The 1,085,470-nt window shown below is 44.5% G+C and overlaps 4 protein-coding genes across 4 annotated transcripts; 3 read left to right on the forward strand and 1 right to left on the reverse strand.

Annotated features, from left to right (window-relative positions):
• Nucleotides 1-81,075: 81,075 nt before the first annotated feature.
• Nucleotides 81,076-175,061, forward strand: ARHGAP5 (Rho GTPase activating protein 5). The gene is made up of 7 exons (XM_069730490.1): nt 81,076-81,286; nt 116,206-120,089; nt 145,526-145,670; nt 156,673-156,750; nt 163,959-164,090; nt 170,225-170,330; nt 174,139-175,061. The coding sequence occupies exons 2-7, from the start codon at nt 116,376-116,378 to the stop codon at nt 174,470-174,472; spliced, it is 4,509 nt and encodes a 1,502-aa protein (XP_069586591.1). The 5' UTR covers nt 81,076-81,286; nt 116,206-116,375; the 3' UTR covers nt 174,473-175,061.
• Nucleotides 175,062-239,085: 64,024 nt separating this feature from the next.
• On the forward strand, nt 239,086-243,582 carry LOC138642402 (uncharacterized). Its single transcript, XM_069730569.1, has 4 exons — nt 239,086-239,118; nt 242,210-242,351; nt 242,454-242,604; nt 242,685-243,582. The coding sequence occupies exons 1-4, from the start codon at nt 239,086-239,088 to the stop codon at nt 243,346-243,348; spliced, it is 990 nt and encodes a 329-aa protein (XP_069586670.1). The 3' UTR covers nt 243,349-243,582.
• Nucleotides 243,583-243,687: 105 nt separating this feature from the next.
• On the reverse strand, nt 243,688-246,463 carry LOC138642374 (uncharacterized). Its single transcript, XM_069730499.1, has 4 exons — nt 246,056-246,463; nt 245,492-245,595; nt 245,252-245,398; nt 243,688-244,779 (listed from the first exon to the last, which is right to left on the reverse strand). Exons 1-4 carry the CDS (start codon nt 246,236-246,238, stop codon nt 243,858-243,860), a joined length of 1,356 nt encoding a protein of 451 aa, XP_069586600.1. The 5' UTR covers nt 246,239-246,463; the 3' UTR covers nt 243,688-243,857.
• A 99,131-nt stretch (nt 246,464-345,594) lies between these two features.
• AKAP6 (A-kinase anchoring protein 6) lies at nt 345,595-952,265 on the forward strand. Its single transcript, XM_069730511.1, has 14 exons — nt 345,595-345,684; nt 465,299-465,593; nt 533,184-533,435; nt 557,973-559,109; nt 662,667-662,789; nt 676,344-676,440; nt 712,569-712,723; nt 799,211-799,350; nt 805,831-805,951; nt 893,353-893,499; nt 905,837-906,052; nt 942,053-942,265; nt 943,651-946,458; nt 950,305-952,265. The coding sequence occupies exons 2-14, from the start codon at nt 465,318-465,320 to the stop codon at nt 950,341-950,343; spliced, it is 5,724 nt and encodes a 1,907-aa protein (XP_069586612.1). The 5' UTR covers nt 345,595-345,684; nt 465,299-465,317; the 3' UTR covers nt 950,344-952,265.
• The last annotated feature ends 133,205 nt before the right edge of the window (nt 952,266-1,085,470 follow it).

A 1,085,470-nucleotide genomic window follows, 5' to 3' on the forward strand; every position in this document is an offset into this window, starting at 1 on the left:
TGAACCAGTTAACTGCCTAAGTATGTAGCAGTACAGACACAGAGGGCTATTAACTACATAAAGTGAATTAGAACATGATGTGAGGAACCTGTTTTTTTTTTTTATATAAATAGGCCACACAGGGATCGTTAGGTTAATGCATTGAGGCGGTAGGCCAGTCTGAACAAGTGAGTTTTTAGGGTACGCTTAAAACTGTGGGGATTGGGGATTAATCGTATTAACCTAGGTAGTGCATTCCAAAGAATCGGCGCAGCACGTGTAAAGTCTTGGAGACGGGAGTGGGAGGTTCTGATTATTGAGGATGCTAACCTGAGGTCATTAGCGGAGCGGAGGGGACGGGAAAGGTGGTAGACTGAGACCAGAGAGGAGATGTAGGGTGGTGCAGAGCCATGGAGTGCTTTGTGGATGAGGTTAGTAGTTTTGTACTGGATTCTGGAGTGGATGGGTAGCCAGTGGAATGACTGGCACAAGGTAGAGGCATCGGTGTAACGGTTGGTGAGGAATATGATCCTGGCAGCAGCATTCAGGACAGATTGGAGTGGGGAAAGTTTGGTAAGAGGGAGGCCGATTAGTAGAGAGTTACAATAGTCCAGACGAGAATGAATAAGTGAAACAGTAAGAGTTTTTGCAGAGTCGAAAGTAAGAAAAGGGCGAATTCAAGAAATGTTTTTGAGATGCAGGTAAGAAGAGCGAGCCAGTGATCGAATGTGGGGGGTGAATGAAAGGTCAGAATCAAGGATGACCCCAAGGCAGCGGGCATGTTGCTTTGGAGTAATGGTGGAACCGCACACGGAGATGGCAATGTCAGGCAAAGGTAGGTTAGTAGAGGGAGAGAACACGAGGAGTTCAGTTTTTGACAGGTTTAGTTTCAGATAGAGGGAGGACATGATGTTAGAGACAGCGGTAAGACAATCACTGGTGTTTTCTAAAAAGGTCGGCGTGACAACAGGAGAAGAGGTGTATAATTGGGTGTCGTCAGCATAGAGATGGTACTGGAAACCAAATCTACTGATTGTTTGTCCAATAGGGGCAGTATACAACGAGAAGAGGAGGGGCCTAGGACTGATCCTTGAGGAACCCCAACAGTAAGGGGAAGGTGAGAGGAGGAGGAACCAGCAAAACATACAGTGAAGGATCGGTCAGAGAGATAGGAGGAGAACCAGGAGAGAACGGTGTCCTTGAGGCCGATGGAGCGGAGCATAGTGAGGAAGAGCTGATGATCCACAGTATCGAATGCTGCAGAGAGATCCAAGAGAATTAGCATGGAGTAGTGACCATTAGATTTAGCTGTTAGCAGGTCATTAGAGACTTTAGTGAGGGCAGTTTCAGTAGAGTGTAAAGAGCGGAAGCCAGATTGAAGAGGGTCGAGAAGAGAGTTATCTGAGAGATAGCGGGTAAGACGGGAGTGGACCAGGCGTTCGAGGAGTTTAGAGATGAAGGGAAGATTAGAGACAGGTCTATAATTAGCGGCACAGTTTTGATCAAGGGATGGTTTTTTAAGTAATGGATGTATGATGGCATGCTTAAATGAGGAGGGAAAAATACCGGAAGTGAGGGAAAGGTTGAATATTTTTGTTAGGTGAGAGGTGACAGCCGGGGAAAGGGACTGGAGGAGATGTGACGGAATGGGGTCACTGGTGCAAGTGGTGGGGCGAGAAGATGCAAGGAGCCTGCTTACTTCTTCTTCTGTAACTGCTTCAAAGTCAGAGAGTGAACTAGATGCAGTGGGGGAGGGAGGACAGTGCATGGTATGAAGAGATTGGGAGATGATTTCCTGTCGAATGTGGTCAATTTTTTCTTTGAAGTAATTGGCCAGATCGTCAGCATGGAGATCCGTGGTTGGGGCCTGCTCTCTTGGGTTGAGTAGGGACTGGAACGTGTCAAAGAGACGTTTAGGGTTATTGGACAGGGAGGTGATGAGGGTGTTGAAGTAGGTTTGTTTGGAGAGGTGAAGGGCAGAATTGTATGTCTTTAGCATGAACTTATAATGGATGAAATCTTCGGGTAGATTAGATTTTCTCCACAGACGTTCTGCGCACCTGGAGCACCGCTGCAGGAAATGTGTTTGCAGCGTGTGCCACGGTTGTTGCCGTCTTTGCCGAGTTGTTTTATGTATAGGAGGAGCAGCTTCATCCAGAGCACTTTGCAGGGTTTCATTGTAATGCTTCAGAGCAGAATCAGGACATGAGATGGAGAAGATTGGGGCCAATGAGGACTGCAAGTTCTTCATAAGTTTCTGGGTGTTAATGGCCTGTATGTTTCTATAAGTGTGGAAAGTGGGGGTGATCTGAGCGGGATGGCAGTTCTTGATAGAGAATGAAAGAAGGTTGTGGTCAGAGAGTGGGAGAGGGGAGTTTGTGAAATCATCCACTGAGCAAAGCCGGGAGAAGACCAAGTCAAGGGAGTTTCCATCTTCATGTGTTGGAGAGTTAGTATGCTGCGAGAGGCCGAAAGAGGAGGATAGAGATAAAAGGTGAGAAGCAGATGGGGAGAGGGGAGAGGCAATGGGGATGTTGAAATCACCCATGACAAGGGTGGGGGTGTCACAGGAGAGAAAGTGTGGAAGCCAGGTGGCAAAGTGATCCAGGAACTGATGAGAGGGGCCGGGAGGACGATACACCACTGCCACTCGCATGGAGAAGGGGACGTAGAGTCTGACCACATGGACCTCAAAGGAAGGGAAGACAAGTGAGGGTACTTGGGGGATAACTTGGAAAATACATTTGGGTGAAAGGAGCAGACCAACGCCTCCACCTGCTCTGTTGTCTGATCTTGGGGTATGAGAAAAGTGTAGTCCACCATATGAAACAGCAGCAGCAGCGGTGTATGACTGCTGGATCCAGGTTTCAGTAAGAGCCAGTAGATTAAGAGAATTAGAAAGGAAGAAGTCATGAATGAAGGAGAGTTTATTACACACAGAGCGAGAATTCCAAAGGGCACAATTCAAAGAGACAGAAGGCATGCAGGGAATATTAATAAGGTTAGAGGGGTTTCTGAGTGTAGCAGTTGGGAGGTTTGACTGGCTATAACATGGGGGGCCGGGGTTTGGAGAGATGTCTCCAGCGACTAGGAGAAGGAGGATCGAAAGAGTGAGCAGATGGTTAAGTGATTTGTGAGAGCGTCTCTTGTGTTGGATGGTGGGACTGAATCGATCTGCGCTGTTAAGCAGTGTGAACAGAGCATGAGTGCTATACATAGGAGAGGAGAGGACAGAGGTGCCGATATGGATGGAGTATAGAGAGTTAATGCAAGGGCGGTGAATGTGAGTGAATGCGGCAGCCAGGATATAGATTATACAAATAAATATGGTGAGTATTTGTGCTATTTCAAATGAATATGGATTAGATTTAGATTGTCTTACCTGTCTCCTGCCCTGTCTAACTGCCATGTTATAACTGCCGAGTACTTAGAAAAAAAGTACTTTGAATAAAAATACACGAATAATAGTGCACGAATGCACCCCTGCACGAATGCATCCCCAAGCTAAGTCTACATTTATAGAAGGCTAGCCCTTAGATCACCCTTTTTTTTTTTTTTTGTGTTAAAGCTCGTTAGCAATCAATCTAACTCACTCAACTCAGTTGAGACAACAGGACACAATAAATGTAGTGATCAGATAAACAAATGTCCAGGTCTACATGGATCATAAACCGCTTTGAAACAGTTATGTGATCTCTCTGAGTAAGGACATGCAAAAGTGAGTTAAATATCTATAAACACAAACAAATGCATAATAGGATGACTAACATATATAGATATATGCAGTACACCTCCGCTTCATCCTGACACAAAGCCAGCAAGATTTTCTCTGCCTGATCCACTGAATTTGGTTCATCATAAAGCAATCCAAGCGCCAGAAAAAAACGAATCAACATCACGCAATGCAGGATCTCCTGTCGCAAAGGGAAAATGCCCAGTCTTGAGGGTCACCACGCAACAAAGAAATAATGATTTTTACTTGTTGAGCGGGGTCACCAGAGGAGCAGGGTTTCAAAGCTAGAAACAGTTTACAATTATTTTTGAAATTCAAGAACCTAGATCTATCCCCAGAAAATAAGTCAGGAATAGGAATTCTAGACTCTAACATAGGATTCTGAACCACAAAATCTTGAATGTTTTGTACCCTTGCAGTGAGATGATCCACACAGACCTTGAATGTCCATACCTACACCTGTGTCCTGAACCACCCAAAGGTCTAGGGGAAAAGAGAAACAAAACACAGTGCAAAGAAAAAAAAATGGTCTCAGAAGTTCTCTTATCCCTCTATTGAGATGCATTAATACTTTGGGCCAGCTGTACTGTTATGAACTGGTGGTTAGGAGCACCCGGAATGACCTGATAGTTAAACCTCATACAGGACGAGCTCTGGGATGTGGGAACTCTGCTGACCGCAAGCCCTAATCCTATCACACACACTAGAAATAGCTGTGGAGCGCTCCTGACCAGACCTAGGCGCCTCGTCACAGCCTAAGAACTATCTAGCCCTAGAGAAGGAAAATAAAGCCTACCTTGCCTCAGAGAAATTCCCCAAAGGTAAAGGAAGCCCCCCACATATTTTGACTGTGAGTAAAGATGAAAGTTACAAACGCAGAAATGAAACAGGTTTCAGCATAGGGAGGCCAGACTAACTAAATAGACAGAGGATAGGAAAGGTAACTTTGCGATCAGCACAAAAACCTACAAAAGACCACGCAGAGTGTGCAAAAAAGACCTCCGCACCGACTCACGGTGCGTAGGGGCCTCTCTGCATCCCAGAGCTTCCAGCTAGCAAGACAAAATCAAGATAACCAGCTGGACAAGAAAACAATGAACAAATAATGACTATCAGGAACTTAGCTTCTGCAGGAGAAGGCAGGTCACCAGAGAGATCCAGGAGCGAACTGAACAAATGCAAAAACATTGACAGCTGGCATGGAGTAACGATCTGAGAGGAGTTAAATAGAGCAGCCAACCAAAGGATAAACCACGTCACCTGTGTAAGGAACCTCAGAAGCCGCAGCTTCACTCATAGCCACCAGAGGGAGCCCATAGACAGAACTCGCCGAAGTACCATTCACGACCACAGGAGGGAGCTCGACAACAGAATTCACAACACCCTCACTGTAAGCCCACCATTTCCCGCACCACCTGCAGTAAATGTGCAGATTTCATCGCAGGCCAAATCAGTCAGGGAATCACCAGTTTCGTAGTAGGAAACACTGCATGTAGTGTTATGATCAGGTGACCTTGGAGCAGCATGAAAACTTTCACTGGAGTAGGTGGTAACTATACTGACCGCAAACCCTGATCTTATCACCACAACTAGAAGTAGCCGTGGGGTGTACCTAACAAAACCTAGACACCTCGACACAGCCGGAGGACTAAATACCCCTATAGATAGAAATAGGAATTTCTACCTTGCCTCAGAGCAGAACCCCAAAGGATAGGCAGCCCCCCACAAATATTGACTGTGAGTAGTAGAGGAAAAGACACACGTAGGCAGAAAACAGGATTTAGCAAATGAGGCACACACTAGCTAAATAGGAAAGGATAGGACAGGATACTAAGCGGTCAGTATAAAAAATCCTTCCAAAAATATCCACAGCAGAAAATACAAAAACTCCACCATCTAACTAAAGATGTGGAGCGTATATCTGCATCTCCAGAGAATCCAACAAGACTGAGAAAACACTGACACAGTCTAAGCTGGACAAGAGAAAAACAAATGAATAGCCCAGAATATAAGCACACTGCATGTGTGCCACAGGAACAAAAACCAGACACTTATCTTTGCTGAACTGACAGCTGAGCAGGAGAAGCCAGAAAGTGATCCAACACTTCAGAAGAAACATTGACAACTGGAAAGGGCTAATGAATTTTGCACACTTAAATATCCCAGTCAGAACAGCAATCAGCAGATACACATGGCCAGGACTGTGACTCAGAGACAACTGCATTCCCACCTACAACCACTGGAGGGAACCCAAGAGCATAATTCACAACAGTACCCCCCCCTTGAGGAGGGGTCACCGAAACCTCACCAGGGCCTCCAGGATGATCAGGATGAGCCAGATGAAAGGCACGGACCAAATCAGCAGCATGGACATCAGAGGCAAAAACCCAAGAATTATCCTCCTGGCCATAACCTGTAATGATCTGGTGGTTTAGGAGCAACATGGGACGAGCTCTGAAGGAGGTGGTACCTGTACTGACCGTAGTCCCTAAGCTCAACACAACATTAGAAGTAGCCGTGGGATGCTCCTGTCACTCCCTAGGCACCTCGTCACAGCCTGAGAACTAACTACCCCTAAAGATAGAAAGAGGAAAACTATCTTGCCTCAGAGAAAATCCCCAAAGGATAGATAGACCCCCACAAGTAATGACTGTGATTGGAGAGGGAAAAGACATACACAGAATGAAACCAGGATGAAGCACAGGAGGCCAGTCTAGCTAGATAGATTGGACAGGATAGAATACTGTGCGGTCAGTATAAAAAACTACAAAAATCCACACAGAGTTTACAAAAATCTCCACACCTGACTAAAGGTGTGGAGGGTAAATCTGCTTCCCAGAGCTTCCAGCTTAACTGAATTAATCCATACTGACAAGCTGGACAAAACATAGAATGCACAGAACGAATAAGTCCACGACATGTGGACAGAAAAGAGCAAAGCAAGGACTTATCTTTGCTGAACTGGTCAGGATATCAGGGAAATCCAAGAGAGATGTGAATCCAACCAGGAACCATTGACAAGTGGCACTGGCTGAAGGGAAGAGCCAGGCATAAATAGCCGAGCAGAAAGACAATCAGTGGAAGCAGCTGCAGACTGCTAAACCCAAGGAGCAGCCATACCACTTAAAACCACCGGAGGGAGCCCAAGAGCAGAACTCACAAAAGTGCCACTTACAACCACCGGAGGGAGCCCAAGAGCGGAATTCACAACAGTACCCCCCCTTGAGGAGGGGTCACCGAACCCTCACCAGAGCCCCCAGGCCGATCAGGACGAGCCAAGTGAAAAGCACGAACCAAATCGGCGGCATGGACATCAGAGGCAACAACCCAAGAATTATCCTCCTGGCCATAACCCTTCCACTTGACAAGATACTGAAGCCTCCGCCTCGAAAAACGAGAATCCAAAATTTTCTCAACCTCATATTCCAACTCTCCCTCAACCAACAAAGGGGCAGGAGGATCAACCGAGGGAACAATGGGCACCACATATCTCCGCAACAAAGATCTATGGAAAACATTATGAATGGCGAAAGAGGCTGGAAGAGCCAAACGAAAAGACACCGGATTGATAATTTCAGAAATCTTATAAGGACCAATAAACCGAGGCTTAAACTTAGGGGAAGAAACCTTCATAGGAACATGACGAGAAGACAACCAAACCAAATCCCCCACACGAAGCCGGGGACCAACACACCGACGGCGGTTAGCAAAACGTTGAGCCTTTTCCTGAGACAACGTCAAATTGTCCACCACATGAGTCCAAATCTGCTGCAGCCTGTCCACCACAGAATCCACACCAGGACAATCAGAAGGCTCAACCTGCCCTGAAGAAAAACGAGGATGAAAACCAAAATTACAAAAGAAAGGTGAAACCAAAGTAGCCAAACTAGCCCTATTATTAAGGGCAAACTCGGCCAACGGCAAGAAAGCCACCCAATCATCCTGATCAGCAGACACAAAGCATCTCAAATAGGTTTCCAAGGTCTGATTAGTTCGCTCAGTTTGGCCATTAGTCTGAGGATGAAACGCCGAAGAAAAAGACAAATCAATGCCCATCCTAGCACAAAAGGTCCGCCAAAACCTAGAGACAAACTGAGAACTTCTGTCAGACACAATATTCTCCGGAATGCCATGCAAACGAACCACATGCTGAAAAAACAATGGAACCAAATCTGAGGACGAAGGCAACTTAGGCAAAGGTACCAGATGGACCATTTTAGAGAACCGGTCACAAACAACCCAGATAACAGACATCTTCTGGGAAACAGGAAGATCCGAAATAAAATCCATGGAAATATTCGTCCAGGGCCTCTCAGGGACCGGCAAAGGCAAAAGCAACCCACTAGCGCGGGAACAGCAAGGCTTGGCCCGGGCGCAAGTCCCACAGGGCTGCACAAAAGGACGCACATTGCGCGACAAGGAAGGCCACCAAAAGTACCTAGCAACCAAATCTCTGGTACCAAAAATCCCAGGATGACCAGCAAACACTGAACAATGAACCTCAGAAATTACCTTACTTGTCCATCTATCAGGAACAAACAGCTTCCCCACAGGACAGCGGTCAGGCTTATCAGCCTGAAATTCCCGAAGCACCCGCCGCAAATCAGGGGAGATGGCAGAAAGAATCACCCCTTCCTTAAGAATGCCAACCGGCTCAAGGACTCCAGGAGAATCAGGCAAAAAACTCCTAGAGAGGGCATCAGCCTTAACATTCTTAGATCCCGGAAGATACGAGACCACAAAATCAAAACGGGAGAAAAACAGGGACCATCGAGCCTGTCTAGGATTCAGCCGCTTGGCCGACTCGAGGTAAATCAGATTCTTATGATCAGTCAAGACCACAATGCGGTGCTTAGCTCCCTCAAGCAAATGTCGCCACTCCTCAAACGCCCACTTCATAGCCAACAACTCCCGATTGCCGACATCATAATTGCGTTCCGCAGGCGAAAACTTTCTGGAAAAAAAAGCACACGGTTTCATCAAAGAACCATCAGAATCCCTCTCAGACAAAATGGCCCCTGCCCCAATCTCAGAAGCGTCGACCTCAACCTGAAAAGTAAGAGAAACATCCGGCTGACGCAACACAGGGGCAGAAGTAAATCGGCGTTTAAGCTCCCGAAAGGCCTCAACAGCCTCAGAGGACCAATTCATCACATCAGCGCCTTTCTTCGTCAAATCAGTAAGGGGCTTAACCACACTGGAAAAGTTGGCAATGAAACGGCGATAGAAATTAGCAAAGCCCAAAAATTTTTGAAGGCTCTTCACAGATGTGGGTTGAATCCAGTCATGAATAGCTTGGACCTTAACAGGATCCATTTCCATAGACGAGGGAGAAAAAATAAAACCCAAAAAAGAGACCTTCTGAACTCCGAATAGGCACTTAGACCCCATCACAAATAAAGCATTATCACGAAGGATCTGGAATACCATCCTGACCTGCTTCACATGAGACTCCCAATCATCGGAAAAAATCAAAATATCATCCAAATATACAACCATGAATTTATCAAGATAATTGCGGAAAATATCATGCATGAAAGATTGGAACACAGATGGAGCATTAGAGAGCCCGAATGGCATCACGAGGTATTCAAAATGGCCTTCGGGCGTATTAAATGCAGTTTTCCATTCGTCACCCTGTTTAATACGAACAAGATTATATGCCCCTCGGAGGTCAATCTTACTGAACCAACTAGCCCCCTTAATCTGAGCAAACAAATCAGAAAGCAAAGGCAAGGGGTATTGGAATTTGACCGTGATCTTATTAAGAAGACGATAATCTATACAGGGTCTCAAGGAGCCATCCTTCTTAGCAACAAAAAAGAAACCCGCTCCCAATGGTGACGAAGACGGACGAATATGCTCCTTCTCCAAAGATTCCTTAACATAACTCTGCATGGCGACATGCTCTGACAAAGACAGATTGAAAAGTCGGCCCTTAGGGAACTTACAACCTGGAATCAAGTTAATAGCACAATCACAGTCCCTATGTGGAGGAAGGGAACTGGACTTGGGCTCATCAAATACATCCTGGAAATCCGACAAAAACTCAGGGACCTCAGAAGAGGGGGAAGAGGAAATTGACATCAAAGGAACGTCACTATGTACCTCTTGACAACCCCAACTAGTCACAGACATAGTTTTCCAATCCAGTACCGGATTATGTTCCTGTAACCATGGAAAACCCAGTACAACAACATCATGCAGGTTATGCAACACCAGAAAACGGCAATCTTCCTGATGTGCTGGAGCCATGTACATGGTCATCTGCGTCCAGTACTGAGGTTTATCCTTGGCCAATGGTGTAGCATCAATGCCCCTCAAAGGAATAGGGCTCTGCAAAGGCTGCAAAGAAAAACCACAGCGCCGGGCGAATTCTAAGTCCATTAAGTTCAGGGCAGCGCCTGAATCCACAAATGCCATGACAGAAAAGGACGAGAATGAGCAAATCAGGGTCACAGATAAAAGAAATTTAGGCTGTACAGTACTGATGGTAACAGATCTAGCGACCCTCCTAGTACGCTTAGGGCAATCAGAAATAACATGAGCAGAATCACCATAGTAAAAACACAGCCAATTCTGACGTCTGAATTCCTGCCATTCTGTTCTAGTCAAAATCCTATCACATTGCATAGGCTCAGGACTCTGCTCAGAGGACACTGCCATATGGTGCACAGCATTGCGCTCGCGCAGACGCCGATCAATCTGAATGGCTAGAGACATAGATTCGCTCAAACCAGCAGGCGTAGGGAAGGCCACCATAACATCTTTAAGGGCTTCAGAAAGACATTTTCTGAAAATAGCAGCCAGAGCTGTCATGATCCCAATGGCAGGGGATCACTAAAGGACAAGCACAGATACAAACAAGCTCTAGGGCGATGGAACCTGAGCTGACCGCGACCCTGAACCTAACACACAAATAAAAGTAGCCGGGGAACGTGCCTACGATGATCCTAGACGTCTCGCTCCAGCCGAAGATCTAACTTCCCCTATTAGAAGAAACACAGACCTCTCTTGCCTCCAGAGAAATACCCCACAGAAATAGCAGCCCCCACATATAATGACGGTGAAATGAGAGGAAAGCACATACGCAGTATGAAAACAGTTTCAGCAAAATGAGGCCCGCTAAAGCTAGATAGCAGAGGATACAAAAGTGAACTGCGCGGTCAGCGAAAAACCCTTCAAAAAACCATCCAGAAATTACTTGAACTCATGTGCCAACTCATGGTACATGAGGAGCAATTTCAGCCCACTAGAGCAACCAGCAGCAATAATCACATATCTGCAGGCTGGACTAAAAACCAAATAAAGCAAAACACCAAAACAGGAAAATCCAAACTTAGCTTGACCAGAAGATTCTAGGAGCAGGGAGCAGAGGTAACAAGACACACTGGATACATTGATAACCGGCGAGGAAATGCCAGCAAAGCCAGGTTAAATAGGAAACTCCCATATCCTGATGGAACAGGTGGAACCCAGAGACCCAGGAAAGACAAGTCACCCAGTACCATCAGTAACCACCAGAGGGAGCCCAAAAACAGAACTCACAACAGTACCCCCCCCTTGAGGAGGGGTCACCGAACCCTCACGAGAACCACCAGGGCGACCAGGATGAGCCCTATGAAAAGCGCGAACCAAATCATCAGCATGAACATCCGAGGCAACCACCCAAGAATTATCCTCCTGACCATAACCCTTCCACTTGACCAAATACTGGAGTTTCCGTCTGGAAACACGAGAATCCAAGATCTTCTCCACAACATACTCCAATTCTCCCTCCACCAGCACTGGAGCAGGAGGCTCAAGCGAAGGAACAACAGGTACCTCATACTTCCGCAACAACGACCGATGGAATACATTATGAATAGCAAACGATGCCGGGAGATCCAAACGAAACGACACAGGGTTAAGAATTTCCAAGATCCTATAGGGACCGATGAACCGAGGCTTGAACTTAGGAGAAGAGACCTTCATAGGAACAAAACGAGAAGACAACCACACCAAGTCCCCAACAAGAAGTCGAGGACCCACGCGGCGACGGCGATTAGCAAACTGCTGAGCCTTCTCCTGGGACAACTTCAAATTGTCCACCACATGACTCCAAATCCGATGCAACCTATCCACCACCATGTCCACTCCAGGACAATCAGAAGGTTCCACCTGACCAGAGGAAAAACGAGGATGAAACCCCGAATTACAAAAGAAAGGAGAAACCAAGGTAGCAGAACTAGCCCGATTATTAAGGGCAAACTCGGCCAGCGGCAAAAAGGTAACCCAGTCATCCTGATCAGCAGAAACAAAACACCTTAAATAAGTTTCCAAGGTCTGATTAGTTCGTTCAGTCTGGCCATTCGTCTGAGGATGGAATGCAGACGAAAAGGACAAATCAATGCCCATCTTAGCACAGAACGTCCGCCAAAATCTAGACACAAACTGGGATCCCCTGTCAGAAACGATGTTCTCAGGAATCCCATGCAAACGAACCACATTCTGAAAAAACAGAGGGACCAACTCAGAGGAGGAAGGTAACTTAGGCAAGGGTACCAGATGAACCATTTTAGAAAAGCGATCACACACAACCCAGATGACGGACATTTTTTGAGACAGTCTGCACAAAGGAACAGCGCTCCACCGGGTGTATAGATTAAAATAAATCCTTTATTCGGCCATAAAGCACAAGCGACGTTTCGACCATATGCTGGTCTTTTTCAAGCATATGCTTGAAAAAGACCAGCATATGGTCGAAACGTCGCTTGTGCTTTATGGCCGAATAAAGGATTTATTTTAATCTATACACCCGGTGGAGCGCTGTTCCTTTGTGCAGACTGTGACGTGTTACCCAGGTGGGTTCCCTGGATATGGAACGTGCGCCCAAATAAGGGAGTGCTGTCTGTCATCTACACTTGATTTATGCTGGACATTTTTTGAGAGACAGGGAGATCCGAAATAAAGTCCATGGAAATGTGCGTCCAAGGCCTCTTCGGGATAGGCAAAGGTGACAACAATCCACTGGCCCGAGAACAGCAAGGCTTAGCCCGAGCACAAACCTCACAAGACTGCACAAAAGAACGCACATCCCTCGACAAGGAAGGCCACCAAAAAGACCTGGCCACCAAGTCTCTTGTACCAAATATTCCAGGATGACCTGCCAACGCAGAAGAATGGACCTCGGAGATGACTCTACTGGTCCAATTATCCGGAACAAACAGTCTCTCAGGCGGACAACGATCAGGTTTACCCGCCTGAAACTCCTGCAAAGCACGTCGCAAGTCTGGGGAGACAGCAGACAAAATCACCCCATCCCTAAGGATACCAGAGGGCTCAGAATTTCCAAGGGAGTCAGGCACAAAACTCCTAGAAAGAGCATCCGCCTTCACATTCTTTGAACCTGGCAGGTATGAAACCACAAAATTGAAACGAGAGAAAAACAGTGACCAACGAGCCTGTCTAGGATTCAGACGCCTGGCAGACTCAAGGTAAATCAAATTTTTGTGATCAGTCAAGACCACCACACGATGTCTAGCACCCTCTAGCCAATGACGCCACTCCTCAAATGCCCACTTCATGGCCAAAAGTTCCCGATTACCAACATCATAATTCCGCTCAGCCGGCGAAAACTTTCTAGAAAAAAACGCGCATGGCTTCATCACTGAGCCATCGGAGCTTCTCTGTGACAAAACCGCCCCCGCTCCAATCTCGGAAGCATCAACCTCAACCTGAAAAGGGAGCGAAACATCTGGCTGACGCAACACAGGAGCAGAAGAAAACCGGCGCTTAAGTTCCTGAAAGGCCTCCACAGCCGCAGGAGACCAATTAGCAACATCAGCACCCTTCTTAGTCAAATCCGTCAAAGGCTTAACAACACTAGAAAAATTAGTTATAAAACGACGATAGAAATTAGCAAAGCCCAAGAACTTCTGTAGACTCTTAAGAGATGTAGGCTGCGTCCAGTCACAAATAGCCTGAACCTTGACGGGATCCATCTCAATAGTAGAAGGGGAAAAAATATACCCCAAGAAAGAAATCTTCTGGACTCCAAAGAGACACTTTGAGCCTTTTACAAACAAGGAATTGGCCCGCAGGACCTGAAACACCTTCCTGACCTGCTGAACATGAGACTCCCAGTCATCAGAAAAAACCAAAATATCATCCAAATACACAATCATAAATTTATCCAGATATTCACGGAAAATATCGTGCATAAAGGACTGGAAGACTGAAGGAGCATTAGAAAGTCCGAAAGGCATTACCAAATACTCAAAATGGCCCTCAGGCGTATTAAATGCGGTTTTCCACTCATCACCTTGCTTTATTCGTATAAGATTATACGCACCCCGAAGATCAATCTTAGTGAACCATTTAGCCCCCTTAATGCGAGCAAACAAATCAGTCAACAATGGCAAAGGATACTGATATTTTACGGTAATCTTATTCAAAAGACGATAATCTATACAAGGCCTCAAGGAACCATCTTTTTTGGCCACGAAAAAAAAACCTGCTCCCAAAGGGGACAAAGATGGACGGATATGTCCCTTTTCCAAGGACTCCTTAACATAATCCCGCATAGCAGTATGCTCTGGCACTGACAGATTGAACAAACGACCTTTAGGAAATTTACTGCCTGGAATTAAATTTATAGCACAATCGCAATCCCTGTGAGGAGGAAGCGAACTGAGCTTAGGCTCCTCAAAAACATCCCGATAGTCAGACAAAAACACAGGAATCTCAGAAGGAGTAGCTGAAGCGATAGAAATCGGAGGTGCATCATCATGAACCCCCTGACAACACCAGCTTAACACAGACATCGATTTCCAGTCAAGGACTGGATTATGAGTTTGTAACCATGGCAGACCAAGCACTAGGACATCATGCAAATTATACAGTACCAGGAAGCGAATCACCTCCTGATGAACAGGAGTCATACGCATGGTCACTTGTGTCCAGTACTGAGGTTTATTCATAGCCAAAGGTGTAGAGTCAATTCCCTTCAAAGGAATAGGGACTTCCAGAGGCTCCAGACTAAACCCACAGCGATTGGCAAATGACCAATCCATAAGACTCAGGGCAGCGCCTGAATCCACATAGGCATCGACGGAAATGGATGATAATGAACAAATCAGAGTCACAGACAGAATGAACTTAGACTGTAAAGTACTAATGGCAACAGACTTATCAACCTTTTTTGTGCGTTTAGAGCATGCTGATATAACATGAGCTGAATCACCACAATAAAAGCACAACCTTTTTTTCCGCCTATAATTTTGCCGTTCACTTCTGGACTGAATTTTATCACATTGCATTATCTCAGGTGACGGTTCAGACGACACCGCCAAATGGTGCACAGGTTTGCGCTCCCGTAAACGCCGATCAATCTGAATAGCCATAGTCATAGACTCATTCAGACCAGTAGGCGCAGGGAACCCAACCATAACATCTTTAATGGCTTCAGAAAGGCCATCTCTGAACCTTGCAGCCAGGGCGCACTCATTCCACTGAGTAAGCACCGACCACTTCCGAAATTTTTGACAATAAATTTCTGCTTCATCTTGCCCCTGAGAGAGGGCCAACAAAGCTTTTTCAGCCTGAATCTCTTGGTTAGGTTCCTCATAGAGCAAACCCAATGCCAGAAAAAACGCATCCGCATTAAGCAACGCAGGGTCCCCTGGTGCCAATGCAAATGCCCAATCCTGAGGGTCACCCCGCAGGAAAGATATAATAATCTTGACTTGCTGAGCAGGGTCTCCAGAGGAGCGAGATTTCAAAGAAAGAAACAACTTGCAATTGTTCCTAAAATTCAGAAAACAAGATCTATCTCCAGAAAAAAACTCTGGGACAGGAATTCTAGGTTCAGACATAGGAGCATGTACAACAAAATCCTGTATATTTTGAACCTTAGCGGCAAGATTATTCAGGCTGGAAGCCAAACTCTGGACGTCCATGATAAACAGCTGGGATCAGAGCCATTCAAAGATTAAGAGGAGGAGGAAGTAGCCAGGCTGCAATAAGGCTAGGCAGCAAACTCTGAGGGGAAAAAAAAAAAAAAAAAAACTTCCTCAGACTACTTATCCTCCTACTTCAGCCAATACAATTAACACTTTGTGGGCCGGTTATACTGTCATGATCCCAATGGCAGGGGATCACTAAAGGACAAGCACAGATACAAACAAGCTCTAGGGCGATGGAACCTGAGCTGACCGCGACCCTGAACCTAACACACAAATAAAAGTAGCCGGGGAACGTGCCTACGATGATCCTAGACGTCTCGCTCCAGCCGAAGATCTAACTTCCCCTATTAGAAGAAACACAGACCTCTCTTGCCTCCAGAGAAATACCCCACAGAAATAGCAGCCCCCCACATATAATGACGGTGAAATGAGAGGAAAGCACATACGCAGTATGAAAACAGTTTCAGCAAAATGAGGCCCGCTAAAGCTAGATAGCAGAGGATACAAAAGTGAACTGCGCGGTCAGCGAAAAACCCTTCAAAAAACCATCCAGAAATTACTTGAACTCATGTGCCAACTCATGGTACATGAGGAGCAATTTCAGCCCACTAGAGCAACCAGCAGCAATAATCACATATCTGCAGGCTGGACTAAAAACCAAATAAAGCAAAACACCAAAACAGGAAAATCCAAACTTAGCTTGACCAGAAGATTCTAGGAGCAGGGAGCAGAGGTAACAAGACACACTGGATACATTGATAACCGGCGAGGAAATGCCAGCAAAGCCAGGTTAAATAGGAAACTCCCATATCCTGATGGAACAGGTGGAACCCAGAGACCCAGGAAAGACAAGTCACCCAGTACCATCAGTAACCACCAGAGGGAGCCCAAAAACAGAACTCACAACACAGAGCCTCCTCATTCCATTTAAGCACAGACCATTTCCTAAATTTCTGGCAGTATAATTCTGCCGCTTCCTGACCTTGACACAGGGCCAACAGGGTTTTTTCTGCATGATCCACAGAATTAGGTTCGTCATACAATAATCCGAGCGCTTCAAAAAATGCGTCTACATTCAGCAATGCCGGATCCCCTGATTCAAGGGAGAATGCCCAGTCCTGAGGGTCACCACGCAGCAAGGATATGATGATTTTAACTTGCTGAATGGGATCACCAGAAGAACGGGGTTTCAAAGCAAAAAACAATTTCCAGTTATTTTTAAAGTTCAAAAACTTGGATCTGTCCCCAAAAAACAAATCAGGAGTAGGAATTTTAGGCTCCAAAGCCGGAGTCTGGACAACATTATCTTGGATACTCTGTACTCTTGCAGCAAGTTGATCCACACGAGAAAACAAACCCTGAACATCCATGCCAGAGCATAAATCCTGAACCACCCAGAGATCAAGAGGAAAAAAAAAGACAAAACAGAGCACAGAAAAAAAAAATGGCTCAGAATTTTTTTTCCTTCTTTTGAGATGCATTTAATTCATTTTTACGCCACTTGTACTGTTATGATCTGGTGGTTTAGGAGCAACATGGGACGAGCTCTGAAGGAGGTGGTACCTGTACTGACCGCAGTCCCTAAGCTCAACACAACACTAGAAGTAGCCGTGGGATGCTCCTGTCACTCTCTAGGCATCTCGTCACAGCCTGAGAACTAACTACCCCTAAAGATAGAAACAGGAAACTATCTTGCCTCAGAGAAAATCCCCAAAGGATAGATAGCCCCCCACAAGTAATGACTGTGAGTGGGGAGGGAAAAGACATACACAGAATGAAACCAGGATGTAGCACAGGAGGCCAGTCTAGCTAGATAGATAGGACAGGATAGAATACTGTGCGGTCAGTATTAAAAACTACAAAAATCCACACAGAGTTTACAAAAATCTCCACACCTGACTAAAGGTGTGGAGGGTAAATCTGCTTCCCAGAGCTTCCAGCTTAACTGAATTAATCCATACTGACAAGCTGGACAAAACATAGAATGCACAGAATGAATAAGTCCACGACATGTGGACAGAAAAGAGCAAAGCAAGGACTTATCTTTGCTGAACTGGTCAGGATATCAGGGAAATCCAAGAGAGATGTGAATCCAACCAGGAACCATTGACAAGTGGCAATGGCTGAAGGGAAGAGCCAGGCATAAATAGCCGAGCAGAAAGACAATCAGTGGAAGCAGCTGCAGACTGCTAAATCCAAGGAGCAGCCATACCACTTAAAACCACTGGAGGGAGCCCAAGAGCAGAACTCACAAAAGTGCCACTTACAACCACCGGAGGGAGCCCAAGAGCGGAATTCACAACAATAACCCTTCCATTTGACAAGGTACTGAAGCCTCCGCCTCGAAAAACGAGAATCCAAAATCTTCTCAACCACATACTCCAACTCACCATCAACCAACACAGGGGCCGGAGGATCAACAGAGGGAGCAACGGGCACCACATATTTCCACAATAAAGATCTATGGAAGACATTATGGATAGCAAAAGAGGCCGGAAGCGCCAAACGAAAAGACACTGGATTAATAATCTCAGAAATCTTATAAGGAACAATAAACCGAGGCTTAAACTTAGGGGATGAAACCTTCATAGGAACATGATGGGAAGACAACCAGACCAGATCTCCAACCCGAAGCCGGGAACCAACACACCGACGACGGTTAGCAAAATGTTGAGCCTGCTCCTGAGACAACACCAAATTGTCCACCACATGAGCCCAAATCTGCTGCAACCTGTCAACCACAGAATCCACACCAGGACAGTCAGAAGGCTCAACCTGCCCAGAAGAAAAACAAGGATGAAAACCAAAATTACAAAAGAAAGGTGAAACCAAAGTAGCCGAACTAGCCCGATTATTAAGGGCAAACTCAGCCAATGGCAAGAAGGCCACCCAATCATCCTGATCAGCAGACACAAAGCATCTCAAATAAGTTTCCAAAGTCTGATTAGTTTGCTCGGTCTGGCCATTTGTCTGAGGATGAAATGCAGAAGAAAAAGACAAATCAATGCCCAGCCTAGCACAAAAGGCCTGCCAAAACCTAGAAACAAACTGGGAACCTCTGTCGGACACAATATTCTCCGGAATCCCATGGAAACGAACCACATGCTGAAAAAACAATGGAACCAAATCTGAAGAGGAAGGCAATTTAGGCAAAGGCACCAAATGAACCATCTTAGAGAACCGGTCACAAACAACCCAGATAACAGACATTTTCTGGGAGACCGGAAGATCAGAAATAAAATCCATCGAAATATGCGTCCAGGGCCTCTCAGGGACTGGCAATGGCAAAAGCAACCCACTAGCACGGGAACAACAAGGCTTGGCCCGCGCACAAGTCACACAGGACTGCACAAAAAACGCACATCACGCGACAAAGAAGGCCACCAAAAGGACCTACCAACCAAGTCTCTGGTACCAAAAATGCCAGGATGACCAGCCAACAGGGAACAGTGAACCTCCTAAATCACTCTACTAGTCCATCTGTCAGGAACAATCAGTTTCCCCACAGGACAGCGGTCAGGTTTGTCAGCCTGAAATTCCTGAAGAACCCGTCGTAAATCAGGGGAAATGGCAGAAAGGACCACCCCTTCTTTCAGAATACCGACCGGTTCTAAGACCTCAGGAGAATCAGGCAAAAACTCCTAGAGAGGGCATCAGCCTTAATATTCTTAGAACCCGGAAGGTACGAGACCACGAAATCAAAACGGGAAAAAAACAAGGACCATCGAGCCTGTCTAGGATTCAGCCATTTGGCAGACTCGAGGTAAATAAGATTCTTATGATCGGTCAAGACCACAATACGGTGCTTAGCTCCCTCAAGCCAATGTCGCCACTCCTCAAACGCCCACTTCATAGCCAACAACTCCTGATTGCCGAAATCATAATTGCGTTCAGCAGGCGAAAACTTACGGGAAAAGAAGGCACACGGTTTCATCAAGGAACCAAAAGGATCCCTCTGAGACAAAATGGCCCCTGCCCCAATCTCAGAAGCGTCAACCTCAACCTGAAATGGAAAAGAAACATCCGGTTGGCGCAACACCGGAGCAGAAGTAAATCGACGTTTAAACTCCTTCGTCAAATCGGTCAAGGGTTTAACCACACTGGAAAAATTAGCAATGAAACGGCGATAAAAATTTGCAAAACCCAAAAATTTCTGAAGGCTCTTCACGGATGTGGGCTGAATCCAATCATGAATGGCCTAAACCTTAACCGGATCCATCTCTATAGACGAGGGAGAAAAAATAAAGCCCAAAAAAGAAACCTTCTGCACCCCAAAAAGACACTTAGACCCTTTCACAAACAAAGCATTGTCACGAAGGATCTGAAATACCATCCTGACCTGTTGCACATGAGACTCCCAATCATCTGAAAAAAATCAAAATATCGTCCAAATATATAATCAAGAATTTATCAAGATAAGTCTGGAAGATATCATGCATGAAGGACTGAAAAACAGGTGGAGCATTAGAGAGTCCGAATGGCATCACAAGGTATTCAAAATGGCCTTCAGGCGTGTTAAACGCAGTTTTCCATTCATCATCCTGCTTAATACGAACAAGATTATATGCCCCCCGAAGGTCAATCTTAGTAAACCAACTAGCTCCCTTAATCCTAGCAAACAAATCGGAAAGCAAAGGTAAACGGTATTGAAACTTGACCGTGATCTTATTCAAGAGGCGATAATCAATACAGGGTCTCAAGGAACCATCTTTTTTAGCAACAAAAAAGAACCCCGCTCCCAACGGTGAAGAAGATGGCCGAATATGCCCTTTCTCCAAAGACTCCTTAATATAGCTCCGCATGGCGGTATGTTCAGGCACAGACAGGTTGAAAAGTCGACCCTTAGGAAACTTACAGCCAGGAATCAAGTCAATAGCACAATCGCAGTCCCTGTGCGGTGGAAGGAAACTGGACTTGGGCTCATCGAATACATCCTGAAAATCAGACAAAAACTCTGGAATTTCAGAAGAGGAAGAAGAGGAGATTGACATCAAAGGAACATCATTATGAACCTCCTGACAACCCCAACTAGTCACAGACATGGACTACCAATCCAACACAGGATTATGTACCTGCCACCACGGAAAACCCAGCACGATAGCATCATGCAAATTATGCAACACCAGAAATCGACAATCTTCCTGATGGACTGGCGCCATGCGCATGGTAACCTATGTCCAAAACTGGGGTTTATTTTTAGCCAAGGGTGTAGTATCAATGCCCCTTAAAGGAATAGGGTTCTGCAAAGGCTGCAAGGGAAAACCACAACGCTTGGCAAACTCGAAGTCCATTAAGTTCAAGGCGGCGCCTGAATCCACAAACGCCATGACAGAAAATGATGACAATGAGCAGATCAAGGACACAGATAATAAAAATTTAGGTTGTACAGTACTGATGGTAATTGAACTGGCGATCCTCTTTGTCTGCTTAGGACAGACAGAAATGACATGAGAAGCGTCGCCACAATAATAACACAACCTATTCTGATGTCTGAAACCTTGTCGTTCCGTTCTAGACAGAATCCTATCACACTGCATTGGCTCAGGAATTTGCTCTGAGGATAACGCCACAGCGCGCACAGTTCTGCGCTCACGCAAGCGCCTGTCAATCTGAATGGCCAGAGACATAGAATCACTCAGACCGGAAGGCGTGGGAAACCCCACCATAACATCTTTAACGGATTCAGAAAGACCCTTTCTGAAAATTGCCGCCAAAGCATCATTATTCCATTTAGTCAACACCGACCATTTTCTGAATTTCTGACAATACAATTCTGCCCCTCTTGACCCTGAGACAGAGCCAACAAGGTCTTTTCAGCTTGATCCACAGAATTAGGTTCATCATATAACAATCCCAAGGCCTGAAAAAGGAGTCTACATCAAGCAAAGCCGGATTCCCAGATTCCAGGGAAAATGCCCAATCCTGCGGGTCGCCACGCAGCAGGGAAATGACAATTTTTACTTGCTGAATGGAATCACTAGAGGATCGAGGTCTCAAAGCAAAAAACAGTTTACAGTTGTTTTTAAAATTCAAAAATTTGGACCTGTCACCAAAAAACAAATCAGGAGTAGGAATCTTCGGTTCTAAAACAGGAGTCTGAACAATATAATCAGAAATACCCTGTACCCGAGCAGCAAGCTGGTCTACACGAGAAGCTAATTCCTGAACATTCATGCTAGCACAAGGCTCTTCAGCCACCCAGAGATTAAGAAGGAGGAGAAGACAAAGTAGACTGAAGAAAAAAAAATGGCTCAAGACCTTTCTATCCTACTTCTGAGATGCATTTAACTCATTACAGGCCAGTTGTACTGTTATGATCAGGTGACCTTGGAGCAGCATGAAAACTTTCACTGGAGTAGGTGGTAGCTATACTGAGCGCAAACCCTGATCTTATCACCGCAACTAGAAGTAGCCGTGGGGTGTACCTAACAAAACCTAGACACCTCGACACAGCCGGAGGACTAAATACCCCTATAGATGGAAATAGGAATTTCTACCTTGCCTCAGAGCAGAACCCCAAAAGGATAGGCAGCCCCCCACAAATATTGACTGTGAGTAGTAGAGGAAAAGACACACGTAGGCAGAAAACAGGATTTAGCAAATGAGGCACACACTAGCTAAATAGGAAAGGATAGGACAGGATACTAAGCGGTCAGTATTAAAAATCCTTCCAAAAATATCCACAGCAGAAAATACAAAAACTCCACCATCTAACTAAAGATGTGGAGCGTATATCTGCATCTCCAGAGAATCCAACAAGACTGAGAAAACACTGACACAGTCTAAGCTGGACAAGAGAAAAACAAATGAATAGCACAGAATATAAGCACACTGCATGTGTGCCACAGGAACAAAAACCAGACACTTATCTTTGCTGAACTGACAGCTGAGCAGGAGAAGCCAGAAAGTGATCCAACACTTCAGAAGAAACATTGACAACTTGCAAGGGCTAATGAATCCTGCACACTTAAATATCCCAGTCAGAACAGCAATCAGCAGATACACCTGGCCAGGACTGTGACTCAGAGACAACTGCATTCCCACCTACAACCACTGGAGGGAACCCAAGAGCAGAATTCACAACAATGTAGGGCACCAGCAAGAATACCATCTCCAACCCTCTCTCAGTCTGCCATGTCCACCGGCACCCCTGCTAGTTCCACAATCTGCAGCTCTCCAGTCCAGCTCACCCTACATGAGACTCTCGTTAGGAAAAGGAAGTACTCAGCCTCGCATCCGCGTACACAGGGTTTGAACGCCCACATTGCTAGACTAATCTCATTAGAGATGATGCCCTACCGGTTAGTTGAAAGCGAAGCTTTTAAAGCCCTGATGGACTACGCTGAACCACGCTATGAGCTACCCAGTCGACACTTCTTTTCGAGAAAAGCCATCCCAGCCCTCCACCAGCATGTAAAAGACTGCATCGTCCATGCACTCAGGCAATCTGTGAGTACAAAGGTGCACCTGACAACAGATGCATGGACCAGTAGGCATGGCCAGGGACGTTACGTGTCCATCACGGCACACTGGGTTAATGTGGTGGATGCAGGGTCCACAGGGGACAGCAATATTGGGACAGTTCTGCCTAGCCCACGGTCTAGGAAACAGTTGGCTGTAGGCGTTCGCCCCCCCCCCCCCTCCTCCTCCTCCTCATCCTCCTGCAGAAGCGAGAGCTCGTCCACAGACCGCAGTCGCACGAGCACTCCATCCGCAGCTGCCACTGTTGCACACGAGGTGTCCCATTATGGGACAGCTAGTGGCAAGCGTCAGCAGACTGTATTGGCAATGAAGTGTTTGGGCGACAACAGACACACCGCGGAAGTTCTGTCCGAGTTCTTGCAGCAAGAAACTCAGTCATGGCTGGGCACTGTACATCTTGAGGCAGGCAAGGTAGTGAGTGATAACGGAAGGAATTTTATGGCAGCCATAGCCCTTTCCCAACTGAATCACATTCCTTGCCTGGCTCACACCTTAAACCTGGTGGTGCAGTGCTTCTTGAAAAGTTATTCGGGGTTACCCGACCTGCTCCTCAAAGTGCGCAGACTTTGCATGCATATCCGCCGTTCGCCCGTACACTCCAGCCGTATGCAGAACCATCAGCGGTCTTTGAACCTTCCCCAGCATCGCCTAATCATCGACGTTGCAACATGGTGGAACTCCACACTGCACATGCTTCAGAGACTGTGCGAACAGAGGCGTGCTGTTATGTATTTGTGGGAGGATACACATAAACGGGCAGGCAGTTGGATGGCAGACATGGAGTTGTCAGGTGTACAGTGGTCGAAGATACAAGACCTGTGTCAAGTCCTTCAGTGTTTTGAGGAATGCACACGGCTGGTTAGTGCAGACAATGCCATAATAAGCATGAGCATCCCCCTAAAGCGTCTGCTGATGCAAAGTTTGACGCACATAAAGGAGCAGGCGTCTGCAGCCGAGGAAGAGGAAAGCCTTGATGACAGTCAGCCATTGTCTGGTCAGGGCAATCTACAGGACGAGGTAGCGGGCGAAGAGGAGGAGGACGAGGAGGATGATGGGGATGAGTATTTTTTGAATGAGGAAGCTTCTCCGGGGCCAATAGAAACTGGTGGCGTTGCAAGGCCGGGTTCAGGTTTTTTGAGGGAGACGAGTGACGTAGATTTGCCTGAAACTGCCCCTCAACCCAGCACCACCGCAGATTTGACAACTGGAAGTTTGGCCCACATGGCGGATTATGCCTTACGTAGCCTCAAAAGGGACCCACGCATTATTAAAATGTTGACCGGTGACGATTACTGGTTGGCCTGCTGCCTTGATCCTCGCTATAAAGGCAAATTGCAAAATATCATGCCACATGAGAACCTCGAACAAATATTAGCAACCAAACAAGCAACTCTTGTAGACCGTTTGATTCAGGCATTCCCAGCACACAGCGCCGGTGATGGTTCTCACACGAGCTGCAGGGGGCAACAGGGCAGAGGTGTTAGAGTTGCACAAATCAGAAGTGGTGTTGGACAGAGGGGTTTTCTGACCAGGTTGTGGAGTGATTTCGCAATGACCGCAGATAGCACAGCAGCTAGTGTGCTATCAGAGTATTCAGTGCTGCTGGTTCAATATTGAACGAAAAAAGGACTCGTCTGGCTACCCAAAATGTTGATGATCTAACCTTCATTAAAATAAACCACTCATGGATTTCGAATTATTTTGCCCCACCTTTCCCGGCTGACACCTAGCTTTCCTATAAAAAGGTCTTGCTTGTGGACTGGTCTTACTGACTGTTCCAATCTCTTAATCTGCAGCAGCTGTTTGTCCAGCATACGACATGTTTACACCTCCCTAAATGCGCTAACTCCCCCCCACGGGGCCGTGGTCTCGCCACTTGGCGCAAGCACCCATGAGAGTGCCGTTTGTCTGAAGAGGTGGGTGTGCCCGCTTTTGGCCGACGGCACTGCCACTGAGTCCCTCATAGTACAATAAAGTGTCTCTGGCTGTGGTGGCGCGCAACCAACGTCAGACACACCGTTGTAACATGAAGGGCCCTGGGCCTGTACCGCCAGCCACAAGAGAGTTTCCCCCCCAGCTCAAACAGTGCTCTACCACTTGCAAAATTATCTCTCACAGCTCCACCAATGTTTAGTCTATGCGCTGACATCCTTCAATGCCTGGCACTGACAATACCAATTTGTTGACATGTATGATGCTAGTTAAATTAGTCAGGGTCAGTGTCCTATATTGACACCAGTAAATACTTAGCGGCGCCAAATTACTATGTCTGAAACTCAGCAGAGGATCCCACCCCTGTACCTAAGTATGCCACCCTTTTGTTTTTTGGTTTAGTTGTTTTGAGAGACATTAACATCTATTTATTTTTGGGGAGTACTAACTGTGTCAGACACTCCTTCCAATCGTCCTCCGCTGAACAAACCAATGCTGCCTGTGTACCCCTGCAAGATAATTCGAACTGCATTGAGCCTAATTTTTTTTATTTTAGGACTACTAAGTCTGTCTGCGCTCCCTCCTTCCAATAGTCCTCCGCTGACCACACCAATGCTGCCTGTGTACCCCTGGAACCTATTTAAAAGTGCATAGAGCCTACTCTCTTTATTGTAGGCCTACTAAGTCTGTCTGCGGTCCATCCTTCCATTTGTCCTCCGCTGAGCACACCAATGCCGATCGTGTACCCATGTACCTTTTTTTCAACCTGCAGTGAGCCAACTTTGTGGTGTAAGGCCTACTAGCAGTGTCTGTCTGCGCCACTTAATACAGCTGTTCTCCTCTAAAAAAAAAATGGCTGGTTTTCAGCCTGTCAGAATTATAAAACTGCATTGGGGCCACAAGTTTCGTTGTGGTCTACAAACTGATTGTTCCACTCCAAGGTGTTCTCCAGGTTGCCTTTCCTGAGCTTCAATCTTCAGGCTCTTGTTAAATAGTTTTTTAATGGAACAACTGCAGTGGGGCTACTAGTTGGGTTGGGGCCTACTACCAGTGTATGCCGCTCCAAGGTGTTCTCCAGGTTGCCTTTCCTGAGTTTCAATCTTCAGGCTCTTGTTAAATAGTTTTTTAATGGAACAACTGCAGTGGGGCTACTAGTTGGGTTGGGGCCTACTACCAGTGTCTGCCGCTCCAAGGTGTTCTCCAGGTTGCCTTTCCTGAGCTTCAATCTTCAGGCTCTCGTTAAATAGTTTTTTAATCGAACAACTGCTGCAGTGGGGCTACTAGTTGGGTTGGGGCCTACTACCAGTGTATGCCGCTCCAAGGTGTTCTCCAGGTTGCCTTTCCTGAGCTTCAATCTTCAGGCTCTTGTTAAATAGTTGTTAAATGGAACAACTGCATTTGGCCTACTAGTTGGGTTGGGGCCTACTAACGGTGTCTGCCGCTCCAAGGTGTTCTCCAGGTTGCCTTTCCTGAGCTTCAATCTTCAGGCTCTTGTTAAATAGTTTTTTTAATGGAACAACTGCAGTGGGGCTACTAGTTGGGTTGGGGCCTACTACCAGTGTCTGCCGCACCAAGGTGTTCTCCTGGTTGCCTTTCCTGAGCTTCAATCTTCAGGCTCTTGTTAAATAGTTTTTTAATGGAACATCTGCAGTGGGGCTACTAGTTGGGTTGGGGCCTACTACCAGTGTCTGCCGCTCCAAGGTGTTCTCCAGGTTGCCTTTCCTGAGCTTCAATCTTCAGGCTCTCGTTAAATAGTTTTTTAATCGAACAACTGCAGTGGGGCTACTAGTTGGGTTGGGGCCTACTACCAGTGTATGCCGCTCCAAGGTGTTCTCCAGGTTGCCTTTCCTGAGCTTCAATCTTCAGGCTCTTGTTAAATAGTTTTTTAATGGAACAACTGCAGTGGGGCTACTAGTTGGGTTGGGGCCTACTACCAGTGTCTGCCGCACCAAGGTGTTCTCCTGGTTGCCTTTCCTGAGCTTCAATCTTCAGGCTCTTGTTAAATAGTTTTTTAATGGAACAACTGCAGTGGGGCTACTAGTTGGGTTGGGGCCTACTACCAGTGTCTGCTGCTCCAAGGTGTTCTCCAGGTTGCCTTTCCTGAGCTTCAATCTTCAGGCTCTTGTTAAATAGTTTTTTAATCGAACAACTGCAGTGGGGCTACTAGTTTGGTTGGGGCCTACTAACGGTGTCTGCCGCTCCAAGGTGTTCTCCAGGTTGCCTTTCCTGAGCTTCAATCTTCAGGCTCTTGTTAAATAGTTTTTTTAATCGAACAACTGCAGTGGGGCTACTAGTTGGGTTGGGGCCTACTACCAATGTATGCCGCTCCAAGGTGTTCTCCTGGTTGCCTTTCCTGAGCTTCAATCTTCAGGCTCTCATTAAATAGTTGTTGAAACAACACTGCATTAGGCCTACAAGTTGGGTCTGGGTTCTACAAACGTTGTCTTCCGCTCCAAATTGTTCTCCAGGTTGCCTTTCCCTAGCTTCTATCTTCAGGCTCTCGTTAAATTGTTTTTAATATAACACTGCATTTGGCCTACTTGTTTTGTTGGCCCTACCAACGGTGTCTGCCGCTCCTTGATGTTCTCCTACACTGAACAAACCAGTGCCACCTATTTACTACTGTTACCAATTTTGAACTGCATTTAGCCTACTTACTGATTTGGGCCTACTCACTGTGTCAGCCTCCCATTACAGTTGAACTCCACTAAACAAAGCAATTCCTCCTGGTTAGTCCTGTTACCAATTTTGAACTGCATTTAGCCCACTTTATTCTTTGGGCCTATATCTTTGTTTCTTCCTCATCCTGCCCATTGCCCAGCCAGTGATAGATGAGTCTGCTGGTACATTGACCCAGAACGCTACATTCCCCGTGCACGCTACACAGCAAGAATGTGACCCTGGTGAAAGTCAGGTTCCCCTTCCCCCATACCATAACACCTTACACAGGGACAAAGAGGAAGGTGCAGATGAAAGTGCAGGTTCTTTCATCAGGAGGGGGGGATACTCGTTGGCGACGTCACTGGCACAGGGCCCCTCATAGTACGCAAAAAGTGTCACTGCCGGTGGGAGGCGCCCCCGCCGTGCAAACACACCGCCGTACTTTGAGGGGCCCTATGCCAGTGCCAATGCCAACGAGTGGGCCCCCCCTGCTTGCTCAGGATCACAGCACTTGCAAAGTTTAAATACTTACCTCTCCCTGCTCCACTGCCCTGAGGTGGTCCAGATTACCTGGGCCCACTAAATACTTGAACCAGCCCTACCCCCCACAACTTTAGCCAAATGACCCCCAATTTCCAATGCCTAACTATTATTATAAGGTAAATTAAGATTGTCAAGCTTCAGTAACAAGAATGGATGTTTTTGCCATTAAAATGGGCACTGTAGGTGTTTTCCTGGCCTCCACTCACTGCCGACTATGCTTCCCCATTGACTTGCATTGGGTTTCGTGTTTCGGTCGATCCCCGACTTTTCGCTATAATCGGCTGATTCCACTCGACTCGACTTTTGAGAAAGTCGGGTTTCGCGAAACCCGACTCGACCCTAAAAAACTAAAAGTCGCTCAACCCTAGTGCTGATATAAAGTAGACATGTGGGAAATGTTCCTTCTTAAGTATTTTGTGTGACATATCTCTTTTTTTCACAAATAAACACAAGTCATATCAAAGAAATTTTACCACTATCATAAAGTACAATATGTCACGAGAAAACAATGTCAGAATCACCGGGATCCATGCAAGCGTTCCAGAGTTATTACCTCATAAAGGAAAATATTTAGAATTGAGAGCCCTCAGTGGTTGGTACCTTTTAATGGCTAACTGAAAAGATGGTAACAAATTGCAAGATTTCAAGACTACACAGGTCTCTTCATTAGGCAAAGACTAAAACAAATTCTGAAGAATCACTTATGTGATTCTTCAGAATTTGTTTTAGGCTTTGCCTGATGAAGAGACCTGTGTAGTCTCGAAATCTTGCAATTTGATACCATCGATACCATCTTTTCAGTTAGCCATTAAAAGGTATCAACCACTGAGGACTCTCAATTCTAAATATTTTTCTATCTACTGGCTAACACGGTACCAAGATATATATCTTTCCTGTACCTCATAAAGGAACAGTTGTCAGAATTGTAAAAATTGGCTCAGTCATTAACATGCAAACCACCCTTGGGAGTTAAGGGGTTAATTAACCAGACGTAAATTGTTGTAGGCCGAGAATCAAAAACTGTTTTCTGGAGTATTGACTCTTCTTGTAGGATGAATATTTACCGCAAATATCTCCTACAGTTTATTTTCTGTTATCTTTGCAAAACAGTCATGCATGGCCACTGAATAATAATGTTTGCTGATCATGCATTGTCCGTGCTAGACAGTTTGTTGGCATTCCCAAACAGAGGAGGAAAATCTATGCAAATAGATTACATAATCAAACAATGCAACTTACTGTAGTTGTCACCATTCTTCCCCTTATCTGTGATGCTGGACTGAAGGACACTTGTTAAACATAAAAAGAGGTGATATGCCTCTAGAAGAGAGACAGAGAGACAGCCAGAGATTCAGCCAAGACATCCAAACATCCAGGAGACCCTACAGCACTGCTGCCAATACATCATGGCTCCATCACGAGGGACACAGATCTATCATTCTACAGGAAACAACTTAGGGGACCTCGACCCCAGTTTTAAGAATACAGATCTACTCCATTGACCATCGCTGAACCATGGATATGTTTGGAGAAAGCCAGGATTGAGACACGCTGGTCGCCTGGCTCTATGGAGATGTACGGAGAAGTCAGGTTGTGACCCTCGGGTCAACTGGCCTTGTATCTGAATGGACTGTCATCTTCCTAAGCTTGTTGTTATCTCTTCTCTGTGTATATGCAACAGGTCAGGTAGTCAACCCTAGAAGATGAAACCAGGTTGCGACCCTCCAGTCAACTGGCTTTGTACCTGAATGGACTGTCATCTTCCTACTCTTGTCGTTACCTTCACTCTGTGTGCGTACCACAGATGAGGTAGTTGACCCTGGGAGATCTGAAGTAACAGCTGCTATTATCCCGGTGAGTCAGAAAAAGTAATGTGCACCATCTTGGGGTATTTTGCTGGGACAGTTCTATGTGTTATCTGCCTGTTTTGTGGTTCAATAAAGCATTACCACACTGTTTTACCCTCACCCTGTGTTGTCTGAGTAGCATTTTACCCACGTTAAAAGCAGAGCGGGCATTCGGCGGGACGATCCCTGGTCCATGAGGTTGCGGTTAGCAGACCGGGGCGCACGCCAACACCCGTGTCTCCACACACGCCTAAGCCTCAGATTGGACAGCTGAGCTGCCACTCACCACACTGAGAGTAGGACTCGTGACAAAGGTGAAACCAATGCAGTAAATTAGCACTGTTGCTAGGGAAGAAAAGTAGATTTTTTTTTTCAGAATCTAAAATATCCCCATTATATTCTATGATATAATTCCTATGACTATTATATAATCCCAGTATAATCCCTATGGCTAGAACTAGAAGAATTGACTAACTCCCCACGAAATATCTTGTAGCATTAAACAGCTCAAAAGAAGTAAATTGTTTCACTATCTGCCCTCCGAGACATTTAATAAATATAAAGAGATTGATAAACTTTGACTTGTTACTGTACATAATTCTCTCCTCCTGGTAAGAGGATTGGTTTAGGGTTTATAAATGTTTGCTGTCCATCCATCTCAGGAAGAACTAAGTATATATATTGATGACTTGGGTACATTAAATAATCCCAAATTGACAAACTAACCATAAGGATTTTCTGACCTGAGGATGTCACAGATGTAAATGCTCATTAACCCATATTTTCTTGCACTGTGCATGTCATGAAGGTGTTGGGTCTTTGGACACTAACCAGGTCTCTGGAACTATCACTGGCAACTTCCAAGTGCAAGTGAGGAGCATGCATGCCAGAGGAGAGTGGCCAACACAGAACAGCTGAGACAATTCAGGATGGAGAGCTGCAAGAGATAAACAGAACTTATTAACCCTTGTCATGACAAAGCGAGTAAAACCTGCACCGTTTAATAGGTTGGTGAAGCAGTTCTAATCAGTGCAGGAGTTCGTGTAACCAGACACCGCAATTTTTTGGCCCCTCTCTGTCACGGTGTCCTTGGGACATTGGTCTCTTGCTCCATACAGTGCATTGAAAAAGTATTCATACCCTGTGAACTTTCCACATTTTTTCACATTACACCCGCAAACGTAAATGCATTTTGTTGGCATTTAATAAACACAGTAGTAAGTATTTGTGAAGTGTAAAGCAAATGATACTTGGTTTTCTAATTATTTTAAAAATATCTATCCCTATATTCTGAAAATTGGAAATGTTACGGGACTCATAAAATGGTGATACGAGCAAAATGTTTTGTTTTTGTTTGTTTTTTACAAATTTCTGATTTTTTACCACTCGTACTGACCTGGAGAATCATATTGCCACTTCAGTTTTCTTGTATAGTGTACATAGTAAATAAAGGACCCAAAAGAAACAATTGTGGAAATGCACTTTTTTCTGCAATCTCAACACACTTGTTTGTTTTTTTGCTTTCCAGTGCATCACATAATAAGATGGATGGTGTCATTTAAAAGTACAATTTGTCCTACAAAACAAAAACAAATTGTATGGAAAAATAAAAAAGTTATGGCTTTTGGAAAAAAAGAAGGAGAAAGCAAAAACGGAAATTTTCAACTATGTGAAGGGGCTAAAATGGATCTCTTACCTAGGTTTATTTACGTATTTTAGGCAGCCATGCTTAATTATCTTCCGGTATTCATTACACAGCTCTATTCAGCAATAATTGAAAGTATCTGGGGTCGGTCGCGACCAAGAATAAATGTACAAAGTTTGTATCTTAGGTTTCAGGAGCGTGAGCCTTCTGTACACGGAGCTCTATAGTCAGGCCTGACTACTCATATGCTGAGATGACCTGCACTTTTATGCTAATACTGGATAATAATGGAGTGAGCATGCTCCCCCCCCCCCTTCTGAAATATGTCCCCTGCATACAACCTTGCAGAAAATACAAACTGACCCACGTGCTTTGCTATTAAAGGCCCCTTAAAGGGATTGTGTCATAAGACAATAACCTATTGTTTAAATCTTATTTTATGTTACATATATACAGAGTGGTCCAAAAGTAGGTGGACAGTATGTGTAATAGGGTTATGAAGGGGAAGATTTATCAAACATGGTGTAAAGTGAAACTGACTCAGTTGCCCTTAGCAACCAATCAGATTCCACTTTTCATTCTTCACAGACTCTTTGGAAAATGAAAGGTGGAATCTGATTGGTTGCTAACGGCAACTGAGTCAGTTTCACTTTACACCATGTTTGATAAATCTCCCCCTTCATAACCCTATTACACATACTGTCCACCTACTTTTGGACCACCCTGTATATATTTAATTTGTGATAATGTGTTTATTTTTTATATCACTATCTATTTGTGAAAAAATCATGCAGTTTTCACACACTGCACACTGTTATGATAATGAGACTGCTGACAAGTCTTCTATGCAGAAGAGAATACAGAAGAGTGAGTCTATCATGAATAAGGCCTAGAGGCCGGTGTCAAAATTGCAAGATTTCTGATTTTGTTCAGTAAGGGTGATATATAAAACAAAAAAAATTAAAATGTCTAAAAAGAATTAATTTAACATAGAAATCTGATTTAAACAATAGATCATTTTCTGATGATACACTCCCTCTTAACCCCTTTACCCCCAAGGGTGGTTTGCATGTTAATGACCAGACCAATTTTTATAATTCTGACCACTGTCCCTTTATGAGGTTATAACTCTGGAACGCTTCAACGGATCCTAGTGATTCTGACATTGTTTTCTCATGACATATTGTACTTCATGATAGTGGTAAAATTTCTTTGATATTACCTGCGTTTATTTGTGAAAAAACGGAAATTTGGTGAAAATTTTGAAAATTTCGCAATTTTCCAACTTTGAATTTTTATGCAATTAAATCACAGAAATATGTCACACAAAATACTTAATAAGTAACATTTCCCACATGTCTACTTTACATCAGCACAATTTTGGAACCAACATTTTTTTTGTTAGGGAGTTATAAGGGTTAAAAGTTGACCATTTTTACAACACCATTTTTTTTTAGGGACCACATCTCATTTGAAGTCATTTTGAGGGGTCTATATGATAGAAAATACCCAAGTGTGACACCATTCTAAAAACTGCACCCCTCAAGGTGCCCAAAACCACATTCAAGAAGTTTATTAACCCTTCAGGTGTTTCACAGGAATTTTTGGAATGTTTAAATAAAAATGAACATTTAACTTTTTTTCACAAAAAATTTAATTCAGCTCCAATTTGTTTTATTTTCCCAAGGGTAACAGGAGAAAATGGACACCAAAGTTGTTGTACAATTTGTCCTGAGTACGCAGATACCCCATATGTGGGGGTAAACCACTGTTTGGGCGCATGACAGAGCTCGAACGTGAAGGAGCGCCATTTGACTTTTCAATGCAAAATTGACTGGAATTGAGATGGGACACCATGTTAGGTTTGGAGAGCCACTGATGTGCCTAAACATTGAAACCCCCAAGTAACACCATTTTGTAAAGTAGACCCCCTAAGGAACCTATCTAGAGGTGTGGTGAGCATGTTGACCCACCAAGTACTTCACAGAAGTTTATCATGCAGAACCGTAAAAATAAAAAATCATTTTTTTTCACAAAAATTATATTTTCACCCCCAATTTTTTATTTTCCCAAAGGTAAGAGAAGAAATTATACCCCAAAAGTTGTTGTACAATTTGTCCTGAGTACGCTGATACCCCATATGTGGGGGTAAACCACTGTTTGGGCGCATGGGAGAGCTCGGAAGGGAAGGAGCGCCGTTTGACTTTTCAATGCAAAATTGACAGGAATTGAGATGGGACGCCATGTTGCGTTTGGAGAGCCACTGATGTGACTAAACATTGAAACCCCCCACAAGTGACACCATTTTGGAAAGTAGACCCCCTAAGGAACTTATCTAGATGTGTGGTGAGCACTTTGTCCCACCAAGGGCTTCACAGAAGTTTATAATGCAGAGCCCTAAAAATAAAACAAAAATTATTTTTTAGCCCCCAGTTTTGTATTTTCCCGAGGGTAACAGGAGAAATTGGACCCCAAAAGTTGTTGTCCAATTTGTCCTGCGTACGCTGATACCCCATATGTGGGGGGAACCACCGTTTGGGCGCATGGGAGGGCTCGGAAGGGAAGGAGCACCATTTGGAATGCAGACTTAGATGGAATGGTCTGCAGGCATCACATTGCGTTTGCAGAGCCCCTAATGTACCTAACAGTAGAAACCCCCCACAAGTGACACCATTTTGGAAAGTAGACCCCCTAAGGAACTCATCTAGATGTGTTGTGAGAGCTTTGAACCCCCAAGTGTTTCACTAAAGTTTATAACGCAGAGCCGTGCAAATAAAAAATATTTTTTTTCCACAAAAATTATTTTTTACCCCCAGTTTTGTATTTTTCCAAGGGTAGCAGGAGAAATTGGACCGCAAAAGTTGTTGTACAATTTGTACTGAGTACGCTGATACCCCATATGTGGGGGTAAACCACTGTTTGGGCGAATGGGAGAGCTCAGAAGGGAAGGAGCGCTGTTTGACTTTTCAATGCAAAATTGACAGGAATTGAGATGGGACGCCTGTTGTGAATTCCGTTCTTGGGCTCCCTCCGGTGGTTGTAAGTGGCACTTTTGTGAGTTCTGCTCTTGGGCTCCCTTCTGTGGTTTCAAGTGGTATGGCTGCTCCTTGGAGTTAGCTGTCAGCAGCTGCTTTCACTGATCGTCTTTTCTGCTCGGCTATTTATGCCTGGCTCTTTCTTCAGCCAGTGCCACTTGTAAATGGTTCCTGGTTGGATTCACATCTCTTTGGATTTCCCTGTTATCCTGACCAGTTCAGCAAAGCTAAGTCTTGCTTGCTTTTTTCTGTTCACTGATTGTGGACTTATCCGTTCTGTGCTTTCTATGTTTGTCCAGCGTTATCAGTATGAATTAATTCTGTCTTGCTGGAAGCTCTGGGAAGCAGATTTACCCTCCACACCTTTAGTCAGGTGTGGAGATTTTTAGTAAACTCTGCGTGGATTTTTGTAGTGTTTTATACTGACCGCACAGTATTCCATCCTATCCTATCTATCAAGCTAGACTGGCCTCCTGTGCTCATCCTGGTTTCATTCTGTGTATGTCTTTTCCCTCTCCACTCACAGTCATTATTTGTGGGGGGCTAATCTATCCTTTGGGGATTTTCTCTGAGGCAAGATAGTTTTCCTGCTTCTATCTTTAGGGGTAGTTAGCTCTTAGGTGGTGACAAGGTGCCTAGGGAGAGTTAGGAGCATCCCACGGCTACTTCTAGTGTTGTGTTGAGCTTAGGGACTGCGGTCAGTACAGTTACCACTTCCTTCAGAGCTCGCTCCATGTTGCTCCTAAACCACCGTATCATAACAGTACAAGTGGCCAAAAATGAATTAAATGCATCTCAAAAGAAGGAAAAGAAAGTTCTGAACCATTTTTTTTTCTGTGCTCTGGTTTGTCTTTTTTTTCCTCTTGATATCTGGGTGGTTCAGGATATATGCTTTGGCATGGATGTTCAGGGTTTGTTTTCTCGTGTGGATCAACTTGCTGCAAGAGTACAGAGTATCCAGGACTATGTTGTCCAGACTCCGGCTTTAGAGCCTAAAATTCCTACTCCTGATTTGTTTTTTGGGGACAGATCCAAGTTTTTGAACTTTAAAAATAACTGCAAATTGTTTTTTGCTTTGAAACCCCGTTCTTCTGGTGATCCCATTCAGCAAGTAAAAATCATCATATCCTTGCTGCGTGGTGACCCTCAAGACTGGGCTTTTTCTCTTGAAACAGGGGATCCGGGGGCGTGGCCTATCTGCACGAGGGAAAAGACGTGCCTAAAGGGAGCTCCTGCTGAGACCAGGAATAACTAAGGATTTGAGGGGCTTATACGGCAGTAAAGACCCCGGGTGTGTGCCCTAGTGTTGCCTCCACAACGCGGTAACGCAGGAACATCTAGAAGGGAGACAGTGATTTGTGCCGGACCGGCGAGCCCGTGAGGCCGAGAGGAGTGAAGAGGGGCACCATCTTTTAACATCGGAGTGGCCGCTCCCGGCGGGAGAGTCGATCAAGAGCACTAAGCCGCAAGGAGGTAGCGGCGCTCCGAACCCCGACGTGGACCGACTCTCCTACCTCGAGTACCCTCCGGTGCTGCGGGACCGCCTGCTGAGGCACTGACCTGTTCCGAGCGGTGGCGGGAAGTTCTCGGGGAGCGCGCATGACCTGTCAGCGCGCGCACGACCGAGTCCCCACACTGAAGGAGTGGAGCTGCCAGAGAGCTACGCTGAGACCCCTGGCTACGGCGGTGAGTCCGGTATCTGCTAAACTTGTAGCACATCCCTGGGGACCCCGGGCCGACAATGACTGCGGGCGGGAGATCCTTCTTGCCCCCGAGCCGCCGCCATCTTGAATGAAGTGTGCAGCAGCACAGAACAGAGCGGAGCGCACTGGGCATAACCGCCTGTAAGCGGTTTATTTGTCACTGTCCCACCAGACAAATAGTACCGAACCTCCCTTAGATCAGGAAAAGGGGTCTTGCTCGGTACGCCTCATAACATACTGAGGCAGATCAGTCTGGGGGTCAGATAACTCGTGTAGACCATCCATCAGTCCCCCCTCTGACATCAGGCCCTGGATTGTCCCCCTTTACAGCTACTGGGTCAGACTGTTAACCACAACAAAACAAAGGGCATACTCTCCATATAGTCCAATAACGGAACCAAAGTGATGTGCTGAACTTGCCATACAGCCAGCAGAGAGGGAATTATATCATCTTTACATTATATTAAACCTCACCAAAGACATGGGGAAAACAGGGGCTAAAACCCCAAAGGGATCATCTAAAGCCTCTAAATCGGTAACACAAGCCGATGTAGACAACTTCTTAAAAAAGCAAACGACATATCCAGACCATAACAAGGGTACAAAGCTATTTGACTCTCAAATGGAGGAAGATACGGACTCAGATCTCGAAAGTGACTCAGACAGAGGTAGCACTACAAGAGAGAAACTGGTGACCCGTTCTTTCATCAAAAGAATCCTAGCACAAGCTTTGGAGCCTATAGGCAAAGAGTTAGCGGAGATAAAACAAGACCTAACACAACAAGGCCACAGAATTGAATCAGTCGAAAACTTCCAAACAACCCTGTCACAACAGACCAATAACCTACTCGGCTGCCTTAAGGAACATGAAATCCAAATTCACTCCATTCATTCCACCCTGGAAGATCACGAAAATCGTGAGAGGCGGAACAATATTCGCATCAAAGGTCTGCCGAAATCAGTGGCATTTGAGGCATTAACCAAAGCCTCGACTGAGATCTTTAACAAATTACTACTAGAAGGCGACCCACATGACATGGAGATCATCAGAATACATAGATCTCTCCGCCCCAAACCCAAGCAGGGCGATCCACCGAGAGATGTAATCTGCCGCTTCCTTGATTTCAGAACAAAGGACTTGATCCTTCGTAGAGCACGGGAAACACAGGAAGTTAAATATGAAGATTCTCAAATAAAACTCTTCCAAGACTTATCTGCCACTACCCTCAAAAAACGTAGACTCTTAAAACCATTCACAGAGGCTCTTTTCCAAAAAGGGCATCGCTTTCGTTGGCTATATCCGTTCGGGATCTTTATCACTGCAGGCGACAGGAGATTTCAGGCTAGAACATCTTCGGAGGTTAGGGAGGTTTGCAAGGCTCTGGACATCTCCATGGAGACCTATCCCGATTTGGAACCCTTCCACGCAGCCTCACATATGCCTTCCTTGACGAATCCGACTCCTTGGCAACTAGCTGGAACCCCAAAGTCACAGAGGCAGAAGAGGAAAGCCACTAAGTCTCCGTCGACAAAAGGTGATGCAGAAGAGGTGGGATGAGGGAATTCCCCCAGATGATCCCGCCACATTAAGATGATCCTCTAGAAGGACTCTACTCCACATGTCTTACACCGATCCGGAAGGCATTCAAGAACTGTTTTCTTTTTTTAGATTAGAATAAATCCGTCTCTCTATAAGTTAAATCTCTTTTTTTTTTGCAGTTTTTCGGATTGGTTTGAGGTGAAAATAACCTCACTATATTCTCTCTTGGGCTGGCTTAGATACTGTGCTAGTCCATGACTTTTAATATTTGGTTAATATGCAATTTGTTTCTTAAAAAACTTAATCTAACTTTCTTTCTCTACCCTCTCTTACATCATACCTTCTACCCCTCCCCCTACCCTTCCCTTTATTGTCCTTCTCCTGACATCATGAGCCTCCTAGAATATCAGCAGACCGGCAGACGACGTCCTCCAATTCCAACGCCAAACCATCACAATGGCTACACATGATAAGGTAATCTTATTCGCCTCTGTTAATGTAAATGGGCTCAACTCGCCAATACCTAGACGACATACACTAGACTATCTCAAAAAGCAGAAAGCTGACATATTAATGATCCAAGAAACCCATTTTAAACCCGAAAAGTTACCCAATTTTGAAAACAACTACTACGATACATGGTTCCACGCTACTACAACACAGGTGGGCTCAAGGGGAGTATCGATAGCAATAGCTAGGGGAATGCCCTTCCAAGCTCATAAAATCTTGAAAGACCCTAGCGGTCGATTTATCTTAGTTAAAGGCCTACTCGCCGGGAGTCTAGTAACTATTTGTAGCTTATATGCCCCCAACAAAAAACATCTGAAATGGCTACTAAAAACACTTAGGACGATAGAAAATTTCAGAGAAGGGACTCTTATCATAGGGGGTGATTTAAATATTGTGTTGGAGCCTATGTTGGACTCCACGGCGAGGAGAAGTGCAGTATCCCTCAAAGACCTGGCTAGAATTAAGACTCAACTTAGCGCTATGCAGACGCTAGACGTCTGGAGGTACTTACACCCGACTGTGCGTGACTACTCCTACTACTCTCACCCACATAAGACCTATCATCGACTGGACCATATATTTATCCCCAGACAGCTTCTCCCTAATGCCCGCAGTGCCAACATTCTTCCTAACATACATTCGGACCACTCAATAATCACATTACAAATAACACTTTCAAAACCCTTCAAAATTAACAGAACGTGGCAACTCAACGAATCAATACTAGCTTGCCCAAAAGTATGCGCACGAATCACCAAAGCCATCACACAATATTTTGATTTGAACTACACAGGGGAACTGCCGTCCCCAATAGTCTGGGAAGCACATAAATCAGTCATCAGGGGGGAACTTATTTCAATTACTTCGTACATAAACAAAAAGAGACAGCAGGAAATAACGGAGCTTTATAATGAAATACACTTACTGGAAAAACAACATAAGAAACATATGAATGCACAGGTGATGTCTTCCCTAATGATAAAACGGCAGAAGTTGAAAGATATATTAAACAAAAAATCAGCAAAATGGTATGCTTCATGGCGTACTAAGATGTTTGTGCATGGAGACAAAGCCTCCAAACTTATGCTATCTCGAATAAGACACCGTCAAGCCCGCACCTACATACACGCTATTAAAAAACCCAACGGACATAGCACTCACAACTATTCACAAATAGAAACAGAGTTCTTAAACTACTATAAACAATTATACAATTTGCGCCCAAATGAGTCAAATACAGAAAACTTGAAGAGGAGACACGATATTAGAGCCTTTTTGTCGCGCCTGAACCTACCAAAACTTACGGAGTCTCAGCAACACCAATTGACTAGACCTTTTAGCCTAGAGGAGCTCCAGTCCACTCTGTTGGGGAGCAAACCTGGGAAGGCCCCTGGCCCGGATGGACTTTCAGTAGTTTATTATAAATCCTTTTCACATTCTCTCCTCCCGCACCTACTGAAAATGTACAATGATATACAAAGGGATGATTGTTTCCCCACGCAGGCGCTGGAAGCGCAGATATCATTAATTTACTAAGACGGTAAGGACCAGGAGCTCTGCAGTAGCTACAGACCAATATCATTACTGAATGTAGATTTGAAGTTATTTGCTAGCCTGTTAGCTCACAGAATAGCCAAGTTCTTGCCGTCGATAGTCTCTCTGAATCAGACGGGTTTTGTGGGGGGAAGAGAGGGGAAGGACAACACACATAAAATACTGCACCTGATGCACTACGCGAAAATGAAAAAACTCCCCCTGGTCCTTCTTGGGACAGATGCGGAAAAGGCCTTTGACAGAGTGGACTGGACCTATCTTGAAGAGACACTGAGAGGCTTCGGTTTTCCGAGCCAACTGATCTCCACGACAATGAAAATGTATAGGGATCCTTCAGCTCGTATAAAAATTAACTGCTCACTGACCGACAGGTTCTTTATTGGGAACGGCACACGACAAGGATGCCCACTATCCCCACTGCTGTTCGTGCTAACAATGGAACCATTGTTGTCCACTATACAACAGTGCCAAGAAATAGAGGGTATCAAAATCGGAGACACACACCATAAAACTGCAGCTTTTGCAGACGACCTCTTGGTCTTGATGACCAAACCTCTTAAAGGGACACTGTCACCTGAATTTGGAGGGAACAATCTTCAGCCATGGAGGCGGGGTTTTGGGGTTTTTGATTCACCCTTTCCTTACCGGCTGGCTGCATGCTGGCTGCAATATTGGATTGAAGTTCATTCTCTGTCCTCCGTAGTACATGCCTGCACAAGGAAATCTTGCCTTGCGCAGGCGTGTACTATGGAGGACAGAGAATGAACTTCAATCCAATATTGCAGCCAGCATGCAGCCAGCGGGTAAGGAAATGGTGAATCAAAAACCCCAAAACCCCGCCTCCATGGCTGAAGATTGTTCCCTCCAAACTCAGGTGACAGTGTCCCTTTAAGGGATTGACCGCCCTGTTAAAGATATTGAATAGGTTTGGAGACATATCAAACTTCAAGGTAAATATGTCCAAATCCGAGGCGCTAGACCTAAATATTCCACAGAATATTCTTAAAAAAGCGAAAAACTTATTTCCATTCACATGGCCCAAACGACACATTAATTATCTAGGGATTAAAATAGGTAGATCAGATAGAGAGTTACTGGAAATCAATTATTATCCACTGCTTAAACAAGCAGCAGCAACAATCCAATCCTGGAGGGACCCATATCTCTCTTAGATGGGCAGGAAAAACCTAATAAAGAGCCTGATATTACCCAAATTCATCTATCTATTTCAGACGCTTCCTATACACATTCCGTCCACTTTCTTATCTAAAGTAAACTCTCTATTTTCTAAATACATCTGGAAAAGTACGAAACCGCGCATAGCCTTCCGCACACTGACTCTACCTAGGAACTGGGGGGGAATGGGTGCTCCAGACATAAAGAAATATTACTATGCCGCAGTATTATCTCGATCAGTAAATCTAATTAGACATTCCCAAGGAAGCCTGGCAATAGATATAGAGAAGGGAACTTCACCCTTCCCTCTCAGACCATTCCTACTGACCTTTGTGGGGGGGCGCCCATTTCCCCCTCACCCCAACCCGCTTACCCGTACTCTCATAAAAGTATGGTCGAAAACACACAGCATTCTTGCACCGCCCTCTTCTCCGTTATTAACCCTCTCTGATATCATAACCCATACAATTGGGACCCAAGCTAAGAGCCTTCCAATAGATCAAATGATATCTGAAGGAACGCTTCCTACACTAACAGAATTACGTGTAAGACCCAGCTTGGCAAATCTAAATTTCTTACAGTACTCGACACTTAGAGAAACTCTGAGAAGAATACGGTATTTTTCAGATATTACACGCAAACCCACCTCATTTGAATCTTTATGTGCTAAGACGTCCAGACCCACTAAAACACTCTCCATAATCTATCAAGCACTTACACTAGTCGAACTAAGTCTTAAGAGAGCGTATATATTGGGGTGGGAAAAAGATTTAGGATACACCTTCACACAGGCGCAAGTATCACTCATTTATAATCATTCACACGGACCTACAAGCTGCGTTAAAACCCAGGAAAATTCTTACAAAATAGTCTCTAGATGGTATATCTCCCAAACGCAACTTCGGAAGTGGAGATTGAGCCCACACGCTAACTGTTGGAGATGTGAATCGGAAGAAGGCGGATATCTTCATCTCTGGTGGACTTGCCCGGGAATACGTGGTTTTTGGACAATGATGGGACAAATGATAAGAGACGTGACTGGGAAAAAGATCCGATTATCCCCAGAAATAGCGCTCTTAAATTTTCCTGTGTGGCCGAAATGCACAGGGCTTACCATCTTAGCTCAAAATATATTAGCTGCAGCCAAATTGTTAATACACACACTTTGGAAAACCACGGACAACCCGACATATCAACAGGTGATGAAGAAGATAGACCAATTATATCACATGGCTGAATTGGTAGCCATGGTTAACCATTCACAGATTAAATTTGAGGGAATTTGGCTTCCTTGGATCAAATTCAGGTCGTCCACCAAACTGAAGGCCGCTGAGAATTGAGTACAACAAATAACAGAAAATATGATGTCACACACCCTCCACCTTATCCCTCCCCCACCCCCCACCCCTACCCTCCCTACCTATATCACTACCTTTTCTTCACCACTTTTCCCCCTCTTCACTACTCGTAGCCCCATCTTTCTTTCTTTCTTTCTCCTTTATCTCTTGATTGTTATATATTACTATATTAAACTTTAGGGGTATATCATATGCAACATAACACTTGACGGAGTCTATGACTCCAGTTCTACTAAAATATTACTAGATCTGATTAATATGTTAAATATGTTAACTATATTAAATGAAACTTCACCCATGATGTGTTAAGTCAAGAGAGCTAAATGTTATACTCTCTAATTGCTATTCAAAGTTTGCACTTTTGTACTTATTTGTAATACTCTTTAATAAAAAGAACATTGAAAAGAAAAGAAACAGGGGATCCGGCATTATTGAATGGAGATGCTTTTTTTCAAGCGCTCATATTATTGTATGACGAACCTAATTCTGTGTATCATGCAGAAAAAACCCTGTTGGCCTTGTGTCAAGGTCAGGAAGCGGCAGAGTTATACTGCCAGAAATTTAGAAAATGTTCTGTGCTCACTAAATGGAATGAGGAGGCTCTGGCTGCTAATTTCAGAAAAGGTCTTTCTGAAGCCCTTAAAGATGTTATGGTGGGCTTTCCTACGCCTGCCGGTTTGAGCGAATCTATGTCTCTAGCCATTCAGATTGATCGGCGTCTGCGCGCGCGCAAAGCTGTGCACCATATGGCAGTGTCCTCTGAGCTGAGTCCTGAACCTATGCAATGTGATAGGATTTTGACTAGAACAGAACGGCAGGGATTCAGACGTCAGAATAGGCTGTGTTTTTACTGTGGTGATTCTGCTCATGTTATCTCTGATTGCCCTAAGTGTACTAAGAGAGTCGCTAGGTCTGTTACCATTAGTACTATACAGCCTAAATTTCTCTTATCTGTGACCCTGATTTGCTCATTGTCGTCCTTTTCTGTCATGGCATTTGTGGATTCAGGCGCTGCCCTGAACTTAATGGACTTAGAATTCGCCAGGCGCTGTGTTTTTTCCTTGCAGCCTTTGCAGAGCCCTATTCCCTCAAGTATTGATGCTACACCCTTGGCCAAGGATAAACCTCAGTACTGGACACAGATGACTATGTACATGGCTCCAGCACATCAGAAAGATTACCATTTTCTGGTGTTGCATAACCTGCATGATGTTGTTGTACTGGGTTTTCCATGGTTACAGGAACATAATCCGGTGCTGGATTGGAAAACTATGTCGGTGACTAGTTGGGGTTGTCAAGGGGTACATAGTGACGTTCCTTTGATGTCAATTTCCTCTTCCCCCTCTTCTGAGGTCCCTGAGTTTTTGTCGGATTTCCAGGATGTATTTGATGAGCCCATGTCCAGTTCCCTTCCACCGCACAGGGACTGTGATTGTGCTATTAACTTGATTCCTGGTTGCAAGTTCCCTAAGGGCCGACTTTTCAATCTGTCTGTGCCAGAGCATGCCGCCATGCGGAGTTATGTTAAGGAGTCTTTGGAGAAGGGGCATATTCGGCCCTCTTCGTCACCATTGGGAGTGGGTTTCTTTTTTGTTGCTAAGAAGGATGGCTCCTTGAGACCCTGTATTGATTATCGTCTTTTTAATAAGATCACGGTCAAATTCCAATACTCCTTGCCTTTGCTTACTGATTTGTTTGCTGAGATTAAGGGGGCTAGTTGGTTTACTAAGATTGACCTCCGAGGGGCATATAATCTTGTTCGTATAAAACAGGGTGACGAATGGAAAACTGCATTTAATACACCCGAAGGCCATTTTGAATACCTTGTGATGCCATTTGGGCTCTCTAATGCTCCATCTGTGTTCCAGTCTTTCATGCATGATATTTTCCGCAATTATATTCATAAATTCATGGTCGTATATTTGGATGATATTTTGATTTTTTCCGATGATTCGGAGTCTCATGTGAAGCAGGTCAGGATGGTATTCCAGATCCTTCGTGATAATGCTTTGTTTGTGAAGGGGTCTAAGTGTCTATTCGGAGTTCAGAAGGTCTCTTTTTTGGGTTTTATTTTTTCTCCCTCGTCTATAGAAATGGATCCTGTTAAGGTCCAAGCTATTCATGACTGGATCCAACCCACATCTGTGAAGGGCCTTCAGAAATTTTTGGGCTTTGCTAATTTCTATCGCCGTTTCATTGCCAACTTTTCCAGTGTGGTTAAGCCCCTTACTGATTTGACGAAGAAAGGCGCTGATGTGACGAATTGGTCCTCTGAGGCTGTTGAGGCCTTTCAGGAGCTTAAACGCCGATTTACTTCTGCCTCTGGGTTGCGTCAGCCGGATGTTTCTCTTCCTTTTCAGGTTGAGGTCGACGCTTCTGAGATTGGGGCAGGGGCCGTTTTGTCTCAGAGGGAGTCTGATGGTTCTTTAATGAAACCGTGTGCTTTTTTTTCCAGAAAGTTTTCACCTGCGGAACGCAATTATGATGTCGGCAATCGGGAGTTGTTGGCTATGAAGTGGGCGTTTGAGGAGTGGCGACATTGGCTTGAGGGAGCTAAGCACTGCGTTGTGGTCCTGACCGATCATAAGATTCTGATTTACCTCGAGTCGGCCAAGCGGCTGAATCCTAGACAGGCTCGATGGTCCCTGTTTTTCTCCCGTTTTGATTTTGTGGTCTCGTATCTTCCGGGATCTAAGAATGTTAAAGCTGATGCCCTCCCTAGGAGTTTTTCGCCTGATTCTCCTGGAGTCCTTGAGCCGGTTGGCATTCTTAAAGAGGGTGTGATTCTTTCTGCTATCTCCCCTGATTTGCGGCTGGTGCTTCAGGAATTTCAGGCTGATAGGCCTGACCGCTGTCCAGTGGGGAAGCTGTTTGTTCCTGATAGATGGACAAGTAAGGTAATTTCTGAGGTTCATTGTTCACTGTTGGCTGGTCATCCCGGGATTTTTGGTACCAGAGATTTGGTTGCTAGGTCCTTTTGGTGGCCTTCCTTGTCACGCGATGTGCGTGCTTTTGTGCAGTCCTGTGGGACTTGCGCCCGGGCCAAACCTTGCTGTTCCCGCGCTAGTGGGTTGCTTTTGCCTTTGCCGGTCCCTGAGAGGCCCTGGACGCATATTTCCATGGATTTTATTTCGGATCTTCCTGTTTCCCAGAAGATGTCTGTTATCTGGGTTGTTTGTGACCGGTTCTCTAAAATGGCCCATCTGGTACCTTTGCCTAAGTTGCCTTCCTCCTCAGATCTGGTTCCATTGTTTTTTCAGCATGTGGTTCGTTTGCATGGCATTCCGGAGAATATTGTGTCTGACAGAAATTCTCAGTTTGTCTCTAGATTTTGGCGGGCCTTTTGTGCTAGGATGGGCATTGATTTGTCTTTTTCTTCGGCGTTTCATCCTCAGACTAATGGCCAAACTGAGCAAACTAATCAGACCTTGGAGACCTATTTGAGATGCTTTGTGTCTGCTGATCAGGATGATTGGGTGTCTTTCTTGCCGTTGGCCGAGTTTGCCCTTAATAATCGGGCTAGTTCGGCTACTTTGGTTTCACCTTTCTTTTGTAATTTTGGTTTTCATCCTCGTTTTTCTTCTGGACAGGTTGAGCCTTCTGATTGTCCTGGTGTTGATTCTGTGGTGGACAGGCTGCAGCAGATTTGGACTCATGTGGTGGACAATTTGACGTTGTCTCAGGAAAGGGCTCAACGTTTTGCTAACCTCTGTCGGTGTGTTGGTCCCCGGCTTCGTGTGGGGGATTTGGTTTGGTTGTCTTCTCGTCATGTTCCTATGAAGGTTTCTTCCCCTAAGTTTAAGCCTCGGTTTATTGGTCCTTATAAAATTTCTGAAATTATTAATCCGGTGTCTTTTCGTTTGGCTCTTCCAGCCTCTTTTGCTATTCATAATGTTTTCCATAGATCTTTGTTGCGGAGATATGTGGTGCCCATTGTTCCCTCGGTTGACCCTCCTGCCCCGGTGTTGGTTGAGGGAGAGTTGGAATATGAGGTTGAGAAGATTTTGGATTCTCGTTTTTCGAGGCGGAGGCTTCAGTATCTTGTCAAGTGGAAGGGTTATGGCCAGGGGAATAATTCTTGGGTTGTTGCCTCCGATGTCCATGCCACCGATTTGGTTCGTGCTTTTCACTTGGCTCGTCCTGATCGGCCTGGGGGCTCTGGTGAGGGTTCGGTGACCCCTCCTCAAGGGGGGGGGGTACTGTTGTGAATTCCGTTCTTGGGCTCCCTCCGGTGGTTGTAAGTGGCACTTTTGTGAGTTCTGCTCTTGGGCTCCCTCCTGTGGTTTCAAGTGGTATGGCTGCTCCTTGGAGTTAGCTGTCAGCAGCTGCTTTCACTGATCGTCTTTTCTGCTCGGCTATTTATGCCTGGCTCTTTCTTCAGTCAGTGCCACTTGTAAATGGTTCCTGGTTGGATTCACATCTCTTTGGATTTCCCTGTTATCCTGACCAGTTCAGCAAAGCTAAGCCTTGCTTGCTTTTTTCTGTTCACTGATTGTGGACTTATCCGTTCTGTGCTTTCTATGTTTGTCCAGCGTTATCAGTATGAATTAATTCTGTCTTGCTGAAAGCTCTGGGAAGCAGATTTACCCTCCACACCTTTAGTCAGGTGTGGAGATTTTTAGTAAACTCTGCGTGGATTTTTGTAGTGTTTTATACTGACCGCACAGTATTCCATCCTGTCCTATCTATCAAGCTAGACTGGCCTCCTGTGCTCATCCTGGTTTCATTCTGTGTATGTCTTTTCCCTCTCCGCTCACAGTCATTATTTGTGGGGGGCTAATCTATCCTTTGGGGATTTTCTCTGAGGCAAGATAATTTCCCTGCTTCTATCTTTAGGGGTAGTTAGCTCTTAGGCGGTGACGAGGTGCCTAGGGAGAGTTGGGAGCATCCCACGGCTACTTCTAGTGTTGTGTTGAGCTTAGGGACTGCGGTCAGTACAGTTACCACTTCCTTCAAAGCTCGCTCCATGTTGCTCCTAAACCACCGTATCATAACAGACGCCATGTTGCGTTTGGAGAGCCACTGATGTGACTAAACATTGAAACCCCCCACAAGTGACACCATTTTGGAAAGTAGGCCCCCTAAGGAACTTATCTAGAGGTGTGGTGAGCACTTTGACTCACCAACTGCTTCACAGAAGTTTATAATGCAGAACCATAAAAATAAAAAATCATATTTTTTCACAAAAATTATATTTTCGCCCCCAATTTATTATTTTTCCAAGGGTAAGAGAGGAAATTGAACCTCAAAAGTTGTTGTACAATTTGTTCTGAGTACACTAATACCCCATATGTGGGGGTAAACCACTGTTTGGGCGCATGGGAGAGCTCGGAAGGGAAGGAGCGCCGTTTGACTTTTCAATGCAAAATTAACAGGAATTGAGATGGGACGCCATGTTGCATTTGGAGAGCCAATGATGTGCCTAAACATTGAAACCCCCCACAAGTGACATCATTTTGGAAAGTAGACCCCCTAAGGAACTTATCTAGATGTGTGGTGAGCACTTTGACCCACCAAGGGCTTCACAGAAGTTTATAACGCAGAGCCGTAAAAATAAAACAAAATTATTTTTTAGCCCCCAGTTTTGTATTTTCCCGAGGGTAACAAGAGAAATTGGACCCCAAAAGTTGTTTTCCAATTTGTCCTGAGTACGCTGATACCCATATGTGGGGGGAACCACCGTTTGGGGGCATGGGAGGGCTCGGAAGGGAAGGAGCGCCATTTGGAATGCAGACTTAGATGGAATGGTCTGCAGGCATCACATTGCGTTTGCAGAGCCCCTAATGTACCTAACAGTAGAAATCCCCCACAAGTGACACCATTTTGGAAAGTAGACCCCCTAAGGAACTCATCTAGATGTGTTGTGTGTTGTGAGAGCTTTGAACCCCCAAGTGTTTCACTAAAGTTTATAACGCAGAGCCGTGGAAATAAAAAAAAATTTTTTTCCACAAAAATTATTTTTTAGCCCCCAGTTTTGTATTTTCTCAAGGGTAACAGGAGAAATTGGACCCTAAATGTTGTTGTCCAATTTGTCCTGAGTACGCTGATACCTGATATGTGGGGGGGAACCACCGTTTGAGCACATGGCAGAGCTCGGAAGTCAAGGAGCATCATTTGGAATGCAGACTTAGATGGATTGGTCTGCAGGCATCACATTGCGTTTGCAGAGCCCCTAATGTACCTAAACAGTAGAAACCCCCTACAAGCGACCCCATATTGGAAACTAGAGCCCCCAAGGAACTTTTCTAGATGTGTTGTGAGAGCTTTGAACCCCCAAGTGTTTCACTACAGTTTATAACGCAGAGCCGTAAAAATAAAATAAAAATTATTTTTTAGCCCCTAGTTTTGTATTTTCCCGAGGGTAACAGGAGAAATTGGACCCCAAAAGTTGTTGTCCAATTGGTCCTGAGTACGCTGATACCCATATGTGGGGGGAACCACCGTTTGGGGGCATGGGAGGGCTCGGAAGGGAAGGAGCGCCATTTGGAATGCAGACTTAGATGGAATGGTCTGCAGGCATCACATTGCGTTTGCAGAGCCCCTAATGTACCTAACAGTAGAAATCCCCCACAAGTGACACCATTTTGGAATGTAGACCCCCTAAGGAACTCATCTAGATGTGTTGTGAGAGCTTTGAACCCCCAAGTGTTTCACTAACGTTTATAACGCAGAGCCGTGCAAATACAAAAAAAAATATTTTTTCCACAAAAATTATTTTTTAGCCCCCAGTTTTGTATTTTTTCAAGGGTAACAGGAGAAATTGGACCCTAAATGTTGTTGTCCAATTTGTCCTGAGTACGCTGATACCTGATATGTGGGGGGGAACCACCGTTTGAGCACATGGCAGAGCTCGGAAGTGAAGGAGCATCATTTGGAATGCAGACTTAGATGGATTGGTCTGCAGGCATCACATTGCGTTTGCAGAGCCCCTAATGTACCTAAACAGTAGAAACCCCCTACAAGCGACCCCATATTGGAAACTAGAGCCCCCAAGGAACTTTTCTAGATGTGTTGTGAGAGCTTTGAACCCCCAAGTGTTTCACTACAGTTTATAACACAGAGCCGTGAAAATTAAAAAAAAAAATTTTCCCCCAAAATTATTTTTTAGCCCCCAGTTTTGTATTTCCCAAGGGTAACAGGAGAAATTGGACCCCAAAAGTTGTTGTCCAATTGGTCCTGAGTACTTTGATACCCCATATGTTGGGGTAAACCCGTTTGGGCACACGGGAGAGCTCGGAAGGGAAGGAGCACTGTTTTACTTTTTCTACGCAGAATTGGCTGGAATTGAGATCGGACGCCATGTCGCGTTTGGAGAGCCCCTGATGTGCCTGAACAGTGGATACCCCCAATTATAACTGAAACCCTGATCCAAACACACCCCTAACCCTAATCCCAACGGTAACCCTAACCACACCTCTAACCCAGACACACCCATAACCCTAATCCCAACCCTATTCCCAACCGTAAATATAATCCAAACCCTAACCCTAACCCCAGCCCTAACCCTAACCCTAACTCTAGCCCTAGCCCTAACCCTAGCCCTAACCCTAGCCCTAACCCTAGCCCCAACCCTAGCCCTAACCCTAACCCTAACCCTAAAGAAAAATGGAAATAAACACATTTTTTAAATTTTTTAATTTTTCCCTAACTAAGGGGGTGATGAAGGGGGGTTTGATTTACTTTTATAGCAGGTTTTTTTTTGCGGATTTTTATGATTAGCAGCCGTCACACACTGAAAGACGCTTTTTATTGCAAAAAATATTTTTTGCGTTACCTCATTTTGAGAGCTATAATTTTTCCATATTTGAGTCCACAGAGTCATGTGAGGTCTTGTTTTTTGCGGGACGAGTTGACGTTTTTATTGGTAACATTTTCGGGCACGTGACATTTTTTGATCGCTTTTTATTCCAATTTTTGTGAGGCAGAATGACCAAAAACCAGCTATTCATGAATTTCTTTTGGGGGAGGCGTTTATGCCGTTCAACGTTTGGTAAAATAGATAAAGCAGTTTTATTCTTCGGGTCAGTAAGATTACAGCGATACCTCATTTATATTTTTTTATGTTTTGGCACTTTTATATACAATAAAAACTATTTTATAGAAAAAATAATTATTTTTTCATCGCTTTATTCTGAGGACTATAACTTTTTTATTTTTTCACTGATGATGCTGTGTTGCGGCTCGTTTTTTGCGGGACAAGATGACGTTTTAGTGGTACCATGGTTATTTATATCCGTCTTTTTGATCGCGTGTTATTCCACTTTTTGTTTGGCGGTATGAGAATAAAGCGTTGTCTTTTGCCTCGTTTTTTTTTTTTTATAGGTGCGGTCGTTACGGACACGGCGATACTATATATGTGTACTTTTAGTGTTTTTTTTTTATTTAGATAAAGAAATGTATTTATAGGAACACTATTTTTTTTGGGGGGGGGGAATTTTTTTAATTTTTTTTTTACACATTGGAATATTTTTTTTTTTTACACTATAACATTGCCCCGGGGGGGGGGAAGAGGGCATCATGTTATAGTGTAAGATCGCTGATCTGACACTTGCAGTGCTGTGCACTGTGTCAGATCAGCGAACTGACGTGCACTTTCCCTATGCTTCTCGGCGCCTGCTCTGAGCAGGCGCAGTGAAGTCACCTCCTTGCAGGACCCGGATGCCGCGGCCATCTTGGATCCGGGCCTGCAACGAGGAGGAGGTAAGAGACCCTCGCAGCAACGCGATCACATCGCGTTGCTGCGGGGGTCTCAGGGAGCCCCCTCCTTGCGCGATGCTTCCATACACCGCCGGCACACTGCGATCATATTTGATCGCGGTGTGTCGGGGGTTAATGTGCCGGGAGCGGTCCGTGACCACTCCTGGCACATAGTGCCGGATGTCAGCTGCGATAGGCAGCTGACACCCGGCCACGATCGGCCACGCTCCCCCCGTGAGCGCGGCCGATCGCTATGACATACTATCCCGTCGGTGGGCATACAGGCCCACCCCACCACGACGGGACAGTACGTCACATGTCAGAAAGGGGTTAAGGTATATAATGCACTGAAACAGAAAAACATGCAATCTAGGGGACATATTCTGCTTACACTGATAGATTCCTATACAACGTTACCATCAGGTTAGGTCAGGGAACAGTTTCTCAGATGGAGAGCAGAAGACGTTCCTTGATTTCAATGTATTTGATCAGGTTGCAGTTTTCCTGAAAGCTTTGAATTTATCATGGTGGAAGAACACTCGTCTGATCATTGACTCTTGTGATGGACAGAGCTTCTCTCATCATCTCCTACTCTCTTCAAGAGACTTTTCCTATAGGCACATGGTTTCCTTCTTATATAACCTACTGATTCAGCAACGATAAGGCTCAAATACCAACTTCCTTCCAGACCTTGCCCACATGTGTATTATGTCACTCTTTATACTATGACCATTAAATATGAAGGTAAACCTTTGAAACCTACTTTGTACACATTGCATTTTCTCATGGATTTCCATCTTCAGGACATCTGTCTAATATCTATTCTTGATCCATCCTCCGCACCCTTCGCCCATTTGTATTTTAGTTATCTCTTCTTACTTTACTCTTTTACATATTTGTCCCTCTTCTCTACTAAACTTCCAAACCTCACATGAGATGTTTTCTTTCCTTTTACATTTCATCGAGGAGTGGAACATATTTAACTGCGTAGGCAAAAGAATCTGTATAGAAAATGTCTATCCCAGATGTTTTCTTTAAGCGCTGATATAATAGTATGACACACTTGTACCTCTGCCATGTTCTTGTTACTGGGAGTCCCACCCCTAACTCCCTGTGAATACATGTGATAAGCATTTTATAGTTTAGACGTAGTATTTGTACGGAAAAACCAAAGAATTGGGCTGGAGTACAGGGTTGGTATGCATGCAATGTGTAGGCACACATTCACACTATGGCCATTTCACAGACAAAACCTAAGAAATAAACAAAATGAGCAAATACCCTATAGTAAGTCAGTAAATAAATAAATAGTAATACTACATATAAAAAACATAGGGAACTTAGTTAACACAATTTTGATCAAAAAAGGCATCTCACCGCAGCAAGGTGTACCCAATTGGTACAGTCCTATCTTCTAAAGCCTTCCCTTATGTTGGCTGACCTTAAAGTCAGAGCATTAAACACCTGGGCAGGTGTCTGACCTCTGTCCTGTTCTGCCCTTTACTATATTGAAGTTGCCTGACGCAAAGTAAGATTTTAATACGAGAGATGGGATACGATCATCCTATGAAGAATCTTGGGGGGTTTGACTGGCAAGTAATGATAGACCTATTGCAATGCATTTCAGGCGCACTCCAGCGTCATTTTTCAAAGGTGCTAGACTAAAATGAAGGAGTCTGCATTAACTAAATATCACATATTTTATGACATGGAACAAATGATAATATAAATGACATCCTGGGTGTTGTAGCTGATATAATTTTTAATGTCATATTTACATGTGTTGTCTTGATTATATTAAGTCTTGGTGACATGCATGAGAGCATGTTCTGCCACGATTGTTGCCACTTTTTTAGAACCCTTTACACAACAGCCATGTTTTATTTTCATTGGCTGAGACAATGTTTTCAATGGTGCTTGCTCTTTTTGCTACGATGGAACAGCCTTGTTTCAAAGTAGAGGACAAAATGGTGTTGACGCAATTGAATCAGGGACTATATTGTATGGATAAAACAGGCTCACTTGCTTTATTAAAATTCTTGTTTCTTCTTTTTTTTCTCATTAAGCATTGTCTGTTTTTAGTTTGGACAATATTAGAAGCTCTATTTAAAAACCAAGAAGAGTACCCCCTTTTTATGAGTCTGGAATATGATTCCCAGATTTCCCTATCTAAGCTGTTTAGATTGCTACTTTCTCTTAATTCTAGTAAATTCCCCTATTGGGATGGATTGGATTGTATGTTGGAGGTGACTGCTACAAGCATGTAGGATTGCATTGCCCATGATGGGTTTAATGTAGGTAGAGATAATATACTTGTCAGTTGCAAATCTAGATTTGAGTAGCATGAGATGTAGACGTAACTTTAAGATTGTAACTATTCCGACTTGTAGTGAGACTGAGTTCGGATTTGATTAATCGATTTAACTGAGGTTTTTCCCTTTTTTTTTTTCCCCTCTCTCTTTCCTCCCTTCCCTCTACCCCTTATTGTCTTGTCTTTGTCATTTACGTCTTTGTAGAATTAAGGTCATTGATAGCCTTATATCGTCTATATTGTTTATATCGTTTACTGTTCATGCATTCTATACAGAAACTAAATACTTGTAAGACCCTGTTTTGTTCTAAAATGTTTAATAAAATAAAAATTTTATGGTTAAAAAAAGATTGTAACTATTACTGTTAATGTACTCAATAAAATCGGGTATTGCATATGGAAGTATGGATATGTAAAGTGTCCAAGAGTTTCAGTTGCGACTGAGCTGCTGTCCGGTTGTGCTCTGGCACTTTACAGACAAGGGGTGCCCAGTCCTAGTGTCCTCTCAGGTGTGGGGTGCATCACACTCACTTGTAGGCCATAGGCCTCTGCTGTCTCCAGACCTCTGTCCACAGGAACCGCCACACACAATTCATGGGACACCAAGTTCACATTATTTGTATGGTCAGAGTTTGTCATTTTTCTGCATTAAGTCATCATGCCTGTCCTGTTTTTTTCTGCTGCTACGCCTTTGCCGTTTTTTGACAGTCTCAAGTCTTGGTGTTGCGGTAATAAGATGGATTTTGTTGAGAGTCATTGAGAATCCCTGCTGTTTTTGGTTTTGTTTGTTTTATGACAAGGCGGCTTTTGGTGCCGGTTTCCCTATAACAGATTATATCTCTTTTTGTGACTCATTTTTTGGGGCTTTCAGTATTTGTACAATCAACCCCCCCAAAAAAATATGCCCTGTTTTACAAACAAATCGGCAAGTTTACCCTTTTAGAATAAGTTGTTTTTACAGAATGGAAATGGGTAGCGTGATGTTAAAAAGATTTACCGCCGCATGACCAGCTCTACCCTCTCCTAGTGTATCCTCACCCATCCCCTGCAGACTGTGAGCCCTTGCGGGCAGGGTCCTCCCTCCTTCTGTACCTGTTAGTGCCTTGGTTTTTGCTCATGTTTATTGTATTTGTCTATATATGCCCCTTTTTCAGATGTAGAGCGCCATGGAATAAATGGCGCTATAAAAATGAATAATAATAATAATAATAATAAATGAATCTGAAATTATGTAAATAGCTTCACACTTTCTTGGATGGTGTTTCCTTCTTCCTTAACTTTTTGGGTGAATAAAAAAAATAAAAAGAAAAGAAAAACACAATGAAATGTATAAAGCAAGGACAAATCCGGAAGCATACTGAGTATTTCTCAAGAACTTGACACAAAAAGACTGGAGGAAGAAAGAAAGGAGTGACTCTGTTGCTGACCTTACCGTGCAACCCACATAGAACCCAGAGAAGCATTCCTGGAATTCCATCCAAAGCTTCTATTGCTCGTCAGACCACGCCTTGCATCAAGTCCCAACAAGAAAAGATTCAAGAAAGTTTCACTTATAGTCTGAAGCGGTGGAAAACTGTGGAACCCTGCGGATTGTCGGATTCTTTTCCCTTATTAAATGTACTTATACAAGTGTATGCAATATAGAAGATTACTGACAGCCATATCTGCACATCAGGTATAAACTACAGGAGACAACCGGGCACAAACAAATTTTCTTACACCATAAATAATTATATACTTTCAAGAAAATGGGGATATTGAGCTCTATTGTGGCGGATTTTAAAAGGGAGGAATATTATTATTTTCATTTAAGAAAAATTTCTCCGCCATCATATATCTGGACACTGCAGCAAAATACACTTATGGCAAATACAACACTTTGCTTATGAAGTTTAACTTCATAAACCTCCAACCATGTTAAATTATTTTCATTATTTCTTTTTTTTGTTCCTCCTTTCAATCTAATTTTTAGGGTGCAGTCAGACGTCCGTATAAATCGGACCAAGATCTGAACGAAGGGCACCGACTGGTCGGCAGCTCCCCCGACTTGAGCATGACAGCTTCATGTATTTCTATGCAATGGTCATGCTCGGGTCGTGAGAGTCGCCGACCGGTCCGTGCCCTTCGTTCTGATTTATATGGACCACCAAGCTGATATTGATTTGTCAGAGCCATGGCCTGGAAACTCAATATCTGAATATCCCTTTAGGATTTACTATAGTTTGAATTCAATGCACTGTCTTATGCAGAAGAAGACTAAAAACCATAAAAGAAAAATACCAAGGTACGTCGTCACATCTTCTCATGATATTTTATAGAAATAACTCTAGAGTCACTTAAATCTAAAGTAGAACTTCACTTTAATAATCATCACTTACTCAATATTACTTCCGCTACAGGTTTTTATAACTAAAAGGATTCATAATATGCAATAAAAACGCAGTATTAAATTTGTGAAAGAATTTGCATGTCGATCTTAGTAGAGTCTGAGAATATTAATAATGAAAGGAGCATTTCTGAATAGTTAGGTCTTGTATTCTCCACAGGTTGCTTTCAACTAGATTGAATAGAAATATAATTGCCATTTCAAATTTCAATATAATCTTCTCGTATAAATATTTGATATTTTTCTAAATAGTTGTTTCATATATTGCATTGTCTGTTCCTAATATAGAGTGTATTTCAGTAATGTCTGGTATATTAAAATGTAACAGACGTAGCCTCTCCATACTATGTGCATCTGAGTGGGTTCTTAAAATTCATAGACATTTGGGGACTCCAAAGAGGCTTAGATATGAATGTAAGTGGGTCAGTTTAGTTTGGTTGAGAAACTTGAACCCCTTATGATAAAGAATATGTTGGTGCCCCCCTTTGAACATTATGTAGCATGTACTGGCCCTAGGTGGGAGGAGTGCTTCCCCAATCAGGGATGGTAGAAGGATGCATGGCTTACGGTAATGGCTCACATGGTAAGGTGGATTTGCTAAGCTGCAGGTCAGGTTGAGAAGACCGGAGGTGGTGATGCTGTTGAGTTGGAAAAGCTGGTTGTTACATCGAACAGCAAGGATGAGTATAGCTGGAAATTCTGGACAGCAGTTGAATTAGTGGTGCTGGATATACTGTATGGTACTTGGACTAGCAGAGCTCGATATGTTGGACGGCACAAGGAACAGCAGGTAGACACATTAAAATAGAGCCGACACTGGACAGCATTTTGGAGTGGCTGGACAATTTACAAAGTCAAGCGCGTTGGTGCAGTAGAGTTGAGTGTGCAAAAAACAGTTTAGAAAAGTAGAATTGTGTAGAAAAACAGTTTCATGCAGCAGAGCTGAGCATATAGATAGTGCTTTGGTACAGCAGAGCCAAGTTAGCCAACATGCATCCTAGTGTAACAAAGTTAAATGTCTATACATAACTATGGTAGGGCATAGCCAAGTTGGTAGACAGGCCCCTTATTTAGACAAGTTGAGTGTGTGGACAACTCCTTCCTATGTACCGTTAGGGTATTTAGACAGTGAGCCCCAATGGGGAGCGCAATCACAATATCTGCAAAGTGCTGTGGAAAATGAAGTAGGCAAAATGATAAAATAAATACTGTAGAGCCGAGTTGGCAGATAGGCACCTTTTTGTATTCAAGTGTGTGAACATCTCCTTCCTACTATAGCGCCGAGTTAGCAGATAGGGACTTTAATGTAGCAGAACCAGGTATGTGGGCAGCACCTGGATACAGACAGTAGAGCCAAGGTGCAAATAGGCACCTAAATATAGCACAGCTGAGTGTGTGGACAGCACCTTTAGGCCATATGCACACGATGCAGGCCTTCAGTGACACACTGACAGGAGACATTGGCTCCTGCAGTGTTATCACTGGGTTCAATCAGTTCATTGCTCTCACTTTACGGCACTGCTGCGTGAGAATTTTCCCACGCATCTGAGCTGCAAGTGACAGTATGAACTTTACTGTACTCACAGCGGCAGAGGGATACAGTGCGGAAGGATACCTTCCGTCATTGTATCACCGGAGCCCCTGGAGAGCGGTCGCATCAGCTGATGTTACAGCTCTCCACTGGAGATCGTCTTGGGACACTCATTATTACATGGATTATTGCGGATCAGAGAGTATACTTTTGGCTTATTATTTTAATATTTTTTACAGGTGATCGATGACTTCGGGGACTAGGTGATTGGTGTGTATGTACTGTATGTTGTATGTACTGTATATGTGTGTATGTGTTTTTGTTTTTTTCTTACACTTGAACACAGTAGCCAGATGATGGGACTACTACTGTCCCATCATCAGGCTAGCTGTTACTGTAGCAGGCATAGAAGTCCCATCGGACCATGTCTGCCTACATACAGACCCACAAACACACAGCCCAGCACACACACAGCCTCACGCACACACACACCCACAGCCCCGCAGACTCCCACACACAGCCCGGCAGACACCCGCAGACCACCACACACAGACACACACAGCCCTGCAGATCCCCACACACAGACACACACAGCCCCGTAGATACACACAAACACCCGCACACAGCCCCACACATTTTCTCCGCACACACAGTCTCTGCCCACACACTCTTCCCCCTCCCGATCTGCAGCGTTTCTCGCACGCAACTCCACGGCAAAACCGCAGATCCTGAATCAATAGAAGTCAATAGGTGCAAAAACGCTGCAGATCCGCAAAAAGAACTGACATGGTCCTTTTTTTGATCTGCTGCGTTTTCAGTGCAGAATTTTCCGCATCATTAGCACAGCATTTTTTTTCCCCCCATTAATTTACATTGTACTGTAAATCACTTGTGGATCTGAAGCGTTTCTGCGCGGAAAAAAACGCTGCCGATCCGCAGGAAATATGCAACATGTGCACAGTCAAGTTGGCAGATAGAAACCTTGATTTATAAAACATGTCAAATCAAATATTGAGTTGATTTAGATTTTTTTTTTGCACATTCATTTTGCATTTTGTTAAATGATAAAAACATACTATTAGCACTTCTTCTATTTTTGAAACCATTCTCACTTTGCATCATTTTTTCACACCTTCCTAAAACTTTTGTACAGTATTATATACATATCAGAATGGAATTTACACAGCAAAAGGTAAGAATCTGACAATAAAGGTAATGGATTTTCGCAAAGCAGAGAAAGGCTATAAAAACGTCTAAATGTTTCCTGATAGTAACATCCACTGACTAAAATGTCATTAAGATATTGAACTATTAATGTCATGGTGAAATCTGAAAAGAGCAAGAAAAAAAGGTCAGGTATGTAAAGTAGAAAGCATCACATCAAAGGACAGAACAGGCGGGAGTATCTGGCAACTGCCTGTGTTGTTGTGCTCTGTTGCACCACACATAGTTTCTTCCATGTGAATCACATTGGGGTCAATTCATCAAGACTGATGTAGTGCATGCTCACGCTATGCCAGTCTAGATGGATTACAAAGCGCCAAATTCCTTAAAAGGTGTACACCTCTTCTAGGTGGCATGCGCCTATGTGCGCTTTGCCAAAAATGCTACTCCAGTCTTAGACTGGAGCAGCATTTCTGGAGTACAAAACTTTTGATCATGACCATGCCCCATTCCGGCTCCTTCCCAACTTTGCCCTATTTTGACGGATATTTTTCAAACTGGTGTGAAAAAGCAAAATTTACAAAGAGAGAGTTGAGCATAAATTTTGCAACTTTTCAAAGCTTTAACTTCACTTTTCTGGCATACAGGATTTGATGAATCTGAAGTGAATAAAAAGAAGAGGCAAAGCCTCAGCCAGCTCACCGATTCGCTTCACAGGTTCACGGAACTCGTTCTGACCCAACGTGTCTTCAATCCAGAGTATGAAAGAAAATTTGTAGTTCCAGCTCCTTTTAAAATTTCCAATTCTTTAATTATCCATTAAAAATGCAAAGTCCTTGTACAGCGTGGATGTTGATACACAAGCAACGCGTTTCGATCAGATATGATCTTCTTCACAGCTTGAACTCACCCTCATCTGTTTGTGTATTGTGTTGTGTATGTATATTTTTAATAGTGTGCAGTATAAGTGCTTTAGAAATGCCCAATGAAATCTAATGGGGGCGGATCTGGTATTTTTTACCAGGTGGATTAATTAGCCATGAAAGAACGGAAGTAACACTATATAAAAAGACTCACAGATGAGGGTGAGTTCAAGCTGTGAAAAAGATCATATCTGATCGAAACGCGTTTCTTGTTTATTTGTATCCACTGTATCAACATCCACGCTGTACAAGGACTTTGAATTTTTAATGGATAACTAAAGAATTGGAAATTTTAAAAGGAGCTGGAACTACAAATTTTCTTTCATACTCTGGTTTGATGAATCTGCCCCGTAGTCTTTAGTGGAAAACAAGACCTTCAGTCTGTTCAGAAAAATTAACATCTAAAAACTTAGGTAGGTGATCGACATTATGAAATCAAGTACCGTGGTCAGCTGAAACTAAAAAATAAACCATAGATAGCTGTCGACCAAACTTGGTTCGGCCAACAGGTATCTCCTGACTCGCTCTTCACCCACTGAACACTGAGCTCTGTCGAGTGGTAATGTATGCGGAGAAGAGAGAAAGTCGCCGTCACACAGTCCTGGCAGCATATCTAGCTGGAGAAGAAACGTTATAGACAGGTGTTGCAGAGATTTTAGAACTGAGCCTTTTTTGGCACAACGCTTGTCAGCATAAGATTGCGGTTTTGCTCTCTGTACAAATTTATCTCTTGGAATAACTGAAGTTTGCTCAGAAATTCCACAAAATATTTTGGAGAAAAGTGGTGAAATCAGAAAAAGGACACCAGAAAACTGTACAAAATCAAACTCAGAACATTTTCCCTCAGTAAAGAAGTGAAAAATCCTGATTTTACGAGGAAACTTTAGGACTCACGGTTTATGTGACAACGCAGAATGGTGTTTTCGGAAATAGTTTTAGATACTGGTTTCCAACAATCATCATCTCCATTGGTTGTTCTGTTTGATGTAGTTCCATATATATACAGTGGGGCAAAAAAGTATTTAGTCAGTCAGCAATAGTGCAAGTTCCACCACTTAAAAAGATGAAAGGCGTCTGTAATTTACATCATAGGTAGACCTCAACTATGGGAGACAAACTGAGAAAAAAAAATCCAGAAAATCACATTGTCTGTTTTTTTTAAACATTTTATTTGCATATTATGGTGGAAAATAAGTATTTGGTCAGAAACAAACAATCAAGATTTCTGGCTCTCACAGACCTGTAACTTCTTCTTTGCGGGCGAGTGCGGCTGTACTGTGTGAGTGCGGGCGAGTGTGGCTGTACTGTGTGAGTGCGGGCGAGTGTGGCTGTACTGCGTGAGTGTGGCTGTACTTACTGCCTGAGTGTGGCGCTGGTTATAATGGATACAGCACCCCTGCAGCCAGCACAGCAAGGGCTGACTCCGCCCACTCGCATCACTGGTCACATGCTTGTGACATCATCGAAGGTCTTGGAGCTCTGCTGGGCTCTACGTCTACCCTGACCGGAGCTGCAGAGCACGGAGCCCCCATGGCCGCTATATTATAGGGGATACACGAGTGTGTGGAGCCCCATGGCCGGTATATTGGGGAGGGGGATAAGTAAGTTCGGCTGCGTCACTCTGGTCCAGACTGCGCAGGTGCGGTGCGTCGCGCTTGCGCAGTCTATAAAGGCTTCGGACAGACTATCGCCACGGAAGCTGGAGGACAAAGACGGAAAAGGAAAGGACACTAGGCTGACGAGAGAGGCTGGGACTTAGGACTGGCAAGGATACGGCAGAAACACAGGAGTGCTGGGACACCGAGGTTGGTAGGAGTACGACAGAGACACAGGAACCGGCGGGGTACTGCGGAGACACAAAGACTGGCAGGAACACTGTAAAGACACTGAGTTTGACAGGTTATAGCAGGGACACAGGAACTGGCGGGATACTGCGGAGATACAGAGACAGGCAGGAACTGCGGAGATACAGAGACTGGCAGGATACTGCGGAGGTACAGAGACTGGCAGGACACTGTGAAGACACAAAGAGAAATCTTAAGTCAAAGAGCATGGAAAAGCACAAAGACACGGGCAGCCCAGAGCACTTGAATGCACGAATGACCATCAGGCACAGGGGTGAGGAAGAGGCCGGTATTTGTAAGGGCGCTACGCATTACCTCCAGGTGAGAGTCCTCCAGGACGATAGAGAGGACAGAACAGGAAGTGCAGGAGAGAGATCTAGAAGTGCGCGCATAGAGCTGAACCTGGTGTGCGCGCGCGCGCACCCGACGAGCAGCAGAAGCCGGGAGCGAGCGCTGGAGGAGAGACGCTGCAGAAGAGGGACCGCGCCGGGACGCCGAGGACAAGTAAGTATGACTGGACATGGCAAGTGGCAGTGGCGTAACAACACGTATGGTCCGTGTGTAATCCGTATTTTTCTCGCCCACATAGACTTTCATTGGCAAATTTTTGCGCAATACGCTGACAAACGCAGCATGCTGCGATTCTCTCAGCCTGTAAAATACGGCCGAGAAATATACGGCAGATAGGAGCTGCCACATAGAGAAACATTGGTCCGTGTGCAATGCGTTGTTTTTGCGCCTCTCATATGTCCGTATTCCTCTCTAGTGTGACCCCGGCCTTACAATATTGATCTCATCATAGCCTTAGGGCAGGCGCAGACCGTCGTATTTTCAGATGGAGCGCGATCCAACAAAACACCAGATTGCATTCGGACCAATTTTATTCTATAGGGCTGTGCACATGTCCGATTTTTTTACTTGGACAGAGAAAAAAAAACGCTGCATGCCCGAGTTTGATCTGATATTCGGTCATGCAGGTCAAATCGGCATTGGAAAAAAAAAATCAGACTGCACTCGAATGTTGCGTATTTGGTGCGTTTTTTTGTGCTTTTTTTTCTCTTTGTCCATGCTAATGTCCTTGAATTTTCAGCAGCAAAAACGCAGCAAATAATGTTACCTGCGTTTTTTCAACATCCATTCTAGTCAATGGGTGTAAAACACTAAAAAAAACGCAGCAAAAACGCTGAAAGAAGTGACATGCTCTATGTAAAAAAAACGAAGCAAAGCACAAAATACTGATCACACAAAAACCCAATGTGTGTGCATAAGATTTCTGAAATCTATAGGCTTTGCTGGTATTGTAAAAAGCAGCTGAAAATTAGCATAAAAAATGCAGCAAAAACGCCCTGTGTGAACTTACCCTAAAGGAGCACTCCATGATACAATGACAAGTGCAAGGCATGGCTCAAGGATTCCAAGACCAACCTAGAAAGCATCTACTGTACGTGTCATGCTGGAATTCTAAGTGTAGGTCATCAATATCAGGAGAACATTGCGATTATAAAAAAAAAACTATGTTTTGATTGGAAAAGTCTAGCTTTGGAATATATGCAGTATATCCTATGCAACTCATTCATAGTCTTCTCATCCATACAGTCATGCCTTCTCACCACCTCCCAACTACACCAATAGCAATGCTCTCCAGTCCTGTAGATATCGGCCATCAGCCTTTGTTCTGTTTTCTGACATCCAGACGCAAAACAACGAATGCATGCCAGTATCCTCTGCCAAGAGTCATTAATCAAAACTACATTTCTCTCTGGGAATAGGCATCTGGCTCAGGGGCACCTGCTACAAATTCATCTCACCAACGCTAAGTGATAGAAAAGTGACCCGTAATTAGCATTTTATATGCACATCTAGGAAAGAGGAAGGCACAGGAATACCCAGCAGCAGCGCAGAGGAACACACCTCATTTATACATTCATTTATGTTTGCAGATTAGTAGAATTTTGGATGAGGTACGCTATAATCGGATTTTATTCTATTCCAATTGGGAATTCCATAAATATAAGGGATTAACCAACAACAGTTGTCCTGGTGTCATTGCCCTACTTTGTAGGCTTTAGAGCTCCATCCAGTCTGCTGTGTTTTTTTTTTTATTTCAGTTTCTTTTATTAACATTTTTTTTTTTACTGTATTTTGAAATAAGCAAATTCTCCCACAGTGTTAATTTCAGGCATTCACTAAACCGCCACCATTGACTTTTTTACTAAATTGGCAGAATTTTCTTATGTTACTCCTAATCTTATGTATTTCTTAGACATATTTATGGGGGTAAAAATCTGTAAATATCTGATGACATTGGACCAAACCCATTATTTTATTTTTTCTGGCTTAGCTGTCCATCTAATGTGATTGGTGGATGGCCTCCAATTCCACTTCCTCAATTGTCACCCCACTATTCCCCAGCCTCTCCCCTATGCCAAGCCCTTCACTGGCTTCCTTTCGCCCAGAGACTGCAGTTCAAAACCCTTAGGCTATGTGCACATGATGCAGATTTAGTGCAGATCTGCAGCGTTTTTTTCTGCAGCAGAAACGCCGCAGAACTGCACTGTGATTTACAGTACAATGTAAATCAATGTGAAAAAAAAAGCTGTGCACATGGTGCAGAAAAATCTGCGCAGAAACGCTGCAGATTTCAAAGAAGTGCATGTCACTTCTTTTGTGCAGTTCTGCAGCGTTTCTGCAGCCCTTCATGATAAAAATCTGCAGTGGTAAAATTTGCACAAAAACTGCACAAAATCTGCAACAAAAATGCACAAAATCTGCACCTGCGGATTCTGACAGGAGATGCAGATTTAGTGCAGAAAATTCTGCACCACATTTCCTACGTGTGCACATAGCCTTACGATGACATACAAAGCCATCCAACGGTTCTTACCTGCATGCAACCTCCGATCCTCTCAAGATCTCCTTCTCTACTCTCCTCTTATCTCTTCTTCCCACAACCGCATCCAAGACTTCTCCCGAGCTTCCCCCATAATCTGGAACTTTCTACCCCAATACATAAGACTCTCGCCTACCATAGAAACCTTCAAAAGGAACCTGAAGACTCACCTCTTCTGACAAGCCTACAGCCTGCAGTGATCCTCAACCTACTGAACTGCCGCACAACCAGCTCTACCATCTCCTAGTGTATCCTCACCGATCCCCTGCAGTCTGTGAGCCCTCGCGGGCAGGGTCTTCCCTCTTTATGTACCTGTGTGCCTTGTTTTTTGCTCATGTTTAATTGTATTTGTCTTTATTTGCCCCCTTTTCACATGTAAAGCTCCATGGAATAAATGGCACTATAAAAAATGTATAATAATAATAATCCCTCTCACCCTGTCTTCCTTAGAAGAATCAGGCATGTTAGTTTACAACACTCCCATTCCTTTGTCCTTGCATGAGATAAGCTGCCACCAGATGATTGTTTGGAGCCGGTTTATTCCCCTTTAGGCTACTTTCACACTAGCGTCAGTACGGGGCCGTCGCGCTGCGTGGGCCCGACGCATACTATGCAAGCGTCGCACAACGGGGGCAGCGGATGTATTTTTCCAGTGCATCTGCTGCCCCATTGTGAGTTGCGGGGAGGTGGGGCGGAGTTCCGGCCGCGCATGCGCTGTCGGAAATGGCGGACACAATGCAGCAAAAAACGTTACATGTAACGTTTTTTGCTGCCGACGGTCTGCCACAACGCGGCGCAACCGTCGCACGACGGTTGCGATGTGTGGCAAAGCGTCGTTAATGTTAGTCAATGGAGAAACAATGCATCCTGCAAGCAATTTTGCAGGATGCGTTTTTTCTACTAAGCGACACATTGCGACGTGCAGTGCACGACGCTAGTGTGAAAGTAGCCTTCTCCATTAGAAAATTGACCACAGCATCTACGATGCACACATGTAAGTAAATTTGGTGCAACTTCGGCAGCTAAGAAAAAGCTGAAAAAATGTAGATTGGGTTTCACCTCTTGTGGATTTCTGCATTCCATGGGACTGAATTAAAAGGGTTTTTCACTACTCAGGCAACCCTTTCTCAATTGCTATATTCTCCTATATAAAAAAAAAATGGCCTATACCTATCGCCAGTGCTGTTGGCTTTCCAGCGACGTTGGCACCAGGTGCCCGCATGAGTGGATATATTATGCCAATTAGTGGCTGCTAATGGGCTACTTCACCCTCACTTCTTTTGGATGAAATTGACACTCGGAACAAAAGAGAGCTTAGGATGTCAGATAGGCCAGAAGGAAGTGAGAGTGATTGGCCGCAGGGCTCACATGCCATAACACCATCACGCGGACCCTGGAGACCTGGCACAGGCTTCACTGGAACGTTACGACACCTGTGGTGAGTATCGGCTGTTTTTTTATACAGGGGAATATAGCAATTTGAGAAGCAGTTGTCCTAGTAGTGGACAACCCCTTTAATAGTATTTTACAAATGTTTAGGAGTGAAATCATGTGTCAAGTTTGTTGAAGAAATTTCTGTGTTCCATTCATTTGAATGTATTTGTTTCTGCAGCATGTGTGTGACACTATTCACTAATCAATCAATGCTAGTCAGAGACTTACCATGAGGCAGGATAGGCAAGTGTTCCACAGTCAGTAGCAAGAGGGCTCGTAATAGACAAAGGGAAAATACAAAAGAGTAGTCAGGTAACAGTCCAAGGTCAGAGTATCAGGAAGGTAGTGGATCAAGACAAAGGGGTAAGTCAAATGGATGGTCAAAAAGGTAAATCCAAAGTGCATTATGCGCATTTTTGGCGACATCTGCCAGAAAAAGACACCGTGTGCTCATTCCCTTAGGTTAGTTTCACACATCCGTTTGTTTTCTGTAGTTTTTTTTCAAAGTGCTTGTCCCATTTTTGGTCTGTGTGTTTAGAATCCTTTTTGCATCAGTTTTATCATGTATGGAAAAGAAATCCCAGCTTGTCCTGCCATTAGGTCCTCAAAAAAAGGAAATGTGAAAAGGCATATAGTTCATAATGAAGTAATAAGTGGAAGTGTTTCTGTACTCTCTTGATGCACGTCAAAACCAGTGGTAGGTAAACATGTAGGTTTATTGACAATGCGCTTTAGAGCCCACCGCCTCTTCTTCAGGACACCATACTTAAATAACTAATTTCTATATGTCCTGAAGAAGTAATGATTGGACTTTGAAACGCGTTGACAATAAGCCTACATTTTCACCTACCATATGTACGGTTGCCCTAAAGAAGGATTTGGTGGACTTTTAAACCCGTTGACAATAAACCTACATTTTTACCTACCATATGTATGGTTGTCCTGAAGAAGTAGTTGGTAGCCTCTGAAGCGTGTTGACAATAAACCTATATTTTTACCTACCATATGTATGATTGTCCTGAAAAATGAGTCAGTAGGCTCTGAAGCACGTTGACAGTAAACCCACATTTTTACCTACCACTGGTTTTGTCAGGTTTCCAGAAAGCACAGAAACACTTCCAATCCTGTGTGGTAGATCGGCTCACATAGCTGCATATAGAGGTATACACAGGCACACCATCTCTTTAAATCTTCCACTGGTTTATTAAAAGTACTGCATAAACCAGTGCAATGGTAGCAAAACAAACCCGGCCTTCCTGGCCTAACAGGAAAGCAAAAATATAACGTATGGCACAGTCCTTGTTGCCACGGGAATTTGCTTGCTTCAGGAACAAACAACAAAAGGTTCAGCTTTCCATAACATGAAAACTCTGCTCTTGAGCTTGCACCTCCAGGCCCACCCCACACTGAATGCTCTAGGAGGCTGGGTATTTATCCTCTGCACTCCTCCCAATCTACAGTTGTTCAATCAACCTAGCAATAGACATGGCTGATTAACCCTTTTCAGCACTTGGGGTGCTGGAGCTTTTCCTAGGTTGCTATCACTGAAGCTAACACCCTTAGTGAAACATACCTCCCCTCCAGTACTTTGCCAGTGACTTTGTCACACCTGGTACTTAAATCTGATAATATTTTTGGAAGCTGCTGCATCTGGATTCCAGGCTCTTTAAGTGTTGTGTCGGATCTTCATTAACCTGTTAACCTGGATATAACCCCATTGTGCGCTTTCATTTTTTTTTTACATAATTCGTAATGGGTCCGTGATCTATCTGTAAACATAATAGGTAGCAGAGGTATAAAAAACTGTTGTAAGACACCTACAATACAGTAGTATTAAGGTTTTTGTCTGTTATATGAAATCATGCAGAGATATCTTCCACAGAATCAAGTCTGAAACTGTGAACATTTTGGTTGTCCCATATTACCCTAGAACTAAACATTCCTTAGCCTGCAGTCTGGGAAATTGTCCATATGTAAGTGACATTAGAAGATATGATGTTCTTGGGCCAATTAAAATGACATATGGCAGCATAAAAATGGAATAAAAGTCTTCAAAATATCAGTGCTTCATTGTTATTCATAGGAGTCTTCTAATTGCAGATTTCCTTTCTCAACTGCAGATTCTTCAGTTTCTTAGCAGACTGTCTGTGTAGCCAAGAAATGGTGTTTTCAGCAGCAGGACATGGACGTCACAACGACAGACGTAGGAACTCTTCTTCATCTTGACTGTACATGAGATTTGCTTGACCATTCTGAACTATATACAGTAAATTTAAAAAAAATAAAATCCTCATTAATAAAAAAAAACTAAAAATATCTGCAAAAGACAATTAGCACAGAATAAATATAATAGAGCCATGTACTCCAAGACCCCACAGAGTCCTCATTTGTGGCTCTACGGTATGCATCTACTATATTACAGATATTCTCCTCTTGAAGTAACACCTTTCCCTGCTCCTGTCGCTGTTGTCAGACACCTGTTGCTGGTGTGTAGACCCAGCCATTTTGATTGACAGGGTCAGATGGAGTTAGTGATGATAATGTTGACAGGGGCTAATCTGTAGAACAATCTGAAGGCAGGTTTGACCTCCAATGTTCACTTACAGAGCACTTTTCCAACTCTATGTGCTATTTTTACAGTTGTTTTATTTATTCTATCCATCGTCACTGCATTATGTTTGCTGTAATGTGTTCTGATCCTTGCTGTATTTTTGATAATTTCTCTTCTTACCCCTTTACCCCCGAGGATGTCCATTTAAATTGATTTTTGAACTACTTGACCTCTTGGACTAAGACCCGGCTCCCCTTAACATTTTTTGATTGGCAATTTTGGGTTTCGTCCTCATCCTTGTCTCTTTTTCACTAAGAGTTGTCCATATTACCCTCAACTCGCCCACTGGTGAGTAGATGCTCCATGGACAATACCAATGGGCCCTGGAAGCAAAGGTCAGATCTTTGTATAAAGGATAAAACCAAGGTGGTACTGGAACCTGCTCAGCAGATGTTATTGGTCTTTTACACCAGGGCTCCCCAACCTGTAGCTTAGGAACCAAAGGTGGTTTGCGGGACCATGAAGTGTGGCTCATTGCTGTCTGTCAACTTGGTGTATTAGCAAAAAGTCTATCAAACACCTATGAAGAAAATGTCTCCAGATGATGGCTTTGATGAGTATCCGTGCACCGAAGAGCAGATCTGGATGTACATATACTGTGGGGAGAGGGGGTGATAAATATGGTAATCTGGAGATAGAATGGCACTGCCGGTTAGAGGGGTGCCTGAAGCTGGATACAATAGTGTGAATGGAGTGCTTAACTTAAGAATACTAAATGGGTGTAAAGTGACAAGCACATGTCATGTACGTATCCTGCCTACAAGGATGGGGCACAAGGTCTCGGTGTGCGTTCTGTGGGGAAGCTTTGGCTGTCATGATACCGGTAATGGGGAGCTCTTGGTATCACTATGGTGTGTTTGGGGGGCAATGGATGTGACCAGCAACATCTCCGAGAACTGAATGTGGCTCGCAAGGTAAGAAAGGCTGGGGACCGCTGCTTTACACAATGATGTGCATAAAGATGTAGAAGAATACATGTTGTGACATTTCTTATGTAGGATGTTTGATGTAGGACAAATAATATGATGTGTCGTAACAGCACTGATTTTGGAAGTATGCTTTTATATTGTAATAGTACTTCTATAGTATAAATGATGATACTTGTAACAATATTGATGTCGGATGTGTAGTATAATGCATGTGGTTGGGTGTGTATTATGGAAATAACTTGTATGTAATGTAGGTAGTAGGATGTGTAGTGTGACTTTACTTAGGCTACGTTCACATTTGCGTTGTGCGGGGCTGCGTCGGCGACGCACCGCACAACGCAAACAAAAACGCAACAAAACGCACGCTAAAACGCTGCGTTTTGCGACGCATGCGTCCTTTTTTGCCGAAAAATGGACGCAAAAAAATGCAACTTGCTGCGTCCTCTGCGCCCTACGCTTGCAGCCAAAAAAACGCATGCGTCGCAAAACGCAGCACAACGCATGTCCATGCCCCCCCCATGTTAAATATAGGGGCGCATGACGCATGCGTCGCCGCGGGTGCGCCCGACGCAACCGCGCAAAACGCTAATGTGAACGTAGCCTTACGTAGGATGTATGCAGGCTTATATGTGTTGTGACAGTACTGGTGCTGTCTGTATGTGCTATGATGCACACTGCCACAATACTTATGTAACATGTATATACAGTGATATAATGTGTTGTAACAGTACAGATTTTCCATGCATCATGCAAAGAAATAAAGATAAAGCTGGGGAGCTTTCCCGGGAGGTCAGGGAATGTCCCAACATCAACTGCATCTGTTGAAGATATAGTTGAATATACTGGTGAAGTGATGAGTTCACAGACCCTTACTTCACCGTTCTGTCTGAAGATCCTTTAAGGATTTTCAGGTGATGTGACCTCAGAATGTCACACAACCTGAAGGTCTTGGCAGAACCTTCGGCCTCTACCTAGACAGCAGATACCAGTTCAGTAATACAAGAGCTATGAGTAAGAATGCGACAAACGAGTCTAATGCTTGTGTAGGGACCATCTTACTGTGTGGTGGAACTGTGGGGGCATTATACTGTGCAAGGGGGATAGTGAGGGCACCATATGGATTGTATGAGGAATTTTTGGGGCATCATAGTCTGTCGTGGAACTGTGGGGGCATCATATTGTGTGTGTGGGGGATGGTGGTGGGCATTGTTTTCTGTAGGAGCAATATTTCTGTGTGGACACATATAAAGAACTGGGTGAGGTTAAGGAATGCTCCCCATGGTATGTGTTCCTCTTTCTTGTCTTTCACAATTAAGTGGTATATGTATGTAATATGACATGTGTTGTCACAGTACTGATGTCGGATGTACAAGTGCTTCTCACAAAATTAGAATATCATTAAAAAGTTAATTTATTTCAGTTCTTAAATACAAAAAGTGGAACTCATATATTATATAGAGTCATTACAAACAGAGTGATCTATTTCAAGTGATTATTTCTGTTAATGTTGATGATTATGGCTTACAGTCAATGAAAACACAAAAGTCATTACCTCAGTCAATTAGAATAATTAACAAAAAACACCTGCAAAGGCTTCATAAGTATTTACAAAGGTCCCTTAGAATGTTTCAGTAGGCTTCACAATCATGGGGAAGACTGCTGACTTGACAGATGTCCAGAAAGCTGTCATTGACACACTACACAAGGGGGGTAAGCCACAAAAGATCATTGCTAAAGAAGCTGGCTGTTCAGAGTGCTGTATCCAAGCATATTAATGGAAAGTTGAGTGGAAGGAAAAAGTGTGGCAGAAAAAGGTGCACAAGCATCCAGGATAACCGCAGCCTTGAAACGATTATTAAGAAAAGGTCATTAAAAAATTTGGGGGAGGTTCCCAAGGAGTGGACTGCTGATGGAGTCATTGCTTCAAGAGACACTACACACAGACATATCCAGGACATGGGCTACAAGTGTCGCATTTCTTGTGTCAAGCCACTCATGACCAATAGACAACGCCAGAAGCGTCTTACCTGGGCCAAGGAGAAAAAGAACTGGACTGAGGCTCAGTGGTTCAAGGTGTTGTTTTCAGATGAAAGTAAATTTTGCATTTCATCTGGAAATCCAGGTTTCAGAGTCTGGAGGAAGAGTGGAGAGGCCACAATCCAAGCTGCTTGAGGTCTAGTGTGAAGTTTCCACAATCAGTGATGGTTTGGGGAGCCATGTCATCTGCTGGTGTAGGTCCACTGTGTTTTATCATGAGCAAAGTCAGCGCAGCCGTCTAACAGGAAATTTTAGAGCACTTCATGCTTCCCTCTGCTGACAAGCTTTTTGGAGATGGAAATTTCATTCTCCAGCAGGACTTGGCACCTGCCCACACTGACAAAAGTACCAATACCTGGTTTAAAAACAACAGTATCGCTGTGCTCGCCTGACCTTAACCCCATAGAGTATCTATGAGGTAATGTCAACAGGAAGATGAGAGACACCAGACCCAATAATGCAGACAAGCTGAAGGCTGCTATCAAAGCAACCTGGGCTTCCATAACATCTCAGCAGTACCAGAGACTGACCGCCTCCATGCCACGCCGCATTGATGCAGTAATTGATGCAAAAGGAGCCCTGACCAAGTATTGAGTGCATTTACTGAACATACATTTCAGAAGGTCAACATTTCGGATTTTAAAATAATTTTTCAAGCTGGTGTTATAAAGTATTCTAATTTAATGAGTTTTGGGATTTCATTGGCTGTAAACCATAATAAACAACATTAACAGAAATAAACACTTCAAACAGATCACTCTGTTTGTAATGACTCTATATAATATACTGTATAAGATTCACCTTTTGTATTAAAGAACTGAAATAAACTAACTTTTTGATGATATTCTAATTTAGTGAGAAGCACTTGTATGTAATATGTGTCTTCATCTGGAATATACCGTATATCAATAGATAGTTAGGTCAGGCAGGCCTACACAACATATAACCTGTGGGCTGCATACGGCCCGCCAAAGATATTTATTACTTGGGCTCGCAGAGAACCAGGAGACACCAGTTCTCATCTTCCCATATTCAAATGTGTAACGCTGGCATCCCTGCATGGTTCCCTTTCTCCTCCGACAGGGAAGCCGACATTCTCACCTCCACAGCCTCTTGGCGGCATCTCTTGCTCCATCCGCGACTTCCTGGTTCCAGGGCCTCTGCAGGTCTCCTGGTAGCACACTTAGGGTGCGCGTGCTCCCGGCTTCTTAAAGGGGCAACGTGCGAACACTGGAAATGTCCCCAACCTATAGTTGGGAGGAATTAGATATTTAAGGCACATCCCCTGTAGGGAAGTGCCTGAGTAATATCAGTACCTTGTGTGTGTTTAAGCTACTAGTTGGTTGCCAGGTCATTGTTCCCGAATCAGTCTTGCGATCCTGTACTAGTGCCTGTCCAGTGATCTTGAGCACGTCTAAGCCTAATCTCACCATCAGAGGATGTAGTGAAGAACCAGATAGTCGCTTAGTTATGCTGCTCCAGGGTAATACTAAGCCCGGTCCGCACCCACAATCGTGACAAAATGTATTTGTGTCTTTGAAACACAAATATATTTGAAAACTTAAGTGCTGGGACAGGGGCAGAGGAGCGCTTGTCTGCTCCCGCTGCGACATATAGCAGCGTGATATCATCACACTCCTGCTGTATATCAACACAGGGCCACACAAAGGTGGTGAGGACATGGTGGTGAACAGTAAGAACTCAGTGGAGGAGCAGGAAATTACATATCCTTACTATTACTGGGATGGGAGAGACTGGGATATGGGGCATGGTGTTATTGTGTAGGAACATTATGTAACAATGTTGGGTTTGTGAAAGGGGGCACAGCATATCAAAGCAGTGTATATGTGTGTGGGGGATATTGTGGAGAGGGGGCAGTGTGGGGGGGGATATTATGGAGAGGTTCAGTGTGTGTAGAGGGATATTATGAAGAAGGAAAAGGTGAGGGGATATTAGGGAGTAGAGCAGTGTGGAGGGATATTATGAAGAGGGGCAGCAATGATCACCAGTAATTCACAGCATTTCCTTACCATTCTTATGGACATACCTGGAGTTGCAGGTTCATATACAAGTGTATATAGGGCTGACATGAAACTGTAATTGATCACAGTACTAAACTTCATGCTGTATTCGTGTAATGATTGTGGTTCTGGATTCATGTACTGATGGTGGTCTGGTTCTGCATTCATGCACTGACAATGGTTCTAATCTTGTGAGGGCCACTTGTCGCTGTAATGCACTGATGTCCCGTCATATCTGAGTATAGGGTTTGTTACTGTTGTACAGTTACAGTTCTGTATTTTGAACTTGCCCAAACAGCACCTCATAAGGGCAGCACCTCAATTAATTGTCCTATTGGGGTTGGTTTGTATGAAGTACAGGGCTAAAAGCATTCAGGCCAATGATACTTTACTTCCTGTACAGCCTTTTGGAGTTTTAACTTTATTGTCTCACTGAACCTTGTTACCTTTCCAATATTGTGTGGGTGATTTGGCATTTGAAAACACTAATGCTGCCAAGATTTCCTACAAAACCTCTCCAGTGAAGTGTGTTCCTCTATCGGTTTCAATCACCTGGGGTACGCTATACCTACATACCGCTTCACTCAATAGTTTGTTGCTGTATTTTTAGGCTAGGTTCAGATTGCGTTAGTGCAATCCGTTTAGCGCCTAGCGCTAGCGGATTGCGCCAACGCAATGTGTTGTAAAGGGGTCGCGTTAAACGTCCCCGCTCTCGCAGATCTCAGATCTGCGAGAGCGGGGAACGGACCACGGGCGCGCCTCGGACGCTGCAAGCAGCGTCCGCGGCGCGCCACAAAACACCGGCACATCGCTAGCGCGTGCCGAAAATGGCACGCGCTAGTGATGCACGTCCCCATTGCTGTTAATGGGCGCGCTAACGGACGCGTTGCACGGCGTTAATTTCGCTGTCCGTTAGCGCGGTCCCATTAACGCAATGGGAACCTAGCCTTACTCTTGCGTTAGAATATGGGTCAAGGATTTGGCCATCCTTATATGACAGTAATACATACCAGAACATTTTCATGCTTGTCCAACTTTAGCAACTGTATGTAGTCAGTCTACAATCTCTGAAATGGGCAATCTAGCCGGAGTATACACCAATAAGGCACCTTCACTGTTTTAACTGAGTTATGGCAAACACAGAGGACACAAACCTTGGTGCTGCATTGCTGAACCCTGGTGCCAATCGATGAAAAGACACAATGCTATGCATGGACCGTTTAGCTGCATGAGTGGCACAATGAGCTAACTGGACTATCAGCGCTTATAAGGTCCTTGGCAAACATGTTTTCTTACCACAATTCCAGATGCCACCATTACCCTTCTGGACACTATTTGCAAACCATTTTGTCTGTTCACACCCAGATGATTGCTCATGTAAAATATAGAAAAATCTACCTCCTCACCATAGACTTGTATATGTCCAGAAGTCAGAGGTGATGGTCACAAGTTCTCAGTGTAAGTCTATGACCAGAAGTCAGACGTAATGGTCACAAGCCCTGAACGTAAGTCTATGACCAGAAGTCAGAGGTAACGGTCACAAGCTCTCAGTGTAAGTCTATGACCAGAAGTCAGAGGTAACGGTCACAAGCTCTCAGTGTAGGTCTATGACCAGAAGTCAGAGGTAACGGTCACAAGCTCTTAGTGTAGGTCTATGACCAGAAGGCAGAGGTAACGGTCACAAGCTCTCAGTGTAAGTCTAAGACCAGAAGTCAGAGGTAACGGTCACAAGCTCTTAGTGTAGGTCTATGACCAGAAGTCAGAGGTAACGGTCACAAGCTCTTAGTGTAGGTCTATGACCAGAAGTCAGAGGTAACGGTCACAAGCTCTTAGTGTAGGTCTATGACCAGAAGGCAGAGGTAAGGGTCACAAGCTCTCAGTGTAAGTCTAAGACCAGAAGTCAGAGGTAATGGTCACAAGCCCTCATTGTAAGTTTAAGACCAGAAGTCAGAGGTAACGGTCACAAGCCCTCATTGTAAGTCTATGACCAGAAGTCAGAGGTAACGGTCACAAGCCCTCAGTGTAAGTCTATGAACAGAAGTCAGAGGTAACGGTCACAAGCTCTCAATGTAAGTCTATGACCAGAAGTCAGAGGTAACGGTCACAAGTTCTCAGTGTAAGTCTATGACCAGTAGTCATAGGTAATGGTCAAAAGCTCTCAGTGTAAGTCTATGACCAGAAGTCAGAGGTAATGGTCACAAGCTCTCAGTGTAGGTCTATGACCAGAAGTCATAGGTAATGGTCAAAAGCTCTCAGTGTAAGTCTATGAGACCCTCTTTCTGGTTCTACTAGACTTACATTGAGAAATGGCCTCCGGCTCGCCCAACAAACAGAGGAGCAATCTGGCCAGTTGCAACCTGCTGGAGACGACCGAAGCAGCTCTGATAAAAGGTGAAGATGGTGGCTGGTAGGGTTTGAGAGTAGATGCAGGGAACGTAGATTAGTAGCACTACTCCAGTGTTGTAATGCCAAAAACTATGGAGAAGTGCTTTACGCAGTAATGTAACCACACTATAATTTACTATATCACTTCCCACCTACACTATGATACTAGTCTGACCAGAATTAACTCTCAAGATATACTAGAACCCATGATCTGTCTATAGGCAGTATATAGAATTATAAAACTCATTTGTGAAATAGAGAAAGGGACCAAGTGAAGCAATATCGGTGAAATGGCCAAGTCACAGCACTAATTTATCAACTGTGACCTTCTGGGTTTAAATGGAGTTTTCACTAAAAATTCAATTTCAGCATAGAGACATCTCTACAAATGAAACACGCGACATTAAAATAGAAGAATGAAAGGGAAATCCAGTCATTCAATTCAGCACTTGAAATGACTCATATACATTTGAACATCACCATCACTTTAGTATCACAACACAGATCTATGAATCATAAGTGTCACAATTCCTGGAATACAAGTCTACCTTCATTGTATAGAGTGACTTTTTTTTCGTGTCTTAGACATGTTGTAACATTTCGTTAATCAGTCTGAAACAGGACATTACTGTTATGCCAGCCACACACTGTTGTACGCAGCTTTACCCCAGCCATCTCGCAGAGGATAAATGTATTGGTGGTTGAGCTTGCACACACTGCAGTCAAATGGGAGTAAAAGTTCTCCGTTCTGGTGATTTGTGGGTGTTCCTGTGATCAGACTTCCACCGGTAAGAAGTTATTACTAGAGAATGAGGAGATCTGACAAAATTTGAATTTAGCAAATTTGCTCAAAATTGCCTGAGAAATTAATTTGATGAGGATTGAATGAGCCTCGATTGCTGTAAAAAAAAATAAAAAGCATAATAAATGGATGGTCAGGGAAGAGGCAAAAAAATGTATAGTTACCTAGATCTTCATCGGTCATTGTTACCACAGCTACCAATGCGTCCTCAGCTGACTTTGTGCACCTCCTCTCTGGTCCCCTTTTCACTTTTTGTTGGCTATAACTTGATGTGTAAACTGATGTCATGAGATATGCCATGCAATGTGATTGAGAGGGGCCAAGCCCATCATGTCAGAAACTACATTGAGGCCTAGCTGACAAATTGTAAAGAGGAGAATGAATAGCATCTCACTTCACTCCATCTTCAACGTTTGTTGGTGCTAGCTAGGTCTCAAAGGACATTCTGACATCAAGACAAGCGTCGTCTCATGATTTCACATGGGTCAGTACATGGCATGACCATATCATGTCAGGTGATGGCATGATGCCAGAATGTGAGTTGGGACTTAGCCGGTTCTGAAAGAACAGGAGTGAAGAGGAGATTAGCGCTTTAGGAGGCAGCAGAGGAAATTTTATTTTTACCTTTTTATATCTTTTATTGTAAGCACTGTATAGTTTTTATATTAAAGCTCAAATTTTTTGATAAGTTTAACTGCTTGGATGTTCTAAAAGAATCCATGACCTTTGAGAGAGTGTGTGACCTTTTGATTGTCTCACAGCAAGATATCTTGAGGACTCCTCACCCCGTGTGTTTGGTGAGTGGTGGTAACGTAGAAAATCGGGGTGTGCTGAATGAGTCGGGGTGTGATTTATGCTTTATAGCCTGAGACAGAGGTTGTATTGAGTGAGAGGAGATAACTTAACCCTTGCAGGCGCACTCCACGTTTCATGCTGAGAAGTGTGTACATGACACTATTGATCTTAGTTTTAGTTAAACCTTAAATTTTAGTTAATGGCATAAGTGTTCTTAAATCCTTGGTAGCACCCCACCAGCTCTCAGACTATTCTACAGCACTACTTAATACATGCATGTTATACAGCAATGCTTCCGACAATTTTTTTGCACATGGAAACCAAAAATATAACCAGTGTACACAGTAAATGAGGAAGTCATTAGAGTAAAAGAGGAAGCAATTAGGGTTTGTGCAAGATCAGCTATCAACATATCGGAAATAAAAAGGAGAATTAAAGCTGTGAGAAGCAAGGGAAGCTAGTTATGGTGGGCGGTAGATTAAAAGATGGACCAGGAAAACACAAAAGCACTACGAATCTGGGGATATAGGAGGGAGCTTTCCCTTAATTATAATAGGATATTAAAGTAATTTTCATTTATGAATCTTAGAATAATAAAATTGGATGTGTTTAAAAAAAATGTTCCTGTGCTGAGATAATCGTATAAATGTGCCCCTGCTGTGTACTGTGTAATGGCTGTGTCTGACCTTGCAAAGCTACTCCAGTCCATGGTCGGCACACAGCCCAGCTCCCAGCCCATGGGAGGGGGGAAGAGAATACATTGTTTATGATAAGTGAGTATATACTGTAGAATAAACAGCAGCTGCTTTCTGAGGTAACACATTTTTACTGCCTGGTTTATCACAGGAGGGAGTGTTTCCATGGCAGAAACACTCACTCCTCTAATAAAACAAACAGGGGAATATGTTACGTCAGGCAAGGAAATGTCTTACCTACGAAAGTGGCCCCTGGAGGTTCATCCGCTTACTGTGTGTATGCTTCCCCCGGGCCAGGAGCTGTGGTATGAGCTGACCATGAACTGGAGCTGCTGTGAATGGTCAGACACAGCAAATCACAGTACATAGCAGGGGTACATTTATATACATTGATCTCAGCACAGGAATATTTTTAACAATTCCAGTTGTGGAACTTATTAATCTAAGATCAATTGATTAAGTTGTACTTTGTGTGTGGGAAAACTCCTTTAAGACTTTTACTTCTGTAATCAGGAAAATAAGAGAATCTGCACCGGTACCAATATATGTCAGTGACTTGTAGACGTCTACAAAATCTTTTGAGCATTTGCATTGTGGAGAGCCAGATGAATATGAAAGGCAAAATCCGAATGAAAACAATGTGGCAATTCTTCCTCCATCTCTGACCAAAGTTTATGTATCTGATGTGCCATACTCCTTGACAAAGAATTAACAGAGAATAAACCAAAGTTGTAAGTATATCGGATTTATATTTACCTAATCCATAACAGGAAATATATTGAAACAGATTTGTTTCCTTCTGGACCCACTTGTGACATTAGCTTAATAAACTGCATCAAAAACTACTATGAATTTTTTTTAAAGCCCTTACCTCTCTAGTCAGGCTATTGCAAAGGTCTGTCAAAAACAAGAAACTTTACTTATTGTGTTCTTAAAAACGGAGAGATTTTTAATTGTATTGCTTACTGCTCATTGCCCAATATTACCGACCCCCAATCTATTAGATGTGGCCAGTCTCCTAGATAAAGTGCACAGTGCTTACAAACTCTGTCCAACAGACCTTGTAAGCAGGCAGCACCGTTCCCCGACTGCAGCACCGTTCCCCGACTGCAGGGGGCAGAACCGTTCCCCGACTGCAGGGGGCAGCACCGTTCCCCGACTGCAGGGGGCAGCACCGTTCCCCGACTGCAGGGGGCAGCACCGTTCCCCGACTGGAGGGGGGCAGCATTGTTCCCCGACTGCAGGGGGCAGCACCGTTCCCCGACTGGAGGGGGGCAGCATTGTTCCCCGACTGCACGGGGCAGCACCGTTCCCAGACTGCAGGGGGCAGCACTGTTCCCTGATTGCATGGGGCAGCACCGTTCCCCGACTGCAGGGGCAGCACCGTTCCCCGACTGCAGGGGGCAGCACCGTTCCCCGACTGCAGGGGGCAGTACCGTTCCCCGACTGCAGGGGGCAGCACCGTTCCCCGACTGCAGGGGGCAGCACCGTTCCCCGACTGCAGGGGGCAGCACCGTTCCCAGACTGCAGGGGGCAGCACCGCTCCCAGATTGCAGGAGGCAGCACCATTCCACGGTTGCAGGGGGCAGCACCGTTCCCCGACTGTATGAGGCAGCACCGTTCCCGACTGCAGTGGGCAGCACCGTTCCCACACTGCAGGGGGCAGCACCGTTCGCCGACTGTATGAGGCAGCACCGTTCCCGACTGCAGTGGGCAGCACCGTTCCCCGACTGCAGGGGGCAGCACCGTTCTCCGACTGCAGCGGACAGCACCGTTTCCCGACTGTATGAGGCAGCACCGTTCCCCGACTGTATGAGGCAGCACCGTTCCCACACTGCAGGGGGCAGCACCGTTCCCCGACTGGAGGGGGGCAGCATTGTTCCCTGACTGCAGGGGGCAGCACCGTTCCCCGAATGGAGGGGGGCAGCATTGTTCCCCGACTGCAGGGGGCAGCACCGTTCCCAGACTGCAGGGGGCAGCACTGTTCCCTGATTGCATGGGGCAGCACCGTTCCCCGACTGCAGGGGCAGCACCGTTCCCCGACTGCAGGGGGCAGTACCGTTCCCCGACTGCAGGGGGCAGCACCGTTCCCCGACTGCAGGGGGCAGCACCGTTCCCCGACTGCAGGGGGCAGCACCGTTCCCAGACTGCAGGGGGCAGCACCGCTCCCAGACTGCAGGAGGCAGCACCATTCCACGGTTGCAGGGGGCAGCACCGTTCCCCGACTGTATGAGGCAGCACCGTTCCCGACTGCAGTGGGCAGCACCGTTCCCCGACTGTATGAGGCAGCACCGTTCCCGACTGCAGTGGGCAGCACCGTTCCCCGACTGCAGGGAGCAGCACCGTTCCCGCACTGCAGGGGGCAGCACCGTTCTCCGACTGCAGCGGACAGCACCGTTTCCCGACTGTATGAGGCAGCACCGTTCCCCGACTGTATGAGGCAGCACCGTTCCCGCACTGCAGGGGGCAGCACCGTTCCCCGACTGCAGGGGGCAGCACCGTTCCCACACTGCAGGGGGCAGCACCGTTCCCACACTGCAGGGGGCAGCACCGTTCCCGCACTGCAGGGGGCAGCACCGTTCCCAGACTGCAGGGGGCAGCATATCTGGCTAGGGCTGATAATTCGCCAGTCATGACTCATGAGCTTTTATTTCACCGTCACACATCTGAGGGTAAGAATAATAGACTCTGGACCGATAGAATAACCTTCTCTCCGTACAGAGAAAAGCGGAATCAGCAGCATAGCTCACTATACGTTACCTTCTGTTTTGCGCTAATGCATGCAAAACTACATTTCCCACAGTGCTTTGCGCTAGAATAAGAGGGCGGGGCGAATAGCGATGGGCGGAGTCTTAGGCTGGATGGGGCGGGAGTGGCGCGTATAACATGGAAGGGGCGGGGTCCAGGACGGGAGAGGGGCGGGGTCTGACGTGGAGGGCGATCCGTTCCCGGTGATGACGTAGCTGATGTGGATGACGTCAGCGGATTGGAGGATTCTCAGGGAATGCGCGCACACACATCCGCGTTCACGACGCTTCCATCGGGCCTGGGGAAGGGGGGGTGTCGCTGCGCCGCCATTACTGGAGAGAGCCGGAGCGGCGCGGAGGGATCGGCGGCTGCAGGGGAGAGCAGCGGGATAGCAGAGGAGCAGTGCTGGGGACACGACGGGACATGAGACCGCTGCACAGGTGAGGAGAGGCGGCACGGCGGAGGCAGGCCGGGGCTGTCAGGAGCTGCCGGGGCGGGCATCGCCGAGCTGTGGCTGCCGCTAGTCGCCCTGTCTGCGCCCGGAGGATGCGGGGAAGTTCTCGGTGTCACAGTGCGGGGCCGGTATGTGAGCTGCGGATCAGCCGGTGTGATGCGGGGAGAGGTGCTGAGGCCAGAGGTGACCCGGTGCTGCCGGGGTGAGGTACCCAGGATGGCAGAGTGGGGGCCATTATGTGCCGCCCGGGGGTGCAGCTACCCCACTACGGTCTGGTGCACCCCCCCTCCCCACTGCGGTCCGTCGCTGCGCACCCCCCCCCTCCCCGCTGCGGTCCGTCGCTGCGCACCCCCCCTCCCCGCTGCGGTCCGTCGCTGCGCACCCCCCCTCCCCGCTGCGGTCCGTCGCTGCGCACCCCCCCTCCCCGCTGCGGTCCGTCGCTGCGCCCCCCCCCTCCCCGCTGCGGTCCGTCGCTGCGCACCCCCCCCTCCCCGCTGCGGTCCGTCGCTGCGCACCCCCCCCTCCCCTCTGCGGTCCGTCGCTGCGCACCCCCCCTCCCCGCTGCGGTCCGTCGCTGCGCACCCCCCCTCCCCGCTGCGGTCCGTCGCTGCGCACCCCCCCTCCCCGCTGCGGTCCGTCGCTGCGCACCCCCCCTCCCCGCTGCGGTCCGTCGCTGCGCACCCCCCCTCCCCGCTGCGGTCCGTCGCTGCGCACCCCCCCCTCCCCGCTGCGGTCCGTCGCTGCGCACCCCCCCTCCCCGCTGCGGTCCGTCGCTGCGCAACCCCCCCTCCCCGCTGCGGTCCGTCGCTGCGCACCCCCCCTCCCCGCTGCGGTCCGTCGCTGCGCACCCCCCCCTCCCCGCTGCGGTCCGTCGCTGCGCACCCCCCCTCCCCGCTGCGGTCCGTCGCTGCGCACCCCCCCTCCCCGCTGCGGTCCGTCGCTGCGCACCCCCCCTCCCCGCTGCGGTCCGTCGCTGCGCACCCCCCCCTCCCCGCTGCGGTCCGTCGCTGCGCACCCCCCCTCCCCGCTGCGGTCCGTCGCTGCGCACCCCCCCCTCCCCGCTGCGGTCCGTCGCTGCGCACCCCCCCCTCCCCGCTGCGGTCCGTCGCTGCGCACCCCCCCCTCCCCGCTGCGGTCCGTCGCTGCGCACCCCCCCTCCCCGCTGCGGTCCGTCGCTGCGCACCCCCCCTCCCCGCTGCGGTCCGTCGCTGCGCACCCCCCCTCCCCGCTGCGGTCCGTCGCTGCGCACCCCCCCTCCCCGCTGCGGTCCGTCGCTGCGCACCCCCCCCTCCCCGCTGCGGTCCGTCGCTGCGCACCCCCCCCTCCCCGCTGCGGTCCGTCGCTGCGCACCCCCCCTCCCCGCTGCGGTCCGTCGCTGCGCACCCCCCCCTCCCCGCTGCGGTCCGTCGCTGCGCACCCCCCCCTCCCCGCTGCGGTCCGTCGCTGCGCACCCCCCCTCCCCGCTGCGGTCCGTCGCTGCGCACCCCCCCTCCCCGCTGCGGTCCGTCGCTGCGCACCCCCCCTCCCCGCTGCGGTCCGTCGCTGCGCACCCCCCCTCCCCGCTGCGGTCCGTCGCTGCGCACCCCCCCTCCCCGCTGCGGTCCGTCGCTGCGCACCCCCCCCTCCCCGCTGCGGTCCGTCGCTGCGCACCCCCCCTCCCCGCTGCGGTCCGTCGCTGCGCACCCCCCCTCCCCGCTGCGGTCCGTCGCTGCGCACCCCCCCTCCCCGCTGCGGTCCGTCGCTGCGCACCCCCCCCTCCCCGCTGCGGTCCGTCGCTGCGCACCCCCCCTCCCCGCTGCGGTCCGTCGCTGCGCACCCCCCCTCCCCGCTGCGGTCCGTCGCTGCGCACCCCCCCCTCCCCGCTGCGGTCCGTCGCTGCGCACCCCCCCTCCCCGCTGCGGTCCGTCGCTGCGCACCCCCCCTCCCCGCTGCGGTCCGTCGCTGCGCACCCCCCCTCCCCGCTGCGGTCCGTCGCTGCGCACCCCCCCCTCCCCGCTGCGGTCCGTCGCTGCGCACCCCCCCTCCCCGCTGCGGTCCGTCGCTGCGCACCCCCCCCTCCCCGCTGCGGTCCGTCGCTGCGCACCCCCCCCTCCCCGCTGCGGTCCGTCGCTGCGCACCCCCCCTCCCCGCTGCGGTCCGTCGCTGCGCACCCCCCCTCCCCGCTGCGGTCCGTCGCTGCGCACCCCCCCCTCCCCGCTGCGGTCCGTCGCTGCGCACCCCCCCTCCCCGCTGCGGTCCGTCGCTGCGCACCCCCCCTCCCCGCTGCGGTCCGTCGCTGCGCACCCCCCTCCCCGCTGCGGTCCGTCGCTGCGCACCCCCCCTCCCCGCTGCGGTCCGTCGCTGCGCACCCCCCCTCCCCGCTGCGGTCCGTCGCTGCGCACCCCCCCTCCCCGCTGCGGTCCGTCGCTGCGCACCCCCCCCTCCCCGCTGCGGTCCGTCGCTGCGCACCCCCCCTCCCCGCTGCGGTCCGTCGCTGCGCACCCCCCCTCCCCGCTGCGGTCCGTCGCTGCGCACCCCCCCTCCCCGCTGCGGTCCGTCGCTGCGCACCCCCCCCTCCCCGCTGCGGTCCGTCGCTGCGCACCCCCCCTCCCCGCTGCGGTCCGTCGCTGCGCACCCCCCCTCCCCGCTGCGGTCCGTCGCTGCGCACCCCCCCTCCCCGCTGCGGTCCGTCGCTGCGCACCCCCCCTCCCCGCTGCGGTCCGTCGCTGCGCACCCCCCCCTCCCCGCTGCGGTCCGTCGCTGCGCACCCCCCCCTCCCCGCTGCGGTCCGTCGCTGCGCACCCCCCCCTCCCCGCTGCGGTCCGTCGCTGCGCACCCCCCCTCCCCGCTGCGGTCCGTCGCTGCGCACCCCCCCTCCCCGCTGCGGTCCGTCGCTGCGCACCCCCCCTCCCCGCTGCGGTCCGTCGCTGCGCACCCCCCCTCCCCGCTGCGGTCCGTCGCTGCGCACCCCCCCTCCCCGCTGCGGTCCGTCGCTGCGCACCCCCCCTCCCCGCTGCGGTCCGTCGCTGCGCACCCCCCCTCCCCGCTGCGGTCCGTCGCTGCGCACCCCCCCTCCCCGCTGCGGTCCGTCGCTGCGCACCCCCCCTCCCCTCTGGTCCGTCGCTGCGCACCCCCCCTCCCCTCTGCGGTCCGTCGCTGCGCACCCCCCCCTCCCCTCTGCGGTCCGTCGCTGCGCACCCCCCCTCCCCTCTGCGGTCCGTCGCTGCGCACCCCCCCTCCCCGCTGCGGTCCGTCGCTGCGCACCCCCCCTCCCCGCTGCGGTCCGTCGCTGCGCACCCCCCCCTCCCCGCTGCGGTCCGACGCTGCGCACCCCCCCTCCCCGCTGCGGTCCGTCGCTGCGCACCCCCCCTCCCCGCTGCGGTCCGTCGCTGCGCACCCCCCCTCCCCGCTGCGGTCCGTCGCTGCGCACCCCCCCTCCCCGCTGCGGTCCGTCGCTGCGCACCCCCCCTCCCCGCTGCGGTCCGTCGCTGCGCACCCCCCCTCCCCGCTGCGGTCCGTCGCTGCGCACCCCCCCTCCCCGCTGCGGTCCGTCGCTGCGCACCCCCCCTCCCCGCTGCGGTCCGTCGCTGCGCACCCCCCCTCCCCGCTGCGGTCCGTCGCTGCGCACCCCCCCTCCCCGCTGCGGTCCGTCGCTGCGCACCCCCCCTCCCCGCTGCGGTCCGTCGCTGCGCACCCCCCCTCCCCGCTGCGGTCCGTCGCTGCGCACCCCCCCTCCCCGCTGCGGTCCGTCGCTGCGCACCCCCCCCTCCCCGCTGCGGTCCGTCGCTGCGCACCCCCCCTCCCCGCTGCGGTCCGTCGCTGCGCACCCCCCCCTCCCCGCTGCGGTCCGTCGCTGCGCACCCCCCCTCCCCTCTGCGGTCCGTCGCTGCGCACCCCCCCTCCCCGCTGCGGTCCGTCGCTGCGCACCCCCCCTCCCCGCTGCGGTCCGTCGCTGCGCACCCCCCCTCCCCGCTGCGGTCCGTCGCTGCGCACCCCCCCTCCCCGCTGCGGTCCGTCGCTGCGCACCCCCCCTCCCCGCTGCGGTCCGTCGCTGCGCACCCCCCCCTCCCCGCTGCGGTCCGTCGCTGCGCACCCCCCCTCCCCGCTGCGGTCCGTCGCTGCGCACCCCCCCTCCCCGCTGCGGTCCGTCGCTGCGCACCCCCCCCTCCCCGCTGCGGTCCGTCGCTGCGCACCCCCCCCTCCCCGCTGCGGTCCGTCGCTGCGCACCCCCCCTCCCCGCTGCGGTCCGTCGCTGCGCACCCCCCCTCCCCGCTGCGGTCCGTCGCTGCGCACCCCCCCTCCCCGCTGCGGTCCGTCGCTGCGCACCCCCCCCTCCCCGCTGCGGTCCGTCGCTGCGCACCCCCCCCTCCCCGCTGCGGTCCGTCGCTGCGCACCCCCCCTCCCCGCTGCGGTCCGTCGCTGCGCACCCCCCCTCCCCGCTGCGGTCCGTCGCTGCGCACCCCCCCCTCCCCGCTGCGGTCCGTCGCTGCGCACCCCCCCTCCCCGCTGCGGTCCGTCGCTGCGCACCCCCCCTCCCCGCTGCGGTCCGTCGCTGCGCACCCCCCCTCCCCGCTGCGGTCCGTCGCTGCGCACCCCCCCCTCCCCGCTGCGGTCCGTCGCTGCGCACCCCCCCCTCCCCGCTGCGGTCCGTCGCTGCGCACCCCCCCCTCCCCGCTGCGGTCCGTCGCTGCGCACCCCCCCTCCCCGCTGCGGTCCGTCGCTGCGCACCCCCCCTCCCCCTACGGCCCGATGCACTATCCCCCACTACAGTCTGGTGCACCAGTCTCCGTCCCCCCATGGTCTGGTGCACCCCCCCGCTACAGTACGGTGCACCAGTCCCCGTCCCTCCCATGTTCTGGTGCACCCCCCACTACAGTGCGGTGCACCAGTCCCTGTCCCCAACCCCCTCCCACCATGGTCTGGTGCACCCACCACTTCAGCACGGTGCACTATCCCCCACTACGGTCTGGTGTAACCCCCCGCTACAGTACGGTGCACCAGTCCCCGTCCCCCCCATGGTCTGGTGCACCCCCCACTACAGGATGGTGCTCGCCAGCTTAATGCCGCTATAATTCTCCAGCATCAGTGAGAGGACGTCAGCCCCCCGCACCGCCAGAGCACCAGGACCCCGCTCTAATCCCCGCTGCCAGATGGCTTTGTGCAGCCGGTCATTGTACGTGGAGGAATTAGGTGGAATCTGCGGACAGTAACCATTTCATGGCCGCTGACGGCAGCGATAGTCATGGTGCTGCTGTGTGCCCTGCCGTATATACTCCGTACACACCTGTACGCCGGGGCGCAGTGCTGGGCCGGGGCGCCGTTACACTCCGTGAGGCTACGTTCACACTAGCGTTATGCTAGTTTGCGTCGGGCGACGCAGCGGCGACGCATGCGTCATGCGCCCCTATATTTAACATGGGGGACGCATGCGTTTTTGTTTGTTGCGTTGTGCGACACATGCGTCTTTTTTGCCGCAAGCGTCGGACCAAGAAAACGCAACAAGATGCATTTTTCTTGCGTCCGAATTTCTGCAAAAAACGACGCATGCGTCGCAAAACGCAGCGTTTTTGCGTGCGTTTTGGTGCGTTTTTGCGTGCGTTGTGCGTTGCGTCGCCGGCGCACAACGCTAATGTGAACGTAGCCCAACCCCCAGCTCATGTGTGTACGGAGGGGAGGGGGCGTCTACTGTCTGAACACCTGCAGATTGGAGGGCAGAGCCGGGGGGATGTACCGGTGACGGAGCAGTGGGGGTCATGTCACCAAAAGTACAGTGGCCAACATCGCGCCCGGGTGGCATCAGTATATAGTTGTCTGCCCCTGACCCCCAATAAGTGGTCAGCAGCAGGGTCCGGAGTTTGTGTGTTCTCTTTCCAGGGGTGTTGGGGTCTCCTCCCACGATCCTATGATGACAGTACAGACTGGTGGGAATGGGTGGAATCTTTGTACAGTGCTGCGGAATATGTGAGCACTATAGAGGGGATGTGAGCTGTCAGCACATTGGGGTTCATGGACGGGGGGATACGTTATTTTCCCCCCAAACAATACTTCACCCTCTCCTCCATAAAGTCACTTTATAATTGTTCCCAACCCTAGAAGCATAGAAGGGCAGCAGTCCGCCACCATCCCCGCGTGCCCCATCCCCATGGCTGACCCCTGGTTGCCGGGGGAGATCTCTTAGTGGCTGGTGGTGGTCTCGGCCCCACCTTCGTCCATGTGCCGGGCAGTGACGTCTTGTTTCTCCACGGCTGGTGAATCACCGGAGGTTCTTGCTTTGGTTGCGGCTTCTTCCTCTATTGCTGCTGAAGTGAAAGCTGAGGTTACTGATTAGTATTTGCTTTTTTATGGCCAGCGCCATCGGGGTTAACCCTAATGGCCTGATAGTCGCTTGTGGCTGTATATTTAATCTCTGTGCAGAAGGAAAGTGTCAAAGTCCAGAGTGGATGGGATACTAAGTACTGGGCCAGCGCTACCGGGGGAGTGAGCCAGGAATCCCCCTCCACACCCTGTGGATTTTACCTATGGAGATGGGCGCAGCAAAATGGAGGAGATTTGACCTAATCTAATCCACACGCTGGGTATCGAAAAATCTGCATTGGAAACTGCCCTCCAGTGCGGCGGACATCTGCAGCCTGTCACCTTATATCGCCCATTGATCAGTGCTGCAGATCCGTAGGTGAGAGCGCACCTGTACGCGGCCTGGGATTGGCCAGTGCTGTCTTTAGGAGCAGTGTGATAATTCGCAGCGTGCCCTCCATTCCCGGCAGGTAACGCTGCAGCCTGGGATGGTCGGGGATCCCATGGTATATGACCTTGGTGAGTGTCTTCCTTCCTGCTCAGAACAAAGCCTGACCTGTTCACTACCAGGAATACCGATGAAGCCTTTCCCATTTGTTTATTTGTAAAATAACTTGTCTCAGCCCTAGTTAATGGGTAAGATTGCAAAGTGTGTGTAACAGCCAGCAACCTTTCCAATTCACCCCTTATTAAAATCCTCTGAATTATTAATCCTATAGTTTACTGCTCGTTGCCAAGGATACCTCAATAGCCTTGGTAGCAGTGGCCGATCTCCTAGGTAAGGAGCGCAGCGCTTGCAAGCTCTTTTTTTAAATGTTGTCCGGATTGCTGCTTTTCTCCGACCCTGCAGCGGCCAGCGGTGCAAACGTGCTGCCGGTCCAAACTGTCGAGACCACATCGCTTCCCCTGTTAAGCGGAAGGTCAGGGACCCCTGAAATGACATCTTGAGACTGACTTAATGCAGCTGCTTAATGACACATTATTTCATTGCTATGGCCATCTCATTTTGAGTATTTTTATATATACAAAAAAAAAAATCCTGTGTCAATATATCATCTGAGTGTGTAGATATAAATCACATATTTGGTACACTTGTAGAGATTGGCCTGTTGCTAAGCAACGCTAACGGTTGCCATAGGTAGAGGGCAGGTATGGCGCATGGTGTGTAAACTTCTGTCATTCCTCAGGGCTTTACGCTAAGGATCTGTGACCTACAGATATACTATAGATTTCTCTCTGCAAAATCTCTTGATCTTGATTTTGGACTCAAAGTACAAGTCTGTGCCCCTATTGTGCGACAGTAGTGCAGTGAAATAGTCACTACATCGCCATTGGTGCCAGCTGTGCAACCACCTAAGGGCCCAAGAGGCAGGGGGCCACTAATTCCTCCAAAGTAGGTGGGATAGTTGCTGTTGGGCTGAGAAAGGACCAAGTCAGTCGGCCATGACTTGCCTGTCATTGGTTTCAATATTTCCACCAAATTTGCATTAAGTTGTTGAAGCAAAACTACGACGACAGACCTTAGATGTGATGATGCACTGTGCAACCTTCATGTTGTGCAAAAATTTGCTGATGACGCTCTATAGTTTTTAGATTTTTGCAAACCTCTCCACTAATAGTTAATGTGGCTGCCCACTATATCATTTAAATGGTCTTAAAGGGAATTTGTCAGCAGGTTTTTCGTATTTAGTCTGAGAGCAGCATAATATAGAGCAAGCTACCCTGACTCCAGTGATGTCACTTACTAGGCTGTCTTGTAGTTTCAATACAATCAGTGTTTTATCAGCAGGAGATTATCACTGCAGGACTAGGCGTCAGGCAGTCTACCCAATCTATCTTCCCCGCCCCAAACACGGATTGACCACTGACTCACAATGCATAGTGTACACAGGAAGCTGCCAATCAGAGCTGTGGGCGGGGTTATACACAACTCTGCATTCTGACCACCACTGCATCTCCAGGAGAGAAAATAGGGATTCTATCAAAACTACAGCAAGCAGCTCAGTAAGTGGTACATCACTAGAATCAGACTCCCTGCCCCTACATCATGATGCTTTCAGATTTCATAGCAAACACCTTCTGACAGATTCCCTTTAAAAAATCAAAACAGAAAGCAACCACCCCCCTCAGATCCTTATTTACAGGACTCCTCTATTCCCTGGTACTGCTACCCATGTCCCCGTGCTGGTCTCTTCTCTTCCCTCTGTAGGGGTAGTCACATGATGTTTGCTGGCAAGCAGCAGCAACTGATGGGCTGGAGTGGTCAAGTGCTGCCAAAGCCAAAAGAAAACCACAGTGTGGGCGCCAACTGCTGCAGTAGTCACATGATGTCCCCTGCCAGAAGGGGGAGCAGGATGTTTTTGTTTTTTTGTGTGGTAATTTTAAGACCACCGTAGGCCCATTGTTAATGTAATGGAAAAACACTTAATAAGTGATCCTGAACCCTTTAGCGTTTTGGGGTGCCCATGGTCTACATTTCATGGAAGGACAGTATAGTGTAGACCAGCGGTGGCTAAACAGTATACGACAGTCTTCCTGCCCGGATAGGTGCTGCAAGCTGAAATGCATAAATGCCGATATCCCTTGTATCAGTCACATTGATAAGGGGCATTACGTACTCTGCAGACAACTCCTTGGTGGTCCCCCGCAATAATGCTGGCAGGGGTGTGTACCAGTGGGAGGAAGGTGAGGGGAGGTTACATGTCGCACATTTCACCCTTTGTTTGGCACCAGTCTGATATTGACACGCTGCTTCGGTCAGTCTATGCTGCAGATAGATTTTGCAGCATTTGCAGGAGACTTTCTGCTAGTGAATACACAATGTACAATCTGCTGTGATTTCTCACTATGGAAATTCTGCCATATGTGTCCAGGTGTGATATACGACAAACGTGACTTGTGCAGAGTCACCCCGAGAGCGGCCCTATAGACTAGAGACACACGTACAAGTGATGATGTGTAGGACACAGTGACCTGGGCCTTGTCTGCAATATGGCCCCACAACACACACAAAACGGCTCCCCCTGTGGCCTGGGGTTTGCGTGGCTCCCCCTGTGGCCTGGGGTTTGCCCGGCTCCCCCTGTGGCCTGGGGTTTGCCCGGCTCCCCCCGGTGGCCTGGGGTTTGCCCGGCTCCCCCCGTGGCCTGGGGTTTGCCCTGCTCCCCCCGTGGCCTGGGGTTTGCCCGGCTCCCCCCGTGGCCTGGGGTTGACAGCTGCATCTAAATGGTTAAACATTAAATCCTAGGTAAAAAAAAACAAAACAAAAAATCCTGTGTGTGGCCATAGTTTTCAAGACTCTAAATTTCAGTTATGGGACATTGATATGTTCATAACGACTAGTGAAAACTTTTTCTGACCTTAGTAGTAGTAGTAGACTACACCTTTCTATATATTAATAAAGATATATCACCATATATCGGCCACTGGTTTATACCGCCGTATGTCGGCCACTGGTTTATACCGCCGTATGTCGGCCACTGGTTTATACCGCCGTGTGTCGGCCACTGGTTTATACCGCCGTGTGTCGGCCACTGGTTTATACCGCCGTGTGTCGGCCACTGGTTTATACCGCCGTATGTCGGCCACTGGTTTATACCGCCGTGTGTCGGCCACTGGTTTATACCGCCGTGTGTCGGCCACTGGTTTATACCGCCGTGTGTCGGCCACTGGTTTATACCGCCGTGTGTCGGCCACTGGTTTATACCGCCGTGTGTCGGCCACTGGTTTATACCGCCGTGTGTCGGCCACTGGTTTATACCGCCGTGTGTCGGCCACTGGTTTATACCGCCGTGTGTCGGCCACTGGTTTATACCGCCGTGTGTCGGCCACTGGTTTATACCGCCGTGTGTCGGCCACTGGTTTATACCGCCGTGTGTCGGCCACTGGTTTATACCGCCGTGTGTCGGCCACTGGTTTATACCGCCGTGTGTCGGCCACTGGTTTATACCGCCGTGTGTCGGCCACTGGTTTATACCGCCGTGTGTCGGCCACTGGTTTATACCGCCGTGTGTCGGCCACTGGTTTATACCGCCGTGTGTCGGCCACTGGTTTATACCGCCGTGTGTCGGCCACTGGTTTATACCGCCGTGTGTCGGCCACTGGTTTATACCGCCGTGTGTCGGCCACTGGTTTATACCGCCGTGTGTCGGCCACTGGTTTATACCGCCGTGTGTCGGCCACTGGTTTATACCGCCGTGTGTCGGCCACTGGTTTATACCGCCGTGTGTCGGCCACTGGTTTATACCGCCGTGTGTCGGCCACTGGTTTATACCGCCGTGTGTCGGCCACTGGTTTATACCGCCGTGTGTCGGCCACTGGTTTATACCGCCGTGTGTCGGCCACTGGTTTATACCGCCGTGTGTCGGCCACTGGTTTATACCGCCGTGTGTCGGCCACTGGTTTATACCGCCGTGTGTCGGCCACTGGTTTATACCGCCGTGTGTCGGCCACTGGTTTATACCGCCGTGTGTCGGCCACTGGTTTATACCGCCGTGTGTCGGCCACTGGTTTATACCGCCGTGTGTCGGCCACTGGTTTATACCGCCGTGTGTCGGCCACTGGTTTATACCGCCGTGTGTCGGCCACTGGTTTATACCGCCGTGTGTCGGCCACTGGTTTATACCGCCGTGTGTCGGCCACTGGTTTATACCGCCGTGTGTCGGCCACTGGTTTATACCGCCGTGTGTCGGCCACTGGTTTATACCGCCGTGTGTCGGCCACTGGTTTATACCGCCGTGTGTCGGCCACTGGTTTATACCGCCGTGTGTCGGCCACTGGTTTATACCGCCGTGTGTCGGCCACTGGCTTATACCGCCGTGTGTCGGCCACTGGCTTATACCGCCGTGTGTCGGCCACTGGCTTATACCGCCGTGTGTCGGCCACTGGCTTATACCGCCGTGTGTCGGCCACTGGCTTATACCGCCGTGTGTCGGCCACTGGCTTATACCGCCGTGTGTCGGCCACTGGCTTATACCGCCGTGTGTCGGCCACTGGTTTATACCGCCGTGTGTCGGCCACTGGTTTATACCGCCGTGTGTCGGCCACTGGTTTATACCGCCGTGTGTCGGCCACTGGTTTATACCGCCGTGTGTCGGCCACTGGTTTATACCGCCGTGTGTCGGCCACTGGTTTTATAGGACCTCAATTACCTAACAGAGCAAATAAAATGATTGGGGTAATTCTGGCCCCATGGATACAGTAAGTGCATGCCCAGAGTTACTTCTGCTGCCACTCTTTGTCACTGGATGATTTTCGGTCATCTTCCCCCTAGCACGCAGTGTGCTCCTACACCTGGGCTGAGTACTCGGACCCAGTACTTTCCCTATAGCTGGGGGCTGTGGAATAACTGGATGCCTAAGAGCAGATTGTGGAGTCTGGGCGGTAACTTGCTGGTTAGATGTGGATTACTGGAGAAACCCTCTTCACACATCCACTATATGGATATATATTCTATTTTAGGGGGCCATGTGTAGTAGATATCATTTATTTTATATGGAATTCATATTTTTTTGCCGTTCAAGGCATTTGTCGCTGTCTTTTATTTGCAAAACCATAGCTTTAGACAAGGGTGAAATCTATGGCAGGATCCTTGAAAACAAATCAGCAATACAAAGGACATGCCGCACCTTTGAAAATCTGCAGCGTGCCTGAAAATGTGTGCCCTTTTATGCCATGTGTAATTTGTGCCATCCCGTTCAGTACATTCTTCAGCACTTCTTTTTAAAGAGAATCTGACTCCAGGTTTTTGCCACCTAAACTGAGAGCATCATAACGTAGAGATAGAGACCCTGGTTCCAGCAATGTGTCACTTACTGGGCTACTTCCTGTAGTTTTCACTGTTTTATCAGCAGAATTTATCATAGAGGATTAATAAGCCTGCTGCCCTGCCATGTAGTCCTCCATATAACCCCGCACACACCACTGATTGGCAGCTTTCTGCGTGTCGAAGCTGCCAATTAGTGGTGTGGGCAGGGTTATTCACAGCTCAGCATTAGAGAACTGCTAAAGCTATGTGCACACGTTGCGGTTTAGGCTTAGGAATTTCTGGTGCGGATTCTGCCTCTCCTGGCAAAAAACGCACCTGCGGATTTGTCGTGTTTTTTGTGCGGTTCTGCAGCGTTTTTTGTGCGTTTTTGCTGCGGTTTTCTTGCGGATTTGCTGCGTTTTTTTACCCCTGCGGTTTTCTATAATGGAATGGGTACAAAAACGCTGCAGGTTCACAAAAAAGAAGTGACATGCTACTTCTTTTAAACCGCAGCGGATTTTCTGCAACGGATTTTCCGCAGAGGATTTTCACAGAGGATGTGCACAGTATTTTTTTTCTCATTGATTTACATTGTACTGTAAATCAATTGCGGATCTGCAGCGTTTTTGCACTGCAAAAAACGCTGCGGATCCGCAGAGAATCCGCAACATGTGCACATATTCTAAATCTGCAGCAGATAAAGCAGGGATTGTATCAAAACTGCAGCAAGCAGCCCAGTAAGTGACATCACTGGAATCAGGGTCTCTGCCCCAATGTCATCCGGCTCTCAGATTGAGTAGCATCACTCTGATGACAGATTCCCTTTAAGCCCAGAAAGTACAAGGTTCTCTCATAGTAATATTTCCCCTGGGATTATCCTGTTTGGAAGTATTTAATTGAGCTGAAAGTGAACGCATGAATGATCTGGCTTCATAGATCAAATAACGCTTTCATTACGCTCCTAGTCGTGTAATGGATTTGTTTTCTGCCTTGATAATTTTGGTTATTGTTTAACTGGTTGCTAGTAGCAGAAAGTTTCTTGCTTGAAAGGAAGGTTGTGATTTACAATCAGCTGTTATGTTATGTTTTTTTTTTTTTTTTTTAACAGCCTTACTCAGGAGAGGGACAATCGAAGGAAAAGTACCGTATGTCACCACTTTTGTGTTAATCGCCCACTCCTGTTTTTGGCTTAAGGTACCTTCACACAGAGCAACTTTCCAACGATCACGACCAGTGATACGACCTGGCCGTGATCGTTGGTAAGTCGTTGTGTGGTCGCTGGAGAGCTGTCACACAGACAGCTCTCCAGCGACCAACGATGCCGAAGTCCCCGGGTAACCAGGGTAAACATCGGGTTACTAAGCGCAGGACCGCGCTTAGTAACGCGATGTTAACCCTGGTTACCATTGTAAAAGTAAAAAAAAAAACACTACATACTTACATTCCGGTGTCTGTCACGTCCCCCGCCGTCACCTTCCCTGCACTGTATCAGCGCCGGCCGTAAAGCAGAGCACAGCGGTGACGTCACTGCTGTGCTTTACAGCCGGCGTTCAGTCAGTGCGGGAAGCTGACGGCGGGGGACAGACACCAGAATGTGAGTATGTAGTGTTTTGTTTTTTTACTTTTTACAATGGTAACCAGGGTAAACATCGGGTTACTAAGTGCAGCCCTGCGCTTAGTAACCCGATGTTTACCCTGGTTACAAGTGAACACATTGCTGGATCGGCGTCACACACGCCGATTCAGCGATGTCAGCGGGTGATCCAGCGACGAAATAAAGTTCTGGACTTCTAGCTCCAACCAGCGATGTCACAGCGGGATCCAGATCACTGCTGCGTGTCAAACACAACGATATCGCTATCCAGGACGCTGCAACGTCACGGATCGCTATCGTTATCGTTCTAAAGTTGCTCAGTGTGAAGGTACCTTTACAAATACTGATATAAAATACTGGGGAAATACTGATCGTGTGAACGCATCCTCTATTCTTTGTCTATGTGGCTGGTTTCACACTGCATGTGCGGGCTGTGATTCCTGGCCCTCCCTGGCGCGGCTCTCTTGGCCCTCCCTGGCGCGGCTCTCTTGGCCCTCCCTGGCGCGGCTCTCTTGGCCCTCCCTGGCGCGGCTCTCTTGGCCCTCCCTGGCGTGGCTCTCTTGGCCCTCCCTGGCGTGGCTCTCTTGGCCCGCCCTGGCGCGGCTCTCTTGGCCCACTCTCGCGTTTGCCATAGAGGCTGTTGAGTTCAGGTCAGGAAATGGTGGTCTGTTCCAGAACCATGAAACTTGGGACGCTTGAAGCTGGCCTTTGAAGAATGCAAAAGAGCCTTGTGTATGTTGTGTTTTAGTGACACGTGTCTAGTCACACATTGTCACCACAGCAAATTGTATGCCAACAGATCTCGCACATGCCTTGTTGCATATGTTCTGCCTCCCCAAGGGTGAGAACAGTTTGTGTGCCCCAGAGCTAAAGGTGCCCTTACACATTTCAAATAGTAGTGACTTCCCCTGCACATGAATGTTTGGCACATCTTACTCCCGCAGACTCCGTACTGATGCATAACAGGTCCGTCTTGATGAATCCGCACCTTTTGCAGCAGTTTCCTATTGATCTCAATGGGAAAAAAAATCCTTCTAGCACATGGTGCACTTTATTTTCCAAAGAAGTAATGTGTCAACTCTTAAAACAGTCCTTCTAAAAATTCTCTATATTGCACTGCCAGGGAAAGTCAAGCTGAAGAAACACCCCATCCTCAAAAAATCATTCAAAATAAAATAAAATTTTTTTGTTTATTTTTTAAGTTTAATTTTTTTTTTTTACCCCCCCCTCCATCCATGTAAAAATAGTTGTTCTCGAAGATTAATTTCACTTGGTAGTATTTTGGGAAGCATTATACATACGGTAAGTATTTGTAAGGCAAAACCAGAAGTGCAGCAAACAGAACATGATGAAAAGATTTGTCTCTTGTCTGAAATCCTTCGGTGCACACACTAAGTCATTTTACAAGGTTCTTTTAGGTTAGATGCATGGATTTGCATGCAGAAAATACGGTACCATGGGAGGTGAGGTGCTTGAAAGTTTGTGAACCCTTCAGAATTTTCCATATTTCTGTGTAAGTTTGAAACAAAAAGAAATCTGATTTTCTCACAAGTTCTTAAAGTATGGAAAGGGAACCAAACAATATTAATATTGGCCATTCCAAAACTTTATTCTTCACCATTCTATTGTAGGCAGTGTGCATTGGGGCTTTTTCTTTCTGCATCACGACCCCCATTGTGATGAGATTTAGCTCATGGGCAAAAGTCCTGACGTCTTCTGGAATTTGCAAATAAGATTCAGAATGAATTGTTCCATTAATGATGGCATCCGTTCTGGTCCAGATGGTGGTCTTTCTTTTTCCAAACATAAAACCTTTGATGTAAACAACAACAAAAAATCTTTATTTTGCTTTCTTCTGTCCACAAAACGTTGTTCCAGTAGCCTTCTGACTTGTGTGAAATGGAGCAAACTGCAGCTGAGCAGCAATGGTCTTTTTTGGAGAGCAGTAGCTTTCCCCTAGCAATCCTACTGTGCACGCCGTCACAAAATTGTAACATTAGCTACCGGTAATTTGAGTGAGGCCTTTAGTTTCTTAGAATTTACCTTGAGTTCCTTTGTGACCTTACAAAATAGCCTACACCTTAAGGTACCGTCACACTTAGCGACGCTGCAGCGATACCGACAACGATCCGGATCGCTGCAGCGTCGCTGTTTGGTCGCTGGAGAGCTGTCACACAGACCGCTCTCCAGCGACCAACGATGCCAGTAACCAGGGTAAACATCGGGTAACTAAGCGCAGGGCCGCGCTTAGTAACCCGATGTTTACCCTGGTTACCATCCTAAAAGTAAAAAAAACAAACAGTACATACTTACCTACAGCCGTCTGTCCTCCAGCGCTGTGCTCTGCACTCCTCCTGTACTGTCTGTGTGAGCACAGCGGCCGGAAAGCAGAGCGGTGACGTCACCGCCCTGCTTTCCGGCTGACTGACGGAAAATATAGAAGGTATGTGCATGCAACGTCTTTTAGACACTGATGTAAGTTTTTTTGGGGGAGCATCTTTTGCACTGGGCTGTCAGCGTATTCATTTTAAATATGTATGCATTAGTGAGGAATTGAGGGGGACGGCGGGATGAGAGATTGAGGGGGACGGCAAGGTGAGGGATTGAAGGGGGACGGCGGGGTGAGGGATTGAAGGGGGACGGCGGGGTGAGGGATTGAAGGGGGACGGCGGGGTGAGGGATTGAAGGGGGACGGCGGGGTGAGGGATTGAGGGGGGATGGCGGGGTGAGGGATTGAAGGGGGACGGCGGGGTGAGGGATTGAGGGGGGATGGCGGGGTGAGGGATTGAGGGGGGACGGCAGGGTGAGGGATTGAGGGGGGAATGTGGGGTGAGGGATTTAAGGGGGAAGGTGGGGTGAGGGATTGAGGGGGGACGGCGGGGTGAGGAATTGAGGGGGGATGGGGTGATGGATTGAAGAGGACGGCGGGGTGAGGGATTGAGGGGGGACGGCGGGATGAGGGATTGAGGGGGCCTGCAGGGTGAGGGACTGAGGGGGATGGCGGGGTGAGGGATTTGAGGCGATGGCGGGGTGAGGGATTGAGGGGGGGTGAGGGATTGAGGGGGACGGTGGAGGGAGGGATTGTGGGGGACAGCAGCATAAATGCTTTAGGTTAGTGTGTGATGCACAGCAGAGCTGTTTTGTAGAGGTAGGGAGCAGGGATTATTGCTCTGTGTAGGGGGAGCCTGTATGAAGATGGAGGATGGGAGGGAGACACTGGATGAGCTTTATATGTAGGGAATCCCTAGCGCTATCTGCTCATACAGCAGCTGACAGATGCTAAGCTCCGCCCCTGCTTCCTGTGATTGGTCTCTGCTCCCGTTACGAAGGACGGATTTCACCTGACAACCATCAGTGGGCAGCAATGTACAGAAAAGGGTGACACCTAGTGGCCGCATGTCAGGGCATTGTTACGTTTCCTGTATATAGCGATTTACACATTTTCTATCTAACACACATGGTCAGTGACATGAAAATGGCGACTTCCACAGCCGGTTGTTTAGGTGCTTTCATTGGAATGGCGAGAGTCCTAGAGATGGGACATTATTGTGATAGCCCAGTAATTGTGATATAAAAACCCCTTTAACTTGTTGTAAATTATAGAATTGATATAATTGTGGCAATTGTTAGTTTAGGAATCTGTCACCAGGTTTTTACTACCCATTTTGAAGCAGCATAAAGTAGGGACAAGGACCCTGATTCCAGCAATGTCACTTACTGGGCTCTTTGCTGTCATTTTGGTAAAATCCCTGGTTTGTCTGCTGCAGATGTAGCAGTTCTCTGAATGCTGAGCTCTGTGTAACCCCGCCCACACCACTGGCAGCTTTCTGTGTATACTGTTCATAAGCCAGAAGCTGCCAGTCAGTAGTGGGGGCGGGGTTGGACTATGTGGCAGCAGGGTTACTAGTCCTCTGCTGATAAACCAGTGATTTTATCACTACTACAGCAAGCAGCCCAGTAAGTGACACATCGCTGGAATCAGGGTCTCCTCCAGTATGCTGCTCTCCGATTAGGTGGTAAATCGATAGCTATGTTTCCGTCGTAAGAACAGGCTGTTGTCTTGCTCAGTTCACACATGCTGTTTATGCTTGCTATAAACACTTCAGCTATTGCTTTGCTAGAGAATGGAGCAGAGACACTCGCAGGGTTTCATCCTGAGCTCGTTAACCCTCCGTGTGCTGGCGATGACAGACGCACTTACAATGTCACTAATCGTGGCCATTGTCCTGCTTAATATGCCAGGCAGTCCTCGGAGTTCATCAGCAGCCAGACCGCACGGGTATAATGTTAGCCTTGTTCCTGGGATTCAGATTCCAGACATGCGCGCTGCTGTTGTAGGGCAGACTGTCAGCATTTTAATGGATGGTCCATCCTAAGATGCGAGGCCGAGGAAGTCATGAAGACTGCTGTAGCTGAGAGGTTTTATCTATGGAAGGCTGATATATACTGACATCTATGAATGCAGTCACAATCGGGCATGAGCCTTGGAGATCCAAATCTGAAGTGCCGAGGAGTAATGTCATTCCTTATACCCGCTGACAGACTTATTTATAATGGTATTCATCGTTATTTTTATAGCCCTATCCTATTCCTCAGCACTTAACAAATCAGAGGATATATTTAAAAAAAAAAATCAGATTAGCATAGGACTTAAAGGGATGGTCCTAAACGAATCATTTTAAGCCTAAGTGTCTTTTTATTGTAATAATCTAATAGCTTTTCCAATACTTTAATTAAAAAGTCCCTGGTGCTCCCACTCTGCTTTATTCATTTATTTTATACCTTCTGCCAGTTTGGTTAAGCTTGGTTTCAGGACACCCAGTGCATGCTGGGATAGCCAAGCGAGTTGTCATCATGGGGTCACTGCTGTGGCCTCTGTTCCCACCATGAGTGATATGCTTCCAGGGCTGGACTAACCCCTGCTCTATTGAGCGTTTGGTTCAGTATGATCTCCCTAGTCACTGTGTAATATTATTTTTACAACGCACAGTGACAGTGCGCTCCATCTCCAGCTATAATGAGATGTTAGCGAGTGTACTGTCAGTGCACATTGTAAAGAGAAAAAGTGGGAAGCAAAGCAGAAACTTGCCCTGCCCCCCCAAAAAAAAAACAAACAAACAGAGGTCTGTTTTGGACTGTGCGTTCTAAAGTGTACCTATATTTAATAGCATTTTATTTTATATATGATGTCCTTAAATATCCTGCAGTTCGGCGGGAGTCCTAATCCTGGGACCCCCACCAAGTGGTCCAAACATTGTCTTGTCACTTCAGAAGGTAGAAGTTCTCAGCGCAATATATGGGCTCAGTAGAAAGGCTGTAAGGCAGTACTCCGCCCGGTGCATGCAGGAGCTGGACACTTTGTGGTACAAAATGTATACATGCACACATACAATAAATAAGTATACACAAATGGAGTGAGGGCTCTGTGCACAAAATCTTACAATCTGTGTGCAGCTAGGGTGACACTACAGGTATGAGTGCTTGCATTATACTTCTATGGTCTATCCTTCTTTTATATACAGCAACTTAGTCTTTGTAAAATTGCAAAAGATGGTCACCAGATAGTGTATGTGTGCACAGGTATGAAGTGACGGAGTGCATAAAGTATGGGGGATACTGTTAAATGTAGGTGTTGGGTAAGTAAATGTTGTCTGGGTAAATGTGGAAGTTTGCTTAGTGTAAAGATCTGTTTTAGGCCATGAGTAATGGGGTGTAAGGCTACATTCACATTTGCGTTGTTGGGCGCGGCGTCGGCAATGCGACGCAACCAACAACGCATGTACACAACGCAGCGTTGTCATAAGATCATACAGATCAGGAATTTCGGCGCAGGGAAAACGCTACAAGTAGTGTCCTCTGCGCCCTGTCTTGTGCGTCGATATGACGCATGCGTCGTAAAACGCAGTACAACGCATACCGGCGCATGTCCATGCGCTTCCCATGTTAAAGATAGGGGCGCATGACGCATGCGTTGGTATGCGTCGACGACGCTGCGCCCAACAACGCAAATATGAACGTAGCCTAAGAGGTAATGTTTCTCCTGGTAGAGAAAGAAAAGCCAAACCTGGTATGTCAGAGTGAGGAGACTGATATGCCTTGCATGCTCCTCTGGGAAATTAAATGTGCAAATTGTCTCTTCAGAGAGACTAGAACTCTACGCCATGTATTGGAAGCAGTGATCCTAAGGCTATGTGCACATGTAGGAAAAGTGGTGCAGAATTTTCTGCACAAAATCCGCATCTCCTGGCAGAATCCGCAGCCGCGGATTTTGTGCGGAATTGATGCGGATTTTCAGCGGTTTTGGGCCACTGCGGAATTTTAACATGGAGGGGTGCAGAACCGCTGCAGATCCGCACAAAAGTGACATGCACTTCTTTGAAATCCGCAGCAATTCCGCATTGATTTTTCTGCACCATCTGCACAGCTTTTTTTTCCCCCCATAGACTAACATACTGTACATCACATTGCGGATCTGCAGCAAATCCACATCGTGTGCACACAGCCTAAAAGTCATTATCCACCCTTTAAAGGGAACCTGTCACCTGAATTTGGCGGGACCAGTTTTGGGTCATATGGGCGGAGTTTTCAGGTGTTTGATTCACCCTTTCCTTACCCGCTGGCTGCATGCTGGCCGGAATATTGGATTGAAGTTCATTCTCTGTCCTCCGTAGTACACGCCTGCGCAAAGCAAGATTACCTTGCACAGGCATGTACTACGGAGGACAGAGAATGAACTTCAATCCAATATTGCGGCCAGCATGCAGCCAGCGGGTAAGGAAAGGGTGAATCAAACACCTGAAAACTCCGCCCATATGACCCAAAACTGGTCCCGCCAAATTCAGGTGACAGGTTCCCTTTAACGAGCCTGGCAAATATGGCTTATGATAAAAGCCAATCTCAATTTGCAGACACAGTGCTTTGGGATATTGCCCCTCTTCATTGCAATGTATGATATCTGATTTGGCTAGGTGAGAGGCTCTAGACTGAGGAATAAGGGGTATGTCACAGTAAGGAGATGTATAGGCCATGAGTAAAACACTCATTCTTGCACATTGCTCTGATTTTAAAATGGATTTTAAAATGAATGGGCAACTGGTGCAATGACTGTCACAGTGTAGAGAGATCGGTGTATGAGCTGGACAGAGATGAGTTTGGTTGCTGCATGGACAGATTGGAGATGAGTTTAGTAGCGGGAGGACAGATTAGTAATGAATTACCGCAGTCAAGGCAAAAATGAGTAATTTTTTGCTCTTTCCACAGTAAGAAAAGTGTGGATTCTGGAGATGCTTTTGAGGTGCTGGTGGCATGAGTGTGATTGAATATGTGCAGTGAAGGAAAAATCAAGACCAACATATTTGGTGCATTGCATAGGCGTTATGACTTCATGGAGAGAGAAAGAGGACATATTTGAGGCGGCAGTGGTCATTTGTTGATATTGTTTTCCTTTGGTTGTTTTTACATCTCATTTTGCATCTTAAATAGATCCAAGGAACTAGGGGTCTAGAAAAATGTGTTCCTGGAGCTTATCTTGGGTGCCTGTGTCAATCCGTCACTAACTTCAACCCCCCCTGAATCGCAAACCGCATATACCGTATATGCATGCAGGTCTTTGAAATGTAAATCCATTGACACCTTTGCATGTTATTCTCCATTCCTAAGATATTGGTGGCATAATTTATGGCAAATGTGGTGGTAAGTGCTCTCGGCACCACAAAGCACTTAAAAATCTTTTGCTTGTTTCTCCACCCAGCAACTGCTTCTTCAGCCTGATCGTCTGTCTGTGTGATATCAGGGGCCCTTTTTGAAAACCCCCTTGTAAATTGATTAATTTTTACACTGGTTGCAATAAATGGCAGCAATCAAAGCGTTTATAGGAGGCAGGTAAATTTTTCGCTTGCTTTAGTTATGATAACGATCTATCTAATTATTTATTAAATATTAACTGAGAATTTCCATTGTGGAGCCCTGCCAATAATGACTTAAAATTGTATGGTTTCTTAAATGGTTTGCATAAAATTATACATTTGTGTGTAGTAAAAAAAATATCTATGTACCGGTAATTGAGTTCCTGGAGAGCAGATGTATACTGGACCCATTTATTTTTTTTACATTTTCTTAATAAAAATTTGGACTATAAGGCCGGGTTCACATTGCGTTAACAGCAGCCCGTTCAACACATGCGTTAACAGGCTGCTGTTAACGCAAGGGACGATATGTCAGTGCACTAGCGCAGAGAGACCTAGCAGATGCTCTATCTGCGCTAGCGGTGACGGACCCGGAAACGCTGCAGCCCGCGTCCCAGGGTCCGTCACTCAATGACGGCACATCGCTAGAGCTCGCCCATTGCGTCCGACATTGGACTTAATGGCGGCGTTAACGGATTGCGTTACACCGCGTTATGCCGCGGTGTAACGTAGTCCATCTAACGGACTGGGGGAACGCAATGTGAACCCAGCCTAAGGGTAAGTTCACACAGGGCGTTTTTGTTGCTTTTTTTTCTGCAGCAAAACCTGGTCTTCTTGGCAGGAAAGAAGCTGCGTCAAAAACACAGGTTTAGGTGCGTTTTTGTTGCGTATTTGGTGTGTTTTTGGTGCATTTTTTTGGTGCGTTTTTTTTCTTTGTCCTTGAATGTTCAGCAGCAAAAACCTGCATTTTTGCTGCGTTTTTGCAGTGTTTTTTTAAGTCAATGGGTGAAAAACGCTGAAAAAACACTGAAGTGACATTCTCTATGTCCAAAAAACGCAGGAAAGCACAAAATGCTGTTCAAACAAAAAAACTAATGTGTGTGCATGAGATTTCTTAAATCTCATAGGCTTTGCTGGTACTGTAAAAAGATAGAATAAAAAAACGCAGCAAAAACGCCCTGTGTGAACTTACCCTAAATGACTAAAATGTAACACTTAGTGAGAAGCAAAGTTTGTGTAATCTTTATGCCATGACTCCACAGTGTTGAATGTAGGGTCTTGTGTTTGTGCATGTATGGGAAAGGGTCAGATTACAGGGACCCTTCTTGTATGGGAAAGGGTCAGATTACAGGGACCCTTCTTGTATGGGAAAGGGTCAGATTACGGGGACTCTCCTTGTATGGGAAAGGGTCAGATTACGGGGACCCTTCTTGTATGGGAAAGGGTCAGATTACAGGGACTCTCCTTGTATGGGAAAGGGTCAGATTACGGGGACCCTTCTTGTATGGGAAAGGGTCAGATTACAGGGACTCTTCTTGTATGGGAAAGGGTCAGATTACAGGGACCCTTCTTGTATGGGAAAGGGTCAGATTACGGGGACTCTTCTTGTATGGGAAAGGGTCAGATTACAGGGACCCTTCTTGTATGGGAAAGGGTCAGATTACGGGGACCCTTCTTGTATGGGAAAGGGTCAGATTACAGGGACTCTTCTTGTATGGGAAAGGGTCAGATTACAGGGACCCTTCTTGTATGGGAAAGGGTCAGATTACGGGGACCCTTCTTGTATGGGAAAGGGTCAGATTACGGGGACTCTCCTTGTATGGGAAAGGGTCAGATTACGGGGACCCTTCTTGTATGGGAAAGGGTCAGATTACAGGGACTCTTCTTGTATGGGAAAGGGTCAGATTACGGGGACTCTTCTTGTATGGGAAAGGGTCAGATTACAGGGACCCTTCTTGTATGGGAAAGGGTCAGATTACGGGGACCCTTCTTGTATGGGAAAGGGTCAGATTACGGGGACCCTTCTTGTATGGGGAAAGGGTCAGATTACGGGGACCCTTCTTGTATGGGGAAAGGGTAAGATTGCGGGGACCCTTCTTGTATGGGGAAAGGGTCAGATTCCGGGGACCCTTCTTGTACGGGAAAGGGTCAGATTACGGGGACCCTTCTTGTATGGGAAAGGGTCAGATTACGGGGACCCTTCTTGTATGGGAAAGGGTCAGATTACGGGGACCCTTCTTGTATGGGAAAGGGTCAGATTACAGGGACTCTTCTTGTATGGGAAAGGGTCAGATTACAGGGACCCTTCTTGTATGGGAAAGGGTCAGATTACGGGGACCCTTCTTGTATGGGAAAGGGTCAGATTACGGGGACCCTTCTTGTATGGGGAAAGGGTCAGATTACGGGGACCCTTCTTGTATGGGGAAAGGGTAAGATTGCGGGGACCCTTCTTGTATGGGGAAAGGGTCAGATTCCGGGGACCCTTCTTGTACGGGAAAGGGTCAGATTACGGGGACCCTTCTTGTACGGGAAAGGGTCAGATTACGGGGACCCTTCTTGTATGGGGAAAGGGTCAGATTACGGGGACCCTTCTTGTATGGGGAAAAAGGGTAAGATTGCGGGGACCCTTCTTGTATGGGGAAAGGGTCAGATTGTGGGGACCCTTCTTGTATGGGATCCTAGGAGTGACTGCATTATTCATTCTGGTCACTTTTGTCGTCTTCTCAAAGGTTTAGGTAATACATTTTGAGTTCAGCCACTTTAATTTTTATCTTCCCCTAAAGTTATTCCGAGTTGACGTCTTACATGTAACCTTTAGATTTCTTGATGACGGCTCCTCTATGATTTTCTGTTACAGGTTTAGATGGCCATTAAACATAATTTATCATCTCTATGAAAAGAACTCTGAAAACATTGACACGCACAGATCTCTCTGGATTAATTGATAAAGAAAATAAACTTTTTAGTATACAAGCTTTTTCCAGGAAGAGAAGGAGATAATGGGCAGATACTCTGCCGTTATGTGACTGCTCAATCTTTACACCATTAAGAGGCAAAAGATTATTATTGTTAGGTTGGCCAATATTTGGGAATGGGTGACCGTAGCAATGGCGACGAACGAGCAAAATGCAGGCAAAATGCCTTTTATGCTTGCAGAAAAATGATCACTCTCGGCAGCATTTCATCCGATATAAAGAGTTGATGTGCTGCCAAGAGCAGTGATATTCTATGCCCACAGAACGATTGTCCTGTGTGCATAGAAGTGTGGTTGGCCTGTCTAAACAGGCTATTATACAACTACCAATTTGCCTGTATGTAGCCGACCTGCAGTAGTGTAATGGGGTTGTCCACTACTTGGAGAACCCCTTCTAAATCCCCATGTTTCCCCTCAGTAAAATAAAAACAATTATGCTCCATTTTGGTGCTGGTGCAGTTCCAGCGTTGTCGGCACTGGCTCTCCCGGGGATTGTGTGACATTGTCACTCAATCCCTGCAGCCAATCATTGCTGGCTTTGCTCTCCTCTTCTACAGATGTATTTGACATCCGTAGGAAGTGATAGAGCTGCCACGGTTTTCGCTTCCTCCGGATGTATGTGATTCGTTCAAAGGCGCGGGGATGTGAAGCGGCCATGTTCTGTTAACTTTAGTGTAACTTTGAGCCGATGTGGTGAATTAGCCCCACACACAACACGCAGCCGTAATATTGGTATATAGGGAAGTTGTATGTTTTCGGGTAAACATAGGATTGGATCATGTCTTGTCAGATCAGGAAAGATCCCACCTTTTGCCTCCTAACAGCTGAGCCGTACATTCCCAGTACTAGGTGTGCTATGGAAAACACTTCTAAAGTGGTCGAACTCGTCATACCTTATTAAATAATAGAAAGTGAGAATTACTCGGAGTTTGTACTAGAAACTGGAGACTTGAAAAAATTAACTATTGTGTTTATAAAATGTTAGCACGCCATCAGCTTCCAATATCATTGCTGATTGTCACACTGGCGGTTTATGTCTCATCCGAGAAAATTGGTCCAATTTATGCTAATTGCCCTCTGATCAGGGTCTCGTCAAAGGGTGATCAGTGTGATTCGAATTTCTCAATTGTGGAGGAAAAAAAACTTTCTCCATCTTTTACATGCAGCGCATCCGTGAAAATCAGACCGCATCCGAGCGCTGTCCCATGTTTTCCATGGACCTGCAGATATGAATGGCTGAGTGCCATCTGATTATCAGAGGAAACTTCTTCATTGTGACTCATTTGTTTCCTCCCCTTGTATCGAACTGGTCCGAGAAAAAAAATAGGACATGTGCAGGTCACCATAGAATGACATGAGAACGAGTGCTATCTGTCAAAACGATGGCTAGCACTTGTCCCGTTACTACGGTGGTGTGCCCAGAGAAGGACTCTAGGAAACAAAGGAATGCAACATTCCCCAGTTGTGAAAGGTTATAAAAACAAAACAGAAAAAAAGTGAAAAGCAGTATAGCGATATAGCGATGGCGGCTTTTATGTAGTCAGCAACAGTCAATGGAATGGGTGCCACTAATGAATAAGAAGCCATTGCTGCAGGGAAAATGGTGCTGACGAGATCTCGATGTTCGAGAAAGCCAAGTAAACAGCTAAAATAATTTGACACCTGCATTTCATGAATTTTGAGCTTTTCTTGGAAAATATATTTGGCCTCTGGTGATGGACGCTGCATGTATGATCCGTCAGGTCTTGTGTACAGGAGCAGTCTCCTATAACAAATCCTTGTCTATTGTGATCATGTATGGTGCTGCAGAAGAGGACAGCCAAGCTCTTGTGAAGCCCCGTTTTAGGCAAGAGATGGCCACATGAGGCTGATGTTGGAGCAGGAAGCGGCCTGGTCTGACGCTGCCAGCCTCACCCTGCTTTGGTTTTTGCACATTCATACGTATTGGCATTTCTTCTTACTTGGCATGGGAGTGTAAAGGTCTTATCCAGTGTGACTGCCCGCAAGCCACACAGGGTCATAAAGCTATTACCGTAAGTGTATATCTGAATTAACATTTTCTGCCATTCCTAAGATAGCAAAGGGAGCCTGTCATGTCCCCAAATACTATTAACCTGCAGATATAGGGTTAACTTTAGATTAATAATGTTACAATGCTACTCTGGTGACACCGGCTTTCAGTTATAGGGGCATGCCCTGCCGTGGCTACTGTCAATGCTCACAGCAATGTGATTGGCGGCTGTAAGAACCCCCAGCAGTTTTATAGTCGGCTCTGCACTGATATTTCAGAGATGGCTGTCTCTGTGTCCTGGGGATGCTTAATTGTATACTAAGCAGTGATGCACATCTTTATGACTGAAAGCCGGCAGCTCCTGGGAGGAATAAAGATCATTTTCTCCCTGTAGCCGCAGTAAGACAGGCGGTTGGTATTGTAATGCTATGAGCCTGCAGATGAACTCCCATATCTGTGGTTTAATAGCGTTTGGGGCCATGAACGGTTCCCTTAAAGGGAACCTGTCACCCCCAAAATCGAAGGTGAGCTAAGCCCACCAGCATCAGGGGCTTATCTACAGCATTCTGTAATGCTGTAGATAAGCCCCCGATGTATCCTGAAAGATGAGAAAAAGAGGTTAGATTATACTCTCCCAGGGGCGGTCCCGGTCCTTTCCGATGGGCGTCGCGGTCCGGCGCCTCCTATCTTCATCAGATGACATTCTCTTCTTGTATTCACGCTGCGGCGCAGGCGTACTTTGTCTGCTCTGTTGAGGGCAGAGCAAAGTACTGCAGTGCGCAGGCGCCGGAAAGGTCAGAGAGGCCCAGCGCCTGCGCACTGCAGTACTTTGCTCTGCCCTCAACAGGGCAGACAAAATACGCCTGAGCCGGAGCCGCGACAGGAAGACAAGAAGAGGACGTCATCGTAAGAAGATGGGAGGCACCGGACCGCGACGCCCATCGGACCAGAACCGGACTGCAGCTGGACCGCCGCAGGGTGAGTATAATCTAACCTCTTTTTCTCATCTTTCAGGATACATCGGGGACTTATCTACAGCATTACGGAATGCTGGAGATAAGCCCCTGATGCCGGTGAGCTTACCTCACCATCGATTATGGGGGTGACAAATTCCCTTTAGCACTTTACTTTGCAGCTCAGTACCTTGAAGACCGACCACTGCTCCTTGACAGCAGAACATTGAGTTTGTAAGCGCTGCTTTGACGCTGTCTAGGATATCTAAAGTGCACTGCCATCTTCCAATCCTGGCCATCTTCAGTAGTGGTCGGTCTCCTAGGCAAAATAAAATCTTACTATCTCAAGAGCAACTACAAATTTTCATAGTAAGTGGTAAATAGCAGTAGGTCTTGTTTTTGCCCACAGTATCCGTCTATGAAGAAGGGGAAAAACCCTTTAAAAAAAAAAATCGAAATCTGACCTCTGATTGGTATGTATCACAGTTCTTAGACGGACAGTCACATGTAACATACAGCACACCTATGTCTCTTCTCCTGAACGATATTCTAAGCTAATGTATGACCACGGAACAGTCAATCTGTAACCATTTATGGAGCAGGCAATTTTTTTTTCTTCTGTTTTTAGTTCCTTTCTTCCTATAGCAGTAACATTAGCAAAATCTTTTTTTTTTTTTAATCGGGAGCTGATAGGTGACATGAGTGCCAACTGCAATTTTCAAGCCTTTTAAGTGCCACAGTGACACTTGATGGCAGCATTTAAGTAATTAAAGGGGTTTTCTACTTAAGTATTCCCCAACTATAGCACTCATAAAGGAGCAACATCAGAAATACTCTCCCCTCAGTGTGCCTCTGCTCTTCCCTCTGATTTTATTCTTTCCTATGGGCTCATTCTGACGGCTGTATAAGGCTACTTTCACACTAGCGTCGCACGTCGCAATGCGTCGTTTTGGAGAAAAAAACGCATCCTGCAAAGTTGTCTGCAGGATGCGTTTTTTCCCCATAGACTAACATTAGCGACGCATTGCCACACGTCGCAACCGTCGTGCAACGGTTGCGTCGTGTTGTGGTGAACCGTCGGAACAAAAAAGTTCCATGTAACGTTTTTTGTGCGTCGTGTCCGCCATTTCTGACCGTGCTTGCGCAGCCGGAACTCCGCCTCCTCCTCCCCGCAACTCACAATGGGGCAGCAGATGCGTTGTAATACTGCATCCGCTGCCCCCGTTGTGCTGCGTTGTCACAGGATGCGTCGGTACGTCGGCCCGACGCACCACTGCGACGGGCTGACGCTAGTGTGAAAGTAGCCTTACCTGTCCGAGACTGATCTGACAAAACATCAGGTTGCACTAGGACCAATGTTATTCTATGGGGCTGAGCAGATATCAGATTTTTATTCCTCGGACAGAGCCGATCTAGGGACAAAATCTCTGCATATCCGAGTTTGATCAGAAATTCGGATCGCACTGTGCCATGCAAGTCAACAAGTGCGTGGAAAACAGAGGACTGCACCTGGATGACATCTGACTGCAGTCCAATTTCTGTGCACTGAGACAATGGAGAAGATGGAGACATATTTTTTTCTCCATCTTCTCATCTGATCACATACTCTATAACCTTGTAAATGATTGCGCATTGCACAATTTTTCTTCAATCGATTTACACATGGCAGGTTTTTTTTGTTATTGAATTTCCAGGACCATTCAGCTCACTGGCTCTGATATAAACGGCACGAGCTGCTGAGCTCAGTGACTGGCTGCAGCGGTGAGGTGTGTCAATGTGACGTCACCACTACAGAGGCGGGAACAGAGGCCAAGAGCCAGTGCTGGATCTGGCAGGGTGTATGCGATCTGATTGTTATTTTACATGAGTTCTATTGAGGGGACCACTTTATTTATTTATTTTTAAAGGGAAACCTATTTAATCAGTTACCATTGGTTGCTAGCTATGTAACTTGAAGTCATGTGGCTGGCCTACATTAAAAGTGGCCATTAAAGAGGTAATTTGGATTTCTGTGTACTGTATCTAAGTTGTCTTCTATGTACTATGATGCATAGAGGCTGTAGAAGCCAAACTGCCCAAAATGTTTAACAAAAAAACCTATTGCATAAATGATTTCTCCCCAAAAATATTTAAATAAATAAAGTGCCCCCCCTGAAGGAGACAATGTTCCTTAGCCTGCCATTGCATATTAGGTTAATGTTGTGGATCTGGCCAGTAAGGTTCCCCGATCTAGGGGGGGGGGGGGGGGGAGGGGACAAGGATTCAGTGATGTATGTAATGGATGTCTGGCGAAGGGTAACGTTTGCATTGCTGCCCAGCACATGGCAGGCTCTTATATTGTCGAACTTCTGGATGAGCAATTACATCACATTGCAGCGATTATACCTGCACAAAGCTTGTGAATTGCCCTCTGTAAGGTCATTTGAGTAGTCTGTGTGAACTTCCAAGGAGAAAGAACGGCCCCTTTTTTTTGTAGCTGCGCTGCAGTTTTTTGTTTTCTAGCTTGCTAAAACCCGAGGCATCAAGTGCATTGTTCAAGCCCAAAAAGACAAATAAGAAACCTTACAGGCACCTAGCAGACTCGTCGGAAGAAACCCACCAGATACCGGAGGCATCCTTAGAAGGATTGCAGTGGGAGAGAAGGGGTTAAACGCTTGGCACCACAGTCTGCTATCCTAATAATCGCTATAAAGCGCCAACATATTCTGCAGCACTGTACAATCCAGAGTCTCATGAGTCAGCCACTTAGATGGCTGCAGTAGTCACATGAGTAGTCCGGGATGCTCTCACTGCAGCACATTACGGGGTACACCGCTCTGGCCAGTGATTTGATGCAGTGAGTGTGGCCACAGGGCGCCATCAAACCAGAACAGTGGGACTGGGCTAGCAGGACATTGATCAGGTATGTGGATTCATAGAAATCTCATGACCACTGGACTGGGTTTTTTGGGGATATTTTTACGAAGCGTGTACTTATTTCAAATCCACAACATATTAAGGCTACGTTCACATTGGCGTTCCGCCAATGTGCGTCGCTGTTGCGCCGGCGACGCAGCGGCGACGCGCCCCTATGTTTAACATAGGGGACGCGTGCGTTTTTTGGGTGGCGTTTTTTGACACTTGCGTCGTTTACGACGCTAGCGTCGGACGCAAGAAAATGCAACAAGTTGCATTTTCTGTGCGTCCGATTCTTGTCAAAAAACGACGCACGCGTCGCAAAACGCGCGCATTTTTGCGTGCGTTTGTGCGCGTTTTTTCGTGCGTCGCGCGTTGCGTCGCCGACGCAGGGCGGCGCAACGCTAGTGTGAACGTAGCCTAAGGGGTTTGTCCGCTACCAGGACAACCCCTGCTTGATCTAAATGTTCGGCCCCAATAAAATAATAAAGCTTATACTCCCCTCCTATACCAGCGGTGATCCTACGGTGTCGGCATTCACTTTCCCCGGGGCTCTCATGCAGTTGTTGTGACATGTGACCTCGTCGCCCAATCAGCGCTGGCATCACTGTCTCCGCCTTCTGTCGAATAGAACATTAAGAGGAAGTCTCAAATTGCAGCTGATCCTTGACTTCCTCTTCATGATGAATTTGACATAAGGCAGAGACGGTGACGCCATCGCTGATTGGGCGACGAGGTCACATGTCACAACAACCGCATGAGAGCCCCGGGGAAAGCGAGTGCCAACACTGTGGGAACAATGCCAGTACAGGAGGTGAGTATAAGCTATATTATATTATCGAGGCCAAGTGTGGGGTATGAGAAGAAGTTGTCCAAGTAGTGGACAACTTCTTTAAGTTCTCTTGCGGGTGCGCTGAGTTTTATGTGCAGAATTTCCCCATAGAATTGCATTATACGTAGAAAATATGCAGGTAATAAATGCATATAAGTTTAGTGCATTTCTGCCGTTTGTAATGTGCACAAGACTGAATCAATAAAATTTTATCAAAGCTAAATACCAGGAAGTATCAGAAACAAAGCAGCTTTATTTAAAATATTACACACCAACAAGAGGCAAAAAATTCCGTCATAAAAATGCATGTAAAGGAACACAAGTAACCTACAGGAGCTTCTCGCAAAATTAGAATATCATCAAAAAGTTAATTTATTTCAGTTCTTCAATACAAAAGTGAAACTCATATATTATATAGTCATTACAAACAGAGTGATCTATTTCAAGTGTTTATTTTTGTTAATGTTGATGATTATGGCTTACAGCCAATGAAAACCCAAGAGTCATTATCTTAGTAAATTAGAATACGGTACTTTATAACACCAGCTTGAAAAATGATTTTTAAATCAGAAATGTTGGCCTACTGAAATCTACCTACTTGGCTTACTTTTGCATCAATTACTTCATTAATGCGGTGTGGCATGGAGGTGATCAGCCTGTGGTACAGCTGAGGTGTTATGGAAGCCTAGGTTGCTTTGATAGCAGCCTTCAGCTCATCTGCATTGTTGGATCTGGTGTCTCTCATCTTCCTCTTGACAATACATCAAGCAGCTTGGATTGTGGTCTCTCCACTCTTCCTCCAGACTCTGGGATCTTAATTTCCAAATGAAATGCAAAATTTACTTTCATCTGAAAACAACACCTTGGACCACTGAGCAACAGTCCAGTTCTTTTTCTCTTTGGCACAGGGAAGAGGCTTTTGTCATTGTCTATTGGTCATGATTGGCTTGACACAAGGAATGTGACACTTGTAGCCCATGTCCTGGATATATCTGTGTGTGGTGGCTCGTGAACCAATGACTCCAGCATTAAAAACCGCAGCATGTTCATTACTTTTGCGTTTTTTTTGCGGATTTGCCACTACTAAATGCATTGGGAAGTGTCCGGAAAAAACGCGGCAAAAACGCGTCATAACCGCGGCAAAAACGCATGCGGTTTTCTTGCGGATTTCTTTCAGAAAATGTCCGGTTTTCTCAGGAATTTTCTGCGAGAAATCCTGAACGTGTGCGCTTAGCCTTAGGTCCAGAAAATATGCAACTTCAAAAAACTCACATAATACTCATTGTTAGAACGTAGCCTTAAGGTACCTTCACACTAAACGACGCTGCAGCGATCCAGACAACGATCTGGATCGCTTCAGCGTCGCACAGACAGCTCTCCAGCGACCAACGATGCCGGTAACCAGGGTAAACATCGGGTTACTAAGCGCAGGGCCGCGCTTAGTAACCCGATGTTTACCCTGGTTACCATCCTAAAAGTAAAAAAAAACAAATGCTACATACTTACCTTCCGCTGTCTGTCCTCCGGCGCTGTGCTTTCCTGCACTCACTGTGAGCACAGCGGCCGGAAAGCAGAGCGGTGACGTCACCGCTCTGCTTTCCGGCCGCTGTGCTCACAGTGAGTACAGAGAAGCAGAGCGCCGGGGACAGACAGCGGAAGGTAAGTATGAAGCGTTTGTTTTTTTTTTTACCTTTACAATGGTAACCAGGGTAAACATCGGGTTACTAAGCGCGGCCCTGCGCTTAGTAACCCGATGTTTACCCTGGTTACCAGCGAAGACATTGCTGAATCGGTGTCACACACGCCGATTTAGCGATGTCAGCGGGAGAGCCAGCGACCAAATAAAGTTCTGGCCCTCTAGCTCCGACCAACGACATCACAGCAGGATTCTGATCGCTGCTGCGTGTCAAACTGAACGATATCGCTAGCCAGGACGCTGCAACGTCACAGATCGCTAGCGATATAGTTTAGTGTGAAGGTACCTTTAGCCCACTTTCAGTGTGAGTGGATGTTTACACTTTACCGAAGATTACCTCAATGATCCTTTAATCTGGCCTTGAATGTAAATGTATACTTTTTAAAAATTTAGGGTTCGTGTGTAATGGACCTAATACAAACTGACCATTGTTCGCCGAGGTGCTAATATATTAGTGCCTGTATTGGCAGGCAGCTTCTGCACCCGTACGAGCGCTACATATGGAACCAGTTATGTCCGCCATTTGTGGACGTGACTCGTCTGATTATTGCATGGCCGGCAGAAAGCCCAACTTAGGATGAATCCAGCCTGGCGATGGGCAAAACTTCTCATTACCCCAAAATGAACGAGAGGCCATATTAGGCAGTACATCGTTGGGATGACTGAACACTGCTCATAGAGGTTTGTCTAAAATGTCAGACCCCACACCTGATGTCCATAAGCTCTAATAACTGATATCAATAAGGGTCTTCCTGGTGGTGTTCTTTAGATCTTTTTGGAGGCTGCTTATATTACCCCCTAGTGATGCCTGGGGCACTCTGCCCGATCACATAGAATGATGGAGCTTTGGTAATGTCCCCGTCTCCGGAGGTCCTGCTTATGTGAGGACTTTTTAATAGGTTGAGGTCACCACATTATCACGATAGACCCAGTCAAACAGGTGATATTTCTATTTTTGGACTCTTAATCGTCTTTGTCTGTAGGGATTAGGGGGTTAATTAATTTACTCATTAGAATCTTAGATGATTAGTAACGCGTGGCGTTCGTTGTCTGGACCACTCAGGATTATTTCATCTACTTGTATAATTCCTCGCTGTTTGATGGATGCATTCTGGATGACCCTTGAGCCCTTCAGAAAAGGCCTTTTACTTTTATGGCATCTTAGTCCGTACACCTTACAGTCCTGCCGGCTGCCCCAATGCGGGCAGTGATGATGATGTTCGTGCTGCAAAATATGATGATGCTATATTAAGTAAAATAAATCTGTTCACTAGGAGCCTCTGCTTTTAAGAAGTCTTGTCACCTGGTTGAAAATGGCCAGTTTTTTCTTTTACTTTACTCTTGCTGCTCCCCTTAGTATTGTTTTAGTATTGTTTCTTTTTTTCTTTTATGGCCTTTAATAAAGTAGTAATACAGAGCAGCCTAAAGACATATCCCGGAAAATCCTGTGAGTCACACAGAACCGTGAAAATTAGCGCATAATAATAATAATAATAATAATAATATTATTATTATTATTATTATTATTATTATTATTATTATTCTCACCGGAGTAGCAGGAATAAAATAAGAGCAAAACTAACCACTGGTGATCCATTTAAGTTACGTTTACACCTAATGACCAGTGGCACAACTTGATTGCTGATCGATGGTAATTTTTGACCTACAGACCTCCGCTTCCAATGTGCTCTGAAGGATCTGTAGATTCTCGCTATGTGACCCCACCAGCTAGTTTCCTGTTCTTATCTCAGATGATGTGCCGTACATTGCCCACATGACCGGTGCCTGCTTTATTATTCCCACAGACATTGAGTGTCATCATTTCCATCCCTCTCGCCATTTTTCACAAGAGCACATGTGCGTTATTACTTTCATACATGAGAAAAACGTGTTTGTGGAAGGAATGAACAAGCAAACAAAAATGTATGGCACGCAGCATGATTGAAAGTCAGCTGGTGGGTTCATGTGACTGATTCAGAATCTCACACCGTCAAAATAGCTTGACGCTGCCGAATTACAAAGTTTCTTAGCATTGTTGAGACGCTTTTTTGACATTTGGAAAGTTATTCCTACTACACCCCCTTTTAAGGCATTTTATTTTTCTACTTTTTGTAAGTAGTTTATTAGCCCTAATTGTGATATATTTTTATTTATAAGTATTTGTGTAATCATATGTATATAGAATTTTTATATGTATGTGATTTACAAGTAGACCCGACTTGTAATATATCTCTACTTTGCTTCTACAGAAACGCCATGCACCACCAGGTTTGAGAATATATCATGTTGATGGAGAACAAGAGGAGGAGTTGAGCACCTTGCCTGGTTTCTTGAGAAAATCTAAAGACCTCACGTGGGAATTAAGAATGAAAAGTATGCCCTGCTATCTAGATGTGCTGAAAAGGATGAGAGGGGAGTGATGATGGCAAAGAATAAGGAGCCGCGCCCCCCGTCATATACCATTAGCGTGGTAGGATTGTCCGGAACCGAAAAGGATAAAGGCAACTGTGGTGTTGGAAAATCGTGTTTATGTAATCGATATGTCCGCCCAAAAGCTGACGAATATTATCACGAACACACCTCTGTCCTTAGCACAATTGACTTTGGTGGCCGTGTTGTCAACAATGACCACTTTCTGTATTGGGGTGACGTAACGCAGGTAGGAGAGGATGGGGTTGATTGCAAGCATCACATTATTGAACAGACCGAGTTCATAGATGATCAGACTTTCCTTCCGCATCGTAGTACGAACCTTCAGCCCTACATTAAGAGAGCAGCAGCGTCAAAGATTCAATCAGCTGAGAAATTAATGTACATTTGCACAGACCAGCTTGGCCTGGAGCAGGACTTTGAGCAAAAGCAAATGCCCGAAGGAAAGCTGACTATAGATGGTTATGTTCTATGCATTGATGTTAGCCAAGGATGCAATCGAAAGTTCGATGATCAGTTAAAATTTGTTAATAACCTCTATACGCAAGCAGTAAAAGCAAAGAAGCCCATTATCATTGCCGCCACAAAGTGTGATGAGTGTGTTGACCACTATTTAAGAGAAGTCCAAGGATTTGCCTCGAATAAGAAAAATTTAATTGTCGTAGAAACCTCAGCCAGAAACAATATAAATGTTGATACTTGTTTCACAGCACTAGTGCAAATGTTGGACAAAACACGAGGAAAACCCAAGATTATCCCTTACCTTGAGGCATTCAAAACACATAGACAAATAGTTGCATCTGCTACTGATAAGTTCGAAAAGCTTATTGTACAAACTGTGCGCGACTACCACGCAACTTGGAAAACTATCAGTAATAAATTAAAAAACCATTCAGATTATGAAAATTACATAAATTTAGAGGGAACACTAAAGGCTAAAAACACATTCTCTAAACACACAGATCAGCTCAAACAAGAGCACATTCGAAAAAGAAAGGAGGAGTACCTTAAAACACTACCAAGAGCACTCAATACATTACTGCCAAAGCTTGAAGAGGTAGAAAACCTAAGTTGGACAGATGCTCTTCAGGTGCTAGAGAACAAGCCTGAATTCAGCCTATGGTTTGTAATGCTAGATAAAACCCCATGGGATCAGTCAGATCATATTGACAAAGTAACTGACCGACGGGTTCCTTTTGATCTTCTCTGCACGTTAGACTCCGAGAAAGTTTATCAAAGCCATGTTCAACACTTGGTTTCTGAGAAGAAGAGACTGGAAATGAAAACCAAGTTTAAAAAAACCCTTGAAAAAATACCATTCATTTCGCCTGGTCAACCTTGGGAAGAAGTGATGTGTTTCGTTTTGGAGGATGAGGCATATAAATTTATCAACGAGACTGACCGATATGAGGTATATCGTAAACACCAGCAAGAGATCATTGAAAAAGCCAAAGAAGAATTTCAGGAGATGCTTTTTGAGCACTCTGAGCTATTCTATGACCTAGATCTTAATGCTACCCCAAGCACTGATAAAATGACTGAAATAAATGCCGTTCTTGGAGAAGAACCGAGATACAAAGCTTTACAGAAGCTCGCAACTGACAGAGAATCTCTTCTTCTGAAGCACATAGGGTTTGTTTATCATCCAACTAAGGAAACCTGCCTTAGTGTCCAAAGTTGTATGGACATAAAAGTTGAGCAAATACTTGCCAACAGTCTCTTGCAGTCGAATCTTAGCCGCTTGAACTTGTATCAAGATGGAACCAATCTTGACAAGGTCAACCTTCTCATTCTTGGTAAAGACAACCTTCCTCAAGAGATGGCCAATGAGATTAGGACCCAGTCAACAGATGATGAATTTGCCTTGGATGGAAAAATCTATGAGTTAGAACTAAGAGCTGTGGATGCCAATTCCCCATATCTTTTTAGCCAATTATGGACTCCTGGGTTTAAACCACACGGCTGTTTTTGTGTGTTTAGCTCAATAGAGTCACTTAATTTTATAGGTGACTGCATTGGGAAAATTAGATGTGAAGCTCAGGCGAGAAGAGACAAGGATATTGCTAACCTTCCATTTACATTAATTTTGGCTAATCAGAGAGAGAGTGTCAGTAAAAACATGCCGATATTAAGGCACCAAGGGCAGCAATTGGCCAATAAACTCCAGTGTCCCTTTGTGGATGTGCCAACTGGCACATATCCTCGAAAATTTAATGAGGCTCAAATCAAACAAGCGCTTAGAGGAGTACTAGAGTCTGTCAAGCACAACTCTGATATTGCCAGTCCCGTTCCTGCAATTAAAGACCTTTCAGAAGCAGATTTAAGAATTGTAATGTGTGCCATGTGTGGGGATCTTTTCAGTGTTGATCTTATTCTTTCCCCCTTTCTGGAGTCACGCACTTGTAGTGCTGCTCAGCCAGGCCAAAATAACTCTTTAATGCTGGATAAAATAATTGGCGAAAAACGGAGAAGGATTCAGATAACCATTTTGTCATACCACTCCTCAATTGGAGTTAGAAAAGATGAACTGGTTCATGGGTACATTCTTATTTATTCAGCCAAGCGGAAAGCATCTATGGGAATGCTGCGTGCTTTTCTGTCTGAAATTCAGGACACCATTCCTGTTCAGCTAGTGGCGGTAACGGACAGCCAAGCAGACTTCTTTGAGAATGAAGCCATCAAAGAACTAATGACTGAAGGAGAGCACATTGCTACAGAAATTTCAGCAAAATTCACAGCTTTATATTCTCTGTCTCAATACCACCGCCAGACGGAGGTCTTCACGCCATTTTTCAGTGATGTTCTGGAAAAGAAAACTTCTATTGAGAATTCGTATTTGGCAGAGAGTCGTAGAGAGGCAAGTCAACCATGTGAAGATGTTTTTCCATATTCACCACGTGGAAACTCGCCAGCCTACAGCTGCTATCCCGATTCAGAGGATGATACAGAAGCACCACCTCCTTATAGCCCTATCGGGGATGATGTGCAACTGTTGCCAAAGTGTAATTTGGACAATGAAGGGAACGAGTATCCTACACACAGTACTCCATTAAATTGCCACGATCATGAGCGCAACCATAAAGTGCCTCCACCAATAAGACCTAAGCCTGGTGGACCCAAGTCTAAGGTGAATAGGCTAGACCCAAATCTCGTCAGAGCTATTGAAGCTGGCATTAGCAAAAACCCAAGGAAGCAATCGCCTCGTTACCCATTGGTACACCCTGAAGATGCCGATTCATCCGATAACTACGCAGAGCCAGTTGACACAATACCAAGGTCCAAAGATTTCATTAATGACCTGTATGCAGATCCAGATGATGGCCAGAACCACATTCATAAGTTGCATCATTTGTTTCCTAACGCACAAGGAGATGAAGAGAACGGTATCACTGACAGAAATTCAAGACAGGGAGAGAGAAGGCCATCAAAGTACAAGTACAAATCAAAAACGCTGTTCAGCAAGCCAAAATCGTACACGTATAGGCGAACCCATTCCGATGCCAGTGATGAAGAGGCACTTACCACCATCCCTGGAAAGGACAGAAAACGGAAACCAAAACACAGGCCAAGTGAAGAAGACCCGCTTCTTTCTCCAGTTGACACTTGGAAGGGCGGCATAGATAACCCAGCAATCACCTCAGACCAAGAACAGGAGGAAAGGAAGACCAAGAAGAAGCCACCAAAAGTAAAGGAAGAGAAGAAGGTAGGTTTGTTGGATTTCATTAGCTGGTGTGATATTGATGGATGTCTGTGTAGTCCAATAGGTTTTACTAATAACCAAAGAATTCTTGTGTTTTGCTCCAAAAGACTAGATTATTTCTAGTTTCCTAGATCTGGCATCATTTTACATTTGGATAAAAATGATCTTGGTGATTATCTCTTTAGAATATTGAGTGATTTACTATCTCTTTCCAATGTTGTATCCCAATGAATATTAATTGCAAACTATCCTACAGTGGATGGATAGGATTAGTTCCTGTCAGCCGGTATAGGTAAGGTCTGTGTCAGATCAGCAAACTGTAAAGGAAACTGTTAGTTTATATTCTAAGGATAGACTGAGATGAGAGAATCATAATGAAGGGCTAAAAGAGTATAAACGTTTATGAAATTATTAAAGTGTAACTTAACCTTTATAGTGATATTTCAAAATTTCATAGCCCTTAAGAAAATTGCTTACGTTTTGGTCTTGATTCTCAACTCATCGCTCAAAAAACCCCTTAAGTGTGCGGCTTGAGAGCCCGGATTATACATCTGAATGAGCACACTGCTCCATTCATACCCCAATCTGTGTCCGGACTCAGCGAGGTGCTGTGCCCTACTGTCTCCTGAGCTATGCACCTCTCTAGTGGGGAAAGAGTTTGAGGACCTGCAGACTTGTGAATCCTCACAGAGCACTCTGTCTGGATTCTCCAGGAGCAGGTAGTCATGTTACCGCAAGTATGTGATTTGCATACTTCCTGCCACATTCAGACTTGACTTGTCTGGCCTTGCTCAATACACTTGTATTGAGTGAGGCTGCGCACATCTAGTCGGCATGTGACAGCATGTACGCAAGTGGCAGACTTGTGGTCACGCTCCTGACATCGGCGATTCATGACAGTATGCACTTTGCGCTGTGAGGATTTTCAAGTCTTTGGTTACATAGTGACAGCAGACAGCAACCCCTTTAAGGGCAAATTAATCTAATATATAAAGCTGAATGTGTGTATGTGTGTGTATGTCCGGGATTGGCATCTGCACCGTCACAGCTAAAGCCACAAAATTTTGCACAGTCACACGTCTGAACCCCGAGAGCGTCATAGGCTATGCTGTGAGGTGAAATTTTAACCCCGCGCTTTCCAATTGACCAAACCATTTTGCCCCTATCTACATAATGGGGGAAAAAGTGAAAGGAAAAGTGTTGGAGGCAAATTGACAGCTGCCAGATGTGAACAAGGTGGACTTAGAGTGAGAGCGATGGCGCCAAAGAGTATATACCGTACAGTTGCTAAAGTGGGGCCCCGACATGGGATACTCACCACACACAGGGACATGAACACACACACAAAATGCGCCACACACTACCACGTGCTTGAACACATATACCACCCTCAGCACACATTTCACCACACATACACCAACCTCGCCACATAAAAGTCGAAACACAAAAGTCGCCGCTCTAGGCTCACGCAAAACTAGCCACACGTGCAAAACTCACCTCATGGAAAACTCACCACACGCAAAATTGCCACATGCACAAAAGTTGCAACACATGCAAAAGTTGCCTCACACAAAACTTGCACATACTCAAAACGCACCACACCTAAAACTCGCCACGCGCAAAACTTGCTGCACACAACTTGCTACACTAACCTGCAACTCGACTCGCAAAAAGTTGCTACACGCATGTCGCCACACACAACTTGACACATGAAACTCGCCCTAAAACACACACAAGTCTGGTATTATCCTATAAAAATCTGATTAATAAGCAGACAAACTACAAGAGCACCAAATGTGCCATATAGGAAATACGGCAGCTGTCAGTCACATGACCTGTCTATTATGTGTATGTGTGAGCTAATATATACTGCCAGGGGGAGGGCTTCCTGTTGGCTGGGGATTGAGCAGGCTGCCAATTTATCTTACAAATACTAAGGTAAAAATACTGACCAAATAACGTGTGAACGAGGTCTAATACAGGAGGAGATGACACACAGATATATACTATATACAGGGGAGATGACACACAGGTATATACTATATACAGGAGCAGATGACACGCAGGTATATACTATATACAGGAGGAGATGACTTACAGGTATATACTATATATAGGAGGGGATGACACGCGTATATACTATATAAAAGAGGAGATGACACATAGGTATATAGAGGAGATGACATACAGCAAGTATATACTATATACAGGGGAGATGACTTACAGGTATATACTATATATAGGAGGAGATTACATACAGGTATATATTATATACAGGAGGAGATGACACATAGGTGTATATACAATATACAGGAGGAGATGACATACAGCAGGTATATACTATTTACAGGGGAGATGACATACAGGCATATACTATATACAGGGGAGATGACATACAGGTACATACTATATATAGGAGGAGATTACATACAGGTATATACTATACACAGAAGAGATGACATACAAGTATATACTGTATACAGGAGATGACATACAGGTGTATACTATATATAAGGGAGATGACAAACATGTATATACTGAGGTGAAAATGAGAGGTGTGAGGTGAAAATAGTGGAGTGATTGGAAAATGACAGATGTGAGGTCGAAATGACAAGTGTGAGGGGGGAATGAGAGGGGTGAGGGGGAAAATGAGGTGTGAGGGGGGAAAATGAGAGGCGTGATGGGAAAATAAGAGAAGTGAGGTGCTATAACTAACCAGATTTTTACTATGCCCAGGCAACGCCGGGCTCTTCAGCTAGTATATAAATAGAAAATAAAGGTATAGTTACTCTAAATAATACTACTGGCACAAATATACATGTCTTATATGTATATATAGCTGGAAAATGTAGACAAAATAGCTGTTTTCCTTTGCTGATCCAGGACAGTAAGCCCTTTTTTATGTAGGGATGACGCTTACACCACTATTTTGCCGGATGTTTTTTTTTGTTTTGTTTTTTGTTTTTTTAATTGCAGCAAAACCATGTAGTTTTTAAAATAAGAAACTTCCCAAATTTAAGGTACCTTCACACATAAAGATTTCGTTAACGATATTGTTGCAACGTCACGCTTTTTGTGACGTTGCAACGATCCTGCTAACGATCTTATGTGTGACAGCGACCAACGATCAGGCCCCTGCTGGAAGATCGTTGGTCGCTGGGGAATGATCAGGACCTTTTTTTGGTCGCTGATCACCCGCTGTCATCGTTGGATTAGCGTGTGTGACGCCGATCCAACGATGTGTTCACTTGTAACCAGGGTAGACATTGGGTTACTAAGCGCAGGGCCGCGCTTAGTAACCCGATATTTACCCTGGTTACCATTGTAAAAGTTAAAAAACAAAAAAACCAGTACATACTCACATTCCGTTGTCTGTCACGTCCCCCACCGTCAGCTTCCCTGCACTGACTGTCAGTGCCGGCCGTAAAGCAGAGCACAGCGGTGACGTCACCGCTGTGCTCTGCTTTACGGCCGGCGCTGACACAGTCAGTGCGGGAAGCTGACGCCGGGGGACGTGACAGACATCGGAATGTGAGTATGTACTGGTTTTTTTTTTTTTTACTTTTACAATGGTAACCAGGGTAAATATCGGGTTACTAAGCGCAGCCCTGTGCTTAGTAACCCGATGTTTACCCTGGTTACCCAGGGACTTCGGCATCGTTGAAGACAGTTTCAACGATGCCGAAGTCTTTCCCCGAATCGTTGGTCGCTGGAGAGAGCTGTCTGTGTGACAGCTCCCCAGCGACCACACAACGACTTACCAACGATCACGGCCAGGTCGTATCGCTGGTCGTGATCGTTGGTAAGTCGTTTAGTGTAGCGGTACCTTTAGAGGGAACACTGTTTTGGACTAAATCCAAACACTGTGTAGGTTAATTGTATGCTTAATTGTAATATGAGACAGAGTGAGTCGAAAGAGGATTATTTGTAAGGGGAAAAGTGTATTGTATTTGGTAAATGCCTTTTAATGCTTTATATTTAAGTGCTATATTGAATGCAGGTTACTCTCTCAACAATACATTTTTTTTTTAATATTGAGCAAAACATTTTGCCTTTTTGTAATTCAGCTCCAAAAGTATCTAACTACTCCAAATCCCGGTCGTTGTTCATTGGTTATATCTATTGTACGAGGTGTCCCATGTGTCCACATAGGGTAGATCAGGGGTGTCAAACTGCATTCCTCGAGGGCTGCAAACAGGTCATGTTTTCAGGATTTCCTTGTACTGCACAGGTGATAATTTAATCACCAACTCATTTGTGTAGGTGATTAAATTATCACCTGTGCAGTACAAGGAAATCCTGAAAACATGACCTGTTTGCAGCCCTCGAGGAATGCAGTTTGACACCCCCGTGGTAGATAACTCATCCTACTGATGTGTAGGGGGTGCTGGTCCTCTGTTATATTCCTTCTATTGTCCCCGGGGCGTAGATCATGCATCAGTACTGTCTGATCACAGCCGCGCTCCTTCTTGTAGGAGTTGTGACACAGAACTATTCTTGATTTGTTCGTCAATTTGCCACAGGTGTATTAGATGTGCTGTATATGGCAAGTTTTATTTCTGGAGTGAAATTACTATAAGTATCTCTCATCTCCATGGAAATATTTTCTAGGTAACTAACTGTACATGAAAATGGTTTAAACGTGTGAATGCAGAGCCGTCACCTTCTCAGCAGTGACTGCTTTGCATGTAAATGTCATTCTGTTGCAGATGTATTGTTAATAGGGATTCTAGGTTGCTACTACAACCCCTGGCAAAAATTACGGAATTGCCGGCCTTGGAGGATGTTCATTCAGCTGTTTAATTTTGTAGAAAAAAAAAGCAGATCACAGACATGGCACAAAACTAAAGTCATTTCAAATGGCAACTTTTCCCTTTCCCCATGACGGCACACCTGAGAGAGGGGATCCGCCCAGCCAGGACAGGAAACCCTACTGAAAATAAAAGGGCGGTACCTCTCCCTCGCTTCAGTTGGGTTTCCTGTCCTGACAGGGACCCTCTTACTGAACACGGCGGTTCACTTACCCAGGTCCCTTCCCGGCGTGGAAGAACAGGCAGCGCCTGTGCGTCGGGTTCGGGGGTCTGGAAGCGCCGTCCGCAGGTCCTCCGGGTCTCTGCGTCCGAGCGGGCGTTGAGCAGCGTGGTCAGAGGGCTGGGTTCCCTTCCATGGCTGCCACGCCGCCCTCCCCTCTCTGCCGGCGTCCAGGTGCGGTGGCCGCTTCCGGGTCGCTCGTCTGACGTCACGCGCAAGGCACGCTGGGAATGGGCGTGCCCGCGTGACGTCGGGGGCGGGCGCCGGATCCAAGATGGCGGCGCCCATGATGAGAACGCCGGCCAGTGAAAGGGAACTCCGGCGGCACGGCAGAGAGTGGGAGGGGGTTAATTTGGGCACCGAAGGAGGCGGGGAGTGCAGTGGTCCCCCCATAAAAGGGGGTTAGACCACAGAAGACGCGCTCATGTCCATAAACTTCACCATGGAAGTAGGACAACAGGAGCAGCAGCCGCCTTCACAGCAGCAGCAGCAAATGGAGCTCTCACCAGATGCCTTGCCGAGCCACCAGCATACCAAGAGCAGCCGCTCAAGTGGTAGAAACAGCAGTCGTTCTGTCCGGCAGGATTCGTCGGCGTCCAGGAGGGACGCTTCACGTGCATCTGTCCAGCCTCCAAAATCGGTACCCTTGATTGTCGGTAGTGGTGAGTGATCTACGTGAATGTCACCCTTATGGTAACAGGGTCCATTTTTTGTCTGTTTTGATCACTAGGGGTCCAGGAAAGCGGTTGGTAAAACAAAGAACCGAGAGTGTGCCCTTTGTAGAAACCCGCTTGCAGTTCAGTGGCAGAAGGATCTCTGTGCTGACTGCATTACTAAAACCATACAAGAAGAGACCCCTAATTTTGCCACTAGCCTAAAAGCCATAATACAGGCTGAAATAAAAGACTCCTTGAAATTGGCCCTTAGCGAACCAAGAAGGAGAAGCCGTAAGGCGTCCACAGACTCAGATGCCTCTCAGAGACAGAGGAGTCATAAAACATCCCGGTCTCCCTCTACCTCCTCGGCCTCTGTCCAGTCTTCAGATTCCTCCTCGGACAGTGATTCAGGAGGTCGTCCATGTTTCCCAACTGAGGACGTAGATAAATTGGTTAAAGCAGTTAGATCTGCAATGGGGCTTAAAGAGGAGAAGACACCTAGGTCTCTAGAAGATGTCATGTTTGGTGGCCTAGAAGAGAAAAGGAAACGCACGTTTCCGGTTAATGCAAAAATAAAAGCATTAATTGACAAAGAGTGGAAAAAGCCCGAAAAAATGGGTTCCTTACCCTCTTCATCCAAAAGGAGATATCCTTTTGAGGATAAAGACTCCGAGTCCTGGGAGAAAATCCCTAAGATTGACGGGGCAGTAGCCAAATGTTTAAAAAGATCATCCCTTCCGTTAGAGGACTCTGGTGTTCTCAAAGACCCGCTTGATAAAAAAGCAGATAGTTTCCTGAGACACATCTGGGAAGCCTCAGCGGGGGGCCTTAAGCCGGCGATTGCGGGAACATGTACGGCCCGTGCCCTAATGGTCTGGCTACAACAGATAGAAGATCAGCTGAAAAACAAAGTACCCAGAACTGACATCCTTGCAAATATTTCTTTGCTACAAGGAGCAGCAGCTTTTTTGGCAGACTCTTCTGCGGATTCCGCAAGACTAACCGCAAGAGCCGCGGGTTTGTCCAACGCGGCAAGAGCCCTTTGGCTCAAAGGCTGCCCGGGGGATTTGCCATCTAAACACAAACTGTGTTCTATTCCATGTGACGGCCAACTTCTCTTCGGGAAAAAACTTGAAGACATCCTGGAACATGCAGGAGATAAGAAGAAAGGTTTTCCCAACATCCCTAAAGATCCTAAAAAACCTTTTTTTCGGAGGAGAAGATATAATAGAGGTCGCCCCCCAGGGGAGAGAAAAAATTGGGACTTTAGAGATAAAAGAGGATCGGGCTATATGTTTAAAGGGCCCTCCACATCGGCAAAAAAATCCCCCCAATGACATTACGCCAGAAGTGGGAGGAAGACTCTCCCTCTTCTTTCCGGCCTGGGTAAATATCTCCCCCAGTATCTGGGTCACGAACATCATCAGAGACGGCCTAAAAATAAAATTCGTCTGTCCTACCAGACGAAACTTCATAATAACTCCTCGTCGGAAGTCTCAGCAGGAACAATCTGCCCTAGAAACCGAGATCTTGGGACTTGTCCACAAAAAGGTTCTTCAGGAAGTCCCGGTTCAGGAAGAGGGAGACGGGTTTTACTCCCCCCTCTTCTTGATCCAAAAACCGGATGGTTCTTGGAGAACTATTATAAATCTAAGGAAGCTCAACCAATCCATAGAGAACTACACTTTCAAGATGGAGTCTATAAACACGACCATAAAACTTCTCTTCCAACACTGCTTCATGGCAGTAATAGACTTAAAGGATGCTTACTACCATATACCAATACATCAGGAATATCGGAAGTACTTGAGAGTAGCTCTCTATATTCAAAATCAGGTAAAGCATTATCAATATACAGCTCTTCCATTCAGCCTGTCTACAGCCCCCAGAGTTTTCACCAAAGTGATGGTGGAAGTAATGTCATACCTCCGGTCCCGGGATGTAGTAATTGTCCCATATCTGGACGATTTCCTGGTAATAGGGAGGTCAGAGTCCCACTGCACTCATCAAGTATCAGTGGTAACATCAACTCTAATGGAGCTGGGTTGGATAATAAACATCCCCAAATCCAGACTACTGCCAGTAAAAATACAGTCCTTCCTGGGGTTAATACTGGACTCCGAGCGTCAGCTCTGCCTCCTTCCACAAAACAAAGTGGACAAGATAATAAACCTGACCAGTACAGCAATACGTCAACCCGCAATGACTCTCAGAAAGGCGATGTCCCTTCTAGGCTCGTTAACATCGTGTATACCGGCAGTAGAAAGGGCACAATTCCACCTAAGACATCTACAGTGGGAAGTTCTCTCAGCTCAAAGACTGTTAAGAGGGCATTTAGAAGGAAATCTATGTCTCTCCCTGAGCGTAAGGGATTCCCTAGCTTGGTGGACTGTAGAACACCACCTGACAAAGGGGGTCCGGTGGAAAAATCCGGTCATAGACATCATCACGACCGACGCAAGCGGTACAGGTTGGGGAGCTCATCTGAGATCTCACTCTGTACAAGGTACCTGGTCCATACGAGAAAAAAAACTATGGATCAAACGAAAAAGAGCTATGGGCAGTGGAGAAAGCCCTAAGACATTTTCTCCCTTTACTCCAGGGTCGCCATACTCGAATCCTAACAGACAATCGAGCAGTGGTGGCGTATGTCAATCATCAGGGGGGAACGAGGTCCAAAGGCCTGATGAATGCGTCAAAACTCCTCTTCCAACTGGCGGAACAACACCTGTTATCTCTGTCGGCACTACACATCAGGGGCATAGAAAACACTCAAGCAGACTTCCTGAGTCGCAGAGGCTTAAGACAGGGGGAATGGTCCTTAAACCCCCAGATATTTCAGCAAATAGTCCAAGCCTGGGGCTCACCAGAAATATACTTGTTTGGCAACTCACACAACAAAAAAGTCAGAAAGTTCTGCTCCTTAAATCCAAAAGAACATCCCTTCGCAGTAGATGCCCTACTAGTACCTTGGAAGTTTTCTCTAGCCTACGCATTCCCCCCGATAGTGATGATCCCAGCTGTGATCCGGAAGATCAGAGAGGATCAGGCGAAAATTATCCTCATAGCTCCATTTTGGCCAAGGAGACCATGGTTCTCCCTTCTAAGGCAGATGTCGGTAACAGATCCATGGATTTTGCCAGAAATTCCGGACCTACTAACCCAGGGCCCAGTAACCCACTTTCAGGTGAAGGGCTTCCATCTGGCAGCCTGGAATTTGAGAGGGCGTTACTAAGTCGCCATGGATTCTCACCAGGATTAATCTCCACCCTGTTGAAAAGCAGAAAACCCATAACTTCTAGAATCTATGGTAGGACATGGAAAAAATTTCTTGACTTCCTGGGTGAACCATTGGGGGAGGTGGCTCCAGTGGGTCCTATCCTAGAATTTCTGCAAGCAGGATTACATCTTGGGTTAGCAACCAGCACCCTTAAAGTTCAGGTTTCAGCCTTGGGGGCCCTGTATAACTGTAATCTTGCCTCAAATAGATGGGTTTCACGATTCATAAAATCTTGCAGTAGATCTCGGCCGGTCGTTATCCCAAAAATCCCTCCTTGGGATCTAAATTTGGTCTTAGAAGCTCTAACTAAACACCCTTTCGAGCCCTTACAGGAGTTATCACCTAAGTTACTTACCCTTAAAACAGTTCTTCTAGTAGCCCTAACATCGGCACGTAGGGTAAGTGATTTGCAAGCCCTGTCAATATCCCCTCCTTATACTCAGGTTTTTGATGACAGGATCGTTCTAAGACCAGACCCGGCTTATCTCCCCAAGGTGGTTCAAAAGTTCCATAGGAGTCAAGAGATTACCTTACCATCTTTCTGTAGTAATCCCAAAAATCCAGGGGAACAAAAGTTCCACATGCTAGATGTGAGAAGATCTATGTTACAGTACATATCTATGACTAGTCAGTGGAGGAAAGACCAAACCCTATTCATAGCCTTTCAGGGTAGCAAAAGAGGGTGTGGGGTAGCTAAAAGTACTATTGCTAGATGGATTAGGGAGGCCATTAGTTTATCCTACTCTGCGGGTGGCACTCCGGTGCCTGAAGGCATCAATGCTCACTCTACCAGAGCCATGGCTACCTCCTGGGCGGAAAAGGCTGAGGTATCAATTGATCAAATTTGCAAGGCTACTACCTGGTCCTCACCTTCAACTTTTTTCAAGCACTACCGGCTAGACCTTTCCTCCTCTGCTGACCTAACCTTTGGTAGAATGGTACTCCAAGCGGTGGTCCCTCCCTAAGGTTTCATTCTACAAAAGTCTCTCAGGTGTGCCGTCATGGGGAAAGGGAAAACACCAGGGTTACTTACTGGTAACAGGTTTTTCCGGAACCCATGACGGCACCTGTATATTCCCCCCCTTTATCACCTTTTCGGTGTGCACTATTGTTTTGGGTGCTTTTTTAGTTAATATGATGTGGTGTTGGATTGCCATGTGTACTAACCAGGGGGGCCTCTCCTGCTCTGAAAACCAACTGAAGCGAGGGAGAGGTACCGCCCTTTTATTTTCAGTAGGGTTTCCTGTCCTGGCTGGGCGGATCCCCTCTCTCAGGTGTGCCGTCATGGGTTCCGGAAAAACCTGTTACCAGTAAGTAACCCTGGTGTTTCTGGCTTTGAGAAACACTAAAAGAAAGTAATGGTTACTTTTTGTATCCAAGCATAGTGGAAAAATTATGGAATCACTCAATTCTGATGAAAAAATTATAGAATCATGAAAAACAAACAAAAAACACTTCAACACATCACTAGTATTTTGTTGCACCACCTCTGGCTTTTATAACAGCTTGCAGTCTCTGAGGTATGGACTATGAGTGTCACACAGGACTCTTCATCAATCTGGCTCCAACTTTCTCTGATTGCTGTTGCCAGATCAGATTTGCAGGTTGGAGCCTTGTCATGGACCATTTTCTTCAACTTCCACCAAAGATTTTCAATTGAATTGAGATCCGGACTATTTGCAGGCCATGACATTCACCTTGTGTGTCTTTTTTCAAGGAATGTTTTCACAGTTTTTGCTCTATGGCAGGATGCGTTATCATCTTGGAAAATGATTTCATCATCCCCAAACATTCTTTCAATTGATGGGATAAGAAAAGTCAATCAAAATATCAACATAAACTTGTACATTTATTGAAGATGTAATGACAGCCATCTCCTCAGTGCCTTTACCTGACATGCAGCCTCATATCATCAATGTCTGTGGAAATTTGCATGTTCTCTTCAGGCAGTCATCTTTATAAATCTCATTGGAATGGCGCCAAACAAAAGTTCCAGCATCATCACCTTGCCCAATGCAGATTCGTGATTCATCACTGAATACGACTTTCATCCAGTCATTCACAGTCCACGATTGCTTTTCCTTAGCCCATTGTAACCTTGTTTTTTTTCTGTTTAGGTGTTAATGATGGCTTTCGTTTAGCTTTCTGTATGTAAATCCCATTTCCTTTAGGCGGTTTCTTACAGTTCGGTCACAGACTTTTACTCCACCCATTCTTTCCTCATTTGTTTTGTTGTGCATTTCCTGTTTTGGAGACCTATTTCTTTGTTTCCGGTTTTTAATGCTTTGATGTCTTCCTTGGTCTACCAGTATGTTTGCCTTTAACAACCTTACCATGTTGTTTGTATTTGGTTTTAGACTTTTTTTAGACTCAGCTGACTGTAAACAACCCACATCTTTTGCAACATTGCATGATGATTTACCCTCTTTTAAGAATTTGATAATCCTTTCCTTTGTTTCAATTGACATCTCTCATGTTGGAGCCATGATTCATGTCAGTCCACTTGGTGCAACAGCTCTCCAAGGTGTGATCACTCTTTTTTAGATGCAGACTAATGAACAGATCTAATTTGATGCAGGTGTTAGTTTTGGGAATGAAAATTTACAGGGTGATTCCATCATTTTTTCCCTCAGAATTGAGTGATATCATAATTTTTCCCCTATGCTTGGATACAAAAAGTAACCATTACTGACTACCACATTTTTTGTTCTTGATTTCTTTTAGTGTTTCTTAAAGCCAGAAAGCTGCAATTTGAAATGACTTTAGTTTTGTGCCATGTCTGTGATCTGCTTTTTTTTTATAATTTTAGGATCTTTAAAGAAGCAGTCCAGCAAAAATAGTTTTTTCCATCCCTGCACTCAACCCAACCCACCTGACTGTCTATCACACTCCACACGGTGTACTTCCATAAAGTTCAGTCACCTCTCTGCTTTTCTTCTGCCTCCATCTTGATTCCCATCTTGCATTTTATTCCTCTGCTCTGTCTCGAAATGCATCAGTACCGAATCACATAGATAGCCAGTGCAAGTACCAGCACTGCCTGTTGTTGCAACACCATTTCTCCTCTCTAGAATCTCCTGTATAAACTATGGGATTACAAATTTAGAGTCAAGGAGGCCGAACTGTGACCACCTTCATTATAATTGTGACAGGTGCTGACTAATCATCAGTAATTGCGATAGGAGTTTGTCTTCCCTCCTGTGAAGAACTTCATTGCCACCGTCCATGCAATTTTATCATATAGGCAGCTCCGGAGACTGGGATGGTGGCCACCTTCAGAGAACATGAAGTGATATTCCCAGGTGTTCACAAAGCGATCACATAACCTACTGACCTAACTGAAATTTCAGATACAAAGGACAAATTATTTCTTGGCGAATATATATATATATATATTGTCTACGGGTCACTTCCGTCTTCACTTCCGTCTTTCTGCCTGTCTTTCTGTCACAGATATTCATTGGTCGCGGCCTCTGTCTGTCATGGAATCCAGGTCGCTGATTGGTCTCGCCGGCTGCCTGTCATGGCTGCCGTGACCAATCAGTGACGGCCACAGTCCGATTAGTCCCTCCCTACTCCCCTGCAGTCAAGTGCCCAGCGCCCGCTCCATACTCCCCGCATTCACCGCTCACACAGGGTTAATGCCGCGGGTAACTCACTCCATTACCGCTGCTATTGACCCTGTGTGACCAAGTTTTTACTATTGATGCTGCTTATGCAGCGTCAATAGTAAAAAGATCTAATGTTAAAAATAATTAAAAAATAAATCATCATATACTCACCCTCCGGTGCCTTTCCCGCTGTTCGCGACATTCCGCTGCTAAGGATGATATGCGACAAGGACCTTCCATGACGTCACTGTCATGTGACCGTGACGTCATCACAGGTCTTGCACGCCTGCACGAGAAGGACCTTCCACAATGTCACGGTTATGTGACCGCGACGTCATCACAGGTCCTGTGCGCCTACGCGAGAAGGACCTGCCATGACGTCACGGTCATGTGACCGCGACGTCATCACACCCTGGGACTGAAAGCTGGCGACAGAACTACAAGTGGCCCTCAGATCCAAAGGTGAGTATATGTTTATTTTTTATTTTTTTAACCTGTGACATACGTGGCTGGGCAATATAGTACGTGGCTGGGCAATATAGTACGTGGCTGGGCAATATAGTACGTGGCTGGGCAATATAGTACGTGGCTGGGCAATATAGTACGTGGCTGGGCAATATAGTACGTGGCTGGGCAATATAGTACGTGGATGTGCATATTCTAGAATACCCGGCGTGTTAGAATCGGGCCACCATCTAGTAAATATATATATATATTTTACTAGATGGTGGCCCGATTCTAACACACCGAGTATTCTAGAATGTGTATGGCCACATAGTATATTGCCCAGCCATGTAGTATATTGCCCAGCGACATAGTATACAGCATAGAGCCACGTAGTATATTGCCCAGCCACGTAGTATACTGCCCAGCCACGTAGTATAGTGTGTGTGTGTATATATATATATTATTTTTTTTTTTAATTAACAGAGAAATTGCTGGACTATTTTGTGGTATATCTTATCAGAAAATTCTGCTTCTGACTCCACTAACCATCTACTTCTTCCTGTTCCCTCAGTCTCCTGAACTTGTCGTCTATTCTGAATAAAAGCAAACTGCTGAACTCTATCTAATCAAAACTAATTGGACTGCCAAGACAGTGAGGTGTCAGATTACACATCCTATTTTAGCCATAGGGCTAGAGGAGTGAGGAACAGAGGTAGACACAATATGATTGTTCTTACCTTTCTAACCTCACTCCAGAGCTGGAATCTCATCTACATTGCTCAGTACTACTGTATAACATCCTCCATGCTGCGTCACTTTTTTTCTGTGTGCTAAAAAATGAAGGGCAGAAATCTGTGTGCTGTGTATTGGAGATCTCCACATCATACCCTCTAGTGATTTTCCATGAGGCTCTAGTTCAGTGTTAGGCTACTTTCACACTAGCATTAACTGCAATCCGTCACAATGCGTCGTTTTGCAGAAAAAACGCATCCTGCAAAAGTGTTTGCAGGATGCGTTTTTTCTCCATTGACTAACATTATGCGACGGATTGCCACACGTTGCAACCGTCGCGCGACGGTTGCGCCGTGTTGTGGCGGACTGTCGGCTGCAAAAAACGTTCCATGTAACGTTTTTTGCAGCCGACAGACCGCTTTTTCCGACCACGCATGCGCGGCCGGAACTCCGCCCCCACCTCCCTGCACCTCACAATGGGGCAGCGGATGCGCTGAAAAGCAGCATCCGCTGCACCCGTTGTGCGGCGGAGACAACGCTAGCGTCGCTAACCTCAGCCCGACGCACTGCGACGGGCCGAGCCCGACGCTAGTGTAAAAGAAGCCTTAGTTGCAAGTTGAGAGAGAACCTGCAGAGGGGAATAATAAAATTCAGGACGCAAGTCATGTAATGGCCAACAATAGCACTATTCCTTGCATACACAAGACATATCTTTCCAGTATTAAAACACCTACATAGCAAAGCCCTCACGGCCAACAGGGGGCATACCTCTAAGCCAAAACTAAATAAACCTAGAAAAGAATCGCTCCAGACACTTAGATAAACCCTGGATCCAGTATGGATGACACAGGGAAAGGTAATTAAGCATAGGTCTGGGCGGATCAAAATAGAGGTACAAGAGAAAAGTATATAACCATAATCTTTATTAAAGTATCAAATATACACAAAAAATATAATAATAGAAAATAACAGTACAAAGACAAAAATGAGTAACATGGAAGAAGCAGCTAAAAGAAGGCATGTACTAGATGAAAAAATACAATGCTAGAAACAACATGAAGAAAAAATTGAGCGCCCTACCCTGACTGCAGACCAAGGGCTATTGGATCGTGCACTGATGGCAAAATCCCATGTGTGCACTATAGGATAATAAATAGGACCGCTGCAAATACTCCACAGAAGGTATCCTGGGTAGCAGTGGATATGCGACAAAGTAAAGGTAGCATAAATAAATATGTAGAGGATATATTAAATAAATAAACCGTTACCTTGAGACATGGTGGCGATAAAGGCCCAGGTGCTGCAGGCAGGGAGGGAAGCCTCAACGTGCGTTTCACCTGAATGGCTTTGTCAGGAGGCCTGACGAAGCCATTCAGGTGAAACGCGCGTTGAGGCTTCCCTCCCTGCCTGCAGCACCTGGGCCTTTATCGCCACCATGTCTCAAGGTAACGGTTTATTTATTTAATATATCCTCTACATATTTATTTATGCTACCTTTACTTTGTCGCATATCCACTGCTACCCAGGATACCTTCTGTGGAGTATTTGCAGCGGTCCTATTTATTATCCTATAGTGCACACATGGGATTTTGCCATCAGTGCACGATCCAATAGCCCTTGGTCTGCAGTCAGGGTAGGGCGCTCAATTTTTTCTTCATGTTGTTTCTAGCATTGTATTTTTTCATCTAGTACATGCCTTCTTTTAGCTGCTTCTTCCATGTTACTCATTTTTGTCTTTGTACTGTTATTTTCTATTATATTTTTTGTGTATATTTGATACTTTAATAAAGATTATGGTTATATACTTTACTCTTGTACCTCTATTTTGATCCGCCCAGACCTATGGTTAATTACTTTTCCCTGTGTCATCCATACTGGATCCAGGGTTTATCTAAGTGTCTGGAGCGATTCTTTTCTAGGTTTATATCTTTCCAGTATTGTCTGTATAGACAGTGTGGCAGTGTATTTGGTATGTGTTAGACGCTATCAAATGTCTATAGCATAATATAGTCTGTTTTGCCGCTAAATGTTGATATTTGCCATACTTGATTTGGTATCTCAGCTTCTTCAATACTTCCAGATTGTTTTGATATTTCTGTCTTGTAGACGTTGTTAAATTAGTTAGGAATGCATCTGGTGTCCTAGTCTTATGTTTTCTGTCTGTTTCCAAAACAACAACGGTTTTCTGGGTTTTTCTACAAAAGAAATCACATCCAGAAAATTGGTGATCAATATCCGTTTGACTGTCCTGCATTGGGATTTTTCTTTACGCTTCTACACTACAGAACTATGAGTGGAGTGATGGTCGATAATACATGGTGCTTCTCCATCCAAGGTCTCTAGTACAGAGAGGCAGCCGAGTATAGCGCCTAGCTGTGTCTGTCAGCTGCATACACACTGAATGGAGTGGTGGCCAATCATACATGGTGCTTCTCCATCCAAGGTCTCTAGTACAAAGAGGCAGCCGAGTATAGCGCCTAGCTGTGTCCGTCAGCCGCATACACTCTGAATGGAGTGGTGGTCGATCATACAGGTCCTTCTCAAAAAATTAGCATATAGTGTTAAATTTCATTATTTACCATAATGTAATGATTACAATTAAACTTTCATATATTATAGATTCATTATCCACCAACTGAAATTTGTCAGGTCTTTTATTGTTTTAATACTGATGATTTTGGCATACAACTGCTGATAACCCAAAAAACCTGTCTCAATAAATTAGCATATTTCACCCATCCAATCAAATAAAAGTGTTTTTTAATAACAAACAAAAAAACCATCAAATAATAATGTTCAGTTATGCACTCAATACTTGGTCGGGAATCCTTTGGCAGAAATGACTGCTTCAATGCGGCGTGGCATGGAGGCAATCAGCCTGTGACACTGCTGAGATGTTATGGAGGCCCAGGATGCTTCAATAGCGGCCTTAAGCTCATCCAGAGTGTTGGGTCTTGCGTCTCTCAACTTTCTCTTCACAATATCCCACAGATTCTCTATGGGGTTCAGGTCAGGAGAGTTGGCAGGCCAATTGAGCACAGTAATACCATGGTCAGTAAACCATTTACCAGTGGTTTTGGCACTGTGAGCAGGTGCCAGGTCGTGCTGAAAAATGAAATCTTCATCTCCATAAAGCATTTCAGCCGATGGAAGCATGAAGTGCTCCAAAATCTCCTGATAGCTAGCTGCATTGACCCTGCCCTTGATGAAACACAGTGGACCAACACCAGCAGCTGACATGGCACCCCACACCATCACTGACTGTGGGTACTTGACACTGGACTTCAGGCATTTTGGCATTTCCTTCTCCCCAGTCTTCCTCCAGACTCTGGCACCTTGATTTCCGAATGACATGCAAAATTTGCTTTCATCAGAAAAAAGTACTTGGGACCACTTAGCAACAGTCCAGTGCTGCTTCTCTGTAGCCCAGGTCAGGCGCCTCTGCCGCTGTTTATGGTTCAAAAGTGGCTTTACCTGGGGAATGCGGCACCTGTAGCCCATTTCCTGCACACGCCTGTGCACGGTGGCTCTGGATGTTTCCACACCAGACTCAGTCCACTGCTTCCTCAGGTTCCCCAAGGTCTGGAATCGGTCCTTCTCCACAATCTTCCTCAGGGTCCGGTCTCCTCTTCTCATTGTACAGCGTTTTCTGCCACATTGTTTCCTTCCAACAGACTTACCATTGAGGTGCCTTGATACAGTACTCTGGGAACAGCCTATTTGTTGAGAAATTTCTTTCTGGGTCTTACCCTCTTGCTTGAGGGTGTCAATGATGGCCTTCTTGACGTCTGTCAGGTCGCTAGTCTTACCCATGATGGGGGTTTTGAGTAATGAACCAGGCAGGGAGTTTATAAAAGCCTCAGGTATCTTTTGCATGTGTTTAGAGTTAATTAGTTGATTCAGAAGATTAGGGTAATAGGTCGTTTAGAGAACCTTTTCTTGATATGCTAATTTATTGAGACAGGTTTTTTGGGTTATCAGGAGTTGTATGCCAAAATCATCAGTATTAAAACAATAAAAGACCTGACAAATTTCAGTTGGTGGATAATGAATCTATAATATATGAAAGTTTAATTGTAATCATTACATTATGGTAAATAATGAAATTTAACACTATATGCTAATTTTTTGAGAAGGACCTGTATATGGTGCTTCTCCATCCAAGGTCTCTAGTACAAAGAGGCAGCCGAGTATAGCGCCTAGCTGTGTCCGTCAGCCGCATACTCTGAGTGGAGAGATGGTCAGGCATTTGTAACTGTTCAATTTATAGTTCTCACTGTGGTTGGGCAGTGAAGAGGGAAGTGATGGGTGAACCCCTATGATCAGACATTTGCCACCATTCCTGTGGATAGGTTATGGCTTGCATGGGAAAAATCCTTTAATGTGCTATTTGCTTCTTGAATATTTATTGCATATCTACGTGCCATTTATTTCTGATAGATGCAGGTCCCATCTTTATAACGAGGAGGGCATCGTCCGGGGTCCGCAGCTGCATGTGATATCCACAGTATCCAATTCCTTAGAAACCAATGAAGACTTGGTGACACAAAAGAATAAAGACTGGGAGGCATGTGTAGGGTTCCTATCCGCTGTCTGGATGCCGAGGTTTACAGCCCTAAGTGGCATGTCAATCGCAGACAGTGATCATTTGCGCTGATCTATGTAATGCAGATTGTAGTAAGTGATGGGACAACCCCATTATATGTGATTTATTCAGAATAGCGCTTGTCATGGTTATTTACTATATGTACCTGAACCTACTGGGGGCAGTCATAGGGTTTTGTGGTCAGTCAAAAGCTTCTTCAGTTACTGACAGTTTGGGTGGTCCGTTCGTATTATCATACCAGGGCGTGTGCTCACATTTGAAGCTTTACTGGTCCCTGCGCGCTCATCATGTCGGTGAGTTTTTAGGCTTTTCTGCTTTTCAAGCATGTGCCGATTCTTGTCCGAACAGAGTGCAGTAGTTAGTAGCAATATCCAGGGACAAGTGACACAGGATGGCAAAAAAATATAATTTTGCAGTACTTATCTTTATTAGTCAGTATAGGCAGTGATGAAGTAGTAGTGCGATAACCCGTAGAGCAGGCATCAGCAACTTTCAGCACTTGGCTGTTGTGGAACTACTACTCCCATAATTTCTGTGGGCTATAGGGAATGAAGGTGGCTGTGAGGGCATGTTGGGAGTTATAGCTTCTCAACAGCTGGAGTGTGAAAGGTTGCTAATTCATAGCATCAAGGTGATAAGCAGCAGAGTGATGGCACGTGACTGGCGTAATGTGCGCAGGACAGGCGTAGTGATGGCGCAGGATGGGCGTAGTGATGGCGCAGGATGGGCGTAGTGATGGCGCAGAATGGGCGTAGTGATGGCGCAGAACGGGTGTAGTGATGGCACAGGATGGGCATAGTGATGGCACAGGATGGGCGTAGTGATGGCGCAGAACTGGTGTAGTGATGGCACAGGATGGGCATAGTGATAGCACAGGACGGGCGTAGTGATGGCTTAGTGATGGCGCAGGACGGTCATAATGTGCCCAGTCATGTCACACAGGGATGTAGTAATAGTGGACTACCGAATAGAAGAATCTGGCCAGTGGCGAAACTTTCATCTTGTGGCCCCAATGCATCTTTGGTCTTTTCACATGGGCCGAAGGGACCTTTTTAGACTCCCCCTAAACATCAGGGCCTTGGTGCGACTCTGTAACCCCTTCACCCACTATAATTACACCCTTAGATATAGTGATACTTAATGCGTCCACTTATTTCCCCATGTAATGTACGGCTGCTTGACCGGTTTTAGAAATTCCATCATTGGCTAAGATTTTTTTATTTTTTTTAAATTTTATTAAAAAGAGAAAATCCCTTTGTTACTCATCCTCCCATCCTCCCCTAGTCCGGTGCATAGTTTATGTCCCGGGGGTCCGTTGTTGTCTGCAGTGCTTGCATTACGTTGACTGCAGCGCTGGCCGCATGATGTTGGCACTGCGGACAAGAACTGACAACACCAGCAGCAGTGTCTGTATTAACCCTGCTGTTCTGTTGGTCAAAAATGACCGACTTTGAACTTCAATATTCTTTAAAATATTCAAGATGCGGCTCTGAAACCCGTGGCCGACCGACCCATCCTCATTTAAGTCAATCAACCACAAGTTTCAGAACCGCATCTTGAACACCCCAAAAAATACCAAAGTTCAAAATAGGTCTCCCCAGACCGAACAGAACAGCAGGGTTAAAACACACTGCTGCCCAGGGGACAGGCGCTTTCTGAAAATGGAAAACCCCTTTTAATTGTGCTTTGCCTGACAAACTGGAAAAGAAATAAAAGCAGATTGGCAAATGAGTATTCATTTGTTGGTCTGCCTGACTTCCCAGCTTCCTGTAATAGTCTGCTTTGTGTAGATTTAGTGGAAGAGAAAGTTAGTCTGTGGTCTGTGACTATTTGGTCAGGTTCAGTGTACGGCCTGACTCCCTAGTGAATATACTACGATATATACATATGGTATGTGCCTCTGTATAGATTCACATGGCGCCTGCAGTCAGAAAAACAAAGTGAAATCACCAAACAGCAAAAATGTGCTGCTTATACTCAAGCTCTCCTCTCAAAATAACTTTTACTTTTTTCTTTTTTTTCCTTTTTTTTTCTTTTTTTGCTACATCAGGTTTTTGTGTTTTTTTTTTTCCCCTGACACAATCTGTTTTAAAAATAAAAGTACAAACCTTGCAATTTTCACACCATCGACTTTTAGACTTTTGCTTTCTGCTGTTTAAGGAAACAACACCTGTACATAGCCACAATAGCCAGGCGCTGACCCTCTCTTTTGTATAGAAGTATCCAATAAGCATGTGCAAGGGAGGTGAGCAGCGACATCTCCTTTTATAAATGGTGTATAGAGGTGTTGCCTTTCATTTTAATTCTGCCTCTGATGATTGAGCCAGCTGAAAACTGTTCATGAAGTATGAGTTTTTAAAAAAAAAAAAAAAAGCCAAGTGGTCCGTGCGAAAATTGAAAGATTACTGATTGTTTCTTTTTATGAAGATTGTGATATGAAATAAAAAAACATGAAAAATTTGTTTTAAAAATTCAGAAAACAAAAAAACTGAGGTCTGTGCACACATTGACGCAGTTTGGTCAAAGAACCTGGAGCATTTCCAAGTGCCAGCAAATTGAATGGGATTCCTGAAGTCTCATGCACATGTTATTTTTTTCCTTTCAGATTTATATCGTCTATCTGCAGCATGTCCATTCTGTCCATGGGCACTAAACCTTTGTGATACCCGCGGCTTCTCTCTTTGTACATCAGTTTGGTCCCTGGTAGCAGGCAGATCCTAGTTGCATTGCCCAGCTTGCAGTCCCTGTAGCCTCTCTTGCTGCAGTAGAAGTGTCCTAAAAGTTTGAACCTCTTACATGCTTGGTCCAAGGAAGGAGCACTTTCAATTTTTTTTTTTTTTTTTTTTTTCAAATTTGTGAACAAATTTGCTATTGTTGGGTAGGGAGTTTGTCCTTCTAACAGGATCATCCACAAGAACAGTCTTCAATATCAGATCAGTTGGGGTGTGACCGGATCAGCTTTTATTTGATTTTGCAGCTTGCAGATATAAACACGTTGAACAGGGCTGCACAGTTCATCTCCATTCAGTGTGTAGTGGCTGCTGCTAGGTGCTGCAGAACAGCTCGTATTCGAGAGCCGTGTTGGTACTCGATGTCTGATCACCACTGATCTTATATTGATGGCTTATGCTACAGAAACTTGATCAATATGTTGTGCCTGCTGCTACCTGTTGTGTGAGCATGTGTGCCTGGTGCAGAATTAAGATGGCCTCTAGTCCAAGGAAGGTATGAGTCTGGTACCAAAATGAATAATTACATGGTGCCCAGTGCAATCATGGAAGAAAGGGTGACTTTTAGAGGGTTGGTTTTCCTGAAATTGTTTCCAAGGCCTCTAAGTGCCAGAATAGCAGGAATTCCCTCAAGTGGCTCCATTTTAAGAATTGCACCCTTCTGGGAATTCACCTATGGGTGTAGTGACTAATTTGACGCCACAGGTTTTTTCCAGAGATGAGCACACAGCTGGTTTTGCAGATTAAGTATTGCAAATAGACCGACTTACTGCCCATATTTTGTGCCCAGCTCATGCTTCTTGGGACGCGCACACCAATAATTGTATTGGGCTTTCCTAACTACAATAAAGCCATGTGGACATTAACTGCGGTTTAGGCACATTGTGGTGCTCAGAAGAGATGGAAGTGGGGGGAAGCCATTTGGAAATGTAGATGTAACTGGATTTTTATCGGATTGGACATGTCGCTTTTCCAATGCCTTTATGCCTTTTTAAAAAAAACAAAAATTAGCTACCCTCCCCGTGCCCAGCACTTGCTTTCCTCTCCACAACTGCACTGGCATGCCTAAACTCTGCATATGACCTAGTGTTGTAAAAGGGAACAACCCCCTTTTACAGCAGAGTTCACATTTATCTTGTGCTTTACGCTGAGCGCGTATCTCAATGTTTCTCTCTAAATCTTTGAGGAACATGTTTCAAACAAAACCCATTAAACCGCCAGAATTCCTATTTCTCTTCCACCTAATAAAACTGTACCACTTCATGGTGTGGTCTCACGAGTTACTGGTGGTGGCAATACAATAACTTTTCCTTTTACCTATAATATGCACTCCCAACTTTTGCGTTCTTTTGGGTTGATTTCTGTTTTTTTTTTATTTTTTTTTACTCATCTTAAGTCTGTCGTTCTGAGCTGGCTGTCCGCCTAAGCATGTTCCCACCACTAATATAGTCTTATAAAAATGCTCAACATTTGGAAGGAAAGATTCACGGTATTTCCAACCTGTTGATCATCTGAAGTAAAATCGTCCCCACTTGCATCAGTGCCGACAGCTTTTCAGCGAACATTTCTGCTTAAAACAATGGACCTCTGATTGAAATTGTTCCTGACATCATTGATGTATTTTCCTCCTGTTCCAGAGAAGAGTTTAATTTGACCTAAATTTTCTATTCAGCTTCTTTTTGGGAAAAGGAAACTGTCAGTGATAAGATTCTGAAGAGCATTGTGTTGTAAGTCAGCTATAGATGGCTTGAAGCCTGAAAACCTTGTTTTTTTTTAACAAGGCTATTTAGAATATATTTGTCACTGTGGGATTTGCTTTCTATAAGTAATGAATGTCTCTCACTTAAGGGTTGGTTTAATACCTAAAATGTCCTTTCTAAATAAATATCTATCTTTACACCCTAAGCACTTACTCCCTCACAGGAGGTTGGGGCTGCACTCAAATCCTTGCAGCGTCCATTGCCCCTCCTGGAACAGTACGTCAACAGAATGCAGCGCTTAAGTTACCGTATGTACTACAGTTTCTTGAATTGCCGTCCTCTGAAGATGTCCTTCTTCCTGGGTGATAGTATCTGTGGGAGAGAAGTAGAGTGCCAATGCTGCACTCACCTATCTCCACCGCATTGTGTAACTGAAACAAGATGTCATCATGGGACAGAGATAGAAGCAGTGAGTGACACCAATGCCGCCCCACAGATTCCCCACCATCCTCAAACGAATAATCATAAGGTAGCGACGCTGGTGTTACTCATTGCTTCTAGCACCACCCCTACTGACTATTTGTTTGGGGCTAGAAACTGGCGCGGGCTGGTGTCACTTACCGCTTCTAAGGCTACTTTCACACTAGCGTTTTTTTCAATACGTTGCAATGCGTCTTTTAGGGGAAAAAATGCATCCTGCAAAGTTGTCTGCAGGATGCGTTTTTGCCCCATAGACTAACATTAGCGACGCATTGACACACGTCGCAACCGTCGTGCGACGGTTGCGCCGTGTTGTGGCGGACCGCCAGGAGCAAAAAACGTTACATGTGACGTTTTTTGCTTCCGACGGTCCGCCATTTCCGACCGCGCATGCGCGGCCGGAACTCCTCCCCGCACCTCACAATGGGGCAGCGGATGCGCTGGAAAAATGCATCCACCGCCCCCGTTGTGCAGCGCATTCACTGCTAGCATCGGTACCTCGGCCCGACGCACTGCGACGGGCCGAGTACGACGCTAGTGTGAAAATAGCCTAACTCCATCCCCTCTGACTTGTTTAACTGTTAAAAGATGCAGAGGTAGAAGCAGGGTGCTGGTGCTGCACTTGCCTCCCCCATAGCTTCTATCACCATGGATCCAGGACATGTTTAGAGATGGCCGCAATGCAAGAAGCAGTAGTAATTAAAGGGAACAGTCACCCCAAAATTCGAGTATGAGCTGCGGCCATCGGCATCAGGGGCTTATCTACAGCATTCTGTAATGCTGTAGATAAGCCCCCGATGTATCCTGAAAGATAAGAAAAATGAGTTAGATTATACTCACCCAGGGGCGGTCCCGATTCCGTTAGGGTCCGATGGGTGTCTCGGTCCGGGTTTGGCACCTCCCATCTTCATGTGATGACGTCCTCTTCTTTTCTTCCTGCCGCGGCTGCTGCGCAGGCGTACTTTATCTGCACTGTTGAGGGCAGAGCAAAGTACTGCAGTGCGCAGGCGCTGGGCCTCTCTGACCTTTCCCGACGCCTGCGCACTGCAGTACTTTGCTCTGTCCTCAACAGAGCAGACATAGTACTCCGGCGCAGGAGGCCGCGGCAGGAAGAAAAGAAGATATCATCGCATAAAGATGGGAGGCGCTGCACCCGGACCGCGACACCCATCGGACCCGAATGGGGACCGTCCCTGGGTGAGTATAATCTAACTCATTTTTCTTATCTTTCAGGATACATCAGGGGGCTTATCTACAGCATGCCAGAATGCTGTAGATAAGCCCCTGATGCCGGTGGCCGCAGCTCATTCTCGAATTTTGAGGTGACAGGTTCCCTTTAACTGCAGCGCTTGCCCCTGATGACGTCCTGTTCCAGGAGTGAATGCAGCTCCAGCCTCCTGTGACTTCATGTTTGAGACATTTAGGGATTAGATGGATAAAGAAAAAAGTGTAGGGTATTTTATAGTACGGTAAATCTAATTACAAGTGGTTATTGTGTAAAGATAGGTATTTGGAATGGACATTTAGGCACTGAACCAACCGTTTAAGTCCTGTCCAGCCCTATTGGTAATGTAATCACATAAGCCTACATGGTGACATGAGATTGCAAGGTGACTTTACAAGAATTAAATATGGATGTGCTCTGTTGGATCGATGACATAACATCAATGTGGTGGTCACAGAAGTGCAAACTGACTATATTTTGGTTCCTTGCTACTCACTTGAGCTGTCTCTGCACTTATATTTTCTGAATGTGTAAAGGCTATTAAAAATCACAAAATCGCCTGCTACTTGCCAAAACTCCCCATAGCTTGCACACTTTTTTTTGGTTACATGACTTCTGTACAACTGGCTGACGAGTCGCTGTGTAACCATATCCTTATTCTTTTTCATGGTCAAAACCCACAATCTAAAATATGCAAATCTTAACCCATATAATTTTTGGTAAGCTTTTCTACTTCTTCTCTTCTGATTATAATTATGGTGGAGGAGAAAACTAATTATTCTATACCACGTGCTCCAATTTATTGTGCCGCTACTCGTGCTTCATTTCCCAGCTGATAATCCATTGGTTTGACCATGGCAATCGCAAAGAACTTTTTCGGCTACTGTTCTGCTGTAAAACTCTAAATGTTTTAACATTTCTTTTACTACTTTCTTCTTGTAGAAGAAAAAAAACAAGCCGTTTAACCCACCAACCAGACGGAACTGGGAAAGCAACTACTTTGGCAAACCCTTGCCTGAACTAGTGAGCCCTGAGAAGCCGATTCCCGTGTTCGTGAAGAAATGTGTGGACTTCATTGAAGAGTCAGGTAAGCGGTTATTATGATTAGCCGTTCTGAATTGTTCTTATTTAGCAAGGAACATATAATACAGTATCGTGTTGCGTTTCAGGTTGTCTGCACTACTGTATTAAAAGTGGCATGGATTGCCTATGAGACCCATTTTATTGTTTTTGAAAATACAAGTGGCATCTTGAATATATAAGAGCGGTCTCTTTTATAGCGGCACATGATCAGGTCAGCTTATCTTCTGAAGAATCCAAATGTTCCGATTCCCTGGCGGCAAGCAGAAATATACAATGAAATCTCTTTGGAAGACCCACCCAAAAAGTACCACTGCTTCCAAATGGGGAATTTACAATCCCTACACTCAGGATCAGTAAGGGTGATCAATGTCAATCAGTCAGTATCAATGGGTGTCCGACCGTCTGCACACTAACTGATTAGTTGTTATAAATGCCGGCGGTGGTTGGCAGTTGAAGAGCTGAACAGCACAGTCCTGTAAACTGTAGTTGCTGCAGCCATATACTACAGACCTGCTCCTATTTTTTTCAACCTGAGGATAGGTTATTAGTATGAAACCAGTGGAACAATCCTTCAAAAACCCAGTCCAAACTTTTGTATATGCGTTACGCAGAATAAATCTAATGGTGTGATTTGAAGGGCCAATCTCTGCCCGTTAACTAGCGCCAGTCGACTATATAAAAGTTGATCAGCGCTTGGGTACTGGCCTGTTTACACAGAACACTGAAGTTCTGTCCCCTGTAGGGAAGCAGGAAGTGAAGTTCTGGAAGATAGGTATGTAAGTCCCAACAGGTTACTGAGAAGATTTTTAGTCGACCGGATTTTGGGTCTGGTATTTAGGAGCGACCAAAAGAGCCTGGGTGGGAAAGGTTGCTCCCATACTCTCAATCCCGGGGTTTGCTCATGTAATAACGGGCAGCTAGGTGATATCAGCTGTCTGTGGTGTTTGGTGAGGGGAAAGACAGTTCATGGTGGACAGTTTATGCCAGAGCCTGAGAGGTGGATTCAGAACTGAATTGGTGAGACTCTTTTGAACTATTTTGTCTACCCAGTGAAATGATTGTTTTTTTGTTCATTTGTGCTGGAAAAAGGCTTTTGTTTCTTTGCATTTGAGTCTTGTGTAAGTTTGTGAAGTATAATAAATCTTACACTGTTTGACACAAGATCCCAGCACTTGTGTGTAGTGAAACTACTGCCAGAGAGCTTCAAACCCTACACCCTATACAGGATCATTGTTGTGGACAGCACATTCTTTGTTTTCCCAGGGTGTTGTGCTGTCGATAATGATTTTTTCCAGCATAAAGGATCCAATCACTTGACAAACAAACATTTTGCAAGTTCGTTGGGTGATCGCTGGCATGTAACATAATTAGGAAGGAAGTGTTCTTCTGGATGCTCATTCAACAGGTCTAAATGCACCTTTACTCATCTGATTAGAAGTATGAATGTCTAGGAACGAAATTCTGTCTCCATTCCTCAGTCCACCGTGACAACACCCGCCCACCCCACCTTACGTCAGACTCCCACCTTCTTTGTGTTAACAAATCTGATCTGTCGCTAGAGCACATGGGAGGTGATCGGTCCGTGCGTCATTTACCTGAGCACTTGTGAGATTACTGTATGCTGTCTGCTTTTCAGCTTCTCCCGTAGTAAGGAAGGTGTTAAGAAGTTGTTGGTTCTACGAGAAGAGTCTGGTAGGCAACACAAGCTGTGAGATTTCTGGCCAGCCACACGCCAGGAAGAGGAGCAGATGCTGTCACCATCACCCACTTACAGTAACAGAAGGATTAATTGTAGCACACAATCCCTGGCTATGCGCTGGCCTGCTGCTTGGTGGATGGCGCTAAATGCCTTTTAATGTAATTAATTTTGCACAGATATCCTGCTCTTAAATATGTTATCTACAGCAGGAAAGTGAATGTCTATTATTTTTATGTTTATTACTGTACTGACCTGTAATGTGCAAAACTAGAGTCTTTTCTGTGGCTTGCATTAAAGGAACACTGAATCTAAAACTCCCAAAAACCCGCTAATAGAAATTGTCATACTGTCTGATTGTAGAGCACACATGGTATTACACTGGTTGTCACCTTTTCACGCTCCCGTCACCCCTTTTCTACCACTCCAGTGCGCCTTGCTACAGCTACCACACTTCCGATTGATGTCTCGAGTCCTACTGGTTAACAAAACTTGGAAGTTTTCTTTGATGGTGTCCATACACCTTCTGGCTTAAATGCCGTAATGAGTCGCCCCCATAGTGTATACCTGTGCATGTCATTATTTAACATAATTGTATCTATATCTGCATATAGCAAAAGTTATGCACAAATACTTTTAATGGATTTCTAAAACTGTTGTGTACATATCTATGATATACAGTGGAATGGAAAAGTTTGGGCACCCTTGGTCAAATTTACTGTTAATGTGAACAGTTAAGCAAGCTGAAGATGAAATGATTTCTAAAAGGCCTGGAGTTAAAGATGATACATTTCCTTTGTATTTTATGCCAGAAGAATATATTTTCATCTGTTTGTGCACCCTGCATGGTAGGTACCTAGTAGCACCCCGTGGTGCAATGCTTTTTGTTGTTAGGCAAGAGTCATTCAATTGTCTGAGGGATTTTCATCCATTCTTCCTTGGAAATTTCTTCCAGGTCTGTGAGATTCCTGGGTTATCTATGCATGCACTGCTATTTTGAGGTCTATCCACAGATTTTCAATGATGTTCAGATCAGGGGACTGTGAGGGCTATTGTAAAACCTTCAAATTGCGCCTTTTTAGGTAGTTTATTGGGAATTTTGACATGTATCTAGGATCATTATCCATTTGCAGAAGCCATCCTCTTTTCAATTTCAGCTTTTTTTTACAGATGGTGTTATGTTTGCATCAAGAATGTGTTGAAATTTCATTCATTTCATTAATTCCATTCTTCCCTCTACCCGAGAAATGTTCCCTGTGTCATCGGCTGCAACACAACCCCAAGGCATCATTGATCCACCCCCATGCTTAATGGAAGGCGAGATGTTCTTTTCCTGAAATTCTGTGCCCTTTTTTCTCCACACATACCCTTTGATCATTGTGGCCAAAGAGTTCTATTTTTACCTCATCGGTCCACAGGACTTGTGTGAAAAAAGCATCAGGCTGGTTTAGATATTCTTTTGCATTCTTCTGACACTGAATTTTATGTTGATGACGCAGGAGTGGTTTTGTGATGACTCCTCCATGAACACCATGTTTGTGCAGGTGTATCTGAACAGTAGAACAATGTACCCCAACTCCACAGTCTGCTAAATGTTTTTGAAGATCTTTTGCGGTTAAGCAGGGGTTCTAATTTGCCTCTCTAGCAATCCTATGAGCAGTGCTCACTGAAATTTTACTTGGTTTTCCAGACCTGATCTTGACCTCTGCTGGTCTTGTTAACTGCTATTTCCTAATTACATTTCAAACTTAGGAAAGAGCAACTTGAAAATGCTTTGCTATCTTTTTATAGCCTTCATCTGCTTTGTGGACCTCCACCATTTTTATTTTCTGTGCTAGGCATCTGCTTAGGAGAACCCATAGCTGCTGTTTTTTTGGCAAGAGGTTAGAGGAGGCTAGGTTTTTACGAAGCTGGGAAATTTGCATCACCTGGCCTTTCCTAACGATGATAGTGAACAAGTCATAACCCTAAGAGTATGTGCACACGTTGCGGATTTGGCTGTGGAATTTTCTGTGTAGATTCTGTATTTCTTGGCAGAAAATGCAGGTCAGAATTTACACGTTTTTTGTGCGTTTTTCGTGAAGATTTACTGCGGATTCTTTGCGGATTTCATGCGTTTTCACCCCTGCAGATTTCTATTATGGAATGGGTTCAAAAACGCTGCAGATCCGCAAAAAGAAGTGACATGGTCCTTTTTATAATCCGCTGCGTTTTCCGTGTGGAATTTTCCGCACCATTAGCACAGCATTTTTATTTTTCCATTGATATACATTGTACTGTAAATCACTTGCGGATCTGCAGCGTTTCTGCTTGGAAAAAACGCTATGGATCCGCAGTAAATCCGTAACGTGTGCACATAGCCTTACGGGCTAATTAAGATCTGAAACCTTGGTCAAAGTTATCGGAGCACAGAAATCTCCATGTGTGCCCAATCTTTTGCATCAGCCCATTATCCTTTTTGGAATTTTTAAAATTTAAAGACTTTCCTTTTTTGGCCTAAAATACAAAACAAATGTGTCAACTTTGCAGTGTGTTCTGATTTATTCACACTGCGGGGCGGGATCTCGGGCCTCGGGTATGATGAATTCCATCAGATGATGTGAGTTGAAGGGGAGCGCAAACGGCGCATGCCCGAAAAAGAAAAGCACAGCACAGGCGCCGGGTACGTTACTGATGATAGATGAGGCGACGCCAGGCTCACGGAGGGGCTGACTGATGGCTGGGAGGCGGTTGTGTCCGGGGGGGACGGACTAAAGGTATGGCGCCAAAATTATTAAAATTAATATTGCTGCGTTGGAAGGGAGCACAAAAAGAAGAGCCACCTTGACAGAATACAGCAGTAGTGCTGCACAAGGTGGCTCTTTTAGTTAAAAATGCCAGAGGGGGGTGACAGGTTCCCTTTAAGGGCAAATGCAGATTATGGCAGAGGACAATTGGCCCCATGCCTCTTACTCCACACGTGCCATCTTAGCTCCAAAGCGGATTCCTTTTTAGAATCAGTGTGCATACAGTCTATAGGAGGGTGGCAATACTCACACTCGCGTGTCCCCAATACTGGGCCAGCCTCAAAATTGTCGTCATTCATCAATGCTAATTAATTTCTAGGATAAATCCATCGTGATGGCGGAGGTTTTTTCGAGACTTGTGTTGGGTGTGTATCTCAAATCATTGTATTACGGAACCTTTTTGTGGGACAAGTTGTATCACACTGGGGTACAAGTAGTATGCTTAAAATCTTATTATTTTGAGGGTTTCAGTGTTTTATGTCTACAGCTGGCCACGCAAAAAAAATAGCCCTTACCTAACTCAGTGGAGGAAAAAATACAAATGTTGCAGATCTAAGAACCTGGCAAAAAAAAATCCATTACTAAAATAATAATAAAAAAAAGAGCTCCTTTAGGAATGGGAGAGTGAATACATTTTGGTGGTCGCGTGATGACTGCCTTTCCTGCTTTTCGCCTCCTACGTTTGACTTGTGTCCGTCAATGGGTAATCATGGCTACTCTTTTGTAAGGATGACCATGAGGTCCTTCCGCCTTCCAGTACTTGGGGTTGAGTGCTCATTTTGTGCCTTGCAGCCATACTTCTTGTGAGATTGTGGCTTCCTCATATCCTTCTCATTTATCAATCAGAGCAGTATGTTGCTCGGCTTCGGCTGCATTTTAGTTTTACTTTTTGCTACTGTAAACTGTAATTCTATAGTCGGAGGGTGGGTGAGGACAAGGAGATCTTAAATATTCCATTAACGTTTATGGGACAGCTCCGCTCTGTAGCTCGGGGTGAACATTTTCAGCAGAGCAGATTTTAAAGATGGCTGGTCTAATAGAACGTGCTTCCATTGTTTCACCGCCCCAGGAATCACATTCACGTTGTGTCTTGCTTTCTTAAAGCATGTAGAAAATGTATGTCCTTTCATCAAACATTTCGCCTGCAACTTAACAAGTTGTATTTGCATTGATAGGTTTTTCTGGAGATTCAAGTACTTTTTTTTTTTAATATAGAATTTGCGCTGTGATTACTACAGACTAATGTATAATGCAGTAATTGGGTATTCCTTATTAATAGGATGGGAGATAATGTATTGATCTCTGGGGGTCTGACAGCATCTGCAAGCTACTAGGGATATTGGGAAATTAAATGGGCACTGTTCTTTTGGCTCGATCAGATTTGATCGCTAATAAATGATCAAAATTGCGAACTTAACCCATTGGAAAAATTATTCCAGAGTGTAAACCACACGATTGTTATTTATTTTGTTGTCTGTTGCCTCTTGCAATCCCTCTCTGTGCACACGTGGATTTGTGTGCGGATTTTTCCACACCGTTTTTGCAAAATCCGCAGGTAAAATGCACTGCGTTTTACCTGCGGATTTACCGTGGATTTCCTGCATTTTTTGTGCGGATTCCACCTGCGATTTTACACCTACGGATTCCTATTGAGGAGCAGGTGTAAAACGCTGCTGAATCCGCGCAAAGAATTGACATGCTGCGGAAAATACAATGCAGCATTTCCGCGCTGTATTTTCCGCAGCATGTGCACTACGGATTTGGTTTTCCATAGGTTTACATGGTACTGGAAAACAGCTGTCAATCCGCAACGTGTGCACATAGCCTAAACATGTATAATGGAAAGGCTGGCAAGTGAGAGGAAGTCCCAGCACCTATAGTGCTGATAAAGACAAGCTGACCTCTCCAAATGAGTGGAAAATTTAGGGTATGTGCACACGTTGCGGATTGGTATACAGAATTTTCCGTACAGAATCTGCATCTCTTGGCAGAATGTTTGCGGATTTAATGCAGAATTGATGCGGATTACTTGCAGATTGTCATGCGTTTTTTGATGTGCGGATTTGCCTTACTCAATGTATAGTCAATGGATGCAGATATGCTGTGTTTCCGCACAAAGAATTGACCTGCTGCAGAAAATAAACCCCTGCGTTTCTGCGCAGAATTTTCCGCAGCATGTGCACAGCGATTTGTTTTCCATAGGTTTACATGGTACTACTGTACACTGCATGGAACACTGCTGTGGATCCGCAGGGCCAAATCCGCTGCAGATCCGCAGCCAAATCCGCAACGTGTGCACATACCCAAACAAAGCATGGCGATCAGGACAATTGAATCTGTGCAGTATTTCTGGCTTCATGGAGAAAATGAAATTTAAAACCTCATTCACATGTATGAAAACTGGTTGCAAATACTGAATGCAGCAAAACTTTTCGGTATTTTTTGCAGCTATTTTTGCTACTATCGTTTGAAAAATTAAACCGCAATTTAAAAATGCCATGCGTTTAAGAAAAAAAAACTGTAAAAAAAAAAAACAAAAAACTCTTAACAGCATCTAAAGTGACTTGGCACACATTGGTGTAAATGATATAGCTGGGGAGGAATGGCTTGTTGAAGGGGCAATTAAACGTTGAAGATTTAGTAGCCACAGGGTCTCCTGGCATAATACCCCAAATGTCAGCAATTACCACTGTTGTAGGTGACAGTGAAGTACTAATTGCTTTATTAGCGCGGCTCATTATCTCTGCATGCTCATTAACTGCTTCTGTGCTTGGGGCAGGGATGTTGACAATTGGGGTTACTTATGGGATGGTTGTTGTTGTGTATTGCTTCATCACTGTATTAGTGCGTGTGTGTGTGTGTGTGTGTGTGTGTGTGGTTTCTATGTTGGGCACATGGCGGCTGCAGGACAAGCATTAATGCCCCCATATGGCATCTGAATATTATTTTTGGGCATCCTTTAAGGATGAGCTGAAGAGGTGTCTGTTCCTGTAGGTGGAAGAAGCCAAGTGAGCTATCTTTATAAGCGAGGCAACGTGCTCAGCTTCGTCATCCCGTATTTTGATATTGATCCCCAGGGTCCAATTAGTTCAGTACACTTGTCCAACAGAAAATAAAATAATAACGTTTCCTCTTCTAAGTACGTGTTCGATGGCAGCCTCTGCCTCCCAGCAATGTACATCATTACATAACAGTCGGCATTGTTTGGATATTTTATTTTTTTGTCATAGCCAAAATAACAGGAGTGAAGATGGCTGCACTCGCCAAGTAATAATATCTTCTTTATTGATCCATTAGAAGCAAAACTCTAGCGGTGAGAGAATGAGCAAATCACATAGCGGGCAACGGCCATTACACATCTACTGACACTTATGCCGGTCTCAATGGGCCGTTGTCTGTGATTCGGGTGACCGTGGTGAGTGCCGCCATATTCAATCTGAATATTTTGTATTTTCGATCATACAGCTAATCACTTATAATGATCTGTGTAGGCTACATGCTCATTTTGAGTGGACTGTTCCTTTTCATCAATATTCTGCCAGCACTATAGGTGTTGAAACTTCCTTATTTCTACTATTCTACATATTTTTTCCTATTATCACTGTGTCAGTTCAAAGTCTTTCCTGTTGTTGCTACAGCTCCCATGGAGGCCTTTCCAACCCAAGGGTAACGGACTGCAAACTCCGCACACATTCGCTTTAATATGCTCTTTCTAAGGAGTAGGATCGGCCCATACAGAATTTTATGTCCGCTACCATTTTGGCATATGGATGTTTTTATTTTAGACACGAGACATAATAGTTGCTTTGTTTTTTGTCATCGATTTTTTTTTTTTTTTTTTTTTTTTTTTTGAGAGAGAAAACATTGATTGCAACGATGTCGTTACCGAGTTACTGAAATTACAAGCCCTGGAAGTGATTTTCCCATTCTGGCACAAATTGTGGTCTCGTCACCTTTGCGGAGCAATAGGAGCAGTACAGCTCGCTGCGATTCCCCTCTGCCAGCTTGTGCGCCGTCGGACCGGTGGTACGCTTTAAGAGCACCATAAGGATAGAATAATTACCAGTGGAATTTTTAATCTTTTAATTAACATTACTGATCGCTCCCATTAACGCGCTTTTTCAGATCCGCTAATCATTTAGTTTAGATTCTATGTAGGCGGGTGTGTGGGTTTATGTCGGACCCCTGTAGAGCCACTTATCTTATTGCACCAATGCATTCATGCTCTGAAGAGAGAAGCAAAGCATCCACCTTCCTGACGGCTACCATCGTGAGATTGTGCAGCTTCATCGCAAGCAGTAAAAAGCTTGTCTAATTTTTGTAGTTTCTCATTACTGTTCTTAGTGGAGTAGTTTTTTGCTACTGTTTTTTCCATAAGTTTTTTTTTTTTATGTCTGTTCTACAAACTTTTTGAAAAGCGTAGGGGCATAACTGAGTGCGGTCAAAACTTGCCACAAATTAAGGATAGAAATGGAATTTATTCTACTACCGAAGTATATTTTTCATAGTTCCGTACAGCCGCTGAAATATGCAGCACATTTCTTAGGAGTCGTACTTTCGTCCGCATCATCGTTCTAATCGGTGGCTAATGAAGCAGTATGGACAAGATGCGAAGTGGCAACTCTGTTAGAATTACAACATATCCATTGTTTCAGTTCCCCTTGTTCATTTATAAAACGCGAGCTTTCCGGCTCTCCACAAGTACAAACATCTGCAACCAAAATAGCACCAAAAGCAAATGCCGTAAGGGAGCGAAACCATTTGCTTGATCGTGAGCTTTTCTCGGTTCCTCTTATCGCTTTGTCTGGCGTTTCCAGTTCCTTGATTGAAGCAGAGTCATACTTAGATCTGAATGTATCCTAATCGTGAAGACAACAGTCTGACGTGACCTTATGGGGCAATGTCTCGCAAATCTATGAACTGGATAAGAATCTGTTCCTTTTTTGGCCGCTCGCCGCACAAGTCTTCAAGCAGCAGTAGCATTATGGTGTGTCTGCTGTTACGTGCTTCATGTGAAGGTTTGCTAAAGGCGAGCACAAATCTGTGTTCACTTAGCCGGCCATCTCCTCTGAAAAGGAAGTTCTGGAAGTGATCCCCAGCGGATCAGACCAACGCTAACTAGTAAAAGTAAATTGCCGCTAGTGTCATCTAGTCCTACACCGGAAATAACTGCGTGATGATATATAATAACCCATCAATGTGTACAGCCTGGCTCCATCAGATTGGATGCATGTGTTTGCCACTATGGATGTTTTGTCTGGACCAAAAGCTACTCTATATTCCCCACAAAAATTGATAAACTATGTATTTTGAAAGGGGATCCCCCAGCAGACCTTCCCTGATCCATGGAACCTATGCATGATGCAAGGTGGACATGGACAACCACTTTACACGGCAAATTTAAGTATCACCCACCATCTGTTGTGTGGAAAAATGTTAAGCGAGCCCAATATGTCTCTGGTACCATGGGTATGTTAACCGTAGATGAAATATTCTACTCTTCATTAGCCAGTTCATCTTTTATTTATTGACTCCTTGATAGGAAGCTTCATAAACCCCAATAGAAAAGTTGGGGGAACAGGAATACATTTCTTTGCTCATTGGGGTATACCCCGCCATAATCATTTTAATAGAATATTCTATTCCTGAAAGAAATTTCAGGTTTCCAAAGACACCAAGTGGTTAAAATAAGTGACTTGGTTTTTCTTTAGGCACCTTGCCCTTTGCGGATGCGTTGTACTTCACTATACTGGTCAATGTATGAACGCCAGCCATGAAATTTGCTGGACACAGTGGTCAGACATCTGCAGGTTCAAGTCCCTAAGGAGACTATAAAATACAGTAGAAAAAAAAAAAATCTCTCTACCATTCCTCCCCCCTACCCATTAAAGAAAGAAAAAAATTAAGTCTATCAAAATGTAACATAAATATAATATAAAACTCTAGAATAGCTGTTTTTTGTGTGGGCTACTGCAGTAAGAGACTATCAAAACATCTTATCTACCCTAAAATGTTATCAATAAAAATGTCAGCTCAGACCACAAAAAACAAGTCCTCAGACAGCCCCGTTGATGAAAAATTGAAAACATTACGAGTCTTTGAAAACGACGACACAAGCTTAATTATTCATTTATTTTTTGCAAAAAAAAAAATTCTTCACTAACACAAAAAAAGCTCTGCATGTTTGGTACCTCTGTTATCGTACATACCTGGGGAATCATACTAGAATTTTTGCACTTGAAATTTTTTCCCCCCCATTTTCCAGTACATCACATGATAAAATGAATGGTGTCATTCAAAGGTACAACTCTGTCTCACGAGAAACAAGCCCTCATACGCCTGACTCAAAAAGGGTAGGAGAAAATGAAAAATCGTCTGAGTGGAGAGGGGTAAAAAGATTCTTTGACTATGAATGTATTTTTCTGTGCTCTGGTACCAGAATCTGCATTTACGTTTGCTTGAGCCCTTTACACATTAGGCAACATCAAAAGAAATATAATTTATAATTATTTATTTAATTTCAGGACTTGGCACTGAAGGTCTATATCGTGTGAGCGGATACAAAACGGACCAAGATAATATTCAGAAGCTGTTTGACCAGGGTGAGTAATCGCTGTTATTAGGTAATAGTTTACCACTTTCCACGCTATTATTGCTATGTACTAATAATCCATTCATTTAGTAACGTTGCACTTTTACTTTAACCCCTTCCTGACATTTGCAGTATATATACGTCATGGTTGGGAAGGACTTCCCGACCAATACAGTATATACACTTCATGGATATCGCCCGCGTACAGGATGCTGTGCGTGGGCAATCGCTGCCAGGTGTCAGTTGATTCTGCCTGCTGACACCCGGCACTCGGTGCTAAGAACCAGTGCGGGCACCGCTTCCGGCACTTTAACTGGCAAAGTGCTGCAATCGATTGCAGCATTTAGCGAGCAGGCAGAGAGAGAAAACCCCTCTGCCCTTGGATCGCCGCCCCCACAACGTCATCACGGGGGCCCGATCGTTGCCATGGTTACTCGATGTCATCATGACGACATCTGGGTCACCAGAGCTAGCAAACTTTCTAAATCATGCTCAGAGCATGATGTAGCCAAGTTTGTCAGTGCAGCACTGACCGTTTTATAAGGCATGGGAAAGCTCCTGCATTCCGATGCTTAATAAGCAATCGGGCTGAATAAAGTGAAAAAAATATTGTTAAAATATATATTTAAAAAAAATCACTTTTTTATATATTGTACCCATAAAAAAAATATTTATATAAAAAATATTTTGAGAAAAAGTACACACTTTGTATTGCCTCGTCCGGAACTACCCAACCTATAAAACTGTCCCACTAGTTAACCACTTCAGAAAATACCGTAATAAAAAAAAAAGACAAAGAACAATGCTTTTTCATCATACCACCGAACAATAAGTGGAATAAAACGCAATCAAAAAGACGAATGTAAATAAAAGTGGTATCACTGAAAATGTCATCTTTTCCCACAAAAAAACAAGCTGTCACACAGCTCCTTCAGCAGGAAAATAGTTATAGCTCTAAGGAAAAAGCGATGTAAAAATAATTATTTTTTCTGTAGAATAGTTTTTGTGTAAAAGTGCCAAAACATAAACTATATATAAATGTGATATCACTGTAATCGGACTAACCCAGAAAATAAGGCCGCTTTATCAAGTTTACCACAGCAATGGCATTAAAAAAAAAAAAAAAAAAAATTCCAGAGTTGCTGGTTTTTGTTAATTCTGCCTCCCAAAAATCCGAATAAAAAGAGATCCAAAAATGTTGTGACCGAAAACGGTACTGCAAAAAAAGCAGGCCTTCACAGAACTGTGGGATGAAATATGGAAAAATTATAGCGCTCAAAATATGGAAAAATTATAGCTCTCAAAATATGGTCATGATCTAGTTTTTTCAATAAGAAGCATCTTTTAGTGTATGACAGCAGCCAAACATAAAAAAAATTATATTAATCTGGTATCTCTGTAATTGCACCGATCCGAATAATAAAGTTGTCTAATCACTTATACCGCAAGAGGAACAGGGTAGAAATAAATAAAACCAATTCTTCACCTGTTGGTGATTTGTTCATTCTGCCTCCCAAAGATCGCAGTAAGGCTCAGTGCACATTTATCCTGCGCGCTCTGTGCTGAGCGACTACACCAGGGGTTCCATGTAAATGTCTTAAATATGTGATTCAGACCAAACCCCTGGCGGAAGATTCCTTGTAATGAGGCAGATTGAGGTACTGTGAACGCTGTGTGGCTGCCTATGATCTGGCTGTGTCTTGTCTTTTTAAATGTGCATAAAAGTGCCATCAACCACAGTTTTGTGCACCTCTGAAAAAAGGACACTGTTGAACAGAGTCCAGACGAAGTCCAGAGTAACTCTGCTGCCTTATTATAGTGAATTGATCCATCAGGGGTTTCATCTGAATCATGTCACTCAGAGGCTTAGATGGAAACCCCAATATAAGTGCTCAGTGTAGAGCGTAGGATAAATGTGATCCCAAACATTATGTAAATGTTCCCAATACAAGCTTCAAATCAATCCACAAAAATGCAAGTCCCTATTGAGGTCTGTCATCTGTTAACGGAAATATAGAGGGCTTCGACGTTACTGGTAGCAAAAAGGCTCCTCACCCGTCAAAAGAAATTCAGCAAATTCTGTGCACCCAATTCCATATGACCCCTTACCTTTTGAGTACAGTGTGCCTAAACTGCAGTTAGCTTCCACATGTTTGGCATTCCTATAGGGAACTGGGCACATTTACTGGTCACTGCAGCGTACTGGTCTCTACAATGGAAGTTTGCAATTTTCACTCAGCAACATCCACTGCTCCTTGTTTCTGGAAAAGACCCATGGAAAGAAAAATCATCACTAAACTTATAGATAAATTCCCAAAGGGTTATAATTTCCAAAATGGGGTCCCTTGAGGGGTGATCCTGCTATTCTAGCACTTAGGGCATCTGTATATGAAATCTGCATACTACTAGAAATATTTGCGCTTCAGGATGCAAATTGCACTCCTTACTCCCCAGGTGGCTAAGCAGTGTTGTATAGCCACATATGGGGTATTTCTACATTCAGGAGAAATTCTGGTGCCATTTTACCCACTTCCCAGAGTGTAAATGTGAAATCAGGGGCTTAAACAAAAGTTTGGTAAAAATGTAATTTTTTTCTTCCGTGCCCAATTGTATAAAATTCTGTGACCCACCTGTGGTGTCAAGATGATCACTGCACCCCTAGATGAATTCATTGAGAGGTGTAGTTTGTAAAATGGGGTCTCTTAGGCTAAGTTCACATTTGCGTCGTGCGGTGCTTCGTCGGCAACTCAACACACAACGCATGCATAATGCAGCTTTTTGTGACGCATGCGTTCAATTTTGCATGATTTTTGGCGCAGAAAAAATGCATCATGTAGCGTCCTCTGCGCCCTGACAGTTGCGCCAAAATGACGCATGCGTCACAAAACGCAAGACAACGCATGTCCATGCGCCCCCCATGTTAAATATAGGGGCGCATGACGCATGCGTCGCCGGGGCTGCGCCCGACGCTGCCCCGCACAACGCTAATGTGAACGTAGCCTTATGGGGCTCTGCTTTTCTTGTTCCTCGGGCCTTTGGCTTTGCCCAATATGACATGGCACCCTCAAACCAGTCCAGCAAAATCTGAACTCCAATATGGCGCCTCTTCTTTTCTGAACTTTGCACTTCCTCAAATGTTGTTTTTGCCGACATATGGGGTATCGGCATACTCCAGAGAAATAGCACAAAAGATTTTGGGGTCTATTTTCTCCTGCTATCCTTCTGAAAATGAAACAAATTGGGGCTGAAACAACATTTTTGTGTTTATAAATGTTTTTTCGTTTTTACATATCCACATTGTAAAATCCTGTGAAGCATCTGTGGGTTCAAGGGGCTCACCACATATCTAAATATATTCCTTGAGGGGTCTAGTTTAAAAAAATGGGGTCACTTGTGGGTGTTTTCCACATCAGGGGCTTTCCAAATGTGACACAACATCTGCAGACCATTCCATCAGAGTCGGCTTTCCAAAACGTCACTCCTTTCTGAGCCCTGCCATGCACCCAAACAATAGTTTTCCCTCACATATGGAGTGTTTGTGTGCTCATGAAAAATTGCACAACACATTTTTGGGTTCATTTTCTTCTGTAGTTTAAAAATTGGGGCAAAAAAAGTTTGTGGGAAAAATTTTTTTTTTTTTTTTTTTAATAAATCTTCACAGCTCTATGCTCACTACACATCTAGTTAAGTTTCTTGAGGGAGGTCTAGTTTCCTAAATGGGGTCACTTGTGAGCGGTTTCCACTGTTTAGGCACATCAGGGGCTCTACAAATACAACATGGCGTTCGCTAATTATTCCAACAAATTTTGCATTCAAAACGTCTAATGACGCTCCTTCCCTTCCAAGCCCTGCTGTGCGCCCAAATAGTTTTCCTTCATATATTCGGCATCTTTGTACTCAAGAGAGATTGCACAACAAATTTTATGGTGAAATTTGTAATGATACCCTTGAGAAATTGAATAATTTGGGGCTAAAGTATAATTTTTGTGTAAAAGTTTAATTTTTTCCTTCCACATAGCAAAAATTCCTATGAGGCACCTGAAGGGTTAATAAACTTCTTGAATGTGGTTTTCAGCAGTTTTTACAACGGTGTCACTTTTGGCTATTTTCTGACCCCTCAAAGTCGCTTGAAGTGTGATGTGGTCCCTTAAAAATTGTTTTGTAAATTTTGTTGGGAAAATGAAATTGCTGGTTAACCCTTATTACTTCCTAACAAAAAAAATTCAAAAATTGTGCTGATGTAAAGTAGACATGTGGTAAATGTTCTTTTTTTAACTATTTTGTGTGACATATCTGATTTAAGGGCATTTTTAAACTTTGTTTCTATATTTTCGCTAAATTTACGTTTTTGTTTTTTTTCCTCACAAACACAAGCCATATTAAATAAATTTACCACAATCATGAGGAACTATTGGCATGCCATAATAAATGTAGCTGCTGGATCCTCCCGTAATAACGTGTAGACCCCTATTGGCATGCCATGGTAAATGTAGCTGCAGGACCCTCTTGTAATAACGTACAGACGCCTATTGGCATGCTATGGTGAATGTAGATGCTTGACCCTCCCGTAATAACGTACAGACCCCTATTGGCATGCCATGGTGAATGTAGCTGCTGGACCCTCTTGTAATAACGTACAGATGCCTATTGGCATGCTATGGTGAATGTAGATGCTGGACTCTCCCGTAATAACGTACAGATCCCTATTGGCATGCCATGGTGAATGTAGCTGCTGGACCCTCCCGTAATAACGTACAGACGCCTATTGGCATGCTATGGTGAATGTAGATGCTGGACCCTCCCGTAATAACGTACAGACCCCTATTGGCATGCCATGGTGAATGTAGCTGCTGGACCCTCCCGTAATAACATAATGACACCTATTGGCATGCCATGGTGAATGTAGATGCTTGACCCTCCCGTAATAACGTACAGACACCTATTGGCATGCTATGGTGAATGTAGATGCTGGACCCTCCCGTAATAACGTACAGACCCCTATTGGCATGCCATGGTGAATGTAGCTGCTGGACCCTCCCGTAATAACGTACAGATGCCTATTGGCATGCTATGGTGAATGTAGATGCTGGACCCTCCCGTAATAACATACAGACCCCTATTGGCATGCTATGGTGAATGTAGATGCTTGACCCTCCCGTAATAACGTACAGACCCCTATTGGCATGCTATGGTGAATGTAGATGCTTGACCCTCCCGTAATAACGTACAGACCACTATTGGCATGCCATGGTGAATGTAGCTGCTGGACCCTCCCGTAATAACGTACAGACCCCTATTGGCATGCTATGGTGAATGTAGCTGCTGGACTCTCCCGTAATAACGTACAGACCACTATTGGCATGCCATGGTAAATGTAGATGCTGGACCCTCCCGTAATAACGTACAGACCCCTATTGGCATGCTATGGTGAATGTAGATGCTTGACCCTCCCGTAATAACGTACAGACCACTATTGGCATGCCATGGTGAATGTAGATGCTTGACCCTCCCATAATAATGTACAGACCCCTATTGGCATGCTATGGTGAATGTAGATGCTTGACCCTCCCGTAATAACGTACAGACCACTATTGGCATGCCATGGTGAATGTAGCTGCTGGACCCTCCCGTAATAACGTACAGATCCCTATTGGCATGCTATGGTGAATGTAGCTGCTGGACTCTCCCGTAATAACGTACAGACCACTATTGGCATGCCATGGTGAATGTAGATGCTTGACCCTCCCATAATAATGTACAGACCCCTATTGGCATGCTATGGTGAATGTAGATGCTTGACCCTCCCGTAATAACGTACAGACCACTATTGGCATGCCATGGTGAATGTAGCTGCTGGACCCTCCCGTAATAACGTACAGATCCCTATTGGCATGCTATGGTGAATGTAGCTGCTGGACTCTCCCGTAATAACGTACAGACCACTATTGGCATGCCATGGTAAATGTGGCTGCTGGACCGGCATGCACACTATATAAAATATTTACTGGGAAGTGTCATAACCCTCCTGTCCATTTAGTTTTGGATTTCCCAGTCTTGTTTGGTCATCCCCATCTTCCAAGAACCATGTTGTGATGGCTTCTTTTTTGTGGGGTAAGCTGAAGTTTTTATGAATACCATTTTGGTGTACTTACAACTTTTTGATCGGTTTCTTGGGTGGTGATGTGACCAATTCAGCCAACATAACGTTTTTTGGAGGGATTTTTTTGCGTTTACCATTGGGAATAAATAACTTCTTATTAAACATTTCAGGCCTCATGTATTGCAGAGCATTTTCATGTCAGCATTCTTGTTTATAGCTGACGATTGCATTTATTTGTTGGGATGTTTTCAGAATTACTTGCCACAAAAGATGATTTTATAATGAAAAACTGCTCCTATGCCTCAGGGTTTATCAGTAGCGATGAGTGCAAGTGCTCGTTAGGGGAGCTTCTCTAGAGTTCTCGGGTATGCACAGTGTATCGCGGGGGCTCAAGTGATGTGTTCGATTTATTGCGCCCTCATGTTTTGCAGCTGTCAGACCGCCACAAAACATGCAGAGTTTGCCTGACATACATGGACCATCCTCCCATGTTTTGTGGCTGGTTAACAGCTGTGACACACGTGGGCTCGGGTAATCGAACATGTCATTGGAGCATCCACGATACTTGGTCCAAACTTGAGTAACGAGCACTTGCGCTCTTCACTAGTTATCAGGGCATAACAAAACGCTGCCCATGAAATTAGAGTTGTAAGATAAAATAAACTTTGTTATATTCACCTACCGGCACCCACCTGGGTCCAGCGCAGGCCGCTCAGTAAGCGGTGATGTCACTGTTTCTCCACACCGCTGCAGCCAATCTGGTGGTACAGAGACAATTCTTCCCATCTCTGCTGAAGCTGGATCCAAGCATGTGCTGGTAGATGAGTGTGACTCGGATTTTACGTTTCACATATCCAAAGCTTTGTTTTTCCCTGGACAGCTCCTTTAATTGATTGTTTTTTTTATTACAGACTCTATCTGCATTTGTGAGATTAGTTCTGTTTGCACAGTGCCTGTTATTCCCCTTCATTATCAATATAGTGGGAGAGAACACAATGTTCAGGTTACAACAGCCTCTTTGTACTTTGGTGACAAGCCCTTGGTGTCTCCTTCTTTCCATCCTTGGAGATGTCTCGTGCCTGTTCTCATACTCATGTGCTGTCTCGTTTGTATTGCAGATAACAGTCTGAACCTGGCGACCATGGAAGTTAATGTAAACGCGGTGGCCGGTGCTCTCAAGGCATTTTTTGCTGATCTGCCGGCCCCTCTAATACCATATATTCATCACCCTGAACTTCTGGACGCTTCTAGTAAGTAGAAGTCCTTTATATCTACCTTCTCTGGGTGCTAGCGGGCCACTGCTTTGAGATAATACATGGAGCGAAAATAGCCATAGCCATCCCATAACATTCCACTAATCCGGAACCGGACTCCTGATGTGGCGGTTATCACATATTTTTCAATAATTGGACATAAAATAATCACACTATCTGGAAGGCCAATATAAAACTTTATGGTTAAAGGGAAAGTGTCATCAGAATAAAAATTAATTTTTAAATACAATACTTAAAAATATAATTAATATAGATAATAAAATACAATACTAATACTCAGGTTCTATTAATACACAATTTATAAGTTAATAATACTCTTAATTTATATAGCGCAAACACATTCCACAGCGCTTTACAATTCAGCAGTTCATATAGTCCTAAGTAACAACGTTAAAGATAATAGAATAATTTAAGCAAAATAATGACAACCCTGCCCAATCTACAATGAGGTGGGGGAGACACAAAGTACAGGGGCTTATTTACAATAATGGTCCAGCCATCTTGAGGATATCGGGGATAGATCAAGGCTGCTTGAGGTAATCACCAGCCAATAGTTGTAGTGCTCTTGGGTGCGGTGGACTTGATGGAGAGTTATATTCAGAGAAGTAGAGAATGGGCTGTATATAAAAAGGAATTAGATTAGGGAATGTGATAGGCCACACTAAATAGATGTTTTTAGGGAACGCCTAAACCTGTGTAAGTTGTATTTAGACCTAATTTCTAAATTTAGACCTAATTTCTTTTTATTCTAAAAAGACCTAATAATGGGGTAGAGCATTGCAGAGGATTGGGAGAAGTCTTGGACCCAGAAGTGGGAGGTACAGATTAGTGTGGATGTTAGTCGAAAGTCGCTTGCAGAGCGTAGAGTCCGAGGAGGCTGATAAACAAATGAGGGAGGAGATGTAGGAGGGTGCCGCACTGTGGAGAGGTTAGAACAAGCAGTTTAAATTGTATCCTATAATGTATGGGCAGCCAGTGCAATGACTGGCACAGGGCGAACGCTTCTGCGTACCGATTAGCCAGATGGATGACCCTGGCTGCTGCATTAACCCCTTCATGACCTTGGGATTTTTCGTTTTTCCGTGTTCGTTTTTCACTCCCCTCCTTCCCAGAGCCATAACTTTTTTTATTTTTCTGTCAATATGGCCATGTGAGGGCTTATTTTTTGCGGGACGAGTTGTACTTTTGAACGACATCATTGGTTTTAGCATGTCGTGTACTAGAAAACGGGAAAAAAATTCCAAGTGCGGTGAAATTGCAAAAAAGTGCAATCCCACACTTGTTTTTTGTTTTGGCTTTTTTGCTAGGTTCACTAAATGCTAAAACTGACTTGACATTATGATTCTCCAGGTCAGTACGAGTTCATAGACACCTAACATGACTAGGTTATTTTTTATCTAAGTGGTGAAAAAAAATTCCAAACTTTGCTTTAAAAAAAAAAAAAAATTGCGCCATTTTCCGATACCCATAGCGTCTCCATTTTTCGTGATCTGGGGTCGGTTGAGGGCTTATTTTTTGCGTGCCGAGATGATGTTTTTGATGATAGCATTTCGGTGCAGATACGTTCTTTTGATCGCCCGTTATTGCATTTTAATGCAATGTCGCGGCGACCAAAAAAACGTAATTCTGGCATTTTGAATTTTTTTTCCCGCTACGCCGTTTAGCGATCAGGTTAATGCTTTTTTTTAGTTGATAGATCGGGCGATTCTGAGCGCGGCGATACCAAATATGTGTAGATTTTATATTTTTTTTTATTGATTTATTTTGATTGGGGCGAAAGGGGGGTGATTTAAACTTTTATATTTTTTTTATTTTTTTAACATTTTTTTTCAACTTTTTTTTTTTACTTTTGCCATGCTTCAATAGCCTCCATGGGAGGCTAGAAGCAGGCATAGCACGATCGGCTCTGCTACATAGCAGCGATCTGCTGATCGCTGCTATGTAGCAGAAATGCAGGTGTGCTGTGAGCGCCGTCCACAGGGTGGCGCTCACAGCCACCGGCGTTCAGTAACCATAGAGGTCTCAAGGACCTCTATGGTTACAATGGAGACGCATCGCCGACCCCCGATCATGTGACGGGGGTCGGCGATGACGTCATTTCCGGCCGCCCGGCCGGATGCGGTAGTTAAATGCCGCTGTCTGCATTTGACAGCGGCATTTAACTAGTTAATAGGTGCGGGCAGATCGCGATTCTGCCCACGCCTATTACGGGCACATGTCAGCTGTTCAAAACAGCTGAAATGTCCCGGCTTTGATGCGGGCTCACCGCGGAGCCCTGCATCAAAGCAGGGGATCTGACCTCGGACGTACTATCCCGTCCGAGGTCAGATAGGGGTTAAGGATGGACTGGAGAGGGGAAAGTTGAGTGAGAGGGGGAGGCCAATTAATAGAGAATTACAGTAGTCCAGGCGGGAGTGGATCAGGGCAACAGTGAGGGTTTTTGTTGTTTCCATGGTGAGAAAGGGGTGGATGCTAGAGATATTCTTATGTCAAACATAACACCCAGACAGCGCACCTGGGCGTTATTATGGTGCCACCCACAGAGAGGGAGATGGCTGATTTAGGGTGGTTAGTAGACAGTGGGAGCAGAGGAAGTTCAGTTTTAGAAAGGTTGAGATTGTTATAGAGCGGACATGATGTTGGAGACTGTGGACAGACTGTCACTGGTGTTCTGCATTATAGCAGGGGTAAGGTCAGGGGATGACATGTATAGATGTGTCATCAGTAGTGATGAGCGAATATACTCGTTGCTCTGGTTTTCCCGAGCATTCTCTGGTGGTCTCCGAGTATTTTTTAGTGATCGGAGATTTAGTTTTCATCCCCGCAGCTGAATGATTTACATCTGTTAGCCAGCTTGAACACATGTGGGGATTCCCTAGCAACCAGGCAACCCCCACATGTACTTAGGCTGGCTAGCAGCCATAAATCATTCAGCTGTGGGGATGAAAACTAAATTTCCGAACATGAACAAACCCGAGCAACGAGTACACTATCTCATCCCTACTCATCAGCATAAAGATGGTACTGAAAACCTAATCTGCTGATGATCCATCCAATTGGGGCTGTGTAGAGAGAGGGGAAGAGGGTCAAAATCTGAACCCTGAGGTACCCCAACAGTGAGAGGAAGAGGGGACGAAGTGGAGCCAGCGAACAAAATACTGAAGGAGTGGTCAGAAAGATAGGACGAGAACCAGGAGAGAGCAGTGACCTTTATACAGATTGAGTGATACATAGAGAGTAGGAAATGGTGGTCAACAGTATCAAAAGCTGCAGAGAGGTTGTGAAGAATGAGCAGAGTGGTCACTGTTACGTTTTGCTGTCAGAAGGTCATTCGTCTCTTTGAGTGCAGTTTCTGTTGAATGTAGGGGCGGAAGCCAGTCAGTGAAGGATCTAGGATGGAATGAGTGAAGAGGTAACGGGTAAGGCGGGAGAAGACCAGGTGCTCCAAAAGTTGAGATGAAGGAGAGATTGGAGACTGGTCTGTAGATATTTGTGCGGGATGGGTCGAGAGGTTTTTTTTTTTTTTTTTAATAATGGAGTTATGATATTGTTTGAAAGAGCAGGGGAAAATACCAGAGAAGAGGGAGAGATTGCAGATTTAAGTTAGGTGAGTAATGACAACTGGAGAGAGACACTGGAGGAGATGTGAGGGAATGGGGTCAGTAGTGCATGTAGTAGAATGAGCAGAAAGGAGCCTGGAGACTTCTTCTGTGACTGGGTCAAATGTGGAGAGTAAGCCAGCGGAGACTTGAGGAGGGATGGGAGCTAATTTCCTGACAGATATTTTCTATTTTCTCTTTAAAGTGGGAGACCAGATCATCAGCACAAATGTCTTCTATAAGGACCTGTGCTTTCGGACTGAGGAGGGAGTGAAGGGTGTCAGTTTTTTTGTGGTGTTTGATAGTGAGGAGATCAGGGTGGTGAAGTAGGTCTGTTTGGTGAGGTGAAGGGCAGAGGTATAGGTTCTTAACATATATTTATAATGGATAACGTTTTCTGGTATGTGAGTTTTCCTCTGTAGGTGTTCTGCACTTGCAAACCAGCTGATTTCGGAGGCATGGGCCAGCAGTCTATCTCTTTTGACTGCTCAGGGACAGATTGTCGGGGAACTGAAATTATCAGGCGGTTTTGTATGTGAAATAAGCCTCTGCCGGATGATCGGACAGCGGCTCTGTAATAAGAGAACACAGGAGTGCCAGCCGAGCAGAGAGCTTACTACAGTAGGTGTGGGGGAGTCGGGAGAGATGATGGCTTGGTCAACAGATGTCCAATGTGTATGGCTGTAGAGGAGCTGCGGAGACATCATCACGTGTTTCTCAACGCAGGCAGTGAATAGCCAGGCCTTTCCGCGGGAAGGAACAACCAAGGGAAGGGCAGCATCCAATAAAGGAAAACATCCAATAAAGGAAAACCACCTATGCCAAGCATGGTATCCATCCACAGACAGCTGTTTCAAGGTTTATGCCCCTCATCAGTGTGGAGTAGGAAACTGGCTATCAGGAGCAGTGCCTAGTAGAAAGTCTATAAAGGCACGGATGATTGACCTCGTGGAGACCAAAACATCCAACATCGCAGAGACACCATCACGTGTTTCTCAACGCAGTGATCCAGAACACTGCCCCCAAATATGCAAATGCATGTAGAGGAGCTGTGGAGACACCATCACATGTTTCTCAACGCAGGCAGTGAATAGCCAGGCCTTTCCCCGGGAAGGAACAACCAAGGGAAGGGCAGCATCCAATAAAGGAAAACATCCAATAAAGGAAAACCACCTATGCCAAGCAAGGTATCCATCCACAGACAGCTGTTTCGGGATTTTTGCCCCTCATCAGTGTGGAGTCGGAAACTGGCTATCAGGAGCAGTGCCTAGTAGAAAGTCTATAAAGGCACGGATGATTGACCTCGTGGAGACCAAAACATCCAACACCACGGAGACACCATCACGTGTTTCTCAACGCAGTAATCCAGAACACTGCCCCCAAATATGCAAATGCATGTAGAGAAGCTGCGGAGTATGGCTGACATTAGCCAGTAGTCATGCCATTATGTTCATAGGCAGGATTAGGAAAACACCTGTCTATGGATGCCACATTGTCGTTAATGCACCGATAACAGATGGTCCTCGCTCTATCAGTCTGCAAACATTTCTAGTCTATTGTAGCCTATGTCCATATATCTGCTGTAAAGCACCAGAGCAAAGATGGCCGCCCCGATATCCATGTATCAGAAATAAAATTAGAAAAACAATGTTTACATCCTACTAAATGTAATTCTATGAAGGTTCAATTATTCAGGTACTGACCTCTGAGATTCTACTCTATACTGAGATTTACAGAAGGTCCAGCACATCATGCTGTCTGTATCAAAAATATGTCTTTCTGGTTAGGCTTATATCTACTATATTGTTAAAAAACATTCCTCCCAACTCCTAACCTGGAAAAGACACGTAGTCAACATCTAGTGTTATATCATCCCATGTTGACAAGAGAATCCGTCAGCAGACATTTGCTATGTAATCTGAGATAATAATATATGGCTAGAAATCCTGATTCCAGTGATGTCACTTACTGGGCTGCTCAGTGCAGTTTTGGTAGAATCACTGTTTTGTCTGCTGAAGATGTAGCAGTTCTCTGAATGCTGAGCTCTGTATAACCCCACCCACACCACTGATTGGCAGCTTTCTGTGTGCACTGTAAGCAAGCTACCAATCAATAGTCGGGGCAGGGATACACAGATTATCCTGACTGTTGTGCACATGAGACTTAGTCCAGCAGTGATAATCTCCTGCAGTTTAGTGACACAGCTGGAATCAGGCTATTTTTCTTTATTATGCTACTCAGAATAAATAGAAAAAACCTGTTGACAGCTTCCTTTTAAAATGAGTGACTGGCGTAAATGGTTGTGAATTCTATGGAGTCCGTCAGCTGTATATTTAGCTGATAATAAACAAAAGTTAGAATATAAATGTCCAGGATTCTCTTTGACTAAAGAGTGAGTGAATAGGTTTTTTTTCGATAACTTTACAAAAAAAGGTAGATTGTAATATCTTGTAAGTCATGACTGTGAAGTGTAAACTTGGTCTCAGAAAACTTGTTTTTTTTCTCCTCCAGAAATCCCAGACAGGATAGACAGGCTTCATGCTTTGAAGACAATTTTACGGAATTTTCCTTCTGTCAATTATGAAGTCTTAAAATACATCATATCCCATTTGAACAGGTGAGTTTGCAAATAGTAACAAATAGAACTGGAATCATCCCACCTTTCAGCTTAGCTCCCATCTTCATTACAAGACGTCCTCTTCTGATCTTCAGCCACGGCTCCGGCGCAGGCGTACTTTGCTCTGCCCTCTTGAGGGCAGAGGATAGTACTGCAGTGCGCAGGCGCCGGAAAGATCAGAGGCCCACGCCTGCGCACTGCAGTACTTTGTCTGCCCTCAACAGGGCAGAGCAAAGTACGCCTGCGCCGGAGCCGTGGCTGAAGATCAGAAGAGGACGTCTTGTAATGAAGATGGGAGGCGCCGCAGCGGACCAGAGACACCCATCCGACCTGACCAGCAGTGGGACCGCCCCTGGGTGAGTATAATATAACGTCTTTTTCTCCTTTTTCAGGTAACATCGGGGGCTTATCTACAGCATTACAGAATGCTGTAGATAAGCCCCTGATGCCGGTGGGCTTACCTCACCCGCAATTTTCGGGGTGACAGGTTCCTTTTAAAAAAATTAAAAAAAACACATTTTATTCTGCTATGCAGCCACATTTATGTTAAGAGTCCAATTCAAGGTGAAGAAATTGGTGAAAAGTCCTCTTTTAAAGGGTATATCTGGAACTTTATAAAAAATGTACTTAAGCATTAGCAGACAGGTATTTGCAGCTTATTCCTTGTTGTGCCTGTCACCGTTCTTACATGACACAGTGTGGTCACAGACTGCTCCTGCCGGGGATTCAGAAGCCTCTCATGACGTCCCGTCTACAGAACAGAGGCATTACCTGCCTATTAGTGCTTATGTACTTTTTTTTTTTTTTTTTTTTTTGTAAAGTCCTGGATATCCCCTTTAATCTGCCAACACAGAGTTTTAACTGGTTTGTAGTTGTTTTTAGTTTTTATAGCCATTCTGATATAGATTTGCTGTTGTCATGTTGCATAAACCAGTTTCGGCCAATCCTTAAGCTTTTGGGGAGATGGCTTCATATGACTCTTGAATACTATAGTATATAGAGGAGTTCATAGTGCACTGTTGTTCGTGGCATCTTGTGGTTTGTTCAGATGCAACTTTTGCAAACTTTTTAAGGTGTTTTTCTTTAAAGTGAAAACTCTAAAGATTTGTAAAACCGACAATGCAAACCTCCACCATCCCTGTGCAAAAAAGAAAGTCCCCACATGCAGAACGTATACCGTATATACTTGTGTATAAGCCGAGATCCTCAGCACGTTTTTTTGTGCTGAAACACCCTCCCCTCCCAACCCCCCCCCCCCCCCCCCCTTGGCTTATATACGAGTCATTGTCCAGAAAGCCGGCGGGGAGCTGCGGCAGGAGCCAGCGAACAGAAGACATCATACTCGCCCTCCTCACGCTGTCGCTACATCTCGGTCTCTGCATCTCCGTCCCGGCGTCGGCAGCTTACTGTGCTGAGCGGTCATATGGTACCGCTCATTAAGGTAATCAATATGCCCGTGTCTCCACTCCCATAGGCATGGAGTGCATATTCATTACCTTAATGAATGGTACCATGTGACTGCTCAGCACAGGAGAGCTGCTACGTCAGGACAACGGAGATGCAGCGATGGCGTGAGGATGGTGAGTAGGATGGGTGGGGGTTGTGAGCCATGCATACAATGATGGGACAGGGGGAGTGTGAGCCATGTGGGACGGGGGGAGCCATGCATACAACAGGGGGAGCCACACATAGCAGGACAGGATGGGGGAGCCACACATAGCAGGACAGGACGGGGGAGCCACACATAGCAGGACAGGACGGGGGAGCCACACATAGCAGGACAGGACGGGGGAGCCACACATAGCAGGACAGGACGGGGGAGCCACACATAGCAGGACAGCGACGGGGGAGCCACACATAGCAGGACAGCGACGGGGGAGCCACACATAGCAGGACAGCGACGGGGGAGCCACACATAGCAGGACAGCGACGGGGGAGCCACACATAGCAGGACAGCGACGGGGGGGCCACACATAGCAGGACAGCGACGGGGGGGCCACACATAGCAGGACAGCGACGGGGGGGGGGCGGGGGCACCACACAGAGCAAGACAGGACGGGGGAGCCACGCATACCAAGACAGCGACGGGGGGGGTGCACCACACAGAGCAAAACAGGACGGGGGAGCCACGCATACCAAGACAGGGCGGGGGAGCCACGCATACCAGGACAGCGACGGGGGAGCACCACACAGAGCAGGACAGGACGGGAGAGCCATGCATAGCAGGACAGGGATGAGGGGACAATGCATACCCGGCTTATACTCTAGTCAAGTAAGCTTACCAGTTTTCCGTGGAAAAATTAGGTGCCTCGGCTTATACTTGGGTCGGCTAATACTCAACTATATATGATATTTTAACCTGCACCACTATGGTAGGAATAGTACAGCATACAGTAGAAATAAAAGTTTGCGTAATATATAAAGGAAATAGGACAATAAAACAAATGATAAATAGGTAGCTAAACCACCACAAACCCCAAAAGAGATAGAGGACCGCCATACTGCCTTACACCTTCCTCCTCCGCTTGTGCTATTTACATACCACCTATCCCTTTCCATCTGCTACAACATATCCTGACATCCTCTAGTCCTTGTATATTGGCTCTGACACTTGCGTTTACAGCACGTGACAGTTGAGGTCAGTGATTGTCTGCAGCAGTAATGTGAATGATTGACTGGACGTTATCAGTAGGGACAATCAAAACTACAGTGGTTGAGCATCCATCGGCTGAGTGATGGGTATTTTTGTACTTTATAAGAATCCTCACTCTTCTGAAACTTTTCTAAGATCTGGGTAAACTGCTCCAATATCTCCTACCATAAGAGACCAGTTCCTCAGGTGCCGCAGTGTTCAGTAAGATGTGAAATGCCTGCATCGGACGTGACTATACTCCATGCACAATTCAAGGAGTACAAACAGGTTTTCAAATAACGACAAATATGATTTGTGACACACCCCTGTAAACACGGTGACACAATGGTTCTGTCTGAATGGTAAATCACATTCATGACTAGTAAAGCTTGCTACACTTAGCCCAGTCACATAATCTTGCAAAGTGGAGAGGAACTTTTCCAGACACTTAGTCATGTTATTAGCAGTATTGGAAATTGCTAAAGCCTCTGTGAACTTAGCTAAAAAAGTGATCCAACTTGAGGGGGTATTCTTTTAATGTTTAACGGCCTTCGGCTCAATCCCGAGCCATGGTGACTTGATGGATGAATGCTCTGTAGGAAGATTGATCTTGTGCAAGCCTAGATAGGTCCACCATCGGGTTGCTGGTCTTCTTGTTCCTTCTATTCTTCCAACCATGCATTCTTCTCCTGTGATCGTTCTCTCCTTATGTGTGCAAAGTAGGCAAGTTGCAGCTTGGTGATCCTTGCTTCGAATGACATGTCTGGCTTGGCTTGATTTGTTTGTTCTTCTGGCCATCCATAGGATTGATAAGGTCCTTCTCCAGCACCACATTTCGAAGACATCGATTCTTCTTCTCTTTTCTTTATAATCCCAAGTTTTGCATTTATAGAACCTCTATGTATTTTTAGATACCGTGCCACTACAGTACCCAAGGGATTAGCCATCCAGGTTTGGCGCTCGCTCTGATCCCAGCCACCACAACGGGAGCCTTGCTGTATAATCTAACCGGTCTGTCACTGCCGACAGTGCACATAATCCTCTCCGCATTCAGTGTGCAGTCAACATGTGTCAATTTGTCACTTTCCTCCAATATGTACTTCCCTCAGCTGGTAAAGAATATTTAAAAAAAAATAAAAATAATTATTTAATGATGTCTCTCTTTTATAATTTTAGGGTTAGCCAACACAGCAAGACAAACCTGATGACTGCAGATAACCTTTCCATTTGCTTCTGGCCAACGCTGATGCGCCCGGATTTTGAGAACAAGGAATTTTTCTCCACCACTAAGAACCACCAATCCGTCATAGAAAACTTCATTCAGCAGTGCCAGTTTTTCTTCTACGAGGGCGAAATTGTCGACTCTCCAAGCGTCACCAGCTCTCCTTCAGCACAGCACTCCAGTCCGGGTCAGCTCGCACCACCTTTAGTCCCTCTGCAGTTACCTCCTCCTCTTCAGCCACAGCTACTACAGCCCGCACTGCAAGCCGATCCCCTGGGGATCATATAACAGGGCGCACAGCTTTGTACTGGTTTATTTAATATCCCCAGGTCCTTACTGGAAAACAGTGATACAGGAAATAAAACTAACTTCACCTGTAGTAAACCCCTAATGACTCAGACGCATCTGACTACTTTTAGTTCTCAACCTTTTGTTTGTATTTTTTTAAACCCTTTGGAACGTGTAGAAAGAGATGGATCTGTGGCAAGCCTTGTTTGTGAATTTTGCTGCTGCATGGAACTTCTATATAAATACTATCCACTTCTTCAGGTGTCACAAAGATACTTCTAGAAGAGAAGATTAAACACAGAATAAACAAAACGGTCCTTTTCTATAGAAAAATCTAATTAAATTTACAGAAATAAATCATTTATGAAGCATTAGAGCTTTTCACAGCCCGTCTGAAGGCTGAGATTTATTGTGGTGTGCAGACGTGGGCATGTGTGGGTGCGTGTGGGAGCCTGGCAGTGGGGTGGGTTATGGATTCTTTGTTGGCGGTGCTTGGAATGGAGCTTATCTTGTAAATGATACAAAGTAATAATTGTATGTACATATATAAATGTTTACATATTTGAGGAATAAACATCCATCCATTGAAGCAATGTTTTGGTCTACATCATGGAGCGCGGCTGCAAGAACGCTTGCGTTCCATAATTGGGCGCCATTGAGATTTTAATGTGCAGTTTTCAGTATAAATTTTATTTTATTTTTTTCCAACCCCCCCAAAAAAATCAAATTGCATCAGGATAGGATCCATATGTGCAATAAGGCCGGATTCACGTGTCTGACATTCATGGTCTGAATATGGACCGAAATGTCCAGAGGTCACGCCTTCCGACTTGATCTCAAGAACCTCATATACCTATGGAGCTCTTGAGATTGGGTCTGTTTTTGGATGCCTAAAACCAAAGTCTTTTTTCTTCTACTTCTTTTGACAGAATTATCAGTATCTCGATGTTGAAGACCCTGCAGCCTGGTTGGCGTTCTCTAATTGCAATCTACTTTATCATATCAATATATGGATTTTACTTAGTGGAAAGGAGGCGAGAAAGGAGCATTTTCTGTAGTAGGTTACAAATATTAAACCAATTGTAAAGAATGTTCTCCCCTGGTAAGGGTGTGGTATAGGCACAACTCCAAATTGCCCTATAATGGATTCCAGTGAGTGCAGTCAACCTGGTAAACTGTGGGAATGTCCTCCATGAGGAGCTCCAGCAGAGCTGGATAAAGTAACGAGACCAGATGAAGGGTGCTCCCTGCACAATGGAATGGGGTAGTGAATCCAATGAGTATGGATAAAACAAAAGCCTAGCCTTCATGGAGTCTAGGACTTTGCCGCCACTGGCCCAGGATCAGATGATGCTCTCTGAAGAAGTCCCTCCTCCCCGCTCTCTGCCACACTCTGACGTCAGCCGCCAATTCTTCTCCTGTGAGCATCATCTGGTCCCAGACTCCATGAAGTCTACCTAGACTTTTTTTTATATCTGTACTTATTGGATCCATTGCCCCATTCCATTTTGACATCGCCTTTCATCTGGTCTCTGTTTTATCATATCAGCATTGTTTCCAGGACATTACTTGCCTTTTCCTCCCTCTTCGGTGAGTTATCGCCAACATTCCCCTTCCCTTCCATTCTTTCGTGTCTGTGTGATCCATTTCTTATGCAGTGAGATGTATACAGCTTATGTATGTGTGTATAGTGGAGCAGAGCAGTCGCTGGTATACAGTGGCAGGTAAAAGTTTGGGCAGCTCTGGTCAAAATTACTGTTGTTGTGAAGAGTTAAGCAAGTTGAAAATGACATTCTCTCTAAAAGATATATAGATTCATCTTTTACATGTTAAAAATTATGAAGAGGTACGTATATACTCGAGTATAAGTCAACCCGAGTATAAGCTGAGACCCCTAATTTTGCCACAAAAAACTGGGAAAACTTATTGACTCGAGTATAAGCCCAGGGAGGGAAATACAGCAGCTACTGGTAAATTTAAAAAATAAAAATAGATACCAATAAAAGTAAAATTGATTCAGACATCAGTAGGTTAAGTGTTTTTGACTATCCATATTGAAGAACCAAAACACATGGGCTATTGCAAAGTGAACAAGTCTGTAGAAACCTGTTCACACCACCAAGAAACTTGACACAAAAAGAGCACAGCGAGGTCAAAAATACTCTGTTGTAAAGAAGTCATAGTAAATGAGCAAGTGCTAGTCAAAAAATGAAAAAAATACAGGGTATTTAGTTAATACGTTTTTTTGCAAAAAAATGTTTTTTAAGCTGCTCCACCAATCGCCAAGGTATACCCATAATAGAGCAGTCCTATCTAATGTATATAATCCCTATCTGATGTATTAAAAACCTGATCATCTGTATAGTATCTGTATAAGCAGGGTTCAGAGAGAAAATATCCATATGGACATGAATCAGGAGCCCATTATAAAGCTTCATACAGTTAATGAAGGCCCCATAAGATGCTCCATAGAATATTATGCCCCATATAATGCTACACATAGGTTGATGGCCCCATAAGATGCTCCATTGATTATGCCCCATATAATGCTGCACAAAGGTGGATGGACCCATAAGATGCTCCATAGTATATTATGCCCCATATTGTGTTGCATAAAGGTTGATGGCCCCATAAGATGCTCCACAGGTTATGACCTATATAATGCTGCACAAAGGTTGATGGCCCCATAAGATGCTCCATAGCATATTATGCCCCATATAATGCTGCACAAAGGTTGATGGCCCCATAAGATGCTCCATAGATTATGCCCCATATAATGCTGCACAAAGGTTGATGGCCCCATAAGATGCTCCATAGAATATTATGCCCCATATAATGCTGCACAAAGGTTGATGGCCCCATAAGATGCTCCATAGATTATGCCCCATATACTGCTGCACAAAGGTTGATGGCCCCATAAGATGCTCCATAGCATATTATGCCCCATATGCTGCTGCGATTAAAAAAAAATTACATACTCCCCTCTTGTCGCTCAGGCCCCCGGCACTTGTGATATTCACCTGTCCTCGTTCCACCGCCGTGCGCCGCTGTGTCTTCCGGGTCTCTGCAGTGACTGTTCAGGCAGAGGGTGCACACTAAACACGTCATCGCGCCCTCTGACCTGAACGTCACAGCCAGAGGACGCGGAAGATGGAGCCCGACGGTGGAATGGGGACAGGTGAATATGGCATGGCCCCCCTCCCCCGTCATACTTACCCTTCCGGTGCGGTCTCTGCTTCTCCGATGCGATGGTCTCTGGCACCGGCAGCTTGTTCCTGTGTTCAGCGGTCACATGGTACCGCTCATTAAAGTAATGAATATGTGCTCCACCCCTATGGGGATGAGCGGTACCACGTGACCGCTGAACACAGGAACAAGCTGCCGGTGTCAGAGACCATCTGAGAAGCAGGGACCGCGTCGGGAGCAGGCGAGTATGATGTGACAGCTGCCACTCGAGTATAAGCCGAGAGGGGCACTTTTAGCCTAAGAAAATGGGCTGAAAATCTCTGCTTATACTCGAGTATATACGGTAAATGGGCCCATGCAAAAGGTTATGCATGCACCGTGCATGGTATAGTATCAAGTAGCACCGCCTTTTTGCAAGTATCACAGCTTCTAAACATTTTTCGTAGCCAGACAAGTCTTTCAATTCTTGTTTGAGGCATTTTCATCCATTCTTCCTTGGAAAATTTGCATCACGTGGCCTTTTCTAACGATGATAGTGATTAAGTCATGACCCTAACAGGCTAATTAAGGTTTGAAACCTTGGTCAAAGTTATCAGAGTACACAAATTTGCCCGAACTTTTGTATCAGCTCATTTTCCTTTTTGTAATTTTTAATGTAATGTAAAGATAACATTTTTTTGCTTAAAATACAAAGGAAATGTCATCTTTAACTTTAGGCCTTTTAGAGATCATTTCATCTTCAACTTGCTTAGCATTTTGACCAGGGGTGCCCAAACTTTTATATGCCACTGTATAACGGATGTGCAACCACATCAAGAATTCCAGTTCTTTGATGTCAGAAGGGATGAAGATATTGGCATATTGTTACCCGGGGATCTTTTATTACAACGTTTGTAGAAAGCAGAGCTACTCGCCTGGAACAAATATGCACCCTGGCTCCTTGTCATTGATGTTGGCCAGTTACAATGCAGCTTTTTATTGTTGGACCTGTATTCACCCAGTAAAAAGAAAAATATCTTCCCCCTCAAAGCATTATTAGCCAAGAGTTTGTTAATGAAGTACTACTAGGATTCTGTAGGGTTAAGGAGTTTTCCCTCTAAACACATTTATTATATGAAATCACTGGAAATTTGACTTGACACCTCCACCAGTCCTGAGAAAAGGGGTCCCAAACTATTGACGCTCCTCACTACCTTGATGCTTTTGGAAGTGTAGCGAGTGTCATCAGCAGGAAGAACTCACCCAGACACTATGAACACATGGCAGGACAGTGTCAGTACACACACACGCGCACACACACACGGTCTTGCAAGCAAGCTCCTCAATTAGAAATGGGCGAAGACCCTAACATGCAAAATGAGGGATGGGTCATGATGACCCTCCAAACTTTTGGCCTTGCCAATGCTGCACTGAAACGCCCCCTCCCTCTCCCGTATTTGGATACGATTTAAAGTTTTGTGTTTTTTTTTTTCTTTTTCAGGCACTGCACCCTAAATTGAACAGTGGTTGTAGGATTTTATAAAAGTGAAGTCTCCTATATCACTGTATCGGTTGTGTAAAATGGGCTCATATTAAAATAACAGGCAGGTAATTGTCAACTACGTGCCTGTTCTGCCCGGTGCCATCTCAGAGCTGTCAATGACCGCCCCTGCCAGTTATTCAGCTGCTTCGTGTAAGCAGCAACTTTTCTTCTTCAGGCTGCTCTGTAAACCGGGTTTGATTGCTGACATGCTGATTAACAGCTTGCTCCCCACAGTACAGCAGTGGGGAGCTGGCTTTCAATCTGGATGACTTTGGCAGACCAGCTTGGAAAAAAAAAATAGTCTAGTGTAGTTTTCTTGGTAGACACTGGTTTGTAGTTTTCTTGGTAGACACTGGTTAGTATGTGCCAAATGTGATGCAAGGAAGAACAAGTGGTGCAATCCCACAACAACAAAGAAGGAATAGAAAAAATTTACAGTAGTACAAGTTGAGAAAAGTTTATACTGGCTGTAAGAGGTGCGAGTGCATAATTATTTTTGTTTTGCACATAGACCCAGACTGGTGAGTCCTATCCACCATCAAATACATCTACCATGGTGGGCTTATCAAAACTGGGCAATGGAGCAGTGGTAGAAGGTTGTCTGGTTTGATGAACCGCATTTTGCCAGGGTGTTCTCTTAGGAAAAGGCAAGCTGCTTGAATGGATCGGGCATTTTCAATTCCAGCATGCTCAATCCTTCTTCCCCAACCGTGTAGGGAGAGTCAGACGAATATCGGTATAGTCTTTTGTTTGTTACAATGTGAATAATTCTTACAGGAAAACTATTGTACAGGAACAAATTTCCCCTACTGAAAACCAAATTTTTCAGTAAAATAAGACCTTTTGATCAGTAGTATACTTACAACTTTGTAGGAACAATTTGGGGAAGGCCCTTTTCTGTTCCTCATGAGTGTGCACAATGAAAGGTCCATAAAGGTATGATTGGGAAAGTTTGGTGTAGAAAAATGTAACCGGCCTCCCCAGAGATACCGCTAAAATCTCATAGAAAGTCGTTCCATAAAAATGGTGGCTGCTATAGCTGTGAATTGAAGTCCACCTCCATACTAATGCTTAGGCATCCTCCCATCCAACCCCTAAACTCTCTTCATCCAGTGTGAAAAACCAGCCTAAAGTGATCGTGTCATCAGGATGTTATATCTCGTGCATGTAACGATGCTTAAAGCTAATTAAATCCTTATCTTACTTTAACCCCTTTACCCCCAAGGGTGGTTTGCACGTTAATGACCGGGCCAATTTTTACAATTCTGACCACTGTCCCTTTATGAGGTTATAACTCTGGAACGCTTCAATGGATCCTGGTGATTCTGACATTGTTTTCTCGTGACATATTGTACTTCATGACAATGGTAAAAATTATTTGATAGTACCTGCGTTTATTTGTGAAAAAAACGGAAATTTGGCGAAAATTATGAAAATTTCGCAATTTTCCAACTTTGAATTTTTATGCAATTAAATCACAGAGATATGTCACACAAAATACTTAATAAGTAACATTTCCCACATGTCTACTTTACATCAGCACAATTTTGGAACCAAAATTTTTTTTTGTTAGGGAGTTATAAGGGTTAAAAGTTGACCAGCAATTTCTCATTTCTACAACACCATTTTATTTTAGGGACCGCATCTCATTTGAAGTCATTTTGAGGGGTCTATATGATAGAAAATACCCAAGTGTGACACCATTCTAAAAACTACACCCCTCAAGGTGCTCAAAACCATATTCAAGAAGTTTATTAACCCTTCTGGTGCTTCACAGGAATTTTTTGAATGTTTAAATAAAAATGAACATTTAACTTTTTTTCACAAAAAATTTAATTCAGCTCCAATTTGTTTTATTTTACCAAGGGTAACAGGAGAAAATGGACCCCAAACATTGTTGTACAATGTCCTGAGTATGCCAATACCCCACATGTGGGGGTAAACCACTGTTTGGGCGCATGGCAGAGCTCGGAAGCGAAGGAGTGCCATTTGACTTTTCAATGCAAAATTGACTGGAATTGAGATGGGACGCCATGTTTCGTTTGGAGAGCCCCTGATGTGGCTAAACATTGAAACCCCCCACAAGTGACACCATTTTGGAAAGTAGACCCCCTAAGGAACTTATCTAGAGGTGTGGTGAGCACTTTGACCCAACAAGTGCTTCACAGAAGTTTATAATGTAGAACCGTAAAAATAAAAAATCATATTTTTTCACAAAAATTATCTTTTCGCCCCCAATTTTTTATTTTCCCAAGGGTAAGAGAAGAAATTGGACCCCAAAAGTTGTTGTACAATTTGTCCTGAGTACGCTGATAGCCCATATGTGGGGGTAAACCACTGTTTGGGCGGATGGGAGAGCTCGGAAGGGAAGGAGCGCCGTTTGACTTTTCAATGCAAAATTGACAGGAATTGAGATGGGACGTCATGTTGCGTTTGAAGAGCCACTGATGTGCCTAAACATTGAAACCCCCCACAAGTGACACCATTTTGGAAAGTAGACCCCCTAAGGAACTTATCTAGAGGTGTGGTGAGCACTTTGACCCACCAAGTGCTTCACAGAAGTTTATAATGTAGAACCGTAAAAATAAAAAATCATATTTTTTCACAAAAATTATCTTTTTGCCCCCAATTTTTTATTTTTCCAAGGGTAAGAGAAGAAATTGGACCCCAAAAGTTGTTGTACAATTTGTCCTGAGTACGCGGATACCCCATATGTGGGGGTAAACCACTGTTTGGGTGGATGGGAGAGCTCGGAAGGGAAGGAGCGCCGTTTGACTTTTCAAAGCAAAATTGACAGGAATTGAGATGGGACGCCATGTTGCGTTTGAAGAGCCACTGATGTGCCTAAACATTGAAACCCCCCACAAATGACACCATTTTGGAAAGTAGACCCCCTAAGGAACTTATCTAGAGGTGTGGTGAGCACTTTGACCCACCAAGTGCTTCACAGAAGTTTATAATGCAGAGCCGTAAAAATAAAACAAAATTTTTTTCCCACAAAAATTATTTTTTTAGCCCCCAGTTTTGTATTTTCCTGAGGGTAACAGGAGAAATTGGACCCCAAAATTTGTTGCCCAATTTGTCCTGAGTGCGATGATACACCATATGTGGGGGGACCCACTGTTTGGGCACATGGGAGGGCTCGGAAGGGAAGGAGCTCCATTTGGAATGAGGACTTAGATGGAATGGTCTGCAGGTGTCACATTGCATTTGCAGAGCCCCTAATGTACCTAAACAGTAGAAACCTCCCACAAGTGACACCATTTTGGAAACTAGACCCCCTAAGGAACTCATCTAGATGTGTTGTGATAGCTTTGAACCCCCAAGTGTTTCACTACAGTTTGTAACGCAGAGCCGTGAAAATTAAAAAAAAAAATCTTTCCCCCCAAAATTATTTTTTAGCCCCCAGTTTTGTATTTTCCCGAGGGTAAGAGGAGAAATTCGACCCCAAAAGTTGTTGTCCAATTTGTCCTGAGTACGCTGATACCCCGTATGTTGGGGGAAACCAACGTTTGAGCGCATGGCAGAGCTCGGAAGGGAAGGAGCGCCATTTGGAATGCAGACTTAGATGGAATGGTCTGCAGACGTCACATTGCGTTTGCAGAACCCCTAATGTACCTAAACAGTAGAAACCCCCCACAAGTGACCCCATATTGGAAACTAGACCCCCCAGGGAACTAATCTAGATGTGTTGTGAGAACTTTGAACCCCCAAGTGTTTCACTACAGTTTATAACGCAGAGCCGTGAAAATAAAAAATCTTTTTTTTTCCCACAAAAAATATGTTTTAGCCCCGAGTTTTGTATTTTCCCAAGGGTAGCAGGAGAAATTGGACCCCAAAAGTTGTTGTCCTATTTGTCCTGAGTACGCTGATACCCCATATGTTGGGGTAAACCCCTGTTTGGGCACACGGGAGAGCTCGGAAGGGAAGAAGCACTGTTTTACTTTTTCAACGCAGAATTGGCTGGAATTGAGATCGGACGCCATGTCGCGTTTGGAGAGCCCCTGATGTGCCTAAACAGTGGAAACCCCCCAATTATAACTGAAACCCTAATCCAAACACATCCCTAACCCTAATCCCAACAGTAACCCTAACCACACCTCTAACCCTGACACACCCCTAACCCTAATCCCAACCCTATTCCCAACCGTAAATGTAATCTAAACCCTAACTGTAACTTTAGCCCTAACCCTAGCCCTAATCCTAACCCTAGCCCTAACCCTAGCCCTAACCCTAACCCTAGCCCTAACCCTAGCCCTAACTGTAACCCTAGCCCTAATGGGAAAATGGAAATAAATACATTTTTTTAATTTTTCCCTAACTAAGGGGGTGATGAAGGGGGGTTTGATTTACTTTTATAGCGGGTTTTTTAGCGGATTTTTATGATTGGCAGCCGTCACACACTGAAAGACGCTTTTTATTGCAAAAAATATTTTTTGCGTTACCACATTTTGAGAGCTATAATTTTTCTATATTCTGGTCCACAGAGTCAGGTGAGGTCTTGTTTTTTGCGGGACGAGTTGATGTTTTTATTGGTAACATTTTCGGGCACGTGACATTTTTTGATCGCTTTTTATTCCGATTTTTGTGAGGCAGAATGACCAAAAACCAGCTATTCATGAATTTCTTTTGGGGGAGGCGTTTATACCGTTCCGCGTTTGGTAAAATTGATGAAGCAGTTTTATTCTTCGGGTCAGTACGATTACAGCGACACCTCATTTATATCATTTTTTTATGTTTTGGCGCTTTTATACGATAAAAACTATTTTATAGAAAAAATAATTATTTTTGCATCGCTTTATTCTCAGGACTATAACTTTTTTATTTTTTTGCTGATGATGCTGTATGGCGGCTCGTTTTTTGCGGGACAAGATGACGTTTTCAGCGGTACCATGGTTAGTTATATCTGTCTTTTTGATCGCGTGTTATTCCACTTTTTGTTCGGCGGTATGATAATAAAGCGTTGTTTTTTGCCTCGTTTTTTTTTTTTTTTTTCTTACGGTGTTTACTGAAGGGGTTAACTAGTGGGCCAGTTTTATAGGTCGGGCCGTTACGGACGCGGCGATACTAAATATGTGTACTTTTATTGTTTTTTTTTTTTTATTTAGATAAAGAAATGTATTTATGGGAATATTATTTTTATTTTTTTTTCATTATTTTGGAATATTTTTTTTTACACATTTGAAATTTTTTTTTTTAACTTTTTTACTTTGTCCCAGGGGGGGACATCACAGATCAGTGATCTGACAGTTTGCACAGCACTCTGTCAGATCACTGATCTGATAGGAGTGCAGGCTGCTTCACAGTGCCTGCTCTGAGCAGGCTCTGTGAAGCCACCTCCCTCCCTGCAGGACCCGGATCCGCGGCCATCTTGGATCCGGGGCTGGAGGGAGCAGGGAGGGAGGTGAGACCCTCGCAGCAACGCGATCACATCGCGTTGCTGCGGGGGGCTCAGGGAAGCCCGCAGGGAGCCCCCTCCCTGCGCGGTGCTTCCCTGTACCGCCGGCACATCGCGATCATCTTTGATCGCGGTGTGCCGGGGGTTAATGTGCCGGGGGCGGTCCGTGACCGCTCCTGGCACATAGTGCCGGATGTCAGCTGCGATAAACAGCTGACACCCGGCCGCGATCGGCGGCGCTCCCCCCGTGAGCGCTGCCGATCGCATATGACGTACTATTGCGTCCTTGGGAAGTAAAGCCCACCCCACATGGACGCAATAGTACGTCTAATGGCAGAAAGGGGTTAAGAATCCGTGGTGTAGTTTTAGATAAATCCATAGTTGAAATTGTATGTTAATAAGCTGCAAGTGCAGCGACTGCTTTCTCTCTCCCTATGCCCAGCCCGCTGCCTGCCTGCTGTCTCTAGGTCACTCATGTTTCAATGAGTGGTCAGTCTGAGACCGGCAGTCGGTGTGGAATAGGGAGAGAGGCAGGGAAGCTGTAAATCTAAGGCCCGCCCACTGCACTCACCTGCAGCTCATTAGTATACAATGTCAACTATGCATTTTTGTAACATAGCATAACTGCTTTCTACAGGAAAGGTATGGATTTATTCAGAACTGAAGTGCCTTTACATCCATGTCATTAGTTTTGGGAATAAAATCCTGATGAAAGGTTCTCTTTAAGTCGGTCTTGTTCATAGGAAACAAACTGCAGGTGTCATATGACCATTATAATCTAGGGGGAAGGGAGGAGGGGTGAGCGGCAGGGAAAGAAACAGAGGCAAGAAATCCTTGGCTGGGTCCAGTTTAGTTCTCCTGTTTATACAGTCAGATACAATATGTACAGTGGGTACAGAAAGTATTCAGACCCCTTTAAATTTTTCACTTTTTCATTGCAGCCATTTTGTAAATTCAAAAAAGTAAAAAATTTTCTCATTAATGTACACTCTGCACCCCATCTTGACTGGAAAAAAAAACAAATGTAGAAATTTTTGCATTTTTATTAAAAAAGAAAACTGAAATATCACATGGTGATAAGTATTCAGTCCCTTTGCTCAGACACTCATATTTAAGTCACATGCTGTCCATTTCCTTGTAATCCCCCTTGAGATGGTTCTACTCCTTCATTGGAGTCCAGCTGTGTTTAATTAAACCGATAGGACTTGATTTGGAAAGGCATACATCTATCTAAATAAGACCTCACAGTACATGTCAGACCAAATGAGAATCATGAGGTCAAAGGAACTGGCCAGGGAGCTCAGAGACAGAATTGTGGCAAGGCACAGATATGGCAAAGGTTACAACAGAATTTCTGCAGTACTCAAGGTTCCTAAGAGCACAGTGGCCTCCATAATCCTTAAATGGAATAAGTTTGGGACCACCAGAAGTCTTCCAAGACCTGGCCGTCCAGCCAAACTTTGTAATCGTGGGAGAAGAGCCTTGGTGAGAGAGGTAAAGAAGAACCCCAAGATCACTGTGGCTGAGCTCCAGAGATGCAGTAGGGAGATGGGAGAAAGTTCCACAATGTCAACTATCATTGTAGCCCTCCACCAGTCGGGCATTTATGACAGCCTCTCCTCAGTGCAAGACATATGAAACCCCACATAGAATTTGCTAAAAAAAAAAAAAAACACACACAAAGGACTCCCAGACTATGAGAAATAAGATTCTCTGGTCTGATGAGACAAAGATCTTTTTGGTGATAATTCTAAGCGGAATGTGTGGAGAAAACCAGGCACTGTTCACCACCTGCCGAATACAATCCCAACAGTGAAACATGGTGGTGGCAGCATCATGCTATTGGGGTGTTTTTCAGCTGCAGGGAAATGACGACTGGTTGTCATTGAAGTAAACATGAATGCGGCCAAGTACAGAGATATCCTGGATGAAAACCTCTTCCATAGTGCTCTGGACCTCAGACTTGGCTGAAGGTTCACATTCCAACGAGACAATGACCCTAAGTACACAGCTAAAATAACAAAGGAGTGGCTTCAGAACAACTCTGTGACCATTCTTGACGGGCCCAGCCAGAGCCCTGAGTTAAACCCAATTGAGTATCTCTGGAGAGACCTGAAAATGTCGGTCTACCAATGTTCAACATCCAACCTGATGGAACTGGAGAGGATCTGCAAGGAAGAATGACAGAGGATCCCCAAATACAGGTGTGAAAAACTTGTATCATTTCCCAAGAAGACTCGTTGCTGAACTAGCTCAAAAGGGTGCTTCTACTCAATACTGAGCAAAGAGTCTGAATACTTATGACCATGCGATATTTCAGTTTATCTTTTTTAATGTGCAAAACTTTCTACATTTCTGTTTTTTTTTCAGTCAAGATGGGGTGGAGAGTGTACATTAATGAGAAAAAATTTAACTTTTTTGAATTTACCAAATGGCTGCAATGAAACAAAGAGTGAAAAATGTAAAGGGGTCTGAATACTTTCCATACCCACTGTATTTGTAAACATCTGGTGGTGGAGCTATATTATAAATATATATGTACATACACACAGCAGGGCTATACAGCTTTGCTACATCGTTGTGTGGTTGGAATAAGTTAGTCATGTGCCGCAGCTTCATATTGACCTCGTATATATTTATACTTATTAATACGATTAACTCTAAGGCGTCTTTTTATTTTTCTAAGCTTAAGCTGAAATTTTCCATGGAACTGTTGCCAAATATGTATATATGCTAAGAAGGACTGCAAAAAAATGGAGCAGAATTTAATTGCATTCAATGATTTAAACATGTCATACACATTAAAGTTGAATAAACCTGACGATTTTGCTGCTAATGGCTGACTGTCCCTCAAAATCAGGGGGTGGGCATGTCATTGGTGCAACCTGTACAGTCGCACAATGGCCCAAGAGGTAAGGGGGCCACTGCCAGCTCCAAAGTAGGTAGAATTGTGCTTTATGAGGAGCTATTGGACAGCACAGGTTCCCTCTGCTGACTGTCTGACAGTGCTCAAAATATTATATTAGGTGCCAGAAGGATTGTTTCTTTTGATTTTAAACCACTGATCACTTTGTTCTGTAGGGTGATAAAGAGCCGCCGCCAGAGACTTTTCTTATTTTTTATGCATTGCCTATATAGCGCTTTACATACATTATCATCGCTGTCCCCAGTAGGGCTCACAATCTAGATTCCGTATCAGTATGTGTTTGCAGTGTGGGAGGAAAAACCTCACAGAAAAAATCCCAAGAATTAAAAGTTAACCTTTATTAATATAATATCATAAAAATGCTAAATACCAAATATGTGCACAACTACACCATCACCAAAAATAACAGCATACCATAGGAAAGGCCAAGATGGTGCCAATCCCTACACTAGACTAAAAACACCCTACCTACCAGCGGAGGTTGGCACCCTATAACATCTGCGCAATGGCGCCCCCGCTCCTCGTCGACTCTCCCTGCAATCCCTAGTGGGCCCTACTGGGACAGGGAGCGGAAGAAGCAAACACTCAGTGCCCCTATAGAAAAGATAGTGAGTCAATAGCAATGACCCAATGTCCCTATCTCGCTAGCTGCACTAATACTTCCTATCCGCGGGGGTCGGCACCCTAGAGTGCAGGTAAAGAAGCTGCGGAGACACCATCACGTGTTTCTCGACGCAAGCAGTGAATAGCCAGGCCTTTCCCCGGGAAGGAACAACCACGGGAAGGGCAGCATCCTATGAAGGAAAGCCACCTATGCCAAGCATGGTATCCATCCACAGACAGCTGTTTCGGGGTTTTTGCCCCTCATCAGTGTGGAGTAGGAATCTGGCTATTAGAAGCAGTGCCTAGTAAAAAGGCTATAAAGGCACAGATGATTGGCCTCGGGGAGACCAAAACATCCAACACTGCGGAGACACCATCACGTGTTTCTCAACGCAGTGATTCCAGAACACTGCCCCCATCCCTTATGGGAAATATGCAGATGCAGGTAAAGAAGCTGCGGAGACACCATCACGTGTTTCTCGACGCAAGCAGTGAATAGCCAGGCCTTTCCCCGGGAAGGAACAACCACGGGAAGGGCAGCATCCTATGAAGGAAAGCCACTTATGCCAAGCATGGTATCCATCCACAGACAGCTGTTTCGGGGTTTTTGCCCCTCATCAGTGTGGAGTAGGAATCTGGCTATTAGGAGCAGTGCCTAGTAAAAAGGCTATAAAGGCACAGATGATTGGCCTCGGGGAGACCAAAACATCCAACACTGCGGAGACACCATCACGTGTTTCTCAACGCAGTGATTCCAGAACACTGCCCCCATCCCTTATGGGAAATATGCAGATGCAGGTAAAGAAGCTGCGGAGACACCATCACGTGTTTCTCGACGCAAGCAGTGAATAGCCAGGCCTTTCCCCGGGAAGGAACAACCACGGGAAGGGCAGCATCCTATGAAGGAAAGCCACCTATGCCAAGCATGGTATCCATCCACAGACAGCTGTTTCGGGGTTTTTGCCCCTCATCAGTGTGGAGTAGGAATCTGGCTATTAGGAGCAGTGCCTAGTAAAAAGGCTATAAAGGCACAGATGATTGGCCTCGGGGAGACCAAAACATCCAACACTGCGGAGACACCATCACGTGGTGCTCCCAGACAAATGCCGCAGCGTGTGCGTTTTAAAGGCAGATCACTTAACATAGATGAAATCAGCTGCTCACCGGCGTGTGTGTCCCAAGTACTTCCGGTATTACAACCAAGAGGGTCATGTGTCATGTGGCGTCTCCTACGTATAATGCGCCTGCGTAAACATTGCAGGTACGTATCCTATTCTCAGGCGAGGGACATTTGTCTGGGAGCACCATATCCATGAGGGATCGGCCCGATGGTGGTACAGACCATTTGGTTTACCTGCACCATCTATGAAGGAAGCTAAGTAACCCTTTACATATCTGATAAACTCCTGATGAACCTCCTGTTATATGCGGAGGGGAAACGCGTTGAGTTTGGGGAAGGGAGTACCTTGTTTATTCAAATGTTATGCTAAAATAATCATACTGACTTGGTTTGGATCAAAAGGCTTTAGGAGGATTGTGTCTTTTTAGTATGTGCTTATACTTTGGATCATCGGTATTCAAGTCTGGGAGATTATTTTACTCGCAAGTCATTGAACTTCATGATCTCTTATATATATGCTAACTTGGTAATTATAGGATGTGTGGAGTATGAACGATCAGCACTTTCTATAAGTATCTGTGTATACGAAAAGGACACCCTATTAACAATCGGGTATTATAAATCCTCTCGATATCTTTATATGCTCTAACACATCTATGTAACATCCTGCCTACCCTTTTATTTAGGGTCAGATTAGTATAGTTGTCGTGGAGCGGGGGCGCCATTTGCGTCCACTCTAGGGTGCCGACCCCCGCGGATAGGAAGTATTAGTGCAGCTAGCGAGATAGGGACATTGGGTCATTGCTATTGACTCACTATCTTTTCTATAGGGGCACTGAGTGTTTGCTTCTTCCGCTCCCTGTCCCAGTAGGGCCCACTAGGGATTGCAGGGAGAGTCGACGAGGAGCGGGGGCGCCATTGCACAGGTGTTATAGGGTGCCAACCTCCGCTGGTAGGTAGGGTGTTTTTAGTCTAGTGTAGGGATTGGCACCATCTTGGCCTTTCCTATGGTATGCTGTTATTTTTGGTGATGGTGTAGTTGTGCACATATTTGGTATTTAGCATTTTTATGATATTAGTAAAGGTTAACTTTTAATTCTTGGGATTTTTTCTGTGAGCTCTTTAATATATACCCAAGGTTGTACATTTTTTCTTTCTGTGAAAACAGTGTGGGAGGAAACCGGAGAACCCAGAGGAAACCCACGCAAACACGGGGAGAACATACTTATGAGGCATGTAATACCGAAGACAAAAACTAAAAATATATTAGCCGATTTTTCAGCTTTTAAAGACCACCAATCAGTAAGAATTTACCAATCGGCGGTGATTTAATAGCCTGGTTACCATAAGTAATAAATCGTTTAATGAGCATAGGCTGCCATTGTTCTCAGCGGCACCGATCATTTTCGCACCATCCGGTGTGCTATAGACAATGATGTTGTTTGTACAAACCAAAAGGTTATTCCATGCAATGAGCGAGCTTGGAATCGGCGGCCCCTATAGCCTGCACCATTAATGTGAAATGAGTGTTCCCAGGAACGCCATTACATGATAATGGTCCAATATAAATGCACCTTAATCCATGTCTCCATTCTTCATTAACCATTTAACCCCAACAAGACTTAATAAAATGTATAAATGTAGGACCTTGATGCCGACACCTTGCAAATGTTTTGGCTCTGCAACTCACTCGGGAAGTTTTCGGCCAATTCGGTGATTTCTTTTAGGAAAACATAAGAAATCTCTGAAACACTGGATACAAGAGATTGCATATGGGGAGATACTATCCCACTAGACATTGGGGGACATTATGGACTGGCCGTAGGGTCTCCTGACCCAAGCTGCATAGAAACACATGACGTCACGTTCCGGTCAGGAGAGCCGCCGGCCAGTCCGAGCACTGAGATACGATCGTCGTCCGTGTTATATGCCTGTCTCTCTGCGCCTGTAAAGTCACCTTTATTTGTTTTTTTTTTATTTAAATGCATATGTTTATTGGGTAAAGATAATTTTTTAAATTGAATTTAATTCAAAAGTGTTGCCACATGTGCCTTCATAGATGACATGATACACAGGAAGTAGAGGCCTGGTTGAACTTTTCTTTTTCGAAGAGACAAATTGGTCAGGACATGGTACATGCAAACATAAAATGCATGAATGGCACCTTGGAATATTCATATATGACGTAACTATAAAATATAGCAGCTGGGCCTGCCATGCTGAGACCCATAAGTGTCCATTTACTTCCATCGCTCACTCTAAAATCTTTTTTTTTTTACATATAAAAATCTATTTTATACATTGTGTATATACGGTTAGGTCCATATATATTTGGACAGAGACAACATTTTTCTAATTATGGTTCTAGACATTACCACAATGAATTTTAAACAAAACAATTCAGATGCAGTTGAAGTTCAGACTTTCAGCTTTCATTTGAGGGTATCCACATTAAAATTGGATGAAGGGTTTAGGAATTTCAGCTCCTTAACATGTGCCACCCTGTTTTTAAAGGGACCAAAAGTAATTGGACAATTGACTCCAAGGCCATTTCATGGACAGAGCAATCCCTTCTTTATGTCATTATCAATTAAGCAGATAAAAGGCCTGGAGTTGATTTGAGGTGTGGGGCTTGCATTTGGAAGGTTTTGCTGTGAAGTAAACATGCGGTCAAAGGAGCTCTCCATGCAGGTGAAACAAGCCATCCTTAAGCTGCGAAAGCAGAAAAAAAAACCATCTGAGAAATTGCTACAATATTAGGAGTGGCAAAATCTACAGTTTGGTACATCCTGAGAAAGAAAGAAAGAAAGGACTGGTGAACTCATCATTGCCAAATGACCTGGGCGCCCACGGAAGACAACAGTGGTGGATGATAGGAGAATAATCTCCATGGTGAAGAGGAACCCCTTCACAACAGCCAACCAAGTGAACAACACTCTCCAGGAGGTAGGCGTATCAATATCCAAATCTACCATAAAGAGAAGACTGCATGAAAGTAAATACAGAGGGTTCACTGCACCGTGCAAGCCACTCATAAGCATCAAGAATAAAAAGGTTAGACTGGACTTTGCAAAAAAAACATCTAAAAAAGCCAACACAGTTCTGGAAGAACATTCTATGGACAGATGAAACCAAGATCAACCTCTACCAGAATGATGGAAAGAGAAAAGTATGGCAAAGGCGTGGTACAGCTCATGATCCAAAGCATACCACATCATCTGTAAAACACGGCAGAGGCAGTGTGATGGCTTGGGCATGCATGGCTGCCAGTGGCACTGGGTCACTAGTGTTTATTGATGATGTGACACAGGACAGAAGCAGCCGAATGAATTCTGAGGTATTCAGAGCCATACTGTGTGCTCAGATCCAGCCAAATGCAGCCAAACTGATTGGTCGTCGTTTCATACTACAGATGGACAATGACCCAAAACAAAAATCCAAAGCAATCTAGGAGTTTATTAAAGCAAAGAAGTGGGATATTCTTGAATGGCCAAGTCAGTCACCTGATCTCAAACCAATTGAGCATGCATTTCACTTGTTAAAGACTAAACTTCAGACAGAAAGGCCCATAAACAAACAGCAACTGGAAACCACCGCAGTGAAGGCCTGGCCGAGCATCAAAAAGGAGGAAACACAGCATCTGGTGATGTCCATGAGTTCAAGACTTCAGGCAGTCATTGACAACAAAGGGTTTTCAACAAAGTACTAAAAATGAACATTTATTTAAAACTATTGAATCTGTCCAATTACTTTTGGTTCCTTTAAAAACAGGGTGGCACATGTTAAGAAGCTGAAACTCCTAAACCCTTCATCCAATTTTAATGTGGATACCCTCAAATGAGAGCTGAAAGTCTGAACTTTAACGGCATCTGAATTGTTTTGTTTAAAATTCATTGTGGTAATGTCTATAACAAAAATTTGAAAAATGTTGTCTCTGTCCAAATATATATGGACCTAACTGTGTGTATAGATATATATATATATACTAGATTGTGGCCCGATTCTAACGCATCGGGTATTCTAGAATATGCATGTCCCCGTAGTATATGGACAATGATGATTCCAGAATTCGCGGCAGACTGTGCCCGTCGCTGATTGGTCGAGGCAACCTTTATGACATCATCGTCGCCATGGCAACCATTATGACATCTACTTCGATACTGTGCCCGTCGCTGAATCAGAAACGTGAGATGTCTACGTCCTTTATGACATCGTCGCTGTGCCCATTGCTGATTGGTCGCGGCCTCGACCAATCAGAGACGCAGGATGTCTACGTCCTTTATGACATCATCGTCGCTGTGCCCGTTGCTGATTGGTCGCGGCCTCGACCAATCAGAGACGCGGGATTTCTACGTCGATGCTGTGCCGGTCTCTGATTGGTCGAGGCCTGGCGGCCTCGACCAATCAGAGACGCGGGATTTCCAGGACAGACAGACAGAAAGACAGACAGAAAGACAGACAGATGGAAAAACCCTTAGACAATTATATATATAGACTAGATTGTGGCCCGATTCTAACGCATCGGGTATTCTAGAATATGCATGTCCCCGTAGTATATGGACAATGATAATTCCAGAATTCGCGGCAGACTGTGCCCGTCGCTGATTGGTCGAGGCAACCTTTATGACATCATTGTCGCCATGGCAACCATTATGACATCTACGTCGATACTGTGCCTGTCGCTGAATCAGAAACGTGAGATGTCTACGTCCTTTATGACATCATCGTCGCTGTGCCCGTTGCTGATTGGTCGAGGCCGCCATCAGACGCGGGATTTCTACGTCCTTTATGACATCATCGTCGCTGTGCCGTTGCTGATTGGTCGCGGCCTCGACCAATCAGAGACGCGGGATTTCTACGTCGATGCTGTGCCGGTCTCTGATTGGTCCAGGCCTGGCGGCCTCGACCAATCAGAGACGCGGGATTTCCAGGACAGACAGACAGACAGAAAGACAGACAGAAAGACAGACAGACGGATAAACCCTTAGACAATTATATATATAGACTAGATTGTGGCCCGATTCTAACGCATCGGGTATTCTAGAATATGCATGTCCCCGTAGTATATGGACAATGATAATTCCAGAATTCGCGGCAGACTGTGCCCGTCACTGGTCGAGGCAACCTTTATGACATCATTGTCGCCATGGCAACCATTATGACATCTACGTCGATACTGTGCCTGTCGCTGAATCAGAAACGTGAGATGTCTACGTCCTTTATGACATCATCGTCGCTGTGCCCGTTGCTGATTGGTCGAGGCGACCAATCAGAGACGCGGGATTTCTACGTCGATGCTGTGCCGGTCTCTGATTGGTCGAGGCCTGGCCAGGAAAATGTCGGTGTGTGAGCAGGCGGGGAGCCCACTCGCTCGCCATAGGGGCCCAGTGTCTGCCAGTGTTGGCACCCATGAGTGGGCCCCCCCGCCTATGCCAGGCCCCGATACTTGCGATCCTTCTCCCCGCTTCACCGCTGCGGCGTCTCCTGATTGTGACATACAGGTCAGAGGGCGCAATTACATCACTAATGTGCGCCCTCTGCCTGAACAGTCACAGTGCAGAGAGATGAAAGACGGGGATTCTGAGGAGTCCGGAGCAGAGCAGCGGCTAGCGAGGAGAGGTGAGAATTTCATTTTTTATTTTTATAATGTTTGGAGCATTATATATTGGGACCATCATATATGGAGCATCATATATGTATCTGTATCGAGCACTAGGTGATGCCCATAATTCTGTATGGAGCAACGTATGGTTCTCATTATTCTGTATGGAGTACTATGTGGTGTCCATAATACTGTATGGAGCAATATATGGGGGTCATTATTCTGTATGGAGTACTATGTGGTGCCCATAATACTGTATGTAGGACTATACTGAACTATTGTAGAATTTCCAATAAATATCACTCATGTAGTGTAAGAAGTAAGTGAAATCTTGTGCGGATAGGTCTCGCCCTCTAATATTTTTTATATAAACACAACTATTTTTTTTTTTTGCATGACATGTAGATGACACGTGGAACGAATCCCATCATTGAGGCTTCGATGTTTGCAGTGATGTGTACACATCCAGTATATGCTCTGCTATGCCAGAACATTGAAAGTTCATTAAAAAGACATCTTGAAAAAGCTCAAGGTGTCCTGTACAAGGCGTTCTTGTCTTGTACGCAACTTTTCAAAAAGAGTGTCGCACATATACTTGTAACAATATGGGGGTTTAAACCGTGAACATACACTCGGATAATTACCGTACTTTCTGAATATTTTGTTACAATACCTTATGTATTATTTTATCCTACATTTGATGTCTTTGTATATGCAGGGTATCGTCATCTATTAAGGATTTCAGGGACATAATTCTCACTAGTAATATTTTGAATCAAGTTTGCTTGTTCCGTAATGTTAATGGGACCTAGTGTAAATGGACTCTTTCTAAACATGTAAAATTATTGCAATGGACAATAATTTAACAATAATCCATTTACCTTTTCGCAGGATTTTAAAGGCAAAGAGAAGAAATCATTAAAGACTTCACTGAATTGTGTTTGTGGAAGATAAAGTCCAGAATATTCTAACGAACAGTAGAAAGCGGAAAACCAAACACTTCTTGCTTTGTGTGTTAAATGTCAGACAAATTCAGATATCAGTTATGTCAAGCATAAAATTCAGAATTTTGGTACAGTGTAAAAAAAATAAATAAAAAAACCTGGATGGGGCGTAGATAAAGTCGATTTACCATGCCTGGTACTTTTATTGTCCTTCATCGCTGACCAAGATTCCCAGTACTTCTGTCCCAACTTTGAGATAGATTCCAGTCCAAGTGAAGATGGTCACTTTGGTCCAAGATTCTCGGACAGTAATGATATTGTGTTATGGGAATTGTTTTAACATAGTCCTAATAGGATCTAATTTTGAAATGAGCAAGAGATTATTAATAATATAGTGCAAATTCATTGTTACTTTAAATATACAGGCAATCACTGTAAAAAAAATATATATCTTATATACATATATACAGTTGTGTGAAAAAGTGTTTTCTCCCCATCACTCCCCCCTTAAAACATAAATTAACTGTGCTTTATCACATCTTTGGGAGGCAGAGTTCAAATTCCCTAGCCAAACCCAGGCCTGATTACTGCCACACCTGTTCTCAATCAAGAAATCACTTAAATAGGACCTGCCTGACAAAGTGAAGTAGACCAAAAGATCCTCTTAAGCTAGACATCATGCCGCTATCCAAAGAAATTCTGGAACAAATGAGAAACAAAGTAATTGAGATCTATAAGACTGGAAAAGGTTATAATCCATTTCTAAAGCTTTGGGACCTCAGAGAACCACAGTGATCGTCATTATCCACATATATATAATATATACTGTACAGGTCCTTCTCAAAAAATTAGCATATAGTGTTAAATTTCATTATTTACCATAATGTAATAATTACAATTAAACTTTCATATATTATAGATTCATTATCCACCAACTGAAATTTGTCAGGTCTTTTATTGTTTTAATACTGATGATTTTGGCATACAACTCCTGATAACCCAAAAAACCTGTCTCAATAAATTAGCATATCAAGAAAAGGTTCTCTAAACGACCTATTACCCTAATCTTCTGAATCAACTAATTAACTCTAAACACATGCAAAAGATACCTGAGGCTTTTATAAACTCCCTGCCTGGTTCATTACTCAAAACCCCCATCATGGGTAAGACTAGCGACCTGACAGATGTCAAGAAGGCCATCATTGACACCCTCAAGCAAGAGGGTAAGACCCAGAAAGAAATTTCTCAACAAATAGGCTGTTCCCAGAGTGCTGTATCAAGGCACCTCAATGGTAAGTCTGTTGGAAGGAAACAATGTGGCAGAAAACGCTGTAAAACGAGAAGAGGAGACCGGACCCTGAGGAAGATTGTGGAGAAGGACCGATTCCAGACCTTGGGGAACCTGAGGAAGCAGTGGACTGAGTCTGGTGTGGAAACATCCAGAGCCACCGTGCACAGGCGTGTGCAGGAAATGGGCTACAGGTGCCGCATTCCCCAGGTAAAGCCACTTTTGAACCATAAACAGCGGCAGAGGCGCCTGACCTGGGCTACAGAGAAGCAGCACTGGACTGTTGCTAAGTGGTCCCAAGTACTTTTTTCTGATGAAAGCAAATTTTGCATGTCATTCGGAAATCAAGGTGCCAGAGTCTGGAGGAAGACTGGGGAGAAGGAAATGCCAAAATGCCTGAAGTCCAGTGTCAAGTACCCACAGTCAGTGATGGTGTGGGGTGCCATGTCAGCTGCTGGTGTTGGTCCACTGTGTTTCATCAAGGGCAGGGTCAATGCAGCTAGCTATCAGGAGATTTTGGAGCACTTCATGCTTCCATCGGCTGAAATGCTTTATGGAGATGAAGATTTCATTTTTCAGCACGACCTGGCACCTGCTCACAGTGCCAAAACCACTGGTAAATGGTTTACTGACCATGGTATTACTGTGCTCAATTGGCCTGCCAACTCTCCTGACCTGAACCCCATAGAGAATCTGTGGGATATTGTGAAGAGAAAGTTGAGAGACGCAAGACCCAACACTCTGGATGAGCTTAAGGCCGCTATTGAAGCATCCTGGGCCTCCATAACATCTCAGCAGTGTCACAGGCTGATTGCCTCCATGCCACGCCGCATTGAAGCAGTCATTTCTGCCAAAGGATTCCCGACCAAGTATTGAGTGCATAACTGAACATTATTATTTGTTGGTTTTTTTGTTTGTTATTAAAAAACACTTTTATTTGATTGGATGGGTGAAATATGTTAATTTATTGAGACAGGTTTTTTGGGTTATCAGGAGTTGTATGCCAAAATCATCAGTATTAAAACAATAAAAGACCTGACAAATTTCAGTTGGTGGATAATGAATCTATATTATATGAAAGTTTAATTGTAATCATTACATTATGGTAAATAATGAAATTTAACACTATATGCTAATTTTTTGAGAAGGACCTGTATGTGTGAAGATTTTCATAGGATTTCAAACATGCAGCATTGCTAATCCTGCAGAAATACTTTCTAAATAATTTTAAGGGGAATAGTGGATGAAAATCACCTTTGAAAACCATTATCTTTAGGCCAAAGTTGGCACCGATTACTCTAGACTCTGCCAAGTTGTCAGTAAGGAACACATAAGCACTTGTTTGGTATCATCAAAGATTGAATAGATAGGGCAATGTTTTATTAAGGTCATGTTGACTAATTATCGTGCGTAATATAGGATTCCTTGAATTAACCAATTTTGGTCTTCTTTTTCTTAACATTTTTTCTAAGAGTTCAGTAAAAAACAGAAAAAAAATCTCTATAGGGCAAAAGGGCAATTTACACCCATATGCATGTACATTAATGTTTGTAGTAATGCATAAAACGTGTTTTAGAAAGGTTTATTCTTCTACATTCATGCTATGATCTACAAAGCAATTTCCCAACTATACCCTTTTTATATAATTTTAGAAATTTTAAATAGATCATATAGGAAAATAAAATACACCAGCATAGTGATGAACACAAACCAACAATCAGTGAAATAAAGAAAGATAAATGTGAAAGTAAATATTGCATTTCTATACAAATTGTTACATGCTAAAATTAAGAAAATTGTGCTTTCTCTTCATATTTTTTGCCTCTGTAAGATTTATGGAATGTACAAAAAAAAAAGAATAGCTAATGTATAACCAAAAGACAGCCATGATTTCTGGAAAAATAGTAAAGGCAGGGGTGTAACAATTGCGGTCTCAGAGGTCGCAACTGCGACTGGGCTGTGCAGGTGAGAGGCTGCCGACACCAGCGCAAACTTCAACTGGATGTGTGTCCTTGGATGAACATTCAGCTGCAGTGTTATGTGGAGCAGGGACCCTCTGGGTCTATGCGCTGCAATACATGCTCCTGGCCAATCAGAGGCCAGCAGCTGACGTCAGCATGCACTCCCGTCGCTTGAATTTGCGTAACTAATCATATGCAATCAGCATGCAAGTCAAATTTATGTATGAGATAGCCAAGATGATGGTCTATAAAATGTTGGTAGTCTTAAGTGAGAAGCAGTAATGGATGGTGAGATATGGAGCCTGAAAGTCAAACGTTCACAACATTATTACCCTTTTTCTCGTCAGTATGCAGGTGCTTCTCACAAAATTAGTATATCACCAAAAAGTTAATTTATTTCAGTTCTTCAGTGCAAAAAGCGAAACTCATATATTATATAGAGTCATTACAGACAGAGTGATCTATTTCACGTGTTTATTTCTGTTAATGTTGATGATTATGGCTTACAGTCAATGAAAACCCAAAAGTCATTATCTAAGTAAATTAGATTAACAAAAAACACTTGCAAAGGCTTCCTAAGTGCCTAAGTGTTTAAAAAGGTCTTTTAGTCTGTTTCAGTAGGCTCCACAATCATGAGGAAGACTGCTGACTTGACAGATGTCCAGAAGGCAGTCATTGACACACTCTCGAGGAGGGTAAGCCACAAAAGGTCATTGCTAAAGAAGCTGGCTGTTCACAGAGTGCTGTATCCAAGCATACTAATGGAAAGTTGAGTGGAAGAAAAAAGTGTGGCAGAAAAAGGTGCACAAGCAACCGGGATAACCACAGCCTTGAAAGGATTGTTAAGAAAAGGCCATTCAAAAATTTGTGGGAGATTCACAAGCAGTGGACTGCTGCTGATATCATCAATACTGTGGAGACTCCTTTGGGGGTCATTTTACAGTGTGAGACCTGCGGCAATGTGTGGTCAATTATACACTTTGGGGACTACTGTGGGAACCCATATACAGTTTGAGAGCTATTATCTGAGCCATTATACTGTGTAAGACATAATCCGGTGGCCATTATACAGTTTGGGGACTATTGTGGGGGGCCATTATGAGAGCTAATGGGACCATTATACAATTTGAGTGCTACTGTGGGAGCCATTTGACAGTGTGGCCATTCGGGGCCATTATTCAGTTTGAGGACTATTGTGGGAGCTAATATACAGTGTCAGGGGTACTGTGAGGATCATTAAACAGTACGGAGACCATTTCACAGTATGGGGACCATTATACCATATGAGAACTACTGTGGAGCTCTTTATAATGTGTGTAGGGCATTAGTGGGGTTATCACTGTGTGTATAGCGGTTGCTGGGAGACCATCGTACTGTGTATAGGCAGCTCTGGGCCCATTGTTCTGTATAAATGAAAGCTTAAACATCAAAAATCTGGCACTCTTAGAATTTGCAAACAATTTATTCAAGTAAAGCAATCCCAAATTAATGTAACGTTTCGGCCTTACAATCAGACCTTCATCAGACAGATTGCAGCAGTATAAAGGTGGCCCATGAACAGCGCAAAGTAATGGGAGTGTTCCCTGAGAAAAGCATGGGGATAAGGAGCCATGCAGACAAGAATGGGGATAAGAAGACATGCAGACAAGAATGGGGATAAGGAACCATGCATACAAGGATAGGGGATAAAGAGCCATGCATACAAGGATAGGGGATAAAGAGCCATGCATACAAGGACAGGGGATAAGGAGCCATGCATACAAGGATGGGGATAAAGAGCCATGTAGACAAGGATGGGGATGAGGAGCCATGCCTACCAGGATAGGGGATAAGGAGCCATGCAGACAAGAATGGGGATAAGGAACCATGCATACAAGGATAGGGGATAAAGAGCCATGCATACAAGGATAGGGGATAAAGAGCCATGCATACAAGGATGGGAATAAGGAGCCATGCATCCAAGGATAGGGGATAAAGAGCCATGCAGACAAGGATGGGGATGAGGAGCCATGCCTACCAGGATAGGGGATAAGGAGTCATGCCTACCAGGATAGGGATGAGGGGACAATGCATACCCGGCTTATACTTGAGTCAATAAGTTTTCCAACTTTTTCATGGCAAAATTTGGTGCCTCGGCTTATACATATATATGCAATTTATTCTCATGTGGTGTAGTTATTCAAATTTGTTTAGGTCATAAAATTAGTTTGTGACCTGAATAAAATGTATATGTTTATATTATTTTTACTTATTTCATTTTTTTTTAAATTTTTTATATATTTAAGATTAGATTTAAAGATGACGAGGAAACGCAATCTAATGTTTCTATACATTTTGGCCTGTTCTGCTCTTTCCATTCCAAAGGCCAGCAAAATGTTAATGTAATGAAACCCTTTTATTTTTATGGAGGCCCAACAGATGTATGTGTGTGAATAAGAAGAGACTTCTCTTTTAGAGCCCTGTGTACATAAGAAGCAGTTTGGTTGGTGATCTGCGGACTTCATATTTACAGAGGCAGCACATTGTCAGCAAGTCTTGTACGGAACTCATGAATTGTGAACCATAACCAATGTTAATGGAACAACCAACAACAATCAACATAATATCTGTGTATATTTAGTAGATGAAACACGTGCATCACTTTAACAAGTAATCATACTTTCCAGTAGTTGGATAGTATTTCTTGGCTCTTAAGCCTACTCCGCATAACCTGACTCGCTCTATAAGGTATTTATCCATCATGGAGCGTTAATTAATTTACATGTAAAGATTAGTAATGAGCGAGTATACTCGTTGCACGGGTTTTCCTGAGCACGCACGGGTGGTCTCCGAGTATTTGTAACTGCTCGGAGATTTAGTTTTCGTTGCCTCGGCTGCATGATTTACAGCTGATAGACAGCTTGAATACATGTGGGGATTCCCTAGCAACCAGGCAACCCCCACATGTACTCAGGCTGGCTAGCAGCTATAAATCATGCAGCTGCGTCAACAAAAACTAAATCTCCGAGCAGTTACAAATATTTGGAGACCAAAACCCGAGCAACGAGTACACTCGCTCATCACTAGTAAAGATATATACATATTTTTCATAGTTAAAATGCTACTGGTTACAAATGAAGTCTTGCTGCAGCATCACTACCACTGAAATAGTGAAGATAATTTTCCAGATTTCCACCTATGTTCCTATACATGGATTTAGCTGACTGCAAGAAAAAAAAATCCCGTGATTACTTTTGTCCCTACTTGTAAAATGCTTTCGCAGAAATAACCTCGTTACCTACCAACATAAACAATAAATTTATTTGGAGTACCAAAAACCTATGTTATCATTTTAACAAGGACACACAATTCCCTAGGAATATATAGATATGTCCAGATGAGAACTGGATCTAAACAGCTCAATAAGACTGGACCAGTGGGAAAAGGCTGTACGGCAAACATAGTCATCGAATATCTTCATGACTTTACATGAAACATACAGTTATATGAAAAAGTTTGGGCACTCCTATTAATCTTAAGCTTAATGTTTTATAAAAATAGTTTTTTTTTTGCAACAGCTAATTCAGTTTCATATACAGTGGGGCAAAAAAGTATTTACCGTATATACTCGAGTATAAGCCGAGATTTTCAGCCCAAATTTTTGGGCTGAAAGTGCCCCTCTCGGCTTATACTCGAGTCAAGGTGGGTGGCAGGGTCGGCAGGTGAGGGGGTGAGGGCGCTGAGGCATACTTACCTAGTCCCAGCGATCCTGGCGCTGTCCCTGCCGTCCCACGGTCTTCTGTGCTGCAGCTTCTTCCCCTCTTCAGCGGTCACGTCGGACCGCTCATTAGAGAAATGAATAGGCGGCTCCACCTCCCATAGGGGTGGAGCCGCCTATTCATTTCTCTAATCAGTGGTAACGGTGACCGCTGATAGAGAAAGAAGCTGCGGCACCGAAGACTGTAGGACAGGCAGAGGGAGCCGGACGTCGGGACCAGGTAAGTATGTCATATTTACCTGTCCCCGTTCCAGCCGCCGGGCGTCGCTCCATCCTCCCGGCGCCGCTCTGTCTTCCCAGCGTCTCTGCGCTCTGACTGTTCAGGTCAGAGGGCGCGATGACGCATATAGTGTGCGCAGCGCCCTCTGCCTGATCAGTCAGCGCAGAGAGACGCCGGGACCGGACGCCGGAACGAGACGCCGGGAGCTGCAAGCAAGAGAGGTGAGTATGGCTTTTTTTTTTTTATTGCAGCAGCGGCACAGATTTATGTGGAGCATCTATGGGGCAGTATGAACGGTGCAGAGCACTATATGGGGCACAGATATGGGGGCAGTATGAACGGTGCAGAGCACTATATGGGGCACAGATATGGGGGCAGTATGAACGGTGCAGAGCACTTTATGGGGCACAGATATGGGGGCAGTATGAACGGTGCAGAGCACTATATGGGGCACAGATATGGGGGCAGTATGAACGGTGCAGAGCACTATATGGGGCACAGATATGGGGGCAGTATGAATGGTGCAGAGCATACAGGGCACAGATATGGGGCAATATGAACGGTGCAGAGCATACAGGGCACAGATATGGGGCAATATGAATGGTGCAGCGCACTATATGGCACAGATATGGGGAAATATGAACGATGCAGAGCACTATATGGCAGAGCTATGGGGAAATATGAATGGTGCAGAGCACAATATGGGGCACAGCTATGGGGCAATAATGAACGGTGCAGAGCACTATATGGCACAGCTATGGGGAAATAATGATCTATTTTTATTTTTGAAATTCACCGGTAAATGCTGCATTTCCACCCTAGGCTTATACTCGAGTCAATAGGTTTTCCCAGTTTTTTGTGGCAAAATTAGGGGGGGTCGGCTTATACTCGGGTCGGCTTATACTCGAGTATATACGGTAGTCAGTCAGCAATAGTGCAAGTTCCACCACTTAAAAAGATGAGAGGCGTCTGTAATTTACATCATAGGTAGACCTCAACTATGGGAGACAAACTGAGAAAAAAAATCCAGAAAATCACATTGTCTGTTTTTTTAACAATTTATTTGCATATTATGGTGGAAAATAAGTATTTGGTCAGAAACAAACAATCAAGATTTCTGGCTCTCACAGACCTGTAACTTCTTCTTTAAGAGTCTCCTCTTTCCTCCACTCATTACCTGTAGTAATGGCACCTGTTTAAACTTGTTATCAGTATAAAAAGACACCTGTGCACACCCTCAAACAGTCTGACTCCAAACTCCACTATGGTGAAGACCAAAGAGCTGTCAAAGGACACCAGAAGCAAAATTGTAGCCCTGCACCAGGCTGGGAAGACTGAATCTGCAATAGCCAACCAGCTTGGCGTGAAGAAATCAACAGTGGGAGCAATAATTAGAAAATGGAAGACATACAAGACCACTGATAATCTCCCTCGATCTGGAGCTCCACACAAAATCCCACCCCGTGGGGACAGAATGATCACAAGAACGGTGAGCAAAAATCCCAGAACCATGCGGGGGGACCTAGTGAATGAACTGCAGAGAGCTGGGACCAATGTAACAAGGCCTACCAAAAGTAACACACTATGCCACCATGGACTCAGATCCTGCAGTGCCAGACGTGTCCCACTGCTTAAGCCAGTACATATCCGGGCCCGTCTGAAGTTTGCTAGAGAGCATTTGGATGATCCAGAGGAGTTTTGGGAGAATGTCCTATGGTTTGATGAAACCAAACTGGAACTGTTTGGTAGAAACACAACTTGTCGTGTTTGGAGGAAAAAGAATACTGAGTTGCATCCATCAAACACCATACCTACTGTAAAGCATGGTGGTGGAAACATCATGCTTTGGGGCTGTTTCTCTGCAAAGGGGCCAGGACGACTGATCCGGGTACATGAAAGAATGAATGGGGCCATGTATCGTGACATTTTGAGTGCAAACCTCCTTCCATCAGCAAGGGCATTGAAGATGAAACGTGGCTGGGTCTTTCAACATGACAATGATCCAAAGCACACCGCCAGGGCAACGAAGGAGTGGCTTCGTAAGAAGCATTTCAAGGTCCTGGAGTGGCCTAGCCAGTCTCCAGATCTCAACCCTATAGAAAACCTTTGGAGGGAGTTGAAAGTCCGTGTTGCCAAGCGAAAAGCCAAAACATCACTGCTCTAGAGGAGATCTGCATGGAGGAATGGGCCAACATACCAACAACAGTGTGTTGCAACCTTGTGAAGACTTACAGAAAACGTTTGACCTCTGTCATTGCCAACAAAGGATATATTACAAAGTATTGAGATGAAATTTTGTTTCTGACCAAATACTTATTTTCCACCATAATATGCAAATAAATTGTTAAAAAAACAGACAATGTGATTTTCTGGATTTTTTTTTCTCAGTTTGTCTCCCATAGTTGAGGTCTACCTATGATGTAAATTACAGACGCCTCTCATCTTTTTAAGTGGTGGAACTTGCACTATTGCTGACTGACTAAATACTTTTTTGCCCCACTGTATCTAATAACTGTTGGACACAGTAATGTTTCTGCCTTGAAATGAGGTTTATTGTACTAACAGAAAATGTGCAATCTGCATTCAAACTAAATTTGACAGGTGCATAAGTATGGGCACCCTTATTTTCTTGTTTTAAATACTCCTACCTACTTTTTACTGACTTACTAAAGCACTTTTTTTGGTTTTCTAACCTCTTTGTACTTTGAACTTCATAGCCAGCTGTATGCAATCATGAGAAAAGCTACTTAAAGTGGCCACTTGCAAGTTGTTCTCCTGTTTGAATCTCCTCTGAAGAGTGGCATCATGGGCTCCTCAAAACAACTGTCTAATGATCTGAAAACAAAGATTATTCAACATAGGTGTTCGGGGGAAGGATACAAAAAGCTGTCTCAGAGATTTATCCTGTCAATTTTCACTGTGAGGAACATAGTAAGGAAATGGAAGAACACAGGTACAGTTCTTGTTAAGGCCAGAAGTGGCAGGCCAAGAAAAACATCAGAAAGGCACAGAAGAAGAATGGTGAGATCAGTCAAGGACAATCCTCAGACCACCTCCAGAGAGCTGCAGCATCAACTTGCTGCAAATGGTGTCACTGTGCATTGGTCAACTATACAACGCACTTTGCACAAGGAGAAGCTGTATGGGAGAGTGATGTGAAAGAAGCCGTTTCTGCAAGCACACCACAACCAGAGTCGGCTGAGGTATGCAAAAGCACATTTGGAGAAGCCAATTTCTTTTTGGAAGAAGGTCCTTTGGACTGATGAAACCAAGATTGAGTTGTTTGGTCATACAAAATGCTGTTATGCATGGCGGCCAAAAAACACAGCATTCCAAGAAAAACACTTTCTACCCACAGTAAAATTTGGTGGAGGTTCCATCATGCTTTGGGGCTGTGTGGCCAATGCCGGCACCGGGAATCTTGTTAAAGTTGCGGGATGCATGGATTCCTCTCAGTATCAGCAGATTCTTGACAATAATGTTCATGAATCAGTGACAAAGTTGAAGTTACGCAGGGGATGGATCTTTCAGCAAGACAATTATCCAAAACACCGCTTCAAATCTACTCAGGCATTCATGCAGAGGAACAATTACACTGTTCTGGAATGGCCATCCCAGTCCCCAGACCTGAATATCATTGAACATCTGTGGGATCATTTGAAGAGGGCTGTCCATGCTCGGCGACCATCAAACTTAACTGAACTGGAATTGTTTTGTAAAGAGGAATGGTCAAAAATACCTTCATCCAGGATCCAGGAACTCATTAAAAGTGACAGGAATTGACTAGAGGCGGTTATTTTTGCAAAAGGAGGATCTACTAAATATTAATGTCACTTTTCTGGTGGGGTGCCCATACTTATGCACCTGTCAAATTTTGCTTGAATGCAGATTGCACATTTTCTGTTAGTACAATAAACCTCATTTCAAGGCAGAAACATTACTGTGTCCAACAGTTATTAGATATATGAAACTGAAATAGCTGTTGCAAAAAAAAACAATTTTATAAAACATTAAGCTTAAGATTAATAGGGGTGCCCAAACTTTTTCATATAGCTGTACTACAAAATCCTAACAAGGTGGTATAACACCCCTTCTCGACTTGCCCATATAGGCCCAAAAAATGAATCCCTTTGCTGGAGAAACTGCGGTCTTCCGGGCAACCTACTCCACATTTTCTGGTGTTGTCCCAAAGTTAAACATCTTTGGAAGCAAGTATCATTACATAAAGATATTCTAGAAAAGGGGAAACACACAAGCGCTGATCCTAAACACAAAGTCCCTAGCAGCTGGAGTCAGGGCAGGTAAGTGCCAATCCTGCTATAGAAGTACTAGAAAATAAAAATTGCAACTGAAACCGCGCATAAAGGGACCAGGAACACGTATGGAAATATATAGACACACGTGCAAACAATGGAATGGTACCTGGGGGGCTTCTGGGGGCTGGACAATACCAACCAAAATGCAGAAAGAACCACCAGGGTCCACCCGTAACCACTGCTGAGGAGTGACCCAATAACCTGCAATAATGATGTGGCGGGCCCCCTACCAAATATAAGATATCAAATAGAGTGTCCCGATAAACACAAATGGTGAAAAAGATGGACTTACCAGAACACAGGTGCAGTGGTGTCGGCAAGGTGGACGCACTTGGGGTTCTGTGGTGAAGAGCCCAGCACCGGGAAGGTAGAAGGCGTGAGGGCAAGCGGACCTGGAAGGGGCTGCAGCACAGCGGAGCACCGAGAAATAGGTGCCAAAGGATGAATGGATAAGTCCACGTGGGTGCTGCGCAGGGAAGCCCCGAGGAGATATACGGGCGAACCTGCAGGGGAGCAGGCACAGGAACGCTGTGCAGTAGCTGCGTAGAGCCAGGGAAAGCCCCGGCCGGTGGCGTCCCTGGATACGAGCGGGGGGAAGATGGCCGACAAAAGACTCAGCGTGTGACGTCACAGCTACGGAGCGGCACTGGGACCAAACTTAACCTAGGTTTAGCTTTAGCTTTACGATCACCTGCCTGGGTTTATTTGTCAGTTCGCAGTTATCGCCACCGCCATAGAAATGCGACACCATTCTCACAGTCTGCACGCCCTCATCACCTAGGTTAAGTTTGGTCCCAGTGCCGCTCCGTAGCTGTGACGTCACACGCTGAGTCTTTTGTCGGCCATCTTCCCCCCGCTCGTATCCAGGGACGCCACCGGCCGGGGCTTTCCCTGGCTCTACGCAGCTACTGCACAGCGTTCCTGTGCCTGCTCCCCTGCAGGTTCGCCCGTATATCTCCTCGGGGCTTCCCTGCGCAGCACCCACGTGGACTTATCCATTCATCCTTTGGCACCTATTTCTCGGTGCTCCGCTGTGCTGCAGCCCCTTCCAGGTCCGCTTGCCCTCACGCCTTCTACCTTCCCGGTGCTGGGCTCTTCACCACAGAACCCCAAGTGCGTCCACCTTGCCGACACCACTGCACCTGTGTTCTGGTAAGTCCATCTTTTTCACCATTTGTGTTTATCGGGACACTCTATTTGATATCTTATATTTGGTAGGGGGCCCGCCACATCATTATTGCAGGTTATTGGGTCACTCCTCAGCAGTGGTTACGGGTGGACCCTGGTGGTTCTTTCTGCATTTTGGTTGGTATTGTCCAGCCCCCAGAAGCCCCCCAGGTACCATTCCATTGTTTGCACGTGTGTCTATATATTTCCATACGTGTTCCTGGTCCCTTTATGCGCGGTTTCAGTTGCAATAAAGATATTCTACTTAATAAGCATTTTTAGATTACTCCTCAATTCACTATTTTATCAATCGATCTGGATAAGATTGATCCTTCAGTTCGGTTTGTCATTATTCATATTTTCCTGGTGGTTAAGAACTCTCTGGCACTGCATTGGAAAAATCCAGACGTCCTTACATTCTCAGAAATTCTGGAAAAAATGCATTTACACAGCTCAGTAGAAGGTGATTTGCTATAAACAATAATGGCCTTACTAAATATTCTAAAAAATGGAATATTTGGAATACACTGTTTAGGAAATCTTAAAATCTTAGGACGTAATTTCACTAGGCTTTTATCCTCAATTGCAATACCCAGTTCTAAAACTTATCTGATGAGCTGACCTAAATGTTTACATAATATCTAATACTTACACTGTTGTAAATTAGCATTTTCTGTTATTGTTGTTATATACTATATTTGCAATATTATTGTATTTAATATTTTGCAATTATAGAGTTTTCTAATTGTTATTGTCTTTCCCCTTTCATGTTAATTAACCTCCCCCCTTTTCCCTCCTTTCCCTGTTTCCCTTGTCCTCTTCCCCACTTAACCTTTAATAAAAACAGTTGAAAATCAAATCTACTTGTAAAACGCACCCATATTAACTATGGTCCTGTGATTGCTGTCCATGTTTGTGTCTTTCTTTTTCAGTCAATTGAGGAGAACTCGACATGCACGACCCACCTTATCCATTTTATTTAGTAAGAGAGGTTTATAGATGTGTCTAAAATGTGGAACCTGTTTATGATTATGGGAAAAGTATTTTTCACGACTCATTTGAGAAAGGAAGAACACTGATTGGATATTTTTGCTTGTCGGTTTGTGTTCTTTGTGGAAATAGATTAATTAAATGTGAAAGAAGCAAGAAAGATTCATCTCTGACAAAAACAAAAGTTCATGTTATCTTTAGTTTCCTCATTAGTTGGTAGATCGAGTTGGTTTTTATGCATAAGTTCCAAAAAATTGGCATGTCTCAGCATATTTCAGTAAGTCACGTATCTGATTTAACAAACATCAGTCACGAGAATCTCACATTTGGCATTATCCAATGTCATTGTTACTATACTGAGCCTTTATAGTAATAATACTATTTACCAAAGGAACAATAACATTTGTTTCCCATAGAGGATTCCTCCACAGTTAGGGAAATTCCATTTACCTTTGATATAAGAAACTTTTTTCCCCATTTTTATGAGACTAAGTAAATTACAAAAAAACTAAAAAGTACAATACAAAAATTAATATACTTCACACTAGAGTTGAGCGACCTTGACCTTTTTAGAGTCGAGCCGGGTTTTGCGAAACCCGACTATGTCCAAAGTCGGGTCGAGTGAAATCGGCCGATTATGACGTAAAGTCGGGATCGACCGAAACACGAAACCCAATGCAAGTCAATGGGGCAGCATAGTCGGCAGTGAGTGGGGGCCAGGAAAACACCTAGAGTGGCCATTTTAATGTCAAAACCATCCATTCTTCTTAATGAAGCTTGTCAAGCGTAATTTACCTTATAATAATTGGAAGGCATTTGAAATTGGGGGTCATTTGGCTAAAGTTGTGGGGGGTAGGGCTGGTTCAAGTAATTAGTGGGCCCAGGAAATCTGGACCACGTCACGGCAGTGGAGCAGGGAGAGGTAAGTATTTCAACTTTGCAAGTGCTGTGAACCTGAGCAAGCAGGGGGGGCCCACTCGTTGGCATTGGCACTGGCACAGGGCCCCTCAAAGTACAGCGGTGTGTTTGCACGGCGGGGGCGCCTCCCACCGGCAGCAACACTTTTGCGTACTATGAGAGGCCCTGTGCCAGTGACGTCGCCAACTAGTATTCCTCCCCCCACCTGATGAAGGAACCTGCACTTTCATCTGCACCTTCCTCTTTGTCCCCGTGTAAGGTGGTATGGTATGCGGGAAGAGCAACCTGACTTTCAGCAGGGTCAAAATGTTGTTGTGTAGCGTGCACGGGGAATGTTGCGTTATGGGTCAATGTACCAGCAGACTCATCTATCACTGGCTGGGCAATGGGCACGATGAAGTGGAAACACAGATATAGGCCCAAAGAAGAAAGTGGGCTAAATGCAGTTCAAAATTGGTAACACAGGAATAACCAGGGGGCATTGCAGTGGAGGACAACTGGAATGAGAGGCTGACACAGAGAGTAGGGCCAAATCAGTAAGTAGTCGAAATGCAGTTCAAAATTGGCAACCGTAGTAAACAGGCGGCACAGCTTTGTTCAGTGGAGGAGAACAGCAAGGAGTGGCAGACACCGATAGTAGGCCCCAAACCAACTAGTACGCCAAATGCAGTTGTTCCATTTAACCACAATTTAATGAGAGCCTGAAGATAGAAGCTCAGGAAAGGCAACCTGGGGAACACCTTGGAGTGTAACACACCATCTCTCTCCACCCCATACCCATTTTGTATGGCCTAATGCAGTGTACTTTTCTACAACTACTAAACGAGAGTCGGAAGACCGAAGCAATGGCAAGGAAACCTGGGGAACACCTTAGAGTGTAACACACCCTCTCTCTACACCCCATACCCAATTTGAAGGTCTAATGCAGTGTAGTTTCCAAGAACTACTAAACGAGAGCCGGAAGATCGAAGCTCAGGAAAGGCAACCTGGGGAACACCTTGGAGTGTAACACACCCTCTCGCTACACCCCATACCCAATTTGAAGGCCTAATGCAGCGTAGTTTCCAACAACTACTAAACGAGAGCCGGAAGATCGAAGCTCAGGAAAGGCAACCTGGGGAACACCTTGGAGTGTAACAAACCCTCTCTCTACACCCCATACCCAATTTGTAGGCCTAATGCAGCGTAGTTTCCGACAACTACTAAACGAGAGCATGAAGATCGAAGCTCAGGAAAGGCAACCTGGGGAACACCTTGGAGTGTAACACACCCTCTCTCTACACCCCATACCCAATTTGTAGGCCTAATGCAGCGTAGTTTCCGACAACTACTAAACGAGAGCCGGAATATCGAAGCTCAGGAAAGGCAACCTGGGGAACACCTTGGAGTGTAACACACCCTCTCTCTACACCCCATACCCAATTTGTAGGCCTAATGCAGCGTAGTTTCCGACAACTACTAAACGAGAGCCGGAATATCGAAGCTCAGGAAAGGCAACCTGGGGAACACCTTGGAGTGTAACACACCCTCTCTCTACACCCCATACCCAATTTGAAGGCCTAATGCAGTGTAGTTTCCAAGAACTACTAAACGAGAGCCGGAAGATCGAAGCTCAGGAAAGGCAACCTGGGGAACACCTTGGAGTGTAACACACCCTCTCGCTACACCCCATACCCAATTTGAAGGCCTAATGCAGCGTAGTTTCCAACAACTACTAAACGAGAGCCGGAAGATCGAAGCTCAGGAAAGGCAACCTGGGGAACACCTTGGAGTGTAACAAACCCTCTCTCTACACCCCATACCCAATTTGTAGGCCTAATGCAGCGTAGTTTCCGACAACTACTAAACGAGAGCATGAAGATCGAAGCTCAGGAAAGGCAACCTGGGGAACACCTTGGAGTGTAACACACCCTCTCTCTACACCCCATACCCAATTTGTAGGCCTAATGCAGCGTAGTTTCCGACAACTACTAAACGAGAGCCGGAATATCGAAGCTCAGGAAAGGCAACCTGGGGAACACCTTGGAGTGTAACACACCCTCTCTCTACGCCCCATACCCAATTTGTAGGCCTAATGCAGCGTAGTTTCCGACAACTACTAAACGAGAGCCGGAATATCGAAGCTCAGGAAAGGCAACCTGGGGAACACCTTGGAGTGTAACACACCCTCTCTCTACACCCCATACCCAATTTGAAGGCCTAATGCAGTGTAGTTTCCAAGAACTACTAAACGAGAGCCGGAAGATCGAAGCTCAGGAAAGGCAACCTGGGGAACACCTTGGAGTGTAACACACCCTCTCGCTACACCCCATACCCAATTTGAAGGCCTAATGCAGCGTAGTTTCCAACAACTACTAAACGAGAGCCGGAAGATCGAAGCTCAGGAAAGGCAACCTGGGGAACACCTTGGAGTGGAACACACCATCTCTCTACACCCCATACCCAATTTGAAGGCCTAATGCAGAGTAGTTTCCAAGAACTACTAAACGAGAGCCGGAAGATCGAAGCTCAGGAAAGGCAACCTGGGGAACACCTTGGAGTGTAACACAACGTCTCTCTACACGACGGAAGGGCTGATTCTTAGGAAGGAAGGCTGTTGGAAATAAGCATTGCGCGTCCGAGGGTGATTATATTCTTATTAGGTATATACTCACCCTCGGACGCGCCCTGCTTCTTTATTTGGAATGAATGTTTATTTGCAATGTGGTGTTGACTTTCTCTATTATTTTGGTAATTAATGATTTTATTATTTTCATTATTTTGCATCTTCTCGGCAATAATATAAAGAAGACGCGACAGGACAACACTCGGTGGATGCCATATGTGTGTTTTCAATTTAAAAAAACTTTCAGTTAACTACTTGCAGGAGAAAGTAATTGTAGCTGGTGGCCATTTTTAGTACTGTACCAGATTTTAGTTGTGTGTTTGTTTTTAATGTTAAAATGTCTGCATTTGATATCTCACCAGTATTTTCTTTTTTATAAGCAAAATACTTATTTTTATATTTTCTGATGTTGGTTCCAGGGGTACACGGCCAGCAGTGCCCTGGTCAGTGTAGTAGTAGTTGAAAGAATGGACCGCAGACAGGCATCGAAGGCCTAAAATAATAACACATGGCTGTAGGCAATTTTAAATTGGTTCCAGGGGTACACGGACAGCAGTGGTGTGGTCAGTGGAGGCCTAGTGGAAGGAGTGACCGCAGACAGGCATCGAAGGCCTAAAATAATAACACATGGCTGTAGGCAATTTTAAATTGGTTCCAGGGGTACACGGGCAGCAGTGACCTGGTCAGTGTAGTAGTAGTTGAAAGAATGGACCGCAGACAGGCATCGAAGGCCTAAAATAAAAAAATTGGGCTGGCTGTAGGCAATTTTAAATTGGTTCCAGGGGTACACGGACAGCAGTGGTGTGGTCAGTGGAGGCCTAGTGGAAGGAGTGACCGCAGACAGGCATCGAAGGCCTAAAATAATAACACATGGCTGTAGGCAATTTTAAATTGGTTCCAGGGGTACACGGGCAGCAGTGACCTGGTCAGTGTAGTAGTAGTTGAAAAAATGGACCGCAGACAGGCATCGAATGCCTAAAATAATAACACATGGCTGTAGGCAATTTTAAATTGGTTCCAGGGGTACACGGACAGCAGTGACCTGGTCAGTGTAGTAGTAGTTGAAAGAATGGACCGCAGACAGGCATCGAAGGCCTAAAATAAAAAAATTGGGCTGGCTGTAGGCAATTTTAAATTGGTTCCAGGGGTACACGGACAGCAGTGGTGTGGTCAGTGGAGGCCTAGTGGAAGGAGTGACCGCAGACAGGCATCGAAGGCCTAAAATAATAACACATGGCTGTAGGCAATTTTAAATTGGTTCCAGGGGTACACGGGCAGCAGTGACCTGGTCAGTGTAGTAGTAGTTGAAAAAATGGACCGCAGACAGGCATCGAATGCCTAAAATAATAACACATGGCTGTAGGCAATTTTAAATTGGTTCCAGGGGTACACGGACAGCAGTGGTGTGGTCAGTGGAGGCCTAGTGGAAGGAGTGACCGCAGACAGGCATCGAAGGCCTAAAATAATAACACATGGCTGTAGGCAATTTTAAATTGGTTCCAGGGGTACACGGGCAGCAGTGACCTGGTCAGTGTAGTAGTAGTTGAAAGAATGGACCGCAGACAGGCATCGAAGGCCTAAAATAAAAAAATTGGGCTGGCTGTAGGCAATTTTAAATTGGTTCCAGGGGTACACGGACAGCAGTGGTGTGGTCAGTGGAGGCCTAGTGGAAGGAGTGACCGCAGACAGGCATCGAAGGCCTAAAATAATAACACATGGCTGTAGGCAATTTTAAATTGGTTCCAGGGGTACACGGACAGCAGTGACCTGGTCAGTGTAGTAGTAGTTGAAAGAATGGACCGCAGACAGGCATCGAAGGCCTAAAATAAAAAAATTGGGCTGGCTGTAGGCAATTTTAAATTGGTTCCAGGGGTACACGGGCAGCAGTGACCTGGTCAGTGTAGTAGTAGTTGAAAGAATGGACCGCAGACAGGCTTAGAAGGCCTAACATAACAAACTTGGGCTGGCTGTAGGCACTTTTAAATTGGTTCCAGGGGTACACGGGCAGCAGTGGTCTGGTCAGTGGAAGTCTAGTGGAAGGAGTGACCGCAGACAGGCTTCCAAGGCCTAACATAACAAACTTGGGCTGGCTGTAGGCACTTTTAAATTGGTTCCAGGGGTACACGGGCAGCAGTGGTCTGGTCAGTGGAAGTCTAGTGGAAGGAGTGACCGCAGACAGGCTTCCAAGGCCTAACATAACAAACTTGGGCTGGCTGTAGGCACTTTTAAATTGGTTCCAGGGGTACACGGGCAGCAGTGGTCTGGTCAGTGGAAGTCTAGTGGAAGGAGTGACCGCAGACAGGCTTCGAAGGCCTAACATAACAAAATTGGGCTGGCTGTAGGCACTTTTAAATTGGTTCCAGGGGTACACGGGCAGCAGTGGTCTGGTCAGTGGAAGTCTAGTGGAAGGAGTGACCGCAGACAGGCTTCCAAGGCCTAACATAACAAACTTGGGCTGGCTGTAGGCACTTTTAAATTGGTTCCAGGGGTACACGGGCAGCAGTGGTCTGGTCAGTGGAAGTCTAGTGGAAGGAGTGACCGCAGACAGGCTTCGAAGGCCTAACATAACAAAATTGGGCTGGCTGTAGGCACTTTAAATTGGTTCCAGGGGTACATGGGCAGCAGTGTATGGTCAGTGGAAGTCTAGTGGAAGGAGTGACGGCAGACAGTCTTCGAAGGCCTAACATAACAAAATTGGGCTGACTGTAGGCACTTTTAAATTGGTTCCAGGGTAACACGGCCAGCAGTGGCCTGGTCAGTGTAGTAGTTGTAGAAAGAAGGGACCGCAGACAGGCTTCGAAGGCCTAACATAACAAAAATGTCAAAACAATGGTATTGTCAGTGCCAGGCATTGAAGGATGTCAGCGGCTAGACTACACATTGGTGAAGCTGTGAGAGATAATTTTGCTAGTGGTAGAGCACTGTTTGAGCTGGGGGGGGAACTGTCTTGTGGCCGGCGGTACAGGCACAGGGCCCCTCATATTACAACGGTGTGTCTGACGTTGGGTGCGCACCACCACCGCCAGAGACACTTTATTGTACTATGAGGGACCCAGTGGCAGTGCCGTCGACCAAAAGCGGCCACACCCACCTCTTCAGACAAACAGCACTCTCAAGGGTCCAAGCGCAAAGTGGCGATAGCACGGCCCCGTGTGGGGAGTTTGGCCATTTCGTGAGGTGGAAACATGTCGTATGCTGGACAATCAGGTGAAGAAAATTACGAGATTGGAAAAGTCATTCAGAATAGTCCACAGGCAAGACCTTTTCATAGGAAAGCTAGGTGTCAGCCGGGCAGGGTGGGGCAAAAGATTTTGAAATCCAGTTGTGGTTCATTTTAATGAAGGTTAGATCATCTACATTTTGGGTAGCCAGACGAGTCCTTTTTTCTGTTAGTATTGAACCTGCAGCACTGAATACTCTTTCTGATAGGACACTAGCTGCCGGGCAAGCAAGCTCCTGCAATGCATATTCTGCCAATTCTGGCCAGGTGTCTAATTTGGATGCCCAGTAATCAAATGGGAATGACGGTTGAGGGAGAACGTCGATAAGGGATGAAAAATAGTTTGTAACCATACTGGACAAATGTTGTCTCCTGTCACTTTGAATTGATGCTGCAGTACCTGTCCTGTCTGCGGTCATAGAAAAATCACTCCACAACCTGGTCAGAAAACCCCTCTGTCCAACGCCACTTCTGATTTCTGCCCCTCTAACACCTCTGGTCTGCTGGCCCCTGGAGCTCGTGTGAGAACGATCACGGGCGCTGTGTGCAGGGAATGCCAGAAGCAAACGGTCAACAAGAGTTGATTGTTTTGTTGCTAATATTAGTTCCAAGTTCTCATGTGGCATAATATTTTGCAATTTGCCTTTATAGCGAGGATCAAGGAGGCAGGCCAACCAGTAATCGTCATCGTTCATCATTTTTGTAATGCGTGTGTCCCTTTTGAGGATACGCAAGGCATAATCCGCCATGTGGGCCAAAGTTCCCGTTGTCAAATCTGCGGTTGTGCTTGGTTGAGGGGCAGTTGCAGGCAAATCTACGTCACTTGTGTCCCTCAAAAAACCAGAACCCGGCCTTGCCACGCCACCAATTTCCCGTGCCCCCGGGAAAGCTTCCTCATTAAAAATATACTCATCCCCATCATCCTCCTCATCCTCCACCTCCTCTTCGCCCGGTACCTCGTCATGTACACTGCCCTGACCAGACAATCGCTGACTGTCATCAAGGCTTTCCTCTTCCTCTGGTGCAGACGCCTGATCCTTTATGTGCGTCAAACTTTGCATCAGCAGACGCATTAGGGGGATGCTCATGCTTATTATGGCGTTGTCTGCACTAACCAGCCGTGTGCATTCCTCAAAACACTGAAGGACTTGACACATGTCTTGAATCTTCGACCACTGCACACCTGACAACTCCATGTCTGCCATCCTACTGCCTGCCCGTGTATGTGTATCCTCCCACAAAAACATAACAGCCCGCCTCTGTTCGCACAGTCTCTGAAGCATGTGCAGTGTTGAGTTCCACCTTGTTGCAACGTCTATGATTAGGCGATGCTGGGGAAGGTTCAAAGAACGCTGATAGGTCTGCATACGGCTGGAGTGTACAGGCGAACGGCGGATATGTGCGCAAAGTCCACGCACTTTGAGGAGCAGGTCGGATAACCCCGGATAACTTTTCAGGAAGCACTGCACCACCAGGTTTAAGGTGTGAGCCAGGCAAGGAATGTGTTTCAGTTGGGAAAGGGAGATGGCAGCCATGAAATTCCTTCCGTTATCACTCACTACCTTGCCTGCCTCAAGATCTACAGTGCCCAGCCACGACTGCGTTTCTTGCTGCAAGAACTCGGACAGAACTTCCGCGGTGTGTCTATTGTCGCCCAAACACTTCATAGCCAATACAGCCTGCTGACGTATGCCAGTAGCTGCCCCATAATGGGAGACCTGGTGTGCAACAGTGGCAGGTGCGGATGGAGTGTTTGTGCGACTGCGGTCTGTGGACGAGCTCTTGCTTCTGCAGGAGGACGAGGAGGAGGAGGAGGAGGGGGTGCGAACGGCTACAGACAACTGTTTACTAGACCGTGGGCTAGGCAGAACTGTCCCAAACTTGCTGTCCCCTGTGGACCCTGAATCCACCACATTTACCCAGTGTGCCGTGATGGACACGTAACGTCCCTGGCCATGCCTACTGGTCCATGCATCTGTTGTCAGGTGCACCTTTGTGCTCACAGATTGCCTGAGTGCATGGACGATGCGCTCTTTAACATGCTGGTGGAGGGCTGGGATGGCTTTTCTGGAAAAAAAGTGTCGACTGGGTAGCTCGTAGCGTGGTACAGCGTAGTCCATCAGGTCTTTGAAAGCTTCGCTTTCAACTAACCGGTAGGGCATCATCTCTAACGAGATTAGTCTAGCTATGTGGGCGTTCAAACCCTGTGTACGCGGATGCGAGGCTAAGTATTTCCTTTTTCTAACCATAGTCTCATGTAGGGTGAGCTGGACTGGAGAGCTGGAGATCGTGGAACTAGCGGGGGTGCCGGTGGACATGGCAGACTGAGAGACGGTGGGAGATGGTATTGTTGCCGCCGGTGCCCTAGATGCAGTGTTTCCTACTACGAAACTGGTGATTCCCTGACCCTGACTGCTTTGGCCTGGCAAAGATACCTGCACAGATACAGCAGGTGGTGCGCTAAATGGTGGTCCTACACTGCCGGAAGGGATGTTGCGTTGATGACTAGCTTCATTGGCCGAGGGTGCAACAACCTTAAGGGACGTTTGGTAGTTAGTCCAAGCTTTCAAATGCATGGTGGTTAAATGTCTATGCATGCAACTAGTATTGAGACTTTTCAGATTCTGACCTCTGCTTAAGGAAGTAGAACATTTTTGACAGATGACTTTGCGCTGATCAATTGGATGTTGTTTAAAAAAATGCCAGACTGCACTCTTTCTAGCATCGGATACCTTTTCAGGCATTGCAGACTGAGCTTTAACCGGATGGCCACGCTGTCCTCCACCAGGTTTTGGCTTTGCCACGCGTTTTGGGCAAGATACGGGCCCGGCAGATGGAACCTGTGGCGATGTTGATGCCTGCTGCGGCCCCTCCTCCTCCTCTGCTTCAGAACTGCTGCCGCCTGCACCCTGTTCCCCCAATGGCTGCCAATCGGGGTCAAGAACTGGGTCATCTAATAACTCTTCTTGTACCTCCTGCGCAACTTCGTCTGTGTCACCGTGTCGTTCGGTGGTATAGCGTTCGTGATGGGGCAACATAGTCTCATCAGGGTCTGATTCTTGATCAGCACCCTGCGAGGGCAATGTTGTGGTCTGAGTCAAAGGACCAGCATAGTAGTCTGGCTGTGGCTGTGCGTCAGTGCACTCCATGTCAGATTCAATTTGTAATGGGCATGGACTGTTAACTGCTTCACTTTCTAAGCCAGGGACGGTATGTGTAAAGAGCTCCATGGAGTAACCCGTTGTGTCGCCTGCTGCATTCTTCTCTGTTGTTGTTTTTGCTGAAGAGGACAAGGAAGTGACTTGTCCCTGACCGTGAACATCCACTAACGACGCGCTGCTTTTACTTTTACCAGTTTCACGAGATGAGGCAAAAGAGCTAGAGGCTGAGTCAGCAAGATAAGCCAAAACTTGCTCTTGCTGCTCCGGCTTTAAAAGCGGTTTTCCTAATCCCAGAAAAGGGAGCGTTCGAGGCCTTGTGTAGCCGGACGACGAACCTGGCTCCACAGCTCCAGACTTAGGTGCAATATTTTTTCCCCCACGACCACCTGATGCTCCACCACTACCACTACCCTCATTACCAGCTGACAATGAACGCCCCCGGCCACGACCTCTTCCACTAGACTTCCTCATTGTTTTAAAAACGTAACCAAACTAACGTTATTTGTTGCAGTCACACAACTTACACGGTGAGCTATAACTTCAGTATGATTTAGCTACCCCTTTACAGGTTGGTGAGACCACAGCGAAAATCAGGCCCAATGTTACACACTCTTTTTTTGGTGGCTGCAAATTAGAGAGATGCCCCACACGCAGGACTGTCACTGAAGCACAAATGTTAATATTAATGTCACACTATTATTTTTTTTTTATTTTTATTTTTTTCAGGAACACTTTAGAAACCCCCCCAAAAAAAAAAAAAATAGATTTTTGCAGGGAGAATTTAGAAAACAAATGTAACAAACTATATGCTTTCTATGGGCCACTGAGTGAGAGATGACGCACACAGGAATCAGGAGTGGCACACAAGCCCAGAGGCCAATATTTTTCTACCAATGATTGATGGAGTTATTTTCTCTGGTAGATTTTGGAACCCAAATCAAGGAAAAAAAATGTAGGCTTTCTATGGACCACAATTGGAGAGAGAGAGAGAGAGAGATGGCACACCCAGGAGTCAAGACTGGCACACAAGCAGAAAGGCCAATATTAATCTCCCACTGTTTTTTTTTTTTTGTTTTTTTTTTTTTTTTTTCAGGGAGACTTTAGAAAAAAAAATAATAAAAAAAATATGATTTTATCAGGAAGAATTTAGAAACCAAATAAAATAAAATGATTTTTTCAGGGAGAATTTATAAAACAAATAAAAACAAAAATAGGCGTTCTATGGCCCACTGACTGAGAGATGACGCACACAGGAGTCAGGAGTGGCACACAAACCCAGAGGCCAATATTTTTCTACCAATGATTGATGTAGTTATTTTCTCTGGTAGATTTTAGAACCCAAATCAAGGAAAAAAAATATAGGCTTTCTATGGACCACAATTGGAGAGAGAGAGAGAGAGAGAGAGAGAGAGAGAGAGAGAGAGAGAGAGAGAGAGATGGCACACCCAGGAGTCAAGACTGGCACACAAGCAGAAAGGCCAATATTAATCTCCCACTGTTTTTTTTGGTTGTTTTTTTTTTTTTTTTTTCAGGGAGACTTTAGAAAAAAAAATAATAAAAAAAATATGATTTTATCAGGAAGAATTTAGAAACCAAATAAAATAAAATGATTTTTTCAGGGAGAATTTATAAAACAAATAAAACCAAAAATAGGCGTTCTATGGCCCACTGACTGAGAGATGACGCACCCAGGAGTCAAGACTGGCACACAAGCAGAAAGGCCAATATTAATCTCCCACTGTTTTTTTTTTTTTTTTTCAGGGAGACTTTAGAAAAAAAAATAATAAAAAAAATATGATTTTATCAGGAAGAATTTAGAAACCAAATAAAATAAAATGATTTTTTCAGGGAGAATTTAGAAAACAAATAAAACCAAAAATAGGCGTTCTATGGCCCACTGACTGAGAGATGACGCACACAGGAGTCAGGAGTGGCACACAAACCCAGAGGCCAATATTTTTCTACCAATGATTGATGTAGTTATTTTCTCTGGTAGATTTTAGAACCCAAATCAAGGAAAAAAAATATAGGCTTTCTATGGACCACAATTGGAGAGAGAGAGAGAGAGAGAGAGAGAGAGAGAGAGATGGCACACCCAGGAGTCAAGACTGGCACACAAGCAGAAAGGCCAATATTAATCTCCCACTGTTTTTTTGGTTGTTTTTTTTTTTTTTTTTTCAGGGAGACTTTAGAAAAAAAAATAATAAAAAAAATATGATTTTATCAGGAAGAATTTAGAAACCAAATAAAATAAAATGATTTTTTCAGGGAGAATTTAGAAAACAAATAAAACCAAAAATAGGCGTTCTATGGCCCACTGACTGAGAGAGAGAGAGAGATGGAACGCTTAGTACTGGCACACAAGCCCAAAGGGCAATATTAATCTCCCTTTTTTTTTCCAGGGAGAATTTCTAAAACCCAAAAAAAAAATAAAATAGGCTTTCTATGGCCCACTATTTGTGAGAGAGATGGGACGCTCAGGACTGGCACAGATGGCACGCTCAGGACTGGCACAGAAGCCCAGAGGCCAATATTAATCTCCCTTTTTTTCTGGGAGAATTTATAAAACCAAAAAAATATTTAAATAGGCTTTCTATGGCCCACTATTTGTGAGAGAGATGGCACGCTCAGGACTGGCACAGATGGCACGCTCACAACTGGCACACAAGCCCAGAGGCCAATATTAATCTCCCTTTTTTCAGGGAGAATTTCTAAAACCCAAAAAAAAAATAAAATAGGCTTTCTATGGCCCACTATTTGTGAGAGAGATGGGACGCTCAGGGCTGGCACAGATGGCACGCTCAGGACTGGCACACAAGCCCAGAGGCCAATATTAATCTCCCTTTTTTTCAGGGAGAATTTATAAAACCAAAAAAAAAAATAAATAGGCTTTCTATGGCCCACTATTTGTGAGAGAGATGGCACGCCTAGGGCTGGCACAGATGGCACGCTCAGGACTGGCACACAAGCCCAGAGGCCAATATTAATCTCCCTTTTTTTCAGGGAGAATTTATAAAACCCCAAAAAAAATAAAATAGGCTTTCTATGGCCCACTATTTGTGAGAGAGATGGCACACTCAGGACTGGCACACAAGCCCAAAGGCCAATATTAATCTCCCACTGTATTTTTATCAGGGAGAATTTATACACCCCACAAAAAAAAATACAGAAAAATGAAAAGGCTTTCTATGGCCCACTATGTGAGAGAGATGGCACACACAGGGATGGCACTCTAGCAGAAATGCCAAATTGCCAATCTTAATCTCCCACCAAAAAAAAAAAAAAAAAAAAAACAGGGAATGTCCTACAATTACTATCTCCCTGCCTGCAGTAATCTCAGCCAGGTATGGCAGGCAGCTACTATCTCCCTGCCTGCAGTAATCTCAGCCAGGTATGGCAGGCAGCAATAAGGAGTGGACTGATGCACAAATGAAATAAAAAGTGTGGACAAACAAAAAAGATAGCTGTGCAGAAAGGAAGGAACAAGAGGATTTGTGCTTTGAAAAAAGCAGTTGGTTTGCACAGCGGCGTACACACAGCAATGCAGCTATCAGGGAGCCTTCTAGGGCAGCCCAATGAGCTACAGCGCTGAGGGGAAAAAAAAAAAAAAAAAAAATTCCACTGTCCCTGCACACCGAGGGTGGTGTTGGACAGTGCAAATCGCTGCAGCACAAGCGGTTTTGTGGTTAATGGACCCTGCCTAACGCTATCCCTGCTTCTGACAAAGCGGCAGCAACCTCTCCCTAAGCTCAGATCAGCAGCAGTAAGATGGCGGTCGGCGGGAACGCCTCTTTATAGCCCCTGTGACGTCGCAGACAGCAAGCCAATCACTGCAATGCCCTTCTCTAAGATGGTGGGGACCAGGACCTATGTCATCACGCTGCCCACACTCTGCGTTTACCTTCATTGGCTGAGAAATGGCGCTTTTCGCGTCATTGAAACGCGACTTTGGCGCGAAAGTCGCGTACCGCATGGCCGACCCCGCACAGGGGTCGGATCGGGTTTCATGAAACCCCGACTTAGCCAAAAGTCGGCGACTTTTGAAAATGTTCGACCCGTTTCGCTCAACCCTACTTCACACTGTAAGGTGGCTGTAGGACACCTAGTGAAAGATAAACCTGGAGTAATGCTTTAGTACATATGGAACTAAAAGGGATTAATTGGCCATGACAGGTTAATTATGAGCAGCTAATGAGTTGGGACAGACGGCTGCTCACTATATCTCCACCCCTGGGTGTGGTTCACTTTGTAAAATGAAATCTGTTTGTCTCACACATGGCTGTGCATATGGAGGTGTGCAGACCTCCTGGATTGAGTGCCTTTGCTAAAGGACTCTAACCCTATAGGCAAACCAGCACTATTGTATGGACTTGTTGTTCTGTTTTACTTTGTGCCGGACAAGCGCTGTATTTAAGTTGTGGTTTATGATGTAGTTTATGAGGACTCAAATAAACCAGCCAGACTTTAAATAGAAACGGTTCCTGTGATACCTCAGATCTCTCCCAAGTGAGTAGCACAGAGACGCAAATAAATTAATAATGCGTTCTTTTGAATTATCGAAGGATACATGTCAGCTCTGTCTCTACTATTTGCTTTGACTGTTGAGCATATTTGGTTCAAGCGTCACTGCTTTGTGGCTTTTCAAAAAGTAGTAGAGTGGACAAAATTTGCCTATATGCAGATGGGAATATTATATTTTTCTGATACTAATGGTGAACTTCCGGTGATTCTCGCTCTTGTGTTGAAATTAAGTCCATTCTCTGGTATGGTGGTTAACTGTGGAAAGAAAGTTTTTCCAATAACGATGGAAGGACTCACCACAGTCAAGGTAATATAACCAGGAAAGCCATTTTGTTACCTGAGTGAAATTGTCTCCATGGAACAGAATTTTTATGCTGCTTTATTACCAGTGATTAAGTTATGTCAGAACAAAATCATTATCTGAAATAAGTTTTCCTTGTCAGACACGGATAGGATAATTTTCAAAATTTCTTTTCCCACATACAGTGGGGCAAAAAAGTATTTAGTCAGTCAGCAATAGTGCAAGTTCCACCACTTTAAAAGATGAGAGGCGTCTGTAATTTACATCATAGGTAGACCTCAACTATGGGAGACAAACTGAGAAAAAAAAATCCAGAAAATCACATTGTCTGTTTTTTTTTATCATTTTTTTTGCATATTATGGTGGAAAATAAGTATTTGGTCAGAAACAAACAATCAAGATTTCTGGCTCTCACAGACCTGTAACTTCTTCTTTAAGAGTTTCCTCTTTCCTCCACTCATTACCTGTAGTAATGGCACCTGTTTAAACTTGTTATCAGTATAAAAAGACACCTGTGCACACCCTCAAACAGTCTGACTCCAAACTCCACTATGGTGAAGACTAAAGAGCTGTCAAAGGACACCAGAAACAAAATTGTAGCCCTGCACCAGGCTGGGAAGACTGAATCTGCAATAGCCAACCAGCTTGGAGTGAAGAAATCAACAGTGGGAGCAATAATTAGAAAATGGAAGACATACAAGACCACTGATAATCTCCCTCGATCTGGGGCTCCACGCAAAATCCCACCCCGTGGGGTCAGAATGATCACAAGAACGGTGAGCAAAAATCCCAGAACCATGCGGGGGGACCTAGTGAATGAACTGCAGAGAGCTGGGACCAATGTAACAAGGCCTACGATAAGTAACACACTACGCCACCATGGACTCAGATCCTGCAGTGCCAGACGTGTCCCACTGCTTAAGCCAGTACATGTCCGGGCCCGTCTGAAGTTTGCTAGAGAGCATTTGGATGATCCAGAGGAGTTTTGGGAGAATGTCCTATGGTCTGATGAAACCAAACTGGAACTGTTTGGTAGAAACACAACTTGTCGTGTTTGGAGGAAAAAGAATACTGAGTTGCATCCATCAAACACCATACCTACTGTAAAGCATGGTGGTGGAAACATCATGCTTTGGGGCTGTTTCTCTGCAAAGGGGCCAGGACGACTGATCCGGGTACATGAAAGAATGAATGGGGCCATGTATCGTGACATTTTGAGTGCAAACCTCCTTCCATCAGCAAGGGCATTGAAGATGAAACGTGGCTGGGTCTTTCAACATGACAATGATCCAAAGCACACCGCCAGGGCATCGAAGGAGTGGCTTTGTAAGAAGCATTTCAAGGTCCTGGAGTGGCCTAGCCAGTCTCCAGATCTCAACCCTATAGAAAACCTTTGGAGGGAGTTGAAAGTCCGTGTTGCCAAGCGAAAAGCCAAAAACATCACTGTTCTAGAGGAGATCTGCATGGAGGAATGGCCAACATACCAACAACAGTGTGTGGCAACCTTGTGAAGACTTACAGAAAACGTTTGACCTCTATCATTGCCAACAAAGGATATATTACAAAGTATTGAGATGAAACTTTGTTTCTGACCAAATACTTATTTTCCACCATAATATGCAAATAAATTGTTAAAAAAACAGACAATGTGATTTTTTGGATTTTTTTTTCTCAGTTTGTCTCCCATAGTTGAGGTCTACCTATGATCTAAATTACAGACGCCTCTCATCTTTTTAAGTGGTGGAACTTGCACTATTGCTGACTGACTAAATACTTTTTTGCCCCACTGTATCTTGTTTTCCAATTCTTAAAAAAAAAAAAAAGATCCCCCCAACCCGGTTAGATAACAAGGTGTTGAGATAATTATTAACTGAATTAATTTGCTAAAGTAAGAAATCAAGATTGAAATTGATAAATTGTACCACCCCTTTAAGCAAAGGAAGATTTGTGGCTACCAATATTTTAGCAATGACTATTCATTGGATTCATGGATTCACTTTTTATCAAGACATATGCCATATTTGAATTGCTAGTTTAAAGTATGGGAAGACTTTTAATATGACTAGCTTTTTTTTTCTTTGTGCAACAAATCCTACCAAATGAATTAACTTCGTTGTTCTAAATTCTTTAAAAAAAAGTCTTATGAAGGTTTCACAACTTTTAAAGGACAATATTCTCCTATCAGTTGATGATTAAAAATTCAGTTTGTTTTGAAAAAGTACAACTTTTTTTAGCTACTTGCAGTTAAGATACAGTGGGGCAAAAAAGTATTTAGTCAGTCAGCAATAGTGCAAGTTCCACCACTTAAAAAGATGAGAGGCGTCTGTAATTTACATCATAGGTAGACCTCAACTATGGGAGACAAACTGAGAAAAAAAATCCAGAAAATCACATTGTCTGTTTTTTTTATCATTTTATTTGCATATTATGGTGGAAAATAAGTATTTGGTCAGAAACAAACAATCAAGATTTCTGGCTCTCACAGACCTGTAACTTCTTCTTTAAGAGTCTCCTCTTTCCTCCACTCATTACCTGTAGTAATGGCACCTGTTTAAACTTGTTATCAGTATAAAAAGACACCTGTGCACACCCTCAAACAGTCTGACTCCAAACTCCACTATGGTGAAGACCAAAGAGCTGTCAAAGGACACCAGAAACAAAATTGTAGCCCTGCACCAGGCTGGGAAGACTGAATCTGCAATAGCCAACCAGCTTGGAGTGAAGAAATCAACAGTGGGAGCAATAATTAGAAAATGGAAGACATACAAGACCACTGATAATCTCCCTCGATCTGGGGCTCCACGCAAATTCCCACCCGTGGGGTCAGAATGATCACAAGAACGGTGAGCAAAAATCCCAGAACAACGCGGGGGGACCTAGTGAATGAACTGCAGAGAGCTGGGACCAATGTAACAAGGCCTACCATACGTAACACACTACGCCACCATGGACTCAGATCCTGCAGTGTCAGACGTGTCCCACTGCTTAAGCCAGTACATGTCCGGGCCCGTCTGAAGTTTGCTAGAGAGCATTTGGATGATCCAGAGGAGTTTTGGGAGAATGTCCTATGGTCTGATGAAACCAAACTGGAACGGTTTGGTAGAAACACAACTTGTTGTGTTTGGAGGAAAAAGAATACTGAGTTGCATCCATCAAACACCATACGTACTGTAAAGCATGGTGGTGGAAACATCATGCTTTGGGGCTGTTTCTCTGCAAAGGGGCCAGGACGACTGATCCGGGTACATGAAAGAATGAATGGGGCCATGTATCGTGAGATTTTGAGTGCAAACCTCCTTCCATCAGCAAGGGCATTGAAGATGAAACGTGGCTGGGTCTTTCAACATGACAATGATCCAAAACACACCGCCAGGGCAACGAAGGAGTGGCTTCGTAAGAAGCATTTCAAGGTCCTGGAGTGGCCTAGCCAGTCTCCAGATCTCAACCCTATAGAAAACCTTTGGAGGGAGTTGAAAGTCCGTGTTGCCAAGCGAAAAGCCAAAAACATCACTGCTCTAGAGGAGATCTGCATGGAGGAATGGGCCAACATACCAACAACAGTGTGTGGCAACCTTGTGAAGACTTACAGAAAACGTTTGACCTCTGTCATTGCCAACAAAGGATATATTACAAAGTATTGAGATGAAATTTTGTTTCTGACCAAATACTTATTTTCCACCATAATATGCAAATAAAATGTTAAAAAAACAGACAATGTGATTTTCTGGATTTTTTTTTCTCAGTTTGTCTCCCATAGTTGAGGTCTACCTATGATGTAAATTACAGACGCCTCTCATCTTTTTAAGTGGTGGAACTTGCACTATTGCTGACTGACTAAATACTTTTTTGCCCCACTGTATGTAGTTCAAACTCCTCGGTTTTTTCCTTTGGGGAAAGGATTATCAATAACTGACTTTTGACTAACAGATTCATAGGGGAGGGATTACTGCTCGATATGAACAAACGATTGACTATATTTCAAAAGATATTGTAATTAAATCTAAAAAAAATTGGGGAGTCCCAGATAGGTATAAAAGCTGGAAGTTAATTTAGAACTCTGCATTTAATTAACTAGCTAGCTCTGATGAGAAGATGATCCCGTTTATGATTAGTGATAGACTTCATTCACTGCTTTGTATGAAATTGGTTCTCTCAATAGCCCAGTGGCGCAGTATGTGAAGAACATCGGAGCACTTATTCCAGACACCAAAATCTGTTGGGGAACAAAATTTCAATCCCTGCGCAGCCCTGATTGTTAAATCAGCTGTGCCTGTGTGAGCAGATTGTGGGATGCAGTGACGCATGAGAGGCAGAACAAGGGTTAACAATACTCCATGCAGGGAGGTAAACAGTTAAATAAGGGAATAAACAGTTAAATTGTAACGGTTATGCAAAGTTAATAAACAATGAACAAGGTAAAGGCAGTTCTTTCAAACACTTATCAGGTCAGATGTTCCTCAAGCTGCAGATGATGCTTGGGAGTCAGTAGCACCAACAACAGCTGGTGCGGTGCTTGTCCAATGTGGTCCTGCAGGCAACGGTAGTCCGTTCTTTGGCGGCAGAGGTCAGTCTCCGGGATCTGAGCCCCTAGTTCATAATTTAATGAGGCTAAAGCAAACAAGGCCGCAGTAGTGTCAGGGTCCCAGTCGAGCGGCGTGGCAATGCCCGGCAACAAGAGCAGCGTTGTACAGTCCTGCACCCTTCTCTGGCCCTCAGGCTCACGTGCAGCGTTCAACTGTACAGGGCTCTCAGTTCTCTCCCTGTTATTGCGGTTGGCTCTGGCAGTGTTCTGGCTTTGGGTCGGCCACCTGTCACTATGGCCTGGCTGCGCACACCGCGGAGATCGCTTTGCACGCACCGTGCCTCTGTCACTGCTGGTACTTTCACTTTTAACCATGCCTCCCAGATTCCGGGTCATGGCACCTGTCCGAGCCTTTTTGCCTTCCCCCGGACAACATGGGACGCAGTAAAGTAAGTTCCATCATTGTCTATGCAAAGCACAGCAGCCTACGACAAACTCAACTGCTGCACTCTTCATATGCATTGACCATGATGACAGAGGATGCACAGCTGGAGAAAGATGACAGGATTGAATCCGGTGTAGTGCAGAGCAAATGATACAATTATGTCCTCATTCATTATTACTGCTTTTACACTTTTATAAACCCTAACTAGCGTTACAGCAAGGGTTAGGTTTTCGGCTTGGATTAGAATAAAAGTTAATGCTAGAGATAGAATAAGGTTAATAAAACTTACATAAATAAAAACAAAAATTCAATAATAGAAAAAGTTAAAATTTATGACAATTTTTTACTTGTTTTTTTCAATTATATGAATGATTTTGCCAAAAATAATACACAAACAGCTAAGAGGTCAAAGCACAAACTATCACAATTCCCGATTTTCTTCAAATTACAACACATGCACTTGGAGAATGAGGTGTTCTATACTGGATGAATGGGAGAGACTCAAATTCACAGGTTAGGGGGGGCACAAAATACTTGTCTTCCTCCGGAAGTTGGCAGCTCACAATATACCACTGCGCTAGCCCCTTTTGCCTTAAATGCAATTCTATAGGGGTAAAACATTTCATATACACTGGTCTTGTATTCTTATCCATTTTTATTAGGAACTACTTTCACTTATGGGAAAAAAAAGGAATTCTTCCCTTTTATTACATTCCCTGCTCTGCTTATTCAGAGACTTTTCATGGATTATTATTGATATCTCAGGAAAGGAATTAATTACGTTATTATTACTTTTTGCAAAGCGACTATTGTTAAAAACTGTATTACATCTAGAGATGTTCTTTTCCACAGGTGAAATCTATTAGACAATACCAATTGTAGGTATTAAACCGCTGTAATACTGTATTGCAAGCAAAATCCTGGCTATATGGACAAAATTAATTAAGTGGGGATTCTTTTCTTTCTTTTCATCCTCCATTATTAGGGTGGATTTGGGTGGATAGGGTTTGGCCATTAAGTTGTTTTGACTACATTATATTTCTTTTTATATCTGTATGAATTCTATGATAAATAATGATTCAAAATCAGTCTATATATATATATCTAATATATAAAGCTGAATGTGTGTGTGTATGTATGTATGTATGTATGTATGTATGTATGTATGTATGTATGTGTGTATGTCCGGGATTGGCATCTGCACCGTCGCAGCTACAACCACAAAATTTTACACAGTCACACGTCTGGACCCCGAGAGCGTCATAGGCTATGTTGTGAGGCGAAATTTTAACCCCGCGCGTTCCAATTCACTAAACAATTTTGCCCCTATCTACATAATGGGGAAAAAGTGAAAGGAAAAGTGTTGGAGGCGTCGCAGCTACAGCAACAAAATTTTGCAGTCACACGTCTGGACCCTGAGAGCGTCATATATATATAAGCTGGGTAATTAATGGAGTACTGTGTCCAGTTTTGGGCACCGGTGCTCAGGAAGGATATAATGGAACTAGAGAGAGTACAAAGGAGGGCAACAAAATTAATAAAGGGGATGGGAGAACTACAATACCCAGATAGATTAGCGAAATTAGGATTATTTAGTCTAGAAAAAAGACGACTGAGGGGCGATCTAATAACCATGTATAAGTATATAAGGGGACAATACAAATATCTCGCTGAGGATCTGTTTATACCAAGGAAGGTGACGGGCACAAGGGGGCATTCTTTGCGTCTGGAGGAGAGAAGGTTTTTCCACCAACATAGAAGAGGATTCTTTACTGTTAGGGCAGTGAGAATCTGGAATTGCTTGCCTGAGGAGGTGGTGATGGCGAACTCAGTCGAGGGGTTCAAGAGAGGCCTGGATGTCTTCCTGGAGCAGAACAATATTGTATCATACAATTATTAGGTTCTGTAGAAGGACGTAGATCTGGGTATTTATTATGATGGAATATAGGCTGAACTGGATGGACAAATGTCTTTTTTCGGCCTTACTAACTATGTTACTATGTTACTATGTTACTATGTTAATCCAAGAAAATTATGAATGAATAGCTATTGGATAAAACTTAACCTTTATTAGGTATATGGATAAAAAATACTACCACTAAATAACATAACAAACATAAAGGACCTGGGGAAGAATAGACCCTAGTGCTCTAGTGAACCCTAACAACCACAAAAAAGGGAAAGAAAAAGGAGGGTATATAAAAAACGATACCTCTGACAACACTATATGGTCACTTTACCTGTTATGGCTGGTAATTCAGTACCACAATGGACATAGAAGTCAGAGCACATACAGTGATCTGACAATAACCCAAAAACATAGAACGAGCTCTGAGACGTGGGAACTCTGCTGACCACAATCCCTAATCCTCTCCAACCACACTAGAGGCAGCCGTGGATTGCGCCTAATGCTCCCTATGCAACTCGGCACAGCCTGAGAAACTAGCTAGCCTGAAGATAGAAAATAAGCCTACCTTGCCTCAGAGAAATACCCCAAAGGAAAAGGCAGCCACCCACATATAATGACTGTGAGTTAAGATGAAAAGACAAACGTAGAGATGAAATAGATTTAGCAAAGCGAGGCCCGACTTTCTGAACAGAGCGAGGATAGGAAAGGTAACTTTGCGGTCAACACAAAACCCTACAAACAACCACGCAAAGGGGGCAAAAAGACCCTCCGTACCGACTAACGGCACGGAGGTACACCCTCTGCGTCCCAGAGCTTCCAGCAAGCAAGAAAAACAAAATAAACAAGCTGGACAGAAAAAAACAGAAAACAAAAATAACACAAGAGCAACTTAGCTATGCAGAGCAGCAGGCCACAGGAACGATCCAGGAGGAAGCAAGTCCAATACTAGAACATTGACTGGAGGCCAGGATCAAAGCACTAGGTTGAGTTAAATAGAGCAGCACCTAACGACTTCACCACATCACCTGAGGAAGGAAACTTAGAAGCCACAGTACCACTCTCCTCCACCAACGGAAGCTCATAGAGAGAATCAGCCGAAGTACCACTTGTGACCACAGGAGGGAGCTCTGCCACAGAATTCACAACATTTACCACAGCACACCGTGATACGTGTCACATAGCCTAGGGTGTCTGGATAAGTGTATCCAAATATAGTAGGCTGTACCAAAGAATGTTTCGGTATGTAATCCCTGTATGTCAGCCAACCTATATATATGTTAATAAGTATACGTGACCTTTATGGTGGGTATACACTGCAACCATCCACCCTATACTGTCACTAACTCCTTAATTTGATGAGGTTTTGACAATGGTCATGTGTACTTCTCACTTAAACCTTTTAACATCCATAGGTTACTTTACCACAGGTTTAGACTGGACAAGATTGGTCTTAGGTAAATCTGACCCATACCGTTATTATCCTCTGTACCACCGCCTTACAAAAAAAACATGCCATCAGAGGTTTAAAGCAGCATAAAAGAGGTATATACAAAATATGTGACCAACGAAAAGAGAATTGTCACTATATTGCACTTATTACGGGACCATGCTACCTCATGAACATACATCAAGAGCATCCCTCAGTGCGCACAACAGTGTGGTCACCATTTTGTTGCTCCAACCCATGTTACCTTCGGGCATCAATGTGTGCAAACTCTGCAACTAGGAGCAATCATGTATTGTATCGATGAGTCCCACTAGGACGAAACGCGTCGGGAGATGCCATACATGAATGAGAGGCAGGCTCACCCTTCTGAGAGATACGTTAACTCTCTCCAACTGTGGGTGAGATCGATACAATACATGATTGCTCCTAGTTGCAGAGTTTGCACACGTTGATGCCCGAAGGTAACAGGGGTTGGAGCAACAAAATGGTGACCACACTGTTGTGCGCACTGAGGGACGCTCTTGATGTATGTTCATGAGGTAGCATGGTCCCGTAATAAGTGCAATATAGTGACAATTCTCTCTTCGTTGGTCACATGTTTTGTATATACCTCTTTTATGCTGCTTTAAACCTCTATATGGCATGTTTTTTTTGTAAGGCGGTGGTACAGAGGATAATAACGGTATGGGTCAGATTTACCTAAGACCAATCTTGTCCAGTCTAAACCTGTGGTAAAGTAACCTATGGATGTTAAAAGGTTTAAGTGAGAAGTACACATGACCATTGTCAAAACCTCATCAAATTAAGGAGTTAGTGACAGTATAGGGTGGATGGTTGCAGTGTATACCCACCATAAAGGTCACGTATACTTATTAACATATATATAGGTTGGCTGACATACAGGGATTACATACCGAAACATTCTTTGGTACAGCCTACTATATTTGGATACACTTATCCAGACACCCTAGGCTATGTGACACGTATCACGGTGTGCTGTGGTAAAGTGACCATATAGTGTTGTCAGAGGTATCGGTTTTTATATACCCTCCTTTTTCTTTCCCTTTTCTGTGGTTGTTAGGGTTCACTAGAGCACTAGGGTCTATTCTTCCCCAGGTCCTTTATGTTTGTTATGTTATTTAGTGGTAGTATTTTTTATCCATATACCTAATAAAGGTTAAGTTTTATCCAATAGCTATTCACCCTGAGAGCGTCATAGGCTATGTTGTGAGGTGAAATTTTAACCCCGCGCTTTCCAATTCACCAAACAATTTTGCCCCGATCTACATAATGGGGAAAAAGTGAAAGGAAAAGTGTTGGAGGCAAATTGACGCTGCCAGATGTGAATAAGGGGGACTTAAAGAGTGAAAGCGATGGCGCCAAAGAGTATATACCGTACAGTTGCTAAGGTGGGGCCTCGACATGGGATACTCACCACACACGGGGATATGAACACACACACAAAAGGCGCCACAAACTACCACGTGCTTGAACACATATACCACCCTCAGCACACATTTCACCACACATACACCAACCTCACCACATAAAAGTCGAAACACAAGTCGCCGCTCAAAACTCGCCACGCGCAAAACTCGCCACATGCAAACCTAGGCTCACGTAAAACTCACCACACGTGCAAAACTCACCTCATGGAAAACTCGCCACACGCAACACTTGCACACGCGGAAAAATTGCCACATGCACAAAAGTTGCAACACATGCAAAAGTTGCCTCACACAAAACTTGCACATACTCAAAACGCACCACACATAAAACTCGCCACACGCAAAACTCGCCATGCGCAACACTTGCTACACACAACTTGCTATACTAACCTGTCACATGCAACTCGACACAAAAAGTTGCTACACGCACGTTGCCATACAAAACTCATCTCACAAAAGTCGGTACATGCATGTCGCTACACGCAACTCAACACACACAACTTGACACATGAAACTCGCCCTAAAACACATACAAGTCTGGTATTATCCATCAAAACTAAAAATCTGATTAATAAGCAGACAAACTACAAGAGCAACAAATATACCATATAGGAAATACGGCAGCTGTCAGTCACATGACCTGTCTATTATGTGTATGTGTGAGCTAATATATACTGCCAGGGGGGAGGGCTTCCTGTTGGCTGGGGATTTATCAGGCTGCCAATTTAGCTTACAAATACTGAGGTAAAAAAACTGACCAAATAATGTGTGAATGCGGTCTAATACAGGAGGAGATGACACACAGATATATACTATATACAGGAGATGACACACAGGTATATACTATATACAGGAGGAGATGACACACAGGTATATACTATATACAGGAGGAGATAACACACAGGTATATACTATATACGGGAGCAGATGACACACGTATATACTATATACGGGAGCAGATGACACACGTATATACTATATACGGGAGCAGATGACACACGTATATACTATATACAGGAGGAGATGACTGACAGGTATATACTATATACAGGAGGAGATGACACACGTATATACTATATACAGGAGGAGATGACATACAGGTATATACTATATACAGGAGGAGATGACACACACATATATACTATATACAGGGGAGATGACACAGGTATATACTATATACAGGAGGAGATGACATACAGGTATATACTATATACAGGAGGATATGACACACAGGTATATACTATATACAGGAGGAGATGACAACCTGGTATATACTATATACAGGGAAGATGACATACAGGTACAAACTATATACAGGGGTGATGACACACAGGTATATACTATATACAGTGGAGATGATACACAGGTATATACTATATACAGGAGGAGATGACATACAGGTATATACTATATCCAGGAGGAGATGACACACAGGAATATACTATATACTGGAGGAGATGACACTCGTATATACTATATACAGGAGGAGATGACACACACATATATACTATATACAGGGGAGATGACACAGGTATATACTATATACAGGAGGAGATGACATACAGGTATATACTATATACAGGAGGATATGACACACAGGTATATACTATATACAGGAGGAGATGACAACCTGGTATATACTATATACAGGGAAGATGACATACAGGTACAAACTATATACAGGGGCGATGACACACAGGTATATACTATATACAGTGGAGATGATACACAGGTATATACTATATACAGGAGGAGATGACATACAGGTATATACTATATCCAGGAGGAGATGACACACAGGAATATACTATATACTGGAGGAGATGACACTCGTATATACTATATACAGGAGGAGATGACATACAGGTATATACTATATAAAAGAGGAGATGACATAGGTATATAGAGATGACATACAGCAGGTATATACTATATACAGGGGAGATGACATATAGGTATATACTATATACAGGAGATGACATACATGTATATACTATATATAGAGGGAGATGACATACAGGTATATAGTATATACAGAAGAGATGACATACAGGTATATAATATAGGAGATGACACATGTGTATATACAATATACAGGAAGAGATGACATACAGCAAGTATATACTATTTACAGGGGAGATAACCTACAGGTATATACAATATACAAGAGAAGACATACAGGTGTATACTATATATAAGGGAGATGACAAACATGTATATACTAAGGTGAAAATGAGGGGTGTGAGGTGAAAATGAAAAGGTGTGAGTGCAAAATGAGAGGAGTGAGGGAAAATAGTGGAGTGATAGGAAAATGACAAATGTGAGGTCGAAATGACAAGTGTTAGGGGGGTATGAGAGGAGTGACGGGGAAAATAAGAGGAGTGAGGGGGAAAATGAGAGGTGTAAGGGAGAAAATGAGAGGCATGATGGGAAAATAAGAGACGTGAGGTGCAATAACTAACCACAGATATTTACTATGCCCAGGCAACGCCGGGCTCTTCAGCTAGTATATATATATATATATATATATATATATATATATATATATATATATATATATATATATATATATATAATGTCCATTTTAACATTTATTTCTTTTAACTGTAAATATAATCATCCGTTATTTTGCTATTAATTTAGTGTACAGAACTTTACACATGTACGTTTAGGGCCAGAAATATTTGGACAGTGACACAAGTTTTGTTATTTTAGCTGTTTACAAAAACATGTTCAGAAATACAATTATATATATAATATGGGCTGAAAGTGCACACTCCCAGCTGCAATATGATAGTTTCCACATCCAAATCGGAGAAAGGGTTTAGGAATCATAGCTCTGTAATGCATAGCGTCCTCTTTTTCAAGGGACCAAAAGTAATTGGACAATGGACTCTAAGGGCTGCAATTAACTCTGAAGGCGTCTCCCTCATTAACCTGTAATCAATGAAGTAGTTGAAAGGTCAGGGGTGGATTCCAGGTGTGTGGTTTTGCATTTGGAAGCTGTTGCTGTGAGCAGACAACATGCGGTCAAAGGAACTCTCAATTGAGGTGAAGCAGAACATCCTGAGGCTGAAAAAAAAGAAAAAATCCATCAGAGAGATAGCAGGCATGCTTGGAGTAGCAAAATCAACAGTTGGGTACATTCTGAGAAAAAAGGAATTGACTGGTGAGCTTGGGAACTCAAAAAGGCCTGGGCGTCCACGGATGACAACAGTGGTGGATGATCGCCGCATACTTAATTTGGTGAAGAAGAACCCGTTCACAACATCAACTGAAGTCCAGAACACTCTCAGTGAAGTAGGTGTATCTGTCTCTAAGTCAACAGTAAAGAGAAAACTCCATGACAGTAAATACAAAGGGTTCACATCTAGATGCAAACCATTCATCAATACCAAAAATAGACAGGCCAGAGTTAAATTTGCAGAAAAACACCTCAAGAAGCCAGCTCAGTTCTGGAAAAGTATTCTATGGACAGATGAGACAAAGATCAACCTGTACCAGAATGATGGGAAGAAAAAAGTTTGGAGAAGAAAGGGAACGGCACATGATCCAAGGCACACCACATCCTCTGTAAAACATGGTGGAGGCAACGTGATGGCATGGGCATGCATGGCTTTCAATGGCACTGGGTCACTTGTGTTTATTGATGACATAAGAGCAGACAAGAGTAGCCGGATGAATTCTGAAGTGTACCGGGATATACTTTCAGCCCAGATTCAGCCAAATGCTGCAAAGTTGATTGGACGGCGCTTCATAGTACAGATGGACAATGACCCCAAGCATACAGCCAAAGCTACCCAGGAGTTCATGAGTGCCAAAAAGTGGAGCATTCTGCAATGGCCAAGTCAATCTCCAGATCTAAACCCAATTGAGCATGCATTTCACTTGCTCAAATCCAGACTTAAGACGGAAAGACCCACAAACAAGCAAGACCTGAAGGCTGCGGCTGTAAAGGCCTGGCAAAGCATTAAGAAGGAGGAAACCCAGTGTTTGGTGATGTTCATGGGTTCCAGACTTAAGGCAGTGATTGCCTCCAAAGGATTTGCAACAAAATATTGAAAATAAAAATATTTTGTTTGGGTTATGTTTATTTGTCCAATTACTTTTGACCTCCAAAAATGTGGAGTGTTTGTAAAGAAATGTGTACAATTCCTACATTTTCTATCAGATATTTTTGTTCAACCCTTCAAATTAAACGTTACAATCTGCACTTGAATTCTGTTGTAGAGGTTTCATTTCAAATCCAATGTGGTGGCATGCAGAGCCCAAATCGCGAAAATTGTGTCACTGTCCAAATATTTCTGGCCCTAACTGTATATACTAGTGTTACTTGTACAGTGCCTTGAAAAAGTATTTACACCCCATGAACTTTTTCACATTTTTCATGTTGCATCCACAAGCAAATTAATTTTACTGGGAGCTTGTGATATACCAACACAAAAGAGCAATTATTTGGAAAGGAAATTATACATGGTTGTTATGAAAAACAGTGGGGGCCGCCTGCTGTCCCTCTATAAATTGCGTGGGCCACCTGCTGGCCCTCCAAGTTTCAAACTTTACAGTATTAATACAAAAAAGAAAATTTGACCACCTCAGATGGATCAATTGTATTGCAGTGGCAGAGCCGGCTGCTGGACCTCCAAAAAATTCTTAGTGAGGGCTGTCTCTAAAACTAGAGTAAGGCCATGTTCACACAGTGCGTTTTTTACCGCGGAACCGCGGCGGTTTTGCCGCTGCGGTTCCGCAGCTGTTTTCCATGCAGGGTACAGTACACTGTACCCTATGGAAAACAGGACACACTGTGCACATGGTCCGGAAATTGTAAAAAAAAAGCCGCGCTGAATAGCTCCCGGAAAAAAGAAGGAGCATGTCAATTCTTCTTCCTGAACCGCAGCGGTTCTGCACCCATAGACCTCCATTGTGAGGTTAAAATCGCAGTAAAACACGCAGATCAAAAATATATCTGCGTGTTTTACTGCGGTTTGATGTGCAGAACCGCTGCTGCAGGAAGTTCGGGAAAGCGGGCGGAAGTGCGTGGGCGGAAGTCCGTGGGCGGCGTGTGTGGTCCCGACTGTATCACGAAGAGACTGTCACTATGGAGGCATACCGTCGCATGGGGATCGATGTCGGGCGTCTGATTGATTTGGTAAGTCTGTGTGTCCGTCCCCATGCGACGATATGCCTCTATTGTGCTAAGTCGCCGTATCGGACTACTACTCCCATCCGGTATTTAGGATGGGAGAGTTGTCCCTGTGTCCGGCGACTTAGCACAATACTAAAGTTCACACCAAACACAAACACACAATACACAAACATGACACACAGTACAGTACATACAACACATAACATAGAGTATATACTCACCATACACCACACTTGTAGGCGAAGCCCTCGATCCTCAATGAAAAAATCCCAAAATAATAAAGCAAATCCATACTCCCTGTCCGCAGAATCCATAACCGAGTGTCCCACGCCGATCTCCTGCTCTCCGGTGATACACTGCCAGGAGCGAAGCTCCTAGCAGTGTATCGCGTACTGTCCCGGAGCTCAATGGCGCCGGCGTCTCGGTTAACGGCAGTACAGCTGCGTTGAACTTTCCCACGCAGCACTGCCGTTAAGCGAGAGTACCGGGGTCAATGACCGCCGGTAAACTCGCTCGCGCATGCGCAGTGACACACCGACAGGAACTATGGCTCCTGTCAGTGTGTTGCTGCAGCCGTGGAGAGCAGACACATCTCTGGATGTGTCTGTTCTCCATGGAAGATCTTCGTGGGACCCTCGATGGATTTCTGCGGACAGGGCCAGGGAGTATGAATTTGTTTTTTTGTTTTGCCTTTTTTTCAGGTCGAGGGTCTTCAGGATGGATTGAGCGTGCAATAAAAGAATTGTCAAAAAGTGTGTGTCTTTATTTCATTAAAATATTTTTTCTAGTGTTTGTGTTTTTTTTTTTAACCCTTTCATTGGCTTAATAATGGATAGGCGTCTCATTGACGCCTCTCCATTATTAACCGGGCTTAATGCCACCTTACAATAGCAAGGTGGCATTAACCCCTCATTACCCCATATCCCACCGCTACACGGGAGTGGGAAGAGAGGGGCTAAGTGCCGGAATTGGCGCATCTTTTTGATGCGCCTTTTCCGGGGCGGCTGCGGGCTTATATTTGTAGCCAGGGGGGGGGCAAATATCCATGGCCCCTTTCCTAGGCTATGAATATAAGCCCACGGCTGTCTGCGTAGCCTTTCTGGCCTAAAAATATAGGGGGACCCCAACACGTTTTTTTTTCGGGGCCCCCTATATTTTAGTGCCAGAAAGGCTACGCAGACAGCCGTGGGCTTATATTCATAGCCTGGGAACAGCCATGGGTATTTTAACCCCTTCCCGGGCGTCAAATATTGGCCCACAGCTGTCTGCTTAGCCTTTCTGGCCTAAAAATATAGGGGGACCCCAACACGTTTTTTTTTTCGGGTCACCCTATATTTTAGTGCCAGAAAGGCTACGCAGACAGCTGTGGGTTAATATTCATAGCCTGGGAACAGCCATGGGTATTTTAACCCCTTCCCGGGCGTCAAATATTGGCCCACAGCTGTCTGCTTAGCCTTTCTGGCCTAAAAATATAGGGGGACCCCAACACATTTTTTTTTTTTAGGGGGGTCCACATATATTATAGTAAACCTTATTAGGATTAATAATTGATCGGCGTCTTATTGACGCCTCGCCATTACTAACCGTGCTTAATGCCACCTTACAATAGCTTTAGGGGTAGGGTTAGGATCCCTGTAGGGTTAGGGTTAGGATCCCTGTAGGGTTAGGGTTAGGATCCCTGTAGGGTTAGGGTTAGGATCCCTTTAGGGTTAGGGTTAGGGTTAGGATCCCTGTAGGGTTAGGGTTAGGATCCCTTTAGGGTTAGGGTTAGGGTTAGGGTTAGGATCCCTGTAGGGTTAGGGTTAGGGTTAGGATCCCTTTAGGGTTAGGGTTAGGATCCCTGTAGGGTTAGGGTTAGGGTTAGGATCCCTTTAGGGTTAGGGTTAGGGTTAGGATCCCTGTAGGGTTAGGGTTAGGATCCCTGTAGGGTTAGGGTTAGGATCCCTGTAGGGTTAGGGTTAGGGTTAGGATCCCTGTAGGGTTAGGGTTAGGGTTAGTATCCCTGTAGGGTTAGGGTTAGGATCCCTTTAGGGTTAGGGTTAGGATCCCTGTAGGGTTAGGGTTAGGGTTAGGATCCCTTTAGGGTTAGGGTTAGGGTTAGGATCCCTGTAGGGTTAGGGTTAGGGTTAGGATCCCTTTAGGGTTAGGGTTAGGATCCCTTTAGGGTTAGGGTTAGGATCCCTGTAGGGTTAGGGTTAGGATCCCTTTAGGGTTAGGGTTAGGATCCCTGTAGGGTTAGGGTTAGGATCCCTGTAGGGTTAGGGTTAGGATCCCTGTAGGGTTAGGGTTAGGATCCCTGTAGGGTTAGGGTTAGTATCCCTGTAGGGTTAGGGTTAGGGTTAGGATCCCTTTAGGGTTAGGGTTAGGGTTAGGATCCCTGTAGGGTTAGGGTTAGGGTTAGGATCCCTTTAGGGTTAGGGTTAGGGTTAGGATCCCTTTAGGGTTAGGGTTAGGGTTAGGATCCCTGTAGGGTTAGGGTTAGGGTTAGGATCCCTTTAGGGTTAGGGTTAGGATCCCTGTAGGGTTAGGGTTAGGATCCCTGTAGGGTTAGGGTTAGGATCCCTGTAGGGTTAGGGTTAGGGTTAGGATCCCTGTAGGGTTAGGGTTAGTATCCCTGTAGGGTTAGGGTTAGGGTTAGGGTTAGGGTTAGGATCCCTTTAGGGTTAGGGTTAGGGTTAGGATCCCTGTAGGGTTAGGGTTAGGGTTAGGATCCCTTTAGGGTTAGGGTTAGGATCCCTGTAGGGTTAGGGTTAGGATCCCTGTAGGGTTAGGATCCCTTTTGTGGTTGTGTTATGTTTAGGATCCCTTTTGGGGTAGAGTGCTTAGGGTTATGAGCCCTAACCCTACCCTAACTATTTCACTTTATAGTGTGTTTTTTAATGAATGTTGTTGATTGTCGCACGAACCACTCAGGATTGACGGCGACAGAGCTAGTGGTAAAACAACTGCACACAAGCGTTTTTATTGGTGTTTGTGTTTTCAGTTTGTGCTTGTGTTCAGTTATTAGGGGTTACTTTGAAATATTTCCAGCAATTGTGTAACATTACTTGGTCGCGCTATAGATTATGAGATGACACTATTGTATTTATTGTAGGTTCGGGATTATCCGGCCTTGTGGGACCCAGCCGATGAATCCTACAAGGATAAATATTTCCGGGAACTAGCCTGGACCAAAATTGTACGAGACCTTATCCCAGATTGGGACAAGTATCCAGGGAGTACACAGCAGCAAATTGGTAATTTTAATTAAATTTATTTAGTAAACCTTGAGTATATTAAAAATATAATTTGTTTAGATCTCACAAAAAATGTTGTATTTTGTAACCTTTTTTTGGTAGATAACGATGTGAGGAAACGGTGGCGCTCAATCAGAGACCGTTTCACGAAGTTCCTGAACGAATGTTCTAAGAGTGGCTCTTCGCCGAGCAAAAGTAAATTTCCATTTAGCGAAGAGCTGCAGTTTCTTGTGTCCAGTAGGACATTGAGAAAGTAAGTTAAAATCCACTCCACATGATTATTTAAATATAATATGTTGTGCGAAAAATTGATGTTTTTTTTTTCTCCAACAGGACGGAAGGAAACATGTCGGTAGCTGATTTGGAGGACAGCGACAAAGAGGATGGAGCAGGCAGTTCCTCTGGAGTGGGAGGGACCATCTCTACCTCCACTCCCACAGCTTCTGCTGAATCAGCATCCACTTCAGCAGCTGCTGCATCAACATCTAGTTCAGCAGCTGCTGAAGCATCTGATTCCGCAGAAGCTGTGAGAGTGGAGAAGAGAGCTGTCTATCCGGTGGCAGCAGAGAAAAAAAAAAAAAAAACAAAGAAAAACCAAGATGACCAAACTGTCCAAATCGCTTGCGACACGTTAGATCTATTAAAAAAATCTAGTTCTGATGACCACTGCGACTCCTTCGCACTAACTGTGGCAAGAAAAACACGCTCCCTGCCACCGGATAGACAATCTCTTTTCATGTCCATGGTCCAGATGTCCCTCACTGCTCTGGAGGACCCTGCTCCGATATCTCCATACAATGAAGTTCTGATGGGGGTGTTGGGACTTTTCAGGCCCCGACACCGAACACCGGAAACACAAGCTACCAGACCCCAGTATTTGGCCCACAGCCAAGTTACTTCTGGAGATAGAGGAAGTTCGCAGCATATGGGGGGAGCACCATATCAATCAGAGGGATCAAATTTCCTCTATTCTCCAGAATATACTTTTCTGAATTGAACATGGGCAAAAATTTTCAGTGGCACCGAGTTTTTTTTGGTTTGTTTTTTAGCTCCAGTTGCCGGTTGGCTTTGAAAGGGGCTTTTTTTTTGTTTTTTCTAATTGAAAAATCTTTTGTAAATATTGCAAAGAATTTGTGTTCTTTTAAATATATTATATTTCAAACATACTATTCTCTTCTTTATTACAATGCGGTCAAGGCCGCTATCCTGGGTTTATGGGCTATCAATTAGTGGTTTATGTGTTGATGTGTTAACAATTGTATACGTCATACTGCTATTATTTTCATAAAACACCAAAATTTTTGTAGCCAAAAAAAACAAAAAAAAACTAATTACACCCAAATAGATTTTTTATTGATATTACAATCAATTATTTAACACAGTTTTTTTGGTAACATGAAACAAAAAATTTTTTTTTCAAACTTTTGTGTTGGTTGCTGGCGTTTCTCATTCTTCGGGATGTTGTCAAAACTGTTATCAGCGATGTCGGCAACATTTCTGGGGGGGTCAGTGTAGATGCATCCTTCTCTGCTGGTCAGGCTGCTCAACACCAGCACAGGAGTATTGCCAGTGCACGGCACCTTCAGGACTCATAAAGTAGTCAGTGAAGGATTCTCTCACACGCACACCAGAGTTGGACGGCCTACCCAGAACCCCGTTGTCAACTGGATTAAATACTGGCTGCTGGTACTCCACATCAACGTCAGTGTTGTATTCACGAGCATAGTTGTGGAGTACACAGCAAGCCTTTATCACAGCATCAACGGTGTCTGTGTCCAACTGAATGGCAGTGTGAAAGATCCTCCACTGACTAGTCATGATCCCAAAGGTGCATTCCACATATCTGCGTGCACGACTCAGCCGATAATTAAAAATCCTCCGTCGGGCATCCAGTCCCCTTCGTGGGTATGGGCGCAGCAGGGTTGTCGTTAAGGGAAACGCCTCATCCGATACCATCACGAACGGCACTGGATGTGTGGAACCCGGCAAAGGTCGTGGGGCTGGGAGCGTGCCGCCATCTCGAAGAATTTGCATCCCAATCTGTGACGTTCGCAACACCCGAGAATCCCCAGTACTACCATAGGCACCAACGTCAATGGCAACAAATTTGTAATGGGCATCAGCCACCGCCATCAGGACCACTGAAAAATACTTCTTATAATTAAAGAAGCGTGATCCTGATCGTGGTGGCTGCTGAACCCGAACATGTTTACCATCGACTGCACCTATGCAGTTTGGGAAATTGGCCACAGACTGAAAGCCTGCTGCAACCTGCAGCCAAGTCTCCTCGGTTGGGGAAGGCATCACCATGGGCTGCAACTTCTGCCAGATGACGGTACATGTACACCTCACAATGTTAGAGATGGTAGATTTACCAACTCTAAATTGGAGGTGCAGGGATGTATAGCTCTCTCCTGTGGCCAAAAATCTGCAAAGAAACAAAAAAGAAAATTAGAAGTGTCACACAAAAAGGTAATTAAAACATGTCACAAGTTAAGGCCGCTATAATAGGCATCCAGCACCTTTCAATAATGATGGCATTAACACCCAGCACAACACAAAGGGTGTAAAAAACATTAATAAAAGGCCTGATGGGACTTGTGCACACACGCATGCGAGATATGACCAAATGTTGCATGGTAATCCCCGGACCTGCTGCATGCACTCCGTTGTGGAGCGTGTGGCTCCATGTATTGGTATGTGGGTGCAGACTCCGCTCCAGAGTGCAGGCGGCAGAGCCGGGGTTTACCATGCAACACTCAGCCGTATCTCACGTGTGTGTGTGTGTATGTGTGCCCCCTGTCCAAAAAGAGGACTGGGTGGGTTTAATCACACATACTGGACACACACACAAGTAAAATACAGACCTAACAACATTCCCCCAAAAAATTGTTACTTACCGCAAGGTGATGAGCAGCCTTTCTTCAGCAGAGATGGACTTCCTCATTACCGTGTCTTGCAGTGTTAAATGGGGTGCCAGGATGGTAAGCAGTCTGTCAAAGGCAATAATTGGTAACCGACAAAACGATATAAATTTTTCAGGATATCTGAAAATTGCAAAAGAACAACAAAAAAGGGTTACTTCACAAGTATTGCTAGCCAAAAAAGGTAAATTAGTCATTCTATATATTTCTACTTACCTCCTCAAATCATTGTACAGCACATGAAAGTGCCCCTTCTCAGTTCGGTCTTCTACAAGCGGGTGCACCCACAATCGTTTCTGCACACGTCTTCTCTGCCGCCGCTAAATAGAAAAATAAAAAAATATTTCGTAAACACAACAATTAGAAAAATATATCAAACATGCAAGGAAAACAATGTCGATTATGTAAGGATACGTGTCCACATTCAGGAAGGCCCACCCCATTCTAGTACGCAATGATGCCAGATGTGTTCATTGTACAAATCCAGCATCATCACACCCGACGTATAGGGTCCTCTTTTATTCATTGCGGAGCCGCAGTTTCACAACAAGGAACACAGACATGCTGTGATCATAAAAGACGCGCAGCATGTCCGGAGTCGCAGGGCTGACGGATGACACACAGTGGACACGTGATTTCATGACATCACCTCCAGTATGCTGACATGTGGACGCTGCATGTTTGGCGCTGCGGCCATACGCAGCGCCAAACATACAACGTTTCCAGAATGTGGACAAGTACCCATAACCCAATATATAAAACAAACAGACATCTGCTTACCTGACATGCATGTCGATTCAAAATTAGAAGCATCAACCCCAGGATCGCAATCCGGTGTGGCGTGCGGAGCTGGATCCGTGGGCTGTCATCTGGACGACGCTCTGCACGTCCACTCATTTTGATGTGTAAGTTCCAAAATGGAGGATGGAAGAAGAAAAGGGTTGGACAAGGAAATGACATCATTTTTTTTTTTTTCTTCCCCCCACTGCAGTAAACTTTATTTCTGTCAAACACAGACAATCTGCAGACAAAACTGCATCAAAAAACGCACTAAAAAACGCACTAAAAAACGCACCAAAAAACGCACCAAAAACGCACCAAAAACGCACCAAAAAACGCACCTGCGTTTTCTGCAGAGACCTGCGGTTTCAGTCAGGAAAAAAAAAGGATGGAAATCCTGAACGTGTGAACATACCCTAAAGGTACCTTCACACTCAGCAACTTTACAACGAGAACGACAACGATCCGTGACGTTGCAGCGTCCTGGATAGCGATCTCGTTGTGTTTGACACGAAGCAGCGATCTGGATCCCGCTGTGACATCGCTGGTCGGAGCTAGAAGTCCAGAACTTTATTTGGTCGTCAGGTCGGCGTGTATCGTCATGTTTGACATCAAAAGCAACGATGCCAGCAACATTTTACATGGAGCTAACAACCAGTGAGAACGATAAGTGAGTCGCCGTTACGTCACTGGATCGCTCCTGCATCGTTCTGGAGCTGCTGTGTTTGACATCTCTACAGCGACCTAAACAGCGACGCTCCAGCGATCGGCTCGTTGTCTATATCGCTGCAGCGTCGCTGAGTGTGACGGTACCTTAACCCCTTCATGACCGTGGGGTTTTTCGTTTTTCAGTGTTCGTTTTTCACTCCCCTCCTTCCCAGAGCCATAACTTTTTTATTTTTCCGTCAATTTGGCCATGTGAGGGCTTATTTTTTGTGGGACGAGTTGTACTTTTGAATGACCTCATTGGTTTTACCATGTCATGTACTAGAAAACGGGAAAAAAATTCCAAGTGCGGTGAAATTGCAAAAAAAGTGCAATCCCACACTTGTTTTTTGTTTGGCTTTTTTGATAGGTTTAATAAATGCTAAAACTGACCTGCCATTATGATTCTCCAGGTCAGTACGAGTTCATAGACACCAAACATGACTAGGTTATTTTTTACCTAAGTGGTGAAAAAAAATTCCAAACTTTGCTAAAAACAAAAAAAAAAGGGTGCCATTTTCCGATACTCGTAGCGTCTCCGTTTTTCATGATCTGGGGTCGGTTGAGAGCTTATTTTTTGCGTGCCGAGCTGGCATTTTTAAAGATTCCAATTCGGTGCAGATACATGCTTTTGATCGCCCGTTATTGCATTTTAATGCAATGTCGCGGGGACCAAAAAGACGTAATTCTGGCGTTTCGATTTTTTTTCTCGTTATGCCGTTTAGCGATCAGGTTAATGCTTTTTTTTATTGATAGATCGGGCGATTCTGAACGTGGCGATACCAAATATGTGTAGGTTTGATTTTTTTTTTTATTGATTTATTTTGATTGGGGCGAAAGGGGGGTGATTTAAACTTTTATATTTTTTTTATTTTTTTCACATTTTTTTTTTTTTACTTTTGCCATGCTTCAATAGCTTCCATGGGAGGCTAGAAGCAGGCACAGCACGATCGCCTCTGCTACATAGCAGCGATCTGCTGTTCGCTGCTATGTAGCAGAAAATCAGGTGTGCTGTGAGCGCCGACCACAGGGTGGCGCTCACAGCTACGGGCGATCAGTAACCATAGAGGTCTCAAGGACCTCTATGGTTACAATGGAGAAGCATCGCCGACCCCCGATCATGTGACGGGGGTCGGCGATGACGTCATTTCCGGCCGCCCGGCCGGATGCGGTAGTTAAATGCCGCTGTATGCGTTTGACAGCGGCATTTAACTAGTTAATAGCGGCGGGTGAATCGCGATTTCACCCGCTGCTATTGCGGGCACATGTCAGCTGTTCAAAACAGCTGACATGTCCCGGCTTTGATGCGGGCTCACCGCGGAGCCCTGCATCAAAGCAGGGGAGCCGACATCGGACGGTATAGTACGCCCGATGTCGGTAAGGGGTTAATGGTCGCCTGATGGCCCTCTACAAATAGTGATGACCGCCTAATGGCCCTGAAAAAAAAATTGTGCCTTTCAGAGTCCCTCCTTCATAAATGAAACAGGATGTGTCTGATCATGTCTCACACACCACATGGCCAGATAAGGTAGAAAAATGTTAAAATTTAATTTTCTGTAGAATTTTTTTCCACCATTGAAAGCAATGCAAACGTGCAAAAAGCAGCAAAAATACTTTGTGTGAACATAGCCCAAGGTGTGGAGGAGCATTTTTTTTCATCCTATTTATTTTGCATTATATACAAGTCATTATCCTGGAAAGAATATTTCTTAACATTTTTTTTTCAGTCAAATCCATTCCAACTGCGGTTTTGCATGCTTTATTGTCAGTAAAAGTGGTGTAATACTCTGACAACATTGTTCCCAGCAGATGATTCAGAGATGCTTCCAGGGGTCTTCACTGTGCTGTTTCCATCATTTTTAGGCCTCCTGCAGACCTATGGGGAAGGGGGGAACCGGAAAAATGCTCCAGTTTTCCATGGATTTCCATTATATTCGTTACTCGGGTTGAGGGCCCAGGCATTACAAGTTGCCCGACTCGAATAACGAGCACCCGAGCATATTTAAGTGCTCGCTCATCACGAATTGTTACCCTTTTGCTCGTCAGTGTATTTAGGGAAATATCGGACAGCATTAAAATAACATTTACAGAGAAGAGCATGTTGGATTACCCACACAACTCCGAGTGCCGAAACATCTGCAAGTATGGAGCTTGGTGCTCCAGGGTCATAGTGCAAAAAATCTATACCTGGTTTCTATCAGCTAACTGTAGACCTTTTCTGACTTGATATGTGCCATGTATTGGATACATCACACTTTACTGGATCCATTCACACTGTAAAAATGACATCCTAAAAGCTAAATGTGGCTGTAGAGTTTTGTGTCCATGATATTCCTACAGGTGAAAGTTCTGTAGCTGTAATTATAAACCTGCATTTATTAAGATGGCATAACTCATCTCCACAATAGTTTGCAAAACTTCTCAAGTACTGCACCAATGTTCTGGAATATTTTACCCAGTACACAAGGCTAAATGATGAAATGCTTCTTGTTAATGGTAATTATTTAGTTTTCAGTATTTTATTGCAATTGATAGGATACTAGCGAGCCTACAGAAAGGGAGGAAAAAAATCTGTGATTCCCTGGTAATGCACTTGGTTCCCCTAATCTGTGTGCTTTATTTTCAGAAAGTTGTCCTATGTGTTTTTTGTATACAGATTGTATTTCTGTCCATATCTTAAAGGGAACCTGTCAGCTGATTCATGCTGCACAAACCACGGGCACCATAAATCAGAGTCTGAAGCCTCGTATATTTGCAGAGAAAATATCATCTGCTGATCCATCCAGGGAAAACAAGCAGAGATGAGACTAGTCCGGCCCCAAACCCAGATGGATTCTGTATGCACTGCTCTAGGTGACTGGCAGGGTTTTTTTCATGTGTAAAGAGAGAGACCTGTCACAGTGGCATAACAATCGTGGTTGCAGAGGTCGTTTCTGCGACCATACAGGAGAGGGGCCCACCGACACAACGCATAGTTCAACAGAAGGTGCATCCAAGAACGCACGTTCAGATGAAGTGTATTGCAGCACAGAGACCCGCTGAGTGTGCAATGTCCAGTCAAGAAAGAGCCCAGGATGGGGGCTATATATAGCTGGAAGGGGCCCAGGATGTGGGACGTTAGTACAAGATGGGGGATAATAATAATAATAATAATCTTTATTTTTATATAGCGCTAACATATTCTGCAGCGCTTTACAGTTTGCACACATTATCATCGCTGTCCCCAATGGGGCTCACAATCTAAATTCCCTATCAGTATGTCTTAGGATACTACTAAATAATAGAGGGGGGCAACGTGTATGTCCTTATAGGATTTAGAATTCTGCAAGGGCCTATAAACCTGATCAACATGAGGGGAGGGCCAAATCCAATTTTGCACTGGGGCTCAGCGGACTCTAGTTACGGCACTGCCTGTCAATCATCTAAATCGTGGTGAAGCCAGAGCATTTCAGGGAATATTTTACCTGGCTACAATCATACAGCCAGGCTTTGTTTCATGTTGCCAGTGGTTTGGGCAACATGAATCAGCTGACAGGTTTACTTTAAATATCTGATCAGTGGTGGCACAACCAATGATCTTGTCACCAGGTAGCCACGGTATTGTAACACCCCAGGTAACCGGTTGTTACAGTGACGTTGCCTTCCTTTTGGGGAGTGCGATATCATGCATGGAGGCAAGGAGGATTCTCTTTACCAGGTAAGCACCTACATTCAACACATTCTGAATCCAGGCCAGAAGGGCTAGCTCTGAACCCGGATTCAGGAGAGCTTCCCCAGCTTTAACTGTTCTAGACTGGAGGAGAAGTTAGTTTAGTTGTTGAGAGACAGTGAAGTGAAAGGACTGAGACCAGACAGCGGAGCTGTGCAGCCAGGACTGAGCTGCAGCTCCAGGGAAAGGAAGTGAACCTGAGGGGTTGAATGTAGTGAAGCATCAGAGGAAAGAAGCACAGAGGAAGGAAAGGGGCTCAAAGGGGAACTGTGACTGGGCACCCTCAGAGCCGAAGCGCAGGAACCGGACTCTGTAGTACTCCAGGTCACACGGCAGAACTGGAGGTCATAGGACTTCAAGTAATTTGCCTGCACCCATACCTGAAGGAGCAACAGTACACTAAGAGCCCGGGTCATGATAGAGACCCTATAAAAAGGCTCACACTGCCCATCGTACAGGTAACTGTCCCAGGACAGGACAGAGAGGACTTTGTAAGGAAGCCACAGGCAGCAAGGACCTCGCATACGAGCGCGAGTAGGAAGGTTTACAGACCTCACCTGGGAGAGGGGTCACGTTTGCCTCCAGGCCGGCCGGACCATATCACCACATGTTCCTGGTACCCTGGACTGTGGCCTGCTACAATCAGTAAACCAGGTAAAGACATTATAACTTTGTGTCCTCCGTTTATTTGCCAACATACACCATCCTTGCCCAGCACACCGGTAGCCCTGGGGACCCCGCTTCACCTGTGGGAATTGTCACCATCTATGCTGCAGTAACATCACCCCCTTTAAGCAGCGTCAGTCCCTACTGACTGAGAACTACAGGTGGCGTCACAAACACAAACTTTAATACAAATCCCTTTAAAAGACCTTTCCCTTTTAATTGGTTGCCCAGGGCCACAGACTGGGTCGCAGCCACCGTGACTGTTATGATAAGGTAATTCAGTACCACAATGGACATAGAAGTCAGAGCACATACAGTGACCTGACAATAACCCAAAAACATAGAACGAGCTCTGAGACGTGGGAACTCTGCTGACCGCAATCCCTAATCCTCTCCAACCACACTAGAGGCAGCCGTGGATTGCGCCTAACGCTCCCTATGCAACTCGGCACAGCCTGAGAAACTAGCTAGCCTGAAGATAGAAAATAAGCCTACCTTGCCTCAGAGAAATACCACAAAGGAAAAGGCAGCCCCCACATATAATGACTGTGAGTAAAGATGAAAAGACGAACGTAGAGATGAAATAGATTTAGCAAAGTGAGGCCCGACTTACTGAACAGAGCGAGGATAGGAAAGGTAACTTTGTGGTCAACATAAAACCCTACAAAAACCACGCAAAGGGGGCAAAAAGACCCTCCGTACCGAACTAACGGCACGGAGGTACACCCTCTGCGTCCCAGAGCTTCCAGCAAGCAAGAAAACAAAATTAAGCAAGCTGGACAGAAAAAATAGCAAACAAAATAGCAAAAGCGGAACTTAGCTATGCAGAGCAGCAGGCCACAGGAACGATCCAGGAGGAAACAGGTCCAATACTAGAACATTGACTGGAGGCCAGGATCAAAGCACTAGGTGGAGTTAAATAGAGCAGCATCTAACGACATCACCACATCACCTGAGGAAGGAAACTCAGAAGCCGCAGTACCACTCTCCTCCACCAACAGAAGCTCATAGAGAGAATCAGCCGAAGTACCACTTGTGACCACAGGAGGGAGCTCTGCCACAGAATTCACAACAGTACCCCCCCTTGAGGAGGGGTCACCGAACCCTCACCAGAGCCCCCAGGACGACCAGGATGAGCCATATGAAAGGCACGAACAAGATCGGGAGCATGGACATGAGAGGCAAAGACCCAGGAATTATCTTCCTGAGCATAACTCTTCCACTTAACCAGATACTGAAGTTTCCGTCTTGAAACACGAGAATCCAAAATCTTCTCCACAATATACTCCAACTCCCCCTCCACCAAAACCGGGGCAGGAGGATCAACAGATGGAACCATAGGTGCCACGTATCTCCGCAACAATGACCTATGGAATACGTTATGTATGGAAAAAGAATCTGGAAGGGTCAGACAAAAAGACACAGGATTAAGAACCTCAGAAATCCTATACGGACCAATGAAACGAGGTTTAAACTTAGGAGAGGAAACCTTCATAGGAATATGACGAGAAGATAACCAAACCAAATCCCCAACACGAAGTCGAGGAGCCACACAGCGTCTGCGATTAGCGAAACGTTGAGCCTTCTCCTGGGACAAGGTCAAATTGTCCACTACATGAGTCCAAATCTGCTGCAACCTGTCCACCACAGTATCCACACCAGGACAGTCCGAAGACTCAACCTGCCCTGAAGAGAAGCGAGGATGGAACCCAGAGTTGCAGAAAAACGGCGAAACCAAGGTAGCCGAGCTGGCCCGATTATTAAGGGCGAACTCAGCCAAAGGCAAAAAGGACACCCAGTCATCCTGATCAGCAGAAACAAAGCATCTCAGATATGTTTCCAAGGTCTGATTGGTTCGTTCGGTCTGGCCATTAGTTTGAGGATGGAAAGCTGAGGAAAAAGACAAGTCAATGCCCATCCTAGCACAAAAGGCTCGCCAAAACCTCGAAACAAACTGGGAACCTCTGTCAGAAACGATATTCTCTGGAATGCCATGTAAACGAACCACATGCTGGAAGAACAATGGCACCAAATCAGAGGAGGAAGGTAATTTAGACAAGGGTACCAAATGGACCATCTTAGAGAAGCGATCACAGACCACCCAAATGACTGACATCTTTTGAGAGACGGGAAGATCTGAAATAAAATCCATAGAGATATGTGTCCAAGGCCTCTTCGGGACCGGCAAGGGCAAAAGCAACCCACTGGCACGAGAACAGCAGGGCTTAGCCCGAGCACAAATCCCACAGGACTGCACAAAAGAACGCACATCCCGCGACAGAGATGGCCACCAAAAGGATCTAGCCACTAACTCTCTGGTACCAAAGATTCCAGGATGACCAGCCAACACCGAACAATGAACCTCAGAGATAACTTTATTCGTCCACCTATCAGGGACAAACAGTCTCTCCGCTGGGCAACGATCAGGTTTATTAGCCTGAAATTTTTGCAGCACCCGCCGCAAATCAGGGGAGATGGCAGACACAATTACTCCCTCTTTGAGAATACCTGCCGGCTCAGATAAACCCGGAGAGTCGGGCACAAAACTCCTAGACAGAGCATCCGCCTTCACATTTTTAGAGCCCGGAAGGTACGAAATCACAAAGTCAAAACGGGCAAAAAACAGCGACCAACGAGCCTGTCTAGGATTCAACCGCTTGGCAGACTCGAGATAACTCAAGTTCTTATGATCAGTCAAGACCACCACGCGATGCTTAGCTCCTTCAAGCCAATGACGCCACTCCTCGAATGCCCACTTCATGGCCAGTAACTCTCGATTGCCAACATCATAATTTCGCTCAGCAGGCGAAAACTTCCTGGAAAAGAAGGCGCATGGTTTCATCACAGAGCAATCAGAACTTCTCTGCGACAAAACAGCCCCTGCTCCAATCTCAGAAGCATCAACCTCGACCTGGAATGGAAGCGAAACATCTGGTTGACACAACACAGGGGCAGAAGAAAAACGACGCTTCAACTCTTGAAAAGCTTCCACAGCAGCAGAGGACCAATTGACCACATCAGCACCCTTCTTGGTCAAATCGGTCAATGGTTTAGCAATACTAGAAAAATTGCAGATGAAGCGACGATAAAAATTAGCAAAGCCCAGGAACTTTTGCAGACTTTTCAGAGATGTCGGCTGAGTCCAATCATGGATGGCTTGGACCTTAACAGGGTCCATCTCGATAGTAGAAGGGGAAAAGATGAACCCCAAAAATGAAACCTTCTGAACACCAAAGAGACACTTTGATCCCTTCACAAACAAAGAATTAGCACGCAGGACCTGAAACACCGTTCTGACCTGCTTCACATGAGACTCCCAATCATCCGAGAAGATCAAAATGTCATCCAAGTACATAATCAGGAATTTATCCAGGTACTCTCGAAAGATGTCATGCATAAAGGACTGAAACACTGATGGAGCATTGGCAAGTCCGAATGGCATTACTAGATACTCAAAATGGCCCTCGGGCGTATTAAATGCAGTTTTCCATTCATCGCCTCGCTTAATACGCTCAAGATTATACGCACCACGAAGATCTATCTTGGTGAACCAACTAGCCCCCTTAATCCGAGCAAACAAATCAGATAACAACGGCAAGGGGTACTGAAATTTAACCGTGATCTTATTTAGAAGGCGGTAATCTATACAAGGTCTCAGCGAACCATCCTTCTTGGCCACAAAAAAGAACCCTGCTCTTAATGGCGACGATGACGGGCGAATATGCCCCTTCTCCAAGGACTCCTTCACATAACTCCGCATAGCGGCGTGCTCAGGCACAGATAAATTAAACAGTCGACCTTTTGGGAATTTACTACCAGGAATCAAATCGATAGCACAATCACAATCCCTATGCGGAGGTAGTGTATCGGACTTGGGCTCATCAAATACATCCCGGTAATCAGACAAGAACTCTGGAACCTCAGAAGGGGTGGATGACGAAATAGACAGAAATGGGACATCACCATGTACCCCCTGACAACCCCAGCTGGACACAGACATGGATTTCCAATCTAATACTGGATTATGGACTTGTAGCCATGGCAACCCCAACACGACCACATCATGCAGATTATGCAACACCAGAAAGCGAATAACCTCCTGATGTGCAGGAGCCATGCACATGGTCAGCTGGGTCCAGTACTGAGGCTTATTCTTGGCCAAAGGCGTAGCATCAATTCCTCTCAATGGAATAGGACACTGCAAGGGCTCCAAGAAAAACCCACAACGCCTAGCATACTCCAAGTCCATCAAATTCAGGGCAGCGCCTGAATCCACAAATGCCATGACAGAATAAGATGACAAAGAGCAGATCAAGGTAACGGACAAAAGAAATTTTGACTGTACCATACCAATGGTGGCAGACCTAGCGAACCGCTTAGTGCGCTTAGGACAATCAGAGATAGCATGAGTGGAATCACCACAGTAGAAACACAGCCCATTCAGACGTCTGTGTTCTTGCCGTTCAACTCTGGTCAAAGTCCTATCGCACTGCATAGGCTCAGGTTTATGCTCAGATAATACCGCCAAATGGTGCACAGATTTACGCTCACGCAAGCGTCGACCGATCTGAATGGCCAAAGACATAGACTCATTCAGACCAGCAGGCATAGGAAATCCCACCATGACATCCTTAAGGGCTTCAGAGAGACCCTTTCTGAAAATAGCTGCAAGCGCACCTTCATTCCATTGAGTGAGTACTGACCACTTTCTAAATTTCTGACAATATACCTCTATTTCATCCTGACCCTGACACAGAGCCAGCAAATTTTTTTCTGCCTGATCCACTGAATTAGGCTCATCGTACAGCAATCCGAGCGCCAGGAAAAACGCATCGATATTACCTAATGCAGGATCTCCTGACGCATGAGAAAATGCCCAGTCCTGAGGGTCGCCACGCAAAAAAGAAATAATGATCCTAACTTGTTGAACTGGGTCACCAGAGGAGCGAGGTTTCAAAGCCAGAAATAGTTTACAATTATTTTTGAAACTCAGAAATTTAGTTCTATCTCCAAAAAACAAATCAGGAATAGGAATTCTTGGTTCTAACATAGAATTCTGAACCACAAAGTCTTGAATATTTTGTACTCTTGCCGTGAGCTGATCCACACATGAAGACAGACCTTTAATGTCCATCGCTACACCCAGGGGCGGATTATCAGAGGGTCAATATGGGCGGTAGCCCAGGGCCCAGTGGTCTGGGGGGGCCCTGGGCTACCACACAGATTGACCCTCCACTAATTGTCTGAATGCCCGTCGGCATTTGTGTGCCCCCGGACCCGGTGGGCAGAGAGAGGGGGCCCGCATTGGTTGGGAGGTGCGTGTATCAGCCGGTCAGCTGAGAGCTCCGAGTCCCTGCACCAGGCCTGCACAGCAGCACACCACATAATGGCTGCTCTGTGCACAGGACCTGTGATGAGGTCACAGGATGGGAGGAGTCAGGGGTCACATGATCGGGAGGAGGACCTCCGTGTACAGGACTTTGCTGGTTGCCATGGCGCCGGAGGAGGGTAAGGCAGCGTATGTGTGAGGTCAGGAGGTGTTTACAGGGTGGATGTAGCAGAGCCGTGTGTGTACGAGGTGTATGGATCAGAGCAGCGTGTGAAAGGTCTATGGAGCGGAGTCGTGTGTGTACGATGTGTACGGAGCCGTGTGCATGAGGTGTACGGAGCGCAGCCGCGTGTGTACGAGGTGTACGGAGCAGAGCGGCGTGTGTATGAGGTGTACGGAGCAGAGTCGTGTGTACAAGGTGTACGGAGCACAGCCGCGTGTGTTAGAGGTGTACGGAGCACAGCCGCGTATGTACGAGGTGTATGGAGCGGAGTCGTGTGTAAGAGGTGTACGGAGCCATGTGTACAAGGTGTACGGAGCACAGCCGCATGTGTACAAGGTGTACGGAGCGGAGTCGTGTGTAAGAGGTGTACGGAGCACAGCCGCGTGTGTACGAGGTGTACGGAGCGCAGCCGCGTGTGTACGAGGTGTACGGAGCGGAGTTGTGTGTAAGAGGTGTACGGAGCCATGTGTACAAGGTGTACGGAGCACAGCCGCATGTGTACAAGGTGTACGGAGCGGAGTCGTGTGTAAGAGGTGTACGGAGCCATGTGTACAAGGTGTACGGAGCACAGCCGCATGTGTACAAGGTGTACGGAGCGGAGTCGTGTGTAAGAGGTGTACGGAGCCATGTGTACGAGGTGTACAGAGCAGAGCCGCATGTGTACGAGGTGTACAGAGCACAGCCGCGTGTGTACGAGGTGTACGGAGCGGAGCCGTGTGTACGAGGTGTACAGAGCACTGCCGCGTGTGTACGAGGTGTACGGAGCACAGCCGCGTGTGTATGAGGTGTACGGAGCGGAGCAGCATGTGAAAGGTGTACGGAGTGGAGTCGTGTGTACGAGGTGTACGGAGCACAGCCGCGTGTGTACGAGGTGTACGGAGCACAGCCGCGTGTGTACGAGGTGTACGGAGCGGAGCAGCATGTGAAAGGTGTACGGAGTGGAGTCGTGTGTACGAGGTGTACGGAGCACAGCCGCGTGTGTACGAGGTGTACGGAGCGCAGCCGCGTGTGTACGAGGTGTACGGAGCGCAGCCGCGTGTGTACGAGGTGTACGGAGCGGAGTTGTGTGTAAGAGGTGTACGGAGCCATGTGTACAAGGTGTACGGAGCACAGCCGCATGTGTACAAGGTGTACGGAGCGGAGTCGTGTGTAAGAGGTGTACGGAGCCATGTGTACGAGGTGTACGGAGCACAGTCGCGTGTGTACGAGGTGTATGGAGCGGAGCCGTGTGTACGAGGTGTACGGAGCACTGCCGCGTGTGTACGAGGTGTACGGAGCACAGCCGCGTGTGTATGAGGTGTACGGAGCACAGCCACGTGTGTATGAGGTGTACGGAGCACAGCCACGTGTGTATGAGGTGTACGGAGTAGTGCCGTGTGTGTACGAGATGTATGGAGAGGAGCCGTATGTGTATGAGGTGTAAGCAGCGGAGCTGTGTGTGTGCAAGGTATGCGGAGCAGTGTGTGCAATGTGTATGGAGCGGAGCGGTGTGTGTATGAGGTGTACGGAGTAGTGCCGTGTGTACGAGATGTATGGAGCGGAGCCGTGTGTGTATGAGGTGTATGGAGCGGAGCCGTGTATGAGGTGTATGGAGCAGAGCCGTGTATGAGGTGTATGGAGCGGAGCTGAATGTGTACGGAGCGGAGCCGTGTGTGTATGAGATGTATGGAGTGGAGCCGTGTGTACGGAGCGGAGCCGTGTATGCAAAGTTTACGGAGCGCAGCCGCGTGTGTAGGAGTAGCTATGTGTGGCCATTATCATGTGCGGCCAATATACAGTAAGGAGCATCATGTGTGGCCATTATACAGTATGGAGCATCATGTGCGGTCATTATACAGTATTATTGAGCATCATGTGCGGTCATTATACAGTATGGAGAATCATGTGTGGCCATTATACAGTATGGAGCATCATGTGCGGTCATTATACAGTATGGAGCATCATGTGCGGTCATTATAAAGTATGGAGCATCATGTGTGGCCATTATACAGTATAGAGCATCATGTGCGGTCATTATACAGTATGGAGCATCATGTGCTGTCATTATACAGTATGGAGCATCATGTGCTGTCATTATACAGTATGGAGCATCATGTGCAGTCATTATACAGTATGGAGCATCATGTGCTGTCATACAGTATGGAGCATCATGTGCAGTCATTATACAGTATGGAGCATCATGTGCGGCTATTATACAGTATGGAGCATCATATGCGGTCATTATACAGTATGGAGCATCATGTGTGGCCATTATGGAGCATCATGTGCGGTCATTATACAATATGGAGCATTATGTGTGGTCATTATACAGTATAGAGCATCATGTGCGGTCATTATACAGTATGGAGCATCATGTGTGGCCATTATACAGTATGGAGCATCATGTGTGGCCATTATACAGTATTGAGCATCATGTGCGGTCATTATACAGTATGGAGCATCATGTGCAGTCACTATACAGTATGGAGCATCATGTGTGGCCATTATACAGTATTGAGCATCATGTGGGGTCATTATACAGTATTGAGCATCATGTGGGGCCATTATACAGTATTGAGCATCATGTGGGGTCATTATACAGTAGAGCATCATGTGGGGCCATTATACAGTATTGAGCATCATGTGTGGCCATTATACAGTATTGAGCATCATGTGTGGCCATTATACAGTATTGAGCATCATGTGGGGTCATTATACAGTATTGAGCATCATGTGGGGCCATTATACAGTATTGAGCATCACGTGGGGTCATTATACAGTATTGAGCATCATGTGGGGCCATTATACAGTATGGAGCATCATGTGTGGCCATTATACAGTATGGAGCATCATGTGTGGCCATTATACAGTATTGAGCATCATGTGGGGTCATTATACAGTATTGAACATCATGTGTGGCCATTATACAGTATTGAGCATCATGTGGTCATGTGGGGTCGTTATACAGTATGGAGCACTGTGTGGCCATTATACAGTATCGAGCACTGTGTGGCCATATTTTCTTTTTATAATTATTCTTTATGAACAGTGTGATCAGCAGTGCTAAATGGGTGTGGTTGAGACATGGATATGGGTGTGACTAGTGAATGGGTGTGGTCAGAGGTGTGTCCCAAAATTTGCTGCGGCGCGCAACGGGAGGTATGGTAATATGTGGTCTGGAAATGGTGCGGTGGTATTTGTCCCTTGTATGTGCTATTATTCGATCACTGTGGTTGTAATTTGTGGTCTGGTCATGGTGCGGTGGTATTTGTCCTTTGTATGTGCTATTATTCGATCACTGTGGTTGTAATTTGTGGTCTGGTTATGGTGCGGTGGTATTTGTTCCTTGTATGTGATATTATTGGTCAAGATATACCTAAATTGTATTGCAGATTTTAACAAATATTTCCTAGGTTACAGTAGAGTAGGCCCTTTTTCTGGAATAATCTGGTTCGGGTATATCATGACCCCCGTCACGTGACCCCCGTCACATGACCCCCGTCACATGACCGGGGGGGCCCACAGTGTGTGAACAGCCCGGGGCCCTGGCTACCCTTAATCCACCTCTGGCTACACCTGTGTCCTGAACCACCCAAATGTCTAGGGGAAAAAAAAGGCAAAACACAGTGCAGAGAAAAAAAAATGGTCTCAGAACTTCTTTTTTCCCTCTATTGAGAATCATTAGTACTTTCGGCCTCCAGTACTGTTATGATAAGGTAATTCAGTACCACAATGGACATAGAAGTCAGAGCACATACAGTGACCTGACAATAACCCAAAAACATAGAACGAGCTCTGAGACGTGGGAACTCTGCTGACCGCAATCCCTAATCCTCTCCAACCACACTAGAGGCAGCCGTGGATTGCGCCTAACGCTCCCTATGCAACTCGGCACAGCCTGAGAAACTAGCTAGCCTGAAGATAGAAAATAAGCCTACCTTGCCTCAGAGAAATACCACAAAGGAAAAGGCAGCCCCCACATATAATGACTGTGAGTAAAGATGAAAAGACGAACGTAGAGATGAAATAGATTTAGCAAAGTGAGGCCCGACTTACTGAACAGAGCGAGGATAGGAAAGGTAACTTTGTGGTCAACATAAAACCCTACAAAAACCACGCAAAGGGGGCAAAAAGACCCTCCGTACCGAACTAACGGCACGGAGGTACACCCTCTGCGTCCCAGAGCTTCCAGCAAGCAAGAAAACAAAATTAAGCAAGCTGGACAGAAAAAATAGCAAACAAAATAGCAAAAGCGGAACTTAGCTATGCAGAGCAGCAGGCCACAGGAACGATCCAGGAGGAAACAGGTCCAATACTAGAACATTGACTGGAGGCCAGGATCAAAGCACTAGGTGGAGTTAAATAGAGCAGCACCTAACGACATCACCACATCACCTGAGGAAGGAAACTCAGAAGCCGCAGTACCACTCTCCTCCACCAACGGAAGCTCACAGAGAGAATCAGCCGAAGTACCACTTGTGACCACAGGAGGGAGCTCTGCCACAGAATTCACAACACGTGACATCCTCTTTAAGTGCAACCGGACCAGGTACCGAGTACCCCACTGCCCAGGTGGGCGACTCAACTTTGGCATCACGAACAGGATGGACCGACCCATTGAAATGGGTCCTGTGCACCATGAACTGTCATGGACTGTGTGAGATTGTTTAGTGGCCGCCATTATTGCACCACGAGGCGGATAAAGGACAAAGAAGATGTGTTGCCATGGGTGGAGTTCAAGAACCGGCGCTAAAGCTGGATCCACCCCCTACAGAGACTTGAATGCCAACAAAACATGTCCGTCACCAAGACGGATATGCCCTCGGAGATGGCCACAGAAGGCATCACGAACACAAACTTTAATACAAATCTCTTTAAAAGACCTTTCCCCTTTTAATTGGGTGCCCAGGGCCACGGACCAGGTCGCAGACACCATGACCTCCCCTTTGAGTGCGACCGAGTACCCCACTGCCCAGGTGGGCGACTCAGTATCACTTGGATCGGAGAAGTAGAATGGGTAACACAGAGTCTGTCTATAGTCACCTATTTTAGTTGATGGATATAAGTTGGAGAAAATCCACAAAAACATGAGAACACATAACCTCCATTCAATTGTTGACTCTGTTGAATTCACACCTAGGACTCAAGTTCAGTATGGCAGCCGTACCGCAAAGACAATGTGCTGCCCCAGGATAGCACACCCACTAAATGCTATCACCATGGCCCTGCCACCCAAACGCTACCACCATGGTCCACAACTAAACGCTATCACCATGGTCCTGCTACCAACATGACCCGACACCAAAACGCTACCACCATGGTTCTGCCGCTAGACCTTTGGTTATTTGACGTTCAAACTATGCAAACAACTAGCTCATTACTTTCTAAACTGCTAATAGCAAGTACTTTCTCCGGAGTGATCTATTACTGCATACAGCATATATACATTCTTACACAGCAGTGAAAATCTGTTAACGATTTCATCTACTCTACGGTGTCCGACTTAAAAGATGACAATTGCTTGGCCAAATGCACAATTATTGAAATATATGAGTGCATTTTTTCTATTGGTTTTCTATGGACAAGTATTACTTGTCCTGTAGAGCACGTCAGTAACAAAATAAAAGTTTAAATGCACAGATCCGTTTAAATACTCCCAATAAAACATGAGAGCTTATATGTTTACTAACTTTGTTGTGTCTTCTGCCACCTACTGGGGATATCTGCTTATAAATGATCTATGCGCTTCTATATCATCTCCTATCAGTGGCTGTATATAAACACAGTAAATGGATCTGCATTGTGCCGCTCCATTCAATGTGTAGTGGGCACTGCAGAACAGCTCATATTCTTTTCAAGAGCTCCTTTAATGTGTTTGCATCCAGTGTAATGTGTTCAGTAAGTGAAAAATCACTGGAATCATGGTCTGTGTCCTTACATCATGTTGTTCTCAAATGCAGAAGCCTGGTGACAAATTCCCTTTAACCCCATACCGACATATGATGTGCAGCTAGGTCATATGCAGGATCCCTCACTTTGATGTGGGCATACCTGTGTATTTACTAGCAGATGATGGCTGTGTTATTCATCCATCATCTGCCTCTAGCCACCTTGGTTGGAGCAGAGATCTGTCCGCCGCTGTCATTCTCTGACAGTAGCATCATTTATTTTTCAACAGGACAATGACCCCAAACACACCTCCAGGCTGTGTAAGGGCTATTTGACCAAGAAGGAGAGTGATGGGGTCAGGCTCGGACTGGCCCACCGGAGAACCGGAGGATTCTCCGGTGGGCCCAGGCACTGACACCTGCTGTGTGGGCCCCCACTGCTCCAGGGCCCCCCGCCTCCCTCCCACCCTCCCTCGTTGAAGACGATACTCACCCTGCTCCAGCGATGGCTGGTCTCGGCGTCTGCAGCTCAGCTCCTCCTGCTTGAGCGGTCACGTGGTACCGCTCATTAAGGTCATGAATATGCACATATTCATGACCTTAATTAGCGGTATCACATGACCGCTCAAGCAGGAAGAAGGTGCTGCGCCAGAAGTCGGGACAGAGCCTGGAGCCATGTCGACGCGGCCGCGCGGTGTATGGGGCTAGGATAGGTGAGTCTGAGGGACGGGTCAGGTCAGGTGAGTCTGAGGGACGGGGGCGGGGCGTCCTCCAGTGCAGCGCTGATAGCAGCAGGAGACCTCCTGTGCTGTGGAGAGAGGCTGAGGAGCGGCGCAATGGTGGGGGCTCTGTACACAGGAGTACTCCATGGGGCTGATCTGAGGGTTGTGGGGGCACAGATAAGCGGATGTTCCTACATGGGGGCTGTACAGAGAGCAGGGTGACTTTTGAATGTGGGGGAGGGGGTGCTGTCACATGGGGGTCTGTGGGGAAGGAGGGGGTGCTCTCATGTGGGGGTCTTTGGGGAAGGAGGGGGTGCTGTCACGTGGGGGTCTATGGGGAGGGAGGGGGTGCTGTCACGTGGGGGTCTTTGGGGAAGGAGGGGGTGCTGTCACATGGGGGTGTGTGGGGAACGAGGGGGTGCTGTCACGTGGGGGTCTGTGAGGAGGGAGGGGGTGCTGTCACGTGGGGGTCTGTGGGGACGGAGGGGGTGCTGTCACGTGGGGGTCTGTGGGGAGGGAGGGGGTGCTGTCATGTGGGGGTCTGTGGGGAAGGAGGGGGTGCTGTCACGTGGGGGTCTGTGGGGAGGGAGGGGGTGCTGTCACGTGGGGGTCTGTGGGGAAGGAGGGGGTGCTGTCACACACATGGGGGGTCTGTGGGGAAGGAGGGGGTGCTGTCACACACATGGGGGGTCTGTGGGGAAGGAGGGGGTGCTGTCACACACATGGGGGAAGGAGGACATAAGCCGGCGCGCCATGCAAGATGGGAGTGGGGGGGGGGTGGAGAGATAAGCCATGCATACAAGGGGGGGGGATAAGATCCATGCATCCAGGGGGGGGAATTACGAGCCATGCATTCAGGGGGGGAATATGAGCCAAGCATAGAGGGGGGAATATGAGCCATGCATTCAGGGGGGGGGAATATGAGCCATGCATTCTAAGGGGGGGGATATGAGCCATGCATACAGGAGGGGGATATGAGCCATGCATACAGGAGGGGGGGTCATTATACAGTATTGAGCATCATGTGGGATCATTATACAGTATGGAGAACTGTGTGTGGCCGTTATACAGTATTGAGCATCATGTGTGGCCATTATACAGTATTGAGCATCATGTGGGGCCATTATAAAGTATTGAGCATCATGTGTGGCCGCTATACAGTATTTAGCATCATGTGGGGCCATTATAAAGTATTCAGCATCATGTGGGGCCATTATAAAGTATTGAGCATCATGTGTGGCCATTATACAGTATTGAGCATCATGTGGGGCCATTATAAAGTATTGAGCATCATGTGTGGCCGCTATACAGTATGGAGCATCATGTGTGGCCAATGGACAATATACAGTATGGAGCATCATGTGTGGCCGTTATACAGTATGGAGCATCATGTGTGGCCATTATACAGTATGGAGCGCTATGTGTGGCCATTACACAGTATGGAGCATCATGTGCCGTGATTATACAGAATGGAGTATCATGTGTGGCCGTTATACAGTATGGAGCATCATGTGCGGTCATTATACAGTATGGAGCATCATTTGTGGCCATTATACAGTATTGAGCATCATGTCGGATCATTATACAATATGGAGAACTGTGTGTGGCCGTTATACAGTATAGAGCACTATGTGTGGCCATTATACAGTATGGAGCGCTATGTGTGGCCATTACACAGTATGGAGCACTATGTGTGGCCATTATACATTATGGAGCATGATGTGTGGCTATTATTCAGTATTGAGCATTATGTGTGCCTATTATGTGTGGCCATATTTTTTTTGTTTATAATTATTGTATATAAAACAGTGTGATCAGCAGTGCTAAATGGCTGTGGTTGGGACGTGGATATGGGTGTGACTAGTTGTGAAATGGGTGTGGTCAGAGGCGTGGCCTAAAATTTGCCGCGACGCACTACGCGCACCGCAAACTTTATACCTCCTTCCCTTCTTCAAAAGTTGGGAGGTATGGTACCGCATTTGCCAGATCATGGCAAGTGCCGCAAATCCCATAGGGAATGAATGAGGTTGAACGCAGTGTTGCTGTAAGTGATCCGGTACGCGGCAGATGCAGAAAAACTGCCGGATCTGCTGCAAATGGCTACTTTCACATCAGCGATTCTTGCCAAAGTCTATGCCGATAGTGTCATACTCACCAAAGGGGGAGGCAGCACTAAAAGTGCCTAGGGCAGCAGAAACTCTAAATACAGCCCTTGGGGGCTACATTATATTCTGTGGGGGGACTGCATTATACTCAAGGTACTACATTATATTATGGGGGGCTACATCATACTATATGAGGGGTTACAGTATACTCTATGGGGGGCTGCATTATATTCTGTTGTGGGGCTGCATTATTCTCTCGGGACTACATTATATTATGGGGGGCTACATCATACTATATGAGGGGGCTACAGTATACTCTATGGGGGGCTGCATTATATTCTGTGGTGGAACTGCATTCTCTCAGGGGACTACATTATATTCTGTGTTGGATTGCATTATACTATATGAGGGGGGCTGCATTATACCATATGAGGGTGCTGCATTATATTCTATGGTGGGGACTGTGTCATACCTGAAGGGGTTGTATTATATTTTGTGGGGTGCTGCATTATATTCTATGAGAGGGGACCGCATTATATTTTATGAGGGGGCTACATTATATTCTGTGAGGGGGCTACCACAACCCTTGCTACATTATTAAGACGTGAACTACCTTATATTATACCCTGATATTGGCGCTTTTTACCACACAATTGGTGGTCTTGTATCTATTTCTATGTAGCTACATAGTGGGCCCCAAGAATGATTTTCTCTGGCGGGCCCAAGGTGCTCCAGTCCGACGCTGGATGGGGTGCTACGCCAGATGACCTGGCCCCCACAGTCACCAGACGTGAACCCAATCGAGATGGTTTGGGGTGAGCTGGACTGCAGAGTCAAGGCAAAAGGGCCAACAAGCACTAAGCATCTCTGGGAACTCCTTCAAGATTGTTGGAAAACCATTCCCGGTGACTACCTCTTGAAGCTCATCAAGAGAATGCCAAGAGTGTGCAAAGCAGTCATCAATGCAAAAGGTGGCTACTTTGAAGAACCTAGAATATAAGACATAATTTCAGTTGTTTCACACTTTTTTGTTAAGTATATAATTCCACATGTGTTAATTCATAGTTTTGATGCCTTCAGTGTGAATGTACAATTTTCATAGTCATAAAAATACAGACAAATCTTTAAATGAGAAGGTGTGTCCAAAGTTTTGGTCGGTACTGTATAATAATAAGGGAATATACAGTAGCTGTTTTTACATTGATTATGCACTGGCACTTTACTCAAATAGCTCTGTATGTGATATTATGTTCTAACTGCTATTGGATTGGATTTTATAATATCTTTAGTGTTAATAAAATATATTCTTTTTTTTACATTCTTTGTGATCTATATGCTTCCGTTTTTCTGCTTATTATTATTCAGGAAGCTTCACAGGGCATTATCCTAAGTAGTCCTGGGTGGTCTTCGCAGGACTATTATATGACTATGGTATCTGTATCTGAGTCTTTGTATCTGATTATTTTCTGTGTTTTCACAGCAGCCATCTCAGGTCAGACGGATTTCCAAGAACGTGAAAAGACATGGCGGACTCAATTAAACAGAGTATTTGATGAGGGTCTGGGTGCATCATGTGATCTGAAATCCAGAAATGACGTTGAATTGATAAGGAAATATAAGGAGCTGCTTAAGAAACGTACGCGCCTGTGGTGGAATAAGGCGTTTTTAGAGAAATACATTGGATGTGGCCTGATTCCACGAGGGTTGAGAATCCAAGTTTTCCCTTCCTTTCCCATTAACAATGAAGATTTTATTAAAGCATGGGAAGGGGCATCTTCAAGTTTTTCTAAAACATTTTAGAACTTTTAATTAGGTCTAATGAAATATCCTTGATAGAAATTGATAGTGAATTGAAAACTATACAGGACAACATTAAAGGGAACCTGTCACCTGAATTTGGCGGGACCGGTTTTTGGTCATATGGGCGGAGTTATCAGGTGTTTGATTCACTCTTTCCTTACCCGCTGGCAGCATGCTGGCGGCAATATTGGATTGAAGTTCATTCTCTGTCCTCCGTAGTACACGCCTGCGCAAGGCGCATATATCTACAACATCTGTGAGGACCTTATGAGAAGCTTAGCAGTAAGGTTCTACAACACCACAGCGCTAGAGGAAGGCAACTGATTTCTACCTGGAAAAGGGGACTCTGGACTTGCCTCCAAACCGGCCGGACTCTGTCTGCCCTGTGATCTGGCTGGACTGTGGATGCTGAAGCCTTCAGTAAAGGTAAAGAAACTGCAACCTTGTGTCCTCGTTCTTCACTGCGCCTCTCACCAACCACCATGTACACACTGGGAAGCCCTGGGGACATACTTCACCTGTGGGAAGGTATACCATCTAGCTGCCATAACATCACCCCAGCGGACCCCTTAAAGCAGCATCGGTCACCCTGACCAAATACCACAGGTGGCGTCACGAACATCTCCCCTTTAAAGACCTTAATACGGACATCCCTAGGGCCATGGACCGGGTCAGCCACCGTGACATCCCCCTGTGAACTGAAGGACCCGGTACCAAGTACCCCACCGCCCTTGGGGGCGCTCCAACCTTTTGGCATCACGAACAGGATCTACTAAAGCCTGAAAAATCAGGTCATATGCGCCTAGAGACTGTGCCAGAATCGTGCTTGAACTGTGATTTATTGACGGACTGTGTATTGCAAAAGACCGCCAAAATTCCCTCCAAAACCACCACCATTACCGGGCCACGAGGAGCGCTGGAAAAGAAGGGTGTGCCATCGTGGGCGTGAACTGATGGAGCGCGCGAAAAATAATGGCCTCCCAGTCCAAATATTTCTGTACCATGAAGATGTGTCCGTCAGCAGCCGAGATCCGCCCCCTGATCCTAAATGGCGGGCGGAGACAAAGAAAGAGAAACCGCCTCCTGGAGGAGAGAGCGGGAAAAAGACCAGGAGCCAGCCACGAGGAGGACGCCATGGCCAGCCGCCCGTAACCAGAGCGTGGGGTGGAAGCAGAGGACACCGTGACAAGGCATCACCCGTTGGCCCTGACTTCCTGCAGGCCAGCGTGGAGGAGTTAATAGACCAGCTCCTGCAGATGCGGCTGAGCGCTAAGGCCACATGTTGGACGGCACCTGCAGAGGATCCACCAGCACCGCTTCCAACACCGTTCCGGACCCGCTACCTCCACCAGTGCTACCTCTAGAACTGCAATAGAACCCACCAAACTGAAAATGACTGTATATAGTTGTTTAACTCTTTTGATGCTGTTTTCAAGTTTATTGAACCCGGCCAGGGTATTTCTTGAAGGGGTCCCATGTTAAAGGGATCCTATGTTTTGCACAAGTTACTTCCCATTTAAAGAACATTAGATCATGGACAGTGAATGATTCACAAACTTTGCTGTAAATAGATTGCACCTTCTTAAAGGTGCTTCCTACTGGTTTTATAATGGAGGCTTTTACAGAGACGGCCTCCAACAGAGCCTGTTGCTGATCTTGTTGTGAGAACTGCTTTGTTTTCAGAGACCTGAAGAAAAACCCGTTGGTGTGGCAGAATTCCAGGTCAGGATACACGCCTTGCAGTCCGCCCAAGTCCAACGTTGGGGGTTCATAACGGGTCCCTCGCATCACGTCACTTATGTTGCTAAACTGACTTGAATATTGATGTGATTGACATTGCACTACCTTATTGAGTTATCTGAACCCATAAGGGGTTTAATTTTGAATTGTTGCACTTTGCCAGAATCAGCCTTGAATATAGATAAGAATTGTGCTTACATAGTCAATAGTATGTAGCTGGAAATATAGAGCACCTTGAATAAAATTGAGATTGAAATAGATGATAGGAAATGTTCAATGATGCACTTTTGAATAAAATGAAGGAAAATGCAGTGAGCCCGTGGGGGTTCATAGACAGTCCTGCATGTGAAGAAGAGAAAGAGTAGTAAAAAGTTGATTTGCACTTTAAGGTTTTAAGATAGTATACCTGTATGGGTAATTGCGTTTCATAGTTAGTTAATGTACTGTTTTGCTAAATTGTTCCATTCCACAATGTAAATATGTTTGTTATGCAATGTTCAAGTGTTCTCACCTCCCATAAAGGGATGCATCATTTATACTAACTTGCTTTATAGCATTTCAAAAATATTTGCATGTCTTTTGCTAATATATTGTTGTTTTCTTTTCCCAGTCTGGGAGTACTGGATTTTACGGGGGGGGGGTTGCAGCACCCCAGGGTCCTGGTCATTGCAGTAATGTCATTTTCCTCTAGGGGAGAGTGATATTACGTTTGAAGGCAAAGAAGGACAACTGAATCCAGGTATCCCAAACATGCAACACATGTTCGCACTCCAGGCCACCAGGGGGAGGTCTGCTCCTATTTATTAGGGCACTCTTCACACTTAGGTAAAACTGGTTGCCTGGGGAGGAAGTTAGTTAGTTGAGGCTGAGCTTCGCTCAGGTAGTTGGTCCCTGGCAGGGGTGGGATCCTGTCAGAGATCGAGGAAGAAGGACACAGCGCTGTGCATGCCCTGAGAGCTGCAGCTTCTAGAAAGAGACATTGATGGAGAACTGTATTGTAGAGAGGGTAAAGTCGTAGCAAAGGAGTGGATTCCAGGAGGGGAACGGCCCTACACAGGCTGCCTCCTTCTGATGCGCAGGATCCTGGTAGCCGGAACACCGAGGGAGCAACGATCCTTTATGCATTGCTCCAGAGACCGGCAGGACAGCTAATTTCACGTTACCTGTCCGCCCCTACACCCAGGAGGCAAGGTGGCACCCCTTAGAGGCTGGGGCATGATAGAGTCCCTGTAAAACGCCTCAAGCCACCGGTCATACGGGTTTGTCCTATCCATCAAGGAGGACAGAGAGAGAGACGTAACATCTACAACATCTGTGAGGACCTTATGAGAAGCTTAGCAGTAAGGTACTACAACATCACGGCGCTAGAGGAAGGCTACTGATTTCTACCTGGATAAGGGGACTCTGGACTTGCCTCCAAACCGGCCGGACTCTGTCTGCCCTGTGATCTGGTGCTCTGGACTGTGGATGCTAAAGCCTTCAGTAAAGGTAAAGAGACTGCAGCCTTGTGTCCTCGTTCTTCACTGCGCCTCTCACCATCCACCATCTACACACTGGGAAGCCGTGGGGACATACTTCACCTGTGGGAAGGTATACCATCTAGCTGCCATAACATCACTCCAGGGGACCCCTTAAAGCAGCGTCGGTCACCCTTACCGAATACCACAGGTGGCGTCACAAACTTATCCCTTTAAAGACCTTTCCCTTTTACACGGACATCCCAGGGCCACGGACCGGGTCAGCCACCATGACATCCCCCTATGAACCAAAGGACCCAGTACCGAGTACCCCACTGCCCTTGGGGGCGCTCCACTAACCTCTTTCTCTGATTTTGGGAGAGGGGTTTGCTTTTGGATGGTGCACAGGCCGCTCCCCTGATCCTTGGATGGTTTTGTTTCATAAACGATATTCTGTTTATTTGGCAGGCATCTGCCACAGATTTAGATTATTTCATGGTGGGTTTGAATCGCAATGAGTCCAACATTAGGCTCACCTATAATTATGATCGGAGAGTGGCTACCTTTCTTGATGTGGAGCTGAGGGTGCAGGAGGACGGCTCTATACACACTAATATGTATCGTAAAGAAACATCTATAAATGCACTTTAACATGCATCCTCTGCACACCTGGGCTCCACGATCAATGCCATCCGAACTGGCCAATTTCTTTGGGCTCAGAGAATCTGCACTTTTTGAGGGACATTGATTGATTATGCACTTGTATAGTATAGTATAATATAATAGTATAGTATAGTATAATAGGTGGCTATAGTGACCCGCTCTGTTACACTTTTGCCTGTACTTTGTTTTTATGGTGCAACACTTTTTATTGGTGCACCTTTACCGTATACTCAAATAGCTCTGTATGTGATATTATGTTCTAACTGCTACTTGATTGTATTTTATAATATCTTTAGTGTTAATAAAATATATTCTCTTTTTTTACATTCTTTGTGATCCATATCTATATGCTTCAGGTTTTCTGGTTATTATTGGGAGAAACCATTGTAGTGTACTGGGGCTGTCGGGACATTATAAAGGGCGTAGACCCAAGACAAGAAGTTGTCAGGGAAACTCCATCTCCACAGCACTGTGAACAAGTGCTCGAGTGAAAAAGCATTGCATTCAGTTTACGCTGTGTACACAAGTGCAAAAGGAGGGATACCCTACATTTATTATTTGAGGCTTATCTGTGTGGTATGAATCTGATCTTATCTTTGTGTATCTGGGCACCTGGACATATATTGAGTGAAGGACTAAAATGTAAGCTAAAATCTTAAGGTTAATGTTGATTAGAGAGACTGGTCTATAATTACACTAGTATGTGGTCTGTATTGGATTCAGATATCATCGAGATTGTGGTTGCCTGGGAGGTTGTTCCCAGCATGTAGTGATGGGAGAACCCGAACTCGTGAGACCCGGCCGCTGTGAACTGGGGTTACCTTACTGACATCACCTCAGTTCATAGCATTCGGGTCTTGCGGAGCACAGCGCGAGACCTGGGAGTGGCTGCTGCTCCTGTCCATGAAGCTGCGTTCTTTGAATGGGGCTCCAGAGGATGGATGAAAAAGACTGGGATCATCATAGGACCTCCATTTGTATTACGGTGGACCCTGTGGATTTTTTTTTTTAATAAATGGAATATAGTGGTATATTGTTTGGGAGTTTTTTTTTTCAAATAAAGATTTTTTACCTATTTTTTTCAACTTTTTTGGGGGGGATGTGCTTTCTTTTCATTTTAATTATTGGGTTAGTAATGGACAGACTGTGGGTTGATATTAATAGCCTGGAGTGCCCATGATTAATAGGCCATTCCCAACTTACAAAGATCACCTTGCTGCGAGAAGTGGCGCATCATACTTGAAGCACCATTTCTGGCACTTAGTGTTAGCTCTTCCCAACTACCCTGGTGTGGTGACAATCAGGGTACCATAATTGTTTTTGTGGTTATGGAGAGGTGTCAGTCAGACATCCCTATTACTAACCCAGTAGTAAAAATAAACGCACAAGCACAGGAAAAACTGTGATTATACAGTATATTCCTCCACACTATCCCTCGTTCACTAATTTATTAATAAAATGACGCCCTGCCTGTGAATCCCACCCCCGCAGTGTCTTCTTATTTATTCATACTATGGGGCTTGGATTCACAGGCAGGGCGTCCGCACAGGCGCAGTCAGCGAGACTGCATATGAGGACGGGCAGCGATCACTGCACCTGCCCAAGGCAGGAGAAAAGAGCGCAGGCGCCAGCTCATTTCAAAACAGCGGTGAGGAGGTGGCGCCCGGCGCCAAGAAGATTTGAGTGACGGCTGTATGGCGTCTGCAGCAGGGGGGGAAAGGCCTGCCTCCTTGACTGAAGAAAAGGTATTTAGGACAAATTACAAAACTGATTATTTCGGCAGTTACAGCACCAATAACTAAAAGAGCCACCTTGTCAGAATGCAGCATTACTGCTGCACAAGGTGGCTCTTTTAGTTAAAAACGCCTGGGGGGGGGGGGGTGACAGGTTCCCTTTAAGTGTAAAGAACCAATTTGACCAATTTGGACGATAACATGATTTCAGGCTGCGCTATTGTATTGAGGAATCCTTAGGTCCAAGATGAGTTAACGGTTTTTATTTCCACAACGTGTTTCAATGATGGGCCAGCATGTTTTTCAAGTGAAGAAACCAATTGCAGCAGCTCAGCCTGATATTGTGTTATCATCCAAATTTATCAACTCTCCTAGAGGAGATCATACCCAAGGCACAAGGCAGCAGCTGATATTTTCACCTGTTCAAAGGACAGCCCCGATAGTTCTGGAACCAACACAAGGGAGGTATTACCGGCGTGGCCCATCTTCCTACACTTTAGAAGGGAGCCATACTATCACCAGAAAAAGAGCGAATGTAGTAGGACAATAGCCCCCGGAGATTCAATGGACTAAGGAATGGAGTGCACACACTTTCAGGTAGGGGATGGACCAGGAAAATTGGGGAAAAGTAATGAACAACATGGGGGGGAATGTAACCAGAGTGGGGGTAAATAAATAATAATTAAATAAGAGCCATATAGACACTTGCTCTATGTTCAAGTTTAACTTGTTTCTGGTCTATATTTGGTCTCCTTTGAGGGAGGATTGGTGCCAATCTAATAACTTTCCTTTCTTTGACATTGCTTTACTTGTTTTGCACTGATTGAGGTCTACAGCCTGTACTATAGCTCAGAATTGCATTCACATTCCTGCCGGTTGTCATTAGGAACAGTTTAGCTTAGCTCAATACCTATAATTCAATGGAGTAGTTATCTTACTGGCTAATGCCTGGTTCAATAATTAAACTTTTAGAATGCTAATTACCAGAGCAAGCTCTGCGGGGACATTGGGCCAGCAAAGAGTGCTGGGAAACGTTAATTCTGTTGCCTTGATGACTATGGGATATAGTACAGATTGTAAATGTGAATCAGTGCTAGCAACTCTTTATAAAACAATTAATTTTACACACTGCTTCTCCAGTGCAGAGGCTCTGCACCTGTTCTATTACGTTCTTAAAAAAAGGAACCTGTTTGGTTATTTATGCTGCCTGACTCATGATCAGCACGAGTTAGAGACAGGTTCATTATCGAAAATACAAATGTTTGTAAAATGATGCATCGTTTTAGAGAAAACATGATTGACAGGTCTCTCTCCCTATCTGTGTACACAGGACCAGACAGGGAAAAGTTGGTGAGGCTACCTGTTGGCTAGTCTTCTCATTTTTCTTGTTCCTTGTCTAAAGTAATTTTTCTGAATAGATGCAGTATTTCAGCGAGAAACATCGGTATAGCATTTACAATAAGACAGCATGTTCCAAATCTTGATTCATGCACCATGAATCACCTGAAAAGTTAATACTGTTACTCAAGTTACAATATCATTTAGTTTCGGGACAACAATTTAAAATGTAATATTGAGAAATTAAGGGTGAATTTACACAGGCTGATTATCATGAAAAAGTATTGCCTCATAACTAGCCAGTGTAAACAGACTGCCAATGAGCGAGATGATTATCAGATAAGTGAAATAATTTTTTGGTTGCGTAAAAATCATTGTTCTCGGTAACACACAATCCTCAGTAAACATGAAAGAGTGAGGGATAGTGTGAGGACATAGTATGGAGAGGGAACAGGAGAGGAAGAAGTGTGGGTGGACAGGGTGAAGAGGGGGCACGGTATGGAGAGGGCTTAGCATGGTGGATACAGTTGGGATACAGACAGCATGCTGGGGCAGCATGTAGAGGGGATTAGTATCAGGCCTCTCTTTTCCATTAGGAGCTGGAAGTGTGGTGTCTTTGGTGGTGGATTATAGGGGGCAGTACCAGTGTAGGGAGGAGAACCAAATTCATGGTCTCTCCTGCGTATCTGGGCCGGAACCGTCGGGGCTGTCACCAGTGTTGCAGGGGGAAGAGATTGCTGACCGAAACAGTGCAGGGCACCTGACTGATGGGGGCAGGTCGGACTTAAAAAGTAGTTGGAGCGGGCACCGAGCTTGTGAGTAGTGAGACTGTTAACTCCCTCTTCACAGACCCACGCCTGCTAGCTGTGCCTATACCCCCAGCTAGCCAGACTGCCGAAGCTTCCTACCCTCAACCCAGAGAGACTTCCTCACTGAGTAGTGACCAGAATAGAGTATGGAACTTTGCTCCGCTCACCACCGCCGAGGCACCGCTTAGTTCCATCCTTGCGGTGCCTGCTGAGGACCGGCCCATGCCTGTGGCTGTGTCCGCTGGACTGTGTGTGTAGAGGATGCAAATGCATATATTGTTCCCTCTTCTCCCCAACCCCTTTAAGTATGTATAATATGATGTGTATTTGATTAATGTGTTCGTACACGGTGGCACTGCTACACATAAAGTGTATTGTCACCGTGTACTGCTACACCTTATACATATTACTCTGTATACTTACATATGTCAACATGCTTTGCACACATGTTGGTTAGGGAAAATAAGTGCTCCGGGTCCGTATAGTGTTAGGGGGCGTAGTACTCCAAGTTGGCCAATAGATGGGGGCATTATAGAACATAGACCTAGTGATAGGTACAGTTAGAATAGTAGGGGCAAGATGGGGATAAGTATAGCATAGCTTCCTGTTTTAATAAGTTGGGGCCTGTGCGCCCGTGCAGCTTATATTGGGACTGGCTAGCCCAGGGTACTTCGTGCCCCATAACAAACCTTCGGAAGGATTAGGCCCAGCAAAGATATCCAGGGGGCCGGTACTAAGAAGAGAGAGAGTGAAAGAATACAGCAACAGCAGGATCAGCAGTGCAGGAATAGTGGGACTGAAGCTACTGAACAGAAGAAGGTTGACCCATTTGGGAGAAAGTACACAGAGATATGGCAGATTTTTGCGTGGGCCGCCATTGTCAGTACCGGGCAAAACGGCAGGGAATGCCCCCACGGAAGGCAGAAATACTGAACATGGAAAACACTGCGGAACCGTATAGTACGGACCGCCGTGAACGCAGGATAAGCGACAGGCAAGGGACAGAGACACCGATGCCTGATGCTGTAACAATGTGTGCCCTGGATGACAAGTTGCTGAGTAAAGATGCTGAAGTTGAAGTGAAACCAGACTGTGACTTTTTATTCTTGGAATTGTCTGTAAAGGTAACTGACTCGTATCGGGGAAGCCCTGAAGGCGTAGAGAAGCAGCACCGAGGTACTCACAATGGAAGATGTGTCTGTATGCAGGAGGGGGCCCAGGGAGTGATACAGGGATTGCTGTAGGCCATGTCTACCTCCCTGGTTTCCGCTTTCTACAAGTGGCGTAGTTGGCAGGATCTGCCTGCCCCATATGGCGGTGAAGCCGGCACAGTGAAGAAATAAGAGAGAACTGTGACTGATGCGACTAAAGGTGAAACTCAGGGAGGAACGGATGCCCTGGAGGTGACGAGAACAATGAAAATGACTATCACTAATGTGACAAAGATGGTGGCTGGAGAAATGAAGAATGGTGCCAAAATGGGAGGTTACTACTGTACTTGCATTCTTCGTGTGCGTATCTGTGCAGAAATGGCGCGAAGAACCTTCAAGCGACGCCTCCGTAGGATGAGCCAAAGACCGCTAGCCCTACGCCTACTGAGACAAGAAAGAGAATGGGAAGAGCAACAGGAAGCGACCCCACCCTGAAACGGGTGGGGCCCATAAGAGAGTCACGGGTGCGGTTGTGTGGTATGATTGTACGATCCGGCACCGGCAGCAATGCATCGCAGCCAACTAAAGTGGTGAGTGAGCCTCGTCCCGTGGTCCAAGTGAGCAAGACCTGTCCTCATCTTCCGCTCTTCCGTTCTCGGAGCCCATCCCAAAGTGTTCCCCACTGCCACCACCGTTGCATCTGCGGCAAAGGAGACAGAGGTCCCGGGGTGTGCAACAGCTGCCGGGTGCTGGAGGAGAGGTGTATCGCAAGCGCCCAGGTGTCCCAGGGAGACTCACATCCTGCACGCTAAAATGAAGGTCCATTTCCATCCCCTGACCAGCTGGCCAGGAACGCCAGTGTAGTGGATGAGAAAAATAAAAGGGAGAAGGAGGTCTGGGCTGAGTTGCGCCGGCCTGGAGGCGATGCTATGGCCAGACGACGCACTTTCGGTCAGCTTACATACATGGAGTCGGGTCGAGGGTACGGCTTTATTCAGGAGGTCGAAACCCATCACAAGGTCTATGTGAACGCGGTCTTGGTGAAGTTTGGAAGGCTCCTGAAATACTGAACATGGAGAACACTGTGGAACTGTATAGTACGGACCGCCCCGAACGCAGGCTAAGTGACAGGCAAGGGACAGAGACACCGATGCCCGATACTGTAACAATGTGTGCCCTGGATGACAAGTTGCTGAGTAAAGATGTTCAAGTTGAAGTGAAACCAGACTGTGACTCTTTATTCTTGGAATTATCTGTAAAGGTATCTGGCCGATACCGGGGAAGCCCTGAAGGCGTAAAGAAGCAGCACCGAGGTACTCAGAATGGAAGACCTGTCTGTATGTAGGAGGGGGCCCAGGGAGTGATACTGGGATGCTGTCGGCCATGGCCACCTCCCTGGTTTCCCCTTCCTACATGTGCTCCTACTGCGGCCTTTCTCACTGAACTCTCTGCTTCTTCTGTGCCGCCGACCATCACCTCTGCCTCACCGTGTGCACGGATCAGGAGATCGCGTGCCGAAGAACCCGGAGGATTCGTTGTCGCAAGGAGAAAGTGCATCACTCATTGGCGGGACCAGATTGGAGACGCCATCGTGGGATCTTCCAACCGCCGTCCTGCAGCGCACAGAAACTGATAAGTTAACCTGTTACATTCTATTGCATTTGACTTTCCCCATATCCTCCAATCACATTCCTTACCCCCCTGCTTGTTCCATTACTGTTCCTATACATAAAGAACCTGTTAACCCTTGTTCTGCCTGCTGTGTGTCACTGCATCCTACGCACCTGCTAGCATCCTACACCAGAATGAAGATTAATTTTTTTAAAATGTCACCTCCCCTTCTCCAAACTCTATAAGAAAACTTGCGCCTTTGCTGAGGTGGGTGGGGGTGGGGAGCAGTGTCTCGAAAACGCAAATACAAATTAGCCTCTGTGCACACCACAGCACCTCCAGAGTCAGAAAAGCTCCATGACCTCACGTGTGGCAGCAAACTCATGCTCCTGAGGTCATGGCAGCACGGTGAGTTCACCTTATCACACTCTAGATAGATGCAGAGGAGGAGAAGACACTTGAGCTGGGAAAAGGTAAGCACTCATAGAGTGGAAGATACCAGGGGCAGCATGGGGTAGGTCCAGTACTGAGAAGGGGCAGTAGGCTCAATATGGTTAAGAAGCAGTATGGGGTGGGCTCTGCATGGAGAGAGGATAACAAAGCGTGGGCTCAGTATGGTAAAAGGACAGTATGGTTTGTTCTTTGTATGTTAAGGGGTAGCATTGGGAGGGCTCAGCATGGTAAAGAGCCAGCATGGGAGTCTCAGCATAAAGAAGGGAGCAACATGGGAAATTAGTATGGTTAAGAGCCAGCATTGGGAGCTCAGAATGAAGAAGGGGCAGCATAGTGGCTCAGCATGGAAAAGTGGCAGTGTGGAGTAGGCTTAGTATAGTTAAGAGACAGCATGTGGTAGGCCCATCACAGAAATGAGGCAACATGGGGTGGGCTCAGTATGGTTCAGGGGCAGCATTGGGAGGGCTTAGTGGAGCGCCCCCAGACACAGGGCCACAGGTTACTTGGTACCGGTCCTTTCTGTCTCAGTGCTGGGGTTGTCACGGTGGCAGGACCCGGTCCGTGACCCTGCTAAGGGGCGTCCAATGAAAGGGTTGATGGTAGTTGGTCAAGGAGTCGTGACGCCACCTGTGGTGTTCGGTCAGGACGACTGACGCTGCTTCGGGGTCCGCTGGGGTGATGGAATGGCAGCTAGATTGTATACCTTCCCACAGGTGAAGTGTATCCCCAGGGCTTCCCAGTAGTGTAGGTGGCGATGGTGTGAGGTGCAGTCAATAACAAGGACACAGGGTTGCAGTCTCTTTACCTCTTTACTGAAAGCTTCGGGATCCTCAATCCAGAGCACTGTCAACAGGGCTGTCTGAGACCGGCCGGTCCAGTGGCACATCCAGAGTTCCCTTTGCAGGTGGAAATCGTGGCCTACCACTAGCGCCTGTGTGTTGTAGTGCTTCCCTGCTGAGCATTCGGGATAGTCCTCACAACTTCTGTTCTTGTTCTTTCTAGTTCTTTCTCGTTCTTTCTATTCTCCATCCCCCAGGTTTGTTATAGCTAGGACGCACCCGTTTGACGGGTAGGCTCGGAGCTATTCTGGGATCCTAGAGACGCCCCTCTCCACGGTTGCCCCCTATGTCTGCTTAGTTGATGTAAGGTAGACAGCCAACCTATAATTAACTGTCCTGCGGTATTTGAAGTAAGGCATAAAGTCAGTTACTTCCTCGGTGTTCCGGTCATCGGCTACGCGCCTCAGTAGGATGTTGCCGTTCTCGGGGCACGACTCCTACTGGTTCTCCTTTGTGCTTTGATCTCGTTTCTCACTGTCCACAATATCCTTCGCTTCGTGTCCTTTCCTTGCCGCCGCAAGGTAGTGCAGGCGCGGCTCTGTAACGATCTGTCCTTGTCGCTAGGTGCCTGCCAGGTTCCCACGCCTGACAGGGACCCCCCTGAATCTTCCCCACAACACCCCCTGCCTGTTGTGAATTCTGTGGTCAAGCTCCCTCCTGTGGTCATGAGTGCTACTTCCGCTGGTTCTGTCCTTGAGCTTCCTTTGGTGGATATGAGTGGGGCTGCGGCTTCTGAGTTTCCTTCCTCAGGTGACGAGGTTAAGTCGTTAGGTGCTGCTCTATTTAACTCCACCTAGTTCTTTGTTCCTGGCCTCCAGTCAATGTTCCAGTATTGGTCTTGCTCTCTCCTGGATCGCTCTTGTGGCCTGTCTGCCCTGCATAAGCTAAGTTCTGCTTGTGTTACTTTTGTTTGCTATTTTTTCTGTCCAGCTTGCTATATTGGTTTGTCTTGCTTGCTGGAAGCTCTGGGACGCAGAGGAAGCACCTCCGTACCGTTAGTCGGTGCGGAGGGTCTTTTTGCGCCCTCTGCGTGGTTGTTTGTAGGTTTTTGTGCTGACCGCAAAGCTATCTTTCCTATCCTCGGTCTATTCAGTAAGTCGGGCCTCACTTTGCTAAAATCTATTTCATCTCTGTGTTTGTATTTTCATCTTTACTCACAGTCATTATATGTGGGGGGCTGCCTTTTCCTTTGGGGAATTTCTCTGAGGCAAGGTAGGCTTATTTTTCTATCTTCAGGGCTAGCTAGTTTCTCAGGCTGTGCCCGAGGTGCCTAGGTCTGGTCAGGAGCGCTCCACGGCTACCTCTAGTGTGGTGTGATAGGATTAGGGATTGCGGTCAGAAGAGTTCCCACGTCTCAGAGCTCGTCCTATGTGATTAGTAACTATCAGGTCATTTTCTGTGCTCGTAACCACCAGGTCCATTGTGGTTCTGAATCACCAGTTCATAACAGTACTGGAGGCCTAAAGTACTAATGCTTCTCAATAGAGGGAAAAGAGAAGTTCTGAGACCATTTTTTTTTCTTTGCACTGTGTTTTGTCTTTCTTTTCCCCTTTACATCAGGGTGGTTCAGAACACAGGTGTAGACATGGACATTCAAGGTCTGTCCTCTTTGATGGATAATCTCGCTATAAGTGTACAGAACATTCAAGATTTAGTGGTTCAGAATCCTATGTTAGAACCTAAAATTCCTATTCCTGAGTTATTTTCTGGAGATGGAGCTAAGTTTCTGAATTTTAAAAATAATTGTAAACTATTTCTGGCTTTGAAACCCCGCTCCTCTGGTGACCCAGTTCAACAAGTAAAGATCATTATTTCTTTATTACGTGGCGACCCTCAAGACTGGGCATTTTCCCTTGCGCCAGGAGATCCTGCATTATGTGATATTGATGCGTTTTTTTCTGGCGCTCGGGTTGCTTTATGATGAACCTAATTCAGTGGATCAGGCAGAGAAAATCTTGCTGGCTCTGTGTCAGGGTCAGGATGAGGTAGAGATATATTGTCAGAAGTTTAGGAAGTGGTCTGTGCTCACTCAATGGAATGAATGTGCTCTGGCAGCAATTTTCAGAAAGGGTCTCTCTGAAGCCCTTAAGGATGTCATGGTGGGATTTCCTATGCCTGCTGGTCTAAATGAGTCTATGTCTTTGGCCATTCAGATCGATCGACGCTTACGTGAGCGTAAAACTGTGCACCATTTGGCGGTATTATCTGAGCATAAACCTGAGCCTATGCAATGTGATAGGACTTTGACCAGAGCTGAACGGCAAGAACACAGACATCGGAATGGGCTGTGTTTTTACTGTGGTGATTCCACTCATGCTATCTCCGATTGTCCTAAGCGCACTAAGCGTTTCGCTAGGTCTGCCACCATTGGTACGGTACAGTCGAAATTTCTTTTGTCCGTTACTTTGATCTGCTCTTTGTCATCCTATTCTGTCATGGCATTTGTGGATTCAGGCGCTGCCCTGAATTTGATGGACTTGGAGTTTGCTAGGCGCTGTGGGTTTTTCTTGGAGCCCTTGCAGCATCCTATTCCATTGAGAGGAATTGATGCTACGCCTTTGGCCAAGAATAAGCCTCACTATTGGACCCAACTGACCATGTGCATGGCTCCTGCGCATCAGGAGGATATTCGCTTTTTGGTGTTGCAGAATCTGCATGATGTGGTCGTGTTGGGGTTGCCATGGCTACAAGTCCATAACCCAGTATTGAATTGGAAATCTATGTCTGTGTCCAGTTGGGGTTGTCAGGGGGTACATGGTGATGTTCCATTTCTGTCTATTTCATCATCCACCCCTTCTGAGGTCCCAGAGTTCTTGTCAGATTACCGGGATGTATTTGATGAGCCCAAGTCCAGTGCCCTACCTCCGCATAGGGATTGCGATTGTGCTATCGATTTGATTCCTGGTAGTAAGTTTCCTAAAGGTCGACTGTTTAATTTGTCTGTACCTGAGCACGCCGCTATGCGGAGTTACGTAAAGGAATCCTTGGAGAAGGGTCATATTCGCCCGTCGTCATCGCCATTGGGGGCAGGGTTCTTTTTTGTGGCCAAGAAGGATGGTTCGTTGAGACCTTATATTGATTACCGCCTTCTAAATAAAATCACAGTCAAATTTCAGTACCCCTTGCCGCTGCTGTCTGATTTGTTTGCTCGGATTAAGGGGGCTAGTTGGTTCACCAAGATAGATCTTCGTGGTGCGTATAATCTTGTGCGTATTAAACAGGGCAATGAATGGAAAACAGCATTTAATACGCCCGAGGGCCATTTTGAGTACCTGGTTATGCCATTCGGGCTTTCCAATGCTCCATCAGTATTTCAGTCCTTTATGCATGACATCTTCCGAGAGTACCTGGATAAATTCCTGATTGTATACTTGGATGATATTTTGGTCTTCTCGGATGATTGGGAGTCTCACGTGAAGCATGTTAGAATGGTGTTCCAGGTCCTGCGTGCGAATTCTTTGTTTGTGAAGGGGTCAAAGTGTCTCTTTGGTGTTCAGAAGGTTTCATTTTTGGGTTTCATTTTTTCCCCTTCTACTATCGAGATGGACCCTTTTAAAGTTCAGGCCATTTATGATTGGACTCAGCCGACATCTCTGAAGAGTCTGCAAAAGTTCCTGGGCTTTGCTAATTTTTATCGTCGCTTCATCAATAATTTTTCTAGTATTGCTAAACCGTTGACTGATTTAACCAAGAAGGGTGCTGATGTGGTCAATTGGTCTTCTGCTGCTGTGGAAGCTTTTCAGGAGTTGAAGCATCGTTTTTCTTCTGCCCCTGTGTTGTGCCAGCCAGATGTTTCGCTCCCGTTCCAGGTCGAGGTTGATGCTTCTGAGATTGGAGCAGGGGCTGTTTTGTCGCAAAGAAGTTCTGATGGCTCGGTGATGAAACCATGTGCCTTCTTTTCCAGGAAGTTTTCGCCTGCTGAGCGTAATTATGATGTTGGCAATCGAGAGTTGCTGGCCATGAAGTGGGCATTCGAGTCAGTGGCTTGAAGGAGCTAAGCATCGCGTGGTGGTCTTGACTGATCACAAGAACTTGACTTATCTCGAGTCTGCCAAACGGTTGAATCCTAGACAGGCTCGTTGGTCGCTGTTTTTCTCCCGTTTTGACTTTGTGGTTTCGTACCTTCCGGGCCCTAAAAATGTGAAGGCAGATGCCCTGTCTAGGAGTTTTGTGCCCGACTCTCCGGGTTTGCCTGAGCCGGCGGGTATTCTCAAGGAGGGGGTGATTTTGTCTGCCATCTCCCCTGATTTGCGGCGGGTGCTGCAAAAATTTCAGGCTAATAGACCTGACCGTTGCCCAACGGAGAAACTGTTTGTCCCTGATAAATGGACGAGTAGAGTTATCTCTGAGGTTCATTGTTCGGTGTTGGCTGGTCATCCTGGAATCTTTGGTACCAGAGATTTGGTGGCTAGATCCTTTTGGTGGCCGTCTCTGTCGCGGGATGTGCGTTCGTTTGTGCAGTCCTGTGGGATTTGTGCTCGGGCTAAGCCCTGCTGTTCTCGTGCCAGTTGGTTGCTTTTGCCCTTGCCGGTCCCGAAGAGGCCCTGGACACATATCTCTATGGATTTTATTTCGGATCTCCCCATCTCTCAAAAGATGTCGGTCATTTGGGTGGTTTGTGATCGCTTCTCTAAGATGGTCCATTTGGTACCCTTGTCTAAGTTGCCCTCCTCCTCTGATTTGGTGCCATTGTTTTTCCAGCATGTGGTTCGTTTACATGGCATTCCAGAGAACATCGTTTCTGACAGAGGTTCCCAGTTTGTTTCGAAGTTTTGGCGAGCCTTTTGTGCTAGGATGGGCATTGATTTGTCTTTTTCCTCGGCTTTCCATCCTCAGACAAATGGCCAAACTGAACGGACCAATCAGACCTTGGAAACATATCTGAGATGTTTTGTTTCTGCTGATCAGGATGATTGGGTGTCCTTTTTGCCTTTGGCTGAGTTCGCCCTTAATAATCGGGCCAGCTCGGCTACTTTGGTTTCGACGTTTTTCTGCAATTCTGGTTTCCATCCTCGTTTCTCTTCAGGGCAGGTTGAGTCTTCGGACTGTCCTGGTGTGGATACTGTGGTGGATAGGTTGCAGCAGATTTGGACTCATGTAGTGGACAATTTGACATTGTCCCAGGAGAAGGCTCAACGTTTCGCTAACCGCAGGCGCTGTGTTGGTCCCCGACTTCGTGTTGGGGATTTGGTTTGGTTGTCGTCTCGTTATATTCCTATGAAAGTTTCCTCTCCTAAGTTTAAGCCTCGTTTCATTGGTCCGTATAGGATTTCTGAGGTTCTTAATCATGTGTCTTTTCGTTTGACCCTTCCGGCTTCTTTTTCCATCCATAATGTATTCCATATGTCATTGTTGCGGAGATACGTGGCACCTGTGGTTCCATCCGTTGATCCTCCTGCCCCGGTTTTGGTTGAGGGGGAGTTGGAGTATATAGTGGAGAAGATTTTGGATTCTCGTATTTTGAGACGGAAACTCCAGTACATGGTTAAGTGGAAGGGTTATGGTCAGGAAGATAATTCCTGGGTCTTTGCCTCTTATGTTCATGCTGCCCATCTGGTTCGTGCCTTTCATTTGGCTCATCCTGGTCGGCCTGGGGGCTCTGGTGAAGATTCGGTGACCCCTCCTCAAGGGGGGGGTACTGTTGTGAATTCTGTGGTCAAGCTCCCTCCTGTGGTCATGAGTGGTACTTCGGCTGGTTCTGTCCTTGAGCTTCCTTTGGTGGATGTGAGTGGGACTGCGGCTTCTGAGTTTCCTTCCTCAGGTGACGAGGTTAAGTCGTTAGGTGCTGCTCTATTTAACTCCACCTAGTTCTTTGTTCCTGGCCTCCAGTCAATGTTCCAGTATTGGTCTTGCTCTCTCCTGGATCGCTCTTGTGGCCTGTCTGCCCTGCATAAGCTAAGTTCTGCTTGTGTTACTTTTGCTTGCTATTTTTTCTGTCCAGCTTGCTATATTGGTTTGTCTTGCTTGCTGGAAGCTCTGGGACGCAGAGGAAGCACCTCCGTACCGTTAGTCGGTGCGGAGGGTCTTTTTGCGCCCTCTGCGTGGTTGTTTGTAGGTTTTTGTGCTGACCGCAAAGCTATCTTTCCTATCCTCGGTCTATTCAGTAAGTCAGGCCTCACTTTGCTAAAATCTATTTAATCTCTGTGTTTGTATTTTCATCTTTACTCACAGTCATTATATGTGGGGGGCTGCCTTTTCCTTTGGGGAATTTCTCTGAGGCAAGGTAGGCTTATTTTTCTATCTTCAGGGCTAGCTAGTTTCTCAGGCTGTGCCCGAGGCGCCTAGGTCTGGTCAGGAGCGCTCCACGGCTACCTCTAGTGTGGTGTGATAGGATTAGGGATTGCGGTCAGCAGAGTTCCCACGTCTCAGAGCTCTTCCTATGTGATTAGTAACTATCAGGTCATTTTCTGTGCTCGTAACCACCAGGTCCATTGTGGTTCTGAATCACCAGTTCATAACACTGCCACAGGATGTTGCCTGGACAAAACCCAGTCAGCTTCTGTCTAACTTCCTATCCAACCCCTAGTTTTACCAGTGTGAGGAGTGGCCTAATAAATAAAACCTTTTGCTCTTCCTAGTGGCTGGAGTGTGAAGTGTAATGTGTGCTGGTGATACCTGGTCAGATGAACTTCTTTAGTGCCATCAGACGTACCATCACTCTCCTTAGCGGCAGAGCGACATTACTGCAACGACCAGGTCTCTGGGGCGCTGCATTAGTATGGTTAAAAGGTAGCATGGGAGTCTCAGCATGGAGAATGAGAAACATGGGGGCCCAGTATTTTTAAGAGTCAGTATGAAGGCCTAAACATGGAGAAGAGGCAGCGTTGGGTTTCAGCAAGAAGTGTCAGCGTGAGTTGTACTCAGTATTATTAAGAGGCAATGTGGGGGCTCAGCATGGAGAAGGGGCTGCTTGGCATGAACTCTGTATGGTTAAGAGGCAACATGGGGTGGGATCAGTATGGTTAATAGGCAGCAAGGCAACATGGTAGCTCAGCATTGTGAAAGTTCAGCATGGAGGTTCAGCTTGGAGAAGGGGCAACATGAGGTGAGATCAATATGAGTAAAAGGCAGCATTAGGTGGGTTCGGCAATGTTAAGGGCCAGCATGGTGGGCTCAGAATGGAGAAAGGGCAGCAAGAGGTGGGCTCAGTATACTTAAAGGGCAGCATGTAGGGCTCAGTATGGAGAGAGGGCAGCATGAGGGACTCAGCATGGATAAAGGAAAGCATGGGGGTTCAGCTTGGAGAAGGGGCAGTGTGGGATAGGTTCAGTATGGTAAAGGGGCATCATGGCAGACTAAGCATTAAGAAGGGGCAGGGTTGGATCTTAGCTTGGAGAAGGGGCAGTATGGGGTGGGTTCAATATGGTTAAGAGGCAGATTGGGAGTTTGGTATGTTTAAGGGGCAGCAAGGGATGGATGCAATATGGTAAAAGGGATGTAAGCCCACCCTGTAGAATGTAAGCCAGCAAGGGCAGGGCGCTTTGTACTTGTCTGTCTCTACTAGTATCAAAACCCGAGAAGTGGACCCTCTGGGTTGCGGCTTCAGAGCCCCCGAGGGCGAGCGGACCAGATAGTGCCACCCCCTATAAAGGGAGTGTTTGGGACAGGCCTAAGGAGGATGGAGCCGCAACTCCCGGAGCCAAAGGGGTGACTGAGGGCTGGGCCAAAGATGGTACTGAGGACAGGAGTGAGACGGGACCACAGAGGTGACCAGAACGGAGAAGGCACCGGGCGGACTGGGATGGCAAGACACAGCACTGACCGGTATGGTAGAGACACACGATAGACGGAGAACAACAGGAACACAGGCCTGGCAGGAACTGCATGAACACAGGACTGGCAGAGACAGCAGGAACACAGGACTGGCAGAGACGGCATGAACACAGGACTGGCAGGTACGGCAGGAACACAGGACTGGCAGGAACTTAGGACTGGCAGGGATGGCAGGAACACAGAACTGGCAGGGACGGCAGAGAAATGACAATAAGTAACAAGCCAAATCTGAGTCTAAGCGTGGGGAGCAGAGACTGGAGCCAAAGAACCTAAGGAGACGCCAGCAAGAAGCCGGCGAAAGCAATAGATGCAAAGGCATCTTACCTGGAGAGATGCAGGGAAGAAGTACCCGACGGGCCCCGCCATATTGGGGGCGGAGCCACCGGGTCACGACCTCTCAGAAGCCCCAGCAGTGAGAGGAGCACATCTGCGCATGCGCGGATCGCCGAAGGGACGAGCACCAGAGAATCCAGATGCAGAGGAGCGAGGAGAAGCGTCGGGAGCACGTCGGCCAGAAAGGGAAGTATGAGGTGGCGTAACAACTAGTTTGTTCATTGTAATTTCTATTTGTGTTTTGTATGTAACCCTTCTCATGGACAGCACCATGGAAACAATGGTGTAATAGTAATAATACTAATAACAAAGGGCAGCATGTAGGGCTCATGGAAAGAGTGTAACATGGGGTGCTCAATATGGAAAAACTGCAGGATGGGGGGCTCAGTGTGGAGAAAGGGCTTCATGGTGCTTTGAATGGAGAAGAGGCAGCGTGGGTGGTTCAGTATGGAGATGGGGATCCCCATATGGAGAAGGGGCGGAATGGGGTTTGACATATGGAGAAGGGGCAGTATAGGACTCTAAGTATGAAGGAGGATGCAGCGTGGGGTGAGCTCAATATGCAAAGGAAGCAGCATGAGATAGTCTAACCATGGAAAAAGTGGCAGTGTGGGGAAGTCTCAGTATGGAAAAAGTATCATGGGGGCTCAGTATGGTGTGGGGGCAGCATAAAATTCTCAGTATATGGAGAAGGAGGCAGCATTGGGTGGGCTCAGTATGGAAAAGGGGGCAGCATAGGGTAGCTTCAGTATGGAAAAGTTTTGTTTGGTTATAATGCATAAGGAAGGACAGTGGCGGTTTTAGTTCATGTACAGATGCTTCTCATAAAATTAGAATATCATCAAAAAGTTAATGTATTTCAGTTCTTCAATACAAAAAGTGAAACTCATATTATATAGAGTCATTACAAACAGAGTGATCTATTTCAAGTGTGTATTTCTGTTAATGTTGATGATTATGGCTTACTAGATGGAGGCCCGATTCTAACGCATCGGGTATTCTAGAATATGCATGTCCACGTAGTATATTGCCAACCGACGTAGTATATTGCCCAGTCACGCAGTATATTGCCCAGTCACATAGTATATTGCCCAGTCACATAGCATATTGCCCAGTCACGTAGTATATTGCACAATCACGTAGTATATTGCCCAGTCACGTAGTATATTGCCCAGCGACATAGTATATTGCCCAGTCACATAGTATATTGCCCAGTCACGTAGTATATTGCCCAGTCACTTAGTATATTGCTCAGTCACGTAGTATATTGCCCAGTCACGTAGTATATTGCCCAGCGACGTAGTATATTGCCCAGTCACGTAGTATATTGCCCAGTCACGTAGTATGTTGCCAAGTCATATAGTATATTGCCCAGCCACGTAGTATATTGCCCAGCCACATAGTATATTGCCCAGCCATGTAGTATATTGCCCAGTGACGTAGTATATTGCCCAGCCACGTAGTATATAGCAGAGCCACGTAGTACGGTATATTGCCCAGTCACTTAGTATATTGCCCAGCCACATAGTATATAGCAGAGCTACATAGTATATTGCCCAGGCACGTAGTATATTGCCCAGCACAAAGCCACATAGTATAGAGACTTAAAAAAAAAAAAATCATATACTCACCTTCCGAAGGCCCGTTGGAGGTCCTGCTATATTCACCATCCGCCGCCTTTGCCGCTCGTCGCCACGCTCCCGGGACCGCTCCATTGCAAGCGGCAGTTTCCGGTGGTCCCTGGGCTGGTGTGAGCAGGACCTATGATGACGTCGCGGTCACATGACCGTGACGTCACGGCAGGTCCTTGTCGCACACCAGCCCTGGGACCGGAAGCTGCCGCTTGCAATGGAGCGGTCCCGGGAGCGTGGCGAGGAGCGGGAAAGGCGGCGGAGGGTGAGTATAGCAGGTTTTTTTTTATTATTATTATTTTTAATATGACCTATTTTTACTATTGATGCTGCACAGGCAGCATCAATTGTAAATAGTTGGGGACACACAGGGTTAATAGCAGCGGTAACGGAGTGCGTTACACCGCGGGCCGTTACCGCTGCCATTAACCCTGGGTGAGCGGTGAGCGGTGAGTGGAGGGGATTATGGAGTGGGCGCCGGGCAGTGAGAGCAGGGGAGTAGGGGACGGACTAATCGGACTGTGCCCGTCGCTGATTGGTCGCAGCAGCCATGACAGGCAGCTGCCGAGACCAATCAGCGAACGAATAACAGTGACAGAAGGACAGACAGACAGACGGAAGTGACCCTAAAGGTACCGTCACACTTAGCGACGCTGCAGCGATACCGACAACGATCCGGATTGCTGCAGCGTCGCTGTTTGGTCGCTGGAGAGCTGTCACACAGACCGCTCTCCAGCGACCAACTATGCCGGTAACCAGGGTAAACATCGGGTAACTAAGCGCAGGGCCGCGCTTAGTAACCCGATGTTTACCCTGGTTACCATCCTAAAAGTAAAAAAAAACAAACACTACATGCTTACCTACAGCCGTCTGTCCTCCAGCGCTGTGCTCTGCACTCCTCCTGTACTGTCTGTGAGCACAGCGGCCAGAAAGCAGAGCGGTGACGTCACCGCTCTGCTTTCCGGCTGACCGACGCTCACAGCCAGTACAGGAGGAGAGCAGAGCACAGCGCTGGAGGACAGACGGCTGTAGGTAAGTATGTAGTGTTTGTTTTTTTACTTTTAGGATGGTAATCAGGGTAAACATCGGGTTACTAAGCGCGGCCCTGCGCTTAGTTACCCGATGTTTACCCTGGTTACCAGTGAAGACATCGCTGAATCGGTGTCACACACGCCGATTCAGCGATGTCTACGGGGAGTCCAGCGACCAAATAAAGTTCTGGACTTTCTTCCCCGACCAGCGACAGCACAGCAGGGGCCTGATCGCTGCTGCCTGTCACACTGGACGATATCGCTAGCGAGGACGCTGCAACGTCACGGATCGCTAGCGATATCGTCTGGTGTGACGGTACCTTTAGACAATTATGTATATAGATAGTCAGAGGTGTATATAGGATTTCTGGCATCCGGGGCAAGAATTCAGTTTGGCGCCCCGCCCCAAGAACATATGCAATTTGCACTCTTAATCATGTACCCACGAGCTCCTCTTCCTAATGCTCTCAATGTTCGGTGAAAAACTGAGAGAAGCAGAAAGAGAAGCTCGTTGTCACAGGACCATAAGTATGAAAGTCGCATATGAGTGAAGTGTCGATGTGATGACTACTGGAACCTGCAGAGCTGAATCCTGACATCGCAGCTTCTGAATTCTCACAACTAATGCACTGCACACTTTTAGGATTCTCCCTTGCCATTGGACAGTCATGTCAGAACAAGCATGTGATTTGTATACTTCTGACCACATTCCGACTAGACATGCCCGGCCTCACTTAGTTCATTTTCATAGAGTGAGGCCACACATGTCTAGTCAGCATGTGACCGCATGTATGTAAATCGCCAGCACGAGAGAATCCTGACATCGTGCAGTGAGTAATGTGAGAATTCAGAAGTCTGCAGTGACAAAGGACTGCAGACTCACTGCAAACCTGGACATCCCCTTTAATGCTCCTAACATAAATAAAAACATGAGAATTAGTTAGTATCACAAATAACATTTACATCCAGGTACCTTATAGATGACGTCATCTATAGAGTCGTTCTCCTTCTTTTCTTCATCTTGTCCAGAGCTAGTCTCTGCAGACTTCCATCTTCTCCGCTCTTTTGCAGAAAATCTCCACATGATGCCCTTAAAGATAGAAGTGTCATTATAATGCTCCTGAATAAAAAATTGCCCCTCACTATGTTGTCTGAACAAAATATGACCCTCACATTGTCCCTCTTATGGTACATGCTCTTTACACTGACCTTTCCTTTACATACTGGCCCCCTCTCCACACTGTCCTCTCATATTGTGTCCCCCCTATAAGGCCCAGTATTTATACTGTACTCTCTCATCACATTCCCCCTCCTTGGTATACTGTCCCCTCCTGGCTGTGTCGTTACGCTGTCCCTCCATGCTACGCCCCCACTACTCAGTTTCTATTCAGTGTCCACTCACTTTTGGGAACATTCACAAGGAGTGGACTGCTGTTTGACTCATTGCTTCAAGAGCCACCACACACACAGATGTATCCAGGACATGGTCTACAAGTGTCGCATTCCTTGTGTCGAGCCACTCATGACCAATAGACAACGCCAGAAGCGTCTTACCTGGGCCAATGTGAAAAAGAACTGGACTGTTGTTCAGTGGTCCAAAGTGTTGTTTTCACAGGAAAGTACATTTTGCATTTCATTTGGAAATCAAGGTCCCAGAGTCTGGAGGAAGAGTGGAGAGGCACACAATCCAATTTTCCACAATCAGTGATGTTTGGGGAGCCATGTCATCTGCTGGTGTAGGTCCACTGTGTTTTATCAAGACCAAAGTCAGTACAGCCGTCTACCAGAAAATTTTAGAGCATTTCATACTTCCCTCTGCCGACAAGCTTTTTGGAGATGAAAATTTCATTCTCCAGCACGACTTGGCACCTGTCCACACTGCCAAAAGTACCAATACCTGGTTTAAAAACAACAGTATCATTGTGCTTGATTGGCCAGTAAAGTCAACTGACCTTAACCCCATAGGTTTAGTCCATGCCATGCTGCATTGATGCAGTAGTTGATGCAAAATTTACTGAACATACATTTCAGTAGGCCAACACTTCAGATTTTAACCCCTTAAGTCCCGAGGGTGGTTTGCACGTTAATGACGGGCCAATTTTTACAATTCTGACCACTGTCCCTTTATGAGGTTATAGCTATGGAACGCTTCAACGGATCCTGATGATTCTGACACTGTTTTCTCGAGACATATTGTACTTCATGTTAGTGGTAAAATGAATTTGATATTACCTGCGTTTATTTGTATAAAAAAAAATGGAAATTTGGCGAAAATTTTGAAAATTTCGTAATTTTCCAAATTTGAATTTTTATGCCCTTAAATCACAGAGATATGTCAAACAAAATACTTAATAAATAACATTTCCCACATGTCGTCTTTATATCAGCACAATTTTGGAAACATTTTTTTTTTTGTTAGAGAGTTATAAGGGTTAAAAGTTGACCAGCAATTTCTCATTTTTACAACACCATTTTTTTTAGGGACCACATCACATTTGAAGTCATTTTGAGGGGTCTATATGATAGAAAATAACCAAGTGTGACACCATTCTAAAAACTGCACCCCTCAAGGTGCTCAAAACCACATTCAAGAAGTTTATTAACCCTTCAGGTCTTTCACAGGAATTTTTCGAATGTTTAAAGAAATGAACATTTTTTTTTCACAAAAAATTTACTTCAGCTCCAATTTGTTTTATTTTACCAATGGTAACAGGAGAAAGTGGACCACAAAAGTTGTTGTACAATTTGTCCTGAGTACCCCGATACCCCATATCTGGGGGTAAATCAATGTTTGGGCGCATGGCATAGCTCGGAAGTGAAGGAGCGCCATTTGACTTTTCAATGCAAAAAATTGTCTGGAATTGAGATGGGACACCATGTTGCGTTTGGAGAGCCACTAATGTGCCTAAACATTGAAACCCCCCACAAGTGACACCGTTTTGGAATGTAGACCCCCCAAGGAACTTATCTAGATGTGTTGTGAGAGCTTTGAACCCCCAAGTGTTTCACTACAGTTAAAAACGCAGAGCCGTGAAAATAAAAATCATTTTTTTACCACAAAAATTATCTTTAACACCCAGTTTTGTATTTTCCCAAGGGTAACAGGAGAAATTGGTCCCCAAAAGTTGTTGTCCAATTTGTCCTGAGTACGCTGATAACCCATATGTGGGGGGGAACCACCGTTTGGGCGCATGGCAGAGCTTGGAAGGGAAGGAGCGCCATTTGGAATGCACACTTAGATGGAATGGTCTGCAGACGTCACATTGCATTTGCAGAGCCCCTAATGTACCTAAACAGTAGAAACCCCCCACAAGTGACCTCATATTGGAACCTAGACCCCAAGAAACTTATCTAGATGTGTTGTGAGAACTTTGAACCCCCAAGTATTTCAGTACAGTTTATAACACAGAGCCGTGAAAATAAAAAAATCATTTTTGTCCCATAAAAATGTTTTTAATAGCCCCCCAAGTTTTTATTTTCCCAAGGGTAACAAGAGAAATTGGACCCCAGAAGTTGTTGTCCTGAGTACGCTGATACCCCATATGTTGGGGCAAACCCCTGTTTGGGAGCATGGGAGAGCTCGGAAGGGAAGGAGCACTGTTTTACTTTTTCAACGCAGAATTGGCTGGAATTGAAATCAGACGCCAGGAGAGCCCTGATGTGACTAAACAGTGGAAACCGCCAATTCTAACTGAAACCCTAACCCAAACACACCCCTAATCCAAACCACACCCCTAACCACAACCCTAACCACACCCCTAACTCCAACACACCCCTAAACCTAATCCCAACCATAACCTTAACTACACCCCTAACCCTGACACACCCCTAACCCTAATTCCAACCGTAAATGTAATCCAAACCCTAGCCCTAACCCTAACCCTAGCCCACTAGCCCAACCCTAACCCTAGCCCCAACCCTAACCCTAACCCTAGCCTTAACCCTAACCCTAGCCCCAACCCTAACCCTAGCCCAACCCTAACCCTAGCCCAACCCTAACCCTAGCCTTAACCTTAACCCTAGCCCCAACCCTAACCCTAGCCCCAACCCTAGCCCCAACCCTAACCCTAGCCCTAACCCTAGCTCTAACCCTAGCCCTAACCCTAATGGGAAAATGGAAATAAATACATTTTTTTTAATTTTTTTATTTTTCCCTAACTAAGGGAGTTATGAAGGGGGTTTGATTTACTTTTATAGTGAGATTTTTAGTGGATTTTTATGATTGGCAGCCGTCACACAGTAAAAGACGCTTTTTATTGCAAAAAATATTTTTTTGCGTTACCACATTTTGAGAGCTATAATTTTTCCATATTGTGGTCCACAGAGCCATGTGAGGTCTTGTTTTTTGCAGGACGAGTTGACATTTTTATTGGTAACATTTTCGGGCACATGACATTTTTTGATCGCTTTTATTCCGATTTTTGTGAGGCAGTATGACCAAAAACCAGCTATTCATGAATTTCTTTGGAAGAGGGGGGGTTATAACATTCTGCGTGTAAAAGCAGTTTTATTCTTCGGGTCAGTACGATTACAGCGATACCTCATTTACATTTTTTTTATGTTTTGGCGCTTTTATACGATAAAAACTATTTTATAGAAAAAATAATTATTTTTGCATCGCTTTATTCTGAGGACTATAACTTTTTCATTTTTTTGCTGATGATGCTGTATGGCAGCTTGTTTTATGCAGGACAAGATAACGTTTTCAGCGGTACCATGGTTATTTATATCTGTCTTTTTGATCGCGTGCTATTCCACTTTTTGTTCGGTGGTATGATAATAAAACGTTGTTTTTTTCCTCCCTTTTTTTTTTTTCCTACGGTGTTCACTGAAGGGGTTAACTAGTGGGACAGTTTTATAGGTCGGGTTGTTACAGACGCGGCGATACTAAATATGTGTACTTTTATTGTTTTTTTATTTTATTTAGATAAAGGAATGTATTTATGGGAACAATATATATTTTTCTTTATTTAGGATTTTTTTTTTTACACGTGTGAATATTTTTTTTTTTTGCTTTATAACATTGCGCCAGGGGGCTGATCTGACATGCAAGGCTGCAGGCTTACCAGAGCTTGCTCTGAGCAGGCGCTGGTAAGCCACCTCCCTGCAGGACCCGGATGCAGCCCTGCGGCCATTTTGGATCCGGGGCCTGCAGGGAGGAGACACTCGGTACAAGGTGAGCACATCGCCTTGTACCAAGGGTCTCAGGGAAGCACACAGGGATCCCCCTCCCTGCGCGATGCTTCCCAATGCCCCCATGACGCTGCGATCATGTTTGATCGCAGTGTGCCGGGGGTTAATATGACCGCTCCTGGCACATATTGCCGGATCGGCCGGGCTTCCACCGTGAGCGCGGCCGATTGCTATGCTGTACTATCCCGTCCCTGGGAATTAAGTCCCAGGTCACCTTGATGGGATGGTACGTCATATGGGATTAAGGGGTTAAAATCATTTTTCAAGCTGGTGTTATAAAGTATTCTAATTTACTGAGATAATGACTTTTGGGTTTTCATTGTCTGTAAGCCATAATCATCAACATTAACAGAAATAAACACTTGAAATAGATCACTGTGTTTGTAAGGAATCCATATAATATAGAAGTTTCACTTTTTGAATTGAAGAACTGAGATAAATTAACTTTTTGATGCTATTTTAATTTTGTCACTGATCCCTGCTCCCTCCTTACTCATTGACAACTTACTCTGGTCATCATAAGGGTGAGACTGAACCATTTTTTTTTATCTTGCACCAATGGCTTTTGTGCACTTTGTGTATATTTGCGTTATTGTGTGTTATGCATTCTATTTCTTTTTGTCAGGACCCACCTCCTATTATATTTATTTGCTGTATTTTTGTACTGAGGATTGGTCTGGTCATGTATTCCTTTACTGATGGTGGTTCTGGTGATGTAATAATGCAATGACAGTGGTTCTGATAATGTGGTCCTATACTGATAGTGGTTCTGGTGATGTATTCATGTACAGATAGTGGTTCTGGTGGTGTATTCATGTACTGATGGTGATTCCAGTGATTTATCAATGTAGACAAGACACTTGATTGCTATAGACTCAGTGTGCTAGACTGAAAATACAGCCATCTGAATTGGGCAGTATTTGTCAGCCAAACAAGTGTTTCACTAAAACCCCCATAATTATAGATGGCTGTTTCACTCTTTGGCCGGCAGCTATCCCACCCAAGTCTCCCATACTCCTGTGTTCTATGTGAGAGCCACTACCAGACATCCTGGGTTGTGGCTAATCATTTAGAGAGCAAAAGGATGTTCAGTCTAACTGGATCCTTATCTCCCCTGACATCATCCATCAGAGCCAGCCATACACATCTGACTGTTGGCTGGGCCTGTCAATATTGGCTGAGTCAGACAACTTTAGTCTAAACTAAAGGATATGAAAAATTACAGGGCATGTGCACATGATGTCTTTTAGAGATCTGTGAATTAGATTAGTTTTTCAGGCAAAAGACACTTCAGGCTACACTGGCATCTTTTGTGCTAAAGCTATTTGAACAAGCAAGAATAGTGGACGAAGTGGGCATTGGTCCAATGGGAAGGAATAACTTCTGAAGCTAAAGGATGAAGGAGGAGATAAGGCCTGATGTAAGTAGTGGGCATGCACAGAAGAGTGGAGATGTGCGAGAGCTAGGGAAAGAAAAGTATCCAGGGAATGATGGGTTAAAGAAAAAATGGGTGTAAAGAACAGAAAAGGGGCGCCAGGGAAAGATGGAAGGAGAAAGGGAGCTATGCAAAGCTGGGTGTATAGAAGAAGAAAGAGCCAGGGAAATATGGGTGTAAAAAGGACAAAGGAGCAGGGGAAAGATAGTTATAGAGATAAAAAAAGTAGCTATGAAAGATGGGTGGAGAAAAGGGAAAAATTAGTTGGGGAAAGGTGGGTGAGGAAAGGGCAGAAGGAGCCAGGGAGGGAAAAGGAGCAAGGGGAAAAATTGGTGGAGAAGGGGAAATGGGAGTTATGGAATGATGGGTGGGAAGAGGGTAAAAAGGAGCTACAGGAAAGTTGGATAGAGAAAGGGAAAAATGGAGCCAGGAACATATATGTGCACTTTTACTGTATTTGGGCTGATGAAGATAGCAATTCAGTATCGAGACGTGCAGCTTGAATGTCTTACCAATAGATGAACCCCAACTACATCCTCTATTCTTTGGATGGTAATCATCAGTAGTGCCCATGTACTGCATTTTCTTCTAGTTCAAAATGGGGGAGATTCCTAAAAGGACTAAAAATAATGCAACAGTAAAAAAAAGTTGAAAAAATATATAAAAATTGTAAGCATCCCTGTGAAGAAACCAGATTGTATCTTAATTTCCCATACAACCATGTGTTTGCAAACCAAAAAGAACTGACTTTTTATCTGTATATTGGCTTGAGGATTTAAGTGTTTATATCTGGTGGGTCAAGAAGACAGACTTGCAAATTGATATACTATTTAACATACTGTGTAAGTCTATAATAGTGGCTTGTACATAGTGTGTGTTTAGCTTTGTTTATTGATGTGTGCTGATATGCTTCCCACCTCTGCTTGCTGTCTCATCTGCTGCAATAGACTCTTATGGTATAACTTCCCACCTCTGCTTGCTGTCTCATCTGCTGCAATAGACTCTTATGGTATAACTTCCCACCTCTGCTTGCTGTCTCATCTGCTGCAATAGACTCTTAGGGTATAAATTTCCACCTCTGCTTGCTGTCTCATCTGCTGCAATAGACTCTTATGGTATAACTTCCCACCTCTGCTTGCTGTCTCATCTGCTGCAATAGACTCTTATGGTATAACGTCCCACCTCTGCTTGCTGTCTCATCTGCTGCAATAGACTCTTATGGTATAACTTCCCATGCTTGCTGTCTGCTATGTCATCTGCTGCTTTACCATCTAGAAACATAGTTTAATGTGTCTGCTAATTAATTGGTATAATTCATTTGGTGCATTGTACTTAAAACTCACTGTTGCATATCCATGACTGGGATCAGTGTAGATCTTATCTGGTGGAAGGTGTCAAAATAGATGTTGCCAGGCTGAATGTCTTTGATCATCTAAAAAAAAATCCCTGGTTTGCTGGCCCCAGCTGCCAAATTATCCTCAACCAGTTCCCACAATCCATCTCTTCTGACTCAGCAGTCTGGACTATAAATTTAGAAACTTCCTTAGGGGTGCACGCATGTGGGGGTGCACGCAAGCGTCCCAGAAGCAAAGCGTCATGGAGTTAAGCGTCGTAATACAGCAGTTATTCCATGGCAGTCAGTCAGGGCAGGAATCAGGTAACCCACACTCTGCACTCCCGCCTATCCATGTGCTTTATTGCTATCCTCCTATGTTCCCTTGCAATTCACTTTCACCAACCAATACCCCCTCCATCACGACTCATATACATCAGCTCTTCACTCCTTCCCTTTCCCATGTACAGCTCCCATGCACTTCTCACCTTTCTGAAAAACCTCAGCCCATCTTGCCTAAACTCTCTGCACAAAAAAACTTCATACAATTCCAAAAACTACTTGCTTGTTATCTTCCTACTCCTACTGATTTCAGGGGACATCTCCCCCAACCCCGGTCCACCATCCACCAACCTCAACCCATACCCTACCTCACATAGAAACCTTAATAATCTTACTAATATTAATTGCACTCCTTCATCTCCTTCTTTTAATTGTGCCCTTTGGAATCCACGGTCTGTATGCAACAAGCTTCCTTTCCTACACAATTACTTTCTGAAAAACTCTCTGAATCTGCTGGCCCTCACGGAAACCTGGATTGAGGATTCTGACACGGTCTCTCCTGCTGCCATTTCCCATGGTGGCTTACAATTCTCACATTCCCTGAGACCCACAAACAGACATGGTGGTGGAGTCGGCATACTTCTCTCCCCACAATGCACCTTCCAGGTCATCCCCCAGCTCCATCACTCTCATTCCCTTCTTTTGAGGTCCACACTATCAGGCTCTTTCGTCCCCTCTCCCTCAGAGTAGCGGTCATATACCGGCCCCCAGGCTCACCCACCCACTTGCTGGACCATTTCTCTGCCTGGCTGCCGCACTTCATGTCCTCAGAACTACCAACCCTTATCCTGGGAGACTTCAACATCCCCATAAACAGCCCCACTTCCACATCTGCATCCCAGTCTCTATCACTAACCACTTCACTAGGCCTCTCACAGCTCTCAACCTCTGAGACACACAAGGACGGTAACACCCTTGACCTGGTCTTCACCCGGCTCTGCTCAATCTACCTAGATAACTCACTACTTCCCCTCTCTGACCACAACATTCTCTCCTTCACACTCACAAATCCTCGCCCACCCCAGCACACTCCTACCTACCGCAAAAATCAGAAATCTACATGCCATTAACCCTCATACACTTTCAGACTCTCTACACTCATCATTGTCCCCAATCTCTTCTTTTTCCTGTCCTGATCTTGCTGTACATCACTTCAATGACACTCTTAGAAGCACCCTTGACCAAGTAGCGCCCCTCACCCTCAGAACCTCCAAACACAGAGTGAAACAGCCCTCGCTCATATCGCAAACCCGATTTCTCCAGCGATGCTCTAGGTGGCTGAACGCTTATGGAGGAAAACACGCACACCAGAAGACTTCATACACTTCAAATTTATGTAAAGGACCTATAACTCTGCCCTTCACCTCGCCAAACAGACCTACTTCACCACCCTGATCTCCTCACTAGCCAACATCCCCAAGAAACTTTTTGACACCTTTCACTCCCTCCTCAGGCCAAAAGCACAAGCCCCTATCACAGACATCTGTGCTGATGACCTGGCCTCCCACTTTATAGAGAAAATAGACAATATCCGTCAGGAAATCTGCTCCCAATCACCAATTTCAGTGACTCCCATCCCTCCCTGCATTTCCCCTGGCTCACTCTCCACATTCGAACCCATCACAGAAGAAGTCTCCAGGCTCCTCTCTTCTTCTCGTCCGACTACATGCACCACCGACCCCATTCCCTCACACCTCCTCCAGCTAGCTGGAAGCTCTGGGATGCAGAGTGGCATCTCCGCACCGTTAGTCGGTGCGGAGGTCTTTTTGCACACTCTGCGTGGTCTTTTTGTAGTTTTTTGTGCTGACCGCAAAGTTACCTTTCCTATCCTCAGTCTGTTTAGTAAGTCTGGCCTCCCTTTGCTGAAACCTGTTTCATTTCTGTGTTTGTGACTTTCTTCTTAACTCACAGTCAATATATGTGGGGGGCTGCCGTTTCCTTTGGGGAATTTCTCTGAGGCAAGGTAGGCTTTATTTTCTATCTCTAGGGCTAGTTAGCTCTTAGGCTGTGAAGAGGCATCTAGGCAGAGTTAGGTACGCTCCACGGCTATTTCTAGTTGTGTGATAGGATTAGGGGCTGCGGTCAGCAGAGCTCCCACTTCCCAGAGCTTGTCCTGTGTGAGTTTAACCATCAGGTCGTTCCGGGTGCTCCTAACCACCAGGTCCATAACAATTATTACTCCATTACTAAAGAAACCCGCTCTCGACCCATCCTGCCCAAATAACTACAGACCAGTCTCCAATCTCCCCTTCATCTCTAAACTCTTGGAGCGCCTGATATACTCCTGCCTTACCCGTTACCTCTCCACTCACTCCCTCCTAGACCCATCACAGTCCGGTTTCCACCCCCTACATTCGACTGAAACTGCACTCATCAAAGTGACCAATGACCTTCTAACAGCAAAACGTAATGGTGACCACTCTCTGCTCATTCTTCTCGACCTTTCTGCAGCTTTCGACACTGTTGACCACCCTCTCCTACTCTCTAGGCTCCAGTCACTAGGCGTTTGGGACACTGCTCTCTCCTGGTTCTCTTCCTACCTTTCTGACCGCTTCTTCAGTGTTTTGTTCTCTGGCTCCACTTCCTCTCCTCTTCCTCTCACTGTCGGGGTACCTCAGGGCTCAGTCCTTGGCCCCCTTCTCTTCTCCCTCTACACGACCCCAATTGGACAGACAATCAGCAGATTTGGCTTTCAGTATCATCTTTATGCTGATGACACACAACTATACACGTCATCCCCTGACCTTATCCCCGCTGTACTACAGAACACCACTGACTGTCTGCAGTAATAATAATAATAATAATTTTTATATAGCGCCAACATATTCCGCAGCGCTTTACAGTTTAACAGTTTCATACACAACAGTCATAGGTAACAATGTTAACAATACAGTAATAAAGCAAAATAAGACAAAATAAGACGACCCTGCTCGTGAGAGCTTACAATCTAAAATGAGGTGGGGAGATACAAAGCACAGGTGTGTAGTTACAATTATGTATTTACAATGATGGTCCAGCCATCTTCTGGGAGTGGGGGGTAGATGCAGTCTCCAACATCATGTCTGCTCTCTATCTGAAACTCAACCTCTCCAAAACTGAACTTCTTCTGCTCCCGCCATCTACTAACCTCCCTAAATCTGACATTTCCCTCTCCATGGGTGGCACCATAATAACACCCCAGCAGCAGGCGCGCTGACTGGGTGTTATGTTTGACTCCGATCTCTCCTTCACATCCCATATACAATTTCTTGCCCGCTCCTGCCGCTTACACCTAAAGAACATCTCTAGAATCCGCCCTTTTCTCACCATGGAAACAACAAAAACCCTCACTGTCACCCTGATCCACTCCCGTCTGGACTACTGTAATGCTCTATTAATTGGCCTCCACCTCACGCGACTTTCCCCTCTCCAGTCCATCCTTAATGCAGCAGCCAGGGTTGTCCATCTGGCTAATCGTTACTCGGACGCGTCCGCTCTTCGCCAGTCATTACACTGGCTGCCCATTCATTACAGGATAGAATTGAAAGTACTTGTTCTCACCCACAAAGCTCTCCACAGTGCGGCACCCCCTTACATCTCCTCCCTCATTTCTGTCTATCGGCCTAACCGACCGCTGCGCTCTGCAAATGACTTTCGACTAACCTCTGCGCTAATCGTACCTCCCACTCCCAACTCCAAGACTTCTCCCGTGCTGCACCAATCCTCCGGAATGCTCTAACCCAAGATATTAGGACCATCCACAATTTGCATAGTTTTAGGCGCTCGCTCAAAACACATTTGATCAGAGCGGCCTACCTTGGTCACTAATCAAACTCATTTTATGTCTGTGTGTGTCTGTAGCCCATTCACTATCCCCATCTATCTCCCACCCTCTGAAGATGGCTGGACCATCATTGTAAATACATCATTGTAAATACACACCTGTGCTTTGTATCTTCCCCACCTCATTGTAGATTTGTAAGCTCTCACGAGCAGGATCGTTTAATTTCGCTTTAATTATTGTATTTTTAATGTTGTTACTTATGTCTGTTGTGTTTGATACTGTTAAACTGTAAAGCGCTGCGGAATATGTTGGCGCTATATAAATAAAGATTATTATTATTATTATATGCTAATAGTGCATTATATTCTGTAGCTTCTAATAAAAGTATGTATCTAAGTACATATAGGTACGCGCTGTACTTAGATACATACTTTTATTAGATTATACATTTGTTACCGACTTGGTGTGGAGGTCAGTTAGGTAACGCAGCAGGGATTATTAGCTTTTTTAACACTTTCGCGCCACCATCAATATACATTTTAGTATATTCTGTAGCTTGTTGACTTCAAAAGCACAGAGGGAAAGACTGTGCAAATAGATTGATTGGTCAAGTAGTGCTACTTGATCTCATCACCATTGTGACGGGGTTTGCGACAGAGCAGCAAGAGACACCAGGCCGATAAACAATCCAACAAGATTTATTGGAACAGGGAACTGGGATAACACAAATGAAAGTAATTCTGCAGCGTCCGTAATGAGTCCACAATGAGTCCACACTGAGTCCACACAAAGGGAGTAGATCCGGGAGCGCCACCCGGCAATCCAACGCCAGGGAAATAGCAATAGTCCTTGAGTGAATTCAATAGATTTAGCAGATGAGGGCACAACACAGTCCCACGTGGCATCTTCCAACAATACACATGGTCACAGGGATCTCGGCTCAGCCTAAGATCCCAGCCCTTCGCTCGTCACCCCACAACAACAGTCTTCAGATTCAGTCCTTAAATCCAGTAGGGTGGTGAGACATCACAATTCCATGTGGCAAAATGATCTCCAATCTCCATACATGATACCAGGATCCAGCTGCAGTTGCAGATCCTTGTCCTTCAAAGCACACAGCATCGACTAATAGAAGATGTGGCTTGTTCTCCTACCACTCTTAAGGTACCGTCACACTCAGCGACGCTGCAGTGATATAGACAACAAGCCGATCGCTGCAGCGTCGCTGTTTAGGTCGCTGTAGAGACGTCAAACACAGCAACTCCAGAACGATGCAGGAGTGATCCTGTGATGTAACAGCGACTCACTTCTCGTTCTCGCTGGTTGTTAGCTCCATGTAAAACATTGCTGGCATCGTTGCTTTTGCTGTCAAACACGACGATACACGCCGACCTGACGACCAAATAAAGTTCTGGATATCACAGCGGGATCCAGATCGCTGCTGCGTGTCAAACACAATGAGATCGCTATCCAGGACGCTGCAACGTCACAGATCATTGTTGTTCTCGTAAAGTTGCTGAGTGTGAAGGTACCTTAAGTATCTCTGCTCAACAAAAGGGGCTGATCCCAACACCCACCCCCTTAAATATAGCTCCAAGGATTAAGAACCTTCCAGAAACCCTGTCTGCAGTCTCTCTACAGGTTTGTGTATTGGAGATGCCCCCTGCAGAGGGGAACAAAGACAAGTACGCGCCAAACAAATACAGGACAATGAATGCTAATTTAATGCCTGATAGTATAATCCATGTGCACAGGCTTTGGGTGACACTCTGTTACAATCATTGTTTACCTTATCTTGATGTTGAACTGAAGGACACTGGGTAAATCTAATAATAGCTTACAGGCCTCAGGTATAAAAGAGACTTGTTTTCAACTGGTTGAAGTCTCTCTTCAGGATCTCAGCTGAAGGTACATCGGACCCGGCTGCAAGAACACAGGACTGCTCTCGGATTTCTCCCTGTGTGCATACCACAGATGGATTATCGACCCTGGGAGCTCTGACGTAACCACGCATCTACCATTATCTTGGCGAGTCAGCAGAAGGGTGAGGCCCTGTAATGTGCACCATCTTGGTGTAATTGCTGAGATTGTTCTGTTTGCTGTTGTGTGTTGTGGTTCAATGTGGTTTTACCTTAACCCTGTGTTGTCTGTGTAGTATATTGCCCACCAGGTGATAGAGCAGGCGTTCAGGGGTATGAGCCCTGGTCCATGCAGTCTTGCTAAAGACAGCCGGGCCAGCGGACGAGAGCACCCACTGATCCCATTTCTTCACAATTGGTGGCAGCAAGTGGGACACTACTCAGCCCGGCAGGAACCGGGGGAGCTGGAGGGAACTGGTGTTCGTAGACACCGTCCAGGGCTTCACAACCAGGGAGGCATACAGACAGACCCAGCAGACCATTGATGAGGCATGCACAGTAGGTTTCAGATGCCATCATGTCCAACCCCACCAATTTGACCTTGGGAAGAGGACCAGAGTGGATGTATAGCTGTAACAAGAAATTACAACTACAGGAGCTGTGCCAGCTTCGACAGATTGAATACCGGACCACGGACACTCAGTCGGATTTGATCAAGGAATTAGTTCGTTGGGATGCTGAGAACATTGTGGAGGATGACAAAAACTCTGCTGAGATGGACCCAGCAGAATTGCCAGAGCCAGGACCCTTTGCCGGTCTGGAATCTACCCATTCACCTGCAGCCCGAATCCAGGAGTTGTTGGTTGTATTGGGACCTGGAGCCTCAAGTGGTGAAAGAGCTTGTGTTTTGGGAGTTCCAGTACCCCTACAGCCAGCATTGCACCCTAACCCCATGGTAATTCCCATAACAAAGAACGCATCTCTGCTACAGAGATGTGCCAGTGTTTAATGAGTCCAACACCGAAGTCGACAAACATCTGCAAGATTTTGAGACTTTAATGCTGATGCACCAGGTGCCCATAGCTGACTGGGCTAAATACCTGTGGACTAGTTTGACTGGTCGGGCACAGGATTCTTGTTATGGACCTGGTGGTTAGGAGCACCCGGCACGACCTGATAGTTAAACTCACACAGGACAAGCTCTGGGATGTGGGATCTCTGCTGACCGCAGGCCCTAATCCTATCACAAAAACTAGAAATAGCCGTGGAGCATTCCTGACTCTCCCTAGACGCCTCTTCACAGCCTAAGAGCTAGCTAGCCCTAGAGATAGAAAATATAGCCTACCTTGCCTCAGAGAAATTCCCCAAAGGAAAAGGCAGCCCCCCACATATATTGACTGTGAGAAAAGATGAAAGTCACAAACGCAGAAATGAAACAGGTTTCAGCAAAGGGAGGCCAGACTTACTAAACAGACAGAAGATAGGAAAGGTATCTTTGCGGTCAGCACAAAAACTACAAAAGACCACGCAGAGTGTGCAAAAAGACCTCCGCACCGACTAACGGTGCGGAGATGCCACTCTGCATCCCAGAGCTTCCAGCTAGCAAGACAAAATCATGATAACCAGCTGGACAAGGAAACAATGAACAAATAATAACAATATCAGGAACTTAGCTTCTGCTGGAGAAGACAGGTCACCAGCAAGATCCAAAAGCGAACTGAACCAATGCAGGAACATTGACAGCTGGCATGGAGTAACGATCTGAGTGGAGTTAAATAGAGCAGCCAACTAAAGGATAAACCACGTCACCTGTGTAAGGAACCTCAGAAGCAGCAGCTTCACTCACAGCCACCAGAGGGAGTTCATGAACAGAACTCGCCGAAGTACCATTCATGACCACAGGAGGGAGTTCGATCACAGAATTCACAACAGTACCCCCCCCCTTGAGGAGGGGTCACTGAACCCTCACCAGAGCCCCCAGGCCGATCAGGATGAGCCAAATGAAAGGCACGAACTAGATCGGCAGCATGAACATCAGAGGCAAAAACCCAGGAATTATCTTCCTGACCATAACCCTTCCACTTGACCAGGTACTGGAGATTCCGTCTCGAAACACGAGAATCCAAAATCTTCTCCATCACATACTCCAACTCCCCCTCGACCAACACCGGGGCAGGAGGATCAACGGATGGAACCATAGGCGCCACGTATCTCCGCAACAACGACCTATGGAACACATTATGGATGGCAAAAGAAGCTGGAAGGTCCAAACGAAATGACACAGGATTAAGAACTTCAGAAATCTTATATGGCCCAATGAAACGAGGCTTAAACTTAGGAGAGAAAACCTTCATAGGAACATGATGAAATGACAACCAAACCAAATCCCCAACACGAAGTCGGGGACCAACACAGCGCCGGCGGTTAGCGAAACGTTGAGCCTTCTCCTGGGACAATGTCAAATTGTCCACCACATGAGTCCAAATCTGCTGCAACCTGTCCACCACCGTATCCACACCAGGACAGTCCGAAGGCTCAACCTGCCCTGAAGAGAAACGAGGATGGAAACCAGAATTACAGAAAAAAGGAGAAACTAAAGTAGCCGAGCTGGCCCGATTATTAAGGGCGAACTCAGCCAAAGGCAAGAAGGACACCCAATCGTCCTGATCAGCAGAAACAAAGCATCTCCGATATGTTTCCAAAGTCTGATTAGTTCGTTCGGTTTGGCCATTAGTCTGAGGATGGAAAGCCGAAGAAAAAGACAAACCAATGTCCATCTTAGCACAAAAGGACCGCCAAAACCACTAAACAAACTGGGAACCTCTGTCCGAGACGATGTTCTCTGGAATGCCATGCAAACGAACCACATGCTGGAAAAACAATGGCACCAAATCAGAGGAGGAGGGCAATTTAGACAAGGGTACCAAATGGACCATCTTAGAGAAGCGATCACAAACAACCCAAATGACCGACATTTTTTGAGAGACGGGAAGATCCGAAATAAAATCCATAGAGATATGTGTCCATGGCCTCTTCGGGACTGGCAAGGGCAAAAGCAACCCACTGGCACGAGAACAGCAGGGCTTAGCCCGAGCACAAATCCCACAGGACTGCACAAACGAACGCACATCCCGTGACAGAGACGGCCACCAAAAGGATCTAGCCACCAAATCTCTGGTACCAAAGATTCCAGGATGACCAGCCAACACCGAACAATGAACCTCAGAGATAACTCTACTCGTCCATTTATCAGGGACAAACAGTTTCTCCGCTGGGCAACGGTCAGGTCTATTAGCCTGACATTTTTGCAGCACCCGCCGCAAATCAGGGGAGATGGCAGACAAAATTACCCCCTCTTTGAGAATACCCGCCGGCTCAGACAAACCCGGAGAGTCGGGCACAAAACTCCTAGACAGGGCATCCGCCTTTACATTTTTAGAGCCCGGAAGGTACGAAACCACAAAGTCAAAACGGAAGAAAAACAGCGACCAACGAGCCTGTCTAGGATTCAACCGTTTGGCAGACTCAAGATAAGTCAAGTTCTTGTGATCAGTCAAGACCACCACGCGATGCTTAGCTCCTTGAAGCCAATGACGCCACTCCTCGAATGCCCACTTCTTGGCCAGTAACTCTCGATTGCCAACATCATAATTACGCTCAGCAGGCGAAAACTTCCTGGAAAAGAAGGCACATGGTTTCATCACCGAGCCATCAGAACTTCTTTGCGACAAAACAGCCCCTGCTCCAATCTCAGAAGCATCAACCTCGACCTGGAACGGGAGCGAAACATCTGGTTGGCACAACACAGGGGCAGAAGAAAAACGACGCTTCAACTCTTGAAAAGCTTCCACAGCAGCAGAAGACCAATTGACCACATCAGCACCCTTCTTGGTTAAATCAGTCAACGGTTTAGCAATACTAGAAAAATTATTGATGAAGCGACGATAAAAATTAGCAAAGCCCAGGAACTTTTGCAGACTCTTCAGAGATGTCGGCTGAGTCCAATCATAAATGGCCTGAACTTTAACAGGGTCCATCTCGATTGTAGAAGGGGAAAAAATGAAACCCAAAAACGAAACCTTCTGAACACCAAAGAGACACTTTGACCCCTTCACAAACAAAGAATTCGCACGCAGGACCTGGAACACCATTCTGACCTGCTTCACGTGAGACTCCCAATCATCCGAGAAGACCAAAATATCATCCAAGTATACAATCAGGAATTTATCCAGGTACTCTCGGAAGATGTCATGCATAAAGGACTGAAACACCGATGGAGCATTAGAAAGCCCGAATGGCATAACCAGGTACTCAAAATGGCCCTCGGGCGTATTAAATGCTGTTTTCCATTCATCGCCCTGTTTAATACGCACAAGATTATACGCACCACGAAGATCTATCTTGGTGAACCAACTAGCCCCCTTAATCCGAGCAAACAAATCAGACAGCAGCGGCAAGGGGTACTGAAATTTGACTGTGATTTTATTTAGAAGGCGGTAATCAATACAAGGTCTCAGCGAAGAACCCTTCTTGGCCACAAAAAAGAACCCTGCTCCCAATGGCGACGACGACGGGCGAATATGACCCTTCTCCAAGGATTCTTTTACGTAACTCCGCATAGCGGCGTGCTCAGGCACAGACAAGTTAAACAGTCGACCTTTAGGAAACTTACTACCAGGAATCAAATCGATAGCACAATCACAATCCCTATGCGGAGGTAGGGCACTCGACTTGGGCTCATCAAATACATCCCAGTAATCCGACAAGAACTCTGGGACCTCAGAAGGGGTGGATGATGAAATAGACAGAAATGGAACATCACCATGTACCCCCTGACAACCCCAGCTGGACACAGACATAGATTTCCAATCAAATACTGGGTTATGGACTTGTAGCCATGGCAACCCCAACACGACCACATCATGCAGATTATGCAACACCAAAAAGCCAATATCCTCCTGATGCGCAGGAGCCATGCATATGGTCAGCTGGGTCCAGTACTGAGGCTTATTCTTGGCCAAAGGTGTAGCATCAATTCCTCTCAATGGAATAGGATACTGCAAGGGCTCCAAGAAAAACCCACAGCGCCTAGCATACTCCAAGTCTTTCAAATTCAGGGCAGCGCCTGAATCCACAAATGCCATGACAGAATAGGACGACAAAGAGCAGATCAAAGTAACGGACAAAAGAAATTTTGACTGTACCGTACCAATGGTGGCAGACCTAGCGAACCGCTTAGTGCGCTTAGGACAATCGGAGATAGCATGAGTGGAATCACCACAGTAAAAACACAGCCCATTCTGACGTCTGTGTTCTTGCCGTTCAGCTCTGGTCAAAGTCCTATCGCACTGCATAGGCTCAGGTTTATGCTCAGGTAATACCGCCAAATGGTGCACAGTTTTACGCTCATGCAAGCGTCGATCGATCTGAATGGCCAAAGACATAGACTCATTCAGACCAGCAGGCATAGGAAATCCCACCATGACATCCTTAAGGGCTTCAGAGAGACCCTTTCTGAAAATTGCTGCCAGAGCACATTCATTCCATTGACTGAGCACAGACCACTTCCTAAATTTCTGACAATATATCTCTACCTCATCCTGACCCTGACACAGAGCCAACAAATTTTTCTCTGCCTGATCCACTGAATTAGGTTCATCATACAGCAATCCGAGCGCCAGAAAAAACGCATCAATATTACATAATGCAGGATCTCCTGGCGCAAGGGAAAATGCCCAGTCTTGAGGGTCGCCACGTAATAAAGAAATAATGATCTTTACTTGTTGAACTGGGTCACCAGAGGAGCGGGGTTTCAAAGCCAGAAATAGTTTACAATTATTTTTAAAATTCAGAAACTTAGCTCTATCTCCAGAAAACAACTCAGGAATAGGAATTCTAGGTTCTAACATAGATTTCTGAACCATAATGTCTTGAATTTTTTGTACTCTTGCAGTGAGATTATCCACACAAGAAGACAGACCTTTAATGTCCATCACTACACCTGTGTCCTGAACCACCCAAATGTCTAGGGGAAGAGAAAGACAAAACACAGTGCAAAGAAAAAAAAATGGTCTCAGAACTTCTCTTTTCCCTCTATTGAGAAGCATTAGTACTTTAGGCCTCCAGTACTGTTATGAACAGGTGATTCAGAACCACAATGGACCTGGTGGTTACGAGCACAGAAAATGACCTGATAGTTGCTAATCACATAGGACGAGCTCTGAGACGTGGGAACTCTGCTGACCACAATTCCTAATCCTATCATACCACACTAGAGGTAGACGTGGAGCGTACCTGACCAGACCTAGACGCCTCGGCACAGCCTGAGAAACTAGCTATCGCTGAAGATAGAAAAATAAGCCTACCTTGCCTCAGAGAAATTCCCCAAAGGAAAAGGCAGCCCCCCACATATAATGACTGTGAGTAAGATGAAAATACAAACACAGGGATGAAATAGATTTTAGCAAAGTGAGGCCCGACTTACTGAATAGACCGAGGATAGGAAAGATAGCTTTGCGGTCAGCACAAAAACCTACAAACAACCACGCAGAGGGGGCAAAAAGACCCTCCGCACCGACTAACGGTACGGAGGCGCTCCCTCTGCGTCTCAGAGCTTCCAGCAAGCAAGAAAAACCAATATAGCAAGCTGGACAGAAAAATAGCAAACAAAAGTAACACAAGCAGAACTTAGCTTATGCAGGGCAGACAGGCCACAAGAACGATCCAGGAGAAAGCAAGACCAATACTGGAACATTGACTGGAGGCCAGGAACAAAGAACTAGGTGGAGTTAAATAGAGCAGCACCTAACGACTTAACCTCGTCACCTGAGGAAGGAAACTCAGAAGCCGCAGCCCCACTCACATCCACCAGAGGAAGCTCAAGGACAGAACCAGCCGAAGTACCACTCATGACCACAGGAGGGAGCTTGACCACAAAATTCACAACAGAGTGGAGTTAAATAGAGCAGCCAACTAAAGGATAAACCATGTCACCTGTGTAAGGAACCTCAGAAGCAGCAGCTTCACTCACAGCCACCAGAGGGAGTTCATGAACAGAACTCGCCGAAGTACCATTCATGACCACAGGAGGGAGTTCGATCACAGAATTCACAACAGATTCTGCCCGGTCACTTGGGCCTCAATACTGCCAGGATTATGTAACTATTAAGGACACCCTGCTGGCACTTTTTACCATCACCCACGCGAGGTATCGCACCAAGTTCCGGACATTGTCTTGCCAGGGGGTCTCCTATGTAGATTTTGGCAGTCAACTCCGGAGGCTTGACAGTAGGGCTGCCCACTCTGTTGCTGCCCTTTGGGATGTGATCGTGCTTGAGCAACTTATTGAGAAGAGTGGGTAACTGACCGGAAGCCTGACACTCCAGAGCAAGCAGCCCGATTGGCTGATGAATTTACAGCCAACTGAGCCCGCTGGAGACCTGATATGCCCACCAATCCAAGAAGACCCTTCAACCAAAGTTTTGACCGACAACCAGGACCAAGGGTTACCAGCAGTACCCGTGAGTTTCCCAATCCATGGCGCTGCTATACATGTGAGCGCCTTGGACACATTGTCAATGATTGTTCCCAGGGCCGGGGCCCCATGCCTGGAGCCCAATTGCCAGCTCATCTGGTCAACATCTGCCAACACGAGCCAGCAGGGTTGGAGGGATGCTATTCCCAGGATACACCAGCAACAGTGATATATCCTGTCCATACTACACAGCGGGTTGGCCAGCCTACACCAGCCAACCTCCTACGCTAGTGGGACAGCCAGCCCCCATAGAATGTAATACAGCACAGCCCCCATAGAATGTAATGTAGCCCCCCCCAATAGCCCCATAATCCAGTTATCACTCAGTGATATATTTAAAAAAAAAACACTCACCTCTCCTCGTGCCCAGCGCTGCTCCTGGCTCCAGTCTCAGGAGCTGCAGTCTGCCCGGTCACACAGCAGGTGCGCGATGTACTGACGTCATCGCGCACCCGCAGTGTCGGCGCCAGGCTTTCAACTGGTATACGCCGGTATACGCCGGTATAGTTGAATGCGGCGGCGCTGGTGGGGGCGTGAGTCAGCGGCGGGGGGGTGAGTCGGGGGGTGAGTCGGCGCTGGCGAGTGACCCACAACTGCCAACAGCCCTTCTGACATTTGCCAGAACTGCCCGATGGCCAGTCCGGCCCTGCATGTGTGGAATCACCGCAAGTATGTCTATGTCAATAGAAAGATAAATAAGTTATAACTCTTGGAAGAAGGTGAGGAAAAAATGAAAGAGCACAAAAGAAAAATGTGGAGCTGATCAGCAGTCGTTTAATAGCCTGTTTCGACAGGCAGATCGATCTTTCATGTGCACAGAATGATTGCTAAGGCCGGTTTCACATTTGCGGTTGTGTCCCCAGCGTTTCTTCCGCAATCAGCATGCGTTGTGTTTTCCTATATTTAACATTAGGGACGCATGTGTCTGCGATCGGTTGCGTTTTGCCGCGTTTGACGACGCATGCGTCGTTTCATCATCTGCGGTTTGGCGCAGTAAACGCAGCATGTAGTAATTTTAGAGGCGTCAATTTCCCGCCTAGAAATGTATGCGGTTGTTAGCGCAAGGAATGCGGCAAAAAAACGCATTACTGTCTATGGGAACGCATGAGTACACATGTCTTTGTGTACGCATACGTTTGATGCGCTTGCGTACTTCGGACTGCGCATGTCCAGGAACTGCTTAAGACATGCCCATTAAAGACACACCCTCCTGGAAATACCAAATGCATGCTCAAAAAAGGCACAAACACATGTAAAACGCATGCAAACACTGCGTTTTATTTACCATCATGTGTAAGCTGATGCGGATAATAAACGCTGCGTTACCAGATTTTTGCATGTGTTTGTGCATGCATTTGCGGTTGCAGACGATATGCTGCGGATTTAACCGCAAATGTGAAACTAGCCTAAAGGGGTTATCCAAGACTTTTTTTCCCCTTTGTGGTAAGTCCTTACAGACAGGAAGTTGGGAACTGCGTGTCTGTGCTGTGCTGCAACGTTCTTTCCTGCCTCAAACCCTCACAGACTGCTCCAGGCACCAATTCTCCTGCTTCCTGTGAGGTCACATCCACAGAGCAGTTTCTTCTACTCTACCCTGCACTGTCGATGGGGCATCACTGCGGACATCATCTTGATTGACAGCCCCCCACCATATAGCTGATGGGATCCAGATGTCAGTCATCATGATTTTGGCAGTGATGCCCTATAAACAGAGTAGCAGTACAGAAGAAACTTCTCTGTATAGCTGACCAGTCTGTTTAGTTAGGGAACCAAATACTGACCTAATATCGGAAATTGAATGTGCAATTTCAGGAGTAACTAAACTTTTGATAATTTTTTTTATGTTTTAGGCACTTTGATTCTGAACTGCTGGGTGGGGGACAAGGTCCTGAGACCCCCACTGATGGCTCAAAACACCTCTGAGAAGAGCACAGTTCAGGAGACAGAATCACACACGTAGATAAGTACAGATGCAGGAGGAAGTCATAGGCTCCTGTATCCTAAGCCTCAATGTTCTAAGAGGTCGTTTTAGTGATCGGTGGGAGTCTCAGGACCCAGACCAGCACTAATTTACTCTGAATTAAAGAACCTTAGGCTATATGCCCACGATCAGGAAACAGCAGCGTTTTGGAAGGAGCGCATTTTCGCTGTATCCAAAATGGTGCATTCTAATCACGCAGATAAATCCGCATGTGTTCATTGAACCATGAAGATTTACTGCTTCTAGTGAATGGCTATGGGTGAGACTATGTAGCAAAGACGCAGATAATTGACATGCTGCGGCTCGTACACCCGCACCGCGGACGAGTTTTTGCAGCATTAAATAGAAGCAAAGTGGGCATGTGATTCCTATAAATCCATCCAATGTACTTCTACTGTAGAATACGACATCTTGGCAATGTGTATTTGTGTAATGAGGGGGTGAGGCCTAAGAATACAACATCCTTTATCAAGGTGTGCAGAATTCTTAGGTAGCTTGTTTTCCCCAAGTAAAATATAGCAAAAAAGATTTAACTGACTTCATAAAAAGTACAAAAAATTGTTACAAGTTTACAGAGAGATGCAGAACTTCTGAAAGATCTAAGATTTTGGAACACAATCCCAGAACCACCAAAAGTTCTATATGAAATAGTCAACAAGGTCGCAATAAACGCGTTGAGAAAAAAAGTCTTACATTAACTTTCAGAGATTTGTTAAGAATCAAACATGAAGCAACCAGGAGGCCATTATCTTCCAGGACCATAAGTACAAGGTGTTCAGTGCTCAGAGACATGAGCACTGAAGAAGGCTTAATCAGACCACAACTGAATAAGACACAGAAGTACAAGGTGTTCAGTACACAAAAACATTTTCAACTTTTCAAGGTAAGGAAGGCTGAACCTGACCACCACGAAATAAGACGCAAGAATGGAAACGTCAAGACTGAGCCAAGGTAAGGGAGACTGAAACGCGAACACAAGTGAACAAGACACAGAAACTGAAATGCCAGGGTTTTATGGACGTATAAGATGAGAATGACTCTTGATGGACCAGATGGATGGGAACATGGCTGCAGCGTCGGACTGGAGCACCTTGGGCCGACTATGTAGCTACATAGAAATAAATACAAGACCACCAATTGTGTGGTAAAACACGCTAACATCAGAGTATAATATAAGGTAGTACACATCTTAATTATGTAGCAGAGGTTGGGATAGCCCCCTCATAGAATATAACGTAGCCCCCTCATAGAATATGATGGATCCCCCGTCATAGGGTATAATGCAACCCCCCACAAAATATAATGCGACCCCCTCATAAGGTATAACACAGCTCCCCCATATAATATAATGTAGCCCGCTCATAGGGTATAATGCAGCACTCCTCATACAGTATAATGCAGCCCCTCCACAGAATATAATGTAGCCCTCAGAGTATAATGCAACCCTCTCATAAGGTATAATGCAGCCCCCAATAGAATATACTGTAGCCCCTCCACCTATATAGTATAATGTAGCCCCCCAGAATATTATTTAGCCTCCTGAGAGAATAATGCAGCCCCCACACAAAATATAATGCAGCTCCACCACAGAATATAATGTAGCCCCCTCATAAGGTATAACAAAGCCCCCCACATATAGTATAATGCAGCCCCCCTCATAGGGTATAATGCAGCCCCCTCATAGGGTATAATGCAGCTCGGGCAGCACGGTGGCGCAGTGGTTAGCACAGCAGCCTTGCAGAGCTGGAGTCCTGGGTTCTAATTCCACTCAGGACAACATCTGCAAAGAGTTTGTATGTTCTCTCCGTGTTTGCATGGGTTTCCTCCGGGTACTCCAGTTTCCTCCCACATTCCAAAGACATACTGATAGGGAATTTAGATTGTGAGCCCCATCGGGGACAGCGATGATAATGTGTGCAAACTGTAAAGCGCTGCGGAATATGTTAGCGCTATATAAAAATAAAGATTATTATTATTATTATAGCTCCCCTCATAGGGTATAATGCAGCCCCCCACCTCCATCATTGTTCTCCCCCTCCACCCCTATTGTTGTCCTCATCACCCACCACCCCTAACACTGCTCTTTCCACCACCTCCATCATTGCCTTCTCCCCACCACCCCATCATTGCCCTTTCCACCACCACTCCCATCATTGCCCCATCATTGCCTCCCCCACCACCATCGTCCTTTCCACCACAACCATCATTGCTTTCTCCCCCACCATCCCCATTGTCCTTTCCACCACCACCAACGTTGCCTTCTTCCCCACCACCCCATCACTGCTCTCTCCATCACTTACATCATTGCCCTCTCCAATACACACACAGCACCGCACCGCTCTCTCACACACAGCACGGCACCACTCTCTCACACACACACATACATACAGCACAGCACCACTCACGCACACACGCACACAGACAGACAGATACAAAGCATCACTCACCTCTCCGCACATTTCCCACAGCCGCAGCACATCCCGGCAGCATCTTTGTCGCCAGCAGCTTTCTCAGTTGTAGCTAGAATGTATGGACTCCTTCCAGGTCCTGAATACAACCCATACATTCTAGCATCCACCCTGCAGACAGTGTTAGACTCAGCCTGCGGCTAACACTGTCCGCTATATTAAAATGAAATTAATATTCACTCCTCTCCATGCCCATGGGGGCATGGGGAAGCGTGAATATTAATTTCTCTTTAGCAGCGGGGACAGGGTCATGCCTGGCAGCAGGCTGGCTACCCTGACTCAGGGGCCCTATAGCAGCTGGTTGTGCAGCTATTAGTGACACACCACTGGCTGGGAACCCCTGGAGAAGCGGGGGCCCTAGGCAGCTGCCGGCTCTGTATGCCAACAGGTGTAAGTGCCTGGGCCCACCGGAGAATCCTCCAGGTTCCCCAGAAGGCCAGTTCGACCCTGCATGGCTGGATCAGTAATAGGCAAAGATCTTCTACTTCTACTCAGTAGGCCAGCAAGGTGAAAGGGGGGCACTGCCATAGGCTAGTATTATTAAATATGAGCTTGTTGGACCTTCTCGGGTTGAATATGGACTCAAAATCAATTGCCAAATCTACTGCCAATTTTTAGAAGACACTTTTTTTCAGTGCAGTGGTACAGGAAAAAGTCTGCATCTTTCAAGAAAACCATGATTTTATGTAGGACATTGCTCCATCGTATTATTGAAGTCTCTACTGCTCATCATAAGCAGGAGATTTACAGTGAAGGAAAACAGTACACCTGAATAGTGTCTGGGAAACTGTGGTTTGTGCTGCCCAAAAAGTTGATCAGCAACAAATTAAGAAACTGACAAACTCCATGGATTGGAGGCTTATTACTGTTATTGAAAAGAAGGGTTGCTATATTGGTCATGGATATTTTCCTTTCTTAAATATTCAGGTTTAAACATTTTGGATTGACTGACAACACTGTAGTTGTACAATAATAAAATTAATTATTGAATATACAAATTGCATAATAACTGTTGTGGAGAAACAGGGTCAGTGGGTGCTCTAGTCCGCTGGCCTGGCTGCCTTTAACAAGACTGTATGGACCAGGGCTCATATCACTGAACGCCCGCTCTATCTCCCTGTGGGTAATACACTACACAGACAACACAAGGTTAGGGTAAAACAGCGTGGCAATACTTTATTGAACCACAATACCCAGTAGCAAACAGAACAATCCCAGCAATTACCCCAAGATAGTGCACATTACAGGGTCTCACCCTTCCGCTGACTCGCCGGGATAATGGTAGATGTTACGTCAGAGATCCCAGGGTCGCTATTCCACCTGTGATACACACAGAGAAGAGATATCGACAAGCGTAGTGAGATGACCGAGAACAGTCCATAGAGTCCATACAAGGTCCAAAGCCTTATCCAGCCATCTCCATGGAACCAGGCGACCAGGGGGTCCCAAAACCTGGTTTTCTCCAAACACATCCATGGTTCAGAGATGGTCACTGGATCAGGTCTGTGTCCTTCCAACCGGAGCCGAAATTTTTTGATTTTATTATGCTTCTCACCTTCACGTTGTTCTCTGTGGCACTTTTATAGACTCTACTTAATATCAGCAACACCATTAATAGTTGTGGCATATGCGTCTAGCCGCGATCTATATTGGCCCTATATAGTTTTGTTTTTTTACATGTATTAGTTTCCTGATATGCGTCCTTTTCTGTATTTTTGGATATACATTTGAATTTTAACATATCTTATAGACAGATTAACCTGCAGTTTTCACGTTACTATATCTTTTTATCTTTTATTGTCATAACTTTGATATAATTAAAATTATTTTATTGGATGTTTTGGTGGGTGTGTGGTGCTCTTTTTCTGGTTACAATTAGCATATGAGCGCACAATAAACAAAGATAAAAACACACTATGTACAAGTAACTATTATAGACTTACACAGTATGTTGAATAGTATATCAGTTTTCAAGTCTGTCTTCTTTGCCCACCAGACATAAACACTTAAATCCACAAGCCAATATAAAGATAAAAAGTCAATTCTTCTTGGTTTGCAACATAGTCGTCTGGGTAATTAAGATATACTCTGGTTTCTTCACAAGTGTGCACACAGTGTATAAGATATCTCGAAAAATTAAGTTACTCTTTAGATGCAGGCAATAGCACTATTAATTAAAATTAGTGCTTTGGTTTCTGTATGGTCCACAGTCTAAAGATAGCTGTCAATAATCTCCTCACCATTTTTACATACATACTTTGAGTTGAAAGGTCATACGATACAATTGTATGTGCCATGGCTGATCGGACATTGAAATTGAAGGTATATTTGTATTAATAGTGATTCAAGTGGTGTATTCATATACTGATGGTGGTTCTGATGATGTATTCATGTACTCATTATAGCTCTGGTGCTGTAATCTATTCCCATACTGATGATGTTTATGGTGCTGCACTGATGTATTCATTTTGATTCTGGTGATGTATTCGTGTACTGATGGTCGTTTGATGCTCTATTAATCTGCTGATTGTGGTTCCAGTAGTAGGTCTGGTGATGCATACATGTATTGATAATGATTCTGGTGCCATTTTCACTAACAGATAATCTTTCTGGTGCAGTATTAATTGTACTGATGGTGATTCTGGTGATGTATTCGTGTAGTAATGATTGTTTCAGTGCTGAATTAATGTACTGATGGTGGTACTTATCCTGTATTAATGTAGATAAAGTAATCTTTAATTTGTCAGATTTGATAATAGATGATTAAATGGTCTAAAAACGGTCACAGAATAGATATTAGGGATTTCTAGGATCTATACAGATGAAACCTCAGTAGCCCCCTCATTACAGATCTGCTTTCTTGTCCTTAGAAAAGGTACCTTTGTTGCTTTATATGTATTCATACATACATGCAAATATATTACATATGGTATTCACTATTCAAATCCTGTTTTTTTTTTTTATTCATTATAAAATACTGCATGGCCATAACTTGACCAACTGTGGCACATAGACCCAACAGAAAATTTCAATATACTAAGACATTGAATCACAGATATCAAGGAATCATTTTAATTAGCTTCCAATGACCTACATGCCCATGTAGATGGCATAGAAGGGTTGATCCTACGTACAGAATCTCTCCAAAAGGGTGAAGTGGGAAAAATTAGTATAAGCTGCTGTAAAAAGGAGAAACGAAGGGGAGAGAATAAATAAATAAAAAGCGGAGATTTTACAGGATATATCTATAGTGAAATGACTACTGTCTGAGCTACGCTTTGGATAAACAGAGGGGAGAACTATGCGATTTGACCTGTGTTTTGCAGTTTCTTGGTAGACCAACCAGCGGCTACATGTCTTGCTAAAGGAGGATGTTGTGTTCAGTGATGATGACAATCATATTGACCCTGGACAACTAGAGACCTAATAAGGGAGTATCTGGGCACCTCCACAAGAATAGAATGCAAGAAGCCATTAATCAAGTGCTGAATGAGAGCGCTTAGATTTTTTATATTATCTTTATTTGTATCCAAAATACACATAAAAATACTCTAAAACACCTGTTCAAAGATTCCCCACAAAATACAAAGGCTGTATAAATAACAGGGGCACAATCTTTTGAGGTCTCTATGATGGGAGCGGGAAATCAATCTGGTAAAGGCAAAGTGCTCTGGGAAGGGAAAAGCTCTGTGGGTGAGGGCTTTCAATGTACAAATACTAAAGTCTTTGTTGAATAAAGAGTGCTTAATTTCTCTTGTGCTAGTGGCTCCATATGTGGAGGCAATGAATGTAAATAAGATTGTCGTCATTCACTGACAACATGCAAATTTCTTCAAAATGGTTAGCCTTGAAATATAAGGCGGCCAATTCATCAATTTTAATTAGAACCTTAAATACCTGAAAGTATTCTTATTTTAATATGTTGAATATTTTATAACCGTTTAGAAGCAGCTTCACCAGGTTATGGAATGACTTCCAATGAACAAGTATGCCTCCTCAACACTTAACTTATGGAATCACTGGTCTTCAGAAAATGTAGCAGTGCACAGTTCTTTACAATGCTGCGCCCTATCTCACAGATGCTCGAAGCTAGAATATGGCAATAACCACTCAAGTAACTAAATAGAAATGACTGCCCATTCTTACTATAAGACATGAAGGTCAGTCAATCAAGACTGTTGGAAAATAATTCCAGGTGAATACCTGATGAAGCTGTTTGAAAACATGCCAAGGGGGTGTAAAGCTGAACTCAGAATAAAAGGAGTGGGTTTTAATGAATATAAGGTTGAACACATACTCTGGTTTGTTTTACAGGTATTTCTTTACTCCTTATTTCAATATGACTTAGGCTACTTTCACACTAGCGTTAACTGCAAACCGTCACAAAAACGTCTTTTTCCCGAAAAAACGGATGCGTCAAAAAACTGCAAAACGTATGCAACGCATACAGCATTTCAACGGATCCATCGCAAATCCGATAAACGGTTGCGTTGAAATGCTGGATGCGTGGCATACGTTGCATACGTTTTTACCATCCGTTGCATCCGTTTTTACGACGGATCCGTTGTTAAAATGGGAGGCACCAAAATTTGATTGGCTACTGGAAACTAAGGGAAATCTATATACTGACTGTATTTACAGCCCATCTTTGAGGGTTTTAGTTTAGTGGCAAGGATGGATGGTGTACTTGGGAGGATTGCGAGTTTGGTTACTGACATTATATTTGAGATGAATCGCCTGGATATCATAGTGCGGGAGAAGGAGGCGGCAGCAGAAAGACGGAGGATGCAACGGAGAGTGCGACGATTCTGGATACATCCAATCAATGAGCTGCGGATGACCAGGGGTGTCCAGTCCACTCTCTATCTGGAGTTGCGGTGCAACCCACTGAAATTCTTTAATTATGTACGGATGAGGATGGAACATTTCGATTATTTGGTTGGAAAACTTGAGTATGTCATCCAAAGGCAGGACACAAGGATGAGGCTTGCCATCACACCGGCGGAGCGGCTCCTGGTGACACTGCGGTAAGCATCTTTTTCTTGTGTCATTGGTCATATTGAATGTTATTACATGCTGCAGAAAAAACTGCGCTGACACATTGCGCAGCATTTTCTGCAGCATGTAATTTTTTGGTTTGTTTGAGGCCATTCCACTGGTTTTTTTTCTTGTGTCATTGGTCATATTGAATGTTATTACATGCTGCAGAAAAAACTGCGCTGACACATTGCGCAGCATTTTCTGCAGCGTGTAATTTTTTGGTTTGTTTGAGGCCATTCCACTGGTTTTTTTTCTTGTGTCATTGGTCATATTGAATGTTATTACACGCTGCAGAAAAAACTGCGCTGACACATTGCGCGGCATTTTCTGCAGCATGTAATTTTTTGGTTTGTTTGAGGCCATTCCACTGGTTTTTTTGTTGTTGATGGTCTGTGCAATTTTTTTTAACATTTTTTTTTTTTCTGCAGCTTCCTAGCTACGGGTGAGTCTCTGACTTCACTCTATTTCCAATTCAGGCTGGGGATTTCCACTATTGGCGGAATAGTGAAGGACACATGTCGGGCTATTTGGGACACTTTACAGCCGGAGTATATCCCACAACCATCAATGGAAATCTGGTTGAGAAGTTCTGAACAATTTGAGAGAATTTGCAATTTCCCAAATTGTGTTGGTGCCGTGGACGGCAAACACATAAGGATTGCTAAACCGGCAGGAACAGGATCAGAGTACTATAATTATAAAAAATACTTTTCCATTGTACTCATGGCTATTGCAGACGCCAACTGCCGATTCCTTGCTGTGGACTTAGGAGTGTATGGCCGGTCCAACGACTCCCAAGTTTTTAAAAACTCTCCAATGGGTCGTTGCCTGTATGGAGATACATACAATTTTCCGCCAGCAAGACCGCTCCCAGGAACAAGTGAACCAGCCATGCCATATGTGTGTGTAGGTGATGAAGCCTTTCAACTGTCGCCGCACCTACTTGTGGACTTGTCTAAAGTCCACTTTAAGGGAGGATATTAGCGAAGGGAATGAGGATGTCGAGTCCATATGGGTTGAAATTCATGGAGGGAAAAATGGTAACAAAATTCTCATTGGGGTCTGTTACAAACCCCCAAATATAACAGAAAGCATGGAAAGTCTACTTCTAAAGCAGATAGATGAAGCTGCAACCCATAATGAGGTCCTGGTTAAGGGGGACTTTAACTACCCGGATATTAACTGGGAAACAGAAACCTGTGAAACCCATAAAGGCAACAGGTTTCTGCTAATAACCAAGAAAAATTATCTTTCACAATTGGTGCAGAATCCAACCAGAGGAGCAGCACTTTTAGACCTAATACTATCTAATAGACCTGACAGAATAACAAATCTGCAGGTGGTTGGGCATTTAGGAAATAGCGACCACAATATTGTGCAGTTTCACCTGTCTTTCACTAGGGGGACTTGTCAGGGAGTCACAAAAACATTGAACTTTAGGAAGGCAAAGTTTGAACAGCTTAGAGATGCCCTTAATCTGGTAGACTGGGACAATATCCTCAGAAATGAGAATACAGATAATAAATGGGAAATGTTTAAGAACATCCTAAATAGGCAGTGTAAGCGGTTTATACCTTGTGGGAATAAAAGGACTAGAAATAGGAAAAACCCAATGTGGCTAAACAAAGAAGTAAGACAGGCAATTAACAGTAAAAAGAAAGCATTTGCACTACTAAAGCAGGATGGCACCATTGAAGCTCTAAAAAACTATAGGGAGAAAAATACTTTATCTAAAAAACTAATTAAAGCTGCCAAAAAGGAAACAGAGAAGCACATTGCTAAGGAGAGTAAAACTAATCCCAAACTGTTCTTCAACTATATCAATAGTAAAAGAATAAAAACTCAAAATGTAGGCCCCTTAAAAAATAGTGAGGAAAGAATGGTTGTAGATGACGAGGAAAAAGCTAACATATTAAACACCTTCTTCTTCACGGTATTCACGGTGGAAAATGAAATGCTAGGTGAAATCCCAAGAAACAATGAAAACCCTATATTAAGGGTCACCAATCTAACCCAAGAAGAGGTGCGAAACCGGCTAAATAAGATTAAAATAGATAAATCTCCGGGTCCGGATGGCATACACCCACGAGTACTAAGAGAACTAAGTAATGTAATAGATAAACCATTATTTCTTATTTTTAGTGACTCTATAGCGACAGGGTCTGTTCCGCAGGACTGGCGCATAGCAAATGTGGTGCCAATATTCAAAAAGGGCTCTAAAAGTGAACCTGGAAATTATAGGCCAGTAAGTCTAACCTCTATTGTTGGTAAAATATTTGAAGGGTTTCTGAGGGATGTTATTCTGGATTATCTCAATGAGAATAACTGTTTAACTCCATATCAGCATGGGTTTATGAGAAATCGCTCCTGTCAAACCAATCTAATCAGTTTTTATGAAGAGGTAAGCTATAGACTGGACCACGGTGAGTCATTGGACGTGGTATATCTCGATTTTTCCAAAGCGTTTGATACCGTGCCGCACAAGAGGTTGGTACACAAAATGAGAATGCTTGGTCTGGGGGAAAATGTGTGTAAATGGGTTAGTAACTGGCTTAGTGATAGAAAGCAGAGGGTGGTTATAAATGGTATAGTCTCTAACTGGGTCGCTGTGACCAGTGGGGTACCGCAGGGGTCAGTATTGGGACCTGTTCTCTTCAACATATTCATTAATGATCTGGTAGAAGGTTTACACAGTAAAATATCGATATTTGCAGATGATACAAAACTATGTAAAGCAGTTAATACAAGAGAAGATAGTATTCTGCTACAGATGGATCTGGATAAGTTGGAAACTTGGGCTGAAAGGTGGCAGATGAGGTTTAACAATGATAAATGTAAGGTTATACACATGGGAAGAGGGAATCAATATCACCATTACACACTGAACGGGAAACCACTGGGTAAATCTGACAGGGAGAAGGACTTGGGGATCCTAGTTAATGATAAACTTACCTGGAGCAGCCAGTGCCAGGCAGCAGCTGCCAAGGCAAACAGGATCATGGGGTGCATTAAAAGAGGTCTGGATACACATGATGAGAGCATTATACTGCCTCTGTACAAATCCCTAGTTAGACCGCACATGGAGTACTGTGTCCAGTTTTGGGCACCGGTGCTCAGGAAGGATATAATGGAACTAGAGAGAGTACAAAGGAGGGCAACAAAATTAATAAAGGGGATGGGAGAACTACAATACCCAGATAGATTAGCGAAATTAGGATTATTTAGTCTAGAAAAAAGACGACTGAGGGGCGATCTAATAACCATGTATAAGTATATAAGGGGACAATACAAATATCTCGCTGAGGATCTGTTTATACCAAGGAAGGTGACGGGCACAAGGGGGCATTCTTTGCGTCTGGAGGAGAGAAGGTTTTTCCACCAACATAGAAGAGGATTCTTTACTGTTAGGGCAGTGAGAATCTGGAATTGCTTGCCTGAGGAGGTGGTGATGGCGAACTCAGTCGAGGGGTTCAAGAGAGGCCTGGATGTCTTCCTGGAGCAGAACAATATTGTATCATACAATTATTAGGTTCTGTAGAAGGACATAGATCTGGGGATTTATTATGATGGAATATAGGCTGAACTGGATGGACAAATGTCTTTTTTCGGCCTTACTAACTATGTTACTATGTTACTATGTTACTATGTTACTGAAACCATACAGCAGCCGTGAATTACACCGTACCAAGCGGGTATTTAATTACCGTCTTACTAGAGCAAGAAGAGTAGTAGAGTGCTCTTTCGGTATATTGACGGCAAAGTGGAGAGTTCTGCTGACGGCAATAAAACTGGAAACCAAAACTGTAAACGATGTTGTCAAGGCATGTTTGGTGCTCCATAATTTTGTCATTTCAAAGGAGCCCGTTACCTTGGATGACGAAGAATTGGAGACATCCTTGTGGGATTACCGCAGTGCCTCTGTTCGCTCCACAGGTTCTGTTACTAGGATGAGGGACCAGTTTGCGGATTATTTTTTGTCACCTGTTGGGCGGATTCCATGGCAAGACATCATTGTGTGACATGTGTTTCATGGCTTTTGTTGTTTATGTCAAAAATGTGTTTTTTTTGCAACAAAAAAAAAAACAAAAACCAAAGTGTGGTTTGCTTGCTAATATAAAACCATTTTGTTATACCTTTAAAATGTCTGGTGTTTCTTTTCACTTTAGAACCTTTCATATTTACCCTATTACCTTAATGAATCAACACACAGAGTAGATTTTAAACCGGTAAGATTTTTATTTGAAACATTTTTTTTAGCATTTTAGAAAAACATTTTGTTTTTATTTTCCCAAAAAATATTTTTTTCAAAATGTAAAAAACCTTTACAAATGTGGGACTACAAGTCCTGGTAGTGTCGGGTGGAGTAACTTTGGGAGGAGGGGCTGGAATGTTGGACCACATCGGTAGGTGGGATTGGGGAAACCCTACTTGTTTGTTCTGCAGAAGGGTGTTGTAAAGCAGGAGGCTGACCAGAGGGGGGTTGTGTTGGGGTAGTTGTGTAACTGAATGGTGAAAAGCTGGGAAAGGAAGAAGAAGAAAATACTGGGGAATACATTGGGTTTGTGGGCCTGGTTTGGTAGTGGGACTGACGCTGATATTGGGGGGCATGATGTGGAAATGGTGACTGGGATGTGTGGGGAGGTGTGGGGGTAGATTGGGGTTCGTTTATGACCTTGAGCAGAGCGTTATGGCAGCTATTCATTACCCGCATCTGCTGATCAAAAGAAAGCTTTTCCATGCTCCTGAGCATGGATTGAAAAAAAAGATTTGCTGGAGCTTGACTTACATCTAAATGCAGCCTATCCAAGCGACTGCTGATTTCATGGTGGTTTTCACTCATGCGTGATTGCACCATGTTGAAACCAGCAGTCACTTGTTCTCCCAAAATTTTGAAAGAATTTTGGAAGCCTGCATTTAGATGCAAGAACTCAGGAGCATAGCTCCTTTCCTGACCCCTCTGACGCTGCCGCCACGAACCTAACGGTGGTGTAGAGGTGGCAGGGTCGGAGGGGTGGGGTAAAGGGAACGCTATCTGTTGAGCATCAGATGCGAATAATGAAGGCTGCGCTACAGTGCCTGAGGTGGATGAAGTGGAGGGGACAGAGGGGTCAGAGGTGTGGGGCCTACCGATGTGGTCCCCGGTGGCGGACTCAGGAGGGATCGCTCCAGAGGGCGCAGAGGAAGATGCAGGCGCACGGTGGCTGGAGAAGGTGCTGTGAAAGAAAAAAAAAATTAATATATTGATATGGAAAAGCCCGGACTGAAACAAAAGTTTTGTGATTAGACAGGTTCTTACTGGGATGTTGAATACTTACACTCTACTCAGCATGGTTTGCCTCAGGAAGGAGAGGGCAGGGCCGTATCTGTACCTCCTCTTCTTCCTTCCTGCTGAGCCACTCGGGGCCTGCATCTCCTGGTTAAACTCCCTCTTAAAGCGATCCCTCAGTGACCGCCACCGCTTCCTAACCTTGCCACCTGTGAAGACAGGAATGAAGAAAAAAAAAAAAATTGGTAAATGCAAGACATTACATTCAGCTCTAAACATCACTGAAAAGTGAATACTTACATAGTTTGCTCTGCTGCTGTGGAAGAAGGTCCTCCCACCTCGGAAAGATGTTCCGGCATACTTCCAACCAGAGCCGACGGGTGACACTGGTATCAGCATGCCTGCGGTCAGCCATGTTCCACAGTGGCTCCCGCTCGCGAACCGCATACGCTGCGTCATGAAAGTCGGTGCCATTCCGACCCATGACGCAGCATATGCGTCATGGAAAGATCGCGTCCCTGCAGGCCGGGTGAAAGGGTTAACTCCCATTTCACCCGATCTGCAGGGACAGGGGGAGTGGTAGTTTAGCCCAGGGGAGGTGGCTTCACCCCCTCGTGGCTACGATCGCTCTGATTGGCTGTTGAAAGTGAAACTGCCAATCAGAGCGATTTGTAATATTTCACCTAAAAAACTGGTGAAATATTACAATCCAGCCATGGCCGATGCTGCAATATCATCGGCCATGGCTGGAAACACTTATGTGCACCCACCCCACCCCTCCGATCGCCCTCCCCAGCCCCCCGATCTGTGGTCCGCTGCCCTCGGTCCTGTGCTCCGCTCCCCCGTCCTCCTGTCCGCTTCCCCCGTGCACCAATCACACCCCCCGCGCTCCAATCAAACCCCCCCGCACTCCGGTCCCCCCCCGCACACAGCGACCCCCCCCGTGCTCCGATCCACCCCCCCGCACAGCGATCCCTCACCCCGTGCTCCAATCCTCCCCCGTGCTCCAATCCTCCCTCCCGTGTTCTGATCCACCCCCCCCATGCTCCGATCCACCCCCCCGTGCTCCGACGCCCCCCCCCCGTGCCCTGATCTCCCCCCCCTTATACTTACCTGGCCGCCCGAGGTCAGTCCGTCTTCTTTCCTGGGCGCCGCCATCTTCCAAAATGGCGGGCGCATGTGCAGTGCGCCCGCCGAATCTGCCGGCCGGCAGATTCGTTCCAGAGTGAATTTTGATCACTGAGATATAACCTATCTCAGTGATCAAAATAAAAAAAATAGTAAATGACCCCCCCTTTGTCACCCCCATAGATAGGGACAATAAAAAAATAAAGAATTTTTTTTTTTTTCACTAAGGTTGGGGTAAGAACTAGGGTTAGGGGTAGGGTTAGGGTTAGGGGTAGGGTTAGGGGTAGGGTTAGGGTTTCGGTATGTGCACACATATTCTGGTCCTATGCGGATTTTTCCGCAGCGGATTTGAAAAATCCACAGTGCTAAACCGCTGCGGATTTATGGTGGATTTACCGCGGTTTTTCTGCGCATTTCACTGCGGTTTTACAACTGCGATTTTCTATTGGAGCAGTTGTAAAACCGCTGCGGAATCCGCAGAAAGAAGTGACATGCTGCGGAATGTAAACCGCTGCGTTTCCGTGCAGTTTTTCCGCAGCATGTGTACAGCGATTTTTGGTTCCCATAGGTTCACATTGAACTGTAAACTCATGGGAAACTGCTGCGGATCCGCAGCATTTTCTGCAGCGTGTGCACATACCTTTAGAATTAGGCTATGTGCACACGGTGCGGATTTGGCTGAGGATCCGCAGCAGAGTTCCATCAGGTTTACAGTACCATGTAAACATATGGAAAACCAAATCCGCTGTGCCCATGGTGCGGAAAATACCGCGCGGGAACGCTGCGTTGTATTTTCCGCAGCATACCAATTCTTTGTGCGGATTCCGCGGCGTTTTACACCTGTTCCTCAATAGGAATCCGCAGGTGAAATCCGCACAAAAAACACTGGAAATCCGCGGAAAATCCGCAGGTAAAACGTAGTGCCTTTTACCCGCGGATTTTTCAAAAATGGTGCTGAAAAATCTCATACGAATCCGCAACGTGGACACATAGCCTTAGGGTTGGGTTGGAATTAGGGTTGTGGTTAGGGGTGTGTTGGGGTTAGGGTTGTGATTAGGGTTATGGCTACAGTTGGGATTAGGGTTAGGGGTGTGTTGGGGTTAGTGTTGGAGGTAGAATTGAGGGCTTTCCACTGTTTAGGCACATCAGGGGGTCTCCAAACGCAACATGGCGCCACCATTGATTCCAGCCAATCTTGTATTCAAAAATTCAAATGGTGCTCCCTCACTTCCGAACCCCGACGTGTGCCCAAACAGTGGTTTACCCCCACATATGGGGTACCAGCATACTCAGGACAAACTGCGCAACAATTACTGGGGTCCAATTTCTCCTGTTACCCTTGAGAAAATAAAAAATTGCTTGCTAAAACATCATTTTTGAGGAAAGAAAAATGATTTTTTATTTTCACGGCTCTGCGTTATAAACTTCTGTAAAGCACTTGGGGGTTGAAAGTGCTCACCACACATCTAGATAAGTTCCTTTGGGGGTCTAGTTTCCAAAATGGGGTCACTTGTGGGGGGTTTCTACTGTTTAGGCACACCAGGGGCTCTGCAAACGCAACGTGACGCCCGCAGACCATTCCATCAAAGTCTGCATTTCAAAAGTCACTACTTCCCTTCTGAGCCCCCACGTGTGCCCAAACAGTGGTTTACCCCCACACATGGGGTATCAGCGTACTCAGGAGAAACTGGACAACAACTTTTGGGGTCAAATTTCTCCTGTTACCCTTGGGAAAATAAAAAATTGTGGGCTAAAATTCATTTTTGAGAAAATAATTTTTTTATTTTATTTTCATGGCTCTGCGTTATAAACTTCTGTGAAGCACTTGAAGGTTCAAAGTGCTCACTACACATCTAGATAAGTTCCTTGGGGGGTCCAGTTTCCAAAATGGGGTCACTTGTGGGGGAGCTCCAATGTTTAAGCACACAGGGTCTCTCCAAGCGCGACATGGTGTCCGCTAACGATGGAGATAATTTTTCATTCAAAAAGTCAAATGGCGCTCCTTCCCTTCCGAGCCTTACCATGTGCCCAAACAGTGGTTTACCCCCACATGTGAAGTATCGGTGTACTCAGGACAAATTGCCAAACAAATTTTAGGATCCATTTTATCCTGTTGTCCATGTGAAAATGAAAAAATTGAGGCTAAAAAACTTTTTTTGTGAAAAAAAAGTACTTTTTCATTTTTACGGATCAATTTGTGAAGAATCTGGGGGTTTAAAGGGCTCACTATGCATCTAGATAAGTTCCTTGGGGCGTCTAGTTTCCAAAATGGGGTCACTTGTGGGGGAGCTCCAATTTTTAGGCACACGGGGGCTCTCTAAATGTGACATGGTGTCCGCTAAAGAGTGCAGCCAATTTTTCATTCAAAAAGTCAAATGGCGCTCCTTCCCTTCCAAGCCCTGCCGTGCGCCCAAACAGTGGTTTACCCCCACATATGAGGTATCAGCGTACTCAGGACAAATTGGACAACAACTTTCGTGGTTCAGTTTCTCCTTTTACCATTGGGAAAATAAAAAAATTGTTGCTGAAAAATCATTTTTGTGACTAAAAAGTTAAATGTTCATTTTTTCCTTCCATGTTGCTTCTGCTGCTGTGAAGCACCTGAAGGGTTAATAAACTTCTTGAATGTGGTTTTGTGCACCTTGAGGGGTGCAGTTTTTATAATGGTGTCACTTTTGGGTATTTTCAGCCATATAGACCCCTCAAACTGACTTCAAATGGGAGGTGGTCCCTAAAAAAAATGGTTTTGTAAATTTCGTTGTAAAAATGAGAAATCGCTGGTCAAATTTTAACCCTTATAACTTCCTAGCAAAAAAAAATTTTGTTTCCAAAATTGTGCTGATGTAAAGTAGACGTGTGGGAAATGTTATTTATTAACTATTTTGTGTCACATATCTCTCTGGTTTAACAGAATAAAAATTCAAAATGTGAAAATTGCGAAATTTTCAAAATTTTCGCCAAATTTCCGTTTTTATCACAAATAAACACAGAATTTATTGACCTAAATTTACCACTAACATGAAGCCCAATATGTCACGAAAAAACAATCTCAGAACCGCTAGGATCCATTGAAGCGTTCCTGAGTTATTACCTCATGAAGGGACACTGGTCAGAATTGCAAAAAACGGCAAGGTCTTTAAGGTCAAAATAGGCTGGGTCATGAAGGGGTTAATATCTGAATTGTCTGCGGGAGCACACTGTGAAGCCTGTGAGAAAAAAAAAAAAAAGAAAGAAAGAAAAATTAGTAGACTGAAACAAAAAAATTAACAATCGAAGCCCCACAAAAAACCAACTCACTGATGGCCGACCGCGGCGTCGATTCCGCCGACTCTGGGAGCGCCTGGGAGAACCTTCATGCTGTGCTGGAAGTTCAGCAGCAGCAGCAGCAGGAGACTGAAATAAAGGATAAAAAAAATTAGCTTTAATGTATGTATATGTTTTCTGTGTTACGTTATATATGAAATTATGTTTAGTGTATGGTGCAGTGTGATGTGTGAAGCCAGTGTTTCACCACTACTTACACTTGGTTCCTCCTCCACTTGTATGTCTCCACCCGTCTCGGTCCCTTCTGACAGCTCCTCATCGGATTCTGATTCCTGTTTAAACATAATAAATGCATGTAGTGAAAAAAAAAGATGTAAATTTAAAAAAAATAAATAAATATTTACTTACCGATACGCGCTGTTGCTGTGGAGGAGAGCTGTCAGAAGAGGACATTTTGTTCCTGTTGGCTAAGGCCGGTGGCTGTGGTCCTGGTGGGTCTGTAAGTTAAAAGACACTTGCAATCTGCTCTACACATTGAAGTAGCAGATTTGGGGTCTTCAAAACTTACTTTTAAGAATTTCTGGATGCGGTCCAGGTGGCTGTGGTCCAGGTGGCTGTGGTCCTGGTAGCTGTGGTTCTGGTAGCTGTGGTCCTGGTAGGTCTGTAAGTTAAAAGACACTTGCAATCTGCTCTACACATTGAAGTAGCAGATTTGGGGTCTTCAAAACCTACTTTTAAGAATTTCTGGAAGCGGTCCAGGTGGCTGTGGTCCAGGTGGCTGTGGTCCTGGTAGCTGTGGTCCTGGTAGCTGTGGTCCTGGTGGGTCTGTAAGTTAAAAGACACTTGCAATCTGCTCTACACATTGAAGTAGCAGATTTGGGGTCTTCAAAACTTACTTTTAAGAATTTCTGGATGCGGTCCTGGTGGCTACGGGCGGTCACTGTGGTCCCTACTCTATCTGCAATATAATAAGTATAATGGATTTATAGTTAGACCACCGCAGAAATAGGTAATGTTTACCAATAAACACCCTGTTAAAATGTGAGAAATAGGTGAACACCAAAACCCAAAAACAGGTGCACGTTATACCATTCTTTTCCATGTCCCCCAAAAAAAAAATTTTTTAAATGTGAGACACCTTTAAAAATATTTTTCAGTTATTTAAAAAAAAAAAAAAAATTACCTCCCCCAAAAAACCTTTCAAAGGATAACCTTTAGTAAAAAGTGAGCCCTCAACCAACTCTGTCTTGCATGTGTAACCATTGGTACATACACCTGTTTTAAATTTACCTGTATGAAATTATACTACGGATAATTTTTTAACCCCTTACCGGCATCGGACGTACTATACCGTCCGATGCCGGCTCCCCTGCTTTGATGCAGGGCTCCGCGGTGAGCCCGCACCAAAGCCGGGACATGTCAGCTGTTTTGAACAGCTGACATGTGCCCGTAATAGGCGCGGGCAGAATCGCGATCTGCCCGCACCTATTAACTAGTTAAATGCCGCTGTCAAACGCAGACAGCGGCATTTAACTACCGCTTCCGGCCGGGCGGCCGGAAATGACGTCATCGCCGACCCCCGTCACATGATCGGGGGTCGGCGATGCTTGTATATTGTAACCATAGAGGTCCTAGAGACCTCTATGGTTACTGATGACCGGTGGCTGTGAGCGCCACCCTGTGGTCGGCGCTCACAGCACACCTCCATTTCTGCTACATAGCAGCGATCAGCAGATCGCTGCTATGTAGCAGAGCCGATCGAGTTGTGCCTGCTTCTAGCCTCCCATGGAGGCTATTGAATCATGGCAAAAGTGAAAAAAAAAAGTTTAAAAAAATGTGAAAAAAATAAAAAAAACATAAAAGTTTAAATCACCCCCCTTTCGCCCCAATCAAAATAAATCAATTAAAAAAATATCAAATCTACGCATATTTGGTATCGCCGCGCTCCGAATCGCCCGATCTATCAATTAAAAAAAAGTATTAACCTGATCGCTAAACAGCGTAGCGGGAAAAAAATTCGAAACGCCAGAATTACGTTTTTTTGGTCGCCGCGACATTGCATTAAAATGCAATAACGGGCGATCAAAAGAACGTATCTGCACCGAAATGCTATAATTAAAAACGTCATCTCGGCACGCAAAAAATAAGCCCTCAACGGACCCCAGATCATGAAAAATGGAGACGCTACGAGTATCGGAAAATGGCGCACTTTTTTTTTTTTTTTTTTTTAAAGCAAAGTTTGGAATTTTTTTTCACCACTTAGATAAAAAATAACCTAGTCATGTTAGGTGTCTATGAACTCGTACTGACCTGGAGAATCATAATGTCAGGTCATTTTTAGCATTTAGTGAACCTAGCAAAAAAGCCAAACAAAAAACAAGTGTGGGATTGCACTTTTTTTGCAATTTCACTGCAAAAAACTTCATACTTGCCTTCCGCTGTCTGTCCTCGGCGCTGTGCTTTCCTGCACTCACTATGAGCACAGCGGCCGGAAAGCAGAGCGGTGACGTCACCGCTCTGCTTTCCGGCCGCTGTGCTCACAGCCAGAGCAGAGAAGCAGAGTGCCGGGACAGACAGCGGAAGGTAAGTATGAAGCGTTTGGTTTTTTTACTTTTAGGATGGTAACCAGGGTAAACATCGGGTTACTAAGCGCGGCCTTGCACTTAACCCGATGTTTACCCTGGTTACCGGCATAGTTGGTCGCTGGAGAGCTGTCTGTGTGACAGCTCTCCAGCGACCAAACAGCGACGCTGCAGCGATCCGGATCGTTGTTGGTATCGCTGCAGCGTCGCTCAGTGTGACGGTTCCTTTAGTAAATACATCAAAAATCAACATTAACCAATATAGCATTGACAAATGCACATGCAACCAACAAGACGCACACAAACATACCTGCAAGCAGAATCATAACGCAAGCATAACACATGAACAGGCGTAATATTGACGAAGGCATAATAAGGTGCAGGCACATGAACACATACATACAAAAGCACACAGCAGTACAAAAATACACACACACACACACACACACACACACGGCCATCAGTCCTCCGGCTGGAGCTTGATGTCTTCACAGTGGCAGGCCTCAGGGTAGATCTGGACTGTAGCAGTGCACTGGCTGTTGCAGGACGACGGCAGGCCTCAGGTTGGATTCAGGTTTTAAAAGCTCTTGCTGTAGTCAGTACGGCATACACAAATGCGCACACACACACACATACACACACACACACAAAAATGGCAATATACTCACACTGTTGGAGTGTGTCTGGTCCTTGCTGCCAGGCTGGGGTCTTGGTGTCCGGCTGGGGTCTTGCTGCCAGGCTGGGGTCTTGCTGCCAGGCTGGGGTCTTGCTGCCAGGCTGGGGTCTTGGTGTCCAGGCTGGGGTCTTGGTGTCCGGCTGGCTGGAGGCTTCTTTCTTCTTGGCTTCTTGCTGGCATATGTGGGGTTGAAGGCCCAGACCAGGTTTATATAGATTTGGGGATGTCTGGCCAATTAGATAAAAAATCCTGTTTCTGAGCATGCTCAGTAGAAAAAAATGTATTGCAGCACTGCATTGCGTCGTACGACGTGTCTCGACGCATCCGTCGCTCATAGACTTTCATTGTAGCAAAAGACGCATGCGCAGAGACACGTTTTATTGTCGGAGCCAAAAAACGTTACAATCTACGTTTTTCCAGATGACGTGTCGCCTCTTTTCGAAGCATCCGTCGAAAGACGTATACCGACGAATGCAAATCCGTAGCAATGCGTCGCCAATACAAGTCTATGGGGAAAAAACGCATGCAGCAAAATATTTTGCTGCATGCGTTTTTTCGGCAAAACGACGCATTTTAACCCCTTCATGACCCAGCCTATTTTGACCTTAAAGACCTTGCCGTTTTTTGCAATTCGGACCAGTGTCCCTTTATGAGGTAATAACTCAGGAACGCTTCAACGGATCCTAGCGGTTCTGAGATTGTTTTTTCGTGACATATTGGGCTTCATGTTAGTGGTAAATTTAGGTCAATAAATTCTGCGTTTATTTGTGATAAAAACGGAAATTTGGCGAAAATTTTGAAAATTTTGCAATTTTCACATTTTGAATTTTTATTCTGTTAAACCAGAGAGATATGTGACACAAAATAGTTAATAAATAACATTTCCCACATGTTTACTTTACATCAGCACAATTTTGGAAACAAAATTTTTTTTTGTTAGGAAGTTATAAGGGTTAAAATTTGACCAGCGATTTGTCATTTTTACAACGAAATTTACAAAACCATTTTTTTTAGGGACCACCTCACATTTGAAGTCAGTTTGAGGGGTCTATATGGCTGAAAATACCCAAAAGTGACACCATTCTAAAAACTGCACCCCTCAAGGTACTCAAAACCACATTCAAGAAGTTTATTAACCCTTCAGGTGCTTCACAGCAGCAGAAGCAACATGGAAGGAAAAAATGAACATTTAACTTTTTAGTCACAAAAATTATCTTTTAGCAACAATTTTTTTATTTTCCCAATGGTAAAAGGAGAAACTAAACCACGAAAGTTGTTGTCCAATTTGTCCTGAGTACGCTGATACCTCATATGTGGGGGTAAACCACTGTTTGGGCGCACGGCAGGGCTTGGAAGGGAAGGAGCGCCATTTGACTTTTCGAATCAAAAATTGGCTCCACTCTTTAGCGGACACCATGTCACGTTTGGAAAGCCCCCGTGTGCCTAAAAATTGGAGCTCCCCCACAAGTGACCCCATTTTGGAAACTAGATATCCCAAGGAACTTATCTAGATGCATAGTGAGCACTTTGAACCCCCAGGTGCTTCACAAATTGATCCGTAAAAATGAAAAAGTACTTTTTTTTCACAAAAAAATTCTTTTAGCCTCAATTTTTTCATTTTCACATGGGCAACAGGATAAAATGGATCCTAAAATGTGTTGGGCAATTTCTCCTGAGTGCACCAATACCTCACATGTGGGGGTAAACCACTGTTTGGGCACATGGTAAGGCTCGGAAGGGAAGGAGCGCCATTTGACTTTTTGAATGAAAAATTATTTCCATCGTTAGCGGACACCATGTCACGTTTGGATAGCTCCTGTGTGCCTAAACATTGGCGCTCCCCCACAAGTGACCCCATTTTGGAAACTAGACCCCCCAAGGAACTTATTTAGATGCCTAGTGAGCACTTTAAACCCTCAGGTGCTTCACAAATTGATCTGTAAAAATGAAAAAGTACTTTTTTTTCACAAAAAAATTATTTTCGCCTCAATTTTTTCATTTTCACATGGGCAGTAGGATAAAATGGATCATAAAATTTGTTGGGCAATTTCTCCCGAGTACGCCGATACCTCATATGTGGGGGTAAACCACTGTTTGGGCACTCGGCAGGGCTCGGAAGGGAAGGCGCGCCATTTGACTTTTTGAATTGAAAATTAGCTCCAATTGTTAGCGGACACCATGTCGCGTTTGGAGAGCCCCTGTGTGCCTAAACATTGGAGCTCCCCCACAAGTGACCCCATTTTGGAAACTAGACCCCCCAAGGAACTTATCTAGATGCATATTGAGCACTTTAAACCCCCAGGTGCTTCACAGAAGTTTATAACGCAGAGCCATGAAAATAAAAAATAATTTTTCTTTCCTCAAAAATGATTTTTTAGCCTGGAATTTCCTATTTTGCCAAGGATAATAGGAGAAATTGGACCCCAAATATTGTTGTCCAGTTTGTCCTGAGTATGCTGATACCCCATATGTGGGGGTAAACCACTGTTTGGGCGCACGGCAGGGCTCGGAAGGGATGGCACGCCATTTGGCTTTTTGAATGGAAAATTAGCTCCAATCATTAGCGGACACCATGTCACGTTTGGAGAGCCCCTGTGTGCCTAAACATTGGAGATCCCCCAGAAATGACACCATTTTGGAAACTAGACCCCCAAAGGAACTAATCTAGATGTGTGGTGAGGACTTTGAACCCCCAAGTGCTTCACAGAAGTTTATAACGCAGAGCCATGAAAATAAAAAAAAAAAATTATTTTCTCAAAAATGATCTTTTAGCCTGCAATTTTTTATTTTCCCAAGGGTAACAGGAGAAATTTGACCCCAAAAGTTGTTGTCCAGTTTCTCCTGAGTACGCTGATACCCCATATGTGGGGGTAAATCACTGTTTGGGCACATGCCGGGGCTCGGAAGTGAAGTAGTGACGTTTTGAAATGCAGACTTTGATGGAATGCTCTGTGGGCGTCACGTTGCGTTTGCAGAGCCCCTGATGTGGCTTAACAGTAGAAACCCCCCACAAGTGACCCCATTTTGGAAACTAGACCCCCAAAGGAACTTATCTAGATGTGTGGTGAGCACTTTGAACCCCCAAGTGCTTCATAGAAGTTTATAATGCAGAGCCGTGAAAATAATAAATACGTTTTCTTTCCTCAAAAATAATTATTTAGCCCAGAATTTTTTATTTTCCCAAGGGTTACAGAAGAAATTGGACCCCAAAAGTTGTTGTCCAGTTTCTCCTGAGTACGCTGATACCCCATATGAGGGGGTAAACCACTGTTTGGGCACATGCCGAGGCTCGGAAGTGAAGTAGTGAGGTTTTGAAATGCAGACTTTGATGGAATGCTCTGTGGGCGTCACGTTGCGTTTGCAGAGCCCCTGATGTGGCTTAACAGTAGAAACCCCCCACAAGTGACCCCATTTTGGAAACTAGACCCCGAAAGGATCTTATCTAGATGTGTGGTGAGCACTTTGAACCCCCAAGCGCTTCATAGAAGTTTATAATGCAGAGCCGTGAAAATAATAAATACGTTTTCTTTCCTCAAAAATAATTATTTAGCCCAGAATTTTTTATTTTCCCAAGGGTTACAGGAGAAATTGGACCCCAAAAGTTGTTGTCCAGTTTCTCCTGAATACGCTGATACCCCATGAGTGGGGGTAAACCACTGTTTGGGCACACGTCGGGGCTCAGAAGGGAAGTAGTGACTTTTGAAATGCAGACTTTGATGGAATGGTCTACGGGTGTCACGTTGCGTTTGCAGAGCCCCTGGTGTGCCTAAACAGTAGAAACCCCCACAAGTGACCCCATTTTAGAAACTAGACCCCCCAAGGAACTTATCTAGATATGTGGTGAGCACTTTGAACCCCCCAGTGCTTCACAGACGTTTACAACGCAGAGCCGTGAAAATAAAAAATCATTTTTCTTTCCTCAAAAATTATGTTTTAGCAAGCATTTTTTTAGATTCACAGGGGTAACAGGAGAAATTGGACCCCAGTAATTGTTGCGCAGTTTGTCCTGAGTATGCTGGTACCCCATATGTGGGGGTAAACCACTGTTTGGGCACACGTCAGGGCTCGGAAGTGAGGGAGCACCATTTGACTTTTTGAATACGAGATTGGCTGGAATCAATGGTGGCGCCATGTTGCGTTTGGAGACCCCTGATGTGCCTAAACAGTGGTAACCCCTCAATTCTACCTCCAACACTAACCCCAACACACCCCTAACTCTAATTCCAACTGTAGCCATAACCCTAATCACAACCCTAACCGCAACACACCCCTAACCACAACCCTAACCCCAACACACCCCTAACCCTAACCACAACCCTAATTCCAACCCTAACCCTAAGGCTATGTGCCCACGTTGCGGATTCGTGTGAGATATTTCCGCACCATTTTTGAAAAATCCGCGGGTAAAAGGCACTGCGTTTTACCTGCGGATTTTCCGCGGATTTCCAGTGTTTTTTGTGCGGATTTCAGCTGCGGATTCCTATTGAGGAACAGGTGTAAAACGCTGCGGAATCCGCACAAAGAATTGACATGCTGCGGAAAATACAACGCAGCGTTTCCGCGCGGTATTTTCCGCACCATGGGCACAGCGGATTTGGTTTTTCATATGTTTACATGGTACTGTAAACCTGATGGAACACTGCTGCGAATCCGCAGCCAAATCCGCACCGTGTGCACATAGCCTAATTCTAAAGGTATGTGCACACGCTGCGGAAAACGCTGCAGATCCGCAGCAGTTTCCCATGAGTTTACAGTTCAATGTAAACCTATGGGAAACAAAAATCGCTGTACACATGCTGCGGAAAAACTGCACGGAAACGCAGCGGTTTACATTCCGCAGCATGTCACTTCTTTTGTGCGGATTCCGCAGCGGTTTTACAACTGCTCCAATAGAAAATCACAGTTGTAAAACCGCAGTGAAATGCGCAGAAAAAAACGCGGTAAATCCGCCAGAAATCCGCAGCGGTTTAGCACTGCGGATTTATCAAATCCGCAGCGGAAAAATCCGCAGAGGACCAGAATACGTGTGCACATACCGAAACCCTAACCCTAGCCCTAACCCTAGCCCTAACCCTAGCCCTAACCCTACCCCTAACCCTACCCCTAACCCTACCCCTAGCCCTAACCCTAACCCTACCCCTAACCCTACCCCTAACCCTAACCCTATTCTAACATTAGTGGAAAAAAAAATTTCTTTATTTTTTTTATTGTCCCTACCTATGGGGGTGACAAAGGGGGGGGTCATTTATTATTTTTTTTATTTTGATCACTGAGATAGATTATATCTCAGTGATCAAAATGCACTTTGGAACGAATCTGCCAGCCGGCAGATTCGGCGGGCGCACTGCACATGCGCCCGCCATTTTGGAAGATGGCGGCGCCCAGGGAGAAGACGGACGGGACCCCGGCTGGATCGGTAAGTATGATGGGGTGGGGGGGGACCACGGGGGGGGGGGATCGGAGCACGGGGGGGGATCGGAGCACGGGGGGGGGGAATCGGAGCGCGGGAGGAGTGGAACGGAGCACGGGGGGGCTGGAATGGAGCACGGGGGGCTGGAATGGAGCACGGGGGGGTGGAACGGAGCACCGGGGGGGGGGGGGGGTGGATCGGAGTGCAGGGGGGGTGATTGGAGCACGGGGGGGTGATTGGAGCACGGGGGGAGCGGACAAGAGCACGGGGGGGAGCGGAGCACTGGACGGAGGGGAGCCGGAGCAGTGTACCGGCCAGATCGGGGGGCTGCGGGGGCGATCGGTGGGGTGGGGTGGGGGCACATTAGTATTTCCAGCCATGGCCGATGATATTTCAGCATCGGCCATGGCTGGATTGTAATATTTCACCCGTTATAATAGGTGAAATATTACAAATCGCTCTGATTGGCAGTTTCACTTTCAACAGCCAATCAGAGCGATCGTAGCCACGAGGGGGTGAAGCCACCCCCCCTGGGCTAAACTACCACTCCCCCTGTCCCTGCAGATCGGGTGAAATGGGAGTTAACCCTTTCACCCGGCCTGCAGGGACGCGATCTTTCATGACGCCTACGTGGCGTCATGGGTCGGGAAGGGGTTAACGTATTGCAGTTAACGCTAGTGTGAAAGTAGCCTTACTTTGTGGTTTTGCTGCCTTCAGACCGAATCTACAATTTGCACATTCCAATAAGAACAAGCAAAACCATTTGGTGCCGCTTTATTACTACAATTTTTAGAGAAATTGGCATCTATATGCACAATCCCTTCTTAAATGCTGTCTTCACATGTGAAAGGAAAAAACTTTTCAGGTTTTCTCTTATTTCATCCTAGACATGCGTCAACTTGTCAATGGATTTACCATTCTCTGGAGTATCAACTTCAGAGATTTAAAGAATCCAAAACAAGGATGATGCCCAGAAGAACTGGGATGTCTTAATGGATTTGTGTTTTTGCTTGGGCACAAATTGAGGAAGCACTAACAAATTCTTCACATTCTCAAACAATTGTTGTACACCAAAAATTCCTGGTTATTAGTTGGATAGTATTGTTAATTCCAAGGTCACCTGCAAGGAAGGAATCATGAGAGTCCTGAATGTCATGGCAGTAACTCACATGCCTCTTCAGTGCCCCCCTACTCACTGTGGTCACCATTTGGCTTCTTCTCGTGTCAGGCCATCTCGCTAAATTTGCCTCTTGTAGCACTCCTCAGCACTGATGCATCTGCATGTTGTTTCCATTTGGCTTTATGGGGCATGGCTGGTCTCTGCAGGAATCTAACCCTACTGTATCCTGTGGAGATTAGTTTCCCTGGCCTATTCTGCACCGCTAGGGTCTACATTAGGCAATTCTTCCCTCTACTTCTAGCCCGAATGTTGGTACCTAGCTTGCTAATTCCTGTTTATGCATCTCCATATTCAGTCTCTAGTTATTGACCTGGCCTATTTACCTACTGTTTGATATCTCCATCCCTCACTCCTACTTTGCTGTGTGAACATGTGCTGCCTGCCCCAACCTCGGACCATCTGACTACGCTTCTGTCTCGCCCTCCTGAACCCCGTACATGTGCCTCTGTCCTTCTGGTCAGCTGCTGCAGTCCCGGGATTCCCTTGGAGTTGCACCTGGTGTATACCGGCAGCAAAGCATATCCTCAACATCAGAGGCCCTAATGAAGACCACTTAGTCACGCCCCTCCAGGGTAAGAATGGATTGTGGCACAGTAGGTCCACATCCACCAGCATCACACTGGAGTACTCAGGGAAAACTAGGGAGGAGCAAATCATTTTTGGAAGGAGGCTAACTCTAGAGAGTTACGTATCTCCTCAGCAAGTTCTAAAGAATCCGGAGCTAAAATGGGAACTTGTTTTGAGTACTCAGTTTGAGATTGTGAGAAACTTTGGGGCAGAGCATCGGTTTTCATGTTTTTTGTACCATATATAAATGTCACTACATAATCAAACCTAGAAATTATCCGAAAACCCAAAACATGGAAAGCCAGGGGATATCCAGTCAAGAAATATATAATAAGATATATCTTTATTCAATAAAATGACAAAAAATGACAAAAAAGTGGCACAATATACAGTACAGACCAAAAGTTTGGACACACCTTCTCATTTAAAGATTTTTCTGTATTTTCATGACTAAGAAAATTGTACACTCACACTGAAGGCATCAAAACTATGAATTAACACATGTGGAATTATATACTTAACAAAAAAGTGTGAAACAACTGAAATTATGTCTTATATTCTAGGTTCTTCAAAGTAGCAACCTTTTGCTTTGATGACTGCTTTGCACACTCTTGGCATTCTCTTGATGAGCTTCAAGAGGTAGTCACCGGGAATGGTTTTCACTTCACAGGTGTCCCATGTCAGGTTTAATAAGTGGGATTTCTTGCCTTATAAATGGTGCTGGGACCATCACTTGTGTTGTGCAAAAGTCTGGTGGATACACAGCTGATAGTCCTACTGAATAGACTGTTAGAATTTGTATTATGGCAAGAAAAAAGCAGCTAAGTAAAGAAAAACGAGTGGCCATCATTACTTTAAGAAATGAAGGTCAGTCAGTATGAAAAATTGGGAAAACTTTGAAAGTGTCCCCATGTGCAGTGGCAAAAACCATCAAGCCCTACAAAGAAACTGGCTCACATGAGGACCGCCCCAGGAAAGGAAGACCAAGAGTCACCTCTCCTTCTGAGGATAAGTTTATCCGAGTCACCAGCCTCAGAAATCGCAGGTTAACAGCAGCTCAGATTAGAGACCAGGTCAATGCCACACAGAGTTCTAGCAGCAGACACATCTCTACAACAACTGTTAAGAGGAGACTTTGTGCAGCAGGCCTTCATGGTAAAATAGCTGCTAGGAAACTACTGCTAAGGACAGGCAACAAGCAGAAGAGACTTGTTTGGGCCAAAGAACTCAAGGAATGGACATTAGACCAGTGGAAATCTGTGCTTTGGTCTGATGAGTCCATATTTGAGATCTTTGGTTCCAACCACCGTGTCTTTGTGCGACGCAGAAAAGGTGAACGGAGGATGGACTCTACATGCCTGGTTCCCACTGTGAAGCATGGAGGAGGTATGATGGTGTGGGGGTGCTTTACTGGTGACACTGTTGGGGATTTATTCAAAATTGAAGGCATACTGAACCAGCATGGCTACCACAGCATCTTGCAGCTGCATGCTATTCCATCTGGTTTGAGTTAAGTTGGACCATCATTTCTTTTTCAACAGGACAATGACCCCAAACACACCTCCAGGGTGTGTAAGGGCTATTTGACCAAGAAGGAAAGTGATGGGGTGCTACACCAGGGGACCTGGCCTCCACAGTCACCAGACCTGAACCCAATCGAGATGGTTTGGGGTGAGCTGGACCGCAGAGTGAAGGCAAAAGGGCCAACAAGTGCTAAGCATCTCTGGGAACTCCTTCAAGATTGTTGGAAGACCATTCCTGGTGACTACCTCTAGAAGCTCATCAAGAGAATGCCAAGAGTGTGTGCAAAGCAGTCATCAAAGCAAAAGGTGGTTACTTTGAAGAACCTAGAATATAAGACATAATTTCATTTGTTTCACACTTTTTTGTTAAGTATATAATTCCACATGTGTTAATTAATAGTTTTGATGCCTGTAATGTGAATGTACAATTTTCATAGTCATGAAAATACACAAAAATCATTAAATGAGAAGGTGTGTCCAAACTTTTGGTCTGTACTGTATATGTGCTGTGGCTGTCGAACAGCCAAGAGACATGCAGCTGCGGGGACTCAAGTATATTATTTGAACACGCGAAAACACTCGGTTAGCACCCAAGCATGCTCAGATAACACCTTATCCTAGAACGTTCGCTCATTACTATTTACTGTGATGTGTGATTGGTATTTCTATCTATGCAGAAAGATGTGATGGACCTTGGTTGTTTTATTTCTCCCAGTGACTAAGTTACTGTTCTGGGTTCTGACTTCAGTAAAACTGTATGACTCAGTACTATCTGAGATACATCACATCCTGGTAGTGACTAAATATAAGTGTAGCTTCTTCCGCAAAACTGAGATGACAGCCTTACACTTTGTTTTACAATATACAGTAATGTAATGTAAGATTCAGTGCCAATATGAAACCTCTAGTCACTGTGGCCGACCCACTGCTCATTGAGGTCATTGCTGTATAATGACATTTCATTCAAAACCTCCCCCATCGCAATCTCCAGCTACCAATCATTGCCTATATTGGTGTGTGATTCTAAGTGATGTCAAGGGGTTAACCAGAGAGTGCCAAAACACACCAAGAATACAAAACAAAGCAGCAAACTAGCAAAAAGTTTGATGACATTTTTTTTATTTAATTATTCTGGTCACTGATATGCTCAATTTACTGTAGGACATACATTACATGATACTGCGGAACTTCTTTTTTTAAGGAGGGTCTTTAAGAAATTCGATCTATAAACAATGTGTGTGCAATGATGTTCTGCAGCAGCAGGGTTGCAACACCGTTAATCACTAATCAGTCCCAGAGGTGCCCATCATATCTGAATTCTGTTAATGTTTTGTGGAATCAGGCAAAATGTGTCCATGGGTATAAAAGGGTTTAAAAGAGCTCACAACCAAAACCAACAGGCAACAATCAAAGCAAAGTTGAAAGAAGTGGGGTGCTTTATTGACCCATAGCTAAGCATAATTTCAGCAACTACTGAAATATTTTTTCAAACCTTCTGTAGGGCTGAAATGTCATATAGCAATATAGGGTCCCATTTTTTCTACTTTCTCTATTTTTTGTACTCCTGCCTAGTTAATTTTCTATTATTTAAGAGCATTGAGTTGAGGTCTTAAAAGGGCTAGTCCCATCTTTACAACAAAGGGTTATTCCCATTTTTTTAAAAACTATCTCCAATCCATTGTTGATAGCTTGCTGATTGGAAGGGGTCTGACCACTGGGACCCCACTGATTCAGAGTACCGTATCAATCAATCTAAGCAGGTAACAGGGTAAACCTTTCAATTTTATAAGCGTATTTTACAGGGTATATATACTAGATTCCTTGATAGGGCGTTGATCCAGGGAACTAGTCTGATTGCCGTATGTGGAGTCGGGAAGGAATTTTTTTCCCCAATGTGGAGCTTAGGCTGCTTTCACACATCCTGTTTTTGGTTTCAGGCTAAATCCGGCAAATTTGCAAAAAAAATGGATCCGGTGTAAATTGTGAAAAACTGATGCACTGGATCCGTTTTTTAGCTGGATCCGGCTCTCTGTACTGCGCATGGGTGAGAGAGAGAGATTCCATGCCAGAAACAAAAACAAAGCTTCTGGGCATGCTCAATGTATAAAAAACGGATTCAGTCGCCGGATACGTTCAGTCACACATCCGTTCCATGCGTTTATTGCCGGATCCGTCCATTCAGGCTTTTTTGCCGGACACAAAAAACGTTGCAGGAGACGTTTTTTGTGTCCGGCAAAAAAGCCTGAAGGGACGGATCTGGCACAAAACGGATGAAACGCATGTCCTTCAGGCACAATCCGGCGCTAATACAACTGTATGGGTAAAAAACGGATCCGGCGTAAGATAAAAACGGATCCGGATTGTGCCTGAAACTGCCGGATTGTGCCTGAAAGAAACAACCTGATGTGTGAAAGCAGCCTTACTCTTTGCCACATGGGTTTTTTTCTGCCTTCCTCTGGATCAACATGTTAGGGCATGTTAGGTTAGGCTATGGGTTGAAGTAGATGGACTTAAAGTCTTCCTTCAACCTTAATAACTATGTAACTATGTATTCCTTACAGCATTAAAGCAATTCCAAATTTGTTTTTGCAATGTTTGCATATCTTGGCGCATACAGTGTGCTGCTGCATTTTTGTATCCATCTATGTATCCATCATATCTATATTTACATATTATCCATTTATCTATCTCCATCATTGATCTCATTTCTATATTTACATATATCTATCTACAAACAAAAGAAAGTAAGTGCCAAGATGTGCAAACATTGAATATATGAAATCTAAATTTAATATATAAAAAGAAAAGTAATTAGGGCAAAAATTGGCCAATGCATGTGAGCCGATCAGCACGACAAAGCGTACATTTCTTTGCTGGGACCCTAAACCTAATATCTATCTTATAAATATCTATCTCATATCTATTTACCTATCCATCTGATATTTATCAAATTCTATGTACTATTACACATCTATTAATCTATCCATCTGATACTTATCAAATATCACTATATCCATGTATTAATCTGTCTAATAAACAGCTGTAATTCCGCATGCATGAATCCGAACAAGTCCAGGTCTCCTGCTGACATGCTTTCCCTGAGGTGTGGTTTTCCACGGTATTGCTTTCTCATAGGTTGCAGATAAGACTTGTCACTGTACAATATTATTTCCCTGTTTCTCTGTGTGAAGGTCCTTCCCATCATCCTGGAAATATCCATCCACCCAGTCGTATACATCTTCCCTCCCTCCCTGTATCACATCCCGGGTTACTAAGGCAACTGCAACCCTAATGAGCAGCATCATCTGAGTTGATGTCACAGCATCCTACGGCAGGTCACACACCAGCCGCTCTCCACCCAGAGCCTCAAAACACAGGGACCGCAGTCCATGAGGAGGTGAGTGCGTCTTCAGACCCTTAACTGCTGCTGAGGACGACGGTGCCTGCGAGACGAGTGGTACCCACCCTTATAGCCCAGGGAGTAGAGGAAGGGAGGGATGGTGCAGATACATAAGGCCTTAATGTGCTGACGGGGAGACAAAGGCCTCGCGATAATAACACAGAGGGACTAACCTACAGGAAGACACCTGCCATGTGCGGCTGCACTTCTGCACGTAAAGCCGCCAACACGTACCCGATTGATGCTGATGGATAGCCATCTACACATACACAGACCGACACCATGCACATGTCGGTGACACCGTCCTGATATATAACTGTATAGTGACAAATTTATCACATTACATAAATATGGGCGATTGATTCATTTCTTATTGTTGCGCTGAACAGAACACGTTGTGTCAGATGTTTGTAAACCCGTATAAATAAGTGTCAGCCACTGCAGACTTCCACATCGTCTGTGGAAATGGTTATTATGGGATGTATTATTAACGTGGAATAATCACGACGGCTTCTCCACGGTAGCATTGTGATGATCCAGCTGCGTTTGCTCAATTCTGTTGCATATTCTTTTGTAAAGCTTTGTAATGAATATTCTTGCTATGTGATTATAATCAGCGCCTTACAAACTTCATTTTCATTTGTGGCTTATCCCTATCATCCTGCATTTGCTGATTTATCATTTTCCCATTAAACCAGGCCTTGTGGTGCCTGCTTTGCAATGTATTATGGTTCTTGTAGTTCTGCTGACTTTAGGGCGTTCCCCGTTAAGCCTGTCTGAAAGGACAGCATGATTTTTGGTTTTCGCAGAATATTGATTTTCCAATGCTGCCCCTCCCCCCTGCAATGCCGGCCTGGTGAAATGCTTCTTTACTGGGATGAATGTAAAGAATAGAATTTCTCCCATGTGGTTCTCTGTTATTTTCCAGATGTGTCTATCATCCCTTCAGCTCTACTGAATTTAACCCTTTTCCTGCTAAAAGCAGTGTCTGTAACAAAGGCTCATTCTGATCTGTGAGGTCTGGAAAAATTAATGCTAAAATGTTTACATTCTGCAGAACCCTGCTGCGGATATTCACACATGTTTAAGTGGTGCTTGTGGTCAGGCAATATTTATTAGCAAGAATGGAGCTAATTTTTCAGAACTTTTGTGCTGGTACTAACACCAAACTCTGAAATGTCGTGCAAACATTGCAATATACACATTATACCACACAAATATATATCATATATATATGTATACACACACACATTATAAATATAAATAAATATATATATATATATACTGTATATATATGTGCAGTTGTGCTCAAAAGTTTACATACCCCAGCAGAATTTTTGCTTTCTTGGACTTTTTTTGAGAGAATTTGAATAATAATAACACGAAACCTTTTTCTCCACTCATGGTTAGTGGTTGGGTGAAGCCATTTATTGTCAAACTACTGCATTTTTTCTCTTTTTAAATCATAATAACTACCGAAAACATCCAAATGACCCTGATCAAAAGTTTACATACCCTTGTGATTTTGGCCTGATAACATGCACAGAAGTTGACGCAAATGGGTTTGAATGGCTACTAAAGGTAACATCCTCACCTGTGACCTGTGTCAAATGCCAGGAAAATTGTTCGGGATGCAAACGAAAACCCACAAATAACATCAGCTGAAATACTGGATTCTCTGAAAACTAGCGGTGTGGCTGTTTCAAAATGCATAATAAAGAGGCACTTGAAGAAAAATGGGCTGCCCTAACCCTAACCCTAACATTAACCCTTTGGGGCGCTATATACTTTTTCCATAGCGCCGTTAATTAACGGCGCTGTGGTTTAAGTACCCTTAATTGCCGCTGTGAAAAGGCATATCGGTGGTCATTAAGGTGTTAAATCACCAGAACCACCGGTACATGAATATGGTACTGTAATCATCATAAGTGCATGAATATATCAAGAGAACCACCATTAGTACTTGAATACAACATCAGTACATCACCAGAACCACCATCAATACATGAGTACAGTACATCACTAGAACCACTATTAGTACATGAGCACATTACCAGAGCCATCATCAGTATATCAACAGAACATACATCAGAACAAAAAAAGAGCACAGGAGCACCAGAAGCATCACCAGTACTTGAATACAGCATCAGAATCACCATCAGTACATGAGTACATCACCAGAACTACCTTCAGTACATGAATATATCACAAGAACCACCTTCAGTATATGATTTTTTTTAATAGAACCATCATAAGTATATTAATACATTACCAGCATCATTAGTACATAACTACAAGAAAACAGTTTACGGCAGTGATCATTTGTAATGTTTGGTCAGTCCCATGTACATTTGTATTGCATGAACCTAGAACTACCTAGAACTAGAACTACCAGTAGGTCTTTAATAATGATAAATACAGTTGTGGCCAAAAGTATTGACTTTTAATTTGTCTTAAATTAAAAAAAACACAAAAAGAATTGTCCTAAAGCCAAATTGGATATAATTCCACAGCAAACATAAAAAAGGGGATGGACAAAAGTATTGGCACTGTTCAGAAAATCATGTGATGCTTCTCTAATTTGTGTAATTAACAGCACCTGTAACTTACCTGTGGCACCTTACAGGTGTTGGCAATAACTAAATCACACTTGCAGCCAGTTGACATGGATTAAAGTTGACTCAACCTCTGTCCTGTGTCCTTGTGTGCACCACATTGAGCATGGAGAAAAGAAAGAAGACCAAAGAACTGTCGGAGGACTTGAGAAACCAAATTGTGAGGAAGCATGAGCAATCTCAAGGCTACAAGTCCATCTCCAAAGACTTGAATGTTCCTGTCTCTACTGTGTGCAGTGTCATCAAGAAGTTTAAAGCCCATGGTACTGTGGCTAACCTCCCTAGATGTGGACGGAAAATAAAAATTGACAATAGATTTCAACGCAAGATTGTGCGGATGTTGGATAAAGAACCTCGACTAACATCCAAACAAGTTCAAGCTGCCCTGCAGTCTGAGGGTACAACAGTGTCAACTGTACTATCCGTCGGCGTCTGAATGAAAAGGGACTGTATGGTAGGAGACCCAGGAAAACCCCACTTCTTACCCCTAGACATAAAAAAAAGCCAGGCTGGAGTTTGCCAAAACTTACCTGAAAAAGCCTAAAACGTTTTGGAAGAATGTTCTCTGGTCAGATGAGACAAAAGTAGAGCTTTTTGGGCAAAGGCATCAACATAGAGTTTACAGGAGAAAAAAAGAGGCATTCAAAGAAAAGAACACGGTCCCTACAGTCAAACATGGCGGAGGTACCCTGATGTTTTGGGGTTGCTTTGCTGCCTTTGGCACTGGACTGCTTGACCGTGTGCATGGCATTATGGAGTCTGAAGACTACCAACAAATTTTGCAGCATAATGTAGGGCCCAGTGTGAGAAAGCTCGGTCTCCCTCAGAGGTCATGGGTCTTCCAGCAGGACAATGACCCAAAACACACTTCAAAAAGCACTAGAAAATGGTTTGAGAGAAAGCACTGGAGACTTCTAAGGTGGCCAGCAATGAGTCCAGACCTGAATCCTATAGAACACCTGTGGTGAGATGTAAAAATGGCAGTTTGGAGAAGGCACCCTTCATATATCATGGACCTGGAGCAATTTGCCAAAGAAGAATGATCTAAAATTCCAGCAGAGCATTGTAAGAAACTCATTGATGGTTACCGGAAGCAGTTGGTCGCAGTTATTTTGGCTAAAGGTTGTGTAACCAAGTATTAGGCTGAGGGTGCCAATACTTTTGTCTGGCCCATTTTTAGAGTTTTGTGTGAAATGATCAATGTTTTGCTTTTTGCTTCATTCTCTTTTGTGTTTTTTCATTTAAGACAAATTAAATGAAGATAATAATACCAAAGAATTTGTGTTTGCAATCATTTTCAGGAAGAAACTGAGTATTATCTGACAGAATTGCAGGGGTGTCAATACTTTTGGCCACAACTGTATATGCTGGTAGGTGTTGATACCAGCCATCATCACACTGCGGACCCACATTACTGATTAGACACAGTCGTATCACAAATAAACATTAACAAACCCAATTCCAAGATGGGACAAATCACAACTTTTTTAGGACTTGGGATTGTACATTCTGGTGCCTTACGGGTGATACGCCATGATATTCCGCAGCATTTTACAGACATTATCATCACTGTCCCCGATGGGGCTCACAATCTGAATTCCCTATCAGTATGTCTTTGGAATGTAGGAGGAAATTGGAGAACCGGAGGAAACCACACAAATACAGGGAGAACATATAAACTCTTTGCAGATGTTGTCCTTGGTGGGATTTGAACCCAGGACCCCAGCGTTGCAGTGCTGCAGTGCTAACCACTGAGCCACCGTACAGTGCTAATCACTGAGCCATTGTGCTGCCCTAAACATTGCAAAGGGCAATGCTTTGTATTTTCTTTCTTTATTCATACCAGAAAAACACAGATGACCACACTGATGATAAAAATGGACACAGTGATGGCTCACTGATCACACAATGATGGAAAAAAACACTGATGACACTTTTTTCACGTACCTGTTTTATACGGATGTGTGAAGGAGGTCTAACACAATGCCCTTAAAAATAACAGCATTATCATAATTCTCCTGAGTCCTGAATAAAAAAAAATAGCTGCTCAGGCTTTGCACTTGTATAACTAATTGCCCCTGACTGTGCTCCCTGTACATAATATGTCCTCTACGCAATTCCTCTTATCGTACATTGCCTCCATACTGTTTGCCCTTATGAACAATAACTATGACCGCTAAAATAAGAGTTCACAGGGCACGATCGCAAAAGTTCTATTTGGGCCCCCACACCTCTAAAAATATATAATTATATTTTTTTACTGAGATGGACATATACATCTCTGTTAGGATTTGGTTCTGCTGAGCTCAACCATGTATATATTATATTATATGTCTGGTATCTATACCATCTGGTATCTGATAAAGGGCTACTCCCCAAATAAATCAAGTTATCCTCAATCCCGATGATAAGTTATAACTTATATAACTTACTGATTGTTGGGGGACTGACAACTGGGACCCCCAGCAATCCTGAGAACAGGACTCTGCAGCTCAGCCATGAATGGATTGGAGGGGGTCCATGATCTATTCATTGTCTATGGAATGGATAGAAATAGCCGAGCGCAGCGCTCAGCAGCTCTATAGATAATGGAGAGCAGAGGCCGAGCATGCACAACTCTGCTCCATTCAGGACTAGACTACAGAGCCCCGTTCTCAATCTCTGGGGGGTAGCCAGGGCCGGACTGGCCATCTGGCACTTCTGGCAAATGCCAGAAGGGCCGGTGTCAGTAGTGGGCCGCTGCACTGTATCTCCCCCTCCCGTGCCGCCGCATTTAACTATACCGGCGTCTATGACGCCGGTATAGTTCAATGCAATGATGGAGGAGAGAGCGTCTGCTGAAGCACCCTCTCCCATCATTCCCCGCTCTTGCCTCTGACACTGCGGGTGCGTGATGACGTCATATCATCGCGCACCTGCTGTGTCCCGGGCAGACTGCAGCCGCCGAGACAGGAGACAGGAGCCAGGAGCAGCGCAGGCAAGAGGAAAGGTGAGGAGAGTGTTTTGTTTTTTTTAACTGGACTGTGGGGCCATTATCGGGGGGGGGGTTGGTGGGGGAGAGATGAGATGTGGGCTGTGCTGTATATACCCCTATGTGGGCTCTGGGCTGTGCTGTATATACCCCTATGTGGGCTCTGGGCTGTGCTGTATATACCCCTATGTGGGCTCTGGGCTGTGCTGTATATACCCCTATGTGGGCTCTGGGCTGTGCTGTATATACCCCTATGTGGGCTCTGGGCTGTGCTGTATAAACCCCTATGTGGGCTGTGGGCTGTGCTGTATATACCCCTATGTGGGCTCTGGGCTGGGCTGTATATACCCCTATGTGGGCTCTGGGCTGTGCTATATATACCCCTATGTGGGCTCTGGGCTGTGCTGTATAAACCCCTATGTGGGCTCTGGGCTGTGCTGTATATACCCCTATGTGGGCTCTGGGCTGTGTTGTATATACCCCTATGTGGGCTCTGGGCTGTGCTGTATATACCCCTATGTGGGCTCTGGGCTGTGCTGTATATACCCCTATGTGGGCTCTGGGCTGGGCTGTATAAACCCCTATGTGGGCTCTGGGCTGTGCTGTATATACCCCTATGTGGGCTCTGGGCTGTGCTGTATAAACCCCTATGTGGGCTCTGGGCTGTGCTGTATATACCCCTATGTGGGCTCTGGGCTGTGCTGTATATACCCCTATGTGGGCTCTGGGCTGTGCTGTATATACCCCTATGTGGGCTCTGGGCTGTGCTGTATATACCCCTATGTGGGCTCTGGGCTGTGCTGTATATACCCATATGTGGGCTCTGGGCTGTGCTGTATATACCCCTATGTGGGCTCTGGGCTGTGCTGTATATACCCCTATGTGGGTTCTGGGTTGTGCTGTATATACCCCTATGTGGGCTCTGGGCTGTACTGTATATACCCCTATGTGGGCTCTGGGCTGTGCTGGCCTGTATATACCCCTATGTGGGCTCTGGGCTGTGCTGTATATACCCCTATGTGGGCTCTGGGCTGTGCTGTATATACCCCTATGTGGGCTCTGGGCTGTGCTGTATATACCCCATGTGGGCTCTGGGCTGTGCTGTATATACCCCTTTGTGGGCTCTGGGCTGTGCTGTATATACCCCTATGTGGGCTCTGGGCTGTGCTGTATATACCCCTATGTGGGCTCTGGGCTGTGCTGTATATACCCCTATGTGGGCTCTGGGCTGTGCTGTATATACCCCTATGTGGGCTCTGGGCTGTGCTGTATATACCCCTATGTGGGCTCTGAGCTGTGCTGTATATACCCCTATGTGGGCTCTGGGCTGTATATACCCCTATGTGGGCTCTGGGCTGTGCTGTATATACCCCTATGTGGGCTCTGGGCTGTGCTGTATATACCCCTATGTGGGCTCTGGGCTGTGCTGTATATACCCCTATGTGGGCTCTGGGCTGTGCTGTATATACCCCTATGTGGGCTCTGGGCTGTGCTGTATATACCCCTATGTGGGCTCTGGGCTGTGCTGTATATACCCCTATGTGGGCTCTGGGCTGTGCTGTATATACCCCTATGTGGGCTCTGAGCTGTGCTGTATATACCCCTATGTGGGCTCTGGGCTGTATATACCCCTATGTGGGCTCTGGGCTGTGCTGTATATACCCCTATGTGGGCTCTGGGCTGTGCTGTATATACCCCTATGTGGGCTCTGGGCTGTGCTGTATATACCCCTATGTGGGCTCTGGGCTGTGCTGTATATACCCCTATGTGGGCTCTGGGCTGTGCTGTATATACCCCTATGTGGGCTCTGGGCTGTGCTGTATATACCCCTATGTGGGCTCTGGGCTGTGCTGTATATACCCCTATGTGGGCTCTGGGCTGTGCTGTATAAACCCCTATGTGGGCTGTGGGCTGTGCTGTATAAACCCCTATGTGGGCTCTGGGCTGTGCTGTATATACCCCTATGTGGGCTCTGGGCTGTGCTGTATAAACCCCTATGTGGGCTCTGGGCTGTGCTGTATATACCCCTATGTGGGCTCTGGGCTGTGCTGTATATACCCCTATGTGGGCTCTGGGCTGTGCTGTATATACCCCTATGTGGGCTCTGGGCTGTGCTGTATATACCCCTATGTGGGCTCTGGGCTGTGCTGTATATACCCATATGTGGGCTCTGGGCTGTGCTGTATATACCCCTATGTGGGCTCTGGGCTGTGCTGTATATACCCCTATGTGGGCTCTGGGCTGTGCTGGCCTTTATATACCCCTATGTGGGCTCTGGGCTGTGCTGTATATACCCCTATGTGGGCTCTGGGCTGTGCTGTATATACCCCTATGTGGGCTCTGGGCTGTGCTGTATATACCCCATGTGGGCTCTGGGCTGTGCTGTATATACCCCTTTGTGGGCTCTGGGCTGTGCTGTATATACCCCTATGTGGGCTCTGGGCTGTGCTGTATATACCCCTATGTGGGCTCTGGGCTGTGCTGTATATACCCCTATGTGGGCTCTGGGCTGTGCTGTATATACCCCTATGTGGGCTCTGGGCTGTGCTGTATATACCCATATGTGGGCTCTGGGCTGTGCTGTATATACCCCTATGTGGGCTCTGGGCTGTGCTGTATATACCCCTATGTGGGCTCTGGGCTGTGCTGTATATACCCCTATGTGGGCTCTGGGCTGTGCTGTATATACCCCTATGTGGGCTCTGGGCTGTGCTGTATATACCCCTATGTGGGCTCTGGGCTGTGCTGTATATACCCCTATGTGGGCTCTGGGCTGTGCTGTATATACCCCTATGTGGGCTCTGGGCTGTGCTGTATATACCCCTATGTGGGCTCTGGGCTGTGCTGGCCTGTATATACCCCTATGTGGGCTCTGGGCTGTGCTGTATATACCCCTATGTGGGCTCTGGGCTGTGCTGTATATACCCCTATGTGGGCTCTGGGCTGTGCTGTATATACCCCATGTGGGCTCTGGGCTGTGCTGTATATACCCCTTTGTGGGCTCTGGGCTGTGCTGTATATACCCCTATGTGGGCTCTGGGCTGTGCTGTATATACCCCTATGTGGGCTCTGGGCTGTGCTGTATATACCCCTATGTGGGCTCTGGGCTGTGCTGTATATACCCCTATGTGGGCTCTGGGCTGTGCTGTATATACCCCTATGTGGGCTCTGGGCTGTGCTGTATATACCCCTATGTGGGCTCTGGGCTGTGCTGTATATACCCCTATGTGGGCTCTGGGCTGTGCTGTATATACCCCTATGTGGGCTCTGAGCTGTGCTGTATATACCCCTATGTGGGCTCTGGGCTGTATATACCCCTATGTGGGCTCTGGGCTGTGCTGTATATACCCCTATGTGGGCTCTGGGCTGTGCTGTATATACCCCTATGTGGGCTCTGGGCTGTGCTGTATATACCCCTACGTGGGCTCTGGGCTGTGCTGTATATACCCCTATCTGGGCTCTGGGCTGTGCTGTATATACCCCTATGTGGGCTCTGGGCTGTGCTCTATATACCCCTATGTGGGCTCTGGGCTGTGCTCTATATACCCCTGTGTGGGCTGTGCTCTATATACCCCTGTGTGGGCTGTGCTCTATATACCCCTGTGTGGGCTGTGCTCTATATACCCCTGTGTGGGCTGTGCTCTATATACCCCTGTGTGGGCTGTGCTCTATATACCCCTGTGTGGGCTGTGCTCTATATACCCCTGTGTGGGCTGTGCTCTATATACCCCTGTGTGGGCTGTGCTCTATATACCCCTGTGTGGGCTGTGCTTTATATACCCCTGTGTGGGTTGTGCTCTATATACTATGCAAGTTGTGCTATATACTATAGGGGGTATATTATATTTTATGGGGGAGGCCGTGTTATATACTATGTGGCTGTGTTATATACTATTGCATGGGGTATATTATATTCTGTAGGGGAGGCTGTGTTATATACTATGGGGGTATATTATATTCTATGGGGGAGGCTGTCTTATATACTATGGGGGGCTGCATTATATTCTATGGGGGGCTACATTATATATTATGGGGAGGTGGGCTGTATTATATTCTATGGGGGCTGTATTAGATTTTATGAGGGATGATTGCATCATACTCTGATGGGGCTGCATTATATTCTATGGGGGGTTACATTATACTCTGTAGGGTGGTGGCTGCATTATACTATATGTGGGCTGCATTATACTGTATTGAGGACTATGGGGAATATGTTATACTATATGAAGAACTATGGGGTGCATTATACTATGGGAAGTGAATTGTACTACATGGATGACTATGGCGGTGCATTATACTATATGGAGCACTATGAGGAGTGAATTATACTATGTGGAGGACTGAGCAGTGTATTTTAATATATGGAGGACTATAGGGAGTGTATTATACTATATGGAGGACTGAGGTGCACATTATAATATATGGAGGACTATGGGGTGTATTTTACTAAACAAGTAAAATGCTGCATATTCAGATTGTTTTTACCGGAACAAAAATCATTGTTCTCAGCAGCACATCGCCAGCGTAAACTGTAGATGTGCTGATGATAACATGATACTGTATGGTGATCTGTTAGTGATCTATTAGTGATCGTTCTGTCCCATCATTCTGTCTCAGACGGTGAAAAGAGGCCGGGAAACAAGCATTGAACAACTTCAATATTGTCGATCAAACTCATTTAGCGGTATGAGATCAGCGCATGTAAATACAACCGAAATTCTTTTGTGTGATGTGCAGTATGTTAGCATTTTGGGCCCCATTATAAACTTTGCCTAGGGCCCCACTTTGCCTAAAACCGGGCCTGCCTACAAGTGTACAAAGATATTATACAGTCACCATATGACAAGTGGGCCTGTGTAACTTCAAATGCCAGGGCTGAATTTTAGTCCCAGTCCGGCCCTGGGGGTAGCAGTAGTTGGATCCCATGGATCAAAGATAATTTTACCATTTGATGAACAACCTTTTAACCCCCTTAGTGACAGAGCCAATTTGGTACTTAATGACGGAGCCAATTTTTACAATTCTGACCACTGTCACTTTATGAGGTTATAACTCTGGAACGCTTCAACGGATCCCACTGATTCTGAGATTGTTTTTTCGTGACATATTGTACTTCATGTTAGTGGTAACATTTCTTCGATATTACTTGCGTTCATTTATTAAAAAAACGGAAATATGGCGAAAATTTTTAAAATTTAGCAATTTTCAAACTTTGAATTTTTATGCCCTTATATCAGAGAGATATGTCAAACAACATGCTCAATAAATAACATGTCTACTTTACATCAGCACAATTTGGGAAACACATTTTTTTTTGCTAGGGATTTATAAGGGTTAAAATTTGACCAGCAATTTCTTATTTTTACAACAAAATTTACAAAACCATTTTTTTAGGGACCACCTCATATTTGAAATCATTTTAGGGGTCTATATGGCAGAAAATACCCAAAAGTGACACCATTCTAAAAACTGCACCCCTCAAGGTGCGCAAAACCACATTCAAGAACTTTATTAACCCTTCAGTTGCTGCACAGGAACTGAAGCAATGTGGAAGGAAAAAATGAACATTTAACTTTTTTTCACAAACATTTTACTTCAGAACCAATTTTTGTTATTTTCTCAAGTGTAAAAAAAGAAAATGAACCACAAAATTTGTTGTGCAATTTGTCTGGAGTATGTCGATACGCCATATGGGGGGGGGGGTGAACCACTGTTTGGGTGCACAGCAGAGCTCAGAAGGGTAGGAGCGCCATTTGACTTTTTCAACACAGAATTCCCTGGAATTGAGATCGGACACCACGTCGCGTTTGGAGAGCCGCTGATGTGCCTAAACAGTGGAAACCCCCTACAAGTGACACCATTTTGGAAACTAGACCCCCTAAGGAACTTATCTAGGTGTGTGGTCAACACTTTGAACCCCAAAGTGCTTCACACAAGTTTATACCGTAGAGCCGAAAAAATTAAAAATCATATTTTTTTCACAAAAATGATTTTTCGCCCCAAATTTTTTATTTTTCCAAGGGTAGCGAGAGAAATTGGACCCAAAAAGTTGTTGTGCAATTTGTCCTGAGTATGTTGATACCCCATATGTGGGAGTAAACCTCTGTTTGGGTGCACAGTAGAGCTCAGAAGGGAAGGAGCACCGTTTGACTTTTTAATCTCTTAATTGTGAGAGCGGATGCCATTTTGGGTTCGTTGATGTGCCTAACAGCAGAAACCCCCCACAACTGACCCCATTTTGGAAACTACACCCCTCAAGGATTCTAATCAGGGGCATATTGAGCAATTTGAATCCACATATACGACACAGAGTTTGATAACATTAGGCTGTCATATTGAAAAAATCAATTTTTTTCACGAAAATCTTGTTTTAGACCTGAATTTCTCACTTTTTTCAGAAATAACACCAAAAGGTGGACCCCACAATTCATTACCTACTTTATTATGAGCTTTATTATGAGCTCAGAGATATACAATATGTAGTCAAAAAGTTCTGTTTGGACAAATGGCAGGGCTCGGACAGAAAGGGGCACAATGTGACAAATTTGGCTTTACTTGAAATAGATTGTTATACTGGCAGAGCCTGTATGGTTCAAGAGCAACAGAAATCCCCCATAAATGTCTTTTTTAAATTGTACCCTCTAATCTATTTATCTAGGGAGGTAATGAGTAGTTTGATGCCACCATTTTTTATGCAGTTGATGCAACACAAGCTTGAAAATTTACAATTTGCATTTTTTTCACTGTCTCTTTTAGTATTCTTTTTTGTAAGTTCTGAAGAACACACCTCAAATTTTATTTCACTAGTTTTTAAGTGTTCAGAAATATATCCAATATGGCACCAATGTGAGTACTGGTGACAAAGCAGTGTCTATAATAGATGGCACACCATTTGGTCTTTAGGGTGAAATTGAAGATCCAGGACCCATTCAAAGCTTCTAGAGACATTGAGCAAACAAGAAAATCCTTCCAGGAATTATTACTCACAGAGGGAGGCATGCTCCTAAAAACACATTTGCTGACTATAAAATTGGTCTTGCTAACAAAACAGTTGTCCTGCATTTGCGTATATTGTAGCAGGAAGAATAAACTGTACTGTAATGAAGGGCAAAATGTGGAGGAAAATGCAGCCAACTATGTGGCAAAGCGGAGTTTGTTCCAAAGATGAAAGAACACCATCAGCGCTAGAATGGCAGACACTTTCAGAGACTGGTCGTACAACGTCCGTTTAGCTCCATCAATGTCTATATGAGAGACGAATGTGCCAATAGACATGGTACACCATAGCAAGCTCCCACCCGCCAATGTCAGAACCGCTATATGCACAAAACAACCAGTTCTGTATAGAAAGTATTGTCTGGTCTGGCAAGAACCATAAACTAAAGCCCATAGTGTATAAGTACGGACTTTCCTCATTTTTAGAAATCCTCCAATAAAATGATCATGCCAGTATCATCAACTTAAATATAAGTAATATAAATGGAAGCCAAAGTTTTGTGAAACAAGACAGCCGTAAAAACAATCAGAGTTAGATAAATGCTCAAAAATGTTTGTGAGTAATCAAGTCGTAGAATTCATTTTCAGATGATCTGACTATTCAAGATCATTTGTGGGGTCCACATTCTAACGCGTATTGACGTGGGTACGTGGATGAGAATTTGTTGGAATAGTAGTTTGGAATGGGATTAAGTCCTAGAATTTTCAGATGACCTGACTTTGCAAGAACATTTGTGGGGTCCACACTGAAAAAGCGTACAGACGTGGGTACGTGGATGAGAATTTGTTGGGATAGTAGTTTGGTATGGAATTGATCAAGTTCTGGAATTAATTGTGAAATGGGGTAAAATGGGATCTACTAATTAAAATATTCTTTATCAATTGTTCCAAATTGTTCTACTGGGGCCACTAAGCAGAAAATAAAAATTATTGAAAAAAACAAACAAACTAATAATTGTAGGTGGTGTGGTAGGTCTCAAAACAGGAGGAAATACAAAGGCCTGGTTGGGATGGGCATGTGGGGCAATAGAATCCGGAATCACTCCGTCTGCCATGCTTTCTGCAAACTCGGCTTCTTTTTTGAGTATACCTTTGGGTGGAAGTGACAGGGACAGGGTGAGGAAAATGGCGTTCTGCAAGTCTTAGGGAATCCTCAGAGTCTAAGGCTTTGCCCGGTGCCATTGACTCAAATAATTAACGGCACTTAAGTTTAAGTACCCTTAATGACCGCCGTTAAAAAGCGTATCGGTGGTCATTTAGGGGTTAAAGAATAATAATAATAATAATAAAACTGCTTTATTCATTTTACCAAACGTGGAACGGTATAAACGCCTCCCGCAAAAGAAAATTCATGAATAGCTGGTTTTTGGTCATTCTGCCTCACAAAAATCGGAATAAAAAGCGATCAAAAAATGTCACGTGCCCGAATATGGTACTAATAAAAACGTCAACTCATCCCGCAAAAAACAAGACCTCACATGACTCTGTGGACCCAAATATGGAAAAATTATAGCTCTCAAAACGTGGTAACACAAAAAATATTTTTTGCAATAAAAAGCATCTTTTAGTGTGTGACAGCTGCCAATCATAAAAATCTGCTAAAATACCCGCTATAAAAGTAAATCAAACCCACTTCATCACCCCCTTAGTTAGGGAAAAATTAAAAAATGTATTTATTTCCATTTTCCCATTAGGGTTAGGGTTAGGGCTAGGGTTAGGGCTAGGGTTAGGGCTAGGGTTAGGGCTAGGGTTAGGGTTAGGGTTGGGGCTAGGGTTAAGGCTACAGTTAGGGTTGGGGCTAAAGTTAGGGTTAGGGTTTGGATTACATTTACGGTTGGGAAAATAGGGTTGGGATTAGGGCTAGGTGTTGTGAATTCTGTGGCTGAGTTCACTTCTGTGGTCACAAGTGGTATTGCAGTCTCTGGGCTTCCTCCCTCAGGTGTTTTGGTGAGCTCGTTGGCTGCCTTGCTATTTAGCTCCACCTGAGTCTGTCTTCCTTGCTCCTTGTCAATGTTCCAGTGTTGGATCTGAGCTACTGCATCTTTCCTTGGGCCTGCTGCTCTGCTAGATAAGTGCTTCTAGTTTGTTTTCTGTTTTTTTCTGTCCAGCTTGCTATTGTCTTTTGCTGGAAGCTCTGAGAAGCAGAGGGGTGCACCGCCGTGCTGTTAGTTCGGCACGGTGGGTCTTTTTGCCCCTTTGCGTGGTTTTCGTTTTAGGGTTTTTTGTAGACGGCATAGTTCTCTTTGCTATCCTCGCTCTGTCTAGAATATCGGGCCTCACTTTGCTGAATCTATTTCATTCCTACGTTTGTCTTTTCATCTTGCTAACAGTCATTATATGTGGGGGGCTGCCTATTCCTTTGGGGTATTTCTCTGAGGTAAGTCAGGCTTGTATTTCTATCTTCAGGCTAGTCAGCTCCTCAGGCAGTGCCGAGTTGCATAGGTAGTTGTTAGGCGCAATCCACTGCTGCTTATAGTTGTGTGAGGATAGATCAGGTACTGCAGTCTACAGAGATTCCACGTCTCAGAGCTCGTCCTATTGTTTTTGGTTATTGCCAGATCTCTGTATGTGCGCTGATTACTGCACGCTGTGTTGCCTGATTGCCAGCCATAACAGTACAAGGAGCCACACCAATGATTCCCAATAGAGGGAAAAAAGAAATCCTGACATCATTTTTTTTTCTTAGCTCTGTCTTCAGTCTTTTTTTCCCCCTAGACATTAGAGTGCTTCAGGACACAGCTGTGGACATGGATATTCAGGCTCTGTGCTCCTCAATGGATAATCTCGTTGTAAATGTACAAAAGATTCAAGATACTATTGATCAGAAATCGATGCTAGAACCAAGAATTCCGACTCCTGATTTGTTTTTTGGTGACAGAACTAAGTTCCTGAGCTTCAGAAATAATTGTAAGCTATTTTTGGCCTTGAAACCTCATTCTTCTGGTAATCCTATTCAACAGGTTTTGATTATTATTTCTTTTTTGCGCGGCGACCCACAGGACTGGGCGTTTTCTCTTGCACCAGGAGATTCTGCATTGAGTAATGTTGATGCATTTTTCCTGGCGCTGGGATTGCTTTACGATGAGCCTAATTCAGTGGATCAGGCTGAGCAAAATCTGCTGGCTTTATGCCAGGGTCAGGATGATGTAGAAGTATATTGTCAGAAATTTAGGAAATGGTCAGTACTCACTCTGTGGAATGAATCTGCACTAGCGGCTTTGTTCAGAAAGGGTCTCTCTGAAGCTCTTAAGGATGTAATGGTGGGATTTCCTATGCCTGCTGGTTTGAATGAGTCTATGTCCTTGGCCATTCAGATCGGTCGTCGCTTGCGCGAGCGTAAATCTGTGCACCATCTGGCGGTACTGCCTGAGAGTAAACCTGAGCCTATGCAGTGCGACAGGACTATGACTAAAGTAGAACGGCAAGAACACAGACGTCTGAACAGACTGTGTTTCTATTGTGGTGATTCTACTCATGCTATTTCTAATTGTCCTAAACGCACTAGGCGGTTCGATAGCTCTGCCGTTATTGGTACTGTACAGTCCAAATTCCTTTTGTCCATTACCTTAATGTGCTCTTTGTCATCGTATTCTGTCATGGCGTTTGTGGATTCAGGCGCTGCCCTGAATCTGATGGATTTGGATTATGCTAAACGTTGTGGATTTTTCTTGGAGCCTTTGCGGTGTCCTATTCCGTTGAGAGGAATTGATGCTACACCTTTGGCCAAGAATAAGCCACAGTACTGGGCCCAGCTGACCATGTGCATGGCTCCTGCACATCAGGAAGTTATTCGCTTTCTGGTACTGCATAATTTGCATGATGTGGTCGTGTTGGGGTTGCCATGGCTACAAACCCATAATCCAGTATTGGATTGGAACTCTATGTCGGTAACCAGCTGGGGTTGTCAGGGAGTACATGGTGATGTTCCATTTTTGTCTATTTCGTCATCCATTCCTTCTGACATCCCAGAGTTCTTGTCGGACTTTCAGGATGTATTTGAGGAGTCCAAGTCTGATGCCCTACCTCCGCATAGGAATTGTGATTGTGCTATCGATTTGATTCCTGGTAGTAAATTCCCTAAGGGTCGTTTATTTAATTTGTCCGTACCTGAACACACCGCTATGCGCAGTTATGTGAAGGAGTCCCTGGAGAAGGGACATATTCGCCCATCGTCGTCACCATTGGGAGCAGGGTTCTTTTTTGTAGCCAAGAAGGATGGTTCGCTAAGACCGTGTATTGATTACCGCCTTCTTAATAAGATCACTGTTAAGTTTCAGTATCCCTTGCCATTGATTTCTGACTTGTTTGCTCGGATTAAGGGGGCTAGTTGGTTTACTAAGATTGATCTTCGTGGTGCGTATAATCTGGTGAGAATCAGGCAGGGAGATGAATGGAAAACGGCATTTAATACGCCCGAGGGTCATTTTGAGTATCTGGTGATGCCGTTCGGACTTGCCAATGCTCCATCTGTTTTTCAGTCTTTTATGCATGACATTTTCCGTGAGTATCTGGATAAATTCTTGATTGTTTACTTGGATGACATTTTGATCTTCTCAGATGATTGGGAGTCTCATGTGAAGCAAGTCAGAATGGTTTTCCAGGTACTGCGTGCTAATTCCTTGTTCGTGAAGGGATCAAAGTGTCTCTTCGGTGTGCAGAAAGTTTCATTTTTGGGGTTCATCTTTTCCCCTTCTACTATCGAGATGGATCCGGTTAAGGTTCAGGCCATCCAGGATTGGACTCAGCCGACATCTCTAAAAAGTCTGCAGAAATTCCTGGGCTTTGCTAATTTTTATCGTCGCTTCATCTGTAATTTTTCTAGCATTGCCAGACCATTGACCGATTTGACCAAGAAGGGTGCTGATTTGGTTAATTGGTCTTCTGCTGCCGTGGAAGCTTTTCAGGAGTTGAAGCGTCGTTTTTGCTGTGCCCCTGTGTTGTGTCAACCTGATGTTTCTCTTCCGTTCCAGGTCGAGGTTGATGCTTCTGAGATTGGTGCAGGGGCGGTTTTGTCACAGAGAGGTTCTGGTTGCTCAGTGTTCAAACCATGTGCTTTCTTTTCCAGGAAATTTTCTGCTGCTGAGCGTAATTATGATGTGGGCAACCGAGAGTTGCTGGCCATGAAGTGGGCATTCGAGGAGTGGCGTCATTGGCTTGAGGGTGCTAAGCATCGCGTGGTGGTATTGACTGATCATAAGAACTTGACTTATCTCGAGTCTGCCAAGCGCTTGAATCCTAGACAGGCCCGTTGGTCGTTATTTTTTGCTCGTTTTGATTTTGTGATTTCATACCTTCCGGGCTCTAAAAATGTGAAGGCGGATGCTCTGTCTAGGAGTTTTGTGCCCGACTCTCCGGGGTTATCTGAGCCGGCGAGTATCCTCAAGGAAGGAGTCATTGTGTCTGCCATCTCCCCTGATTTGCGGAGAGTGTTGCAGAAATTTCAGGCTAATAAACCTGATCGTTGTCCGGCCGAGAAACTGTTCGTCCCTGATAGGTGGACTAGTAAAGTTATCTCTGAACTTCATTGTTCGGTGCTGGCCGGTCATCCAGGAATCTTTGGTACCAGGGAGTTGGTTGCTAGATCCTTCTGGTGGCCATCTCTGTCACGGGATGTGCGTGCTTTTGTGCAGTCCTGTGGAATTTGTGCTAGGGCTAAGCCCTGCTGTTCACGTGCCAGTGGGTTGCTTTTGCCCTTGCCGGTCCCGAAGAGGCCTTGGACACATATTTCGATGGATTTCATTTCTGACCTTCCCGTTTCTCAAAAAATGTCGGTCATTTGGGTGGTCTGTGATCGCTTTTCTAAAATGGTCCATCTGGTGCCCTTGGTTAAATTGCCTTCCTCCTCTGATTTGGTGCCTTTGTTCTTCCAGCATGTGGTTCGTTTACATGGCATTCCTGAGAATATTGTTTCTGACAGAGGTTCCCAGTTTGTCTCGAGGTTCTGGCGAGCCTTTTGTGGTAGGATGGGCATTGACCTATCTTTCTCCTCGGCCTTCCATCCTCAGACTAATGGCCAGACCGAACGAACCAATCAGACCTTGGAAACATATCTGAGATGTTTTGTTTCCGCTGACCAGGATGATTGGGTGTCATTTTTGCCGTTGGCTGAGTTCGCCCTTAATAATCGGGCCAGCTCGGCTACCTTGGTCTCTCCATTTTTCTGCAATTCTGGGTTCCATCCTCGTTTCTCTTCAGGACAGGTTGAGTCTTCGGACTGTCCTGGTGTGGATTCTGTGGTGGACAGGTTGCAGCAGATCTGGACTCAGGTAGTGGACAATTTGACCTTGTCCCAGGAGAAGGCTCAGCTTTTCGCTAATCGCAGACGCCGTGTGGGACCCCGACTTCGTGTTGGGGATTTGGTTTGGTTATCTTCTCGTCATATTCCTATGAAGGTTTCCTCTCCTAAATTTAAACCTCGTTTTATTGGTCCGTATTGGATTTCTGAGATTCTCAATCCGCTGTCTTTTCGTCTGACCCTCCCAGACTCCTTTTCCATACATAATGTATTCCATAGGTCGTTGTTGAGGAGATACGTGGCACCTATGGTTCCATCTGTGGAGCCTCCTGCCCCTGTTTTGGTGGAGGGGGAATTGGAGTATATTGTGGAGAAGATTTTGGATTCTCGTGTCTCTAGACGGAAACTCCAGTATCTGGTCAAATGGAAGGGTTATGCTCAGGAAGATAATTCCTGGGTTTTTGCCTCTGATGTCCATGCCCCAGATCTTGTTCGTGCCTTTCATGTGGCTCATCCTGGTCGGCCTGGGGGTTCTGGTGAGGGTTCAGTGACCCCTCCTCAAGGGGGGGGTACTGTTGTGAATTCTGTGGCTGAGTTCACTTCTGTGGTCACAAGTGGTATTGCAGTCTCTGGGCTTCCTCCCTCAGGTGTTTTGGTGAGCTCGTTGGCTGCCTTGCTATTTAGCTCCACCTGAGTCTGTCTTCCTTGCTCCTTGTCAATGTTCCAGTGTTGGATCTGAGCTACTGCATCTTTCCTTGGGCCTGCTGCTCTGCTAGATAAGTGCTTCTAGTTTGTTTTCTGTTTTTTTCTGTCCAGCTTGCTATTGTCTTTTGCTGGAAGCTCTGAGAAGCAGAGGGGTGCACCGCCGTGCTGTTAGTTCGGCACGGTGGGTCTTTTTGCCCCTTTGCGTGGTTTTCGTTTTAGGGTTTTTTGTAGACGGCATAGTTCTCTTTGCTATCCTCGCTCTGTCTAGAATATCGGGCCTCACTTTGCTGAATCTATTTCATTCCTACGTTTGTCTTTTCATCTTGCTAACAGTCATTATATGTGGGGGGCTGCCTATTCCTTTGGGGTATTTCTCTGAGGTAAGTCAGGCTTGTATTTCTATCTTCAGGCTAGTCAGCTCCTCAGGCAGTGCCGAGTTGCATAGGTAGTTGTTAGGCGCAATCCACTGCTGCTTATAGTTGTGTGAGGATAGATCAGGTACTGCAGTCTACAGAGATTCCACGTCTCAGAGCTCGTCCTATTGTTTTTGGTTATTGCCAGATCTCTGTATGTGCGCTGATTACTGCACGCTGTGTTGCCTGATTGCCAGCCATAACAGCTAGGGGTGTGTCAGGGTTAGGGGTGTGGTTAGGGTTACCGTTGGGATTAGGGTTAGGGTGTGTTTAGATTAGGGTTTCAGTTATAATTGGGGTTTTTCCACTGTTTAGGCACATCAGGGGCTCTCCAAACGCGACATGGCGTCCGATCTCAATTCCAGCCAATTCTGCGTTGAAAAAGTAAAACAGTGCTCCTTCCCTTCCGAGCTCTCCCGTGCGCCCAAACAGGGGTTTACCCCAACATATGGGGTATCAGCGTACTCAGGACACATTGGACAACAACTTTTGGGGTCCAATTTCTCCTGTCACCCTTGGGAAAATACAAAACTGGGGGCTAAAAAATAATTTTTGTGGAAAAAAAAAGATTTGTAATTTTCACGGCTCTGCATTATAAACTGTAGTGAAACACTTGGGGGTTCAAAGTTCTCACAAAACATCTAGATAAGTTCCTTGGGGGGTCTAGTTTCTAATATGGGGTCACTTGTAGGGGGTTTCTACTGTTTAGGTACATTAGGGGCTCTGCAAACGCAATGTGATGCCTGAAGACCAATCCATCTAAGTCTGCATTCCAAATGACGCTCCTTCCCTTCCGAGCTCTGCCATGTGCTCAAATGGTGGTTCCCCCCCACATATGGGGTATCAGAGTATTCAGGACAAATTGGACAACAAGTTTTGGGTCCAATTTCAACTGATACCCTCAGGGCTGTGGAGTCGGTAAGCCACAGTTGCGACTCTGACTCCGACTCCTGGATTTATCAGGTTCCGACTCCGACTCCGACTCCTTCATAAATGGCCAATTCGTAACAATAAATTTACTGTTGTCAAATATTAGCATTGTGCTTATTCAGTTTCTCACCATCATATAAGTAATCAGACCACTTAGAGCAAAAACTGTATTTATTAGAATACAATTAGAATATAGCAAATAACTTTTATAACTTTTCTTAACTCTTGTAAGTAAATATGCAATAAACACTGTCATGCAGTTAAGAAGAAGAAATCTATAAATTTGTCCTCAGAAAAAGTATTGCCTCTGTCAGATCCTCCTTCATGGATGCCCTCAAATGTGATATAATTATTTGAGAGCAGAGAACAACCTCTCTGCACTAACTTGGGTTGGTGGCAAAGCAGTAACCACTCGGGCAACATCTCTGACAATGTCAGGATACAGAGGACTCGCTTGTTGCACTGTTATTTTTGATGAACGGTCAAATTTCTCTTTCATTTAGTGCACATGAAAAATTCTGCTGAAATGTACTGGCTGTGTTCTTATCTGCTTATCACTGTTGTTCATAGTTTGATAGAACATATATATTTGAGTAACATATATAAAATTCATATGAAAGTTCAATTATGAAATATTAATACATTTTTTTAAAAGGGAAGGTGCCACCAGTTTTCTTGTATTTTGTTTTTGTGTGAAATTAAGCTTAAAATAGTAATTAAAACGTATTAATGCAATGTTTGCACTGTTTGCAAACATTTCTATATGAAAAATATTATATATTTTTCTACAAATATACATATTTACCACTAGGGGGAGCATTTTCCGTTTTAGACCTCAAGCAGCTATAGTAAGATTTAGCAGCTCTGCCCCAGGGATATTAGACCACCCAAAAGGGGAGGGAAATGGTGATGTCAGCAGTTACTGCCCCAACAGTAAGGGTACCGTCACACTATACGATTTACCTACGATCACGACCAGCGATATGACCTGGCCGTGATCGTAGGTAAATCGTAGTGTGGTCGCTGGGGAGCTGTCACACAGACAGCTCTCCAGCGACCAACGATGCCGAGGTCCCCGGGTAACCAGGGTAAACATCGGGTAACTAAGCGCAGGGCCGCGCTTAGTAACCCGATGTTTACCCTGGTTACCAGCGTAAAAAAAACCAAACAGCACATACTTACATTCTGGTGTCCATCAGGTCCCTTGCCGTCTCTGCTTCCCGCACTCAGTGACTGCCGGCCGTAAAGTGAAAGTGAAAGCACACGTCACCGCTGTGCTCTGCTTTCACTTTACGGCCGGCAGTCACAGTGCGGGAAACAGAGACGGCAAGGGACCTGACGGACACCAGAATGTAAGTATGTGCTGTTTGTTTTTTTTTAGTTTTACGCTTGTAACCAGGGTAAACATCGGGTTACTAAGCGCGGCCCTGCGCTTAGTTACCCGATGTTTACCCTGGTTACAAGCGAACGCATCGCTAGATCGCATCGCTAGATCGGTGTCACACACACCGATCTAGCGATGACAGCGGGAGATCCAGCGACGAAAGAAAGTTCTAAACGATCTGCTACGACGTACGATTCTCAGCAGGATCCCTGATCGCTGCTGCGTGTCAGACACAGCGATATCGTAACGATATCGCTGGAACGTCACGAATCGTACCGTCGTAGCGATCGAAATGGCAGTGTGTGACGGTACCCTAAGAATGAAGAGCAGCATCACAGGGCAGCGCCATTTTGTGTGTGACTGGCCTGTGACCTGCTATCACCAGCAGTTACTGCATCAGAGGCACAGCTTGTTTACAGAGGAGCAGAACACAGTGGGCTCAGCAGCATTTTTTGTGAATAACATTCTTGCCATCCCCCTTCCCCCACCTTAATCCCTGTCCTGTCAGCTGCCCTGCTCTCTCTCTCCAGGTTTCACCTTCCTCTCTGCAGGCTGTGAGTGCAGCTTACAGGAGATCACAGGGACTGTGTGTGAGGGGGAGACAGAGACACAGCAGGAGAAGCACACAGGGCAGCTTGTGAGGAGCAGAGGATGTGCCTGCCTGGAGTACAGAGGAGCAGTGAGGGCTTCTTCTGTCCTGCCATAGAGAGCACAGGGCTATAATAAAATGGCAGCTAGTCACACCTACAGCAGTGAGTGTGCAGCCCACAGAGGCGTGCCCAGCTCACTGCTAATGCTGCTGCAATGTTACAGATAGGGTCCTCCCTGGTCTATTATCTCCTATGTCCATGGGGTGCCGTAATCTGACACTGATAGGGCCCTGCTACTGATGCAAAACCAAGATGTCAGTCCCCAGTGCATTCTTTAAACTCGTATAACACATGAAATCTGTTTCACATGCATTTCAAACTTGCTTATAACAGCATGTTATGCTACATTACAGTGATTTATTAATGACCTACAAACGCGGTACCTTCCCTTTAAAGCTGGAGTCGGAGTTGGTACATTTCTACCGACTCCGACTTCGACTCCGACTCCAACCAAAACTAACTCCGACTCCACGACTCCGACTCCACAGCCCTGGTTACCCTTGGGAAAATACAAAACTGGAGGCTAAAAAATAATTTTTGTGGGAAAAAAAAGAATTTTTATTTTCACGGCTCTGCGTTAGAAACTGTAGTGAAACACTTGTGGGTTCAAAGCTCTCACAACACATCTACATGAGTTCCTTAGGGGGTCTACTTTCCAAAATGGTGTCACTTGTGGGGGGTTTCAATGTTTAGGCACATCAGTGGCTCTCTAAACGCAACATGGCGTCCCATCTCAATTCCTGTCAATTTTGCATTGAAAAGTCAAATGGCGCTCCTTCCCTTCCAAGCTCTCCCATGCGTCCAAACAGTGGTTTACCCCCACATATTGGGTATCAGCGTACTCAGGACAAATTGTACAACAACTTTTGGGGTCCAATTTCTTCTCTTACCCTTGGGTAGGGTTGAGCGAAACGGGTCGTTCATTTTCAAAAGTCGCCGACTTTTGGCAAAGTCGGGTTTCATGAAACCCGATCCGACCCCTGTGCGGGGTCGGCCATGCGGTACGCGACTTTCGCGCCAAAGTCGCGTTTCAATGACGCGAAAAGCGCCATTTCTCAGCCAATGAAGGTAAACGCAGAGTGTGGGCAGCGTGATGATATAGGTCCTGGTCCCCACCATCTTAGAGAAGGGCATTGCAGTGATTGGCTTGCTGTCTGCGGCGTCACAGGGGCTATAAAGGGGAGTTCCCGCCGACCGCCATGTTACTGCTGCTGATCTGAGCTTAGGAAGAGGTTGCTGCCGCTTCGTCAGAAGCAGGGATAGCGTTAGGCAGGGTCCATTAACCACCAAACCGCTTGTGCTGTAGCGATTTCCACTGCCCAACACCACCTTCGGTGTGCAGGGACAGTGGAAGCTACTTTTTTTTTTTTTTTCCCCCTCAGCGCTGTAGCTCATTGGGCTGCCCTAGAAGGCTCCCTGATAGCTGCATTGCTGTGTGTACGCCGCTGTGCAAACCAACTGCTTTTTTCAAAGCACAAATCCTCTTGTTCCTTCCTTTCTGCACAGCTATCTTTTTGGTTTGTACACACTTTTTATTTAATTTGTGCATCAGTCCACTCCTTATTGCTGCCTGCCATACCTGGCTGAGATTACTGCAGGGAGATAGTAATTGAAGGACACTCCCTGTTTTTTTTTTTTTTTGTGGGAGATTAAGATTGACATTTCTGCTAGAGTGCCATCCCTGTCTGTGTCATCTCTCACTCAGTGGGCCATAGAAAGCCTATTTATTTTTTTGCTTGATTTTGGTTCTAAAATCTACCTGAAAAAATCACTACATCAATCAGTGGGAGAAAAATATTGGCCTCAGGGCTTGTGTGCCACTCCTGACTCCTGTGTGCATCATCACTCACTCAGTGGGCCATAGAAAGCCCATTTTTTTTTTTTTTTTGCTTTATTTGGGTTCTAAATTCTACCTGAAAAAATCAATAAATCAATCAGTGGGAGATTAATATTGGCCTTTGGGCTTGTGTGCCAGTCCTAAGCGTGCCATCTCTCTCTCTCAGATAGTGGGCCATAGAAAGCCTATTTATTTATTTTTTTTTGGTTTTATAAATTCTCCCTTAAAAAAAAAAGGGAGATTAATATTGGCCTTTGGGCTTGTGTGCCAGTCCTAAGCGTGCCATCTCTCTCTGTCTCTCAGATAGTGGGCCATAGAAAACCTAATTATTATTTTTTTTATTGGGTTTATAAATTTTCCCTGGAACAAAAAAAAAAAAGTGGGAGATAAATATTGGCCTCTGGGCTTGTGTGCCACTCCTGACTCCTGTGTGCGTCATCTCTCACTCAGTGGGCCATAGAAAGCCTTTTTTTGTTTTATTTGTTTTCTAAATTCTCCCTGAAAAAATCATTTTATTTTCTTTGGTTTCTAAATTCTTCCTGAAAAAATCATTTTATTCTATTTTTTTTTTCCTAAAGTCTCCCTGAAAAAAAAAAAAAAAAAAAAAAACAAATCAGTGGGAGATTAATATTGCCCTTTCTGCTTGTGTGCCAGTCTTGACTCCTGGGTGTGCCATCTCTCTCTCTCTCTCTCCAATTGTGGGCCGTAGAAAGCCTATTATTTTTTTAGCTTGATTTGGGTTCCAAAATCTACCTGAAAAAATCACTACATCAATCAGTGGGAGATAAATATTGGCCTCTGGGCTTGTGTGCCACTCCTGACTCCTGTGTGCGTCATCTCTCACTCAGTGGGCCATAGAAAGCCTTTTTTTGTTTTATTTGTTTTCTAAATTCTCCCTGAAAAAATCTTTTTATTTTATTTGGTTTCTAAATTCTTCCTGAAAAAATCATTTTATTCTATTTTTTTTTTTCCTAAAGTCTCCCTGAAAAAAAACAAAAAAAAAACAAATCAGTGGGAGATTAATATTGCCCTTTCTGCTTGTGTGCCAGTCTTGACTCCTGGGTGTGCCATCTCTCTCTCTCTCTCTCTCCAATTGTGGGCCATAGAAAGCCTATTATTTTTTTTAGCTTGATTTGGGTTCCAAAATCTACCTGAAAAAATCACTACATCAATCAGTGGGAGATAAATATTGGCCTCTGGGCTTGTGTGCCACTCCTGACTCCTGTGTGCGTCATCTCTCACTCAGTGGGCCATAGAAAGCCTTTTTTTGTTTTATTTGTTTTCTAAATTCTCCCTGAAAAAATCATTCTATTTTCTTTGGTTTCTAAATTCTTCCTGAAAAAATCATTTCATTGTATTTTTTTTTTCCTAAAGTCTCCCTGAAAAAAAAACAAAAAAAAACAAATCAGTGGGAGATTAATATTGCCCTTTCTGCTTGTGTGCCAGTCTTGACTCCTTGGTGTGCCATCTCTCTCTCTCTCTCCAATTGTGGGCCATAGAAAGCCTATTATTTTTTTAGCTTGATTTGGGTTCCAAAATCTACCTGAAAAAATCACTACATCAATCAGTGGGAGATAAATATTGGCCTCTGGGCTTGTGTGCCACTCCTGACTCCTGTGTGCGTCATCTCTCACTCAGTGGGCCATAGAAAGCCTTTTTTTGTTTTATTTGTTTTCTAAATTCTCCCTGAAAAAATCATTTTATTTTATTTGGTTTCTAAATTCTTCCTGAAAAAATCATTTTATTCTATTTTTTTTTTCCTAAAGTCTCCCTGAAAAAAAAAAAAAAAAAAAAATCAGTGGGAGATTAATATTGCCCTTTCTGCTTGTGTGCCAGTCTTGACTCCTGGGTGTGCCATCTCTCTCTCTCTCTCCAATTGTGGGCCATAGAAAGCCTATTATTTTTTTTAGCTTGATTTGGGTTCCAAAATCTACCTGAAAAAATCACTACATCAATCAGTGGGAGATAAATATTGGCCTCTGGGCTTGTGTGCCACTCCTGACTCCTGTGTGCGTCATCTCTCACTCAGTGGGCCATAGAAAGCCTTTTTTTGTTTTATTTGTTTTCTAAATTCTCCCTGAAAAAATCATTTTATTTTATTTGGTTTCTAAATTCTTCCTGAAAAAATCATTTTATTCTATTTTTTTTTTCCTAAAGTCTCCCTGAAAAAAAAAAAAAAAAAAAATCAGTGGGAGATTAATATTGCCCTTTCTGCTTGTGTCCCAGTCTTGACTCCTGGGTGTGCCATCTCTCTCTCTCTCTCCAATTGTGGGCCATAGAAAGCCTATTATTTTTTTTAGCTTGATTTGGGTTCCAAAATCTACCTGAAAAAATCACTACATCAATCAGTGGGAGATAAATATTGGCCTCTGGGCTTGTGTGCCACTCCTGACTCCTGTGTGCGTCATCTCTCACTCAGTGGGCCATAGAAAGCCTTTTTTTGTTTTATTTGTTTTCTAAATTCTCCCTGAAAAAATAATTTTATTTTATTTGGTTTCTAAATTCTTCCTGAAAAAATCATTTTATTCTATTATTTTTTTTTCCTAAAGTCTCCCTTAAAAAAAAAAAAAAATCAAATCAGTGGGAGATTAATATTTACATTTGTGCTTCAGTGACAGTCCTGCGTGTGTGGCATCTCTCTCATTTGTTGCCACCAACAACGGAGTGTGTAACATTGTGCCTGATTTTCGTTGTGGTCTCACTCACCTGTAAAGGGGTAGCTAAATCATACTGAAGTTATAGCTCACCGTGTAATTTGTGTGACAGCAACAAATACCGTTAGTTTGTTTACGTTTTTAAAACAATGAGGAAGTATGGTGGAAGAGGTCGTGGCCGGGGGCGTTCATTGTCAGCTGGTAATGAGGGTAGTGGTAGTGGTGGAGCATCAGCTGGTCGAGGGAAAAAAAATATTGCACCTAAGTCTGGAGCTGTGGAGCCAGGTTCGTCGTCTGGCTACACAAGGCCTCGAACGCTCCCTTTTCTGGGAGTAGGAAAACCGCTTTTAAAGCCGGAGCAGCAAGAGCAAGTTTTGGCTTATCTTGCTGACTCAGCCTCTAGCTCTTTTGCCTCCTCTCGTGAAACTGGTAAATGTCAAAGCAGCGCGTCGTTAGTGGATGTTCACGGTCAGGGACAAGTCGCTTCCTTGTCCTCTTCAGCAAAAACAACAACAGAGAAGAATGCAGCAGGCGACACAATGGGTTACTCCATGGAGCTCTTTACACATACCGTCCCTGGCTTAGAAAGTGAAGCAGTTAACAGTCCATGCCCATTACAAGTTGAATCTGACATGGAGTGCACTGATGCACAGCCACAGCCAGACTACTATGCTGGTCCTTTGACTCAGACCACAACATTGCCCTCGCAGGGTGCTGATCAAGAATCAGACCCTGATGAGACTATGTTGCCCCATCACGAACGCTATACCACCGACCGACACGGTGACACAGACGAAGTTGCACACGAGCTACAAGAAGAGGTAATAGATGACCCAGTTCTTGACCCCGATTGGCAGCCATTGGGGGAACAGGGTGCAGGCGGCAGCAGTTCTGAAGCGGAGGAGGAGGGGCCGCAGCAGGCATCAACATCGCAACAGGTTCCATCTGCCGGGCCCGTATCTTGCCCAAAACGCGTGGCAAAGCCAAAACCTGTTGGAGGACAGCGTGGCCATCCGGTTAAAGCTCAGTCTGCAATGCCTGAAAAGGTATCCGATGCTAGAAAGAGTGCAGTCTGGCATTTTTTTAAACAACATCCAATTGATCAGCGCAAAGTCATCTGTCAAAAATGTTCAACTACCTTAAGCAGAGGACAGAATCTGAAAAGTCTCAATACAAGTTGCATGCATAGACATTTAACCACCATGCATTTGCAAGCCTGGACTAACTACCAAACGTCCCTTAAGGTTGTAGCACCCTCGGCCAATGAAGCTAGTCAGCAACGCAACATCCCTTCCGGCAGTGTAGGGCCACCATTTTCCGCACCACCTGCAGTATCTGTGCAGGTTTCTTTGCCAGGCCAAAGCAGTCAGGGTCAGGGAATCACCAGTTTCGTAGTAGGAAACACTGCATCTAGGGCACCGGTGGCAACAATACCATCTCCCACCGTCTCTCAGTCTGCCATGTCCACCGGCACCCCCGCTAGTTCCACGATCTCCAGCTCTCCAGTCCAGCTCACCCTACATGAGACTATGGTTAGAAAAAGGAAGTACTTAGCCTCGCATCCGCGTACACAGGGTTTGAACGCACACATAGCTAGACTAATCTCGTTATAGATGATGCCCTACCGGTTAGTTGAAAACGAAGCTTTCAAAGCCCTGATGGACTACGCTGTACCACGCTACGAGCTACCCAGTCGACACTTTTTTTCCAGAAAAGCCATCCCAGCCCTCCACCAGCATGTTAAAGAGCGCATCGTCCATGCACTCAGGCAATCTGTGAGCACAAAGGTGCACCTGACAACAGATGCATGGACCAGTAGGCATGGCCAGGGACGTTACGTGTCCATCACGGCACACTGGGTAAATGTGGTGGATGCAGGGTCCACAGGGGACAGCAAGTTTGGGACAGTTCTGCCTAGCCCACGGTCTAGGAAACAATTGGCTGTAGCCGTTCGCACCCCCTCCTCCTCCTCTTCGTCCTCCTGCAGAAGCGAGAGCTCGTCCACAGACCGCAGTCACACAACCACTCCATCCGCAGCTGCCACTGTTGCACACCAGGTCTCCCATTATGGGGCAGCTACTGGCAAATGTCAGCAGGCTGTACTGGCTATGAAGTGTTTGGGCGACAACAGACACACCGCGGAAGTTCTGTCCGAGTTCTTGCAGAAAGAAACGCAGTCGTGGCTGGGCACTGTAGATCTTGAGGCAGGCAAGGTAGTGAGTGATAACGGAAGGAATTTCATGGCTGCCATCTCCCTTTCCCAACTGAAACACATTCCTTGCCTGGCTCACACCTTAAACCTGGTGGTGCAGTGCTTCCTGAAAAGTTATCCGGGGTTATCCGACCTGCTCCTCAAAGTGCGTGGACTTTGCTCACATATCCGCCGTTCGCCCGTACACTCCAGCCGTATGCAGACCTATCAGCGTTCTTTGAACCTTCCCCAGCATCGCCTAATCATAGACGTTGCAACAAGGTGGAACTCAACACTGCACATGCTTCAGAGACTGTGTGAACAGAGGCGGGCTGTTATGTTTTTGTGGGAGGATACACATACACGGGCAGGCAGTAGGATGGCAGACATGGAGTTGTCAGGTGTGCAGTGGTCGAAGATTCAAGACATGTGTCAAGTCCTTCAGTGTTTTGAGGAATGCACACGGCTGGTTAGTGCAGACAACGCCATAATAAGCATGAGCATCCCCCTAATGCGTCTGCTGATGCAAAGTTTGACGCACATAAAGGATCAGGCGTCTGCAGCTGAGGAAGAGGAAAGCCTTGATGACAGTCAGCCATTGTCTGGCCAGGGCAGTGTACAGGACGAGGTAGCGGGCGAAGAGGAGGAGGAGGACGAGGAGGATGATGGGGATGATTATATTTTTAATGAGGAAGCTTTTCCGGGGCCACTGGAAATTGGTGGCGCGGCAAGGCCGGGTTCTGGTTTTTTGAGGGACACAAGTGACGTGGATTTGCCTGAAACTGCCCCTCAACCAAGCACAACCGCAGATTTGAGAACTGGAACTTTGGCCCACATGGCGGATTATGCCTTACGTATCCTCAAAAGGGACACACGCATAACTAAAATGATGAATGATGACGATTACTGGTTGGCCTGCCTCCTTGATCCTCGCTATAAAGGCAAATTGCAAAATATAATGCCACATGAGAACTTGGAACTAATATTAGCAACCAAACAATCAACTCTTGTTGACCGTTTGCTTCTGGCATTCCCTGCACACAGCGCCCGTGATCGTTCTCACACGAGCTGCAGGGGCCAGCAGACCAGAGGAGTTAGAGGGGCAGAAATCAGAAGTGGCATTGGCCAGAGGGGTTTTCTGACCAGGTTGTGGAGTGATTTTGCTATGACCGCAGACAGGACAGGTACTGCAGCATCAATTCAAAGTGACAGGAGACAACATTTGTCCAGTATGGTTACAAACTATTTTTCATCCCTTATCGATGTTCTCCCTCAACCGTCATTCCCATTTGATTACTGGGCATCAAAATTAGACACCTGGCCAGAATTGGCAGAATATGCATTGCAGGAGCTTGCTTGCCCGGCAGCTAGTGTCCTATCAGAAAGAGTATTCAGTGCTGCAGGTTCAATACTAACAGAAAAAAGGACTCGTCTGGCTACCCAAAATGTAGATGATCTAACCTTCATTAAAATGAACCACAACTGGATTTCGAAATCTTTTGCCCCACCTTGCCCGGCTGACACCTAGCTTTCCTATGAAAAGGTCTTGCCTGTGGACTATTCTGAATGCCTTTTCCAATCTCGTAATTTTCTGCACCTGATTGTCCAGCATACGACATGTTTACACCTCACTAAATGGCCAAACTCCCCACACGGGGCCGTGGTATCGACACTTGGCGACAGCACCCGTGAGAGTGCAGCTTGTCTGAAGAGGTGGGTGAGCCCGCTTTTGGTCGACGGCACTGCCACTGGGTCCCTCCTAGTACAATAAAGTGTCTCTGGCGGTGGTGGTGCGCACCCAACGTCAGACACACCGTTGTAATATGAGGGGCCCTGGGCCTGTACCGCCGGCCACAAGACAGTTTCCCCCCACCCCAGCTCAAACAGTGCTCTACCACTTGCAAAATTATCTCACAGCTCCACCAATGTTTAGTCTATGCGCTGACATCCTTCAATGCCTGCCACTGACAATACCATTGTATTGACATTTTTGTTATGTTAGGCCTTCGATGCCTGTCTGCGGTGACTCCTTCCACTAGGCCTCCACTGACCACACCACTGCTGCCCGTGTACCCCTGGAACCAATTTAAAATTGCCTACAGCCATGTGTTATTATTTTAGGCCTTCGATGCCTGTCTGCGGTCACTCCTTCCACTAGGCCTCCACTGACCACACCACTGCTGCCCGTGTACCCCTGTAACCAATTTAAAATTGCCTACAGCCATGTGTTATTATTTTAGGCCTTCGATGCCTGTCTGCGGTGACTTCTTCCACTAGGCCTCCACTGACCACACCACTGCTGCCCGTGTACCCCTGTAACCAATTTAAAATTGCCTACAGCCATGTGTTATTATTTTAGGCCTTCGATGCCTGTCTGCGGTCACTCCTTCCACTAGGCCTCCACTGACCACACCACTGCTGCCCGTGTACCCCTGGAACCAATTTAAAATTGCCTGCAGCCATGTGTTATTATTTTAGGCCTTCGATGCCTGTCTGCGGTCACTCCTTCCACTAGGCCTCCACTGACCACACCACTGCTGCCCGTGTACCCCTGGAACCAACATCAGAAAATATAAAAATAAGTATTTTGCTTATAAAAAAGAAAATACTGGAGAGATATCAAATGCAGACATTTTAACATTAAAAACAAACACATACAACAAAAATCTGGTACAGTACTAAAAATGGCCACCAGCTACAATAACTTTCTCCTGCAAGTAGTTAACTGAAAGGTTTTTTCAATTTTAAACACAGATATGGCATCCACCGAGTGTTGTCCTGTCGCGTCTTCTTTATATTATTGCCAAGAAGATGCAAAACAATGAAAATAATAAAATCATTATTTACCAAAAAAATAGAGTAAGTCAAAACCACATTGCAAATAAACATTCATTACAAATAAAGAAGCAGGGCGCGTCCGAGGGTGAGTATATACCTAATAAGAATATAATCACCCTCGGACGCGCCCTGCTTCTTTCCGACAGCCTTCCTTCCTAAGAATCAGCCCTTCCGTGGTGTAGAGAGAGGGTTTGTTACACTCCAAGGTGTTCCCCAGGTTGCCTTTCCTGAGCTTCGATCTTCCGGCTCTCGTTTAGTAGTTGTTGGAAACTACGCTGCATTGGGCCTACAAATTGGGTATGGGGTGTAGAGAGATGGTGTGTTCCACTCCAAGGTGTTCCCCAGGTTGCCTTTCCTGAGCTTCGATCTTCCGGCTCTCGTTTAGTAGTTGTTGGAAACTACGCTGCATTAGGCCTACAAATTGGGTATGGGGTGTAGAGAGATGGTGTGTTCCACTGTAGAGAGAGGGTGTGTTACACTCCAAGGTGTTCCCCAGGTTTCCTCGCCAATGCTTCGATCATCATGCTCTCGTTTAGTAGTTGTTGGAAACTACGCTGCATTAGGCCTACAAATTGGGTATGGGGTGTAGAGAGATGGTGTGTTCCACTCCAAGGTGTTCCCCAGGTTTCCTCTCCATTGCTTCGATCTTCATGCTCTCGTTTAGTAGTTGTTGGAAACTACGCTGCATTAGGCCTACAAATTGGGTATGGGGTGTAGAGAGATGGTGTGTTACACTCCAAGGTGTTCCCCAGGTTTCCTCTCCATTGCTTCGATCTTCCGGCTCTCGTTTAGTAGTTGTTGGAAACTACGCTGCATTAGGCCTACAAATTGGGTATGGGGTGTAGAGAGATGGTGTGTTACACTCCAAGGTGTTCCCCAGGTTTCCTCGCCATTGCTTCGATCTTCCGGCTCTCGTTTAGTAGTTGTTGGAAACTACGCTGCATTAGGCCTACAAATTGGGTATGGGGTGTAGAGAGATGGTGTGTTACACTCCAAGGTGTTCCCCAGGTTTCCTCTCCATTGCTTCGATCTTCCGGCTCTCGTTTAGTAGTTGTTGGAAACTACGCTGCATTAGGCCTACAAATTGGGTATGGGGTGTAGAGAGATGGTGTGTTACACTCCAAGGTGTTCCCCAGGTTTCCTCTCCATTGCTTCGATCTTCCGGCTCTCGTTTAGTAGTTGTTGGAAACTACGCTGCATTAGGCCTACAAATTGGGTATGGGGTGTAGAGAGATGGTGTGTTCCACTCCAAGGTGTTCCCCAGGTTGCCTTTCCTGAGCTTCGATCTTCCGGCTCTCATTTAGTAGTTGTTGGAAACTACGCTGCATTAGGCCTACAAATTGGGTATGGGGTGTAGAGAGATGGTGTGTTCCACTGTAGAGAGATGGTGTGTTCCACTCCAAGGTGTTCCCCAGGTTTCCTCGCCAATGCTTCGATCATCATGCTCTCGTTTAGTAGTTGTTGGAAACTACGCTGCATTAGGCCTACAAATTGGGTATGGGGTGTAGAGAGATGGTGTGTTCCACTCCAAGGTGTTCCCCAGGTTTCCTCTCCATTGCTTCGATCTTCATGCTCTCGTTTAGTAGTTGTTGGAAACTACGCTGCATTAGGCCTACAAATTGGGTATGGGGTGTAGAGAGATGGTGTGTTACACTCCAAGGTGTTCCCCAGGTTTCCTCTCCATTGCTTCGATCTTCCGGCTCTCGTTTAGTAGTTGTTGGAAACTACGCTGCATTAGGCCTACAAATTGGGTATGGGGTGTAGAGAGATGGTGTGTTACACTCCAAGGTGTTCCCCAGGTTTCCTCTCCATTGCTTCGATCTTCCGGCTCTCGTTTAGTAGTTGTTGGAAACTACGCTGCATTGGGCCTACAAATTGGGTATGGGGTGTAGAGAGATGGTGTGTTCCACTCCAAGGTGTTCTCCAGGTTGCCTTTCCTGAGCTTCGATCTTCCGGCTCTCGTTTAGTAGTTGTTGGAAACTACGCTGCATTAGGCCTACAAATTGGGTATGGGGTGTAGAGAGATGGTGTGTTCCACTGTAGAGAGATGGTGTGTTCCACTCCAAGGTGTTCCCCAGGTTTCCTCGCCAATGCTTCGATCATCATGCTCTCGTTTAGTAGTTGTTGGAAACTACGCTGCATTAGGCCTACAAATTGGGTATGGGGTGTAGAGAGATGGTGTGTTCCACTCCAAGGTGTTCCCCAGGTTTCCTCGCCAATGCTTCGATCATCATGCTCTCGTTTAGTAGTTGTTGGAAACTACGCTGCATTAGACCTACAAATTGGGTATGGGGTGTAGAGAGATGGTGTGTTCCACTCCAAGGTGTTCTCCAGGTTGCCTTTCCTGAACTTCTATCTTCAGGCTCTCATTAAATTGTGGTTAAACGGAACAACTGCATTTGGCGTACTAGTTGGTTTGGGGCCTACTATCGGTGTCTGCCGCTCCTTGCTGTTCTCCTGGTTTCCTGTCCTGAAATTCCGTTTTCAGGCGCTCGTTAAGTAGTTGTTAATGTTAGACTGCATTTGGCCTACTAGTTGGGTTGGGGCCTACTATCGGTGTCTGCCACTCCTTGCTGTTCTCCTCCACTGAACAAAGCTGTGCCGCCTGTTTACTACTGTTGCCAATTTTGAACTGCATTTCGACTACTTACTGATTTGGGCCTACTCTCTGTGTCAGCCTCTCATTCCAGTTGTCCTCCACTGCAATGCCCCCTGATTAGTCCTGTGTTACCAATTTTGAACTGCATTTAGCCCACTTTATTCTTTGGGCCTATATCTGTGTTTCCTCCTCATCCTGCCCATTGCCCAGCCAGTGATAGATGAGTCTGCTGGTACATTGACCCATAACGCAACATTTCCCGTGCACGCTACACTGCAAGATTGTGACCCTGCTGAAAGTCAGGTCCCCCTTCCCGCATACCATACCACCTTACACGGGGACAAACAGGAAGGTGCAGATGAAAGTGCAGGTTCCTTCATCAGGTGGGGGGAGGAATACTAGTTGGCGACGTCACTGGCACAGGGCCTCTCATGGTACGCAAAAGTGTTGCTGCCGGTGGGAGGCGCCCCCGCCGTGCAAACACACCGCTGTACTTTGAGGGGCCCTGTGCCAGTGCCAATGCCAACGAGTGGGCCCCCCCCTGCTTGCTCAGGTTCACAGCACTTGCAAAGTTGAAATACTTACCTCTCCCTGCTCCACTGCCGTGACGTGGTCCAGATTTCCTGGGCCCACTAATTACTTGAACCAGCCCTACCCATCACAACTTTAGCCAAATGACCCCCAATTTCAAATGCCTTCCAATTATTATAAGGTAAATTACGCTTGACAAGCTTCATTAAGAAGAATGGATGGTTTTGACATTAAAATGGGCACTCTAGGTGTTTTCCTGGCCCCCACTCACTGCCGACTATGCTGCCCCATTGACTTGCATTGGGTTTCGTGTTTCGGTCGATCCCGACTTTACGTCATAATCGGCCGATTTCACTCGACCCGACTTTTGAGATAGTCGGGTTTCGCGAAACCCGGCTCGACTCTAAAAAGGTCAAGGTCGCTCAACTCTACCCTTGGGAAAATAAAAAATTGGGGCAAGAAGATCATTTTTGTGAAAAAATATGATTTTTTATTTTTACGGCTCTGCATTATAAACTTCTGTGAAGCACTTGTTGGGTCAAAGTGCTCACCACACATCTAGATAAGTTCCTTAGGGGGTCTACTTTCCAAAATGGTGTCACTTGTGGGGTGTTTCAATGTTTAGGCACATCAGCTGCTCACCAAACGCAACATGGCGTCCCATCTCAATTCCTGTCAATTTTGCATTGAAAAGTCAAATGGCGCTCCTTCCCTTCCGAGCTCTCCCATGCACCCAAACAGTGGTTTACCCCCACATATGGGGTATCGGCGTACTCAGCACAAATTGTGCAACAACTTTTGGTGTCCATTTTCTCCTGTTAACCTTGGTAAAATAAAACAAATTGGAGCTGAAGTAAATTTTTTGTGAAAAAAAATTAAATGTTCATTTTTTTTAAACATTCCAAAAATTCCTGTGAAACACCTGAAGGGTTAATAAACTTCTTGAATGTGGTTTTGAGTACCTTGAGGGGTGCAGTTTTTAGAATGGTGTCACACTTGGTTATTTTCTATCACATAGACCCCTCAAAATGACTTCAAATGAGATGTGGTCCCTAAAAAAATGGTGTTGTAAAAATGAGAAATTGCTGGTCAACTTTTAACCCTTGTAACTCCCTAACAAAAAAAATATTTGGTTCCAAAATTGTGCTGATGTAAAGTAGACATGTGGGAAATGTTACTTGGGCCCATATATTGCTCCATACAGTATAATAGGCCCATATATTCATTACACTGGCTACCCATTCGCTACAGGGTCCAGTATAAACTCATCTCTCTCACCCACAAAGCTCTCCACAGTTCTGCACCGCCTTATATCTCCTCTCTCATCTCCGTCTATCGCCCTACACGTGCCCTCCGTTTTTCAGACAACCTAAGACTAACATCCCACGTAATCCAAACCTCGCACCTCCGTCTCCAAGACTTCTCTCGTGCTGCGCCAGCTCTCTGGAATGCACTTCCCCAGACGATCAGACTGATACCTAGCCCCGACCTATTCAAGCGCGCTTTAAAAACCCATCTCTTCAAACAAGCCTACCACATCAACTACTCAGTAAACTAACTTTGTCCTGTTCCCTCCTTCCAAATATTATCTGCATGTGAATCTGCACCCTACTATTCATCTGTCTCCACACCCTCCATGCACACGATAACTGCACTTGATACTTGACTATTGCACTTAAACACACGGGCTGATGACCGGATCATGCTGCTTTATATGAAAATCCCTGTTTATTATAATTGCCAGACCTGAAATAACAAGCACTTTTCACCTATTGTGTCCCCCCCATTTCCTTGTAGATTGTAAGCTTGCGATCAGGGACCTCACCCCTAATGTCACTGTTTAAATTGTCTTAACTTGTACTGAATTTATTGTCTGTACATGTCCCCGCTTAATTGTAAAGTGCTGCGGAATATGTTGGCGCTATATAAATAAAAATTATTATTATTATATATTGCGCCATACAATATGGGTCCCATATGATGCTCCATACATAAATGAATAATCAAATACTAACCTCTCCTTGTTTGTTGCTGGCTGCAGTTCTGTTCTCCTAAGCCTCTCCTCCCTCTCCTTGTCGCACCCTCTATCCTGAGACATCACTGGGTCGCAAGACGCTGAAGAGACCGGAGCAGCTGAGGAACAGGGAGTGGTAAGTATTTCAAACAGTTTAAAGCACGGGGGGCCCATTGCCAGCATGCTGGCACCGCCTTCCCGACTCACGTGCCCCATAACGAGGTGGTGTCCCCGATGGCGAGTGGGCCCCGGCACTTGCCGAGTGCACCGGTTGTTGATGACGGCCCTGTCTGCCTATAAGATACCCCTTACACCTCTGGACCAAGATGCAGCTACATCTGCGGTATGTCCGCACCTGAATAAATCCAAATCCAGACCGAAAGTACATGCATTTTTTCTGTATTCAGGCAACACGTTTCGAAGTACCACAGGCTTCTTCATCGGGACAAGAAAAGCATCCAAGCTATTCTTAACCTGATGAAAAACTCTCTGGTAGCTTGAAACCTGTTGACTGAATAAAGAAAAAATGCATGTACTTTCTGTCTGGATTTATTATATGGGATACCAGCAGCGCAGATTATCCTCAAATCCTCTTTATCTGTGTTTTCCCGGTCTGATGACCCCTTGGACATGCAGCAGCTGGATTTATAAGTGATGGAAATGTTGTATAGATACAACTAATTCAGTTTAGTATAACCTTATTTAAACACCTTTATCTCCCTTGGATAAAACCCTATTGCGTTGTCTTTTTCCTCCTAGTTGTATTATGCTCTTAATAGCTATAATTGCTACATTGTCTGCCCTTATTAGATAAAACCACCACACTGTCTACCCTTATTAGCGCTACCATTATCTCTTCCTGTATATACATCCCTCCCTTCATCTTCCAGAAAAGTCACTTGAATTTTCAACTTCTTCGAGCACTTATCGATTCTGGCCCTTTTTCTATGTACTCATACCGCCCCCACGCTTCCCTCTCGACACTGTGTCTCCTCCTGACACTGTCCCCCATGCTGCACTCCCCAGGCTGTGCCCTCACACTGTTTCCCCTTCTTCATACTGTCTCCCCACATACTGAACCCTCACACTACTCCTTCCTCTATGTGCACCCCTATCTCCCTCTACAATAGAAGTGACTTGAATCTTGGCTTCCTTAGAACGCTTACCTTTTCTTTTATCTTCGCCTTATCTGTGGCGCTTTATTGACGTCAGCAGTGTGATGAGGTGTCCTTTTCCTGTTTGCAGGACATTGGGGCAGGGATCTGATCCGTGCTCCTCTGCCCCGGCAGTTCCAGTGGTAACATCCTCAATTGTATTGGCATCTTGAAGATGCTTATACAATTGAATGCAGGCAACGACGGCCGGGACCCAGTCAGATTGGTGAGCGGTGTTACTGATTCACTGATACTACTCAGCTGCGTGCCTCTGACCCGGCTGTCACTATGCTACAGTAATGGCCAGGGGAAGGTGTCAGGGCCCACTAGCACTGCTAGTAATAAATATATTTTTAGCGACCCCAGGGAGACATAAAGTAGCGCTATAGGAGGGGGGTCTTCTGCCTATCTGCTGTCCCGACCCTGTGTGCATGCATCATTTTAGTAGCAGATTTACTCTAAAGAAATGTCTGCTAAAGTTTTTACACATGTCTCGTCCTCATCTATACATGCTACCTGTAAAATCCTTGAAATCCTTGTAGATATGTAAAATGAGAAATGTCTATGAAAGAGTTAATTTGGACCCACCACCTACATAGTTTAGGTTACCCCTTCTGAGAGGAAAGGCGGCAGGATATAGTTCAGTGACCTTGGGGACATTAATTGCTGCCAGATTTTATGCACTGCCTGAGGCCAGAAAACTATACACTATTTATAAGTGTGTACAGATTTCATGCTTGTGACAGGCGGAAACGAGAGGCCGCAAGAGTAAAATGGGAATGAATGCAAGAGTACAGGGACATTAAAATGTAGCAACACAGGAAAAAGAAATGGTAGCTATACAGAACAGGTCATACACACTGAATCTTAGCCAACAAAGTTTATTAAGTGAATCAACACACATAATCCATGTGGCCGAAAAAAACACCATTAAAAACATTTAGAAAATACACAACAGCACAAATTTAAATAGAATACCCACCAAAGCACCATAATGTGTAACATGCCAAAGTGCAAAAACAATCTGTGCAATATATGAAGGTCTAAGAACGTAAAGAACCCAGATAAGGTAACAAATAAATAATAGAACCATGAATGAATAAATATTTTAAATTATTATTACCAAAGTGGATATTAAAAAAAACAAAGAGGGATGTCCAATGAGAATAAAAAAGTATTTAGTCAGTCACCAATTGTGCAAGCTCTCCCATTTAAAAAGAGAGGGGGGCCTGTAATTGACATCATAGGTAGACCACAACTATGAGAGTCAAAATGAGAAAACAAATCCAGAAAATCACCTTGTCTGATTTGGCAAGATTTATTTTGCCAATTATGGTGGAAAATAAGTATCTCATGATACATGTCCCCATTCATTCTTTCATGTACATGGATCAGAAGGTAGCGACTCGCGTATAATAATGATTGCAACCCCTGAAACCACATTCATAAGATAATACACATGTCACTACTTTCTACCCCATTGTTCTTCTTTGGCATCCTTCCTTGTCTAGTATTATTTGCCAATATATTTAGTCATCTATTGTAATATAGCCTCTCCCCCATAACCCTCCTCCCCACCACTGAAGGAGAGCTTTCTCATCTTTTCTCAAAATCCCACTTCACCAGTCAACCTCACTACCATGCTTATCCCTGCCCTAACCCATCCCTTCAACCCATCAATAACTTATGGTACATTCCCTTCTGCCTTCAAACATGCCACAATCACACCTATCCTGGAGAAACCATCTCTCGACCAGACCTCTGCATTCATCCATCATCCCATATTGCTGTTCCCGTTGGCCTCCTCGAATAGCATGTTCATGCTCAACTGTCCTCCCACCCCTCATCTAACTCACTCTTTGACATCCCAAAATCCAGCTTCCATCCCCACCACTCCACTGAAACTGCCTTGACCAAAAATACTAATGACTTACGGCCAAAACTAACAGACAATTCTCTATACTCTTCCTTCTGGACCTGTTCTCTTCCTTCCACACAATCGATCACTCCCTGCAACTACAGATCCTCTCTTCCATCAAAAACCTTGCCCTCTTCTGGATCTCCTTATACCTTCCTTACTGCACATGTCACGATACATATTGCGACCCAACAGGTAGTTGGTCATTGGATGGCGCAACACACACACAACGGGATGGTATTGGGGAGAGGAAGGCCCTACAGATAGGGAAATGGGGGATAGTTACCACCTGAGCTCAAACCTGAGCCTGTCCTTGCACTCCCCTAATGCCCTAAGCGGGTCCTTCTCCCCACCACCGTCACAAACCTAAGTCCCTTGCTGTCACCTAATACTGCCCTGGCAAATGCACTGACCAGCAAGGAGTACTAGCCTCACCACTGCAGATAATACAACACAGGGGACAGTGACAAACACCAAAGGGACAAGGTGAAAATGCAGCACTTATCTTCCAGACACCGCTGCAAAGCTCCACACAGCAGATAGCATGGCAACAGGACTCCAAATTACAGAAGTGGCTGACACCAGAGAGCTGCTCCTGCTAGGCTGCTCTACAAAGGTAAATTCTATCACCAACAGCCAGCTGATGCATCAGGTGACCAATTAAAGGATGGTGGGAGTGGTCACCACCACATCAGCTGACCCAGCAACACTGCAGTTACACCAGATTACCAGGAGGGGAGGGGGGAAACTGACATTATCCCCCGATGGACTGAAAGGAAAAAAGCTACATTTAAACAAAGTGGAACCAGAGCTGCCACAAATCCAAAAATGGATTGTGACAGCACATTTAGCTCCCACACTACCTCCTTATCCCGCCCTCTCTCTGTTGGTGCACCTCAAGGCTCTGTCCTGGGACCCCTACTCTTCTCAATCTCTATATTTGGCCTGAGTTAACTCAAAGTCCCGTGGCTTCCAGTACCACTTATATGCTGATGACACTGATCTACAGCTCTGCCCAGACATCACCTCTCTGCTGCCCACAATCCCAGAGTGTCTATAACCCATATCATCCTCCTTCTCATCACGCTTCATAAAGTTCAATCTGGACAAAAACTGAACTTATGTTTCCTCCATCTCATGTAATCCCCCTACCTGATCTCACAATTAAAGACACCACACTCTCAGCAGTACTAGAAGTTTGCTGCCTCATAGTAACCCTCGACTCTGCTCTGTCCTTCAAACCGCACATCCAAACGCTTACCACCTCCTGTCGCCTCCATCTCAAAAATATTTCCACAATCCGTCCTTTTTTCAACCTTCAATATACTAAAGTGTTATGATGAAGGCATGCACTCTCCCCCTCAACCACTTATTATCCTCTTCTGTGGCCTACCTGCTAGCATTTTCACACCTCTCCAGTTCGCCATGAACTCTGCTGCTCGATTTCCACCTCTCTCCTCATTATTCCTCTGCTTTTCCCTTCTGAAAAGTCTCTTTATTGGCTCCCACTTCCCCAAAGTATACAGTTCAAACTTCTAACACTAACCTACAAATCTGTTCATAACCCATTTCCAAACGAATCTCCCGATGTCTTCCATCATGTAATCTCTGGTCTTCTCAAGACCTTCTCCTCTCCTCCACACTTATAAGTTTCTCACCCAATCACCTCCAAGACTTCTCCTGAGTATCCCCATCCTCTTGAATTTTGTGCCGCAACACATCAGATTATCCACCAAACTCGGAACCTTCAGAGGAACTTGAAAATCCATCTCTTTAGGAAAGCTTACAACCTGCAATGACCCCGCTGGCACCTCTGCACCACCAGAGCTGTTGCAATTCTCCAACCTACTGTCTCCTTCACCATTATCTTGTAGAACAATGTTCCCCCACTCCAGTCCTCAAGAGCCACCAGCAAATCATGTTTTCAGAATTTCCTTAGTATGGCCCAGGTGATAGTTGCAGTACTTGCGCAGGCAATAATTCCATCACCTAGACAATAGTAAGGAAATCCTGAAAACATGATCTGTTTGTGGCCTTGAGGACTGGAGTTGGGGAACACTGCTGTAGAATGTAAGCAAATTAGAACTGAGCCCTCTCCCCTCTGTACCAGTCAGTCATTGTTAGTTTGTTCTCTGTAATTTATATTTTGTATGTAACCCCGTCTCATTTACAGCATCATGGAATGGAATCAATGGTGCTCTAAAAATAAAGAATAATATTTATTAGTTACTTTATCTTGGTCATTTACCATGTTTAGACGTTCATACATTACTCAGATTGTTTTTGCATTTTGGCATTACACGGCACGTAATATTTTTCTTTCTTAGCTACAGGTGTTTGCCATATTATTTGATTATCATAGTGTTTTGGTGGGTCTTATACTTAGCTTTATGCGGTTAAGCACTTTTTAAATGTTTTTAAGGCAACGTTCCCATGATGAGCTTCTGGTGAGTTTTTAATGTTGCAGATTTTCTGCAGTATTTCTGCACCTATTAAATAATTTAGGCTACTTCCATTTTTTCATTGCATTTTTTCCATGCGTTTTTAGTCTATCGCTGGTGTATCATGCTTTCTATAAAGAAGCTTTGTTTTTTATATTGCTTGTTATTTGGCTTTGACAAAACTTTATTCATAAAGTCATGTGCTGATTACATGCTTTTATTGTTCTCTGCCTTGTAAATGCACTAAAAACGCATGTGCGTTTTTTACCTGCAGAACTTATGCATCTAATGCAAGTCTATGGAGAAAACTCAGGGTGCCGCAAGAGAAATTGACATGCTGCAGATTTGAAATGTGAACCGTAGGTCAATTTACTTCTTAAAAAGAAGAACAGAGGGCAGGAGATTTCTATAAATCCCTTTCACTTTGCTGGAACTGTAAGATGCTGCGGTTTTGGTGCAGTGAAAATAAGCAGCTTAAAAATGCACCGAAAACTCATCGGGGGAATGTAGCCTAATGGTGTTTTTTCTGTCATGGATTTTTGTGTTGATTCACTTAATAAACTATATTAACTATTAGTGTGGATGACCCGTCCTATATAGCGACCTTTTCTTTTCCCTGTGTTTCTATACATGCTTTACTACATTGCTTTATAGTGCCTTTTTCTTTTACATATTGCTTTGTTGGTGGTGACCTTTCTTCTCTGTTTTTATAATATTAAAATATGAGGTGAAAAGGCGCCTTAGACAGACAATAGTCCATATACTGGAACAACAAGTGATCAATTACATATTTAATGAATTATGAATAAGACGTACAACACATAGGTGCTATACTTTACACCAAACCTGTAGCATCGTATTTTAATCGCTTAACATTTACGGCGCAAGTTGAATGCGGGTGTATGGAGCGGACTAACGAGGTCTAAGCTCTTCTGTGATTGGAGTACATTAGTGTTTATACTACTATTTGTCTATTTTAAAAAGTTAACGATTAGCTAGAAACTATCAACCCCTAACCATGGTTGCCAACTGTATTGTACAGTCTATAAAAATTGTGTACTCTTTTTCCAGTGTCAAAATATGACATTTTACAGTTCACATGTGTTGCTCATGTGTGCTTATTGTAGGGATTCAGACAGAAATCCGAGAGTGGACCCTCTGGGTCGTGACTCTAGAGCCCTCGGGGTCGAGCGGACCAGATGGAATCACCCCCTATACAGGGAGAGTTAGGAGCAGGACCTCGGGGGAATGGAGACACAACAGCTAGAGCCAAAGGGACGACCCAAGATAAAGAAGGAGACCACAGAGTTATTGGAATGGCGGGGAATAATAGGAAAACAGGACTTAACTGATAATGACAGGAACACGAGACGATGTAGGACACGGCAGGAACACAGGACTTGGCAGGAGACGGCAGGTACACGGAACTTGGTAGGACACAGCAGGAACACGGAACTTGGCAGGACACAGCAGGAACACGGAACTTGGCAGGACACAGCAGGATCACGGAACTTGGCAGGACACAGCAGGAACACGGAACTTGGCTGGACACAGCAGGAACACGGAACTTGGCAGGACACAGCAGGAACACGGAACTTGGCAGGACACAGCAGGAACACGGAACTTGGCAGGACACAGCAGGAACACGGAACTTGGCAGGACACAGCAGGAACACGGAACTTGGCAGGACACAGCAGGAACACGGAACTTGGCAGGACACAGCAGGAACACGGGACTAGGCAGGACACAACACTGAGACAAAGCGAACACTAAGCAGGGAAAAGATACAGATACAGGGGAGCCTAGGGCATAATGACACTGACGGCAGACAGTGCACCTACAAAGCAAAGGCGTCTTGCCTGGAAAGACGCCGGGAAGAAATACCCGATGGGCGCCGCCATGTTGGGGCGGAGCCACCGGGTCACGACCTCCCAGAAGGCTCTGCGACGGAGGAGTCGCGACCGTGCATGCGCAGAGAGACCGGACGCCATGAGCCGGCGAAGGAGGAACCAGAGCGGCGAGGGACAGGATCGTGAGTGCGCCGAGGGATGGGAGAAGCCGGGTAAGTATGTGCAGCGGACGTAACAGTACCCCCCTCCTTAGTCCCCCTCTTTTTAAGGCTAGAAAGGAATCTTTTCATGATAAGAGGAGCATTGATGTTCTCTCGAGGCTCCCAGGACCTCTCCTCAGGGCCAAATCCCTCCCAATCAATCAAAAAATAGGTTTTACCCCTAACTACCTTTTTGGCAAGAATATCTTTAACATTAAAGATTCCATCAGAAGTACAGAGCTGAGGAGAGGGAGAGGTAGCGGAGTGAAAACGATTAAAGACTGCGGGCTTGAGAAGAGATACATGGAAGGCATTGGGAATGCGTAAAGAGGCAGGTAATTTCAATTTGTAGGAAACATCATTAATGCGACCCAATATAGGAAAAGGACCAATATAGCAAGGGCCTAGTTTGTAAGAGGGGATTTTGAGCTTGATATAGTGAGAGGAGAGCCAAACTTTATCACCCGGAGAATATGGAGGAGCATCCAAACGCCTCTTATCAGCAAATTTTTTCATATTAAGGCTAGCTCTCTCAAGAGCCTCTTTAGTCTCACTCCAAATCTTAGAGAATTCCCGGGACAAGAAATCCGCTGCCGGTACCCCCGAGGAGAGAGAAACAGGAAGAGGAATGCTCGGATGTTGACCATAGGCTACGAAAAAGGGAGATTTAGAGGAAGACTCACTGGGAAGATTGTTATATGAGAACTCAGCTCAGGGGAGAAGGGAGACCCAGTCATCTTGATGTGCATTGGAAAAATGTCGCAAGTATGTAGTCAGGACTTGATTAACTCGCTCCACTTGACCATTGGACTGAGGGTGATAAGCGGAAGAGAAGTCCAGGTTAATTTTCAATAGACTGCAGAGAGCTCTCCAAAAACGTGAGGTAAATTGTACTCCGCGGTCTGAGACAATATGATGTGGAAAACCATGAAGACGGAAGACTTGGTGTAAAAAGATTTTTGCCAACTCAGGAGCAGAAGGCAGACTAGGCAACGCGATGAAGTGAGCCATCTTAGAGAAGCGATCCACAACAACTAGGATGACAGAGCAACTCGAGGAACAAGGTAGATCAGTGATGAAGTCCATAGCGATATGACTCCAAGGGACGGAAGGCACAGGCAGAGGATGCAGGAGACCGGAAGGAAGCTGCCTAGGGACCTTATTCTTGGCACAAGAAGAACAAGAAGCAATAAATTCGGTGACGTCTTGTCGGAGAGATGGCCACCAGTAGTGTCGAGAGATAAGGGAAAGTGTCTTCTTGACTCCTACATGTCCTGCAATCTTGGAGGAATGACCCCAGCGTAACACTCTCTCCTTGTCTTGATTAGACACAAGAGTCTTGCCAGGAGGAGTTGAAATCACTCTAAGAGGAGCAAGAGTAACATACATAGTAACATAGTTAGTAAGGCCGAAAAAAGACATTTGTCCATCCAGTTCAGCCTATATTCCATCATAATAAATCCCCAGATCTACGTCCTTCTACAGAACCTAATAATTGTATGATACAATATTGTTCTGCTCCAGGAAGACATCCAGGCCTCTCTTGAACCCCTCGACTGAGTTCGCCATCACCACCTCCTCAGGCAAGCAATTCCAGATTCTCACTGCCCTAACAGTAAAGAATCCTCTTCTATGTTGGTGGAAAAACCTTCTCTCCTCCAGACGCAAAGAATGCCCCCTTGTGCCCGTCACCTTCCTTGGTATAAACAGATCCTCAGCGAGATATTTGTATTGTCCCCTTATATATACTTATACATGGTTATTAGATCGCCCCTCAGTCGTCTTTTTTCTAGACTAAATAATCCTAATTTCGCTAATCTATCTGGGTATTGTAGTTCTCCCATACCCTTTATTAATTTTGTTGCCCTCCTTTGTACTCTCTCTAGTTCCATTACATCCTTCCTGAGCACCGGTGCCCAAAACTGGACACAGTACTCCATGTGCGATCTAACTAGGGATTTGTACGGAGGCAGTATAATGCTCTCATCATGTGTATCCAGACCTCTTTTAATGCACCCCATGATCCTGTTTGCCTTGGCAGCTGCTGCCTGGCACTGGCTGCTCCAGGTAAGTTTATCATTAACTAGGATCCCCAAGTCCTTCTCCCTGTCAGATTTACCCAGTGGTTTCCCATTCAGTGTGTAATGGTGATATTGATTCCTTCTTCCCATGTGTATAACCTTACATTTATCATTGTTAAACCTCATCTGCCACCTTTCAGCCCAAGTTTCCAACTTATCCAGATCCATCTGTAGCAGAATACTATCTTCTCTTGTATTAACTGCTTTACATAGTTTTGTATCATCTGCAAATATCGATATTTTACTGTGTAAACCTTCTACCAGATCATTAATGAATATGTTGAAGAGAACAGGTCCCAATACTGACCCCTGCGGTACCCCACTGGTCACAGCGACCCAGTTAGAGACTATACCATTTATAACCACCCTCTGCTTTCTATCACTAAGCAAGTTACTAACCTATTTACACACATTTTCCCCCAGACCAAGCATTCTCATTTTGTGTACCAACCTCTTGTGCGGCACGGTATCAAACGCTTTGGAAAAATCGAGATATACCACGTCCAATGACTCACCGTGGTCCAGCCTATAGCTTGCCTCTTCATAAAAACTGATTAGATTGGTTTGACAGGAGCGATTTCTCATAAACCCATGCTGATATGGAGTTAAACAGTTATTCTCATTGAGATAATCCAGAATAACATCCCTCAGAAACCCTTCAAATATTTTACCAACAATAGAGGTTAGACTTACTGGCCTATAATTTCCAGGTTCACTTTTAGAGCCCTTTTTAAATATTGGCACCACATTTGCTATGCGCCAGTCCTGCGGAACAGACCCTGTCGCTATAGAGTCCCTAAAAATAAGAAATAATGGTTTATCTATTACATTACTTAGTTCTCTTAGTACTCGTGGGTGTATGCCATCCGGACCCGGAGATTTATCTATTTTAATCTTATTTAGCCGGTTTCGCACCTCTTCTTGGGTTAGATTGGTGACCCTTAATATAGGGTTTTCATTGTTTCTTGGGATTTCACCTAGCATTTCATTTTCCACCGTGAATACCGTGGAGAAGAAGGTGTTTAATATGTTAGCTTTTTCCTCGTCATCTACAACCATTCTTTCCTCACTATTTTTTAAGGGGCCTACATTTTCAGTTTTTATTCTTTTACTATTGATATAGTTGAAGAACAGTTTGGGATTAGTTTTACACTCCTTAGCAATGTGCTTCTCTGTTTCCTTTTTGGCAGCTTTAATTAGTTTTTTAGATAAAGTATTTTTCTCCCTATAGTTTTTTAGAGCTTCAATGGTGCCATCCTGCTTTAGTAGTGCAAATGCTTTCTTTTTACTGTTAATTGCCTGTCTTACTTCTTTGTTTAGCCACATTGGGTTTTTCCTATTTCTAGTCCTTTTATTCCCACAAGGTATAAACCGCTTACACTGCCTATTTAGGATGTTCTTAAACATTTCCCATTTATTATCTGTACTCTTATTTCTGAGGATATTGTCCCAGTCTACCAGATTAAGGGCATCTCTAAGCTGGTCAAACTTTGCCTTCCTAAAGTTCAGTGTTTTTGTGACTCCCTGACAAGTCCCCCTAGTGAAAGACAGGTGAAACTGGACAATATTGTGGTTGCTATTTCCTAGATGCCCAACCACCTGCAGATTTGTTATTCTGTCAGGTCTATTAGATAGTATTAGGTCTAAAAGTGCTGCTCCTCTGGTTGGATTCTGCACCAATTGTGAAAGATAATTTTTCTTAGTTATTAGCAGAAACCTGTTGCCTTTATGGGTTTCACATGTTTCTGTTTCCCAGTTAATATCCGGGTAGTTAAAGTCCCCCATAACCAGGACCTCATTATGGGTTGCAGCTTCATCTATCTGCTTTAGAAGTAGACTTTCCATGGTTTCTGTTATATTTGGGGGTTTGTAACAGACCCCAATGAGAATTTTGTTACCATTTTTCCCTCCATGAATTTCAACCCATATGGACTCGACATCCTCATTTCCTTCGCTAATATCCTCCCTTAAAGTGGACTTTAGACAAGACTTTACATAGAGACAAACCCCTCCTCCTCTCCGATTTTTACGATCCTTTCTAAACAGACTGTAACCCTGTAAGTTAACTGCCCAGTCATAGCTTTCATCTAACCATGTCTCGGTTATTCCCACTATGTCAAAGTTACCTGTAGATATTTCTGCTTCTAGTTCTTCCATCTTGTTTGTCAGGCTTCTGACGTTTGCGAGCATGCAGTTTAGAGGATTTTGTTTTGTTCCAATCTCCTCGCTGTGGATTGTTTTAGAAATGTTCTTACCTCCCATCTGAGTATGTCATCGCACCTGGAAGGCAGCATACTTCTCTTGCAGTTATGTCCGGTCTGCAGATGGCTGCTTCTGTGCCTCTCAGTAGTGAGTCTCCCACCACCACCACTCTTCGTTGCTTCTTGGCTGTACTTTTTGCTGTCACTTGTTGCTGTGTGCCCTTTTCTTTTTTGCTTGCTGGTATTGCTTCATCCTTAGGTGTGCCATCTTCATCCTCTACAAAGATTTGATATCGGTTCTTCAGTTGTGTGGTTGGTGATTTCTCCATGGTCTTCTTGCTTCTTTTGGTCACATGCTTCCACTCATCTGCTTTTGGAGGTTCTCTGACACTTTTTTCACCTTCTGTGACCAGTAGAGATGCTTTTGTTCTGTCTAGAAAGTCTTCATTCTCTTTGATGAGTTTCAAAGTTGCTATTCTTTCTTCCAGACCCCGCACCTTTTCTTCTAGAAGGGCCACTAGTCTACACTTCTGACAGGTGAAATTTGATTCTTCTTCTGGTCGATCTGTGAACATGTAGCACATGCTACAGCTCACAATGTAGGTTGTCACATCTGCCATGTTGCTCCTAGATCCTGCTGACTTGCTGTGTGTTTTCCTTCTTGTGTAATCTACTCAGCCAAGCTCTCTTGCAATAATGTCCTACACGCAGGGCCGGCGTTTGGCACAGGCAGACCAGGCAGACGCCTGGGGCCCCCACCTAGAAAGGGGGCCCCCTACCTCTCCAGCCCCTGTATGAAGTGCCCAGAGGGTGTACAGTAGTGGCGTCTCTCCCAAACCACCCTTGAGACCCCCTCAGTGCTGTGATTTACTCATGTGCTCCCAGAGCTCTGTGCTGTTTGCTGTAGGATCAGGTTTCACAGTCACATACAGCAGCCATTGGCTCTGACCACAGTCACTGCTTGTAATCTGAAAGTGCGACCTGCTGTCACTACAGTCTGGATGACACAAGGCAGGAATATTGTCTGCTGAATCAGGGTATTTATTATATAGAAATAAATGAATTTCCATGTGAAATAATAAGGGTAAACCATACACATATAGTACAGGTGTGCATAGGAATCAGCGTTTTGGGTGCATTTTTTTTTTGTAGCCAAAGTCTACTCTCTTGGCAGTAAAAACACTGCTTTCAAAACACCCATTTTTTAGGGTATGTGCAGAGGATCCGGAAATGGCAGCACCTTGGACGCAGCGGACATGTGCTGCGTCCAAAGTGCTGCCATCTTTTGAACACAGGTGATTCCGCGTGTGTTCATTGATCTGTGCGGAATCACCGCGTCCTATACATTGCACGGGTGAGATTTCTATTGTGGAGACTCGTGTCTACGCCAGATAAATTGGCATGCTGGGGTCTGGACAGACGCGCCACATGTCCGTCTCCGTAGGTGAGGTGCGGGTGTCAGTGCACGCATAGTAGAGATGAAATTTCTTGAAATCCCATCCACTATACTGTAACATGTGGCCGCTGCGGGTTGGACGCTGCACAAGTACACAGCAGCCGACCCGCAGCGTTTACTGATTGCGGGCACACACGCTTTTGCCGTTTGTTTTTTTTTTACAGTATGCATTTTGTCTACAGTACATGTTTAATAAAGTTAGTGTTATTCACAAAAAACACAGCAAAAAACAACATTGCAACATTTGCAGCATGTTTTAAACTTTTTCATTGCTTTCTACGGGTGAAAAAAATTGCTGAAAGTGACACGCTGCAGATTTAAAAAAGGCTGCAGTTGTGAAATTCAGTCAGGGGAAAATAAAAGGGTGTGCAGGAGATTTCTGAAAATCTCAGTTTTTGCTTTTGCTGAAAAAGCTGCAAAACTTCTGCATATGAACATGGAGAAAAGCTGCTTTATAAAGTGCCAGCAAAACATAGGAGATTTCCGAAATCTCCTGCATGCGCTTGTTTGTTTTCTGACTGGATTTCAGAACTGTAGCACTTTTTAAATCCCCTCAGCTTTACCTGCGGTTCTTGTGCAGTTTTCAACAGCGTTTTTACACCTGCGGATTCCTATTATGGAGCAGGTGTAAAACGCTGCGGAATCCGCTCAAAGAATTGACATGCTGCAGAAAATACAACGCAGCGTTTCCGCGCGGTATTTTCCGCAGCATGTGTATTGCGGATTTTGTTTTCCAGACGTTTACATAGTACTGTAAACGCATGGAAAACTGCTGCAGATACGCAGCAAAATCCGCAACGTGTTCACATACCCTGAGAAACACGTCACTACTTCTGTATTTCTCACCCTCCTGGCTTTGGCTTACATATGCTGATGTGAAATACTGACCAAACACTCAACATGTGAACCTGGCCTTAAACATACTGTAGACAAAACAAACATCCTCACTCCAAAAAAAAGCTGAAAAAAGTGTGAAGAACACCACAAAACAAGCTGAAAAACAGGTGTTTTGAACGCAACATTTTTACTGCTAATAGAAAAGGTTTTGGCTACTGAAAAAAATGCTGCATGTGTCTTAGTCTGAAACGCTATGTCTATCTGTTGTGTTACATAGGACTGCAGGTGACATCTACTACATTATCTGTTCTCAGAGAGTTAGCACTGTTTTATCTGAAGAGTTAAAAAAAAAAAAATTAAGAGGGGGTTGGGGACAACTCTTTGTCTTGGGCCCCCAATCTTTTCTGACCCTAGCAACGCCCCTGCGTACAGCTAATAGTGGCAGACCCGTTGGCCGATATAAGGCCCCTAAATATGGGGGCCACAGTGCAATGTTATCATTTGGGGCCCCCACTTTAAATTATTGCCTAGGGCCCCACTTTGTCTAAAACCGGCCCTGCCTACAGGCAAAAATTCTCGCGCGGTTTGGTGATGCTTTCCAAGCAGCTGGTCCCGGCTGTACCCAACAATCTTCTAGCTTAGGGAGACTCTTCGCTTTTCCCAGAAGGCACCTGGAATATGCAAATTAGCCTCCTCAAGCTTGAATCCCTGGTTTGGTGATGCTTTCCAAGCAGCTGGTCCCGGCTGTACCCAACGATCTTCTAGCTTAGGGAGACTCTTCGCTTTTCCCAGAAGCAAAGAGTGACGATCTTCGCAGGATCAATGATGTGAGCCGGAGAGTCCTCAATGTCCTGAGGCTGAAAGGATCTTGAAAGAGCATCCGCTTTGACATTCTTATTTCCGGGTCGGAAATGGAGTTCAAATTCAAATCGTTCGAAGAATAAAGACCATCTGGCTTGTCATGGATTTAGTCTTTGGGCAGACTGAACATAGGCGAGATTCTTGTGGTCTGTGTAAATGGTGAATGGATTAAGAGACCCCTCAAGGAGATAGCGCCACTCTTCTAAGGCTAGCTTGATAGCCAACAGTTCTTTATCCCCAATGGAGTAGTTACGCTCAGGAGCAGAAAAGGCTTTAGAAAAAAAACCACAGGTCACCAAATGTCCGGACGAAGATCTTTGCAAAAGTACTGCTCCGGCTCCAACAGAGGATGCGTCGACTTCAAGGACAAACGGTCTATTAGCATCAGGACGATGAAGCACAGGGGCCGTAGCGAAACTTTGTTTAAGGGACTGAAAGGCCTCTTCAGCCTCAGGGGTCCAAAGACTGGAGTTGACTCCCTTGTGAACTAGGGTAGAGATAGGCTTGGTAATGGAAGAAAAATGAGGAATAAATTGTCTATAGTAGTTGGCAAAACCAAGAAAACGTTGGATTGCTTTTGTTCCAAGAGGACGAGGCCAATTCAGGACAACAGAAACCTTCTCTGGATCCATCTCTAAGCCAGATCTTGAGACAATATATCCAAGGAAGGGAAGCGAGGATTGCTCAAAGACGCACTTCTCAATCTTAGCGAACAGATGATTCTCCTTTAGCCGTTGCAGAACACGGCGGACATCTCGTCTATGAGTGGAGAGATCCGGAGAAAAGATGAAAATGTCGTCAAAGTAAACTACGACAGAGGAGTAAAGAAGATCCCGAAATACATCATTCACAAATTCCTGGAAAACCACAGGGGCGTTGCAGAGACCAAACGGCATAACCAAGTATTCATAGTGACCATCACGAGTATTGAAGGCGGTCTTCCACTCATCGCCTGCACGAATTCGAACCAGATTGTACGCGCCACGTAAATCCAATTTGGTAAAAATTTGCGCTCCTCGAAGACGATCGAAGAGTTCCGGAATGAGTGGCAGAGGATATTTGTTCTTCACCGTGATGTTGTTTAGGCCTCGATAATCAATGCAGGGACGAAGAGAACCATCCTTCTTCTTTACGAAAAAAAACCCTGCTCCGGCGGGAGAAGAAGACTTGCGAATGAATCCTTTAGCTAGATTTTCTTGTATATACTCAGACATAGCTTGTGTCTCAGCAGGAGAGAGAGGGTAGATTCTTCCCCTGGGTGGGGTAGTTCCAGGCACGAGATCTATGGGACAATCATAGAGACGGTGAGGCGGAAGACCCTCAGCCTCCTTTTTGTTGAAGACATCAGAGAAAGCGCTGTAGACACAGGGTGAGGCGGGAAAAGAAGAGGAAGGAGAAGAAGAAGAGGAAGAACCCACAGGACGCACCGGCAGCAGACAACGTTCCCGACAAAGCTCTCCCCAGCGCAAAATATTGCCATTGCGCCAATCCAAAGTGGGCTCGTGATTCCGTAACCAAGGAAGACCTAAAAGCATAGGATGAGACAGACCCGCTAAAACATAAAATGCAATTTTCTCCTTATGCAGAGCCCCAACTTGAAGTTCCACCTCAAGTGTTACTTGAGTAATGGTCTCCTGTAACGGTCTACCATCCACAGATGCAAGAATCACAGGAGCCTCTAAGGTTTTGACTGGAACGGAGAATTTCAAAACCTCTTCCAACCTGATAAAATTCCCTGCTGCGCCAGAATCCACATAAGCATCCAAAGAAATGCCCCTGCCAGCTACATGCAAAAGGACGGACAAAGTGAGGGGTTGAGAGGGATCACACACACCTAGGGAGGCCTCTCTTACCTGACCTAGGCGGAGAAGTTTTCCGGACGTTCAGGGCAAGACCGCAATAAATGAGCAGCACTCCCGCAGTAAAAACATAACCCCTGAGTACGCCTCTCTTTACGTCGCTGTTCGGACATCTTTAGACGGTCCACTTGCATAGGCTCAGGTGCGGACGCCAGAGAGGAAGTTTTAGGCTGTGGGCTGAGCGGCTTACGGGTGGCAGGAGAAGGACGAAGAGATCTCCGCTCCCGGGCGCGTTCTTGGAACCGAAGGTCAATACGGGTAGCTAAAGAAATTAAATCCTCCAAAACCGTAGGGGTGTCCCGACCAGCTAACTCATCTTTTATGCGCCCAGAGAGACCCCGCCAGAAAGCACCCACTAACGCCTCATTGTTCCAGCCTAAGTCAGAGGAGAGGGTGCGGAACTGAATAGCATACTGGCCCATGGATAAAGATCCCTGATGGAGAGACAATAGAGCCTCCGTAGTGGAGGCCAGACGACCAGGTTCGTCAAAAACAAGACGGAAGGTCTCCAAAAATTCAGACAACCGGGAGACTAGGGGATCGTCTCGCTCCCAGAGTGGATTTACCCATGCCAAGGCGTCACCCTCCAGATGGGAAATCAAAAAAGCAACCTTGGACCGATCCGTTGGGTAATGCTGGGGCAGAAGCTCAAAGTGAAGACGGCATTGGTTTAAAAATCCTCGGCAGAATTTAGGATCCCCATTGTACCGAGGTGGTTTAGCCAAGCGGGGTGGAGGGTGGGAAGCAGAAGCAGAAGTAGAAGCGGCTGTCTGGATAGAAAGCAGCCGATCGTCTATCGAAGACATATAACTGAGGATATGAGCCTGGGTGTCACGCTGCTGAGCTAACTCTTGCTGTAAGCCAACGAGTAGAGCGGCGTTGCCAGGATCAGAGGGCAGGAGCGTAGACAGGCGAGAATCCATAGCCTTCATAAAGGACATAATACGGGACTGATTCTCCCGCAAAAAGAGTACCTCTTTTTGCGCAGCAGAGGCCCCAGCGGGGTCCATGGCCTTTGCTTACTGTAGGGATTTGGACAGAAATCCGAGAGTGGACCCTCTGGGTCGTGACTCTAGAGCCCCCGGGGTCGAGCGGACCAGATGGAATCACCCCCTATACAGGGAGTGTTAGGAGCAGGACCTCGGGGGAATGGAGACACAACAGCTAGAGCCAAAGGGACGACCCAAGATAAAGAAGGAGACCACAGAGTTATTGGAATGGCGGGGAATAATAGGAAAACAGGACTTAACTGATAATGACAGGAACACGAGACGATGTAGGACACGGCAGGAACACAGGACTTGGCAGGAGACGGCAGGTACACGGAACTTGGTAGGACACAGCAGGAACACGGAACTTGGCAGGACACAGCAGGAACACGGAACTTGGCAGGACACAGCAGGATCACGGAACTTGGCAGGACACAGCAGGAACACGGAACTTGGCTGGACACAGCAGGAACACGGAACTTGGCAGGACACAGCAGGAACACGGAACTTGGCAGGACACAGCAGGAACACGGAACTTGGCAGGACACAGCAGGAACACGGAACTTGGCAGGACACAGCAGGAACACGGAACTTGGCAGGACACAGCAGGAACACGGAACTTGGCAGGACACAGCAGGAACACGGGACTAGGCAGGACACAACACTGAGACAAAGCGAACACTAAGCAGGGAAAAGATACAGATACAAGGGAGCCTAGGGCATAGGGACACTGACGGCAGACAGTGCACCTACAAAGCAAAGGCGTCTTGCCTGGAACGATGCCGGGAAGAAATACCCGATGGGCGCCGCCATGTTGGGGCGGAGCCACCGGGTCGCGACCTCCCAGAAGGCTCTGCGACGGTGGAGACGCGACCGCGCATGCGCAGAGAGACCGGACGCCGTGAGCCGGCGAAGGAGGAAGTAGAGCGGCGAGGGACAGGATCGCGAGTGCGCCGAGGGATGGGAGAAGCCGGGTAAGTATGTGCAGCGGACGTAACACTTATTAGTATTCAGATGTGTAAAGAAACAATTTTTAATCTTTATGGATCATTATGGTTTTTCAGAGTGTCTATAAAAGTGTTGTCTGTGATATTTTAATAGGTTGTACAGTCCTGTGCCTTACAGGAAACCAATACTGTTATGACCTGGTGGTTAGGAGCACCCGGAATGACCTGATAGTTAAACCTCATACAGGACAAGCTCTGGGATGTGGGAGCTCTGCTGACCGCAAGCCCTAATCCTATCACACACACTAAAAATAGCCGTGGAGCGCTCCTGACGCTCCCTAGGCGCCTCGTCACAGCCTAAGATCTAGCTAGCCCTAGAGATAGAAAATAAAGCCTACCTTGCCTCAGAGAAATTCCCCAAAGGTAAAGGAAGCCCCCCACATAGATTGACGGTGAGTAAAGATGGAAGTCACAAACGCAGAGATGAAACAGGTTTCAGCAAAGGGAGGCCAGACTTACTAAATAGACAGAGGATAGGAAAGGTAACTTTGCGATCAGCACAAAAACCTACAAAAGACCATGCAGAGTGTGCAAAAAAGACCTCCGCACCGACTCACGGTGCGGAGGGGCCACTCTGCATCCCAGAGCTTCCAGCTAGCAAGGCAAAATCATGATAACCAGCTGGACAAGAAAACAATGAACAAATAATGACTATCAGGAACTTAGCTTCTGCAGGAGAAGGCAGGTCACCAGAGAGATCCAGGAGCGAACTGAACCAATGCAAAAACATTGACAGCTGGCATGGAGTAACGATCTGAGAGGAGTTAAATAGAGCAGCCAACCAAAGGATAACCCACGTCACCTGTGTAAGGAACCTCAGAAGCAGCAGCTTCACTCATAGCCACCAGAGGGAGCCCATAGACAGAACTCGCCGAAGTACCATTCACTTCCACAGGAGGGAGTTTGACAACAGAATTCACAACACAATACATCATAAAATAGACAAATAGTATAAACATTAATATATTCCAAGCACAGAAGAGCTTAGACTCCATTCACATCCCTAGGTTGGGCTCAGACGGGCATATGAAAAATTATCTGTTATTCATACAGAAAAAAAAATGTATGATTTTTTATATGTACAGTCTTGTATATGTCCATTCTTGGCATCTGCATGTCATGTATTTTATAAATCCAAAACAAAAAATGCAAGGTCAATACAGAAGTTCCTACGTTATTTCTTACAAAAGTTATCCAACTGTCACATCCACAGGTGGTGCAGGTGGTTCGTGGACCCACTGTGCCAAGGGTTCGGGCCTGCCTAGGAAGGGGCATAGCTAAGTGTCTACTTAGTGTTCGCTGGGGCACCTGAAGGTGGAGACAGACTGGGCTGCAGGTAACCGCCAGGCTGCACCTCATACCATGGTTAAGGTTCACTAATGCGGGGAGATGCCACCGAGGTCACTGACTAGCCGCAACGTGGATGTAGAAGACAGGTTTTTGTTCAGACCCGCAGATACCAGGAACAGTTCTGGAGTTGGCTGCATTAGGGCAAGGAACAGCAACCACAGGACTGGCTGTACCGGGACCAGGGTTCAGGTTTTGGTACCGCAGACGTGTTTTCAGGAATAGGATGCTGCCGAAGCGGTGACAGGAATACTGGCAAACTATACTGGGCTAACTGGACACAGAATACGGGAACAACTTTAGAATATAGCAGGGACGGGAGACCTACCAACATAAAATTGCACACACCAACACCACTAATACAAACTGTAGAGGGTGCTCAGGCATGTCCCTATTGGGTAGGGTGCCTTTTATACAATATTTCTCCCAGCTATTGGATGGGAGACATCTAGCAGGTGTTAATGGATTGCCCCCACGTAAGGGCAATGGGGTACTCGGTACCGGGTCCTTCAGTTCCCTAAGCGAGGAGCGAGGATGTGAGAGTGGCTCGACCCGGACCGTGGCCCTATGAGGGGTGCTCAATAAAAGGCAGACTTCGTAGATAACGGTAGTGTTCATGACGCCACCTGTGGTATTCGGTCAGAGTGACCGACGCTGCTCAGGTGTCCGCTGGGGTGATGTTATGGCAGCTAGATGGTGTACCATCCCACAGGTGAAGCATTTCCCCAGGGCGTCCCAGAAGTGTAGATGGTGATGGTGGATGATGTAAGGCGCGGCGAATAACGAGGACACAATGGGTAAAGTCTCTTTACCTTTACTGAAGGCTTCAGCATCCACAGTCCAGAGTGCCGCATGACAGGGTAGGCAGAGTCCGGCCGGTCTGATGGCAATTCCAGAGTCCCCTTATCCAGGTGGAAATCAGTAGCCTTCCTTCTAGCGCTCGTGCGTTGTAGTACCCCCCTGCTGAGCAACTCGGTAAGGTCCTCACAATTTTGTGGATGTTATATATTTCTCTCTCTCTGTTCCCCAGATGGATAGGACAAACCCGTATGACGGTGATGGCCTGAGGCTATTTTATAGGGACCCTAGAGACGCTCCTCCTTCACAATTGCCACCGTGTCTGCTTAGGTGTTTAGGTCGGACAGCCAACTTGGAATTGACTGCCCTGCCGGTCTCTGAAGTAAAGCGTAGAGTCTATTACTCCCTCGGTGTTCCGGCCACCAGCCCGCGCTCCAGAAGGAGGCAGCCTCTCTTAGGACAGGACTCATGGTTTTTGTTCTCCTTTTGCTGTGACTTCGTGGCTCACTCCCTACAACACAATTCCTTTCGTGTCCTTTCTTAGGATGCTGCCGCATGGGTTGCAGCCGCAGCTCCGTGTACTTTCTGTCCTCATCAGACCGCAGTCTGGATCTGAGTGGAGATCACTCCAGCCAGCTCGACCTGGAGACCTTTCCTCGTCGGTCTCCAGCCAGGAACTACCTAACTTCCTCCCCAACCCACCAGTTTTACCCTAATGTGAGGAGTGGCCTAATAGATAGAACCTTTTGCTCCCCCTGGTGGACTGGAGTGTGAAGTGTGTTGTGTGTTTTGTGATACCTGGTAAGGTGAACTCCTTTGGTGCCATCAGACGTAACATCATTTCCCCCTGGTGGAAGAACGACATTACTGCAACGACCAGGACTCTGGGGCGCTGCATTCACATAAACTAAATGCCTCCCAGCTGTTGGCATTTTACCATGTGCACATTGCCCCTTTAACCCCTTCATGACCGAGCCTATTTTGACCTTAATGACCTGGCCGTTTTTTGCAATTCTGACCAGTGTCCCTTTATGAGGTAATAACTCAGGAACGCTTCAACGGATCGCAGCGGTTCTGAGATTGTTTTTTGTGACATATTGGGCTTCATGTTAGTGGTAAATTTAGGTTAATAAATTCTGTGTTTATTTGTGATAAAAACGGAAATTTGGCGAAAATTTAGAAAATTTCGCAATTTTCACATTTTGAATTTTTATTCTGTTAAACCAGAGATATGTGACACAAAATAGTTAACAAATAATATTTCCCACATGTCTACTTTACATCAGCACAATTTTGGAAACAAAATTTTTTTTTGCTAGGAAGTTATAAGGGTTAAAATTTGACCAGCGATTTCTCATTTTTACAAGAAATTTACAAAACCATTTTTTTTAGGGACCACCTCACATTTGAAGTCAGTTTGAGGGGTCTATATGGCTGAAAATACCCAAAAGTGACACCATTCTAAAAACTGCACCCCTCAAGGTGCACAAAACCATATTCAAGAAGTTTATTAACCCTTCAGGTGCTTAACAGCAGCAGTAGCAACATGGAAGGAAAAAATGAACATTTAACTTTTTAGTCACAAAAATGATCTTTTAGCAACAATTTTTTTATTTTCCCAATGGTAAAAGGAGAAACAACCACGAAAGTTGTTGTCCAATTTGTCCTGAGTACGCTGATACCTCATATGTGGGGGTAAACCACTGTTTGGGCGCACGGCAGGGCTTGGAAGGGAAGGAGCGGCATTTGACTTTTTGAATGAAAAATTGGCTCCACTCTTTAGCGGACACCATGTCACGTTTGGAGAGCCCCCGTGTGCCTAAAAATTGGAGCTCCCCCACAAGTGACCCCATTTCGGAAACTAGACGCCCCAAGGAACTTATCTAGATGCATGGTGAGCACTTTAAACCCCCAGGTGCTTCAATTTCTTCAAAAAAATTCTTTTAGCCTCAATTTTTTCATTTTCACATGGGCAACGGGATAAAATGGATCCTAAAATTTGTTGGGCAATTTCTTCTGAGTACACCGATACCTCACATGTGGGGGTAAACCACTGTTTGGGCACATGGTAAGGCTCGGAAGGGAAGGAGCGCCATTTGACTTTTTGAATGAAAAATTATCTCCATCGTTAGAGGACACCATGTCACGTTTGGAGAGCCCCTGTGTGCCTAAACATTGGAGCTCCCCCACAAGTGACCCCATTTTGGAAACTGGACCTCCCAAGGAACTTATCTAGATGCCTAGTGAGCACTTTAAACCCTCAGGTGCTTCACAAATTGATCCGTAAAAATGAAAAAGTCCTTTTTTTCACAAAAAATTTATTGTCGCCTCAATTTTTTCATTTTCACATGGGCAATAGGATAAAATGGATCATAAAATTTATTGGGCAATTTCTCCCGAGTATGCCAATACCTCATATGTGGGGGTAAACCACTGTTTGGGCACACGGCAGGGCTCGGAAGGGAAGGCGTGCCATTTGACTTTTTGAATGGAAAATTAGCTCCAATTGTAAGCAGACACCATCTCGCGTTTGTAGAGCCCCTGTGTGCCTAAACATTGGAGCTCCCCCACAAATGACCCCATTTTGGAAACTAGACCCCCCAAGGAACTTATCTAGATGCATATTGAGCTCTTTAAACCCCCAGGTGCTTCACAGAAGTTTATAACGCAGAGCCATGAAAATAAGAAATAATTTTTCTTTCCTCAAAAATAATTTTTTAACCTGGAATTTCCTATTTTGCCAAGGGTAATAGGGGAAATTGGACCCCAAATATTGTTGTCCAGTTTGTCCTGAGTACGCCGATACCCCATATGTGGGGGTAAACCACTGTTTGGGCACACGGCAGGGCTCGGAAGGGAAGGCACGCCATTTGGCTTTTTAAATGGAAAATTAGCTCCAATCATTAGCGGACACCATGTCACGTTTGGAGAGCCCCTGTGTGCCTAAACATTGGAGATCCCCCACAAATGACCCTATTTTGGAAACTAGACCCCCAAAGGAACTAATCTAGATGTGTGGTGAGCACTTTGAACCCCCAAGTGCTTCACAGAAGTTTATAACGCAGAGCCATGAAAATTAAAAAAAAAATTATTTTCTCAGAAATGATTTTTTAGCCCGCAATTTTTAATTTTCCCAAGGGTAATAGGAGAAATTTGACCCCAAAAGTTGTTGTCCAGTTTCTCCTGAGTATGCTGATACCCCATATGTGGGGGCAAACCACTGTTTGGGCACATGCCTTGGCTCGGAATTGAAGTAGTGACGTTTTGAAATGCAGACTTTGATGGAATGCTCTGCGAGCGTCACGTTGCGTTTGCAGAAACCCTGATGTGACTAAACAGTGGAAACCCCCCACAAGTGACCCCATTTTGGAAACTAGACCCCGAAAGGAACTTATCTAGATGTGTGGTGTGCACTTTGAACCCCCAAGTGCTTCACAGAAGTTTATAACGCAGAGCCGTGAAAATAATAAATACGTTTTCTTTCCTCAAAAATAAATTTTTAGCCCAGAATTTTTTATTTTCCCAAGGGTTACAGGAGAAATTGGACCCCAAAAGTTGTTGTCCAGTTTCTCCTTAGTACGCTGATACCCCATGTGTGGGGGTAAACGACTGTTTGGACACACGTCGGGGCTCAGAAGGGAAGTAGTGACTTTTGAAATGCAGACTTTGATGGAATGCTCTGCGGGCGTCACGTTGCGTTTGCAGAGCCACTGGTGTGCCTAAACAGTAGTAACCCCCCACAAGTGACCCCATTTTGGAAACTAGACCCCCAAGGAACTTATCTAGATATGTGGTGAGCACTTTGAACCCCCAAGTGCTTCACAGACGTTTACAACGCAGAGCCGTGAAAATATAAAATCATTTTTCTTTCCTCAAAATTGATGTTTTAGCAAGCAATTTTTTATTTTCACAAGGGTAACAGGAGAAAATGTACCCGAGTAATTGTTGCGCAGTTTGTCCTGAGTATGCTGGTACCCCATATGTGGGGGTAAACCACTTTGGGCACACGTCGGGGCTCGGAAGTGAGGGTGCACCATTTGACTTTTTGAATACAAGATTGGCTGGAATCAATGGTGGCGCCATGTTGCGTTTGGAGACCCCTGATGTGCCTAAACAGTGGAAACCCCTCAATTCTACCTCCAACACTAACCCCAACACACCCCTAACCCTAATCCCAACTGTAGCTATAACCCTAATCACAACCCTAACCACAACCCTAATTCCAACCCTAACCCTAAGGCTATATGCCCACGTTGCGGATTCGTGTGAGATTTTTCAGCACCATTTTTGAAAAATCCGCGGGTAAAAGGCACTGCCTTTTACCTGCAGATTTACCGCGGTTTTCCAGTGTTTTTTGTGCGGATTTCACCTGCGGATTCCTATTGAGGAACAGGTGTAAAACGCTGCGAAATCCGCACAAAGAATTGACATGCTGCGGAAAATACAATGCAGCGTTTCCGTGCGGTATTTTCCGCACCATGGGCACAGCGGATTTGGTTTTCCATAGGTTTAAATGGTACTGTAAACCTGATGGAACACTGCTGCGAATCCGCAGCTGCCAATCCGTGTGCACATAGCCTAATTCTAAAGGTATGTGCACACGCTGCGGAAAACGCTGCGGATCCGTAGCAGTTTCCCATGAGTTTACAGTTCAATGCAAATCTATGGGAAACAAAAATCGCTGTACACATGCTGCAGAAAAACTGCACAGAAACGCAGCGGTTTACATTCCGCAGCATTTCACTTCTTTCTGCGGATTCCGCAGCGGTTTTACAACTGCTCCAATAGAAAATCGCAGTTGTAAAACCGCAGTGAAATGCGCAGAAAAAACGCGGTACACCCGCCAGAAATCCGCAGCGGTTTAGCACTGCGGATTTATCAAATCCGCTGCGGAAAAATCCACAGAGGACCAGAATACGTGTGCACATACCGAAACCCTAACCCTAACCCTAGTTCTAACCCCAACCTTAGTGGAAAAAAAAATAATTCTTTATTTTATTATTGTACCTACCTATGGGGGTGACAAAGGGGGGGTTATTTACTATTTTTTTTATTTTGATCACTGTGATAGGTTTTATCACAGTGATCAAAATGCACATTGGAACGAATCTGCCGGCCGGCAGATTCGGCGTGCACACTACGCATGCGCCCGCCATTTTGGAAGATGGCGGCGCCCATGGAGAAGACGGATGGACCCCGGGAGGCTCGGTAAGTATGATGGGGTGGGGGGGGGAGCACGGGGTGGTGGATCAGAGCGCGGGGGGTGGATCGGAGCGCGGGGGGGTGGATTGGAGCATGGGGGTGGATCGGACCATGGGGGGTGGATTGGAGCATGGGAGGTGGATCGGAGTGCAGGGGGGTTGGATCGGAGCACGGGGGGGATTGGAGCACGGGGGAGTGGACAAGAGCACAGGGGGAGCGGAGCACAGGACGGAGGGGAGCGGACCACAGATCGGTGGCTTGGGGGGGCGATCGGTGGGATGGGGGGGGCAGACCAGTGTTTCCAGCCATGGCCGATGATATTGCAGCGTCGGCCATAGCTGGATTGTAATATTTCACCAGTTTTAATAGGTGAAATATTACAAATCGCTCTGATTGGCAGTTTCACTTTCAACAGCCAATCAGAGCGATCGTAGCCACGGGGGAATGAAGCCACCCCCCCTGGGCTGTACTACCACTCCCCCTGTCCCTGCAGATCGGGTAAAATTGGAGTTAACCCTTTCACTCAATCTGCAGGGACGATCTTTCCATGACGCCACATAGGCGTCATGGGTCGGATTGGCACCGACTTTCGTGACACTTACGTGGCGTCAAAGGTCGGGAAGGGGTTAAAAGCAGGGGCGCGCCACTAGGTGTGCCACCAAAACTGTGGCGCACACACAGACCGGGAAGCAGGAGCGTGCTGAGGAAAATGCCGGGGTGGTGAGGAAGCCGACATCCCCGCATAGTGGGAGGAGGGGAACCATGCGTAGGCGCCAGCAGCCGCTAAACCAACTACATCAAGGTGTACCAAAATATGGATAACTGGGTACCCCTTGACGTGGTTGGATGACTTTTGTGCTGTGACCAAAAAACGCTGAGTACCTTCTGCTTTTAAAGTTTGAAGCAATACTGGAGTTCGTGTATTCATTACTCGCAGTGTGCTGATGCATCGTGCTTTTATAGATTTTATAATAAAGCAAATTATAACAGTAGTTAAAAATAGATATTTATAATGGGCATTTTAGGTATCAAACAACCCCTTTAATTTTTTTGGGCTTTTTCCTCGATGACTTTGCTTGTCCAGATTTGTTAACAAAAGCATAAATTTGGAGGCTGACAAAACATCTAATTTTTATGACTTTTTAAAAGGATTTGCCACTTTTGATGGTAAAAATTTTAAAAAACTGGCTAAAGACAAAAATAAAGAGCATTCTTTGCTTTTTCAACAAATTCATGAACCGTGTATGCCATTTTGAGGAATTTGAAACAGCAGTGAAATCCACAAGTTAAGAAAAGAAAAAGTGTTTTCAGAAAGTTGAAAATGTTTAATGGGGAACTTAGTGGGCACATATTATTGGGGAATTTTTTACAGAAGTTTTTTCATTTCCTAAACTAATTTTAAACAGTTTTTCAAATGTTTTTGAAGAGTTTTTTCTCCTTGGGCGTTATTGGAGCCTTTTGATTGGGAAGTGCCTAGTTTAGAGAGTTTTCTATTAGGAGCCACTTCAAAGGAGTGACATGCATTTACTTTTCTTCCAATCATTTTTCACAGCTAAAAGCTGAAGAAAAACACTTTGAAGACTGAACATATGAAAAGCACATCAACAGAAATGAATAGGAATAGTCTTTCAAGTGTTTTTTTAATAAACAATTTTTAGGTGTCTTTTGTAGAAAAGATGCCTAAAAAAACCCATGTGCACATGTTACATTTTCTGCAAGACTATACAAAGATCTCAGACAAACCCTTTAAACTATTGCTGCTGCATTGCATGTATGCCGTATATTTCCATTATAATGCCCTTGTGATTATGTTTGCATTATTATATCATTTTGTGCTCTTGTGTTTTTGAGTGCAAAGGATCTGCAGTCTCTTGCTGAGTTGTACTTGCCATCACTACTGAACAGGGGTTTGGGCGTTCTCCCTGATCCTAGTGGTCATGCCATATGTCCAATATGGTGTTGAGGCGGTCTGATGTTGAGGTGTTAATGAATGGAAACTGAGACACTCAGTGTGGAAACTCAGTGTAGAGGAATCATCCTCATTCTCATTTGCACATGGAAACACGAGAAGCAATAAACTGAAACTGAAAGGGAGAAGATACAGATTAGATATTAGAAAAAGCTTTTTGACAGTGAGGGTGATCAATGAGCGGAACAGGCTGCCACGAGAGGTGGTGAGTTCTCCATCAATGGAAGTCTTCAAACAGAGGCTGGACAGACATCTGTATGGGATGGTTTACTGAATCCTGCATTGAGCAGAGGGTTGGACATGAGGACCCTGGAGGTCCCTTCCAACTCTAACATTCTATGATTCTATGTAGGAATGCACTGTTTTAGGGATGCCATGTTCCCCACTTGGGGTGAAGCTTATGGATATTTTATTTAAGACCAGTTTTTAGGTATTGCGAGTGCAGCAGTGCTAGCAGGGCACAGGCATAAAATACAGCTGTAAATTTCAGCTATTGTGTGCATTAGAAGGTGGAGATCCTCTGCAGCAGGGGTCATAGCTAACTCTAACGGTGGTAGAGACAGACGCAGTAGGCATAGAGCCAAGTGGAAGAGATCTGCTGCCTGCAGGGATAACTCAGTGCTGTGGTGCAGAACTTGCGAGCTACTGCTGGAACTGAAATAAAATCTTCTGTGAGAACCAACAATACTTAGTGGGCATTTGATCATGCTCAACATTGACACTGCAACACCCAGAAAGAAAAGTCATGGAATTATGGAATTCACAAGATGGATAAACATGTTACTGATATGCAAATGATGGAAACATGGATAGATCTTGATTTATCCAGTATCAAGTGTGAGCACCACACACAGAAATCCCCACATTTGCAGCCTTGGCTGGTATGAATGATATTATTAATGGTTGTCTGAGCAATGTTCTGCCATGTTGAATGCACTTGGACAACTCATCAAGATCCGTTGCTGGCAGCTCATTTGCAATTGCAGATTGATAATGTCCCAGATGTGTTCGATGAGAGACAAGTCTGGTGACCATGTTTAGGCCACGCAGGCTGCTTTCAGCAAAATGAGAAACACATGATTAGCAGTGGATCTTGATGATTTACATGCCTAGATCCAATCAGACAACCATTAATAACCTAATTGATTGTGTAAGTGCATTCATTTCTGTGTGTGGGGCTCATACTTGCAATGTTTTCAAAAATTTAATTTCCATTTTTTTATCATTTGTGTATATTAGTGACATGCCTATCCAGCCTATGATTTGGATAAATCCATAACTTTTCCTACTTGGTGATACAGTGTCAATATTGGGGAGTATATTTAAGTGATTGTGAACTGTCTCTGTCTCTACATTGGAAAAAGACTTGTAAATGCATTAGTGCCGCTGGACAGTAGGCCTTTTTTATCATTCATATATGCTGTGTCGTACCATAATTTGCAGCATTTTAGCACCATGACTATTCCCACCTGCACGGTTCAGCATACAAATTTTCTAGCCTTGTTATTGCTGAATTATTTAATTCTGTGTTTTTACTGTAAATATACAGTACATTAATAATGAATCACCTTAATCGGAAAGTTCAATAATTCCTATAAAAGATTTCCTTCCCCCTTTAAATATCCATAATGCAATGATGCTTATTTGACTTTATCTGACTACGGTATTACACTGAAATGGTTACTTTATTGGGTAGCATGGTGGCTCAAGGGTCAGAACTTGTGTAGTCCTTTGTCCCCACACACCCATCGACGATTGTGCAGAGGCAGACAAAGCAGAGTTAACATTACTGGTTTACTCAAGAGACAAGCAGACATATTGGTTACAGACCAACAGAGGTGGGGAACCTCGGGTCCTCAATGACTTTTTATCCTGACCCCTGGGCAGATTCCCAGGGACTGCAGTACTTGAGTCAGCAGTTGTATTTTGACATTCCCCGGCCCACTGATTTCTTCTTGCACACAGTGTTCACTACTGAACGCTGAGGCTAGTGCAATGAAAGATTATGTCCTGACACCAATGCCAGCATCAGGATGCACTATGTAGGCGGAGATTCCGCGCAAGTTGTATGGCCCCGAACAATGGTATAAATATCCCAATGACCCTTGGAAGAAAGAAGATTTCCAACCCCTGCTCTAGAGGAAGGCACACATGGATGCCCATAAAGATGAAGGATGACCTATAGAATTACAATCACAGTCACAGTCTTTGTTGATATACTGCAGCAGTGCACCTATGCCAATCACCTTGGTGATACATATCTGCAGGGCCGCTTTTAGACAAAGTTGAGCCCTAGGCAAAAGTTTAAAGTGGGGCCCCAAATGCTCACATATTGCACCATTATGCAGAAACATTTTGGTTGTATTTACATGCGCTGAGTTCAGGCCGTTAAACGAATGTGATCGAAAATATTGAAGTCGTTCTACGCTTGTTCCTGAGTTTCTTTACACTGGCTGAGGAAGAATGATGGAGATCGATACCATAGTCCTCGATACAGTATAATGCAGCTCCCATATGGTATAATTCACTCACAATTATCCTTAATAGAGTAAATTGTTGCCCCCCTCATAGAGTATATTGCAGCCCCCCACAGAGTATAACACAGTCCCCCCCCCACACACACAGTATAATGCAGCCCCCTACACTGTATAACACAGCCTCCCCCACACACAGCATAATGCAGTCCCCCCCAGAGTATAATGCAGACCTTCACACACAGTATAATGCAGCTCCCCGGAGTATAATTCAGCCCCACACATACACAGCATCATGCAGCCCCCTCAGAGTATAATGTAGCCCCCTCAGAGTATAGTGCAGCCTCCTCAGAATATAATGCAGCCACCTCAGAGTATAACGCAGCCCCCCCACACACACAGTATAAAGCAACCCCCTCAGAGTATAATGCAGCCTCCGCCCCACACACAAACACATCATATAATTCAGCCCCCAAAAACACATACAGTATAATGCAGCCCCACCAACACAGTATAATGCAGCCCCCCCACACACAGTATAATGCAGCCCCCATTCACACACACATTATAATCCAGCCTCCTACCACACACAAAGACACCATGTGATTCAGCCCCCCACAATCACACAGTATAATGCAGCACCACCAACACAGCATAGTGAAGCCCACCACACACACTATAATACATACACACATTATAATACACACACATTAATGCAGACACACACAGACTCACTACTTACCTCTCCCCGTTCTCCACGCTGCTCTAGGCACTGCTCTGGACTCATCTGCAGCATTATTATCTTGCAACATTTCTTTAATGGTATAACACCACTGCTTGCTGTTTATCATCTGCTGCACTATCATCCAGCAGGATTTTTTAATAGAATATAACAGTGCCTGCTGAATCTTTGCTATAATTCATTTTTTGCATTGTACGCAATACTCAGTACTGTATATCCATGGTTGGGGTCACTACAGATGTTATCTGGCGAAAGGTGTTATAGCATATAGATGTAGCATCTATCCACCCCTGGTGGGCTGGCTTGCTGCTAATGTATCCCAAACCAGCTCCCACAATCACTCTCACCTGATCCTCTACGCAGTCCTGTAAATTTAGCAGCATTCTAAGGGGTGCACATGTGTCGGAGCAAGCACGCGTCCTGCAGCAAAGTATAACTGCAGCTAAGTATCCAGAGGCTGCAGTTATTTCAACGACAATACCTGTCTCTTTTGGGTATGTCTGCTGAGTAATCTCTTCTTATTACTTGGACCTAGCTTTTGTATTAACCCATCTTACTCCTTCACCATGTTTATGTATGCCCTTACAGTGTTTGCTCCACTAATCCTCACTCTCCTTCACTATCCCCAAAACCCAGCACCCTCTAACCAAATAATCATCTCCCCTTCCCTCTTTCCTCCCCACCTGACCTCCTCTGCTGACCTGCTCCTCAACCTCAGATCTCTCCTAAAATATAAAACAAGCCGGCCACTTTCCTTCTCCCACATGCTCTCCCTCTCTCTGCTTCTCCTCACTGCTGGTGACATATCTCCCAATCCTGGACCACCACAGCTTAAACCTCCCATTAATTTCCCCTCCTACCGCTCCCTATTTAATATGAACTACAGCAATCTCTCCAACGTAAAACTCGTACTCCTTACGCCCACCCCATTGCTCCCTCTCTCTGGGTCACTCTGGAATGCCCGCTCCATCTGCAATAAGCTTCATGTGAATCCTGACCTTTTTCTCTCTCGCAATCTTGCCTTCCTTGGCCTCACAGAAACATGGTTGACACCCTCAGACAGCGCCTCCCCTGCTGCGCTGTGTTACGGCGGCCTCCACTTCACCGACACTACTCGCCCCAGTAACAGAAATGGTGGAGGAGTGGGTCTTCTCATTTCTACTAACTGCACTTTTAACCCAATCCCACCTCTACTCTCCCTTATTCTCCCCTCTTTTGATATCCACTCTGTCCGCATCTACTCTCCCTGCAACCTCCAAGTGGCCATCATATACCGACCTCCGGCACTTCAACATCCGTATTGACACCCTTTACTCAACAGCCTCCGAGCTCCTGTCCCTGACTTCATTTTTTGGACTTACTCAGTGGCCCTCCTCAGCCACCCATACATACGGACATACATTAGACCTGATCTTCACCCGTCTCTGCTCTATATCTAACTTCACTTCTCCCTCTGACCACCATCTACTCACTTTCTCATCTCTGTCCTCCTCACCTGTCACCCATGTCCAATAACATGCACACCCCTGCAGAAACCTCACACACCTAGACACCCTCATGCTCTCTGGCATCCGTATCCTCACTCCACGATACAGACAGTACCACTGCTTTCTACAATGCCACTCTCGCATCAGCTATTGACATAGTTGCCCCTCTCATTCATGGCAGAGTGCGACGTATCAATAAATGACCCTGGCACAATAACATCACTAAAAAGTTACGGCAAGTGTCAAGGGTTGCAGAGCGACGTTGGAAGAAAACAAATTTGCAAGATGATTTCACTGCACTCAAACAAGCAACTCTCGCTTTCAAATCTGCCTTCACCACTGCTAAACAGGCCTACTTCACAACCCTTATATGTTCCCTATCCTACAACCTCAGAGTTATTCGAAACTTTTAACTCCCTCCTCCGCCCACCACTGCCCCCTCCAACTTCCCTCATCTCTGTTGAGAACTTTGCCACACACTTCAAAAATAAGATCTACCAAACAAGGCTCTCTTTATTGTTCAACCACCACAACCCCTTTGTATACCAGACCAATGCCCCTCCCCCATAACCTCTCTCCAGCATCACTGAAGGAGAGCTTAATTGTGTCCTCTCCAAATCACACCTCCTCACCACTTGTGCACTAGACCCCATCCCATCTCCTCCCCAAGCTCACCACCACAATAATCCCATCCCTAACCCATCTCTTCAACCTATCACTAACTTCTGGTACCTTCCCTTCTGCTTTCAAACATGCTACAATCACGCCTATCCTTAAAAAGCCAACCCTCGACCCAACAGCTATGTCCAGCTATAGCCAAATATCGCTGCTCCCATTCGCTTTCATACTCCTGGAGCAACACGTCCACACTGAACTTTCCTCCCACCACTCATCTTTCTTTCAATGTTGTTTTTATTTAATGATGATAAACCATACATTAAAAGTCAATGTCATAACCATATAAGTATTGTAAAACATGCATGAAAAGTAAAAGGTAAACTTTATAGAAATGAATAGCAATCACTCCAGTGTCGTCTTGGCAATATGGGAAATTATAATATTACTAGATGGTGGCCCGATTCTAACGCATCGAGTATTCTAGAATATGCATGTCCACGTAGTATATTGCCCAGCCACGTAGTATATTGCCCAGTCACGTAGTATATTGCCCAGTAACGTAGTATATTGCCCAGCTACATAGTATATTGGCCAGTTACGTAATATATTGCTCAGCTATGTAGTATATTGCCCAGCTATGTAGTATATTGCCCAGCCACGTAGTATATTGCCCAGTCACGTAGTATGTTGCCCAGTCACGTAGTATATTGCCCAGCCACGTAGTATATTGCCCAGCAACGTAGTATATTGCCCAGCCACGTAGTATATTGCAGAGCCACACAGTATGTAGTATATTGGTCAGCTACGTAGTATATTGCCCAGTCACGTAGTATATTGCCCAGTCACGTAGTATATTGCCCAGCCAAGTAGTATATTGCCCAGCAACGTAGTATATTTCCCAGCCACGTAGTGTATTGCACAGCCACGCAGTATGTAGTATATTGGTCTGCCACGTAGTATATTGCCCAGTAATGTAGTATATTGGCCCGTGACATAAAATAAAAAGAAACATATACTCACCTTAGTCCTGGCTCCTGTGTACGGTGCACGCGGCAGTTTCCGGTCCAAGCGTTGGTATGACTATGAGTGCAGGACCTGTGATGACGTCGCGGTCACATGACCGTAACGTCATGGCAGGTCCTTCTCGCGCATGCGCGCAGGACCTGTGATGATGTCGCGGTCACATGACCGTGACGTCATGGCAGGTCCTTCTCCCATAGCATCCTTACCACCGGAACCTGCCGGCGGACAGGACGCGACGTCTGAGGGTGAGAATAACGTGGTTTTTTAAAATTATTATTATTTGTAACGTTAGATCGTTTTATTATTGATGCTGCATACTCAGCATCAATAGTAAAAACTTGGTCACACAGGGTTAATAGCTGCGTAACCGGAGTGCGTAACACCGCGCTCCGGTAACGCTGGCATTAACCCTGTGTGAGGGCTGACTGGATGACTGGAGGGGAGTATGGAGCGGGCACTGACTGCGGGGAGGAAAGAGCCGCCATATTGCCGCCGGACTGTGGCCGTTGCTGATTGGTCGTGGCAATGGTTGTGGGTGTTTTGCCACGACCAATCAGCGACTTGGATTCCATGACAGACAGAGGCCGCGACCAATGAATATCCGTGACAGAAGTGACCCATAGACAATTATATAGTAGGATAGTTCCCCAAATATGGGGAGGTTCAATATCAACATTAGTGTGAAAAGTCTTGTAGAGATACTAGCTTTACAATGGTTAACTTAATGTAACAAATTTGTCCATTCATGGCTAGAACTGTTATAGGAGCATTACTTCTAGATTTTTTATAGTTAAGTAAGATTAAATTGTATTAAAGTTATTTATTTTCTTTAGACAAAACTTAGAAATAAAATGGTAACCCACTGCTCATCTAACTTGGCCTTTGACAATCTACAATCTGGCTTCTGTCCCCATCATTCCACTGAGACTGCCCTGACCAAAATTACTAACGACCTACTTACAGCCAAAGATAACGGACAATACTCTATACTCCTCCTTCTAGACATGTCCTCTGCTTTCAACACAGTTGCTATGACTTCGTTTCTCACTCTCTGCAACACAATTCTCCTTCAATGTCTCTTTCTTAGGATGCTGCCACAAGTCGGGCCGACGCAGCTCCGTGGCCTTCTGTCTAGGCCTCTGACAGGATCCCACCCCTGTCAGGGACCCACTACCTGAGCGGAGCTCAGATGACAGCTCACTGGGTGAAGCCCAGTTTGCTTCTGCCTAACTTCCTATTCAGACCACTTCCCCTGGTGGACTGGAGTGTGAAGTGTGTTGCGTGGTTTGTGATACCTGGTAAAGTGATCTCCTTTATTGCCTTCAGACGTAACATCACTCCCCCTGGTGGAAGAATGACATTACTGCAACGACCAGGACCCTGGGGCGCTGCACTGACCATGGAAGAACCCTGAGTTAATGCCAAGAGTTGGAGTGCGCCATCATGGTTAACCTTGGGGTGAGGAAAGACCTGTTTAAGAGCGCCAAGAAAATGAAAGGCGCTCCGAACCACTTGTTCCTTGCGCTCCCACAGCGGTGCAGCCCACTCCAAACCTCTGTCCGTTAATAAGGACACCACGAATCCCATTTTTGCTCACACAGATGAGAAATGTGAGACCAGTAACTCCAGCTGAACAGATCACTGGTTCACGAATCCCCTGCAAGCCTTGCTATCCCCTGAGAACTTCTAAGGTAGAGGGAGACATAAGAGAGATGGAGCAGAAGTCACAGCGGAATCCCTAGCGACGGCTTCGCTGGCTGATTGCATCACTACTGTGGATAGATCTGAAGTTGCCGGCTCAAGTGTGGACAACCTGTTCTCCAGCTGCTAGATATACTGCTGCAGAGACTGCTCATCCGCCATTGCTAGCCAGACCCTGGCGCTAGTGTACTGCTAAGGTTGGGGAATTGCACTAAATAAATGTAATAAAGAAGTGCAATCGCAACCCGGGGTCCACCGTGCAGAGATATAAAACTGCAGCTAATGTGTACAATGGCGGAACACACAGCGAGCGATTGCTAGCTCGCACTGAGTTAAACGTCACTCAGTGAACAGCACACAAAGCTGTGTCATTTGCACACAGAAACAGAATAGATGCTCTGCTATACAGCTGTGTCACTCTCACACAGTAACGAAGTAGATGCTCTGCAATAGAGCCGTGTCACTCGCACACAGTAACAAAATAGATATAACGCTAGATATGATACCTGTTAACCTCAAAAGGGATCGAAGCCCTCTAACGGGGTAAGTAGCAAACAGTGGTCACACAGTCACCAAAAACACTCAACCAACTCCTCTCTGGAGGTTTCGGAATTCTAATGGCTAGACGCCAGCCATGAATCCATACAGACAAACTCCTCTCCGGAGGTGCCGGAATTCTAACGGCTAACCGCCGACCCTGAGCACATGCTGACAAATACCACACTGTTGCAATGTCTCCTTCACACATGGAAAGAGGTTGACACTAGCACTCCGACGTTCACCTCTGAGACCCTTTTATATGCTTAGCTCATGTCCAGCCGGACAGGACCCCACACGCGGGCCAATCTGGAGCCACCACATCACCAGGGCAGCTGACGACCGACCACCAATGAGACGTCGCCACATCACAAGCATGCTCAGTAGAGTGTTTTCTGGAATTAGTCTCCAGAGCGTTCGCTCATTGCTGCCTACTGCTGGTTACCATAGGCTTGGCCAGCACTAACCAGATGAACAGCACGAGCCTGAGCAAGATGCTGAGATTGACATCTCTGCTCAGCAGCACCTGCAGAGGCAAAAGAAGAATGGGAGACGGCAGATGCAGGCGAGGCTTGGGATCTACCCTGTGCAGTGGGAGAATCCGGGTGCCTAACACACTGTGCCTCAAAAGTAGTTTTTGACCACATATGGAATATCGGTAAACACAAGAGAAATTGCACAACAACCATTTTCTCCTTTTGCCCTTGTGAAAATACAAAATTTGTAGCTAAAAAAGATTTTTGTTGGAAAAATGTGATTTTTTTTTTTATTTTCACGGCTTAGCGTTATAAACTTCTATGAAGCACCTAGGGGTTCAAGGTGCTCAGTACACATCTAGGTAAGGTCCCAAAGGGGTCTAGTTTACAAAATGGTGTCATTTGTGGGAGGTTTCCACTGGTTAGGCACATCAGGGGCTCTTCAAATGCGACATGGCGTCTGCTAATTATTCCAGCATATTTTACATTAAAAAAGTCAAATGGCGCTCCTTTCCCTCCAAGCCCTGCCGTGCACCCAAACAGTTGTTTTCCTTCACATATATGGTATCTGCGCACTCAGGAGAAATTGCACAACAAATTGTATGGAGCAATTTCTCCTTTTACCCTTATGAAAATGCAAAATTTGGAGCAAAAAAAATGTATCTGGGAAAAATGTGATTTTTTTATTTTCACGGCTTTACGTTATAAACTTCTGTGAAGCACCTTGGGGTTCAAGGTGCTCAATATACATCTAGTTAAGTTACCTAAGGAGTCTAATTTCCAAAATGGTGTCACTTGTTGGGAGTTTCCACTGCTTAGGCACATCTGGGGCTCTCCAAACATGGCATGACGTCCGCTAATTATGCCAGCAAATTTTAAATTAAAAAAGTGAAATGGCTCTCCTTCCCTTCCAAGCACTGCTGTGTGCCGAAACAGTAGATTCCCCCCACATATGGGGTATCGACATGCTCAAGAGAAATTGCGCAATAAAATATATGGTCCATTTTCTCCTGTTACCCTTGTGAAAGTAAAAACAATTAATTCTAAAGGAAAATTTTTGTGAAAGATAAGGAAGTGTTTCTTTTTTCCTTCCACATTCCAAAAATTCCTGTGAATCACCTGAAGCGTTAATAAACTTCTTGAATGTAGTTTTGAGTACCTTGAGGGTGCAGTTTTTAGAATGGTGTCATTTTTGGGTATTTTCTGTCATATAGGCCCCTCAAAGTCACTTCAAATGTGCAGTGGTCCCTAAAAAATGGTTCTGCAAATTTTGTTGAAAAATAAGAAATCGCTGGTCAAGTTTTAACCCTTATAACTTCCGAACAATAAAAAATTATGTTTCCAAAATTGTGCTGATGTAAAGTAGACATGTGGGAAATTTTATTTATTAACTATCTTGTGCGATATGGCTCTCTGATTTAAGGGCATAAAAAAATTAAAAGTTTGAAAACTGCGAAATTTTCAAAATGTTTCCAAATTTCCATTTTTTTTCACAAATAAACGCAAGTCATATCAAATAAATTTTACCACTATCATGAACTACAATATGTCAAAAGAAAATCTCAGAATCACCAGGATCCGTTGAAGCATTCCAGAGTTATTACCTCATAAATTGACAGTGGTCAGAATTGTAAAAATTGGCCTGGTCAGGAAGGTGAAAACGGGCTTTGGGGTGAAGGGATTAAAGGGTTGACATTGACTTTTAGGATTGCTACTTTCTATAGCACTAGAGGTGGCACTAGAATTCTAGTCATTTTTGTCTGTGAAGAGACAATTTGCATATTTCCCAGATGATCATTGCGGTTTAAAAGTCTCCTCATCTCGGCATGCTTAACAAGTTACTCCTTGGATCCCAGTCAGATGCCTCTTGCACAGCCAAACCAGATCTCACACTTTTCACTGACGAGAGGCAGTCCCCCGAAACACAGTGTCTGCAAATTGAGATTCTGGTTTTGCCTTTTATCTTAAATCATGTGACAAGAATGTTAAAGGGTCAACATTGAATTTTAGGATTGATAATTCCCATAGGTGGCACTAGAGTTCTAGTCCTCTTCGTCTGTGAAGAGACAATTTGAATATTTACCAGAGGAACATTGCAGCCTAAAAGTCTCCGCACCTCAACATGCTTAACATGTCACTCTCTGCAAGGAGAAACGTTACCCCTTGGATCCTAGTGCTGCAAAGACAATCTTGAAATACTAATAGCTGCAGTGGATTACTAGGCTAACAATGGGGCTTGATACCAATCAAAATACAAGAAATAAGGGTGTAAATACTTAAAAAAAATAGAACAAAAATTAATTCTACCATGCATTCATATGTATAATGAACAACTTTTTTGTTCAGGTAGCATGGATAAGCATTTGCAATGTTAAGATGTGGAGGACAGCAGACACAAGTTGTTAGCATTGTTTCCTTGCAGAAATGGGGTCCCGAGTTAGCATTTGACCAAGGACAATATTTGCTTTGAGTTTGTATACTCTAAATCATGTTGTTTTTTAGCCAAAGCCAAATTCAAGTTTGTGGCTTCACTGGTTCTAACTACTTTTATTCTTTGAGCTGTCTGGTCTAGTTCTTCTTCACGCAAGCAACTGCTGCAGAACATAACCCATGTACCCCAAGTTGTTAAAGCACCACTACAGCAGGTTTTTATCGCAGCGCTGGAATTGTGCCACTAATGTGAGTTCCCTGAACCTCGTCTTAGGCTAAGTTCCCACAATGAATTTTTGGTGAGTTTTTGACGCTGCATATTATTGATAAAAATGCAAGTAACCCATCTTAATTAATAAGTTTAGAAATGCTGCAGAAAATCTGCAACATCAAAAACTCACCAGCGGCTCATTGTGAGAATGTAGCCTTATACTTACCAGTCATCGTCTTCATCTTTTAACGACACCACTCCGGTCGGTCTTCGGCTAGTTGTGACCTACCGAATTGCTCCAGTGTTTGCTTTCCATATATCTAATTAGTTTGGGGTATAAAATCCTGATGACAGGTTTCCTTTCAAGAAGTTGTTATAGACTGACATATTTATGGCCTATTGATGGTTAGTTCATCAACATGAGATCGATGGGGGTCTGACACCTTGTAACTCCACTGATCTGCTGAAAACTGCTCTGGCAGTGGCCGGAACTAAGCAATGTAAGAGGAGTTTTCTGTCCACCTGTACGCCCAGTGACAGTACACCTCAGCGACAGTTTTAACAGTTAGTACATTATTATACATTTTATTTCCTCGGCTTAAGCTCATGAGTCATGACCGCTGAAATGTCTGATCAGATTAAGTGATCTGCCATCGTCAAATTAGATCTGTGTGGAGCCCATAACCTAATCTAAAAAGGGCAATGATTATTAGTATCTCGTCATGCCTTTTGGTTCATACACACCATCTGTGGTCCAGTATTTCGTAAATGTTATTGTCTATCACTACGTATTGGTCTATATGGATGATATCCTACTCTTCTCCAGAGACCTACACTCCTTTCTCCTTTACATCTTCTCCTTTTTTAAGATACTCCTTCAGAATAATCTTTATGCCAAACTGAAGAAATGTTTATTTGAGCATCATAAATTGCCATTTCTTGGAAATATCTTTTCTTCTGTAGGTCAGTGTATGGACACAAAATTTCAGCTTTTCTGAATTTGCCACAACTTGATGGTCTTAAAGCTGTCCCCAGATTCTTAGACATTACAAATTATTGCCTCCAGTTCATTAAAAATTACAGTGGTAGTTCCTCTTACGGCTCTCACTCAGAAGGGTGCGAATTCTCAGAACAGGCTGGATTCTTGCTTTCAAACAACTTAAAGGGAATATGTCATCACATTTGAACAATCTGACCTACTAATATGGGCATACAGGTTATAGACTGCTGCACCTAGTTATACCTGTATGCCTTATGGATGGTGCCTTGTTGTGTTGATGTCACACCTCTTCTCCGTGGGCAGGGTGTCTGGTAGTTCTCACCTCAATATGGTGCAGTGGCTCCACCCAATCTTGACGGGAGTTCTAGTGTGATGCAGAAGGGTGTTCTGCCAAGGATCGATTCGGGAATCCCCTGTTCATGCTCCATACAAACTCTCAAGAGATGAGGTTAGAACACTTAACAGGTTTATTTATAGAGGAAGATAAATAGTGTATATTGTAAGGGGAATTGCAAGTAACAGCACAACAAATACTATAACACAATCTACAAATACAGATAAAAAAATGGGCTTTGCAGTAAACCTGAATGTTAGTGATGAATCTTCCATTTTAAATTACAACACAAGTCACAGCTGGTGATGGAGATCCGGGTAGCCTGGAAGCAATTCGGGATCCTCCTAGCCAGGTGGGGTTGGAGGCCTCCCTGCTGCGCTGTTCTGCTGGGTGGTTGGTGCTTTTAGTTCTCCTTAAGTCCCTCTATCACTCTGTCCACTAAGTGGAACACTACCCGCATGGCAGGCAGCTTAAGCCTGTTCCAGGTGTCATTCCCTCGTGGTGACTCTGGGCTCTCGTATGCTGATGTGTCTTCGGGTGTCCAATGGGGCCAGGAGACCTGCAATCTCCTGTCCTCCAGATTTGGTTGCAGGACCTGCAGTTCCCATACAACTATGGACTCCGGTGTCCAATCTTTGGCGCTCAGTCCTGGGGTGAGCTCAATCGCAGCTCCAATCCCACAGATTCTCCTCACTTGCCTCTTCCTCCTTCACTGTCTGCTCTCTCACGCTGGACTCATTAACCCCGCCTTAAGGCCAGAATTTATAGGGAAGTTCCCCTAAAGCAGGTGTTAGAGCTCCCCCTTCTGGTCTGGAGTCAGGAAAGGTGTTGTATGCTGATTGTATTACCTGCTAAAGGGATCTCTCTTGCTTCCAGGCATGGCATCACCCTCCCTGAGGAAGGCAATACCACTGTGGCAACCGAACTCCTGGGGTGCCACACATATTCTATTTGAGCATTCAGTAGCCATAGTATTCTGCTACCACGTGTACTACAGGAGTTTGTCTCATTATCTATTTTTCTTAGCTGTTTAATCATCTCTTCAGCAAACTCTAGCCTACTATTTAACTATCTGCAATTACATCCTAATTCAGACCTGTGATTCCTCGTGCTGTTGCACTTCCAACTCTGCTGTAACATGTACCCGATTGTCTGCTAATATTGGTGCCATTTACACTTACAACTCTTCTGCAACAGTGTAATCATCTCTGCAAGCATGTATCCAGTTTGCCTATTCATCACTGCTGACCTTTGGATAACCATTTGCCTGACTACCTCTTGAAGCTCATCAAGAGAATGCCAAGAGTGTGCAAAGCAGTCATCAAAGCAAAAGGTGGCTACTTTGAAGAACCTAGAATATAAGACATAATTTCAGTTGTTTCACACTTTGTTGTTAAGTATATAATTCCACATGTGTTAATTCATAGTTTTGAGGCCTTCAGTGTGATTGTACAATTTTCATAGTCATGGAAATACAGAAAAATCTTTAAATGAGAAGGTGTGTCCAAACTTTTGGTCTGTACTGTATAAACATTCCAGTAGAGGTGTATTCTCAGGCCGAATTCTTGTATTATGCACACAGTGACAGCAGCAGGGAACAAGACAATTTTGAACCAGAGATGAACCTTGAATGATGGCTAGCAAACACTAACTGGGGAAGAAGAGAGGGGTTACATACATTGGAATTGGACTACTGAAAGAGAGAAGGACAACCTTCTAAAGGCAAACCGTATTGCATAGCAGTACAACAAGAACAGTAAAATGATAATAAACTACTGTATGATTCCCAAGTTGTGGGACATGGAACTTGCATATGATATGAACAGGGCCTAGTATTGATGGTCTATTGCAAATATTGCCGGAACAAATACATGTTCTTTAAAAGAAAAAAAAAAATCAATTGATACTTGGTCCCAAAGATGTCACTTTGAATACTTGTCATGTATTAAAAAAATCCAAAATGTTAGTGCAATACACAGCCTGTCCTGACCAGATCTATATTTGGAGAAGGAGGTGATGAAATCAGCAGCACTCAGGGAGGCAGAGGTGAGCATAGCATACTTGGTCAAAGTCATATGTTTGAGTCTGTGTGTTTCTGCTACATGGTGTCGGAGCTCACACATGCCCCCAGAGTCTTCTGCTGAGGGTTGTATTAGAAGGTCAGAGCTGCTGCTTCATTCTGCTTATTCACTCTGCTGTGGGAATAAAAATAGCCTTAATGTTCAATCTATTTAACACTGAAAACTTCTCATAATGTGTGTGAGGGACTCTGTATCTTTGATTTTCCCTCTCACTCCAGCTAGATGAGCCCTTCAGCCCATGTGAAGAGGTGAGAATTCTATTAAATTTCCACTGTTCGACAATTATGGCAGCTATTTGTTTATAAAGTGTTACAAGGAGGCTGGTGCGGGGGAGGGTGAGCTGGACAGAAAATGAGATGTACTTAGGGCTAGCCGAGGGGAAAACACCACTAACGATGCTGAAGAAAACATGTAAAGAAATGTATAAGGCTCTGTTCACGTGTCCAGTAATCATCAGTTAGGGCTCATACTCACTTGCGTGAAATACGGCCGAGTCTCGCATGTTAAAACCCAGCTCTGCCACCGGCACTTCAGGGCGGAGCGTGCGGCCGCATAGCAATACATGGAGCTGCACGCTCCGCTCCACAGTGCCAGCGGCAGAGCTGGGTGTTGCCATGCGAGACTGGACCGTATTTCACGCAAGTGAGTATGAGCCCTTAGAATGGATCCGGCAGCAATCCGTTAGCAAAAAACTTTAGAAATACTTGGGAAGCTGATTAGTTAAATAGTAATCAGTTTTTCTTTCATTTGAAAAGGATCAGTTTCAATTAGTTGATGGCTATTTAAGTGATCAGTTTTCCATATAATTCAACGTAAAAAAAAAAACCCAGATCCAGTAGAAATATTTTTTTTTTAGCAGGACACAAAAGTTGTCTGTTCACAATATTTTTTTTAACAGATTGCTGCTGGACTCGTTCGAACTGATCATTACTGCACATGTGAACGTAACCTAAGTAGACTGATATTATAATGCACTACATATTGAACAAGTGTAGTGTGGCACGGTGTGGTAGCCGTGCCTGAGGCACTCGTTTTCAGCTCCCTGGAAAGCTACATGAACGTGGGGGTAGTAGCCGAGAATGTGAACTTGTGCTGTGAGGACCAGATGTTGCACAGTTCAATGAGGGAAATCACCTTTCCACAATAAACTCTTTACTGTACGATAGTTGGTTAAGGGTTATATACAGAGGGATAGCGGGTTTAAAGTCTTATGGATGTTTCTTTTACAGTATGAAGCATTTTCTTTCACACAGTATCCTTCCTCTGTAGTTTACTCCAGTGCTCTATATCCACTGTTTCTCCCTACTTTGTCATAACCTAACTTTAACGCAACAGTCCTAATCAGCCAGTCTCCTTACTTGTTCAGCAGTTCTGCATCCTCTTTCTTGCACTATTGGCATCCAGGAACCCTTGCGCTCGGAAACCCCACTAGTCCCACATACTCAGTCCTGTTTAGGCCCATTACCTTCTGTGTTACAATGCTCTAGGGTTTGTGACTCAGCGTCCTCTCCTAGGACCCTTCTCCAGTTGGCCGCTCTGTTTCTTTAGGATATCACTATGCCTTGTCCTTAGTCTCCTCTCACTCCGATTCACCCCTATGGCAACTATGCTAACATTGCACTCCAAAACTCTATCCCCCATCTAATAGGCAGCAGTCATTTCCCCTAACACTAACCCCATCCCTTTGGGCTAGTCCCAAACATTAACCCTCTTACCCTACTGTCACTACTTATGCTACAGTCAGCTATCTATATCACTATATCTTACACTATGCATTACATTACAATACACGCTATATATTATAGCTCTATTCACATGACAATATATACAAACATCGCAAGACATTATTCACAATACAAATGCAACACAGCGCGAATGGTGTATTGCAGGGTAGTAACGCAATAGTACAGTCCACCCTTAAACATACAATGCTTTTAAGATGGTCAAAACTTGTGTTTAACCATTTGATCCATTAAAAGGTTCTTCACACCAGGCAAAACCTTCTATGATCCTATAGGTTTGTAATGCACACACAGTTAGGATTCAGCTCTGCTTGCCAGTCACAGCAGCCGCCATGTGACCACAAGTATGCCATATCGTCTTTTTTTTCTCCTTACAGTGTTCACCATATAGCATTAATAAAGGTATTGTTTTTTGGTATGGGACATAAGCGGCTCTGCCGCTTGCAAACCTACACTGACACCCCCAAACCCTTTACTGCAGGGCTTTTAAATGGAATCTGTGGCCATAGCCCACTTGTGAGACTTGGCCTGGAGGGAGCAAACTGCCCCACTACCATTCTGTAGTTCGCTCCAAAAATAAAAGCCCATGGTAGGTTTTCTTAAATATGCCTTAGGCAATAGCTTGTCCAAGACCACACTTACTTTTATTCTGCATTGCAACCACTGCGACTCAAAACGTCCATAATAAATGCAAAATATTTATTTAGAATATCAAAAATTAGAGACAAGTAAATGACAGTGACAAAAGGCATAGAATGTAGCCACTAAAAAACACCAGCAGCTGTGCAAAGTGGACGCCCCAGCCTAAGTAATACCCAGGTACTTTATCTAATTTATACTATCAAAAATGTCTTACACCAACCCATCACATACTGTGTATCTATCTTATTTATTCACCAATATATATTCCAGTATGGAAACACACGGTTACACTAATTAGAACCACTATGGTTGTTTACATGGGATAAGCCAGGGAAGATGCCGCGTTTTAACTATCAAATAAAAAGTACCACATAATAAATCCCAAGATGTATATAATTACGTCAAGTGAGTGGCAGACGTATATACCCTCAGGCTGGCGCGTCACCCCGACGTGCGTTTTGGATGTTAGGGGGCATGACAAATGACAAAGCCGGCGATATAAATACACGCCAGACCGGAAGTGACAGTGCCGTGGACCGGAAGTGACACATTCACTACCATGACAACCCGGGACTCAAGGCAGCGTCGACATCATGCACAGGAGGAGCCCATGGCAACCTCCTATATATACAGACGCCGAAAGCAGCCCAGAGTCGCAAGGCAGGGCGTGAATGCGTACAGATCCACGCCACTGTCACTGAATTGGGCTTATGTAAGATCTATACTATCATCTGTAATGGTCAGAAACACCAATTGCATATATATACACATATGGCCAACTAGTGACCATGTGCTAGATTTTGTTATCGGCACACATAGCGCCTGTTCCACCATTTCCTATACTGCACATATCTCGGCACTTAGTACTACCGGAATTTGCCTCAACAACCATAAGGGAGTTGCATGTATGTTACCAAACCCATCATATTAATGGTGCCTAGGGGGTACAGTATCCGATTAGCTAGTGTCACACTGGGGGTGAATGGGCCTCCATACCAATCTCTAGACCAACTCAAGCACGGACAGGTGGCGTAATAGATCACGTTTTTGCAAAATGCATTCCAAGCTCTTTCTTCTGTCTCATTCATTGATGTGACAAAATTTGGGTCTCTCATAATTGTTCTTATTTGAGGTCCATCAAATATTCCAGCCTTTTTCTTCTCTTCACTAAGACAAGGAAAAGATAAACATATACAGTACAGACCAAAAGTTTGGACACATCTTCTCATTTAAAGATTTTTCTGTATTTTCATGACTATGAAAATTGTACATTCACACTGTGAAGGCTCAGGGCACACCTGTGAAGTGAAAACCATTCCCGGTGACTACCTCTTGAAGCTCATCAAGAGAATGCCAAGAGTGTGCAAATCAGTCATCAAAGCAACAGGTGGCTACTTTGAAGAACCTAGAATATAAGACATAATTTCAGTTGTTTCACACTTTTTTGTTAAGTATATAATTCCACATGTGTTAATTCATAGTTATGATGCCTTCAGTGTGAATGTACAATTTTCATAGTCATGAAAATACAGAAAAATCTTTAAATGAGGTGTCCAAACTTTTGGTCTGTACTGGAAAGTTAAAGCATTCTCCACTGTGATTGAGAGCTTTGAAGAACTGCTTCATCAATCATCAAGGGAGGAAAGACAATGTCTTTCCTATCCACTAGAGGATCATGGATGACATTCTTATTGCCAGATGCCAAACTCTGTCGCTGAGGCCATTCAGTTTTCACCCAATGCTCTGCTGTAGCTCTACTGTCCCAGTCGCACAGAAAACAAGGGTGTTATCATAACAAATGGGAATTATGCATGTTCAAAGAAAACAAAGATATTCTCACATTTATTGGGAGACTAAATGAAAACTAAATTTATCTTAGTGAACCGGCACTTTTCATACACTACTTATATTTATCATGGAATTCATGAAAATTGGCTGTATACCTATAGCGCAAAAACGTGATGTGATAGAGAAATTATAGGATCAGATTTGAATTCAGCACCCTCAAATTAGTCTAAATCTGTTCTTAAAGTCCATGCCAGAAGTTTGTTTTTTTTGTAGACCAGTGTAATGTATCGCAGACCCATAGACCATTGTTTGGCTTCCAGTTGCCATAGCAAATATTTCAGCACCCCACAATCAGGCTGTGGTGGAGCCAAAGGGCTGACAGAGGGAACACTCTGCTGTGCCTGTCTCAGAGCAAAAAGTGGTGTCTTCATGCCAGATATGCAAGTCAAACAGCATTAAATGGTTAAAGAGTAACTACGTTTTCCTTTTTTTCTACATTTGTGTCCAGCATAGAAAGTTATGAATGTTTGCATTTCACTTCATTAGGCAATTTTGCTTCTTATCTGATCCAAAATTTGAACAAGGTGACGTCCAATCCTCAATCTTTCCTCATTGCTGTGCGACATCCACCCTCCATGTCTGTGTCATTGGAGTACAGTGTCTGCAGGGGGAACTGCTCCTCGGCAGCTGCTTGCTTCTATGTGTGATAATGCTGTCCCCTGCATTAACCTGTTGCAGCCGTGTTGCAGTTTTTGCTGCAATCACGTTGCTGCAACTTTCCAAAAACGTTAAAAAAAAGGCTGCAGTTCTACCTCAATTGCAACCCAAAAAGCACAGGCGAACGCAAAAAAGTGCTGTCTCCTTTCATTCTGGCATCGCGTTATGACTGAGACATGATGGCACAGTAGCAAAAATGGAGACCTCTTCTGTCTATACTGCACTCCCCTTTTGCTGCTGTGCAGGAATCTCTCACTCAGAATGCACTGTCAGACTGCAGTACACAGAGAGCTAAGCAGCAGAGAGGAGCACTGGATAATCAGACATTGCACTCTTCTTGCTGTGCTGACACCTCTCACTCATAATGGAGAGCACTTTACCCTAAACCAGAGGTGGGGAATCTTTTTTCTGCCAAGGGCCATTTGGATAGTTATAGCATCCTTAAGGGGCCGCACAAAGTACATCCTGACTCTGGCACTGGTTTCAGGACGTAATCTTTCATTGCATGCCCTTCAGTAGTGAACACTGCATGTGTGTGCTAACAGAGCAAGAAGAAATTAATGAGCTGGTTCTAATCAAAATACACTTCCCTGCCCAAGAATGCAGTCCCTGAGAATCTGCCTTGGGGCCTGATAAAGGGTCATTGAATGCTGCAAATGGCCCTGGGGCCTGAGGTTCCCCACCCCTGCGCTAAACCATAGCGCACTCACTGGAGACTACACATCAGCGCATTACTTCCATAGGGGGCACACACGATCCCGAGCTGCTACCATCTCCTCACATAGAATTCAAACGCCAGTTACATAGATAGAGACATAGAGGTCACAAAATAAGAAAAGCCTTGGGAAAAATTGGTGTTTGGAGGCCACATTATGAGATTTTTTTAAACAGGAAAGAAGGCAAATCCCCTAATTAAGTATTATTATTATTTATTATTATAGCGCCATTTATTCCATGGCGCTTTACATGCGAGGAAGGGTATGCATAATAAAAATAAGTACAATAATCTTAAACAATACAGGTCACAACTGGTACAGGAGGAGAGAGGACCCTGCCGCGAAGGCACAATCTACAAGGGATGAGTGAGGGTACAGTAGGCAAGGGTAAAGCTGGTCATGCAGCGGTTTGGTCGATCGGTGGTTACTGTAGATTGTAGGCTTGTCGGAGGATGTGGGTCTTCAGGTTCTTTTTGAAGGTTTCGATGGTAGGTAAGAGTCTGATATGTTGCGGTAGAGATTTCCAGAGTAGGGGGTGATGAGAAATCTTGTATGCGATTGTGGGAAGAAGAGATAAAAGGGGAGTAGAGAAGGAGATCTTGTGAGCATCGGAGGTTGCGTGCAGGAAAGTACCGGGAGACGAGGTCACAGATGTATGGAGGAGACAGGTTGTGGATGTCTTTGTATGTCATGGTTAGGGTTTTGTACTGGAGTCTCTGGGTAATGGGGAGCCGGTGAAGGGATTGACAAAGGGGAGAGGCCGGAGAATAGCGGGGGGATAGATGGATTAGTCGGGCAGCAGAGTTTAGAATAGATTGGAGGGGTGCGAGTGTGTGAGAGCGGAGGCCACAGAGCAGGAGGTCGCAGTAGTCGAGACGGGAGATGATGAGGGCATGGACTAGGGTTTTTGCAGATTCTTGGTTTAGCAATGTACGGATCCGTGAAATATTTTTGAGTTGAAGGCGGCAGGAGGTGGAAATGGCTTGGATATGTGGTTTGAAGGAGAGATCAGTGTTAAGGATTACCCCGAGACAGCGTGCTTGTGGGACTGGGGTGAGTGGGCAGCCGTTTACTGTAATGGATAGGTTTGTTCGGGGGGTTGCGTGAGATGGGGGAAAGACGATGAATTCTGTTTTGTCCATGTTAAGTTTTAGAAATCTAGTGGAGAAGAAGGATGAAATAGCAGACAGACATTGAGGGATTCTGGTCAGTAGGGTGGTGTTATCTGGTCCAGAGAAGAAGATCTGTGTCTCATCAGCATAGAGGTGATACTAAAAGTCGTGAGATTCTATGAGCTGTCCCAGACCAAAGGTGTAAATGGAGAAGAGCAGGGGCCCTAGAACTGAACCTTGTGGGACTCCAACAGATATGGGGCGAGGTAAGGAGGTGGTGTGTGAGTGGGAGACGCTGAATATCTGGTCTGTTAGGTATGACGAGATCCAGGATAGGGCCAAGTCTGTGATGCCAAGGGATGAGAGGGTCTGTATTAATAGGGAATGTTCCACTGTGTCAAAGGCAGAGGACAGGTCCAGGACGAGGAGGACAGAGTAGTGTCGCTTGCTCTTGGCGGTTAATAGGTCATTGGTGACCTTAGTTAGGGCAGTTTCAGTGGAATGGTGTGACCGGAAGCCTGATTGTAAGCGGTCGAAGAGGAAGCAGGAAGAGAGATGGGAGGACAGTTCAAGATGGACGTGTTGTTCCAGTAGTTTTGAGGCATAGGGGATAAGTGATATAGGGCGATAGCTAGATACAGAGGATGGGTCAAGAGAGTGCTTTTTGAGGATAGGTGTTATTGAGGCATGTTTAAAGCTTGAGGGGAAAACACCAGTTGTTAGTGATAGGTTGAAGAGATGGGTTAGGGTTGGGATGAAGTGAGAGATAAACTAAGGCACTCAACTTATATGTAGTTTGTGCAATTTATTGTAGTCATCTAATAAACATTGTGGCCCAAATACACGGCCTTCTTCAGTAACAATAACTTCAGGGACAAAGGAGCGCTTTCACGAACGTAATGGAGTATCAGCGGCACAATTGCAGTAAATGCTTGTAGCAAGGTATAATATCCACGTTGGTGTGTCCAATATAAGTGGGAAGCCCTAGGAGATGTGCCGGCGTGTCTGGCAGTGATGCGGTATCCCCCGCTCATCAGCTGGGGATGTTGAAGTCGCCCATGATGATAGTGGGGATGTCCGCAGAAAGAAAATGAAGTAGCCAGGTGGTAGCTGGCCCTGGGGGGCGGTAAATGACAGCCAGTTGGAGGTTGGAGGGGGAGTAGATGCGCACAGAGTGCACCTCAAAGGAAGGGAGGGTAACAGAGGGTGGTATTGGGATTGGGGTGAAGGAGCAGTTATCTGACAGGAGAAAACCAACTCCTCCACCATGCTTGCTGCTGGGGCGGTGTGTGTGCGAAAGGTGGAAGCCACCATACAAAAGTGCAGCGGGGGAGGCTGTTTAAGAGGGCGTGAGCCAGGTTTCGGTGATGGCGAGGAAAGTTTGGTAATAACAAAAAGATTGTGGATGTAGGAAAGCTTGTTGCAGACAGAGCGAGCATTCCACAGAGCTCCTGCTAGTGGGACTGGGGAAGCAGGGGCTGGGCGGATGGGTATAAGGTTGGAGAGGTTAGAGAGGTTTAGGAAATTTGTGATGGAGCATGGATGGGAGGTAGAACTTACTGTAGGGATGTGGTGAGGAGGACCAGGATTTGGAGAGATATCACCAGCAGTTAGAAGGAGCAGAGAAAGTGTTAGCAGGTGGGAGCAGAAGAGGGCATGAGGTGGCTGTCTGTGCTTGGAGGTAGAGGATTGTACATTACAAAGTTTCAGAAGTTTCCATGCTTGGCCCAGTAATGAAAAAAAAGTATGAAAAAAACAAACACATTACTCTTTAAGGGAAATAGACACACTTTTTTTTTACATAAATGCATTCATTTAGGGCTAATGCATGTATTTTGCAGTTTGCTTTGTATAGTCTCAGAAATGCACTGTCTATTGCTGGCTGCAGAATGAGTTATCTGAGAATTCATCAGCTCATTCCGACAGAGAGATTGTAACTACCGACTTTTTCTAAGCTGCTCTCAGACCACAGAAAAGTTTAACAATTTGCTCTCAGTCTATTTTAAATGAGTTTGGTCCTAAAGAACATGGCAGTGTTTCTGTATTGTTTTTAAATAGGGCTTCGTCTTTGCATGATAGAGCTTTCACTTGCATTTGAGAATTGCATGGTGAACTGTGTTCACAATGGTTTCTGGCAGCATTCGGAGCCCATGCAGTAATCGGCATGACTGTCTCATGCGTGTTTTTATTGCAGTGACACCTGATGGCTTGTAGATTACGAGCACCCAATATTGACCGTAGCTCTTGTACACATGGATTTTTCCAGAATCTCTGAATCTTTTGATGATATTATTTACTGTTGCTCATGAGATACACAATTTCTTTGCAATTTTACATTGAGAAACTTTTTTCTGAAAATTGTTCCAAGTTTGTACACACAATTTTTCACAACTTAATTAACCTCTAACCATCTTTGCTTCTGAGAGACTATGCCTCCTATCATGCACTTCTTTTACACAGTCATGTAACTTCGTTGACAATTGACCCTCCTGATATTTTTCATTAATACCAGTTATTGTTAACCTTGTCCCTAATTCTTTGAGATGTGTTACTGCCATCAATTTCTATATTTCAATAGTCTAACTTTCATCTTCACATATGAGTTCTATGTTCTGCTGTGAATAAAATATGGCTATAAAAATGACTGGGTTAAATTCTAGCACTGCATGTCTTGATTAGATACACCTGGCTAGCTTTGACTAAGAACCAAGACGTGTTCACATTGCTCTCTGATTAATGACTTGACAAGGTTCCAAGCATCAGAATGGTACTGTGGTACCAGTCACTACCTAGGATTAACTTGAACCAAATTTGCTTTGATGACTCAGGAAAGTGTAATGTTACAGTCTGTCTTGTTTGTCACAGGTTACAATTGATCATCGATATTGGTGGTTATGATACAAAAAATAGTCTATAGGGTTTGTTATTATTTATCCAAAATTTGATCCAACTATAATTTGTGCTATAGGCTATCTATCCATTCCGTCCATATCACATATAACTGTGAACCAGTAGTGACACAGAAAAGCACAACCATCATTATTTAACCCAATAAAATCATTTTTATTAAACAATTGAAAACATACATAATTAAAAATGAGACAAAAAAAACAGATATCTCAAATGTGATGGACCTATGAACTACTCAACTCATAAAGCACAAAGCATGTATTTATACAACAGTAAGCTTCAATCTACTCAGCTGGGCGCTGGAATCAAATCACATTCTTAGGTATCCGTGGTACTGACTGCAAAAAATCCACATTATAATAGGGTATTACCCACCCATGTCTGCTACATGTAAAGTAAGATAACCACCGCTGCGACAATAACCTCCAAGATTCTAAGTGTTGTTCTTCTAATTGGATGAACTAAGTATTGATATATTGCCGGGCGGCAGTAAGAAAACACAATACTTACTGCTGAGTGTAAGGAAGAGTGTCCGGTCCCTCTACCCCGACGCGCGTTTCGTCCACACTTCAGGGGGCGTGTCGGGGCAGAGGGAAAGATGGACTTATATCCTGCGCTACGGCCAATAACCTGAAAGTCAGCTGGATCATGTGGGACTTCGCTGCCTGATGTAATCGGCGCGCCGGACCGTTCCCCCGCTGTTGTGAATTCTGTTGTCGGGCTCCCTCCTGTGGTCATGAATGGTACTTCGGCTGGTTCTGTCCATGGACTTCCTCTGGTGGGTGTTTCTGAGTTTCACAGGTGACGAGGTTAATTCGTTAGCTGCTGCTCTATTTAACTCCACTTAGATCTTTGCTCCATGCCACCTGTCAATGTTCCAGTATTGGTCTAGTTCTCTTCTGGATCGTTCTTGTGACCTGTCTTCCCATCAGAAGCTAAGTTCCAGCTTGTATTTCTTTGGTTTGCTATTTTTCTGTCCAGCTTGCTATTTAATTTGTTGTCTTGCTTGCTGGAAGCTCTGGGACGCAGAGGGAGCACCTCCGCACCGTGAGTCGGTGCGGAGGGTCTTTTTGCGCCCTCTGCGTGGTCTTTGTGTTGACCGCAAAGCTATCTTTCCTATCCTCGGTCTGTTCAGTAAGTCGGGCCTCACTTTGCTAAATCTATTTCATCTCTGTGTTTGTATTTTCATCTTATCTCACAGTCATTATATGTGGGGGGCTGCCTTTTCCTTTGGGGAATTTCTCTGAGGCAAGGTAGGCTTTATTTTTCTATCTTCAGGGCTAGCTAGTTTCTTAGGCTGTGCCGAGTTGCATAGGGAGCGTTAGGCGCAATCCACGGCTATTTCTAGTGTGTTTGATAGGTTTAGGGATTGCGGTCAGCAGAGTTCCCACGTCCCTGAGCTCGTCCTTATTATCAGTAACTATCAGGTCATTCCGTGTGCTCTTAACCACCAGGTCCATTATTGTCCTGACCACCAGGTCATAACAGTACAGGTGGCCCAAAGTACTAATGCATCTCAATAGAGGGATAAGAGAAGTTCTGAGACCATTTTTTTTTCTTTGCAGTGTGTTTTGTCTCTATTTTCCCCTTTACCTCTGGGTGGTTCAGGACACTGGTGTAAACATGGACATTCAAGGTCTGTCCTCTTGGATGGATAATCTCACTACAAGGATACAAAACATTCAAGATTTTGTGGTTCAGAGTCCGATGTCAGAGCCTAGGATTCCAATTCCTGATTTGTTTTTTGGTGATAGATCTAAGTTCTTGAATTTCAAAAATAATTGTAAATTGTTTCTTGCCTTGAAACCTCGCTCCTCAGGTGACCCTGTTCAACAAGTAAAGATCATTATTTCTTTGTTACGTGGTGACCCTCAAGACTGGGCATTTTCCCTTGCGCCAGGAGATCCGGCATTGTGTGATGTTGATTCGTTTTTCCTGGCGCTTTGGTTTGCTTTATGACGAACCTAATTCAGTGGATCAGGCAGAGAAAATCTTGCTGGCTCTGTGTCAGGGTCAGGATGAAGCGGAGATATATTGTCAGAAGTTTAGAAAGTGGTCTGTGCTCACTCAGTGGAATGAATGTGCCCTGGCAGCAATCTTCAGAAAGGGTCTCTCTGAAGCCCTTAAGGATGTCATGGTGGGGTTTCCCATGCCTGCTGGTCTGAATGAGTCTATGTCCTTGGCCATTCAGATCGATCGACGCTTGCGTGAGCGTAAAGCTGTGCACCATTTGGTGGTACTATCTGAGCATGGGCCTGAGCCTATGCAATGTGATAGGACTTTGACCAGAGCTGAACGGCAAGAACACAGACGTCGGAATGGGCTGTGTTTTTACTGTGGTGATTCCACTCATGCTATCTCCGAGTGTCCTAAGCGCACTAAGTGTTTCGCTAGGTCTGCCACCATTGGTACGGTACAGTCTAAATTTCTATTGTCCGTTACTCTGATTTGCTCTTTGTCATCCTATTCTGTTATGGCATTTGTGGATTCAGGCGCTGCCCTGAATTTGATGGACTTGGAGTATGCTAGGCGCTGTGGTTTTTTCTTGGAGCCCTTGCAGTATCCTATTCCATTGAGAGGAATTGATGCTACGCCTTTGGCCAAGAATAAGCCTCAGTATTGGACCCAATTGACCATGTGCATGGCTCCTGCACATCAGGAGGATATCCGCTTTCTGGTGTTGCATAATCTGCATGATGTGGTCGTTTTGGGGTTGCCATGGCTACAGGTTCATAATCCAGTATTGGACTGGAAATCTATGTCTGTGTCCAGCTGGGGTTGCCAGGGGGTACATGATTATGTTCCATTTTTGTCTATTTCATCTTCCACTCCTTCTGAAGTTCCAGAGTTTTTGTCGGATTATCGGGATGTATTTGATGAGCCAAAGCCAGTTCCCTACTTCCTCATAGGGATTGCGATTGTGCAATTAATTTGATTCCTGGTAATAAGTTTCCTAAGGGCCGATTGTTCAATTTATCTGTGCCAGAACACACCGCTATGCGGAGTTATATAAAGGAATCCTTGGAGAAAGGCCATATTCGCCCGTCGTCATCACCGTTAGGAGCAGGGTTCTTTTTTGTGGCCAAGAAGGATGGTTCTTTGAGACCTTGTATTGATTACCGCCTTCTTAATAAAATTACAGTCAAATTTCAGTATCCTTTGCCGTTGCTGTCTGATTTGTTTGCTCGTATTAAAGGGGCTAGTTGGTTCACCAAGATAGATCTTCGAGGGGCGTATAATCTTGTGCGTATTAAACAAGGCGATGAATGGAAAACAGCATTTAATACGCCCGAGGGCCATTTTGAGTACCTGGTTATGCCATTTGGGCTTTCCAATGCTCCATCAGTATTTCAGTCCTTTATGCATGACATCTTCCGAGAGTACCTGGATAAATTCCTGATTGTGTATTTGGATGATATTTTGGTCTTTTCGGATGATTGGGAGTCTCATGTGAAGCAGGTCAGAATGGTGTTCCAGGTCCTTCGTGCGAATTCCTTGTTTGTGAAGGGGTCAAAGTGTCTCTTTGGAGTTCAGAAGGTTTCATTTTTGGGGTTCATTTTTTCCCCTTCTACTATCGAGATGGACCCTGTTAAAGTCCAGGCCATTTACGATTGGACTCAGCCGACATCTGTGAAGAGCCTGCAAAAGTTCCTGGGCTTTGCTAATTTTTATCGGCGCTTCATCGCTAATTTTTCTACTGTTGCTAAACCGTTGACTGATTTGACCAAGAAGGGTGCTGATGTGGTCAATTGGTCTTCTGCGGCTGTAGAGGCTTTTCAGGAGTTGAAGCATCGTTTTTCTTCTGCCCCTGTGTTGTGCCAGCCAGATGTTTCGCTTCCGTTTCAGGTTGAGGTTGATGCTTCTGAGATTGGAGCAGGGGCTGTTTTGTCGCAAAGAAGTTCTGATGGCTCGGTGATGAAGCCATGTGCTTTCTTTTCTAGAAAGTTTTCGCCTGCTGAGCGTAACTATGATGTTGGTAATCGTGAATTGTTGGCCATGAAGTGGGCATTCGAGGAGTGGCGTCATTGGCTGGAAGGAGCCAAGCATCGCGTGGTGGTCTTGACAGATCACAAGAATTTGACTTATCTTGAGTCTGCCATACGGTTGAATCCGAGACAGGCTCGATGGTCGTTATTTTTCTCCCGTTTTGATTTTGTGGTTTCGTACCTTCCGGGCTCTAAGAATGTGAAGGCTGATGCCCTGTCAAGGAGTTTTGTGCCTGACTCTCCGGGTGTTCCTGAGCCGGCGGGTATTCTCAAAGAGGGGGTAATTTTGTCTGCCATCTCCCCTGATTTGCGGCGGGTGCTGCAAAAATTTCAGGCTGATAGACCTGACCATTGCCCAGCGGAGAAACTGTTTGTCCCTGATAGATGGACTAGTAGAGTTATCTCTGAGATTCATTGTTCAGTGTTGGCTGGGCATCCTGGAATCTTTGGTACCAGAGATTTGGTGGCTAGATCCTTCTGGTGGCCGTCTTTGTTGCGGGATGTGCCTTCTTTTGTGCAGTCCTGTGGGACTTGTGCTCGGGCTAAGCCCTGCTGTTCTCGTGCCAGTGGGTTGCTTTTGCCCTTGCCGGTCCCGAAGAGGCCCTGGACGCATATTTCTATGGATTTTATTTCGGATCTCCCCGTCTCTCAAAAGATGTCGGTCATTTGGGTGGTTTGTGATCGCTTTTCTAAGATGGTCCATTTGGTACCTTTGTCTAAATTGCCTTCCTCCTCTGATTTGGTGCCATTATTTTTCCAGCATGTGGTTCGTTTACATGGTATCCCGGAGAACATCGTTTCTGACAGAGGTTCCCAGTTTGTTTCAAGGTTTTAGCGATCCTTTTGTGCTAGGATGGGCATTGATTTGTCTTTTTCCTCGGCTTTCCATCCTCAGACAAATGGCCAAACCGAACGAACTAATCAAACTTTGGAAACATATCTGAGATGCTTTGTTTCTGCTGATCAGGATGATTGGGTGTCCTTTTTGCCGTTGGCTGAGTTCGCCCTTAATAATCGGGCCAGCTCGGCTACTTTGGTTTCGCCGTTTTTCTGCAATTCTGGTTTCCATACGCGTTTCTCTTCAGGGCAGGTTGAGTCTTCAGACTGTCCTGGTGTAGATACTGTGGTGGATAGGTTGCAGCAGATTTGGACTCATGTGGTGGACAATTTGACATTGTCCCAGGAGAAGGCTCAACGTTTCGCTAACCGCCGGCGTTGTGTGGGTCCCCGACTTCGTGTTGGGGATTTGGTTTGGTTGTCGTCTCGTTATGTTCCTATGAAGGTTTCCTCTCCTAAGTTTAAGCCTCGTTTCATTGGTCCGTATAAGATTTCTGAGGTTATCAATCCTGTGTCATTTCGTTTGGCCCTTCCTGCTTCTTTTGCCATCCATAATGTGTTCCATAGGTCGTTATTGCGGAGATACGTGGCGCCTGTGGTTCCATCCGTTGATCCTCCTGCCCCGGTGTTAGTTGAGGGGGAGTTGGAGTATGTGGTGGAGAAGATTTTGGATTCTCGTGTTTCGAGACGGAAACTCCAGTACCTGGTCAAGTGGAAGGGTTATGGTCAGGAAGATAATTCCTGGGTTTTTGCCTCTGATGTTCATGCTGCCGATCTGGTTCGTGCCTTTCATTTGGCTCATCCTGGTCGGCCTGGGGGCTCTGGTGAGGGTTCGGTGACCCCTCCTCAAGGGGGGGTACTGTTGTGAATTCTGTTGTCGGGCTCCCTCCTGTGGTCATGAATGGTACTTCGGCTGGTTCTGTCCATGGACTTCCTCTGGTGGGTGTTTCTGAGTTTCACAGGTGACGAGGTTAATTTGTTAGCTGCTGCTCTATTTAACTCCACTTAGATCTTTGCTCCATGCCACCTGTCAATGTTCCAGTATTGGTCTAGTTCTCTTCTGGATCGTTCTTGTGACCTGTCTTCCCATCAGAAGCTAAGTTCCAGCTTGTATTTCTTTGGTTTGCTATTTTTCTGTCCAGCTTGCTATTTAACCCCTTAGTGACAGAGCCAATTTGGTACTTAATGACCGAGCCAATTTTTGCAATTCTGACCACTGTCACTTTATGAGGTTATAACTCTGGAACGCTTCAACGGATCCCGCTGATTCTGAGATTGTTTTTTCGTGACATATTGTACTTCATGTTAGTGGTAACATTTCTTCGATATTACTTGCGATTATTTATGAAAAAAACGGAAATATGGCGAAAATTTTTAAAATTTTGCAATTTTCAAACTTTGTATTTTTATGCCCTTAAATCAGAGAGATATGTCACGAAAAATAGTTAATAAATAACATTTCCCACATGTCTACTTTACATCAGCACAATTTTGGAAACAAAATTTTTTTTTGTTAGGGAGTTATAAGGGTTAAAAGTTGACCAGCAATTTCTCATTTTTACAACACCATTTTTTTTTAGGGACCACATCACATTTGAAGTCATTTTGAGGGGTCTATATGATAGAAAATAATGAAGTGTGACACCATTCTAAAAACTACACCCCTCAAGGTTCTCAAAACCACATTCAAGAAGTTTATTAACCCTTTACGTGCTTCACAGGAACTGAAACAATGTGGAAGGAAAAAATGAACATTTAACTTTTTTTTGCAAACATCTTAATTCAGAACCATTTTTTTTATTTTCACAAGTGTAAAAACAGAAATGTAACCATAAATTTTGTTATGCAATTTCTCCTGAATACGCCAATACCCCATATGTGGGGGTAAACCACTGTTAGGGCGCACCGCAGAACTTAGAAGTGAAGGAGCGCCGTTTGACTTTTTCAATGCAGAATTGGCTGGAATTGAGATCGGACGCCATGTCACGTTTAGAGAGCCCCTGATGTGCCTAAACAGTGGAAACCCCCCACAAGTGACACCATTTTGGAAACTAGACCCCTTAAGGAACTTATCTAGATGTGTGGCGAGCACTTTGAACTCCCAAGTGCTTCACAGAAGTTTATAACGTAGAGCCGTGAAAATAAAAAAATCGCTTTTGTTTACACAAAAATGATCTTTTTGCCCACAAATTCTTATTTTCACAAGGGTAACAGGAGAAATTAGACCACAAAAGTTGTTGTGCGATTTCTCCTGAATACGTCGATACCCCATATGTGAGGGTAAACCACTGTTTGGGCGCACCGCAGAGCTTGGAAGTGAAGGAGCGCCGTTTTACTTTTTCAATGTAGAATTGGCTGGAATTGAGATTGGACGCCATGTCGCGTTTGGAGAGCCCCTGATGTGCCTAAACAGTGGAAACCCCCCACAAGTGACACCATTTTGGAAACTAGACCCCTTAAGGAACTTATCTAGATGTGTGGCGAGCACTTTGAACCCCCATGTGCTTCACAGAAGTTTATAACGTAGAGCCGTGAAAAAAAAAAAATCGCATTTTTTCTACAAAAATGATCTTTTTGCCCACAAATTTTTATTTTCACAAGGGTAACAGGAGAAATTAGACCACAAAAGTTGTTGTGCAATTTCTCCTGAGTACGCTGATACCCAATATGTGGGGGTAAACCACTGTTAGGGCGCACCGCAGAGCTTGGAAGAGAAGGAGTGCCGTTTTACTTTTTCAATGTAGAATTGGCTGGAATTGAGATCGGACGCCATGTCGCGTTTGGAGAGCCCCTGATGTGCCTAAACAGTAGAAATCCCCCACAAGTGACCCCATTTTGGAAACTAGACCCCCCATGGAACTTATCTAGATGTGTGGTGAGAACCTTGAATGCCCAAGTGCTTCACAGAAGTTTATAATGCAGAGCCGTGAAAATAAAAAATATTTTTTTTTTCCACAAAAAAGATATTGTAGCCCCCAAGTTTTTATTTTTACAAGGGTAACAAGAGAAATTGGACCCCAAAAGTTGTTGTCCAATTTGTCTTGAGTATGCTGGTACCCCATATGTGGGGGTAAACCACTGTTTGGGCGCACGGCAGAGCTCGGAAGGAAGGAGCGCCGTTTTGGAATGCAGACTTTGATAGAATGGTCTGCGGGTATTATGTTGCATTTGCAGAGCCCCTGATGTACCTAACCAGTAGAAACCCTCCACAAGTGACCCCATTTTGGAAACTAGACCCCCCAAGGAACTTATCTAGATGTGTGGTGAGAACTTTGAATGCCCAAGTGCTTCACAGAAGTTTAGAATGCAGAGTCGTGAAAATAAAAAATATTTTTTTTTTCACAAAAAAGATTTTGTAGCCCCCTAGTTTTTATTTTCACAAGGGTAACAGGAGAAATTGGACTGCAATAGTTGTTGTCCAATTTATCCCGAGTACGCTGATGTGCCATATGTGGGGGTAAACCACTGTTTGGGTGCACGGCAGAGCTCGGAAGGGAAGGAGCGCCTTTTTGGAATGCAGACTTTGATAGAATGGTCTGTGGGCATTATGTTGCGATTGCAGAGCCCCTGATATACCTAAACTGTAGTAACCCCCCACAAGTGACCCCATTTTGGAAACTAGACCCCCCAAGGAACTTATCTAGATGTGTGGTGAGAACTTTGAATGCCCAAGTGCTTCACAGAAGTTTAGAATGCAGAGTCGTGAAAATAAAAAATATTTTTTTTTTTCACAAAAAAGATTTTGTAGCCCCCAAGTTTTTATTTTCACAAGGGTAACAAGAGAAATTGGACCCCAGAAGTTGTTGTCCAATTTATCCCGAGTACGCTGATGCCCCATATGTGGGGGTAACCCACTGTTTGGGCGCACGGCAGAGCTCAGAAGGGAGGGAGCACCATTTGACTTTTTGAGCGCAAAATTGGCTGTCGTGTTTGGAGACCCCCTGATGTACCTAAACAGTGGAAACCCCCCAATTCTAGCTCCAACCCCTAACCCTAATCCCAACCTGATCCATAATCCTAATCACTAACCCTAACCATAATCACAACCCTTACCCCAAAACAACCCTAATGTCAACCCTAACCATAACCCTAATCAAAACCCTAAATCCAACACACCCCTAATCCTAATCTCAACCCTAACCTCAAACCTAACCCTAATCCCAATACACCCCTAATCACAACCCTAACCTTAACCCTAATCCCAAACCTAACCCTAATCCCAAGCGTAACCCTAATGCCAACCCTAACCCTAATACCAACCCTAATCCAAACCCTAAACCTAATCCCAGCTCTAACCCTAACTTTAGCCCCAACCCTAGCCCTAACTTTAGCCCCAACCCTAAACCTAGCCCTAAGGCTACTTTCACACTTGCGTTGTTTGGCATTCCGTCGCAATCCGTCGTTTTGGACAAGAAACGGATCCTGCAAATGTGCCCGCAGGATGCGTTTTTTGCCCATAGTATTGCCGACGAATCGTGACGGATGGCCACACGTCGCGTCCGTCGTGCACTGGATCAGTTATGTTTTGGCGGAGCATTGGCACAAAAAAAGTTCAATGAAACGTTTTTTTGTACGTCGCATCCGCCATTTCTGACCGCGCATGCGTGGCCGTAACTCCGCCCCCTCCTCCCCAGGACATAGATTGGGCAGCGGATGCGTTGAAAAACTACAGCTGCTGCCCACGTTGTGCACAATTTTCACAACGTGCGTCGGTATGTCGGGCCGACGCATTGCGACGGCCCCGTACCGACGTAAGTGTGAAAGAAGCCTAACCCTAAATTTAGCCCCAACCCTAACCCTAAATTTAGCCCCAACCCTAACCCTAAATTTAGCCCCAACCCTACCCCTAACCTACCCCTAACCCTAACCTAACCCTACCCCTAACCTAACCCTAGCCGTAACCCTACCCCTAACCCTAACCTAACCCTACCCCTAACCTAACCCTAGCCGTAACCCTACCCCTAACCTAACCCTAGCCCTAACCCTACCCCTACCCTAACCCTACCCCTAACCCTACCCCTAACCCTACCCCTAACCCTACCCCTAACCTAACCCTAGCCCTAACCCTAACCCTACCCCTAACCCTAACCCTACCCCTAACCCTAACCCTACCCCTAACCCTAACCCTAACCCTAATTTTAGCCCTAACCGCTGTTCTCCTGCCGGCCGGCAGATGGAGACAGATGGCGGGCGCACTGGGCATGCGTCCGCCATGTTCTTCTGCCGGCGGCCAGGAGGAGCAGCAAGAGGATCCAGGGACCTAGGTGAGTATGCTAGGGTCCCCGAATCCCCCTATTTCTCTGTCCTCTGATGTGCGATCACATCAGAGGACAGAGAATTACACTTTACTTTTTTTTTTTTTTTTTGCGGTCGCCGGTAAACAGTTAATTACCGGCGATCGCAAAACAGGGGTCGCTAAAACCGACCCCCGATCATGCTCTTTGGGGTCTCGGCTACCCCAGGCAGCCGAGACCCCAAAGATTCTCCCGGTGCCGGCCGGCGGGCGCACTGCACATGCGCCCGCCATTTTGAAGATGGCGGCGCCCACCGGGAGACACGAGGAGCATCGGGGGAGCTAGGTGAGTATTGGGGGGCCACCTGGGACCCCTTTTCTCTGTCCTCCGATGTGCGATCACATCGGAGGACAGAGAAATTAAAAAGAGATCGCTTTTTTTTTTTTTTTTTTGCGATCGCCGGTAAACGGTTAATTACCGGCGATCGCAAATGCGGGGAGGGTTAAAAACCCCCCGAATCATGTTCTCTGGGGTCTCGGCTACCCTCGGCAGCCGAGACCCCGGAGAAAATCGGCCTGTGGGGGGCGCTATACACTTTTTCCACAGCGCCGTTAATTAACGGCGCTGTGGTTTAAGTACCCTTAGCGGCCGCCGTTAAAAGGCGTATCGGCGGTCGCTAAGGGGTTAATTTGTTGTCTTGCTTGCTGGAAGCTCTGGGATGCAGAGGGAGCGCCTCCGCACCATGAGTCGGTGCGGAGGGTCTTTTTGCGCCCTCTGCGTGGTCTTTTTGTAGGTTTTTTGTGCTGACCGCAAAGTAACCTTTCCTATCCTCGGTCTGTTCAGTAAGTCGGGCCTCACTTTGCTAAATCTATTTCATCTCTGTGTTTGTATTTTCATCTTATCTCACAGTCATTATATGTGGGGGGCTGCCTTTTCCTTTGGGGAATTTCTCTGAAGCAAGGTAGGCTTTATTTTTCTATCTTCAGGGCTAGCTAGTTTCTTAGGCTGTGCCGAGTTGCATAGGGAGCGTTAGGCGCAATCCACGGCTATTTCTAGTGTGTTTGATAGGTTTAGGGATTGCGGTCAGCAGAGTTCCCACGTCCCGAGCTCGTCCTAATTATCAGTAACTATCAGGTCATTCCGTGTGCTCTTAACCACCAGGTCCATTATTGTCCTGACCACCAGGTCATAACACCCCGCCATCTAGAAGATGACTCATCACCCTCGGACAGCGAGCAGCGACGCATCCATGAAGCCATAGTAACGGCTTTCATGCCTGCACGCTTGCGCTAATAGCCGAGGAGATCTGGGTCTATTGCTGGGAGGATCCGAAACAGCGCGCACTATTAAGGCAGCGAATCTGAACGGGACTACTATTTAGAGGATAGGACAATATATAAAGTGCTAATAAAATGCAAAAGTGACCTGTGCTATGTGCCCTATTTTTAACAAGCTGCTACACATGATTACCAATGTAAACTATACTTTTAAAGTGACCTGTGCTATGTACTATAATTATTATTAATTACTTCCAGGCATAATTAAATATCAAGCCGGTAAATTATTAAAGTGGCATGTGCTAAGTATGCATAACTCCCTATTTATAAATAAGATACATATTAATTTTTACTTCATAAAATAATCTATACTACCCATATTAATATCAAGTGTACAATTTTATATATGATAAACTCATTAATACACAGTGGCATAAATAAATAATAATAATAAATATTCTCATTTCTTTATAATTATACACTTCTTATACATATTAATTGATTGGTTATACATTTTGTGAAATTTACAATAGATTTAACAAATTGTGAAAATCAATGGAAATAGACAAATTGAAAACTTGTATAATAATAATAAAAAATGAAAATAATAGTAGAAAATAAAAAAATAAATAAATATAAAAATAAGAATGAATAAAAATAAAATGAAAAATTGATAAATAAAGAATGCCGAGCTTTATAACAATCCTCTAGCAGATCTCCAATGTTCATCCCATTATTTTCTTTCACTGATCAATATTTTGATGTTGATGTCCAAAACGCAGACTTCTGGTCATACCATGGCAAGATAAGAAAGCGAGTCCTATATCAACTAAGCAACAAAAATAAAAGAATAAGTAAACTACATTGACATAAACGCTTAAAATAACATTTACCCTCTACCCCTAAAAACTAAAGAGAGCTAAAGAGCAGACAGCACAAAGATATTATAAGAAAGCACTGAAGCCAAAACTCTCGTTTAGCCCATCTGGAGCCATTGTGCCCAATCTGAAAATCCATTTACATTCAAGTTTGGCTAGATTTTTTGCCAAATCACCTCCCCTCGGGCCCATTTTTACAACATCAATCCCTTTGACTCTCAGAAGACTCGAGTCACTGTCATGATTTTGAAAGAAATGACGAGGTATTGTTTTAAGCTGAGTCGGGTCTTCACATGTCTTAGCTTTGTCAATATCTCTGACATGCTCACGCACTCGTATACGTAATTCACGAGTTGTGAGACCTATATAAAGTTTTCCACAAGGACATTGTGCACTATAGACCACCCCTTTTGTGGAACAGGTAATAAGATGTCTTATTGTATAGGTGCGATTTCCAGTTGCGCTTACAAATTCTTTGCTTCTCAGAACATTTGCACATCCTTTGCAATGTCCACATGGGAAACACCCTTTTGTCTCCAACCATGTATGATTCTTTTTATCCGGTGGCTCATAGTGACTATGCACCAAAAGAGCTTTCAAGTTCTTGGATCTTCGTGCCGTAATCAACGGCTTTGATGGTAGACACTTCTTGAGGGTTGAATCTGACAACAAGATGGGCCAATATTTGTCAATAATCTCCCTAAAATCTACCCACTGACTGTTATAGGTAGTGACTATGACAATACAAGCCAAGACAATTAGACAAAGATTCCGTGATAGGGGCTACAACAAGACAATGATAAGAGATGGCTACCATCGAGCCAGACATACTCCCAGAAACGGATTACTATACAAAAATAAACCCAAAATATAAGAAAAAGAAGGGCAAATACATTTAGTCACTACCTATAACAGTCAATGGTTAGATTTTAGGGAGATTTTTGACAAATATTGGCCCATCTTGTTGTCAGATTCAACCCTCAAGAAGTGTCTACCATCAAAGCCGTTGATTACGGCACGAAGATCCAAGAACTTGAAAGATCTTTTGGTGCATAGTCACTATGAGCCACCGGATAAAAAGAATCATACATGGTTGGAGACAAATGGGTGTTTCCCATGTGGACATTGCAAAGGATGTGCAAATGTTCTGAGAAGCAAAGAATTTGTAAGCGCAACTGGAAATCGCACCTATTCAATAAGACATCTTATTACCTGTTCCACAAAAGGGGTGGTCTTTAGTGCACAATGTCCTTGCGGAAAACTTTATATAGGTCTCACAACTCGTGAATTACGTATACGAGTGTGTGAGCATGTCAGAGATATTGACAAAGCTAAGACATGTGAAGACCCAACTCAGCTTAAAACAATACCTCGTCATTTCTTTCAAAATCATGACAGTGACTCGAGTCTTCTGAGAGTCAAAGGGATTGATGTTGTAAAAATGGGCCCGAGGGGAGGTGATTTGGCAAAAAATCTAGCCAAACTTGAATGTAAATGGATTTTCAGATTGGGCACAATGGCTCCAGATGGGCTAAACGAGAGTTTTGGCTTCAGTGCTTTCTTATAATATCTTTGTGCTGTCTGCTCTTTAGTTCTATTTAGTTTTTAGGGGTAGAGGGTAAATGTTATTTTAAGCGTTTATGTCAATGTAGTTTACTTATTCTTTTATTTTTGTTGCTTAGTTGATATAGGACTCGCTTTCTTATCTTGTCATGGTATGACCAGAAGTCTGCGTTTTGGACATCAACATCAAAATATTGATCAGTGAAAGAAAATAATGGGATGAACATTGGAGATCTGCTAGAGGATTGTTATAGAGCTCGGCATTCTTTATTTATCAATTTTTCATTTTATTTTTATTCATTTATTCATTCTTATTTTTATATTTATTTATTTTTTTATTTTTTATTATTATTTTCATTTTTTATTATTATTATACAAGTTTTCAATTTGTCTATTTCCATTGATTTTCACAATTTGTTAAATCTATTGTAAATTTCACAAAATGTATAACCAATCAATTAATATGTATAAGAAGTGTATAATTATAAAGAAATGAGAATATTTATTATTATTATTTATTTATGCCACTGTGTATTAATGATGAGTTTATCATATATGAAATTGTACACTTGATATTAATATGGGTAGTATAGATTACTTTATGAAGTAAAAATTAATATGTATCTTATTTATAAATAGGGAGTTATGCATACTTAGCACATGCCACTTTAATAATTTACCGGCTTGATATTTAATTATGCCTGGAAGTAATTAATAATAATTATAGTATATAGCACAGATCACTTTAAAAGTATAGTTTACATTGGTAATCATGTGTAGCAGCTTGTTAAAAATAGGGCAAATAGCACAGGTCACTTTTGCATTTTATTAGCACTTTATATATTGTCCTATCCTCTAAATAGTAGTCCCGTTCAGATTCTGTTATGGCTGGCAATCAGGCAACACAGCGTGCAGTAATCAGCGCACATACAGAGATCTGGCAATAACCAAAAACAATAGGACGAGCTCTGAGACGTGGAATCTCTGTAGACTGCAGTACCTGATCTATCCTCACACAACTATAAGCAGCAGTGGATTGCGCCTAACAACTACCTATGCAACTCGGCACTGCCTGAGGAGCTGACTAGCCTGAAGATAGAAATACAAGCCTGACTTACCTCAGAGAAATACCCCAAAGGAATAGGCAGCCCCCCACATATAATGACTGTTAGCAAGATGAAAAGACAAACGTAGGAATGAAATAGATTCAGCAAAGTGAGGCCCGATATTCTAGACAGAGCGAGGATAGCAAAGAGAACTATGCAGTCTACAAAAAACCCTAAAACGAAAACCACGCAAAGGGGCAAAAAGACCCACCGTGCCGAACTAACAGCACGGCGGTGCACCCCTCTGCTTCTCAGAGCTTCCAGCAAAAGACAATAGCAAGCTGGACAGAAAAAAAACAGAAAACAAACTAGAAGCACTTATCTAGCAGAGCAGCAGGCCCAAGGAAAGATGCAGTAGCTCAGATCCAACACTGGAACATTGACAAGGAGCAAGGAAGACAGACTCAGGTGGAGCTAAATAGCAAGGCAGCCAACGAGCTCACCAAAACACCTGAGGCAGGAAGCCCAGAGACTGCAATACCACTTGTGACCACAGAAGTGAACTCAGCCACAGAATTCACAACAGTACCCCCCCCTTGAGGAGGGGTCACCGAACCCTCACCAGAACCCCCAGGCCGACCAGGATGAGCCACATGAAAGGCACGAACAAGATCTGGGGCATGGACATCAGAGGCAAAAACCCAGGAATTATCTTCCTGAGCATAACCCTTCCATTTGACCAGATACTGGAGTTTCCGTCTAGAGACACGAGAATCCAAAATCTTCTCCACAATATACTCCAATTCCCCCTCCACCAAAACAGGGGCAGGAGGCTCCACAGATGGAACCATAGGTGCCACGTATCTCCTCAACAACGACCTATGGAATACATTATGTATGGAAAAGGAGTCTGGGAGGGTCAGACGAAAAGACACCGGATTGAGAATCTCAGAAATCCTATACGGACCAATAAAACGAGGTTTAAATTTAGGAGAGGAAACCTTCATAGGAATATGACGAGAAGATAACCAAACCAAATCCCCAACACGAAGTCGGGGTCCCACACGGCGTCTGCGATTAGCGAAAAGCTGAGCCTTCTCCTGGGACAAGGTCAAATTGTCCACTACCTGAGTCCAGATCTGCTGCAACCTGTCCACCACAGAATCCACACCAGGACAGTCCGAAGACTCAACCTGTCCTGAAGAGAAACGAGGATGGAACCCAGAATTGCAGAAAAATGGAGAGACCAAGGTAGCCGAGCTGGCCCGATTATTAAGGGCGAACTCAGCCAACGGCAAAAATGACACCCAATCATCCTGGTCAGCGGAAACAAAACATCTCAGATATGTTTCCAAGGTCTGATTGGTTCGTTCGGTCTGGCCATTAGTCTGAGGATGGAAGGCCGAGGAGAAAGATAGGTCAATGCCCATCCTACCACAAAAGGCTCGCCAGAACCTCGAGACAAACTGGGAACCTCTGTCAGAAACAATATTCTCAGGAATGCCATGTAAACGAACCACATGCTGGAAGAACAAAGGCACCAAATCAGAGGAGGAAGGCAATTTAACCAAGGGCACCAGATGGACCATTTTAGAAAAGCGATCACAGACCACCCAAATGACCGACATTTTTTGAGAAACGGGAAGGTCAGAAATGAAATCCATCAAAATATGTGTCCAAGGCCTCTTCGGGACCGGCAAGGGCAAAAGCAACCCACTGGCACGTGAACAGCAGGGCTTAGCCCTAGCACAAATTCCACAGGACTGCACAAAAGCACGCACATCCCGTGACAGAGATGGCCACCAGAAGGATCTAGCAACCAACTCCCTGGTACCAAAGATTCCTGGATGACCGGCCAGCACCGAACAATGAAGTTCAGAGATAACTTTACTAGTCCACCTATCAGGGACGAACAGTTTCTCGGCCGGACAACGATCAGGTTTATTAGCCTGAAATTTCTGCAACACTCTCCGCAAATCAGGGGAGATGGCAGACACAATGACTCCTTCCTTGAGGATACTCGCCGGCTCAGATAACCCCGGAGAGTCGGGCACAAAACTCCTAGACAGAGCATCCGCCTTCACATTTTTAGAGCCCGGAAGGTATGAAATCACAAAATCAAAACGAGCAAAAAATAACGACCAACGGGCCTGTCTAGGATTCAAGCGCTTGGCAGACTCGAGATAAGTCAAGTTCTTATGATCAGTCAATACCACCACGCGATGCTTAGCACCCTCAAGCCAATGACGCCACTCCTCGAATGCCCACTTCATGGCCAGCAACTCTCGGTTGCCCACATCATAATTACGCTCAGCAGCAGAAAATTTCCTGGAAAAGAAAGCACATGGTTTGAACACTGAGCAACCAGAACCTCTCTGTGACAAAACCGCCCCTGCACCAATCTCAGAAGCATCAACCTCGACCTGGAACGGAAGAGAAACATCAGGTTGACACAACACAGGGGCACAGCAAAAACGACGCTTCAACTCCTGAAAAGCTTCCACGGCAGCAGAAGACCAATTAACCAAATCAGCACCCTTCTTCGTCAAATCGGTCAATGGTCTGGCAATGCTAGAAAAATTACAGATGAAGCGACGATAAAAATTAGCAAAGCCCAGGAATTTCTGCAGACTTTTTAGAGATGTCGGCTGAGTCCAATCCTGGATGGCCTGAACCTTAACCGGATCCATCTCGATAGTAGAAGGGGAAAAGATGAACCCCAAAAATGAAACTTTCTGCACACCGAAGAGACACTTTGATCCCTTCACGAACAAGGAATTAGCACGCAGTACCTGGAAAACCATTCTGACTTGCTTCACATGAGACTCCCAATCATCTGAGAAGATCAAAATGTCATCCAAGTAAACAATCAAGAATTTATCCAGATACTCACGGAAAATGTCATGCATAAAAGACTGAAAAACAGATGGAGCATTGGCAAGTCCGAACGGCATCACCAGATACTCAAAATGACCCTCGGGCGTATTAAATGCCGTTTTCCATTCATCTCCCTGCCTGATTCTCACCAGATTATACGCACCACGAAGATCAATCTTAGTAAACCAACTAGCCCCCTTAATCCGAGCAAACAAGTCAGAAATCAATGGCAAGGGATACTGAAACTTAACAGTGATCTTATTAAGAAGGCGGTAATCAATACACGGTCTTAGCGAACCATCCTTCTTGGCTACAAAAAAGAACCCTGCTCCCAATGGTGACGACGATGGGCGAATATGTCCCTTCTCCAGGGACTCCTTCACATAACTGCGCATAGCGGTGTGTTCAGGTACGGACAAATTAAATAAACGACCCTTAGGGAATTTACTACCAGGAATCAAATCGATAGCACAATCACAATTCCTATGCGGAGGTAGGGCATCAGACTTGGACTCTTCAAATACATCCTGAAAGTCCGACAAGAACTCTGGGATGTCAGAAGGAATGGATGACGAAATAGACAAAAATGGAACATCACCATGTACTCCCTGACAACCCCAGCTGGTTACCGACATAGAGTTCCAATCCAATACTGGATTATGGGTTTGTAGCCATGGCAACCCCAACACGACCACATCATGCAAATTATGCAGTACCAGAAAGCGAATAACTTCCTGATGTGCAGGAGCCATGCACATGGTCAGCTGGGCCCAGTACTGAGGCTTATTCTTGGCCAAAGGTGTAGCATCAATTCCTCTCAACGGAATAGGACACCGCAAAGGCTCCAAGAAAAATCCACAACGTTTAGCATAATCCAAATCCATCAGATTCAGGGCAGCGCCTGAATCCACAAACGCCATGACAGAATACGATGACAAAGAGCACATTAAGGTAATGGACAAAAGGAATTTGGACTGTACAGTACCAATAACGGCAGAGCTATCGAACCGCCTAGTGCGTTTAGGACAATTAGAAATAGCATGAGTAGAATCACCACAATAGAAACACAGTCTGTTCAGACGTCTGTGTTCTTGCCGTTCTACTTTAGTCATAGTCCTGTCGCACTGCATAGGCTCAGGTTTACTCTCAGGCAGTACCGCCAGATGGTGCACAGATTTACGCTCGCGCAAGCGACGACCGATCTGAATGGCCAAGGACATAGACTCATTCAAACCAGCAGGCATAGGAAATCCCACCATTACATCCTTAAGAGCTTCAGAGAGACCCTTTCTGAACAAAGCCGCTAGTGCAGATTCATTCCACAGAGTGAGTACTGACCATTTCCTAAATTTCTGACAATATACTTCTACATCATCCTGACCCTGGCATAAAGCCAGCAGATTTTTCTCAGCCTGATCCACTGAATTAGGCTCATCGTAAAGCAATCCGAGCGCCAGGAAAAATGCATCAACATTACTCAATGCAGAATCTCCTGGTGCAAGAGAAAACGCCCAGTCCTGTGGGTCGCCGTGCAAAAAAGAAATAATAATCAAAACCTGTTGAATAGGATTACCAGAAGAATGAGGTTTCAAGGCCAAAAATAGCTTACAATTATTTCTGAAGCTCAGGAACTTAGTTCTGTCACCAAAAAACAAATCAGGAATCGGAATTCTTGGTTCTAGCATCGATTTCTGATCAATAGTATCTTGAATCTTTTGTACATTTACAACGAGATTATCCATTGAGGAGCACAGAGCCTGAATATCCATGTCCACAGCTGTGTCCTGAAGCACTCTAATGTCTAGGGGAAAAAAAAGACTGAAGACAGAGCTAAGAAAAAAAAATGATGTCAGGATTTCTTTTTTCCCTCTATTGGGAATCATTGGTGTGGCTCCTTGTACTGTTATGGCTGGCAATCAGGCAACACAGCGTGCAGTAATCAGCGCACATACAGAGATCTGGCAATAACCAAAAACAATAGGACGAGCTCTGAGACGTGGAATCTCTGTAGACTGCAGTACCTGATCTATCCTCACACAACTATAAGCAGCAGTGGATTGCGCCTAACAACTACCTATGCAACTCGGCACTGCCTGAGGAGCTGACTAGCCTGAAGATAGAAATACAAGCCTGACTTACCTCAGAGAAATACCCCAAAGGAATAGGCAGCCCCCCACATATAATGACTGTTAGCAAGATGAAAAGACAAACGTAGGAATGAAATAGATTCAGCAAAGTGAGGCCCGATATTCTAGACAGAGCGAGGATAGCAAAGAGAACTATGCAGTCTACAAAAAACCCTAAAACGAAAACCACGCAAAGGGGCAAAAAGACCCACCGTGCCGAACTAACAGCACGGCGGTGCACCCCTCTGCTTCTCAGAGCTTCCAGCAAAAGACAATAGCAAGCTGGACAGAAAAAAAACAGAAAACAAACTAGAAGCACTTATCTAGCAGAGCAGCAGGCCCAAGGAAAGATGCAGTAGCTCAGATCCAACACTGGAACATTGACAAGGAGCAAGGAAGACAGACTCAGGTGGAGCTAAATAGCAAGGCAGCCAACGAGCTCACCAAAACACCTGAGGCAGGAAGCCCAGAGACTGCAATACCACTTGTGACCACAGAAGTGAACTCAGCCACAGAATTCACAACAGATTCGCTGCCTTAATAGTGCGCGCTGTTTCGGATCCTCCCGGCCATAGACCCAGATCTCCTCGGCTATTAGAACAAGCGTGCAGGCATGAAAGCCGTTACTATGGCTTCATGGATGCGTCGCTGCTCGCTGTCCGAGGGTGATGAGTCATCTTCTAGATGGCGGGGGAACGGTCCGGCGCGCCGATTACATCAGGCAGCGAAGTCCCACATAATCCAGCTGACTTTCAGGTTAATGGCCGTAGCGCAGGCTATAAGTCCGCCTTTCCCTCTGCCCTGACACGCCCCCTGAAGAAGTGTGGACGAAACGCGCGTCGGGGTAGAGGGACCGGACACTCTTCCTTACACTCAGCAGTAAGTATTGTGTTTTCTTACTGCCGCCCGGCAATATATCAATACTTAGTTCATCCAATTAGGAGAACAGCACTTAGAATCTTGGAGGTTATTGTCGCAGCGGTGGTTATCTTACTTTACATGTAGCAGACATGGGCGGGTAATACCCTATTATAATGTGGATTTTTTGTAGTCAATACCACTGCTACCTAAGAGGGTGATTTGATTCCAGCGCCCAGCTGAGTAGATTGAAGCTTACTGTTGTATAAATACATGCTTTGTGCTTTATGAGTTGAGTAGTTCATAGGTCCCTCACATTTGAGATACCTGGTTTTTTGTCTTATTTTTAATGATGTATGTTTTCAATTGTTTAATAAAAATGATTTTATTGGGTTAAATAATGATGGTTGTGCTTTTCTGTGTCACTACTGGTTCACAGTTATTTGTGATATGGACGGAATGGATAGGGTTTGTTATTACTCTTCAAAGTGTTGTTGAAGCATCTAGTTTTATTACTAAGAAGCACAGGTTCAGTACAATGTGAACAGTCTCTTACTGGAACAATATGCGATACTTGATAAATGTAACCCATCTCAACTATACTGGTGCAGCAATCACAGCACACCTTGTATGGTCCTAATGTTGTTGATCTGTTGATCACAATTTGTTCTGAAGGTTTACTTTCTAAGTATAGGTCTCCCAATATAAACCAAAGTCTCTACTTTGCTGTCTTGAGCCACAAAACTTTGAGGCTACTACTCTGATCACTAGCCATGGGAGAGCTTGTCACCAGTAGCTATAGCACCTCCTACTGTCTCAGGCCACAGCATAAAACAGTGTATAGGCCAAAAAGCAACTCTCCCTCCCTTAGGTCTCAGCACTTCATCACACACTGGCCACAGTTTTTGCTGCAATTCTCCTAACGTTTACATGAGTTGAAAATGGAATTTTTCACTCTTTTACAAAAATTACGACCTTGACCTGCATTAACCCCACCATTAATCAAGTCTTTGTATCTGCACAGCAGCAAGGTCAACAGTAACCAACAATCTGTTTTCCGAATATTATTTTTCTACAATACATACACTGATGAGAAAAAGGGTAACAATGTTTTGAACTATTGACCTTTAGGCTCCATATCTCACCGTCTATTACTGCTATGTGAGACTACCATCATTTTGTAGACAATCATCTTGGCTCTCTCATGCATAAATTTGGCTTGCTACTATGTTGCATATGATTAGTTATGCAGATTCTTGTCATGTCACTGCATTGTTTCTGTTTTGCTCTTGGTGATGGAAAAATCTTTTTCTTCCTGCATACTACAAAACACAGCCTGTTCTCACATTCCCCAATAGCTCAGTGTGAAAGGTCACTGGTTCAAATCGAGGAGCAGCCATGAAGAAGATTTCCCAAGAAAAGAAAAACCGCATCATCCTGCTCATCGATAACAGTCTGTCGACCAAGAAAATGTCAAAACTTCATCATGTGAGTGCCAATGACAGTTGGAAGAATATGAAATGAAGTCCATCCATCCATTCAAAAGCAAAGATGTGGACATCCAGGCAAAATAACAAGTCAGCTCATCACAAGGTCTACCAGTTCTGGCACAATAAACACGACAGCGGAGGTGGTTCATATGCTTTGGAATAGTGAGATCACAGTCATCCATGCAAGTACCATTTGACACACATTACACAAGTCTGGAATGGTGGCCAGAAAAAAGATGAAGAAGCCTCGCCTTCAATATTGTCATAACAAGCGACCAGTCAAATTTGCCAAAAAGTAGGAAACATAGACAGTAGAAGATTGGAAAGAGGTGATATGGAGCTATGCCATGAAAGTCAATAGACTAGGTTCTGATGGGTGCAAATGGGTCTGGATGAAACAAGGGAAAAAGGGGCTAACAGATCGAAGGAACTGTCATTTTTGGTGAAGGAGGCCTGATGATTTGGGGTTGTCTTACAGCCAAAAGGCATTGCACAATTGACCAGAATCAATGGTAGTCTCAATGCTGAGTATCCTACAAGACAAGTTACTTCATATACTCTGGTTCTTGGGTATGAAAAGGATAACCTAGTGTTCCAGCAGGACAATGACACGAAGCACATGTTGAGATTGGAGAAGAAATGGTTCAATGACAGTGAAGAAGAGGTGCTGGATTGGCCTCCACAGTCCCCAGGCTTCAACCCAATTGAACACTTGTGGGTAGAGTTGAAGAAAAAAAACTGTATACATACCCAAGTGAGTCGACCAGTATGCACCAAATTTTGGAATTTGTAGAAGAGGCCTGGGATCATATTTCAGTTGAGGCATGGTCACAGTTTGTTAACTGTTGTATGGTGGGCCGGGGGTTACTGCAGTTTGTACACTTGTCGGGAGAGGTGGGTCTTCAGATTCCTTTTGAAGGTTTCCACTGTAGGAAAAAGAGTTTGATATGTTGGGGTAGAGAATTCCAGAGTAGGGGGAGGCATGGGAAAAATCTAGTATGCGATTGTGGGAAGCGGAGATAAGAGGGGCGTTGATAACAAGATCTTTTGAAGATCAGAGGTTGCATATGCAGGTAAGTAACGGGAGAATAGGTCAAAGATGCATGGAAGAGATAGGTTATGGATGGCTTTGTATGCCATGGTTAGGGTTTTGAACTAGAGTCTCTGGGCAATGGGGAGCCAAGGAAGGGATTGACACAGAGGAGAGGAAGGGAAATAGCAGGAAGATAGGTGGATTAGTCAGGCAGCAATGTTTAGTATAGATTGGAGGGTTGCGAGAGTGTTAGAAGGGAGGCCACAGAGCAGGAGGTTGCAGTAGTTGAAGCAGGAGATGATTAGGGCATGTACTCGTGTTTTTACAGATTCTTGATCAAGGAATGTACAGATCCGGGAAATATTTTTGATTTGGAGTCATCAGGAAGTGGAAAGGGCTTAAATATGTGATTCAAAGGAGAGTCAGAGTCAATGATTACCTCAAGGCACCGAGCCTGTGGGACTGGGGAGAGTGAGCACCTATTGACTTTGATGGTATATTTCTGTTGGGGATGTTAAGTGAAAGATGATGGATTCTGTTTTGTCCCTGTTAAATTTTATAAATCTAGTGGAAAAGAAGGATGAATTAGCGGGCAGACATTGTGGGATTCTGGTAATTAAGGAGGTGATATTGGGTCCAGAGAGGTAGATCTGTGTGTCACCAGCATAGGGATGATACTGAAAGCCATAGGACTCTACAAGCTGTCCCAGGCCGAAAGTGTAGATGGAGAAGAGCAGGGGTCCTAAAACTGAACCCTAGGGACAGACCGACAGGGGGCGAGATAAGGAGGTGGTATATGAGTGGGAGATGCTGAAAATCCCATCTATTAGGTTTGAGAAGATTCAAGATAGGACCAAGTCTGTGATGCCAAGAAATAAGAGAATCTGTAATAAGAGGGAATGGTCCAGTGTCGAAGGAAGAGGACGGGTTCACGAGGAGCAGCACAGAGTAGTGTTGCTTGCTTTTGGCAGTTAGTAAGTCGTTGTGAATTTAGTCAGGGCAGTTTCAGTGGAATGATGCGGAAGCCAGATTGTAAGCGGTCAAAGAGGGAGCAGGAAGAGAGTTTGGAGGAGAGTTCAAGATGAACTTATTGTTCCAGTAGTTTTGAGGCATATGGAAGAAATAATATGGGGCAATAGATAGACACAGAGGACGAGCCAAGGGAGGGCTTTTTGAGGATGACTGTGATTGAGGCATGTTTGAACTAAGAGGAGAAGAAACCAGTTGTTATTCATAGGTTGACGAGATGGGCTGTTATGAAGAATGTAGGGTGAGATGGAATTGGATCAGGTCAAGTGCACAAGTGGTGAGATGTGATTTGAAGATTAGAGAGGAAAGTGTATCTTATGTAATGGTGGAAAAGCTGGTTTTGGAGGAGGAGGGCTGAGTAGTTATGAGGAGGGGCTGTGGGGACTGTAGACCAAAGCTTTCTCTGATGTTATCAATCTTCTGCTTGAAGAATGAGGTAAAGTCTTCAGCTGTTATGAGAGCTGAGGGACGGAGGGGAGAATTGAAAGTGTTTAGAGTTGTGAGACGGAGGATATGATGAGAAGTATGTTTGTTTTTCTGCAGTGAGTGTGGACTTGAAAGTGGTGAGGGACTGTCTGAATTTGAAGATGTGCTCATTGGAGTGGGATCTATTCCAGCGCCACTCAGCAACCCTGGAACCCCATCTCAGATCTTTAGTCAGGTTGGTGTGCCAGGGTTGCCTGTTGATTGTGTGAGCTTTGGTATGTGTGAGGAGGGGCGACCGATTCGAAAGCTGCAGCTGTTGTGGTTTTATATAAAGTGGCAGCAACATCTGCACTGGGTAAGGAACCTATGTCTGCAAGAGTGAGAAGGCACTCAGAAAGTGAGTGTAAATCAAGGTGCTTGAGATTTCTGCAAGGGTGTGTAAGTTTGTGGAATGTCCAAGAATAACTCGACACTCAAAAATTTGGGAAAAGCAAGAATTACAGTTTATTATTATCCAGACATAGAACCATTTTGTTTTTTGAACATTTTCGGTCCCAGGTGGACCTTCTTCAGAACAGTTCAATTTATCTGGAATGAGAGGGTAATGGGTAATGCATATGGCCAGTAGGGAAGTCCCTCTGATATAATAGCTATCACCAACATTAAATGCAGTGTATAGGCCTGGGGTGAGTAGTGCACAAAGGTGCTATGGGGATCCGGTGGTCAGCACGTGGTGAAGCTCCAGCGCTGGTGACGTGCTATGTCACCGAGGGGAAGCGCGCTGACTGGGAAGTGTCAATGGGGATGTTGAATGATTATATACAGTTGTGCTCAAAAGTTTACATACCCCGGCAGAACTTTTGCTTTCTTGGCCTTTTTTCAGAGAATATGAATGATAACACCAAAACCTTTTCTTCACTCATGATTAGTGGTTGGGTGAAGGTATTTATTGTCAAACTACTGTGTTTTCTCTTTTTAAATCATAATGACAACCCAAAACATCCAAATGACCCTGATCAAAAGTTCACATACCCCATTTCTTAATACCGTGTATTGCCCCCTCTAACATCAATGACAGCTTGAAGTATTTTGTGGTAGTTGTGGATGAGGTTCTCAATTTTCTCAGATGCTAAAGTTGCCCACTGTTCTTGGCAAAAAGCCTCCAGTTCCTATAAATTCCTGGGCTGTCTAGCATGAACTGCATGCTTGAGATCTCCCCAGAGTGGCTCAATGATATTGAGGTCAGGAGACTGAGATGGCCACTCCAGAACCTTCACTTTGTTCTGCTGTAGCCAATGACAGGTCGACTTGGCTTTGTGTTTTGGATCGTTATCATGTTGGAACGTCCAAGTACGTCCCATATACAACTTCCGCGATGATGAGTGCAAATTTGCCTCCAGTATTTGCTGATAACGTGCTGCATTTATCTTTCCTTCAACTTTGACCAAGTTTCCTGTGTCTTTGTAGCTCACACATCCCCAAAACATCAGCGATCCAACTCCGTGCTTTACAGTAGCAAAGGTGTTCCTTCCATCATAGGCCTTGTCGACTTCTCTCCAAACGTAACATTTATGGTTGTGGCCAAAGTGTTAAATTTTGGTCTCATCACTCCAAATTTCAAAAAACCTGATCTGCACATCCAAACATAGACACAGTGTGAACAGGTGCTGAACCCAGAGTCGCCAACTCGTATATAATCAAACAAATAGGGCAGCACACTGCAGCGTCAAAACATGCAAACTTGAAAACACGAAATTTTTTTAAACTGCATTACTGCACTAGAAATATGAAAAATGAGAGCTTTTAGTGCATAAAAATGGCCAATTTTATGTGTACCTCGTAGCCACGTTACGGCATCTCTCTTATACGAGGTCCTCGTATAAGAGAGATGCCGTAACGTGGCTACCAGGTACACATAAAATTGGCCATTTTTATGCGCTAAAAGCTCTCATTTTTCATATTTCTAGTGCAGTAATGCAGTTTAAAAAAATTTCGTGTTTTCAAGTTTGCATGTTTTGGCGCTGCAGTGTGCTGCCCTATTTGTTTCATCACTCCAAATGACCTTGTTCCAGAAGTTTTGAGGCTTGTCTCTGTGCTGTTTTGCGTATTGTAGGCAAGATATTTTGCGGCATTTACGCAGTAATGGCTTTCTTCTGGCGATTCGACTATGCAGCCCATTTTTCTTCAAATGCCTCTATTGTGCGCATCTTTAAACAGCCACACTGCTAGTTTTCAGAGAGTCCAGTATTTCAGCTGATGTTATTTGTTTGTTTTTCTTTGCATCCCGAACAATTTTCCTGGCAGTTGTGGATGACATTTTTGTTGGTCTACCTAATCATGGTTTTGTTTTCACAGAGCTCCTGATTTTCCATTTGTTAATCACAGTTTGAATGCTGCTGACTGGCATAATCAATTCCTTGGATATCTTTTTGTATCCCTTTCCTGTTTTATAAAGCTCATGGAATGTAATATACACCTGTTTATATGGGATATGTATTCATTCCTCTATTATCTATATGTATTTTATGTTCATTCCCCAACTATAAAGCTCAGGGAATATAATATACACCTGCTTATATGGGATATGTGTTCATTCCTCTATTATCTACATATATTTCATGTTCATTCCCCACCTATCAGGCTCAGGGAATATAATATACACCTGCTTATATGGGATATGTGTTCATTCCTCTATTATCTACATATATTTCATGTTCATTCCCCCCTATAAAGCTCAGGGAATATACTATACCCCTATTTATATGGGATATGTGTTCATTCCTCTATTACCTACATATATTTCATGATTATTCCCAAACTATCAAGCTCAGGGAATATAATATATACCTGTTTTTATGAGATCTATGCGTATTTCCTAATTATATTACATATAATTCATGTTCATTTCATGTCCAAGATGCATAAGAAATCAATCTACACTACCTTTCCATATCTTTGGAACTATAAGTTATGTTCATTCTTTTTATTTATTCCTTTTCTTCATTCTTTTTAGTAAGTCCCCTCCAAGTGTCCCCTACTTCTTAACACACGTTGAAATATTAGAAGGAAGAAGGGGACACTGATTGCGGTCACTTATGTGAACACTAATTAAACAGTTCCATTGTGTAAGTCAAAGTGATCTGTCAGTCTTTTCTGAGTATTAATACAATAATATGGTGTGGAGAATCGGCCGAGGATCATAGCCAGAGATGAGACAAGTCCAGCACCACTCCAGGTGATTGACAGGTCTCTCACGAAGTACACACATGGCAGAGACCTGTCAATCACCTAGAGTGACGCTGGGGGGAGCTGATTGGGGGCGGTGCTGGACTACTCTAATCTCTGGCTTTGGCCCCAGCCGGGTCTTCTAACATTATTTTCTGCCAAAACTCTGGAGAGAGGTATACCAAAGTGCAATCAGGTCGGCAGGCTCTACTCCATGCCCCCACGGGTTTGGCAGCATGAATCAGGTGACAGGTTCTCCAAGTCAGCGTGCTGGTACTATCCAAGTATTGTAGGGAGTGACGGCTGCTGTTTGGGCAATGTTGTATATGACAATTATTTGATCTTTGGCAAAGCAAAGTGGAAACTATCACGCTGTGCGGGCTGCAGGATGAGATCTGGAGAACATAAGTAAGGTTTTTATTCACATCAATGCATTTTGGCGTCAGACGCGGCTCCTTTCTCAAGGTAAAAAAACAAGTGTGACACTTAGCCTATGTTCACACGTTGTTTATGCTACTTTGTTTCTGCAGACTAAACCTGCTGTCTTAGCAGTAAATACGCTACTTACAAAAATCAGCTTTTGCTGTCTTTTGTGCATGCTGATAAAGGTTAGTACCCCCCCAAAAAAACATATGATGCAACTTAGGTTTTTGCACCAAAAATGCAGCAAAACCTGATACACGTGTTTTTTTTTTGCGCAGCATTTTGGCACTTACCCATTGCGTTCTATGGGTGGAGGGGGGTAAAAAAAATCGCAAAAATGCTGAAAGAAGTTTTTCTTTCAAAAACTCGGCAGTTTTCCAATTTAGTCAGGAAGAAAAAACTATGTGTGCATGAGATTTCTGAAGTCTCATTGCTTAAAAGTTGCATAAAAATGCAGCAAAAATACAATGAGTGAACGTAGCCTTATACTCTCCAGATCTCATCCTGTGAGTGCAGGCCGCTCATTGTGAGAATCTTTAACATGCCAAAACTTATCTGGACGATGCTCTTCTCCAGATACGGCACATCAGGCTTCTACCACTGTTGTGTCCTTACACAACCCTTACAGGTGACACCTACCATCACCCTCACCCCCATTCAGATCTTCCCCATTATTTGATCTTTGTATGACAACAATAAGTGGGTATCACAAAATCTAGATTGTGGATTTTATTATTCTGGTAATGAAATCGTTTGCTAGTGACATTTGTATTGATAAACGTCTACTGTAAGCATGTTGTGAAAACATTCTATTTTTTTACTCTCGTAGGTATGACTAGCTCTAGGCCATGAGTCTGAAGACTACTGGATCCCAAGAAGCCGACACCATGGACCCTAATGTTGGCGACTCATGTGAAATAGAGCCCCCTTTGGGGCACGATTGTGTCCAGCGCTCCGAAAGGCCACCTCCAGTTCATACTGGGGCAGACTGGAAAATTATCTTACACCTGCCAGAAATTGATACCTGGATAAGATGCACAGCTGAAAGAGTAAGAGGACTTACACAGTCTGTGCAAGAAGACCCTCAAAGCAAGCATGTTGATGTGCATCTAATGCAACTCAAGGTGAGGACAGCAATACAGGCGAAAAAATCACTTTTCATTTTTTTCATGTTGTGTCTACAATATACTCATTGCCAAGCGCAGACCAATACATTTCAGTGATGGAATCTAAAGACAATAGCGTTCTTTGCAAGGAAGTGTCAGACACAGGACGTGAACGCATTGGTTCCAATAACCAAGATGTCAAATGTCTCCTATTCTCCCAAATTTTCTCACTTTGCCAAGTATAACATCACACAATGTAAAGCGTTCGTAGTTGTAGGTTAGTGGTCATCAATGCTTGTCTAGGGCAGCAAGGCTTGTTCTTCTGTTTATCATTACTTTTCCTAAACTGTCGGACAACCCATTTGAAAGAAAGGCCCATTTGGACAAGCCAAGAATTGGGGAACGAGCATTCATCCATATGAGCTCTCATGTCCAACTATCATCTGCCTGTCTATACAGATCAGCAATCACCCGACAAACAAGGAAAACTCTTACAAAACTCCAGCAGAACTCTATGGTTGTCATAGAATGATTGCTATGAGCGCCGCCCGGTGGTCAGCACTCATAGCAAGTGAGCATTTCCGCTACACACAGGCGATCTGATCATCGCCTGTATGTAGCAGAGGCAATCAGACAACTGCAGCTTCTAGTCTCCCATGGAGACTATTGAAGCATGCAAAAAGTAAAAAAAAAAAAGTTTTAAAAAAATATTTAAAAAAATAAAAATAAAAATTTAAATCTCCCCCTTTCGCCCCATTCAAAGTAAAACAATAAAAAAATCAAACATACACATATTTGGTATCGCTGCGTTCAGAATCGCCCAATCAATATAAAAAAATAATTAACCTGATCATTAAACAGAGTAAGGAGAAAAAAAGTAAAAACGCCAGAATTACGTTTTTTTTCTTTTTCTCTTTTTTTCATCTTTACAGCGTGGACCTATCTTTTTGTCGAGCCATACACATGACTTTTTCAATTCTTTTACATGGATAACCACTATCATTTAACCTTTTCTTTAAATCATTAAATTGTGTTTTGTCTTAAGTGTTTGACTTGGGATTCCGTTACATTGTATTCAGAGATTTAAGAAGGGACGGACTTGTAACAATTCACTGATTGTAGTTGTAAATATTCCTTTGTTTCTTTTATCCGTGTCATCCCCACTAGTAAAATGAGCTCCACTGTTGACAATGCCATCAGTGTACATATTGTCACGTGTATACAATCTTTTGCCGGTGAATACTGCTGTGCAAAATGTGAGGATATTAAACAATTGACATCTAGTTGGATGACACCTCCATACACTTTAGAGTGACTGCCAAACCTTTCACTATTGATGGGTAGTCTAAGGAGGTGCTTAGACCTGGAAATAATCTTTTTAGCCATCTGGGGGCATTTACAGTTTTGTAGAAGAGCTTCATCCCAATGAGTACTGCTTCCATGATTTCTTGTATTAGAGTGCCATCTAGTGGCTGCTGTTTAGTACTGCACATGGAAGCTGTATGATGCATTATAACCATTTACATTCATGTCCATGTCAAGCATCATCTTGGTATATTTTTCTGTATCCCTTACAAGGGTCAGAGTGCAACTTGGAAATAACTCGAGGGTTATACAGTGAGGCATAAGACGGGATTGCAAGAAGAGAAGTGACAAATATAATTCACGGTCACTGAACCATTACTTGAAGCTTTGAAGCTGCCATTACTGAGGACTTGAGAAATCTTATACAGTATGAGAAGAGCTGCAATAAAATGTCACATTTTTTTTACCTCCATTGCTGTCTCCATACTGTGTGTACACTATGGGAGCTCATACATATGAGCCTAACTAAAACACCTGTGGCCCGCTGTGGGTACGTACGCTACCTCCATGTGCCATAGTTTTTTCTCCTCATTCTGTATTAATTCATCTAAATAAATTCTGACCTTTTTACTAATGTATGGGGGATTAAAAGCAGCAGAAAAAAACTGTTATATGTAGGAAGATGGACCAGAATAGTAGTCTCTCTTGTGTGTCCGGGACGGAACTGTCACCATTGTTGCCGGAAGAAGCACTTTCTGACTGGAGTAGACCTTTGCACCTGACTGCTGGGGTGGGTGTGATATAAAAAAGACTGCGCTCGCGAAAACGGGGCTTTTGGCGGGGACCCAGCGTGTGCTACAGGAGAAGCAATTGTCCAACGCCAATTGACAGGCCCGCTTTGCAGCGTATCATCCCCTGCACATACAGACTGTGTCTCTCTTGAGACAGACTCCCCGATATTCTCCGACCCTAACATCACTAACCGGTCGGTACATCTAACACCTGCGGTCTCTCTTGGTATCGCTGATCCAGCGTTGCACGCTGTTCGCGGCGGTGAGACTGCAACCTGCAGTCCGGGACTTTGTACATCCTCAGCCGTGCAGCAGAGCTTTCACTGTTCAGCAGCCCGTTCCAGGATCACAAGGCCACGTGAAAGAAGACCAGGATGCAGAGACAGTGCTACCCTTTCCTCCAGGACTGGCTAAGAGACTTCTTGCACTACCTACAGCGCCATCGTGGGATTTTCCAGCCACCATCGTCCAGGAACCAGAGACTGATAAATTAACCTGTTATTTCACCCGTTGTAGTTACTTTATTGCTATATACACATTGTGGGCCCGTATATTTACACCCCCTTACTCCCTGCGTGGAGTATTCACTGTTGAGATAATTATATATATAAAACCCGTTAACGCTTGCTCTGCCTGCTGCTCGTCACTGCATCCCGCGTTCCTGCTAGTGTCGGGATCACACTCAGTCGGAGCAGCCTTTGGAAGTGGTGAATCACCAGAAATAATACACAAGACACGTCTTGTATAGTGTATCACTGGGAAGTCTCTGAAGCACGCCTGCCTTCAATGTCCTATCCCTTCTTTATATAGCTGTTTCAGTAGGTTTAGTGGTTATACAAGTTTTGCATGTTTAAACAAAGAGACAAAACAGGAAAGAAAGAAAAGAAAAGAAAACAGTTTCGTGGGCGGCAGTTTCACAACAAACAGTACAAAGGCAATTCCACAGACAAGAAAAACAGGATTTCATACTATAGCTAAAATGTCCTTGAATGGACAGGTCAATATTTATCACAAATTCTTTTTTTTATTTTTGTTCATTGAGGTAATCATTTTTGTTCTGCTCTTCACAATCCCCCCTTTGACATATTCCATTCAAAACCTTGTCGATCATTTTAGTCATTCTTTTTGTGATATTACAAAAAAAAACTTTATATTCTCGCATCCATTACACAAAATTTATTTGTGCATACCGAGATACCCTTGAGTACAACCTTGAATAATACATATATAATTACAATAACCATAACTGTATGTATTAGGCTTTGCATAATCCCGGTAACCCACCCACCGATCCCTCTGAACCAATTGGCCGGGTTAAGAAAAGAAAAGGTATCTGACCACCAGCTATCCTTATTTTGGTCATTGTCTTTGTCATACTGATCCCTGAGTCGTTGTACGAATCTATTGTTCAAAGGGGCTAGAGAATTCAGTCTTTCCCATGCCTCCGTTGAGGTTAACATTATTAACATCAATATCATGAGTCTTATACTGCTTTTTTGCAATGGCTTGCATGTATCCATGATGCCTTTCCTTCAAGCTTGACTGCTGTTGGAGTTGTTAACAGGACTTGGAAAGGTCCGTCAAATCTCGGTTCCAGAGTCTTTCTGGTGTGTCTTTTCACGTAGACTTGATCACCAGGTTCCAACTTGTGGCCTCCTTCGAGATTTTCTGGATCTGGAAGGGAAGCAAAAACTTGCGAATGCACTTTAGTTAAACGTTTTTGTAATTCTTGTACATAAGCAGTTAAAGTCTCAGTATTCAACATCAGTTGTTGTGGAAAATAACAACCCAAATTTGCTGCTCTACCAAAAAGAATCTCATGTGGTGACAGCTTAGCTTTCCCCCTTGGGGTGTTTCGGATGGAACACAGGGCAAGTGGTAGACACTCGGTCCAAGGCTTTCCTGTTTCTGCCATGGCCTTCTGGATTTTTAATTTTATTGTCCCATTTAATCTTTCCACTTTACCTGAACTCTGTGGATGATATGGAGTGTGAAACTGGTTTTCTACTCCCAACATTTTCATAACATTCTGGAATATTTCCCCAGTAAAATGGGTACCCCTATCTGACTCGATCACCTCAGGCATGCCGTAACGGGGTATCAGTTCATGTGCTATTTTAATGGCAGTAGTTTTTGCTGAGGCTTTACGAACTGGATAAGCCTCTGGCCACCCTGAGAACATGTCCACACACACAAGCACATATTCGTATCCATTGTACCTAGGAAGTTGGATGTAGTCGATCTGGAGTCTTTGAAAGGGATACAGTGGTCTTACATGATGCTTGGTTGGGGTTTTAATGGCCTGACCTGGATTGTGTGCCAGGCATATAGCGCATGCAGCACACATGTTCCGAGCAAAATTACCAAAGCCTGGAGCCAACCACCTTTCTTTTACCTTGAGCGTCATACCATTTGCCGACACATGCGTGGGTAGGTGGAGGTCACTTGCCACTGCGGGGTACCAGGCTCTGGGTAAACACAACAAAGTTCCTTTTTTCCATAATCTTTGCTGATCTTCTGCCTTTTTTTTCTGCCACTGCCCTCGTTCTTCGTCGTCTACCTGTTTCTGAGCTTCCTTCAATCTTTCCTCATCATCTTCAGAGCTATCTAGTGTGTGGGCATGATGTAAGGGTTTACGTGCTGCCTGTTTTGCTGCCTTATCGGCTTTATCGTTACCCCTGGCTTCCTCGGTGTCGAGTCTCACATGTGCAGCTACCTTTATCACCGCTATTTCTTTAGTTTCTTGTGCTGCCTCCAGAATCTGTCTAATGAGGGAGGCATGTTTAACAGGTTGGCCTGAAGCAGTCATATAACCTCTGGCTCTCCATATTACGCCAAAATCGAAAATAATGCCATGTGCATCATGAGTGGTCTGAACTAGAAGTGGGTGATCAAGAACAATCTCAGAAGCTTTATCTAATAACAGTGAAATTGCGGCTACTACTCTTACACAAGAAGGTGCGGCTCTAGCTACAGGGTCCAGATGAGCTGATATGTATGCCACAGGTCTCTGTTTGTTTCCATGTTTTTGTGTGAGCACCCCTGTAGCATGTGAGGATATCTCAGCTGCCATCAATTGAAAAGGTTTAGTGTAGTCTGGGAGTCCCAAAGCCGGAGCTGATACCAGTGCTGTTTTCAAAGAGGAAAATGACTGTTTAGCCTCTTCACTGAGTGAATATGGTGTGTTGGCAATACAGTCATATAAAGGCTGCATGAGTTGACTTGCATGTATGATCCACTGTCTACAGTGTGAAACAATACCTAGGAAAGCACGCAGCTGTTTGTGATTCCTGGGTTCAAGCATGTTACGTATGGCTTCCGTACGTTGAGGTGTGAGGTGTCTGATGCCCTGTGATATGCAGTGACCTAAAAACACGACTGTTTGTTGACAAGCCTGGAGTTTCTGTCTATTTACTTTACAGCCTTCTTGCGCTAGGAAAATTAAGAAATTAACAGTTGAGGTAACTGCCGTCTGTTCATCAGGGCAACAAATAAGTAAGTCATCTACATACTGTAGAATGACTACTCCTGGTTCTGGGATGAAATTTTTTAGCACGGTCTGCATTGCTTCAGAGTACAAAGTTGGTGAGTGTACCATACCTTGTGGCAATCTTGTCCATGCTAATTGTTTACCCTTGAATGTAAAGGCAAACAAATGCCAACAGTTCTTATGTAGTGGCACAGAAAAAAATGCGTTTGATAAGTCAATTACCGTAAAATATGCAGCAGTGCTGGGAATTTGAGACAGTAAGGTATGAGGATTCGGTACCACAGGGGTGACCGGGGCCAAACCTTATTGATTTCCCGTAAGTCGTGCACCATGGGATATTTCACCATAGTTTCTTTGGAGGACACTTTCTTTTTAACAGGATATAAGGGTGTATTGGCGGGTGACCTGATTTCTACCAAAACACCTTGTAACACATAATCCTGAATTTGTTGAGAAATCGCCTGTTCTTGCTGGGCGCTGATGGGGTATTGCCTAAGCTGAGGTAATATGGTTCCCGGGGCAGTTTCTAACAGTATAGGAGCTACTGATAAAAATCCTACATCAGTGTCTCCTTTTGCCCATAGGCTGTCAGGAACCCGAGACAAGTCAATTTTTGCTTGTTGAGTGTAAATTTCGGGAAAATCCTCCATTGCCTGTATTCTAACATATGGTTCCAGAGTTTCTGCATCTTCAGGGATGGTCAGCATAACTGTGCCATCTTCTCTAAAATGGATGTTTGCATGCATTTTACTTAAGACATCAGTACCCAACAAGCAGGTAGGTGCACCTTTAGCAAATAAAAATTGGGATACAAAAGTTTTAGGGCCAAAGCTCACATTTAAAGGTTTTGTAAAGGGCAACGCCTGAATTTTACCATCATACCCTTCTGCATATGTAACCTTTGAGGATATATTGTCAGGATATGGTAAAAAGTCCTGATTTAAAATGGAGGATGTTGCTCCCGTATCTATCAGAAAAGGTACATTTTTACCCTCAACTTCAACTTGTATTATTGGTCTTCTAGAAGGAAGAGAGACCTGCATAACTTTCAGTCATTCTGAGCTGTCTGTTTGATCAGGCACTGGGTTATTTATCCTATTTTTGGGTACAAAGGTTCCTGAATCTATATCTGTTTTTCTCTTCCTACATTCCCTTTGGAAATGTCCTGGCTTCTTACAGTAATGACAAGTAAACTTTTGATTAGCAGAGCCAGTATTAGCCTGTGCAATTGTTACTGGCTTAGAATTTTCTCTTAAGTCCATTTCTATCCCTACAGCTTTCTGTCTAGCCAGGTGTGGGTCTTCCAAGGTTCTCCAATCAGGGGTTGCGGCCTTAAGCTTTTCCTTCACTTTTGGAGACAATCCATCTATAAAGGTTTTTGTAACTAACCTCATCATTCCTGGAGCGGTTAGATCCATGCCTTCATCTCTGAAATTATTTTCTACACTTAGATAATATTCGTCTACTGATTGTCCAGATTTCTGAGCCACCACTCCCGTTGTTCCTCTCTGCCTCTGTCTCTCCCTCATGAAAACCATTAAGTGACCTACAAATTGTGTACCTGATTCTATCGTTTGTAAGGCACCATCTCCTGCTTGGGGCCTATGTACCTGTAGATTTGCTAATAGCTCCTGGAAGAGTCCAGGAGTCATTTTCATTCTACATAATTCTTCTCCATCTGCCCAAACTCCAGCGTGAGTCTGCATAATTTGCTGTATATATTGTGCAAATCTAACTGGACACTGGGTGGGATCTGGTGCGTTATGCAAGAGAGACATGCCTTCAGCGGGGGACCAAGGAAAATATTGTCGAGTTAGGTGATATCTAGTTCCCATTACTCCGTCAGCACCAGGTTCCCTAAAGGGTCCTGGTACTACCCTAACAGGGGCAAGTACAGCGCCATGTCTAGGTGTACCACAGGCTAGGCAATCATTTCTCCAGTCTGAATTTTGTTGTCCACAGTGCGGACATACCCATCCTCCTGGTCCGGCTAAACTTTGAGGTGGTGTTTGGGGAAAAGATGGGGCATGTGGGTTAAGGTATGGGGGTGGGGTATTTTTAGATTCCACATTTTGTTTTTCTCCACAGCCTGTGGGTCTAATACACCACTTTTTACTCTGTTGATTATATGTCCATCCCTCATTTTCTGCTACCCTAGAGACATCAATCAATGCTTGGATCTGATCTATCCATTTCTTGTCTCTGATTATGCCTTTTTTCCTTTCCTGAATTCCTTCCCATAGTTTTCTACTAAAAGCTTCTGCCCTAGTAACTCCAAACTTACTAAAAATCTTTTTCAGCCCCTTGGTGGCATCTTCACCACTTCTCTCCTTTATGATAGTATAGATATCTAATTCTTCTGGTTCCGACTTTGTTTGCTTATTCCCCATTTTCTTATCCTGAGATTTCTTGCCCTAGGTGGCGTTTGGGTATGAGAATACCTCGTTACCTTCTTCCTAAGGAGCTAGGATGTCTTTTTCTTGCCCTAGGTGGCGTTTGGGTATGAGAATACCTCGTTACCTTCTTCCTAAGGAGCTAGGATGTTTAAACTGTGTTGATGTAAGAAAATCCTGATTCCTACACCTATAGCAAACAACACAAATGCAACCAGACAGAAAAAGAAAAAGAACATACAACGTATCTTGTCCCAGGCTAATTTATCTGTCCTGGGCTTATACTATCACATACAACGTATTCTTGTCCCAGGCTAATTTATCTGTCCTGGGCTCATACTATCATACACTTATCCGTCACCAGGTTTTTGTCAAAGACAGGATCAGAGATTGAACATAGGCGCGGAGGTCTCCCCGAAAGGACGCAACCACGTTGCCCAGTGGGACAGTCACTTCTTCTGTTTCAACCCCCTGGGCGGCTTATAGGGCTATTCCCAACTTCCACACACCTTCTATTCACATTCACTCTCATTCAATGCCGTACTCCGTGAGGTGATCAATTCCTAAATAGTTCAAGAACCCGAGCTATAGGTATCCTCCTCTACTAGAACTACCCGCTAAAGAACACGACACAGAAAATCTTACGGACAGTGCAGGGCAGATATAAGAGATCTAACAGTGTCTCTTACCTGGCCAGGTTTTTGTTCATCTGCCGTCCATTATCCCAGATTCTCTTTTCGTTCGTATTCTGCCGGTGTTCTTGAAGGAATACACAGACCTCGGGTCCCTGTTCAGGCGCCAGGAAATGTCGGGATCACACTCAGTCGGAGCAGCCTTTGGAAGTGGTGAATCACCAGAAATAATACGTCTTGTATAGTGTATCACTGGGAAGTCTCTGAAGCACGCCTGCCTTCAATGTCCTATCCCTTCTTTATATAGCTGTTTCAGTAGGTTTAGTGGTTATACAAGTTTTGCATGTTTAAACAAAGAGACAAAACAGGAAAGAAAGAAAAGAAAAGAAAACAGTTTCGTGGGCGGCAGTTTCACAACAAACAGTACAAAGGCAATTCCACAGACAAGAAAAACAGGATTTCATACTATAGCTAAAATGTCCTTGAATGGACAGGTCAATATTTATCACAAATTCTTTTTTTTATTTTTGTTCATTGAGGTAATCATTTTTGTTCTGCTCTTCACACTAGCATAGAGGATAATTTGCATCACCAAACCAGGGATTCAAGCTTGAGGAGGATAATTTGCATATTCCAGGTGCCTTCTGGGAAAAGCGAAGTCTCCCTAAGCAAGAAGATCGTTGGGTACAGCCGGTACCAGCTGCTTGGAAAGCATCACCAAACCAGGGATTCAAGCTTGAGGAGGATAATTTGCATATTCCAGGTGCCTTCTGGGAAAAGCGAAGTCTCCCTAAGCAAGAAGATCGTTGGGTACAGCCGGGACCAGCTGCTTGGAAAGCATCACCAAACCAGGGATTCAAGCTTGAGGAGGATAATTTGCATATTCCAGGTGCCTTCTGGGAAAAGCGAAGTCTCCCTAAGCAAGAAGATCGTTGGGTACAGCCGGGACCAGCTGCTTGGAAAGCATCACCAAACCAGGGATTCAAGCTTGAGGAGGATAACTTGCATATTCCAGGTGCCTTCTGGGAAAAGCGAAGTCTCCCTAAGCAAGAAGATCATTGGGTACAGCCGGGACCAGCTGCTTGGAAAGCATCACCAAACCAGGGATTCAAGCTTGAGGAGGATAATTTGCATATTCCAGGTGCCTTCTGGAAAAAGCGAAGTCTCCCTAAGCAAGAAGATCATTGGGTACAGCCGGGACCAGCTGCTTGGAAAGCATCACCAAACCAGGGATTCAAGCTTGAGGAGGATAATTTGCATATTCCAGGTGCCTTCTGGGAAAAGCGAAGTCTCCCTAAGCAAGAAGATCGTTGGGTACAGCCGGGACCAGCTGCTTGGAAAGCATCACCAAACCAGGGATTCAAGCTTGAGGAGGACAATTTGCATATTCCAGGTGCCTTCTGGGAAAAGCAAAGTCTCCCTAAGCAAGAAGATCGTTGGGTACAGCCAGGACCAGCTGCTTGGAAAGCATCACCAAACCAGGGATTCAAGCTTGAGGAGGACAATTTGCATATTCCAGGTGCCTTCTGGGAAAAGCGAAGTCTCCCTAAGCAAGAAGATCGTTGGGTACAGCCGGGACTTTAGGACAGCCTGTAGGACATTATTGCAAGAAAGGTTGGCTGAGTAGATTACACAAGAAGGAAAACACACAGCAAGTCAGCAGGATCTAGGAGCAACATGGCAGATGTGACAACCTACATGGTGAGCTGCAGCATGTGCTACATGTTCACAGATCGACCAGAAGAAGAATCCAATTTCACCTGTCAGAAGTGTAGACTAGTGGCCCTTTTAGAAGAAAAGGTGCGGGGTCTGGAAGAAAGAATAGCAACTTTGAAACTCATCAAAGAGAATGAAGACTTCATAGACAGAACAGAAGCATCTCTACTGGTCACAGAAGGTGAAAAAAGTGTCAGAGAACCTCCAAAAGCAGATGAGTGGAAGCATGTGACCAAAAGAGGCAAGAAGACCATGGAGAAATCACCAACCACACAACTGAAGAACCGATATCAAATCTTTGTAGAGGATGAAGATGGCACACCTAAGGATGAAGCAATACCAGCAAGCAAAAAAGAAAAGGGCACACAGCAACAAGTGACAGCAAAAAGTACAGCCAAGAAGCAACGAAGAGTGGTGGTGGTGGGAGACTCACTACTGAGAGGCACAGAAGCAGCTATCTGCAGACCGGACATAACCGCAAGAGAAGTATGCTGCCTTCCAGGTGCGATGATCAAGGATATGACCGATAGGATACCAAAGCTCTTCAGCTCCAAGGACGTCCACCCATTTCTTCTGATACATGTTGGCACCAATGACACGGCAAGGAAGGACCTACCGACAATCTGCAAGGACTTTGAAGAGTTGGGGAAGAAAGTAAAGGAACTGGATGCACAGGTAGTTTTTTCTTCTATCCTTCCAGTAGACGGGCATGGAACCAGGAGATGGAACAGGATCCTTGATGCGAACAACTGGCTAAGACGATGGTGCAGACAAAAAGGATTCGGATTCCTGGACCACGGTGTGAATTACTGGTACGATGGACTCCTCGCCAGAGACGGACTACACCTCAACAAACCTGGGAAACACACATTCGCCAGAAGACTTGCTACACTCATCAGGAGGGCGTTAAACTAGAAGTTAAACTAAAAGAAGAGGGGACGGGAAGAAAAACATTAGACTCGAACAAAGAAGACCCATGAAAACATACTCAGAAGGGAGGTAAGAACATTTCTAAAACAATCCACAGCGAGGAGATTGGAACAAAACAAAATCCTCTAAACTGCATGCTCGCAAACGCCAGAAGCCTGACAAACAAGATGGAAGAACTAGAAGCAGAAATATCTACAGGTAACTTTGACATAGTGGGAATAACCGAGACATGGTTAGATGAAAGCTATGACTGGGCAGTTAACTTACAGGGTTACAGTCTGTTTAGAAAGGATCGTAAAAATTGGAGAGGAGGAGGGGTTTGTCTCTATGTAAAGTCTTGTCTAAAGTCCACTTTAAGGGAGGATATTAGCGAAGGGAATGAGGATGTCGAGTCCATATGGGTCGAAATTCATGGAGGGAAAAATGGTAACAAAATTCTCATTGGGGTCTGTTACAAACCCCCAAATATAACAGAAACCATGGAAAGTCTACTTCTAAAGCAGATAGATGAAGCTGCAACCCATAATGAGGTCCTGATTATGGGGGACTTTAACTACCCGGATATTAACTGGGAAACAGAAACCTGTGAAACCCATAAAGGCAACAGGTTTCTGCTAATAACCAAGAAAAATTATCTTTCACAATTGGTGCAGAATCCAACCAGAGGAGCAGCACTTTTAGACCTAATACTATCTAATAGACCTGACAGAAAAACAAATCTGCAGGTGGTCGGGCATCTAGGAAATAGCGACCACAATATTGTACAGTTACACCTGTCTTTCACTAGGGGGACTTGTCAGGGAGTCACAAAAACACTGAACTTTAGGAAGGCAAAGTTTGACCAGCTTAGAGATGCCCTTAATCTGGTAGACTGGGACAATATCCTCAGAAATAAGAATACAGATATTAAATGGAAAATGTTTAAGAACATCCTAAATAGGCACTGTAAGCGGTTTATACCTTGTGGGAATAAAAGGACTAGAAATAGGAAAAACTCAATGTGGCTAAACAAAGAAGTAAGACAGGCAATTAACAGTAAAAAGAAAGCATTTGCACTACTAAAGCAGGATGGCACCATTGAAGCTCTAAAAAACTATAGGGAGAAAAATACTTTATCTAAAAAACTAATTAAAGCTTCCAAAAAGGAAACAGAGAAGCACATTGCTAAGAAGAGTAAAACTAATCCTAAACTGTTCTTCAACTATATCAATAGTAAAAGAATAAAAACTGAAGATGTAGGCCCCTTAAAAAATAGTGAGGAAAGAATGGTTGTAGATGACGAGGAAAAAGCTAACATATTAAACACCTTCTTCTCCACGGTATTCACGGCGGAAAATGAAATGCTAGGTGAAATCCCAAGAAACAATGAAAACCCTATATTAAGGGTCACCAATCTAACCCAAGAAGAGGTGCAAAACCGGCTAAATAAGATTAAAATAGATAAATCTCCGGGTCCGGATGGCATACACCCACGAGTACTAAGAGAACTAAGTAATGTAATAGATAAACCATTATTTCTTATTTTTAGGGACTCTATAGCGACGGGGTCTGTTCCGCAGGACTGGCGCATAGCAAATGTGGTGCCAATATTCAAAAAGGGCTCTAAAAGTGAACCTGGAAATTATAGGCCAGTAAGTCTAACCTCTATTGTTGGTAAAATATTTGAAGGGTTTCTGAGGGATGTTATTCTGGATTATCTCAATGAGAATAACTGTTTAACTCCATATCAGCATGGGTTTATGAGAAATCGCTCCTGTCAAACCAATCTAATCAGTTTTTATGAAGAGGTAAGCTATAGGCTGGACAACGGTGAGTCATTGGACGTGGCATATCTCGATTTTTCCAAAGCGTTTGATACCATGCCGCACAAGAGGTTGGTACACAAAATGAGAATGCTTGGTCTGGGGGAAAATGTGTGTAAATGGGTTAGTAACTGGCTTAGTGATAGAAAGCAGAGGGTGGTTATAAATGGTATAGTCTCTAACTGGGTCGCTGTGACCAGTGGGGTACCGCAGGGGTCGGTATTGGGACCTGTTCTCTTCAACATATTCATTAATGATCTGGTAGAAGGTTTACACAGTAAAATATCGATATTTGCAGATGACACAAAACTATGTAAAGCAGTTAATACAAGAGAAGATAGTATTCTGCTACAGATGGATCTGGATAAGTTGGAAACTTGGGCTGAAAGGTGGCAGATGAGGTTTAACAATGATAAATGTAAGGTTATACACATGGGAAGAAGGAATCAATATCACCATTACACACTGAACGGGAAACCACTGGTTAAATCTGACAGGGAGAAGGACTCGGGGATCCTAGTTAATGATAAACTTACCTGGAGCAGCCAGTGCCAGGCAGCAGCTGCCAAGGCAAACAGGATCATGGGGTGCATTAAAAGAGGTCTGGATACACATGATGAGAGCATTATACTGCCTCTGTACAAATCCCTAGTTAGACCGCACATGGAGTACTGTATCCAGTTTTGGGCACCGGTGCTCAGGAAGGATATAATGGAACTAGAGAGAGTACAAAGGAGGGCAACAAAATTAATAAAGGGGATGGGAGAACTACAATACCTAGATAGATTAGCGAAATTAGGATTATTTAGTCTAGAAAAAAGACGACTGAGGGGTGATCTAATAACCATGTATAAGTATATAAGGGGACAATAAAAATATCTCGCTGAGGATTTGTTTATACCAAGGAAGGTGACGGGCACAAGGGGGCATTCTTTGCGTCTGGAGGAGAGATTTTTCCACCAACATAGAAGAGGATTCTTTACTGTTAGGGCAGTGAGAATCTGGAATTGCTTGCCTGAGGAGGTGGTGATGGCGAACTCAGTCGAGGGGTTCAAGAGAGGCCTGGATGTCTTCCTGGAGCAGAACAATATTGCATCATACAATTATTAGGTTCTGTAGAAGGACCTAAATCTGGGGATTTATTATGATGGAATATAGGCTGAACTGGATGGACAAATGTCTTTTTCGGCCTTACTAACTATGTTACTATGTTACTATCTTACCATATGTGAACACGACCTGAATATCTAAGCAAAGTGGATGTCATTTCATGAAACCAGATTCCATTCAGCTCATAGGTTACACAGAGATGTAAAACTCTGAGGTGCATGAGGCTTATAAAGAGCATAACCAACCCTCATATCATGTGAAAAATGATTCCCTTTCTAACCAACTGGTTGATTTAGCAAACTCAGGCGCAAACGGTTGAAGAAATGCTGAACGCAAGGGTGCTTTCATATTGCGATTATCTTCATGTTTGTGGATCCCGTCGCGGCTTCCGTCCTAACCCCCCACATCAATCGAGATTCCCATTGCTTCCAATGGTCCCGGATTCAGCAGAATTGTCCCGATTTATAATACTTCCCTATCTGCTCTGACTTCTTCATCGTAGTTCCTTCTCGGGGATGGGGCCACATTTCTGCTCGCACATAAATTAAATGAATCCATTGTCTACTTCTCAGGTTTCCCTGGGTCAAACTCAAGACATCATGTTTGCAGGCAGTGACTCTACCTATGAGCCACAGCCCACAACAGTAAACACAGGAGAATTTGGTAATCTTGAGCTGTGTTGCAGTCAATGAATCTAAAAGCAGATTATACAGCTCCGACAAAAATTAAGAGACCACCACATCAAACCCCTCTCATGGCCAGCCCAATCTCCAGACGTGAACCCCATTGAAAACCTCTGCAATGTAATAAAGGGGATGATGGATAGTCACAAGCCATCAAACAAAGAAGAACCGCTTACATTTTTGTGCCAAAATCAGTGTGAAAGACTGGTGGAAAGCATGCCAAGACACACGAAAGCTGTGAATAAAAATCATGGTTATTCCACAAAATATTGATTTCTGAACTCTTCCTGAGTTAAAACATTAGTATTGTTGTTTCTAAATGATTATGAACTTGTTGTCTTTGCATTATTTGAGGTCTGAAAGCACAGTTTTTTGTTTTTTTTTATTTTGACCATTCTTCTTTGTCAGAAAAAAAATACAAAATGTATTGCTTGGAAATTCGGAGACATGTTGTCAGAAGTTTATAGAATAAAGGAACAATTTACATTTTACTCAAAAATAGACCTATAAAGAGAAAATCAGACAAACTGAACATTTTACAGTGGTCTCTTCATTTTTGCCAGAGCTGTACATGTACAGTACATAGAGATACATCTATATATATAATTGTCTAAGGGTTTTTCCGTCTGTCTGTCTGTCTTTCTGTCTGTCTGTCTGTCTGTCTGTCCTGGAAATCCCGGCTCTCTGATTGGTCGAGGCCGCCAGGCCTCGACCAATCAGAGACCGGCACAGCATCGACGTAGAAATCCCGCGTCTCTGATTGGTCGAGGCCGCCAGGCCTCGACCAATCAGCAACGGGCACAGCGACGATGATGTCATAAAGGACGTAGAAATCCCGCGTCTGATTGGTCGAGGCCGCCAGGCCTCGACCAATCAGCAACGGGCACAGCGACGATGATGTCATAAAGGACGTAGAAATCCCACGTTTCTGATTCAGCGACGGGCACAGTATCGACGTAGATGTCATAATGGTTGCCATGGCGACGATGATGTCATAAAGGTTGCCTCGACCAATCAGCGACGGGCACAGTCTGCCGCGAATTCTGGAATCATCGTTGTCCATATACTACGGGGACATGCATATTCTAGAATACCCGATGCGTTAGAATCGGGCCACAATCTAGTTGTATATAACAGTGTATTTTCTATGCCCTTTGTATACTTGAGGTGAATAAAAGGTCAGATATTTTTGTTCCTACAAAACTGCTAAAAATAACAAAGAGCAACTGAAAAAATATAATTTTTTTCTTTTTTGAGTCTCTCTAGTACCCAAAGTTACATAGTTAAATAGGTTGAAAAAAAAACGAGGTCCATCAAGTTCAACCTTTCTCCACCAATTGTACATTTCATCACTAATTCAACTATAACCAGCAATGTTAGGGTACCGTCACACTATACGATTTACCAACGATCACGACCAGCGATACGACCTGGCCGTGATCGTTGGTAAGTCGTAGTGTGGTCGCTGGAGAGCTGTCACACAGACAGCTCTCCAGCGACCAACGATGCCGAGGTCCCCAGTTAACCAGGGTAAACATCGGGTTACTAAGTGCAGGACCGCGCTTAGTAACCCGATGTTTACCCTGGTTACCAGCGTAAAAAAAAAACAGCACATACTTACATTCCGGTGTCTGTCCCTTGCCGTCTGCTTCCCGCACTCACTGACTGCCGGCCGTAAAGTGAATGCACAGCACAGCGGTGACGTCACCGCTGTGCTCTGCTTTCACTTTAAGGCCAGCAGTCAGTGAGTGCGGGAAGCAGACGGCAAGGGACCTGACGGACACCGGAATGTAAGTATGTACTGTTTTTTTCTTTTTACATTTACGCTGGTAACCAGGGTAAACATCGGGTTACTAAGCGCGGCCCTGCGCTTAGTAACCCGATGTTTACCCTGGTTACAAGCGAACGCATCGCTAGATCGGTGTCACACACACCGATCCAGCGATGACAGCGGGAGATCCAGCGACGAAAGAATGTTCCAAACGATCTGCTACGACGTACGATTCTCAGCAGGATCCCTGATCGCTGCTGCGTGTCAGACACAGCGATATCGTATGGATATCGCTGGAACGTCACGAATCGTACCGTCGTAGCGACAAAAGTGCCACTGTGTGACGGTACCCTTATGTGTGTTGAGGAAATCATCCAGCACTTTTTTTAAAAACTGTTATAATGTTTGTCATTACTATCTCTTGTGGTCGGCATTACACAGCCTGACTGTTCTAACTGTAAAGAACCCTTTCCTGTTTGGCTGACGGAATCGCCTTTCTTCCTTCAATAAGTGCTCCCTAGTCCTCAGTATGGTCTTTGGAAGGAACAAGTCATGTGCCAGTGTTTTGTACTGGCCACACATATATTTATACATGTAAATTAAATGAGATCTCCTCTGAGGCCTCTTTTTTCTAAGCTAAACAATCAGAACTTTTCCAACCTCTACTCATGTGAGGCCTTCCATCCCTTGTAATAATCTATTGCCCATCTTTGAACTGATTCTAACTTCTGAATATCCTTTTTAAAATGTGGAGCCCAAAACTGGATCCCATATTCTAGATGTGGCACCACCACTGATTTATAAAAGGGTAACAATACGTTGAGATTGCAGGATTTATCTGTTTTTATACATCCAAATATTTTTTTTGCTTTTGCGGCTGCTGCTTGACATTGAGTACTGCAGCTCAGCTTACTTGTAAGGAGAATACCCAAGTCCTTCTCCTGTTCTTTAATCCTGAGTAAACTCCCATTTAATGTATATGCAGCAATAGGATTACTCCGTCCTAGGTACATTATTTTACATTTATCTACATTAAATCCCATTTGCCAAGTGTTTGTCCATTCAGACATCATATTCAGATCATTTTGCTATATTGTAGTGTCAAGGTCAGATTTTAATATCCTACAAGTTCATTAATAAATAGGTTAAAGAGAATCAGTCCTAGCACGGATTCCTGCAGTACCACACTGCTGACTATATCCCATTTAGAGGTCTATATACTCCTGAAATGTTATGTTTGTCTTATTAAACTTTGTACTGTCTTGTTCATCCATAATGGTTTTCTGCAGGATTCCAGTAGTATTACTCGAACCTGCAACCTTCAACATTACAGAAAGGAGCTAAAGTAATTGAGCCACAAGCTCTGGTGAGGTCACTGGGAGAATTTTGTATACTTGATCTGTATTGCAGGCTCTGCCTCCACAGGCAGATTACATAGAGATACATCTGTACATAGCAGTGTATTTCTATGTCCCTGTATTCTAGAGGGAGAATAAAAAATATGTTTTCCTCCTATAAAATTACTAAACTATAATGATAAACAATTTCAATTTTATTGAGCTTTAAAATAAGTAAATAAACATCACAAATCAGCAAATACCAGACATATTTGGTGTCTTTGTAATTATAAAGATTCACACAACATAAGGGCTCGTTCACACTAGCATATAAAAAATAGCTCTGATGTTGCTCCTGAAAAGTTGAACCTGTAGAATTGGTATGGTTCATCTTATGTCTTGCGAGTGCTATGCCAGTGTGCATTTTTTTCCACACCTAGCATCCGTTTGACATCTGTATGACATCCATATGACGTGCGTTGTTATGAATAGGTAATTCAGAACCACAATGGACCTTGAAGTTCAGAGCACACAAGTGACCTGACAAAAACCACAAAACATAGGACGAGCTCTGAGACGTGGAAACTCTGCTGACCGCAATCCCTAAACCTATCGATTGTATCGATATTTGCAGATGATACAAAACTATGTAAAGCAGTCAATACAAGAGAAGATAGTATTCTGCTACAGATGGATCTGGATAAGTTGGAAACTTGGGCTGAAAGGTGGCAGATGAGGTTTAACAATGATAAATGTAAGGTTATACACATGGGAAGAAGGAATCAATGTCACCATTACACACTGAATGGGAAACCACTGGGTAAATCTGACAGGGAGAAGGACTTGGGGATCCTAGTTAATGATAAACTTACCTGGAGCAGCCAGTGCCAGGCAGCAGCTGCCAAGGCAAACAGGATCATGGGGTGCATTAAAAGAGGTCTGGATACACATGATGAGAGCATTATACTGCCTCTGTACAAATCCCTAGTTAGACCGCACATGGAGTACTGTGTCCAGTTTTGGGCACCGGTGCTCAGGAAGGATATAATGGAACTAGAGAGAGTACAAAGGACGGCAACAAAATTAATAAAGGGGATGGGAGAACTACAATACCCAGATAGATTAGCGAAATTAGGATTATTTAGTCTAGAAAAAAGACGACTGAGGGGCGATCTAATAACCATGTATAAGTATATAAGGGGACAATACAAATATCTCGCTGAGGATCTGTTTATACCAAGGAAGGTGACGGGCACAAGGGGGCATTCTTTGCGTCTGGAGGAGAGAAGGTTTTTCCACCAACATAGAAGAGGATTCTTTACTGTTAGGGCAGTGAGAATCTGGAATTGCTTGCCTGAGGAGGTGGTGATGGCGAACTCAGTCGAGGGGTTCAAGAGAGGCCTGGATGTCTTCCTGGAGCAGAACAATATTGTATCATACAATTAGGTTCTGTAGAAGGACGTAGATCTGGGGATTTATTATGATGGAATATAGGCTGAACTGGATGGACAAATGTCTTTTTTCGGCCTTACTAACTATGTTACTATGTTACTATCAAACCACACTAGAGGTAGCCGTGGATTGCGCCTAACGCACCCTATGCAACTCGGCACAGCCTGAGAAACTAGCTAGTCCTGAAGATAGAAAAATAAGCCTACCTAGCCTCAGAGAAATTCCCCAAAGGAAAAGGCAGCCCCCCACATATAATGACTGTGAGTTAAGATGAAAATACAAACACAGAGATGAAATAGATTTAGCAAAGTGAGGCCTGACTTACTGAATAGACCGAGGATAGGAAAGATAGCTTTGCGGTCAACACAAAAACCTACAAACAACCATGCAGAGGGGCAAAAAGACCCTCCGCACCGACTAACGGTACGGAGGTGCTCCCTCTGCGTCTCAGAGCTTCCAGCAAGCAAGCAGAACCAAAAAAGCAAGCTGGACAGAAAATATAGCAACAAAAGGACACAAGCAGAACTTAGCTTATGCTGAGCAGACAGGCCACAGGAACGATCCAGGAGGAAGCAAGACCAATACTAGAACATTGACTGGAGGCCAGGATAAAAGCACTAGGTGGAGTTAAATAGAGCAGCACCTAACGACTTAACCTCATCACCTGAGGAAGGAAACTCAGAAGCCGCAGTACCACTAGTGACCACAGGAGGGAGCTTGATCACAGAATTCACAACAGTACCCCCCACCCCTTGAGGAGGGGTCACCGAACCCTCACCAGAGCCCCCAGGCCGACCAGGATGAGCCATATGAAAGGCACGAACAAGATCGGCAGCATGGACATCAGAGGCAAAGACCCAGGAATTATCTTCCTGACCATAACCCTTCCACTTAACCAGATACTGGAGTTTCCGTCTCGAAACACGAGAATCCAAAATCTTCTCCACTATATACTCCAACTCCCCCTCCACCAAAACGGGGCAGGAGGATCAACAGATGGAACCACAGGCGCCACGTATCTCCGCAACAGTGACCTATGGAATACGTTATGGATGGAAAAAGAATCTGGAAGGGTCAAACGAAAAGACACAGGATTAAGAACCTCAGAAATCCTATACGGGCCAATGAAACGAGGCTTAAACTTAGGAGAGGAAACATTCATAGGAATATAACGAGATGACAACCAAACCAAATCCCCAACACGAAGTCGGGGACCCACACAGCGTCTGCGATTAGCGAAACGTTGAGCCTTCTCCTGGGACAAGGTCAAATTGTCCACCACATGAGTCCAAATCCGCTGCAACCTGTCCACCACAGTATCCACACCAGGACAGTCCGAAGACTCAACCTGCCCTGAAGAGAAACGAGGATGGAACCCAGAATTGCAGAAAAACGGTGAAACCAAGGTAGCCGAGCTGGCCCGATTATTAAGAGCGAACTCAGCCAACGGCAAAAAGGACACCCAATCATCCTGATCAGCAGAAACAAAACATCTCAGATATGTTTCCAAGGTCTGATTGGTTCGTTCAGTCTGGCCATTTGTCTGAGGATGGAAAGCCGAGGAAAAAGACAAATCAATGCCCATCCTAGCACAAAAGGCTCGCCAAAACCTCGAAACAAACTGGGAACCTCTGTCCGAAACGATGTTCTCTGGAATGCCATGTAAACGAACCACATGCTGGAAGAACAATGGCACCAAATCAGAGGAGGAAGGTAATTTAGACAAGGGTACCAAATGGATCATCTTAGAGAAGCGATCACAAATTACCCAAATGACCGACATTTTTTGAGAGACGGGGAGATCCGAAATAAAATCCATAGAGATATGTGTCCAAGGCCTCTTCGGGATCGGCAACGGCAAAAGCAACCCACTGGCACGAGAACAGCAGGGCTTAGCCCGAGCACAAATCCCACAGGACTGCACAAAAGAACGCACATCCCGCGACAGAGACGGCCACCAAAAGGATCTAGCCACTAAATCTATGGTACCAAAGATTCCAGGATGACCAGCCAACACCGAACAATGAACCTCAGAGATAACTTTATTCGTCCACCTATCAGGGACAAACAGTTTCTCTGCTGGGCAACGATCAGGTTTATTAGCCTGAAATTTTTGCAGCACCCGCCGCAAATCAGGGGAGATGGCAGACACAATTACTCCCTCTTTAAGAATACCCGCTGGCTCAGGCAAACCCGGAGAGTCGGGCACAAAACTCCTAGACAGGGCATCCGCCTTCACATTTTTAGAGCCCGGAAGGTACGAAACCACAAAGTCAAAACGGGAGAAAAACAGCGACCAACGAGCCTGTCTAGGATTCAACCGTTTGGCAGACTCGAGATAAGTCAAGTTCTTGTGATCAGTCAAGACCACCACGCGATGCTTAGCTCCTTCAAGCCAATGACGCCACTCCTCGAATGCCCACTTCATGGCCAGCAACTCTCGATTGCCAACATCCTGGAAAAGACAACTTCCTGGAAAAGAAGGCGCATGGCTTCATCACCGAGCAATCAGCACCTCTTTGCGACAAAACAGCCCCCGCTCCAATTTCAGAAGCATCAACCTCAACCTGGAACGGAAGCGAAACATCTGGTTGACACAACACAGGGGCAGAAGAAAAACGACGCTTTAACTCTTGAAAAGCTTCCACAGCAGCAGAAGACCAATTGACCACATCAGCACCCTTCTTGGTCAAATCGGTCAATGGTTTAGCAATACTAGAAAAATTACAGATGAAGCGACGATAAAAATTAGCAAAGCCAAGGAACTTTTGCAGACTCTTCAGAGATGTCGGCTGAGTCCAATCATAAATGGCCTGGACCTTAACAGGGTCCATCTCGATGGTAGAAGGGGAAAAAATGAACCCCAAAAATGAAACCTTCTGAACACCAAAGAGACACTTTGATCCCTTCACAAACAAAGAATTAGCACGCAGGACCTGGAACACCATTCTGACCTGCTTCACATGAGACTCCCAATCATCCGAGAAGACCAAAATATCATCCAAGTATACAATCAGGAATTTATCCAGGTACTCTCGGAAGATGTCATGCATAAAGGACTGAAATACTGATGGAGCATTGGCAAGTCCGAATGGCATAACTAGGTACTCAAAATGGCCCTCGGGCGTATTAAATGCAGTTTTCCATTCATCGCCCCGTTTAATACGCACAAGATTATATGCACCACGAAGATCTATCTTGGTGAACCAACTAGCCCCCTTAATCCGAGCAAACAAATCAGATAACAATGGCAAGGGGTACTGAAATTTGACCGTGATTTTATTTAGAAGGCGGTAATCAATACAAGGTCTCAGCGAACCATCCTTCTTGGCCACAAAAAAAAACCCTGCTCCCAATGGCGACGACCACGGCCGAATATGACCCTTCTCCAAGGATTCTTTTACGTAACTCCGCATAGCGGCGTGCTCAGGTACAGATAAATTAAACAGTTGACCCTTAGGAAACTTACTACCAGGAATCAACTCGATAGCACAATCACAATCCCTATGCGGAGGTAGGGCATTGGACTTGGGCTCATCGAATACATCCCGGTAATCAGACAAGAACTCTGGGACCTCAGAAGGGGTGGATGATGAGATAGACAGAAATGGAACATCACCATGTACCCCCTGACAACCCCAGCTGGACACAGACATTGATTTCCAATCTAATACTGGGTTATGGACTTGTAGCCATGGCAACCCCAACACGACCACATCATGCAGATTTTGCAACACCAGAAAGCGAATATCCTCCTGGTGCGCAGGAGCCATGCACATGGTCAGCTGGGTCCAATACTGAGGCTTATTCCTGGCCAAAGGCGTAGCATCAATTCCTCTCAATGGAATAAGACACTGCAAGGGCTCCAAGACAAACCCACAGCGCCTAGCAAACTCCAAATCCATCAAATTCAGGGCAGCGCCTGAATCCACAAATGCCATGACAGAATAGGAAGACAAAGAGCAGATCAAAGTAACGGACAAAAGAAATTTCGACTGTACTGTACCAATGGTGGCAGACTTAGCGAAGCGCTTAGTGCGCTTAGGACAATCGGAGATAGCATGAGTGGAATCACCACAGTAGAAACACAGCCCATTCTGACGTCTGTGTTCTTGCCTTTCAGCTCTGGTCAAAGTCCTATCGCACTGCATAGGCTCAGGTTTATGCTCAGATAATACCGCCAAATGGTGCACAGATTTACGCTCACGCAAGCGTCGACCGATCTGAATGGCCAAAGACATAGACTCATTCAGACCAGCAGGCATAGGAAATCCCACCATGACATCCTTAAGGGCTTCAGAGAGACCCTTTCTGAAGATTGCTGCCAAAGCACATTCATTCCATTGAGTGAGCACAGACCACTTTCTAAACTTCTGACAATAAATCTCTATCTCATCCTGACCCTGACACAGAGCCAGCAAATTTTTCTCTGCCTGATCCACTGAATTAGGTTCATCGTACAGTAATCCGAGCGCCAGAAAAAATGCATCAATATTACATAATGCAGGATCTCCTGGCGCAAGGGAAAATGCCCAGTCTTGAGGGTCGCCACGTAATAAAGAAATAATAATCTTAACTTGTTGAACTGGGTCACCAGAGGAGCGAGGTTTCAACGCCAGAAACAGTTTGCAATTATTTTTGAAACTCAGAAATTTAGCTCTATCTCCAGAAAACAAATCAGGAATAGGAATTCTTGGTTCTAACATAGAATTCTGAGCCACAAAGTCTTGAATATTTTGTACTCTTGCAGTGAGAAGATCCACACATGAAGACAGACCTTTAATGTCCATCACCACACCTGTGTCCTGAACCACCCAAATGTCTAGGGGAAAAAAAAGGCAAAACACAGTGCAAAGAAAAAAAAATGGTCTCAGAACTTCTTTTTTCCCTCTATTGAGAAGCATAGTACTTTGGGCCTCCAGTACTGTTATGAATAGGTAATTCAGAACCACAATGGACCTTGAAGTTCAGAGCACACAAGTGACCTGACAAAAACCACAAAACATAGGACGAGCTCTGAGACGTGGAAACTCTGCTGACCGCAATCCCTAAACCTATCAAACCACACTAGAGGTAGCCGTGGATTGCGCCTAACGCTCCCTATGCAACTCGGCACAGCCTGAGAAACTAGCTAGTCCTGAAGATAGAAAGATAAGCCTACCTAGCCTCAGAGAAATTCCCCAAAGGAAAAGGCAGCCCCCCACATATAATGACTGTGAGTTAAGATGAAAATACAAACACAGAGATGAAATAGATTTAGCAAAGTGAGGCCCGACTTACTGAATAGACCGAGGATAGGAAAGATAGCTTTGCGGTCAACACAAAAACCTACAAACAACCACGCAGAGGGGCAAAAAGACCCTCCGCACCTTCTAACGGTACGGAGGTGCTCCCTCTGCGTCTCAGAGCTTCCAGCAAGCAAGCAAAACCAAAAAAGCAAGCTGGACAGAAAATATAGCAACAAAAGGACACAAGCAGAACTTGCTGAGCAGACAGGCCACAGGAACGATCCAGGAGGAAGCAAGACCAATACTAGAACATTGACTGGAGGCCAGGATAAAAGCACTAGGTGGAGTTAAATAGAGCAGCACCTAACGACTTAACCTCATCACCTGAGGAAGGAAACTCAGAAGCCGCAGTACCACTAGTGACCACAGGAGGGAGCTTGATCACAGAATTCACAACAGTGCGTATGCAATCTTTTACATACAGTAATTCTTTATGTCATTTCTAGCTAGTTTTCTAACTAATAAAACAATCATATACAGATATAGATAGATCTATGGGCATCTGTGGGTGAAACCTGCAGAGAAAGGACTCTTTTGCACTTTGTTTTGTTTTGTTTTCCATTAAGCCAGGAAGGCTCTGTTTATTTTTCCTGAACCCCGCTTTGGTCTATGCTGACTATAATAAACCAGCAGGTAATTTACTATCACAAACATTCCTGTGTCTACCTTAAGAAGCAGCTGAGCATGGCAACCCCTCACAACATGTACAGTAAACTTTACATGTACTGCACTAATTATATAGCTCACTGACATATTTCTATCTATTCTATCTATATCTCTAGTCTATCAATCTATTTTGAAAGTTCAGGCTGTGAATTTACTGTATTTGGCTTGTGAAATGTCGGGTTTCCATTGAGATAAGTGTGTAAAAATCCGACGACATATATGGTACGCCCCGCCAGGGCAGCGGGGTAATCGGTACCGGGTCTGGTCTTAAAGGGGATGTCACGGTGGCTGCGACTCGGTCTGTGGCCCTGGGTGCCCAATTAAAGGGAAAGGTCTTTAAAGGGATTTTGTAATGTCTATGTTCGTGACGCCATCTGTGGTTTTCGGTCAGTAGGGACCGACGCTGTTTAAAGGGGTTCTCTGGGGTGATGGCATGCAGCAAGATGGTGACGCTCCCCACAAGTGAAGCGGGGTTCCCAGGGCTTCCCAAGTGTATGGCGAGATGGTGTAAGCCAAAGAATGCACAAAGAACGAGGACACAAGTTTGCAAAGTCTTTTACCTGGTTTACTGATGGTAGCAGTCCTCAGTCCAGGGTACCAGGTGTAGGGTAGCTGTAGTCCGGTTGGCTTGGAGGCAATAGGAGATCCCTCTCCCAGGTGAGGTCAGTAAGCCTTTCCTACTTGCGCCAGATAACGAGGTCCCTGCGGCTTAAAGATTGCTGATAGGGTCCTCTCTCTTCTGTCCTAAGACAGATGTCTGTACGATAGGCAGTTTGAGCCTGTTTATACGATCTCTTAGATGACCCGGCTCTCAAGGTCACTGCTTCACCTCAAACTTGATGCAGGCAATTGACATATAGTACTATGCCCTCTGGTTCTGTCGCGCGAGCTGGAGAACAACACAACCTTGGGCTCCCGGTACCCGGTTCTGCGCTCTAGCTCCCAGGGTGTCCTTCCGCTGTTCCCCTGCTGAGCCTCTTCCTCCTCTGTGCTTCTTCCCTCTAAGCTCCTCCACAATTCAACTCTCCTTCTGCTTCTCTTTCCAGTGGTAGCAGCTCCCTCGTGGCTGCTCGGCCCCCACGTCTGCTCCAGACGTCCTTCTGCACTCCTCTCCACCACTGTTCACTTGGTCTCCCTGGACCAACTGACCAGCACCTCCTCCAGACCAGGATGCATAAAGTGTGTCCTGAGCTCCCCCTCCTAGCCTAGATTCAGATGTGTTGCATGCGAGTGCCTTACCTGATAGATAGAATCTCCCTTGCCTCCAAGCGTGACGTCACCCTCCCATAAAGGAAGGCAACATCACTGCAACAATCGGTTACCTGGGGTGTTGCATATATATGGTCCGTGTGCAGTCCAATTTTTTTTTCTCGCATCCATTGACTTTGCATTGGCAAGCGCAATCCGATTTTTTTCAGGCTTCACATAGAATCCTGTAGAGAGAAAAAGCACCAAACTGCACAGTTCAGCAGTGTCATTAGATGCATAGAGGGCCCATGAACATGAAAATAAGAACAATGTGAAACCACCCTAAGGCCACATGCTAGTGGCTGTATGGTGGTTCTATCCATCAGGCTACGATGAGTTTTTAGTGAGTATTTTACGCTGCATTTAAAAAAAGAATGTAAGTAATCTATTTTACTTAATAGGTGCAAAAGTGGTGCAAAAATGGTGCAAAAATTACTGCACCTGAGTAGCAGCCATCTTTAATTGGGTCCACTGCACCCTAATAGTGCATTTGTTTCGAGGCCTGGGCAGGTAAGCATCACTGCCTTTTTTTTTGGTGTTTTGTCATTGAAGGAAACATGAATGCGGCCAAGTACAGAGATATCCTGGATGAAAACCTCTTCTAGCGTGCTCTGGACCTCAGACTTGGCCGAAGGTCCACCATCCAATAAGACAATGACCTTAAACACACAGCTAAAATAACAAAGGAGTGGCTTCAGAACAACTCTGTGACCATTCTTGTCTGGCTCAGCCAGAGCCCTGAGCTAAACCCAATTGAGCATTTCTGGAGAGACCTGAAAATGGCTGTCCACCAACGTTCACCATCCAACCTGATGGAACTGGAGAGGATCTGCAAGGAAGAATGGCAGAGGATCCCCAAATCCAGGGGTGAAAAACTTGTTGCATCATTCCCAAGGAGACTCATGGCTGTACTAGCTCAAAAGGGTGTTCCTACTCAATACTGAGCAAAGGGTCTGAATACTTATGGCCATGTGATATTTCAGTTTTTCTTTTTTAATAAATTTGCAAAAATTACTACATTTCTGTTTTTTCCAGTCAAGATGAGGTGCAGAGTGTACATTAAAGGGACACTGTCACCTGAATTTGGAGGGAACAATCTTCAGCCATGGAGGCGGGGTTTTGGGGTTTTTGATTCACCCTTTCCTTACCCGCTGGCTGCATGCTGGCTGCAATATTGGATTGAAGTTCATTCTCTGTCCTCCGTAGTACATGCCTGCACAAGGTAATCTTGCCTTGCGCAGGCGTGTACTATGGAGGACAGAGAATGAACTTCAATCCAATATTGCAGAAAGCATGCAGCCAGCGGGTAAGGAAAGGGTGAATCAAAAACCCCAAAACCCCGCCTCCATGGCTGAAGATTGCTCGCTCCAAATCCAGGTGACAGTGTCCCTTTAATGAGAAAAAAATGAACATTTTTTGAATTTACCAAATGGCTTCAATGAAACAAAGAGTGAAAAATTTAAAGGGGTCTGAATACTTTCCATACCCACTGTAGGGAGCTATTCTTCCATGGAAGCATTACTACATGCTTTTCACTAACTAGTCATTTTTTAAAGAATTGCAACTAAGTGACATGTATCAAGATTGTAAAATATCTTTGTTGCTCATATCACTGCACTAAATGGAGGATCCTGCACTCCAGCCCACAGAGGCCGACTATATATGATCTAAGCTTAGTACATTTATAATGAGAAAACTAATTGTGGAATCATATCTGTCTGCAATGTAGTGCATGTGCGGTGCCCCAGAGTCCTGGTCGTTGCAGTAATATCATTCTCCTCTAGGGGAGGGTGGTGTTACGTTTGGAGGCAAAGAAGGACAACTGCATCCAGGTATCACAAACATGCAACACATTTCACACTCCAGGCCACCAGGGGGAGCTCTTGCTCCTATTTATTAGGTCACTCGCCACACTTAGGTAAAACTGGTTGCCTGTAGGGAAAGTTAGTTAGCTGCTGGCGGAGCTTCGCTCAGGTAGTTGGTCCCTGACAGGGGTGGGATCCTGTCAGAGATCGAGGGGGAAGGTTACAGAGCTGTGCATGCCCTCAGAGCTGTAGCTCCTAGAAAGAGACATCAAAGACAGAACTGTATTGCAGCGAGCGTGCAAGGAAGTCGTAGCAAAGGAGTGGATATCAGAAGGGGACCAGCCCTACACAGGCTGCCTCCTTCTGAGGTGCAGAATCCCAGTAGCCGGAGCACAGAGGGAGTAATGTCCTTTATGCCTTGCTCCAGAGACCGTCAGGACAGCTAATTTCACGTTACCTGTCCGCCCTACACCCAGGAGGCACGGTGGCACCCCTTAGAGGCTGGGGCATGATAGAGCCCCTATATACCGCCTCAAGCCACAAGTCATATGGGTTTATCCTATCTGGGGGACAGAGAGAGACATAACATCTACAACAGTTGTGAGGAACTTATGAGAAGCTTAGCAGTAAGGGACTACAACACTGTAGCGCAAAGGAAGGCTACTGATTTCCACCTGGACAAGGGGACTCTGGACTTGCCTCCAAACCGGCCGGACTCTACCAGCCCTGTTATCTGGTGCCCCGGACTGTGGATGCTGAAGTCTTCAGTAAAGGTAAAGAGACTGCAACCTTGTGTCCTCGTTCTTCTCTGCGCCTCTCACCATCCACCATCTACACACCGGGAAGCCCTGGGGATATACTTCACCTGTGGGAAGGTATACCATCTAGCTGCCATAACATCACCCCAGCGGACCCCTTAAAGCAGCGTCGGTCACCCTGACCAAATACCACAGGTGGCGTCATGAACATTTCTCCTTTAAAGACCTTTCCCTTTTACACGGACGTCCCAGGGCCACGGACCGGGTCAGCCACCGTGACATCCCCCTGTGAACCACAGGACCCGGTACCGAGTACCCCACGGCCCCATGGGGGCGATCCACATGATGTTTATTAACCCACTAATTCTGCTTTGCAACTTACGGAGAGCCCCAGAGCCAAGTGTCGTATTTAGGCGGAAGGGCTGGGATATATTAAGGCAAATTTAGCCTCAGTCATCTCTGCTTTGCAGAGCAGTCGGCTGCTCTGTAATATTTTGGATGAGCCTTTTTTTTTTAGAACTGAAATTGGTTCCTTATCCTACAATAGAAAAGAAGCAGCAGATCCGGGAGTAGGCGCAGCACTACATTTAGATCAGATTTTAGCTTTATAGTTCCGTATTTTTAGCTCTAGCTTGAAAAGTCGTGCTTTAAATATGCACTCAGTCTCATTTTATATTTGTTTGCATACACCATTTTGTAAATGCTTTTATCTGTAACCTTCATAATTATAAGAGGTGCTTTCCACTAAATTTTGGAACAGGTGTGCAGCACTAGTAATATATGCTATAGATGTTGTATAGTAAGGCCTGGCTCACCGACTGTCATCCGTTCAGTTCGGCATGAGAAAACAATCGCAGCATGCTGTGAGGCTTGGCTCACACGTACCCATACAAGTCTACGGGTGCGTATGAAACATCGTGTACAATGCCAGAGGGCGGTAGTTGTGAGAGAGCTGCTGCTCCATTTCGCCCTGGCACTTTGCAGACAATTTGTGTCCCCGATTAAATGTGCTGTGATATGTGGGGTGCTGTACACTCACTTGTAGGCCGCAGGCCTCTGCTGTCTCCAGAAAAAATAATAGCTGTCTTCAGTTTCAGGAGATGCCGCACATCAATCAGGGGACACCCAGTTGTTTTCATCACAAAAAACTTTACTCAACAATCTGTGTACAGCATATTGCAACTTGTAGCATCAGGCACAGCACTTTCCATTCCTCGCATCCACAGCAGAGTGCACTTCCAGATCTTCCTTTCATTCTACCTGGACTATCCCTGCCGACCCTGCTTCTGTCAGTCCCAGGGATTCCCAGCCCAGTACTGCAGTACGTTCAAGGTCTATTACTTCTCCCACACTTGTTTTCACATCAATCTTCCTCTGTACGGAAGGGGTTAATATAATCGCCATAGCACCAAGCATTACAGGAGTATATTCAATCAGGAATTTTAGTAAGGCCTCGTACTGCACAGAACACCGCGTACTTTCCTGGCAGTCCAGCCCATGCGTCCTACATAAACTTGACCCTATCTAATTATCAGGAAGTTCCCCACTGTCTTCCTACATAACCTACCCCTACTGTGGGCTAATCCCAAACATTAACTCCTACCTTACTGTAATGTTGCTAAATACTGTCACTATCTTATCCTGCTTATGTTATGTCTCTACTATGTCTTACACAATGCTGTACACTACCACATTATAAATTATCTTTACATTAATTATTCACTATATATTCCCATATCACACTCTATACCACAATACATTGAAATTCATATAAAATTACCCAACTATACCATATACACCTCTGAAAAAAACTAAGAGACCACTGCAAAATTGTCAGTTTGTCTGATTTTTCTCTTTATGCATATTTTTTTGAGTAAAATGTAAATTATTCTTTTATTCTATAAACTTCTGACAATGTCTCCGAATTTCCAAGCAATAAATTTTGTATTTTTTTTTCTGAAAAGGAGAAATGGTCAAAATAAAAAAAATACAGTGCTTTCACATCTCAAATAATGCAAAGAAAACAAGTTCATAATAATTTAGAAACAACAATACTAATGTTTTAACTTAGGAAGAGATCAGAAATCAATATTTTGTGGAATAACCATGATTTCTAATCACAGTTTTAATGCGTTCTTCTTAGTTTGATGGCTTGTGACTATCCATCATCCTCTTGATTACTTTCCTAAGGTTTTCAATGGAGTTCATATTTGGAGATTGGGCTGCCCATGACAGTATTTTTATTATTATTATTATTATTATTATTTTATTTTGATGTGGTGGTCTCTTAATTTTTGCCAGAGCTGTATCTTGAAAACCGTAGGACATAGTTTACATTACTATACAACACGATTGGTGTCTTCAGGGGTAGAAACGCGGCAGTCCATTCAACACCCCCTAACATTCCTCATCTCCTTATCGGTGGTGGTCCTCGATCATTCAGGAACCTGGAAGACACCAGTGCAACACCAAATACATAAAATGCACACCAATAATGGTTTCTTTTTCCAGGCATATATAGTTATATAGTGTGCTCTTTGTTTACAGGTCAGAACTGACCTTGGTTAAACAAGGTTGGGACACCCGGAAACGAGAGTTCAAGTTCCTTTTCAGGCCTGCAGGCCAACGTAGCAATTGACCAATTAGTCCAAGGGCATAATCCATTTAACTTCAATCCAGTTGGGACATCAGGTTGTCCATTCCTCCTCCTCGCCAAAACATGGGTCCTCTTGCCACTTGGACACAGTCCATAGGTCCCACATCAGTCCATAGGATGGGGTTATTTTCCCCAGTTGACCAGGAATCAGTCCTTGTCTAAGGATCTGAGACACTCCAGGAGCTGCAGTGTCTCTGCAATTCAGTAAGTGGGTGTGCAATGAGTGCATTAAAACTGGGATAGGGGTAAATTTAACTCTCTGGCCTTCCCCAGCCATCAACACAAGGGAGTACCGAATCCTGTGGGTCTACTGGCCCACTCGATGTCTGACTCCTCTACCTGTCTGGTTCAGGTGTCTGCTTTCATTCACGTGTCCACATGATCCTGGAAGACAGTATGTTAGTTCTTTTAAATAGAGGCCGACAGGCCAGGACTTCAACAGCTCCAGAAATCCAGGAGCACAGTCCATACATTCCTGACCCGTTCGGAACATTGGGTCATCTGTTTCCTTCCTTCCCCTTTTGTGAACAACACTCCCTATATTTGGGAAGTGTTGCCCATGTAACAGACTCAGTCTGATGAGTTCAAAAGGGCGTGGGACCCTTTAACAGTTCACAGTCCTTTAATCCAGCAGGGGAGTGCTCAAAACAAAACAGGGAAGAGAAAGACAAAAAAATCTTTGTCCGTTTATGGCCAACATCGGGGATCCTGGTGTAGGTTGAGTATTCCAGCCATAGACCACAGGGATGCAGTCCCTACTTTTCTTTTTCTAGTGCAACAAGCACAACTGGGCTTTAAAGGGTGGACCCTTCACTTCCGGGCACCATGCTGTATGCTGCGGACACTTTTAGACTCGGGTCTCCTTTGCCTCTGCTCTTCCTACATAAACAGCCAAATAGGGACCTTAGGCCACATACACTGTAGCTGGAGAACTTGCTCCTCTGACAGGCCTTAGACCTTCGTGCCTGCAGTGGAGGCAGAACTGCTGGAGGCAGTCTTTCCACTCCTTTTCCAGGCACGTCCTGTTGGTGTTCTAGCTGTGAGCATCTCCCACCAAGATTGGGTGACTGCCTGGGGATTCCCATCTTCCGGCCGCATCAATTTCACCGCCACCACATACCATCCACGCAGCCCGTCTTCCTTCACAAATCTGCCCCAGTCCCCTTGCAGCAAAGTGAGTCCGTGATGCAGGGAGCCAGTGTTGACATACACCTGGTTGCTGGTCTTTGCTTTCTGGATGAAGTTGTACCCCCTTTTGTCATCAAAGTGCCTCACTATGCCATGTGTCACCCGATTGCCAGACAATCTGACTTGACCCGATGGCTCCTGCCATCCACTTAACCTTGGGGGGGGTCTGGGGACCGCCTCCTGGACGTGCACCTCTTTGGGGACTGAGAAGTACTTACTGTCTACTGCGCCACCTGGGTCTTTAGTCGTTCGGCCCTGCCGCATGCACCTCATGGTTTATCCATTTTTCTGTTCTATAAAAGTTGGTAGTTATGTTATTAGGCAAATTAATATTTTGAACATATCATTTTTATGCAGATTTTCCAATTCCAAGCTGTATAAACTTGAATGCTTATCAGGTGATGTGTACTTGTGCAATGAGGGGGTGAGGCCTATGGATATAACACCCTTTATCAAGGTGTGCAGAATTATTAGGCACCTGATGAGATGAGAGCGACTCATGATTGACCAGATGGATGAGCCGTGGCTGTACCAGTAATGGACACAGACCTCCACTTCAACACAGATGCCAGTAAGATGGAGGTGGGCACGGCTATGGGCTGCTATTATTAAAGGGAACCTGTCACCTAGTTTGGCCGATAAGAGATATGGCCATCACCTTTCAAGGCTGATATACAGCATTTTATAATGCTGCATATCTGCCCCCAACCCGACCTGCAGGAGAAGAAAAATAACTTTTATTATACTCACCTGCGGGGTGGAATGGTCAGAGGGGTGTCACTCTTCTTGGTCTGGCGCCTCCCTTCTTCTTGCAATGCCACCCTACTGCTTGCTTCGTGTGGATGACGAGTCTCCTCGGTACCACGCTTCTGTGCACTGCAGTACTTTGCTCTGCCCTCGACAGGGCAGAGAAGTAGACCTGTGCAGGACCACTGTGCCGAGGAGACTGTGTGGATGACGAAGGGACGTGTCATCCACACGAAGCAAGCAGAAGGACTGGGATTGTAAGAAAATGGGAGGCGCCGGATCAAGATCAGCCATGCCCATCGGACCGAACGACCCCGCAGGTGAGTATAATAAGTTATTTTTCTTCTCTTAAGGTACCGTCACACTATACGATTTACCTACGATCACGACCAGCGATATGACCTGGCCGTGATCGTAGGTAAATCGTAGTGTGGTCGCTGGGGAGCTGTCACACAGACAGCTTTCCAGCGACCAACGATGCCGAGGTCCCTGGGTAACCAGGGTAAACATCGGGTAACTAAGTGCAGGACCGCGCTTAGTTACCCGATGTTTACCCTGGTTACAAGCGTTAAACTAAAAAAAAACAAACAGCACATACTTACATCTGGTGTCCGTCAGGTCCCTTGCAGTCTGCTTCCCGCACTCAGTGACTGCCGGCCGTAAAGTGAAAGTGAAAGCACAGCCGCTGTGCTCTGCTTTCACTTTACGGCCGGCAGTCACAGTGCGGGAAGCAGAGACGGCAAGGGACCTGACGGACACCAGAATGTAAGTATGTGCTGTTTGTTTTTTTTTAGTTTAACGCTTGTAACCAGGGTAAACATCGGGTAACTAAGCGCGGTCCTGCGCTTAGTTACCCGATGTTTACCCTGGTTACAAGCGAACGCATCGCTGGATCGCATCGCTAGATCGCTAGATCGGTGTCACACACACCGATCTAGCGATGACAGCGGGAGATCCAGCGATGAAAGAAAGTTCCATACGATCTGCTACTACGTACGATTCTCAGCAGGATCCCTGATCGCTGCTGCGTGTCAGACACAGCGATATCGTAACGATATCGCTGGAACGTCACGAATCGTACCGTCGTAGCGATCGAAATGTTATAGTGTGACGGTACCCTTACAGGTCGGTTTGGGGGCAGATATACAGCATTATAGAAGGCTGTATATTAGCGCTGAAAGGTTATGGCTGTATCTTATATCGGCCAAACCAGGTTTCCTTTATTTAAAGATGAGCTAGTTGGACCTTTTAGAATTGAAGATGGACTCAAAATTAACTCCCAAACTTACTGAAAGTTTTTCTAAGACACTTCCTTCAAGCAGTGGTAAAGGAAAAAGTTTACATCTTTCAAGAAAACCATGATTTTTATGCAGTAATGGATGAAAGAAATAATGACACGGCCCCTAATTAATGTCAGGAAATATGAAGAAAGTCTCGTTGTCCCAGTTACATCCCCTTTACAGCCCCCTCAGTCTGTCTGGGTAATTCTCCTCACTCTCTTCCCCCTCCCTCGGGAATGTGTATGTGTGAATACACTTCTCTCTCCCTGTCTCCTGCTATGCAGCTATGTAACCTGAGACCCCAGTGTGACCAGCTAAATCCGGACTGCCGGAAACACGTTTCTTTGTCCTTGAAAATGTAAATATCCTGGCACCAATTGTTGAAATAGGTGTGAAACTTACATTTTTGGCATTTGCTTCGATAGAGCTACACACCCTGTAGTTTTCTAGACTCCAGCTTCAGCGGAATCCAAGAAATGGATTCCTACTTAACTGGGTCACACAGCTACCCCATGTTTAGATTTAAATGTAAGCTAACCTCGTGAGAAGACATGTAATACTTTCGCTGTTGCTCTGTGAGGTTTCCAGTGCAAGTTATGACTGGTATGAGTTTTAACCCCTTCATGACCTTGGGATTTTACGTTTTTCCGTGTTCGTTTTTCACTCCTCTGCTTCCCAGAGCCATAACTTTTTTATTTTTCCATCAATATGGCCATGTGAGGGCTTATTTTTTGCGGGACGAGTTGTACTTTTGAACGACACCATTGGTTTTAGCATGTCATGTACTAGAAAACGGGAAAAAAATTCCAAGTGCGGTGAAATTGCAAAAAAAAGTGCAATCCCACACTTGTTTTTGTTTGGCTTTTTTGCTAGGTTCACTAAATGCTAAAACTGACTGCCATTATGATTCTCCAGGTCAGGACGAGTTCATAGACACCTAACATGACTAGGTTATTTTTTACCTAAGTGGTGAAAAAAAATTCCAAACTTTGCTAAAAAAAAAAAATTGCGCCATTTTCCGATACCCGTAGCGTCTCCATTTTTCATGATCTGGGGTCGGTTGAGAGCTTATTTTTTGCGTGCCGAGATGACGTTTTTAATGATAGCATTTTGGTGCTGATACGTTCTTTTGATCGCCCGTTATTGCATTTTAATGCAATGTCGCGGCGACCAAAAAAACGTAATTCTGGCGTTTCGCATTTTTTTCTCACTACACCGTTTAGTGATCAGGTTAATGTTTTTTTTAATTGATAGATCGGGCGATTCTGAGCGCGGCGATACCAAATATGTGTAGATTTGATTTTTTTTTTTTAATTCATTTATTTTGATTGGGGCGAAAGGGGGGTGATTTAAACTTTTATATTTTTTTTATTTTTTTCACATTTTTTTTAACTTTTTTTTTTAACTTTTGCCATGCTTCAATAGTCTCCATGGGAGGCTAGAAGCAGGCACAACTCGATCGGCTCTGCTACATAGCAGCGATCATCAGATCGCTGCTATGTAGCAGAATTGCAGGTGTGCTGTGAGCGCCGACCACAAGGTGGCACTCACAGCTGCCAAGGATCAGTAACCATAGAGGTCTCAAGGACCTCTATGGTTACTATTCTGAAGCATCGCCGACCCCCGATCATGTGACGGGGGTCGGCGATGACGTAATTTCCGGCCGCCCGGCCGGAAATGGTAGTTAAATGCCGCTGTCTGCGATTGACAGCGGCATTTAACTAGTTAATAGGTGCGGGCAGATCGCGATTCTGCCAGCGCCTATTACGGGTACATGTCAGCTGTTCAAAACAGCTGACATGTCCCGGCTTTGATGCGGGCTCACCGCGGAGCCCTGCATCAAAGCAGGGGATCTGAGCTCGGACGTACTATCCCGTCCGAGGTCAGAAAGGGGTTAATACAGTTCTGAGTCTCTTTGGAAAAGGGGAGGGCATTCCAGGACGCAGCCCACACAGTGAGGTTATGAAGCACAGGGTATAAGATATTGGACCTCATTTTAGGAGGAGTTTTTTGCCCAAGAGGTCAGCTAACAGAAACTCTGCAATCTGCCTGATGCATTGGGACATATGCTTCTTCTTCTCCCTGCCGCATGGCTTACCATGGAATGACATGAGACAAATGTAAGTTTATTTTCATCTTTAATTCCTTTTATTTTGTAATCGTCTGTACATACTATAATTGTCTCATTTTGGTAATATCTTTTTAGACTTTTGCAATCACTGCCTATTTCTTTTTGGAGTAAAAGTTATAATATTTACTAGCCTTGTTTTCCTTGCTCTAAAACGTACCTCCAACATCCTCTGAAGTAAATTACGCTACTAATTGGGTTGGCTCCTGACCCGCTATTAATCATAGGAATAGGAGCTGGTGGCAGCAGAGTCTACTGAGCTTGTTGGGTATAGCGGGCAGTGATGGAACAGGGTTTATAAGAGTATTGCCCGGGTGCGGTGGGGAATAGGTATATCACCCTCACTGCAGCGTGCCCAATAGCCAGTACACGACGGGGCAGTCTTTCTGGTGACTAATTATCCTAGGTGCAGCTCCCTGACTGACCTGAGGGTAAGGGGGCCCCAGAGAGCTGCAAGTTCCAAACTGGAACTGGGAAGTGGCATATACATAAATCCCTGATGAAAGAACTGGGGCAACCAAAAACCCCAGGTTCATGACATATTGGTGACAGAGCGGTGGGATAATAGAGCATTAGTGATCTGGTTTGAGCAATCATTCCTCTCACTAAAAACTTGCAAGGTTCTTGTGAGGACCCTGCGCAAAAAAAAAGTTTTGGAGAACGAACTCAGTGTTTACTAATCCTGAGACAATAGTGTGTAAAGCGACTACCCCTACCCTGTTTCTTCCTTTATCCTATCTTTTATTTGGCAACCATGGTTATGCCTGGAGAGGCCTTTTATAAGAAGCAAACAAATGACACTCTTATTGTCTTGTGCATGTCGAAGCAGATGGACCCCATGGGCAAAAACAAAAGCCAACTGGTCGCGGATCTGGTGCAACTGGAAGCCACTCAAGACCGAGGTCCAACCGCTGAATGCCGGCCCTACTTGCAAGCAGGGTAGCGTGAACCCTGCAGCCTGCAGCTGGCTCTGCAACAATGCTACACAGATGACCAAGAGAGACATCTGAAGCTGGTCTTGCAATTCCAAGAGACGAGAGAGCAGAGTGCCAAGCTGAGGGGGAGACACAAGCCGTCGAGGACCAAGCTGAGCCAGAGGCCCGAGCCGCCGAGGACCAAGCTCGGATAGACCATGTACTTCGGATGGCCCAACACGGGGCATTACCATCTACCACTCGGAGCAGTGAGTCCAGCAACGCTTCGTTCCTTAGTCCCTAGCCAGAGCATTTTCCTGTGATGGAAAAGGACGGGGACTTGGACATTTTTCTGCAGGCATTTGAGAATGCCTGCAGACAGTACCGGCTGCCTGGGACCGAATGGGCCGATATCTAACCCCAGGGCTCAAAGGCAAATCTCTGAAGGCGTTTGATTTTCTCTTGTCAGACCAAAGAAGTACCAGCTCACTCATGAGGTTTACCACAAAAAGTTCCGGAACCTCCAACATGGCCCACACGACAGTTATAACGATGTGGTGCATGGACTTAGGACCCACTTTGACCAGTGGATCCAAGGACTGTCAGTGACCACCTTTGAGCAGCTGTGGGACCTGATGATCAAAGACTAGTTCCTACATCTTTGCCCAGCTGAGGTGCGACAGTTCGTGATGGACCGAGAGCCAAAAGACACGGCTCAACTCCAGTGCCCCTGCCAGCCAACTCACTGGACGCCCTGTCCCCTTTGCCAACAACACCAGGCCTACATCCGACCCTCGCAAGTGTTTTTCCTGCAATCGGATTGGTCATACCAGCGCCACCTGTACGGAAAAGCAGAAGAACCCCCCAGCCAAGGCCTCAGGGCCTAATGCAGCAGTTCTTTTTGTGGGTGGGGCAGTTAGGAGGGTCTGTGACAATGTGCAGCACGTCACCGTGGGGGGCCACGTCGCTAGAGGCCTCAAGGACACCGGGGCTGAACGAATCCTCATCCGACACGAACTGGCGGCCCCTGAAGAGATTATTCTGGGGGAAACCCTGGCTGTCACCGGGATTGGGGGCATCTGCTGTCCCTTGCCGATGGCTCGAGTTTTTATAGATTGGGGTGCCTGGAGCAGGGTGAAGGAAGTGAGGTGGTCCAATAACTTGCCCACCGATGTTTTATTGGGGACTGATTTGGGGAGAATGTTTGCATATTACGTTCCTTATCCCCCTACCCAATCTGATGCTCAGGGTGTTGCTAATGCTGATGATAATGATGGGAAATTGCATGCCTTACCTGAGAGTGATTTATCTGATACTGATGATGATAATGATGATGATGATGAAAATGTGCATGTTTTACCTGCTAACCATTTATTTCCTAAGGATGATGTATCTACAGGTACAGGAGTGCTCAGCCACGTCACTCTGTGAGGTGGGATGGCTGAGGAACTCCTAACAGGAGCAAACGATGGTGCTAAGGGAAATTGGGAGATGCATGGGAACCGTGAGGAAGGTGATGCCGTGCAACTGAGCCCCAGAGAATATAATGTAGCACCCTTATATGGCACAAAGCAACCCCCTCATATAGTATAATGCAGCCCCTCCACAGAATGTAATGTAGCCCCCTCGAGTATAATGCAAACCCCTCATAAGGCAGCCCCCCATAGAATATACTGTAGCCCCTCATAGGGCATAATGGAGCTCCCTCTCATATAGTATGATGTAGCCCCCAGAGAGTAATGCAGCTCCCCACATATAATATAATGCAGCCTCTCCACAGAATATAATGTAGCCCCCTCAGAGTATAATGCAACCCCCTCATAAGGCAGCCCCCCCATAGAATTTACTGTAGCCCCCTAATAGGGCATAATGCAGCTCCCCTCATATAGTATGATATAGCCCCTTGAGAGATAATGCAGTCCCCCACGGAATTATAATGTAGCCCCCTCATAGGGTATAATGCAGCCCCCCTGAAATGGTATAATGCAGCCCCCCTCCACCACCATCATTGTTCTCCCCCTCCACCCCATCATTGTAATTATCACCACCTCCATCATTGCCTCCTCCCCACCACTACCATCTTTGTCATTTACTCCACAACCATCATTGCTTTATTCCCCACTGCCCCCATAATTGCCCATTCCAACACCTCCATCATTGCCTCCCCCCACCATTGTCCTTTCCACCACAAACATCATTGCCTTCTCCCCCACCACCCCATCATTGCCCATTCCACCACCTCCATCATTGCCTCCCCCCACCACCATCATTGCCTTCTCCCCCACCACCCCATCATTGCCTATTCTACCACCTCCATCATTGCCTCCCCCACCACCATCATTATTGCCTCCCCCACCACCATCATCATTGCCTCCACCACCTTCATCACTGCCTTCTCACCCACCATCCTATCACCCACATCATTGTCAATCTCTGAAATCTCCAATACACACATACACAACACTACTATCACACATACAGCACCACACACAGACAGCACCGCACCACTCTCTCTCTCACACACACACACACAGACACAAAACTCCGCACTGCATGACATACACACATAGCCGCACACACGCAGGCAGGCAGAGACACACACACAAGATCCACTTACCTCTCTGCACGTTCCCAGCAGCTGCAGCACATCTTGGCAGCTTCCTCTCTGAAACAGCCATGCTGAATGATGACGTCATCCAGCCGCGCTGAGTCAGACAGGAAGTGACGGGCAGGTGGGCAGGAAGGAGGATGGCATCAGATCCCTGCAGCTCCGCTCTGGTCCCAAGCTGCAAGGATCGTAATCAGGGTTCGCCGCCCTTTAGCAGCAGCATCGGCGGGCAGTGTTAACCTCAGCCTGCTGCCAACACTGCCCGCTATTAAAGTGAAATGGTATTCACTCCTCTCCACGCCCATGGGGGCATGGGGAAGCGTGAATACTAATTTCTCTACAGCAGCGGGGACAGGCTCCTGACTCCAGCTGCTGCTCTCTGGCACTGGGTCAGCTGGTGTCAGTGGATCGCCCGCAGACACAGGACCACGTGTTTCGGTACCGGGCCTCTCTGGTTCGGTTCTGAAGTTGTCACTGTGGATAGACCCGGTCCGCGACCCTGCTAAGGGGCGTCCAATGAAGGTGGTGGTACAGTCTGTCAGGGGTTCCAGATGTTACTAGTTTCTTGTCCCCCAGGTATGTTTTGGCTAGGACGTACCCGTATGACGGGAAGGCTTGGAGGTCTTCAAGGACCCTAGAGACGCCCCTCTCCCAATGTTGTCCCCTATGTCTTCTTAGGAAATTTAAGGTAGACAGCCAACCTATAATTAACTGTCCTTCGGAGTTCGAAGTAAGGCCTGAAGTCAGTTACTCCCGCGGTGTTCCGGCCACCGGCTACACGCCTCAGTAGGATGTTGCCTCGGTCTCACGGCACGACTCCTACTGGTACTCCTTTTTACTTGATCTCGTTTACACTGTTCCACAATATCCTTCCCTTTCTTGTCTCTTTCTTAGGATACCGCCGCAAGGAAGTGCAGGCGCGGTTCCGTAACGTTCTGTTCGCTAGGCTCCTGCCAGGTTCCCACGCTTGACAGGGACCCCCCTGTGTCTTCTCCCCGCAACACCCCATGCCACGGGATGTTGCCTGAATCCAACCCAGTCAGCTTCTGACTAACTTCCTCCCCAGCCCCTAGTTTTACCAGTGTGAGGAGTGGCCCAATAAATAAAGCCTTTTTCTCCCCCTAGTGGCCGGAGTGTGAAGTGTAATGTGTTCTGGTGATACCTGGTCAGGAGAATTCCTTCAGTGCCATCAGACTCCCCTTAGTGGCAGAGTGTCATACTGCAACGACCAGATCTCTGGGGCGCTGCATCAGTGCCTGGGCCACCGGGGCCAGTACTGTTGTGAATTCTGTGGCAGAGCTCCCTCCTGTGGTCACAAGTGGTACTTCGGCTGATTCTCTCTGGGAGCTTCCGTTTGTGGAGGAAACTGGTACTGCTGCTTCTGAGTCTCCTCCCTCAGGTGATCTGGTGAGGTCGTTAGGTGCTTCTCTACTTAACCCCACCTAATGCTTTGATTCATGCTTCCTGTCAATGTTCCAGTGTTGGACTTGTGTTTCTCTGGATCATTCCTGTGGCCTGCTGCTCTGCATAGCTAAGTGCTTCTTTGCTATTTGTTGCTATTTTTTCTGTCCAGCTTGTCTATTTGTTTTGCTGGAAGCTCTGGGACGCAAAGGGTGTACCTCCGTGCCGTTAGTTCGGTACGGAGGGTCTTTTTGCCCCTTTGCATGGTTTTCTTTAGGGTTTTGTGTAGACCGCAAAGTTATCTTTCCTATCCTCGTTCTGTCTAGAATATCGGGCCTCACTTTGCTGAATCTATTTCATCCCTACGTTTGTCTTTTCATCTTACTCACAGTCATTATATGTGGGGGGCTGCCTTTTCCTTTGGGGTATTTCTCTGAGGCAAGGTAGGCTTATTTTTTCTATCTTCAGGCTAGTTAGTTTCTCAGGCTGTGCCGAGTTGCATAGGTAGCGTTAGGCGCAATCCACGGCTGCCTCTAGTTGTGTTTGGAGAGGATCAGGGATTGCGGTCTGCAGAGTTCCCACGTCTCAGAGCTCGTTCTATTATTTTGGGTTATTGTCAGATCACTGTATGTGCTCTGACCTCCATGTCCATTGTGATACTGAATTGCCTTTCATAACAGTACAGGAAGCCAAAAGTACTAATGATTCTCAATAGAGGGAAAAAAGAAGTTCTGAGACCATTTTATTTTCTTGGCTTTGTGTTTTGTCTTTTTTTCCCCCTAGACATTTGGGTGGTTCAGTACACAGGTGTAGCGATGGACATTAGAAGTCTGTCTTCATTTGTGGATCAGCTCTCGGCAAGAGCACAAAAGATTCAAGACACTATTGATCAGAAATCTATGTTAGAACCAAGAATTCCTATTCCTGATTTGTTTTTTGGAGATAGAACTAAGTTTCTGAGTTTCAAAAATAATTGTAAGTTATTTCTGGCCTTGAAACCTCGTTCCTCTGGTGATCCAGTTCAACAGGTTTTGATTATTATTTCTTTTTTGCGCGGCGACCCTCAGGACTGGGCATTTTCTCTTGCGCCAGGAGATCCTGCATTGAGTAATATCAGTGCGTTTTTCCTGGCGCTCGGATTGCTGTACGATGAGCCTAATTCAGTGGATCAGGCAGAAAAGAATTTGCTGGCTCTTTGTCAGGGTCAGGATGAGATAGAGGTATATTGCCAGAAATTTAGAAAATGGTCAGTGCTCACTCAATGGAATGAATCTGCGCTGGCAGCTATGTTCAGAAAGGGTCTCTCTGAAGCCCTTAAGGATGTCATGGTGGGATTTCCTATGCCTGCTGGTTTGAATGAGTCTATGTCTTTGGCTATTCAGATCGGTCGACGCTTGCGTGAGCGTAAATCTGTGCACCATTTGGCGGTATTACCTGAGCTTAAACCTGAGCCTATGCAGTGCGATAGGACTTTGACCAGAGTTGAACGGCAAGAACACAGACGTCTGAATGGGCTGTGTTTCTACTGTGGTGATTCCACTCATGCTATCTCTGATTGTCCTAAGCGCACTAAGCGGTTCGCTAGGTCTGCCACCATTGGTACGGTACAGTCAAAATTTCTTCTGTCCGTTACCTTGATCTGCTCTTTGTCATCATATTCTGTCATGGCGTTTGTGGATTCAGGCGCTGCTCTGAATTTGATGGACTTGGAATATGCTAAGCGTTGTGGGTTTTTCTTGGAGCCCTTGCAGTGTCCTATTCCATTGAGAGGTATTGATGCTACGCCTTTGGCCAAGAATAAGCCTCAATACTGGACCCAGCTGACCATGTGCATGGCTCCTGCACATCAGGAGGATATTCGCTTTCTGGTGTTGCATAATCTGCATGATGTGGTCGTGTTGGGGTTGCCATGGCTACAAGCCCATAATCCAGTATTGGATTGGAAATCCATGTCGGTGTCCAGCTGGGGTTGTCAGGGGGTACATGGTGATGTTCCATTTTTGTCAATTTCGTCATCCACCCCTTCTGAGGTTCCAGAGTTCTTGTCTGATTACCGGGATGTATTTGATGAGCCCAAGTCCGATGCCCTACCTCCGCATAGGGATTGTGATTGTGCTATCAATTTGATTCCTGGTGGTAAATTCCCAAAAGGTTGACTGTTTAATTTATCCGTGCCTGAGCACACCGCTATGCGCAGTTATGTGAAGGAATCCCTGGAGAAGGGGCATATTCGCCCGTCATCGTCGCCATTAGGAGCAGGGTTCTTTTTTGTAGCCAAAAAGGATGGTTCGCTGAGACCTTGTATAGATTATCGCCTTCTTAATAAGATCACTGTTAAATTTCAGTACCCCTTGCCATTGTTATCTGATTTGTTTGCTCGGATTAAGGGGGCTAGTTGGTTCACCAAGATTGATCTTCGTGGTGCGTATAATCTGGTGCGAATCAGGCGAGGCGATGAATGGAAAACTGCATTTAATACGCCCCAGGGTCATTTTGAGTATCTAGTGATGCCATTCGGACTTGCCAATGCTCCATCAGTGTTTCAGTCCTTTATGCATGACATCTTCCGAGAGTACCTGGATAAATTCCTGATTGTATACTTGGATGATATTTTGGTCTTCTCGGATGATTGGGAGTCTCATGTGAAGCAGGTCAGAATGGTGTTCCAGGTCCTGCGTGCTAATTCTTTGTTTGTGAAGGGATCAAAGTGTCTCTTTGGTGTTCAGAAGGTTTCATTTTTGGGGTTCATCTTTTCCCCTTCTACTATCGAGATGGATCCTGTTAAGGTCCAAGCCATCCATGGTTGGACTCAGCCGACATCTCTGAAAAGTCTGCAAAAGTTCCTGGGCTTTGCTAATTTTTATCGTCGCTTCATCTGCAATTTTTCTAGTATTGCCAAACCATTGACCGATTTGACCAAGAAGGGTGCTGATTTGGTCAATTGGTCTTCTGCTGCTGTGGAAGCTTTTCAAGAGTTGAAGCGTCGTTTTTCTTCTGCCCCTGTGTTGTGTCAACCTGATGTTTCTCTTCCGTTCCAGGTCGAGGTTGATGCTTCTGAGATTGGAGCAGGGGCTGTTTTGTCGCAGAGAGGTTCTGATTGTTCAGTGATGAAACCGTGTGCTTTTTTTTCCAGGAAGTTTTCGCCTGCTGAGCGGAATTATGATGTGGGCAACCGAGAGTTGCTGGCCATGAAGTGGGCATTCGAGGAGTGGCGTCATTGGCTTGAAGGAGCTAAGCATCGCGTGGTGGTATTGACTGATCATAAGAACCTGACTTATCTCGAGTCTGCTAAGCGTTTGAATCCTAGACAGGCTCATTGGTCGCTGTTTTTCGCCCGTTTTGACTTTGTGATTTCGTACCTTCCGGGCTCTAAAAATGTGAAGGCGGATGCTCTGTCTAGGAGTTTTGTGCCCGACTCTCCGGGTTTATCTGAGCCGGTGGGTATCCTCAAGGAAGGAGTAATTGTGTCTGCCATCTCCCCTGATTTGCGGCGGGTGCTGCAAAAATTTCAGGCTAATAAACCTGATCGTTGTCCAGCGGAGAAACTGTTTGTCCCGGATAGGTGGACAAATAAAGTGATCTCTGAGGTTCATTGTTCGGTGTTGGCTGGTCATCCTGGAATCTTTGGTACCAGAGAGTTAGTGGCTAGATCCTTTTGGTGGCCATCTCTGTTGCGGGATGTGCGTTCTTTTGTGCAGTCCTGTGGGATTTGTGCTCGGGCTAAGCCCTGCTGTTCTCGTGCCAGTGGGTTGCTTTTGCCCTTGCCGGTCCCGAAGAGACCTTGGACACATATCTCTATGGATTTTATTTCAGATCTTCCCGTCTCTCAAAAGATGTCAGTCATTTGGGTGGTCTGTGATCGCTTTTCTAAGATGGTCCATCTGGTACCCTTGTCCAAGTTGCCTTCCTCCTCTGATTTGGTGCCATTGTTCTTTCAGCATGTGGTTCGTTTGCACGGCATTCCAGAGAATATCGTTTCTGACAGAGGTTCCCAGTTTGTTTCGAGGTTTTGGCGAGCCTTTTGTGGTAGGATGGGCATTGACGTGTCTTTTTCCTCGGCTTTTCATCCTCAGACTAATGGCCAGACCGAACGAACCAATCAGACCTTGGAAACCTATCTGAGATGCTTTGTTTCTGCCGATCAGGATGACTGGGTGTCCTTATTGCCTTTGGTTGAGTTCGCCCTTAATAATCGGGCCAGCTCGGCTACCTTGGTTTCGCCATTTTTCTGCAATTCTGGGTTCCATCCTCGTTTCTCTTCAGGACAGGTTGAGTCTTCGGACTGTCCTGGTGTGGATACTGTGGTGGACAGGTTGCAGCAGATTTGGACTCATGTAGTGGACAATTTGACCTTGTCCCAGGAGAAGGCTCAACGTTTCGCTAATCGCAGACGCCGTGTGGGTCCCCGACTTCGTGTTGGGGATCTGGTTTGGTTATCTTCTCGTCATATTCCTATGAAGGTTTCCTCTCCAAAGTTTAAACCTCGTTTCATTGGTCCTTATAGGATTTCTGAGGTTATTAATCCTGTGTCTTTTCGTCTGACCCTCCCAGATTCTTTTTTCATACATAACGTCTTCCATAGGTCATTGTTGCGGAGATACGTGGCACCTATGGTTCCATCTGTTGACCCTTTTGCCCCGGTTTTGGTGGAGGGGGAATTGGAGTATATTGTGGAGAAGATTTTGGATTCTCGTGTTTCAAGACGGAAACTCCAGTATCTGGTTATATGGAAGGGTTATGCTCAGGAGGATAATTCCTGGGTTTTTGCCTCTGATGTCCATGCTCCCGATCTTGTTCGTGCCTTTCATGTGGCTCATCCTGGTCGGCCTGGGGGCTCTGGTGAGGGTTCGGTGACCCCTCCTCAAGGGGGGGGGGTACTGTTGTGAATTCTGTGGCAGAGCTCCCTCCTGTGGTCACAAGTGGTACTTCGGCTGATTCTCTCTGGGAGCTTCCGTTTGTGGAGGAAACTGGTACTGCTGCTTCTGAGTTTCCTCCCTCAGGTGATCTGGTGAGGTCGTTAGGTGCTTCTCTACTTAACCCCACCTAATGCTTTGATTCATGCTTCCTGTCAATGTTCCAGTGTTGGACTTGTGTTTCTCTGGATCATTCCTGTGGCCTGCTGCTCTGCATAGCTAAGTGCTTCTTTGCTATTTGTTGCTATTTTTTCTGTCCAGCTTGTCTATTTGTTTTGCTGGAAGCTCTGGGACGCAAAGGGTGTACCTCCGTGCCGTTAGTTCGGTACGGAGGGTCTTTTTGCCCCTTTGCGTGGTTTTCTTTAGGGTTTTGTGTAGACAGCAAAGTTATCTTTCCTATCCTCGTTCTGTCTAGAATATCGGGCCTCACTTTGCTGAATCTATTTCATCCCTACGTTTGTCTTTTCATCTTACTCACAGTCATTATATGTGGGGGGCTGCCTTTTCCTTTGGGGTATTTCTCTGAGGCAAGGTAGGCTTATTTTTTCTATCTTCAGGCTAGTTAGTTTCTCAGGCTGTGCCGAGTTGCATAGGTAGCGTTAGGCGCAATCCACGGCTGCCTCTAGTTGTGTTTGGAGAGGATCAGGGATTGCGGTCTGCAGAGTTCCCACGTCTCAGAGCTCGTTCTATTATTTTGGGTTATTGTCAGATCACTGTATGTGCTCTGACCTCCATGTCCATTGTGATACTGAATTGCCTTTCATAACACAGTACGACCCTGATTGTGCTATTCCGGATTTTGGCTTACAAATACTGAGGTAAAATACTGACCAAATATTGAATGTGTGTACGTGGACTTAGAAAGACAAAACCTCACTTTTACTTTCTTAAATAATCAGGTATTATATTTATTAACCTTTTCGATTGACCATCACCACTGTAGTTGTTCAATAATTAAATGAATCATCAAAAACACAAATTGCTTAATAATTGCACACATAGTATATTGCTTCCAGTGAAGCCCATTAATGTTCCCTCACGTCATAATGCCCCTTTCATGGTCCCCACAGTGTCCAACACCCACAGCTCCGCTGTGCCTTTCATGCACTGTGATGCCCACAATAGTCTCTATGCAGTGTATGTTTCCCCCCCACAGTCACTTCTATATATTTTAATGCTCCCACATTGCCCTCCAATACGCAGTACTCCAACCCCAGTGCCCCACACCTATTGTGCTGCCCGTCATATCCCCACACACATTATGATGCCCACAGCTACACCACAGATGGTGCCACCATTTTGCCCCCTAACACACAGTGTGATACCCCCACAGTTTCTCCTCACAGTATAATGCCTGCCACACACAGTATGATGCTCTCCCCAAACAATATATTGCCCCTACAGTTCCCCAACATAGTGTAGTGCCCCCAACACACACCCACATAAAGTATGATGCCTCACATACAGTATGAAGCCCTTATAGTCTCCACACAGTATAAGGCCCCACAGTCTAAAAACAGTATGATGACATAGTCCCTTCATGCAGTATAAAGGCCCGGCAATACTCCCCATATTGTTATGCTCCAATATCCCTGCCACACAATATAATTCCTCCCCACACAGACCTACAGACCTTATGATGCTCCCCACACAGCATCATGCCTTCACAGACTCCCACACAGTATAAAACCCCACAGTCCCCTCACAGATTTTGATGCCCCTACACTTACTCCACATTCTCATGCCATACAGTATGAATTCCTCATAGCGGCCCTCACACAAGCATACCTTCTTAGGCTGGTTTCACATTTGCGGGTTTTTTTTGCGTTTTTGCGGTAAAAAACGCAAAAAAAACGCATGCGTTTTCCCCCCTATGTTTAACATTAAAAACGCATGCTGTTTTTGCATGTGTTTGACGCTTTTTTGCAACGCATGCGTTTTTTCTCTGCATGCGTTGTGTTGCAGAAATGCAACATGTAGTAATTTTTGTGGCTTTTTTTGCCGCAAATAAACGCATGCGTTTTTTAAAAGGCAAAAAAACCTATTGATGTCTATGTAAACGCATGCGTCTTTAAGCACATATGTTTGTTTGCGTTAAAAACGCATGCGTTTTTATTAAAAAAAAACAGAAAACACACTGATATGCCACCCCCCACCATAAAGGTGATAAAGGGATCCTAACCCTAACCCTAAAGGGATCCTAACCCTAACCCTAAAGGGATCCTACCCTATCTCTAACCCTACCCCTAACCCTAAAGGGATCCTAACCCTATCCCTAACCCTATCCCTAATCCTAACCCTACCCCTAACCCTAACCCTACCCCTACCCCTACCCCTACCCCTAATCCCTTTAGGGTTAGGGTTAGGATCGCTTTAGGCTTAGGGTTAGGGGTTGGGTTAGGGTTAGGGTTAGGATCCCTTTAGGGTTAAGGTTAGAGTTATGATCCCTACCCCTAACCCTAACCCTAACTATTTCTGTTTATAGTGGGTTTTTTACTTTATTTTGATGATTGGCAGCTGTCACACATTTCTCAGCATGCGTTTAAAAAACGCAAACGTATGAAAAAACGCATGTAAACGCATCAAAACGCCGTGTTTTTTTCACCACATGCAAAAACGCATGCTTCAAAAAAACGCAGCGTTTGTACGCGTTTACATGTGTTTTTTCACCATGCGTTTTTTTTTTAAACGCATGCGTTTTGAAACGCAAGTGTGAAACCAGCCTTATATGTGTGTCCTTTCACATCCCTGTGACTGTGATGCTCTCCGCTGACCAATGACATGACCTGGAGATTCTTGCAGGCCCTTCAGTCTCTACCAAGATAAAATGGTACAGCAGGGATTTGGTGGTTCCTTGCCCTACCATTGTGTTCAACTGTATCTTTGTCCTCAGGACACAGATACAGTTGAAGCTGGAACATACTGCTGACCTCCTGGGACAGCAGGACACCTCCTACTATTCAGATCTGTCCCACTGAATCTGGAATGGTTGGGAGGTATGCTGTTCAAGAACTTGAAAACCCAAATCCAGGGAAACCCCTACATACATAGTGCTGTCTATACATTGCCAGCTATAGGCCAGGCATTGCTCAAAGTGCCAATCCCAGTACTCCATATCAGTCAGCCACATGCCCCTCATAACATGGACCTGATACAGCTAATTCTATAGAGTGTCAACCATAGGACCACCATATGCATGGACATAGCACTGAGTTATGCTGCCAGCTATTGGCCGTACAGATTATGCCTTCTCGAAAGAGAATCATTGTCATTGTAATGTCGCTGTGACTAACTGTAGGACAGTGAGATGTGGGAAGGCACTTCTTGAACCATGACCAGGATCCAGAAGAGCCATACTGACTCTGCAATGCTGGTGAATGATCAAAAGGGAACTGTAATGCCTGAAATTCCTTACAGATGGGTAAACCTAGCTACAGGGGATCAAATTGAAGCTGGACAAAATCTTTTCAACATTTTCATTTTTTTTTAAATAATTTTGTCCAGCATAGAAAGCTAATTGCTTTCCTTCTGATACATTCAGACCAGAACATACTTATTTAGAGTACAGATGATGGCAGTGAAAGTGTCTCCTCCTCTGAGTTAGTGAGACCCAGGTGCTGAGAAGGCCCTTTCACTGCCATCATCTTTACTCCAAATGAGTACGTTCTGATATTGATGAAGCTAAGAACAGGTGCAAACAAGTGCATTTCTGTCCGAGTGCGATCTGACAAAATATTGGATTGCGCCCAGTCCATGTTATACTATGGGGCCGTGAACGTGTCCAAGTTTCTCCTTGGACAGTGTGTGTCCAAGAAAAAAAAACCGCTGCATTCTCAAGTTTTATCTGATATTTGGATCGCACTCGGCCATGCATTTCAACGAGTCTGTGGAAAACATTGGACTGCACTCGAATGTCTTCTGAGTGCAGTCTGATTCCCATGGATTCACAGAATGAAGATGGAGATATTTTTTTCTCCATCTTCTCTTCATCCTAGAGAACTGGAGCACACTACTATAGGCTCATTCTGATCAAAGTCTCAACAGAGTGTGATCAGCATAATCAACCTGATTCTGTATGATGAAAGAATCTACGTTCATCTGCACCTGCCCTATATGTAGGTTAAAAGAGTAAATAAAAGTTTAGTTGCTCTTTAAACATTCCTTTCATGAATTGATAATCTTATACAGGTTGTCCAATATTAGAACATCCCCTTCTTGAATGTGTGGCACTGATAAAATAAAAAAGCTTATACTCACCTCGGCGCCTTTCCAGCGGGGATAGTGATGCCAGCACTGATTGGGCGCCAGGCTCTCTGTGTTATGCAATTGTACGAGACCCCTGGGACCGCAATTGCTGACACTGCTGAACGGTGCCGGCATGGCAGGTGAGTATAAGCTTTTTTATTTTATTGGGGCCAAAGACTTAGATCAAGAAGGGGTTGTCCTAGTAGTGGACAACCCCTTTCCTATTTTGGTGCTTTGATACACTTCTTGTGCCCTGTTCACTTAGCGTTTCTGCATTACGACCAGGGGTTATGTATAAATCCCCAAGACTGCTATGACACTGATAAAATCTGTCTTTTCAAAAGGGCACAAGTTAGTAGTCTCCTATTCTACATTTTTTGCACATTTGAAAAGAAGCATAGTCTAAGAATAAAAGCACAAATGGGGTTCATTTCTTAGCAGTCTTTGGCGCTGTCAGTGTTCCATCTGGATCCCATTTCTTGGATATTCAGATGTGCCACCCCAGGAGTCTGGATGCCACAATGGTATTGTCTTCCTCACGGGGGGAGGTGATGTCATGCCTGGAAACAAGGAGGTAACACTGACATGCAACACCATCCTGACTCCACACCAGAAGGGGGAGCTCTAAACACGGTTTCAGGGGAACTTCCCTATAAATTCTGGCCTGGGGGAGGGGTTAGACAGTTTGTTAGGGACGGTGAGAGGAGAAGAGGCAAAGGAGAGGAGCCTGGGGTCTGGAGCTGCGAGTGGGCTCACCCCAGAGGAAAGCGCCAAGAGACCGGACATCGGGGTCCGTGGTGGTGTGGGAATTGCAGACCCAGCCACTGAACCCGGAGGGCAGGAGATTGCAAGGCTCCTGTCCCATCTAACACCGACAGGTACCACAGCAAGTCAGGAGCCTGGGGCTGCCGGAGAGAGGACAGTGCCCATGAAAGGTTCAGGCCGTCAGCCAAATAGGTTGAGAATACAGACACGAGACGACTTGTGCAGAGCTTCAGGCAGCAAGGGTCAGATATCCAGCGCAGAGGGAAGGCCTCCGAACCCACCTGGCTATGTGGATCCCAAGCTGTTTCCAGGCTGCCCGAACCCCATCATCACCTGTTACCTGGACTGTACCTGAATTTTACCAGTAAAAGGTAAAGGAAACTGCTATCCCTGTGTCCTGCAATTATTTCCTGCACCCCACCCCCGTCAATCATCCCTCTTACCAACTAGACCGGGAGCCCTGGGGACCAAGCTCTATCTGTGGGGAGCTATACTATCTAAGCTGCAAAACCATCAGCCCCAGAGGACCCCATTAAGCAGTGTCGGCCACCCCTGGCCGAACACCACAGGTGGCGTCACGAACATTACTACATTAGACTTTATTTCCATTTTCATTAACCCCCTTTTACTGGACACCCAGGGCCATGGACTGGGTCATCGCCACCGTGACCACCTCTTTAAGAACAGAACCGGCCTGGTACCGAGTACCCCACGGTCCTAGCGGGCGCTCCACAGACACCCCAGCGTAGTGCACAACTGTAATGCTCCATGCACCACAACCAGAAATATATGCCAGCCATGCATTTTTTTTACGTAAATTATAATGAATTTGTCGGGCAGGCTTAGCCATACCCGTCCTGCCTTCTGTGACAGAGCTGCCCAGCATGGGTATAAAAAATGCCCAAAATTTCACCATTTTTGCACAACTTTGAGCTGGATTCTCCTGTTTCCCCGTGGGCCAGTCCGAGCTTCGCGGGGATAAGGAGCTAGCTAATTCTATGAAAGATGTAGTTTCAAGCCTAAGTTCCCTTTATGAATACCAATTTATCATCTGCGACTGTATACAATACATTAAGTGGGAGCACTGCCCCCATACCGTAATCATATTTATATGCAAATTGAATGAACATTATTTATTGTTATACATTAATTAAACACTATCTAATGGATTGTAATTATTATAAAATATACTCAAATATATGCCATAAAATGAGTTGATGAAGTCTTGACACCTCAGGATGAGGCAAATACTGTAAGTTGCTTTGAGTATTTATATCTTTGTAGGTAGTTTTGTAATGTATTGTCAAGGGCATCCTGGAAAACCAATAAAAGTCAACTGCTGAGTCAATCTTAATGCTGCATATGGCAATCAACGTACATTAAAAGTCATTTAATAAAGAGTTAGATGTCAGCAAATAGTCCAAACAGGACATAAGAATTCTGAGTTTACCAAAGTACACTCATCAACATTGAAATTACAACATCAAGGAGCAAAAGCCACAGAATTATGGAAATCACAGCATCGATCAATAGGTACAGCATGATAATGATCTGCAATTGATGGAAAATTTTTTTTTAAAAAACATCTCAATGTCAGTACTATGAGAGCCATGCGTAGAAATAGATATAAATTCGAATAGGAATGTGTAATTAAAATTTAACTTTTATTCCATATATATTTAAAATAATTATGAATGATATACATACATCCAGTATGGATGTACAATGGGTCACAATCTGATGTTAATATGTGACACACTAAATCCTGGTTAGTGATAAATGTAGAAGAGTCAAATTAAATTAATTGGGATTCTTGACTATTGTCTCTTTAAATTATTAGTCAGATTAATTCCCTTTTTAAATGAGATGCCGAATCTTACGACAATAGGGTAAGAATAAATGTTAATTGGTGTTAAAAGTGACCAAAATCATGTGTGTGTATCAGTTGGACATATAGTCACTTAATACACCAAAATGATTAACATGTTTTTGACAGGTTACTGCTTGCTGTTGCAGCACCTTTACTTACAACCCCTGGCAAAAATTATGGAATCACCGGTCTTGGAGGATATTCATTCAGTTGTTTAATTTTGTAGAAAAAAAGCAGATCACAGACATGGCACAAAAGTAAAGTCATTTCAAATGGCAACTTTCTGGCTTTAAGAAACACTAAAAGAAATCAAGAACAAAAAATGTGGTAGTCTCAGTAATGGTTACTTTTTTTAAACCTAGTATAGGGAAAAAATTATGGAATCACTCAATTCTGAGGAAAAAATTATGGAATGAACATCCTACAAGGCCGGTGATTCCATAATTTTTGCAGGGGTTGTATAATCACACTATGAGATCACCTTTCCAATAGACACGGCGATTTAGATGGAGTAATCGCTTGTGCCTGTAGCTCCTACACGTGTGGTCTCGCCGGAATAAGTATCGCCAGCTATGCGGCTAATAGCCGCTCTGTCAAGACCGCTGTCAGTATAATTAAGCAAGCGGCAGCAGCGAGGATGGTATTACGCTAGTATGTCCACGTCAAGTGCTACTTTGAGCAGCACACTACCATTTGAAATGCGCCTCTGTCAATGTGTGGTACAAGCACAAGCGGCGGAGGTAATCAGGACCTTTTTCAAATTTATATCTACATCTTACTGGTCGTGTACATCAATGTGTAATTGCAGCGCTCCAGAGACCTGGTTGTTGCAGTATGACGCTCTGCCACTAAGGGGAGTGATGGTACGTCTGATGGCACTAAAGGAGTTCTCCTGACCAAGTATCACCAGAACACATTACACTTCACACTCCGACCACTAGGGGGAGCAAAAGGCTTTATTTATTGGGCCACTCCTCACACTGGTAAAACTAGGGGTTGGATAGGAGTTAGTCAGAAGCTGACTGGGTTGGATTCAGGCAACATCCCGTGGCAGGGGGTGTTGCAGGGAGAAGACACAGGAGGGTCCCTGTCAGGCGTGGGAACCTGGCAGGTGCCTAGCAAACAGAGCAGAATGTAACGGAACCGCGCCTGTGTAATGACCAGAGGTCCGAATATGATCCAGTGAGTCACAAACCAAGACCAAGGCAGAAATCTCCAACGGTATTTACTCAAAGGCAAAATAATCAAGGTAATATGGAGAATATTAAGGCAGATGCACCCCAAAGATACACTAGCTCAGCAGCAGCTGAAATCACTGTGCCACTCCAAGGTCTCCTGAGAACTGTATACTACAACAGACTAGTAAGAAATTTACCTAACAGGCAACTAAAAACAGGAACAAGTGTAAATTGAATGTAGTGTTATTAAGGGAGCCCCTGGAATGGCACATTGAGTATAACTTACGCAACTCTAATATAAGATACACCTCTAAAGTAACAACTTAACACTCTGAGCAGAGATACCCGGGTATCTATAACTATGGTACCGTATCCTGAGATAGATTTCCTCTCAGGCAGGAATCCGCACAGGCTGTAGCCAGTCCATATCTTCAGCGCCAATAAGTTACAGCAAGCTCCTCTTGTCTTGTCGGCCGATGCCGAGCCCAAACGCCGGGGACTTAGTTAGTGGTCTCACGATGTTGTCTCTGCTTCTGTAGCTCCTAGGAATGCTTCCACGACAATCCGTCCGTCTCTGTATCAGCCGTCTGTCCAGACTTGTTTCTCCACTCAATGCACAGGGAATCCACAGACTTCCAAATTCGTACTGGGTTCTTAGTAAAGTCTCAGTCTTTTCTTAGATAAAGGGTTAGCTCTTCTCCAGGAAACGTTAGCAACACAAGTCTCTCACAGAGTTAAACAAAAGGTTAGCTCTTCTCCAGGGGAACGTTAGCAACAAAAAGTCTCTCAAAAGCTTCTTTTCCTCCAAAAACACTTGCAGTAAATCCACACACAGTCTCTTTTTTTAAGATCTCACGGCAGCTTCTCCTTTGCTTCCCGCCTTTTCTCTCTCAGCTCTCACTTCCTAGTTTCACTTTACACACGAGACACTGGACCCCACCCCCCAGCACACATTGTCTCTGGGAGTTTTGCACTGTCTGTCTTCTGCTGCAACAGGCAAAAACCACAGGGTCCTAGTGCCCTCTCAGTGGGACTACAGTTCACCCTCTTACATGCCACCCCACTAGAGGTTGGCGTCCTCGACATACCTCCCCAATCAAATTCATCTTGAGCATATCGCTGAGGCGGTATTCCTGCCGTAGATCGTGTAGTTCTCCTGAGTCCTACATCAACAGGTGCGACCTTAGAGGGAACTAGAGTCTCTTCCGTGGTCGTGTTAGTGGGCGTAAGTGGAGTTGTCTCCTCCTGCGGCTCGATGTCCTGTGATACAGCGTCAGGACCAAGCAGTTGACCTGATGCACTCTCCTCAACAACATCCTCCATATCCCCAACATTCTCATCACCCGAGGCCAGATCGGTCACAGGGGGCAAATAAGCAGGCGCAGGAGTAAGCACACCATCAAACTCAAGATCATTCAGAGCTTCTGCCCCTTGAAACATGGCCTCTGGCTCTAGGGGGGTAGGCGCCGAATCTTCAAACCAGCACCGCTGTAACATGTTACGATGCAAATTATGGGTTGGCCCCCCTGTCCCCACCGGTTCGACCTCGTACACTGGAATCTCAGGGTTCACCTGTTTTTTTATCAGATACGGTATCGCCTCCCATCGGTCACTCAGCTTTGCTGACCGTCGTTTTGTCCTCACCAACACTCTGTCTCCCGGAGAGAATAGCTCTGTTTGTACAGGTCGCGTGTCCTTATGGACCACCTGGCGAAGGCGGTCGCCCACCACCTGATGCACCACTCTCAACCGCCGCCGATGCTCTCGTACCCACTCGGATGCAGTCCGAAGGGGGGCGGAGGAGGGATCTGGCATGTTCAAATCCTCAATGTCTCGGCCAGGTCTACCAAACATCAACATGTGTGGTGAGTAACCAGTAGTACTGTGCACCCTGTTATTGTAAGCCCACATCAATTCGGGGAGATACTCAGACCAGCATGTCTGTTGCTGACTCTCTAAGGACCTCAACATTTGCAACAGGGTCCGATTAAAACGCTCACACGCCCCGTTACCCTGAGGGTGGTAAGGCGTTGTTCTCGACTGCTCGATACCATAGAGCTGGTGCAACTCTTTCATCAGCGTCCCCTGAAAGCAGGCCCCTTGATCTGAATGTATTCTCTGCGGACACCCGAACACTCGGAAGAAATGTCGGCACACTGCCTCAGCCGCCGACTTGGCCGTCTGATCTCTTGTCGGCACCGCTACAGCATACTTGGTAAAGTGATCTGTCATCACCAGGCAATAGGAGTACCCTGACGTAGAGTACCCTATCAACACGTAGTCAATCATGAGTAGTTTCAGTGGAGCTGAAGTCTTAATAGACTGTGTGGGAGCCCGCTGCTCAGGGCTTTTGTTGAGCCCACAAATTCGGCACTGCCGACACGCGTCGGCCACCATCCCTCCCAACTCAGGGCAGTAGAGGACTCGCTGCAACCACTGAAGTGTCTTTTCACTTCCAAAATGGGCCCCCTTCTCATGCGCCTCACGAGCGACCACTGGCCCCATCCCCACAGGAATTATCAGTTGGTACCGATGCTGCAGCTCCGATGGCAGGTACACCTTACGATACAAAAGACCTTGTTCCACACACAATTTATCCCATTGTCGAAGGAGTTTCATTCCTTCCATGGACAACTGAGCCTTGTCCTCTGCACTGGGCCAGGCCTTGTTTTGTACCCAACGGCGCACAAGTGCAACGTCCGGACACTCATCCTGGACTCTTGTCCAATCTGAGGGTGTTTTACCCAGGACACAGGGCATCCCGGTGGCCACCCCACTTGAGTGTACCACACTTTGGAAGATAGGTATTTGCCCCAAAGCTGGAGTTTAAGTATCCTCAAGTTGTTCGTCAACATCTTCCCCGGATGACCCAAGGGGCACTCTTGACAATGCATCTGCATTGCCGTTCTCTCGACCAGAGCGAAATTTAATGCGGTAATTGAACTTGGCCAGTCTGGCGACCCACCGCTGCTCCAACGCCCCCAGTTTTGCATTCTCTAAGTGAGTTAGCGGGTTGTTATCTGTCATGACTAGCACCTCAGCTCCTGTTAGATACTCGGCGAAGCGTTCTGTCATTGCCCACACCAGGGCCAGCAATTCCAGCCGGAATGAGCTGTAGTTAGCCGGATTTCGCTCGGAGTCTCTTAAAGATCTGCTGCCATAAGAAATCACTCGTTCTCGGCCGTCCTGCACCTGTGCTAGTACTGCCCCCAACCCATGAAGACTACCATCGGTATACAACAAAAAAGGGGTGTCAAACCGGGCGTAGGCCAGCAATGGGGCACTCGTTAGGGCGGTTTTCACTCCATCAAATGCCTTTTTCTGTAGGGGCCCCCATGGAATGGGGCGATTTCGAGGACCCAGCACTGTCCCTCTCAAAAGTTCATTCAAGGGACTCACCACTTGTGAGAATTTAGGCACAAACCGCCGATAGTATCCTGCTAGGCCCAGGAAGGCCCGCACTTCTCGCAGGTCACAAGGAGGTGGCCACTCTTGTACCGCCTTAATCTTACTGGCTAAAGGTAGTACCCCATCCGGGGTCACCAGATGCCCCAAATATTCAATCTGGTTTCGTAACAGTTGACATTTTTTTGGCTTTATTTTCAGGCCGTAGCTCTTGAGCCGCCGGAGAACTTGACGCAGCTTCTCCAGATGATCTTCAAATGAGGTTCCGAACACCACAATGTCGTCTAGATATATCAGGACTGATTCAAAATTTAGATCGCCCAAGTAATGTTCCATCAGGCGTTGGAAGGTTCCCGGGGCGGTAGCGAGGCCAAAGGGCATCCGGTTGAACTCAAAGAGCCCCTTTGGCAAGACAAACGCCGTCTTGGCCCGATCTTTTTCAGCCATTGGGACCTGCCAATACCCGCTTGCCAAATCCAACGTTGAGAAATACTTGGCCCGACCCAGGGCCGACAGGGATTCTTCAATACGGGGTAAAGGATATGCGTCCCGTACGGTGTGGGCATTCAATTTCCGATAGTCCACACAAAATCGGAGTGTCCCATCCTTCTTGCGGACCAAAACTACAGGGGCCGCCCAGGGACTCCGGCTCTCTCGGATCACTTGGTTGTCCAGCATACTGGCCACCATGCTCTTCGCCTCTTGATAGAGCGCCGGAGGAATTTGACGATATCTTTCTCTAATGGGTGGAGTATCCCCCGTTGGAAACTCATGCTCAATCGTCTGGGTACACCCGAAGTCCTCTCCATGTCGGGAAAAGGTCTCTTGATGTTCCCACAAAACGCTCTCCAACTGCACGGGGGTCAGCTTCTCCCGATCCACTCCCATCTGCTCCATGATCACATGAACATTCCATTCCTCCGTAGGAGGTTCAGTCCGGCCTACCTCGACCGCGAATGTCCAGGATGACTGTTGGTCTGGTCGCAATTCGAACCCTGCATTTTCCGGCACCTTCTCTGCCGGCACGAACAGTTCAGCCAGTATGGTCCCAGCGGGAATTGCAACAGCTTCATCTAAAACATTGATGCATCGGACCGGCACTCGTCCATTCTTCACAATCGCCAAAGACCGGGCCACATGTACCTTGGCAAATGAGGAACCCTCTCGGGCGGGCTCAAGTAGCACTTCAAGCCCATTCAATCTCTGTGCAGCTCCCACAGGCAGCATTAAGAGTTCCTCTTGTCTGGGTCCCAGCAGGATCGGGGCCCTCGAAGTCCCTCGGACCCGGCCCACCCGGCCACCTGGGACCGCACTTTTCAGCAAGTCGCAACTCAGCACTAGACGGTGTAGAATTCTCTGTGTGGGTCGGTGTCTTGTCGCACGGGCCCAGTATCGGGGTCCTTCACTGGCATACATCTGGTGATTCAAATCTCGCAGCACGTTCATTCCGAGCGTCACTTCCATCCCTCTTCTAGGGGGTGATCCACCAGTACTACCCCTTTCTGCCCCAGCTCTTGACCAAACATTTTTAGTTGCATCCACACGATCCCTTTGACTGACAATTGACCATTATTTGCGGCGGTCAGTCGTATCACTCGGCCATCCTCTGGAATCACTAGTCGACTGAAGTATCTCTCATATACTTCTAGAGGCATTATAGTACATTCGGATCCCGTGTCAACCAAGCACCTCATCTTCCGCCCTTCAAACTCTGCTTCTATCACTGGACTACATGCAAACAAATCTTGTTCATTCCGTCGAGGGCTTTGTGTGGGTGGGGCCGCTGCTGCTTGCCCTCTCATGGCAGCGGCCGGAAGTTTAAAGCCGGCGACGTGGTTTCTGGGGCTGTAAGCGCCCGGCAGTAACGCGAGATGTGTCCCTGGCGGCCACACTTCCAGCAGGTGATTGTTCCTCGTGGACGAGGGCTTGACTCATTCTGATAGGACGACCTGGCCATTTGCGGGGTCACCGTTCGAGGGGGTGGGGCAGGAGGTTCCCGTGAGGGGGTAGGGGCGGAATCAACTGTCAGTTGAGACAATTTCAGCTTCAACTCCTTCACCTCAGCACGCAAAGCTTGTACCACGCTTACCAGCCCCTCTCCCCCAGACCCTGATGACCCACCTTCCTCCAGCTGGGCACTGTTCACTGACCCCTCGGGAACATAGGCTGATTTCTCTTCCCTTTCCACTGCAGCTCGGTAAATCTGCCAGAAAGATAACTCTGGTGCAACCCGGGCCATTTCCAACAGTTTGTCCCGGAGAAGTCTATTGGCTAAACCGGTGATGAATTGGTCCCGGAGCAAGCGGTCTACCTCCCGGAACGCCCCCATGGCCCCCGGGTCTAGTCGCTGCATCTCATTCAACATCTCTTGCAAAATATTAGAGTACTGCATCAGGGACTCACACTCTCTCTGGGGACGATTAAAGAATAGGGACCGAAGCTGGGCCACACGCGCTCGGCCCCCCAAACTCCCCTCTAACAGTTCCAAAATCTTTTCTAATGTATCCCTCTCTGATTCTGGGCGCACCATCACCATACGCCTAATATCACCCTCCAGTGCATTTAATGCCAGCTCAGCGCGTAACGCGGGGGTCAAATTACACATGCGCAGAATACTCCGGATTCTCTCAGCCCAATCTTGCAACGCCATATTGCGCCCATCGTATTTCGGCATGTGCTGAAGTAAAGCCCCTACAGGCACATACCCTCCCGGGGTCGCCGCGGCTGCCAGGGGAACCCCAACCCCCGAGGAGGATGCGGATACAGCGGGGTCATTTCCACCCTCGCCCTCGTCCATGACAAACACTGGATCCTGCCGACTACGCCAAAAATGTAATGACCAGAGGTCCGAATATGATCCAGTGAGTCACAAACCAAGACCAAGGCAGAAATCTCCAACGGTATTTACTCAAAGGCAAAATAATCAAGGTAATATGGAGAATATTAAGGCAGATGCACCCCAAAGATACACTAGCTCAGCAGCAGCTGAAATCACTGTGCCACTCCAAGGTCTCCTGAGAACTGTATACTACAACAGACTAGTAAGAAATTTACCTAACAGGCAACTAAAAACAGGAACAAGTGTAAATTGAATGTAGTGTTATTAAGGGAGCCCCTGGAATGGCACATTGAGTATAACTTACACAACTCTAATATAAGATACACCTCTAAAGTAACAACTTAACACTCTGAGCAGAGATACCCGGGTATCTATAACTATGGTACCGTATCCTGAGATAGATTTCCTCTCAGGCAGGAATCCGCACAGGCTGTAGCCAGTCCATATCTTCAGCGCCAATAAGTTACAGCAAGCTCCTCTTGTCTTGTCGGCCGATGCCGAGCCCAAACACCGGGGACTTAGTTAGTGGTCTCACGATGTTGTCTCTGCTTCTGTAGCTCCTAGGAATGCTTCCACGACAATCCGTCCGTCTCTGTATCAGCCGTCTGTCCAGACTTGTTTCTCCACTCAATGCACAGGGAATCCACAGACTTCCAAATTCGTACTGGGTTCTTAGTAAAGTCTCAGTCTTTTCTTAGATAAAGGGTTAGCTCTTCTCCAGGAAACGTTAGCAACACAAGTCTCTCACAGAGTTAAACAAAAGGTTAGCTCTTCTCCAGGGGAACGTTAGCAACAAAAAGTCTCTCAAAAGCTTCTTTTCCTCCAAAAACACTTGCAGTAAATCCACACACAGTCTCTTTTTTTAAGATCTCACGGCAGCTTCTCCTTTGCTTCCCGCCTTTTCTCTCTCAGCTCTCACTTCCTAGTTTCACTTTACACACGAGACACTGGACCCCACCCCCCAGCACACATTGTCTCTGGGAGTTTTGCACTGTCTGTCTTCTGCTGCAACAGGCAAAAACCACAGGGTCCTAGTGCCCTCTCAGTGGGACTACAGTTCACCCTCTTACACCTGCACACCCCGCGGCGGTATCCAAGAGAGAGACACGAAGGGAAGGATATTGTGGAACAGTGTAAACGAGATCAAGCACAAAGGAGTACCAGTAGGAGTCGTGCCTTGAGACCGAGGCAACATCCTACTGAGGCGCGTAGCCGGTGGCCGGAACACCGCGGGAGTAACTGACTCTAGGCCTTACTTCGAACTCCGCACGACAGTTAATCATAGGTTGGCTGTCTACCTTACTACACCTACGAAGACATAGGGGGCAAAGCGTGGAGAGGGGCGTCTCTAGGGTCCCGGAAGAGCTCTGAGCCTTCCCGTCATACGGGTGTGTCCGAGCCATAACATTCCTGGGGGACGAGAAACTAGTAACATCTGGAACCAAAGAGAGCGAGAGAGCTGTAGAGAACGAACGAACGAGAACAGCAGTTGTGAGGACTATTCCGAATGCTCAGCAGGGTAGGACTACAACACACAGGCGCTAGGCGCTAGTGGTAGGCAACGATTTCCATCTGCGAAGGAAACGCTGGATGTGCCCATTGGACCGGCCGGTCTCAGATAGCCCTGTTAAGTGTGCTCTGGATTGAGGATCCTGAAGTCTTCAGTAAAGAGTAAAGAGACTGCAACCCTGTGTCCTCGTTATTGACTGCACCCTACACCATTACCATCTACCTTACTGGGAAGCCCTGGGGACATACTTCACCTGTGGGAAGGTATACCATCCAGCTGCCATTCCATCACCCCAGCGGACCCCACAGCAGCGTCGGTCGCCCTGACCGAACACCACAGGTGGCGTCACGAACCACTGACAGACTGCACCACCTTTATTGGACGCCCCTTAGCAGGGTCGCGGACCGGGTCTAGCCACTGTGACAGCCTCAGAACTGAACCAGAGAGGCCCGGTACCAAGAACTTGTGGCCCTGTGTCTGGGGGCGCTCCATAATCTTGTCCTATGAGATTTGATTATATTATCCATGCGTAGAAATACACACAATTCCAGCGTTGGCTACCATCAGTGAGCATATTAATGGTTGTCTGAGCAATGCTTTGCCATGCTGAATGCACTCGGGTTCAGAAATCATCAAGATCCGCTGGAGGCAGCTTGCTTTGCAATTGCCGACCCCTGATGACCCGGATGTGCACTATGGGAGACAAATCCAGAGATGTCTTAAGCCATGGTAGCACATTTAGACCACATAGACTGCTCCTAGGACAATTTGGCTGTGGTTCTACTTCATAATTAATGTAATAGAGCTATTAGTGTACCTATAATGAAAACTAGAAGGGTTCAGCTATGTATATTATGCCACCCAAGCCCATAATTCTGGCAGTAAAATCAGTGTGATATTCCCTCATGAAGGCCTCTTCTTGGCTTTGCCTCCTTGGTCTTCTCAGTTTCAGAAAGTGGTGTGTAGTGATCTATTCTGTACTTCAAGTGAAAATAGATGTGAGGTGTCAAGCCCAACTCTTCAAACGGTGTCAACACAAATCATGATATCTGGAGGTTAGCCGGGCGACCACCGTGGCAACACCATAAAGAAGATTTCACAAGGTAATGTGAAAGAAGCCATTATTTAACATGGTATTGTTATGAGCATGTGCATGTTGCTCAAGCCATTGTGAGCGGCGGCCGTGTCCTAAACATGCTACCATAGCCTGTAGTGTCTTCGAACTTGTCCACCATCAAACACATCTGGCAGGTCATTGGTCCGCATTTGCAAAGGAAGCTGCCAGATGTGAATCTTGAGGATTTCTGTGACCAAATACATTCAGCATGGCTGAGCCATTCCTAAAAAAACCATTAATAACCTCATTGATAGCATCCAAGGCAAGTTAATGCGGGGATTTCTGCACGTTGCGCTCATACTCAATACTGAATAAATTAAGATGTTTTGAAAACTCTGTTTCCATTTTTTCATAATCTTCGTATTATCGATTCTGTGATTTTCATAATAACACAAAGTTTCTTTCTTGGTGTTACAATTGTTGGCAGATATGCAACAGATACAGACTTATTTGTGTGCTGGAGGAGTTTACACTTTTCTGACAGTAGATGGCTATGTTGTTACTGTTATATGCTTAGTTGAATGTAATGCATATACTTGTTGTACTTTGGTTTCACTTTATCTCTGGTAAAAAGGTCTTTTAGACTTCCTGTTATGCTGATGCATGTACCTCATGTTCTGTGTAGATAAAAGTTGAATTACCCCATATAATCTACTCTCTCAAGTTTCTTCTGCGACCAAACTATGCAACAACAATTTCAATGTAAGGAGAGTAGAGACTAACAAATAAAAGGATATGAAATGATGTCATGATCATTCATGATATGAATGGTATTAAAGGGTTATTCCATCTAATAAGAAGATGATACATATGTGTGTATGTGTAGATAGACATATAACAAAATGCAACATAAATGAACAAAAGAAAAATCTAGATAAAATCAATATTTGGTATGAACACCTTCTGCCTCAAAAGAGCATCAATTCTTCTAGGTACTTGCATTTGCACACAGTTTTTAAAGGACTTTGGAAGGGATGTTGTTTCAAACATCTTGGAGAACTAACCACAGATCCACAGATCTTCTGGAGATATAGACTTGCACAAATCATTTTGTCTCTTCTTGGAAGCCCAGACAGACTCTATGGTGTTGAGATTAGAACTCGATTATGGCCATATCATCACTGCCAGCACTTTGTTCTTCTTTCACATCACAGGTCAAATAACGTGGCAAGACTGAACACAGAAACAAGATGCAAGGTAGTTCTACTACACCAGCAAAGTCTCACCCAGTTGCCAAGATTTCAAGATGAACTGTTCAAGCTCTTTTGAAGACGCACCAAGAAATGGACAACGCTGATGAACAGTAGATAGTGGACGGCCAAGGAGACTTAGTTCTACAGATAAGACACATGATGCTTTCTTCACTACAAAACTGTAAGATGTTCAGTAGAATCATAAACTCAGGATTGGCAGCAATCTGAGAGACCCAGCTCCGACAAGACTGACCAAAAGAGGTCTTCATTGATGGATTACAGCTAAAAAGTAATATCTTCAATGTAAAAACAAGGCCAAAGTGACTCAACCATGCATGAAAACATAGGAACTGGGGTGCAGAAAAACGTCAGCAGGTGCTCTGCCCGGATGAGTTAAAAAGTGAAATATTTGGCTGTGCTAGAAGACAGTTTGTTTACTGAAGGGCTAGAAAGTGGTAAAATAATAAGTATCTGCAAGCAACAATGATCATGGTCGAGGTTCCTTACAAGTTTGGGCTGCATTTCATCAAATGGAGTTGGGGATTTAGTACAGATTAGAGGTGCCCTCCATGCTGTGTAATACAGGCAGATACTTATCCATCATATAATATCATCATTGGGTAATACCATTGTCTCCAAATTTACTCTGCAGCAGGACAAGTATCCCAAATATACAACCAATATCATTAGGAACTGTCTTCTTCAGTGTAAAGAACAAGGACACTTGGAAGTGATGATCCAGCCCCACAGAGCCCTGATCTCATATCATCCAGGCTGTGTGTGATTACATGGAGGGAAAGAAGGATTTGCAAAAGCGACATCCACAGAAAATCTGTGGTTAGTTCTGCAAGATGTTTGGAACAAGCTACAAGACTGCCTAGACAAAAAATGATGTTTTGAAGACACCAAATATTGATTTGATTTCTCTTTTGTTTATTAATTTATTAATGTTATATTTTGTTAATTAAAGAATAAACTTTTGTTGTAATCTCTATTTTTAAAAGCAGTAATTTTTCCACACCTGCTTAAAACTTTTGCACAATATTGTACAGGTTTACACAAGGTCTTATAATGCAGGATGTAGGCGAGCTAAACAATGTAAACCCTCTGAGCTCATTCAATATACCTGAGGATATCTCTAAGTTAATATAACAGTTTGTTCTGCCATCTATTACTCTGGTGTAACTCAATAATAGTGATATATTTCAGGGTAATCCGAATTACCGAGCAGTAAAGCGCAGATAAGTGTATTCTACTAACATGACAGTGAAATGTGTCAGCCTTCTAGGCTGCTTCTGGTTAAAGAGTCTCTCCCATTTTCTATCACATTCCCCTGGGTGAGAAATCAGCTCCTAAAAATAGTCCTTGGGAGGGTCATCTAGCGACCAGCCTCACAGAAGACATGGTGCAGACTCACAGCCCTTTCTGACTCTGGGAAAGGCCCTAAATCCCGGGCTTGATTGACAGACCAGGTGTGGAGAGGTACATGGTGGCCAGGTAGGCTCCAACCTTGGGGATGATTTTCGGTGTTGGTAATTTAGGATTCGCTGATGGAGACAATTGCAGTGTGTGGTGGAGGCTACATGACTGGACTTGCCTGCATTAATCTTTATGGTATGTTTATGGTCCGTATTTCAATGAAACCCTCTTGTAGAAAATGTTAATGAGTTTTCTCGTAAAAAGTGCTTCTGTGCAATCCTGTATATAGCATTGTATACTCGTGAAAGATCAGTGAAAGCCGTCGTACGTGCCGTAAAGGGAAATGTAAAGCTTTGTCGGTAAAGCCTCCGACAGCGCGAGCAATTGAAACAGCTTAGTGTGTTTGTGTGTTTTAGTAGCAAAATGTCTCGACAGCTGAAAGTGTAATGGCAGCTGTCCTCTTATGTCATGAAGCCCTGGACACGCACAGACACAACCAGGGGCTGCCCAGTGCCATGCTCACTTAACAAAGACCACAGCCTAATTCATCGCGAGGAATGGCCACATTGTAGGAACAAGTCACAAACTCTTTCGGGGACCGAAAACTTTCTTTGCAGCTGTGGTATAAGTTTTATCAGTTTTATCGTAGAGGTATATTTCAGGGCAGATATGCCATGTGTTATGCTTACCGTCAGCCTGTGCTATGGCTTCTTTGTTCATACTAACCCTTTAAGAAATATGATAACAATGCTTTTTGATTTCTGTTATGCTGTAATGTCTATTGTCTGTACAAGTCCCCTCTATAATTTGTAAAGCGTTGCGGAATATGTTGGCGCTATATAAAATTATTATTATTATTTATTTTTCTATAGTTTTAGGCCATTTAAGCTAATTGCAAATATTTTATTAACTTGCCCATTTTGGCATTTCATCATCATTTTTATTAATGTATTTATACACTTATTGTAGATGAATGTCCTTCACCGGTGTGTATGTACTTCTCCAGCTGGTTTATTTTCCTCCTCTCTAATATTGATTTTCTCTCTGTCTGGCAGGAAATTTGTGAGGATATCTCAGATCACGTGGAACAGATCCATGCTCTGCTGGACACAGAGTTTTCCCTGAAGCTCCTGTCATACTCTGTGAATGTGATTGTTGATATACATACCGTGCAGCTCCTGTGGCATCAGCTGCGGGTGTCTGTGCTGGTCCTGAGGGAAAGGATCCTACAGGGGCTGCAGGACAGCAACGGCAACTATACACGGCAGACTGACATCCTGCAGGCGTTTACTAAAGAGGAACAAGAGGCAAGAAAAAGCGCACAAACTATATGCTTCACACCAACCCAAAATATTAGCTAGGAAGTCATACATGTTCCCCCAACGCTTGCACCATAACAGATCTTGTTCTCTATTTACCACTGTTATCCTCATCCCATGACCCTTTTAAATCTAGATGATAATTTAATAATGGCAAAATGGTTTGTACAGGGAACATGTAGCCTTTCTCACAGTTCATGACTACCTGGAAGGCTTCACTCAATCCTTTCTGCCTTCTTTTTTTCAATCCTTCTTTTTTTCAATCCTTCCTTCTTTGAATCCTTCCTTCCTTCTGTCCATCCTTACTTCAATCACACTTTCTTTCAATCACTCCTTCCTTCAAACCTTCTCTCCTTCCTTCCTTCAATTCTTACTATCTTCCTTTTTTCTTCAGTCCTTCCTTCCATATTTCCTTCCCTAACTTCAATCCTTCATTCCTTCAATACTTATTTCCTTCAATCCATCCTTCAATCATACTTTACTTCAATCATTCCTTCCCTTCTTTCTTCAATCCTTCCCTGCTTCCTTCCTTCCATTCTTTCTTCCTTCCATACTTCCCCTCCACTCTTTCCCTTCCTATGTGGATACTGTCGAATAGTGCTTGTGAAAAAACACTTTTTCCATGTACTGGTCATTAAAATTTGCAGTTGTTCTTGAGATAGTAACACTTCTCTTCTGTTTAAACCTCGCTTCCTAGGAGACCGACCATCGCTGCTCTCTGGCTTTTTTATTCAAACTGAATTTTTATTGAAGTTTTTATAATACAATACAAAACAATACAAAACAATATAATTAATACTAATAGAAGGGAGGGAAGACGGTAAGGTAAGAAAAGAGAGGATTAGGAAGGGGAAGAACTGGGAATTAGTAGGGAAATGGGGAAATTAACTACTAAGGTCCTACTGGTAGATGTGCACTCTATATAACCAATTTAATTTCAAACAGAAAGTTAAGTACTGCATGTATCATTAGGGTTCATATGTCTAACCAGTATATTGAACTTAGATTCCGGAGACGTCCTTTAATAGGCGAGGATGATGAAACTTGGCTTGGCTTGTTCTAGGTTAATCAACATACATACACATATATATACATACTAGATGGTGGCCCGATTCTAACGCATCGGGTATTCTAGAATATGTATGTCTGTACAGTATGTATATAGCAGCCACATAGTATATAGCACAGGCCACATAGTATATAGGAGCCATTTAGTATATAGCAGACACGCAGTATATAACACAGCCCACGTAGTATATAGCACAGCCCACGCAGTATATAACACAGCCCACTCAGTATATAACACAGCCCACGCAGTATATAACACAGGCCACGCAGTGTATAACACAGGCCACGCAGTATATAATACAGGTCACGCAGTATATAACACAGCCCACGCAGTATATAACACATCCCACGCAGTGTATAACACAGCCCACGCAGTATATAACACAGCCCACGCAGTATATAACACTGCCCACACAGTATATAACACTGTCCACGCAGTATATAACATTGCCCACGTAGTATATAGTAGCCATGCAGTATATAACACAGCTCACGTAATATATAGCACAGCCCACGCAGTATATAACACAGCCCACATAGTATATAACACAGCCCACGCAGTATATAACACAGCCCATGCAGTATATAACACTGGCCATGTAGTATATAGCAGCCATGCAGTATATAACACAGGCCACGTAGTATATAGCAGTGTGGGCACGATATCCCTGTAAAAAAAAAATAATGAAAATAAAACAGTTATATAGTCACCCGCCGGCGTCCAGCGAAGCTGTCCCGATGCGCGCGCTGCTGCCGCCAGCTTCCGTTCCCAGCGATGCATTGCAAAATTACCCAGATGACTTAGCAGTCTTGCGAGACCGCTAAGTCTTCTGAGTAATTTCGCAATGCATCTCTGGGAACGGAAGCTGGCGGCAGCCGCGCGCGCATTGGCGGACGACGGAAGGTGAGAATAGCAGGTTTTTTGTTTATTATTTTTAACATTAGATCTTTTTACTATTGATGTTGCATAGGCAGCATCAATAGTAAAAAGTTGGTCACACAGGGTTAATAGCGTTAACAGAGTGCGTTACCCACGACATAATGCGGTCCGTTAACGCTGCCATTAACTCTGTGTCAGCGCTGACTGAGGGGAGTATGGAGCGGGCGCCGGGCACTGACTGGACGGAAGTAGGGAGGGACTAATTCTCGGCCGGACTGTGCCCGTCGCTGCGGCCGCGACCACTCTGCGACGTGGGATTTTTGTTACAGACAGACAGACAGACGGAAGTACCCCTTAGACAATTATATATATAGACATGCATCAAGCTAAGGGGAAGTAGGAAAAACGTTATTCCAAATTTGCCATCTTTTGGTAAACGTTATAAATTTGTTCTCTCTCAAAGCAATCGAGAATTCAAAAACTCTATGAGTAGAAATTCTCTTTATAATATCTGAAATTTTGGGAATATCTTTATTTTTCGACCTTGAAGCAATCAGTAATTTAGTGACCAATAAAATATGAATAATTATATGGCGAAATTGGAAAGGAATATCTTGAATACCAAGAGATAACAATGCACGGTGCAGTGTAAGATTAACATTTTGTTTGGTGATTCTTGAAATGAACTCAGATATTTCAATCCATAGAGATCTTATTATAGGACATTCCCAAAAATTGTGAAATAAATGGCCATGTTGGCCACATTCCTTCCAGCAAAATCTTGATTGTGTTGGAAAGACTTTGTGCAGTTTTACTCGTGTGAAGAACCAACTAGATAATAATTTAAAATGCGTTTCATGTAGAAGAGCATAAGAAGTAGAGGAATAAGTTATCTTAAATGATTTCACCCAACTATCTGTCTAAAATGATTGTTAAGATCTTTTTCCCAAGTCAAAATATGTGCTTTCCTTAAGAATTCAATATCTTCATTAAAGGATGCATAAGGCTCACTAGTCTTCCATTTATTATTGTTAGAAGGGTTGTGTAAGAGATCCAGCACTTCCTTAGGAAGTGTGAGGGGAAACTTAAAATTTTTATAGTAATATTTCCGGACTTCCAAAAAGTTGAAAAATTCAGAGTCTGGTATATTACATTTTTGTATGAGGTCCTGAAAAGCGATAAAAGAATTTTTCTTATAGTCTGTAATCAGATTAGATAGACATAATATACCTTGTTTGCGCCAATTCTTTAAAGATATTCTTTGAATTGCATTTTCAAATATTGATATAGGGATAGTCCTCTCTGGCTTTTAAGCACTGTGTTGAAGCTGGCCAGGCTTAGAAGATAACACGTTCCAATGAACCCGCCAGATACAAAGCAGTGCTTGTAAGCTAAATAGAAAAGAGTGTGTAAGCACTGTGCATGTTTGGTCAAAAATGCTAGACCGCAGAAAAGTTTTAACATCTCAAGAACGACTAAAAATGTTAATAAACAATAAATTAGAAAAGTGCTTGTATTTGTAAGCACTATCCAAAAACACCCATATCTGAAGGTGGGAATATCCTTTAAATTCACTCTTTCTTATTGCTCCTAAACTATTAGCGCCTTATTCATCAAGCAATTGTCACCCGATTTCTGTAAATAGACTGATGGAAATGTCATAAAAATGTTCTGACTTGGTGTTTTACATCAGTTCCAGACAACTCTGCCAACTTTAAGAAAAGTGGGCAGAGGTCAGGCATGACAGGGCATGAAGAAGTATTCATTGTAATTTATGCCAGAAATATCAATCAGTCCCTGACTGGAGTAACCTTTCTGGCCTTGGTGTACAGCACTTGAAAGGTCTTGATGAATCAGAACCTAAGATCTTATACTTTTGCAATATTTATGTAAATTTTTTGTATCAAGTGTAAGACGTATAAAAATATCTAATGTAGTTTAAAATTCTTCAACTCAGAATAAAACTTGTAAATAACTAAGTGTAAACCTTGATGAAGTATAGGTGACACAAAATGCCACTGATTGGACCTGTAGTGTGCTTCTTCAGAGTTTGATCAGAGTGTGATCATTGTGTGATCCAATTTTTTGGATAAGGAGATGATGGAAAAAAACATTCTCCATCTTCTCCATTGTGTCAGTCCATTAAAATCAGACTGCACATTTCCCACTGAGCTGCATGGTTGAGTGGGATCCTAATATTGGATGCAAATCGTTCATGCTGCAATTTTATTCCTTGGACTGACTCAGTCCAAGGAAGAAATGGGCCCCATGGCACAACATTGATTCGAGTGCGATCCATAAGACTGTTGCAAATTAGAACAACGTTGCTTCTGTCTTCCAGAAACTGCACTATAACTGTCCATGCTGTGTGTTTGGTATTGCAGCTCAGCTCTATTGAACGCAATAGGGTCAAGCTGCAATACCATTAATAACCTGTGGAAGTGTGCGGCACTATTTTTGGTGAAAATCAGTTTGGTTTTTATTTTTCTTTAAATTCTACATTCTGAGCAGTGATGTCACATTGGCACTGCACGTCACAGTACCTGAGCTTAGTGCACATGCACTGAGTTAGAAGACTGCACTCAGTGACTGGCTATAGTGCGGTGATGTCACATTGCTAGTGCACGTCACAGTACCTGAGCTTAGTGCACATGTACTGAGTTAGAAGGCTGCACTCAGTGACTGGCTATAGTGCGGTGATGTCACATTGATAGTGCACGTCACAGTACCTAAGCTTAGTGCACATGCACTGAGTTAGAAGGCTGCGCTCAGTGACTGATTATAGTGCGGTGATGTCACATTGATAGTGCACATCACAGTACCTGAGATTAGTGCACATGCGCTGAGTTAGAAGGCTGCGCTCAGTGACTGATTATAGTGCGGTGATGTCACATTGATAGTGCACGTCACAGTACCTGAGCTTAGTGCACATGCACTGAGTTAGAAGGCTGCACTCAGTGACTGGCTATAGTGCGGTGATGTCACATTGATAGTGCACGTCACAGTACCTGAGCTTAGTGCACATGCACTGAGTTAGGAGGCTGCGCTCAGTGACTGGCTATAGTGCGGTGATGTCACATTGATAGTGCACATCACAGTACCTGAGCTTAGTGCACATGCACTGAGTTAGAAGGCTGCGCTCAGTGACTGGCTATAGTGCGGTGATGTCACATTGATAGTGCACATCACAGTACATAAGCTTAGTGCACATGCACTGAGTTAGAAGGCTGCACTCAGTGACTGATTATAGTGCGGTGATGTCACATTGATAGTGCATGTCACAGTACCTGAGCGTAGTGCACATGCACTGAGTTAGAAGGCTGCGCTCAGTGACTGGCTATAGTGCGGTGATGTCACATTGATAGTGCACGTCACAGTACCTGAGCTTAGTGCACATGCACTGAGTTAGAAGGCTGCGCTCAGTGACTGGCTATAGTGCGGTGATGTCACATTGATAGTGCACCTCACAGTACCTGAGCTTAGTGCCCATGCACTGAGTTAGAAGGCTGCGCTCATTGACTGATTATAGTGCGGTGATGTCACATTGATAGTGCACATCACAGTACCTGAACTTAGTGCACATGAACTGAGTTAGGAGGCTGCGCTCAGTGACTGGCTATAGTGCGGTGATGTCACATTGATAGTGCATGTCAGAGTACCTGAGCTTAGTGCACATGCACTGAGTTAGAAGGCTGCGCTCAGTGACTGATTATAGTGCGGTGATGTCACATTGATAGTGCACATCACAGTACCTGAACTTAGTGCACATGAACTGAGTTAGGAGGCTGCGCTCAGTGACTGGCTATAGTGCGGTGATGTCACATTGATAGTGCATGTCACAGTACCTGAGCTTAGTGCACATGCACTGAGTTAGAAGGCTGCGCTCAGTGACTGGCTATAGTGCGGTGATGTCACATTGCTAGTGCACATCACAGTACCTGAGCTTAGTGCACATGCACTGAGTTAGAAGGCTGCGCTCAGTGACTGATTATAGTACGGTGATGCCCCATTGATAGTGCACGTCACAGTACCTGAGCTTAGTGCACATGTACTGAGTTAGAAGGCTGCACTCAGTGACTGGCTATAGTGCGGTGATGTCACATTGATAATGCACGTCACAGTACCTGAGCTTAGTGCACATGCACTGAGTTAGAAGGCTGCGCTCAGTGACTGATTATAGTGCGGTGATGTCACATTGATAGTGCACATCACAGTACCTGAGCTTAGTGCACATGCACTGAGTTAGAAGGCTGCGTTCAGTGACTGATTATAGTGCGGTGATGTCACATTGATAGTGCACATCACAGTACCTGAGCTTAGTGCACATGCACTGAGTTAGAAGGCTGCGCTCAGTGACTGGCTATAGTGCGGTGATGTCACATTGATAGTGTACATCACAGTACATGAGCTTAGTGCACATGCACTGAGTTAGAAGGCTGCGCTCAGTGACTGATTATAGTGCGGTGATGCCACATTGATAGTGCACATCACAGTACCTGAGCTTAGTGCACATGTACTGAGTTAGAAGGCTGCGCTCAGTGACTGATTATAGTGCGGTGATGCCACATTGATAGTGCACATCACAGTACCTGAGCTTAGTGCACATGCACTGAGTTAGAAGGCTGCGCTCAGTGACTGTCTATAGTGCGGTGAAGCCACATTGATAGTGCACGTCACAGTACCTGAGCTTAGTGCACATGCACTGAGTTAGAAGGCTGCACTCAATGACTGGCTATAGTGCGGTGATGCCACATTGATAGTGCACGTCACAGTACCTGAGCTTAGTGCACATGCACTGAGTTAGAAGGCTGCGCTCAGTGACTGGCTATAGTGCGGTGATGTCACATTGATAGTGCATGTGCACTGAGTTAGAAGGCTGCACTCAGTGACTGATTATAGTGTGGTGATGCCCCATTGATAGTGCACGTCACAGTACCTGAACTTAGTGCACATGCACTGAGTTAGAAGGGTGCGCTAAGTGACTGATTATAGTGCGGTGATGCCCCATTGATAGTACACGTCACAGTACCTGAACTTAGTGCACATGCACTGAGTTAGAAGGCTGCACTCAGTGACTGATTATAGTGCGGTGATGTCACATTGATAGTGCATGTCACAGTACCTGAGCTTAGTGCACATGCACTGAGTTAGAAGGCTGCGCTCAGTGACTGATTATAGTGCGGTGATGCCCCATTGATAGTGCACGTCACAGTACCTGAGCTTAGTGCACATGCACTGAGTTAGAAGGCTGCGCTCAGTGACTGGCTATAGTGCGGTGATGTCACATTGATAGTGCACGTCACAGTACCTGAACTTAGTGCACATGCACTGAGTTAGAAGGCTGCACTCAGTGACTGATTATAGTGCGGTGATGTCACATTGATAGTGCACGTCACAGTACCTGAACTTAGTGCACATGAACTGAGTTAGAAGGCTGCACTCAGTGACTGGCTATAGTGCGGTGATGTCACATTGATAGTGCACGTCACAGTACCTGAGCTTAGTGCACATGCACTGAGTTAGAAGGCTGTGCTCAGTGACTGATTATAATGCGATGATGTCACATTGATAGTGCACGTCACAGTACATGAGCTTAGTGCACATGTACTGAGTTAGAAGGCTGCGCTCAGTGACTGATTATAGTGCGGTGATGTCACATTGATAGTGCATGTCACAGTACATGAGCTTAGTGCACATGCGCTGAGTTAGAAGGCTGCGCTCAGTGACTGGCTATAGTGCGGTGATGTCACATTGATAGTGCATGTCACAGTACCTGAGCTTAGTGCACATGCGCTGAGTTAGAAGGCTGCGCTCAGTGACTGGCTATAGTGCGGTGATGTCACATTGATAGTGCACGTCACAGTACACGAGCTTAGTGCACATGCGCTGAGTTAGAAGGCTGCGCTCAGTGACTGGCTATAGTGCGGTGATGTCACATTGATAGTGCACATCACAGTACCTGAGCTTAGTGCACATGCGCTGAGTTAGAAGGCTGCACTCAGTGACTGGCTATAGTGCGGTGATGTCACATTGATAGTGCATGTCACAGTACCTGAGCTTAGTGCACATGTACTGAGTTAGAAGGCTGCGCTCAGTGACTGGCTATAGTGCGGTGATGTCACATTGATAGTGCATGTCACAGTACCTGAGCTTAGTGCACATGTACTGAGTTAGAAGGCTGCGCTCAGTGACTGATTATAGTGCAGTGATGTCACATTGATAGTGCACGTCACAGTACCTGAGCTTAGTGCACATGTACTGAGTTAGAAGGCTGCGCTCAGTGACTGGCTATAGTGCGGTGATGTCACATTGATAGTGCATGTCACAGTACCTGAGCTTAGTGCACATGTACTGAGTTAGAAGGCTGCGCTCAGTGACTGATTATAGTGCGGTGATGTCACATTGATAGTGCACGTCACAGTACCTGAGCTTAGTGCACATGTACTGAGTTAGAAGGCTGCGCTCAGTGACTGATTATAGTGTGGTGATGCCCCATTGATAGTGCACGTCACAGTACCTGAGCTTAGTGCACATGCACTGAGTTAGAAGGGTGCGCTAAGTGACTGATTATAGTGCGGTGATGCCCCATTGATAGTACACGTCACAGTACCTGAACTTAGTGCACATGCACTGAGTTAGAAGGCTGCACTCAGTGACTGATTATAGTGCGGTGATGTCACATTGATAGTGCATGTCACAGTACCTGAGCTTAGTGCACATGCACTGAGTTAGAAGGCTGCGCTCAGTGACTGATTATAGTGCGGTGATGCCCCATTGATAGTGCACGTCACAGTACCTGAGCTTAGTGCACATGCACTGAGTTAGAAAGCTGTGCTCAGTGACTGATTATAATGCGATGATGTCACATTGATGGTGCACGTCACAGTACCTGAGCTTAGTGCACATGCACTGAGTTAGAAGGCTGTGCTCAGTGACTGATTATAATGCGATGATGTCACATTGATAGTGCACGTCACAGTACATGAGCTTAGTGCACATGTACTGAGTTAGAAGGCTGCGCTCAGTGACTGGCTATAGTGCGGTGATGTCACATTGATAGTGCATGTCACAGTACCTGAGCTTAGTGCACATGCGCTGAGTTAGAAGGCTGCGCTCAGTGACTGGCTATAGTGCGGTGATGTCACATTGATAGTGCACGTCACAGTACACGAGCTTAGTGCACATGCGCTGAGTTAGAAGGCTGCGCTCAGTGACTGGCTATAGTGCGGTGATGTCACATTGATAGTGCACATCACAGTACCTGAGCTTAGTGCACATGCGCTGAGTTAGAAGGCTGCACTCAGTGACTGGCTATAGTGCGGTGATGTCACATTGATAGTGCATGTCACAGTACCTGAGCTTAGTGCACATGTACTGAGTTAGAAGGCTGCGCTCAGTGACTGGCTATAGTGCGGTGATGTCACATTGATAGTGCATGTCACAGTACCTGAGCTTAGTGCACATGTACTGAGTTAGAAGGCTGCGCTCAGTGACTGATTATAGTGCAGTGATGTCACATTGATAGTGCACGTCACAGTACCTGAGCTTAGTGCACATGTACTGAGTTAGAAGGCTGCGCTCAGTGACTGGCTATAGTGCGGTGATGTCACATTGATAGTGCATGTCACAGTACCTGAGCTTAGTGCACATGTACTGAGTTAGAAGGCTGCGCTCAGTGACTGATTATAGTGCGGTGATGTCACATTGATAGTGCACGTCACAGTACCTGAGCTTAGTGCACATGTACTGAGTTAGAAGGCTGCGCTCAGTGACTGATTATAGTGTGGTGATGCCCCATTGATAGTGCACGTCACAGTACCTGAGCTTAGTGCACATGCACTGAGTTAGAAGGCTGCACTCAGTGACTGATTATAGTGCGGTGATGTCACATTGATAGTGCACATCACAGTACATGAGCTTAGTGCACATGCGCTGATTTAGAAGGCTGCACTCAGTGACTGGCTATAGTGCGGTGATGTCACATTGATAGTGCACGTCACAGTACCTGAGCTTAGTGCACATGCGCTGAGTTAGAAGGCTGCGCTCAGTGACTGGCTATAGTGCAGTGATGTCACATTGATAGTGCACGTCACAGTACACGAGCTTAGTGCACATGCGCTGAGTTAGAAGGCTGGCTCAGTGACTGGCTATAGTGCTGTGATGTCACATTGATAGTGCACATCACAGTACCTGAGCTTAGTGCACATGCGCTGAGTTAGAAGGCTGCGCTCAGTGACTGGCTATAGTGCGGTGATGTCACATTGATAGTGCACGTCACAGTACACGAGCTTAGTGCACACGCGCTGAGTTAGAAGGCTGCGCTCAGTGACTGATTATAGTGCGGTGATGTCACATTGATAGTGCATGTCACAGTACCTGAGCTTAGTGCACATGTACTGAGTTAGAAGGCTGCGCTCAGTGACTGATTATAGTGCGGTGATGCCCCATTGATAGTGCACGTCACAGTACCTGAGCTTAGTGCACATGCACTGAGTTAGAAGGCTGCGCTCAGTGACTGATTATAGTGCGGTGATGTCACATTGATAGTGCACATCACAGTACCTGAGCTTAGAGCACATGCACTGAGTTAGAAGGCTGCGCTTAGTGACTGATTATAGTGCGGTGATGTCACATTGATAGTGCACGTCACAGTACCTGAGCTTAGTGCACATGTACTGAGTTAGAAGGCTGCGCTCAGTGACTGATTATAGTGCGGTGATGTCACATTGATAGTGCACATCACAGTACCTGAGCTTAGTGCACATGTACTGAGTTAGAAGGCTGCGCTCAGTGACTGATTATAGTGCGGTGATGCCACATTGATAGTGCACATCACAGTACCTGAGCTTAGTGCACATGTACTGAGTTAGAAGGCTGTGCTCAGTGACTGATTATAGTGCGGTGATGCCACATTGATAGTGCACGTCACAGTACCTGAGCTTAGTGCACATGCACTGAGTTAGAAGGCTGCGCTCAGTGACTGTCTATAGTGCGGTGATGCCACATTGATAGTGCACGTCACAGTACCTGAGCTTAGTGCACATGCACTGAGTTAGAAGGCTGCACTCAATGACTGGCTATAGTGCGGTGATGCCACATTGATAGTGCACGTCACAGTACCTGAGCTTAGTGCACATGCACTGAGTTAAAGGCTGCGCTCAGTGACTGGCTATAGTGCGGTGATGTCACATTGATAGTACACGTCACAGTACATGAGCTTAGTGCACATGCACTGAGTTAGAAGGCTGCGCTCAGTGACTGGCTATAGTGCGGTGATGTCACATTGATAGTGCATGTGCACTGAGTTAGAAGGCTGCACTCAGTGACTGATTATAGTGCGGTGATGTCACATTGATAGTGCATGTCACAGTACCTGAGCTTAGTGCACATGCACTGAGTTAGAAGGGTGCGCTCAATGACTGATTATAGTGCGGTGATGCCCCATTGATAGTGCACGTCACAGTACCTGAGCTTAGTGCACATGTACTGAGTTAGAAGGCTGCGCTCAGTGACTGGCTATAGTGTGGTGATGTCACATTGATAGTGCACGTCACAGTACATGAGCTTAGTGCACATGTACTGAGTTAGAAGGCTGCGCTCAGTGACTAATTATAGTGCGGTGATGTCACATTGATAGTGCATGTCACAGTACATGAGCTTAGTGCACATGCGCTGAGTTAGAAGGCTGCGCTCAGTGACTGTCTAAAGTGCGGTGATGCCACATTTATAGTGCACGTCACAGTACATGATCTTAGTGCACATGCACTGAGTTAGGAGGCTGCGCTCAGTGACTGGCTATAGTGCGGTGATGCCACATTGATAGTGCACATCACAGTGCATGAGCTTAGTGCACATGCACTGAGTCAGAAGGCTGCACTCAGTGACTGATTATAGTGTGGTGATGCCCCATTGATAGTGCACGTCACAGTACCTGAACTTAGTGCACATGCACTGAGTTAGAAGGCTGCGCTCAGTGACTGATTATAGTGCGGTGATGCCCCATTGATAGTGCACGTCACAGTACCTGAACTTAGTGCACATGCACTGAGTTAGAAGGCTGCACTCAGTGACTGATTATAGTGCGGTGATGTCACATTGATAGTGCATGTCACAGTACCTGAGCTTAGTGCACATGCACTGAGTTAGAAGGCTGCGCTCAGTGACTGATTATAGTGCGGTGATGCCCCATTGATAGTGCACGTCACAGTACCTGAGCTTAGTGCACATGCACTGAGTTAGAAGGCTGCGCTCAGTGACTGGCTATAGTGCGGTGATGTCACATTGATAGTGCACGTCACAGTACCTGAACTTAGTGCACATGCACTGAGTTAGAAGGCTGCACTCAGTGACTGATTATAGTGCGGTGATGTCACATTGATAGTGCACATCACAGTACATGAGCTTAGTGCACATGCGCTGAGTTAGAAGGCTGCGCTCAGTGACTGGCTATAGTGCGGTGATGTCACATTGATAGTGCACGTCACAGTACCTGAACTTAGTGCACATGCGCTGAGTTAGAAGGCTGCGCTCAGTGACTGGCTATAGTGCGGTGATGTCACATTGATAGTGCATGTCACAGTACCTGAGCTTAGTGCACATGTACTGAGTTAGAAGGCTGCGCTCAGTGACTGGCTATAGTGCGGTGATGTCACATTGATAGTGCACGTCACAGTACACGAGCTTAGTGCACATGTACTGAGTTAGAAGGCTGCGCTCAGTGACTGATTATAGTGCGGTGATGTCACATTGATAGTGCACGTCACAGTACCTGAGCTTAGTGCACATGTACTGAGTTAGAAGGCTGCGCTCAGTGACTGGCTATAGTGCGGTGATGTCACATTGATAGTGCATGTCACAGTACCTGAGCTTAGTGCACATGTACTGAGTTAGAAGGCTGCGCTCAGTGACTGATTATAGTGTGGTGATGCCCCATTGATAGTGCACGTCACAGTACCTGAGCTTAGTGCACATGCACTGAGTTAGAAGGCTGCACTCAATGACTGGCTATAGTGCGGTGATGCCACATTGATAGTGCACGTCACAGTACCTGAGCTTAGTGCACATGCACTGAGTTAAAGGCTGCGCTCAGTGACTGGCTATAGTGCGGTGATGTCACATTGATAGTACACGTCACAGTACATGAGCTTAGTGCACATGCACTTAGTTAGAAGGCTGCGCTCAGTGACTGGCTATAGTGCGGTGATGTCACATTGATAGTGCATGTGCACTGAGTTAGAAGGCTGCACTCAGTGACTGATTATAGTGCGGGGATGTCACATTGATAGTGCATGTCACAGTACCTGAGCTTAGTGCACATGCACTGAGTTAGAAGTGTGCGCTCAATGACTGATTATAGTGCGGTGATGCCCCATTGATAGTGCACGTCACAGTACCTGAGCTTAGTGCACATGTACTGAGTTAGAAGGCTGCGCTCTGTGACTGGCTATAGTGTGGTGATGTCACATTGATAGTGCACGTCACAGTACATGAGCTTAGTGCACATGTACTGAGTTAGAAGGCTGCGCTCAGTGACTAATTATAGTGCGGTGATGTCACATTGATAGTGCATGTCACAGTACATGAGCTTAGTGCACATGCGCTGAGTTAGAAGGCTGCGCTCAGTGACTGTCTATAGTGCGGTGATGCCACATTTATAGTGCACGTCACAGTACATGATCTTAGTGCACATGCACTGAGTTAGGAGGCTGCGCTCAGTGACTGGCTATAGTGCGGTAATGCCACATTGATAGTGCACATCACAGTGCATGAGCTTAGTGCACATGCACTGAGTCAGAAGGCTGCACTCAGTGACTGATTATAGTGTGGTGATGCCCCATTGATAGTGCACGTCACAGTACCTGAACTTAGTGCACATGCACTGAGTTAGAAGGCTGCGCTCAGTGACTGATTATAGTGCGGTGATGCCCCATTGATAGTGCACGTCACAGTACCTGAACTTAGTGCACATGCACTGAGTTAGAAGGCTGCACTCAGTGACTGATTATAGTGCGGTGATGTCACATTGATAGTGCATGTCACAGTACCTGAGCTTAGTGCACATGCACTGAGTTAGAAGGCTGCGCTCAGTGACTAATTATAGTGCGGTGATGCCCCATTGATAGTGCACGTCACAGTACCTGAGCTTAGTGCACATGCACTGAGTTAGAAGGCTGCGCTCAGTGACTGGCTATAGTGCGGTGATGTCACATTGATAGTGCACGTCACAGTACCTGAACTTAGTGCACATGCACTGAGTTAGAAGGCTGCACTCAGTGACTGATTATAGTGCGGTGATGTCACATTGATAGTGCACATCACAGTACATGAGCTTAGTGCACATGCGCTGAGTTAGAAGGCTGCGCTCAGTGACTGGCTATAGTGCGGTGATGTCACATTGATAGTGCACGTCACAGTACCTGAACTTAGTGCACATGCGCTGAGTTAGAAGGCTGCGCTCAGTGACTGGCTATAGTGCGGTGATGTCACATTGATAGTGCATGTCACAGTACCTGAGCTTAGTGCACATGTACTGAGTTAGAAGGCTGCGCTCAGTGACTGGCTATAGTGCGGTGATGTCACATTGATAGTGCACGTCACAGTACACGAGCTTAGTGCACATGTACTGAGTTAGAAGGCTGCGCTCAGTGACTGATTATAGTGCGGTGATGTCACATTGATAGTGCACGTCACAGTACCTGAGCTTAGTGCACATGTACTGAGTTAGAAGGCTGCGCTCAGTGACTGGCTATAGTGCGGTGATGTCACATTGATAGTGCATGTCACAGTACCTGAGCTTAGTGCACATGTACTGAGTTAGAAGGCTGCGCTCAGTGACTGGCTATAGTGCGGTGATGTCACATTGATAGTGCATGTCACAGTACCTGAGCTTAGTGCACATGTACTGAGTTAGAAGGCTGCGCTCAGTGACTGATTATAGTGTGGTGATGCCCCATTGATAGTGCACGTCACAGTACCTGAGCTTAGTGCACATGCACTGAGTTAGAAGGCTGCACTCAGTGACTGATTATAGTGCGGTGATGTCACATTGCTAGTGCACATCACAGTACATGAGCTTAGTGCACATGCGCTGATTTAGAAGGCTGCGCTCAGTGACTGGCTATAGTGCGGTGATGTCACATTGATAGTACACGTCACAGTACATGAGCTTAGTGCACATGCACTTAGTTAGAAGGCTGCGCTCAGTGACTGGCTATAGTGCGGTGATGTCACATTGATAGTGCATGTGCACTGAGTTAGAAGGCTGCACTCAGTGACTGATTATAGTGCGGTGATGTCACATTGATAGTGCATGTCACAGTACCTGAGCTTAGTGCACATGCACTGAGTTAGAAGGGTGCGCTCAATGACTGATTATAGTGCGGTGATGCCCCATTGATAGTGCACGTCACAGTACCTGAGCTTAGTGCACATGTACTGAGTTAGAAGGCTGCGCTCAGTGACTGGCTATAGTGTGGTGATGTCACATTGATAGTGCACGTCACAGTACATGAGCTTAGTGCACATGTACTGAGTTAGAAGGCTGCGCTCAGTGACTAATTATAGTGCGGTGATGTCACATTGATAGTGCATGTCACAGTACATGAGCTTAGTGCACATGCGCTGAGTTAGAAGGCTGCGCTCAGTGACTGTCTATAGTGCGGTGATGCCACATTTATAGTGCACGTCACAGTACATGATCTTAGTGCACATGCACTGAGTTAGGAGGCTGCGCTCAGTGACTGGCTATAGTGCGGTGATGCCACATTGATAGTGCACATCACAGTGCATGAGCTTAGTGCACATGCACTGAGTCAGAAGGCTGCACTCAGTGACTGATTATAGTGTGGTGATGCCCCATTGATAGTGCACGTCACAGTACCTGAACTTAGTGCACATGCACTGAGTTAGAAGGCTGCGCTCAGTGACTGATTATAGTGCGGTGATGCCCCATTGATAGTGCACGTCACAGTACCTGAACTTAGTGCACATGCACTGAGTTAGAAGGCTGCACTCAGTGACTGATTATAGTGCGGTGATGTCACATTGATAGTGCATGTCACAGTACCTGAGCTTAGTGCACATGCACTGAGTTAGAAGGCTGCGCTCAGTGACTAATTATAGTGCGGTGATGCCCCATTGATAGTGCACGTCACAGTACCTGAGCTTAGTGCACAAGCACTGAGTTAGAAGGCTGCGCTCAGTGACTGGCTATAGTGCGGTGATGTCACATTGATAGTGCACGTCACAGTACCTGAACTTAGTGCACATGCACTGAGTTAGAAGGCTGCACTCAGTGACTGATTATAGTGCGGTGATGTCACATTGATAGTGCACATCACAGTACATGAGCTTAGTGCACATGCGCTGAGTTAGAAGGCTGCGCTCAGTGACTGGCTATAGTGCGGTGATGTCACATTGATAGTGCACGTCACAGTACCTGAACTTAGTGCACATGCGCTGAGTTAGAAGGCTGCGCTCAGTGACTGGCTATAGTGCGGTGATGTCACATTGATAGTGCATGTCACAGTACCTGAGCTTAGTGCACATGTACTGAGTTAGAAGGCTGCGCTCAGTGACTGGCTATAGTGCGGTGATGTCACATTGATAGTGCACGTCACAGTACACGAGCTTAGTGCACATGTACTGAGTTAGAAGGCTGCGCTCAGTGACTGATTATAGTGCGGTGATGTCACATTGATAGTGCACGTCACAGTACCTGAGCTTAGTGCACATGTACTGAGTTAGAAGGCTGCGCTCAGTGACTGGCTATAGTGCGGTGATGTCACATTGATAGTGCATGTCACAGTACCTGAGCTTAGTGCACATGTACTGAGTTAGAAGGCTGCGCTCAGTGACTGATTATAGTGTGGTGATGCCCCATTGATAGTGCACGTCACAGTACCTGAGCTTAGTGCACATGCACTGAGTTAGAAGGCTGCACTCAGTGACTGATTATAGTGCGGTGATGTCACATTGCTAGTGCACATCACAGTACATGAGCTTAGTGCACATGCGCTGATTTAGAAGGCTGCACTCAGGAGACTGGCTATAGTGCGGTGATGTCACATTGATAGTGCACGTCACAGTACCTGAGCTTAGTGCACATGCACTGAGTTAGAAGGCTGCGCTCAATGACTGATTATAGTGCGGTGATGCCCCATTGATAGTGCACGTCACAGTACCTGAGCTTAGTGCACATGTACTGAGTTAGAAGGCTGCGCTCAGTGACTGGCTATAGTGTGGTGATGTCACATTGATAGTGCACGTCACAGTACATGAGCTTAGTGCACATGTACTGAGTTAGAAGGCTGCGCTCAGTGACTAATTATAGTGCGGTGATGTCACATTGAAAGTGCATGTCACAGTACATGAGCTTAGTGCACATGCGCTGAGTTAGAAGGCTGCGCTCAGTGACTGTCTATAGTGCGGTGATGCCACATTTATAGTGCACGTCACAGTAAATGAGCTTAGTGCACATGCACTGAGTTAGGAGGCTGCGCTCAGTGACTGGCTATAGTGCGGTGATGCCACATTGATAGTGCACATCACAGTGCATGAGCTTAGTGCACATGCACTGAGTCAGAAGGCTGCACTCAGTGACTGATTATAGTGTGGTGATGCCCCATTGATAGTGCACGTCACAGTACCTGAACTTAGTGCACATGCACTGAGTTAGAAGGCTGCGCTCAGTGACTGATTATAGTGCGGTGATGCCCCATTGATAGTGCACGTCACAGTACCTGAACTTAGTGCACATGCACTGAGTTAGAAGGCTGCACTCAGTGACTGATTATAGTGCGGTGATGTCACATTGATAGTGCATGTCACAGTACCTGAGCTTAGTGCACATGCACTGATTTAGAAGGCTGCGCTCAGTGACTGATTATAGTGCGGTGATGCCCCATTGATAGTGCACGTCACAGTACCTTAGCTTAGTGCACATGCACTGAGTTAGAAGGCTGCGCTCAGTGATTGGCTATAGTGCGGTGATGTCACATTGATAGTGCACGTCACAGTACCTGAACTTAGTGCACATGCACTGAGTTAGAAGGCTGCACTCAGTGACTGATTATAGTGCGGTGATGTCACATTGATAGTGCACATCACAGTACATGAGCTTAGTGCACATGCGCTGAGTTAGAAGGCTGCGCTCAGTGACTGGCTATAGTGCGGTGATGTCACATTGATAGTGCACGTCACAGTACCTGAACTTAGTGCACATGAACTGAGTTAGAAGGCTGCACTCAGTGACTGTCTATAGTGCGGTGATGTCACATTGATAGTGCACGTCACAGTACCTGAGCTTAGTGCACATGCACTGAGTTAGAAGGCTGTGCTCAGTGACTGATTATAATGCGGTGATGTCACATTGATAGTGCACGTCACAGTACATGAGCTTAGTGCACATGTACTGAGTTAGAAGGCTGCGCTCAGTGACTGATTATAGTGCGGTGATGTCACATTGATAGTGCACGTCACAGTACATGAGCTTAGTGCACATGCGCTGAGTTAGAAGGCTGCGCTCAGTGACTGGCTATAGTGCGGTGATGTCACATTGATAGTGCATGTCACAGTACCTGAGCTTAGTGCACATGCGCTGAGTTAGAAGGCTGCGCTCAGTGACTGGCTATAGTGCGGTGATGTCACATTGATAGTGCACATCACAGTACCTGAGCTTAGTGCACATGCGCTGAGTTAGAAGGCTGCGCTCAGTGACTGGCTATAGTGCGGTGATGTCACATTGATAGTGCATGTCACAGTACCTGAGCTTAGTGCACATGTACTGAGTTAGAAGGCTGCGCTCAGTGACTGGCTATAGTGCGGTGATGTCACATTGATAGTGCATGTCACAGTACCTGAGCTTAGTGCACATGTACTGAGTTAGAAGGCTGCGCTCAGTGACTGATTATAGTGTGGTGATGCCCCATTGATAGTGCACGTCACAGTACCTGAGCTTAGTGCACATGCACTGAGTTAGAAGGCTGCACTCAGTGACTGATTATAGTGCGGTGATGTCACATTGCTAGTGCACATCACAGTACATGAGCTTAGTGCACATGCGCTGATTTAGAAGGCTGCACTCAGTGACTGGCTATAGTGCGGTGATGTCACATTGATAGTGCACGTCACAGTACCTGAGCTTAGTGCACATGCGCTGAGTTAGAAGGCTGCGCTCAGTGACTGGCTATAGTGCGGTGATGTCACATTGATAGTGCACGTCACAGTACACGAGCTTAGTGCACATGCGCTGAGTTAGAAGGCTGCGCTCAGTGACTGGCTATAGTTCGGTGATGTCACATTGATAGTGCACATCACAGTACCTGAGCTTAGTGCACATGCGCTGAGTTAGAAGGCTGCGCTCAGTGACTGGCTATAGTGCGGTGATGTCACATTGATAGTGCACGTCACAGTACACGAGCTTAGTGCACACGCGCTGAGTTAGAAGGCTGCGCTCAGTGACTGGCTATAGTGCGGTGATGTCACATTGATAGTGCACATCACAGTACATGAGCTTAGTGCACATGTACTGAGTTAGAAGGCTGCGCTCAGTGACTGGCTATAGTGCGGTGATGTCACATTGATAGTGCATGTCACAGTACCTGAGCTTAGTGCACATGTACTGAGTTAGAAGGCTGCGCTCAGTGACTGGCTATAGTGCGGTGATGTCACATTGATAGTGCATGTCACAGTACCTGAGCTTAGTGCACATGTACTGAGTTAGAAGGCTGCGCTCAGTGACTGATTGTAGTGCGGTGATGTCACATTGATAGTGCACGTCACAGTACCTGAGCTTAGTGCACATGTACTGAGTTAGAAGGCTGCGCTCAGTGACTGGCTATAGTGCGGTGATGTCACATTGATAGTGCACATCACAGTACCTGAGCTTAGTGCACATGCGGTGAGTTAGAAGGCTGCGCTCAGTGACTGGCTATAGTGCGGTGATGTCACATTGATAGTGCATGTCACAGTACCTGAGCTTAGTGCACATGTACTGAGTTAGAAGGCTGCGCTCAGTGACTGGCTATAGTGCGGTGATGTCACATTGATAGTGCACGTCACAGTACCTGAGCTTAGTGCACATGTACTGAGTTAGAAGGCTGCGCTCAGTGACTGATTATAGTGCGGTGATGTCACATTGATAGTGCACGTCACAGTACCTGAGCTTAGTGCACATGTACTGAGTTAGAAGGCTGCGCTCAGTGACTGGCTATAGTGCGGTGATGTCACATTGATAGTGCATGTCACAGTACCTGAGCTTAGTGCACATGTACTGAGTTAGAAGGCTGCGCTCAGTGACTGGCTATAGTGCGGTGATGTCACATTGATAGTGCACATCACAGTACCTGAGCTTAGTGCACATGCGCTGAGTTAGAAGGCTGCGCTCAGTGACTGGCTATAGTGCGGTGATGTCACATTGATAGTGCATGTCACAGTACCTGAGCTTAGTGCACATGTACTGAGTTAGAAGGCTGCGCTCAGTGACTGGCTATAGTGCGGTGATGTCACATTGATAGTGCATGCCACAGTACCTGAGCTTAGTGCACATGTACTGAGTTAGAAGGCTGCGCTCAGTGACTGATTATAGTGCGGTGATGTCACATTGATAGTGCACGTCACAGTACCTGAGCTTAGTGCACATGTACTGAGTTAGAAGGCTGCGCTCAGTGACTGGCTATAGTGCGGTGATGTCACATTGATAGTGCATGTCACAGTACCTGAGCTTAGTGCACATGTACTGAGTTAGAAGGCTGCGCTCAGTGACTGATTATAGTGTGGTGATGCCCCATTGATAGTGCACGTCACAGTACCTGAGCTTAGTGCACATGCACTGAGTTAGAAGGCTGCACTCAGTGACTGATTATAGTGCGGTGATGTCACATTGCTAGTGCACATCACAGTACATGAGCTTAGTGCACATGCGCTGATTTAGAAGGCTGCACTCAGTGACTGGCTATAGTGCGGTGATGTCACATTGATAGTGCACGTCACAGTACCTGAGCTTAGTGCACATGCACTGAGTTAGAAGGCTGCGCTCAATGACTGATTATAGTGCGGTGATGCCCCATTGATAGTGCACGTCACAGTACCTGAGCTTAGTGCACATGTACTGAGTTAGAAGGCTGCGCTCAGTGACTGGCTATAGTGTGGTGATGTCACATTGATAGTGCACGTCACAGTACATGAGCTTAGTGCACATGTACTGAGTTAGAAGGCTGCGCTCAGTGACTAATTATAGTGCGGTGATGTCACATTGATAGTGCATGTCACAGTACATGAGCTTAGTGCACATGCGCTGAGTTAGAAGGCTGCGCTCAGTGACTGTCTATAGTGCGGTGATGCCACATTTATAGTGCACGTCACAGTACATGAGCTTAGTGCACATGCACTGAGTTAGGAGGCTGCGCTCAGTGACTGGCTATAGTGCGGTGATGCCACATTGATAGTGCACATCACAGTGCATGAGCTTAGTGCACATGCACTGAGTCAGAAGGCTGCACTCAGTGACTGATTATAGTGTGGTGATGCCCCATTGATAGTGCACGTCACAGTACCTGAACTTAGTGCACATGCACTGAGTTAGAAGGCTGCGCTCAGTGACTGATTATAGTGCGGTGATGCCCCATTGATAGTGCACGTCACAGTACCTGAACTTAGTGCACATGCACTGAGTTAGAAGGCTGCACTCAGTGACTGATTATAGTGCGGTGATGTCACATTGATAGTGCATGTCACAGTACCTGAGCTTAGTGCACATGCACTGAGTTAGAAGGCTGCGCTCAGTGACTGATTATAGTGCGGTGATGCCCCATTGATAGTGCACGTCACAGTACCTTAGCTTAGTGCACATGCACTGAGTTAGAAGGCTGCGCTCAGTGACTGGCTATAGTGCGGTGATGTCACATTGATAGTGCACGTCACAGTACCTGAACTTAGTGCACATGCACTGAGTTAGAAGGCTGCACTCAGTGACTGATTATAGTGCGGTGATGTCACATTGATAGTGCACATCACAGTACATGAGCTTAGTGCACATGCGCTGAGTTAGAAGGCTGCGCTCAGTGACTGGCTATAGTGCGGTGATGTCACATTGATAGTGCACGTCACAGTACCTGAACTTAGTGCACATGAACTGAGTTAGAAGGCTGCACTCAGTGACTGTCTATAGTGCGGTGATGTCACATTGATAGTGCACGTCACAGTACCTGAGCTTAGTGCACATGCACTGAGTTAGAAGGCTGTGCTCAGTGACTGATTATAATGCGGTGATGTCACATTGATAGTGCACGTCACAGTACATGAGCTTAGTGCACATGTACTGAGTTAGAAGGCTGCGCTCAGTGACTGATTATAGTGCGGTGATGTCACATTGATAGTGCACGTCACAGTACATGAGCTTAGTGCACATGCGCTGAGTTAGAAGGCTGCGCTCAGTGACTGGCTATAGTGCGGTGATGTCACATTGATAGTGCATGTCACAGTACCTGAGCTTAGTGCACATGCGCTGAGTTAGAAGGCTGCGCTCAGTGACTGGCTATAGTGCGGTGATGTCACATTGATAGTGCACGTCACAGTACACGAGCTTAGTGCACATGCGCTGAGTTAGAAGGCTGCGCTCAGTGACTGGCTATAGTGCGGTGATGTCACATTGATAGTGCATGTCACAGTACCTGAGCTTAGTGCACATGCGCTGAGTTAGAAGGCTGCGCTCAGTGACTGGCTATAGTGCGGTGATGTCACATTGATAGTGCATGTCACAGTACCTGAGCTTAGTGCACATGTACTGAGTTAGAAGGCTGCGCTCAGTGACTGGCTATAGTGCGGTGATGTCACATTGATAGTGCATGTCACAGTACCTGAGCTTAGTGCACATGTACTGAGTTAGAAGGCTGCGCTCAGTGACTGATTATAGTGTGGTGATGCCCCATTGATAGTGCACGTCACAGTACCTGAGCTTAGTGCACATGCACTGAGTTAGAAGGCTGCACTCAGTGACTGATTATAGTGCGGTGATGTCACATTGCTAGTGCACATCACAGTACATGAGCTTAGTGCACATGCGCTGATTTAGAAGGCTGCACTCAGTGACTGGCTATAGTGCGGTGATGTCACATTGATAGTGCACGTCACAGTACCTGAGCTTAGTGCACATGCGCTGAGTTAGAAGGCTGCGCTCAGTGACTGGCTATAGTGCGGTGATGTCACATTGATAGTGCACGTCACAGTACACGAGCTTAGTGCACATGCGCTGAGTTAGAAGGCTGCGCTCAGTTACTGGCTATAGTGCGGTGATGTCACATTGATAGTGCACATCACAGTACCTGAGCTTAGTGCACATGCGCTGAGTTAGAAGGCTGCGCTCAGTGACTGGCTATAGTGCGGTGATGTCACATTGATAGTGCACGTCACAGTACACGAGCTTAGTGCACACGCGCTGAGTTAGAAGGCTGCGCTCAGTGACTGGCTATAGTGCGGTGATGTCACATTGATAGTGCACATCACAGTACATGAGCTTAGTGCACATGTACTGAGTTAGAAGGCTGCGCTCAGTGACTGATTATAGTGCGGTGATGTCACATTGATAGTGCATGTCACAGTACCTGAGCTTAGTGCACATGTACTGAGTTAGAAGGCTGCGCTCAGTGACTGATTATAGTGCGGTGATGTCACATTGATAGTGCACGTCACAGTACCTGAGCTTAGTGCACATGTACTGAGTTAGAAGGCTGCGCTCATTGACTGATTATAGTGCGGTGATGCCCCATTGATAGTGCACGTCACAGTACCTGACCTTAGTGCACATGCACTGAATTAGAAGGCTGCGCTCAGTGACTGATTATAGTGCGGTGATGTCACATTGATAGTGCACATCACAGTACCTGAGCTTAGAGCACATGCACTGAGTTAGAAGGCTGCGCTTAGTGACTGATTATAGTGCGGTGATGTCACATTGATAGTGCACGTCACAGTACCTGAGCTTAGTGCACATGTACTGAGTTAGAAGGCTGCGCTCAGTGACTGATTATAGTGCGGTGATGTCACATTGATAGTGCACGTCACAGTACCTGAGCTTAGTGCACATGTACTGAGTTAGAAGGCTGCGCTCAATGACTGATTATAGTGCGGTGATGCCCCATTGATAGTGCACGTCACAGTACCTGAGCTTAGTGCACATGCACTGAGTTAGAAGGCTGCGCTCAGTGACTGGCTAAAGTGCGGTGATGCGCGCTATTGATGTGACGTCAACCATTTGTACATCCTCTAAAGAGCAATCTGTAGGATTATTATCTTCATTTAACGGGACACTGAGTTCTGGTCAAAATAAGATTAGAACATTTTCATGTCTTAAATTCAAATCCAATTTATCTACACTTAAATATATATTTTTTACTTTTTAAATACATTTTTTTTTTCTTTGTGTCTTCACCTAGAAATTAGTACAAAAGAAAGTATAAGTCTATACTGTTGGAGGATTTGGTGAAAAACATTTGTATTCAGTATATGTATGGTATCTTGAGGTCTTATGGATTGATAGAATATATCAAACAGTGAACTGAACTCTTTTTTTTTTCTTCCAGGATAGGCTAGATGCTCTCACTGAAGTGGATGGCTCGGGTCAGTTGACCATTAGATGCCCCCCAGATTATCTCTCTCTAGATTGTGGGATCACAGCATTTGAGTTGTCAGACTATAGTCCTAGGGAGGAGGACACACCACCTCCTCCTGCAAAGCCATTAGAAGATTGGACATACAACGCTATGCAACAGGAGTTTCCAGATCTGGTTAAGGGTCCAGGCCTGCTGACTGTGATTTCCAACGAAGACGTCACCCTTAATTCTGAGATGGAACAAGACTTAGCTCCTAAAGAGCTTGATCAGCCAGGACAGCAGTCTCTTAAATTGTTCACTCCCAGCGAAAGCACCACACCAAAAAGACCTCTTCAAGAGAGCAATGATCATGGAGGAGATTCCCCTACACGTCCATCCTTGCCAAAGAGGGGACTGTTTCTTAATGATCTGACTAACTGGGCACCAGCAGACAACCAGTCATCCAATGAACCTAACTCTCCTTTGCCAGTGTGTCCCACTTCCCCCCCAAAACACTTTGGTCTTATTCCGACTCCCACATACTCTTTAGTCCCATCATTTCTTCCAAGTCAAGTGCTTGAAGATGATGTAACCAAACAGAATATGGCATCAAGAGAGCACTACAGTGAGGAACACCAGGACCTAGATGGTAGAGAGTCATCCAGCAATTGTAATCATTCGCTCTGCAGCACACCAAATGGAAGTCAGAATCAGGATAACAGACTGCTGGATTCATCTCCACAGGAATTAGGGCCAGACAGTTGGTATGGGTCAGATGAGTTCCTGGCATTACCACCACATTTACACCAAGCAGACCTTCTTGCCTTGCGCCTAGGTAGCCTTTCACAGCTGGTATCTCCAACTCCTGAAGAGCCCCAACCAGCACTGCGGGATGTAGAGGACTGGGAGATAAGTTCAGGCTCAGAGCTTGGGCCCAGCTCACCCCGTTGTATCTCTCCTAGTACATCCAGTGAGATGGCACTGTATCTGAATGGCAGTGGGCGATCAACGCCACAGTCAGGCGCTCCAGCAAACAGCATACGACAGAACAGAGCAGCACTTATACAGAGGCTAATGTGGGATATACAGAGACAGGATAATGATCGGCATGTGTGGGAAAAAATCCAGGTAAGTGTACCATTCATAAGATCATGCAGGGGGACATTTAGCATTTTGTGTTTTGCCACTTTAAAGAGGACCTTGTCAAATATCTGAATATAGTGTAAATACCACTGTTGTCCTGAGTCTGGGATTGTTTTTTTGCTCCTACGTCCCTCTGATCCTGCTATATGTATTCCTCTTCCTTTTTGGATCTTGTATACAAATTTAGTCTTCATAGGAAAGAGGTTGTGATCCTCCAAGGGGTTGTCCAGAACTAGGACAACCCTTTCTCATTCTTCATGTTTAGCCCCGTTAAAATAAAAACACTGATATTTACCTCTCATGCCGGTGCCGTTCCCAGGGCCTCACTGTCATTGCCTTCGGACGTATAAATAATCAAGAGGAAGCCAATGATAGTCAAGGATAGTCAAGGAGTCCAAGTTCTGAAGCCAGGAGGGTACATCATAAACGTAGTCAGGTAACCTTCCGATGTCAAAATACAAGGAGGATAATGGATCAGAGCAGAAGGGGTTAAACAGAAGGATGGTCAGAACAAGGTCCAAGGTCAGGCAACGAAAGATCAACACACAGAAAGCAAGGCACAAAGAGACAACCCACACTTAGCTGAATGTACATCTGGCAGAGGTCTGGGAGCAACAGATCAGTTAAGCAGCATGCCAGTTACCTGGGGTAACACTTGGAAACAGCCAGCACCTCACAGTCTCAGATTGGAAAGCCGAGCTGTCAAATCAACAGACTGACAGTTCAGCATGCCCCTGCGCCAGACTGAATGATTGAGATGTCAATCAACACACTGACAGCTTCCGCGCGCCCTTGTACCAGATTGGATGGCTGAGCTGTTAGTAACTGCATCCCAGACACACTGAGGGATGGAACTGTGACAAGATTCACATATGAGGCACAAAAAGCAAGAGGGATACACAGCAGGAATGGAGAGGCGTAGGATCAAAAATATTTGATGGAAAGTGATAAGTCCTCTGTAAGTGGAACCTTACATAACCACATGCTCATGGAAAAACATAGCGATAACTTGTATCTCAGATCGTTATTCTTTATAATAGAAAGACTATGAAAGGATTAGGCAATTTAAAAGAAATTTGGAGGGAGCAATAATGGGTTTGTCCCTCAAAGGTAATCCTTTTTTCAGTAAAAGCTCAGTTGACTTCAGCTGATCCAGCTTCTAAAGAGCATGTACATATATATATATATATTTGTAAATTATACATAACTTATAGTACATTTTTTCCTTATTGCTGCTTGTTTGTATTGGTTTGATTGATTTATCTGTATGTTGGCAGTTAGTAAAATTACCTATATGATTGTATTAAATGTTTTTTATTTATTGGAAGGGGCATTTTTGATGGCTGACTTTATTATAGGTGCACTTGTTATATTTAGACAGGGCTAGGGTATTGTGTATGCATATAGGGTTTGTTTCTATGGCCATGCTTGTACAGTAGTTTCTATGGCTAAGTTTCACAGGAGGACCAAGATAGCAGTCTGTGTCTGCCACTAAGGCTACTTTCACACTGGCGTTTTTTGCCAGACGTCGCAATGCGTCGTTTATGGCAAAAAACGCATCCTGCAAAGTTGTTTGCATGATGCGTTTTTGCCCCATAGATTAACATTAGCGACGCATTGCGACGCTTTGCCACACGTCACAACTGTCGTTCGACGGTTGCGCCGTGTTGTGGCGGACCGCCGGGAGCAAAAAATGTTACATGCAACGTTTTTTGCTCCTGACGGACCGCTTTTTCCGACCACGCATGCGCGGCCGGGACTCCGCCCCCACCTCCCGCGCACTCACAATGGGGCAGCGGATGCGCCGGAGAAATGCATCCGCTGCACCCGTTGTGCAGTGCGTCAAACGTTAGCGTCGGAATCTCTGCCCGACGCATTGCGACGGGGAGATTCCGACGCTAGTGTGAAAGTAGTCTAACCTATACTCACCCTCTCCAGGTCCAGTGCTGCCTTTCCTCTGCAGCCCCAGTCCTTGTCGACAGCATGCAGTGGTGAAGTCATAACTATACAATGCATCACTAGTCACCTGCAGCAAATAACACGGCACATTCTGCAAATCTATACTTTAAAAAAATCCCACAAATCTCAATTAAGATACCAGCAGGTAACACTTCTGTATGCATTCCTATAAATTCAAAGGCATAGGAAATAAAATATCTGCTCATCGAATATTATTGGTTTTGTATTACAGCACAACTCTAAAGCTTTTACTGAGCTGTGCTACAGCCTTACTAAGCTGTGCTACAGCCTTACTAAGCTGTCCTACAGCCTGAGAGAGCTGTGCTACAGCCATACTGAGCTGTGCTGCAGCCTGAGTGAGCTGTGCTACAGCCAGAGATGTGCTGCAGCCTGAGAAAGAGCTACAGCCATAGTGAGCTGTGCTACAGCCTTACTGAGCTGTGCTACATCCTTACTAAGCTGTGCTACAGCCACAGTGAGCTGTACTACAGCCTGAGAGAGCTGTGCTACAGCCATAGTGAGCAGTGCTACAGCCTGAGTGAGCTGTGCTACAGCCAGAAATGTGCTACAGCCTGAGAAAGCTGTGCTATAGCCTGAGTGAGCTGTGCTACAGCCTGAGTGAGCTGTGCTGCAGCCAGAGATGTGCTACAGCCTGAGAGAGCTGTTCTACAGCCATAGTGAGCTGTGCTACAGCCTGAGTGAGCTTTGCTGCAGCCAGAGATGTGCTACAGCCTGAGTGAGCGGTACTACAGCCTGAGTGAGCGGTGCTACAGCCTGAGTGAGCAGTGTTACAGCCAGAGCTGTGCTACAGCCAGAGCTGTGCTACAGCCAGAGCTGTGCTACAGCCTTGTGCACTTGGATTTGTAGTAGTGTTACTTTTTCATTTTGCAGCCTGCACTGCCATCTTGTGGTTAAAACTAAAATTGCACATAAGAGTTTAGATTGCTCACTGCAGAATTTTCAAGAACTCACCCACTATATATGCATTGGTTAAATAATAACTAAACTATGTTTTCATTAATCCAAATTAGGCTAATTTCTAAATATTATTAATAACTAATGCAAGAAATATACTATCTTAAACCAGAACACTCAGTACGTTTTCAGACACCTTTCAGACTCACTCCTTTCAATAACAGCCATAAACAACACAGTGTCCCATTGTAACAACAGCATCATACTTCCCAAAGCTATTAAAGATTGACACATACTTATATATGTATTTTACAGTAAATCACTTCTCTAACCTCACCCAGTCCTTTATATGTGCCCACTTTAAAATATTGCTCCTAGTGAAGGCAGGCCATTAGTGATACAACTTTTTGACACCTTATTTATCACTACTCATTATGATGCCTCAAAAGTCCCCACACAATTTAATTTCCCCATAGTCTGACCACAAATAGTATGTTGCACCCACAGTCCATCTACACAGTATAATGGCACTATAGCCCAACACAAAGTAGAATGTCCCCAAAGCCCTCCACATGGTATAATGTTCCCCCACAGTATGATGTGTCTACAGCTCCCCATACAGTATGATGAACCAGAGTACATTCTCATTCTCTCCAGTATAGTATGATGTCCCAACAATCCCCAATGTTATGATGCCTCACTGCTCCTACACACAGTATGATGCCCCAAGAGGACATTCCCTCCAACACAGTATGATACCCCTACATACAACATGATGCCCCACAGTCACTCCACACATTATAGTGACCAGATAGCCCCTCATACAGTATAATGCCCTCACAGAACCCTTATACAGAATAATGCCCTCACCATACAAACACATAGTATAGAGCCCCTATAGCCGTATATACAGTATAATGCCCTCACATGTTTACCACACAGTATGTTGCCTTCACAGGACCTCACTAAGTACAGGGTTCCCATAAAGCCATTACGTAGCATAGTGTTCTTACAGTGCATTGCTCCTACACAGCGTGATGCCCCCATACATAGTATGATGCCTCTACGAATAGTATGATGCCCCAATAGTATGTTCCCTCCTACATTAAAACCCCTCTCAGTATAATGCCCACACAGGGCACCCACACAGTATAATGCTCACAAACCTCCTCACACAGTATAATGCTCTCCACAGGATCCCCACACAGTATGTCGCCCCCCTCACACATACAGTATGATGCTCCCACAGCACCCTATACAGTGTAATGACCTCAACAGGATTCTAAACACTGAACTAAATGCACCAACAACACCCAAACACTGTATAATGCTCTCACAGGAGACACCACTTCCATGCATAGTACAGTAGACAAAAAAGTTTACACACCCCTGTTCAAATGCCAGGTTTTTGTCATTGAAAAAATTATGAAGAATAATTTCAGAACTTTTTCCACATTTACTGTCACCCATACTCTGTACAAACTGCAATCATGAGCGAATATACTCGTTACTCGAGATTTCTCCAGCACGCTCGGGGGTCCTCCAAGTATTTTTTAGTGCTCGGAGTTTTAGTTTTTCTTGCCGCTGCTGAATGATTTACATCTGTTAGCCAGCATAAGTACATGTGGGGGTTGCCTGGTTACTAGGGAATGCCCACATGTACTTATGCTGGCTAACAGATGTAAATCATTCAGCTGTGGCAATAAAAACTAAAACTCCGAGCACTAAAAAATACTCGGAGGACCCCCGAGCGTGCTGGAGAAATCTCGAGTAACGAGTATATTCGCTCATCACTAGTCAGCAAAGATTTTCAGCTTGAATCTATTGTTCTTCCAAGTCAAACGTGAAATTTAAGGGCACACCAACATTGTTTGAGCAGTGTAGTTCGCTGGTAAGAGTACAAGAAGGGTGCAGCACAGTGGCTTGCTGGTTTGCTGGTTTGTTCTAATGTGAGTGATTAAAATCTGCACGCCATGCTTCAGAATATACACGAGGGATGGATTAAATAAAAAATGGTCAGCTTGACATTGGGTCAAAACAGTGGATCAGTCATCCTCCTGTAGGAATATATGGAAGCAATATACATCGCAGGATAGGTCATAAATGTCTGGTAGCTGAGGTCTCCACCAATCATTAGAACTAGAACTGTTCGACAGTCGCAACACATGCAGGGATTTCCTGTTTGTTATGCAATTCCCACATGTGTTGCGGCTGTCGAACAACCATTAGACATGCAGCCGCTGGACTAGAACATATTATTTGAGCACGCCAAAGACCCTCAGTTAACACTAGCATGCTCAGATAACACCTTATCCGACCACGTTCATTCATCGCTATTCCAAATGTATTCAAAAAGTCATATATACAGTTGTGCTCAAAAGTTTACATACCTCGGCTTTCCTGGCCTTTGTTCAGAGAATATGAATGATAACACCAAAACTTTTTCTCCACTCATGGTTAGAGGTTGGGTGAAGCCTTTTATTGTCAATCTACTGTGTTTTCTCTTTTAAAATCATAATGACAACCCAAAACATCCAAATGACCCTGAACAACAGTTAATATACCCCATTTCTTAATACCATGTATTGCCCCCTCTAACATCAATGACAGTTTGAAGTCTTTTGTGTTAGTTGTGGATGAGGTTCTGTATTTTCTCAGATGGTAAAGCTGCCCACTCTTCTTGGCAAAAAGCCTCCAGTTCCTGTAAATTCCTGGGCTGTCTAGCATAAACTGCGTGCTTGAGATCTCCCCAGAGTGGCTCAATGATATTGAGGTCAGGAGACTGAGATGGCCACTCCAGAACCTTCTCTATGATCTGCTATAGCCAATGACAGGTCGACTTGGCCTTGTGTTTTGGATCGTTGTCATGCTGGAACGTCCAAGTACGTCCCATGAGCAGCTTCTGGGCTGATGAGTGCAAATTTGCCTCCAGTATTTGCTGATAACCGCTGCTGACTGACATTATCAATTCCTTGGATATCGTTTTGTATCCCGTTCCTGTTTTATAAAGTTCAACTACCTTTTTCCATAGATCCATTGACAATTCTTTTACTTTCCCCATGAATCACAATCCAGAAACGTCAGTGGCTGGATGAAAGATGCAAGAGTTTGTCTGGTCCCAGAAACTCACTCAGCTTTTATGCACACACACATTACAAGCAAACAGGTCACAGGTGAGGATGTTACCTTCAGTAGCCATTCCAACCCATTTGTGTCAACTTCTGTGCACGTTATCAGGCCAAAATCACCAGGGTATGTGAACTTTTGATCAGGGTCATTTGGATGTTTTGGGTTGTCATCAGAGGCGGACTGGCCATCGGGCACTTCTGGCAAATACCAGAAGGGCCGGTGCCAGAAGTGGGCTGCTGCCACTATCAGCGGTGCTAGGGCCAACTCCTCCCGCCAGCGCCGACTCACCCCCCCTCGATCGCCTGCCCCGCATTCAACTATACCGGCGTCTATGATGCCGGTACAGTTGAATGCAATGATGGAGGAGAGAACGTCTGCTGTCGCTCCCTCTCCCATCATTCCCCGCTCTGCCTTGCGCTGACACTGTGGGTGCGCAATGATGTCATATCATCGCGCACCTGCTGTGTGGCTGGGTAGACTGCAGCTGCTGATACCGGAGCCGGGAGCAGCGCAGGGCACGAGGAGAGGTGAGGAGAGTGGTTTTTTTTTAAATATATAAGTGAGTGATAACTGGATTGTGGGGCAATTGGGGGGGGGGGCTGTATTACATTCTATGGGGGCTGTGCTGTATTATATTCTATGAAAGGCTTTATTACATTCTATGGGGGCTGGCTGCATTACATTCTATGGGGGCTGGCTGCGTTACATTCTATGGGGGCTGGCTGCATTACATTTTAACATTTTATGGGGCTAGCTGCATTATATTCTATGGGGGCTGGCTGCATTACATTCTATGGGGGCTGGCTGCATTACATTGCTGTATTACATTCTATGGGGGCTGGCTGCATTACATTCTATGGGGTTTGTGCTGTATTACATTCTATGGGGGCTGGCTGCATTACATTCTATGGGGGCTGGCTGCGTTACATTCTATGGGGGCTGGCTGCATTACATTTTAACATTTTATGGGGCTAGCTGCATTATATTCTATGGGGGCTGGCTGCATTACATTCTATGGGGGCTGGCTACATTACATTGCTGTATTACATTCTATGGGGGCTGGCTGCATTACATTCTATGGGGGCTGTGCTGTATTACATTCTATGGGGGCTGGCTGCATTACATTCTATGGGGGCTGGCTGCGTTACATTCTATGGGGGCTGGCTGCATTACATTTTAACATTTTATGGGGCTAGCTGCATTATATTCTATGGGGGCTGGCTGCATTACATTCTATGGGGGCTGGCTGCATTACATTGCTGTATTACATTATATGGGGGCTGGCTGCATTACATTCTATGGGGGCTGTGCTGTATTACATTCTATGGGGGCTCTGCTGTATTACATTCTATGGGGACTTGGCTGTATTATATTCTATGGGGGCTGTGCTGTATTACAGTCAATGGGGCTACATTATATTCCATGGGGGGTTGTATTATATTCTGTGGGGAGGTGGGCTGTATTACATTCTATGTAGGGGCTGTATTACATTCTATGGGGGGCTGTATTACATTCTTTGGGGGGCTGTATTATATTCTGAGGGGTGATTGCATCATACTCTATGAAGGGGCTACATTATATTCTATGGGGAGCTGCATTATACTATATGAGGAGGGCTGCATTGTATTCTATGGAGGGGCTACATTATATTTTATGGGGGGCTGCATTATACTCTATGAGGGGGCTACCATATATATGCAGGGGCTGCATTATACTATATGAGGGGGCTGCATTATATTCTCTGGGGGGTTACATTATACTCAGGGGGGCTACAATATATTCTGTGGGGCGGCTGCATTATACTCTGGAGTGGCATCATTATACTATATGTGGGCTGCATTATACTGTATCGAGGACTATGGGGAATACATTATACTATATGAAGAAGTATGGGGTGCATTATACTATGGGAAGTGAATTGTACTACATGGATGATAATGGCGGTGCATTATACTATATGGAGCACTATGAGGAGTGTATTATACTATTTGGAAGACTGTGGCAGTACATTATACTGCATGGAGGACTGAGGAGTTTATTATACTATATGGAGGACTGAGAAGTGTATTTTAATATATGGAGGACTATAAGGAGTGTATTATACTATATGGAGGCCTGAGGAGTGTATTATACTACATGGAGGACTGAGCAGTGTATTTTAATATATGGAGGACTATAAGGAGTGTATTATACTATATGGAGGCCTGAGGAGTGTATTATACTACATGGAGGACTGAGCAGTGTATTTTAATATATGGAGGACTATAAGGAGTCTATTATACTATATGGAGGCCTGAGGAGTGTATTATACTACATGGAGGACTATGAGGAGTGTATTATACTATATGGAGGACTGAGGAGTGTATTATACTATATGAAGGACTGAAGAGTATATTATACTATATTGAGGACTGAGGAGTGTATTATACTATATGGAAAACTGAAGAGTGTATTATACTATATGAAGGACTGAAGAGTGTATTATACTATATTGAGGACTGAGGAGTGTATTATACTATATGGAGGACTGAGGTGCACATTATAATATATGGAGGACTATGGGGTATATTATACTAAACAAGCAAAATGCTGCCTATTCATTGAGTGATTGGATTGTTTATGTGGGAACAGAAATCCTTGTTCTCAGCAGCACATCGTCGGTGTAAACTGTAGATGTGCTGCTGATAACATGATACTGTATGGGGACAGATTGATCTAATTGTGATTGTTCTGTCCCCATCATTCTTTCTCAGTTGGTGTAAAGAGGTCGGGAAACAAGCGAACGACTTCAGTATTGTCGATCACACTCGTTTAGCGGCCTGAGATCAGTGCATGTAAATACAGCAGAAATGCTTCGCAGGGAGATGAGGCAAGGAAGATGACCGTTGTAGTTAGCGCCCGACGCCTGGGAATAGTGCTAACTCTACTGCTTTTCCCAGCCGCCAGAGCATTTAATTCTTGTATGTGTAATGATTTTTAGGGTTGATGTCAGCTGCGTGATGTCAGCTGCTATCAATCCCTGGTGTAAGTAATGGAGAGGTGTCTATCAGACACCCCCACTACTAGCCCAGTCCTGGCGAGACCCAACGACTCTGAAGAGCGGTGACGGTAGTAACAATACCACTCTTCACAGTCGCCGAGCGCAGCGCAAGACCCGGAATATCTGAAGAGCTGTGACATTACTGATCACCACCGGAGACGTCACCGCTTTTCAGAGTCATGGGGTCTCGTGCTGCGCAGCGGAACCAAAAGTGGCTGTAGGCAAAGTGTACGGAGCATCAGAATGAGGTTTCACAGCCTTTGGTCGTCTCAATCCCTTCATTATCTGCGAGATCCAGTTATGTAGGTAAAGTAGCGGCTTTTCTTGCTACTGCAACTAAAAGCAATAAATAGGACTGAGCTGTAATGCTGGGATACAGCTGTAATTATATGTTATATTGTCGTGTTACACTCCCCTCACTTCTTGTAACCTATAAGTGTACAAAGATATTATACAGTCACCATGTGGCAAGTGGGCCTGTGTAACTTCAAATGTCAGGGCTGAATTTTAGTCCCAGTCCAGCCCTGGTTGTCATTATGATTTAAAAAGAGAAAACACAGTAATTTGACAATAAATGGCTTCACCCAACCACTAATCATGAGTGAAGAAAAAGTTTTGGTGTTATCATTCATATTCTCTGAAAAAAGGCCAAGAAAGCAAAACTTCTGCCGGGGTATGTAAACTTTTGGCACAACTGTACCTAAAATGGTGCCAATGAAAACTCTACAGTCTGTCCATAAAAAACAATCCCTCACATTGCTCTTTCTACAGAAAAATAAAAAAACATTATGGGTCTTAGAATATGATGACCCAAGGATAATATTATGTACATTGGTTTCCATTCTTCCCTATCTTCATAGGGATTTTTTTTCGTTATTGTTTGATTTCGTTCTTTGTTTTTCTCTTTCCTTTTAATTATTCCTTTCCCAATTTCCCATATTCCCTATTAAAATATATCTTCTTTTCCCCTCGTGTACCCTTAACCTTTTCCCATCCTTCTTTTTCTTCATCTTTTATCCCTTGAAATATTGTTATTTGTTATTAAGAATACAATAATAACCATTGGAAAAATAATATGATGACCCAAAAACAAAAGGCCCTCCTTACCATCACCATTTTTGTACTCCTCATTTCTGCTATTTAGTATTCCGTCATATTGCAGTATATAGTACAGGCGATCAATTAACAGAAGGTGCAAGGGAAAATAAATACATGTTTTTTTTGGGGGGGGGTTTAAAAAAAAAAAAACAAATATAATAAAATAGACGTTCAAATCAGCTGTTTTCTTTCCAATTCAAAAATAAAGAAATAAAAGCTATGAAATAATATTTGGCTTGCCCCATCTATAAGTCTCATCTCTGAAAAGATAACATTAATTATTCTATATAATAAACTTCATTAAGAGAAAAAAAATCAAAACCTCACAATTTCCATTTGTTGCTTACTGTAACCCCCCCAAACTGCAACAAAAATACATCAAACATTTGTGTGTACCCACAAATTGTATACATAAAACTATCAGCTCACTATGCTAAAAGCAAACACCATACAGCTTCCACCATACAAAATCAAAGTTGGACAACAAAAAAAGTTTGGCTGATGAAAAAACAATCCAAAAAAGTCTGGTTGAGATCTACGGTATGTCAGTTTAAAACTGTACAAAGCTAAAGATGAAGTGAGCAGCTTACCTGAACTATTTTTACTGCCATGTCCGCAATGTTTTTCACCACGTGTGAATGTATCCTTAGGCCACGTTCACATGTTGAATATTTGGTGAGGGTTTTTTTTACCTTAGTATTTGTAAGCCAAAACCAGGAGAGAAACAATCTGAGGAAGAGTATAATAGAAGCACGTCACCACTTCTGTATTTTTCACCCACTCCTGGTTTTGGCTTACAAATACTGAGGTAAAAAAGTCACCAAACTCTCAATGTGTGTATGTGGCCTCAATGATTTTTGGGAAAATGTTCAAATAGGCCACGTTCACATGTGGACTATTTGGTGAGGTTTTTTTTTACCTCAGTATTTGTAAGTCAAACCCAGGAGTGGGTGAAAAATACAGAAGTGGTGACGTGTTTCTATTATACTTTTCCTCTAATTGTTCCTGATTTTGGCTTCACCCTCATCCACGCTGTTTACACAGGGCTAGCTTCAGTTTCAGTAATGAAGTAAATGAGGGTGAGGAAGGGGAACAATGCACCAGGTGGTTCCTAGCACTTTAGGATTTTAAAGCCACGGGACAGGGCTAGGTTTTACGAGCAGTCAAAAGAGATGGGTGGGAATGTCTGCTTACATATCCCCACAGCGGGGGTGTGGTTTGGCAGATAGAATTGAGACCAAGTGTCTCATTCAGTGTCTGTGTCTGGAGATGTGGAGGCCTCCAGTGTATAACAAGAGTCAAGAGATTTCTTTCTTACAAAATTATTAAAAAGTAACGATAAACAATACAGGCAGTCCCGTGTTATGAACCAGATGTGTTCTGTAGGTTTGTTCTAATCTGAATATGTACGTAAGTGGGAACAGGGATGGAAAAATCATATACTCACCGCTGACTGCTCTGTCTTTGGGCACGCCACATTTCTGACCTCTTCACTATAAACCAGAACTTCCAGCCATTTTCAGGTTGGAGCTCACGACGCATCCTTATGACACGCAGTGAACTGTGGCCTGCACATGGGCGTAAAACCTGGCCTATAGCAAAAAAATGTACAATAAGTGACGTAAAAATGGTGTTTTTTTCCCTCCATTTCAACCATTAAAAACTGTCAGTGGCCACCCTGTAATATACTATATGGGTATCATACTCCTCCTCTTGTCAGTCCATGAACAAAGCATAAATCATGTGACACCATATTGACAGATATAGGTGGGACCTCCGCTCAGCTGTCCTATACTATTACTAGATTTCTCCTGCTAATGAAGATGACGCTGTGCTTGTACGGACATGTTACCGTCCTGTGACGATACAGCATGGTTGTTGCACACCACAGCATCTAATATATTTTATTTCACACAGTGATCATCAATAGGGAATATTTTCTTGTTGGTTTACTACCTTTTCTTACTGTGAACATGTTCTTTGCATTTTCTTTGATTAGGTAATTGATTGATGCTTTGGCTATATATACGAAAAAAATCTGCCTATTTTCCATCATTAGACAGAGTGCTCAGATCTATAGTCCATTGGGTTTCACAAGCCCTTCAAGGGCTCCCTCTTTGAGCCAGCAGTGGTGTGATATAGACAAGTAATTAAACCCTTGCGTCTTTTTAATGCTTACACAGTACTTCGCACTTTCTTGGGTTGTTAAAACCAGCATTTTTTTCTCCTAATGAGGCTTTTACATCTTTTTTGAAGACAAATTAAGCAAATTTTGAGATATTCACTCATCTCTCATATCTGCCTAAATATATCACAAAACTTAAAATGGGCTTACCAATGTGTAATTCCACTGCATGTCATACAGCAGAGGGGACAGAATATTTTGCTAATTTCACCTAGTCCAGAAGCTTTATACATGAGGGCATATAGTGCTGTGCAGATGATTGAACTGTTGTGTTTGGGACCACGGAAACCAAGTATATGAAAATGGCCAACCATTTGCTTCCCTATTTTCCACCATTCAAAAACAAAGTCTTTACTGAACGGGAACTTGGTAAGGGTTATGTACAGGGGATAACGGGTATAAAGTCTTATGAACGTTTCCTTTACAACATGAAGCATTTTCCACACAGTATCCTTCTCTATAATTTACTCCAGGGATGTCCACTGTTTCTCCCTACTTCACTACAACCAAGCTTTAACGCAGCAATCCTTGCCAACAAATCTCCTCTGCTTATTCTGCGTCCCTTTTCCCATTACTGTCATCCTGGAACTCTCGCTTGGGACCCTTCATTAATCCTGATAAGGCCCATTACCTTCCAGAGTTATAAGCTCAGGATCTCATGGCTGAGCGTCATCTCCTAGGACCTGTCTCCAGAAGGCCACTCTGTTTCTCGGTCACTTATGCTCAGGTTCTCGCTATCCATTCTCTTCAGTCTCCTCTCACGTAAGGTCATCTCAGAATGCGGCATTGCTCTCCTTGGACCTTTACGTCCACTCACTATGCACTCTAGACCCTATATAACTCTCTAAGAGGAAGTTCTCAGCCTACACTATACCTTCCCAATGTGGGCTAGTCCCAACTCTTTACTCTAACTATCCCTATAGTCAAACTGCACACATCTATTGGCTTACACTATTCACATTACATATTGTTAACACTTAACACAATAAAGCATGAAATTATGCACATTACACTTTAAAACTTGTTTCTTTAAGGAGAAACATGGCCAGCATGTCCATATCCTTACATAACCATGGATACCTAAGCTTCTGCAATGACATACGCATGAAGTAAGCAACGTAGCGAATCAGAAGAACTATACTACATTTCTAGTTGGAGGCATTTGCTAATATTATTATTACATCTACATATTAGGATAGGATCTTGGAGATGGACATACCCCTTTAAGACTCAGTAGCTGGTGGCAGGACTTGGGCACTATTACCTATAATGTTCTTTTAATGTCTGCTTTGCAAGTTTCATATGAAAGATGCGGAAACAACATTAGGTCAATCTGTCATGCGACAGGTCCAGCAGATCGTCATGGCTTCCATTATAATGTTTGAATACAGCTTTTGCTGAACATAGTCTTAGGCCATGTTTACACAAATTATGGTGCATATCTGAAAAAGACAAACAGTGCCAGGATGGAGGCCAGACTGGGTCCAAAGGGACTCTATTGGCTTCATTGAAGTGAAATGCTCAGTAAGTGTTTCAGTTGGAATACTGTTTTTCAGGGATTTCAACAGAAATCCAAACATAGTTCTCAGCTTAGGCTACGTTCACATTTGCAGTGTTGGGCGCAGCGTCATCGACGCATACCGACGCATGCGTCATGCGCCCCTATGTTTAACATGGGGGGGCGCATGGACATGCGCCGGTATGCGTTGTATTGCGTTTTACGACACATGCGTCATATTGACGCACAGACAGGGCGCAGAGGACGCTACTTGTAGCGTTTTCCCTGCGCCGAAATTCCTGCTCTGTATGATCTTATGACAACGCATGCGTCGCAAAACGCTGCGTTGTGTACATGCGTTGTTGGTTGCGTCGCCGACGCTGCGCCCAACAACGCAAATGTGAACGTTACCTTAGATGTATGTTTGTGTGAACCTAGCCTTAATAGTACAAGCAACTCCCAGGTTCTATTGTATGACTCTTATATTTTCACACAATACTTTTCCAACATTGTATTATTTAAAACCCAAGAACACAAACAAACAAAATGAGCATATACTCTGTAGTAAGTAAAACAAGTAAATAGTAATAAATAGTGATAGCACATCTAAATAACATGGGGTACAAAACCACTATTTTGATCAAAAAAGCGTAAAAGCCATCCCAATGCTACAAGGTGTACCCAAACGGGAAGGTTCTATCTCTGGTATTAAAACTTCACCTTGTGTCAGCCAACCTCAAAATACAGTGGGTACGGAAAGTATTCAGACCCCTTTAAATTTTTGTTTCATTGCAGCCATTTGGTAAATTCAAAAAAGTCAATTTTTTTTCTCATTAATGTAAACTCTGCACCCCATCTTGACTGAAAAAAAAAACACAATTGTAGCAATTTTTGCAAATTTATTAAAAAATAACTGAAATATCACATGGTCATAAGTATTCAGACCCTTTGCTTATTATTGAGTATAAGCAACCTTTTGAGTTAGTACAGTCATGAGTCTTCTTGGGAATGATGCAGTTTTTCACACCTGGATTTGGGGATCTCCTACTATTCTTCCTTGCAGATCCTCTCCAGTTCCGTCAGGTTTGTCATTGTCTTGTTGGAAGGTGAATCTTCGGCCATGTCTGAGTTCCAGGATATCTCTGTACTTGGCCGCATTCATGTTTCCTTCAATGACAACAGACGTTCTGTCCCTGCAGCTGAAAAACACCCCCATAGCATGATGCTGACACCACCATGTTTCACTGTTGGGATTGTATTTGGTAAGTTATGAGCACCGCCTGGTTTTCTCCACACATACCACTTAGAATTATCACCAAAAAGGTCTATCTTCATCTCATCAGACCAGAGAATCTTTTTTCTCACAGTCTGGGAGTCCTTCATGTGTTTTTTAGTAAGCTCTATGTGGGCTTTCATATGTCTTGCACTGAAGAGAGGCTTCCGTCGGGCCACTCTGCCATAAAAGCCTGACTGGTAGAGGTTTGCAGTGATAATTGACATTGGGGAACTTTCTCCCATCTTCCTACTGCATCTCTGGAGCTCAGCCACAGTGATCTTGGGGTTCTTCTTTACCTCTCTCACCAAGGCTCTTCTTCCACGATTGCTCAGTTTGGCTTGATGGCCAGGTCTAGGAAGACTTCTGGTGGTCCCACACTTCTTCCATTTAAGGATTATGGAGGCCAGTGTGCTCTTAGGAACCTTGAGTACTGCAAAAATTAAGTTGTAACCTTGGCCAGATCTGTGCCTTGCCACAATTCTGTCTCTGAGCTTCTTGACCTCATGATTCTCATTTGGTCTGACATGCACTGTGAGCTGTGAGGTCTTATATAGACAGGTGTGTACCTTTCCAAATCAAGTCCTATCAGTTTAATCAAACACAGCTGGACTCCAATGAACGAGTAGAACCATCTCAAGGAGGATCACAAGGAAATGGACAGCATCTGACTTAAATATGAGTGTCTGAGCAAAGGGTCTGAATACTTATGACCATTTGATATTTCTGTTTTTCTTTTTTAATAAATTTGCAAAAATTACTACATTTCTGTTTTTTTCAGTCAAGATGGGGTGCAGAGTGTACATTAATGTGAAAAAAGGAACTTTTTTGAATTTACCAAATGTCTGCAATGAAACAAAGAGTGAAAAATGTAAAGGGGTCTGAATACTTTCTGTACTCACTACTGATAAGGGCAAAGCAGGACGCAGGCCAGACTGTTAAAAACACCTGAGCATGTGTGAATGAGGTTCTGGGAAAGAGAGGATGAGGGGAAAGAGAGGGAGTGCGCTAAGTGTAGTTAATAAGTAAATCTTACTTGGTCAGAAAAGTACAACTTGAATCTTGCTCACTTGGTGTGCTTGTGCAAGGAGGCACAACACTAGGAAAAGTTTGCAAACAAGGGTGATCCTTCGACTGGTATGCTGCCTGTAATAACATGGAGGTGATTTTCTTTTCCCAGAAAAAGTTCCTCCACATGAATAATGTGAATAAGGCTGTTTCAGGGCACTTCCTTCAGAGGATCCTTAAAGGGACTCTATCACCTGAATTTGGCGGGCTATGTAAATGCCCTGTGTCCAGTCCGATGGGCGGTGTTTCTTCTTTTTTCCTCCACCCCATCCTTCCCCGCTGTCCGCAATATTTTCCGGAATTGGAGTAGGTGTCCTACTCCACCGGCGCATGCGCAGTAATGCTTTTTGGCTTTGCCCGCAGATGGTGAAAGCATACTGCACGTGCACGAGCGAAGATTGCATTGCGCATGCGCGAACTATGGAGGACAAGTACTCTACTTCTCGAACATATTGCGGACAACAGGGATGGATGGGGTGGAGAAATGAAGACAAAACGCAGCCCATCGGCCCGGAAAAAAGGCATTTCCATATCCCGCCAATTTGAGGTGACAGGTTCCTTTTAACCCAATTTCGAATATGATGCACATAGTCAATTAAATATCATCTGATTCAAAATCAGAGATAATTGGTTCTTTGGCTATATAACCCTCTTTTTATAAATTGGGTTACAGTTAGAGATGGGCAAATATTTCAATGTACGGTTTGGTTTATGATCGCTGAATTTGCAATATTTGCCAATTAATTCGTCGAATATTCGCTGAACATAACCAAACGCTTTTCAGCTCAATGGAGGCAAAAACAAATGAATGCACAACACCTTATAACAGCTCCAAATGCTGCCAAAGCACATCAAATTAGAGGCAGATACCAGGAAAGTGGCCTCAATTCACCCACAGTACTAATTGTAGCATGGAACTGCAGCAATCAGCCAGGCATGAGATATCGGGGTCTGGGACAGCATTTAAAACTTTCAATTCAATATCACAGTAAGACGAAGAGGGTGAGGGATCAGTGTAGGCCTCCTGTGCTGGGAGCCCTGATACCACATGCAACAGCTCAACCTGCTTTCATACTCAGCCTCACTCAGGTGGCACAAATATCATATAAATTTCGTAGACTACTATTGTCAGAAAAATCTAAGGATAGTAACATGGAGTCATGGAAGCGAAGGCCTGACAGTCTTGGAGGCCTACTGCTACAGGCAGCACGCATGAAGGAGACCCAACCAGGAGTAAACACATTTATAAAAATTAGTGGCAGACACCAACAAAGTGGCAACAATTACAATAAAGTAGAATTAGTATAGCGGGGACCGACACCTGTTCCACCCAGCAGATTGAGACTATAACGGGCAAGGTGGTGCAAAAATTGTTCCGTGGATTTCTCTGAAAGCCTGGAAGGGGCATAACTAGGTGACTTACCAAATCCCTACGGCCCAAAGGAGGGATGAAAAATGCAGGCAGGCTCTGTAGGAACTCTGGAACCACGGGTGCAGATGAGATTGGCTGAGCAACAGAAAAGCACTGGCAGGTGCTGGCTCGATCGGCTGATGGACAGAAGAGCACAGACAGGTACGAGCAGATGGGCACACACAGGTAAGAGCAGATGAGTACAAGGTAGACAAGCTGAGAGTCAGACCTGGGGAACCTAACAACTTGCAAGCATTCAAGGCGAACTAACAACGTAGCTCACGCACGTTCATATTTGAGGAGAAGCCCTAAATAGAAGGTGTCACCCAGCCATAGGTTGGGAATACCTTAGGTTGATGCGGGCGGTCCCTTTAAGAGGGAGGAAGCGCACGTGTGCGCCCTCTGAGCATAGTTCCCTGTCCTACAACTGACAAAGGCCAAGTCTGTACTCTGAGGGAGAGGGGATGGAATACCCTGATGGTGTGAACCTCAAAAGAAGAATGGCATCCAATTGGCCTGTATTTATTGGGTTAAAAACAGGATTGTTGTTGGCAGTGAGGAGTGTAGGGCTATCGTGGAGTTAGCAGTGATCATACGGTGGGATATACACATATTCCATGTGTTATAATCTGGACGTGGATAAGCCGTACGCTCACTATTACTTTTCTGAGAACTAATTATTGTGAACAGCCTGCGGCCTCATCGGATGTTTCATCGCCCAATCATGTCATTGTGTGGATGATAGGGGCCAGCTGAGAGCTAGTCACTACAAGGATCACAGAGCTTGTGTCTGTATGACTCATGGCCTGTGATCTCTGTGATTATTGCATGGCCACTCCAATTTGTTGGCCACGGAAATGCAACCTTTCTGCCTTATGGATACAAACTGTTTCCCAAAGCTGATGGCCCTCGCAGTCCCCCTAGTACCAGTTGCACAGTCACCATTACTTCTCTAAGAAAGATGTCCCTGCGCTACAGCAACAAGTCGCAGACAACATCTCCCGTTCCCTAAAAAATTCTATGTCTGCTAGGGTGCATTTCAACAATGACACCTGGACGAGCAAGCATGAACAGGGAAGTTACATCTAGATGACTGGGCTCTGGGTGACTTTGGTGGCTGTAGGGGCAGTCGGGGAAGAGGCTGCTCCACAAGTCTTTCAATCCCCAACGCTTGCAGGGCTCTTGGGGATGGAGAAATAAACCACTACACACCATAAGATGGATAACTAAACTAATAGACAACAGGGGTTGAAGAACTAAACTACTAAACAGCTAGGGTTGTAGACCTAAACCACTACATGCCATACGATGGATAACTAAACTAATAGACAATAGAGGTTGGAGAACTAAACTACTAAACTGCTAGGGTTGAAGAAGTAAACCACTACACAACATACAATGGATAACTAAACTAATAGACAACAGGGGTTGGAGAACTAAACTACTAAACAGCTTGGGTTGGAAAAATAAACTAGTACACACCAGGGAATGGAGAAATAAAGCAGTAGAAACTAAGGTGTTACTAGACACCAAGTCTTGGAATCCCCAGGGCTTGCAGGACAAACCTCTGTATTTAACAGTTCCTCTGTTGCTTCTGCTTCCTCCACGTTCTCTAGGTCCTCCATCTGTGCTCTCAACCCCTGCCTTAATTAAACACATGTCCCAACATTGCAGAGAAAATCCCTCCCCCACCTCCATATTGCGCAGCCAGGGCAGTGTTTACAATAATATGCCTTGGAGATCGCAGTCATACAGATCAACAGTTGTGGACAGCTATCCATACCAAGTTTGAGCAATACCTGTCTACACTCAACTTGGAGCCAGGTAAGGCCGTGTGCGATAACGGTGCAAACCTGGTGGCGGCCCTATGCTGGGCCAACCTTACACACGTGCCTTGCATGGCTCGCATCCTCAACCTGATGGTACAGCAATTCCACTGCCACTGTCCCAGCCTGGATGCGCTGCTGCAGAAACCACCGTCATGCTGACTTCCACCATTCCACTTGAGTTGGTATAGAGATTTTTTGGACTACCGGTTAACCAGTTGATATGCGATATGACCGCACCATGGAATTAAACTCAGGACATGTTACAGCGACTGTGGCAGCAGTGCCGAGACCTGTTGAAGGATTACATTTTTCATAGCCTAGCACAACGCAGTACGAATGTGGTGCAATTCACACTTGCATACTGGATATAGATGAAGGATCTCTGCACCCTTCTGTACGTTTTCTTAATGGCTACTAAGATGTTTAACGGTGATGATGCCGTCATCAGTATCCCTATTACTGTCATCTACATGCTGAAGCACAATTTAAATAGTGTGGGTGAGCAGGTGGTGGTGGTCCTGGGGGAAGAAGAGGAGGCAGAGGAGGATACCTTTAGGGTTAACAATATCTATAAGTTCAGGTCTGTCATCTCACAGATGTTTGCCATGGGAGGAACAAATGGAAAAGGACCATGAAAAGGACGAGTAAGAAGAGGTGATGGACGTGCAACAGTTAGGAGATGAAGACGATAATGATTCCCTCTATGTTGTCCGTGGTTGTCAGGAGGGGATGGAGGAAGAAAGCTTAAGTGTTATACCACCACCAGCACACTGTGGAGTTGGACCTCATGAAAGAGACTGACCCATGAGCGCCTTCCTGCAGCACTATCTGCAACATTATTGCTACCCGTATAATTATGATTCCAAATAGTGCTGATTACTGGGCTGCCATTGTGTTCTATCCACAATATAAAAGTAAATTTTGCCTGTTGCTTCCCCCACTAGAAAGGGACACGCCCACGCTGCAATATCAAAAACATGCTGGAAGACAATCTTGACAGTTGTTTTCCCCAACACAGCAGCGAGGCACACAGTTTGAATCGCAGTGATACCTTCCAACCACAGAAATGTTCAGTTGCTAACCCAAAAACATTAGCACTCTTGCACCGCTGTAGTCCTGTTTTACAACCCCACCAAGTACAGCATCTGCAAAGAGTTTGTATGTTCTACCCGTGTTTGTGATAGTTTACTCCCAGTAATTATTTTTCTACCCACACTACAAAGACATACAGATAGTAAATTTAGATTGTGAGTCCCAATGATGACAGTGCCAGTAATGTCTGTAAAGCGAATGTTGAATTATTGGTGCTATATAAGTGATAAAACCCCTACAAAAATTGAAAGTGATGCCCAGCCACACTCAGGTTGCACACATATCAGTTTCATAGATTACTATTGTCAGAAAAATGAAAGGATAGTAACACGGGTAGTTGACTCAAAGACAGTGGAGGCCTGCTTGTATCGGAGGCCTACTGCTACAGGAAACACACATGAAGAAGACCCAACACGGGATGAATCACATTACTCACAGCAAAAAAAATTGTTTCAATGTCGATGAGGCCTGTATGACAAAAAATATCTGCTCCACAAAATTCAAAGTGAGATGTCCGCTACTGTATGACGTTAGTAACAGAAGAATTTTTGGGGGCCTTTTGATAAGGCCTGTATGACATTGACTAGATGCTTAAAACAATTTCATACTGAGATCTCCCCCTCTGTATTTGGTTAGTAACATAAAATAATTTTTTTTAATGTGGATGAGGCTTGTATAATCTAGAAGATTATCTATGGCATTAGAACGCTTTCTTTCCTACAGTTGCTGCTGGTAAAGTGCAGGTTTGCTGGAGAAATATGGCCGACGTGTTGTTACATGAACTGATCAGGAAAAGAGCCATGATGACGGCGGGAATGGGAATGTACAACAGGATTAATAACAGTGCGGCTATGGGAAGTACAAGATCCAGGATCCAGCCTACCACAATTACTCATTTACCCAACACCAATTACCACAGAGCATTTGTTGCTCATCAGAAGATAGGTGTAACAGATGCGCGTCTCAAGTTAGGTATAAAAGATGCCCATGAGAAATTGGATGCCAAAGATGCACATAATCTAGAAGATACGCTCAAAAGGATTTCAAACTCAGATCTCAGCTGCTGTATTACGTTTGTAAAAAAAAAAAAATAATTTTAATGTGCAACAGCTCTGCACACAGAACAACTTCAACGCCACTAAATGAAAATGTTGGATATAGTGGGCAGTATCACATTTGTCAACAGAAAAAAAAAAAATATTTTAATGCGCTTGAGGTCTGCAGACAGCTTCATATCACCGCCACAAAATGACAATGTGGGATACAGCAGGCTGTTTCACCTTTAGCTAGTGAAAAAAATACTATTTAGAAGGCTATACTCATGCACAGAGCACAATAGAAGCAGTACACAACTTTTCATGTATGTTTTTATTGGTATTTTGAATACAAATAGGTTTTATATGTTACCATCTGGTTCTCTTCATCGGCTATGGTTATGTAAGTTTGATTTTTTGTTTGTATGCATGATATGAAGTGCCAATTTCTTTACAAACAGACAATATTTGATGTATTACAGTAGGTTCATATCACCGCCACAACATGGCAATGTGGGATACGGCGTGCTGTATCACATTCAGCAACAGAAAATATATATATTTTTAATGTGCCATAGGTCTGCAGACAGGTTCATATCACCGCCACAAAATGACAATGTGGGATACAGCAGGCTGTTTCACATTTAGCTAGTGAAAAAATATTATTTAGAATGCTATACTCGTGCATGGAGCACAATAGAAGCAGTACACAACACACTTGTAGGACATGTGCCAAAAAAAGTGCTGGAAGGTAAATTTAACAGCGACACTGGACACTAGCCAGCTACACTATCTGACTGATATACAACCGCCTAACTCTGCGCTGTTACAGTGTCAAAATGGCACTAAAACAAAATGTCCGCTATTCATATGGAGAGGGACATGTGATTTCAGCAGCCAATGACACAAGCTGTTGTGTCAGGACATTGTGGGTGTTTCCTGCTCTCTGATTTTCTAGCCGCAATGGACACACATAAAGTTAGGGAAAAAAATGACTATTTACAAGAACGCCATGCCTCTGAGCTCTGCAAACCTCCACCCCTCCTCAAACACGTGCCAAACGCTCAGGATACACCACCATTATTTTCCCGTACTTTTACCGAATGTTACCGATTTTTCCTGATTTTATAAAATTTTGCTTGTTTTTCCGATCACGAATCTGAATGTGCCATACTCCTGCGAAATTTATGTTTGGTGATAGTTTTCTGAACAAATTCTCTTATCACTAGTTACAGATCCTCTGAAGGAAGTGCCCTGAAACATCCTTATTCACAACACTTGACCATGGGAAGCTATGCAGATTAGATGCCTAGCTGAGCCACGTCCTGGTTGTATAGAGTACAAAAAACTACAGCAAAACCAAAGAAATTAATCTAACTTGTCAATGCTTTCTGCTAGAGACAATGCATATTAAAGTGTTGTTACATACAGCATGACAAGTCTCTAGCAGTAAGCTCTATCACTTTTATTGTAGAGGTGGCAAACAGATTTTAACCATCCCAAAGCTATTTGGCAAAACATTAAACACATCTAAATTCCAAACATTTTGCAGGGTTAAATTTATATACAGTGGAGATAATAACATAGTAACATAGTAACATAGTTAGTAAGGCTGAAAAAAGACATTTGTCCATCCAGTTCAGCCTATATTCCATCATAATAAATACCCAGATCTACGTCCTTCTACAGAACCTAATAATTGTATGATACAATATTGTTCTGCTCCAGGAAGACATCCAGGCCTCTCTTGAACCCCTCGACTGAGTTCGCCATCACCACCTCCTCAGGCAAGCAATTCCAGATTCTCACTGCCCTAACAGTAAAGAATCCTCTTCTATGTTGGTGGAAAAACCTTCTCTCCTCCAGACGCAAAGAATGCCCCCTTGTGCCCGTCACCTTCCTTGGTATAAACAGATCCTCAGCGAGATATTTGTATTGTCCCCTTATATACTTATACATGGTTATTAGATCGCCCCTCAGTCGTCTTTTTTCTAGACTAAATAATCCTAATTTCGCTAATCTATCTGGGTATTGTAGTTCTCCCATCCCCTTTATTAATTTTGTTGCCCTCCTTTGTACTCTCTCTAGTTCCATTATATCCTTCCTGAGCACCGGTGCCCAAAACTGGACACAGTACTCCATGTGCGGTCTAACTAGGGATTTGTACAGAGGCAGTATAATGCTCTCATCATGTGTATCCAGACCTCTTTTAATGCACCCCATGATCCTGTTTGCCTTGGCAGCTGCTGCCTGGCACTGGCTGCTCCAGGTAAGTTTATCATTAACTAGGATCCCCAAGTCCTTCTCCCTGTCAGATTTACCCAGTGGTTTCCCGTTCAGTGTGTAATGGTGATATTGATTCCCTCTTCCCATGTGTATAACCTTACATTTATCATTGTTAAACCTCATCTGCCACCTTTCAGCCCAAGTTTCCAACTTATCCAGATCCATCTGTAGCAGAATACTATCTTCTCTTGTATTAACTGCTTTACATAGTTTTGTATCATCTGCAAATATCGATATTTTACTGTGTAAACCTTCTACCAGATCATTAATGAATATGTTGAAGAGAACAGGTCCCAATACTGACCCCTGCGGTACCCCACTGGTCACAGCGACCCAGTTAGAGACTATACCATTTATAACCACCCTCTGCTTTCTATCACTAAGCCAGTTACTAACCCATTTACACACATTTTCCCCCAGACCAAGCATTCTCATTTTGTGTACCAACCTCTTGTGCGGCACGGTATCAAACGCTTTGGAAAAATCGAGATATACCACGTCCAATGACTCACCGTGGTCCAGTCTATAGCTTACCTCTTCATAAAAACTGATTAGATTGGTTTGACAGGAGCGATTTCTCATAAACCCATGCTGATATGGAGTTAAACAGTTATTCTCATTGAGATAATCCAGAATAACATCCCTCAGAAACCCTTCAAATATTTTACCAACAATAGAGGTTAGACTTACTGGCCTATAATTTCCAGGTTCACTTTTAGAGCCCTTTTTGAATATTGGCACCACATTTGCTATGCGCCAATCCTGCGGAACAGACCCTGTCTCTATAGAGTCCCTAAAAATAAGAAATAATGGTTTATCTATTACATTACTTAGTTCTCTTAGTACTCGTGGGTGTATGCCATCCGGACCCGGAGATTTATCTATTTTAATCTTATTTAGTCTACACACCGCTATGAAAATGCCATTTTCTGTCATGTAAAAAATCATACCAAGAAGAATAATTCCAGAAATTTTTCTACCTATAATATCACCAATAATCGGCACAATTCAATTGAGAAACAAACTGAAATAACTTTGAGGGTAAAACTGCAAATAACAAAACTAAAATAATGTGATTGTATAAGTGTGAATACACTGTTATTATTGAGAATGTGGTTATGTTCAGAGTTAACCAATCACAGGTAAGCTCATGTTACACAGTAGTCAGTACACAGCAGCTGTCATTTACAGTGATTCTGATTAACCCCATATAAAGATTAGCTGTTCTAGAGGATTTTCCTGATGTTTTCTTACTTGTATTTTACAGCAAAAGCCATGGTCCATAAACAGCTGACAACACAGCAAAGGGATCTCATTAATGAAAGTTAATAGTCAGAAGAAGGGTACAAAACATTTGCAAAGACATTAGGTATACCATAGAACACTGTGATGACAGTCATCAAGATGTGGCTTAGCTATAGAACGGTGACATTACAAAGAACTAGATGTCCCTCAAAACGTGATTGTAACCTGACACGGAGCGATAGCCGTGTGCAAGGTACTCGTCTTCCACACCCCAGCATGCTACATGAAAATGGGATTCCTGGCTGTGCGTGTTTGCTCTTGTTACCTGGGTGACACGCCTCTGCAGACTTCATGATACTGCTATATCTTGCAGGTCAGGACCAGAAGTAAGGGAATGATTGGGGGAAACCAAAGTCCAAAAATAATCATGAACTTGATAAGACCAATTTACATCAGATAATAGGCATGTTTCTACACAACTGTTTGTCTTGCAGTAAACAGACATGAGCACTTCTCGGTTACATATAGTAAGCCTTCATTTTTCTTGTACTTCATACTTATTGTGATTATGAGAGACTTCATCTTCCCATGTGAGGGCTGCATAGGTCGAGGTGTAACGAAATGGCTGAAAAGAGCTACTCTTAGTTCGCAACTGACTAATGAGGACGCCACTGCTTGTACGTCGGTATGACTCCTCACTAGAACCTTGAAAGTCCACTGCTCTCCGTAGGAGAATTTAAGTCCCAATATTTGACCATTGTTTCCTTTCAATATACACAATTGAGTTTCCTTTCACTGTAGAGAACTGTTCACTTACATCCTTCTGATACAATTCCTTCTCTGCTTTCAATCCCCTTTAAACGGGCCTACTTCTTCCCTAGAGTTAAGTTCCGTACCGTTTAGGTGGCCCCCTTGGCCTGAGTTTCTGGAAAATGTCTTGTTACATTTCCTTTCGCCTTAGGACGTATTATCTGATGTCCTGTGGTCTTCCCTCTTCTCAAACAACACACTGAAACATGTCAGTGTGCCAACTGCCTGACCTTAGGTCTCTACTGAACATTGGGCTCAAACTAACTCATGAGTCACTTCAATTCTGGGCTATTCCTAACTCTTACCTCTATCTATTCCTCAACAAGGGCATGCAAATGGTCAAAACGAAAAAAAAAGACACATATAACAGTGCAATGTATTATATCACAGCACATATCTTAAAGTGGGGTGTGGGCGGCACCTCCACTTCCTTACATGATCAACGGGTAAGAAGAAAATTGGTCTGGTCATGTCAGGGGTTAACTTTGCTCTGCCTCATTCTGGGTTCAGGGTTGCTATTTATCTCCGCTGCATCCTGCAGGTGGTATCAGTTATATCTTCTGCCTTTGGCATGAGTATCTGACTCTCGTGTTACCCTGTGTTAGCTGACCTTGCTCATGTCTGTTTCTTCCTCTCTCCCCGTCCTGACATAGTGTTTCCCTTAGTATTTGGATTTCTTGGTGTTTGACTCGGCTTTGATCCTGACCTGACTTCGTGTCTTGCTTCTGGTACTGCGGCTTCTGACTGGTATTGACCCCCTTTTGCCCCGCTAACTCTGCATTTGGTATTTTCCCTTTGTACTGTGTTACTCTCTAGGTTTTGACCCAGCTTGTTTGACTATTCTGCTGCCACCTGGTGGTAGCCTTGCTGCAGCACTGCAGGTCTGTTCTGACAGACTTGCTGTTCTCTCACCACTCTAATGCCATCTAGTGGAGCTTGTATCATCCTGCAGCTGCAGCGTGACACAGCAACATTAAAGAGCTGCAGGAATTTTTGTCAAGTAGTGTTGTGTAGAGCTGGTGACAACGTTTCTTCAAATGTCTGGCCTGTAATGTAGGGTGGTAAAGATGGAAGATTTTCATACAACGAAAGTTGTCTAAGCCTGGTTATATTTTGCCAAAACTTCAAGTCTGCCAAAAACATGAAAATGTGTTATGGTCTGATGATATCTAGGTTGCGCTTTATGTTCATAATTCGAATGGGTACGTATGGCACAAAGCCAACAATGCACATCACAAAAATATCGCATACTCACAATGAAGCATGGTGGAGGCAGTATTATACTTTGCGAATGTCTTTCAGTAGCTATAACTGGGGTTTTGTTCAGGGTGTAGGAAATTATAAACAGTTCCAAATATCAGTCAATTTTGAACCAAAACCTTCAGGCCGCTGCTAAAAAATTGAAGTTGAAGAGGAATTTCACCTTTCAGCTTGATAATGACCCTAAGTATACCTCCTAATCAACTAAAGAATGGCTTCACCAGAAGAAGATAAGAAATTTGAAATGGCCCAAGCAGTGCCCAGACCTGAATCCAATCGAAAATCTGTGAGTGGCTTGAAGAGGGTGCTGTAAACAGGAGATGACCTCACAATAAACAAATACTTACTGTGTTATTGCCTTCTCTCACTTCTCATGATTTAGGGGAAGCTGTGTTTGAGCACATCTTTACCATAGAATGAGTGCTGCCTCTAAAATGTTGTTTTATATGATGGCCAGATAAATGAATGGCAGTTTATGTAATGGATGGACACACTGGGGACACTAGAGTGAGAGCTCTTGATAGAGAGAACCTCTCACTGTTCTGGCACATAGAGTGGGTCCCAAGTCTGGTTTTACTGAGACAAGAATGTGATTACGAAGGGGTGCCAAGGAAAACAAAACACAGAGTTTGTCCAAGTAAAAAATCACATTATGCTCAATTTGCATCCAATATTCAAACCGTACTCGACAATGCATGGAAAAAAATCAAACTGTACTTGGATAACATGCAATTGCAGTCCGATTTTGATGCATTGACAGAATGGAGAAGTTGGAGAGTTTTTTTTCCCACCTTCTCATCTACGAAAATCAGATCACACTGATAAAACTCTGAATCTGGGCGATTATGCTAAACACACTCCGATCAAACTCTGAGCAGAGTTTGATCAGAGTGTGATTAGCATAATTGCAAGGATTGTCTTGGATGAGATAAAATACTTTGGTGTGATCCTAGCCTAAAGGTACCGTCACACTCAGCAACTTTGCAACGAGAACGACAACGATCCGTGACGTTGCAGCGTCCTGGATAGCGATCTCGTTGTGTTTGACACGCAGCAGCGATCTGGATCCTGCTGTGACAGTGCTGGTTGGATCTAGAAGTCCAGAACTTTATTTCGTCGCCAGGTGTGTATCGTCATGTTTGACATCAAAAGCAACGATGCCAGCAATGTTTTACATGGAGCTAACAACCAGCGAGAACGATAAGTGAGTCACCGTTACGTCACTGGATCGCTCCTGCATCGTTCAGCTGTCTCCTAGCGACCTAAAACAGCGACGCTGCAGCGATCGGCTCGTTGTCTATATCGCTGCAGCGTCGCTGAGTGTGACGGTACCTTAATAGTAAGCAATTCAATGTTTTAAGTATTGGCATTTTAAGATCTTTGGATAATGTTCTCTTAATAAATTCACAAATATTAAAATATATGTACCAAGAATTTCAGAAGCTCAAATGGAAGCTAACAAATACCAATGTGCCCTGCTGGAAAATCGTAGTAAAACAAGTTAGTTTCTTTCTGCCTAATAGTATTTTATAGGGCTTGGTTTCATTTTGACTACAGACTCATTTGGTAAACAAATTTGTTGAGCTTTTAGTAATATCTGAGGGACTATTACTGACGGTTTTTGGAATCAATCAAGTGCACAAGGGAGCATATTAGAAATGTTTCTTAACACTTGGGTAATTAGCTTTGTACTGCCCACAACCGCAGTTATATTTATTTCAAGATGCTCATAGAAGCAGAGCTGTTTAAAAACAACAAGACTATAATCAGAAGGTTCAAGCTATGAGAAAAAACCTCATACATTACTAATGTGCTCATTTTTTTTCTGCCTAGGCCATGACTCCATATGTATAACAACACCAGTTGTCTGCATATAGTGAGTGGAGGTAGTCATTGTATGTGTGGATTAATATTTATCAGAATAGAACCCATTATTTCTGTACAGGTCTTCCAGCAATTATTTCTTACCAAGGATGAATGTAAAAGCCACAGCAGAAGGTTATCTGTTGACCTTCACATTCAGATGTGTATATTGTAGCTGTGAAATGTCCAGCATATGTGTCACGATCAGCTGCAGCCGCAAAAGTGGCCCAGCCTATAGACGCCCCCAAGCCGACCAACCTCAGAAGGAGAAATATGGACCCTTTAAACCGCATAGGGGGACCCGGCCTACCCGAATTAGGGGAAGGCAGCGACCGGGGTTCTGTGGCAGCTGAGCATGTGGACAAGGAAAGAGACATGTAGGACTTGATCACACCAATACTTCAGTTAAAGAAAGTAAAGTTTACAAAAGTAAAGTCACACAGTACATAAACAAAACATGACGATGTCAGGCTCCCGATTCCACACCTCAGAAGGGTACCACCCAGTGGACCCCAAGGCACCAACAGATCACCGAGGCACAGATAGGCAGGACATCAGGACCCAGGCAGGACATCAGGGTACACGAGAACAGAGGGGAACAGGCAAGACATCAGGATACAAACAGGACATCTGGACTCATGAAAGACCTCAGGACATCAGGACACAGGCAGGGCAACAGGACATCAGGGAATAGACAGGATATCAGGACATCAGGGTCCATGAGGTCATCAAGACACAGGCAAGACATCAGGGCACAGACAGGACATCAGGACATCTGGACCCAGGGTCACCGGCAGACATCAGACAGGAGTCGTTCGGTTCCAGACATCCGACACAACCTACAGGCACCACCAGAGACATCAGGCTCCAAGCTCCAGACAGCGGTCATCAGGTTCCAGACTGCGGTCGTCAAGCTCCGGGCATCGGACCTAGGAAGGAACTCAAGCGAGATGGTGCAAACACCGCCGTACTGGACATGAGCCAGACGGGGTTAACACCGCAGAGTAGTAGATGCTCAACAGAAACACCGGTTTCAAGAGACTCAAAATCACTGGGAGTGAGGCTCCAGATGCAAAGGCATTCCAGGAACATAATCACAGCAGACACAGTTCAGATTCGGGCCTGGATATACCGCCTCCAGGACAGGCGCCAGAACAGGACAAAACAGGAATCAAGGCAAGGACTTTGGTACCAAAACATAGACAGGAGAGGTGCAGGTACAGAAACACACATAGCAAAGTTCAAGAGCTTTGTGAGTTTAGCTCAGGCCCCGCCCATAGGGCAGGGGAACTTTATATATGAGCTGCCCCTCAGCAATTGGCTGGGGACAGCATTTGAAGTACACACCCTAACCCTGATAAAAGTAGGGGAGGTGTGGCCGCACACGCCCTAAGCACACACAGAAACCATTACAGCACCAACAGTGCAGGTTCTGAGGCTCAGGGCACCTGACTAAAACTGCATGCACTGAGCCACGTGGAAAGTCATGTACCAGCCGCAAATGACCTCACAACCCGCGGACAGCTTCACAGCAGCAACCAGGGGCCGCACATGAGGAATGTATGCAGCAGGGCAAATACCTAAATGCCCATGTATGACTGCGCAGCAGAGCAGGGAACTGAGAAGGCTCCATTCAGGTAAAAGCCAACAGTATCCTAGCTCAAATTAGGGGGAGAAGAGTAAAGGGTTAAAGCAAACATATGCATTGTCATGCCAAAAACCAGAAACAGACAGAATGGCATGACAATATGAATACAGTCTACATATTGTTGGTATCCAGTGGGAATAGTTTTTTTTCACATGATACTGCATTACCCCTAAAGGCTTCTTGGATGCACCAAAAAGGGCACCTCCATATGATAAAGGTATTATGTTTCTCCCTGAAGTGAGCCTTCTCAGCCAGTCAACAGTACTATCACAGTTTCAACATTGACTGTGGCCTAGGGATGCTGTGAGTGACAGCTTAGGCGTCCTATGGGATCTGGAGTGTGCTGGACTGTCGGTTTTGTGAATGACAGTCCAGTCATCCAATCTGATCCTGGGCTGTGCTGGGCTGTCAGAATTTTGTGCTGGGCTGTCAGCCCTGCTGCTCAATCGGATCTATTCTGTGGGTGTTTCCCCAGGTGCCTCCCTTCCTCAAATGATTTGCAAGTTATTTAGCTGACTAGCTATGAGCATCAGATTGTCAGCTGTTGCTTTGCTTTAGTTAGGTGTGTGTGTTTGCTCCATGTCTGACTTCTTGATTTTGTTGCTAACCTGAGATTTGTTGTGACTATTCATTGGATTATCCCTTCTGCTTTTGACACTTGCTGATTCAGGTATCTGACCCCGGATTTGGCCTCTGACTATCCGTTTATTTTACTCCTTCATTTTGATGTAGCCTCCTGGCATTTGACCCCAGACTGTTACCTGACCACGCCTTTGTCTTACCCCTTTCTACTACCATCCCTCCTGGTATATGACCTCGAACTTCCTGCCTACCCTGTCTCATGGCTTGCCCGTGATTAGTGACTGAGCATCACATTAGCACTGACCTACATACATTTTTCTTTTTTTGTCAGTATGGAGCCTGATCACATGCTCTGTGACCATGTGGCGAATTTAACGCAGATGATGCAGTATATGGCTAAGGAATAATAATAATAATAATAATAATAATAATAATTTTATTTATATAGCGCCAACATATTCCGCAGCGCTTTACAAATTATAGAGGGGACTTGTACATACAATAGACATTACAGCATAACAGAAATACAGTTCAAAACAGATACCAAGAGGAGTGAGGGCCCTGCTCGTAAGCTTACAAACTATGAGGAAAAGGGGAGACACGAGAGGTGGATGGTAACAATTGCTATAGTTATTCGGACCAGCCATAGTGTAAGGCTTGGGTGTTCATGTAAAGCTGCATGAACCAGTTAATTAATTTTTTTTTTTTTTTTTTAGTATAGGCCACACAGGGATCGTTAGGTTAATGCATTGAGGCGGTAGGCCAGTCTGAACAAATGAGTTTTTAGGGCACGCTTAAAACTGTGGGGATTGGGGATTAATCGTATTATCCTAGGTAGTGCATTCCAAAGAATCGGCGCAGCACGTGTAAAGTCTTGGAGACGGGAGTGGGAGGTTCTGATTATTGAGGATGCTAACCTGAGGTCATCAGCGGAGCGGAGGGCACGGGTAGGGTGGTAGACTGAGACCAGAGAGGAGATGTAGGGTGGTGCTGAGCCATGGAGTGCTTTGTGGATGAGGGTAGTAGTTTTGTACTGGATTCTGGAGTGGATGGGTAGCCAGTGTAATGACTGGCACAGGGTAGAGGCATCGGTGTAACGGTTGGTGAGGAATATGATCCTGGCAGCAGCATTCAGGACAGATTGGAGCGGGGAGAGTTTGGTAAGAGGAAGGCCGATTAGTAGAGAGTTACAATAGTCCAGACGAGAATGAATAAGTGAAACAGTAAGAGTTTTTGCAGAGTCGAAAGTAAGAAAAGGGCGAATTCTAGAAATGTTTTTGAGATGCAGGTAAGAAGAGCGAGCCAGTGATCGGATGTGGGGGGTGAATGAAAGGTCAGAATCAAGGATGACCCCAAGGCAGCGGGCATGTTGCTTTGGAGTAATGGTGGAACCGCAAACGGAGATGGCAATGTCAGGCAAAGGTAGGTTAGTAGAGGGAGAGAACACGAGGAGTTCAGTTTTTGACAGGTTTAGTTTCAGATAGAGGGAGGACATGATGCTAGAGACAGCGGTAAGACAATCACTGGTGTTTTCTAATAAGGCAGGCGTGAGATCAGGAGAAGAAGTGTATAGTTGGGTGTCGTCAGCATAGAGATGGTACTGGAAGCCAAATCTACTGATTGTTTGTCCAATAGGGGCAGTATACAAAGAGAAGAGGAGGGGGCCTAGGACTGATCCTTGAGGAACCCCAACAGTAAGGGGAAGGTGAGAGGAGGAGGAACCAGCGAAACATACAGTGAAGGATCGGTCAGAGAGATAGGAGGAGAACCAGGAGAGAACGGTGTCCTTGAGGCCGATGGAGCGGAGCATAGTGAGGAGGAGCTGATGATCCACAGTATCAAATGCTGCAGAGAGATCCAAGAGAATTAGCATGGAGTAGTGACCATTAGATTTAGCTGTTAGTAGGTCATTAGAGACTTTAGTGAGGGCAGTTTCAGTAGAGTGTAAAGAGCGGAAGCCAGATTGAAGAGGGTCGAGAAGAGAGTTATCTGAGAGATAGCGGGTAAGACGGGAGTGGACCAGGCGTTCGAGGAGTTTAGAGATGAAGGGAAGATTAGAGACAGGTCTATAATTAGCGGCACAGTTTTGATCGAGGGATGGTTTTTTAAGTAATGGATGTATGATGGCATGCTTAAATGAGGAGGGAAAAATACCGGAAGGAATGCCAGAATCTGAAATCAACACTGTACCAGTTGCAGGGTCAGATATTTTTTTTTTTCAAAATTTCCCCTAGCCCTGCACTGCTAGTGGAGAAAGTGATGTCTGTCCCTTATGAAGTTCAGTTTGTCTCTCCCAAACCAGTAGTTGCCCTCCCTGATAAATTTTTGGGCAAGAGAAACCAGTTTAGGGTGTTCAGGGAGAGCGGTAGATTATTCTTTACCCTAAGTCCCCAGTCTTAGGGGGTTGAGTCCAAAGGTGGGAATAGTTATGTCCGTATTGAAGGTGGCCCCCAGGCTTGGGCATTTTTCTTGTCCCTACAAGCCCGAAAACTGTTTTCAATTGACACCTTTTTTGATGCCAAAGGGGTTATCTATAACAAACCCGACAGAATCTGGGTTGCTGCAGCAAGGATCATGAACCTGACACGGGAGCCACACCACTGACTACAACTGTTCTGAATTACGACAGTGGTCCACTGAGCTTCAGTGGAATGATATGGTCCATACATGCCAATTTAATAGAGGTCTGTCTGAATCCCTGAAGGGCGCTCTGGCTCTGCATGATCCCTCTTGTTTTTTGGCGGAAGCCATAACCCATGCCATACGGATGGACTGCAGAATTCGTGAGAGGAATGGTGGGCAATGGGATGGCTTGTATACTCTCCCGGAGTATGCCCATTTACCTGCGGTAGGGCCAATGGCAGTTGGAGCTGCCAGCTTTCATGCTGTGGAGAAAAAACGGAGATAGGATATTGTACTCTGTTTCTACTGTGGTCTCATGGGACATTTTTTAAAGGACTCTTCAGCTCGCCCTCAAGCACGTAAACCGTTGTGAAAGTGTCTAAGTCTGGGTGATAGTCGAGGAGGTTACCCAGACTTCCAGGTAACCTTTTTATTATAAAGTGCTGGTTAAAACAGTTTTACCTTTCAAGAACCAGTCATTGTCAGCATTGGCTTTTATTGACTGTGGGTCTGCAGTTAACTTTACTAATTCTGAACGATTTTAGAAATTAGGATTATGGACAGTTAGTCTGAAAAACCCATTAGAATTTTTTGCATTGAGAAAACACCGCTATTCAAAACTGTCAAATTTGTAATGGTGGAATTCATGCTTCAAATAGGAGCAATTCACTCAGAATCTATCTAATGTTTTGTCTTGGATAATTTCACTCTGTCCGTATCTACTCTCCCTCTAATCTCCAAATGGCTGTCATATACCGACCACCAGGCTCAGCCACTGCCTTCATTGACCAATTCTCCACCTGGCTTCTTCACTTTCTCTCTGCTGACATCCCCACCATCATAATGGGTGACTTTAACCCCTTTCTGACGTCGGACGGGACAGTACGTCCGAGTTCAGATCCCCCACTTTGATGCAGAGCTCTGGCGGTGAGCTCGCATGAAAGTCGGGACATGTCAGCTGTTTTGAACATGTACCCGCAATAGCGACGGGTAAAATCGCGATTCACCCACCGCTATTAGCTAGTTAAATGCCGCTGTCAAACGCTGACAGCGGCATTTAACTGGCGCTTCCGGCCATCTGGCCGGAAATGAGCGCATCGCTGACCCCGTCACATGATCGGGGGTCAGCGATGCATCAGAATGGTAACCATAGAGGTCCTTGAGACCTCTATGGTTACTGATCCCGGCTAGCTGTGAGCGCCACCCTGTGGTCGGCGCTCATAGCACACCTGCCTCCCATGGAGGCTATTGAAGCATGGCAAAAGCAAAAAAAAAAGTGAAAAAAATAAAAAAAAATTAAAGTTTAAATCACCCCCCTTTCGCCCCATTCAAAATAAATCAATAAAAAAATCAATCCTACACATATTTGGTAAGCAATAAATTACTTGGCACTCAGGAGAATATTTTCATGATAAGAAGTGAACAATTCGTTTATTAGGTGCATCCAGTTCAAATTTAAACGTTTTCGGTCTAATCACAAGACCTTCATCAGAAACCGTTTGAGAATACTGGAAGACACCCTGACTATATATGGGCCCATAAGGGTGCCGGCGTCAGATAGGGTCCGGGAGAAGAGAGCGCCTGGGGGTCTGGAGGTGTGGGGGAAGAGCGCTATAGAAAGGCGAGGAACTCGCAAGAGCCGAATCACTGGAACCTCGGGCGCACCGGCGCAGTGTTGCTGGGGTAGCGTTGCTCCCGGGACTGTCCGGCTCTTGCGACTTCCTCGCCTTTCTATAGCGCTCTTCCCCCACACCTCCGGACCCCCAGGCGCTCTCTTCTCCCGGACCCTATCTGACGCCGGCACCCTTATGGGCCCATATATAGTCAGGGTGTCTTCCAGTATTCTCAAACGGTTTCTGATGAAGGTCTTGTGATTAGACCGAAAACGTTTAAATTTGAACTGGATGCACCTAATAAACGAATTGTTCACTTCTTATCATGAAAATATTCTCCTGAGTGCCAAGTAATTTATTGCTTACAGTTGACGGGTTGGATACCTAACTTGTGCACCACCAAGAAGCCCTGAGTGCCGTGTTTCCTATTGCTACACATATTTGGTATCGCCGCATTCAGAATCGCCCAATCTATCAATAAAAAAAGGATTAACCTGATCACTAAATGGCATAGCGAGAAAAAAATTCGAAACGCGAGAATTACGTTTTTTTGGTCGCCGCGACATTGCATTAAAATGCAATAACGGGCGATCAAAAGAACGTATCTGCATGAAAATGGTATAATTAAAAACGTCAGCTCGGCACATAAAAAATAAGCCCTCAACAGACCCCAGATCATGAAAAATGGAGACGCTACGGGTATCGGAAAATGGCACAATTTTTTTTTTTTAGCAAAGTTTTGAATTTTTCTTCACCACTTACATAATAGAGAACCTAGACATATTTGATGTCGATGAACTCGTAATGACCTGGAGAATCATAGTGGCAGGTCAGTTTTTTTGGCATTTAGTGAACCTAGTAAAAAAGCCAAACAAAAAACAAGGGTGGGATTGCACTTTTTTTGCAATTTCACCGCACTTGGAATTTTCTTCCCGTTTTCTAGTACACGACATGCTAAAACCAATGATGTTCAAAAGTACAACTTGTTTCGCAAAAAACAAGCCCTCACATGGCCATATTGATGGAAAAATAAAAAAGTTATGGCTCTGGGAAGGAGGGGAGCGAAAAACAAACAAGGAAAAATGGAAAATCCCAAGGTCATGAAGGGGTTAATATCCCTACTGACAACCGCAAGCCAGAAGCCTCCAAGCTCCTGGCCCTTACCTCATCCTTTGGACTTAATCAGTGGTCCTCCGCAGCCACCCACACAGACGGATTTACACTAGACCTCATCTTCACCCGCCTCTTTTCCTTATCTAATCTCAAACCTCTCCCTTCCCCCTATCTGACCACCATCTACTCACCTTCTCATCCTTGTCCTCCTCACCCACCCTCCATGTCCAGCCACTACCACATCCTCGCAGAAACCTCGCACACCTAGACATTCACAGACTCTCAGACTCTCTTCTACCCCTGTCCTCCATATCTTCACTCCACGACATGGACAGCGCCACCGCTTTCTATAACTCCACCCTCACATCAGCCATAGACTCAGTCGCCCCTCTCATGCATGGCAAAGTGCGACAAATCAATAAGCGACCCTGGCATAACAATCTCACCAAAAAACTTCGACAAGCATCCAGGGTCGCGGAGCGGCATTGGAAGAAAACACGCCTGCCAGACGACTTCACTGCTTTCAAACTACACTTGCCTTCAAATTAGCCCTCACCTCTGCTAAACAATCAAGTGGCTCGAGCCTTTTTACAGGGTCTCTATCACGACCCAGGCTCTATGTGCCACTGTGCCCCCTGGGCACTAGGGTGGACAGGTTACTTGTAATAATCCAGCTATCCTGACGGTTTCTGCTATGCCTCTTAGAGTCCGACACAGCCTCGGTCTCCGGACTTCCGGAATCTGCGCTCAGCCATGGAGGTAGCCCAAACGCTGCTATGCTCCCCTGGTGTCACTCTCCTGTGCTTCCTTCTCCTGCACGCTCACTAAACAATATTCTTCACCTCCGCACAGCTGCAGCCAAACTAACCACCTAGCATAGCAATCAAAATAATGCTGAGAGTCCCACACGGCAGCTCCAGTGGTGCAGTATCCAAGGAAAACAAAACGAAAAATATCCAAATGTATAAGAAGAGAGGAACGCACTCACCGGGCAGGTAAAATCCAATCCTTTATTACAGCATGGACAAACTTAGCAGGGAGGGGAGTGGAGGATGACGGACGACGGCCGTTTCACGCTTACGAGCGCTTCTACGGGACCCGTAGGAGCACATTTAAACAATATTCTTCCTTTCGTATTCTCTCTCTTTCTTCAGGAGCTGCAGTGACTCTGGATGCATGGCCCCTTCAGTACTTCAGACACTCAAGGTCTGACTGCTCTCTTCTATGTCCTCTGACAGAGTGCCCCCTTTCTTTCCCTCCAGACCAGAATATAGGAAAGTTCCCCTTAATACGGGTTCAGAGCTCCCCCTTCTGGCCTGGAGTGTGAACATGTTGTGTGCATTGTGTTTACCTTGTGAAAGAGATCTTCCTTCACTTCCAAGTGTGACATCACTCTCCCCGTGAGGAAAGCAATGCCACTGTGACGACCATGACCCTGGGGTGTCACACTCTTCCCCCCGTGAAATCCAGTACTCCCGGACTGGGAAAAGAAAACAACAATAACAGGTTATTAAAAAGACATACAAAAACATTTTTGTTATGCATGTAAACAGGTTAATACATGTAAACTTGAGCTTCCCTTTATGGAAGGAGTTTTTACTTTAACGTTACATAACTTTATTATATAAAATAACTTTTCAAAATTATAGATCTTTACTATATTATACTAGGGAATGGTAACTACCCTTATGGGTATACTACTTAGAATTCTCTTTATTCAAGTGCAAAAACAAACATCAGTTCTATTTCTCTCATTCACTATCTTTCGCTATAATATTCAACACTATTTGCATATTATTATACTAACTCACTAATAACTTTCTCAAAGTGCAAGAAACCTAAACATTCTCTTAATATATTTAAAGGTGCAACCATCTTTCAAGTCATTCAACACTTTCTGAGTACTTTTCCTATCTATTCTGACTATATTAAGCACTATCACTTTATTAAACAAAGTGCAACCAATTTAACATTTTACTATGCTTTCTTCTGCAGCTTCAACTATATAAACCGAGGTAGTGCTTTAAATTATGCAATTTATCATTCAAGTCAATCACTTAAACAGCAGTAACGATGCGAGGGACCTGTTTTCGTCAACCCCCAACGTAGGTCTTGGGTGGGCTACGTGGCGTATATCCAGACCCTGTCTCCTGCCACGGCAAACGGGTTATTTTTCAGGTCTGTAAGCAAATCAACTCTTAAGGCAAATGTTATAAACAGTTTCTTTAAAGGTCTTTTGTAAAACCAGTAGGAAGCACCGTAAAAGATGTCAACTATGTACAGAAAAGTTTTTGGATCATACATTGTTCATGACCTCACTGTCTCTTTCAACAAATGACCTCCTTAATGCAAAAGCCATTGCCAGGTTAAATGAAACTTTTAAACAGTTAACTTATTCACAGTCATATTCAAACTTGCAGATTCAATTCTTCCTTTTCCAAGGTAGCACTTGCACATGACAGTTTCCTTGATGAGAGTTCAGGCGTATGCCAGGTACAACATACAGTTGGTCAGTACCCACTATGGCTCTGCACTGAAGGTCCTGCTCTCTGTCCACCTGCTCCTGTTTGAGCGCCTGCTGCCAACAGTACTCCTTCTGGCTGATTACTTCCAAGTGTTTTCCCTCAGCCTGGGCCTCCCCGGTGAACCCTATCAAGTTGGCGCCGGAGTGCTCCCACCGGAAGGTCACCCATTCTCCGTGCACTTCCTGGGCCTCTTTTGTCAGCTTCGGAGGTATGTTCTGTCTCCCAGGGCTGCTCCCACTTGATCAGTGTGCAGACCCGGCCGGGAGGTAGGGGTGGCAGGGCGTCTACAGGCCCTATCAGGGTGTCGTCAGCTACCATGGAAGGGTCGGTGTTCTTACCTGCCGCTGTGGCATCTCTGGTGCCGAGCTCCTCCGTTGCAGGCTGGGGTTCCGGAATCTGGCTCCACTGCTGCTCTCACGCTCTTGCGGCTGCGCGGAACCAGGTCTGCCGGAGCTGACAGCACAGCTCCTCCACTTCTCCACTCCTCCACTATGTGCCACTGTGCCTCCTGGGTACTAGGGCAGACAGGTTACTTGTAATAATTCAGCTGTCCTGCCAATTTCTGGTATGCTTCTTAGAGTCCGACACAGCCTTGGTCTCCCGCCTACCAGAATCTGCACTCAGCCAGGGAGGTAGCCCAAATGCTGCTATGCTCCCCTGGTGTCACTCTCCTGTGCTTCCTTCTCCTGCACGCTCACTAAAAATATTCTTCCTCTTGTATATTCTCTTCTTTCTCCAGGAGCTGCAGCGACTCTGGCTGCACAGCCCCTTCAGTCCTTCCGACACTCAAGGTCTGACTGCTCTCTTCTCTGTCCTCTGACAGAGTGCCCCCTTTCTTTCCCTCCAGACCAGAATATAGGGAAGTTACCCTTAATCCGGGTTCAGAGCTCCCCCTTCTGGCCTGGAGTGTGAACATGTTGTGTGCATTGTGTTTAGCTGGTGAAAGAGATTTTCCTTTGCTTCCAAGTGTGACATCACTCTCCTAGTGAGGAAAGCAATGCCTCTGTGACAACCAGGACCCTGGGGAGTCACAGAAACTTTTCGCAACCTGTTGGCGGTGGCCGTCCAAAGGTACTATTTCTCTCGGTGTGTCGTACTGGCATTGCACCAGCACGTGTCCCACAACATAAACCGTGCCCTGAACAATGTGGTTACTGGGAAAGTCCACCAGACCACGGACACATGGACAAGTACAGGGACGGTACAACTTACTGACGGCACACTGGGTTAACATAGTGGAAACCGGGAACAAGTCGGACCTTGGGATGGAGCATGTCCTCCCAACACCGAGGAGTGCGGGCCCTACGTCAGTCAGAGTTACCCACACAGTCTACAGCTCCTGCACCTCCTCCTCTTCAGCCTCCGTCTCTGAAATGAGCACATCAGTCACAAGCGGTAAGCACTGCAGCACTGCCTTAGCCAAGCAGCAACTGACTTGTGCTGAAGCTAATCTGCTCAGGTGAGAAACCGCACAATGCTGAAGAGTTGTGGACAGCTCTGAAAGAGCAGTCAGATTTGTGGCTAACACCACTGAACCTACAGCCAGGCATGGTCGTGTGTGACAATGGCCAGAACCTGGTGGCGGCTCTGAGGCGAGGTGAGCTCACACACGTACCATGCCTGGCCCATGTGCCTAACCTCATCATTCAACAGTTTACTCAAAAGCTATCCGGAGCTGACTGATCTGCTTGTGAAAGTACACCACCTGTGTGCCCATTTTATAAAGTCAGCTACAGCTTCAGCCGCCCTTGCCATGCTTCAGCAGCATTTGCAGCTTCCGGCTCACCGACTGGTGTGTGATGTCCCCACGCGTTGGAACTCTACACTGCATCTGTTGGAAATGATTTGTGAGCAGAAGAGGGCAGTTGTTGACTACCAGCATCAACAAGGCCATTGTGATTCAGTTCAGACTCCACCCGTAAGACCACAGGAGTGGATATGGATGTCAGACATATGTACCATCCTACAAAACTTTGAGGACTCCACCAAAATGGTGAGCGGTGATGACGCCATAATTAGCATCACCATCCCTCTTCTCTGCATTCTGAACAGCTCTCTGCTCACAATGAAAGAGGATGCTGTTGTGAATTCTGTTGTCGGGCTCCCTCCTGTGGTCATGAATGGTACTTCGGCTGGTTCTATCCATGGAATTCCTCTGGTGGCTGTGGGTGTTTCTGAGTTTCCTTCCACAGGTGACGAGGTTAATTCGTTAGCTGGCTGCTCTATTTAACTCCACTTAGATCTTTGCTCCATGCCACCTGTCAATGTTCCAGTATTGGTCTTGTTCACTCCTGGATCGTTCTTGTGACCTGTCTTCCCAGTAGAAGCTAAGTGCCTGCCTGTTTTTCTCTGGTTTGCTATTTTTCTGTCCAGCTTGCTATTTTGTTGTTGTCTTGCTTGCTGGAAGCTCTGGGACGCAGAGGGAGCGCCTCTGCACCGTGAGTCGGTGCGGAGGGTCTTTTTGCGCCCTCTGCGTGGTCTTTTTGTAGGTTTTTGTGCTGACCGCAAAGCTACCTTTCCTATCCTCGGTCTGTTCAGTAAGTCGGGCCTCACTTTGCTAAATCTATTTCATCTCTGTGTTTGTATTTTCATCTTTACTCACAGTCATTATATGTGGGGGGCTGCCTTTTCCTTTGGGGAATTTCTCTGAGGCAAGGTAGGCTTTATTTTTCTATCTTCAGGGCTAGCTAGTTTCTTAGGCTGTGCCGAGTTGCATAGGGAGCGTTAGGAGCAATCCACGGCTATTTCTAGTGTGTGTGATAGGATTAGGGATTGCGGTCAGCAGAGTTCCCACGTCCCAGAGCTCGTCCTTTATTATCAGTAACTACCAGGTCATTCCGTGTGCACTTAACCACCAGGTCCATTATTGTCCTGACCACCAGGTCATAACAGTACAGGTGGCCCAAAGTACTAATGCATCTCAATAGAGGGATAAGAGAAGTTCTGAGACCATTTTTTTTTCTTTGCAGTGTGTTTTGTCTCGCTTTTCCCCTTTACATCTGGGTGGTTCAGAACACAGGTGTAGACATGGACATTCAAGGTCTGTCCTCTTTGATGGATAATCTCACTATAAGTGTACAAAACATTCAAGATTTTGTGGTTCAGAATCCGATGTCAGAGCCTAGGATTCCAATTCCTGATTTGTTTTTTGGTGATAGATCTAAGTTCTTGAATTTCAAAAATAATTGTAAATTGTTTCTTGCCTTGAAACCTCGCTCCTCAGGTCACCCTGTTCAACAAGTAAAGATCATTATTTCTTTGTTACGTGGTGACCCTCAAGACTGGGCATTTTCCCTTGCACCAGGGGATCCGGCATTGCGTGATGTTGATGCGTTTTTCCTGGCGCTTGGATTGCTTTATGACGAACCTAATTCAGTGGATCAGGCAGAGAAAATCTTGCTGGCTGTGTGTCAGGGTCAGGATGAAGCGGAGATATATTGTCAGAAGTTTAGAAAGTGGTCTGTGCTCACTCAGTGGAATGAATGTGCCCTGGCAGCGATCTTCAGAAAGGGTCTCTCTGAAGCCCTTAAGGATGTCATGGTGGGATTTCCCATGCCTGCTGGTCTGAATGAGTCTGTGTCTTTGGCCATTCAGATCGATCGACGCTTGCGTGAGCGTAAAGCTGTGCACCATTTGGCGGTACTATCTGAGCATGGGCCTGAGCCTATGCAATGTGATAGGACTTTGACCAGAGCTGAACGGCAAGAACACAGACGTCGGAATGGGCTATGTTTTTACTGTGGTGATTCCACTCATGCTATCTCCGATTGTCCTAAGCGCACTAAGCGGTTCGCTAGGTCTGCCACCATTGGTACGGTACAGTCTAAATTTCTATTGTCCGTTACTCTGATTTGCTCTTTGTCATCCTATTCTGTTATGGCATTTGTGGATTCAGGCGCTGCCCTGAATTTGATGGACTTGGAGTATGCCAGGCGCTGTGGTTTTTTCTTGGAGCCCTTGCAGTATCCTATTCCATTGCGAGGAATTGATGCTACGCCTTTGGCCAAGAATAAGCCTCAGTACTGGACCCAATTGACCATGTGCATGGCTCCTGCACATCAGGAGGATATCCGCTTTCTGGTGTTGCATAATCTGCATGATGTGGTCGTTTTGTGGTTGCCATGGCTACAGGTCCATAATCCAGTATTGGACTGGAAATCTATGTCTGTGTCCAGCTGGGGTTGCCAGGGGGTACATGGTGATGTTCCATTTTTGTCTATTTTGTCTTCCACTCCTTCTGAAGTTCCAGAGTTTTTGTCGGATTATCGGGATGTATTTGATGAGCCCAAAGCCAGTGCCCTACCTCCTCATAGGGATTGCGATTGTGCAATTAATTTGATTCCTGGTAGTAAGTTTCCTAAGGGCCGATTGTTCAATTTATCTGTGCCAGAACACGCCGCTATGCAGAGTTATATAAAGGAATCCTTAGAGAATGGCCATATTCGCCCGTCGTCATCACCGTTAGGAGCAGGGTTCTTTTTTGTGGCCAAGAAGGATGGTTCTTTGAGACCTTGTATTGATTACCGCCTTCTCAATAAAATTACAGTCAAATTTCAGTATCCTTTGCCGTTGCTGTCTGATTTGTTTGCTCGTATTAAAGGGGCTAGTTGGTTCACCAAGATAGATCTTCGAGGGGCGTATAATCTTGTGCGTATTAAACAAGGCGATGAATGGAAAACAGCATTTAATACGCCCGAGGGCCATTTTGAGTACCTGGTTATGCCATTCGGGCTTTCCAATGCTCCATCAGTATTTCAGTCCTTTATGCATGACATCTTCCTAGAGTACCTGGATAAATTCCTGATTGTGTATTTGGATGATATTTTGGTCTTTTCGGATGATTGGGAGTCTCATGTGAAGCAGGTCAGAATGGTGTTCCAGGTCCTTCGTGCGAATTCCTTGTTTGTGAAGGGGTCAAAGTGTCTCTTTGGAGTTCAGAAGGTTTCATTTTTGGGGTTCATTTTTTCCCCTTCTACTATCGAGATGGACCCTGTTAAAGTCCAGGCCATTTACGATTGGACTCAGCCGACATCTGTGAAGAGCCTGCAAAAGTTCCTGGGCTTTGCTAATTTTTATAGGCGCTTCATCGCTAATCTTTCTAGTGTTGCTAAACCGTTGACTGATTTGACCAAGAAGGGTGCTGATGTGGTCAATTGGTCTTCTGCAGCAGTAGAGGCTTTTCAGGAGTTGAAGCGTCGTTTTTCTTCTGCCCCTGTGTTGTGCCAGCCAGATGTTTCGCTCCCGTTTCAGGTTGAGGTTGATGCTTCTGAGATTGGAGCTGGGGCTGTTTTGTCGCAAAGAAGTTCTGATGGCTCGGTGATGAAGCCATGTGCCTTCTTTTCTAGAAAGTTTTCGCCTGCTGAGCGCAATTATGATGTTGGTAATCGAGAGTTGTTGGCCATGAAGTGGGCATTCGAGGAGTGGCGTCATTGGCTTGAAGGAGCCAAGCATCGCGTGGTGGTCTTGACAGATCACAAGAATTTGACTTATCTTGAGTCTGCCAAACGGTGGAATCCGAGACAGGCTCGATGGTCATTATTTTTCTCCCGTTTTGATTTTGTGGTTTCGTACCTTCCGGGCTCTAAGAATGTGAAGGCTGATGCCCTGTCAAGGAGTTTTGTGCCTGACTCTCCGGGTGTTCCTGAGCCGGCGGGTATTCTCAAAGAGGGGGTAATTTTGTCTGCCATCTCCCCTGATTTGCGGCGGGTGCTGCAAAAATTTCAGGCTGATAGACCTGACCGTTGCCCAGCGGAGAAACTGTTTGTCCCTGATAGATGGACTAGTAGAGTTATCTCTGAGATTCATTGTTCAGTGTTGGCTGGGCATCCTGGAATCTTTGGTACCAGAGATTTGGTGGCTAGATCCTTTTGGTGGCCGTCTTTGTCACGGGATGTGCGTTCTTTTGTGCAGTCCTGTGGGACTTGTGCTCGGGCTAAGCCCTGCTGTTCTCGTGCCAGTGGGTTGCTTTGGCCCTTGCCGGTTCCGAAGAGGCCCTGGACGCATATTTCTATGGATTTTATTTCGGATCTCCCCGTCTCTCAAAAGATGTCGGTCATTTGGGTGGTTTGTGATCGCTTTTCTAAGATGGTCCATTTGGTACCTTTGTCTAAATTGCCTTCCTCCTCTGATTTGGTGCCATTGTTTTTCCAGCATGTGGTTCGTTTACATGGTATCCCGGAGAACATCGTTTCTGACAGAGGTTCCCAGTTTGTTTCGAGGTTTTGGCGATCCTTTTGTGCTAGGATGGGCATTGATTTGTCTTTTTCCTCGGCTTTCCATCCTCAGACAAATGGCCAAACCGAACGAACTAATCAGACTTTGGAAACATATCTGAGATGCTTTGTTTCTGCTGATCAGGATGATTGGGTGTCCTTTTTGCCGTTGGCTGAGTTCGCCCTTAATAATCGGGCCAGCTCGGCTACTTTGGTTTCGCCGTTTTTCTGCAATTCTGGTTTCCATCCGCGTTTCTCTTCAGGGCAGGTTGAGTCTTCGGACTGTCCTGGTGTGGATACTGTGGTGGATAGGTTGCAGCAGATTTGGACTCATGTGGTGGACAATTTGACATTGTCCCAGGAGACGGCTCAACGTTTCGCTAACCGCCGGCGCTGTGTGGGTCCCCGACTTCGTGTTGGGGATTTGGTTTGGTTGTCGTCTCGTTATGTTCCTATGAAAGTTTCCTCTCCTAAGTTTAAGCCTCGTTTCATTGGTCCGTATAAGATTTCTGAGGTTATCAATCCTGTGTCATTTCATTTGGCCCTTCCTGCTTCTTTTGCCATCCATAATGTGTTCCATAGGTCGTTATTGCGGAGATACGTGGCGCCTGTGGTTCCATCCGTTGATCCTCCTGCCCCGGTGTTGGTTGAGGGGGAGTTGGAGTATGTGGTGGAGAAGATTTTGGATTCTCGTATTTCGAGACGGAAACTCCAGTACCTGGTCAAGTGGAAGGGTTATGGTCAGGAAGATAATTCCTGGGTTTTTGCCTCTGATGTTCATGCTGCCGATCTGGTTCGTGCCTTTCATTTGGCTCATCCTGGTCGGCCTGGGGGCTCTGGTGAGGGTTCGGTGACCCCTCCTTAAGGGTGGAGTACTGTTGTGAATTCTGTTGTCGGGCTCCCTCCTGTGGTCATGAATGGTGCTTCGGCTGTTTCTATCCATGGAATTCCTCTGGTGGCTGTGGGTGTTTCTGAGTTTCATTCAACAGGTGACGAGGTTAATTCGTTAGCTGTCTGCTCTATTTAACTCCACTTAGATCTTTGCTCCATGCCACCTGTCAATGTTCCAGTATTGGTCTTGTTCACTCCTGGATCGTTCTTGTGACCTGTCTTCCCAGTAGAAGCTAAGTGCCTGCCTGTTTTTCTCTGGTTTGCTATTTTTCTGTCCAGCTTGCTATTTTGTTGTTGTCTTGCTTGCTGGAAGCTCTGGGACGCAGAGGGAGCGCCTCTGCACCGTGAGTCGGTGCGGAGGGTCTTTTTGCGCCCTCTGCGTGGTCTTTTTGTAGGTTTTTGTGCTGACCGCAAAGCTACCTTTCCTATCCTCGGTCTGTTCAGTAAGTCGGGCCTCACTTTGCTAAATCTATTTTATCTCTGTGTTTGTATTTTCATCTTTACTCACAGTCATTACATGTGGGGGGGCTGCCTTTTCCTTTGGGGAATTTCTCTGAGGCAAGGTAGGCTTTATTTTTCTATCTTCAGGGCTAGCTAGTTTCTTAGGCTGTGCCGAGTTGCATAGGGAGCGTTAGGAGCAATCCACGGCTATTTCTAGTGTGTGTGATAGGATTAGGGATTGCGGTCAGCAGAGTTCCCACGTCCAAGAGCTCGTCCTTTATTATCAGTAACTACCAGGTCATTCCGTGTGCACTTAACCACCAGGTCCATTATTGTCCTGACCACCAGGTCATAACAGGATGCATTGCAGGCTCAAGGACATGGAGCAGGGAACCATAAAGGGTGATTACACACAGCCCAGCCTCATGTCGTCCCAACGTGGATTGGTAGACAATGAGGAAAGTGAGAAAGAACCGGAGCTACTTTCATGCGCTATAGACGGTACTACAAGCACAACTGTCATACTGTCTGTTCAGCATGGATGGCCTGAGGACAGGGAGGAGGAGGAGGGCAGGGAGGAGGAGGAGGATAGCATGGTCAGTTGTCCTGTTGGTGAGGACACGGAAGTCTTGCCTGTTAGCAGTCTGGCATGCATGCTGACTTTATGTTGCGATGCCTTGACCTTCGCATTATTAAAATTTTCGGTTACACTCATTACTGGTTGGTAACACTTCTAGATCCATGCTACATGGAAAACTTTCAATCTCTTCTTCAAGAGGCAGACAGGTGTACTAAAATGGTGCAGTACCAGAGGGCCCTTGTTGCAGAATTACTAAAAAATTCCTATCTGAGAACACTGGTGGCAGACGTCATAGTTCATTGGACAACCAAGAAGTACAGGCAAAAGATACACAACTCCAATCCAGCAGAGGCAGGGGAACACTGGCAAAGTCCTGGGAGAGTTTTCTCAGACCCTCCCATCGCCCTGGCCCAGAGGTACTGTCACAAGGAATGCAATGTTTTGGAAGATGCTTAGGGAGTACCTTGCTGACCATACCAACATCCTCCGTGATTCTTCTGTGCCTTTTAATTATTGGGTATCCCAGCTGGACATGTGGCATGAACTGGCTCTCTACACCTTGGAGGTCCTGGCCTGCCCTCCCGCTAGCATTTTGTCAGAGCGGGTTTTTAGTGCCGCTGGTGGAATTATAACTGATAAGTGCATCCACCTGTCAACTGAAAATGCTGACAGGCTGACTCTTATAAAAATGAACAAGGGCTGGATTGGGCCAGACTTCTGTACACCACCGAATGATAACAGCGAAACATAACCTCCAATGCAGTGTTTTTTTTGAGAGGTGTATTCCTATGCACCTCTTTACACCCACACATGGGTATACGCTTCCTGATTTTGGCTATTTGGTGTTATCCTCCTCCTTCTCCTCATCATCCACCACCACTAGAACACCAGGGTGAACGTGTTCCATGATGCAACTGTCACTCTATTTTTGGTGAGAATGTTTATGATGCCTGTAAATAATTTAAAAAAAATGTGTACTCCCCAGGGGGGAATGTTTGTCAGCCCATACACTTAGTGTATGGGCATTCCAAATATAGGAGACCCACTCCTTTAAATTAGGAATAGATACATAGGAGGACATCCTCCATGTCTCTTCAGACACCACCACTAGAACACTAGGGTGAACGTATTCCGTGATGCAACAGTCATGAAAGAGGTATTGGGGTGCATCCTAATTTTTGGCAGCCCAGGCCCACTGTATAATAATGGCCCTTTAAAAATATTAATGCTGCCTGATGTCACTATAAAAATAGGCTTTGTGACTTTAAGAGTCCCTCCTTCATAAATGAAACAAGATGTGTCTGATGATTTGTCACACACCACATGACCAGCTAAGGTTGTTAAGTGTTACAATGACATTTCAGAGTGAATACATTTGTATTGGTTGAAAGCAATGCTAAAGTTGAAAAACACATCAAAATGCTAAGTGTGAACATAGCCAAAGTGGTGGAGGTACGTTTTTTGGGAGGGTCTTTATCTTGCCTTACATCCAAATTATTACCCTGGAAAGGATGTTCCTTAACATATTTCCCAGGAAAATCCATTTTGATTTTGTTTTTGTATGTTTTAGTGTGCGCCTGTAAAAATGGCGTCACACTCTGACAACATTGGTCACATCTGTGACCTAGGAGTCAGAAATGCTTCCAGGAGTCTTCCCTATGATGTTACCATGTCATTTGAGCACTGTTCCTATCAATATCTGACGTTTTTAGACCCTAAAAGGACCCCCGAGGGATAGCGGAAAAAATGCTCAGGTTTCCCATAGAATTACATTGAGCTCGTTGCTCGGGTCGAGTACCCGAGCATTCCAATTTGCTCGACCCGAGCAACGAGCACCTGAGCATTTTAGTGCTTGCCCATCACTAGTCTGCTTCTGTTTTAATCCAACCCAATCTCCGGTAACCATTCATTGTAGAGGTGACTGCTTCAGAGGTTGAGGTAGGGGCCATTTTATCTCAAAACTCTAATTTGTGGCCATGTACATTTTTCTCGAAGACAGTTTCGTCTGCTGAAAGAAATTATGATGTCGGGATTTGTGAATTACTCGCTGTTAAATTAGCTGTTGAGGAATGGAGGCATGTTTTGGAGGGGGCAGTTTTTCCAATCACTGTGGTTCCTGATCTTAAAAGTGTAGCTTACATTGAATCAGCTAAATGGTTAAAGGGGTTGTCACGTCTAAATTGATGATTCTGCAGTCACTCTATGTGATTGCAGACTTATGAATCCCCCTAGCACACACACTGTGCGCTGCTGGGATTAACCGGTTTTAGACCCAGGACCGAGTGTATGGACTGAGGTCATGCCCACTGGCCAATAGTATGTATAACTCATACATACCCTTCACTACTGGGTCTACAACTGGCGAATCCCCGCAGTGCACAAAGCGTGCTCTTGGAGGATTCATAAGTCTGCAGTCAATCAGAGTAACTACAGACTTATTGTTTTTGACTGGACAACTCCTTTAACTCCTAGAAAGGCCATATGGTCCTTATTTTTCTCTAGATTCAAGTTCTGCATCACATTCAGGCCATAGTCCAAGAATGTGAAGGCTGAAGCATTGTCATGCAGTCTTGATTCAGTTTCACCTCGAGAACCTCCATCTTTCATTCTTCCTAAAGGTGTGGTGTCTGTGGTATCCTCAGAGTTGGAGGCGGAGATCCGTAAAACTCCATTGATGGCCCCATCCGCCACTCCAAGGTCAAAGCTATTTGTACCTGTGTACTTCAGATTGCACCTGCTACATGAGTTTAATGATTCCATCTTGAGTGGTTATCCTGAAGTCACAGCCACACAAAAAGCTATTTCCAAACTCTTTTGGTGGCCGTCTATGAGTAATGATATTAAAGATTTTGCATCCGCCTGTGAAGTTTGCGTACAGGCTAAAGTTTGGCATAACCGGCTAGCCGGGGAATTGGCTCCATTGCCAATTTTGGAAAGACCGTGGACTCATCTGTCCATGGATTTCATCACGGATTTGCCTCTGTCTGATGGGAAAACTGTTATCTGGGTGGTAGTTGACCATTTCAGTAAATAAGTTCATTTTGTCCTGTTGTCAGGGTTGCCCAATGCTGAGACTTTCCAGGTTGATTATTCATCATGTGCTGAGGTTGCATGGAATTCCTCTTAGCATTGTGTCCGACAGGTGAGTGCAATTTGTCTCTAAGATCTGGAGAGCTTTTTGTAAGAAATTGGAGATTGACTTGTCTTTTTCCTCTGCTTACCACCCTAAATCCAACTGTCAGACGAGGACAAATCCATCTTTGGAAAAAAATTGTAGGCAATTTTTTTGCGGCTCGCTTTTAACAGGTGTGTCAATCAATCCACTAAAGCTTCGCAATTTTTCTGTAATTACGGTTTTCATCCCCATTTTGGTGAGTTTTCTAATATAAGTTCCGAGAGTAGCGGTTGCTATACAGAAGCTTAGGGATGTTTGGAAGAAAGTTGAAAGTAATATTGGGGTTGATCAAGTTCGCCAAAAATGGAAGACTGATCGAAGACGTTCGGCAGGTCCTGTTTTTAAAGTGGACGATAGGGCCTGGCTATCATGTAGAAACATTAAGCTTAAAGTACCATTGGCGAAGTTAGGTCTCAAATTCATCAGTCCCTATAAAGTCCTGGAAGTGGTCAATCCGTTGGCATTGAAGTTGAAGCTTCCTCCATTTCTCCATATCCTTAATGTCTTAGATTGATCCCAATTGAAGTAATTTGCTCCCTCAGTGGTGTCACCCTTGTCCTCACCTCCTCGAGTTGCTGTCAATGACATTCTAGAGTATGAGGTACAGAGAGTTGTGGATTCCCAGAGGGTCCATAACTACCTCCAGTACCTCATACATTGGAAGGGATATGGACCGGAAGAGAAATCCTGGGTTCCAGCCCAATCCGTGAGGGATGATTGATCAGTCAGGGCCTTTCATGCTAGGTTTCCTTGGAAGCCTGGGAGTCTGGTGCTCCCCCCCCCCCCGGACTCCCAGGCACACCACCATGGGCCACTGATCATCCTGCAGCATCTATACCTCTTATGAACACACTGTAGCCATGTGATGAACCACCTGAGGAGAAACAAGTCAAGGCAGAGGCATAGAAGCAACCTCTACATTCCTGTATCAGAATGATAAGTTATTTCTATCTTTACCCATTACGTGATACCCAGCATCCCGTCTCCATTTCTAGCCTAGTTGGTCATTGTCTGGTCTAAGCTCCCTGCATATATATCAGCACAGGTCTTGCAGGGTAAGTGAGGGACAGCCCCCGTGGAGCAGGGCACCAAAAGTCGCAATTTAGGGTGCCAACCTCCACTGGCACATAGGGAAGATAGTGGACAAGTAGGGCTTCCTAGGCCATGTGTGGTTGTACCTGGGACTTTTTCTATTAGAACTTATCCTGTCCATTTGTCCCTCCTGCTACCTCCTAATCTTTTCATCTTTCTTTGGTCGGGTGCGAGTAGAAGGAGACACTATAGTGGCTCTCTTTTGGAATATATTTGACCATTTTAAGAAATGGTGCATCAAAACAGTCACATATGAAAATATACTGTCTAATCATTAGTGTGTCTATCACTTTATTTGTGCACTAAGGTATCCTTTTGGTGTTATTTTATAAATAGTTATAATAATAATAATAATCTTTATTTTTATATAGCGCTAACATATTCCGCAGCGCTTTACAGTTTGCACACATTATCATCGCTGTCCCTGATGGGGCTCACAATCTAAATTCTCTATCAGTATGTCTTTAGATAGTTCTAATAGTTCTAATAAAAATACTTTTTAAGTGTTATCTGTTCACACTGGCAATCCCCTAACATTATTTATACCTTCCTAGTACTGAGTCCGGTGTCCCACCTACAAGAGGGGGTACTATCATGGTTTCATCACTGACTTTGGCCTAGGGACGCTGTGAGTGACAGCTTATCCTCGCTATGGGATCTGGAGTGTGCTGGACTGTCGGTTTTGTGAGTGACAGTCCAGTCATCCAATTTGATACTGGGGCATGCTGGGCTGTCAGCATTTTGATTGACCGCCCTGCTGCTAAATCTGTTCTAGCCTGTGGGTGTTTCCCCAGGTGCCTCCTGTCCTCAGATGATTTGCAAGGTATTTAGCTGACTTGCTGTGAGCAGCAGATTGTTGGCTGCAGCTTTGCTTTAGTTAGGTGTGTGTGTTTTCTCTGTATCTGACTTCTGATCTTGTTAATGATCAAGGATTTGTTGCGACTATGTGTTAGATTATCCCTTCTACTTTAGACGCTCTCTGACTTCAGGTATCTGACCCTGGAATTGGCCTCTGGCTTTTCATCTGTTGTACTCCCTGGTTTTGAGGTAGCCTCCTGGCATTTGACCCCGGACTGTTAACTGACCATGCCTTTGTCTTACCCCCCTGTACTACAAGGACTCCTGTTATCTGACCTTGGACTACCAACTACCCTGTGTCAGAGAGCACGTTGCCATTGTGCACACTGCACAGTGCACATCGCACATGGAATAGCCCAGCTCAGAAAATGAGTGTCACTGAGGACGCTTCATTTCAGGGAGGGGGCAGAAGTTATGGCAGTGATTGATCTCTCTGCCCCAATGATGCTTCGTTTCAGGTTAGGGGGCAGAGGCTCTTTATTTTAAGGAGGATTCAGAGGCCGTGGCAGCGGCCTCTCCCCCTGATGACATTTTGTTTCAAGGAGGGGGCAGAGAATGTGGCAGTTACTGCAGCCTCTGTCCCTGACAACTCTTTATTGTAAGGGAGGGGACAGAGGCTGTGGCAGTGATCTCAGCCATTGCCCCAGATAATGTTTTGCTTCAGGGATGGGGCAGAGGCTGCGGCAGTGACCAGAGACTTTGCCCCCGGTGACTCTTCATTTAAGGGAGGAAGCAGAAGCTGTGGCAGTGACCACAGCCTCTGCACCTGATGATGGTTTGTTTCATGAAGGAGGCAGAGGATGTGGCAGTGACCAAAACTCTGCCCCCTGATAAAGCCTTGTGTCACGGGTGTGTCAAGTGTGACACACAGTCATCCTAGATCTGGCTGTAGAAGTTCTTTGCGTTTAGCTCAATCACATTCTTGATTTTGGCATCTCTGTTATGGAGCGATATCCTTTCTCCTTCTAGGACCCAATAGTTACCTTCACCTTCTGCTGCTAATCACACACCTGGGCTGAAGGTGTAAATACATTCAATTTCTGCAGCATGGTGCAGGTGTTAGCTCATACTTGCCTCAGTCTTGTTGGGGGTTCAAGCAGTCTTTCCCTGAGGACCTTTGGAGAAATGCTGTTGTGACATCTCGGTTGTCTTCTCAAGCTAAGTGTTTCCCCTCCATCAGTCTTCCCTGTCTGTCTTTAGTTTTAGTTGGGACTGACTCACGCCTACCCTGTCTTCTCCCTATGTAGGACCTATCACTACGGTTAAGCAGGGATTAGGTTCCTGCTCGGCGATAGGTGCAGAACCTATATAGGGACGTTTAGGGTAGACAGGGTGATTTTTAGATCTGCCTAGGGGTCTCCACTCTCCCTTCCCTATTATTTGGGCTCCCCTCCCTATTCCCGTTGTTGTGCACTTATCCTTCACCCAGCGTGACACCTTGTTTGAGTATCCCAGCATACATTGAGATTCTCAAATGAAGTGTCATCAAAAGCAAAATGAAAAAAAAAAAAATAGAAAAGTAGTTGGTGTAGTCAGAGAAAGATAGGGATTTTTTTAATGCAAGTTTATTAGAAAATACTGTAGTTTAGACTATGGCATTAAATTGATGGGGAATGTGCAGGAAATGATTTTGGCTTTTGGACCACACTTATAAGCATAAGAGAATGAATTAAAAGGATCCAAATTGTAAAGGACATAGGAGGTGGTCCTCAATGTTAGCTGAAGGGTAATATTTTTATGTACAGACTGTTTTTTTGGTGCATGACTGCCTCCAACATATTTTTATTGCTCTTCAAAATCAAAGTTCAGACCGAAAAAGATCTTGTTCCGCCTTCACAAAATATAATGTGGAGACCCCAGATTTATTGCTGATTGTTTTACTGCCAAATAGCCCTGTGTTTCCGGCTGACATTTTTAAAGATAGGAAATGGTAGAACAGCAATGAACCACAATACAATTATTTGATGTGTCTTCTGTGAGGCGCTTGCAACTTATTCCATTTTTTTCTGGATAAAGTACATGAACAGGAACAATGCAAAAATTCATGGTTCTCCTAATTCATAATAAATAAATGCTAATTATTTGGAATACATTTTCTGCTATATTCTGGAAGAGATATATGACAGTGATACATTCCTTGTACACAGATTGCTTATGATCTGACTGCAATCCCTTGATATGCGTCAGTTTGTGATCACTTACAGAAGCAAAGCTTGATTCTCATCCATTTCCTATTTGCCACAATGGCCCAGACAGCTGTTGCTTTGTTACATTAGTTAAACAATGATGTTGATGTTGTTACAATGCTGCATTATTATTATTTTTTTTTAAAGAAAAAGCAATAATGATTTCCAAAGAGAAGTATTAAAGAGGACCTGTCAGCTCTACTGACATGTCTGTTTTAGAAAATCATTTTATATCCCATGAAAAAAAACAAACAAATCTGGAACATTTTTTGAGAACTCCACATTGTGCCATTTACTTTGCAAATTGTGTAAAAATATATTATATTGACTTTTAGGATTATTACTTCCTATGGGTTGCACTAGAGTTCCTGACCTGGTCCTCTCTGATGAGGATATTTGCATATTTACCGTATATTATATTGTAGACATTTTTAACTAGGAGGCAGCTATAAAACTAATAATGATCATGTCTGAGTTTAGGTTTGTTCAGTAAATGTAGTTCTCTAATCCGTTAAAGGTGTCATATATCATTTACTATTGAGAATATATCATGTAATCTTGATGACTGTAGGGTAGATCATCAATGTCACATCGGTGGGCTACACTCCAACAACAGCCAGTTGAAAAAAGAGTTTATTATTATTTATTATTATTATTTATTTATATAGTATCATTGATTCCATGGTGGTATACATGAGAAGGGGTTACATACAAGTTACAGATACTGCTTACAGTAAGCAAACTAACAATTACAGACTGATGGTGGGGATGGAGACAATAGGTTGAGGGTTGCAGGAGCTCCGGTGTTGGTGAGGCAGTAGCTTCGGTAGTGGTGAGGAGGCAGCAGGGTCAGTCCAGGCTGTAGGCTTTCCTGAAGAGGTGGGTTTTCAGGTTCCATCTGGAGGATCCGAATGTGGTTGATAGTCGGACGTGTTGGGGCAAAGGATTCCAGAGGATGGGGGATATTCGGGAGAAGTCTTGGAGGCGGTTGGGTGAGGAGCGAATAAGTGTGGAGGAGAGAAGGAGGTCTTGGGAGGACCGGAGTTTAATAGCACAGCTCCATTTAGTGCATAGCAGCAGCTGCCAGGTACTGCAGATCAGCTCCTACTTCAGCTCCTATTCTCTTATCTGCAGTGTTTGGCAGATACATGTTGAATGGAGTAGTTTCATTCAATGTTCATATTCCCCTGCGGTCGGAGCTAATATCAGTTGCCAAATGTCAAGGACAAGCCTTTTTAATGTGCCTGGACAAGCCTTTTAAGTTTCTTTTCTAGGCTGGGATTTTTATAGATTAGTAGTAAGGTTGGTAGTGGGGTAACCTCTTTCCCTTCTGTATTCTAATGTGAAGCTACTGAACTCATAGTAGACTTTATTGAGTCTGCAGTTAGATCAGACAATCAAAACGTGGAGAAGATACTGAGCCTGCTGTTGGAAAGCTGACCCACTTAAAGGGAATCTGTCACCCCAAAAATGGCCTATAAACTAAGGCCACCGGCATCAGGGGCTTATCTGCAGCATTCTGTAATGTTGTAGATAAGCCCTCGATGTATCCTGAAAGATAAGGAAAACAGGTTATGTTATACTCACCCAGCGGCGGTCCCGATGCAGTCTGGTCTGATGGGCGTCGCGGTCCAGGTCCGGCGCCTCCCATCTTCATACGATTACGTCCTCTTCTTGTCTTCTTGCTGCGGCTCCTGCGCAGGTGTACTTTGTCTGCCCTATTGAGGGCAGAGCAAAGTACTGCAGTGCGCAGGTGCCGGGCCTCTCTCACCTTTCCTGACACCTGCGTTACTGCAGTACTTTGCTCTGCCCTCAACAGGGCAGACAAAGTACGCCTGCGCAGGAGCTGCGGCAAGAAGACAAGAAGAGGACTACATCGTATGAAGATAGGATGTGCTGGACCCGGACAGCGATGCCCATTGGACCGAACAGCAGCCGGACCGCCCCTGGGTTGGTATAATATATCCTGTTTTTCTTATATTTCAAGATACATCGGGGGCTTATCTACAGCATTACAGAATGCTGTAATGCAATTAATTGATTAAAGATGCACTGCTATTTATAATTTTTTTATTAAATGTGTATATCTACATGCAATGTAATGTGAGTTTATTAATATGCTCACCTACCGCTGCTCTCTCCGAGGTTCAGTGCTGCTCTGCTTTGCTTCTATGTATTGTGACTGCAATTGTGACTATCCAGCTCACTCTATACGTGAGTTGGAAGTGTCTTTTACAATGGAAGAATACTGAGCCTTGTTTTGAGCCTCGTTCTGATGCTCCATAGACTTTCATTGTAAAAGTCGCAGAGTCTGTAGAGCTGTGACGTGACTGAAAGGACATGCAGAACAACGCTGGACACTGGAGAGAGCAGTGGAAAGTGAGTATATTAATATATGTACACTATAATACATGCACATATACATACATTTAATTAAAAAATCCAGCTGGGAGTGCTTCTTTAACCCCTTTCCAACGTTTGGTGTAATAGTACACCCACGTCAGACTCCCCCATTTAGTGCTGGCTCCGACGCTGAGCCCACACCTTTCCGGGCACATGTCAGCTGATCTATACATGTGCCCGCAACAGCCGCAGGTGGAATTGCGATCCACCTGCGGCTGTTAACTAGTTAAATGCCACTGTCAATCTTTGACAGCGGTTTTTAACTTGCATGTCACAGCACAGCAGTCGGGTGACCTGGGACCAGGGGCTCCTTGCTTGTCCTTAACACTGGAGGGCACCCTAGCTCGCCCTGCTCCCTGGGATACTTCAGATGACAAAGATGCTGGGGCCTCCGCCCTTGCCTTATCTCCTGAGTTAGCCCTCCGTCTGTTCTCTTTTCCTCACCCAGGGAAGAGGGACACTACTGTGCACCGTAGTACACCAACAAAACAAGACAACACAAACATTCACTCACATATAACAGAGGAATGCATCGGGAAGTGGAGGTAGGGTAATAAACCAAAACAGAGAAGGATAAAGAATTACCACATGTGCAACCCAAGCAACAATCATTAATAACGCCTTCAAGTCTCCTCATACGAACTCCTCTCCCTTCGTTAGCCATGCAGCAATAAAGCTAGCTCTGACAAGGATTAGCATCAGAGTCCAGATTATAAGGGAAAACTACTGTAACTGAGCTCAGCTGGGAGCACAGGAATTTCCAACATGGCCGATTAACCCCTGTTCTGCCAGAAGAAATAAACACATTTAAAATGAAGGAGAAGTGCCTCTTCTAATCGCCGGAGTAGAAGCAATCAGATGCTGCCATCTTCAGGCTCCACACTGTCGTGGTAGCCCCGTGACATAGCGCTTACCAGAAGCGTGTCATACACCCACGCATCAAAGACACCGTCACATGATCATAGATCACTGATGGGTCAGCATAGCAACCAGTGGTCTGAAGTCGAACTCTATGTTTGTCATTGCCAGATTGCTATGAGCACATATGGCACAATTAATTTTTTTTTATAAATTTTGGATTTTTTTTCACCACTTAAATAAAAAAGAACCTAGACATGTTTGGTGCATGTGAACTCGTAATGACCTGGCGCATCATAATGGCAGGTCAGTTTTAGCGTTTAGTGAACATGGTTAAAAAAAATGTGGATTTGCACATTTTTGCAGTTTCACCACACTTGGAATTTTTTCCCCATTTTTTTTAAGTACAAGATATGTTAAAACCAATGGCGTCGTTCAAAAGTACAACTTGTCCTGCAAAAAAAAAGCCCTTACATGGTCATATTGACCAAAAAATAAAAATGTTATGGCTCTGGGAAGAAAGGGAACAAAAAGGCAAAAACGCAAAAAGTTAAATACCCCTGGTCGTTAACGTGTTAAGTAGAGGTTGCCCAGTAGTGAACAACCCCTTTAAAAGTACTAGTGAAGTGAGTTACATTGATTTTCGAATTACAATGGCATCAGTTAGATACATTAGCAAGTAAACTGTTGGTTTCCAAAATTGACGTGCTGGAAAGCAGAAAAGCCTGGCAAGCGTAAAGATCTTACGTATAATTTAGTTAGTGCATTTCCAATAACAGGTCTTGTGGGATGTTTTTAGTATTCACAGGTTACCACCTACCAAACGTGGTCCATATATACACAACCAGTGACAGGATCATGAGTGGCCAAGATTTATACATAGGCAGGGCCGGACTGGGACTAAAATTCAGCCCTGGCATTTGAAGTTACACAGGCCCACTTGTCACATGGTGACTGTATAATATCTTTGTACACTTGTAGGCAGGGCCGCTTTTAGGTAAAGTGGGGCCCTAGGCAAAGTTTATAATGGGGCCCAAAATGCTAACATACTGCACATCACACAAAAGCATTTCGGTTGTATTTACATGCGCTGATCTTATACCATACCGCTAAATGAGTTTGATCAATAATACTGAAGTTGTTCAACACTTGTTTCCCGGCCTCTTTCCACGAGCTGAGGAATAATGATGGGACAGAACCATCACTAATAGATCACTAACAGATCACCGTACAGTATCATGTTATCAGCAGCACATCTACAGTTTACACCGGCGATGTGCTGCTGAGAACAATGATTTTTGTTCTAGCAAAAACAATCTGAATATGCAGCATTTTACTTGTTTAGTAAAATACACCCCATAGTCCTCCATATATTATAATGTGCACCATAGTCCTCCATATAGTATAATACACTCCTCATAGTGCTATAGTATAATGCACCGCCATAGTCATCCATGTAGTACAATTCACTTCCCATAGTATAATGCACTCCATAGTTTCATATAGTATAACGTATTCCCCATAGTCCTCAATACAGTATAATGCAGCCCACATATAGTATAATGCAGCCACCACCCCACAGAGTATAATGCAGCCACCCCACAGAGTATAACGTAACCCCCCATAGAAAATAATGCAGCCCCCCTCATAGTTTAATGCAGCCCCCTCAGAGTATGATGCAATCACCCCTCATAGAATATAAATATAATACAGCCTCCCATAGAATATAATGCAGTCCCGAATAGAATATAATACAGCCCACCTCCCCATAGAATATATACTACGTATACTACGTGGGCTGTTTGTGCTGTATACTACTACGTGGGCTGTGTGTGCTGTATAATACATTACACACAGCCCACGTAGTAGTATACAGCACACACAGCCCACGTAGTAGTACACAGCCCACACAGTAGTATACAGCACACACAGCCCACGTAGTAGTATACAGCCCACACAGTAGTATACAGCCCACACAGTAGTATACAGCCCACACAGCCCACGTGGTAGTATACAGCCCACGTAGCAGTATACAGCACACACAGCCCACGTAGTAGTATACAGCACAGCCCCCCCGAGAATGGCCCCACAGTCCAGTTAAAAAAAAAAAACACACTCCTCACGCCCGCGTTGCTCCCTGCTCCAGTCTCCAGTTGCCGCTTCACTGCACGGCACACAGCAGGTGCGCGATGATATGACATCATCGCACACCCTCAGTGTCAGTGCGAGGCAGAGTGGGGAATGATGGGAGAGGGAGCATCGTCAGACGCTCTCTCCTCCATCATTGCATTCAACTGTACTGGCGTCATAGACGTCGATATAGTTGAATGCAGGGGGGGGGGGGGCGAGTCGGCGCTGGCGCCGCTGACAACGGCACAGTGTGCAGCGGCCCACTACTAAATAAGTAAGAAACCCAGCACTCATTTGAGTGCTGGGTTTCTTACTTATTTAGTATTACGGTTTGGGAACCTACCCATGCACCACTGTAGGTTGTGCACACGTTGATTTGTCATTAGCGGCCCACTACTGGCACCGGCCCTTCTGGCATTTGCCAGAACTGCCCGATGGCCAGTCCGGCCCTGTACATAGGCATAGAAATCATAGAAATCAAAGGCTAGCTCATATAATCTGATACAACAGAAGAACTACTGTAGCACAAATTGCTGCAAAAATGTAAAGTATGCTATGTTAGAAAACCTTATATAAAATAACGTAGCGGCGCTGGTGCAGATGGACGTGAGAAGCTGCGGGTAATATTCCGTACCACACGCCGGAATAAGTAATACTAAAGTGATATATACAATACAATATATGTTACCTGCGCTATCTGCTAGAATACATAAATCAAACAATCACACTGTGTGTTTACCTGTTAGGAGGGGAACGTATTCAAATTGCTCGATGGGAGGTATGTTTGCTACTTGGACCAGAATAAATGATATTAGCAGCTATGATTAAAAGAGAGAGAAAGAAATGGTCTTAATTAATGCTTTCCTTTTAAAATAGTCAGGATACTGTATTGACACTCGGTTATATTACAAGGAGTGCCTAAGTGCCCCTAGTTAAAAAAGACTCTAAAATGTATAAAAAAGTGAATAATACCACACTGCTGTGGTTAATCTCGGCTAATGAAACACCCGTGATGTACCCAAAACAAGGTCCAGTATAATATCCACAGGTAAGTATATAGAGATACGAAAGTTCTGACTGCACATGCAGTCTAAAGTACCTGTAATATGGATAGATGCCTTAACGATTGTCCATATTAAAGTTAATATTGCGGGTTACTTAGCTTTCTATGCAGGAGTTGCAGATATCTTCACGGCTGCTTATGTGAGCGCTGCCCCGGCCGGTGACAAGCGCTCGCGCGGCCTTTGCTTGAATTCCTTATTGCGGTGCTGTGTAGGACCTGCGGTGACGTTCGGGTCACGTGATCATGAGTCACGTGATACCCCTGAAGATACTACGGATCGCAGTGGGAGCCAAAAAACCAACGCGTTTCGGAATGACGCGGATTCCTTCATCAGGGAATCGTTCCCAGTAATGCCTTGTGGCAATAACTCGTGATCATGTAGTGGTCTCGTGAGACCGCTACGTCATCATCTTCCGAGACCGCTACGTGATCTCGAGTCATTGCCGCAATGCATTCTTGGGACCGGAGCGTCGCGAGGAGCGGGAAAGGGTGCTGCGGATGCTGGAAGGTGAGAATATAATGTTTTTTTATTATTATTATTAACATTATATATTTACTATTGATGCTGCATAGGCAGCATTAATAGTAAAAAGTGAAGCGGTGTTTAAATCCCGCCCCAATATCGCTGATTGGTTGCGGCCATTACGGAAGTTACAGTCAAACAGGAGGAAGTACCCCTTAGACAATTATATATATAAATTAAGTAAATTCATTTTAGTTTACTCAATTCTCGTGTGAGCATTTCTTATTTATCACAATCCTTTTGAATCCGTTACAAAACAATGGTTCACCTCTTTTTTGGTTCTTGTGGATATTTGCTAAATTGAACTCCCCCATTATATGCTGTCATTTTGTCGGGTTATGCTAGAAAGGTGTCAGAACACCGTGTATCACCATTTTCTCTATATGGGGCTTTGTAGCTAAAGACAATCACATGCCCATGCTCACTCCTGTTCTCCACAACACATGCCTACTATGCGCATGACATGTGCCTATGATGCGCACGACACGTGCCTACGATACGCACGACACGTGCCTACGATGCGCACGACACGTGCCTATGATGCGCACGTGAACATATTCCACAGCGCTTTATATTATAGAGAGGGCTTCTACAGACGATAAAAGACATTACAGAATAACAATAATCACATAGATCAACAGATACCAAGAGGAATGAGGGCCCTGCTCGCCAGCTTACAATCTATGAGAAAATAGGGGAGATAGGAAAGGTGGATGGTAACAATTGCTTTCATTCTAAGGTCCAGCCATCAATATAATAAATAGGGTGCACACGTAATGCTGCATGAAGCAGTCACCAACCAGTATACAGACACAGAAGGCTATTAAGTACATGTAGGGTATGTGAACAGATGATGCGAGAGTCCTGGTTTTGAGGAAAATTTGGCATGGGTAAAACAGGAATAGTTAGAAAAGTATGTTGAGGTGATAGGGCACACTTATAATTGTGACTATTGGGGATTAATCAAAGTATACTGAGTAGTGCATTCCAAAGAATTGGTGCAGCATGCAAGAAGTCTTGGAGATGGGAGTAGGCGGTTTGGATTGTTAAGGATGTTAATCTTGGGTCATTAGCAGAACAGAGATCACAGATAGGGTGGTAGACTGAGACAAAGGAGGAGATATAGGGTGGTGCTGAAGTGTGGAGAGCTTTTGTGAGTCAGAATGAAGAGTTTGTATTGAACTCTATAGGGGATGGGTAACCAGTGTAGTGACTGCAACAGAGTAGAGGCTTCAGTGTAGTGGTTAGTGTGGAATATGATCCTGACTGCTGCATTCAGGATGGATTGGAGAGAGGAGAGTTTAGTAAGAAGGAAACCGATTAGTAGAGTTGCAAGAGTTCAGACGAGAATGAATAAGAGCTAAAGTAAGAGTTTTTTCAGAGTAAAAAGGTAAGAAAAGCTCTAATTCTAGAGATGTTTTTGAGGTGTAGGTGTAGGTGACATGAGCGGGAAAGTGATCGGATCTGGGGAGTAAAGGGAAGATTTGAATGAAGTATGTCTCCAAGACAGCGGGCGTGTTGCTGGGGAGTAATGGTGGAACCACACACGGAAATAGCAATATCAGGCACAGATAGGTTAGTGAAGGGAGGAAACACAAGAAGTTTAGTTTTTGACAGAATCAGTTTTTGATAGAGTGAGTGCATAATGTTAGAGACAGGGGAAAGACAAATCACTGGTAATTTGTAGTAATCAAGGGGTAATGTCAGGAGATTATAATGGTATGAGTGTATAATTGGGTGTCATCACCATAAAAGTGGGTACTATAAACAAAATCTTCAAATTATTTGTCTAATAGGGGCAATATATAAGGGGGTTTGAGGACCCCCAAAGTAAGGAGAAAGGAGAGGAAGAGGAGCCAGCAAAAGATACCATGAGATAAGAGGAGAACAATGAGAGAACAGTGTCCTTGAGGCCCATAGAGCGGAGCATAGTGAGGAGGAGCTGGTGATCCACAGTGTCAAATGATGCAGAGAGATCCAGGAGAATCAACATGGAGTAGTGACCGTTAGATTTAGTTTTTAGTAGATGATTAAAGACTTTAGTAAGGGCAGTTTCAGTAGAGTGTAAAGAGTGGAAACCGATTTGAGTCAAGAAGAGAGTTTTCTGAGAGATAGCGGAATAGATGAGTGGATCAAGAGTTCCAGAAGGTTACAGATGAAGGGAAGATTAGAGCCAAGTCTGTAGTTAGCAGCACAGTTTTAGTAGAGGGATTGTTTTTTTAAGTAATGGATGTATGGTGGCATGTTTAGAGGAGGAGGGAAAGAAGCTAGATGAGAGAAAGTGGTTGAATATTTTAGTTAGGTGAGTGATGACAGCCGGGAAAATGGACTGGAGGAGATGTGAGGGAATAGGGTCCCAATTTTTTCTTGGAAATAATCGGCCAGATCATCAGCACTTAGGTCAGTGGTCAAGGCCCTGTACTCTTGGATTGAGGAGGGAATGAAAAGTGTCAAAGAGATGTCTAGGATTGTTGGATAGCGAGGTAATGAGTGTGTTAAAATAGGTTTATTTGAAGAGGTGATGGGCAGAGTTGCATGTTTTAAGCATAAACTTATAATGGATGAAATCTTCTGCCAGATTGGATTTTCTCCACAGACGTTCGGCGCACCTGGAACACAGCTGGAGAAAGTGTTTGCAGCATGTGCCAGGGTTGTCACCATGACAATGGGAATTAAAGCACTCAGGCACGATTTCTCCACATAAAAAGTCTTATCTGGTTTATTAAACATCATAAACCGTGTCACAAACAGTTCATTATATACATCAATGGAACACATTAACCACCGACAGTCTGTTCCAATGGCAGATATGTCTCTGCCCATAACCCCCTTTATCTGGAGTTACTTTATAGGAACTCCTGCTCCACACACTGATTCCTGTCAGTGCTGGTTCCCAGGGTAAAGCTGCCTCACTGGGTCACCGTCTTTTGTGACCAGGGTACCTCAGATAGTCCAGACCCGCAGTAGGAACTGTAAATTCCCCAAAACAGTAACCATCCCAGGCTCTGCAGATACAGCCTCTCTGTGTGCTATTCAGGAAGTCCAGTCCCAGACACTTCCAACACACAGGCCTTCTGTCCATGGTCTCACCAGGTGCTTCCAGGAATCCAGTCCATCCCAGGACATTCCAACACACTGACCATTCAGTCCATAGCCTCAGCAGGTGCTTCCAGGAATCCAGTTCATCCCAGGACATTCCAACACACAGGCTATACAGGAACTCACACTCTGAACCATGTGACCAAACCCTGGTCACATTATATAGCTTTAACCACCCCCATAGGTAGGTGGTGTGTGTGGTTAGCCAGTCCCACCCAGCTCGACAGCTAACCCAATAAGCCCCCTCTTATAAGTAAATACAACAAACACTTGTAGAACTATAAGTCCCAGCATAAACATATAATTTTGGGCTTACAGCGCAGAGAACCTCTGCGATACATACCGGCCATTCACAATAATGCCAGTCCCTAATTCACCATCATAATTATGTCTCCAAGCGCATCCTGAAGCGCACACACAGTGCCCCCTGGTTGTAACATGGGTCACTGCACCAATATATATATATATGTATGTATATATACAGTGGGGCAAAAAAGTATTTAGTCAGTCAGCAATAGTGCAAGTTCCACCACTTAAAAAGATGAGAGGCGTCTGTAATTTACATCATAGGTAGACCTCAACTATGGGAGACAAACTGAGAAAAAAAAATCCAGAAAATCTCATTGTCTGTTTTTTTAACATTTTATTTGCATATTATGGTGGAAAATAAGTATTTGGTCAGAAACAAACAATCAAGATTTCTGGCTCTCACAGACCTGTAACTTCTTCTTTAAGAGTCTCCTCTTTCCTCCACTCATTACCTGTAGTAATGGCACCTGTTTAAACTTGTTATCAGTATAAAAAGACACCTGTGCACACCCTTAAACAGTCTGACTCCAAACTCCACTTTGGTGAAGACCAAAGAGCTGTCAAAGGACACCAGAAACAAAATTGTAGCCCTGCACCAGGCTGGGAAGACTGAATCTGCAATAGCCAACCAGCTTGGAGTGAAGAAATCAACAGTGGGAGCAATAATTAGAAAATGGAAGACATACAAGACCACTGATAATCTCCCTCGATCTGGGGCTCCACGCAAAATCCCACCCCGTGGGGTCAGAATGATCACAAGAACGGTGAGCAAAAATCCCAGAACCACGCGGGGGGACCTAGTGAATGAGCTGCAGAGAGCTGGGACCAATGTAACAAGGCCTACCATAAGTAACACACTACGCCACCATGGACTCAGATCCTGCAGTGCCAGACGTGTCCCACTGCTTAAGCCAGTACATGTCCGGGCCCGTCTGAAGTTTGCTAGAGAGCATTTGGATGATCCAGAGGAGTTTTGGGAGAATGTCCTATGGTCTGATGAAACCAAACTGGAACTGTTTGGTAGAAACACAACTTGTCGTGTTTGGAGGAAAAAGAATACTGAGTTGCATTCATCAAACACCATACCTACTGTAAAGCATGGTGGTGGAAACATCATGCTTTGGGGCTGTTTCTCTGCAAAGGGGCCAGGACGACTGATCCGGGTACATGAAAGAATGAATGGGGCCATGTATCGTGAGATTTTGAGTGCAAACCTCCTTCCATCAGCAAGGGCATTGAAGATGAAACGTGGCTGGGTCTTTCAACATGACAATGATCCAAAGCACACCGCCAGGGCAACGAAGGAGTGGCTTTGTAAGAAGCATTTCAAGGTCCTGGAGTGGCCTAGCCAGTCTCCAGATCTCAACCCTATAGAAAACCTTTGGAGGGAATTGAAAGTCCGTGTTGCCAAGCGAAAAGCCAAAAACATCACTGCTCTAGAGGAGATCTGCATGGAGGAATGGGCCAACATACCAACAACAGTGTGTGGCAACCTTGTGAAGACTTACAGAAAACGTTTGACCTCTGTCATTGCCAACAAAGGATATATTACAAAGTATTGAGATGAAATTTTGTTTCTGACCAAATACTTATTTTCCACCATAATATGCAAATAAAATGTTAAAAAAACAGACAATGAGATTTTCTGGATTTTTTTTTCTCAGTTTGTCTCCCATAGTTGAGGTCTACCTATGATGTAAATTACAGACGCCTCTCATCTTTTTAAGTGGTGGAACTTGCACTATTACTGACTGACTAAATACTTTTTTGCCCCACTGTATATACAGTGCTTTGCAAAAGTATTCGGCCCCCTGGAACTTTTCAACCTCTTCCCACATATCATGCTTCAAACATAAAGATACCAAATGTAAATTTTTGGTGAAGAATTAACAACAAGTGGAACACAATTGTGAAGTTGAATGAAATTTATTGATTATTTTAAATTTTTGTGGAAATTCAAAAACTGAAAAGTGGGGCGTGTAATATTATTCGGCCCCTTTAACTTAATACTTTGTTGCTCCACCTTTTGCTGCAATTACAGCTGCAAGTCTCTTGGGCTATGTCTCTATCAGTTTTGTACATCGAGAGACTAACATTCTTGCCTATTCTTCCTTGACAAACTGCTCGAGCTCAGTGAGGTTTGATGGAGATCGTTTGTGCACAGCAGTTTTCAGCTCTTTCCACAGATTCTCGATTGGATTGAGGTCTGGACTTTAACTTGGCCATTCTAACACCTGGATACGTTTATTTGTGAACCATTCCATTGTAGATTTTGCTTTATGTTTGGGATCATTGTCTTGATGGAAGACAAATCTCAGTCCCAGTCTCAGGTGTTTTGCAGACTCCAACAGCTTTTCTTCAAGAATGGTCCTGTATTTGGCTCCATCCATCTTCCCATCAATTTTAACCATCTTCCCTGACCCTGCTGAAGAAAAGCAGGCCCAAACCATGATGCTGCCACCACCATGTTTGACAGTTGGGATGGTGTGTTCAGGGTGCGAGCTGTGTTGCCTTTACGCCAAACATATAGTTTGGCATTGTTGCCAAAAAGTTCGATTTTGGTTTCATCTGACCAGAGCACTTTCTTCCACGTTTAGTGTGTCTACCAGGTGGCTCGTTGCAAACTTTAAACGACACTTTTTATGTATATCTTTGAGAAATGGCTTTCTTCTTGCCACTCTTCCATAAAGGCCAGATTTGTGCAGTGTACGACTGATTGTTGTCCTATGGACAGACTGTCCCACCTCAGCTTAGAGATCTGCAGTTCATCCAGAGTGATCATGAGCCTCTTGGCTGCATCTCTGATCAATCTTCTCCTTGTTTGAGATGAAAGTTTAGAGGGACGGCCGGGCCTTGGTAGATTTGCAGTGGTATGATACTCCTTCCATTTCAATATGATCGCTTGCACAGTGCTTCTTGGGATGTTTCAAGTTTTGGAAATCATTTTGTATCCAAATCTGGCTTTAAACTTCTCCACAACAGTATCACGGACCTGCCTGTTGTGTGCTTCAAACAGAACCTTGAGACTATCACAGAGTAGATCCATTTATGCGGAGACTTGATTACACACAGGTGGATAATATTTATTATCATTAGGCATTTAGGACAACATTGGATCATTCAGAGATCCACAATGAACTTCTGGAGTGAGTTTGCTGCACTAAAAGTAAAGGGACCGAATAATATTGCACACCCCACTTTTCAGTTTTTCAATTCCCACAAAATTTTAAAATAACCAATACATTTCGTTCAACTTCACAATTGTGTTCCACTTGTTGTTGATTCTTCACCAAAAATTTACAATTGGTATTTTTATGTTTGAAGCATGATATACAGTATGGGAAAAAGTTGAAAAGTTCCAGGGGGCCGAATACTTTCGCAAGGCACTATATATATTGAGGGGTTGACATGCTTAACTGCTTCTTCAGGTAGACACAGGAACACTTTGGTGGTGAAGCACCTGCTGGTTTATTAACCCCTTCATGACCCAGCCTATTTTGACCTTAAAGACCTTGCCGTTTTTTGCAATTCTGACCAGTGTCCCTTTATGAGGTAATAACTCAGGAACGCTTCAACGGATCCTAGCGGTTCTGAGATTGTTTTTTCGTGACATATTGGGCTTCATGTTAGTGGTAAATTTAGATCAATAAATTCTGCCTTTATTTGTGATAAAAACGGAAATTTGGCGAAAATTTTGAAAATTTCGCAATTTTCACATTTTGAATTTTTATTCTGTTAAACCAGAGAGATATGTGACACAAAATAGTTAATAAATAACATTTCCCACATGTTTACTTTACATCAGCACAATTTTGGAAACAAAATTTTTTTTTGTTAGGAAGTTATAAGGGTTAAAATTTGACCAGCGATTTGTCATTTTTACAATGAAATTTACAAAACCATTTTTTTTAGGGACCACCTCACATTTGAAGTCAGTTTGAGGGGTCTATATGGCTGAAAATACCCAAAAGTGACACCATTCTAAAAACTGCACCCCTCAAGGTACTCAAAACCACATTCAAGAAGTTTATTAACCCTTCAGGTGCTTCACAGCAGCAGAAGCAACATGGAAGGAAAAAATGAACATTTAACTTTTTAGTCACAAAAATTATATTTTAGCAACAATTTTTTTATTTTCCCAATGGTAAAAGGAGAAATTGAACCACGAAAGTTGTTGTCCAATTTGTCCTGAGTACGCTGATACCTCATATGTGGGGGTAAACCACTCTTTGGGCGCACGGCAGGGCTTGGAAGGGAAGGAGCGCCATTTGACTTTTTGAATCAAAAATTGGCTCCACTCTTTAGCGGACACCATGTCCCGTTTGGAGAGCCCCCGTGTGCCTAAAAATTGGAGCTCCCCCACAAGTGACCCCATTTTGGAAACTAGACGCCCCAAGGAACTTATCTAGATGCATAGTGAGCACTTTGAACCCCCAGGTGCTTCACAAATTGATCCGTAAAAATGAAAAAGTACTTTTTTTTCACAAAAAAATTATTTTAGCCTCAATTTTTTCATTTTCACATGGGCAACAGGATAAAATGGATCCTAAAATGTGTTGGGCAATTTCTCCTGAGTACACCAATACCTCACATGTAGGGGTAAACCACTGTTTGGGCACATGGTAAGGCTCGGAAGGGAAGGAGCGCCATTTGACTTTTTAAATGAAAAATTATTTCCATCGTTAGCGGACACCATGTCGCGTTTGGATAGCTCCTGTGTGCCTAAACATTGGCGCTCCCCCACAAGTGACCCCATTTTGGAAACTAGACCCCCCAAGGAACTTATTTAGATGCCTAGTGAGCACTTTAAACCCTCAGGTGCTTCACAAATTGATCTGTAAAAATGAAAAAGTACTTTTTTTTCACAAAAAAATTCTTTTCGCCTCAATTTTTTCATTTTCACATGGGCAGTAGGATAAAATGGATCATAAAATTTGTTGGGCAATTTCTCCCGAGTACGTCGATACCTCATATGTGGGGGTAAACCACTGTTTGGGCACTCGGCAGGGCTCGGAAGGGAAGGCGCGCCATTTGACTTTTTGAATGGAAAATTAGCTCCAATTGTTAGCGGACACCATGTCGCGTTTGGAGAGCCCCTGTGTGCCTAAACATTGGAGCTCCCCCACAAGTGACCCCATTTTGGAAACTAGACCCCCCAAGGAACTTATCTAGATGCATATTGAGCACTTTAAACCCCCAGGTGCTTCACAGAAGTTTATAACGCAGAGCCATGAAAATAAAAAATAATTTTTCTTTCCTCAAAAAGGATTTTTTAGCCTGGAATTTCCTATTTTGCCAAGGATAATAGGAGAAATTGGACCCCAAATATTGTTGTCCAGTTTGTCCTGAGTACGCTGATACCCCATATGTGGGGGTAAACCACTGTTTGGGCGCACGGCAGGGCTCGGAAGGGATGGCACGCCATTTGGCTTTTTAAATGGAAAATTAGCTCCAATCATTAGCGGACACCATGTCACGTTTGGAGAGCCCCTGTGTGCCTAAACATTGGAGATCCCCCAGAAATGACACCATTTTGGAAACTAGACCCCCAAAGGAACTAATCTAGATGTGTGGTGAGGACTTTGAACCCCCAAGTGCTTCACAGAAGTTTATAACGCAGAGCCATGAAAATAAAAAATAAAAATTATTTTCTCAAAAATGATCTTTTAGCCTGCAATTTTTTATTTTCCCAAGGGTAACAGGAGAAATTTGACCCCAAAAGTTGTTGTCCAGTTTCTCCTGAGTACGCTGATACCCCATATGTGGGGGTAAACCACTGTTTGGGCACATGCCGGGGCTCGGAAGTGAAGTAGTGACGTTTTGAAATGCAGACTTTGATGGAATGCTCTGCGAGCGTCACGTTGCGTTTGCAGAGCCCCTGATGTGGCTTAACAGTAGAAACCCCCCACACGTGACCCCATTTTGGAAACTAGACCCCCAAAGGAACTTATCTAGATGTGTGGTGAGCACTTTGAACCCCCAAGTGCTTCATAGAAGTTTATAATGCAGAGCCGTGAAAATAATAAATACGTTTTCTTTCCTCAAAAATAATTATTTAGCCCAGAATTTTTTATTTTCCCAAGGGTTACAGAAGAAATTGGACCCCAAAAGTTGTTGTCCAGTTTCTCCTGAGTACGCTGATACCCCATATGTGGGGGTAAACCACTGTTTGGGCACATGCCGAGGCTCGGAAGTGAAGTAGTGACGTTTTGAAATGCAGACTTTGATGGAATGCTCTGTGAGCGTCACGTTGCGTTTGCAGAGCCCCTGATGTGGTTTAACAGTAGAAACCCCCCACAAGTGACCCCATTTTGGAAACTAGACCCCGAAAGGAACTTATCTAGATGTGTGGTGAGCACTTTGAACCCCCAAGCGCTTCATAGAAGTTTATAATGCAGAGCCGTGAAAATAATAAATACGTTTTCTTTCCTCAAAAATAATTATTTAGCCCAGAATTTTTTAATTTTCCCAAGGGTAACAGGAGAAATTTGACCCAAATATTTGTTGTCCAGTTTCTCCTGAGTACGGTGATACCCCATATGTGGGGGTAAACTACTGTTTGGGCACATGCCGGGGCTTGGAATTGAAGTAGTGACGTTTTGAAATGCAGACTTTGATGGAATGCTCTGCGGGCGTCACGTTGCGTTTGCAGAGCCCCTGATGTGCCTAAACAGTAGAAACCCCCCACAAGTGACCCAATTTTGGAAACTAGACCCCGAAAGGAACTTATCTAGATGTGTGGTGAGCACTTTGAACCCCCAAGTGCTTCATAGAAGTTTATAATGCAGAGCCGTGAAAATAATAAATACGTTTTCTTTCCTCAAAAATAATTATTTAGCCCAGAATTTTTTATTTTCCCAAGGGTTACAGGAGAAATTGGACCCCAAAAGTTGTTGTCCAGTTTCTCCTGAGTACGCTGATACCCCATGAGTGGGGGTAAACCACTGTTTGGGCACACGTCGGGGCTCAGAAGGGAAGTAGTGACTTTTGAAATGCAGACTTTGATGGAATGGTCTGCGGGTGTCACGTTGCGTTTGCAGAGCCCCTGGTGTGCCTAAACAGTAGAAACCCCCACAAGTGACCCCATTTTAGAAACTAGACCCCCCAAGGAACTTATCTAGATATGTGGTGAGCACTTTGAACCCCCAAGTGCTTCACAGACGTTTACAACGCAGAGCCGTGAAAATAAAAAATAATTTTTCTGTCCTCAAAAATTATGTTTTAGCAAGCATTTTTTTAGATTCACAAGGGTAACAGGAGAAATTGGACCCCAGTAATTGTTGCGCAGTTTGTCCTGAGTATGCTGGTACCCCATATGTGGGGGTAAACCACTGTTTGGGCACACGTCAGGGCTCGGAAGTGAGGGAGCACCATTTGACTTTTTGAATACGAGATTGGCTGGAATCAATGGTGGCGCCATGTTGCGTTTGGAGACCCCTGATGTGCCTAAACAGTGGTAACCCCTCAATTCTACCTCCAACACTAACCCCAACACACCCCTAACCCTAATCCCAACTGTAGCCATAACCCTAATCACACCCCTAACCCCAACACACCCCTAACCCTAACCACAACCCTAATTCCAACCCTAACCCTAAGGCTATGTGCCCACGTTGCGGATTCGTGTGAGATATTTCCGCACCATTTTTGAAAAATCCGCGGGTAAAAGGCACTGCGTTTTACCTGTGGATTTTCCGCGGATTTCCAGTGTTTTTTGTGCGGATTTCACCTGCGGATTCCTATTGAGGAACAGGTGTAAAACGCTGCGGAATCCGCACAAAGAATTGACATGCTGCGGAAAATACAACGCAGCGTTTCCGCTCGGTATTTTCCGCACCATGGGCACAGCGGATTTGGTTTTTCATATGTTTACATGGTACTGTAAACCTGATGGAATACTGCTGCGAATCCGCAGCGGCCAATCCGCACCGTGTGCACATAGCCTAATTTTAAAGGTATGTGCACACGCTGCGGAAAACGCTGCGGATCCGCAGCAGTTTCCCATGAGTTTACAGTTCAATGTAAACATATGGGAAACAAAAATCGCTGTACACATGCTGCGGAAAAACTGCACGGAAACGCAGCGGTTTACATTCCGCAGCATGTCACTTCTTTGTGCGGATTCCGCAGCGGTTTTACAACTGCTCCAATAGAAAATCGCAGTTGTAAAACCGCAGTGAAATGCGCAGAAAAAAACGTGGTAAATCCGCCATAAATCCGCAGCGGTTTAGCACTGCGGATTTATCAAATCCGCAGCGGAAAAATCCGCAGAGAACCAGAATACGTGTGCACATACCGAAACCCTAACCCTAGCCCTAACCCTACCCCTACCCCTAACCCTACCCCTAGCCCTAACCCTACCCCTAACCCTAACCCTACCCCTAACCTAACATTAGTGGAAAAAAAAAAATTCTTTATTTTTTTATTGTCCCTACCTATGGGGGTGACAAAGGGGGGGGGTCATTTATTATTTTTTTTATTTTGATCACTGAGATATAATCTATCTCAGTGATCAAAATGCACTTTGGAACGAATCTGCCGGCCGGCAGATTCGGCGGGCGCACTGCGCATGCGCCCGCCATTTTGGAAGATGGCGGCGCCCAGGGAGAAGACGGATGGGACCCCGGCTGGATCGGTAAGTATGATGGGGTGGGGGGGGACCACGGGGGGGGGGGGTTCGGAGCACGGGGGGGGGAATCGGAGCGCGGGAGGGGTGGAACGGAGCACGGGGGGCGTGGAACGGAGCACGGGGGGCTGGAATGGAGCACGGGGGGGTGGAACGGAGCACCGGGGGGGTGGATCGGTGTGCAGGGGGGGTGATTGGAGCACGGGGGGGTGATTGGAGCACGGGGGGAGCGGACAAGAGCACGGGGGGGAGCGGAGCACTGGACGGAGGGGAGCCGGAGCAGTGTACCGGCCAGATCGGGGGGCTGGGGGGGCGATCGGTGGGGTGGGGTGGGGGCACATTAGTATTTCCAGCCATGGCCGATGATATTTCAGCATCGGCCATGGCTGGATTGTAATATTTCACCAGTTATAATAGGTGAAATATTACAAATCGCTCTGATTGGCTGTTGAAAGTGAAACTGCCAATCAGAGCGATCGTAGCCACGAGGGGGTGAAGCCACCCCCCCTGGGCTAAACTACCACTCCCCCTGTCCCTGCAGATCGGGTGAAATGGGAGTTAACCCTTTCACCCGATCTGCAGGGACGCGATCTTTCCATGATGCCGCATAGGCGTCATGGGTCGGATTGGCACCGACTTTCATGATGCCTACGTGGCGTCATGGGTCGGGAAGGGGTTAATGTCAGCATACACCAAGGCAGGGTTCAGAAAAACAGAAGCAGAGCCTCCCTGGCTTAATGGAAAACAAAACAAATAAAGCATAACAGAGTCCTTTCTCTGCATGCTTCAACCTGCAGCCACCCCGCTGGGGAGCTATCTGGGAGTTCCTGCATTCCCAAAACACGGCACCTACTGACACTCATAGCCATGTATTTAACACCCCATGTGATAATCACAAGACCTTGACATCCTGTCAGGATTTTGCAGGTGGAGATACGGTGGACCTACTTCTACCCGCTCTGTGGAAGTCCTCTTAAACCAGCCCACAACATAAGTTGCTATAAACTCTCAGCACTTAGCGTGCTGGAGGCAAAAACACCCTGGTTATACATCACTGACCGCAGAATGCACAGTGACAAGTACTTCCCTTCACATACTATGCCTTTGTCACATATTCCCCCCGTCTGCCCAAATCCATTGATAACCTTCAGATATCAAACAGGGAATTTGGGAGAGAGCATCCGCATTGCTATGTAACTTCCCTGGCCTATGCTCTATGTGGAAAGTGAAGTCCTGAAGGGCTAAGAACCACCTAGTCACCCTAGTGTTCTTACCCTTCTCTCTCAATCTTCGCAGAGGGGCATGTTCTGACACTAAGTTAAACCAACGGCCTAGCAGGTAGTACTTCTTTCTCAACTCTGGCGTAGCTCTTCTCACAAGAAGAGAGTTTCTGGCTCAGGTATAGGATAGGATGCTCTTCACCATTTATTTCCTGTAACACGAATAGTCCCGAAAACATATTTATATATTACCATGCATAAAATGGCATATAAGCGCTGAGTAGCATATCTATCAATGGCCAAAAACGACTCAAAACATATATAGGACAACAGGAGAGCAAATGAGTCAAAAGGACATGCCACTATTGAAACAAATTTGAAAAATCTTTATTAAATATAAGATTAAAAACATACAAAAAACTCCTTCTCCTTCTCCTGAAGAAGGTGAACCCGCACCGAAACGTGCGTTGGGGATTAAGGAGCGGACAGACTATCCTCTCTATATATGGGTAAATACTGTTGTTAATTTTCCTGCGGCTGCGGCCCTGTTTGTTTGGGTGCTATCCACCATACAGGTTACTTATATCTGGCAGGTTATATGGTGAGGGTGTGCCTTAGAGCAGTGGAGGCCACATGATATGTTATGCTCTATATACAGGCTCCCCTCCCCCCGTTTTCCTGTTCACTTATACAACATATAATATATTCAATCTGTAACTAATCCCCGCCCAGTGTACCGCAGTTTTTTTATACACTTTATCACACTATGTGTGCCCATATGGAGGTATAGTCCTACCGCTCCTTATTATTTGCTGGTATCTGTCCACACACCCATGTTTACTATGCCGTTACTGGTTATATTGACTGCTCCGCTGTTCTGTACATACGTTGTATAGTAGTTTTTTGTATGTTTTTAATCTTATATTTAATAAAGATTTTTCAAATTTGTTTCAATAGTGGCATGTCCTTTTGACTCATTTGCTCTCCTGTTGTCCTATTTATTTCCTGTAACAGCACGGCTCCCAACCCAACCTCTGAAGCATCATTCTGGACCACAAATTCTTTGCTAAAATCTGGTGCAATCGGAACTGGGTGCTTTCACAGAGCCTGCTTGAGTTCCTAAAATGCCATCTCTGTGTCAGGAGTCCATTTCACCATCGTCAACCTAATGCCCAGAAGGAGATCCGTTAATGGTGCAGCAATAATGGCAAAGTTCGAGATAAAGCACCAGTAATACCTCACAATCCCATGAAACTCCCTCATTTGTTTCTTGGAAAGCAGTTGCGGCCACTTCTGAATTGCCTCTATCTTATACAACTGGTGATTGATCTCACCTCTCCAGATGATGTAGCCTAAGTACCTTGCCTCCTCCTTCCCTATGGCACACTTCTTTGGATTTATGGTAAATCCCGCTTTCCTCAATGCATCGAGGATCGTCTGTACCTTGGGCAGGTGCAAACTCCAGTCAGGGTCTAAAGATGACAATGTCATCCAAGTAGGCTGCGGTATATTTCTTATGTGGAGCCAAGACTTGATCCATCGCCCTCTGGAAGGTAGCTCTGGCCCCCTGCAGTCCGAAGGGCATCCTGTTGTAACAAAAACACCCATCTGGCATCGAGAACGCCGTCTTCTTCTTGGAGCTCTGGGACATGGGAATCTCCCAGTACCCCTTCGTCAGGTCGATTGTTGTGATGTACCTTGCGGGTCCCAGTTGCTCAATGAGTTCATCCACGTTGGGCATTGGGTACGTGTCAAAACTAGAGTTGAGCGACCTTGACCTTTTTAGAGTCGAGCCGGGTTTCGCGAAACCCGACTATCTCAAAAGTCGGGTCGAGTGAAATCGGCCGATTATGACGTAAAGTCGGGATCGACCGAAACACGAAACCCAATGCAAGTCAATGGGGCAGCATAGTCGGCAGTGAGTGGGGGCCAGGAAAACACCTAGAGTGCCCATTTTAATGTCAAAACCATCCATTCTTCTTAATGAAGCTTGTCAAGCGTAATTTACCTTATAATAATTGGAAGGCATTTGAAATTGGGGGTCATTTGGCTAAAGTCGTGGTGGGTAGGGCGCCTCCCACCGGCAGCAACACTTTTGCGTACTATGAGAGGCCCTGTGCCAGTGACGTCGCCAACTAGTATTCCTCCCCCCACCTGATGAAGGAACCTGCACTTTCATCTGCACCTTCCTCTTTGTCCCCGTGTAAGGTGGTATGGTATGCGGGAAGAGCAACCTGACTTTCAGCAGGGTCACAATGTTGTTGTGTAGCGTGCACGGGGAATGTTGCGTTATGGGTCAATGTACTAGCAGACTCATCTATCACTGGCTGGGCAATGGGCAGGATGAGGAGGAAACACAGATATAGGCCCAAAGAATAAAGTTGGCTAAATGCAGTTCAAAATTGGTAACACAGGAATAACCAGGGGGCATTGCAGTGGAGGACAACTGGAATGAGAGGCTGACACAGAGAGTAGGCCCAAATCAGTAAGTAGTCGAAATGCAGTTCAAAATTGGCAACCGTAGTAAACAGGCGGCACAGCTTTGTTCAGTGGAGGAGAACAGCAAGGAGTGGCAGACACCGATAGTAGGCCCCAACCCAACTAGTAGGCCAAATGCAGTCTAACATTAACAACTACTTAACGAGCGCCTGAAAACGGAATTTCAGGACAGGAAACCAGGAGAACAGCAAGGAGTGGCAGACACCGATAGTAGGCCCCAAACCAACTAGTACGCCAAATGCAGTTGTTCCGTTTAACCACAATTTAATGAGAGCCTGAAGATAGAAGTTCAGGAAAGGCAACCTGGAGAACACCTTGGAGTGGAACACACCATCTCTCTACACCCCATACCCAATTTGTAGGCCTAATGCAGTGTAGTTTCCAAGAACTACTAAACGAGAGCCGGAAGATCGAAGCTCAGGAAAGGCAACCTGGAGAACACCTTGGAGTGGAACACACCATCTCTCTACACCCCATACCCAATTTGTAGGCCTAATGCAGTGTAGTTTCCAACAACTACTAAACGAGAGCCGGAAGATCGAAGCTCAGGAAAGGCAACCTGGAGAACACCTTGGAGTGGAACACACCATCTCTCTACACCCCATACCCAATTTGTAGGCCTAATGCAGTGTAGTTTCCAACAACTACTAAACGAGAGCCGGAAGATCGAAGCTCAGGAAAGGCAACCTGGAGAACACCTTGGAGTGGAACACACCATCTCTCTACACCCCATACCCAATTTGTAGGCCTAATGCAGCGTAGTTTCCAACAACTACTAAACGAGAGCCGGAAGATCGAAGCTCAGGAAAGGCAACCTGGAGAACACCTTGGAGTGGAACACACCATCTCTCTACACCCCATACCCAATTTGTAGGCCTAATGCAGCGTAGTTTCCAACAACTACTAAACGAGAGCCGGAAGATCGAAGCTCAGGAAAGGCAACCTGGAGAACACCTTGGAGTGGAACACACCATCTCTCTACACCCCATACCCAATTTGTAGGCCTAATGCAGTGTAGTTTCCAAGAACTACTAAACGAGAGCCGGAAGATCGAAGCTCAGGAAAGGCAACCTGGAGAACACCTTGGAGTGGAACACACCATCTCTCTACACCCCATACCCAATTTGTAGGCCTAATGCAGCGTAGTTTCCAACAACTACTAAACGAGAGCCGGAAGATCGAAGCTCAGGAAAGGCAACCTGGAGAACACCTTGGAGTGGAACACACCATCTCTCTACACCCCATACCCAATTTGTAGGCCTAATGCAGTGTAGTTTCCAAGAACTACTAAACGAGAGCCGGAAGATCGAAGCTCAGGAAAGGCAACCTGGAGAACACCTTGGAGTGGAACACACCATCTCTCTACACCCCATACCCAATTTGTAGGCCTAATGCAGCGTAGTTTCCAACAACTACTAAACGAGAGCATGAAGATCGAAGCATTGGCGAGGAAACCTGGGGAACACCTTGGAGTGGAACACACCATCTCTCTACACCCCATACCCAATTTGTAGGCCTAATGCAGCGTAGTTTCCAACAACTACTAAACGAGAGCCGGAAGATCGAAGCTCAGGAAAGGCAACCTGGAGAACACCTTGGAGTGGAACACACCATCTCTCTACACCCCATACCCAATTTGTAGGCCTAATGCAGTGTAGTTTCCAAGAACTACTAAACGAGAGCCGGAAGATCGAAGCTCAGGAAAGGCAACCTGGAGAACACCTTGGAGTGGAACACACCATCTCTCTACACCCCATACCCAATTTGTAGGCCTAATGCAGCGTAGTTTCCAACAACTACTAAACGAGAGCTGGAAGATCGAAGCTCAGGAAAGGCAACCTGGAGAACACCTTGGAGTGGAACACACCATCTCTCTACACCCCATACCCAATTTGTAGGCCTAATGCAGCGTAGTTTCCAACAACTACTAAACGAGAGCATGAAGATCGAAGCATTGGCGAGGAAACCTGGGGAACACCTTGGAGTGGAACACAGCATCTCTCTACACCCCATACCCAATTTGTAGGCCTAATACAGCGTAGTTTCCAACAACTACTAAACGAGAGCCGGAAGATTGAAGCTCAGGAAAGGCAACCTGGAGAACACCTTGGAGTGGAACACACCATCTCTCTACACCCCATACCCAATTTGTAGGCCTAATGCAGTGTAGTTTCCAACAACTATTAAATGAGAGCCGGAAGATCGAAGCTCAGGAAAGGCAACCTGGGGAACACCTTGGAGTGTAACACACCATCTCTCTCCACCCGATACCCATTTTGTAGGCCTAATGCAGTGTAGTTTTCTACAACTACTAAACGAGAGTCGGAAGACCGAAGCAATGGCAAGGAAACCTGGGGAACACCTTGGAGTGTAACACACCATCTCTCTCCACCCCATACCCAATTTGTAGGCCTAATGCAGCCTACTTTCCGACAACTACTAAACGAGAGCATGAAGATCGAAGCTCAGGAAAGGCAACCTGGGGAACACCTTGGAGTGTAACAAACCCTCTCTCTACACCACGGAAGGGCTGATTCTTAGGAAGGAAGGCTGTCGGAAAGAAGCAGGGCGCGTCCGAGGGTGATTATATTCTTATTAGGTATATACTCACCCTCGGACGCGCCCTGCTTCTTTATTTGTAATGAATGTTTATTTGCAATGTGGTTTTGACTTACTCTATTTTTTTGGTAAATAATGATTTTATTATTTTCATTGTTTTGCATCTTCTTGGCAATAATATAAAGAAGACGCGACAGGACAACACTCGGTGGATGCCATATCTGTGTTTTAAATTGAAAAAAACTTTCAGTTAACTACTTGCAGGAGAAAGTTATTGTAGCTGGTGGCCATTTTTAGTACTGTACCAGATTTTTGTTGTATGTGTTTGTTTTTAATGTTAAAATGTCTGCATTTGATATCTCTCCAGTATTTTCTTTTTTATAAGCAAAATACTTATTTTTATATTTTCTGATGTTGGTTCAAGGGGTACACGGGCAGCAGTAGACAGGTCAGTGGAGGCCTAGTGGAAGGAGGGACCGCAGACAGGCTTCGAAGCCCTAACATAATAAATTGGGCTGGCTGTAGGCAATTTAAAATTGGTTCCAGGGGAACACAGGCAGCAGTAGACAGGTCAGTGGAGGCCTAGTGGAAGGAGGGACCGCAGACAGGCTTGGAAGCCCTAACATAATAAATTGGGCTGGCTGTAGGCAATTTAAAATTGGTTCCAGGGGAACACGGGCAGCAGTAGACAGGTCAGTGGAGGCCTAGTGGAAGGAGGGACCGCAGACAGGCTTGGAAGCCCTAACATAATAAATTGGGCTGGCTGTAGGCAATTTAAAATTGGTTCCAGGGGAACACGGGCAGCAGTAGACAGGTCAGTGGAGGCCTAGTGGAAGGAGGGACCGCAGACAGGCTTCGAAGCCCTAACATAATAAATTGGGCTGGCTGTAGGCAATTTAAAATTGGTTCCAGGGGAACACGGGCAGCAGTAGACAGGTCAGTGGAGGCCTAGTGGAAGGAGGGACCGCAGACAGGCTTGGAAGCCCTAACATAATAAATTGGGCTGGCTGTAGGCAATTTAAAATTGGTTCCAGGGGAACACGGGCAGCAGTAGACAGGTCAGTGGAGGCCTAGTGGAAGGAGGGACCGCAGACAGGCTTCGAAGCCCTAACATAATAAATTGGGCTGGCTGTAGGCAATTTAAAATTGGTTCCAGGGGAACACGGGCAGCAGTAGACAGGTCAGTGGATGCCTAGTGGAAGTAGGGACCGCAGACAGGCTTCGAAGCCCTAACATAATAAATTGGGCTGGCTGTAGGCAATTTAAAATTGGTTCCAGGGGAACACGGGCAGCAGTAGACAGGTCAGTGGAGGCCTAGTGGAAGGAGGGACCGCAGACAGGCTTCGAAGCCCTAACATAATAAATTGGGCTGGCTGTAGGCAATTTAAAATTGGTTCCAGGGGAACACGGGCTGCAGTGGACAGGTCAGTGGAGGCCTAGTGGAAGGAGGGACCGCAGACAGGCTTCGAAGCCCTAACATAATAAATTGGGCTGGCTGTAGGCAATTTAAAATTGGTTCCAGGGGAACACGGGCAGCAGTAGACAGGTCAGTGGAGGCCTAGTGGAAGGAGGGACCGCAGACAGGCTTCGAAGCCCTAACATAATAAATTGGGCTGGCTGTAGGCAATTTAAAATTGGTTCCAGGGGAACACGGGCGGCAGTAGACAGGTCAGTGGAGGCCTAGTGGAAGGAGGGACCGCAGACAGGCTTCGAAGCCCTAACATAATAAATTGGGCTGGCTGTAGGCAATTTAAAATTGGTTCCAGGGGAACACGGGCGGCAGTAGACAGGTCAGTGGAGGCCTAGTGGAAGGAGGGAGCGCAGACAGGCTTCGAAGCCCTAACATAATAAATTGGGCTGGCTGTAGGCAATTTAAAATTGGTTCCAGGGGAACACGGGCAGCAGTAGACAGGTCAGTGGAGGCCTAGTGGAAGGAGGGACCGCAGACAGGCTTCGAAGGCCTAACATAAGAAAAATGTCAATACAATGGTATTGACAGTGCCAGGCATTGAAGGATGTCAGCGCATAGACTAAACATTGGTGGAGCTGTGAGAGAAAATTTTGCAAGTCGTAGAGCACTGTTTGACCTGGGGGGGGGGACTGTCTTGTGGCCGGCGGTACAGGCCCAGGGCCCCTCATATTACAACGGTGTGTCTGACGTTGGGTGCGCACCACCACCGCCAGAGACACTTTATTGTACTAGGAGGGACCCAGTGGCAGTGCCGTCGACCAAATGCGGGCACACCCACCTCTTCAGACAAACAGTACTCTCACGGGTGCTGGCGCCAAGTGGCGATACCACGGCCCCGTGTGGGGACTTTGGCCATTTAGGGAGGTGTTAACATGTCGGATGCTGGACAATCAGGTGCTGCAAATTACGAGATTGGAAAAGTCGTTCAGAATAGTCCACAGGCAAGACCTTTACATAGGAAAGCTAGGTGTCAGCCGGGCAAGGTGGGGCAAAAGATTTCGAAATCCAGTTGTGGTTCATTTTAATGAAGGTTAGATCATCTACATTTTGGGTAGCCAGACGAGTCCTTTTTTCTGTTAGTATTGAACCTGCAGCACTGAATACTCTTTCTGATAGGACACTAGCTGCCGGGCAAGCAAGCTCCTGCAATGCATATTCTGCCAATTCTGGCCAGGTGTCTAATTTTGATGCCCAGTAATCGAATGGGAATGACGGTTGAGGGAGAACATCGATAAGGGATGAAAAATAGTTTGTAACCATACTGGACAAATGTTGTCTCCTGTCACTTTGAATTGATGCTGCAGTACCTGTCCTGTCTGCGGTCATAGCAAAATCACTCCACAACCTGGTCAGAAAACCCCTCTGGCCAACGCCACTTCTGATTTCTGCCCCTCTAACTCCTCTGGTCTGCTGGCCCCTGCAGCTCGTGTGAGAACGATCACGGGCGCTGTGTGCAGGGAATGCCAGAAGCAAACGGTCAACAAGAGTTGATTGTTTGGTTGCTAATATTAGTTCCAAGTTCTCATGTGGCATTATATTTTGCAATTTGCCTTTATAGCGAGGATCAAGGAGGCAGGCCAACCAGTAATCATCATCGTTCATCATTTTAGTTATGCGTGTGTCCCTTTTGAGGATACGTAAGGCATAATCCGCCATGTGGGCCAAAGTTCCAGTTCTCAAATCTCCGGTTGTGCTTGGTTGAGGGGCAGTTTCAGGCAAATCCACGTCACTTGTGTCCCTCCAAAAACCAGAACCCGGCCTTGCCGCGCCACCAATTTCCAGTGGCCCCGGAAAAGCTTCCTCATTACAAATATAATCATCCCCATCATCCTCCTCGTCCTCCTCCTCCTCTTCGCTCGCTAACTCGTCCTGTACACTGCCCTGGCCAGACAATGGCTGACTGTCATCAAGGCTTTCCTCTTCCTCAGCTGCAGACGCCTGATCCTTTATGTGCGTCAAACTTTGCATCAGCAGACGCATTAGGGGGATGCTCATGCTTATTATGGCGTTGTCTGCACTAACCAGCCGTGTGCATTCCTCAAAACACTGAAGGACTTGACACATGTCTTGAATCTTCGACCACTGCACACCTGACAACTCCATGTCTGCCATCCTACTGCCTGCCCGTGTATGTGTATCCTCCCACAAAAACATAACGGCCCGCCTCTGTTCGCACAGTCTCTGAAGCATGTGCAGTGTTGAGTTCCACCTTGTTGCAACGTCTATGATTAGGCGATGCTGGGGAAGGTTCAAAGAACGCTGATAGGTCTGCATACGGCTGGAGTGTACGGGCGAACGGCGGATATGTGAGCAAAGTCCACGCACTTTGAGGAGCAGGTCGGATAACCCCGGATAACTTTTCAGGAAGCACTGCACCACCAGGTTTAAGGTGTGAGCCAGGCAAGGAATGTGTTTCAGTTGGGAAAGGGAGATGGCAGCCATGAAATTCCTTCCGTTATCACTCACTACCTTGCCTGCCTCAAGATCTACAGTGCCCAGCCACGACTGCGTTTCTTTCTGCAAGAACTCGGACAGAACTTCCGCGGTGTGTCTGTTGTCGCCCAAACACTTCATAGCCAATACAGCCTGCTGACGTTTGCCAGTAGCTGCCCCATAATGGGAGACCTGGTGTGCAACAGTGGCAGCTGCGGATGGAGTGGTTGTGCGACTGCGGTCTGTGGACGAGCTCTCGCTTCTGCAGGAGGACGAAGAGGAGGAGGAGGGGGTGCGAACGGCTACAGCCAACTGTTTCCTAGACCGTGGGCTAGGCAGAACTGTCCCAAACTTGCTGTCCCCTGTGGACCCTGCATCCACCACATTTACCCAGTGTGCCGTGATGGACACGTAACGTCCCTGGCCATGCCTACTGGTCCATGCATCTGTTGTCAGGTGCACCTTTGTGCTCACAGATTGCCTGAGTGCATGGACGATGCGCTCTTTAACATGCTGGTGGAGGGCTGGGATGGCTTTTCTGGAAAAAAAGTGTCGACTGGGTAGCTCGTAGCGTGGTACAGCGTAGTCCATCAGGGCTTTGAAAGCTTCGCTTTCAACTAACCGGTAGGGCATCATCTCTAACGAGATTAGTCTAGCTATGTGGGCGTTCAAACCCTGTGTACGCGGATGCGAGGCTAAGTACTTCCTTTTTCTAACCATAGTCTCATGTAGGGTGAGCTGGACTGGAGGGCTGGAGATCGTGGAACTAGCGGGGGTGCCGGTGGACATGGCAGACTGAGAGACGGTGGGAGATGGTATTGTTGCCGCCGGTGTCCTAGATGCAGTGTTTCCTACTACGAAACTGGTGATTCCCTGACCCTGACTGCTTTGGCCTGGCAAAGAAACCTGCACAGATACTGCAGGTGGTGCGGAAAATGGTGGCCCTACACTGCCGGAAGGGATGTTGCGTTGCTGACTAGCTTCATTGGCCGAGGGTGCTACAACCTTAAGGGACGTTTGGTAGTTAGTCCAGGCTTGCAAATGCATGGTGGTTAAATGTCTATGCATGCAACTTGTATTGAGACTTTTCAGATTCTGTCCTCTGCTTAAGGTAGTTGAACATTTTTGACAGATGACTTTGCGCTGATCAATTGGATGTTGTTTAAAAAAATGCCAGACTGCACTCTTTCTAGCATCGGATACCTTTTCAGGCATTGCAGACTGAGCTTTAACCGGATGGCCACGCTGTCCTCCAACAGGTTTTGGCTTTGCCACGCGTTTTGGGCAAGATACGGGCCCGGCAGATGGAACCTGTTGCGATGTTGATGCCTGCTCCGGCCCCTCCTCCTCCGCTTCAGAACTGCTGCCGCCTGCACCCTGTTCCCCCAATGGCTGCCAATCGGGGTCAAGAACTGGGTCATCTATTACCTCTTCTTGTAGCTCGTGTGCAACTTCGTCTGTGTCACCGTGTCGGTCGGTGGTATAGCGTTCGTGATGGGGCAACATAGTCTCATCAGGGTCTTATTCTTGATCATTACCCTGCGAGGGCAATGTTGTGGTCTGAGTCAAAGGACCAGCATAGTAGTCTGGCTGTGGCTGTGCATCAGTGCACTCCATGTCAGATTCAACTTGTAATGGGCATGGACTGTTAACTGCTTCACTTTCTAAGCCAGGGACGGTATGTGTAAAGAGCTCCATGGAGTAACCCGTTGTGTCACCTGCTGCATTCTTCTCTGTTGTTGTTTTTGCTGAAGAGGACAAGGAAGCGACTTGTCCCTGACCGTGAACATCCACTAACGACGCGCTGCTTTGACATTTACCAGTTTCACGAGAGGAGGCAAAAGAGCTAGAGGCTGAGTCAGCAAGATAAGCCAAAACTTGCTCTTGCTGCTCCGGCTTTAAAAGCGGTTTTCCTACTCCCAGAAAAGGGAGCGTTCGAGGCCTTGTGTAGCCAGACGACGAACCTGGCTCCACAGCTCCAGACTTAGGTGCAATATTTTTTTTCCCACGACCAGCTGATGCTCCACCACTACCACTACCCTCATTACCAGCTGACAATGAACGCCCCCGGCCACGACCTCTTCCACCAGACTTCCTCATTGTTTTAAAAACGTAAACAAACTAACGGTATTTGTTGCTGTCACACAAATTACACGGTGAGCTATAACTTCAGTATGATTTAGCTACCCCTTTACAGGTGAGTGAGACCACAACGAAAATCAGGCACAATGTTACACACTCTGTTGTTGGTGGCAACAAATGAGAGAGATGCCACACACGCAGGACTGTCACTGAAGCACAAATGTAAATATTAATCTCCCACTGATTTGTTTTTTTTGTTTTTTTCAGGGAGACTTTAGGAAAAAAAAATAATAGAATAAAATGATTTTTTCAGGAAGAATTTAGAAACCAAATAAAATAAAATGATTTTTTCAGGGAGAATCTAGAAAACAAATAAAACAAAAAAAGGCTTTCTATGGCCCACTGAGTGAGAGATGACGCACACAGGAGTCAGGAGTAGCACACAAGCCCAGAGGCCAATATTTATCTCCCACTGATTGATGTAGTGATTTTTTCAGGTAGATTTTGGAACCCAAATCAAGCTAAAAAAATAATAGGCTTTCTATGGCCCACAATTGGAGAGAGATAGAGAGATGGCACACCCAGGAGTCAAGACTGGCACACAAGCAGAAAGGGCAATATTAATCTCCCACTGATTTTTTTTTTTTTTTTTCAGGGAGACTTTAGGAAAAAAAAATAATAGAATAAAATGATTTTTTCAGGAAGAATTTAGAAACCAAATAAAATAAAATGATTTTTTCAGGGAGAATTTAGAAAACAAATAAAACAAAAAAAGGCTTTCTATGGCCCACTGAGTGAGAGATGACGCACACAGGAGTCAGGAGTGGCACACAAGCCCAGATGCCAATATTTATCTCCCACTGATTGATGTAGTGATTTTTTCAGGTAGATTTTGGAACCCAAATCAAGCTAAAAAAATAATAGGCTTTCTATGGCCCACAATTGGAGAGAGAGAGAGAGATGGCACACCCAGGAGTCAAGACTGGCACACAAGCAGAAAGGGCAATATTAATCTCCCACTGATTTGTTTTTTGTTTTTTTTCAGGGAGACTTTAGGAAAAAAAAATAATAGAATAAAATGATTTTTTCAGGAAGAATTTAGAAACCAAATAAAATAAAATGATTTTTTCAGGGAGAATTTAGAAAACACATAAAACAAAAAAAGGCTTTCTATGGCCCACTGAGTGAGAGATGACGCACACAGGAGTCAGGAGTGGCACACAAGCCCAGGGGCCAATATTTATCTCCCACTTTTTTTTTTTTGTTCCAGGGAAAATTTATAAACCCAATAAAAAAAATAATAAATAGGCTTTCTATGGCCCACTATCTGAGAGAGAGAGAGAGATGGCACGCTTAGGACTGGCACACAAGCCCAAAGGCCAATATTAATCTCCCTTTTTTTTTTCAGGGAGAATTTATAAAACAAAAAAAAAATAAATAAATAGGCTTTCTATGGCCCACTATTTGTGAGAGAGATGGCACGCTCAGGACTGGCACACAAGCCCAGAGGCCAATATTTTTCTCCCACTGATTGATGTAGTGATTTTTTCAGGTAGATTTTAGAACCCAAATCAAGCAAAAAAATAAATAGGCTTTCTATGGCCCACTATTTGTGAGAGAGAAGGCACGCTCAGGACTGGCACACAAGCCCAGAGGCCAATATTAATCTCCCACTTTTTTTTTTTTGTTCCAGGGAAAATTTATAAACCCAATAAAAAAAATAATAAATAGGCTTTCTATGGCCCACTATCTGAGAGAGAGAGATGGCACGCTTAGGACTGGCACACAAGCCCAAAGGCCAATATTAATCTCCCACTGATTGATTTATTGATTTTTTCAGGCTGAATTTAGAACCCAAATAAAGCAAAAAAAAAAAAAAATGGGCTTTCTATGGCCCACTGAGTGAGTGATGATGCACACAGGAGTCAGGAGTGGCACACAAGCCCTGAGGCCAATATTTTTCTCCCACTGATTGATGTAGTGATTTTTTTCAGGTAGATTTTAGAACCAAAATCAAGCAAAAAAATAAATAGGCTTTCTATGGCCTACTGACTGAGAGATGGCACACACAGGAGTCAAGAGTGGCACACAAGCCCTGAGGCCAATATTTTTCTCCCACTGATTGATGTAGTGATTTTTTCAGGTAGATTTTATAACCCAAATCAAGCAAAAAAATAAATAGGCTTTCTATGGCCCACTGAGTGAGAGATGGCACACACAGGGATGGCACTCTGGCAGAAATGTCAATCTTAATCTCCCACAAAAAAAAAAAAAAACAGGGAGTGTCCTTCAATTACTATCTCCCTGCAGTAATCTCAGCCAGGTATGGCAGGCAGCAATAAGGAGTGGACTGATGCACAAATTAAATAAAAAGTGTGTACAAACAAAAAAGATAGCTGTGCAGAAAGGAAGGAACAAGAGGATTTGTGCTTTGAAAAAAGCAGTTGGTTTGCACAGCGGCGTACACACAGCAATGCAGCTATCAGGGAGCCTTCTAGGGCAGCCCAATGAGCTACAGCGCTGAGGGGAAAAAAAAAAAAATGTAGCTTCCACTGTCCCTGCACACCGAAGGTGGTGTTGGGCAGTGGAAATCGCTACAGCACAAGCGGTTTGGTGGTTAATGGACCCTGCCTAACGCTATCCCTGTTTCTGACGAAGCGGCAGCAACCTCTCCCTAAGCTCAGATCAGCAGCAGTAACATGGCGGTCGGCGGGAACGCCCCTTTATAGCCCCTGTGACGCCGCGGACAGCAAGCCAATCACTGCAATGCCCTTCTCTAAGATGGTGGGGACCAGGACCTATGTCATCACGCTGCCCACACTCTGCGTTTACCTTCATTGGCTGAGAAATGGCGCTTTTCGCGTCATTGAAACGCGACTTTGGCGCGAAAGTCGCGTACCGCATGGCCGACCCCGCACAGGGGTCGGATCGGGTTTCATGAAACCCGACTTTGCCAAAAGTCGGCGACTTTTGAAAATGAACGACCCGTTTCGCTCAACCCTAGTCAAAACAGAACACCTCACTGAGCTTGCGGTAGTCATTACAAAACCACCATTTGCCATTGGGCTTCATTGGGACTTGACCAGCCACTTCTTGATTCCTCTATCACCCCGAGGTTCGGCATTCTCTTCACCTCCTTGGAGATTATCTCCTTGTGTGCTTCTGGGATTCTGTAGGGTTTGAGGTTTACGTTTACATGCTGATCTGTTAGCACATTGTGTTTCACGACCTGTGTTCTCCCTGGCAACTCCGAGAACAGTAAAGGTTGCACCATTATTTACCAAGAATGATTACTCTAGAACATTGAAAACGCATTACTGCCATAGAAAATAGGAAAAAAGCTCTATATAATGTACACATGAAATATTTATCTGCAAAAATTGCTATGAAAAAAGGAAGGTACTTGCATGCATGCATAAATTGGCCAATGTATGTGAGCCCAATTGCCATGTCAAGGCATCCTTCGTAATTGGGTCCCTGTCCTGTTTTGTCACCTCTCCTGGGCAAAAAAGCCTACAATTTATGGATCAGGAGTGGACCAGCTAACTACTTAAAATCAACTGTGGCTATTGGGAGTGGGAGTGCGCATGTCCAAAAAGGCTTAATGCAAATAGAGAACAAAACCAGCACTTCCAAGCTAGTGTGAACATGCGCCAACCAAAAAAACACATAAGTTGAAAAACGATAAAGGTTGCACAATTATTTACCAAGAATGATTACTCTAGAGAAAATGAATTACTGCCATAGAAAATAGGAAAAAGCGCTATATAATGTACACATGAAATATTTTTCTGCATAAATTGCTATGAAAAAAGGAAGGTACTTCACGCATTAATCAGCCAATGTATGTGAGCCCAATTGCCACGTCAAGGTGTCCTTCGTAATTGGGTCCCTGTCCTGTTTTGTTACCTCTCCTGGGCAAAAAAGCCTACAATTTATGGGTCAGGAGTGGACCAGCTAACTACATAGCTCCCACTCCCAATAGCCACAGGTGATTTTAAGTAGTAAGCTGGTCCACTCCTGACCCATAAATTGTAGTCTTTTTTGCAATCTTTATCGTTTTTCAACTTATATGTTTTTTTGGTAGGCGCCTGTTCACACTAGCTTGGATGTGCTGGTCTTGTTCTCTATTTGTATTAAGCCTTTTTGGACATGTACACTCCCACTCCCAATATTTACAGGTGATTTTAAGTAGTTAGCTGGTCCACTCCGGACTACATAAATTGTAGGCTTTTTTGCCCAGGAGAGGTGACAAAACAGGACAGAGACCCAAATACGAAAGACGCCTTGATGTGGCAATTGGGCTCACATACATTGGCCAATTTATGCGTGAAGTACCTTCCTTTTTTCATAGCAAGTTTTGCAGATAAACATTTCATGTGTACATTATATTGGGCTTTTTTCCTATTTTCTATCTCAGTAATGCATTTTCAATGTTCAGGAGTACAGTAATCATTGTTGGTAAATAATGGTGCAACCTTTATCATTTTTCAACTCATGATTTTTTGGTTGCCGTCTGTTCACACTAGCTTGGATGTGCTGGTCTTGTTGTCTATTTTTATCAACTCTGAGAACAGGTCACGGTTCTGCTGTAGTTCTCGACATTGTTGCTTCTGGGCCGGAATTAGCGTCTCAGCAATCATGACCTCCTCGATCTTGGCTTTGGGATGGGCCTCCAGGCAAGGAACTTCTATTGGTTCATGGTCCCGCTGTAAAGACACACACACACAGTGTGTCTTTCAATGGATCACTGCACAAGAAACGTAGGACAACCAGGGAATGCATGGACACCGCAGTGCTTGAGGGAAAGCGGAGCAAGACCTGACAGATCACGTGACAGCTGGGAAGGTGCTGGGGGGTAGAGCCAAACTCCCAGAGAACGGACGAGAACCAACAGCTAGGTGAAGGCTGGGTACCTAGTCAGGCAAGCCGAGGTCAGAAGCCGGGAAGACGAGCAGTAGCCAGGGATGAGACAGAAGGATGGTGGAGGACAAGCCAAGGTTGGTAGCCAGATGGGAGCACAGGACAAAAGAACAAGACAGAGAGTGGTCAAAGACAGAGCCGGGGTTAGACCTAGAGAGTACAGAGCGGTACTGAATCAAGAGGCTGAAACAGAAACAGAGTCTAAGCTGTTCATACACTGGATACACAAGCACACAGAGGCACAACGATATCAGAACGATAAACTAGGTGAACAACTCAAACCGGGTAAGCAAAAGTATCACTGACACAGAACCAGGCCAGCAGTAGACCTAAATAGCCCTCGGCTAAACAAGATTAACCCCTGTCTGACCAGGATGGGAGAAAAACCCTGTCCTGTGTCATGACAGTACCCCCCTCTCAACGGAGGGTCACCGAACCCCCAGGTTTCCCAGAATACCTGGCATGAAACGACCGGACCAAATGATCAGCATGGACGGAATGAGCCGGGACCCACGAGCAATCCTCAGGACCATACCCCTTCCAATGTACCAAATACTGCAAGGTACGGTGAACCCAATGGGAATCCACAAAGCGCCCCACCTCATACTCCATGTGGCTATCCACCAAGACCGGTTCAGCAGAAGTCGAAGGCTCTTCCTCCACTGCCCCCAAGGGTTTCAGAAGAGCCCTGTGAAAAACATTGGGGATCTTGAAGGAAGGTGGAAGCCGCAACCTAAAAGCCACAGGATTAATTACCTCAGTGATTTCATATGGGCCAATAAATTTAGGCCTCAATTTAGCTGATGGAACCTTAAGTTTAATGTATCGAGTAGACAACCACACCTTCTCCCTAACACGGAACATTGGCCCCGCAACCCATCTCTTATCCGCAAAGAACTTATACTTCCCCTGGGTTTTACTCGATATTCCTTTGGATCACCAGCCACAATTCTTTCAAATGCCGTACCACCCAATCGACCCCAAGACACCCTAAGTCCAAACGTTAGAACTCGCCGAAATGCGGACTAAAACCATAGTTTGCCAGTAAAGGGAACATACCAGTGGATTGACTCACACAGTTGTTAAATGCAAACTCAGTCAACGGCAAAGCATCACACCAATCATCCTGTCTAGAGGTGGGCAAACAACGTAGACCACATGCTGCAAAAACAACCAAAATTTCTGCAGAGGGCAAGGCAGACAAAGGTACAAAATGAGCTTGCTTAGAAAACCTGTCCACCACCACCCACACCACAGTATTACCCCTGGATGGAGGGAGATAGGTGATAAAATCCATGGACAGGTGGGTCCATGGTCTATCAGGAATTGGCAAAGGCTCCAATTCCCCGGCTGGACGGTTATGAGAGCTCTTAGCACGTGCCCAAACCCCACAAGCAAACACAAATTTTCCAACATCAATAGCAGGCGAGGTCCACCAAAAAACCCTCACAACGGCCCCGCGGGTAGCCAAGATCCCAGGGTGTCCACTCAAAGCTGACTCATGGAACTCACAGAGAAGCCTGAGACGCAATTGCACTGGAACAAACAATTTACCATCAGGCTTGGAGCTGGGTGCTTGAGACTGAGCCTCTAGAATCTTCTTGGGATCATTGCAAAAGTCCTCCTCTGAAACAATGAACCAAAAATGACAATTCCTGAACAAAAAATGAGCATTTTTCCAATTTAGTGAAGAGTTAATTCTCCCTGAGCCTCTGGAGAACCAAACGTAGATGATCAAAATGAGTTTGTTTATCAGATGAATAAATGAGGATATCATCAAGATATATTACCACAAAACGTCCAATAAAGTCAGAAAACACAAAATTGATAAAATTCTGAAAGACTGCTGGGGCATTGGTCAAACCAAAGGGCATAACAAGATTTTCGAACAAACCCTCAGATGTGAGGAATGTCGTTTTCCACTCGTCCCCGTCTTGTACCTGTATCAAATTATAGGCCCTCCGTAAATCCAGTTTAGAAAACCATGTGGCCCCAGACAGTTGGTTGCACAAATTAGGAATCAGAGGAAGCGGGTATGTGTTTCGAACAGTAATCTTATCAAGTTCCTGAAAGTCGAAGCATGGGCGAAGACCACCATCGTTCTTCTTTACAAAAAAGAAACCGGCTGCCACAGGAGAAACAGAAGGGAGAATGTGCCCTTTACAGAGACTCTCAAAAATATACTCCTTCATAGCAACCCACCCGAGAGATTAAAGAAACGGGCCTTGGTAATTTGGCATCCAGAATCAGTTCAATAAGGCAATCAAAGGGGCGTTGAGTTGGCAGAGCCTTAGTTTCGCTTTCGGAGAACACGTCTGTTATGACCTGGTGGTTAGGAGAACCCGGAATGACCTGATAGTTAAACCTCATACAGGACGAGCTCTGGGAGGTGGGAGCTCTGCTGACCGCAAGCCCTAATCCTATCACACACACTAGAAATAGCCGTGGAGCGCTCCTGACCAGACCTAGGCACCTCGTCACAGCCTAAGAACTATCTAGCCCTAGAGATAGAAAATAAAGCCTACCTTGCCTCAGAGAAAGTCCCCAAAGGAAAAGGAAGCCCCCCACATATATTGACTGTGAGTAAAGATGAAAGTCACAAACGCAGAAATGAAACAGGTTTTAGCAAAGGGAGGCCAGACTTACTAAATAGACAGAGGATAGGAAAGGTAACTTTGCGATCAGCACAAAAACCTACAAAAGACCACGCAGAGTGTGCAAAAAAGACCTCCGCACCGACTCACGGTGCGGAGGGGCCACTCTGCATCCCAGAGCTTCCAGCTAGCAAGACAAAATCATGAAAACCAGCTGGACAAGAAAACAGTGAACAAATAATGACTATCAGGAACTTAGCTTCTGCAGGAGAAGGCAGGTCACCAGAGAGATCCAGGAGTGAACTGAACAAATGCAAAAACATAGACAGCTGGCATGGAGTAACGATCTGAGAGGAGTTAAATAGAGCAGCCAACCAAAGGACAACCCACGTCACCTGTGTAAGGAACCTCAGAAGCAGCAGCTTCACTCACAGCCACCAGAGGGAGCCCATAGACAGAAGTCGCCGAAGTACCACTCACGACCACAGGAGGGAGTTCGACAACAGAATTCACAACAGTACCCCCCCCCCCTTGAGGAGGGGTCACCGAACCCTCACCAGAGCCCCCAGGCCGATCAGGATCAGCATGAACATCAGAGGCAAAAACCCAGGAATTATCTTCCTGACCATAACCCTTCCACTTGACCAGGTACTGGAGTTTCCGTCTCGAAACCCGAGAATCCAAAATCTTCTCCACCACATACTCCAACTCCCCCTCGACCAACATCGGGGCAGGAGGATCAACGGAGGGAACCATAGGCGCCACGTATCTCCGCAACAACGACCTATGGAACACATTATGGATGGCAAAAGAAGCCGGAAGGTCCAAACCAAATGACACAGGATTAAGAACTTCAGAAATCTTATATGGCCCAATGAAACGAGGCTTAAACTTAGGAGAGGAAACCTTCATAGGAACGTGACGAGATGACAACCAAACCAAATCCCCAACACGAAGTCGGGGACCAACACAACGCCGGCGGTTAGCGAAATGTTGAGCCTTCTCCTGGGACAATGTCAAATTGTCCCCCACATGAGTCCAAATCTGCTGCAACCTGTCCACCACCGCATCCACACCAGGACAGTCCGAAGGCTCAACCTGCCCTGAAGAGAAACGAGGATGGAAACCAGAATTACAGAAAAAAGGAGAAACTAAAGTAGCCGAGCTGGCCCGATTATTAAGGGCGAACTCAGCCAAAGGCAAGAAGGACACCCAATCATCCTGATCAGCAGAAACAAAGCATCTCAGATATGTCTCCAAAGTCTGATTAGTTCGTTCGGTTTGGCCATTAGTCTGAGGATGGAAAGCCGAAGAAAAAGACAAATCAATGCCCATCTTAGCGCAAAAGGACCGCCAAAACCTCGAAACAAACTGGGAACCTCTGTCCGAGACGATGTTCTCTGGAATGCCATGCAAACGAACCAAATGCTGGAAAAACAATGGCACCAAATCAGAGGAGGAAGGCAATTTAGATAAGGGTATCAAATGGACCATCTTAGAGAAGCGATCACAAACCACCCAAATGACCGACATCTTTTGAGAAACAGGGAGATCAGAAATAAAATCCATGGAAATATGCGTCCAGGGCCTCTTCGGGATCGGCAAGGGCAAAAGCAACCCACTGGCACGAGAACAGCAGGGCTTAGCCCGAGCACAAGTCCCACAGGACTGCACAAAAGAACGCACATCCCGTGACAAAGAAGGCCACCAAAAGGATCTAGCCACCAAATCTCTGGTACCAAAGATTCCAGGATGACCAGCCAACACTGAACAATGAATCTCAGAGATAACTCTACTAGTCCATCTATCAGGGACAAACAGTTTCTCCGTAGGACAACGGTCAGGTCTATCAGCCTGAAACTTTTGCAGCACACGCCGTAAATCAGGGGAAATGGCAGACAAAATAACCCCTTCTTTAAGAATACCCGCCGGCTCCGGAACACCCGGAGAGTCAGGCACAAAACTCCTTGACAGGGCGTCAGCCTTCACATTCTTAGATCCCGGAAGGTATGAAACCACAAAATCAAAACGGGAGAAGAAGAGCGACCATCGAGCCTGTCTAGGATTCAACCGTTTGGCAGACTCGAGATAAGTCAAATTCTTGTGATCCGTCAAGACCACCACGCGATGTTTAGCTCCTTCAAGCGAATGTCGCCACTCCTCGAATGCCCACTTCATGGCCAACAACTCCCGATTGCCCACATCATAATTGCGCTCAGCAGGCGAGAATTTTCTAGAAAAGAAGGCACAGGGTTTCATCACCGAGCAATCAGAACTTCTTTGTGACAAAACAGCCCCTGCTCCAATTTCAGAAGCATCAACCTCAACCTGAAAAGGGAGCGAAACATCTGGCTGGCACAACACAGGGGCAGAAGCAAAACGACGCTTCAACTCCTGAAAAGCCTATACAGCCGCAGAGGACCAATTGACCACATCAGCACCTTTCTTGGTCAAATCAGTCAACGGTTTAGCAATACTGGAAAAATTAGCGATGAAGCGACGATAAAAATTAGCAAAGCCCAGGAACTTCTGCAAGCTCTTCACAGATGTCGGCTGAGTCCAATCATAAATGGCCTGAACTTTAACAGGGTCCATATCGATAGTAGAAGGGGAAAAAATGAAACCCAAAAATGAAACCTTCTGAACTCCAAAGAGACACTTTGACCCCTTCACAAACAAGGAATTTGCACGAAGGACCTGGAACACCATTCTGACCTGCTTCACATGAGACTCACAATCATCCGAAAAGACCAAAATGTCATCCAAATATACAATCATGAATCTGTCCAGGTAATCTCGGAAGATGTCATGCATAAAGGACTGAAACACAGATGGAGCATTAGAAAGCCCGAATGGCATAACCAGGTACTCAAAATGGCCCTCGGGCGTATTAAATGCCGTTTTCCATTCATCACCCTGTTTAATTCGCACAAGATTATACGCACCACAAAGATCTATCTTGGTGAACCAACTAGCCCCCTTAATCCGAGCAAATAAATCAGACAGCAGCGGCAAAGGATACTGAAATTTGACTGTGATCTTATTAAGAAGGCGGTAATCAATACAAGGTCTCAAAGAACCATCCTTCTTGGCCACAAAAAAGAACCCTGCTCCCAATGGTGACGACGACGGACGAATATGACCCTTCTCCAAGGATTCCTTTATATAACTCCGCATAGCGGCGTGCTCTGGCACAGATAAATTAAACAGACGGCCCTTAGGAAACTTACTACCAGGAATCAAATTAATAGCACAGTCGCAATCCCTATGAGGAGGTAGGGCACCAGATTTGGGCTCTTCAAATACATCCCGGTAATCTGATAAAAACTCAGGGACTTCAGAAGGAGTGGAAGGCGAAATTGACAGCAATGGAACATCACCATGTACCCCCTGACAACCCCAGCTGGACACAGACATAGATTTCCAATCCAACACTGGATTATGGACCTGTAGCCATGGCAACCCAAAAAAACGACCACATCATGCAGATTATGCAACACCAAAAAGCGAATATCCTCCTGATGTGCAGGAGCCATGCACATGGTCAATTGAGTCCAGTACTGAGGCTTATTCTTGGCCAAAGGCGTAGCATCAATTCCTCTCAATGGAATAGGATACTGCAAGGGCTCCAAGAAAAAACCACAGCGCCTGGCAAACTCCAAGTCCATCAAATTCAGGGCAGCACCTGAATCCACAAATGCCATTACAGAATAGGACGACACAGAGCAAATCAGAGTAACGGACAAAAGAAATTTAGACTGTACCGTACCAATGGTGGCAGACCTAGCGAACCGCTTAGTGCGCTTAGGACAATCGGAGATAGCATGAGTGGATTCACCACAGTAAAAACACAGCCCATTCCGACGTCTGTGTTCTTGCCGTTCAGCTCTGGTCAAAGTCCTATCACACTGCATAGGCTCAGGTCTATGCTCAGAGAATACCGCCAGATGGTGCACAGCTTTGCGCTCACGCATGCGCCGATCGATCTGAATGGCCAAAGACATAGACTCATTCAGACCAGCAGGCGTGGGAAATCCCACCATGACATCCTTAAGGGCTTCAGAAAGACCCTTTCTGAAAATTGCTGCCAGGGCACATTCATTCCACTGAGTAAGCATAGACCACTTTCTAAACTTCTGACAGTACACCTCCGCTTCATCCTGACCCTGACACAAAGCCAGCAAGATTTTCTCTGCCTGATCCACTGAATTTGGTTCATCATAAAGCAATCCAAGTGCCAGAAAAAACGCATCAACATCGCGCAATGCAGGATCTCCTGGCGCAAGGGAAAATGCCCAGTCTTGAGGGTCACCACGCAACAAAGAAATAATGATTTTTACCTGTTGAACGGGGTCACCAGAGGAGCGGGGTTTCATAGCTAGAAACAGTTTACAATTATTTTTGAAATTCAAGAACGTAGATCTATCTACAGCCTGCACTGACACCGCTGCTGCCTCATCACCAACGAAGCTACCGCCTCACCAACACCGGAGCTACCGCCTCACCAACACCGGAGCTACCGCCTCACCAACACCGGAGCTCCTGCAACCCTCAACCTACTGTCTCCTTCCCCATAATCCTGTAGAATGTAAGCCCGCAAGGGCAGGGTCCTCGCCCCTCTGTATCAGTCCGTCATTGTTAGCTTGTTTACTGTATGTGATATTTGTAACTTGTATGTAACCCCTTCTCATGTACAGCACCATGGAATCAATGGTGCTATATAAATAAATAATAATAATAATCTATCCCCAGAAAATAAGTCAGGAATAGGAATTCTAGGCTCTAACATAGGATTCTGAACCACAAAATCTTGAATGTTTTGTACCCTTTCAGTGAGATGATCCACACAAGAGGACAGACCTTGAATGTCCATATCTACACCTGTGTCCTGAACCACCCAAAGGTCTGGGGGAAAAGAAAGACAAAACACAGTGCAAAGAAAAAAAATGGTCTCAGAAGTTCTCTTATCCCTCTATTGAGATGCATTAATACTTTGGGCCAGCTGTACTGTTATGACCTGGTGGTTAGGAGCACCCGGAATGACCTGATAGTTAAACCTCATACAGGACGAGCTCTGGGATGTTTGAGCTCTGCTGACCGCAAGCCCTAATCCTATCACACACACTAGAAATAGCCGTGGAGCGCTCCTGACCAGACCTAGGCACCTTGTCACAGCCTAAGAACTATCTAGCCCTAGAGATAGAAAATAAAGCCTACCTTGCCTCAGAGAAATTCCCCAAAGGTAAAGGAAGCCCCCCACATATATTGACTGTGAGTAAAGATGAAAGTCACAAACACAGAAATGAAACAGGTTTCAGCAAAGGGAGGCCAGACTTACTAAATAGACAGAGGATAGGAAAGGTAACTTTGCGATCAGCACAAAAACCTACAAAAGACCACGCAGAGTGTGCAAAAAAGACCTCCGCACCGACTCACGGTGCGGAGGGGCCACTCTGCATCCCAGAGCTTCCAGCTAGCAAGACAAAATCATGAAAACCAGCTGGACAAGAAAACAGTGAACAAATAATGACTATCAGGAACTTAGCTTCTGCAGGAGAAGGCAGGTCACCAGAGAGATCCAGGAGTGAACTGAACAAATGCAAAAACATAGACAGCTGGCATGGAGTAACGATCTGAGAGGAGTTAAATAGAGCAGCCAACCAAAGGACAACCCACGTCACCTGTGTAAGGAACCTCAGAAGCAGCAGCTTCACTCACAGCCACCAGAGGGAGCCCATAGACAGAACTCGCCGAAGTACCACTCACGACCACAGGAGGGAGTTCGACAACAGAATTCACAACACACGTCTTTGAAGTCTTTCAGGTACTCCAGAATACACTCCAGACCGACAGACGACACAGATATAGATTTCAGACATTTTGTTAACACAGTTCGGACCCCATTGAATAATCTTCCAAGCTACCCAATTACTGACAGGGTTGTGACATTGTAACCAGGGAAACCCCAGAACCGACCCCGCAGGTAAATTGTCCAGAACAAAACAGGCTATGTGCTCCAAGTGTGCAGAAGCCACCTTGAGGAGCAATCCCTCAGAAACAAAAGTGATCCCCTACTTGGTGAGCATAGTAGAGTCGATAGCTACCACTTTCATGGGAGCATTTAACCTAACTGTCCCTACCTTGCAATGAGTCATCAATTTTGAGTCAATAAGGTTCACAGATGACCCGGAGTCCAAAAAAGCCATAGCAGAAAATAGACAGTTATTCACACCAAGTTCCACCTGAAGCAACAATTTACAAGCTGAGGAGAAATGTACCTGGGGGTCTGGGTAACCTCCTCGACAGTCACCCAGACCTAGACATTTCCCGACACCTTAGAAGATGGGGCAGGATGGGCAGTCCCTCCTCCAGTGTCCCGGGTCCCCAGAGTAGAAACAGAGCTTGTTCTCCTTATGGCATCTCCTCTCCTTCTTCTTAACTGAAACTGCTCCAACCTCCTTCCAATAAGAAACAGAGGGGCTTCCGGTTGCACCACTCCCCTCTCTCAAAGTCTGCAGTCCATACAGACGGCCTGTTTCATGGCCTCCTCCAGGGAGCCAGGTGGCGGGTGCAGGGCCAGAGCATCCTTTAGATGGGCAGGACCCCGAAATACAGTGTCTGCAAATTGAGATTCTGGTTTGGCTTTTATCCTAAGTCATGTGACAAGGCTCATTAAAGGGTTGACTTTGACTGTTAGGATTGCTACTTCCAATAGGTGGCACTAGAGTTCTAGTCCTCTTCCTCTATGAAGAGACAATTTGCATATTTCCCAGCATTGCTGCTTTAAGTCTCCTCACCTCGACATGCTTAACATGTCACTCTCCGCAAGGAGAAACGATACTTCTTGGATCCCCATCATTTGAGTAAAATTTGAAACCTGCTCGGACAAGGTATGGAGAGGATCCACGTTACACAAAAAAAATAGTGCCCCCAAAAACGTTAAATGTATATGTAATGGTCAGTGATAATGTAAAGACACACACACAGTGTTTCTTTCAATGGATCGCTACACATGAAACGTAGGACAGCCAAGGAATGCACGGACACCGCAGTGCTCGAGTGAAAGCGGACCAGGACCTGGCAGATCACTTGACAACTGGGAAAGCACCGGGGGCGGAGCCAAACTCAGAGAACGGATGAGAATCGACATCTAGGTGAACGCTGGGTACATAGTCAGGCAAGCCAAGGTCAGAAGCCGGGAAGACGAGCAGAAGTCAGGGACAAGACAGAAGGATGGTGGGGGACAAGCCAAGGTCGGTAGCCAGACGGGAGCGCAGGACAAAAGAACAAGACAGAGAGTGGTCAAAGACAGACCCTGGGATCAGAACTAGAGAGTACAGAGCGGTACTGAATCAAGAGGCAGAAACAGAAACAGAGCCGGTTCATACACTGGATACACAAGCACACAGAGGCACAACAATATCAGAACGATAAACTGGGTGAACAACTCAAACCGGGTAAGCAAAAGTATCACTGACACAGAACCAGGCCAGCAGCAGACCTAAATAGCCCTCCCTGAACCAAAGAGAGACTAAACAAGGTTAACCCCTGCCTGACCAGGACGGGAGAAAACCCCCTTCCTGTGTCATGACACCCTCCAAGGTTTGAGTAGGTTCACATGGTATACCTGGTTCGGCTTCCTGTGACCGGGCTGGTGTACCTTGTAATTCATGTCCCTGAGTTTTTCCACTATCTGATATGGGCATTGCCACTTTGCCAAGAATTTGCTCTCCACCGTAGGTACAAGTACTAGCATGCGGTCCCCAGGGCTGAAATTGCCTTAGCCTCGTCGATAGGTTGTATACCCTAGTTCATAGGCTCAGGGGGCATATGAAACCGGGCGGCAACATGTCCAAGATTGTGACAGTGCCAACAGACCACATCCTTCATAACAGGCTTAGGTGATCCCTCAGCAAGGTTGGAACGCCTCCCAGTTGTGGGTCTAGCCACCCTCCATGGTGAGCCCACACCCTTTTGGGTATCCCAGTATGGGGAAGAAGCAAGGTATGGTTTCCCGCCAGTTTTCTCCACAACCTGGTATCTCTCAACCAGACCAACCAAGTCATCTGCATTCTTTGGGCTGCCCTAGGCAATCCAGGTCTGTATTGGCCTGGGGAGGGAGTGGTCAATCTGTCCATCACCACACACTCAACCATTTGGGCTGGAATGGAAGTCCCTGGCTGCAGCAACTTTTGAACCAGGTGTAACAGATCAAACATCTGGGAGTGTGGGGGTTTGTCGCCAGCATACGCCCAGCAGTAGACTCGCAGAGCCCTTACAGACTTTGTCACTCCCAGGCATGCCAGAATTTCATTTTTTAGTTTGCCTTAATCTTTGACGTCCTGGAGTGCTAGGTCTTAATACGCCTTTTGGGTACACCAGTCAAATTGTGGACAAGCACCTCTGCCCACTGCTTTGGCGTTAGTCTCTCATGCTCCGCTACCCACTCAAACACAGCCAAAAAGGCTTTGACATCATCCCCAAGGGTTATTTTCGGTATGGCTCGTCTTACTGTTTTCCAGATGTGCCACCTATGTGAGGAGCTCCATTTGCCGTGTTAGCGCCTCGTGCTGCTGTCGCTGCTGCTGCAGCTGGTGTTGAAGCTGCTATGCTAACAGCATATTCGTCTCCTGCTGCGCCGTTTGCTGCTGTTGACTAGTGAGCTGGTGTTGCTGCTGTACTTGGACGAGATGTTTCACAAGCTCCTCCATGCTGGTTCCTGGAACACTGCCCGCACTCAAAACACCACGTGTGAGGGTTGACACGCTTAGCTGCGTCTTCAGGTAGACACAGGAACACTTTGGTGGTGAAACACCTGCTAGTTTAATAATGTCAGCATACACCAAGGCAGGGTTCAGAAAAACAAAAGCAGAGCTTTTCTGGCTTAACAGAAAACAAAACAAATAAAGTATGACAGAGTCCTTTCTCTGCATTCTTCAACCTGCAGCTACTCCGCACAGTCCTTAGCTTCTCCGGGAGCTATCTGGCAGGTCCTGAACTTCCAAGACATGGCACCCACTGACTCTCATGGCCAGGTATTTACACCCCATGCGATGATTGATCACATGACCTTGACATCACACAGGTCCTGTCAGGACTCTGCAGGTGGAGATACAGTGGATCCCCTTCCACTCGCTCTCTATGGAGGTCCACTAAAACCAGCCCATAACATGGAATACTATAAACCCTCTCAGCACTTAGCATGCTGGAAGTATAAACACTCTGGTTTTACATCACTGACTGCAGTATGCGCAGTGACGCTCCCTTCACATACTATGCCAGTGACTCTGTCACAATATATATGTATATTTGTATTCCCACTGAGCATTGGCTTAAAATTAAGTCTTCATACACAGTTGGGTCTCTTTACTGAGAGATAGTACTCCCTTGGAGCTACATCTAAGCATCTCATTTAGTCAACCAATATTCTGCACTGCACTAATGAGGGGCAAAACCCCAGAAACATTGCTGCCTACAGATCGATCTCTGGTTTGTCTGGTATTAGCTACTTTGCAGTTTTTGTACCTCATGGATCATTGCTTTGAAAATAAGTCTCCATAACTACTAGAGCATGATTGATATAATATATCACTAGATGCATTGGGCCTGTGTGAATGCTTTAGGGTATGTGCACACGTTGCGAATTTTGCTGCCGATCTGCAGCGGTTTGACGCTGCAGATTCGCAGCTGCTTTCCATGAGTTTACAGTACCATGTAAACCTATGGAAAACAAAGTCCGCAGTGCACATGGTGTGGAAAAAAATGCACGGAAACATAGCGTTGTTTGTTCCGCAGCATGTCAATTCTTTGTGCGGATTCCACAGCGGTTTACACCTGCTACATAATAGGAATCCGCAGGTGTAAAACCGCAGGCGGAATCCGCACAAATAAACGCATAAAATCTGCAGTAAATCCGAAGGTAAAATGCAAAACAGGTGCGGAAAAATCCGCAGAGGTTCCATCTAAGTGTGCACATACCCTAAGGCTCCAGGTGATTTTTTGTTTTGTTTTAGCTTCTGACTTTTTTGGTGTAGATATTTTGATCTAGCTAAAATATGAAGAAGCTGGTGGAATAAGTTACACTGGAAACAGATAAAAAGTTTAGATTTTTACACGCTTGTTACCAACACAGAACAGCAGATGGCACTATTGTTGTGTGTGTGATTTATTTCTTATTCTCTATTACCAATTATTTGTCTGTATATTTTAATTTTCAGGGCTTTGTATCCAAGCTTGATAAATTTATTCATTGGTTGCAAGATGCTATGCAAGCCACTGAGAACTGGACCCCTCCTCAGGCTGAAACAGAAGCCCTACAACTGTATCTCCATACACACCTGGTAAGGACAGAAATGAAAACAATCCAAACAATTTTGCAAGCTAATTTTGTACAATTTTGCCCAGAATCTTATTTTGTGCTGTACTTTTAATTTACCTCTATGTCACTTTATTGGGAAAATTAAAATGTTCATACATACTATATATGGAACCATCAAGAAACGATAGCCAGACAGATCAGAGGCTACGTGGCCAGATCTATGGCACAAGATTGAAGTAGGACACTCCTGAATGCAACTACACAGAGAACATTGGAGTGCTAAGTCCCAAAATTAATAAAAAGGTATAAATGTATTTGACATATACTCGTACAAAAAACATGATTACATAAATCCCAAAATTATAATTGTAGAACAGTACTAGAGACACATAAAGCAGCAACATCAGGTAGAAAGTGGTGCAATTGCTCCAGTTACAACGGGCAAATATATAGTAAAGTGCTCAGCGCATATTTCAAATGGGAATAGGTACAGTGGCTATCATTGTATCATCGCCTTAGTGTGTATAAAGGACCTGGGTCTCAAATCCCACATATCCTAAAGATATGTCCCATGTTCTGTCCTCACTAGCTGAGGCAGGCTCATACGTAGCTATACAGTCAGCTAAACCGCTATACCGGGATCCAATAAGGAGACTGTGGTTGAGTCTGTGCTTTATTAAACATAGTGGTATATTGATGCGGTGAAACTGTGAACAATGATATACATAGAATCAGTGCATGGCATAGAACAGATACATAATACACATGATATACATTATGCATAACATTTAGACGACTAGTGACTAAACTAGGAGTACAACTGGTTAAACTAAGCTAATATAGAGCAGAAATATCTATAGGAAGCATAAAAACATACCGGTAATGCAATCGCAAGGGGGATGAAGTGAAGCGTCTTTCCTTGAAGGCAAACCGAAGAAAGTGAAAGGAAAAATGGAGGGAAATGGAGGCTGAGCTACCATAATGCATTGCAAAGGAGGAGGAGAATCAGACATGGATAATACAAAAACAAGATTGAACTGCCAACATAACTCTGGCCGCTAGAGGGAGCCAAAATCATCACAGATGAATAAAGGCATGAATATATCAATACTGTATACTGAGGAAACTGCAATTATGCAAGCAAATAATCAGGGTAACAATATTTGATGGCGGAGACAGAACACTCCCCGTCTGGCATCAACGGATGTCACTACTCCTTTCTTCCGAAGGCAACAGTAGGACCAGTTCAGATACCGGTCTGGAAAATGTCTTAGGTTCATTCCCTTTGGTCATCCTTAGCTCAACTTTGCGGACGTTGCTGTCCTTGCTCGGGAATGTTGCGGTAACTAGACCAAGTGGCCACTGGTTCCGGTGAATCTGACAGTCTTTCACAAGAACAAGGTCACCTATGTTCAGATTAGGTTTAGTAGATTGCCACTTTGTACGTGGCTGCAGGGTAGACAAATATTGTTTGCGCCACCTGTCCCAGAAAGTATTTGCAAGACTTTGTACCTGTCTCCATTGGCGCTTGTAGAGGTCCTTCGCGTCAAATCCTCCTGGAGAGGCACTGGACAGTCCCGTTTTCTGGGTAAGTAAAGTAGCTGGAGTCAATAACAAGGGCTCCCCAGGGTCGTTAGGAACTGGAACCAGGGGTCTCGCATTGATTATAGCTGCAGCTTCAGCCATGAAGGTGATTAGGCTTTCGTGGGTGAGCCTCGCTGCTCCTTTACATTTTTCCATGTCACGAGTTCTGGTGGTCCTGAATGAGCGAGTTATATGAGTCAGGCAGGTAATGGCTCGAGTAAGTGACTTCCAACTTGAGAATCTGTCGAACCTGCAAGATCCAAGCTGGATAACAGAGGTCATTGTATGTAGTGTAGACACCTGAGGGCGGATTTCAGCATCTGAGTCCTCTCCTACTAGTTCAAAGGTGTCTGGAAAACATTCCTCCATGTACAATAGTTTTGGTCCAGAGAGCCACGTTGTGCTTCCTAGTCGACTTGCGTCAACTGCTGTAGTTGCATGATCTGCGGGATTCTGGTCTGTGGGTATGTAATGCCACTGCTTTGGATGAACTGATCTCCTGATTCGTAGCACTCTGTTATTGACATAAACGTAGAATCACCTGGTTTCGTTGTGGATATATCCCAGGACTACTTTGCTGTCTGAGTAGAACTTGGCCTGTGTCAGGTCGATATCCATTTCGGATGCGATGAACTCCGCTAACTCAACGGCTAAGACTGTGGCACAAAGCTCTAACCTGGGTATAGTGTGCTCTGGTTGTGGTGCGAGTTTGGCCTTTCCCATGACGAAACCAATGTGGCACTGACATTTGGAGTCTACAGTTTTGAGGTAGGCAACAGCGGCAATTGCTTTGACAGAAGCATCTGCAAATACGTACAGTCTTTGGCTCTGTATCTCAGTAGATGGCACAGGGGTGTATGGTCTTGGCATATGCAAGTTGGAGAGTGCCGCTAACGAGTTCTTCCACTCTTCCCACTGGATCCTCTTATCAGGTGGCAGAGGTGCATCCCAGTCAGATGTTTCCCTAGTTAAGTCTCTTAGTAGGGCCTTGCCTTGTATAGTAACAGGAGCTGCGAAACCCAAGGGGTCGTACAGACTGTTGATGGTAGACAGGACGCCTCTACGTGTGAAAGGCCTTTCTTCCTGGCTGACCTGAAAGGTGAAAGTGTCTGATTGTAGATTCCAGAGAAGCCCGAGGCTGCGTTGCATTGGTGCGGGGTCTGACCCCAGGTCCAGGTCTCTGAGACCATTACATAGGTCCTGAGATGGGAACGCTTGCATGAGTTCTTGGCTGTTTGAGGCTATTTTATGAAGCCTAAGGTTTGAGCAGGCAAGCATGTCCTGGGCTCTCCTGAGAAGACTGATGACAGTCTCATTTGAAGGCATGGCTTTTAGACAGTCGTCGACATAAAAGTCCTTTTCTATGAATTGTCTGACATCTGCTCCGTATTCTGCTTCTCCTTCCTGAGCCGACCTTTTGAGTCCGTAAATGGCGACTGCAGGTGAAGGACTGTTACCAAAGATGTGCACTCTCATGCGATACTCTGTGACTTCTTTAGTAGGATCATTGTCTCTGTACCAGAAGAATCTTAGGAAGTTCCTGTCTCTCTCTCTCACAAGGAAACAATGGAACATTTACTGGATGTCAGCGATGAAGGCAATGGAATCCTTACGGAAGCGCATAAGTACACCCAGTAGTTTGTTATTGAGGTCTGGTCCTGTCAGCAGAACGTCATTCAGGGAGACATCATTAAATTTAGCACTGGAATCAAACACGACTCTGATCTGACCTGGTTTCTTAGGGTGGTATACTCCGAACATGGGTAGGAACCAGCATTCTTCAGAGTCTTTGAGAGTGGGAGCTAGTTCTGTGTGACGGTTTTCAAAAATCTTTGACATGAAGGAGAAAAAGTGATCTTTCATCTCTGGTTTCTTTTGCAGATTACGAATGAGAGAGGAGAAACGTTGTAATGCCTGATTTCTGTTGTTCGGTAGACGTGGTCTGTGGGTTTTGAAGGGAAGAGGTGCGACCCAGCTGTTGGTCTCATCTTTAACGAGTCCCTTGTCCATTACCTCTAAGAACAACTTGTCCTCTACCGATATTGCCACTTGGTTGTCCTGCTTAGTTCTCTGGAAGACTGTGCACCCTAACTGCTCCTCATAGCTTCCCGACACTATATTGCTGTCGTGAGTAAAGTCTATTAGATGGTTGGGTAGTTGGATGCTGTGTGGCAGTTCCCTGACATGGAACTCATTGTTACAAGGTTGAAACAGAGATGGACGTCCTTTCTCCAATGTATTTGTCAGCATGCTTGTCACAGAAGATGGGGCGTGCATGCGTCCCAAGCATACGTTGCCAATTATGACCCATCCTAGGTCTAGCCTTTGGGCATAGGGAGCATTGTGGAGTCCATTGATATGACGTCTTACTTTATGAACCTGCAGGATATCTCTCCCCAACAGCAGAATTATCTGGGCCTGATGGTCGAGTTCTGGCATAAGGTGTGCTATTCGTTTTAAGTGAGCGTGATGGATTGCTACATCTGGTGTAGGGATTTCAGATCTATTGTCTGGGATCTGGTTACATTCGATGATCGTAGGTAGTGGTAGGCAGAATTGTCCGTCTAAAGACTCAATTTGGTAGTCAGTAGCTTTCCTGCCTGCTGTTGTCACAGTACCTGCACACGTCTTTAAGGAGTAGGGAGTGCTTGGCCCTTTGATGTTGAATAGGTCAAAGAACGTTGATCTAGCCAAGGATCGATTACTTTGATCATCCAAGATAGCATACAGTCTTACAGCTTGGTCTCTATGGCCCTTCGGGTATACTTTGACGAGGCATATTTTTGAACAGGACCTACTGTCTATTGTCCCTTTGCAGACCTCGGTGCATTGTGAAGTGATCTCTGGCGTAGCTGTATCAGTGTTCCTTTCCTCCCCGCCATGCTCACTGTCAGCTGGCGTGTTTTGTGTACTCCATGGAGCTGGGCCAGGGTGTAGAGCGGTGTTATGGTCTGTGGTGCCACATTCTGTGCATTTTACACTGACCTTGCAATCCTTGGCGAGATGAGCTGTGGACTAGCAGCACTTGTAGCAGATACCGTTTTCTTTCAGGAAGCTTCTGCGATCTGGCATAGATGTTCCCCTGAAGGATTTGCATTTCAGGAGAGGATGAGGCTTCTGATGAAGTGGGCACTGCTTGTCAGGGTCCTGCACCTTTGTCTCTGATTGGGAGCAGCCAGCAGACCTGTAATTAGAACCTGAAGAAGAAACATAAGTCTTGTGTACTGCCACAGATGTTCTGCGTGGATTTGCAGGTGGTGACGGTGTGGCATATGGTATTGCAAAGTCAAAGCTGGGATCGTTTCTAATTCTCACTTGTTGGTGTATGAAGTCTTCAAAAACGGAGAAGGGAGGGAATGGAACGCTGTGTTTGTATTTGTACGTGGAACCATGTGTGAGCCACCTCTCCTGTAGATTGTAGGGCAACTTCTGGACTATAGGGTTAACACCTCTGGCTGTGTCGAGAAATGCAAGTCCCTGTAGGTCGTCCTCATATTTGGCAACTTGGACTTCCTTCAGCAGGTCGCTTAGCTCTCTAAGTTTCTGGAGACCTTTGTTAGATATTTTAGGAAAGTCATCGATTCTTTTGAACAAGGCTCTTTCTATTACTTCTGCTGAGCCGTAACACTCATCCAGCCTTTTCCAGATCTCTTTGAGGCCAGTCTCAGGGCGGTTTATATTAATGTCTCTGATCCTTACTGCGTGTTTGACTGACTCTTCTCCCAGGTATTTGACTAACAGGTCTATCTCTTCCCTGTGTTGTAGCCCCAAGTCTCTAATGACATTTTGGAAGGAAGCTTTCCAAGCTCTGTAACCTTCAGCTCGGTCAGTGAATTTCATGAGTCCCTTGGCAACCAGTTCACTTCGTGTGAAGAACTTGGCAAATTCTGTCGTGAACCGGTTGTCAGCAGAGTATACTGGTGATGGGTCGCCCTGATAGTGATGTGAGGTGCGTTCGTACCTGTTAGTGTCCTCATGGTGGCGCCAGCCGGTGTCGTATTGCTTCGGCCTGATGTACGGTGCGTCAGCAGGGTGATCTACGTTGGTTACCTGATGAGGGGCAAGGTAGTCATTAGCAGAGTTGTTTTGCCTCACATTTTCGAGTTTGTTTCTGTCCTGAGCCTCGTGACGACTCTCGCTCACTTCGCTGGAGGTGTCGTATTCTGGTTTTGGTACTGGTTCAGGGTTATAGTTTGGATCAGGAAGGTCATTAACATACTGAGATGTGCGTTGTGGTGAGTCTTGCAGTGGAAACTCCAGACTCGACGTACTGCTTTGGCTATGCAGCTTGGGATTTTGCGCGGCTTCTAGCAATTCTGATTCGGCGAGGGCTGCGGCAGCTTCCCTTTTTGCTGCTAGGCTTTCTAAGGCGGCATCCACACGTGCCTTCTCTAACTGCGACCTTCTCTCTTGATCGGCTCTCTCATCATCTATACGTGCTTTTTCTAACTGCAACCTTCTCTCTTGATCGGCTCTCTCATCATCTATGCGTGCTTTTTCTAACTGCGACCTTCTCTCTTGATCGGCTCTCTCATCATCTATGCGTGCTTTTTCTAATTTAAGTTGCATCTCTTGGTCAGCAAAGCTCGCTCGTATTTTGGCAGCTTCAGCATTTGCGCGGGCAATGGCGACAGCGCTGCTGATGGATGTTGTCTTTGAGGAGACGGAAGTAACAGATCTTGTCCTATGCGATTTGTGAGACATGGTGTCTTGGGAAAGTGCTTGGCTGTGCAGAGATTGCTGTAGCTGTATTTAGTCCCTGTGTAGCCGATGACTTGAATCCCACTAGTTGGATGGCTGCCGTTTCACTGTTCTGTCATCACTAGCTGAGGCAGGCTCATACGTAGCTATACAGTCAGCTAAACTGCTATACCGGGATCCAATAAGGAGACTGTGGTTGAGTCTGTGCTTTATTAAACGTAGTGGTATATTGATGCGGTGAAACTGTGAACAATGATATACATAGAATCAGTGCATGGCATAGAACAGATACATACACATGATATACATTATGCATAACATTTAGAAGGCTAGTGACTAAAGTAGGAGTACAACTGGTTAAACTAAGCTAATATAGAGCAGAAATATCTATAGGAAGCATAAAGACATACCGGCAATGCAATCGCAAGGGGGATGAAGTGAAGCGTCTTTCCTTGAAGGCAAACCGAAGAAAGTGAAAGGAAAAATGGAGGGAAATGGAGGCTGAGCTACCATAATGCATTGCAAAGGAGGAGGAGAATCAGACATGGATAATACAAAAACAAGATTGAACTGCCAACATAACTCTGGCCGCTAGAGGGAGCCAAAGCATCACAGATGAATAAAGGCATGAATATATCAATACTGTATACTGAGGAAACTGCAATTATGCAAGCAAATAATCAGGGTAACAATATTTGATGGCGGAGACAGAACATCCCATGTCCCATTAGTGCAGAGCACGCGCCACACCACCACCAACATGCGTTTCGCGTTTGCTTCTTCGAGACACCCCCAACACATTAAGATGACCCCCACTGATTCCTGCAATCTGAAGCTCCCACTGACTCCCACATCCATTATGAGGACCTCACAGTGAACAAAAGCACAGTATGATGCCCCCACAGTCACCTCACTCACAGTGTAATGCCCTCACAGTCCTCCCATAAAGTACAATGCCCCCACAACATCCATACAGTAGCATGCCCCTTACAGTATGATGCCCTCGGTCACCCCCACAGTATGATACACCTACAACCCCTACACGCAGTATAATCCCTCTATAACTCCAACACACAGTATGATGCTCCTAGCGACCCCTACATTATTATGTCACAATTGCTCCTCTCCAGTGTGATGCCCCCACAGACTATCCCACCCAACAGGAGGATCCCCTTGCATCTACTCATATAATATAATGGCCACCACAGAACCTTATACAGTATAATTCACCTACAGCTCACCCCACAGTTTCACGGCCCCCACAGCATCCGGCACGGTATGAGGGCTGTAGGATGCGCCATAGCCTCTCAACAATATAATTTCCCCACAGTCCCGCACACAGTATGATCCCCTACTGCTCTCCTCACAAAATGATGGCACCTACAGTCCCCACACAGTATGATTTCCACACATCCTTACAAAAAGTATGGTGCTACCAGAGCCCCCCGCAGTATCATGCCTCACAGCTACCCTCATTGTATGATTACCCTCACAGCACTGCAACAAAGTAGTATTCCCTGAGTTTCTCCCAATGAGAATGGACTAACAAAATAAAAAGAAAACATTTTACCTAGCTCCTTTTCTCCAATGCACTGCTCCAGCCTGTGCAGTGTGTGGACTAAGGCTTTGTGCATCAGGCACGATCCAGTGCTGTCATTGCCTCTTCTGCACCTAGACCTAGACACATTAACTGAATGGTGGAGTAGGGAGTTTAAAAGGTCCCTGTTCCACCATTGTATTCACCTGAATCTGCATCCATGGGATGCCAATGCCTTTAATGTTGAGACGCTGGGCAGGGGAACATTCCATTCAATGTTGCGTTTTCCCAACTCATGGTCTCCATAGTGGCCATTATTAGTGGTATCCCACTATACCTAAGATGTGTGGGCAGCTTATAGGCAGTAAGCATGGGGAAAAAAAGCTGATGGTGGTTTCCCAAGCTCCTCCTCATAACCAGTTGGTGAAAAACAGACAGCACACTGATGCAACACAGATTTGCGTTTTTTTTTTTCACTGATCCATATACTTGATGGGAGAATTAGGTCTGCATGGCTCTCGGTAATGTGAATAAGGCCATATACTATAACGTTTCTCTGTGTTATTAATTAAAACTAAAGGATAGAGCACACATGATAAACTCGTGCCTCACAGTCATAATATGGACCCCATTGTGCCAACATATACTGGATGTCTCAAATTGCCCTAATTATGACTCTTGTACACTTGTGGACTCTGTAGTTTTGTAATTGTTTGCCTTCTGGAATTTTCTCTGTTCAATGTTTATGTTCCTGTTTTGTTGGAAACACAAAATGATCAATAATTCAATAAAAAAGAAGATTGAGTTAGACTACTTTCACACATCAGGTTTTTTCTGTCAGGCATAATCAAAATTTTTGAAAAACTGGATCCAGCAAAAGATGCCGCCGGATCCATTTTTTCCCCATAGACTTGTATTAGTGCTGGATTGCGCCGGATGACCTTATGTTTCGTCCGGTTTTCGCCGGATATGGCAAAAATATTGTTTCCGACATTTGGCAAAAACATACACAGTAACGTTTTTTGTCTCCGTTGAAAAAGTTGGAAGCGCCGATTTGACGCTTCCGGCTTTTTGATAGAATGGAAGCCTATGGGTGCTGGAAGGTGCCGGATCCGGCAAATGATGGATCAGGTGCCAGAGTCTGTTTTTTTATCTGAGCATGCTCAGATAACATTGGCTAGCCCCCAATTAGGAAACATATATAAAGCCAGCCAGGTAGGCCTTCACTCAACCATTTACCAACCAGCAAGAGAACCTGCTGCCATCCAGAGCTGAACCTGCCACCATCCAGAGCTGAACCTGCTGCCAGCCAGAGCCGGAGCCTCCCACCAGCAGAGCTGAACCTGCCCCAGACCAGCCACAGCCAGCCAGCCACAGCCAGCAGCCAGCTATAGCCACAGCCAGCCACAGCCACAGCCAACCAGCAGCAAGCTATGTATTCTTCTGGGAGCCCTCCCTCGCATCATCAGCGCTGTGAGGTAAATATATATCTTTTTTTTTTTAATCTTTTTGGTGATGTTCACTTGAAAATATGCTTTAATTCTGAACATGTAGCATCAGAGGTGCTTCTAGAAGGAGACGGAAGGGCGTGTAGTAAGTATCTAAATCTAAAGCTTACAGCCTGTAATGACCACGTGGCCACCTCAACACCATCGGAGCTAATGCAACCCCTGACCTACTGTCTCCTTCCCCGTAATCCTATAAGGGCAGGGTCCTCGCCCCTCTGTATCAGTCTGTCATTGTTAGTTTGTTTACTGTAAGTGATATTTGTATTTTGATGTAACCCCTTCTCATGTACAGCACCATGGAATTAATGGTGCTATATAAATAAATAATAATAACAATAATAAATGCATCGCAGAAGCACATCATCACAGATATCACAGTACACACAACACATAACAGATCATTACAGACATCACTGAACACACAACACATAAGCCAACATCCAAGCACATAATTTTTTTTTCTTTTAGTCTTCCGATTCTGGGGCTCGATCCAGAGGTCCTCAAAGTGCCTCCCAGGGTCGTCGGCGTGAGCGTCATGGTTTTTTTTTTTTTTTCCTTTTTCCCCCCTTTTTTATTTGAGTCTAATGTCTTTGTTTTTTTGCTTTTTTTAACAGGCTTCACAGCATGCTCCTGAGTCGGATGGTGAGGAGGCCGGTCTCAACATTGACCTCCTCATTGATCTAGTTCGAGAGCGGGAGCCCCTGTGGAACATGGGTGACCGCCGCCATGCTGATCTTGGTGTTACCTGACGGCTCTGGAAGGAAGTCTGCGATCAGCTTGTGGACCACTGGGAGGACCTCGATGCTCGGGCCCAGAATTAAGCACGTAAGTATTCACAGTTCAGTTATGTTGCTGGATGTAATGTGTTGTATACTAACCAATTTGTGTTTTCACTTTACAGGCGAAAGAATTGTCAAGCGGTGGCGGTCAATCAGGGATCGCTTCAAGAAGGAATACAACAAAGAGATGCAGGCCCCGAGTGGATCCGGAGGAAGCAGGAGCAGATATAAATATGCCCGAGCCTTGTCGTTCCTCAGGACAACAATGGTGAGCAGAAGGTAAATATTACCCCTCCCCCTCCATTTTAACATGTTTACATGTCTAACCTTATTTTTGGTTTCAGCCAGGGCTAAGCAATAACAATATATTCATTTCATTTTTTTTGCCTTTTTTTCACAGCACCATCTGCAGCACTCGGGAGCCTGATGAGTTGAATCCTTCTGAAGCGATCCCTCAGGAGTCCGCCACCGAGGGACACTCAGACAGACCCAACCCCTCTGCACCTTCCCAGCCTTCCCTGACATGCGATCCCTTGGTCCCATCCACCAGCGCTGGAGCATCGTGGCTGACTGCGTTACATGAAGCTGCTGGTGAGGATATAGCTTTTCCTTTACCCCACCCCTCTGATGCCACCACCTCTAGAACACCTGTGGGTTTTGGGCGGCAGCGCCAGAGGGGTCAGGTACAGAGCTATGCGCCCAAGTTCTTGCATCTGAATGCATCCTTCCAGAACTGTCTGAAACTGAGCAAATGACTGCAGGTTTTAATTTGCTCTGCAACAGTATTCTGGAGTTGCACACGCGTCTGGATAGGATGCATTCAAATGCAAGTCGATCGCCTAACCTCTCGTTTTTCCAGGCGGTTATCGAGCGCATAGACAAGCTATCTCCTGACAAGCAGATGCATGTAATGCAAGCCTGTCAGTTTGCTCTAGCGCAGGTTAGCTCTCAAGACCCTCCACTTGCCCCGGTAGTTGCTCGTGCACCTACCCCCTCTCGAGCCACTGTCCCTCTGCCACCCCCTTTCCAATACCAGCAAACTGCCCAGTACCATCCTGCCTCATACCAGCATCCTGCCCCATACCAGTTCCCTACCACATTTGTGCTTCCACTCCCTACCTAACCTGCACTCTGTGGCCTGTACCACCAGTCTCCTACACCACCCATCCTGCCCCAAACACATACCTCTTCTCCAGCCTCCACTTCTTCTGTCTCCCTATCCCTCCACTCCACCCCTCAAACCTTCCAAATTCCAAACACCACTCCTGGTTTCATGTCCACCCGTTCTCTTACTTTCTCCACACCTTCACCTTCTGTTTTTCCTCCTGATCCTTCTCCACCACCATCCTCTGTCCACATTCCCACTGTCGAAGTGTCCCAATCTGACAGCAGCTCCAGTATTATCTCCACCCCACAGGTTTTAAATTTATGAAAGTTTTGTTAATTTTTATAAAATAAAGCACTTTTTTGGTTTAAAAAAAATGTGTCATTTATTACATGATAAGGTTTACTATGGGTAAAACAGGTACAATACTTTGGGTTTTAAAAAGGTAATAAACGTTTGGGAAAACCCAATAATGTACAGTACATTGGTTAAAAAAGGCAATAAACAAGGTAATATTGGTTAAAAAAAGGTAATAACCATTGGGAAAATCCCAATCAGGTACAATACAGTGGGTAAAACAGGTACAATACTTTGGGAGAGAGGTAATAAACTTTGGGAAATTCCCAACCTGATAAAATTCTCTGGGTAACACAAGGTGAAATAATTTTGATAAAAATGTACAAAACACTTTTCAAACTCTCATCCTGCCAGTCTACTCTTCCTTGAGGAGACATGAAGTATTCAGCATATTTGTCCCTCATTCTTGAAACTGCCACAGAATTTCTAAAAGTAATGTTCTGATAGTCATGCAAGGTGGTTTCTTCAATGGAAATCTGTTCCTTGCAAATAACAAAATTGTGCAGGACCACACAAGCTTTTACCACCTCGTCAACAGTGTCAGCCTTGAGGTTGATAGCAGTCAAGAGAACTCTCCATTTTGCAGTTAAAATCCCACTTCACCATTCTTTGTGCGCGTGTTAGGTGGTAATTAAAAATGCGTTTAGTTGCCGTCAATCCACTACTGGAGTATGGTTTCAGCAGGTGCTCAGATAATTGAAAGGCTTCAACTCCAACACAAACAAATGGCATTGGTGACCCCGAGGTTTGAGGAAGCAGTCTTGGAGGTGGAAATTCAAAGGTGTTTCCATACAGATGGCGCCCCATAGCAGACACTTTAAACACTTGTGAATCATTTGAGCGTCCATACGCCCCAATATCGACCGCAATAAATTTGTACTCAGCATCTGTGATGGCCATAAGCACAATGGAGAAATATTTGAAATATTTTTTTTTTAATTAAAATGTTCCGATCCCGATCCAGCAGGCTTGTCTATGCGGATCGGTTTCCCGTCCACAGCTCCCAGGCAATTTGGAAACTGACTAATTTGTAGAAATTTGTCTGCGATCTCCAGCCAACTCCTTTGTGGGATGTGGTATAAATTCCGCATATAGAGTCCCACAATGCACGGCAGGTGTGCTTGACAATTCTGGATATGATCGAAATCCCAAGTCTGAACTGGAAATGTAGTGATGAAAGGGATTCTCCAGTTGCAAGGAATATGTGACAAAAAAAGGAAAAATTTGTATAAAATACCAGTAATAACATTACAGATGTGAGTCAGCTACAACAGTTGGAGATACAAAAAACATAATATTTAAAAACAATAGAAATGGCTTACCGTAGAGTCACCATCAGACGCTCTGCAGGTGAAACAGAGAAACGGCAATAGGTATCACTTCTTGCGATGAGGTGTCCAATCCGTTTCACCAACACATCAAAGTTCTCAGCTTTCATCCGCACATAGCTGAAAAACTTCTCCGGGTCTCCTCGTAGCTCTATGTGTAAAGTTGAAAAGACTCCCCACGTAATTCTCTGTGATGGGATGGATCCACAAAACGCCGTCGCCGCTGACGCATGATGCGCTGCTGTCTCTCTCGCTCCTTCTCCAGAACAATCACTCTCAAACGATTCGACTCCACAGTAAAATCCACGTTGATCTTCAGAATATTCGCAATAACGCTTTCCATCTTGCTCTCCAGCCACTTGCTACTCTACAATCTGTCAAAGATGGGCTGTAGGAACACAGTATATATAGGTTTTCAGTAGCCAATCACATTTGGGAGACTCTCATGGGCGTTTTTAAAAACCGGATGCGTCGTAAAACGGATGAAATGGATGGAAAACTGATTAAACGGATTCGTTTTTTTGACGGATCTGCTAGTCGTTGCCGGCTTGACGGCGGATCCAGCCTGATGGAAAAAACCTGATGTGTGAAAGTAGCCTTACACTAAATGAGTATTACAGTTCAAGTGATTAGTCACTGTTTTGCAGTCAACATGACCTTTTTTTTCTCTCTCGTAGAACTTCAAGCAAAGCGTGGACGGTCACAGTTCGCTTAAGGATGCAGTGTTGGAAGAAGGTCACCGACTAATGGAAGTGCTGGTTTCTCACAGACCAGGTATTGGAGCCCATATAAAACAGTAATGTAATATTTTTACTTCATTTATAAAAGATGACACATGGCAGTTTTGTAGCACATTATGCAACTAGTTAAGGGGTTGTCTCATCTCCTGAAATTGTTAAAGTTGGAAAGTGCTTGTAAAAGGAAACAACTTCACAATTTACTTCTTTTTACAGGGAATCTGTGACCTTGGAAAATGCTATTTACCTGCAGCTATAGGGTAAATCACAAGTAAATAGTGTTACAGTGCTACCTGGCTGTTTGACTGAAGGTGCAGCTCCTGGGAAAAAAATTAACTTATTTCCTCTTAGGAGCTGCCTGCTTTCAATAAAAGGAACATGCAGGGAGCAGTGGAGTCACCGCTCAAGACTTAATTCACTATAATGTAGCCACTCTCCAGCACTTTGATTGACAGATCACATGAATATGACTCCCATGCAGGCAGTGTAGTATTCAAAAATCTTTATTTTTAACAAAAATTAATAAAAACAACTAAAAAGAAGATGCATTACAGAATGAAGAAAGATGGTATGTAAATCAATAGTATATTTTTTCAGATAATACGATGATTCATGTGGAGTGCAGACACATGCACGCATATACATACATAGCCAAAAATGTTCCCCCCCCCCCCAATTTTTTTTTTAGATATATATTTTTGTAGTATAATGGTATCACCTAATGGTGCAAGGGATGCATAGATCTACAAGCATGTGTCAACATATAACAAAATTATAGTCCACATGTGAGGAAAGTGCCAGTGCTCCTATAAGAAGGCGTAGCTAGAGCTTTTGCCGCCCGGGGCTGTTCCCGAGTTTGGCGCCCCCCCCCCCCTCCCCCGGCTCAATACACACAAAGGTTACCAAAAATGGTTTTCCTGTTTTGTAGAACTTAAACTGGGCCTAATGGTGTCACCCCCACATGCCAAACCTGTGACTTAATACCACCACATCATGACCAGGCCACATAGTGACCGAATAATACTACATACAAGGGACAAATACCACAACACCATTTCCAGACCACATATTACCACCACATAGTGACTGAATACTACAATACTGATCAGTAATAAAAAAAAAAACACAATACTATCACCACAAGTGCCAGTATTCACAGGAGATCTGTACTTAGTATGCAGTGTCTGTGTAGAGGTAATACAGAGATCACTGGTGACATTATACACAGGACCTCTATATAGTATACAGTGTATAGTGTCAGTGTATAGGTAACACTGACTCACCAGTGATGTCTCTAGGTGAAGTCCTTCATCTTTCATCCAGCACAGACCGCCATCATTCCTTCCAGCCAGGACTCGTTTCTGCAGGAAATAACACAGTTATCTCGAGCTCCGCTTGTAGAACACATTACTTAATTTTTCACAACTTCTACATTACATCACATGAAGGAAAAAAGGTGATATAGTGTCACTCTGCACAGTAACAGGCCTGCCCCCCATTTAAAACAGTATACTCAAAAAATAAAATAAATACATCACTGCAGTAACATCCCTTAATTAGCCCCTATGGTAACACTATTCCCCACCCTGGCCCCGTTTATCTCATTCCTGGCTCCAGCCATATGTTCTCGCATCCTGCCCTCATGAGTATCCATTCTACACCATATGATCTCCCCATCCTGCCCCACCAGCCTCCATCGTATCCGTCCTGCCCCATGATCCAATCCTGCCCCGTGTCTCCAATCATGCCCTGTATCTACATTCTGCCCATGCCTCAAGTCCTGCCCCCAGTGTGTCCAGCAATCTGCCCCAGTGTGTCCAGCATATTACCCCCAGTGTGTCCAGCAATCTGCCCCAGTATGTCCAGCACTGCCCCCAGTGTGTCCAGCAATCTGCCCCAGTGTCCAGCATTGCCCCAGTGTGTCCAGCATATTACCCCCAGTGTCCAGCATTGCCCCAGTGTGTCCAGCATATTACTCCCAGTGTGTCCAGCAATCTGCCCCAGTGTCCAGCATTGCCCCAGTGTGTCCAGAAGTCTGCCCCAGGGTCTCCAGCATTGCCTCAATGTGTCCAGAAATCTGCCCCAGGGTCTCCAGTATTGCCCCAGTGTGTCCAGCAATCTGCCCCATGGTCTCCTGTATTGCCCCAGTGTGTCCAGCATTCTGCCCCATGGTCTCCAGTATTGCCCCAGTGTGTCCAGCATTCTGCCCCATGGTCTCCAGTATTGCCCCAGTGTGTCCAGCAAGCTGCCCCATGGTCTCCAGTATTGCCCCAGTGTGTCCAGCAATCTGCCCCAGAGTCTCCAGTATTGCCCCAGTGTGTCCAGCAATCTGCCCCATTGTCTCCAGTATTGCCCCGGTGTGTCCAGCAATCTGCCCCATGGTCTCCAGTATTGCCCCAGTATGTCCAGAAGTCTGCCCCAGGGTCTCCAGCATTGCCTCAATGTGTCCGGAAATCTGCCCCATGGTCTCCAGTATTCAGTGTGTCCAGCAATCTGCCCCATAGTCTCCTGTATTGCCCCAGTGTGTCCAGCATTCTGCCCCATGGTCTCCAGTATTGCCCCAGTGTGTCCAGCATTCTGCCCCATGGTCTCCAGTATTGCCCCAGTGTGTCCAGCAATCTGCCCCATAGTCTCCTGTATTGCCCCAGTGTGTCCAGCATTCTGCCCCATGGTCTCCAGTATTGCCCCAGTGTGTCCAGCATTCTGCCCCATGGTCTCCAGTATTGCCCCAGTGTGTCCAGCAATCTGCCCCATGGTCTCCAGTATTGCCCCAGTGTGTCCAGCATTCTGCCCCATGGTCTCCAGTATTGCCCCAGTGTGTCCAGCAATCTGCCCCATGGTCTCCAGTATTGCCCCAGTGTGTCCAGCATTGCCCCCAGACAGAGTCAGACATAAAGAAAAAAAAAAAAAAGTAAAATCCTCACCTCTCCCGTTCCTAGCGCAGGTCCGGTGCAGTCAGCGTCTCTCCGGCTCTGCGACGCTCAGGACAGAGAGGCTGAGCGGCGCGCACAATAGTGACGTCATCGCGCCCTCTGCTCTGAGACGTCGCAGAGTCAGAGGACGCTGCAGCTGCCGCAGGAACCAGGAGAGGTGAGTATTAGAGCGGGGGGCGGGGGCCTGGGGGTGGGGGGAGCCTGGTCGTGGCGGCGGACGGCGCCGCCCGAAGATTTAAAGGGGTGTCTTTTTTTTTTTTTCTTTCTCCTCCTGCAGCGCCGGCCGCCCCCCGCATTGTGCTGCCCGGGGCGGACCGCCCCCCCCCCGCACCCCCCTTCCTACGCCACTGTATAAGAAAAAACTATATAAGGTGTAAATGCAAATGCATGTTAGTGACCTCGCATGAGTTGCTCACATGGGCACTTCCCCAGCATAGGAAATGTAAGCATTACAGAAGTAAAGCATGTTTACCAGCCTGGACCCTATAACGTACGTTTTGCTTGCAGCTTCCTCAGAAAACGTGCTGCAGGGCCGGTTGATATAGCATTGTAATGCTGTTTACCTGCATGCTAACCCTATATTTTTAGGTAAATAGTATTTTCCCAGGTGACAGGTTCACTTTAATGTTATAGTTTACTGCTCATTGCTTAGGTTACCAGCCACCTCTGCAGTTTATCTGAGGTAGCCATTTTCCTGGGCGAGGAGTGCAGTGCTGCTAAAGCAGACTGAGCTGCTTCTGCTCGCAGCATCAAAGAGCGCACAATTTTGGCAACCGGCTCAACCATTGCCACTGATCCAAATTATCAATCATCAGCCGACTGGCAAAAGGGAAGCTGGGAAGCCGAAAACCCACTTTAGGATGACCATGTAAAAAACGTAATCTTCCCATTCAAAATATTATGCACATGACGTCTTTCTTCGCTTGAAATCTGCTTGAAAAAGTGCCACGAAAAAATGAACATTATGCACATAGTCTTATGTTCCTTCTTAAAAGGTGAGTATAAGTGTTATTATTTTGCAATGGTGCAACATAGGGATTGAGAAGGGGTTGTCCCAGTAGTAGACAACCCCTTTCAGACAAGTAACATGTTCATTCTTTAGGCCGGTTTCACACGTCAGTGGCTCAGGTACTTGAGGTGACAGTTTCCTCACGTACCGGAGCCACTGACACACGTAGACACATTAAAATCAATGCATCTGTGCAGATGTCATTGATTTTTTGCGGACCGTGTCTCCGTGTGCCAAACACGGAGACATGTCAGTGTTCGTGGGAGCGCACGGATTACACGGACCCATTAAAGTCAATGGGTCCGTGTAAAACACGTACCGCACACGGACGTTGTCTGTGTGCAGTCCGTGTGCCGTGCAGGAGACAGTGCTACATTAAGCACTGTCCCCCCCACTGGTGCTGAATCCGCCATTCATATCTTCCCTGCAGCAGCGTTTGCTGTATAGAAGATATGAATAATAGTGTGTAAAATCAAGATCCAGGTCATCTCCCCCCTCCCACCCCCTGTGCGCCGCCCCCCCACCCAAACCCCCCGGTGATTAAAATACTCACCCAGCTCCCGGCTCCCTCCCAGCGTCCTGTCCTGGCCGCACCTTGTACTATGTGAGCGGTCACGTGGGGCCGCTCATTTACAGTAATGAATATGCGGCTCCACCTCCCATAGGGGATGACCTGGATCTTGATTTTACACACTATTATTCATATCTTCTCTACAGCAAACGCTGCTGCATGGAAGATATGAATGGGGCTTCAGCACGATGCAGGGGACAGCGCTAAACTTTAGCGCTGTCTCCGGCACGGTGCGTGTGGTACCCAGTGGGCACACGGGTGGCACACGTGTGCCGCACGTGTGCCACACTGACGTGCCACAGAAACGCACCGGCACACGGACACAGATAATTCCGGTACCGATTTTTCCGGTACCGGAATTATCTGGACGTGTGGGACTGCCCTTAGGCGGCTTCACTTAGAAGCCACCTGCTCTATACACTTCAAAGTGTATACGCCGGAAAAAAATGACTGATGAGATGCCGGTGAAGATTTTTCCTGGAAAACGACCGCTATCATTTTTTTTTTAAAGCGTTTTCACTTGGAAAACTCAACTGTTCTAACTGCATCTTAAAGATGAGGTAGGAAAATACCCAAAGGAAGATTTCCCAGCAGACAGAAGTGGAATGTGTTGCTGATTATTGTCATTGTAAAACCACACTAATGAATTAAGCTATGTCACACTGACAGAAGGCATAAGGACACTTTTTTTGGCTTAAAGCTTCTGCGTAGTGTGCATTGAGCCTAATTTAATGTACAGAAAATTCGATACGACCAGGGGCCGACTAGGAAAATCCCTGTCTAAGGCTATGTTCAGACATATCAGTGGGGCAACTTGTCGCATAGGAGCCGAGGAAATAAAGGGGTCCACTTCCACCTCCAAAATAATAAACAACATCTATCATGAACAGAACCATGAGACTGCAAAGAACCTCTCTATTGCTCTTCTAAAGGGACCCTCTTGTGTCTGTGACCCAGATGCAATGGTCAAAACATCCAGGTTCCAATTTAGACCTTATTCATGCAAAAAAAAGAGAGCGCAACAGTAAAAAGTTTGTTAGTATTTTCCTCCACTTAGGGTATGTTTCCATGTTCAGGAAACCCAGCGCTTTGGACGCAGCAGATACCCCGCTCCGCCCAAAGCGCCGCCCCCTGTTGTACGCACGGTGATTCCGGATGTGTTTATTGAGCACATGTGGAATCACCGCATCATATTCATTGACTGTGGTATTTATTTTGTGGAGACGGAGCGTCTCTGCGAGATAACTAGACATGCTGTGGTCTACAAAGACGCGCCACATGTCCGTATTCGCAGGGTCGCCGGATGTGGCCGTGCGCATATAGTGGAGACGGGATTTCAAAAAATCCCCTCCACTATGCTGTAACATCTGGACACTGCGGATTGGATGCTGTGGCTGTACGCAGCGTCCAATCCGCAGCAAATCCTGATGTTATCCGTCACGTGGAAACATACACTTACTGTTTATTGATGTCTATTAGTGATGAGCGACTGTGCTCATTACTCGAGTTTTCCGAGCATGCTCAGGTGGTCTCCAAGTATCTTGGGCGTGCTCGTAGATTATGTTTGTTTCGCCACAGCTGCATGATTTGCGGCTGCTAGACAGCCTCAATACATGTGAGGATTCCCTAACAAGCAGGCAATCCCTGCATGTGTTCAGGCTGTCTAGCAGCCGCAAATTATGCAGCTGCGGCGACACAAACATAATCTACGAGCACGCCCAAGATACTTGGAAACCACCCGAGCACACTCGCTTATCACTAATATTGATATGTATTGCACATGGATCCAATAAACACTGAATGGATGAAAAAAACCTGGCAAACTTTTCTTTCTCATTGCACTCTCTACTCAGAGATGCCCACAGATCCATTATGGCACTGGCTAAGTAAATATTGCAGTGCAGACCTCAGAGCGCCTTTGGAGCTGCGGGCACACTATTCCTGTTCAGAGCTGCCAACCTGATTATTTCTTGTTTTCTCTACAATTTATCAAAAAGTCATGGACGGCTTATATTTTTATGGACAAATTAGAAAGCCAAAATAAATCATTGAGATTCTAGGTGCTATATGACTACAGTTCAGGATACTATGCTGACTGTATGAGCAGCATATACTATGAACGGTAAACTTATGAAAGTTACACTCGCAATGATTTCTACAATTTCCTCCATCTTTATACAATATCAGAGACACATCCATTTTTTTTTCATCACAGACAATAAAAAAAGTTTCCTATCTCTGCAGACTGCCTGGGATCTTCTAGGAGGTTTGCATTCTCATGGAGTCTGGCTAATAATCAGTCCTGTTTAATAGTCAGGGTATATGCACACGTTGCGGATTCTCTGCAGATCCGCAGCGTTTTTTGAGGTGCAGAAATGCTGCAGATCCGCAATTGATTTACAGTACAATGTAAATCAATGAGGAAAAAAAAATGCTGTGCACACTTTGCGGAAAATCCGCACCAGAAATTCCTAAGCCTAATCCGCAACGTGTGCACATAGAGAGAAGAGTTAGAGAAGTAGAAGGAACATCATGGCTGGCTCGCTAAGTTAGCGCCATAAAGCTTTACATTATTTGTGAAGTGTGGCCCTCCTCATTCACTTTCAATTAGCAGCGCAATACACAAATGGCTACAATATTACCGTAAGACAAAATAGGGGTCATTTTAGTGGTTCCTACACTTATGGCCAAAAGTTGTGAGAATAAATCAAATTTTGTTTTTCACACAGTTTGCTGCTTCATTGGTTTTACATCTTTGAGTTTTTATGGTTACTGACGCACAGTTTTCAGCATTTCATACGTTTTTACACTTTTATTAACAAGTGCATGAAGTTTTTGCAAAGATTTGATATTTACAGAGCTGACCCTTATGTTCCCAGACTTATGCACTCCACCATGGTAGATGCATATTAGGATTTGGCCCAGAAACTATCTGATCTCAGCCTATTTTTACCTAACCAGTGCTTAGAATTTCTCACAATTTCTGTGTTTTTTTGTTTGTCCACTCGCTTTATGACGATTAATCACTGGTTCTCAAAGGATTAAGGCTATGTTCACACTTTGCGGATTTCACTGCGGATTTTTCCGCAGCAGAATTCCAAAATCCGCAGTGAAAACCCGTCGCGGTTTTTACTGCTGATTTATCGTGGTTTTTACTGCGTTTTCTTCTGCGGATTTTCATCTGCATTTTCCTATTGGAGCAGGTGAAAATCCGCAGAAAAGAAGTGACATGCTGCGGAATGTAATCCGCAGCGTTTCCGCGCGGATTTTTCTGCAGCATGTGCACAGCGTTTTTTGTTTCCCATAGGTTTACATTGTAATGTAAACTCATGGGAAACTGCTGCGGATCCGCAACGGTCAAATCCGCTGCGGATCCGCAGCAAAATCCACAAAGTGTGAACATAGCCTTAGATCTGGGGAGTTACGTAGCCATGTACAAAAATTCCATCAAGCTTGTAAAGGCATTGCTCAAATTGGTCATGGATGTAGGAAGAAGTTGCTCTTACTGGATGTTTAGATCCCATTGTTTATTTAGGTAAAATTGTGAGTGAGCACAGTTTCTTGGATGAAAAGCCCCTATACATTAATGGTCTCAAGATGATTTACTGTTGACATGACACAAGATTCATGATAGCGCTCTCCTTTTCTTTCTTCTTACCTTCACGAGCCAGAACTGGTATGTCACTCTCCACAAGGAGAAACCTTACTCCTTAGGCCGGCCTCACACTAGCGAGTTTTACGGACGTATGAGAGGTGCATAAAATACGGATTGCATACGGTACAATGATTCTCTGTGGCCCAGCTCCTATCTGCCGTATTTTACTAATCCGTATTATACGGTCTTCTATGGCCGTAGAAAATCGCAGCATGCTGCGTTTGTCACCGTATTGCGCAAAAAATACGCCAATGAAAGTCTATGGACGCGAGAAAAATACGGATTACACACGGACCAACAGTGTGACTTGCGAGAAATACGCAGCGGTGTTCTAGCGAAAAACCGGCAATTCAGTGCGGTGTACAGTAAAATGACACTGACAGGTTAGAATAGAATAGCTAAGATAAATGTCTACACATAGTATAAGGGTATACATATATATATGTATATATATATATATATATATATATCAGTGAGACACATATATGTATATATATTAATATTTCATACAGCGCTAGATAGCTTAAAAGCCGGTAATTCAATTGCTGGCTTTTCGTATCTCCTTCACAAACCCGACATGATATGAGACATGGTTTACATACAGTAAACCATCTTACATCCCTTATTTTTTGCATATTCCACACTACTAATGTTAGTAGGGTGTATGTGCATATATATATATATATATATATATATATATATATATATACATATATATATATGTGTATATATATATATATATATATATATATATGTGTGTATAGACAGTATATATGTTTTTACGATTATTTGCGCCCATGGATCCAATGTATGTCCGTATGTCGGTTTTGCAGAAAATCTCGCAGTACGGATGCCATACGGATTACATACGGAGGATGCCATGCGCAAAATACGCTGACACACCCTGCCTACGGATGACATACGGATCACTATTTTGGGGACTTTTCTGTGTATTACGGTATTATACGCTGAGTGTGAGGCCGGCCTTAGACACCAGTCTTGAGCCTCTCACCTAGCCAAATCAGTTCTCATGCTTCGCACTGACGAGGGCCAACAGCCCGAAACACTGTGTCTGCGAATTGAGATACTGATTTGGCTTTTATCCCAAGTCATATTGCAAGACACGTTGAAGGGTTGATTGTGACTTGTAGGATCGCTACTCCGAGAGTCTCCTACCTTCCTTCCTGCAGCAGGCCCGGATCCAAAATGGCCACAGGGCTGCATCCGGGTCTTGCAGGGAGGTGGCTTCACAGCGCCTGCTCAGAGCAGGTGACGGGAAGCCTCTATGAGTGCACGTCAGATCACCGAAAAATATTCACAAAAATTTTTTTTTAAATTCCGAAAAAAAAAATATATATATTGTTCCCAACAACAAACAATAAAAGTACACATATTTAGTATTGCTGCGTCCGTAACGACCCAACCTATAAAACTGTCCCACTAGTTAACCCCTTCAGTGAACACCGTAAAAAAAAAAGAGGCAAAAAACAATGCTTTATTATCATACCGCTAAACAAAAAGTGGAATAACACGTGATCAAAAAGACGGATATAAATAACCATGGTACCGCTGAAAACATCATCTTGTCCTGCAAAAAACGAGCCACCATACAGCATCATCAGCGAAAAAATAAAAAAGTTATAGTCCTCAGAATAAAGCGATGCAAAAATAATTATTTTTTCTATAAAATAGTTTTTATCGTATAAAACATAAAAAAAGATATAAATGAGGTATCGCTGTAATCATATTGACCCAAAGAATAAAACTGCTTTATCCATTTTACCAAATGCGGAACGGTATAAACGCCCCCCCCCCCCCCCCCCAAAGGAAGAAATTCATGAATAGCTGGTTTTTGGTCATTCTGCTTCACAAAAATCGGAATAAAAAGCGATCAAAAAATGTCACGTGCCCGAAAATGTTATCAATAAAAACGTCAACTCGTCCCGCAAAAAACAAGACCTCACATGACTCTGTGGACCAAAATATGGAAAAATTATAGCTCTCAAAATGTGGTAACGCAAAAAATATTTTTTGCAATAAAAAGCGTCTTTTAGTGTGTGACGGCTGCCAATCATAAAAATCCGCTAAAAAACCCACTATAAAAATAAATCAAACCCCCTTCATCACCCCCTCAGTTAGGGAAAAATTAAAAAATTTTAAAAAATGTATTTATTTCCATTTTCCCATTAGGGTTAGGACTAGGGTTAGGGATAGGGCTAGGGCTAGGGTTGGGGCTAGGGTTAAGGCTACAGTTAGGGTTGGGGTTAAAGTTAGGGTTGGGGCTAAAGTTAGGGTTAGGGTTTGGATTACATTTACGGGTGGGATTAGGGTTAGGGGTGTGTCAGGGTTAGGGGTGTGGTTGGATTAGGGTTTCAGTTATAATTGGGGGGTTTCCACTGTTTAGGCACATCAGGAGCTCTCCAAACGCGACATGGCGTCCGATCTCAATTCCAGTCAATTCTGCTTTGAAAAAGTAAAACAGTGCTCCTTCCCTTCCGAGCTGGCGGAACGCACCGAATATATTTATTAAATGAGATAGGTGCGTTCGCAACCCGACATCCTCCGTGCAGGAAAGAACCTGCTACTAAGCAAGGCGGCGAAGCAAATTAGTACAAACGAACTCTGTTACTTCACAGAGCCCGTAGTAAGAGAACGCTGTGCCCTGTTTAGCTCACAGGGGACACAGCTACTCTGTAGAGCCGACAGTGGTCATGCAGTCCCACCAACACGCAGCTCCTCTCCGGTGGAGCCGGAATTCTAATGGCTTATTTCAGCCGGGTCCCTGACTGCATACACAAAACTCCTCGCCGGAGGTGCCAGCATTCTAGGGGTTTATTTCAGCCGGGTCCCTGAACACACACACGACCACACTGGCGCTGAGCTCGTACATATTTGATACTAGCGCATGGCCATGCGTTATAGCTGTAGCACCTACAGGACCTTCCTAGAAGGACCAATGGAAGGCTGCCACAGAACTTGATCAGGTACAGGGCCTTCCTGGAGGACCAATGGAAGTTGCTGCAGTACCTGAGCATGTGACCCTAGACCTCCACTGAGAGATCTTACCCTGGGCATGCTCAGTGTGTGCAAAGCAGGACTTAGTCCCAGAAAAGCCTGCTCGTCGCAGACCAGTGCAGGGTACAATAGCAGAGCCTGGAGAGGCAGCAGTAACCCTTTGCACAGTATCAGATTCAGTGAGATGCTGGGACCGACGTCTCCGCCGAGCGGGCTCCACTGCGGCCGATGCAGAACGGGAGACGCAGCAGACATGGTTCGAGATTCCCCCTGTGCAGCAGCGGGAACGCGACTCCTAACACATTGGACAACAACTTTTGGGGTCCATTTTCTCCTGTTACCCTTGGGAAAATACAAAGGGGCTAAAAAATAATTTTTGTGGAAAAAAAAGATTTTTTATTTTCACGTCTCTGCATTATAAACTGTAGTGAAACACTTGGGGGTTCAAGGTTCTCACAACACATTGTTAGGACTGGCGGAACGCACCAAGTTTAAGATGAAATAATATTAGGTGCGTTCGCAGTCCGGGGTCCACCGTGCAGGTGAAAACCTGCTGCTAGTAAATGGCAGCGCTATATGGCGATGGAAGCGAACCCTGTTAAGTCACAGGACCGCAATACCGCACTAAAGAACGCAAGCTAAGAGTCACCGAACTCAATCCCTAGACTCGGGGTTGAAGTCCGTACAGACTAATTGCGCACAACACCGCAACAGGGTGTGTTAGGTAACTAATAGAAATAGTTTTTGAGAGCACCAAAGTGCGAACTGTGCCGTACTGGCAGACACCACCAAGCAACCAGACGTGGGTTAGGAAGCGCACTACTGGCGCGTGGCGCCGCACTGGCGGTCACAGCAATGGACGCTGATTCGTGTGTATCACGTTGTGAGGATAGTCGGGTGCTAGATAGCAGCCATACACCTTACGCGGACAGTCATACAATAGGGTGGGTTATTTAAAGGACGACTTGCACTCATCAACATACACCCGTATACAATTGTACACTAGCGCATGGCCGTGCGGTCATGCGAAGCTTATATAGCTGCAGTACGTATAGGACCTTCCAAAAAAGGACCAATGGGAACCGCAGCAGCATCTGAGCATGTGACCCTCGATCTCCAATGGAAGATCTCACCCCGGGCATGCTCGGAAGGGAAAAAGCAGGACTTAGTCCCAAAAGCGTCTGCTCGCCGCTGCCCAGCACTGGCTTTAATGGCAAAAGCTGGAGAAGCAACAGCAAGCCTAAGCACTGAGTGAGACTGAGCCAGACGCAAGGAACGATGTCTCCGCTGAGCATGTTCCACTGCAGCAGGAGAAGAATGGGAGACCGCAGCAGAAACGGCCCGAGATTCCCCCTGTGCAGAAGCGGGAACTCGACCCCTAACACACATCTAGATAAGTTCCTTGGGGGGTCTAGTTTCCAATATGGGGTCACTTGTGGGGGTTTCAATGTTTAGGCACATCAGTGGCTCTCTAAACGCAATATGGCGTCCCATCTCAACTCCAGTCAATTTTGCATTGAAAAGTCAAGTGGCGCTCCTTCCCTTCCGATCTCTGCCATGCGCCCAAACAGTGGTTTACCCACACATATGGGGTCCAATTTCTTCTCTTACCCTTGGGAAAATAAAAAATTGGGGTCAAAAAGATAATTTTTGTGAAAAAATATGATTTTTTATTTTTACGGCTCTGCATTATAAACTTCTGTGAAGCACTTGGTGGGTCAAAGTGCTCACGACACTTCTAGATAAGTTCCTTATGGGGTCTACTTTCCAAAATGGTGTCACTTGTGGGGGGTTTCAATGTTTAGGCACATCAGTGGCTCTCCAAACGCAACATGGTGTCCCATCTCAATTCCTGTCAATTTTGCATTGAAAAGTCAAACGGCGCTCCTTCCCTTCCGAGCTCTCCCATGCACCCAAACAGTGGTTTACCCACACATATGGGGTATCAGCATACTCAGGACAAATTGTAAAACAACTTTTAGGGTCCATTTTCTCCTGTTACCCTTGGTAAAATAAAACAAATTGGAGCTGAAGTAAATTTTTTGTGAAAAAAAGTAAAATGTTCATTTTTATTTAAACATTCCAAAAATTCCTGTGAAACACCTGAAGGGTTAATAAACTTCTTGAATGTGGTTTTGAGCACCTTGAGGGGTGCAGTTTTTAGAATGGTGTCACACTTTGTTATTTTCTATCATATAGACCCCTCAAAATGACTTCAAATGAGATGTGGGCCCTAAAAAATAATGGTGTTGTAAAAATGAGAAATTGCTGGTCAACTTTTAACCCTTATAACTCCTTAACAACTAAAAAATGTTGGTTCCAAAATTGTGCTGATGTAAAGTAGACATGTGGGAAATGTTACTTATTAAGTATTTTGTGTGACATATCTCTGTGATTTACCGTATATACTCGAGTATAAGCCGACCTGAGTATAAGCCGACCCCCCTAATTTTGCCACAAAAAACTGGGAAAACTTATTGACTCGAATATAAGCCTAGGGTGGGAAATGCAGCAGCTACTGGTTAATGTCAAAAATAAAAATAGATACCAATAAAAGTAAAATTAATTGAGACATCAGTAGGTTAAGGGTTTTTGAATATCCATATTCAATCAGGAGCCCCATATAATGCTCCATACAGTTCATGATGGGCCCCATAAGATGCTCCATATTAAAATATACCCCATATAATGCTGCACAAAGGTTAATAATGGCCCCATAAGATGCTCCATAGAAACATTTCCCCCATACAATGCTGCATAAAGGTTGATGGCCCCATAAGATGCTCCACACATTATGGCCCCATGAGATGCTCCATACATTATGGCCCCATGAGATGCTCCACACATTATGGCCCCATGAGATGCTCCACACATTATGGCCCCATGAGATGCTCCACACATTATGGCCCCATACATTGTGGCCCCATGAGATGCTCCACACATTAGGGGCCCCATGAGATGCTCCACACATTATGCCCCATAAGATGCTCCATACAATTGCCCCATTTGCTGTTGCTGCGATTAAAATAAAAAAAATCACATACTTACCTCTCTTCGCTCAGGCCCCCGGCACTTGCGATAGTCATCTTCCACGTTCCATCACTGCGCGCTGCTCTGTCTTCCATCCTCGGCACTGACTGTTCAGGCAGAGGGCGGCGCGCACACTAATCTCATCATTGCGCTCTCTGACCTGAACAATCACAGCCAGAGGACGGAAGACAGAGCAGCGCGCAGCGATGGAACGTGGAAGGTGACTATCGCGCAATGCTCCCCCTCCCCTGATATATTCACCTGCTCCCGGCACGGTCCCTGGCAGTGTCTCACTGTCAGATGGTCTCCGGGAGCCGGCGGCATCTTCCTGTGTTCAGCGGTCACGTACCGCTCATTAGAGTAATGAATATGCGTGCATATTCATTACTTTAATGAGTGGTACCACGTGACCGCTGAACACAGGAAGCGCTGCCCGGAGACCATCGGACATGCAGGGACAGCGCCAGGAGCAGGTAAGTATATCATAGTTGCTGCTCCCCCTCACCCGCCGACTCCACACCGACACTGACTCGAGTATAAGCCAAGAGGGTCACTTTCAGCCCAAAAAAGTGGGCTGAAAATCTCGGCTTATACTCGAGTATATACGGTAATTGCATAACAAAAATTTTCTCAAATAAACACAGGTAATATCAAAGAACTGTTACCAGTAACATGAAGTACAATATGTCACGAGAAAACAATGTCAGAATCACCGGGATCCGTTGAAGCGTTCCAGAGTCCCTCATAAAGGGACAGTGGTCAGAATTGTAAAAATTGGCCTTGTCATTAACGTGCAAACTACCCTTGGGGGTAAATGGGTTAAACTTCTCCAGACAATCATTCTTCTAGGTGTCCCAAACTGATAAGAAGAGGGCTTCAACAGAGAAAATAACTTTACCCCATCCTCTGCAGTCCAATTACTGTATTTCATGCAAAGTTTTCTTTGATGAAGCCCCCTAGAGACTGTTTGAAACAACTGTAAGAATGATTGTCTGGAGAATAAATGGTGGGTGCTACTAGGAGTCCTGTGTAATGTCAAAAGTAAAGCATCCTGTGATCATTCACGTGTGGGGCCGCTTATCATCCAAGGGAGTGGGCTCAATCACATTTTTACCTTAGAAAACTGCCATGAATAAAGAATGGATCTAAACATCTTCCAATAGCAACTTCTCCCATCGATCCAGGAGCAATTTGGTGATAATAATAATTTTTCCAGCATGATGGAGACCATGTCACAAGGCCAAAGTGATAACTCAATGGCTCAATGAACAAAACATTGAAATTTTGAGACCATGTCTAGGAAACGCTCCAGATCTAAATCCCATTGAGTACTTGTGGTCAATCCTCAAAACACAGGTAGGTGCATAAAAACCCAATAACCTACAAACACTGACTAGACAAGAAAGTGTTGTCGTCAGTCAGGATTTGGCCCAGAAGTTGATATCCAGCTGCCAGGCTGAACTGCAGGAATCTTGGGGAAAAAATGATCAGTGCTGGAAATATTGAGTTTTTGCATAAACTTGATGTATTCATCAATAAACGTTTTTCAGACTCAAAACATTTGGCCACAAGTTCCACAACTATACATGTGCAGAGCTGAAAGTGTTTATTGCTACCACAGGAATAGTGTGAATTTTCAGCTTTTCTATCAGTATCTTTAAGATACATCACTGATTTCTCTTCAGGGATAATAATAGATGTTGTCACAGTATCGTAGTCGGTCACCGGTATCACAGTTGGTCACTGGCCCTTTATTCTTTTGGCTCTCGGTACAGAACCCACCTGTACAACCAGGGTTATTTGGCTTCCTTCTTTCTTTCTTTTGATAAATCCTCAGATGAGAAGGCAGGATTATGTGTCTGGTCATGACTTTCACTGAACGATCCCCCTTTGCAAGCTTTCAGATGTTGAGCGTCTGTTCTCTCAGTCGAAGATCACTTTCTCAAATTCTTCTGACGTCTCTTCATCTATGCAGATGTTTTCTATGGTTGGAACTGCTGGGATTTGTAGTTTACTATGCACCTGACCTCTCCCTGTGCTTGTACTCCCCCAAATCAGGGTTACAATAATTATATAAGATCACACAGATTACACAAGTACCTGTTGGACATTATGCCAACAATTGAGATGACTGTTATAAAGTGACAAATGCAAAGAAACGTGTAAGTAATAATAATAATAATAATCTTTATATAGCGCCAACATATTCCGCAGCGCTTTACAATTTAACAGTTTCAAATGCAAGTCATAAGTAACAACATTAACAATACAATAATTAAAATACAATAAGTTGACCCTACTCGTGAGAGCCTACAATCTACAATGAGGTAGGGGAGATACAAAGCACAGGTGTGTATTTACAATGATGTTTTTACAATGATGGTCCAGCCATCTTCAGGGGGTGGGGGATAGATGGAGATAGTGAATTGGGCTACACTTGCGCCCTTACACATAAAATGACTTTTATAGGGAATGTGATAGGCCACTCTGAACAAATATGTTTTGAGGTCGCGCCTAAAACTATGCAAATTGTGAATGGTCCTAATTTCTTGGGGTAGAGCATTCCAAAGGATTGGTGCAGCACGGGAGAAGTCTTGGAGTCGGGAGTGGGAGGTACGGATTAGTGCAGAGGTTAGCCGAAAGTAATATGCAGAGCACAGTTGTCGGTTAGGCCGATAGACAGAGATAAGGGAGGAGATGTAAGGGGGTGCCACACTGTGGAGAGCTTTGTGGGTGGGAACAAGTACTTTGAATTGGATCCTATATTGAATGGGCAGCCAGTGTAATGACTGGCAAAGGGCAGCTGCATCTGAATACCGATTAGCCAGGTAGATGACCCTGGCTGCTGCATTAAGGACAGACTGAAGAGGGGAAAGTCGAGTAACGGGAGGCCAACTAATAGAGCATTACAGTAGTCCAGGTGGGAGTGGATCAGGGCGACAGTGAGGGTTATTGTAGTTTCCATGGTGAGAAAAGGGCGTATTTTAGAGATGTTCTTTAGGTGTAAGCGGCACGAGTGGGCAAGAGATTGTATATGGGAAGTGAAGGAGAGATTGGTGCAAAACGTAACACCCAGACAGAGCGCCTGCTGCCGGGGTGCTATTATGGTGCCACCCACGGTGAGGGAAATGTCAGGTTTAGGGAGGTTAGTAGATGGTGGGAGCAGAAGAAGTTCAGTTTTGGAGAGGTTGAGTTTCAGATAGAGGGCAGACATGATGTTGGAGACTGCGGACAGACAGTCACGATGTTCTTTAGTACAGCGGGAGTAAGGTCAGGGGATGACATATATAGTTCTGTGTCATCAGCATAAAGATGGTACTGAAAGCCAAATCTGCTGATTGTTTGTCCAATTGGGGCCGTGTAGAGAGAATATTCTACATAAGTTTTTCCTTCCACTATTGACCACATAAATAAAATCCATTATTTAAAGTCACAGAATATAGAAGAATAAAGTATTTTAGCAACACACTTATCTGCCACAAGTATCAAGGGAGCCGACAGTAATTCAGTACAGATAGGCTTACATCTCTACTCAGAATCCTATAATGTGCGAGCAGAACAAAACAATGTTGAAAGACCTCTATGCCTGTGAAAAAGACATTTGGGACAATGATCTGGAACTGCGGGCGAGAGTTATTGAAGCCACACAGACTATTAAGTCCTTGTATATGCTACAGTTGGATCATTTGACAATGTAACATCTCCTGCGCTCACGTCTCTAGCTGAACCGGCCACAGCTAAACAAAAAGATACATTTAATGAGCCAAAGATTCCCTGAAGAAAGGTGGTTAGCAAATAGAGAAAATGTAACATATTAAAAAATTAGCACAACATGCTTAGTGATAATTTATTATAGTGTTTACCACTATCTAACATAAAATGTAGTCTTGGAAGTAGACTTTACGTTTCCAAACACATTGGCTGACAGTAAACGTTACAACGATTATCGTTTATATTTATGCACATTTTGTATATTTTCTAGCTTACATTTTCCACCCTTCCTGCATAAAGTATGTAGCTGTTGGGTGACTGGAATTTACACTAGGGCCATATTAGAAGTTTAGAGCAGAAATATGGTCCTGATACGTGTAGTAGAGTTAATAGTGGTCTAGCCAGTGAATGAAGACATTGAGAATTACGGTAGTTCATCATGGAGTCATCATTATTCCTATTGCATGTTGCACCGCTGACTATACATTCTTATAATGCCAGGAGAGAAACAATAGGTGGGTCATCTGCTCTGCTGAAAGAATGGTACAGGATACAAACCACATTCACATTTTGTATGTGGTTTTAGCCTGGTGAAGAAGTCTGGAGACTTCGAAACACATTAATAATAAAACCGCACCAAGCCTACTTTGTATCCTGGACCATTCTTTTAGATCTCCATCAGCAGACGACCCACCTATTGTTTTTATTCTGGCATTTCAATGGGTTTTTTTAACCCGTAGTAGTGCAGCATCTAACAAATGTAAGCTTGATCCTTGTTACCAGGTGAACAATTCCAAGCACTCTAATGTCCTTTATTATCGGATAAGAACCTATTGCCCTTTTTGCTCTTCACCGTTTTCCTATATATTGATACAGACTATGCGTGCCTGCATAGGGTAAGACCTGTCACTTCAGGGCAGCAGGCAGAGAGAAGTTGCTGGGTTCTGCCTGACCGACTAGTCTCCCATGCAGATCAGTCCCTGACAGCTATTAAACTATTAAACTTTTTTTGCTGAAAAGTTGCAGCGTTTCAGAGTTTAACATACAGTTATGCTCAAAAGTTTACATACCCTGGCAGAATTTTTGCAGAGAATATGAATGATAACACTAAAACGTTTTCTCCACTCATGGTTAGTGGTTGGGTGATGCCATTTATTGTCAAACTACTGTGTTTTATCTTTTTAAATCATAATGACAACCCAAAACATCCAAGTGACCCTGATCAAAAGTTCACATACCCCATTTCTTAATACCGTGTATTGCCCCCTCTAACATCAATGACAGCTTGAAGTCTTTTGTGGTAGTAGTTGGATGAGGTTTTTTATTTTCTCAGAAGGTAAAGCTGCCCACTCTTCTTGGCAAAAAGGTTCCAGTTCCTGTAAATTCCTGGGAGGTCTAGCATGAACTACGTGCTTGAGATCTCCCCACAGTGGCTCAATGATATTGAGCTCAGGAGACTGAGATAGCCACTCCAGTACCTTCACTTTGTTCTGCTGTAGCCAATGACAGGTCGACTTGGCCTTGTATTTTGGATCGTAGTCATGTTGGAACGTCCAAGTACGTCCCATACGCAGCTTCCGGGCTGATGAGTGCAAATTTGCCCCCAGTGTTTGCTGATAACGTGCTGCATTCATTTTTTCTTCGACTTTGACCAAATTTACTGTGCCTTTATAGTTCACACATCCCCAAAACATCAGCGATCCACCTCCGTGCTTTAAAGTAGGAATGGTGTTCCTTTCATCATAGGCCTTGTTGACCTCTTTCCAAATGTAGCGTTTATGGTTATGGCTAAAAAGTTCAATTTTGGTCTTACCACTCCAAATTTCCTTGTTCTACAAGTTTTGAGGCTTGTCGCTGTGCTGTTTTGCGTATTGTAGGCGAGATACTTTCTGGCATTGCGCAGCAATGACTTTCTTCTGGCGACTTGACCATGCAGCCCAATTTTCTTCAAGTGCCTCCTTATTGTGAATCTTGAGACAGCCACATCGCTAGTTTTCAGAGAGTCTTGTAATTTTTAGCTGATGTTATTTGTGGGTTTTTCTTTGCATCCCGAACTATTTTCCTGGCAATTGTGGATGACATTTTTGTTGGTCTACCTGACTGTGGTTTTATTTTTACAGAGCCCCTAATTTTCCATTTGTTAATCACAGTTTGAATGCTGTTGACTGGCGTGATCAATTCCTTGGATATCTTTTTGTATCCCTTTCCTGTTTTATACAGTTCATCTACCTTTTCCCGTAGATCCATTGACAATTCTTTTGCTTTCCCCATGATTCACAATCCAAAAACATCAGTGGCTGGATGAAAGATGCAAGAGTCTGTCTGGATCCCAGAAGCTCACTCTTTTCTTTTTTAATGAACACACACTGATTAAAAGCAAACAGGTCACAGGTGAGTATGTTACCTTTAGAAGCCATTCAAACACATTTATGTCAACTTCTGTGCATGTTATCAGGCCAAAATCACCAGGGAATGTGAACTTTTGATCAGGGTCATTTGGATGTTTTGGGTTGTCATTATGATTTAAAAAGAGAAAGAAAACACAATAGTTTGACAATGGCTTCACCCAACCACTAACAATGAGTGGAGAAAAAGTTTTGGTGTTATCATTCATATTCTCTGAAAAAAGGCCAAGAAAGCAAAAATTCTGCCAGGATATGTAAACTTTTGACCACAACTGTTTACGGCTGAAATACCGTAATCAAGTAATAAATCAGCCTTTAGCACAATCAGAGCATTGTTATATATACTACTATACATGTCAAATATAGGGATCATGATATCCTCGAATTTTGGATTGCAAGAGGAGGAAGACCAGCGGGGATTCAGACTTTAAGGTTGGACCTCAGAAAGGCAGATTTTAATGGACTCATAAAGAGTGTAGGAAAGGTCTAATGGCTGAATGTTCTAAAGGACAGAAATGTCCAAGTAGGATGGGATATTTTGCTAAATGAAATTCTCACCACACAATCGGTAACAATCCTGAAAAGAAGGAAGAATTGGAAACATTTAAAGTGACCAGGTGGATGAACACAGAACTTAAACACTTGTTAAAACGGAAAAAAGAAATGTTTATCAAATGGAAAGAGGGGGTATATCTAAAGAAGAATATAATGCTGTTTGGAGGGAATGCAGGGCAAGCGCTAGAAGAGCTAAAGCCAGTAATGAAGTGGGGCTTGAAAGGGAGACCAAAAGCAGTAAAAAAGGATTTGCGGAGTATGTCAAATGCAAAAGAAAAGTCAATGACGCTATAGGATTTTTACAGGATGAAAAGGGTATATTGGTCAAAAAATGAGAACGCATAACTTTTAAATTCCTATTTTGCATCTGCGTTCTCAAAGAAAGCAATTGTAACATCAACTGATCTTCACGGTGCTATCGAAGAGGCAAAATAATCCACACTATCTATATACAGTACAGAGAGATGGTGAGGGAACACTTAGCTAATTTAAATGAATTTAAATCTCCTGATCCAGATGAATTACATCCTGGAGTACTGAAAGAGTTTGCAGAGGAAATTGCAAAACCATTAGCCAGAATCTTCGAAAAATTCTGGAGAACAGAAGTCCCAGAAGATTGGAGAAGGGCAAATTTTGTCACTATCTTCAAAAAAGGAAAGAGGACGGACCCAGGAAATTACAGGCCAGTGAGCCTTACTTCTAAACCAGGAAAGATCTTTGAACAAAATATTAAACAGCATGTATATACGTACTTTGATAAGAATAAAGTAATTAACCAGAGTCTGCATGGGTTTGTAGCTAACAAGTCATGTCAGACTAATCTAATTTCCTTCTATGATGGATTAGGGAAATGCGGTAGATATAGTATATCTCGACTTCAGCAAAGCATTTAATAAAGTATCTCATACTGTCCTTATTGAAAAAATGACTAGGTATGGGATTAGATTAACAAGACTATGGTTAGGGGGATTCATAACTGGCTCAGTGACAGTAAACTAAACAAATTTGTAGATGATGCAAAGCTAGGAGGGATGGATAACACTAGAGAAGACAGAGAAAGGTTTCAGAGTGATCTCGATAACCTTGAACAATGGGCAGCGACTAATAGAATGGTATTTAATAGGGGGAAATGCAAGATTCTATGTCGGGGCAAGAAAAATGAAAATTACCTCTATATAATGGGAGGAATAGAACTAAGCAACAGCACGCAGGCTTGGGTGTACTAATAGATCACAGACTGCACATGAGTCAACGGTGTGATGCAGCAGAAAAAAAGGGCAAACACAGTTCTTGGATGTATTAAGAGAAGCATAGAGTCAAGATTATGTGAAATAATTATCCTCCTCTACCCCTCCTTGGTCAGGCTTCAACTGGAATACTGTGTCCAGTTCTGGCACCACATTTTAGAAAAGACATTGAAAAACTGGAGCAAGTTCAGAAAAGAGTTACCATGATGGTAAGCGGACTCCAAATTATTTCCTAGGAGGAACGGTTAAATGCTCTGAGAATGTTTAGCTTGCATAAAAAGGCTAACAGGAGACTTAATAGCTGTCGTCTACAAATATCAGAAGGGATGTCACAGTGTAGAGGGATCAACATTATTCTCATTTGCGCATGGAAACAGGAGAAGCAATAGAATGAAACTGCAAGGGAGAAGATAGAGATAAGATATTAGAAAAGCTTTTTGACAGTGAGGGTGATCAATGAGTGGAACAGGCTGCCACGAGAGGTGGAGAGTTCTCCTTCAATGGAAGTCTTCAGGCAGAGGCTGGACAGACATCTGTTTGAGATGGTTTAGTGAATACTGCACTGCATTGAGCAGGGGGTTGGACACAATGACCCTTGAGGTCCCTTCCAACATTACATTCTATGATTCTATGATAAGATTTGATGCCTAATGAGAAGTAAATAATATATCTAAAACTTATGCAATGTGTTATATTTAAACTTCAAGCATAACACCTTATATATTATCAGATTTGGATAGGTAATATAGTTTGTCTTAAGGTGAAGGGTTTTCAAGGAATATTTTTTAAATAATCTTGAGCAGAGGATTGCATAATACAAAATAAATAGCGAAAGCTTTAGCATAACAAATAAAAGGGCAACATAAATTATGCAAACAGAACAACCTACTAAGCATGGCCTCGGCTGCTAGAAGTGGGAGGGAAAACATTGTTACATCAATATTCTCCAGGATGAATCATGACTGTCAGACAATCTATATCAATAGAAGAAACTTTTCCACTTCACTCACAGATCCCAGGCATACCAGACAGCCGTCTAGTATTAAAGAGAACATGTCAGAATAATTTTGTAAACATGGCTTCAATAGGGCTGTTGTCATGCTGTGACTGTATGAGTCGCCCTGCCAGGGCCGTGGGGCACTCGGTACCGGTTCCGGTGTTCACAGGGGGATGTCATGGTGGCGACCCAGTCCGTGGCCCTGGGCGCCCATGTAAAATGGGAAAGTCTTTAAAGGGGGATTTAGTGAATAGAGTTTATGTTCGTGACACCACCTGTGGTATTCAGTCAGTGGGGACCGACGCTGCTTTAAGGGGTCCTCTGGGGTGATGTTATGGCAGCTAGATGGTATAACTTCCCACAGGTGAAGTGTATCCCCAGGACTACCGGTGTGTAGATGGAGATGGTGAATGGTGCAGTAAAGAAAGAGAACACAGGTTTGCAGTCTCTTTACCTGGTTTACTGAATACTTCAGGCAGCCACAGTCCAGGGTACCAGATCAAAGGGCAGGCAGGGTCAGGCCGGCTTGGAAGCGAATCCAGAGTCCCCTTGACCAGGTGGAGTTAAAAGCCTTCTCTAGCACGGTGGTGTTGTAGTCCCTTACTGCCTAAAGCTTCAGATAAGGTCCTCACAATTCTTCTCTCTGTCCCCGATATAGGATAGGACATAACACGTATAAATGGTGACTTGAACATTTTTACAGGGACTCTAGCACGCCCCAGGCTCTATATGTGTCACCGTGCCTCCTAGGTATTAAGGCGGACAGGTAACTTGCAGTTCAGCTGTCCTGCCAGTCTCTGATGTAAGTCGTAGAGTCTTTACAACCTCGGTGGTCCGGCTACCAGTTATCTGCGCTTCAGAAGGAGGCAGCCTGATCTTAACTGGTCTCCCCTGATGTTACTCTCCTGTGCTTCGCTCTCCTGCATGCTCACTGAACAATGTTTGGCTTTCTGTATGTCTCTTTCCAGGAGCTGTAGTACTTCAGACTACACAGCCCCTTCAGACATTCTAACACTCTATGTCGGTCTGTTCTCTTCTCTATCTGTAACTTTCTGACTGAACTCCTTTCCCTCCAGATCAGAATGTATTTTTAGGGGAATTCACCCTAAACTAGGCTTAGAGCTATCCTTTCTGGCCTGGAGTGTGAACATGTTGTATGCATTGTGGTTAAAAGATATCCTTCATCACTTCCAAACGTAACATCACTCTCCCCATGAGGAAAGCAATGCTACTGTGATGACCAGGACCCTGGGGCGCCACCTCAAAGCCCCCTCCCCCCTCCCGTTAAGTCCAGTACTCCCGTACTGGGAAAAGAAGAACAAAACACAGATTAGCGAAAAGACATAAACATTTTTGGAATGCTGTAAACAGGTGAAACAAGTTAATAGTGCAAACTGGAGCTTCCCTTTATGGGAGGTATGGATGCTTGAACGTTACAAGAACATATATACATAGCATGCATACTTTAAAAAATAGAAAACAGTATAAATAACTAACTAACTATGAAATGCAATTAACCTTATGGGTGTTCTACTTTAAGGCTTCAAAGTGCAAAACAAACAGTATTTTTTATTGTCTTCAAAGTGCAGAACTTTCCTACAAACGGCGACTACCCCTACGGGTATACTGCATCAGGTCCGAAAAATTCAAAAGTGCAACATTAGACATCTTCAATACTTTCTGCACATAACACTATCTGGATTCAAGTTTCAGTTTTCATTTTTATTCATTATATTAACTCTCTAATATATTAACTATCTAGCATATAAAGTACAGTTCTGACTTACTCCAGATATTACTTTAACAGTGCAACACATTTAGCTGGTGCAAATTCAAATCTAACTTCTTTCAGTGCTGAAGTAATGCATTTAAAGGTGCAATTTAATACTCAAGTCAATTAATACTTTATAACAGCAGCAACGAGCGAGGGACCCATCATAAACCGCCAATGTAGGCTTGGGCGGGCTACAAGGCGTGTATCCAGACCCGGAATCCTGCTTCGCCAAACGGGTTTTTCTTCAGGTTTCTGTAAAACAAGGCAACTTTCACATTAATATTAGAAGAAGTCTCTTAAAAGCTTCTTTGTAAAACCAGTAGGAAGCACCTAAATAGGTGCCAACGATGTATGATGGACAGTTTTTGATCATGCTCAGTCCATGATTCACAGTTCTGGAAACAGCTAAACTCTTTAGTGCAAAAAAAACTTTTTAGTGCAAAACCTTGGCCAGGTAAAACAAACTTTTAAACTTGTTCACTATTCACAGTCAGGTTTTCCTTTCTTTTAATTTTTCGTTGGTTGTCTCCAAGGCAATACTTGGCGCTGAATACTTCCTGGCCTGGGAAGGTCTTGAGCCAAAATTACTCCTGGTAACAAGCAGATGTCATGGGTTTTGTACTCATGTAAAGTCAGGTCATGTCCTGAAATGGGGGTCTGCGTGGTCTGAGTACACGTGATGGTTGGCATGGTGGCCACTGCTGTCTCAGTGGTGGTGATGGTGTACACTGTTGTCTTGGTGGTGGTGCAAGCTGGGGTTACAGTGGGAGTGGTGGTGGTGGTGGTAGCTATTTTGCCGCTAGGTGGCACTGTTTGTGTCTTTAGTTTAGCCAGCGTTGAAGCAGCATCCCTGTGCTTGTGTACATTCAAGGCGTACCACCATTTTTCACCAAGATGCCTGGTGTAAGTCACGCGGTCACCGGGATAAAGATCACTGTACGGGTGTCCTTCACAGAGGTGGGACTCCACATCCCTCCTATTGACAAAGACCTCCACATACAGGCCTGGCTCTTTAATGAACCCCCAACCTTTCTTTAGTTTGAAGGTTACCACTGTGCCCTGCTTCAGTGGGGCCTGGTTTGTCTGGTGGTCCTTGCGGGCCTGGGCCTTGGCACATAAGTCCCTTTGGTCAAACGCTTTGCACCTGGCCTGAGACTCCTCCTCCTTAGCCTCCCATTTGCGGGCGAGTTGCTGCTGATATTTCTCCCAGCTAGGGTCTCCACTTCCTGCTTCTACGCCCCGGGGAAACCCAAAAGGTCAGTTCCAGGATTCACCCAGTAGTACACTGTTTGTTCCGCGTAGATCTCACCCGGCAGGCTGGTGGGCTGGATCGGAGCCTTCATCAAGTGCTCCATCCCCGTGGCTTGGTCCCATTCCCCCAGGATCTGGAGTCACGCGGATCCATGGCGGGGCAGTGCAGCGACTGGGCCCAGTAAAAGTCCCTCGGCTACCGGGGCAGGGTTGTTGTTCCTACCTGCCGCTGCAGTGTCTCCGGTGCCAGTCTCCTCCGTTGGTGTCGGGGGGCTGTTGGACGGGACACGGCTCCTGTAGTTCTTTCACTGGTGCCGCCTTGCACTTGGTTCTGGCGTCCAGCTGCATAGGCAGGAGCTGGTCAATTAAATCCTCCACTCCGGTCTGCAGGAGTTCGGAGACGGCAGGTGCTCGCTCGCCGCGGCTTCCTTCCAGGTGGCTAGCGGAGTCCTCCGCTTCCACCCCATGCTCTGGTTCCGGGCTGCAGGCCATGGCGTCCTCCACGTTGCTCTCCGCGTCCGGGTCTCTATCCCGCTCTCTCCTTCGGGGCAGAACTTCTTCTTTCTCTTCCTTCCGCCATTCAGGATCAGGAGGCGGATCTCTGTAGCTGATAGACATGTCAGCATGGTACAATACTTGGATTGGGCGGCCATTATTTTCGCGCCATGCCACTAGTCCCTGCCCACGATGGCACGCTTGTCTTTTACAGCGCTCCTTGTGGTGCTATAATGTCGGCAGTTTTGGCGGCAATTTTGGCGGTACTTCACAATGCACAGTTTAGGCACAGTCTCTTAGGCACACATGACCCAATTCCCAGGGTCAGTCGATCCTGTTCATGATGCCAAGATGAGTCGCCCTGCTAGGACCGTGGGGTACTCGGTACTGGGTCCGGTGTTCACAGGGGGATGTCACGGTGGCGACCTGGTCCGTGGCCCTGGGCGCCCATGTAAAATAAAAGGGGATTTGGTGAATAGAGTTTATGTTCGTGACGCCACCTGTGGTATTCGGTCAGTGGGGACCGACGCTGCTTTAAGGGGTCTTCTGGGGTGATGTTATGGCAGCTAGATGGTATAACTTCCCACAGGTGAAGTGTATCCCCAGGGCTCCTGGTGTGTAGATGGAGATGGTGAATGGTGCAGTAAAGAATGAGGACACAGGTTTGCAGTCTCTTTACCTGGTTTACTGAAGACTTCAGGCAGCCACAGTCCAGGGTACCAGATCACAAGGCAGGCAGGATCCGGCCGGCTTGGAAGTGAATCCAGAGTCCCCTTTACCAGGTGGAGTTAAAAGCCTTCCTCTAGCGCGGTGGTGTTGTAGTCCCTTACCGCCTATGGCTTCAGATAAGGTCCTCCCAATTCTTCTCTCTGTCCCCCATATAACCTGTAAGACTGGTGGCTTGAGCCTTTTAACAGGGACTCTAGCACGCCCCGGGCTCTATATGTGTCACCGTGCCTCCTGGGTATTAAGGCAAACAGAAAACTTGCAGTTCAGCTGTCCTGCCGGTCTCTGATGTAAGTCATAGAGTCCTTACAACCTCGATGGTCCAGCTACCGGTTATCTGCGCTTCAGAAGGAGGCAGTCTGATCTTAGCTGGTCTCCCCTGATGTTACTCTCCTGTGCTTCGCTCTCCTGCACGCTCACTGAACAATGTTCGGCATTCTGTATGTCTCTTTCCAGGAGCTGTAGTACTTCAGACTACAAGGCCCCTTCAGACCTTCTGACACTTCGGTCTGCTCTCTTCTCTGTCTGTAACTTTCTGACTGAACTCCTTTCCCTCCAGATCAGAATGTATTTATAGGGGAGTTCACTCTAAATTAGGCTTAGAGCTCCCCCTTCTGGCCTGGAGTGTTAACATGTTGTATGCATTGTGGTTACCTGATAAAAGATATCCTTCATCGCTACCAAACGTAACATCACTCTCCCCATGAGGAAAGCAATGCTACTGTGATTACCAGGACCCTGGGGCGCCACATGTACGTGATAGGGACCTAACTAGCCCTGCTCCCAAAGGTACCTCTAAAGGTGAGGAGGTTTGGGCTACCAGCCTTACCATTGTCCTGTAATACCCTCAGCTGTCCCATCCCCCTCTCTCAGGAGGTCTAGGACAGATATGTTAGTGTATAAATATGTAAAACAAACAGGGATAAGAAAAGCAACTTGTGTTCAAAACACTCACCAAAGGTAGAAAGGAATAAACAGAAGGATTGCAATGTTCAAACCAAATGGGAATAGGATAATGGAGAAAGCATAAACACCAAAACAGCATACAACAATCTCCAACAGCAACAATGAACTCCAATTTCAGCACAGCATCTCCAGCAAGCCAGGATGTAAACTTTCACTGGTGAGAATGAACGGGTCAGTTTTTATAGAGTGAGGAAATGAGCAGGTCAGGAGAAGCAGTGATATGGAGCTGCATGTCTCTAACCAGCATAGAAAGAGTCATTAACCTCTTCAGAGTCAAATGAAGCGAAGTCCATTTAATATGAGGAACCAAACACACAGGCTAAATGGAAGACCTGGGATTCACAATACTTAATGATCGGCCAACCCTAGATACCCCAGGAGGATGTGACACACTCGTGGCAGCTGTAATACTGATTACTGTCACGCTGGTGGGTATGGACCCATCGCGCAACGGGACGGACTTAATCTAGAGAGCATAACTAAGCAACTACTTGGTCTTCACTAGAGCCTCTGATGGTGAGGTTAGGCTTGAGCTTCAGGTACCTCTCCATGGCATTGCCCTGTACTGTAGCAGCTGACCCCAAGGTCAGGAATGCAGGTACGGAGTTGAAGTGTTGGTGGGACAGGGACAGAAACACTGGCAGAAAGGATACTGATGCTTGTTCAAACTAGTCAGCTGGTTTAGACAATGCAGGTTCAGGTTCACAGGTACTGGTTCAGACAGCATGGCTGGTTTAGACAGGACGGGTTCAAGAGTACAGGTACTGGTTCAGATAGGACAGCCGGTTAAGAAAGAACGGGTTGAGGATCACAGGTTCAGATTGGACAGGGACTTACAAAGAACTAGAAGGTTAGAAGACAAGCTAGAAACTAAAGTTGCCTAAGGGGGGGGGGGGGTGCTTTAAATACATGATGCCCCCCAGTAAAAGGCTAGGGACACTTCTGGAATGTGCTCTTCCCCTTTAAGAAGAGGGGAGCGCTCACCCTTAGCCCGTTGCCAGATCTGCGTGGCATACGCAGAATCCCATACCTAGGAGCTGTAGTGGGAGCCACAGCAGGAAGAACAACAGAGCAACCGAGGTGGTGAGTCACTGCCGGAGGGAGCTATGAGAACTATGTAGGGATGCCTGTGTTACAATTACATTGATACCTTTGTTGGTACCTTTGTTGTTATAAATCTGCTTTCTTGTTCTTCTTTAATCACCATCACTGACCAGAGGCATGTGGGGCCGGGGAACCACAGGGAGAAGACCCAGTGCACAGTCCGGCCCCTGTGCACCGAAATCTCATTAGAACAAAACGTCAAATGGTGATTAAAGAAGAACAACAAAGCAGATTTCTTCACCAAAGGTATCAATGTAATCCGCATTACAGCGTCATTAGTCAGGTCTTTACATTTCATTACAAAATTGTGTTGACAAGTATGTGATGCCCCAGAGTCCTGGTTGTCACAGTGGCATTGCTTTCCTCACAGGGAGAGTGATGTCACGCTTGGAAGCGATGGAAGATTCCTTTTGACAGGTAATCAGCACATACAACACTATTCTGACTCCAGTCCAGAAGGCGGAGCTCTATACCCGACTTCAAGTAAGCTGCTCTGTCTGGTTGGGAGGAGGAGTTAGTTGCTAGGCGATTGCTAGGCAGTTGGGAAGAATTAGACAGTTGGTGCCGGACAGCAGACTGGAGCAGTCTGAGGCAGAAGGACGAGTGAGGGGCCGTACAGCCTGAAGTGCTGTAGCTCCTAGATAGCGATATACAGAAGAAAGAACAGCTTTTAGCGAAATTGCCGGAGAGTAAAGCACAGGAGAGTGACATCAAGGGAGAATATCTGCAACTGGGCTAGATCCCTGATAGAATGCAGATACCGGTAACCAGAAGACTGAGGCTGTGTCGTACTCTAGGAGGCACAGCAGAAACCGATAGGACAGCTGGACTACACATAACCTGTCCACCCTAATGCCCAGGAGACACAGTTATACAAAGAGCCCGGGTCATGATAGAGTCCCTGTAAAAAGGCTCGAGCCACCTGTCAGACGGGTTTGTGTCCTACTTCAACAAAGGACAGAGAGAACTGAGAGGACCTTGCTTCAAAGCCATAGGCAGTAAGGGACTATAACAACACAGCTCTAGGAGGAAGGCTTTTAACTCCACCTGATAAAGTTGGACTCTGAACTCGCTTCCAAGCTGGCCGGACCCTGCCTGTTCTGTGATCTGGTGCCCTGGACTGTGGCTGCCTGCTGCAATCAGTAAACCAGGCAAAAGGACTGCACAACTGTGTCCTTCGTTCTTTACTGCACAACTCACCATCTTCCATCTGTACACTGGGAGTCTTGGGGACCTACTTCACCTGTGGGAAGTTATACCATCTGGCTGCTATAACATCACCCCAGAGGACCCCTTTAAGCAGCGTTGGTCACCTCTGACCGAATACCACAGGTGGCGTCACAAACTTTCTTTATTTCAAAAACCCCTTTAAAGACCTTCCCTTTAACATGGGCGCCCCACGGACCGGGTTTTGCCGCCGTGACACATCTCTTTAAGTACTGGACCTGATACAGAGTATCCCACGGCCCTGATGGGCATTTCAAGTACTCTGTGAGTTCTGTAAACTATAGAACCAATTGAAATAATAGAGAAAACTGCTCCATAAATTGTTGCATTATGTCATAGTAATATAATAAACGGGAGGTTTAATATTGATTAATAAATAATATTTGATGACTTTATAAATCCATGTTAGTTGAATGCACATTTCTTATGGCAGACAGGAACAAGCACACGTAATAAAGTAAATGGGCACACATTCAGTTTACAGGCAGGCAGCGTAGTCCAGCAGGTCATCTCCTTTGCAACTGCCTCCAGTAATGCTCCCATCACTCCAAGAACCACCCCACTACTCTCCGACAGTGCTATTCACAGTTTCCATTCCAGTACTGTCAGTGGAACTCAGCAAATATTACCTGTCCGTTCCCAGGCTTAGAGCTCTGTGTGAAAATAGCATGCCAAAACTTGTTACTAATGATAGATAGATAGATAGATAGATAAAAAAATGAAGGCAGCATTCCCAAAATAGATAAGTTGGAAAAATGTAATAGCCCATCGTGACGGCAATGTTTCGGTGCAATTTAGTACCTTTCTCAAGCTGAACCGAAATGTTGCTAACTTGCCGTCACTATAGGCTATTACATTTTTCTAATTTTCTATTTTGGGAGTGCTGCTTTCATTTTTATATGTATATTGGAGGATTTGTACCCCTGCCTTGATTTTTTCTATTTAGGTAGATAAATAGATAGATGATAGCTTCAACAGGATAGCTACCGTATATACTCGAGTATAAGCTGAGATTTTCAGCCCCCAAAAAATGGGCTGAAAGTGCCCCTCTCAGCTTATACTCGAGTCATGGAAGGCGGGGTGGGTCAGCGGGTGAGGGGGAGCGACACCTGTCAAATACTCACCTGCTCCCAGCGCTCCTGGCGCGGTCCCCACATGTCCCACGGTCTTCGGGCGCGGCAGCTTCTTCCCCTGTTCAGCGGTCACTGGTACCGCTCATTAAAGTTATGAATATGGACTCCACTTCCATAGGGGTGGAGCCGCTTATTCATTACTGTAATGAGTGGTGCCACGTGACCGCTCACTACAGGAAGAAGCTGCTGCTCCCGGAGACATGGGACATGCAGGGACCGCGCCGGGAGCCGGTGAGTATATCATATTCACCTTTCCGCGTTCCATCGCCGCCCCGTCTTCCATGTCCTCTGCATTGACTGTTCAGGTCAGAGGGCGCAATGACGTATTAGTGTGCGCCGCCCTCTGCCTGAACAGTCAGTGTGGAGAGACGGGACGCTGAGGAGCAGCAGGCAGCGACGAGAGGTGAGTATGTCATTTTTTCTTTTTTTAGTGCAGCACCAGCAGCATTACATGTGGCACAAGGCTATATGGAGCGTCTATGGGGCCATAAAGAACTGCATGGAGCATTATATGGGGCATCTATGGGGCCATATCTGCATGGAGCATTATATGGGGCATCTATGGGGCCATAAAGAACTGCATGGAGCATCTATGGGGCCATAAAGAACTGCATGGAGCATTATATGGAGCATCTATGGGGCCATAAAGAACTGCATGGAGTATTATATGGGGCATTTATGGGGCCATAAAGAACTGCATGGACATTATATGGGACATATTTGTATATGGAGCATCTTATGGGGCCATAATGAACTGTATGGAGCATTATATGGGGCCTATTTTGTATGGAGCATCTTATGGGGCCATAATGAACTGTATGAAGCATTATATGGGGCCTATTTTGTATGGAGCATCTTATGGGGCCATCATGAACTGTATGGAGCATTATATGGGGCTCCTGATTCAATATGGATATTCAAAAACACTTAACCTACTGATGTCTCAATTAATTTTACTTTTATTTTATTTATTTTTATTTTTGACATTTACCGGTAGCTGCTGCATTTTCCACCCTAGGCTTGTACTCGAGTCAATAAGTTTTCCCAGTTTTTTGTTGCAAAATTAGGGGTTCGGCTTATTCTCGGGTCGGCTTATACTCGAGTATATACGGTAATAAATGTTGGATAGTTTTGGGGTCCCACTGCTGGGACATAACTGATCACTAAAAAATTTAACCCATACGTTGCAGATTTGTTGTGTTTCTGTTGTGTGTTTTTCTGAACAAATTTGTCACAAAACATGAAGGGTTTCCCGATGCTAGCAAAGTGAATGAGAATCCTGAAGTCTCATGCGCACATTGCTTATTTTTGATTTGCAGATTTAAATCTGCAGGAATTGTTTTTGCCGCTTTTGCAGCAGATTTAACTCACACTAATGAGTGTGGAAAAACTGCACCCCAAAACACATGCAAAAAACACATCAAAACCATGGCAAAAATATACTTATTTTACTCAGCGTTTTTCCTGCTGAGAAATGCAGAAATAGTGAAGAAATGTCTCCACCAAATATTTAATGTGTGCACATACCATATGTAAGGATGCAGCTGGACAAGTCCCGGATGGGAGATATGTGTCACCATGGTGGTTATCCTCGGTAATGTGAAGCCCGGAGAAAAGGATCCTGTAAAGTAGTGGCTGAGAAGTTTTTAATGAACCCAGTTTTGGGGTTTGGGTTTTAGGAATGACCATCAGAGCTGGGTTGGACTGGTCAATCCTATACCTCTTATACAAGCTTTTGCAGCTAATTTAAAAGACAGCTGAGTTGCATCGGAAGCTGTCTGTGTGGGGACATGAAAAGACCTGATCTACTGTATACTAGTCAGCCTATGATAGGGGCTAAGTAAGTCTGGATTTACCTTTGCTTGGGTGAGCTCTCTCTGAGAACCTGTATGTGCTATATGGACTGATCTGCTTATTATTTCCCTTTGTCACAAAACAATTCTATTTTGTTTTGTGAGCTGGGATGCTTTATGGACTTTTAATAAACCATCACTGTTTGAACTTGAGAACTTGCTGCCTGTGTCTACCTGAACCGCTGCCGGAGAGAATGAACCGCTACACCTTACAGTAGAAAGGAGCATGCCCTATACCTCTCCATTCAATGTGTGAGGGAGGTAACAGAATCATTTGAGTACTGCACTCTGCTATTCATGTCAGTCCCATACTCAACCACAGACCCATTCAACACTTTTTCAACTGTAATGTCGAGGAACTTGTGCCATTTTCCAAGTGGTTGATGCCCGCGGGTCTGATTGGGGGGACCTGAGCAAGCAGACATTTATCACCTACGATGTACATTGGTGATAACCTCCTTATTTTTAATTCTGATCTCCTTCTTGTGACTACTCCATTGAGACCATACTAGAGGTAGGAAGGACCAGTGTTTCAGGTTTTTCTTTATTCGCCTTATCTAATAACAGATAAGGTGAATTAAGATATGCAAGACCTTTCAAGAAATCCATTATATTACTACAATATATGGATCATTTATCATAATTATTATTTTGATAGGAACTTGTAAAAACAGACCATGTCTACACACATTTCTAAGTTCCAAGTTTATTCCTACAGAGGGCAGCAACTCTCAGTGGCTATCTGAGAGGGTAAAGATGGCACAGCCTGCCCTTTGTATGCCGAGAGACTCCCAGCTGTGACTTGTTACTGAAGCATGAAATTCTGCATGAAATAGTAATGAGTTACAGGGAAGGCACACAGTGACGCTGAGTACCATACTGTGTGTCGGTAAATAACAAGCTGATTTCTGATGTATTATTAAAATTTACATTAACACCGAGACCTTCACCTAGTATGACAAAGATTGTTATATACACACAGTGCCTTTGAGTCATGCATACAATAAAGCCGCTGGTACAATAGCATCTACTAAAGACAGTTCTGATCTATGCAGTCTCAAATTGAGATTAAAAGTTCAGACTTGTATGTGTGATCCTGTGTAGTCATCATTTAATTCACCGACAGTAAACGGCCAAGTCCGATATCGGAGTCTACCAGAGAATGGCTGTAATGTTTCCTCGCCGTGAGCTCACTTATCTCTTGTCCACTCTCTCGTAGAGTTCGAATTGACGCTAGACCTGGTTCACGACATTTCGTGGTCACTGTTTCACATGTACGGCGTTAACATTTGTACCAAAATTTATATCTAATTTCCCCATAGTATGACTCTTGCCCAAGAGTATTTTTGACTTGTTTGTTGGGTTCACAATATAGCTGTATCAAAAGTATCTAAAATCAGTCAACTTCACAACAGAACACTATGAAAATAATGATTAAGTGGTACATATTTTTTTATTAATGGGAATCAATGACAAATATATTCAACTTTGTAGTTAAATACGTCTAGGGAATATGTTCAGCAGACTGTATAAAATATTCCGCTGAGATTAGTCCCCAAACATGGAGTAATCCATGATCAGCTGAGGTTCTTATTTTCTCGGCTGGAATTTGCTTCTAGACTTCTCTCCAAATGCTCAGTTTAGCATGCCTGAACAACGTAGGTAGACACTTTGGGTCCAAGTTATATATGTTTTTTTTAATATACTTGTCTCGTGACTGTTTGTTGATGCTTTTTGTGCCAAATTCTTTATAGTGGTGTATGCGGTGCATGAATTTTGCACAAAGATCAAAAAATATATATATTTTTTTGTCTTTAACCATTTTTGTAACAAAAATTTGGCTTACATAAAATCACTCGAGGGGGACTGGAGTAGAGTTGCGGCAGAATAAAAAAAGTCACAAGTGATGGATGAATCAAGCAAAAACATATGGAAACCCTAAAGCCCGCTTGCGATGGCAAACTAAAAAAAGCAGCTGTGAACTAGCCTTATTTTTTTGGGTTAGCGTCCACCTATGTATAACTTAAGGGAGCGCAGAACGTTCACCTTCACGTGGCAGCAGGGCACTCTTTTTATTTCCCTAGAGAAGAGCTGGCAGGAAACATGGCCATTCTGGCTTCTTACATATACCGACACATTTTGTCGTTGGTAGTTATTTACATCTGATTTACAACGTTCTTAATGGACTATGTCAGGCACAGCAGAGCAGCTGTAAGCCTCAGCAGAGGTGAAAGTGTCCTCCACCTTTGTGGTGGTGCTAACAATCCTGGCATTGCTGCAGATGTTTGCTAAGTGGTCCCAGCTGGTTGAAGTAAATAGCCGTTCAAGGTAAACACCATTTTAACTGCATTTACCTTACAAAATATCCCCCATATGATAAAGATATTTATGACCCTTGAGCATCACAAGCTGCGATGGAAACTAAGCGCCGGTGGTGTACAGTGTCGGTCTTCTACTGGTATAGAACAAGTGACTTTTTGACTCATAATGTTTGCCCTTTTCATACAGGATTTCAAGAAATGCTGCAGATGATTACTGCACAGTGGAAAGAGCTGCAGAAGCAGATAAGAAGGCAGCACGGTTGGATTATGGGTGCTCTTGATACAATCAAGGCGGATATTCTTCAAAAAGATGAGATTCCAGAAGTTGTAAGTGAATCACAGGTGAGACAGAAGAAGCCTCACATTTTATAAATGGGTCGATAGGAGGTGTTCATCCAACCAGAACCCCAATCAGGCAGTTTATGCTGTTAGTAATTCTTCCTCTCCCCCTTGCAAGACCTTTGATATTTCTACCAAGGGCTCTAAGGAGTTAAAAGATTTGATCACATTTGGGGGATTTCGCCAAGAGAATGTTGGCTTCTATAGCAGTACATAGCAGACTGCTGGTTGAGGTAACCGTAATTCTGTCAGTGAACTCTTCCTCTGATTTGAAACCTTATTTCTGATCTGAGTGTGATCCAATTCTCTCAGATAAGGATAACACGGAAAAATAAATTTCTCCATCTTCTCCATTCTGTCAGTGTGAAGAAATCATATTGCACTCAGATGTCATCTGAGTGTTGTTGGATGTTTTCCACGGATTCATTGACTTGCATGGTCAAGTGCGAGGCATGCAGTGGGCCAGTCCGACCAAAAAATCTGATATGTGCACGGTCCCATAGAATAACATTTGTTAATGTTTTGTCAGATCACACTCGGGACTGAAAATACGGACCACTGCACAAGTCTGAAAGCTGATTTTTGATCAAAGATTAACTTATTCTTGTCATAAATCAGCTTAGAAGAAAGTTTACGAAAGGGTTAAAACCTTGCCATCGGAACGAGCTTACCGGCAGATTTGCTGTCAATCCATTCTGCAGCCAACTTTATTCATTGATACAAGGAGGCTGGAAATGTCAAACTATTCAAAAGCTACAAAAAATATTCTGCCAAAGACATCCATATCCTCGTTGGGATTTCTGTTCATCAGCGTTAGTAGAACTCAAAGTGCTAAGTCCCGTGGGTGTCACACACCGGGGCCATAAAACATTTGTTACTTTCATAAATCATAATAATGATTTCACTCGCTGACACATTTTGATCACATGACTTCATCTAATGAGCAGTTTGACTAATTAAGAAAAAGTGGGTGGGGGTAATGGCAGTTCTCACTTTAGCTCTGTCAATGGAGAGTAGTATTTGCAGTCCAGTGGAGCTTTTGATGCAGGTGGTGCAATGCAGACCTGCATGCAGATTTCCTACAAGCGTAAGGGTTAAGTTTTTACTATTTGCTTACATCAACCCTTAGAGGACACCATTTTTCCTCCTTAGACATATAATATATTTCAAATATATGCTCAATGAACAATACCGCGTCATTAAAGTTGTACAAACATACTCCGCGCTCCTCTCTCCTGGCACCCATAAAACCTTGTTTCTTATTACCTTCAGCATATGTTCCTGTTGTTGTTGACTGTGTGTGGTGTTTTCCCCTCAACCCTCCTCCTCTTCGTCCCCTCCTAAATGATCCCCGTCAGAGCCGTAAAATATTTTGAATGCTGATTATTTTGTCCTCAGAATCATAATGCAGTAGAGCGATTGCCTTTCAACAATTCCCAGACTGATCCACGGATTTAAGGCTTAACATTAAGGGTACACAAGGATACCGGCGTGTGTACAAGTGTTTGTACAGTATGCACGCTGTCAGAGTGAGTCTTTTGGGGTCTGACCTTTTAGATTAATCTTAAAAAAGTGGTAAATATTCAACGATTTAGGGGGAACTTTGTATCGTTTATTTTTCACATTCTTATGAAGATTTTATAATATTATTGCTATTTGGATGTAGTTAAAGGTGGTTGAGTTACTTTACACTGTTTTGGGATAATTTTTAATTTTTAGACCTCTTAATACCCTCTTTATGATGTTTGTTAAAGGGTCCTCATTAATTGTTAATGGTTGTTGAAAACTTACCCTTTTTGGTTACCCTGTTAACTCTTCCTGTGTGCTTAGATAGCATTTTCCAGTCTATTTGGTCTTCTCATAATACACTTATGAAAATGTAATTGCAGCACAAAAGAATCGTGAAATTATGGAAATTACAGAAAGGATAAACATGTTACCGGTATGAAAAATGTGAAAAAAATTTAAACAAAATTTTCAAAACATTTTGATTTATTTAATATCGAGTATGAGTGCCAGGTGGAGAAATGCTCTCACTTATACAATTTGCATAAAGGTTATTAATAGTTGTATGAAGAATGTTCTGCCACACTGAATGCATGTGAGCATGAAAATTATCAAGATCCGCTGCTTGCAGCTCCCTTTGCAATTGCCGACCAATGACTTCCAAGATGTGCTCAAGGGGAACCAAGTCTTGAGATGCCTCAGGCCATGGTAGTGCATTTATGCCACACAGACTTCTCACAGTTGAATAAGCAACTTGCGGCCTGGCATTGTTGTGTTGAAAAATGCCTCCTAAAACAGTTGTAGAGAAATGGCCATTCTGTGCATTCCACAACTAAATAAATGTATCGCTGAGTTGTTAGTGTACCTGGAATGAAGACTAGAGGTGTCCGGTTTAACATTGTGTCATCCATTTTGTAGTACCAATGTAGCATTCTTTCATTCCCTTGTGATGGCCTCTTCATGACGTTGCTCATATGGTCTCCAGACCAATCTCTGTTTATCATTGCATCCTAGACAAAAGCGAGACTCATCTCATCCCTAAAGAGGATAGCCCTATATTCTAACCTCCATTGCAGTCTTGCTCTGCACCATTTATAACTTTTGAGATCTGTGGAGTGAGGTTAATTGAACACTCATATCAGGACTGGTTTTGCTTATGATCCAATGTCGTGCAAATGCCTTCTGATGGTATGGGGTGATATAAAAAATGGTAGTCAGACCCCTGAAGTCTTCATTCACAGGTAAGCTAACAGGATTACAGTAATTTGATCATGGAATCAGTGGTACAACCCCTTCTCCAAAGTGAGGAGCCTTTTTTGTCAACAGGCAAATGTTTCCACCGTTAATAGCCTGCATGACCTAAACAACTTGTGTTCCAACCAAGCACATTTGGGATATGAATTCTCAGCAAGTGCACAGGGGGCTGCGGCAATGGATCTTGATTTGCGGCCCAAGTGCATTCAACAAGGCAGAACATTCCTCATACAACCATTAATAACCTCATTGATACCAGTGACGATGTGTAAGTGCAGGGATTTCTGCATATAGCGCTCATACTCAATACATTGGTATGCATTATAAATTATGCATTTTTCCTTATTTACATATCATTAATGTGTATTGATCTTGTGATTTTCATAATTCCACTCTTCTTCTTCTTGGGGTTGCAATGTCAATGTTGAGGAGTGTGTGTTCAAAACAAGGTCAGTCTGCATCTTTGTGCTCTATCTGGGTGAATAGTCTAGATTTGGTTAGGTATTCATATATTTGCTTTCCCTGACTGTAACCTAGTCTCAACCCACCATGTCACGTCATAGTTCAAAGGCATCAATACTTCCCTGGCCATCTCCTTCATCCTCCAACTTTCACATCTAAAATAGCATAATTGAACCAAATAGATCCTTTGTGAAGATAAGCCATTTAATTTGTTTTCTTGAAGGTCAGCTACCCATATGTGCCCAATTTATTTTTTGTTTATTTTGTTGTTTATGTTAGAAAAGCTATCTACCGCGTGTTGTTGACATCAACTCAGTCTTACCTGTTGTTTTCACTTTTTTTACATTTAGCTGAATCCCAAGTTTTTTCCTCTACTTTTATCTTTCCTTATGAGGGAATTTGAGTTGTCAAGAAGACACTAAGAACATATATAAATGTAAAACTGTATTAATAAACATAGTTCTACTAGCACTGCACATTTTGCATAGTCATTTTTACCCCTTTCTTTAATGGATTCATTAGAATCTTGTTCGACAGTATCTGATACCTTGCATATGTAAACCTGGCCTCTGTATTTGGTGGAAATCATGTAATGATTAGACTATGTTCTTCAATAAAAAAAAATGTTTGGGGTATACATACAGTACTCAGCATAAATGAGTACTCCTTCTTTGAAAAGTATGATTTTAATCATCTCACTGAACACAAGAACAATTTAATTTTTTTTTACAAAACTGAGTTTAATAGAACATTTTTTAACCCATAACATGGAAATAAGGTTAATAATATAACTTCCATTACAAAATCTTCAGTTTTACTCAAATTAATTGACGTAAAAATGAATACATCCCACATCAAAAACTACTACATCTAGTGTTTTGTATGACCTTCATGATTTTTCAGAATCATGTCTTCTAGGCAAGGAATAAACAAGCTGGTGACATAGTGCAATATCTATCTTTTTCCATTCTTTAAGAGCATCCTCTTTTAGAGCCTGGATGCTGGATGGAGAGTAATGACAACTTGTATATTCAGAATTCCCGATAGGTGTTTGGTTGGGTTGATATCAGGAGACACTTGGCCACTGAATCACTTTCACCCTGTTCTTCTTCAGAAATGCGCCAGTGGCCTTAGATGTGTGTTTTGGATCATTGTAGCTTTGGAAAAGGCACAGAGTCATGGTAGCATCTTATCATTTAGTAAAGAGCAGTACATCTGTGAATTCATGATATCATCACTGAACTGTAGCTCCCTGACACCAGCAGCGCTCATACAGCCCCACATAAGGACTCTACCACCACCAGTAGGCACTATCCATTTTCCTTTTCACTCCTCACCTTTGCAACACCATTCAGTTTTGAAGCCATCTGTTACAAAAACATTTATTTTGGTCTTATCACTCCAAATTATAGAGTCCCAGTAATTTCCATATTTTTCAGCATGCGACCTTGCAAATTATAGGTGGCCTTTTTTGTGTATGGTCTATAGGTGAGACTTCCTTCCTGGATGACACTCATGTATGCCATTAATCTATACTGAACACCATAGTGTGCCACAGGAAACATTCACCCCTGTTTAGCATTATAATTCTCTAGCTAACTGCAGTGAACTTGCAGGTTGATTTTCTTCAACCCTTCTCAACTTAAGACACTTCTGTTTAGGTGTTAACTTCCCTGGGAGTTTCAGTGAAATAATTGCCATTCCATCTTTGTTACATTTTTGTATCAGTTTTGCTACAATATTCTGACTGATAAGTAATTCTTTGCTGATCTTCTTGTAGCCCTCACCATTTTTGTGTAAAGAAGTTATTTTCTTTCTCACATCTTGTGACATTTCTTTTCCATGTGGTGCCATTGCTGAAGCCATGTCAGTGTTTGTTAACTAACGTCCTTTTTTAGTTGCTCATGTGCTGGACACCTGTTTAATGAATGATTAGACTTACCTGTAGTTGAATTCTTGTTAATTAGAATTTTCATCAAAAATATATGACAAAAAAACATGGTAGAGTATATAGTCACTTATAGATTAATCACCATGTAAATATCGGATTACTGTGGCCTATCATCAATTACTACATAGACACTGAAAAAACGATGATCGGAAGGCAATAATTCCATAATAAAAGCCAAAATTTTATTAATACAAACACTTATTTAAAAGACACATTCTGCCAATCATTGGGGAAACAGAACCACCAACAAACATAACAGCTACCCAGCTACCAGCGACGCCAGCCGGCGTCGGCGTCACACAGCAAACAGAGCAGGGGAAAACCACCCGCCCTGTCACCAAACGCCGAGAGCCGGCAAGAGTGGATAGGGGCGGGCAACATGCGCGTACAGGGGAAGGACAATGGGAGAAAAAGAAATAACACTGCACCCATATATACCGTCATGATCGCAGATAGACAGACAGGATACACCATTGCCGGGCTATTATGAATACGATGACAAGAATGATAGGATGTTCATATAGACATAGTACCCACTCTAACCCACTCATATTATTAAATATACAAGTACATAACAATTAATATACACATAAACAGTAGGCACTTTGGGTGAGTTTCCAGTCTCCAGTAAAAGTCCATAGTTTGTTTTTCCGTCATCTTTACATAAATTATTGGTATCCTTTTCATGCCACGGCAATTTCCATTACGCTGGCAATCAACATGCAACACGATACAACACACAAAATCTAAAAAATAATGATAAAAACATTGTTAAGAAACACATAGAGATGGTAAGATATACGTCGCTGGCAGTCGACAGGTGATAGGTAAGAACTATAAGAATGAGGCATAGCTGATATTTTCATTGAGTCCAGATGGATATAAGGTACCCAAGGTCCATATCCACCTGGACTCCAACTGGGCCAGTCTTTTGGTCAGATTTCCACCCCGAACACCAGCATCCAGCATATCAATGCCGCGGACCCTAAATAGGGCCCCATCGCAGTCATGATGCTGTTTAAAATGACGGGGAATTGTTTTTAATGACTGTATATCATTCACAGTTGCAGCAGCCGCTATGCCCAACACGTGTTCTCTGACGCGTACTTTCAATTGCCTACTAGTCATACCGATATAAATTTTACGGCATGGGCATACTCCATAGTAGATTACATACCGACTTGTGCAAGTTATCCATTTTTTGATCTTAAAAAAACGGGAGCCATCCTGGTTCTCAAAATCATTACTCGTTTCGATATTCACGCAAGCGACACAGCGGCCGCATGAGGAACATCCTTGTCGTCTCGGCATCTGATCCAGAAAAGTGTCATGGGACTCGGTAGTATAATGGCTAAATACCAAGTGATCGCGCAGGTTTTTTGATCTCCTAGCTATTATGGCCGCTTTTGGTGGTAAAAATTTAGCAATCACTGGGTCTGCCCTCAATATATGCCATGATTTATCCATAATGTTCCTCATGCGGGCAAACTGCGAATGATAATTCGTCACAAATCTGACCATATTTTGATCTTTTTTGAAGTCTTTAGGGCTGTATAGTAAGGTGTTTCTTGACGCATGTTTCGCCCTATTAAAGGCTTTCTTAATCATGCGGTTACTATGCCCCCGTTCACGTAGACGTAATTTCAGATCTTCCGCCTGGATAGCAAACTCCTCATCCACCGAGCATAGTCTCCGGAGATGCAGGAATTGCCCCGTGGGAACCGATTGGATCATGTGTCCCGGGTGTGATGAGGACGCATGCAGCAGCATGTTGGTGGAGGTTGGCTTGCGGAAAATATTAGTTTGCACTTCTCCCTTTTCGTCCTTACGTAACAGTACATCCAAGAACTCAATAGTCCTCGGATTGTATTTATACGTAATATAAATATTTAAGTCATTGTTATTCAAGGATGTCATAAATGTTTCAAGATCATCCTGTGACCCCTGCCAGATCAGTAAAATGTCGTCGATGTACCGTGTCCAAGAAAGGACATGGCACATCGGCGATGACTGATCTGGCAGGGAGAGGTCTCTCTCCCACAGCCCCAGGAACAGGTTAGCATAAGCAGGGGCAAAAGAAGCCCCCATAGCTGTTCCCTGGAGCTGCAGGAAGAAAGACCCCTTAAAGACGAAAAAGTTATGGGTTAATGTAAACCTGAGAAGCTCAATAATCAGTTTCTGAATGTCCATAGGTAAACTCGACATACTTAGAAATAAACTGGTGGCCCTAATACCATCCTCATGCCTGATGCTCGTGTAGAGGGACTCAACGTCCCCGGTTACGAACATCATATCTTCCTCCAATTGTAGGCCGTCCACCCGCTTCAATAGATCTCCCGTATCTTTCAAAAATGATGGCAACCCCTCTACTAGCGGCTGTAGTTTGGAGTCAATCCACCGATTTACAGGTTCTAAATAGTTCCCCCTACCAGAGATAATCGGGCGTCCAGGGGGAGTCTGCGCGTCCTTATGGATTTTAGGCAACAGATAGAATGTTGGAATCGTGGGCTCAGATACAATTAGAGCTGTTGCCAATTCCTTTGTTATAACTCCATCCTCCATAGCCTGATTAATAATCAGATGGAGCTGTGTGGTGAAGGAGGATAACGGGTTGAATGTCAGTTTTATATAGCAAGTGTTATTATTGAGTTGGCGATAAGCCTCTCTCTCATATAATTTCTTAGGCCAGACAACCACGTTACCCCCCTTATCAGCTGGTTTATATACCACATCTGTTAAATCCTGTAGGACACGCAGACGCCCCCTTTCCTCCCTCGTAAGATTATCCCTGTAGATATACCGCGGGATCTCCCTAAACTCCCTAGATACAATCTGTACAAACAAATCCACATTGGGACATGTTGCCAGAGGAGGGAATTTTTTGGATTTTAGACGTATCGCAGGTGGAATTTTACCTCCTTCCGGAGTGCTCTGCTCGATGGATAACTCCTCCAAGGCACGCAAGGCTATTTGTTCTTCCTCTGTTGGAAAGAGTTCAGAGAGGTTGCCATCAAAAAAATGTTTTTTAAAAATCAAAGAGCGGGCGATCATGACGGTATATATGGGTGCAGTGTTATTTCTTTTTCTCCCATTGTCCTTCCCCTGTACGCGTGTGTTGCCCGCCCCTGGCCACTCCTGCCGGCTCTCGGCGTCTGGTGACAGGGCGGGGGGTTTTCCCCTGCTCTGTTTGCTGTGTGACGCCGACGCCGGCTGGCGTCACTGGTAGCTGGGCAACATCGCGCGTCACTTCCGGGGTCGGACGGTTCACATCCGGTCTGCGGCGTTCCACGCTGCATTCCGGAACTATAAAGGACAGGGATCACTGCACTCAATAGGCCCCTTGAAAAAGGAGTCCAAAACGCGCGTCGGGGCAGACGCAAGGTGTCCAGCAGTGGCGACTTCTCTCCCATATGGTAATTACTATGTTCCCCTTTATTACATAGGCCTATTGTGGGCTTTATAGGGGTTGGTGTTAGGAGGGATGTTTATTGGCCTATGAAGTGGCACATAGGGCAGAAATCTGTCGATACTTTGTTTATGTACCAGGGTGTCTTATTTTACATCGCCGGGTATCTTTACGTATAATCGATTAATGCTTGGACGCTGTGCTTCAACACTGGTGTTGGTGTGATGTTTGTTGATGGTTCTGTTTCCCCAATGATTGGCAGAATGTGTCTTTTAAATAACTGTTTGTATTAATAAAATTTTGGCTTTTATTATGGAATTATTGCCTTCCGATCTTAATTAGAATTTTGTTGTCTAAATTTTAGCTTTGCTCATAAGACTTTCATTGGGGTGTATACATTTTTACAACATGGTCTGAAATCAATTTGTTAAGAAAATTACTTTTTCAGGTGTGCAAAATATTAAGTCTTGTTTGCAATCAATGGCCCATATTTATAGAAGTATTTTGTAGTATGATATCCCATGGAAAATGTTGATTCTGAAAGGAAACTAAAGATTTCCTGACAAATCTTTTAGGTGTACCGTATTTATTTATCAATGTATCTGCTGTTTTTGAGTATATGTTCATCCATCTCTTTTGAGTACTAGGCTGTGAGTTTGGAAATTTCATCAACTTGCAAATGTGTTCACCCCCTTGACATTTTTCATGTTATTCTAACTCACAACCTGGAATTTTACTTTTTTTTAAGGTTTTCATCATCTCATGCAAAGAACATGCCTACAACTGTGAACATTTGTTTTTCTTTTTATTGCAAAGCAAATAATACGACAAAATAACTGAAAACTTCAGTGTGCATAACCTTTCATCCCCTAAAGTCAGTACTTTGTAGAGCCTCCTTTTGTGGCAATTACAGCTGCAAGTCACTTTGGATAAGTTCCTATGAGCTTTCCATATCTTGCTACTGGAATTTTTGCCCATTCCTTAAGGCAAATCTGCTCCAGCTCTTTCAAGTTAGATGGTTTCCTCTGGTCAACTGCAATCTTCAAGTCTGACCACAGATTCTTAGTTGGATTAGGTCTGGGCTTTCACTAGGCCTCTACAAAACATTTTCATATTTCCCCTTAAACCACTCGAGTGTATGATTTGGGTCATTGCCTTGTTGGAAAGTGAACCTCCGTCCCAGTCTCAAATCATTGACGGACTGAAACAGGTTTTGCTTAAGAATATCCCTGTACTTCGCACCATCCATCTTCCCCTCGACTCAAACCATTTTCCCTGTCCCTGCTGTCAAAAAAACAAACCCACAGCATGATGCTGCCAGCACCATGTTTCACTGTGGGGATAGTGTTCTTGAGGTAATGAGCTGTGTTGATTTGGTATAAGGGGTGTGTTGGGGATTAAGTCCTTCACATTCCTTTCTAATAAAGCAGGTATGTTTTATGTGTAAAATGGTGTATTATGTGGTACTGTTTTGTTGTGTAGCAAGATGCTAAATGATGTTTGTGTAATGTGTAAGTTATGTATCTTTATGGACTAGAGATAGAGATAGGGAGATACAGTGTTAGAGTAAAGGTACCGTCACACTCAGCGACGCTGCAGCGATATAGACAATGAGACGATCGCTGGAGCGTCGCTGCTTAGGTCGCTGTAGAGACGTCAAACACAGTAGCTCCAGAACGATGCAGGAGCGATCCAGTGACGTAACAGCGACTCACTTATCGTTCTCGCTGGTTGTTAACTCCATGTAAAAACATTGCTGGCATCGTTGCTTTTGCTGTCAAACATGACGATACACGCCGACCTGACGACCAAATAAAGTTCTGGACTTCTAGCTCCGACCAGCGATGGCACAGCAGGATCCTGATTGCTGTTGCGTGTCAAACACAACGAGATAGCTATCCAGGATGCTGCAACGTCACGGATCATTGTCGTTCTCGTTGTAAAGTTGCTGAGTGTGAAGGTACCTTAAGGTTTAAGGTACCTTCACACTAAACGATATCGCTAGCAATCCGTGACGTTGCAGCGTCCTCGCTAGCGATATCGTTTAGTTTGACACACAGCAGCGATCAGAATCCTGCTGTGATGTCGTTGGTCGGGGCTAGAGGGCCAGACCTTTCTTTGGTCGCTGGCTCTCCCGCTGACATCGCTGAATTGGCGTGTGTGACACCTATTCAGCGATGTCTTCGCTGGTTCGCTGTTTGGTCGCTGGAGAGCTGTCACACAGACCTCTCTCCAGCGACCAACGATGCCGGTAACCAGGGTAAACATCGGGTAACTAAGCGCAGGGCCGCGCTTAGTAACCCGATGTTTACCCTGGTTACCATCCTAAAAGTAAAAAAAACAAACACTACATACTTACCTAACGCTGTCTGTCCTCCAGCGCTGTGCTCTGCTCTCCTCCTGCACTGGCTGTGAGCGTCGGTCAGCCGGAAAGCAGAGCGGTGACGTCACCGCTCTGCTTTCCGGCCGCTGTGCTCACACAGCCAGTGCAGGAGGAGTGCAGAGCACAGCGCTGGAGGACAGACAGCGGTAGGTAAGTATGTACTGTTTGTTTTTTTTACTTTTAGGATGGTAACCAGGGTAAACATCGGGTTACTAAGCGCGGCCCTGCGCTTAGTTACCCGATGTTTACCCTGGTTACCGGCATCGTTGGTCGCTGGAGAGAGGTCTGTGTGACAGCTCTCCAGCGACCAAACAGCGACGCTGCAGCGATCCGGATCGTTGTCGGTATCGCTGCAGCGTCGCTTAATGTGAAGGGGCCTTTAGTAACAGTAATGGGTATTGTACGGTTTAGTACAGTGGGGGCACTGTAGATCAGGAGATAAGATAAGGGTAGGATAAGAAGTAGGGGATTTTTGAGTAGGAGGGGCCAGGTTACTTATAGTTGAGACACTTCCTGGGTTTAGTGAGTTAAAGCGTGGGATGAGGAGAAGTGAAGTTGTTGCAGTAACAAGTTCAAAAGGAGTCCAGCAGTCTAGGGCCTCAGGGCCAGAAGTTACACGAACACGAAGGGACAAGTGCAGCAAGAGAGTAATAGCAGCTAGGTTCAGCAGGAAATCCCAAACATCCGAGACCTATGGTCTGGAAAAGGTTGGGAAGCGTCTTCCTTGATATCGCCCTCGAAGGGAAAAACGGACGGGAAACCCCAGGCACGAACTAGTTTGGCTAGTTGGGACACTACGGTACTGGAGAGTATGGTATGGGAACAAAGAATTTCAGGAGAAAAAGGGACAGCACAGAGGAATGAATATATGATCGATGAGGATTACTGTGCGATGTCTGTGACCAATCTGGACGTGCTGAGTAAAGTTGTTTTGTTGAAAATGATTCTGGCAATCATTGTGTGATGCTGTCTGAAACAGGACGTTACAATCTAAAAGTGAGTGAATTACACTGCACACACATCACACGGCATTTGGGACTTTGTCATTTCTTTGCGGGGTGCCAGGGTGTGCCAGAACAGCAGCCCCTCGCCATGACTACCACCCTGGCCACCTCACATTCTCTCCAGACATAGTGTTAATGGTGTTGTTTGGTTAGTGGCGCCTCTTTCTTAACAGTGTGACAGCCTCTGTGGCGTTTCAGGAAAGGTAAAGTGTATATTCTGAAAGACATGTGACACTTATATAGCACACTGGTGGACGTCCTGTCACTAAGCATATGACTTATTAAGGTAATTGCTTGCACCAGAAATTTTAAAGGGGCTTCATCTCAAAAGGGATGAATATATCTGCACATGCCAATTTTCAGTTATTAGATCCCATAAATTTAATTAATGCCTATATTTTTTTCACTTCACCTCTCCAACTTAGACTATTTAGGGCTGATGCATCAAACACAAATCGACTTACATTACAACTTGTGTAAATATTTTTGTAACAAAATAGGTAAAAAGTCAAGGAAGGTGGGTACTTTCGCAAGCCACTGTATATTTTTTCTTTATTACTACTCTTTGCAAGAGATGTGCTTTATTTCTGTTGGTATGCAGTTGGGAAAATAAGTATTTGATACAGTGCCAATTTTGCAAGTTTTCCCGCCACAAAGAATGGAGAGATCTGTAATTTTAATAGTAAATCCACTTCAACTGTGAGATACAGAATCTTAAAAAAATCCAAAAAATCACATTGTATGATTTTTACATTTTATTGCATGGAATAAGTATTTGATACAGTAGAAAAACAGAACTTAATATCTGGTACAGAAACCTTTCTTTTCAATTACAGAGGTCAGATGTTTCCTGTAGTTCTTGACCGCGTTTGCACAAACTGCAGCAGGGATTTTGGCCCACTCCACCATAAAGATCTTCTCCAGATTTTTCAGGTTTTGGGGGTGCCGCTGGGCAGCATTGAGTGTCAACTCCCTCCAAAGATTTTCTATTGAATTCAGGTCTGGAATAGAATCATAGAATAATAGAAGAAGAGAAATGATCCAGCTGGAGGTGGAGGCAGTTCAGACTTTGTGAGACTTTATTATACAACTAAAGCAATAAAAAATTCTTCCACAAGAAAAATCTTTACATAGCCAACACCTGGCACACCAGTGAGGAGGATCAACGCGTTTCAACTATGAAGTCTTACTCATGGTTAGGTGATAAAAATAAAATTTTTCCTTCTTGTCCTGCCACTTTGTATTAATTTCTGAAAAGCACCCGAGTGGTTAATAAATGACCTGACAGCAATTTGAATATGTTGAGGGATGCTGTTTTTAAAATGATGTTACTTTTGAGGATTTTAAAACATATACCGTATTTTTTGGACTATAAGACGCAGCGGACCAGAAGACGCACCCCAAATTTTGAGGTGGAAAATAGCAGAAAAAAAGATTTTTATGAGATGGGGGTCCGTCTTATTGTCCAAATTTAAGGTATCTTACCTGAGGGCCTGTGGTGGTGCAGCGGGGTCACAGGAGGCATGTTCCCTTCCTCAGAAAGCCAGCAGCGGCAGAAGTGGGGCAATGCTGCAGTCCCGGGGTGCGATGCTGCGGGTCCGGTGTCGACAGTGGGGCAGAGCTGGAGCAGGGTCCCATCCTCAGGATGCCAGCACAGAAATGTGTCCACACTGCTGTCCAGTGTCCACGCTGCTGTCCAGTGTCCATGCCGAGGCCCGATGTCCACGGCGAACACATCACCGGTTTCCATGCGGCCATCTTCCTGAAGCCGAGTGCTGCCGAGATCTCAATCCGCGCACGCACGGCCTCCGGTGGCCATTTTCCTGAAGCCTCCAGCAGCCCACAGGGAAGATGGCTACAGAGAAACCTGTGATGTGCTTGCCGTCAACAGCGGCGTGGACAGTGAACAGCAGCGTGGAAACAGGACAGCAGCGTGGACACATTTCTGCCACCTGCATCCTCAGGAAGGGATCCTGCTCAGGTGCACTCCGCACCACCCACCGCCACAGCATCGCCACACCTCTGCCGCCGCCTATTCTGCTGCTGCAATTCTCCTCCCCCCGGTAAGACTGTGTTCGCACCATAAAACGCACCCTCCATTTTCCTCCCAAATGTTTTGGGAATAAAAGTGCGGCTTATGGTGCAAAAAATACGGTAGGTCCTCCAAAGTCATTTCATGACATGAGGTAAATGTTATTTAATTACTATTTTATGTGGTATGACTGTCTGGATTAACCCCTTCCCGACCTTTGACGCATACGCTGCGTCATGAAAGTTGGTGCCATTCCGACCCATGACGCAGCGTATGCGTCATGGCGGAATCGCGTTCCTGCAGGCCGGGTGAAAGGGTTAACTGTAATTTCACCCGGCGTGTCCTGCAGGGACAGGAGGAGTTGTACTTTAGCCCAGGGGGGGTGGCTTCAGCCCCCCGTGGCTACGATCGCTCTGATTGGCTGTTGAAAGTGAAACTGCCAATCAGAGCGATTTGTAATATTTCACCTAAAAAACTGGTGAAATATTACAATCCAGCCATGGCCGATGCTGCAATATCATCGGCCATGGCTGGAAACACTAATGTGCCCCCACCCCACCGATCGCCCCACCAGCCCCCCGATCTGTGGTCCACTCCCCTCAGTCCTGTGCTCCGCTCCCCCGTCCTCCTGTCCGCTCCCCCCGTGCTCCAATCCCACCCCCCGTGCTCCAATCCCACCCCCCTGCACTTCGATCCACCCCCCCGCACTGCGATCCACCCCCCCGCACTCCGATCCACCCCCCGTTCTCCGATCCACCCCCCGTGTTACGATCCCCCCCCGTGCTCCGATCCACCCCCCGTGCTCCGACGCACCCCCCCGTGCCCTGATCTCCCCCTTCCCTTATACTTACCTAGCCTCCCGGGGTCCGTCCGTCTTCTTTCCTGGGTGCCGCCATCTTTCAAAATGGCGGGCGCATGCGCAGTGCGCCCGCCGAATCTGCCGGCGGCAGATTCATTCCAGAGTGAATTTTGATCACTGTGATAAAACCTCACAGTGATCAAAATAAAAAAAAACAGTAAATGACCCCCCCTTTGTCACCCCCATAGGTAGGGACAATAATAAAATAAAGAATTTTTTTTTTCCCCACTAAGGTTGGAGTTAGAACTAGGGTTAGGGGTAGGGTTAGTGTTAGTGTTAGGGGTAGGGTTAGGGGTAGGGTTAGGGGTAGGGTTAGGGGTAGGGGTAGGGTTAGGGGTAGGGGTATGTTGTGAATTCTGTTGTCAAGCTCCCTCCTGTGGTCATGAATGGTACTTCGGCTGGTTCTGTCCATGGGCTTCCTCTGTTGGTTGTGAGTGGGGCGGCGGCTTCTGAGTTTCCTTCCACAGGTGACGAGATTAATTCGTTAGCTGGCTGCTCTATTCAACTCCACTTGGATCATTGCTCCATGCCACCTGTCAATGTTCCAGTATTGGTCTAGTTCACTCCTGGATCGTTCTTGTGACCTGTCTTCCCAGCAGAAGCTAAGTTCCTGCTTGTTTTTCTTTAAGTTTGCTATTTTTCTGTCCAGCTTGCTATTTTGATTTTTGTCTTGCTTGCTGGAAGCTCTAGGACGCGCGTGAGTCAGTGCGGAGGGTCTTTTGCGCCCTCTGCGTGGTCTTTTTGTAGTTTTTTGTGCTGAACGCAAAGTTACCTTTCCTATCCTCAGTCTGTTCAGTAAGTCGGGCCTCACTTTGCTAAATCTATTTCACCTCTGTGTTTGTATTTTCATCTTTACTCACAGTCATTATATGTGGGGGGCTGCCTTTTCCTTTGGGGAATTTCTCTGAGGCAAGGTAGGCTTTATTTTTCTATCTTTAGGGCTAGCTAGTTCCTTAGGCTGTGTCGAGTTGCATAGGGAGCATTAGGAGCAATCCACGGCTATTTCTAGTGTGTGTGATAGGATTAGGGATTGCGGTCAGCAGAGTTCCCACGTCTCAGAGCTCGTCCTATATTATTTGTAACTATCAGGTCATTCCGTGTGCTCTTAACCACCAGGTCCATTATTGTCCTTACCACCAGGTCATAACAGGGATAGGGTTAGGGGTAGGGGTAGGAATGTGCACACGTATTCTGGTCCTCTGCGGATTTTTCCGCAGCGGATTTCAAAATCCGCAGTGCTAAACCGCTGTGGATTTATCGCGGATTCACCGCGGTTTTTCTGCGCATTTCACTGCGGTTTAACAACTGCGATTTTCTATTGGAGCAGTTGTAAAACCGCTGCGGAATCCGCAGAAAGAAGTGACATGCTGCGGAATGTAAACCCCTGCATTTCCGTGCAGTTTTTCTGCAGCATGTGTACAGCGATTTTTGTTTCCCATAGGTTTACATTGAACTGTAAACTCATGGGAAACTGCTGCGGATCCGCAGCGTTTTCCGCAGTGTGTGCACATACCTTTAGAATTAGGCTATGTGCACACGGTGCGGATTTGGCTGCGGATCCGCAGCGGATTGGCCACTGCGGATCCGCAGCAGAGTTCCATCAGGTTTACAGTACCATGTAAACATATGGAAAACCAAATCCGCTGTGCCCATGGTGCGGAAAATACCACGCGGAAACGCTGCGTTGTATTTTCCGCAGCATGTCAATTCTTTGTGTGGATTCCGCAGCGTTTTACACCTGTTCCTCAATAGGAATCCGCAGGTGAAATCCGCACAAAAAACACTGGCAATCCGCGGTAAATCCGCAGGTAAAACGCAGTGCCCTTTACCCACGGATTTTTCAAAAATGGTGCTGAAAAATCTCACACGAATCCACAACGTGGGCACATAGCCTTAGGGTTAGGGTTGGGTTGGAATTAGGGTTGTGGTTAGGGTTAGGGGTGTGTTGGGGTTAGGGTTGTGATTAGGGTTACGGCTACAGTTGGGTTAAGGGTTAGGGGTGTGTTGGAGTTAGAATTGAGGGGTTTCCACTGTTTAGGCACATCAGGGGGTCTCCAAACGCAACATGGCGCCACCATTGATTCCAGCCAATCTTGTATTCAAAAAGTCAAATGGTGCTCCCTCACTTCCGAGCCCCGACGTGTGCCCAAACAGTGGTTTACCCCCACATATGGGGTACCAGCATACTCAGGACAAACTGCGCAACAATTACTGGGGTCCAATTTCTCCTGTTACCCTTGAGAAAATAAAAAATTGCTTGCTAAAACATCATTTTTGAGGAAAGAAAAATGATTTTTTATTTTCACGGCTCTGCGTTGTAAACGTCTGTGAAGCATTTGGGGGTTCAAAGTGCTCACAACATATCTAGATAAGTTCCTTGGGGGGTCTAGTTTACAAAATGGGGTCACTTGTGGGGGGTTTCTACTGTTTAGGCACACCAGGGGCTCTGCAAACGCAACGTGATGTCCGCAGACCATTCCATCAAAGTCTGCATTTCAAAAGTCACTACTTCCCTCCTGAGCCCCGATGTGTGCCCAAACAGTGGTTTACCCCCACACATGGGGTATCACCGTACTCAGGAGAAACTGGACAATTTTTGAGGAAAGAAAACGTATTTATTATTTTCACTGCTCTGTGTTATAAACTTCAGTGAAGCACTTGGGGGTACAAAGTGCTCACCTCACATCTAGATAAGTTCCTTTCGGGGTCTAGTTTCCAGAATGGGGTCACTTGTGGGGGGTTTCTACTGTTCAGCCACATCAGGGGCTCTGCAAACGCAACGTGACGCCCGCAGAGCATTCCATCAAAGTCTGCATTTCAAAACGTCACTACTTCACTTCCGAGCCCCAGCATGTGCCCAAGCAGTGGTTTACCCCCACATATGGGGTATCAGCGTACTCAGGAGAAAGTGGACAACAACTTTTGGGGTCAAATTTCTCCTGTTACCCTTGGGAAAATAAAAATTGCGGGCTAAAAAATAATTTTTGAGAAAATAATTTTTTTTTTTTTCATGGCTCTGCGTTATAAACTTCTGTGAAGCACTTGAGGGTTCAAAGTGCTCACCACACGTCTAGATTAGTTCCTTTGGGGGTCTAGTTTCTAAAATGGGGTCATTTGTGGGGGATCTCCAATGTTTAGGCACACAGGGGCTCTCCAAACGCGACATGGTGTCCGCTAATGATTGGAACTAATTTTCCATTTAAAAAGCCAAATGGCGTGCCTTCCCTTCTGAGCCCTGCCGTGCGCCCAAACAGTGGTTTACCCCCACATATGAGGTATCTGCGTACTCAGAACAAACTGGACAACAAAATTTGTGGTCCAATTTCTCCTATTACCGTTGGCAAAATAGGAAATTCCAGGCTAAAAAATCATTTTTGAGGAAAGAAAAATTATTTTTTATTTTCATGGCTCTGCGTTATAAAATTCTGTGAAGCACCTGGGGGTTTAAAGTGCTCAGTATGTATCTAGATAAGTTCCTTGGGGGGTCTAGTTTCCAAAATGGGGTCACTTGTGGGGGAGCTCCAATCCATAGGCACACAGGGGCTCTCCAAACGCAACATGGTGTCCGCTAACGATGGAGATAATTTTTCATTCAAAAAGTCAAATGACGCTCCTTCCCTCCCGAGCCTTACCATGTGCCCAAACAGTGGTTTACCCCCACATGTGAGGTATCGGTGTACTCAGGAGAAATTGCCCAACAAATTTTAGGATCCATTTTATCCTGTTGCCCATGTGAAAATGAAAAAATTGAGGCTAAAAGAATTTTTTTGTGAAAAAAAAGTACTTTTTCATTTTTACGGATCAATTTGTGAAGCACCTGGGGGTTTAAAGTGCTCACTATGCATCTAGATAAGTTCCTTGGGGCGTCTAGTTTCCAAAATGGGGTCACTTGTGGGGGAGCTCCAATTTTTAGGCACACGGGGGCTCTCCAAATGTGACATGGTGTCCGCTAAAGAGTGCAGCCAATTTTTCATTCAAAAAGTCCTTCCCTTCCAAGCCCTGCCGTGCGCCCAAACAGTGGTTTACCCCCACATATGAGGTATCAGCGTACTCAGGACAAATTGGACAACAACTTTCGTGGTTCAGTTTCTCCTTTTACCATTGGGAAAATAAAAAAATTGTTGCTGAAAGATCATTTTTGTGACTAAAAAGTTAAATGTTAATTTTTTACTTCCATGTTGCTTCTGCTGCTGTGAAGCACCTGAAGGGTTAATAAACTTCTGGAATGTGGTTTTGTGCACCTTGAGGGGTGCAGTTTTTAGAATGGTGTCACTTTTGGGTATTTTCAGCCATATAGACCCCTCAAACTGACTTCAAATGTGAGGTGGTCCCTAAAAAAAATGGTTTTGTAAATTTCTTGTAAAAATGAGAAATCGCTGGTCAAATTTTAACCCTTATAACTTCCTAGCAAAAAAAAATTTTGTTTCCAAAATTGTGCTGATGTAAATTAGACGTGTGGGAAATGTTATTTATTATCTATTTTGTGTCACATAACTCTCTGGTTTAACAGAATAAAAATTCAAAATGTGAAAATTGCAAAATTTTCAAAATTTTCGCCAAATTTCTGTTTTTATCACAAATAAACACAGAATTTATTGACCTAAATTTACCACTAACATGAAGCCCAATATGTCACGAGAAAACAGTCTCAGAATCGCTAGGATCCGTTGAAGCGTTCCTGAGTTATTACCTCATAAAGGGACACTGGTCAGAATTGCAAAAAATGGCAAGGTCTTTAAGGTCAAAATAGGCTGGGTCATGAAGGGGTTAAAGGGATCATTATTCAAAGTTTGAAAATTGCTAATTTTTTAAATTTTTGTCAAGGGTCCAGATATTCAGAAACTAAGTAAAGATCTGTACATACCAAAGTAGCGTTCACTTCCATCTGATCACAATGGTCAGTTTTCTCAAGCCTCACCTGGTGTCTCTTTGATTCGTTTATGAAAAGCGATACGATTTTGTTTTTTTATCTTGACCTGCCAGATGAATCATTATGATTATATAGGGGGGATGTTGCCCCTATCACTAGGGTATATTACTTACCCCTTTTTTTAGAATGTTGGCACGGTGGCGCAGTGGTTAGCACTGCAGCCTTGTAGCGCTGGGGTCCTGGGCTCTAATCCCACCAAGGACAACATCTGCAAAGAGTTTGTATGTGCTCTCCGTGTTTGCGTGGGTTTCCTCCGGGCACTCCGGTTTCCTCCGGGCACTCCGGTTTCCTCCCACATTCCAAAGACATACTGATAGGGAATTTAGATTGTGAGCCCCATAGGGGACAGTGATGATAATGTATGCAAAACTGTAAAGCGCTGCAGAATATGTTAGCGCTATATAAAATAAAGATTATTATTATTATTATTATTGGAATAACAGAATAGAGTATTTCCTGCACGTCCCTGAAATTCAACAATAATCAGCAACCGTGATGCAAACAAACTAAAATATTGTCCTATTTTCCTACAGCAAGCAGTGAATTTCTCTTCCAGAAATAGTCAGTTTAATTACACTTAAAAATAAAATTTTTCTAATTAAACACTCAGGTAAGCAGAAATTGATTTAAATTAAAAAAATATATAAAATAAAACAATTAGACATCAAAAACCTTAGCAAACTGATTTGCAGTGAGAAATGGCGAGTGTGTAGGGATAGGATATAAATGGTTAGATGGTATCGTGCTCTTAACACCCCTCCACCCACTCTTGTCTTGGAAGTCTCCCACATTCTGCACTCTATTTTCCCTTTTTTTATTATTCATCTTGGGGAATCAGGATGAGAAGACAGAGTCAATACTTCCAGCATTTTAATTAAAACCGTTAGCGGAATAAATCCATTTCATTATCAGTTAATGAAATACAAGGTCATTTTACCACGTGTGATGGCTGGTGAGGGTGGAAGGGGAAAAATAACCCTTTGGCTGCCAGAGGGGCTTTGTAGCCAAGGTGGAAAAGACTTCACTGACCACTCTGTAAAATCATTGAAAGCTAATCAGCAAGCTCCTGTTCTATAGCTTTGGCTTTTTATCATCTACTCGCTGTCTGTCTTAATAGTTGATATATTCTGCAACTTATAATGTGCAGAGAAGATAAACCCTAACCACGTGTGATGATCATTTTGTCATTTCCTGAGTTCTCCAGTGACCGATTTTTTAAAAGTCACAATCTTATAATAATCTAGATAGCTAGATATTTCATAACCCTTCAGTCCAACCATCTTTAAAAATGAAGACTCTATAGCAAAAAATGCATAAGCTAGGTTTTACAAGTGCACATATTTTTGTGCATGTAAATGTATGTATTTGTAGGCAAAGTTAAATTCCACAATGAGGTCTTTGCTGGATTTTAGGTCTGCGAATTTTCATTGTCTGTTTTACAATTTCAGAAAAGTGGATGGAATTTATAGAAATCTCATGGCCACTGTGCCATGTGTTATTTAACCCCTTCATGGCATGCACATGTCGGGTCTCCCCCTTTGATGTGGGCTACGGCGCAGAGCCCATATCTTTTCCGGCACATATCAACTGATTTCAAAAGCTGACCATGTGCCCCTATCAACGGCGGCTATTAACCTGTTAATGCTGCTGTTAATCTCTGACAGCGGCATTTAACACGATCGCGCCGGAAGCGTGTCACTAATCACTCGCATCGGCAACCGTGTCACATAACCGCGGATTGCCGATGGGATGGCATTACAACCCATGGTCTGCAGGAGACCCCTGTGGTTGTCTTAGCCAGATAGCTATGAGTGCCGCCCAGCGGCAAGTACGCATTTCTGCTACACAGAGCAGGGCTTCAGGGTTGATTGCAGCTTCTAGTCTCCTATGGAGACTATTGTAGCAAGTGCAAAAAGCAATGTTTTTAAAAATGTAAAAAAAAAATTAAAGTTCAAATCGTCTCCCATTCAAAAATAAAACAATTAAAAAAATACACATATTTGGTATTGCTGCATTTAGAATCACCCAATCTATTAATATATAAAAAGAATTGATCCGATCGGTAAGCGATTGTGGATTTAGCATTCCTGTGAATCACAAACCTAATATTTAGTTGTTACTCACAGTTTTTTAGAACTGTTTCACATCTATGTTACATTCAGTTAACCAACTTCTGGGACCTGTCAACTGTTATTCCAGGCCAGGATACTTGGACGACATCCAACAATTTTTTGGCATTTATTGGCTTTGCCTCAGAAACTGCATTTTTTATGTCACCCCACAAGTGTTCTACTGGATTAAGGTCCAGGTATTGGGCTGGCCGCTCCATAACCTCAATTTTGTTGGACTGAAACCAAGATTTTTCTAGTTTACTGGTGTGTTTAGGGTCATTATCATATTGAAACCCCCATATCAAGGGCATATCCTCTTCAACGTAAGGCAACATGATCTTTTCAAGTATTATAAAATATTTTCATACTGGTCCATGATCCCTGGTGTGCGGTAAATACCGTAGGTCCGACACCATAGTCAGAGAAACATGCCCATATCGTGATGCTTGCACCACCATGCTTCATTGTCTTTAGAGTGTACTGTAGCTTGAATGCAGAGTTTGGGGGGTCGTCTGATGGACTGTCTGTGGCCCATGAACCAAAAAAGATCAATTTTACTTTCATCAGTCCATAAAATGTTTCTCCATTTCTCTTTAGGCCAGTTCATGTGTTCTTTGGCAAATTGTATCCGCTTCAGTACATGTCTTTTTTTTTTTAACAGTGGGACTTTGCAGGGACTTCTTGCTAAGAGATTAGCATCACACAGTTGTCTTCTGCCACAGTCCTCACAGGTAACTTGAGACTGTCTGATCATCCTGGAGCTGATCATCGGCTGAGGCTTTGCCATTCCAGCTATTCTTCCATCCATTCGCATGGTAGTCTTCAATTTTCTTCCACGTCTTTCTGGTTTGGCTTTCCATTTTAAAGCACTGGAGATCAATTTAGCTGAACAGTCTATCATTGTCTGCACTTCTTTTTAAGTTTTACCCTCTCCAATCAACGTTTTTATCAAACTACGCTGTTCTTCTGAACTATGTCTTGAACAACCCATATTTCTCAAAGTGTTTATCTGATGTGATCAACTTTTACAGCAATACCTGCATCTAAACATTTCCGGTAATTATTGACTAGTCCTGCACATCAGCTTCAAGGAATTGTAGCCCATGCAACTCAACAAACCAGCTTTAACTCTGCTAAGCTGGTGTTTTTTCTAACATTAACTGCTTTCTTAAAGTCCTTCCACAACATTTCTATAGGATTAAGGTCAGGACATACTTGGCCATCTTAAAATTTTAACATTATTCTTCTTTAACCATTCTTTTGTGGAATGACTTACTGCATGTTCTCTTGAGATTCAGCTCATGGACAGACATTCTCCTTTAAAATTTGCTGGCATAATTCAGAATTCTTTGTTCCACCATTTATGGCAAATCTTCCTGTAACAGAGGTGTCACAATAGGCCCAAACCATTATACTACCATCCTCGTGTTTCACAGATGGTGTGAGCTTTCATGCTGTAATGAAATGTTTTTCTTTCTACAAGCATAAAACATCTCATTTAAACTAAAAATTTCTGTTTTGGTCTCATCTGTCCACAAAACCTTGTTCCACTAAACATCTGGCTTGTACAGGAGATTTTTAGCAAACTGCAGAAGGACAGGATGTTCTTTTTTGGAGAGCAGTGACTTTCTCCTTGCAAGCCTGCTGTGCTTACCACCAGTGTCTTCTTGATGGTGGACTCATGAACAGCGAATGTGAAAAAGGCCTTTAGTTGCTTAGGTTACCTTGAGTTCCGTTGTGACCTTGTGGACTTATATATGCTTTGCTGTTGAAGTGATTTTTGATAGTCAACCGCTCTTGGGGAAGGTTATAGTTGTCTTGAATTTCCTTCATTTGTACACCAACTTTCTGAATATGGGTTGGTGGAGTCCAAGCTCTTTAAAAATGGTTTTGTAATATTTTTCAACCTGATAAGGAGCAACAACTTTTTTCTGAGGTCCACAGCAATCTCCTTTGTTCGTGCCATGATACACTTCCACAAACATTGATTGTGAAGATCAGACTTTGATAGATCCGTTTTAAAAAACCAAGTCACCAATTACACCTGATTGTCATCAGATTTATTGAAAACAACATACGGTAATCAAATTGTAATTGATTGAAAACACCTGACTCAAATTATCTGCTAATTCTAAAAATCACACATTTTGCCACTCAGGGACATGTAATATTGGATTATATTCCTTATTTAAAAATTATAATATCTAATATTCTGATCCATTTGATTTGGCTCTGTTACTGCGCTCCTAGCATGGGCCACAATAAGTGCTCTTTGAAATAAATAATATTTTTACATGCTTCATTATGTATCTTACTATATCAGCAAGTGAAATTATATACAAATTTTGTTTTATATTACTACGGTAGTTCCTAACAAAGTTAATATTTTATGGTCATACTTATATAATTATAATATTTTTATGTGCAATTTATATAGCCCAAATAGACAATGTTCTGATTTTCCCAATGATCTTTGGCAGTGTGAAAATCCATTTTTTTTCTAATGTTGTCTAATGCTTTGCTAATTAAAGTGTGCATGTTAATTAAAGCAGAGGCTAATGTTAATTACCTATATTAATGGGATCCTGCATTGCACCTGCCTAAAACGCTGCCTTCATTTTTCAAAATATCTCAATTAAAACATAATTTATTTTTTCTTCCTAATTTTTCTTTGCATGTAAATAGTAGATAAAGCATGTTAACCTCTAAAACGCATTCCTTTTTGCAGAATTATTTAAAGTAACAAAAGACTAAATAAAACTAAATAGTTGATTTTAAGCTATACTGGGATATTTTTAGAAAAAGCAATGGCCTCGTTGTAGTGTCGAAAAATATTATTCTTAAACAATAGAATCCGTAGTTACGTTTAGATTTAAAGGGCTATTCCCAAAAAATCCATTATTTCCTATCCATAAGATCGCAGCTAGAGAATAAGTTGCTTATCACTGGGAATCTGACCACTTGGAGCCATAGCGATCCCCAAATCAGGCTCTACAACCATGAGAGCCAGGCTCTGCCACCCAATCTTGATTGGAGCGACTCCTTTGCTCTATTATCTGTGGGATTGTTGTAAATAGCTGAGCAAAGCACTTGACTTTCTTCCGCAGTCCAAAAAATGTGAATGGAGTTGAGATCGAGAAGGTGCACCCATGCTTCATTCAACCCAGCACCAATATTTCAGGGGCTGATAGAAAATGAAAGCACCAACCTAAATTGTTACCCCTTTTTCTTTTGCACCAGTTTTGCTGTCTCCCCATTATTTTGCACATTGACATTCCAATAGGTTTTTATCACAAATAGTTGCCATTTGTTCAAGATTTGAAATGTTTTCTCTTTGCTGTCGCCTGTCCTCTCCGGACAGTGTCCTGTTAATGTAGCTTTCATTTCCTTTAATTGTGCCAATGTATGCCAATTACTTTCCACTACACACAGGCACATCGAGCTTTATAATAACATAAAGCTTTTGACCAGAAACCTTCGAAAGCAAATTAGGTAAAGTTTGTGTCCTTCATTTGTGGGCTTCCACTGTAACAGCCAAAAAGTGCAATAAAACGCGATAAAAAAGACGAATGTAAATAAAAATAGTACTGCTGAAAACGTCATCTTGGCCCGCAAAAGAAACAAACTGCCACACAGCTCCATCAGCAGAAAAGTAAAAAAGTTATAGCTCTCAGAATAAAGTGATGCAAAAATAATAATTTTTTCTATAAAATAGTTTTTATTGTGTAAAAGCACCAAAACATAAAAAAAACTGTGTACATGAGGTATCGTTGTAATCGTACTGACTCAAAGAATAAAGCTGTCTTACCAATTTTACAAAAAAAAGAAATTCCTGATTTGCTTGTTTTTGTTCATTCTGTCTCCCAAAAATCGGAATAGAACGCGATGAAAAATTGTCATGTGCCCAAAAATGGTACCAATAGAAACATCAGCCCATTCCGCAAAAAAACAAGCCCTCACATGACTCTGTTGGCCGAAATCTGAAAAAATTATAGCTCTCAAAATATTGTGATGCAAAAACTAGTTTTCACAATAAAAAGCATCTTTTAGTATGTGACAGCAGCCAGATATAAAAACCCGCTATAAATCAGGTATCGCTGTAATCGCACTGACCTAAAGAATAAAGTCGCCTAATCACTTATACCACACGAGGAATGGCATAAAAAATAAATAAAAAACAATTCTTCACATGCTGTTGACTTTTTCATTCTGCCTCCCAAAGATCGCAGTAAGGCTCGGTTCACATTTATCTTGCGCTCTGCGCTGAATGCTTACATCGGGGTTTCCGTGTAAATCTCTGAAATACATGATTCAGACAGAACCTCTGGCGGAAGATTCCCTATAATGAGGCAGATGGAGGCCCTGTGGATGCCGTCTGACCTGTGTCCATCTTTTTAGGATTGCATAAAAGTGCTGTCAGCCACAGCTTTGTGCACTTCTGAAAAGAAGGACACCGTGGAACAGAGGCCAGAAGGAGTCCAGAGTAACTCGGCTGCCTCACTATAGTGAATGGATCCATCGGGGGTTTCATCTGAATCACGTCACTGAGAGATTTAGATGGAAAACTCTAAGTGGTCAGCGTAGAGAGCTGGATAACTGTGATCCCAAACGTTATGTAAAATGTTCCCATTACAGCTTCCACTCAATCCACAAAAAAATCTCATATCTGTCATCTGTTAATGGAAATATATGGGGCTTCTACGTTACTGGTATTACAAAGTCACCCCCGCCAAAAGAAATTCAGCAAATTCTCCGCTCCCAAATCCAAATGCCCCCCTCCCTTCTTTTTATAATCCTTATTTATTTATTTTTTATATAGCACTAACATATTCTGCAGCGCTTTACAGTTTGTACACAATATCATCACTGTCCCCGCCCGATGGGGCTCATAATCTAAATTCCCTATCAGTATGTTTTTTTGAATGTGGGAAGAAACCGGAGTACCCGGAGGAAACCCACGCAAACACGGAGAGAACATACAAACTCTTTGCAGATGTTGTCCTTGGTGGGGTTTGAACCCAGGACTCCAGCGCTGCAAGTCTGCTGTGCTATCCACTGCACCACCGTGCTGCCCATACTGCCCTTCTGAGCCCCAGAACAACATTTAGCGCCCACATGTTTGGTATTTCTATAGTGATGAGAGCCCGCCTAATTTACAGGTGCGTGTCTCCAGAAGCATGAGCTGTGCATAACGTGCTGGTCACTACAATGGCAGTTTACAATTTTCACTTGGCAACATCCACTGCTGCCTGTTTCTGTAAAACACGCAAGGAGTCAAAATTGGCACTACATCTGTAGATGAATTCCCAAAGGGTCATAATTTCCAAAATGGTGTCACTTGTGGGGGGTTTCCACTGTTTAGGCACATCAGGGGCTCTTCAAAAGCAACATGGCATCTGCTAATTATTCTATCAAATTTTGCATTCCAAATGTCAAATGGCGCTCCTTCCCTTCCAAGCCTTGCCGTGCTCGCAAACAGTTGTTTTCCTCCACATACTGAGTATTGGCGTACTCAGGAGAAATTGCACACAAATTGTATGGCACAACTTCTCCTTTCACCCTTATGTAAATGCAAAATATGGAGCTAAAAAAAAATTACTTGGGAAAAATGTGATTTTTTTTTTATTTCCACGGCTCTATGTTATAAACTTCTGTGAAGCACCTGTGGGTTCAAGGTGCTCAATACACATCTAGATAAGTTCCCTAAAGGGTCTAGTTTCCAAAATAGTGTCACTTGTTGGGGGTTTCCACTGTTTAGGCACATCAGGGGCTCTCCAAACGCAACATGACAACTGCTAATTATTCCAGCATATTTTACATTCAAAATTCAAATGGTGCTCTCTCCCTTCCAAGCCCTTCCATGTGCCTTTTCCCAAAACAGTAGATTTCCCTCATATATGGGGTATCAGCATGCTCAGGAGAAATTGCACAACGAAATGCATGGTCCGTTGTCTCCTGTTACCCTTGTGACAGTTAAAAAAAATAGGTCTAAAGGAACATTTTTGTGAAAGAAAAGTAAATGTTTATTTTTTTCCGTCCATGTTCCAAAAATTCCTGTGAACACCTGGAGAGTTAATAAACTTCTTGAATGTGGTTTTGAGTATGTTGAGGGGTGTAGTTTTTGGAATGGTGTCATTTTGAGGTATTTAGTGTCATATAGACCCCTCAAAGTCTCTTCAAGTGTGCGGTGGTCCCTAAAAAATGGTTTTGCAAATTTTATTGTAAAAATGAGAAATCGCTGGTCAACTTTTAATCTTTATAACTTCCTAACAAAAAAATTATGTTTCCAAAATTGTGCTGATGTAAAGTAGACATGTGGGAATTGTTATTTATTTACTTTTTTTTTGCGATATGACTCTCTGATTTGAAGGCATAAAAATTAAAATAGCAAAATGTTTTACATTTTCACCAAATTTCCATTTTTTTCACAAATAAAAGCAAGTCATAGCAAAGAAATGTTACCACTATCATGAAGTACATTATGTCATGAGAAAACAGTCCCAGAATCAGTGGCATCCATTGAAGCATTCCAGAGTTATTACCTCATAAAATGACAGTGGTCAGAATTGTAAATACTAGCCTGGTCATGAAGGTGAAAACAGGCTCCAGATAGAAGGGGTTAACATAGAAATGCATGAGCAAGAGCATTGGCTGTTATCAATAAAATATTTTTGTTAATATGAACGGCCAATACTTATCCATCTTTCACTGACTTTAGCACCATAGTAACATAGTAACATAGTTAGCAAGACCGAAAAAAGACATTTGTCCATCCAGTTCAGCCTATATTCTGTCAGAATAAATCCCCAGATCTACGTCCTTCTAAAGAACCTAATAACTGTAAGATACAATATTGTTACGCTCCAGGAAGACATCCAGGCCTCTCTTGAACCCCTCGAATGAGTTCGCCATCACCACCTCCTCAGGCAAGGAATTCCAGATTCTCACTGCCCTAACAGTAAAGAATCCTCTTCTATGTTGGTGGAAAAACCTTCTCTCCTCCAGATGCAGTGAATGCCCCCTTGTGACTCTTATCTTCCGTGGTATAAACAGATCCTCGGAGAGATATTTGTATTGTCCCCTATATACCTATACATGGTTATCAAATCACCCCTCAGTCGTCTTTTTTCTATACTAAAATAATCCTAATTTTGCTAATCTCTCTGGGTAATAAAGGGCATGGGGGAACTACAATAATTTTGCTTCCCTCCTTTGTACTTGCTCTAGTTCCATTATATCCTTACTCCATGTGCGGTCTAACCAGGGATTTGTACAGAGGTAGTATAATGCTCTCATCATGTGTATCCAGACCTCTTTTAATCCACCCCATGATCCTGTAATGGTGATATTGATTCCTTTTTCTCATGTGTACAACCGTACAATTATCATTGTTAAACCGCATCTGCCACTTTTTGGCCCAAGTTTTCAACTTATCCAGATCCTTCTGTAGCAGAATACACCCAACTTCCTCATTTTGCCACTCTGATTAGGAATTTCTGGGCCCTTTGCAGCAAAAGTAATTGGGCCCCTGCCCTCTGATATTATATATACTGCTCAAAAAATAAATGAAACACTTGTCTAAAACACCACATCCTAAATATCACTGAATTAAATATTCCAGTTGCAAATCTGTATTCATTACATAGTGGAATGGGTTGAGAACAATAAAACATAAAAATAATCAATGTAAATCAAAAGTAATATCCCATGGATTTGGAATGATACTCGAAATCAAAGTGGAAAATCAAATTACAGGCTTATCCAACTTCAGTGGAAATGCCTCAAAACGAGGAAATGATGCTCAGTAGTGTGTGTGGCCTCCACGTGCCTATATAACTTGTGATTAACTCGGACGAATGCAATCCGATAAAAAATCGGAATGCGTTTGGTCCAATGTCAATCCATGAAGGTGTGCTCATATGTGTTTTTTGTTTTTGTATGCAGCTCCGATCAGATAACAATCGGACGGGAAAAAAATGCAGCGTGATGCATGTTGCTATTGCATGCGGAATTCAGATCACACGCGCCCATTCACGTCTATGGGTGCAAGGGATTCCCGCTGACGCTGGCAACAGAGGAGATACTCCGGAGTGTACTCCGCACCTGTACTCCGATTCTCCCCCCCGACAACATTTTAGAAACTAGACCCATCAAGGAACTTATCAACATAGAGCCGTGTAAATAAAAGCCCCACATTTTTATTTTCACGAGGGTAACAGGACAAAATGAACCCCAAAAATTGTTGTGCAATTTCTCCTTAGTACACCGATACCATATATGTGATTGAAAACTACTTTTGAAGTACAATGCAAAGGTCAGAAGGGGAAAAGCACCTTATTGAAGTTCAGCTTTTGCTAGACTGGTTTGAACGTGCTATGTCACATTGGCAGAGCCCCTGGGATGCCAGAACAGCAGAACCCCACATAAGTGACCCCATTTTACAAACTACACTTCTCATATGTGTCACAGAATTTTATACCATTGGACAGTGGAAAATCATTTTTACCATCAAAATTTAGTTTTACATCTTCACAAGGGGAAATGGGCAAAAATGGCACCAAAATTTGTCACACAATTTCTGCTAAATGTAGTCAATAACCCATATATGGCTGTTCAGTACTGCTTAGTAATATGGCAACACTTGGGAGGGACAGAGCACTATTTGCCTGCTGGAGCACAGATTTTCCTAGAATAGCTTGCGGACTCCGTATACAGGGCCCCTACGTGCTAGAAAAGCAGAATCCCCCTCAAGTGTCCCCATTTTGGAAATTACACTCCTTTGGGAACTTATCTACAAGTGTAGTGGCGATTTTGACTCCATGGATATTTTCCAGAAATAAGAAGTAGTGGATGTTGCTGAGTGAAAATTGCAAACTGCCATTGTAGTGACCAGTACGTTGTAGTGGCCAGTGTGCTGTAGTGCGTAGCTCATGCTTCTGGAGACGAGCATCTGTAAATTAGGCAAGCCATCATTGCTACAGAAATTCCAAACATGTAGACAGTAAATGTGGTTTAGGCACACTGGGCCTCAGAAGTGAGATGGGCATTTGGATTTGGAAGTGCAGAATTTGCTGAATTTCTTTTTGGGGGGGTATGGAGCCATTTCACTTTTCTAGAGGTTTTGTAATACCAATAACGTTTAAGACCCCTATATTTCCGGTAACACATAATGGACCTGAGTAGGGACTTGCTTTTTTGTGGATTGATTTGAAGCTTTTTTGGGGGAACATTTTACATAACGTTTGGGATCACATTTATTCATCGCTCTACGCTGAGCACTTACTTTGGGGTTTCCATCTAAATCTCAGAGTGTCATGATTTCAGATGAAATCCCCGAGGGATCGAATTACTATAATGAGGCAGCTGTCTGGCCTCTGTATAGCGTTGTCCTTTTTTTCAGAAGTGCACAAAACTGTGGCAGACTGCGCTTCTATGCAATCCTAAAAAGACGGACAGCAGATAATACGTGGCCAGAGGGCGTCCACAGTGCCTCCATCTGACTCATTATAGGGAATCTTTCACCGGGGGGTTCTGTTTAAATCACGTATTTCAGAGATTTATGCATAAACCCTGGTCAAGCACTCAGCGCAGAACGCAGGATAAATGTGAGCCGAGCCTTACTGTGATCTTTGGGAGGCAGAATGAAAAAACGAACAGCAGGTGAAGAATTGGTGTTATTTATTTTTTACAACATTCCTCGTGCAATATAAGTAATTAAGCAAATTTATTCTTCAGGTCGGTGGGATTACAGCGATACCAGATTTTTATTGGGTGCTTATGTTGGCTGCTGTCACACACTAAAAACGCTTTTTAATGCAAAAACTAGTTTTTACATCGCCATATTTTGAGAGTTATAATTTTTCCATATTTCTGCCAACAGAGGCATATGATGGTTTGTTTTTAGCGGGACGGGTTAACGTTTTTATTAGTACCATGTTTTAGCACATGACATTTTTTGATCGCTTTCTATTCCAATTTTTGGAAGATGGAATGAACAACAACTGGCAATTCAGGAATTGTTTGTGGGGTTTTATTTTTATGCCATTTTGCATGTTATAAAATTGATAAAGTAGCTTTATTGTTCAGATCAATACGATTACACCGATACCTCATTTATATAGTTTTTTTCATGTTTTGTCGCTTTTACCCAATGAAAACTATTTTATAAAAAAAATTATTATTTTTGCATCGCTTTATTCTGAGAGCTATATCTTTTATTTTTCTGCTGATTAAGCTATATTACGGCTTGTTTTTGGCTGGATTATTTACATTCATCTCTTTGATTGCGTTTTATTCCACTTTTTGTTCAGCGGTATGATGATAAAGCATAATTTTTTGCCTCCTTTTTTTTTTTAACAGTGCGCACTAGTGAGTCAGTTTTATTTGTTGGGTCGTTCCAGATGTGGCAATACCAAATGTGCACTTTTTATAGTTTTTTTTTTCCATAAACATATTTATTTATGGGTACACTGCTCAAAAAATAAAGGGAACACTTAAACAACAGAATATAGCTCCAAGTAAATCAAACTTCTGTGAAATCAAAATGTCCACTTAGGAAGCAACACTGTTTTGACAATCAATTTCACATGCTGTTGTGCAAATGGAATAGACAACAGATGGAAATTATTGGCAATTATCAAGACACACTCAATAAAGGAATGGTTCTGCAGGTGGGGACCACAGACCACATCTCAGTACCAATGCTTTCTGGCTGATGTTTTGGTCACTTTTGAATGCTGGTTGTGCTTTCACACTCGTGGTTACATGGAACGAACTCTACAACCCACACAAGTGGCTTAGGTAGTGCAGCTCATCCAGGATAGCACATCAATGTTAGCCGTGGCAAGAAGGTTTGCTGTCTGTCAGCGTAGTGTCTAGAGGCTGGAGGCGCTACCAGGAGACAGGCCAGTGCACCAGGAGATGTGGAGGGGGTAGTAGGAGGACATCAACCTAGCAGCAGGATCGCTACCTCAGCCTTTGTGCAAGGAGGAACAGAAGGAGCCCTACCAGAGCCCTGTAAAATGACCTCCAGCAGGCCACAAATGTGTATGTGTCTGCACAAACGGTTAGAAACCGACTCCGTGAGAAAGGTCTGAGTGCCTGATGTCCGCAGATGGGGGTTGTGCTCACAGCACAATACCGTGCAGGATGCTTGGCATTTAGCACAGAACACCAGAATTGGCAAATTCGCCACTGGCACCCTGTGATCTTCACAGATGAAAGCAGGTTCACACTGAGCACATGTGACAGACATGACAGAGTCTGGAGACGCCGTGGAGAGCGATCTGTTGCCTGCAACATCTTTCAGCATGACCGGTTTGGCAGTGGGTCAGTAATGGTGTGGGGTGGCATTTCTTTGGAGGGCTGCACAGTCCTCCATGTGCTCACCAGAGGTAGCCTGACTGCCATTATGTACCGAGATGAGATCCTCAGACCCCTTATGAGACCATATGCTGGTGCAGTTGGCCCTGGGTTCCTCCTAATGAAGGACAATGCCAGACCTCATGTGGCTGGAGTCTGTCAGCAGTACCTGCAAGATGAAGGCATTGAAGCTGTGGACTGGCCCACCCGTTCCCCAGACCTGAATCCGATTGAACACATCAGGGACATCATGTCTCGCACCATCCAATGTCACGTTGCACCACAGACTGTCCAAGAGTTGGTGAATGCTTTAGTCCAGGTCTGGGAGGAGATCCCTGAGGAGACCATCCGCCGCTTCATCAGGAACATGCCCAGGCGTTTTAGGGTAGTCATACAGGCACGTGGAGTGCACACACACTGCTGAGCATCATTTCCTTGTCTTGAGGCTTTTCCACTGAAGTTGGATCAGCCTGTAACTTCATTTTCCACTTTGATTTTGAGCATCATTCTAACTCCAGACCTCTGTGGGATATTAGTTGTGATTTACGTTAATCATTTTTAAGTTTTATTCCACTTGTTGCTGATTTTTCACCAAAAATTTACATTTGGTATCTTTATGTTTGATATGTGGGAAAAGGTTGAAAAGTTCCAGGGGGTCGAATACTTTCGCAAGGCACTGTATTTCCTATAATTTATAATAATGAAGCTGCTCCATGGAAATTATATGTGCTACAGAAAAACTATATACATTTTTGAAATCAGGACAAAAAGATGATTCAGAAAAGACAAAGTCACCTGCAATAATTACAAACATTTTTTTTGTAGACCTATGTTGTTATTAATATTATGTTGTGATTAAAAAATATATATTTTTACAACTTTTTTAACTTCGTCCCATAATGGGACTTTCACTTTTTACAATCTGATTGCTGTTTTAAAGCATTGCAATGCTTATGACCTGTCATCCTTGCAGACACAAGTTAGTTACATCATGCCCTGTGCATGATATAACTAACTTGCTAGTGCCTGGTGACCCGGATGTTGTTATAATGTCATCATGTCGTCACCATGGCAACGATCGGGCCCCCTCAATGAGTTTGTGGGCCGATTGGAGAACAGAGGGTGCTCCCTCCCTCTGGCTATGATCAATAGCGATCACCTCATTTGGGGGGAGGTTAAAATGCCGGAAGCGGTGCGGGCACTGCTACTGGCACCAAGTACTGGGTGTCAGCTGTTAGAATCAGCTGACACCCAGCGGCGATTGCACATTCACAACTCCTGGGTGCGCAAAGTCGCCATGATGTATCCATACGTCCAAGGTCAGTAACTAACTGGTGTCCTTGATGTATTTATACGTCCAAGTTCATAAAGGGGTTAAGGGCATGTATCATGCAGCGGATATGTTACTTTGGCTAATAACATGGCAGCCGCAATGTTTCTGGCATTGTCTAATTACTAGGTTGCTTAAGTGTAGTTGACTAGGAGTCATCCCTTATGACTTTTGAATTATTGCTTGTGGGGAGGGAGAAATATCCATTAAGTAGGATGTGGAGGACAATCTTAAGTGTCACTTGGCTTGGAGGAATCACCACCAGTAAACAGTCGTTTATTGCCGCAGTGCAAATAATTGACTCAATGAGCCTTAAAAGACATGTAAAGTCCCTGGAGCGAAATTGCAGCTGTTGATGATGGAGTGCATACTGTGGCACGATGTCCGTTCCAAAGAGCGCATCACTGTCTCTGCAATTTCAAAGTGTAAAGCAGAGTCAGCTTTAGTCAATAAATAATCGCTTTTTTCAAAAGTCAGTACAATCCAGGTGGTTCAGCATCGATTGTGTTGAACTTCGTCAAGAGGAAGTTCTGTTCCCACATAAATGGAGAACTGATCGCATGTTTCTTGGGCACACAAAAGGCTAACCGATAATGCAACAGAGGGAGAAGAGGAAGACTATGGATAGCAGTAGATAAGGATGATCATGGGGCTGATAATGACCAGGCACTACGTGTTGATGCAAAATGGCAACCAAAAAGATGATCACGAGGAAAAGGAGGATAGCTTAAGCCTTGCTCATCTTGCAGGTCAGTTTAGTTTCCCTTTTGTGAGCAGATGATGTTGCTTCATGTGACATAGAGACATAGTTCCTCTTAGATATGTGCAAGGATACCCACAGCTGCACAATGCAATAGTGTGGTCCTCTGGAATATGGAAAATAAATTCTACACCTGAGATGCCTTCAAATAGGATTCACCACCATTATGGCAACCACCGCCGCTTTCAGGCACTGTTGAGCTCTCTTACACCCACAACAGTTACATCATCACCTGATCCTGAGCTGACCATAGAGGGAGGAAAAATTCCCCCAGAAGAACTTTGGGCTAGATATTAGCTCCACTCTTTAAAGTGAATAACTCCTCCTTTGGGGTACTGATCTGGTTCCGAGTGATCATCAGCATTAACTATGACTCACTTCACAGTTGTCTCAGTGTGGGAAATATCCTTTGTTCTCTGCCCCAAGCCTGAATCTCACCTCTAGATTTTCCCTAGCTAAGAATGCTGCTATCACTGCCAGCGCACCAACTACCACAGCTCACAGAATCAGCAACATCGCTAGGCATAAGAATCATCTGCTCAGTCTCCTCGAGCCCCATGTCATTCAAGTATAAAGACTTAGATAACAACATTAAGTTAACTATGAGAAGTTGTTCTTGTGAAACATCTTCCGTAGTCCCTGGAATTGCGTGGGTTACATAGGGGTAGAACCAGAGGCGTAGCTAGGGTTTGGGTCCAGGGGGGCGAAGCTTCTGAGTGGGCCCCTAACCAGTTAACTTTGATTACAACTCGGTGACGCACCCTAATAGTAGAGGAGAACCTCAGCAGATGACCGCGCTGTTATTGAAGATAATCTCTATTTAAAGACCAATATGGATATTACCGCCATATGGTCAGTGGTAGATACCAGCCCTACAGAACATATAAGAGATCACAGCACAGTTACAGATAGTGTCTTACCGCTGACGTCCTTTCTGATGGAATCGTTCACTTTTCCATCTGGCCCAGACCGACATGACAACTTCTTCCAGCCACGACTCGTCTGCAGAGGATACAACAAAGACATTCTTCACTACTCATTTTCCAGCCCCATCATCTATTCCCAACCTGCAGAAACTCCTCACCCTGCTGATACCCCAATACTGAGCCGCTGCTGCCGTATGTGTCCCTATTACTACACCTGATACCCCAATATTGAGCCAATGCTGCCTTATGTGTCCCTATTACTGCACCTGATACCCCAATACTGAGCCGCTGCTGCCGTATGCGTCCCTATTACTACACCTGATACCCCAATACTGAGCCAATGCTGCCATATGTGTCCCTATTACTGCACCTGATACCCCAATACTGAGCCGCTGCTGCCGTATGTGTCCCTATTACTACACCTGATACCCCAATACTGAGCCTCTGCTGCCGTATGTGTCCCTATTACTGCACCTGATATCCCAATACTGAGCCGCTGCTGCCGTATGTGACCCTATTACTGCACCTGATACAATACTGAGCCGCTGCTGCCGTATGTGTCCCTATTACTGCACCTGATATCCCAATACTGAGCCGCTGCTGCCGTATGTGACCCTATTACTGCACCTGATACAATACTGAGCCGCTGCTGCCATATGTGTCCCTATTACTGCACCTGATACCCCAATACTGAGCCGCTGCTGCTGTATGTGTCCCTATTACTACACCTGATACCCCAATACTGAGCCGCTGCTGCTGTATGTGTCCCTATTGACATGGGGATTCTTTACTGTTAGGGCAGTGAGAATCTGGAATTGCTTGCCTGAGGAGGTGGTGATGGCGAACTCAGTCGAGGGGTTCAAGAGAGGCCTGGATGTCTTCCTGGAGCAGAACAATATTGTATCATACAATTAGGTTCTGTAGAAGGACGTAGATCTGGGGATTTATTATGATGGAATATAGGCTGAACTGGATGGACAAATGTCTTTTTTCGGCCTTACTAACTATGTTACTATGTTATGTTACTATTACTGCACTTGATAACCCAATACTGAGCTGCTGCTGTATGTGTCCCTATTACTGCACCTGATACCGCAATACTGAGACGCTGCTGCTGTATGTGTCCCTATTACTGCACCTGATACCCCAATACTGAGCTGCTGCTGTATGTGTCCCTATTACTGCACCTGATACCCCAATACTGAGCCGCTGCTGCCGTATGTATCCCTATTACTGCACCTGATACCCCAATACTGATCCACTGCTGCCGTATGTGTCCCTATTACTGCACCTGATACCCCAATACTGAGCCGCTGCTGCCGTATGTGTCCCTATTACTACACCTGATACCCCAATACTGAGCGGCTGCAGCCATATGTGACCCTATTACTGCACCTGATACCCCAATACTGAGGCGCTGCTGCAGTATGTGTCCCTATTACTGCACCTGCTGTGTGGTTCTCTATGCCCTCTATATTCTAAAGCAACTCTCTACAATATAGTAATGCCGGGTGCAAGTGCCTTAGAAAACAGTGCCCATATTTTGCCCTTAGAAAGTAATAATGCCCCTTTGATAGCCACAGTAACCTGAGTTCCCCTATAACAATAAGTGCTCACTTTACATTTAATAATGTCCCGAGTCTCCCCCTGTACAGCTCCCCTATACACAGCATGATGCTCTCTTATACACAGTATAATGCACCCAGACAGTATACTGACTCCTTAGTAGCCCCCAAACTGTTTGATGGTTCCAACAATGTATAATGACCCACACACTGTAATCTCCATACTGTATGATGGCCCCCTAGATAGCCTCCATATACAGTAGCATAATGCACCAAATAGTCCACAATATAGTATAATGCACTCCCCATAGGCAGACTCTATAGCATACGGCAGCTCACATAGGCAGACACTGTAATAAGGCAGCACACCCATATAGGCAGACACTGTAATAAGGCAGTACCCCCATATAGGCAGACACTGTAATAAGGCAGTACCCCCATATAGGCAGACCCTGTAATAAGGCAGTACCCCCATAGGCAGACCCTGTAATAAGGCGGAAGACCCTGTAATAAGGCAGCACCCCCATAGTCAGACCCTGTAATAAGGCAGCCCCCAGTCAGACCCTGTAATGAACAAGTAAATAAAGCAGCACACTGCAGCGCTGAAACATGCAAACATGAAATACGAAAATTGAACTGCATCACTGCACTAGAAATATGAAAAATGAGAGAGTTTGGCGCATAAAAATGGCCAATTTATGTGTACCTGGTAGCCACTTTAGGGCATCTCTCTTATACCAGGTCCTACACTTTCCTTTCCTCGCTGAGAATAAACGTCGTCATCTGAATGGGTACCTGTGAAACCTCTTCTTAGAATAAAATTCTCTCTCTCTGTGGAGGGGTATTGGACCTGCTGCGATTAAAACAACTGTGGCTAGGAGGCGGAGTTCTCGGTCAGAAGGCTAAAGAATACATTTCAAAAAACTGACCGTCACATCCAAACATAGACTAAGTGTGAACAGGTGCTGAACCTAGAGTCACCAACTCGTATACAGTCAAGTAAATAAGGCAGCACACTGCAGCGCTGAAACATGCAAACATGAAATACGAAAATTCAATTGCATCACTGCACTAGAAATATGAAAAATGAGAGCGTTTAGCGCATAAAAATGGCCAATTTTATGTGTACCTGGTAGCCACTTTAGGGCATCTCTCTTATACCAGGTCCTACACTTTCCTTTCCTCGCTGAGAATAAATGTCTCCATCTGAATGGGTACCTGTGAAACCTCTTCTTAGACTAAAATTCTCTCTCTCTGTGGAGGGGTATTGGACCTGTTGCGATTAAAACACCAGTGGCTAGGAGGCGGAGTGCTCGGTCAGAAGGCTAAAGAATACATTTCGCCGTTACAGTTACAGTAGCGTAGCTCTGGGTGGGCCCCCTCAGAGCAACGGGCCCGGGGCGCCCACACCCTCTGCCCCCCGGTAGCTACGCTGGGTAGAACAGATACAGGTGTCATTGATGTAATTGAAATTACCCCAAAAGACATGTCAGGAAATGCCAGGTAGGTACTGTTAGGGCTGGCGGAATGCACCGAGTAAATATAGATGTTATTATTGGTGCGTTCGCAGCTCGGGGTCCACCGTGCAGGAGGAGAACCTGCTGCTAGCAAATGGCACTATATGGCGGTATAAGCGAGCTCTGTTACTTCACAGAGTCACCGTGATAGAAAAGCACTATGTCCTGTTAAGCTCACAGGAGTACACAGCTAACTACTGAGCTGAGCCAGTCAGTGGTCATGCAGTCAGAGAAGCACACAAACAATTCCTCACCAGAGGTGCCGGTATTCTAGTGGCTTATTTCAGCTGGGCCCTGACCACAAGCATACATGACCACACTGGCGCAAAGCTCATAACAAAGATTGATACTAGCGCATGGCTGTGCGGCCATGCGAACCTTTTATAGTTGCAGCAACTTCAGGACCTTCCTAGAGGACCAATGGGAGTTGCCTCATGACCTGAGCATGTGACCCCTGACCTCCAATGAGAGGTCTTCCTTTGGGCATGCTCAGAAGGGAGAAAGCGGGACTTAGTCCCAGAAGCGAGTCCTCGCCGTTGACCAGTACTAGCTATAATGGCAGAGCCTGGAAGAACAGCAGTAGCTAGATGCAGAGTATCTGCCTGAGCCAGACGCTGGGACCAATGTCTCCGCTGAGCAGACTCCAATGCGGCTGGAGAAGAATAGGAGACTGCAGCAGAGATGGCTCAAGATTCCCCCTGTGCAGAGGTGGGAACTTGAGCCCTAACAGGTACCTGTCGTAAAAGCTAGCACCTTCGTGCAACATTTGTGAATGTTGTGTTGGACTATGATCTCCTTTACCCCCACTCTCCCTAGCCTGTTTTCACCTTCTTGAACAGGCCCATTTTTTCATTTCTCACCCATTGATAATGTATGAGATTATAACTTGCTTGAACATATCCCAGTGATTATGAGATCGTTTTTTTCGTGACATGTTGCAAATTTTTGATGATATGATTTACTTTTATTTATGAAAATGTGATAAAATAATTTTTCAACCTTTGAATTTGTATGTCCTTAAGCCAGATAGTTATATCACACAAAATAGTTAATAAATAACATTTACCACATGTCTACTTCGCATCAGCATAATTTTTTAAACATAATTTTTTTTGTTAAAATGTTAACCCTTCTAACTTCTAATCAGCAATTTCTAATTTTTCCCAAAAAATCTACATTTTTGTGGTACCACATCCCATGTGAAGTGATTTTGAGGGGGCTATGTGACAGAAAATACACCAAAGTTACACCATTTTAAAATCTCCACATGTCAAAGTACTCAAAATCATATTCAATGTGGGAGACAAAAATGAACATTTTTCTATTCCCACAAAAATATTGCTTTAGCCCCAAATTTTGCATTTCCAAAAGAGTAGTAGGAGAAACTGGATTATACAATTTGTTGTGCAATTTCTCCTGAACACACTGATATCCCACAAGTGGTGGAAAACTACTGCTTGTTGCACGGCTGGGTTCAGAATGGAAGAAGCATCATTTGAATTTGAGCGCAATTTTGGTGGAATGGATAGCGGCGCCATGTCGCATTTGCAGATCCCCTAATGTACCTACAGAGTGGAAACCCACAAAAGTACCCCCATTTTGGAAACTACACCCTTCAAGTATCAATAAATGTGGTGATCACCTTCAAACCATAAGTGTTGTGAATTCTGTTGTCAAGCTCCCTCCTGTGGTCATGAATGGTACTTCGGCTGGTTCTGTCCATGGGCTTCCTCTGGTGGTTGTGAGTGGAGCTGCGGCTTCTGAGTTTCCTTCTACAGGTGACGAGGTTAATTCGTTAGCTGGCTGCTCTATTTAACTCCACTTAGATCATTGCTCCATGACACCTGTCAGTGTTCCAGTATTGGTCTAGTTCTCTCCTGGATCGTTCTTGTGACCTGTCTTCCCAGCTGAAGCTAAGTTCCTGCTTGTTTTTCTCTGGTTTGCTATTTTTCTGTCCAGCTTGCTATTTTGATTTTTGTCTTGCTTGCTGGAAGCTCTGGGACGCAGAGGGAGCGCCTCCGCACCGTGAGTCGGTGCGGAGGGTCTTTTTGCGCCCTCTGCGTGGTCTTTTTGTAGGTTTTTGTGCTGACCGCAAAGTTACCTTTCCTATCCTCTGTCTGTTCAGTAAGTCGGGCCTCACTTTGCTAAATCTATTTCATCTCTGTGTTTGTAATTTTCATCTTTACTCACAGTCATTATATGTGGGGGCTGCCTTTTCCTTTGGGGAATTTCTCTGAGGCAAGGTAGGCTTTATTTTTCTATCTCTAGGGCTAGCTAGTTTCTTAGGCTGTGTCGAGTTGCATAGGGAGCATTAGGAGCAATCCACGGCTATTTCTAGTGTGTGTGATAGGATTAGGGACTGCGGTCAGCAGAGTTCCCACGTCTCAGAGCTCGTCCTATATTATTAGTAACTATCAGGTCATTCCGTGTGCTCTTAACCACTAGGTCCATTATTGTCCTTACCACCAGGTCATAACAGTACAGGTGGCCCAAAGTATTAATGCATCTCAATAGAGGGATAAGAGAAGTTCTGAGACCATTTTTTTTTCTTTGCAGTGTGTTTTGTCTCTCTTTTCCCCTTTACCTCTGGGTGGTTTAGGATACAGGTGTAGATATGGACATTCAAGGTCTGTCCTCTTGTAGGAATAATCTCACTGCAAGGGTACAAAACATTCAAGATTTTGTGGTTCAGAATCCGATGTTAGAGCCAAGGATTCCTATTCCTGATTTGTTTTTTGGGGATAGATCTAAGTTTTCTGAATTTCAAAAATAATTGTAAATTGTTTCTTGCTTTGAAACCTCGCTCCTCAGGTGACCCTGTTCAACAAGTGAAAATCATTATTTCTTTGTTACGTGGCGACCCTCAAGACTGGGCATTTTCCCTTGCGCCAGGAGATCCGTCATTGCGTGATGTTGATGCGTTTTTTCTGGCACTCGGATTGCTTTATGATGAACCTAATTCAGTGGATCAGGCAGAGAAAATCTTGCTGGCTCTGTGTCAGGGTCAGGATGAGGTAGAAATATATTGTCAGAAGTTTAGGAAGTGGTCTGTACTCACTCAGTGGAATGAATGTGCCCTGGCAGCAATTTTCAGAAAGGGTCTCTCTGAAGCCCTTAAAGATGTCATGGTGGGATTTCCCATGCCTGCTGGTCTGAATGAGTCTATGTCTTTGGCCATTCAGATCGATCGACGCTTGCGTGACCGTAAAGCTGTGCACCATTTGGCGGTATTATCTGAGCATAGACCTGAGCCTATGCAATGTGATAGGACTTTGACCAGAGCTGAACAGCAAGAACACAGACGTCGGAATGGGCTGTGTTTTTACTGTGGTGATTCCACTCATGCTATCTCCAATTGTCCTAAGCGCACTAAGCGTTTCGCTAGGTCTGCTACCATTGGTATGGTACAGTCGAAATTTCTTTTGTCCGTTACTCTGATTTGCTCTTTGTCATCCTATTCTGTTATGGCATTTGTGGTTCAGGCGCTGCCCTGAATTTGATGGACTTGGAGTTTGCTAGGCGCTGTGGTTTTTTCTTGGAGCCCTTGCAGTATCCTATTCCATTGAGAGGAATTGATGCTACACCTTTGGCCAAGAATAAGCCTCAGTACTGGACCCAATTGACCATGTGCATGGCTCCTGCACATCAGGAGGATATTCGCTTTTTGGTGTTGCATAATCTGCATGATGTGGTCATTTTGGGGTTGCCATGGCTACAGGTCCATAATCCAGTATTGGATTGGAAATCTATGTCTGTGTCCAGCTGGGGTTGTCAGGGGGTACATGGTGATGTTCCATTTTTGTCTATTTCGTCATCCACCCCTTCTGAAGTCCCGGAGTTTTTGTCGGATTACCGGGATGTATTTGATGAGCCCAAATCCAGTTCCCTACCTCCTCATAGGGATTGTGATTGTGCTATCAATTTGATTCCTGGTAGTAAGTTTCCTAAGGGCCGACTGTTCAATTTATCTGTGCCAGAGCACGCCGCTATGCGGAGTTATGTAAAGGAATCCTTGGAGAAGGGTCATATTCGCCCGTCGTCGTCACCATGGGGAGCAGGGTTCTTTTTTATGGCCAAGAAGGATGGTTCTTTGAGACCTTGTATTGATTACCACCTTCTTAATAAGATCACAGTCAAATTTTAGTACCCTTTGCCGCTGCTGTCGGATTTATTTGCTCGGATTAAGGGGGCTAGTTGGTTCACCAAGATAGATCTTCGTGGTGCGTATAATCTTGTGCGTATTAAACAGGGCGATGAATGGAAAACAGCATTTAATACGCCCGAGGGCCATTTTGAGTACCTGGTTATGCCATTCGGGCTTTCCAATGCTCCATCAGTATTTCAGTCCTTTATGCATGACATCTTCCGAGAGTACCTGGATAAATTCCTGATTGTATATTTGGATGATATTTTGGTCTTCTCGGATGATTGGGAGTCTCACGTGAAGCAGGTCAGAATGGTGTTCCAGGTCCTTCGTGCGAATTCTTTGTTTGTGAAGGGGTCAAAGTGTCTCTTTGGAGTTCAGAAGGTTTCATTTTTGGGTTTCATTTTTTCCCCTTCTACTATCGAGATGGACCCTGTTAAAGTCCAGGCCATTTATGATTGGACTCAGCCGACATCTGTGAAGAGTCTGCAAAAGTTCCTGGGCTTTGCTAATTTTTATCGTCGCTTCATCAGTAATTTTTCTAGTGTTGCTAATCCGTTGACTGATTTGACCAAGAAGGGTGCTGATGTGGTCAATTGGTCTTCTGCGGCTGTGGAAGCTTTTCAGGAGTTGAAGCGTCGTTTTTCTTCTGCCCCTGTGTTGTGCCAGCCAGATGTTTCGCTTCCGTTTCAGGTCGAGGTTGATGCTTCTGAGATTGGAGCAGGGGCTGTTTTGTCGCAAAGAAGTTCTGATGGCTCGGTGATGAAACCATGTGCCTTCTTTCTAGAAAGTTTTTGCCTGCTGAGCGCAATTATGATGTTGGCAATCGAGAGTTGTTGGCCATGAAGTGGGCATTCGAGGAGTGGCGTCATTGGCTTGAAGGAGCCAAGCATCGCGTGGTGGTCTTGATGGATCACAAGAATTTGACTTATCTCGAGTCTGCCAAACGGTTGAATCCTAGACAGGCTCGTTGGTCGCTATTTTTCTCCCGTTCTGATTTTGTGGTTTCGTACCTTCCAGGCTCTAAGAATGTGAAGGCTGATGCCCTGTCAAGGAGTTTTGTGCCCGACTCTCCGGGTGTTCCTGAGCCGGCGGGTATTCTCAAAGAGGGGGTAATTTTGTCTGCCATCTCCCCTGATTTGCGGCGGGTGCTGCAAAAATTTCAGGCTGATAGACCTGACCGTTGCCCAGCTGAGAAACTGTTTGTCCCTGATAAATGGACTAGTAGAGTTATCTCTGAGGTTCATTGTTCGGTGTTGGCTGGTCATCCTGGAATCTTTGGTACCAGAGATTTGGTGGCTAGATCCTTTTGGTGGCCGTCTTTGTCGTGGGATGTGCGTTCTTTTGTGCAGTCCTGTGGGACTTGTGCTCGGGCTAAGCCCTGCTGTTCTCGTGCCAGTGAGTTGCTTTTGCCCTTGCCGGTCCCGAAGAGGCCCTGGACGCATATCTTTATGGATTTTATTTCGGATCTCCCTGTCTCTCAAAAGATGTCGGTCATTTGGGTGGTTTGTGATCGCTTCTCTAAGATGGTCCATTTGGTACCCTTGTCTAAATTGCCTTCCTCCTCTGATTTGGTGCCATTGTTTTTCCAGCATGTGGTTCGTTTACATGGCATTCCGGAGAACATCGTTTCTGACAGAGGTTCCAAGTTTGTTTCGAGGTTTTGGCGAGCCTTTTGTGCTAGGATGGGCATTGATTTGTCTTTTTCCTCGGCTTTCCATCCTCAGACAAATGGCCAAACCGAACGAACTAATCAGACTTTGGAAACATATCTGAGATGCTTTGTTTCTGCTGATCAGGATGATTGGGTGTCCTTTTTGCCTTTGGCTGAGTTCGCCCTTAATAATCGGGCCAGCTCGGCTACTTTGGTTTCGCCGTTTTTCTGCAATTCTGGTTTCCATCCTCGTTTCTCTTCAGGGCAGGCTGAGTCTTCGGACTGTCCTGGTGTAGATACAGTGGTGGATAGGTTGCAGCAGATTTGGACTCATGTGGTGGACAATTTGACATTGTCCCAGGAGAAGGCTCAACGTTTCGCTAACCGCTGGCGCTGTGTGGGTCCCCGACTTCGTGTTGGGGATTTGGTTTGGTTGTCGTCTCATTATGTTCCTATGAAGGTTTCCTCTCCTAAGTTTAAGCCTCGCTTCATTGGTCCGTATAAGATTTCTGAGGTTCTCAATCCTGTGTCGTTTCATTTGACCCTTCCAGCTTCTTTTGCCATCCATAATGTATTCCATAGGTCATTGTTGCAGAGATACCTGGCGCCTGTGGTTCCATCCGTTGATCCTCCTGCCCCAGTGTTGGTTGAGGGGGAGTTGGAGTATGTGGTGGAGAAGATTTTGGATTCTCGTATTTCGAGTGGAAGGGTTATGGTCAGGAAGATAATTCCTGGGTCTTTGCCTCCGATGTTCATGCTGCCGATCTGGTTCGTGCTTTTCATTTGGCTCGTCCTGGTCAGCCTGGGGGCTCTGGTGAGGGTTCGGTGACCCCTCCTCAAGGGGGGGGTACTGTTGTGAATTCTGTTGTCAAGCTCCCTCCTGTGGTCATGAATGGTACTTCGGCTGGTTCTGTCCATGGGCTTCCTCTGGTGGTTGTGAGTGGAGCTGCGGCTTCTGAGTTTCCTTCTACAGGTGACGAGGTTAATTCGTTAGCTGGCTGCTCTATTTAACTCCACTTAGATCATTGCTCCATGACACCTGTCAATGTTCCAGTATTGGTCTAGTTCTCTCCTGGATCGTTCTTGTGACCTGTCTTCCCAGCTGAAGCTAAGTTCCTGCTTGTTTTTCTCTGGTTTGCTATTTTTCTGTCCAGCTTGCTATTTTGATTTTTGTCTTGCTTGCTGGAAGCTCTGGGATGCAGAGGGAGCGCCTCCGCACCGTGAGTCGGTGCGGAGGGTCTTTTTGCGCCCTCTGCGTGGTCTTTTTGTGCTGACCGCAAAGTTACCTTTCCTATCCTCTGTCTGTTCAGTAAGTCGGGCCTCACTTTGCTAAATCTATTTCCTCTCTGTGTTTGTAATTTTCATCTTTACTCACAGTCATTATATGTGGGGGCTGCCTTTTCCTTTGGGGAATTTCTCTGAGGCAAGGTAGGCTTTATTTTTCTATCTCTAGGGCTAGCTAGTTTCTTAGGCTGTGTCGAGTTGCATAGGGAGCGTTAGGAGCAATCCACGGCTATTTCTAGTGTGTGTGATAGGATTAGGGATTGCGGTCAGCAGAGTTCCCACGTCTCAGAGCTCGTCCTATATTATTAGTAACTATCAGGTCATTCCGTGTGCTCTTAACCACTAGGTCCATTATTGTCCTTACCACCAGGTCATAACACATAAGTGCTTCACAGAATTTTAAAACATTCAACTGTGAAAATAAAAAATCTAATTTTTCCTACAAATATGTTACTTTAGCCCTAAATTTTGCAATTTCATGAGGGTAACACAATAAAGTGGACAATACAATTTGTTGTGCAATTTCTCCTGAGTACACCGATACCCCAAATGTGGTGTAAAATTACTGTTAGTGTGCATGGCAGGGCTTGGAAGGGAAGGACCACCATTTGACATTTGGAATGCAAAATTGTTTGTAATAGATAGCGGATGCCATGTTGCGTTTGCATAGTCCTTCATGTGGATAAACAGTGGAAACCCCCACAAGTAACCCCATTTTGAAATCTACACCCCTCAAGGAACTTATCTGGAGGTGGGTAATCACCTTCAACCCTCAGGTGTTTCACAGAATTTTATAATGTTGAGCCATGAAAATTAAGCAATACATTTTTCCTGCAAAAATGTTGCTTTAGCCTCAAATTTTTCCTTTTCACGAGGGTAGCAGGAGAAAATATACCCCAAAATATTTTGAGCAAATTCTTCACACAGATACCCCATATGTGGTGGAAAACTACTATTTGGGTTCATGGCAGGGCTTGAAAGAGACGGCGTGCCAATTGAATTCTGAAGCTCAATTTTGGCTTAAATAAATTCCATATGCCATGTCACATTTGAAGAGCCCCTAACATGCCAAAACAGCAAAAACCCTCACAAGTGACCTTATTTTTGAAGCTACAATTCTTGAGGAATTCATCTAGAGGTCTAGTGAGCAATGTTAATACTCAACATTGGGTTGAGTAATTGGAAATTATCATTTTTTTCCACTAAAATGTTGCTTTAGTTCCAAGTTTTCAATTTTCAAAATGGATAATAAGAGCAAATAGAACACACAATTTGTTACACAATTTATCCTGAGTATGCCGATACTCCATATGTGGTCAAAAATTACTTTTGAGGCAAAGTGCAAAACATTTTGGGGTTCAGATTTTGCTGGAATGGTTTGAGTGCCATGTCGCATTGCCAGAGCCCCTGAGGTGCCAGAACAGCAGAACCGAACAGCAGAACCCCTAGATAAGTGACCCCATTTTACAAAATACATTTTTCAATTAGTAAATCTAAGGGTGCAGTGATCATATTGACAAAACAGGCGTGTCACAAAATTTTATACTATTGGGCAGTGAAGAAGAAGACTCTAGGAGAACAAATTATCATAGAATGGTTTGCGGACTGCATACACAGAACCCCTAAGTGCCAGAAATGGAGTTTTCCCCCTCAAGTGACCCCATTTTGGAAATTACACCCCTCTTAGAATTTATCTACAGATGTAGTGATGATTTTGACTCCATGGGTGTTTTCCAGAAACAAGCAGCAGTGGATGTTGCTGAGTAAAAATTGCAAACATACCATGGTAGTGCACGTACATTGCAGTACCCAGTAAATTGTAGTGCCCAGACATTGAAGTGCACATACATTGTGCCCAACTTGTGTTTTTGGAGACACGCACCAGCCGCGCTTTTATACAAGCCTAGAAAGACGGACAGAGTCGGATCACAGGTCAGACGGCATCCACTGTGGGGGATTAACTAGTATGACAGTTTCATAGTTGGGATCATTCGGGACATGGCAATACTTACTGTATATACTCATGTATAAGCCAAGTTTTTCATCACATTTTTTTGTGCTGAAAATGCTCCCCATGGCTTATATACAAGTAATTGTCCAGAAAGTCGGCGGGTGATGGGGAGTGGTGGAGCATCCGCAGGAGCCGGCGGCTGTGGCTGTAACTGTGAAGCTGCTAAAGAGAAATGAATATTCATTTCTCTTATAGCGCACAGTGACAGTTGCAGCTGCCGGCTTCCAGAAGACATCATACTCACACTCCTCCGCGCTGTCTTAGCATCTCGATATTCCTGGCACCTACAGCTCTTACAGTGCTGAGCGATCAATCCTATAGGTGTGGAGCGCATATTCATTACCTTAATGAGTGGTGCCATGTGATTGCTCAGCACAGGAAGAGCTGCAGGCGCCGGGACCAACGAGGTGATACGACGGCGCGGAGGAGGGTGAGTATGAAGTTTTGGTTTTTTTTTGGAATAGGAAGCATGCATACCGGGACAGAGGGGAGCCACGCATATAACATACAACGACGGGATGGGGGAAGGAGCCATGCGTACAACAACGGGATCGGGGGAGCCATGCATACGACGGGACTGGGGGAGCCATGCATACAACGATGGAAGGGGGAGCCAGGCATATCAGGATAGGACTGGGGTGAGCCATGCATACCAGGACAGGACGGGGAAGCCATGAAAAGCAGGACAGAGACGGTGGAAGCCATGCATAGCAGGACAGAGATTGGGGGAGCCACACATAGCAGGACAGGGATGAGGGGACAATGCATACCCGGCTTATACTCAAGTCAATAAGCTTACCCAGTTTTCCATGGCAAAATTAGGTACCTCGGCTTATACTCGGGTCAGCTTATATTCAAGAATATATGGTAATATGTGTCCTTTTTTATTTTTTTTTTACCATAAATATACCTATTAATGGGTATAATATTATTCTCATTTTTTTACTTATTTTGTGATATTTGTAAAAAATACTTTTACAATTTTTATTTTTTTTACATCTCTATGGGACTTTAACATTTAGCACTGGTATAATACTGGAGGCAAATTTGCAATCATCAGCCTGGAAGCTGCGCATGGGACGTAATTGGACATTCCAACATGACGATGATCCAAAACACAAGGACAAGTCGACCTGTCATGGGCTACAGCAGAACAAAGTGAAGGTTCTTGAGTGGCCATCTCTGTCTCCTGACCTCAATATCATTGAGCCACTCTGGGGCGATCTCAAGCACGCAGTTCATGCTAGACAGCCCAGAAATTTCAGGAAATGTAGGATTTTTGAAAAGAAGAGTGGGCAGCTTTATCATCTGAGAAAATAAAGAACCTCATCCACAACTACCACAAAAGACTTCAAGCTGTCATTGATGTTAGAGGGGGCAATAAACAGTATTAAGAAATGGGGTATGTGAACTTGGATTAGGGTCATTTGCATGTTTTGGCTTGTCATTTTGATTTTTAAAAAAACACAGTAGTTTGACAATTATTTGCTTTACCCAACCACTAACCATGAGTGGAGAAAACGTTTTGGTGTTATCATTCATATTCTCTGAGAAAAAGACCAAGAAAGCAAAAATTCTGCTAGGGTATGTAAACTTTTGAGCACAACTTTATCTCTTATGGCTAATCAATCACACAAGTCAGAAAGTATACTTTCTCAGAGAGACTAGCCGTGGTTTTCCATATTTTTCTATATTTCTCGGTAGGAAAATTGCCCTTCTTATTTGTAGTGCGCCAAGAATGAAAAAGAAAATTACTGTCATTAATCTGCTGTACTGAAGCACAACAATCAATTCACAGTCACACAGATTCTGCAGGTCCAGCACTTCCCTATGACTTGAATTTATGTATTATTATTCAGATTCCCATTTTCTCTGTTCTTCAGGCTGCAGTTGTATACCATACTCTGTTATGGGCCTTTCTCTCTCTAAGGATGAGTTGTATGCCTTGACCTTTTATCTCTTGGCTGTAAACCCTTAAAATGGCCTCTGCTTTCCCTGTCTCAGCTTTTATAGTGAGCGTAATAGTTCCCTCTGATTGGCACTGGATGTAATAGCTGAAAGGCATTATGAACTATCCCATGCGACCGCACCTGACATCATATGAGCATGATCTCTGGCTAATGCAAGCCTTGGTAATGTGTGAAATAGTGCAAGTCATTTTTTTTAGCAATCTGTGTGAAACTAATCACAAATTGTTTGATTTCACATTAATTTCATGAAATTCAATCCAAAGTCGATCCAAAGTGGATAAATTTGATCTATAATAAAAATAGATGCAATACAAAATTGAACATGTGTGTCAAATGATTACAAGGATGGTATACTGGTGACTAATTTGGATGAAAATTAGACAATTTTTCATATGCTCATCTGAACCCAGCCTAACGCTACTTTTCATTAGTTCTGGATCCTACCTGCCATTTAAATTTGTAAGCTTTTAGCCTGGGAGAGGTGTTATGACCTGGTGGTCAGGACAATAATGGACCTGGTGGTTAAGAGCATACGGAATGACCTGATAGTTTCTGATAATAATGGACGAGCTCTGGGACGTGGGAACTCTGCTGACCGCAATCCCTAATCCTATCAAACACACTAGAAATAGCCGTGGATTGCGCCTAACGCTCCCTATGCAACTCGGCACAGCCTAAGGAACTAGCTAGCCCTGAAGATAGAAACATAAAGCCCCCCACATATAATGACTGTGAGTAAAGATGAAAATACAAACACAGAGATGAAATAGATTTAGCAAAGTGAGGCCCGACTTACTGAACAGACCGAGGATAGTAAAGGTTACTTTGCGGTCAGCACAAAAACCTACAAAAACACCACGCAGAGGGCGCAAAAAAGACCCTCCGCACCGACTCACGGTGCGGAGGCGCTCCCTCTGCGTCCCAGAGCTTCCAGCAAGCAAGACAACAATAAAAATAGCGAGCTGGACAGAAAAATAGCAAACCAAAGAAATACAAGCTGGAACTTAGCTTCTGCTGGGAAGACAGGTCACAAGAACGATCCAGGAGTGAACTAGACCAATACTGGAACATTGACAGGTGGCATGGAGCAAAGATCTAAGTGGAGTTAAATAGAGCGACCAGCTAACGAATTAACCTCGTCACCTGAGGAAGGAAACTCAGAAACACCCACCAGAGGAAGTCCATGGACAGAACCAGCCGAAGTACCATTCACGACCACAGGAGGGAGCCCGACAACAGAACTCACAACAGTACCCCCCCCCCTTGAGGAGGGGTCACCGAACCCTCATCAGAGCCCCCAGGCCGACAAGGATGAGCCAAATGAAAGGCACGAACCAGATCGGCAGCATGAACATCAGAGGCAAAAACCCAGGAATTATCTTCCTGACATAACCCTTCCACTTGACCAAGTACTGGAGTTTCCGTCTCGAAACACGAGAATCCAAAATCTTCTCCACCACATACTCCAACTCCCCCTCAACCAACACCGGGGCAGGAGGATCAACGGATGGAACCACAGGCGCCACGTATCTCCGCAATAACGACCTATGGAACACATTATGGATGGCAAAAGAAGCAGGAAGGGCCAAACGAAATGACACAGGATTGATAACCTCAGAAATCTTATACGGACCAATGAAACGAGGCTTAAACTTAGGAGAGGAAACCTTCATAGGAACATAACGAGACGACAACCAAACCAAATCCCCAACACGAAGTCGGGGACCCACACAGCGCCGGCGGTTAGCGAAACGCTGAGCCTTCTCCTGGGACAATGTCAAACTGTCCACCACATGAGTCCAAATCTGTTGTGAATTCTGTGGCAGGGCTCCCTCCTGTGGTCACAAGTGGTACTTCGGCTGATTCTCTCTGTGAGCTTCTGTTGGTGGAGGAAAGTGGTATTGCGGCTTCTGAGTTTCCTACCTCAGGTGATGTGGTGAGGTCGTTAGGTACTGCTCTACTTAACTCCACCTAATGCTTTGATCCTGGCTTCCTGTCAATGTTCCAGTGTTGGACTTGTTTTTCCCTGGATCATTCCTGTGGCCTGCTGCTCTGCATAGCTAAGTTCTTCTTTGCTATTTGTTTGCTATTTTTTCTGTCCAGCTTGTCTAATTGTTTTGCTGGAAGCTCTGGGACGCAAAGGGTGTACCTCTGTGCCGTTAGTTCGGTACGGAGGGTCTTTTTGCCCCCTTTGCGTGGTTTTCTTTAGGGTTTTGTGTAGACCGCAAAGTTATCTTTCCTATCCTCGCTCTGTTAAGAAAGTCGGGCTTCACTTTGCTGAATCTATTTCATCCCTACGTTTGTCTTTTCATCTTACTCACAGTCATTATATGTGGGGGGCTGCCTTTTCCTTTGGGGTATTTCTCTGAGGCAAAGTAGGCTTATTTTCTATCTTCAGGCTAGTTAGTTTCTCAGGCTGTGCCGAGTTGCATAGGTAGCGTTAGGCGCAATCCACGGCTGCCTCTAGTGTTGTTTGGAGAGGATTAGGGATTGCGGTCTGCAGAGTTCCCACGTCTCAGAGCTCGTTCTATGATTTTGGGTTATTGTCAGATCACTGTATGTGCTCTGACCGCTATGTCCATTGTGGTGCTGAATTGCCTATCATAACAGTACAGGAAGCCAAAAGTACTAATGATTCTCAATAGAGGGAAAAAAGAAGTTCTGAGGCCATTTTTTTTTCTTTGCACTGTGTTTTGCCTTTTTTTTCCCCCTAGACATTTGGGTGGTTCAGGACACAGGTGTGGACATGGACATTCAGGGTCTGTGCTCTTCAATGGATAATCTCGTTATAAATGTACAAAAGATTCAAGATTTGCTGGTTCAGAAGCCTATGTTTGAACCAAGAATTCCTATTCCTGATTTGTTTTATGGTGATAGAGTCAAGTTTGTGAATTTCAAAAATAATTGCAAACTGTTTCTGGCCTTGAAACCTCACTCCTCTGGTGACCCAGCTCAACAAGGGAGAATTATTATTTCTTTTTTGCGTGGCGACTCTCAAGACTGGGCATTTTCCCTTGCGCCAGGAGATCCTGCATTAAGTAATATTGATGCGTTTTTCCTGGCGCTCGGATTGCTGTACGATGAGCCTAATTCAGTGGATCAGGCAGAGAAAAATTTGCTGGCTTTGTGTCAGGGTCAGGATGAGATAGAGGTATATTGTCAGAAATTTAGAAAGTGGTCTGTACTCACTCAATGGAATGAAGCTGCGCTCGCAGCGATTTTCAGAAAGGGTCTCTCTGAAGCCCTTAAAGATGTCATGGTGGGATTTCCTATGCCTGCTGGTCTGAATGAATCTATGTCTTTGGCCATTCAGATCGGTCGACGCTTGCGTGAGCGTAAATCTGTGCACCATTTGGCAGTATTACCTGAGATTAAACCTAAGCCTATGCAGTGCGATAGGACTTTGACCAGAGTTGAACGGCAAGAACACAGACGTCTGAATGGTCTGTGTTGTGAATTCTGTGGCTGAATTCACTCCTGTGGTCACAAGTGGTACTGCAGCTTCTGAGCTTCCTCCCTCAGGTGTTCTGGTGAGCTCGTTGGCTGCTTTGTTATTTAACTCCACCTGATTCTGTCTTCCTTGCTCCTTGTCTATGTTCCAGTGTTGGACCTGAGCTTCTGGATCTTTCCTGTGGCCTGCTGCTCTGCTTAGATAAGTGCTTCTTTGCTTTTGTTGCTACTTTTTCTGTCCAGCTTGTCTATTCGTTTTTGCTGGAAGCTCTGAGATGCAAAGGGTGCACCGCCGTGCCGTTAGTTCGGCACGGTGGGTCTTTTTGCCCCCTTTGCGTGGTTTTTTGCTTTAGGGTTTTTTGTAGACTGCAAAGTTCTCTTTGCTATCCTCGCTCTATCTAGAATATCGGGCCTCACTTTGCTGAATCTATTTCATCCCTACGTTTGTCTTTTCATCTTGCTAACAGTCATTATATGTGGGGGGCTGCCTTTTCCTTTGGGGTATTTCTCTGAGGCAAGTCAGGCTTGTTTTTCTATCTTCAGGCTAGTCAGCTCCTCAGGCTGTGCCGAGTTGCATAGGTAGTGACAGGCGCAATCCACAGCTGCCTTTAGTTGTGTTTAGGATAGGTTCAGGTATTGCGGTCTACAGAGATTCCACATCTCAGAGCTCGTTCTATTGTTTTTGGGTTATTGTCAGATCACTGTATGTGCTCTGATTGCTGGCACACTGTGTCACTGGATTGCCTACATAACAGGTCTGTGTTTCTACTGTGGTGATTCCACTCATGCCATCTCTGATTGTCCTAAGCGCTCTAAGCGGTTCGCTAGGTCTGCCACAATTGGTACGGTACAGTCAAAATTTCTTCTGTCCGTTACCTTGATCTGCTCTTTGTCATCGTATTCTGTCATGGCATTTGTGGATTCAGGCACTGCCCTGAATTTGATGGACTTGGAGTATGCTAAGCGTTGTGGGTTTTTCTTGGAGCCCTTGCAGTGTCCTATTCCATTGAGAGGAATTGATGCTACACCTTTGGCCAAGAATAAGCCTCAGTACTGGACCCAGCTGACCATGTGCATGGCTCCTGCACATCAGGAGGATATTCGCTTTCTGGTGTTGCATAATCTGCATGATGTGGTCGTGTTGGGGTTGCCATGGCTACAAGTCCATAATCCAGTATTAGATTGGAAATCCATGTCGGTGTCCAGCTGGGGTTGTCAGGGGGTACATGGTGATGTTCCATTTCTGTCAATTTCGTCATCCACCCCTTCTGAGGTCCCAGAGTTCTTGTCTGATTACCGGGATGTATTTGATGAGCCCAAGTCCGATACCCTACCTCCGCATAGGGATTGTGATTGTGCTATCAATTTGATTCCTGGTAGTAATTTCCCAAAAGGTCGACTGTTTAATTTATCCGTGCCTGAGCACACCGCTATGCGCAGTTATGTGAAGGAATGCCTGGAGAAGGGGCATATTCGCCCGTCATCGTCGCCATTGGGAGCAGGGTTCTTTTTTGTAGCCAAGAAGGATGGTTCGCTGAGACCTTGTATAGATTACCGCCTTCTTAATAAGATCACGGTTAAATTTCAGTACCCCTTGCCATTGTTATCTGATCTCTTTGCTCGGATTAAGGGGGCTAGTTGGTTCACCAAGATAGATCTTCGTGGTGCGTATAATCTGGTGCGAATTAAGCAAGGCGATGAATGGAAAACTGCATTTAATACGCCCGAGGGTCATTTTGAGTATCTAGTGATGCCGTTCGGACTTGCCAATGCTCCATCAGTGTTTCAGTCCTTTATGCATGACATCTTCCGAGAGTACCTGGATAAATTCCTGATTGTGTACTTGGATGACATTTTGATCTTCTCGGATGATTGGGAGTCTCATGTGAAGCAGGTCAGAACGGTTTTTCAGGTCCTGCGTGCTAATTCTTTGTTTGTGAAGGGATCAAAGTGTCTCTTTGGTGTGCAGAAGGTTTCATTTTGGGGGTTCATCTTTTCCCCTTCTACTATCGAGATGGATCCTGTTAAGGTCCAAGCCATCCATGATTGGACTCAGCCGACATCTCTGAAAAGTCTGCAAAAGTTCCTGGGCTTTGCTAATTTTTATCGTCGCTTCATCTGCAATTTTTCTAGTATTGCTAAACCATTGACCGATTTGACCAAGAAGGGTGCTGATGTGGTCAATTGGTCTTCTGCTGCTGTGGAAGCCTTTCAAGAGTTGAAGCGTCGTTTTTCTTCTGCCCCTGTGTTGTGTCAACCAGATGTTTCTCTTCCGTTCCAGGTCGAGGTTGATGCTTCTGAGATTGGAGCAGGGGCTGTTTTGTCACAGAGAGGTTCTGATTGCTCAGTGATGAAACCATGCGCTTTTTTTTCCAGGAAGTTTTCGCCTGCTGAGCGAAATTATGATGTGGGCAACCGAGAGTTGCTGGCCATGAAGTGGGCATTCGAGGAGTGGCGTCATTGGCTTGAAGGAGTTAAGCATCGCGTGGTGGTATTGACTGATCATAAGAACTTGACTTATCTCGAGTCTGCCAAGCGGTTGAATCCTAGACAGGCTCGTTGGTCGCTGTTTTTTGCCGTTTTGACTTTGTGATTTCGTACCTTCCGGGCTCTAAAAATGTGAAGGCGGATGCTCTGTCTAGGAGTTTTGTGCCCGACTCTCCGGGTTTGTCTGAGCCGGCGGGTATCCTCAAGGAGGGAGTAATTGTGTCTGCCATCTCCCCTGATTTGCGGCGGGTGCAGCAAAAATTTCAGGCTAATAAACCTGATCGTTGCCCAGCGGAGAAACTGTTTGTCCCTAATAGGTGGACGAATAAAGTTATCTCTGAGGTTCATTGTTCGGTGTTGGCTGGTCATCCTGGAATCTTTGGTACCAGAGATTTGGTGGCTAGATCCTTTTGGTGGCCATCTCTGTCACGGGATGTGCGTACTTTTGTGCAGTCCTGTGGGATTTGTGCTCGGGCTAAGCCCTGCTGTTCTCGTGCCAGTGGGTTGCTTTTGCCCTTGCCGGTCCCGAAGAGACCTTGGACACATATCTCTATGGATTTTATTTCAGATCTTCCCGTTTCTCAAAAGATGTCAGTCATTTGGGTGGTCTGTGATCGCTTTTCTAAGATGGTCCATCTGGTACCCTTGTCTAAATTGCCTTCCTCCTCTGATATGGTGCCATTGTTCTTCCAGCATGTGGTTCATTTACATGGTATTCCAGAGAATATCGTTTCTGACAGAGGTTCCCAGTTTGTTTCGAGGTTTTGGCGAGCCTTTTGTGGTAGGATGGGCATTGACTTGTCTTTTTCCTCGGCTTTCCATCCTCAGACTAATGGCCAGACCGAACGAACCAATCAGACCTTGGAAACATATCTGAGATGTTTTGTTTCTGCTGATCAGGATGACTGGGTGTCCTTTTTGCCTTTGGCTGAGTTCGCCCTTAATAACCGGGCCAGCTCGGCTACCTTGGTTTCGCCATTTTTCTGCAACTCTGGGTTCCATCCTCGTTTCTCTTCAGGACAGGTTGAGTCTTCGGACTGTCCTGGTGTGGATACTGTGGTGGACAGGTTGCAGCAGATTTGGACTCATGTAGTGGACAATTTGACCTTGTCCCAGGAGAGGGCTCAAAGTATTGCTAATCGCAGACGCTGTGTGGGTCCCCGACTTCGTGTTGGGGATCTGGTTTGGTTATCTTCTCGTCATATTCCTATGAAGGTGTCCTCTCCTAAGTTTAAACCTCGTTTCATTGGTCCGTATAGGATTTCTGAGGTTCTTAATCCTGTGTCTTTTCGTCTGACCCTTCCAGATTCTTTTTCCATACATAACATATTCCATAGGTCATTGTTGCGGAGATACGTGGCACCTATGGTTCCATCTGTTGACCCTCCTGCCCCGGTTTTGGTGGAGGGGGAGTTGGAGTATATTGTGGAGAAGATTTTGGATTCTCGTGTTTCAAGACGGAAACTCCAGTATCTGGTTAAATGGAAGGGTTATGCTCAGGAAGATAATTCCTGGGTTTTTGCCTCTGATGTCCATGCTCCCGATCTTGTTCGTGGCTTTCATGTGGCTCATCCTGGTCGGCCTGGGGGCTCTGGTGAGGGTTCGGTGACCCCTCCTCAAGGGGGGGGTACTGTTGTGAATTCTGTGGCAGGGCTCCCTCCTGTGGTCACAAGTGTTACTTCGTCTGATTCTCTCTGTGAGCTTCTGTTGGTGGAGGAAAGTGGTATTGCGGCTTCTGAGTTTCCTACCTCAGGTGATGTGGTGAGGTCGTTAGGTACTGCTCTACTTAACTCCACCTAATCCTTTGATCCTGGCTTCCTGTCAATGTTCCAGTGTTGGACTTGTTTTTCCCTGGATCATTCCTGTGGCCTGCTGCTCTGCATAGCTAAGTTCTTCTTTGCTATTTGTTTGCTATTTTTTCTGTCCAGCTTGTCTAATTGTTTTGCTGGAAGCTCTGGGACGCAAAGGGTGTACCTCTGTGCCGTTAGTTCGGTACGGAGGGTCTTTTTGCCCCCTTTGCGTGGTTTTCTTTAGGGTTTTGTGTAGACCGCAAAGTTATCTTTCCTATCCTCGCTCTGTTAAGAAAGTCAGGCCTCACTTTGCTGAATCTATTTCATCCCTACGTTTGTCTTTTCATCTTACTCACAGTCATTATATGTGGGGGGCTGCCTTTTCCTTTGGGGTATTTCTCTGAGGCAAGGTAGGCTTATTTTCTATCTTCAGGCTAGTTAGTTTCTCAGGCTGTGCCGAGTTGCATAGGCAAAGTTAGGCGCAGTCCACGGCTGCCTCTAGTGTTGTTTGGAGAGGATTAGGGATTGCGGTCTGCAGAGTTCCCACGTCTCAGAGCTCGTTCTATGATTTTGGGTTATTGTCAGATCACTGTATGTGCTCTGACCGCTATGTCCATTGTACTGAATTGCCTATCATAACACAAATCTGCTGCAACCTATCCACCACAGTATCTACACCAGGACAGTCCGAAGACTCAACCTGCCCTGAAGAGAAACGAGGATGGAAACCAGAATTGCAGAAAAACAGCGAAACCAAAGTAGCCGAGCTGGCCCGATTATTAAGGGCGAACTCAGCCAACGGCAAAAAGGACACCCAATCATCCTGATCAGCAGAAACAAAGCATCTCAGATATGTTTCCAAAGTTTGATTAGTTCGTTCGGTTTGGCCATTTGTCTGAGGATAGAAAGCCGAGGAGAAAGACAAATCAATGCCCATCCTAGCACAAAAGGATCGCCAAAACCTCGAAACAAACTGGGAACCTCTGTCAGAAACGATGTTCTCCGGGATACCATGCAAACGAACCACATGCTGGAAAAATGATGGCACCAAATCAGAGGAGGAAGGCAATTTAGACAAAGGTACCAAATGGACCATCTTAGAAAAGCGATCACAAACCACCCAAATGACCAACATCTTTTGAGAGACGGGGAGATCCGAAATAAAATCCATAGAAATATGCGTCCAGGGCCTCTTCGGGACCGGCAAGGGCAAAAGCAACCCACTGGCACGAGAACAGCAGGGCTTAGCCCGAGCACAAGTCCCACAGGACTGCACAAAAGAACGCACATCCCGTGACAAAGACGGCCACCAGAAGGATCTAGCCACCAAATCTCTGGTACCAAAGATTCCAGGATGCCCAGCCAACACTGAACAATGAATCTCAGAGATAACTCTACTAGTCCATCAGGGACAAACAGTTTCTCCGCTGGGCAACGGTCAGGTCTATCAGCCTGAAATTTTTGCAGCACCCACCGCAAATCAGGGGAGATGGCAGACAAAATTACCCCCTCTTTGAGAATACCCACCGGCTCAGGAACACCCGGAGAGTCAGGCACAAAACTCCTTGACAGGGCATCAGCCTTCACATTCTTAGAGCCCGGAAGGTACGAAACCACAAAATCAAAACGGGAGAAAAATAACGACCATCGAGCCTGTCTCGGATTCAACCGTTTGGCAGACTCAAGATAAGTCAAATTCTTGTGATCTGTCAAGACCACCACGCGATGCTTGGCTCCTTCCAGCCAATGACGCCACTCCTCGAATGCCCACTTCATGGCCAACAACTCACGATTACCAACATCATAGTTACGCTCAGCAGGCGAAAACTTTCTAGAAATGAAATCTGGCTGGCACAACACAGGGGCAGAAGAAAAACGACGCTTCAACTCCTGAAAAGCCTCTACAGCTGCAGAAGACCAATTGACCACATCAGCACCCTTCTTGGTCAAATCAGTCAACGGTTTAGCAACAGTAGAAAAATTAGCGATGAAGCGCCGATAAAAATTAGCAAAGCCCAGGAACTTTTGCAGGCTCTTCACAGATGTCGGCTGAGTCCAATCGTAAATGGCCTGGACTTTAACAGGGTCCGAGATGATAGTAGAAGGGGAAAAAATGAACCCCAAAAATGAAACCTTCTGAGCTCCAAAGAGACACTTTGACCCCTTCACAAACAAGGAATTCGCACGAAGGACCTGGAACACGATTCTGACCTGCTTCACATGAGACTCCCAATCATCCGAAAAGACCAAAATATCATCCAAATACACAATCAGGAATTTATCGAGGTACTCTCGGAAGATATCATGCATAAAGGACTGAAATACTGATGGAGCATTGGAAAGCCCGAATGGCATAACCAGGTACTCAAAATGGCCCTCGGGCGTATTAAATGCTGTTTTCCATTCATCGCCTTGTTTAATACGCACAAGATTATACGCCCCTCGAAGATCTATCTTGGTGAACCAACTAGCCCCTTTAATACGAGCAAACAAATCAGACAGCAACGGCAAAGGATACTGAAATTTGACTATAATTTTATTAAGCAGGCGGTAATCAATACAAGGTCTCAAAGAACCATCCTTCTTGGCCACAAAAAAGAACCCTGCTCCTAACGGTGATGACGACGGGCGAATATGGCCTTTCTCCAAGGATTCCTTTACATAACTCCGCATAGCGGCGTGTTCTGGCACAGATAAATTGAACAATCGGCCCTTAGGAAACTTACTACCAGGAATCAAATTAATTGCACAATCACAATCCCTATGAGGAGGTAGGGCACTGGCTTTGGGCTCATCAAATACATCCCGATAATCCGACAAAAACTCTGGAACTTCAGAAGGAGTGGAAGACGAAATAGACAAAAATGGAACATCACCATGTACCCCCTGGCAACTCCAGCTGGACACAGACATAGATTTCCAGTCCAATACTGGATTATGAACCTGTAGCCATGGCAACCCCAAAACGACCACATCATGCAGATTATGCAACACCAGAAAGCGGATATCCTCCTGATGTGCAGGAGCCATGCACATGGTCAATTGGGTCCAGTACTGAGGCTTTTTCTTGGCCAAAGGCGTAGCATCAATTCCTCTCAATGGAATAGGATACTGCAAGGGCTCCAAGAAAAAACCACAGCGCCTAGCATACTCCAAGTCCATCAAATTCAGGGCAGCGCCTGAATCCACAAATGCCATAACAGAATAGGATGACAAAGAGCAAATCAGAGTAACAGACAATAGAAATTTAGACTGTACCGTACCAATGGTGGCAGACCTAGCGAACCGCTTAGTGCGCTTAGGACAATCGGAGATAGCATGAGTGGAATCACCACAGTAAAAACATAGCCCATTCCGACGTCTGTGTTCTTGCCTTTCAGCTCTGGTCAAAGTGCTATCACATTGCATAGGCTCAGGCCCATGCTCAGATAGTACCGCCAAATGGTGCACAGCTTTACGCTCACGCAAGCGTCGATCGATCTGAATGGCCAAGGACATAGACTCATTCAGACCAGCAGGCATGGGAAACCCCACCATGACATCCTTAAGGGCTTCAGAGAGACCCTTTCTGAAGATTGCTGCCAGGGCACATTCATTCCACTGAGTGAGCACAGACCACTTTCTAAACTTCTGACAATATATCTCCGCTTCATCCTGACCCTGACACAGAGCCAGCAAGATTTTCTCTGCCTGATCCACTGAATTAGGTTCGTCATAAAGCAATCCAAGCGCCATGAAAAACGCATCAACATCACGCAATGCCGGATCTCCTGGTGCAAGGGAAAATTCCCAGTCTTGAGGGTCACCACGTAACAAAGAAATAATGATCTTTACTTGTTGAACAGGGTCACCTGAGGAGCGAGGTTTCAAGGCAAGAAACAATTTACAATTATTTTTGAAATTCAAGAACTTAGATCTATCACCAAAAAACAAATCAGGAATTGGAATCCTAGGCTCTGACATCGGATTCTGAACCACAAAATCTTGAATGTTTTGTACCCTTGTAGTGAGATTATCCATCCAAGAGGACAGACCTTGAATGTCCATGTTTACACCAGTGTCCTGAACCACCCAGAGGTAAAGTGGAAGAGAGAGACAAAACACACTGCAAAGAAAAAAAAATGGTCTCAGAACTTCTCTTATCCCTCTATTGAGATGCATTAGTACTTTGGGCCACCTGTACTGTTATGACCTGGTGGTCAGGACAATAATGGACCTGGTGGTTAAGAGCACACGGAATGACCTGATAGTTTCTGATAATAATGGACGAGCTCTGGGACGTGGGAACTCTGCTGACCGCAATCCCTAATCCTATCAAACACACTAGAAATAGCCGTGGATTGCGCCTAACGCTCCCTATGCAACTCGGCACAGCCTAAGGAACTAGCTAGCCCTGAAGATAGAAAAATAAAGCCTACCTTGCCTCAGAGAAATTCCCCAAAGGAAAAGGCAGCCCCCCACATATAATGACTGTGAGTAAAGATGAAAACACAAACACAGAGATGAAATAGATTTAGCAAAGTGAGGCCCGACTTACTGAACAGACCGAGGAGAGTAAAGGTAACTTTGCGGTCAGCACAAAAACCTACAAAAACACCACGCAGAGGGCGCAAAAAAGACCCTCCGCACCGACTCACGGTGCGGAGGCGCTCCCTCTGCGTCCCAGAGCTTCCAGCAAGCAAGACAACAATAAAAATAGTGAGCTAGACAGAAAAATAGCAAACCAAAGAAATACAAGCTGGAACTTGAACGATCCAGGAGTGAACTAGACCAATACTGGAACATTGACAGGTGGCATGGAGCAAAGATCTAAGTGGAGTTAAATAGAGCAGCCAGCTAACGAATTAACCTCGTCACCTGAGGAAGGAAACTCAGAAACACCCACCAGAGGAAGTCCATGGACAAAACCAGCCGAAGTACCATTCACGACCACAGGAGGGAGCCCGACAACAGAACTCACAACAAAGAGGTATGTTTGCTAAAAAAAAGCTTAGGATTCCATCAAGGACAGTACATTTTGTTGTGGTACATACAAATTAGCCAATATGTGCTTTAGTATGTATATACTTGCTTATATAGAACTAACATATTTCGCATTGGGGTAAACCCTCTAAATTTCCTGTCAGTATGTCTTTGGAGTGTGGGAGGAAACCCATGCAAACACTGAGAAAACATGTACCGTATATACTCGAGTATAAGCCGACCCGAGTATAAGCCGACCCTTCTAATTTTGCCACAAAAAACTGGGAAAACTTATTGACTCGAGTATAAGCCTAGGGTAGAAAATGCAGCATTTACCGGTGAATTTCAAAAATAAAAATAGATGCTCCATACCGTTCATTATTGCCCCATAGATGCTCCATATACAACTGTGCTATATAGAATGCTCTGCACCGTTGATTATGGCCCCATAGATGCTCCTTATAATGCTGTGCCATATATGCTCTGCACCTTTGATTATGGCCCCATAGATGCTCCTTATAATGCTGTGCCATATATGCTCTGCACCTTTGATTATGGCCCCATAGGTGCTCCTTATAATGCTGTGCCCCATATATGCTCTGCACCTTTATGGCCCCATAGGTGCTCCTTATAATGCTGTGCCCCATTTATGCTCTGCACCTTTATGGCCCCATAGGTGCTCCTTATAATGCTGTGCCCCATATATGCTCTGCACCTTTATGGCCCCATAGGTGCTCCTTATAATGCTGTGCCCCATATATGCTCTGCACCTTTATGGCCCCATAGGTGCTCCTTATAATGCTGTGCCCCATATATGCTCTGCACCTTTATGGCCCCATAGGTGCTCCTTAGAATGCTGCTGGTGCTGCCATAAAAAAAAAAAAAAAATCACATACTCACCTCTCTTCTCAGGACGCCGGCGCTTTCAATAATTACCTGCTCCTCTGCGGCTCCGTCTCCAGCACTGACGCTCAGCAGAGGGCGCGCACTGACTACGTCACAGCGCCCTCTAACCTGAGCGTCATTGCTAGAGGACGCTGCAGACGGAGCCGGAGCGAGGAGCAGGTAATTATAGCGCTGCGCTCCCCTTACCTGCTGCGGCGCGGTCCCTGCAGTCCCTGGCTTCTCCGGCGCTGCAGCTTCTTCCTGTAATTGAGCGGTCACATGGCACCGATCATTTACAGCAATGAATATGCGGCTCCTCCCCTATGGCGGTGGAGCTGCCTATTCATTTCTGTAATGAACGGTGCCATGTGACCGCTCAGTGCAGGAAGAATCTGCAGCGCCGGAGAAGCCAGGGACTGCAGGGACCGCGCTGGGAGCAGGTAAGTATGACTACACAGCCCCCGCTCCCCCTCCCCTGCTGACACCCGGGTATATGACTCGAGTATAAGCCGAGAGGGGGACTTTCAGCCCAAAAAAATGGGCTGAAAATCTCGGCTTATACTCGAGTACATACGGTAAATGTGCTACAGATGTTGTTCTTGGTGGGGGTTAAACCCAAGACCCTTTCAAAGTTACAGTGGTACCACTGAACCACCATGCAGCTGCACTTCTTGATATGGTACTATTTAAGCACTGGGACTGCTACTCAACACAAAGAAGACAAATATATTGACTAATGCCATGTACAACTGGGACACACTTGAGATGGACAATGACGAATTGGAAGCTGTAAAGGACTTCAACATAGTTGTATCAATGATCACTCACGATGCAGTAATGACACCGGAAGTCAATAGGAGAATAACTATGGGCAACTCAAGCATGAAACCACTGGACAAAGTCTTCAAATTGAGGAACATTTCACTGGCAACCGAGACACGGCTTGTTTGTAGTTTAGTCTGTCCTGTTGTAACATACAGATGCGACACCTGGATGATAGAGGAACAAGATAGAAGAAGAATCAACACTTTTGAAATGTGGTGCTGGTGAAGAATGTTATCGATATGTAATAGGGCGCAGGGTCGAGTATGTCACCACGGAACAGACAGACCAACTGTTGAGGGGAATTTATTAACCGGAGTAAGATTCTCCTCGCAGGGAGTAAACAGGGGGTTAATAGAGATAAAGCAAACAGTAAACAGTTAAGCGGAATCAAAATGGTTAACGAGTTTTCTTGTAACTTATCAGTCCAGGGAGGTCCTGACTGGAGGGTCCTTATTCCAACGTGGGTACAGTCACCAGCAGCGCTTGAGATCCGGAAGTCTCTCCTCTGTCTCCTGGGAACTGGAGATGGATCGCCCCCAGACACAGGGCCACGGGTTCTCGGTACCGAGCCTCTCTGGTTCGGTTCTGAGGCTGTCACGGTGGCTAGACCCGGTCCGCGACCCTGTTAAGGGGCATCCAATGAAGGTGGTGGTACAGTCTGTCAGGGGTTCGTGACGCCACCTGTGGTGTTCGGTCAGGGTGACCGACGCTGCTGTGGGGTCAACTAGGGTGATGGAATGGCAGCTGGATGGTATAACTTCCCACAGGTGAAGTAGGTCCCCAGGGCTTCCCAGTAAGGTGGATGGTGATGGTGTGAGGTGCAGGCAATAACGAGGACACAGGGTTGCAGTCTCTTTACCTCTTTACTGAAGACTTCAGGATCCTCAATCCAGAGCACGTTTAACAGGGCTATCAGAGACCGGGCGGTCCGATGGGCACATCCAGAGTTCCCTTCGCAGATGGAAATCGTTGCCTACCACTAGCGCCTGTGTGTTGTAGTCCTACCCTGCTGAGCATTCGGAATAGTCCTCACAACTGCTATTCTCGTTCGTTCGTTCTCTACAGCTCTCTCTCTCTTCAGTTCCAGATGTTACTAGTTTCTCATCCCCCAGTATGTTTTGGCTAGGACGCACCCGTATGACGGGAAGGCTTGGAGGTCTTCCGGGACCCTAGAAACGTCCCTCTCCCAATGTTGCCCCCTATGTCTTCTTAGGAAAGTTAAGGTAGACAGCCAACCTATAATTGACTGTCCGGCGGAGTTTGAAGTAAGGCTTGAAGTCAGTTACTCCTACGGCGTTCCGGCCACCGACTACGCGCCTCAGTAAGATGTTGCCTCTCTCTCTCGGCACGACTCTTACTGGCTCTCCTTTGTGCTTGATCTCGTTTACACTGTTCCACAATATCCTTCCCTTCATGTCTCTCTCCTGGATACCGCCGCAGGGTGTGCAGGCGCGGTTCCGTCACGTTCTGTCCTGTTCGCTAGGCACCTGCCAGGTTCCCACGCCTGACAGGGACCACTCTGTGCCTTCTCCCTGCAACACCCCCTGCCACGGGATGTTGCCTGGGTCCAACCCAGTCAGCTTCTGACTAACTTCCTCCCCAGCCCCTAGTTTTACCAATGTGAGGAGTGGCCCAATAAATAAAGCCTTTTTCTCCCCCTAGTGGCCGGAGTGTGAAGTGTAATGTGTTCTGGTGATACCTGGTCAGAAGAACTCCTTAGTGCCATCAGACGTACCGCCACTCTCCTTAGCGGCAGAGTGCCATACTGCAATGACCAGGTCTCTGGGGCGCTGCAGAGACTCCGGGGTTAAGTCTTTGCAGTCTTTTCTCCCAGTGAAGCTGGAAGCAGGCAGGAAGTAACACAGCCACTCTGCTGCACAGGCTCTGCATATTAGCCTGGCAGTCTTTCTGCAGTAGCAATGCTACACACACACTGAGCAGTTTTCTTGTCACACTCAGGGGTCCTGGCTTGTCACTGCGGTCACCGGGGCTGCGCGCTCAGGTCACTGTCAGGGGATACGTCTTCTCTGATTACGGAGACTTCCAAGTCCACAGTCTCACATCCAGCCTTCCCTATGGCAGGTATCTCAGCCTCAGTGCCCTCATGGGGAGCACTATCATTTGGGGAGCACGGCGCTGCAGCCTGCTCTCTCTCTCTGGCACGCTGTCTGCTCTGTCCCGCGTACTCTGCTCTCCTGCTCTTTTCTGACCACACCCTCTCTCTTCCTCTCTGCCTCCAGCAGTCACATGGTCCCTTCTGTCCAGAGCAGAAAGTCTTCCCCCCAACAACCCAGATGTCTGACTAAGTGGTTCCAGGTAAGGAGCAGGGAAAGCAACCTCCTTACATTCCCCCTCTCTTGAAGCTCGCCCTTGCACAGGCGAGGATTCTTCGTGCTTCTCTTTGTCCTTTTGAGGGGAGTCAGATACCTGCAATTTTCGCATCTCCTTCTGCCTTTCTTCTTTCACATACTGCCAAACTAAATGGTCTAGGAGTTGTTCATCAGTCAAGTTGAGATATTCTTCTTCTACCTCGTTGGCAGCCACAGAAGAAAATTCCTCAGACGAATTTTGTGTTGTCACATTAGATTTTCCAACGGCATCCACTGTCCTCTTCTTTTTCTTCTTCTTTTTGGCTTTGCCGCTAGCAGATGCTTGCATAGATGATTTGTCCTTTTCCTTGTCGTTATCGGAAACTTTAGGGACTTCTTGCCCGGGCTCCTCAGTCTGGGGGCTTAGTACAAGTAATTCCTCTCCATAGCTCCCCCTCTCTTTGACAGGAGCATTCTTGTCGAAACTAGAATCAGATGGATTAAGACCATGCAGGCCAGACTCTTCGTCATCTACGCTGGGCCCTGCGGGCATCACTTCCCAGGGCTTCTCAGCCACACGCCCTGTCTCACACAGCATTTTCTCTGTCCGATCAGGATCTTTTTAGCTGACAGTCAGCACACTCCTCACCTCAGGGGGCGACATCAGTGGTCCCTCCTTCCCATCGACTAGGACCTTGAAAACGAGCATCGCAGGAACACTTGGCACTTTTTCCCCTTCTCCTGGGCATCCAACATTGTGGTACTGTCTTGCTCTAGGTGGGGCTCTTCTCTTCCTGCCGTACCACTCTCTCCAGGGGCGACGTTCCCTCCAGTTAGCAGGACCCTCAGAGGGGTGAGCGAATCTCTGCCACCACTCTTCTCAGGTAGGGCAATTTCTGGACTTTTGTCCCACCCTTCTGCATGACCAGCACTCACGTCTGCGTCTGTCTGGAGGGCGCTTCAGTCTGGATCGTCGACCTCGGTGGGAGACATCTCTCATCTGCGGTTGCTCTTCACTCCAGGATACGGAGTTACACTCTGGGGCGACCACTGAAGCCTTCTTCATGCTGCGCACCTCTCCGCTATCTCTTTCTGGCTGCTTCTGCACGTTACCTCGGGGTATGCCGCTGGTCCCCAAAACGGCAGTCAGGGCTTTCCCCAGACTCTCAATCTCTTCCCAGATTCTTCTTATCTTCAACTGGGAATCCTGGGTCCATGTCATCTCCTCTTCATTCTGACTGGGTGCTCCACAATTGTAGCATGTCGGCAGTCTTCTTCGCCGAGTGGCACTAGTCTCACTTTGGGGGCAGTCTCTCTTTCTCGCACCGGAGGGCTGTACTCTGCAGCAGGGGTCTTCTTATATTCAGCCACTTCCTCACGGACCCGCTTAACCTCCTTCTTCAAGTCTTGTACCCATTAATGGGCGGTTAACTAACATGGCTCCCAAGGAGATGCAAGGGCCTCCCCCAACTGCTTGGTCTGCCCTTTCCGCACTACCGTGTGAAATCCTGCCTACTACGCCAAGTGTAATAGGGTGCAGGGTCGAGTATGTCACCACGGAACAGACAGACCAACTGTTGAGGGGAATTTATTAACAGGAGTAAGATTCTCCTCGCAGAGAGTAAACAGGGGGTTAATAAAGATAAAGCAAACAGTAAACAGTTAAGCGGAATCGAAATGGTTAACCAGTGTTCTTGTAACTTATCAGTCCAGGGAGGTCCTGACTGGAGGGTCCTTATTCCAACGTGGGTACAGTCACCAGCAGCGCTTGAGATCCTGAAGTCTCTCCTCTGTCTCCTGGGAACTGGAGACTCCGGGGTTAAGTCTTTGCAGTCTTTTCTCCCAGTGAAGCTGGAAGCAGGAAGTAACACAGCCACTCTGCTGCACAGTCTTTGTATATTAGCCTGGCAGTCTTTCTGCAGTAGCAATGCTACACACACTGAGCAGTTTAATTGTCACACTCAGGGGTCCTGGCTTGTCACTGCGGTCACTGGGGCTGCGCGTTCAGGTCACTGTCAGGGGATACATCTTCTCTGATTACGGAGGTTTCCAAGTCCATAGTCTCACATCCAGCCTTCACTATGGCTGGTATCTCAGCCTCAGTACCCTCACGGGGAGCACTCTCTCTTGGGGAGCGCGGCACTGCAGCCTGCTTTCTCTCTGGTGCGCTGTCCCCTCTGTCCCGTGCGCTCTGCTCTCCCGCTCTTTTCTGAGCACACCCCTCTCTCTTCCTCTCTGCCCCCAGCAGTCACATGGTCCCTTCTGTCCAGGGCAGAAAGTCTTCCCCCCCAACAACCCAGCTGTCTGACTAAGTGGTTCCAGGTAAGGAGCAGGGAAAGCAACCTCCTTACAGATACCATGGATAGCAAGAACAACAAAAAAAAACAATTTTGGAACAAATCAAGCCAGATAAGTCACTCAAAGCCAGGATCACCAAGATACGACTTGCATACTTTGAACACATCATACGAAGAGAGCGATCACTGGAGAAGGACATGATGGTCAGAAGAGCAGATGGAACAATGTTCTCTCTGCCCTGAAAAACCTCTTGTAAACAGAAGTCTGACTTGTGTGTGTTCTGCTGTGGAGTTCGTTCTTGACTCTCTTGTCGTAGGTGAGTCCCTGTTACCTCCCTGTCCATGGAGCTGGATCTGGCTACAAACCAGACAGGAGACCTTGGGTACACATTGACATGACACTCAATGCCTCTTTTGGGCCCTAGGCGCAAGACTGCCCCAGCATCCTCACGAACCCTCAGATGTGTCGTCATGCTGTTTGGATACTTGGTACTGACAGAACCTTTTCGGCTCTGCTGCATTCACTGTCTTAGACCCTGTTAACACTGTAATGGCTTGCCTTCCTCTGAGCTCCACTCACACACTTGATTCTCAATTTGACTAGACTCCTAACTCTGCTTCCTAGAAGCAGGAAGAGCTTCCCTTATTAACTAATGTAACCCCTCCCAACTAGTGGGCTAATCCCTAAGGTTAACTGTTACCCTGTGTGATGCAAACTATATACCTATTCTTGCAATGGCTCCCCTAGTGGACATACCTCCCCATATTCCCAGGGACGGTCTTGAGGCAAAGACTGCTGGATAAGGAAAACACAAACCGGTAATAAGGATAAAATGTAACACTCTTTCTCAAACATGTAATCATAGCAAATTCATACATCATATCGCTCCCAGGAAGGCCGGACAACAAGCAAGCAGGAAGCCTTCTGGAAAGATAACTGGACAGCAAGCAAGATACCTCACTTCCTGGAGATACAAGTGGAAGGGCATTACAGAAATCCTCAGACAACTACTCCCCTCATCATTTCACATACATAATCCTTCAAACAAAGAGAACAGGAAGCATGTCTGCTGCTTCAGAGAGTACAACTTCCCACCTCTGCTTGCTGTCTCATCTGCTGCAATAGACTCTAATGGTACAACTTCCCACCTCTGCTTGCTGTCTCATCTGCTGCAATAGACTCTAATGGTACAACTTCCCACCTCTGCTTGCTGTCTCATCTGCTGCAATAGACTCTAATGGTACAAGTTCCCACCTCTGCTTGCTGTCTGCTGTCTGTCATCTGCCGCTTTACCATCTAGAAACATATTTTAATGTGCCTGCTAATTCATTGGTAAAATTCATTTGGTGCATTGTGCTTAATACTCTCTGTTGCATATCCATGACTGGGATCAGTGTAGATCTTATCTGGTGGAAGGTGTTAAAATAGATGTTGCCAGGCTGAATGTCTTTGATCATCTAAAAAAACCCCGGTGTGCTGGCCCCAGCTGCCAAATTATCCCCAACCAGTTCCCACAATCCTTCTCTTCTGACCCAGCAGTCTGGACTATAAATTTAGAAACATCCTTAGGGATGCATGTATGTGGGGGTGCACGCAAGCATCCCAGAAACAAAGCGTCACGAAGCTAAGCGCCGTGATATAGCAGTCAGTCAGGGCAGGAGTCAGGTAACCCACACTCTGCACTCCCTTCTATCCATGTGCTTTATTCCTATCCTCCTATGCTCCCTTGCAATCCACATTCACCGCCCAAGCCCCCTCCATCAAAACTCAAACATCAGCTCCTCTCTCCTTCCCTCTCCCATGTACAGCTCCCATGGACTTCTTCCTTCCTGAAAAGCCTCAGCCCATCTTGCCCAAACACACTGCACATAAAAACTTCATACAATTCCAAAAACTACTTGCTCTTTATCTTCCTACTCCTACTGATTTCAAGGGACATCTCCCCCAACCCTGGTCCACCATCCACCAACCTCAACCCCTACCCCACCTCACATCGAAACCTTAATAATCTTACTAATATTAATTGCACTCCTTCATCTCCTTCTTTTAATTATGCCCTTTGGAATCCACGGTCTGTATGTAACAAGCTTCCTTTCATACACAATTACTTTCTGAAAAATTATCTGAATCTGTTGGCCCTTACAGAAACCTGGATTCGGGATTCTGACACTGTCTCTCCTGCTGCCATTTCCCATGGTGGCTTACAATTCTCACATTCCCCGAGACCCACAAACAGACATGGTGGTGGAGTCGGCAAACTCATTTCCCCACAATGCACTTTCCAGGTCATCCCCCCAGTTCCATAACTCTCATTCCCTTCTTTTGAGGTCCACACCATCAGGCTCTTTTGTCCCCTCTCCCTCAGAATAGCGGTCATATACCGGCCCCCAGGCTCACCCACCCACTTCCTGGACCATTTCTCTGCCTGGCTGCTGCAACTTCATGTCCTCAGAACTCTCAACCCTTATCCTGGGAGACTTTAATATCCCCATTAACAGCCCCACTTCCACATCTGCATCCCAGCTTCTATCACTAACCACTTCTCTAGGCCTCTCACACCTCTCAAACTCTGAAACACACAAAGACGGTAACACCCTGGCTCCCCTCACCCTCAGAACCTCCAAACACAGAGTGAAACAGCCCTGGCTCACATCGCAAACCCGATTTCTCCAGCAATGCTCTAGGTGTGCTAAACGCACACCAGAAGACTTCATACACTTCAAATGTATGTTAAGGACCTATAACTCTGCCCTTCACCTCGCCAAGCAGACCTACTTCACCACCCTGATCTCCTCACTATTCAACAACCCCAAGAAACTTTTTGACACCTTTCACTCCCTCCTCAGGCCAAAAGCACAAGCCCCTATCACAGACATTTGTGCTGATGATCTGGCCTCCCACTTTATAGAGAAAATAGACAATATCCATCAGGAAATCTGCTCCCAGACACCAAGTGCAGTGACTCCCATCCCTCCTTGCATCTCCCCTGGCTCACTCTCCACATTCGATCCCATCACAAAAGAAGAAGTCTCCAAGCTCCTCTCCTCTTCTCGTCCAACTACATGCACCACCGACCCCATTCCCTCACACCTCCTCCAGTCTCTCTCCAGTCGTCACAACTCACCTAACTACAATCTTTAATCTCTCCCTCTCCTCTGGCATTTTCCCCTCCTCCTTCAAACACTCTATGATTACTCCATTACTAAATAAACCCACCCTCGACCCATCCTGCACAAACAACTACAGACTGGTCTCCAGTCTCCCCTTCATCTCTAAACTCTTGGAGCGCCTGATCTACTGCCGCCTTACCCGTTACCTCTCCACTCACTCCCTCCTAGACCCTTCACAGTCTGGTTTCCGCCCCCTACATTCGACAGAAACTGCACCACTCATCAAAGTGACCAATGACCTTCTGACAGCAAAATGGAACGTGACCACTCTCTGCTCATTCTTCTCGACCTTTCTGCAAGCTTTCAACACTGTTGACCACCATCCCCTACTCTCTAGGCTCCAGTCACTAGGCATTAAGGACACTGCTCTCTCCTGGTTCTCCTCCTATCTTTCTGACCGCTCCTTCAGTGTTCTGTTCTCTGGCTCCACTTCATCTCCTCTTCCTCTCACTGTTGGGGCACCTCAGGGCTCAGTCCTTGTCCCCCTTCTCTTCTTCCTCTACACAGCCCCAATTGGACAGACCATCAGCAGATTTGGCTTTCAGTACCATCTTTATGCTGATGACACACAACTATACACGTCAGTCCCTGACCTTACCCCCGCTGTACTACAGAACGCCACTGACTGTCTGTCTGCAGTCTCCAACATCATGTCCACTCTCTATCTGAAACTCAATCCCTCCAAAACTGAACTTCTTCTGCTCCCGCCGTCTACTAACCTCCCTAAATCTGACATTTCCCTCTCCGTGGGTGGCACCATAAAAACGCCACGGCAGCAGGCGCGCTGTCTGGGAGTTAGGTTTGACTCCAATCTCTCCTTCACCTCCCATATACAATCGCTTGCCCGCTCATGCCGCTTACACCTAAAGAACATCTCTAGAATCCGGCCTTTTCTTACCATGGAAACAACAAAAACCCTCACTGTCGCCCTGATCCACTCCCGCCTGGACTACTGCAATGCTCTATTAATTGGCCTCCCCTCACTCGACTTTCTCGTCTACAGTCCATCCTTAATGCAGCAGCCAGGGTTGTCCATCTGGCTAATCGTTACTCAGCTTCCGCTCTTCGCCAGTCATTACACTGGCTGCCGATTCATTACAGGATACAATTCAAAGTACTTGCTCTCACCCACAAAGCTCTCCACAGTGCGGCACCCCCTTTCATCTCCTCCCTCATTTCTGTTTATCGGCCTAACCGACCACTGCTCTCTGCAAATGACTTTCAACTAACCTCTGCACTAATCCGTACCTCCCACTGCCGACTCCAAGACTTCTCCCATGCTGCGCCAATCCTCTGGAATGCTCTACCCCAAGATATTAGGACCATCCACAACTCGCATAGTTTTAGATGCTCGCTCAAAACACATTTGTTCAGAGTGGCCTACCACGTTCACTAATCAAAGTCATTTTATGTGTGTAGCCCATTCACTATCTCCATCTATCCCCCACCACCTGAAGATTGCTGGAACATCATTGTAAATACACACCTGTACTTTGTATCTCCCCCATCTCATTGTAGATTGTAAGCTCTCACGAGCAGGGTCATCTTATTTCGCTTTAATTATTGTATTGTTAACGTTGTTACTTATGACTGTTGTGTTTGAAACTGTAAAGCGCTGCGGAATATGTTGGCGCTATATAAATAAAGATTATTATTATCACTTCATCTCCTTCTTGCCACAATGTCTTCAGTCACCCCCCTACATGCCCTCACGGCAAAATATGGCCGACCCCGACCACCAAACTGCAACCCGATGGCTTGATACAATCAAAATAACAATGGAGAAGACACTGATGGACCTATCTAGGCTTGCAGAAGAGCAATCTTCCTACAGATAATTCTTCTATCAAGTTGCTGTGGCTCAAGTTGAGCAGTAGTCCGTTAAAAAAATAATAATATTAAATATGAGGGGCACATTGTCATTCTATTGGATAACCATGAAGCATCTGAATAAAACATTTTAAAAAGATCATTGCTGTCCTAAAATAGAACTGCTCCAACAACAACTAGGGCATGAGAAGCTTAGCATAAACACATTTTGGAAAGAAATCTCTGTAACCATCGTACTTTGACAGTCACATTACTCAATAATATATTTTACTGTAACGCAATGGCTGCAGATCTACTATTCTGGCTCATGGATATGTAGAACGTAGTGGTGCCTGGATAGACCCTTCTTTTTAGGCGCTTCCGTATTCACCTGTACTCACGTTCATACCGATTAATCAGACAGCTTAACTCAGCCACGATCTCATGTAAGAAGACTCCAGGAAAAGAGGGTTGCTTTAACTGAAATTATTGTATTATGATGAAAGTAGCAGGTAAAAAGGAATATTCAACAGAGGACATGTAGTAGGATGCATACAGATGGAGGAATGATGACAAAATGGAGAATAAGGGCGTGAACAAACATACATCACAAGACTACAGTGAGAGAGTTGGGCCAAAATACAGGGAAATATTAATGATTTCTCAAGTCATGAGACATGACACTCCCCGTCTGAAGTCCTTGGACTTCACGATGTCCGTAATTCTTCGAAGTCGTTCGAAGCTGAAAAAACAAGAGGAAAGAAAACATGCATGCAATAATAAACAAAGATTTTAAAGTCCAACTCGTTGTTGTCGATCCGTAGATCACACCGAAAGATAAGTCCAAATATATTAAACCCATCTTCAGATTGGGGAAGCTGCAAATATGCCAACTCTTCCACCAACCCAGAATCCAATGGGAATGTTAACAGTTCAATCCAAAGGAAAATGTCAATATTCAATAAACTGGGAGACGAGGAGGAATGCTCCCCGCCGTGAGCAACGTCCAGGAGCATGTTCAGTTCATGTGATGTCCTCCTTTCGTAGAAGCAGCACGAGTTCAGTGACCGGGCGGAAGAAGGTTCGGGTAGAGCCCCCTTTTGTCACCTTAACTTCTACCTTACGAGTCTTTCCGTCCTCACTGGGTAGGACCTTGGCGATAAGTCCCATTGGCCAGTCATTGCGATGAGCCTCTTTGTCCTTTAAGAGAACGAGGTCTCCTTCTTGGAGATTGGGACTGGGTGTCTGCCATTTGTGACGGTTTTGAAGCAAGTGCAAATATTCAGTCTTCCAGCGATGCCAAAACACGTTAGCCAGATGTTGTACTTGCCTCCACTGACGTTTGTAAATGTCCTTGTTATCGAAATTCCCAGGCGGAACTGTAGCAGCTCCAGTCTTCTGTGTAAGAAGTGTAGCTGGAGTAAGGATCATTGGAGCATCGGGGTCAGATGATACTGGAACCAAAGGTCTAGCATTTATTATGGCTGACACTTGGAAGGTGAAGGTGTCCCGTTTGATATCCCACAGTAGACCAAGGCTGCGCTGTGTTGCAGGAACATCAGAACCCAAGTCGAGGTCTTTTAGGTTTGTGGCATGGTCTTCAGATGGAAACACGTTCATTACCTCTTGACTGTTAGAGATAATCTTGTGGAGTCTGAGGTTTGATGTGGATAGCATTTCCTGTGTCCTGGAGAGTAGGTCGATTGCATCTTGACTTGTGGGCAAGGACTTGAGCCCATCGTCCACGTAGAAGTTCTTCTCTACAAATTGCCGAGCATTGGATCCGTACTCTCTCTCACCTTCCTGGGCTGTCCGTCTCAGACCATAGATCGCCACAGCAGGTGAGGGACTATTGCCGAAGACATGGACCTTCATCCGATAGTCTATGACCTGATTGTTGACATTGTTGTCTTTGTGCCATAGTAACCTAAGATAGTTTCTGTTGTCTTCTTTCATGATGAAGCAATGAAACATCTGCTGAATGTCGGCCATTATGGTGACAGGTTCTTGTCTGAAGCGGATCAATACTCCAAGGAGGCTGTTGTTCAGGTTGGGCCCAGTTAGGAGCAGGTTATTGAGAGAGAGGCCTTCAAACTGAGCACTGGAGTCAAACACCACTCTGATCTGATTAGGCTTGCGAGGGTGATAGACACCAAAGGATGGAAGATACCAACATTCTTCTCCCTCCCTCAGTGGTGGCGCAGGCTCGGCATGATCTCTGTCAAAGATGTTCTGCATAAAGTCAATGAAATGCTTCTCCATCTCTGGTTTCCTCTTTAGGGTACGCTTTAAGGATGAGAACCTTGCAGTAGCTTGTTGCAGGTTGTTCGGCAACCTCACTCTTGGGAAACGAAAGGGTAAAGGAGCTACCCAACTGTTGGAGTCATCTTGAGCAAATTCTTTATCCATAACCTTTATGAATTCTTTATCTTCCCTTGTGGGTGCCAACTTGTTGTCACTACTTGTAGAGTCGAACACTGATGACCCGAGGTTTTCATCCCTGGGCTGGTGCGTGTTCATGTTGTTGAAGGATTCCTGTTGCCACTTGGTGTTGCTCACTTTCTCTTTCACCCAGTAGTGATGTGGGCATGGTTGGAAATGGGTGCTGCGACCATTTGACAAGATGTGTGTTTTGTAAGAGGAGATGTTGTTAGGTCTCTTCATCTTATGTAGGCAAACATTGCCTACGATTACCCAGCCTAGATCTAAGCGTTGGGCAAATGGTGCATCGTGTGGTCCGTTAATTTGCTGACGTACCTTGTGCAGCCGGAGAATGTCTCTGCCAAGCAGAATCAGAATATTTGCTTTGTTGTTGAGGGCTGGTATCTTGTTTGCTATCCTCTTGAGATGTTGATGATGAAGAGCAGCCTCTGGCGTTGGGATCTCTTCTCGATTGGATGGAATCTGGTTGCACTCGACCAGTGTAGGTAACGGTATCTCGACGGTGTTCTCGAGAGATGTTGCTGTAAGGCCACTGGCCCTTCTCCCAGAAACCTCTGTAACACCACTGCAGGTACCTAAGGTGTAAGGGTAAGCATTTCCCTTTAAGTTAAACATATCAAAGAGTTCTGACCTTGCAAGTGATCGGTTGCTCTGATCATCCAGAAGGACATACACCTTCACGGCTTTCTCTGGGTGACTGTTGGGATACACGTTCACCAGGCAAATCTTCGCACAGGACTTGTCCCAGAGGTCTTCTCCGCAGACTTCTGTGCATGAAGAAGATATTGTGGTATGGCTTGCAGTTTGAGCTGCGTCCTCCCCGCCATGGCTCATGGTGAGGGAAGGAGTAAGTGTAGAGTCAGGACGGAATGGGTGGAGTGCTTGTACGTGGTCCTCACTGTCACACTCCATGCACTTAATTGTAGTTTTACAGTCTTTAGCAAGGTGTTCAGTAGAAGCACAACATCTGTAGCATACCCCGAACTTCTTTAGAAGCTCCTTGCGTTCTTCGAGCGGTTTCTTCCTGAAGCCGATGCACTTTTTTAAGGGATGTGGCTTCTTGTGGATGGGACATTCACGATTTGGGTTCTCTATCTTTTCACCCTTGTTACTGTTGCCTGGGGCTGATGTTGGTAAGGGAAGAATATCCGTCTTCTTCACTGACACTGGACCCCTGCGGTTTCTGTCATTCGAGCGTGCGCTGACGTATTTAGAAGGAGGTGAAGCTGGGCCACTGGATTCTTCGTAGGAAAAGCTTGGGTCGTTCTTACGCTCTGCCACGTCTTTTATAAACTCACAGAAGTAGGAGAATGGAGGAAATGACACTTGATGGTCTTTCTTGTATTTTGACCCTAGTGTAGTCCACTTTTCTTGTACATTGTACGGTAGCTTGGAGATAATGGGATTTACTCCACGAGCAGTGTCCAGGTAGCTGAGGCCAGGTAGGTGGGTGTCTGCCTTGGCCAGCTGGAGCTCTAACAGCAAGTCACTGAGCTCTAGGAACTTTGAACTGTCTTTGCTTGATATCTTTGGAAAACTCTGTAATCGCTTGAACAGTGCATCCTCTATGGCTTCTGGACTGCCAAAGTTTTTCTCTAGTCTTTCCCATGCAGCCATGAGACCAGCCATTGGATTACTGATATGTACAGACCTGAGTCTCTTGACACGCTCTGTGGATTGTGGTCCTAGCCATCTGATTAGCAGGTCCAGCTCTTCGGTAGCAGTGATGCCGAGGTCACTAGTTACGGTTCTAAAGGCATTTTTCCAACCTCTGTAATTTTCAGGTTGGTCGTCAAACCTTGTGAGACCGGTTTTAGTAAGTTCGCGGCGAATCATGTACCTTGCGAAGTCGGACATGTCTGTTCTTTCTGACTTAGGATGCACAAATGTAGGCTGAGCAGTGTTGTACATAGGGGTGGAGACGTCCTGGCCTTGAGACGTGGGTAAGTATGGAGTGGCATATGCATTTAGTCCAGCAACCGGTTTGGTGGGTATAGTCTCTGCTACATGCGGAGCTGGCACTGCACGGTTGTCGAGAGTATAATGACCTGCCGGCATATTGGGTTGCCTGTAGATATTAGCCTGTGGAGTTTGGTGAGATGCGGGGTCTTGGTGCATACTGGAATACGAAGGAAGTTCAAGTTTGGGAGCATTGTACTGACCTTGAATGTAGGGTTCTGTAAGTGGATCGGCATCCTGGTGCCCTGGAGAAGCATGAACGCCATCAGGAATGTTAGTAATGGTCTGCGGTTCGCCATTTTGGCTTAGCACGTAGTCTCTTGTGCGTTCAATAGGGTCTTCTGCCTCCACTTCACACAAACTGATGCTGTCTCTTTGACTCCCACTGATAGCTCGCTCCAGGATCCTTAACTCTGCCATGGCTGTCGCGTGCTCACATTCCTTCTCCAGAGCTTCCTTGCGTGCTGCATTCGCATCCATTTCTGCTCTCTTTTGTGCTGCGGCTGCATCCATTTCTGCTCTCCTTTGTGCTGTGGCTGCATCCATTTCTGCTCTCCTTTGTGCTGTGGCTGCATCCATTTCTGCTCTCCTTTGCGCAAAGGCAGCTTGTATCTTAGACGTTTCGGCCTTAGCACGTGCTCTTATAAGCAGCTCGCTGAGAGTAGAATATTTTGATGAACTTGACCTAGATGAGCGTTTTGAGTGCTTGGACAATTTGGATGAGCGAGTTGATGCATCTGGTGTCCGTGCAATTTTAGCCTCTAACTTGGTTTTAATGTCACGTACGGTGCAGTCTCTTTCAGAATTCAGCTGCCGGAAACTTTGCAATTCGTTTAAAGTCTCTGGCAGATTCAGTTTTTTCAGGAGAATAATGTATTGGTCAGTCTTCTCCATATACATTTGGTATGCTGTGCATAATTGTTCTAGGGCTCCCTCAAGTGGTAACTCATGAGAAGCAGGCCTTGATACAGTGTCTATGTGATTCAGCACTTTCTCCCACAGTGAAGACACATCACTATATACGACATGTTTTGCAGTCTCTAAATTCTCCATGACTTTCCATGTAGGTTTGACTGTACGTTTTCCCCTTTCACTAGCTGGTGGATGGGGATCTGGGTCTCTTTCCTGTGTTTGTAAGTCTGGTAGGGACATTGTATTCCTTGCTTCAGACATGATTTGATTGCAGGCAGGAAGAGTGGAGGATGAGGGATATACTTCTCCCTGTTTATCTGCAGTGTGTGCTTCTATGCACGCTGGGGTCTGGCTGGGAACTGGGTTACTATCTATCTGGGAAATGTCCCTTTCCACTGAGGTTCAGCACAGACCTTGAGTTACTGTCTCTGAAGGCAGGCTATTCCTTTTTACTATTCTGACTCATGGATATGTAGAACGTAGTGGTGCCTGGATAGACCCTTCTTTTTAGGCGCTTCCGTATTCACCTGTACTCACGTTCATACCGATTAATCAGACAGCTTAACTCAGCCACGATCTCATGTAAGAAGACTCCAGGAAAAGAGGGTTGCTTTAACTGAAATTCTTGTATTATGATGAAAGTAGCAGGTAAAAAGGAATATTCAACAGAGGACATGTAGTAGGATGCATACAGATGGAGGAATGATGACAAAATGGAGAATAAGGGCGTGAACAAACATACATCACAAGACTACAGTGAGAGAGTTGGGCCAAAATACAGGGAAAGGCAAACTTCTGCCTAGAAAGAAGGATTGAACACAAGCAATGCAAATATTAATGATTTCTCAAGTCGCGAGACATGACATCTACACAGATCAAACTCTTTTGCTTTAGTAGTATTCAGTAGTAACAGAATTTTAGAATTTCTCAGATCTAGATATTTGATCTAGAGAAGAGTAAAACAAATCCCCTAGTAACTTGTGACCAAATCACAAGGAAATGTAAATTCAAACTGACCACACAAAGGAGTCAGATATTTTTGCAAAATGTTGTTTTAACCAAAAAAGATCTTTCAGTAAATTTCACAATTTTAACTGTATACATTATTGAATAGATCCTGCAGATCTGGTGAAACTGGTGTATTTACTTTCAAAATCAAGATCAGAATGGATCAGAGCAGTGTGAGTTCTCTGCAGCATGGGGGCATATGAACTGTAAATCAGTCTCAGTGGGCTGAGATTGAGTTAAAGGCCGGGGTCACACTTGCAACTGCAATGCGAGAAACGGGCGCGAGTCTCTCACTTCAATACCCGGCGCCGCCGCCAGCACTCGGGACTGGAGTGTGCGGCTGCATGTATTTCTATGCAGCCGAACACTCCGGTCCTGAGTGCCGGCGGCGGCGCCGGGTATTGAGGCGAGAGACTCACGCGAGTTTCTCACATTGCTGTTGCAAGTGTGACGTTGTCCGAACAATGATAAACGATTATACAGCAATCATGAAGAGCCCCATCTAAATGGAGCAGACATCAAGCTTGCGCACCTTCACTCCTTTCATTCTCAATGGGAGTGGTGGAAATATTGGAAAGATGGGACTACATTTTGACTGCACCATAGATTGTGCAGCCAAGGAACACCCTATGCCAATGCTACATTGACGCATCATATAAGTAAAAGGTGTATCTTTGACACCCGCAGGTCATAAAATATCCAAATTTTTATTCTTTGTGGCTTGCGTGTCGTAGTAAAGGAAACTTGTAGGTCGTCATTCACTTATTTTATAATGTAATGTAGCAGTTGCATAGCGCGATCTTTGGCCTTAAGACCTGTGTCTGAACTAAAGCTGCCAACCCCTGTTGCTGAGTTTAGATCAAAAGTGTGTCAAATGGTGAATACATTCCTAAAATGTAGTTCAGAAATAAGGAGGAAGCCAACCCAGGCTGCTCAGTTGTAGCAATTGTACATTTGGTTGTCAATTGTGGCATGGTCATGAGTCATGACATAAGCAGTGGATCAGAGTTCACAGACTGCTGTTGTGATGCCATTTTTTCCATTTTAACATAGCATAAAATTAAAAAGTGAAAGTTTTAAGAAGTTAAGAAGCATTTATACCTAAAAACAAAACAATGACAATAAAGTTTTATGTTTTGTCTTCTTATATTAAAGAGGTTGGCGTCTTCACTACTTTTTTTATTGACGGTCTATTCTTAGGATAGGACATCAATATCTAATTGGTGGGGGTACAACACCTGGCACCCCTACAAAACAGAGCAAGCGGCAGGCAGAAGTTCTCAGATGCTGCCGGTACACTGGAGCTCCATCAAAACTATAGTGGCCACGGCAGGTACTGCAGGTCTACCCCTATTTATCTGAAAAGAGGCGGATCCTCAGTACCCAACCGTGGCCACTATAGAAATGACAGAGCTGCTGTGTTCCCCCAGCATCCAAGAACTCCCGTCCACCGCCTGTAGCAACAGATTGTCAGGGGGTGCCGGATGGATCACCCCTACTTATCAAATATTGATGGCTTGTCCTAAGGAAAGGCCATAAATAAAAAAAAGTAGTGACCAAACCCTTTAAGTTGTACCATTCATTTAGTGATCATTACAATTGTCTATGGGGCATCGTCTAACTTTCCTTAAAGGGAACCTGTCAAGAGGTTTTCCCATATAAAGTATGGCCTTAGAGCCTTTTTAACAGCATACGGGATAGCTGTAAAAAAAAGTCCCCGATCCAGCCTGCAGATCCCAGAAAAGATCTTTTATTATGCTCACAGACTGGGTGGTCCAGGATGACGTAGGGCATGTCATCCACACAAAGCAAGGAAGGAGAACCGCGATCACAAGATGAGGCGCTGGATCAAGGCTAGAGACACCCATTGGACCAGACCGCCCCATCTCTTAGTATAACAAAAGGTCTTTTTTTTAATCTGCCAACTGGATCGGGGACTTTTATACAGCATTCCTGTATCCTGTAAAAAAAAAGCTCTAATGGTGGTGGTTGTACTTTATATGGGGAAAACCTGGTGTCAGGTTCCCTTTAATTCCTGGGCAGCAATTATAGTTATATCATAGCTTAACCAAACAAATTTGTACAGTTTGCGCGCACTGCGGGTGCACATGAGCCTTAACGGTTTAGAATTGATTTTCCATTCATGTAAAATTATAACTATTTAGCAGCCTAAATTATGGATATTAATCAATTGTTGCTTTTGAAAAAACTTCCAGTTAAACGAGCTGATTTAAAAATAGAGATCTTCCAGTGTTTTAGGAAAATCAGGCATGACGAGAAAATGGTATAAATTAAAGAAGTAACCTATACCCACCATTTTTTCCCAGCGAGCTTGAGTGATGCCATTTGGGGGTCTCTGCTTACTTTCTGCAGTGATGACGGGATCTCCATACAACCATCAGCAGTCGCCGACCATGTGCTGTGCTTGTTGCGTTATATCGATGATGTTTTACTTTTGTGGCGGGCGACGGTGCAGCAGTTGGAAGACTTTATGGCTGTATTAAATACTAATATCTTTAACATCAAATTAAAATACAGATATGAATATACTAAAATTTATTTTTTAGACATTAGCCTGGAGGTGGATTCCTTTTCTACCATTCAGACGGATGTCTTTCATAAAACAACATCAGTCAATGCTTTAATACATGCTAAGTCAGCACATAGCCACTCCACCATGAGGGCCGTCCCGGTTAGACAATTCTTGAGGGTGAGGCGGATCTGCTCGACAGACCAAAAGTTTGAAACCCAGGCTTTAGACCTAAAGGAAAGATTTAAACAACAGGGCTATAGTTAGAGATGCACAAAAAATGGGTATAATAAGGCTAGGTCGGTGTCTCGGGATTCGCTGTTGTACCACAAAACTAAAAAGGTAAAGCAGGATGAGAAGATACCGTTCATTTCCGTATTTAATCACGAGTGGGATAATATGCGGACCATTTTGACCAATCATTGGCCTGTTCTTGGTACTAAGCCCTCTCTGGGACTGTTTCTGACAGATAGACCATTGATGACCCCCCGTAGATCAAAAAATCTTAGGGACCTGTTAACAACAAGTTATTATGTAGCACCTAGTGTAAATCATTTCGGTAGCACTAAACCTAGGAAGGGTTCTTTTAAGTGCGGCCACTGCTTGGCTTGCGCCAATGTTCTTCAAACATCAACGTTCAGTTCAATGGATCACAAAGAATTTGATATTAGAGAGTATATCTCTTGCAATACGGACAATGTGATCTATTATGCTACATGCAGTTGTCCCCTTATTTATATAGTATTAACATCACGTGAACTAAGGGTACGTGTGAGAGAACACGTACGGGACATTGGCGCAGCCAAGCTACTGGAGGATGTGTCGACTCTTAAGACCATCCCAAGACACTTCAGGATGGTCCACAACTGTAATCCAAAGGATTTTAAGGTTAGAGGCATAGACGTTGTACATGTTGGAATTAGGGGGCAACGTAAAAAACTCCTAGCACAATGGGAATTAAAATGGATTGTGACTTTGGCAACTGTGAAACCTGCTGGCCTAAATGAATCCTTGAATTTTGGCCCCTTTTTGTAAGGTTATCTAATCTCCGACCGTTAAAATAATTCTCTTCACTTGTATTTTAACTGCTTACGTGTGTTGGGTTTTAATATTCATGTTTTTGAGATATATCATATACAGGTTCCTTCTGGATAAATTTAGCTATAATGGCTTTCTCTGGATCTGATTGCTTTCAAAAATACATGTAAAGAATGATGACATGAAAAGAGGAATGATTCAACCTTGCCCGTCAGATCTGGGATGGAATCCATATTTAATTCTTAATTTCCTTGATTGTATGATTCCTTTATTGCATTGTCAATGTTATGTTATAAATCAGTGTGGATATATTCAACTTTGTACCTTTAAGAGCTGTGGTGCGCGTGTGCGTGCTGGCGGTCTGCGGTTGTCCCCCCGCTCCGGCATCATCCTGCTGCAGGCCCAACTGGGACCTGTTGGTGCCCACTCGTGTGTGCGGTTGGGTATGTCCGGGCAGGGGTGGGTTAACCCGGACGGTGGCGCGCGCATGCGCCATACTCACACAGCTAGGATCCAGTGGAGTCAGGTGATGATCACATGATGTGTCTCCATGGATACTTAAGGTCCTGTAGACAGCCGAAATCACACTTCCCCTTGAGAAAGCAAGGCTGACAGCGGCGAAACACGCGTCGGGATGCGTGCAGTGGGCTCTTCAGTGCTAGGTGAGACATGCTCTCTTGTTGTATCCGTTCTTAGGCCCACCAGGCTGGGCATATGTTATGGTTGGACGCTTCATAAGACTGGTGGACTTTTATATAAACACTCACTCAGGTCACTATAAGCGATTGATTGCATCACAATGACCTTTATTTATGATGATGAGGGTTGTGTCTTTTGGGATACTTAAAGGAGGGTGTTGTCCTCACCGGAGTTATTTGATTACTGTACTGATACAATGATGTATTTATTATTACACTGAGCGCCACTTACATCTGGTGTCTTTGATCATAGCACTTTCATTACTTTGTGTTTTTAAATTGTTTGTATTGGTATAAATAAAGCTTTTTTCACTTTTTATACTAAACTCCTATTTGTTCTCTGGTGTTTCATCAGCAGTCCAAGCAGTGATGTTGGCATGTATGCCACGTGACCGCCACTTTTTTTTAATGCTGTACTGCACTTTTAACAAACTTACAAAAAATTTAATTTAAGAAAATCTTGTTTACAGGTATTATTAAATTCAGGACAAAATACTCTTGGTTTATGTCCTCATGATCTTGTGTTATGAGAAAATAAAAACCACTGTTTTGTAAATGTACTAAAATGTGTATTAATTATATTCAAATTGATAAATAATTGAAAACCCTGCACTCCTCTTTATTGACCCTCCTAATTAAATCTTCTCTGCCTTGCCCCCAGCTGTTCAGTGTGTAGACGTAAGAAATACTTCCTCTCTTCATCTACCACAAATCTTATACTTCCCTTCTCCAGGAGGATGAGAAATTTAATATTACAAAAGGCATGTTCCGAGCCGGTCGTATTATGCATTGGGCCTCAATATCTGAGCAAATGTAAATAGCATTTTATTTAAAACATCTGTCCGCAGTGGGATAGATGAAACGCGTGTCTGCTGTCCAGCTGCTGACTTTTAATGCTCTGAATAATAATAAAATAAAAACCCCACTGAAATCCTCAAATCCCCAGGACAAGAATGCCGTATTCAGGATCCAACCAGCGGGTGCGCAAGACATAAATAGTCTTGAATTCTATCTTTTCCAGCGCTGGCACTTAGATTTTCATAGTCAATATCAGAAATAGTGGAGGTTCAGGTGAGGCAGTATCTCAGATATGCAATCAAAGTGTCTTTTGTCATAATATAGTTGTTGGGTAAATCAAAGTGATGCTTTACAATGACATACTCGGGATACACGCAAATATTTACATATGCAGTTAACTCCCCATTAGAAATTCAGATGCCAATAAGACGTGCTATGATCTGGAGGGCAAATCTCAATTCACCGATTAAAACTAGCACATTTAGTAATTAAATAAGTGGCAAAAATCCTAAATAGCAACTTCATTGCATAAAGTTGTAGAAAACTCTTACTGCATCACAACTACTGGCCACCAAGTGGCGCTGTTGGGGGCATTGTGCTGTCAGGGGTCTATGGAATTGGATTTTCGTGTCCATTTTTGCAAGGTTGTATATTGTGTTTGTTTAGAGCCCATGATCTATCTGTTCTCTTCACTACACAGGTAGATGAACCTCTCAGTTCCTTACAAGCTCAGAGAGATGCAGTAACCAAGATGTCGCTGCAGCTAAGCAGCGCGGAGTATACTGAGAAAAGCCATCATTCTGAACCACCTCCGCTGAAAAGTAGCCTGAGATGTGACAGGTGAGAAGATCTCTGTAACACTGTTAAATTAAGGATCTGTCTATATAATCACTTGTAGAACTTTAGCAATCTGCTGTTATTATTGGAGCTAGTGATGGACAGCCTGGCTCTTTGTACCAGATCGTTGGCTACATTGGACCCATCACTAATTGGAGCTCCACTAGGCCTAAACATTTCTTCTCCAACCCAACATCATAGTATTCCAACATATAGTGGAAATAGAGGTCTCCTGTAACTGAACTTCACAGCAGGACGACCAAGATGTCAGTGATGGAGGCCTCCACCAGGTCCTTAGTTCCCAACTCAGTGCTCCATAATCATGTTCTGGGGGTCTGGGGAGTAAGGATAACGGTTGCAGAAAAATGTATACATACATATATATATGTCATTTTTTTAATGTGTTAGAGATCAGCAGCAGAACACGTAATAGTATTACACGATGGATGGGGGACGTTATAGCAGAAAAAGTCAGGATGGGCTTATTATGCCAGGAAGGGGCCCAGGATGGGGAATATATTACTGGAATGAGCCAGGAACTGGGCATTACACCAGGATGGGGGCCATTATACCAAGTAGGGTGCAGGATTTGGATACTATTACAGGAGAGGGCTAAGGATGGGAGTCATTATAACAGGAAGTGGCCAGGATCAGCACATTATACCAGGAAGAGGCCCAGGGTGACGGACATTATTACTGGAAGGGCCCAGAAGGGGGACACTATAGCAGGAAAAGTCCAGCATTGGAGACATTATTACTGGGAGGGGACTGGATGGGGATATTGTACCAGGATGGAGATATTATACCATGAAGAGGCCAGCATTGGGACATTATCACTGGAAGGGGCCCTGGATGGGGGATATATATTACTGGAAGGAGCCAGGAAGGGGACAATACACCAGGATGGGCGATATTATACCATGAAGGGGCCAGGATTGGCATAATATTAAAGGAGAGGGCTCAGGATTGGAGATATTTTTACACTAAGAGGCCCAGCATGGTGGACATTATTAATGGAAGGGGCCCCAGATGAGGAATATTCTTACTGGAAAGGGCACATGATGTTTTCCATTTTCACAGCAAGGGGCACAGGATGATTGACATTATTACCATAAGGGACCACAACACACACTTAACATAGTCTTCAATGCAAGTCAAACATGAAATGGAATTTAATACGAGTTGGCTGTTTTTTCAGCATAATCACAATCTTAGGGGTATAGCGCCATACATTGTGTTGTGGTTCTGAGTGGTACTGCAGGCTGTCTGCCATAAAAGAGAATTTAAGAAAGCTGCTGTATCCTCAGTGAGCTAATCAATAGGGGTGCTGGATAAGTCTTATATATTGAGGTAATGGAAAAAACTTTAAAGGGGGTTTCCACTATGTTGCTAAATTTAATAAATGGAAACCATAAAATTAAAAATAAAAGCCATAAAAATCTTCCACCCACTACATCTATATCCGTGTGGTGTCATCTGTGTGTCCATTTCTACATCTGTGTTGTGTCATCCATGTGCCTGTTTCTACATCCATGTTGAGTCATCTGTGTGTCCGTTCCTACATCCATCTTGTGTCCTGTGTCTCCGGTTCTACATCTGTGTTGTGTCATCTGTGTGCCCGTTTCTAGATCCATCTTGTGTCCTGTGTCTCCGGTTCTATGTCTGTGTTGTGTCATCTGTGCCCATTTCAACATGTGTGTTCTGTCATCTGTCTGTTTGTTTCTACGTCTGTGTTGGATCATCCACGTCTCAATTTCCACATCCATGTTCTATCATCTGTATGTCCATTTCTGCATCAATGTTGAGTCATCTGTGTATCCGATTCTACATTCGTTCTGTGTCCGTTTCTACATCGGTGTTGTGTCATCTGTTTGTCAGTATCTACATCCATGTTGTGTCATTTGTGTGTCTGTATCTACATCTATGTTGTGTCATCCATGTGTCAGTTTCTACATCCGTGTTATGTCATCTGTGTGTCCGCTACTACCTTCGTGTTGTGTCTTGTGTGTGTCCGTTTCTACATCTGTGTTGTGTCATCTGTGTCCATTTCTACGTCTGTGTTGTGTCCTCTGTGTGTCCATTTCTACGTCTGTGTTGTGTCCTCTGTTTGCCCTTTTCTATATCCATATAGTGTCATCTGTCTGTCTGTTTCTATGTCTGTGTTGGATCATATGTGTGTCCATTTGTACATCCGTCTTGTGTCATCTATGTATCCGTTTCTACATCCGTGTTGTGCCCTGTGTGTGTCCATTTCAATATCTGCGTTGTGTCATCTGTGGCTCCATTTCTACGTCTGTGTTGAATCATCCGTGGTATCATACTGGTATCATAACATATGTTCACTCCACAACACGGACAGTGCCTTTCTATAACACCACCCTCACATCAGCCATGGACTGAGTCGCCCCTCTCATGCATGGCAAAGTGCGACAAATCAGTAGGCAACCTGGTTTAACAATCTCACAAAAAAACTTCGACAAGCATCCAGGGTCGTGGGGCAGTGTTGAAAGAAAACACGCCTGCCAGATGACTTCACTGCTTTAAACAAGCTATACTTGCCTTCAAATTAGCCCTCACATCTGCTAAACAGACTTATTTCACAAACCTTGTAACTTCATCATCCTACATCCCAAAACAACTGTTCAGCACATTTAACTCTCTCCTCCACCCACCACTGCCTCCTCTGTTATGATACGGTGGTCTAGGAGCAACATTGAACGAGCTCCGAAGGAAGTGGTAACTGTACTGACCGCAGTCCCTAAGCTCAACACAACACAAGAAGTAGCCGTGAAATGCTCCTAACTCTCCCTAGGCATCTCGTCACAGCCTAAGAGCTAACTACCCCTAAAGATAGAAGCAGGAAAGCTATCTTGCCTCAGAGAAAATCCCCAAAGGATAGATTAGCCCCCCACAAATAATGACTGTGAGTGGAGAGGGAAAAGACATACACAGAATGAAATAAGGATGAGCACAGGAGGCCAGTCTAACTAAATAGATAGGACAGGATGGAATACTGTGCGGTCAGTATAAAACACTACAAAAATCCATGCAGAGTTTACAAAAAAATCTCCACACCTGACTAAAGGTGTGGAGGGCAAATCTGCCTCCCAGAGCTTCCAGCAAGACAGAATTAATTCACACTGATAAGCTGGACAAACATAGAAAGCACAGAATGGATAAGTCCACAATCTATGGACAGAAAAGGGCAAGCAAAAACTTAGCTTAGCTGAACTGGTCAGGATGACAGGGAACTCCAAAGAGATGTGAATCCAACCAGGAACCATTTACAAGTGGCACTGGCTGAAGATAGAGCCAGACTTAAATAGCCGAGCAGAAGAGACGATAAGTGGAGGCAGCTGATGACAGCTAACTCCAAGGAGCAGCCATACCACTAGAAACCACAAGAGGGAGCCCAAGAGCAGAACTCACAAAAGTGCCACTTACAACCACCGGAGGGAGCCCAAGAGCGGAATTCACAACACTCCTCCAATTTCCCTCATCTTTTCTGAGGACTTTGCCACCTACTTCAAAAACAAGATCAACGAAACAAAGCAAACCTTTACTGTTCCACCACCCCAACCACTCCATATACCAGAGCTCTGCCCTTCCCTAATAACTTCCCTCTCCAACATCACTGAAGGAGAGCTTACTCACTTCCTTTCCAAATCACACCTCACCAGTCACCACCTGTGCACTTGACCCCATCCCTTCCCTCCTGCTCCCCAACCTCACTAAGGCTACGTTCACATTAGCGTTCCGCTAATGTGCGTCGCTGTTGCGTCGGCGACGCAGCGGCGACGCGCCCCTATGTTTAACATAGGGGACGAGTGCGTTTTTTTGGTTGCGTTTTTCGACACGTGCGTCGTTTCCGACGCTAGCGTCGGACGCAAGAAAATGCAACAAGTTGCATTTTTCGTGCGTCCAATTTTCGTCAAAAAACGACGCACGCGTTGCAAAACGCAGCGTTTTTGTGCGCGTTTTTTGTGCGTCGAGCGTTGCGTCGCCGTTGCGTCGCCGACGCACCGGCGCGCAACGCTAATGTGAACGTAGTGTAACACACTCATTCCAGCCCTAACCCATCTCTTCAACCTATCGCTATCTTCTGGTACCTTCCCCTCTGCCTTCAAACATGCCACCATCACACCCATCCTCAAAAAAACTAACCTTGACCCAACTGCTATGCCCAGCTATTGCCCCATATCACTGCCCATTTGCTTCAAAACTCCTTGAGCAGCATGTCCATGCTCAACTTTTCTCCCACCTCTCATCTAACTCTCTCCTTGATAACCTCCAATCTGACTTCTGCCCCCACCACTCCACCGAAACTGCCCTGACAAAAATTACTAATGACTTACTAACAGCCAAAGCTAACAGACAGTTCTCCATCCTCCTCCTTCTCCACCTGTCCTCTGCTTCTGACACAGTCGATCACTGCCTACTGCTACAGATTCTTTCTTCCCTAGGCATCAAAGGCCTTGCCCTGTCCTGGATTGTTTCATACCTTTCCAACCGCACATTTAGTTTTTCCCACTCCCACACTACCTCCTCATCCTGCCCTCTCTCTGTTGGAGTCCCTCAAGGCTCTGTCGTAGGGCCCCTACTTATTTCCATCTATACCCTTGGCCTAGGACAACTCATAAAGTCCCATGGCTTCCAGTACCACCTGTATGTGGACGACACTCAGATCTACCTCTCTGACCCAGATGTCACCTCTCTGCTCTCCAGAATCCCAGAGTGTCTGTCAGTCATATCCTCCTTCTTCACCTCTTGCTTCCTAAAACTCAATGTAGACAAAACTAAACTTATCATCTTTCCCCCATCTCGTGTATCCCCCCTACCTGATCTATCTATTATGGTAAACAGGATCACATTCTCTCCCGCACCTGAGATCCGCTGCCTCGGGATAACTCTTGACTCTGCCCTGTCCTTAAAACCGCAAACTCTTGCCACCTCCTGTAGCCTCCAACTCAAAAATATTGCCAGAATCCGTCCCTTCCTCAGCCTACAATCTACCAAAACTCTTGTGCATGCTCTCATCATCTCCCGCCTCGATTACTGCAACACCCTCCTCTGTGGCCTCCCAGCTAACTCTCTTGCACTTCTCCAGTCTGTCCTCAACTCTGCTGCCCAGCTAATCCACCTCTCTCCTCGCTACTCCCATGCTTCTCCACCCTGCAAATCCCTCCACTGGCTCCCAATTCCACAACGAATCCAGTTCAAACTACTAACACTGATCTACAAAGCCATCCACAACCTGTCCCCTCCCTATATCTCTGAACTAATCTCCCACTATCTTCCCTCACGTAATCTTCAATCCTCCCAAGACCTCCTACTCTCCTCCACACTTATTCGTTCCTCACACAACCACCTCCAAGATTTCTCCAGAATATCCCCCATCCTCTGGAATTCCACACCTCAACATGACCGATTATCCACCACTCTCGGATCCTTCAGATGGAACCTGAAAACCCATCTCTTCAGGAAAGCCTACAGCCTGCAATAACCATTCTGCCGCCTCATCAACCACCCGAGCTGCCGCCTCACCAACCACCCGAGCTGCCACCTCACCACCACCAGAGCTGCTGCACCCCCGACCTTCTGTCTCTTCCCCATTATCCCATAGAATGTAAGTCCGCAAGGAAAGGGTCTTCTCCCCTCTGTACCAGTCTGTCATTGTAAATTTGTTTACTGTAAACGATATCTATAACTCTATACGTAACCCCTTTCTCATGTACAGCACCATGGAATTAAAGGTGCTATATAAATAATAATAATAATACTGGTATCATGATTCACTTTTTATTGCTGTGGCTGTTACTTGTTTGATTGTGGAATATATTATGTGTATACACAGTACATGAGATAAATCTATTATTCTTTATTATTTGCACTACCTCTGCCTCCAGCACTTATCTATGAAGTGATCTTAATTATCATCCTGTACTATTCATTACATGTACTATGCTTGCCCTTAGTATTTACTTATGAAATGGTCATATTTAGCAGTTTGGTATTTGTTATGTAGTAGTTTATGTGGAACTTTATATACTGCACTTAATAAAAATCTAACTACCTCTTTATTAACATTCACTACCTGTCTATTTACTATATTTATATTGATGCGGTATCTATAATTATCTTTCCATTAGCATTGCATCTTTTCAGAAATACCATGATTTAATATATGGTACTTTTCCGGACAAATTGTGTAATTTTGAATATGCATGCACCATTTTTCAGGTGATAATTGTATTACATATGGATATACTATAGGACTCAATCATCCTCTCCTGTAACGTTTACCCCTTGAATTTTTAAATGTCTTTATCATTTTGGTTTTGATTTAATAAAAATGACATCAAATTTAAAATAGTCTTTCATGCTTATAGGATTTTGTTCTATTTTTGAGCTATTAGACACCATTTGCCCCATTATAGGCTTAAATATCATCTATTAATACTGTTTGCTCTTTTTTCTCTGCAGTGTACAGGACTTGGAGGGAGAGTGCCAAGAATTTTGGGACTGGCTTCTTGACATGGAGGCTACCGTGCAGAACAGTCTTGGATTATTGGTGTCTGAAGAGCAGCATCTACAGATGTGCAAGGTGGATCACTAATGTCCTAGCCGTATAATGCTGAGAAATACTGAATGTTGGTGATCTAGAAACGATCATGAGATTTTTATCATGACCTGGTACATGACCACAAGTCAGTAGTCTTAGACTAGGTTCACATTAGCGTTTCTGTGCGCAGCGTATCATCTGCATGTGCAAACGCATGCCAAAACACATGCTTACACCTCCGCATCATCTTACGCATGACGCAAAAAAAACGCTGCGTGCGCATGCGCTAAATGCATTTTGGCATGCGTTTACGTTGTTTATGCACATGGTGGAGGTGGTGACATCATTTCCTTGGAATGAAGTACGCATGCGTATCGAACGCATGCATAAGCGTGTCCTTGTGTACCAATGCGTTCCCATAGACAGTAATCCGTTTTTTTACGCAATCATCCACATGCACATGATTGCGCAATATTTGACGCCTCACATAAAGCAACATGTTGCGTTCACCGAACACTGCCACACACCGTGAAACGACGCATGCATATGTCCCTGCGTACACCATGTTAAAGATATGTATGCATGACGCATGCGGATATATGCGGATCATACACTGCACACAGATACGCTAATGTAAACCTGACCTTAGAACATAACTAACACTAACATTGCTCATGTCAAACAATTTTATTGCATATTTTGCCAAAATTGAATGTAAAGGTTATCATGTTTGAATACGAATCTGAATCAGTCGGATTATGGAATCCATCTAGATTAAAGGGGTCTTCCCATCTTCAAGATCCTATCTCAATTTGTAGCAGGTATAATAATATTAGCAACTACCTTCAATTAGAAATGAAGTACAGTTCTTCTGATTCGCTCTGTCACTTACCCCATGTGCAGGGCATTGGAGTAGCTTAGATATCCTTGGTTATGACCACTAACAAATAACTAACTGTCACTATATGAGTGGTCGTAACCTTGGATACCTAAGCTCCTGCAAAGCCCTGCACATGGGGTAAGTGACACAGCAAATCAGAAGAACTATACTACATTTCAAAATGGAGGTATTTGCTAATATTATTATTACTACACCTACTATATATTGGGATTCGATCTTGGAGATGGGAATACCCCTTTAATGACTTTTTGGTTGTGTCCATGGTTTGACCTGTAGAGGTCTGTTCCTGGTTGTGTAATACTGTTTTTCTGTTATGGCATGCCACTGGCATCTGAAAAGAGCCGTATCTCCCAAGTAGGTTATATCTCAGTGAGCATGTCTCACAATCCATAAAACCTCCGGTAGTTCAGTGTCATACACAGCAAACATGCTGCCGTGCCCACTGCTGGCACATAAATGCAGACATATTGTAGAAACAGTTACTGTATTGCTCAGAAAGAGTAACACCTGTGTGACGAAATCTCCTAAGAAGTAAAATCTCAGTAGGTCTGTGGTATCTCCGAAGCAGTAATATCTAACTTCTGTGCATGTTATCAGGCCAAAATCACCAAATCACCAGGGTATGTGAACTTTTGATCAGAGTCATTTGGATGTTTTGGGTTTTCATTATGATTTAAAAAGAAAAAACTCAGTAGTTTGACAATAAATGGCTTCACCCAACCACTAACCATGAGTGGAGAAAAAGTTTTGGTGTTATCACTCATATTCTCTGAAAAAAGGCCAAGAAAGCAAAAATTCTACCGGGGTATGTAAACTTTTGAGCACAACTGTACATCTTGCTATAATAAGCCTATATATTTAGGAGGGGGTAATGTCATAAATAGTAATATATAGCTCATAGGTTGGGATTATTGGCGTGATATTTAGTAAACTAGCCTCTAATAATGATAGTGATGATCCCTTTAAAGGGAATCTGTCTGCAGGTTTTTTCTACCTCACCTGATAGCAGCATAATGTAGTAAAGAGAAGCTGATTCCAGAATGTGTTAGTTAGTTTACTGGGTGCAGCAGTTCTGACACAATCAGAATTTTTAAATGTTGCAGAGCTCAGAAAGCTAAACCTGCCCACACCAGACTCTGTGTGGCACCCCTGAGGTCTGGTCGCCACAGAGGTACTGCACCTCATCCAGAGGTGTGGGACTCCGCTCTCAGGTAAGGAGGGGGGACTAACCGAGACTCCACACCAGCATCCAACACAACAACACTCCAGTAAGGGCATCTGGGTGTACCCTAAGGGAGGATGGCCTCATCCCAGTCTGGAGAGGGTAACTAGGTAGAGAGTGTGGGTGGAGCCAGTAGTTAGAGGAGGAGCTAATTAGGAGGGAAAGTAGTCAGTCAGTGAGAGGAAGCAGATGGAGTGAGACGTGCTGAGAAGGAGCTCCCTGTGAGAGGGAGCTAGAGAGAGAAAGAAGCTTCAGAAGCAAGAAGGGGTCCTAGGGGCATGGGTAGGGAGCAATCCACCTGTGGGGCCCACAACCACGCTGACCATTGCCAGGTGGAGTGACCAGGTCGCAGTGCGGAACCGACCTCCAAGTCTAGTGGAGGACTGCAAGACTCAGCTAGCCAGCCAGAGGCTGCAACATCTGCATGTGCTGCAGCCACAACCAACACATTCGCTGAAAAGGCAGCCACATAGGATCCAGGGGACCAACAGAAAGTGTCGCCCGACAATATCTGAGGCTGCTGGACTGGGACACTGTGTGAACGCGCAGGGCAGAAGGGTGAGAGCCAGCGCAGTGAGACAGCCAGGAAAGGAACATAGACCGGGGGTTCTGGAAAGTGCACCCAATTTACTTGAGAGCTGGCTGGACCACAGACCCGGAAGACACCACACCTTGGCTGGGGACTACAACTAAGAACTGTGAGTAAACGTGTGGAAACTGCACCCTGCTGTGTCCTCTGAATTATTACTGCGTCACCTGCCCTGCACTATAACCACCATCATCACTCTTTAACACCATCACTGCCCTGGGGTGTAGCTCTACTTGTGGGGAGCTGTAACAACACTGCTGCATCACAATCAGCTCCAGCGGTCTCTTCAAGCAGCGTCAGCTAAAATCTCCTATTTGCCGAATACCACAGATGGCGTCACGAACAGTTCCCCTTTTCCCATAAACTTTATTCCCCTTTATTTCACTTTTATTGGATGCCCAAGGCCATGGACCAGGTCACTGACACATCCCCCTTAAGAACTGTCCGACCCGGCCAGAGTACCCCGCAGCCCTGTATGTACATTGTCTATTGACAGTGAGCTGCTTTTCACAGAAGAGAGTATGGTTGTGAGCTGTACTCCGAGCAGTGATAATATCCTGGCAATAAAACTTTCATTGTATGGAAACAAAAGCACACAGCCTAATAAGTGACACGTCCCTTAAATCTGTGTCTCAGTCCCTACATCATGTTGTCCTTAGATTACATAGAATAGCGAACACCTGCTGACACAGATTCTCTTTAAAATCAAGAATATGATCAACAGCAAAAAGATGAAGAGTTTTCTATGTTTTTCTACACATTTAGCCTTTTTCCAACTACAATAATATGCTGTAATGTAGTAGCATATCTTGAAGGTTATTCTGAAGTTAAACAACCATCAGACAATCAACATTCATAGGGCGTAAGGATCGCTGCTGAGGATGAGGGGTTGTTTTTAAGGATGTTGAGGGCATATAGACTAGTTCATAGAATTTCTACACTGACCATATGCAAATAAATAAAAACTATTAAATCTGTGGTCCAAAACTAATATTGATTTTAATCCTAAATCTATGTCTATTTATTGTAATAATTGAATCTATTTTGTAATATACCTTCATTAAATAGTCCTTCCTTACCCTTCTTTCTCTGTTCTATCTAGCTTCTTTATTTATTTTTCACTTCTGTTTTTATGACATTTTCTTTGAGAATCCCCAGTGCATGTCAGGTTCTCAATTCTGATGTATGCTCAGTACGAGTTTCCTTGTTACTGTGCAAAATAATTTTCAATGCACAGTGATAGTGCGCTCCCTGGCCAGCTCTCATGAGAAGTCACAAATCAGCAAGAGAGTGCACTGTCAGTGCACATTATAATGAGAGAATGAGATGAGCAGATACCAGCCCTGCCTATGAAATGTACGTCACTTTTGAGGGTGGGATTGATCCCTGCTCTCCAACACTTCTCATTGGAACCACTGTCACTGTGCAATATTTTTTTTTAATGCATAATGACAAGTAAGCTCATACAGAGCATAAATTGAAATTGACAACCAACACATTCTAATGAGAAGGCATGAATCATCAAGAGAGTGCACTGTCAGTGCACATTGTAATGAGAGAATGTGGTGAGCAGATACCAGCCCCACCTCTGAAATGTACATCACTTTCGAGGGCGGGTTTGATCCCTGCTCTCCGCATTATCTCCTTATAATGCACACTGACAGTGCACTCTCTTGCTGGTTCGACCCTCATTGGAGCCAGTGAGAGAATGCACTGGCACTATGCATTAAAATGAATATTACACAGTGACAAGTAAGCGCTTAACTGAGCATAAATTGAAATTGACAACCAACGCATTCTCAGTAGAGCAGGAACTAGCAAAGCCCTTGAAACTGACATTACTGAGGACGGACGCTTCAGTTCATGATGGGGACAATGGCTGTGGCATTGACTGCAGCCCCTACTCCTGATGACGTCTTTTTGAGTATCCCAGCATGCACTGGGGATTCTCATGCAAACCATCATCAAAATGAAATTAGAAAACAATAAATAAAGCAGTGAGGTAGATTAGAGAGGAAACGGTAGGGACTTTTTAATTAAAGTATAATTATATTATCAGTGATCAGATTATTGCAATAAAGAGATAGATACTTATGATTCAAATGAATATTAATTTCTGATTAACCCTTTAAGTTGCAGTCAGTTACTAGTGACTGTCTTAGAAGAGGGAGTATAATATATTGTGCACTACAACTTGTGCGCCAATGCATCATGTAACTAGGTGGAAGATGGATATCTTGCTTTAAGATAGGTGGTAGTATCGAGAAACAATATGGCACAAGAAGTATGTCCCAGAAGTATTTCGCTGTGTTCCGGGACATAGTGCGGCGGCGCATGCGCACTAATGCTTTTCGGCTTTGCCCACAGTTGGGCAAAGCATACGGCACGTGCGCAAGGCAAGATTGCCTTGCGCACACGTGTACTACGGAGGAAACCAACTCACATTCAAGAAAATAGTGCGGCGAGCGGGAAAGGAAGGGGTCAATGAAACAACAGAAAACACCGCCTATCGGACCGAACACAGGGCCCGCCAAAATCAGGTGACAGGTTCCCTTTAATAAGGCAGTGAGGAGAGAGATCTGCTGGGTGAAGTGCTCAGCTGGGTATGGGCATGAGCCCCGCAGGCATGGATAGTGCCCCATTGATTCACTGGACCTTAGTTCACTTCTTATGTTCTTCAACAAATCACAAGAATATTGTGACACTGATTTCTGTCTGTCCTTAGGCAGCCAGTCATTACTAAACTGTCTCCCGTTCAAATGCCGCAATTATCCCAACTAGGACTTTCTGGTGACACCATTTTTTTATCAAAGCAAATTAATTTTAATAACGATATCATACTGCAGTTATAGTCAGTTGAAAATATATGCCATGGGTCATTTTCACATAGTGATTATGGATAGATGTCATCACAATTAACCCTGCGTCAGCCGCATCTCTGGCGCACCACAGTTTGGGCGCAATGTGCCTGACAGGCACAGTTTAGAAAATCACCTATAATAGCTGGCTTTCTCAATTTCAGGGCTCTAAAAGTAATCAGTGACCTTCATATGGATGTATTAAAAGACAGTATACGAAATCAGATGCAAAAAAAATTCATTTAATAGCCATAAAAGTAATAAAACAAAAAGTGTCCAAATTTCACAACCACCGCCAAATAGCCTCCAGTTTCCAGAACATAACTATTATAAAGACGGTGGTAAAACTGAGTGCGGGGTTTCGAGCAGTATCTAAAGATGGGAAAGTTCTGGGAGTGGCGGGATTCCCTGCCGCCTTGGAGGGGAAATGAAAACGTGGAAGCTGTGCCTGTCAGGTCAGTTGCACTTGATAGGCTATGTTCACATTAGCGTTGCGCGCCGGTGCGTCGGCGACGCAACGCACGACGCACAAAAAACGCGCGCAAAACGCGCGCAAAAACGCTGCGTTTTGCGACGCGTGCGTCGTTTTTTGACGAAAATCGGACGCACGAAAAATGCAACTTGTTGCATTTTCTTGCGTCCGACGCTAGCGTCGGAAACGACGCACGTGTCGAAAAACGCCACCCAAAAAACGCACGCGTCCCCTATGTTAAACATAGAGGCGCGTCGCCGCTGCGTCGCCGACGCAACAGCGACGCACATTAGCGGAACGCTAATGTGAACGTAGCCATAGAGGGTTAATTTGGCCGAACTACCCGTATTGTGGCCTGTAATCTAGAAAGATAAGCCAGTGTGTGGGATATGCTCTATATTGTAGCATCAAACTCTAGGTCTCTCAGATGTAAATGTGAATGCTGTTTTAATTAAGTTTCTAGATGATAAGCCTCCATAATACGCCCGCCTTTCTGCCCCTGGCATGTGACGTACCAAAAGTTGTGCCCATCTACTCTTATTTTATTTATTGGCCAATCTACGCTGTGTACAAGGCTGTCTTGTAAGATTCTGTTTTTCATTTAATAATTCTAGTATTGAGGGGTGTTCCTTGCCCCTGTAAATAAGTGGAGGCTTCAGCCTTCTGTGGACCACACAGTTCAACCAGCATCTGACGATTATTTCCAACATGGAGTATGATCTGGTTCTCTGGGCAGAGGGCAAATTGTTGGTAAGAAAATTCCTAAATGAAACTTGTCTTAAATAAAAGATCATGGTTCATGTACCCATTTACAGTTTTACATCCCTAAACTCTGAAGGCACTAGATGCCCCATAAACAAAAGATAGCTGTCAGCAGAACAATGGCATGGCCAGCAGCTGTCTCCCCCACCTCTCACAAACACAGGATCGCTCGCTCTGCCGATGCCTCTGTGTTCTCTCACAAAAGAGCCACTGCTAGATTCCTCTGGCAGTGACTTATTCCTCTAATAACAAAAGGATTGGCAGTCCGAAATTAGACATGGCAGATCATCATCTCCCCTGACATTATCAGCGGACGATGTTCTGGGGACAGTATGCAAACTGTATGATCCTATTAACAGTTGTTTGCTCCCATATAATTTGTAATGGATCATGCAAAAGGTTTTTAGTCTTTAAAGGGACACTGTCACCTGAATTTGGAGGGAACAATCTTCAGCCATGGAGGCGGGGTTTTGGGGTTTTTGATTCACCCTCTCCTTACCCGCTGGCTGCATGCTGGCTGCAATATTGGATTGAAGTTCATTCTCTGTCCTCCGTAGTACATGCTGACACAAGACAATCTTGCCTTGCGCAGGCGTGTACTATGGAGGACAGAGAATGAACTTCAATCCAATATTGCAGCCAGCATGCAGCCAGCAGGTAAGGAAAGGGTGAATCAAAAACCCTAAAACCCCGCCTCCATGGCTGAAGATTGTTCCCTCCAAATTCAGGTGACAGTGTCCCTTTAACCCCTTTCTGCCATTAGACGTACTATTGCGTCCATGTGGGGTGGGCTTTACTTCCCAAGGACGCAATAGTACGTCATATGCGATCGGCAGCGCTCACGGGGGGAGTGCCGCCGATCGCGGACGGGTGTCAGCTGTTTATCGCAGCTGACATCCGGCACTATGTGCCAGGAGCGGTCACGGACCGCCCCCGGCACATTAACCCCCGGCACACCGCGATCAAAGATGATCGCGATGTGCCGGCGGTACAGGGAAGCAGATGTGATCGCGTTGCTGCGAGGGTCTCACCTCCCTCCCTGCTCCCTCCAGGCCCGGATCCAAGATGGCCGCGGATCCGGGTCCTGCAGGGAGGGAGGTGGCTTCACAGAGCCTGCTCAGAGCAGGCACTGTGAAGCCTGCAGCGCTGCAAGTCAGATCAGTGATCTGACAGAGTGCTGTGCAAACTGTCAGATCACTGATCTGTGATGTCCCCCCTGGGACAAAGTAAAAAAGTAAAAAAAAAAAATTTCAAATGTGTAAAAAAAAATAAAAAAAAATATTCCAAAATAATAAAAAAAAAAAAAATATTATTCCCATAAATACATTTCTTTATCTAAATAAAAAAAAAAAAACAATAAAAGTACACATATTTAGTATTGCCGCGTCCGTAACGGCCCGACCTATAAAACTGGCCCACTAGTTAACCCCTTCAGTAAACACCGTAAGAAAAAAAAAACGAGGCAAAAAACAACGCTTTATTATCATACCGCCGAACAAAAAGTGGAATAACACGCGATCAAAAAGACAGATATAACTAACCATGGTACCGCTGAAAACGTCATCTTGTCCCGCAAAAAACGAGCCGCCATACAGCACCATCATTGAAAAAATAAAAAAGTTATAGTCCTGAGAATAAAGCGATGCAAAAATAATTATTTTTTCTATAAAATAGTTTTTATCGTATAAAAGCGCCAAAACATAAAAAAATGATATAAATGAGGTGTCGCTGTAATTGTACTGACCCGAAGAATAAAACTGCTTCATCAATTTTACCAAACGCGGAACGGTATAAAACGCCTCCCCCAAAAGAAATTCATGAATAGCTGGTTTTTAGTCATTCTGCCTCACAAAAATCGGAATAAAAAGCGATCAAAAAATGTCACGTGCCCGAAAATGTTACCAATAAAAACATCAACTCGTCCCGCAAAAAACAAGACCTCACATGACTCTGTGGACCAAAATATAGAAAAATTATAGCTCTCAAAATGTGGTAACGCAAAAAATATTTTTTGCAATAAAAAGCGTCTTTCAGTGTTAGGGCTAGGGTTAGGGCTAGGGTTAGGGCTAGGGCTAGGGCTAGGGTTAGGGCTAGGGTTAGGGCTAGGGTTAGGGTTAGGGCTAGAGTTAGGGCTAGGGTTAGGGCTAGGGTTAGGGTTAGGGTTAGGGCTAGGGTTAGGGTTAGGGCTAGGGTTAGGGCTAGGGTTAGGGCTAGGGCTAGGGCTAGGGCTAGGGTTAGGGTTAGGGCTAGGGTTAGGGCTAGGGTTAGGGCTAGGGTTAGGATTAGGGTTAGGGCTAGGGTTAGGGCTAGGGCTACAGTTTGGGTTGGGGCTAAAGTTACAGTTAGGGTTTAGATTACATTTACGGTTGGGAATAGGGTTGGGATTAGGGTTAGGGGTGTGTCAGGGTTGGAGGTGTGGTTAGGGTTACTGTTGGGATTAGGGTTAGGGATGTGTTTGGATTAGGGTTTCAGTTATAATTGGGGGGTTTCCACTGTTTAGGCACATCAGGGGCTCTCCAAACGCGACATGGCGTCCGATCTCAATTCCAGCCAATTCTGCGTTGAAAAAGTAAAACAGTGCTTCTTCCCTTCCGAGCTCTCCCGTGTGCCCAAACAGGGGTTTACCCCAACATATGGGGTATCAGCGTACTCAGGACAAATAGGACAACAACTTTTGTGGTCCAATTTCTCCTGCTACCCTTGGGAAAATACAAAACTCGGGGCTAAAACATATTTTTTGTGGGAAAAAAAAAGATTTTTTATTTTCACGGCTCTGCGTTATAAACTGTAGTGAAACACTTGGGAGTTCAAAGTTCTCACAACACATCTAGATTAGTTCCCTGGGGGGTCTAGTTTCCAATATGGGGTCACTTGTGGGGGGTTTCTACTGTTTAGGTACATTAGGGGTTCTGCAAACGCAATGTGACGTCTGCAGACCATTCCATCTAAGTCTGCATTCCAAATGGCGCTCCTTCCCTTCCGAGCTCTGCCATGCGCTCAAACGGTGGTTTCCCCCAACATACGGGGTATCAGCGTACTCAGGACAAATTGGACAACAACTTTTGGGGTCGAATTTCTCCTCTTACCCTCGGGAAAATACAAAACTGGGGGCTAAAAAATAATTTTGGGGGGAAAGATTTTTTTTTTTAATTTTCACGGCTCTGCGTTACAAACTGTAGTGAAACACTTGGGGGTTCAAAGCTATCACAACACATCTAGATGAGTTCCTTAGGGGGTCTAGTTTCCAAAATGGTGTCACTTGTGGGAGGTTTCTACTGTTTAGGTACATTAGGGGTTCTGCAAATGCAATGTGACACCTGCAGACCATTCCATCTAAGTCCTCATTCCAAATGGAGCTCCTTCCCTTCCGAGCCCTCCCATGCGCCCAAACAGTGGTTGCCCCCCACATATGGGGTATCAGCGCACTCAGGACAAATTGGACAACAAATTGTGGGGTTGAATTTCTCCTGTTACCCTCGGGAAAATACAAAACTGGGGGCTAAAAAATAATTTTTGTGGGAAAAAATTTTTGTTTTATTTTTACGGCTCTCCATTATAAACTTCTGTGAAGCCCTTGGTGGGTCAAAGCGCTCAGCACACATCTAGATAAGTTCCTAAGGGGGTCTACTTTCCAAAATGGTGTCACTTGTGGGGGGTTTCTACTGTTTAGGTACATTAGGGGCTCTGCAAACGCAATGTGACACCTGCAGACCGTTCCATCTAAGTCTGCATTCAAATGGCACTCCTTCCCTTCTGAGCCCTCCCATGTGCCCAAACAGTGGTTCCCCCCACATATGGTGTATCATCGCACTCAGGACAAATTGGGCAACAAATTTTGGGGTCCAATTTCTCCTGTTACCCTCAGGAAAATACAAAACTGGGGGCTAAAAAAATAATTTTTGTGGGAAAAAAATTTTGTTTTATTTTTACGGCTCTGCATTATAAACTTCTGTGAAGCACTTGGTGGGTCAAAGTGCTCACCACACCTCTAGATAAGTTCCTTAGGGGGTCTACTTTCCAAAATGGTGTCATTTGTGGGGGGTTTCAATGTTTAGGCACATCAGTGGCTCTTCAAACGCAACATGGCGTCCCATCTCAATTCCTGTCAATTTTGCTTTGAAAAGTCAAACGGCGCTCCTTCCCTTCCGAGCTCTCCCATCCACCCAAACAGTGGTTTACCCCCACATATGGGGTATCAGCGTACTCAGGACAAATTGTACAACAAATTTTGGGGTCCAATTTCTTCTCTTACCCTTGGGAAAATAAAAAATTGGGGGCAAAAAGATAATTTTTGTGAAAAAATATGATTTTTTATTTTTACGGTTCTACATTATAAACTTCTGTGAAGCACTTGGTGGGTCAAAGTGCTCACCACACCTCTAGATAAGTTCCTTAGGGGGTCTACTTTCCAAAATGGTGTCACTTGTGGGGGATTTCAATGTTTAGCCACATCAGGGGCTCTCCAAACGAAACATGGCGTCCCATCTCAATTCCAGTCAATTTTGCATTGAAAAGTCAAATGGCACTCCTTCGCTTCCGAGCTCTGCCATGCGCCCAAACAGTGGTTTACCCCCACATGTGGGGTATTGGCATACTCAGGACAAATTGTACAACAATGTTTGGGGTCCATTTTCTCCTGTTACCCTTGGTAAAATAAAACAAATTGGAGCTGAATTAAATTTTTTGTGAAAAAAAGTTAAATGTTCATTTTTATTTAAACATTCAAAAAATTCCTGTGAAGCACCAGAAGGGTTAATAAACTTCTTGAATATGGTTTTGAGCACCTTGAGGGGTGTAGTTTTTAGAATGGTGTCACACTTGGGTATTTTCTATCATATAGACCCCTCAAAATGACTTCAAATGAGATGTGGTCCCTAAAATAAAATGGTGTTGTAGAAATGAGAAATTGCTGGTCAACTTTTAACCCTTATAACTCCCTAACAAAAAAAATTTTGGTTCCAAAATTGTGCTGATGTAAAGTAGACATGTGGGAAATGTTACTTATTAAGTATTTTGTGTGACATATCTCTGTGATTTAATTGCATAAAAATTCAAAGTTGGAAAATTGCGAAATTTTCATAATTTTCGCCAAATTTCCGTTTATTTTTGACAAATAAACGCAGGTACTATCAAATAATTTTTACCATTGTCATGAAGTACAATATGTCACGAGAAAACAACGTCACAATCACCAGGATCCATTGAAGCGTTCCAGAGTTATAACCTCATAAAGGGACAGTGGTCAGAATTGTAAAAATTGGCCCGGTCATTAACGTGCAAACCACCCTTGGGGGTAAAGGGGTTAAGCTCCCCATACACATTAAATAACCTTCAGCTTGAACATTGGTTTGGTAGCCATCTTGCCTAGCTCGCTCTACCGACTGCTCCTGTGTTTTCTAAGAGAGAGCAGATGCCAGACTTCTCTGGCGGCGATATCTCTAGAGAACAAAAGGATTGGAAGTCTAAAATTGGTCATACCAGAACCTTAAATCATCTTTCGGGGGTCCCCATACACTTTTAGCCTGTTGGTGAAACCTACTGATATCATTGGGTTTGGTCGATATTAGTCTAATGTGTAAGGGGCTTTCCATGCATCAAGTAGGCCACCTCTTATAGAGGACATTTTGTTACATAAAGTATATCGGTAGGATATATCATAAATATCTGATAGATATGGCTCCCAACTCATTGCACAGAACAAGGGTTCCCCGACTGTACAATCATGCCTGCGGGCCAATCTTTGCAGCAGCCGTTACGAATTAAGAGGTTTGATGCTCTTTCCATTAACTTCAATAGGTCAAATAAAGTCAAGCACATTTTTATTTGGACTCCCCCGCCTCCCCCCCCCCCCCCAAAAAAAAAGTGCAATGTTCAATATACAGGGTGGGCCATTTATATGGATACACCTAAATAATATGGGAATGGTTGGTGATATCAACTTCCTGTTTGTGGCACATTAGTATGTGGTTAGGGGGAAAACTTTTCAGGATGGGTGGTGACCATGGTGGCCATTTTGAAGTCAGCCATTTTTGAATGCAACTTTATAAATGGTCCACCCAGGTGTATCCATATAAATGGCCCACCCTGTACATGCATCAAGAGCGTAACTGCAATAAGTAAAGGGGTTGCAATCGCACCCGGACCATGGATCCTAAGGGGCTCAAAAAGTCCCTTTGGCCTATATGAAAAAACAATATCATTAAAGACTTGCAATAATTGGAGGCCCCATAGGAGCTTTGCATTGGGGACCATGAGATTCAAGATTCAAGTGACGCCATTGGCAGCAGGTATGGACTGGGGTTGAAATTCAGTCCTGGCATTTGAAATTACATAGGCCCATGTTGTCCCTGTTTCCATGAACCAGATGGGATATATTACTAATATTACCCTGGATGGAGGAACTGAAGATTTCCTACAAGACCAACATTTCTAATGCTACCCGTGGCCTGCTGGGGTAAGTGACGGAGTCAGCAACTTTGTGCTCCATCACAACTCTTAACAGTAGGGGTGTCTTGAGAACACCAATTCTGTTAACAATGTAGCAGACAAGGCGGCCCATGACCAGACAGGCCCTTCTGGCATTTGCCAAAATTGCCAGATGGCCTGTCCGACCCTGATTGGCAGGCATGATTACTCTTCCATGTCTACCAGCCATAACACCAGGCAGGTCAGAAAACTCCTGTTCTGGAGACAGTTGTGATGTCCGTAGCCTGCATGTATCAGACATTTCCGTATATTTATATGTCATTTTACCCTATAGCAGAAGCCTCTTCCCAAGGTATATCTAGGGGTAAATCCAGATCTGCCTGCTCGATGGAAACACCAAATTATTACTTAAAACTCGTCCTATTTATTTGTCCTTCAAGCAGCTCCAAGGAGACATCAAGGGTGACCCAAGAACCTTGTATTTTCTCAGTCAATTACTTAAGGCTTTAGTAAGGTGTACCTCACTTAGTAAAGAGATTTATGTGGACATATTGCACATAGAAACTTATTTTAATGACATAAAGCTATAACACAAACCTGTCTGGTGCTGAAAGGGTTGAAAGATTTTTTTTGACCAAAGCAAGCAATAAAGAAAAAAAATTAGCAATGACAAAGAATAGGGTAGAAACATAAGGAGGAGAGAGTGGGGGGGGGGGGCATCTCCCATTTGAAATACCAACCTTCCATAAATCAAGCTCATTTAGGCAATTTTATGGATGTAAATCTATAAACTGTCATGTCAGAATCACTGAGAACATATGGTGTATTTCACCGACCAGATTGCTACTCATAAAACCTAAAATTGATAACCAGCAACAAAAAAATACAGGAAAAAATCCTCACGCTTTTAATTTCATTAAATCACCAGGTTACCTTCTCATTCTTCTCTGCTCATCTTTTCGTTTGCTTATATTGATATTTAATATGTTTGTTGTGTTTTGTAGAGGGATAAAGGTGAATTCTTTGTACCATCTTAGGACAGTTTTATAGAGTGTGTATAACTTGAGATTTTAGAATGTGAAATCATCTAAGTACGGTATGTATCTAACCATAGCTCATCAGTCATTAGTAGGACCACATTGTACCAGGAACGTTTCTTGTAGTAAATCACCTGCTGGTTTATTATGGACAGCATAGACCATAGCAGGGTTCAGCAAAATGAACAGAGCCTTTCTGGCATAACAGTAAAACAAAAGGATAACATATGACAAAGTCCACTTGTCTGAGGGATCCCCCTGCTCAGACCACTAGGTGTATTCAGCTCCACCTGGAGCCACCGATTGGAGTTTTGCTCTCTCCAAACCACAACACACCCACTGTCTCTCAAGTCAAGCTATTTAAGCCAGACTATGTGATGATCACATGGCTGTGACATCATCCCAGGTCGTTCAGTACACATGCTGGTGTCTGCTCTGCAGGTGTAGATATGGTGGACACCAGGTACGGACTGGGACTGAAATTCAGCCCTGGCATTTAAAATCACACAGGCCCATGGTATCCCCGAAGACAGGCACAAGGGGACACATGGGGGCTAGGGGACAGGGGAGGTTACAAGGGGACTAGTGGCCAAGGGAGACTGACACAAGGGGACGAGTGGGCAAGGGAGCCTGACACAAGGGGCACACGGGAATAAGTGGGCAAGGGAGACTGACACAAGGGGGACACGGGGACTAGCGGACAAGGGAGACTGGCACAAGGCGACACAGGGACTAGTGGGCAAGGGAGACTGACACAAGGGGACACACGGGGACTAGTGGGCAAGGGAGTCTGATACAAGGGGACTAGTGGGCAATGGAGTAGATAAATAACTTGGCACTCAACTTAGTGGGTAGTGATAATAAACAAAAATATTTTTTATTACTTGAATTGCAGCCCATATGCTGGGCTGCAATTCAAGTAATAAAAAATATTTTTGTTTATTATCACTACCCACTAAGTTGAGTGCCAAGTTATTTATCTACTATATATACTGGTGTGGGAAACTTCTCTTGAGCACCGACACAGTTGTGCCACGATATACTTTACTAGTGGGCAATGGAAACTGACACAAAGGGGTCACACGGGGACAAGGGACAAGCACAGGGGGACAAGGGAGACAGGCACAAGGGGACACGCAGGGACAAGTGGGAAAGGGAGACTGACACACAAGGACTAGTGGGCATGGGAGACTGACACATGCACAAGGGAACAAAGGAGACTGACACAAGCACAAGGGGACAAAGGAGACAGGTACATGGGGACACACAGGGACTAATGGGCAAGGGAGACTGGCACACAGGGACAAGGGACACAAGCATAAGGGTACAAGGGAGACAGGCTCAAGGGGACACACGGGCCCCTGACCTGCCAGAGCCGCTTGCAGCGGCGTCCGCTGCGACCGTGGTAGTTACGCCCCTGCCTCACACACAGACACCCACTACAGATATCACACACACACACTACAGATATCACACACACATACTACAGATATCACACACACACACTACGATATCACACACACACACACACATATATACTACAGATATCACACACATACTACAGATATTACACACACACATGCTACAGATATCACACACAAACATACTACAGATATCACACACACATACTACAGATATCACACACACATACTACAGATATCACACACACACACACACACACTACAGATATCACACACACACTACAGATATCACACACACACATACTACAGATATCACACACACATTTTACAGATATCACACACACACACACTACAGCTATCACACACACACTACAGATATCACACACATACATACTACAGATATCACACACACACATACAACAGATATCACACACATACTACAGATATCACACACACATACTACAGATATCACACACACACACACTACAGATATCACACACACACTACAGATATCACAAACACACATACTACAGATATCACACACACACATACTACAGATATCACACACACACATACTACAGATATCACACACACACACTACGATATCACACACACACATACTACAGATATCACACACACACATACTACAGATATCACACACACACATACTACAGATATCACACACACTACAGATATCAGACACACCAGATACCTGCTCATATACAGAACTCACAATCTCCTCTCTGGTACAGGGGTGGCTGATGTAAACCGGCTGCAGCTCCTCAGCTTCTCCTGATTAAGCGGCTCTGTCCCGCACCTCCCCCCTGCTCTCGCCTTCTGTCCCGGGGTTATTTTGGCTTTCTCTTAAATATGATCTTATTCAGACGTACATGAGATGTATGAGGGGGGAAAAATACAGACTGAGAAGCTGTCTCACCGTGATGACTGGAGCTGCTTCCTGTCTCTCACGTGCCCCGGCTGCCCCCTCCCCCCTAGATACGCCTTGGACTGTTGCTGTGCAGGAGGAATCTCCTGCACTGCAACATGGTGTTGGGTGCCTCTGACCTGCCGGGCCCCTGACCCGCAGGGCCCGGTCGCACTGGCGACCGCTGCGACCGCGGTAGTTACACCACTGCTTAACAGTATGAGTCTTGAGAACACCGATTCTGTTAACAACATAGCAGACAAGGCAGCCCACGACCAGAGAGGCCCTTCTGGCATTTGCCAGAATTGCCATATGGCCAGTCCGGCCCTGGGGGACACCTTCCCACCCACTCTATAGGTGTCCACCTAAAACCAGCCCATGCCTGCAACTTTACTTTAACCCTCCCAACACATAGTGTGAGGAAAATATCCTGGTTTCACATTACTGACGCCTTTATGCGCAGTGACACACATGTCCCCTCATATACTGTGCCAGTGCCTATAAAAATGTGTCTCATTGCCAATGTATAAATATTTATATCTATATATTTTTATACAGCAGTTGAAATAAGTATGGAACCACCTTGGTAATAAGACACATTTTTATAGGCCATCAGTATGTTTTGCAACAATAAGGCTATATTCACACTAAGTGTATTTGCTGTGTTTATTTTTTCTGCAGCAAAACCTGCTCTCTTGGTAGTAAAGAAGTTTCAGAAAAAAAGCAGGTTTTGCTTGGTTTTTCTTGCATTTTTTGCCGCGTTTTTGTAATGCTATATTTGTCTCTTGTGCATGCTGATGATGTTTAATGGCAAAAAAAAAATCATATTCTACTTCATAAGATTTTGGCACAAAAACCGCAGCAAAACCTGATACCTGCATTTTTCACCACTCATTACTTTCAATGGGTGAAAAATGCTGAAAAACGCTGAAAGAAGTGACATGCTCTATTCTGCAAAAGTAAAACAAAGCACAAAATACTGAGAACAAAAAAAACAGTGTGTGCATGAGATTTCTGAAATCTCATAGACTTTGCTGGTACTGTAAAATGCAGCTGAAAATTTGCATTAAAAAATACAGCCAAAACGCCTAGTGGGAACATACTCTTATGTGGCTAAGGTATTGAGATGGTTTTACCCATCATGAGATGTTCCTTGTGTGACACCTTGGTAAAGAGACACCTTTTTATAGGCCATCAGTTGAATCAGCTGATATTATTTGTCAGTAAGTGGCAGGGTTGCTTTCTAATTACTGATAGATTTTAGCTGGTGTCATGACTTTCCAAAAAGAAAACTTTTTTTCTCTAATTCCATAAAAATCCTTTCGTGTCTGCTGAAAAGAAGTTGTCACTTATCTATGGGACCCACGCCGATCTGCAGAACGGGGCATTTTTATCCCCGTTAGAGTGGTCCAGCAGTGTCCATGCGTGACCACCACTTCATTCTTTCTTTATGGGATATGCAAACTGCCTCTTCAGAGAGGAAGAGGACTAGAACTCTAGCACCACCTATTGGAAGTAGCAATCCTACAAGTCCCAAAAGTCACATGACTTAGGATAAAAGCCAAACCAAAATCTTAATTTGTAGACACAGTGTTTTGGGATATTGCCCCTCATCGGTACAGAGTATGAGATCTGATTTGGTTAGGTGTGACACTGGGATCTAAGGGGTAACGTTTTTCCTTGTGCAGTCCTGGCTTCTCACTCTCCACAAATAGAAATGTTACCCCTTAGATCCCTGTCTTTATGTGAGAAAGCTGATCAGTGCTCTTGGCAGTCCCATAGAGATTGAATAGAATGACAATCAGGCAAGTGCACTGCTGCTCCAATAAGTAAGTTGTGACCTATCTTGCAGCTAGGTGATGATTTCTCTTTACTGGACAACCCCTTTAAGGCTAGGGGCACACAACCCGTTTTTGTCTCATCCAAGAAAATCTGTTCGATTATGCTAATCACACTCTGATCAGACTGGAATCAGAGTTTGATCCGATTTTCTCAGACGTGAAGGGAAATTTTTTTCCCCACTTTCTCTATATTGTCAGTCCATGAAAATCGGATCTCACTTGGATATCATCTGAGTGCGAACCAATATTCTCCATGGACCCATAGGGTTGAATGGGTAAGTGCCATCTGATTCTCGGAGGCAAATCGTGCATGCTGCGTTTTATTCCCTGGATTAATTTGTGGACGAGTGCTATCCATAAAAACCATGGATAGCACTCGTTCGATATTTACCATCATGTACACAAGCCTTAAGTTTAAGCGTTTGTTTCGCTCAGGTTGAGAGAAGCTTTGGTTATTGGTATATTCTTTTATTATTTCTACTGTAGATACTGTAAATGTGGCCACATTTAGTACAAATAACTCACTCTTTATACATGCCAAAATTATTTCCTGAAAAGATAATCTGTAAGATTCAAAGGCCGCAAGCAATTGGGTCATAAGGACAGAGTACAGTATTTATCCTAGAATGTCCTGGTGCTGGAATGTGCACTTTTGGCAGAGCAGCTATTCCTCGGGATGAGCCGTGTATGGGTGAGAGTATCCGCACGCTGTGCTGATTAGCATGGCTCTCAGACAGACTGCACTGGCCTCATGCCCGCAGGAAGTCTCTCCCCACTGTCACCTCTTTATGTTTGGCACAGAAAAACCTTATCCGTATATAGGGTCAGATGGTCACAACCCCGGATCCCTCTTGGGGTTAACACCTGTATGCCGTTCTTTATAGCCTTACTGTCAACCTTTAGAGTCACGCTTCATGTACAAGGGTCCAGTGTTTGTTGTGTTTGTTATAATGTTGCATTATGTGACAGTGTTTAGGCACTGAAATTCCCTACGCAATGGGATAAGTAATTAGTCAAAACAACGCAAATATAAGGAATGCCACAATAAACCCCCACTGATTAGAGTGAAAAAGGGGAAATCAAACAGTATATTAGACTAAAAGGTATAGATTTTATTATCAAAAATGTACATTAAAATAACAACAGAGTATCACCGCTATTGCAAGAAAGTACAGGGGGCCAAAGAGTAAGTACCGCAAAAGCACAACAATGAATAAAATATAATTGTATGGCGCAATTTGAATCAATGTCAGCTGCAACACCCAAGAGAAATCTAAATCACTACTCTATTAGCCTAGTGTAGGAAATAATCTCTGGTGAGAAAGTAGAGAACGGGCATAGCAAGGTGCAGATGGCAGGCGCTGCATAAAGTGCATATAGTACACACATAAACACATCACTGAGGTGCAGTGTTGAACAAATACTTATGCAGCGCCCCAGGGTCCTGGTCGTTGCAGTAGTGTCATTCTTCCACCATGGAGAGTGATATTACGTCTGAAGGCAATAAAGGAGATCTCTTTACCAGGTATCACAAACCACACAACACACTTAACACTCCAGGCTGCCAGGGGTAGCAATGTTTCTATTTATTAGGGCACTCCTCACGATTAGGTAAACCTGGCAGTTTGGACAGGAAGTTAGGCAGAAGTGAGCTGGGCGTCACCCAGTGAGCTGCTATCTGAGCTCCTCTCAGGTAGTGGGTCCCTGACAGGGGTGGGATACTGTGAGAGGCCTAGACAGAAGGCCACGGAGCTGTGCCTGCTTACCAATGCGGCAGCATTCAAAGGAAGAGTCATTGAAGGGAATTGCACTGCTGAGAGTGAAAAATGAAGTTATAGCAAAAGGAGAGGAAACCAGAAGGAGTTCTGCCCTGTAAAATGCTGCCTCCTTTCTGAGGCGCAGAAGCCGGTAGCCAGAACACCGAGGGAGTCATTGTCTCCAAGCCTGGCTCCAGAGACTGGCAGGACAGCTAGTTCCATATTGGTTGCCCAACCTTATACCCAGGAGGCGTGGTGGCAACTGTGGGGGCCGGGGCGTGATTGTGTCCCTGTAAAAAGCCTCAGGCCATCAGTCATGCGGGTTTGTCCTATCCTATCCATCAGGGGGACAGAGAGAAAGAGACTTGACATCTACAATAGTTGTGAGAACCTCACCGATAAGCTCAGCAGGGAGGGACTACAACACTTAGGCGCTAGAGGAAGGCTACTGATTTCCACATGGATAAGGGGACTCTGGATTTACCTTCAGACCGGCCGAACTCTGCCTTCCCTGTGATCCCGTGCTCCAGACTGAGGACGATGAAGCCTTCAGTAAAAAGGTAAAGAGACTGCAACCTTGTGTCCTCGTTCTTCACTGCGCCTCACACCATCCACCATCTACACTCTGGGAAGCCCTGGGGACATACTTCACCTGTGGGAAGGTATACCATCTAGCTGCCATCACATCAACCCAGCGGACCCCTAAGCAGCATCGGTCACTCTGACCGAATACCACAGATGGCGTCACGAACATTTCCCCTTTAAAGACCTTTCCCCCCTTTTTATTTATCAACGGACGTCCCTAGGGCCACGGACCGGGTCAGCCACCGTGACATCCCCATCGAGAACCGACGGGCCCGGCTCCGAGTACCCCACTGCCCTAACAGGGGCGCTCCACTTACATTTCCAGTACAGTGACAAGATCCTCTGGCCTGCTGCCCCTACACGCGTTTCGCCGCAACAAAATTGCATTATGTTACAGTGTTTGTTGTGTCTGTAGCTGGTTACAATGTTGCATTATGTTACAGTGTTTGTTGCATCTGTAGCTGGTTACAATGTTGCATTATATTAGTGTTTGTTGTGTTTGTAGCTGGTATGACATAGCGATCACTAAGCGGGTTAGGGTCCACTTACTTGGCAGCGATATTCAAAACATACAGCAACCATTTCTTCATTTAAATACGTCCAGTTCTGGTTTATTACTGTACATCATCATAAACCACTGTAGGCCATGTAAACATCACAGACCTGACATACAGTCCATTCTCAACTGTGGTTATGTCCGCACAGTTCAATAACTGACCCCCGTCAGTGCACACGGTTCCCTATGCTCTGGGTTACCTGCTTAATGAACTGGTTTTATATTGGTCCTATCACTAGTCCAGACCCTCAGTAGCTTCCTGGACTTTCAGGAGCTCCAGTCAGCTCCAGACTCCCACATGGCCTTTTCCTCTCTCCACGTGTCATGCAACCAGGAAGCATATAGGACCTTTCTGAGCTCACAGGAACACACCTCCTGAGTGGTATGTGGTTAACCTGACCCATGCATCACTTTCTGGTTAACCCTTAAATACAGCCCTTTTGTAAATATACAGGTTTGTGGGACAACAACCTTGCAACCTGTCCTGGATTCAGATCGCAGCAGACCTCTGTCTGTGCGATACATACCTGTCTCTCAATACACTAGTTGGTACATCACATGCCCTCCCCCTCTGTTCAAACCAGTGGGGATGAACACATGACCACGATCCAGGGCCCCAAGAAAAGGCTTCCCTGTCATCTCGAACTACCAGTCGAGGAGACCCTCTCCATCTATTATGAGCGTTGGCTCCTGGAACATGATCCCTCATCGTCACCTGATTCCTTAGAGACCTACAGTCCGTCACTGTCCCCAACTTCCTTTTTGTGACAAATGTAGCCTCAGACTTTGTCATCTCACAATCCCGAGTTGTAACTTGGTTAGACCTCCCACGCCCCCAGCAGTCAATACAGCAGTGTATCTTGTTGTGAATTCTGTGGCTGAATTCACTCCTGTGGTCACAAGTGGTACTGCAGCTTCTGAGCTTCCTCCCTCAGGTGTTCTGGTGAGCTCGTTAACTGCTTCATTACTTAACTCCGCCTGATGCTGCTATCCTTGCTCCTTGTCAATGTTTCAGTGTTGGATCTGAGCTTCTCCTGATTGTTCCTGTGACCTGCTGCTCTGTATAGCTAAGTGCTTTTTGCTTTTTTGTTGCTTTTTTTCTGTCCAGCTTGTCTTTTGTTTTGCTGGAAGCTCTGAGACGCAAAGGGTGTACCGCCGTGCCGTTAGTTCGGCACGGTGGGTTTTTTTTGCCCCCTTTGCGTGGTTTTGCTTTAGGGTTTTTTGTAGACTGCAAAGTTCGCTTTACTGTCCTCGCTCTGTCCTAGAATATCGGGCCCCACTTTGCTGAATCTATTTCATCCCTACGTTTTGTCTTTTCATCTTACTCACAGTCATTATGTGTGGGGGGCTGCCTTTTCCTTTGGGGAATTTCTCTGGGGCAAGTCAGGCCTATTTTTCTATCTTCAGGCTAGCTAGTTTCTTAGGCTGTGCCGAGTTGCCTAGGTAGTTGTTAGGCGCAATCCACAGCCGCTTTTAGTTGTGTTTAGGATAGGATCAGGTGTGCAGTCTACAGAGTTTCCACGTCTCAGAGCTCGTTCTTGTATTTTTGGGTATTTGTCAGATCACTGTGTGCGCTCTGATCGCTAAGCACACTGTGTTTCTGGATTGCCTTCATAACACCTGTCATTAGCTAACATAACAGTACAAGGAGCCAAGGATAGCAGCATCAGGCGGAGTTAAGTAATGAAGCAGTTAACGAGCTCACCAGAACACCTGAGGGAGGAAGCTCAGAAGCTGCAGTACCACTTGTGACCACAGGAGTGAATTCAGCCACAGAATTCACAACAGTAATTGTCCTAAGCGCACTAAGCGGTCCGCTAGGTCTGCCGTCATTGGTACTGTACAGTCCAAATTCCTTCTGTCCATTACCTTGATATGCTCTTTGTCGTCGTTTTCTGTCATGGCGTTTGTGGATTCGGGCGCTGCCCTGAATCTGATGGATTTGGATTATGCTAAACGTTGTGGGTTTTTCTTGGAGCCTTTGCGGTGTCCTATTCCATTGAGAGGAATTGATGCTACACCTTTGGCCAAGAATAAACCTCAATACTGGGCCCAGCTGACCATGTGCATGGCTCCTGCACATCAGGAAGTTATTCGCTTTCTGGTGTTGCATAATCTGCATGATGTGGTCGTGTTGGGGTTGCCATGGCTACAAACCCATAATCCAGTATTGGATTGGAATTCCATGTCGGTATCCAGCTGGGGTTGTCAGGGGGTACATGGTGATGTTCCATTTTTGTCGATTTCGTCATCCACCCCTTCTGAGGTCCCAGAGTTCTTGTCTGATTATCAGGATGTATTTGAAGAGCCCAAGTCCGATGCTCTACCTCCGCATAGGGATTGTGATTGTGCTATCAATTTGATTCCTGGTAGTAAATTCCCTAAAGGTCGATTATTTAATTTATCCGTGCCCGAACACGCCGCTATGCGCAGTTATGTGAAGGAATCCCTGGAGAAGGGACATATTCGCCCATCGTCATCACCACTGGGAGCAGGGTTCTTCTTTGTAGCCAAGAAGGATGGTTCGCTGAGACCGTGTATTGATTACCGCCTTCTTAATAAGATCACTGTTAAATTTCAGTATCCCTTGCCATTGTTATCTGACTTGTTTGCTCGGATTAAGGGGGCTAGTTGGTTCACTAAGATAGATCTTCGTGGTGCGTATAATCTGGTGAGAATCAGGCAAGGAGATGAATGGAAAACTGCATTCAATACGCCCGAGGGTCATTTTGAGTATCTAGTGATGCCGTTCGGACTTGCCAATGCTCCATCTGTGTTTCAGTCTTTTATGCATGACATCTTCCGTGAGTATCTGGATAAATTCCTGATTGTTTACTTGGATGACATTTTGATCTTCTCAGATGATTGGGAGTCTCATGTGAAGCAGGTCAGAATGGTTTTTCAGGTCCTGCGTGCTAACTCTTTGTTTGTGAAGGGATCAAAGTGTCTCTTCGGTGTGCAGAAAGTTTCATTTTTGGGGTTCATCTTTACCCCTTCTACTATCGAGATGGATCCAGTTAAGGTCCAAGCCATCCAGGATTGGATTCAGCCGACATCTCTGAAAAGTCTGCAAAAGTTCCTGGGCTTTGCTAATTTTTATCGTCGCTTCATCTGTAATTTTTCTAGCATTGCCAAACCATTGACCGATTTGACCAAGAAGGGTACTGATTTGGTTAATTGGTCTTCTGCTGCTGTGGAAGCTTTTCAGGAGTTGAAGCGTCGTTTTTGTTCTGCCCCTGTGTTGTGTCAGCCAGATGTTTCTCTTCCGTTCCAGGTCGAGGTTGATGCTTCTGAGATTGGAGCAGGGGCGGTTTTGTCACAGAGAGGTTCTGATTGCTCAGTGATGAAACCATGTGCTTTCTTTTCCAGGAAGTTTTCGCCCGCTGAGCGTAATTATGATGTGGGCAATCGAGAGTTGCTGGCCATGAAGTGGGCATTCGAGGAGTGGCGTCATTGGCTTGAAAGAGCTAAGCATCGCGTGGTGGTATTGACTGATCATAAGAACTTGACTTATCTCGAGTCTGCCAAGCGCTTGAATCCTAGACAGGCCCGTTGGTCGTTATTTTTTGCCCGCTTCGACTTTGTGATTTCGTACCTTCCGGGCTCTAAAAATGTGAAGGCGGATGCTCTGTCTAGGAGTTTTGTGCCCGACTCTCCGGGTTTATCTGAGCCAGCGGGTATCCTCAAGGAAGGAGTCATTGTGTCTGCCATCTCCCCTGATTTGCGGCGGGTGCTGCAAAAATTTCAGGCGAATAAACCTGATCGTTGTCCAGCAGAGAAACTGTTCGTCCCTGATAGGTGGACTAATAAACTTATCTCTGAACTTCATTGTTCGGTGTTGGCTGGTCATCCTGGAATCTTTGGTACCAGAGAGTTAGTGGCTAGATCCTTCTGGTGGCCATCTCTGTCACGGGATGTACGTACTTTTGTGCAGTCCTGTGGGATTTGTGCTAGGGCTAAGCCCTGCTGTTCTCGTGCCAGTGGGTTGCTTTTGCCCTTGCCGGTCCCAAAGAGGCCTTGGACACATATTTCGATGGATTTCATTTCTGACCTTCCCGTTTCTCAAAAGATGTCAGTCATTTGGGTGGTCTGTGATCGCTTTTCTAAAATGGTCCATCTGGTGCCCTTGGCTAAATTGCCTTCCTCCTCTGATTTGGTACCTTTGTTCTTTCAGCATGTGGTTCGGTTGCATGGCATTCCTGAGAATATTGTTTCTGACAGAGGTTCCCAGTTTGTTTCAAGGTTTTGGCGATCCTTTTGTGGTAGGATGGGCATTGACCTATCCTTTTCCTCGGCTTTCCATCCTCAGACTAATGGCCAGACCGAACGAACCAATCAGACCTTGGAAACATATCTGAGATGTTTTGTTTCTGCAGACCAGGATGATTGGGTGTCCTTTTTGCCGTTGGCTGAGTTCGCCCTTAATAATCGGGCCAGCTCGGCTACCTTGGTTTCTCCATTTTTTTGCAATTCTGGGTTCCATCCTCGTTTCTCTTCAGGACAGGTTGAGTCTTCGGACTGTCCTGGTGTGGATTCTGTGGTGGATAGGTTGCAGCAGATCTGGACTCAGGTAGTGGACAATTTGATCTTGTCCCAGGAGAAAGCTCAACTTTTCGCTAATCGCAGACGCCGTGTGGGTCCCCGACTTCGTGTTGGGGATCTGGTTTGGTTATCTTCTCGTCATATTCCTATGAAGGTTTCCTCTCCTAAATTTAAACCTCGTTTTATTGGTCCGTATAGGATTTCTGAGGTTCTCAATCCTGTGTCTTTTCGTTTGACCCTCCCAGACACCTTTTCCATACATAATGTATTCCATAGGTCGTTGTTGCGGAGATACGTGGCACCTATGGTTCCATCTGTTGAGCCTCCTGCCCCGGTTTTGGTGGAGGGGGAATTGGAGTATATTGTGGAGAAGATTTTGGATTCTCGTGTTTCTAGACGGAAACTCCAGTATCTGGTTAAATGGAAGGGTTATGCTCAGGAAGATAATTCCTGGGTTTTTGCCTCTGATGTTCATGCTTCCGATCTTGTTCGTGCCTTTCATGCGGCTCATCCTGGTCGGCCTGGGGGCTCTGGTGAGGGTTCGGTGACCCCTCCTCAAGGGGGGGGTACTGTTGTGAATTCTGTGGCTGAATTCACTCCTGTGGTCACAAGTGGTACTGCAGCTTCTGAGCTTCCTCCCTCAGGTGTTCTGGTGAGCTCGTTAACTGCTTCATTACTTAACTCCGCCTGATGCTGCTATCCTTGCTCCTTGTCAATGTTTCAGTGTTGGATCTGAGCTTCTCCTGATTGTTCCTGTGACCTGCTGCTCTGTATAGCTAAGTGCTTTTTGCTTTTTTGTTGCTTTTTTTCTGTCCAGCTTGTCTTTTGTTTTGCTGGAAGCTCTGAGACGCAAAGGGTGTACCGCCGTGCCGTTAGTTCGGCACGGTGGGTTTTTTTTGCCCCCTTTGTGTGGTTTTGCTTTAGGGTTTTTTGTAGACTGCAAAGTTCGCTTTACTGTCCTCGCTCTGTCCTAGAATATCGGGCCCCACTTTGCTGAATCTATTTCATCCCTACGTTTTGTCTTTTCATCTTACTCACAGTCATTATGTGTGGGGGGCTGCCTTTTCCTTTGGGGAATTTCTCTGGGGCAAGTCAGGCCTATTTTTCTATCTTCAGGCTAGCTAGTTTCTTAGGCTGTGCCGAGTTGCCTAGGTAGTTGTTAGGCGCAATCCACAGCCGCTTTTAGTTGTGTTTAGGATAGGATCAGGTGTGCAGTCTACAGAGTTTCCACGTCTCAGAGCTCGTTCTTGTATTTTTGGGTATTTGTCAGATCACTGTGTGCGCTCTGATCGCTAAGCACACTGTGTTTCTGGATTGCCTTCATAACACCTGTCATTAGCAAACATAACAGTATCTACACTTCCCTCTGTATCTATGGTCAGGACCAACTCATTATCGTCACGTACACTATTACGTCTCTTGTCTAGGACCCTCAGCATTGTTTAGCAGGGAATTCACTCAGGACGTCTCTGGAAAGCTCTCAGGTGACGTCTTTCTTCATAGCCTAGAGACCCGTTGCACCACTTGTCTCTAGCATCTACTGTGGCCCATCTATTACTGGGAGGACTCCCTCTTCATTTGGCACCAAGATTTAGAGATGGGCTCCATCTTTGGAAGCAATGCTTTCTCTCGATTCTTGCACTTTCCAGCCTTAACTGCTGTATTTCTTTGAGGTGAGTCACCCTATACATGAGAAGAATCTGCATATTGCCAAGATTCTCCCCTGTCACCACCATGAGGAATGGACCCATAACCACTTCTCTGGGTATCTTGTCTTTGCTATTGTTGGGAATTCTTAATCTTGTCACTCCAGACTTATCCACCATTTCCTGCATGAGTCGTCTGTGAACTAGACACCTGTACAACATCTTCCAGTAGACTTCGAGCTTTCCTCATAAGCCCCAGCCGCCTAGCATCTTCTTCGTTCTTCAACCGGATTAACAGCTTCATGCGAACACACCTCAAGTGCATGTCCCTTAGGACAGTTACCCGATCCACAGTAACTTCGAATGTGGACAGACCCACCAGCTGTTAGCTTCTGGAGATCTGTAAAGCTTACAGGCTTCCACGGCTTTCTTAAAGTCGTCATGCATACACTCTCTGGCACACTCTTCTCTCAGGTCTTCAGGAACCTCTACAAGGCACTTAAACAAGGGAATCTCACTCTTTTCTACTGCTAAGAGATGCTTGCCTTGCTCAGTTTCCGGCATTGGCTCTCGCCGGACTTCAACCTCTTTGAGATGGTATATCAGAACGGACACCTGCCGCTTCAACTTCTTCAAGGCTGCAGTATTCATCGACTGGCTTTTCTGCCAGGCGACCTCTAAACGCGGACATCTTTCTCTCCAACGCACCCACTTGGCACATCGCAGCCTGTCTCCGAGGCGTCTCTTGCTTCAAATGGGCTTCTACTGTCTCCTTAATCCTCCTTAGCTCGCTTCTTCCATCCTCTGGTTGAGCTTCCATCACTCGAGGAGGTATCTGCTTCAGGCCCCACTTCTTTGGTGGCTTCCTCCACTTCTGCACCCTTGGTCTTCAACTGGGTCTCCGCAATGGCAGCTTCAGCCCTCTCTTGGGTCTCAGCAGTGTCATCTTTAGCCCTCTCTTGGGTCTCAGTGGTGTCACCTTCAAAGGTTTTTGCTCCCTCCAACTTTTTCCCCTCAGTATCTTGGGAGTCTTCAACCCTCTCCACTTCTTCACTCATGACGTGGTTTTGTTCTCCAGCCTCACTACAGGTGGATCTATTATTGGTCTCCATGAGCATTATGGACTCCTGCTCCAATAGCACTTCCTAGATTTCTTCTCCTATAGCACCATCAACTGACTGACCATCAGCTGCTTGCTCAGAAACTGAAGAGGACACCCACACCATCTTCTTGGCTGGCTCCGTTGCCCTGACTTTCTCTTGTGGATCATTGTCTTTACACTGTGTAAGCTCCTCTGACATCACAATATCGGTCTCAGCCCCAGCGGTTGCTTCTGGCAACGACACATCACCTTCCTTGCTAATCTCTTCAGTGTCTGGAAGAGAATTCACTTATGGAGTAGAAGCACACGACCTTCTATTATAAGCAAGAGTCACTTGGACAACTTCTTTGCGACACTTGCTCCTTCGGCGATGGGAGGACTTGCCGTCCTTGTTGGGCCCTTCCTTATTGTACTCTCTTTCTTTCTTAGAATCAAAGTCACCCCCGGAGTCTTTGTCACACCCCACAGTATGGTGAACACCCAAGTCGCTCTCCAGCTTGGAGTCAGCTCTACTTTTTTAACCGCACACCACTACCAGTCATACTGTGGTACACTTCAGGTGACATCAGGTCAGTAAGTTGAGCAGACGCATCCTTTCCTCTGGTCACCCCTACATCTGAACCGTCAATTTTGGGAGCTGTTACTGCCTTTCTGTCTGCAACCCCATCAGCAGAGAGCCCTCCACCCTCCTGCTGTAGAGGAGCTCCCATCTCCCACGAGTCTGTGAACAGCCTAGAGTCTCGGCCTATTATCACTGGACAGGTTAAGTTCGGGACTCCTGTGACATTATGGCTTGCAATATCCCTGGCTGTCTCGAGGATCACCCTGGACACCGGATAACTATTAGTGCCCCCATGGATGCAGCTGACCTCGATCCCCCTTTTGTGGATTACAAATACATTGAGCCCAGCCCTCACTAGGGTCACCGAGCTCCTAGAATCGAACAGACTGAGCACGCCCTCTTCATTCATCTGCAGGGCACACCCACATAGCTGGGTGGGTAGTTCATATGGCAGACTGGACACAGATAGTACTCTTGTCCCCGGCTACAGTCCCTCTGTGCCACCCCTTTTACTTCTGGATGCTCCGCCCTATTTGGGGCACCTGCCACTTTCCGGGACTACGCCCCCTCTTTTTGGCCATTATCCCCTTTAGTGCCACCACCCTCTCTTTTAGGGATACCACCCCTGTTTGGGGCTCCACCCCTTTTTAGGACACCACCCCTTTGGGGATACCTCCTCCTTTTGGGCAACTACCCCCTTCTGGAATATCACCCCTTTTGGGACTCCACCCCCTTTTGGGATACTGCCCCCTTTTGGGATACCGCCCCCTTCTGGGATACCCCCACCTTCTGGGATACAGCCCCCATCTGGGACATCGCCCCCTTTTGGGCAACCTAGTCTATAGGAGATACTTTCCGTGGACACCTCACCAGCCACTGCGGATGCACCGGAGTGATAGAACTCCTTGAGAGCGTCACTGTAAGCCACTTCACCCATGGTTGCTTCGCTTCTCATGACTGTCGCTGGACCTCCTGGCACCCCAGTTGTCAGACCCCTGTTGCTGCACACCAATCCACGGCGGGCATACTGCACATACTGCATCCTACGGTGGTCGCTCTTGGTCCTGGGACGCTCCTCCGAGCCACCGCAAACCTGGGTTGAGTGCGTTGACAACTTCGTAACCGCGCCGAGTTACAGCCAGATGTTTTAATTTTCGTCTGCCCCTCCGAGCCACAGCCAGATGCTTGCCTCTGCATGTGCTGTTGCAGCCATATTGTTGCCCCCAGCAACCGAGATTGTAGGCCTCATCCATTGCCCCAAGCAACAAGGCTACAAGAGGTCCCGCATTCTCCGACCACATGTGACGTAGCAATCACTAAGTGGATTAGAGTCCACTCACTTGGCAGCAATATTCTAAACATACAGCAACCGTTTCTTAATTTAAATAAGTCCAGTTCTTGTTTGTTACATCATTATAAACCACTGTTGGCCATGTAAACATCACAGACCTGAAATACAGTCCATTCTCAACTGCGGTTATGTCCGCATAGTTCAATAACTGACCCCCTACAGTGCACACTGGAACATACCCCCTGAGTGATATGTGGTTAACCTGACCCGCCCATCACTTTCTGGTTAATCCTTAAATCCTGCCCTTTTTTTAAATATACTGGTTTGTGGGACAACAAGACCCAGCAACCTGTCCTGGATTCAGATTGCAGCAGACCTCTGTCTGTGCGATACATACCTGTCTATCAATACACTAGTTGGTACATCACACTGGTTACTATGTTGCATTATTTTACAGTGTTTATTGTGTGTGTAGCTGGTTACAATGTTGCATTATGTTACAGTGTTTGCTGTGTCTATAGCTGGTTACAATGTTGCTGTCATGATCCAGACCAGATTTTGAGTTCTGTTTTTCCTTTTCCCAGTCTGATCATGTCAGGGGTTAACTTTTCTCAGCCTCAGTCTGGTTTCAGGTTTTGCTATTTATCTCTGTTGCATCCTGCAGGCGGGGTCAGTTTTAGTTCTGCCTACAGGGTGTGTAGCTGACTCTGGTATATCCTGATTTGTCCTGCTGCTTTAGCTGTCTCTGTTTTCCCCTGTTACCATCTTGACTCAGTGTTTCCCTTTAGTGTGCAGACCCTTGGTTTCGACTTGGCTTGTATCCTTAACCGTTTTGGTCTTCTGTCTTTGGCTTATCCGCTCCTGACTGTTACTGACCTCTTGGCTTGTCTCTGACTCTGTATTTTGTCCTTTCCTTTGGTACTGCACTACTGACTATATAGAACTGGCTTGTTTCACTATTCTGATGCCACCTGTGGTAGCCTCACTGCTGCACTGCAGGTCAGCTCTGTTTAGGTGCAGACCTGCTTCATCTCTACTGCCATCTAGAGAAGCCTGCATCTACCTGCATTGCAGCAGCGTGACAGTTGCATTATGTTAGTGTTTGTTATGCTTGTTGTTGGTTACAATGTTGCATTGTGTTACAGTGTGTTGCGTATGTAGCTCGTTACAATGTTGCATTATGTTAGTGTTTGTTGTGTTTGTAGCTGATTACATGTTACATTATGTTACAGTGTGTGTCGCGTCTGTAGCTGGTTACAATGTTGCAGTATGTTAGTGTTTGTAGCTGGTTACATGTTGCATTATGTTACACTGTTTGTTCTATTTGTATCTGTCACAATGTTGCACTATGTTAGTATTGTGTAGCTGGTTACAATGTTGCATTATGTTACACTGTTGTGTTTATAGCTGTTACAATGTTGCATTACGTTACAGTGTTTGTCATGTTTGTAGCTGGTAACAATGTTCCATTATGTTTAAGTGTCTGTAGCTGGTTACAATGTTGCATTATGTTAGTGTTTGTTGTGTTGTAGATGTTACAGTGTTGCATTATGTTACATTCTATCAATGAAACACAATGTGTAAGATCTGTAACATACATCTATACAATCGCTACACCACATATCCCAGAGGTGGTGTGCATTGTCTCAGTCCAGTCTTTCAATGATAAATCCAAAGCAGTGTAAAGAAGATCATGGCCATGGACGCCGGGGATCTAAACAGCACATGACGCTATCATATGCAGTTAATTATTCATAAATCTATGCTCGTGAATAGGAGAAGCTTGATGAAAAGTACGGCAATATAAATGCAATACTGTTCAGCCAGCCATCAAGAAACGTGACTGTGTGCAAATGCAATCTTCATTGTAGTTATTCTCAGAAAAGATAAAAAATAATGCTAGACTCCCGGCCACAGCCGATCTGCCAATAATGATGATGAAACTGAAGACATACAAGTGCCCGGACACACTGGTCTATTAGTTATGTGCAAAATAAATCTAGAGCAATAGTGAGATGTCAGTAAATATTGACATTGTAAGAAAAGATGATGTAATCCTTTCAGGGGTCCGCCAATTACTGATGACACAGCGGCTGAAGTGGCCCCCGATCTGCTCTGTGAATGAAAGGTTTAGAGGTAGACTCGGGAGCATTTCCCAGTGTGGCTGCTGTGAATGGGATACAAGTGCACAAAGGGGACTCTGTGTACAGCAGAAAAGACCCTCCCCGGCTTCTCCACGACAACCAGAACGCACACAGAACTTCCTTCAAAAACCGGTTCCATCCATCACGGGCTCCGGAAGGAGCGGAGACAATCTCAGGGCAGCAAGCCTAAGCCTAGAGAACTCTTTACTACCAAACAGAGAGGCGTTTTGCACGCAGCGTACAGTAATACCGAGGGATCGTACAATAGTCTGCACTGATGTTAGGAAAGGTCTGATTAACATTTCTATAGTCCTGCACAGTACTGCAATTATGATACACCAAACTACAAGAGCGAAGCAAACAATGCATTCAAGGAAATTAAACTAACAAAGATTATTTGTTTTATTAATTAAAATTCATATATTAATTAAAAAAGCATCAGTAATAATAATAATAATAAAAAAGATAAGTTTATAATAAAAAAACAAGTTTTATTTCTTATTATGTCTGATGGATCTTCACTGTCAAGAGGCTGTACAATAATTAAAGAAGCACTCCCAGCAAAAATTGTATCCCCTAATCTTCTCTAAATATTATTATTATTACGCTTTGCTTATATAGTGCTATCTTATTCCGCAGCGCTTCACAGACATTATCATCTCTGTCCACATTGGGCTCACAATCTAGATTCCCTATCAGTATGTCTTTGGAGTGTGGAAGGAAATCGGAGAACCCAAACATGGGGAGAACATACAAACTCCATGCAGATGTTGTCCTTGGTGGGATTTGAACCCAGGATCCTGTTGCTGCAAGGCTGCAGTGCTAACCACTGAGCCACCGTACAGTGCTATCCACTGAGCCACTGTACAGTGCTATCCACTGAGCCACCATACAGTGCTATCTACTAAGCCACCATGCTGCCCATATGTATATAATGTTATGTGGGATTCATTAAATTTCGAGATGGCGAATCAATATGCGGCTCTCCGGTCCATCAGCAGCCAGGTCAGTAGTCCTTGGCCTCTGAACGGGATGCTCGCGACTCTCTTACCTTGCAGGAACTAGTGCAATATCATCATTGGACAGTGACACATAGATGACATTGAGCCAGTACGGCTATTAAAAAATCTTCGACGGGGAAACGTGTAGTTGAGACATTTGAGGGAACCCATCCAACGGCCAGATAGTACTGACCTGGCCAATGGACAGGAGTCTCCCAATTCAACGCACCTATCTCTAATTAATATACTTAATGCTTTGTTCCCCAGTTTTGAGCGTCGGTTCTCATCCAGGCATTGTGAGCGCTCATTATCTTTGCTGGCACACACAGGGACTGCTTCTGCCAGTGTCAGATTGAGCAGATTAAGTTCACAGAGGCCAATCTGCACTGTGCTTGGCCTCTGTTTGGTGTATATGTTGGGAAATACCACCAATCTATATGTGCATTGTGCCTATTGACTTCTATTGGGTCATGTTTCACTGCCATTTGCTGTGTGTTCATGGCTCATTGAGTACTTGCATCTGAATCCCCCCCAAAGCGGTATTTTCGGTCCAATCTGTGAAAACATCAGATTTGGAACAATACTAGTTAATGTCCAACTTTTTTCCCAGGCTGAGCGGTTGAAGGAAAAAAAATCCCTGCATGCTCGTTTTGCCTCGGATTGGATTCTGATGACATCGGAGTGCTGTCCGATTTTCACAGACACACTGAATGGAGAAGATGGAATAATTTTTTTTTCTCCACATCTGAGAAAATCAGACCACACTCTGATCACGCTCTCTGATCAGAGTGTGAATAAGCATATTCTGACCAATTTTCTCAGATGAGAGGAAAATGGTCATGTGACCCTAGACTAATGCACAGAAGCGTATCTGTGCCATTTTTATTCATTTTTCAATCTGCTGCCGTTTTGGTGTCTATGTTCTGCCTGCGGTGATTTTTTTTTTCTCCTGTAGGAAAACTTCCATTGATATTGCCTAAGAAAGAGGACAGCAGCTTTAAGGCGCGCAACAGCTGGGCATCTGTGAATTTGCTATTGTAAATTAAATATTATTCCAGCAAAGCTAAAACAGGTGAAATAAGAAAACGTTGATTCCTAGGCTGCATCTGTCACGTTCCTAAACTTTCTTCAGAAAAATCTTCAACTTCTTGTTTATTTTATTAATCGTAAAAATGTCAGTTTGTGAGAAGATACAAAATCAACGAACATTGTCAGAAATTAGAAAAACATATTCTCTTGCATTCAGACAGGTATATAAGTTTATATAAGAATGAAGTCAGTTGATCATATTTGTTTTAGGCTGTAAAGTGCTTTTTATATCGCATGTTCATATAGTCACATACTTGTAGGACGGGTCTGCAAAATGGTCCACATTCCCCTGAGTTGTTTCCTGTTTGGTGCCCTTGCACATGAGGGTGTCCTATTTAGATTCATGACACCCTTGGTTGGTAAGACTCTTTAGGCCTCATATAAGTTGCCACTTACTAATAAAGTTGGGTCTCATTTTGTAGCTGAAGCCGGCATAGCAGTCAGCTAATCGCCATACGCCTGGCTTCAAAAACCTCTGATATCAGCTATCTTACCAAGGACATCTGACCAATCCATGAGCAGCACGTATGTACCAGACTATGGCTGTATGGTGTTTCAAACCGCTGCGGTCAGTCAGAAAGGCGGTCCCAAGTGGCTCCTCCCTGCGCTCTGCCTTGGATTGACAGGTCTCTGCCTATGTGTGAATGTAGAGAGAGACCAATCACTCAAGGACAGGGAGGACTGCCTTTCTAACTGGTCTCCAGCAGCTTTTTTTCAATTCTGTTTTTCTTTGAAACACCCCAACATTTCATTCACCGATGTACCTGGCTGAGATCATGCAGCCAGTGTCTAATACATGCTGCCCGTGGTTCGATCAGCATGTAGCCACTTCATCAAGTTCACTTTAACGACAAGGAGAGCGACATGTATTGCAACTTGATGCCCCCCCCCCCCCACACACACACTGTCCTTTACATACTGTATATTTATTTAGAAAACTGGTGGTGACGTGGTCAATATTTATTTTACCCACTGTTAGAATGCCGCTCACAGTCACCCACAAAGTATATTGGCCTCCAGACAATTTAATGGCTTTCACATCCCTCGATGTACAGCATATTGGCCCCCAAAGCCTGCACACAGCTGGTGGCTCCACATCTCCCCTCACACACAGTATGATGGCCAGGTACGGACTGGGGCTGAAATTCAGCCCTGGCATTTGAAATCACACAGGCCCATGTTGTCCCCGTCCCCAAGCACCAGATGGAATATATTACTAATATTTCCCTGGATGGAGGAAAGTAAGATTTACTACAAGACCAATATACTAATGATACCCGTGGCCTGATGGAGTAAATGATGGAGTCAGCGACTTTGCGCTCCATCACAACTCTTAGCAGTATGGGTGTCTTGACAACACTGATTCTGTTAACAACGTTGCAGACAAGGCAGCCCCTGACCAGACTGGCCCTTCTGGCATTTGCCAGAATTGCCAAATGGCCAGTCCGGCCCTGATAATGGCCCTAGCAGCCCTCACATACAGTAAGATGTCCCCATAGCCCCCTTCAAGTGCTGACTAATTGAAAAAAATAATAAACTATGGTACTCACCTTGGCCTGTTCCCCAAATGGGCCGCTGTGGTCTCTGCAGCATGTGGACTGACCCTCTAAACAGCAGGCGCAATTTAGCGACATCATCGTGCCTGCTCCGCCGAGACTCGGTTGCGCAAACAGAATGATGGCGCAGGAAGCTGACGGCTCCCTGTTCCACCATGCTTTTCAAAGGTGTCTTCATTCTGAAGATTGAGAGACCACTGAACGAGCGACACAGTGCGAGAAGGGAGCTTGGGGCTGAACGGCACCAGTCCCCCCTCTCTTTAAAGGCTGGATACAAAAATAGGGAATTCTGCTTATCCCGTCGTTCCACCTCCGCATTGCTTGTAGATACTTTCACATGAATGCCTACACTATGTATATCTATAAAAGCTTTATATCTCTGTCTCTTTTTCTGGCGCACTCCCTTCTGCCTCTCTTACTCGCTCTCCCCCTCCATTCATTCTGTCCCACTGCAGGGGGCTTTAATGCCAGCACAATTCTACTGTTTTGGCCGTGAGTTCCCCAGAAATGTAATTATGCTCTAAAATGTGGTTAGCATTGCAGTAAATATCGCACAGAGCTTCCAAATTACATTTGGGGTGTAAAGGGGATTGAATTTCATTGCAAGTTGACACTCAATTACAATTTCCATATATCTTGCATGTGAGGGGGTTGGCGATTTTTAACCCTTGACTGCTCAAATGTTTTGATATGCTCTGTCTGGGGAATATATCAAACCAAGAGAGAAGCATATGCTGTGATTTCTGCCTAGAACATACACAGTGAGTAAAAATAGACACCGGCGTACAAGTAAGGCTATGTGCACACGTTGCGGATTAGGCTTAGGAATTTCTGGTGCCGATTCTGCCTCTCCTGGCAGAAAACGCACATGCGTATTTTGTGCGGTTCTGCAGCGTTTTATGTGCGTTTTTGCTGCGGTTTTCTTGCGGATTTTGCTGCGTTTTTTACCCCTGCGGTTTTCTATAATGGAATGGGTACAAAAACGCTGCAGATTCACAGATTCAGAGACATGCTACTTCTTTTAAACCGCAGCGTTTCCGCAGCGGATTTTCCGCAAAGTGTGCACAGCATTTTTTTCTCTCATTGATTTACATTGTACTGTAAATCAATTACGGATCTGCAGCGTTTCTGCATCGCAAAAAACTCTGCGGATCTGCAGAGAATCCGCAACGTGTGCACATACCCTAATACACAGTTTGGAATAAAAGTACAGTAGAGCCTGTCGGCGCCCATACAGAATAGAAAGCTCAGCAGCCATATTTAGGAGTGCTAAAGTGGAGACATTAGAAATGGATTTCAGTCTCACATTAATAATAATGTATCAGGACAAACTTGCAAACTTAGTTTTTGAAATCTGAAATTGCATTTGAACCATTGCCCCATGAATTCTTTTCGAGTCCTATTGATATGAAACAAAGACATTTACGATGACCAAAAAGGGTTAATCTAGGGATGCTGATCTGCTGAGCGAAACTGATACACTTTTAAGATTTGACCAAAACCTCAAATTTAGCTTGGAAACAATCACAGAATACAGTCCCCCAAAATCAGCTCTGGAGGATCATATAATGGAAGCTGTGCGTGTTCCATCACATTGAAATGTCTTTACCCAAACTTTGATGCAATGATATTGTATACATGATTCACTCACGTAGATATAACACATAGACATCACTGCTGTACATTGGTCTTTGTTATGTTTCTTTCGTAAAGGGGTGGTCCGAAACAGAAATTATGGTGTACATCTGTCTTTGTTATGTTTCTCTCTTAAAGGGGTGGTCCAAAACAGAAATTAATTTTCATTCTAAATACATATCTATTTAATGCCATAATCTAAGCTATTTTCTAATATTCTTTCATTAAAAATTCCCTATCCTTCCCTAACTACTCTATCTAACTGTTTTATTTCTACTTTCTTTTTGATGACGCTTTTTCCAAGGATCCCTGTGCTTGCTGGGATATTCAAACAAGCATCATTAGGTGGCAGAGGCTGGGCTAGTCCCTGCTCTATTGAGCATGTGTCAGTTATCAATTTCGACGGATTCTGAGTAGTTTCTTGTCTCTGTGTAGTATGCACAGTGACAGTGTGCTCCATCGTCAACTCTGATCTGAAGTAACGAGCCAGCAATAAAGCGCACTTTCAGTGATGTCACTTGTGGGAACGGCGCTGGTCTCTGTACACCGGGTAATCATCTTACAATGCACACTGACAGTGTACTCTGCTACCAGCTCGTTAGTTTTGATCATATCCAGAGAGGGAGCACACTGTCACTGTGCACATAGCACAGTAATAATAATCTGCTGAGAATCTGTTGGAATTGACAAAAGACGCATACTTAGTAGAGTAGGGACTAACCCTGAATCCATAGACTAATGGTTTAAACAGTATAATCGTACATAGGAAATTTACTGTGATGTAAAAGAGCCTAATCCTATCAAAAAGGGCATTAGATGTAGATGTGTCATTCATATAGGCATCACTTACCAAAAACCTCACCTGCTGTACAGATAATGGCTTATACTGTTTATTCAGTTTTAAGACGTAGGCGGATGTATGGGGATAATGAAGTATATGTCTGTAGAGTGATTCTCCCCTTCCAAAGTGTAGTTTAAATGGATTTTTATTCACACCCTTTGGAGGGAACAGAAAGAGCATTTCATCTATTTATAGTCCTACAGGCATGAGAACAATCCTGCCCCTTTTCCCCAGCCGCCCCCTCCCTCAGTCCGGGCTACTGGAGGGATTCTGGGGTTAAGTTCGTTGCCCACTGAGGTGATGTAACTCCGGCTTTGTGTCATTTATATTCAGCCCAAAGAAAACAATTTTCTTGAATAGACAGGCGGACAATAATATTGTTCAGGGCTGATTTTACTTTGGACGTGGTCCAAACTGCTCCCAGGCAGCTCAGACTGAGCTCCCGTTCTCTCACCACATCTCCTTCCTCTCTCACATCAGTGTGCACTGTCACTTTTCCCACTCGCGCTCCTTCTGTGCACTCATCCATCCTCTCTCCATCCACTTTTCAGTCATTCTTTTTATTGCTTTTTTTACACTAAATTCTCTTTTCTGCATTAAACGGCTTTTTCGCATCTTCATTTTTTTTTATCTAATGCTTCTCCTGTTTCTCAACCGTATTTGGCGTACTTCAGACCTTATTTCTTTCTTTGTTCTCTTCTTCCCTTTCTTTTGTGACTTTTCAGTCAAACTGAATTCTTGAATTTTTTCACGTTCAACTTTAGGCAAATTACTTAAATAAGTTGCGACTGCCCTTCTTTTTCCAAATGTGAATAAGTGTTTGCACTTTTTTCTTTTGGCGAAATTAACGTTAACTCACGACCTATGTAAATTAATCCCGAACAGAACAACATGTAAGGTTTGAATCAAAAAGAACATTTGTCAGGTGAAACTCCACAATGACTGATTCTTTTTTGGCTGACCAATGATGGATAATATTTATCTGCAAAGAAGTCAGCCATGTTTGAAATTTATGGTATCCTATGTAAGATTTTTGTGAATATTCTCTTAAATATTATTTGCGATAATGGCCAGTATGACCTAAAATGTGTACAGCTATGCTGCTGTAATAATAATTCTTGACGCTCGTTCATTCAAAGGTCGTTCAAATATCAGCCTACTTACAACCATCTAACATGGATGACAACCTTAACGGGGTGGTCCGAAATCCAAATTCATTTTCATCCTAAATCTGTTTTATGCCATGATCTAAACTATTTTCCAGGAAACTAGAATTTAAAATTCCCTATCGTTCCCTAACTACACTATCTAACTGATTTGAGAATCCCAGTGCATACACAGGTTCACAAATGAAGGGTTATCAGGGGCAGAGAATGTGGTCACTGCCACAGCCTCTGCCCCCTCCCTGAAATGAAATGTCATCAGTAACGGTTGTCTCATGGACAGGGCTAGTCCCCTGCACTGTGTGATGTGCACAATGACAGTGCTCTCTCTCCGAGTCAGATGAGCAGTAACAAGTCCAATATATATGTATTTTTACTATGAGCCTAAAAACTAACAGTTAGGTAGTTGATAACTACCTGCCTGTTCTGCCCGCCACTGGCTCAGAAGGGTCATCGACCGCTCCTGCCGGCGATTTGGCTGTTATACATCCTCTTTTTCTTCCAGGTTGCTCTGGCGACAGGGAGTGACTTCCCACATCATGCTGAATGACAGCCAGCGTCCTGCAGTTAGGAAGTAGAGAGTCAGCTGCTAAACATTGAGAACACATGAAAACAGACTTTTATGAACTGAGCGTACATGTTCATTGAGGAGTCAGAAGAGATAGTTGTTCACTATCTAGGGTGTTATGACCTGGTGGTTAAGAGGCACACTGATATGACCTGGTGGCTAAAACGCAACATGGGACGAGCTCTGAGAAGGTGGTATCTCTACTGACCGCAGTCTCTAATCCTAACAACAACACTAGAAATAGCCGTGGGATGTTCCTGACTCTCCCTAGACACCTCTTCACAGCCTAAGAAATAACTACCCCTAAAGAAGGAAATAGAAAGCTATCTTGCCTCAGAGAAACCCCCAAAAGGAAAGACAGCCCCCCACAAATATTGACTGTGAATGGAGAGGGAAATGACGTACAAAGAAATGAAATCAGAATTCAGCAAAGGAGGCCAATACTAAACTTGATAGACAGAGAGAAAAGGATACTGTGCGGTCAGTATAAAAAACTACAAAATCCTCGCAGAGTTTACAAAAATGAACTCCACACCGACTCACGGTGTGGAGGGGCAAATCTGCTTTCCCAGAGCTTCCAGCTAGCCTGAATAATACATAGTGACAAGCCGGACAAAAAGAGACATATATGCAAAGCAATAGAGTCCAAACAAATGGACAAACAAAAACTAGCAAAAACTTATCTTTTGCAGACAAGGACTGGCCATATGAGAAATCCAAGGAGAGAACAAAATCCAACCAAGAACATTGACAGCAGTCATGAACTAAAGCCCAGAGCAGGTTTAAATAACAAACCCAGGCAAGGCGATTAGTGAAGGCAGCTGCTACAGCTACCTAAAGAAGCAGCAGTTCCACTCGAAACCACCAGAGGGAGCCCAAGGGCAGAACTCACAAAAATACCATTAGCAACCACAGGAGGGAGCTCCAGAACGGAATTCACAACACTAGGGTATATGGGCACCTATAAAAGTAGACTTCTAGCCAGGACCTTTTTTTAACCAATCAAAAAATTTGAGACTACACAACTTTTTTGTCAATGGATTTCTGCTGGCGCCATTCTAGCGGATGATTACTGGACATGTGAACATAGCCTTAGGCTGCATTTACACTGGCCGATTATTGGGAACAAGTGTTGAGAGGAACGTACAGGTTGCCAATCATCCGATAAATGAGCAAGACGTACATTTGTTGGATGAAAATATGTTTAAGTGTGCTTAGAAATCATTGTTTTCGGCAGCACATAATTTTGTCTAAGCAGGACATGTGCAGCTGAGAACTATGGTATTCTATGTACACAGAACAATCGTGTTAACAATCGTTCTGTGTGCATGGGAAGTGCAGTTGGCCGGTCTAAACAGGCAATTATATTACTGCTGATTATCAAACATACAGCCAGTCAATGGCCGTGGTTGAGCTGGGTGTCCTTAACCTACATCTAGATGGAAAGCCAAAGCCAGAGGAAGGTCCTGAATTCCCAATATCCTCTACTAACTCTTAAAGGAATTTTCCATATTAATAATTTTTATTTAAAAAAATATCTGCCATTTCCATAAAAAAAAACAATAAAAGAAACAATACTTGCCAAGTGCTTCTGCTAGCAGTCCTTCGCAAACCCTCCACCAGTGCTGATGGTTTCTTTTTTACATGATGCCGCACGTTACTGTTTCAGCCATAATGTGTCAATCTACGGGAATCATCGCTCATGTGAACAAAAATGTCAGCACTGCTGAGGGGGTCAGATCAGATTTTCTGCAGTACTTTATTTACTGCAGAAATGTTGGAATTCTGCACCTAAAAACAGTATTGTGTTTTACATGCATTTTTTTTAAAGCCATCCATAGAAACCTATTGGAAAAAGAAGCACAGTTCAGCAGCGTTTTTAAATTCACAGTTAGCACGAGTTTTCATGGACTAACGTCCACCTTTCTAGAAATGTTAAATACAATTGTGGTTCTGCATAAAAACCTAAGATAAAAAATCAGAGTTTGTACGCTATGTGCGGGCAGGAAAAATCAGAGAAAAAAACCAAACAGTACATAGACACTCCAACAAATAAATGAGTAAATAATAATAGTACATGTCAATCACATAGGATACTTAGTTAACGCTATTTTGTTCAAGAAATCATAAAAGCCATCCCACCAGTTCTCATGTTCGACCATGGCCAAAGAGTTGGAAGAGGGTATAGGCAGCTCAGGACCTTCCTCTATCAGGAGAATTAAAGTGTCACATCCTGCCTGGTTTTCTCTTTAGATGTACGTTTAAAGGGAATCTACAATCAACACATTGTTTAAATCAGATATTTGTGTTACATTTAGTACTTTTCCCTACATTGGCAATGTTTTTTTTTTCATATCATGATCTTTATTTATTTATTTATTTAAATAGTACTATTTCAATTTTCACACTGGCAACTGTGGGTTTATTAGACTACTACTTCATGTTCTTTCAGGAAGCGTTTTTAGCAAGGCATTTTATTATCCAATGTAGATTTACTTTGATGGCTAACATCTCTATACACAGCTGATAACACAGGATCCATCAATCTAAATAGGTGATGTCACAGCTGACCTGCCCCATGCCTTAAAGGGGGCGTCCAGTCTTAGGATTCTGGTGCTAATGCCAGGAGTGGGTGGACATGAGACCACAAGTATGTGACTTGCATACTTCTTACAAAAAAGAAAATCTTCCCCATGTCGTTACCTAACACGGCTTTTGCTAAGTACAATAAACATATACTTACTATATGTTAGCCATATTGTCTCCTCACATATTGAATATTTCATCATATTCCACATTCCCGGTGCACCTTATATTTCATAGTATTCTGTCATAATCATAACATTGATTAGCCTTGTATTCCACAGAATTATTCCAGCTCACTCTAAACTTCACTTTGTGCCTTGAGCCTACTTTTACATATTCAATAAAGTTCTCTTCACTTTCCATTTATGAGCGTTTTTTTCACACATCCCTAAACAACCCTTCACTTTCCATTTATAAGCATTCATTATTGCTCCCTCTAATCTTCTTTTCACTTTCTTACTACCAGCATACTTTAAGGCTCACTCAAGGCATTCCCCCTTACTTTCCATTAATCTTCATTCATTCTTCAGATTCTCCGTAAACTTTGCAAGGAGCTCCCTGACAGTTCCACTTATTTGCAAGTCAAGCTGTCAGCTTAGTATACGCCATTCTGGGCTGACTACATGCCATTACATTGTACGTGGAAAGCCCATACAACACTTCTATTATATATGTAGCATATACATAAGACACTTTATCTGCTTTAGAAAACTCACTTTCAATTAACCTATTCGAGAATTCTGAGATAATAAGGCGTGTCTCCTCCTTGGACCCCTATCTATTAGTCCAGATGGAAGCTCTGGGAGTCCCACCATGTCCATTCATGACTATGACAGCCTACTATGTAATGCTCCAATTTCCCTGAGGAGGAGCTGTGGGGTAATCAAACATTTACTGCCACAGCTGATTTGTGGGGATCCCACAGCAGGACACCCTGGGATCTGTTCAATTGTGTTTTCCAGGCGCAAAATACATTTCTTCAATCCGTCTATGTTACTGTAGATTGCTGAATTGTGGCAGAGTGCAATGTGCACACTGTCAAGATTCCGCTCTACTAAAAGCACAAAAGTGTCATTAGGTTATTTGCATACTTGCTATTATGTGACGACTAGGGGGGAATTCTGACCGTGTGCACATTGCTCACTGTCACGATTCTGAAATTGAGGACATTTCTCTTGATCCAGGAAAACCTTTAGTATTCGATTTGCTTAACATAACAAAACTACCCAAATAAACTAAAATTGTTCCAAGTGCTGAAAAATATTATACAGTAGCATGTAAATGTTTGGGCACCCTGATCAAAATTAATGTTTCTGTGAACAATTAAGCAAGTTGAAGAAGAAGAAATGATCTCTAAAAGGGCTAAAGTTAAACATTTCCCTTGTATTTTAGGTAAAAATATATATTATAAAATAGATTCCACTGCGCTAAAAGGCCAGTTATACAACTACACAATCCCTTCAGATGCTCAAGTAGATGCCAGGGGGCGATTAACTCACCCCAAAAAATAGATGGAAAAGTGATGATATTTTAGTGAATTATGAACGATCCCCTAGTAAGCCACAGTTATCAGCACATTTGTTGACATACATAACACAATAGCAGTCAGTGCAGGACTGAACTCGAAAGGATGAATGAACCAACCAGGTTAGTGTACGTTCACATTAGCGTTTTGCGTGTTTGCGTCGGGCGCCGCAGCGGCGACGCATGCGTCATGCGCCCCTATATTTAACATGGGGGGCGCATGGACATGCGTTGTGCATGCGTTGTGCGACGCATGCGTTTTTTTTGCCGCAAGCATTGGGCGCAGAAAACGCAACAGGTTGCATTTTTTTTGCGTCCAAATTTCGGCAAAAAAGGACGCATGCGTCGCAAAACGCAGCGTTTTAGCGCGCGTTTTGGTGCGTTTTTATTTGCGTTGTGCGTTGCGTCGCCGACGCAGCGGCGCACAACGCAAATGTGAACGTAACCTTAAAGGGGTATTCCCTCCTCCAAGATCCTATCCCAATAGGTGTCATAATAATAAGGTTAGCAAATACCTCCAATTGGAAATATAGTATAGATTTTCTATGCCTCTTTCCTAATGTGCAAGCATTGGAGGACTTTAGGTAACCATGGTTATGACCACTAGCAACTACATCAGTGGACATAACTATGGATACCTAAGGTCCTACAATGCCTGCACATGAGGAAAGACATAGTGAATCAGAAGAACTATACTGCATTTCTAATTGGAGGTATTTGCTAATATTACTATTACATCTACTACTCATTGGGATAGGATCTTGGAGACGCGAATACCTCTTTAAAGGGAACCTGTCACCTGAATTTGGGGGGACCAGTTTTTGGTCATATGGGTGGAGTTTTCGGTGGTTTGATTCAACAGCAGCAAAACACGGCAGAGGTTCTTACCTGCCTAGACCTCCAAACAAATGCACTAACAGGATGCAGTGGAACCATGTGGTAAAATAGAAACACAGGTGCAGCATAACCGATGACGCAGCCACTCACCAGCTACCAAACTAATGGAGGGGGTGGCTGCTTGGCACATAGCTGCACATAAAAACTTGTATGTGGCGCTGTTCACACAATGGAGATAACGTGGGTTATGAGCTTGCGTATTTTGGCCAGAATATAAACCAATACCTCACATAATATTTTTTTTATGTGTTTTTTGCACTTTTTTTCGGGGTGCAGTTGGGCCCATTTTCTGCTTGTAAACTGTGGTGTCTGTGCACATGGGGTACATTTGGATAGCGCTGGGCAGGCCCGCCTGATCTAATAGAAGGGTGTCACTACTAGGCCTGCCTGGATGCTGTGCTTCTCCATTGTGTGAACAGCGCCACATACAAGTTTTTATGTGCAGCTATGTGCCAAGCAGCCAACCCCTCCATTAGTTTGGTAGCTGGTGAGTGGCTGCGTCATCGGTTATGCTGCACCTGTGTTTCTATTTTACCACATGGGTCCACTGCATCCTGTTAGTGCATTTGTTTGGAGGTCTAGGCAGGTAAGAACCTCTGCCGTGTTTTGCTGCTGTTTTTTCTAATTTTTGGAGAATCTCTTAATCCTCTTTTTGTGCTTTTGCTGTTTAGAGGTGGTTTGATTCACCCTTTCTTTACCTGCTGGCTGCATGCTGGCCGCAATATTGGATTGAAGTTCATTCTATGTCCTCCGTAGTACACGCCTGCGCCAGTGGGTAAGGAAAGGGTGAATCAAACACCCGAAAACTCCGCCCATATGACCAAAAACTGGTCCCGCCAAATTCAGGTGACAGGTTCCCTTTAACACTTTTAAAATCAACAGAGGTGAGAATAAAAATAAATTGATGTAACCTGTTTATTGTACGTACTACCAATATTTAAATGGCAGGAGTGACCAAGCATTAAGTGGATATTCCATTCCAACTCACTGTTCAGATGTGCAGACCGATGCAGATAAAAACATCAGTGAGATACACAGCACCTAGGAGTTAGTCCGTGCTGGAAGCGCCAAGCATAGGTCCACGCTGCATAGTCCCAACTGGTGCCTAACCAGACACTTCGATTACACCCAACATGGAAATTAATTGTGCACATTTTTTTTTACTAGGAATTAGTTTAAAACAGAAATAAATACCTTGTATGCACAGAGCTCTGGCAAGCCTGCACAGAGCCCCAGCAAGCCCGCACAGAGCCCCTGCAAGCCGCACAGAGCCCCGGTAAGCCTGCACAGAGCCCCGGTAAGCCCGCACAAGCCACACACAGCCCCAACAAGCCGCACAGAGCCCTGGCAAGCCCACACAGAGCCCCCACAAGCCGCACAGAGCCCCAGCAGGCACGCACAGACCCGCCACGGTCACGCACAATCCCCACCCGCACATACACACACATACAGTCTCCGCCCACACTCCATTATAGTGCATCATTGCACTATGGGAACTTCTGATTCCGGTATCCGATATCGCAAAAATATCGGAACTCAGTATCGGAATTCCGTTACAGCGAATATCGGCCGATACCCGATATTTGCAGTATCGGAATGCTCAACACTAGTGCTGCTGCATGTGTTCGGTGGTGCGGGGGCTCTGCCGACATTTTGTGAAAACCCAGAGCCCCCGCACTTACATGGTTTACTATGCGATGGACTCCGGGAAAATTGCTGCCAGGGCGGCGCATGCACAGATAGAGATCTCGGCACCAAGATCTCGAGAGCCATTTTCCCTGATTCCACCACTTAGTAAACCATGTAAGGCTAAGTTCACATTAGTGTATCTGTGCGCAGCGTATCATCTGCATGCGCAAAAGCATGCCAAAACGCATGCAGACGCATGGTTACACTATGCTTATACACTGCATTATCTTACGCATGATGCCAAAAAAAGCTGCGTGTGCAGGAGTCTGCATGCGTTTTTGCATGGGTTTGCGTTGTTTATGCTCATGGTGGAGGTGGTGAAATCATTTCCTGGACATGTGCAGTCTAAAGTACGCATGCGTATCGAACACATGCGTACGCAGGTCCTAGCATTCCATTGCGTTCCCATAGACAATGATGCGTTGTTTTGATGCACTCATCCGCATGTGCAAGCCTGCGCATATTTGACACCTCAAAAAATGCACATGTTGCTTTTGCCACACACCACAAAATGACGCATGAGTGCGATCTGATGCAAACGCATGTCCCTGCGTACACAATGTTAAATATATGTACGCAAGACGCATGCGGATCGGTACGCAGGTATACGCTGCGCACACATAAGCTAATGTGAACCCGGCCTAAGTGCCTTCACAAAATGTTGGCAGAGCCCCTGCACCCCCGTAGACCTGCAGCAGCACACATCCGAACACCCCTTTCTCCCAGTCTGGGGTCCGCAGCAGCGCTCCACTCTTGCCTCCCACAGCCCCGACCCTGGGACCCTGCTCCACCCCAGCCACCACCCCTGGTAAGCAATAAGATGCATAGATTATAAGAAACACCACCATTTTATTAAAAAAAAGTTTACTTTTCTCCTCAATATTTGGGGTGCGTCTTATAATCCGATGAAGGCACAGATGATTGGCCTCGGGGAGACCAAAACATCCAACACTGCGGAGACACCATCACGTGTTTCTCAACGCAGTGATTCCAGAACACTGCCCCCATCCCTTATGGGAAATATGCAAATGCAAGTAAAGAAGCTGCGGAGACACCATCACGTGTTTCTCGACGCAAGCAGTGAATAGCCAGGCCTTTCCCCGGGAAGGAACAACCACGGGAAGGGCAGCATCCTATGAAGGAAAGCCACCTATGCCAAGCATGGTATCCATCCACAGACAGCTGTTTCGGGGTTTTTGCCCCTCATCAGTGTGGAGTAGGAATCTGGCTATTAGGAGCAGTGCCTAGTAAAAAAGGCTATAAAGGCACAGATGATTGGCCTCGGGGAGACCAAAACATCCAACACTGCGGAGACACCATCACGTGTTTCTCAACGCAGTGATTCCAGAACACTGCCCCCATCCCTTATGGGAAATATGCAAATGCAAGTAAAGAAGCTGCGGAGACACCATCACGTGTTTCTCGACGCAAGCAGTGAATAGCCAGGCCTTTCCCCGGGAAGGAACAACCACGGGAAGGGCAGCATCCTATGAAGGAAAGCCACCTATGCCAAGCATGGTATCCATCCACAGACAGCTGTTTCGGGGTTTTTGCCCCTCATCAGTGTGGAGTAGGAATCTGGCTATTAGGAGCAGTGCCTAGTAAAAAAGGCTATAAAGGCACAGATGATTGGCCTCGGGGAGACCAAAACATCCAACACTGCGGAGACACCATCACGTGTTTCTCAACGCAGTGATTCCAGAACACTGCCCCCATCCCTTATGGGAAATATGCAAATGCAAGTAAAGAAGCTGCGGAGACACCATCACGTGTTTCTCGACGCAAGCAGTGAATTGCCAGGCCTTTCCCCGGGAAGGAACAACCACGGGAAGGGCAGCATCCTATGAAGGAAAGCCACCTATGCCAAGCATGGTATCCATCCACAGACAGCTGTTTCGGGGTTTTTGCCCCTCATCAGTGTGGAGTAGGAATCTGGCTATTAGGAGCAGTGCCTAGTAAAAAAGGCTATAAAGGCACAGATGATTGGCCTCGGGGAGACCAAAACATCCAACACTGCGGAGACACCATCACGTGTTTCTCAACGCAGTGATTCCAGAACACTGCCCCCATCCCTTATGGGAAATATGCAAATGCAAGTAAAGAAGCTGCGGAGACACCATCACGTGTTTCTCGACGCAAGCAGTGAATAGCCAGGCCTTTCCCCGGGAAGGAACAACCACGGGATGGGCAGCATCCTATGAAGGAAAGCCACCTATGCCAAGCATGGTATCCATCCACAGACAGCTGTTTCGGGGTTTTTGCCCCTCATCAGTGTGGAGTAGGAATCTGGCTATTAGGAGCAGTGCCTAGTAAAAAAGGCTATAAAGGCACAGATGATTGGCCTCGGGGAGACCAAAACATCCAACACTGCGGAGACACCATCACGTGTTTCTCAACGCAGTGATTCCAGAACACTGCCCCCATCCCTTATGGGAAATATGCAAATGCAAGTAAAGAAGCTGCGGAGACACCATCACGTGTTTCTCGACGCAAGCAGTGAATAGCCAGGCCTTTCCCCGGGAAGGAACAACCACAGGAAGGGCAGCATCCTATGAAGGAAAGCCACCTATGCCAAGCATGGTATCCATCCACAGACAGCTGTTTCGGGGTTTTTGCCCCTCATCAGTGTGGAGTAGGAATCTGGCTATTAGGAGCAGTGCCTAGTAAAAAAGGCTATAAAGGCACAGATGATTGGCCTCGGGGAGACCAAAACATCCAACACTGCGGAGACACCATCACGTGTTTCTCAACGCAGTGATTCCAGAACACTGCCCCCATCCCTTATGGGAAATATGCAAATGCAAGTAAAGAAGCTGCGGAGACACCATCACGTGTTTCTCGACGCAAGCAGTGAATAGCCAGGCCTTTCCCCGGGAAGGAACAACCACGGGAAGGGCAGCATCCTATGAAGGAAAGCCACCTATGCCAAGCATGGTATCCATCCACAGACAGCTGTTTCGGGGTTTTTGCCCCTCATCAGTGTGGAGTAGGAATCTGGCTATTAGGAGCAGTGCCTAGTAAAAAAGGCTATAAAGGCACAGATGATTGGCCTCGGGGAGACCAAAACATCCAACACTGCGGAGACACCATCACGTGTTTCTCAACGCAGTGATTCCAGAACACTGCCCCCATCCCTTATGGGAAATATGCAAATGCAAGTAAAGAAGCTGCGGAGACACCATCACGTGTTTCTCGACGCAAGCAGTGAATAGCCAGGCCTTTCCCCGGGAAGGAAACAGCTGTCTGTGGATGGATACCATGCTTGGCATAGGTGGCTTTCCTTCATAGGATGCTGCCCTTCCCGTGGTTGTTCCTTCCCGGGGAAAGGCCTGGCTATTCACTGCTTGCGTCGAGAAACACGTGATGGTGTCTCCGCAGCTTCTTTACTTGCATTTGCATATTTCCCATAAGGGATGGGGGCAGTGTTCTGGAATCACTGCGTTGAGAAACACGTGATGGTGTCTCCGCAGTGTTGGATGTTTTGGTCTCCCCGAGGCCAATCATCTGTGCCTTTATAGCCTTTTTTACTAGGCACTGCTCCTAATAGCCAGATTCCTACTCCACACTGATGAGGGGCAAAAACCCCGAAACAGCTGTCTGTGGATGGATACCATGCTTGGCATAGGTGGCTTTCCTTCATAGGATGCTGCCCTTCCCGTGGTTGTTCCTTCCCGGGGAAAGGCCTGGCTATTCACTGCTTGCGTCGAGAAACACGTGATGGTGTCTCCGCAGCTTCTTTACTTGCATTTGCATATTTCCCATAAGGGATGGGGGCAGTGTTCTGGAATCACTGTGTTGAGAAACACGTGATGGTGTCTCCGCAGTGTTGGATGTTTTGGTCTCCCCGAGGCCAATCATCTGTGCCTTTATAGCCTTTTTTACTAGGCACTGCTCCTAATAGCCAGATTCCTACTCCACACTGATGAGGGGCAAAAACCCCGAAACAGCTGTCTGTGGATGGATACCATGCTTGGCATAGGTGGCTTTCCTTCATAGGATGCTGCCCTTCCCGTGGTTGTTCCTTCCCGGGGAAAGGCCTGGCTATTCACTGCTTGCGTCGAGAAACATGTGATGGTGTCTCCGCAGCTTCTTTACTTGCATTTGCATATTTCCCATAAGGGATGGGGGCAGTGTTCTGGAATCACTGCGTTGAGAAACACGTGATGGTGTCTCCGCAGTGTTGGATGTTTTGGTCTCCCCGAGGCCAATCATCTGTGCCTTTATAGCCTTTTTTACTAGGCACTGCTCCTAATAGCCAGATTCCTACTCCACACTGATGAGGGGCAAAAACCCCGAAACAGCTGTCTGTGGATGGATACCATGCTTGGCATAGGTGGCTTTCCTTCATAGGATGCTGCCCTTCCTGTGGTTGTTCCTTCCCGGGGAAAGGCCTGGCTATTCACTGCTTGCGTCGAGAAACACGTGATGGTGTCTCCGCAGCTTCTTTACTTGCATTTGCATATTTCCCATAAGGGATGGGGGCAGTGTTCTGGAATCACTGCGTTGAGAAACACGTGATGGTGTCTCCGCAGTGTTGGATGTTTTTGTCTCCCCGAGGCCAATCATCTGTGCCTTTATAGCCTTTTTTACTAGGCACTGCTCCTAATAGCCAGATTCCTACTCCACACTGATGAGGGGCAAAAACCCCGAAACAGCTGTCTGTGGATGGATACCATGCTTGGCATAGGTGGCTTTCCTTCATAGGATGCTGCCCTTCCCGTGGTTGTTCCTTCCCGGGGAAAGGCCTGGCTATTCACTGCTTGCGTCGAGAAACACGTGATGGTGTCTCCGCAGCTTCTTTACTTGCATTTATAATCCGATGAGTCTTATAATCCGCAAAATACGGTACATTCTATTATTTAACCCCTTTCTGACCTCGGACAGGATAGTACGTCCGAGGTCAGAAGCCTCTCTTTGATGCGGGCTTCGGCTGTGAGCCCGCATCAAAGCCGGGACATGTCAGCTGTTTTGAACAGCTGACATGTGCCCGTAATAGGCGCGGGCAGAATCGCGATCTGCCTGCACCTATTAACTAGTTAAATGCCGCTGTCAAACACAGTCAGCGGCATCTAACTACCGCATCCGGCCGGGAGGCCGGAAATGACGGCATCGCCGACCCCCGTCACATGATCGGAGGTCGGCGTCGGCGATGCTTCAGTATTGTAACATAGAGGTCCTTGAGAGCTCTATGGTTACAGATCCCCGGCAGCTGTGAGCGCCACCCTGTGGTCGGCGCTCACAGCACACCTGATTTTCTGCTACATAGCAACGAACAGCAGATCACTGCTATGTAGCAGAGCCAATCGTGCTGTGCCTGCTTCTAGCCTCCCCTGGAGGCTATTGAAGCATGGCAAAAGTAAAAAAAAAAAGTTAAAAAAATTGTGAAAAAAATTAAAAAAAATAAAAGTTTAAATCACCCCCCTTTCGCCCCAATCGAAATAAATCAATTAAAAAAAAAATCAAAAATACACATATTTGGTATCGCCGTGTTCAGAATCGCCCGATCTATCAATTAAAAAAAATTAACCTGATCGCTAAACAGCGTAGCGAGAAAAAAATGTGAAACGCCAGAATTACGTTTTTTTTGTCGCCGCGACATTGCATTAAAATGCAATAACGGGCGATCAAAAGAACGTATCTGCACCAAAATACTATCCTTAAAAATGCCAGCTCGGCACGCAAAAAATAAGCCCTCAACCGACCCCAGATCATGAAAAATGGAGACGCTACGAGTATCGGAAAATGGCGCAATATTTTTTTTTATTTTTTTTTTTAGCAAAGTTTGGAATTTTTTTTCACCACCTAGGTAAAAAATAACCTAGTCATGTTAGGTGTCTATGAACTCGTAATGACCTGGAGAATCATAATGTCAGGTCAGTTTTAGAATCTAGTGAATCTAGCAAAAAAGCCAAACAAAAAACAAGTGTGGGACTGCACTTTTTTTTTGCAATTTCACTGCACTTGGATTTTTTTTCCTGTTTTCTAGTACACGACATGCTAAAACCAATGATGTCGTTCAAAAGGACAACTCGTCCCGCAAAAAATAAGCCCTCACATGGCCAAATTGATGGAAAAATAAAAAAGTTATGGCTCTGGGAAGGAGGGGAGTGAAAAACGAACATAGAAAAACTAAAAATCTCAAGGTCATGAAGGGGTTAAGTTCCTATACATATTATTACATTAATATCACTAAATGTATTAGTATCTGTAATTACTATATTTAATTCTTAATTATCAATGGAAAGCAAATACTGTAACTCAATATCATAATTCAGACCATTAGGGACCAGAGTATTGAGGTTGACTATCCATTTTGACTCATTGCGTAACATTAACGGTATATAATCCCCCGAGTTTTTAGAGACACATTCTTATCCCCCAAAAAATAGTACCTTAGATGATTCTGTCAGAAACTCATGTTTATATCCCCTATTCAGAAATTGGTCTTTCAAAAGGGCAGCTTCTTCCAAGAAATCTTTAGTATGTGTACAATTACATTGTACTTTACTGAACTCTTGGTATATTCACTAACCAGACTGGTAAATGGCAACTAGAGGTTGCTATGTAATCAGATTGACTATAAGTTGGTGTAAACTGTAGGTGAAAATTATTTGTATGGATCTCAACGAAAAAGTTATTGAGGGAATCTTCTGATCCCTTCCAAATAAATATGATCTCGCAGAACTGGAAGAATTGTCCAAGGAAGAATGGATGAACATTCCTCAGACAAGAATTTAAAGACTCTCGTCTGGCTGCAAAAATTGTCTACAAACTGTGGTACTTTCAAAAGGGGTGCTACTAGGTACTAACCATGCACAATGCCCAAACTTTTACATAGGGCCATTTTCCAGGCCATTTTCATTTTTATAATTTTTAAAATGTAAAAGATGAAAAAAATAGTGTGTGTGTCTATCTATCTATCTATCTATCTATCTATCTATCTATCTATCTATACTGTATATATATGTATGTACTATTTTTTGGCCTAAAATACAAACGAAATGTGTCATCTTCAACTTTCGGACTTTCAGAGATCATTTAATCATCAACTTGCTTAACTGTTCACAATAACAGCAACTTTTACATGCTATCGTGATATATTACAAGTCTAACTTAAAATCATAAAAAAAACAAATCAGTTGGTGTTGCTTTTTCAAATTCCTTCACCAAGATCAAAAAAGCTAAAATACAGGAAGTTGTTTGAACAGGGTGTTATGCAGGAGAGCTGTGAAAAAATACAGCTCTACCAGATTTATAATTAGATTTAAATCTAAAATATTTTTTAAACTAGTTTATTAGTCACATAAAATGCACAGGTCACACTACTTTTTAATTCAAAGGGAATCTGGCAGTAGGTTTTTGCTATGAAATTTGAGAACAGCATGATGTAGGGGCCGAGACACAGATTTCAGGGATGTGTCACTTATTTGTCTGTGTGCTGCTGTTTCACTACAATGAGTGTTTTATCACAAGGAGATTATCTCTGCCTGGACTACAGCTCACATGAGCCCTGGTCCGACCACACCCTCTCTTCTGATTAGTAGCTCACTGTATATGAACAATGTATACAGAAAGGTGTGGTGTGGGCAGCGTTAGCTTTCAGAGTTCAGCTACATGCTAAATCTAAAGACTCTGATTGTGTCACAACTGTGGTATCCAGTAAACTAAGTGATACATTGTTGGAATCAGGATCTCTTTCCCTACCTCATGCGGCTCTCAGATTACATAGGAAAACCTGGTGACATATTCCTTTTTAGTGATAGATAGGCACAGTATAACCACACCAAAACTCCCAATATGAGATTTTTTTATGTTTTGAGTAGAGTTAGAATTTTAGTGGTTACTGAAAAAAATAGTTATAATAGAAGACAATTCCCTTGGCTACAAAAAGTAGCTACACAGGTTAATATTTGTCCCTTAGACTAATATTAACATTTGCAAAAGCAATGAGAAGGAAAATGTTAATTTTCGACCTGAGGCTTCAGATTAGGGTAGTCAGGTAACACACCTGTTGACACATACTTACGTCTTCGCGTTATAGACCTTATTCATCCCACATTCACCACGTTTTGCAGGAGTTACGTCGTCATATTTAAGTGAGACATTGTCTTTGTACTGAGAAGACTATCCGTAATTAACAAGTAGGTCACGTATTAGTAGATTCTGGAAATCTGTAGTTCCAATTTGGCTTCTAAAGGTTTTTAGATAATAAAAAAATAATATACTACGATCAAATTAACAACCCATGAAGCTACTCGGTGGTTTATACTTAATCCCTTCATTAACTTGTGAACATAACAAAATGTATGTAGTTATAAAATCCACTTGCACTTTTACAGTCCCTGTAGCGTTCTCCCACATTATTGTACCATATGTACATTTTTTGTCATGCAAAGTCTTAGGACATCCCTTTGACCCAGGTCATCCACTTGACCATCTAATTTGTTGCATAAATTTTCTGAGGTCACAATGCGGTCATAAGAAATTTGTATTTAGTTGAGAGAAAGGGTCCTGGGAATGAAATTGGTTTATACATAAAGTTGCTCAGTCATGATCACAAAGCCAGTACCCAAAAAGAATATTACTAATAATATTTTATTCATCTGCTCCACAGTATCTGAGAATGTTCTTTAAGTGCCAATCATAATTTGTTCCAGAAAAAAATTGCTATTGGCCTCGCAATAGTTCTAGACTCTGGAGACACTAAGCTGTGATTGTGCGTTAAGATTTTCGATCTCAGAGAAAGAGTAGTTGGAGAAGATGGTTGTGGCTCACAATTAGAACAGGGTGATGTCATATACAAATAGTGAAAGGGTTATGCAACATTAAAAAAAGGATCTATTCTCACCTCGTCCGACCATCTCCCTTCTTTTGCAGATCCAGCACTGATGCTCCAGCAGAAATCCTGATCTTTCATTACAAGCTGGCTTGCAACCACAGAAGCCACAAAATTATGATTGATTCACAGGTGCATATGCCTCAGTAGCAGAAAAAAACAGTTACAGTTAACCCCTCAGATTCCCCATGACCCCAAGCCACCAGCAGTGGTGCAGAAGACTTCTGATCATGCACAGTGAGCCTACACACGGCTTCAGGGGCTCAGTGATGACAAGGGAACAAGCAGCGCGCATGCGCAAGGATTGCATAGCGCTGGCGTTCACTGGCACTTGTAAGTCATGTTATCATGCCTACAGGGACGTGATAACATCCTAAGTGGGCCGACTAGTCTGTGGACACTAACGCCCCATCAATTAGTCAAATACTTCATTTACATATTATAAATGGACTTTAAAAATACTTTTTCTAAAGATCTGTTTGTGTGTAATGTAGTAAAGGGACTATAAAGCTTTAGTCACACTAAACGACTTACCAACGATCACGACCAGCGATACGACCTGGCCGTGATCGTTGGTAAGTCGTATGGTCGTTGGGGAGCTGTCACACAGACAGCTCTCTCCAGCGACCAACGATCAGGGGAACGACTTCGGCATCGTTGAAACTGTCTCGGGTAACCAGGGTAAACATCAGGTTACTAAGTGCAGGGCCGCGCTTAGGCTACGTTCACATTAGCGTTGTGCGCCGCTGCATCGGCGACGCAACGCACGCAAAAACGCTGCGTTTTGCGATGCACGTGTCGTTTTTTGCCGAAATTCGGACGCAAGAAAAATGCAACTTGTTGCGTTTTCTTGGTCCGACACTTGCAGCAAAAAAGACACATGCGTCGCACAACGCAACAAACAAAAACGCATGCGTCCCCCATGTTAAATATAGGGGCGCATGACGCATGCGTCGCCCGACGCAAACTAGCATAACGCTAGTGTGAACGTAGCCTTAGTAACCCGATATTTACCCTGGTTACCATTGTAAAAGTAAAAAAAAAAACAGTACATACTCACATTCTGATGTCTGTCACGTCCCCGCCGGCGTCCACAGGGTTAAAACTGCTTTCGGCAAGAGCGCTGCTAATGCACGCGCTGCTGCCGAGAGCTTCCCTGCACTGGCTGTGTCAGCGCCGGCCGTAAAGCAGAGCACAGTGGTGACATCACCGCTGTTACGGCCGGCGCTGACACAGTCAGTGCAGGGAAGCTCTCGGCCGGAGCGCGTGCATTAGCAGCACTCTTGCCGAAAGCAGTTTTAACCCTGTGGACGCCGGGGGACGTGACAGACATCAGAATGTGAGTATGTACTGTTTTTTTTTTTTTTACTATTACAATGGAAACCAGGGTAAATATCGGGTTACTAAGCGCGGCCCTGCACTTAGTAACCCGATATTTACCCTGGTTACAAGTGAACACATCGCTGGATCGGCATCACACACGCCGATCCAGCGATGACAGCGGGTGATCAGCGACAAAAAAAATGGTCCTGATCATTCCCCAACGACCAACGATCTCCCAGCAGGGGCCTGGTCGTTGGTCGCTGTCACACATAACGAGATCGTTAGCGGGTTCGTTGTTACGTCACCAAAAACGTGACGTTGCAATGATATCGTTAACGATATCGTTATGTGTGACGGTACCTTTAGGCAGGTTGTTTAGATATGCAGACACAACTGGTGGTGGTTCTGGGGACACGGTGGACCTGACAGGTTTCCTTTCAAAGCAAATAAATATACTTTTTTCAATAATACAAGGGCAAAACTGTGGACAGGTAGATTCAACTGTGATTTTTGTGCCATTATGTGTACATGTGAAGCCTGGATTATAGCTGATAGTTAAAATCAGGACTGTTAGCAACTATGATAAGAGGCTATGCGTTTGCAGAGACAGGCTTTGTGCTAGTTACTCCAATTATCAGGTTCCAAAAGAGCCCTGACTTTCACCCTCTAACCCCTGTACAAGGATTTTGACTTACAAAGGGGCTCTGGGTTGAGCCCTTGGAGTAGCTTCTGGCAGGAGGAGTGTGCTGGCAGGAATGGTCAGATCAGGGAAGACAAAGGGCAAAATCGTAGGTCAGAAGAATTGTCATTAAACGGGCCATGGTCTGAACCAGGTGAGAAGACTAAGGACAAAATAAAAATATCCAAAGAATTTTTAGTAAACTGGAAATGGTCAGAACGAGAATAAGATAGGCAGTACAAGACCTGTACCACAGAGGCAGACCAGAGCTTACAGAAAATATAACTGTTAACTTCCAGCCGCAAGCAACAGCTGGCACTATAGAGTTTAAGTCTTCTTTTTCTCAGAAGAGGCAATTTGCATATTATATTTCCCAGAGGAGCATTGCACGGCGAATAAGCCTCCTTACCTTGACAAGCCAGAGATGGTATGTCACTCTCCATAAGGAGAAACGATACCCCTTAAACCCCAGTAATAACAATGAAAATTTGGAGTTCATGTCCATAAATAATAGCAAAATTTTTTTATTAGTATCAAAAGTTACAACCAGAAACATAACGCTACAAACACATCATATTTGAGTAACATCAAACATAAACAAGACAGAGGGATGATGGTAGCAAAAAGATGGAAACAACACCACGAGGATGCACCTAATACCGAAAAATCCTTTTCCTAAAGTGCATAGTGCAATTTAATAGCTGGGCCTAGGACTGAAGCATTGTAATGCTTTCATAATGAATTATATCAATTACTCTACCAAGTGTGTCGAGCCCTGCGCAAAGGCTCCACAAACCGTTAATCAAGATACACTGTTACATAATCATACGTTTCTAATCCTTACCCAGACAGCGGTAAATAGGATGCTACACGCGGTGGCCCCAACGCGCGTTTCACGTCAGCTTCGTCAGGGGGCGATGCTGCTACGTGTCCTAAGTGTGTTATTTAAAGGCTGCTCTGATTAGCACAATCTGAACCACATGATGCGGCGCATGTCGCCGCTCGTCCGGCCGGGAATTACATCCCGGACGGCCTCCTTAAACCCCAGTGCAGAGCCTCTCACCTAGCCAAATTAGTTCTCATGCTTCGCACTGATGAGGGCCAACAGCCCGAAACACCGTGTCTGCGAATTGAGATACTGATTTGGCTTTTATCCTAAGTCATATTGCACGACTCGTTTAAAAGGTTGATTGTGACTTGTAGGATCGCTACTTCCAACAGGTGGCGCTATAGAGTTTAAGTCCTCTTTTTCTCAGAAGAGGCAATTTGCATACAGCCGCAAGCAGTAAGATTTACTTGGTTGCGGTGCTGTCCCATTGCCCACAGCAGGAAGCTGATTATTCCTGCATACACACCAATGCTGCTGGACTGGATAGCTCAAGCTTCCGTGGCTGCATAGAGACTGTGGCAGAGAATAATATAATCTCACTGCTTATACTGTAAAGAATGTCCTCTTGTCTTCATTGTAGGCCTCGGTGTAACCCGATCATTACAAAAAGACCTCTGCATTGTCTATTCGTAAATTGGTACATTTTTAATACAATCACCACAAAGCCATCTTCTTTCCAAAGTTAATAACACCAGTTATGATAATTTGTCTTGGTAGCTGTAGTCCACGATCTCCTTAATATAATTAAGCTCCTAAAACATATTAGACTAATGTTGTCCAAACCGCCGGTATTGACCAATTTTGCCAACAGAATAAATTGTCTGGGGCTACCATACACATTATAATCAAAAGAAATATCGATAAGGCATGTTTGATTTCAAACTACATCACATTGTCTCCTGTACCTAAACTGCCACCAGGCATGTCTGGCAATAGCTCTCTCATAGAGAACACAGAGGCACTCGGCCAAATGAGTGTTCCTGTGCATGGGAGAGCCGGTCGAATGGCTGCGTTCAGTGGACAGCCATTTAATGTGCATGGTGGGCTTTAGTCACTCTCCTCTGGACCTGCACTAGTTCAGCTATGTCCTTCCTATACACATGAGCCCAAAATTCTACATAGTATGCTAAGAGCGGCCAAACTATTGATTAGTATAGAGGCAAAACCATGTCCTCATCATGAACATCTATGCCTTTTTTTTAATGCGTTCCATCATGTTATTTGCTTTGGCAGCAGCTTCTTGTACTAGTCACAAAAGTTGAGTTTTCTGTCCAAAAATACCTCTAAATCTTTTTCAGTTGCAGTTTTGCCCAGTGTTATACTGTTTTGTACAGAATTGTACATTTTCTTTCATCATACCAATTATTTGGTACGCTGGTAAACACCTTTGAAAAGTCTTGAAAAATACACACACCCTTCTCCAGTCCAGCATTTCTATTGAGGTTGACTGCTGAAGGACCTTTGATGACATCATGACATGTAACCATGATGTCACCAAAGGTCCTTAAACTGCAGGAGTCTAGAGAATTGAAAATGAGACAGGATGGTATGTATGTGCAGTATGTGTATATTTACATGTGTATGTGCAGTGTGTGGGTGTGTGTACGTGTTTGTGCAGTGTGTGTATATACAAATCTGGCAAAAATTAAGAGACCACCACATCAAAACCTTGTCAAAGGCAGCCTAATCTATAGACTTGAACCCCATTGAAAACTTCTGGAATGTAATCAAGAGGATGATGGATAGTCACAAGCCATCAAACAAAGAAGAACTGTTTACATTTTTGCGCCAGAAGCAGTGTGAAAGACTGGTGGAAAGCATGCCAAGACGCATGAAAGCTGTGATTAAAAATCATGGTTATTCCACAAAATATTGTTCTCTGAACTCTTCCTGAGTTAAAACATTGGTATTGTTGTTTCTAAATGATTATGAACTTGTTTTCTTTGCATAATTTGAGGTCTGAAAGCACTGGGGTTTTTTTAATTTTTACCATTTTTCTTCGTCAAAAACCCACAAAATGTATTGCTTGGAAATTCAGAGACCTGTTGTCAGAAATTTATAGAATAAATGAACAATTTACATTTTACTCAAAAATATACCTATAAAGAGAAAAATCAGACAAACTGAACATTTTGCAGCGGTCTCTTAATTTTTGCCAGAGCTGTATATGTGTGTGTGTACTTATACATGTGTCCATACTTATATAGATAAATGTAGACAGGTTTTACATATAGGCATTGTAAAGTATTACATATTGAGTTTAGGAATAATTTGGTGGGACAGGGTTAATCTTTTGAAGATTTGTCTCCTACTGTTTTAGGAGCAGCAGAGTGAATCTTTCCATAGATATGTTAGAATGGAGCACCTAGCTTCGTTGTCTTGCCTAATTAATGAGGATAATATGCTCGGCTGCTAATGAGTTTATTAGCAAACAATATGCCCGGAACCGACTTAAGCAGCTCAGAGTTTTAAAGGATGGCTTAGCACCTCTTCCTTTCTTGATGAGCTATACCATATACATGGAGACATGAGGAACAAGGAGAGAAGATGGGTTTTGGAGACAGAAAAGCAGAAAACTAATTGTATTAATCTTTGCAAAGGCCATAAGATAAAAGAAGTGCTTATAATAGCTTTGACTGTTACGTGGGGAAAACATTACACATACTCTGACTTAGACATATATTTTTAATATACTACGGTATATGTATGTGATTGTATTGGAAAGGTTTACATGGTTTTGGAAATCATGGTCCATTCACATTTTGGTTCAACCTTTAAGTCAATGGTTTCCAGAACTTTAATATTAGTGACCAATTCCTAGCATAAGTCATCAACAGGGCCACCATAAGGGCTGTAGGACAAATATGTTATTAAAGGGGCCACATTAGAGTTGGGGGCGTAACTTAGGATGGGGCTTCACACTCAAGTGAGCAAGGCTAAGTTGCGAGGTGTACCCGTTGCATCAGAAGTGAAGATTTATGCAGATAGGTATTACATTGTGATTAAGTTATGTCTATGAGATGTTCAGCTGATATGTAAAGTATGACGTATGCGGTGTGTGTTTGATATGTAAGAAGCGTGTGTGTATATACTGTATTTTTCTAATGTGTATGTGATGTATATGTGCTGTATGTTCTTATGTATAAGCGATGTGTTTATGCTGTATGCATCTAATGTGTATGGTTATGTTGACATTCACACTTGGGAGTTCTATTGGTCTGTTCCTCTTTAAGGAATAGGCATAAGAATTCATACCTTAAAGAAAACCATTGCATAACTAATGCCGATGGAAGCAAATGGGCCCCAATAATTATTATGGGGTTTGAATGGGCTCCATTATGTGTCTACTTTTAGAGCAGAAGAAAAAGTTCTGAATACTATGCTTTTTCTTCCATTCTAAAAACCAGACAGACCCCAAGATACAGCACATACTTCTGTTTCTGTGTGCATCAGTTTTCCAACAATTCCATTTTCATCATGAATCCAGTTTTTCTGTTACTGAAAAGGAACCGACAAGTGGAGCTCCCAAATGGAAATGTGAACACAGCCTAAGAGGTGTGCTGCATATGTCTGAAGTGTGTGCGTTGTGTGTTGCATGTGTCTAACGTGTAAACTGTGTGTGTGCTGCATGTGTCTGAAGTGTGTGCGTTGTGTGTTGCATGTGTCTAATGTGTAAACTGTGTGTGTGCTGCATGTTGTGAATTCTGTGGCAAAGCTCCCTCCTGTGGTCACAAGTGGTACTTCGGCTGATTCTCTCTGTGAGCTTCTGTTGGTGGAGGGAAGTGGTACTGCGGCTTCTGAGTTTCCTCCCTCAGGTGATCTGGTGAGGTCGTTAGGTGCTTCTCTACTTAACTCCACCTAATGCTTTGATCCTGGCTTCCTGTCAATGTTCCAGTGTTGGACTTGCTTTTCCCTGGATCATTCCTGTGGCCTGCTGCTCTGCATAGCTAAGTTCTTCTTTGCTATTTGTTTGCTATTTTTTCTGTCCAGCTTGTCTAATTTTTTGCTGGAAGCTCTGGTACGCAAAGGGTGTACCTCCGTGCCGTTAGTTTGGTACGGAGGGTCTTTTTGCCCCCTTTGCGTGGTTTTCTTTAGGGTTTTGTGTAGACCGCAAAGTTACCTTTTCTGTCCTCGCTCTGTTAAGAAAGTCGCGCCTCACTTTGCTGAATCTATTTCATCTCTACGTTTGTCTTTTCATCTTAACTCACAGTCATTATATGTGGGGGGCTGCCTTTTCCTTTGGGGTATTTCTCTGAGGCAAGGTAGGCTTATTTTCTATCTTCAGGCTAGTTAGTAACTCAGGCTGTGCCGAGTTGCATAGGTAGAGTTAGGCGCAATCCACGGCTGCCTCTAGTGTTGTTTGGAGAGGATTAGGGATTGCGGTCTGCAGAGTTCCCACGTCTCAGAGCTCGTTCTATGATTTTGGGTTATTGTCAGATCACTGTATGTGCTCTGACCGCTATGTCCATTGTGGTACTGAATTGCCTTTCATAACAGCTGCATATGTCTGAAGTGTGTGCGTTGTGTGTTGCATGTGTCTAATGTGTAAACTGTGTGTGTGCTGCATATGTCTGAAGTGTGTGCGTTGTGTGTTGCATGTGTCTAATGTGTAAACTGTATGTGCTGCATATGTCTGAAGTGTGTGCATTGTGTGTTGCATGTGTCTAATGTGTAAACTGTGTGTGTGCTGCATATGTCTGAAGTGTGTGTGTTGTGTGTTGCATGTTCCTAATGTGTAAACTGTGTGTGTGCTGCATGTGTCTGTAGTGTGTGTGCGTTGTGTGTTGCATGTGCCTAATGTGTAAACTGTGTGTGTGCTGCATGTGTCTGAAATGTGTGTGTTGTGTGTTGCAGGTGTCTAATGTGTAAACTGTGTGTGTGCGCTGCATATGTTTGAAGTGTGTGCTTTGTGTGTTGCATGTGTCTAATGTGTAAACCGTGTGTGTGCTGCATGTGTCTGAAGTGTGTGCGTTGTGTGTTGCATGTGCCTAATGTGTAAACTGTGTGTGTGCTGCATGTGTCTGAAGTGTGTGCGTTGTGTGTTGCATGTGTCTAACGTGTAAACTGTGTGTGTGCTGCATATGTCTGAAGTGTGTGCATTGTGTGTTGCATCTGTCTAATGTGTAAACTGTGTGTGTGCTGCATATGTCTGAAGTGTGTGCTTTGTGTGTTGCATGTGTCTAATGTGTAAACCGTGTGTGTGCTGCATGTGTCTGAAGTGTGTGCGTTGTGTGTTGCATGTGCCTAATGTGTAAACTGTGTGTGTGCTGCATTTGTCTGAAGTGTGTGCGTTGCGTGTTGCATGTGTCTAACGTGTAAACTGTGTGTGTGTTCTGCATATGTCTGAAGTGTGTGCTTTGTGTGTTGCTTGTGTCTAATGTGTAAACCGTGTGTGTGCTGCATGTGCCTGAAGTGTGTGCGTTGTGTGTTGCATGTGCCTAATGTGTAAACTGTGTGTGTGCTGCATATGTCTGAAGTGTGTGCATTGTGTGTTGCATGTGTCTAATGTGTAAACTGTGTGTGTGCTGCATATGTCTGAAGTGTGTGCGTTGTGTGTTGCATGTGTCTAACGTGTAAACTGTGTGTGTTCTGCATGTGTCTGAAGTGTGTGCGTTGTGTGTTGCATGTGTCTAATGTGTAAACTGTGTGTGTGCTGCATATGTCTGAAGTGTTGCATGTGTCTAATGTGTTAACTGTGTGTGTGCTGCATGTGTCTGAAGTGTGTGCGTTGTGTGCTGCTTGTGTCTAATCTGAAAACCATGCTCTCTTGTATTCTAAAATGTGAGTGATGTGTGTGTGCTGTGTTTGTTTTATTTACTGTATTTATTTTACTCATATAGCACCATTAATTCGACAGCGCTTTTCATACTTTATCTGTATGTGTTTAATATGTGAGCATAGTATGTGTCTCATATGCAAGTGCTTTGTTTGCTGCATTTTGCCTGAAATGTGTCCGGTATGTGCTGCAAGTGTACGATTTGTAAATACTATCCATAATGTGTTCTTCTAACATTAGTGGTGAGCATATGTGAACAGTGTGTGTGTGTGTGCTGTCTTTGTCTAATATGTGAGCTATGTGTGTAAGTGCCTAATATGGGGGCAGTGGAGCAGATGACTTGGCTGTATAGGGCCCAAAATTCCTGACGGCTGCTATGGTCATGAATATCAGATCAATTTGTATTTTTCTTATGGCAACCAGATCAAAAAGCTGACAAAAGTACCACAGTTTGTAAATAATATAGTAATCTTGAAATGTCAGGTCTCTGGCTGTGAGACACAGCCGGCGACTCTTTAGAGAAGCGGTTTATTACCGTTTCTGTCTTCTCTTTTGCTGCCTACATGAGGCTCAATATGTGCTATGCAGTGAATAGAAGCTTCAGATGGTTTGGTAGTGCCCATACTGCTGTAGGACCTTGCGAGTATATGATCGCCAGGTGTCATCTCAACATCTCAGAGCTTCTAGATCCCAATGTCCTAATAGACCCAGGTCATCTCTGCCAGTGACTTCTGTCACTATAAGGAGCTGTTTTCCCTGTAACTGGTGCTTCCAAGGATGTTCCAGTTACATTGTAAAAAGAATGAATAAAGGAAAGAATATAGTGTATATATTTCCCAAAGATCTTTCATGATCTCCTAAAGGACACATTACATGAAAAAGGTATATATGCAGAATTTTTATTTTTGTTATATGTATGTAATAAGGAATATTTAAGAATCCAATTTTTTTACATACATATAATACAAAAATAAAATACTGCACATATTAGGTATCCAGACGACCAAAATAACCTAGAGAAATTAATTCGCAAACTTATTTTGTAAAAAACATGAACAGTAAAAAAAGATTTAAAAAAACATATTTTTTTTCCATTTTTGCTCTGCAAAGCCAATATGTAAATTACACAATGCTAAAAAAAAATGCAATTTGCCCTCCATAAAACGAAGCCTTATACGACGACATTAGTGAAAAAAATAAATAGGTAAAGGAGAGACAAAATAAAAAAAAAAAAAGATAAGTCATTAGTTACTGAAATTAGAAGTTGGCTGCTGATTGAATCATTGAAGGAATGTTGAGCAGTGTTCACCAGTGCAGCCACAGAGAGTGTAGAGTATTGAAAATGTTCTAACTACCCATAAATGTTCAATTACCCCCAGAGTATTATTATAGTATTTTTGGCTCCGAAAGATGTGTTAGGGGCTTATTTTCAGGGGATGTCTTATCTTTTTTTCCATAAACAAAAATCCACATTTGAACAAAAAAAAATATCAACATTTTATTAAAATATAATCATGGCATCACATTCTGTAATGTCAACATAACTCTGCAAACCCTGAATTCCATCATGAATTTCTTGAGATCCTATTTCCTTTTACCATGTATAACAATCTACTCTTTACACACGTTGATGAAGAACAATTATGTTGGAACAATCACTAATAGATCATTCTGTCCTCATACATACCATGTTATCGGCAGCACATCTCCTATTTACACTGGGCAATGTGCTTAATGAAAGGGGCCACTGAAGTAAGGTACACCAAATTCATTAAAAGGTGAACAGCACTTAATAAATTAGGAATCTTACAAGTGCCCTTGTGCCTGTTAGAAATGTACATACACATGTATATACACACACTGCATATACACATGTATATACACACTTTACATACATACACATATATAGATAGACACACATACATACACACGTATATACATACACATGTATATACACACTTTACATTAAATACACATATATACACACATACATGCACATGTATATACACACACAACCTGCACATACACATGTATACACACACAGTGCACATACATACACATGTATATACACACACCCTGCACATACACATGCATATACACACACTGCACATACTTACCAGCCTGTCTCCTCTTCAGATCTAGACACTCCTGCATTTAAGAGACTTTTGCTAACATCATGGTCACATGATCATGATGTCATCAAAGGTCTTCAAGTTGTCTTAACCTTGAAATAAAAATGCTGGGGGCCCTGAGAAATTGCCCACTTTTCTTCCCCTTCCACCTAATGACAGCTCTTCTTACCAGCCAGTTTCCTGTTCAGTTCTCTAGACTCCTGCAGTTAAGGGACCTTTGTTGACATCATGATCACATGACTGTGAAGTCACCAAAGGTCCTTAAGCAATCTTAACGCCAGACTAGAAACGCTGGGGGACCCTAAGACAGTGGGGGCCCTAGGTAATTGCCCAGTTTGATTCCCCCAGCCATGGCTATAACTCAAGCTTATCTTTGAAGCAGAGCTTACATTTCAAGCATACTCCAAAAATCCTGTAAAATCATGCGAGAGCTTATTTTTTGAGTAGGTATTATTTTTTGGGAAACACAGTAGTACACTATAAAGAATGCACAGGAAAGTATCCACCCTAGCACCAGCCTTTGCTTATCATATTGCGTATAGTAGTTACACCCACTAGTCTATGAGGTATTTTGTATTTTTCATCCCTTTTGATCTGTAAGTCAATCACAGGACAGGATTTTTCCTTTTGTAAAAAATAAGGTACTTTGCATACAGCCCTTGGTGTCTGTACATCCTGATCTTGGAAAAACAAGATCCATGTAGCTAAATTATATTCCATCCAACCAGGGTAGGAAATGGAGGCAGAAACCTAAAAACTGTACAGTAGCTGAAGATCTCTAAAAAAGTGAAATGGGGTTGTGGAAAGAGAAAGTGAAGACATCAGACAAGATGGAGTAATAAGATACAGGTGAATACAGGTAAATTAGAATAATTAACAAAAAAACCACCTGCAAAGGCTTCCTAAGCGTTTAAAAAGGTCCCTTAGTCTGTTTCAGTAGGCTCCACAATCATGGGGAAGACTGCTGACTTGACAGATGTCCAGAAGGCAGTCATTGTGAACAGCCAGCTTCTTTAGCAATGACCTTTTGGGGCTTGCCCTCCTTGTGTATATAATATATGAGATTCACTTTTTGTATTGAAGAACTGAAATAAATTAACTTTTTGATGATAGTGTAATTTTGTGAGAAGCACCTGTGTATATATATATATATATATATATATATATATATATATATATACTGGATAAGAGAATATAAAAAGGATCTTGTTGATTTTGTAATGCAAACACTTTGCATATAAAATAAAAATGTCTCCGTCAGTTTTATCTTATCCAGATTCCTTTGCTGTGTGTGTATGCGCAGATGAGTCCTGGTGCAAAGATGCAAAGATATAAAGGCCCTTTGTTGTTTTTTGAATAGAATTAGACATGGGCTTTAAGAGCACCCACCACAGAGAGAGTGCAGCAAACACCATCTACAGCCACCATTATAAGCAGAAGGGATAGAGCTGCCAATCCCTCTATGAATATGTTTGGCTGTGATGCTTGGAATGAAGAGAGTAGCCTGTAAAGGAGAACAGAAGCACTAAATACATTGTTCAACATTGGATCATCATTCATCACATTTTTTTTTTCACATCACTGCATTTAGGGATATCATGAATGTACATAATTTGTATGCCTAGTAATCAATTTTATATTTCTTATATAATGTAAAATAGTGACCATATTGTAAGCGTACGTTTCAATTATTGATTATAGGTGATATAATTTATTACTCTGCAAGAAAGTATCAAGGTAAAAAAAGTGAACTATAAAACTTCTTCCCTCTTGGAAATATACATTCATTATACGGCAAGACTAATGTACAGTTTTAGAAAGTGTTGCAGAACATTACCTCCGGATCCCTCAGGCAGAGAACAGGTTAAGTGTTTAGCTTCCTTTTTCAAAAGAATTACAATGCAGCACAGGGTGAGGGGGTCTCAGCTCTAACCCTACAGCCACCCCATGAAAAATAACTCATAATGAATGTCTTAATTCCTTCAGCAGTCTATCCCTTAGGAGTGCTTCCCCCCTTTTTCGGACAGTCTCCCCACCCTCTCTTGTTTCCTTACCCATAGTTTTGTGCAGTGTTTCTACACATCAGTTTGCCCGCTATTGTAAGCCAGGGCTATGTATTGAAATTCTGAGGGGGAGGAAAAATTCCCACTCTACGTTTTATTGGAAGATTCTTTTGGTCAGAGGTTAATTCCAACCAAACTCCCTAACTATGACATTGGCGGGAGACGATATGGTGGACAAGAACCACAACTTACATTTTCACAAATCTTTTGTGATTTTATTTTATGATAGGATATGAAAAATATGTACCCCTTTTATTGTCAGTCCTAATATGTGAGAACAGCTTTTAATTTTTTCTAGCATGAAATGTATCCTTAAAGGGAACCCAATGGTGTAACTACAGCCCAAATGACCCTGGTACAAACTTTACCGGTACCCATTATGTAGTGATGTCCCTCAATTTTTGTGTTGTTTCAATGCACACAAAGGAAATAAACATGTAATTGCAATAGTTTTCTGGGAGAAATACTTCATGCTCTGGAAAAATATCAAGGGTGCCTTTCGACCATGTCTGTACGTTCCCCGGCCTGGTATATGTGTTGCCTATCCTGGGTACATCCTGGTATATATATATATATATATATATACAGTGGGGCAAAAAAGTATTTAGTCAGTCAGCAATAGTGCAAGTTCCACCACTTAAAAAGATGAGAGGCGTCTGTAATTTACATTATAGGTAGACCTCAACTATGGGAGACAAACTGAGAAAAAAAAATCCAGAAAATCACATTGTCTGTTTTTTTAACAATTTATTTGCATATTATGGTGGAAAATAAGTATTTGGTCAGAAACAAAATTTCATCTCAATACTTTGTAATATATCCTTTGTTGGCAATGACAGAGGTCAAACGTTTTCTGTAAGTCTTCACATGGTTGCCACACACTGTTGTTGGTATGTTGGCCCATTCCTCCATGCAGATCTCCTCTAGAGCAGTGATGTTTTTGGCTTTTCGCTTGGCAACACGGACTTTCAACTCCCTCCAAAGGTTTTCTATAGGGTTGAGATCTAGAGACTGGCTAGGCCACTCCAGGACCTTGAAATGCTTCTTACGAAGCCACTCCTTCGTTGCCCTGGCGGTGTGCTTTGGATCATTGTCATGTTGAAAGACCCAGCCACGTTTCATCTTCAATGCCCTTGCTGATGGAAGGAGGTTTGCACTCAAAATCTCACGATACATGGCCCCATTCATTCTTTCATGTACCCGGATCAGTCGTCCTGGCCCCTTTGCAGAGAAACAGCCCCAAAGCATGATGTTTCCACCACCATGCTTTACAGTAGGTATGGTGTTTGATGGATGCAACTCAGTATTCTTTTTCCTCCAAACACGACAAGTTGTGTTTCTACCAAACAGTTCCAGTTTGGTTTCATCAGACCATAGGACATTCTCCCAAAACTCCTCTGGATCATCCAAATGCTCTCTAGCAAACTTCAGACGGGCCCGGACATGTACTGGCTTAAGCAGTGGGACACGTCTGGCACTGCAGGATCTGAGTCCATGGTGGCGTAGTGTGTTACTTATGGTAGGCCTTGTTACATTGGTCCCAGCTCTCTGCAGTTCATTCACTAGGTCCCCCCGCGTGGTTCTGGGATTTTTGCTCACCGTTCTTGTGATCATTCTGACCCCACGGGGTGGGATTTTGCGTGGAGCCCAAAATCGAGGGAGATTATCAGTGGTCTTGTATGTCTTCCATTTTCTAATTATTGCTCCCACTGTTGATTTCTTCACTCCAAGCTGGTTGGCTATTGCAGATTCAGTCTTCCCAGCCTGGTGCAGGGCTACAATTTTGTTTCTGGTGTCCTTTGACAGCTCTTTGGTCTTCACCATAGTGGAGTTTGGAGTCAGACTGTTTGAGGGTGTGCACAGGTGTCTTTTTATACTGATAACAAGTTTAAACAGGTGCCATTACTACAGGTAATGAGTGGAGGAAAGAGGAGACTCTTAAAGAAGAAGTTACAGGTCTGTGAGAGCCAGAAATCTTGATTGTTTGTTTCTGACCAAATACTTATTTTCCACCATAATATGCAAATAAATTGTTAAAAAAACAGACAATGTGATTTTCTGGATTTTTTTTTCTCAGTTTGTCTCCCATAGTTGAGGTCTACCTATGATGTAAATTACAGACGCCTCTCATCTTTTTAAGTGGTGGAACTTGCACTATTGCTGACTGACTAAATACTTTTTTGCCCCACTGTATATATATATGCCTCATCCTGGCACATCCTGTTATATATGTTCCCCATCCTGGTTTATATGTCCAATATCCTGGGCCCCATCCTGGTGTATATATGTCCCTTGTCTTTGGCCCCATCCTGGTACATATATCTCCCTCCCATCCTGGTATAATAGGAAGGAATGGATAGTAATAGGATAGTATATTATAGTATATAAACCAAAGGAGGGGCATACAATAAAGTTGCTCTTTCCATGAAGCATCTAATAAATAAACCAAGAAGAAATGGAAACCAGATAAATATAAAATATTAATTAATTTTATTACAAAAATAAGTACATCATAGGTAAATGTATATATACAGTTAGGGCCAGAAATATTTGGACAGTGACACAAGTTTTGTTATTTTAGCTGTTTACAAAAACATGTTCAGAAATAAAATTATATATGTAATATGGGCTGAAAGTGCACACTCCCAGCTGCAATATGATAGTTTCCACATCCAAATCGGAGAAAGGGTTTAGGCATCATAGCTCTGTAATGCATAGCGTCCTCTTTTTCAAGGGACCAAAAGTAATTGGACAATGGACTCTAAGGGCTGCAATTAACTCTGAAGGCGTCTCCCTCGTTAACCTGTAATCAATGAAGTAGTTAAAAGGTCAGGGGTGGATTCCAGGTGTGTGGTTTTGCATTTGGAAGCTGTTGCTGTGAGCAGACAACATGCGGTCAAAGGAACTCTCAATTGAGGTGAAGCAGAACATCCTGAGGCTGAAAAAAATGAAAAAATCCATCAGAGAGATAGCAGACATGATTGGAGTAGCAAAATCAACAGTTGGGTACATTCTGAGAAAAAAGGAATTGACTGGTGAGCTTGGGAACTCAAAAAGGCCTGGGCGTCCACGGATGACAACAGTGGTGGATGATCGCCGCATACTTAATTTGGTGAAGAAGAACCCGTTCACAACATCAACTGAAGTCCAGAACACTCTCAGTGAAGTAGGTGTATCTGTCTCTAAGTCAACAGTAAAGAGAAAACTCCATGACAGTAAATACAAAGGGTTCACATCTAGATGCAAACCATTCATCAATACCAAAAATAGACAGGCCAGAGTTAAATTTGCAGAAAAACACCTCAAGAAGCCAGCTCAGTTCTGGAAAAGTATTCTATGGACAGATGAGACAAAGATCAACCTGTACCAGAATGATGGGAAGAAAAAAGTTTGGAGAAGAAAGGGAACGGCACATGATCCAAGGCACACCACATCCTCTGTAAAACATGGTGGAAGCAACGTGATGGCATGGGCATGCATGGCTTTCAATGGCACTGGGTCACTTGTGTTTATTGATGACATAAGAGCAGACAAGAGTAGCCGGATGAATTCTGAAGTGTACTGGGATATACTTTCAGACCAGATTCAGCCAAATGCTGCAAAGTTGATTGGACGGCGCTTCATAGTACAGATGGACAATGACCCCAAGCATACAGCCAAAGCTACCCAGGAGTTCATGAGTGCCAAAAAGTGGAACATTCTGCAATGGCCAAGTTAATCTCCAGATCTAAACCCAATTGAGCATGCATTTCACTTGCTCAAATCCAGACTTAAGACGGAAAGACCCACAAACAAGCAAGACCTGAAGGCTGCGGCTGTAAAGGCCTGGCAAAGCATTAAGAAGGAGGAAACCCAGCGTTTGGTGATGTCCATGGGTTCCAGACTTAAGGCAGTGATTGCCTCCAAAGGATTTGCAACAAAATATTGAAAATAAAAATATTTTGTTTGGGTTATGTTTATTTGTCCAATTACTTTTGACCTCCTAAAATGTGGAGTGTTTGTAAAGAAATGCGTACAATTCCTACATTTTCTATCAGATATTTTTGTTCAACCCTTCAAATTAAACGTTACAATCTGCACTTGAATTCTGTTGTAGAGGTTTCATTTCAAATCCAATGTGGTGGCATGCAGAGCCCAACTCGCGAAAATTGTGTCACTGTCCAAATATTTCTGGCCCTAACTGTATATAGAGACATACAATTTAAAAACAGAAAACGACACCAAAGTGCCACGCAGGAAATTGATGGATAGTCAATCTGTAGGCTTGGACTGAGTCAATAAAGGCTAGTAATACCAATGGTGATAGATATAAAAGTATATAAATTCCAAAATGAATATTCAGTATGGTTTCAGAGAGTGTAACTATTCAGTAAAGTCTTAATGACGTGATTATACATCTAATAATAAATACACTTACATCCCACTGATATAAAATATAAGGAAATTCACTGGAGGAGCTCTTAAGTGGAAAATCACATTTCAAAGGGAATCGGTGTTCCAATATTATTTCAATAAGGTACATAGTGCCATAATACAAAAAGGGGTAAGGATTCACCTGCCCCAAGACAGATAATAAATATTGTAGGAGTAAGGAAAGTGAAGGGGGCAAAAAACTCACCAAAAACCAAGCACTGAAGTGTAAATAAGGGCAAAAAAATACAAATAAAGAACACAATGGTATGAACAGAAAGTCAAACCTGCACAGGACGTGGAAGGAGGAGCACCCCAATGGGATGTAAGTGTATTTATATTTATATGTCAGCGCGCCGATCTGGCATCAGTCAAACATCCCATCGGTGGATATTAGCTACTCACAAATGGCACCCTTACACAATCCAGCTGCTGCAGCATCTCAAAGAGAATGACCCAGAACGGCATGCTGAATTTGCAGAATGGGCAAACAAAAATTGGAACAGGACCCTCAGTTTACACAGAACATTATGTTCAGTGATGAGGCAAACTTTTTTGGGTGGGCCATTTATATGGATACACCTAAATAGCATGGGAATGGCGACAGTTTTCTTGCGTAGGGTGTCTTGCATTGAAATCTGCTTCAATGACCTGGGTACTGTGTTCTCCAGACATCAATACAATTTCTATTGGCTCCTCACGTGTTAACCTCTGCGACATGTCAATGGCTGTAAACAATGAGAAACTTGTAAATAACTCATGAAAGTTAAAGTTAGGTTAAAACCAAGCACACCATTGTTTTTCTTGTGAAATTCTCAATAAGTTTGTGTCACATGACCCTCTTCTCATTGGAAAAATAAAGTTGGATACAAAATGGCCAACTTCAAAATGGCAGCCATGGTCAACACCCATCTTGAAAAGTTTTCCCCTCCCATATGCTAATGTGCCACAAACAGGATGTTGATATCACCAACCATTCACATTTTATTTAGATGTATCTATATACATGGCCCACCCTGTAGAGGCGTGCCGATGCGGCTTCAGTGCACATTGAGCTGCGGCTGTAACCACGCCTCAGCACTGACTGACAGCCGTGTGTGCAGTGTCGTAGTTACAGCCACCACTCACTGGATACTGAAGCAACACCGACACGCCTCTATAATTGAAAGCCGGAGGCTGACCGGAGAAATAAAGTTAATTTGCTCTGGTAGCCCGGTTGGTTATAATGGTGGCCACACAGCTTTGGACACTATTAATCTGCAGATTAACCACATATCTACAGGATAATAGCATTTAGGGACATGACAGGTTCCTGTTAAGTCAAGAACAGTTTCCTGTATGTTTTTTGTGAAAAAAAATTACCCTTTGTTGCTTTTACCCTTATTAGGAAAAGTATGTTTTCATTTTCACAGAAGCAGTGTCAGTTTTATGCAAGGGTTAAAATGTATTTTATAGATTGAATGTTGAGCACAATCCTTAAATCCCTAATATACTTTTATTTATATTAAGAAAATCACACAGAAGGAAATCAAATTTCCTGAATTGTTTTTGCAAATCAACAATAAAGTCTATTTGATTAGTTGTATATTAGAGATTTGTTGGATATGTAATTACTTAATATAGAAGCATACATTCTCTTTTGGCTCATCAAACAGTGCCACTCCTGTTGGGGGCCACTCCTATTATACTAATAGAGTAATTGATATTATATTGGGTGTCAGTATTAAATATAATGGTGGTTTATTGTTTCTTTTATGTCTTATATACTCATGACACCGTTTGCATTAGCACCTGTTTTTGCTGAAATAAGTATTATTTCTCAATGGCTGAAATAAGTATATTATTGCTCATGGTAGTATGATGTATCCTCCATACTGACTAACCAATGAGCAAGAGAATAACTTGACCTGAGTCCTCTTTTGAGATATTTTTGCAACTTGGTTAATCAATTTCATTTTTGTTCCAATTTCAATTAACTTTTATTGGAGTGACATGCAGCTAAGTAGTAGCCATGTAATGACTTTATTACCAGCTCTCTGAGTAGACCTCCTAAAAGTGCAGTAAAAAGTCGTTTTCTCCAGGATGGTCCTCTAAAGTAAGGGAATTTAAAAAGTTTTGTATTAACGGGAAGTGGTCTTCCCAGAGTCCTGGTTTCTAGAAGTGGACCTGTCAGCTGGATACTCAGAATCCAGATCCCTCATTGCAGCTGTGTATGATTCACTCTAAAATATATCAAATATATTTTAAAATGGATTTTGGGATTCTGAGAACTTTAAAAAGAGTTCAGGGCAGTTTCTCCTGCCTGTTTCCTTTGACTGAAAAGTGTCTTCCTTTACACATGCGTTGTGAGTGACCTACCAGTCTTGGTGAGTTAGGTGGGAGAATTTGCCAAGGACCTGCCTCTTGGACTAGTCATCTCTTAGTCGCATTGTCCCCAAAAGCCATTTAAAGGTATATTTTCTCTGAAATGCCTATCGTTTCAGAGTGCAACATGCCCAGCTAAAATAATGGAGCCGGTCTCTGAGCATTAATCAACTGACTGGTTCCCTTTAAAGAGGTTTATCGGTGCAAGTACAATCTTTATGAAAGACCTCCTTGAGTTTATCTTTTATTTGGGAGGTCCTCTCAAAGTAGAGGCCATTATTCAGAGAAGATGTTACTTGTTAGGACTCGCTCACACTAGAGTATAACTGGTCGGGGGAAATAAATCGCAGCAGGCACTAGTGTATTCTGCATTTCAGATCAGGAATGTCTATTCAAGTGTATGGGTGCTCAAACAAAATTGGACCCCACACAGCTCAACCATATTCCATCCGAGTCATACATTGCAATTCTTCAGAATAGAAGCCATCTTGAAAAGTATCTGGTTATTTAAGACTAAACCTAAGATGAAAAGAAAAATAATCATGGTAAATAGTAATAGTCCATATAAATAACATAAGTCACTTAAAAAACACAGTTTTTTATTTTTTTGTAAAAGCAATCTCATCCCAACAATGTGTACCGCAATCAGGACGGTCCTAAAAAGTTAGGAGCGTCCCGATTGCCGCAGTGGGATGTTTTTTATGCTTTTTATGATCAAAAACAGTATTAACTAAGTGGCCGATGTTACTTATCTGTACTAATACTATTTACTTACAGCAGAGTATGTGCCACAGTGTGAATGTGCTCTTCTGCGTTGCATGTATGCCGACATATACTCCGGCTCAGTTTTTTTGTTTTATTTAAGACTAGTCATTAAGGAGTTAAACTTGTAAGGAAAATGTACTTTGGAGGTCGTATAGTAAAAGTATTTGTGACCCAAACCAGTGTAATAATTTCTATTATATTACTTTATCTCTCAGCTTGGACACCTGTTCCTGGGGTCTAGGAATAGCGAGAATGATGCTGTGGGTAGTGAGAATGATGGTGTAGAGGGAAGGTCTATAAGCCTGGAGAAATGACACTGAAGTGTTTCCATTCTATTTGTCAGCTGCGCAGAGCTGAGAAGAATCGCTGTGTTCTCAAGATTTGTCCAGGCAATGATTCCTTTGATTGCCATGTAGTCTTAAAAAATATATATATATTTTGATGCTGATGTGCCATCAAATATTTCACACGTCTGCGTTATATCTGTTTTTATGGAACATATTATATGGATGTATGTATCACATTGTGCCAAATCCTCCCAGAGAACGTTGATAAGTTCCATAGCTTTGCTGCATAGACCGATGAGGATTAGGACATTGGTAGCCCTCCCCCAGTACCATTCCTCGTGCAGTACTCTGCCTTATCCTTTCCAAAATTGAGTCTCTATAGCAACAATGAAGTTCTTTTTCACCCTCCTTTGAGGTTATTGTGCTAATGTTTTTTCTTCAGTTGGGGTAGAAGAAGAATAAGGGATTCATCCCCACCTCCCAGCCAAACATTCCTTGAACACTTTTTGTACACAGACATGTCCAAGTCAGGACGTTTGATAAAAATGTTTCTAAAACAATTTTAGGAGCAATTTTGTCCCTGTGTGCAAAAGATGAAGTGCACATAGCTCTGTTTAGAGCAGATATGATTTATTTTTGCATTGCCACCCTATTCTGGCAATTTACCATTCCACCGAGGACTGCACAATAATGTTTTATGTTGGCATATTTGTATTTACTCTGTGCCAACATTCAATATAGTTGTGAGATAAAAGGAAGAATAAGAAAAAATGCAGATGTAGGTACTAAGCTAAACTAGAGGGAAAAAACGCTTTCACAAGCAGGGCAAAAATAATATATATATATATATATATATATATATATTATACACATATATAAATAAATGTATACATTTCTATGTATGTATAGATACACACATATAATATAAAAAAAGCAAGAAAAAGGAGCTTTTAGCTAAAAGGGTATAATTTTTATTAGAATTATATTTATAAATATTATTTCAGCAGTCAGAAAACATATAAGGTGACAAAATCCAGCATACTGGCAACCTAGCAGTGCATATAATGTATCAGAATAGGTACATAGAAAGTATCAGGTTTGCAAATAGCAGAAACAGTGTCAACAAAAACTGCATTATAAACATGAACTATTCACATGTTTATGGCAAAAAACATCCTTGCCCATAATATAATGCACAAGGCAGAGTCACCACAGATGTACGTTTCACTTATAGTCATCTTGCTTCTTCAGGGGCTTAATGCACATTATCCCATAGGTCCTTAAAGGGGTTGTCTACTACTAGGACAACCCCTTCTCAATCTGAATGTTTCCCCACCTGTTAAAATGAAAACGCTTACCGCCTATGATGGTGCCATTTCAGCAGTGTCGGCACTTGAGTTCTTGATGCTCACGTGAGATTATGACGTCACATGAGCCCTGCATCCATTCAGTTCTGGTGTCATTGTAAGTAACCAACTGGAAGTGAGGGCTGTGGCTGGCCACTCACCTCCTCTTGATTACTTATACGTCGGAAAGTGGTGACGGTGACGGCAACGCTGATTGGGCGCCAAGCTCACGTGATGTAAGAACCTCATGAGAGCCCTGGGAATGCAAGTTTGGACACCGCTGGAACGGTGCCAGCACAGGAGGTGAGTATAGGCATTTTTACTTTAATGGAGGCAAACATATATTATATAGAGTCATTACAGAGTGATCTCTTTCATGTGTTTATTTCTTTTAATGTTGATGATTACGGCTTACACCAATGAAAACCCAAAAGTCATTATCTCAATAAATTAGAATAATTAATAAAAAAAACCTGCAAAGGCTTCCTAAGCGTTTAAAAACGTCATTTAGTCTGTTTCAGTAGGCTCCAAAGTCATGGGGAAGACTGCTGACTTGACATATGTCCAGAAGCCAGTTATTGACACACTGCACAAGAATGGTAAGCCACAAAAGATTATTGCTAAAGAAGCTGCCTGTTCACACAGTGCTGTATCCAAGCATATTAATGGAAAGTTGAGTGGAAGGAAAAAAGTGTGGTAGAAAAAGGTGCACAACCGGGATAACTGCAGCCTTGAAAGGATAGTTAAGAAAAGTACATTCAAAAATTTGGGGGAGATTCACAAGGAGTGGACTGCTGCTGGAGTCTTTGCTTTAAGAGCCACCACACACAGAGGTATCCAGGACATGGGCCACAAGTGTCACATTCCTTGTGTCACGCCACTCATGACCAATAGATAACGCCAGAAGCGTCTTACCTGGGCCAAGGAGAAAAAGAACTGGACTGTTGCTCAGTGGTCCAGGGTGTTGTTTTCAGATGAAATACATTTTTTTTTTCATTTGGAGATGAAGGTCCCAGAGTCTGGAAGACGAATGGAGAGGCACACAATCCAAGCTGCATGAGGTCTAGTGTTAAGTTTCCACAATCAGTGATGGTTTGGGGAGCCATGTCATGTGCTGGTGTAGGTCCACTGCGTTTTATCAAGACCAAAGTCAGTGCAGCTGTCTACTAGGAAATTTTAGAGCATTTCATGCTTTCCTCTGCCTACAAGCTTTTTGGAGATGGAAATTTCATTCTCCAGCAGGACTTTGGCACCTGTCCACACTGCCAAAAGTACCAATACCTGGTTTAAAAACAACAGTATAACTGTGCTTGATTGGCCACCAAATTCACCTGACCTTAACCCCTTTACCCCCAAGGGTGGTTTGCACGTTAATGACCGGGCCAATTTTTACAATTCTGACCACTGTCCCTTTATGAGGTTATAACTCTGGAACGCTTCAACGGATCCCAGTGATTCTAACATTGTTTTCTTGTGACATATTGTACTTCATGACAATGGTAAAAATTATTTGATAGTACCTGCGTTTATTTGTGAAAAAAACAGAAATTTGGCGAAAATTATGAAAATTTCGCAATTTTCCAACTTTGAATTTTTATGCAATTAAATCACAGAGATATGTCACACAAAATACTTAATAAGTAACATTTACCACATGTCTACTTTACATCAGCACAATTTTGGAACCAAAATTTTTTTTTGTTAGGGAGTTATAAGGGTTAAAAGTTGACCAGCAATTTCTCATTTCTACAACACCATTTTTTTTAGGGACCACATCTCATTTGAAGTCATTTTGAGGGGTCTATATGATAGAAAATACCCAAGTGTGACACTATTCTAAAAACTACACCCCTCAAGGTGCTCAAAACCATATTCAAGAAGTTTATTAACCCTTCTGGTGCTTCACAGGAATTTTTTGAATGTTTAAATAAAAATGAACATTTAACTTTTTTTCACAAAAAATTTAATTCAGCTCCAATTTGTTTCATTTTACCAAGGGTAACAAGAGAAAATGGACCCCAAACATTGTTGTACAATTTGTCCTGAGTATGCCAATACCCCACATGTGGGGGTAAACCACTGTTTGGGCGCATGGCAGAGCTCGGAAGCGAAGGAGCGCCATTTGACTTTTCAATGCAAAATTGACTGGAATTGAGATGGGACGCCATGTTTCGTTTGGAGAGCCCCTGATGTGCCTAAACATTGAAACCCCCCACAAGTGACACCATTTTGGAAAGTAGACCCCCTAAGGAACTTATCTAGAGGTGTGGTGAGCACTTTGACCCACCAAGTGCTTCACAGAAGTTTATAATGCAGAGCCGTAAAAATAAAACAAAATTTTTTTCCCCTCAAAAATTATTTTTTTAGCCTTCAGTTTTGTATTTTCCCGAGGGTAACAGGAGAAATTGGACCCCAAAATTTGTTGCCCAATTTGTCCTGAGTGCGATGATACACCATATGTGGGGGGAACCACTGTTTGGGCACATGGGAGGGCTCGGAAGGGAAGGAGTGCCATTTGAATGCAGACTTAGATGGAATGGTCTGCAGGTGTCACATTGCGTTTGCAGAGCCCCTAATGTACCTAAACAGTAGAAACCCCCCACAAATGACACAATTTTGGAAAGTAGACCCCCTAAGGAACTCATCTAGATGTGTTGTGAGAGCTTTGAACCCCCAAGTGTTTCACTACAGTTTGTAACGCAGAGCCGTGAAAATAAAAAATAAAAAATTTCCCCCAAAAATTATTTTTTAGCCCCCAGTTTTGTATTTTCCCGAGGGTAAGAGGAGAAATTCGACCCCAAAAGTTGTTGTCCAATTTGTCCTGAGTACGCTGATACCCCGTATGTTGGGGGGAACCACCGTTTGAGCGCATGGCAGAGCTCGGAAGGGAAGGAGCGCCATTTGGAATGCAGACTTAGATGGAATGGTCTGCAGACGTCACATTGCGTTTGCAGAACCCCTAATGTACCTAAACAGTAGAAACCCCCCACAAGTGACCCCATATTGGAAACTAGACCCCCCAGGGAACTAATCTAGATGTGTTGTGAGAACTTTGAACCCCCAAGTGTTTCACTACAGTTTATAACGCAGAGCCGTGAAAATAAAAAATCTTTTTTTTTCCCACAAAAAATATTTTTTAGCCCCCAGTTTTGTATTTTCCCAAGGGTAACAGGAGAAATTGGACCCCAAAAGTTGTTGTCCTATTTGTCCTGAGTACGCTGATACCCCATATGTTGGGGTAAACCCCTGTTTGGGCACACGGGAGAGCTCGGAAGGGAAGAAGCACTGTTTTACTTTTTCAACGCAGAATTGACTGGAATTGAGATCGGACGCCATGTCGTGTTTGGAGAGCCCCTGATGTGCCTAAACAGTGGAAACCCCACAATTATAACTGAAACCCTAATCCAAACACATCCCTAATCCCAACAGTAACCCTAACCACACCTCTAACCCTGACACACCCCTAACCCTAATCCCAAACCTATTCCCAACTGTAAATGTAATCTAAACCCTAACTGTAACTTTAGCCCCAACCTGAACCCTAACTTTAGCCCCAACCCAAACTGTAGCCCTAACCCTAGCCCTAACCCTAGCCCTAACCCTAACCCTAGCCCTAACCCTAGCCCTAACCCTAGCACTAACCCTAGACCTAACCCTAACCGTAGCCCTAACCCTAGCCCTAACCCTAACCCTAGACCTAATGGGAAAATGGAAATAAATACATTTTTTAATTTTTCCCTAACTAAGGGGGTGATGAAGGGGGGTTTGATTTACTTTTATAGCGGGTTTTTTAGCGGATTTTTATGATTGGCAGCCGTCACACACTGAAAGACGCTTTTTATTGCAAAAAATATTTTTTGCGTTACCACATTTTGAGAGTTATAATTTTTCCATATTTTGGTCCACAGAGTCATGTGAGGTCTTGTTTTTTGCGGGACGAGTTGACGTTTTTATTGGTAACATTTTCGGGCACGTGACATTTTTTGATCGCTTTTTATTCCGATTTTTGTGAGGCAGAATGACCAAAAACCAGCTATTCATGAATTTCTTTTGGGGGAGGCGTTTATACCGTTCCGCATTTGGTAAAATTGATAAAGCAGTTTTATTCTTCGGGTCAGTACGATTACAGCGATACCTCATTTATATCATTTTTTTATGTTTTGGCGCTTTTATACGATAAAAACTATTTTATAGAAAAAATAATTATTTTTGCATCGCTTTATCTAAATAAAAAAAAAACAAAACAATAAAAGTATACATATTTAGTATCGCCGCGTCCGTAACGGCCCGACCTATAAAACTGGCCCACTAGTTAACCCCTTCAGTAAACACCGTAAGAAAAAAAAAAAAAAAAACGAGGCAAAAAACAACGCTTTATTATCATACCGCCGAACAAAAAGTGGAATAACACGCGATCAAAAAGACAGATATAAATAACCATGGTACCGCTGAAAACGTCATCTTGTCCCGCAAAAAATGAGCTGCAATACAGCATCATCAGCAAAAAAATAAAAAAGTTATAGTCCTGAGAATAAAGAAATGTATTTATGGGAATAATATTTTTTTTTTTTCATTATTTTGGAATATTTTTTTTTAGTTTTTTTTACACATTTGAAAAAAATTTTTTTTACTTTTTTACTTTGTCCCAGGGGGGGACATCACAGATCGGTGATCTGACAGTTTGCACAGCACTCTGTCAGATCACCGATCTGAGAGCAGTGCAGGCTGCTTCACAGTGCCTGCACTGAGCAGGCTCTGTGAAGCCACCTCCCTCCCTGCAGGACCTGGATCCGCGGCCATCTTGGATCCGGGCCTGGAGCAGGGAGGGAGGGAAGTAAGACCCTCGCAGCAACGCGATCACATCGCGTTGCTGCGGGGGGCTCAGGGAAGCCCGCAGGGAGCCCCCTCCCTGCGCGATGCTTCCCTGTACCGCTGGCACATCGCGATCATCTTTGATCGCGGTGTGCCAGGGGTTAATGTGCCGGGGGCGGTCCGTGACCGCTCTTGGCACATAGTGCCGGATGTCAGCTGCGATAGGCAGCTGACACCCAGCCGCGATCGGCGGCGCTCCCCCCGTGAGCGCCGCCGATCGCGCTGGACGTACTATCCCGTCCATGGTCATAGGGGCCCACCCCACATGGACGGGATAGTACGTCCGATGTCAGAAATGGGTTAACCCCATAGATAATCTATTGGGTATTGTCAAGAGGAAGATGAGAGACACCAGAACCAACAATGCAGACAAGCTGAAGGCTGCTATCAAAGCAACCTGGGCTTCCATAACACCTCAGAAGTGCCACAGGCTGATTGCCTCCATGGCACACCGCACTGATGCAGTAACTGATGCTAAAGAAGCTTCGACCAAGTATTGAGTGCATTAACTGAACATACATTTCAGTTGGCCAACATTTAATGAGCCATAATCATCACCATTAACAGAAATAAACATGTGAAATAGATCACTCTGTTTGTAATGACTCTATATAATATAGGAGTTTCACTTTACTGTATTGAAGAACTGAAACTAACTTTTTGATGGTATTCTAATTTTGTGAGAAGCACCTGTATATGAGCAAATCAGATTAATGTTGAAAGATCACATGCCTTTGGGTGAGGCTGGGCAGGCTGTATTAAAGCAAAGTTAGGGAATGCAGCAGCCATTTTGCAGTAAAACTAGATAATGAGAGGATTTCACAGCTAGTAGCAGTAGACATAGGGAGATACTGTACAGCCATGAAACAGTGAAGATACTGTTAGACTATGTTCACGTAATGTGATTATACTGGGGGTTTTTTGCTGTGAGTTTCCAAAATTGTGCTAAAAAGAGTTATTATTTTACTGTGATTTCAGAAAATCATGGCAAAAAACACAGTCAGATTTTATCAGGTGAATATAGATTGAGGCTGCATTCATGCATAAAAAGATCATAGAAGCTCAACTCTGCTCACTGCACTATAAGTGAGAAGGGACTGCTGCAACTCCTCCTGGAGTGGTAACTAGTGATGAGCGAATATACTCGTTACTCAAGATTTCCTGAGCACATACATAAGTACATGTGGGGGTTGCCTGGTTGCTAGGGAATCCCCACATGTAATCAGGCTGGCTAAGAGATGTAAATCATTCTGAGGTGAAGAAAACTAAAAAATACTCGGAGGTCACCCGAGCGTGCTCGGGAAATCTCGAGTAACGAGTATATTCGCTCATCATTAGTGGTAACCAATAGGTGACCGTAGTATATGGATGAATATAGAAAATCTGTAGGATTACACCATGCTGTCCTTTGATCAGAAATAGGTTTGTGGTAAATTAGAATCCTTTTTTATTTTAACAAATAAAACCTCAAATGCGAGCCAGTTTTTGCCTCCATTGTGGAGCCTTCATCAGGCACATGGATTACATTTGCTGCTTTATCTTACCTTGGACCTATTACTTGCCATAGGACTGCACGCTCCAATCCTACATTTTCTCCATCTTCATCCATAAAGATAGTGCATGTGACAGGACAACAGAAAGAAAGAATAGTATGTGAAGACAAGGGAATAATGTGTTACACGTTTTTCAGGGGAATTGGAGGCTTTGCAATACTTTCTATTTGTTGAGAGTCGATTCATCGCAAATTGAATGCCCTAGAAAAATTCAGTGAATTCTGCCAAATTGGAGTTTTAAAAGGTTCACTCGTGTCTAATATATACAGTTATCATCCATGACATTAAAACAACTGTCAGATGAAGAGAATAGCATTGATTATTTTGCTGCAATAACATCTATTAAGACATAGGATATATTGATACGTTGATGTGTTGGAAGCAGGATAAATAACTAAGATCTGTGTGGTTTTGGCATGGGACAAATTTTAAAGGCCAGATGATGGGTTCAGAATATCACCACAATGGATAGTTTTGTTAAGTGCTCCCAGTTACAGGAAGGATAACTGGTCAGTGTTTGTTGCCTATATAGTGCTGCATAGGCTATTAATAATGAATACAAGCTCTTGTGCATGTGCCTCTTTTAGTCGATGGGCCACGTATGGATTATTTGCCACAATGGTTCCTTTTACCTCTTTGATGTGGTTGTCCTAATGCAGCCCTATGTAGAGCCATGTGGTCTACATTTACCAAAATGCTCCTGGCATTGTAGCTACAGAAGGGCAGACTCTCATCGCTGCATTTGCTCTACTGACTCCTATGTAAGGGCAACAAGTGCCACAATTCAGTGACATTGAATTTTTTTTTTCCTAGACTCTGTTGATCATTGTACTTGTCCTACATTATTATTATTATTATTATTATTATACATTTTTATAGCGCCATTTATTCCATGGCGCTTTACATGTGAATACGGGGCAAATATAGACAAATACATTAAACATGAGCAGATAACAAGGCACACGAGTACATAAGGAGGGAGGACCCTGCCCGCGAGGGCTCACAGTCTGCAGGGGGTGGGTGAGGATACACTAGGAGAGGGAAGAGCTGGCTGTGCGGCTGTTCAGTAGGTTGAGGATCACATTAGCAGTTTTATTTGTGCCTGTATTAGTGCTTCATTTTTTTGTCCTTAAATTTTCATTGTTAGGGCTCATACTCACATGCGAGAAACTCGGATGAGTCTTGCACGTCAATACCCGACACTGCACCCGGCACTTGGACCGGAGCATGCGGCCGCGTATACATGCAGCCGCACGCTCCGCTCCTGAGTGCCGGGTGCAGTGCCGGGTATTGACGTGCAAGACTCATCCGAGTTTCTCACATGTGAGTATGAGCTCTAAAAGCCAAACTGTATGAAAATTAATTCTCATAGAATGAAGGAAACTATCTCCTAAGAGAGGTGGCTACCCTATAATCAATGTCCAACCCTTTAATGAGCCTTGCAGGGATAAATGCCAGGCCAGAAACTCATATAGAAGCAGCGTGTTTCCAGAGTTTTTGCCCCTCATCAGTGTAGAGCAGAATCTGACTAGCTGAGTGATCAGGGGTGTAACAACTGTGGTCGCAGGGGTCGCAGCTGCGACTGGGCCCGAGTGTTTAGGGGCCCGCCCAGTCCAGCAAACAAGCAGACAAGTCACGCACCCTGCTGGCCACGCCCACAATGGACAGCTTCCCCAGACTTCCAGCAGTGTGCGGCAAGTGGGCGTGTCCGTGAAGGACATGTGACCTAACAGAAGGGCTGGGAGTGTCACTGAAGCTTGACAGAGATGGAAGGCAGCAGCTGGTGCTGTAAAGTGCTGATGTGCTGCTTACACCTGACACATGCGCGTACACACACACACACCTGTTCTGTGCGCACAGGACCTGTGATGAGGTCACAGGAGGGGAGGAGTCAGGGGTCACATGATCAGTGGCCTCAGTGTATGCAGGACTCTGCTGTGCTTGATTGTCATGGTGCTGAATGAGGGGATGTTTATGTGTGGGGTCAGGAGGGGTTTACAGTGTGGATGCAACAGAGCTGTGTGTGTACAAGTTGTACAGAGCGGAGCCGTGTATGTGTGTAGTGGAGCAATGTGTACAAGGTATACGGAGCGGAGTCAGGTGTGTACGAGGTGTACAAAGCTGAGCCGAGGGTGAAAGAGGTGAGCGGAGTCGTGTATGTATGGGGTGTATGCAGTGGTGCTGCGTGTTTATGAGGCGTATGGAGCGGAGCCGCGTGTGTACGGGGTGGACGGAGCGGAGAAGCGTGTGTATGGAGTTTTGATGCCTTCAGTGTGAATGTACAATTTTAATAGTCATGAAAATACAGAAAAATCTTTAAATGAGAAGGTGTGTCCAAACTTTTGGTCTGTACAGTACGTATACTCACTTCTGGTTCTGGCGCCTGTCCAGCGGTAGCAGTAACAATGTCATGCGATCCCCAGGAGACTTAGCGCTCACACCACTGGAACCGTTCTGGCACCGGAGCTCAGTATTTGACAAGGGGGAGACATAGATTTCGAGAAGGGGTTGTCGGAGTAGTGGACAACTGCTTTAAAGTCCACAGTCTGTGTTTGGGGACCTCCCTCCTCTCTCTTCCTGACAGATGATTTCGGTGGAGATGACAGCTGGGCAGTTAAATTTTAAGAACAGTTCAGCCAACAGCTATTGGATTTGTATGGCCTGTTTAAAATTTATATATACAAAATATAAAGTACTTCCTTGATCTACATGTCTAAACAGCAGTGTAAAATACATCTTTAGTATTTTAACCCATATGGCAATGTAGCACCTATTCAACACAAGTAACCACATAATTGTGCGAGGGCTTCTCTGGACAGTAGTAACTAATACAGAGAGATTGCATATCGCTTTTAGAGTTATAAGAATTTACTAACATGGTTCATTCATTTAAAGGTTACCTTAAATTGCTAGAAAGATAGCACAACAATATGTTATCATAATTTTATGTTTTATTTCAGAGATGCAGTGTGGAGCTATCATTGAGAGAGGACCGAGTACATTCTTTATTATGTCAGCTGGGAACTTTGAGGAGCGAATGTGCTGTATTGCCTGACAGCATTGCTGACAAAGAAGAGTTAATCAGGGAGAAGTGGGATATGTTGAAGGTGAGCTATCATGCTTAAGAATATCCTCTACAATCCTTTTTAGAAAATGTTCCTTTCCTACCTGATAATACAATAAGTATTGTATAAATCCAGATCTAGCAAAGGGAGCTGTTCAGATTAATGCAAACATTCGGTATAACTTGTAGTTGGAGCATGGAGGACATTATATAGCAGCTGTGTAGCTGTGAATCCTGCACTCTCCATAAAGTTTTAAAGAAACTGCAACATGATACTCTTGTGAGTTTTCAGCCTGTCTTCCTTTGTCAAGATGGATTTCGGTATTTTTTAAGGTGAATGATGAGTTAAGGATTAAGGTGGGGGAAGTGGCTCATTAAGGGAGAAATGTTATCTCATTATTTATTTAATAAAATGTATTACAAACATTCATTTGTACTATTGATCTATGGAAAATTTGTTGAAATGACAGTGGTCAGTAATAAGGGTTATTTCTTGATAAACTATTATCACTAGAGATGGGCGAACCCGAACAGTACAGTTCGTCATCCGTACCGAACACCTACTGTTCAGGCACGGACACCGAACATGGACTTCATCAGGAAGTCCGTGTTACTGTTTGGGTTTGGCTGCTCGAACACCGGGTGTTTGTAAATCTGTCATGTGCATGAGAGCGCGGCAAACATTGCTTCTGATCGGCTGTGAAATCATCCCTGCCGGTCAGAGAGCCGCAGTTCCCTGCGATTCCCAGACAGCGTGAGCGCTTATCTGTGATCGGAGGTATAAAGTTAACCTCTGGTCACTGGTGTCAGCACATGAGACTACTGCTCCCATCATCTGACATAAGCTGCCGCTAATAACAGCAAGAGCAGGAGCGGCTGATGGGTGTATTCATCAGCCCCTCCTGCGCTGTAAATAGATTAACAAAAAACGGTGTGGGTTCCCCTGAAGTTTTGATAACCAGCCAAGCAAAACTCACTGCTGTGGGCTGAAACGCTCAGCTCTCAGCTTCAACCAGGCTGGTTTAACTATTTAAATAAATATTGAAAGAAAAATGGCATGGGGTCCCCCATTTTTGACAGCTAGCCTTGCTAAAGCAGACAGCTGGGGCTGGTATTCTTAGACTGGTAAGGGGCCATGGATATTGCCCCCCCAGCCTATAAATAGCAGCCCGCTGCTACCCAGAAAAGGCCCATCTATTAGATGCTCAAATTCTGAGGCTTTGCCCGGCTCTTCCCACTTGCCTGGTGGCAAGGGGGTTCATATTTGTTTGGTTGATGTCACCTTTGTATTGTCAGGTGACAGCAAGGCCAAGAATTACTATTGGAGAAGCGTCTATAAGACACCTATCCATTACTAATCCTATAGTAGTATTGTATATTAAGACACCGCAAGTCCTTTATTAGACATAAAACAAAACACACTTTTACTTTTTTATTTAAAAATAGCAAACACAGTTATACTCACCAAACGCCTATTCCACCAAAGCCCTCGTTCTCCTGTAATAAAACAAAATTAAAAAACAACCATATCCCTCACCTGTCGGTCGTTCTGTCCCACGCTGTAATCCATGTCTGGGGGAAAAACAGTTTTCAACCTGGACAGTGCTAAGATGCGACCGTCCAGGCTGAGAACCACTGGTGACTGAACTGTTGTGAGTGCAGACTCAGTGACCGGCGGTGACGTCGTAGAGGTTGCCTCCAGTCACTGAGGCTGTGTTCCCAGCTGGGCTGAACTGCGGTAACCTCGGTGAGATCCCCGTTAACCACTGGGACCTCCACAATCCCTACAATGATTCTGATTTCACTGTTCACTCCACTCTTAAGTCCCCTTCACACATCCTGATATTTCTGATACTGGAAAAAACAGTACCGGAGCTATCCGTGTGTTCAAGTGTCCTTATGTTAATGTATGTGGCTTACATATGGCATTTGTGTGTCATCTATGTGCTGCATTAGTGTGACACGTACCAGCACCTGGGAAAAGCTATACAGTTTGCGCTGTTCCCAGGCACCAGGTGCTGAAGTCTGCTCTCATCATTGTCATCTGGTCTCCCTGAGATCAGAGCGACCAGGCAACAATATTGGGAATTCTATTCAGCACCCACTGTGTACATCTCCAGACCCCAGAGCATAAAAAATATATAAAAAAATTATATACAATGATGGTGCCGTGAGGGCTGATTTGATAAAAAAAGACAGTCTGTGTATCTGGATAGGTGAGAGACTGGTGATCAAATTTTTGTTTTGTCTTTACAATATAGCCAAATAGCTGTGGTCCACCAATTTGCTGTATTCATACAAAGGAAATGACAAATAATTTTGATTCTGGCAAATCCAAATTTTGGGGGAAAAATTCAAGGAGAATTTGATACCCCTTGAATCAATTCACTCTTTTTTGCAAATTACACCTGTTGACTAGCCAAAATAACCTAGTCAGATAAAACGCACAACCTAGTTGACCAATATACTTAGCTGGATGACCAGTTGCAGTCCAGCACAGAAAGGGTATTGCTACAATTTTCTGGATCGATGTCTGTGCTGCACAGCACTGCCCACCGAGTAAGTGTGGTGTCCCCCAGTGACACAGGCAGTTGTTGCTGGAGCAGATAAGTATTTTCGAGAATGAGAGTTGTCCTTGTGCAAGTTACTCATTGGGTAATTCCAACCGCTAGATCCCAAAGCCCAGAATGAGCAGGAATTAAAATGTGAAAAATTATGAGTTACACTGAATCTTATCCTGTACAGTAACATACAGTTGAAACCAGAAGTTTACATACACTATATAAAAAGACACATATGCATGTTTTTCTCAATATCTGACATTAAATCAGAATAAACCTTTTCCGTTTTAGGTCAATTAGGATTACCATAATTATTAATATTTGCCAAATCACAGAATAATGAGAGCGAGAGAATGTTTTAAGGCATTTTTATTACTTACTGCAAAGTCTCATTATTCTGGCATAAATTTCCAAATTTAGGGGGAAAATGGGGATGTGTCTTATAATGCGAATATACCTTACCGGCCGCTGTGGAGCAGGGTTTCCGGGTCGCTGCTGGAGGAGGCAAGAGTGGAGCGTTGCTGCAGGCCGCATGCTGGGATGAGAAGGTGTTCGGATGTGCGACGCTGCAGGTATTCGGTGGTGCAGGGGCTCCACCAACATTCTGTGAAAGCCTGGAGACCCGCACTTTCATGGTTTACTATGCGGTGGACACAATAGCTGCCGGGGCAGCGCATGCGCAGATGGAGATTTTGGTGCTGAGATCTCATCTCCCGAGATCTTGGTGCCGAGATCTCCATCTGCGCCGCCCCGACAGTCATTTTCACGGAGCCCCTCACTTCCATGGTTTACTATGCGGTGGACTCCGGTGTCTAAGGATACAACACATTTTATGAATGTGTGCAGAATTATCAGGAAGCTTGTTGCCTTCAGGAAAAATGGACCAATAGGTGTAACGGACTCTGAAAAGTCAAAAGTTGTTAAAATTCTTACAGATTGATGCAGCACTCTTGAAATTGCTAAGATATTGGGGCACGATCACAGAACCATCAAAAATTTTGCTGCAAATAGTTAGCAGGGCCACAGGAAACATATAGAAAAAAAATATGCACGTTATCTGCCTAAGATATAAGAAGAATCAAGTGTGAAGCGATCAGGAAGCCATTATCCTGCTGTGCCATTATATATATTCCAGAACTGCAACCTCCCTGGAGGCCAGAAGTACAAGATGTTCAGTGCTCAGAGACATGGCCGAGGTAAGGAAGGATGAATTCTGACCACCACTGAGCAAGGCACAGAAGTGTAAATGTCAAGACTGAGTCAAGTAATATCTGAAGACAGATTTTTCGAATGTTTGGATGGGTCCGTGGCTGCATCAGTAACGGGCACAGACCTCCACTTTCAATTCGTCAGCAAGATGAAGGTGTGTACTGCTATGGGCTGGTATTATTGAAGATGAGCTAGTTGGACCTTTCCGGATTGAAGATGTACTCAAAATCATTTCCCAAACCTACTGCGAGTGTTTACAAGACACTTTTTTTCAAGCAGTGGTACAGGAAAAGTTTGCATCTTTCAAGAAAACCATGAATTTTATGCAGCACAAAGCTCCATCGCACCATCAAAGTCTCCACTGTTCGTCTGCCAGTAATGGCCTTAAAGATGATAGAATAATGATACGGCCCCTTCCTCACCGGACCCAAACCCTACTGAGAACTTGCGGCCCCTTCTTAAGTGGAGATTTATGGTGAAGGGGAACAGTCACCTCTCTGATCAGTGTCTGGAAGCTGTGGTTGGTTCTGCCCAAAAAGTTGATCAACAACAGATTAAGAAACGGATAGAGTCCATGGTTTGAGTTTGACGATTATTGAGAAGAAGGGCGGCTTTATTGGTCACTGATATATTTTTAACATGTCAGAAACTTATTTTTGTACATTTTCAGTTGTTTGCTTGTAAGGGCTCATACTCACTTGCGCAAGACTCGGATGAGTCTCGCACGGCAATACCCGGTACTGCTGCCGGCACTCAGATCGGGGCGTGCGGCTGCATAGGAATACATGCAGCCACATGCTCCGCTCCTCTGTGTCAGGTGCAGTGCCGGGTATTGCCGTGCGAGACTCATCCGAGTCTCGCGCAAGTGAATATGAGCTCTTATTCTCACTGTAAGAGATGAAAAGTGTGTGTCTTTCATTAAGTTGCATAATAATTCTGCACAAAGATATTCTTCTAAGGAAGACAAAACCTCACTGTTACTTTCTTTAATACTCATATTTCAGGTTTATTAGAGAAGCCCTCTCATGAAGATTTCATTTTGATAAGTGTGTGTATATGTGCATATAATGTAGAACTTATGTGTTAATATACTCACCACCGCCTTCTCTGGTTTCCAGCACCCATCTGCTCCTCTTCTCAGTGACATCACCGCTCTGCAGACTCTCCAGGTCACAGTGCGCTCTACTTGACCCAGAAGTGACTTTTACAATGTAAGTCTATGGAGTATTAGAACAGACTTCATAGGTTTAGATTGAAAAAGAATGTGGTACAGTAAATGGTCAGCACAGCCCAATGGTAGAGGTGCCTGATAGTAGGTGCCCAGACCATAAAATACGATAAAGACATACTTAGGCACACTCTGAGGAGTCTGATGCGACAAAGTGTTTAATACATACAGTATTCACAATGTTCACAAACGTTTCGGTCTGCAAACGACCTTCATCAGTGTGCTCTGAGAACAAATAAATAAAGTGCATAGACATAATGTAAAGGAAAAAATGAAACAACTAAACCAAAAAACAAAGTATATACAGGTAAGTATACATGGTCAAAATAGTTTAAACCGAAATGGAAACCAGAGGTGACCATCCAAACAAAATCGCTCGTATGCGTAATACATGTAATGCCCAATCAGAGTTGTACTGTGTGATAATAGTGGGTACAGGAAAGAAATGTTATAGAAAAGGACTACAATATATAAAGTGCTAGTGAGACACAGTAGGAGTAGGGGGTACATACCTATAGCTAATCGGAGAAGGGTATGTGAAATAAACCCTTGAGAAGGATATTGCATCTGTAGTAAGGAAAATCTAAATATGTATATAATAATAATAATCTTTATTTTTATATAGCGCTAACATATTCCGCAGCGCTTTACAGTTTGCACACATTATCATCACTGTCCCCGATGGGGCTCTTAATCTAAATATCCTATCAGTATGTCTTTGGAATGTGGGAGGAAACCGGAGTACCCGGAGGAAACCCACGCAAACACGGAGAGAACATACAAACTCTTTATGTATACCCCTCCTCACATGTAAAGCGCCATGGAATAAATGGCGCTATAATAATAAATAATAATAATAATAAACTCTTTGCAGATGTTGTCCTGGGTGGGATTAGAACCCAGGCTGCAGTGCTAACCACTGCGCCACCGTGCTGCCCATATGTATATGTATCTAAGTACATGGAATAATGTGATGACTAGGGAATATAAACAGACGTACCAAAAATATTTTTTTATTTGGGTAAACAGGCAATCCTGTAGATAGAGGGCTAGGCCAGCCGATCTATAGAGAAATATGATTACTGTCATGGCAGTGCCAGAAAGTTAGTATGTATGACATGTCAGCGCTTCATATAAATGGCACTTACCAAGTTAGAGACAGCTAGAGAGCAGGAGGGAGACGTGTATCCACCGCAAGTCTGGTAACGGTGATGGCATGTCCAAAGTGCCTGGGTTTTATAGCAGAGTGCGTGCACAACCGCCGGAGTGCAAACCGGAAGTGGCACACTGGAAGTGACGTGCATACAAAGCGAAAGTGAAACTGCTCTATGCAGCATGTGTAGCACAGGAAGGGGCAGTGACTAATGCGTTCCAAGGGGAGTGGATACTGCAGAGCACTGAAGATGAAGATTTGAGTGAAGTGAAGAGCTGTCCCAATGCATTCAATATGGACGGCTCTGAAAACAAAGATAGAGAATTAGTATCAAGCGTATAACCAGGGCCAGACTGGCCATTTGGCAATTCTGGCAAATGCCAGAAGGGCTGGTCTGGTTGTGGGCTGCCTTGTGTGCTACGTTGTTAACAGAATCAATGTTCTCAAGACACCCATACTGTTAACAGTTGTGACGGTGTACAAAGCCGGTCACTCCATCACTTTCCCCAGCAGGCCATGGGTATAATTAGAAATATTGGTGTTGTAGTAAATCTACCTTTCCTCCATCCAGGGTAATAGTAGTAATATATCCCCATCTGGACTTGGGGACGGGGACAACATGGGCCTGTGTGATTTCAAATGCCAGGGCTGAATTTCATCCCCAGTCCGTACCTGCGTATAACAATATGATAAAGCAGGCATGACAGAGAAAATGATGGTTAAGAGTATTATGAGGATTTAAAGAAAGTAGCATAATAGGTGCAGTACCCCATGAGCTAGCACACATGTGTAATATGTAAAGTGGGATGACAATGTTGACTCCAAAGAATACGGCGCCGTATACACAATGAAGAAGCAACATGATAGATGTAATGCACATATGCAGTGTATAAAATGGAATGGCATTGTGTACTGAGGGAGCGCGCCACATTACAGACACTGGTGGTGATTAATATGTAATTAGAACATTGGAGACAGACCCTACAGACAAAAAAAAAAACCACAGCGCAGCGCCATACAAGCAATAATAGTGGTTAATATGCAATCGAACACTGAAGACATACCATGTAGCAGAAAAACACATCACATAAAAAATTGTAGATCATAGTCTCTGTTAAGCCCCTTGAGGCTCAGAGTGTTCAGTTCGTGGATCCAAAAAGCTTCCCTATGTTTGAGGATAGCAATACGGTCCCCACTGCGGTGTGGAGGGGTGACCTGTTCAATAATTTGGAAACGTAGTTGTGCTACGTTATGTCCATAGGAGATTAAATGATGTGGTATGGGGAGCAGTAGGTTTTTGCACCTGATGGTGGACTTATGCTTTGATATTGTGTCCTTTATCACTTGGGTGGTTTCTCCTACATACAAAAAGCCGCAAGGACACTTGATCAAGTAAACAACACAATTTGAGTTGCAAGTGAAAAAATTGTCAATGTTATACCGTTTGCCCCTATGTGGATGATGAATGATATCCCCTTTAAGAACATTACTACATTGGTTGCAATTCAAACAGGGAATGGTCCCCTTCTTCGGATTATGTAGGAAGTGTTGGGTGGAAGGGACCCAAGAAGGGACAATGTCGGCACGAACTAGAGTATCTCTAATGTTGTGAGGCCTACGGAAGCAAGGTAGGAAGGGGTTCTTAAACTCTTCAATGGTGGGATATGCTGTCCTTAGGATGTGCCAATGTTGGCGAATGGATCTATGAATTCTGTATGCTGCAGGGTGGTATTGATGTACAAACGGGATTCGATTTCCTGTGGCATTCGCTTGTCTGCTGGTGACTTGCTGTATAGTATTGAGAATCTGTGGAGGATAACCCCTATCCTGAAATTTGGATTTAATTTCAACTGTTCTTTGTTGTTTCAATAGTTGATCGGAGACTATTTTGTTGACCCTGTGTATCTGAGATTTGGGTATAGACTTTATCATGTTCCGTGGATGGAAGCTATCGTAATGTAGTAAGCTATTACGGTCAGTCGGTTTGGAATATAAGTCGGTGCTGAGATTGCCGTGGTCATCTTTCATGACCAGAGTGTCTAAGAAGCTGATCTGATTATGATGATGGGTCATGGTGAAGTCGAGGCCCGGCCAGGAGGTTTTGAGGAACTGGAAGAAGGTTTCCAAAGATACAAGGTCGCCTTTCCAGACACAGAAGATGTCATCTATATATCTCTTCCATAGTACACTATGTGTGCGGAAGAGATTGTGGGCATATAACCAGCCTAGGCTTACGGAATAAGTCTACCTACAGACCACCTACAGGCTCACTTGCCTTAGAGACTTTTATCCAGTTCGTAAACTCCTCCTTTCATACACTACGCTATGACACTGACAGGGGCAAATTACACTACCCATCTAACCTATCTACTACAGAAAGACAGACCCTTAAGTCTCTTCTACTAGACAAAGATTTAGTTATCAAACCAGCAGATAAAGGGGGTGCTATTGTCTTCACGGACAAATCACAATATAAAACTGAAGTAAACCGCCAGCTCAGTGATTCTACCACCTATAAAGCACTTCCTGCTAATCCATCCAGTCATATCCAGGCCCTAATTCGAACTACCTTAGACCGTTATCAACACCAAGGCCTATTAGATACTAAAACTCGTGATTTCCTGCCCAAACAACACCCTATTACACCAGTTATGTACATACTCCCCAAATCCACAAAAATTTACAAAACCCACCGGGGAGACCAATAGTAGCTTCTACAGATTCTCTTTTAGCACCAATTTCGATTTATTTAGAAAAAATTTGTACGCCACTGATCCGCAATACAACGCCCTTTCTCCTAGACACTGGAGCTTTTCTGGACAGTATTCGAACTATCAGTCCCATACCTACTGATTCCATTTTAGTTTCCTTCGACGTGAAGGATTTATACACGTCTATACCCCACTCTCATGGTATTGAATCCACCCGTTGGCTCCTATCTACTTCCGATATGGACTCTAACCTCATTGAATTCTGGTGTGACCTCCCCTCCATTGTCCTTACCAATAACTTTTTTCTTTTTGAAAACACTTTTTACCTCCAGATCAAAGGTTCGGCCATGGGATCAAACGTAGCACCCCCGTACGCTAACGCCTACATGACCCATTTTGAAGACACCCTGATCTATGCCCACAATCTCTTTCGCACACATAGTGTACTATGGAAGAGATATATAGATGACATCTTCTGTGTCTGGAAAGGCGACCTTGCATCTTTGGAAACCTTCTTCCAGTTCCTCAAAACCTCCTGGCCGGGCCTCGACTTCACCATGACCCATCATCATAATCATATCAGCTTCTTAGACACTCTGGTCATGAAAGACGACCACGACAATCTCAGCACTGACTTATATTCCAAACCGACCGACCGTAATAGCTTACTACATTATGATAGCTTCCATCCACGGAACATGATAAAGTCTATACCCAAATCTCAGATACACAGGGTCAACAAAATAGTCTGAACAGTTGAAATGAAATCCAAATTTCAGGATAGGGGTTATCCTCCACAGATTCTCAATACTATACAGCAAGCCACCAGCAGACAAGCGAATGCCACGGGAAATCGAATCCTGTTTGTACATCAATACCACCCTGCAGCATACAGAAATCATAGATCCATTCGCCAACATTGGCACATCCTAAGGACAGCATATCCCACCATTGAAGAGTTTAAGAACCCCTTCCTACCTTGCTTCCGTAGGCCTCACAACATTAGAGATACTCTAGTTCGTGCCGACATTGTCCCTTCTCGGGTCCCTTCCACCCAACACTTCCTACATAATCTGAAGAAGGGGACCTTTCTCTGTTTGAATTGCAACCAATGTAGTAATGTTCTTAAAGGGGATATCATTCGTCATCCACATATGGGCAAACGTTATAACATTGACAATTTCTTCACTTGCATCTCAAATTTCGTTGTTTACTTGATCAAGTGCCCTTGCGGCTTTTTGTATGTAGGAGAAACCACCCAAGCGATAAATGACAGAATATCAAAGCATAAGTCCACCATCAGGTGCAAAAACCTATTGCTCCCCATACCACATCATTTAATCTCCTATGGACATAATGTAGCACAACTACATTTCCAAATTATTGAACAGGTCACCCCTTCACGCCACGTTTGGGACCGTATTGCTATCCTCAAACGTAGGGAAGCTTTTTGGATCCACGAACTAAACACTCTGAGCCCCAAGGGGCTTAACAGAGACTATGATCTATAATCTTTTATGTGATGTGTTTTTCTGCTACATGGTCTGTCTTCAATGTTCGATTGCATATTAACCACTATTATTGCCTGTATGGCGCCGCGTTGTGCGTTTTTTTTTGTCTGTAGGGTCTGTCTCCGATGTTCTAATTACATATTAATCACCACCAGTGTCTGTAATGTGGTGCGCTCCCTCAGTACACAATGCCATTCCATTTTATACACTGCATATGTGCATTACATCTATCATGTTGCTTCTTCATTGTGTATACGGCGCCATATTCTTTAGAGTCAACATTGTCATCCCACTTTACATATTACACATGTGTGCTAGCTCATGGGGTACTGCACCTATTATGCTACTTTCTTTAAATCCTCATAATACTCTTAACCATCATTTTCTCTCTCATGCCTGCTTTATCATATTGTTATACGCTTGATATTAATTCTCTATCTTTGTTTTCAGAGCCGTCCATATTGAATGCATTGTGACACCTCTTCACTTAACTCAATCTTCATTCTTCATCTTCAGTGCTCTGCAGTATCCACTCCCCTTGGAACGCATTAGTCACTGCCCCTTCCTGTGCTACACATGCTCCATAGAGCAGTTTCACTTTTGCTTTGTATGCGCGTCACTTCCGGTCTGCCACTTCCGATTTGCACTCCAGCGGTTGTGCACGCACTCTGCTATAAAACCCAGGCACTTTGGACATGCCATCACCGTTACCAGACTTGCGGTGGATACACGTCTCCCTCCTGCTCTCTAGCTGTCTCTTACTTGGTAAGTGCCATTTATATGAAGCGCTGACATGTCATACATACTAACTTTCTGGCACTGCCGTGACAGTAATCATATTTCTCTATAGATCGGCTGGCCTAGCCCTCTATCTACAGGATTGCCTGTTTACCCAAATAAAAAAATATTTTTGGTACGTCTATTTATATTCCCTAGTCATCACATTATTCCATGTGCTTAGATACATATACATATTTATATTTTCCTTACTACAGATGCAATATCCTTCTCAAGGGTTTATTTCGCATACCTTTCTCCGATTAGCTATAGGTATGTACCCCCTACTCCTACTGTGTCTCACTAGCACTTTATATATTGTAGTCCTTTTCTATAACATTCCTTTCCTGTACCCACTATTATCACACAGTACAACTCTGATTGGGCATTACATGTATTACGCATACGAGCGATTTTGTTTGGATGGTCACCTCTGGTTTCCATTTCTGTTTAAACTATTTTGACCATGTATACTTACCTATATATACTTTGTTTTTTGGTTTAGTTGTTTCATTTTTTCCTTTACATTATGTCTATGCACTTTATTTGTTTGTTCTCAGAGCACACTGATGAAGGTCGTTTGCAGACCGAAACGTTTGTGAACGTTGTATGTATTAAACACTTTGTTGCTTCAGACTCCCCAGAGTGTGCCTAAGTATGTCTTATCATTAGATTTAAAAAGAGACTTCCTGGTAACACACATAGCATAGACTGAGCCGGAGGGCCTGAAGAGTGGTGACATTGCTGAGAAGAGGAGCAGATGGGTGCTGGAGACTGGAAAAGGCAGCGGCGCTTGCGGTATATTAGTATATTCGTAAGTATATTAATATATAAGGTACCTACTATATTACATATAGACAGATTTATTAAAAATAGATTTAAATGCTTCTTTAACCTTTTGGATTGACCTACATCACTGTAGTTGTTCAATAATAAAATCAATGATCAAAAATACAAATTGTCTAATAATTCTGTTCACTGTGTATTATAGGTATCTGTGTAATGACGGGTCTGCTTTAGGATTTATTTCATAGCAATATGAAATCAATATGCTAGACCTTCTTTATGTCTGGTACAATACTGTATGTGTGACAGAGGGGATATAACCCCCAGAAGCACATCATTCATTTCTGTGATCTATAGCTTTACATGCGACTTCCTTGATTCTCTTTACTACCTCTTCCTAACATTGACTCTCCTCTCTTGCCCTCTGCCACACTTTTTCCACAGAGATCTCTTTCTGATGCTCTGTCAAGCTGCGTGCCTCATCCTGTGCTTTCACCTGGGAGTGGAAATTTAGTGCAGCAGTTGGATCAGCGAGTTAAAGAGCTGAAATCATGGCTGAGAGATACTGAGTTAGCTCTGTATAACTCCAGTTTGAGAGTAGGAAAAGAAGAGAATCATAGAGAAAAAGAAATTCTCCAGCGAGAGCTGCACCAATTCCAGGTAGGCAACTAACTAACTGTCCTTCACCTTCACACCCGAGTTTTAATTAACTTTTGTTCCTGTATATTTGCACAACGTTATTGTGAGACTTATTATGAAAAATAATTTTGAACCCCTTTGACTCATCACTAAGTCCTCAGAATTTGTTCTAAAACTTATTAAGTTATACTGGTTACTAGTAAGCACACAATGTGTACGGTCAAGATCTCAGCGAGACATAACGCAAAACAAAGAGAAAAAATTATGAATATTCAGAAAAAAATCAGAGAAAAAGAAAATAATCTTAATAACCCAAATAATGACGCACAAAGCGTTTACAAAGACATACTCGCACTGAGACAACAATTAAATAAAGCTATTATGGAGGACTATGAAAAAATAATTAAGGCATCAAAATTTAAGAACTATTCCGAGACTAATAAACCGACGAAATACATGCTAGCCAAACTTAAAAGAGACAGGATAAATAAAAGAGTAAATAAAATAAAAAATAGTTCGGGGGATATGATCCACCATCCAACAAACATAGCAGAAGAATTTGCTACATTCTACCACAAATTATATAACTTAAAGGGAAGGTGCCATCAAAAAAAAATTTTTTTCAGAAATTGTAAAAATGTAAAGAATTAATGATTAAATTTTCTTAAAAAATATTATCATTTGTTTATAATTTAGTAAAATATGAAAAATAATTTGAAAAGTTTTGGAATTTCCACTTTTCAACACTAGGGGGAGCAGCTGCTGAAATTTCAGAAAAACCTAGTGTACAAATAGCTCACATTACAGCACTGCAGTAAATATGGGCGGGGTCTGCTGACCTGTGTGATGTCTCCTCCCCTTCTGGGTGTTTACTAAGGGATTAGAGAGGATGATATTCAGGAACCCAGTGAGCAGCCATTTTGTTGGTGACTGCAGAGTATGGCTGCCGTCACACTATCAGTATTTGGTCAGTATTTTACTTCAGTATTTGTAAGCCAAAACCAGGAGAGGAACAATTAGAGGAAAAGGATAATAGAAACATATGCACCACTTCTGCATTTATCACCCACTCCTGGTTTTGGCTTACAAATACTGAGGTAAAATACTGACCAAATACTGCTAGTGGACGGCAGCCTTAGGCTACTTTCACACTAGCGTTTTTGGCTGTACGTTGCAATGCGTCATTCAGGAGAAAAAATGCATCCTGCAAAGTTGTCTGCAGGATGCGTTTTTCCCGATAGACTAACATTACCGACGTATTGCGACGTATTGCCACACGTCACAACTGTCGTGCGACGGTTGCGTCATGTTTTGGTGGACCGCCGCCACAAAAAAAGTTACATGTAACGTTTCTGCGTCGAGTCCACCATTTTCGACCGCGCATGCACGGCCGAAACTCCGCCCCCTCATGCCCAAACCTTACAATGGGGCAGCGGAAGCGTCGTAAGACTGCTTCTGCTGCCCACATTGGCCCGTACCCACGCTAGTGTGAAAGCCGCCTTATACTGACAAGTAGACAGTCACCGAGGATGGCAGGCAGCATGGATTCTGGGAGATAGGTGGTGGAGGGAGCAGGGTGACAGCAGCACAGAGTATTTCAGGAGAGCAGTGTGCTGGTCTATGGGGGCCCCCTGTTCGGTGTGCGGAGCAGCCAGGGATTGTACATAGAGCGCTGTCTTTTATACACATGGATGGACCGTCTGCTTGTCTGCTCCACAGAAATCCAGGAAACATTTCTGCGGATTGATGGCCTGTTCTGATCCAGACTTTGCATGCAGACCCCATTCCCCTCCTCAGATCCTGTCTTCTCAATCCTGTCCTGGCAATGTGTGAAAGCGAGGCGGCAGGCGCAGTCCGGGGTGACGCTGGGGGGAAATGTAGCCATATAGTAACAATAAAAATGAGACGCTTCTCTTCAGCTGCCTCACCAGCCCTGACTGCACCTAACTGGAGGTCATGCTGCCCCTCTATTACCCCTGACCCGCGTGCAGGTGCTCAGCCAGAACCACTATAGAATGGGTCCGCTTTCTGAAGATAATACTGCCATAGTGTTCTCACATAATACCGCCATATAGATCACACACAATACTATCAAATAGATCACACAATACTGTCATACAGTTCTCACATAATACCACCATATAGATCACACATAATACCGCCAGTGTTCTCACATACCGCCATATAGATAACACATAATACTGCCATAGTGTTCTCACATAATACCGCCATATAGATCACACATAATACCACCAGTGTTCTCACATACCGCCATATAGATCACACATAATACTGCCATAGTGTTCTCACATAATACCGCCATATAGATCACACATAATACCACCAGTGTTCTCACATACCACCATATAGATCACACATAATACCGCCAGTGTTCTCACATACCACCATATAGATCACACATAATACTGCCAGTGTTCTCACATACCACCATATAGATCGCACATAATACTGCCATAGTGTTCTCACATAATACCGCCATATAGATCACACATAATGCTGCCAGTGTTCTCACATAATACCACCATATAGATCACACACAATTCCACCATATAATTCTCACAATACTGATCAAGCATAATACCACCATACAGATCACATAATACCGTCATATAGATCTCACATAATGCCATAATACAGCATGACGCTCGCAGCTCCTGTTACCGCACGCATTGAGTTGTGTGTGCAATGGGGAAAGATATGCAGGCGGGAGAGGAGTGCATAGAAGTGGATTAGATACACGGTTCACCAGACAGTATCACACAGGAGAGGATTAGATACACGGCTCACAAGACAGTATCACACAGGAAAGGATTAGATACACGGCTCAGCAGTCAGTATTTCACAGGATTAGGCTATGTGCACACGTCAGGATTTTTTCCTGACATAATCCTGAGAATTCTGCCAGAAATCCGTGTGCTTTTTTTGCGCTGATTTCTCGCGGAATTTGCGCGTTTTTTGCGTGGATTTTTTGCGGATTTTTTGCTTTTTTTTTATTTTCCGGAATGTCCTTTTTGATAGGAAATCCGCAAAAAATCCGCAAAAAGATAGAGCATGTCCGGATTTTTTGCGGTATGCGTTTTTTTTGCGGAAAAAAATGCTAACATCTGCACAAAAAATGCGGAATGCATTCTAAATGATAGGATGCATAATGTTAGCTTTTTTTACCGGATTTATAGCGTTTTTATGGCAAAATTCCGCTACAAAAAAACGCTAAAAATCCAGACGTGTGCACATAGCCTTAGATACACAGGTCAGCACAGGATAGGATTAGATACACGGTTCACCAGACAGTATCACACAGGAGAGGATTAGATACACGGCTCACCAGACAGTATCACACAGGAGAGGATTAGATACACGGCTCAGCAGTCAGTATTCCACAGGAGGATTAGATACACAGGTCAGCACAGGATAGGATTAGATACACGGCTCAGCAGACAGTATTACACAGGAGAGGATTAGATACACGGCTCAGCAGACAGTATCACACAGGATAGGATTAGATACACGGCTCAGCAGACAGTATCACACAGGAGAGGATTAGATACACGGCTCAGCAGTCAGTATTCCACAGGAGGATTAGATACATGGCTCAGCAGACAGTATCACACAGGAGATGATTAGATACACGGCTCAGCAGACAGTATTCCACAGGAGGATTAGATACACGGCTCAGCAGACAGTATCACACAGGAGGATTAGATACACGGCTCAGCAGACAGTATTACACAGGAGAGGATTAGATACACGGCTCAGCAGACAGTATCACACAGGATAGGATTAGATACACGGCTCAGCAGACAGTATCACACAGGATAGGATTAGATACACGGCTCAGCAGACAGTATTCCACAGGAGGATTAGATACACGGCTCAGCAGACAGTATCACACAGGAGGATTAGGTACACGGCTCAGCAGACAGTATTACACAGGATAGGATTAGATACACGGCTCAGCAGACAGTATCACACAGGATAGGATTAGATACACGGCTCAGCAGACAGTATCACACAAGATAGGATTAGATACACGGCTCAGCAGACTGTATCACACAGGATAGGATTAGATACACGGCTCAGCAGACAGTATCACACAGGAGAGGATTAGATACACGGCTCAGCAGTCAGTATTCCACAGGAGGATTAGATACACGGCTCAGCAGACAGTATCACACAGGAGATGATTCGATACACGGCCGGCAGACAGTATGACACAGGATAGGATTGGATACACGGCTCAGCAGACAGTATCACACAGGAGAGGATTAGATACACGGCTCAGCAGTCAGTATCACACAGGAGAGGATTAGATACACGGCTCAGCAGTCAGTATCACACAGGAGAGGATTAGATACACGGCTCAGCAGTCAGTATCACACAGGAGAGGATTAGATACATGGCTCAGCACAGTATAGTGATAGATGCAGGGTCTGATGTCCTGTGAGGAGCTGCAGTGAGAGGTCGGAGCAGCACAGAGCCTCCCCCATCCCCCTCTGTTACCTCTCTGCAGCTCCTGATAAGAGAACATCAGACCACAGCACTTCAGACTCTCTAGCGATTCTAGAGATTCAGCCACACACCAGGCAGCAGAGGACAGGGAACGGCCGCTGAGTGTGAGGGGCGACAGATGGAGCTGCTCCTCCAACAGCACGGCTCTACAGTGGAGCTCACAGGTACACTCCACTGTAGGCTGAAGCAAGATGGCGCCGACCTCCTGCCTCTGCTGTGATGTGGAGACCGCCCAGGGGGCGTGGCCACATCAGAGCAGAGAGCAGACAATGCTAGCTATGGGGTCGCCTCCCGACTACTGATCTCTATGTCCAGGGCAGCCGTATGTGAAGACTGTAAGTGTCGTGCAGCTACACTTACAGTCCTGCAAATGAAAATGGCGGCGCCCAGTGGCAGAAAAAAAAATGAATTAAAAAAAAACAATAAATACTATGCACTTGAAAATAACTTATAAAAATAAGGAATTAAAGAGGTTTTTTTTTTTCTTTACAATATTAAAACGCAGCACCTTCCCTTTAAAGGATGATCCTTTAACCCCCATTTCAGATCCAAAAGAAATTAGGTAATTTCTTAGTAAATTACACCTTCCAACAGTGGAATCATCAGATCTAGATAATTTAACAAAGGCCATCACAGTATCTGAAGTCAGAGATACAATAAAATCCCTTAAACTCCAAAAATCACCAGGACCAGATGGGTTGGTTAATGAATATTACAGGATCTTCTCAGATCTATTGGCCCCTCACATGACTAATATTTTCAACACTGCATCAAGCTTAGGTGTTTTTCCCAAAGAAATGCTGGAGGCAGCTTTGATAATGATCCCAAAACCACTGAGCAACATCGACGAAATAAAAAACTATAGGCCTATTTCGCTTATAAACACAGACGTTAAAGTTTATTCGAAAATCTTAGCTAATAGGTTAAAAGAAATCTTACCAAAAGTGATAAAACATGACCAATCTGGGTTTATCGAGGGGAGACAAACCTCCGATGCCACCAGGAGATTACTCAACATTCTCAGCAAAATTAACGCCAATGGTACTTCATCTGTCCTGTTGACATTTGATGCCGAAAAGGCGTTTGATCGAATAAATTGGCAGTATCTTAAAATGGTGATGGAGAAATTCGGTTTTGATGATAAATGGCTCACATTGGTATTTGCGCTTTACTCGATACCCAGTGCAAAAATATACATTAACAACAACTTATCAAAATCCTTCCCAATAAGTAATGGAACTAGACAGGGTTGCCCACTGTCCCCCCTGTTGTTTGCCCTGGCAATTGAACCCTTAGCAGAAATGATTCGTATTAACAAGAATGTTCTAGGAGTGGACATCGGTAACAACCAATATAAAATATCCCTGTTTGCAGACGATATGTTACTAACTCTAACAGACTCCCACAATTCCATTAAAAACCTCCTGGAAATACTTGAGGAATTTTCTAAAATTTCTCTACTTAAGATAAACAATATTAAATCAAAGATACTCCAACTCAACTTACAAGAAGAAACCATTAATTCAATAAAACAAATGGTAGATTTTACCTGGGAGGAGGAACAGATTTCATATTTAGGAATTACTTTTTCAAAAAGGGTTAGCGAATTGGCCAAGACTAATGGGGAGAACATTCTTTCAGTAATTAATAAAGATTTTCAATCATGGGGTAAAGTGGGGTTATCGTTGATGGGTAGGGTTCTAGCGGTCAAATCAATGATACTTCCAAAAATTCTGTACATCTTTAGAACATTACCTTTGAAGTTTTCTTCAGAATTTTTCAAAAACTGTCAAAAAAAAATACTGTCTTTTGTCTGGAGTGGGACAAAAGCCAGAATATCTAGAGACATCCTTTACAAAAGTAAAAGAAATGGTGGATTAGGTCTCCCAAACTTACAAGCATACCACAAAATTAATTTAATAAAACATAGCCAGGGATGGTTCAATAAAAAAGATAACCCAGTGTGGCTCGATATGGAGTTGTCTTTAAATAAATCTGATTCTTTGGGAAACCTTCTCATTAAACATACCCTAAATTTAGACAAATATAAACGTAGTCATCCGATTATCTCAGCCATTCTTCAAGCATGGGATAAATTAGCTAAAATCCTGGGGGAAAAAAATAAAACAACAATTGGGGAAATTCTACCAATTCTACCAATTTCATTAATAACTCTCTATTCGGACAAAAATTTCCAACATTATGGGAACAAAAGGGAGTAAAAAAATTAGGAGACTTGTTGGCAAACAATAAACTACTAAATTTCTCAGAAATCAAACAAAAATTTAATATCCCTTCATCAGAATTTAATCAGTACCTCATTGTTAAAGAATGCCTTCAGATCTTCATTTCTAAGGCTTCTCCTAAATTCGAACCAATATATTTATTGCTTAGAAATCTTGATCATAAAGTTTTCTGGAGCACTAAGTTCCTATATAATATTTTCAATAAAGACTATACATTTAAAAAGAACAAATACATGAAAAAATGGGGGAAAACACTAGGCCTACAAATAGATGACGAGCAGTGGGAAGAAGCATTAAAAAACACTTATGCCTCTAATATCTCGCTTCCACTCCACGAGACATATTACAAATTAGTTACAAGGTGGTATCTTACACCAGATAGAATTACTCATTTCGGCGGAAGCTCTTCACCGTTGTGTTGGAGGGGATGTGGAAACAAGGGGGACTTACTTCACATATTTTGGTCATGTCCAAAATTAACAAACCTGTGGAAGCAAGTCTCCAAATACATTAGTAGTCTGCTCAATGAGGACTTTGTCCTGACTCCCCAGACGGCTCTTCTGTCAGTGGACATCGAAAAATTACATTACTCAATGAGGTTTGTAATAATCCATATCTTGTTGATAGTTAAAAACAAAATTGCAGCGATGTGGAAGAGCTCTGAGGCTCCGAGTTTCCCTGACGTTGTGGACAATCTTAATCTTCACAATTCCTTAGATCTTAAATTCACTATAGCGAATGGATGTTTACAAAAATATGAAAAAAAATGGAATAAATGGAACTTCAGATTCCAAAATCAGTAATCTTTTCTGTGGATTGTGGTGTTGTTGATGATCAAATTAAGACGAGTAACTAAGTTAAAAGTTTTCTTTCTTTATTAGGGCAATTTGTTTCTGGCCTAACTAGGTCAGTGGCCCAAAAAGCAAGGTTATTGCTTATCTGTTAGTTTTGTTCTTTCTTGTTTTGTAATTATGTTTCCCCTACCCCTTCCTCTTCCCCTCCTGTTCCCCTTTTCCCCTTCCCCCCCTTCTCCCAACCACTTCCTTTTCTTTAATGTAGATGCATACTAATATTTCACAAATGCATTATATTGGTTTTGTTTAAAAAAAAATAAAAAAATTGTTAATAAAAATTATTTGAAAAACAATGTGTACGGTCACTACAAAGAATTAGTACATCATGTGTGCATCCAAGAACTGTACAGGGGGCATGCCTTACTTCTGACATTATTATAGGAAAGGATTCTTTGCAGTTAAAGTAATTCAGTTATTGAATGTCCTAGTCAAAAGTAAAAATAGCAGATATAAAAATAGCATTCAAATAAAGACTAATGGCTCAATTCATTATTACACTTGTGTATTTTTTGTCTATTTTTTGCCGTTTTTTTGCCTGTTTTTCATTAGTGCCTAACACTTCTTTTATGTTCATTTTATATGCATTCATCTTTGGGGGGGGGGGGTTATGTTTGCCAGTGTGGGCAAGGTTTGGGGCTTCCAGATATTTTCAGCTGATTCATCATTTTTGACTTACTAAAAAGTTGCAAATTTTGGCACAAATTTCCTCCCGTCCTCCCCCTCCAAAGTAATTGTATGTACGGAAAATATTTTATAACAATTTTAAAGCCATTTTGTCAGACAGGCAAGTTTTTACGCTAAAAGTCTTAACAGGGGTTAAGGACAAAAACAAAGAACATTTTTTTAATTTGTGCAAAATTCCAGAACTGCATGTAACGTTTTGAAGAAAGTAGCACAAAAAACATCAATGATTAGCACAAGATAATAAAGTCAAGAAAGAAAAGTGGCTCAAGAAATCCTTCAAAAAATTAATTGGAGCCTAAATGAATATCTGATAACAAATGGTGTTGATGGTAATAAAAAAATTAGAACTGAATGATGTTTAATTCTTCTCAGAAACATTAAACTGTTAAAATAATTTGTGTACCTACTGTGTAAAAAAAATTACATTTTAAAAATGGGCTTCCGTGTAATGCTCATAACAAGCAGTTATTCTCACATTTACCCCTAATCCATTCAAGCCCTTGTCCCCTGTAGAAAAACAAAAATAACACAAATCTAGAAAAAAATATTTTTTGTAATTATCACAGGTGACTTTGTACTTCTCCACCCCTTCACCTTGTCTTTCCGATCCGTCACCACCACGGACCGCTCTCCATACTCCCACTGTTGAATTGGTCTGATCTGTCAGCCCATCCAGTACTATCTCCACCCCAAAGTACCTTAATTTATAATTTTGTTATAAATAAAAATATTTTTTATTGTCTTTCAAAACTAGGGTAACAAGGTCCAAATCTTTGGGTAATAGAAAAAAAATCATGGTGCAATCACAAATATGAAAACTGCAATAGGTTTGGTACTCCAACATACACTGCTCACTAAAATACCACATCCTAGATATCACTGAATGAAATATTTCAGTTGTAAATCTTTATTCATTACATAGTGGAATGTGTTGAGAACAATAAAACCTAAAAATGATCAATGTAAATAACAATGAATGTCCCATGGAGGTCTGGTTTTGGAAGGATACTCAAAATCAAAGTGAAAAATCAAATTACAGGCTGATACAACTTCAGTGAAAATGCCTCAAGACAAGGAAATTCAGTTGTGTGTGTTGCCTTTATGTGCCAGTATGATGTCCCTACAACGTCTGGGCATGCTCCTGATGAGGCAGCGGATGGTCTCCTGAGGGATCTCCTCCCAGGCCTGGACTAAAGCATCCGCCAACTCCTGGATAGTCTGTGGTGCAACGTGACGTTGGTGCATGGTGCGAGACATGATGTCCCAGATGTGTTCAATCGGATTCAGGTCTGGGGAACAGGCGGGCCAGTCCATAGCGTCAATGCCTTAATCTTGCAGGAACTGCTGACACACTCCAGCCACATGAGGTCTGGCATTGTCCTGCATTAGGAGGAACCCAGGGCCAACCGCACCAGCATATGGTCTCCCAAGGGGTCTGAGGATCTCATCTCGGTACCTAATGGCAGTCAGGCTACCTCTGACGAGTAAATGGAGGGCTGTGTGGCCCTCCAAAGAAATGCCACCCCACAGCATTACTGACCCACTGCTAAAATGGTCATGCTGAAGGATGTTGTGGGCAGCAGATCGCTCTCCACGGCGTCTCCAGACTCTGTCACGTCTGTCACATGTGCTCAGTGTGAACCTGCTTTCATCTGTGAAGAGCACAGGGCGCCAGTGGCGAATTTGCCAATCCTGGTGTTCTGTGGCAAATGCCAAGCATCCTGCACGGTGTTGGGCTGTGAGCACAACCCCCATCTGTGGACGTCGGGCACTCAGATCTTCCTCACGGAGTCAATTTCTAACCGTTTGTGCAGATACATGTACATTTGTGGCCTGCTGGAGGTCATTTTGCAGGGTTCTGGCAGTGCTCCTCCTGTTCCTCTTTGCACATAGGCTGAGGTAGCAGTCCTGCTGCTGGGTTTTTGCCCTCCAATGGCCCCCTCCACGTCTCTTGGTGTACTGGCCTGTCTCTTGGTAGCGCCTCCAGCCTCTGGACACTACGCTGACAGACACAGCAAACCTTCTTGCCACAGCTCACATTGATGTGCCATCCTTGATGTTCTGCACTACCTGAGCCACTTGTGTGAGTTGCAGAGTCCATCCCATGCTACCACGAGTGTGAAAGCACAACCAACATTCAAAAGTGACCAGAACATCAGCCAGAAAGCATTGGTACTGAGATGTGGTCTGTGGTCCCCACCTGCAGAACCACTCCTTTATTGAGTGTGTCTTGATAATTGCCAATAATTTCCATCTGTTGTCTATTCCATTTGCACAACAGCAAGTGAAATTGATTGTCAAACAGTATTGCTTCCTAAGTGGACAGTTTGATTTCACAGAAGTTTTATTTACTTGGAGTTATATTCTGTTGTTTAAGTGTTACCCCTTTATTTTTTTGAGCAGTGTATATTATATCAAAAGACAACGCTATCAAACCATCTCATCCTGCCATTCCACTCTTCCTTGAGGTGAAAAAAAGTACTCTGCAAATTTGTCCCTCACTCTTGAAACTGCCACTAGACTTCGAAAAGTAATATTGTGATAATCATACAAGGATGCTTCCACCAAATTGTCATCTATGGCAATCTGCTCCCTGCATATCAGGAAATTGTGCAGGACCACACAAGCTTTCACCATCTCATCCACAGTGTGAGTCTTCAGGTTAATAGCGGTCAACAGAACTCGCCATTTGGATGTGAGAATGCCAAAAGCACACTCAACCATTCTTCGTGCTCATGTTAAGAGGTAATTAAAAACTCTTTTTGTTGGCGTCAAGCCACTACTTGCGTATGGCTTCAGCAGGTGTTTTACCGAGAGTTGGAACACTTCTTCTCCAACACATACAAATGGCATTGGTGCCCCAGAGGTTTCAGGCAGCGGTCTTGGTGGTGGAAATTGGAAGCTGTTTCCATATAAATGACACCCCATTGCAGACAATCTAAAAACTTGAGTCATTGGAGCCGCAATAGTATCGACTGCTATACACTTGTATTGAGTGTCTGCAATGGCCATGAGCATGATGGAGAATATTTCTTGTACTTGAAATATTCTAAGCCAGATGCAGCTGGTTTGACTATACGAATATGTTTTCCGCCCACTGCACCAAAGCAATTGGGAAACTGACAAATTTTAAAAAAGTTTTCAGCAATGTCCAGCCAACTCTTAGTTGTGGGATGTGGGATATATCCGTCATGTAAACAGTCCCACAATGCACAGCAAGTGTGTTTAACAATCCCCGATATGGTGGAAATCCGTGGAAATCCCGAATTGGAACTGGAAATGGAGTGAGGAAAGGGATTCGCCAGTTGCAAGGAATCTGTTAAAAAAGGCAATGCAATAATTACTACAAAATACCAGCAACAACATCACAGTTATGTCTGCTAAAACAGTAGGAGATACAATAAAAATGGCTTACCGAAGAGTATACCGAACATAGTTAAAAATCGTCTTGGGGTTTCCTCTTAGCTCCATATATAATGTAGAATACATCCCACATGTCATTCTCAGTGCAGTGATTGGGTGGATCCAAAAACGACACCGGCACAGACGCATGATGCACTGTCTTTCTCGCTCCTTTTCAAGAACAATCGCTTCCAAACGATTTGCCTCAAAAGTAAAATCCACATAGACCTTCACAATGTTCGCAATCACACCTTCCATTTTTGCCACTTGCTCTACAACCTGTCAAAGATGGGGTGTAGAAACACTGTATATATAGGTTTTCAGTAGCCAAAAACGTTTGGGAGCCTCCCATTGAGCATTTTTTTAAAATGGATCTGTCGTAAAACGGATAAAAAACTGGAAGAAACAGATGAAAAACTGATGCGGCAGATCCGTTTTGTCTACGGATCCGCTAGTCAGATCTGTAAAAAAAAAATGGATCCGTCGCATCAGTTTTTCACAATCTGCGATGGATCCATCGATCCGTCGAGCCAACGGATTGCGACTGACGGCAAAAAACTGAGTCTGCCGGCTGTTGTAACCTGTTCAGAAATTAGCAGCATTTAGGTGGTAAAAATACACTTTTTCATTCCTGTCATGTCACTTTATAATAAATAAATAATCTTTATTTTTATATAGCGCTAACATATTCCGCAGCGCTTTACATTTTTGCACACATTATCATCACTGTCCCAGATGGGGCTCACATTCTAAATTCCCTATCAGTATGTTTTTGGAATGTGGGAGGAAAGCCACGCAAACACGGAGAGAACATACAAACTCTTTGCAGATGTTGTCCTTGGCGGGGTTTGAACCCAGGACTCCAGCGCTGCAAGGCTGCTGTGCTAACCACTGCGCCACTGTGCCGCCACTTTGTATTAATACCTGAAAATTACCCAATATATGGGACCCCTAAAGGCACTTCAAATCTGGAGAGGTCCCCAAAAAATAAATTCTGTAAATTTCCATGAAAAAAATTAAAAATTACTGCTACATTTTTAAACCTCCTAAAATGCTAACAAAATAATAGAACATTTTACAAATGGCGCTGAAGTAAAGCAGACATGAAGGAAATTTAATGTTTTTCTGTGGCATGACTCTCTGGATTAGGCCGGGGTCACACTTGCGAGTGTGATGCAAGAAACTCGCACGAGTCTCTGGCATCAATACCCAGCGCTGCCACCGACACTCGGGACCGGAGTGTGTAGCTGCTTAGAAATACATGCTCCAGAGTGCCGGCGGCTGTGCCGACTATTGATGCGAGAGACTCGCGCGAGTTCCTTACATCACACTCGCAAGTATGACCCCAACCTTAAAGCAAAAAATAATTCAAAGTTTGAAAATTGCTATTTTTTTTACATTTTTTGACAAATTTCTGATATTTTTATAAATAAACACAAATCTTATCTACCTAAATTTACCATTATCATAAAGTATAATGTGCCATAAAAAACAATCTCAAAATCACTGGGATTTGCTGAAGCATTCCAGAGTTATTACTACGTAAAGTGACACTGGTCAGATTTTGAAAATTTGCCCCGATTACTAAGGGGTTAAAAAATGGACCTTATACGGACACGAAAATCAGACGTGTGGAGGAGGCCTAAGTTGATCTATCAGGCGTCTGACTTTAATCACGGGTACCTAAAAGCAAAAGAGAACCTTCAGTTATGTTCACATGTCGCAGCGTCCGAGGCGCGCCCGCGGTCCGTTCCCCGCTCTCGCAGATCGGGGATCTGCGAGAGCGGGGACGTTACCGGGACCCCAGGACGCGGCCCCATTAAAAACATTGCGTTAGCGCAACCCGCTAGCGCTAGCGCTAAACGGGTTGCACTAACGCAATGTGACCCTAGCCTTAGAGATCAGATTTTGGCTGTAGAAAAAAAAGTACAACAAAAAAGCAGCATGTGAACATAGCCTTTTTTTTGTACCTTAAACTGTTTAGTCTGTTGCTTTATGAATTGCTGAAATATCTATATGAAAAACCTCTGTGCTTCTGATGATTTAGGAAATATTAAGGTCTTACAATAGAAAGTAGTGTAGTAATAAGTTAGTACCATAAACTATGGCCTAAAAGTTTAATCAACATAATTATCAACCACACAGATATTAAATAATGTTTGAGCGAAAAACAATTTCCTCCATCTTAGTATGTCTAGTAGAATCCGCTACCACCTTCTGCATTGCCCAAGTGTCATTGTAAGCGATGCTGACAGGCGTGATAAGAGATCGATATTCCCACTATAATTAGTAATAAAGTCTTGGTGCTGAGGTCACCGGGCCATTGAGCCCTGTACTAGCGGAAACCCCTGCCAGTTTTCTGCATTGAGCAGTATGTCTATAGCATCCAAATGTCCTTGATGCAATTTTATTTGACTAAAGTCTCCTTGTATGGGCAATTAAAGAGGACAATATCAAATCGATCATGTAACATTTCACATTTACTTTTATTGAGTTGAGATATATTTAAATCCATTACATAAACTTGTCAGAGTTTTGTGATACAACAATTTGTTTCTTGATTTTATTTAAACACAAGGAGATACATCCAATGGAGGCAGACAATGAAGTATAAGCTATGGGGTCCTGCCCTAGTGGGGTCCATCTCTTTGCCAAAAGCTTACAAGGGAGAGATGAATGACATGGAAATTACATGGATGGCGAAACAAACCTTAGGCCCTTCTGCCGCAAAACCTAACACAGCGATTAAATACTTTTACAGTACCAGATAAAAAACGGTTATTCCTAAAGATAAGTTATAAAGGAATAAAATAAAGCAATAAGAGAAAAATCGTGAAACTGTATTTGCCTTGCTGCAACACTCAAAGCTGATGATAAAAGGTTTGTGCAACAATATGTTTTTCAGGAGCACGAACCCAAAAAGTTTTTAAAGAATGTGCTTCAGAAAACACCCTTCTTTTTTTTTCCCTTGAATTATGTATCATTTTTAGCGTTTTTTGTTGTTAACATTTTTGAGCACCGATGAAGTTTTTTTTAGCAGTTTTCTAGCATTTTTAGGATGTCTTTTCTACTGGTGTTTTGTGGACTTTTTGGGGTTTTTTTTTAACACCATTCAACAATGAAGAAACTGTTTGTGGTTTTTCAAGCTAAAATGCTGCCAAAACGTTCACTTCTTCTAACTGCTTGGAGTCTTTGGAAACCTGAAGAAGTTAAAAGACACTGAATGGTACATCAAGTCATTTTTGCATACAATTCATATGTTCATTCTTTTGATCATTTAGATAGTTTTGGGAGCAGAATTTTCCTGAAAAAGACTTTGTGTCAACATGCCCTAAGGATCACATTGCTGTGACCCTGTCCAAAAAAAAAGTAAACGCCAGCACTTTAGCGGATCCGTTTGAGTGCTGTTTTACTTTTTTTTTTTTTTGCTACATGTTTTTGCGGCTGATGGACACTCATTATGGATTAATGACTACCTGGTTTGTAACAATAAAAATGAGGCACCCAGATAGACCCCATAATAATAATAATCAATGGGGTCCCTCTGCTTCTGTTTGCACAAGTTATGCAACGGATCGTTCTTGGACAATAATTATATTGTCGGTTCCTCGAAATAGATCAGACAAAAGGCATGTCAGAACATAAGTGTGAACATAAACTTTCTATGTTGCATTGCTAATCACTACATCCAGGTATTCAAATAGTTTCCAAATAGTAAATGTAAAATTCCAGTCCTTGGCCTGTCCTATGATCCCTATCTGCTGGTAAAATGAAAACTTCTAGATCTGCGATATTGTTTTTCCCTTACTACATAGACTTCTAAATGTGAACTGTATTGGAGAAAATTGCCCAGCAGCAAGCAAAGCACTTGGGAGAAATTGCTATATTGATCTCTCCAAGCCATGATAAAACTTAGCTTTAAACCTGGTAAGAGGTCCTCTTTAATTTGCACCACAGTTAACTAAGAGCCATACACAGTCTTCAGTCTTCAGTGAGAATCACAGCCACTCCATGATAACTTCAAGGAGTGTATGAGATTAAAAAAAAAGTCTGCTTATTTTTTCAGTAACAGCACCACTCTTGTTCATGGGTTACGGCCGGTATTACATCTCATTCCCACTCCATGGGTAAGAGTGAGAACATTTATAGCAATAAATCTGTATTGGCAGGAAAAAAAATGATTCAGTAATTACCTTTCGCTTGTAGCCAAACGATGATGAAAAATTGTGCAAATAACAAATGATATTCCATACTACTTCAGTTCAGCAAGCCGCTGGTGACCTAGTGGTTTATACTGGGATTGGTTTCTGTTTCATTAGCACTATATTCTGGAGTAAGTCCTAATCAGTTACAGGTATTCCTTGAAGGAAAGCCTCGCACACAAGTGCCACATAAGGGCTCGTGAGGACTAACGTATTTTCAGTCTGAGTGCGATCCAACAAAATATTGGATCACACTCAGACCCATGTTAATCCAGGGGGCCGTGCACATGTCCAATGTTTTCGTCAGACTGAGACTTGGCCAAGTTTGAGCCGATATTCAGATCACAAGTCAATGAGAACTTGGAAACATCGGACCATACTTTAATGTCATCTGCGTGCAGTCTGATTTCAGCGGTCTTTCACAATGGAGACATTTTTTCTCCATCATTTCCTCACCTCAGAGAAAAGTGTCACACTTTGATCAGAGTGTCATTTGCATAATGGACCCAATTCTCTTGGATGAGGGAATCTACAGTCATCTGCACTTGTCCTAACAAAGACATCTAGAGTTCCATACAGTGACCGCTACACTGTCCCCCATAACAGTGTCAGCAAACATGGTCCCAATAAGGGTGAAAGGTTCTCAATAAGAATGACTGTATGTAAGTCAATTGTCTGGGTGGAACTGCCTTGTTTTAGAGCTTTTCAGAAGAATAGACTAAAATGTTTATACTAGCAACTGAACTGGATTTCGGTGGGACTGACCAACTACCTAAGGCCAGTCTCACACGTCCAGATAATTGGGGACCGGAAAAATCGGTACCGGAATTATCCGTGTCCGTGTGCCCGTGCGTTTCTGTGGCACATCAGTGTGGCACACGTGCGGCACACGTGTGCCGCCCGTGTGCCCACTGGGTACCACACGCACCGTGCAGGAGACAGCGCTAAAGTTTAGCGCTGTCCCCTGCATGTGGTGCTGAAGCCGCCATTCATATCTTCCCTGAAGCAGCGTTTGCTGTAGAGAAGATATGAATATTCCTTTTTTCTTTTTGTTTCTGGTGTTTAAAATAAAGATCCATGTTCCTGTCCTGGCCGCACCTTCTTCTGTATGAGCGGTCACGTGGGGCCGCTCATTTACAGTAATGAATGTGCGGTTCCACCCCTATGGGAGGTGGAGCCACATATTCATGACTGTAATCGGCGGCCCCACATGACCGCTCATACAGTAGAAGGTGCGGCCAGGACAGGAAGCAGCGCCAGCCAGCGAGGGAGCCGGGTGAGTATTTTAAGAACGGCGGGCGGGCGCACAGGGGGTGGGAGGGGGGTGGGCACATGGATCTTTATTTTAAACACCAGAAACAAAAAAAAAGGAATATTCATATCTTCTCTACAGCAAACGCTGCTGCAGAGAAGATATGAATGGCGGCTTCAGCACCAGTGGGGAGGACAGCGCTTACTGTAGTGCTGTCTCCTGCACGGCACACGGACTGCACACGGACAATGTCCGTGTGCGGTACGTGTTTTACACGGACCCATTAACTTTAATGGGTCCATGTAATCCGTGCGCTCCCACGAAAACACTGACATGTCTCCGTGTTTGGCACACGGAGACACGGTCCGCAAAAAATCAATGACATCTGCACAGATGCATTGATTTCAATGTGTCTACGTGTGTCAGTGGCTCCGGTACGTGAAGAAACTGTCACCTCACGTACCGGAGCCACTGACGTGTGAAACCGGCCTAAGGTGTATGGGTGCTTTTTGACTTCCCCGACAGGTGATATCATAGAATCATAAGATCATAGAATGTTAGAGTCAGAAGGGACCTTCAGAATCACCACGTCCAACCCCCTGCTCAATGTAGGATTCACTAAACCATCTCAGACAGATGTCTGTTCAGCCTCTGTTTGAAAACTTCTGTGACAACAGAGCATTTCTTCTTAATTATGCCAGACATAAATACTGTAGGCCGAGAATCATAAACTGTTGTTTGAAGTATTAACTCTTCATGTAGGATGAATATCTACCTCTAATATTATCTCCTAGTTTATTTTCTGTTATCTTTGCAAAACAGTAATGCATGGCCACTGAACAATGATGTGTGCTGATATGTTGATTACATACATTGTTCATGCTAGACAGTTTGTTGGCATTCCAAAAAGAGGAGGAAAACTATGCAAATAGATTATATAATAGAACAATGCTGGGTGGCCTATTTCCTATTTTACATCTCTCTCTGACCTCTGGATGCTGGTTGAATGCCAGTTCTGAACTATATAAAGAGACATTTTCTCCTGGTCTGTGTGACTCTTCAGGATCTCAAGTAAGGGGACTACGGCCATGGCTGGAAGAACACAGGACTGCTTCATTGACCATCACTGAAACCCTAGAGACGTCTTAAAGAATACAGGTTGGGACAATCGGGTCACGTGGTCACATACATCACTGCTTTCAATTAGCTTCCTAAGCTTGTCGCTACTGCCTCGCCGTGGGGGCCTGCTAAAAGTGGGGAGCAACTGGTGGGGGTATGCGGCACTGGAAGCAGCTCTAATGCCGGCGAGAAAGCAGAAGGGTGAGACTGTGTTTTGCGCCATCTTGGGTATTTTGTTGTGACTGTTCTGTATGCTATTGTGTGTTTGTGGTTCAATAAATTATTTCCACAGTTTTACCTTCACCCTATGTTGTCTGAGTAGTGTTCTGCCCACAGGGAGAGAGAGCAGGCTTTCAGTGGTATGAGCCCCGATCCATGCAGTTTTTCTAAAGACAGCTGGGTCAGCTGACGAGAGCACCCACTGACCCCCGTGTCTCCAGAACTTTCATTGAAGGAGAACTTACCACCTCTCGTGGCAGCCTGTTCCACTCATTGATCACCCTCACTGTCAAAACATCTTTTCTAATATCTTCTCCCTTTTTGTTTCATTCCATTGCTTCTCGTGTTTCCATGTACACATGAGAATTTCAGGGTAGAGAAGCATTGAGCATGGTGAATTACAAAGCCCAATACTTTTGTTCTCCAATGAGAAAGACCACTAGTAGAGTTGTCTTGCAGTGTTTTATTCCTCTTTCCCTATTAGGGCTCACTCATATGAGTGTATAACACGTCTAAGTGCTATCTGATGTTTTATCTGATAGCACTCAGCCCAATGTTATACTATGGGACAATGCAGATCTGCGATTCTTTTTTCATACCTATTCAGCATGCTGCGAGTGGCAAATTGGTTTATGCACACCCATACAAGTGTATGGGTGCGTGTAAAACATCAGAATGCACTTGGATGTCATCCCCGTGTAGTCCTATGTACACGCACAGAGACAATGGAGAAGATGGAGAAATTAAGTTTTCCGTCTTCTCCACACTTGCAATGTGATTCTCTCATGCAACAAAATCGGATCACTGTAAGGTGAATCTCTGTTGTGAATTCTGTGGTCAAGCTCCCTCCTGTGGTCATGAGTGGTACTTCGGCTGGTTCTATCCATGAGCTTCCTTTGGTGGATGTGAGTGGGGCTGCGGCTTCTGAGTTTCCTTCCTCAGGTGACGAGGTTAAGTCGTTAGGTGCTGCTCTATTTAACCCCACCTAGTTCTTTGTTCCTGGCCTCCAGTCAATGTTCCAGTATTGGTCTTGCTCTCTCCTGGATCGTTCTTGTGGCCTGTCTGCCCTGCATAAGCTAAGTTCTGCTTGTGTTACTTTTGTTTGCTATTTTTTCTGTCCAGCTTGCTATATTGGTTTGTCTTGCTTGCTGGAAGCTCTGGGACGCAGAGGAAGCACCTCCGTACCGTTAGTGGGTGCGGAGGGTCTTTTTGCGCCCTCTGCGTGGTTGTTTGTAGGTTTTTGTGCTGACCGCAAAGCTATCTTTCCTATCCTCGGTCTATTTAGTAAGTCGGGCCTCACTTTGCTAAAATCTATTTCATCTCTGTGTTTGTGTTTTCATCTTTGCTCACTGTCATTATATGTGGGGGGCTGCCTTTTCCTTTGGGGAATTTCTCTGAGGCAAGGTAGGCTTATTTTTCTATCTTCAGGGCTAGCTAGTTTCTCAGGCTGTGCCCGAGGTGCCTAGGTCTGGTCAGGAGCGCTCCACGGCTACCTCTAGTGTGGTGTGATAGGATTAGGGATTGCGGTCAGCAGAGTTCCCACGTCTCAGAGCTCGTCCTATGTGATTAGCAACTATCAGGTCATTTTCTGTGCTCGTAACCACCAGGTCCATTGTGGTTCTGAATCACCTGTTCATAACAGTACTGGAGGCCCAAAGTACTAATGCTTCTCAATAGAGGGAAAAGAGAAGTTCTGAGACCATTTTTGTTTCTTTGCACTGTGTTTTGTCTTTCTTTTCCCCTTTACATCAGGGTGGTTCAGAACACAGGTGTAGACATGGACATTCAAGGTCTGTCCTCTTTGATGGATAATCTCGCTATAAGTGTACAGAACATTCAAGATTTAGTGGTTCAGAATCCTATGTTAGAACCTAAAATTCCTATTCCTGAGTTATTTTCTGGAGATAGAGCTAAGTTTCTGAATTTCAAAAATAATTGTAAACTATTTCTGGCTTTGAAACCCCGCTCCTCTGGTGACCCAGTTCAACAAGTAAAGATCATTATTTCTTTATTACGTGGCGACCCTCAAGACTGGGCATTTTCCCTTGCGCCAGGAGATCCTGCATTATGTGATATTGATGCGTTTTTTCTGGCGCTCGGGTTGCTTTATGATGAACCTAATTCAGTGGATCAGGCAGAGAAAATCTTGCTGGCTCTGTGTCAGGGTCAGGATGAGGTAGAAATATATTGTCAGAAATTTAGGAAGTGGTCTGTGCTCACTCAATGGAATGAATGTGCTCTGGCAGCAATTTTCAGAAAGGGTCTCTCTGAAGCCCTTAAGGATGTCATGGTGGGATTTCCTATGCCTGCTGGTCTGAATGAGTCTATGTCTTTGGCCATTCAGATCGATCGACGCTTACATGAGCGTAAAACTGTGCACCATTTGGCAGTATTATCTGAGCATAAACCTGAGCCTATGCAGTGTAATAGGACTTTGACCAGAGCTGAACGGCAAGAACACAGACGACGGAATGGGCTGTGTTTTTACTGTGGTGATTCCACTCATGCTATCTCCGATTGTCCTAAGCGCATTAAGCGTTTCGCTAGGTCTGCCACCATTGGTACGGTACAGTCGAAATTTCTTTTGTCCGTTACTTTGATCTGCTCTTTGTCATCCTTTTCTGTCATGGCATTTGTGGATTCAGGCGCTGCCCTGAATTTGATGGACTTGGAGTTTGCTAGGCGCTGTGGGTTTTTCTTGGAGCCCTTGCAGCATCCTATTCCATTGAGAGGAACTGATGCTACGCCTTTGGCCAAGAATAAGCCTCAGTATTGGACCCAACTGACCATGTGCATGGCTCCTGCGCATCAGGAGGATATTCGCTTTTTGGTGTTGCAGAATCTGCATGATGTGGTCGTGTTGGGGTTGCCATGGCTACAAGTCCATAACCCAGTATTGGATTGGAAATCAATGTCTGTGTCCAGCTGGGGTTGTCAGGGGGTACATGGTAATGTTTCATTTCTGTCTATTTCATCATCCACCCCTTCTGAGGTCCCAGAGTTCTTGTCAGATTACCGGGATGTATTTGATGAGCCCAAGTCCAGTGCCCTACCTCCGCATAGGGATTGCGATTGTGCTATCGATTTGATTCCTGGTAGTAAGTTTCCTAAAGGTCGACTGTTTAATTTGTCTGTACCTGAGCACGCCGCTATGCGGAGTTACGAAAAGGAATCCTTGGAGAAGGGTCATATTCGCCCCTCGTCGTCGCCATTGGGGGCAGGGTTCTTTTTTGTGGCCAAAAAGGATGGTTCGTTGAGACCTTGTATTGATTACCGCCTTCTAAATAAAATCACAGTCAAAATTCAGTACCCCTTGCCGCTGCTGTCTGATTTGTTTGCTCGGATTAAGGGGGCTAGATGGTTCACCAAGATAGATCTTCGTGGTGCGTATAATCTTGTGCGTATTAAACAGGGCAATGAATGGAAAACAGCATTTAATACGCCCGAGGGCCATTTTGAGTACCTGGTTATGCCATTCGGGCTTTCCAATGCTCCATCTGTATTTCAGTCCTTTATGCATGACATCTTCCGAGAGTACCTGGATAAATTCCTGATTGTATACTTGGATGATATTTTGGTCTTCTCGGATGATTGGGAGTCGCACGTGAAGCAGGTTAGAATGGTGTTCCAGGTCCTGCGTGCGAATTCTTTGTTTGTGAAGGGGTCAAAGTGTCTCTTTGGTGTTCAGAAGGTTTCATTTTTGGGTTTCATTTTTTCCCCTTCTACTATCGAGATGGACCCTGTCAAAGTTCAGGCCATTTATGATTGGACTCAGCCGACATCTCTGAAGAGTCTGCAAAAGTTCCTGGGCTTTGCTAATTTTTATCGTCGCTTCATCAATAATTTTTCTAGTATTGCTAAACCGTTGACTGATTTAACCAAGAAGGGTGCTGATGTGGTCAATTGGTCTTCTGCTGCTGTGTAAGCTTTTCAGGAGTTGAAGCGTCGTTTTTCTTCTGCCCCTGTGTTGTGCCAGCCAGATGTTTCGCTCCCGTTCCAGGTCGAGGTTGATGCTTCTGAGATTGGAGCAGGGGCTGTTTTGTCGCAAAGAAGTTCTGATGGCTCGGTGATGAAACCATGTGCCTTCTTTTCCAGGAAGTTTTCGCCTGCTGAGCGTAATTATGATGTTGGCAATCGTGAGTTGCTGGCCATGAAGTGGGCATTCGAGGAGTGGCGTCATTGGCTTGAAGGAGCTAAGCATCGCGTGGTGGTCTTGACTGATCACAAGAACTTGACTTATCTCGAGTCTGCCAAACGGTTGAATCCTAGACAGGCTCGTTGGTCGCTGTTTTTCTCCCGTTTTGACTTTGTGGTTTCGTACCTTCCGGGCTCTAAAAATGTGAAGGCGGATGCCCTGTCTAGGAGTTTTGTGCCCGACTCTCCGGGTTTGACTGAGCCGGCGGATATTCTCAAAGAGGGGGTAATTTTGTCTGCCATCTCCCCTGATTTGCAGCGGATGCTGCAAAAATTTCAGGCTAATAGACCTGACCGTTGCCCGACGGAGAAACTGTTTGTCCCGGATAGATGGACGAGTAGAGTTATCTCTGAGGTTCATTGTTCGGTGTTGGCTGGTCATCCTGGAATCTTTGGTACCAGAGATTTGGTGGCTAGATCCTTTTGGTGGCCGTCTCTGTCGCGGGATGTGCGTTCGTTTGTGCAGTCCTGTGGGATTTGTGCTCGGGCTAAGCCCTGCTGTTCTCGTGCCAGTGGGTTGCTTTTGCCCTTGCCGGTCCCGAAGAGGCCCTGGACACATATCTCTATGGATTTTATTTCGGATCTCCCCATCTCTCAAAAGATGTCGGTCATTTGGGTGGTTTGTGATCGCTTCTCTAAGATGGTCCATTTGGTACCCTTGTCTAAATTGCCCTCCTCCTCTGATTTGGTGCCATTGTTTTTCCAGCATGTGGTTCGTTTACATGGCATTCCGGAGAACATCGTTTCTGACAGAGGTTCCCAGTTTGTTTCGAGGTTTTGGCGAGCCTTTTGTGCTAGGATGGGCATTGATTTGTCTTTTTCCTCGGCTTTCCATCCTCAGACAAATGGCCAAACTGAACGAACCAATCAGACCTTGGAAACATATCTGAGATGTTTTGTTTCTGCTGATCAGGATGATTGGGTGTCCTTTTTGCCTTTGGCTGAGTTCACCCTTAATAATCGGGCCAGCTCGGCTACTTTGGTTTCGCCGTTTTTCTGCAATTCTGGTTTCCATCCTCGTTTCTCTTCAGGGCAGGTTGAGTCTTCGGACTGTCCTGGTGTGGATACTGTGGTGGATAGGTTGCAGCAGATTTGGACTCATGTAGTGGAAAATTTGACATTGTCCCAGGAGAAGGCTCAACGTTTCGCTAACTGTAGGCGCTGTGTGGGTCCCCGACTTCGGGTTGGGGATTTGGTTTGGTTGTCATCTCGTTATATTCCTATGAAAGTTTCCTCTCCTAAGTTTAAGCCTCGTTTCATTGGTCCGTATAGGATTTCTGAGGTTCTTAATCCTGTGTCTTTTCGTTTGACCCTTCCAGCTTCTTTTTCCATCCATAATGTATTCCATAGGTCATTGTTGCGGAGATACGTGGCACCTGTGGTTCCATCCGTTGATCCTCCTGCCCCGGTTTTGGTTGAGGGGGAGTTGGAGTATATAGTGGAGAAGATTTTGGATTCTCGTATTTCGAGACGGAAACTCCAGTACCTGGTTAAGTGGAAGGGTTATGGTCAGGAAGATAATTCCTGGGTCTTTGCCTCTGATGTTCATGCTGCCGATCTGGTTCGTGCCTTTCATTTGGCTCATCCTGGTCAGCCTGGGGGCTCTGGTGAGGGTTCGGTGACCCCTCCTCAAGGGGGGGGTACTGTTGTGAATTCTGTGGTCAAGCTCTCTCCTGTGGTCATGAGTGGTACTTCGGCTGGTTCTGTCCATGAGCTTCCTTTGGTGGATGTGAGTGGGGCTGCGGCTTCTGAGTTTCCTTCCTCAGGTGACAAGGTTAAGTCGTTAGGTGCTGCTCTATTTAACTCCACCTAGTTCTTTGTTCCTGGCCTCCAGTCAATGTTCCAGTATTGGTCTTGCTCTCTCCTGGATCATTCTTGTGGCCTGTCTGCCCTGCATAAGCTAAGTTCTGCTTGTGTTACTTTTGTTTGCTATTTTTTCTGTCCAGCTTGCTATATTGGTTTGTCTTGCTTGCTGGAAGCTCTGGGACGCAGAGGAAGCACCTCCGTACCGTTAGTCGTGCGGTGGGTCTTTTTGAGCCCTCTGCGTGGTTGTTTGTAGGTTTTTGTGCTGACCGCAAAGCTATCTTTCCTATCCTCGGTCTATTTAGTAAGTCGGGCCTCACTTTGCTAAAATCTATTTCATCTCTGTGTTTGTGTTTTCATCTTTGCTCACAGTCATTATACGTGGGGGGCTGCCTTTTCCTTTGGGGAATTTCTCTGAGGCAAGGTAGGCTTATTTTTCTATCTTCAGGGCTAGCTAGTTTCTCAGGCTGTGCCCGAGGCGCCTAGGTCTGGTCAGGAGCACTCCATGGCTACCTCTAGTGTGGTGTGATAGGATTAGGGATTGCGGTCAGCAGAGTTCCCACGTCTCAGAGCTCGTCCTATGTGATTAGCAACTATCAGGTCATTTTCTGTGCTCGTAACCACCAGGTCCATTGTGGTTCTGAATCACCTGTTCATAACAAATCTCAGATCAAACTCTGACAGAGTTTGATCCGACTGTCATTACCATAATCAAGCTGAATCTCTTGGAAGAGAGACTATACGCTCGAGCCCTCAAGAACACATGCGCGCTCGGCTGAACTAGGCGTGCATGTGTTTGGGGGTTCAGGAGAGATGGCTGGCAGCCAAATGAAGATTAAGCTAACCCTTACCTAATATGGATGATCATGTAACTACCCTGGGAAAAGTTGTGAAGCATTTTTAAATATTTCTCTAGGTGCATACCGGACTCAGATTGGCTCATAGTCACCATATGAGATTTATTGTAGGCTGTAAAACCGTGTGATAATGCTCCGTGTGTCTTTCAGTAGCTCGGTGCTGAATCCCTGCCCTATTTCCATGCATTCGACTGGTTACCAGTCTGACATGTGCACTTCCTTGGGTCCTTCTCTCCGGTGAGCAGTGATTAGGGCCCGGCCATGTGCTTCATTATCAGCGAGCACTTTAATAGTGCCATTTAAAAGGCCATATTTCTGCCTCCCTCGTTGGACCAGGGATGATACATGGTGATAATTGGCAGAGAGAGATGGCTCTCAGTGGCCTTTTAATCGGCCTATTTGTCAGACCCAGTGTCTGTGTAAGACGAATCATATTGATGGCTCTTCTTGGTTCTCCAGTAGCTGACACTTAACCTGTTCACTGCTGTGGTGTCAGACTCAGCATGTCTGGAATATACACAAGAATCTGCAGTTAGAACAAAACAGGAAAGTATTGATCTGATTTTTAGCTGCAATTACATGATTTTTTTCCCATATAACCGGTACTATTATTCAAATGCAGGCACAGTTTTACCATCAGAGATAATATTCATTTAGAGTTTCAGTATATATAGCAGCAAAGGGAAGTTTTTTAATTAACGGAAATCAAGGCACAACCAGTTAAAAGGAACAATAGAAAGATGTTCATGAAATAAAGGAATACACCAATGAAACAATGAGTCCTTTTACTTCATTAAATTAAGGTGAATTCTACAATCCTATATCCTGGGCAAAATTAGAGTCCAGGTGAAGCCCTAATATAAAAGATATTCAGGTGCTTCTCACAAAATTAGAATACCACATCAACTACTCAGTAAACTAACTTTGCCCTGTTCCCTCCTTCCAAATATTATTCTGAATCTGCACCCTACTATTCATCTGTCTCCACACCCTCCATGCACATGATATCTGCACTTGATACTTGACTATTGCACTTAAACACACGGGCTGATGACCGGATCATGCAGCTTTATATGAAAATCCCTATTTATTATAATTGCCAGACCTGAAATAACAAGCACTTTTCACCTATTGTGTCCCCCATTTCCTTGTAGATTGTAAGCTTGCGAGCAGGGACCTCACCCCTAATGTCACTGTTTACATTGTCTTAACTTGTATTGAATTTATTGTCTGTACATGTCCCCGCTTAATTGTAAAGTGCTGCGGAATATGTTTGCCCTATATAAATAAAAATTATTATTATTATTATCATGAAAAAGTTAATTTATTTCAGTTCTTCAATACAAAAAGTGAAACTCATATATTATATAGAGTCATTACAAACAGAGTGATCTATTTCAAGTGTTTATTTCTGTTAATGTTGATGATTATGGTTTACAGCCACTGAAAACCCAAAGGTCATTATCTCAGTAAATTAGAATACTTATAACAATAGCTTGAAAAATTATGTTAAAATCTGAAATGTTAGCCTCATGAAATGTATGTTCAGTAAATGCACTCAACTCTTGGTCGGGGCTCCTTTGGCATCAATTACTGCATCAATGCAGTGAGGAATTAAGGCGATCAGCCTGTGGCCCTGCGGAGGTGTTATGGAAGACCAGATTGCTTTGATAGCAGCCTTCAGCTCATCTGCATTTTGGGGTCTGTGATTCTCTATGGGGTTAAGGTCAGGCGAGTTTGCAAGCCAATCAAGCACAGTGATACTGTTGTTTTTAAACCAGTTATTGTTACTTTTGGCAGTGTGGACAGGTGCCAAGTCCTGCTGGGAAATGAAATTTACATCTCCAAAAAGCTTGTCAGCAGAGGGAAGCATGAAATGCTGTAAAATTTCCTAGTAGACAGCTGCACTGATTTTGGTCTTGATAAAACGCAGTGGACCTACACCAGCAGATGATGTGGCTCCCCAAACCATCACTGATTGTGGAAACTTGCCATTGGGCCTCAAGCAGCTTGAATTGTGTGCCTCTGTAAGAAGATGAACCGGTCCGGGGGTACCTCTCTTGCGCCGGTTCCGGAACTGTCGAGACTGTCACCATTGTTGCACGGGGGAGAGCTTTCTTGCCCGGACTGACCTTTACACTTGTCAGCAGGGGACGGGTCAGAGATAAAAAGGGAGAAAGGCAGGAGTTCTGGCGGGAAGACAGAGCGCGCAGCAGGGTAAGGTACAGGCCTTTGTAACGTGGCATCTTGTAAGCGTAGGCCCAACTAGCGCAACCCCTGTGATTGTGTCCGCTGCTCGTGGACATCAGACAGCGACTCTCCATACATTCCCTTGCCGGGAGGTTACTCACACGTGGGACCTGTGACTGCTGCATGTGTTCGACCTCCCCACTTGTGCTGCGGTGCAGAGCCACGCTCCAGTGATGCCATATAAAGAAAGGAGACCAGTACGAAGAAAATGCGGGAACAGAAACCCGCCTAGTGTAGCAAAGACTCTCCATCTGTATCAAGGGACCAGATCTCCGTATATCCAGGACAACTCCAAGTCACATGCTGCTCTTGTTGGTGCCACTATTGAAAACCGAGATGCTGCAATCAAGAAGCCAACAGACTGAAGTTGTACTCGTCTTTCTCCTTCCTGAACATTCGCATAACACCTGTTTACCCCGTTTTCCCCTCCAACACCCATATCGTTATATCCTTTGCTTCACATATCCAACATTTCCTGACTGCGTGGAGTTTTCAACTGTTAATAAATTTGTTAACTCTTGATCTGCCTCCTGTCCATGATGACATCCCGATCTCTGCAAGTCTACACCTCTCCACTCTTCCTCCACACTCTGGGATCATGATTTCCAAATGAAATGCAAAATGTATATCATCTGAAAATAACACCTTGGACCACTGAGCAACAGTCCAGTTCTTTTTCTCCTTGGCCCAGGTAAGACGCTTCTGGCGTTGTCTATTGGTCATGAGTGACTTGACTCAAGGAATGTGACACTTGTAGCCCATGTGCTGGATACATCTGTGTGTGGTGGCTCGTGAAGCAATGACTCCAGCAGCAGTCCCCTCCTTCTGAGTCTGCGCCAAATTTTTGAATATACGTTCATTCACTTTTTGTATTGAAGAACTGAAATAAATTAACTTTTTGATGATATTCTAATTTTGTGAGAAGCACTTGTCTATATAGTTGCTGTTATTATTATTATTATTGTAATCAGCCAGTCATTTGCTGCTATTTACAGGGAAAGCTACATCTTTCTACACAGTTTCCCCTGCATTTGCTACTGATTACAGGGAGGCTATAGCAATAAAGGGAACTTTTCAAGTTGAAAATGGCATCTGATCTGCAGGCAGGGTGTTATAAGGCAAGAGGGACCGATCAGACTGATAGACATTCTTGTTGGATCAATTACAACATAACTTGCATTTTATTAATTCAAATCCCTTGTGTTTGTATCTATGAGTCCAGTGGTCAGTCCTATTAGTGATTGACTGTCTTCCCCGAATGACTGCACAAAACTAGCTGTCAATCACTTATTGGACCACCCAGTGGACTCATGAATACCAACATCAGGGATCCCAATGAATAAAATACAAATTATAGTGACTCTTTTCCAACAAACCCATATATTGTTCTGGTCAGATTCTCCTTCTCTGTGTCATGTTGTCTGCAGATCAGATATGTGCAAGGTTACTTTTAGATGCCAGCCATTCAAATAAGTGGCCTTCTGAGTATGCCAAGTGGAATTTGCTATTATACAGCATCTCTCCATTCTGGAAAGGGTTGTGAGCAAGGTACCTTTTCTATGACGTCCGTATGCCTTAAAGGGAACCTGTCACTATGAAAATGCTGTCGAATTTATGTTATAAAGCATTGAGAGCTGAGCAGATTTATATCTAATTTTGTGAGAAAAGACTCAGTATAACCTTTGATATAATCATTTAATTCTTTGTTCTTTCTGGGGTTTTCGGTCCAGTGGATGATCCTATCAGTCATTTACCACTACCCATGTGTGCAAATGCAGCGCCCGCTAGGACCGTGGGATTCTCAGGCCGGGTCTGACGGTACTTAAAGGGGTGGTCACGTAAGCGGGGACCCGGTCCAACAATAGTGATGATGGGAAGTGAAAAATAAAGTCTATGGGGGAATATTTGTGATGCCACCTGTGGTACTCGGCCAGGGATTGTCGACGCTGCTTAAAGGGGACTACTGGGGCTGATGGTGCCGCAGCAGAGTTGGTATAGCTCCCCACAGGTAGAACTTAGTCCCCAGGGCTACCGGTGCAGTTAGTAAAGGATGATAGACAGTGGGGTGCAGGACTGAGGGCGCAGGGAATAATTGGAAGACACAGGGATTGCAGTTTCCTTTACCTTTTATTGGTGAATTGTAGGTACAGTCCGGAGCACAGGCTACAGGTGTTGATGGGGTCCGGGCAGCCTGGAGGTAACTTGGGATCCACCTAGCCAGGAGGGTTCGGAGACCTTACTTCTGCACTGAATTCTCTGTCCCTTGCTGGCTGAAGCCTTACACAAGTTCCACTCAGTGTCTCTTACTCCTAACCTGTATTGTTGACAGCATGAACCTTTCATGGGCACTTTCTTCTCACTGGCAGCCCCAGTGAATTGCTGTGGTGCCTCCAGGTGTCAAATGGGCCAGAAGACCTGCAATCTCCTGCCCTCCGGTTATAGCTGCTGGGCCTTTAGTACCCGTGCAACCACGTACTCCGGTGTCAGGTTTCTTGTGCGCTTAATCCTGGGAAGAGCTTTGTCACAGCTCCACTCCCAGTCTCTCTCCTCACATGCTTCGTTCTTCTCCTTTCACTATCTCACACTGAACTCCCTAACCCCTCCTCCAGTCCAGAACTTATAGGGAAGCTACACTGAAACCGGGTTTAGAGCTCCCCCTTCTGGTCTGGAGTCAGAAAGGAGTAGTATGTTTGTGTTACCTGCCAAGTCGATCTCCCTTTACCTCCAAGCATTACATCACCTTCCCTTTGAGGAAGGCAACGCTATTGTGGCATCCGGACTCCTGGGGTGCCACACACACTTATACAGAGATAGCTGTCAATCACTGATAGGACCGCCCACTGGACCGAAAACCCCAGAAGGAGCAAAGGTATAAATGGTTAAATCACAGGTTAAACTGAATCTTTTCTCACTAAACTATATAGTAAATCTGCTCCACTCCTCCTGCTCTATAACATGATGCCTGCAGATTGGACTGCATTTTCATGATGGACAGGTTCCCTCTAAAAGGGCACGTAGACAGGGGTTGTCTTTTGAGATGATCCCTTTAAAGGCTATCACCCTGTTATCTAAGGAACTAAAAGAAAATCATACAAAAGTTGAAAATGAGGGAATTAAATGAGAGAATCACTTAGATTTACATTGTTTTTTTCATTAGTTTTTTTTTTATCATGGAAAACATGATTTAATAGAAATCCCTATTTTAGCCTCTTATATGATGGAAATAAGACTGAAAACTAGCATTCTCCTAAGCTTTCTCCTGATGAATGTTGGAGGGAAATTCTAGGTGAACTCATAAACTAGGTCTTCCGCAGATTCCTTGTACCTACTACTCACCTACCTCATCTAGGAGGCCGTTTAGAAAGCATTGTTCTATGTGATTCAAAAAAGGAGGACCTGAGTCACCATATATTTTGAAATACAATTTTATTTATACCAAAAAGGATGTTTTAGATATATAAATAATACAAAAAACTTATTAAAATTATCTTCTACATATATATGGATATACAATAAATAGATGATCCACATAGATGACAGTGCTACAGTGGCCGGGGACTAGGGTCAGGACAAATAAACAAAATACCATTTACAAAACATTATTAACCAGTTTAATATGAATGGCTACATGGTAGTTTAATGGGTCACTATACAGTCAAAGAAAAAGAATATATGCAGCACTCACCCAATTTTTAGCTGTGTATTCGTGCACTTTATTGGAAAAAATATATTAATACATCCGTCAGGACATCAGGTATGCAGGAGGGTGCGGTAATGGAGTAAGTACTGCTCAGTTGAGCTCGTATTTCTCTTGTGCTGTCCTGTTCTTTATATCTTTTGTTAGTTTAATGGGTCAAATTAAGCAGTCACCCCACAAAAACTGAGCATGTCAGCCCAGATGAAGCCATGTTAAAATAAGGCCTATGTAACACGGTAAGAGAAAAACTCTGGTGTTCGTTATAACAAGACTATAGTAAAAATATCAAGGGGTTAGTTGCCCATTATGTGATGACTCCTTCCCAGGCTGCGGCCACGTACCCCGACGCACGTTTCACAAACTGAAATAGTGGAGTCAATATATTTGTGGGTACTGTGATGGTTTAAGACTGGTAATATATATGTCATGCATTGTTCTATGTGACCTGGCTTGACTTGGGGCAACTTGCCATGCTCTGCCCTTTTCGCACTTTCAATAGGACATAATTCATGTAGCACAGAATCATAATTAAGGTAAAGGACTAGAGTATAGCGTCCCCCTTCAGTACATCATTAGTAAGAGATCTAATTGTGGAGTATTATTATTATTATTATTATTTTGTTTTTAATAGCGCCATTTATTCCATGCGAGGAGGGGTATACATAATAAGAACAAGTACAGTAATCTTAAACAATACAAGTCATGACTGGTACAGGAGGAGAGAGGACCCTGCCCACTAGGGCTCATAATCTACAAGGGATGGGTGAGGATACAGTAGGCAAGGGTAGAGCTGGCTGTGTGTGGCTTAGGTGGTTGCTGCAAGTTGTAGGCTTGTCAGAAGAGGTAGGTCTTGAGGTTCTTTTTGAAGTTTTCCATGGTTGGCGAGAGTCTGACATGTTGTGCTAGAGAGTTCCTGAGTAGGGGTGATGCACGGGAGAAATCTTGCATGCAATTGTGGGAAGAGGAGATAAGAGTGGAGAAGAGAAGGAGATCTTGTGAGGATCGAAGGTTGAGTGTTGGTAAGTACCGGGTGACGAGGTACCAGATGTATGGAGGAGACAGGTTGTGGATGGCTTTGCATGCCATGGTTAGGGTTTTGAACTGGAGTCTTTGGGTAATGGGGAGCCAGTGCAGGAATTGACATAGGGGAGAGGCCGGGGAATAGCGGGGGGACAGGTGGATTAGTCAGGCAGCAGAGTTTAGAATAGATTGGAGGGGAGCGAGAGTGTTAGAGAGGAGGCCACAGAGCAGGAGGTTGCAGTAGTCAAGGCAGGAGATGATGTGGGCATGGACTAGGGTTTTTGCAGATTCTTGGTTGAGGAATGTACAGATCTGTAAAATATTTTTGAGTTGAAGTCAGCAGGAAGTGGAAAGGGCTTGGATATGTGGTTTGAAGGAGAGATCAGTGTCAAGGTTTTTCCCGAGGCAGCGAGCTTGTAGGACTGGGGAGAGTGGGCAGCCATTTACTTTAATGGATGGTTGGGGGGGTCAAGTGAGATGGGGGAAAGATGATGAATTCTGTTTTGTCCGTATTAAGTTTTAGAAATCTAGTGGAGAAGAAGAATGAAATAGCAGACAGACATTGCGGGATTCTGGTTAGTTAGGAGGTGATATCTGGTCCAGAGATGTAGATCTGTGTGTCATCAGCATAGAGGTGATACTGAAAGCCGTGAGATTCTATGAGCTGTCCGAGGCGGAAGGTGTAAATGGAGAAGAGCAGGGGCCCAAGGACTGAACCTTGCAGGACTCCGACAGATAGGGAGCGAGGTGAGGAGGTGGTGTGCAAGTGGGAGACGCTGAATGTCCGGTCTGTTAGATATGATGAGATCCAAGATAGGGCCAAGTCTATGAAGCCAAGAGATGAGAGGGTCTGTAGTAATAGGGAAGTCCAAAGCATGAGTATTAGAGCAAAAGGACAAAGAATAAATTACGGTAACCATTAACCACAAGTAAAGTTAAAAATCCTCCCTCACTATTGGTAAGCAACACCTCATCTAATCCATCTCCTTTTGCATCATTCTATGTTTATGACCACCTCACCTTTTCTACTATTTATGATTCCTTGAGGCTGGGTGTTTAGGTATTTTGCAAACTGTGTGCTGCTTTATGTACAGGTTTTTATACAGCTCCCCATCCTCCTTATTGGACTTATTCTGTACCTAATGGTAAAAAATGTTTAATGGGAACTTCCATTAATGATCCTTCTTAACATTAATGGTGGTTTATGGTTACTCTATTCTTTATCCTTTTCATACCTGTACTTTGCACTGAGCTAGATGGCTGCTCCAATAGCCTCTCAAAAGGACTAGGAACCAACCTGGACCAGAATAAGTAAGTACAAGTAAATGGAAACTCCTACAAATAACAAATAACCTATAAATACAGGACAGTTATCCAGTGTATGCAAGATCAATAATCTTTATTAATGTGACACTTGCTTTTTATACCTTGAGAAAGGTGCCAGTCTGATGCAGAAATGTGTTGATATTAAGGCACCACTCCAGCGTTTGCTTTTTTCAGCACTGGAGTGGCGCTTTAAACATAAACCCCCTGCCACAGTTATTTATTCACTTTCTGACAGCTTCACCATTTACTGACACCACTTCGGTCCCACTGGGCCATCTTGTGACAGTAGCTTCTGACTGGCCAGAAATCAGAAGCTACAACACAAGCTCTCAATGCAAGTTTTTGAGAGCTCTCATAGAACTGTATTGAAATGTGGGAAAAGTAACCTTTGACACGCTCCAGCAGACACTTTTCGAGTTGGACCAGAGCGACACTGGAAAAGAATGAAGGGGACAACAGGTGAGTATGAGACAGGGGCAGGGGACTTACATCTAATGCACTACTCCAGCTGTGCAATGAAAAAAACTCTGTAGTGGTGCTTTAATAAAAATCAATTTGAATCCCAAATGATTGACAGTTTCTATTTTTCTATTAAACATCTGGAAGAACCCTACTCCAGTTATGGGGTACCAAGTTGGCTTTCCATGGTTTTATAGGTCTAGTGTCTGCACACAATCACCATCGCTTATACTTATTCTTCACTAGACGGTATTGCCCTATTTTGGTGTGCTTCTGTTCCTCTCCAGAGCATCATAATTCACAAGAAACACTATAAAAAAAACGTTAAAACATGAATGAGTGATAAAGAGAAGAGAGTCCAGTTGTGTACATAGTTACCCTTGTATCAATCCACTGAAAATTGCAAGTCGCACATATAATTCATTAATAGACTGATTGAAACCCCATAAAATGCACAGCATCATAGTCTGTAAGTAATTTCAATAAAAATATAGACAAATATTTAGAATTGAGAGTCCTCAGTGGTTGATACCTTTTAATGGCTAACTAAAAAGATGGTAACAAATTGCAAGCTTTCGAGACTACATACGTCTATTCATCAGGCAAAGACTAAAACTATCTATCTACTGGCTAACACGGTACCAAGATATATTTCTTTCCTGAATAAAAAATATAGTCAGAAATACACTTTTATTCAAGTGAATCCAGCTGGTAAGAATTATATATTCATAGAGAGACAGTAAAAAACACCATAAAGTAAGATAGGTGAAATCACATATCACCAGGACCACCCCGACCACGCACATCATTTATAGGTGGTTAGGTAACATGAAATGTAGAATACTGCCAGGGTATTACAAAGAAGGAAGGTGAGCAAGGGCAGAAGAAACCTAATTTATAAACTTGGCTGGAATTACTTTTTAAGCAAAAAAAAATTATATGATGGTATCATAGAATCATATAATGTTAGAGTTGAAAGGGACCTCCAGGGCTATAGTGTCCAACCCCCTGCTCAATGCATGATTCACTAAACCATCTCAGACAGATGTCTGTCCAGCCTCTGTTTGAAGACTTGCATTGAAGGAGAACTCCCAACCTCTCGTGGCAACCAGTTCCTCTCAGACCTGACGCCCATAATGTGGTGGTACACCATCTTGGGTGTCAGGTCCAAGCATTCCTTCATGAACAGTTTCCTGGAAAAGTGGATTGGTCGTCGTGGGCCAGTTGAATGGCCTCCAAGGTCTCCCAATCTGACACTTAGACTTATCTTTGGAGTCATCTGAAGGCAATTGTCTATGCTGTGAAGATAGGAGATGTGCAGCATCTGAAACAACGGATACTAGAAGCCTGTGCTATCATTTCTTCTGCAGTGTTGCTATCAGTGTGCCAAGAGTGGGAGAAGAGGATTGCATTGACAATCCAACACAATGGACAGCACTTTGAACACATTATATAAGCGGTCATAAACTTGTAAAATAACTCATTAAAGAATAAAGTTGCGTTAAAACCAAGCACACCATTGTTTTTCTTGTGAAATTCTCAATAAGTTTGATGTGTCACATGACCCTCTTCCCATTGAAAAAAGTTGGATCCAAAATGGCCAACTTCAAAATGGTCACCACCCATCTTTTCTTTCATTATTTCTTTTCTTTATTTTTTTTTATATAGCGCTAACATATTCCGCAGCGCTTTACATTTTGCACACATTATCATCACTGTCCCTGATGGGGCTCACAATCTAAATTCCCTATCAGTATGTCTTTGGAAGTCTTGAAAAGTTTTCCCCCTCCAATATACTAATGTGCCACAAACAGTAATTTGATTTCACCAACCATTCCCATTTTATTTAGGTATATCCATATGAATGGCCCACCATTCACATTATGCATCTGTTCTTTTTCCTGTAGACTCTTTGCTCTGAGCTCAGGCTGCGGAGACGCGGTGTGTCATCCATCCTGCGTTTATGTCATCATCTTCTAAACCTCCAGGACCAGATTCCACAACATGATGCCCCCAACCTGCAGCTTCTTAGTGTCAATTTGGAGAGGAGATGGGAAGCCATTGTGATGCAGAGCACACAATGGCAAAGGCGCCTTCTGAGGGACTTAGGGGAAGAGCAGGTGAGATGAGAAATTATGATTTTTTTTTCAACTTCGCAGCAAGCATCAGATTGCAGTAGGCAATTCATTCATAGCAGCGTACAGCTGCTAGTAATATAGGAATTTGCCTCCCTTAATAACATATTTAATCACGATAGATGTAAGAAACCATTAATACATTTCTAATTTACACATTTCAGATATGACCTTTTATTGTATAGAATGCAGATACATGGCTAAGATTTGGTATCTAGCTATATTTCCATTGTATAATTGATCCTTGTCTTACATTCTGTGCATGAATATTGTATATTTTGTGCATTTAAACTGTACAAAGACCTTAAGAGCAATTTTTACTGTTCCTAAAATATAAGATAAATTACTTTATAAATAGTTCCAATTAAAGTAATCGTACGGTATCAACAGATCTGACGTATACCTTATGTGTCGTCATGGTTTTGGACTTACACACATCTGTAAACACAAATGATGCAGAAACTCTCAGAGAGCTAAGATATCTGCAAGCATATCTATCTTCTAAATGTATAGGTACCTTCACACATAACGATATCGTTAACGATATCGTTGCTTTTTGTGACGTAGCAACGATATCGTTAAGGAAATCGTTATGTTTGACAGCGACCAACGATCAGGCCCCTGCTGGGAGATCGTTGGTCGCTGAACAAAGTCCAGAACTTTATTTCGTCGCTGGATCTCCCGTGGACATCGCTGGATCGGCGTGTGTGACACCGATCCAGCGATGTCTTCACTGGTAACCAGGGTAAACATCGGGTAACTAAGCGCAGGGCCGCGCTTAGTAACCTGATATTTACCCTGGTTACCATTGTAAAAGTAAAAAAAAACAAACACTACATACTTACCTACCGCTGTCTGTCCCCGGCGCTGTGCTCTGCACTCCTCCTGTACTGGCTGTGAGCGTCGGTCAGCCGGAAAGCAGAGCGGTGACGTCACCGCTCTGCTTTCCGGCCGCTGTGCTCACAGCCAGTACAGGAGGAGTGCAGAGAAGCAGAGCGCCGGGGACAGACAGCGGTAGGTTAGTATGTAGTGTTTGTTTTTCTTTACTTTTACGCTGGTAACCAGGGTAAACATCGGGTTACTAAGCGCGGCCCTGAGCTTAGTTACCCGATGTTTACCCTGGTTACCGGGGACTTCGGGATCGTTGGTCGCTGGAGAGCTGTCTGTGTGACAGCTCTCCAGCGACCAAACAGCGACGCTGCAGCGATCCGGATCGTTGTCGGTATCACTGCAGCGTCGCTTAATGTGAAGGGGCCTTTAGGTTTATTGCAAAATAAGTTGTCTGTTTCCTATGGAAATAGGTACACATGACTTCTGTGTAATAAAAGCCATATAAACATTATATTAACTGTGTAACTCTGATATTTTAGGAAATGGATCTATTGGTGGACCCTGACTGGGCGGATTTAAGTAGTGCTCCTGGTGAGGAAGCTTTGGAATGGGATGAGACTGACATAATAACTGAGGCCATAGATGGCGATCGGGATAGAGAGCAGATAAAAGCAGAGACATTTCTATCAGGTGGAAGACAGTGCACAGAACCAGGTGTTTCAGATCAAGTTCAACAGCAAAGTCCTCTCCAAACACCTGCTGTGTATCAAGTCTACAGTGTGCATGACATAGAGATTTTCAGAACAAACATAGATCCTTCACCTAAAGAATCGTCAAAGAGATCTAGCACCCTAGCACCTCTCCCTCTTTCTCTTCTTCAAGGATTTCCATTTTTATCTTTGCCAGACTTGGCTGATGGATCTTCTGAAACCCCTCATTTTCATCGAAAAAAACATCAGAAAGATTCCTGTGGACTTTCTGAGAGCGAGAGTGGAATTGCAAGTGGAGAAGGTGTGACTGCTGCCAATTCAGAAGGATGTTTATCACTTGATGGAGAAATACCACAAGGGTACTTAGTTCAGAATGTGGATGTGGGGCAAGTTGGGGATAAAGAAATTGGACATACCCAGTATTACAGAACAAAGCCACAAAGTCAGCTCACAATTATTGATTCTTCACAATTACAAGCTGATAAACACAAATTTGTGATGCTGGAAAAGACTCAGAGGCTAATACCTAGCTTTTTTCTCCAAACAATTCCAGGACAGATTGGTGCAAACAGAACATTGCTTACAGCTAGCTCAGAAGACCATAGTCCAGAAGATACAGTTGAGGATCTTATTGAAATTCTAAGTCCAGAAAACACTCCACCTAATTCATCCTCACTGGAATCTCTTTCAGGAGCTGGTGAAGTTCTAGAATCTGCAGTTCTCAGGCGTAGTGTGTCTCTTGAGAGCTGGCCAGCCTCATATAAGAGCAATGAAGACCTTTTTAGTCAGCAAGGTTCAGCCGATATTACCCCAGGAAGTGAGCCAGGAGAAGAATTAAGTAAGCGTACCTTGGACCTACTAAAAAGATTGGAAGACATAGAATGCCCGTTGGAGCAAAAAATGAAGCGTAGTCTTTCTGATGACATAACACTAAGGAGTTGTTCTCGTAAGGCATCACTCACTGGTCTGCAGTCCCCACAAGATAAAGAATCATCATGTAATGAAGATGTTGGCTCCGAGTTGACAGAACTGAGTAGCAGTGAGGAACTGTCACTAAGATCTGAAGATATGCTTATGCTAAAAGACCGACTAGGGTTGCTCAATTCCAATGCTTCTTTCCGCAAACACTTGAGTCGTTCTCTGGGAGGAGAGGAAAGTGAAGCCAATCTGAGTATGATTGTTAATGTATCATGTACCTCGGCCTGCACTGATGAAGAAGATGATAGTGATTTGTTGTCTAGTTCCACACTCACGTTAACTGAAGAAGAGGAGGAAGAGGAACTTGAGGAACCAAACTCTAGTTTGGGAAGTGAAGATGATGGTGGAGATGGCACTGATCTGCCCTTAGGATCTGATTTTATTAGAAGGGAGTTGCAAGCCTGGATTAGGCCTTCATTTTTCCTTCCAGGAGAGAGAAGAAAAATAAACAGACTAGTTCAAGACATGTCTGGGACACATAAATCTGAGAAGGGTTTGCCATTTTCTATGCAAAGACAGAAAGAGAGCAATGAAAATGTTAAATGTACTAATAAAGCTTTGGAAAAAGTAGGTGATGAAGAGATGTTACTAAACTCAAATCAACTGGTAGATGACATGGAAAATGGAAATTTAAATAATAGGGAAATTACCACGAAGGACACTTTGACCAAAAGAATCTTCCCTGAAAAAAAAATAAAATCTGGTCCATACCCATCAATATCAATTACCAAAACAGAAAAACTTCATCCTCCAAGCATGCCTGCATTGGCTTTCCACAAGCCACGTGAACTAGGACCTTCTTCTAAAGGGAAGAGCAACTTGCGGGTTACAAGTGATTCAGTTGCTGATGTAGATATGCTTGATAACTGTTTATTGCATCTTGAAAAAGATTCACCTTCTGCAGTTGTTCCTGGGTCAGCAGATGAGGGGTCTTGTTCTTGTCATAGCGCTACACATGAAAGGTCTAGCAGTCCAGATTGTTCTGTACAAGATTTTGTAAAGGAAATTCTGGATATGACATCTAATGCACTTCATGGAACATCTCCAGAAGATGGCCAGAAACAAGGGACTGGAGCGCAAATAAGGAAAAAAGTGTTGGAACATTCTCGTAAACAACTTGAAAGAGGTGACTTCTACTCTTACTTATCTCTTTCTTCTCATGACAGTGATTGTGGAGAGCTTAGTGGATCAGCAAGGGCTGCAACACCACCTATGTCCGCAGCAGGATCCACAGAAGATCAAATAGAGAGAATGTTTGAGGCATGTCCAGATGAAAGCATAAAAGAACAGACAAGTGATGAGTCTTTCGATCTTAAAGGTTCTTCAGAGCTGACATCCCCACAGCCAATATTAAATGCTTTGCCGGTAAAAGATACTGCTGTTGGGAGCTCTCAGAACAGACCCACAATCTCAGGGCAACAATCCATCAATAGAGTTTCTGTCCGGAAATTTCAGGATAACTCAACTGCTGCTGCAAAAGGAGCTAACAACAATGTTCCTTACAAGAAACTGCCTTCCACTAAAGAAGTCCGGTTTGAGTCTAAAGCCAAAAGTTCAGTAAAGTCTGCAGTCTCAAGCCTCCCTATACTGCACAAAAGGGTCAGAGATCAAAGGACAATGTCAACAGGTGGTGCAAGCCTCGGCACAGGGCACCAAAAGGTAGGTATATCCATGTATGCACACTATATCTGCTACGTATCACTTTAGATGTTATATTCCTAAACTACACTGACCCAATGGTATGTTTTACTACTAATAAAAAAATTGATATAAGTCATATTGCAAACTTGTAGGTCATATAGCACACATAACTCTGCCGCAATTCACTAAAGCTGTAAATCATTGAAATAAAAAAAAAATACAGATTATTAGCTATTGGCTCCTACCCCCAACTTCATACTGTAATTAAGGATTAGCTCCTATGTTAGAATATACCATCTGCATATGTGACACAAAGATAAATGCTCGTTTAAATATCATCTAATGATAGACACAGTAAGTAAAGCAAAGCATGAATATGCAATTGCTCATTAGCAGTTATAATTAGAATAGCATTACGGTTGTTAACTGTACTGGCACAGAAAGTACCGCTTATAAATAAGTTTAATGCCAAGAAACTATATTTCGAGATATTTGACATTATTTACCAAATAAAAACAAAATCATCGATTCACCCAAGTAAATAACATTTTTATTTAAAAGATGCCATTTGCAGAGATAGTGTAAGGCCAGCATCAGATGTGAATATGAAAAATCATCCAATTTTCTTCCAGAAAACTTGGATGATTTTCATTTTTATTGTTATCTGTGTGTCCGTAAATTACGTGAATGACATCCATGTAATATCCGTGTGGCATCCTTATATACAGTGAAGTAAATAAGTAATTGATCCCTTGCTGATTTTGCAAGTTTGCCCACTGACAAAGACTTGAACAATCAATAATTTTAAGGGTAGGTTAATTTTAACATTGAGAGATAGACTATCAAAAAATCCAGAAAATCTTACTGTATAAATTATAGAAATTTATTTGCATTTTACGGTGAGAAATAAGTATTTGATCCCTCTGGCAAACAAGACTTGGTGGCAAAGCCCTTGTTGGCAAGCACAGCAGGCAGACGTTTTTTGAAGTTGATGATGAGGTTTGCGCACATGTCAGGAGGAATTTTGGTCCACTCCTCTTTGCAGATCATTTCTAAATCATTAAGATTTTGAGGCTGTTGCTTGGCAACTCAGAGCTTCAACTTCCTCCATAAGTTTTCTATAGGATTAAGGTCTGGAGACTGGCTAGGCCACTCCATGACCTTAATCTGCTTATTTTTAGCCACTCCTTTGTTGCCTTGGCTGTATGTTTTGGGTCTTTGTCATGCTGGAAGACCCAGCCACAACCCATTTTTAATGTCCTAGTGGAGGGAAGAAGGTTGTCACTCAGGATTTTATGGTACATGTCTCCATCTATTCTCCCATTGACATGGTGAAGTAGTCCTGTGCCTTTAGCAGAGATATACCCCCAAAACATAATGTTTCCACCTCCATGCTTGACAGTGGGGATGGTGTTCTTTGGGTCATAGGCAGCTTTTCTCTTCTTCCAAACACGCCGAGTTGAGTTAATGCCAAATGAAACAGATAAGGCAGCACTCTGTAGCGCTATAGCATGCAAACATAAAATCTGAAAATTGAATTGCATTACTGCACTAGGCATATGAAAAATTGAGAATGCTTAGCGCATAAATTGGCCAATTCATGTGTACTTGGCAGCCACATTAAGGCGATTCTCGTTGCCAGGACCTAATGCCAATCCTCTCTCAAACAGTCTACATCTCTCTGGGGACCTAATATGAATCCTCTCTTGGACTGAAGTCTCTATGTCTGTGGAGGGGTAGAATAAAGCTGCAATTAAAACACCTAAGGCTAAAAGGTAGAGTGCTCAGTCAGAAGGCTAATACATACAAATTTAAAAAAACTGACCATCATATACAAACATAAATCAGGTCTGAACAGGTGCTTACCTAGCTGCCAGGTACACATGAATTGGCCACTTTATGCTCTAAGCATCCTCAATTTTTCAGATTTCTAGTGCAGTAATGCAATTCAATTTTCATATTTTATGCTTGCATGCTATAGTGCTAAAGAGTGCTGCCTTATCTGTTTCATTGTATATGAGCTGGCGACTCTAGGTAAGCACCTGTTCAGACCTGATTTATATTTGGATGTGACGGTCAGTTTTTTTTTATATTTGAGATAATGCCAAAGACCTCAATTTTTGTCTCATCTGACCACAGCACATTCTCCCAATCACTTACAGAGTCATCCAGGTGTCCATTGGCAAACTTCAGACAGGCCTGCACATGTGCCTTCTTGAGCAGGGGGACCTTGCAGGCCTGCACAGTTTTAAACCTTTATGGTGTAATGTGTTACCTATGATTTTCTTGGTGACTGTGGTCCCTGCCTCCGTGAAATCATTAACAAGTTCCCCCCGTGTAGTTTTAGGCTGATCTCTCACCTTCCTCATGATCAAGGATACCCCACAAGGCGAAATTTTGCAAGGTGCCCCAGATCGATGTCGATTGACAGTCATTTTGTATTTCTTCCATTTTCTTACTATTGCACTAAGAGTATTTGCACACGTATTTTGGAGCTCTGTGGATTTTTCCACAGTGGATTTGTGAAATCCGCAGGTAAAACGCAGTGCCTTTTACCTGCGGAATTACTGCGGATTTCCTGCGGAATTAGTGCGGATTCCACTGCGGTTTTACAACTGCGGAATCCTATTGAGGAGCAGATGTAAACCGCAGCGGAATCCGCACAAAGAATTGACATGCTGCAGAATATAAACCGCTGCGTGTCCGTGCATTTTTTTCGCAGCATGGGCACCGCGGATTGCGTTTCCCATAGGTTTACATTTTACTGTAAACGCATGGGAAACTGCTGTGGACCCGCAGCAAAATCCGCAGCGTGTGCACATAGCTTTACAGTTGTCTCCTTCTCACCCAATGTCTTACGTATGGTTTTGTAGTCTATTCCAGCTTTGCGCAGGTCTATGATCTTGCCCCTGACTTCCTTATCAAGCTCTTTGGCCTTGCCCATGTTGTAGAGGTTTAGAGCCTGACTGATTATTTGAGTCTGTGGACAGGAGTCTTTTATAAAGGTGACTATGTAAGACAGCTGTCTTGCAGGTAACAAGTTGATTAGAAGCACCTAACTGGTCTGTAGGAGCCAGAACTCTTAATGGTTGGTAGGGGATCAAATACTCATTTCTTACTGCAAAATGCAAATAAATGTATATAATTTATACAATGCGATTTTCTGGATTTTATTTTTGAGTCTCTCAATGTTAAAATTAACCTACCCTTAAAATTATAGACTGTTCATGTCTTTGTCAGTGGAGAAACTTACAAAATCAGCAAGGAATCAAATAATTGTTTCCGTCACTGCATACATCAACATTTTAAAATGTATCGGGTCAAGTTTCTGAGATTAATAATGGCAAAGTATCCATAAAAGTCGGATGACATTTGGATGTTCCATATTGGATTTGATTTTTTTGCGCACCCATAGACTTGAATGGGCAAATATTGTCAGAGATAATCAAGATAATAGTGCAGGCTGGTATGTTTTTCATATGGACCCTAATTCACAGTAAAATTAAGAGGTCAATTGAATTACATTGGTTAGTGTGCTATCTAATTGTTACTTGGACAACACACGTCTGTTTAATATCCTCGTCTAAAGGAACATTTAAAGGGAACCTGTTATGTGAAAAAAATGCTATTAACATGTAGATATGGGGTTAGTCTGAAGGTTAATAGTGTTCTGAAGCTGCCTGTCCCTGCACTGAGAGCCCTGCTGCCAGGAGGAAATGAACTTTATTCCTGCTGGAAGTATCAGGCTTTAAGTCATGGAGGTGTGGCTTCTGTCATGGCACTGCAGAAGCACATTTATTATGTTAGCCTTTTCATTTCTTTGGTACCTTGAAAATGCAATGATATTTTCTTTTTTTATTTCAGAGACCATTAAATGGATCCAAAACCAACAAGGACGTGTAATCGCCTTCTCTTTGCTAGGGTGAATCCTCTACAAAGGTGAAGGTGGCGGTGTTGTCTACACTGCTCTCCCGTCAATGCTTCCTCTCGCACAGCATCTTGGTTTTCTTCCATTTGCTTTTTGTGAGAAATTAAGAACATATAAACCCTTTCACTAAGTGGGTATACAACAGGGTATAGATAATACATTGCCCTATGCCTGGCAATCAGTATCACCCTTGAGTACGCGCCTTGCATTTTTTGGTAATAAAAGGTCATATAAGGCCTGAAATCTTGGCCTTTGGGAGCAAGCATAGTGAATAAAGTCAAGGACATGTTACAATTCAGTTTTGAGGCAGTAGATGAAAATGTGCTATTAACAATGGATGCAGTAAAACAGATTGAGAATCAAAAGTGTCAACCTTTTGCCATCTTATAAAAGTTGAGGAAATGTAATGTGTGGTTCCTAAATGGTAACGTTTGTATGACCAGGATGTAGGTAGACAAGCATGTGAGCAAAGAAAAAGACAGATTTGGGAACAGAAAGTCAAAAATGCAAGTGCAAAAGGATTTTAAAACAAAGGTGGAAAACGCAAAGGTTGGAATAGACAATATGGCAAGGTCTGTATTGGATTAACCCCTTGTCTGATTAGAGGGCGTCTTTGATGGCAGTATTCAGTCCCCATCCACAAAGACATTCATTTGCTTTATTGATGGCTGTTCAGACAATGAAGATGTAGGTAGTGAAGCACTAGCAGGGACCTAATGGAAAATAAAATAATGTACCGTAATCAATTACACATAGTTATTATTATGACCTCATATATCACCGTGTGCTAAGGTCTTTGTATTAAAGATTTAGTTGAGTGTAACAAACCTTTTGAATGCCAAAATAAGAAATTTTCTCATTTTACACAATTTTATTTTATTAAGAATTTTCGAATGCTCCTCCACATGTCTTTAGTATCTTTATAATTCAGCACTATAGGGATCCCATGATCCAGATAAGTTACTTGTTGCTTGTCTATTAATGAGACACCTTATCATTGTAGCGAAATCTCACCGTCTATATACAGCACCGTTACTATGCACAGTGTATGTGTTATAATACATCATCACAAAACAATCATTGCTTCAATGCATTTTGCTTCCATGACATAAGGATTTAAAGTGGCCATATGCCTTAAATATCTGTCAACTACAGTTCTATCCAACCCCTCCATGCACTTGCAAGATCAGCTCAGCAGACACCCCTAAACACACGTACACTTTGTTGCAGAGTGCGTGTGTTGTCAATGGAGAGAGGGGCAGATACTTTAGGTAGTGGCTTATGTCCTGTTAAAACACACAGATCCAATATAGCAGCAGGCCTGACCCTTCTATCTCCAATGGGAGGACCATCCCATATAAAATACGTAGTTGACTGATACCACCAAAATCAATGTGCTTGATTGACATTCATTAAATGTGGCCACATTAAAGATATTGTCCCACTTTTAAGTTTCATATTCATTGAACAGAGCATAACAATTAATAATGTTTGCCATTCACATGCTGTTAAAAAAAACAGTCTAGTAAAAGTAAAGAGTTCTGACATTACTTTATATAGTAAGGCGCCACCTAGAGTTCAAAGTATGTATCAGAGTGAACGTCCACCTGATGATCTGAGTGCTGGTGGACATGCATGCTCAGTCATTCTCCAAACAGCCAGATCTATCCTGTCCTGTGATCACTGTTGAACAGCCAATAGAAATTGCTTTTAGCTATGCTTGCCTGGGAAGGACCTGAGCCTCAGCATGAGCACAGTAGTATGGCTAAGAAGAGGACCTCTACAGGATAAGTAGCAAGGGATATTACGATCAGCTGCTAGGAGGGAGTGAGACTGATACTGCCCAGAGCCCACTTTTAGCAGATTTGCAGCAGTACCAGGATGGACACATAGAGACAAAAATGGTAAAGAAATATATTTTTTATGCTTGGAACACTGTAAAATAGTTTAAAATTGCTATTAATGCCATTTCAGGACTTTTGGCAGAAAAATATTTTTATGTTATTGGGGTGATCCGAAACTAACAATTGTTTTAATCTTAAATGCTTATCTATTAATGTAATAAATCGTATCTGTTTTCTAATATACTTTAATTAAAAAGTCCATATCGTTCCTTCACTACACTATCTAACTGCTTATTTTTTTTTACCGACTTCCTGGGTGATGACTCTTCGTTTGAAAATCCACAGTGCATGCCGGAACACTCAAATTATCTCTCATCAGTGGGCAGAGGCTGGAGTCACTGCAGCAGTCTCTGCTCTCTCCCTGACATGAAGAATCATCAGTTTAAGGGGCTGGGTTAGTCCCTGCTTTACTGAGCATGGGTCGGTTGTCAATTCTGACTCACTGTGCAATATTCTTCTAGTGCACAGTGACAGTGCACTCCCTCACCAACTATGATGAGTAGTAATGAGCTAGCAAGAGAGTGCACTGTCACTGTGCATTGTAAAGAGAAAACGCGGTGAGCAGAGACCAGCATCTACCCCCTTCTCCCTAATGAGGTCTCGTTTAAGTTTCCCAGCATGCATCGGGGAATCTGAAATAAAGCATCATCAAAGCTAGATAGTGTAGTGAGGGAACGAAAGGGAATGTTTAATTAAAGTATATTAGAAAAGAGATTAGGTTATGGCATTAAATAGACATTTAGGATTACAATAAATGTTAGTTTCGGATCCCCACTTTAGGCGCCACATTCCATTCTAGACTTTCTTTTTAGAAGTATAAGTAATATGATCCACTTATTATGATTTATATGATGAGTTCTGGATCAGTGACTGTCAACTTAGACAGAGATTTACATACGTTGTAAAGTGCTGAAGGGTAATTGTGCAGCATGAATCAGATATTGGCTGCATAATGGCAGCTCAGTTTAACTCTGAAATGGTCATGTTTCAGAATAATCATACCTTTAAAAGCTCGCCCTACTACAAAACTTCTATATGTACGTAGAGAGAGACCTGTCAGTCTAAATGATTGGAGTGGGGAGAAACCACCGGGACCTGCCTCAAACTTGTCTACAGAGACATATACTCCCCAGATGGCTTTTCAAAATATGTTTACTCTGACACACCATAGCCCATGGTTCAGGCTGCATGAATCTGACGACAGGTTCCTTGAACAATCGCTATTGATTCACTCTCTTAATAACCCATTACTAAGTGGAAAAATAGCTATGTATTTTTCTTTATATGACATTAAAATTAGATCCTTATCAACCTTTCTGTTGTAGCTCAAATCAGATTTGCCTTTTAAATGAGGGCAAAGTTAAGGCAAGAAAGGCTAGTCAAGACTTAAATTGCTCCTTTCTATATGACTTACTCACAGTTGACTCCTGTGTCCTGGAGCAAGAAAAATGTACAGAAATCCTCTTATGAAAATTGGGAAATCAGCAAAGATTATTTTTAAGTCCGTTCACACTTCTGTCTTCAAACATGAACTGGTAGTAGTTTAGCTACACTATCTTTATCTTCAATTAAATGATCAAAAGGGTACCAAAGGTCAGACCCCCAAAATAATCTGATATTGATGGTCTATCCTAAGAAAAGCCTATTGGTGCTGCTTTTCAGAGGCATCCATATTTCCACTACAACGCTTGGACTTCAAGCAGATATTGAACTTAGATTCACGATGGTTGGTCCAGTTGTAATGCGGAAGGTCCAGGTTTGCAGTCTTCGTAAAGATACTAAATTGCTCTACCTTTCACCTATGTCATGAAACAATGCAAAATCATGTGCATAAGTCATATCTACTGCTATATTATGTGTATCCTTTATTCAATCTCTAGCATTGTAGCTTACCATATTAAGGAAAAACATGAAACTAAAATAGAGCGCTGCTTTTTCCATTATAAAAGGAAATTGTCCATGATATCATCATTTCATCTCCTTTTCAAAAGGATTGAGCTGCAATTTGGTTACTGATGGGAAAGTGGAGTCAAAAATGAAAACTCCGCTATCACCTAGTTTATAGATGTTTGCACTCTTTGTACTCACTTATACTTAGTGTATATTCGCACAGATGTTGTGATATTGGAGCGTCCCAAAATAGAGCTAAAAAGAATGAACACATGCATTCTATGCAAAAACTACTTGCTGTTCATATGTTCATTTTTTTAAGTGTCTTTTAACAGCTTCAGATTTCTAAAGACACCAAGCGATTAAAAGTATTCATGCATATTCTATTCAGAAGACATATTCTACACTTCATAATATAAGTCAATGGGAACGTTCAAAAGACACCCGGAATACGCCTGGGTGTCTTTTGAGCACTTTGCGAACATTTTTGTCTGAAAAACCAATAGTGGGTTCTTCATTTTTGTATAGAGTAAAAAAAAAGTCCAGAGAATGTCAGTAAAAAAGGTGCCACAAAAACTATTGAAAAACACTAAAAAAAATGTATTTAGGTGGTCACAAATATTGAATAAGAACTCAGGAAAAAAAGGAAAAAAGCTGGCTCTTCCTGAAGTGTCTTCCTCTTAAATCTCTCTGTGGGTTTGCCTTAGAGAAAAAGGACGTTGTATGCACATACCCTTACAGTATCATTTCTATGCTTTAGTAGCTTGTGGCTTCTATTTTCTTGACAATGTCAATCATATGTTACCAAGCTTTCTATACACAGTTGATAGTTGACAGGTGCATACAATCACTTCATGACTAAGTTGCACTGGTATTAAATCTTTAAAAAAATGTCCTACCAGAATGCACCAGGTGACCTATCCAAATGAAAAACAAATATCAACATTTTCATGTTAGATTTCGCAACCCTGCCCATCTCTGGTGTGCTATGAATCAATATAAAATGATGTGATAATGAGTTTTTCTTCAATATGGTAAACCTGCCTATAACAGAACATCTCCGAAGTTAACGCTCAATAAACCGATTGCAGACGGCTCTATGTTTTCTATTTCTTTACATCTTACTAGGTGATCAGAGGATCTTATCAGCCTTAAAATTGAAAATTATTGACACTTTCCCACATTTGTGGCAACTGCTGTCACTTAAAGCTTCTGCTGGCAAATATCTACCTTAACATTTTGACCATTTTTACAGCTGTCATATTAGCATTTTAGAATTACTTTTAAGGGTGTAATACTTGTGGACTCTCGCAAGAGAGTATTTTAGGGATAATAAATGTTTTTCAAGTTTCAATGTTATTTTGTGACCCATGCATTGAGTACAGAATCCACATAACAAAATGAAAAAATGAAAAATAAATGTGTTAGCAAGAACCAAGCACAGCAAGCCTGCATGTGAACCGTATAGTAGAGGTGGACAATATCACGTTGTACGTGCTGCGCTGCGCTAAATGAGATGCATTTTGTGTTCCAAAATAACTCTTTATTGTTCCAACTCGTTTCGGTGCTGGTCCATCGCCTTTTTGTTTTTTTATCTTTGAGAAAAGCTTTTTTTTTTTTTTTATCTACAGCAAGATGCCCTTTCGGTACTGATTAAACAAACTAAAAACTTAAACAACCCTTTAGGAGTTGAAGATTCAGATTAACAAATTACCCAGAGGGTAAATAGGGATTGTAATAAAACTTAACTTTTATTTGATTACATTGATAAAGTTAGTCCAACTATTAAAAGATACTAAAGTCATCTTGTATTTTTCTATATTTAATTGAATTCCTGAGATTAAAGGCCCCTACGCGATCGGCTACTAATACTAAAGCATATAACTGTGCTATCCTACCTAGGTCATGGCTGTAATCCATTAACTAATATAGCTATTTCAGGGTAAGTATCAATCACAATGTATACAAGAAACACTAAAGCTGATTAAAATTAACTCATAGCCTTCTCAACAAGTTTCGCCTAGACAAGCTTCCTCAGGGGGTTGGGGCTATAATTAATTAAATATGGTTTATTTACTCACTGGGTCAATCTTTCTGTTCCGAAATGGATTGAAAACAATAAATAACCATTTTGGAACACAAAAAGGATTCTTATTTACCGCAGTGCAGCCTGTTCAATGTGATATCGTCCTCATCAACTATTATTCATGTGGAATCCTCCAGTCATGGGGCTGCAGCAACAGTTATACAGATGTTATGCCTTGACACAATGCCGCCAGATGAGCGCACACTCCCACTTTTCACTAACCTGGCCAAGCGATACAGCTTGAGGTTTGTGCGCTTTCCCCCAAACAGTTTTTCATGTGAACCTTGTCAACATGGCAACTGCAACATGGTTCATATTTCCATAAGTATGGGATGTCAAAAAACACACAATAGTCAGCTCACCTGGAGATTTGCCACCTCTCATCTGTTCCTGCACGGAGGTAGGAGCACACAGTCAATAAGAAAAAGATACGATGAGTCCAGCAGGAAATTCAAGTAAAAACTCTTATTTAGTTCTTCATATTTAAAATATAGATAATGGTAAACCACTCAAAAAGTATTGCACAGCATCACGCATAAAAATTTTCATGGAGTGGCAGCGTTATTTCCGACGCGTTTCGACTTGAGTGGTTTACCATTATCTATATTTTAAATTTGAAGAAATAAATAAGAGTTTTTACTTGAATTTCCAACTGGACTCATCGTATCTTTTTCTTATGGGATGTCAAGTTTCGTGCTGGGTCATAATTCCTTATCAGCAGTTATATAGCACTTTTTTGGGATGGTCACCAATATGGACCACTTATACAGTGGGTACGGAAAGTATTCAGTACCCTTTAAATTTTTCACTCTTTGTTTCATTGCACCCATTTGGTAAATTCAAAAAAGTTCATTTTTTTCTCATTAATGTACACTCTGCACCCCATCTTGACTGAAAAAAAAACAGAAATGTAAACATTTTTGCAAATTTATTAAAAAAGATAAACTGAAATATCACATGGTCATAAGTATTCAGACCCTTTGCTCAGACACTTATATTTAAGTCAGATGCTGTCCATTTCCTTGTGATTCTCCTTGAGATGGTTCTACTCCTTCATTGGAGTCCAGCTGTGTTTAATTAAACTGATAGGACTTGATTTGGAGAGGCACACACCTGTCTATATAAGACATAACAGCTCACAGTGCATATCAGACCACATGAGAATCATGAGGTCAAAGGAACTGGTCAAGGAGCCAAGCGACAGAATTATGGCAAGGCACAGATCTTGCCAAGGTTACAAAAAATACTCAAGGTTCCTAAGAGCACAGTGGCCTCCATAATCCTTAAATGGAAGAAGTTTGGGACCACCAGAAGTCTTCCTAGACCTGGCCATCTAGCCAAACTGAGCAATTGTGGGAGAAGAGCCTTGGTGAGAGAGGTAAAGAAGAACCCCAAGATCACTGTGGCTGAGCTCCAGAGATGCAGTAAGGAGATGGGAGAAAGTTCCACAAAGTCAACTATCACTGCAGCCCTCCATCAGTCCAGCCTTTATGCTTTTATGGTAGGGTGGCCCGACGGAAGCCTCTCAGTGCAAGACATATGAAAGCCTGCATAGAGTTTGCTAAAAAAAAAACTCATGAAGGACTCCCAGACTATGAGAAATAAGATTCTCTGGTCTGATGAGACGAAGATAGACCTTTATGGTGATAATTGTAAGCGGTATGTGTGGAAACATGGTGGTGGCAGCATCATGCTATGGGGGTGTTTTTCAGCTGCAGGGATAGGACAACTGGTTGTCATTGAAGGAAACATGAATGCAGCCAAGTACAGAGATATCCTGGATGAAAACCTCTTCCAGAGTGCTCTGGATCTCAGGCTTGGCCGAAGGTTCACCTTCCAACAAGACAATGACCCTAAGCACACAGCTAAAATAACAAAGGAGGGGCTTCAGAACAACTCTGTGACCATTCTTGACTGGCCCAGCCCGAGCCCTGACCTAAACCAAATTGAGCATCTCCGGAGAGACCTGAAAATGGCTGTCCACCAACGTTCACCATCCAACCTGATGGAACTGGAGAGGATCTGCAAGGAAGAATGGCAGAGGATTCCCAAATCCAGGTGTGAAAAACTTGTTGCATCCTTCCCAAGAAGACTCATGGCTGTACTAGGTCAAAAGGGTGCTTCTACTCAATACTGAGCAAACGGTCTGAATACTTATGACCATGTGATATTTCAGTTTTTCTTTAATAAATTTGCAAAAATTTCTACATTTCTGCTTTTTTTCAGTAAAGATGGGTGCAGAATGTGCATTAATTAGAAAATTAACTTTTTTGAATTTACCAAATGGCTGCAAAGAAACAAAGTGAAAAATTGGAAGGAGTCTGAACACTTTCCATACCCACTGCATATGCGAGCGTAGTGTCAAAATTACTGTACAAAGTTTCATGATATATTGCCCTTCTCAACAGCCCTTGCAAAATGATATTAATAAAACTAACTTCCCCCAGGGCCTTCTGAGGAAGAAAAGTACTTTTTTATTGGTTATACAACTTCATATATTAGTGCCAATATACAGTACATAAATAGTAAGTTCAGTAATTACCTTCATGTTGCAATGTGACCTTATTTTCCATAATATGGACATTAGATTTGTGGTAACTGTATTTACATATTGAGAATACACAGCAAAGCGACCATCATTTTCTTCATGTTTTCATTTCTGTCTTCTTTAATGACTTTCCCAATAGGGAGTTGGAAGAATGTCTTAGGTTTTGTAAATTAGCTTGTTCCCTTCAGTTTTATTCTGTGTCTAGTTCACGTTCAGAAACATCTCAATAAATAACAGGAGAATCCCAGTAAATAAAAGGATAATGATTATTCAGACCAGTGGGTATTTTTTATATTAAATATTAAAAGTCACACTAAATGGAACAATAAGCGCCATAACTGGTGTCACCAAGCGCAATGGTTCATAGCTACAAATGTCCAAACAGTGCAAATGTAATATCATGACTATACACCATACTTGTATGGATACACATAAAGGGATGTACTGTATATAGGAATATGACATGTGAAATATTGGTCTAGTCTAATAGGAAAACGTTCCATGTTTTCCAAGGGAGGGCAATAAAGTCCAATAATGAACAAAAAGGGGAAGAAAAATGTCAGCTCGCCTATATATGAAGGATCAGTACAGGGAAACTTGCCATGCCAGAGGAAACAATTGGAGAAAAAAATAAATTCCACCATCTAAATCTTCATTAAAACACTCTTTATTGACAAAGAATGAAAAAGTTGTAGGGTCAGTTCCAGATATAACAGGCAAATGTGTTTCAGGCTGCTGTCTTTAGTCATTACCATTCACTAAAGACAGTGGTTTGAAATGCGTTTGCTTGTTGTTGTTTTTTCATTTTTTTAAGTGTTTTTATGAAGATTTAGATGCTAGAATATAGTTTTCGTGTGCAAAGTCCAATAGTTACACTTTTTTATCAAACATATCAAGAACAACTGTAATCAAGATCCAATAGTTACACTTTTTTATCAAACATATCAAGAACAACTGTAATCAAGATAGATCAGATTCAACCTTATTCTCAGGCTCTGTGCACACGGCAGTGACCTGTGCATGAAGTTTCTACAGAGGCTCCTGAAGTGTCTACAGTTTTGCAATCCAGAGTCCCACAGGATTATGTCCTATATGGAAGTATAATGGTCTGACAATATCAAATATTCATGAATCAAAACAAGTGGCAAGTAGTGATGAGCAAATGTGCTGGGATAATGTGTCATCTGACAGTGCTCGTGTGCTAACCGAGTGTCTTCGATGTGTTTGAAAAATAAGTTAGAGCCCCCGCGGCTGCATGTCTCGCATCTGTTCGACAGCCACAACACATACATGTGTTGCGGCTGTCGGACAGCCATGAGACATGCAGCCGCGGGGGCTCTAACTTATTTTTCAAACACGCCATAGACACTCGGTTAGCACATGAGCATACCTTATTCGAGCATGTTCGCACATCCCTAGTGGTAAGCCATCCGCTATGTCAGTCCCAAGTAATTATATGAAGAAAATAACACATCACTCACAACAATATGGGAACTTCTCACCTCGCTCAGTCTCAGTTAATCATGGGAAGATATTTTGCTATGTACTAGTGAGTGTCATGCTACTTTTTACATTTCATAGAATTATGGCCCCATCTATTTCTATGGATGCTATATTAAGACTCCATACAACTGTGTGAATGGGAGAAATAACCTTATTTAAAAGCTAACAGTTTATCCAATTTTGGTGGTCTCTTGTGCTAAAGTGGGAAAAAGGATTGAACTTCCACCGGGCTAAATGTAAAACAAGTGTTGTATCAAGGAATATTCACATTATACAAAAGATCTTTGCCTATTACATTGAAAAAATATTCATTGCAAATCAGGGGTCAGTAATTCTTAATCTGTCGCTTGTATTTGGATGTGAATAGTGAAATCGAACCATCACTTTTATAAAATAAAACTAAATCTGTACGACGGGAGATTTCTTTAATTTAAATGCACAAAACAACAGCTATGTTAGCTAATTTCTACATTTGTTGCACGTGTAGTTACATACAACGACCCATAATAGATTACATAGGAAATCATGGCGGTAGGAGCAAATATAAGAATTAACATTACACAAGAATTGAACTTTTAAAAGTTACATAATAACCATATCCTATGGTGCGATACTTCGAAACTTAATAATTGTCCATTTTGGTCAAATACAAAGGAAACATTTCCATCATACAGTTTCGGACATTTCCAATAGGGCACATGGAGTTGGATTATAAAGATTTGTCTTTTCCGGGCTCCTTCATTCCTTTTTATCTAATGACAACACTTTTGTGTTATTCAGAAAATAATTTCAATGACTGCAAATTTCATAAGTATTTTACAGTAAAGGGTAAATTCGCAGGAAAGGGTGCCTTGCCATATGTCTTATTAGCTCAGTAGTTTGATCAATTTGGTTAGCGGATGAGGGTTTTTTTGCTAAAGAGAAATATGAAATCCATGGATGAGGAATGTGTGAATATTTTCTGTATATACATGGATGTATTATATCAGTGGCAAAAGCTTTAGTGTCTGTAGTGTGACCTTGTGGGGATATTGGCCTTAAATTCATTAATATGCATGGGAACTTCAGTAATAAATGCTAAGAAAACCACCATGTTTTGTCTACTGTGGTTTTTTACTTACGTAACTCCATGTTTTCCACATTGGAGTTACTTGGTTTGTTAATTGGTTTGGTAATTATGATAATTATTAGTGATGAGGTAATGTGTGATAAGGTGTTATCCGCATGCTCGGGTGCTAACCGAGTGACTTAGGCGTGCTCAAATAATATGTTCGAGTCCCCATGGCTGTATGTCACACGGTTGTTTGACAGTCCCATCACATGCTAGGATTGCCTAATAAACAAGCAATCCCTGCATGTGTTGTGGCTGTCAAACAGCCGCGGGGACTTGAACATATTTTTCAAGCATGTTGAAGATACTCGGTTAGCACCTGAGCATGTTCGAATAACACCTTATCCGAGCACGTTCACTCATCACTAATAATTGTGAAATTATGTAATTCACATTTAAAGGGAACCTGTCACCTGAATTTGGCGGGACCGGTTTTCGGTCATATGGGCGGAGTTTTCGGGTGTTTGATTCACCCTTTCCTTACCCGCTGGCTGCATGCTGGCTGCAATATTGGATTGAAGTTCATTCTATGTCCTCCGTAGTACACGCCTGCGCAAGGCCACTTTAAGAAAAAATCATCCTCTTGAGACAAACAAATGTCTATTAATTATTGCAATTTTTTGTTTAGTGTTTGGTGTTGTTTGTTTATTTTTCATTTGCGCCAAATTCTTAAATTAATTTGCACCTTTTTTCATATGTATTTGCCTTTTTTATGTTTGCCATTGTGGGCAATGTTTGGGGTTTTGGGATATTTTTATTCTGGTTTATCAATTGTGACTTTTTAAATAGTCACAAATATAATATCTTCCCCCCTGGTGGAGTAATTTTATAAACACCCAGAATGACGCCACAACTTTTGCGCCATTTAATAAAATGTGCAACTTTTTGCTCTTAAAAAAAGTTTGAAAACAGGTAAAAGACAAAAAATATTGTTTTTTATTTTTCTTAAAATTCATGAACCACATGCTCCATTTTGAATAATTTAGCACAAAAAAAATCAATGAATACCACAAGAAAAGCACTGCAAGCAATTTTCTATTTAATTATTTACAATGAATATTAAAATTGAAATATCAAGAAAGGAAAAGTTGTCGAATTATTTAAACATGCTAATAATATGCAAATGTTAAGAAAATTGAACCAATTTTTCGGTATAGAATGTGAGCGCCACACATAGAAATGCCCACACTTACACATCTTGGCTGCTATCAGTGAGATTATTAAATTTATCACCAGTTTCGCGACATAGCAGCTAAAAATATCACCTGATTCAGGGTCTGTGCTTTATTCCCTAAAACCTTATATAACCCCCTGACTCTTCTTTTATACTCCCGAAAAATCTTTTTAATTTCTCCCATGCCGTATGGTAATCTTCTCAGTACGGTCCGATGGGTGTGGTTTCGGACCTCTTAATCCCTCCCATCGGCTGTTGCTCACAGTCCTACTTCATAGATGATGCCTCTTGTTTCATCCACATCACCATGCGACAGCTCTCGCCTGCTCAATAATATTGTGTTTCACACCTGCACAGTATGCTTTGGCCAACTGCGGGCAAAGCCGAAAAACAAGCGTCATGTGCCAACACACATACTTCCGGCTCATGTTTCGGAACTACGATTGCCAGCGCATGCGCACTTCTGTTTTTCTGCTTTGCCCGTAGTTGGGCAAAGCATACCGCGGAGATGTGAAATGCAATATTTCTGAGCAGGTGCAAAACGCAATATTTCTGAGCCGATGCAATTTGTTGCATGATGATGTTGATCGTTATCCATGTCAGGAGGACTGCGAGCAGAAGCCGGAAGGAGGTATGCAGAGGCCCGAAACCACGTCCAGCAGACGGACTGAAACGATTACCATACAGCGCGGGAGAAATTAAAAAAGGTTTTCGGGAGCATACAAGGGGAGTCAGGGGGTTCTATAAGGATTTAGGGAATGCAGCTCAGATGCTGAATAAGGTGATATTTTTAGCTGCTATGTCACAAAACTGGTGACAGGTTCCCTTTAATGGTTTTCTAAGGAATGTTACGGCATGCTAAATGCACTTGGACACAGAAATCATGAAGATCTGATGTTAATAACTCTTTGCAATTTTCAGCCAATAACGTCTCAGATTTGTTCGATGGGAGACAAGTTCGGAGGCGCCACAGTCCATGGTAGCACGTTTAGGCCACACAAGCTGCTCAAATTAGCACAAGCAACATGCAGCTTAGTTTTGTGTTGACAAATGTCTTCTAGATAACTTTGGAGAAATGGCCATACCACTGGTTCCACCAACAAATCAAGGTAGCGCTAAGCTATTTGTGTAGCTGGAATTAAAACTAGAGGGACCAGCTATCGTACAGTATGCTACCTCACACCATAATATTAGGAGTAAAAAGTGGGAAGATTCCTTGTTAAGGCCTTTTAATGGAATTGCTCAACTGGTCTCCAGACCAAATCTCTGGCTACCACTGCAGTCAAGACAAAAGTGGGCTCATCATTGAAGAAGACAAACCTCCATTCCAGTCTCCTTTATTGTCAAGACTCTGCAGTATACGAGCCCTTGAAAATGGTGGTGTGAGGTCAACTGAACATCTCTAACTGGACGTCTGGCTTCACAGCCTAATCTTGTGAAAAAGCATCTGATGATTTATGTATACATCAACACCTTTGGCTTAGTATGTGACATCCAATTACAATTACAGTGCAGAATGGATCAATCATGAAACCAATGGCACTGTCATTTCTCCAAAGTGTCCAACAAGCCATTTTTCAACATGACACCAGACCAAATGTTGGTTGTACTACTGTGAACAGCCTGCATGGCCTAAACATGTTAGCATTTCCTACAGTGTTTCTGAACTTCATTGACATCATTGGTCAGTAATTGTAAAGTAGCTGCCAGCGGTAGATCTTGATAATTTGCATGACAGAATATTCCTCAGATGTCCATTAATAACCTCATTGATAGCATTCAAGACGTGTAAGTTCTGGAATTTCTGCATGTGGACTTCATACTTACTTGATACTGAATAAATTGAGCTACTTTTTTAAATTTTGTTTCCATTTTTTTTAAATTTGCATATCAGTAACATGTCTATTCATCCTATGATTTCATATTCTTTTACTTTTCCTTCTTGGTGTTAGAATTCCAATGTTGATGAGTGTATATACAGTCGTGGACAAAATTGTTGGGACCCTTCTGAAATAACTTGGAACTGACAAATGTAATTCTCTTTTTAATTTACTGAACATCAACTAATGAAAAATAGACATTGCTTTTGAATTGCGTTTCAACAGAAAATTTAACAAAAACATTTTATATATCTACCATATAATTGTCTAAGGGTCACTTCCGTCTTTCTGTCCTTCTGTCTTTCTGTCTGTCATGGATATTCATTGGTCGCGGCCTCTGTCTGTCATGGAATCCAAGTCACTGATTGGTCTCGCCAGCTACCTGTCATGGCTGCCGTGACCAATCAGCGATGGCCACAGTCCGATTAGTCCCTCCCTACTCCCCTGCAGTCGGCGCCCGCTCCATACTCCCCGCAGTCACCGCTCACACAGGGTTAATGCCAGCGGTAACGGACCGTGTTATGCCGCGGGTAACTCACTCCGTTACCGCCGCTATTAACCCTGTGTGACCAAGATTTTACTATTGCTGCCTATGCAGCGTCAATAGTAAAAACATCTAATGTTAAAAATAATTAAAAAATAACAAATCATTATATACTCACCTTTCGCGATGCTCCGCTGACCTCTGGCAGGTTCCGGTGCCAAGAATGGTATGAGAAGGACCTGCCATGACGCCACGGTCATGTGACCGTGACACCATCACAGGCCCTGCGCGCCTGCGCGAGAAGGACCTGCCATGACGTCACGGTCATGTGACCGCGACACCATCACAGGCCCTGCATGCCTGCGCGAGAAGGACCTGCCATGATGTCACAGTCATGTGACCGTGACGTCATCACAGGGCATGCGCGAGAACGACCTGCCGTGACGTCATGGTCATGTAACTGCGACATCATCACAGGTCCTGCGCGCCTGCGCGAGAAGGACCTGCCATGACGTCACAGTCATGTGACAGCGACATCATCACAGTGCCTGCGCGCCTGCGCGAGAACGACCTGCCATGTCATCACGGTCATGTGACCGCGACATCATCACAGGTCCTGCGCGCCTGCGTGAGAATTACCTGCCATGACGTCACAGTCATGTGACCGAACTACAAGGGGCCCTCGGAAGGTGAGTATATGTTTATTTTTATTTTTAACCTGTGACATACGTGGCTGGGCAATATACTACGTAGCTGGGCAATATACTACGTGACTGGCCAATATACTACGTGGCTGGGCAATATACTACATGGCTCTGTGCTGTATACTACGTCACTGGGCAATATACTACGTAACTGGGCAATATACTACGTGGCTGGGCAATATACTACTACTAAAATGTCCAGACCAAACAAAAGAACAGCCTTTTCCAGCACAAGGTGAAAACACAAAGTTAGAAATCCATACAATATTGCGGGTTCGCCCACTCAGGATAGTGTCTGGTTCTTAAGGCCTTAGCACAAACCAACACACAGGTGATCCACACATCTCCAGACCCAGACACTGAATGAGACACTTGGTCTCCATTTTATCTGCCGCTCCACGCCCCTGGGGTGGGGATATGTGAGCAGTCATTCCCATCATCTCTTTTGAATGCTCGTAAACCCCGTCCCTGGAATGCCCTAATACCTCTCAGTGCTACATGTGCTGGAGCATACTTTCCTGAGCTCACATCACCGAAGCCACCAACCTCGATGGCTACATGTATACCCTCATGGACCAGTCAGGCGGCCATCTTACATACCCCCTGCCCAAAGCCAGGGGGCTTAGCATCTTCTGCCATCAAACAGTGGACTCTCGATAGAATGTCAGCATTGCCATGCAGTTTCCCTGGCCTATGCTCTGCATGTAAGTTAAAATCCTGAAGTGCTGGGAACCACCTGGTCACTCGGTCATTTTTCCCCTTCTTCTCCCCCATCTACTTCAATGGGACATGGTCTGACACTAAACTGAACTTCCTGCCTAAGAAGTAGTACCTTAGAGTGTCTAACGGCCACTTAATGGGCAAGCATTCCTTCTCCACTATTGAGTAATTCTTCTAATTCTTCTTGCAGGATGACAACTTCCAACTCAGATACATTATGGGGTACTCTTCACTGTTCACCTCTTGTGATAAACTATTATTAGAAGACACCTCACAATCTAATGATTATATATGCCAAATAGTGTTATTTTATTGATCATAAACAACACGTGGGAGCAAATGACAAATATATACTATACTCCTGGGTCTTACTCATAAAATCGCTAAAAGACAAAACAAAAATATAAGTAAATATTAACATAAGATATATACATAAATTGTATATGCATATATACAAGTTGCATGCATTAGGCAGAAAAAACATCAACAAAGTCTATTAGATAATTGTCAAACAATGGACGAGCAACCATAGAACCTTGTAGGCACCAAAAGTACACCAGAGTGAATGAAACCGCTATTCGCAAATAAGAATATAAGACAAGATCTCAAGGTCTGGAGATTCTGGTGGTATAAAGTCAGTAGGAGAAAAATAGAGAAAAAGAGAAAGGTCTTTGTTTATCTTAATATACTAGTAATATGCATACAAAGCAAATCCTTTGTTAAAGGAATAAGTGACGCTGTGGAAGATTTTAACAGAATTCTAAAGGTTAGTATCCCATAACACACAGCTTACCAATGGCTTCCCTAGCAACCGCTGCGCAAGTGCAGTAGTATCCTCTCTATCCACACAGCCGTACTTCCAGGCCGGATGACTCACTTCCGGGCTGGATGACGCACTTCCTGTCCAGCGGTCACCACTCTCATTTAAACTGTGACGCCCCTCCCAGAAGCACGCCAGCAGCAGCAGGGCGTGGGAGCCCGCTCAGCAGCCAGCACAACACAGGTAAACAGGGATCTTTTCTCACCACTTCGTCCCTCCTGCCTGACGCAGGGTATCTCCACTTGACACCAACGCTGTCGGTACACCAGTTATACAAAAAAAAGAAACAAATCATAGGCAAACTGAATCTCTAATGTCGGGTCATACAGCCACATATTTTATACCTATTTTTCTTGCAGACTGATTACATTCCTCACTTTTAACCCTTTCAGGTTCCCCTGACGGCAAAAGCACCTCACTAGTTAAATACCATTGAATCAAAATCAAGGTACCTGATGCTGGACCCCATGATTGATTACCTCTGTTATCTTATGTTATGGGATACTAGCCTTTATAATTCTGCTAAAATCTTCCACAGCATCACTTACAGTTGTGGCCAAAAGTATTGAAACCCCTGCAATTCTGTCAGATAATAATCAGTTTCTTCCTGAAAATGATTGCAAACACAAATTCTTTGTTATTATTACCTTCATTTAATTTGCCTCAAATGAAAAAACACAAAAATAATTGTCCTAAAGCCAAATTGGATATAATTCCACATCAAACATAAAAAAGGGGGTGGGCTAAAGTATTAGCACTGTTCGAAAAATCATGTGATGCTTCTCTAATTTGTGTAATTAACAGCACCTGTAACTTACCTGTGGCACCTAACAGGTGTTGGCAACAACTAAATAACACTTGCAGCCAGTTGACATGGATTAAAGTTGACTCAACCTTGTGTGTACCACATTGAGCATGGAGAAAAGAAAGAAGACCAAAGAACTGTCTGAGGACTTGAGAAACCAAATTGTGAGGAAGCATGAGCAATCTCAAGGCTACAAGTCCATCTCCAAAGACCTGAATGTTCTTGTGTCTACCGTGCGCAGTGTCATCAAGACGTTTAAAGCCCATGGCACTGTGGCTAACCTCCCTAGATGTGGACGGAAAAGAAAAATTGACAAGACATTTCAATGCAAGATTGTGCGGATGTTGGATAAAGAACCTCGACTAACATCCAAACAAGATCAAGCTGCCCTGCAGTCCGAGGGTACAACAGTGTCAACCCGTACTATCCGTTGGCGTCTGAATGAAAAAGGAATGTATGGTAGGAGACCCCGGAAGACCCCACTTCTTACCCCGAGACATAAAAAAGCCAGGCTGGAGTTTGCCAAAACTTACCTGAAAAAGCCTAAAACGTTTTGGAAGAATGTTCTCTGGTCAGATGAGACAAAAGTAGAGCTTTTTGGGCAAAGGCATCAACATAGAGTTTACAGGAGAAAAAAGAGGCATTCAAAGAAAAGAACACGGTCCCTACAGTCAAACATGGCGGAGGTTCCCTGATGTTTTGGGGTTGCTTTGCTGCCTCTGGCACTGGACTGCTTGACCGTGTGCATGGCATTATGAAGTCTGAAGACTACCAACAAATTTTGCAGCATAATGTAGGGCCCAGTGTGAGAAAGCTGGGTCTCCCTAGAGGTCATGGGTCTTCCAGCAGGACAATGACCCAAAACACACTTCAAAAAGCATAAGAAAATGGTTTGAGAGAAAGCACTGGAGACTTCTAAGGTGGCCAGCAATGAGTCCAGACCTGAGTCCGATAGAACACCTGTGGAGAGATCTAAAAATGGCAGTTTGGAGAAGGCACCCTTCAAATATCAGGGAGCTGGAGCAGTTTGCCAAAGAAGAATGGTCTAAAATTCCAGCAGAGCATTGTAAGAAACTCATTGATGGTTACCGAAAGTGGTTGGTCGCAGTTATTTTGGCTAAAGGTTGTGCAGCCAAGTATTAGGCTGAGGGTGCCAATAATTTTGTCTTTCCCATTTTTGGAGTTTTGTGCGAAATGATCAATGTTTTGCTTTTTGCTTCATTCTCTTTTGTGTTTTTTCATTTAATACAAATTAAATGAAGCTAATAATACCAAATAATTTGTGTTTGCAATCATTTTCAGGAAGAAAATGAGTATTATCTGACAGAATTGCAGGGGTGTCAATACTTTTGGCCACAACTGTATTCCTGTAACAAAGGATTTGCTTTGTATGCATATTACTAGTATATTAAGGTAAACAAAGACCTTTCTCTTTTTTCTCTTTTTTTCTCCTACTGACTTTATACCACCAGAATCTCCAGACCTCTTGTCTTATATTCTTATTTGCGAATAGCGGTTTCATTCACTCTAGTGTACTCTTGGTGCCTACAAGGTTCTGTGGTTACTTGTCCATTGTTTGACAATTATCTAATGGACTTTGTTGCTTTTTCTGCCTAATGCATGCAACTTGTATATATGCATATACAATCTACTATATAAAGCTGAATGTGTGTGTGTGTGTGTATGTGTGTATGTCCGGGATTGGCATCTGCACCGTCGCAGCTACAGCCACAAAATTTTGCACAGTCACACGTCTGGACCCCGAGAGCGTCATAGGCTATATTGTGAGGCGAAATTTTAACCCCGCGCGTTCCAATTCACCAAACAATTTTGCCCCTATCTACATAATGGGGAAAAAGTGAAAGGAAAAGTGTTGGAGGCATCGCAGCTACAGAAACAAAATTTTGCACAGTCACACGTCTGGACCCTGAAAGCGTCATAGCCTACGTTGTGAGGTGAAATTTTAACCCCGCGCTTTCCAATTCACCAAACAATTTTGCCCCTATCTACATAATGGGGAAAAAAGTGAAAGGAAAAGTGTTGGAGGCGTCGCAGCTACAGCCACAACATTTTGCACAGTCACACGTCTGGACCCTGAGAGCGTCATAGGCTATGTTGTGAGGTGAAATTTTAACTCCGCGCTTTCCAATTCACCAAACTATTTTTCCCCTATCTACATAATGGGGAAAAGTGAAAGGAAAAGTGCTGGAGGCAAATTGACGGCTGCCAGATGTGAACAAGGGGGACTTAAAGAATGAGAACGATGGCGCAAAAGAGTATATACCGATCAGTTGCTAAGGTGGGGCCCCGACATGGGATACTCACCACACACGGGGATATGAACACACACACAAAATGCGCCACAACACTTGAACACATATACCACCCTCAGCACACATTTCACCACACATACACCAACCTCGCCACATAAAAGTCGAAACACAAAAGTCGCCGCTCAAAACTCGCCACGCGCAAAACTCGCCACATGCAAAAACTAGGCTCACGCAAAATTCGCCACAAGTGCAAAACTCACCTCATGGAAAACTCGCCACACGCAAAACTTGCACACGCGGAGAAATTGCCACATGCACAAAATTTGCAACACATGCAAAAGTTGCCTCACACAAAACTTGCACATACTCAAAAGGCACCAGACATAAAACTCACTATGCGCAAAACTCGCCATGCGCAAAACTTGCTGCACACAACTTGCTACACTAACCTGTCACATGCAACTCGACACACAAAAAGTTGCTACACGCATGTTGCCACACAAAACTCATCTCACAAAAGTCGCTACATGCATGTCGCCACACACAACTCAACACACACAACTTGACAAACGAAACTCGCCCTAAAACACACACAAGTCTGGTATTAGCCTTCAAAAATAAAAATCTGATTAATAAGCAGACAAACAACAAGAGCAACAAATGTACCATATAGGAAATACAGCAGCTGTCAGTCACATGACCTGTCTATTATGTGTATGTGTGAGCTCATATATACTGCCAGGGGGAGGGCTTCCTGTTGGCTGGGGATTTATCAGGCTGCCAATTTATCTTACAAATACTGAGGTAAAAATAATGAGCAAATAACGTGTTAATGAGGTCTAATACAGGAGATCACACAGGTATATACTATATACAGGGGAGATAACACACAGATATATACTATATACAGGAGAGATGACACACAGGTATATACTATATACAGGAGCAGATTACCTACAGATATATACTATATACAGGGGAGATGACACACAGGTATATACTATATACAGGAGGAGATGACATACAGGTATATACTATATATAGGAGGAGATGACATACAGGTATATACTATATATAGGAGGAGATGAGATACAGGTATATACTATATACTGGGGAGATGACACAGCAGGTATATACTATATACAGGGGAGATGACATACAGGTATATACTATATACAGGAGATGACATACAGGTGTATACTATATATAAGGGAGATGACAAACATGTATATACTGAGGTGAAAATGAGAGGTGTGAGGTGAAAATGAAAAGGTGTGAGTGCAAAATGAGAGGAGTGAGGGAAAATAGTGTAGTGATCAAAAAATGACAGATGTGAGGTCGAAATGACAAGTGTTAGGGGGGAATGAGAGGAGTGAGGGAGAAAATGAGAGGTGTGAGGGAGAAAATGAGAGATGTGAGGGGGAAAATTAAAGATGTGATTGGGAAAATGAGAGGCGTGATGGGAAAATAAGAGAAGTGACGTGCTATAACTAACCACAGATATTTACTATGCCCAGGCAACGCCGGGCTCTTCAGCTAGTTTATGTATATACAGTGGGGCAAAAAAGTATTTAGTCAGTCAGCAATAGTGCAAGTTCCACCACTTAAAAAGATGAGAGGCGTCTGTAATTTACATCATAGGTAGACCTCAACTATGGGAGACAAACTGAGAAAAAAAAATCCAGAAAATCACATTGTCTGTTTTTTTAACATTTTATTTGCATATTATGGTGGAAAATAAGTATTTGGTCACAAACAAACAATCAAGATTTCTGGCTCTCACAGACCTGTAACTTCTTCTTTAAGAGTCTCCTCTTTCCTCCACTCATTACCTGTAGTAATAGCACCTGTTTAAACTTGTTATCAGTATAAAAAGACACCTGTGCACACCCTCAAACAGTGTGACTCCAAACTCCACTATGGTGAAGACCAAAGAGCTGTCAAAGGACAAAAGAAACAAAATTGTAGCCCTGCACCAGGCTGGGAAGACTGAATCTGCAATAGCCAACCAGCTTGGAGTGAAGAAATCAACAGTGGGAGCAATAATTAGAAAATGGAAGACATACAAGACCACTGATAATCTACCTCCCTGGGGCTCCACGCAAAATCCCACCCCGTGGGGTCAGAATGATCACAAGAACGGTGAGCAAAAATCCCAGAACCACGCGGGGGGACCTAGTGAATGAACTGCAGAGAGCTGGGACCAATGTAACAAGGCCTACCATAAGTAACATACTACGCCACCATGGACTCAGATCCTGCAGTGCCAGACGTGTCCCACTGCTTAAGCCAGTACATGTCCGGGCCCGTCTGAAGTTTGCTAGAGAGCATTTGGATGATCCAGAGGAGTTTTGGGAGAATGTCCTATGGTCTGATGAAACCAAACTGGAACTGTTTGGTAGAAACACAACTTGTCGTGTTTGGAGGAAAAAGAATACTGAGTTGCATCCATCAAACACCATACCTACTGTAAAGCATGGTGGTGGAAACATCATGCTTTGGGGCTGTTTCTCTGCAAAGGGGCCAGGAAGACTGATCCGGGTACATGAAAGAATGAATGGGGCCATGTATCGTGAGATTTTGAGTGCAAACCTCCTTCCATCAGCAAGGGCATTGAAGATGAAACGTGGCTGGGTCTTTCAACATGACAATGATCCAAAGCACACCGCCAGGGCAACGAAGGAGTGGCTTCGTAAGAAGCATTTCAAGGTCCTGGAGTGGCCTAGCCAGTCTCCAGATCTCAACCCTATAGAAAACCTTTGGAGGGAGTTGGAAGTCCGTGTTGCCAAGCGAAAAGCCAAAAACATCACTGTTCTAGAGGAGATCTGCATGGAGGAATGGGCCAACATACCAACAACAGTGTGTGGCAACCTTGTGAAGATTTACAGAAAACGTTTGACCTCTGTCATTGCCAACAAAGGATATATTACAAAGTATTGAGATGAAATTTTGTTTCTGACCAAATACTTATTTTCCACCATAATATGCAAATAAAATGTTAAAAAAACAGACAATGTGATTTTCTGGATTTTTTTTCTCAGTTTGTCTCCCATAGTTGAGGTCTACCTATGATGTAAATTACAGACGCCTCTCATCTTTTTAAGTGGTGGAACTTGCACTATTGCTGACTGACTAAATACTTTTTTGCCCCACTGTATCTTATGTTATTATTTACTTATATTTTTGTTTTGTCTTTTAGCGATTATATGAGAAAGACTCAGGAGAGTCGAAACGTCATACTATTTCAGTTGCTTAGTATATATTTGTCATTTGCTCCCATGTGATGTTTATGATCAATAAAATTACACTATTTGGCATATATAATCATTAGAGTGTGCGGTGTCTTCTAAGAATACTTGATTTAGGACTTTTATAGTCCATGAAACCAGCACCTTGCTCTAGTTGACTGAGTGCACACCAATATACCTTATCTACTGTTACCCCTCCTTGGTGTTTGCACCTGTCTAGCAAATGTCACCCGACACATTTGCATACGATATAGCAACTAGTACTAATATCCTTTCTCAGGTTACTTGTTCAATCGATTTCCTTAAGACTCCAGTTTTGGACTTGAGGACTAGGGACTACGAAAAAGTTAAAAGAAAATTGGTCTCTTCATTGTACCACGTTGGCTGAATATCACCAAGAAGTCTGAGAAGCAATTTACGCTCCACATTATTCTCAGACAATCCAGAATTCTGTGACAAATATAATAAATGTTTAAATAAATGTTCTTTAGACATTATTATCCTTAGGGTGGAATATCTTCAGAAGGAGATAATTGATATCCAAAAGAATTTTCAGGCTATAGAGACTCAATTGACCACTATGCTTCCATCAGCTGAATGGTCTTCACTCAAAAGTGAAACTGATAAAATTATTTCGGACTACGAGAAGTCTCTACAAGTACGAAAGCAGAGCAAATTCCAACGTGACAACGAGGACTATTCCAATAACAACGTCTACATATGGAACCCAGCAAAAAAAAGGAATCGGACCCGTAGAAGTGCAGTCACACGAAACGGCCGTCGTCCGCTGTTCCACGTTCTCCTGTAAGTTCCTGCACATGTTCTGATTAAAAGGCACATGATTTTCAAGGACCGGTGAGTGCATTGTCTTTTTTTCCCTTTTTTTGCTGGATTTCGTATGTTCCTATACCAGTGCACCCGGTGTCCGTGCAACATTCCAGACCCAGCAGCGGCACATAGCAGTGTGGTTTAAAAGGTGCATAGGGGAGCAGTGCCGTGTCTTTTCTATTGTTTTTTGTGTTCTACATATGGAACAACTACTCCGGTTTCAATTCCTGGTGACGCTCAACAAACCAATGAAGATTTGGTTCATTCAGTTCTGGCAGCGACTCATCAGTGGGCACAAGCAGACCACATTTTTTACCCAAGGGATGCAGGGGAAGGCACCACAACGCAGACCAACCAGAAGGTCATGGAGAAAAAATGACCACACGCTCCCAGGTAAGCCACCAAACCTGGTAATGACCATCTCTAGCTATTCCTTCTCCCCCGGAGGAACTTGCGGTACTACAAAAGGACTGTCCTTTTGCCCAACTCCCAACTGGGACGCCTTCCAGATGGAAAAAGATTTACAATGGTTTTATCGTGCGGTCAGAGTGAAAACACATTTTTGTACTTCATCTGAAGCCCCAATGAGCAGTGGTCCCTCTATTGGAGTGAGCACTGCTCCAGAGCTTTCCATTCTATCCTTGGGTCTCCGTAACCCTGGCACCTTCTCTCCTCCTCACACTTATCATGCTACCAAAACCTTAATTTCCTTAGTTGACCGTGATGTCTAATCTCTTGCATAAGAACAACAATTAGAATTTTTTTCCACACATACAAATCATACTCTGGAAGAAAAACAGGCCATTTTGTCTCTCCGTATAAACAAGAATATCATATTAAAACCCGCAGATAAGGGGGAGCCATCATAATTATGGACCGTGCTCAATACTGTAGTGAAATAAGTAGACAACTCTGACACTGAAACCTACCAAATTATCCCAAGAGATCCCACCTTCATGATCAGTAAGAAAATCCAGGACCTTATTGGGGTCTATCTTAATAATAAAACCATAGATCAAAAGACAGCCACTTTTCTTCAGAATCCTCATCCAATTATTCCTGTTTTTTTATGTCTTAAGGTACCTTCACACATAACGATATTGTTAACGATATCGTTGCTATTTGTGACGTAGCAACGATATCGTTAATTAAATCGTTATGTGTGACAGCGACCAACGATCAGGCCCCTGCTGGGAGATCGTTGGTCGCTGAATAAAGTCCAGAACTTTATTTCGTCGCTGGACTCCCTGCTGACATCGCTGGATCGGCGTGTGTGACACCGATCCAGCGATGTCTTCACTGGTAACCAGGGTAAACATCGGGTAACTAAGCGCAGGGCCGCGCTTAGTAACCCGATGTTTACCCTGGTTACCATCCTAAAAGTAAAAAAAACAAACAGTACATACTTACCTACCGCTGTCTGTCCTCCAGCGCTGCGCTCTGCACTCCTCCTGTACTGGCTGTGAGCCGGAAAGCAGAGCGGTGACGTCACCGCTCTGCTTTCCGGCTCCCAGACAGTACAGGAGGAGAGCAGAGAAGCAGAGCGCAGCGCTGGAGGACAGACGGCTGTAGGTAAGTATGTACTGTTTGTTTTTTTTTACTTTTAGCATGGTAACCAGGGTAAACATCGGGTTACTAAGCGCGGCCCTGCGCTTAGTTACCCGATGTTTACCCTGGTTACCGGCATCGTTGGTCGCTGGAGAGCGGTCTGTGTGACAGCTCTCCAGCGACCAAACAGCGACGCTGCAGCGATTCGGATCGTTGTCGGTATCGCTGCAGCGTCGCTAAATGTGAAGGGGCCTTTACCTAAGGTTCATAAATGACTTAACCCTCCAGGAAGACCGATTGTGGCGTCTACCGATTCCATCCTCTAAAGGTACCGTCACATTAAGTGACGCTGCAGCGATCTAGACAACGATGCCGATCGCTGCAGTGTCGCTGTGTGGTTGCTGGAGAGCTGTCACACGGACAGCTCTCCAGAGACCAACTATGCGAAGTCCCCGGGTAACCAGGGTAAACATCGGGTTACTAAGCGCAGGGCCGCGCTTAGTAACCCGATGTTTACCCTGGTTACCAGTGTAAATGTAAAAAAAAAAAAAACACTTCATACTTACATTCCGGTGTCTGTCGCGTCCCTCGGCGTTCTGCTTCCCTGTACTGTCTAAGCACCAGCCGTAAAGCAGAGCGGTGACGTCACCGATGTAATCTGCTTTACGGCCGGCCGGCGCTGACAGTGCAGGGAAGCAGAACGCCGAGGGACGCGACAGACACCGGAATGTAAGTATGTAGTGTTTGTTTTTTTTTACATTTACACTGGTAACCAGGGTAAATATCGGGTTACTAAGCACGGCCCTGCGCTTAGTAACCCGATGTTTACCCTAGTTACCAGTGAAGACATCGCTGAATCGGCGTCACACACGCCGATTCAGCGATGTCGGCGGGAGATCCAGCGACAAAATAAAGTTCTGGCCTTTCTGCTCCGACCAACGATGTCACAGAAGGATCCAGATCACTGCTGCATGTCAAACACAACGATATCGCTAGCCAGGACGCTGCAACGTCACGGATCGCTAGAGATATCGTTGTTAAGTCACTCAGTGTGAAGGTAACATTACTCCTTTCTATTTTTTTTAGAAAAGATTCTAACACCTTTAACAAAAACATCTCCTACTGACTTTATACCACCAGAATCTCCAGAGCTCTTGTCTTAAATTCTTATTTGCGAATAGCTGTTTCATTCACTCTGGTGTACTCTTGGTACCTACTAGTGCCTCTAATGGACTTTGTTGTTTTTTCTGCCTAATGCATTCAACTTGTATATATGTATATAGAATTTCTCCATATATCTTATTTAACATTTACTTATATTTTTGTTTTGTCTTTTAGCGATAATATGACTAAGACTCGGGAGAGTCGAAACGTCATACTATTTCAGTTGCTTAGTATATATTTGTCATTTGCTCCCAAGTGATGTTTATGATCAATAAAATTACACTATTTGTCATATGTAATCATTAGAGTGTGTGGTGTCTTCTAATAATACTTGATTTAGGACTTTTATAGTCCATGACGCCAACACCTCGCTCTAGTTGACTGAGTGCACACCAATATACCTTATCACTTCTTGTGATAAGACAGCGCCCATCCCGACATATTACTCATCCTTGGAGAAATCCGGTGTCTCCAGCACTGGCTGTTTACACAGGGCTATCTTCAGTTCCTGGAAGGCCGTCTCAGCTTTTGGAGACCATAGCCGACTTTGTCCCTTTATGGAGGTCTGTCAGAGAGGCAGCTATCATGGCGAAGTTAGGGATAGACAAGCAGTAATAGCCCACAATGACCAGTAAGACTCTGACCTGCTTCATTGAGAGGGGTTGTGGTCAACTCTGGATCGCCTCAACTTTATTTATTTGGGGCTTCATTTTACCCCTGCCTACGACATAGACCAAGTATTTAACTTCCTCCATTCCCATGGCACATTTCTTCAGGTTTATAGAAAACCCCGCCTTCCGTAGAGCATCAAGTATTGCCTGGACTTTGCTGAGATGGCTTCCCCAATCCTGGCTAAAGATCACAATGTCATCCAGGTATGCTGCTGCGTAACTCTTGTGTGGAGTTAGGATCCAGTCCATAGCTCTCTGGAATGACATGGGAATTTGCCAATACCCTTTTATGAGGTTAAGGGTGGTAATGTACCGGGCCGACCCTAGCCTCTCAATTAATTCATCAACACAGAGCACTGGTTACATATTGAACTTAGAGACCTCATTCAGCTTCCTATAGTCATTGCAAAACCGCCATTCATCATCTGGTTTCAGCACTAAGTTTAAGACTATGGGTCTCAGCCACTCTTACACTCTTCAATGACTCCAAGGCTCAGCATTCGCTTCACCTCTTTCGATATCACCTCTCGGCGGGCTTCAGGAATCCGATATGGCTTCAAGTGGACCCGGACATGAGGCTCCTTCAGAACCTCATGCTCTATGATCTTAGTACAACCTGGTATTTCTGAGAACAGGACTCTGTTCCGATGTAGCAACTCTCGACACTGTTGCTTTTGGGCATGTGACAGTGCCTCTGCCACCTTAACCTCTTCCACATCAGCTTCAGGCTTAGCCACCAAACACTGCTATTCCACTGGCTCCCATAGGGATCCTTCCACTTGGTCAGGAATTTGCTCTCCACCGTAGGTACCATCACCAGTACTCGATCCCCAGGGTTGAATTGTCTCACCCTCACCGATCTATTGTACACCCTCGACTGTGCATCCTGTGCTTTGAGGAGGTGTTCTTTCACAATGGGCATCACCTCAGCAATCCTGCCTTGCATCTGGGCCACATGCTCAGTTACACTCCAGTAGGGTGTAGACTCCACCTCTCCTGTCTCCTTTGCTATGTCCAGGAGCCAACAGGGGTGTGAACCATACAATAGTTCAAAAGGGAGAATCCAGTAGAGGCCTGTGGGACTTCTCTGAAGGAGAATAGAAGGTATAGCAGTAGACAGTCTCAGATTTGGCCATTCATCTCTATGACCTTCTTCAACATGGCCTTCAAGGTTTTATTAAACCTTTGCACTAAGCTATCCCTCTCTGGATGGTAGACGAAGGTTTGGAGTTGGGTGATTTGCAAAGTTTTGCACAATTCCTTCATCACCTTTGACATGAATAGGGTCCCTTGGTCCATTAGGATTTCCTTAGGCAACTGCGTTCTTGAAACGGGGTGGAGGAGTTTCGTAGTGGTATGGCCTCTGGGGACCGTGTAGCATAGTCCAGTACCACCAGGATATACAGTGGGTATGGAAAGTATTCAGACCTCTTTAAATTTTTCACTCTTTGCAGCCATTTGGTAAATTCAAAAAAGTTAATTTTTTTCTCATTAATGTACACTCTGCACCCCATCTTGACTGAAAAAAAATGTAGACATTTTTGCAAATTTATTAAAAAGGAAAAACTGAAATATCACATGGTCATAAGTATTCAGATCCTTTGCTCAGACACTCATATTTAAGTCACATGCTGTCCATTTCCTTGTGATCCTCCTTGAGATGGTTCTATTCCTTCATTGGAGTCCAACTGTGTTTATTTAACACCTTACCGACATCGGGCGTAATAGTATCCAATACTTTCCGTACCCACTGTACTGATGTCCTCTAGCGGACTTCACAAGGGGCTCCACTAGATCCGTGGCTATGTGATGAAATGGCACCTCAATAATAGGCAACAGCACTAAGGGGCTACGGAAGTGAGCCACTGGAGAGGTCATCTGGCAGGTGGGACATGACCTACAATAATATACGATTTTTCTGGGCCAGCAAAACCTCTTGAGGATCCGTTCCTGGGTTTTTTCTACGCCCAGATGACCACCTAACACATGTGTATGGGCCATGACTAATACCTTGCGTCTGTATGACCCTGGCACCAGTAACTGCTCAATTACCTCCCCTCTCAGCTTGATTACCCGGTATAGTAACTTCCAATTTACAGCAAAGTGCGAGTATCCGGTTTCAGCCCCCGTCTCTTGGGCAACACCATTTGGTACTGTCACATTATCACATGACCCTTTTAGAGTTAAATCCCTGTGTTAGGTGGTTCCAAAGTTCCCCCGGAACACCTCTAACTCAGAAATGTCGGCCTCTGGGGATGCTACCTCACCTCATTGCCAACAAGCACAAAAAAAGAAGCCCGTCAACTGTGGTCTGCAACAAGGTTTCTTTGGGAGGGACCTGGCTTTTGTTCGGGCAACCAGACATACTACCTTTTCCCCACAAGTCCCAAAATAATGCAAAGTCCCTATAATTATAGAGTGCAATGCGTTCTTGACTACGCCCACCTAATGAGACTCGGTGCCACAGTTTGTGAGTCATCACCTGGACTTGGGGTTGCAGCGGTTGCCCTGCCACGGATCACCTCGGCTAGGAGTTCCATCTGCTGCATGATGCTGCTGCATCCACTGCTGCTGTTGCCATTGCTACTGTTGCTGTTGATGCTGCTGCCGCCATATCTGTTGCAGCTAGAGATTAGCCTGCACCAGTTGTTTTATCAACTCCTCCATATTGTCGGATTTCGCTCCTGCAGTTGCTTTTTTTGGAGAGTGACATATCATAAGGAGAAACAATACCCCTTAGACCCCAGTCCAGAGCCTCTCACCTAGCCAAATTAGTTCTCATACTTTGCACTGACTAGGGCCAACAGCCCGAAACACCGTGTCTGCGAATTGAGATACTTATTTGACTTTTATCCTAAGTCACATTGCACGACTCGTTAAAGGGTTGATTGTGACTTGTAGGATCACTACTTCCAACATGTGGCGCTATAGAGTTTAAGTCCTCTTTTTCTCAGAAGAGGCAATTTGCATATTATATTTCCCAGAGGAGCATTGCATGGCGAATAAGCCTCCTTACCTTGACAAGCCAGAGATGGTATGTCACTCTCCATAAGGAGAAACAATACCCCTTAGACCCTAGCACAAAGTAAAAACACAAAGTAAAAAGTCAATCTTTATGAAAGATCATAGACAGAATTGTATTTTTATCATTAACTGGAATATACAGTAGCATAATTTTGTCTCTGAGTTTACTTTTTTTATATGGAAAAATGTTCAGTAAACCCTGCCTAGCTTTGCCAAGTAAGTAGATACTTTAAATTAAATTTAGCTGAAACTTGGAAAAAGAAGTAAAGACATTCAAAGAAACAGAGAAAATGCACAAAAATATGGCCCTTCCTTTCAAAATCTTTTCCCTTTTCTTTGATTTTTTAATTTGGGATATTAACCATTTCTGCAGTAGGATAAAAATTGCTAACATCACTAAGCCCACCATTGCCTGAAGACCACCAGCGCAATATAGAAATGACTTGCAAGAGATTCATAGGACCACTTCAGTGATTCTTTTTATTTTCCCGTGTGCTAGATATCATGTATGTGAGTGTAGCTAGTATAGTAACATACCCACCAGCGGGTTCATACCCACCACAGGGGCCATACCAACAGGTGGGAGATGATGACGGCAGACTACACTAATTACACTCACATATATGATACCTAGCATATGGTAAAATAAAAGAAAACCATTTTAGTGGTCCTTTAACCATGTTGACACTTTCAGATAAATATGTCTTATATTTCTCTACAGATATAGTGATTACAGCACACATAGTGCATTTAGTGGGGACTCTAACCGCTCCCTGCACCTTACAGATGACTGGAAACAAGTAGCTGCAGGGAGGTTAGAACTAGAGATGAGCAAACCTTACAAGATGTCATCAGTGTGCAGGACATTTTACGGCCAGCGCTGCTACCAAAAATACTGACGTCTGAGAGAGCCTAGGTCATTTACCAAACTTTAGCTGACTTTTGCAGATTTTTAGGAAAAAGAAGCTCGGTATCTGAATCCTAATATGCAACGTCCATGCCAAATGGCGAACATTCGCTCATCTCTAATTATGACTTCAATTTCTACCTGAAGTCGCTGCACCAGTAAGCCAGTTCTTATTTAAACACCATTTACCTTATATTTGTCTGTAGGATCAACCCTCCTAATCTGTTTATATGGGCCTGTAGATCATAGGAAACTAAATAAAATGATACCTTGATATCTGTGATCCAATGTTTTATTCAAGAGAAATCTATGTTTTCCATGTAGATCTATGTCTAGCCCATAGCCTTGAACATCTCATTTACATATAAGAAAAAAAATGGATTTCTCGGGATTAAAACATCTCATTGCAGATATCAATGTATCATTTTACTCAGCTTCCTATGACCTACAAGCCCATATAGCTAGCTTAGTAGGGTAGATTCTACTGACAGATGCCCATTCGACCAAATGTGTCCTTATTCTTTAACCTCTGTTTTCTCTTTTGGATTTCTGCTAGACTGAGTGTTTCAAGAACATGCAGTATATGATACAGATTAACAAATAATGCGAGCAAACAATTTTGTCATTTAATTTAGTAATTTATTTCTAGATTTAGTATTCCTCTATACATATCTACAGAAAACACTCAGTACACTCCATTATTAAATTTTTGCAGAGAAAACTTATCTACATGTTCAATGCAAATCCTTAAATATCATGGGGAAACATGATGGTGATCAGCTTGGTATGAGTCAACGATTTGTGCCAGAATGTGAAGTTTCTGCTCCTCCCGAGCTGTGATCTCGTTGTTACAAATTGCTGGAATAGAAAAACATGGAACGACTCATACAAAGATGTATTAAGCAGCAGGAGGATGGCGCTACACCAGCCCACCTGTACCAATGCTGGTTATAAAAAAAATATCAAGAGTTTATAATAATCAAATATTGCATACAAAGTAACATCATACCGTCTGCCAATATCATCAATCTGCCTCTCACTGGCAAACATTGCCGCATTCAAATCCAATGATTTCTCTTCCAAGTAAGAATTGACGGTAACATGAAAACTTTAATAGGTTCGTGCCATAACATATTGTGTGTATGTGGGAGACAAATTAACCAGACAATTGAATCAATGCAACAAAATATATTGTAGGTTTTAGTATAAAAAAAAATGTATCCAAAAACAAGTCTGCCAGTGATTTAACTTGAAAGAAAAAAAAAAATCTTCCAAGAACTCAGCGGTTAATGTACGGTGAAGTGGTTGTCAACAAGGTGCAGACTATTTCATCACTACTCCTCCTCCATTCCCTCTGGCAGTATCGGAGTTAAAAAAAAATGAACATCTTGCTCACCTCAGGGGTAAGAAAAATCTATTAAAAGAAAATAAAAACAGCTATTTCCAATCCCCCCTCACTCTCCCCGCAACCTCCTTACTATCTGAAACTTTGTGATTCCGCAGGGATTTTATCAGCAGGAATTGATCTGCTTGTGGATTCCTGGGGCTCTTTTGAGGTCTGAATTATACCGGTATTGACAAAGCCTGAAAAAGATAAATAATTTAAGACATACATCTTGTATCACATTCAGTGCACGCGTTGTCCTGGCTCTGTTCTATCAGTCTTAACCTTTACCTTCACTCTTTGGCTCTAAACAAATTAAGACACATTATTTAGCTGCAGAATTTAAAGGCAGACTTGTGTGTTTCTGGTGCCTGGCTGGACTTCCTGGCCTAGTGCAAGGTGTGCGGAGTACCCTGACCAGCGTCATGCAGTGACTGTATGCACATTTTATTATGTCCATTATCTTCTGTTATTAATCTGTAAGACTTCACTAACTTATTTTTTTTTTAATCATGAGAAATCCAAAATGAATTTTTTTTAAAGAGCATTCTCATGGCAATGACCCTGACCTAAGGTTAGTAAAGTGCACAATGGTTAGTAAGTAGGTAATATAGAATGGGGGTATGCATAAAATGATTTCTAGAATATTATCTACATTTTGTATGCAAACAGCTTAAGTAAAGCAACCAATCAATCTAATAATTACATCATTAAAGTCATCGTGCCCAATTCGCCAAGACTGGCGCAGCATGAGGTCGCGTTAATCTTTAGTATTGAAAGATAGGAGACAAAAAAAGCGCAAATAGGGTCTTATCCCCAGGATTGTTTCTGATCAATTGTGAGAGAACTGCTCACCTGGTGGTACACAGTACAAGCGTGTAGTTTGTCAGCTGCTGCAGATCCACAGGTCGGCGCTGCGACCTCTCAGAACCGTTATAATAGATGAAATGTGGATTACATCCGCGCTGCTGCGACAAATAATAGATCCAGATATTTTTGTAAGATGTTCGGGTGGTTTATTCAACGCGTTTCGAAGCTCATGGCTTCTTCTTCAGGAAGTTTCCACACAGAGACGACTGAGGGGTGATCTAATAACCATGTATAAGTATATAAGGGGACAATACAAATATCTCGCTGAGGATCTGTTTATACCAAGGAAGGTGACGGTCACAAGGGGGCATTCTTTGCGTCTGGAGGATAGAAGGTTTTTCCACCAACATAGAAGAGGATAATTTAGTGTTAGGGCGGTGAGAATCTGGAATTGCTTGCCTGAGGAGGTGGTGATGGCGAACTCAGTCGAGGGGTTCAAGAGAGGCCTGAATGTCTTCCTGGAGCAGAACAATATTGTATCATACAATTATTAGGTTCTGTAGAAGGACGTAGATCTGGGGATTTATTATGATGGAATATAGGCTGAACTGGATGGACAAATGTCTTTTTTCGGCCTTACTAACTATGTTACTATGTTACTATGTTAAATCATTCAGCTGCGGCAATAAAAACTAAATTTTTGAGGACACCCGAGCGTGCTCGGGAAATCTCGAGTAACGAGTATATTCGCTCATCACTAGTAGTAATCCATCCTTCTCGTGTCTATGTAATAATAATAATAATAATAATTTTTATTTACATAGCGCCAACATATTCCGCAGCGCTTTACAAATTATAGAGGGGACTTGTACAGACAATAGACATTACAGCATAACAGAAATACAGTTCAAAACAGATACCAGGAGGAGTGAGGGCCCTGCTCGCAAGCTTACAAACTATGGGGAAAAGGGGAGACACGAGAGGTGGATGGTGTCTATGTAGTCAGCTTGCTCCTGTTACAGTATCTATGTAGGCAGTAAGCTTGGTTCTGCTCCCATATCTATGCAGCAAGCTCCTTTCTATTTATCTATCTATGTACAAGCCTGTTTTTAAAGACTGTTATCTCTGTTGCTTTAATGCAGCAGCCAGAGATAAGTAGGGCATCCAGGCTGTTAACCTGGATGCTCTGCATCTCCATTATGGGAACAGCGCCACATACAAGTCTTTTATGTGCAGTAATATGCCAAGCAGCCACCCCCTCCATTAGTTAGGAAGGTTGTGAGTGGTTGCCTCATCGGTAATTCTGCATCTGTGTTGCCGCCATTTTAACCACATGGGTCCACTTCATCCTGATAGTGCATTTGTTAGGAGGCCTAGGCAGTTAAACATCTCTTCCTTTTTGCTGTTTTTTCTGAATTTTTGGAGAATCTCTGAATCCTCTTTTTGTGCTACTGCTGTTTAGACAAAGATGAGCAACTGCAACTCGAGGGCCACTGCCTTGTAATTGCCCCCCCAGGCTGAAAAGTGCCAGCCAGCCCCTGCTAATAGTGGAGGTAAAAACCTCATGGTGGTGAGCAGGCTCGGCTTTAGTGGCCAGCCTCAAGGACTTTGTAATGGTAACATCAATCAGGGGCGGGCACAGTGGTTAAGCACAGGAGTGAGGATAATAGGGTAATTGGTGCTCTGAAAGATTACTGGCTATGCTTGAATAGCAAGCCAATGTGTGCCACCCCTTTATGGCTGTCTGTCCTGGTGCTGTATGTCAGACAGACATATCTCTGTGTGGAAACTTCCTGAAGAAGAAGCCATGAGCTTCAAAACGCGTTGAATAAACCACCCGAACATCTTACAAGTATATCTGGATCTATTATTTGTCGCAGCAGCGCGGATGTAATCCACATTTCATCTATTATAACGCGTTAATCTTGACAGAGTATTAGGCGCCAAATTCATTAACAGGCGCACACTACTTAACGAATTCAGCTGTTGTGCACCTGATGTGGATTCGTGCTTTGCTTCCCTCACCAAGTCGGGGTGCACCAACATCATGGAGATCTGCTTTAAAATTCCGTGCTTGTGCAATGTCGAGCGTCTCCCCCGCATACCCAGAAAGAAGCGTGGTCACAGAGCCCGTGACTCACAGTGGCTTGTAAACATGCGCATACAGTCAATGAAGCTGGGTATGTACACCCAGATACAGTGCACATGCGCAAGGAGCCAATTGTCACTGCGCAAGCGCGGGACCCGCTCGTCACTGTGCATGTGCGGGATGTTAGCGCAGATGCCCATCATGTTGGCACACTCTGGAACATCAAGTGCGTCGACAATATGATGAGCCCGTGACTGAAAGAAAAGAAAGCCCGTCCCCTATGACTGAAAGACAACGCACAAAGTGATTTTTGAAGATGATTACAGTAATGTTTTGATTGAAACCAAAGTATTATTGATGCACATTGTACCACTAACAACACACTGGGAACAGTTTAGTTGCTAAGAAAAGACGTGATAGGTTCCCTTTAAAAAAAAAAACAACTTTGTAAAAATAAATTTTACTTGCGCCACCATTTTCCGAGACCCATAACATTTTTGTTCTGTCCATTAATGGAGCTGTGTGAGGGATTTTATTTTTTTGCCTTTCGAGCTGGTGTTTTTATTCCTACCATTTTGGAGTACATACGGTACTATGTTTTGATTGCATTTAATTTCCTTTTTTTGTGCAGTTTTGCAGCAGCCAAAAACTACTTTGATTCTTTTCCTTTTTAGCATTTGGAGATTGGATTAATCAATGTTATATTTTGAGAGATCAGACTATTACAGATGTGACAATAACAAATATGTATGGATAAGGAAAAATGAGCGATTTTCCCTGAGTGACAACGGTCAAGGTCCTCATAGTGCAGTATATCCCTACTTACTCTTGCGGTCACAAAATCTTGGTGCATGTTTGAAAAAAGTTGTGTGGCCTGAAACGTTATGTCATTTTGTAACACAGTGGACCATGCAGATAAATAAATAAATATTTCTGATTATCAATTTTTGGGGTGCCAGACTTATTTTCCATTGCAATAACAAACAAGTATTTATTTACATTTCTTTATTTTTACTTGGGGAAAAGGGCTATAATTTGAATTTTTATGTTTTTTCCCGCTTTGTTTTTTAGTCACCTTAGGTGGACTTGAACCTATGATCGTTTGATCATTTGTGTAAATCCTTCTGTCTCTTCATGTAATTCAACACAGACTCAATGGTGTTGAGATAATAATAATAATCTTTATTTTTATATAGCGCTAACATATTCCGCAGCGCTTTACATTATCACACATTATCGTCGCTGTCCCCGTTGGGGCTCACAATCTAAATTCCCTATCAGTATGTTTTTGGAATGTGGGAGGAAACCGGAGTGCCCGGAGGAAACCCACGCAATCACGGAGAAGAACATACAAACTCTTTGCAGATGTTGTCCTTAGTGGGGCTTGAACCCAGGACTCCAGCGCTGCAAGGCTGCTGTGCTATCCACTGCGCCACCGTGCTGCCAGATCAGAGCTCTGTGGGGTCGGATCATCACTTCCTGGACTCCTTGTTCTCCTTTACACTAAGGATAATTAATAATGACATTGGCTGTATGTTGGGATCTTTGTCCGGCTGCATAACAAATTTGGAGCCAATCAGACTCCTCCCCAATGGTTTTGTTCGATGGGTAAGTATCTGCCTGTATTTCTCAGTATTGAAAACTTAAAGAATCTTGAGGAAATCATCAATTAAAATTGTAGAACGCGGCCCTAAGCTTCCACCATGCTTCAATGTTCCTGTAGACACTTATTGTACAGCTCTACAACCTTTTGTGAACAAACTGCCTTTTGTTACAGCCAAGTATTCAAGATTTTAACTACGGTAATAATCCCAAAGCAGCTGCTGCCATTTTTCTGCACCCTTCTTCCTATGTTTATGTGCATAGTTGAGTTTTTGCTTATGTTTTCATGCAAAGTTGAGATGCTTGACTGTGTTTTTCCTTGTCAACCTGGTTGCTGCCAGCTCTGAGTTGATGGCATTGTTGGGCATCTTCTGAGTTTGAAGGGAAATAGGCATGATGTGTCTCTCTAAGTTTCTTTGACCACTGCATCTAATTTTCCCAACACTGACCATTTTTGGTGCTTCTTCAAAGGAGCTTGAATATCACATCTTGAAACCCCAGTCTGCTTTCATACTTAGTCTATGTTTGGATGTGACGGTCAGTTTTTTGAAAATTGTATTCATTAGCCTTCTGACTGAGCACTCCTCCTTTTAGCCACAGGTGTTTATAATCACAGTAGGTTCACTACCCCTCCACAGAGAGAGAGATTTTGAGTCAAAGAGAGGACTGCCTTTAGGTTTCCATTCAGATGATGACTTTATTCTCAGAGAGGAAAGGCATTGCTAGGACCTTGTATATGAGAAATGCCTTATCGTGGCTACAAGGTACACATAAATTGGACAATTTATGCGCTAAACTTTCTCAATTTTTCACATTTCTAGTGCAGTAATGCAATTCAATTTTCATGTTTCATGTTTTCAGGTTTTGGCGTCACAGTGTGCTGCCTTATTTATTTGATCCTATGGGCCAGTCCGAGCTTGCCCCCAGCTGTCTGACATACAGCACCATGACAGACAGCCATAAAGGGGCGGCACGCACTGGCTTGCCATTCAAGCAGAGCCAGTAAACTTTCAGGGCACCAATGACCCCATTATCCTCACTCCTGTGCTTAACCACCGTGCCCGCCCTGATTGACATTACAATTACAACGTCCTTGAGGCTGGCCACCAAAGCCTGTTCACCATCGTGAGGTTTTTACCTTCTCTATTAGTTAAAATAGTCCACCTTAACTTGTCCTTAACTTCCACAAGACACCTAAAATGCAAAGCTGTGATGGGTTATAAATTCCAAGTCACATTTGACACTTTTTTTTCTTTTAATAAATCACTTTTGTAAACTTAAACTAGAAGTCCCTGCAAAAGCATTAAGGGGACCAAACTTGGCAAACCTCCTACGTATAAAGTCATCCTACAGCACTCAGGAAGAGAAGAAATACCCCATGTGGAGGAAACCTCTATGGAACCATGGCTGAAAGATTGCCCTTCCCTTTGGCTAAAGGTACGGTCATATTAAGCGACGCTGCAGCGATATAGACAACGATGCCGATCGCTGCAGCGTCGCTGTTTAGTCGTAGTGTGGTCGCTGGAGAGCTGTCACACAGACAGCTCTCCAGCGACCAACGATGCCGAAGTCCCTGGGTAACCAGGGTAAACATCGGGTTACTAAGCGCAGGGCCGCGCTTAGTAACCCGATGTTGACCCTGGTTACCATTGTAAATGTAAAAAAAACCAAAAACACAACATACTCACATTCCGGTGTCTGTCACGTCCCTCGCCGTCAGCTTCCCGCACTGACTGTGAGCGCCGGCCATAAAGCACAGCACAGCGGTGACGTCACCGCTGTGCTTTACGGCCGGAGCTCACAGTCAGTGTGGGAAGCTGACGGCGAGGGACGTGACAGACATCGGAATGTGAAAATGTTGTGTTTTGTTTTTTTACATTTACAATGGTAACCAGGGTAAATATCGGGTTACTAAGCGCGGCCCTGCACTTAGTAACCCGATGTTTACCCTGGTTACAAGTGAGCACATCGCTGGATCGGCGTCACACACGCCGATTCAGCGATGTCATCTGGTGATCCAGCGACAAAATAAAGTTCTGGCCTTCTAGCTCCGACCAGCGATGTCACAGCAGGATCCTGATCGCTGCTGCGTGTCAAACACAACGATATCGCTATTCAGGACGCTGCAACGTCACGGATCGCTATTGTTATCGTTCTAAAGTTGCTCAGTGTGAAGGTACTTTTAGAAGGTTAATATAAAATGTTAACTATTTATAGTCGTGATTCCCCTGTTATCCTTTGGGCCAGTCCGAGCTTGCCCCCAGCTGTCTGACATACAGCACCAGGACAGACAGCCATAAAGGGGTGGCACACATTGGCTTGCTATTCAAGCATAGCCAGTAATCTTTCAGAGCACCAATGACCCTATTATCCTCACTCCTGTGCTTAACCACCGTGCCCGCCCCTGATTGATGTTACCATTACAAAGTCCTTGAGGCTGGCCACTAAAGCCGAGCCTGCTCACCACCATGAGGTTTTTACCTCCACTATTAGCAGGGGCTGGCTGGCACTTTTCAGCCTGGGGGGGCAATTACAAGGCAGTGGCCCTGAGTTGCAGTTGCTCATCTTTGTCTAAACAGCAGTAGCACAAAAAGAGGATTCAGAGATTCTCCAAAAATTCAGAAAAAACAGCAAAAAGGAAGAGATGTTTAACTGCCTAGGCCTCCTAACAAATGCACTATCAGGATGAAGTGGACCCATGTGGTTAAAATGGCGGCAACACAGATGCAGAATTACCGATGAGGCAACCACTCACAACCTTCCTAACTAATGGAGGGGGTGGCTGCTTGGCATATTACTGCACATAAAAGACTTGTATGTGGCGCTGTTCACATAATGGAGATGCAGAGCATCCAGGTTAACAGCCTGGATGCCCTACTTATCTCTGGCTGCTGCATTAAAGCAACAGAGATAACAGTCTTTAAAAACAGGCTTGTACATAGATAGATAAATAGAAAGGAGCTTGCTGCATAGATATGGGAGCAGAACCAAGCTTACTGCCTACATAGATACTGTAACAGGAGCAAGCTGACTACATAGACACGAGAAGGATGGATTACTACTAGTGATGAGCGAATATACTCGTTACTCGAGATTTCCCGAGCACGCTCGGGTGTCCTCAAAAATTTAGTTTTTATTGCTGCAGCTGAATGATTTAACATAGTAACATAGTAACATAGTTAGTAAGGCCGAAAAAAGACATTTGTCCATCCAGTTCAGCCTATATTCCATCATAATAAATCCCCAGATCTACGTGCTTCTACAGAACCTAATAATTGTATGATACAATATTGTTCTGCTCCAGGAAGACATTCAGGCCTCTCTTGAACCCCTCGACTGAGTTCGCCATCACCACCTCCTCAGGCAAGCAATTCCAGATTCTCACCGCCCTAACACTAAATTATCCTCTTCTATGTTGGTGGAAAAACCTTCTATCCTCCAGACGCAAAGAATGCCCCCTTGTGACCGTCACCTTCCTTGGTATAAACAGATCCTCAGCAAGATATTTGTATTGTCCCCTTATATACTTATACATGGTTATTAGATCACCCCTCAGTCGTCTTTTTTTCTAGACTAAATAATCCTAATTTCGCTAATCTATCTGGGTATTGTAGTTCTCCCATCCCCTTTATTAATTTTGTTGCCCTCCTTTGTACTCTCTCTAGTTCCATTATATCCTTTACATCTGTTAGCCAGCATAAGTACATGTGGGGGTTGCCTGGTTGCTAGGGAATCCCCACATGTACTTATGCTGGCCAGCAGATGTAAATCATTCAGCTGCGGCAATAAAAACTAAATTTCCGAGCACTAAAAAATACTCGGATGACACCCAAGCATGCTCGAGAAATCTTGAGTAACGAGTATATTCGCTCATCACTAATTGCTATGTAGATAAGGGACCAGAACCGACCTTACTACAGAGATATGGGAGCAGAACCGAGCTTACTACAGAGACATGGGAGCAGAACCGAGCTTACTACAGAGATATGGGAGCAGAACAGAGCTTACTACAGAGATAAGGGAGCAGAACCAAGCCTACTACAGAGATAATGGAGCAGAACCTATTTTACTACTGTAGAGAGATAATGGCGCAGAATGGAGATTACTACAGAGATAAGGGAGCAGGTTTGAGCTTACTATAGAGACATGGGAGCAGAACCGAGCTTACTACAGAAACATGGGAGCAGAACAGAGCTTACTACAGAGTTGTGGGAGCAGAACCAAGTTTACTACAGAGATAATGGAGCAGAACGGAGTTTACTACAGAGATAAGGGAGCAGAACAGAGCTTACTACAGAGATAAGGGAGCAGAACCAAGCCTACTACAGAGATAATGGAGCAGAACCTATTTTACTACTGTAGAGAGATAATGGCGCAGAATGGAGATTACTACAGAGATAAGGGAGCAGGTTTGAGCTTACTATAGAGACATGGGAGCAGAACCGAGCTTACTACAGAAACATGGGAGCAGAACAGAGCTTACTACAGAGTTGTGGGAGCAGAACCAAGTTTACTACAGAGATAATGGAGCAGAACGGAGTTTACTACAGAGATAAGGGAGCAGAACAGAGCTTACTACAGAGATAAGGGAGCAGAGCGGAATTTACTACAGAGATAATGAAGCAGAACGGAGATTACTACAGAGATAAGAGAGCAGGTCTGAGCTTACTATAGAGATATGGGAGCAGAGCCGAGCTTACTACAGAGACATGGGAGCAGAACAGAGCTTACTATAGAGATACGGGAGCAGAACCACGTTTACTACAGAGATAAGGAAGCAGAACAGAGCTTACTACAGAGATAGGGGAGCAGAACTGAGCTTACTACAGCGATAAGGGAGCAGAACCAAGCTTACTACAGAGATAAGGAAGCAGAGCAGAGCTTACTAAAGATGCAAGGGAGCAGAACAGAGGTTACTAAAGAGATATGGGAAAAGAACCAAGCTTACTACAGAGATAAGGGAGCAGAACAGAGCTTACTACAGAGATATGGGAGCAGAACCAAGTTTACTACAGAGATAATGTAGCAGAACAGAGTTTACAACAGAGATAAGGGAGCAGAACAGAGCCTGCTACAGAGATAAAGAAGCAGAACTGAGCTTACTACAGAGATAAGGGAGTAGAACCAAGCTTACTACAGAGATAAGGGAGCAGAACAGAGCTTAATACAGATGTAAGGGAGCAGAACAGATCTTACTACAGAGATATGGGTGAAGAACCAAGCTTACTACAGAGACATGGGCGCAGAACAGAGCTTACTACAGAGATAAGGGAGCAGAACAGAGCTTACTACATATGTAGGGGAGCAGAACAGATCTTACTACAGAGATATGGGTGAAGAACCAAGCTTACCACAGAGACATGGGGTGCAGAACAGAGCTTACTACAGAGATAAGGGAGCAGAACCAAGCTTACTACAGAGATAAGGGAGCAGAACAGAGCTTACTACAGATGTAGGGGAGCAGAACAGAGCTTACTACAGAGACATGGGAGAAGAACCAAGCTTACTACAGAGATAAGGGAGCAGAAAAAGCTTACTACAGAGCTGTGGGAGAAGAACAGAGCTTACTACAGAGATGTGGGAGCAAAACCGAGCTTACTACAGAGATAAAGGAGCAGAACCAAGCTTACTAAGTCTACAACATACTGCAGATACTGGAACAGAACCAAGCTTACGGCATGCATATGGTACCAGAATCTAGATGGCTACATCAACACAGTACCAGAATGAAGCTTACTGCTTAGATATGGTACCATAACTGAGCTTACTTACAAACATACATATATCTCTAGAAATACTGACAAGTAAACACACAATACGGCAGGGACATTGCTAAGGTTCTAAAAGATCAGGGGTCCAAGCCTCAAAGTTCATGTCTCCCCATTAGCGATGAGCGAGTTTACTCATTGCTCGGGTTTCCATGCATGCTCGGGTGTCTCTTCTGAGTATTTGGGCATGCTCGGAGATTTCGTTTTTGTCGACACAGCTACATGATTTGCGGCTGCTGGACAGTAGAGATTGCCTGTTTGTTAGGGAATCCTCACATGCATTCAGACTGTCTAGCAGCCGCAAATCATGCAGCTGTGTTAACAAAAACTAAATCTCCGAGCATGCTAAATTCTCGGAGGACACCCAAGTATGCTCGGGAAAACCCAAGCAATGAGTATACTCGCTCATCACTAGATCAGATGTAATTAAAATCATCGCATGGTGAAGGGTGGAGTGCTCAGTCAGAAAGCTTAGCATATAAGTAAGGCCGGGGTCACACTTGCGAGTGTAATGCGAAAACTCACGTGAATCTCTCACATCAACACCCAGCACTGCTGCCGACACTTAGACCGAAGTGTGGGACTGCATAGAAATATATGCAGCCGCACACCCTGGTCCGAGTGCCGGCGGCAGTGCCGGGTGTTGATGCGAGAGACTCGCACGAGTTTCTCACATCACACTCGCAAGTGTGACATCGGCCTAACAGAAAAACTGACTGAAGTAATGAGAATTAGTCTGAATAGGTGCACTCCTCCCTTCACCATGCAGTGATTTTAATTACATCTGATCACATCAGGTTCCGACCAACCCATAAATGTAGGCTTTATATTTACCCATACATTCAGAGATTATAGGTAAGTGTTCACACTGGGCAGTTAGGTCAGGGACCCATCCGATTCATGAGCTTATCTTGACGATGGTGGATGGGTTCACATTATTTGGCCAAATTTTGTGCTAAGCATCTCACGTGTATTTCTCCCCGTATATATATATATATATATATATATATATATATACAGTGGGGCAAAAAAGTATTTAGTCAGTCAGCAATAGTGCAAGTTCCACCACTTAAAAAGATGAGAGGCGTCTGTAATTTACATCATAGGTAGACCTCAACTATGGGAGACAAACTGAGAAAAAAAAATCCAGAAAATCACATTGTCTGTTTTTTTAACATTTTATTTGCATATTATGGTGGAAAATAAGTATTTGGTCAGAAACAAAATTTCATCTCAATACTTTGTAATATATCCTTTGTTGGCAATGACAGAGGTCAAACGTTTTCTGTAAGTCTTCACAAGGTTGCCACACACTGTTGTTGGTATGTTGGCCCATTCCTCCATGCAGATCTCCTCTAGAGCAGCGATGTTTTTGGCTTTTCGCTTGGCAACACGGACTTTCAACTCCCTCCAAAGGTTTTCTATAGGGTTGAGATCTGGAGACTGGCTAGGCCACTCCAGGACCTTGAAATGCTTCTTACGAAGCCACTCCTTCGTTGACCTGGCGGTGTGCTTTGGATCATTGTCATGTTGAAAGACCCAGCCACGTTTCATCTTCAATGCCCTTGCTGATGGAAGGAGGTTTGCACTCAAAATCTCACGATACATGGCCCCATTCATTCTTTCATGTACCCGGATCAGTCGTCCTGGCCCCTTTGCAGAGAAACAGCCCCAAAGCATGATGTTTCCACCACCATGCTTTACAGTAGGTATGGTGTTTGATGGATGCAACTCAGTATTCTTTTTCCTCCAAACACGACAAGTTGTGTTTCTACCAAACAGTTCCAGTTTGGTTTCATCAGACCATAGGACATTCTCCCAAAACTCCTCTGGATCATCCAAATGCTCTCTAGCAAACTTCAGACGGGCCCGGACATGTACTGGCTTTAACAGTGGGACACGTCTGGCACTGCAGGATCTGAGTCCATGGTGGCGTAGTGTGTTACTTATGGTAGGCCTTGTTACATTGGTCCCAGCTCTCTGCAGTTCATTCACTAGGTCCCCCCGCGTGGTTCTGGGATTTTTGCTCACCGTTCTTGTGATCATTCTGACCCCACGGGGTGGGATTTTGCTTGGAGCCCCAGATCGAGGGAGATTATCAGTGGTCTTGTATGTCTTCCATTTTCTAATTATTGCTCCCACTGTTGATTTCTTCACTCCAAGCTGGTTGGCTATTGCAGATTCAGTCTTCCCAGCCTGGTGCAGGGCTACAATTTTATTTCTGGTGTCCTTTGACAGCTCTTTGGTCTTCACCATAGTGGAGTTTGGAGTCAGACTGTTTGAGGGTGTGCACAGGTGTCTTTTTATACTGATAACAAGTTTAAACAGGTGCCATTACTACAGGTAATGAGTGGAGGACAGAGGAGCCTCTTAAAGAAGAAGTTACAGGTCTGTGAGAGTCAGAAATCTTGATTGTTTGTTTCTGACCAAATACTTATTTTCCACCATAATATGCAAAAAAAATGATAAAAAAACAGACAATGTGATTTTCTGGATTTTTTTTTCTCAGTTTGTCTCCCATAGTTGAGGTCTACCTATGATGTAAATTACAGACGCCTCTCATCTTTTTAAGTGGTGGAACTTGCACTATTGCTGACTGACTAAATACTTTTTTGCCCCACTGTATATATATATATAGCATGATGGCCCCAGTTCTCCCTATATATAGTGTAATGGCCCCAGTTCCCCCATATACAGTATGATGGCCCTAGTCCATATATATATACACTAGATGGTAGCCCGATTCTAACGCATCGGGTATTCTAGAATATGTATGTAGTTTATTTATGAAGATTTTAGAATAATGCAATTAATGCACAGGATTCAGCCGGCGACCAATTAGCGAAGTGTGGTTCAAATCCCGCTCCAATTCACGGCCGGACGGCGCCTGTCGCTGATTGTTTGCGGCCAGCTACGTAGTATATAGCACAGCCACGTAGTACATAGCACAGCCACGTAGTATATTGCACAGCCACGTAGTATATTGCACAGCCATGTAGTATATTGCACAGCCCACGGAGTATATAGCACAGCCCACAGAGTATATAGCACAGCCACATAGTATATAACAGCCCATGGAGTATATAGCACAGCAACGTAGTATATAGCCCAGCCCATGGAGTGTATAACAGCCCACATAGCATATAACACAGCTCACGTAGTATATAACAGCCCACGCACGCAGTATATAACACAGCCCACGTAGTGTATAACACAGCCCACGTAGTGTATAACAGCCCACATAGTATATAGCACAGCCCACGAAGTATTTTAAAGCACAGCCACGTAGTATATTGCACAGTCACGTAGTACATTGCACAGCCCACATAGTACATTGCACAGCCCACGTAGTATATAACACAGCCCACGTAGTACATTGCACAGCCCACGTAGTATATTGCACAACCACGTAGTATATTGCACAGCCCACGTAGTATATAGCAATGTGGGCATCATATCCCTGTTAAAAAAAAGAATTAAAATAAAAAATAGTTATATACTCACCTTCCGTTGGCCCCCCGCTCCAGGCGAAGCGTTTACCGATGCTCCTCGCGAGCTCCGGTCCCAAGGGTGCATTGCGGTCTTGCGAGATGATGAAGTAGCGGTCTCGCAAGACCGCTATGTCATCATCTCGCGAGATCGCAATGCATGGAGCGGTCACCGGAGCGTCAAGTGGATCGGGAAAGGCCTGTTCTGGATCCGAGGGGCCGACGAACGGTGAGTATATAACTTTTTTTTTTTTTATTATTATTTTTAACATTAGATCTTTTTACTCTTGATGTTGCATTTTTATATACAGTATGATGGCCCCAGCCCCCATATACACAGTATGATGGCCCCAGTTTCCCCCATATATACAGTATGATGGCCCCAGCCCCATATATACAGTATGATGGACCCAGCCCCCTTATATACAGTATAATGGCCCCAGACCCATATATAAAGTATGATGGCCCCAGCCCCCATATATACAGTATGATGGCCCAGCCCCATATGTACAGTATGATGGCCCCAGCCCCCTTATATACAGTATAATGGCCCCACAGCCCATTGATACTCATCCTGATTCCTGGCACTGCAGCCTCCGTCTTTTCTTCTGACCTGTGGAGCAGCGCAAAACGATGATGTCATCGCGCCCCCTGCAGGAGCACGCTGAGGTCTCTCAAGCTGCAGTCTGCAGCTTATGAGACGGACTGATGCGTGTGGCCGTGTCTGCTGCTGGCCGCATCACAGCACAGCAGACACAGCTGTGTGCAATTTGCTGTGCGCCGCCATCAGGCGGCCGGCCCTTTACAGCTGCTGGGGTAATGGCCCGGGGGGTATTTGCCTCCATGCCACCCAGCCCGCCCCTGTCTATTAGTTAAAATGAGTCCAGCTTAACTTGTCTGCAACTTCCACCTGACTCCTAAACCGCCACCAAAGAGGACATATGACAGCTTAACTTCTTCGTGATCGCCCACGGTAGATATACGTCGGCGCTAGCAGGGCATTGTGCAGCATCGACATTTATGAACAGCGGGTGGTCTGACAGGTGACATCATCGGGACCTGATTAGATCAGGTCCCAATGATGTTAACCCTTTTCTATCTTCTAGATGCCGCGATTGCGGCATTTAGAAGTTAGCAGAGGGAGACCCCTGCTATACTCATCTCTCCGACGCCCCCTTGATGAGATCTGATCACATCACGGGGGATCCCGTGTTGTCCCGGCAGCCAGAGGTCATGTGATTACCTCTGGGTCTGCCAGCTACAGTGTCCTGTCAGACAGCCTGCAGCTGAGTCTAACAAGCGATCTGCCTGTGCAACACTGACAGGTCTCATACGATACAATACATGTGTATTGCATTGTATGAGACCAGTGATCAGACAAAATAAATTGAAGTCTCATACAGGGACTAAGTAAAAAAGTTTAAAAAAAAAAAGTAAAAAAAAGTTTTAAAACTAAAAAAAATAATAATTTAAAAAAAAAGAAAATATATTAAACCAATAACTACATACATATATATATATATACAGTGGGGCAAAAAAGTATTTAGTCAGTCAGCAATAGTGCAAGTTCCACCACTTAAAAAGATGAGAGGCGTCTGTAATTTACATCATAGGTAGACCTCAACTATGGGAGACAAACTGAGAAAAAAAATCCAGAAAATCACATTGTCTGTTTTTTTAACAATTTATTTGCATATTATGGTGGAAAATAAGTATTTGGCCAGAAACAAAATTTAATCTCAATACTTTGTAATATATCCTTTGTTGGCAATGACAGAGGTCAAACGTTTTCTGTAAGTCTTCACAAGGTTGCCACACACTGTTGTTGGTATGTTGGCCCATTCCTCCATGCAGATCTCCTCTAGAGCAGTGATGTTTTTGGCTTTTCGCTTGGCAACACGGACTTTCAACTCCCTCCAAAGGTTTTCTATAGGGTTGAGATCTGGAGACTGGCTAGGCCACTCCAGGACCTTGAAATGCTTCTTACGAAGCCACTCCTTCGTTGCGTTGGCAGTGTGCTTTGGATCATTGTCATGTTGAAAGACCCAGCCGCGTTTCCTCTTCAATGCCCTTGCTGATGGAAGGAGGTTTGCACTCAAAATCTCACGATACATGGCCCCATTCATTCTTTCATGTACCCGGATCAGTCGTCCTGTCCCCCTTGCAGAGAAACAGCCCCAAAGCATGATGTTTCCACCACCATGCTTTACAGTAGGTATGGTGTTTGATGGATGCAACTCAGTATTCTTTTTCCTCCAAACACGACAAGTTGTGTTTCTACCAAACAGTTCCAGTTTGGTTTCATCAGACCATAGGACATTCTCCCAAAAACTCCTCTGGATCATCCAAATGCTCTTTAGCAAACTTCAGACGGGCCCGGACATGTACTGGCTTAAGCAGTGGGACACGTCTGGCACTGCAGGATCTGAGTCCATGGTGGCGTAGTGTGTTACTTATGGTAGGCCTTGTTACATTGGTCCCAGCTCTCTGCAGTTCATTCACTAGGTCCCCCCGCGTGGTTCTGGGATTTTTGCTCACCGTTCTTGTGATCATTCTGACCCCACGGGGTGGGATTTTGCGTGGAGCCCCAGATCGAGGGAGATTATCAGTGGTCTTGTATGTCTTCCATTTTCTAATTATTGCTCCCACTGTTGATTTCTTCACTCCAAGCTGGTTGGCTATTGCAGATTCAGTCTTCCCAGCCTGGTGCAGGGCTACAATTTTGTTTCTGGTGTCCTTTGACAGCTCTTTGGTCTTCACCATAGTGGAGTTTGGAGTCAGACTGTTTGAGGGTGTGCACAGGTGTCTTTTTATACTGATAACAAGTTTAAACAGGTGCCATTACTACAGGTAATGAGTGGAGGAAAGAGGAGACTCTTAAAGAAGAAGTTACAGGTCTGTGAGAGCCAGAAATCTTGATTGTTTGTTTCTGACCAAATACTTATTTTCCACCATAATATGCAAAAAAAAAGATAAAAAAACAGACAATGTGATTTTCTGGATTTTTTTTTCTCAGTTTGTCTCCCATAGTTGAGATCTACCTATGATGTAAATTACAGACGCCTATCATCTTTTTAAGTGGTGGAACTTGCACTATTGCTGACTGACTAAATACTTTTTTGCCCCACTGTATATATATATATATATATATATATATATACAGTGTATATATACTGTATATGTAGAAACAAAAGTACAGATATTTGGTATCGCCGCATCTGGAACGAGCCAACCTATGAAACGGTCACACTTGTTCACTCCTTTGGTGCACACCGTAAAAAAAAAAAAAAAAGGGAGCAAAAACCTTTGCTTTTTCATCACGCCGCCAAACAAAAAGTAGAATAAAACGCGATCAAAAAGTCATATCAAAATAAAAATGGTAGCGGTGAAAACATCATCTTATTCCACAAAAAACAAGCTGCCATACAGCTCCAACAGCGGAAAAATAAAAAAGTTATAGCTTTCAGAATAAAGCAATGCAAAAACAATTATTTTTTCTAAAAAATAGTTTTTATTCTGAAAAAGAGGCAAAACGTCAAAAATATATAAATGTGGTATCACTGTAATTGTACTGACCCAAAGAATAAATCTGCCTTGTTAATTTTACTACACACGGAACGTCATAAAAAAAAAAAAACAATTCCTGAATTCCTGGTGTTTGATCATTCTGTCTCCCCAAAATCAGAATAGAAAGCGATCAAAAAATGTCATGTGCCCGAAAATGGTACCAATAAAAACGTCAGCTCGACCCACAAGCCATCACATGACTGTCGGCCGAAGTATGGAAAAATTATATTATAGCTCTCAAAATATGGTGTTGCAAAAACTAGTTTTTCCAATAAAAAGCGTCTTTTAGTGTTTGACAGCTGCCAAACGTAAAAAACCCAATATAAATCTGGTATCTCTGAAATCGCACTGACCCGAAGAATAAAGTCACCTAATCAGTTATATTGCACGAGGAACGGCGTAAAAAATAAATAAAACCAATTCTTCACATGCTGTTGATTTTTTAAATTCTGCCTCCCAAAGATCGCAGTAAGGCTCGGCACGCATTTATTCCGTGCACTATGCTGAGCGCTTACACCGGTGTTTCCGTGTAAATCTCTGAAATAGGTGAATCAAACAGAACCCCCGGCAGAAGACTCCCTTTAATGATGCAGATGGAGACACTGTGGATGCCATAAGACCGGTGATCCGGCAGTGTCCATCTTTTTAGTCATACATAAAAGCGCAGTCAGCCAGCTTTGTGCACCTCTGAAAAGAAGGACACCGCCAGAAGGAGTCCTCAGTAACTCTGCTGCCTCATTATAGTGAATGAATTGGGGGTTTCATCTGTCACGTCACTCAGAGATTTAGATAGAAACCCCAAAGTAAGTGCTCAGCGTAGAGCGCCAGATAAATGTGATCCCAAACGTTATGTAAAATGTTCCCAAAAAAAAGCAAGTCCGTCATCTGTTAATGAAAATATAGGGGGCTTCCACGTTACTGGTAGCACAAAGGCTATGGAAAAGTGAAATGGCTTCTCATACGCCCAAAAAAAGTTGCCCTCCCAAATTCAAATGCCCCGCTCTCTTCTGAACCCCATAGTGTACCTAAACCTCATATAGCATCCACATGTTTGGCATTTCTGTAGTGATGAGAGCCTACCTAATTTATGGCTGCATGTATCCAGAAGCATGAGAGAGGCATAACGTACTGGTGACTGCAATGTACTGGTCACTACAGCATACTGGTCACTACGACGACAGTTTGCATTTTTCACTCAGCAACATCCACTGCTGCCTGTTTCTCTAAAACATTTATGGAGTCAAAATCATCACTACACTTGTAGATAAAGTCTTAAAGGGGTGTAATTTCCAAACTGGGGTCACTTGAGGGGGGATTCTGCTTTTCTGTCATTTAGGGCCTCTTTACATAGAGTCTGGAAACTATTCTATAATAATTTGTTCTCCAGGAGACAAATAGCGTTCTGTCCCTCCAGAGTCTTGCTGTGTGGCAAAGCAGTACTGTAAAGGCCACAAATGGGGTATTGCCAAGTTCAGAAGAAATTGTGCACCACATTTTGGCACCATTTTTACCCATTTCCCAGTGTGAAAATGTAAAATCTGGTGCTAAAACTATGTTTTCTGTGGTAAGAAATGTAATTATTTTTTCTTCACTGCCCAATGATATCAAATTCTGTGACACACTTGTGGTGTCAATATGATCATCTCACCCCTAGATGAACTCATTGAGAGGTATAGTTTGTAAAATGGGGTCACTTACTGGGGTTCCTGCTGTTCTGGCACCTCAGGGGATCTGCCAATGTGACATGGCCCCCTCAAACCAATGCAGCAAAACCTGCACTGTAATATGGCGCTCCTTCCCTTTCATGCCCTGCCATGCTCCCAGACAGTAGTTTTTCACCACATACTGGGTATTGACATACTCAGGAGAAATTGCACAACAAACTTTGGGGTCCATTTTTTCTTGCTACCCTTGTGAAAATAAAAAAAAGTGAGGGCTATAATAGCATTTTTGTGGTAAAAAAGTTTTTTATTTTATTTTGATGGCTCAATATTATAAAATTCGGTGAAGCCCCTGGAGGCTCAAAGTCCTCACCAGACATCTAGATAAATTCCCTGAGGGGTCTAGTTTCCAAAATGGGGTCACTTGTTTGGGGTTTCCACTGTTTAGACACGTCAGGGGCTCTGCAAATGGGACATGGTGTCCGCTATCGATTCCAGCCAATTTTGCATTCCAAAAGTCAAGTGGCGCTCCTTCCCTTTCAAGCCCTGCCGAGCGCACAAACAGCAGTATTCCCCCACATATGGGGTATCGGCATGCTCAGGAGAAATTGCACAACAAATTGTATGGAGCAATTGCACATTTTACCCTTATGAAAATGCAAAATATGGAGCTAAAAAGATTTATTTGGGAAAGATGTTATTTTTTTTATTTCCATGGCTCTACGTTATAAACTTCTGTAAAGCACCTGTGGGTTCAAGGTGCTGAATACACATCTAGATAAGTTCCCTAAGGGGTCTAGTTTCCAAAATGGTGTCACTTGTTGGGGGTTTCCACTGTTTAGGCGCATTAGGGGCTCTCCAAACGCGACATGGCAACTGCTAATTATTCCAGCTTATTTTACATTCAAAAAGTCAAATGGTGCTCTCTCCCTTCCAAGCCCTGCCGTGTGCCCAAACAGATTTCCCCCACATATGGGGTATCGGCATGCTCAAGAGTAATTGCAATGCAAAATGTACATTGCATTTTCTCCTGATACCCTTGCAAAAGTTAAAAAAATTAGGTCTAAAGGAAAATTTTTGTGAAAGAAAAGTAAATGTTTATTTTTTCCTTTCACATTCCATTCATTCCTGTGAAGCACCTGAAGGGTTAATAAACTTCTTGAATGTGGTTTTGAGTACCTTGAGGGGTGCAGTATTTAGAATGGTGTCACTTTCGGGTATTTTCTGTCATATTGACCCCCCAAACTCACTTCAAATGGGAGGTGGTCCCTAAAAAAATTGTTTTGTAAATTTTGTTGGAAAAATTAGAAATTGCTGGTCAACTTTGAACCCTTATAACTTCCTAGCAAAAAAAAATTATGTTTAAAAAATTGTGCTGATGTAAAATAGACGTAGAAAATGTTATATGTTAACTGTGCTGTGCAATATGACTCTGATTTAAGGGCATAAAAATTTCAAGTTTGAAAATTGCAAAATTTTCCCCAAATTTCAATTTTTTTAACAAATAAACACAAGTCATATCAAAGAAGTTTTACCACTGTCATAAAGTACAACAGCACAGGAAAACAATCTCAGAATCACCGGGATCTGTTGAAGCTTTCTAGAGTTATGACCTCAAAGTGACACTGGTCAGAATTGAAAAAATTGGCCCGGTCACTAAGGCAAAAACAGGCTGGGCGCGAAAGTGTTAAATGGACTCGACAGCTATCAACCAGAGCTCCAACAGAATAATTTTATCAATGCAACTCTACCAAATTATGATCAATAACACTGTAACTAAAGTAAAATAACAGTTGCTAAACACCCTGCAATGAGGATCCCATAAGGGGAATGTGGAAAGTACACCATAATAAAGGTGGTAGCCACAGTCTAAATACCTGTAAAATGGCATCTGTCATTCCTCAAAAACTATTACACTGCATGTATTGCAGCCAGCTCTAATAATTCACAAGTTTTTGGTTCTAGAAAGCACCATTATGTACAGTAGCTGTGCTGTGTCATAATAATTAATTAAACCCACTTACTATTACTAATGGAAAGGTGATGAGTATATATAAAGAGGAAGATATTATACATAGGGAGCACCATATATACTCGAGTATAAGCCGACCCGAGTATAAGCCGACCCCCCTAATTTTGCCACAAAAAGCTGAGAAAACTTATTGACTCGAGTATAAGCCTAGGGTAGGAAATGCAGCAGCTATTTCAAAAATAAAAATAGATGCTCCATACCGTTCATTATTAACATAGTAACATAGTAACATAGTTAGTAAGGCCGAAAAAAGACATTTGTCCATCCAGTTCAGCCTATATTCCATCATAATAAATCCCCAGATCTACGTCCTTCTACAGAACCTAAAAATTGTATGATACAATATTGTTCTGCTCCAGGAAGACATCCAGGCCTCTCTTGAACCCCTCGACTGAGTTCGCCATCACCACCTCCTCAGGCAAGCAATTCCAGATTCTCACTGCCCTAACAGTAAAGAATCCTCTTCTATGTTGGTGGAAAAACCTTCTCTCCTCCAGACGCAAAGAATGCCCCCTTGTGCCCGTCACCTTCCTTGGTATAAACAGATCCTCAGCGAGATATTTGTATTGTCCCCTTATATACTTATACATGGTTATTAGATCGCCCCTCAGTCGTCTTTTTTCTAGACTAAATAATCCTAATTTCGCTAATCTATCTGGGTATTGTAGTTCTCCCATCCCCTTTATTAATTTTGTTGCCCTCCTTTGTACTCTCTCTAGTTCCATTATATCCTTCCTGAGCACCGGTGCCCAAAACTGGACACAGTACTCCATGTGCGGTCTAACTAGGGATTTGTACAGAGGCAGTATAATGCTCTCATCATGTGTATCCAGACCTCTTTTAATGCACCCCATGATCCTGTTTGCCTTGGCAGCTGCTGCCTGGCACTGGCTGCTCCAGGTAAGTTTATCATTAACTAGGATCCCCAAGTCCTTCTCCCTGTCAGATTTACCCAGTGGTTTCCCGTTCAGTGTGTAATGGTGATATTGATTCCCTCTTCCCATGTGTATAACCTTACATTTATCATTGTTAAACCTCATCTGCCACCTTTCAGCCCAAGTTTCCAACTTATCCAGATCCATCTGTAGCAGAATACTATCTTCTCTTGTATTAACTGCTTTACATAGTTTTGTATCATCTGCAAATATCGATATTTTACTGTGTAAACCTTCTACCAGATCATTAATGAATATGTTGAAGAGAACAGGTCCCAATACTGACCCCTGCGGTACCCCACTTGTCACAGCGACCCAGTTAGAGACTATACCATTTATAACCACCCTCTGCTTTCTATCACTAAGCCAGTTACTAACCCATTTACACACATTTTCCCCCAGACCAAGCATTCTCATTTTGTGTACCAACCTCTTGTGCGGCACGGTATCAAACGCTTTGGAAAAATCGAGATATACCACGTCCAATGACTCACCGTGGTCCAGTCTATAGCTTACCTCTTCATAAAAACTGATTAGATTGGTTTGACAGGAGCGATTTCTCATAAACCCATGCTGATATGGAGTTAAACAGTTATTCTCATTGAGATAATCCAGAATAACATCCCTCAGAAACCCTTCAAATATTTTACCAACAATAGAGGTTAGACTTACTGGCCTATAATTTCCAGGTTCACTTTTAGAGCCCTTTTTGAATATTGGCACCACATTTGCTATGCGCCAGTCCTGCGGAACAGACCCTGTCGCTATAGAGTCACTAAAAATAAGAAATAATGGTTTATCTATTACATTACTTAGTTCTCTTAGTACTCGTGGGTGTATGCCATCCGGACCCGGAGATTTATCTATTTTAATCTTATTTAGCCGGTTTCGCACCTCTTCTTGGGTTAGATTGGTGACTCTTAATATAGGGTTTTCATTGTTTCTTGGGATTTCACCTAGCATTTCATTTTCCACCGTGAATACCGTGGAGAAGAAGGTGTTTAATATGTTAGCTTTTTCCTCGTCATCTACAACCATTCTTTCCTCACTATTTTTTAAGGGGCCTACATTTTCAGTTTTTATTCTTTTACTATTGATATAGTTGAAGAACAGTTTGGGATTAGTTTTACTCTCCTTAGCAATGTGCTTCTCTGTTTCCTTTTTGGCAGCTTTAATTAGTTTTTTAGATAAAGTATTTTTCTCCCTATAGTTTTTTAGAGCTTCAATGGTGCCATCCTGCTTTAGTAGTGCAAATGCTTTCTTTTTACTGTTAATTGCCTGTCTTACTTCTTTGTTTAGCCACATTGGGTTTTTCCTATTTCTAGTCCTTTTATTCCCACAAGGTATAAACCGCTTACACTGCCTATTTAGGATGTTCTTAAACATTTCCCATTTATTATCTGTATTCTCATTTCTGAGGATATTGTCCCAGTCTACCAGATTAAGGGCATCTCTAAGCTGTTCAAACTTTGCCTTCCTAAAGTTCAATGTTTTTGTGACTCCCTGACAAGTCCCCCTAGTGAAAGACAGGTGAAACTGCACAATATTGTGGTCGCTATTTCCTAAATGCCCAACCACCTGCAGATTTGTTATTCTGTCAGGTCTATTAGATAGTATTAGGTCTAAAAGTGCTGCTCCTCTGGTTGGATTCTGCACCAATTGTGAAAGATAATTTTTCTTGGTTATTAGCAGAAACCTGTTGCCTTTATGGGTTTCACAGGTTTCTGTTTCCCAGTTAATATCCGGGTAGTTAAAGTCCCCCATAACCAGGACCTCATTATGGGTTGCAGCTTCATCTATCTGCTTTAGAAGTAGACTTTCCATGCTTTCTGTTATATTTGGGGGTTTGTAACAGACCCCAATGAGAATTTTGTTACCATTTTTCCCTCCATGAATTTCAACCCATATGGACTCGACATCCTCATTCCCTTCGCTAATATCCTCCCTTAAAGTGGACTTTAGACAAGACTTTACATAGAGACAAACCCCTCCTCCTCTCCGATTTTTACAATCCTTTCTAAACAGACTGTAACCCTGTAAGTTAACTGCCCAGTCATAGCTTTCATCTAACCATGTCTCGGTTATTCCCACTATGTCAAAGTTACCTGTAGATATTTCTGCTTCTAGTTCTTCCATCTTGTTTGTCAGGCTTCTGGCGTTTGCGAGCATGCAGTTTAGAGGATTTTGTTTTGTTCCAATCTCCTCACTGTGGATTGTTTTAGAAATGTTCTTACCTCCCTTCTGAGTATGTTTTCCTGGGTCGTCTTTGTTCGAGTCTAATGTTTTTCTTCCCGTCCCCTCTTCTTCTAGTTTAACGCCCTCCTGATGAGTGTAGCGAGTCTTCTGGCGAATGTGTTTCCCAGGTTTGTTGAGGTGTAGTCCGTCTCTGGCGAGGAGTCCATCATACCAGTAATTCACACCGTGGTCCAGGAATCCAAATCCTTGTTGTCTGCACCATCGTCTTAGCCAGTTGTTTGCATCAAGGATCCTGTTCCATCTCCTGGTGCCATGCCCATCTACTGGAAGGATAGAAGAAAAAACTACCTGTGCATCCAGTTCCTTTACTTTCTTCCCCAACTCTTCAAAGTCCTTGCAGATTGTCGGTAGGTCCTTCCTTGCCGTGTCATTGGTGCCAACATGTATCAGAAGAAATGGGTGGACGTCCTTGGAGCTGAAGAGCTTTGGTATCCTATCGGTCACATCCTTGATCATCGCACCTGGAAGGCAGCATACTTCTCTTGCAGTTATGTCCGGTCTGCAGATAGCTGCTTCTGTGCCTCTCAGTAGTGAGTCTCCCACCACCACCACTCTTCGTTGCTTCTTGGCTGTACTTTTTGCTGTCACTTGTTGCTGTGTGCCCTTTTCTTTTTTGCTTGCTGGTATTGCTTCATTCTATTATTGCCCCATAAGATGCTCCATATAAAGCTGTGCCACATATAATGCTCCATACTATTGATTATTGCCCCATAGATGCTCCATATAAAGCTGTGCCACATATAATGCTCTGCACCGTTCATTATGGCCCCATAGATGCTCCATATAAAGCTGTGCCATATATAATGCTCTGCACTGTTCATTATGGCCCCATAGATGCTCCATATAAAACTGTGCCATATAGTGCTCTGCACCGTTCATTATGGCCCCATAGATGCTCCATATAAAGCTGTGCCACATATAATGCTCTGCACCGTTCATTATGGTCCCATAGATGCTCCATATAAAGCTGTGCCACATATAATGCTCTGCACCATTCATTATGGCCCCATAGATGCTCCATATAAAGCTGTGCCACATATAATGCTCTGCACCGTTCATTATGGCCCCATAGATGCTCTATATAAACCTGTGCCCCATATATAATGCTCTGCACCGTTCATTATGGCCCTATAGATGCTCCATATAAAGCTGTGCCATATATAATGCTCTGCACCGTTCATTATGGCCCCATAGATGCTCCATATAAAGCTGTGCCATATATAATGCTCTGCACCGTTCATTATGGCCCCATAGATGCTCCATATAAAGCTGTGCCCCATATATAATGCTCTGCACCGTTCATTATGGCCCCATAGATGCTCCACATAAAGCTGTGCCCCATATATAATGCTCTGCACCGTTCATTATGGTCCCATAGATGCTCCATATAAAGCTGTGCCCCATATAGAATGCTCTGCACTGTTCATTATGGCCCCATAGATGCTCCATATAAAGCTTTGCCATATATAATGCTGCTGCTGCTGCAATAAAAAAAAAATCACATACTCACCTCTCTTCGCTCAGGACGCCGGCGCTTTCAATATTTACCTGCTCCTCGTGCGGCTCTGTCTCCAGCACTGACGCTCAGCAGAGGGCGCGCACTGACCACGTCACCGCGCCCTCTGACCTGAGCGTCACAGCCAGAGGACGCTGGAGACGGAGCCGCACCGGAACGAGGAGCGGTAAATATCTCGCAGCGCTCCCCTCCCCATATACTTACCTGCTCCTGGTGCGGTCCCTGCTTTTCCACCGCTGCATATTCTTCCTGTATTGAGCGGTCACAGTTACCGCTCATCAGAGCAATGAATATGCGGCTCCACCTCTATGGGAGGTGGAGCCGCATATTCATTACTGTAATGAGCGGTAACATGTGACCGCTCAGTACAGGAAGAATATGCAGCGCTGGAACAAGCAGGGACCTGCAGGGATCGCGCCAGCAGTAGGTAAGTATAACTAGACAGACCCCGCTCCCCCTCCCCTGCCGACCCCCGGGTATGACTTGAGTATAAGCCGAGAGGGGGACTTTCAGCCCAAAAAAATGGGCTGAAAATCTCGGCTTATACTCGAGTATATACGGTAATTAAAATCTAAACACAATATTATATCAACATTAAAAAACAACCATTAAATAACTTTCATAATATTTGGACATAGTTATTGAAATAAAACCTGTGTCAATTGTGATTAATGCACTTGATGACATTCCCTGATAACCACTCCAACTAGTTCAAAGTCATCGGGGATAGGCATCTTGCCCTTCATGTTAATGCACTTAATTACTTTACCCTTAGCCACTACCCCTGGCTCAAGGGTATTGGGAATAGGCATATTGCCCTTTGTGTTAATGCACATGATTTTACTCTTAGCTGCTCCCACCATCTCAAGGGGACCGGGAATAGGCATATTGCCCTTCGTGTTAATGTACTTGATTACTTTACCCTTAGACACTCCCCACTGACTCAACGGCGCCCAGATTAGGTATACTGCTCTTCAGTTTAATGTACTAGTTTACTGCTTTTTCCAGAAGACAACCTTAAAAGAAACAAGAGTTGCTCAATATAAACAGTCAAGATCCGTGCCTCAGCATTCTCAAGTAACATGAACAAAAAGAGAGAAGGCCCTTGAAGCTACAGATTGTATTGAAAAGCATGCCTACTTTTTTTTCTCCTCTTCCCTCCAGCCGCTATTCCCAGCTCGGAGGAGCCAATTTATTCTGTAGGCATGCAAAATATGATTGCCAGTACTCCAAGGACTTTACCCTAACAGGGTCTTATAAGCTATAAATGCTTCTGGAGACCAAGGGGCCATACTGTGATGGTCACCCCTCCACACCAGGAGGCCATACCCGAGATGTTTACCCCTCCACTGAATAACATTAAACAACTTTAACTTGACTCTGAAAAAAGAAGGAGGGAAATTAAAGGTTTAACCATTTTGAAAAACTGCAACAAATAGCTCCACCATGCCGTTCCAGGGGGACCCAGATGACTGTTGCCCATACCAAAAATGTCCTGCTGAGACCTCTCTCAGTCGGGACCCATTTTCAATTTTAACAACAAAAGCTCCACCATGCCACTCCAATCCGCACCGCATTTGGCACAGGGGGACCCAGCTGACTGCTGCCCACACCAAAAAATGTCCCACTGATACCTCTCTCAGTAGGGTCCGTTTCCAATTTTAACACCCGCTTAACACCGATGGGAGTCACCCATCCCTGCAGTGGTCTTCCCTGTCCTCCTTTGGTGTAAGCAACCTCCTTCAAAAAAAACCCTCCTTTTCCGGCATATGATGGTTACCCATCAACACAAGGGGGCCATACCTGAGATGGTTACCCCTCGACACAATGGGGTCATACAGTGATGAACACCCCTCCAAACCAGGGGTTCATACCTGAGATGGTTACCCCTGCTGACCAATTTATAAGTAACTTCAAGGACCCAGTAAAAAGGAAAAGCAAATAATTTCTTTTTTTTAATTCTTTTTTTTTAAATTGAGTTCCTGAAATGTACAGTGGCGTATCTAGGAGGGGGCAGCCGGGCATGTGCCCCGGGCGCAGCCGGCATGGGGGCGCAGTTGGGCCGCCTAATTCGGCGGTCCGCAATATCCCCCCCGGCGGCTGGATTCTACCACCCCCCAGATCGAGAGTCAGCTGTTCTCTGTGCCGACTGTCAAGCTGACAGCCAGCACAGAGAAGCTGCAGCGCGCCGGCTCCCAACATGTGCGGACATACCGCATGTGCAGCCTGTGCGGCTGCACCGGGGTCCGTCGGAGATGGAGGGGGGCCCCTGCAGGGTGGTTGCGACGTGCAGGGAGAAATCCCTGCAGCTCCGCTGCCTACAAGAGAAAATAGCAGTGGAGCTGCAGCGAAATCTGTTTCCTGCCTGCGCTTCCTCCTCTGCTGGTATAGTTTGTTTCACAGGCAGGCTACTCTGCTGACGTGCAGACACTGCTCCTAGGCCCTAAACTATCAACTGGATTAGATGCAGTGAAAATTGAGATACACAGCTGGTATAGTTTGTTTCACAGGCAGGCTACTCTGCTGACGTGCAGACACTGCTCCTAGGCCCTAAACTATCAACTGGATTAGATGCAGTGAAAATTGAGATACACAGCCGGTATAGTTTGCTTCACAGGCGGGCTACTCTGCTGACGTGCAGACACTGCTCCTAGGCCCTAAACTATCAACTGGATTAGATGCAGTGAAAATTGAGATACACAGCCGGTATAATTTGTTTCACAGGCAGGCTACTCTGCTGACGTGCAGACACTGCTCCTAGGCCCTAAACTATCAACTGGATTAGATGCAGTGAAAATTGAGATACACAGATACACAGGTTCACAGGCGGGCTACTCAGATGACTACCAGACAATGCTACTAGCCCAAAAGGATTGGCTGAGCTAGATTACACCAAATACTGTGACAAACACTTGCACAGCACTGGCACAGACCTGCCTGGCAATCAGTGCTATGAACTGCTGTAACCTACCCTGAAAAGAGCTGATATTACAACTAGTCCCGACTCCTCCCGACTCCCTAAACCTATCTCTCTGAATATTCGCTCCAAAAAACACTATTAGTCTGTATAGCGCCCACAGCAGCAGTGGTGCTGTCTAACACTAAGCTGCAGCAGTGAGGAAATGGTGGTGACGGGGCAAATGGCTGGTTCTTATAGGGCAAGGACATTGCTTGTGTGCATCACATGCACATTGCTGTGTGTGTGTGTGCACTGCTAATAGGCTGAGAGACTGCACCGCCCCACTGTAAATGCGGGAAAGGAGGAAAGGAAAAAAAAATGGAGATCGGCGTTATTTCAACACAGATCTATCCCCCGCCCACTATACACTGAAACAGTCTATTAACAATAATAAACAATTTTAATGTGCAAATCAAGCGAGGCTTTTGCTGAATGAACAGTTATCGAACAGAAACTCGAACAGCCGAATTTTAAGCAAATTGTTCGGGTTCGTCGAACGACTCGAACAGCGCCCAAAACAGCTCGAATTTGAGATTGGCGAACAGTTCGACTCGAACACCGCTCATCTCTAGCCATGACATTGACCTTATGTGTCTTTTTTCAAGGAATGTTTTCACAGTTTTTGCTCTATGGCAGGATGCATTATCATCTTGAAAAATGATTTCATCATCCCCAAACATCCTTTCAATTGATGGGATAAGAAAAGTGTCCAAAATATCAACATACACTTGTGCATTTATTGAAGATGTAATGACAGCCATCTCCCCAGTGCCTTTACCTGACATGCAGTCCCATATTATCAATGACTGTGGAAATTTGCATGTTCTCTTCAGGCAGTCATCTTTATAAATCTCATTGGAACGGCACCAAACAAAAGTTCCAGCATCATCACCTTGCATAATGCAGATTCGTGATTCATCACTGAATATGACTTTCATCCAGTCGTCCACAGTCCGTGATTGCTTTTCTTTAGCCCATTGTAACATTGTTTTTTTCTGTTTAGGTGTTAACGATGGCTTTCGTTTAGCTTTCTGTATGTAAATCCCATTTATTTTAGACTGTTTTTTACAGTTCGGTCACAGACATTGACACCAGTTTCCACCCATTCGTTCCTCATTTGTTTTGTTGTGCATTTCCTGTTTTGGAGACATATTGCTTTAAGTTTCCGGTCTTGACGCTTTGATGTCTTCCTTGGTCTAACAGTATGTTTGCTTTTAACAACCTTCCCATGTTGGCTGTAAATGGTATTTTTTAAAATGTCTCGGTATTGTTTTTAATTGATCCAAATCAGTTTCTTTGACTGCTGCCAAGAAATCACGGACGTGTTCCCGCACTCTGACTTTTAAGGGTCGTGTCGTAAGACCTACAGTATGTAGATCAAGAAGCAAGGACACATTGCATGGTATATAACTGTTTGTGTAGAACAGTTAATAGTATGGGTGATGGTAAACTTCCTACCATCGGATGAGACAAAATCCTTCGACATCTCTATGTTTGGGCACGCAACGCATCTTCCACAAGGGTTACAGCCCCAATTGTTAATCACCTTATTACAAACGGATGTCAAGACATGTGGTTGGTTAGTGGGTGTACTGTATAATAACTCAGCACTAAATGGTCACGTAGATTATTGCACCTCCGAGCTGTAGGTATTGTTTAAGTGTTTTATCTGCAAGGAGAATTGGCCAATGTTTCTGCAAAATTTCTTGCATATGCTGCCACTGGGAGTGATATTGTGTCACCAACCTAGAAGAACACACTGCAGATCTAGATTTTTGTGAATACATTAGCTCATGACGGTTTGTATTCCTTGCTCTGTTATACAGACCGCCTACTATAACCACGATCGTAGAATCTTTTCTTAATTTCAGTGGCGCGGGTCTCGAAGTATGAGCCTAAAAACTAACAGGTAGTTGATAACTACCTGCCTGTTCTGCCTGGCACTGGCTCAGAACGGTCAGCAACCGCTCCTGCCGGCGATTTGGCTGTTATACATCCTCTTTTTCTTCCAGGCTGCTCTGGCGACAGGGAGTGACTTCCCACATCATGCTGAATGACAGCCAGCGTTCTGCAGTTAGGCAGTAGAGAGTCGGCTGCTAAACATTGAAAACACATGAAAACACACTTTTATGAACTGAGCGTACATGTTCATTGAGGAGTCAGAAGAGATAGTTGTTCACTATCTAGGGCAGAGGTGTCAAACTGCATTCCTCGAGGGCCGCAAACAGGTCATGTTTTCAGGATTTCCTTGTATTGCACAGGTGATAATTTAATCACCTGCACAGAATGATTCCAGCACCTTGTGCAATGCAAAGGAAATCTTGAAAACACGCATGGTTTGAGGCCCTCGAGGAATGCAGTTTGACACCCCTGACCTAGGGTATATGGGAACCTATAAAAGTAGACTTCTAGCCAGGGTCTTTCAAATAGAATAGGATTTTGATTACAAAATGTCCTAGGCTAAGTTCACATGTCCAATCAACATCTTTTGCAACATTGCATGATGATTTACCCTCTTTTAAGAGTTTGATAATCCACTCCTTTGTTTCAATTGACATCTTTCGTGTTGGAGCCATGATTCATGTCAGTCCACTTGGTGCAACAGCTCTCCAAGGTGTGATCACTTCTTTTTAGATGCAGACTAACGAACAGATCTAATTTGATGCAGGTAGGTGTTATTTTTGGGTATGAAAATTAACAGGGTGATTCCATAATTTTTTCCTCAGAATTGAGTGATTCCATAATTTTTCCCTTTGCTTGGTTAAAAAAAAGTAACCATCACTGACTACCACATTTTTTATTCTTGATTTCTTTAACCCCTTAGTGACAGAGCCAATTTGGTACTTAATGACCGAGCCAATTTTTACAATTCTGATCACTGTCACTTTATGAGGTTATAACTCTGGAACGCTTCAACGGATCCCGCTGATTCTGAGATTGTTTTTTCGTGACATATTGTACTTCATGTTAGTGGTAACATTTATTTGATATTACTTGCTTTTATTTATTAAAAAAACGGAAATATGGCGAAAATTTTGAAAATTTAGCAATTTTCAAAATTCGAATTTTTATTCCCTTACATCAAAGAGATATGTCACACAAAATGGTCAATAAATAACATTTCCCATATGTCTACTTTACATCAGCACAATTTTGGAAAAAAGTTTTTTTTATTAGGGAGTTATAAGGGTTAAAATTTGACCAGCAATTTCTTATTTTTACAGCAAAATTTACAAAACCATTTTTTTAGGGACCACCTCACATTTGAAGTCAGTTTGAGGGGTCTATGTGGCAGAAAATGCCCAAAATTGACACCATTCTAAAAACTGCACCCCTCAAGTTGCGTAAAACCACATTCAAGAAGTTTATTAACCCTTCAGTTGCTGCACAGGAACTGAAGCAATGTGGAAGGAAAAAATGAACATTTTACTTTTTTTCACAAACATTTTACTTCAGAACCAATTTTTTTTATTTTCACAAGTGTAAAAAAAGAAAATGAACCACATAATTTGTTGTGCAATTTGTCCGGAGTATGCCGATACCCCATATGTGGGGAGGGACCACTGTTTGCGTGCACAGTAGAGCTCAGAAGGGAAGGAGCGCCATTTGGCTTTTTCAACATAGAATTCCCTGGAATTGAGATCGGACACCATGTCGCGTTTGAAGAGCCGCTGATGTGCCTAAACAGTGGAAACCCCCCACAAGTGACACCATTTTGGAAACTAGACCCCCTAAGGAACTTATCTAGGTGTGTGGTCAACACTTTCAACCCCCAAGTGCTTCACACAAGTTTATAACGTAGAGCCGAAAAAATTAAAAATCATTTTTTTTCACAAAAATGATCTTTTCACCCCCAATTTTTTATTTTCCCAAGGGTAGCAAGACAAATTGGACCCCAAAAGTTGTTGTGCAATTTGTACTGAGTATGTCGATTCCTCGTATGTGGGGGTAAACCTCTGTTTGGGCGCACTGCGGAGCTTGGAAGGGAAGGAGCACCGTTTGACTTTTTAATCTCTTAATTGTGAGAGCGGACGCCATTTTGGGTTTGTAAATGTGCCCAACAGCAGAAACCCCCCACAAGTGACACCATTTTGGAAACTAGACCCGCTAAGGAACTTATCTAGGCACGTGGTCAACACTTTGAACCCCCAAGTGCTTCACACAAGTTTATAACGTAGAGCCGAAAAAATTAAAAATCTTTTTTTTTTTCACAAAAATGATCTTTTCACCCCCAATTTTTTATTTTCCCAAGGGTAGCAAGAAAAATTTGTTCCCAAAAGTTATTGTGCAATTTGTCCTGAGTATGTCAATACCCTGTATGTGGGGGTAAACCTCTGTTTGGGTGCATTGCGAAGCTTGGAAGGGAAGGAGCGCCGTTTGACTTTTTAATCTCTTAATTGTGAGAGCGGACGCAATTTTGGGTTTGTAGATGTGCCTAACAGCAGAAACCCCCCACAACTGACCCCCTTTTGGAAACTACACCCCTCAAAGATTTTAATCAGGGGTATATTGAGCAATTTGAACCCACATGTATGACACAGAGTTTGATAACATTAGGTCATCATATTGAAAAAAATCATTTTTTTCCACGAGAATCTTGTTTTAGACCTGAATGTCTCACTTTTTCAGAAATAACATCAAAAAGTGGACCCCACAATTCTTTACCCACTTTATTATGAGAGCAGCGATATCCCATATGTAGTCAAAAAGTTCTGTTTGGACAAATGGCAGGGCTTGGACAGAAAGGGGCACAATGTGACAAATTTGGCTTTATTTGAAATTGAAGATCCAGGACCCATTCAAAGCTTCTAGAGACATTGAGCAAAAAAGAAAATCCTTCCAGGAATTATTACTCACAGAGGGAGGCATGCTCCTAAAACACAATGGCTGACTATAAAATTGGTCTTGCTAACAAAACAGTTGTCCCGCATTTGCGTATATTGCAGCAGGAAGAATAAACTGTACTGGAATGAAGGGCAAAATGTGTAGGAAAATGCAGCCAACTATGTGGCAAAGCGGAGTTTGTTCCAAAGATGAAAGAACACCATCAGGGCTAGAATGGCAGACACTTTCAGAGACTGGTCGTACAAAGTCCTTTTAGCTCCATCAATCCCTATATGAGAGACGAATGTGCCAATAGACGTGGTACACCATAGCAAGCTCCCACCCGCCAAGGTCAGAACCGCTATATGCACAAAACAACCAGTTCTCTATAGAAAGTATTGTCTGGTACCAGAGGTTCGTCAAGAACCATAAAGTAAACCCCATAGTGTATAAGTACGGAACTTCCTAATTTTTTTAGAAATCCTACAATAAAATGATCATGCCCGTATACATAAATATAAGTAATATAAATGGAAGCCAAAGTTTTGTGTAGCAAGACAGTCATAAAACAGTCAAAGTTAGATAAATGGTCAAAAATGTTTGTGAGTAATCAAGTCCTAGAATTCATTTTCAGATGATCTCACTTTTCAAGATCATTTCTGGGGTCCACATTCTAACGCTTATTGACATAGGTACGTGGACGAGAATTTGTTGGAATAGTAGTTTGGTATGGGATTGATCGAGTCGTAGAATTTTCAGATGACCTGACTTTGCAAGAACATTTGTGGGGTCCACACTCTAGAGCGTACAGACGTGGGTACGTGGATGAGAATTTGTTGGGATAGTAGTTTGGTATGGGATTGATCGAGTCGTAGAATTTTCAGATGACCTGACTTTGCAAGAACATTTGTGGGGTCCACACTCTAGAGCGTACAGACGTGGGTACGTGGATGAGAATTTGTTGGGATAGTAGTTTGGTATGGGATTGATCGAGTCGTAGAATTTTCAGATGACCTGACTTTGCAAGAACATTTGTGGGGTCCACACTCTAGAGCGTACAGACGTGGGTACGTGGATGAGAATTTGTTGGGATAGTAGTTTGGTATGGGATTGATCAAGTTCTGGAATTAATTGTGAAATGGGGTAAAATGGGATATACTAATTAAAATATTATTTATCAATTGTTCCAAATTGTACTACTGGGGCCACTAAGCAGAAAATAAAAATTATTGAAAAAAAACAAACTAATAATTGTAGGTGGTGTGGTAGGTCTCAAAACGGGGAGATACAAAGGCCTGGTTGGGATGGGCATGTGGGGCAATAGAATCGGGAATCACTCCATCTGCCATGCTTTCTGCAAACTCGGCACCTTTTTTGAGGATACCATTGGGTGGGAGTGACAGGGACAGGGTGAGGAAAATGGCGTTCTGAAAGTCTCCGGGAATCCTCAGAGTCGAAGGCTTCCCCCGGTGCCATGGACTCAAATATGAGGCTCTCTACTACTTTTTCCTGAAAGTGCAGGAACGTAAGTGGTCCTTGAGATTTTTTATATAGGACAAAACTGTTATATGTGGCAGTTTGAATTAGATAGATTGCCACCTTTTTATACCATGCCCTGGTCTTCCTCTTGACCAGGTATGGTTGCAGAACCTGGTCTGACAGGTCTACGCCAGCCATATGTCTGTTATAGTTTGTGACGCAGACAGGTTTTTCTTTGTCCCTGGTGGCACCCCTCTCTCTGACCATCACAGTGGTGTCCGTATGCAGTGTGGAAAGCATGTAGACGTCCTTCCTGTCTTTCCACTTCACTGCAAGAAGTTGGTCGCTTGCAAGTGAGAATGACGCCCCCCTCTCCAAACGTCTGGACACCAACTGTGACGGAAACCCCACTCTGTTTTTCCTCACTGTCCCACAGGCCCCTGTATTTGCAGCATGGAGGGATTTGTATAGGGGGATGCCCGTGTAATAGTTGTCGGTATACACATGGTACCCTTGATTGAGAAAGGGCGTCATTAGCTCCCAGACAATTTTGCCTGGGATACCAATTGTCTGGGGGCAGTTTGGGGGTTTATTTGGCGGTCCCTACCTTCATAAATTAAGAAGGTTGACGTGTACCCTGATGAGCTCTCGCAAGCTTTATATAATTTTACGCCGTATTTGGCTCTCTTGGAGAGAATAAATTGGCGGAATAACAGACGGCCCTTGTAGCTCATCAAAGACTCGTCGACTGCCACATTTTGCTCTGGGGTATAGGAATTTAGAAAGGAAGTTTTTAGGAGGGAAATTAGGGGTCTTAATTTATTTAGCCGATCGTAGTTGGGGTCAGTTCTTGGGAGAGCTTGGGAATTGTCACTGAAGTGGAGGAATCTCATCAGGGCTTCGTAACGGGCTCGGGCATGATGGCTGCAAATACAGGGGTGCAGTGGACAGCTTTTGTTGCCCAGTAAGAGCGGAGAGTGTTTTTTTTTACTAAACCCATATTCAGGGTGAGGCCTAAGAATTTTTTTATTTCGGGGACATTTGTGGGGATCCAGGAATGGGAATGAAAGGCAGTGGGTTTTTGGGAAACATATTGCCGGGCATATAGGTTTGTTTGGTGGACGATTAATTGCATGACTTCGGGGCTAATGAAAATTTCAAAAAAATCAATGGGGGTAAAATTGGCGACATCTACTTTTATTCCGGGGACTGCAGAAAAAGGGGGAATTTGAGGGGAAAATGAGGTGTCATTATACCACAGCAGTGGGGGGACTGCGGTACTTGGTCCTGCCTCTGAAGCTTCAGCAGTGACGACCGACTCCGCTACCACTGGGCTGGGGGATCCCGTGGAGTAAGAGTCGTCATCACTGTCTGAAAGCTGCTCAGCTTCAGAGGCAGAATCTGTTTCGCTGCCGGAGCAAAGCAGGCTGTAAGCTTGCTCCGCGCTGAAAGTTCTGCGGGCCATTTTATCTAATTCCTCCCCTAACCCTAACCCTAAAAAAAAATTAAAAAAAAATTATTATTTTTTTTTTCTTTTTTTTTTTAATAATCCTCTGCTGATGATGCAGGGATTACGGAGAACGGGGGTGGATAAATTGGATGCTGGCGAATATAGAAAAGTGTTTTTTTGTAACTGGCAGCACTTGAACTGTAGTCTCTCTCTCTCTTCTGTCCTAGAACAACTACAAGGAGAGAAGAGAGAGGTACAGCCCAAGTGCTGCCATATTTATTAAATATTAGGGGTTTTGATCACTGTAATAGGACATATTACAGTAATCAAAACCCAGCAGCCAATGAGAAAATTCTCATAGGTTGCTGGGTCTCTGCTGGCAGATCATGGCAGGCGCACTGCGCATGCGCCCGCCATTTTCTTCCAGCAGAGAAGAAGAAGGCGGGCAAGGAGCCGTGGGCTGGGGACCGGGGACCGGGGCACGCAGGACTACAAGAGGTATGGTGGGGGGGCTCGGGGGCTCTATTTCTCTCCCTTCTGATGTGCGATCACATCAGAGGGGAGAGAAATGCAAAGCATTTTTTTTTTTTACAAACTATTTGCAGCGATCGCAAGCCCGGGGGTCTGTAAAGACCCCCGGGATTGCGATCGCTCCAGAGGTCGGTAAAAATAGACCCCAATACACCGGGGAAGCTATGTTTTGGCGGGCGCACATGCGCCCGCCATTTTGGAGCCGGGAGAAGAGCGAGGAGGGTCGGGGACCGGGGGGCACCTTCTCCGGTACATAAGGTACCGTGGGGGGCTCGGGGGACCCTATTTCTCTCCCCTCTAATGTCCGATCACATTAGAGGGGAGAGAAATACAACGCAAATCCGGATTTTTTTTTTTTTGCGATCACCGGTAAACGGTTAATTACCGGCGATCGCAAAAGCGGGGTCAGTCATGTTCTCTGGGGTCTCGGCTACCCCCGGCAGCCGAGACCCTGGAGAAAATCGGACTGTGGGGGGCGCTATTCACTTTTTCCACAGCGCCGTTAATTAACGGCGCTGTCGTTTAAGTACCCTTAGCGGCCGCCGTTAAAAGGCGTATCGGCGGTCGCTAAGGGGTTAAGTGTTTCTTAAACCAGAAAGTTGCTATTTGAAATGACTTTAGTTTTGTGCTATGCCTGTGATCTGCATTTTTTCTACAAAATTAAACAACTGAATGAACATCCTCCAAGGCCAGTGATTCCATCATTTTTGCCAGGGGTTGTAGAATAGTCATTTACCACATTAACAATGTAGAGAGTGTATATCTGAATCACTTAATTCACTTAATGTTAGCTTCATTGGAAAAAACTGTGATTTTCTTGTAAAAATAAGGAAATTTCTAAGTGACCCTAAACTTTTGAACGATAGTGTATATATATTTGCAGCTAGAATAGTCATTTACCACAATAACAATGTATATAGTGTATTTCTGAATCACTTAATTCACTTAATGTTAGCTTCACTGGAAAAAATGTGCTTTTCTTGAAAAAATAAGGACATTTCTAAAGGTACCTTCACACTGAGCAACTTTACAACGAGAACGACAACGATCCGTGACGTTGCAGTGTCCTGGATAGCGATCTTGTTGTGTTTGACACGCAGCAGCGATCAGGATCCTGCTGTGACATCGCTGGTCGTAGCTAGAAGTCCAGAACTTTATTTGGTCGTCAGGTCGGCGTGATTCGTCATGTTTGACAGCAAAAGCAACGATGCCAGCAACGTTTTACATGGAGCAACAACCAGCGAGATCGATAAGTACGTCACTGGATCGCTCCTGCATCGTTCTGGAGCTGCCATGTTTGACGTCTCCTAGCGACCTAAACAGCGACGCTCCAGCGATCGGCTCATTGTCTATATCGCTGCAGCGTCGCTTAATGTGACGGTACCTTAAGTGACCCTAAACTTTTGAACGGTAGTGTGTGTATATACAGTGGGGCAAAAAAGTATTTAGTCAGTCAGAAATAGTGCAAGTTCCACCACTTAAAAAGATGAGAGGCGTCTGTAATTTACATCATAGGTAGACCTCAACTATGGGAGACAAACTGAGAAAAAAAAAAATCCAGAAAATCACATTGTCTGTTTTTTTAACATTTTATTTGCATATTATGGTGGAAAATAAGTATTTGGTCAGAAACAAAATTTCATCTCAATACTTTGTAATATATCCTTTGTTGGCAATGACAGAGGTCAAACGTTTTCTGTAAGTCTTCACAAGGTTGCCACACACTGTTGTTGGTATGTTGGCCATTCCTCCATGCAGATCTCCTCTAGAGCAGTGATGTTTTTGGCTTTTCGCTTGGCAACACGGACTTTCAACTCCCTCCAAAGGTTTTCTATAGGGTGGAGATCTGGAGACTGGCTAGGCCACTCCAGGACCTTGAAATGCTTCTTACGAAGCCACTCCTTCGTTGCCCTGGCGGTGTGCTTTGGATCATTGTCATGTTGAAAGACCCAGCCACGTTTCATCTTCAATGCCCTTGCTGATGGAAGGAGGTTTGCACTCAAAATCTCACGATACATGGCCCCATTCATTCTTTCATGTACCCGGATCAGTCATCCTGGCCCCTTTGCAGAGAAACAGCCCCAAAGCATGATGTTTCCACCACCATGCTTTACAGTAGGTATGGTGTTTGATGGATGCAACTCAGTATTCTTTTTCCTCCAAACACGACAAGTTGTGTTTCTACCAAACAGTTCCAGTTTGGTTTCATCAGACCATAGGACATTCTCCCAAAACTCCTCTGGATCATCCAAATGCTCTCTAGCAAACTTCAGACGGGCCCGGACATGTACTGGCTTAAGCAGTGGGACACGTCTGGCACTGCAGGATCTGAGTCCATGGTGGCGTAGTGTGTTACTTATGGTAAGCCTTGTTACATTGGTCCCAGCTCTCTGCAGTTCATTCACTAGGTCCCCCCACGTGGTTCTGGGATTTTTGCTCACCGTTCTTGTGATCATTCTGACCCCACGGGGTGGGATTTTGCGTGGAGCCCCAGATCGAGGGAGATTATCAGTGGTCTTGTATGTCTTCCATTTTCTAATTATTGCTCCCACTGTTGATTTCTTCACTCCAAGCTGGTTGGCTATTGCAGATTCAGTCTTCCCAGCCTGGTGCAGGGATACAATTTTGTTTCTGGTGTCCTTTGACAGCTCTTTGGTCTTCATCATAGTGGAGTTTGGAGTCAGACTGTTTGAGGGTGTGCACAGGTGTCTTTTTATACTGATAACAAGTTTAAACAGGTGCCATTACTACAGGTAATGAGTGGAGGAAAGAGGAGACTCTTAAAGAAGAAGCTACATGTCTGTGAGAGCCAGAAATCTTGATTGTTTGTTTCTGACCAAATACTTATTTTCCACCATAATATGCAAATAAATTGTTAAAAAAACAGACAATGTGATTTTCTGGATTTTTTTTTCTCAGTTTGTCTCCCATAGTTGAGGTCTACCTATGATGTAAATTACAGACGCCTCTCATCTTTTTAAGTGGTGGAACTTGCACTATTGCTGACTGACTAAATACTTTTTTGCCCCACTGTATATATACTAGCTGAAGAGCCCGGCGTTGCCTGGGCATAGTAAATATCTGTGGTTAGTAATAGCACGTCACTTCTCTTATTTTCCCATCACGCCTCTCATTTTCCCCTCACATCTCTCATTTTCTCCCTCACACCTCTCATTTTCTCCCTCACTCCTCTCATTCCCCCCTAACACATGTCATTTCGACCTCACATCTGCCATTTTCCGATCACTACACTATTTTCCCTCACTCCTCTCATTTTGCACTCACACCTTTCCTTTTCACCTCACACCTCTCATTTTCACCTCAGTATATACATGTTTGTCATCTCCCTTATATATAGTATACACCTGTATGTCATCTCCTGTATATAGTATATACCTGTATGTCATCTCCCCTGTATATAGTATATACCTGCTGTGTGTCATCTCCCCTGTATATAGTATATACCTGTATGTCATCTCCTCCTATATATAGTATATACCTGTATGTCATCTCCTCCTATATATAGTATATACCTGTGTGTCATCTCCCCTGTATATAGTATATATCTGTGTGTCATCTCCTCCTGTATATAGTATATACCTGTATGTCATCTTCTATATATAGCATATACCTGTATGTCATCTCCTCCTGTATATAGTATATACCTGTAGGTAATCTGCTCCTGTATATAGTATATACCTGTGTGTCATCTCCTCCTGTATTTAGTATATACCTGTATGTCATCTCCTCCTGTATATAGTATGTACCTGTATGTCATCTCCTCCTTTATATAGTATATACCTGTGTGTTATCTCTCCTGTATATAGTATATATCTGTGTGTCATCTCCCCTGTATATAGTATATACCTGTGTGATCTCCTGTATTAGACCTCGTTAACACGTTATTTGCTCAGTATTTTTACCTCAGTATTTGTAAGATAAATTGGCAGCCTGATAAATCCCCAGCCAACAGGAAGCCCTCCCCCTGGCAGTATATATTAGCTCACACATACACATAATAGACAGGTCATGTGACTGACAGCTGCTGTATTTCCTATATGGTACATTTGTTGCTCTTGTAGTTTGTCTGCTTATTAATCAGATTTTTATTTTTGAAGGCTAATACCAGACTTGTGTGTGTTTTAGGGCGAGTTTCGTTTGTCAAGTTGTGTGTGTTGAGTTGTGTGTGGCGACATGCATGTAGCGACTTTTGTGAGATGAGTTTTGTGTGGCAACATGCGTGTAGCAACTTTTTGTGTGTCGAGTTGCATGTAACAGGTTAGTGTAGCAAGTTGTGTGCAGCAAGTTTTGCGCATGGCGAGTTTTGCGCGTGGTGAGTTTTATGTCTGGTGCCTTTTGAGTATGTGCAAGTTTTGTGTGAGGCAACTTTTGCATGTGTTGCAAATTTTGTGCATGTGGCAATTTTTCCGCGTGTGCAAGTTTTGCGTGTGGCGAGTTTTCCATGAGGTGAGTTTTGCACTTGTGGCGAGTTTTGCGTGAGCCTAGTTTTTGCATGTGGCAAGTTTTGCGCGTGGCGAGTTTTGAGCGGCGACTTTTGTGTTTCGACTTTTATGTGGCGAGGTTGGTGTATGTGTGGTGAAATGTGTGCTGAGGGTGGTAAATGTGTTCAAGCACGTGGTAGTGTGTGGCGCATTTTGTGTGTGTGTTCATATCCCCATGTGTGGTGAGTATCCCATGTCGGGGCCCCACCTTAGCAACTGTTCGGTATATACTCTTTTGCGCCATCGCTCTCATTCTTTAAGTCCCCCTTGTTCACTGGCAGCTGTCAATTTGCCTCCTACACTTTTCCTTTCACTTTTCCCCATTATGTAGATAGGGGAAAAATAGTTTGGTGAATTGGAAAACGCGGAATTAAAATTTCACCTCACAACATAGCCTATGACGCTCTCGGGGTCCAGACGTGTGACTGTGCAAAATTTTGTGGCTGTAGCTGCGACGCCTCCAACACTTTTCATTTCACTTTTTCCCCATTATGTAGATAGGGGCAACATTTTTTAGTGAATTGGAAAGTGCGGGGTTAAAATTTCACCTCACAACGTAGCCTATGACGCTCTCAGGGTCCAGACGTGTGACTGTGCAAAATTTTGTTTCTGTAGCTGCGACGCCTCCAACACTTTTCCTTTCACTTTTTTCCCCATTATGTAGATAGGGGCAAAATTATTTGGTGAATTGGAAAGCGCGGGGTTAAAATTTCATCTCACAACGTAGCCTATGACGCTCTCAGGGTCCAGACGTGTGACTGTGCAAAATTTTGTTTCTGTAGCTGCGACGCCTCCAACACTTTTCCTTTCACTTTTTTCTCTATTATGTAGATAGGGGCAAAATTGTTTGGTGAATTGGAACGCGCGGGGTTAAAATTTCACCTCACAATATAGCCTATGACGCTCTCGGGGTCCAGACGTGTGACTGTGCAAAATTTTGTGGCTTTAGCTGCGACGGTGCAGATGCCAATCCCGGACATACATACATACACACACACACACACAATCACACACACATTCAGCTTTATATAGTAGATATAGTAAAAAAGGAACAGCACAATAGTTCACAGCGGGAGCCAGACCTCTAGGCAAACAGTCTAATACTTGCCAAATATTGTCATAGCCAAAGACAAAGGCTCAGGAGGAGCCGAAACGTTGCCCAGGATGAGTGGGGCAATATAAAGTTTTTTCACTTTTTTCCACCTGAAACAATTGGAGTGCTGCCTTCATTTTTTTCTTATATATATATAACCCTAACCCTAGCCCTAACCCTAGCCCTAACCCTAACCCTAGCCCTAACCCTAGCCCTAACCCTAGCCCTAACCCTAGCCCTAGCCCTAACCCTAGCCCTAGCCCTAACCCTAGCCCTAACCCTAGCCCTAACCCTAGCCCTAACTCTAACCCTAGCCCTAATGGGAAAATGGAAATAAATACATTTTTTTAATTTTTCCCTAACTAAGGGGGTGATGAAGGGGGGTTTGATTTACTTTTATAGCGGGTTTTTTAGCGGATTTTTATGATTGGCAGCCGTCACACACTGAAAGACGCTTTTTATTGCAAAAAATATTTTTTGCGTTACCACATTTTGAGAGCTATAATTTTTCTATATTCTGGTCCACGGAGTCATGTGAGGTCTTGGTTTTTGCGGGACGAGTTGATGTTTTTATTGGTAACATTTTCGGGCACGTGACATTTTTTGATCGCTTTTTTTATTCCGATATTTGTGAGGCAGAATGACCAAAAACCAGCTATTCATGAATTTCTTTTGGGGGAGGCGTTTATACCGTTCCGCGTTTGGTAAAATTGATGAAGCAGTTTTATTCTTCGGGTCAGTACGATTACAGCGACACCTCATATATAACATTTTTTTATGTTTTGGCGCTTTTATACGATAAAAACTATTTTATAGAAAAAATAATTATTTTTGCATCGCTTTATTCTCAGGACTATAACTTTTTTATTTTTTTGCTGATGATGCTGTATGGCGGCTCGTTTTTTGCGGGACAAGATGACGTTTTCAGCGGTACCATGGCTAGTTATATCTGTCTTTTTGATCGCGTGTTATTCCACTTTTTGTTCGGCGGTATGATAATAAAGCGTTGTTTTTTGCCTCGTTTTTTTTTTTTTTTTCTTACGGTGTTTACTGAAGGGGTTAACTAGTGGGCCAGTTTTATAGGTTGGGCCGTTACGGACGCGGCGATACTAAATATGTGTACTTTTATTGTTTTTTTTTTTTTATTTAGATAAAGAAATGTATTTATGGGAATAATATTTTTATTTTTTTTTTCATTATTTTGGAATATTTTTTTTTATTTTTTTTTACACATTTGAAATTTTTTTTTTTACTTTTTTACTTTGTCCCAGGGGGGGACATCACAGATCAGTGATCTGACAGTTTGCACAGCACTCTGTCAGATCACTGATCTGATAGGAGTGCAGGCTGCTTCACAGTGCCTGCTCTGAGCAGGCTCTGTGAAGCCACCTCCCTCCCTGCAGGACCCGGATCCGCGGCCATCTTGGATCCGGGGCTGGAGGGAGCAGGGAGGGAGGTGAGACCCTCGCAGCAACGCGATCACATCGCGTTGCTGCGGGGGGCTCAGGGAAGCCCGCAGGGAGCCCCCTCCCTGCGCGGTGCTTCCCTGTACCGCCGGCACATCGCGATCATCTTTGATCGCGGTGTGCCGGGGGTTAATGTGCCGGGGGCGGTCCGTGACCGCTCCTGGCACATAGTGCCGGATGTCAGCTGCGATAAACAGCTGACACCCGGCCGCGATCGGCGGCGCTCCCCCCGTGAGCGCTGCCGATCGCATATGACGTACTATTGCGTCCTTGGGAAGTAAAGCCCACCCCACATGGACGCAATAGTACGTCTAATGGCAGAAAGGGGTTAATGTCTAAACGGCTGGAAACAAAAGTGCACCTCTAAGTGAAAATGTCCAAATTGTGCCCAAAGTGCCAATATTTTGTGTATTTACAATTATTTTCCACCACTGCCTTAACTCTCTTGGGCATGGAGGTTACTACAGCTTCACAGGTTGACACTAAAATCCTCTTTCACTCCTCCATGACGCCATGACGGAGATGGTGGATGTTGTAGACCTTGTGCTCCTCCACCTTCCGTTTGAGGTTGATGGACCAAGCATGCACTGTCTTATTTTTACACACACATCTCACTGGTAAACGGACATTACATCAGCTAAGTACAGTAAATTCACAGCCAGAACCGTCAGGATAAATAGATAGATAGATAGATGTGAGATATATAATCAGTGCTTTGCTTGTGTAGTTTTCTGTACTTGTATTTAGCTAATACTGAAATAAATAAATGGAAAAAATGGCATGGGGTGCCCCCATTTTCAATAGCCAGCTAAGGGAAAGAAGAGACCTATGAGCTAGTCTTATTAGTGTGGGAAGGGGACAATAAACATGGAGCTTCACAGCCTATTAATAACAGCCTCCAGCTGTCTGCTTATCCTTTACTGGTTATTAAGAAGGGGAGACCCCTCAAAATAATTATGTGGGGTCTCACTATTTTTAAGAACTAGCAAAGACTAAGCAGACACCTGTGGGCTGCTATTAATAGGCTTGGAAGGTCATTGGTGTTGGCCCCTTCCCAGCCTAATAACTCCAGCCCTCAGCTTCCCCAGAAATGGTGCATCAATTAGATGCACCAATTCTGGTGCTTAGAATTGGCTCCTCCTCATTACCCCAGAGTGGTTGCAATTGGGTTAATAGTTTTGGGGTTGATGTCAGCTGTGTAATGTCCCCTGACATCAAGCCCAATGTTAGTAACGGAGAGGTGTCTGTCAGATACCCCATTAGAAACCTATAGTTAAAAGAAATAAACACACACAGAAAAGTCCTTTAATTGTAAAAAGCAGTCGCCAACAGTTACCCTCTTTTACCCATTTCTCAACCCCCAAAAATAATTTACACATGTGCCCCGTAATCTATAATATGGAGGTCCTACAAGAATCCCTGTCTTCTTTGTCCAGTCTATCGAGCCCCTTTCAGAGAACACATCTCCACAGACTGGAGCTGCAGCCACTGCCAGTTCTCACACTACGCAGCAGTAGAACCCAGCTGCTTTGATGAGCGGTGACATTAGTAAGGTTGCCGCAGTTCATTAACTGTGAACTGCAGTAACCAGTAGAGTAACTTGAAACTCATGGGCCCCGATGCGAAAGCTCCAACGGGACCCCCAAATATTTTAAATCTTTAATAGCAATAGTCTTTTTCTATAGGCCAAAGGGACTTTTAGGGCCCCCTAGGTTCCAGGGCCTGGGTGCGATTGCAACCCCTGAACCTGTTGTAGTAATACCACTGGCAGTAACCATACTGATGCCACTGCTCGCAGCAGGAGAACTTACTGCTGGTTTATTATATAGTTTATATATATATAGGGGGCTTGTGACCATAACCCCTTAATCCCATTTGATGTACTATCCCGTCAAGGTGACCTGGGACTTAATTCCCAGGGGCAGGATAGTGCGTCATAGCGATCGGCCGCGCTCACGGGGGGAGCGCGGCCGATTGCGGCAGGGTGCCAGCTGACTATCGCAGCTGACATCCGGCACTATGTGCCAGGAGCGGTCACGGACCGCTCCTGACACTTTAACCCCCGACACACTGCGATCAAACATGATCGCAGTGTTCTGGCAGTATAGGGAAGCATCGCGCAGGGAGGGGGTGTGCTTCCCTGAGACCCTTGGAGCGACGTGATCGTGTTGCTCCGAGGGTCTCCTACCTTGTACACCCTGCAGGCCCCGGATCCAAAATGGCCGTGGAGCTGTATCCGGGTCCTGCAGGGAGGTGGCTTACAAGCGCCTGCTCAGAGCAGGCGCCGGGAAGCCTCCCTGCTGTGCACGTCAGATCGCTCATCTGACACAGTGCACAGCAAAGTGTCAAATCAGTGATCTGTCACTCTACTGTGATGTCCCTCCCTGGGGCAAAGTAAAAAAGTTAAAAAAAAAATATTCAGATGTGTAAAAAAAATCCTAAATAAATAAATAAATATATATATATTGTTCCAATAAATACATTCCTTTATCTAAATTAAAAAAAAACAATAAAAGTACACATATTTAGTATCGCCGCGTCCGTAACGACCCGCCCTTTAAAACTGTCCCACTAGTTAACCCCTTCGGTGAACGCGGTAAAAAAAAAAAGAAAACGAGGCAAAAAACAACCCTTTATTATCATACCGCCGAACAAAAAGTGGAATAGCACACAATCAAAAAGACAGGCATAAATAACCATAGTACCGCTGAAAACGTCATCTTGTCCCGCAAAAAAACGAGCCACCATACAGTCCTCAGAATAAAACGTATGAAAGCGCCAAAACATAAAAAAATAATCTAAATGAGGCATCACTGTAATCGTACTGACCCAAAGAATAAAACTGCTTTATCCATTTTACCAAACGCGGAACGGTATAACGCTGGTTTTTGGTTATACTGCCTCACAAAAATGGGAATAAAAGGCGATCAAAAAATGTCACGTGCCCGAAAATGTTACCAATAAAAACGTCAACTCGTCCCGCAAAAAACAAGACCTCACATGACTCTGTGGACCAAAATATGGAAAAATTATAGCTCTCAAAATGTGGTAACGCAAAAAAATTTTTTTCAATAAAAAGTGTCTTTTAGTGTGTGACAGCTGCCAGTCTTAAAAATCCGCTAAAAAAAGTTATAAAAGTAAATCAAACCCCCCTTCATCACCCCCTTAGTTAGGGAAAACTAAAAAAATATTTTTTTTAATTTATTTAATTTATTTCCATTTTCCCATTAGGGTTAGGGCTAGGGTTAGGGCTAGGGTTAGGGTTAGGATTAGGGCTAGGGTTAGGGCTAGGGTTAGGGTTAGGGCTAGGGTTAGGGCTTGGTTAGGGCTAGGGTTAGGGCTAGGGTTAGGGTTGTGGCTAGGGTTGGGGCTAGGGTTGGGGTTAGGGTTAGGGTTGGGGCTAGGGTTTGGGTTCAGGCTCGGGTTAGGGTTTGGATTACATTTACGGTTGGGATTAGGGTTAGGGGTGTGTCAGGGATAGGGGTGTGGTTAGGGTTATGGTTGAGATTAGGGTTAGGGGTGTGTTGGAGTTAGGGGTGTGGTTAGGGTTGGGGATTGGGGTGTGGTTGGGATTATGGGTGTGTTTGGGTTAGGGTTTCAGTTAGAATTAGGGGTTTACATTGTTTAGGCACATCAGAGCTCTCCAAACGCGAAATGGCGTCCGATCTGAATTCCAGCCAATTCTGCATTGAAAAAGTAAAACAGTGCTCCCTGTTATGACCTGGTGGTCAGGACAATAATGGACCTGGTGGTTAAGAGCACACGGAATGACCTGATAGTTACTGATAATATAGGACGAGCTCTGAGACGTGGAAACTCTGCTGACCGCAATCCCTAATCCTATCACACACACTAGAAATAGCCGTGGATTGCTCCTAACGCTCCCTATGCAACTCGACACAGCCTAAGGATCTAGCAAGCCCTAAAGATAGAAAAATAAAGCCTACCTTGCCTCAGAGAAATTCCCCAAAGGAAAGGTAGCCCCCCACATATAATGACTGTGAGTAAAGATGAAAATTACAAACACAGAGATGAAATAGATTTAGCAAAGTGAGGCCCGACTTACTGAACAGACAGAGGATAGGAAAGGTAGCTTTCTACAAAAAGACCACGCAGAGGGCGCAAAAAGACCCTCCGCACCGACTCACGGTGCGGAGGCGCTCCCTCTGCATCCCAGAGCTTCCAGCAAGCAAGACAACAATCAAAATAGCAAGCTGGACAGAAAAATAGCAAACCAGAGAAAAAACAAGCAGGAACTTAGCTTCTGCTGGAAAGACAGGTCACAAGAACAATCCAGGAGTGAACTAGACCAATACTGGAACATTGACAGGTGGCATGGAGCAATGATCAAGGTGGAGTTAAATAGAGCAGCCAGCTAAAGAATTAACCTCGTCACCTGTGGAAGGAACCTCAGAAGCCGCAGCCCCACTCACCACCACCAGAGGAAGCCCATGGACAGAACCAGCCGAAGTACCATTCAAGACCACAGGAGGGAGCTTGACAACAGAATTCACAACAGTACCCCCCCCTTGAGGAGGGGTCACCGAACCCGCACCAGAGCCCCCAGGCCGACCAGGACGAGCCAAATGAAAGGCACGAACCAGATCGGCAGCATGAACATCGGAGGCAAAGACCCAGGAATTATCTTCCTGACCATAACCCTTCCATTTGACCAGGTACTGGAGTTTCCGTCTCGAAATACGAGAATCCAAAATCTTCTCCACCACATACTCCAACTCCCCCTCAACCAACACCGGGGCAGGAGGATCAACGGATGGAACCACAGGCCGCAAATCAGGGGAGATGGCAGACAAAATTACCCCCTCTTTGAGAATACCCGCCGGCTCAGGAACACCCGGAGAGTCGGGCACAAAACTCCTTGACAGGGCATCAGCCTTCACATTCTTAGAGCCTGGAAGGTACGAAACCACAAAATCAAAACGGGAGAAAAATAGCGACCAATGAGCCTGTCTAGGATTCAACCGTTTGGCAGACTCGAGATAAGTCAAATTCTTGTGATCCGTCAAGACCACCACGCGATGCTTGGCTCATTCAAGCCAATGACGCCACTCCTCGAATGCCCACTTCATGGCCAACAACTCTCGATTGCCAACATCATAATTGCGCTCAGCAGGCGAAAACTTTCTAGAAAAGAAGGCACATGGTTTCATCACCGAGCCATCAGAACTTCTTTGCGACAAAACAGCCCCTGCTCCAATCTCAGAAGCATCAACCTCGACCTGAAACGGAAGCGAAACATCTGGCTGGCACAACACAGGGGCAGAAGAAAAACGACGCTTCAACTCCTGAAAAGCTTCCACAGCCGCAGAAGACCAATTGACCACATCAGCACCCTTCTTGGTCAAATCAGTCAACGGTTTAGCAACACTAGAAAAATTACTGATGAAGCGATGATAAAAATTAACAAAGCCCAGGAACTTTTGCAGACTCTTCACAGATGTCGGCTGAGTCCAATCATAAATGGCCTGGACTTTAACAGGGTCCATCTCGATAGTAGAAGGGGAAAAAATGAAACCCAAAAATGAAACCTTCTGAACTCCAAAGAGACACTTTGACCCCTTCACAAACAAAGAATTCGCACGAAGGACCTGGAACACCATTCTGACCTGCTTCACGTGAGACTCCCAATCATCCGAGAAGACCAAAATATCATCCAAATATACAATCAGGAATTTATCCAGGTACTCTCGGAAGATGTCATGCATAAAGGACTGAAATACTGATGGAGCATTGGAAAGCCCGAATGGCATAACCAGGTACTCAAAATGGCCCTCGGGCGTATTAAATGCTGTTTTCCATTCATCGCCCTGTTTAATACGCACAAGATTATACGCACCACGAAGATCTATCTTGGTGAACCAACTAGCCCCCTTAATCCGAGCAAATAAATCAGACAGCAGCGGCAGAGGGTACTGAAATTTGACTGTGATCTGATTAAGAAGGCGGTAATCAATACAAGGTCTCAAAGAACCATCCTTCTTGGCCACAAAAAAAAAACCTGCTCCCAATGGTGACGACAACGGGCGAATATGACCCTTCTCCAAGGATTCCTTTACATAACTCCGCATAGCGGCGTGCTCTGGCACAGATAAATTGAACAGTCGGCCCTTAGGAAACTTACTACCAGGAATCAAATTGATAGCACAATCGCAATCCCTATGAGAAGGTAGGGCACTGGATTTGGGCTCATCAAATACATCTCGGTAATCCGACAAAAACTCCGGGACTTCAGAAGGGGTGGATGACGAAATAGACAAAAATGGAACATCACCATGTACTCCCTGACAATCCCAGCTGGACACAGACATAGATTTCCAATCCAATACTGGATTATGGACCTGTAGCCATGGCAACCCCAAAACGACCACATCATGCAGATTATGCAATACCAAAAAGCGAATATCCTCCTGATGTGCAGGAGACATGCACATGGTCAATTGGGTCCAGTACTGAGGCTTATTCTTGGCCAAAGGCGTAGCATCAATTCCTCTCAATGGAATAGGATACTGCATGGGCTCCAAGAAAAAACCACAGCGCCTAGCAAACTCCAAGTCCATCAAATTCAGGGCAGCGCCTGAATCCACAAATGCCATAGCAGAATAGGATGACAAAGAGCAGATCAGAGTAACGGACAAAAGAAATTTCGACTGTACCGTACCAATGGTGGCAGACCTAGCGAAACGCTTAGTGCGCTTAGGACAATCGGAGATAGCATGAGTGGAATCACCACAGTAAAAACACAGCCCATTCCGACGTCTGTGTTCTTGCCGTTCAGCTCTGGTCAAAGTCCTATCACATTGCATAGGCTCTGGTCTATGCTCAGATAATACCACCAAATGGTGCACAGCTTTACGCTCACGTAAGCGTCGATCGATCTGAATGGCCAAAGACATAGACTCATTCAGACCAGCAGGCATGGGAAATCCCACCATGACATCCTTAAGGGCTTCAGAGAGACCCTTTCTGAAAATTGCTGCCAGGGCACATTCACTCCACTGAGTGAGTACAGACCACTTCCTAAACTTCTGACAATATATCTCTACCTCATCCTGACCCTGACACAGAGCCAGCAAGATTTTCTCTGCCTGATCCACTGAATTAGGTTCATCATAAAGCAATGCGAGCGCCAGAAAAAACGCATCAACATCACGCAATGCCGGATCTCCTGGCGCAAGGGAAAATGCCCAGTCTTGAGGGTCACCACGCAACAAAGAAATAATGATTTTCACTTGTTGAACAGGGTCACCTGAGGGGCGAGGTTTCAAAGCAAGAAACAATTTACAATTATTTTTGAAATTCAGAAACTTAGATCTATCCCCAAAAAACAAATCAGGAATTGGAATCCTAGGCTCTAACATTGGATTCTGAACCACAAAATCTTGAATGTTTTGTACCCTTGCAGTGAGATTATCCATACAAGAGGACAGACCTTGAATGTCCTTATCTACACCAGTATCCTGAACCACCCAGAGGTAAAGGGGAAAAGAGAGACAAAACACACTGCAAAGAAAAAAAAATGGTCTCAGAACTTCTCTTATCCCTCTATTGAGATGCATTAGTACTTTGGGCCACCTGTACTGTTATGACCTGGTGGTCAGGACAATAATGGACCTGGTGGTTAAGAGCACACGGAATGACCTGATAGTTACTGATAATATAGGACAAGCTCTGAGACGTGGGAACTCTGCTGACCGCAATCCCTAATCCTATCACACACACTAGAAATAGCCGTGGATTGCTCCTAACGCTCCCTATGCAACTCGACACAGCCTAAGGAACTAGCTAGCCCTAAAGATAGAAAAATAAAGCCTACCTTGCCTCAGAGAAATTCCCCAAAGGAAAAGGCAGCCCCCCACATATAATGACTGTGAGTAAAGATGAAAATTACAAACACAGAGATGAAATAGATTTAGCAAAGTGAGGCCCGACTTACTGAACAGACAGAGGATAGGAAAGGTAGCTTTGCGGTCAGCACAAAAAACTACAAAAAGACCACGCAGAGGGCGCAAAAAGACCCTCCGCACCGACTCACGGTGCGGAGGCGCTCCCTCTGCATCCCAGAGCTTCCAGCAAGCAAGACAACAATCAAAATAGCAAGCTGGACAGAAAAATAGCAAACCAGAGAAAAAACAAGCAGGAACTTAGCTTCTGCTGGAAAGACAGGTCACAAGAACAATCCAGGAGTGAACTAGACCAATACTGGAACATTGACAGGTGGCATGGAGCAATGATCAAGGTGGAGTTAAATAGAGCAGCCAGCTAACGAATTAACCTCGTCACCTGTGGAAGGAACCTCAGAAGCCGCAGCCCCACTCACCACCACCAGAGGAAGCCCATGGACAGAACCAGCCGAAGTACCATTCAAGACCACAGGAGGGAGCTTGACAACAGAATTCACAACAGTACCCCCCCCTTGAGGAGGGGTCACCGAACCCGCACCAGAGCCCCCAGGCCGACCAGGACGAGCCAAATGAAAGGCACGAACCAGATCGGCAGCATGAACATCGGAGGCAAAGACCCAGGAATTATCTTCCTGACCATAACCCTTCCATTTGACCAGGTACTGGAGTTTCCGTCTCGAAATACGAGAATCCAAAATCTTCTCCACCACATACTCCAACTCCCCCTCAACCAACACCGGGGCAGGAGGATCAACGGATGGAACCACAGGCCGCAAATCAGGGGAGATGGCAGACAAAATTACCCCCTCTTTGAGAATACCCGCCGGCTCAGGAACACCCAGAGAGTCGGGCACAAATCTCCTTGACAGGGCATCAGCCTTCACATTCTTAGAGCCTGGAAGGTACGAAACCACAAAATCAAAACGGGAGAAAAATAGCGACCAATGAGCCTGCTTGTTTTTTCTCTGGTTTGCTATTTTTCTGTCCAGCTTGCTATTTTGATTGTTGTCTTGCTTGCTGGAAGCTCTGGGACGCAGAGGGAGCGCCTCCGCACCGTGAGTCGGTGCGGAGGCGCTCCCTCTGCGTCCCAGAGCTTCCAGCAAGCAAGACAACAATCAAAATAGCAAGCTGGACAGAAAAATAGCAAACCAGAGAAAAAACAAGCAGGAACTTAGCTTCTGCTGGGAAGACAGGTCACAAGAACAATCCAGGAGTGAACTAGACCAATACTGGAACATTGACAGGTGGCATGGAGCAATGATCAAGGTGGAGTTAAATAGAGCAGCCAGCTAACAAATTAACCTCGTCACCTGTGGAAGGAACCTCAGAAGCCGCAGCCCCACTCACCACCACCAGAGGAAGCCCATGGACAGAACCAGCCGAAGTACCATTCATGACCACAGGAGGGAGCTTGACAACAGAATTCACAACAGCTCTCCTTCCAAGCTCTCCCGTGCACCCAAACAGGAGTTTACCCCAACATATGGGGTATCAGCGTACTCAGGACAAATTGGACAACAACTTCTGGGGTCCAATTTCTCTTGTTACCCTTGGGAAAATAAAGATTTGGGGGGGCTAAAAAAACATTTTTGTGGGACAAAAATTATTTTTTATTTTCACGGCTCTGCGTTATAAACTGTAGTGAAATACTTGGGGGTTCAAAGTTCTCACAACACATCTAGATAAGTTCCTTGGGGGGTCTAGGTTCCAATATGGGATCACTTGTGGGGCGTTTCTACTGTTTAGGTACATCAGGGGCTCTACAAATGCAAAGTGACGCCTGCATACCAATCCATCTAAGTCTGTGTCCAAATGGCGCTCCTTCCCTTCCGAGCTCTACCATGCGCCCAAACGGTGGTTCGCCCCCCCAACTAATGGGGTATCAGCGTACTAAGAACTAATTGGAAAACAACTTTTGGGGACCAATTTCCTCCTGTTACCCTTGGGAAAATACAAAACTGGGTGTTAAAGATAATTTTTGTGGAAAAAAAACAATTTTTTATTTTCATGGCTCTGCGTTATTAACTGTAGTGAAACACTTAGGGGTTCAAAGTTCTCACAATATATCTAGATAAGTTCCTTGGGGGGTGTAGTTTCCAATATGGAGTCACTTGTGGGGGGTTTCAATGTTTAGGTACATCAGGGGCTCTGCAAATGCAACGTGACACCTGCAGACCAATCCATCTAAGTCTGCATTCCAAATGGCGCTCCTTCCCTTCCAAGCTCTGCCATGCGCCCAAACGGTGGTTACCTCCCACATATGGGGTATCAGCGTACTCAGGACAAATTTGGCAACAACTTTTGGGGACCAATTTCTCCTGTTACCCTTGGGAAAATACAAAACTGGGGGCTAAAAAATAATTTTTGTGGAAAAAAAAAGAATTTTTATTTTCACGGCTCTGCGTTATAAACTGTAGTGAAACACTTGGGGGTTCAATGCTCTCACAACACATCTAGATAAGTTCCATGGGGGGTCTAGTTTCCAATATGGTGTCACTTGTGGGGGGTTTCAATGTTTAGGAACATTAGTGGCTCTCCAAACGCAACATGGCGTCCCATCTCAATTCCATCTTCCCTTCCGAGCTCTGCCATGCACCCAAACAGTGGTTTACCCCCACATATGGGGTATCGGCGTACTCAGGACAAATTGTACAACAACTTTTGGGGTCCATTCTCCTGTTACCCTTGGTAAAATAAAACAAATTGGAGCTGAAGTAAATTTTGTGTGAAAAAAAGTTAAATGTTCATTTTTATTTAAACATTCAAAAAATTCCTGTGAAACACCTGAAGGGTTAATAAACTTCTTGAATGTGGTTTGAGCACCTTGAGGGGTGCAGTTTTTAGGATGGTGTCTTACTTGGGTATTTTCTATCATATAGACCCCTCAAAATGACTTCAAATGTGATGTGGTCCTTGTATGGTGTTGTAAAAATGAGAAATTGCTGGTCAACTTTTAACCCTTATAACTCCCTAACAAAAAAAAATTTGTTTCCAAAATTGTGCTGATGTAAAGTAGACATGTGGTAAATGTTACTTATTAAGTATTTTGTGTGTAATATCTGTGTGATTTAAGGGCATAAAAATTCAAAGTTTGAAAATTGCAAAATTTTCAAAATTTTCAACAAATTTCCATTTTTTTCACAAATAAACGCAGGTAATATCGAAGAAATTTTACCACTATCATTAAGTACAATATGTGTCGAGAAAATAATGTCAGAATCACCGGGATCCGTTGAAGCATTCCAGAGTTATAACCTCATAAAGGGACAGTGATCTGAATTGTAAAAATTGGCCCGGTCATTAAAGTGCAAACCACCCTCGGGGCTTAAGGGGTTAAATATCTACAGGACATCTATCTTATCCACCTCTTCAGGAAAGCCTACAGCCTGAACTGACCACGTTGCCTCCTCACCACTAACGGAGCTACCACCTCATCAACACGGAACTCCTGCAACCGTCGACCTACTGTCTCCTTCCCCACCATCCTGTAGAATATAAGCCCGCAAGGGCAGGGTCCTCGGGACTCTGTATCTGTCTGTAATTGTTAGTTTGCTTACTGTAAGTGATATCTGTAATTTGTATGTACCCCTTCTCATGTACAGCACCATGGTATCAATGGTGCTATGTAAATAAATAACTAAATAATAATAATAAATGCATTCTATCTATCTACTATTATATTTATTGATCTATCTATTCTGTATATGTATTCTATTTATCTACGCATCTAGATATGGATTACACTCGTCTAACTTTTCAGAAGCAACATCAGAGCTATTTTTTACATGCTAATGTAAGCAAACCTTTATAGACACAAATACTGGATTAAATTTTGCCTGCATCTGCCACGTGTGTAGTGGGCTGAGCTACTGAGCCCACACGACACAAGTGACTTGCTCTATGATGGATGTATCCATCATGGGGCTTTAAGTGACTAAAAATACACTGGAAAATGTTGAAGAAAACTATTTTTATGTTGATACATAAATATGGTGCTTAGTGTACCGTGAAACAACTTATTCCCGGGCATCTTCATTTGACCGTTTGTGTTGATGTGGATTTCAAAGCTATCAGACTCTCTACAAGTTCTATAAGTACAATTTACATTTTTTGGTCTGGAAATCTTACTAGTATATGTTTTTTTTTATGGAGGCACCATTTACATTTTTACTTCACGTAGCAGAAAAGTTAGAATAGACCAAGCTGAAAGGTTCACTTTACAGATCAAAAACAATTCAGCGTGATATCTAAGTAAACAATAGAACATGCATAATAGGAAAAAAATCTCAAAACACACTACAATAGATTGGCTCATATTTTTATTATTACTATTATTGTTATACCTATTAAATGCTCACACATTATTGTGCATCAGTTTACATGTGTTTTTCCATCTTCGCACTTTAATTTAATCTGTAATTTAATCTGTAATTTACATTAGCTATCCGAAAAGATTAACATAAATATAGTAGATTTTTCGCCAAATACAATTGCTGTATGGATTATTCAGAAAGAGCATTGGAAAGTGCTTCAAACAATATTATTCTTTGTATTCTTTCAAGAATAGAAGCATTTCTTCATAAATATCCCATATGGTGTAAATCTTTACTGTAGTAGTCATTAGCCTGTGGTAAACTGATGCTGGAACCAGGAGAATGCAATGTTGTTTGCGCGTCGTTTCCAACTTGACGTTAATATATTCTGACACTAACCGCAACATCTTGTACTCTATCGATGAGTGTCTCTCCCTTAATGACACCTTAAAATGAGTGGATGTCAAGTCTCCACACCGCACGTGCCTCTGTTCTGTAAGGTCAGAGGCAGATAATTCTGCAGTTCTCTCGTGACCAGTCTGCAGTCAGTGCTTTGCATATTCTAGTGCAACCTCTGATCTCTGACTGATTGCTCCCTTGAGCCAAGTCTTCCGTAAGATGCAGCAGAAATGGACAGAAAATATATTTTAAAATTTTAAATCCTTGATTTGACTTTGTTCAATTGGAAAGTTTTTTTTTTTAAATGAATGGATTTTAATACATTTTTGCTTTTCACAAACTATTGTCCCTACCCTGTTTTGATGGACTCCGAACATCACAGGAAAATATTTCTCACTAACGATGATGTCAGATTCTGCTATCAGCAGCTGTGAGGAGATAGAAGAAGCTGTCCTACGCTGACCCCTCCTGCTACATTATGACCTGCCCATGCTTAGTATTATCTGCAGTTAATAGTAAACAGCAAAATCAGATTGGCGCCCAAGGAAACAAGTGCCCTAAGAAACTCCTTTTAAGATTGCACACCCCACTACCCAAGATCAGTTCTTGTCACATTACACAAAGAACACTCATCTAAGCAATTGTGCCTGAATTATGCCATAAGTTACTTTGAAAAGCCACTTTTTTTGCAAAAACCTTTCAACTTTTGTTGTTTTTACTCCAAAATGGGTGGAGATGGGGCAGGACAGAGGCCCGGAGGAGGTTTGACATTCCTGGTCATCTACCGTAATTTATGGACTATGTTAATATTATTGGCACATAGCACTCATTAGATGCTCCTGATTCATTAAGAGGCAAGTGCTCCATGCACAAAATGATAGGTATGTATAAAAAGGACTTTGTGCTATAGTGACATAACTGTTTTTATAATCACGTTTCCTTGGAAAACTGAGCATTTTTTCCACAAATCATTCATAGCACCATAATAATAATAGTGTAGCTACGTTCTGGACCTGAAGTCCTTCACCGACTTTTTAGACTGGCATTGTGTTGCTGAAGGTGACATCCTGGACCATGTAGTGTCAATGAAGACAAAAAGAGAAATGATCCAGCTGGAGGTGGAGGCAGTTCAGACTTTGTGAGACTTTATTAGACAACTAAAGCGATAAAAAGTTCTTCAACAAGAAAAATCTTTACATAGCAAACACCTGGCACACCAGTGAGGAGGATCAATGCGTTTCAACTATGAAGTTTTACTCATGATCTACCATAGAAAGATAGAGGTATTAAATGGCAACATCACAAAAAAACTTATATGGATATTAATATTGCCCTATAATGGATACATACAAACCCAGTCGTATAACATTAAATAGAACAGGAGTGTGGAAACCACATGAAAAATGACCAAAATTAGGTACTAATACATAAACATCTTTATTAACAAACAAAGTTACAATCATAAAAAAGCCTAAATAGGCTTGAGACAAAAACGGAACAAGGTGAAATAATGGTGGCGATTGCCCCAACTAGTCGCCACTATGCCTGAAAAACGTGCAGACCAGAAGACCAAGGCTACCATGAAGGACGCAAGTCAGGATGAGATCTATGACAAAAAATATATATCTCCTGGTGCATGCACATATTACATACCTAACGGGATGAAAATATCTATATAGATAACAATGAATACCACAATGGGGTGCTAGCAACAAATATTGCAGCAATGTCAATGATAATATACCCGTATGGGGCCAGTAACGCCACTCAAAGTATGCATGAAGCCAATGGCACCTATCTATGTCCCTCCCCCATGGTCACCTAAGACCGTACAACGCCCCATATGTCTGCCCGGTAAATACCAGGACTAGTCGCCGTAACTAAGGCTGGAAGTTTTACCTGAAACAGGGGGGCACTGGATGGCAGCCCGGTCCGGTCCCACACGTGCACCCGACGCTCGTTTCGTAGCGGAGGCTCCTTCGTCAGGGGGCGAAGACATGAAGACAAAAAGAGAAATGATCCAGCTGGAGGTGGAGGCAGTTCAGACTTTGTGAGACTTTATTAGACAACTAAAGCGATAAAAAGTTCTTCAACAAGAAAAATCTTTACATAGCAAACACCTGGCACACCAGTGAGGAGGATCAATGCGTTTCAACTATGAAGTCTTACTCATGATCTACCATGTACAGTCATGGCCAAAAGTTTTGAGAATGAGACAAATATTAATTTTTCCAAAGTCTACTGCTTCATTTTCTCTAATGGCAATTTGCATATACTCCTGAATGTCAGAGTGATCAGCTTAACAGCAATTACTGTACTTGCCAAGTCAATATTTGCCCAGAAAATGAACTTTAACCCCCAAAACACATTTCAACATCATTGCAGTCCTGCCTTAAAAGGAGCAGCTAACATCCTTTTAGTGATTGATCCATTAACACAGGTGTGGGTGTTGATGAGGACAGGGCTGGCGATCAATCAGTCATGATTAAGTAAGAATGACATCACTGGACACTTTAAAAGGAGGCTGGTGCTTGGTATCATTGTTTCTCTTCAGTTAACCATGATTATCTCTAAGGAAACACGTGCAGCCATCATTGCACTGCACAAAAATGGCCTAACAGGGAAGAGTATCGTAGCTACAAAGATTGCACCTAAATCAACAATCTATCGCATCATCAAGAGCTTCAAGGAGAGAGCTTCCATTGTTGTCAAAAAGGCTCCAGGGCACCCAAGAAAGACCAGCAAGCGCCAGGACCGTATCTTAAAACTGTTTCAGCTGCGGGATCGGACTACCAGCAGTGCCGAGCTTGCTCAGGAATGGCAGCAGGCTGGTGTGAGTGCTTCTGCACGCACTGTGAGGCGGAGGCTCTTTGAGCAAGGCCTGGTTTCAAGGAGGGCAGCAAAGAAGCCACTTCTCTCCAGAAAAAACATCAGGGACCGACTGATATTCTGCAAAAGGTACAGGGAGTGGACTGCTGAGGACTGGGGCAAAGTTATTTTCTCTGATGAATCCCCTTTTCGATTGTTTGGGACATCTGGAAAACAGCTTATTCGGAGAAGAAGAGGTGAGCGCTCCCACCAGTCTTGTCTCATGCCAACTGTAAAGCATCCTGAAACCATTCATGTGTGGGGTTGCTTCTCAGCCAAGGGAATCGGCTCACTCACAGTCTTGCCTAAAAACACAGCCATGAATAAAAAATGGTGCCAGTATGTCCTCCAAGAGCAACTTCTCCCAACCGTCCAAGAGCAGTTTGGCGCCCAACAATGCCTTTTCCAGCATGATGGAGCACTTTGCCATAAAGCAAAGGTGATAACTAAATGGCTCATGGAACAAAACATAGAGATTTTGGGTCCATGGCCTGGAAACTCCCCAGATCTTAATCCCATTGAGAACTTGTGCTCAATCATCAAGAGATGGGTGGACAAACAAAAACCAAGAAATTCTGGCAAAATGCAAGCATTGATTATGCAAGAATGGACTGCTATCAGTCAGGATTTGGTCCAGAAGTTGATTGAGAGCATGCCAGGGAGTATTGCAGAGGTCTTGAAGAAGAAGGGTCAACACTGCAAATATTGACTTGCTGCATTAACTCATTCTAACTGTCAATATAACCTATTGGTACTCATAATATGATTGCAATTATATTTCTGTATGTGATATAAACATCAGACAAACACTAATAAAAACCAGAGGGCAGCAGATCATGTGAAAATATAATTTTGGTGTCATTCTCAAAACTTTTGCCCATGACTGTAGTGTCAATGTTATGATCCAGGAGCTCTCCTTCATCACATAACAGTGATTTGCAATTTATTGGAGAGATCACTAATGCTGTTTGTTTTTTTACCTTGAATAAGGCACCAGTCCAGTGCCGAAACGCGTTGATGTAATAAAAGCTTCATTTTATATCATTGAGGTTTCTTCATTTCTGCAAGCGCAGCCCAGGTACTGTGACCATTTCTCTAAAGTGAATTGCTATCTCCATCGAAGGGGCTGCAGCCATGGATTCTAAGGCTCTTATAGGCTTTGTGTCCCTACACAACTCCTCAGAGGAACACTATCATCACTTTCACCCTCTGTAATTTCTCTTATGGTATTGCCTCTATTCTGTCCCAACCAGACCTCATTATATCATTGATAGTTCCGAACCACTATTACCCTTCTTATAGATATAATGTGCTTTTCTGCTCCATATACTGTTTACCTCCACTGGAGCCTTTAAAGGGAACCTGTCACCTGAATTTGGCGGGACCAGTTTTGGGTCATATGGGCGGAGTTTTCAGGTGTTTGATTCACCCTTTCCTTCCCGCTGGCTGCATGCTGGCCGAAATATTGGATTGAAGTTCATTCTCTGTCCTCCGTAGTACACGCCTGCGCAAAGCAAGATTACCTTGCACAGGTGTGTACTACGGAGGACAGAGAATGAACTTCAATCCAATATTGTGGCCAGCATGCAGCCAGCGGGTAAGGAAAGGGTGAATCAAACACCTGAAAACTCCGCCCATATGACCCAAAACTGGTCCCGCCAAATTCAGGTGACAGGTTCCCTTTAACAGCTGATCATAGGGGTGTTGGTTGTTGGACCCACCATTCCCATATTGCCAACTGTTTTAGCATTTAAAGGGAGCCTGTCATGTGAAACCTGCAGATATGGGATTCATCTTCAGGTTAATTAATAGCGTACTGAACCTACCCGATGTCCGCACTTAGAGCCCAGCTCTCCAGGAGGAAATTAACTTTATTTCTCCTGGTAGAGATCTGGCTTCAGTCACAGGGGCGGTGCTATCAAAAGAATAGAAAAGAAAAACAAATCTGACCTCCTCCACATCAAGCAGTCTATAACCCAGCCTTTAAAAAAACAGAGTTGCTAGTGTGAGGGAACCCAATGACGAGTAATAGTAGAGTTATTGTAGTAATCAAAAAGAATTTAGTAATAATAAAACTAATGTTAAAACTAATATTAAAAATAAATAAATCATGTCATTTACACTGCCCTGTGAACCCCACAAAAAAATAAAAGTTGAAAAACAATTTCATATATTTTGTTCTTTCTTATGCGTGCCGCTTACCAAATAATAAGTTAAACAGTGGAAATGGCACCAGTACGAAAAACTGCTTGTCCTGCCAAAAAACAAGCCTTCACACAATTATGTATTATGAAATTGTATCTGGTGTATTTGACATAACCATATCCAGCAGATTACCTTCCCTGGTCGGTTCATCTACCAGCTGAGAGAGGTAATTATCCTGAACTGTGAATAAGAAATTATAGCGTTTAGCACAACCAGAAGATTCTATGTCCCATTAAATGTCTGGATAGTTAAAATACTCCATTTTAAGAACCCTATTACTGTAAAGGTACCATCACACTCAGCAACTTTGCAAAGAGAACGACAACGATCTGTGATGTTGCAGCGATCTGGATAGCGATCTCATTGTGTTTGACACGCAGCAGCGATCTGGATCCCGCTGTGCCATCGCTGGTGGGAGCTAGAAGTCCACAACTTTATTTCGTCGCCAGGTCGGCGTGTATCATCATGTTTGACATCAAAAGCAACGACGCCAGCAATGAGCATAGGACCAGGGCCGGCGTTTGGCACAGGCAGACCAGGCAGTCGCCTGGGGCCCCCACCTAGAAAGGGGGCCCCCTGCCTCTGCAGCCCCTGTATGAAGTGCCCAGAGGGTGTACAGCAGTGAAGCAGCAGTCCCAGAACGTGTCTCCCAAACCCCCCTTGAGACCCCCTCAGTGCTGTGATTTACCCATTTGGTCCCAAGCTCTGTGATAATTGCTGTAGGATCAGGTTTCACAGTCACATACAGCAGGGATCAGCATGGGCTCTGACCAGTCACTAAATCATTGCTTGTAATCTGATAGGGCGATGTCCTGTCAGGACTGTCTGGATGAAACAAGATAGGAATATTGTCTGCTGAATCAGGGCATTTATTATATAGAAATAAATGAATTCCCATGTGAAATAATAAGGATAAACCATACACATATATATTACAGGTGTGCATAGGAATCAGCGTTTTTGGTGCATTTTTTTTTTGCAGCCAAAGCCTGCTCTCTTGGCAGTAAAAACACTGCTTTCAAAACACCCATTTTTTAGGGTATGTCCAGAGGATCCGTAAACGGCAGCCCTTTAAATGCAGCGGACATGTGCTGCGTCCAAAGTGCTGCCATCCTTTGAACACAGGTGTTTCCGCGTGTGTTCATTGAACCGTGTGGAATCCCTGCGTCCTATAGATTGCAGGGGTGAGATTTCTCTTGCGGAGACTCGCGTCTGCGCAAGATAAATTGACATGCTGGGGTCTGGAGAGACGCAATTGTGTAATTCAGTCAACGGAAAATAAAAGGGTGTGCAGGAGATTTCTGAAAATCAAAGGGTGTGTAGGAGATTTCTGAAAATCTCATTTTTTGCTTGCGTTGTAAACTGCTGTAAACTTATTATTTGCAGAAGAAAAAGCTACAAAAATTCTGCCTATGAACATGGCCAAAAGCTGCTTTTCAAAGTGCCAGCAGTGACCCTGCATACAGCTAATAGTGGCAGACCCATTGGCCGATATAAGGCCCCTAAATATGGGGGCCACAGTGCAATGTTATCATTTGGGGCCCCCACTTTAAATTTTTGCCTAGGGCCCCACTTTGTCTAAAACCGGCCCTGCATAGGACCCCTAGATGTGTGTCGGATTGGTACACTCCGGCTGTTTGACATGGAGCTAACAACCAGCGAGAACGAGAAGTGAGTCGCCGTTACGTCACTGGATCGCTCCTGCATCGTTCTGGAGTTGCTGTGTTTGACGTCTCTACAGCGACCTAATCAGCGACGCTCCAGCGATCTAGTTTAGGTCGGCTCGTTGTCTATATCGCTGCAGCGTCGCTGAGTGTGACGGTACCTTTACTCCTCACCCTCTGTAGCTCTTAAAAGCGCTTTTTTGAATCACAAACTCTCCCTGTACGCTGCTTTTACTCACACTACACTCACACTACACTCATACTATGCTGTTTATGGCTGCAATGTGCGCAAGGTGGCGCCTGCAGGCATTTAATATACCACATGGCACTGTAAGGCCAGCCAATCACAGTAATGCCACCCCAAAGATGGAGCCGGCATTACTGTGATTGGCAAGCCAGTCAAGCATGTTCACTGGCTGCAAATAAAGCTCTAAATATGCTTGGACGGCTCACTTGAATATACCGAGGCGAATAGCACATTACTCGTCGAGTAATGAATAGCCTGAATAGTGTACTATTCATGTGAGTTGTACTGCATTTTTTAAAAACATACCCTGACTTGCTGGACTGCTTGCCAAGGTACGCAGTGTCAGTGCCCATTTTTCGAAAGTCATCTCAGGCTTTCGCTAGCCTGGCTTTGCTGCAGCAGAACTTTAATTTGCCTCATCCATGACTGATTTGTGACCTGCCCACAAGCTGGAATTTGACCTTTCATATGTTGGCAAGGCATAGTGAGCAGCAGAGGGCAGTATCTGAATTCCAGCTTCACAATGCCTGTCAAAGTAGCACTCAGCCCCCACATATAACAACTGCCAAGTGGGTTTGGTTGCTGACATATGTGAGGTTCTTCAAAGCTGTGAGTACAGCACTGAGATGGTGATCGCCGATGACGATAATATCAGTGTAATCATCCCACTGTTCTGTCTATTAAAACATTGCAGAATCTCAAAGAGGAAGCTTTGAATGTCGAGCAGGTGTGTTGTGTACAGAATATCCAAGATTATGTTGTCCAGACTCCGGCTTTAGAGCCTAGAATTCCTACTCCTGATTTGTTTTATTGGGGACAGATCCAAGATTTTGAACTTTAAAAATAACTGCAAATTGTTTTTTGCTTTGAAACCCCGTTCTTCTGGTGATCCTATTCAGCAAATAAAAATCATCATATCCTTGCTGCGTGGTGACCCTCAAGACTGGGCTTTTTCTCTTGAAACAGGGGATCCGGCATTATTGAATGTAGACGCATTTTTTCAAGCGCTCGGATTATTGTATGACGAACCTAATTCTGTGGATCATGCAGAAAAAACCCTGTTGGCATTGTGTCAAGGTCAGGAAGCGGCAGAATTATACTGCCAGAAATTTAGAAAATGGTCTGTGCTCACTAAATGGAATGAGGAGGCTCTGGCTGCTATTTTCAGAAAAGGTCTTTCTGAAGCCCTTAAAGATGTTATGGTGGGCTTTCCTACGCCTGCCGGTTTGAACGAATCTATGTCTCTAGCCATTCAGATTGATCGGCGTCTGCGCGAGCGCAAAGCTGTGCACCATATGGCAGTGTCCTCTGAGCAAAGTCCTGAACCTATGCAATGTGATAGGATTTTGACTAGAACAGAACGGCAGGAATTCAGACGTCAGAATAGGCTGTGTTTTTACTGTGGTGATTCGGCTCATGTTATCTCTGATTGCCCTAAGCGTACTAAGAGAGTCGCTAGGTCTGTTACCATTAGTACTATACAGCCTAAGTTTCTCTTATCTGTGACCCTGATTGGCTCATTGTCGTCCTTTTCTGTCATGGCATTTGTGGATTCAGGCGCTGCCCTGAACTTAATGGACTTAGAATTCGCCAGGCGCTGTGGTTTTTCCTTGCAGCCTTTGCAGAGCCCTATTCCTTTGAGGGGTATTGATGCTACACCCTTGGCCAAGGATAAACCTCAGTACTGGACGCAGATGACTATGTACATGGCTCCAGCACATCAGGAAGATTGCCATTTTCTGGTTTTGCATAACCTGCATGATGTTGTTGTACTGGGTGTTCCATGGTTACAGGAACATAATCCGGTGCTGGATTGGAAAACTATGTCTGTGACTAGTTGGGGGTTGTCAAGGGGTACATAGTGACGTTCCTTTGATGTCAATTTCCTCTTCCCCCTCTTCTGAGGTCCCTGAGTTTTTGTCGGATTTCCAGGATGTATTTGATGAGCCCAAGTCCAGTACCCTTCCACCGCACTGGGACTGTGATTGTGCTATTAACTTGATTCCTGGTTGCAAGTTCCCTAAGGGCCGACTTTTCAATCTGTCTGTGCCAGAGCATGCCGCCATGCGGAGTTATGTTAAGGAGTCTTTGGAGAAGGGGCATATTCGGCCCTCTTCGTCACCATTGGGAGCGGGTTTCTTCTTTGTTGCTAAGAAGGATGGCTCCTTGAGACCCTGTATTGATTATCGTCTTCTTAATAAGATCACGGTCAAATTCCAATACCCCTTGCCTTTGCTTACTGATTTGTTTGCTCAGATTAAGGGGGCTAGTTGGTTTACTAAGATTGACCTCCGAGGGGCATATAATCTTGTTCGTATTAAACAGGGTGACGAATGGAAAACTGCATTTAATACGCCCGAAGGCCATTTTGAATACCTTGTGATGCCATTTGGGCTCTCTAATGCTCCATCTGTGTTCCAGTCTTTCATGCATGATATTTTCCGCAATTATCTTGATAAATTCATGGTCGTATATTTGGATGATATTTTGATTTTTTCCGATGATTGGGAGTCTCATGTGAAGCAGGTCAGGATGGTGTTCCAGATCCTTTGTGATAATGCTTTGTTTGTGAAGGGGTCTAAGTGCCTATTGGGAGTTCAGAAGGTCTCTTTTTTGGGTTTTATTTTTTCTCCCTCGTCTATAGAAATGGATCCTGTTAAGGTCCAAGCTATTCATGACTGGATTCAACCCACATCTGTGAAGGGCCTTCAAAAATTTTTGGGCTTTGCTAATTTCTATCGCCGTTTCATTGCCAACTTTTCCAGTGTGGTTAAGCCCCTTACTGATTTGACGAAGAAAGGCGCTGATGTGACGAATTGGTTCTCTGCGGCTGTTGAGACCTTTCAGGAGCTTAAACGCCGATTTACTTCTGCCCCTGTGTTGCGTCAGCTGGATGTTTCTCTTCCTTTTCAGGTTGAGGTCGACGCTTCTGAGATTGGGGCAGGGGCCGTTTTGTCTCAGAGGGAGTCTGATGGTTCTTTGATGAAACCGTGTGCTTTTTTTCCAGAAAGTTTTCGCCTGCGGAACGCAATTATGATGTCGGTAATCGGGAGTTGTTGGCTATGAAGTGGGCGTTTGAGGAGTGGCGACATTGGCTTGAGGGAGCTAAGCACCGCGTTGTGGTCCTGACCGATCATAAGAATCTGATTTACCTCGAGTCGGCCAAGCGGCTTAATCCTAGAAAGGCTCGATGGTCCCTGTTTTTCTCCCGTTTTGATTTTGTGGTCTCGTATCTTCCGGGATCTAAGAATGTTAAGGCTGATGCCCTCTCTAGGAGTTTTTCGCCTGATTCTCCTGGAGTCCTTGAGCCGGTTGGCATTCTTAAGGAAGGGGTGATTCTTTCTGCCATTTCCCCTGATTTGCTTCCTGTGGGGAAGCTGTTTGTTCCTGATAGATGGACAAGTAAGGTGATTTCTGAGGTTCATTGTTCAGTGTTGGCTAGTCATCCTGGGATTTTTGGTACCAGAGATTTGGTTGCTAGGTCCTTTTGGTGGCCTTCCTTGTCGCGTGATGTGCGTGCTTTTGTGCAATCCTGTGGGACTTGCGCCCGAGCCAAGCCTTGCTGTTCCCGCGCTAGTGGGTTGCTTTTGCCTTTGCTGGTCCCTGAGAAGCCCTGGACGCATATTTCCATGGATTTTATTTTGGATCTTCCTGTTTCCCAGAAGATGTCTGTTATCTGGGTTGTTTGTGACCGATTCTCTAAAATGGTCCATCTGGTACCTTTGCCTAAGTTGCCTTCCTCCTCAGATTTGGTTCCATTGTTTTTTCAGCATGTGGTTCGTTTGCATAGCATTCTGGAGAATATTGTGTCTGACAGAGGTTCTCAGTTTGTCTCTAGATTTTGGCGGGCCTTTTGTGCTAGGATGGGCATTGATTTGTCTTTTTCTTCGGCGTTTCATCCTCAGACTAATGGCCAAACTGAGCGAACTAATCAGACCTTGGAGACCTATTTGAGATGCTTTGTGTCTGCTGATCAGGATGATTGGGTGTCTTTCTTGCCGTTGGCCGAGTTTGCCCTTAATAATCGGGCTAGTTCGGCTACTTTGGTTTCACCTTTCTTTTGTAATTTTGGTTTTCATCCTCGCTTTTCTTCTGGGCAGGTTGAGCCTTCTGATTGTCCTGGTGTTGATTCTGTGGTGGACAGGCTGCAGCAGATTTGGACTCGTGTGGTGGACAATTTGACGTTGTTTCAGGAAAGGGCTCAACGTTTTGCTAACCGCCGTCGGTGTGTTGGTCCCCGGCTTCGTGTGGGGGATTTGGTTTCATTGTCTTCTCGCCATGTTCCTATGAAGGTTTCGTCCCCTAAGTTTAAGCCTTGGTTTATTGGTCCTTATAAAATTTCTGAAATTATTAATCCGGTGTCGTTTCGTTTGGCTCTTCCAGCCTCTTTTGCCATTCATAATGTTTTCCATAGATCTTTGTTGCGGAGATATGTGGTGCCCGTTGTTCCCTCGGTTGACCCTCCTGCCTCGGTGTTGGTTGAGGGAGAGTTGGAATATGAGGTTGAGAAGATTTTGGATTCTCGTTTTTCGAGGCGGAGGCTTCAGTATCTTGTCAAGTGGAAGGGTTATGGCCAGGAGGATAATTCTTGGGTTTTTGCCTCCAATGTCCATGCCACCGATTTGGTTCGTGCTTTTCACTTGGCTCGTCCTGATTGGCCTGGGGGCTCTGGTGAGGGTTCGGTGACCCTCCTCAAGGGGGGGTACTGTTGTGAATTCCGCTCTTGGGCTCCCTCCGGTGGTTGTAAGTGGCACTTTTGTGAGTTCTGCTCTTGGGCTCCCTCTTGTGGTTTCAAGTGGTATGGCTGCTCCTTGGAGTTAGTTGTCTTCAGCTGCTTCCACTTATCGTCTTTTCTGCTCGGCTATTTATGTCTGGCTCCTTCCTTCAGCCAGTGCCACTTGTAAATTGTTCCTGGTTGGATTTACATCTCTTTGGATTTCCCTGTTTTCTTGACCAGTTCAGCAAAGCTAAGTTCTCGCTTGCTCTTTTCTGTTCACTGATTGTGGACTTATCCGTTCAGTGCTTTCTATGTTTGTCCAGCTTATCAGTATGAATTAATTCTGTCTTGCTGGAAGCTCTGGGAAGCATATTTACCGTCCAAACCTTTAGTCAGGTGTGGAGATTTTTTGTAAACTCTGCGTGGATTTTTGTAGTGTTTTATACTGACCGCACAGTATTCCATCCTGTTCTATCTATCAAACTAGACTGGCCTCCTGTGCTCATCCTGGTTTTTTTCTGTGTATGTCTTTTCCCTCTCCACTCACAGTCATTATTTGTGGGGGGCTAATCTATCCTTTGGGGATTTTCTCGGAGGCAAGATAGTTTTCCTGCTTCTATCTTTAGGGGTAGTTAGCTCTTAGGCTGTGACGAGATGCCTAGGGAGAGTTAGGAGCATTCCACGGCTACTTCTAGTGTTGTGTTGAGCTTAGGGACTGCGGTCAGTACAGTTACCACTTCCTTCTGAGCTCGTTCCATGTTGCTCCTAAACCACCGCATCATAACAAAGGTGGCTATGGAGCAAAATTGTACAGTGGCTGATACCACACAGCCCAGCCTCACACAATATTTTCAGGCCACACTGGATGATGACGAGGAACAGGAGGAGCAGGAACTTTTGGTCGGCCCTACTGAGGGGACTCTTATTCCCAGCTTCATGCCTGCCCAGCATGGATGGCCTGAAGAAGAGGAGGAGGCGATGCATGGTGAGAAGGAGAGGATGGCAAGTGTTCGTCCTGGCGAGGACACTGAACATTCAACTTTTAGTATTCTGCCACACATGGCACATTTTATGTCCTGAGGCCTTTCCCAAGACCCTGTCATGAAACACATTGTGTCCAATATGAAATACACCAGGTGCAACTCAAGGGGGAAATGTCCACCAACTAGACCATTTTCATGAAACCGTCACATCAGCAAGGGCTATCTGTGGATGTAACTGTGACGAGGAGGGAGAAGTTGACCAAGATGGTGAAGGACTACTTAAGTGACCATACCAGCATCCAAACTGATTCTTCAGTGCCCTTTAACATTGGTTGTCCAACCTGCACACTTGCCCAACCTATCCTTGCATGCCTTGGAGGTGCTGCCATGCCCTGCCGCAAGTGTGTTGCCTAAGCGGGTTTTTAGTTCGGCCGGTGCAGTCATAACGGATAGGCGCACACGTCCGTCAATGGAAAATGTAGACAGTCTGAGTGTTCTAAAATTGAACAAGGGCTTGATTTCCTCCGAGTTTGTAAGCCCTATGGATGACAGCAGCGTAACGTAAATGTAGCCCAAATGGTTTTTTTGGAAGTTATCTTAACATCCATGCCTTACCATCCAAACCCATTTTGTTCAGTAAATCATGTCCTACTCCTGCTTCTGCAACAAGTACTTAGTGATCATATATGGAAACCTTTGTACATTGTTCAATGGTGAAACTTGAACTCTCAATCTCTACCAAATGCAACAACTGCAAAATGTATTGTGAGGTCCCCATCATGGTCTCTTTCAGCGTGTATTATACAGACCCCTTGGGTAATTTTTTTAAACCTTTGCACATTGTGCAATGGTGAAACTTGTACTCCCTATTTCTTCCTATTGTAATTACTGTTAAATATATTGTGAGGTCCCGATCATGGTCTCTTTGAGCATCTATGATACAGACCCCTTGGGGTAATTTTTGGAAACCTTTATATATTGTGCGATGGTCAAATTTCTACTCTCAATCTCTATATATTATATTATTATCATTTTTTTATTGTGTTGCCCTCCTTTAAGCGTGTATCTGGGAGCCTGATGTTGATTTTTTGGTCTGCACTTGGACATTGTGGAACATCAATGCATTAATATGCTCCACACAATTCTTCAGGTTTCAGCCTTACACAGAATAATAATATGAGTAATGAAACATGCTCTATATTTATGCTGCTAGTTCAAAAATCTTACGCACACATCCCTTTATAAAGGGAAATTTGACATAATACTTCTGTTAGCATATGCCATATACTGCTCATATATGCAGCGTCCCAGTAGGTGGGCGGAATGCCTGGCTACAAAATCTTTGTTTGACCTTGAAATCACTGGCCCTTCCCCTGTGTTATGTCCTTCCCAATCTGCTGTCCCGAAAGCAGGCGCTGATGCCTCCTGCCCACAAGATACAGTTGCACAGACACAACAGTCAGCAACCTCGTCCAGTTCGTTGTTCCAGCACAGCGTTGATTTGTCCCTTGTCAGCTTATATGTCTCTTCCCAAATTGTTAGTTAGATAGGGCATACATATTCATTCCCACTTTAAATTGTCTGGTGCTGGACCATTGCTGGCTTTTCTAGGCTCCTAAATGAGACTTGTGTCTCTTTATTAAACTGTAGCTTCCCTTAAATTTTGTAAATTTGGGTCCTAAGGAAAATTGTGGTGGGGTATTGGCCAGTGTCTGTACATTTCAAGCACGTTTAAGAGACTGGGTAAATACGCTCCACAGACCTTTTCAGGCTGCAGCCTTACACATATTGGAACATGGCCATTGCCACGCTAAGGTCTTTACCTGAGATCTGTAGCATTGCCTATCACCTTGGTAATACCCTCCACAGACTTTGACACTCTCTGGGACATACACTGTAATTACTTCATTGTTGCTCAAAACCATGCAAAAGATACATTCTGCCTGGTTGGGTAGTTTCCAGAAGAAGTGCATAGGCTTGTGCAGATTGGTCAATGGCACTCCTGTCTCTTTCCCTTGAGGAGGCTGCTTCCAAGTAAAATGAGGCTTGTACACAGTGGCGTAACGACAAAGTGAGGGGCCCCGATGCGAACTTTCAAATGGGGGCCCCCCGCGCCAAAATATTTCCCACCGAAATTCACATTTTCCCTATTCATTTCGCACACTATAGTCGTGTTGCAATGTTGTGTAGTCTGACCCAATACTGCCCTGTAACTCGCTGAGAAAAATGATTTTATAACTAACATGTCCCTATAGTAATATGTCCTCCCTCGCTCTAATTCCAAGCGCACTCCCGGCGTTTGAACTCTGTGTGCTGTTTCTTCCTGGTATGACGCTGCAGTGCGTCATTTCCAGACCTGTGCAGTGTGGGGGTGTATTGGGTGTACTGGTTGGCTCTGGAGCATACGCACTGCACATTCTGACACTGGCAAGTACACGCAATACTCCCCCACAGTGCACATGCTGGGCTCTGCCCACAGCCGTGTACAGCCCGTACACACACGGCTTCGCTCCGAGAACCCATACACACACGGCTCCGCTCCGTACACCTTGTACACACACGGCTCCGCTCCGTACACCTTGTACACACACGGCTCCGCTCCGTACACCTTGTACACACACGGCTCCGCTCCGTACACCTTGTACACACGCGGCTCCGATCCCTACACCTTGTACACATGCGGCTGCGCTCTTTACACCTTGTACACACGCGGCTCTGCACCGTACACCTTGTACACACGCGGCTCCACTCCTTACACCTTGTACACACGCGGCTCCGATCCCTACACCTTGAACACACGGCTTCGCTCCGAGAACTCCGTACACCTTGTACACACGCGGCTCCGCTCCCTACACCTTGTACACACGTGGCTCCGCTCCCTACACCTTGTACACACGCGGCTCCGCTCCCTACACCTTGTACACACACGGCTCCGCTCCCTACACCTTGTACACACGTGGCTCCGCTCCCTACACCTTGTACACACGTGGCTCCGCTCCCTACACCTTGTACACACGCGGCTCCGCTCCCTACACCTTGTACACATGCGGCTGCGCTCTTTACACCTTGTACACACGCGGCTCTGCACCGTACACCTTGTACACACGCGGCTCCACTCCTTACACCTTGTACACACGCGGCTCCGCTCCATACACCTCTTACACACGCGGCTCCGCTCCATACACCTCTTACACACGCAGCACCACTCCATACACCCCATACATACACGAATCCGCTCACCTCTTTCACCCACGGCTCAGCTTTGTACACACCTGACTCCGCTCCGTACACCTTGCTCCACTACATACATACACGGCTCCGCTCTGTACACCTTGTACACACACGGCTCTGTTACATAAACATCCCCTCATTCAGCACCATGACAATCAAGCACAGCAGAGTCCTCCATAGTGCATACACTGAGGCCACTGATCATGTGACCCCTGACTCCTCCCCTCCTGTGACCTCATCACAGGTCCTGTGCGCATAGAACAGGTAGGTGTGTGTGTGTGTGTGTGTGTGTGTCAGGTGTAAGCAGCACATCACTCACCAGCTAATGCCTGCCATCTCTCCAGCTTCAGTCAGTGACACGCACAGCCCTTCTGCTAGGTCACATGTCCTTCACGGACACGCCCACTCGCCGCACACTGCTGAAAGTCTGGGGAAGCTGTGGGCGTGGCCAGCAGGATGCGTGCGTGACTTGTCTCCTTCCCCTGCTACTTGTTTGCTGGACTGGGCGGGCCCTGAAAACACTGTGGGCCCCGTCGCAGTCGCGACCCCTGCGACCGCAGTTGTTACGCCCCTGCTTGTACATGTTTCTGACATGGGTTTGAGGCCTGACAGACTGACCACAATACACGCCCTCGCTTGCATACACTGTATTCAGAATTTCATTCTAATGCTTTTGGTGTCTGGTAGAATCGAACTTCCTGACATTGAGCTTACAGCTCCCCAACTCCTGTATTATATTCACCTTACAGCGGCTTCACCCTCTATGACAGTTGTTCCATTGGGATCCGGTGGTCAAAATGAACTGTGGAGTTCACAAAACTCAGGTTTCACAGCACCTGCTGGCCCTCTGAAAAAGTGAAGCAAGGGCCGCATAATGGCATGGCGGTGGACGTGGTGGTGGTGGTGGCGGGCGAAGCCCAAAATTCAAATGGGCATGTCTTAGCTGGCATTGTAAAGCGATGCTGACTATGTATTCCACTATCTTGCTAACCATTTGGCATGAGGAATGGACCTCCCAAATGTAGGAGTGAAAGACCTCACAAATGTTAAAGGACAAACTAAAGTCAAAATGCTCCATGTGAACATATGCTAAAGGGGAGGTATAATTTTTTTATTATTACTTTTATTTTGCATGTAATTATGAAGGAAAAAAATGTTTCTTTGCATTTTTCCCTTTAAAAAAAATTAGGTTTAGTTTGGTAGGTCTTTCTATAAATCCGTAAAACCGGGGCAATAATCCGACAGCATTATTCCCAGATACCATATGTGAGTCAGAAAGGCATGCAGGAGTCTTCTCCATGGTGTTCCCATTTAGTTTTGGCTCTTTCCCATCCACTTCAGCTTTTTTCTCATGCCCGCAGACCTGTTTGTTGGATGCAGCAGAAAAATATTCAGCTTTCCCATTGACTTGCATTGGATTCGTTATTCGGTACGAATTCACAAATATTATAAATTATTCATGCCAGTTTTTCGGAATCCAAATATTTCATTATTTGCTCATCACTAGTAATAACTTATGATAGCATTTTATTGTATTAAAGGTGTTTTTCAGGTTTTTTTCTTTTAATTTATGCTTATGAAAGAAAAAAAAGCATACCTACCCTGAAATATACTCTCTGCTCCAACTCTGCGGCTTCTACTGTATCTGCTGGACCAGAGAAAATGATTGTTACATCCATGTCTATGATTGCCCCCTCTGCTTCTGTCCTCAGGCGGCTTCTTTGCAGACCACGTGGTACAACAATGCAGTAGATCTGAGACTTGTGGTTCCGTCTAAGCAGGGAGCTTTGAGGGCAATTCCTGAACATAGGAAGCCCTAATAAGAGCTGTCAGTCTATCACGAACAGAGCTACTTTATAGTATAACTGGTCCAACAATTATAGGTCACCTACAAGTAGTGGTCAATCAAGTGCAAGACCTAGCTGAGTTGGTCCTGGATCTTGCAGAGTGAATTCAGCATTATGAAATAGCCATGGTCAAAACAGCACATCCCTTGACTTTTTCCAAGCCAATGAATCTATGTTTTGCTGTTTTGCTAAAGTTATCACGCTTACTTAACGCTCTGTCTACAGTCGTGAGAGCAAACGTGTGGGACTTGTTATTTCACTGTTGCAAGGTGACCTCAAGGCTTGGATCTTCTCCACACTTCTTGATGCTTCAGGACTCTCCATAGCTTACTTTTTTTTTGGGGGGGGGGTCCCTTGGGTTCCCGTATGATGACCCTGATTGTGTAGAGTTAGCAGAAAGTAATATGCCAATGGCGACATATTGCTGAGGAATACTGTACTGAGTTGGGGTCATAGTCTCTCCATGGAATGTTTCTGTGTCTGAATCAGATAAATGAATCCCATGCAAAGTTTATGATCATCCTATTACATTGGTACCAAATTCCCATCTACCCAAGGGCAAAATATATAATTTTTCTGATTCTGAATGTCAGGCCATGAAAGATTATATAGCAGACATATGCCATAAAAGCATTTTAGCTGAGTGACACTACAGCATATTAAAATAAACCCAATAAAATGAACATATACCATTAATTAAAGCGTGCAAAGATGGAAATTAAAATTAATTTATTCATTTTTAGACCAAAGACGAGGCATACCTGTTTTTTCTGACTACATGGGATTCTTGAAAATATTGTTTCTGACCGAGGAACTCAATTTGTTTCCAAATTCTGTAGGTCATTCTGTGGTAAAATCAATATTTAATTGTTCTTTTCATCTGTCTACCACCTAGAGACCAATGGTCAGACAGATTGAATGTGCCAACTAGACACTCAAACAATATCTGTGATGTTATATCTCTGATCATCAATCCGACTGACTTGAATATCTGCCTTTAGCTAAGTCTGCCATTTGAAATCAGTATCAAGAGTCCATTGAGACCTCTCCATTCTTCTGTAATCTTTGTTTAACCCTCACTTTTATTCTTTTTTGGCCTTCAACTTGGATACTACAGAGGCTGGCAAATCCATAGACAGGTTGAATCATATCTGGTTGAGGCCATAGATAACCTGAGAAGGGCATAGGGCTAATAAGAGACGCCAGGATACGCCAAGCTTTGGTGTTGGGGATACAGTGTGGTCATTCACTAAAAATATGAAACTCAAGGTCCCATTATTATTATTATTATTTATTTATATAGCACCATTGATTCCATGGTGCTGTACATGAGAAGGGGTCCCATCTGCTAGGCTTGGTCCCAAGTTTATCAAGCCATATGGAATAACTAAAATCATTAATCCAGTTGGCCTCCATTTGAAACTCCCCGCTTCCTTCTGGATACCCAAAGTGTTCCATAAATCCCTCTTTAAAGCATACCATTCACAAGTGCACCTTGTACTAATCCTCCTGCTGTTGTGTTGGCTAGTAGCACTGTGGAGTATTAAGAACATAATCCTTGATTCTTGGGGTATGAAAGGGTTCTTACCAGTGTCGGACTGGGGTGCTAAGGGCCCACCAGTAACATTGACTGTGGGTGCCCACTTTTCATCTGCATACAAATATTATACTACCCTCATTCACAAATGTACCTATATCTCTATATAATAATAGACTGGGTAGTTTGGTTAATGAATGATGATAGGCTGCTTTTTTATGTACAGAGAGAATCAATTGAATTATGCCAAATAATGCCCATATAGTAGGATTGTGGGTCCAGATCTGCACAGGAGCCCACCGGGGGATTTCCCTGGAGCAGACTAAAGATCTTGGGTTTTGGTTAACAACATCCACACCTTTACTGCCACAGTCTCTGCCCCCACTCTGAGTTGAAGTGCCATGAATGACGTCCGTTTCAATGGCTGGGCTAGTTCCTGCTCTACTGAGGATGCGTTGGTTTTCCTATCTTACATATGCTCAGTACGAGCTCCCTTGTCACTGTATGATATTCTCATCAATGTACAGTGACAGTGCGCTCCCATGCCAGATCTAATGTGAAGTGACGAGCCAGTAAGAAAGGGCACTCTCAGTGTACATTGTAAGGAAACAACACAGTGAGAAGAGTCCAGCCCTGCCCCCAAAATTTATGTTTGTTTGGGGGGCTGTTCTCTTTTATCCGTTTGCCGGGCTCTCTACTTACAATGTGCACTGACAGTGCGCTCTCTTGCTTAGTGAAAATGGAGCTTGTACTGAGCATATATCAGAATTGACAATCAATGCATGATCAGTAGAGCAGGGACTAGCCCAGCCCATGAAACGGATGTCAATGATGACATTTCATTGCAGGGTAGAGACAGAGTGAACGAAGCCTCTGCCCCTTACGAAGTCTCGTTTGAGCATCGGCATGCACAGGGGATTCTCAAGTGAATTGTCATCAATACATAAGTATGCAAAAAAAAAAAGCAGTTAGAAAGTGTAAAGAGGGAATAACAGATAACAGATACATTTTAACTAAAATATATTAGAAAATAGATTATGTTATTGCAATAAATAGACATATAGGATTCAAATCAAGGTTAGTTTTGGCCCACCCCTTTAAGTCTGGCTCCAAATATCGATGGTCCATCCAATATGCTTATAACGCACACAGAACCTGCTGTAACATCGAGCACCCATTAATGCTGATTGCACAGCAGTGGATGAGGGATACCTTGTCAGGGAGATATGGCCTGGACAGTAGTGTACAGTATGTGCAGCGTTGTTTCAGTAAGTGGACACGTGCAGCTTGGAAAGACTTCAGACATCAGAGCAGCCAGAGAGGAGGACTGAAGTCATGAGGAGAGGAATTGAATTACAGCTTTGTGGTCACAGTGGAGAGTGTATGCCGCAGACTGTCAGGAATGGCAAGTTACCAAAGCTACTAGTGGCAAGTGCAGCACAAATGGTCATTATTGCTTTAACACATTTTGCATACATCAATGGTATAAGCAAGTATAGGAAACTTTGTATTATGTATTAAAAGAAAAATCTGCTTCTTTTTCCACTTATAAGCCTCTTCTTCTGCTTCCCTGGCCACCTGAATTCATCATTCTCTCTTAAAAACAATTAAAACATAGTAACATAGTAACATAGTTAGTAAGGCCGAAAAAAGACATTTGTCCATCCAGTTCAGCCTATATTCCATCATAATAAATCCCCAGATTTACGTCCTTCTACAGAACCTAATAATTGTATGATACAATATTGTTCTGCTCCAGGAAGACATCCAGGCCTCTCTTGAACCCCACGACTGAGTTCGCCATCACCACCTCCTCAGGCAAGCAATTCCAGATTCTCACTGCCCTAACAGTAAAGAATCCTCTTCTATGTTGGTGAAAAATCCTTCTCTCCTCCAGACGCAAAGAATGCCCCCTTGTGCCCGTCACCTTCCTTGGTATAAACAAATCCTCAGCGAGATATTTGTATTGTCCCCTTATATACTTATACATGGTTATTAGATCGCCCCTCAGTCGTCTTTTTTCTAGACTAAATAATCCTAATTTCGCTAATCTATATAGGTATTGTAGTTCTCCCATCCCCTTTATTAATTTTGTTGCCCTCTGCTTTGTACTTTCTCTAGTTCCATTATATCCTTCCTGAGCACCGGTGCCCAAAACTGGACACAGTACTCCATGTGCGGTCTAACTAGGGATTTGTACAGAGGCAGTATAATGCTCTCATCATGTGTATCCAGACCTCTTTTAATGCACCTCATAATCCTGTTTGCCCAAGTCATGTTGGTCAAAGCAATATGGACAGCCAGATCATTGAGGCGAGTGTTCATCTAACCTCAGTGTTGGATTCAGAGCTACCATGCTTGAAGTTGCGGTATAATGTTCCCCATACTGCTGCTGCGTCTGTCTGAGTGCAACCTATGGAGAGAACAGCAGGAATCCAATTGTTTCGGTGAACTGTGTATGGAAGTCTCTACTCACCAGCTCAGAGAAAACTGAAAATGAGAGAAAGAGCCGGCAGAGAGGACACAAGTCGCATAATGTTGAGAAATAGCACTAATCCTCATGCACATACACGTTACAGCTTATCCTGTGAAGTCACCTGAAATGACAGATATACATAAAAGAAGCCCTCCGAAGAACGCAAACAGTTCGCATCTTAGGAATAGACATTCACAGCAAAGAGTGCCTGATTAATATTTACGGCGTTACCAAAAGTGAGGTAAATGCTGGAGTGCAAATCAGTTTTACATGATCTGTTCCACCTACCACGTCACTAATTTGTGGCCATTGGACAGGAGCCACGAAACCTTTTCTTACCTGATGGCATCCACTGATTTTCTTTTGATCATTGGCTTGGCTTGACATCACATGTACGTCACATCGTAACAATGACACAGCGCCAGGCCGAACAATCAAAACAAGAGCCACCGATGCCACAAGGTATTAAAAGTCATAGATTACTGAAGTGGCTGATGGAACAAATCATGGGGAACAAGGGAAAGGGGTAGGTCCCGTTAGTGTGGTAACACTAAATAGGTGTATATATATTAGTAGTGTAAAAAGTATGCTATATCCACGAGGGGGGGACCAGACTACATATATGTGCCAGTAGGACAGTTGGCATTTACAAGAGAAAAAAGGAGGAACGGATGCGACCATAAAGTCCAGTGCAAAGAGATGGTGAAAAAATATTAAGTTTATTAACAATCAGATGATAACAGGAAAAAATCAGAACATTGCCAGATAATATCTAAAAACAGTAATAAAAGCAAGGGGAGCACACCCGGACAGTAACAGACCAGTGTTCAGAGGAAAAAGAGGTTATTTACATATTCAATTGAGAACTAAAAGTATATGGTCCATGCAGTGGAAATACCATGCATATAGTACCCTCGAAAATTAAATTAATATCGCTGTCAAATATATATAAAGCCAAAGGTAACTTACAAATGGAGTTACCTTGTGCGGGTGGTGTCCACCCCGACGGGTGTTTCGGCTCATATGCCTTCGCCGACTTTTTTCTTCAGGAACAAATCATGCAGATCAGTTTATCATTATATTAGGTACAGAAGTTAGTTGCTGCATGAAATCCACAATCATACAGTTGTGTGGTGTAAAAGCACTAGTTTGGCACTGAAGATTGCCGTGTTACCAGTATTACAGAGGCTATGTAAAGTTATATTACAACATATTATCACATCAATTTATCAGATATAACAATGGAGCTTCATATCTTTTAACCCCTTCACCCCCGAAGGTGGTTTGCAATGACCGGGCCAATTTTTTCAATTTTGACCACTATCCCTTTATGAGCTAATAATTCTGGAACGCTTCAACGGATCTCACTGATTCGAAGATTCTTTTTTTTTTCGGGACATATTGTACTTCATGTCAGTGGTAAAAAAAATTCAATATAATGTGTGTTTATTTGTGTAAAAAATGGAAATTTGGCAAAAATTTGGAAAATTTTGAAATTTTCAAACTTTGAATTTGTATGCCCTTAAATCAGAGAAATATGTCACACAAAATAGTTAATAAATAGCATTTTCTACATTCCTCCTTTACATCAGTGCAATTTCTTAAACAAAATTTGTTTTTGTTAGGAAGTTATAAGGGTTAAAAGTTAACCAGCAATTTCTCATTTTTGCAACAAAATGTACAAAACCATTTTTTTAGGGACCACCTCACATTTGAAGTAACTTTGCAGGGTCTATATGATAGAAAATACCCAAAAGTAACACCATTCTAAAAACTGCACCCCTCAAGCTGATCAAATCCAATTTCAAGAAGTTTATTAAACCTTCATGTGCTTCACAGGAATTAATGGAATGTGAAAAGAAAAAATGAGCATTTAACTTTTTTCACTGAAATTTAGACTAAATTCTTTTATTATCCCAAGAGTAACTGGAGAAATTGGACCATATGTGGGGGGAAACCATTGTTTGGGTGTATGGCAGAGCTCAGAAGGGAAGAAGTGATGTTTTGGAATGCAGACTTTGATGGAATGGTCTGCAGGCATCATGTCGCGTTTGCAGAGTCCCTAGACAGTGGAAACCACCCACAAGTGACCCATTTTGAAAACTAGACCTCTTAAGGAACTTTTAAACTTTTGTGAAACACTTGTTGGTTCAAAGTGCTCACCACACGTCTAGATAACGTAGAGCTGTGAAAATAAAAAATCATATTTTTTTCCACAAAAATTATTATTTAGCCCCCAATTTTTATTTTCACAAGGGTAACAGGAGAAATTAGACCTCAAAAGTTGTTGTGCAGTTTTTTCTCAGTATGCTGATAACCCATACGTGGGAGAAAACTGTTTGGGCACACGTCGCAACTCGGAAGGGAAGTAGTGACGTTTTGGAATGCAGACTTTGATGGAATGGTCTGCGTTTTGGAATGCAGACTTTGATGGAATGGTCTGCGGGCGTCATGTCACGTTTGCACAGCCCCTGATGTGCTTAATCATTAGAACCCCCCCACAAGTGACCCCATTTTGGAATCTAGACCCCTTAAGGAACCTATCTATATGTGCCTCAACAGTGGCCCCCGCTTTGGAACTAATCCACTATTTCCTGTATGCAAATTTTATAATGCAGTGGCATACGTGAGCAGGGGTGGATTAAGGGTAGCCAGGGCCCCGGGCTGTTCACACACTGTGGGCCCCCCCGGTCATGTGACGGGGGTCATGTGAAGGGGGTCATGATATACCCGAACCAGATTATTCCAGAAAAATGGCCGGGCCCTATTCTACTGTAACCTATTCAATATTTGTTAAAATCTGCAATACAATTTAGGTATATCTTGACCAATAATATCACATACAAGGAACAAATACCACCGTACCATGTCAAGACCACATATTACCATTTGGTGACCAAATAGCACATACAAGGGACAAATACCACAACACCATTTCCAGACCACATATTACCACCACATAGTGACTGAATACTACAATACTGATCAGTAAAAAAAAAATAAAAAAAAACACAATACTATCACCATAAGTGCCAGTATTCACAGGAGATCTGTACTTAGTATGCAGTGTCTGTGTAGAGGTAATACAGTGATCACTGGTGACATTGTACACAGGACCTCTGTATATAGTATACAGTGTATAGTGTCAGTGTATAGGTAACACTGACTCACCAGTGACGTCTCTAGGTGAAGTCCTTCATCTTTCATCCAGCACAGACCGCCATCATTTCTTCCAGCCTGGACTCGTTTCTGCAGGAAATAACACAGTTATCTCAAGCTCCGCTTGTAGAACACATTACTTAATTTTTCACAACTTCTACATTACACCACATGAAGAGAAAAAGGCGATATAGTGTCACTCTGCACAGTAACAGGACCGCCCCCCCCCCATTTAAAACAGTATACTCAAAAAATAAAATAAATACATCACTGCAGTAATAATATCCCTTAATTAGCCCCTATGGTAATACTATTCCCCACCCCATGTATCTCATTCCTCGCTCCAGCCATATGTTCTCCCATCCTGCACTCATGAGTATCCATCCTGCCCCATATGATCTCCCCATCCTGCCCCATCTGTCTCCATCGTATCCATCCTGCCCCATGATCCAATCCTGCCCCATGTCTTTCATTCTACCCCGTGTCTCCAATCATGCCCCGTGTCTACATTCTGCCCATGCCTCCAGTCCTGCCCCCAGTGTGTCCAGCAATCTGCCCCAGTGTGTCCAGCATATTACCCCAGTGTGTCCAGCATATTACCCCCAGTGTGTCCAGCATATTACCCCCAGTGTCTCCAGCAATCTGCCCCACTGTCTCCAGCAATCTGCCCCCAGTGTGTCCTCCAATCTGCCCCAGTGTCTCCAGCATTTCCCTCCAGCATTGCCCCCCAGTGTGTCCTCCAGCATTGCCCCCCAGTGTGTCCTCCAGCAATCTGCCCCACTGTCTCCAGCATTGCCCCACTGTCTCCAGCATTGCCCCACTGTCTCCAGCATTGCCCCACTGTCCCCAGCATTGCCCCACTGTCTCCAGCATTGCCACACTGTCTCCAGCATTGCCCCACTGTCTCCAGCATTGCCCCACTGTCCCCAGCATTGCCCCACTGTCTCCAGCATTGCCCCACTGTCTCCAGCAATCTGCCCCACTGTCTCCAGCAATCTGCCCCACTGTCTCCAGCAATCTACCGCACTGTCTCCAGCAATCTGCCCCACTGTCTCCAGCAATTTGCCCCACTGTCTCCAGCATTGCCCCCGGTGTGTCCTCCAATCTGCCCCAGTGTCTCCAGCATTTCCCCCCAGTGTGTCCTCCAGCATTGCCCCCCAGTGTGTCTCCAGCATTGCCCCACTGTCCCCAGCATTGCCCCACTGTCTCCAGCATTGCCCCACTGTCTCCAGCATTGCCCCACTGTCTCCAGCAATCTGCCCTACTGTCTCCAGCAATCTGCCCCACTGTCTCTAGCAATCTGCCCCACTGTCTCCAGCAATCTGCCCCACTGTCTCCAGCAATTTGCCCCACTGTCTCCAGCATTGCCCCCAGTGTGTCCTCCAATCTGCCCCAGTGTCTCCAGCATTTCCCCCCAGTGTGTCCTCCAGCAATCTGCCCCACTGTCTCCAGCATTGCCCCCCAGTGTGTCCTCCGGCATTGCCCCCCAGTGTGTCCTCCAGCAATCTGCCCCACTGTCTCAAGCATTGTCCCCAGTGTGTCCTCCAGCAATCTGCCCCAGTGTCTCCAGCATTGCCCCAGTGTGTCCTCCAGCATTGCCCCCAGTGTGTCCTCCAATCTGCCCCAGTGTCTCCAGCATTGCCCCCCAGTGTGTCCTCCAGCATTGCCCCCCAGTGTGTCCACCATTTAACTGATCAAAAAAAAAAAAAAAGTCTCCTCACCTGTCCGCGCTCCCGGCGGCGAGCTCCCTTCAGCAGCGTACACTCGCCGGCAACTGACAATGATGTCAGACGCCGGCGACGTGTGCGCTGCGGCCGACTTCAGCTGCCAGCCTCCAATTGGCTGGCGGCTGTTGTTGTTAACTATTGACGTGCAGGCGCGCGCCCGCACATCAATAGGAAACCGCCGCAGCGCCGGAAAGGGCCCGGTGAGCAGATGAGAAGGGGCCCGATGCGGGCCCCCTCTCTCTGCCCACCGAGTCCGGGGGCACATAAACGCTTCCCGGCGGGCATTCACAGACGATTATCAGAGGGTTAATCTGTGCGGTAGCCCAAGGCCCCCCCAGACCACTGGGCCCTGGGCTACCGCCCATATTGACCCTCTGATAATCCGCCCCTGTACGTGAGTTGCATAGTGTTTGTCAAGTGAACTGCATCACTAATCAGAGCTCGGCGGCTGCTGGATGTGCGCACGGAGGTAATGCAAAGGGGGGTTAAAAAGAAACATGGAAAACATTGGGCACGAGTGCTGATGAGTGAACTCTGTCACTAATCAACACTCTGTGGCTGCTGGATATGAACAGGGAAGTGGCGCAAAGGGTGGGTGGAGGGGGTAAAAAGAGGGGTGAAGGAGGGGGAGAAGGGGATTGGGGTGGATGAGGAGAGAGATCGGCCAGGGATCAAAACACTTACAGTTGTCTCTCTTCTTACTTCGTTCACTCTTCCTTCTTATGGGAAGGGGGATGGTGGAGGGGGGTAAAGAGAGTGGGGGAGGAGGTAGAGAGGGGATTGGGGTGGAGGAGAGATGAGACAAGGATCTTCTTATATATCTCTGGTCTTCTCTGTTCTTTCTTCTCTGCTCTGTCTTCTTTCTTCTCTGTCCTGTTTTTTTTCTTCTCTGCTCTTTGTTCTTCTTTCTTCATTAGTGAGGAATTATGGTGTCACAGGCTTCTGTGGCACCACAAGGCATAGCACAGCGATGATGTGAGGACTGCAGTGCGGTCACAGAGCGGTCACATCGCTTATGTGCCCTTTCATTGGTGCGATCGATGATCACATTGATCGCTCCAATCAAAGCTGACCCTGGTGACGCTGGCATTGCCAGGCACCAGCCTTGGATCAGTGCTCTTACAACTCCTATCCTAGGCAGGCCACAGCCAGGTCACAGCGTGGTAACACAGCAACTATGCCCTGTGATTGGCGTGATTGATGTAATCGTCAATCGCGCCAATCAGAGCGGGTCTAGGCCATGCCTGGTGTTGCCAGGCACCAGCCTATGATCGGTGAGCACCGATCATAGGCTGGGACATCAGTGTTTCAGGTAATCTGATTGTCTGAAACACTGAGAAATGCTGCAATTGGCTTTTCAGAATTGAACAGCCAATCACAGTGATCGAACTGAACAGCCAATCACAGCTATCGTGGTTGCGGGAGGGCAGCGACACCCCCCAGGATGATGACACTATCTACCCAGAGTTAAGATGGCGCTGGAATTTTAGTGCAATCATTATGACTTTGGTAACAGTGTCGCTTTAAAAAAATTACGTATTATTATGACAAATGTCAGAAAGGGGTTAAAGAGTAATTGCTATGTTATTTTATTTATTTCATAAATCAATAGTACACATGAAAATATGCAACTTTGTAATATTTCTTATCAGAGAAATCTGCTTTTTTTCTTCCTGGATTGATCATTCACTTTCAATTCAAGGTTAAAATCTGTATCCAGATTTTCCCATTGCAGATGATAGTTTAGTGCTTTTAACATTTTATGGAGGGGAGGAAGAGGATACATTTTCCTGCTAGTTCTCCTGTTACAATTCATCATAGAATGTTATGAGTACTGTCTTCTATCCCCTATCTCAGTAATGGGAAAATCTGTTTTCACTGAAGACAGATTTTCCCTGTGAATTGAGAATTTTAGGAATGATTGATCAGTTCAGGAAGAGAAAGAAGCAAATTCATCTGATAAGATATATTACAAAGTTGCTTGTTTGCGTGTGTACTATTGATTTATGAAATAAAAATTATAATGACGGTTACTCTTTAAAACTTTTTGTTGAAATGGTAAATGCTTAATTATTACAAAATGCAGTTATTACAAGGACTTGCAGATGGTCTTAATCATCTAATAATCAAGACAAAGATTACATTTTCTTGAAATTATAATTAATTTCTCTATGGACATTGTGCCCAAAAAGTAAAATTTTAGTTTCATCAGACCACAAGACATGTCTCCAAAAATTAAGGTATTTGTTCCTGTGCGCATTTGCTAACATTAATCAGGCTTTTTTATATTTCTTTTGGAATAATGGCATCTTCCTGGCAGAGTGGCCTTTCAGCCCATGTTGATACAGTACTTGTTTCACTGTGGATAATGACACAACCTTACCAGCTTCCTCCATCATCTTCACAATGTCTTTTGCTTTTGTCCTTGGGTTGATATGCACATGTCGGCCAATAGCAAGTTCATCTCTGGGACACAGAACCCGTCTCCTTCTTGAGCGGTATGATGGCTGGACATTCCCATCTTGTTTGTACTTGCATCTAATTGTTTGTACAGATGAATGAGGCAGATTCAGGTATCTTGAAATTGTACCCAAGGATGAGCCAGATTTGTGCAAGTCCACAACTCTCTTCCTGTTATCTTGGCTGATTTATTTAGACTTTCCCATGATGCTACACAAAGAAGCAGTGTTTTCAGGTGTGCATTAAAATACATCCACAGGTGTGTCTCTAATTAACTCAGATATTGCCAAAAAGCTTCCAAACACATGACATCATCATATGGGCAGTCCAGAATTGTTTAAATTCATAGTAATCTTAGTGTATATAAACTTTTGACTTTGTTTTAAGCCATTTATACTTACTGCATTCTGTCTCTCTCATTATTCTGGCATTTGGCAAATATATAATCAGTGCAGTTGTAGCCCATGAATTCAAGATTCAAAGTTGATTTTTCAGTGAAAACAAACTCAATTTGCAGTCAGACAGGTGTGTCTGAAGTTTTTTTTTTAAACCCTATCCACATTTGGTGACCCTATAGATTCCTTTATAACATCAGCATTTGCTCGCCCGCACCTATAAGCCCTCTATTATAGCATTATAGTATTCTATATGCATGTCCCCGATCTCCTCTGCAAGTCACAAAAAAGACATTTTATAACACTCACAGATGGTCCAGTCTTAGGCTATGTGCACACGTATACAGTAATGGTCCACTGCGGATTTTTCCGTTGCGGATTTCATAAATCTGCATGGCAAAAACGCTGCGTTTTTGCTGACGGTTTGTTGCGGATTTGCCGCAGATTTACTGCGTTTTTTCAGTGGATTTCACAACTGCGGTTTCCTATAGGAGCAGCTGTAAAACCGCTGCGGAATCCGCAGAAAGTGACATGCTGCGGAATGTAAACCGCTGTGTTTTTTTCCACAGCATGTGCAAAGCGTTTTTTGTTTCCCGGTTATGATAAGGTAATTCAGTACCACAATGGACATAGAGGTCAGAGCACATACAGTGACCTGACAATAACCCAAAAACATTGAACGAGCTCTGAGACGTGGGAACTCTGCTGACCGCAATCCCTAATCCTCTCCAACCACACTAGAGGCAGCCGTGGATTGCGCCTAACGCTCCCTATGCAACTCGGCACAGCCTGAGAAACTAGCTAGCCTGAAGATAGAAAATAAGCCTACCTTGCCTCAGAGAAATACCTCAAAGGAAAAGGTAGCCCCCACATATAATGACTGTGAGTTAAGATGAAAAGACAAACGTAGAGATGAAATAGATTTAGCAAAGTGAGGCCCGACTTACTGAACAGAGCGAGGATAGGAAAGGTAACTTTGCGGTCAACACAAAACCCTACAAAAACCACGCAAAGGGGGCAAAAAGACCCTCCGTACCGAACTAACGGTACGGAGGTACACCCTCTGCGTCCCAGAGCTTCCAGCAAGCAGGAAAAAACAAATAGAAAAGCTGGACAGAAAAAAAACAGCAAACAAAATAGCAAAGCAGAACTTAGCTATGCAGAGCAGCAGGCCACAGGAACGATCCAGGAGGAAACAGGTCCAATACTAGAACATTGACTGGAGGCCAGGATCAAAGCACTAGGTGGAGTTAAATAGAGCAGCACCTAACGACTTCACCACATCACCTGAGGAAGGAAACTCAGAAGCCGCAGTACCACTTTCCTCCACCAACAGAAGCTCACAGAGAGAATCAGCCGAAGTACCACTTGTGACCACAGGAGGGAGCTCTGCCACAGAATTCACAACAGTACCCCCCCTTGAGGAGGGGTCACCGAACCCTCACCAGAGCCCCCAGGACGACCAGGATGAGCCATATGAAAGGCACGAACAAGAACGGGAGCATGGACATCAGAGGCAAAGACCCATGAATTATCTTCCTGAGCATAACCCTTCCACTTAACCAGATACTGGAGTTTCCGTCTTGAAACACGAGAATCCAAAATCTTCTCCACAATATACTCCAACGTCCCCTCCACCAAAACCGGGGCAGGAGGATCAACAATGACCTATGGAATACGTTATGTATGGAAAAAGAATCTGGAAGGGTCAGACGAAAAGACACAGGATTAAGAACCTCAGAAATCCTATACGGACCAATGAAACGAGGTTTAAACTTAGGAGAGGAAACCTTCATAGGAATATGACGAGAAGATAACCAAACCAAATCCCCAACATGAAGTCGGGGACCCACACATCGTCTGCGATTAGCGAAACGTTGAGCCTTCTCCTGGGACAAGGTCAAATTGTCCACTACATGAGTCCAAATCTGCTGCAACCTGTCCACCACAGTATCCACACCAGGACAGTCCGAAGACTCAACCTGCCCTGAAGAGAAACGAGGATGGAACCCAGAGTTGCAGAAAAACGGCGAAACCAAGGTAGCCGAGCTGGCCCGATTATTAAGGGCAAACTCAGCCAAAGGCAAAAAGGACACCCAGTCATCCTGATCAGCAGAAACAAAGCATCTCAGATATGTTTCCAAGGTCTGATTGGTTCGTTCGGTCTGGCCATTAGTCTGAGGATGGAAAGCCGAGGAAAAAGACAAGTCAATGCCCATCCTACCACAAAAGGCTCGCCAAAACCTTGAAACAAACTGGGAACCTCTGTCAGAAACGATATTCTCTGGAATGCCATGTAAACGAACCACATGCTGGAAGAACAATGGCACCAAATCAGAGGAGGAAGGTAATTTAGACAAGGGTACCAAATGGACCATCTTAGAGAAGCGATCACAGACCACCCAAATGACTGACATCTTTTGAGAGATGGGAAGATCTGAAATAAAATCCATAGAGATATGTGTCCAAGGCCTCTTCGGGACCGGCAAGGGCAAAAGCAACCCACTGGCACGAGAACAGCAGGGCTTAGCCCGAGCACAAATCCCACAGGACTGCACAAAAGAACGCACATTCTGCGACAGAGATAGCCACCAAAAGGATCTAGCCACTAACTCTCTGGTACCAAAGATTCCAGGATGACCAGCCAACACCGAACAATGAACCTCAGAGATAACTTTATTCGTCCACCTATCAGGGACAAACAGTTTCTCCGCTGGGCAACGATCAGGTTTATTAGCCTGAAATTTTTGCAGCACCCGCCGCAAATCAGGGGAGATGGCAGACACAATTACTCCCTCTTTGAGGATACCCGCCGGCTCAGATAAACCCGGAGAGTCGGGCACAAAACTCCTAGACAGAGCATCCGCCTTCACATTTTTAGAGCCCGGAAGGTACGAAATCACAAAGTCAAAACGGGCAAAAAACAGCGACCAACGAGCCTGTCTAGGATTCAACCGCTTGGCAGACTCGAGATAAGTCAAGTTCTTATGATCAGTCAAGACCACCACGCGATGCTTAGCTCCTTCCAGCCAATGACGCCACTCCTCGAATGCCCACTTCATGGCCAGCAACTCTCGATTGCCCACATCATAATTTCGCTCAGCAGGCGAAAATTTCCTGGAAAAGAAGGCGCATGGTTTCATCACCGAGCAATCAGAACTTCTCTGCGACAAAACAGCCCCTGCTCCAATCTCAGAAGCATCAACCTCGACCTGGAATGGAAGCGAAACATCTGGTTGACACAACAGAGGGGCAGAAGAAAAACGACGCTTCAACTCTTGAAAAGCTTCCACAGCAGCAGAAGACCAATTGACCACATCAGCACCCTTCTTGGTCAAATCGGTCAATGGTTTAGCAATACTAGAAAAATTGCAGATGAAGCGACGATAAAAACTAGCAAAGCCCAAGAACTTTTGCAGACTTTTCAGAGATGTCGGCTGAGTCCAATCATGGATGGCTTGGACCTTAACAGGGTCCATCTCGATAGTAGAAGGGGAAAAGATGAACCCCAAAAATGAAACCTTCTGAACACCAAAGAGACACTTTGATCCCTTCACAAACAAAGAATTAGCACGCAGGACCTGAAACACCGTTCTGACCTGCTTCACATGAGACTCCCAATCATCCGAGAAGATCAAAATGTCATCCAAGTACACAATCAGGAATTTATCCAGGTACTCTCGGAAGATGTCATGCATAAAGGACTGAAACACTGATGGAGCATTGGCAAGTCCGAATGGCATTACTAGATACTCAAAATGGCCCTCGGGCGTATTAAATGCAGTTTTCCATTCATCGCCTCGCTTAATACGCACAAGATTATACGCACCACGAAGATCTATCTTGGTGAACCAACTAGCCCCCTTAATCCGAGCAAACAAATCAGATAACAACGGCAAGGGGTACTGAAATTTAACCGTGATCTTATTTAGAAGGCGGTAATCTATACAAGGTCTCAGCGAACCATCCTTCTTGGCTACATAAAAGAACCCTGCTCCTAATGGCGACGATGACGGGCGAAAATGCCCCTTCTCCAAGGACTCCTTCACATAACTCCGCATAGCGGCGTGCTCAGGCACAGATAAATTAAACAGTCGACCTTTTGGGAATTTACTACCAGGAATCAAATCAATAGCACAATCACAATCCCTATGCGGAGGTAGGGTATCGGACTTGGGCTCATCAAATACATCCCGGTAATCAGACAAGAACTCTGGAACCTCAGAAGGGGTGGATGACAAAATAGTCAGAAATGGGACATCACCATGTACCCCCTGACAACCCCAGCTGGACACAGACATGGATTTCCAATCTAATACTGGATTATGGACTTGTAGCCATGGCAACCCCAACATGACCACATCATGCAGATTATGCAACACCAGAAAGCGAATAACCTCCTGATGTGCAGGAGCCATGCACATGGTCAGCTTGGTCCAGTACTGAGGCTTATTCTTGGCCAAAGGCGTAGCATCAATTCCTCTCAATGGAATAGGACACTGCAAGGGCTCCAAGAAAAACCCACAACGCCTAGCATACTCCAAGTCCATCAAATTCAGGGCAGCGCCTGAATCCACAAATGCCATGACAGAATACGATGACAAAGAGCAGATCAAGGTAACGGACAGAAGAAATTTTGACTGTACAGTACCAATGGTGGCAGACCTAGCGAACCGCTTAGTGCGCTTAGGACAATCAGAGATAGCATGAGTGGAATCACCACAGTAGAAACACAGCCCATTCAGACGTCTGTGTTCTTGCCGTTCAACTCTGGTCAAAGTCCTATCGCACTGCATAGGCTCAGGTTTAAGCTCAGGTAATACCGCCAAATGGTGCACAGATTTACGCTCACGCAAGCGTCGACCGATCTGAATGGCCAAAGACATAGACTCATTCAAACCAGCAGGCATAGGAAATCCCACCATGACATCCTTAAGGGCTTCAGAGAGACCCTTTCTGAAAATCGCTGCGAGCGCACCTTCATTCCACTGAGTGAGTACGGACCACTTTCTAAATTTCTGACAATATACCTCTATCTCATCCTGACCCTGACACAGAGCCAGCAAATTTTTCTCTGCCTGATCCACTGAATTAGGTTCATCGTACAGCAATCCGAGAGCCAGGAAAAACGCATCGATATTACTTAATGCAGGATCTCCTGACGCAAGAGAAAATGCCCAGTCCTGAGGGTTGCCACGTAAAAAAGAAATAATGATCCTAACTTGTTGAACTGGGTCACCAGAGGAACGAGGTTTCAAAGCTAGAAATAGTTTACAATTATTTTTGAAACTCAGAAATTTAGTTCTATCTCCAAAAAACAAATCAGGAATAGGAATTCTCGGTTCTAACATAGAATTCTGAACCACAAAGTCTTGAATATTTTGTACTCTTGCCGTGAGCTGATCCACACATGAAGACAGACCTTTAATGTCCATCGCTACACCTGTGTCCTGAACCACCCAAATGTCTAGGGGAAAAAAAAGGCAAAACACAGTGCAGAGAAAAAAAAATGGTCTCAGAACTTCTTTTTTCCCTCTATTGAGAATCATTAGTACTTTGGGCCTCCAGTACTGTTATGATAAGGTAATTCAGTACCACAATGGACATAGAGGTCAGAGCACATACAGTGACCTGACAATAACCCAAAAACATTGAACGAGCTCTGAGACGTGGGAACTCTGCTGACCGCAATCCCTAATCCTCTCCAACCACACTAGAGGCAGCCGTGGATTGCGCCTAACGCTCCCTATGCAACTCGGCACAGCCTGAGAAACTAGCTAGCCTGAAGATAGAAAATAAGCCTACCTTGCCTCAGAGAAATACCCCAAAGGAAAAGGTAGCCCCCACATATAATGACTGTGAGTTAAGATGAAAAGACAAACGTAGAGATGAAATAGATTTAGCAAAGTGAGGCCCGACTTACTGAACAGAGCGAGGATAGGAAAGGTAACTTTGCGGTCAACACAAAACCCTACAAAAACCACGCAAAGGGGGCAAAAAGACCCTCCGTACCGAACTAACGGTACGGAGGTACACCCTCTGCGTCCCAGAGCTTCCAGCAAGCAGGAAAAAACAAATAGAAAAGCTGGACAGAAAAAAAACAGCAAACAAAATAGCAAAGCAGAACTTAGCTATGCAGAGCAGCAGGCCACAGGAACGATCCAGGAGGAAACAGGTCCAATACTAGAACATTGACTGGAGGCCAGGATCAAAGCACTAGGTGGAGTTAAATAGAGCAGCACCTAACGACTTCACCACAACACCTGAGGAAGGAAACTCAGAAGCCGCAGTACCACTTTCCTCCACCAACGGAAGCTCACAGAGAGAATCAGCCGAAGTACCACTTGTGACCACAGGAGGGAGCTCTGCCACAGAATTCACAACATTTCCCATAGGTTTACATTGTAATGTAAACTCATGGGAAACTGCTGCGGTCCCGCAGCTGCGGAAACGCTGTGGATCCGCAGCGTTTTCCGCATCGTGTACACATACCCTCATGCGCATCTCTGGTCTTGATCCGGTGTCTCCTGTCTGCTCGCAATGCCCGTTTTCCTTCCCTGCTTCATGTGGTTGACACGTTCTACGTCATTCACACAATATGCTCCATCGCGCTCCTGTGCAGATATACTTCTCTCTGCCCTGCTGAATGCAGAGCAAAGCACTGTATTGCGCATGTACCGGCTCAACCTACAGGTCATTGGAGTTTTTGGCCTTTCCCAGCACATGCGCACTACAGTACAGTACTGTGCTCTGTCATCTACTTGAAGCAAGGAATGAGTATGGCAATAGAGAGAGAGACCAGAGACACCCGTCAGACCAGACTGCGTCATCTGTAAAAGGTCTCTTTTTGTGCCTTGCATAGGGAATTGAGGACATACAGTGGGTACGGAAAGTATTCAGACTCCTTTACATTTTTCACTCTGTTTCATTGCAGCCATTTGGTAACTTCAAAAAGTTATTTTTTTTCTCATTAATGTACACTCTGCACCCCATCTTGAAAAAAAAAAACAGAAATGTAGTAATTTTTGCAAATTTAGTAAAAAACAAAAACTGAAATATCACATGGTCATAAGTATTCAGACCCTTTGCTCAGACACTCATATTTAAGTGACATGCTGTCCATTTCCTTGTAATCCCCCTTGAGATGGTTCTACTTCATTGGAGTCCAGCTGTGTTTAATTAAACTGATAGGACTTGATTTGGAAAGGTACATGGAGCGCCCCCAGACACAGGGCCACAAGTCACTCGGTACCGGTCCCTTCTCCTTCGGTTCTGCGGTTGTCATGGTGGCTGGACCCGGTCGTGACCCTGCTAAGGGGCGTCCAATGAAAGTGGTAGTACAGCCTGTCAGTAGTTCGTGACACCACCTGTGGTGTTCGGTCAGGGTGATCGACGCTGCTGTGGGGTCCGCTGGGGTGATGGAATGGCAGCTGGATGGTATGCCCTCCCACAGGTGAAGTATGTCCCTAGGGCTTCCCAGTAAGGTGGATGGTGATGGTGTGAGGTGCAGGCAATAACGAGGACACAGGGTTGCAGTCTCTTTACCTTTTACTGAAGGCTTCAGTACACTCAGTCCAGAGCACGTTCAACCGGGCTATCAGAGACCGGCCGGTCCGATGGGCACATCCAGAGTTTCCCTCGCAGATGGAAATCGTTGCCTACCAATAGCGCCTGTGTGTTGTAGTCCTACCCTGCTGAGCATTCGGAATAGTCCTCACAACTGCTGTTCTCTTTCGTTCGTTCTCTACAGCTCTCTCTCTCTCGTTCTTTGGTTCCAGATGTTGCTAGTTTCTAACGTCCCCCAGATAAAGTATGGCTAGGACGCCACCCGTTTGACGGGAAGGCTTGGAGGTCTTCCGGGACCCTAGAGACGCCCCTCTCCCAATGTTGCCCCCTATGTCTTCGTAGGTGTAAAAGGTAGACAGCCAACCTATAATCAACTGTCCAGCGGAATTTGAAGTAAGGCCTGAAGTCAGTTACTCCTACGGTGATCCGGCCACTGACTACGCGCCTCATTAAGATGTTGCCTTCCTCTCTCGGCACGACTCTTACTGGCTCTCCTTTGTGCTGATCTCGTTTACACTGTTCCACAATATCCTTCCCCTCTTGTCTCTTCCTTAGGATACCGCAAGGTGTGCAGGCGCGGTTCCGTAAAGTTCTGTTCTGTCGCTAGGCACCTGCTAGGTTCCCACGCCTGACAGGGACCCCCTGTGCCTTCTCCCTGCAACACCCCCTGTCACGGGATGTTGCCTGGTTCCAACCCAGTCAGCTTCTAACTAACTTCCTCCCCAGCCCCTAGTTTTACCAGTGTGAGGAGTGGCCCAATAAACAAAGCCTTTTGCTCCCCCTAGTGGCCGGAGTGTGAAGTGTAATGTGTTCTGGTGATACCTGGTCAGGAGAACTCCTTAGTGTCATCGGACGTACCGCTACTCGCCTTGGGGCTATACTGCAACGACCAGGTCTCTGGGGCGCTGCATACACACCTGTCTATATAAGACCTTACAGCTCATGGTGCATGTCAGACCAAATGAGAATCATGAGGTCAAAGGAACTGGCCAAGGAGCTCAGAGACAGAATTGTGGCAAGGCACAGATCTGGTCAAGGTTACAACAGAATTTCTGCAGTACTCAAAATTCCTTAGAGCACAGTGGCCTCCATAATCCTTAAATGGAAGAAGTTTGGGACCACCAGAAGTCTTCCTAGACAGGGCTGTCCAGCCAAACTCCGCAATCGTGGGAGAAGAGCCTTGGTGAGAGAGGTAAAGAAGAACCCCAAGATCACTGTGGCTGAGTTCTAGAGATGGGATATGGGAGAAAGTTTTACAAAGTCAACTATCAATGCAGCCCTCCACCAGTCGGGCCATTATGGCAGTGTGGCCCGACGGAAGCCTCTCCTCAGTGCAAGACATATGAAAGCCTGCATAGAGTTTGCTAAAAAACACATGAAGGACTCCCAGACTATGAGAAATAAGATAATCTGGTATGATAAGATGAAGATAAATCTTTTTGGTGATAATTCTAAGCGGAATATGTGGAGAAAACCAGGCACTGCTCATCACCTGCCCAATACAATCCCAACAGTGAAACATGGTGGTGGCAGCATCCTGCTAAGGGGGTGTTTTTCAGCTGCAGGGAAATGATGACTCGTTGACATTGAAGGAAACATGAATGCAGCCAAGTACAGAGATATCCTGGATGAAAACCTCTTCCAGAGTGCTCTGGACCTCAGATATGGCCGAAGGTTCACATTCCAACAAGACAATGACCCTAAGCACACAGCTAAAATAACAAAGGAGTGACTTCAGAACAACTCTGTGACCATTCTTGACTGGCCCAGCCAGAGTCCTGACCTAAACGCAATTGAGCATCTCTGGAGAGACCTGAAAATGGCTGTCCACCAATGTTCACCAACCAATCAGATGGAACTGGAGTGGATCTGCAAGGAAGAATGGCAGAGGATCCCCAAATCCAGGTGTGAAAAACTTGTTGCATCATTCCCAAGAAGACTCATGGCTGTACTAGCTCAAAAGGGTGCTTCTACTCAATACTGAGCAAAGGGTCTGAATACTTATGGCCTTGTGATATTTCAGCTTTTCTTTTTTAAAAAATTTGGAAAAATTACTACATTTACCAAATGGCTGCAATGAAACAAAGAGTGAAAAATGTAAAGGGGTCTGAATACTTTCTGTACCCACTGTATTCCCATGTCCAAGATCCTACCCCAATATGTAATAGGTGTAATAATAATATTAGTAAATACCTTCAGTTAGAAATGTAGTATAGTTCATCTGATTCGCTATGTCGCTTACCATATATGCAGAGCATTTCAGTAGCTTAGGTATCCATGGTTATGAACCCTTTTAAAGTGACAGTTAGTTAGTTGTAAGTGGTCGTAACCATAGATACCTAAGCTACTGCAATGTCCTGCACATGGGGTAAGTGACATAGCGAATCAGGAGAACTATACTAAATTTCTAATTGGAGGCATTTGCAAATATTATTATTACACCTAATACATATTTGGATAGGATCTTGGAGATGGGAATACCCCTTTAAGGAAGCCAAGAAAAATGTAAACTGAGTAGAGAGATTTAGAACCTGACTAAGAGCAGGCGTGAGAATTGGGGATGAAAGAAAAAGTGTGTGAGGCCATAAAGAGATGGGAAATGAGATGTAGGTGAAAGGAAGAAAAGGAGTAAAGGAAGAAAGAGATTAAAAAAAAGTGATATTTTACAATTTTATCGCCAGAGGGGTTCAATCGTAAAGTACAGAGAGAACCAAGAGCAAATATGTTTGTGTGCAAGTTAAATCTGTGTGCAATAGTAAGGAAGTGCAGAAAAAGGGAGCATATGATGAAAAATAATATGTGAAGAAAGAAAACAGTGAGGGGGAATAAGGGCTATGGGAGAGAGAAGGAAATTGTGAAGAAAAAAGAATGAGATCAAAACAATAAAAAATAATAAAATAAATAAAAGTGAAAGCAGTGTTTTTCTAAAGGAAAAAGAAGAAGCATATAGGAGGATTAGAACTCAGAATGAAGAGACAGCAAATCTGGGAATGTGGAATGAAGTGTGTACGACTATAGGAGAGAGGGAAAGAAATTAGAGAATTGGTGAGAAAGGAGTGGGGGGAGATGGCCAAAAATAAGGGATAGGGTGAATAAAGGGAAAAGAAGGAGGAAGATATTGGTCAAAAAATATAATTTTGCAGGAGGAGAAGGATGGAGAGAAGAAAAAAGTGATACAGTGGCTGTAAAATGATAGTGAATCTTAAGATGAAGATAAAAGAGTGGGGAAGATGAAGTATGAAAATAAGAATAAAAGAATGAATAAGCATGGGATGTAAAAATGAAGGGAGGAGAAAAAAAGAAAAAAGAAAAGTGTTGTGGAATAAATGGCCAAAGAGGTGAGACAACAAGGGAGAATAGTGGTGATACTGCTATAGTAAGAGTGAGAGGACAAATATATTAGAATCAAAGGAAAAGAAGTTCCAGATGGGAGAATAATGTGTTTCAGGATAGAATGATGTACATGAAGGTGGGACGTGGAAATTGGATCAGGTGGATGTTACCTCTCCTTCAGTATTTTCTCTCTTTGTGTGGTTTTTATCACATTTATTGCTCTTTTTTTTAATAAGTGTTCCCCCAGCAAAGTCAGTGTCTCATCTAAACGTGAAGAGGCTACGTCTCTAATGTTGTCAGTGGTTCTCTTGGCATAGAATGAGGATGTTTTCCTACGAATTATATCACTGTGAACATACGGACTGGAGTCAGGATTAGATGGATCCCCTCTATTATGTCAGCATGGACTAATAGGGCAGTTGAAAAGATTACAAATATTGCTGCTGCTATTTACAAATAAACATGTTAACAAATGACAAGAGGTTATGAGGACTCATATTATGGGATAAAAGGGTGATCATAGAGGGAGAATTATTGCTGGACATCCTGCCAATAATAGTCAGTAAAGGTTACCATACACGCGAGCTGCCTGTTGGCTGAATGATTGCTCAGCCGATATAGCCATCCCGCCCGATTACTTGAAGTGCACCCATCATTGCTCCTGCTTGTAACAAGTGATTTAGGTATCCATTGGTTATTGATGTATATGCAGTGGATCACCGAAGCTCTGGACACTGTACATTGCGTCTCACTTCTTCACATTGCAGATCTGTCTTATTACACTTTTTCAATACTAAAGGTTAGGACCGTCCCATGAGGGTACACCTTGTCGCGGTCGGATGGCTTTTATGCATATTTGATCAAAATCATAGTAACTAAGCACCTTATGTTATTTATATGTGCTATCACTATTCACTTACTTATTTGCGGTAGGGTACATGCTCATCATGTTTTTATATTGGGTTATGTTTTATTACAGGAAAATTGTGATGAAGTGACCAATCTTCAGAGCTTCAGCACAGACAATATTTTCCAGTATTCTTTTCTCAGGTGTCATCAAATGTAAAAAAATAAATAAAAAGGGCCCATGTTGTTGTGAATTATAGTTCAAATTCAACATGTCTTTATATATTTTGTTTATCTTTTTTTTTTTTTTCACTATTTTGTACCCAGCAATGCAATGCATACATCTCACAATCAGTATTTCCATACAATTTTCATGGTTGCAGTAAACTGTATCTAACGCTGACAAGTTATTTTTAATCCAATCTCCAGTGTGCAGTGCATGCAGTATGCATAAAACACAGCTATGTGTCTGCATAATGTGTAGTGCAGTGTGGGGAGGTTGTGCAGTGTAAAGCATAGTGCAGTGTGAGGTTGACGTGCACAGATGAGTGGATTACAATGTGAGGCAGTGTGGTGTAGGAGTACAGCTTGAACCACTGTACATTATATGGGTGCAGTGTAGTATGGGAATAGAGTGCAGTGTACGTACAATGCAAGGTTGTGGATGAAGTACAGTGATGACGTTCAGTGTTAGACATGGTGTAGGTTATTGAGCGCAAAGTGAAGTGCAGTGTGTCAATGTAATTCAGTGAGAGGATTTGTCCATGATGGAGATGGATGGCTGTGTGAAGCAATGTGTGACTGGAGTGCAGTGTGAGGCAAAAAGGGGATGGAGTGTAGTTTTACCCTCGCCTACTGTATTCTCACCCATCCCTTGTAGACTGTGAGCCGTCGCAGGCAGGGTCCTCTCTCCTCCTGTACCAGTAGTGACCTGCATTGTTTAAGATTATTGTACTCGTTTTTGACTATGTATATTCCTCTCACATGTAAAGCGCCATGGAATAAATGGCGCTATAATATTATGGAGTGTAGTGTATATATGCAGTGTGTGTATGGAGTGCAGTATATAACACCATTCACTGTGTGGATAGAGTGCACTATCTTTCACCATGCAATCTGGGGATGAAGTGCAATGTATAGCACCATGCAGTGTGTGGATGGAGTGCACTATCTTTCACCATGCAATCTGGGGATGAAGTGCAATGTATAGCACCATGCAGTGTGTGGATGGAGGGCAGCATCTAGCACTATTCACTGTTAGGATGGAGTGCAGTGTATTGTACCATCCAGTGTGTAGATGGACTGAAGTTTATAGTCCCATAGACTGTGTGAATGGAGTAAAATTTGTGTTTATGGAGTGTAGTGTATAGCACTGTGAAATGTGTGGATGGAGTGCAATGTATAGTACTATGCAGTGTGAGGGATTAGTAAGGTTTGTGTGTAGTGAGGTTTGTAGTACCATACACTGTGGATAGAGTGCAGTGCATATATGCAGTGTGTGGATGGATTGCAGTGTATAGCAGTGTGTGAATGGAGTGCACTGTATACATGCAGTTTGTGGATGGAGTGCAGTGTATACATGCGTGTTTGGATGGAGTGCAGTGTATAGCACCATGTACTGCGTGGTTGGAGATCTGTGTACATATGCAGTGTGTGGATGGAGTGCAGTCAGGGCCGGCGTCAGCACCCGGCACAGCGGGCAAATGCCGGGGCCCTGGGGAGAGAGGGGGGCCCACTCATGCTGTGATAGATACAGCTGGGAGAGCAGAGCAGGAGATAACATGCTCTCTCTGCCTACAAAGTCACTGCTGGCTGCGTTCTCTTAACCCCTTTGTGCCAGCTCTGACACAAGCATCTTATCACTCAGTGAGTGCAGCCAGGCAGGCACACATAGGGGTTAAGAGAAGGCAGCCAGCGTGACATTGTTTGTGGGGGGAGAGAGCACGTTCTCTGCTCTGATCTCCGAGCCATGCTGCTGAACTTATGAGGCAGATTCAGGAGGAGCTCCTAGTCCTACCAGTGCATGAGTGAGTGGCGCTGCTATATACTACGTGGGCTGCGCTGCTATATACTACGTGGGCTGCTATATGCTACGTGGGCTGCTATATACTACATGGGCTGCTATATACTACGTGGGCTGCTATATGCTACGTGGGCTGCTATATACTACATGGGCTGCTATATACTACGTGGGCAGTGTTATATACTACATGGCTGTGTTTATATGCGATCATGAATCGGGGTATGTGTTAAAGGGGGGGGGGCCACTGAGACTCTTTCGCCCGGGGCCCTCAAAAACCTGGAGCCGACCTGAGTGCAGTCTATGACAGTGGTATGTAGTGCAGTGTATATATGCAGTGTGTGGATGGAGTGCACTGTTTGGATAGAGTACAGTATATAGCACCATGTACTGTTTGGATGACATGCAGTGTATGGATGGAGTGCAGTGACTTACAAAAGCAGTGTGTGGATGGAGTATAATGTACAGTATATGTGCAGTGTGTGGATGGAGTGCAGTGTATAAATGCAGTGTGTGGATGGAATGTAGTGTATAGCACTGTGCAGTCTGTGAACGAAGTGTTCATTGTGTGGATGATATGCAGTGTGTAAATGTAGTGTGTGAAGTGCAGTGTATAGCACTGTGCAGATGGAGTGCAATGTACTATATATATTCAGTGTGCTAAGAATACAGTGTATACCACTGTGCAGTGTGTGGATGGAGTGCAGTGTGCACATGCAGGGTGTGACTGTAGTGCAGTATATAGCACAGTGCAGTGTGTGGATGGAGTGCAATGTATACATGTAGTTTATGGATGGAGTGCAGTGTATATGCAGTGTGTATAGAGTACAGTATGTAAATGTACTGTGTGGATATAGTACAGTGCATCAATGCAGTGTGTCGATTGGGTGCAGTGTATAGATGCAGTTTATAGTTGTAGTGTGCGGATGGAGTGCAGTGCATAGAGTCAGTGTGTAGATAAAGCGCAGTGTACAGATACAGTGCATGGCTGGAGTGCAGTGTGTACATGGAGTGCAGTGCATAGGTGCAGTGTATGGATGGAGTCCAGTGCATAGATTCAGTGTGTAGATAAAGCACAGTGTATAGATGCAGAGTGTGGATGGAGTGCAGTGCATATATGCAGTGTGTATATGGAATGTAGTGTAGGTTTCAGTGTGTAAATAGAGTGCAGTGTATAGATGCAGTGTGGCTGGAGTGCAGTGTGGCTGGAGTGCAGTGTTTAGATGCAGTATGTAGACACAGTGTGTGGCTGGAGTGCAGTGTGTATGTGCAGTATGTGGCTGGAGTGCAGTATATATGCAGTGTGTAGATGGAACACAGATGCAGTGTATGGCTGTAGTGCAGTGTACAGATGTAGTGTGCGGCTGGAGCGCAGTGTATAGATGCAGTGTGTAGATAGAGCACAGATGCAGTGTGTTGCTGGAGTGCAGTGTGTAGATGCAGTATGAGGTGGGAGTGCAGTGTGTGGTTGGAGTGCAGTGTGTAGATGGAGCGCAGATGCTGTGTGGCTGGAGTGCAGTGTGCATATGCAGTATGTGGTTGGAGTGCAGTGTGCAGATGCACTGTGTGGCTAGAGTGCAGTGTATAGATGCATTGTGTGGATGGAGCGCAGATGCAGAGTGTGGATGGAGCACAGATGCAGTGTGTGGCTGAAGTGCAGTGTGTGGCTGGAGGGCAGTGTGTAGATGCACTGTGTGGCTAGAGTGCAGTGTATAGATTGCATTGTGTGGATGGAGTGCAGTGTAGATGCAGTGTGTGTGTGGCTGGAGTGCAGTGTGTAGATGCAGTGTGTGGCTGGAGTGTAGTGTGTGGATGGAGTGCAGTGTGCGGGGTGCAGTGTGCGGGGTGCAGTGTGCGGAGTGCAGTGTGTGGGGTGCAGTGTGTGGGGTGCAGTGTATAGATGCAGTGTGTGGGGTGCAGTGTGTGGGGTGCAGTGTGTGGGGTGCAGTGTGCGGGGTGCAGTGTGCGGAGTGCAGTGTGCGGGGTGCAGTGTGCGGGGTGCAGTGTGTGGGGTGCAGTGTGCGGGGTGCAGTGTGTGGAGTGCAGTGTGCAGTGTGTGGAGTGCAGTGTATAGATGCAGTGTGCGGAGTGCAGTGTATAGGTGCAGTGTGCGGGGTGCAGTGTGCGGGGTGCAGTGTGTGGAGTGCAGTGTGTGGAGTGCAGTGTGCAGTGTGCGGAGTGCAGTGTGCGGAGTGCAGTGTGCGGGGTGCAGTGTATAGATGCAGTGTGCGGGGTGCAGTGTGCGGGGTGCAGCGTGCGGGCGGGGTGCAGTGTGCAGTGTGCGGAGTGCAGTGTGCGGAGTGCAGTGTGTGGAGTGCAGTGTGTGGGGTGCAGTGTGTGGGGTGCAGTGTGCGGGGTGCAGTGTGCGGAGTGCAGTGTGTGGAGTGCAGTGTGCAGTGTGCGGGGTGCAGTGTGTGGAGTGCAGTGTGCGGGGTGCAGTGTGCAGTGTGTGGAGTGCAGTGTGCGGGGTGCAGTGTGCGGAG

This window comes from Ranitomeya imitator, chromosome 1 (genome assembly GCF_032444005.1).
Source record: "Ranitomeya imitator isolate aRanImi1 chromosome 1, aRanImi1.pri, whole genome shotgun sequence".
In the NCBI taxonomy this organism is placed as follows: domain Eukaryota; kingdom Metazoa; phylum Chordata; class Amphibia; order Anura; family Dendrobatidae; genus Ranitomeya; species Ranitomeya imitator.

Excerpts from the sequence above, each read along its gene's own strand:
- AKAP6 (XM_069730511.1), top strand. The coding sequence starts at position 465,318 with ATGAGTCTGAAGACTACTGGATCCCAAGAAGCCGACACCATGGACCCT. Across the intron at positions 465,594-533,183 it reads TGCATCTAATGCAACTCAAG|GAAATTTGTGAGGATATCTC; the intron begins GTGAGGACAGCA and ends TCTGTCTGGCAG. Across the intron at positions 946,459-950,304 it reads TCGGCACAGGGCACCAAAAG|AGACCATTAAATGGATCCAA; the intron begins GTAGGTATATCC and ends TTTTTATTTCAG.
- LOC138642374 (XM_069730499.1), bottom strand. The coding sequence starts at position 246,238 with ATGATGTCATTTCCTTGTCCAACCCTTTTCTTCTTCCATCCTCCATTT. Across the intron at positions 245,399-245,491 it reads CTGTACAATGATTTGAGGAG|ATATCCTGAAAAATTTATAT; the intron begins GTAAGTAGAAAT and ends TGCAATTTTCAG. Across the intron at positions 244,780-245,251 it reads AGGCTGCTCATCACCTTGCG|ATTTTTGGCCACAGGAGAGA; the intron begins GTAAGTAACAAT and ends GTTTCTTTGCAG.
- LOC138642402 (XM_069730569.1), top strand. The coding sequence starts at position 239,086 with ATGGGGATCGATGTCGGGCGTCTGATTGATTTG. Across the intron at positions 242,352-242,453 it reads GAGTACACAGCAGCAAATTG|ATAACGATGTGAGGAAACGG; the intron begins GTAATTTTAATT and ends TTTTTTTGGTAG. Across the intron at positions 242,605-242,684 it reads TCCAGTAGGACATTGAGAAA|GACGGAAGGAAACATGTCGG; the intron begins GTAAGTTAAAAT and ends TTTCTCCAACAG.
- ARHGAP5 (XM_069730490.1), top strand. The coding sequence starts at position 116,376 with ATGATGGCAAAGAATAAGGAGCCGCGCCCCCCGTCATATACCATTAGC. Across the intron at positions 120,090-145,525 it reads AAGTAAAGGAAGAGAAGAAG|AAGAAAAAAAACAAGCCGTT; the intron begins GTAGGTTTGTTG and ends TTCTTCTTGTAG. Across the intron at positions 145,671-156,672 it reads GGACTTCATTGAAGAGTCAG|GACTTGGCACTGAAGGTCTA; the intron begins GTAAGCGGTTAT and ends ATTTAATTTCAG.